The 1,101,624-nt window shown below is 45.4% G+C and overlaps 73 protein-coding genes and 4 long non-coding RNA genes across 160 annotated transcripts; 37 read left to right on the top strand and 40 right to left on the bottom strand.

The window, feature by feature from the left end:
* Nucleotides 1–3,986: 3,986 nt before the first annotated feature.
* Nucleotides 3,987–11,023, bottom strand: and1 (actinodin1). The gene is made up of 7 exons (XM_052054469.1): nt 10,816–11,023; nt 10,630–10,739; nt 7,015–7,059; nt 6,706–6,851; nt 5,645–6,046; nt 5,318–5,560; nt 3,987–5,223 (listed from the first exon to the last, which is right to left on the bottom strand). Exons 2-7 carry the CDS (start codon nt 10,712–10,714, stop codon nt 4,282–4,284), a joined length of 1,863 nt encoding a protein of 620 aa, XP_051910429.1. The 5' UTR covers nt 10,715–10,739; nt 10,816–11,023; the 3' UTR covers nt 3,987–4,281.
* A 2,173-nt stretch (nt 11,024–13,196) lies between these two features.
* cops9 (COP9 signalosome subunit 9) lies at nt 13,197–15,061 on the bottom strand. Its single transcript, XM_052054476.1, has 3 exons — nt 14,736–15,061; nt 14,405–14,477; nt 13,197–13,330 (listed from the first exon to the last, which is right to left on the bottom strand). The coding sequence occupies exons 1-3, from the start codon at nt 14,796–14,798 to the stop codon at nt 13,293–13,295; spliced, it is 174 nt and encodes a 57-aa protein (XP_051910436.1). The 5' UTR covers nt 14,799–15,061; the 3' UTR covers nt 13,197–13,292.
* Nucleotides 15,062–15,383: 322 nt separating this feature from the next.
* otos (otospiralin) lies at nt 15,384–16,584 on the bottom strand. The gene is made up of 4 exons (XM_052054475.1): nt 16,443–16,584; nt 16,235–16,300; nt 15,860–15,883; nt 15,384–15,749 (listed from the first exon to the last, which is right to left on the bottom strand). Exons 2-4 carry the CDS (start codon nt 16,290–16,292, stop codon nt 15,562–15,564), a joined length of 270 nt encoding a protein of 89 aa, XP_051910435.1. The 5' UTR covers nt 16,293–16,300; nt 16,443–16,584; the 3' UTR covers nt 15,384–15,561.
* Nucleotides 16,585–16,660: 76 nt separating this feature from the next.
* apodb (apolipoprotein Db) lies at nt 16,661–19,799 on the bottom strand. The gene is made up of 5 exons (XM_052054473.1): nt 19,493–19,799; nt 18,743–18,895; nt 18,550–18,671; nt 18,234–18,319; nt 16,661–17,231 (listed from the first exon to the last, which is right to left on the bottom strand). The coding sequence occupies exons 2-5, from the start codon at nt 18,854–18,856 to the stop codon at nt 16,978–16,980; spliced, it is 576 nt and encodes a 191-aa protein (XP_051910433.1). The 5' UTR covers nt 18,857–18,895; nt 19,493–19,799; the 3' UTR covers nt 16,661–16,977.
* Nucleotides 19,800–19,983: 184 nt separating this feature from the next.
* Nucleotides 19,984–68,651, bottom strand: LOC127593190 (rho GTPase-activating protein 21-like). 4 transcript variants are annotated; one of them, XM_052054460.1, is made up of 26 exons: nt 68,246–68,651; nt 67,332–67,505; nt 39,220–39,408; nt 37,184–37,205; nt 34,188–34,280; nt 33,984–34,062; nt 33,817–33,871; nt 32,936–32,959; nt 29,496–31,341; nt 29,248–29,394; nt 29,036–29,138; nt 28,906–28,942; nt 28,704–28,823; nt 27,969–28,268; nt 27,738–27,802; nt 27,482–27,630; nt 26,829–26,971; nt 26,559–26,717; nt 26,377–26,455; nt 26,206–26,279; nt 26,016–26,105; nt 25,819–25,944; nt 25,687–25,728; nt 25,350–25,455; nt 23,300–23,331; nt 19,984–22,834 (listed from the first exon to the last, which is right to left on the bottom strand). In XM_052054460.1, the coding sequence occupies exons 2-26, from the start codon at nt 67,362–67,364 to the stop codon at nt 21,398–21,400; spliced, it is 5,550 nt and encodes a 1,849-aa protein (XP_051910420.1). In that variant the 5' UTR covers nt 67,365–67,505; nt 68,246–68,651; the 3' UTR covers nt 19,984–21,397. The 4 variants fall into 4 exon arrangements, with proteins under 4 accessions (XP_051910420.1, XP_051910418.1, XP_051910419.1 ...); XM_052054458.1 differs by lacking the exons at nt 67,332–67,505; nt 68,246–68,651 and adding an exon at nt 41,947–42,399; XM_052054459.1 differs by lacking the exons at nt 32,936–32,959; nt 67,332–67,505; nt 68,246–68,651 and adding an exon at nt 41,947–42,399.
* On the top strand, nt 42,559–44,591 carry LOC127593205 (uncharacterized). Its single transcript, XR_007960344.1, has 2 exons — nt 42,559–44,159; nt 44,196–44,591. It is a non-coding gene; the product is annotated as an uncharacterized LOC127593205 (long non-coding RNA).
* A 4,262-nt stretch (nt 68,652–72,913) lies between the features above and the next one.
* Nucleotides 72,914–78,764, bottom strand: LOC127592817 (phosphoribosyltransferase domain-containing protein 1-like). 2 transcript variants are annotated; one of them, XM_052053765.1, is made up of 9 exons: nt 78,640–78,764; nt 77,181–77,287; nt 76,895–77,078; nt 75,860–75,925; nt 75,033–75,050; nt 74,233–74,315; nt 73,992–74,038; nt 73,817–73,893; nt 72,914–73,029 (listed from the first exon to the last, which is right to left on the bottom strand). In XM_052053765.1, exons 1-9 carry the CDS (start codon nt 78,670–78,672, stop codon nt 72,982–72,984), a joined length of 663 nt encoding a protein of 220 aa, XP_051909725.1. In that variant the 5' UTR covers nt 78,673–78,764; the 3' UTR covers nt 72,914–72,981. The 2 variants fall into 2 exon arrangements, with proteins under 2 accessions (XP_051909725.1, XP_051909724.1); XM_052053764.1 differs by lacking the exon at nt 78,640–78,764 and having other exon boundaries at nt 77,181–77,553.
* LOC127592818 (uncharacterized) lies at nt 77,033–84,621 on the top strand. 3 transcript variants are annotated; one of them, XR_007960230.1, is made up of 3 exons: nt 77,033–77,112; nt 81,969–82,138; nt 82,598–84,621. It is a non-coding gene; the product is annotated as an uncharacterized LOC127592818 (long non-coding RNA). The 3 variants fall into 3 exon arrangements; XR_007960231.1 differs by lacking the exon at nt 77,033–77,112 and adding an exon at nt 81,382–81,574 and having other exon boundaries at nt 81,987–82,138; XR_007960229.1 differs by lacking the exon at nt 77,033–77,112 and adding an exon at nt 81,387–81,555.
* On the bottom strand, nt 79,042–80,965 carry enkur (enkurin, TRPC channel interacting protein). Its single transcript, XM_052053763.1, has 5 exons — nt 80,768–80,965; nt 80,467–80,612; nt 80,182–80,396; nt 79,759–79,905; nt 79,042–79,683 (listed from the first exon to the last, which is right to left on the bottom strand). The coding sequence occupies exons 1-5, from the start codon at nt 80,839–80,841 to the stop codon at nt 79,513–79,515; spliced, it is 753 nt and encodes a 250-aa protein (XP_051909723.1). The 5' UTR covers nt 80,842–80,965; the 3' UTR covers nt 79,042–79,512.
* Nucleotides 84,622–84,965: 344 nt separating the features above from the next.
* Nucleotides 84,966–115,498, top strand: gpr158a (G protein-coupled receptor 158a). The gene is made up of 14 exons (XM_052053704.1): nt 84,966–85,027; nt 85,731–87,514; nt 94,276–94,381; nt 99,800–99,893; nt 100,191–100,405; nt 100,517–100,585; nt 106,007–106,116; nt 106,699–106,737; nt 106,808–107,046; nt 107,991–108,129; nt 109,509–109,614; nt 110,492–110,638; nt 110,762–110,845; nt 112,381–115,498. The coding sequence occupies exons 2-14, from the start codon at nt 86,751–86,753 to the stop codon at nt 114,046–114,048; spliced, it is 3,780 nt and encodes a 1,259-aa protein (XP_051909664.1). The 5' UTR covers nt 84,966–85,027; nt 85,731–86,750; the 3' UTR covers nt 114,049–115,498.
* A 3,836-nt stretch (nt 115,499–119,334) lies between these two features.
* On the top strand, nt 119,335–124,602 carry LOC127593380 (annexin A13-like). 2 transcript variants are annotated; one of them, XM_052054800.1, is made up of 11 exons: nt 119,335–119,474; nt 120,748–120,823; nt 120,879–120,973; nt 121,510–121,677; nt 121,772–121,805; nt 122,052–122,131; nt 122,280–122,348; nt 122,422–122,523; nt 123,060–123,135; nt 123,228–123,340; nt 123,527–124,602. In XM_052054800.1, the coding sequence occupies exons 1-11, from the start codon at nt 119,460–119,462 to the stop codon at nt 123,644–123,646; spliced, it is 948 nt and encodes a 315-aa protein (XP_051910760.1). In that variant the 5' UTR covers nt 119,335–119,459; the 3' UTR covers nt 123,647–124,602. The 2 variants fall into 2 exon arrangements, with proteins under 2 accessions (XP_051910760.1, XP_051910759.1); XM_052054799.1 differs by having other exon boundaries at nt 121,507–121,677.
* A 5,759-nt stretch (nt 124,603–130,361) lies between these two features.
* On the top strand, nt 130,362–160,845 carry myo3a (myosin IIIA). 6 transcript variants are annotated; one of them, XM_052054792.1, is made up of 38 exons: nt 130,362–131,034; nt 131,365–131,759; nt 133,966–134,149; nt 134,225–134,359; nt 137,608–137,712; nt 138,506–138,605; nt 140,507–140,583; nt 142,005–142,150; nt 144,733–144,798; nt 144,883–145,038; nt 145,753–145,794; nt 146,329–146,419; nt 147,394–147,510; nt 147,677–147,781; nt 147,873–147,956; nt 148,098–148,300; nt 148,403–148,501; nt 148,847–148,961; nt 149,510–149,636; nt 150,153–150,363; nt 150,433–150,580; nt 151,569–151,722; nt 151,798–151,886; nt 152,317–152,446; nt 152,993–153,075; nt 153,225–153,266; nt 153,747–153,824; nt 154,145–154,350; nt 154,428–154,539; nt 154,921–155,083; nt 155,159–155,239; nt 155,317–155,440; nt 155,501–156,500; nt 156,670–156,814; nt 158,872–158,963; nt 159,190–159,230; nt 159,851–160,069; nt 160,701–160,845. In XM_052054792.1, the coding sequence occupies exons 3-38, from the start codon at nt 133,982–133,984 to the stop codon at nt 160,825–160,827; spliced, it is 5,181 nt and encodes a 1,726-aa protein (XP_051910752.1). In that variant the 5' UTR covers nt 130,362–131,034; nt 131,365–131,759; nt 133,966–133,981; the 3' UTR covers nt 160,828–160,845. The 6 variants fall into 6 exon arrangements, with proteins under 6 accessions (XP_051910752.1, XP_051910755.1, XP_051910751.1 ...); XM_052054791.1 differs by lacking the exons at nt 130,362–131,034; nt 131,365–131,759 and adding an exon at nt 132,007–133,025; XM_052054793.1 differs by lacking the exons at nt 130,362–131,034; nt 131,365–131,759 and adding an exon at nt 133,039–133,681.
* Nucleotides 160,846–162,078: 1,233 nt separating this feature from the next.
* Nucleotides 162,079–173,220, top strand: gad2 (glutamate decarboxylase 2). Of its 2 annotated transcripts, XM_052054797.1 has the most exons (16): nt 162,079–162,675; nt 162,830–162,892; nt 162,984–163,136; nt 163,504–163,737; nt 164,631–164,721; nt 165,660–165,772; nt 165,912–166,027; nt 166,177–166,256; nt 166,379–166,433; nt 166,516–166,632; nt 167,054–167,118; nt 167,364–167,442; nt 167,639–167,788; nt 167,864–167,971; nt 168,844–168,933; nt 169,104–173,220. In XM_052054797.1, exons 1-16 carry the CDS (start codon nt 162,609–162,611, stop codon nt 169,275–169,277), a joined length of 1,755 nt encoding a protein of 584 aa, XP_051910757.1. In that variant the 5' UTR covers nt 162,079–162,608; the 3' UTR covers nt 169,278–173,220. The 2 variants fall into 2 exon arrangements, with proteins under 2 accessions (XP_051910757.1, XP_051910758.1); XM_052054798.1 differs by lacking the exons at nt 162,079–162,675; nt 162,830–162,892; nt 162,984–163,136; nt 163,504–163,737; nt 165,660–165,772.
* Nucleotides 173,221–174,862: 1,642 nt separating this feature from the next.
* Nucleotides 174,863–177,623, top strand: LOC127593374 (TNFAIP3-interacting protein 3-like). Its single transcript, XM_052054786.1, has 8 exons — nt 174,863–174,977; nt 175,717–175,767; nt 176,029–176,094; nt 176,323–176,394; nt 176,513–176,629; nt 176,726–176,803; nt 176,898–177,023; nt 177,194–177,623. The coding sequence occupies exons 1-8, from the start codon at nt 174,972–174,974 to the stop codon at nt 177,278–177,280; spliced, it is 603 nt and encodes a 200-aa protein (XP_051910746.1). The 5' UTR covers nt 174,863–174,971; the 3' UTR covers nt 177,281–177,623.
* A 349-nt stretch (nt 177,624–177,972) lies between these two features.
* On the bottom strand, nt 177,973–192,444 carry LOC127593372 (F-box/LRR-repeat protein 7-like). Its single transcript, XM_052054784.1, has 4 exons — nt 192,054–192,444; nt 187,599–187,688; nt 180,743–181,348; nt 177,973–179,823 (listed from the first exon to the last, which is right to left on the bottom strand). Exons 1-4 carry the CDS (start codon nt 192,088–192,090, stop codon nt 179,087–179,089), a joined length of 1,470 nt encoding a protein of 489 aa, XP_051910744.1. The 5' UTR covers nt 192,091–192,444; the 3' UTR covers nt 177,973–179,086.
* A 939-nt stretch (nt 192,445–193,383) lies between these two features.
* LOC127593376 (mediator of RNA polymerase II transcription subunit 1-like) lies at nt 193,384–194,416 on the bottom strand. The gene is made up of 4 exons (XM_052054790.1): nt 194,194–194,416; nt 194,039–194,134; nt 193,850–193,952; nt 193,384–193,653 (listed from the first exon to the last, which is right to left on the bottom strand). Exons 1-4 carry the CDS (start codon nt 194,402–194,404, stop codon nt 193,461–193,463), a joined length of 603 nt encoding a protein of 200 aa, XP_051910750.1. The 5' UTR covers nt 194,405–194,416; the 3' UTR covers nt 193,384–193,460.
* Nucleotides 194,417–194,475: 59 nt separating this feature from the next.
* On the bottom strand, nt 194,476–197,678 carry LOC127593373 (mediator of RNA polymerase II transcription subunit 1-like). The gene is made up of 11 exons (XM_052054785.1): nt 197,400–197,678; nt 197,013–197,088; nt 196,888–196,942; nt 196,501–196,627; nt 196,402–196,430; nt 196,237–196,308; nt 195,662–195,736; nt 195,488–195,570; nt 195,247–195,421; nt 194,920–195,044; nt 194,476–194,725 (listed from the first exon to the last, which is right to left on the bottom strand). The coding sequence occupies exons 1-11, from the start codon at nt 197,481–197,483 to the stop codon at nt 194,559–194,561; spliced, it is 1,068 nt and encodes a 355-aa protein (XP_051910745.1). The 5' UTR covers nt 197,484–197,678; the 3' UTR covers nt 194,476–194,558.
* A 202-nt stretch (nt 197,679–197,880) lies between these two features.
* On the top strand, nt 197,881–203,205 carry ralaa (v-ral simian leukemia viral oncogene homolog Aa (ras related)). 2 transcript variants are annotated; one of them, XM_052054788.1, is made up of 5 exons: nt 197,881–198,086; nt 199,385–199,596; nt 199,681–199,889; nt 199,973–200,147; nt 200,252–203,205. In XM_052054788.1, the coding sequence occupies exons 2-5, from the start codon at nt 199,483–199,485 to the stop codon at nt 200,372–200,374; spliced, it is 621 nt and encodes a 206-aa protein (XP_051910748.1). In that variant the 5' UTR covers nt 197,881–198,086; nt 199,385–199,482; the 3' UTR covers nt 200,375–203,205. The 2 variants fall into 2 exon arrangements, with proteins under 2 accessions (XP_051910748.1, XP_051910749.1); XM_052054789.1 differs by lacking the exon at nt 197,881–198,086 and adding an exon at nt 198,210–198,232.
* Nucleotides 203,206–203,508: 303 nt separating this feature from the next.
* Nucleotides 203,509–212,387, top strand: cdk13 (cyclin-dependent kinase 13). The gene is made up of 14 exons (XM_052053698.1): nt 203,509–205,515; nt 206,237–206,806; nt 207,618–207,764; nt 207,919–208,058; nt 208,149–208,319; nt 208,427–208,616; nt 208,718–208,774; nt 208,886–208,987; nt 209,078–209,155; nt 209,284–209,400; nt 209,695–209,826; nt 210,136–210,335; nt 210,462–210,938; nt 211,105–212,387. The coding sequence occupies exons 1-14, from the start codon at nt 204,404–204,406 to the stop codon at nt 211,761–211,763; spliced, it is 4,152 nt and encodes a 1,383-aa protein (XP_051909658.1). The 5' UTR covers nt 203,509–204,403; the 3' UTR covers nt 211,764–212,387.
* Nucleotides 212,388–215,184: 2,797 nt separating this feature from the next.
* LOC127592900 (RNA-binding Raly-like protein) lies at nt 215,185–314,596 on the top strand. Of its 4 annotated transcripts, XM_052053970.1 has the most exons (12): nt 215,185–215,268; nt 219,622–219,726; nt 223,040–223,149; nt 272,984–273,280; nt 294,079–294,352; nt 308,649–308,724; nt 309,058–309,105; nt 310,089–310,273; nt 312,871–312,987; nt 313,189–313,370; nt 313,991–314,024; nt 314,463–314,596. In XM_052053970.1, exons 5-11 carry the CDS (start codon nt 294,097–294,099, stop codon nt 314,021–314,023), a joined length of 897 nt encoding a protein of 298 aa, XP_051909930.1. In that variant the 5' UTR covers nt 215,185–215,268; nt 219,622–219,726; nt 223,040–223,149; nt 272,984–273,280; nt 294,079–294,096; the 3' UTR covers nt 314,024; nt 314,463–314,596. The 4 variants fall into 4 exon arrangements, with proteins under 4 accessions (XP_051909930.1, XP_051909931.1, XP_051909932.1 ...); XM_052053971.1 differs by lacking the exons at nt 215,185–215,268; nt 219,622–219,726; nt 223,040–223,149; nt 272,984–273,280 and adding an exon at nt 273,303–273,719; XM_052053972.1 differs by lacking the exons at nt 215,185–215,268; nt 219,622–219,726; nt 223,040–223,149; nt 272,984–273,280 and adding an exon at nt 273,735–274,097.
* A 440-nt stretch (nt 314,597–315,036) lies between these two features.
* On the top strand, nt 315,037–316,371 carry LOC127592907 (uncharacterized). The gene is made up of 2 exons (XR_007960238.1): nt 315,037–316,222; nt 316,263–316,371. It is a non-coding gene; the product is annotated as an uncharacterized LOC127592907 (long non-coding RNA).
* Nucleotides 316,372–317,617: 1,246 nt separating this feature from the next.
* Nucleotides 317,618–318,793, bottom strand: rbis (ribosomal biogenesis factor). The gene is made up of 4 exons (XM_052053978.1): nt 318,653–318,793; nt 318,204–318,322; nt 318,018–318,134; nt 317,618–317,949 (listed from the first exon to the last, which is right to left on the bottom strand). Exons 2-4 carry the CDS (start codon nt 318,315–318,317, stop codon nt 317,881–317,883), a joined length of 300 nt encoding a protein of 99 aa, XP_051909938.1. The 5' UTR covers nt 318,318–318,322; nt 318,653–318,793; the 3' UTR covers nt 317,618–317,880.
* Nucleotides 318,794–319,005: 212 nt separating this feature from the next.
* On the top strand, nt 319,006–324,936 carry LOC127592901 (carbonic anhydrase 1-like). Of its 2 annotated transcripts, none has more exons than XM_052053975.1 (7): nt 319,006–319,027; nt 320,078–320,275; nt 321,824–321,942; nt 322,290–322,382; nt 322,475–322,537; nt 322,618–322,773; nt 323,771–324,936. In XM_052053975.1, the coding sequence occupies exons 1-7, from the start codon at nt 319,021–319,023 to the stop codon at nt 323,888–323,890; spliced, it is 756 nt and encodes a 251-aa protein (XP_051909935.1). In that variant the 5' UTR covers nt 319,006–319,020; the 3' UTR covers nt 323,891–324,936. The 2 variants fall into 2 exon arrangements, with proteins under 2 accessions (XP_051909935.1, XP_051909934.1); XM_052053974.1 differs by lacking the exon at nt 319,006–319,027 and adding an exon at nt 319,730–319,899.
* Nucleotides 324,937–338,242: 13,306 nt separating this feature from the next.
* On the top strand, nt 338,243–341,589 carry rdh12l (retinol dehydrogenase 12, like). Its single transcript, XM_052053969.1, has 7 exons — nt 338,243–338,420; nt 338,658–338,773; nt 339,515–339,670; nt 339,753–339,857; nt 340,691–340,900; nt 341,062–341,254; nt 341,343–341,589. The coding sequence occupies exons 1-7, from the start codon at nt 338,407–338,409 to the stop codon at nt 341,443–341,445; spliced, it is 897 nt and encodes a 298-aa protein (XP_051909929.1). The 5' UTR covers nt 338,243–338,406; the 3' UTR covers nt 341,446–341,589.
* A 588-nt stretch (nt 341,590–342,177) lies between these two features.
* Nucleotides 342,178–357,987, top strand: LOC127592877 (uncharacterized). The gene is made up of 7 exons (XM_052053912.1): nt 342,178–342,218; nt 349,167–349,239; nt 350,298–350,451; nt 351,098–351,258; nt 351,332–351,538; nt 351,620–351,801; nt 351,917–357,987. The coding sequence occupies exons 2-7, from the start codon at nt 349,182–349,184 to the stop codon at nt 357,449–357,451; spliced, it is 6,297 nt and encodes a 2,098-aa protein (XP_051909872.1). The 5' UTR covers nt 342,178–342,218; nt 349,167–349,181; the 3' UTR covers nt 357,452–357,987.
* On the bottom strand, nt 357,976–366,863 carry pks1 (polyketide synthase 1). The gene is made up of 6 exons (XM_052053979.1): nt 366,710–366,863; nt 365,730–365,883; nt 365,441–365,601; nt 364,677–364,880; nt 364,269–364,450; nt 357,976–363,954 (listed from the first exon to the last, which is right to left on the bottom strand). The coding sequence occupies exons 1-6, from the start codon at nt 366,762–366,764 to the stop codon at nt 358,540–358,542; spliced, it is 6,171 nt and encodes a 2,056-aa protein (XP_051909939.1). The 5' UTR covers nt 366,765–366,863; the 3' UTR covers nt 357,976–358,539.
* Nucleotides 366,864–366,978: 115 nt separating this feature from the next.
* On the bottom strand, nt 366,979–373,256 carry LOC127592888 (ATP-dependent zinc metalloprotease YME1L1-like). Of its 2 annotated transcripts, none has more exons than XM_052053936.1 (18): nt 373,034–373,256; nt 372,216–372,335; nt 371,956–372,124; nt 371,759–371,854; nt 371,557–371,666; nt 371,242–371,392; nt 371,065–371,172; nt 370,529–370,702; nt 370,296–370,448; nt 369,798–369,930; nt 369,576–369,638; nt 369,386–369,498; nt 369,130–369,285; nt 368,898–369,049; nt 368,262–368,388; nt 368,090–368,163; nt 367,910–367,996; nt 366,979–367,537 (listed from the first exon to the last, which is right to left on the bottom strand). In XM_052053936.1, exons 1-18 carry the CDS (start codon nt 373,064–373,066, stop codon nt 367,397–367,399), a joined length of 2,160 nt encoding a protein of 719 aa, XP_051909896.1. In that variant the 5' UTR covers nt 373,067–373,256; the 3' UTR covers nt 366,979–367,396. The 2 variants fall into 2 exon arrangements, with proteins under 2 accessions (XP_051909896.1, XP_051909897.1); XM_052053937.1 differs by having other exon boundaries at nt 371,089–371,172.
* Nucleotides 373,257–374,060: 804 nt separating this feature from the next.
* Nucleotides 374,061–380,290, top strand: mastl (microtubule associated serine/threonine kinase-like). Of its 4 annotated transcripts, none has more exons than XM_052053931.1 (14): nt 374,061–374,381; nt 374,451–374,588; nt 374,652–374,791; nt 374,894–374,982; nt 375,612–375,715; nt 375,797–375,944; nt 376,050–376,198; nt 376,641–377,047; nt 377,255–377,645; nt 377,735–377,876; nt 378,074–378,088; nt 378,976–379,089; nt 379,192–379,293; nt 379,709–380,290. In XM_052053931.1, exons 1-14 carry the CDS (start codon nt 374,214–374,216, stop codon nt 379,864–379,866), a joined length of 2,265 nt encoding a protein of 754 aa, XP_051909891.1. In that variant the 5' UTR covers nt 374,061–374,213; the 3' UTR covers nt 379,867–380,290. The 4 variants fall into 4 exon arrangements, with proteins under 4 accessions (XP_051909891.1, XP_051909890.1, XP_051909893.1 ...); XM_052053930.1 differs by having other exon boundaries at nt 377,252–377,645; XM_052053933.1 differs by having other exon boundaries at nt 377,252–377,645; nt 378,054–378,088; nt 379,709–379,922.
* A 948-nt stretch (nt 380,291–381,238) lies between these two features.
* Nucleotides 381,239–387,500, bottom strand: acbd5a (acyl-CoA binding domain containing 5a). 2 transcript variants are annotated; one of them, XM_052053958.1, is made up of 14 exons: nt 387,359–387,500; nt 387,024–387,135; nt 386,260–386,380; nt 385,668–385,740; nt 385,477–385,594; nt 385,146–385,178; nt 384,364–384,528; nt 384,146–384,298; nt 383,666–383,775; nt 383,351–383,552; nt 382,690–382,916; nt 382,099–382,158; nt 381,806–381,915; nt 381,239–381,579 (listed from the first exon to the last, which is right to left on the bottom strand). In XM_052053958.1, exons 2-14 carry the CDS (start codon nt 387,121–387,123, stop codon nt 381,567–381,569), a joined length of 1,485 nt encoding a protein of 494 aa, XP_051909918.1. In that variant the 5' UTR covers nt 387,124–387,135; nt 387,359–387,500; the 3' UTR covers nt 381,239–381,566. The 2 variants fall into 2 exon arrangements, with proteins under 2 accessions (XP_051909918.1, XP_051909919.1); XM_052053959.1 differs by lacking the exon at nt 385,146–385,178.
* A 203-nt stretch (nt 387,501–387,703) lies between these two features.
* abi1a (abl-interactor 1a) lies at nt 387,704–405,464 on the top strand. 13 transcript variants are annotated; one of them, XM_052053950.1, is made up of 13 exons: nt 387,766–387,934; nt 392,187–392,368; nt 393,707–393,874; nt 397,482–397,658; nt 397,928–397,942; nt 398,719–398,822; nt 399,257–399,409; nt 400,569–400,669; nt 401,659–401,760; nt 402,230–402,466; nt 402,957–403,046; nt 404,202–404,387; nt 404,662–405,464. In XM_052053950.1, the coding sequence occupies exons 3-13, from the start codon at nt 393,845–393,847 to the stop codon at nt 404,835–404,837; spliced, it is 1,371 nt and encodes a 456-aa protein (XP_051909910.1). In that variant the 5' UTR covers nt 387,766–387,934; nt 392,187–392,368; nt 393,707–393,844; the 3' UTR covers nt 404,838–405,464. The 13 variants fall into 13 exon arrangements, with proteins under 13 accessions (XP_051909902.1, XP_051909901.1, XP_051909904.1 ...); XM_052053942.1 differs by lacking the exon at nt 392,187–392,368 and having other exon boundaries at nt 387,704–387,934; nt 398,722–398,822; XM_052053941.1 differs by lacking the exon at nt 392,187–392,368 and having other exon boundaries at nt 387,705–387,934.
* A 1,124-nt stretch (nt 405,465–406,588) lies between these two features.
* pdss1 (prenyl (decaprenyl) diphosphate synthase, subunit 1) lies at nt 406,589–410,071 on the bottom strand. The gene is given in 11 exon segments (XM_052053960.1): nt 406,589–407,244; nt 407,496–407,576; nt 407,658–407,771; nt 407,964–408,082; nt 408,085–408,234; nt 408,361–408,472; nt 408,548–408,689; nt 408,780–408,910; nt 408,990–409,101; nt 409,171–409,235; nt 409,921–410,071. Coding segments are annotated over 11 exon segments (1,311 nt in total). The 5' UTR covers nt 410,065–410,071; the 3' UTR covers nt 406,589–407,103.
* Nucleotides 410,072–410,101: 30 nt separating this feature from the next.
* LOC127592889 (protein adenylyltransferase SelO-like) lies at nt 410,102–415,674 on the top strand. Its single transcript, XM_052053939.1, has 19 exons — nt 410,102–411,010; nt 411,080–411,198; nt 411,320–411,448; nt 411,547–411,611; nt 411,705–411,761; nt 411,842–411,940; nt 412,388–412,455; nt 412,550–412,637; nt 412,728–412,797; nt 412,993–413,065; nt 413,137–413,220; nt 413,295–413,424; nt 413,530–413,574; nt 413,657–413,738; nt 414,363–414,455; nt 414,539–414,615; nt 414,844–414,887; nt 415,224–415,303; nt 415,547–415,674. The coding sequence occupies exons 1-19, from the start codon at nt 410,791–410,793 to the stop codon at nt 415,667–415,669; spliced, it is 1,746 nt and encodes a 581-aa protein (XP_051909899.1). The 5' UTR covers nt 410,102–410,790; the 3' UTR covers nt 415,670–415,674.
* Nucleotides 415,554–428,691, bottom strand: apbb1ip (amyloid beta (A4) precursor protein-binding, family B, member 1 interacting protein). 2 transcript variants are annotated; one of them, XM_052053934.1, is made up of 13 exons: nt 428,505–428,691; nt 423,303–423,362; nt 422,506–422,596; nt 420,592–420,848; nt 420,187–420,264; nt 419,945–420,104; nt 418,993–419,114; nt 418,826–418,900; nt 417,963–418,106; nt 417,633–417,743; nt 417,406–417,504; nt 417,245–417,338; nt 415,554–417,171 (listed from the first exon to the last, which is right to left on the bottom strand). In XM_052053934.1, the coding sequence occupies exons 2-13, from the start codon at nt 423,360–423,362 to the stop codon at nt 416,204–416,206; spliced, it is 2,259 nt and encodes a 752-aa protein (XP_051909894.1). In that variant the 5' UTR covers nt 428,505–428,691; the 3' UTR covers nt 415,554–416,203. The 2 variants fall into 2 exon arrangements, with proteins under 2 accessions (XP_051909894.1, XP_051909895.1); XM_052053935.1 differs by lacking the exon at nt 428,505–428,691 and adding an exon at nt 426,215–426,439.
* On the top strand, nt 416,977–423,309 carry LOC127592906 (uncharacterized). The gene is made up of 3 exons (XR_007960237.1): nt 416,977–417,030; nt 417,064–420,875; nt 422,469–423,309. It is a non-coding gene; the product is annotated as an uncharacterized LOC127592906 (long non-coding RNA).
* nell3 (NELL (neural EGFL like) family member 3) lies at nt 426,617–434,433 on the top strand. 3 transcript variants are annotated; one of them, XM_052053923.1, is made up of 6 exons: nt 426,617–426,751; nt 429,612–429,735; nt 430,444–430,976; nt 431,040–431,593; nt 431,932–431,998; nt 432,071–434,433. In XM_052053923.1, exons 3-6 carry the CDS (start codon nt 430,457–430,459, stop codon nt 433,603–433,605), a joined length of 2,676 nt encoding a protein of 891 aa, XP_051909883.1. In that variant the 5' UTR covers nt 426,617–426,751; nt 429,612–429,735; nt 430,444–430,456; the 3' UTR covers nt 433,606–434,433. The 3 variants fall into 3 exon arrangements, with proteins under 3 accessions (XP_051909883.1, XP_051909882.1, XP_051909884.1); XM_052053922.1 differs by lacking the exon at nt 426,617–426,751 and having other exon boundaries at nt 429,187–429,735; XM_052053924.1 differs by lacking the exons at nt 426,617–426,751; nt 429,612–429,735 and adding an exon at nt 429,756–429,925.
* Nucleotides 434,434–434,581: 148 nt separating this feature from the next.
* Nucleotides 434,582–443,472, top strand: cip2a (cellular inhibitor of PP2A). The gene is made up of 21 exons (XM_052053921.1): nt 434,582–437,052; nt 437,864–438,011; nt 438,161–438,273; nt 438,620–438,714; nt 439,006–439,102; nt 439,213–439,335; nt 439,553–439,698; nt 439,768–439,843; nt 439,917–440,129; nt 440,234–440,399; nt 440,548–440,695; nt 440,777–440,876; nt 440,979–441,097; nt 441,323–441,500; nt 441,579–441,653; nt 441,899–442,009; nt 442,088–442,284; nt 442,503–442,616; nt 442,809–442,891; nt 442,976–443,115; nt 443,181–443,472. Exons 1-21 carry the CDS (start codon nt 436,951–436,953, stop codon nt 443,322–443,324), a joined length of 2,688 nt encoding a protein of 895 aa, XP_051909881.1. The 5' UTR covers nt 434,582–436,950; the 3' UTR covers nt 443,325–443,472.
* A 189-nt stretch (nt 443,473–443,661) lies between these two features.
* On the top strand, nt 443,662–449,088 carry chrnd (cholinergic receptor, nicotinic, delta (muscle)). The gene is made up of 12 exons (XM_052053956.1): nt 443,662–443,704; nt 444,795–444,940; nt 445,081–445,125; nt 445,216–445,325; nt 445,586–445,741; nt 446,125–446,234; nt 446,328–446,528; nt 446,650–446,761; nt 446,838–446,952; nt 447,454–447,664; nt 447,742–447,860; nt 448,130–449,088. Exons 1-12 carry the CDS (start codon nt 443,662–443,664, stop codon nt 448,310–448,312), a joined length of 1,551 nt encoding a protein of 516 aa, XP_051909916.1. The 3' UTR covers nt 448,313–449,088.
* Nucleotides 449,089–452,204: 3,116 nt separating this feature from the next.
* Nucleotides 452,205–455,495, top strand: LOC127593452 (LIM zinc-binding domain-containing Nebulette-like). The gene is made up of 3 exons (XM_052054910.1): nt 452,205–452,467; nt 454,127–454,221; nt 455,339–455,495. The coding sequence occupies exons 1-3, from the start codon at nt 452,222–452,224 to the stop codon at nt 455,493–455,495; spliced, it is 498 nt and encodes a 165-aa protein (XP_051910870.1). The 5' UTR covers nt 452,205–452,221.
* On the top strand, nt 455,375–477,417 carry LOC127592875 (nebulin-like). 16 transcript variants are annotated; one of them, XM_052053897.1, is made up of 64 exons: nt 455,375–455,423; nt 455,506–456,362; nt 456,689–456,788; nt 457,583–457,678; nt 457,969–458,252; nt 458,452–458,523; nt 459,824–459,925; nt 460,017–460,127; nt 460,197–460,301; nt 460,377–460,487; nt 460,571–460,681; nt 460,759–460,872; nt 461,098–461,208; nt 461,752–461,862; nt 461,979–462,089; nt 462,168–462,278; nt 462,550–462,660; nt 462,734–462,844; nt 463,016–463,126; nt 463,272–463,379; nt 463,457–463,567; nt 463,720–463,830; nt 464,099–464,209; nt 464,811–464,921; nt 464,998–465,108; nt 465,509–465,619; nt 465,935–466,045; nt 466,160–466,267; nt 466,343–466,450; nt 466,749–466,859; nt 466,956–467,066; nt 467,145–467,255; nt 467,357–467,467; nt 467,535–467,645; nt 467,720–467,830; nt 467,944–468,051; nt 468,812–468,922; nt 469,277–469,387; nt 469,461–469,571; nt 470,121–470,231; nt 470,349–470,459; nt 470,564–470,677; nt 470,840–470,947; nt 471,016–471,126; nt 471,193–471,303; nt 471,389–471,499; nt 471,581–471,682; nt 471,906–472,010; nt 472,098–472,193; nt 472,587–472,691; nt 472,790–472,894; nt 472,974–473,081; nt 473,211–473,321; nt 473,404–473,631; nt 473,728–473,832; nt 473,917–474,021; nt 474,223–474,327; nt 474,406–474,498; nt 474,579–474,683; nt 475,249–475,411; nt 475,596–475,688; nt 476,098–476,193; nt 476,563–476,693; nt 476,862–477,417. In XM_052053897.1, the coding sequence occupies exons 5-64, from the start codon at nt 457,980–457,982 to the stop codon at nt 477,036–477,038; spliced, it is 6,894 nt and encodes a 2,297-aa protein (XP_051909857.1). In that variant the 5' UTR covers nt 455,375–455,423; nt 455,506–456,362; nt 456,689–456,788; nt 457,583–457,678; nt 457,969–457,979; the 3' UTR covers nt 477,039–477,417. The 16 variants fall into 16 exon arrangements, with proteins under 16 accessions (XP_051909857.1, XP_051909856.1, XP_051909854.1 ...); XM_052053896.1 differs by having other exon boundaries at nt 457,583–457,692; XM_052053894.1 differs by having other exon boundaries at nt 457,334–457,692.
* A 402-nt stretch (nt 477,418–477,819) lies between these two features.
* Nucleotides 477,820–482,387, top strand: ssr1 (signal sequence receptor, alpha). 2 transcript variants are annotated; one of them, XM_052053964.1, is made up of 10 exons: nt 477,820–477,988; nt 478,967–479,148; nt 479,226–479,331; nt 479,938–480,041; nt 480,117–480,275; nt 480,358–480,434; nt 480,530–480,608; nt 480,697–480,790; nt 481,171–481,185; nt 481,409–482,387. In XM_052053964.1, the coding sequence occupies exons 1-10, from the start codon at nt 477,898–477,900 to the stop codon at nt 481,474–481,476; spliced, it is 975 nt and encodes a 324-aa protein (XP_051909924.1). In that variant the 5' UTR covers nt 477,820–477,897; the 3' UTR covers nt 481,477–482,387. The 2 variants fall into 2 exon arrangements, with proteins under 2 accessions (XP_051909924.1, XP_051909926.1); XM_052053966.1 differs by lacking the exon at nt 481,171–481,185.
* Nucleotides 482,388–484,532: 2,145 nt separating this feature from the next.
* LOC127592878 (sodium channel protein type 4 subunit alpha B-like) lies at nt 484,533–537,811 on the top strand. 4 transcript variants are annotated; one of them, XM_052053916.1, is made up of 32 exons: nt 484,533–484,977; nt 496,907–497,071; nt 497,574–497,717; nt 499,224–499,334; nt 501,187–501,284; nt 501,641–501,769; nt 505,109–505,200; nt 506,033–506,275; nt 507,974–508,037; nt 514,301–514,442; nt 514,502–514,699; nt 514,867–515,049; nt 515,166–515,423; nt 516,194–516,322; nt 517,522–517,642; nt 517,779–518,017; nt 519,080–519,253; nt 519,379–519,540; nt 520,526–520,720; nt 523,865–524,005; nt 524,110–524,230; nt 524,306–524,502; nt 525,454–525,574; nt 529,477–529,631; nt 529,709–529,882; nt 530,055–530,177; nt 531,393–531,668; nt 533,178–533,231; nt 533,319–533,456; nt 533,691–533,795; nt 534,295–534,565; nt 535,520–537,811. In XM_052053916.1, the coding sequence occupies exons 2-32, from the start codon at nt 496,949–496,951 to the stop codon at nt 536,737–536,739; spliced, it is 5,901 nt and encodes a 1,966-aa protein (XP_051909876.1). In that variant the 5' UTR covers nt 484,533–484,977; nt 496,907–496,948; the 3' UTR covers nt 536,740–537,811. The 4 variants fall into 4 exon arrangements, with proteins under 4 accessions (XP_051909876.1, XP_051909873.1, XP_051909874.1 ...); XM_052053913.1 differs by having other exon boundaries at nt 524,110–524,502; XM_052053914.1 differs by having other exon boundaries at nt 524,110–524,502; nt 533,319–533,460; nt 533,695–533,795.
* A 3,623-nt stretch (nt 537,812–541,434) lies between these two features.
* On the top strand, nt 541,435–556,806 carry unm_hu7910 (un-named hu7910). Of its 3 annotated transcripts, XM_052053925.1 has the most exons (29): nt 541,435–541,643; nt 542,687–543,136; nt 543,214–543,267; nt 544,448–544,615; nt 544,760–544,804; nt 545,118–545,186; nt 549,612–549,656; nt 551,271–551,567; nt 551,654–551,689; nt 551,818–551,862; nt 552,267–552,299; nt 552,373–552,405; nt 552,484–552,519; nt 552,597–552,641; nt 552,727–552,810; nt 552,996–553,043; nt 553,463–553,543; nt 554,063–554,104; nt 554,173–554,258; nt 554,349–554,435; nt 554,604–554,754; nt 554,964–555,100; nt 555,166–555,264; nt 555,335–555,424; nt 555,529–555,666; nt 555,737–555,872; nt 555,948–556,039; nt 556,111–556,244; nt 556,391–556,806. In XM_052053925.1, the coding sequence occupies exons 2-29, from the start codon at nt 542,965–542,967 to the stop codon at nt 556,539–556,541; spliced, it is 2,634 nt and encodes an 877-aa protein (XP_051909885.1). In that variant the 5' UTR covers nt 541,435–541,643; nt 542,687–542,964; the 3' UTR covers nt 556,542–556,806. The 3 variants fall into 3 exon arrangements, with proteins under 3 accessions (XP_051909885.1, XP_051909886.1, XP_051909887.1); XM_052053926.1 differs by lacking the exon at nt 544,760–544,804; XM_052053927.1 differs by lacking the exons at nt 542,687–543,136; nt 543,214–543,267.
* A 474-nt stretch (nt 556,807–557,280) lies between these two features.
* LOC127592896 (clavesin-1-like) lies at nt 557,281–561,962 on the bottom strand. 3 transcript variants are annotated; one of them, XM_052053963.1, is made up of 8 exons: nt 561,554–561,962; nt 560,968–561,218; nt 560,722–560,892; nt 560,501–560,619; nt 560,099–560,273; nt 559,257–559,367; nt 558,828–559,051; nt 557,281–558,530 (listed from the first exon to the last, which is right to left on the bottom strand). In XM_052053963.1, exons 2-8 carry the CDS (start codon nt 561,088–561,090, stop codon nt 558,452–558,454), a joined length of 1,002 nt encoding a protein of 333 aa, XP_051909923.1. In that variant the 5' UTR covers nt 561,091–561,218; nt 561,554–561,962; the 3' UTR covers nt 557,281–558,451. The 3 variants fall into 3 exon arrangements, with proteins under 3 accessions (XP_051909923.1, XP_051909922.1, XP_051909921.1); XM_052053962.1 differs by having other exon boundaries at nt 560,968–561,221; nt 561,664–561,962; XM_052053961.1 differs by having other exon boundaries at nt 561,664–561,962.
* Nucleotides 561,963–562,295: 333 nt separating this feature from the next.
* riok3 (RIO kinase 3 (yeast)) lies at nt 562,296–567,267 on the top strand. Its single transcript, XM_052053955.1, has 13 exons — nt 562,296–562,572; nt 563,200–563,324; nt 563,758–563,900; nt 564,094–564,201; nt 564,291–564,400; nt 564,530–564,673; nt 564,761–564,888; nt 564,970–565,152; nt 565,717–565,876; nt 565,976–566,056; nt 566,155–566,244; nt 566,339–566,452; nt 566,755–567,267. The coding sequence occupies exons 1-13, from the start codon at nt 562,537–562,539 to the stop codon at nt 566,884–566,886; spliced, it is 1,554 nt and encodes a 517-aa protein (XP_051909915.1). The 5' UTR covers nt 562,296–562,536; the 3' UTR covers nt 566,887–567,267.
* An 8,371-nt stretch (nt 567,268–575,638) lies between these two features.
* Nucleotides 575,639–583,485, bottom strand: dap (death-associated protein). Its single transcript, XM_052053976.1, has 4 exons — nt 583,272–583,485; nt 581,694–581,793; nt 577,562–577,604; nt 575,639–576,927 (listed from the first exon to the last, which is right to left on the bottom strand). Exons 1-4 carry the CDS (start codon nt 583,324–583,326, stop codon nt 576,808–576,810), a joined length of 318 nt encoding a protein of 105 aa, XP_051909936.1. The 5' UTR covers nt 583,327–583,485; the 3' UTR covers nt 575,639–576,807.
* Nucleotides 583,486–584,388: 903 nt separating this feature from the next.
* LOC127592879 (catenin delta-2-like) lies at nt 584,389–694,812 on the bottom strand. 3 transcript variants are annotated; one of them, XM_052053918.1, is made up of 26 exons: nt 694,391–694,812; nt 691,202–691,365; nt 679,737–679,867; nt 661,605–661,717; nt 651,455–651,489; nt 651,231–651,335; nt 649,181–649,353; nt 645,963–646,017; nt 645,365–645,581; nt 644,872–644,986; nt 644,271–644,403; nt 641,647–641,820; nt 632,510–632,876; nt 622,294–622,426; nt 618,522–618,735; nt 614,275–614,461; nt 610,582–610,699; nt 608,807–608,989; nt 605,702–605,875; nt 604,646–604,796; nt 599,483–599,726; nt 597,720–597,804; nt 593,441–593,567; nt 590,186–590,317; nt 589,814–589,884; nt 584,389–589,190 (listed from the first exon to the last, which is right to left on the bottom strand). In XM_052053918.1, the coding sequence occupies exons 3-26, from the start codon at nt 679,863–679,865 to the stop codon at nt 588,777–588,779; spliced, it is 3,849 nt and encodes a 1,282-aa protein (XP_051909878.1). In that variant the 5' UTR covers nt 679,866–679,867; nt 691,202–691,365; nt 694,391–694,812; the 3' UTR covers nt 584,389–588,776. The 3 variants fall into 3 exon arrangements, with proteins under 3 accessions (XP_051909878.1, XP_051909877.1, XP_051909879.1); XM_052053917.1 differs by lacking the exon at nt 691,202–691,365; XM_052053919.1 differs by lacking the exon at nt 691,202–691,365 and having other exon boundaries at nt 632,510–632,810; nt 694,391–694,809.
* Nucleotides 694,813–700,222: 5,410 nt separating this feature from the next.
* On the bottom strand, nt 700,223–706,448 carry zc2hc1a (zinc finger, C2HC-type containing 1A). 2 transcript variants are annotated; one of them, XM_052053967.1, is made up of 10 exons: nt 706,158–706,448; nt 705,103–705,176; nt 704,859–704,975; nt 704,433–704,459; nt 703,857–703,998; nt 702,922–703,064; nt 702,554–702,656; nt 702,349–702,424; nt 702,153–702,263; nt 700,223–701,789 (listed from the first exon to the last, which is right to left on the bottom strand). In XM_052053967.1, exons 1-10 carry the CDS (start codon nt 706,174–706,176, stop codon nt 701,654–701,656), a joined length of 948 nt encoding a protein of 315 aa, XP_051909927.1. In that variant the 5' UTR covers nt 706,177–706,448; the 3' UTR covers nt 700,223–701,653. The 2 variants fall into 2 exon arrangements, with proteins under 2 accessions (XP_051909927.1, XP_051909928.1); XM_052053968.1 differs by lacking the exon at nt 704,433–704,459 and having other exon boundaries at nt 706,158–706,443.
* A 4,995-nt stretch (nt 706,449–711,443) lies between these two features.
* ercc3 (excision repair cross-complementation group 3) lies at nt 711,444–716,566 on the bottom strand. Its single transcript, XM_052053928.1, has 15 exons — nt 716,397–716,566; nt 715,878–716,077; nt 715,565–715,801; nt 715,437–715,486; nt 715,213–715,348; nt 714,855–715,025; nt 714,451–714,655; nt 714,005–714,319; nt 713,732–713,916; nt 713,452–713,654; nt 713,275–713,371; nt 712,679–712,796; nt 712,479–712,597; nt 712,144–712,293; nt 711,444–712,044 (listed from the first exon to the last, which is right to left on the bottom strand). The coding sequence occupies exons 1-15, from the start codon at nt 716,422–716,424 to the stop codon at nt 711,910–711,912; spliced, it is 2,349 nt and encodes a 782-aa protein (XP_051909888.1). The 5' UTR covers nt 716,425–716,566; the 3' UTR covers nt 711,444–711,909.
* Nucleotides 716,567–716,870: 304 nt separating this feature from the next.
* On the bottom strand, nt 716,871–720,938 carry bco1 (beta-carotene oxygenase 1). The gene is given in 11 exon segments (XM_052053940.1): nt 716,871–717,321; nt 717,593–717,704; nt 718,264–718,358; nt 718,439–718,544; nt 718,613–718,875; nt 718,878–719,171; nt 719,415–719,565; nt 719,645–719,792; nt 720,314–720,443; nt 720,535–720,663; nt 720,748–720,938. Coding segments are annotated over 11 exon segments (1,641 nt in total). The 5' UTR covers nt 720,806–720,938; the 3' UTR covers nt 716,871–717,166.
* A 1,903-nt stretch (nt 720,939–722,841) lies between these two features.
* ppp1r16a (protein phosphatase 1, regulatory subunit 16A) lies at nt 722,842–731,628 on the bottom strand. The gene is made up of 11 exons (XM_052053777.1): nt 731,477–731,628; nt 726,674–727,623; nt 726,384–726,454; nt 725,805–725,950; nt 725,529–725,632; nt 725,290–725,414; nt 725,045–725,170; nt 724,873–724,948; nt 724,667–724,796; nt 724,424–724,577; nt 722,842–723,946 (listed from the first exon to the last, which is right to left on the bottom strand). Exons 2-11 carry the CDS (start codon nt 726,915–726,917, stop codon nt 723,443–723,445), a joined length of 1,680 nt encoding a protein of 559 aa, XP_051909737.1. The 5' UTR covers nt 726,918–727,623; nt 731,477–731,628; the 3' UTR covers nt 722,842–723,442.
* Nucleotides 731,629–733,281: 1,653 nt separating this feature from the next.
* Nucleotides 733,282–735,680, top strand: foxh1 (forkhead box H1). Its single transcript, XM_052053741.1, has 3 exons — nt 733,282–733,777; nt 734,251–734,355; nt 734,595–735,680. Exons 1-3 carry the CDS (start codon nt 733,331–733,333, stop codon nt 735,579–735,581), a joined length of 1,539 nt encoding a protein of 512 aa, XP_051909701.1. The 5' UTR covers nt 733,282–733,330; the 3' UTR covers nt 735,582–735,680.
* Nucleotides 735,681–737,506: 1,826 nt separating this feature from the next.
* Nucleotides 737,507–748,828, bottom strand: oplah (5-oxoprolinase, ATP-hydrolysing). Its single transcript, XM_052053740.1, has 28 exons — nt 748,678–748,828; nt 747,954–748,141; nt 747,538–747,729; nt 747,068–747,182; nt 746,669–746,792; nt 746,100–746,295; nt 745,280–745,445; nt 745,030–745,168; nt 744,021–744,088; nt 743,750–743,925; nt 743,474–743,614; nt 743,279–743,391; nt 743,004–743,174; nt 742,783–742,920; nt 742,575–742,713; nt 742,320–742,432; nt 741,863–742,014; nt 741,598–741,758; nt 741,423–741,524; nt 741,165–741,339; nt 740,787–740,971; nt 740,567–740,713; nt 739,827–739,961; nt 739,557–739,706; nt 739,310–739,467; nt 738,361–738,521; nt 738,178–738,275; nt 737,507–737,813 (listed from the first exon to the last, which is right to left on the bottom strand). Exons 2-28 carry the CDS (start codon nt 748,122–748,124, stop codon nt 737,661–737,663), a joined length of 3,939 nt encoding a protein of 1,312 aa, XP_051909700.1. The 5' UTR covers nt 748,125–748,141; nt 748,678–748,828; the 3' UTR covers nt 737,507–737,660.
* A 1,080-nt stretch (nt 748,829–749,908) lies between these two features.
* On the bottom strand, nt 749,909–756,644 carry shrprbck1r (sharpin and rbck1 related). Of its 6 annotated transcripts, none has more exons than XM_052053730.1 (15): nt 756,021–756,644; nt 755,185–755,359; nt 754,715–754,783; nt 754,332–754,473; nt 753,782–753,872; nt 753,371–753,680; nt 753,190–753,290; nt 752,882–753,052; nt 752,566–752,664; nt 752,040–752,200; nt 751,644–751,755; nt 751,386–751,565; nt 751,170–751,268; nt 750,955–751,098; nt 749,909–750,824 (listed from the first exon to the last, which is right to left on the bottom strand). In XM_052053730.1, exons 1-15 carry the CDS (start codon nt 756,291–756,293, stop codon nt 750,744–750,746), a joined length of 2,208 nt encoding a protein of 735 aa, XP_051909690.1. In that variant the 5' UTR covers nt 756,294–756,644; the 3' UTR covers nt 749,909–750,743. The 6 variants fall into 6 exon arrangements, with proteins under 6 accessions (XP_051909690.1, XP_051909691.1, XP_051909695.1 ...); XM_052053731.1 differs by having other exon boundaries at nt 754,715–754,780; XM_052053735.1 differs by having other exon boundaries at nt 756,389–756,644.
* Nucleotides 756,645–758,198: 1,554 nt separating this feature from the next.
* prlh2 (prolactin releasing hormone 2) lies at nt 758,199–760,059 on the top strand. The gene is made up of 2 exons (XM_052054457.1): nt 758,199–759,370; nt 759,681–760,059. The coding sequence occupies exons 1-2, from the start codon at nt 759,202–759,204 to the stop codon at nt 759,884–759,886; spliced, it is 375 nt and encodes a 124-aa protein (XP_051910417.1). The 5' UTR covers nt 758,199–759,201; the 3' UTR covers nt 759,887–760,059.
* A 728-nt stretch (nt 760,060–760,787) lies between these two features.
* On the bottom strand, nt 760,788–811,252 carry myripb (myosin VIIA and Rab interacting protein b). 3 transcript variants are annotated; one of them, XM_052054433.1, is made up of 18 exons: nt 811,104–811,252; nt 805,241–805,387; nt 798,145–798,371; nt 784,051–784,272; nt 774,587–774,723; nt 770,038–770,124; nt 769,737–769,834; nt 769,353–769,433; nt 768,859–769,020; nt 767,331–767,499; nt 766,551–767,080; nt 766,194–766,313; nt 765,196–765,900; nt 764,343–764,534; nt 764,086–764,247; nt 763,396–763,491; nt 763,235–763,308; nt 760,788–762,357 (listed from the first exon to the last, which is right to left on the bottom strand). In XM_052054433.1, the coding sequence occupies exons 3-17, from the start codon at nt 798,252–798,254 to the stop codon at nt 763,237–763,239; spliced, it is 2,943 nt and encodes a 980-aa protein (XP_051910393.1). In that variant the 5' UTR covers nt 798,255–798,371; nt 805,241–805,387; nt 811,104–811,252; the 3' UTR covers nt 760,788–762,357; nt 763,235–763,236. The 3 variants fall into 3 exon arrangements, with proteins under 3 accessions (XP_051910393.1, XP_051910394.1, XP_051910395.1); XM_052054434.1 differs by lacking the exons at nt 805,241–805,387; nt 811,104–811,252 and adding an exon at nt 802,502–802,680; XM_052054435.1 differs by lacking the exons at nt 784,051–784,272; nt 798,145–798,371; nt 805,241–805,387; nt 811,104–811,252 and having other exon boundaries at nt 770,038–770,120; nt 774,587–774,605.
* Nucleotides 808,177–812,226, top strand: si:dkey-12l12.1 (uncharacterized). Its single transcript, XM_052054454.1, has 6 exons — nt 808,177–808,400; nt 810,209–810,256; nt 811,141–811,251; nt 811,373–811,489; nt 811,667–811,747; nt 811,832–812,226. Exons 1-6 carry the CDS (start codon nt 808,278–808,280, stop codon nt 811,883–811,885), a joined length of 534 nt encoding a protein of 177 aa, XP_051910414.1. The 5' UTR covers nt 808,177–808,277; the 3' UTR covers nt 811,886–812,226.
* A 3,686-nt stretch (nt 812,227–815,912) lies between these two features.
* On the bottom strand, nt 815,913–817,231 carry LOC127593183 (sperm-associated antigen 16 protein-like). The gene has a single exon (XM_052054451.1). The coding sequence runs from the start codon at nt 816,967–816,969 to the stop codon at nt 816,013–816,015; it is 957 nt and encodes a 318-aa protein (XP_051910411.1). The 5' UTR covers nt 816,970–817,231; the 3' UTR covers nt 815,913–816,012.
* Nucleotides 817,232–817,284: 53 nt separating this feature from the next.
* Nucleotides 817,285–818,723, top strand: ndufb4 (NADH:ubiquinone oxidoreductase subunit B4). Its single transcript, XM_052054456.1, has 3 exons — nt 817,285–817,499; nt 818,339–818,482; nt 818,588–818,723. Exons 1-3 carry the CDS (start codon nt 817,323–817,325, stop codon nt 818,648–818,650), a joined length of 384 nt encoding a protein of 127 aa, XP_051910416.1. The 5' UTR covers nt 817,285–817,322; the 3' UTR covers nt 818,651–818,723.
* Nucleotides 818,724–818,842: 119 nt separating this feature from the next.
* On the bottom strand, nt 818,843–823,995 carry hgd (homogentisate 1,2-dioxygenase). The gene is made up of 14 exons (XM_052054441.1): nt 823,844–823,995; nt 823,240–823,311; nt 823,076–823,164; nt 822,888–822,993; nt 822,737–822,796; nt 822,570–822,661; nt 822,393–822,427; nt 822,216–822,295; nt 821,910–822,009; nt 821,425–821,549; nt 819,958–820,062; nt 819,735–819,861; nt 819,275–819,456; nt 818,843–819,199 (listed from the first exon to the last, which is right to left on the bottom strand). The coding sequence occupies exons 1-14, from the start codon at nt 823,856–823,858 to the stop codon at nt 819,056–819,058; spliced, it is 1,332 nt and encodes a 443-aa protein (XP_051910401.1). The 5' UTR covers nt 823,859–823,995; the 3' UTR covers nt 818,843–819,055.
* Nucleotides 823,996–832,586: 8,591 nt separating this feature from the next.
* Nucleotides 832,587–839,032, top strand: arxa (aristaless related homeobox a). The gene is made up of 5 exons (XM_052054440.1): nt 832,587–832,951; nt 833,975–834,530; nt 835,458–835,503; nt 837,918–838,246; nt 838,667–839,032. The coding sequence occupies exons 1-5, from the start codon at nt 832,777–832,779 to the stop codon at nt 838,926–838,928; spliced, it is 1,368 nt and encodes a 455-aa protein (XP_051910400.1). The 5' UTR covers nt 832,587–832,776; the 3' UTR covers nt 838,929–839,032.
* Nucleotides 839,033–842,992: 3,960 nt separating this feature from the next.
* Nucleotides 842,993–875,832, bottom strand: pola1 (polymerase (DNA directed), alpha 1). Its single transcript, XM_052054430.1, has 37 exons — nt 875,487–875,832; nt 875,033–875,160; nt 874,792–874,888; nt 874,646–874,723; nt 874,445–874,560; nt 874,153–874,215; nt 873,951–874,046; nt 873,717–873,855; nt 873,495–873,636; nt 873,060–873,229; nt 872,870–872,982; nt 872,639–872,752; nt 872,479–872,553; nt 872,263–872,401; nt 871,995–872,149; nt 871,831–871,915; nt 871,684–871,745; nt 871,200–871,289; nt 870,994–871,110; nt 870,737–870,912; nt 870,358–870,487; nt 870,166–870,285; nt 869,975–870,065; nt 869,751–869,875; nt 869,456–869,605; nt 869,246–869,368; nt 862,352–862,384; nt 862,098–862,190; nt 861,776–861,981; nt 861,568–861,700; nt 861,359–861,490; nt 860,996–861,170; nt 860,741–860,922; nt 857,696–857,827; nt 853,875–853,991; nt 849,569–849,665; nt 842,993–843,620 (listed from the first exon to the last, which is right to left on the bottom strand). Exons 1-37 carry the CDS (start codon nt 875,533–875,535, stop codon nt 843,484–843,486), a joined length of 4,380 nt encoding a protein of 1,459 aa, XP_051910390.1. The 5' UTR covers nt 875,536–875,832; the 3' UTR covers nt 842,993–843,483.
* A 1,187-nt stretch (nt 875,833–877,019) lies between these two features.
* Nucleotides 877,020–880,503, top strand: pcyt1ba (phosphate cytidylyltransferase 1B, choline a). Of its 2 annotated transcripts, none has more exons than XM_052054448.1 (8): nt 877,020–877,219; nt 878,115–878,214; nt 878,660–878,776; nt 878,860–879,011; nt 879,103–879,181; nt 879,255–879,397; nt 879,639–879,827; nt 880,047–880,503. In XM_052054448.1, the coding sequence occupies exons 1-8, from the start codon at nt 877,181–877,183 to the stop codon at nt 880,272–880,274; spliced, it is 1,047 nt and encodes a 348-aa protein (XP_051910408.1). In that variant the 5' UTR covers nt 877,020–877,180; the 3' UTR covers nt 880,275–880,503. The 2 variants fall into 2 exon arrangements, with proteins under 2 accessions (XP_051910408.1, XP_051910409.1); XM_052054449.1 differs by having other exon boundaries at nt 877,022–877,219; nt 880,050–880,503.
* A 1,063-nt stretch (nt 880,504–881,566) lies between these two features.
* On the bottom strand, nt 881,567–887,760 carry pdk3a (pyruvate dehydrogenase kinase, isozyme 3a). Of its 2 annotated transcripts, none has more exons than XM_052054442.1 (11): nt 887,413–887,760; nt 885,613–885,754; nt 885,354–885,425; nt 884,918–885,102; nt 884,757–884,846; nt 884,508–884,600; nt 884,311–884,387; nt 884,121–884,222; nt 883,943–884,050; nt 883,730–883,843; nt 881,567–882,761 (listed from the first exon to the last, which is right to left on the bottom strand). In XM_052054442.1, exons 1-11 carry the CDS (start codon nt 887,513–887,515, stop codon nt 882,612–882,614), a joined length of 1,236 nt encoding a protein of 411 aa, XP_051910402.1. In that variant the 5' UTR covers nt 887,516–887,760; the 3' UTR covers nt 881,567–882,611. The 2 variants fall into 2 exon arrangements, with proteins under 2 accessions (XP_051910402.1, XP_051910404.1); XM_052054444.1 differs by having other exon boundaries at nt 884,523–884,600; nt 887,413–887,758.
* Nucleotides 887,761–887,908: 148 nt separating this feature from the next.
* Nucleotides 887,909–893,756, bottom strand: slc51a (solute carrier family 51 subunit alpha). Its single transcript, XM_052054450.1, has 8 exons — nt 893,468–893,756; nt 891,817–891,968; nt 891,549–891,622; nt 891,311–891,469; nt 890,677–890,788; nt 889,994–890,140; nt 889,808–889,913; nt 887,909–889,329 (listed from the first exon to the last, which is right to left on the bottom strand). The coding sequence occupies exons 1-8, from the start codon at nt 893,538–893,540 to the stop codon at nt 889,181–889,183; spliced, it is 972 nt and encodes a 323-aa protein (XP_051910410.1). The 5' UTR covers nt 893,541–893,756; the 3' UTR covers nt 887,909–889,180.
* A 2,843-nt stretch (nt 893,757–896,599) lies between these two features.
* LOC127593180 (palmitoyltransferase ZDHHC20-B-like) lies at nt 896,600–901,863 on the bottom strand. 3 transcript variants are annotated; one of them, XM_052054446.1, is made up of 14 exons: nt 901,698–901,863; nt 900,320–900,346; nt 900,091–900,185; nt 899,885–900,005; nt 899,686–899,755; nt 899,537–899,569; nt 899,170–899,290; nt 898,868–898,903; nt 898,523–898,661; nt 898,219–898,345; nt 898,052–898,141; nt 897,871–897,977; nt 897,717–897,764; nt 896,600–897,196 (listed from the first exon to the last, which is right to left on the bottom strand). In XM_052054446.1, the coding sequence occupies exons 1-13, from the start codon at nt 901,813–901,815 to the stop codon at nt 897,721–897,723; spliced, it is 1,128 nt and encodes a 375-aa protein (XP_051910406.1). In that variant the 5' UTR covers nt 901,816–901,863; the 3' UTR covers nt 896,600–897,196; nt 897,717–897,720. The 3 variants fall into 3 exon arrangements, with proteins under 3 accessions (XP_051910406.1, XP_051910405.1, XP_051910407.1); XM_052054445.1 differs by having other exon boundaries at nt 896,600–897,764; XM_052054447.1 differs by lacking the exon at nt 898,868–898,903 and having other exon boundaries at nt 896,600–897,764.
* A 747-nt stretch (nt 901,864–902,610) lies between these two features.
* On the bottom strand, nt 902,611–911,816 carry marchf6 (membrane-associated ring finger (C3HC4) 6). Its single transcript, XM_052054436.1, has 25 exons — nt 911,403–911,816; nt 910,523–910,622; nt 909,649–909,722; nt 909,395–909,538; nt 909,085–909,157; nt 908,769–908,937; nt 908,450–908,636; nt 908,248–908,309; nt 908,151–908,183; nt 907,760–907,811; nt 907,437–907,495; nt 907,258–907,338; nt 907,105–907,173; nt 906,838–906,912; nt 906,029–906,163; nt 905,717–905,937; nt 905,365–905,502; nt 905,067–905,280; nt 904,711–904,780; nt 904,326–904,507; nt 903,936–904,070; nt 903,724–903,813; nt 903,483–903,615; nt 903,202–903,337; nt 902,611–903,095 (listed from the first exon to the last, which is right to left on the bottom strand). Exons 1-25 carry the CDS (start codon nt 911,419–911,421, stop codon nt 903,008–903,010), a joined length of 2,739 nt encoding a protein of 912 aa, XP_051910396.1. The 5' UTR covers nt 911,422–911,816; the 3' UTR covers nt 902,611–903,007.
* A 492-nt stretch (nt 911,817–912,308) lies between these two features.
* On the top strand, nt 912,309–914,086 carry cmbl (carboxymethylenebutenolidase homolog (Pseudomonas)). The gene is made up of 6 exons (XM_052054453.1): nt 912,309–912,419; nt 912,596–912,810; nt 912,984–913,091; nt 913,170–913,312; nt 913,423–913,514; nt 913,605–914,086. The coding sequence occupies exons 2-6, from the start codon at nt 912,596–912,598 to the stop codon at nt 913,782–913,784; spliced, it is 738 nt and encodes a 245-aa protein (XP_051910413.1). The 5' UTR covers nt 912,309–912,419; the 3' UTR covers nt 913,785–914,086.
* Nucleotides 914,087–914,258: 172 nt separating this feature from the next.
* Nucleotides 914,259–917,803, bottom strand: cct5 (chaperonin containing TCP1, subunit 5 (epsilon)). The gene is made up of 11 exons (XM_052054439.1): nt 917,556–917,803; nt 917,095–917,155; nt 916,817–916,981; nt 916,166–916,364; nt 915,868–916,060; nt 915,634–915,783; nt 915,440–915,559; nt 915,158–915,343; nt 914,941–915,078; nt 914,662–914,842; nt 914,259–914,570 (listed from the first exon to the last, which is right to left on the bottom strand). The coding sequence occupies exons 1-11, from the start codon at nt 917,658–917,660 to the stop codon at nt 914,443–914,445; spliced, it is 1,626 nt and encodes a 541-aa protein (XP_051910399.1). The 5' UTR covers nt 917,661–917,803; the 3' UTR covers nt 914,259–914,442.
* Nucleotides 917,804–917,862: 59 nt separating this feature from the next.
* On the top strand, nt 917,863–937,408 carry mtrr (5-methyltetrahydrofolate-homocysteine methyltransferase reductase). 2 transcript variants are annotated; one of them, XM_052054437.1, is made up of 15 exons: nt 917,866–918,111; nt 918,225–918,587; nt 918,704–918,857; nt 918,950–919,067; nt 919,484–919,901; nt 920,017–920,130; nt 920,228–920,384; nt 920,575–920,663; nt 921,308–921,488; nt 924,032–924,074; nt 925,282–925,462; nt 926,171–926,289; nt 931,445–931,537; nt 934,333–934,527; nt 935,236–937,408. In XM_052054437.1, exons 2-15 carry the CDS (start codon nt 918,444–918,446, stop codon nt 935,378–935,380), a joined length of 2,151 nt encoding a protein of 716 aa, XP_051910397.1. In that variant the 5' UTR covers nt 917,866–918,111; nt 918,225–918,443; the 3' UTR covers nt 935,381–937,408. The 2 variants fall into 2 exon arrangements, with proteins under 2 accessions (XP_051910398.1, XP_051910397.1); XM_052054438.1 differs by lacking the exons at nt 934,333–934,527; nt 935,236–937,408 and adding an exon at nt 932,247–932,734 and having other exon boundaries at nt 917,863–918,111.
* Nucleotides 937,409–950,844: 13,436 nt separating this feature from the next.
* On the bottom strand, nt 950,845–1,018,389 carry sema5a (sema domain, seven thrombospondin repeats (type 1 and type 1-like), transmembrane domain (TM) and short cytoplasmic domain, (semaphorin) 5A). 2 transcript variants are annotated; one of them, XR_007960343.1, is made up of 23 exons: nt 1,017,893–1,018,389; nt 999,266–999,469; nt 992,042–992,141; nt 991,102–991,147; nt 986,706–986,768; nt 980,638–980,736; nt 978,944–979,157; nt 977,242–977,527; nt 975,852–975,987; nt 973,786–973,990; nt 972,854–973,061; nt 972,455–972,572; nt 970,742–970,923; nt 970,201–970,344; nt 968,212–968,359; nt 962,937–963,162; nt 958,122–958,331; nt 957,265–957,435; nt 956,949–957,104; nt 956,094–956,138; nt 954,772–954,983; nt 953,552–953,887; nt 950,845–951,910 (listed from the first exon to the last, which is right to left on the bottom strand). XR_007960343.1 is itself a non-coding variant. In XM_052054432.1 (22 exons), exons 2-22 carry the CDS (start codon nt 999,405–999,407, stop codon nt 951,791–951,793), a joined length of 3,231 nt encoding a protein of 1,076 aa, XP_051910392.1. In that variant the 5' UTR covers nt 999,408–999,469; nt 1,017,893–1,018,385; the 3' UTR covers nt 950,845–951,790. The 2 variants fall into 2 exon arrangements, 1 of the variants encoding a protein (XP_051910392.1); XM_052054432.1 differs by lacking the exon at nt 953,552–953,887 and having other exon boundaries at nt 1,017,893–1,018,385.
* Nucleotides 982,004–984,352, top strand: LOC127593185 (nuclear mitotic apparatus protein 1-like). The gene is made up of 3 exons (XM_052054452.1): nt 982,004–982,337; nt 982,495–982,577; nt 982,709–984,352. Exon 3 carries the CDS (start codon nt 982,781–982,783, stop codon nt 983,645–983,647), a length of 867 nt encoding a protein of 288 aa, XP_051910412.1. The 5' UTR covers nt 982,004–982,337; nt 982,495–982,577; nt 982,709–982,780; the 3' UTR covers nt 983,648–984,352.
* Nucleotides 1,018,390–1,026,003: 7,614 nt separating the features above from the next.
* Nucleotides 1,026,004–1,030,450, bottom strand: si:dkey-118j18.2 (uncharacterized). The gene is made up of 5 exons (XM_052053738.1): nt 1,030,089–1,030,450; nt 1,028,865–1,028,948; nt 1,028,598–1,028,757; nt 1,028,002–1,028,134; nt 1,026,004–1,027,503 (listed from the first exon to the last, which is right to left on the bottom strand). Exons 2-5 carry the CDS (start codon nt 1,028,882–1,028,884, stop codon nt 1,027,322–1,027,324), a joined length of 495 nt encoding a protein of 164 aa, XP_051909698.1. The 5' UTR covers nt 1,028,885–1,028,948; nt 1,030,089–1,030,450; the 3' UTR covers nt 1,026,004–1,027,321.
* Nucleotides 1,030,451–1,031,021: 571 nt separating this feature from the next.
* Nucleotides 1,031,022–1,032,917, bottom strand: timm21 (translocase of inner mitochondrial membrane 21). The gene is made up of 6 exons (XM_052053737.1): nt 1,032,462–1,032,917; nt 1,032,321–1,032,383; nt 1,032,099–1,032,196; nt 1,031,872–1,031,945; nt 1,031,699–1,031,804; nt 1,031,022–1,031,272 (listed from the first exon to the last, which is right to left on the bottom strand). The coding sequence occupies exons 1-6, from the start codon at nt 1,032,772–1,032,774 to the stop codon at nt 1,031,180–1,031,182; spliced, it is 747 nt and encodes a 248-aa protein (XP_051909697.1). The 5' UTR covers nt 1,032,775–1,032,917; the 3' UTR covers nt 1,031,022–1,031,179.
* A 229-nt stretch (nt 1,032,918–1,033,146) lies between these two features.
* neto1l (neuropilin (NRP) and tolloid (TLL)-like 1, like) lies at nt 1,033,147–1,061,282 on the bottom strand. Of its 6 annotated transcripts, none has more exons than XR_007960225.1 (13): nt 1,060,660–1,061,282; nt 1,060,247–1,060,303; nt 1,059,794–1,059,928; nt 1,059,425–1,059,673; nt 1,044,350–1,044,391; nt 1,044,034–1,044,161; nt 1,040,357–1,040,439; nt 1,039,295–1,039,440; nt 1,037,099–1,037,212; nt 1,036,032–1,036,656; nt 1,035,739–1,035,813; nt 1,033,669–1,033,726; nt 1,033,147–1,033,565 (listed from the first exon to the last, which is right to left on the bottom strand). XR_007960225.1 is itself a non-coding variant. In XM_052053752.1 (13 exons), the coding sequence occupies exons 2-12, from the start codon at nt 1,060,685–1,060,687 to the stop codon at nt 1,035,753–1,035,755; spliced, it is 1,668 nt and encodes a 555-aa protein (XP_051909712.1). In that variant the 5' UTR covers nt 1,060,688–1,060,744; nt 1,060,913–1,061,282; the 3' UTR covers nt 1,033,147–1,033,726; nt 1,035,739–1,035,752. The 6 variants fall into 6 exon arrangements, 3 of the variants coding, with proteins under 3 accessions (XP_051909712.1, XP_051909715.1, XP_051909714.1); XM_052053752.1 differs by having other exon boundaries at nt 1,033,147–1,033,726; nt 1,060,660–1,060,744; nt 1,060,913–1,061,282; XR_007960224.1 differs by having other exon boundaries at nt 1,033,147–1,033,881; nt 1,033,944–1,035,813.
* Nucleotides 1,061,283–1,070,755: 9,473 nt separating this feature from the next.
* LOC127592874 (uncharacterized) lies at nt 1,070,756–1,075,519 on the bottom strand. The gene is made up of 3 exons (XM_052053893.1): nt 1,075,405–1,075,519; nt 1,073,000–1,074,910; nt 1,070,756–1,071,979 (listed from the first exon to the last, which is right to left on the bottom strand). Exons 1-2 carry the CDS (start codon nt 1,075,444–1,075,446, stop codon nt 1,074,149–1,074,151), a joined length of 804 nt encoding a protein of 267 aa, XP_051909853.1. The 5' UTR covers nt 1,075,447–1,075,519; the 3' UTR covers nt 1,070,756–1,071,979; nt 1,073,000–1,074,148.
* A 5,048-nt stretch (nt 1,075,520–1,080,567) lies between these two features.
* Nucleotides 1,080,568–1,087,001, bottom strand: fbxo15 (F-box protein 15). 2 transcript variants are annotated; one of them, XM_052053892.1, is made up of 10 exons: nt 1,086,777–1,087,001; nt 1,086,556–1,086,680; nt 1,086,081–1,086,185; nt 1,085,439–1,085,666; nt 1,083,811–1,084,005; nt 1,083,589–1,083,718; nt 1,082,874–1,082,956; nt 1,082,394–1,082,539; nt 1,082,123–1,082,247; nt 1,080,568–1,081,728 (listed from the first exon to the last, which is right to left on the bottom strand). In XM_052053892.1, exons 2-10 carry the CDS (start codon nt 1,086,630–1,086,632, stop codon nt 1,081,462–1,081,464), a joined length of 1,356 nt encoding a protein of 451 aa, XP_051909852.1. In that variant the 5' UTR covers nt 1,086,633–1,086,680; nt 1,086,777–1,087,001; the 3' UTR covers nt 1,080,568–1,081,461. The 2 variants fall into 2 exon arrangements, with proteins under 2 accessions (XP_051909852.1, XP_051909851.1); XM_052053891.1 differs by having other exon boundaries at nt 1,086,556–1,087,001.
* Nucleotides 1,087,002–1,089,941: 2,940 nt separating this feature from the next.
* On the top strand, nt 1,089,942–1,093,175 carry cbln2b (cerebellin 2b precursor). The gene is made up of 4 exons (XM_052053779.1): nt 1,089,942–1,090,314; nt 1,090,555–1,091,056; nt 1,091,858–1,091,977; nt 1,092,093–1,093,175. The coding sequence occupies exons 2-4, from the start codon at nt 1,090,775–1,090,777 to the stop codon at nt 1,092,288–1,092,290; spliced, it is 600 nt and encodes a 199-aa protein (XP_051909739.1). The 5' UTR covers nt 1,089,942–1,090,314; nt 1,090,555–1,090,774; the 3' UTR covers nt 1,092,291–1,093,175.
* Nucleotides 1,093,176–1,101,624: the final 8,449 nt, after the last annotated feature.

The raw sequence follows: 1,101,624 nt of genomic DNA, 5'->3' as shown, positions 1-1,101,624 counted from the left end.
AAACACAAGAACTTAATTGGCTTACATCACAAAATAGCGCCATTGAATTGGTTTGGGTCATTAACAGTGTGAAAAGGATTTCTCTCGTCCCCGAGCACACTGAAAAATGAGGAAAGATTAATAATGAGGCTGAAAGTGTCCCATATCTAAACCATTATGTGTTATTTGTAGCAGGTTATGAAAACCTCCAAATCCCGAGAGAGGATCTGGGTGCGAGTGCGGCTTCTGAAATAAAAAAAAAAATTATAATAATTCCAAAGTGTTTTTATTATTTTGTTTTTAATTCAATTGTAGGGCATAAATAGAGGGCCGTGGGGGGCCCCGATGTGCTGCCCTAAATTTGGCTAAGAGACACGACACAAATTAAGAGAGAGCGAGATGGCTGGCAGAGATTTCAAAGAAGATTAATATTTAATCAGATGCACAGTAAATGAGGGACGTGGCCCCTCAGAGCGGCGGCTTGACGGATGAGGGTGGATGGCAAGATAAACACAGTTTACCGCCAAGACAGCACAAGGGTGCGGGGGTTGAGGGTATCTTATCACTGCGAGGTTTCCACGACAACCCAGGGCAGCTGTTTCCACATCGCCTGGCTGAGTTTCGTTCCCGGGGTTGTCACAAGTGACTGAATGTGGACACAAAGAGACGCCCCGCAGCCGCCACCTCCAAGTCGACACATTGGACGACATGCCAAATAGCTTCCGATGCTAATTAAATAGCAGCCATTTCCACCTCAATTTCGAGTTTTATTTCATTTCGAACGGCAAAACAGAGTGCATTTACATGTCGCGTATATTTCATTTGCGCCATTCCGTCAGGAGGAAGTCATGTCAGATGTTTTCAAAATGAGCAGGACAATATCAAATTTGCACTCATATCCCCCCCCCCCCCCCCCCCCTCCCGGGGGAGAAACATCCAAGAGAAAGTGACATTGCAGAGTTGTGTTTGTCCTACATGAGTTCGGAAGACTTTAATGCGAGTCCAAAAATTCACTTGAAGAGTGAAGGTGTGAAGAGCACCTGAAAGTCACGCCGTGAATAAGCCACGACAAGGGGATGCAAAGAGCGGCTCGCCGGCTAGTTTCCTTGACATTATGGAGTACCACCCGTCCTTCTAATCCAGCCAAGTTGCTCTCCCGGAAGGAAAACTGCTGACTCCGGTCCTACTGACCTCCCCCTCGAGTTGAAGAACAACATGTGACGCTCAGAATGGAATTATAGTGCAGCTCTGCATGCTCCGTTCCCAAATGAGTGTTCCAGTTTTATCTATTGCCAAGGATGTGATTAAGCTTTAGAGGTTTGGCAGTACCCCCAAAAAATTTACGATATTTTCCACACTAGTAAGCACTTCAGGGTGTAATGCGCACTTTTAATGAACAATCTATTTTAAAACTTTTCTTTTTTTTTGGACGTACCGCATGATAAGGTGCATAGTAGAGAAGCTACAAAAGTCATCAGGAGTTGGCAATTATTTTTTCCCCGGGGAGCCAAATGCAAAGCAGAAAATGTTGTGGGGGGCCGGGACAAAAGTTTGAAATCTACTCTGGTTATCGTTTTTATTTCTGCATTGAAATAAGTCAGTGACATTGTTTACAGAAGCTGATGAGTATGATTGTTAGATCATGAGAAAGCGATTGTTTTTCCAAAAACTTATTCAGTGAAATTATGCAAGTCAATTGAAATTGTGCAATATTTGTAACTCTTTTTCAGGAACATGAACACGACAACGCTTTCTGATTTATTCTTTTCTATGAAGATACCATAATGTTTTTGTATGTCAATAATAACGTAACATTTTTTTATCCCAACTGCCAAAAATGCAGTTTAAAAAAAAATCTCAGTTTTCAGTGAGCTAAATCTCGCCTCTGTTGAGCTTCGAAAGTGCATCCAAGCAGGTTGAATATTTGAGGTGGAGATGTGAAGCACACATGACAGATGAACATCAGTAAGAGAGGGTCTGTACCTGGATTTGGTCAACTTCTTTTTTTCTGCAGAGTCTTACAAGCAATCTTGAACGAATTCCCCCTCCGGAAAATGGCTTCGTGTTCTTCGCGATGTTGTTGGCTGTCACAAAGCTGGTCTTGGTTGCTGCTTCCCGGGCTCGGTGTAGCTTGTTATTGATTATCGAGTTTCGCGAGCAAATCTTCGATTATCTGCGCTCACTCAGCCTCAGCCAAATGTCGAAAAAAAAATTCGAATGATTTGTCTCGTCACGCCGACTCACGTTATACTCTTTCAAGATGGCGCCCGGCTCACCACAACCTTAACACACGGGTTTACGCCTGACTTCGGTCAATAAATATTAACAGTCGGTATTTTCTTGAAACCACGGCATTCAGCGTCCACTTACAGGTTTTATGGGGGTGGGGGAGGGGGCGTGGGCGAACATTTTGAAGGGTTACCATTACCGTGACTTGTTGCTAATCACGCGGATTAATCCAGAGTACCTGTACGTAAACGACGCCCGCACCCGCACGTTTCAAAGTAAAAGTTCTACTGTTTTAGTCCACGCACGATGCAAAATGTTGAAAATAGTTATTATTATTTTAATTCCAACCAGCTTTTCACAGGCCAGTAAGAGCCGGGCCACGGCCCAACACGCATCATCAAATATTTTGAATGTACTTTAGCTTTTATTTTATTAAAACCAAGCAACCCTCTACGGCCCAATAAGAGCCGGGCCGCGGGCCGTAAAAAATGCCCGGGTCTGCACTTGATAGATCCACGCAAAGGGGACTACAATACAACACAATACAATACAGCTTCATTTATATACTCTTTGTAAGCGCTGCAGCTGTAACAAAGTGCTTTACAGAACATTTCAAATACTACGTCCAAGAAATGAGAATATTGAAATGAGTAGTATATGGTACTACAATTTATGAGATACCATTCTTGGAAGTTATGGTAGGGTGAGGGTTGAATTAGCGTAAACTCAAATATCAGTTTTGTATGTGACTTCAACTTCCAATTCCAATGACTGGGATTGTGTTGATAGCAGTGTGGTGCTCCACAGTGAATCACGCAATGTCGTACGGATGTCAACGACAGCTCTGATGAGCCCAATTGTGTATTTTGGGATACAAACTCACTTCCTCTTACTCACTTCCTCCTGGGAGATGAAGTCACACGTACGCACGGCACCGCGTCTCATCAACGCCGCAGGAAGTCGTTTTTCCGCCTCCAGCTCCTTGCGCTGCATGAGCCCACCAATTAGATGTTGGCAGGGAGTCAGAAGCTTTGTGACTCACTTGTTCAACCCTGGGAATCAATAAATATTACAGGAAGACAATCGCTACTGGCATCATCACCCCACGCGGTGATGTTATGCCCTCTACCATCATACACTTCTGCTTTGAAGCTAAATTTTGTGGGTCGCAGGTTATGCATCTTTTAAAATTTGATTCCCTATAAATTAGGAAATTAATTGTATTTTAAATGTAATTTTAAATTAATAATCACTAATGTAACACAAAAGTGAGTGTGTGGGGGTAGGGGGGGGGGTGAAGTGACTCTTAAAGTTACTATATTTGGAAGGCACTGTGTAAAAATACATCCCGAATTAACAAGGAAACCGATTTCATAACGTTGGAGAGCGCCTGCGAAGTGTTTAATGTCGTCATGTTTTCATGCTGTTGTGTTGCTATGGCAACGTCATTCCGTTACCTAACTTGACTCAAATTAGACTGGAAGTTTATCCTTCCAGGCTGAAGATAAAGTGCAGGCATTTTGCAACCATTTTGGAGACGCCATAATTAACTCAATGCGATGCAATGACGATAGTCAGGACACAAGTTGCTTGAGCGCACACAGACACACACACACACACACACACACGAGGAAGCACAACCTATTTGGAAAAATCCAGTTCTCAAAAATTGACTAAAATTATTTTGAAATGTCCAACATCACCATTATGGCTTTGCAAAGTGCGCAAAATATGTGTATGACAAAATGTTACTGAGGAATGAAAAATGGCTAAAAAAAGACAGCTTTCAAGAGCTTTTTATTCGAACATTCCAAAGCAGGGAGAAAAAAAACTTTACAGAAGTTGTCAGTGGCGAGATGGCGAAGCCAAGCAGAGCATTGGCAAGTCACAATGTATTGATTGGAGGAGGACTGAGGTCTTGCGAGTGATACCCGAGCGCCCCAAATCAAAAGCGAATGACCTTAGGATGCTTTCGTGTTCATTGTGTCCATGGACTGGCATCGCGTGGGGGTCTGGTGAGATGGAAAGCTTTGAGGGCATTTGTGCACCAACAAGCTGGCATGTGTCTGGACTTTACTTCTTGCGGTAGTCTTCCTGCTCGGAGAAGTGGTCGCCGTAGCTCCTCAGTATGTCCTGTAGGCTGGGCATTCCCTGAGGGGGCGTCGGCACGTTGGACACGTGAGGCTCCTCCTGGCCGCTTTGGTAGGGCTCGGCCTCGTAAGGGTCCTGTTCCGGCACCTCCGGTTGGGCCTTGGGGTCCTCGTGGCGGGGCTGCTCGGGTTCGCGGCGGCGCAGGCGGCAGTCGCGGTCAAACTCTGGATCGCAGTGCGGGTTCGGCGGCTCCAGGACGCCGTCGCGGGTGCCGTCGGCTTTCAGGTGGGGCTCATAGGCCTCGGCGGGATGAGGGATGCGGCGGTGGGCGCTGGATCGGGGCTCGGCCGGCTGCAGCGGGAAGCAATCGCGGTCATACCCGATGAAGCAGTCGTAGCCCTCTTTGGTTTTTCCTGGCGGGCCCAGAGGATGGCGCTCCTCCCTGGTAGGCTCCTCGTAAGTTGGGGGTGAGAACAGGTAGTGTTGACGGGCACTGTGGCGGTGCATGGTAGCGGAGGCGGTGTCTCTCATGGCAGAGAAGGGATCATTGGGGTTGGACTCGGGCATCGACTCCATGCGGGGCGCATATGGGTCGCTGCCCTGCGCCTGTGCCATGAAGCGCCGCAGCACTGCGTACTGATCATCGGCGGGCGGCGCGGCCGGGGCGCTAGCCTGGCGGTACGTGGCGTAAGGGTCAGTCACCCTGTTAGCATTAGCGTTAGCATCTCTATACATGCCATAGGGGTCGCTGTAGTGGTCGGCGGCGGGAGGGGGAACCCGGATGGCGGCCGCTTCCTCGCTCGGCTCCGTTTTGTATGCCTCTTGAGGTGTGACGAATTTGGTGGCGGTGAGGGGGTTGCAACCGTCCTCAAAGATGGGGTTGCAGGATCCCGAGCCAGAAGGGGGGTTGGTCACTCGGGGAGCCTGGAAGGAAAAATGCTGATTACATGGGAATTTTGCCAACCAAGTACAAATACTTGGTTACTTGACAGGACATTTCAAGTACATTAAAACTCACCATCGGGGAGGCAAGGTAGGCGCAGTATGGGTCCCTGAGCGGGTCACAGTTGGGGTACTGGTAGAGCCCAGACGAGGCCTTCTGAGGCTTGCAGGTGGGGTCCACTGTCGGGTCACAGCCCAGGTGGGCGTAAGCCGGTGAGCTCCCGCCGGTGGGCGGGTAGCCGTAGGCGGCCCTCAGGTGGTACTGCAAACACTCAACGTCCTCTGCCCCGCAGACGCGCAGCAGCTCCGCCTTCTGCTCCTGAAAACGAGAAACACTTGGACTCCACTGGGCCTTCGCTCCATGACGGTTGGAAAACACTGTAAAGGCGGTGAGATGTCATACCTTGGAGAGGAAAGAAACTGACGACGGTGCATAGTAGTAGTAACCCGACTGAGGTTCTTTGGCTGCGGCGGCAGGTCGTACAAAAAGAGGGGCGGGGGACTTCACCGGAGCCGGGGCCTGGGCAGGCAGCACCAGTGGCATGTAGGGACTCTTCCGAGCCACCAAGGCGGCGTACAGGCAGTAGGCGTCCTTGGTGGGGTCACAGGTTTTGACCGGCGCCGGCTTGGGGGGCTCAGGCTTGGCCCTACTGGTGTAGGATGCCACGCAGTTGGGGTCATCCGAGTCGGCGCAGGACTTGTAGATCTCACCCAGGTGGCGCAGGTAGGCTTTGTAAGAGCGACGGCCTTCGGCGCGGTTCTTGTTCTGGAGGTAGGTTAGGTAGATGCGGTCCAGCTCCTGAACCTGAAGGGGGCCGAGTTTCCATTTACCGTCTTGGGCTGAATATAAGACGGCCCTGATTATAAGAAGACCCCCTCTTTTTCAACACTCAAGTTTGAAAAAAGACTTTTTGAACACCAAATTAATTTTTTATACAGAAAATAATTACAGTACATCTGAAACTAATGATTCTAACAATATATTTGGGAGAAAAAGCATCTTATTTAGCCTCATTCAAATCTTAATATCTGAACATTTAAATATGTAAACTCCAATGCAATCACATTCGTAAATGAATGGCTTCTGGTTTTTGAAACGTAAATTTTCTCCAGATTGTCGCTATGCGTCTCCATTTTCTGTTAGCTCTTCTATTATTTTCTTCTCGTTTCTTTCTTACTGGTATTTTTTATTTTTCTTCTTCGTGCTACCACTATTTTTATTTGTCTTCTTCGTGACATGGGTTCACTTTGGCGTGGGGAGTCAAGTTCAGCATTCGCGTCAATGATGTCTGGCGCCACCTAGCGTCGCGAATGGGTATAACGTCTGGATCCCGAATATAAGACGCCACATTTCAATGCAAAAAAAAACACCTTCTTACATTCGGGCCAATACAGTAGTTGCAATGTCACCTTACTTTGGATCATTTCAGGGGGTGGGTGGGTGGGGGGGGTTCATCGACTCACCGCCTCCTGGTTGCCGTTGTCGGTGAAGTACTTGTACCAGCTCCAGAAATCCGAGTGCTGCTTGTACCAGCTGATGTTCCTGCGGTTCCGGCTCAGCCTTCTGTGGGCCGCCGCCGCCTCCGCCCTCGCCCGGATGCTCTCCCCGGCTGAAGGGAAGGCAAAAGACGCCGTTAATTCCGCCGGCTTTAACTAAATCGCTTGCACGGCTCACGTCAAAAGACTTGAAAGTCAAACTCTTTGATGTCAATCAGTAAGGGAAATGCAGGACACTCAAACTACTTCTACTACTAGTAAGAGTCCAACTTTTACCGTCTGGTGTGGCCTTGCCGGCGACTGGTCCTGCTGAGACGTCGGCTGCAACACACAAAAGAGAGGAAAGATGAGATCCGTCAGGAAAAAATTAAAAAATCACGAGCCCTTTGCAACCTGGATGGTGCTTCTGCGCCACGCTTCCCCACGATGCCGCTCGAACGCTTACGGCCGCACATTCTTGTCAACGGTTGCTCGCATCGGCCCCTGCGGGGCTTTTTCTGACTGCGGCTCTTTGTACATTTTTATAGGCGGGCCCGGGATACTGGACCGCACGCTGTGCCTCAAAATCTGCGTGTGCGTGCATGAAGGAACAGTGAATTCAGCTTTTCTTTCATCTCCATGGGGAAAAGGTGTTAATGCCTTCCAGAAGGAGAGGAGGAGGAGGAGGACGACGAAGACGACCAGGAGGGGCGATGGGAGGCTGAGGCAAAACATCACTCGGGTGAATTCAAAGGAAGCGTGAATGGGTTTTACGGCGGGAAGTTGTTAAGTGAAAAATATACTACTTGGGGGGGTGGGGGGGTGAACAGACAACTGTAGAATTGTCAGCCCTCCGATTTTGCTGATACCAGGGAGAATTTGGAGTAAAATGTTTGATTCTTCTTGAGCAGAGACTCGTAAAAGTGTGGCAGGAATCAATTTCGCGCACACAATTCGGGGGCGGCTTTTCACTTCAAGTTTCTGTTTTGAAACTTTGATTGCAGTTCTGTACATTTCCATTTTGAATTGAATCATTGTTTAATTTTTTTAACCCTTTCATGCACCCTGTAACCTGATAACATGACAAACTGTCCACTGTCGTAACCGCTGCCCTTGATGAATGACACTGGGAGAGCTCAGCATTTTTTTTATGCAACTAAATTATTTATCATTTATAATTATTTTTTAGCCGATGTGCTAACCACTGGACTACCGGGCCGCCCGGTAGTCCAGTGGTTAGCACGTCGGCTTCACAGTGCAGAGTTACCGGGTTCGATTCCAGCTCCGGCCTCCCTGTGTGGAGTTTGCATGTTCTCCCCGGGCCTGCGTGGGTTTTCTCCGGGTGCTCCGGTTTCCTCCCACATTCCAAAAATATGCATGGCAGGCTGATTGAACACTCTAAATCAGGCGTGTCCAAAGTCCGGCCCGCGGGCCGGATTTGGCCCGCGGTCGAATTTCATCCGGCCCTCGGCCCCTGTCATAAAATCAGTGCCGTCTGGCCCGCAGGTTGGGTGCAATGGAACACGTGTTGCATTGACTGAGGTCTCATAGACTGGTGAGTGATGTTTCATAGAGTACTGCTTCCCTCTAGTGGCTAAATGAGTAATAGCATTCACTAAATGAGTAATAGCATTTAGACACTAGAGGGCATCACTCACGAGTTAACAAGACATCACTCCGTGTTTATATTGACTGATATGTCATATTTCAAATGATCCTTGCAGTTGTGGATATGTGTATTGCTTGTTCATTTCCCTGTTGTTCGAGTCAAAGGTTTTGTGACTATTGAAAAGTCATGGTGATACATTTTATGTTTCAAATCAATCAATTTGCACTCAGGAGACTTCTGTTTAAGAAAAAGTCAAGTGAATAAGCAGTTGTATGTGATATACCTGTTTCAAATGAACCAAAAGAAATTCTTATTCATTCATTCATTCATCTTCCGAGCCGCTTGATCCTCACTAAGGTCGCGGGCGGTGCTGGAGGCTATCCCAGCTGTCTTCGGGCAGTAGGCGGGGGACACCCTGAATCGGTTGCCAGCCAATCGCAAAGAAATTCTTAAGATTGTTGAAATTAAAATAAAAATGGAAATGTGAAACAGACTGGCTTACTAAAATTTGTTGAACAATATTGTTGTTCAATGTAAAGAATGTCAGCCAAGGTCGGCCCCCCGACATTTTACCACATATAATCTGGCCCCCTTGGCAAAAAGTTTGGACACCCCTGCTCTAAATTGTCCCTAGGTGTGAGTGTGAGTGCGAATGGTTGTTCGTTTCTGTGTGCCCTGCGATTGGCTGGCAACCGATTCAGGGTGTCCCCCGCCTAGTGCCCGAAGACAGGCTCCAGCACCCCCCGCGACCCTAGTGAGGATCAAGTGGTTAGGAAGATGAATGAATGAATGAATTATTTTTTAGCAACTAAAATGCTTCAGAACAAGTGATTACAGTAAATGCAAAAAAGGATTTTTAAGACACATTTTTTCCAAGCCTCTATACATTATATTTAATGAGAATAAATGATTCCTTCGTGTAATTTATTATTATTTTTTTTTTTTTACAAGCCAATTTAAAAAAAGTGTCCATCACATTTGATAGCGGAGCGTCACTTTGAAGACGTGATGCTGACAGGTAGTTATTTTTACACAGGAGCTAAACAGCACCGAGCGAGAAAATGGATAGGGGGGGGGTGCTGGGGGTCGGGGGCACGGCTTGTAAAGCTGCCAATCACCTCCTACCTTTGCGGGATGAGAAGCAGGTGTGCGGAGGCACAGGGAACTCGAGCACATTTTATGGACGGGAGGATGATTATTATGATTAAGACGCAACTTGAGAGCCACTTGCCATCACGGCGTGAGCAGAATAAACGTCCTTTTCATCACCTCGGGCGATTCATGGCTGTGTTGCGTAATCATTTTTTGACAATGAGGCACCTCAGAAGAAATGTTAATGCATATCCATTCCAACTCGAAATGTCCTCGATCGATAGACTAGATAGATAGATCGAGCGATCCATCGATAGATAATTCATCCAGTGAGGGAAGCTGAATTATGTTGCTATACATTTCTGATTGACTCTATTAAATATGTTTGTACAGATATTTTTATGACATTAATGTAAAAGAGTGGCGGCCCGGTAGTCCAGTGGTTAGCACGTCGACTTCACAGTGCAGAGGTTACCGGGTTCGAGTCCAGCTCAGGCCTCCCTGTGTGGAGTTTGCATGTTCTCCCCGGGCCTGCGTGGGTTTTCTCCGGGTGCTCCGGTTTCCTCCCACATTCCAAAAATATGCATGGCAGGCTGACTGAACACTCTAAATTGTCCCTAGGTGTGAGTGTGAGCGTGGATGGTTGTTTGTCTATGTGTGCCCTGCGATTGGCTGGCAACCGATTCAGGGTGTCCCCCGCCTACTGCCCGAAGACAGCTGGGATAGGCTCCAGCACCCCCGCGACCCTAGTGAGGATCAAGCGGCTTGGAAGATGAATGAAATGAATGAATGAATAATGTAAAAGAAATACAGCATGTGAATGTATATATTTTGGTTATAAACATTTGTATCCCTTTTAGCGTATTGCCGTCCACTGCCACTATTGTTTTTTTTTTTCACGCCTAAAGACAATCACACTTGAGGAAAAAAAAAATCCGGATTTAAGTTATTATTATTTGTGCATGAAAGTAAAAAAGGATATTTTTTTACTTTGGTTGAATGAGTTTAATCAGTACCTCTACTTTTACTTCAAGATTTGTTTTTTCCACACAAGTATCTGTTCTCCTACCGAAGCACGGAGCGCGAGTACCTTTGCCGCCTCCTGTGAAGGATGTTTACAGTTTGACTTTTCAAAAGCTTCTCGGCGAGTCTCGTCAGCACTTTTGCCAGCAAGGACTTGGATGATCCTCGCTGCGTTGTTGACAACTCACCGGGAAGCAGCAGCAGCACGATGACCACGGCCAGCGTGGCGGCGACAAGCACGCCGGAGAGGCCGGTCCTCCTATGGGCAGCCATTACTTAGCTCGTCTTGTCTGGTCTCCTACCAGGTTGGAAAAAAAAGAGTCACAAAAAGTTGTTTTTGAACCACTCCACAGGGCAAAACATTTTCTTCTTACCTGAGGTTCCCCTTGGCGACAACACTGACTGGGGGTCCGAGATAGACTCTTGCGGAACACCGAGTGTGTGAATACGACTGTGAAGCAGACTTCCCTGAGACAGACTGCCTCGCACAAAAACTTGGGGCAGATTTTAAACCAGGCCCGTCATCACAAATGCACAACAGGTATTCATTGACACACACACACACACACAGAGTGGAGGGCCACCTCAACAGAGGCTCCGATTGGCCAAGGGCTTCCAAAAGTCGAACCAATGAGAGGAAGTGTAATTAAAAGCAGGATGCAAAAAGGTGGGAGGGCTTTTTTTTCTCTTTTTCAGGGGAATGCTGAAAGATGAGCGCTCACTCTAATAATGTGCGTGGACATTTTTATTTCAAGCATGTAGTACAAAAAAAGCTGGTCAAAAATGAATGGGGACAGAAGTCCTTGGAAATGCAGCGAGCCAAACAAGTCACACAGTTGTTTGATGATGGGAGATCACGCGGATGCTGAGAGACACGCATTCTCACTCATGCGCTCGCTTGTGCCAGTGAACAGATTTATCTTCTCGACACGTGAATGACGAGCATTCGCATCCGAGTCATTAGGCATGGTCATGCAAACAGGTCGGTTACTGATTAACTGTTACTTCTTGTGCCAATACCTCTCCCTGTGCATTCGCGAAAATTCGTTGTCATCTTAAAATCTCTATTTTGGTGATTATTATATGAATGCAGAGGCATGCATTAAAATGAATGCAGTTTCGCAACAAAAAAACACGTACCTATAAAATTAGGACAGAGTCATCTGAAGGGGGCGGGGATGCGTATATTTTGCTTCTGATGGTATGAATGCTGAAAGATGAGCATTCACACAAATTGTTTTGTTTTCAATGCTGAAAGATCGACTTTCACACTCAGGCTGTATGACACAAGAAAATATATCAAATTGCATGGCTGCTGAGAGACGAGTATTCGCACAAGTCATGCCTTCATCGTGCCAGTATTTGAAAATCCATTTCGCTTCTTTTTGTGGCAATGCTGAGAAATGAGCATTCACACTTTTGCCAATATTTTTTTCTGAATATAGTTAAAAGCTTTCAAGAAAGTATTCAATCAAGAGTTGTTGCGATTACAGCCACGCCGGGCCACCTGGGGATTGCCGCTAACCTCGAACGAAGAGTCCTTGCTTTACTTCTTGTTAATGTCATCTCTAAGCATTCGCACAACCTATTTCAGCCTTCCGTGATACTCGGGATGCATTCGGGTGCCGCAACGTCGACGAGGTGCCCGAAGACACGAGACACTAATGAGGTGCCACATAAGCACTTCTCGGAGGCTGCTGCCTAAAGCCCGCAAACAGCACTCGGAAGCTCAACGTGAACGAAAATGCGCACTCGCGATTGCGCAGAGTGACAGCTGTTCGGCACATGAGGAATCTGCTAATCTTCGGTTTCCTGCACACAGGCGCCGTGTTGAGGCACGTTGGCCTTTTTAGAGACAAACTCTGACTTTTTTGGGACCGAATGCGAAAAACTGCGATGGTAACGTCTCATGCACCCTGTAACCTGATTAGCTGTCCACTGTAGTAACCGCTGTCCCTGAAGGGGTTAAAGACTACTACAAATTGTTTTTTAGGCTACTTAGTGTTATGTTTGCCAAAAAAAAAATCTAAATGTTCAAAAAGCTATCTATGCTTTTTCCGTTTGGTCCCATCAGCGCATGGTAGCCTCATCCCTCCCCTCCCTTGGAGAGCACCGGCCGCCCGAGGATTGCCGCCGCTCAAGCGCAAATCCGCAACTGCCAACCTTTCTTGCCGGAGAAACAATTGTTTGTTCGAGCGTCTTTCATAGGAGACATGATCAATGGCTGACTGTCTATCTCTCAGCATTGAGGCGGACGGTGCTCCTCAGGGAGTGGAAACCGGCATCCGGTGAATCCCAGTTATGGTGCGGCGGAAATTGTGTGGGAATGCGGGAGAGGCTGAAATTCTAATTGGACTTGAAGGGAAGGTTGAATGTTTTGTTTCCAAAGACGCAGGGACGCTCAAGGTTTCAATCTTGTTTTGTTTGGACTGACTTTTGTTCCCATGGTAACAATGTGACCTTCACAGCCACTGTGACGCTAATTTGTGCTAATGTGTCGCGTGGGCATTCCACCCCCCTTACGTGCCAACCAGCAGCCGCATCTGACCCGCCGGCGTTTCTCGACGTCTCCCGTCCTGCCGGCTGTTTTGATGCTCGGCTCGCATCTCGTGTGTAATTACGTTTGGCTAACAGGTGTTCGTGGCTGCCCGCAAATCTCCAGAAAAACACATACGCATAATTTTCTCCACGCTGGAATGTCAGTCATTCTCAGGATTGAGGATGGGGGCGTTGGGGTGGGGGCTGGTTCTTTGGCTGCTTTTGAAACCGAGTTTTATTTGAGAGGGACACGTTTCATTCATATGGACATGTTCATGAAGGTGAGTGCGTGTGGGGGTGCGGGGTTGTGGAGTCACTGCAGGTCATCGTCATCAAAAAGGTCCTCAAAGTCTATAGGCGGAAACAAGAAAGACAAAGTGGGAAGACAATGAGTTGAATGAATTTGGTGTTATAATATGCCAGTCAACCTTTGCGCACCCCCCCCCATCAAAAAAAAATCTTTCCTCGTCCTCAAAGTTTTATTTTAGGTGCTCTCTTCACAAAAACAAGCTGCAAATTAGATTGAGTAAATGCTGTTATTGCAAGGAGGAGACGAGGGTGAGGACGAGGTCAGATGAGGCCTTCATAGGTTTAAAAAACAAAACAAAAACACATTAGACAGCAAGAAAGACAAGTTGAAGCGCCAAGGGGGCCAGCGTGATTTGCAGGGTAAATCTTACATGCGTACATTTTCACAATTTATTGTCAAATGTATTTGTTTGTATTTATTCTCCCTTTTTGTACAATTGTATTCATTTCTGCTAAAATCTAGTCAAGTAGAGGCTGCAAATCCACGCCATTTCCTATGAGCCACGATGCCAGTTCTCATCTCCCGAGCTAGTCGCGACTTAGCGTGTACAAGCGCCGTTTAACAAGCGCCATATGCGCTCGCTGGCGTGCACGCTAAATGCAGCTGAGTGGGAAGGCGCCGTGCTGCGTTTCCGCCATAAAGCATCGCTTTGTTTTAACAATCAGCGCTTTTCGCCCTGCTCCTGTGCTGCGCAGCCTTGTTTTGAGCCGGTGGCCAAGCACCGCGGGAAACAAAACACATTAACTGAGTTTGTTACTTTTGGGGTTTTTGAAATGTCTTGTATGAGTGTGCCAAAGGTACGGAAATGTAACTTTTCAATCAACAGGAATACATTAAGTTGAACAGCTGGATGTATTTAGCATTTTTTAAAATTTAGTTCTAATTTTACTACTCTGAACATAAAAAAGCTAGAGGAAAAAAAAATCGTATATTCCACTAAGGTTTTATTGAGGGAAATGCTAAATGGAGGCAACAAACATTCTTGATATACAAAACAGTGACAAATTGTTTCTTAAAGAACAGATGGAGCCAGACTTTGCCGAATCCTGCCATATATTATATATCTTACACAAAATTGACTTTTTAAAATGCATGCCACGTGTTGGAACGTTTACCATTGAAGAAGTCCAAGTGAACTGCCTTCTCATTAGCAGCCAGGTCCATCAGAAGGCCGCTGCTGCCTCCTGCCTGCAGGCATACGACAGTGCAGCGCATTAAAATCTTTTCAACAGTTTCACTATTCAAACACTTAAATCGAGCAATTTGTGATTTTAAAAAGGACTATATTGATGTTAGTGTCACAAAGATATGTAGCGAATTCATTCGTAGTAAGTACTAGATAACCGAGTGAAACGATTACAACGCAGGCAGCGGCAGGTATCCTTTGGCTAGCAAGCTAACCAGCTTTAGCCGTGTTTATTTCAAAACAAAAACAGGCGAACAAACCTCATCCAGATCCACATACGGTCCTGCTCCTTCCGGAAACATCTCGTCCACGGCAGGCTTCATTTTTTTCAATAGCAGTCTTTTTGACTAACTTGAGTTGACTGACTCTATCAGGTTGTGCTGGGTGCTAGGAGCAAAACAAAGCACGTCCGACGCTGAAATGTCCTCGGCTTCAAACTCGATCCTCTGTCGACGACCTTTTCGAAATGGACTTTCGCCATTTTGTATTTTAATGCTACTGTTACTATGTACTGTATTTTTTTACATACTGTACCAAAAATATATGCCTGGTTCTTTTAACTTGAATAACAGTGTTCAACAAATGTTGCTGGAACAAAAAAAGCGCGTGTGACGTGAAAATGTGCTCGGCTTCAAACCAGTTTCTGTCCAAAAAAAAATCCGAAGCGAACCGTTGCCATCATTAATAAATATTTTAAAAAATAAAACATGGAATTTTGTTATTATTGAAGGTATTTCTACTCACAAATAACATGTTTTTAAAATATATTCATTGAAATTGTCCAAAATACATGTTTCTGGTTACCCCCCCCCCCCTTTCATAACTTCCCAAATAATTGTTTCATTTCAATCATGAATAACTCACATTAAATTTAATGCGGAACAGAATAATCAAAAAAGTCAACAGAATTGAAACACCGTGGATTTATTTTAAATTAATTACATGAAAGCGTCATGCAAAAAAATGCTACTATAACTACAGTAAAACCTACATCTCTCTATACAAGTATGGCTGTGCTACAATTACTTTAGTAATTTCTTTGCCTTTTTCTAAAACTTCTCGGGTCTCCCAGTCCATCTTGGCCCCTCAGTGCTCATGTCCGGCGATGCTGTCGTAGCCCAGGGTGTCCCCCAGTTGCTGGTGGGCAAAGAACGCCCGCGCCATCTCGTTGATGTGGTTGTAGGCCCCAATGGACCTGAAGTACTCCACATAGTTCCAGAAGTCCGAGGTGGAGTATGGCCAGTACGGGACAGCTGGGGGTTCATCGTACGGCACTGAAGACGAAGAAGGCCACATGTTCAATGTTTATTTTTTGTCTTCATTTTTATCAAGCTGCAAATAATATTAAGACCTATATCATAGAATAGTTATATTTGTGCTTTACCCCCCTCTGGAATGACTCTGGCCTCTGTGGAGCAGGAGAGAGAGAGAGTGGAGAAAGATAAACATTTAGCAAGCATTCCAAGTATTGCCACACACAAAGACAGTATTCAGCCCGGACAGACTTTTAGGGGACCTGCGAGCTTCTCCAAATAATGTTGCTGACCACTGACAAGACACACACACACACACACACTCAAAGTGAAGGAATTCAACACACTGCAGACAGAAGTGTCTTTGTGCCCCCCCACCCAAAAAAAAACATCATTATTGATGCATTGATTGGTGCATATCAAACTTACTGTATCATTGCACTTTTGTACAAACTCCACATCCATTTTGACAATAATAAAAAGCCAAGTGAGTCTCACATACTTACCGCTGACGTGGAAGACAAAGACACAAAGTATAACAGTGACGCAAAGCAAACTCTTCATCTCGCTGCCTTGAAATAAACACAAACACAATTAAAGTCAGACTGGAATGTTTGTTCGAGATCAGAACGCATTTTAGCACCCAACGCACATTACGAGTTTTCAAATGTCCTTTCAGTAAAAGTATGAATGTTTTTTTTTTTTGTAATGTACCTGTTAAGGAGTGTTGCTGTTGATCTGCTGTTTGGCGTTGGTCTTCTGCTGCACGGCTAGTGACTGAGGGGAGTAAGAAGAACACCACCTCCCATGCAAACACGCACACACACGCCTCCAAATGCCCACTTGTGGAATTGGATGTACTGCATGCACATTAAACTGTTTGTGCACATACATACATACATATACTCATACAGTGAGGACAACATATAACATTTTTCAAACTCACATAGTATTTATTTTAATCATAGGTAGGCTACTCTCTAGTACAAAATGTAGCATAAATACTATTATACACCATATTATTATTCAATTATTGGTTGATTTTCCCCTTTTAATAAGAAGCAGCTCAATGAATTTGAAATCAATCACAAAAGAGGGGTGATGTATAAAAGCTAGCTTAGCGTTAGCATGTCACATGTACAACATGCCTGTATTGTCGTATGCTGCTCTGTGTGCGTTAATTGTTGGAAGGACATGTGACGGCATGCTAAAAAGGCCTATTAAGCCAAATGATTAAGATATTCTGTCGTTAGCATGTAGCGGTGACGTGCTCGTCGTCCTTGCAACCCGTCTGGTCAGTGGCGGTCATCCGAAAGAGGTCCACGCCCTCAGTCAATAACAGGTCCTGAGCATAGCGCACAGTCTCGGGCGGCAGGAAGCGCGAGCGGCCCAGGATCCAAGCGTACTCGACGTGGAATATGCGCAGGATGTCGGTGCACGAGTAGACCACGGCTACACTGGTGTAGTCCGTGCTCAGGATCCAATAGGGACTGTAGGGTGTGACTGCGGACAGAGGCAGACACAAATTATTATTATGACTCAGTAACCTTTCGCAAGGCAGTGAATCGCAACTGGGCTGCGAAAGGTTGACTTAGAAGATGTTTAATCTAAGAAGACTTCATCAGGTCATGCAACGAGGCTTTGTTAGGACCGACCAGAAACCAGACCATTCCAGTTCCAGGTGATTCAATGCCCTGAGAAAGAAATGATCTGGACGACTGAGAATATCCCCAAGCAAAATCCGTTCTCCTTCATGCTTCACATTAGCCGGTAGCTAGCTTAGCCGCTTAGTTGGAAAAGCTCTAATTTGGAGCCACCAAACAAGGAACCAATGGTAACCTGATGAGTTGGAAAGACAGGGCAAGCATGCTAATTTTGGTGAAATGCACATATTTGTCTTTCTATTTTATTAACTAGGTGGCCTGGTAGCGTTAGGTATGATAGCCAGCTAGCTAGCTAGCTAGATAGAAAAGCTACTATGATTCAACTCAGAACTTAGGCAGCAAATGACGACATAAACAAAAAGTAGCATTTTATATTTTGGCAGGTTTTCTTCAACTGCTATGATGCTAGCATGTGAGCTAAGCCGGTGACTAGCTAGGGACAAGCTAACTCATACGGAAATGAAATGAAGCACAGTAAGTGGTTCCAGTGGCCATATAAGTCAACCACAAACCACTGAAATTCCAAGGTATAGTTTAAAAAAAAAAAAGAAAACAAAAATAAAGTGTCTCTATCACAGGGCCATTCTCCGTGAAAATCAGAAGCATGTGATGATGTCCTCACAGGATCTATTTAAGCAGGACAGTGATGACCACTGAGAGACTACGAGACCAGACTGCACATGACCAAACAGGCCTCCATTGTCAACACTAACAAGAAAACCCCAAAAAAGCGGATTGTGCGTTTTTGTTATTGCGTGTCTTTTGTCATCACACACGAGGTCCACCACGATTGAATTTAGACAGCAACAATGCTCTTCTGTATTATTTAGAAATGACTTACAGTAGGAGAAGCTGACTCCAATTCGGGCCGGGTTTCTCAGGTCCGGGACCACTGCTGTGCCCTCTGCTGTCCGTACTTTTTCTTTACTACAAACACACACGAAAGCAAAATTGCTCAATGGACGATCACAAAATAATTGTCTGAATGAATTTTGTTACGAAGAACGGTGGATAACCAAAGAAGTTAAGGAAATTTCGGAACAAATTTAGTTCTGAGGTATTTTATCTTTGCCACTAGAAGACTTTGCTTTGTGGGATAGTACTTTTAATATGGTTCCTTGGATCTACGGATGAAAGAAAGACAATTCTGTACTCACTAGAACTGAGAGTTTAACACTCGGATGGTTCCATCCGGTCGTATGGCGTAGTTGGCCTCGATGCACTTCCCCCTCGCGAAGCTGGCGGGCAGTTTGGCGATCTCGTACCACCTCCCCAAATACTGACATCCGCAATGACAGGAGAAGGCGGTGTTAGTGACGGCCAGGTGAGCGGTGACGCCATCCTCGTTACCTTTTGGAGCTGGAAGTTAGGCTGCACCTTGGGGATGGGACAGGCCCCCCAGCGGTACGTCTGTGCCGAGGTCAGAGGAGACAATAACGCCAGGAGGACGCACAACACCAACATGCTTCTTTCCCAAGGATAGAAACCGAGATGGATAAGAAGCTGTGTAAAAAAAAAAAAATGGACACCTGCAATTGTTTTCCTGAACATGTGCAGTGCCATCTCTGATGCTACCTTCTAAAGATGGAGAAGTGATGGTAACGTGCACATAAAACCTACTTGGGAAAATTCTCCTGTGTGGTCTCTTGAACTCGGACTAAACTTGCACAATATCGGCATTCCGCAATTCTCTTCCACACAAACACATCGATGTATCTGCGATGCCACATTGTTCTTCACGTGTACATTGTTTGCTTGTCAACAACCAACTGGTTAAGCAGGTTGAACAAGTTGTGTAACGTGAGCGGGAGCTGCCTTACATGATAATGACAATTGTTCTCTACAAATCTGCACATTTATCATTCATACATCATATTTACAATCTCTTTTTAAGATACAATACTTCGACTTAACTTTACTGCTTATTGTCTTCAATATTACTGTTTATACACGCGCATACAGGCGCGTAGTTTAAATACAATGATTTTCAAAGAAGGTAAGCATAATTTTGAAAATATTTAATTCATTCATTCATTCATTCAAGGAAAATATTTAAAATAGCATATAATTCTTATCATAGGCGGGGTGCGAGCCGCTTACCTTGATGACATCAAATCCTGACCCTCCGGGCTGACTTCTCCTCGGCGTCTGAATGGTAACTTGGCTGTGCGGTCGCGTTGATTACGTCACTAGTAGACGTTAATAGGACATTCCGGGATCGTCTTCATTGCTTTCCCGGCGCACACTTTGTTTCTATCAAATTCAAGTTACTCAAGGATAACGTCGTAAATAACGACATGTCCAGCTTCTGCCCTGGATGTCACAAACATTCACATATCGATTACAACATCGTTTGAACCTACTTAAAAAATATTTTCGCGTCACCAATGGCAACTGCAACGCTACCGTGAAATGTATTTGCGTCGTAAAAAATTGTGCTTCGAAACGAAATCGACGAGGACTTACGCACGTTGATGACGTCAGAATAATTTTTTTTTCGATTTTAATCGAGGAAATGTATTTAATGGTCAATGTAGTTTTTTTAAGTAGTGCACTCGCCAGCCGTGTACTAAAGAGAGACACACGACTCATAGTATTTAAGATGATTTATTTCCAGTGTTCTTCGAGGGGGGGTGGGGGGGGGGGAAACATTGCACTGACGTCAGTGCCAACACATGCAACCGCTTCACGTCTCCGGAGAAACTTGACGGGTGAAGAAATAAACTGGAGTTTAACCTGTTGGAATGCTCACCTTCAAAATTCTTCTTAAACACAACTGCTCGTAGAAAGAGTCACAAAATGGGGGAAAAAAGAGGCACTATTTTCCATTTTGGGGTGAAAAACAGATATAAAATGTCCATTTGGGACAATAACTAGACAGAGATTGTAAATAGAAAAAAAATGACCATACACAAAAGTATTACATACTCGTACGTCATCATCATTACTTTTCATTTTATTTGATAAAATTACAATATATTTGTCAAGCTAATCTCTGGCTGTTGCGTCTGTGCGGCAAAAACAAACCCAACAAATGAGGCATTCCCACAGCACGCTCCCTGCGTGTACCATGTGAACAAGGTACATTTTTTTTTCTGATGTGGGATTAAGGCTCCAGTTTTAGCCACTGATGGACCAACAAGTGCATCCCAATAGTTATGCCTACACATTATGTCTTCAAGTACATTGAATCCCCGATTATTCGCGGTTTAAAAATTGCAAATATGATTTTTCCCGAGCAACAAAAAATACTTAAGCGCCATCTAGTGGCATAGACGTATATTGCGTTCGTAGAAACAAATATTCATTTAGATAATAGTGCTTTGTCGACATCTTGTGGGAACTATAGGTAATTGCAATTATTTATTTATTTATTCTTTTTTTTACAAATTACCTGCAGATTTCGTGCCATTTGTGGTACTGTTTGGTCTCCCCGCCCCCAAAGGTTTAGCAATCACAAATTCCCCCGTTTGGAGATTTTTGGGTGAGGACCTGTCCATCTGCCATGCTTACCATGACAATTTTGATGTGGCATCTCAGTCCCAGAGAACTTTGTAGAAGTGAAGAAGGGGGGCGATGTATTCAGACAGACAATTGCTCCGCCCCAGGAGAAAAGTAGTGCTTTTCTGCCATCTTGTGGCATCTATAGGCAATTACAAATCTTTTTGGGTAGTACCCATCCCCCTGCAAATATTGGGAGGAACACCGTTCACTGCGACTTGCGTTACTCCAAGTATGAAAGTTGTACATTCTTCTAAAGATAAAAATAATAATGGAAGGGAGAGTGCAGGGGAGGTTGAGTTCCAGTCTGGCCAGCGATGCGCATTATCCATTGTGCCAGTCACAAAGATGGCAACTATACATGTTATTTACACATAAACTTTGTAAAAAAAATAACTAAACAAAAAAATTACTGTGCAGCTCAGAGTGCACGTTCGTACGATAACACATTCATCCTGGCCTTGGGTTGGAGGCGGGGACGGGGGAGTGGGGGGGGGCGAGGGGTCAGAGGTACTGGTAGAAGCGTGAGCGCACCACATGCGCCCCCGACAGTTTGTGAGGGTGCGCGTCGTCTCCGAGCGGCGACTTGCTTTTGCCGTTCGGGGCTACGGCATCCTGGGGGTCGACGTTCTCTGGGACGGCCATGGGCGCCGCCTCGATGTTCGGCGGCGACGGCGGCATAGCTTGGCCGCCTCCTACTGGGCCGGATTCTCCCGGGGTGCCGTCGCCACCGCCCCGTCGGCTGCGCTCTCCGCCGAGCCAGTCACGGATGCTAAAGTCCTGTGAGGCCCGTCGAGGTTTCAACCGGTCCAGCAGCGATGGCTCAGCTGTGCGGTCGGCGCCGCCTTGCTCCCGCCAGTCGTGCATGGCTGCCAGCTCGGGAAAATCCCTCTGGCCTCCCATGGTGTGGCGCCGCCGAATGTTATTCTTGCGTCGGCCGTCGGAGGCGCGGCTCTTTGGAAGGATCATGTCGTCGGAGGAGGCGCGCAGCCTGACCATGAGGCGCTCGGTGATCTTGAGGTGCCAGGCTGGCGGTTCCGGGCGCTCCGACTCGCTGCGAGACGACGAGCTGAGGCTGCCGGTGGACCGGCCCTTCTTCATCACCTCCAGGACCCGCGCCAGCCGCGTGCTGGCTTCCGCGCGGCCCTCGCCACCCGCCGCCTCTGCCGACGACTCGCTGTCCGTCTTGTTCCGCAGCGAACGGCGGCGAGAAAGCGTGTCGCATTCCATCATCTTCTGTGTGGGGAAGAGACGCCGCCCCTCCATCTTGTTTCTGCCGCCCTCGCCGTCCTTCTCGAGGCAAGGTGTCGACTGGCTACCGGCGCCCGGCACAAAGACCGGGAAGTCGCTCTCGCTGTCCGTTTCCATGGGCCGGCCCTCACTGACCAGCTCGCTGCGCTCGTCGTCCGCCTCCTCGCCGCCCTGCAGCTCGGGGCTCAGCACCAGGGACTCGGCGCCGGTCAGGAAGGTGATGGACGATGTGGTGGAGTAGTCCGAGGTGATGGAGCTCACGTCCACCTCGGCGGAGGCTCCCGCTTTCGACGCTTTCGGCTTCACCGACGCTCCGGAGTCAAGGGTACCGAGGTCCGATGACGGCGGGTCGGAGGAGGAGGCCTTTCCTCGAGGGACGCTTCGGCAGCCGGTGTCCGGGGAGGGGTGCCTCAAATCCCTCTTGGCTTTGGGTGTCGACTCAACACTTCTGCCGTTCTCCTGGTCTTTCTTGGTGCCCGCTTTGGCCTTGACGCCGCTTCGGACGTCCCCTTCGAGGTCCCCCTTCTGCCCGGGAAGTTCCTTCTTGGGGAAAACCGCATCCAGGTCGTCATCTGAGCTGCTGGGTTGCATTTTCTCCTTGGATTTCTTTCTTTTGCGACTGGCTACAGCAAAGATGGAGGAGACCAGGAGCTCTCGGCTGGATTGGTCCTTCCCTGAGCCCCAGGAACCCTGCGCACACGACATATCTGATCAACACGCATGCAATCGGCGCGCTTTTCAGGCCTGTAAACAGCCATCTGTACTGCAACCTACCTTTTACGCTCACTTCACAGCACTAAGCCTACTTGTCACTCTCCTGGCTTTGCACTCCCTTGCCTACCTTGTGCGGCTCTGAATTTGCACCTCCTCTTACTTCTCATTCTCCGTACCGTCTCACTTACATTTAAAAAAAAAAAACGACAACAAAAACGCTTGAGTGACACAAAATTAGCGATGAGTCATTTGTGTAATGTTTTGACACGCTTGAAAAAGAAAAATAGTACAAACAGCTTGTGCTGATGCACGATGCAGTATGCCATAAACTGTCTTTTTAGATGACGTTGGCTGTTCCTAATGAAGTGTCCCGTGGTGCCAATGTCCTCATCTTCACTACCCTCCTGTCATCATATACTTGCGCAGGAAGTCACCACTCACCTTTGACTTGGCCGAGTCACTGGTGGGAGAATCTGCGGGAGAAAACAGGACAAAACAAAAAAACATTAGGAGGGCATACTGGAATATAATTGTGGTAGTGTAAGAGAAGAAGCAAGTTGATGGGAGTGATGGGAGCGCGCACGATGGCGTGAGACACAAGCGTGAGCACGCACACGCACACACACACACACACACACACACACACACACACGCAGCTCATGCCGGAGACTCCAAAAAAGTGTGACAGGGAGAGAGAGCGCCCCCTGGTGTGAGACAAGTCGAAGCACGTGAAGGCAAAATCAAGCGCAGAGCGTGAAAAGTGTACGAGGTGCGGAATGGACAAAAAGTACGAAAACATGTTGCGCTAATTTTTATCACCCACGTATTTGCCTTTGCGCAGACTTTCTCGGGTGTTTGGACAGCAACAATAACCCCTCCCCAAAAATAAAAACACATAAAACTATATCTAGCTCTCTATCTAGCTAGCTAGGTCGTTAGTTAGCTCTATAAACTACTGACATTACCCTCAAATTACCGTTGTCATTTAGGGCAGGAAGGGTAAAATTGTCAAAATTCTATCTATCTATCTATCTATCTATCTATCTATCTATCTATCTATCTATCTATCTATCTATCTATCTATCTATCTATCTATCTATCTATCTATCTATCTATCTATCTATCTATCTATCTATCTATCTATCTATCTATCTATCTATCTATCTATCTATCTATCTATCTATCTATCTATCTATCTATCTACCCACACATCCATCCATCCATCCATCCGGCTAGCTAGCTAGCTAGCTAGCTAGCTATAAAACGACTGACATTACCCTCAAATATAAATATTGTCATTTCGGGCAGGAACTGAAAAATGGTCAAAATACAGTCCGGTGTTTATTGTTGTGGTCTCGTCGTTTTTTTTCCCTCCAGAGCTACATACATCTACCTCTACAGATGATGCGGCCAATACACAAATCCCTCCCTGGAAAGCTCACACACAACAATGTAAACAAGTTGCCATGATAACAGTGATGTGATGTGGTGGGGGTCACAGAGGGGCCCATCCCTATGAGAAGAGAGGACACCACACGGGACAGGAAGTGTCGGAGGGTGTAGGGTATGGGGGTATCCGGGGAGGGGGGCGGGGGGAGCCTCGAATGGGTCCTGGTGTCCACCTCACGTGCTCGTGGGTTTATGTATTGAAACGTGCGCATAATGTGCCCCTCTGCACCCCCTGCAGTATAAGATGACGGTAAGACGGTCGGGTGCACACGGAGACCATACCGTGCCATCTCCCCTGCGGGCCAGCTATGAAACAGTGAGGAGAGACAGCGGAGAGCCGTTTTCAGACAGTCGCAGCGGGTAAATGCTGACAGAATACCCACCACAGGGGATGCTGTACTGTACCGTGTAGCTGCTTTCTTTTTGGGGGGGGTTTTCGCCCCTCGCGCTTTTTTTTTCTGTTACCCCTTTTTTTTTCGTGCCGTCTTAAAAGAACTGCGGGTTCCGGCAGACTAGGCAGCTACACCGCGGGCAACAATCCTCCTTCTTCCTACAGTTCCAGCTGTCCATCACGGACATTATAGAGTCCATCAGTGACATCACGGCGTGATAGACTCCGCCCACTTGGCCTGTGTCAAGATCAGTATGTGTGAATGGTGGGAAAGCCTTTAGGACACCCGACAGAGCTTCACTAGTAGAGACAGAGGGATCGAGAAGTGGCCTTTTGACTGGGAACACTGCAAACAACATTAGTCACAACAGCAGCAGCAGCAGCAGCTCAACAGAAGCAAACCTCCCAAAACAAATCAAGAAGCCGCAATTTATCACATCTCGCCACTGTCAGATGCTAATAAATTGAACGCCACACAGGCCCGCCCACGCTGCAAACGCAGAGGGTTCCCAACTTTCGGTGAACCAAGGCACAGTTTGCACATGCTATCAAACAAAAATGTCTTCAAAAGTATATATTGCGGTGCCAGCGGACCCATCAGAGGGAAAAGGTTCATTAGTTGGCGCCATTGCGACGGGGCGGCGCCCTTACCCGATACTTCGCCCTGCGACGTGCCCGTGCGACCGATGTTGGTGAGCAGGTGGTCGATGTTGGGGACCGGCTGCGACTCCACGGCGCTCTCCTCGTGCGAAACCGTCTGCGGCGAGAAGAAGAGTCAACTAAAACCGACACGTGATTTCACCAGGTTTGTACACGAAAGGCGCCCGGGTGACTTTGGGCAGCAGGAAAATAATCGACTATTGCAAAACTGAAACGATATGGTGGGTTTCGAATACAGAATCTCTTGGCTATGAGGCAGACAATGCAACCACTGCAGCACTGCGCTGCCCAGATTTTCATGATCTAGATAAGAATGAATAATGCTCACCACGGGATCTCCATTGCCTTCTTCAGTGAAGAACCAATGGTACTGCACAGTAACGAAAGCAGAATTTTTGAATAAACAAAATATAATAATTAAAAAAAAAATTTTTTTGAGGTTGGGAGGCAGTTTACTCACATTCTGAATGAGGGTCTCAACGATTTTATACTGGTCAGGCATGTGCGTAACCATGTGGGTCATGTTGTCCTCTGTGGTACGCACCAGGGTGGGACCAAACACGATGGCCAGGTTCCTCGGTTCCATCTAGAAAAACGAGCGTCTTATTATTTATTTATCTGGTAGAAGAAACGGAAGAAGAAGAAAAAAAAACATGCTTTGTTCTTCTCCGAGTTCTCCGCGACGGTTTTCAGATGAGCTGAGAGAAACTTGAGGGTTTCGTAGTGATGATCGGGCAGCTCGTGAAGCTGAAATAAGACAGAAGAAGACAGACAATCGATCGCTTCAGAATCCGGTGAAGCGAGATCTCGCCGGGGCGTTCGTTAGAAGTGAGCAAAAAGAACCCACCAGCCTCTTGAGAACTTTGAGCCTCTCCACGGGGTCTTCTATTCTATTGGCCTCGATAAAGTCCGCGTACCGATCTGCAGGTCCACATTAAAAAAAAAAAGAAAATAATAATAAAGTTACTTCCAAATGTGTCCACTAGAGGCCAGTAAAAGCATTCGAAAAGCGTCACACCGTTGGTGAAGAGCGGCTCAGGCAGCTTTCGAAAGAACGATTTGAGCAAACTGCTGATCACATTGAGATCCCGCCATTTCTGGAAAAAAAAAACCCACCACAGGGACAAATGAGCGATGGGAAAATAGAGCTAAAAATTGGTCAGCTCGCTAAGTAAGAAGTAAACATTCAAGGTGACGTACATCATCCTGGATATCGATGTCGTTCATGCCCTTGTTGTTGAGCTCCTCCTGCATGTTGGAGATGGCGGCGTTATTCCCCGGCACCCTGTAGATGCCCGTGTACTCCAGGCCTCGCTCCTCCACCAACTTGCAGCACACCTCCACGATCAGCGGCACAAACTACAAGCGGGCCAAATGAAACAAACCGTCTTTAAAACAATTAACTTTTTCAGGGAATACCAGGAAGGAAAATCAATGATGTGTGGAATGACGGAGGGATGATTCTGAGACCTTATTGTTCTGCGCTGGAGGACAGTCGTCCAGTCTCACTCCGAAGGTGACTCCAGGCGACGGTTTCCTCTCGAAAGGTTTCCTCATCAGGTTCGGGATGCCCTTCCTCCACGTGCCTTTGTCTTTGGGGGGGCTCGTGTCATCTGTCAGATTTTTGAATATTCAAAAGGTTTTATGAAACGGTATTAGGGAGTGTGTTGAAAGTTTCCTTCAAGAGGATTTGCGCTTTTATTTTGTCGTTAACGCTTATGAAAATTCTATTCTTGAAATGGAAGAATAGTCAATCAGGAGGGGGAAAAAAAATCAAACTTCATTTGAATATTGGCATTATCCTTGTCTATCGAAGGGGAAAAAGAATTGACCAAAATCAGATCTTGGATTATCGTTGAGGGGACATTTTATTTTAAACCCTTGTCGCGCAGCCCTAACATAATAACATCAAATGCCATTTTTTAACATAATCATCAAATGCCATTTTTTCACCCCAATTGTTCTCTGTTCCCTTCATTCAGCATGACTACGTTCACCAAAAATATCCAGCACAGTACAAATAACCACAGAGGGGGTATATCAATATCCCCTGATGCAACAAAAAAAACTGTTCGTTAAAAAGGACAGGTCAAAAAAATACTCCCATCTCCCACACTGCTGACCTTTGTGCGCATTCTTCTTCTCCTGCTCCGGCTTAGGCGAGTGCGGACTGGGAGTTTTGGCGTCTCCTTTGCCCCCCAGCAGGGTCTGGCGGATGCTCAGCGACTGCCGAGACGACCGGGGCGACGGCTCCGTCTTGCCGCCCGTCGGACTGTGGAAGAAACCAAACGTCCTCAGTCGGACCCATCTGGAGAACATCTGAGGAGAGCTCGTTCCTCTCCGATTGCTCAAATCCCCCCGACCCCCACCGTCTCTTACCTCATCAAGGTGTTGTATTCCCGGATCTTCCGGCTGATGAGGTCATGGCTGGTAAAGGCCGCGTTCTAAAAGAAGATAAGAACCAAGGATGAAGGTGCAAGCAGACGGAAACCGCCATTCCCCGCTGTCCGCTAATATATCGCTATGCTAACGTCCGTATTTTGGGAGGGCGTTAGATGTCAATCTTTGTTGCAATTTCAACAGCAGACCGCGCGGAGTTCTCATTCTCACCTCCTCGTCCAGGTCGCTGCTCTCCTGGATGACTCGGATCCAGGCCAGCATGTCCTCGCGGTCTTCGGCCTGAAACAGGTACTCGCAGTCGGACGTGGTGAGGCGCAGCACGTTCTTGCGCTTCGTGTCGCTGTAAGAGATGTCGATGAGGCAGGCCCGCACGCTGATGGGCAGCGGCTCGTCCGACGTCTGGCAGGTGGCGTGCGCCTGCCCCTCCTTCTTGTCCTTGTACAGGCACAGGTAGTGACCTCTCAGCACGGCGTACATCTGCTTCCAGGTGCGCATGCCGCCGCCCACGCGCTGCCAAAAGAGTTGGACACAATGATGTGAGAGGCTAAACTGTCGCTAGAGATGGTTCATCATGTGTTTGCTGCTCCACGTGCGGCAAAGTAGCACATCCATGCTAATTTCTGTTAGCCCATCAATGGTGTTACACATTATATGTTAGCATTAAGCTAGGGGACTTTGGGGGGGTGAAATGCTGTAGTTTTGTTGAACATTTTGGCTTATTCGGCTTAGGTTTTATGTGTCAGTGTTAGAGTCAACTTTAACTGGGAGTGACAAAAAGAGCTTCAACACACACACTGGGTCTCTTCAGAGAACAATGTGAGCGAGTTTTATTTTCGTATGATAGCGTACAGGTACCATTTGTTAAGGAATACTTGAAACAGAGTTTGTCTCAATACATTTTTTTAAACTTATTGACACCGAGTGAGACCATTTTTCATGACGTACCTTTCCCTTGTCAGTATTCAGCTGCTTGAAATGCAGCAGACCCTCCCGGGTGGCGTCGCAAAAAATGTCCGAAGAGGAATCCCTCCTGGATCCGGAATCCTCAGATGACCTGTCCATCGCCTGCAAGGAACAGAATTTCTCTTTTAGAGTCTGCAGGTATTGATTCCATCTTTGCTTGTGCTGATGGACAAGCTGGCCTCACCTTCCTGAGACCTTTAAGCCCGGCTATCAAGGATCTCCTACATGACGACAAAATGTCCAACCGTGAGCCTGAAATGTGTATTTTTTTTTTCTTTTTTTAATTCAGAATTTTCATCAGCGCTCACACTCACCCTCCGCCATCTTCCCGGTAGTTATCCAAGCCTTCGTCGTATGACAACGAACGCTCCGTTTTGCCCCCGGAGTCCGACTCGATGATGGTGAGCCTCAGGGAATCTGTTCGGAGCGTGACATCATTAACATTCAGTCAGTCAATCAGATTTGCCTCGTGAAAAAAAAAAACCCCAAAACTTTTGTGAGTAAACTCAATTGTCTGAATCAATACCGTGGTCGTGCGACATGTGGCGGCGCATAAGGGGTGACGTAGCGGTTGGGCTGGGTGGTATGGTGGTGATGACGGGCGTTGCGGAGATGACAGCCGAGGCCGGAATGTTGACCGTGTCCAGATCCATGCTCGGACTGGAGGGTTCATCTGAGGGCACACGCGTAACAGTACAGCCCTTCAAATATGGAGTCGGAGTCATCAAACACAACTAGCGTTAGCGTGCTCAGACACGGAATGAATGTGATCACCTATAAAGGGGATAGAGTCCAAGGAGTCATCCAGGTTTTTGGATGCACTCTTTTGCCGAGTGCCTCCCAGCCTCCTGAGATGCATCTCCCTGCAGCTATTAGTCCAACACGCCACGGCGTCCGCGGAACCAGCCTTGATCAAGGACGGCGACTTATAGCCCACGCCGCCTTGCTCGTCACAAACGGCAAAGACGTAAGACGGTGGACGCGCACGAGCAGCTGATGAGTTTTTGTCCTTTCTCAGGACGACGACCGTCGCGTCCAGTCCCTCGACACCTTCCGTCAGACCGCCGTTGGTCCGTACGGAGGGCTCGGCCTTGAGGTTCGCAGCTCCATTCGGGTTGGAAGACGAGACGGTGCCACTTTGTATCGGTCTCTGCGTGGGTGTTTTACACGAGGGACCCGAGCAAGACGAAGACCTGGCCACCAAACTGGCTTCGGACCTGCTCTCCGTCTTTAGACTGTCAGCCCGAGTCCTGAGCTGCAAGTGAGGAGGTGACGGGTAGCCTACGTGGTTTCCAGTGATGTGAGTTCTTTGGTCTTTCAGCGAGTCTGTGGTTTTAGTGGCAGATGATGCATCTGGGATGGAATTTTTAACAGGTAGCCGAGAGGGCCTCATCATGTTGCCGTCTGCCCTTAATGGGGGTTTGCTACACATTCGATCCGCCAAAGAGGAGTTTGATAATCCACTTCCTGTTCCGTCGGCGTCCTGTCCGGCGACACCGCGATTGAGATGAGGTAAAGCTCTTGAGGCTGCCCCCTGCCTGCTGGCTCGGGCTTCCTCCCCTTGGCAAAGCAGAAGACGGTCCTCCAAACCTGTCCGGTCTGCCGCGCCAAGACCTCGAGGCTCTCCGGGCTTCTGGCCCAGGAAGTCAAAAGAACACGCTCGAGATTTGGCCACGCCCACAGGGCTGGAGAACGGCAGAGCGTCTTGGGAAGCGCTCCGCGGCCAATTCCTGCTCCGCTCCGACCCTCCGAGCCTCTCCTGGGAGGCGCTTCGTAAAGGAGTGCCGTGGTTCCCGCCGTTCACCCCCCGGTCCGTCGACGTGCTCCTCCATCTGACCTGAGAGGCACTCAGTCCTCTCTGAACACTACACGGAGAGTACGAGCGCTGCTGACCGTAGGCGGAGCTGCAGTTGGCGGCTGCCCGCAAACTATCCAAGCGCTCTTGGATTGTGCGGCAGCCGTACGTGTGGAGCCTCTTGGCGTCGATGTAGTCCTTGTAGGTGGTGTAGTTCCTCCAGTCGATGTTCTGGTGTGGGGACGGCGAGGCTGTCGGCGAGGGCGAGTGGTGGCTGGCTTTGGGCGACAACGTGTCCGGTAAAGCGGTAGTGAGGGACGCTCGTACCGCGGATTTGTCGAGACGGCTCGGGCGAGGTTGTGTGCTCGGGGGCGGGGAGTGCACGGGGGTCGCTGCGGCACGAGAAGAAGGATGCTGCGACGGCGCACCTCCTAGAGGTGAAGAAACCAGAGGTATGGCTATAGGAGAACCTGAAGGACAGCATCGGTTTTCCTCAGTCCTCTGACCCGCCCGGGTCAACCGCGCAGGGGTTTCGGCCGCTGTCCTCGAGTTGTCCTTACAGGCGCAGACCGCCGTCTGAGGCGGTTGGGGTGAAGGGGGGACGGGAATTTCCACTCGGTAGCTCTTCTCTGTTGGCCCTCCTTGTCTTACTGCACCCTGAGCTGCCTCTCGGGGGGCGTTGGTACCTTCGTCGCTTGCCTCCGTCACCTTGCTAGCAGCTTTAATCTCTATCCGAGGGTAGCATATGGGAGGCGGCTCGGGGATGTTTTGGGCATTTCCGCTGTATGCCGCGTTTCCTTTAAGGTACGCGTCCTGAGAATACGCCTGCAAGAGAATATACGGGGCAGGATGTCACCGAACACCAGAGACAAGACGCTGTTGATGCCTTTCAAACGGTCTGGAGGTGAGTGACCTTTCCAGACGGACGGTCGTTATAGCGGCTTTATGCATTTCAATAATTCGTAGGCAGTGAGTTTCAGACGTGCGCCCTTACACCTGACTTAAACGCATCTCCTTTAAGGCTCTGATAGGTGGCGCTTTGCCAGTTGATTTACAACGCCGCAATCCCACAAAACTCACGATGTGCCTCACGGTTGCAAACATTTTGCGGTCAACCGGTGAAAGAGTTACAAGATGGACGTTTTGCGCTGAGCATAAACAGCAGGCTAGCTGCTAGTTTTAAAACGACCAAAAATCAGACGAAGCAACTCTTACATTTGTCAATTTTTCGGCGCGGAAATGCACTAAAAGGAATCAAATCATCTAGCAAGGAGTGAAAGGATTGAGGATGAGGAAGGTAAGGCGTTACCCACCTTTTTGGATGCAAAATATGCCCCGAGGCGTGAGAATTCAAAAAGAGGACGCCTGTTTTTGCCGCTGGCTACTAACGCCGCGTCTGCCAACATGACTGTCCATGCAACTAAAGATTCTATCCAAAACACTTGAAATCACCACTTCCTCTTGTGCTATTCGATTCAAGCGAACGGCTTCAGCTAACACTCAATATTGGACTCTACCTCGGGTTGCTCTTGAGAAAATGAAAGGGAAAGACTTGCGGGGTTGGATTCTCATTGATGGCATTCTTCCCAAGTGCTCTCGGGTTACTGTTGTGTGAGGCAGACGGCAGCGTGAGGTCTGATGCTTGCTGCTTTCCCTTTTCATTTCAATGTCATTAGAGGGCCACGCAATTTGCGAGCAGTGTTCAAACTGGGACAAGAAAGAATTGTGAAGAGTTTTTGCATTTTACGGCAAATCAAATTTGGTAGCCAATGGATTAAAAAAATAAAATAGTTGAGTTCCTCCTTTAAGGATACCTTGGCACTGCTACTTCAAAGTAAAATGGCATTTTGTCTTTGCAGACACGCTTTCTGGAGACTTTTTTGTGGGTCTGCTCATGATAGACAAATTTATCAAATTTCATGGTCCTAAATTAGACAAGCTTTTAGAGCAGATTTTAAAAAAAAAGTTTCTGAACAACTCCTGGGAATTGTTAAAATGACCCTGAAATGGCAAATTCACACCAAAACGGCAGACTTCCTTTCTTTCAGATTCGCAGTTGCGATCATCATCGACACACCTACCAAGTTGCTTCAGGGGCTGAATTTTCATAAAGCTTTTAAAAGACACCTGAAAATTAGCCAAAATTAGCCTAAAAAGGCAACTTGAACCAGAATGTCCAAACTTACTTCATCATTTTGGGGATGGGTTTTTGAGAAGATTTTGTGGGTCTACCCGTGATTAGATCTGCTCACAAAATTTCACGTGGCTTAGTGTAGCTGGCAAAGCTACATTATTATTATTTTTTTAATTGCAAGATGAACAACCACAGCTCCTGACTGAAGTCCCGATAACCCAAACGAGGAAGGAGGAAAAATAAGCAAAGAGGTTAGTTAGTTAGTTAGCATAGTTCCCGTCTTACCAGAGCGGTGATGTCCCTGGAAAACTGCAGTCGGCAGGCAAAAGAAGGGCAAGGAAGTAAAAGGAGTTAAAACAAGTTGACAGGTAAGAACAAAGACATGGGAAAAAAAACGCCACCCAATTTGTGAGGCAGGATAAAAATAAACCGCAGTGTGGTGAGACGAAAGAAGAGGCTTTCAAATCAAGGAACACAATTTCCGTCGATTGGGAGGATGGCTGATCACTGCTGTGAATAGCATAAAAGTCACTGCCACCCAATTTTTGGGTGAATTAACGAGTAGCGACTACGCTTTACTGGATGATCACATTTGAAGTGAGACGGATGTACATGACGTGAGCCAAGCATACAGCAGACGTAGCACATCCGAACCGCATCTCACAACTATCGACAACTGACAATTTTGAAGAAGGGCCACAGGCGACTTTGTGTGGTCTTGTGCAGCAACGCGACGAGGCACATAGTGCAGACGGAGGAGCTTCACATCCAAGCTCTGATAACGGCGCCTTTTTGACAGACAGCTCAAGAGTTGACTTATTTGGCATCGCTGAGGAAGATCTGACTCGATTGTCAGAAGAACGCCAACGGCATCGTCGAGGATCGCGGATTCGACGGAAATAACCTGACACCCGCCTTTTAGCTGAATGTCACTCGTGACTCAGATCGCTTTTTCTTTGAGTGGCGCTGAAACAGAAAGCAGCAAGCCACAAGAAAAAATTAGACCTATTCCGTAATAGGTGCTGACATTCTAACTTTGTCATTCATGGTTTATTTTACCCGAATAATACCCCGAACAATTCATCAAACCAGTCAAATTAATTAATCAAGCCGAGTACTATAAAATCAAAGCCAAACAGAATTAGGATGGAAAAAACGATTGTTACCAGCTGCAGAATGTCCTCATCTTTTGGCATCACGCAGAGTTCCAGCGAGGCATCGCTGCATCGCCATGACGATGGCGGGAGGCGACGTGGAAGCAAACGGGAGGAAAACGTGAGGAGAGAAACGGGGCGCGGCAACGTCGACGGCGCCGCCGGGGCGAGCGGCTCACCTGTTCTGGATCAAGGCGATGACCTGCGAGTACGTCTTCCCGATGATGCTCTCGCCGTTCACCTTCACGATACGATCGCCTGCGCACACAAATGGAATAAAAGCGCCATTAATAAATAAATGGAGTAAAAGTGCTTGAATGGCACAAACGTTAAGAAACAGACTAATGTAATCTGTGTGTGTGTGTGTGTGAGTGTGTGTGTACCTGTACAGAGTCCAGCTCCGTGCGCGGGGCCGCCGTCCTTCACTTGTTTGACAAAAATGGTGTCCATGGGCTCAAGGCGGCCTCGCTGTCTCCCTGCCGACCACACAGCACACCGACGACGATGAACACGTTTGAACTCAACGACAAGCCATTTTATTTACAGTGTTTGCAAATATTTGACTTCTACATTCAAGCCCACCCCCGCGCGCAGCTTTTGCAAATCCCTGCGTGTCCTATTGTCCACTCAAAACTGGAAGAGACGAACGAACGAAATGAAAATAAAAAGCGCAATCATGCGTTTAAGTTCCCATGAAGACAGAGCGGGAGGTTCACACGCGCAGCGGTCCAAGCACAACTTTACTTTGGGAAGCGGGACGCGATAGAAACACCTGCATGAGTCGGACCTCCTGAAGAGACCGCGCCATGTCCTTTTTTTGCACTAGCCCATGAAAAAAAATCACCAACATGCTTGATTTTCACCACATAAATGACAAGTGGCAGAATATGTGAGGGGAGGGAGGGGCGGGTACATGACATGTATTCTTTAGTAATTCGCATCTATGTCGCAAAGCTTTATTTGCAAACCTCTTTGAAGGTGATGCCACATAATGCTTGACCTCAGCGGCCCTTTGAAACTTTGGAAAGATGATCTTGAGGTTGCCAGCCGATATGTAAGCTTTAAGCTAGCATACTTGAACGAGACAAAACGCCATGGTTTGGTTGACCATTTTAAATACATTATTTTGTTGCACGCGCCGTACGTCGTACGCGTTAAAGTAGCAGCAGTGGAATTAAGCTAACATTTATGCTAACGTTCACGCTGACATATATACAAATTTGTGCTCACCCGTTGTGATAGCCTGTAATGTTAGCATTAAGCATTAAGCTAGCTGAGTGTCGTTAGATGAAATGATATGGATTAGTGTTCAAATACAATGTCGAAATCTCTTTCATGTGTCTGTTTTACAGTAAACTTGAACTGAGAGTGACAAATGTGTGTGTGTGTGTGTGTGTGTGTGTGTGTGTGTGTGTGTGTGTGTATGTTTTAAAAAAGGTTTCTATATATTGCAGGTTCAGAGTGCTCACTGTAGCACTAAAAAGGATTCATACATCCAGGTCAGTTTAGCAGAACAACAAAATGGAAAAAGACACACACACACACCCACACACACCCCCACACACACACAAACACACACGCATACACACACTAACTCTTGTAATATATGTATTTTTCATAATATTTGTGTAATTCTTTTAGATGTGTTTAATAAAAACAGATAATCCTCATGATTGGAGAAAATCATGTTTGTGTATTATTTTTCAAAATTAATGTGCATTTTTTCAAATAAGAATATTTTGGTCTCATTCTCTTTTTTTTTTTGAGTACTTCTTGAGGTATTCCGAGCCTTATTGCTTTGTGGTTGCCTTTTATTTCCTGTCATCAGCTGTCAAGGCTTGGCCCGAGGTTCCGTGAAGAATGAGGGCTTCAATGAAAAACACATTCCTTCCTCCCGATTCAAGAAAATGTGTCCAGATGTACGTCTCCATTTTATGATGACACGAGCAGATTCCCTGTCACAATAGCACGTCGTAAGCAGTGAGCGACATATCGTGCGCTCTCTTCCCATTTTCCAAGACGACATTAAAATATGGCTCTTGACGTGTCGGACGGTCAAATGTTTTTCCTTCATTTAGTTTCGGGGGCTGGCTGGGCAGTCGAGATGTATTCAAGTGTGGCATTCTATCCGCATATTTGCAACAGTTATTTGACCGTAGATCTTGACACACTCCCAACTTTGAACAAGAATGCTGTCACCAAGATCTGAACAGAGCAGTGGGAACAACTGATGGTGATGTCATACTTTTAAAAGCTTTTCATTGCCTTCAGTCCCAACATGTCACCCTCCCACGAGAAGGATTTACGACCTGCCTGGAAGCACGCCAAGCGCACCGATCGTTCTCGCGACGTCATGACATCAGCGTGCGTTGCGGCTGCCAATTAATGCTACCTTAATTTCCTGCGAGGAGGCGGTTCAAAAAGAAACTTGCGCTGTCCAAGTGAGGCGCATTAGCGCACATGCTAGTTCCTGCAAACCGCTATGTAATGTAAGGAACAAAATGGCGCAATTAAGGGACTGTAATTCCCTTGCATGTGGGCAAGGAGATGTGCCTATTTTTCATAAAAGTCTGCCTATGACAAAACGAAATCTTCATTTTTATGCTTGCATATATTCCCAGTCAGTTCCCACGAAATCAGAAATGGCGACGTTGAGGATGTGACAGGTCCGTGACGCGCTTTGAATGATGGACGCGTCTGTTGACAGTCTGCAAAGCGGCGCGTCCCGAGGGAAATCAGCCAACGTATGAGACAGGGCGCGAATGGGAATATATTGGACGGCGGGCCTGGCAGAAGCGACAAGCAACTAAGAGATTTAATTGGATGCATCTTGCGGCCGTAACGAAGAAGGCGTGTGAGAATGTCGTACAGCTAATCGACTGTCACTCTTCATTTAATACTGCTCACATTAAAAAAAATTATACACACACACACACACACACAGGAGGAATATCTATCTATTTAGCTAGTTAGGGCTAGCTAGCTAGCTGGCTAGCTATTTATCAATCAATTTTTTTCGATATTTGCGTATTTTTGACATATAGCTTTTTTTCTTTTTAACTTGTTTGCTTATTTATGGATTGCAATATATTATTTATTGTTTGTCTGTTTTCAGGTAATATTTTTGTCGTTCCAATTTCTCTCTTTTTTTGGTTGTAAAATCTAACATTTGTCTTTTGCCCTAATTTCCGTTTTCGTGTAATCCCTGCACCCCCACAATATTTTCTTTTTTTTATGTGCCACATTTGTACATTTTTCATGTGGAACTCATGTGGGAAAAATTCTAAATTTTGCTTTATATATTTTATTATTGCTTGTGTTTGTCCCCCCCGGAATATTTCGTATTTCTTTTCCTTAATAACAGTTTTTTCACACTCACCTCGGCTACCATTCTCTTCATCCTAGAGAAGAAAACAGAGAGAGGGGAAAAAAATGAGTGTTTTATTTTTTCATCTCCATTTTGTGTTATTACCTCTCAAAAAAACACGGTAAAGTTCAACAACATCGTAAAACTCGAGCCAAAGCAACACAGCCATTCCTTTCATTGGGCGAATGCGACCATTTCCCCTCACTCAGCAGAACGGCCACGCCACTAAACTCCCGAAACAGGCCTGCGCTCCACACAAACACAAAGCGCTACCTGCATCCCTTGAGGAAAACACCCCATTTCTCAAAGTGTGTGGCGACACAAGTGCTGCCAATGCAACAATAAAAACATCACCACCCTAAGCCAATGTTGAGAAAAAGCCCGCAGTCACTTGCACATCCCGGATTTTCTTTTTGATTGCCTTTGAGATGAGCCCCAAATCCACGGCTCCCATCTTAAAAAAGTCGCTCGTAGTGGACGAATTTTAACTCGCCCTTGCCTGCTGTAGGTAATAAAGTTCATTTCATTTCATCAAGCTCGGACTTGGCGTGAGTTTGGACTTGGCATGTGGCCACTAAAAGACCCCTCTGAGGCCAGTGATGTGTTCCCATTGAAGCGTTGGCCTATTTATGAACTTAAAGCCTTTGCGCATCAGTGGAGCCGAACGCTGCCTGGCACATCAGGATAAGTACCTCAACAAAAAAAAGGAAAAGAAAAGCAGATTGGCAACGGGCGATCAAGAGGACGACTGGCAGTTGTCCCGGGTGGGATCAAGCGGAGACCTCTGCATGCCCTCCTTAGTACTCGATGAAGTCACTGCTTAAATTAATTTTGGGTTTTTTTGCTAACATTTCTGTATCTTTCAAAGCAAGGGTAAATATTGCAAGTATATATCTATACTTGTATTATTTTCTAATATTTCAGTTATATTTGTGCATCTTTCTTTGTTTATTTTTCACCCACTATTTTTATATTTAATTTTGGATATTTCTGTATTTTTCTTCTAGGACTGCAGGTATGATGTGTCAGATTTTAAATCATCTTATTTGTGTATTTCTGTAGATTCTGCGTGGAGTTTCATGAACGGCACTGAATTGCCCACAATGGTTTTAGAACCAAATACGGAATACAACATTCGATTTGAATAATTTAATTTCTGTGGTGAAATGGAGTCATCTGAAAACTTTGCTCAAAACATGACGGAGGCAATTATTTTCGGAGGGTGTCGGAAAGCCTGCGAGTGTTGTCGTTTTGATCTGTTTGTAAGTCTTATGGGAAGATTTCGTAATAGTCACACCATATATCCCCCGAGCCGCTCTGGAGAACTGTTTTAAATTGTGAAAAAAAAACAAAAAAAACCCAAAGAGCACAATATGCCTGATTTCAATTGGACACATGACTGACAGCCACAAGACTGGCAGCCGTTGAAAAGATCAAGTGATGCGTGTTTTGTTCTGGGAGCATTCCATCCTTGTTTGTCAGCGGGACTTCCTGTCTGTCCGTGTCATTAGTTCCACCTGCTCCCGTCAGCCAATCGGCTCTCCGCCCCGTCTGCTGTTCCGCCCATCTGCATGCCATTACTTAAGTCTAGCGATTTCCGTCACATAGCCTTGTTGTTGTTCCCGTTCCGCGTCCCGTCAATGGGAATTGCTTTTTAACTCCCATTCAGGGAAAATGAAATAAGATGGCCACCTTAACTTGCGAGTGACCCATGTGAGTTCTCGCCAACCCATTTTGAAAGTAGATATTTCAAATCGTCATGACAAAAAAAATTGGGATATTGGGCTTTGGGCTCACATTTTAGAATAAATCTAAAGTTGCGGTATAACTTGGACAGGGGAACTTAATTCAACTTTTGAATTGTTGAACGTTTCACGACTTTTGGGACAAGGTGATGAATGGTAAAAAAAATCATGGGCGGATTAAATGGTGTTTGATCCGCCCACTTCTATGCCTTTCTGTAACTCTTCCAGTCTATGCGCTGCAACTTGCTGATGACACAGCGACACACTAAAAGCTCAGCGGTCACAGCGAAAGCTCCCCGTTACCTTGAGAGAGTTGTGCACGGCAGACTCGGGCGGGTAGACGATGAAGTGGCGCAGAGTGAAGCCGAAGCCTTGAGAGGTCCGGCGTAGGCAAAGCGTCTTGGGACCGGGCCAGGAGAACGGCTCCTCCTCCGGCCCGGGGGAGGCCACTGCCGACTTATCGCTGTGGTCGGGCCCATCCTTCTGCTTGGCCTGGATAAAATACAAAAGTCAGGGGTCAATTCTCAAAAAAATAAAAAATTAAATAAAATTAAATTAAATAAAAAAAGAGAGAGAAAAAAAAATAAATGAATAAATTTTTGGAGCAAAGAATATTCATCCCAACCTGCAATGTACGTTACCAAACCCTGCCCAAGTTGCCGATTTGTTTCCGAAAACAAATACCTGCAATATAATTGTGAGCTCGATAATAGCAAACTTCAAAAGGCGGAGAGCTTCATCTTGACGTCAAGTAGACTATTAGGCATCCCGAAAAAAAAAAAATGAAGACGTTATTGCGCTGCTACGCTAGCAACTGTCATTCAGAGACAGTGCTCGATTCTCCTAGTGGACTTAAACGACTCTTGAGATTGACATGGAGACAAGAGGCGCTCAACATCCGTCATTGCGCTTAGTGAGGAATGTCTGGCATTCCGGGGATGAGGCCAAACACACACACGCACACACACTTGTATTTCTTAACTGTGATTGGACTTGGAGAAAACAGTATCTGTCAAAATAATAAGCCTCGCCATTAAGACCGTGTTTGTTTGTTTTTTGTTCCTTTTTTTTGCCTTGGGCTTCACACATGCACACATGTGGCTCTCGTTATTGCACATTCAGGGGCTTTGCGGGGCTCTCCGGCGCATTTGGCTGATGAGAGACTTATCTCACGCATTCCTACAGCGACTCGGGCGGGGCGACAACAACGCTTGAACGTGAATGCGTGAGCGATGCACGTGTGCGTGCCCGACGTCAGACTGAATTGCAACTATATGATGAAATATGGACTTTTTAATGGCTTGTATACAAACAGTGGCGCGTCTGCACCGCCTGCCCGCCCCAAGAGAGAAATGACATGACTAAGTCAATCTTTTTGGGAGTCTGCTTACTTCTGGGAACGTGGCCAGGAGCCCGAATGATGACGTCGGGAGTTGTCTCATTTACATAATGCTTAAATACCAATCCCGAGAGTGACATTAAATAACGTTGGAGGAGGACATCTCTTGCGGCTAAAGCTAACATCATGACGATTAGCCGAGAGTCTCGCATCTACAAAAATACAAGCCCTCAGTCTGACTCCAAAACAATGACATCCTCTCCACCGCCCGGCTTTTCGATCCACAGTTCCCGCTCGGGCTATCTGGGAGGAGCAGATGTCGGAGGTCCTCTGGGAGACGGATGGGTGTGGGCTTCACGCTCTGACGGCTGAAATCGTCAGCAATACTCAGCTGACGTCATCTTGCTCTGCTGTTTGTTTGGTTTCAGGCTTTAAAAAAAATGAACGCCGTATTATGTAAGAGATGAGCTATTTGGCCCGGTGAGGCTTAGGGGGTCTCTCCATATAGCAAATGTGATGAATTATGAAAGAAGAGCCACTGAGCGCCACTCTGAAAGAGAGGCAGCGTCATGAAGAGCAAGAAGGGGCAGCAAAAAAGCATTCTCGCAGAACGGAGAATAAATGCCTGTGAGTGTTGGTGCGTGTTCGCTTCTGTCGCTAGTAAAGAGGCAGTCGTTTGAAACTTTTCTTTAGCCCGTCTATGACAATTCAAATGACATGTTAGCATTAAGCTAGGTGACTTTGCTTTGGGGTTGAACATTTCGCTGTTTGAAGATACGGATTATCTTTTGTCTCTTGAAATCTCCAAAACACTTCAACTGTGAGTGACCAATCGACATCTTGAAGAAAGCACGCTGGGCTTCTCATTTGGAGAACTGCGCAAGCCAGAGAATCGTCTTTGTTTTCCGCTAAAATGATGTGAATTATAGATACTGAGAGAGATTTGGAAGTGTGTAGGTAGGGTAAAATCATTTTTTTTAAATATATAGATGGCGCCTACATCACAGGTGAGTTCAGGAAACTGACCCCAATAAGGTTCAAGATGGACGCTTTGCGTTGGCTCTGGGATGTTAGCATGGACCCGACAGATTTGCACACCTTATCTATATGAGGGCAGCATCGTGACTTGAGTGTGAATGTCAACGCTGGTCCACTTTGACCACAAAAGTATGTTTTTCTTAGCCTGAGTCAGCCGCGAAGCGGCTGACGTCATCCATCTACCTCTCGCGACTCCCTCGCACTTTTCCTTTCCAAAGCTCTCCGACCGCAGACATTTTAACATTAGTCACCGGCATTCACTTTATCGCAGGAAAATATGCACTTGAAATACAGCTTGAACAATGACTGACTCGCTTCCAGCCCCAGCGGAATATAAAGCACGGTCATTTTAGATCGAAGAAGATGCATTTTGAGATTTTCCGGTGTCATTTAGTGCAACCGAATGAATCCACAATTAAAGATATCGGTCAATAAAGCGGGACCGCACTGCCACAAGAGACCGGAATGACGCACAGAAAATTCCTCAGACAGCACAACAAAGTCTCCTCCCCTCTGAATGCCTCCTATGTAAACCTATACGCCGGAGTGTTCCTCAAAGCCTCAAGTAAGCACACATCCAGGAATTTCTACCTCGCGCCTCCTTCGCAATGTCAAATCGCAGAGGGATGCTTTCAGATTCCCGCGCGGCTTACCCGCGATCGCACGCAGTTCTTCCTCGAGGCTTCCCGCAGCCGAGCCCAGGAGATGCCACGGGTGGAACTCTTGAGACCCAATTCTAATTCGCCCCAGTAGGCTCTGGCCAAAAGCTGGAACCAGAGGCAGTACGGCTCCGACAAGCAGCAATCCACGCCGGCTAGCCGAGCCCAGGGACACCTTCCGGAGGAGGGCGACGCCGAGAGGGAGCAGCAGCCCTCGGAGTCCACCTCCCTCAAGTCGGCGAGATCCCGGGGAGGAACCGGCTTGCAGCCCGCGGGAAGCCCGTTCCTCTGGGCCAGCATGGCATAGCCAAGTCGGCGTGGTAGGATTAAATGTATCCAAAAATACGATCCCGGTCGTCCTTAGCTAGTCCATCCTTCCTCAAGCTCCTTCTTCTGGACATCCCGCAGACACATGCTGATGCTTCCACTCAGCAGCCGAGTGTGCTGCGCAGAGCCGGGACGGACCGACTGAACGGCTGACTGACGCACCCACCCACTGGCCACACACAACTCTTGAGGTATGCACACACAAACATACACTCGCATACACCCAGGCTGCCTCTTTCCTTTTCCTGTCTCCTCCATCTCCACATTGCTCACTCCCGGTCCTGACGCTACAGGCAGACCGACACAGGTGGAATTAGTAACGGCACAATACAATAAAAAGATTCGACCCGATCAAGATTATTTCATACATTTTTTTTTTTTGTGCAGACACAACTAAACACATCTGTAATTGGTAGAAGATTTTTGCAAACTCGGAAATGCTTCTTTAGCTTTGCCAAATAGATGCTTTTATCACTCTTCAGTGGGAATCAATTAATACCATAAAGTTGAAATTTGTATTCAAGGATGACGTTGCAATAAAATTGTGAAACAGCAAAATGGCAACAACTCAACTCATAGGTAAGAGACAGCTATGACATCGAGCTAACGCAGACAGGTAAGAGGTCGTTTAGCTAGGCTAACGTGAGCTAAGTTTCACGTCGGTTCTGCGTTTGATTGAGAAATTCAGTCATGAACAACAGACCAAAAAAAATGCTGTGGTTGAGAACGTGTTCGTAGGGATGTAATAATCCACAAATGTTACGATGCTTTTCAACGAAGCCGTGACAAACGAGTTTTGTTGATCAACAGTACGATGGGTTAGCTTTGAAGTTGAAGCTTGCTACTGGACCGATAGTACTGGAGCAGATGGGTCTCCCCTCTCCGGTGGCCCAAAGGATCCGACGTGACGCTTCATCACACTTTCCCCCGTGGCCCCGCTGTAATTAACAGCCGCGGTGGGGACAGGCTCGTGATTCAACTGCGGCCAACGCGCGTCCATCAACAAGCCCTGCGGTTTGGCGGCCTGCTTAGCCTAGCGCTAGCATACGCGGTGCGAATGTAAAAAGCGTTTGTGTTTCGATTGGAGGGGAATATTTGAGACGGCGGCGCGACCGTGAACAACAACAACAGGAACCCCAGTGGTGGAATGTTCCCCTCGCAGAGCTTGGTTTAGCGGAATCTGGTTCCCGCTTTGGGCCCGAAATAGCACGTGATATTCTTTATGGAAAAGACGGTCGAAATAGAAAAAGGCCCATCTGTCATCTTAGCGTGATTTAGATCCAAAAGAATGTTGTTGTTTTTTTTCTTTTGGAACTGCTGCATTCAAAAAGGAATTTGGAAAAACACCACAGGCTGTTTCCATATTTTTAATGCAAATTTCACAATGACCACTTCCAATCAGAACCCACCGTGCTACCTTGTCAGTTCATTGAGATTCCGTCAAATCCGAAACACATGATCAGCAGGAGTCTTGTGGCAAAAAACTCCCCTAATGTCGCTTTTAGCTATGCCGACGCTAAGAAATATGACACCCAGCGTTGTCACAGCAACAAACTCGATCACAACAATTATCAACCACTGGACCGCTGACTTCCATGTGATTCCATAGCGGTTAGTGGACATGGTTGCATTTCAGCTTCCACTGAATGGGCACCACACACTTGGGAGGTGAGGATGGACTGCAATTGGTTCCAAGTTCAAATGCACAGCAGAAAGTGAAGTGTGTGTGTGTGTGTGTGTGTATTGGATGTGGCCACTGTCTGTTTACGCTACAAGTGGGAAAAGTAGGTCATGTTTTAATGCCCTCGCAAAAGGGTTGCTAAAGCTTTGCGGATCATTGGGGTCATCTTAGCTATTCCAGTTAACACTGTCGACTAAGTGTTAGCAAAAAAGTACTTCAAACACTGTCGACTAAGTGTTAGCAAATAAGTACTTCACGAGTACAGATACTTGTGTAAAAATACCACACGAGACAAGTGTAAAAGTTAGCATGTACAGAATCTGAAATGTACGTAAAGGTACAAAAGCAAAACTTTATTTGTACTGTCCGCAATGTACAAATACAACATACGTTCTCTTCTACTAGCTAGCGTTGACTCAATTTTTATGTTATAAACATGTTCCCGTAGCTTGGTGAACACTGAACTAGCTAAGACGAAATGCTAAATTAGCTTTTTTGGTGCTCTTTTCTTTCCAGATAGCAGTGTAAGAAATTAGCTGTTTATTTTTGTTTTTGTTTTAGTCTAAGACCCAAAGACCATAATCACCCTCTCTATGCACGCCTTTTTGATGTTGCTCTCAGTCAAGGATAATTTTTTTTTTTAAAAACACTCCTGTTTTGACAAATAGTTAAAAGGACAGACATCTGTTTTCAAACGCAAGGTCTTGAAGTAGGAAGAAAATAAATACTCAAGTAATGTACAGGAAACCTGCTCATGTACAATATTTGTTACTTCTCATCACTGTCCAAGCGCAAGATTTGAGTTGGACTATTTTACTTGAATCGCTCTTCTGACTCAGCCTGTTTGGCGACCTGTGATGCCAACGAGCGCTCAAAGATAATGCAGCCGGAAAGAGTCTGGAATATGCTGAAAGACAATTAAAACCCACCGGTGTGTACTTTAATTTATCACAAGCACGGCGACGGGTTAAAAAGGATGACGGAAGGACGCGTTTCAATGCACAGTAAAAATGTCTGCGGCTCTTTAACACCAGCTGTTTAAATTCTTCTAAAAAAACTTTATGGGATGCCGTTGAGGTGTAAAAGCGCGGGCCAAGAAAAGCTCGATCATGCAGAATAAATAACGCGAGAGCGCAGCGCTGCAATTTGCGACCTACCCCCAGGTGAGCGGGGCTGTTGCCTCTGAATTACAGAAACAACACATTCAAGTTGGTGTCGCAACTTTTTGGGAGGTCTCGTCAAACTCCCTCGTTGTTATCTCGCGCCGCACGGGGTCCGGCTTGTGGTCAGACCCAAAACAGTGCAGTTTGGATCCTGGAATCCCTGCCTGATCTTTCTGTAAATGACCGCAACACGAGCGGCAGGGCCAAAGACAACATGCAGACTGCAGCTGTGTCAAAATTAAGATAACACAGGGGAAATCCACAAACTTTTTTTTTTTGTTAGGTTGTTTTTTGTTTGTTTGTTTGTTTGTTTTTTGTTGAAGAAGCCTATTAAACACCACGGGGATGAACTACAAAAAAATAAAAAAAGAAATTGAGCCATATTTTGCCCTAAACAAAAACACTCTTCTGGTTGAATGGAGAAAAAAATTCCCCGCAGACACACTCATAAATTTTAGAGCAAGTCTTCCCATGGACAAGTCGGAATACTTTTTCCCAGTTTAACAAGCTTGGAACATTCTTTCAAACTAACACGAAATGGCGTTATCAGAGTAACGGAACTCATCTCGAAGAGGAAAACCAGATTGAACATTATTAAATGATTATCTGCGACTCTGCTTTGTGTAATAATACAAACCACCCGCCACACAAGTTCAGACTGTTGTGAGTCTTCTCTGCCGGCCAGAAGAAGCACAACCTCAAACCTAATATGTGTTTCTTACAATTGTAAATTGTTAAAGTAATTCCCAATTGTCTATTCTTTTTAGTTCCGAGACTTTCTCTTGGCTGGAAAGCTTCAAGGACATGTTACGTTTTTTTGTCCAATCAGATTTCAGCATCTATGTGTCGCCATGTCATTGTAATCTGCCCAGGGCTTTCAGAACCAGTCATGCTGGCCTGTGGGACTTCGACTTTATCATAACTTGGGACTGTTTATTTAACCTAATAAATTTCAAATTGGTTCTCCCTTTTTCACTTTTCCGTCTTCTGATTGGCTGACCTGAACAAAACTTGCTACGGCCAAATTCGAGGAGCAAAACCAATCTCTCGCTATCTGCCCACATTATATTTCCTAATCAGCTTCTCAGGTGAGTCGGGATCTTTGTTTTCCAAAATAAAAGTCTCAATTAATGGCCCTGCTACCGATGCATGACCCGCCTCTGGGGTTCCGAGCCCTCAAAGCTAAAATGACCAATTCCTCGGCTTGTCTGTGACTAACATATGCATCTGCAGCTGTGCGCCGCAGAGAGAAAAAACAGATGAAGACAAGAGAAAGTCTTGCTGCGCGGATTAGGCTTGATTCAGGGGTGGCTTTTCAAGACTCCTAGCGGGTGTGGGATCTAATCTGGACACGCTGCATCTGGCCTCCGCGAGGTGAGGCTTACTGTAACAAAAGGGACGGCTAATGAGGGCCGGCCAACAGACTGTTCCCGCTATGTGGGTACGATCAATGGACACAAATCCCACGGTCGACGGGAGAGGTGCGGCGAGCTTATTATGGAGTACAGCGGCGCCTTGGTTTACGAATTTCATTCAGTCTGTGACTCAACTGGAGTTGAGATGACTCAAAACGGTATCTCAAATCAACTTTCTGCATTGAAATGAATGAATAAAATCCACTGAGTTCAGGTTGACCTTCCAACCTTCTCTTTGGATTTTTTAATTAGCAGTATATCATCATACGTACGTTCTTATGTCTGTTAGTGGCCGAGGCACACGGGAAGGACCAACACAATGTCTAGTGAGTTGCCGTAAATACGCCTGCAGTGGGTACTTCTTGACTCCCCCCCCCCCCCCCCTCTACGACTGAATCCTTTGCAGAAACACAATGGGACCGCCTCGTCCTGGCGTCGGGAGGAGGAACATGTCACCAGCTGTGTTTTCATTCTGACAAGCGTCCTACTCAAACATGAGTCACCATCCAACAACTCGAAATGTTATCGCTGTAACACCCCGTGCCTCCTGTCCACGGCGCTTTAACGAGCCAGTGCGTCACATCGATTCCATTGGCAAAAACAAGACTGGACGGATCACAGTTTGCTGTGGAGACCAGATGAGCTGCACGCAGAAAGAAACATACCATCCAATATCGTGGTGGGGGTGTGAGGGTGGGGGGCGGGGGGAGAAAGGGGATTTCCTTCACCGCGGTTGCAGAGAATTTGGGTTGGACGCTCACCCAAAAACAGAGCGGAGGAAAATGGTACGTGTTTCTGTGTGTGTGTGGGTGTCTGCATGAACCTTGCACACATGAGCGAGATCCACAGTTACGGATCTCTGCCCGGTATGGACAATTGTACGCGAATGACCTCTGACTCCAGCCACACAAATGCTTCTGCCAATCAAGCATTCAGTCGCCGGCTCATTCACTCGTGAGCAGCTGCTCTCAAACAAACGACAAAAGAAACACGTCTTTGTGGTGTTGTGAAGTTCCCAACTCAAGACACCTCAAATCGGTGCAGTGGTACCTCAACTTCATGCGTGCCCCACGTAGCTCGGTTGAATTTTAACTCATTCAGTACTAGCCAATTTTAGATCAAGTCTGAAAAGACGTTTAAAAACGTCTTTGGGAGTGAGAGGTCATAATTTCAGCGTTGATTACTTTCAGACATTTTATTGAGCGGGACGAGCGGCCAAAAACACACAACTGAAAAATGAAAACACTTGCAAGGAACGTGGTGCAGATTTTACCAGGCGGAAAATTGCCAATCGGTGCTGGAATCAATACTCCCGATGTCACTCGCTAAGGCCACCCCTCATGAAAAGAAAAACATCAACACACAAATACACGACTACGCTACAGCGCGTGTTCTCACAGCAGTCCAAAACGATTGAGAGGTCCAGACCAACACCGAATCACTGAAATAAATCGATAAGTGAGGTTTTCTCACACAACTTGTCCAGATGGTGGTTGTCGGTATGATACACACACATTGAAACTCCGACGCAACAAAAGCCAAAAATAACATTTTTGGGGGAAAGCAAACCAGTTGGGATTTGATGGGTCTGCGGTGCCACCTCCCCCAAAAAAAACAAAACAAACAAAGGTAGGATTCAAGCTCCGTTAGACGCCGCCCACGTCTGGAGACTTCGGCAATTCGAAGTATGCACACAAACACCTGATTCAAGACGCAAAGCCGTTACAGACTGTCATGCAGTCTGTCTTGAATGTAAACGTTGAAATTCTGAAAGACTCCTTTTGGGCCAAACACGGGTTTCACAAAAGAGCCTATATAGAGCGAGTGTAAGACGATCTCGGAAATCAACGGCTGAGGTTTGAGGTGGGACCACCGTACGCTCAAGAGGATGAGGGGAACACGCATTCTTACTGCATACCTGCCGGATGTAAGTGAGGAAACGGCGCCTAGCCGGAGATGCGAACTCGACAAAGCCGTCACGATGCCTGACAAAATGAGCCTTTTATTTAATTTTATTTGAATTTTTATTTTGATTCAACCTGTCGGGCGGGCTTACGGTAAGAAGTCAACTCGGTTGAACAGGTGAAATGCGTTACGAACAATATGAGAATGGTGGCATCTGTTTTCCATAAAAAAATAATACCGCAAAACGACAGCTTCCTAGCGCAATCAAAGAACCAAAACAGCAATCTCATTTCGCAGCTTGCAGCTCCGCTCTGTGAAATATTCACAGTAGCCATTTGAAAAATTCAGACAGGACAGGAGAGATGAACACCCCCCCACCCCCCACCCCAAAATACACTTTCGCAACGTGACGGAACTTGAAACATTCATCCGAGAGCGAGCGGGCTTTGGCCACGTCTGGCATTCCCCATAGTTCGCATCCCTCAAGTGTGCCGGCTGACAAGAACGCGTGCAAGCCCAACAAGGCGAGCAAGCAGCTGCCATTCTCATGACAGCTTTTTACGAAAGAGTCACACCGTCCGCACCCTGAGGATAGGATTTGCATCTCGGTTTCAGTGGTGCGAACTGGTCTGGAGTTGGTTAGGAGAAATTCTCTGCTGTGGGACACACCCTTCGTCCAACACAAACATTATTTCCACGAAGCACGACAATCCAGCAGAGATTTATTTTTGAACATTTTTTTTTTTGCACTCCTACTGTTACCGTTGTCCTGCGATTGGCCGGTGACCAGTCCAGGGTGTACTCCGCCTTTCATCTATGATCAGCTAGGATAGGCTCCGCCTCATTTGTTTATACCGTTATTGTGATGGAATTGGACTGCTTGATGGAACGTAAGCGATGGGCGCGCTTGGAAATGATGCCGCTTTTACAAAGCAGCGTGTTGAGTGGCAGGAATGGGAGACCGGAAAACACTAGAAGCGCCATATCCAATCAATCCAAGGGTGAGCCTTGACTCCCCTCTCTTTTTCCAGGGTACCCTCGTGACTCAGTGGCAAAATCTTACAAATCATTTCAACGTTCGATCCCTGTAAACCTGACATTGGTGACTGTAGGACGGCGAGGATGAGCCATGGTATCAATTTTGATGGAGCCAGTCATAAATTAAAAGTCATGGCCTCTGTAAATAAAATGTAAAAAAAATCCAAAAGCTTTTGGAGAATATTCCTGACACGCTCAAGCGAACGACAGTCCATATTTTCCCTTCAATTGGCGTCGCAGCGGTAGGCAAGACAGAATTTTGGGGGCCAGCGTGCTTTTGTTGGTGAGCAAAGACTTAAATTGCCGCATTCCACAACAAAGCTGACGGAAACGTGGCCCCGCCCCCACACAGCTGGATGCCGTTGTATCAAATCACCGTCCGTCGAGTCGACGCTCCGGAAAGCGCGGACAGCTGCGACGACGAGGGCCATTGATTGTCGGATCCCCACGCCGATGATGTCACGGTTCTGTTATGGAACGTCGGGATTCAATGTAAACATCGAAGCGCTACGGCAGGGTCGGGCTTTGGTGGAAATGGGAAGATAATGATGGTGTTTAAGAAGCGGTTGTTGAACGTTGGAGAAGATGACTTCAGATTCTTGGAAAAAGAAAGTGGAGAACCAATAGTCACTGTCCTCTGGGGGATTCGGCGATGTCCTGAAGTGGATGAGGAGAAAAGAATGTCGCCTTTGAGCTGGGCGGTTACGTTCAGCGAGCAGGCCAGGCTCAACGCTTTCAAAAAGTGGGACGTGAGACATCTTCCGTTACATTCTGAGAGCGCGTTTCGAGGAGGAATCTGCCTGGATCAAAGCATTCATTGAGTCGCCCGTCTTAACGGCTGACTTGAGGCGCTCGTTACAAGAACAACAATCGTTGCTTTTTTTTTTTTTCTTCCCCTTTTCGGCCCTGTGCTTGCCATATGTCTCCCAGCAGAACACGGTTATGCAACCGAGGACCTGCGGCAGACGAGCTGAAGACAAGACATCTTTGCGATGAGCACGCAACAGCTCGGTGGTTCTCTGGAATGTTTTTTCTCCCGGATTTAGTCCGGGAGACCGCCAAGACCCAGCAGGGTTTAAGTTTACGGTAGACGGGTTGGGAAACTCTTCGGTCGAAAATGTCCTGCTGCAAAACATGTCCAAATATTGACAATTTCAATGACCGCCTTTTGTGACACACATGACAAGAGATGATTATGTAACTATAGCTTTCCAAATAACTCGACAGGGGGTCTTGGTTTATTGCAAGCCCGACATACGACATTTAAAACCCGTGTCATGTTTCCCTTGTTTTTTATTGGTATAGTTACAAATCAACCCTCTGTCGCCTCTTTGTTCTGAAGACTGCTACAGATAATGGATTAAACAGACAACAAGAGGAGCCGCTGCGGGTGCCCGCGCCGCCATCTTGTCTGACGTTGTCATACTCTGATTGAATCAAACAGAAACTAGGACTGCTTTGACTGCTGTGGTGGGTCCCGTCTCAGTGACAGACTGTGAGACTGCTGTTGTCTTCTTCTCTGATCAAAACAATTTTGTCTTCTACTCTGATCAACACAGTGTTCCCCCTAGCGGATGATCCATGAATTGCAGCTTATTAAAATATTCATTCCGTGTCTTTGATGTATTTTTTTCACTTTTAAAATATCCCGTGGGCCTAATTGAATCTCCTCGGGAGCTGGTTCCGGCCCGCGGGCCGTATGTTTGACACCTCTGGGTTAAACAATTCGAAAAAGGTCAAATGACACACTGACAAATCGGGATAAATATACACCTCATTAGTTCAGCAAACAGACGAGGTTAAATCGGTAAGAGGACAAAGTGAGAGTGGACAAGGGCGGGCGAGCCCGGTCGGTCCACAGCAATCACCGCAGCCATTCTAATCCTGTTAGCGGAGCAGAGATCAGTGACTAAACTAAGCAAACCACACTCAGTCAATCCCTTTGACTGGATTGTTTCACCACGGCGTCAGGGGGGGAGGCTCAAAAGACACTCTTTGCTGCGCTTAAAGCGGGGTACAGTAAAAACATTGTGACAAATCTAGGATCCCCCTCGGATTAAAGTCAATCAGATTGTGGGGGGGGGGGGGGGGGCTCTACCAGATTAGCCTGATTGATTAACCTCTGATGTGAGGTTCCATCTTTCAAAAATGAATGAAACGAGCCCAAATCGTTGAATCGTTCGGCCAACCTGACTCGACCATCCTGGCCAACGTTTCAGGTGCCAAGATGAGCTTCGAGGAATGACTCGCGCTTTGCGCTCAAATCCACGCAATTTTTCAACCGAGGTCTAGCGGCCAACACTCCAGGACTAAGCGAGCGGGTCTCCGCTCCGAGAATGAGACCAAGTAATGCGAGACCGCCGTGACAGAGAGTAGGGGGACGATGACGACAGGGAGGAAAGAGGAGATGCTTTTTTTTTTAACCGTCACCAGGTAACGCTCGCAAACAAAGTCAAAGCAAAAGGGAACGTGGAGCAAATTAAGAATCGAAGGCTATGTCCTAACCAGCTGACACAAGAGTGGATTTCCGGCTATGAAAAGAACCAGAGTAACAAAATTACTCCAGAAATGCTCATTCTGCTGTGTGGAATTTTGGCCTCGATGAGAGGTGATGAGCAGGGCCAACTGATTCCTCTCGCTAACAGTCTCGTGGACTGATTGCGTTAGCACATTAGGAGTCAATATCTCCTTGTTCTCCCTCCTCTTTTCGCAGCCATGACCGGATAGGATGTCGACTGCCGAGCACGACGACGATGAAATACTCCACTTCACGACTCCAAAAAGATGCATATTTTTATTTACGCTCCGCGTGTCAAGTACTCAGCGGCACAAGTGAAAACAGATGACCCTCGGCTTTCGCTAAATTATAAACGCTGGCCTAATTTATTTATTTTTCTTCTTCGTCAGCCTTTAAAAAAAAAAAAAACACACATCCTGTTATGCGGATGTCCAAAAAGCACACAGTGGTCTTTTCAAAACACAAGCACCGGTGGAAAATGTCAGCTAGTAAAAAAAAAAAATAAAAATAATAATTGGACCAGTGTGAGGCTCAGAAATAAATTTGTGCGCGGTGGCCAGACGTCCAGCACCGGTCTCCGAGGAAGAAGGTGACGCAATTCAAGCTGAATGGGCTGGGCTGAGAATGGAGAAGAGGGGCACAAGTATGTTGACTAGTGGAGCCCCCCATCAACCCCCCCCCCCTCAAACCCCCTTCCAACTCGACTCCTTCTACCACGTTCCGTGGTAGTCCCGCCCAAAGCTGAGGCCCATCTGGAGAGCCTCGTGACCCGACTGATTGAAAGCAGTTGGGGCTCACGGTGAGATACGGACGCTGGAATGTTGGGAGTGTGGAAAGGCCCGGAATAAAATGCGTCGAGGAGGTATGCGGCGTTGCACGTTGCCTCCGAATCTGTGCATGTGTGCGGCCGCATGGCTCGTTTAGCTCCACCCCCGGTCATCAATCACCTAAGAATAAAATTCTTGATACCGGTTGATGAATAGGGACTCCTAATCTGGTTTGACTCCATTACGTACACGGGTTGGGTGTATTTTTACACCGGAATTCTCCATCTCCGTCCATGTGGAGACATTTTACAAGCTGTCGTGTGCATGCCAGAGCAACAGATGGCGCTGTAACCTCAGACTGGTAGGCCATTTCATTTCGTTGGAGAATAACGATATTAGACGGCAACATTAAACAAGTCAAGCATTTACGTTGGTGAAATGTTTTCCGTACGGCACCATCCTGTGTGTTCCACACGTGGGAATCCCAAGATTTCTTACATTCCACCAAATCCCGTCGAGTGGCATCATCATCATCTAAATGGAAACCAGGCCGGGGATCCTAATGGCTGCTGACGGACCATCCCACAGATGATCTTCACTGCTGTCCAGCCCAACTGGGGATGATGCACCATGCGGTTCATGTCAAGCTTGTGTTTTACTGCCTAATTCAATGATGAGCTGAGTGGGAGAAAGTTGCCCCCCCCCTGCAAAATAAATAAATAATAAAGGACAGCGCGGTTAAGAGTTAAGTGGTTTGTTTTTTATTCTAGGCCGTGTGGCCTCGGGTCTGTCAGTGACACTTTTATTATCTTTTTTAGAAGTGCCAAATTGGGAGTACCTCAAGGCACTGTCATCTGAATAACTGCATTTGAGTGTGCACACAACATACTTTGTACTGTTTTTTTCTCTTAAATGATAAAGTATTTATTTTCTAAATGCTTCGTTAAAAAAGGATGGTTTTGCAACTTGGACTCAATTGGGGTCCAAGTTGGGGGTCCAAATCCAGGAAGGCCTGAGTCGAGATTTCAACGCCAAACCTCAGAACTCAAGTGCGAGGCAGACGTGCCAACCGCGAGTCCACTGTGCTACAGCAGCCAAATCCCAGTAATTTGAGCGAATATGAGTTTGGCTGGCCTGTTTCCTTCCTTTAGCTGTTTGTGAAGTTGGACAAGGCTTTGACAAAAATGCTCGTCCGGTGCGACCATAAAGTCATCGCGACACTTTAAGCACCAACGTTAGCGAAAGCTGCCAACCATTTCGGAAAATATATTAGATCACCATTATTTGGGACATTTTCATGACCCGATGAAAAAAAAAAAAACTACATTTGGCTGACAGGTCAGAGACTAGAAGATTCTACAGCAGCCACACCCGGAACCAGCTGGAAACAATAAGAACTCCTCATCTTTTCCTTCTCTGCTGCATCTCTTCTCCCCTTCTGTTTGCACCTCCTCAACATATGGACCTCCTTCTGGGCCACACCCTCCTCCTTTTGTTTTCGAGGGGGGCCCCCCCCTCCACGTAACATGGCGAAGGGAGTGACCGGTGCATTCTCACTCACCGCAATCAACACTCAACCACTGGTGAGGCATTCGGTGACACAATAACGCGGGGGCTTTTCTTTTTTGGGAAAACACAACTGGGAAGCCGGGAAGAAACAGATGGATGTGATTCTCAATTACTCACCCGAAAACATTTGGCAGCATTTTGTCCCGGCAACCTCCACTTCTGAGGCTGCCAGATTGCTTTTGGGCTCAATTCATCACCCTTGGCGAGGTGTGGAGACACCGTGGTGACAAAAGCGAGTGGAGGGATGCAATTTAGCAGCGTCCATTCACGTGCTCTGGCGTTCAGGCGTCCAATCACCACCCCTCATACCGGAATGGAGGAGGGGGGTGGGCGGCGTGTAGGAGGAAGGACAGCAGAAGGGCACCAAACAACGGTGACGTCAGCCCCAGGCCTCATCAAATGATGGAAGATTATGAACGCGGAAGGTGAATGATGCGCCACCAAGGGAGGAGATTCAAAAAATGAAGAATAAAAGTCATAATTCCACTGTTGCCTGCAAATGCATGATTGATATATTTAATATATTCTAAACAGCAGAAATCAGTGGCACCTTTAGATGATTGAAAATTATTTTAAGGTGGTACACGACTGCAGCTCAACCCTTGAGCTGCGGCATATGTGAGGTTAGCCAAATTTTTGCGAGGGGAAAAAAAATGTATGTCAGGGTATTCAAAAATCAAGGCGCCATCTGATAATTGCAATACGAACAAGTGTGCACGAGAGGGGGCGTGGGGGGGCGCTTTCAGACAACGTAACACGTCGAGCCAGTCGAAGCTCCTCCCCGACACGTCTGCATTGCACCAAAGGGGATGCACGGTGCTGCGTTTTCTCCCAAGATTCTTTCCCGCCGCTAAATGACGGAAGAAGCGCCGGTCTGTGTCATTCCCAAGGCGACGCGCTTCGAGGACACAAGGCGGTGGCGTGGCGGTGCACATTTGTTTTTTTTTTTTTTTACAAATAAGCAAGCGCCTTCTGTTTGCTGCAACCCCCCACTCATGCACATATGTCAGAGGGATTTACATGCGGGGAAAAACGAGGGGGGAAGGGGGTTACGGTGACAGTACGAGGTGAATCAGCATTCTGCTCACGAGCCGAACTGCTGAGCTCAAATTCATGCAGAGCCCCCCCCCCCCCCCCCCCACAACTCCCAAAAAGGAGGATTTCTTTCAGTTCCTCCGGCGGGGGTATCACGTGTGACCTGCTTGTGTCTAATCCACAGCCAGGTTAAACGCGCTTGGTGGCTGTGTGTCAACATTATCGCAGGAGGGAGTGCTGAGCTACACTTGGGAGGCTAATGCTAATGCTACATGGTACAGTCACGGCATATGATTCACACTGTACCCGAGATTATTATGATTTTATTTTTTTTACAGAATATACGCAAAGTATAAAATAGCGTGAAGCAAGTATTCTTCGGAGAGGTTCCTTTTTCCTCAAGGCGATGTTATCTGACATTTCAAAGAGGCGAAAAGGTGCAAAGAAAGACTTTGGGGAAAGTGTGTTTCAGCAAGTGATGGTGGCTTGGACTTGAAAAACTCAAGTGGGAACACCGCTCCACGATCCGGTTAACAAATTTAGCGACGCGATTCAACATTGAGCAATTTCAGAAAAGAAGACAAGGCGCCAAGAACTTTTTGGATCACGGTGAAAAGGGAAATATCCGCCACATGTGCTACGATGAGGCTCGCGAACATTCTTCCTGTGAGTGCGTTGGAAGCTTTATGACACTTCTTCCCTCCCTTTCTTTCTTCCTTTTTTTCCCTCTACTGCGGTATTCACCGCCATTGGGCCGCTTTCATATGCAAATGGTCGGCGCGATTGTGCGGGCCAACAGACTGGAATGCTTCTCCAACAAAGGAGAAATGAAATGGAAGGAGGCACGAAATCCACAACGCTGGGCTGACGCGCACCTGAAGCCGAGTCCCTGAAGGACAAAATCCTTCACATTTTCATTCCTAACTTGCCCCCAAAGATGACCACAAGAACACAGGACAGTAATGGACATTAAAATCACTTTCACTCATTTGAATCTGGCATTCACAGAGCATTGAGGGGCCCACAGAGGAGGCGGTGGGGGCTGGGGTGCTTGGAGTGGTTTCCCACCGAGATGGGCGGGGTCCTCGTCAGGATGATGAGGTGACGTGCAAAGCACTAGCGAGTCGTCCCGCTGGCATTCTGAGTTTAGAGGTCGGCAGACAAAGAGGACTCACTTACACCCGTACGACCATCCCGCCCCTTTGGGGACCTGGAGCAGGTGCGCCAATTAGGGTCCCCCGGGGTTCGCCCACACCCCCCCCCCCCCCCCCCGCCTGGATGCTTCACATAATTGGTCTCTTCATCTATGAATTATTAATCCTTGTCACTCTTTGGAGTTTTTTTGACAGAAGTGAATTGATGTCAGCACCCATGTGGCATGGCAGCCCCCTCCGGTGTCATGTTTCAACTCATCCTCATGGGGGGGGGGGGGGGGGCCTCTCTCTAGCTCTGTGTAACTCCACTTTAGGTGTGAACGGGCAATTCTTTCAGACTGATCATGAGAAAACTTTTTTCACTGATCATGAGAAAACGTTTTTTTCAGTCTTTCAGTACAACTGCAAAAGAATCAGGCCTGAACGCTCACCTGATAACACGATAAGCTGTCCACTGCAGTAACCGCTGTCCCCGAAACGGTTCAATGAGTGCTATTCTCGCAGATGAGAATGCGAGCACCGGCACCTTTGAGCCAACGTGAGCCCGTCTGTATACATGCGACAGGTGCCACCGTCGTTAGCCTGCCTCGCCCTCTCCCGCCGGGTGTTTCCTCATAAGTATTTCACAAGACCTCCTCCACACAAAAGGGCCGTCTTCAGCACCTCAGACAGCAGTTGGCCGGCCACAACACAAGAAGCCTATCAGTTCCACGCAAACATCCATCCATCCATCCATTTTCTGAACCGCTTAATCCTCACTAGGGTCGCGGGTGGTGCTGGAGCCTATCCCAGCCGTCTTCGGGCAGTAGGCGGGGGACACCCTGGATCAGTTGCCAGCCAATCGCAGGGCACACAGAGACAAACAACCATCCACGCTCACATTCACACCTAGGGAAAATTTAGAGCGTCCAATCAGCCTACCATGCATGTTTTTTGGGATGTGGGAGGAAACCGGAGCACCCGGAGAAAACCCACGCAGGCCCGGGGAGAACATGCAAACTCCACACAGGGAGGTCGGAGCTGGAATCGAACCCGGTACCTCTGCACTGACGTGCTAACCACTGGACTACCAGGCCACCCTCCACGCAAACAATTTTGCCGAAATTGAATCGGGGCCGGCCGGAGAGCGGCGCGGCCGACGGAGCCTTTCTTTGCGGCTCACATCAAGCATTCGTGGTCTGGGAAAAAAAGAAAGGAAGGCTACAATGAGCTGCCTTGTATGAATGTCGAGTCAAAGGACCAAAAGAGCACAGAGGAAAGGACTTCGGAGCATGTACACACAGATGAGGCATACACTAGAGCACAAAGAGCACTGTATGAGACATCCTCATTCATGGCTTACAGTATCCATCCAATGTGGAAACTGGACAGATTTCAACCTTTTCACCCTTGGACAGTAAACCCCCCCCATATACAATATTCCTTTTTTTTCCAACACCGAGATGAAACTCAGGGACACTCTTCGGCATTCCGAATGGAGTCAAGCCAAAGATATTTCAGGAAATAACTTAACAAGGCACATTTTGTCAAATCCAATTGTGTCCAAAGCCTCCCCTTCAACCCCGTGCCCCGGAGACAGCGGCAGGCACGCAAGGGGGCTGCGAGCTAAGGGACACTCGGAGGTCAGCATGCCAGGCGCGCCGCAGTTTCCACTTCCACGCCGTGCGGCTCAATGAATGCCGTCTATTAATACCGCAGATATCAGAGGATGGCATTCCTGGAAACCCCCCGGGGACAGTGAGGCGAGCAAAAGCTACACATGGCTTGTTATACACGGATGCTACAGACCTGACTGTTCCAGGCACAGTAGAGATCACAGACCAGGCTCCAGTTGTTGTTAAGCATACAGTCCAGAATTTTCATACGAGACATCTTGCGTTCCTCTGAAGGAGCGGTACCCCCCACCCCACAACACCGGTCTTCAGCTTTGACTCACAAACAATGCCGTGACGGCGCCACTCCAGGCCACGCCGACAGACGGGAGGGTGCCAGGAGGCACGGGCAACGTTGGGGGGCATCTCCAGACCCATCTGTGAGCCCGGCGGGCACCCTGCCAGCTTCGGCTGTTTCACCGAGATGCACGTCAATTAATGTATGTTAATGATTTGATCACATATTCCAAAGCAACTTTTGTGGAAGAAAAAGGATTGTCCATTTGAAATGCGGGAGAGGCATCGCCATGGTTACAGAGAGCCCTGCACCGCCAGTCTGCATCTGCGGTGCGAGGGATGTACCTCCCAGGGGCTCGTCTCTGCAGTTGTGTCGCAGCGGTTCGCTCTGAAATGAGCGCGGCCGCAATGCAGGACTTCATCTCGGGTGGACTTTTAACCTCCTCTCTCCCGGAATCTCACACGTTTAGCTTGTCCTCATCCGCGCCACGTGCAGTAAAGCCGTGACGCAGTATTTTGATATACTGTAGCGGCAACTTACTATCCTTTTGTCGCTACGTCAGCAGGGCATGTAGGTTTTTGACTCGTGCTTTTCTTCGACACGCTTTTCCTTCCCACGGCGACGACAAGGAATACACTAGGCCGCCATCGTTGATCCAAAAAAAAGAATCACTTCATTTTCTTGAACACAATTTAAGGCTTTATCAAATGGATTGATAAAACTTCTACAATACACTTAAACGAAATACGAAATCAGTTCCCATAAAGTACGAAATAAGCAAAACACGAAGTACGAAATAACCAAACACGAAGTACGGTCAAAAAAAAGGTGTTGCCCCATGCCCTACTGTCTTCCTAATGATGTTTACATAAATCTAGCCTCTTAACAGACTAAAAACAGGACAACAAAACAAAGCCCAGATACTTCGATGTTCTTAATAAATTTGTTCTAATAAAATATCAAATACAAACCAAACGCCTTGCATCTATTACATTCTAATTATTCAAAAGGCTGCATTTATAATTTAACCAAATTTTCCTTATGGCTCTAACATATACTATACATACTATATACTACGTTGAAGCAGAAAGACTCGATAACACGCACTCAGACGCTTACTCGCAGGCCAGCCAAATCACCCACTTGGCCACGCCCCTTAAAGGGTACACATACAATGCAGGTGTCGTGATTTTTAGCTTGTTCAAACGTTCGCTCCTATCCGCCCCCCCCCCCCCTGCGAGACTCTTCTAAGAATGAAACAAGAATCTTTGACTGCCTAGAAGAGGCATGCCACAGCCCCCACTACTGGGAAAGTCACCTCCAGAACGTAAACCAAACATCAAGTGGCTTCCTCACTGCGGGATGTCGGAAGAAGATCCCGGAAACTCATTTCAGAACTACCGGGGGCCAGTAAACAGTTGTCCGGGATTGTTTACGTTCCTGTTGCCTCCCTTTGAGGCACTACAACACCCAGATGGTTGCGATTGAGGCATCGTCAGAAACGCTGATGCGAAGTGCTGCCACCAATTAGCAGCGCGGAGCTAGCCCGGGGGGCAGAGTTTAAGACGTTCATTCAATTGAATAGACATTCAGGGTTTTTTTTTTTTTTCTTAATCGCTGACATCAAAGGATTCCCTTACGAGTGGTGCCATCGGATCTTTTGCAACGCGTACATGTGATGTCATGGAGAAAAGATCGAGAACCTGAGACTTAGGTCTTTCTTCCGATTCCCAAGATAGCACCGTAGGGATAGCGAGAGTAGCACTGGTGGTCTTTTGTGAGCGCTATATCTCGCAGCGGTGAAAATGGAATGAGTGATCACACGGAATCTTGTTTGAGGTTTAAGAGGCTACACAGTTGAAAGACCAGACACGGGCAGCCTCAGGCTCCTCAACCCTTTAAACCAGGGGTGCCCATTAGGTAGATCCTGATCTACCAGTAGATCTAAGACAGGTCCCAAGTAGATCCGAGGAGTGTCAAGAAGAAAACAAACAAACAACCATTTGTGTGTCTTTGTACATGTTAGTAATATATTTTTTGTGTTAATATACACTGCACCCTGATCATCTTATCAGTCTCATTTTCACTATTTTTAAAAAATAAAATAAAGCAGGTAAAACGTAAATTTACGGTGGCGCGTGATTACCTCACCGGAAGTTGTTAGCTCTCAGCAGTTTGCAATTGCAGCTTGTGATCAGAGCTGTTGCGCTCTATCTTTTATTGTCATGATTCTCATTCAGAGTTTGCGTCTTGTAGAATTCACCGAGGGCACGAGCAAAGAATAGGAATCTAGGGAAGCACTTTAAAACGGTACGTGTGAGCTACGATAGTTAACAGGCTGAAAAAGTGCGTGGCATGCCTCTGTTTCAGGCTGTTTCTCATCATGGCGTGTGTGTGTCTGTGTGTGTGTGTTTGTGTTTGTGCGCATGTGCGCCGGTAAGGTAGATCCTGGGAGGTTAGTTGATCGAAAAGTAGATCTTCGATCCAAAAAGTTTGGGCACCCCTGCTAAACTAACCCTCTTCGGGTCGGCCAACAAGCGGCTCAACGTAACTCTTATTTGAGGACTTTCAGTTAGTAACGTCGGTCAGATCCAGCCGGCTGTTTTGAGATTGCCCGCGTTGGCTAAACAGTTTCAGGGGCAATCGGAAGAGCTTATCTGGGAATGACAGTCAAAACCACAGTTTCCGTTCGCTAGCGCAGGCTCGGCAATCTCCAAATGGAAAATGACAAAAAGGACCGCAATGTCGATGGAGCGCATTTATGAGTGTTGCACACAGCATGATTTGTAAAATGTACTTTACGGTACATTCTGAAGAATTTTAAGAATTTTGATCAACTTAACAATTATATTCAAGGAATGCTAATTATAATGAAAATCAGAAAATTGAAATACAAAAGAAGAAAGAATAACTCTATATATATACAAACCAAAAGGTGTAGAAATAGAATAGTATAGTATACACAAGGGTAAAAATATTTAATGATATGTAGTTTTTCATTTCTTCATTGTTTTGAAAAACGAACAATTCAGTTACATAATAAGGGGTAGGACTAGATAAGTTATTTATTTCTTCCTACTCCTTTGAGCATACAACTGTGATGATGTGTGTTTTTTTCTCTTTTAACTATTTCTAATTTTCCTTTTATAATTTTTGTTTGACCTTTGTCAACCTGTTATTGTGTGTACTATATACGCTCAATAAAACAAACAAACAAATGTGACCAACACAAAATTTGCCTGACCCTAAACTCAAACTAAATCCAACCCTTAGGACCAACTAACAATAACCCAAAACCCAAATTAAGTCTTACCCCTTTATTTCTCACTGCTTTACATAAATGATGTGCCCTCGGGGCCCAGCTCAACTGACTCAGCTCAACTCCCATGTCTGCACCAATCAGCATTAAGCCCTACAGAGATCCATGAAAACGCACAATGCCCAACACAACCCCCCCTACCCCCCGAGCACACACTCAATATAATCCAATCAAACGTGAATCATGGATCTCGTGTCTTTCTGTGCACAGGCACGGCACTCCGTCCCAAAACAACACGTGCACTCTGGCTTCAAATGGCCGAGGTGGTGGTTGCTGGAAAGCTGCAACAAGAGTTGAGTTTATTGTATCATGTTTTATTTTTATTTATTTATTTGTGCAGATAAGCACATAATGCCACAACTTCGCAAATCATCAATAAAATCATCCCTTCATCATCACGGTGCCCCCACTGCTAACTTAAGAGCGGTGACAGATTCCGGAAATTATGTGGTTTCCTGCCAGGACCTCCAAAGCTCACACGGTGTTAGCAGTTTAGGCTCGGTGCCGATAGCGGCTGGTGGCATAAAGCTGCACCTAAACGACAAACTCACACACGTGGTTAAATGTCACACTCGCATCAATAAGGTCATGCCGCCTGCCGGGTGGGGATGGGGGGGGGGGGGGGAGCTAAAGGGTGAAATATATGAATGGATTGGAGGCAGGATGAGCATAACTCGCTGCATGCTGCCAAAGATTGGAGGCAGCCCGTGTTGCCAAAGATGCCTTGGGCGTGTGGAAGAGATAGTCCCTCAGCCTCACTGAACATTAGACTGCATCTCTTCTGCCTGTCTGCCCAACATCTTGCAACACCGCACAACTTCGTGAAGGACCCCTGGAAATGTCCAAAAGGAGCCTAAAATGGCCCCCTGTGTCTTTTCTGGCATGGCATCTTGAGATTGTATTTATTTATGTATTTTGGGTCAACTTATGATAGACATGTCCAGCAAATTTCAAGTTGTTAAATAAAAGAGGCTTCTGGGTCTGGGACGGGTTTGTCATTTGAGGACACCTGGAAATGGCCAAAATGAGCTCAAAGTGTCTTTTCGGTGCATGTTTTTTTATGGGTCTCCTCATGATAGATATGGTTACCATATTTTACATTCGTAGGTAAAACTGGCTGCTCGAGGTGGAACAAGTCAGGCTTTCACCCCCAGTGGAAATGCCAAAAGATTACAATGAAGTGACTACAAAATGGTAGATTTCTTTTTTGTGGGTCTCCTCATGATCGACACATCAACCAAATCCTACCAGTGAAAGCCCTTCGAATGGCTCTTTATTTGGGCTCTTTTGGGCTACTAGCGTCGCTCCTCCACACGAGCACCAGATTTACAGTTGTCACAAATTGGATGACCCTGGGGGGGTCTTTTCGGTGCATGTTTTTTTTGTGGGTCTCCTCGTGAAATATATGGTTACCATATTTTACATTCGTGGGTAAAACTGGCTGCTCGAGGTGGGACAAGACAGGCTTTCTCCCCCAGTGGAAATGCCAAAAGATTGAAATGAAGTGACTACAAAATGGTAGATTTATTTTTTGTGGGTCTCCTCATGATCGGCACATCAACCAAATTTTTTATACTAAAAAATCCTACCAGTGAAAGCCCTCCAAATGGCTCTTTATTTGGGCTCATTTGGGCTACCAGCGTCGCTCCTCCACACGAGCACCAGATTTACAGTTGTCACAAATTGGATGACCCTGGGGGGGTCTTTTCGGTGCATGTTTTTTTTGTGGGTCTCCTCATGAAATATATGGTTACCATATTTTACATTCGTGGGTAAAACTGGCTGCTCGAGGTGGGACAAGACAGGCTTTCACCCCCAGTGGAAATGCCAAAAGATTGAAATGAAGTGACTACAAAATGGTAGATTTATTTTTTGTGGGTCTCCTCATGATCGGCACATCAACCAAATTTTTTATACTACCAAATCCTACCAGTGAAAGCCCTCCAAATGGCTCTTTATTTGGGCTCATTTGGGCTACCAGCGTCGCTCCTCCACACGAGCACCAGATTTACAGTTGTCACAAATTGGATGACCCTGGGGGGGTCTTTTCGGTGCATGTTTTTTTTTGTGGGTCTCCTCATGAAATATATGGTTACTATATTTTACATTCGTGGGTAAAACTGGCTGCTCGAGGTGGGACAAGACAGGCTTTCACCCCCAGTGGAAATGCCAAAAGATTGAAATGAAGTGACTACAAAATGGTAGATTTATTTTTTGTGGGTCTCCTCATGATCGGCACATCAACCAAATTTTTTATACTACCAAATCCTACCAGTGAAAGCCCTCCTAATGGCTCTTTATTTGGGCTCATTTGGGCTACCAGCGTCGCTCCTCCACACGAGCACCAGATTTACAGTTGTCACAAATTGGATGACCCTGGGGGGGTCTTTTCGGTGCATGTTTTTTTTGTGGGTCTCCTCGTGAAATATATGGTTACCATATTTTACATTCGTGGGTAAAACTGGCTGCTCGAGGTGGGACAAGACAGGCTTTCACCCCCAGTGGAAATGCCAAAAGATTGAAATGAAGTGACTACAAAATGGTAGATTTATTTTTTGTGGGTCTCCTCATGATCGGCACATCAACCAAATTTTTTATACTACCAAATCCTACCAGTGAAAGCCCTCCAAATGGCTCTTTATTTGGGCTCATTTGGGCTACCAGCGTCGCTCCTCCACACGAGCACCAGATTTACAGTTGTCACAAATTGGATGACCCTGGGGGGGTCTTTTCGGTTCATGTTTTTTTTGTGGGTCTCCTCATGAAATATATGGTTACCATATTTCACATTCGTGGGTAAAACTGGCTGCTCGAGGTGGGACAAGACAGGCTTTCACCCCCAGTGGAAATGCCAAAAGATTGAAATGAAGTGACTACAAAATGGTAGATTTATTTTTTGTGGGTCTCCTCATGATCGGCACATCAACCAAATTTTTTATACTACCAAATCCTACCAGTGAAAGCCCTCCTAATGGCTCTTTATTTGGGCTCATTTGGGCTACCAGCGTCGCTCCTCCACACGAGCACCAGATTTACCGTTGTCACAAATTGGATGACCTTTCGTGCGGACAGGCGGATTTCCCCTTTTCTCCTTTTCGGAGAAAAAGGCAACAATAGCTTGAAGATGCCAGATTCTGACCGTGCACGCCTTCTGCCAAGCTTCCATCTTTATCCAGGCTAAATATAGCACCATCAAAAGACGAGGCAGGAATAAAAGGAACAGAGAATGAGGTTATCAGGCTAGCTGAGCTAAAGTTAGACCAAAACACCAGAGCATAAATGCGATACATGATGGGAGTCAAGGCGAATCTCAATGTGACGCCCTTTGGTTGCCCGGCAACCATTTTGTGTGCACTACACTGGAGTTTGAGGGCAAAGTGTTACACTGGAGGAGGTCTCGTCATGGGTGATATCGTTGATGTGAATATTCAAATGTGTTGGACCACGTATAGAAACCTGCCGGAAAAGTGGTAAGGTAGGTGGAAGGGGTCAAACTATTTTAAAATGTTTTTTGACATGCTCTACCACATTTTTATTTTCACCTATTGCGAGTGGCTCTGGAACCTGCCCCCCAGCGACCAACGGGGGTTGACTGTATCCATGTAGGTGACCTTCATTAAAACAACAACCCTTGCTTTCTTCCAACCGCCACGAAATGTAAATAATAATCCGCTGACGAGGGTCAAGCGAGCGCCGGGTGAGAGAGTCCAAAACAGACGTGGCACACGCGGGGTGTTTTTCTCAGCATGACGGGGGGCAGCTGTGTTTTCACGGCTTGGGCGGCGGTCTGTGTGTGTATAAATGCAAAAGTAGGGAGGCTGGGTGTGGGTGTGCGCGGGGGGGCTTAGAGATGACGCCCTTTCCTCATTAATGAGGCGAGATGGGAAGCAGAGGGAGGGGCGCTTTATCCCGCTTGGGATGTGTTATTAAGGAAGGGGTGGGGGTCACTCAGTGAACCTTGAAAGTTTGAGCGTGACGGCGTAAACAACCAGATGATGTCACGCCATTGCCGGTAGATCGCCGCACTTGGCTGGTGACATCCCCAGTAAAAAAAATACCACATTATATTTTGCAGCGTTATAGAGGAAGAGGCAGAGAATGTTCCCAATAAAAATTGTGTAACCGCGGTAGTTGATTTCACTCACATTTAAGCAACGCAAACTCCTGCCCTGGCATGAATACCGAGAGCGCTGTCAGTATTTTAACAAAGCTGAATGATGATCCTTAATGAAGGTTCCAGCTTGTCGCCAGGCAGAAGTGCCGCCAAAGGAAATATTAGATTTGTGTCTGTGGTGCACTTAAGAGAGAGAAAGCTCATATTCTGACTCTCGTTTGCTGTCCACGCTGAACGTTATTGATGTAAAACGGCTCCCTCGCTACTTATTAAGCTCCATTTTATTGACAATCATCAACCAAACCCATGTGAGGCACCAAATGCATACATGAGTTTCTCCGGCTAAAAATGACACCCAGTCACTCACCATTCATTATTGACATCATCGCGGTTATCCGGTTAACAGCCGGCTAACTCCACTGTGACTTGCCGACTCCCATGTCACTCACCAGACCAGGCTTTTGAACCCACATCCACACACTCAGACACACAGATACCACAGTGTAGAAAATGAAATATGTATGGCGACCTCAAGTGAACAAAAAACAACAACTGCACAGCACATGAATATTAGTTATTGTTTTATGTCGTCGCTGTCCTGTGAAAAACACAAATGTCCATTTGTGTCCGAAATGGGGACACCACATTCATGTAAAAATGTTAAAAATGACCAAAAATTTGACATGCGTGTTTTTCACTGGAGAGCTGGTATTGTTGCTTCATAATTTAAACTCAATTTGCCGGCAAATACTTAGCAATTATAAAAATATTTGATAAATTCAACCGGGCTGAAAACTACCCACAGGAAGGCCGGGGTCTGGATTCAAACCCCCCCCCCCCCCAACACAAAACTGCGAGGCAGATACGCGTTCGATTCGATCAAAAACTTGATTGAAACAATGTCACTTGCTTCTTTTTTATTGACGTGGACTGAGATTTTGTTCTAAAGCCATATCGCCCAGTCCTACTAAGAGGATTACGGCGCACACAAACACACAAACACACACACACACTTGATTCCATTTTCTGATGATAATCCAAAACATGGCAGCACCACTGGTCTGTCATGACATGCACTTGGTCCAAGCGGCAGCGTGATGATGATTGCAGTGATGTAAGCGCAGAAACTTTTCCCAAAAAAGAAAGATTAGGGGCGGGAACATAAATGTCTCTTTGTGCGGCTCTTTTTTTGCTCTTAAACAGTTGTCATGGAGGGGAAGGTCTGAACCCGGTCAACCCGGACACACAGGCCGCATCACACGCTGGTGAGCTATGCGCGTGGACATTTCCCCTGGAATGAGAATGCTGGGATTGTGTGTGTGTTTGTGTGTGCACCCGCGCGCATGTTTGGAGGGGCAGGAGGGAAAAATGTGAGCGCAGTGTGATTAGGCCCACATGGATGACACTTAAGCAACGAGAAATCAACAACTTGCGCCACATTGCAAAAAAATAACTCAGTCTCTCTCACTACTTGAGTGACCTACCTCACGCGGTGCATCTCGGAGTCGATGCATCATGATCACGTCAAAACACTCAAGTCCATGGGGGGCTGCATGGAGCTCAGGTGGGTGATGGCAGGGGGGAAAAAAACAGAAAAAGAAAAAAAAAAGTTCTAATCCACACCCGCCTCCTTCCTCATGTCCAGTCGAGGTGGGAATCTGAACGGGAATAATGCACATTTGATTTTAATGGAATTCCATACAAAAATATGAAGGTATTGCACCACTGATTAACCCTGTCATAAATATATCAGTTTAGCATTACGTCCATTATGGTTGTCAGTGTAAAAGCGCAATGCCATCCTACTGAGAGACGTTTTGCTCAGGTGATGGTGACCTCACTTTAACGTTTAAAAGGAGAAAAATATTCGGAACAGCTGGCGGTGGGATCCGGGGCAACGTGAAACCACAAATTCTGTGATGCACTCGTGTATAGGTCGCAGGTGTACCGAGTGTTATAAACAATGTGAATCATTGAGTGATGAGATAGTTTTCATGTACAAATATTTGCAGACCGCATTAGCATGAAAGTCATCTGTTTTGATGTCACCTGTCATTGAGTTTGAAATGCGTGACTGAGTATATAAACACAGCAGACACACACACACACACACACACACATACACCGAGGAGTGACATTTACGTCACAGTTAACCTTGCACAGTGTTGCTTTGTAGTGATGCTGATATGTTTGACATTTTTTTCAAAGGGTAAAAACGGATGACGTTTCTCCTCGATATTAGGTGCACGTGAAGTCGACGACTCGTCGTGTTGATGTGCTCCTGCCACAAGCCGAATAAAAACATTGTCTTGACATTTTCAAATATTCAAAGAGTAGTGTTTTAAGAATTAAAATACACACACATGACGACAAGTTGTGCGGGTGTTCGCGAGCCTACCTGTTATTAATCCAGAGAACAACGGCCAGGCGACGGGCAGAGCCTTTGATCCATGTTAGGTCGATGGGGGCTCCGGAGAGGAGAGCGGGAGGCTGCGAGGCGCTCAGCCCGCCAGTGGAGCTCCTCCGGCGACCGCGGCCCGCTGGAGCCGCTCGGTACCTGCTCGGCTGGAGAAAAAGCGGCGGGAAGAGCAGCGAGAGACGCCCCTCGGCGGGCACTCATTCCTCACGGCGACGGGGCGACAATGTAACCTCCAGTGTTCATTCATCTCCACCGCGACCGAACATTAAAAACAGAAAAAGACAAAAAAATATGGAGAGAAGTGCGTACTCCTGCGAGTTTCCAGTTGGCGGCGCGACCATCTGTGCGGAGACGGACAACTGGCTTGATGAAGCCCCGCCTTTTCGCCCGCCCCTCACTTGATGGCGGCCAATCGGATGGCCATTTTAATTTTGGAATTTTTTTTCCGACAAACCAATCGGACGCAGTGTTACATAACAGTTGCTATAAAGCGCAGAAGACAGCACATTAACCCATGGCAACATGGGCATCTACGGACTTTGATGCGGACTAACTTTGATACCATTTTGTGGAATCTGTCGTCAAGTTTAATTTATATACAGTATTCCTTCATCACAAAAAGTCTCAAAGGGCTTTGCATGTCTACAGTTGACAAATATTAACAACGTCCCCTGATCTGACCAAGGAGAGGGGGAAACAAGATGAGGTATGCATGAGGGGAATTAAAGCTTTAAAAAAATCTTCCATTTACAAAACTGCCCGCTATCTACAAGCTGCAAATTCAGGGGACCAAAAAAATAGCCGTTGGCATAAGTGAGCATCACATCTTACTCTGAAAACAAAATTAATTTTAATCATACTTATACCTGTCAAAAGAATAATCAGAGAAAGTAATAATTTTGCAGAGGTCCCTTCATCCCCCCCCCAAAAAAGATGTAAATGCTTTTGACTTTCCCCCAATAAAGTAACAAACACAGCATTTGAGTGCTCTTCACTGCATTCAAAGGAGAGCAAATCGAATCAGGCCCCCCCTTGCCCGCCTCCATGTTGTCCATCAAACAATGGGACATGTTTGCCCAGCCATTAGCAAGTGCAATAGCAGAGTTTTTAACTTTATTATGATGACATGTAGGGCACAGCGGCCGCATGGGAATCCGGGGAGCCTAAAAGAAAAAAGGGTAGTGGTGGAGGTGGAGGTGGGTGTGGTGATGGTGATCGAAGTGGTGCTGCACACAGCTGATGCAGACAAAAACAAAGGCTGACAGTGTTCTGTTTGCAGGCTCCTCAGCTAGCACAATAGACGGCGGGACAATAGGACCTCCTTTGACCCACACTACTCCAGGATAACACCTCCCCTCCACCCAGTTTCAGGGGGGCTAGATCGCTATTGTCTAAAAAAAAAAAGACCCAATTTTTCTACAATGGACAACTTAAAGCCATGTGAGCAACAAGTGATGCTAAACACAGCAAAAGTGCCCAAAATAGGTTGGCCGGCATGCCAATCATTAGCCCATGCTATGAAAGATCATTATGTATGTTGTGGAAAAATATCCACTTTCATTTAATTGGGGGGTAAATGATTATTATTGATTTTTAAGGCGGATAGATGGGCCAGGTTATTCATAGCATTGTGTTACTAGATTTCATCCTTTGTAAATATATTCCTACTTAAGTACTACTTTCCTTTTTAGAGGAGACTTACAATGAATTTTGGCTTGACTTGACATTGCACGAGACAAATGAAAGATGGCGTAAGAAGACGAGGGTCACAGCCCACTTCAAGTTGCTGTGTTGCCCGAGTGCATCTGCAGTCCAGTTTGCCGACTGGAACCGACCCAACAGCACCAGCGGTAGCAGCGCTGGCTGTCGGATCCATCGAGTCCATCGCTGGAACGCAGTCAATGCTGGAGGGGATGTACTTTCTATTTGTGTCACAACACACTCGAGCCAAACTGTATTTAGAGCGAAGAGGAGCGCATGTGGCTCTGGGGCGCTCTGGGGCGTAGTACACTTGAAAATGACAGATGTGATCAGAGTACTGAGGGATAAAAGTTTGCATATGTTTCACTGGTCGCCAACTGAAAGAAACTTTGTTTATTTGAAGAAGTGCATTTTTTAACGTATTAAAACACACTTTTTAATGTATTCTCAGCATCTGGTCTATTTTATCTCCAAGACTTTTGTTTGCACTATTGTCCAAATAACAGACAATATTTTCTTATTAGTGTCCTGGAATTCATCCTAAAATGGCTGCTTCAAAGCAAAATGGCTGACTTACTGTTCAAATTCAGGGAGTGGTCCTCAAGACTTTTTGGTGCACTTCATGAGCGACATGTCCACCAAAATTGGTATTTAGGTAAAACTTTCATGAGGGGCAGAATTTTTTTTAAATAGTTTGAGTCTTTGAATTTTTTCAAAATGGCTGTTTCAAACTAAAATGGCTGACTGCCTGTTGAATTTAATGATTGGGTCTTTGAGAGTTTTTTTGTGCTTTCTGTTATGATAGGCTATCCCCACAATTTTGTTTTGATCGATGTTCTGAACCCCCCCAAAACCATCCAAATACACAAAGTTAGTGAATTTTATATATTACATAGAACGATGAAGGCAACTCCAAGAAGGACTTTGAACTGCCTCCAAATGAAAAATTTGCCTGCCTTTGGCAGAGGGTAACAGTGCAGTGAATAGCAGCTAAAACGAGCGTCAGGAAATTAAATCCTCCGGCAAACGGTCGGCTTCGGATGACAAACTCTTCATTCAAATGTACAATTGCTGTTTTGTTCCCTTTGTGCGATGGGGGCAGGAGTTTACCTGCGGCCTTCTTCCTATTCTCTCGCCGACAAAGCCTCCGCGGCTGATTGTGAATGCCGCGTCGGCTCTCTTTCACCTCACTCGGCCGACACAATGGTGCCTGCATGTTCCCATGGCTGTGCGGCGAGCATTAGCGCTGCGCTAGGCTAAAGGAGGCACACTGGGGCGATAGTTGTTTCACAATATGAAGACAAATTCAAGTCAAAAGATGCGCCTCTATAGTTTCAACACGCTATTTTGATAGTTTGGGGAAGTCAAGTCCTAATTTTTCTTGACAATAATATGACCAAACAACCCCAAAACACGTGAGCTGTGACAGTGCGAGCCCGAAGGAACTTTTTAAATGTCAATTTTAGCATATCTGCAGCTCTTTGTATATCAAATTTAACAGCACTTGGAAAATCCATATACAATCTGTTAAAAGTTCATCGTTTCAAGTCTGGTAAATGCCCCCCCTTTTAACCGCCACGGCCGCCGTTGCAGTCTGATGTTTTATGATAAGGACACAGGAGTTTTTGCCTCTTTTTCTTATCGCTCACACTCCCAAGTTTGGAGCCAAAGAAGGAATGTAAAGATTTCCACGAATCGCCTCCCCGCATCTCTTTTGTACGTGCTCGCTGGTGTCAGCCAAGCAACAAGTCATCTGGCAGCCTGATTAATGCGCTTTGCAGTGTTTTGTTTTTTTTGGTTGCAATTGTTATTGACCCATAAGCCACAAAATAACAACAAATGAGCGAGCGCAATCGCGGCGATCCGAAGGGCAGGCTGGCCTCATTGCACACTTTTTAGGTGATTAAGAATCACAAAGTGTACGGATGCCGCGCGCCAGTGCCTCTCAGTCGCCGCGGAGACTGAAACAAAACATTCTTCAGACATTTGAAGCGTGTTTGCATTCTTTTCATGTCCACTTAGGGTCCTCTTCTGAGGGGTTACGCACCCCCGCAAGAGGCGAAGCGACAACAAAAGACTCCACAACGCCACACTTTGTTTGCTTAGAGAGGTCATTCCCCAACCATGTGCCACTGCTGTGGAAATTCTTTTTTCCCCCATTTCATTCTGTTCTGGATTCAATTTTTTAATTTAGACCCCTTTTTGAGAGGGGGTGTAAAAAGAATCAGCTGAAATAAAGTGGTTGCATAAGTGTGCACACCCTCTTACAAGTGAGGATGTAGCTGTGTTCAGAAAGACCCAGTCGCATTCAAATGAAGTCAGCACAAGCTCCAATATTTAAAGTGCTTTTGATTTAACTCGGAATAAAGTTCAGATTTGGACTCTTGTTGGCTTTTCCTGACTTTTTTTATTTTCATTTTAGCAGAATAGCGACTGCTATTTTGAACTGTTCATAATTCGAACACTAGCAAAGCATGATGTGGCCACAATCTTCGCTCTACTCTTAGGTATGCTGTTTTTTGTTTGTTTGTTTTTTTTCTCAATAAAGAATGTTTTTGCCCACTGAATGCGTGTCCAAATTCAAAAACATGGGACATGGAATTCTTTTGAAGCACAATATAACACTGTTGTCCAATGTGATCAGATTGGCAGGCGCCTGCTCATAACTGAACAAGCATATCATGTTTGTGTGAGTGTGTATAACCGACACACACTGCGCCCACACTGTGTGTGCGTGTGTGTGTGTGTGTGTGTCTGTGTTTTCCATGAGTCAGAGCGGACTCTGGATGATGCCAACTTTAATAAACTCTCGCCATCTGCCACCAACGTCCTCGCCTGCTCCACTTTTCCTTGCGCGTGTTAATGTCTTTTGTGTCGGTCTCACACACACGCTCACACACACACGCACACACACACACACAGATAAAGTTAAGGCTGACAAGAACATTCAAAGATGGACAAATGTATATATTTTGTGGTTTGGACACAGAATTTATTTCCATTGGGATGTTGAATCAAACCTTGTACTTCTGCTTGCCGCTCTTGCTGATGACACAGATATGCTGAAAGGAGAAAAAAAACAGATTAAAAAAAGCCACTTGAAAGAAATCCCGCTTGGGAGGGGCGGGGTCACCTTTGACTGACAGTGACTCAAAAAAGCCGCAAACTTCGTAACGTGTCATTTACAGGAAAATGACATAATTTACTAGAGGAGGCAACTCAACATGTCTGCTTGTCAGTGTGAGTTATAATCACGCTGGAGTTTTAAAACCATTACACGCACGGATATGAATTTCCCTGGGTCTGCCCGAGTCATATTTCTTGGTTTTTAGAAGAAGAGCAGATAAGAGAGGATGCTTCAGCTGGACTGATAATGAAACCTGACATTCCACTGGTTAACCCTCCCTCGCGTGTGATAAATGCACCCTCCCGTTCCAAATAATGTGGAAGAGTCACTCACACAAAGCAAACGCACACCGTCAGGCTTATTTGGAAAATATCAGTTTCACGTTACTCGTCTTTATGAATTAGTTTTCTGATTTGAATTTACAATGATGTCAAAACATCTTTTCCATGCGCAGTCGTTGCTGCTCCGTAGCCGCTTATGAATGAGGCTGAAGGGAAAATGACAGCATTACATAACAGATGCAGCTGTACCATGTTGTGTGGAAGATAAAGGGAGGGAGAAAGGGGAAGAAACCTGCTAGGTGAGTTTAGGTTTCAGGGGAAGGCGAGTGGGTGGAGGAGGGGGAGTGGGTCATCTCTCTTTGATTTACTCTCTTCCCTCCCTCCACGTCTTTCATCCCTCATTTCCTCTCAGACCTTCAAAAGGACGGCGCGCGCCCTTACGTTCAGGTCGCGGAAGTACTCGTTGTAATCCAAAGCGTAGCCCACCACGAAGCGGTTGGGGATTTCGAATCCCACATCTGCAGGGGGCGGGGTGGGGACACAAGAGGTGGAGGGTTTAAAAAAAAAAAAAAAAACGGGCAAGGCTGGAGCGGGTGTGTCGCTTTGTACTACTCACAATCCGTCAGGTTCTCGTCCATGTTGGGAGCCCTCTTCACCAGCAGACTGCGATGTTACAAGTTAGCTTTTTAAAACCAATCACAGTGTCCCAATACTTTTGTCTACATATCGTAAATGACAAGCAGACGACACGGGAGACGTCGACAGCGTCTTCCATCACACCGTTGGCATTTCCTGCCGCGAGGGAGGAGGAGTGGGTGGACAAATACACGAAAACGCCCGAGAGAGGCCCCACTCACCCCGCGACCTTGACCATCTTGGGTTGGAAAGTCTCCACATGCTTCCGAAGGGTCTTCATTGTCTTGCCGGTATCAACAATGGCCTTGGGGAGGGGGGGGGGGGGGGCAGGATTCAATTTAAGGACATTTTAAAAAAATGTACAAAATAATCAGCACTTTTCAGAAGCTAACAAGAATCGGACTCTTTAACCCACAGGTGTCAAACTCAAGGCCCAGGGGCCAGAGCTAGCCCGCCACATCATTTTATGTGGCCCGTGAAAGTAAATCAAATGTTAACTTCAACGATGATTGCTAAAATCTGCGCCAAAATTTCACCTTCTCATATTGTAAGAAATAAGTGAGATATTATCAACATTTTCTTGTTACTAAACTGCATATCAAAATGCAAATTTCCCCAGTGTGGGACAAATACATATTTTCTTACCTTATCTTAAACCCCACCCAAGGGTGTTACAAGTGAAATTAAGGTAAGATAAGAAAACCTCTATTCGTCTCACGATGGAGAAATTCCAAAAAAATTAGGAATATTCAAAGAGAGGAGTGCACAAATAACATGGACCAGCAGGGCAAACAATGGCTGATGAATAAAAAATAACAATCATAATAATAATAATAATTTTTATCCATTTGTGTTCATATTGTATTTAATTGAAAGATGTTTGTTGTTTTTTTTTTCTCTTTCTCCTTTCTTCTTTCCACATACATTCTTGCTGCTGGAGGCTGTAAATTTCCCCATTGTGGGACGAATAAAGGTCTTATTATTATCTTATCTTATCTTATCTTATCTTATCTTAACTCACCTCAACGATGAGCACGCTCTTGGCAACATGCAAAAAGAGGAAACAGGCTCACATTAGGCACATTTGCATTGTTTTTGCATACATGTGGAATGTTTGGGGAAAAAAAGGGTATCCATGGCAACGATGTGGAGAATCGTTTCTATTCTGACCGGTGGTGAACATCTGTGTGGACAATTTTTTTTCCCCCTAAGGCAGGGCTTCAAACGCGCCCTTGTTCCCCCAACGGGTTCTTTGTGAGTCCCGTCGTCGAGAACGGAGGGAATTCGGGGCGAGGTTGCCAAACGGTCTCGCATTTGACCACCGCTACAAAAAAGGGCGGGAAGAACAAGACGGGCATTTGTATGAAAAACCTTTTCGCTATGATGTCACACGTACTGTACGTCCAGGTGACAGAATATGGAATTTTCCACTTGAAAGACAATTTTAGCCTTGGTAGGTGAAATAAATGAAGTGTCTGTCGAAAAAGATGATGTTACATGAGGTAAACTACTTGGAAAGGAAATGGAACGCTGGCAGTAATTCAGACAGATTTAATTTTGTCCTTGAGAGTCTGGCTAATTCGTTGACTTTTCTGTTGCTCAAATGAATGGCACAGACATTCTCACTGAAATGGAGCTATATTTTTTTCCAGGTTTCCAAAAGGTTTCCAAAACTAAATGAGGTAGTTATACAGAAAATAAATGAGACCAAAAAAAAAAGTTATGCAACATAAGCGTCCTCCATTTGTACGAATTGGAATGCATCCCCAATAGTTGATTCAAACCAAAATGGCCCCCTTGCTGTTTAATTTTGAGTATGTATCAAGTGTGTCCCCCCCAAAAAAACACCTTTCCACGTAAGAAGGACAGGTCTCGGCTGCCGATGATGTGCAGATCCTCTGTCGATTGGTCATTCTGGACAAGAGAGGATAAGTCAATTTTTCATCAGGAAATGGAACTCGATTTGCGGCAACCTGTAAGCAGAAAGCAGAGAATCCACTGGGAAAGCATCACATGGCTTGTAATGTGGATGTCATCACTGCCTCGGGTGGGGTGGGTTGGGGGTAGTCATATGAGTCCGTGATGACCCACAAGCTTGTAAAGTTACAACGGCAATCCGTCATTTTAAGATTACATCTGAAAGATCTCCGTTTGGAACGATAACAACATATTTCCGGCGCATTATCGCCTTTTAAAAACCTCACCGCTGTAATTCATTACCATCTCACGAGGTCCGTGGCTGTGCCAGCCAATTACAGGACACACACACTACACAGACTGTCATATTTACGGCGGCATCTTTTTCCGGACACGTGACGTCACTTCCGGCGTCAACACACGTCGTTTCCAAATTCGAGAAAGACAATTCGCAGGTCTTCAGTGGCTCATGTTCGGGGGGAGGGGGGGGGGGTGAATTAAAACAGGCTTAATGTGAATTCTGAAACCACGTGCGGTCGAGTGACGTCAGGTGGCTGAAAAATGCGTCCTTCGGAGGAGATGTCATAATCACACCTCAGGACAATTTAGAGTGCTCAGTTAGCTTACCACTGCTGTAATACTCCTGACGGTTGAATACTATCTGCTCACACCAAGTACAGAGTGAGTTACTCCGCATGTAAACATTCAAGGTGTATTGTGTTATTATCCTCCACACAAGGCTGGGCTCTCATGTTGTCATATGATGATGATGATGTGAGGCCTCGAGTATTTCCTGTGTCCTTGGAGTGTACTGCCTAAACGTTGCGTCGGCCTCGTGAAAACACGAGAAACGCTGACATCGAGTGGCAGAGACACGACATGGCAATTGTCTTTTTTTTTATTTGCGGGTTTGGACACCCCATTGGCTAGGGCGTGAGTGAATTGTTCTTGTGACGTTTCACGCACCAGGTAGCTCTTGAGTCGGATGAACTCCACGCGGGTCTCCAGGTATTTGTTGGAGTTGCATCCCAACACCTTGATGCACTCCACCAGGTCGGCGCAGAACTTGTAGCCACCCTTCAACACGCATAGCACCATAATGTTGTCATCCACAAAATCATCCACGATGTAGCGGGCCAGCCGTTCGATTCTACGTGGGGGGTAAAACGGATGACGTCAACCAGGTGATGGAGACTTTTGAGGGGGGGGGTGTGAATGAATGAATGCGTGTTGCTTGTGTTGCGCATCACACCTGTTCATGACCACGCCGTGTGGAATGTAAACGTTGTCGATGTCGTCATGGTAGTGCTCCGGGTAGGTGAACAAATCCAGACTGTATCCCGGCCAGTCGTCTTTAATCTGCGACGACAGGACGATCGTCTCTACGTCAAGAAGCATTGACTTCCTTCTCCAAAATCAAACTGTCATATTTGGTCCATGAAATTGTAATCATTAATGCCCAACGAGTTTTTTTCGCGACATTTCATCGCGTTTGTTTTGGCTGCAAGGTTACGGCAACTGCATGTAAATGCACGATTTTTTTCTGGGGTGGGGTGTGGGGCAATTAGATTTAAAATTCTGTGTTGCCATGCCAGCTAAACTACCAAAGTCCATCACAATCTGTAGCGCTTGCCAATGCTACGTCACTTATTAGCAATTGTACTGTTTTTAATGCAAATTCGCCAACGAGCCGGCCTACGATGACGTCACAATGTTTCTGTATTTTTATTGGTTAGTTAGAGGAAGTGACATTTGACAAGCAAACTGTCTTTGTGGCTTTATAACATTCATTCATTCATTCATCTTCCGTACCGCTTGATCCTCACTAGGGTCGCGGGGGGTGCTGGAGCCTATCCCAGCTGTCTCCGGGCAGTAGGCGGGGGACACCCTGAATCGGTTGCCAGCCAATCGCAGGGCACACAGAGACGAACAACCATCCACGCTCACACTCACAATTTACTAGGGACAATTTAGAGTGTTCAATCAGCCTGTCATGCATGTTTTTGGAATGTGGGAGGAAACCGGAGCACCCGGAGAAAACCCACGCAGCCCCGGGGAGAACATGCAAACTCCACACAGCGAGGCCGGAGCTGGAATCGAACCCGGTACCTCTGCACTGTGAAGCCGACGTGCTAACCACTGGGCTACCGGGCCGCCGCCGTCGGGGGCAACACGAAGCGAACTTTTTTTTTCCATAGTTCGCCCAATAAATACACTATGTATGAAAAACAAATGAAATCAATACTAAAACTAAGCATTTTCATTAAAAACAAAACTGGTTTTAATGTCGTGTAGGAAATTCACTATTTTTACTGCACGAGACTACTTTTGACTAAATGAAGCTCCTCCTCTCGCTTCAACATATTTCACTGGCCCCAAGATGGCGGTAATATTTTCAAGTGAGAAATGACTTTCACCCGAGTACAAAAACTGCTTACATATGATGTTTCTTTTTAATATCAGCAAAAAAATAAATAAAAATCAAATTTGCAAATGCTGAACGATGAATATGTGAGCTTTCCCTCTGGTGAGTATAATGCAAATATATGTAAATGTAGGAGGACATTGCAACTATTTTACTTCACCAATCAGGTAAAAATAATGTAACCAAAACATTTTAAACAGGTCTTTCTCTTACAGTGTCATTAAAAGGAATTTGCAATACTTTTGTAGCCGCATCTGATCGCGTGACCGTTTGTATTAGACGTTACCACAATTCCTCTTTTCTTCCCGGCGAGCTCCATATCAGAGGGCAAAATAGTCCTGCTGGCGGTCAGAGTTCACAGAAATATCTCAGCAGCAGTTGTGGTCTCTGGGTGAAAACATTCAGATAAAAAGACAAGATGAAATGTGCACAAACGTTATCGTGAATGTGCCGTTTGCTTTAAGCGACAGAGATATGGCTACTCACCGCGTTTCCTGATTTCTTGTCAAGAAGAGTAAAAACAGTGCAGTCTTTCTGGGGCCACATGCGCTGCGCGATCACGCTTCAGTCATTTGTCTTTTTTTTTTTTTCTCCATTCCACTCGTGGAGAATGTGAGAGGATAATGGACTTCATGTGACACCATTCAGGCCCGCTGCTGCTGACCAATCAATACATTAAGACAGCAACTTTTGACAAATATTTTGTGCTTTATTGTCTCATAACAAAAGGAATGAATGAAATACATACACTTGGATGATTTGCATTCATCTTGGGAGGAATTTAGTTTTTGAAGAAGTTTTGTAATATTATTTTTGCAGTACTATACTGAGGAAGTATGAAACATTTTAGAGTAATTGTACTTTGCTGGTTGAAGCATTTTTTTCGTGCAATGGTGTGACTGAAGTTCTACTTTCCAGCAGGACGGACAACATTGAATAACACTGATATATTTTAGACCTTCATGTCTTAAATGTAATTTTTGCTTTTCACAAACGTTAGCAAAGTGGTTGTTACTTAGCAGAATGAACATAAAAACTACCAAAAGTTTTTAATCAAGGAGGTCTCAGGGAAATTTTGCTTTTCCTTGAAGTCCTCAATGACATGAAGCATTTCTGAAAGTGTAAAAGGTGGGTGGTAAAGACAACTTAAGATGGAGGTCTATTTAGCAATGTAGATGGTCTTGAATCTCTCAAAAAGGCCGATGTCGCTCTCCAGCTGCTTGATCTCGTCCTCAAGTTGGTCCTTGCGATTCTTGCGCGTCGGAGTGTCCATGACCACTGGCAGACGGTTGTACTTGTTGTGCAGCTCGGCCAAGGTGGTCCTCAGACGCTTCCCGGGAAAGAATACAACTTCAGAGATTTTTGTTGTTGTTGCTTTTTCAGCACAGAGTTACTCTGGACGTACCTCCAGATTGGCTTGTCGCTCCTCTTCTGACAGCTGCCTCATGGCACCTTGTTCCATCTGCTCCTTCAGATACTTGTTGTACTCGTCCACAGATCTGTGCACTTCCTCGTTGCGATGCTGCAGGTACTCGGGCACTTTGCCGTAACTCTGAAAGCGGCCGAGACACAGATTATGGATCCCCATACTTCCAATTAACTTTATTTCTCCTACATCTTCATGGGCAGAGAGGGGAGGGGTGAGAAGTTACTCACAAAAGGAGGGGGAGGGAGGGATCAAGACAAATGAAACACTGTGCAAACACGGATGCCTTTTTACTCTGTTGATGCCATTTTCATTGTCCTAAAAACAAAATGGTGCCGGCGAAACAGATGAAGAGGTATGAAGGTCTCAGATGTTTGTCACATGGCTGTTTATAAGCTTTACCTTTTTGTTGACGTACTTGGGGACCAGTCCGGAATGTTCCAGGAGCTCCTTGTGGCCTCGACTGCTGTCAACAGACGCTACCAGCTGTTTCGTCGGGACGGGTGTGGTCGGCTTGATGAGGCTTCTCTTGCTGTGGAGGTCCATAGGTGGGTGTTCTGACCTCAAGGGGACAGCTGGTTTCTTTGTAGTGCACATGCGATGACAACGCTCTTTGACTGCGAGACAAAAAGGAGAGACAATCTGACCAAAAGTAATCAGACATTTATTCCTAGTTAGGCAACTCACTTTGGGGCAGTTTGGGCTCTTTGGAATGTTTCTTGAGGTATTTATCTGGAGATGGAGTGGCTACTTTTGCAGGTCCCATAGTTTTCATTGCATCCTTGAGCGTCTTGTCCTTCAGAATAAGCACTGGTCTAAACTTGGACTTGGACCTGAAGAAACAGCACAGCAATAATACAAATTTCTTATTAAATCATCAGTGAAATCTTACCGAATATAGTCAAATATGGAACGAGAGAGAGCGCAATGTCTAAAAATGCACAGCTGACATACTAATTAGCTTAGCTTGTGTTTTTCTCAAACTTACTTTGGCTTTTCAGTGTGAACCTGATCAGGTAAATAATTGTAGATGCTCTCCTGGGGGGAAATCGTCTTAGCCATATTGAAAAGTAGAATGGTCGAGATGAAGCCGTTGAATGTCGTAAGTAATCCGTTAAATGTCGTAAATTAGCCGCGCTAACTAACGTTTGCTGGAAAGTTCTCGGAGGATTCTGCGTTGGCTTGTTGCTAAGCAACCTGCCTGGACCGTGAGTTGCCTTCAGGTGCAGGCGTTAATTACTAAATCATTAATATGATTATATCGGATCGAGTTTTTTTCAGTCTGTTGGTATTTATAAGAGCATTCTAAAGGGAACATGCTGTATGAAACTTGTTATAAATAGAAGTTTAACCTACGAATGACTTGCGTACAGTCAAATTATTATTTGTCTCAATAAGGATTTGTAACCATCCGATTACATCGTGACATCCTCCTGAAAATAAGTCGTAAATGGAACTAAGTTTTAAATTTAGTCATGACAATATTCGAATATAACATAACTTGGCATGAAAGGGAAAATTGAGAGACAAAGTAAGACATCAGCGTGCATTATATGTCGGTTTTTAATTTGTTGTCGGTGTTCAAACCATTAACAAATTATACTTCAGGTCGATTGATCCTGTTTCCACCCAGGAGTGCGTGTCGTTAATTTTGTTCCTCCCAAGGTACCGTAGTTGTTTTGAAATGGCAATATGGCGCCAAACTGAACAAAAATGTGTTTCTACTACGGAGTGTTCTAAAGTATAAATTGAGTCCCTACAAATGCTACATTTGACGTGAGTATACATTTGAGAAGTTTATATTTTGATGCCACTTGGTGAAAGTGGTAGAACATTTACGGACAGCGTCGCTAGCTAGACCTCAAAGACAATCTAAAAGTACGTACTGGCAAATCCATCCATCCATTTTCAACACCGCTTATTATGAATAGAGTAGCGGTGGGGTTGCTGGACTGCTGACTTCGGGCGGAAGGTGGACAACACCCTGAATTGGTCGCCAGTATGTAGCAAGGCATGTATAGAGACGAACAACTCTGTGACATCTTATTTCTTTGTTGTGAAATCAGGACAGCCGATTTTCACAACAGCGAAACTTCAAATATTTGGATGAATTGCCCAATTTAAAATATAATCAGATTGTTTCCTTGAAACTTTGAGCTCACGCATTTTATTTTTTATTTTTTTTGCAGTGTGTATGTATAAAAAAGTCATCTACGCGTCCAACCGCAGCCGGGTCGTGTCGGACGTCATCAACACCATCTCAGAGCCCCAGCTGCTCCCCGGCCATCGACATCCTGAAATCGTCCAACCTGGAAAGATTCATCTATCACGTCCCGGGTGGTGACGGCCTGCCCGTCAGGTACTTGTTTGCGTGTTTTGACAAGGAGTGACAATTTAACCTTCCAAGAACATTCCGAGGATACTATGGAACAGCTGAGGATGCTGCAGTGTGCTACCCCCAAAACCGGAAAAGCGCAGGGATGTGATGGAATGCCTCAAAGACAGAAACAGACGGGAACACGCAGATTATGGTGTGTTAAAAGAACAAGTGGAGAGCGTGATCCAGGACTCCTTTCTGAAAGTCATGTAAACCTTTACCACTACCAATACAGGTTGGTTGTTGGCTTTCGGTAGGCTGTGTACCTATTGTAGTGTCCAGTGTGCAGATAAAGTGCTCCTCATCCCAGTGGCACTTTGCTGTTTTTGGCAAATGTGAAACCAAGCGTTACATAATGGAACGCAGGCAGGGAGTGTACACGGTGTTTGGGGGGGTACATTTTTGCCCCCCTCAGCAAGAATCCTATCTATTTGCCTGTAGGGGGCTGCGGGGTGAGTCATTTAAAACCAGGTGCTGCCTCAGCAGCTGCGACCGGAGGACGCGGGAGGATGAAGTTTCACCCAAGGCAGGACTACTCATCACTGCACTTGTTCAACTCGAAAAGCTCATGCTGACTGATCTATTAGCTTTTTTTTTTTTAGGTCCATGTATTATGTTGACCAAGATGTAACTCAACATCCACGAATGGCTACGTCGTCATGCTGCTCATCAGGAGAAGAGGAAAGAAGAGTCTGCGCGCGAGTGACTGAAAGTGAGGCGTGATGATGCAACCCCCCCCCCCCCCCCCCGCTGTGTTATGATTGGCTGATGCATCCAGGCAGGAAGTGCAGGTGAAACGAGATGGTGTGACTGACTAGCTGTGCGTAAAGTCAGGTTGAATGTGTGCACTCAAGAAAAGTCCTTTGAGGTTTATTTCCTTGAAAAATAATGAGTGAAAATGTTCCAAACTGACTGAAATCTATCTTGGTTATATTTGAAGGGAAACAGCTGAGGGTTTGAGACTGTGTACGAATGTGAGTGTATTTGAGTGAGGAAATGAATGTGCATGCGGTGAGGAGAGAAGCAGCCAGCTGTTGCTGAGCATCATGGCGGCGCACGGCCGGCTGAGCAGGGAAAATTGCAGGTAGCAGCCTGTTCCTCCTCCTCTTCCTCCAACACAACAACGAAGGCTCGTCTCAAGCACGAGGGCAACGGATATTGAAGGGGACAAATCATGAATTTGTGACATCGCAATCGGCAAATATTTGAGAGGGCCTCACTCACGTTTTCAACAAAAAAAAAACTGCAAGATTTGGAGCAAATCTGCCATTCACGCCTTCATTTTTGTCCATTTCAGGGTGCGGCCGTTTTGCCCTTTGATTGAAAACGACATCACGAATGCGGAGGGGTTCACCTTTGCGTACGTCACATTCCAAAACCCCGAAAACAGGTGAGCCGTGTTGGTTGTTATGCACTGTGATGTCGTTTTCGGTCGACAATTTGTTGGAGCCAAAGGCAAAATGGCCGCCCCGCGAGACGACTAATGCTTTAATTAATATTGCACAAATGCGAAATTAATCACAGTCCTGTTTTTAGACGAACGGGGGCACGTCTTGTCAAGAAATCTCACACCGCGGATGCGGTGAAGACCAAAACTTTTCTGTTTCCAACTGCGTCGCGTCATTTGTGTAAAGTCATGCTTGGATGACATTGGTACGATCGAAGGCTCTCTCTGACAGGCACAGCTTGTCAAGTCTTCCCAGAAGAGTGAAAACTATCCAACTCACTGCATTTTCTAAACTGTCCGCTCCTTGTAGGACGCTGGTGTCAAACCCAAAGTCTCATTGGCCCGATTTCACCCGCCAGCATCTTTTGTCTCCTTTTTTTTTTTTTTTGTTCTTTTCATTCTGGCTCCAAATCTGCTCTGAAATGAATTTATCTTCACTTTAGACAAACATTACAAGCATCCCCCCCCCCCCACACCAAATTTCCCCAAGACATTGTTTCTTCTCTCCAACTCGCAACTGTCCCCCATCTCCAGATCGTCCGAGGATAATTTATTTGTGACGCTCTCAGCGCGTGAGCGTTTGACAAGCCAGATGGCTCACACTGGCAGAGAAGGTGCGAAGTCCATCATCAATCAGCCTGATGTTTTCGCCCAATGCGCTGTATTTGCATCCTATTACACGCCGTGCGTCGATGCGGACACGCCGTATAACTTGTTGGCTTTTATACATGCTCGTGTCATCAGAAGCCGATGACTATTAATGAATTGCACAAGGCCAATCATGAGGGGACACATTTCAGATCCGACGCTTTCGAAAACTCGCCGCTTCCTCCGCAGCCGGTTGAATCTGAACGCCGTGAGACACGATTGCGGTTTTAAGAGATCAGTATTTCTTAATGAATTGCCCCACATACTACCCCCCCACCCCCCTTTCCGCATGGCCTCCTGTCTACTCCCCCTCCCTTGGATGTCACGGGCTGTTCCCGAGGACGCGTGCGCCAGGCACCCCCCCCCCCCCCCCCCCGCCACCCCTTTTCCCCTCCCGCCCCCGTAGACTTGGCCATGCCTGACGCCAACCTTCGGTCACGCCTGTCGGCCCACTGGCCACCCTTGCCTGCAGATCTGGATGCCCATGCGCCGTCCTCAACCACCTTCCGGGGGAATGAAATCCAGAAGGAGATGTGCAAGTTCCATCAAGTGTCAAGAAGAAGGGAGACTGAAGGTTCATTTCATTGCGATATTAAAAGCAACATAACAAGTAATGTGTGTTGTGGCACAAGGTGGAACTACACAATGCCCCTGGTGAGTTTATCGTTCGTTTTAAACATTCATGTCTGTAGTTGAAAGCATTGAGAAACTAATAAAAAGCAGCTATTTTGTTCTCAATATATTGTTTGACTCAATTGGGCCTTTTGATTGGTTAGGTCAGGGGTGGGCAATTGTTTTCCCGGGAGGCGGGGGCCAAATGAGAAGCAGAAAATAATGTGGAGGGCCGGGCCAAAAGTTAGAAATAGAAAATAAAGTAGATAGCACAATGTCTTTGTATGCCAGTAATAATGTAACATTCTCCTCCACCATCACACTCAGCACCCGTTCTCCTCAAGGATGTGTACTGAGCCCCCTGTTGTTCACGCTCTACACATTTGAGTGCTCCCCGACTCTTATTAGCGGTCCAGTTTGCGGAAAGTTTTTAACATGATAACAAACCATTCTAGGAAATGTTCATTTACTCGAGCTGCAAGCAATTCACTCTGAGTGTGGAAATTGCCAGAAGCGGACCGAGTAAGAATAGCTTCCTTGTTTTTTAAAGACTCGTAGATTTGAGTCTTTCCGACTCCAGGCGTCTCCTGAATGTTTCGTACTTTGTTACCCGCTTTGTTTAATCAGATACATTTCACTTTCCACTCCGTGGTCATTACTTTCTCCCTCTTTCTTCGTCTTCCCCTCCCTCCCTGTGCTCTGCAACTTTAACTGCGCCACCTGGTGTTGAAATAACTGACATTACAAGTTCAAACAAAATGAATGCAATCAAACCTTAATTGTGCACCAATCTTCGGTGGGCCGGATTAAAAAGACCAATGGGCCGGATTCGGCCCGTGGGCCGTAGTTTGCCCACCCCTGGGTTAGGTATTGCTTTGTTCAGAATATTGTTTTTAGTTTTATGTATTGAAATATTATTGTCATTCATTTGGTCATCTAATTAGGAATTATTATTCCCCTTATGTAAATTGCGTTTTTAATAAATGCCTTTGTGTTTGGTAGTGCCATTTATTTATTTGATTTGTCGTATTAATATTTTGTAATTCTGATACTGAGTGTGGATAGTGTGATAAACGATGACTTCTCTCTCTCATGTTGTTTGCTTGCCCTGAGTTAATGATTTTGACTACTGGTTGACTTAAAGAATTGAAATGTTCTTCAAAGTACAGATTTTAACGAGGTTGCATTCAAATCATTAGCATATTTATCTTTTCAATATGCCGTTAATACAAATAACTCATGGGAGAGTATCAAAGGTCTGTAAGAATTCTGCAACCATGTAAAAATGGCAGACAAATCACACATATAAAAATGTTCTCCTAGGTGTCGGGGGTGGCAATGGCCACCCCCGACCACCACCTAGCACCGCCCCTAGAGAGGAACAAGGACGACGGGCTTTCGGAGCGCCCGGTTCCCCGGCGGTGAGTCTTTCTCTCCGTCTTCTCAGGGTCAGTTTTTAATGCGTGTTGTGGTCGGAAGAGGGCGAAGTGCGTTTGAGGCTCCCAACTGGATCATCGCCTGCAGAAAATATATAAATATAACAATAACCTCCTCCCTCCCTCCTCCTGGTTTGGATTCAGTCTGCAAGCAGGAGAGGACGCCGCCGCAGACAGACATCCTTCCTCCATCCTCCGCGGAGACTCCAAGAAACGTCGGGAAGGGGTTTGCGAGGAGACGACCGAGGAAGGGGGAGGAGGGGGCTTCCTTCTTTGGATTTTACCCGGGGGTGAAGGAGGAAAAAAAATAAAACAAGGGAGTATTAGAAGATCCCACAAGTGGCCGAGCGATGGTTTAGCGTTGCCACCGGTTCGAATCTTTGCCGCCCGCACGACCTGCCAGCAAAAATCCATCATCCCATCCACATCGGGGGACGCGACCTGGAGGGAGATGGAGGCTATCTTCCGGATGGCGTTGCTGCTGCACGTCGGCCTCGCCATCGCGGCGGCGGTGCACGGAGGCGGCGCGGCGCAACTCGGCGGCCACCGGCTGGCGCACCTCCGCGGCGACAACGAGGAGCGCCAGCGCCTCCCCGCCGCGGTCGCCGACTTCCTGCATACGGGCGACTCGAGCGCCCTGGAGCAGGCCAATTGCTCGCGCAGGTTCGAGCTGCTGCGCGGGGGGAGGTCACCTGAGAACCCGCATCGCTCCGCGCTGGATGCGGTGCTGCACGCCGCCAACTTCCTCAGCTTGGTGCTGCAAGCCAACAGGTCCAGGGAGCAGAGCGTGCGGCGAGACGTGGAGTGGTACCATGCCCTGGTGCGGAGCCTCCTCCTCGGGGAGCAGAAGATCCACCGGGCTGTGGTCGCCTTCTCATCGGACGGGCCCGGGGTGCACCTCCAGGCCACCAGGGCCGGAGGTGAGATCGTACTCCGGGACCTCTCCGGCCTGCACAACCGCTCGAGGGACGGCGAGTGGTACCACGGCGTCAAGCACAGGAGGAAGACCACCTTCCAGAAGAAGATGCTGAGCCAGGATTTCGCAGCCGTGCACAACTCCCTGAGGAGAGGTGAAAGTTTGATCCCGGACAAGACTCACGTCAAGTGGTCGGCGCCATACCTGGAGTGCGACAATGGGAACTTTGTCCCTCGCTGGTTGTTGACATTGTCGGCTGCGTTCTATGGTCTCAGGCCTAACATGGCTCCGGAGTTCAGGTAAGAAGAACTCACCCGTCTGTCAGATATTTAGGTTCATGATGTAATACTTTCAAGGGCTCCCTGGGAGCCAAGTTGACGCAGTCTTACAGCAGAGATTTAATTTAGTTGGACAAAAACCAATCCGAAAGTCAACCACTTGTCACTGATGCTCCAAATTTGCCATGGGAACCATTTTGGGTTCTGGCACTAACTTTTGGTAAGCCTGCTGTGGGACTAAAATGTCTTCTCTCAGGTTTATAACTTTTGCATCCAGTGTTTGTGTCTGTCTCGTCATCCTGCAAGCCATTCTCAGCAGAGATATAATAATTTAGGATTTTTTATTATCGTTAGTTTTTATTTAATCTAGATTATTTTTTTCAATAATTCAATTCATTTTAAGTGGATGTTTGTTAATTTTATTAGCTTTTTATTTATTTATTTTTTAGAAAATGTTTTGTTTTAGGTTAATAATAATAATAATAATAATACATTTTATTGTAAGCGCCTTTCACAACACTCAAGGACGCTTTACAACCAAGAGCAAATAATAAAACAAAGAGCAAAAATCTTTAGTCTTTTTAGTCTTAGTTTTAGTTTTTTTAACACGAGCTGAGTGTAAGATTAAAAAAAAAGGCCATTAATTCTGTGTAAACCAAGATGAAGTACAATTCTCAAACGACTGACCTTTTTATAAACTAGTGTCAATTTGTTTTCATTTTTTAAAAGTCTTTTCGTTGTTATTTGATCCCATTAACATAAGATTTTTTTTTTTAGCCTTCATTCACTATAATCTTGACTCTCAGGCAACTTCTCCACCTAAAATGACCCCTGTGCTTTATCAATCCAGCAATCCAAAACTCACACGGGAATACGTCTCCTAAAACATAGCACCACTTACCATTACCCCCACCTCCTCCCCTCCCGCAACCCCCCCCCCCCCCCACACACACACACACCAACCTACCCCAAACGGAAGGGGTTGGAACTGAAGTCTATAAATAGCCCAAGCCACTGTGGAAACCTCTGGCTGCAGGCGTGATTAAATGAAAAAAAAAACCTTGCTTCTCACATAAAAGCCTTTTTGCAATAAAGGGATGAGTCACACATTTGCAAATGTAAAAAAAAAAAATCGCTTCATGTATTTTCCCCTTTGGCTCTGGTGTAACGTGTGATGTTTACGCCAGTGCTGCTGCTGCGTGCCGCAAGAGTCAAGTGTGAGAGCTCCACAGAACCCTGACCAACATCATCTTCTCAATGAATAATTAATCCACATCACTAGTTGTGTGTGTGTGTGGGGGGGGGGTCTTCAATGAATGTTTAATTGATACACCTCTGGCTGGCTTGCAGGCAGGCAGGCACAGATTGCAAATGAGTCCCAACCTGCCGTGATTGTACCGTAATAGGTACACACCATTATAGTTCCAATCGCAGCAGCTTCACTTTGCTCGCCGACTAATCGGATGCTTAATTAGCCCCGCGCGCCATTGCCTAAAAGTGCGACCGTTTTCACGCCGGCTCATTTATGAAAGCGCCGTTTGAATTACATCGGCGCCTTCAACATCCCTCCATTGTGTCTTTTCGCACTTTTACCAAAGGAGAGTTGGATTGTTGTTGTTGTTGATGACTCCGCCAACTACTGTAGATCGATGGTGAGAGACACGAAGATGGCGTTTTGTATTGTTTTATACCCCCCCACCCCCCCTTCGCCCTCCTCCTGCACCATTGCGCATCCAGAGTAGCAGAAGCATCAAGACTGTTTTTTTTTTTTTTTTCTCAAGACACTGAAATCATCACGTTGTCCTTAACGACGTAATGCGGACACAAACGAGATATTTGGTTGGGTGAAAAAGTCATTTGGACTTTGTGAAATACTCGGTAAGTTACATTATGGTGAGGATCGAGATAAAAGTGTCTTTGAGTCTGTATGTCATCAATTACAGACGATTCGAATTTTTATTTTTATTTTATTTTTTGCATGAGAGTAAGAGTCACTGCATCTCATGTAAGTTGTGGCGCAGTCATACCTGATGCGTTTCAAACAATCACAGAGCTCAGCATGTTCGCCTGCTATCTTAATGCTAACACTAAATAGCTAACTAAATCGCATCTATGTTGCACCCTGATAACCCTCGGAGCAACGGAGTGAACCCAAACCGTGAAGACGCGCATGCGCAAAGACATTCCAACGGTACTCGATGTCATATGTTCTTTATCCTCCGCGACGAACGACTCATATTAGTGCCATTCACTCGATACAGTGTGACAAACCCTCTCGATTTTTTTTTTAATTTCATTTTGTGATGCCTGTATTGTATGTTCTGATAACGTACAATGTCACAACGTGTTATTTAATTAAAATCACGAGACCAAAACTGTGTCTACAAATGGCATGCTCCCGCCACGTTTTAGTGGAGTCATGTGAACAATTCTTGGATGTCCGGCGTGTTTGTATGAGTGCTGCAAGATGGTCCCCCGTTCAGACAGCAGCTCGCTCGCTCGCTCCCCTGCGGCTGAATGCGCAATCAATGCGACAATGAATTAATAATGAAAGATGTACAACAACAACCTCGCACGAGCCATCTTGATTTCGGCTATTTAATGCCTTCCTGTTGTTTGTGATGATGCTGCAGTGTGCAAGGTGACTTTTTTTTTTTTTTTAAACCTCACGTCTCCAGACGCTCTTGCAAATTGAGGGTTCAATATATCATATTGCTCAATGAATCCTGTCTACAAACATGAAATATTGACGCACCCGTGCAGACTCCGGGTGTCGATGTTCAGACAAATCCATGCGGCCACGCGGGCACACCTACAACCCAAAATCATTTAAAATCCGCTTAAAACATCCGGTGAGACCGGCGCCGAGTCAAACTTTTGTTTAATTAGTTGGCGGAATCGTCTTCCCTCACGCTTGACTTTGCCGCGAAGTTGTCTGCGAAGCCTTTGCGGTGCGGGGAGCGCCAGAGCGGGGAGGCCCCGACTGCGGGAGGGGCCGTCAGCAGCATCTGTTCTGGTGGTGGATGCCATCCAGAAGCAAATCAGATGGAAACCCCACAAGCCCCCCAGGCTTGAGCATTAGCATATTTCAGAAACCATTGCCGATTTGGATCGTATACAGCCAAATCTGAAGTATTGCTGTTATTATGATCGTTATTTGCGATCGTGATACATTTCCGGTCAATCGGTAACCAGCTGTGAGCATAATTCCACAGTATAGTTTTCGTTTGTAATATCAGTTTACCACAAGATGGCTTAAATGTGCTTCCACCGGGGGTTTTACGACCCCATACTACAACATGAATACCCCCAATATACATATATAGATTTTTTGCAGATTTGTAGTGAGATGCAGGACCAATAATCATGTAAAAAATTTGAGTGAGTTTTTGTGGGGGGCGGAAAAAAAATACGCAAAATGAGTTGTTGCACTTAAAGTCATACAGTACCAGCCAATTCTGGACCAAGTCTGAAAAGACGTTTAATGACGTCTTTGGGAGTGAATGAGTTAATATTGGTTTTCTGTTTAGCGATTTTGTTCCGTCCTTGAATGGTCGTTTTTAAGGCGCGACAGCTCTTTGCAGTTGAAACTTGTTGTTGGACGGTTGGACCTTTTGTACAAGCATTTGAGAAATGGATCATAGAAAAAAAGAAAATAGGTGAGATATTTATGATGTGTATTAGTTTGTGAAGAAAAAAATAACAGCACCTATTTTGTCCATATTTCAAATGGGATTTTTGTAATTTGTTTGGGGTCTGACGGTAAAACCGGATGCTGATGTCATTTGCTTTGCCCGTTAACGGATTAGCAACCTGTAATATTATTATGGAGGCTTTATCCCGTTGTAGGGATTAACACAACTCTCTGGGAGGGATTCAAAAAGCATTTGATGCGCTACCTCAAGTTGTGGGTCAAATTGACCCATTTTAAGGTTAAGAAAAATTCAAAGTTTATAATGCACTCTAAAATACATCCCAAACTGACTTTGAGATGAATCCCATACCCGTAGTTGGGTTGCTGATTGATAAATGGATTTTTTTTAACCGTTGCGGAGAATATTGTTTTTTTCTTTATTTTTTTCTATTTTTTCTTCCTTGTCAACGCTCGCTGTCAAGCTATCCATCAGCCGAGCGATTTCTCCTAAGTGTCGCGCCGCGTTTGTCAGTACGTCACGTGGCTCCCGACCCGATTTCCCGTCATGACGCTTGGGGCTCCTGGCGGTAGGAATTTGTAATGAGCGTCAAGGAATATGACATCATGTGGCAGCTGAAAGAATCAAAAGGAGAAGGCCGTCTTTATTTTCTTTGCTTTGACGGCGTCATAGCCACGGGCACGCATGTCCTCTTTGATTAGCGGCGACAGGACTCAATAAAAGGACCCGGGTCACTGTTGTAATGGCGGCGACTTGCCCGGCAGCCAGACTGCGCATTAGTTTCTCTTCCTCTTGTCGGTGTAATGCATTTCTGTCACTTAAGAGACATTTTCCTCAGGGAAGACACACACACACAAATATAGTTTTACGTATTTATTTTTGGGCGTGGAAATTGCTTTGTGGCGTAATGCACCACATTCACATTCTTGTCTTGTCAATGTTCACCGGGTGATGAGGCTTTTATGGTTCTGCCGGTCATTCACTTGCCATGGACATGCAAAAGGGGGGGCCAAGCCCGGACGGGAATAGCAAACCTCTTCATGGTCATGGAATTAACTTTATTTTTATTGCACATTTCATATGCAAGGCAACTCAATGTGCTTCACACAAGCAAAAGCCCAACACCGAAAAGCATTTGACAAACAGAACAGCTCGAGACAGTCAAAGGCAAAGCAGAGAGAACAAAAAAAAGCTTTTTGAAATTACTCGAAAGACCAAATTGTTAACTTTATTATCACCCTTTCAGGGATAGCGGTTACTACAGTGGACAGCTTATCAAGTTATCAGGCCACTTGTTATTATTTGTGCATGAAAGGGTTAAAAAAGCTTAATCCGTTTGTGTGCAACATAAAAGCCAAATGCCGCTTCACCGTGTTTGCTTTGAAACTTGGGCTCCACTACTCGACCCGATTCTGCAGATCTCAAAGCCCTCCCTGGTTTCTGGTCAATTAGCATTTCCTTCATCATGCTGCCTGGTTCATTATTGATAAGGTCGGACATTACGGTTCTCCCACTAGTGACTCAAAGGGCAGTAAATGGCTTCTTTCTTGGCCCATGTGTCAACCTTTAACAGCCAACAAGCTAAGAAACGAACTGCAGCTCAATTGAACCCTAATCTCACACTATTCACCCATGACTTTGCCAATCAGAAGATTCACTCAAAGGTTTGCTGGTCAGAAGATTTACACCAAAGTCCGACGTTGTACAAAGACCTGCGGACTGGGCATGTTTTGATTAAGATCCCTTTGGAGGCTAAAAGCAATTACTGTACCCAGATAGGAGTATGCCGGCCTCCCGAATGGTAGGGAAAACATTAGCCAAGGCTGACTGGGCCATCCGAAAAGGCTTGATTTTCTCACACCTCTCCTCAACTCGGCCTTGACATTTTACAGCCTCAAAGAATGCTGGATGAGAGGAATGAATGTTCTTTTTTTTCCCCTGTGGGGGCACCTCCAGCTTATCGAATGTTCCTACAGTAATTGCTATAGTTTGGGAATTTTCATTTTATTTCGTTTTGACTTTTTTTAGTTACTTTTGTTTAGTTTTCAGAGCATGTTTTTTATTTATTTATGACCCCCCCCCCAATATGCTTTCTTTTAGTTTTTCTTCATTTTACTTAGATTTATTTTTTCTAGATATATACCCTCTATATATATATATATATATATACACATTTTTTTGAAGAGTTGCAAAAGAAAACATCACGGTCAATATTGTGTGGTAACGAAAAAAGACTTGGAAGTACTACACTGTACTTATTCAGTGACTGATCCTGTGATGTGTCTTAAAATCAAGTGAGGATGGTTCTCGCTTCCCATCCCTTGTTTGCCAAGTTGCCAACTTCTAAAGTGGATTTATGGCTTGCATTCCTGTCGGGAAGTGTTCCACACCTATCACTACAAGACATTTACCCCCCTGCCTTTGTCAGAGTCAAATTGGAGACCAGATGGATGGATGCACTTAAAGAAAGTAAAACGCCACTGCTCTGTATTAAATACACGAACATATGGAAACGGCGGCCACGGTGCACAACACATTGGCGTGCATCCTCGGTGTTGCTTAAAGGTGTTGTTGTCTTTGGCAGCACAGACAGTTTTCGGCGTCTACTCCTGTTATTGCAAAATGGCGAAAAGAAAGAGGTGTAATTTCTCTGGGAATGTAGGAAAAAAAAACAAGCAAGCAAGAAGGCAGGCAAGCAGTGGTGTGTTGGAATAGAGCGAGGTCATAGTGGCCCCTGGCAGCTGCAGTTATTAATAACACTCACAAGCTGACCTCCGAGTCGCCTGGTGTCCGCCGGGAACCGGCCGCAGTTAACTGGCTGCCGTACACCTGCAGTAACATAACATGGCAATGAGGGCTAGCATTATTACATTGTTATTACACTGCCATGGCTTAAAAGAGGTTTGAGTGGAGCTGAGAGGCACTTACCTGGCTCCGCTCGACCGCTAGGAACACAACATGGTGCTGATATCTTTGTGTGGTGTAGCGTGAGGGTCACACAACTGTTATTACACAATGGCATTTTGGGGGGTCTTGCATTTTGATAGGTTTGCTGCTTTTTTTTTTTGTTTCATAGCATTTCATCTCAAGTGGACGCAGTCAGGTTGACGCTGGCCTCCTGTGTTGCAGGGGCGTGGTGCGAGTGGACATTAATCTCCAGGATGTTGATATCGACCAGTGCGCCACTGATGGCTGGTTTGCTGGAACCCACGGCTGCAACCTGACCACTATGGAGGTAAGCGTGCCCGTGCGCGTGTGCATGCGCGTAACAGACGGAACATTGATCCTCGCTCTCTCTCTGAAAGCGGAACCTTGGCAAACACACACACACTCAGTCCCCGCTCCACTAAATGACACCGAGGCGGTAAAACCCGAGAAGTGTCCGGATCGTTCTTCCTGCGCGATCCCATTACACGCCAAATGCCACTTAAACAAACGCTATCAGCTGTCTCATACATGCGTGTGAATGCCTCATTCGAATCCAAGTAGGTCTTCTGGTTCAAGACATTTTCATGATGATATGGGTGGTTAAATCTCAGGTGGCACTCTTAAACAAACCCTTTCTTGACACAGTCAGAGATATTAACGATTGCGATAAAAGTAAAGGTAAAAATAGCAAACTTATGATCTTGCAATAGACATCAATAGTCATGCTCAAAAATGTCAGTTACAAAATTAACCAAGAGCCTTTGCTTGCTTTCGGCGTAAAAAGCAGGATTAAAAGGGATTTGACATTCGGAGTTTGATCTACTTTGACACTGCAAATTTGCACTGTCAAACACAATACTGTGTCGCCTTCTAGTGGCCGACAGTGCAATTACACCCAAATTAAATGGGAGGGAAAGCAAAAAAAGTAAAGCTCTGTCCAACCATTTACAGATTCTTTTGACATTTGTTTTCATTATATATGCACATCCTCGCGATCGCTCCTCTTTTCCGTCCAATCTGCCGCGCCGTGATTCGAGGCTGGAAATTTTCGGCCTCGCTGTAGATCAGATGCTTCATAATGCATGTGATGTGATGGATTTCAGCGAGCCCCCTTTCAATAATTCATCGCCCACCCCTTTGTCTGAGTACTTCCACCTCTCTGTGGACAGTCAATGACAGTGCTGTGCGCGTGTGTACAGTCCAAAAAAAGAGAAGAAGAGGAAGTAGATTGTGCGCCAGAGTGTCAGGAGTGCGCTTTGCTTACAGCCGGCGTGGTGAAAGGCGTCGCTCTTGCGAGACGAGACGCGTCGTGCGGCGCCTGACAGCTTCAAAATGCTGAACGCGCTCGTTAACGTTGGATCTGCTCCCACAACATGCTCAATATGACACTCAACTAGAAGTGGGAGTATTTAGTCATATTTACGGCCATGATAACAATATTATCCAAGTTCATTTTATTTTTTTTTTTCGTTGTGTTATGAGGTGAATGCTAGCTTAGTTTTTCATGGCTAATGTCGTTTGTAGCTAGGTAGCTGCTCGGTGGTAGCGAACTCAATTAGTGTCATAATTAGCGGCACTTTGGAAAATTATTTCAAAATAAAAGGAGTTAAGCTGTTTAACATCACTTCCCATTTAAGTTTACTCTCAAACAAAACGTAAAACTCAAGCAATGACACCTTTTGTATTTACATATAGGTTAGCCTTTCGTCCACTGGCTTAATGCTAATGCTAACACATAACGGAACGCGCATCTATGACCTTTTAAGCATATGATATTTGAATCTTAGCGGTTCAGCTCTGTAACAGTACTCACACTCATTATCATGCAATGTTTTCATAAAGGATAATATTATATTGGGAGGGGTTGGGGTCTGTAAAAGATGAACGGTATTTCTTTTCATTTCAATGGGAATTGTCGATTTATTTTTATTGCTACAAAACATAAGTCGATTGGGTATCAAGTAGCACAATCAATAAAGCACAAACGCTGTACTGTAAACACATAGAAGACTAAAACTGCAGATTTTGCGGCCATCCCACCCTGTAACACGGAAAACAAATCGACACAAGGCGACCCAGGGCACCTTGTCTCTCGCTTTCTATTGCGGGATTTACATCTTATTGTCTTCTCGTCTTTGTAACCTCTGCCGGCTGCTTCCTTTAACTCGATAAGAACACAAATGACGCCTGCTCATTTTTTTGTTAGTTTTTTTTCTTTTTGCCTTTATCCGCAGAGCAAACAGAACACAGGCAGTCACACATGCATTGACTTTAGCGTATTGAGAATGCAGAGATTTTGATCCCAATTGTGCCCCGTCATTACCCATTTTTAGCACTCGGCCTGGAACACAAGGTCTTTGTTACCTAACGTGCTAAATTTACATTTAGCCAGTAATTTATTCCAGAAGACGGAAATAAATTCTATTTATAGGATGCTTTTTTTGTGTTGTTGTTGTTTTTTTACACACCAGTCGACAACCCGAGGAACTGTCTGCATCTTGGCTGCTTCAGTCCAGCAAATATGATCGCTTTCCTTCACATTTGACTCAATGCCTGTGACAAGTTTACATGTTTTCTCAATTGAAATGGAGGGAAATGCCATTAATCTGTTACAATCAATCAAATATGCTGGTGTCTGTGTCTTTTACGAAGACATCTCCGACCTTTTGCCTTGTTAGCATCAAGCTAACATGAAAGGGTTAAGCTACGTGTTGTTTTTTTTTTAACATCATAATGTGCTGGACAAGTCTTCATTTTTGCTCTGTTAGCTTAGCAACATTAGCCATGCCATAGTCTGTGTGTGTGTTTTGTAACTCTCCAACAGTGGCGTATTCCCTCGTCACTTATTCGGCAAAAATCTGCTCAGCCCGCCAGTGCCTTTGCGAGATACAGTAAATATGTTCTTTTTGCCGTCTGGGGAATTTCCCACTGCACAAACAGGATGGCAGCGGCCGCCATTCCCGAAAGGGAGTCAATAGCGCTTTAACGCTAGGCCGCAGCCTTGTGCACATGTGGCAAAAATACTTCCACAAAAATACTTCCACTCTCTCCACGGTGTCAACATCATCCATGCCTGAAAAAAATCCTCACATTGGCTGATGTTCAAATCAAGCGCGGTATCAGCGGGAATTATTATTTCACAACCACCCCTCATATAACCAAAGTACGGTATTAGTACGATGTGCGTGCGTGTGCGCATCTAATGAGGTGTCATGAGAAGAGCGCCTGTATGCTGCGACTGCACACTTTACCAGAACATGTACACCCCCTTTAAAATAAACACCAGTTAATTTCCCTAGTGCCTATATGCACATCCTGAGCTGGCACTTCACAGGTTGTGTACACGCACAAAACACACACACGTTCTCCTTTTCACCTCTTTTTGTGTGTGCTGTCATGCCTGCTGTAATTAACGCAAGATCCTCAGGGTTTGTGTGGAAGATTACAAATATCTACAGAGGCCTATTAGAGCTTGATTAGCTGCTGTGCTAGACCGAAAAAAAAAAATCATATATATATATGTTTAGGCTAAGGGTCCTAGGGTGAAGAAACTCGACATGCATTTTTAGACTTCAAAAAAGTCGTGATGTTTTTTAAAAAAAATATTTAAAAAAAAAAAAACATCACTTTACGTCATGTGGACACTAAAAAACACAAAGACTTGACTTAAGTCTTTGTGCGCGTGGAATTGATGGACAACAAAGCAAGGCATTGTCTGACTGGTGCATTCTGGGAAATGTGTTCATATTTCTTTCGGTGAACAATTTCTGCTGAAATAGAGCTTGTGCGACAGCGTGAAGCACTCTGATAAAAACACTCTCACTCACGGTCTCACACACAAACAGAAATGCACATACACGTCGCTATGGCAACCCGCGAATCCGTGGCCGTTTTGATTGACAGCCGCCACAGCTGGGATGCAGACGAGGACGCCGCGAGTGCGACTGAGCTGCCATTTTGAATATTTCGACACCCCCGTAGCTTCAAACAAGGGTGGCAAATTGTTAGCAACCGCTCCTGCAAACATGTTAATTGAATGCAAACGCAGTCCGTGTCCTAACTCTTTATTCTTCATCATATATGGACTTAACAATATGTTAATGCATGGCTCTCCGAATAATATCACTTGCTTGCTGTCAACGGAAACCCATCGAATCTAATTAACAGTGCTGTATGCCGCCCACTAAAAAGTAGGTCACTGCCTGCGTCGCACGTGTCCTACCGGTAGCGCCTTACTATTAGGATGACCGCTATTATTATTGCTATTGTTCTATTTATGTTTTTTTGGGGGGCCCATAATTAAAACATGGCCCACATTAGAAGATTAAGAGAAGTATTTTTTTGTTATTTTTAATTGTGATGCAATTTTTTTCTTATAGAAAAATTTTATGATCTATGACACAATTGTTTCGAACTGAAATTGCTTACAATGCATTATCACTTTTAATTTTTTTTTAACATAATATACTATGACAAGGTTCAGGAATGAAGCAGATGGGGTGCGGATCCCACAAATGCAGACTCAGACAAACTATGAACCAAAAATATTGATAGAAAGACGAACGACTGACCAAGTATAAACAGAAATCGTAAAGTTAACCAACACGTAATGTGGATTGGCGCCACCTGTGGAACTGGAGTAGTACATTATTGTGAGAATTTCTGTTTCTCAAACGCACTTTTTGAAATTATGATTTGGGCTTGGTGATTGCCTGCATGCAGATAGAGGTCAGAAGTTCCTCTTAAGGTGTCCGGTTTGCTGCGAAGCGACGGCCGAAGATGACCGCGGTGTCTCATGAGAAATAAGACCAATGGCTCTCATGCAAATGAGCCGTTTCTTAAATTAGATATGAGTTATGGCTTGTAATTTGGCGGCTGATGCAGCGGAGTCAGGCGAGGACAAACCCAGAGTGCATCTCAGCGGTGCTGAAATCACACGGAAGAGGCTGTTGCTCATTTATTAGGGCCGGATAGAAAGTTAAATTACTTAACCTTTTTGTCCATCACATGCGACATTTAATTCCTTCTTCCGGTCTCTCATTGACCTAAATAGTGACCTAAATTACCTTTATTGTGGGATTTCCGCAATGGAGTAATAATTTCTTGAGAAAAGACTTTTGCCTTTCATAAATAAAGCTCCGCGTGGCCTAACAATTAGATACTTCTGTCGTTAAATCAGTTTCACTCAAAGCAGTTTGTGGCATAACAATCGTAAGTTTGTGTCATCAAGACAATTACTCTCGCATTGTCCGGCTTGAAAATCTCACATTTGTTTTATCAGGACGATGGTTCTCGAAGTAATTTGTGACTTAACAATCACACGCTCGTGTAGTCAAAACAATCACTCTCAAATCTTATGAGTCATAACAAACTCAATAGTGAAGAATATTGCTCTCATAAAAATTTGTGGCATGACAATCACGCACCCTTGTGTTGTCAAGGTGACTGCTCTCAAAATGGTGGCATAACAACCACCCTTGCAGCTACTTCATGTGCGGCTAGTGGGTCTCACGCGTTGCCAAGACAATCGCTGTCAAAGCTGTGTGGCATAACAATCACATGATCATGTATGTAGCCTTGTGAGGAACACGGGGAAAAATATTCATGGTAGCAAGTCATAAATGGAGCTGACGGAAGAAGAAAAACGATTACAACCTCCATAATTATTTTACAGAATGATGATTGTTAGTATTATTTTTTAAAATATTTAATTTTTACTTTGCAGTGCTTGCCGACGCGTGGCCACGGCTTCGTCCTGGACAAGTACAAGTGTCACTGCAAAAAAGGCTTCTACCACCCCAACCGATTGGCCGTCACTGGTAAATAAGTCCGCCGGCGTACTCCAAATGTACTCACCAGCGCCCCCTGTAAGACAAAAAAAAATAGCTGGCATGTAAACGTAGACTCTTTGAAGGGGCTCGGTGAATTAATCTTTTATCATTTGTATATTCAGCATATCATCATCATCTTTCCTGAGCTAACATTTGTGATCCTCGTTCGGTGTGCGTCCTCACGGTCGTGGCCTAAGAGAGCCCCGTTGTCTCTCCGTGTTCACACAAGCCCTTCCATTCGTTCTTAACCCCATCTGACCGGCGAGTGTCCCCCCCCCCCCCCAGGGGCTGGCGGGAGGGACAGTGGGCCAAACATGGACGAGTCACCCTCCAGCGACTGCCTGCCATGCCGGCCGGGCTGCGCCTACTGCAAGGACGACACGCCGTGCGCGGCCGGCAAGGACGAAACGCTGCGCACCGCCGTCATCTCCTTCCAAAGCCTCTGCGTCCTGGTGGTCTTCGTCAGCATGATGCTGGTGTACCACTTCCGAAGGAACAAGGTAATGCGGTTCACGTGTTAAGAGTCGACACATCTCCTGTGTCGCAAAAACGTGAATTTGTGCATGTTTGCGACTCATAAATGAGACGGCGCACGCTTCGTTTGTACGCAGAGTATCCGAGCGTCGGGGCTCGTCCTGCTGGAGGCCATCTTGTGCGGAACGCTGCTTCTCTATTTCCCGGTAAAGCCTCTCTTCACACACGTTCTTGCTAATCTTTTTCTATGTGTGCACACGTGTGTGTAATTACGAGAAATCTTTCAAGTTTCTCTCGGGTTCACTCAAGGTCAGAATTTGTGAATCCTTGTTGCCGAGCAGATTTAATAGCAAGTTGATTTCAGGTAGATTTGCTCGGGGGGCTGTTGGCCATTACTTTACACGCCAATATAACCAACGGGCTTTTATTTTGCGGGACAGGCATCCAAACAGATCGATACAAAATGAAAACACTGGCAAGGAGCATGGAGTAGACATTAGAATTCCGAGCTGATGTCGCCGCATTTAACGTTGTGTGACGTTGACCCAGGCAACTTACTGAGATGCAACTCAAAGTTCCGCATGTGAACGTGCCGGGTTACAAAACAGTCTCTGTAAATTAGCTTTTGGGCAGCTGCATGGAGCTGACATACGCATGCCTTTCGCAGCCAAGGTGTGTGCGTGTTCGTGTGTGTGACGAAGTGTCTGTTGGCCGCCTGCTAAGTGCACACATAGTTGGCCCGTAAAGGCGGCAGCCTGTCGGGACGACCATCTGTTGAGAAGGTGGTCATGCTGCTTCAGATGCTCACTTTTTTTGTTGTTGTTATTTAAAAAAAAAAATTTCCCCCACTTCGAGACATTTCGGAAGATGCATTCAACTTAATAATTAAACTAATTCGAACCGGCGACAGTTCGTTTGCAATCGTAAATAGGGGTGATTTTGATCTTCCGCAATATCTATCTATCTATCTATCTATCTATCTATCTATCTATCTATCTATCTATCTATCTATCTATCTATCTATCTATCTATCTATCTATCTATCTATCTATCTATCTATCTATCTATCTATCTATCTATCTATCTATCTATCTATCTATCTATCTATCTATCTATCTATCTATCTATCTATCTATCTATCTAGTCATGCCCTTTCTAATATTTTGACACTATTGTGCAGCTCAGAAACCAAAATATGACTATTACTGGGACTTATGTCATAGGGGTCCTTCTCTGCCTCTTCTTTTGTCTTTAATCATGCTGCAGGTCTTTCGGTGTAGCTCAGTGCTGCCGGGCATGTTATGGTGCAATATGGTACTACACTGATAGCACGTAACTTGAGATTTTGACTTGCCTGTATACTGTAAAACCCCATGACAAAGAAAATCAGTCTGCAATATAGCCTGGGAACACCGTGTAGGCGATATAAATGAGAACAAGGCATTTGGACCGGCGGTGTATTATTGGCTGAGGAAGAGGGGAATGGAGGGGTAGGGATGGTTGGGGGGGGGGGGGGGCGGGGGTCCTGTGTGTAAAGCCGCTGCAGTGATGATGGCGCCCACTGCTAAAAATAGACGCTTACAAATGATGGAACAAAAGGCCAAATCGTCAAATTCTGCAGTAATTTAGTCAGGTAATGCAACCTCGGCGCAGGTAACCGGCTGTGATCTGGAGAACAAGGTAAAGAAAAGGGGTTTGGGGGGTGAGAAAAAAAAACGCATCTCCTCATATGCAGCAATGATGCAGAGATTGATCTCTCCGCCCCGCCCGTAGCGTTTCCACGTCGCGAATCCCACAAGAGACTCAGTCGGCTGCCATGTTGAGATGCATCGCTGCCGGTCTAAAAATAGACGCCCACCGACGCTTCTATTTGCAATAATTCCGCTCTTATTTAACAGCTGGAGACACATTACATCCTGTTCCCGTGGCTTTATGAAGCACACAGATTTTTTTTTTTCTTCCCCCAGGATTGTGTCTCATCCATCCAATAACTTGCCGCCCCCGCCCCCCAAGATGGTGTAGGATACACAAGGAGCTATTTGTGTCTGACTTGATAATGAGATCCTCTTCTTGTGTTGCATTTCGTATCAGCATTTCTTTTTTGTTGTTGTTTCTGTTTTTTGGGAATCCACAAGGTGGCTAAAAAACAGTTCCAGTGAACGCTTGCTATATTGTAGTTCTTATGTCCATATATGTGCAATGTCCTATTTCTTCACAAACAAGTACTATTGGTTTAAAGCACAGGTGTCAAAGTCGAGGCTTGGGGGCCAGATCTGGTCTGCCACATCATTTTCTGTGGCCCGTGAAAATCTCTCCCAAAAATTCTTTGATGTACTAAATAATAATATTTATAATAATATTTCTTGTTACGAAACCCCTTATGACAGTAACTTAAACAACAGTGGAGTAAACTGTATGCTTCTTGTCATAAGGTGACAAAAATGAGTTTGACACCCCTGGTTTAAAGTGTTGAGAATAGTGTGAAGACAAGAATGGTCCAAAATCCAAAAGGGTTCAATGTGAGCAGGTGTGAGATGATCCTTTTCCCAAGGGTCTTTTGTGAATTGTCTTTTGGTCGATTAACAACAAGTCTTCATGACCAGACCAAAACCATGGTCCACTTCCGGTCTAATGCGAAAAATGTGTCGTCGTCTGAGACCACGATGTCACCTGAGCTGACAGATCATGAAACCCGCTGGGTCGTAGCTCGGCTCTTCTAAGCGCTACTGGCACCCGCCCCCCCATCCCACTACCAGATTGAGGTGAACTCGCCACCTGGCTTCCCAAGCCCTTGCCTCCGCTTGGTGTTGAGACCGACATTTTCTTTCATCAACCCACGAGGAGTGTCTCGCAGGCGATGGGGAGTGAAGTGAACAGTGGAAGGCGGGCGTCGGGACCGAGCCGGGTGTAATTTACACTCGGCCCACCTCGGTAGGGGGTGGCGGGGGGTGCAGAAACCATTACCTCCTCTCCGAAATGACTCCCCAAGACACCCCGCCCCTCCCGCGTGGCAGCCAGTGTCGGCTTTCATATAAAAATGGATCAATCGCAATTACTCTCCTCCTCTTTTGCCCCCCCCCCCAACCCCCCATCCTCCGCCACCTCTCTTCTTCCTGCTCCTGCCTCCTGCTCGCTCAAACAGGAAGTGCAGGTTAAAGAAGCAAGCCCGGAATGAACAGGCGATGATGAACAGAGGAGGCGGACAACGTCACCTTGTATATCGAGACGCCTGTGACTCACAGTCGGTTTTGTCACACGTTGGGTTCCGAAGAAAAACTGATGACAAATATGCTGCGAAACAGACATTCATCGTCAAAATAGACAAGAAGTGCAGGTTGGAAGCAAGCCAGGGATGAGCAGAAGATGATGGATTACTTGGTAGATTTTCGCCCATCTTGGCCATGGCAATCCACAATTTTTTAAAAGTTCTCTATTGGGTTTAGGTCCCTTGTGCTCATCTCATGTCCTGAAAGTAGCTCTCAGACAATCGTGAAGAAATGACCATGGTGTCACTCAGCTCAACACAATCGATTTAATCGTTGATTTCAACCCAATCTTCTATCCGGCACGAGTATCTAACGCGCTCGCGAGCTTCGATGGCCGATCCGGAAGACGTAACGTGCATTTCAATTCGATTTGTTGTGTTTCTTCGAATAAGCCGATTGACTTTGTGCTCGTCTAAATTGATGGCAAACCTCGAGCATGCTTCTTTTAAAAAAATAAAAATAAAATAAATGTTCCGGTATAATCAAAGAGCTCGCCAGCTGCCGTCGACGCAGCCGGTCGGCGTGCGTCACGGCAACGTCCCCGGTGGCCGTATCTCAGCATGCAGCCAGCTGAGAGCTGATGCAAAACGTGGTGAGCGGTAAACGGCAGCTGCAAATGACAGATGCCTGTTTGGATGTTTGTGTCACCCTCGCTTGGTCACTAGCGTTGATGCTACTGTGCCAATGTTGAGATTGTGACAGATTTGAATTGGTTGAATCCTGAATGGGAAATATTCACACTAAAGCTATTTAGCATGCTGCTAAATAGCTTTAAGCTATCGTTAAAAGAATGTACAATACTCCATACGCATTCCGCAACGGCGCTCCATCCCCAACACTCAACAGCACTTAGCATGGATTATTGATGAAAACCTTGAAAGGACAACGTCATCTTGGTCCTCTTCTGGGAAATGCACTGTCTGTCCCGGAAGATGACCTCTGACCTCCCCCGAGTTGTCATGTCTGTCTTTGTTTTTGTTCCAGCTCCAGCTCCAGCTGGAGTGGAGGGCGTTTCCCTCCAGCAGGCTCACCTGTTTCTTGTTCCCACTGAAAGCCTGGCCCACTATTTCAGGACTGCCAAGATGCCTCTTCTCTGTCAGATTATTGACCTCGCTTTCTGTTTCGTACCTAACACCGAGGACACTTAGCTGGTGCTTGAGCGGTTATGTCATGCTATGTGATCTGTGCTCCAATAGTAGTGTTTAGCCTTTTGACTACCTTTCCTTAGCTGAACTGAACAACTGAAGATGAAAAAAATAACTGCATGAGAAACTACTCTGATAATTGTACCCAAAACGTTACTCAAGTACCACGTTACTAGCCACATGTTTTTTTTCCTCTTAATAAGGGGAGTGACGAGTTTTTCTCCCCAGCTGCCTTTTCCCTCGTCTCATTCTCGCACTCCCCGCAAAGATGAAAATGCGTCAGCAAGCTGCCTAGCGCCAAACGGGCCCCCGCCAACCTCTCCTGTGCCGTGAGGAAAGCCCAGCATGTTGCCGTATATTCAGGAGCATCCCTAAAACGTCTGAAACGGAGTCGAAGTACCATTCGCAAAGTCACACTCGAGCACTGCGTGTGAAGTCCACATGCGCATTGTTTAGACTTGTGCTTGTCCCTTAAATGACTCCGACCGACTTCAAAATCCACATTTCGCGTCCCGCCTGCGGGAATCTATTAGTGCCTCAGCTAATCCGATTAACAATCCCACGAGGGGAAATCTCAGCACATCTGCAGCGCAATGATAATCATTGCCATTTAAAAAACAAATCTATTTTGATGCCTTTGTAATGCCCCGGGTGTGTTATTTGGTATCAGGACCCCTTGGAAGTGCATGTGAGGGGCGACGTTATAAACCCTCGCTTCTGTTACCAAATATGTTTCCCAAGCTACTTAAACACTGAATCGTGAACTTTTTAATTTGTATTGCACCACTGATCACGTTATCTCTGCCCGATGACTCTGCACATTGTCGTCGCATGGCCCTCATTGGGTGGTACTCCTGCACAATGGCACGCTTACATTACGGAAAGTCGAACCGTAATGAAATAACGATTCAATTCCCAAATCTAATACGTTGTATTTTACAAGCGTGACCTTAAAAGGCATAGTGTAAAGAGCATCACCGCAACATGAGGAGGACTTTTTGTGCCAGCCTTAGTTGCCTTACTCTCTCTTAGTTGCCTGCCTCTGCCTCACTGTTGTATGGTGTTCCACTGGGTTCAATCTTGGGGCCCTTGCTGTTTTCTTTGTATTTTGGGGTCCACCTTAAGAAAGCATGGTAGTTCCTTTCACGACTATACGGATGACAGCCAACTTGCAGATTACGAATAATCACTTATCTCTTCTGGCTTGTGCGTCCAGGTGGGCATCCTCTACTTCCAGCCCAGTGTGTTCCGCTGCATCCTGCTGCGCTGGGTTCGACTGCTGGGCTACGCCACCGTCTACGGAACACTCACCCTCAAGTTGTACAGGTTAACACACACGACACAGCAAGTGACCTCACTGAGGTTTTTCTTCATCTGTATGACTTTTTGGGTGATGAAGAGAAAGAGTCACGGGCGCGCTGGAACCTATCACAGCTGTCTTGAGGAAGGCCAGATTCGAACACATGACCTCTGCACTGTGAGCCGGACATAGCTAACCAGTCGTCCACCGTGCTGCGCTGTACAAAAAACCTTTGGTTGACAATATATTACATGAATCCATTTTTCATGGGGGAGGGAGGACACGGTGAGTGAGGAGGGGGCTCATTAGCGCCGTCCGATGCTGCTTTAGCAATGCGCATGAAGGGCACAGACTAATAATAGCAGCGTGTGTTTGTGCGTGTGTTTGTGTTTGAATGATGATGCCTTTGGAAATCACCATGTCTCTTATTTTATTGACACTCATCCTTAAAAGCCGCCGTCGTCTGGAGCAGCTCGTTGTTGTAAAATGACAAATAAAATTACAAATGATTTCAAACTCAAAAGTGACACAGTCGCAAAGCCCTTTTCTAACAGATGCGGAAGAAGGTCTGCCCTCTCCAAAATTATTCCAACTCTTTCCTGCCTTAGCCTCACCCACATTGGAGCGCACCGTAAACCAAACAATATGTTGGTATCTTTTAATTTTGGGCTACTGAGGTTAACGAGACCTAACGAAACCAAACCGCTCTGTGTGCAGGGTCCTGAAGGTTTTCCTGTCGCGCACGGCTCAGAGGATTCCCTACCTGACCAGCTGGCGGGTTCTGCGTCTGCTGGCCATCATCCTCCTGATAGTCTGCTGGTTCCTGGTAGCCTGGACGTCGGCCGTGTGCCAAGTCGCCGACAGAAAGTTGGCGCTGATCGACGTTGGCTACACGCCCAACGGACTGCAGTTCAGCATGTGCCTGCTGGATCGATGGGACTACATGATGGCCGTCGGTACGACAAATACTTTGATTTCTTGTCTGTTTATCAAATATATTTTGATAAAAGGGAATTATCTATATCAGAGACGGGAAGTTTGAACAAAAATACTGGGACACGCGCAAGAAGTTCCAACAAAAGTATTGGGACACCCACCGTCATCCCCGACAAATGCATTGGGACATTGACAGGAAGCTGGGACAAAATTTACTGGGATGCCTAAAGGAAATGACGTCAATGTGGCATCCGTGCAAAAGTATTGAGACACCTACAGGGAGTAGTACAGGAAAATCTAAAACAGAGTTGAGAAGTAAGGATGGTGCTGATCCAGTGGATGATTTGCATATGGTTTTTACATTTGCTGACTCAAGCAACATGAATAAAAGGCTTTTGTCTCACTTGAAAAACAGATAGAACCCCGCAGCCTCCCTACCAGTATGTGTGTGTGTGTTTGTGCATGCATGTAGAGTTTAATAAGGACGCATGGGGGTTACATCTGACGCTCATAAATTACACACTCGCCATAAATCTCTCCCATTTCGTAAACAGCGCACCTGCATCGGTTTGTTCATTTTATTCCCACCCGAAAAGATTGACGACGACACAGCTAAAGTGCAACGTCAGCGACACTGTGTCCATTTCGTCTGAATTCGTTTCACTCTGCATAATCTCCATCTGCCTTGCACACACTCATACGTCTCTGACACTCACAGACCAGGACATTTATTGCGACTATTTGTTATGCAAGTCGGATGTTCTTTCATGGCAACAGGCATTGCAAAATTATCGGAATTTTCAAAGTTTGGAAACTTTCCATAGGATTTGACCAGAAATGTTTTCCAAGCGTATCGAGACATTTTAGACATTTTCTTTGCTGGTGTGTGTATACATATTGTTGTCCGCAATGCGTGGGAAGGAGTTAATTTGCATAAGTGATGCGATCCTTTTCTGGCATTCAGCCGAGTTCCTGTTCCTGCTGTGGGCGGTGTACCTGTGCTACGCTGTGAGGACGGTGCCGTCCGCCTTCCACGAGCCTCGCTACATGGCCATCGCCGTCCACAACGAGCTCATCCTGTCGGCCATCTTCTACGTCATCAGGTAAATCGGATTAATGGTTAGGACCAGGAATGAACATCGCTTTAAATGTCTTTTGTCTTTTAGGACTATTTGCCTTTATTTTAGCATAAGCTAAAATAAAAGCTAAATACCAAATAAATGTACTGTATTTTCTGCACGATAAGGCACACCTAAAAGTATTCCATTTTCTCACAAGCCCACAGTGCGGCTAATAATCCGATGCGCCTTATATAAGGATCTATATTATGAGTTTTTTAGACATAGTATTTTAAATGTTCCGTGCACTTTGTTACAGCTCCAGCGATTGTGAAGGCTCGACATAAATAAAGCTGTATTGTATTGTATTCCCTTTAGTGTAGCTCCATCCAGTGGATACATAACGCAAGCGCACCCACTACTGTAGCGCCTACTCTATGCGCCCAATATATGAAAACAGATTTAGAATATGCCATTATTCACGGTGCGCCTTATACTGCGAAGCGCCTTATGGTGCGGAAAATACGGTAAATGTAATTAATCAGACATTATTTATTGTAAAACAGATACATTAATTGCTTTTGTTTATGAAATAAAAATAATGGGAAGAGAACTTAGAAAAAAATGATATTAAATCACAATCGCAAGGGTCCATTGCTGTCTGAATTAGGAATCCGATCAGACTGACATGGCAACACAGTAAAGCTGAAATCTGATTGGACAAAAAAAATCTACCATCCACATACATTTAAAGGAAAAAGTGCAGCCAAGAGAAACATTATCATATGAAGACATTAGACTGTTGGGAATAAATGAATACAATTTTATGGACCAAATACTGCGGTGCGCCTTGAGGTGATTGATGGAAAAAAAATGCATGCATGGCATCTTGTGAGGCTTCAAGCCCGCCACACTGCAAGAGAATAGCTTCCATAGGAGACTCGGGCCTAATTGGAACGGTGTGTTGACTCTGACTCGTTGCCACAAGGGAGCAGGGCCCTATGCAGTATACGTCGGGGCTTGTTAGAAGGCATCCGGCCTCCATTTGCACCTCCTGTGGGAGCCTGGGGGTGGCCCGCTAAATCTGGTCACCTCTTGTTAGCCCGCCATCATGTCCAGGTGGGAGGGCTGTAAAAAAAAAAAAAAAGAAAAAAAAAAACAGGCAGAGAGGAGACGACAGTGCTGGCAACTTGAAATGAAAAAGAAAACACGCTTGGGCATTCATTTGTCGCAAAAGCTGCTCATGAGCCTCCCGCTTGAGTGAATTAGGAACAAAAATTGAGAAATTAAGGTACTCGAAAGCCCACTAACATTCATAGTGTCGACAAAAGAGACCGTTATAGGCCACGCACCTTAATGAATTTTGGAAGACGGCTGTAATTTAGTCTCTTCTGCTTCCTGTTTCCTACTTCCTGCCCCGACAGGTTCACGCTGGCTCCGGAGCTCCATCCCGACTGGATGCTTCTGCTCTTCTTCACGCACACGCACCTGACCGTTACGGTCACGCTGGGCCTGCTGCTCATTCCTAAGGTTGGTTTACGTCAGGTTACATCGGTGTACACTTTGGCGCTTCATTATTGATTCCTTACGGGACAGGTGTCAAAGTCGAGGCCCGTGGGCCAGATCTGGCCCGCCACATAATTTTATGTGGCCCGCAAAAGGAATCCAAGCATGTCAAGTTCCATGCTGCTTACTAAAGTCTGAATCAAAATTTCTAATTGTCACATGTAATCCAGAATTAACAGTCATTATTCTTGATTTCTGATTTGAAAACTAGTTGTTCATAAATTTGTTATGCGCGTGTATGTAATATGTGGAGGTGATTAAGCAATTATATGGTTTCCCAAAATTCATAACGGCCTTCCAAGGCAAACCGGTTTGTAACTACAATGTGGGCTGCGACAAAAATGAGTTTGACACACTTGCCTTACGGGATAGCTTGTTGTTACTACTATGTGATGCTATGCTATGATATGCTAAGCTCTTAAAACTGTCAGATCAAAAATAATCCAGTTTGGATCAAAAAAGGGCCTATCCATTATTTGGCACAATTTGACCCAACGTTTTAGGTTGTTTTACAAAACAACACAGATAATTAGGGTCATTTTGTCGTAAACAAAAAAATTTGGGTGAAAAATGGACCAATCCACTACTTGACCCAATTTCTTGAGTCAAATTATCTGAAGAAATGGATCGGTCTGTTTTTTACCCAAATACACTGACATGATTTTTTTTTACATCTATAGAATATCATTTTGTTTTTATTTTATTTTATTTTTTTTGTTTTCTTGTGGTAGACTGCAAAAATGAACCGGCAATCCACAAGAATAATAATATGTATTTTTTTTTCCCCACTCCATGTGAGATGCTCATCCACACTGTTATCTTTTCGACCATGTGCGCACAGTTCCTGTTCGCGGGCACGCAAATGCGAGACGACATTGCCTCGGAGGCGTACGAGGACGAGCTGGACATGGGTCGCTCGGGCTCCTACCTGAACAGCAGCATCACGTCGGCGTGGAGCGAACACAGCCTGGACCCTGAAGACATTCGGGTGAGCTTTGGGGGCGTGTCACCTGGACCTTTTTGCCCTTCCGCTGCTGCTCTTGACTGTTTCTAACCTTGCCTGTGCGCTCCCGCAGCAGTACTGAGCCATGGCAGTTTTTTATTATTGCAGACGCCAGAGGAAACGGGCCCTCTCAGTTCTATTAATGGCTGTGGCGTAAGATCATGCGACAGTCTTTGGGAAAAACGTACCAACGTGAGCAGAGGTTTCTGTTTGTCTGTTAGAGCTGAAGAAGTCTCTCTTGCTAACCTTGTTTAGGATGCACTGAGGTGGGGCGGCTGCAGTCACATGACTCGACTCTTACGTCTGCAATTTTGGGCACCTGGCTAAAAGTTAGGATCGACTTGGTTTGACTTTGACTTGGCCTTCATGAAACATCGCTTGACCAAACACGACTGAACTGAACAACCGAAAAACAAATTCCAATTGGTGACCCCCCCCCCCTGCTGCACACAGAAAAACTGCAACCCCTTGTTGTTCTGTGAATTGCCTTGGCACTGTAACTGCAGTCATCCCTCACCATCTCATTTCACTTTTAAGAACTTCAAATCTTTGATATCATATGTCCAAATTGTATTTATTTATTTATTCTATCGCAAATGGATATTTGTAGACAACATAGCCCATCTTCGCAGTCACATATTCTTTATCATCTGCAATGCACAAATATGATCACCCCGCCTTAACTGAGGAGTTTTGACCGGCTTCACGTACATCCGTCCGTATATCCACAAAGTCCGTTGAATTTTTTTTGTATTCCACTTCATCATGTCGTCATTATATTTAATAGTCGATTGTATTGCCTCATTTTTTTTTTGGCCATGAAAGATCATGTGATACAACACGGAATCTTAGACTGGCTACGTGCGACGCACCTACTGTATGACTTGCACACATGTGACTTGACTCCCACCTCTGTTTCGCGAGCGACGTACAAACATAAATGCATATTGACGCCACTGTCTGTTGACGCTCGCTCGATGCCGTTCGCTCCATCACAGACTTGATCATTCGGGAAGAGAGCTCAGAGGCTGTTTCAGAGCTAACGCTGACTCCATTCGTACGTTTCCTCAGTTGTCCTCAACTGTTGTGTCTTTTTTTTGTCTTTTAAGCACGCATGCCAAATTCTGTAGTGCATCAATGGAGGACTGTTTGTAGTCACGTGTCATGAACTTGTATCGCATGTGCAGTAGAACGTCTGCTCGCACCTCCCGCCCCTCAGTAGATAATACAATGGCACCTTGACTTATGAGTGCCCCAACTTAACTCATTCAGAAACCAGCCAATTCTGGACCAAATCTGAAAAGTCGTTTAAAAACGTCTTTGGGAGTGAATGAGTTAAGAGTAGTTGTGACAGGTTTGATTATAATTTGCGTCGACTAAAATGGATGCCTTCGGGCTCGCATTGGGATTGTCGACGGCTGTCACCTTGTTTTCGGAGTTCGGGTCACGTGACATTGTCAATGCGAGCCCGAGGACACTTTGATTCTTCTTCCACAACCGCTTCAGTCGTGAGGGCACAGAACATGAAAATGTATTAAAAACCATGACGGGGTGGGGGGGGGGGGGGGGGGGGTTTCGGCAGTTGGAACGGATTCATTCGTTAGCAGCTCGGCCACAGAACAAATTCAACCCGTCAAGTCAAGGTACCACTGTATCTGTTGTTGTGTCGGATTTTCGGAAACGGCGCCTGACCGCTTTGCTCTCCTGTTTTCCCCTCCGACACGCAGGAGGAGCTGAAGAAACTCTACTCCCAGCTGGAGATTTACAAGAGGAAGAAGATGCTGGCCAACAACCCCCACCTGCAGAAGAAGCGAAGCTCCAAAAAGGGCCTGGGACGCTCCCTGATGAGACGCATCACCGAGATCCCCGAGTCGGTGCACCGCCAGTGCAGCCGTGAGGAAAAGGACGGCGGGGAGCACGGCAGCAATCGGAACAGCATCTGCGTTCTGAAGAAAAACCCCTTCGATCAAACGCACCCCGCCAAACAGGCCAAGGAAGAGACCCCGAAAAACAAGGTGTTCTCCTTGAAGAAGTCACACAGTAGCTACGATCACGTCCGAGACCCGAGCGAAGACTCGAGCAGCTCGGCGACGGACAAGACGGAGGTGAGTGCCATGGAAGGCTCCCTGCTGGATGCCCTGATGGGCAAAAAACTGGTCAAGAAAAAGTCCCGGGAGAACCTCAACGCCCCCAGCGAGTCCACGGAGTCAGTGCCTCTGGTCTGTAAATCGGCCAGCGCCCACAACCTGACCGCCGACAAGAAACCCCTCCACCCTCGAGCCTCAATGCTGCAGAAATCCCTCAGCGTCATCGCCACCGCCAAGGAGAAGACGCTGGGCTTGGCCGGAAAAACCCAAAGTGCCGAGGACGGTCCCAAGAAGGCTCAGCCGAGAAGCAAAGATGAGAGCGAATCCAAGAACCTCAGTGCCAAAAGCAGAAACGTCAAACAACCCGCCGTCTCCTCCGATCCGGTCAAGGGGAAAGACCTTTACAATGTCTCCGAGGTGTGTCCCTGGGAGGTGGAAGACCTCCCGACACCTTCGGAGAACAAGGTCCAAAAACATGTGTCGATAGCGCCGGAAGAAACCACCACGGTACACGGGGGCAACATCAAGGGAGGCAAAGCCCAAAAGCAGACGCTCTCGGATCCCAATTCCTCCGGCATCAAACATTCCAAGGAAGCTCAGTGGACCAACACCGCAAGAGCGGACGTCTGTCCTTGGGAGGCGGGAGGAACCGAGAGCCAAAGCGGTCCGGCTTTCAGTCCAAATAAGACAGACGGGGAACCTCCGTCCAAAGCGGAAAACGCCAAAAGCAACCGGGCCGAGGTTTGTCCTTGGGACTTTGGAGAGCCAACGGTAGGGATTTTTCCCGCAATGACTGTGTACACTCCAGGAAGGAACACAATCCCAGATGTCTCCAAGACGGCTAGCTCGCTTAAAGTCGAAGTTTGCCCGTGGGACAATCCTGCGTCCCCTAGTTCTGAGGGCATGCCCAGCCCATCTCGGAGTTCCAAACCCAAGGAATCCCCTTCCAAAAAGAAGGGAAGCCGATCCACGCGGACGCTTGAGAAGGACAAATCAAAAGATGGCCAAGGCGAGAAGAGTCGAACGACAGCCAAGGACAAGAGTAAATCTCCCGAGAAACGACAGAAATTAGCCGAGGTTTGTCCCTGGGACGCCGACGGTCATCAGGAGGCGGCCGTCGTCGAGAAACGCAAAAGCGCAAACGTCGGGGCGGCCAAAGTCAAGAAGGCTGAGGTTTGTCCGTGGGACTTTGAAGACGTGTCGGAGAAAAGCGGCTCGGACAAATCCGCCGCAGCCAGGAGGAGCAATCCCGATCCGGCGAAGAAGGCCGACGTTTGTCCCTGGGACTTTGACGATAAGACGGCGTGACACTCAGCCTGAACGGACCAGTGATGCCCTCCGAGGGTGGCACGGGTGGTCATCTGACCTTTGACTCTTCGTAGGTGACTTACAAAAAAAAAAAAGTCAATTCTGTTCCACGAGTTGCCTTCCTTAACGACGTTCGGTTCCTGTTTTGCGTACTTTTGACGACCACACCTTTTACAAACGACACCGATGAGCATTCCAGACGATCGCAGGGAAATCCTGAATCCTACTCGTAGACCAATTATGCAAGTTTCCATTCTTCACCGAAGCAGTTTTGTGTGTCTGTACCCGAATCAGAGGAGTTGTTTTATGAAGTCACAGAGGAATTACGAAAGCTCAAGAAGATTCAAGGCCGCACAGAGGCACGTCGGTGTTCAGCGTTTCGGAATCCAGTCACGTCTAAAGCACTTTAGCCAACTCCATTCACCGACTCTTCATCTTCTCACATCCTTTCTTCTCTTCTAGTTTGCTATCGATTCGATTGACGTTCTGATGTACTGTATGTGCCTAAAGTGAGGAACTAGCCTCCTCGCCTCATCCTTCGTCCCGACGCCATCGCGAGCCAGCGGCGTCCTGCTCGGCAACAAACATCAATAATCGTGTCCTGCTATGCCAACCTAAAACACTAAACATCCACGGGATCGTGTTCAACGCAAACATACCTTTATTTATTGTATTTATTTATTTTTTTGACGTCTTGCGAAGAAGAAGCAGCACTGCCATGTTGACTTGTACTGCCCCGGCGATCACCGGCCAGCCGTACGTTTTTAAAAAGAAGTTGCCCTATTTTGGAAATGCGTCGTCATTGGTTTGATTTCGACGCTTGAGATTTGCTGTCTGACGTTGAACTTCGATGGACCGCCATCGACGTTTGAAAATAAATAACTAAATGCATGGTCAACAGTTAGAAATTATTTCAAATATATAACGCCGTGTTTCCAGATGAGAGCGACAACACGTAATAACGCCGCGGTATTTCGTCTTTCACATCCTGGGAGGGTAGACGTAGACGTCGACTTCCCTTGTAGCGCGTCATCCACCAATCAGACCGAAGAACCCCGTTGTCAATCAAAATCTGACCACGCCTCCTCTTGCTACCACTACTACTCCTACTATTACGAGTACTACTACTACTACTACTACTCTTACTATACAATGCTGTAACGTCGTAAATCTTGTGGCTTCTGCATGAATTCGAGAAATTAGTCGGACCAATGTTTCACTGCCCTGGATAGAAAAAAAAGATGTTTATGGACTGTTACGAGTTGTATAGTGAGTGACTGTGTCTCTGACCCACTGTATTATGTGCTTGTTGTGACGACGACAAGCTTATAGCATCCATATATGGCAAAACTTTGGTAGATTTCTATTGTGTTCTTATTGTGATAGCATGTACAGGAAAGAAAAAAAAGATTACCTCCTCTGCAATAAATATTTATATGAAAAAAAACAATTGGATGCCGTTCCTCATATCCAGATCCGAAAGTCGAGACAAAAGGAACGTCACGGACGAGTTTTTAATGTGACGTGTGCTCTCGTCGCAACATAAGGAAAAAAGAACAAGGACACGGGACGAATGTGAAACTTCGTCTGAAAATAGTCGTTCAAGAATAAAGTAATATTATGGGGGGGGGGGGGCATACTGTGACAAGAAAAAAAGTCAGCCCAAATAAAGTCCATAATGTGGCAAAAAAGTGGAAATGTAACAAGAAAAAAGTCGTAATGATAAAAGGGGTAGATTTTTTCTGAGAAAAATATGTGATGAGTACATTACGCAAAAAAATCCAATTCATTTTGTGTGCTAGTGCTCGAGTTTAATCTCCAGTGTCAATGATGATGACGATTAGGACGAGCAGGCCCTTTTTAAAGTGTCCTGCATCCAACAGCCATCGGCGTCTTGGCCAACTTCCCGAAATGCTTTTACGTCGGCTCTTTTGGGAGCGACGCCAAGAAAGGGCAAATATAAATTTAAAAATAGATGTCAGCCACTTTCAAAATTACAAATTATTTTTATTGAATACCTTCACCTAAAACAAACTTACAAACCTCTCCAACAATGGATGAATACGAAATGATGCCAAAATTCCCACACGGACTTTTTGAAAACTATTCTTCTCGCTACATTGACTGCTAAACTTTTGTCATCACTTTTCAATCGGGTTATGGTCATTACAAGCAAAAGACGCCACCGTAGCAGCTCTTTTACATTGTTGCACGGTCGGCGCTTTGGCATCGAGAAAAAAGCAAGGTAAGCGGCGGCACAGCATCGCAAACATATTGTTAGCATTGATTTGGGAGGGGGAAAAAATCAATAAGGTGACTGCCAAGCCAAAGACAAGAGATATGACAACATCTATTCAGTTTGGAAGGAAGATACAGTATGTATGGCAGAGAACTATATTCTGTATATATATAAAATGTGTGTGTCGGGGGGGGGGGGGGGGGTGGACGGATGACAAAAATGCACGTTACCGATTTCTTGGTTGTTTTTGCTGCAGTGAATGAGGGGGCGTCACTGGCGGCCATCTTTGTAGTCTTTCTTACCAGGCCTTGCTCCTCATATTTCCTGCATGACTTTGAAGCTAGCACACGTCCGTGCAGTGAGTCATAACTCTCCTTTTGGTGAGAGTGGGGGTCGGGTATGTGTGAGGCTGTGAGCTCAGCTCTTTTATAAGCACTTAAGTGTGTCAGATAACACTTGAGATTGTGCTTGTTGCTGCTTCCCGCGAATAAAATGTTCCGATCAGATCGTCTTATTTGCATTTTTTTGGGAGGGGAACCTGTCCGCCAATATTTGATTTAAAAAACAACTCCTATTCAGTTTTGTATTTTCAGGCCAAATTAGTGAGTCGTATTTCTTTGGCGCCACCTGGTGGCGTCTTGACGCCCAAGTGAGTTGAGGAGATTCACTGAGACAAAGCAGTCCATCATCATGTCGCAATTTGTCCGAATTTTACAAGAACAGAGTCAGAACGTTACATTAACATTTGTAATTTACCCAAAGAAATTGTTATTTCAACCAAGAGCGAGCTAGCCAACTTCAACCATAGTTGACTTTCTCTCATTACTTTTTTACGTTACGTCGACACCTGCCGAGGTTGCAAAACAACAACTCTTATTTTGAAAGAACTGACATCTGTTTTTCAAATGCTGGGGCTAGAAGTAAAAAGTAATTGGAAAAATGAATACACAAGTACAGCATACAATTACTTGTACTTTGTTTTTTACCTCCCAACAAGTGCACACGCACACCAGAGTCACAAAGCCCTAAGCTACGATGCCAGTGAGTCACACCACTCAAGCGTTCATTCAGAAAGATGAAAAAAAAGAGAAGCATTTTGCTTTGACGTCAGCGGCTAATTATAGCATCTCTTTGTCTTCTCCTCTGGCTGTACAACGTCTGCCTGAAGAATGAAAAAAATTAAAGAAATTGCAGGTTGATGGACACACCATGATTCACTTGAGTGTGTAATTCGTACTGGAATGTGAAGTAAAGACATCAAGAGTTATTAAACCACCTGATACATGTACACAACTTGATCTCTTGACAAAAGAGAACATAATTTTTTAAAAATTATTCATCTAAAAAAATCAACCCGTTTAATTCCATTCCTAGTTGAAGTTGATTGTCTCACCCAACAAGAATTCACCTTGTGTCCCGCAAGCTTAATGCGAGTGAAGAAATGTCAATCAGAATCAGAATCAGAATCAGAATCATCTTTATTGGCCAAGTATGTAGAACACACAAGGAATTTGTCTCCGGTATAACACGCTGCACTAGTATCATCGTAAACAACAAAATCATTGAACCATTTTAGAGTAACCAGTAGTTTTGTAGTACCATTTTGTGGTGCAAGAAGATTGACTATGTCAGTGACTGTTTAAGGAGTTAATGGCTAGAGGGAAGAAGCTGTTTAAGTGTCTACTGGATTTGGTGCGCATGGTTCTGTAGCGTCTGCCTGAGGGGAGTGGCTGAAAAAGGTGGTGGGCAGGGTGCGGGGGGATCCAGGAGGATTTTCCGTGCCCTTGTCTTGATTCTTGCAGTGTGCAAGTCCTCAAGAGTGGGTAGGGCGGTGCCAACGATTTTTTCTGCCGTCCTAACTGTCCGTTGAAGTCGGATTTTGTCCTTTTTTGTGGCGGCCCCAAACCAAACCGTGATGGAAGAACACAGGATTGATTCGATGACTGCCGTGTAGAACTGTCGTAGCACCTCCTGTGGCAGGCCATGCTTCCTCAGCAGCCTCAGGAAGTACATCTGCTGCCGGGCCCTTTTCAGGATGGAGATGCTGTTGACTTCCAACTTCATATCCTGGGAGACTGTGATTCCCAGGAACTTGAAGGTCTCGACGGTTGACACATGGCAGTTGGATAGTGTGAGGGGCAACTGAGGAGAAGAATGACATGTTAATAGTTTGCATCGATATTTGCGGTTTTCAAAGCAATAAATATTTACTCATAGGCAAATATTCTTAATTTTATATGAAAAAAATACTACTACTAGAATACTACAGACTACGAATAGAATAGCAGAAATTCAATTCGTTTGTGTATACATGACTGCATAATATTCCCCTCTAGTGGCTAAAATGGGAACACCAGAAGGTGCAGCACTGAAATGAGTGTTTAATTTTTTTCCCGTTCAATTTAATTTTGCATTTTTTTCCTTAATCAGCATTTATAATTTACAAATTAACAGTCAATATAAAAACTAAATATAGTACTGTACTTATGCTTCAAGACCAGATTACCACATTTATCTATTGAAAACAGAGGCATTGGTGATGGAAAGAGGAGGTGCACGGCGAAAATTGATTTTTTCATTACATATGATTAAAACACCAATTGCGCTTGCACTATACACAGTGTAGTAACTGTTTGATGACGACTGTTGACAAAGTCTTTTTTCATGAGTTTATCTATAAACAAATCACATTCAGAAAATCACCAACACAATGCCAGTAATGTTACGTCGTAATCGTGTACATTTGCATTTGTCTTCTCAACTTCACTCACTCACTATGACATACTCACTTCCTTTTAAAAATTGTGTTTATAAAAACAAAAAAATACATTTTGTGGCCTTTTAATTCAAAAAAGGAAAAACAGATCTTCAAATTTAAATTTATGTTTATAATTTTGTGGATTTCAATCCAATGTATTTATATTATTCTTATTTATTAGAATAAATCAAGCATGATAATAATAACAAAAACATAGCTGTATTTCTAATTTATTTAAAATTAAATACGTTAAATGGTGGGAGCGCAAACAGTTAAATCACGGCGGTGCGTAATTACGTCACACGCCGCAGCCACCTACTCCTCCTTCTCATCTTGGACCTGACCGGACAGATTGTTCAGATTCAGACGAACTTCGACCTCAAATCATCACCAGCCGAATTTTCAGCTCCAGTCATGGGGAACTGCCAGGTTGGTGTTGTTTGCCTTCAAATCCTGCCAAATGCCTGTTTTTTTTAACCTAAATTTCTTAACGTTCTCATTCCTGCTTTCGCCAACAAAAAAAAGCCCTCAAACAAACTACTTTTCGCTATATTTTGCCGCTGGATTGTCGGGATTTGTCTTGTTTCTGGCTCATTTTAGTGGAATTATGACGACGTTTAGTGGAGCAGCAGGCCACGCCCATGCGCAATTCATGGCAGCCCCCGTTACTTGCTCAGTGGTGGGGGGGTCGTGATGCCTTCACGGTCACTCCACTTACCCGCACTAAAAACCTCCATTCATCGTGCACAAAATCGTTGCGGCAAAAACCAGCACATTATTTGGGCAAAATACTTCCAGAGCACTTGGAAGGTGGACGAAGAAATTAGATTAGTCAATGATACTCGATACTGCAAGACTTGATACTGGTGCGATAGCAAGTAAATGCATGTGCACGTTTGAGAAGATCCCATCTGTCTGTCCATCCGTCCGTCATCGTCTTACGAACCATAATATTGTACATACAGTATACTGGGTGCAGTCTAAGATGGATACAGACGGATGGACAGTTCATTGAGACATCACAACTCTACTCTCACCTCATCAGTACAGAGCTAATATTGGTTGGTCTACGCAGAGGATAAAGAAAATGTGACTTAGTACTGTTGTATCATGTTTGCACGAATTGTGGTACTGTTTGTGTTCAGTTATCCGCTGCATAACAGCACGTCACCCTAAATACTGTTAGCATTAGCATTAAGATAGCATACTGGGTGGTTAAGCTGCATGGTTGTTTAAAATCCAGCCAGTACTTTTCAAGGGAAGTCAATGACAGTGGATCTTTCAGAGGCGGTGGGAAAGTGAATGGAAGAGTGGGGGAGGGCGTCACTGACCCTCTACCAGCATAACTCATTCATGTTTGTTTAGAATTTAGGGCCTGGAATTTTTCCAGTGGAGCTTTGTGCTCTCGCCTCCCCCCCCTCGGCCACCTGACGCTCTACCCTACTCACCACACATATTAACCCCCCACCCCCTCCGCATGCCTGTCATACACTTCCTCTGTGATTGTTTTAATTGGATTAATTTGACTGAACTTACTGCAAAACAACACACACGACACACACAACTTGACATGGAACACCATGCTCTTGTTATTTTCAACAAAGAGTAAAGAATATTTATAAATGTGTGGCCATAATGCAATTTTTATTGAATTAAAAAAAGTTCCTTAAGGGGTGTGTGTGTCTCTCTCTCTTACTTGCAGCCCACCATTGTGCCCTATGAGGACTTTGACGTTCTCGCTGACATCAAGGCCATCCGAAAAGCCTGCAAGGGACTTGGTAAGCATCAAGTCTGCTTTGGAACACCCTGATTGATGACGATATACATTTGCAGGCACCGACGAGCAGGCCATCATCGACATCCTGGCCAACCGCAGCTCAGATCAGCGGCAAGAAATCAAACAGGCGTACTGTGACAAGTACGATGACGTGAGTAGCACTTTCTGGATTTTTCGATGCGTAAAAATAATCATAATACATTTCATTTTGTTTGTATGTGTTGCTGCTCTGCATGTATGAAGTCGCAGTAGTTTGAAGCTTGGGAATGATTGTGACTTCCATGCGCTTTGTATTATAGTAGTCGTTTTGTATTCGCCGCTAGCATTGAATTAGCAGACTTTCTTTGGTTGGGTTGAACATTTTAGCGGTAAAATATACAAGGCTGAATTCTGTTTTGTCTGCTCTGTTTGGATGTGTTGCTGCGCCGTGCGTGTAAAGTAGCAGACGTTTGGAATTTGCGTAACATCTATGCTAATTGCCGCGCACCTGTCTTTTGTTTTGTTTCACGTAAAATGTTAGCATTATGTTAGTAATGCTAACATTTAACTCATAACTCAACTAATAACTAAACATGTAATTTTATGAATTGGGTAAATAGTTTAGCATTTAAATGTATGACGTAATTTAGCGTAACGAGGGTTCGCTGTAAAATGAGATGTTTATGATGTCTTTTTTTGGCATAGGAGTTGGTGGATGTGCTAAAGAGAGAGCTATCGGGAAACTTTGAGAAGGCCATCCTGGCTATGCTAGACCCGCCCGTTATCTACGCCGTCAAGGAGTTAAGAAGGGCAATGAAGGGGGCGGGCACCGACGAGGACGTGCTGGTGGAGCTCCTGTGCACCGCCACAAATTCTGTCAGTTGCTTTGCTACGTACACCCGCCTCAAAAAAGAACAGACTTCATTGATTAAATTGCGCTCATTGGGTTTTTTTGCTTTTTTTTTCTCAGGATATTGCCTTGTTCAGGGAATGCTACTTTCAAGGTGAGGACACATTGTCATTTTGGTTGTTGTTTTTTTTTTTCACGGAGCAGTTCATTGATATTTTCCTTCCTTGTGTTTACTTTTAATGGTTGACTCATTTGCTGAATAAAAGCACATTCGGTCACAGGCTGTTAAATCCGGAACAATATGTCTGAAATGGCAAAAAAAAAACAACACACCATAAAATGGCCGCATATATATTTGTGGGCGGTATAAATCTTAATGCATCGTCCCCTCCGTTGTCAGTACACGAACGCGATCTGGACGCCGACATCGAGGGAGACACGAGCGGTGACGTGAGGAACTTGCTCATGGCTCTCATGCAGGTAACCATGCCACTCCACAGTCATAAATTAGACGTTCAGAATCATTTGTGAAATTGCAGCTCCGTTGTTGCCATAGCGATCTCACATCACTTACTTTAAGAATATTCATGGTCCGGTCAGGGCATCTGAATCACATTTTGTGTCGCAGGGTAACCGAGACGAGAGCTACGAGGTGGACGAAGAGCTGGCAGAGCAGGACGCCACTTCTCTCTTTGAGGTGACTTCCAATTGTGTGTAGTTGCGTTTTTGGCGTGGTTGTCGATTCCAATGCAGTTATCGTTTTGACGCAGGCGGGCGAGGGTCGCTTCGGGACGGACGAGTCTGCCTTTAGTTTCATTCTGGCCTCGAGGAACTATCTCCAACTCCAGGCCACATTCAAGATGTATGAGCAGGTGAGTTATTTTCAAGGATGACCCATCAAACTAAAATGGCAGACTTGCTGTGTCTTTTTTTTGGGGGGGGTGGGTCAACTCATGATATTAATTTGATGTTGCTAAGTGAAATTGGCTCAATGGGCTGAATTTTCAAAAGGTTTTTGAAGGCCTCGTGGCAAGGAGCGAAGTGACCTTAAAATGGCTGACCCTTCAAACCAAAGTGGTAGACTTTACGTGTGTTTTCAGGCATGGCTTCTTGAGACTTTTTTGTGGGTCAGCTCATGATAAACATGTTCACCAAATTTCATGTGACTAAGGGAAACTGGCGTTGGGGGCTAAATTTTCAAATTATCTTTCAAGGGCGAGCGGCAATGACCAAAATGAGCCTAAAATGGCTGCCCCTTGAAAACAAAATGGCAGATTTCCTGTTTTTGTTTTGTAGGTCCGCTCAGACGCGCCGACCAATTATATTGTTAGGTGGAACTGTGCTTATTTTTTTAAACGTTAATGTTAACTTGATTGATGACTTGAATGTTGATTTGTTTTTCCTGCAGCTGTCCGGCACCGAAATCCTAGACGCCATCGAGAACGAAACTTCAGGCACGCTGAAGAGATGCTACGTGGCTCTTGGTGGGTGTACATCAAAACGCCAGACGGACTGAGGTTATGTGTGTTCCAAAAAAAAAATAATAATAAATGTGTCCTTCTATGTAAACGTCCAGTGAGAGTCGCCAAGAACCCACAGCTCTACTTTGCCAGACGTCTAAATGACGCCATGAAGGGGGCGGGGACTGACGAGGACACACTCATACGCATCATCGTATGCCGCTCTGAGGTAAGATTTTTATTTTTTACCTCTATCAAGGTTGTGTTGACGTCACGATTCAATTTCTTGTGTCTTTTTTTTCTTTTGCATTAACCCGGATTTAAAATTATTATTATTATTTTTTTTTATCCAGAGCCTGCTGATTAATCACCCGTAAATTCTCATAATCATTTTTTTTTTGGTTGTGTCACCCAGTTTGACCTGGAGACCATCAAGGACCTGTACCTGGAGAAGTACGATGTGTCCCTGAAGGACGCACTGAGGGACGAGTGCAGCGGTGACTTTAAGCGCCTCCTGCTTGCCATCTGCCACTGAGGACCCCCCCCCCACCCCCCCCCACCCCCCTCCCTCCCTGCTCAAATATTTACCCTCAAACTTACTGTGACTTTAGGTTGCTTCTTGTCTTTTTTTTTTTTGTTTGTTTGTTTTTTAACCTGACCTTAATCTTTGAGCACGTAGTTACTAACCAACTGATCCCCCGGTTCATTTTTAAACCATTTTACGGCATTTATGTCGAAAGTGAAAAGGCCTGGACGTGTTCGAGAGTTGGATAGGATACAGCACAAGGAAAACACACAAATCTCTTATTCTCCAACTACTGATAACAAGTCAGTTCTTTTTTGCTGCTGACTTTTCTGGTTAACAATTTTGTGCACAAGATGAAAGCCAGTATCCCTAGACTGAGGTACATCCGTGCTAAAATAACGACCTCACTTTTGTGTACTACTGCGACATGCACTGAACAAGCGACACATTGCTGTTTGTACATTTCTCACTGTTGTTTCTTCCCTCCACACGCAACGCGCCGCTGATTGTAAACTACGCTCGCTACTCGTGACTTGAAATCAAACCGCGGTGCAGATGTGATGGAATTCACACTTTTTCCCCATTTTTATGCACTTTCAAGCAGCGCAGTTAAAAGGGGATGACAAACTGCCAGTAAAGCTGTTTTGTGGACAAGACTAACTAACAAACTGCTGAATCTTTCAGTAGAAAGTTAAATGTGAAGTGAAGAAGTGGAGAAATATGGAGTGGAGATTTCTTGAACATTTTACCAGTCCTGGAAGTGCATTTGATGAAAGACCGCTTTATGACGAGTTAAATGAAGAGAATTGAAGAGCGACCCTCGTGAGGATAAGCGGCGCAGACAACGGGAGGATAGATGGATTTAGTTTGTTTATTTTTGTCGTAAGAAACTATGTATTGATTTACAGAAATTTGTACATTTGTCCAATAATAACACACCAAGACTTGACAGACACCTCATCTTATATTCTATTTTTTTAAGATTCATTACACGACTAACAGCTTACTGTTGTATGACACATTTGGAGTACCACGCTGTAGATCAGGGGTGTCCAAACTTTTTGCCAAGGGGGCCAGATTTTATGTGGTAAAATGTCGGGGGGCCGACCTTGGCTGACATTCTTTACATTGAACAACAATATTGTTCAACAAATTTTAGTAAGCCAGTCTGTTTCACATTTCCATTTTTATTTTAATTTCAACAATCTTAAGAATTTCTTTTGGTTCATTTGAAACATGTATAGCACATGCAACTGCTTATTCACTTGACTTTTTCTTAAACAGAAGTCTCCTGAGTGCAAATTGATTGATTTGAAACATAAAATGTATCACCATGACTTTTCAATAGTCACAAAACCTTTGACTCGAACAACAGGGAAATGAACAAGCAATACACATAACCACAACTGCAAGGATCATTTGAAATATGACATATCAGTCAATATAAACACGGAGTGATGTCTTGTTAACTCGTGAGTGATGCCCTCTAGTGTCTAAATGCTATTACTCATTTATTAGTGAATGCTATTACTCATTTAGCCACTAGAGGGAAGCAGTACTATATGAAGCATCACTCACCAGTCTACGAGACCTCAGTCAATGCAACACGTGTTCCATTGCGCCCAACCTGCGGGCCAGACGGCGCTGATTTTATGACAGGGGCCGAGGGCCGGATGAAATTCGACCGCGGGCCGTATTTGGCCCGCGGGCCGGACTTTGGACATGCCTGCTGTAGATGAATGATAAAGGCCATTTCGATTAATGTGCCCGTGTGGCAGCTGACATGCGTTCAAGTACTGCTCGTGTAAAACGTTCGATGTTCGATGATAATATCGGTGGGTGATGTCATCTTAAAGTCCAAATATTTCACTGTATTTGCCTTGATATTGCCACGGAAATGTAGCAGAAAATAAAAATTCCCTATTAATTGCACTCGTTTCTCAGGCATACATGTCTGTAAAGGCAGCGTCAGCATATGCTTTGTTTGAATGTTGTTTTTATGCTTTTTCGCCATTTTTAGAATTATGTAAAATGGGACGCGTTTTGTCATTCTCAACCCCAACCACAAGGGGGAGGCACAGACTACATTATAGTAGGTTTTAAAATTGGACACGCGATTTGGCATTCTCACTCCTAACCACAAGGGGGTGCCACAGACTTCATTATAACAGGTTGCTCTGCGTTCATATTCACACGAGCCACTAGGAAAGCGGAAAATCATCACATTCAGCCCGATTGTAAGTGCCCTTTTGCTTCAAATTCATGTTTTTATTGTAATCATTGAAGCCAAGGAGTGCGATCTTAGACACAGGCAGCATGTGGCAGCACATTAGCATGATGCTTGCCTGTCCTTCCGTACAATATTTTTCGACAACGTTTTATTCCAAATTACTTTGATCTATTGGAGGAAGTGATTTGTGATTCAGAAGCTCCGCGTGGGTTCAGTCGTTAAGTAAGCATTTCTACCGAATGTTTTCCTCCATTGAATCTCCCACTAGCTGAAAAACGTTACCTATTTTGTAACGGTGTTTGAACATCGTTTGGACATAAAAGTGTCATTCAGTGTCGATTAAGTGCAAATTTCTTGAACTCCAAAGTTAAATACAACTGAATTATACTTGGGCATTCGTTCTTCTGTATTCCACTAGTGGGAGTCCGGGTACCAGCAGAAATTGTCGCATTTCCTTCCTGCCCCTCCCACCCCAAACCAGCTATTTGCACATTGTCCATCAACCAAGCCCACCCACCCAAATAAGCATCACCACCCGTGTATGTGATGTGAACCCATTCCGTCACGTCTCATCACCTCGCCATCATCAGCGATGATGGCGCTCATGAGGGGGGGGGGATTTTTTTTTCGTGTGGCTTGATGGCCAGGGGGGACAGGTGCATGCAGGTCCTCCCAGTGAGAGGGGAGGAGGGGGCTTGGATGTAAAGAGGCAGTGTATTTTTCCGGTGATACAGAGGAGGACAACGAGTGCACTTGATGGTGAAAAGGTTCCAGTATGGACTCCCAATGACCCAAATGAGGTGAAAGGATGTGAGCCTCAATTGGCTCAAACTGATCTCGGTGCAGCTGGGACTCCATTTTGCGATTGCAGGTGCTCAGCCACACAAATCCAAACTCCTCCTCCTCGATGAGACCCTCGTCCTGACCTTGAAAAAAAGAGCATCTGCATAGCCGTCGCGTGCGCGCATACACACACATACAATGTAGGACGGTGTTATGTGTTAGACTGTAGTTGTTATCTTGGCTATGTGCAACATAAAAGATGACAAGGCTTGGAAGGAGGAACAATTGATTTTACACAAAGAAATGGGAAAAATATTTTTTTGTGGGTCTCAAAAATATTGTTTCAAAACACAACAAAATCTGAAAATATGTAATTTTAAATATTTTTTCCTGCATGTTTATTTATCAGCAATTCAGCAGAATCTCATTTCCGATATTGGCATGTCGACAAAGAAGTACAAATAAAAACTGGAAAAAAAGGTTAAAAACAGATGCAAGTATTTTTTTTCAAAATGGTGTTCATGAAAGATAGTATACTTTTGGGATGTTTGATACCACTTTTGTTCGGGTCGAGACTAGTAAGTACTCACCGATACTCAGTACCAACACCTCAATTAATAGAATGACAAAAGAAATTCGCTAAATATCAAAAAATTGCTTCACACATCTTTCCATTCACTGCTGAATTGGTTTTAGCATGATCAACATATCAAAGGTGAAGAAATGGCAGTCGCCCTCGGCCGAAAAAGTTTGGATGGCCCTGTCGCGGAGGCATTGAAATAAATCACGGCGCCAAAATAATCCTCATTAAACAGATTTATCTGGGTAATTATAACACAGGAGAGGAGTGGCGGCGATCCTAATCTCGCTTGCCGCCATCAAGCCGTCCACGGGAAGCGCTTTCTGCTCTCCATCTGCCTGGCACTGATAACAACTTATCATGGGAGGGCAGGAGAGGGGGTTGCTGGGTAATCGCTACACGCACGCACAGGCGGTCTTAAAATCAAAAAAAGGGGGTGAGTGGGGGACTGTAATGTATTTTTTTCAGGGGAGGGGTGTGCTAACTAAACCAGACAACTGTGGGCTTGTGTTGACCCCCAAGTGATGTCAGTCCGATTGTGTGTGTGTGTGTGTGTGGAGGGTGGCGTCACATTGCAGAGACAGTCGGGTATCGTCGTGACACAAGCTTCCCCAAATAAGCCCAACCCATTCGGCGCCCGCCTCAGAGACGTGCCGGAAGGCGGCTGACGTATGACGCGACAAAGACGACGACGATGCCCTCGGATGCTGTTGGTTCTTCATGTTCGTGACGTGAGCATGTGTCACAATGCAGACTGTGCAGGAGAAATGTGAAAAAAAATATACAGTGTGTGTGTATATATATATATATATATATGCTAAAAATAAACTGTGGAGGCAAACAAAAGCACATGGTCCCCAATAGTTGCTTCACCTGCGTGATTTCATCCAAGTGCTGTTTTCCAACCGTGTAGCTTAGCCTTCCAGTCCACTAGCTTGATGCTAAAGCTAAATAGCATCTATGTTACAGTGCTGTAACCCTTGAAGCAATTGATTGACCTGGCCCGTAGACAGGCAATGTAACGTTACAGATCATTGGATAGAATATCCGTCTGTCTTATACTGTTTGGAGTTGTGGATTTTCAATCAAAGTGCAAGGTGAACAATGTGAAGTCCGATTTTTTAAATGTATTTATTTTTTGGGCGGGGAGGCGGAGGAATTGACAAAGGATATTAGGAATGCTCTATTTCCTCCTCTGCCACAGGCGTCTTGACTTTCCCTGGCAAGCAAAGCAGTAGGGGGAAAGTCCAGCTTTTGAAGGATTGTCTGTCCAGAAGCATCTGAAAGGCCTTCTCGTCAAGTTAAAAGCACCTCATGTGATCAGGCACAAACCTAATACAATATTGAGTTCAGGCTTTCAGTGAAAGATTAGCATTTGATGCTCTTGTAATGCTATTTAATTCAGCACCAGCCATTTTCAAACCCTACTTATTACCCTGAGTCTTGAAATAAATTTTTACTAAACATAAAAAAGTGCATGAGATTGAATGTGTGGAGTCTGAACAGACATATAAATCTGCCTTTGGAAGTGAATGCGAAACAATGATAGGATATTTTGTGATTCATAATAGTTCTATTATGATACTTTATTGTCCAATATCCCAAAATGTTTAAATGGTTTAGTTATACTTTATTCTAGTTTAATGATAAGGTGTTTTGAGAGTGCGATATGAATCAGGATGTATCATCAAGCTAACTGCCTTTTTGTCACTATATCGATAAACACTGCTGTTCTAATGATACTGTGCAGTAAATGGCAACAATAGGATTCATTTTGATAATGATTTGTTGCTGGTGAAATGATAAAATACGCTATGTTAATAAAGCTGCCTTGCCCTAATGTGTACATTTCACGTGACTTTTAAGCTAATGTATTAGCAGCATGCTAGCACCGCCTCACAATTAGTTCTACTAAATGCTAAGCTAGCACACCTGACCAATGCCAGCTCGGCCGCAGCTTGTGTCGCGGCGATATTAGCCTAATGATCTTTTTATCCTTCGTTTTATCATTTAAGAGGCTCATGATGGGGTCTGTCCCACAGCTCTGGGGGGCGGTGGGGTTGGTCATGGCCCGCTGCCCGCACACAATAGCAAGCCAGACGCGGGACTCCATTCATGCACGGCGTGTAATAACCTCTCTCCCTCATCATCGCTCGCCTTGCAGCTACATCGTAAAAATCAGCAACCCCCTTTGTCCGTGTCGTATTTGTCGAGCGTGAAGACGTGAGTTTTTTTTTAATCCATTTTTTTGCTGGCTGTTGTTTCTTGTAAACGTGGTGGCCTGTATTGATTGGAGCATTCGCACAAAGAGCAAGAGGCGATCCATACTTTGGTCAATCAGTCACTCTAGCCTCACCGTGAATGCTTGCACATTGTCTTTTTTTTTTTTTAATAGCAGCCTTTCCTGCTCAAGGACACTATTTTTTAACATGACATTTAACACAACATTCTATGATGATGTTAATGAACTATTACTGAATCACATTTTTTTTAATGAATCTCAATATATTTGTAGTGGTTCACAGTGTCCCTGTGAGGTCAGTCACAACATACAAGGCCCGAAATAGAAAATTAGTTCAACTTCACAGCTCTATAACATACTAGTAATAATAATTCCCAAAATATGTCGTGTCAATCAAAGAGGATGATCTGTGTGCGAGGCGCAGAGCCGTATGTAGGTTACCTGTCGGGGAAATTAAGCCTATTAGCGGCTTATGTGAGGCGTCACACTTTTTTAGTTGAGACACATCTCATCCAATTTTTCATACCTGCCATGATGAGATTTTCATTGGGAGCTGGATGTTCCTCACACATTTTTACAAATGCTTGGAATATACTGTTGGACAGTAAATAGCACAGCAAGGTTACTATAGTTCATGAAAAGTAACAAATTAATGAAAAATGACCCAAAAAATAAAACAAAACCCTATTTCTTTTGTTAACGTTACAAAATAAAATGAAAATGAACCTGCATCTTAGGTTGATAAAATTAACGACAATCATACCAAAAATATCCTTTGTTTTCCTCTTTGTCAATTAATTTCATACATGAGCTTTCAAAAAAGCTAAAACTAATACTAAAGCAAATCAAAACTCACTAAAAACAGCTTTTTAAAAAATAATAAAAACGAATAAACTTGTTCTGAAAACGAATCTAAACTAAGTGAATTGAATAAAGAAAAGCCAAACAAAAATAAAAAATAAATTCACTGATAAAAAAAAAAAAACTGAATTATAACCCTGTAGCATCGCCAATCTTGTACAAATAAGCACACATTAAATAGCTCCGAATGGCTTGCAAGAAAATTGGTATCGGCCTGAAGGTGGTGATCCACTCACCAAAAAATGTCCTCATCCTGCGAGTAGTTGTCGGAGCAGATGTTGAGATATTTCAGGCAGGGCCAAATTGACTCGCTGAATGATGGACACTCAAATTAGCGTGATGTGGCGCCTTTCCAGCAGGGGGGCGCAATTATCATAATGAGGCAGCAAAGTGTCAGCTTTCACAAAACGGGATATGGAAATAAATGTTTTTACGATTGGATTGTGTAAGTGCACCAGAAATACTTTTTGCCAAACTCATGCTGACATTTACTATTGTTGTTGTGTACGGGGACAGACTGCGACCTGGGTCCGGCGTGGGCTTGGACCCCATCCGCGCCAATCCCACGGCTCTTTAGGACCATCCTGGGAATCATCTGTGAGGCGATGGAGCAAGAAATGAGTTTGCTGCCCGGAGGATGTGACTGACCAGGCTCCCCCGCCCCCGTTTGTTGTGTGGAGGCGCCTCGATGAGCACGTAAGGTGAGATGTTTTCAAAGTAAGACTAATAGATGTTCATAATTGAGAATATATATTTAAATATTACTGAGCACTTTCTCACGCAAGAAATGGGGACCATCGTATAACAACACAAAGAAGACCGTTCAGGTCTCACACAGTTTTCCCAAATAAGTTTGCTTACTTCAAGTGTTTGTATGTCACTCCTAGCTGTTTACTATCTAACTCACGCATAAAACCAAAGTGAATTAACTTTTTTTATATTTCAACAACAACATATTCAACCAACGCGTATCACTTTGTCTAATAAAAGTCAGCTAGCTTAATGCTAACTTAAAATGCGACACTCCATAGGTGGGCTAATGGAATTCAGCATCAAAGTTACGGTAATTGTAAGCTTTCCATCGGCGGCAACGATACCTGGGACCTTCTCTGCCTCTTCTTCAGAATTCTTCAAATTTCCCCTAGACCTCAGTGCTGCCAAGGCACGTTGTGGCACAATCAGGTACTACACAACTCTAAATTGGGCCAACCCTGTGTACTGTAAAAGCCCATAAAAGAAAAACAAATTGCTTGAAAACCTACAGGGTGTGCGTGTGTGTGTGTCCGTGTGTGTCTGTCCGTGTGTGTGTGTGTGTGTGTGTGTTGATTTAAGTGCATTGTGTTTCAGTGCACATATGTGCAAATCACTGCTCGTGTGTTTCATGTGTTTCTTGTCTCTCCACTGCTCCCGCCGCCAGTCCTCAAAGGTCAGAATATACATTTTTATTACTATTAATTAATATACAGTATATATATATATATATATATATATATATATATATATATATATATATATATTATACATATAAAATATTCTATATATAATATATATTAAATGTATTTGGCGAGTTGCTGGTGATTTATACACTTATAATTGTGAAAACTGCGGGCAAACCTTATTCCCACGGCCATATGGAAATATGGAAAGCAGTTTCTTTCAGTAATGAAAAATGTCAAAATAATCATTCATGTTTATTTTTTTTAAAAAATGTATTTTTAATCATTGTCGTTATAAGTTTAAAGCATTTAATGGCTTTTGACTTTGCAGTGGATCTTAAACAAAATACAACAAAAAAATCAAAAGGAGTACATCGGTGTAATTTAGTAAGAAAAATGCAAAGCTTCGATCACAGAAGGACGGTGCGAGTCCTTGGATTTCGCTCTCGTGCGTCACCGCAGCTGTCACTTGCACGGCCGACGACGATGCATAATTGACGACGTCTGCAGATCGCTCTCTCCTGATAGTTGTCTGAGCATGCATGCCAAAAAACAAAAAAAAAGTGATTCTCGTACTGACGTCAGTGTCTGTAGTAATGTGTGATGTAAAGTAAGTAAATTTTCGTTATACTTCTGAGGATGGAGACAAAATGGTTTGCGAGGTGTTCATTATAGAGTAAAGTGTTTCCGGTCACCCGTGGCCATCACCTAGCCCCGCCCCCTTGCAAGCAGGTTTGTATTCTCGCTGCTCTGTTTAAACGACGACTCTCACTGCAGTTTGAGGTAAATAGGAAAAGCCAATATAGTTTTTGTTTTGTTTGTTTGATTGATTTTTTTGGGGTGGGAGACTGATCTTGGTCCCGGAATTAATTCAACTCGTGCAAAAAAATCAAGGTACCACTCAATGCGTTTTGGCTCAGATGCTTAAAACATTGGCGTAAAAACTACAAAAGTGCTCCAGGACAGAAACGCCGTAAAAATGTTCCTTTTGCTGTGTGACAAGGCCTAAATAACCGCTGCTGTGAGCCAGCCTAACCAGCTTTCCTTCGGGAATGAATGGGTGTCTATATGGGGAAAGGCTCATGCCGCAACTGCGGCTAATTCCCGCTAATCCCAGTGGGGGCTCCGACTAACGAAGAGAGCAGTTTTCCAATGGTGGCCTCGCCGTCAGATTAGCTCGTTTACTCGCTCCCGGACCGGGCCGCCGCCAGGAATGGGCTCGCTCTCTGTCCCAATGGTGCTGTTCAGACAACCATGTAAGTGACTTTTTCCACTTTGTGCTACTTTTACACTTAGTATTTTTTTGTCATTGAGTTGCCTTTCAGCTGCCAAAATGAAAGGCGGCCTTGTCTTTACTTGGATTTAATTCGCACATTTGCGATAAAGTCACAAGGTTGGGCCACCCGAGGAACCTGTTCGGCTGTTTTTTTTCCCTTTTTAAAAAAAATTGTCAACATAGTTGACATCACACATCCTTCTTAAACCACAAACGAGCGTTGCTCTATTTTATATAGGTCATATACTTTTTTAATCACACTTTCGTCGGTGTAAATTTGGAAAGGGACTGCATTGTAAACCGAATACCAGGCATTTTGAATTTAGCATTAGCACGAGCAATTTGCTAGCTTCAAAGGTATTTTAGAACGTGTTTTAATAATCATATTATTTAATGTGATCAGATTTGTTTTTTCATAAGTGTGTTTCAGACTGGCAGCCCTTCGCCCTCAGCGCTACCTAAGAAGTAGCTCTCGGCTTCCAAAAGCTTGGTGACCTGACCATGTTCTCGTGTTAGTCGTCTGCACCTTTTGTCATTGTCGTGCTCACCTACGGAATAAAAGGGTTGGAAGCGTGTCACCCCCAACTGTGCCACTGCCTTGGGATTATCCTCTATTTTCAGATGATGTGCTTCCAGGTTAATTACCCAAACACAACTGCATGACAACATGCGTTTCCCCAATGACAACATTCCGGCATTTTCCAAAGACAACTTTTGGCCAGTCCCTGACACACTTGCATTCATTCAAACCCACAAATACAAAATGAAAACTCTTACGGAGCATGGCGCAGATGCTGAACTAACCGTGTGCTAAACAGCCAACCTGACCTGGCTCCTGATGTCATTCACTTGGCAACATACAAATACAAGATTTGTATTTGATGATTTTTTTTTTCCCTCCACTTGGTGTCCTTCCGCAGGAGATCCCTCCTCAAAATGTTTCCACAATCTGGGAAATCGATTGTCTTTGACAACTTTCCGGACCCCACTGACACTTGGGAAATTATCGAGACCATCGGGAAAGGGACTTACGGCAAAGTGTACAAGGTGCTCAACAAGGTGGACGGAAGCAAAGCGGCGGTGAAGATACTGGATCCCATTCATGTGAGTGTTACCACCTGTGCCCGGTTACCGTCTTTGTCATGTTTTAAAGTTTTGACTGCTCGCGCTTTTTTGCAGGACATCGACGAGGAAATCGAGGCCGAGTACAACATCCTCAAGGCTCTTTCCGACCACTGCAATGTTGTCAAATTCTATGGGATGTTTTACAAGAAGGACGTCAAATGTGGGGATCAGCTGTGGCTCGTATTGGAGGTGAAAAGTATTTTTTGGTTGGCTAGTTTGTCAAAAAAATCTAAGAAAGCTCAGAAATCTATTTTCACGGGCGGTGCTTTTGTGGTATGGCTCAAATGCCGGCGGATACTGAGTTTGGCAAAGTGGTCTCCGCTGAAAGTCTGTCTAAACTTGCCAGAACATAGATACAATGCAGCTGGTTTAACGCAATATGCTAGTGCTTGACTAGCACGTTGCATTTAAGGGGAACGAAAGAATCCGCTTCAAATGACTATGATTGAAGCCATCTGTGATCACTCCCACAGCAGCGCAGCCTTCCCATTTTCAAATATGCCGATTTGCGCTCATCGGCGAAAATACGAACATAAGATCTAACCCGCCTCTTGGCAGAGATTCGGCACACGACCGTGGCCTCGATCAGTTTGCATCCCGCCATGTCGTTTTACCGGGCGCCGCGCAGATGAAAGCGTGCGAGCGTGCCGATTTAAAGGTCCGATTGTTCCTCGTGCTGCGTCTGGCCAACTTTGCACTGCGGTGCTTAAATCTGGCTGCGGATTACGTAACGCTAAACCCGGCGGGAGGTGGAAGTGGAGAATGGCGCGGTGAGGATGACAGTGGCAGAGTTGACCCGTAGGCCACCTGGGGGATTTGTTTGCAAGCCAGTTGGCATGGTGGCAGTGTTTCCAAAGAAGATGGTCCTCTCGCGTGTCACAGGCTGCCTGCTTTTGTGTACAAAGTCGCCTCCCGGACAATTAAATTAAATGATACAGCTGCTTGGCTCTATTCCTGCTGCCTCGGGTCAAATGTTGAACACCAGGCAAGTGATGTGGAAGTTGGAGTTTAGACAGTTTGGACGTACCATAGAACTACTTCGGTTAAATGGTAAGAAAATACTTCATTTTGGGTAATGTAATCAGATCCAAGAGAACAATACTTGTGACGTTTGTGCCGTGCTGTGCACATCTAAAAGAGAAGTAGCTCCCGCCCTGCACGTCTTCATCTCTCATATTTCATCCCCCTGCCGTGTCGCCGCCGGCGAAATGTCAGACCTGTAATGGAGGTCAAGCTCGCAGCGTAAACACACACACACACACACACAGCGAGGGAGATATTGGTTTTATTTGTCTTTTTCTTTTCTTCTTGTAAGCGCTTGTGTTTGTGCTGGGATAAATCAACCTCCAGGCGTCCGCTCGACTTGATTGATGAAGCCCGTAAATATGACGCCACGTAAACATGATTCACACGGCGTGAATTTTGAATGATAAATGTCTCGATCACTGTTTTGGTTGCGCTTTCATCGAGGATCTGATCTTTTTTTGGAGGGGGGGGGGGGGAGTGGGGTGGAAATGTTTGCGAATTTTCACCGTAAACACATTGAATGAATTAGTGATGATTCATTTTAAAAAAGTGCATTTCATTGTAAATTTTTTCTTGTTTTTTTTTTTTTTGAACAGTAGGTTGAATTATTTTAATCAGATATTCAAGCACAGAAAAGCCATTGAAAAAAAGTCCGATTCCCTGTACCAATGTGGCTGGTGGAGAGATCGAGTTGTTAAGAGTACATGCACGTGACGTTTACCGATGATGAGGATCTGTTCCCTCTCCACGGATTCTGTCCCCTTCCTCTTTTTTTTTTCCTCTCAACAGTAATTCCTCCCCCCTCCTACTCCCCTGAGCGCAGCCCAAAGAAGCCTGCTCATTAACAACAAGCTGCATCCTCCTCTTTTCTTTTCCCCATTCATGAAGCGTGATGAGAGGACACTTTCATGTGGCCCCGCGCGCACCAATTTAAGCAGGCGGGCAGCTGCAAAGTGCTTCAAAGAAAGCGGGCCACCGCTGGGCCCCCCTTCTTTTATTTTGTAATCAGAAAAAAAAGATTGATTTGCATGCGCACATCACAAAGGAGGCAAACGTTTTGAGAGACGAGTTTTGAAAAGGCGCGTGGCAAAAAAAAAAAAAAGTAACGCAATGAAATTGAACTATGGGCCTTTTCCTGTTGCGCCCCTCACGTCATGGTTGGGACTGACGGTTTAAAAAAAAAATAGTGTTTGTCTGCAGTCATCAAAAGTTGGATGAGTCAGCGCCGCGTTTCATCCGCTTGGGGCTTCTTTGATCGATCTGTCGTTTATTTGCGTGACTAAACGAACCCCCGACACATTTTAACGCAGGATGAGAACGGCGGGAAAGATCACGTTTAAGATGTGCCAAATATTGGGCCACTGGAGTTTGGGTTTCAAGATACTGTTGTGGTTTTTATATTGAGGTTTCAAACAAGGGCTAGGTTTTCAAATTTGGGTTTTAAGCCATGGTTAGGGTTTCAAAACTGGGTTATGGTTTCTACATATTGTTACACTTTCACGTTAAGGTTCCAAAAGCCAAGATTTGGATTTTCAAACTATTTTATGAAGACATGGATTTGTTGGAAATCAGGTTTTCCAAATGGGTGGTTATGGTTTAAAATTGATGCACTGATCTGAATGCATTTGTGGTTTTCTGCCTTGGAGGAGGTCTGCGCTCTTCTGTCTTGGTTTTGCTCGATCTGCTTTGTACAAGCGCTCCGGGGGAGCAGATTTTCCCCCTAGAAGAACCTCAGCGAGCACATGTATGGCCCAATTAGGCTTTTGTTTTTCAAGAGCTGGGAAATGGGTGTAATTATAAAAGAAGACACGGCGCGCTTGGAATATATTTTGCCGTTTGCCACCCGACCGCAGTGATGGATGCGCATTGAAAGGCGAAGCGCACACGTCGCCATGTTGACAAACAAATGTCAAATTCTTCTTTTTTTTTCCTGCCGTTTCTGTTCCGCCTACGAGCGACGCGACTGAAGCGTCTAATTTAACCCCCCCTTGTACCCCCCACCCCTTCGGAATGTTTCAAGAAAAAGCATTAAATGGAGGGGTATTATCGTTTCCATGGCAACCGAGTGGGTCATTTTTTTTGTCGTTTTTGTGAACGGGTGCCTGGCTCCCCTTCTGACAGTTGCAGTTGCACAGCTGGCACAAACGGCGGGGAGGAACTCTTGGCGTCTTGCGCGTGCCGAATATTGAGCCCGTCATCAGAATTAGAAATGAGCGTCCGCCGCGTTCCCTTTCTTATCCTCCCACGAAGCCGCCTGTAAAAAAGATAAGCATGCGCATGAACGACTCTTATCCAATCTTGCCATCAAAACCGCCCGCTCAGGTCCCACCCGAATGACGGCCCAGATTTCCCCAGAAGTCCCCAATTGCACGTTTTATTTATTTATTTCAATTCTTGTCTGTCTTTTCTAGCTCTGCAACGGCGGCTCGGTGACAGATTTGGCCAAAGGCATGTTGAAGAGGGGGGAGCGCATGGACGAAGGCATTATTGCCTTCATCCTGCATCAGGCCCTCATGGTGAGCTTGGAAAGACTTTGAACGTCCGTCTTCATTAGTAGGACAATCCAACGCACTAGTAGAATGACTCACGTGCACTTTTAGTCACCCCCCACACACACACACTTCTGCCTTCCGCTGCTCTGTGACATTTCTGCACACTAGTAGATGTTCTCTCGTCTCAGAATGCCAGTTTTGGTCCACTTGTATGGACAGGTAAACTACTGTGCCACACTAATAACAGTATGAGGTATACGTATCGGGACTTATTTTAAGTCCTTATTTTAAGGTTATCGGGTACTTCTAGAGGGGGGCCAATACTCCAATACGAGCCACCGATACCTAAGCTAGAATAGTAGGTGCTGTCATAGTAAATAGTCGGCTTATACTAGCGCACGCTTTGTCCTCACTTGTCAAATAACTTGAACAGTATGACGTACGTATACAATACAATACATGCTGATTTATATAGCGCTTTCACAACAGCGGCAGCTGTAACAAAGCGCTTAACAAAACCGTTAACATAAAGTAAAATAATAACCACAACACATAACATAAAACACGGACAGTCGTGCAGTCCTAACCACTTTTCCGTCACACGCGTTGTTGTTTGAAGCAGTTTGAGATGAAAGAGGAGACAATCGTATGTTACTGGCGAGGCACACCTGCGCACTAGTTGCCAATTTCTTGCTAGCGGTTTTGTTATGTCAATGTGAATACGAGCAATCTGGAATTAATGCCCAACTGGCTTTTGTTTCCATCATCAGATGCTTCAAAAAGTTGTGCCTCCAATTTATTTTTTGTTTTGTTTTAGGGACTCCAGCACCTGCATGTCAACCACACCATCCACAGGGACGTGAAAGGCAACAACATCCTGCTGACCACGCATGGAGGCATCAAACTGGTCGACTTTGGTACGTGACGCACCTCAAAGGCAAATTCATCACATGGGGGCGGGGTCAAGCGCTCCCATTAAATATGACGACTTTCATCCAAATTTTTCTAATCATTTTGTTCGGATGCGCTTCTTACGCAAGTCTGTCAAAAATGTTCCACCTTCCGGAAGCTGCGTGCTAAGATTTGACCGTTTTCAATCAAAACACACACCGACTGCCAAGAAATAACAACAAGCTGCCCGTTTTCATTATAAGTAAAAGCTCTCCATTTGGAAACATGTGTAGGTTTGCATTTAGCCTGCGCTTCTCTTAAAAGCTTCCCCCCCACCCCCACCACAACAGTGAAGTGCATGTCTCTCTTATGAAGATGAGGACAAGGGTGCCGTGGGTGCGTGCGCGCGCGTGTAAGCGGGGCTTAATGGAATCTGTAAATACGTGAAGTTGCTGCAAAAGAGCCTTTTCCGAGAGTCACTCGTCCTCCTCTCAAAAGCTCGCGGGGGGAAAAAAATGTTTCTCACCAGTTTTGCATTCACTCATCTTGAAGTGCAGTGAAGCTCTGCAATGTCGCAGTTTTTTTTGCGCGCAAACTGTGTAGCAGAATTGTTGAGCAATGTTTTTATTTTTTTTAAAGAAATAAAAAATAAAATTGAGTTCATGGATTTTTTTTTTTGCGTCTTCAGTATAGTGATACAAAATACCAGGTTAGAGTTTTGTTGTATACTTTGTGTAGTAGTTGTTTGAAGCGTTATAATTACTGATAACTGTATGCACATTCCGTGCGCTCGTCTATGCTGTTTTGCATTATATGTTAGCGATAAGCTAGCGGAGTTCCGTTCAACACAATTAGAGCAAGAGTACTGCTTGTAGGTGTTCAAGTATCAACCGTTTAAAGGTTTATCATTGCCGTAGCAACGATACTAGTTTCCATCAGGCTGTCCGCGGTGTTAGCATTTCATGCTACCATTAAGCTAGCTGACGTTATTTTAGGCTTTGGTGGTAAAAGTAAAACTACGGCGAGTTAATGGTGTGAGAGTATGGGAATTGTTTGTGAAATATTTCAGCATTTGTTTTGATGTGTAAAAGTACATTTTGTGCTAGCATTTCAGCACTTTATCTGGCATTAGTATTCAGGTCAAAGCGCAGGAATAAAATGGATTTTATGGGAGACAGGAAAAACCTCCACTACAGTTGTGCGTCGCAATTCCGACCCCTTCAATGCGTCGTCCTTCGGCAAGGTCGCCGTCAGGCAGTCAAGTGGGCCGATAAGGCGGCGCATCCCCGGGATTTTTCTCGTACCTGCGAGGCCGTAGGAAACTGAGCGGCGTCGGTCGTGCGGCCAGAGAAGCTGACAGCGCTGACGCTTATCAGCTCTCAGTCGCGGCCAATCACAGCCAGGCAGGACATTCGGAGTCAGCAAGGAGAAGGCAAACGCGCGGCCTGAGCAAAGCGTTGAAGGAAAACGTGTTCGGTCGGGCGGGTGCCGAACTGCGTCACGAATGGATTAATCCTCCCACCCCCGCCCGACATCGGCGGAGGGGCTTCTGCTACGCTGAGCGGATAAAGCCCCCGTTGTGACTCATCACCAGCAAACGCACAAAATAGAAATGCGGTAAATATTTTCACATGCAGTTCGTACCAAACGAAACAGAACATATTCATTTCACGATTATTCTTATGACGCATTTATGTCATGCCAATCAAGGTAGACTCTGACCTTATGAAAGAACTACACCACATTTGGTTTTTCTGTGTACCCGAAAATATCGTCACCTTTTGCAATTTAAAGCAAGATCACATTTGCATGTCAAATATTCCTTCGCAATGCTTTCATTCGCTTTTTTAGTCTCTGTTGCCATCGTGACTGATTTCCCTTTTCTGTGTAAACCATTTTTGTGTGTGTGTGTGTGTGTTTGCTGCAGGTGTTTCTGCCCAGCTGACCAACACTCGCCTGAGGAGGAATACCTCCGTGGGAACGCCCTTCTGGATGGCGCCGGAGGTGCGTTGCCCCCCGCTGCCCCAGCTTTCTGTCACATTAGCTTGCGGAGCGTGTCGCAGGTGGGCCGCAGTGAATCGTCGACATCTCGCCATAGCGCGCTCTCGTCATCGCTCTTCACTCGTCTAATCAAGCCTAGCAGGCCTCCGGTGGCTTTACGACGCAGAAGCAGTCACACTTTGTGTGTGACGGCTTAAACGGTTGAAGCTAAATTGCCTTTTTAGCCACTCGTTCGATTGGACAGTGGAACATTGTTTATCATGGGGGTTTTGTTCCGCACCCACCCGCGTGTAGTGGAAATCCACATTATAAAATCTTAATACTATTTTTATACTATTGAATAACTAGAATGTATTGCCACTCATTCGCTAGCTAGAACAGCTGTTAGCATTCACTACTCGTTGAAGTTCTCTGTTAAACTGACACACAAAGATAATTCAACGTTGTATGTTTACAACATGAATATGCTCAACCACACCTTGTCATTTTGCCTACAACCTGCTCTCATTGTGCTAACACTGTTCGCATTTCAGGAATGCTAACATTGCTAGCATTGCAGACACGCTAACAGCGTTAGCATCGTTTACAGTAATGGTAGACTTTCCATCTGTTGCTACTTGAACATGCCGCAACAACACACCAAATGAACTTAAAAATAGTTCAACAATGTATATTTAAAGACAAATGTTCAACCAAACCATTTCATTTGGTCGGATGAAAGTCTGCTAGCTTAATGGTAACCTGTAATGTGGAAACACCATTAACAGGCTAATGCGAAACTAATTAGCTCAATCAACCCACATGGAGCATCAACGCACTGGCACAAAGTGCAACAAAAAAGTACTTCTAGCGTCCGCATATTTCCCATCAAATCTTACCATTAAACAAATAGGCTTTTTTTTGTGTACGTTGTAAGGCGATTTTGCATGCTGTGCAAATGTTGCGTCACAACACAAGCCCTGCGTGACGCCGCCTTTGCCAGATTTTAGTCTGATTTGAATCGGACGCTCGTCCACCACAAAGCCTCGAAGAAAGTGCGGGATGAAGTCCGGCTGCAGACGCAGGATTAATTCCACCGTCTTGTGGAGTACGGCAGCATTGATTTGCTTTGCTTAACTTTTAATCTTCTGAGGTAAGTCTTCTACAATACAAGAGGCTTAAATTTGCAACACAAATAATTACACAATGCCCATTTGTAAAAGCACGAATTATAGTGTAAATATGTTTTTTGTAACAATCACCATTGTGAGGCTGCTAAAGAATTAGTTTTCACAAATTTGCCAAATCGGTTTTCTTTCTTCCCCCCCATTTTGGAAACCAGCTATTAAAAACTCACTTATTCACACACACACACACACAGACACACAAAATCACAAATGAGTAATGTGCGGAAGTCATTAATGTATTTATTTTATTTTTTTTAGGTGATAGCGTGCGAGCAGCAGCTGGACTCCACCTACGACGCCCGCTGCGACGTTTGGTCCCTGGGCATCACCGCCATCGAGCTGGGCGATGGAGATCCGCCCCTCTCGGAGCTCCATCCAATGAGAGCGCTCTTTAAAATACCCCGGTGAGACCCCCACACCTCCTGTTGACGTCATAATTCGAATAGCTTCAACCCTTTAGCTGCGTCCCTTGGGATTATCTTTGACGCGGTCACGTTCATGGGGAGAAATTGACTGGTGGTCACAAAATCAAATACTCAGTCACTGATACCTCAGACATCAACTTAAGTACAGTGTAATTGGTTAGTTTTCACCACTGGTGATTTGACGGTGTCTGTGTGAAAAGCCGCCACAAGCACTTTCCCATCACTGTCTGTTTAACGGTGCAGCACGATGTCACATAGCTCACACACACACACACACACACACACAAAGGTGCTTGCTGCGGGGCTCCCGCTTGTCACGCAGCTTTTCGCCGAGTCTCTGTGACGGCTGCATTGGACCCTCAAGCTCCAGCTCGTCACCTCTCTGGTTTTATTTGATCAAGCGTTAATGTGGACACACTTGAGGCATTCACGTCTGCACCAACGCTCGTCCTGCTTAATTGACGCACTTTTTTCCCCCCCTCTCTGTTTGTGTGATTCACTTTCTATTCGATTTTCTTTGAAAGAAGCAAAAAAAATGTTCTTATCAGGCAATGGAAATTTACAAGAAAATAATTTGTAATGCTAATCCCTGCGCATGGCTTTTAGCTTTTAGCAACATTAGCGTGTGTGCTTCTGCCCGGCATGCTGCGCAAAGTAAATTATTGGAGTATTGTGATTGGCGGCTGTGAAGACAAGAAGGCTGCCAAATATCTTCCACTGGCGCACATTTGTCCTGCAGATAAAAGGGGAACTCTTAAGAGCTGTGACGTCTTTGTTGGGCATGTTGTGCGATTCAATAGAAGCAGTGCGTCCGCTCATTAGGCCAATTTATCCCCATCGCGGGCGAGGTGAAAAAGGCTCCCCACCTGCACTATGGCGGCACCTGCACTCCTTGTTGCTATGTAGAAATTACTGCAAAGTAGCTTCCCTTTCTCCACACAATTTTTTTTGTCACTCTTAATGTTACTCTTCGGACACTTTTTAATTCAACATATTGAAATGTATGAAAAAAAACACTTGTTTAAAAAAGTATCACATAATTTTCAACATGTCAGTTCAAGTTTACTGTAAAAGTCACGCATAAAACTAAAGACAAATAATGATTGTCATCATTCCGTCGAATGAAAGTCCGCTAGCTAAATGCTAACATGTAATGTGGAATGCCTTTGATGAGCTAAAAGAATTAGCATAGATAAGATAAGATAAGATATCCTTTATTCGTCCCACACTGGGGAAATTTACAGCCTCCAGCAGCAAGAATGTATGTAGAAAGAAGAAAGAGAAAAAAAACAACAAACATCTTTCAATTAAATGCAATATGAACACAAAATGGATAAATCGCAGTACTATTTACAATTTTCCTTCACCTCATTTAATTATTTTTATTATTATGATTGTTATTTTTTATTCATCAGCCTGACAGCAGTCGGTAGGAACGAGCGTCGGTATATCTCCTTCTTGCAGCGCGGGTGTAACAGTCTCTGGCTGAAGGAGGTACCAAGTGCTGTCAGGGCGGGCTGGAGGGTGTGGGAGGGACTGGCCATCATAGCTTTTAGCTTAGTTAGCATCCTTCTGTTGCCCACCTCTTCCAGAGTGTCAAGGGAGCAACCCAGGACAGAACTGGCCTTCCTGACCAGTCGCTCCAGTCTCTTTCTGTCCCGGGCTGAGATGCTGCCTGACCAGCAGACAATGCCATAATGGATGGCCGAGGCCACCACCGAGTTATAGAACGTCTTAAGGAGTGACCCCTGGACCCCAAAAGACCTCAGTTTCCTGAGTAGGAAGAGTCGGTCTGTCCTTTCCTAATTAGGGTGTCCGTGTTTGTAGACCAGTCCAGTTTGTTGTTCAGAAGAACACCAAGGTACTTGTAGGAGGTCACCCTCTCTATGTCCATACCCTGGATGTTCATCGTTGCTGGTGAGGACTTTTTCCTGCAGAAATCCACAACCAACTCCTTAGTTTTCCTAGGGTTGATCTGGAGGAGATTCTGCTGGCACCAGTCCACAAAGTCCTTTGTCAGTCCCCTGTACTCCCGATCGTCCCCTTCTGTAATGAGGCCAACAATCGCAGAGTTATCGGAGAACTTCTGAAGGTGGCAGTTTGGAGTGACGTGTCTGAAGTCCGAGGTGTAGAGGATGAACAGGAATGGAGCCAGAACAGTCCCCTGCGGCGCTCCAGTGCTGCAGAGAAGCCGGTCCGACTCACAGCTCTGCAATCTCACGTACTGCGGCCGATTTTTGAGGTAGTCTATGATCCATGCTGTGAGATGGTGGTCCACTCCGGCGTTCTGCAGTTTGCCTCCCAGCAAATTGGGCTGGATGGTGTTGAAGGCACTGGAGAAATCAAAGAACATGATTCTCACAGTGCTCCCAGCCTTCTCCAAGTGTGACAGCACTGAGTGGAGGAGGTAGATAATGTCGTCTTCCACGCCGATGCTATGCCATGCGATGTTATGCGAATAAAAAAAAAAAATCACAAATGTTATGCTCAGGATTTACTGCACTATACGTGGTGGTACAGTTTCACCGTTTAACATGATGACTTATCATTTCTTTTGACAGAAACCCTCCACCCACCCTTCAGCAGCCAGAGTTGTGGTCATGCGACTTTAACGACTTCATCTGCAAGTGAGTGAGCGCGCTACGTCCTCCCGACGGTCACCCGAAGCGTCATCTCAGGCACTAGTTTTCCACATGCCGTTCATCGCTTAGGTGTCTCATCAAGGACTTCGAGCTGCGCCCGAACGTGGCGGACCTCCTCCAGCATGTCTTCATTAGACAGACTGTTGGCAAGGAGAAAATGCTTCAGAAACAACTCATTGAACTTATCGATCTCAACCAGCAAATAGGGGTCATTGAGAAGACCAGGTAATGTCCACGATTCACGATGTACACACACACACACACACAGCCCATACAGTGCTCCTGTTGCTACCGCTGAAGTCTGCGAATAATTAGAATTGCCTGTAGACAACACAAGAGGGCGTCAGAAACTCCACTTTCAACTGTTAGACAGGGCTATGGCCTAAAGAAATGAAGCGCTATTACTCTTTTCAACAGAGATAAATATGGCGTCAAAGCAATACTTTTATATTAAACAGGGCTTTGACCTGAGCGCGATCAAACAAAGCAGAGATTTTCGACGCAAAAAAACAAATGTGTACATCGGTGAAAAACACTGGAACTCACTGGCCAGAATATTAGGTACACCAACACAATCCAAACATTGCACAATGTGAAGGTACTGTCCATCGAAATAAATTATATGGGAAAGAAAAAAAACAACACTTTGATATACATCATGGATTTATAATTTATGATTGGCCTCAAGAAATTAGAATATTGCAAGACAGAATAAAGGATTTTTTTTTTATTGTTACCGTTGAACGTACCTATATACATATTTCATTCATCTATATACTGTAATTTATGAGTTTCAGGAACTGAATTACTGGGGAGAAAAATTTCTGTGATATTCTAATTGATGTACCTGTCCGTGAAATGTAATTAGTTTTATTCGACTTAGTATTCAAATGCTGACGTTTTTGCCCCAATTGTTGATCCCATTGCTGTCATTTTAAGCCATCACGGAAAAACCGACAGAAGCAGAGACAGTAATGACAGGTAAACAAAACTCCTACTGTTGATGTGGCCCTCATAATGCGTCGCACGCACTCCCCGATAGAAACCTTGATGTCCCACGGACGTAGAAACCGCAGATGCTGCACTAGTGAGACGAGAAGCTTGACCTCGTTTTAGCTAGTTTATTTTTGTGCCGTCGCGTCATTATTGGTGGTCTGACTCATACAGACGTCTGCTTTTCTACGTCCCTCAGCTTTTTGTATCGTCTCTATAACCTGGAGTGGCTTTTCGATCTTTGCTGGCAACAAGTTCCCAGCAATGCTTTACTTTTAGGGGACAATAAATGAACACTGTAGAATCTGTACATTGCGGCATGTGTCATTTCTTCAGTCTTGTCCAACGAAAAGAAAAATGAAAAATGTGGAACTGTATTCGGAGCCCATTCCAAAAATATTATTTAACGTAGCGAATGCAAAATGTAAGCTGCTTTTGCGTGTACATTTCTTTGTATATTTCTCAGAGTAATTTTATTATTCATTTGAATTTATTTTATTGCAATTTTGGCTCCTATTGCAGGCGTGAACGCATCCACACCAAAAAAGGAAGCAACATGAAGACGGACCGAGATGAGGGCGACGATCTCGCCGCTTTGGAAGTTCTGGACGAGGTAGTGACAAAAAAGAATCTTGAGCAGAGCAAGCCTCAAGTCGTTTTACAACGAGCGCGATTGCGATCGTTTCCCTGTCACCGTGACGCATGAGATCTCGTTTGCATCTGTAAAGATTGTCGGTGCCGAGTGTAACTTTCGGCGTAAACAATGTCAATATTCCAAGCGTCGTCCTTGAAACTCGGGCCATTCATCATGACGGCGAATGCTGCTGCCCCTGGTTCTATGGGCCGGCGGATATTGCCGCCATCCTTCACTGCGAGAGGCTGCGCTGCGGGACGCCATGGCGTTGTCATCGTCGTTAGTGTTATTGTTGTGGAATGGAGGACAATGTATTGCAGAGAGCCCACACTTGGTGAAGACCCTTGAGTAACATCATGCAGGATTAATAGTAGTCTTGTTTGAGAATTTATTTTTATTTTTTTTTAAATGAAAGCGTCTGAATATTTTTACATAGTTTTAAGGCCTAATTATCTTGATTTTTATTTATTTTTTGTCACCTTGTGTCGGTTTATTTGCGAGATCTTTTCTTGTTTAATCAATTCACTCATCCATGTGGACATTTCAAGTTATTTTTTCTATCTTTAAGTGGCTCTATTTGTTGATGCACATTATTGTGGTTCTTCACTACGCATTTTTTATTTTTTAAAAAATTGTCAAACATTAGAAACACTTTCACAGTAAAATGCACAGAATAATGATTTATTTTTGCTACTTTTTGTATGGACAGTATATAAAAATATCAATAGTTAGAATTTGAAATCAGAAATTAATATTTGTGGCAAGCAAATCTTTCAACGTGCCTTCCTAAATGATTATATACTGTTGCTCAATTGCTCAATGAATGTTAAGAAAGCTCCAAAGTTAAATTGAAGAAGGCGTGGGCAGATACTGACGTTTTGACTCTAGCCTTGACTTGAAGCAGGATGTGATCAAAAGTTAAGTATTTCCCTTTTTTTTTTTTTTTTTGGCAGGATTCTGTGAGCGAGCAGCTGCAGGAGCGCTACGGCAGGGATCAGATCTACACCTACGTGGGCGACATCCTCATCGCCGTCAACCCTTTCCACAAGATGCACATTTACGCTCCTCAGGTTCGTTCCGGGCCAAGTGGCTTTTCATGCGCCCATATTCTCGATGAAAATATCCTCAATCACATTTGTCTCTTTCAAATTATCAACTGCAGATGTTTTTGAAATATAGTAGTGGCCCTTGTTTTTCATCACTTGATCAAAGTTTCCCCATTTGTGTCCGGGATAGTACAGTAAAATATACGTGGGTGCAAAGCGGACGGCCAACCCGCCGCACATCTTTGCCGTGGCCGACATCGCCTACCAATCCATGGTGTCATACAATTCCGATCAGGTGACGCTTCATTTATTCTGCCTTCTTTTTGAACGTTTGTCGTTTGAACTGAGGGGACCGTTACTAACCCGCCCCATCCACCCGCATGCAGTGCATCGTGATCAGCGGCGAGAGCGGAGCGGGGAAAACGGAAAGCGCTCACCTGCTCGTGCAGCAGCTCACCGTCTTGGGCAAGGTCAGAAATGGAGCTAGCAAAAGTACTCGACATTCAGTACTCTTGTACTTCATACCGCCATGCCCCCCCTCAACCCCCCGCTCCCTCTGTGGTGAAATTAATTGAGTAAGAAGTTTGCCATCACCGTGTTGTATCTCGCAGGCCAACAACCAGTCCCTCCAGGAGAAGATCCTGCTGGTTAACAGCCTGGTGGAAGCTTTTGGAAACGCCTGCACGGCCATCAACGACAACTCCAGTCGCTTCGGCAAGTACCTGGAAATGAAGTTCACCGCTGGAGGCACGGTGGTGGGCGCCAAGATATCCGAGTATCTCCTGGAGAAGTCCAGGGTGATCCATCAGGCTGTGTAAATATCACCTGTTCATACATTATTGTTATTCGTATTATTATATGAAGAATAATTGGATGGATGTCTGTCGAAATTTATGGCGCTTGTATGTTTCCACAGGGGGGAGAAGAACTTCCACATCTTCTACTACATCTACGCTGGCCTGGCCGACAGGAAGAAGCTGGCCCACTACAAGCTGTCTGAAAGCAAAACGCCAAAGTAGCTCGAATGCACACGAGCAAACACTCTTGCTTCCTCTAACAGCACAAAAAATTATGAGGGGAAAAAAAACAAGTGTTGAGTTTCGATTCAAACCATTTTTTCCCCAAAATTGTATTATTCAATCCAGTAACCAAGAAAGTAAAATATTATGCTGGCTTTGGTAGAGCCTGTACATGTAAAGAGCCGCGGAATCAAAACCTCCCGCCTTGGGATGCTTCATGACATTTGCAGTAAGCATGCAAAAAAAAAAAAAAAAAAAATGGAGGCGGACGCAAATTGATAGCACGCAGCTCATTGTGATTTCCCAATCCAACCCTCTCGTGCTTCCCGTGTGACGCGCAGGTATCTGTGTAACGAGCATGTTAAACTGGGGCCCGACATTGTGAGCAATGCCCGCCTCAAGGAGCAGTTTGACGCCGTGGAGCAGTGTTTCAAAGTCATCGGATTTTCCCTGGAGGTAAAGCACTGCTCGCCCACATCACCTTGATGCCAATCGTCGGCCGAGTCCCTACCCCCACTCCGTGCGACGAGGCACCTCAAAAAGGACAAACCGCAGAGTCTCTTCATCATCGCTGTGCTGGCTAATGAAGCGATGATGCCCTGTGGGATCTGGCCGTCAATAGCACTTATTCTTGTCAATGCAAGCTGCACTCGAGGAGAAGCCTTTCTGGTGACAGGAGAGAAATTCAATGCGATAGGAGTCAAAAAGTTGGCCATTTTCAAGCAAAACCTTTGTCATATTTTTTTAAATAAAGCATTTCTTACCCCCCAGTTACAGTGAATGGGAAATGGGGACCAACACTTGCCTGTAATCGACACCCCCTCCAAATTTTTAGAGACGCCAGTTGATGTTACAGGATAGCACTGAAGCCCTACTTTTGTCCAAATGAAGCTCCTCAGATCCCCTGGAGTTCAGGGGGACCTAAGTTTGAGAACCACTGTTCGAGTTTACAAGTCGTCTATTCTTTTCCCAGTGCTCGTTTCAAATGAAATTTGCATTTGCAGGAGCTGGGCAGCGTGTACAGCACCCTGACGGCCATCCTCAACGCGGGCGACATCGAGTTCTCTGCAGTGTTTTCGGAGCACCAGACCGACAAGAGCAACATCGCCAACATGTCCATCCTGGAAAACGGTGAGAGAAGTACTCTACTGTTCGTTTCCCATGCACGCCTAAGTTGTGGGCCAAGAAGAACCTCGTGTGAACATAATTTCATAATACTCCATTGCGTACATTCTTTATCCTCTGCGAGAAGAAAAACCCTCCATGAATGCTCATTACTGAGTCGATGTGACTGCCTTCTTGGTCTTGGTCTTTGATGTATGCATTATACGGCCCCCTGAGTGGCCGGCACATGTACACCAGAAGGAACACCACAACGCCCATTGATGAATAATAATGCACAAAGTGTTGAACTCTTAACTTCTTTGTATATACAGTATGTTATGACTGTATGTTTTTGTAAAGTACAATGCTGCAGAGTGCTATTTCTCTCATTAATTTTTTTTTCTCGTCTGGAGTAGAGGCACTACTTATACATACATACATATTTTGTCATCTTCACAATTTGATATTTTTGCTCTTTGTGGGTGGATGCATGGGTGCAGTTATTGACTGTTTTTTTCCCCCACTCCCCTCCTCTCACCTCAGTGGCATCCTTGCTGTGCATCCGCTCCGATGAGCTCCAAGAAGCCTTGACCTCCCACTGCGTGGTGGCCCGGGGCGAGACCATCGTGCGGCCCAACACGGTGGAGAAGGCGACAGAGGTGAGGGACGCCATGAGCAAAGCTCTGTACGGCCGCCTCTTCAACTGGATCGTCAATCGCATCAACTCGCTGCTCCGGCCCGACGGCCAACTCGGGTGAGGGCGCTACGCACCCGCGGTGCGGTTTGACCTGACATCATCCACTGACTGGGCTTCATCCTCCAGAGAGGACGACAAGGGCTTGAACATCGGCATCCTGGACATTTTCGGCTTCGAGAACTTCAAGAGGAACTCCTTCGAGCAGCTCTGCATCAACATTGCTAATGAGCAGATTCAGTTTTATTTCAACCAGCACATCTTCGCCTGGGAGCAGGTAACTTCCATCCATAACGAGGTGCATACTGTCTTTCTTCTAAATGCGAACAAGCAATTCCAAATCGTCTCAGCCCATTGAAAGGAATGGAAATGTCATTAATGCGTTTCAGCGACATAGAAAACACCAACAAAAAAAATGTACCGTCTTTTTTAATAAGGATAAATAGCACTCCACATTGTTGTACTTGATAAAAAGTTATAGTTCTAAAATAAATATACAGAAAGTAAAAAAAAAAGCTCTGAATTATGATTTCACTCTTCAATGCCAAAGAGACAGTGTAATCCAGACATATATAATACACCAAATGTTTCATGACTCAATAAGCTGCAGTAATAATTTTTAAAATTTTCACCTAAAGAAAATATGCATGTACTGTAAATTCAGTTGAGAGGTCATGAGGTTCAAATCTGGTCGTACTGCTGTGTTAGAGTTGCATCGTCCATCCAAAGCCGTCACCTTCATTCACAGCAGAGTGGGATTCACTTTTCTTCCTTTAAGCGATCCTCTTGGAGGGGTGAGGGCGGGTGGGGGGTTGCGTCCCCAGGGGGGTGCAGAGAATGGTTTGTTAATGTTAAATTATTTGCTCTCACCCATGGAGAGCAGTCATAAATCAGCCTAAACGAGGCTCAATTAGGAAGGGGGTGGGGGGGGGGGTGGACACTTCTCAGCATTAGATTTAAAATCGACTCTTGGGAGTTCTTGTTGGCACCAGGCCCAGACATACATTTGTCCTATACTGCCACCATATACACTTGAGCAGACGGGAGTTGTTCCCAGGTTCATTTTAAATGCATTGCTCATGTGTACAAGCTGTGCTGCGTCAAACATTTTGACCTTTATCGTGATTGAAGCAGATTTGATGTGCATTTTGTGGTTCTACGGTAAATCCATTCCCATTTTGGGTAACAAGTCCTGCCGCAAATAGGGAGAAGACTTGAATTTGGACCACTAAATTCCCCACTTCCTAACTGTAGCTTGTGTGCAGGATGAGTACCTGAATGAGGACGTGGACGCTCGCATGATTGAGTACGAGGACAACCGGCCACTGCTGGACCTGTTCCTGCAGAAGCCAATGGGCATGCTGTCCCTCTTGGACGAGGAGAGTCGCTTCCCACAGGCCACCGATCAGACGCTCGTCGGTGGGTTTCTTCTCACATCTTTGGAAACTTCTCAGTTTCTCGTCATGTTGTAACCATGACTGTGTGATATTTTAGAGAAATTTCAAGATAACCTGAAGACCAAAAGCTTTTGGAGGCCAAAGAGGATCGACCTGGGATTTGGTATTAATCACTACGCTGGAAAGGTATCTTCTCTCCTTAACTCATTCAGTACCAGCCAATTCTGGACCAAGTCTGAAAAGACGTATAAAAACGTCTTTGGGAGTGAATGGGTTAAGAGGATTTGAGTTAGTGAAATACTTTTTTCATCCAGTGATTCGAAAAGAAAACATTAGCCAATAAAATATAGCAGCAGTGTCTTTTTCGTGTTAGTTTTAGGGAAATGTCTGTAAATATTGAAACGAACAAATGGGGACCTAGCCTGGTGCCGTGTGGTGCTCCACATGATTAAATGATTATTCATCCCCAATCATCAGGAGTGAAGACTATTTTACGATCCAGATTTTAGCAAGAAAAAAAGTAGATGCACATAATTTGCTTTAACGGGTCATAGCAACGCTGTGGCGGGCCTCACCTGGCTCCCCGGACTTTGACAACTATGATTGAAACTCTCAGGTGATCTACAACGCCGCGGGATTCCTGTCCAAAAATCGAGACATGTTGTCGGCGGACATCGTCCTTCTGCTGAGGTCCTCGGAGAATGAGCTTGTTCGTAAACTTGTCACCCATCCCCTCACCAAAACAGGTGAGTACCGTCAACCCTGGTTGCTATTCCTCACCAACAAATTTGTTTAGAATTTTGTTTTAATCCTAAATATACCCCCAAAATGGACGCTGACATGTATGACCAGTTACTACTTTCCTATCAGCCATTATGTTTATCGCCATTAAAGTCTTCAATATAGGAAAACCTAATTTAAAAAAATAAATAAATCAGCCGGGCTAATATAAATGAGCATAGATGTTAGTAGAGTGATTATAAACTTTCAAGCAGCTGCTACTTTCATACACATAGAACATCAACACATACAAATGCCGTGTGTAAGAAGAGCAAAATTCAACCAAAACGTCCGCTAGCCTAATGCTAGCATGTGATGCGATAATTCTGCTGCATCTCTTCCTGTGGAGCTCAGTGCTGCCCGGCATGTTGTGGCACAACATGGTACTGCACTCAAAGGCCAAAAAACCCAATAAAGATAATCGCTTAAAAAATTGTATGACGAACCATATCGTGATCATAAAAAATGGTTTGAGACATGTGTCCAAAATCACCCTTTTTTTCCCCCCTCAGGCAACCTTGCCCACACGAAAGGCAAAGCCATCAACACGCTCCTCACCCCCCGCACCCCCACTCGCACCCTCACCTTCGCCAAGGTACTCTGCACACTCACCTCTGCACGTTTCTTTCCACAAAGGCTATTTTTGTTTTTTACTTCTCAGCCATTAGCTTTTATTTTCCAAACTAAAGGTGAAACCCTCTCATTTGTTTCTTCCCCTTCTTTTGCTGCGTGTCTGTGGTAAAGATGGGAGTGCTTACCTTGTACAGTTCCTTTGCTTTCATCGAGGTAACCATTATATTTCACTTGTTTTTCCTTTCTATTTATAACCCTTGCCTCTGCTCCAGTCGAGTCTCTTTCTTGCTACATGCTTCCAAATTGCGCCCAGGACTTAACATTCTTTGTCATTAAAGAGCAATCAATGTACACTCATCGAGCTCAATGTCATGTTTAGCTTGCATGTTAGTTCACTTTCGATTTCCGAAAAGCAAATCGGCTCCTTTGTTGTTTGGTTTCTGCATTTTGGGCATCTGTTTTGCAGCTGAGATTTAGAGCTGACGGCTGACCAAAAAAAATAATAAATTTTAAAAAAGTTTTTTCGATGCGCCTCTTGCTGACACAGTCCAATGATGCATTCCTATTATCATTATAAAATGCCGATTTATTATTATTTTTTTTTACACATTCACCTGGAAGGTATAAAAATGCATAAGGGACAACTGTACATGTGGTCGTTTTTGACCTTTTTTTTTTTTTTTTTTTGTCTAGCCGTTTGACACAGACACACCCTACCATCCTCGAGAAACCACCAACATGAGAACCCAGACGGTGGCGTCCTACTTCCGAGTAAGAGATATTGTTGACATCAAATGGTAACCTTTTGCCATTATTTGGCCACTTTGAGCAATTCAAACCCATGAAAACTATGTTCATGTTGAATAACGTCTTTTTCAAAATGTTTGTTCATTCTCGACACGAGACATTTTTAGACAAAGGGTGCAGTCGTTCCTGAAAGTGAAATGGAGCCAATGAGTGGCCCAATTTTGATTTGATGAAGTGAAGAAAACCCTTCACTGACTGTAAAAAGATTTTTTAAGTGGTACTGTACTAAGAATATTATACAAAAACGAACCGCGTCAAATATTAAGCCCTTGTGCTCCTACTAGTACTCCCTAATGGATCTGCTGTCCAAAATGGTGGCGGGGCAGCCCCACTTTGTGCGCTGCATCAAACCCAACAATGACAGGCAACCCAACAAGTTTGACCGGGAGAAGGTTCTGGTCCAGCTGCGCTACACGGGAATCCTGGAGACGGCCAAGATCCGGCGGCAGGGCTATTCTCATCGCGTCCCCTTTGCTAATTTCCTCAAGAGGTTTTCATTGACGTCGATTTTTCAGACAGGTTTTTGTGCTCGTTTTCGTTCAAACCGCTGACGATTGGTTGTTCCAGGTATCACATTGTGGCGTTCCATGCTGACGAGGAGCCCGCGGTGACTCCGGAGACATGCGCGACCATTCTGGAAAAAGCCGAGCTGGAGAACTGGGCCATGGGCAAGACAAAGGTGGGAAGAAATCACCCTTGCGTTATTTGATTTATGTGGATAAGATGATGTGCATTCAAATCAGATCGTGACTTTAAATTTCTTCTATTCTGTTTTTATTGTTGTTTCGTCTCATGTTATTTTTCATCTATTCAAGAAATGCCGTTCCCACCTATGACCAATACAATTATTGTGACATCTATGCTAATTTGTGTTAGGCAGTCTATGGGATTCCACATTATATGTTAGCATAAAGCTATATATATATATTTCTTTTTTGAAGAAGAAATTATATGGTTTGATTGAAAATGTTGGTCATGTAAATCACACATTTCCACCTGTCGCGGCTTCGACTGGAAGGACTGAACACAGGTTTACTTTCAGCGAATTTGGTTCGTCCAGGTTTTCCTCAAGTACTACCACGTGGAGCATCTGAATCTGATGGTGCAGCAGGCCACGCAGCGCATCGTGCTGCTCCAAGCCTCCGTGCGAGGCTGGCTAGGCTCCAGACGCTACCGCAGGCTGCTGAAGGAGCGACAGCGCGGCGCTCTGGTGCTGCAGGCCGGTGAGTCAGCCATGCCACGTTGAGCGCAACCCCGCTAGCACCGAACTGCGACATTTTTTTTGCTTCCATGCCCAGCTTACAGAGGCTATCAAGTGCGGAAGAGGATCTCCGACGACAAGAAGAAGCTGGAAGCCTTTGTCGTCCGGTTTCAAACTGGTGAGAGCCGCTCGGACTGGGATGGAAGAAAGTGCGGTTTGTTTTCGAATGACACCTGTTGGCGTCGCTGTTGTCAGTCTGCAGGGGGTATCTTGCCAAGAAGAAGTTCAAGGAATTGGTGGAGGAGAAGCATAGAGCGGCAAGCAAGATTCAGGCGCACTACAGAGGCCACAGGGAGAGGAAGAATTTCAAAAGGAAACGGTAGGAGAGGCAAACTATGCTCCTTAATCCACAATATTAAGTTGGCCCTCTCGTTTTCAGAGAAGCCTTGGAGAAGGTGAAAGGAGAGAACGCTCCGAACGCCGATCAGGAGAAGCCGACTGAACCGGACCAGAGCATCGCCGAGGACATTTGTCCACCTTCAAGTGCCGAAACCCGAACTGAAGACGAGGAAGCCAAGGCTGCCGTGGTCCTGCAGACCAACTTCCGAGGCTACAAGGAGAGGAAGAAGTTTAAGGAGAGAAAGAAGACCATGGCCGGATCCGAGCTGCAGCTGCCACCCGTGTCACTGCCGGAAGCTGAATGTGGCCAAGAAGAAGCGCGAGGTGCCAAGAGCCCCGAGGAGGAGGACGAAGATACATATGAAGCGGAGGAGAACGGAGACAGCGATCACACGCAGGTGCCGGACGATGAAGACAACATCGAAGTGGCGGATGAGCTGGTGGTTGGATCCGGGGAAGAAGCCCCGCCCGAAGAGAACAGAGACTCCTCGATCCCGCAGGAGGAGTCCGAAGCTGCCACGGTTCTCCAGAGTAATTTCAGCAGCCACGAGGAGAGGAAGGGGCTTCAGGAGGAAGCCAAGAGCAACCTAAAGAACCGCTATGAGCAGGAAACTTCCGACGAACATGCCGTGGAGCAGGACAGCGCAGACCCGGAAGAGACCAAGGCTGCCACGGTCCTTCAGAGTAACTTCAGGGTCCACCAAGAACGCAAACGACTTGAAAAGGAAGGGAAGACCACCGAGAGTAGGACAGAAGAGCTCATAGTGGTGCCAGAATCCTTTGAGAACCTTGTGGTCCTGGATGGAGAAGAGGCGACCGAGAAACCTTTATCCCCCGACGATGTGGAGCTCGAATTAACCCTGGATGCTCTGGATGCCTCTGATGTTCTGTTGGAATGTGACGCTGAGAAATGGCGGGAGGAAGAGGCCGCGTTAAGGATCCAAAGTCACTTCCGAGGCCATAAGCAGCGCAAGAAGACGAAGGCCAGCAAGCAGGTGGCACAGGAGGAAGCCCAGCAGCTGGAGACCTTCTCCAAACAGGTCACTTACAAACACACATTTGATGCTTGTTTTCCCAAGGTATCAAATAGCGAACTATGTTGATGTGAGTACGATTATTCTTGATTATTTAACCTGATACGGTGCATGTGAGTTGTCCCCACCGTTCATTCCCCAGCTCACTCACACAACTGCTCTACATCCTCCGCAGATCGCAAAGACTTCTCACAAATTTGTGGCCCTGCAGCAGAAATTGACGGACATTATCCAGGCCCATCAATCAAACCCGGAGAGGAACGGCATGTTTGTCAAGGAGAAACCAATCAATGGCTTTGCTTCCCCGATGCACAAATCACGTAAGAGATTGACACATTTGTATTGTGTTTAATCTTCAAGAATGATGTCACAGGTATCTTGTGTAAAATAGAATAAGATGTTATTCCGATGTTCTGGTCATTCTTTTATTGTAAAGTCTTACATATGATCAAAGCGGCCTTCGAAAGGGCCTAAAAAGTCATAAATTGAACTGATTTTTTAAATATTGGACAACTCTTATTTTCAGCCTTTCATTTGTCCAAACAGCACATATACCCCCCCCCCCCCTTTCAAGCTCATCCATCATTCAGTGAGATGCGTCCGAGTTGTTTCCTGCGGAGATGTCGGGATTTGATTTGCAAATATTTCGGTTGCGCCCACAATCCAGGAACAGTCGAGGATATTTTGACTCCGCGAGCGTGAGCTTTTATTTCCGCCTTTTGCGGCAAGGAACACGATGCTATCTGCGCGGCCGTTCCCACGAGGCTTGATTAGATCGGGTAGCCGTTGAAAGTCAAGTGGCCAGGCAGGAAGCACTTCTCTATCCGACGTGTCATCAAAAATAAGTAATTACTTTTTGGGAAGGTGAGCGGCGACAGGCGGCAAACGCAAAGTTCACCGTGGATGCTCACGGGACGCTAATGATGCCGTTGGCTCATCTGTCACTCTCTTTTCAAATTATAATGGGAAATAATCATGGAGGGCTGACGTGTTTGGGAATGTTTTTCACATTTCAATTAGATTTGTTCATGCCGCGATATTTCAGGATAAGTTTTTTTTTTTTTTTTGGATGAATCATCAGCTGGCAATCACACGGACATTAATATTCACTTTCTCAAGCTGTGCTATTCAAACACAACTTGTACAACAAAAGACAATTTAACATTGTATATTTAAATACCAACAAATACAACCAAACCATATAATTTCATCAAATGAAAGTTAGCTAGTTTAATGCTAACATATACTGCGGAAAAGCATTGACAAGCTCATGGAGATTAGCATATGGACTCAAAGTGCTACCGTAAAACACATAAAGCAAAAACACAACAGAGCATACAACAAAAAATAATTTAACACCATGTAATTATAATTAAACACCGACAAACGCCATATTTTCTCTGACCAAAGTATGCTAGCTTAATGCTAACAGCACATTATGCAAAACATAGATGGGCTTCAGTTTACAGCAATAATACAAATGCTATTTTAATACACACGGACCAGCAACGCATACAAACAAAGCATCCAGCAACACGCGAAAAATTCGACTGCTTTTTAACGTATTACGTCATCACATCTAGTTGCCCTTTACTGACTTTTCCTGCGCGGAACACATGGCCCCAGGTCTCCTGTAAACGCGCTTTATTTCCCCAAGTTCATATTCATGCCCGTAATCATCAACTCCATCATCATCATTGCGCAATAAACACGTCGGTTGCAATGCTCCTCACGGGAAAGGTCGTCAAAGCTTAATCGCGTTGTGTGACAATTGCAACGGGGAATTAATTGGCGGAAGTGTAGAATTGTTTGCGCCAATACCAAATGACCTTTTCAATGATATTGTAAACTTTACGCTTGCTCTTCTTGCTCTGGCTAGTTTTTTATTCACCTGTTCGGTCTCGTGCGAACGTGATTAATAAGAAGTAGCGTGGGAAGGTCAACGTGTGATGTATTTGCAAGAGTGTTAACGGCCGACAAAAATGATCAATCATCGTGAAATGGTTCTCCAGATGCTCCAAAACCTTGCCGGTGGCTAAAGTTCTGAAATGTCTGAAAGTAACAGTATGGTATAGAGGGCTACTATTGGAAAATTCAAAGCGTTGGCAAGGCCTGAGGTTAAACTGCCCGTGCGGATGGAGGTCAGCTCAATGGGACAACGGTCGCTGCCGGGTCAACTGTGCGGTGAGCCGCTCGGCCGGAATTAATCAACTTTGCCTCAAAGTGCGGCGCGGTGGGACGACTGGTTAGCACGCTAGCCTCGCAGCTTTCCACACGAGAACGTTACACAAAGTTGTGTATATTCATGGATGAGCGTTTTCTCCCTGTAACTGTATGATGGCTTCTCGTCAAACGTCGTCGTTTCCCACTCTTTCAGCCGACAAGAGACTGTCGCGGCCCCCCCGCCGGACCCTGCAGCCAAAAACCCTCAACACTCCCGAGGACTCCACCTACTACACGTTGATCCACGTGAGTGGCCTGAAAGATATTCTCATATTAAAAAATGTTGGGGCTAAAAACAGAGGCTCATTCCTTTCATCCTTTTCGCGGTGTGGCTGAGCACCGTGGCATTTCCTCAACTTCGGGTAGCTTTATGGTGCGAACTGAAAAAAGGTTTACATTGAACTAACTGTGCCGAGAGAGCATGTTTACACTGAAGAATGATGATGGCCGACGTGTTCGCTCTTCCCCGCAGCGCTCCGTCCAGGATGACAAACGCAAGCCGAGGAAAGAGGAGTAAGTGCATTTAACATCCTCTTAACCGCCGACGCGCAGTGACGCCTCATGGCGGACTTAACGACACGCCGTGTCCAGTTTTTACGAGCGTCATCTTGTGTGGCGTCCACACGCCGGACATGTTCAGTGACGTTTTATGATACGAAATATAAAATGTGGCTGGCCGCCTTTGCAGGACATGGAAGGTGCTGAGAGAAGGGACATTGTGAGCACAGGTTCACATTATACAACCGAGTGAACACGAAAAGGGCTCAAGGTTCGTAATCATGCGATGGATGGGAACATTTTACACGCGCCATTAGGAAGGAAGAGAGGCCATCAAGAGACTTTGACTGAAGGGGGAGGAGTCAATAGATGGTCATGTCGTGTGTGCGTGCCCAAAATAAATCAAACCGATGAATCTCATCGCCTCTGAAACCTCGGTGTATGTTTTATAAAAAGGAATGTGGGCGAATAGTGGGTATGAGGGGACTTAAAACACAGCCCTGTGGGACTCCAGAAAGATATTTGGGAATCTTTCTCTACAGCCAGCACAATTATTATCGTGCAGATCACTTACGTACGAACTGAACATCAACACAAACTTTTTGGCATTGACTCTTGCTCGTCCGTCCTCGTAGTCCGGGTAAGCTTGTGGATGTGGACCAGCACTACTACCAGGCTTTGCCCACCAGCAAGTCTATGCCGGCCATTGCTTCCGAAGAAATGTCGTCCGAAAGCAGTCTCCAGCGCATGGTTTCCGAGGACCAGAGACACCCCGTGGAGACCAAGCCAGAACCTGCCGAGACCAGACAGCCAGAAGAATCCAAGCCAGAGGCCAAACCTGCCAAAAACAAAAGGTGTCTTTGTTCATCTATCTATGCCAGTAGCGTTTAGTGATGGACAAAACAATTCAATGCTTTTCCATGAAAGCTGTGTGCTGCCTGACATATTGTGGCACTCCGTGGTACTACATCAAAGGGGTGCTACTCTAAAGTGGTATGAGCGCATTTTTAAAAAATGATTGCTTCAAAATCAGCAATACTGCAAAGAGGGTTGGTGGGTCACTATTATACTGAGCCCTGTAAAGTTTGGTAATCACCGTAACAAAGCGTTTGGAGAAAAAAAAACATTTCATCACTCGTAGCTTCTGCCCATACACATTTTCTCTCATTAAAAAAAAAAAAACACTTGAAACAAATTAACTTGTTTATCCAGGGAATCGACTTAAAAAGAAACAACAACCCCGAGGCCGCGCTCTCAAATGAGAGCGCAGATGCCGCACCGCGTTCCGTGCCGTCGTTTGGCTGCGAGCGTTTAGGTGGAGATTTAAAGCCAAGCTAATTACGGGAGATTCGTCGTAGCGAGGACGCCCGCAGCTTTCCTCACGTCTGTGAAGGGTTTGCTTCTTTTTTTTAAAACCGTTTCTCCTCCATGCTGCAAGTGTGCAATGTGTATACAGTATATATATATTTTTTGCGTCGTCCACAGTCGCTCCGTGGCCAGAATGCTGTCTGCCAGCAGTCGCACCGACGACAACCCCTATGACTTCAGGCACCTGCTGAGGAAGACCTCGCAGAGACGAAGACTCATCAGACAGTACCGAGCAAAGGACTGAACTTTTTTTTTTTTTTTTTTTTAAATCAAAACAATGGTGACAATGACAAGAAATTGTTTCTTATCATAAATTTGCACTAAAACAAAACTGACCTATGAGAGCTTTTTAGACAAGATGACCACATCTGTGAATAACAAATAAGCTTTACTTTAAAAAGAGCCTGTAAATAAAAGCCTTGCAATTTAGTCTCTTTATTTTCATTTTGTATTTTTCTTCTTTTTTCAGTTGGTTTATATGAATAAAAAAAAACGTAAGTCTGTACACAACCGAAAATATCTACTTGATCAAAAAGAGACGTATGGCACATCAACCTTTGAATATATTCCAGCAGATGCACCCTTTAAATTTTCAGTTTTGGGCAAGATGTAAATCTAACATCAAGACAAACTACTAGGGACCAAGTTGTGTGCTTTGGGGTGCTCCAGATGACAAACATTCACACCACAGTGAAAAGTTAACGTCGTCAAAAAAGCTAACATGCATGTTTCTGAAACGTGAGAGGACATAAAAGTACCCAAAGAAAAGCTGTACCTGCATGAATTTTCTGAACCGTCAGGCACACAAGTTCACCAATTCTACACTATGATTTTAGTTTTTATTCACCAGTTTATTCATACATAATCAGTACTCACATTTCTCCATTTTGCAGTTGTTACCATCCCCACACCAAACTCTGAGCTATTGTTTATTGGAAATATTTTTAATGACTAAAATCTGACATATTTTTAACTGGTACAAAAAATACTACAATTAAAGTAAGATGAAGCATAAAACTTATGTTTTAAAGTCTATTTTGGATATAAATATTAGAATAAAACAAATGGGGATCAAGTTGTGAGCCTTGGGTTTCTCCACCTGCTTGAATTACTTTGATTTTAAAGGGAAAATAAGTATATATATGATGTATATTTTATTTGGGGGAGGCTCGTTTGTATTATATTTTTAAAACCAGATTGTGCAACCGATGGGCCCGCCATGTATTCTGAAAAGAAACCATCAAAGGAAATATTAAAACATTTGTCTCCCAATTTTCATAAATTTTGTCTTGCCTTTAACAGGACAACGGTTTCCCAATGCTTTGCTTTCAGCATTTCATTTTGTGCTTCCTCCGCAGTCAAGAGTATGAAAAAGTTACCATAAGTACAAGCATTCAAGTAACGAGTATGAAATACTGTTTGAGTAACGAGCTGTGACGCTGCAGAGAGAGAGAGAGAGAGAGAGGAAAGAGAGCGAGAGATCCTCCTTCTGTCCTCTCTCTTGTCCCCCAGCTCCGGAAGGGGTGGGCGGGGGCAGGCTCAGCTCGCAGCCGCCCTATGAGACGCCCTCCCGGGCAGACGTCTCGGTTGGCATTCGGTGCTCATTTGGAGGCTGAAGTGGAACAACCGCGTTGGTGTTTGCGTGCGAGTCACGACGCCACGCAGCTCGGCATGACTCGCAAGTGAATGCACCACGATTTAGTTTTTTTTTTCCTTTTTTGTTTTTTTTTTCGGGTGACGTGAGATTGGATGTCATCCCTGCACCCCCCACACCCACACGCTGCTTTATAATCCACTTGGGGTTTTTTTCTAAGGGATGTAAAGGACACTTTTTTCCCCCTGGACAACAGAATTTCCAGAGAATGCATGTGAGAGAATTTACATTCTGTAACCGCGCATCGTCGTAATTGCCCCCCCCCCCGCCGCCCTTCTTTTTTTTGTTTCCTCCCCGCGTGTGCTTGGATGTGCGCGCGTCCGACGACGTCGAGTACAACCAGGACGCCACACTCGCCGTGCTCCTGAGCCATGGCGTCCCCGGGTTTCTGGTCCCTCGGTGCCGGGGACAATTCGGGCAGCCGGAGCCCCAACACGCGTGAGTACATCTTGCATTCTATCACGCAAGGCCTTGCATCACATTTTTTTTAATTATTCCTAACCAAATTTCGATCATCATCTTGCTTCACGTGAAGTCGCGTGACGTTTTGGGTGCATTTGTTAAAAGTTGCATGCAATGAATTGTCTCGCAGCCCGGGCTTGGTGCCAGGCAGCGGCCCAGAAACTCTCCGGAGGGCTGGGATCCAAATTATGTGGTAATTTTACGCTGATTATTTTTTAGGGGTGGAAAACTTTTTTTTTTTAATTTCCTTTCTTGAATTGAATTGTGCCGTTTGTTTTATGGAGCGCTCCTGAACGTGAACGAAGGGGACAAAGGTGCAGCCGATCCCCCAGCCGCCAAGCAGCAACCTCACGCGGCGGAGGGCAGCTGCGGATGCACCAAAGACTGCAACTGCACTAAAGCCGCCGTGCATGGCTTCTCCGACCTTTACTCAACAGGTGCACCACACATACACACGCTGCAAAAAAAAAAAAAAATCAACGACGACTGTGTGGCTACTATTTTTTTCTCAAATAAGCACGATTGCCAAGCCTCTTTTTTTCTGCATTTCTTTATTGTAAAATAATCACAGAACGGTTATGTAATCGACCATGCACTGAAATGCATGGAATTCATGATTTAAATTGTTTATTTTACCGTGTGAAAAATGAAACACACCCTGAAAGCGATTGTTGATGCTGCAGAGGTCACCTTGATTTTTTTGGGGGGGGGGGATTTGCTGCAAAAAAAAAATATACCGATCGGCTCACCTCCGAAAAATGATAGAGACGTTAAAAAAAAGCCCTCGCGTTTTTTGTTCCCCAGACCTCCTCCCGGCCATGGACGGCGACGCCAAGACTCTGAGCTTCCTGCAGGAGGTGGTGGACATCTTGCTGGCCTACATCGTGGAGTCGTTCGATCGCGACACCAAGGTGATCGACTTCCACTACCCCAGCGAGCTGCTGCAGATGAACAACTGGGAGTTGCAGCACGAGCCCAGCACCCTGGACGACATCTTGATCAGCTGCCGCGCCACCCTCAAGTACGCCATCAAGACAGGTGAGCGAAAAGCGGGGCGGGGGGGCGGGGGGGTGGCGTCTGCCTTGCATGGTTGCTTCATATGTGCGAGTTGATGGTAAAAAAAATAGCAGCAAACGCTCAAAACAAATTATTTGATGTGAGGAAAAAAAACGATACGTGTTTCTTTTCTATCCCCCCGCCCCCAATGAAATATAAAATGGGGCCTCCGCCTCCTTCCTCTGCTGCAAAGATAATGATCGGCAGATTACACCGTCGCAGGTCGATTTTGTAAAATAAAACACACAATAGATTTTTGCGTGCTTTATCTCTTCATGCCGCCCCCACAAAAAAAAAGAAAAAAGAAAAAATCCATTTTTTAGCATTTGATAAAGATAAAAATACAATACATGCCTTAATTTACTGTTGTAATTATATCTGAATTAAGGAGACTGAACATAAAGGCCATTAATTTCCACGCAAATCCGCAATAAAAGATTCGTACACAGTGAATAAATAGATGGGTGTGTCTATTCATTTATTCTATTGTTCTGTCCATTTTGAGAGAAACTGTGCCTATACAAACAAATAGGGAACAAGCTTTGTGCCTTGTTGCGCTCCACGTCAAATTATCTTCTTTTGTTCCTACTCATCATTTCCTATGGTTTTTTTTCTTGTTTATCTTTGCACTTTTTGTTGTATAATGTGATTATTTGCAGAATCAACCTTTTTTTTAATATAATCTTGGAGAAAATTTTAGTTTTGATGCTGCTACTGCAAAAACCACAATGAAGAATTTGATTTGAATGAAGAATCTTTTTTGTTTTAACCATTATGAATTGACATTGTCTTTCGTTTAATTTCACAGCTTCGTTAAGATGTGACCATTCGTGTGAAAAAAAGGTCATTATTTCACACCCCCCCCCCCCCTTCAGCCCACCCCAGGTACTTCAACCAGCTGTCTACTGGCTTGGACATGGTGGGCCTGGCTGCTGATTGGCTGACGTCCACCGCCAACACCAACATGTAAGTTCTTGCCTCCGATCATCATCATCATCATCATCCATTGCATTTCCGGTTCGACATGCGCACGTGCGAATGCTTCTCTTGCCCCTTTTCCTGCCAAATGAACAATAAGAAGGGAATTAGCCACCCCCCTTCAACTCCCCCCCCCCCAACCCCTCACTCACTCACTCACGCTCTCTTTTTCTATTTTGTGCCCCCTTCCTCCCTCCTTGCATCCCCATGGGAACAAGGGAGGGAGAAAATTGGCTGTGAAATTAAATCCAGCGGCTCCATTTAGTGTGCGTCTGCTTTGGGGCTGATAAAGCTTCGTGCCGCTTGTCCAACAGTGACCTAAAAAAAGGCTGTGGGCAATTAATTAGAGCCTCTAGTTTAGACATGTGGACATGAGTGAAAATGTACTTTTTATGGCCTCTTTGCGCATAGAAATATCAACTGTCACTCACTGAAATACGTTCAAATTCATTTTTATTACTGTGGCGACATTTTACGGTTGCTGCTTTTTTTTGGTACGGTTTTTAAAATCAAATCATTGTTCTTCTTTCTGGTGTAATCAATTTTTCGTTCTGGTTAAATTATTCCTAGCTGTCTAGAGGGCTACAATATTTTTACATTCATAAAAAGAAGTGGTTGTCAATTCATTAGACACTTTATTAGGGACACTTGCGATTAAAACATTGTATTAAGTCTCACACACCAAAACTGAACTGAGAATTGTGTTTAATATTTGGACTCAATAATAATAATAATAATAATAATAATAATAACAATAATAATAATAATAATAACAATAATAATAACGATAAAGTGAGCCTTTGTCGATGTTTAGTGCCGCTCTCGTGGTGTTGGGTGCATTGGGTTGTGTGCTTAATGCAGTGTCCGCCAGATTCGGGGGGGATGGATTGTGACGTGTGTGCGTTGCGTGTGATGTCACCACGCAGGTTCACGTACGAGGTGGCTCCGGTCTTCGTCCTGTTGGAGTACGTGACGCTCAAGAAAATGCGCGAGATCATCGGCTGGCACGAGGGCCGCGGCGACGGCATCTTCTCCCCCGGTGCGCACGCACGAGCACCCGACTTTTCGTCATTTTCGTATAGACGAGGGGGGAAAAAACTTGTCGTGGTGTGCGTAACATTTTCGTTTATTTTAAATGCTGACAAGTCATCATTTGCAGTTCTTGATATGTCCTCCAGGTGGAGCCATTTCCAACATGTACGCCATGCTTCTGGCCCGTTTCAAGATGTTCCCTGAAGTCAAGGAGAAAGGAATGTCATCCGTTCCCCGGCTGGTGGCCTTTACCTCCGAACATGTAACAGCTCTGATCATACTCAATGATTAAAAAAAAATATTATTATGACTAGAAATCGCTCATGTTTTCAAACCATGCCTATTCGGATGTTCATACTGTGACATGGTATACATCGCTGATGTCACCTTCCTTCTTTTCATATTCCACAGAGTCATTTCTCCATCAAGAAGGGAGCAGCAGCTCTTGGGATCGGCACCGAGAGCGTCATCTGCATCAAGGCTGACCAAAGGTAACGCAATCATTTTATTCGGCATCATGCATACTTTTACGCTGAAAAAAAATGCTTCAAGCTGTTTCATACCACTCTCAATTTATGTTGTGTATTTAAAACAACCGCATTTTTTTCCCCAGTGGTAAGTTGATTCCCGCAGACCTCGAGCGGCGAATCCTGGAGGCCAAACAGAAGGTGACGCGCCCCTTCCAATGCCCGTCGATGACGCTGTAAAACCAAACCTTATCTGATCGCCCGATGTCTGAATTCCACGCAGGGTTTCGTGCCATTTTTCGTGAGCGCCACGGCGGGCACGACGGTGTACGGCGCCTTCGACCCGCTCATCGCCATTTCTGACATTTGTAGGAAGTACAACATCTGGATGCATGTGGACGTGAGTCGCCCGCTCGTTCGTCATCGGGAATAAAGTGCTCAATGTTGAGTGTGACAAATGCGTGCGACGGCTTTGCTGTGACCTACTTCACAGCTACGCATACACACACACACACACAAATGTGAACACAGGTTATAAATCATCTCCTCCCCTCTCTCAATGGCCATTAGTGACCTCCTCCTCCTTCTCATCTTCTTCTTTCACCCCCCCGATAGATGATTTAGCATGGACAGCAACGTCTCAATCAGGCGTTGCAAAGAATATTTTCGATAAATTTACAGTCCCAAAGACATTTCCCATACGGATTGAGCAAAACTTTACACACAAAAATGACCAACAAAATTGAATTGTAACTGGAACACCAAAATAAATAAATAAATAAACATGCTTCAGTTTTAATTGTGCATTTTTGTCACATCAGGGTGCGTGGGGAGGAAGTCTGCTCATGTCCCGGAGACACCGATGGAAGCTGGATGGTGTCGAAAGGCAAGTTTGTTACACGCCCAAAGAAGGGTACCAAAATGATCACTTAATTCAGTCCCTTTCATGATACTAATCAACAAAAATCTGCATATAACCTGACATGGTTGGTGTAAACGGCAGAATTGGGAGTAAGTCACATTTGTTATCAGCAAGTCCTGAAATGGGAGACTTGAGTCAAGTCATGTGACTCAAGTCCAGGCAACCATGACACATTTTCAATGCTAACATAATATCGGTTGTTACCACAGAGCCAATTCGGTGACTTGGAACCCACACAAGATGATGTCGGTGCCGCTACAGTGTTCTGCCCTACTGGTGCGCGAGGAGGTAAGTTTAGTAAATTTTGTGCAATCTTTTCAGACTCTGAACTAAACACAGAGGTGGCAAAAGTATTCACGTACCTTATTTTTAAATATTTGCTTTCAAATTTTACGGTGAAACTTAAGTCCCAAAACCAAATATTTGGACTTCATGGCATTGGGCAACTGACGAAGCCCCTCCCCTCTTGCGGCCCCGCCCATAGGGCCTGATGCAGAACTGCAACCAGATGCACGCCTGCTACCTGTTCCAGCAAGACAAGCAATACGACCTGTCCTACGACACCGGAGACAAGGCGCTGCAGTGCGGACGCCACGTGGACATCTTCAAACTGTGGCTCATGTGGAGAGCAAAGGTGAGGACCGACCAACCGCACAGGGACCTTTGATGAGCAATGCATCGTGGGAATCTACATAACCACGTTTCACAGGGCACCATCGGGTTTGAGGCGCAGATCGACAAATGTCTGGAGCTATCCGAGTATCTGTACAACAAAATCAAGGACAGGGAAGGCTACCAGATGGTCTTCGACGGGAAAGTATGTCCAAGTTTTTTTGATCGTTTGATTAGCATGTTGGAATTGAAAAGTTCCTGTCGTGTTCTGAAAATGTTCACTTTTCATCATGTTTGCCCCTTGTTGCGAGGCAGAATTCATCCTCGGGCCAACAACAACAACAAAATGGAATTGACCAGCCACAACACCTTAAATGACAAAAGTATTATATTTTATATTACTATGGTTATACTCGCTTGTATCGACCAGCCACAACACCTTAAATGACAAAAGTATTATATTTTATATTACTCTGGTTATACTCGCTTGTATCTTACATGTGCGCTGTATTCAATCTTAAAAACATAGAGGGAAGAAAAGGACAGTCGCACTTTGTAAAATCGGAAAGAGACAAAATAGCACCCTCTGCTGGTTATGATGGATTATTGTCTGGCTGTGCTTAAATATTATTTTTACATTGGAAAGTAATGGGTGAAAGAGCGCCGTCTGGGGTTCTGATGGCGCACTGAAAGAAAATTGTGGGCGCTTTTCGAGAAGTGTGTCATGTGTGTTGTGTATGAGATGTAAAACGGACAAAATGCTGGTCGTTTCTCATGCGTGTACTCTGGCTTTAGCTGAAAAGGCAATTTGGACCTCCCGCCGCTATTATGTGTAACAAAAGCACAATTAATTGCTCATCTGCATATGAATGCCGCAGTGTCACAAATATGCTCCATTGAACACGAGGAGAACAAAAGAGTGCCAAAATATGACGAGAGGGCCATCTCATAAGATGCCTCCGGGCACTCATTTGCATTTCATTCAATAATAATTAGGTTTTATTTCTTTCATGGTCCCGTCGTGTTGGATTGGAGTCATTTGATTTTGAGACATGTACTTGTTTGATTTGCGTGCAGCCTCAACACACCAACGTATGCTTCTGGTATTTGCCGCCCGGCATGCGCTACATGGACGACATAGAGGAGAAGAAGAAACGCTTGCACAAGGTGACTGAAGTGGAGAACACAAGTCGCGTAGCGAGTCAGAAATAATAATCTAAATAATGTAAAATGGAATACATATCAAGGTCAGAGTGGGAGGGAGTTGGCATTTGGAACCTAATCATTGGCAATTCAGACATCAGAAAGATGCTACGTTGTTTTGATTTTGATTCCAGGTGGCGCCTGTGATTAAGGCGCGTATGATGGAGTACGGGACCACCATGGTGAGCTACCAGCCGCAGGGCGACAAGGTCAACTTCTTCCGCATGGTCATCTCCAATCCAGCCGCCACCTTCGAGGACATCGACTTCCTCATCGAAGAAATCGAGCGTCTGGGTCAGGATCTATAAAAGAACTGGCTGCAATTCACCATCCTCAATGTAACTTGCTCCATTTTATTTCCTCTCAAACAAAAATTATATTTGCCATTTTCACATTACCGGTATATACAGTGAACCCCCCTCCCCACCTGTTTACTGCGGCCATGTTCCAGACCCAATTGCGATCGGTCGACATTTGCAATATGGAGATGTGTACGTCCTATTGTTCACCACTCCCGCACTTTATAAAATGTAGACATAACCCCCCCCCCCCCCAAAAAAAACGTTTCAAGCTTAAAAAAACATTAAAAGTCCACTGGTTTAATGCTAACATATAAGAAACACAATCGACGGCCTAATCACGCTTCACACTGTGTCACTGGACGAGTGTTGCACCACTTGTGGCACAAAGTGGTACTACACTGAAGTACCAAAAATTTGGACTTGCCTGCATACTGCAAAAGCGATTGCTTCACAATCTGGGATACAACTGGGGGCGCAAACCAACTGCGGTTTACTGGGGGTACACTGTATAGATATATAAATATGTGTACATATACTGTACATATATCTCTATATTACGTATGCTAGCTTTGTTGTGGACTTATGCGGTCCAAAGCTTTGTACAAGTGCTTGTCCGCCTTTTTCCGCTAGTGTTGTCCCGACCAAAAACGTGCCAATCGGTGTAACTTAAACTGTGCTAATATGTGATAACGTGCAATAAGTCCACAATTATTAATACTCTGATTGTTTTATAATCATTTATGACGACGATGTGATGACGTGCCAAAGTGTCCGTGTTCTTTAGCGTAAATGCCATTTGTAAGTCATTTTTAAACAAAGCACCTAGCCTTCCTTGCCTCGGCATAATCTACTTCCATCGGATCCTGCCCTTGTTCTAGCCCCCATGGCTAATTTGCTAATGCTAATGAAGCCCCCATGACATCAACTGCCAAAAAGTGATCATGTAAAATGCGACCCGAGTGACTCACTGTTGTGAAACAAGTATACAGAGTTTGCTTCCTGGCTAATGTGAGAGCTAAACATGTTGGCTAACACTAAAGAATTAGCAGGCACTGGTTCCAGAACTAGCTACAAAAACCATTTCAACGTCTTTACCTCAGCGAAAAGAACTGATTGATAACCATGACCTGATTAGCGTCCCAGCACAGGTTATGACTTATGAAATTCAGCTACTTTCGCTTCTAAAACTCTTTTTGGGCAAATTTGAGGCTACTTCTAAGACTGAGTAGGTCGCTCAAAAAAATGCGGGATAAACTACTTTCATATTTCACATTTGTGCTATCTCTATGATTAATTTGCTAATGCTAATTTAACAATCGTGACTTGGCTGCTTTACGTAATGACCAATTACATCGAGGTTTTTAAACGAATGTCAGAATTTTAGTTTGCGATATACCTTCCCTGCTAATGTAAATATCTAATCCCGGTGGCGAACGTTAAGCTATTTTTTTTAATACTATTTCTCTGAGTTGATAAAATTGGTTTGAGAATTACCCAGCTCAGAAATGCTAAATGTTTTCACATCTCATGCGACCAATTCGGCAATACTGTACTAATTTACCGCTTGCAACTTTGCTGCTTTAAGTGACGACATCCAATTAGGAACCGAGGGAATCCAGAATCTTTCAAGTGGCCGTAGGCAAGAATTTTAGCTCGCAATTAGCTTCACCACCGATGTATGAATTCAAATATTGCAAATATTGCAGCTAACGTTCAGCTAATATTAACACATTGTGTAAAAGGTCAAAATTAAGAAATGTAGAAATGGTATTCTAATTTAGAAGAAAGGACTCAAAATCAAAACAGGTGGCTGTGATCTTAAAGCAACCCCGCAGGGGGTGCTGTTGTACAAAGAATGGCCATGTTTGCCCTTAATACTTTGTTCCAAATTACAGAATTTATTTCGGACACAAGTTGGCAAAAGTATAATATCATGGATTTATGCAATGAAATTCATGATCAAAACAAAATAAGAGTTCCAGTTCATATTGTAGCCACTGAATGCTTTGATATGAACGCTTGCGGCACAGACTACTTCCTGGCACCACAACCTTATACGGTTCTTCTCAGCTCAAGATATTAAGAGAATTATATATCGAATATGTTTGCGAAAAAAAGCACCAGTATACTAGTTCCTCCTTGATTCATTCGACAGCAATACTGATGATGTGAATGGTCGCAAGAAAAGCACAATTAGCTCCACAATCACTTTTTGACGGTATCGTGTAAATAGCGCTGGGGTCGTATACATACATGTACATAAGACGTATAACCAGAGATTATTTGTGATGGTAACTCATATTTTTCCTCAGTGTAGAGCAGGGGTGGGCAAAGTCTGGTCCTTGGGACACCTATGACCCATTAAGCAATCCTGTAATATTGATTTTTTTTTAAATTCTATTTTATCACAGATTGATGTATTGTTAGCGTTTTCTTTGATTAACAATTTGAGATATAGTTCCTGTTATTAAACCTGGTCAATAATCGGCTAAATAATTACAATTGGGTTAATTATAAATGATAGCATTAAAATTGAGAATCAATCCCAGTTTTATCTTTTACATCGGGAATATGAATTGCAGTACATTATTATGATTATTTTTTAAATAAGCTGTCCTAACTATCCCTCGCGCTCCAAACTTTGCCGCTCCCCTCCCCAAGGTATCGTGTGTCAACTTGAATGTATTTTTCAACACGTGCGCGTAACTCATAAAGGGGTGCACGCGTGCGCGTTATTCCTCGTGGTGACCTTTTGTGAGCCGGAAGCACTTTTCTGTTGCGATACGTGACTGGCGTGTGACGTTTGTGTGTCTGTTGTGGTGTATTTTGGCTGCCTTATACTGTAGTCCAATGTTGCTGGTATCGTCTGTACATTCTACCACCTGACACCCTCATGCTCTCTTGTGGGGTGGGTGTGCACTTTAGCCTACACACAAACACAATCGCACACACGCACACACACACAGACACACACACACAGACACACACACACACACACACACACACACACAAGCCAATGATGTGCAATGTCCTTGTTCCTGAATGAGGGTGACAAAAGTGTTCAAAAGTAACCTTGAATGTTTAATCGACAGCAATGTGTTTATTGATCATCTATTTATTTATTTAAAGACTCCGGAATCGCCAAAGTGAAACATTCACAATGCTTGGCCCCAGAGCGGCTAAACGACGGCGTTGGTTCGCTGCATCCATCCCGGCCCCCTTTGCACGTGCATGCATGCGCTTTGTTAGCCTTGCCTCTGCTTTTATTGTATGTGATGTAGCGCCTCCTATATATGCACACACGTATAGCTATATATTTATACCTCTACATGTATATCCACGTCTATACAGTATCTATCCGTATATTATCGCTATTAAAGTCAGTGTTGGGCTTTGTAATTAGCTTCGGTGTTAACGTCCAGCATATGATTGTTGTCTTTGGGCTTTGGAGTTTCAAAAAAAAAAACATACAAAAAAAATGTCTCTGTAGCGCCAGCATGCTGACCTCGCCTCTCTGCTCTGTCTTCTCCTTCTTCTCCTCCTCTGTGTTGTTCTTCTGCTTTTTTCCGCTGCTTCTGCCTGAGTGTCATATATTCTCGCCGCATGTTCCCCTGCCCGCGCTCCGCCTCCGTATTTAACCTCTCTCTATTTGCCCGAAGGGGGTGGGGGGGCCCTCTGGCTGCAGTTGACCCGCCGTTCGAGTCTTGTTTGGCCGTATTGGATGTTTGTTTTTTTCCCTACTTTTGGTCTGCCCTCCAACCAATAAGTCTTGATCAAATGCTCATTCTTTGCAAACGTAAGCAATCAATAAGCCTTCATTGATGCTAGATGGTGCAAATGTATCTTCTGTAAAGTGCTGTGCCGGAGTTAACGTTCATTTTTGTCCTGAACTATGTGTTACTCTTTGGGGAAGAAATATATAAATAAATATTGTAAGTAACGAAAGAAATATTGATCTACCTGTCTTTCTGTAAACATTTTTCAGAAAAAAAGGGTTCTAGCTGTTTATTGCCGCTCGGTTGAAACAAAGACGATTACGCTTTGCGTATTAAAAACAACAACAGAACGCAGTCTTTTGTCTGCTAGCTTAAGGTTAACGCTAACACGGGCAATGACTAGCTTCTACGTGGCTCTTTTGTAGGCCTTTAAGTATTTGAACACAACACATGTAGACAAGGTAACGGTATTCATAGTAATATATGGTATTCTTTATCATCTGCAAAGAACAGCCGAATGAATCCCACTTAAGTTGTAGATGGGAGCTGCCGTGCAGCACTGTGATTGGATGCTATGTCGAGTCAGGAAAGTGCAACGTAAGTATGAACCGTCAATATACGTTGGAAGACAAGAAGCTAAAATTTACCTGACATTACAACATCAGTTCAGCTTAAAGAATCTTTGATGGTCCTCATGATTTTGGGATGTCATGAGAAATTTTGAATTTGTGTTCTCGACAAATGTACGTTTAATATGTGTATTTTTTTTCTTTTTTACGTTAAGGATTGCCAATCTTGAAATTTTCTTTCCACCTTCATTCATCACCCCCCCCCCCCGACCCAAGCTAGAGTCTAAAGACGCATGAAAAGTTTCTATTTTGCTTCTATCATTCTGCAGATTGGAAACTAAAACCAAAAGTCGTTCTTATGTCCCGTAAGCGGGGGGTTGTGGTGTGTCAACTCTTTGGCGGTGTGCGGTATTCGTCACTCTTCAAACATATTATAATTTATAGAAAGACATTTTTAAACGTATTGTTTAACCCTTTCATGCACCCTGTAACCTAATAACACGAGAAGCTGTCCACTGTAATAACCACTGTCACTTAAATAACTTTTATTTTTTATTTTTTCGCCATCAATAATTGTGTGGCTATCATATAACTTCCAATTTTCTTCTTGCTGTCGAATATGCTGCCTCGCTTCCTCAGCGCTGCCCGGCATGTTGTGATGCAACATTGTACGACACCGAAGGTACGTGACTCAAAATTGGAACTTGTGCGCGTACCGTAAAACCCGTCAAATAACACTTGCTTAAATAAGCGCCACCATATAGCAAGCTCTTCTTTTTTTTCTTGGCCGCTGTGTGTTTCCCCCCTTCGTGCTGCCTCCACGGCTAGCTTCCTGTAACTAACGAGGCTCGCTGACTCACACGGCGTCTCAGAACAAAAGATTGTGAAAGATGGTGTGATTTTCCCAAGGTTAAAAAGCACAAGGTGTTCTCACTGGGGGTGTGTGTGGGGGGGGGGGGGGGCTGACACTCGGCTCATTCATGAGAATGAAGCCAACACCCTGGCAACACACTTGTTGAAGGAACACACTCGCTTATTGACGACCGTTACTTCGTGTGACGTCACGTTTGCAATGCAGCCTTTGAAAAATCGATCATATTTTATTGTTATATAGTGTGTGTGTGTGTGTTCAGGTTTCCTTGTGGATTTGTAGGTGAAACGTGATTCTTATTAAACTATAGTACCGCTTGGAGTTTTTTTTAATCTTCCTGTCGCGTATCGTTTCTGTCTTAGTCACGATTGGTCCCGTAAAAGTGATGTTTATTGCCCCACTGTACGTTCTTTCCACAAAGTGGGTCAACAGGGGGTTGGCGGAGGCGGAGGCGGAGGCGGAGGCGGAGGCGGAGGGAATCCTTAGTATAAAAAGTCAAAAGGCGTCTTTGCACTCCGCACGTGAGCAACTACACTCCCTACACATGATGGTGAGCGTTTTGATTGATCTTTTTCAACGAAGGTACGCATTGAAATTAACGTATCGTCGAACCTTTTCAACAATCAGTCCTCGTCTTGTGATAATAATATCTATATTTTAAGGATTTAATTTTTTTAATCAATTTTGAGTATTGCCGAAAAAAAGTCTTTTTTTTTCTTTCCAGAAAATAGTCAGGCAGAATCCTCGCATCTCCAAAAGCAACGGCCAACTCCCGTTGCAGCCATTTTCAACACGTTTTCGAAAACATGGAATTTGTCCCCCCAAAAAAATGTAGACTCACGTGGGCACTGTGGACAAATACGGGAAAAAAAGTTTTAAAAACCATTCAAAGTCAAAATTTCCCTCAAAATACAGAAAATGACCATTAAAAAATTCTAAGATTAGCCAGTTGTCAGAAAATACTTGAATGTTGTCATTGCTAAAATAAAATCGTATTTTATATTTCTTTTATAAATATTCTTAAAAACAAATGTTGCATATACAATATTTAGTTCGTTTCCAAACATCAAAATGTGTGTGATGTCATAAAACAGCCGGGCTGATAATGTAAGATGCGTTTTTTTCCTGTTTTTACCGGAACGCATCTCAAAAAGAACTTCCAAGAGTGTGAAAAAAAAAGGAAGTCCAAAACGCGGACGTGACTTCATCACGTCCCGTAAAGCTTCGCGTTTTCAACGCTTAGGTCTATAGATTTTCTTTATGAATCGTTTTTTCTTCTTTCGAGCCAGGACGCCAGCATGCGAGAGCAGATTTTCATTCTGGAGAGGCAACGGCGAGAGGTGAGCAAAAAAAAACAAACAATGTGTAGCTTGTGAAGCAGAATGTGACTCAGTCATAACACAAGCCTATTCTCTGGGTTCCTAGGAAGAAAAATAGTTTGTGAGGGAAACGTATTTTTTACAGATGAATTGTAATTGTAATGTGTACATTAACCCTTTGAGCCACAGTTTTAATTACAGTGGACAGCTTATCATGTTATCAGGTTTACAGGGTGCATGAAAGGGGTCAATGAATTATTTTCTTTTTTTTTTTTGCCTCAGCTGCTGACCATCAATGAGAAATGGGCCAGAGAGTACAACACCATGGTGGCATTCTACCAAAACAAGGTTAATAGAAGTGACTGTACTGTACTATGATAGCAATATGAAGTCTTTCAATTGAATTTCTACATTGAATTGTCCCCCAAATTTTATTTCCTTTTTTTTTTAAATAAAAGCTGTTAGAATGTGTTAAATCTATTTGTTATTTTATTTTATTTTTTACTATTTAAAGAATGGTTAAATAATCTTTGGACATTGAAGGAAAGCAAACATTTTCATGGTGATTTTTGACAGCTTCTGAGTCTCCAGGCTTCACAACGAAACCACAGCGATGTTCAACAAGAGAAACGCCAACCAAAAACTCAGGTAAGTGCAGTCAGAAACTCCAAATATTTCACCAAATATATGTTTGTAGTGATTTATTATTTATTAGCGTTACGGTCGACCCTCGCTATATTTTTATTGTATTTATATCACATTTTAGACTGTAAATTCAGAACTCCACACAGCAGTGACGGAAGCCAAAGACCTGCGGGCGCAGAACAGCGTTCTTACCAGAAGGGGGCAGCATCAACAAGAGGAGATCAACCGGCTCAATAAAGTCAGTCCAAAATTGAGTCTCCCAAAACATTTTTTTCCTTTAATTTATTTGTATAAGTGGCGATTTGAATCATGGGTGCTTTGTTTACGTCCAAAGGCTCTAGAGGAGCGACTCCATCCTGTTCAGACCCTCGAGGAAAGCAGCGGACCTCCAGACGACCTCTGGAAACATCAGGTTAGCTATCGTCGACGGAATACTGCGTATACTGCATATATACTGTATGTATGTGTGTGTGTATGTATCTTCACGTGTACGTGTCCTTGTCCAGGCGGAAGTCTTCAAGGAGGACTTCCTGAAGGAGCGAGGGGACAGAGAGATGCTCCATCACAAATACGGCGAGCTGCAGAAAAAACTGAGCAAAGTCCAAGATGAGCTGCACTTTATTAAATCACAGGTATACATATTTTACGGCAACATTTCCACCATTTATTCAGCCATTTTACGTAAAAGCAGTCATTTCAGGAAAATTCAAGGACTGTTTTTGAGGCATTTAAACGCCTCAAAAACAATTATTTTGTCTTAATTATAACATGTTTCCTGACAATGAATGACTATTTTGTTTAGGCCAGTTGGACCCGCATCTTGCAGCCCGTGGTGGACTGCAATTGCAAGTGGGCCGAGCAGCGCAACGCCCGCGTCCATAAGAAATAGACCCATGTGTGAAGACAGGACGCCTCGCTGCAAATCATTGGCCTCAGAGTCCCGAGTCACGTCTTCGGAATCGGATTTGGCCTAAATGAATTTCTGTGCCCAACTGTCTGAAGGACATGCAATGACGACAGCAAGGCAGGAAGCAGAGCAATTTGGGGAAAATCTCTGGCGTCCTCTAGAGGCGTTTAATGTGAATTGCATTTTTTTAAACCTTCAAATGTAGCACTGACCGAACATGCACGTGTTAGCAGTTTATTTGTACAATGTGTCAATAACACAATTTATAACCTTTTCACTGCCCTCAAACAGAAATAAAGATATTTTCTTTCTACCTCACAACAAATCTTGTGCATTAGCGTCATTCTTTCTCTGCGGACAATATTTATTTGTATGTTTGTTGTATGGAAGGCAATTTCCGCCATAAAAACCAATTAAATCGGTCCATTTCCTTTATTGTTTTGTTATTATTGTTGTGGGTGCGACAAGCGACAATAAGTGGTAACTTTCCAGCCAATCAGATAAAGCGCTTTACAGGTGTTTACTTACGCAGCCAATCAAATTTAACGTTACAGTACTTTGCGGAGTACGTATGCGTCGGTTAGCTAGCAGGTCAATTGTGCTAACTTAACACATTACGTTGGCCAAACGAACACATCCCAACACCAAGGCATAGTTAAAAAAAAACATGGTTCTTTAATGGAATGGTTGTAGGAGTACGTATGTGCGAATCGACGAAAGTGACGTCAAACTGAGAGAATCTTTTTTTCTGTCAAATGACAACACGTGTTTCTGAGGAACTAAAGGGACGTCTAACATCTTGTGGATATTTGTGCTATCCATTTAAAGCAGCCAGAGCGAATTGTGAAAACGCTTTCAGTGTTAAAGAAATGACTCAAAGCGGCACCCGGACATCATTTTGAAGTGGTACATTTGGAGCGTCCGATGTGGATTAAAGTCCAAGAAAGAAGCAGACGGAACCACCAATCCGGATGGACAAAGTGTCTAACCACTTGGAGAAGTGAGGACGGCCAGGAAAAATAAGGTAAAATGGGCATTCGTCATTACATGCTTAGATTCTGAATAGTAGGAAATTTCCACTATTTTCTGTTGGCACTCTGACTATAAAAGCGGTGCAATTATATTTTTCGAGACAAAGCATACAAGTGTGATACTGGTGCTACTCACAGTGGTCCACAGAATTCTCAAGGGTTTGTGTGTATGCTCAGACGCTTGTAAAATTAAGGGGAATGTTACTAGATGGACTGCTATGAAACAAACTGCTTACCAAAGCATTCATGGACTTTATTGGCACAATTTGAGCAGCAAAGTGTTTGTGTACTTCAATGTGATAGTCCTTTAATTGCGTGATGATTGTCACAAGCACGGTGATTGTATTAAGTGTACTGTACAGGAGCGCTTTTTTTTTTTGCACCATAAATAGTCCCGTTGGATTTCGAAGGATGCTCATTCCAAAACAGAATAATTTACAAAAGTGTCCTATAGTAAGCTGTTGCACAAATGTGATGTTTATGAACAAGGTGGCCCCTGAAGTGTAGACACAAGGGACACCCTTACTGGACACGAGTGGGAAAAAATGAAATTGCAGTGACCACACAATAGGTATAACGTGCACACAAAATGTTGGGTTTAACAAGTCTGTCAAGTTTACGCCTGAAGTCCAAGCACAAAAAAAAAAAATGACAATAGGTCACTCATATCTCAAGGCACCACTTGCTTCTCTTTTGTACAGATAAATATGTTAAATACATTCTGCGAGGCTGCGTTCAGTCACGTAGCAGGAGTTTGTCAATAGAAGGCGGGATTGGTGTGCTCAATGACGCATTTACGGCAGTGGCGTCGCACGAAGCGCAGCGCCTCCGGCGACACCTCGCACTCCTGCACGTTGAGCAGCTGCAGCTGGCAGCAGTTGGCGGCCAGTGCCTGCAGGCCGCGCCCCGTCACGCTCTCGCACGCCCGCAGGCTGACGCGGCGCAGACCGCCACAGTACAGGGCGAGTTGCTCCAACCCGGCGTCCGACACCAGCGGGCACTTGCCGACGTCCAGGGATTTGAGTTTGGGGCAGCTGCGCGCCAAATGCCCCAGCCCGTGGTCCGTTAGCCCCTCGCAACCGCGGGCGTTCAGGTAACGCAGCTTGGGGCAGTAGCGCGCCACGTAGCGCACCCCCACGTCAGTGATGCGCGCGCAGTGGGCCACGCTCAGGTAGCGCAGGCAGCCCTCCAAGCGGGCCACCTCGCGCAGTCCGAAGTCGCCCACCAGGCGGCAGTCGCTCAGGCTGAGCTCTCGGATGGACGGGCAGTGCAGGGCCAGGTGGCGGAGCGCCTCGTCGCTCAGCCGCGTGCAGCGCCGCAGGTAGAGGTGCGTCAGGCGGGGGCAGTGTGTGGCGATGATGCGCAGGCCTTCGTCCTCCAGGCAGAAGCAGTCGGTCATGTCCAGGTAGTGGATGGAAATCTGCTGGCCGTGCAGTGGGGACAGCTGCAGCGACGCCTCCTCTGTGAGGCTGATGCATGTCACCTTGGAGCAGCCTGTAGGGGGTGCAAATGAGACAATGCTCAATTGTGTTGTTTTTTTTTACACGGGTGCATTGGTGGGACCTGACTAAGCAAAGTGCCAACAGCTATTGCTGCCTGGCAAGGTTCGATGTGTGCGAACATAGTGTGGCTTTCGACACAGAGTGCCAAGACCAACACACTTGTAAAAACACACTTTGGAACGCGAAACTAGTATTTAAAACTAAGTGTTTTAAAACGCAACTTTTGACGCCCATTTTAAATGTGTTGGAATAAAAATGTAAAAAATTAACGGAAAAGTGCGGAATACAATAGGAAAGGGGTGTCAAACTCATTTTAGTAATGGGCCAATTTGTCATGTCAACAGTATTTATAGAGCACTTTCAAACAGCCATCGCTGCATACAAAGTGCTGTACATGGAGCGATTTAACATACACACTAAACAGTAAGACGAATCGGTAATAATAATTTGTAAAAATGTAATTTTTAAAGTTGTAAAAATAATTTGGAGTTACATCTTCCCTCGGAGGGCCGGTATGACAGTGAAAGCGCAAAATGATTACTTGTACGCAACAAATTCATAGATTACAAATTATGAAAACAGTCAAGTCAATTCTAATAGCTTGTTCAATTATTGTTCAAGGATAACAAAATTATTGCAACAATCTCAACGTGATTTATTACACATGGCAATTTGACATTTCGGTACAGATTTTAGCAAGTCGACGCACATGATTTGCTTTCGCGGGCCACATAAAATGACCTGGCGGGCCAGATTTGGCCCTGGGGCCTTGAGTTTGACACCGGTGCAATAGCACCACAGAAGGTGAAAATAATGTGGAATTACGATCAAGGCGGACATTTTCGGATAGCTCGCAATAAGACGCTTGCGCGGGTGTACCTAACGAATCGTCCGATGAGCGTCGGGACTACCTGAGAGGTCGAGGTGCTCCAAGTTGGGGCACTGCGACACCACTTCGAACACGGCCTCGTTGGAGACGTTGTAGCAGCCGGCCACTTCCAGGCGGCGCAGTTCGGGGCAGCACTGGGCCAGCACGTGCAGCCCGCGGTCGGTGAGCCGCTTGCAGCCGCTCACCACCACCGTCTCCAGGGTGAGGCACACGTTGGGCGTGTCCTGGCACAGCCGGTGGGTCAGCACCCGCACGGCGCGGTCGGCGTGCAGCAGCTCGCCGGCGAGCCGCACGCTGCGCCACAGCCGCGGGTCCCACGCCAGGTTGTACCAGCGGCGGCACACGCGGGCGCAGCGGCACAGCTGGTTGGTGGGAAGGTGCGAAAAGATCTGCAGCAGGACGCCGTCGGGGAGGAGCTCGGCGGGGGAGTGGCCCCTGGAGACGCGGGCGTGGGTGCGGGCGCCCGGCTGAGGGTGGACCACGGCCACCGTCTCTGAAGCGGCGGCCGACGAGGACGACGAGGTGGAGTTGGTGTCATGGCCGTTGCTGGACAGCGCCGGGGAGGACAGAGACGACGACTTGAGGCCCGGACTGGGTGTGCTCAGAGTCCTCGTGCTGGAGTCCAAACCTGAACCGCAGAGACCACGTGGAGACGACGAAACCGATCATCAACATTGTTTGGATATTCAACACAAGAGTAGACAAAGCCTTCCGCGGGTGGGAAATTTCCTTGTGTGTTTTCAAACACTCGACCACCAAAAGCTGATTGGGATTTGAGCGATTAAGTCATCAGAGACCCGACGGCGTTGCGGGCCTCCGGGTTGTACGCCGCGTGTCAGCGTCCGCCTGACGGATGGACGCCACGCTGGCCCTAATGTGGATTTGTGTGTCGGTACTGTCAGCGGGACAGCGACATACTTCTTGCCAGATCGCTATTCCAGACCCGGACTCCATCTCGGCGTCTGATGACATCCGCAGACTCTTCTGGAACAAGTTACCTGATTCGAGGCTACCTTTGAAAACACATTTTAAAAAAAAGATCTCCGCTGAGCTTTAAATCTCATGTCCAAGTGTTGGCAAAGTGTGCTCTGATCACTTTTATACGGATTCTTAGAAAATGGGCAAAGTCGACCAAGAAGGTGTAACATTTGCTCAGGCAAGTCCAAGTCCTAGTCCTTGAGAGTCTCCCTCCAGCCTGTTTTACATGTCTACCATGATCAGCTCATTAGGGAGCTCTGATAAACCTGACGATGAATCGGGTGAGGGTGGGGGGGGGGGGGGGTGTTCAATCAGCCTGCCATGCATGCTTTGGGAATTTGGGAGTAAACCGGGAGTACCCGAAGAAAACCCACGCAAGCCCGGGGAGAACATGTAAACTCCACATAGGGAGGCCGGAGCTGGAATTGAACCCGCGCACTGCGAGGTCAACGCGCTAACCACTGGCCCACCGGGCCGCCCAAGTCATCCCAATGTCCTTTTAATAAGATCCGTCGCTACTTATCCGCATGTCAATGAAAGCCGACGGCAAGACGAAAAGCCCCAAATGGGATGAACAGACGAGCAAAGTTTTCACAAGACGGTTTTCGTTTTTTTTGGTCTCCATAACGACGACTGATGAGGAACATGTGATGCGGCCGAGAGGACGTTGACTTCATTCAGGAATAAACTCGCTGGAATCCGCGCGCGGGGCTGTCGTAGCGTTGCAAAAAAAAAAAAGTGTGTTGACGCACATGCTGGACCGCTCAACGTGCAGCAGGAAATCGGAGGAGAACGAGTCAAACATCTGGTCTTTACCTTGGACGCGGAAGCGGGCGGGCGGGCGGCGGCGGTGGAATGAAAAGGGCCGCTTGGCGTGCTTTCTCAATGTGCGTGAAGCCACACGAAGGCATGCTCGGGTTGGGGAGGAGGGGACGTGGGGGTGGGGGGGAGAGAAGCTGGAACCATTTGCCCACTCAAATCGGATCTGCGGCGTCGCGCGAGGCAGCAGGAGTCGATTAGCGTCAAGTTTGCCGCCGCTTGGCAGCGCCATCTGGATGGCTCTTTGATACACTCGGGGGTCTTGTGTAAATCAATCCGGGGGGGGGGGGGGTGATCGCTGAAGAAGTGCAGCAGGAAATTTGGATTTTTAACCCCTTCGGAACTGTTCATTTTCTGGCTACGCAAAGTCCCAGATCAATTTGGAGTTGTCGATGCTAATTGCTAATTGTAAGCGACAGATCTTTTTTCAAATTCCTAAAAATACTTTGCGGCACCTCTCGATAAGATACACATTTAAAAACCTTCTTTTGAGTGAATTTTGGGATCACAACCGAATCAAATTTCAAGGTGGGGGGGGATTGCATTGACGTAATTTTATTTCGGTGAAATGTCTAAAAAAAATGGCGACGAATGAAGAAGATGGTCGGGATTGTTTGCGGTTGTCATAAAAGACGTGAGAGGAAAAGGAAGGAAGCTAAGTTGGCAGGCTCGCTTGCAGATTTTAGCAGAGACGGAGACAAGTGCACAGGCAGTGGGACTGCAAAGCCAAACTACAGGGATTCTTTTCAGGCCCGGCCAGCGGAGTCAAGTAGACGGAGCTGCCAGGTGGGAAGTTTTCGGCTCTCTTGTTTAAAAAAAAAAAAAAAAAAAAGGACTTGGAGCAACTCGCGGAGGGGGGTCAAGCTTCGATCAAGGAAGAAATCGTTTCACTTTGCCGGAGATCCACCCGGGATTTGACTGACAATTGCGAACATCTTGGACCATAAGAGCGAGAAAATAAAACAAGCTAAACTCCCGTTAGTCCGTACAACTCGACTCCAAAAAAGAAAAAAAAAATTATCTAATAAAATCTCATCACAAACAAATCGCTACTCAATTCTTAAACTTCAACCGGGTTATCTGTGATCTTTTTCCCAAAACTGTATCGCCGTGTGTTGTCAAGTCAGCCAGTTTTCCTTTTCAGCCTGCCCTTCAAAATAAAACTTCCATTCCGACAGGAAGGTTGGAGAAAAATAAAAATGTCCAAGAGGATAGCAAAGCGAGCAGGGAAAAACCGCTGTACCATGTACAAGGCGGTTCGCGCGATAACCGGCGTGACTCATTTTCAACCCATGTGTGAAAATGAGGCGCCGATTTCTGTCAAAACAAACATTCGGCGAAGGTTGGGAAAGAAAACATGCAGCGGGGACCCCTGGCATGCAAAACAAACCCCTACGGCCTGCCTTGGATTTTAATTGAATACGTGGAAGTCCATGTTAGCATGCAGTGCGTGCGGCCGCGCTATCAGCAAAGCCTTCACGACAGGAAGCGCTTAGGTCACCGCACAAGTCGGAGGACAATAGGCGCCGCTGAATGCCGGCGCTCGGACAGGAAGCGGACCTGGTTCTTGCTTCGCGCAACCCCCACATCCCCTGACCTTCACCCGGGCCACAATTCTCACACTCGTTCAACCCCCAACCAAAAGAAGAAGTCAAAAAAGAGCTTTGTAACGTTTGCGACGTCACCAACCGTGTCCTCGCTCGAAAAAAATAATGTCAAGAGCTCTACGGCATCAAAAAAATATAACCTCCTCCGTCGGAGGTAATGACACGCTAGCACTTTGCTCCTCGGCACCGCCGCGCCTAATTACAAACCCCACGGCGGTTCTGGTGGGGCTGTAAAAAGATTTAATATGCATTCAACTCGTAAACATTTGGGAGCCCTGTTTGGGGAAATGCGTGTTAAGCTAATTACAAGATGTAGCTTCTGTCACGTCATCAAGCCCGGGAGGTGTCAATCAATCGCGACAAGGGCTGAAACTGCCCTGACGACGAGAACAAATGTCTCCCAGTTGGTCCTTAACACAGGTTGCGTGCCGAGTGTTAAATAGTACATTAGCCTATTTTCACGACTATAGGGCGCACGGAAAAATGTGAAATTTCCTCCAAAATGGACGCCTCATCTCGTTATAAAACCTGTGAATGTTGCTAGGTGACTTCCACGAGCGCTTGACTATCTGTTCTTACGCAGACATGTTCATTTCAGATACAGAAGATGAGGACCTGGATGGATTTGTGGAGGAGGATTGAGCCCAAAAAGTCATGTGAGTACAATGTTAAGTCCTCCCAAGTACCCCCGAACTCAGTTTTGCTTTCGTTGCCTTTTTAAAAACATGGGCAAGCCTCCCTGCGTGCTAATGTCATTTTTATAGCCTCCCTGCATGCTAATGTCATTTTTAAGCTAGCATACATTTTAAAACATGGGTTAGAATCCCTGCATGCTAGCTTATTTTTTTTAAGCTAGCCTACATTTTACCATGCCTTTGTCCAATGATACAGTGTATGTACTAAATACAGAAATAGCACCCGCAACCGACACTGCGCCTTTTAATATGGTGCGCCGTATGGTCGTGTAAATACGGAATTTAAGATGGGGGGTGGGGGGGGGGGGTCTTAACAGTCCGTTTAGCTTGTGCGTAGCAGCCAAAACAACGCAGGTGCTCCACAGACCAAATCTGAAAAGAGACCGGCGAGAATTACAGTCAGAGGTGCCTTTCCCAGCTCCCCTCTTGTCACTGACGTGAAAAATGGGACTACAAAACACCAAGGCCGCCTCTTCTTCAACAAGACTTAGTGCTACTCCTCCTCTTTCACAAAAACAACTTCTCTCCTCTTCTGTTTTTCCTTGCTTCTTCCTTCTTTGCTCTGACTTCTCCAGTGGAAGCGAGCAAAGCTGATGGGAGAAAATCTTGAGAGGCCCGGGGGGGTTGGGGAGCGGGGGGTGGGGGGGGGGGGTGTAACGTTGGGTTTCATTTCTTTCTGCGTTCTCTGGACACCAACTTTCCAAAAACGTTTTCGAAGCAAATTCTCGGAATGATGGGCATAATAATTTTGTGGCTTCAAATCAAGAGAATGGAGTCGACATCACGATTCCTTCTTAAGCATTTGGTAACTCAAATTCAAATTGACAGTACAGTCAATCCCCGTTTATTGCAAGCGGGACAGGTTCCAGAACCATTCAAAATAAATGAATAGAAAGACCAAATAAAATCCTTTTGAAATGGTTTTATCCCGGTCCTTCAACCACATTAAAAAAATCGTAAATCTTTTTTTTTTTTAGTACTCATTGTGCCTGTTCTCACTCCTTCCCTGGCAAGTGATTTCAAATGAACCATGGGCACGACAGTTCTTACCAAATTACAAGAAAAAGGAGGAAGCGGATGATGCGGAAGTCGCACCAAAATGAACGTTCTAACCAAACACCTGGCGACAGCCGTCCTTCGGTAACAGCCACTTCATCGACGCTGACGCCTCTGTGACAATTTGGCCGCACAGCTGCGAGCCCAGCGGAACACATGCGAACGCGCATTAAGTTCCACTCCACAAAGACGCATTTGTCACGCTCGGAGGCTCAACATGGAGGCAGATGCGGACCTCCTGGTGAAACCGCGAAAAGTCGCATTTCCATAGTCTTTGGTCCCAAACGCCTTCCCATCCAGGGATTTTTTTTCGATCGTATATCGCTCAATCAAAGGGTGATCATAGAGACCTTTCAATGGTGGAAACATAAATGACCAAATAGTACTCCTAGGGGAACACCATCTTACCATTTATCGTACCCTCAAAGGTAAGAACACAACTGAATTTTTGAGACCAAGTAAAGGTACAAACCATTACCTCGAATCCCGATGAGAAGCTTTTTCGGGTCCATTAGCAACCCAATGTGAACTCCAACTCGCTCAAAAATTTAGGGGACCACAGTACTGTGTGGGCGACATACTGTGCGATCCGCACGCATGTGCGTCTACTCTCGGAACACTGTGTGTATGTTCTTAACAAGGGGGGGAGTGAGGAGGGTGGGAGGGGGCGACTGCGGCAGCGGTGGTTGCAGACCATGTAATTACTGCCACTTAGCGTGGAGAACAAAATAACACTTTCAGTCATAACTCAAGAGGGGAACGGTGCTCCTGAATCTTTCGCTAAATGGTTGATGGACTGGAATCTCCCCGTGGACACATCCACAAGTACGGCGAAACCCCCGTTTCTCGTGGGCTATACGTACCCGACCATCCCTTGATAGGTGACCATCAGCAAAATGCTATCGCTCGGTAAGTGGGAACCATCTGGTCCTGCGGGGTACCGATGGGGTCCTTGTAGGGGGGCTGTTGAGTGCCCGCGAGTGGCCCCTGATTTAACGACTTATTAACACACAAACTGTATTGAGCAGTGTGGGGGTGGGCAGTTTATTTTGCAGTCTCATACTGCTGCCGCCTATATCAACGTGACATCGTTCTGAATTAAGGACGCTAAGTTAAAAAAAACGAACTAATTAATCCCGTCGACTTAGACGGTGCCAGTGTTAGCATCTAGCTAGCCGCTAAGGGCGCATCCCAAACGCCGGCAAGAGCTGACGGACTACTTAATGACTTAATAGGCAAAAGTGATTCCGCGTGTGTTTGCTGAGAGGCCGACGCAGTTGCAGTTAATTCCAAAATATTTCATAGCTGCAGCCCTATTTCATATTGATACTGACCCGTGGAGGACGGGCCGCAAATGGCCCCCGGACCATAGGTTGGGTTGCACTCTCTTCACTGAAGCTATCGTGCATGTTTTTGGCAATGTGGGAGGAAGCCGGAGTACCCTGAGAAAGCAGTGACCGTTCCGTGTTTGTGATATTTTCCTTGAGTTACCATTCCCGTGTCCGTTTACAAAGTCAGTATTGCGATTGAAGTCCTCGGACTAACAAATTCCTGCGAGTGTGTGTTTGAATGAGGGTCATCCCAGGAACACCTGGGTTCCTCTTCCCAAAATAGGCAGCGCCAAACGTGGATGAGGAGGAAAGAGAGGGCCGGTGGGAGGAGGTATAGAAGAAGAAGCAGAAGAAGGAGGGGAGCGGGGTTTAATGAGCACCAGATGCTTTACCTTCGCTGGGAGTCGCATTCTTGGGAGCTTTGGTGGGCGTGTGATCGGTGCTGGAACTTATGTCAGACGAGATGCTGGAGCTCCCTTTGCCTGTCGGAGGAAACAGAGCAGAGTGACAGCTTGAGGATGACAAACCACTTTCTGGTCTTGTCATGTCCGCCTGCTTGTTTTATCGCTTTTGTGACACCTATGTCACGTCGGCTTGGCTTTCTACTCGCGGCCAAATTTGATACTTGGAAGCAGAAAACAAACCGGTTGAATGCCTTTCAGCCATCCTCAAGATCAATCAATGTGTTCAAAAAAAAAAAAAGATGATTGTGGTACTTTTTAGCTCACGCAGTCCTTCTACCAGATGGAAGTGCTTCACATCACGTCCTTTGGAATTTACAGCTCGGAGCCGCAACCAAGTTGAATGACTTTGTCATTGTACTTTGTCATTGTGAAGTCAAAAAAATCATGTCAAAATTTACACTACACTCATAGCGGGCACACCCCCTTGAATACTATGGCGGAATATTCACCCCCCCCCCAGTAAAAAAAAAAAGGTCATGTCATGTTTGCCAACAGCTTAGCATAAGGCTAGAAAACGGAAGCACAGCGAAGAAGTGGCGTGGAATTAGAAATTTGTACTCGGCATGTACGTTTACCAAAAAAAAAAATCTAATCCATAACACTTAAATGTTATATTACCATTCCATGACAAATTCGTCACTCACGCTATGAACGTGGCTGCCGTGGCTAACGTCGGCTTGTTTACTCTGCTAATGCTAGTACAGTCTTGCTAGTTATTTTGGCTAATTTTGTGAAAGCTGGATATTCATTCTCCGTGACAATTTATCACGACTGTGCACTTTCTGTCCGTACATTATGACTTCTTAAATGGGGAATGTCTTTTTTTTTTAGTTTGTTTGTTTTTTCTAACAGGAGTAGTTGTACTTCTTTTGCCACCTCTTTTGAGCTTAGCTTGTATTGTGCTGCTTTAGCCCAAGCTCTTCAAACGCGTGGACGAGGAGACTTTGTCCACCGCGCAGACTGCAGACTCCCTGTCTGTCTGTCAGCTTGTTGTTTATGGGATTTCATTCCTCTGGCGGGATCATAAATGCAGCCCTGTGGCTTTCCCGACACGGAGTACGTGCCTCTCTGCCGGCACGACAGGCTGGTGACGTTCGGCCCCAGGACCGGGCCCTGAAAGCAAAGCGATGCTCCCAAGGGGCGCGCCGGTTGGACTGCAAATTTGGGCTTTCTGTTGGTGGTACCAAGTCAGCTGAGGCCTGTTGATTGTTGCCCGTAAACTAAACCCGAGGAAAGAAAATGTGCCTCCCAACGCTCGATGATGAAAGCAAGAAGACAAAAAAAGGTGTTGAGATGAACTGCCTCTCGCAGTGACATCACAGGACAAGGAACATGTTGCCTGCCGCACTTGAGTCCAGCTGCGACTCAAATAGGCACGGCCACCCCCCCCCCCCTTTTTTTTTTTGTGGTCACATCCAGGCAGAAATGATGCAACCAGAGAAAACTTTTTCTAATATTTTCGCCCAGTATGACTTTTCTCCGCCCTGCAGCGAGGAGCTCTGCTCGGAGCTTGTGGCTTTGCGGATTCGTGACAAAACCGATTGTTGAGCGTGTGTCGTTTCGTTGTCGAAGGAGGGAGGGGGCCGGGAGAAAAGTTGCTTTTAGCTCACAAAAGACGGTACACCACTCAGACTTTGGTGCTCTCATTAAAAAAAAATTAAAAAATAAATGTGAGAGGGGTGTGTACTCACTTTCACGAGATATTGTATGTGTAGCGCGTTCCGGTGTAGCAGAGCCGTTGACAAGGATGATTAATTGCCGAGTCGCACTTGAGAACAGATGTGGACAGTCAGCTTCGGAGCCCTTAAAGTGTTATGATGATAACGAGAACTCATTCCTTCCTTCGCCCGTCACTCATGACATTAGTCATTTTGATGTCGGACAACGGTAAATGTCACACACATTTAATAACAGGATTACACTAAAACACAAAAAGTACCGGTTGCTAATTTCCTTTAGCCTTTCTATGGTGTTTCACATTATAGGTTAGCATTAAGCTAGCAGACTTTTTTTTTTTTGGTGTGTGTGTGTGTCAGTTGCACAGTAAACTTCAACAAGCGACATTCAGCTTTCTATGACATGGTGACGTCATCTCTCCGAAAGTTATCTTGAAGGAGTCGCAGTTTTTAAGTGGAAATATCCCAAATGGGGACACCAGGTCTGACATCATCATGGCTGGCGTCCATCCCCTGTACTCCTTTTGCCGCCGCTTTGGTAAGGCGGCCCATTTTTAGACTGCAGGCGAGGCTGCCAAACTGAGAGCTGCGCACGGGTTTACACTTGTTGACACGTGCTTTGATGGATTGCTCTCTGTGGCTTTTCGGATTTTTAAACTCACGAAGCGAGCATCGGCTCATAAACGGGTCATGTCGTAACTGGACTTGGCGGGGATCGAGTCCAGTTTTGGGCGACTCTCCGGGCCGGGCCAGTTCCTTGGGAACACTGTGTGGCCGCGCTGTTATTTTAAACATCACAACTTCCAATCTTTTTCTCCGCCGATATTGACTTAGGACGGGATCACGCTGGAATGTTATTTATCCAAATATTTTGGCTGGGCGGACAGAAATAACGCGGCTCGACATTTTGGGGGAAGTGAGTCTACGTTTGGAAGATTAGGCCTTTGAGATAATAACGTGGAGGTGAGGCTGACATTTCAGGTTGGGAGATTGTATCGCTGTTGTGGAATGGGAGTCTGGTATTGGAGTTATCACAAAATCCACGCTTACAAAAAAAAAAAAACAGTTTCGAGTCGCTCCCTAGATTTGGGCTGCATTCCATTTAGGTGAAGCACTTTCCCTCTGTTTATCTGCACGTTGGAGAAAATTCTCTCGGGTCATCTTAAGTCGCACGAAACGGCATCATTCCCCGACCACAAGAACTGATTTGTGGAAAAGTTGATAAGATCAGCACAGCTTTTGAGTTGAGGATAAAGATTAGGGGGGTGAATCGACACATTATACAGGAGAGAAATGCCAACCCGTTGGAAGTTGGACAAGTTTAGTAAGCTGATGCTCGAATGAAAAAAAAAATGATTGATGATGTTCGAATTATGGTAGAAACAGAGAAGGTGTCATTGAATAGCGAACAGCATGTAAAAAAAAAAAAAAGCCACCAACGTTCAGTTTGAGCCTTGCAATGAGTCAGCGTCGCTCATGGTGTGTTTCTAAGTCGTGTGGCTGGAAATAATTACTTTGACTTCAAAAACCCTTCCTCAGTCTTGTTTTTGTCGTTTTATAGTTTCAGGTGAAATGAAAGCAAAAAAATATATATTGGCGCCAAAGTGACTGGGATTGACAAACGGATTGAAGCAAGCATGCAACCCGAGAGTCTTCATTTCCTGAAAGTGATGTTATACAATTGTCGTTCATTTCCTTCCAGCAAAAGAGCATGAACGGGCAACTAAGAATTTTTTTTTTAAGTGTGTTTTAGTCAAATTTGAACCAACCTCTGCTAACTCTGCACATTTAGAGACCCGACCACTGCCTGCGTAGGGATGAAAGTCTCACTTTGCCAGACTGAATTCCTCTGGTGTTTTGTTGTTTTGCATGTGGCATTCAAACGATAGCGGCGAGTAAAGAAATGTCAGGAATTGTTTTCTCATGAGTCACTCGTGCCCTTTGAACCCGCCCTCTGCCATGTTCAGGTTGGTTCAAGAAGCAGTTGTTTGAATTGTTGGGATGACTGAAGGATGCTAATTGCTGTTAGCCCATCTAAGGCATTTTGCACGGCATGTTAGCATAAAGCTAACAGAGTAACTTTTGCAACCTTGACACTTGACTTTTAATGCTTGAAAAGCCTTTCTTGAAACTGAAATGGGACGTCCGCCCAATTAATTGGTGTCGATTGTACTTTGAGTTCCTTACATTTATTTTTATGCTAGATTTTTTTTAATTTTAATTTTTATCCATAGATGCTTAAGTGCCAAAAACGTCTTTTTTTTTTTTTTTTGCTTTAAAACGGACTCGGCCACTTTACGATGAGAGACATTGAAATGTGTATTCAGGACACGGCAAAAGGCACATAAAATCAATTTTGCCGTGGTGTTGTATTAAATGGCTAAAGCGTGTTCGCCTTTTTCCCTTGAGGGTGACATTGAAATGTGTCTGTCAGTGTACCGTTGACTTGGTTTTAATAGGGCAATTTGCATTGCAGTCGAGTTGTATTCTCTTTTACGAGAATGAAAGGTGTTTTTATGTGGCTGTCAGAGGGAAAAATATGCCCAGAAGAATATTCCTTTGCAGTAAGGTACTATGCCTGCTTCGTTGGTGTAACTACACATTAAGTTTCATTTTAGTCATTTCGGGCGTACGCACACACACACACACACGCACACACACAGGAAAGTATTCTTCAAGTTGTTGGCGCAACTTGGGAGCAACTCACCCTCGCTTCCATACAGTTTTCCGTTGTTGGAACCCATTTGAGAGGACACATAGTCGAGCACCCAAAACTCGAGCGTTGATTTTTAAAAAATCCAAATAGTTAATCCAGATGTGGACGCGAGAAGGACGCCTCACGGCCCGGCCTTCAGCCTCTTCTTCTTCCTCCTCTTCTTCTTCTTCTCCTTCTCCTCCTCCTTCTTCCAGCGGTGCACGGCGCGTCTACATCCTCCCTCCTCCTTTTCGCTCCTCGCGTTCCCCGTTTCTGCGCATGCGCACTAGCCTCGACGACAGAACACTGGGCAGGAACAAAAAAAAAGTTCTGTAGGTGTCCTAAATGGTAAGCAGCTGTTGTCGTCCGCCTTACCCGATAATAACGTCCAGGACGTCGTGCACGCGCATGAGGTCCGACTCCGCGGCGTGTACGAGCCTCGCGTCGTCTGGATTTAAAGGGACCGCAGCGCGCAAAAACCGCCCGAGTGCGAGTCTGCAAACAATGAGGCGAACATCATAATTTGAAGGACTGCGGCAAGAGAGTGGTCATTTGAATATAAAAAATGCGGTTATAAATAGATGTTTGTTGCGAGTCACAAAGTGAAATGTGATTTGAGGGGTAAATCCTGCAGATGGCGCTGTGGGGCGGAGCCAACCTTTTCTTAAAAGTTGCTTATTCTAAACAGTAATTGGATAAAATGTTTCACCATGACGTCATGTTTCATTAAATGGCCCAATCTAGACAAACAAAATGTTTTATGTTCTATAGTGTTGACTTCCTCACTTATTGACTTCATTTATTGCAGGTGGTTCTGAAACAAAAGCATCCCCTCGAGGTAAATCGGGTTCACTGCCTTGTCTTCCTTAGTGGTGCCCCCACCGATTATCCTTCACATAAGAATGCCACTGTCATTTGTTGGATTCCCACACCAACACTGGGGAGGTGGGTGGTGTTCGACTATAAGTGGAGAATGGTTTTACCGCACGTTTTGGAATGTTTCTATTAATAGGTGCCGCACAGGTCATTGGATACCTCTGCAGAGGTCTGGTGGTGGGTGACGTAATGAATCCATGCAGACAGCACTATAGACTCATTTTTATCCAGAAACCTTGTGTTTGCATTGGTAGATGAGTAGCAAGGGTGGAATGCTGAGATTATCTTTATAAAGGCTTATTTTTTTTTTTGTGCCAAATGCTCTTACCGTTCCAGTGCTAAGACTGACTCTTAAACGTCACAACAAATAATTAAGAGACATCTGATAATCAAGCCTGGCTCAAAATCAGCCCAATTATCGGTACTGGATGTGCGCACGCTTAACTGTAACCAGCGACCATAGATGTCAATGCAGTCTAATTCTTTATTGAAAATGGAAAATATATGGACTCGAGATGGAGTAAAAGTAGTGTAAGTAGTCAGTCAATGTGGCGAGGTGCCTGCGGGGGCGTTGCGAGTCATGTTGGCAAGCAACTGGGTCGATGACAATGAGCAGCAGTCTTTCATAGGTACGCACGGGGAAGTCGTGGAGTCCTTTTCGGAGTCAGGAGGGGCGGCGGCAGTGAGTTTCATCTTTTCGTACAACGCGTGGAGGCTCAGAGGGATGGACATGCACCTAGAAAAAAAAAAAGTCAAATAGTTTTAGTGCTCAGGTCATAGTCACAAATATATATATTTGCTTCTCTATGTTGAAGTAAAAGGAGGAGCTTCATGTAGTCAACCTCTGTGCTGGAGTTACAAAAAATAAATAAAAATAAAATAATAATAAAGTGGATTCTGAAATTCTGCATTTTTGTCCTCCAAGCAGATACCTCTTCAAGATCCCGGCGACGTACTCATCCAGGGAGGAATCGCCAATCCCAGCTCCGTATAATCTGCATGTAATATTCTGAGAATCTGGAATGCCCACCAGCACTGTCAAGCAGAATATTGTTAGATTAAAGTTCACCTTGTATGCAAAATGATGACTTTAAGATGTGCCTTGATAAAAACCCGCTTACAAATGGCAAGTGAGTCTTTGTCTGGCTGCTGGAATGTCACAGAGAAGTCGGTGTCAGCCGCCGGCCGTACCTCAAAATGGTGATCGCAATCTGAAACTTAACCATAATATGCTTTATAAACCTCTGCCAAGGAGATTTTGCGCCATCCTGCCTACCTGGACCTTGGGACATGCAGCTCTTCAGCAATGTGTTGATGGCGCACTGATGTCGCAGCAACTCCACCAGGCGCGGAACGTGGGCGGCGTGGGTGAAGGGAACGGCGTCCATCGCGATGCCCGCGTGAGAGGCCGCTTCCCACGCCTCTGCTGGGAAGACGTAGGTGTGCGTGACATCGCCAGGAAGAAGCTGTACATACAGACGCATCATACACGGCGACTGAAACCAAGTCGGAGAGATGGAGAGACCATATCACTGGCACGGGCCAAAATTTGGTAAATATCTTCTTTTTTTTTCAACAAAATTACATTATTGGTCAGTTCATGCGTGTTCGTGTTGAGCAATGGAAAGTGGCTTGCTCTCTTTAACAATGCAATGTTAACATGGGGAGGAAAAATCTTTTTTCGACTGTACTTGCCGCAGCGCTAAAACGATCCAATTCATCATCCGGACTGCAGTGATTTATCGAGTCTCGAGCCAGAAGATTGTGAAATTGCGCCCACTGCACGTCGTGGTCTGGTACTGCAACTCCTGGCAAAGAACGGACACAACTTGAGGTACCCAAATGGAAAGCAGTTTCAGCAAACTTTCATTATTATCTTTTGTAAAAAAAAATCATTTGACATTTTTAAGACTGTCGGAGTACCTAATGAAGTGGTCAGTAAATACGGACCAACTATCGGGTATAAGATCGCCTGGTATGAGACCATTAAAAGTGTACAAACCGGTAACCTGGTTGATCTTGTCTACAAAAGACCTCAGCGTGGGTATGGTTGGCTTTAGGCGGAGCACAAAGCAGGCAGGAAACATCTCGTGCGCTACTTCGCTCGTTGGGGATAAGATGGGAAAACTGACAGGAAAGCAGTAAATTACTCCTGCGATATCCACAAAGTTCTTCAAAAACATGCATTTTAGTAAATTTAAAGCCTGTGGACGAGGGTAAGACGATGAAAACGATATAGTTTCATGGTCTCCGTACATCCTGAGTTTTCACAGATTCCAGATACATTTGGAAGAGCGATAATGGCACACGGAACTAAATCCGACTTTACCCCTCGGGGTGAAGTTGTAAAGGCAGCGGGACGACTGACGCCATCTGAAGTTTGTGTGAGACGCGACTGGAGCGCACAGCCACCCGGGCCGCCTGCTTGTCCGCTAAATTCACTCTGTCGCTTCTGTTCGCTTCGCCGGTTGGTGGCGAGTAGAAATGGATGGTCAAAGGGCCATCTGGAAGAAGAGAAATCTTTGCGTCAAATGGGAGAATTTTTATTCCCGTCATTTGTCATCGTTCACCTGCTTGTTCAGCGAGGAGAAAGCCAAACAAGCTGTCATTAATAATATCGTCCATCTGCCGGCTGCCGTTGCCGCTGGCCACTCTGGAAGCAAATTCAAAAGCATGTCCCCACGTGAAATGTGCAATTCATTCGCATGCCAACGGGCCCCCTTCAAACAACTTGAATCACTCACCTGGGCAAATGCGAAATGGCTTGCATGTCTTTCCCGAGGTGTTGGAAAGCCGTGAATAGTTTGAATTTTACATCGCTGAAGGGGAAATTCACAAGGCGGTTATAAGACGCATTCAAGTATTTCATGAAAAAAACTAGTGCTGTCAAACGATTAAAATATTTAATTGCGATCAATTGTATAATTTCATAGTTAACTCAGAATTAGCCGTAATTAATCACAGATTTTTATCTATTCTCAATTTTATTTGATTTCTTTTTCACCCGTTTTCCCCATTTTAATGCTCTCGTCAACATGGAATCGCACATCAGTTTTCTTTGTGCAAAATGGTAATACTGACTGAAACAACAATTTTGATTTTCAATTTTACATTAACATTTTTCAGTTGGGGCAGCCATTCAAACCTGTAGCACATTTCATTATTTTAGAGCAACGTAACATCCGCTGTGACGTGGTGCTGCATTAATCTCGCAATAAAAAAAATTAACCGAGTTAAAATCGTTTTAAATTAATGCCGATAATAACGAGTTAAACTGACAGCACTAGAAAAAAGGAAAAAAAACTATTGCTAGTAGTACTTGTCTCCAGGGATGTCATACTGGCTCGCAAGGTCTTTTAGCCTGGCGGAGAACTCTGAAAAGTCTTTTGACCTGTTGTGGGCAAACAAAGCATATTAAGAGCTTTTTAAGCCAGTTTACGAGCTACACCTATTTAAGAGATCCAACAAAGTGGTCCCGGCTCACCTGAGAGGCTGCAGGAGGACCACGCTCTTCTGCAAGACATTTTTTTTAGTGTTTTAGTAGAAATAGTGATGCATAAAGAATCGATTTGGCGACACGTACCGAAGGGTCTCCCCCGTGCGGCGCCACCTTGACCTCGTCCACGCCGCCGCACGGCAGCAGCGCCGCCTCCACGTAGAACAAGTCAGCCGTCAGGTAGCATGTGGCCTCTGTGAAGTGGAAGCCCATCCTGCGAGTCGTATTTGAAGCTCAAGAAAAATATCCACGGGGCATGTGACATTCTTATCAAGCCGTCTTTTGTGTTCTGTACTCAGCAATGCTAATGTGTTAGCATCACAGCTGTTAGCGTGACAGCATTTCAGCAACAGTCATTCCAAAGGTTGCGGGGGTTTAGTTTTGTGAACCTATAAATCTGTTCACAAACTCAGATTGAAAGTGATAACGTGCACATTCAGAAAAAAATTAATGGCCAGGAATTTTCCTTATTACCCTTGTCGTTGAGCCGCCAGCTCCAAACGAGATCTCATGGCGTTGATGGAGGACACTAAAGCGCATACACGTGCAACATCAGCTGCATTTAGCCAACACAGTTTATTACTCTTTTTTTTTCTTACCCTTAAACTCCTCCTGGAGCCTTTCCAGAGCCGCAACGAACGGTTGGCAGGGTGCGGAGTCATCTCTGGATTTGTCCTACGGCAAAATAAAGGGGAAGTCTGTATGTGGAGAGTGAGTATACAAACAAGCGCCACAATGGAGTACTGTAGTTGTGTGACAAAGGCATCTTTGTGTAAACACATTTGGCTTCCCCGCCCGCTACACAAAGCATATACAAGAATATTGACAGTGGGATGGGCTTTCCATGCACCTGTTTATTCATTGTAATGTGCAGGATAATCCTAAATGGCCTTCCCTAAACTGTAAACATTTTACAGTTGTCCGAATCTGTCTCACAAGTTGAGCACCGTCAGGGAAGTGAATAGCCAACTTTCAAAATGACTTACCATGCATTTTCTAACCAGCTGGAAAGTCTCATTCCAAATCTTGGATGCATACTTGGTGTGCAGCTGTGATAAGATGGAGCTCATCGCTCTGAACAGGGTTAATTCTTATTTTCCGGCACTCTGTAAATAGCACAATTTGATGCACATTTTCTCATAATTACCTGCACTGTTAAGATTTTTTTTTTCTGTTCAGGCGTGCGAGCCTTTTGTAGCGGTGGGCCAATTAAAACGGGTCGGTAAGTTTAGAAGTCTTTTATTAATTTGATAGATATTAACGCGTTTTGAAACTAATAATAATAGCGACAGGCGAAAAAGCAGGCGAATATATGCTTTTTTTTTAAATTACAAATGAGCTCATTGGTATTCGGGGAGAGGGCGGAAGTTCACGAAGCCGAGCGGAGCCGAATGTGGGACGAACCGTCGGGGCTCTATGGACGCAGGGAGGGGGCTACAAAGCCGAGTGTAGCCGAGTGTAGCCGAGTAAACCCGAGTCGAGTCGAGTCGTGCCCAGCCCGCTGCCTGCCGATCACATCCCTACTTGCTAACAGCTCGAGCTAGGTTGGGGAACTAGCCATGAGCTAACGACGAGCTCGCCAAGAAGTCTTTTTTCCCCCTTTTTTTATCAACAGCAACTCAAAACCTCGCCCGAGGCGGTACCCGCGTGAAAGCTTTCAACAACTCTGGAAGGTGATGTTTCTTTCACGATGTGCTTCGTCGCTTAGCATCGTTCACTTGGTATTAGCTGCTGGTTAGCCTGCTGTTGAATTGCCCGAGTGGCCGCCGCCGTCCTGACCGGGCGGCCAGGGAGGATCCGAGCGAACATCTGTTGCTGTGTATGGTATTTTCTCCTCGGTTTTGTCAGTCATAACTACCAGTGTCGCTCTCTCGCTCTGTCTTTTTTTTTGGTGTGTGAATGTTAAAATGTATGAACACTCATCTCACTGGTAAGGCTGAGGGTCATTTTAGTCGCAACACCGCCCACTGTGCATCAAACAGCGAGCTAGTTTATTTTCTTAGACTTGTATTCTATTGATCTGCAGCTGTGGATTGTTAAGTTGCCAATAGAACTACTAATACTTAACGTTCCAATTCTTTGGCGTTTTAACGCTGTTACTCCCCGTATCGAACAAATTTGAAGGTTGGAGCGATGTTCTAATAACCCAGTTGTCACTATAATCGTTAAAGATAATAATAATGGATTGCATTACGTCACGTTTTGTGGTTCTTGATAGTGTCCAACACAGCCGTTCGATTTGTTCTTCCAAAACTTGGTAGTCATTCAAGTTTCAGCAGGATCTTGCGACTTGGGGGGCTTTTCCTGCTTTCGTGTGGCTTACCGGGGTCTTGTTTTTTTCAGATTTCGCGTTTTATAGCTCTCTGGAAAGAACATATTAATTTGTGTAAAACATTGCAGTTACTTATTTGATTCTGCAGCGCAATGGCGCAGTGGTTTGCTCATCTGCCTCGTAGCTCTGACATTCAGAGCGTCAATCCCAGCTCCGACCTTTGTGTGTGTGTGTGTGTTTTTCCCAGGTACTCCAACTTCCCCCCCAACATTCCAAAAACAAACGTTAGCCTCACTGGGGACTCTGAATTGTCCACAGGTGTGAATGCGAGTGGAAAGGGTTGTTTATGTGCTCCGCAAGTGCTCTGGAGCTCCCATGACCCCGAACAGGATGTGTGCAATAGAAAATGGACGAATAGTACAATAAAATGACTGCCTTGTAAAGTATGTACAGGACTGATTCCATGAACTAGTGGCTTTTTATTGGTTTATCCTGGCTTGTGGGTGCACACAAACGCATCAAACATTTATGTTGACTGTCAAGGGGCGTGGTTAAATAATAACTGTTAAAAGGTCTTGATATTTTGCCAGTTTTTTTGCTACCTGGAAGTATCGTCACACCTTTTGTGATGAAATGTCGGAAAACAAAAGAAGGCCCCAAATCCACCGATTTTTCTTTTTTTTGTTTTGTTTGTTTCAGGGATTTAAAGCCCCCGCTGCTGCATCTGGTGTTGATCTAAGTCGTCCGGCCTTCATTTCACAATCCCTCCCCGATCGGATCCCTCGCTACCCAGTGCCATGGCAGCTGCTAAACCCAAAGGGCAGAATTCTTTAGCCCTCCACAAAGTGATTATGGTGGGCAGCGGCGGAGTGGGGAAGTCGGCGCTCACGCTTCAGTTCATGTATGACGAGGTAAGCGCGCCTGTAGGATTTAGGTGTGGGCGTCGTTCAAATTCCCAGCCCCCACCGCTGTTCCCGTCTGCTTTTGTGTCTTAGTTTGTGGAAGACTACGAGCCCACCAAAGCGGACAGCTACAGGAAGAAGGTGGTGCTGGACGGCGAAGAGGTGCAGATCGACATCCTGGACACGGCCGGGCAGGAGGACTACGCGGCCATCCGTGACAACTACTTCCGCAGCGGCGAGGGCTTTCTTTGCGTTTTCTCCATCACGGAGTTGGAGTCTTTTGCGGCGACGGTCGACTTCAGGTATGGCTGAAGACGAGAAAATCGCGTGGGAATTGGGTGACAGTCGGCTTTGAGTCCCCCGTCCAACACCTCGTCCTCGGCAGAGAGCAAATCCTACGAGTGAAGGAGGACGAGAACGTTCCCTTCCTGCTGGTGGGCAACAAGTCGGACCTGGATGACAGGCGGCAGGTGAATGCGGATGAGGCCAAGGCCCGCGCCGAGCAGTGGGGGGTGTGCTACGTGGAGACCTCAGCCAAGACCCGAGCCAACGTAGACAAGGTCTGTCTGATCTGCGTCCCCCCCGCCCCTTAACCTTTGATGAATGGGGAAAAAAGTAACCTTCATTTATTGAATTTTGCCCCCCCCCACCCCATCCCCCGCAGGTGTTCTTTGATTTAATGAGGGAGATCCGGGCGAGGAAGATGGAAGACAGCAAAGAGAAGAACGGCAAGAAGAAAAGTAAAAGTTTGGCCAAGAGAATCCGGGAGAGGTGTTGTATTTTATAGTGGCCAAACAGCTACCCTAAAAAAAAAAAAAAATTACGCCAGAGAGCTGTTTGTGTACATATACATTTCCTCAGACTTTTAATTTCAAGCGCCCCCCGCAACTCGCTGCTCCTTATCCATGCGTCTGGGGGAGTCGCCAGGCAGCGCTTCATCCACTCGGTAACTTCCTAACGCGCTCACACTCCAAATTGTTCACGTCGACCGTCTCCTCCTTCGCTTGTTTAAATCAAGCCAAAAGAAGCTTTGGTGGGGTACACACATTTATGCAGATTGAGAACCGATGCGTCAAATGTGAGAGCGTGCGCGTGATGAGTGAAAGAAAATAGGCAGGCGTGAGGCTGATGGGTGTGGTAAAATATCGGGGGGGGGGGGATGAAAATCCCCGATTTAGAGAGATCACACTCCCAAAACAAAAAAGGATCACATTGAAACTTAAAACCCACGTTTGCAAAAGTACGCCTTAGTGCCTGGACTCACTCCGTTGCCGTCAAGAAATGGGAGCTGATCGTATAACATCACTTTGGGAAAAAAGACGGGCGCAGTTTTTTCGAATGAGAGGCAAAGTGCGCCTGCCAGCCGTTTCTTGTAAAAAACAATGACGCACCAAGCAAATGAAAAGCTGCTACCGTGATGCTAACGCAGAATGCAAAACGCCATCGAGGGGCCAAGGGAAATTAGCAGAACTGCTCAGACTAAACTTTGACACAAGTGCTACTAAAGATCCGCAACACGTGCAACTCTTCAAACGAGATTCGGAGGCGGGAGATTCTCTGTTCTGTGGGAGCAGATTAGTCGGTGCTCAAAGTTGGGCCGGTCGTTGTGTGTACTCCGCTTTAGCCGAAAACACACCTCAAAGTCACTACAGCAACTTGGAAATGATCCCCCAAAAAGTTATTTGGCAGTTTCAATTCAGTCCTGCCAGGCAAATGAGAATCATTTTAATGATTTTTTTGGTCTTTTTTTTTCTTCACCACCACTAATTTTGTCGCCCATATTTACCTGGACTATTTTTTTTTCCGTACTCATGTTCTTCTATTTTCCCTTCATGAAAAAAAGCGCACTAACTTTCCTGTTTTTCTTTGCCGGAATCCTCTCAAAGACAAATAATTCTCAGTCCTGGCACATTTCAACCATTTTTTCCCCCTCTAACCTCACGCGTTATGATTGTCATTAACTTTATTATTTAAGTTATTATTACTGCGACTGATGACTTTGTTTCTGTGATCTAGTAATTTTTGGTGCTTCAACAGGCCAGTCGAATCGCACTAAGCTGGCATCATCAAGGTCCACAAAGGATTGCGTTCATGCCTGTTTGACCAAACTGACTGTTTTTTTTTTTTTTGGAACAAAATAATCTTGCTTAACCTTCTCTTTGCTTTATTTGTTTCCTAATTGGGCTGACCTCTAATCAACAGATATGTCCCCGAGAGCATTTACACCTTGAGAACTGAAAAGCTGAAACCGGAAATGCACGTAAGACATTAATAAAATTTAAAAAAAAAACGCCTCCAATTTTCAGTCCCCCATTCAATCAAAATATTGTGGGACACGTACAAACGAGAGTTTCTCTCTGTCACCAAAGAAAAAAAATCCTCGCTAGTATTTGCAAAAGTGCCGTTGTTTTCAATTGAAGTCAATCTGGACCAAAAAAAAAAAAGCAGACGGAGACGAGCTTTTGCGCACGCAGCTGCCTAAATGCCTGCCCATTTCTTGGCCGATATTTCAGGATGAATCCCAAATGATGACTTGTTCAATGGAACTACTTTGCGCATGACTTGCTGGTGTTTAACAAAGTGCTCAATCAACATAATTCACATTCATTACAATTTCGGGTGTGCATTTCTGCCTTTAAAGCCCGATATCCATCGCTTTTTGAAAGTTGTGTACTTAAAAAAAAAGCATCAAATTGCCGCTTCGTTCCCTTCTTTTGCGAAGAACTGAGCCACAGCTATGACTACGTTCCACCATTTTCGACAATAAACAAAATGGATGGCCACTACTGGAGACTATGCAACAACAATAGCAACAAAAACTGGTCTAAGGACAAAGCACGGAACAATGTTTCCCATTTCCGGTTCACGTTAAAAAATATCTTTTTATTGCGCTCATGTCACCCAAAATGCTAAAGAATGCCTCCGGTATATATTGATTGAAAAGCACACACGGTGGTGGGAGTGTTTTGAAGCTTTTATGTGTTGAGGTGAAGCCAATCATTTAGTTAAATGTATGAGAAGGAAAGTAAGAGAAAGATAGGATTTTTTTTTTTAAGGGCTAACCTCCAGCATATGACGCCACCCCCACCCCTAAGAGTCAAATGTCACATTTTTAACAGTAAGGACTGAATAGTGTACCTCCTCCATGGTCGCAGTGTGCTCTTGTTGCTAAAATAATAATCACAAAAAAAATTACCACCGTTGTGCTTGCTGTTATTGGCTTCAGAGTTGAATCATTGTTAGGGTATTTAAAAAAAAGAAAACAAAAAAAGCAAATGTCCGCCATGAGCCTCTGAAATGATTTCTATTTCCTCCTAAGACTGTGGCGAGACAGCCAATTCAAAGAAAATGTATTGCCTTTTTATATTCATGCTCTAAAAAAAAGTACTAAAATAATGTATCTAGTATACGTCTGTTTTTGGTGGGTGGTGGGGATGTTTGCCACGATTGAAATGCTCACTTCATGTTTACTTTTTCTTTTTGAAACATAGCCACTAATGTAGCCTCTACCTGTCTGTTCGTGTGCAAGAGATGATGCTTACATTTCAATTTTTGTGAGCGTGCGTGCGTGTGTCTGTGATTTGGAAATGGCAAATAAAGGTGATATGACTAATGCAAGTGAGTTGCTGTTGTGTCCAGTATGTGGAAGGGTACATTCAAATCATTATCAGCGGTGGGACGCAACCTATACAGTTCAAATACGTCCTTGCAAGTACTTAGAAGGATTTTTTTAACTGTAGAATTTTTTATTAACATTAGCTAAAATAATGTGCGAATAAATTACCTGAACGCAGCACTTGCATGTTTAACATTAAAGCACCGTTTGTATTAGTTGTCCATTCCGGTGGTGCGACTCAGGGGTTCCCTCAGCGCTGACGTCACAGGGCACGTCGTTACGCACTTTCCTGTGATTGGCTGACGCCGGCGCACGAGGCCTGTAGTTTGAAAGCTCGTCTGGGGCCCAAAAGTGTAAAGTAGCACTATAGCCTGCCTCACACCACCAACTAAGTTAACGCCGTTTGGCAACTTGATTCCAACCAAACGTTCCGCTCGCTTTGGTCCCCGAAAGTAAGCGGGGTGCCTTCAGGGACGATGACGCCACCTGCGGGAGCAAGCCTCTTGGCGGATTATACGATGGAGGAAGCGGCTTTTTGACGCCTTTTCTGGGGGGCTGGAAGTCAACACCGAGAGCGGAGAGAGAGACAAGAAAGCTTCCCAGCTGGCTAGCGGCTAGGCGGCTAACTGGGCAAGCTCGCGTGCCGCTCCACTTCCCTATTGCGCTACGGCAGTGTCAAATGGGAGGCTGACAACTTTGCTTTTGACTTCGAACACCAACCCGTGGATGGAAATACTCGCACCGGCCGCGCTGCCTCCACGGAACCGGGGCTTTAAATCCGGACGGGCCTCGGGCTTGCACGTTTGTCCACGAATGCGATGTGTCGTCTGGTAGCTTTAGCCGCCCGAGGCTAACCTAGCTTTCATTGACTTAGCATTTGCTAGCGAATCCGTAATTATGCACACTATAGAGTCCGGGTCGTTAATCGTCTCTTGGTAGCTGAATGTCATTTTGTGTGTGAGTGTGTAAGAATTGATTAGTAACAAAATTGAAGTGGAAAAAACCCCGATCCAGTTAGCTCTGTGATGCTAACGTTAAGCTCGTGATCTCGCCAGTCAGGGCATTCCAAACGTGAGTTATGATGCTAACTAGCCCAATGTTATTATGTTCCACCCGCAAAGCAAGGAGCATAGCATAGCATAATAGTATTTAAAGGTTATTTCTTAGTGAAGGTGGCAGTAGGTGTAACCGTGTGGATAAATGCCGAATTCAGATTTACTTAGGGATGGCCGCGGCCGGAGTCCCCCCGCACAGAGAAATGCTAACAGGCAGGACCGACGAAACGCGAGTAAGCCGGGAAGTAGTGCGGCTCAGCGGGACAGACATCGAGACAAGAGACGATCGTCGGCTTCTCGCCGGAAGAAACGCAGACAGGCCAAGGACAGGGACTTGTGGCACATCGGTGCAACGGAAGGTACGGTCAGTGACCGACATGGCACTTTTGGCAAGGAGGCTGAACTTCGGACACTGGTGGAGTATGATGACGTGAGCTCCCAGTCTGAGCGCTTTTCCGGGAGCCCATCGCCCAAGCTGGACCACCAGGTAGATCGGTTCCCCATGGACCGATTGGGCGACTTTGAGGAGTATAACGCTCCGACGAGGGACCGCCAGGCCGTCTTCCTTAACAAGGACGTGCATGCCAAAGGACCAGCAGAAAGGAGCAAGGACCCTGGCCGGAAGAAGGAACGTCCTAATCGTGAGAGAAATGCCAAAGTTCGTGGCGGACTCAGCCCGAGCAGCTCTAAAAACCAGCGAGACGTAGTGAAGACTAACGACAAAAACGGCAAAAGAGCGTCCTCCAGTCAGTCGTCACAGTCTGCAGACAAACGGGACTCCGCAAGGCAACGGAATAAAACGAGAGCAGATAAAGAACCGCCGTCTGCGTACAGAGACGTTCCTCCGCAGTCCTATCGAGATGAAGAGCTGAGGGCCTACAGGAGAAGCCCGGGATTCAAAGCTGAAAGTCCCTATGGGACGTCCTACCCTTACAGTTACCAGTCTCCGTCCGGTTACAACCAGATGACATCAAGACGAAGCCCCCCTTACCCAAGCAAAAGAACATCTCCCGCGCCCAACTATTACGGTCGAGATGCTGACGTGTACGGTGCTTACGGCGTGGCCAAGTCACCCAGCTCGTATTCGGGCAGCAAGAGGAAGCGATCACCGACCAGTCCAGCCAACTGGCGCCGATCTCCCAGTTACAGCAGACACAGCCCGTACGAGCAGGGGGAGTTTGTCACCAGTCCCTACGCAGGACGGAGGAGATCTCGCAGTCCCTACAGGAAATCTCTCAGCCCGAGTCCAGATGTCAGGTGAGGTGCGAGGATGAGCTCCAGGGATTGATTTGCAGGTTTGCAATTGGCTATAGATGCAAGCGCATGGCACAAAAGTATCATGATGTTAGAATTAAGATTTTATGATGCAACCATCATTGCAGTCATAGATCATTTTGACCTTTAACCACTAAAGATGATTCAGAAAGTTCAGATCCTTGTCAAAAGGCACATGGAGGTGAATGTTCCATTGCGATATTATTTATAACCGTCATTATGCGTCTGAATTAACTCTGCTGCATTGACAACATATTTGGCTTTTTTTGTTATTGTTTACGCTGTCACAAGTGGCAACAAATCTAGGACATGCATCTTAATGTGGCTTTGCAGAACTGTTATTCTTTACTTCTATTTACTTTGAAATGGAAACCCGTTTTTTTTTTTTTTGGCAAAGACTACGGTTTTGTTTCAAACGTTTACTGCTCAGATTGTAATCTTTGAAGTGGGACTGCCGAGTTAACCACCAAGTTTCTGTTCCTCCCTTTTTGAGGTTAGATATTATTTTTATATTATTCCTGCTAGCTTTAGTTTCAGGGGAGCTGCAATATGTATTTCTTTTCACAATTTATAATTGTTCCCAGGTGCTGCAAAGTCTCTGAGATATCTTTTTGTCAAACGTCAAGAAACGTCAGCCCTAAAACTCCGCTCTTCTCCCGCAATGTCTGAAGTGATCCTAAACATGCTCAATATTTCTTCCCAGGCGATCGGTCAGGTCTCGGAGTCGCAGCCCGTATTCTTCCTCCAGACATTCTCGCTCCCGCAGCCGCCACCGCCACTCTCGCTCCCGCAGCCGACCCTCCAGCCTCTCGCCGAGCACGCTCACCTTCAAGAGCAGCCTGGCGGCCGAGCTCAGCAAGCAGAAGAAAGCCAAAGCCGCCGAGGCGGCCAAAGCCAAAGGTGCCGGCAAAGTTTCCACGCCGACTAAGAATGCCGCCGCCCACCAGCCCAGTCCCAAGACCAACCACGCGCCCAGGAAGGGACGCCTGCCTTCACCGCCTGCCCCTCCAGCAACGGCAGCAGCGGAGAAAGGGCCGCGCACACCCACGTCCAGCCAGCCCCAGTCGCCCTCGGACTGCTCCTCGAAGAAGAGTTCAGAGCAGCCCGTCAGTCGGGAAAAAGACGGCAAGGCGAAGGATGACTCCAAGAGGAAAGCGGCGGCGGCAAGCGGGCCGAGTAAAGATAAGGAACGAGCCAGCGGGACCTTCATCTCTGGTGTCCCGTCCCTGCCCCTTCCCCTGAGTTTTCTTGAGCAAATTGATAAAGGAGAGAGGTAGGTCCCTGGCAAATTCCACAGGAATTGAAGAAAAAAAATAATTTTCTTTTATGTAGTTCGCTGAGTGGCGACTCAACTCAACTTTATTTATTGAGCACCTTAAAGTCAATAAATTAATAACATAAAAAATAGTCAACACCCTAAAACACGAAACTAAGTCTCACGTTGAGTCAAGAGCCAAAGAATAAAAATCAGATATGAGAAAAGTTTTAAAAATGGACACGGATCTGCCGGCTTATTTGAAAATCACTGTCCAATTTAAAACGCAAATTTGAGATGGTTGGATTTTATAAGGCGCCAGAGAGCCCAAATCAGCAGGGTGGGATGTAAAAGGGCGACTTGGACCAAACACCATCACTTCTGTTTTAATTTAATTGAAATTTAAGAATTGGAGTCCCATCCAGGCCGTGATTTCCTCCAGTCAAGACAAAACTAGCCTGGAGGAGAAAACGTCCTTTTTGCTTGCCGGCACATCGATTTCACTTTCATCCGCATGGCTGTCGAAGGAAATACCACGCTTTCTTAAGACGAAACCTACGGGCAGCAAATGCAATGAAAATAGCAGGAGGCCCAAAGTTGAACCCAGTGGAACACCATGTGACGGTGCCTAAAATAACCTCAAAGCCATTTATAAGTATGGGTAATATAACAAGAGGACTTTGAAATGATATCAACGCAATCCTAAATGTTTTTCCGAGAGGGTGTAAATGACTCACTGGATGGCTTGCCCTTTATTTCCCGTGAGTAGTGTCGTTCAACTTAATTACGCAAATAGCCATCTAATAAATTGTTGTTTTTCATTCATCAGCGCAAAGGACACGTCGGCGAAGAAGAAGAAATCCGATCGAAAGCTGCTCACCGACCTGCCCCTCCCGCCGCTCCTTTCCAGCCGCACATCTTCCCCGCACAGCCCGGCCGACGAGAAAAAGGGCCAAACGCCGCGTAAAAGGCCCAAGTTAGTACAGCTTCATTTTTCATGGTTGTCAAGCTTTGCCGTGCTGTGAGATTGTTCCCATCTAAAATATATGCGGTTGCAAATACTGCTTTGGAGACCCAACTATTTGTATAAAAAGCACACAAAAAAAAACACGTTTCCTTCCCGTTTCCAGAATGTGCGGTCCGAGATACGGCGAAATAAAAGAGACAGAGATCGACTGGGGGAAGCGTTGCGTGGATAAGTTTGAGATCATCGGCATTACGGGTGAAGGCACGTATGGCCAGGTCTACAAGGCCAAAGATAAAGACACAGGTGGGAAACACTCATTTCAGAAAAGAAAAAAAAGCTCCCTTTTGTGAAGCTGCTGTTCAGAGCCACGTCGTCGTCATTTTATCTAAACAGCGGAGATGGTGGCTCTGAAGAAGGTTCGCCTGGACAACGAAAAGGAGGGCTTCCCAATCACGGCCATCCGAGAGATCAAAATTTTGCGGCAGCTCAACCACAAGAGCATCATCAACATGAAGGAGATCGTCACCGATAAGGAGGACGCGCTGGACTTCAAAAACGATAAAGGTGCTTTTTCGTGCCATCTCCCCAGATTTACAATGACAGCGATTTTTTTTTTTCATTTTTATTTTTTGCCATACAAATGTGTCGCTTCGTCCTCTTTTTACCGGCAGGTGCTTTCTATTTGGTGTTTGAATACATGGACCACGACCTGATGGGCCTGCTGGAGTCGGGCCTGGTGCACTTCAACGAGAGCCACATCAAGTCGTTCATGAGGCAGCTGCTGGAGGGGCTGGATTACTGCCACAAGAAGAACTTCCTGCACCGTGACATCAAGTGCTCCAACATCCTGCTCAACAACAAGTACGGAAGTCTGAGCTCTTCGTAAAGCCCCTCGCCGCTTCGCGTTTTGACGGTTTTTGTTTTTCCCTCTCTCCCCCGTCCGTCTTCGCTCATCCCATCAGAGGCAAAATCAAACTGGCGGACTTTGGCCTCGCTCGCTTGTACAACTCTGAAGAGAGGTGAGCCGACGTTTCTTGATTGATTCAAGCGGTCACGTATTCGTCCGCATCCAAATTCTTTTCCATATTTTTCTTTTTTTGTTCCCTTCAATGTCTGCATCTCATTCGCAGTCGACCATACACCAACAAAGTCATCACGCTGTGGTACCGCCCCCCGGAGCTCCTGCTGGGCGAAGAGAGGTACACGCCTGCCATCGACGTGTGGAGCTGCGGGTAAGAAGTCGGAAAGAAAATTTTATTTTGGCGGGGTGGGGGGGAAAAAAAGTTTAAAAAAAAACAAAATCTCTCTGACACCGTTCACAGATGCATCCTGGGCGAATTGTTCACAAAGAAGCCAATCTTTCAAGCTAACCAGGAGCTGGCCCAGTTGGAGCTAATCAGGTACAAGAAATTTGGCATTTTGCTAACAAAAATTAGCATCAGTTACGCGATGAATTCAGAGCGTTAAACAATTGCTCCTTTCTTGCTTATTAATACTTGGCTTATTTGAGTGTTTCGGTGTCTTCCAGTCGGATATGCGGTAGTCCGTGTCCCGCGGTGTGGCCGGACGTCATCAAGCTTCCCTTCTTCAACACCATGAAACCAAAGAAGCAGTACAGGCGACGACTGCGGGAGGAATTTGCCTTGTGAGTTCTCGTCGGCGTCACGTCGGATGCATTTGTAACTCTCCTGTTAGGTTTGTGTCCTTGGTATGAAACAAAAACGAAAAAAATAACATGAAAGTTAATACTGAATAATTTCCAAAATATAAATAAATAAAATTAAATACCCAAGGAGGCTTTTATCCAGAATTTTATTTTCAAAATATTTCTCTTGAAATTTGGAAACATGAAACGTGTTCATTTTTGACTTGTACGTGCGCTGTAATTTAAAAAAAAAATTTTTTTTCTTGTGAATAATTTTGTGGGCTTGTTGTTCAGCATTCCTTCGACTGCCCTGGACTTGTTTGACCACATGCTGAACCTTGACCCCAGCAAGCGCTGCACGGCCGAGCAGGCGCTGGGCTGCGAGTTCCTCAAGGATGTGGACCCGGACAAAATGCCCCCGCCAGAGTATGTTAGCTTTATCGATTTCGACATGTTGAAAGGATGTGTGTTAATGTGTGTAACACGCTCGCACATATTTATATAGGAATTCTAAACTAACTATCGTGAACATTCCCAAACTATCGTAAAAACGCACATTTTCAAAAAGAGGCCGCTCACTTTGTTGTTGCATTTCACACATGATGGCCGTGCTGGCACTCCAGAGATGACAACTATTTGCCCACAAGGCATTTAAAAAAAGTCAATTTTCCTTTTTATGTCTCCTTCTTTTTGCCTTGACCCCCCCCCCCCCCCCCCCCGCTTGAATATCCACAGTCTTCCATTATGGCAAGACTGTCACGAGCTGTGGAGCAAGAAGCGTCGGCGTCAGAAGCAGATGCCCGAGGAGCTGGCCGGCCCCCCGAAGGCGCCGCGCAAGGAGCTGGGCTTGGACGACAGTCGCAGTAACACTCCTCAGGGCTTCCCGGCTTCTGCCGGCATCAAAGCCCCGAGTGCGGCGGCTTCATCACTGCTGGGTGAGAACAGGAATCTACTCTACAATCGACATTCTGATATTTTGAGTAACTCTCACTGTTAATATTAGACTCACATTGCAGAGGTGTCAAACCTCCTCATCCACTCTGATACTGTTCCAGCCGCAGACCCCAAAGGTGCGAACGCTCAGTTGACCCAGGAGCAGCTCGCCGTCCTCCTGAACCTCCTCGGCCCGCCCAACAGCACCGCCGCCAACACGGCCCAGTTCTTCCAAGCGGTGAACTCCAAAGTCAACCAGGAGACACTCCAGCAGCTCTCCAAAGCGTTGCCGCCCCCCGATGCGGTCGAGCCCCCTGCTCAGCCCCCGCCGCCCGCCAAACCCCCGCAGCCCGCCGTCCCGGCCGGCGTGCCGCGCACCCCGCCCATGCCCAAGCCGCCTTCTCCTCCTCCGCCCGAGGGGGACGCGGCGGCCGCCACCCAGACGGCCGTCACCATGCTGCTGGCTCAGCTGCTGCAGGCTCAGAGGCAGGAGGTTGGGGACGGGGGTGACGCGGCGGAGGCTCCCGCCAACAACCTGGGGGTGGGTGCACCCGTGCCCCCTCTCGAGAACAAACAAGCTCCAGAATCCAGTCCGGTCTCACCTGGTAATCCTTTTTAAATTTTGTCATTAACTCATTCAGTACCAGTCAATTCTAGACCAAGTCTGAAAAGACGTTTAAAAACGTCTTTGGGAGTGAATGAGTTCAGTAAGAATCACATGTTGCTATGGACCTTGTTTTAGCGCATTGTTTGTTTTTATTCGACCGACAGCGCTGGACATGACAGGCGTCCCCATCCTGCCCCCAGACCAGAGACCGCCCGAGCCTCCAGAACCGCCTCCGCACGCCGATCTGGACTACAGGCGGCCGCCACCTGAACCTAAGCCCGGCCACGCCCCGCCCATAGCGTCGGCCGGCGGAGGCGACGGTGGCGCCCGCCCCCCCGAGCCCGACTACCCGCCCCTCCCTACCGCGGAAGGCCCGGGCTACGGGGGCGACTTCAGCCACCCGCTGCCGCCGCCTCACTTCACGCCGACGGGCTTCGGGGACAGCTTCATGGGTCACATGTTGGGCGCGGGGTTACCGCCTCACTCTCTGAGAGAAGTGTTTAGTGGGCCGGGCCAGGCTCCGCCCTTGGAGCCCTTTCCCCCGCCGCCGGCCCCCCCCTCCACTGGCCCCCCGGGGATGATGTTCGCTGGGGACAAGGACCACCGCTTTGAATACAGCCCCCTATCAGTGGAGGGCCAGCCCAACCCAGGCGCCCTCCACCTGTACAACCACGCTCTGGTCCGGAAGGACGGCATACACCCTCTCCCGCCACCACCCATCCCAGCACCGGGCCACGCTTGGGCCTCGCCCTCTTCGCAGGTGCCCCTCGCCTTCGCCCCTCACATCAACTCCACCATTCGAGGACGAGGGCTGCCCTTCTAAACCACCTGGAAGCGACATGTTGTGACTTGCAGACCTCCGCCTGCCCCCACCACCTCCTTTACAAGACGGCAGACCTAGTCAGAGGAGCTTTTCTCAGACCATTTTTCATATTTTTTTTTGTAATTTGTTCTACAAATCTTTTAAATTAAACTTTTTTTTGGGGGGTGGACTCTGAATTAACCTTCTGGTACATTCTTATGCTTCCCGTGACTTCTTATACTGAACTTCAGTGTCGTAGTCATGTTTTGCACTACTGACTGAAGTAGGTTCAAAAACACTTTTAGCAGCACAAGAACAACACATCATGTTACCCCCATCTCTTGTGCTCTCTCTTTGTGTGTATTTTTTTTTCTTTTATAAAATGCTCCTTGACTTCTGGCATTTGGTTGAGCAAATTTGACAGTGAGACTCTGGAGCAAACATCAAAGTTGTATAGTGATCCAACACAAAAAAATGACACCAAGTGTTTTTTTTCTTTCTCTTTCTCTTGCCCTTTCTCTTTTTTTTTGTATTAGTAAAAATCTTGACCACATATTTTTTTCCTTTTGGCAATTGTTTATTATTAAAGAAATGCCACTGTGTATAATGTGTCTTCAGTTACTATAAAGATTATTTTTCAATGTCTTTTCTTGCTGCGTTTGGCTGTATGTGTCCTATGCAACCACTGGGTGGCACCATTTTGTAAAAATGAGTTTCCACTATTATGTCTTTAAATGAAGACAAAAGTGCCATTCAGTACATTTACCACTGCCACGTGGTTACTACAACAGTAGTTTACCTTGAACACTGGTTGACAATCGTGAAGTACAAATACTTATTTCTGTATGTGGTCTTCATTGGAATATTTAGCGATTTCTTTTCAGTTAGCACTTAAAATTATACTTGTTACTTTGTGTTCACCTTCGTGGCTGATGAGATTATGGAAGTATTTGGATTCCAGAGAGAGTTAATGACTATGACACAAATGATTTGGAAAAGTAAAATATGCAAACCATCCATGGAATTATTCTTGCTTTTTGTTTTATTTAGTCAGCTCCATGAATGGTTTGCTGTAAGCAGCAACTTTAAAGTGCTTCTGTGGTTTGTTAAAAGATCTTAAGAAGCCTTTTTTGATGGTAATTATAATATGATTCAGTAACGCAATGCCAAATTTTTGTCTTTGGCAGTCATCAAGTATAACATCCAGTGTGTTGTCAGAATGACACGCAAGAAGGAATAAAGACACCATCACCTTAGTTGTGTGATTTAAAAATTGTGCAGCCATAGAGATCTGTGGAAAGAAATTACAAGGTGTGGAAATGCAACAAACTATTTCAACAAAAACATACCAAGCAGAGACCAAGACATTTAATAGCTGTATCACACATTGAAGAATATAAGATGAAACATTTATGCAAATCAGAACAAACTGGCATCTTAAAATGTATTCCTGTCAGTTCCAAATATAATACTTAGCTAATTAGTATTTGTGTTAGGTTTTTTTTGGTCCTTTCTTTTTATATTTTGTTGGACTTTTGAGGCATACCGCATAATGCATTTTAGGCTCTGTATTGTGTCTTCACATATTACTTTTAGGATTCACAACAGGCTAGCATCTATGATTCGTATTTTTAATAACAATGTCCAATAATACACGTTCAACCATACGATTAAAATAAATACAGTAGTTATTTTCTAGCATTTCGACAAACCACAACAAAGTTAGCACCTTGTAATTCAGCCATAGCGTCGTTAGAGGGCAGCATGTCGTCTCTTAAACGGAGCACACACACATTTGTTTGGTGACAGACGCTGACAGACGCTGATTGTTCGAGGCTAGTTTGGAAAGTTTTATTTGGTCTTTTTGGCCATTTAGGACTTTCTCGTTGAGTGTGTATCGTTTGGATTCGCCCCAAATACAGAGAGCAAGTTGGAAATGTTTACCTGGAGGAGTGACAATAAGGTAAACATTCCATACTATGCTGTATGTCACATTGAAACGAACGACGCTATGTTGACGCAATGCGCTTTTAATTGATTTGTTTCGTTCAAATCAATTCTGGTAAACTAATTCAGGAACCAATTTCACAGAAAATCTTGCTTAGGTAAACTATTGTGTTGAGACAGTCACACTACCAGGCCCAAGTTGGAGGCATGTTTGAACATTTTACCTTTTATATTCATCTTAATATGCGTGTACTCGTAAACTCGTTCCGCACAAGGAGCCATAGATTTTTTTTTAACCTATCCCCTGTTATATTAATTAACAAACCAAATTTAGCTATTTTGGTGCTGTAATTGGTTCCAAGGAGTTGAGAGGCTCAATTTTGGACAAAAGCAATGCTTTGCAGCCATTTTGTGACATCTATGGGCAGTTATAAAACTGTTGGTAGATTCTCAATATTTGCAGGGCTTAGTCCCTTCATATGTTTTTTAAAATTGTTTCTAATGTAGTCTTTGAGATTTCCAGTGTTTAAAATGGACCGGAGTCAATTTTGAACATCTCTGCTCATAAGCTAGTTACTGCGCCATCTTGTCTCTGCTGTCGAACGGGTCAAATCCGGAGCATTAATTAGGAGTTAAGGGTGATTTATTGGAGGATTTAAAGTGGTGCATATGAATTAACCTTTTCGCCGGCGTAACAGTTGGCGACCCACAATGCATCAGTCACCACGCCTCGGGCCTCACAAGTGGTGAGTCAGGCAAAGCAGCTAATGGATCCCAATGGTCGCCCCCTCATTGGACTTTGTTTTCATTTGTTGACGTTTTTGTTTTGTTTTGTTTTCACAAGTTCCTATGAGGACTCATTTGCGTTAATTAACATCTAAAAATTACAATCTAACAGTCAGTGACGCATTGTGTGCAATGTGCTCCTTAGCCGTCAGGTCTTGTTCCATTTTAATTCCCTTTAAAGCTTGTGTGTGGATGTACAATGGATTCACCGTATGTTTTGTTTCCCGCCTTTGCTGAGCTACTTCTGATTCCTGCCGTATTCCCTGTGAGCGATCGCGGCAAGACGCTTGAAATGTCACGCTCCACTTCTCAACGGGTTAACGTTTGATGAAAGGATGTTTGTTGGGTCAGTCGTCAAAGCGGCAGACGTTCATCATTGCTCCGCTTCCATATGTGCTTTCATAAAATCGGGGTTGGGGAGGCGGGTGGGTGGTTGTCGTCATGGGCCCTATACGTCCTTCGGTGCCTCTCCGTCTGGCTCTGGCTGTCTGGTAAAATCACGTTTACAACCCCAACCTCCGCCCTCTGGTCACAAACATGTCGGCTTTCATCTACCCACAGTTCAGTGTTCCTTGTGTAAAATAACACACACACACACACACACATACTTATGCACACGCTCACAATCATTGACAAAACTTTGAAACGGAATCCAATTTGTTGAAGGTCGGACCCCGAGGGGAGGATTTGTGACATCACCAATTAGCTTAATTAAATCTGTCTCGCGTTCGTGGACTGGGATCAATAACAAGAACGCACAGAGAGAACCGCGCTGTCGTCTCGTAACGATTCGGTACGTTTGAGACATTGTGAATGTGGAAACAGAATTTTTATTTGGTCACGTTGATGCGACTGTTGAACCACAGTACAGGTATCTATCGATTGTGTGCGGGTGTGGGTGTGTGGGTGTTTTGTTATTGTCTCCAGGTGGATGGAAATGGCCCGAGGTTGCATTGATGTGCTAATCGTGACTACACGGGTGAATGGTTTTGATTTTGAGATGGTCGTTTGGTTGGGATGGAAAAGTCTGGTGTGTTTTGAACCTAGCTTGAATTTTGGGGACTTTGTGTTTGAGGTTCTGAGAAAATGGGTGGGACATTCAGGAAATGTGTTTTAGGCAATTGTGACAAACTATGTCACGACCAACCCTCCGTTTGGTGCTTATTCATGCAGCGCCTACTCTTGGCTCCTCGTGCGAGCACAAGGAATGCATAATTTAGCATGAGGGCAGGTTTACCAAAAGAATCAAAGAAAACGAAACGTAGGAAAAAGAGCACAAGTGGGGCCAGCAAAAGAAATTCCATCTCGATTTTTCTTACATTTTTCATGGGATGGACACCACCTTTATTGGTCATTGACTGCCTTTTTGCTGACATAGCGTGTGTGTGTTCTGACGCCTTGTTGTGTGATTAACGAGCGCACAGACGGACAAGCGGGCTGTATTCCAATCAACCACAAGGACGCCAAGTGATGGAAACCACGAAGAAGATGAGCTTCGGACCACACGCAAACCATCCGGAGGAAATTTAATTGACTACTTATAGGAAATCCATGCGCAGGAGCGTGAAATTTAACTCTGCTCCATACGTTAAGTCTCTAGTGGGAACGTTAACCGAGACAAGAGGTGCTTCATTTTTATGCCCCGAGCGAAACCTCATTATGTCCTGGACCATAAACACTGTAAATAGTCTGAAACGGATGCAAAAAAAAAATATTCTTGGGGGTTAACATATTGTATAATTGAATTTAAAATTCAGCCCGGTGCGCCAGTGGTTAGCTTGTGGACCTCACATTGCGGAGGTACCGGGTTCAATTCCATCTCCGTCCTCCCTGTGTAGAGTTTGCATGTTCTCCCTGTCCCTGTGTGGGTTTTCTCCGGGTACTCCAGTTTCCTCCCACATTCCAAAAACATGAATGGCAGGCTGATTGAACACTCCAAATTGTCCCGGGGTGTGAGTGTGAGCGCAGATGGTTGTTCGTCTCTGTGTGCCCTGTGATTGGCTGGCAACCAGTCCAGGGTGTCCCCCGCCGACTGCCCGAAGACGGCTGGGATAGGCTCCAGCACCCACCGCGTCCCCTGTGAGGATAAGTGCATCAAAAAACGGATGGATGGATAAATTGTATCCTGGAAAACGTTATAAGAATATCATACCAAGGGATGAATAACCCTGATTTGTGCTCTATAATTAACATTTATTTAATTTTCTGCTTTATCATTTCCAAAATATTTATAATCAACTAATTAGCTTGCTAACCTACCAACAAACCAGCTAACAGATCAAGTTGCTAGCCAGCTAAATACATAACTAAACAAAGATGATAAGCCATCCAGCTAACTCACCAAATAAACTAAAGTTCAAACTAGCTTAACTCACTCACTCACAAACGCATAGCTTTCTGACTGAACGAACAAACAAAATAACAATTTAGCTTCTTTACACACTTGCACACACCACTGAATTAGTACGTACTAACTGTGCTAACGTAAGATCAAACTCACCCACCAATGAATGAATTAACGACTTTACTGTCTGACTAACGAGATGACAAACATGCTTAGAGATTTATTGGCGCTCTTACTACGTGACAAACTCTCACTAACAAACCAATTCATTACCCTGCAAACTAAACTAAGAAATAAATGTTATTAGTCATGTTCCATTCGTTAGCAAACTCGTTCACCAAATTAAAAATTAGCTAACTGTTAACGAAACGATAAACTCGCTAACCAAGAAATTAGCTCATTAACGAAATACGGGTAAATTGTTCTTTCCTCAGCTAAATATCATATTATAGTTACATTTAATAGTTATATTTGAGACTTTATAGTCTATATATAGTTAAAATATATATTATAAAATATAGTTACACGCAACCATTCAAAGAGACAATTAATTTTTCCTGCCTCATAAACGAACAAAGAAGTTTTAGCCAGCAACTTCTCACGTTTCCGTTCAGCCGCCGTGCTGGCATATCCACTTTGCCATGGCCACCGTTATCTTGGCCTTGGAAACAGAAATGTCGGCTTGAGGGATGCGTTGCCAAAAGTCAACGCGGGTTGAGGTGATGTATCTGCTGTCGCTTTGCGCATTAGCGCACTGACCTTTTCGCTATTGCTTCCTATTTTGCCAGCAATGTGGAAGAAAGATGGATAAGTCGACTCCCAAACATGTCAGCGCCGCTAATCCATAAACGCCAGGCTCACGTGTGAAATAATAACGAGCATAAGAAAAAGACTTAGTCACTCCCTCACAAAATGAAGAATTAGCTAGCTACCAATGACAAACTAGCCAACTTGCAACATGACGTCTTTGCTCACTTACTCAACAAAACATTCACTCAGTAAATGACAAATATAACGAAGTCAACGACAAGCTGGCCAACTCGCGTCACTCCAAAAACGGCACAAATTAGTTTCCTGATTGGCAGAAAAACTGAAACAAAGTCTTCGGTCATTTGCTAACTGACCAATGAGCTAGCGCAAATTCGATTACGAACTAAACAAACAAAAAAACTCACTCAAAAAAAAAAGACAAACTGACTAACTAACCAAATGACCAATGGAAACATTTTTGTTCCATAGTGCTAACTTATCAAAATTATGAAAAAAAAAAGACAGCATAGTCAATCAACTCATCGATAAAAGCTGAAGCACCAGGGCTAACACCTGCAATATTGTTGTGGAAAGACACTAGCAAGTAAGCTAGAGTGTGAGCACGCCAGGAAATGAGTGATAAAGTGCAGAAAAAAATAGTCTCCCCCCCCCCCTTTTTTTTTGTGTGTGTGAATTTTTTTTTCTCTTCCTGCGCCTGTGTCTGTAGCTGCAGGCAATAGATCAGACCCAAATGCGGATTGATTATGCTGTCAGCTGCAACGTTATCCCGCCTTTTGAATGCATTTCATATTTGATTCAGTTTGTTATTCACGCCCCCGATGCTTTGTGGTGCCATTTGTCTCCGACGTCGTCGTCAATTCATCACACGCGTGTCCTCGTCGCATCCAGCCAATTTACACAATAAGCAAATACTGCGCTCGCCCTTGAGTCAAACACAAGCTCGTCAACCAAGTGAAATACAGACAGAATCGCAATTACATGCGGGTGTGTTTAAACCCTGAGTGGATTAGCCACATTTCGTTTGGGAATTTTAAAAAAAAAAGCCTCTTTGGAACTTCCTGAACAGTGAGTCACTCACCTAGCACACCAATTGGCTAACTAAACGGCACCCCAATTCATTCACTCAACTGAATCGGATACCAGTTGACAAGTAATTTAAAAAAATCATTAGCCAAGGATTTGGCTACATTTTTATGCTAGCAGCTTAACAGGATCTTCAGCATTGTCTGTTGCTGTTACTAAATTAGATCCTTGTTCCCCCCCAGACTGCAAATTGGCTGTTTAAAAACAACTTTTAACGGGAGCGTTGCTAAGGGTGTTAGCGCTAATCCAGTCAAATGGAAACAAAGTGAAGTTGCAAGCAGAGCCAAAAGTTTTGTCAAATAAGCAAAAGAGACACCGGGCGGACTTTGAATGTAACTTTTTTGTGGCTTTATGTAATAGTTTGTGATACCTGCATGCGCTTCACCTGAAAACAGATAACCGCGAGGGGATGGAAAGTGAACTCGCCAGCTTCCATCCAGTTTTTTTATTTTATGTATTTTTATTTATTTTCTTTTTTTTTTTTTACGATGCGTGTTTGGGCATGTGCACCGCAGGCACGGGGAATGTACAAGTGAATTCGGATAGGGGCCGAGTTTGCACCGCGAGGCCTTTCGAGGGCTTCCTCGCAAACTTTGACGCTGATGCTTTCAGAGCTCAGATGCCGCACGGTGTAAAATAACACCGGGGATTAAAGACGCGGCGCTCCGCATCCGCCATGCTGGCAGAAGTCTGTGATCGCACGATGATGTTTTGGGGGTGGTGATTGTGGGGGTTGGAGGGGGGGGGGGATGAAAAAGAGCATTCCTGAAAGGCTACCAGCCTGCCACTAACTCTGTGGATTTGGACAAGAACGCCCCCCGGATGCACGTACTCAAATCTTTCTGATGAATAATTGATGCCTTTCGCTCCTTTCATGCTCGGCATAAGTCATTTACTCTTATTTTTCCCCTCATAATCTTTTTTTTCTTTTTTCTTTTTCTTCCCCAGCTAAAGGCAAGCTCGAAACGTGAATCTCCAAGGACGAAGACGGCCAAGCGTGATCGTCCTTGGGCCCTTCAGATCATCTGCATGAGAATCGACCTGCAGCGAGAGGTGAAGTGAGCGTTGGGGGAGAAGAATATGCGAGCGATCGTCGAGATTGCATCGATCCAAAATATCACGACTGAGAAACGGCAGTTGATTCTCAGAACACGAAAAGAATTTTGAGACTAATTCCTCTCGGGTCATGTTTATTTGATATTTGGAATTTGGACACAACACTATAAATCTAATTTTGATTGATGCAGCGTATTAGTTTGTATTCGTCGCGAGAAATCGCCGAGGTGATAATTTGAGCTCAAATAGATGACGGATGAACAAGTGCGATCATGAATCGCGTTTTCCACAACCGGCGTGACTCAAACACGGCTTGGAACATCCATGGGAGCAACGCAGAGATTCCTCAAAGGAAGCGCTTTCGGAAAACATCCCGAGAAACGCTTTGTGGAAATCCACCGACGCACGCAGTTGAACGTGCAGCGGCGTGAGTCAAATTTGGGGAATTTTTTTGTTGTTGTCGTTAATTCCGGCTTCTGTGTGGGTGTGAAGCAAGGCTGAAATAAATGCATTTGAAAATGAACCCACCAATGTTGGATACGAAGCGACAGAGACGACTACGAAGGACAAGCGTAGTTAGTTTTTCCAAACATAAGACATGTTTTTTTTTTTTGGTATTTATAAAAGCATTTTTGTTTTGTTTTTTACGTTGTCCCCCCCCCCCCCAGTCATAGTTTTTTTTCTTTCGTTAACTATAATGTGCCGGAACACCCACGAAACCACACAGCGAATGAAAATGTGTGTTGGAACATGCATTTTTTAAAAATGTACGAACCTCGCACATCTCCACAACAAAGTGGAGTTTCGTTTCAAAAATGCAATCTTCTAGAGCAGGCATGTCCAAAGTCCGGCCCGGGGGCCAAATCCGGCCCGCGGTCGAATTTCATCCGGCCCTCGGCCCCTGTCATAAAATCAGTGCCGTCTGGCCCGCAGGTTGGGCGCAATGGAACACGTGTTGCATTGACTGAGGTCTCGTAGACTGGTGAGTGATGTTTCATAGAGTACTGCTTCCCTCTAGTGGCTAAATGAGTAATAGCATTCACTAAATGAGTAATAGCATTTAGACACTAGAGGGCATCACTCACGAGTTAACAAGACATCACTCCGTGTTTATATTGACTGATATGTCATATTTCAAATGATCCTTGCAGTTGTGGATATGTGTATTGCTTGTTCATTTCCCTGTTGTTCGAGTCAAAGGTTTTGTGACTATTGAAAAGTCATGGTGATACATTTTATGTTTCAAATCAATCAATTTGCACTCAGGAGACTTCTGTTTAAGAAAAAGTCAAGTGAATAAGCAGTTGCATGTGATATATCTGTTTCAAATGAACCAAAAGAAATTCTTAAGATTGTTGAAATTAAAATAAAAATGGAAATATGAAACAGACTGGCTTACTAAAATTTGTTGAACAATATTGTTGTTCAATGTAAAGAATGTCAGCCAAGGTCGGTCCCCCGACATTTTACCACATAAAATCTGGCCCCCTTGGCAAAAAGTTTGGACACCCCTGTTCTAGAGGGCCATCCATATTTGATGGCCTAGTAATAGAACTTTTTTTTTTTTTTTTTTTGCCTTTTGGTTGTTTGATTAATTTATTTTACCCCAAAACGCCCCTGTGGCTTTTGTGCCAATTTGCATTTCAGATTGCAAGGTTGCGTCGCACCGACTGACAGATGAACCGACCTTGTCGCGCACACCCGCACGCCTACCTGGAGACACGCGCGCACTCGCACATGCCTCTGTGTCAATGCCCCTTTCATAGCGTTGATCCTTTGTTTGGGCAAGCTTTATAAAAACCGAATTTTTTTTTTAAATCGGCCAGCTCTCACTCAAGCGTTAAAAAGCAAGTAGAGTTCCTCCGGCGGAAAACGGTATCAAACACGGCGCAACTTTGGATGTTTTCCTACAAGCCGGCCCGGGAACTGGCACATACGCCGACTCGGCGGCGGTGCTGCTGTTGGTAACCGTGGTAACCAGGCCACGGGTGACTTTGCTCCGACTTGGCGTCACGGCTCATTAGCGTCAAGTTGCTCTCTTATTCCATCCAGAGAGCGTGACTCACGCCGCGAATGAGCACTTCCTGTACACTTGGACGTGTGTGAGTAGGACACGTCAACATTCGGTGATATGACAACTTTCCCTCCGCGAGTGGCACTTTTTAACGAGTCCCCCCGCCCCGGAGCGTTCGATTGAAAGAAAACATCCAGTGAAAAACCCGCTGCCTTGTCCATGGCGAGTCGGCCGACTCCACCGATGCGGTCTTCATTCAAATGGATTTTCCAGGCCTTTACCGCAGCCTCGTTCAGTTCTTGTTAGCCGCTGGGGGTTTCTCCTTTCACTCCCCTCTTCAAGAGATCAAATGCCTACTCGATTAGGTTAAGGTCTGGTTTTGTAGACTTCAGAATTCATTCCATTTTCCAGCTCATGTCAATGGCTGTCAATCACGTGGATTTTTGCTCTTTCTTGGACAGCACATATTTGATCCATATTTCTGGTTCAGAAGTGCGTGAGCACCCCAGTAGCACTGCCGAAAAATTGTGCCCACCCATGATCTAGTGCAGGGGTGTCAAATTCATTGAAGTGACCGTTTTCCTTGGAGGGCCGTTTTGACTGCGAAAGCATTTAAAGAAGTCAAGAATAATGCTTGATTCAACAATTGTTTAAGTTACTGTAATGAGGGAATTGGTGGCAAGAAAATGCTTACAATGGCTCTCTTATTTATTACATATGAGAAGTTGACATGTTTGATTTGCGATCGCGGGCCACATAAAATGATGTGGTGGGCCAGATCTGGCCCCCGGGCCTTGAGTTTGACACCAGTGATCTCGTGTGACATTTACTCAACCATCAGCTGAATACTGAAAACATTCAGTGGAATGTGCAGTGACGTATTTGATGAAATAAAGTCAACTATCCAGCGAGACTTCCAAGTGAAAGTGAGCAAATCTCAATAAAAACGTCAACTTAAACGTTTGGAAGTTGCTGAGACGTCTTTTGAAACCGATTGGTCCTGTGAAGCGTTCCTTTTTTATTTGTCATTAAAGCGGTTGCCCCCGCGGCTCGTATTTGTCCTGCGGCTCATCTATGGAGAGCGGGGCCCTAGATTTGGCCCAAAGCGATGAATAAAAAGAAATATTTATCCGCCGGCCCCTTGCGGCTCCAAAGCGCTTCTTATCACCGATGCCGTCCCGCTCGACCGCCACATTCCACGAGGCCTCGGCCACGTTTCTGTCCGGCCGACCTACGGCGGGAGAAGAAGGCTCGTCGACGGCTAAATGTGACACTTGCCTCTGTTTCTGCGCACAGATTGGAAGATCAAAAGAAAAGCACGCCGAGGGACCTCAGCCAAGACCCAAACTGTTGAAGAGGAGGAAACTGGAATGTTTGCTTTCCATGGTCCCTTCCAAGACGTGTTGGTGAGTCCTAAAATCCTAATCTGGTACCCGAACCTCGTCATGAAACCGTAATTGTCAACCTCCCTCTTCAAACATCTCGTGGAAAGCCAAACATTTGCTCGAAACTCTGACCTGACCTCCAAAACACAATTTGAAACCCTAACAAATCAAAACCCCTCACCCGAGTCAAACCTTACACTCCAAAGGGTGATTTTGAACCGGAACCTTTTGTTAGAAACCCTGAGCCAGGCTTAAACCTTTCGACGTGAGCCGCTTGAACCCGTTTGGGGGGCGGGGGGAGGGGGGGAGTGCTTGCGATCTGTTGTGGGCGTTTGTTCCTTTTCTTGTTGTTGTTGTCACCTCAAACAAATACTTGTGTGCGTGTGTGCGCGTGCGCACGTCTCTATACATTCTCCACAGAGGCTGCGAAGCTTTGGAGACGCTGCCAAACAAAATTCTAATTAAGTTGCACGCACTGCGTCTGTGTGTGTGTGTCTACAAAATGTTACGACATGAAGCGCTCTGATCTGTTTTTGACGATGCACCAGCGACGACGACAAGACAAAGAAAAAGCAAAGAGAAAAAAAAAAACCCAAAACAACAGATGACAGCCAGGTTGTTGTTTGTTTGGGGCCGTTCGATTAGGCACACCAGCAGTGCCGTCCAACGTCGTCAATGCTAATAAAGCCGGACGCGCTCCGCTTTCACACCCTAACCCCGGTTTCAAAACCCTAATTTAAAACCTTAACCCAGGCTCAAAACCCCAATTTGAACCTCGACTCTTGCGTAAAGTCCCACTTTAAAGATGATGGCTTTGAAATTGAAATCCTACCGCCGCCTTGAAACTCCAATTCAAAACCCGGAATCCAGACTTGACACCCTCATTTGAGATGTCATCTTGTCTCCAGACCTCAACCCTTGTTTAAAACGCAAACTTTGCTTTGCAAACTCACTTTGAAACCCGAATCTTCGTTTTATAGAACCCTCACTCTTGTTTCAAACGCTCACTTAACTCGTTCAGTACCAGCCAATTCTGGACCAAGTCTGAAAAAACGTTTAAAAACGTCTTTGGGAGTGACTGAGTTGATACCCTTACCCTGGTTTTAAGCCCAACCCTTTCTCTTAAGTGTGTCCTAAAACTGTAATAGTCTCAAACCGAACCTCTTCCCGGCACTGATGGAGAGACGTTTGTTTTACGGTTTTATGGTCTCGCACTGGACAGGCGGGGGGGGGGGGGGGGGGGGGGGGTCACGTTTTCCTTCTCTGTCCGACACTGTTTGCCCAGGACGACATCAGGGAGATTTATGTCCCCCCTTGCCTCAGCGCAGCGGCGTGCCCTCGGCCGTTTATCGGCAGGTGCTCCACAATGACGCGCCAACCACACTCCCATCGATCTTGAGCTGGTAATGAGCAAGCGGACAGTAATTTAAGGCCATAACTCTGACGGGCGTATTGATCGCGGTGGACCCGGAAGCGGGAGGGGGTTCCGCCGGCCCCCGGGGGGAGGGGGGGCACAAATCACGGTGCATGTGTTAAAGCAAACGCCCTCCACTGGGATAAATCAGAGTGACGCTCATTTGTCTCTGTCCTGCGTGGTGCCGCTCAGCACTTTTGACGGCATGCGTCAAAGCCAGTATTTTTGCGTCCTTTTTTTTTTTTTGCAACTGTTGACTGCCACTGCTCACCAAAAATGTCAAAAATTTGGTTTGGAGTGAAAATTTTAAATGAAGCTAAAATTCACTCTTACGGGTGAACTTCATTTGATCTTCTGTAAAGTTTTGAATGTATGCGCTTGCACAACTCAAAGCAGCTGAACAGCAAAAATTACATCGGACGTTTGATCCATGAGAATTTCCCAAGACATTCACTTCGATACCTTTCTGTGACTCTTCCAGTCTCTCTGTTACAACCTGATGCCACTGTATGACTCGAAATGTAATTATGGACTTCAGTCATTTTCAATAGTTTATTTACAGATAAACAGCAAATGAAACACGGTTTGAGCGAATGGGATTCACCACACGGCTCAAGTGTGCCTTTTTTTTTTTACATGCCGTTTGCTATTCACTCCATCACTCCGTCAACTGCGTCATCGAGTCTCACGCTTGCCGCACGCATGTACATAATCCCTACTCTGAATTCACAACGTAGCGAGAGGCTAAGGCTGACGCCTGAGTGTAAATGTGAAACCATTCCTGCTCTCGAACTCATCGGATCGCCGGCTCAAGGCCGCAATCGACTCCCGCTCCGACGTGTAATTAATGCATTGTTTGCCGTGGCGTAAATTTAGCGCACCGCTCAGCTTTTACGCCACATTACCATCGGCTAGCATAAAAATGGCCTCTTTCTTTTATTCCTTCCTGCAGGAATTTTGCCTCTTTACCTGTAGCAAAACTCATTTTGCTGGAAAATTGGCTTTAGCGTTCGCCACCTTCCTCATCCCGCCTCCTTACCACCCAACTCCCCAATCCCCTCTGTTCCCCCCTCAGTTCCTCCATTCTTTCCACTTGCCACCGTAATTCAGATGCTATTGTTGCGCCTTGAGCGCTAATCCAATTAGCTATAGGAAGCTAATGGAGTTATCTCTCACGTTGGCACATCACCCGCGCAGGGGGGGGGGGGCAATCAGTCGAGAGGCTGGCCGCCACTTAATTGTGGCTTGGAGGGATTTACGGTGGACAGCATGCAAATTGTTCACAGCGGAAAATAAACACCGAGGATGTAGAAGAAGTTGAGTGCGTCTTTGTGCCACGACGTGCCGGGCAGCACTGAAAGCTAATGGAAGAGATGTGCCCTAATTCAGAGCAAGAAGAAGAGGCAGAGATCGTCTCCAATTTCTTGACCTGGAAAGACGGAGAACAGGCATCAAGGAACACTTTACAAATGTTGCCAATGTGTGGGAGCGGTAAAACGAGCGGTCTTTTCGAGCTATGTGGAGGATTTTCTGAAACGTATACCCCTGAAAGCTTTATGCTAGCAATGTAAAGTGACATCGGCAGGCTAACAGACATTAGCATTGATGTTACAGTAACTTGAAACATTTAAACATCAGCTAATTCAAGACACGCAGAGCAGCAACAAAAATACATTCTCTCTTATTCTTGCTCTCGATTACGCTGGGTCTCTTCCTGTCGAGCTCAGTGGTGCCCAGCATGTTGTGGCAGAACTTGGTACTGCACGCAACTCTAAATTTGGACTTGCCTGTCTATTGTGAAAAGCTTGGCAAACTATCACTTGAAAATCCATCAGTCCTCAACTCTTTGTATTCACAGACGCACCCTGTGACTAAATATCAATGTTAAGTGACCCTCACCGCATATCCAGGGGCAGACCACCACCGCCTTCTTGGCCCGTTTCCCCGTCTATTAGCCACTGTAAACACCCCCCCCCCCACACCTTTACAAAAGCCTCCATGCCGCGGCCGTATTTCTTGAAGCGTTGGCAGATGGTGGGCAGCGGGATGGAAAACGAGGGTCAGCGCTCTAATATGAGCTCGCCATTACACTGAAAATGTTTTTCCATTGAGACTTGGCCACGTTCATTGAAAAATGAGTTAATAAATCGGGGCTACATTCCAGCCCCACCTGCAATAGTTTTAGTGATATGACAAGAATTATTTTATTTATTAATTTATTTTAACGCACGCACGCTCAATTGAAACGTCAGTATCGTACTTGCGTGTTTAAGCACTAGAACCGTTTCATCCCCACTCGCGGGCGTTTCAGACTACCAACGACGATGCCCAACAGGGCGAACATCAGCCATTTGTCGAGCCAGCCCTGCAAAAGTACAAAACGAGTTGTACTCTTTGTTTAATTGGCGCCCACGGCTGCACCCAGAGCTCGTCTAAATCCTGCCGGGGGCTCAGCCGCTGCCTGTGTGCCCACACGCTCTGAGCGAAAGACGCTCGTGGATAAATGCGGGCTTGGAGAGCGGTTGCCAGATTCTGGCTTGCGTTGAACTTTAGTGGGATTTTGCCAGGTCAGTGTTGAAAGACAGGCACTCATTTTACAAGAAATAAGAAAAGTCTGGAGGCCCTACGCAAGATAAATTGAACAAGAAGTCAGCCATTTTTAATTTTTTTAGGAAGCAGCCATTGCAGGTGAATTCCATCGCTTTGACCAGGAGAAAATAAGAGTCAGCCCGTGACATGTCCAGCTTAATGAGATGTATGAAAGAGTCTCAAGAACTGTTTTAGTTGGAAGCAACCATCCTGCACTCACACAGAAAGTTTCTCGCCGTTTTTCCAATGGACACGAAATTAGGTGGACATGTCTGTCGTAACACGACGAACAAAAAGTCTCAATCACCCATCGCTGAAATTGAGCGGGAAGACAGCTGTAGCAAAAGAAACATAACAGGAGGGTTAACAGATGGTTGAATCCCGCTCCCGCGTTAAGTGCTTGTCACGTATACTCGCGGCGCGCGCTAATTATTTTGTCTTACTTGCGCCCTAAACCAATTCCATTATTCCGCCCTCCCCATCCCACCTTGCTTTTGATGCAAAGCACTCGACGGGCTGTTTACTCGGTCCCGCCGCCATACCCGAGAGTGCTGATCAATGCCTCGCAGGCGGAACAGTGGAAAATGTTTATGAGGTTTTGTATGCAGCTGAGCGAGGTTATGGATCCCTGGAGCTCCGTTAACCGTCACTGGAGTATATTGTTCTCAGATTTTCATTAACACGTGCCCTTTGTGAGCTGGAGGCAGTCTATTTCCCCCAAATCACACAACTAGTTTGCTTGCAAGCTACAATATGAAAACTTTTTTTTTTTAACCATTTCACCTGCGATTCCCACTTTCAATATACCTGCGCGCGAATTGGCTGTCATTTTCTTTGGCAAATGAAAGTTAAATGATGGCTTTTTAACGCGCGGCGGTGCAATGATAGCAATATAAATGGAAATGGGGCGCAAATGGAGCCCTGAGGTACGCCCACATTCACGCTCAAATGAAACATGTCTATCATTTTCTTTCGGTGGATGAAATTCAGATGTGAAGTTATATTTATGATATATTGTATTCATAAGGCGGACGTCTTTTAGTGTCCAACTATGGTTAATTTGATATTGTTATACAAATCAGTACTGTTGGTCAGGGCCCAAGTGGGTCAGTTCCTTTTACAAATTATTGAACAAAGTGATTGGTTTGATACGGAGAGTCTTATCTGTCGGTCGGTGGTCATGGTGTTTGATGCCTGGCAAGACGAATTAATATTTCACCATCTTGACAACTCTTAATGTTGTTAATTTCCCAATAGTAACCCTAATAAAGGATTATCTTATCTCGCCAGCTCGCAAAGCATAACAACGCCATAATTGATATACGACGTTTTACGCCGTTACATTACCCACAGTGATTATTTTGGAGCGGTAGAAAAAGATAATTAATGACTGCTGAAGCCGAGCACGATGGCTGAGCGTAAACAGAAGACGGAGAATAAGAAGAAAGCCGTTCAGGGGGGATGCGGGGAGGGGGCGGTGGTTGAAAGCAAAAGTAACATTTCACAGCCATCATAAACTATGACGACTTAACACTCGGGGTGAACTCGCCGCCTCCGCTGCGGGATGGTGAATGTCGATGAGAATGTCCACAGTCGTTTCCTGCCGGTTCCCTACGCGCTGCTCGGGAGGCGGAGTGGCAACTACAAAGTGATGTGGGAATTTGACAAAGAAAAGTTTATCCTTTCCATCAATCTTCAAAAAAATCAAGCTAAAATTGAAACCTTGTGCAATCATTTCTCAACGATGTTGCATCATCGTAACTTTACTCTCATTTGTTACTTATTTTATACCTGCGTTATGTTTTTTTTAAATTATTTACTTGGGCAAATCTTTGCTCGAAGACAAAATATTAATCCCGGCCCAGAGAAGCATCCCAAAACGTGACTTCCAATTAATTCTCAACCGTTTATAGCATTTCCACTGTTCCGAATAAAAGTCCCCCCAGGCCACGGCGTATATTAGCGCGCGGTGGCGTACACCAATAATTATCTTGTTGGAACGTGACTTAATTTGGCCCAACACAAATGAGCGTGTTCTTCCTTAGGCGTCGCCAGTTAGGGAGGCAAAAAAGAATCACATTTTGTCAAATGCCATTTGAGTTAATGAAAGTGAAGGAAAACAAACTGTAAACAACCGTCTTTCAAGCTGCAAGGACGCGGGCACGCTAGATTGTGAAGTGAATAGCGTGCGGTGAAGTCAACCGTGGTTGTGATATTGGTTAACTGAGATCTTGAGGACTTCAAAATGAAGGGGACAGATTCGGAGAAGCAAAATATAGACTCTCCATGGCCTTATTTCATGAAGAGAATTGTTTAATGTGATCCAGTCCTAAAAATCACAAGCTCCTGCCACTCACAAAAATTCTTCATCCAATCTGAAAGACCAAAATAAAACGCATACAAGTAAACGGTTTGTTTTGGATTTGTTTGTTTTTTTCATTTATCCGTGAGCATTTTTTTTTATTTGTAGTGCTTCCGTAATGCCAGCAAAGCCGGGTTTGCCTATGTGTGATGTCACATCAGTTTGTGCTAGCTCGCTGTACGATTGTATGATTTAATTCCGTCATTTATGTAACATGGCTTCATGATGGCGTACATGCTAGATGCATGGTGTTGATGCTTTGCCGATTCGTCGTTTTGCGCTGTCGCAGACCACAGTGGGAAAAACATTGCACGACGAACCCCCTTTTTGGGGCGCTGGGTTCTGGTCTTTCAGGCAATTTGATAATTGTTGACTTTATTCTCTTTACGTTCTGCCTTTATTCTGTGAGTTCACTGCGTCGAATAAAAAAAAAAAGAAATGGGCCAAACAAACTGTAAACAAAGGAAAACGAGCACAAATGTCGTTTAACGGGCAGTTGCTTTCAACATTGCTGCAAGTTACGGGAGTGACTTGCTGTCTCGTTGATAAAAAATAAAGTACGTTATGTTTCCGCAATGCCGCGCTGCTAAGGGGCCATTTATTATTTTTCTCCCTGTGACATCACCCTTAAGACGCTGGAAAAGGCACAAATGGAAACGCGGCTGCACAGCTTTATCGGCCATCTGGGTCCAAATGTCAGCCGTGTTTTTTTTCTTCTTTCCCCCCCAGCCCCCTTTCTTTTAAAAAGTGTTATCAGATGGCTTCCTATCGCGGTGACAGCAAAGTATGGAACAAGCGACTCAGAGGTAATTGCCAGTGCTGGGGGAGGATAAAAAAAAATGCCAGGACTGCAATGTGTTGTGAAATCACCTGCAAAATCTCGGTGTTTATTAGAGAAACGGTTCGCCGGAAAGGACCGGCGCGTCCCTTTACAAGGTGTGTCTATTATTTTATGGAGAGAGCATTCAGATGCGCCGTAATGCGGGCAGATGGGATGAAAGGTATCAGCTATGAATCATGTGAAAATGCAGTATGGCAAAAAGGCAAAACTGTCGAAAGGCCACAGAGTTGGAGATGATTATTTGAGGCATGCGTTTCCCCCGTCTGGCCACTTGAGGCGCTGATTCCAAAACTCTTTTGGTAGATGATTACAAAAGACATTTACACAGTTACGAAGGTTGTACTTCATTTAATATGACAAATCAGCTCTTTATAATTGCAATGGTCTGACTTTGAGTTTTTAATTCCAAATTCATTTTTTCAACTATTCCAATTTTGTTTTTGCATTTATTCTCTGTTGCTTCTCATAATTTGGAAGACTTTTTCTCAAATTATTTGAATACTGCCCTAACCTTTTTTTAATTTAATTTTTTTGATATATTTTCACGGCCCGGTGGTTCAGTGGTTAGTGCGTGGGTTTTCTCCAGTCTCCCCCCACATTCCCCAAAAAAACATGCATGGCAAGCTGATGATTTCATTTTAAACAGTCCTGTCACTCGCTACAAGGCCCTGTAGGATCTCGCCGTCTTCCTCCTCTCCTCTTTTTTTCTTCTTTTGGTATATATTAGTGTTTAAAAAAAAAAGCATCTGTAATCAAGTCTGTCATGAGTGCAGCGGCGCACGTTGCTCGACATTTCCGACATGCCCCCATTCTTTCATCTGCACTGCGAGTTCTCTTTTAAAACAATCTTATTTGCTTGAACCAACGGCACTCGGGCACAAATACTATTGCCAAAATAGCAACGGACTGGTATGTTGATGTTAGCTGCAGTGCCGCAGACACTTCGGTGCAAATATTCGTCTTTTGGCGAACTCCAAACCCCATTGACGCTCTCTTTGAAAAGTTGTCATTAAAAATCCTTGCATGTGCCTCATTGGATTTCTCAATGGGGGGCTCAGCGGGGAGTTCAAATTGCTTGAAAGCCAAGCACGTACGCGTACCAAAAAAAGATGAAAGACAAAAACGTCATGGCGTCGTCACGTCACGGTTCGAAGCAGGTGAGGCGGTTGCTTTGACGGCTAGAGTCATCTCAGACCTCAAACGGTGCTGAACATTTTATTCTGATTTTTATTTTATTTTTTCAGTTCAGCGTCTTGGTTTTTTTTTTGTGCTGTGATGTTTTCATGTTCTATTTTTTTTGTGAGGCTGCTGAGTCGGGTTATTGACCTTGCTTGCTGTTTGCTTGAGAGAAATTTTCTCGACGCCTCATTCGTGGTTATTGTCGCTCTTGTTTCGATTTGTTTTCTTGTTTAGTATTTTGGGATTTCTTGTTCTTGGATTATTTCAAGTTTGGAGTAATTGAACTTTTTGCCATTGCGTGTTTTGCTTTTTCGGGTATCAAAATTACCTTTTTTTTTGTTCTTAGTGGCTTTTTCCGGATTTTTTTTTTTGATACTTTGTCTGTCCTTCGTCTTTCTGTAAAGAATTTTTTTTTTGGCCCGTCTTCTGTCCAAGTTTGTGGGGTGCGCTCAACGTCTGGTCCATTTTCCTATCATGTCAAAGTCATTGATATATTTGTCTCGGTTCGATTTTAACATACTCATTTTGAGGATCAGTTATCTTTTTCATTGTGGATTTTATGATTCCAGTCCATTGCAATTTCAGTTTAAAAAAAAAACTTTAATTTTTAACTCATTCACTCCCAAAGACGTTTTTAAACGTCTTTTCAGACTTGGTCCAGAATTGGCTGGTTTCTGAATGAGTTCATTGCGACGGCAACCTGTTTTCGTCACTGTTCTCACGGTCTAGTTTTTCTTTTCACATTTTTGTGTTGATTGCCCCCCCACCACCAACACTCCAAATCAACAATAACATTTCTTTCAGATAAATAAACAAAAATATGGAGCTATTGTACAGGCTTGTGACATGGAAAGCACAATCAATCCGTCCACTCGTAATATTTCTTAATGACAGATGCTGACCTTCGTCGCTCTCGTGCATCTTTTCCATTTGACAGTCTGTAAACATTCCCCCAAAAGCAGCAGCACTGAACCATTCTCTCCTTTTGTTGTCCCAACGAACGCCTCGTACGGCATTCGTTTAACCGAATAGCCGAGGTTGCGCACATTTTTCACTGGTGTCGCGTACCCGCCTGCATGAAACATGACTGTTTACGTTAACCGCTAGGTCGTCTACATTCAGCACATACACGCAGATAGCCTTTTGCTCCAAGGCTGCGTCGCCAGTGAAAAATAGCTTTTGTTCGGTAGCTCATTTTAAAAAAAATAAAATAAAAAATTGCCCTTGTGAATAACAGCAGCACGTCAAAAGCCCCTGCCTTTTATTCTCATCATCGATAACGTGACCCCTAACGAACCGAATGAGTGTAAAAGTCCGCCTGCGTGCCGTGCCGCCTGATTCATGAAGTCGAGCAACGGGGTGCAAAAGGTGACCGCTGAACAATGTCACATTGAGTCCACTTGTCCGAATAATAGAAGGAGCAAAAGCAGCGTTTTCAGCGTTAAAACCGCTGGTAAGATTAGACAATATTAGCGCTAGCAATGCTAAGGTAGCATTTGCACTGTAAACAATCAATCGCTTAAAACTTTAACCGCTGCTGACATTAGCTATCTCTCTTTGACTTTTTTTTATGTTGCATCACCATCAACGGAGGTAAAAAAAATAAAAGAGGAGAAAATTAAAGTAAAAAAAAATTAAAGTAGAATTAGACATGGCAACTTTATACACAAGGTAACTCAATGTGCTTCATATCATCAAGACCGCAGCATTTAGAATTCATCTAAAAGCGAAAAACGCATCCGGACGAACGGAAGACATTTAAAGCGGAATAAAGAAGTAAAATAAAGAGTTGAGAAGTCGATTTCAAATTTAAGATGCAGACTGTGCTGAACTATCACATTTCTTGACCTTTTTTCTTTCAATTCTTGTCATGTCTTAATACGATGAATAAAACCAATCAAAACACAAACAGTAGTAACCTACAGACATCTTAAAAGAAATCCACTCAAGTATTTGTCCACCATTTTCAAATGAAAATGCGTTTGCAGGAACGCCGAGTGTGGAATGCTCGCCATTGTTCTCATGTCCTGATTAATGCGACTGCTGATTTCATATTTTGTTTGTATTCTCTTCAATTATTCAGCGCGACGCGGAGACGTAATGAGTTCTCCCGTCCGTTATTAATGTGCCACGCCACCGCTTGTTTATCCCCACGCCTGTGAAGATGAAGTTATTCATTCACCTTTTCACTCGTGCAGACTTCTTGGGGAAAAAAACAAAAACAAAAGTTCCGTTGCCTCTTCCTTGTGCTAAAAAACTGTTTACGTTCAAACTTTTAACGCCTCGCTGCCTAATTTCAGTCCTTCGTGAAACTTTTCTTTGAGTCAGGCTTTTTTTCCGCCCCCTCCCTTTATCAGCAACTTCCTTTGAGGTGACTGAATGGTGGAGCAAGGGCTCAATAGATGGCTTTCAATTAAAAATAGGGATGCTCTTTAGTTACACCCACAGCACAACATTTACTTGTTATTTTTATGTTCATTTGACTTCCGCTACACTTCTAAGCTCCACCCACTATCGTTGGACTCAAAGTAACCCTTACATATGATGGTGCCTTGAGTTACAAGTGGCCTTGAGTTCAAGCGATGAGTCGTCAATCAGCTGTCGCCGGAGTAACACCCGGCCACTAGATGGCAGCAGTGAACCCGACAACCCAACACCCGGCCTCCGTCAGTTCACGTTGATTACTTCTCAGTGGAAAAAAGTACGGGTCGACTGGTTTTGTGCCGACTCGCTGTTCCAAACAATGCAAGTGTGATTGCTGAGAAGAAGTCACACCCTTTGAATTAAAGCTTGAAGAGCAAACTTGGACTTGGCAACTGCTGAAAATGAGAACATGTCCATGAGAAGGATGGAACATATTCATGGCATTTCATTCCTTCATTTTTCCACACTATTGAGAAGCATCCTGAATAGTTCGAGCACATTGCGTCGTCTGATTGTGGGTGGAACTCGAGGGTAAAGCCATCCGGCGATATGAGGTGATAAGAGAAACGTTGCCTTGGTGACGTTGGACCCCAACATACAATAGAATAAATTGCAGCAATCAGTCAGCAGACAACAGACAGCAGGCAACAACCATCACTGTTCCTATTATTACTTGCAGTCATGTTGGGCTTGTGCGAGCAAAGGCCCATGTGTCAAATTTGGCACAATCAGCCCCCAGGTGTCTGGAAATGAGCATCCTGCTGTTGGAAGGCGTCAGGACACTTCTGGGAGGCGCTGATGAAACGCACAGTGACCAGCACGAGATCTCATGTCCGCAATTTACTGCTGGGGATCAGAGGCCTCTTGGGACCAAATAAATTGGCACCTTTAGGGGTTTGCCAAACACCCCCACCCCCCCAAAATATATATTTTTGGTGTGTTCATAAGATAAGATATCCTTTATTTGTCCCGCAATGGGAAAATGCTTGTTGGGCGTAACCCCTGAATATTGGCTTGGTACATCACGAGTACACCCACAAAAAAAGCTCCAAAAGACACTGAAAGATGCTATATTGGTTCGAAGTAGCCACTTGAGCTTATTTTTGCAATTTCTACATGGCGTGAAATGACAAACTTGTCAAACGGCAGATGTTTTATTTACCAGCGTGAAATTTGTTAAATGTGTCCTTCATAAGTTGAACCGCAAAAAGAGTCTCAAGAATTCATACTCCAAAATGCATTGCAAATCTGCCAATTTTTTTTGTTGAAAACTGACGTTTTTGGGGTCATTTTTTGCCAATTTCCAGGGCTGTGTCATAGATTAATTACACAGTTTTTTACCAAATTTGAGTCACAAATAATAAATAGAAGAATAGATGATAGTTGATTGATGTTAAACTGAAGTGTTTGCATTTTTATCATTCCATGTAGGCAGTCTGCGTGGGGCCAATTTTGAGGAATTGGCATAGAACAGCAAAATGTTTAGGAAAAAAAATCAGCCCTTGAAGCCAGTTTGTACATAACTACTTTGAGTTTTGGTAGGTGTGTATATAATGTGTAGGCCCATCAAAAAAGCGTTAAAAACATATTGTGTAAAATGAAAAGAAAGTCGACCAATTTGTTTCAAGCAACCAGTTTTTGGCTCCGCGAATCAATGACACATTTCCAAAATATTTTGCAACCAAATTTTCACTGTGTAGGTTACGCTAGACAGACGGATGGAGCAAAACATTTGACTTTTTGTCCTTGCATGATGGCCAATATTTGAATGAAACAAACTCCAGGTCAGGTCGTGACAAAAAAGGCTTGCGGCTTTAATTTGTTTTGCTGTTGTTCACCAGCCAGAGCTCCCCCCGCACAAAAAAAAAAGTCTTTACGACATCATCAATGTTTCATTGAAACGATTTCTCAATCCACAACGTATACATGGACAAGGTTTTGATTGAGCAGCGTTATTCTTTTTGAAAATTCGCCCGTGGCCGTGCGATTTCCTTGTAAATATTTCAAGCATAAAACAACAAACATTGCGCCGCAGCCGCTTCCATTATAGAAGCTTCCCTGGGCAAGAAACCCAATTAAGACTCAAGCTTCAAATCAGTTTTCTCTCCGAGTGCTTCCTCCAGACGCCGCCGCGGGGCAACTCATCTGGGCGTCACATCAATATATGTGTTTTTGCCCATTGAATATGCATGGGAGGAAAAAGCACTGATTTTCATTCACGTTTAACGCAAGTTACGTTTTTTTTTTTGGATGGATGGATCAGATATTGCTGCGCTGCTATGGCTAGGCGGCTCAGCGTCGTCACTTTGTGGATTTGTTGCCGGAAAAGACATCATCGCTTATGCGTGCCTGTCGGAATTTGGCTTTTGGAAAAATGGCTTTATCCTAACTTGTTCTGCAATGTTAGGAGCGTGCAAATGTCCAAATGTCTTATTCAAGCAAAGATTTAAGATTCAGATGGAGTCCAACATCTGCTTGATCAATTAATTGATTAAGGGCTCTGTTCAAATACTCTGGTCTGTTTGCCAAGTGTCACCATGGTGCATTTCCAAGGCTTGGTTTCTTGGATTTCCAGCGATTAGCCTAATCCGCAGCGGGACTGCCAATCAAGCAGTGGCATATGTGTTTATGTAACTCCTTGTGATCTGAGAAATTGATTTTTAAAATAAAAGCGTGTGTCTGCCATTTATGTACACAGCTCTGTTTAAAAAAAATCATTTTGTAGTAAATTATAATTTATTTTTTTAAAGTGTTAACAGCATTGCTGCTGTTCTTTTCTCTGTGTGTTATGCATGTTAATATCAAGGCTCTCCTTAAAGACTGATTTAAAGTTTTCCGGGCGTTTCACCCACCCAGTAACACCAACACCAGCCCCCCCCCTCCACCTCCCCCAAGCTTGTTAGCGTTCAAGCCTTAATTAGCGCGGGTGAAGGTTTAGCTGAGCACACGAGCTGCGCTTTCCTCAGCAAAGGTTATCCTCACTCTGAAGGCGACCGCCATCGGACGTCTGGCTCAAGGGCACTGGCGCCGCCACACGGCTGAGCCCCGCCGATCGCATTGCTCTGCGAGCTGGTCGGCTTTGAACTCTCGACCTCGACGGGCAAAAGCGGACCCACGGGCTCCGACTGTCCCCAATGTGGAACTCTGTTTTTTTTTGTTTTTTTTTTTTTGTGGCAGGCCCGCAGAAGTGATTATTCCTCCAAAAAAGACGTTGCGTGTGATCAAGTGGCTATTAAGCGAGTACCGCCACAGGGCAGAGAGCACTCTCACGTGTCTTTTCCTTCTACTTAGAAGCAATGAATGCGAGACGCTGCGCCAGTGCGTCCTCAATGTCCCTAGCGTCTTTTCCTGCGGGACAATGGAATGGAATGGAGTTCAAATGGCAGAATCAGACGATTCGTTAGTTGAAGTGTGAGACTCTCCGAGGCGTGGACGTGACTTTTTAGGGTTAAAGGATGCAATGTTTCTCCGTGGGAATCAGACGGTGACTCTGTGACCAAAGTTCAAAGTGAGCCACATTTATTAGATAGGAAAAGAAGCCTTGTCAAACCTGTTTCTTGTGTCCACCAATCGGCTCCCTCCAGCCAGTTGTGTCTTGGCTAGGTGTGCCTCGTTGTCCGTCCGCCTGTGTCGGATTGTTCTCGTTGCTGTTATCTGTCACGTAGCGTTGGTCACATTATCTTTAGTTGCGTTTTTTTTTTTTTTTTCATCACGCTATAAGCAATCAAGAGTCTGTGCTTTGTTCCTGCCTGTGACCGATGCTGGCGTAAAAACATCCTGTGAACGATTATGGCCAAAAGGATCCGTCCCGTTTGCATACTTAGTGATTTGTCAGTGTGTTACTTGGTAGGCTAGTCGTCGACGGTCATCTCGGCGGGCTTTTCTCACAATCGCTGTGATTGTCCGTGATCTTAAACGCGTGCCGTTGAATGACAATCGCAAGAATGATTTCCTCTTCATTGACATTGACCGGCTTCGTAGTAAATTCACGCCGATGTGTTGCACTACTGGCGCATCGATCTGTTGCATCACAGCCATTAAAGTGCGAGTACACGGCCGCTAAAAAGCGCCGCCCCAGCTCACGCTGACTGATTAAAAAGCCGCGGAGGCTAAACTTCCACTCGGAATTCGTTCTTTAAGGAAGTACTGTCGCTTCGCTGGAAGAAAATAACGATTTACAACTCCTTTCAATTAGCTCCGAGCTTCCAATATCGCAGCCGGGGAGCATGGCATCGGCCGAGCCATAAATCAAACGGAATTACAAAGCAGACGGCGTGCCGAGACGCGATGCGGGAAATGTTTCCCGCGCAGATCCCATCCATTCCTCTGTGCTCTTCAATTCCCGCATCCATCAGCGCGGCGCTTGATTGGTCACAATGAAAGCCTTTTTTGTCGCGGAACGCCGGGCTAAATCATTAATTTGCTCCAATTAAAGCGGCGGAAAGACGATTTGAGGCTGCCGCGCTTGCTCTTTGAAACAGCTGCGTTATTAGTTGTTGATTACGTTTATTTGCGAGCCTCTCTTCATTTGCATTTGTGAAGCTCGCCGCCATTGTAGGCGTGCAGGATGCACATCCCGAGTCGGCAGATGGTTCGCTATTCAAGTGTTTATCCAAAGATGGCAACTGCGAGGTCTTTGCCGCCACTCATTAGCAACTCGACGCGGCAACTATGGCAACACCTGGCAGGAAACGCGAAGGAACTATCAGGAAGGCCGCACGACAAATAAAAGGCCAAGAGGAGCAACGCTGCAGGCTTTAATCCCGCCAAGCCTCTCACACGGTCTTGTGTAAATAGCCCTTGTTCAAATTCGATTTTAGATCGTATCGCTCGCCAAGCTTGTTGCCGCCGATGACATCATCAGAATCCTTCAAGATGATGTCCCAGGCATTGACAGACTTAAGGTTCTCTTGTGGTGAATCGGTCGTTAAATTGCTTCATCACCCCCCACGCCCCCCCCACCAACCCCTCTCTCGAGTCCTCTCATATCCCTTTTTTTTTCTGCAACGCCACAGCAGAAGCCTCGGTGCGGATCATTTCGTTTGGTATTTTCCTGGTGAAGTGAGCAATGAGTCAAATGAGTTCTTCTTGACACCAACTGTGTTTACTCACTGAAGGAGTTTCCGTTGATCTCTTGTCTCCCGAGGCGAACGAAGCAAGCCGAATGTTCTTGAAGATGGTTTGAAAAGACTAAAAAGCCACGTTTTCACGGAAGGGAAAACTCACCCGAGCAACCTTTTCCGAGTCTGAAAGTCCATCCGTTCGTCCTTAGAAGTTGAGGAATCAATGAACCCCTTTGAGCGACAGCGGTTGCTACCGTGGACATCTTGTCGTGTTAGCAGGTTACAGGGTCTAGAACTGCTTCAGACAACAAAGTGTAAGCAGGAAAGTGGTTACGATTGCACGGTTGTCTCTGTCTGATGTGTTGTCTTGGATGATTTTGTCATTTTACGTGAATTTTTCTTTTGATGGCGGCGCGGGCACCCGCAGCGGCTCCTCTTGTTGTGAGAGGAAAGAAATGTCATCTGTGCCGTATGGTGCACATTCAGCACATTCATTCATCTTCCGTACCGCTTGATCCTCACTAGGGTCGCGGGGGGTGCTGGAGCCCATCCCAGCCGTCTCCGGGCAGTAGGCGGGGGACACCCTGAATCTGTTGCCAGCCAATCGCAGGGCACACATAGACGAACAACCATCCACGCTCACACTCACACCTAGGGACAATTTAGAGTGTTCAATCAGCCTGCCATGCATATTTTTGGAATGTGGGAGGAAACCGGAGCACCCGGAGAAAACCCACGCAGGCCCGGGGAGAACATGCAAACTCCACACAGGGAGGCCGCAGCTGGAATCGAACCCGGTACCTCTGCACTGTGAAGCCGACGTGCTACCCACTGGACTACCGGGCCGCCACATTCAGCACATTTGACCAAAAAAAGTTGTACTTGATACTTGATGAGAGGGTTAAAGAAAAGCATCTTTGGCACATCTCCACTCACCTGTTCATGATTTTCCCCCCACCTCTAACCTCAGCTAATTGCACCTCTGTGCCTATTTTTGCTCATTTACCACAACCATGGTCTTGTAACTTTCTCAATTACAGTTGCCCCAACATTGGCTCTTTTTGGGCGATGTTGAGGAATCCCCCCCCCCCCCCCCAAAAAAAAACATCCCTATGCGTCGACATCTACATATTTGAATGCAATGTGTCATCGGGCTTGGAATGTCTTTGTTTGGTAAGCACAAGCCAGAAAAAGAGTGCAGTCAATGCACTTGTCATCATCACAGCGCAGGTGACAGGCGCGACGGCATAATAACTGTCAAAAACCCCCCGAATGTGTCAAAACAACCAGTCAGTCAGTGTTACGGATCAGTCCGGAAAGAATAAACAGCCGCCCTTGTTTTTTGCCCCCCCCCCATTCCCCCATCCCTTATTTATACTCTACTCTCTGCCGATGGATCATCGTCTGTCAATGCCAGCGAATGCGAACAAGCTCGCCGTTGTTGCAGCTGTTGCTCCCTCGAGATCCCCGCTGCGTAAGCCTTAAACACGACCGCTTAGCCGGCCGGTTAAAGACGTTCCTCTGGCAAACAGGATAAGCCGAGCCGCGCAGGTGAGCGACACAGGAAATGCTCGAGTGAGACAAATCATCGCCACCCCGTCACTCCCCCCCAAAAAAACCCTTCCACTTCCAAGGGGAAGCCGCCACCATACAGTGTGAAATTGATTTCCACCGAGTGAATCAGGAGCTCATCTCACCTCGCAAAAACAAGGTGGCTCGTCGCGAGGATAAATCACTCCGGCGGGGAGAAAAAAAACAAAACAAAACACCGGAAATTTCTGATCTGGGTCCAAAAAGCTCTTTAATGACATTCGAGAGGCACGCAGGCTTGGTTGGATGCCTGCTCGCGTGCAAAATTTCTGTCTTTCAAGTCTATTCAAATTCATGTTTGTGTCATGCTTTCATTCCGTTTTGTGAAAAGCTGCGGCGCGCAAAACCTCGTGTTAATCAGCGTGTCGGTGCATGGAGTCAAAGGCTTGTGGCCATTTGGCATTTGGAGCCCTACGGGAGTCGTCTTTCTTTTTCTGTGTTTAATTGTGTGTGTGATGTCATCACGAGGTGAGTTGGCAAGGATTATCAGGAAGGCCGTCAACAAAAATGCGCGCGACAAAAAGGCCAGGAAGAGCAGCTTTGTCAACAATTGGACAATTGAGCATGTCGGAATTTAGTTGTGTCATTTATTTATTTTTGCTCGAAATGGAACCATCGAGAGAGGTTTTTTTCTCGAGTGTTCGGTGCGATCTAGCGCCAGGGTAACTCCCAGGTGGCAGAACGCAAGTTACGACCACTACCGTATTTTCCGCACTAAAAGGCGCACCGAAAAGCCTTCCATTTTCTTAAAAGCTCACAAGCGCGCCTTAAAATCTGATGCGCCTTGTGTATCATCATTACGGTAATATTTCGACCCCAAAATGGCTTCTTGCTCGAGACATGCAGACAACGCAGAGTTCAAACTTAGATAGAAACAGAAATAGAGCAGCGGCAAAAGAGTTTGACATTAACGAGTCAATGTTATAACTTACTGTCGGTTAAGTGAACTTTATCGCTGCTTTATTAAAAAAAAAAATACTGACATTCGATCGTTCTGTTGGTGTTTTTTTGTGCGCAGCTCCCTCTAGTGGATGCATTGTAGATTGCGTCTTATAACGCGATGCGCCCAATGTATGAAAAAATAAATTACAAAGTAGGCCATTCATTGAACGTGCGCCTGATAATCCAGTGCACCTTTTAGTGCGGAAAATACGGTACGCTGATCAGAGGAAGCAATCCGAAAATCATCAGTCAAACAGCCACTGACTGATTAATTTGAACGGCTTGACTATTTCCACAGACATGATATCCCGCCGGAGGACTTTTATAAGCGACATGTACACTCTGGTTTTCGGATGTTTGCGTCTTGTTACAAAATGACAGTCTGATATTGAAGAAATGCGGACAAAGTGCAACACGGATGCAAGTCAGTGTTGTAACACCGAGACGTTTTTCGCAGCCCCAGCGGCTGATACTTGCTCATGTTTTATTCAGGAGAGTAAAGGTAGTGTATGGCCGCACACAAGTCAGCTATCGAGTTTCTCAGCGCCAGTTTTATAACGCTCCTCCTCAACCGAAGCCTGGCCGAGTCCTGATAACGGAGAAGCCACCTGGGGTGGGGTGGAGTGAGGGTGGGGGGGAGGGGTCGGTCGTCGCGCGACACCACCGGAGGCCGTCATAACACCCGACAAGGAGAGGTGGGGGGCTGGCGGGGGATTCGACGCTCCATATCGAGACGCCGCACACCTGAGCGAAGCTTCCAGCGGGTCTGATAAGAGCGAGGGTGAACATGAGAGATTGAGATGCTTCTCCATAAATTTGGCATTTCCACATATTTCCGTATCGCCTTTTGGTTTTGTGCCGCGCGTGTTTATTAGTTTGCTCGCGAGGGTTTTTTTCTTTGGCTCGAATTGACCATTTTGTTTTATTTGCCTGCACCACCACCTGGGCTCAAACAAACTGTGAGGTATTTGGATGCATTTTAATTACCGTTAAAAATGACCCCCCCTCCCCCCCCCCCCGAACCCCCCAACGTTGCGCTCAAATAATACATTTTCATTGTGTGACGGGTTTCAGAGCCAAGGATAGATGGAAAATAGGCATAAGCGCCATCAGGACTAGCCCCGCACCCTTTTTGAGGATCATCTGGAGTTATATTTTCCTCGCGTCCTTCCGCCAGATTCCCTTTTCGCTCCGTATCGTTGAACGTTGTCGCGAGGCATCCGAGCGCATCGATGTGCACACCAACGCGGTGTCTTGGCTTCGAAATAATAATAGTGCGCACATGACTGAATCTCATTGTTCATTTGGTGTTGCAGTCACGCCACCAGAGAGGCACTGGAGGCTCTCGCTGACCGGCGATGACTCGAGGGGTCTGATGCCGCTCGCACGCTTCAGTTATGCGACACAGAGTGAGAAACTCCCCAAAAATGGAACACTTGGCCCCTGCGGCCATAAGTGCACCAGTTGGGTTATTTCGCAGCTCAATTTCTACATTTTCTACACCGCCAGTGATTTTTATTTGATTTTTTTTTTGTTGTCCTCCCAGGGCGCGCACCGGTCAAACGAGGGGTGGGCCGCTCCAGATGATATACGTGGCACCGTTTTTAGCGTTTTGCTTAGTATTGAAAGTTTCTACAACAGCGATGTGATCATGGTGCTGTTAAAACTCATTCTGTACCGGTTCAATTCTCAACCAATTCTGAAATTACGTTTATAAACGTATTTGGGAGTGAATGAGTTAAAAGGTACTTTAATTCAGGAAAAAGTCATCACTGAAGGTCACTGGGTTAAACTAAAGCCATCTGAGCCCAGATGTTTGAGCCTGTCCTGTTTGAGCAGCGTGCTGCCCACAACTCTTACTTGACCTTGACGGGCAAATATTGTCAAACTCAATACCGAATAATATGTTTGATTGGTCCCGAAAGCAGCGGCTAATCAGTTTTTTTCCTAATATGAGGGAGCATATGCTAAGAGACATAACTCCGTTTGGCAGGGTGGTCATTTGCAGTCTCTGGTGCTGAGGGCAGAATCAGCCCACTGGGTCGTCCCACAACCATCTGTCTTTGGTGTATGCACGTGCACGCACAAGGTTGGGCTACCTTATTAGGCCACAAAGAGGCCGAGGAAGAACAAGATTCCGTGATGCACCTAGAGATGACGTGTCGGTTATTTCCATGTTTTGAATCGCATCGCCGTAGCTAGGAGCTCATGAAAAGTGAGCATCACTTGCTAATTCAGCTAATTAGCTAATTCATTTTGTTAGGTTTTTTTTTGCCTTCAAACAGAAAATATCAAATGAACAACAATCCAATTTGTAGTCATCGCTCAAGTCCAGTCTTGAGTCTCCAACCCACCCAAATCAAATATTTTATATTTCATCTCTAGCTAGAAAGAGTACAAAAGGTGCAATGCATGGAGATGAATTACAGAGGACAGATATTAGCCTAGCAGCTGCCGCCGGGTTCCAAAATCATCATATTATCTGAGCCAATAGAGAAAAGCCAACCAGGCGCTATCTCCGCCGCTTTTTCTTCGGGCGTGCGAAAGGGCATCTGCTTAGTTAATCGCTGCCAACGACGTGACCGGCGATCCAGTCAAACGTGTATTGAAAAGACATCGTTAATCTACCCTGAACCAGCCTTCCAGAGTTCCGACGAGAACCGCAAGAAGGTGTATGGCACGTCGAGCCTTATCAGCGGTGGGCCGTGCGTTTGGAACCTGGGCCTCGCAGTGAGGACTTACCTGAATCACCCTGACTCTTCATGCCACCGCTATCACGTTGTCATTATAGAAAACATCAACGTTACACAAAAAGCCAATGTTACATTAGGCACCTGTGTAGAAGTTCACAATCGATATATATCTCATAGCGTGATCGAAACAAAACATTCCAATAAAACATGTCATTCTCACGAGACATCCGGGTTAATCAACGTAGGAATATGTGCAGATTGCCAAGCAAGTGTTTTGCTAGTCTAATTTGCTAGCCAGCCAGAGGATGGAAAATTGTTGACATCGTTGAGGGCCAACGCACTGGTCCTGTGAGGACAAATTTCAATTGATTGGATGGAGATGGGAAAAAGTGCTTTTAGACGTTTAGGCAAGCAGAGAAGGCTTTGCTGGCCGTGACCACCGGCCGCTGAGATTTATCTAATCCAAACCACAAAGTTATGTTTCTAAAGCGCCATCAAACGCAGAACATAGTCGGCTCTTGCCGTGACAGATCGCCCGCGTAACATCATTCGAAGCTAATAATTGTTTTCCGTGGCGGCCCGCGGAGAGTACGGCTTCATTTGCCGAGGGAGGCATGAAAGTGGGATTAGTCGCTCGCCGTCTACTCGACGACGACAAAACAAATGTGACACGCGGCCCGGCTTTGGGGATTCTTAAGACGTCCCTCATGCCGCCTCGATTGTCCACCCACTAAAAGTAATTTGGAAGCCTTATTAGTTCATTTTTGTAGCAATTTGGCCATGTGCGACTTATCAACACAAAGACGCTTGCATTTGAATTGTGAAGCAAAGAGTGCTTCACAAAACAAGGAAGAAGCCATTATATTTTCTTCTTCGGCTATATGCTTTTAATTGATAGTTATTTGAGACGACAGATGACTTAGGAAAGAAACAAGGAACCTGAAAGTAGAACTACGATAACTACAGCTTGATAGGTAGTTAGAAGGGCTAACTAGTTTAAGAAGCTAACCTGACTAGAAAATCTACGACTACTAACAATTTTGCTACATTCGAGTTGATATACTAGCCAGCATTATCACATAACTACTGTGCTAGATAATCAAGCTAGTTTTGAGAGCTCCTACGTTTGCGAACCCTACAAGCACAAGGTACTACTTTGTTTGATAGATGAATACATTCATCGGTAAAATGCATTAGTAAGCCTGTTCATTGAGATAGAGAATGTACAACTAAATGGACTAGCATGACAAGCTAACGTTGCTGCGACTTTGTCCTAATAGATGTCATACAGTAACTTGTGTTGTAAGCTAACTAGAATTATGGATAATATGACTCGTACAGAGAGAGTTTTTGAGAACGCCTCTACTTTTGTTCTATGGATCGAGAGAATTTTAAATTCTTGAATACATGACATAGTCTGATAAGTTAGCTGGCACATTGTAATGTATGACTAAACGGAAAGGTAAATGATAGCGCTTCCAAGCTAACTCGTGAGACAACTAATTCTCTGATCCACATTAAAAAATATCACATGTAAGGCTAACTTGCTGATTTCTGTGACAATTTGGCGACCACTAGCATGCTAAATCTAGTAAGTGTTACCCATACAAAGGAGTTTTGTGCGTGATTTTTAGTGAGCAAAAAAACTGCTTCACCAGATTTTGTAGTGTTGACCATGGGTCAGGGTAGAAGCCATCAGATTTTTTCTTTTCTTTTTTAGTGGTTTGTTGTAATTAGATGATTAGGATTGACCGTTGAAAGAAATAATTATTACATTGCCACGGTTGAAAAAGATGCTTATGTAACAAAGTTTCCAAGGATTTCACTCACCCGTAAGCCTAAATGTCAACTGCTATTCAGCCACACTGTCATAACGCTATTGTCACTTGTCTTAAATACCCGCGGCCTTCAGGGAAAACATGTAAGAGAAGAACATCTATTCATCCGTTGCTGCCTAGAACACATTGCAAAAAAAGAAAAAAAAAGAGAAAAAAAATACCTTTTGTGTACCGTTTGTTCAATAGGACTCGAAGAAGCACATTGGAGCTTGGGTCACTGGTTTTGTCATTGCAGCACTTGGGCTTCTTCTGGGTTAAGTTGAGGAGGAATTTGTGTCCTTTTCAACGAGGCATCGACTGAGTTCTGAAAGTGATTTGTCCTCATTTTTGACGCTTATTGATCTGACACGATAAAACCCACCAATTGGAATGCTCCCGGCCAGAACAGAATGTTCTTGGCTTAAAAAAAAACTCTTGAATTGCGGGGTGAAAAAAAATAAATATATATGTGTATATATATATATATATCTATATATATATATATATATATACACCGTATTTTCACGACTATAATGCACCATTAAAAGTCTTATATATATATATATATATATATATATATATTCTGACAGCATAGACAATGTTGTTTTGTCCTTGAAAGCCAGGTGAACACCGTGTTTTTAACTGTGAATTTATTATTTATCAGCGTGTTGATTAGCCTTCAAACCCGACTAGTTGGCGTCTCCTGGCATTTCAAAGCCGCAAGAATGTGTTTGAGGACAAAGGATGTGTCCTCTTTTGTCTGGAGCAGACTCGCCTTTCGGGCTCAGCCAGGTAAAAATATAAAACATGACAGGCTGTCACATGACAACGGGCCCAAATTTTACTTTCTCCCCTGTCTTTGCAGCACATTCAAAGACACTTTGTCCTTTCATTCAGTGCATTCAAATCAGAAATTTGCTCCAGGCCTTTTGACACCATAATTCTCTTTTATTTCACATCGTCTGTTTTTTTTTTCTTCTTTTGAAATCCCAAAGTCAAAGGTATTTAAAGAACTTGTCTTATGTGATAAGGTAAAAAAACAAGTGATGCTTTTAGCTCACAATGTCGAGGATTCAAGAGGTTTTGAGTGGCAAAAGTTTTCAAATGAGGCTCACCTGTGACGGTCACATCTTAATTTTGAAAATTCTACCCAAAGGCAAATATAACATTAGAATAGTAGTATTTCCAAACCGCCATACCTCCTGACCTGCTCGGATACGGTAAATATACAGTATATTGTGAATAAATGATGAAGGGCCTGCGCCATCACTTAGCTTCTTCACAAGCCACAAATATGCGTCAATTTTTCGTTCACAGCAGCAGGCGGTTAAAAATAAATAAATAGATAAAGTATGTGTCATTTTATTGAGGCGTACTCACTTATGCCCGCTCCGAGTTGGCGAAGCAGTCGGCAGGAGGCAAATAAGAGCGAAGTACCTTGAATATAATCAAACGTTAACACAGGAGTGAGGTAACTAGTGCCACTTGGCTTGTATTTTTAGCTTCTTTGTGGGGACGCCGCACACTGATTTCTCTCCCCACAAAAAAAAACAAAAAAAAAACTGAAGTTAAAATAATGCATTCACTGCTTTTGTTATTCCTTTGAGTACAGCATCTCATCAACACAAGGATTCATGTGCCACTTGATGTCTGATTACAAAGTCTCACTGTACACATTGAGAGAAAAAAAACCCATCAAATGCGTTAACATAATTTCATTTATGGCTGCAGCGTTTACATCATCGTAGTGGAAACTTTTTCGCGAGCCACTTCATCATTCCAATTCATCTACAGTTGCTTGCAAAGAAGAGTTGAAAAGAAATATTACCAAAGCCACATGCTGCTTCACTGTGCCTTTTTTTTTCCATCTGCGCACATACCGCAGCCTGTTGTGGAAAATTTCCGTAATTCTCATGTCCGTCCGACTTGCTTTAGAATTTGTGTGTGTGTGTGTGTGTGTGTGTGTGGGGGGGTAATTAATAAATGTAAAGAAATTCGGAAAATATCAATTAAAAATACCCCAAAGATAGCAAATAGCGCAATCAATTCCAAATTTTAAATGTCAACTCATTCAACTAAAGCAACTGACAATTTCAAATATTTATTTACATCAAGGTGAATGAATTAATAATTGATAATTAATTTTAATTTAAAAAAATACTTCATATATGATTTGAGAAAAGACAATTGCAAAAAACAAAAACTTGGATCTCAACGAAAAATGCTTTTGAAAAGAAAAAAAATACACGCCTGCCATTCCAATTTTACACAGAAATGAAACAATCAGAATTAAAAAATGGGAAAATACATTTCAAAATGAAAACGGATATTCCCTTCAAGTGACGCCTTTAAAATGAGTGTGATGGAGACTTTTTAAACATTTTTTCCTTTTTCATCAGACCTTTCCTCAATGTTGAATCACCACTTTGGCCTGTTTTAAAAGCGAAAAGTCAAGTCAGTTTGTCAATGTGTGATTACAGCTTTTAGCACTTGCCCCTAATTTGCTGAAAAAAAGAAAACTCATTTCAAGCCTCCTAACTCTCGACGGGTAATTAGCGCTGTGCTCATGCACTCACTTATCTTCTCGAGTGCTCCTCAGAGACGGACGTCCAGGTCCAGGATTCCCATTCAGCGGCTGACGACTCGACCAATTAGCCGCGGCTCCCGCTCGCGGCTATCGACCGCCCTCGTCCTCGCGCAGCCCGACATGCGCGAGAAGATTGCGCCGGTGACATTTGACTTACTTACCGGCCGTCGCAGCCGCGCTTGTCCTTTTACTTCAGACTGCTCGCCGTCGTCGCCATCGCAGCCCTTTTGGTTTCCGTGGCAACAGACGGAAAGGAGCTATTCTCGTGGTCATTCATTTGATTTGGCGGGGCTTAATAAAGTATAAAGTCCACAGGGGTGGAAAAGGAGGAGGAGGGCGACCTGCTAGGTGATTTGACGTCCTTAGAAAGCAAGATGTTTGCAAACTTTTGTTTGCCGCCGCGCTTCTTGCTTGACCTCTCGTCATGAATCAAATGTTCGGAGCAACTCTTGCTAGGATGTCGGACTCAAACCGAACTAATCCTGTAAACGTGAGCCTCTTTCACAGGGAGATGTGTCAAATTGTTTCAATGGGGAGAAATCCGCGTCGGCTGTTTGACGTCACGCTTCCATCTTTGCCACCCTTGACTGATACTCCTGGGATAGTACATCCCAAAGCAGGAAATTGACGCATAACCTAATGTACCCAAACCTAGCGCAGTGCAGATACCAAAACCCAAATGCACCGTATTGTAAATAAACTCAAGGCCACTCCAGGTCCCAAATCTCAACACAATTTAGCAACCCAACGTATCCAAACCTAATACAGTGCAACCCAACATACCCCCCCCCCCAAAAAAAAAAGGTGGTACATCATGCCCAAGTACGGGATAGTATGGAAATCAAATGAGAACCATTTGTTTTCTTTTTGCAAACGGCGGTTCTGCTGCAGCCGGGAGAAAATTGCCAGTCCATCTATTTGGTCAGACTTCACATCAATCTCCATTCAATTCCATCTCCTGCCTTGAGCTTGTCCGGGCACATTCTGCTCACGTCTTGTCGCGGGGCAAAGAAATCGGGCGCTCCAACCTGCTTCCCAATGGGTGCTTTTCTAGGGATTGGGGTATATTGTCTACGCCAGTGTATCCACATTTGACTATTTTTGTGTAGATCCAGCCAATTTCTCTGCATAGTGTTTTGTTTTTGGGGGTTTTATTTTTGGCAATTTTATGAATGATACATGAAGCCTGAAGTCTGAATTTCACCATCCGGGCCGAGAATGGTCATCTCACTGAAGGTGCTGACGGAATTGGGATTGTTTGTGTTGTGAGGATTGTTGATAGGTCAATTTTGTCATTTTGGAGTGTGTGTGTGTGTGTGTGTGTGCGTGTGCGTGCGTGTGTGTGTGTGTGCGTGTGTGTGTGTGCCATTGAAACCACACGCTCTTCAGTTCCACTCCAGTGACGTTTTTCCGTTAGTAAAGTGCCCTCAAATAGCACATTTTGAAGGTAATTTCCCTCATGGATAAGACTCACCTCTGCACACACACACACACACACACACACACACACACACACACACACACCCTCGAGACATGCGTGCTTACATGCTTTTGCGCTTTATTTGTCTTTGTGCTGAACAAACGCCGCCCGTCCTCCATCGGCATCACCCACCTGCTGTGTCTGGCAACTTTCTTGTGTCACGATGATGAAGGGCACCTGCTGTTCGCGGCCCGATACCGCCGTCATCTGCTCCCGCCCCCCCCTTCCCTCCACATTACTGGCATCGTGCCTGCATTATTCACAAAAGCGCGCCGCTAAACTCAAGTCACTTCACAGTCGAGTTTGGGTGATGCCGAGGCGAGTCACCGCGTGTCACCTTTTAGGGCTTTTGCGGCAAAATAACGAGCCATTTCTGCATCCTGCTGCGGTTTCACACCAGGTCGACGTGTAACCGCGGCTAATGTGTTTTTTGCTCCTACTTGATGAGATTCTCAGCGGGCGACGCTCTCGAGATAGACACACGCGACTCTCCTTCCTTTGACAGATTGGCACCGGCACTCGGGCAGAATCGAGCATGTAAAATGTCGTATTAAAACATAATGCGATATTGCAACGCAAGACTGTTGTGTATCATAACATAACCCAGCACTATGCACCTAAAAATACCTTGGTGCAAATAAAGTAAATTATCAGAGCACAATATGACACGCGGGCAGCCCGGTAGTCCAGTGGTTAGCATGTCGGCTTCACAGTGCAGAGGTACCGGGTTCGATTCCAGCTCAGGCCTCCCTGTGTGGAGTTTGCATGTTCTCCCCGGGCCTGCGTGGGTTTTCTCCGGGTGCTCCAGTTTCCTCCCACATTCCAAAAATATGCATGGCAGGCTGATTGAACACTCTAAATTGTCCCTAGGTGTGAGTGTGAGCGTGGATGGTTGTTCGTCTATGTGTGCCCTGCGATTGGCTGGCAACCGATTCAGGGTGTCCCCCGCCTACTGCCCGGAGACAGCTGGGATAGGCTCCAGCACCCCCCGCGACCCTAGTGAGGATCAAGCGGTACGGAAGATGAATGAATGAATGAATATGACACGCCTCAACATAATGCACCCCAGTGGCCCAATGCTGGGCCAGGGTACCCCAATGCGATGTAACCTAACCTTATCACTCAGTTCAATGTAACTCACCACCCTATAGCCCGGTACGTCATAACCCAGCACCCTACGTAAGGTAACCCAGCATACCGCAACAGAACTCGACGTAATGGAACCCAGCACAGTATTAGTCAATGCAGTGCGACCCAACAAAGTGCAATTCAAGGCAGCATAACCCAACATTACCAACACAGCATAAATTTCCCCAGTGTGGGACAAATAAAGGATATCTTATATTATCTTATCTTATCTTAATCTGCAAAACAAAAGGCAACCCAACTCAGTTCAGTGTAACCCAATCCGACGTAACCCAACCGAGCACAACGCAACATAACCTCAACACAAAGTAAGACGATGCCAACGTACCCCAATATAGCTTAACCAGATATAACATCATGCCGCGTAGCCCAACGTAGCACGACGCGGCTAAATTCAGAATAACCCAACATACCTCACCACCTCTCAACCAGCCGTGATACAACCCAACATTGCCTCGTGCAACATAAACCGACATACTCCCACTCAAGATACCGCAACCCAACACCGTGTTATTACAATATGCAATACTGCAACACCACATACTGCGGACTTCAAAACAACAGACAACAATGTACCAGATCAAAATGTAACAGTTGAGCAATTATAAATTATCGTATTTATCATTCACTCCCAAAGACGTTTTTAAACGTCTTTTCAGACTTGGTCCAGAATTGGTTGGTACTGAATGAGTTTTAAAACACTCACCGAGGGACTGGCTAATTCATCCGGGAGATTGCAGTAAAAAACATACCAGAATTTTGGTGATGGTAGATTTAGCATGGAGGCTAGCATGCTATCGACATTTGTGAATTATCGCCGTCTAACTTTGAGCGGTTGTTTGTTGACTGATACCGTTTGACTTCCCATCTCTTCCTGTATGCCAGATGCTCTGTTTTCCGTTATCTGACTTTTCTCTTTTTCGTATTCGTGGCACAGCCGTATTGACGCTGAAAAGGATAACCCGCCCGTAGTCTCCTCCCGAATCTCATCGGATTGTGTGCCTTAACGAAACGTCCCCTGAATATTGAACAACGTGTGAATGAACGGCCGTCCGTGTGCGCTGCATCATTTCGTCTTTCGTTCCCCGGTTGCGTCCGAACCGCTCCAGAGGTTTGCCGTAAGCTTTTCTGACTCTCCTCAGTCAGCAAGGAGCTGTGTGACATGAAATGAAAGAATCAATCTGCTGCATGCCGAGTCAGGAGGCAAAAAATGCGTTGATCAGATTCACGGGCTTGTCATTTGACTTAATCGCGGCTGACAGAGGCGGCAGCGTCATGACTTATTCAGGGATGAACGACTTACTCTAGCACGTTCCATCCAGTGGAATTACCTCTGCCAAGTCTGGATAAATATATTATATTATATTCCCCCGATCCCACTGCCCATTCTTGAATTCAAACGGTAGAATCCTGACTGTGTTGCTAATGCCAGGGTTCGCAAAAACAAAAAAGCTAAATCGTAAAAGATTCTTTTAGCCTCATTCATTCATTCATTCATTCATCTTCCTAACCGCTTGATCCTCACTAGGGTCATGGGGGGTGCTGGAGCCTATCCCAGCTGTCTTTGGGCAGTAGGCAGGGGACACCCTGAATCGGATGCCAGCCAATCGCAGGGCACACAGAAACGAACAACCATTCGCACTCACACTCACACCTAGGGACAATTTAGAGCGTTCAATCAGCCTGCCACGCATGTTTTTTGGAATGTGGGAGGAAACCGGAGCACCCGGAGAAAACCCACGCAGGCCCGGGAAGAACATGCAAACTCCACACAGGGAGGCCGGAGCTGGAATCGAACCCGGTACCTCTTCACTGTGAAGCCCACGTGCTAACCACTGGGCTACCGGGCCGCCTCTTTTAGCCTCAAATATATATATTTTTTCCTCCTAGCAAAGTGGAAGCTTTTCACCCGGGAGTGACCGTGCGACTGAGAGACATATTTTCATTTCCTCAAAGTGATGTTAAACAATCGTCTCCAACAGCGACAGTGCGAGACCAGATGTGAAGGAAGATTTCCCGTCAGTGTGTTGTCAAAAGTTTAAAGAACGCAGGAGGTGTGAAACAGTTTGTTCATGTGCTCTCTCTGTATCGCAAATTTTCCCAAGCATGCCGGTGGGCCCAACACCCCCCACCCCCAACTCGCGCGATAAACGGTCAGTTGAATGTCGTGCCGAACGTTATGTAACTCTGAGAACACAACTGCGCACGCCTCAAACCAAGGAGACGCTTCGTTTCCTTGAAGAATGCCTCATTTCTACTCCAAAAAGTTCAGCGTTCGCCAAGTGCTCTCGGGGGGAAACTTGAGGATGTAGCTAGGCGGAGGAGGAGGTGAGCGCACACGTCATGTGACTTGAGCGAAACGAGACTAAGTGTATTGCACTTTTAAACACCCTTACGTGCGTGTGTGTTTGTGTGTGTTTTATTACCCTGCCATTTCCCCCCTGAACACATTTATCCTGCCTCACCATGCTTTACAGCTGCTGTCACTTCCTACCGGGACCAAATCGGAACATTACAACCCAAAAGTCCTCCATCTCTCAATAACACACACACACAAACACACACTAGTGATAAGGCCAGATGTGGTACAGTGAGATTGCGTCAAAAGCAATGCCGAGTCATGCATCATCGTCGCTCAATCGATTGAAAACGTCTATCTGGTTTCTTCCCGGAAGCGGTTTGCACACAGCAGATACACAGAATGCAGGACTCAAGGTGGCCGTGATGAGAAACCAAAGACAATTCCCCCCGATGTATATTAAGGCGAAAATCTGATCGTTTGAATGCTAAAGCTAACGTCCGGAACGGATTAACGGCATTTCCATTCATTTCAATGGGGAAAAGTGTTTTGAGGTACAACAAGTGCGAGTTACGAGCGTGGTCTCAGAACAAATTCAACTCACAAGTCAAGGTAGCGTTGTATTTCAATCAACGATGTCGTTGTTTAGATTAGGCCTAGCCGTTTATGAGGTCAGGGTATATTGTCACATTTCCCCAGCCGTTCCAGACACACGGATGATTTGTAAACTCATTAAATGACTAATGAGCGTAGCATATGGCACGGGCATGCTGTTGGCACCTCGCGCTGTCGTCTGCGAAACGAGCAGCCTCCCCAGCTGGGACCTTTGACACTTTACTGCCCTCTACAGCATTGGTTTGTCTTTCATTGGCTGTATTGCGGTTCTCCTTTCACGAATTTGCTCGATACCAGATTACACAAGACAATCCGAAACGAACAATAGGGAGCTCAGAACCTGCTTCGAATCTCTTAAAGCGTCGTACGGTAAATGACGTCTTCAAGGCAGTCCTCTCAAAAAAGGATTACCAACAAGAGGCACGTATAATAATAAGATCCTTTTCAACCATTTCCGCTATTAAATGTTCACTGTCGCTGTATGAATAAGAACTTCCCGATCCTGAAGGAGACTTAAGTCGACATCAGAGCGAGCGCAGATAAGAGGCGAAGGATGAGGGCGCTGACGGCCCGGAGAAGCTGTCGGCGCCATCAAAGGTCATCTTTTGGTGGCAGATTAGCGCGAGCGGCCCGGCAGATACGGCTCGGGAGATCATTTTTATTACTACGCAAATGCCGTTGACATCCTTTTGGCTTTGACACCTGCAGATTGCCGACTCGTACCTGACATCAAATGTGGGCTTTCCAATCCGTGAGTGGGTGGAAATTGCAAGAATTACGTGTCCTGTGACAACATCATGAGCACCGAATATACTTAAAAAAAAAAAGCACAGACTCGTTTCTGTGACCAGAATGTTTCGAGCTTTTACCCCATTGGCTGGTAAGATATGAGCACCATTGACCTCATTTGCATAAAACTGTAGCATCAAAGCAGCATTGGGAGGAGCACTGAGAAGATACTCCGATGTTAGTCACCGGGACACGTAGTTTGACGCCCGGCCTCCATAATGCAATAATGCATCGCAGTGACAAACGGCCTCTTGCACTTTTTATATTAGCGCACGTATGCGACTTTGCCCGCGACCTTGATATTTACGGCAGAAGACTGATGCTCACTCAGGAGCGTTCGGACCTCTCCAAATGGAAGCCGTTAACGCGCCCGGGCTTTATTTTTTAACCGATAATGCCCCTCGGCCAGGACTTCTAACGTGAGCGCTCATTAACTTAGTAGCAGCAAGTAGCGGTCACACCAATCGGCTCGCGACGCCACAGCCAAACGACATCCGGAAAGGAAGTGCGAAGCGTCGGGATATAAATCAAGACCAATGCTGCTGGATCGATTGTTTTTTGTTTTTCTTCATTTGAGCTCAACAACATTTTGCAGCAAATTGAAAGAGCAACCTTATCTCCTCTTCCTTGTAATAGGCCTCATTCACCAACCGTGACGTGATTTTTTTTTTTTTACCCTTTTTTTCCCATTGTCGCGTCACTCGGTTCACGAGCAAAGAACTGACAAGCATATTCCGAATATAATATGGCATTTTTGTGTTTCTGAAAAATATGCATCAGTCACCCACCCGGAAAGTTAAAGGAGCTAATCAATTAACACGAAATTGGGTAGACACGCGCATCATCACAGAATGCATGCAAGTCTCGACAAAGCTCCGCCCATTTAATTATTATTATTTTTTTTCAAATAAATAACTTCATTTGAGAAGCAACTTTATAATTTTGTGGAGCATTATTATTATTATTTTTAACGATACGATAAAAATAAGACCAATTGGTTTTCATTTCGAAAAATCCCATTGATTTTCCCCAGGCGTCCTCAGAGCTTTGCGCTTGCTCCAAACTGGCTCACACGTGTGAGTGAGCAGCATCGTATTCTCCCTCGGTAATCCCTGGAGTTGAGTTGGCAGACTGGATCCAAGGACCGGCGTTCTCAATTCTCCCGCGCTTGATCCCACCTCTCCCTTGCCTTGTATTCCCACGGCGGCTTCAAATGCGCTGACTTCAGCATAGCATCCGCTGGCATTCTCGCTTGTTGGGGTCGCTGTTCCCTTTTCGGCGGCCTTGTATTTATTTATTTATCTATCTTATAAAATCCTTTCATTTTTTTTCTTTCTTTCATTCTGCAGCAGCCATGCCATCGTCGTCTTCTGCTTGGTGAAACATTATCCCGCTGAGACAATTCCTGTACAAGTCGAGTCGGCCGCATGAATAAATAACCGTGCAGCTACGGCTAATAGTTTCGCTCCGATGATATTCCGGCCGTGAGATTTTCAGGATAATAGGTGCCTTCCATTTCCGCAGCCTCGCGTGTCACTCCCGGACGAAAGAAAAGTTGGACTAGCTAGGCTTAAACTCAAAGAGAAAACTGAAAAAAAGATCTACTCAGGCATCTCGGCGCCTAAGTGGGCACCCTGTCGGTTCGCATCATCATTTTTTTTCCCCTCTCTCTATTCAGCGTTTTTCCTTTCTGAATTCTGATTGTAATTTCCCCATTGCGGGACAAATAAAGGATATCTTAATCTTAACGGACGAGCGTTTGTCGCCCGTGCATGGATCGCATGTGCTTTGCTTTGTCCCGGGGCCTCTGCTTTCCATGCTGAATACCAAATTGAGGTCAAACGGTAATCCTACAACATCAGTCGTTGAGCATGTTGCGTCAAATTCATCCAGAAAAGACTCGTTGAATGACAAACGCCATCCTGTTATTGCAAATTGACATGGTTCGAGCCTTGCCGTCGCATATATTGTTGCATCGTTGAAGGGAAGACGTGAATCCTAGTTTGGGATGCTCCCGGGGAGTATTTTCAAGGTTCATTCAACTCTGTTAACCTCGCAGGGAACGCCAACCACACAGCAGAAACAGTTTTTTCTGAAGTCAGGCTTCCTAAAAATCAAATTTTTTTTCCAATCCTGCTGACGTTCATTAAATAGCTCCAAAATGATGGCTTCAATATTATTGGCGCACTGACATTTGGCTGTTCCAGGACCAAAAAAATAATCATTAAAAAAAAAAACGATGCAACGTGACTTCCATTTATCACTTCCTTGTCATCAGTTTGTTGTCTCAAGGAGACTTTGCATATTCAAATATGCTAATGAGGCAAAAAGAGGAAGCGACGCAGCGAACGTCAGATTAGCGTGGCGGCAACAAAGGCGATGTTAGATGGCGCTTATTGTGGCAACTCCCCAACAAATATTTGCATTTGAATGCCATTTTTTTTCTCCCCGCCGTGCGTCGAGAAAAATACGTCCGACAGTGACATACTTTTAGCCCTAATTTTCTCGACTTCCTGTCATTTGGAGACTCACTAAAGAGCTTTATTTCTTTTGTTGCTGTCGGAATTCAGAATTATCCACTCTGATGCCAATGAAAGCTTGTATTCTCGGTTTAAAATAGTCCCAAAAAAAAAATCAAGCTGAAGCACAATATTTACATAACAACGCCACGCCGTGGGTGAGATAATGATTTCCTGGACAGGTAATGCGTTACATTGACTGATTTATTATTTACAATATAAAGTGATGCTGCTTAAAGCATGACTAAATGACTCCAAAGACTTCATGCCTTATTCTGTAAACACAAGGGGTGCCGCTTCTAGTACCTGAGGTTCGCACGGAAAGCCCATTGGAACCGATCCCACGCTGCCCGCTCACAAGTCCTGGCGAGTGTACCACTACACCATCAGCGACTATTTACAAACATCACGATGCAAAAGCGCGCAGAAGAATAACTTTGGGAAGGGAACCGCAGGCTGCGGATCTGATCTCATGTTGCAGCCACGTCAAATTACATTCCGTGGTCTCATTTAGGAAATATGAGGTGTTAAATTCTATCAGAGTGGTTAATAGATAGTTTGGGCGTCCCTAATGAAGTGCCCCTTGTACATCAAGGTGACTTCAAAGGCGCAACGGGCGCACAAAAGTGGCGTGGAGGCGTCATTTGGCAGAGATCAATTGGATTTCTCCCGCCTCTCCGGGAATAAGCGACAGAGGCGGCGAGCGGCATGGCAATGACTTGTCAGACTTACCTTTGCATTTTTTTAAAGCATTTATTTATTCACCATGTTTACCTTTTCTCGCCAGGCGCGGGTGAGGAGGCCAAGAGCCATCAATGCCGCAGCGTTCGTTACCTCCCTCAAGGACGGGCAGCGAGAAAAAAAAGGCGGGGGATGGATCTTTAATTTCGATTCAATAGGAGAATGGCGGAAAAGAACACATCATCGACTCGAACGCCCGTCAGTCCAACCGCGAACTCCGCCAAGGCCACGGGGTCTCTTATGCTCAACGCTAGCAGGCAAAACCCTATAGTTTCCGTCTAATGGAACCTAGCATAGACGTGATAACAAACATAAAAACAGAGCACATAATATTATTCTCATTTCTCCGTGGACTAAGACTATTTTTAAATTCACTATTAATTAAAACGTAGTCACGTTAAAGACAAGACAATAACCTATCGGCCTTGGAACTCAAAAGATTGCACCCCGTCGCAATGTAGATGTTAGCGTGTTATTGTTTTGTTCTGGAAGTTAATGGCGTGGCTAGCAAAGAACGGCAACCCGTTTTCCTGCTCGCGTCCTGATTGCGTCTTGATGTGTGCCTCCCCCCGACCTCCCCAATCAGCTTTCCTGCCCGAGAGCCGTTGTCGCTTCTCGGCAGTTTGTCATTGCGCTTTTGTTTCCGATGAAATGAAAAATCAACGCGGCACCAATCATGGCATCTGTGAATCTGCTAGCTTATCGTTCACAGATAATGCAATATGTCATGGCGGGGCAAACAGAAATGAGCGTAGATGTTACGATATTTGAACCTTTTCAAAAATTTTGACATACAAGGCACAGCAACACATGCTAACAGCACGCGTAATACTCCCTCGAGCCCAGTTGGGGACCTTCTCTGCCTCTTCTTCTTGCTATACATCATGCGTCATCGCTTCTCGTCGCTCTCGGTGCTGCCCCACCAAAATCTCGTCTTGACACGTGCCTGTTTTAAAGATCTGCCTGCGCGGTCTTCAGAGGCTCCGTTTGCCGCGTCGAGAACCTGCCACGCGTTGTGTGGAGAGCGTTTAAGTTGTGTTTATATATAGTCGTGTCAAGGCGACGCAAACTACAAGGCGGGAAACCACAAACAGGAAGTTGGCTGTCAGGCTCCAAGGCAAAGAAGCACTCATGCGTGCGTGTTTGCACGTGTAACATAACAATTAGGATGTGTGTTTGCTTGTATTTGAGTTCACTCTGTGCACACTGGATGTGCTCAAGTACCTCATACCGTTTTGATTATTTTTGGCGGCATTGTGTCGATGCTAGCGAGGGCCAAAGTATGACAAGTATTTCGTTCAAACTTACCGATTATATCCCCCTGAATTGTTATTGTCACTCAGGACAGTCTTTTTTTCCCCATTTCCTTTAAAGGAATGTTATCAAATAGTCTCCCGAGGTGCTCAAAACAAAACGCCACATGCTGCTTCACCACATCTTTCCCCGCGATACTTTGCCATCACATCAGTATTCCGAACCAAGTCCTGTTAAGTCCTCTCCTCAGCAACCGCCCACTTTCTAATTGTCACGTATCCCGCGGGGGCGAGCCATCAGAGTTAGCGTGTCGATCGCAATTCCTCGCCTGGCCGTCGTTCCCCCAATTTGAGCAAACAGACGCACAACAAGTTGGGATTAATAGAGGTGATGGGAGAGGCAGAAATCCAGCCCTTTAGTCCAATTAAAGTGATGGCCGGTGTCAGAGCGCTTACAAATCAGACGGCCGACTTGGTCGAGTCACCGTGGAATCTAAAGAGCTTTTAAAAAAAATTTTTAAAAAAATGAAGAAAATAGAAAAAAAAGGCAAATATGTGAATGATTCTGGTCGCCGGGTAGCGTTTGTAAAAAAAATATTATATTCAGGAATATTTTAAAAAATTAGAAGAATAAATAAAATGATTACATATTTGAACAAAATATTCTTTGATGTATTGATACAATACAATACAATACAATACATTCTGATTTATATAGCGCTTTCACAACAGCGGCAGCTGTAACAAAGCGCTTTACAAAACAGTTAACATAAAGTAAAATAATAAACACAACACATAACATAAAACACAAACAGTCGTGCAGTCCTAACCACTTTTCCGTCACACGCTTTGTTGTTTGAAGCGGTTTGAGATGAAAGAGGAGAGAATCAAAGTGTCCTTTAACCAGTGGATCAGAGACGTCATGCTCAAAATGTGCACACGTCGGCTACAAGCTAAGTTTCAAAGTCAACAAGAAGCTGTAGCATCCATTGACGAAAAAAGAGATTGGTTCACTTCTCCTGTCCCATGGAAATCCATTTCAATTCCAAGCGGCGACTCACGGTTCCAAATACGCATCGGCGCTCTTCGCCAACGCTCCTCTCTCCTCATCCTCAACTTCAGCGGCCATCCATCCAGCCGCACCGACGCCAACTGTCCAACAGCGCTGACATAGCCACTGAACAAATCGGGGTTGTGAAAAATGCTGCCCATTACTGGCGCAAAAAACACAAGCGCCCCAGGTCTGTCCAGCACCGACAGTCAATGGCGCCGACATTCGTCCCAATCAAAATCTGTGCTGGTACAGGCGTGCTGCCGAGAAGGCGCAACCACCAAGCACAGATACTGCTCCTTTGACGAATGTCGTGGCCAAAAAGCGCTGAAAACAGTCCATATCAGGTCCACACGATCAAACAACAAACAACATGTGACAAAACAAAAGACAAAAACAGCAAAAAAGAACAAAAAAGCAAGGCTCTTGAAAAGCACTTGCCGAAGGCTGCCTACTCGGGCGCCATCTTGGGGAAAAAATTTTGATTATTTTATTTTATATTATTTTATTAAATTATATTATTTTATTTATTATTTATATTATTATATAAATTATATTATTTTATTAAATGATTATTCATTATTTAGCATGGGAGAGAAAAATGGGTAGCATAGATGAGTTGTTAATCGTAAACCTGATTCATTCATTGGAAGCAATATGAAAATTATTTAATATACAGTAGATGATGAGTGTGGGAACTTTGATTCATCTCTGCGCCAAAATCATCAGTTTGCAAGGATTTGCTACAAAAATCCACTAGCTTAATGCTTACATGTAATGTGAAACACCTTTACCTTGACCTCATCGGCCTAATTTGCAAGCCAAACTCTTATTTGAAACCATAGACATAAATGTAGCATCAATCTAAATCCCTAACCTTGCTTGAAAACCTAATTTGACACCTTAACCCCTATTCGAAATCCTGGCCTTGTTTGAAATGTCTAATTTGAGTTGTTTGCTTGAAGCCCTACCTACAGTGCCAGAAATAATCATTCCAGGCTTCAAAGGACGATTCGGACACGGTGTGTAACTTGTGTAACGATTGCTAGAATGAAGTGGACGTGGCTAGCAATTTGCGCGGATGCGCACAAATCGTCACTGTAAGGAAGTGGCGTCTGTGCACTCCGTTTTGAACGCCTTTCAGCAGCAGAGACGTATTCTAATAACGCTGCCGCTGCACTTTTTGCATCTGAATGAGAGTGGGGGGGGGGGAACCAGACACGTTGCCATTTGTGGGTTATTGGCAGCACTTTGCACCACTCGCCGCTCGGCGCTTGACGGACAGCTCGGCGCTCTTAATTGCTTTCAGCTCCGCGTTAACACCAAGAACACTTTGATGGCAACCTGGAAATTATTTGATGGCCTTCTCCTCCATCCTCCGGCCGCCCACCTCGCCGAGGATTCTTTATTTTTTTTTTCTCTACCTTTGATGTGTCGCCTGTGGCACTCTGGCCTTTTTAATGGAGGAGCCGCAGCTTTTTCTGCCTTGAGGTCCTGATGAAGAGGTCAAAGTGGCCCTGTTGCTAGTGATGACAAATAGTTGATGCCAAGAGAAGATCTTTTTCTTCTTCAAAAAAAAAAAAATGGGTGGAGTTTTCTTTTAGCATTTTTGGTGAGGGGCACAGTTAGGATGGGCCATTCTGATACGTAGCCACACACACACACACACACACCAGTATGCTCCAATATGGGGATGCTTTTAAAAACATATTACAATACAATACAATACATGCTGATTTATATATTCAGGATGATAATAATAATACTGAATTCATGAACGAAATACGGTGACATGGTCTCGATATATCAGCGGAGCCGCCAAGATTGCGTCGCAACGCGTGCGCCACAACTTTGACCCGTTTTCACCTAATCTAAAGTGCAATCGACTTTGTGTCACCAAATCGTCAGGTGCGCCCAGGTGGCACTTACAGCATGAAAAATGGGTTATAAAATAATATTGGTTTGTTGACTGGGCGGATGCAAACAAATAAACAAAATAAACCCTGACATTTCCAATGGTTGAGCCCAGTTCATATCAGGAATGAACACCAGCCACAATAGGATTAAAGTGTGTGTTCGCGTGCCTGTGTGAGCGTGCGCGAGGATCAAAACCATCATGTTCACCGAGACGTGCCGCCTCTCGCCATCCGGTAGTGTCATTCGAGACGTGCGAGCAGGAAAGGCAACGCAGGCCCAAATTGCCACTCGGGGTGCCGCGCAGAACAAACACAAGCTGATGGCGGGTTGTGAGTTTTCCTTCCCACAACGCCGACTTGACTTCCCGCGGCCCGCAACACGTTTTGGGGTTTTTGAAGTGAAAATATTCACCTGCTAGTTGTGAGTGGGAAGAGTCCAAATTAACCTTCGTACCGGGATTTGAAGATGTGATCTACCAACAGTCCAAAATTGCCAACCAGTACGGCACAAATACTAGCCGTTCTTTGCAGTGGATAAAGAATATATATTTTTAAAAAGTCTCCTAAAATGAATTGATACGTTATGGAAAACATCTCGGCAAGAAAGGGGTTGATTGCTGCTGGGTGTTTGGGAATTGTGTCTTTGTTGCGCCACATCAGTGAACACCAAGCGCAGTAAATCTTGATTTAGTGGCAATCCCGCAAAAGCAGCTTCCGTTCAAGCCTTTGTCCTTTCGTGAGTGCTTATTACTGGAAGCACGACGGCGACAATTACCTTCGGCGTGACTTAAATGAAAGCCGCAATATTCTCCTAAGCAAGTGTCGATGACACATTAGTTGTCATAACGACGCCTACACCGAGACATTCCAAATATGCACACGAGGAGAACAAACAACTCGCATCTGGATGGCCTCGGTTTATGCATCGGCACAACAATCGAGATAGGGAGCCGCGCACCTGTTCGCCGCTCAATGCCAGCCAGCCTGTCGGCCAATCGGAGCTCGGCACAGATATCAGGCGCTACCGTTCTCCTCTTCCAAAAATCCCCGTTACCCTCTTTTTTTTTTTTAGATGGCTTTGACTCACTTCAATCCTTCCAGCTGGATGGGGAACATCAGCGCCTGTTGCCTCCCACCAATTGTGCAGATGTGCCGCCGCAACCTTGGCCAAATGGAAGCCCTAGTGGACAAACGCGTGTACTGCATCCAAATGCCGCATCACCTTCAAAATCACCTTGACCTGTGCGACGCTTTTATTTGGACTGCCAAATAGGCAGGGAAAAGATAAGACATAGCACCCCCCATCCCACACTAAGCTTATTATAGTTAATGAAAAAAAATCTGAAAATTAAAATCGAAAAAAAACCCATTTCCTTACTGAAACAAATTAAAAGCAAAAAAAGCTTTTAAAACTATCTTACATTCAGAAAACTCGCTGAAAGTAACTCAAATTATGGCAAAATTGCCTTGGTCAATTCATATCATGAGCCTCTGGGGTTGATTTTTGTATTTATTTTGGTATTACTGTACAACAACAGCAACAGAAGAATGTTTTTTGTCTTGCATTAGTAAAAAAAAATAATAATAATAATCTTCGTCCCCCCCAAAAAAGTAAATAATACTGAAGCTAATAAAATCTGAAAGCGTTCTCCAAAATATAAAAACAAACTAAATTTTAAAAAAGCAAGTCAAGACAAATTGATATCATGAAAATTCCCCAATTTGTATAACCAATGACACGCACGCACAGACACAAACACACACTTATCTTACATGGTAAACATATACGCGGTGTGTAATGAGCAGAGGTTATGTAGCAGCGCTTGTGAAGATGAAGCAATCACATGTGACTTATCAGAGTCGTAAAAAGTCTTTGCTCAGCATCTCTCTCTCGGCCCGTTTTCTCTTTCCATTAGCAATGTGCAAAAACATCAGGCGTGACAAACGCGTCCGGCGGCACTCATGCTAAAGGTTAATCAAGCCTGATTGGCTCGTTTACGGGGAGCAAAGGCCGAGCTGAAGGGCGCAACCGCTGACTTGTTGCTTCACACAAGCAGAGGACGACCGTCGCCGACGATAAGATCACAAATTTGCACATCAGGAAATCTTAGCGCAGTACACTCAACCTTCATCCCACACCCACTCGTCCGCTAGCTTAACGCTAACATGCGAAAAACCATAGATCGGCGAATGAAAACTAGCATCATTGTTACGTTTAATACAAAATCTTTTAATACCTTACGGAGCAACGGCGCAGACAAATATCGGCGCCCAGAGGCCCCGTGAGCTGGTCATCCAATCAATCTAATTGCGCTTGATTGTTTCACGCCGCCATCAGCACCATTTTGGTGCCGATCGATCGTCCCGGCACTCAAGAAGATTAAATATTGCGCGATGAGATGGAGCCGATTAGTTTTTAGAAGGTTAAGCATTTTTATGACTCTGTTTAATTCTCCTTTTGTAAGTCTGCTTTAATGGTCCAAGAGTGACACGGTGAAATGTTTTAATGGCGCTTTAATTGGCTGTTTCGTGAGTGGCATGCTGTACAAATGCAGGATTTGAGTTTGAATACACTGTATACAATTATTATTCGGTTGAATTTGACAGGGTGAGAATTTGCAGAGTTTATAAATCGTTCCATGTCTTGTGTGCCCGGCGTTGTTAGAATCGTCGGAGAAATGTGAGAGGAGGAAGTGTATCTGTTAAATAGAAGAGTTTGGGGAATAGAATTTTTGGAACTTGAAAAATACAAGCCTGAGTTAAAAAATCTGAATGGTTAAGATCACTTGTGGAATGTGGAAGAATTTTCAGGGTGGCGTAATATTTTTTGATAAACATGCTAAAGCACATTCACAGCTAGCCAGCCAATTTTGTCATTTGATAGAAGAGGGAAAACGATGCATTCCGTCGGTGCTGTGCTATTTAGTCAACCTCTTGCTTTGCAAATCCGCTTTTAATAAAGCCCGCAAGTGACTCGTCCAACAGGCCACTAATCCAACAACACCCACCCAAGCGTATACATCAGCCTGAATCACAGCTTATGTTTTGCATCCGGCCGGACGCTTGGTACTAATGAGCTGCGACATTTTCAGAGGTGGTAACACAAACAAACGTCCATATACACGGTTTATACTAGCTCCATTGATTCAGAAGACGGCAGGCAGAAATTTCTATCAGGTAGCGATTTCTTTGTGTTGTGTTGTTATTTTTTTGGAGGGGCGGGGGTAATTTAGGACGAATATCAGCAGACGATATAACATTACTCGCGGGCATGTATTCTTTACGTTGCATATCTGACAAGTGAGGAGCTGAGCTTCCAGTACAGTTTATTCGTATACGTCTGTCTTATGTTTCTATACAGTATTTTATCATTATCAAGTGCTGTTTTTCTCTAAAAAAAAAAAAAAACATTTGAATTTTTTGTCATTTTTGCGTGCAGGCTGGAACCGATTAATAGCATTTCCATTCATTTCAATGGGGAAAGATAACTTGAGTTCGGAATGTTTTGAGTTACACACCGGATCATGGAACAAATTCAACTCCTATCTCAAGGTGCCACTGTAATTAAAGGGGATTTGAGCCCATTTGTTATTTCAGAAATTTGGATCAAACGGTTAGCGTTAAAAAGAAGTAACGAGACGTTACCCGTGAAAATTTATGCTCATTTCCTTTAGCTGTCTATGCGTTATTTTTTTTTTTTTAATATTGTGTTTGATACAAGCCAAATTTACAATGTCCATCTGCCGAATGTTTTAGTCTGATTTTGTACAACTTCCTCTTCTCTAACAAGCAGCTGTGCTGGAAAATTCACAACAGGTGTCTTCTCCTCAGAGGCCATCTTCTGTTCCTTCACAGGAAGTCACTCATAATTGCCGTCAAATGAGACGCAAACTCTCTCCCCGGGGGTGATCCATTCAGGTTCAACCCCACTTTCGTCCCCATTCTCACGTCGTCGGGTAATGGCCGAGCCGAGATGAGGCACGTTGACCCGTGTGGCATCTCGCTTGTCCGCCATCTAGCCGATAAGTTGGCTTTGGGCCTTGAGCCCGGGGATACGGCTTAGAGAATGAGTCCATTGGAGCCGGCCGCACGATTCCACCAGCTTGTTATAGTGGAGTTGAGCACACGTTAAGATGCAGGTCATGCGTCACAGGCGCAGCAACAACATAAGTGTGCGAGGACCATTAAAAATGGTTGCATAGTGTTGTCGAATATCGCAGGGAATGGCACATAGTCGTGAGTGGCGCGCTAGGAGCAGATTTTCTTCCCCGGGCCAGGGGGATCTTTTGAGGAAGCGAACAGGTGTGCTGTCAGATTCTGGATGTTAATTAGGTTTGTCGGCGTAAAGAGCTGCTAATTTTGTTTGCCGGCACCAGTGGCGTTCCCAGCATGCTTTGCTCACGCATTCCGCCACGGCTGTGTGCAAAGAAAGCGGGCGCCGGGGCTCCAGAGTTTTGAGCGTCAATGGAGCGTGAATGAGCGCCAACTGAAGACGCTTGCCACACAATAACTCTGATTGCTGCTCGTGCAAAATAATCCTTTGAGATCAAGTCTGTCTATAACAGGGATGGGCACATAACTTCCTGAATGAGATGAGTGTCAAAAATGCTCCTTTCAATATGGATAAAATATGTGCTATTAACTCATTCACTCCCAAAGACGTTTTTAAACGTCTTTTCAGACTTGGTCCAGAATTGGCTGGTACTGAATGAATTAATATCTTTTTAAAAAATTTTTTAAAGTTTTTTTTATTGTGACCCAAAAGCAAAGGGTTTGAAGCAAACAATACCAAATATATATTTATTTTTCCTTTGCAACGGGCTTTCTTGCATAAAAAAATATTCCATTCAAGGACAGCACGAAACTAGTAAACAAGAAGCCAACATAAAGTGCAAGAACTCATATTGAACAATTTTTGGGGGGCAAAAAAAAAACCAACGTACACAAAATTTAAAAGTATTGCAGTACTGTGCATCATTCCATATCTGCACTGTTTACCTTCTCGTGGTGATTGATGATATTTCAAGTTCAAACTACACTTGATGCCTGCATATTCGCGGTTAGGCACCCATGGATTCACTTTGTTACTGATTTTTCTCCCCCAAAATATTTACCCCCATTTTTTTGGCGGAAAACATATAGTGAATGTTTGTGTTTTTTGGAAAAATTGTTTGGGTTTCAAAAAAAAAGAAAATCATAATAATACTTTCAAAATGGAACATTCCCCTCCGCCCCAGAATCCAAAATGGCACAATCCAAATGTTATATCATCATACTTATAATCTAGGAAGTGGATTACAACCATCCGAACCAGTGTTGGCATACATGTCAAAATATTTTTCCGTTGGCCTCACCATTTTGACATTTCACACTGAGTGTCATTTCCTCAGTGTTGTCCCGTGAAAAAAATGTATATCAAAAATATTTGATGGAAATATACCCACTTTTGTGAAAAGCATTATATAATTTACTTCTTCCAGCTTCCACCACCATACTGATGTTTTTACTCCATCGAGTTGTTCAATTTACCACTACTTTATTACCACTCTACTACTTAAAAAATGTTTTAGTTTTTTTTCTATCGTCGACTGTCAAGAAATTGGTGGCGTGCCGTTCTTCTCTTGTACCCCGGGCGACCTTCATTTATCCCAAACAATGAGTCACGGCAGAGGGCGGTGAGATAATGAAGCAGCGTCGTGATTGATAGCGAGATGTCCTTAATGGCAAACTAATAAAGGGACAACGTGTCACTAGGCGGCAAAAGATGAATTCATTGTGCATCTCCACGTTGGCTTGACTCGCCCATGCTAATTGTTTCATCTTTGTCCTTGAGAAAAGTTTTTTTTTTTCTCTGAAAAGAAATTTTTTTTGAAAAAGATCCATTTCCATATGATGTTTCAATTCAACATGACGCCTTCATGTGACGCATTCGAGCAGCCGGTTGCAATGCGCGCTGGCAGCCGCAGCCAACAAATGTCCAAATTTAACAGAAAATCTTTTAACACATTTTTTTTAATTCAGGAGATTAACATTAAATGAGCGTCCTCTTTTGGTAATCTTAATGTATATAGAAAGTATGGAAATGTGCTTACGCCTACACGTCTTTCAGGCGGGCTAAATATGGGCGCGTGTCGCAAATGAAGGCAGCCAAAGTAATTGGAACAGCATCCAGTGTGATGTCGTGAAGTTCTGCAGGAGTCATGGTCATAAGAAACTTAAAATAAAAGAACAAAAATGTGACCTTACACTCAGGCAAAAAAAAAATAACTGAAATGATGGGATTGGGCAAACATCATTTATAGATTTGAAATGGGAAATTAAAGTTCAAATGGTCAGCTGAAAGAATAATTGGAAAATATGTATGCCTAGTTTTCATTGTCGAGTGCACCTTGACTAATGAAGCGCACAGCGAGAGTCTCTCTCTCTCTCTCTAACGATGCGCATATTTGAGTCTCACTTGTTCTGTCAAGGTCAGATGATGTTCACGTCTTCACCGCCGTCCGTCCATTGCCAACGGGACTAATTAGGATTTCATAAACGAGGGGGAAAAAAAAAAAACACATCATCATAACATTGTTGGAGGCGCAGGCACGTCGCAACGGCACTTGATGGGCTGACCGAAGCTCGACGCATGCGAGTCACCCTGCCTCACCCCAAAATATAAGATATGGAAATTGAAAAAACATGCTCAAATTCCGTGATTAATATGCAGTTAAAAAAAAGACCTCAGTATTGAACAAGGCTCTATAAAAATTCCACTCTGAATGGTTGCGTCATTTAGCCCACTTGCCGTTCGTGGCGCTTACTGCGTGCACAATAATGACACGTTGTTGGCTATTTGCATATTATAGAGTCGCCTACCATGCGAATGATTTTTGCTCCCTGCAAAGCTACTATGGGAGGGTTGGAATTTATCACCAAAAAATATCCGTGGGCTTTGAAAACGTCTGTCATTTTTTATTTATTTTTTTATACCTACTAGATCAAAGGTGTCAAACTCAAGGCCTGGGGGGCCAGATCTGGCCCGCCACATCATTTTATGTGACCCGCGAAAGCAAATCAAACATGTCAACTTCCACGATGCTTGCAAAAATCTCGGCCAAAATTTGAAAGTCTCATATGGAATGTAATAAATAAGAGACATATAGTAAGCATGTTTCTTGTTTCCCAAAAAACTCCTTACAGTAACTGAAAGAATAGTTGAAGAAACCGTTATTATTGACATACGGTTTCAGTGATAACGGCCCTCCAAGGGGAACGGTAACTAAAATCTGGCCCACAAAATGTTTTTTTGACAACCCTACCCTGTACTAGATGGTCTCGTGACACTGTCTTCGTCGTATTTTCATGCATCATATCTTTAGGCAAGGCAGCGCAGGGCTCCAGACTACCGTATTTTCCGCGCTATAAGGCGCTTCGGAGTAAAACGCGTACGTTTAACGAACGGCCTATTTTAAAACTGTTTTCATAGATCAGGCGCACCGCATTATAAGGCGCACAGAATAGAAGCTACAAGGTGGCTGCAGTTGCGTTATGCCTCCACTAGATGGAGCTATGCTATAGGGAATACAATACAATACAGATTTATTTATAGCAAGCCTTCAAAACCGCTGCAGCCGCAACAACGCACTTTACAGAACATTTAAAATACTACGGCCAAGAAATCAAAATATTTATCCGTATATAAGGTGCATTGGATTATAAGGCTCACTGTCGGCTTTTGAGAAAATTGAATGCATTTAGTGCCCTAGAGTGCGGAAAATACGGTAATTTTGTTTTGGTCTTTTACTGGCGTTACGAAAACCTTTGGAAATTCCTGATAAACAAAATAGTCACACACAAGCATATGTTTTGACTGTACATGACATGTAACAAACATTTTGACTTGCCGCCAATTTGTACAGCCAACCAGCTAACAAATGCAGACAAATCCAAACGCTCGACTCTGCGCAAACTAATCGCTGAGACGAGCTCTACAGGATCAAAAGGAGGGAGATTCATTTGATCATTTCTACTGATAGCTACATAATTTCCTTGGGTGCAGGAATCCCGGCCAAGTAATCAGCTGATTTGATATTGGCATCATAAAGCATATAAGCTTGCAAATCCCCCCCCGGTGAGCTAACGTCTTGTCTATTTTATGCCTTAGCTCGGCTCATTAGTGCCGTCTCGTCATCGGCAAACAATTTTGCAATTAAACCAATCACTGATTAATCGGGAAAAAAAATGTTAAACTTTTTTTTTTTCGTTGTTCTATATTTGTCGTTTTGATTTTTGTCGTTTGGCTGGCTGATGTTGATTAAGTGCGCGTTTGTGTGCGTGCCCGTACGTGTGTGTCGCTGCTCACTCATTAAGCCCGCCTGTGCGTAGTAATTAATAATAAATGAGGCTGATCTTAATTAGATGCTACACGTGTGAAGTGGAGTTTACTTCAAGAATCACTTTGCCTTCATTCTGACTTTTTTTGTTGTTTGGCCGCCGCCCGGGACGACGTTAGCGCTCGATAATTATATTTCAGAAATAAAGTGGCGGGAATAAATCATTGTTGACTGTTTCATTCTGGCTGGAAAACAGCTAAATAAAGAGATGGCTGACAAATAGCTTAAAGTTTAGACTTTTTTCGGGGGGGGGGGGTCCTTTGGATTCTAGCATTCTTTCCTTTTTCTTTACTAAATAAGAACATGAGCAGTTGCAATGTTCAGTTAAACACAGAGCTATCCCTGCACTCTCAAAAAATGTTTTTCTTTTTCGTATTCTGCTGGCATGGCCACTTTAGAGTGCCTCATTGTTGGCAGTGAGTGACTGCACAAAACACAAGAGAATGGCTGGATATTATTCTTTTTGTTTTAAGTCTTGCTTGACAGCCAGCGTGAGGACCGTAAGTTTCTGGTTAGCGTGGTCGGTTTAGAGTGCCTCGTTGTCACGATGTGGAAAAACCCTGTCATTACCCGCTGGGATATATCTTCGTCGTCATTAAATTATTATTATTATTATTATTTTTTAACGATGTTTGGACCTTTACTTCAATAGTTTTGCTTTTGCTGTAGCACCTTTGTATTTTAAATTTTTGGGGGGGTAACAAATTCCATGCCTTGCTCTCTACTTCCCGACACTCGGGTACTCCACTTTTAGTCACCAATCCGCTACAACAGTAGTTCAACTCTACATGCATTCATCCATCGTGTTTTTACTCTTGTGAAGAATTGTCCTCGTGTCACGGCTTTTTAACGGCATTTTGAATTTGTGACGGCTCAGCGGTTCCATGCAATCGTCTGACTCATTTATGAAACAAACTCACCCGGGATGCACATGGTGTCGCATTTGTGAGATAGCATGCGGGGAGCGCTAAAGGAGGTAATCATGTGTTATTGATGCCCCCCCGGCCTCTGACTGCACTTGTCGCACACGGGAGCCCCCTGACGTGTCGGGGTCACCCTTCAACCGTCATCACAACTCCATCTCGGATTGTAATGCCGCCTCTCCATTGGCCGGCGCCCTCGGAGCGAGATAATGGCGATGCAGCATGTCATTAAACAAAATGCAATCATAATTAAAATGATGAGGAGAGAGGAGACTTGAATGGATAGATGACAATTTATTCATCCCTCGAAGGAAATGAAATTAAACTGTTTCATACTCATAAAAAGAGTGATCACTTTTCACTTCACGTAAATTGATTTTTATATATATATTTTAAAGAATGTACGTCATGTGTGCGAAGAAGTTTTCATTACATTTTCCAAGTTTGCGTGCTTTACTCTTCACTTTTTGAGTGCAATACGCAACTTTCGAGGTCACAACTTGTGCACAAATGAGTTCATCGCAAATTTTCATTTCCAGATGTTCCATTGTAAAATTGACCCCGATTGGTGTATTTTTACTTCTGCCTGAATCGGCACATTTAAATCAAATTCAATCGCACCCTAGAGAATCGAAACTCATTTGAATTGTTCGTTTTTTTTTAACAGCGTCGAGCCCGAATGGAGAATGAGCCAAACAAATGAGGTCTGAGCAACGCGCCCTGTGGTGCTCCCCGCGTGATTAATGATCATTTACTCAAGCGACTTTCACTGCTCTGGGACTCTCCACAATGATTTTTTTTTCAATAACCAGTTGAAAACGGAAATAATAAACGCGCCGCAGACACGGCACTCAATTTACTTCACCAAAGCAACTTAATTTTCCATAACGCAGTGCTCTTAATCCGTCCGTGCCCCCGTTTAATTTATTCCTTTTTCTTTGTTTTTGTTGCGTTAAGACTTGCAACCGCTCACCCAAAGAACAAGTCCCGTTTTTCCTTTTCCGATTCCCGCATAACAACCACTTGACGTATTTCTTCCGCTGCACATTGAGTCCTATCAGCATCAGGACCAGGGATAGCTCCCCCCCCCCCCTGCCAACCCCTTCGGTAGTGTGCAAACGTCTGCACGTTGGTACCTCATCTTTCCACAACCCCCCCCCACCGCTCCCTCAAATGTAACACCCTCTTCTCCTTCTCACCCCCCCCCCCCCCAAACCCCCTTTCCTCGCCTCCTGTCCAATCAGGTCCCCCGAGAACGCACGGGAGAAAAGCGCATCCGGCGGATGGAGCGATGCCTGGCGCGGATGAAAGCGAGAGAGGGCGAGGACGTCGGCGTCATCCGTAGCGCGCAGTAACACGCATCCAGGCGGGCGGGCGGAGCGGTGCTGAGATATGGCGCGATAAGGACTAGCTGCTTCAGCTCCCCGACGCAAGCCAAGCGGGGGTCACATGACAGCAGAGCACACGCACACGCCATCGCGGAGCCAGCCACTCGCTTTTCAGCTGCTTTTTCAACAGCCAGCTTTTACTCCCGACGCTCGGTGAGTACATTTTTTTTTTTTTGCCTTGTCTTTTTTTTTTTTTTTCATTCTTCCTTCTGCCGCTGGTGTTGTGTGAATGAAGCGCTGGCTGGCATACTAGTGGCGGTGGTGTTTTTTTTTTTTTTTTTCCTTTTTCCCCCCTCTCCAAGTTTCCAGCATGCACTTGTTCTGCTGCCTCGCCACACTTTGCTTTCCAGGCTCGACAGCCTGCAGACGTTTTTAGTGTCTTGTGGTCTTTTTTTTTAGGGGGGGGGAAGGGTGGGGGTGTTTTACTTTCCTGTTTTCTTGTATTTTTCTGTCTTTATTTTGATTTCTTTGTGGCTCTTTTGCTTTAGGTGTGCAGTGGATTTCTTAGCAGTCCTTTTTGTTCCCTTTTTTTTTTTTTTTTTTTTGCTTTTTAGGGGACGTTCAGGGACTTTTCTTGCAGCCGAGCTCGCAGGTTTGTGCTTTCTCTTTCTTGTCTTGTTTTGTAGTGTTTTTTTTTTCTTCTCTTTTTGGAATATTTGCTGCTGAGCGGGCTGTTTTTCTTTTGCGTGGCCACACGGATGAAAAGACCCCCCCATCCCCCCCCCCCCCCCACACACACACACACACTCCTCCCGCCGCCCCATGCAGGTTACCACTGTTAATATTTGAACAATTAAAAGGAGGTGGCGCAAACACAACCAAACCGCACCTGTGGCTTTTATTTTGTAAGGCGAGCTGCAGAGGCTTTTATTTTGTCTGGAAGATTGCCTTGACAGGGATGATTGACGTCTGCAACTGCGTGAACGTCGGGATCAGCACACGCGGGCAGAGCTCGTGGACATGTCATTAGGTACACCGCATTATACCCGATACAAACGTTGTAAAAGATAATCATGCTCACTTCATAGGGTTAATTTGTAATATTTTCATAAGGTGGCCATCATTTTTGGGACGAAATTTGGCTACGCGTCTCAGTGGACCGGCACTCCGAAATACTTTTGTCTCGTCTTGGGATATGAACTTGGACAGTGCGAACGTGATGAGCAAATCTCGGCTCGACAGGAGTTTGCATGTTCACCCCGGAGTCAGGTGTTCCAAATTCCAAATGTTTGTTGTTATTACATTGAGATTGTCTGGCTACCAGTCCAGGGTGTACCCATTGATTCTCCAAAGGGTTCCAGGGGGCGTAGCCCAGCATTTTTTTCAATGGGGTGGCCAAACTGACACAGCATTTATCATGGTGAGAAAGTTTATAATTTGGATTGACATTGACCGTAAGAATCCAAGGCGGATTCTTTTCAAAATGGCTGGAGAGTTTCCCGGAATTTTTTTGCCCCCAAACGTGTCCTCGACAGAGAGTAGCTACGGCCCTGGAGGGCTCACTGGCCAAAAATCACTGCCCAAATAGTCGTCTTGAACATTTTAGTCCAATTCTTCGCTATGTGTATTTGAATGCGGGTCTTCACGGTGCTTACTTGGACCCTTCTGGAATTTTTTATTTTTTTAGGTGGTACTTTGTGGTTTGAGAATCACTTTTGTAGAACAGAGGCGAGATGTCCTGCAATTGTTGACTGTGGCAACCAAGTCTGGGGTGCGCCAAAAACCTTCCTCGATAGGCTCCGGCTCCTGCGCGACCTAAATATCAAGTCAATATGAAAACACGAGTAGCTACACAATGTAAATAAATCTCGTGATGGCTGCTATAAGCCTTGATGGAAATCTTTCTTCGTTTGAGTGTGCGTGTGTGTGTGTGTGTGTTAGCAGTGTTTAATCAGCTTGAACGACAACCTGTTGCTGAAATCTGATTATTTTTCAACAAACAGATGTTCCAAATCGTATGTTTTCTTTTTTGGTTTTTTTTTTTTGTTGAGTCAAATCACCTTCTCCTTTGTGATTTTGTTTTTTTTACCAGGTGTCACGATGAGGTTTTTGCGCGAATGCGTGAAGAGATCATGACACTCTCCCGCTATATTGACTGGCTTCGTGCTATGTTTTTTTTTTTGTTTCCCCCCCACTTGGTGATTCCTGCTCTCACTCTCGCGACAGTGACACACACACACACACCCAAAAGAACCCAAGCGTGCTTGCTTCAAACACCGGACTCGTCACGTTTATTGTACGACTGACACACAAAAGAGAGCTCAACGTGTTCATTTCATCTAACGAAAGCTTAAGGTTAACATATCATGCAAAACACCATATAAGACAAAATGTGTGTGTGTGTGTTGCAGTTCCAAGCCTTACAACAACTTTAACACACGGCGCAGCAATGTAGACCCTCACACACTCGCCGCCTCTTCTTGCTTGTAATTTAAGAGCAAAAGAGATTTTGTTTTGTCTTTTGGGAGCCACTAGCTGGACTCAAAGGGGCGCCACCCCCCCCCCCCCCCCCCCTCTCCCGGCCGCCCGTGGCCTCCCTTGGCCTGGTCCACACGGGCCAATTAGTCACATTTGGCAGGCCGAAATGTCATCATTTCTGGTCAGCGAAACATTGTCATAGCTTTTATTACAAGCTCCCCCACCACTTCTCCTCTCTCCGGACCGCTTCCTTGTTATCCGGGCCGAGCCCGGCGCCCGTCGGGAGAAATAAGATATAGCCTATATGTGCCCCCGCCAGCTCCACCCCTCCACTTGTATGAATAAAACATCTAGAGAACCCCAGCTTGTTGCGCGAGATGTGTTTTAGCCTGTGTGTGTGTGTGTGTGCGTGTGTGTGTGTGTGTGTTCCTGTGTGTAGTAACGCAAGGACAATATGTATGCTTCGCATCACACCTTCATTGTGAGTCGGAATTATTTCTTTCACTGCCGTGGACGGTTTGAATTCATCAACCGTTTCGCAACCCAAATGGCTGCCAGTGTTGTGGAACTCTGCTTTGAAAAAAGGCTGCGGGTGTATTTGGTGGCCAGCGGTGAGGTCGTTTTGACTCGATTATACCTCGAGGCTCCCCGCGTGATATATTTTTTTCAGAACCATTTTAGCTGCTTTAATGTCAATGTAATGAAGGTTTCCATCTGTGTTTTTTAATTTATTTTATTTGATTTTTTTTAAAGAATAACTTCAGTTCTTTAGTTGTGTCACTCTATACCACGGGTGTCAAACTCAAGGCCCGGGGGCCAGATCTGGCCCGCCATATCATTCTATGTGGCCCGCGAAAGCAAATCAAAGATGGCAACTTTCTTGATGCTTGCTAAAATCGCTACCAAAATTTGAAATCCTCATTTGTAATACCATCAGCATTTTCTTGCTACCAAACCCTTTTATTTCAGTCACTTAAACAATGGATGAATAAACATTTTTTCCGCACTTCTTTATATGGTTTCAGTAACAACGGCCCTGCAAGAAAAACGATAACTAAAATGTGGCCTGCGACAAAAATGATTTTGACACACCTGCTCTATGCTATTTACGTCAAATGTTACCTTTTGGCTCTATTGTTGCCATTGTTAGGCCATGACTCATCCACTTTTGGGGGAAATGGTTTTCATTCTAGATGCAGATGCTGTGTCAAATTTTGCACAATATCATATTCATTGTTTCCAAAAGAGGGCTGCAATGCTCACTGCGCTTGAATGGAGGACATTTTTGAGTTGAATAAGTGGAGATGCGGGCGGCACGGTGGGTGACTGGTTTGCACGTCGGGCTCACAGTGCAGGGATGCAGGGTTCGATTCCGGCTCAGGTGCTTCCTGTGTGGACTTTGCATGTTCCGTTTTCCTCCCACTTTCCAAAAACATGCACGGCAAGTTAATGGAACACTCTAAATTGTCTTTAGGTGTGAAGGTGAGCGCGAAACATTGTTCGTCGTTGTGTGCCCTGCGATGAGGTACTTCCTGTTGCTGTCCCAATACTTTTGTGATGCAGTCCCATGCACCGCTTGCAACGGGTTCAGCGAGTCCACGCGCATAATCGAACCGGTCGAGCTGACGGCTTCCTGCAACGGGGCCACTTCGGCCCGCTTATGAAGCACCGTGCATTTATTCAGTGCGCTCCTCTAATCGCGCCGTTCATCACATTATGTTGAGTAGCGGCGTTAAAAAAAAAAGAAAATTAGTTTCCCCGGCGTCACCTATTGATCCGACCCTCTCTGCTTCCATTGTGGCTGTGTTGTTGACTTAAACTGGAATCATTCACATTTGTGGCTTCTCCCTCCATCCCCCCGCCTGTGTTTCTGTATGCATGAGCTGAGTGGCGTCATAAAAGTTTAACTGCGATATGCAGATTAGCAGCGAACCACAGTTTACTGTTTGTTACCCATAAACATCTATTATCTTACACATATTTAACCCAAAGAAGCTCATTTGTGGTCACTATTTAATAAGATGCTCAATAGGAGGCACTATTAAACCAAACGCAGTGAACTCCCATTCATCGCAGGGGAAGGGGGGGGGGGTATGTTCCAGTTACTGTCAAGTAATACAAGCCTGTCACATAACATCACTTGAAGGAAGTGAAAAGACTCGCGCTCAGGCTTCTCCAATTAAGCTGCAAAACGTGCTTGCTTCAAGTGGTTGATTCGTGAACAAAAACAGTTCAACATTGTCGATTTAAATATCAAACCGTTCAACCAAACCCTGTAATATCACTAGCTTAACGCTAACGTAATGAGAAATACTATAGAGGGGCTAACAGAAATGAGCGCAGTTGGTACGATAACTCCAAAACCGTCACACAAATGGCAACTTCACACATTCAGAGCCGACAACAAAAACTAAGAAACGGCCACTAGCTTAACGCTAACATATATTGTGAAACGCCATTGAATGGCTCAATTAGCGTAGCTGTGACTGTAATTCTCAATCTTCAAACGATCGCTTCTTTACACACACGGTGCAGCAAAACATATAAACAGCATATGACCAAAAATAAAAATAAAAATAAGGTGAGCATTGTATAAAGTTTTAATGACGTTATATCTCACGCTCAGTGCTACTGGCCATGTTGTGGCACATCGTGGTACTACAGTGGAGGCGAACGGCTCAAAATTGGGATTTTTTTTTCTTCTGTGATGATAACTCCTAAAAACGATCACAAAAAAAATGTAGCAGGGTTCATTTTCAACTGTTGATTGTAGTGTGATGCATTCACACCCACCTATAAACTGTGTGTTTGTGTGGGTACGTGCGTGTGTGTGTGTGTGTTGTGTGAACATATAAAAGGCTGTGCTATAATTAATATTGATTGTTGCTATGGAGCGATGGCGTTACCGGAGATGACGCACGCAGGGTTGCCGAGGTAACAGCGTCATCCTCGACGTCGTCCAGCATGACAAGCTTTAAGTGTTTTCGCAGGCAGGTGTCGGCATAGCTTTGGAATGGGGGGGAGAAGAAAAAAATAACGCGCCTGACGTGAACTTCCTCGAGGGGGAACTCCGCAAAGCTCTCGGGGGCGCCTGCCAAAACGCTCCCACGGGGATCCGCTGTTTGCAACCAGCTGCAAGCGCCACCTTCCCAGAAAGCTCCCTGTGAAGTGTTGTGCCAACTCTTGTCCAGATCGAGGGCGCGCCGCTTCAAAAGTTTGTGGAAGGTTGGCAGGTTTGTTTTGACAATAGTTTTTGGGAAGGGGGTGTTTTCGGGATAGCGGTAGCGCACCAAATGTCCAGATGTTGAAGGGGATGCATGGCTTAATAAGATTGAGAAAGGCTATGATCGCCGTTTTTTGCGTGAGAAGGGGTGTGTCAACTCTTGACCGGGGGTGCACCGACTGATTTAAAGTTGTTGAAGGGGGGTGTAGGGCCCAAAAAGTGTCAGCTGTTGTCCAAATGTTGAAAGGGGGCGTATTACTTGGTGAAAGGCTAGTCGTTTTTCCTTTGTGAGAAGCTTCAAGAGATTGTGAAAGGCCGATTCAACATTTTTTTTTAGCAGGGTAAGATTCTGGGATCCTAAAACATTGTTGACTTCAGTTTCCAACCCAACACATGGGAAGGTCCCTACTTCAATTTGTGCCAGTGCGACGCTAGCTAGCTGGCTAGCACTGTGGCTGTGCGCACCCCTCCGGGGGCAAAAACATGTTTTCCCCTCAAAAAGATTTGGCAAGGATGGTGACGTCTAGAAGTTTGTTTCGAGTGCCACAGTGGGGAAGCGGAACACACTTGTGCATCCCGTGATGCCTTGTGTGTCCGTGTGTCCGTGTGTGTGTGTTTGTATGACTATTCTTGTGAGGACCACTGTGATTTTAAGACCTACGTAGTGAGGACATTTTTGACAAGTGTGTGTCTGTGTGTATGTGTGTGTGTGCGTGTGTGTGTTTATGTCCGCTGGCCCTCTGAACTTAATCTGCATTAAAGGACAAAAACATCTGCCTCACTAAAGTTGAACCCCGCTAATGTTTTCGGGCAACAATTAGACGCAGTTTTCAGCCGCCATGTCCAATGAGCTTGTTGACGTCTCGCGGCCACACGAAATGATTCAGTCATTGCTTCATCCTCCCTATTGATTTTTTTTCTCCTCTTGGTTTTCCCATCCAGTTTTGACATCTGAGAGGAAGAATCTTTTTTTCTCATTCAATTTTAAATTGGTTGTTTATTTTCATACTGATGTTCTGGTTTTTCAGTTCATAGTAGCTTATGAAATGTCCTTCCATACTTAACTTTTCCATACTTATCTGTCATGTGCTTGTTTATGATGATACTAATGCTGCGTGTTATACCGGAGACAAATTCCTTGTGTGTTCAACATACTTGGCCAATAAACATGATTCTGATTCTGGAAGAGCCTCTGAACACAGTAAGGGAGCATATTATTTACTTTCAACATAAACGCAGCAGTTTTAAAAGACACCAGAGTGGAGAATTTAAGAATATGTGAATTTATGAATTATGATGTGATGATATGTTTCTTGAGGTCAAAACCATCATTTCATAGTGTTTACTTTTACTTGTTACTATTTTCAGAAGCTCGGTTAAATCAGACGCAGAATAAAGCAGTCATATTATCAGCATAAAGAACACATTTGGTTTACTTTGAAACCTTCCGGATATCATTTATATACAAGATAAATCATACTGGTCTGAGAATTGATCCCTGCGGATCCCCACATCTTACTTTCATCACTTCTGATTTAACCACGGTAGACTTTAGTTAGTTTATGATGTTTGTCATCCACACAATTAAATGAATGGAAAACTTGACTTGAACATCTTTGACATGATTAAAATGACCCTGCGTGATAATACAGTTCAACGGGGCAATAATCACAAATGGAAAAAAAAGTGCCGTCGTGATTGTTTTCAGCATCATGTTGGGGAATTCAAACGTAATCATGCCCATTACGGCGCTCATATTACACATGCAAATGGGTGGTAATTGCGGACACGGGTTCTGGAATATTTTGCCAAATTAGCGCTTCCATTTGGCCGGGTGGCTCCCGTCCCAGCGAGCGTAATCACGCCGCTAATTAGCTCCACCGCCGCCGCCGTGCCTTCAAACAATTTCAAAAGCAATTTCGGCTCGGTTTTCTTTCTCCGCAGAGGACAGGCAGGAAAGGAATTTGGGGAGCAAAACACATGACAAGGACACGTCCTAAAACAGCAAATCCTCTGTGAAACCCGAAGCATGATTCATGTGGAATATTTTTACAGAGTGCGTGTGTTTGTGAGTGGGTTTTGCTATAGGGAGTATTACAAGAGACACTTGTACACAACCTTGCTGAGACAAAACAAAACACTTAAGCCAAGCCGGAAACCAAATACAGATGATATGTACTCAATTTAACTTTGTTTTGAGAACCGCTTGCATTATTTTGGAGTTGATTTGGATGTTTTCGATTCGGTTGCGCAATAAGGTCACAGAAGGCTCAATTCTACGCTGCTGTCATCATGCAGAAAACATAATTCTCATTTCGCTCTCATCTCAAATGAAATGTCCCACATAAATTCCATTTTGTTAATTTGAAATCTTTGAGTTGAATCTTTATCTGAAATTTCATTGTGTCCAAAAAACAAAAAACAACTCTAAAAATCATTACATCCAGAAGGGAAAAATAATCCTGAGGTAAAAAAAAAAAAGTTTTATGTGAATTACTTTTTTTGCAGCCTCACTTCAACACTCCCAAAATGTCATGTGTTGTTTGGAGCAAAATTTTATAATGTCAAAAAAAGGCGAAATTATTCCTGCAAGACGTCATTGTGCCCGACTCATCTTCAACCCCCCTCCCGGCCCCCTCCCCCCTCTTATTGCCTTTCTTTTCCCATCTCATCTCAAATCCAATCATGGCAAAACGTGTATAAGGTGATTGTTCCATCAGCATTAATTTTATCGTAAAGATGTCCCATGACCAGAAGATTAATTCCATATTTCCTTTTTTATTACTCGCCCAGATCATTATTTCCTGCCGGCCGCTCAAAAATCAAAATGGAAAAAAAAAAAGAAGTAAAATAGGACGCCACCATAGTAACTGAGCAGGATGTAAGCGTTAAGTACAGTAATTTGATTACTTCACACCATTGCCCTTTGGGAGTAATTAGGAATGTGACAGGTGTGTAAATTAGCATTGAAGGCATTTTTTGGGGGGGGGGGGCAGTGCTCCACATAAAAAAGTGCCTTTGTTGTCTTATATAAGTCACGCAAATGGAGCGAGTGCTGCTCGTCTGCGTGCTGAAGCGTGTTCATTGCAGCCGGGCCCCCCTTGTGATTAGAGATGGCAATTGTGCGCCGTCCTCATTTTTTTCGCCGCCGATAGCTCATTTCCCCGACAAAGCGCCTCTTAAAGGCCCCCCCCCCCACCCCCCGAATGCAAAAAAAAAAAAGTGCCGCTGAGTCACGTCAGCCACGTCATCGGGGGAAATCAAAACGCTATCAACACTCCACGTCGCTTTTCCTCGCTTCTTTTCGTTGCCGAGCCTTCCACGAGCTTTTTTATTTTTAGACGGGCCGCACGCTGATTTTTATCGTCGAGAGGCTGGCACTCACTGACCTTCTTTTATTTTGTTTGCACTACGGACTCCGTACACGTAAAAAATGTATACTTTTAAAAGTAAAAGCTTAGAAAAAACATTTATCGAGAGTCAAAATTAAGGTCACCTGTAAATGTTATATGGTAGCAAATGGGTAGAGGACTTCTAATCTTGGCCCAAAAAAAATGAGGCTGAGCTTCAAATACCGCAAAACCGGAACCCGCAATGGAGGCGAGGGGGCCGGGGGGGTACTGTACTACTTTCCAGATTCATCACATTCCGACACCGATATTTGCTAACCACTCATCAACTGCGCTGCCCCGTTTCGGGATCTCCCTTTTAGTTTTGTTTGTTTTAGTTTTTGGTGCGGCTTTCAATCCGTGCAAAAGAGTCAGTTGAAATTAGCGGCGCACGCGGGGGTGGTTTGGGGGCGTCTGCGCAACCTTTTGGGCGACGGAGGCGGCAGCCAGCTTACAAGATGGACAGACGGGGTGGACGCCGTCACCGGGAGCTTGATTGCAGTCCTTGTGTACGCTGGCGTTTGATGATAATTACACGTCCTGTTGTTTGCGCGCCGACGTCAATATTTCATGAGCGCCCGGAGGAGTTTTTTTCCCTGCACCCCCCCCCCCCCCCCCCCCGCCCCCCAAAAGAAATATACAAACTTACCCTGCGGCACTACTGTAATGACTTGCGCACTCACTGGACACTTTATTGGCTATTCCTGAGCGCTTTTTTTTCTGTTTTTTTTTTGTTATGGCGACTTCTCGAAACGGTCACCAAACTTTGACGCGAGGTTCAAAATATTGCACAAAAGGCAAATCTGTTGAGTGGCCAAGAGGCAATTCTCGGCCGTCATCGAGATTTCCATAAAATGCAAAAACACAAAGTTAAAATATTCGGAGCAGCTCCCGGTGTGATATTATACCAAGCGTAGCAATCAAAATAGAACTTTATCCTGAGGGAGACGGGCTTTGTTTTTGTATTAGAAATATCGCAAATCAAAAAAGGGATTACAACCTTGACAATTTTTGCCATCTTTCCATTACAAAATTTGAAAACCTTGCTACAATGTCAAGTATTCCGTGTCCATCGTAAGTGTCCTCTCAGAACGACTCATTGTCAAAACCGCCGGCAACAAAAGCGAGTACACCCCAAAGTGAAAACGTCCTGAATGTGTTCATTGTTGTCCTCATGAAAATATCTTGTGAAATCTTCCCCCGCCCCCAAAACGTGCACGGCATATTCACTTTGTGGGCCATTTTAGCGACATCTGCTCCTCATGAAGTTTCTGGCGAAGACGCGATACGCATGGCTCATTCCGTCTCAATCGAAAGCGTTCATTTCTCTCCTTGTCCTTGGCCGCCTTTTTTAAAGACTACAGCGAGTTAGCGTTGCGAGACAACAGACCACTTTTAAAATCCATAACGCAGATGTTGCAGGCATTTTTTAATACCACCCCTAGTTAAAATAATCCTGTCACTTAAAACAAGAAGAATTACACATTGTGTATTTAAAACAATCATAGCTCCGCCTTTCAGTCCGCTAGCTTAATGCTAATGCTAATTCACATCTATTCCGCACTGCTCTAATTAACCTCAATCAACGGAATGAAAACAAATTGTTAGTTATCGTAAGACAGGGCGGCCATTCCCAGACATTTAAAGCTACACACCCCTTTCTGCATCGTCAGAGTTGGTGCACCGCACCTTTTTTGGACACACTCTTGCAAAAAAATTAATGAAGCGATAAATAAATAAATACATCTAAACAAAGACAAAAGCAAAGGGTAAATTATTACGCTATACCAAACCATCATTATATACAGTATTTTGTCGAGCGCACCCAACGGAAGGCACTGGCGCACCCCCAACCCCCCACTGATTGAAAATCTTTGGATGCAATGCCACAACGTCTTTGTTCCCGTGTGCTGCACAAGCGTGGAAAGCGTGCGTGGCCATGGGCCACGTGACATGTTCACTCTCATCACGCAGACGAGAGATCTTTGTCACACTGGAAGTTTTCCCAGGTGATGCCTCATCATGTTAGGCCAATCATGCGCAAATACACAAGAAAAAAAATTAGATGAATGAATTACTTCTTATACTGGTTCTGGCATCCAAATGGATGTTTATTGTAGACACGGTGGCTAAAGATTCTGTTCCATTTCTTGAATTCTTAATTCCACAATGAGCAGGACAGAAGGGAGGAAGGGATAGAAAGTCGGAAGGAAACTAGGTGGGCTAACTACTTTAGCATGGACTGGAAGTTAACTTTTATATTTATTTATGTGCTTTAAAAAATGTTTTTCAAGATTTTAATTCAGCAATGTTGTCATGTCAAAGTGTCAAGTGTCGGTGTCTTTCATGCTAGCCTAATGTTCACTTCCTTAACATTTTTTGACAATTGATTTACGCTTCATCTGTTGAGCTTTAATATTTATTTGCGCTTGTTTTTGTCACATATTCCAACTCCCATGACAATGTAAAATAATTTTCATGGTAATTAACCAGTGTTGAGTTATGACAGCACGTCAATTCATGCTAGCTGAAGCCTAAATGCTAAAAATTATAATATAACATGGAGTGGTAAAAAGACCACTGGTACAAAATAAAACTAATAAAAAGCGCTAAAAATGTTTTGGATGACTTGTTAACATAATAAATAGTGCAAAAGATCGTCTTGTCCTCTTTTCTGAGTCGCCCGCTAACTGCTTTAGCATGTGCGTCAAGTGAAACAGCAAGAGGATTTACGCTTCCACCATTGACCTTATAATTATTTCTGCTTTTTTTTAATCACATACTTAAACTCCTATGACAATGTTAATGTCAGAGCTGTGCAGAGTCTCGATAATAGGTCAGTGACCGACCTTTCATGCCAGCTAAATGCTAAAATGCTAAATAAAATTAGCATACCGACACACAGGAGCGGAAAAAAAGATAACTACTTGTACAAACAAATTAAATCAAAAGCTTTAGCTAAGAGTATGACAATTGATATATTTGCATACTTTGACCATGCAGTGTTGAATCTCAAGGAAAGGCCTTTGATGCTAAAAAATGCTAAAATGCTAAATGAACCAGTTCAGTGTGTTGCCCGAAGACAGCAGGGATCGGCTCCAGCACGCCCGCAATCCTTGTGAGGATTAGAAAATGGATGGAGTTCTAGTTGGATGGATGGAATTTAACATCCAGCCACACTGGAGTTGTAAACAAAACTTGAAAAGACTTCCAAGCATGCTGACATGACATATTTCCAGAATAACATTGGCTTCACGTTGAAAATTGGTTTACGATTTATTTCCTGGCTTTTTTTTTTTAAATCCCATATTCTGACTCCTAAGACAATGCTAATGTAATGGCTGTGTCATAAGTCAAGGAAAGGCCTTTCATATGCTAGCACAGCTGTCACATCCGCGCAGGGCTGAAGGTAAATAATGTGGACGCCAGGTTGATGGATGCGCCGATGGTAAACAGGGTGGATGTTGGATGACGGATGTCACGATGGCAAATAGCGTCGATGATAGATGGAGTGCAAAGGTGAGGGGGAGGGAACATGGGCGGGCAAAGAGCCAGTGAGCCTCAAGCGCCGTTCTACCATGACGAGGTTATCCCGTGAAGGGAGCCCGGCCTCAATCCGATCCAGCTCCGCCGGGCAAAAGCAAAAAGTCGGCTTTGATTATGGCGCGGCTGCGCTTATAATTGTATTAAAGTAAAGCCCTAACTTTAAAATAAGCAGGGTTTTAGTTTCAGGTGATTCCACTTCAAGGCCGACGAGAGGGGAAGCTTACGAGTAATACTTGGCAAATGAGCAGGAAAAAGCTGTTTACGTGACTATTTGGAAGGCCTGACGTCGCCTCGTCTGTCAGCGCTTTGACGCCGACGCTTTGATCTGCCGGCGACCCCTTTGCCTTTCCTGCGTCGCGTGTCGTGCAGACGCGCCGTCAAAAGATGGAAAAAGACTTCACCTCGCGCCCCGTTTAGCGTTTGACGGATCTTTTTCAAAACACTGATAGCGCTCTATTTTTAACGTTGGTTACCTCTGCCAAGGAGGTCACGTTGTCAACAGCCTGCATCAATTTTGATTATTTATTGTGACTAACTTCCTTTCTGCGTTTTTTTTGGGATAAGTGTTTTTTTTTATGATATCCATTTTCAGTGTTTCCATTGTGTTTAACCAAGACTGTAAAATTTAACAAGGTAGTACCTGTCATTTTCGCTTTCTTCCCCGTGTCATGTGCACACTCAGGGCGAACAACGAGGCCTTCTAAAGTGGCCACCCCATAGGGCTATCCAAAGTAAAGTACTGTAGTAGCATCAGAGTGTAGGCTTAGCTAGCTAGCTAGCTGATACAAGTACTACTACTGCTAGCTAGCTAGCTAGCTAAGCCTAATACTCTGATACAGGTACTGCTACTGCTAGCTAGCTAGCTAGCTGCATGTCGCAAAAAAAAAAAAAGAAAGAAAAATGAAGGCGTCGCAGGATTTCCGAGTGCGACATGGGGTACCGTTTTTTTAGCCACCGCCTCCCAAAAAATCTGGGGAACCGAAACAGATTCACGCTGTATCTCCACATTGGAGTACGACGTAGTTCTCAGGATTTGAACCCTTTTCAGCACCTTTACAGCCGCAGCTGTTGTGAACGCGCTAAATAAATACAGCTGTATTATATTGTATAATTATATTCAAACGTGTACGACATATTTAGTGGAAATTCTCTGAATTCACTTTACAGGTTCTTTACAGGTTCAATTGCAACTTGATTACCACTCTTTGTATAGTTAGGTACAATTACAGTAATAACCTGCTGATTTTTTTCCCCTCATTTGAAACCTTTGTATCATCAGCCCTTCTAAATGATTTAGATTGCAAGCAAATATCGTGACTCTCTAAATTCTGCTTGAATAACGCAGCGCCACTGCAATTAAAGTCAAATTAAACGTGACATAGCGCCACGGGAGGAAAGCCTCCTGCCATTTAAATACCAAATAAGAGTTATTAATGGGATTAATAGTCCCCACGTTTACCTTGCTGTTAACATCAACTATATTTCTCTTCTTTTCAAAGTATTCAGTAGGCGGAAGATCAAAAAGACCCGAGAGCAAAGAACGGAGTGTAAGGCAGCGTCCACTTTAATGCACAGCCAGCAAATGAAACGGATGCCTCATTAAAAAACACAAAAGGAGCTCTGTTGCTTTCCAAAAGTGCAATAAAAATGTGATGAAAATAGCTCATTCTCTCTGTATGTGTGCACCAAAAGGAAATATCGCCTACTTGTGGAAAAAAAAACCCTCACCCCCACTGAACCCTTTCATGCACCCTGTAACACGATAACATGGTAAGCTGTCCACTGTCCCTGAAAGGGTTAAACACCTCCGTTGTATATGATGTCAAATTGTTTTATTAAGGGGGAAATACGTTTTTTTAAATAAATGCAATCTTTTAATTACATTAAGCTTTGCCACTATTACGGACATAAATAGATGTAATACATTTTACAGTTAGTCTGTTTGAGAGTGAATGTTTCTGTTCCGCCTGGACTGAAAAAATATTCCCGTGCGGCTATTATCCGCCGATGCCCACGTGCGTGGTCAGGCGGTCAACATTTCCCGCCGCAGAGCGTGGCGACGCCGTTGCCGCAGTTACTATAATAACAGGAGCTTTCGAAGGGCAGCGCCAAGCCCCTCTCAAGAAAAGAGAAGCCAGTGATTTCTGCCAATGACTGCGGCAAAATGGGGAGGTGGGTGGTGGTGTAACAACCGCCCCCCACCACCCCCCCACCCCCCTCCCCGCCCCCATCCCCGTGTGGATGAAAGGGGAATCTCATGGAAGGCTGATGGCCTTATAGAGGAATCTCTGCCAACATTTTCTTGGCTCCAGGAATGACTGGCTGCTGTGTCTCAAATGAAGGCTTTCACTGATTTTCACTTTCCAGCAGCATACTGTACGTTCCACTCACTTATTAGCTTGTGAGTGACATCTACCGCACCTACCATCCTGCCAACCGACCAACTTGCCGATCAACCCTCTGACCTATCTACCAACTGACCAACCAACCTATGGACTCTAAGACCAACCTGCCAGCCGAATTAACCCCTTTCAGGGGCAGCGGTTACTTCAGTGGGCAGCTTATCGTGTTATCAGGTTACACGGTGTATGAAAGGGGTAACCTATCCAACGACCTACTGACTAATCAAGATAGCTACAACTTGTCTTCCAATCAACTGACCTAACTACATACCTATCTACCTCCCAACCGAGCAACTTCCCACCTTGCTACTGACCAAGCAACCAACCATACCGAGCTGCCGATCACGTTCCCAAACAACAAAGCTACCTACTGACCTACCTACCCAGTCACCAACCAACCGACATACTTTCCTAACTAGCAACCATTCCTACCTGCTGACCTGCTTGCCCTGACCGATCAACATATCGTACTTACATACCTACCAACCGACCAAATGACCTATCTCTATATTGACCGACCGACTGACCAACCTACTAACAAACTTACATAGTTACCCACCAAATCTTTCTACCTGCTGGCCTACTAACCTTACTGTACAGACCAATCTACTTCTTTACCACAATCATAAACCTAACCCCTTACCTTCCTAGTGACATACCAAGTAACCTACATCCCTACCGACTGACCAAGCCATCTGCAACCCTACCAAAATACTTGCTGACCGTCCAACCAACGATTTATCTAACCACCGATGTACTGACCTGCCGCTAACTCAGCATCGTAATTACCAACCTCCAGACCGAGCCATCTAAACATCTCTCCTACCCGACATCTATTTGTCAACCACACTAAAAAGTCAGCCGTTCCCAAGTTTGTATGCGGAAGCTTGTATTTCTCCAGGCCCCACGAAGCCCTCCCGCAGGCGACCGGGGTTTGAAGAAGCGTCCTGTTTTGGCAGCATGACATACATTATATCCTTGCTGCCTCGGCATTATGACGCCGTGAAATAAAGTGGCGAGTTGCGCACTTAAATTCCCCGCAGAGCCGCTTTCCAGACTTTTGAAGCCACAAAAATTGCCTGTCATTGCCCGACAATGGAACGCGGCGCACGCATAAATAAAATAGGGGAGACGCTGCTGCGGCCTGTAAAACTGCTAATTGCGGCCGACTCGGAACGAGATGAATCGAAATGTCTCCTGACAAAACATTCTGGCGCTGCTGCGGAGCTTTGAGCGAATGCTAACTAGTGCTAATGTAGCCAAGCGTGGGCAAAAGAAAAACACTTGAGTATTCCCTATTGTCACAGCATGTTTGGAAAATGGTTTCTTTTGATGTGGCATTTTTTAAAATAGCATAACGCCTCCATTTGGATGCCAGTGTTGTAAATGGCCAGCACATGATGGCTAGCATCCAAATACAAACAAACCAAAAAACTGCATTCTACTCTCTCTCTCTCTTCTCTGCAGTTCAGTTCCATACATGAGCTTGATTTGGCAAAGCTGAAGTCCAACTGCCTTTCAATTCAACGAAACATTGTGTAATTGTTAAAACTGTTAGCATACATTTCAGTAGATTTCACGTGGGGGACAAACATGATTCGCTAGCATTGCTGGTCAAAGGAAATGCTAACTTAGCACACGCTTGTCAAGTTGGATTTTTTTTAAACCATCCTCATGCTTACATCTTGTGTTGATGAAATAGAATTTTGTAGATTTGACAATGGAGCCGACATGCTCGATTTTGCCGCGTTAGCCTTAGCAAACGTTAGCTTCCTTCTGCTGAGTATTGACTTTGGGTCTCTATTGACGCCCGTGTTCCTTTTCCCGATGATCTAATTTCTTCTTACCACCTGCCGTTTGCGTTTCGATGCCAGGTTGACACTGTCAAGCGAAACAGATCCAGAAGAATTGTAAGTCGTCGCAATAGTAACCGGTGGGTTCAGTATTCCCCACGAACCTCGAGTGTTTTCAATTTGGTGTTGCTTTAGGACGCAGGTGAAGCATGAGGCTCCGTGTTGATGTTATCCCCCAAAGATGATTGTTTTTTTCACTCCCAGATGAGTCACAAGTCCTCATTTGTCTGCGGACGACGGAATAAAAGCCTCAGTGTGTGCAGAAAGAGCTTTTTAAAGAGACCCGGTTCCACGGAGAGGATGCTTTCACAACAATCACGCAGAGTGGGTTGATGCCATAAAACACCTGGTGCTATCCTCGCCAATCAAATTGGATTAGGAGCCCAGAGGGATTGATCTATTTGGCGCTCATGCGGGCTCCACTCTTTGACCAGATTAGTTTGGTCTTCTCCGTGCAGCTGCATGCGAGCGGCAGAGACATGATGAAATTCTGTCGACGCAGTTGAAGCGCGCCCGTCCATGGCAAAAAAAAAAAATGTGGCGCCATTCCTGGCGTAAAACTGCTCACCTAACCACCAGGTTTGACTTCTTGACAATGGCTTACCTCATATTTTAGTTGATGGCACCTTTTCGATAGCATATTGTGTTATTAGATCAAATCACATCCAAGAGTTTAGCCTTCAGCCCGCTTGCATTTGCTAATGCTAACACATGCCGTAATCGGAAACTCAACTCTAACCCTCTAACAGCACTCACTCATATATTCTTCTGCAATAAAGTCAACAAATGATACACTTTTCAAGATGAATGATCATACATGGTGAGGGCGCAAAATTGCACGACACATTCCAACAGCGCTACAAATCTAACCGTCGGGCGCACGGCAGTGGCCAGGTAGTGATTTCAAACACGGAACCGTCGGGAGAGGAGAAAAGCATCTCTGCCATCGCCATGGCAACCCCAGCGTGGCCTCCTTTGAGTGGTTAGGCGAGAATGATGGAGTGCTCATGCTACTTTGTACTTCACTTAAGCAAAGGTGTGCTCTGTTTGTGCTAACCCACTCAGGTGGATGCCTGTGGGCTTTATTCGACCGTGCAGTGGAGTAAGACCGAGGAGGCCGGTGGGCGGAATGTTTGGCACGTTCACTTTGCTTTCTATACCTCTGTCCTTTTTGTAGTGTGAAAGTATGTCTAGTGTGGTTGCGGCATCTATAGCACAGAGTTTAGTGTTGCATTATGTTCCCATCCCTGCTTCTTGCTCACTTTGACTTTTTTCTTTTTTGAAACAAGCTACACATGGAAGGAATGCGGCCTTCAATTTTTTTCCTCCAAGGCAAACAACAACGAAGTCGCACGGGGCTCGTTTGTCTCAGCTAGCAGACCCCCATCCATGTAGAAACGAGTCTAAGAGTGGTCGCAAATGACCCCCCCAAAAAAATCATCCATAAAAAAAAAAAATCAATACAAGGCCCTTCCTGTGCAGTTGCAGAATGTCTTAAGAATCAGGCAGGTGGCTGCATGTGAGCAATGACCTCTTAAGGAGGCATTGCGAGAAAAAGTGCAGTTCACTAATGCGCCTCGTTTCTTTTTTGTCTCCTTGACATCGTCTCCTCCCTTTGTCCGCCGTTTTGTCCCTTCCCTCGCATGACCTCGACCGCGTCTCTGTATTGATTATAGAGGACCCTGATCTTTTATTTTTTTTTGGTAACTTGAAAACCCCATAAGTTGGGGCACTTGTAAGTTAAGGTACACAGCCAGATATCAGTGAAAATGAGGCCTTATCTAAAATAATAATAATAAATCTGTGTGAAAACATACATTCATAAAAATAGCAGCCTCTTAGCATCAGATTGCCATTCCACCCCCCCCCCCCCCCATCCCCCCCAAAGCGGTTGGCATTCTGAAAAGTAAGGCGATTTATTTATTTATTTGGGCCTCTAACAATGTGATATTTTTTCGCAAATGAGACACTCGGGTGCTTGTCATTTTCCGGCGTTTTCCCAGCTCACTGGAGGCTGTAAATAAACGTCCAGACCAGGACGGAATAAATTACACCAAAAGAAAGAAAACAACACAACTGTGGGGACGGTGTGACGACACGCACGCGCGCACAATTTAATCCTTCACCTCTCATTCGTCACGTTGACGCTGTGAACATCAATGCCGAGTGCGGCTTTGCAATTAGCTTGAGTGTGTGTGTGTGTAATTGTCAGCGCTGCTGATAAATGTCACGGCTGCAGACACACACGCGCACTCAGGGTGGATCTCACGGCTCTTAATTGCAACAACACTCTCAGCTCCTCAATGCTTTGACGGTGACCCGGGAGGGTTGTAACTCAAATCATCTTACCCCATTGGAATGAATGGAAATTTCGTTAATCCGTTCTGGCCTCCATAAAACCCACTGCAAATGTTTGTTTAATCGGAATCACAATGTAGGAGAATGCCGTTTTCAAATCACAAATGCTGCAATTTTGGGGGGGAAAGCTTCATTTTATTCGGTAAATTAGCTTTATTTTTTTATTCATGTATATTTTGTTGACTTATAATTTAGAATTAAATATAGTGCATGAAAAATGATAATGTTGATTTGTTTGCGTTTTTGTAATTTCATTTATGACTTATCGACTTAGATTTACCCCACGCTTGGTAGGTTTTCCCGAAGTTCTTGTTTGTGTAACAATGAATGCGAAGAGGACCTTGAAAACAATCAGCACACATTAAGTTTATTATTTTTCAAAAGCAGCCCGAGTAATTGATTTACACATGGCGAGTTGTGACACAGGTCACCTTTTGTTGACATCGCCACGAAACGACGACATGGAGGAGCGAAGGTCTTATCCGTCCAAACATTTACCGAGGAGTGCTGCACGTCAACATACGAGAATGATCCCCAGTCAACAGCACTTGTTGTTTTTAAATGTGGCAAAAATACATTTGGTTTGGATTTAAGGTCTACAGGTAGCTTGCTTCCACTGTGCTTTTCATGGTCCACCCCCACCCCCACTCCACAACAAGTAGTTTTTGTGTGTGGTTCATGCAAATGTTCGTCGTACATGGGAGGGCGCTTGTGTGGCGTGCGAGGACTTAGTAGCAGGGAAAAAATCTGAATAAAAAGCGGCAAGCAAATGAGACGGGCCGGCGAGCCCGCGGGAGCCATTAGGCACGCGACAACGCGGCTAAGCGGGACGACAAAGTGCTCCCGCTCACAGTTAGCGTGGTCGCGAAGCGCGGGTAAAACTGTTGTGACACGTGCACCCCCCAAAAAAAAAATTCTCCCACTCGCCCGTCTGCTATTAGCATTTTAGCAGCCGTGTTGGAATGCGCCCAAGGTGAAGCCGGTAGCTGGAGCGCAAGCTTTTAAAAACATAGTCTGCCGTGCTAAATTTAGTAAGCCCCCCCCCCCCAAAAAATGGTTTCATTGCAAACTGTGCTGTAAAAACACACCACAAATGGACACTTCAGAGAGTCTGGATGGGACTAAATTCTATATGAAGTCTACATGGTGTGGTCGGTATAAAATTAAATTATAAAAAATTATAAAAAATATAAAACGCGAAAATAATTTTACAAAAAGTGAAAACTGACTCATGTGTTTTGTTTCTAAAACTAACTAAAATGAACTTTAATTATAGCGAAAATATCATTTGTTTTCGTCATTGTCCATTAATATCCTAAATAAGCTTTCATTCATTTTCAAGTTCATTTTTTCAGTATTGCTGACTGTACCAGGCCAGAAAAGGATGCTCTTTGTGAACTGAAGTTTACTTTACTTCCTTTCCAAGTCAAAACTAACTATTATAATGAGAGAAGAGGAAAATGAAGCTTCATTAGCCAGGTGTTGTATTTTTCTGTGACTCCTGTAGATGGCACTGTTGATTTGAAAAAAGGGGTTTCAAAAAAAATGACAAGTCGGTGTGCTTCAGCCCTATGTTGAACAGAGAGCACCATCGACAGGGCTTAATAAAAACAACATGAAGCATTTTGAAGCTTCATTATCACATCACTTGTCATAACCCACTTGTGGACAGTATCGAATGATACCTACAGTACGTGGTTTACCAAATGATCGCCGAAGTATCGATGCGTGTTTTTCACGTGACTTTGTTGGTGTTTGCCAGGAGTGCGCCTGGTGGAGGATGACTGGCAAAACCCAGACCAGCAACGTGACCAACAAGAATGACCCTCGCTCGCTCAACTCCCGCGTCTTCATCGGCAACCTCAACACGGCGATCGTCAAGAAGACCGACATCGAGGTGATCTTCGCCAAGTACGGCAAGATCGTGGGCTGCTCCGTGCACAAGGGCTACGCCTTCGTGCAGTACATCAACGAGCGCAACGCCCGGGCAGCCGTGGCGGGCGAGAACACCCGGGTCATCGCCGGACAGCCTCTCGGTGAGTTTGCTGGGGGGGTGGGGGGTTGGGGGGTTCTGCGGTGGTGACTGGTGGAGTGTCACATTGAGTCTACTTTCGGGTGAAGGTGTCGGGACCCGTGGCTAATGTGCTAATCGGGAAAGTGTCAGCTTGAGATCGCCCGGGGCCAGAGTCGGATTAATCGTCGATTAACTCATTTAATACCAGCCAATTCTGGTCCAAGTCTGAAAAGACGTTTAAAAACGTCTTCGGGACTGAATAAATTAAGGATGCAAGCGTGAATACTTCATAATCGTATCAACTATGTCGACCCGAGTAAAATTTCACATTTTGGACAAAATAACGAGACACATCTTAGTTTCTGTTGTCTGAGCATTTCTTCCATCTTTTTGTCAGACGTTCCGCAGGATGTCGGCGCGTGCCTGTGGGAATGTTTGTCCCGCTGTGAGGTCGTAACCGACAAAAATGTCGGACATGTTTGACAACTCTGTGAGGTCGGAGTGTCGTTGGAAGTACACAAACTAAGTCGAAAATCTAGAAAGTTGCATGCTCGGCCTTTGCCCACGGTGCGAGTGGATCAATTATTGCAACTGAGTTCTGCGGAGATGTTGTGGTTCGGCGCCAGTGGTTTCGTGACCCCCACCCACAAAAATGTCAGTGTGTATATTCCAAACAACGTACGGAAATAACGATGTCTCACTTTAGTCAAAAACTCATCGACTCAGTCCTTTTTAATCTATTACAACTTGTTGCATTTTTGGAGCTGTCCGTGGTCCTGAAATCAGCACCAATTTCACTTCTTGTGTCCCGGGAATCCGTGTGCATGGGGAGCAGCTGTCTCAGTCTCTGCCCCCATGACGTGTGCCCTTTGACCCCTTAGCCGGCCGCACGCCGGGCCCGAGATGTTGGCGGCGACGCGGCATGATGAACGGTGGCGTCCGCGGAAGCTCCGACCAGTGTCTTGATCCAGTGGTTCCTTCAGATAAATAAACCAAACGGAAAATGGCATGCTAACAGTTAGCAACGATCATTGCAGTTCGACAATCTTTCAAGCGGCGGATATATATGAAACATAAATGAAGCCAGAAAAAAAAAATACTCACAGGCATTTATATTTGTTTAACCCTTTGAGAAAAATGGCCGCTATTACCTGACTAAGTCGTGGTAGCAGAAGTCTTTTCTTCTTTATTTATGTCTCTTCGACTCTATTACACAACGCTGCCCCCGGTGGCTAAGGCGAGCACATCAGAAGGAGCAGCACAAAGAATTGTACTGTGGCATTGAATCGCGATGCACACATTTTCATTCTATTAAGTTATATTGTTATTAGTTTTTAGAAAGTCGTATTACTGCATCAAGTGCTGTTTTCCTTTAAAATAAGGGAAGCTCAGTGCTACTAATAGCATTTTTCATGGTTGATATTTGTTGCTACATGCCACCTGCTTCATGCTGAGTGCTTTTTGGTTCAAGCTTCATACGTTGTACTTTGTCCTACTTGCTAAATGTTTCATAATCAGGCTACAGGCTGCATTTTTTATGCTTGTCGTGGCATTGTATGATCTTTTTTTTTTTTGTGCTCCACGCTTTCATTTTGCATAGCGTACGCTCGGTACGGCAGCTTTGGCAGTCGTGATTGACATTCTTGACTTCACATTTGCTGCGTACAAATTGCAGCCGTTTAAAATCCCAACCGCTGCTTTTAGGGGCTTTTCTGTAGGGGGGGTTTTACATAAGATGATTTGATGTAGTAGCCCTGACAGCTTCGGAGCGTGTCATTCCTTCCGACCCCCCCCCCAACCTTCCCTCTTTTATTTTCTTGTCTTTTTTTTTTTTTTTTGCCTCTCATCTCCAGTGAGAGAAAGCGATTTGAGCGGCGTCCTGACGTGACACGGCGGCGCGAGCATGTTTTTGCCTCTGGAGGCAGCAGATGTGCGCCATTGGCAGCCGCTGTCGGGGAAGGGCAGTCAAAGTTGGGGTTTTTGGGGGGGAGGAGAAGGTGGAGGGTGAACACGCATCATGGCCATCCTATATGTGTTGACACTCCCCCCTCACCCTCCCTCCCCGCTTTGCATTGCTAGGACACCCCCCCCCCCCCCCCCTTGGGGCCTTGAGCTTTGGACTTTGAGCTAATTTGGTTACTTTTAACCAAGTTTGGGTTAATTATTTTAGATTGATTGGAATCGGGCAGGCTGAAACCGGTCACCATTTTGGTGAATTTGGTTGTATTTGGAAGTTGAAGTCAACTCGCTCACTTTAGCTAACAGATATTCTACTTGGAACAGTGTGCGCTTATTTTGATGTTTGCCTCAAACCCTTTCTTGTTGGGTTAGAATCTTTTTTTCGCTTGCGTTGAGAAATACATGATGAAAAAATGAAATATGTTAAGAGCATGTCTTTTGTCATTTTTGGCACTCATCTAGTTTGGAAGTCCCTGGTCTTATGTGCCTCCCCCACCAGTTTCACAGATGAAAAATTGTGCCCCCACCCCCTCCAGCAATTAAGTTGCCCATTTCCTAACTCAATATTACTCTGTTAATTATTCTCATGGGCCCCCGAGTGGGCGGAGACGCTAAGCAGGTGCTTATTTGGCTTTTGCCTTGCGGCAGCCTCTGCCAGGAGCTGAAGGTCCATCCCATTACAACATTAATGGGCCACACTGAAGGATAACGCGTGATGGATCACCAATCATCGCGCCTCCAAATGGCACCGGGCGAAAGCCGGGCCACATAAATAATAACCTGATTTAGATGCAAAATCCATCGTAAGCGGATTACAGACAGTGTCGCAATCAATCGTCATTGCGGGCCAATGCGATGCATAGCAAGCAGCTCGCATGCAGGACCGCTGCGCCCGAGCGCGAGCGGGGTATGAGGGAGGAGACGAAATGGTGCCCGGCTGTGATGACGAGGCACGGTGGCGTTGATGTGATGTCATTCGTCAGTTCTTTTCAGCGGAGTGGATGCTGAATATCTTTTTTTGGGTGTGTCTAGATCAGTGTTTCTTCAAATTTGATGCAATAGAGGTACACTAGTTCCCTCTAGTGGTACGCAAGAGAATCACTGCCTGAGTGCAGTTCTGTTGTATTTAACTTTTAAGTTGAAGTGGCTTACAAAAGCGACTGCACCCGTCAATTTTTTTTCTTCTATCTCCCCATTGAACAACTTTTAAGCCACTTTGCTACAATGTCAAAAAGTCAGTTTTAGATGTACTCTGCTCGAAATAATTTGACACTCAGCCCGTTAATGCTCAAACCGCTGACAACAAAAGTGAGTACACCCCCCTAAGAGAAACATTTCCGAACTGCGGCCCACCAGGTTTAAGGTGTCGTACTCTGCTGAAACCTTGAAACACTTTTGAGTCACGTTACACCAGGAAGAGAAAATGCCTCATTTGGCCCAATGTCGGCCAAATGAGTTGGCCCATTTGGCCAAATGAATTTTCTCTTCGGGGTGTGCTCACTTTTGTTACCAGTCGTTTTGACAATGAACACCTTTGTGTTGTTATTTTGAGGAGGCAGTAAATGTTCATTGTGATACTGACATTGTAGCCAAGGGTCCATTAATTTTTTTTTCACCGCTGTCACATGAACGATCCAAGAAAATATTGACAACAACGTGAAATTTTTGGAGTTGGGCAAGAATGGTGAGAGTCTTCAAGAGGCGGCTTGAAACGGCCCCGATACCGAGCGCTCTCTCGGTCTTTGAAGGGTCATGGGGGAATTTTCAAACGGCGGAGGAATAAAACGGCATAAGAATGATCATACATACTAAGCACAAGGAATGGAAGGCACGCAGAGGTCAGATGGTGCCATCGCATTACTTGATCGTGGATGTTCTCTTAAAAAAACGTGTGGTGTAAAACATGAGCTCATTCCCCTTTCTTTGAATTATTGATCAAGTATTTGTCTATTCATTTATGTCAGATGAGCTTTGAATACATTTGGAAAATATCTGGAGTCCCAAATTTGATACAAACAACAATGAGGAGGATGTTCTTGGCCCACGCGCGCATGGAAAATGAATTTGATGCAAGATACCCAGAACCCCCCCCCCACACACACACACACACACACACACTCCCCCCCCCCCCCCCCCCCACCCCCAGAGTGCCTTGATTGTGCCGCCGGTATCTCTTTCCATCCCCTCGGCTTGGCTCTGCCCCACCCCGCCCCTGCGAGTGCATTAGTGGGCCACGAGGCGCAATGTGGACAAAGTGAGATGGATGACAGTGTGCATGTTGGCAGCGTATAAGCGCAGCTAATTCTCTGATTAGAAAGCCGCACTTCCCGACGCCAGAGAAACGCTGAGCCGTGAATCAAGCCCGAGCGCCGAGCTCGCTGTGTCTATGTGAGGATGCGTCAGCGCGTGTGCCGGCGTTTTTGTGTGTGTGTGTGCGTGGGCGTGTGCATATGCTCACGTCTGTCAGTGTGAGAAACAATTGCTTCAGTGTGTGGATTTCTTTCCACGCTTGTATGACACACTTGCTCCAGCCAGCAATTTGTGCCACAGTCGAACCAGTATGTTTCCACCTCATGCGGGGGGGGGGGGGGTTGCAATAGACTACGGCGAGCGTGATTTTCACATACGACGCCTCGGTCTAACATCCTCATTATTCTACATGACTACCTGATATTCCACTTCTTGCATTTAACAGCCAGTCATTCTTTAAAAGCCTGCAAAGTCGGGCCCCCGACGATGATTTCGAGATTTGCTGGAATCAGATTCCGATAACCGGTTGAAGCAGTTGATGAGTTAAAGAAAATATATCACAAATGAATAAAATTTAAATAAAACTTTTTGCCCGCCTGCTCATGTGAGTGTTTTGCAAAACGTTATATTTTGGTAGCCCGGTAGTCCAGTGGTTAGCACGTCGGCTTCACAGTGCAGAGGTACTGGGTTCGATTCCAGCTCCGGCCTCCTTGTGTGGAGTTTGCATGTTCTCCCCGGGCCTGTGTGGGTTTTCTCCGGGTGCTCCGGTTTCCTCCCACATTCCAAAAACACGTGTGGCAGGCTGATTGGACGCTCTAAATTGTCCCTAGATGTGAGTGTGAGTGCGAATGGTTGTTCGTCTCTGTGTGCCCTGCGATTGGCTGGCCACCGATTCAGGGTGTCCCCCGCCTACTGCCCGGAGACAGCTGGGACAGCACCCCCCGCGACCCTAGTGAGGATCAAGCGGTTAGGAAGATGAATGAATGAATAAATGAATTATATTTTGGTATTTACATTATGTCACTTAACGATGGTGAGAAGGATCGGCAAAAAATCGGACGATTTGGGGCGAATCTTAAAATGGCATTGTTTGTCTTATGTTAACGTCATTTAAAAAAAACATCATCCACAAAATTGTTTTTAGCAGAGCCAATAGCATCCAATTAAAACCGCTGGCCGGGCCTCGTAATAGAACAATCTGATATTCCGAGCAGCGCTTTAACCCCCCCCCCCCCCCCCCAAAAAAAAGACCTAATATTCCATGTAACACACCGGGCCATAATATAATCACAATTAACGATTGTGATACATTTCAGGTCGATCGCAGTGATCAGCTAGGCATTTTTACTCGATCGTCGACATGACGCAGAAACGCAGGCAAATCCGAGTTTTCCGTTTGGTGCAGAAGGGATTTGTCTCAAACGCACAATCTCTCGTTCCATATCATATTCATCACTGACAGCTAATCAAAAGCATGTTCCTCTCATACTATCGACAGGCCATCCGGTGCCGACTCAGCACACGGTCGATGGCAAAAACAACAGTACGAACGGCAGGTGTTCCGCCTGGCTGTGATGCGGGCAACATGACCTTTTTTCCATCACGGAGCGTCACAACGAGGCCAACCCGGGGGTGGGGGTGGGAGGAAGGAGGAAGGTGCCCTTTCACACTTGATCATAATTGATCCAGTCACGGCGTGAATGAAGACAGGAGACACGGCTGCTCCTCTTTCACCCTCCCTCCCCCCGAAGGCGCCATGATGGCAGGATAAATGCCGGCGTGACGGAATGCTTTCTGGCTGCTCTGACCAGAGGCGGTGAAAGCACTCACGCTTGGTAGTACAAATGCAGATACTTATGTGTATCGTATTTGTAATTGGTTAGTGCACTTAAGTAGAAGTATTTGTACTCCCCATAGAGCTGAACATTGTCGTTAATTGCTGTTAAAAAATAAATGGGGGGTGTGGGGCCTTGAAAAAAAAAATGTGTTCATTAAATCGCAATTGTGATGCTGACGGGCCAGAGGAGGGGAATCGCAATTTATTTTTCAAAATCATTCACCCCGCCTTCCCACCGAGGCTGATTCCGCATGAGATGCTAAATACCCCCCCCCCCCCCCCTCCTCACCCCACCCTCTCACCAAGTCTTTTCAGCAACCTCGCTGCCTCTCCTGCTTAGTGTGCAAATTCGGAATCAGTGTGACGCACCACTTGAGTGAAGATGAAAAAAATAAATCGAAGAATGTTCCAAAGAGCCCCGCAAGCTTGCCCCGGGCCGCGCTCCGCCCGCCGCCACTTCTTCGCTCGCCTCTCACGCTCGTAGTGATCCTGCATGGCCAATTACGCCGCCTCGCTTCAGGCGGCTGAATCACCGCCTGTGCCAGGCGGGGGGAACTCGGCCCCCAGGACCTGGCTGTCCAGTAAAGGTCGGCGTCATGACACGTCGCGTCGCCTCAGGTGGCCTTTTTCCTGACGCCCGCTGGACGCAGCGGCCGGATACATCCCGCCCGTGCGTGCGGTCGCTCTAAATGTGACCGCCTTGGCCTCTGGGTAGGCGGGAGACCTTGCACTTGACCTAGTTTGTGGAGTGTTTTTCGCCATCGCATTGATTTGATTAGAACACCACATTGGCTGCTCGCTGAACCCTAGCAACCGGGAAATTAGTCATTTCAGGCTTCCAACGAGGAAAACAAAAGGAAGAACCTGCTCTTCTTTGAGCGCGTTTGGTATAAAGCGCTTGTGTCCGTCCAGTCGTCATTCGGACTGAAATGACGTCACAAGACGAGCTCACTCTCAGTTCTGTCTTGGCATCACATCATCCAGCACATCATCGCGCAGACGTATTTGGGTGGGTGGGAACGTGACGCGCCAGTTTCCCCCCTTTGTGATCACGGGGTGTCACCTAGTGGACGCCGGCTGGTATTACAAGGCTGTGGACACTTCATTAGGTACACATCGAATGACAGTTCACGTGCGTGTCGAGTATAAAAATCAACGATTGGACGTTAGTATTCGGGCATTTTAATGCCCAAAATAAAAGCGAGTCGACAGTTGGGCCAAATTTGAGTGTATATTTTTTTTTCATACAAGCGCCAGTTTCCCCACTCTGTGATCACCACGTGCCACCTAGTGGACGCCGGCTGTTATCACAAGGCCGTGGACACTTCATCGAATGACAGTTCACGTGCGTCAAGTACAGTATAACAATCAACGATTGGACGTCAATATTCGGGCATTTTAACGCCCCAAAAAAGCGAGTAGACCGTTGGGTCTGTTTTTTTTCATACAAGTCAACAAAAGCTTATTTTTTTTCAGGATGGAAAACTGTGAACTTTGATTGCGGGCCAGCAAGCAGCCATGCAAAGAAATGGCGGCGTTACATATAACATAGCGGGGTGCCTGTGACAGTGACAAGGCGACCAGCAATTAAGGGAGCTGTACGGGTGGCTGATGTTGGCTTGAGGGGGTTGTGTGCTTCCTTTTTCAGTCCTCTGACAGCAGTTAATTTGCGGACCTGTCACTCGCTTGCGGCTGCCATGCTCGTAATAATACAGTCAACAGAGTACTTTGCAGTTCTGCCTTTGCATCCCCCTGCTAGATTAGATTCCCAAGTGACCGCGGCGAGGCTCACGTGCCAAAACGTCCCGAGATAGCGCTGAGCCCTACTGGAAAATATGCAAATGAATTACCAGCAAGGAAAAGTGACAACATAATATGTAGAATTTAGCCTGCAGAATTGTGCTCATTTCCATTAGGCGTTGTACTGCATGTTAGCATTATGCAAGTTAAGGTTCTTTAGAAAGTGGAATTCATTGGTTGAATAATAGTGTTTTGAAATGCACCAATTTCAATTCAATTTTATTTTGTGTGTCAGTTTTACAGTCTACTTCACCTGTGAGTGAAAAGTCAATAGCTTGAAGCAAGCCCAATGGGCCTCTTATTTTGGAGAACAAACTGAGCAAGAGTTAGAACAGGCACGAAGGAACACTTTTTGAAAAGTTATTTTTTTAAAGTAGATATGTTTTAATACATTTAAATGTGTTTATTAGAGCAGATTTTCTTCGCCTTTAGTGTGTTTTGGGGGTGTGAAGCATACCACCTCTTTGCACTGCCTTAATTCTCCATTTATGCAACCAGTAGCAGCAAGCTCCTATATAACCATTTCTATTTTTCCTTTCGGATTACTATGATATCAAAATACTGATATTAGGCCTTTTTATGTCACACAAAATCCCCCCCCACACCTTTTTTTTTTTTTTTTACAATCCATCCTGGCTGCCTCTGCTTTAATTCCACTTCTTTGGGTCTGTGCCTTCATCATTTGTGGCTCCATTACGTTCCACAGACATGATCATCGCTTTATTGGAATTTCTCTAGCCGCATGCGCACTTCTTTTTATTATGTCGAGAATAGGAATTCCTACATGCTGCTCCTCAAATATGTCCTGATGCGATGCCATGCACAGGGAAGGAGCCTTTGGAGGGTACATTCAAGGCTAAACGAAGCTAACTAGGTATGTATTGATTTACAGCGATTTACCTATGCAAGCATTATATCAGCGTTCATTGTTAATTTCATGCATCTGTTCTGTGCTGCCTTACTTGGTGCACTAGAGGTCACAGTTTTTCAAATTTCCCCTGGTTTTTTTCTCATTTAAATTGCCTTTTTTTATGATGCTCTTGCCCCCACTTTTGCGGTTTGTTACTGTACCATGGACGGCAGGTGGCGCTGTTACACTTTCGAAAAAAACGAAATTATTGGAATGCAACAAGGTGAATGTGTGTTTTTCAAATGCCATGCTAGCGTGTACATTGCTCGCATGTTAGCATAATGCTCTCAGATTGCATCATGTTCACCGAACATGAAATCAAATATGTTGTGAGTTCATCTATTTTGTATATATTTATAGTTTACCTAATAAAACAGTGAAGCCCAAAAATATCCGATTTGATGTAATTACTAACGCCAAGTGTATTTTATTTATTTATTTATTTATTTCGAAGCGACCTGGACGCTACCATTTGCCTTGCTGGTGGAACATTCCACTGTGCTTGAAATACGTCACATGACTTGCTTTAACTTCTTTTTGGTCATCAAACCAATTTAATGTTGATTGAAGAACCATTCGGTTTCGCTGCAAAGCCGCTGTTTGCCCTCTAACTTGCACGCATCGAGATAAGGGCATCCCCCGCCCCTACCTTTCCCTCTCCCCGCTTGGTATGCTCCAAAAAGAAGCGGCTCCAGTTCTCAGTGTGCGAGCAGCCAAACAATTCGGTTCAATTTCTCTCCAGTCAGGAAATCGTTCTCTCATTTTTCACTCCGTCTGTCGAGACCAGCCGTCATTTTTGCTTTCCAATCGGAGCCGAGGAAAGCTGGAGTGGTTCAAAATGACCATGTACAAGAGCAAGCGTCGCAACCATCGCTGTGAGTTAAAAAAAAAAAATCAATGGCATTTTTGTGAGATAATGAGTGCGCGCCCGTGTTGAGATGTCAATCACATTAGATGTGTGGTGACATACATTTCTCAAGATCATTTTATATTGTGAAATAAATATTATACACATCAACGTAAGAATAAGTGAACCATTGTTCATATAAAAATGTCAAATACATTTCACTTTTTAGTATTTAAACGTAAACATTTGTCAACTACTCTACTGTTCAATATTAAGAGTAAACGCGTTCAATGGATCTCATTTTTTAATATCATCCAAATATCAAATACAAAATAAACACAAATTTCATCTTAAATAACTTGCATAAAAGCACATTTAAGTGAACAGTTTTTAATACTTTCATACAAGAGTAAGTTAACCCCTGTCAATAAAATGTAAGGTGTAATTTTTTAACAGTTGCTGTCATACAAATGTAAAAATAAGCAAACCGTTGTTAATATAAAAATGATAGTTTTGTCTTTGGTTTGTTTTTTTATTGGGGAAAATGAAATGACCCAAATTGGAATTCTCACTGTGTTGTGTATGTGCTTCCTCTAGTGCTACATACAATAATTCCTGCCAAAGTACTGTTCATTTTTGTTCAATTTTTAAGTAATTGCTGCATTTAATCTTCCAGAAGTTTTTGTTTTTCAACCCGAAGACAGCTGGGATAGGCTCCCGAATCCCCGCGACCCACGCGTAGATAAGCGACTCAGATAATGGATGAATGTTGTAATGAAATCATTTCGTTCTGTTTTTTTTTTAAATTATTATTATTTTTCTATTGTTTAAGGTCTACTTGGTGTAAAAGGTTTGCGCACCACTGCTGTGAATACAAACAAAATATAGACAAAGTGAAGCACTATGAGTACTTTCCAGATGCCCCGCAGTCGTTGCTAGATCTGATTATTATTAGCATAAGCAGACAAATATTTGTATCTCCGACTACTTGTTTTTCCTACCCGCTCTGTCGATGTTTATCCCAACAGTGGGAAAATTGTTCTGCTTTTCACAGTTGATCCTAGCTGGGTTTTTGCGGCTCACACAAAAGCGTCCGCCGCGTCTTATCTGCGCTGAAGGGGCCGCGGATTATGAGCTGATCCCTCTGAGGATGCACGCGGCGACAGAGGCATGGGGGGGCGGGGGGGGGGGGGCGTTGTCCGACGTGCCGTTTGAGCTTGATAGGACTTTATGGCTGCTTCATTTTCCTATCAGCTCAGTTCTAAATTTCCTCACAAATGCCACCAAGTCGAAGTTGACTCTGAAATCGACACGTAACCAACCCTAAAAAATAATCGCTGTGCCGTCGAACCGTGCTTCTAATGAATAATCCATTCCAAACTACAACTAAACAAAGCAAATGTCACTCTTGTTTTTGTTCAAACGTCAGCTTTCATGTCAGTTTGTTGCCCGCAGCGAACAAATCATTTGCCCTGCGCCTAATTGCGACATCTTCAAACTCTCTATTGTAAGCTCTTTGAGTTATGGAACATTGTGAAAATGTTTCACGGCGGTGATGACTTCTTTGTTGGTGAAGAGGCTGGTGCCAACCCCGACTGTGTATCCAAACAAAATGTTGACAGCGGTAGCGTTTGATGTTTTTGCGCCTCGAACCGCTCCTTTGAAATGCAGATGCGGCCCCCCTACTTGACCCCCCGCAACGGGAAGGTTGCCTCCTGTCGCCTCGATATGCTCTCCCCAGCAGGGAGGGCGGGGCCTTTTGCCTGCCAAAACTATCCTGTTGCTAGTGCCAGGTAAACAAAGCGATCTCGTTTTCTCGTTCTCCCAATCTTGGCACTTTGTTGTTGCGGGTATCACAATCGTGAGGACAGATGTATTTTTTTTGGGGGGGGGCGGAGGGGTTGATTGATTTTTCATTAACCATTTCAGGTACGGCGGTCACTACAGTGGACATCTTATCATGTTTTCAGGTTACAGGATGCATGAAAATGAAAATTCTGTTTTGCATCAGAGTTCACTCTACAGCGGGTTACAGTCTTGCCATGGAAACGTCTCAACCCACCCCCCCCCCAATTTTTTTTAAGGCCATCGTCGCCATTCCTCCTCAACACGAGTGCCCGCAACAGAAGGTGGAGACGACATTCTCCCAATCCGACACGCAGCGAGCGGAATCGTCGCTGCGGAAACGAGCTGTCGGCGACCTCTCCCAGCGGCGTCTTTCCAGAGAGAGACGGGATTAAAACTCGAGCTGCGTGTCCTCTCCCTGCGCTAGTTTCATGCACGACCAAAATTGACAGTATTCGTCACCGTTTAAGTCCAGGGAAAAGCCAAAAAAAAAAATTTTAAATTTCTATGTGAAGTAAATAAAATGCTTAATTTTGGGAATAAGCCTTATTGCAATTTATCCTGCTCTTTTGAATGCTGCCGATACCAACAACCGATACCGATAAGGCAAAAAAAAAATATGAATAAATCCACTACTCCTTGCAGGTATTTGGCAATAAACTGCAGTGCGGACGCAAATTGTCATGTCAGTCAGAAAGAAAGGAAAGTATTTGTTCACAATTTGTCATTGTGTTAACTGAAATGTTATCAAAAGGTATCAGAAGTATTGATACTCTGTAAGTGAATAACGGTGATCTTGTGGAAAAGGTGATATCCAATCGCCGCATTTTGATATACGGTACATCAAGCATTACAGGTTTCTTGATGTCGGTAATGTCAATGGGCCGTATGTGACGTACACACCCATGCTTTTCCCACCCCTTCTTTAATGTCTGTCATAGACGTTAGCATGACAAATAAATTTCAGCTACCATGTAACTCGCATCTCACGCCAGCATAACTCGACGTGCGAGGCGGGTTTTAAACGAATCCAGTTTGGAAGCTGTGACATATCGCGACATATTGCGAAATAACGCACGGGGAATCTGGCGGGGTGGTAGAACACTCAAGTTAAAGCGCAAAGGGGACTGGTGGCGGGGGTGGGGGGGTGTAATCTTTCTGAAATGGATTCCAAACACTCCGCATTGTGCACCGCAATCTCGTTGACTGTCTTCCCACGGGAAGGCGGGTCGACCGCGGGGTGGCGGCGATGGATGGTCTAACAGCCTGCGGCGTAACAGCAGAGCGCTCTCGGGTCAGTCCAAGGTCGGAGAGGGAGAGACGGGACCACTCCGCCTGGCGCGGCAAAATAACTCGTTTGTATTCGCCCAACGTTGCAAGGCGATCGATGGCGCGCCCCTTTGCGAGATGACTCGTTCATCAGCAGCCCAAAATCGTTATGACTTATTCATGTGGAGTTTTCGCCGTGACAATTGGCGTCCCTGAAAGTTTCTCCTCACCGTTGTGAGTCGACGTCGGGTAGAAACGCTGAACCCCACGATATTGCGCTTTTTCCACGCTGTTCACGCATGTCAGTCGGTAGCATTTCACATGACAATTCAGCATTCACCCTTTCATGCGCCCCGTAACCTGATAGCATGAAAGGGTTAAGCTAAGCTAATGGTTTGGTTCGCGTTTACCCGTCAATTGCATTCTTTCAATCGGGATAGGTGTGTGGAGAGTCTGGTACTGCCCGTTCTGTGAATTTCCAGCTTGGACCCAATCTAAATGATGCACACCCACCAGTAGATGGCAGCGATTGCACGTTTTCTTTTTGAAAGGACAGCGGTTAGCCACCTCGGCGCAGTGTGGCAAAGGATAGGTTAGCATTTAGCTTCTCCCAGTAGTTCCCAAGAGGATGGCCGACTGTTTCGCCGTAAATGGCAGGCAGCTTTTGCAGCTCTTTGGTCTGACGAGTGCCGATGATGCCATCAAGGTCAAGGTCGTCTTTATTGTCGAACATCATCAGCAAGTATTATCGCAATTTGACGTGAAAATCCACGTGATGATTTTTGATGTTTTGATAGTGATCTCATTTTAAGATTAAAGCCTCCCTCTCATTTTTGCTGACCACTTGCGACATGATATTATTTTGAGTGTCACACCCCTATTCCAAGCATTTTATTCTTTTTATTTTTTATTTTTTTGCCTTCGCTGTATAATGCAGGCATCCAAGTTTGATCGTCGGCTCGGAGTTTGAGTTGGTTTTCCTTCCAAGTTCCGGCGCTTTGACTCGGCATCCGCCGCTTTCATTTCCGGTTGATTTGGCCTGCCTCCCAGGAACTGCAAAAGTTTAAAGGACCTATTGACGACCTTTGCCCGACCCGTCGAGAAACAATTCCGCATCAGTCAAGCCGTGTGGTCGCGCAACTTTTCCACAAGTAGTCCCCCCCAACCCACCAACGCATGCGAGGGCGTCAGATGTTTTCTCTTTTAACGCCGACTGCTTTGAGCCCCGACAGCGTCCCATCGCCGTATCATGAAGTGGCACTCCGTCGGAGCGTCATTAGCATTGTTTTTATGTTACAAAGTCACTTTCTTGTTGCACTTCAGTGTCAGGAATATTTGTGTTTTTTTTTCCACCGTTGAATTATTTATTCGCCTTATTCCATCGGAAGACTTTTTGGAGTGTGCCGTCATCATGAATCCAATCTGCTCAAATGGATTACGAAGTAGTCGAAAAGTCAGTTTGGTACACGATTGCTGTTTGGTTCACCGCACTGGCTACGTGAAGAGAACAAAAAACGCAACGTTGACAAGACGCTGATGCCTCACTGAAGTCAAGACGTTAACGGACATGAGTGTGTGTCTGTGTGTGTGTGTGTCTTCAGACATCAACATGGCCGGCGAGCCGAAGCCTTACCGACCCAAAGGCGTCTCCAAGAGGCCCCTCTCGGCGGTCTACAGGTATGATCGCCGTCAATGCACACAATTTCCTTCTCGTCCTCTGATTACGTCGCAATGAGCCGCCCGTTGCGGATTTATCATGACATTCGTTACGAATTGTGAAATGAGTCATTCAAATGAATTTTTTTCGCATTCAAATTTGTATTTGTTTATTTTTTTTATTCGTTTTATCTTTATATTTGGTTGTCTTATTTCAATAAATAATTTTTTTAGGTCCTCTCTAAAATGATGTGTGAAGACTCACTTTGTGCATGAAAGGAAAGCGCTAATGCATGGCAAAAATCTGTTATTGGACCTTGGGAAAAGTAGCCATCTTTTTTCTCTCTTTCGCAGTGGTTACGAGTTTGACTATGAGTACTACAGAGATGACTTCTACGCCAGGTACGTTTCACCACGTCGCTAACTTTGCTGCTAACCCAGTTCAATATCGCTGATATTCAGTGACCGACCTGCCGTCGGTGTAAAATCCATCGAAACAACTATTTTAGAGCCCCCATCGCTGCAACAATTTATAAAGTGCAGTATCATAGATCGACATTTTCATTGAGAAAAAAAAAACACTCCAGAAAGTGTGTGTTGTTTTTTGGAATGGTTTGGAACGGCTTAACCGCATTCCCATCCAGTTCACTGGTAAACGATGATTTGCGATTCAAATACAATGAAATTTGGACTTGCCTGTACACTGTAAAAGCCCATGAAAAAAAAAGTTTCAAAATGGACCGCGGTGTAACAGCGACACTTTATTTGAAAATAAACGGGTCTGATTGGGAAAACATTGGCTTGAATGCAAATCTGCACTGTTGCTAGGCGACTGTTGGAAAGCTGCCCCTAAGGCGGCTGAAAGGAGAAATAATACACCCGCACACACACACTCACACAATTTAAAACAGATACCATGTGTCTTAATGCCTTATCAATTTCTGCGGTGAAAATACACAAAAGGAGAACAAATTATTTTATGGCACAACCAGCAGCCAGTTAAACTCATTGCTCAGCTCGCCACCTTCTCCCGCTCGGTCATTTCATTTGAGGCACTCCGGAGACAATACGATGTCATTTTCCATAAGGTTTTCAGATTTGCAACGAACGCAATGATCTTTTTCTTTACGTCTTGCTGAAGCGAGACAGAGAGAGGGAGCACTCGGCCCCTCTCTTGTTGCCGCGGTTGTTTTCCCCCTCGGAAATGTCAAACTTGTCGTGAGCGTCATCCCAAGCGGAAGACGACACCTCCGTTTGACATTGACTTTCCTCTTGTCGGCCTCCTCGCTGTTAACCCGAGCGTTAACAGTGTTGTGTAACAAAAAAAAAAAAACTCTGCATCTGTCGCTTTGCACGACTAAAATGTAATATTCTTTTCTTTTTAGGCTTTTCGACTACCACGGCCGAGTGGCGCCACCCCCGCGATCCGTGATCCCCCTGAAACGCTCCCGGGTGCTGGCGGCCTCCTCCCGCCGCATCAAGACCTCCTTCCCCGCCAAGACGTCATCGTCCTCCTCGTCCTCGTCCTCCAGACCGCCCACCTCCTCCTCCTGCTCTGCCGGCGTCAAACGTACGTACGATGCGACGCTTTCTTTTTTTCTTTCTTTGTGCAGCCGCGCCAAGGCTTTAATCGCACTAATGCAATTTTGTTCCTTCTGAAAAGCTGAAGGCTGAATGCAAATCTACAAAAGCGTATTTTGTCAGAGAGAAAGAGTAGGGAGGGGCATTTTTGAGCCTTACATATTGCTTCACCAATGATTCAGAAAGAAGGAAAAGTGTATTCTTTTTGTTTGACATGACTGTAATCGTGTGCCGCCTCCGGATGCTTTTGATGAATTACTTTGACCGCCAAATGGAAAAGCTAATCCAGTGAGCGGGAAGCTAGTCAGCTAAAAGAGCAATAAATCATATTGCCCGACATCAATCTTTGTGACAGCAGTCTCCTGTATCTGATCTGAATCCAACTATACTCTCAGTCTAGAAAGTGGACTTATGTAAAACCGAGTCCTAACACGTCATAGTCTGCGCGCACGAGTGATGTCATAATTACTGAAGAATCGACAGCACACTTTCTCTCTCTTACTCGCACATGGTGGTTGCTTGAAGGGGAAGTCAAGTGAAAAATGATCCATGTTTTTTGCGGTCCTGCTAATCTAATTAATTTTCTGACTTGACCTTCCCTTTATAAATGAAATCCAACTGTACTGTACTTAGCAAGTGATTGTTTTATGTACAGTAGTACACCTCTACTTCCGAAATGAATTGGTTCTGGAAGAAATATCTTAACCAAAAAACTAATGTAAGTAGCAGTTTTAAGACGCGTTTTCCATGTAAATACCCAAATCCTTTCCAAGACCCCCCCCCGCCCCTCCAATTCAGACATAAATGTAAATGCATCAAAATATGTTACAAATGCATGTGCAATTAAATTATTGCACAATAAACGACAGGATAAAATAAAAATGATGGTCATTTAACTTTTAACTGCATGCTCATTGTTTTTTTTTTGCCCTCTTCGGTCCATGTTCACGCTCACAAGTGGTTTTCCCCTGGCGTTTTATAAAGAACTGATCCAAGGACCCATCGCCCGACTGGTGAACACTTTTTCTGGGTGATTCACATTTACGTAAAACTATCGGGCCATACTGTATTTTTACCTTTTCGTATCTTGAATTTTTTTTTCGTAACGAGGCAATATTTTCCTGTTGAGACGTTTTCTACTTATCACCACTGGTCAAGTCGAAAGAGGCCCTCGGACAACGTAATAACGAGGAAACAACAAAGTGTAAATTGGTCATTTTCCGTACCGAGCATCACATAAATCATCCCGCTGCATTTTAACAAGTTGCTATCCCATTATTCACCGTTTGCTACTTGTGTGGCCAAGGTTGTTCTTTTTCCGCAATAAGCCCTAGTGAGGGATTAAAAAGTCCTCGCTGGAGAGCGTGTGGTTTATTTTTTATTCATGGCGCACGCGTTGGCGATGCGTGAATAATGGCGTGAAAAGGAAGTTTGGATTCCGAGCGCATCGCTCCGCCCAGGAAAACTCTCTTAGGTTTGTTTTCCGAAAGCTCTGGGCATCTTCTCCGCAGCGCTGACACAATCTGATGGATGTCAAAGACCATTACCGCTCATCTGCGAGAGGCCGCCATGTCGGCGGCTCTCGCAGTGCGGCAGAAGCAAAAAGCTGGGGGGGGGTAACACACCGCTCATTAATTTATAGTCCTTAAGCGTGCGATCTGCTGATGGGCTCCGCAATTAAAACGTCTCTCTTCTCCTCGCCTGAAGAAAAAAAAATTACTTGTGTTAGGTGTCATGAAAAAGAAGAGCAGGATTCAGTAAACAGACGCAAATCTCTCCTTGTTTGTCACGCAGGAAGTGAACAGGAGAAAACGTGGCATCAAAATCTGCATTCTAAAGAGACTGTACAGAGAAAAAGAAAACATTTTCATAGTTTTAATCATTCTACATAGTTCATCTTATTGACATGCTTAAATTTATTAAAACACTCTTTTTAAAGTGTCCCTCGAGACATCCATTTGAAATATTAAACCACACTTGACAAATGAACAAACAATATAGATGAATAAAGTGTATCAATGAAGTATTTGCGAGGGGGGAATATTTGGATTTTATTTTTTGTTTTTTGTTTTTCAAGAATCATCAGGTAAAACTGTTTCCTAAGTGTCCAATCCCAATTTCGTGCCACTTTGTCACTCATTTTGTCATTTGTTGTTTGCTTATCCACCACGGCACGTGTTAGCATTAGCTATAGCCTGCTAGCCGCCATTTGAAAACGGAGCGGCCTAGCTTGTACTGCTCCAAGTATAGTTTTTTTTATGGCTTATTCATAACGTAGTCAATTTTAACTATAAAAAAAAAATTATTGAAGAAATTAAGTCAAATGCACACCCGTCGCACAAACATTAGCCAACCTAGCGTAAACACAAGCTACATGATTGGCAAGTTGTGAATATTTTACTCCCGAGCAAGCGCAACCAAGAATGAACACTTTGTTCTAATTAATCTATTCCTAGCGGGGGAGGGGGGCCAGCAAGATATTTAGGCTTTAGTGATCTTAGCATCTAAGCTAGCTATGGTAGCATTTTGTTTGTGCCACTACATGTACGTTGTGCGTGAGGCCTTGTCCCTCGTTGCGGTGCTCAGCAGTGAAGACGGAGCAGCTGCAGACCATCAAGAGGGAGCTGACGCAGATCAAGACCAAAATTGACTCCTTGCTCGTACGCCTGGACAAGATCGAGATGCAGCAGCGAGGCGAGACCGGTGAGAGAACGCCGTCCGCACGGGGACACGCCCACACACTCCTGCGGGGGGATGAAAATCTGCACTATAGGAAAAACCAAACCAATACATTAAAACATTCTATTGTTTTCTATTTTTCTTTGCAATGTCTCAGCATTAGCAACTAGAATTGTTTATTTATTAGAAAGAAAATTGGGGCGGGTGGGTGATTTCTACTCCCAGAGTCTCAGAGGAAGTACGAGGACAACTGCGACTCGCTGCACGACGAGTCGGCATCAGAGGCGGCGGATAACTCCGGCGAGGAGGGCGGCGAAGACGCACTGATGGACGCCGAAGCCGGAGAGATGAGCGATGGCGTCGAGGGCGACTACGACGAGGAGGAGCAGGAGGGTGCCCATCATCTGGTATTTTCCCCCCAAAAAAAGAGGAAGTCTTTGTCTCCTCCTCAAGTAAAAAGGCAACGAAATTATTCATGGCCCGACATCCGAGAGCTAGGGCGCCCGGACTGACACATCCTCCCTGACGACCTCGTATCAAACGCACCCACGCAGTTGGCGGCGCGCGCACACGCACACACATGCACTCACTCACAATTGGGGGCAGTGATTGAAGCGCAGGGTCAGAGAACCCAGCGGAGGGTTGGGGGTGCATAAGAGGTTGATTGCAATAGAAGTCAAAGGATCCACAAGGGGCTCAAGTTTCGGTTTCTGACAAACTTCAGTCAACCCTGCCAACTTTGAATGATTAAAAAGAACAAAAATCGGCAAGTGTCTACGTACTGGCTTTCAAGTCAGCAATGATATAAATCGGTTTTGGGTCGTTATCCCAAAGCAGAAATCACAGGTTGAGCCGTGCCAGCCTGCCGTCATGCAACATTTATTAGCCATTAAGCGCACGGCAACGCTAATGAGGGACATTCTTTACGCACGCTTACTCATTTATTTTTCGGTACGCTCATATGAATGGATTGTTTCCGTGTGAAACGGCGGGCTACTTTTAAACTGGTCTGCTTCTCTTTTTGCAGATGGAGAACCACGTATCCGACATCGACAACTGAGGTAAGCGCATTTCTTTGCACTTTCTCAGTTGTGGCGGCTTTTCCAGCTCAGTCCTGCCTTGCATGTTGTGGGGCAATGTGGTACTGCCAAAAATAAAAATTAAAAAAAGTAGAACTCTTCTAATGACGTGCTTGAACAGAATATAAAGAATTCAACAGTTGTGTATGACATGGCCACTGGGGGCAGTACAACACATTCACAAAGCTACAAACGAAGAAGACTTTCACAATAAAGTGACTCGGGGAAACGACATTTGTCACTTTTGACAGGATAAAGAATATTTTTTATATTTTCTGTCTACATGTGTTGCTGAACTGTTTGTGTTCAAGTATATATATATTTTTTGTTTTCGATGGCCCTATAGATGCTCACCGTTTCCGAAGTTTTTCTGCCATTTTCTGAGAGCTAGGAAAATGAGTTTGCTCTTTGTCACTGCAGGATGCCAAGGAATTCTCAATTCCCTTCAACCGGACGGGGAAAGGATAACGAGTCGCGACTGGAAGCGACGCTGGATCAAAATGTGATGTATAGTATGTATTTAAAAAGAAAAAAAGAATCATCATTTTGAAAAAGCAAGCAAGAGTCGGACACTACTTTGCACTCTACGTTTTTGTCCTCCATTTTGCGCTGCAAAATGGAATGTCCGACAGAACGTTTGGACCATTTTTATGCTCTGCCGGGATACATGTTGGTCGTCTACAGCTGTAGGATTGTTTGTTTTTTTCCACCCCTCTGCTGTTTTTTGCTCAACTAGCCAAATGTCGCTATTTGATGATGAATTCATGTGTTTTTGTGTGCGTATGAGCTTTGTTTACATTTTCTGTGGCTATGATAATACATGCGTGCCAAAAAAACCCCACCAAATTCACTACTTGATGGGATTCATTGTCGTTGCAGATGGAGATTTTTTTTCCCCTTCACGTGTTTTTGGGGGGGGATAGCCAACATTGCTAATCTAACAGCTCATATTTTTTGTTTTCTTAAATTTTTGGACGGGTTTCTTTTCAATTTGTGCGTTCATTTTGTTTTTTTTATCTAAATGAAAGTGTCTGTCGGCGACCACTGTGAAACCTGACTGACGTCTTCTGGATCTGTAAGCCTTACGGGTCCACATTTTTGTCTTCATTTACTTTGTACAAAAATACATACCGTATTTTTTCAGACTCTCTGAACACACGCACAGTTGATGTCACGGCGTCAAGAGTGAATTTTGTCACGCCGTCAAGAGAGCACCTCGTGTTGATGTCGGCAAACAAGTTCCGGTAGGATGTAATTTCCACTTCATGTTATGGAAAAGTTTTTCTTTGAGTTGAACCCGTTTGGGGGACCAGCGGTCACTACAGTGGACAGCTCATTATGTTATTAGGTGACAGGGTGCATGAAAGGGTTAAAATGGCTTTCCCATGTCGCACCTGCATATCAGTCGCCGGGTCAACCAAACGATGAAAAGTCCCCCAAAAAAATGCGGTAACCATGCAGGGTCCTTTTATTTCTTTACATTTTGTGCATTTGTTTAAAAAAATACATATACTTTAGCTCTCGACATGAAACTGTGAATCACCAAGCTCATGACTCTTAATGCTTCTTATTTTTGCGAAAAGAAAAAAATGGCAGTATGTCATTACTATACAGGACAGTATACGACACTTGTGATTTGAACGCCACAGATTGAAAATGGCTGCGCAAATTGAATCCCACTTTTTAAATGCCAAGATGGGGGAGAAAAAAAAGAATGAAAAAAAAAAGATATGTGGTACATTTGTTTTCAACTGTGAACTGAGTACGGTATGTCCTCAGAAGAAATTGTTCTTCTTGGAGATGAAAAATGACAAATCCAGACAGACAAAAAAAAAAAAGGCTGTGTTGGGTGATTTGTGTGCTTTAAATCACACAGGCACCATCACAAACTCAAAAATCAAGAATAAAAAAAAAAGGCTTTTAGCAATCATTTCTTACTTTCGTTCAATTTTTCATACGCTGGATGTGGCGGTGGTTACCATGGCAACAGCAGCGCGATGACGAGCTCTTCAATGACCAGTTTGTTGTGAGCAGACAACCGTTTTTTAAAAAAATTACATTTTTTTTGTACAAATATTTTTATCAAAGGCATGTTTCAGTTTACCTACAAAAAAGGAGAGGAAAGAAATATTGTGCACTATATATATATATATATTTATATATATACTGTATATATACAGGTATATGTGTATATATATATATAAATATATATATACACAGTATATGAAAGGTGTTCCAAGGGGAAAGGAAAGTTCATTGCTATTTATTGTATATATAAAGATTTGTGTTCCTATGAAGTCAATAAAGTTTGTGTCACATTTATTTTCAATATGCCTTTCTTATTTACACAGTCCAACCATCTTCAAATGCTATTTTTCACTTTTGTCTTTTGAATTGCAAAATGCTGTCAAATTGTCGCGTTGGTTTTGGCAAGGTTGCCCTCAACATGTGTGGAACTCACCAGTTTTCACAAACGTGTTACTACTTTATTGGTCCTCAACAGGAGCCCCTAGACCTCAATAGTGCCCCCTATAAGGGTTAAAAAAAAAGGTCTCAGGGACACATGCCTGAAATTGAACAGGAAGTCAGCCGTTTTGCTTTGTTTTCCTCCCAAATCTCACCCGACTCTTGCAGAAGAGAGAAATGTAATCAACGGGCAGGGCAGTCCCAAGGTCCGCCAGGCTATCGATCTTTGTCATTTTAAGCGGAGGCACCCTTGTATGAACAAAATGGCTGACCGGGCTAATACCACCACATATCTCAGCAGCGTGGCCGGGCAGCAGGGCTGAACCAATCTGCTGGATGGGGGGGCGATGGGATCAATACTTTTGAAAATACTCAACAGAGTTGAAGGCGATTGCTCCTTTCCTGTAAGACTTTCCATGAAAAAAAAAAACATCACTCTGAACTCAAATCAATTTGTGCTCAGCTAAAGATGTAATTTGTGGATTTTTGAAAGCAGCCGAGTTGCAAAACTTGTGCTGAATCCAAATAAGAATCTCATCATTGTGCATTTACATGATGGCAGTAACAAAGCATCTCCCGACAGCAAATAGACTGCTATTCAATTTGAAAGCATTCCCACACTTTTGTTTTAAAATAGCATTGATATGAATAGTTATCACTTACAACAGAGAGACAAACAAATATATAAAACAGAATGTCCAGTTTGGTGTGATTTCACACAGCAAGAGACTAACCGGTACTCTCTCACAACGAATGAATGGCGCGCACTTCTCACTTCTGTATGTTAACCGCGCCCGCAGCACCACCTGGTGGCCAGTGATGAATAATGCACAAGTAAAACATTCGAAATGTTGAATTACACCAGTTCAAATACTGTATTGTTGTAGCCGTTTTACCTTTTAATTTCAACTGTTCCCGAAAGCTTTTTTCTTTATTTTTTTTATAAACGCGCCGCAGTATTGCTTCATGTTCAAGCTTTTGCAGCACCTACAGTGTAAACTGTCCAGCCTCAAAATATTGACTTAATTGCAAAAAATGTGTTTTTAAATTTCCCAAACAACCAAAACAATCTTAAAAGCAGAAGGAAATGAAATAGTTGGACATACAAGTTTTGCAGACCAGGATTGAGTCTTTATTGTGTTATGTAAAACCCAAAACGACTGAGCAATTTCAAAATATTTTCAAACCACATGAGACAAAAAAACAACCTTTACCAGAATTTAAGCGTCAATTAAACTGTATATTATACCCCCCCCCCCCCCCCCCCCATGTATATACGTTCACGATTACATGATTAAAGGCAGTTCGGGCTACTGTACAGACTAACGACAGGTGAAAATAATTAATCACATGCATACGAAAACTGAAACCATCAAAGCTGAGAGAAGAGCTGGGTAGCGTTGTCGACATTCACCGGCTCCTTTGGCGGCTCTTTGACGATCTAACGAGACAAAAAAATAATTCTGAATGTGAGGTTGGATGATTCGTGGAACGTGTGTTCGACTTCACCTGCTGTGCTGGTTTCTCTGCTTCTGCAGCGACCGGTTTGGAAACGCTGACGTCCCGATGAACTTCCGAGAACATCTGGTTGAGGTTCTCCACTTTCTCATTCTTCACAGCGTTGATCTGAGATGATGAGAATACATTTAATATCCTGATTTTAAAAACGGGGTTGCGACGAAGGCGGGATCTTACATGTTTGAGTGTCGTCCGGATAGGTTTGGCTTTGTTTTTCGCCTTCAAGTGCTTGTTCGCTGCCACTTGGAAGACATTTGTCTGTTTTTTGCCTTTCTGTTTGTTTTTACCCATTTTACCTGCGATCACAAAATCATTGTCATTGTCACAACAGGAATTCCAAACAAAATGACAGCTGATTGTGTGATGCATTGGCTTAGACAGAATATTTTGCCTTGTGATTCATATAATAGCTATTATACGATAACTGCCAATTGGTTTTCTTATGCTGTTACCAAGAATATAACTGATGCTATTCCAGGAACACACACAACTAGACAAATGATATGGCTACACACAAAAAGTACACGTAAGTGCATTTTAATACATGTTTTATCGAGCAAGTTTGGTGTGTCGTTAAACGGAAATAGTGCAATAATCCATTTAAATGCCCCAAAACTCTTGCGTACCGTGCGTTTGTCGACACGTTGTTCTGTTTATATTCCCCAGCGAGCAGCGTCCGTTCTTGATGACATCATCAATATGAGACGCGTCGACGGCGAGGTAAAGTACTCCAATTCGTTTTTAGTGGATACAAAAATAAACTTATCTGGCTTTCCGTTCCACTAGCTATCACACACAATGAGTTAGATATTACGTTCCTGTGTTATTGCTTTTAAATACACAGGTTACACGGACATTTGTGTGTTCTTACGCTTTAATGCCTAGAAAACGTTTTTTTTTTAATGTCGGCGGCTTTAATTTGTGTAAAGTTGCAAGAGTATCGTGTGCAGGAAGTTAAAATTACGGTTTTCGTTTTGGGTGCGTGGCCTTCACAATGAAAGGTAAGGTTTGTCGTAAACGTTTGGGCTGCGCGGCTTTAAATTATTTATTTAATATCTTAAACCTTTTGTTTTGTTTTGTTTTTTGTGATACTTGGCGAGTCATTTCGAACTTTTCAGCTCACGTTCATAGTACGGTACTTCCGAAACGGGCATCGACGTTCCTCCAAGCCTGTATTTTCACGAGATGCCTACAGGTGGCGCCCCTGGACAGCAGAAACGCTTGCCGAACGGTTGCTTGGGCTGTATATTGCTTTGCGAACCTATACAATCTATCCGCCATGCTTCAGTCTGAATTGAAGGTCATGATTTCGGGGCGTTTGAGTACTCCGGGTTTGGATTTGACTTGACCTCCTCCCGGTTCTGTTCCGAATTGACATCTTGACTGCTTCAATTCTTTTCATTTTCATTGTTTATTTTATGATCGCTGCGGCTCTTTTAACGTATACGTTGGTTGCAGACGAGACGTTATAAAGAGGACGATGAGATAAAAGACACTTAAAAATGTCTTTCTGAATGGAGCGGACGAGGACATGGGGGTACCGCCTGCGTTCGTGGCCACGGAACGAGCCGAGCGTCGGGTTCGGCTCGGGTAGCACCGTTGGATTGGATTAGGTGCACGAGAGGGGGTGTGGGCGGGTGGGGGCGAGAAAGAGAGAGAAGATTGCTGCAGCACACTTGGAAGCCCGTGCATGAGGAGGAGGAGGAAGAGTAAGGGGGCGTGGGGGGGATCCGCGTGTATTTATATATAAGGCGACGCGCAGCTGTCAGGTGTCGGGGGGGCACCAGCGCTCTGTTTTCAGGATTATTAAGAGAAACTACGCATCCACTCAATAGTGACATGGCTCACGCTTGGGGTTACGCCGCCAATAACGGTGAGCTCCGACTTTCATCCTGATGCGCCGCAATTCGCCCTTCCGCCGGCCTCATTTGCGCGCACAGCTCCTCATCTGTGTGTGGAGAACGCGCAAAATTGCACGCATTTGCTTTCAACGCCTGTGTGCGGATTCATGTTTTTGCGTGTATGTGTGTGTGTGTCCCACTCCCTCCCAGGTCCGGACAAGTGGGCCGCCAGTTTCCCCATCGCCGACGGTCCGCGCCAGTCGCCCATCGACATCAATCCCGGCCTGGCGTCGTACGACGGCGCGCTCAAGCCGCTCAACCTCAAGTACGACCCGGCCACCTGCCTGGACATCCTCAACAACGGACACTCCTTCCAGGTGACCTTCCTCGATGACACGGACAGCTCTGGTGAGTACAACACACTATTTTTTAATTGTCACGTTTTATTTATGACATCGCCGAGCTGTGATTTATTTTTAAATCACTGAGATCCTGTATTGATCGCTGCAGACAGGATATTTCACTTAAGATTCATTTTGTCTTTTTTTTTTTTTAACATTCAGATAAAATGTACTCTATGGCTTCATTGTATTTTGTCACCCTATATGAGTACAATAAGAGCTCATTCTTCCTGCTGGAGGGTTGAATAGACTGCAGGGGAGGGGGCTTCATTTTAGCCCCTCACCACCCCCCCTTAGCTTGCATGTGGACAGTGCATGTGTGCATGTGTAACTGAATTGTTAATGTCACCTCAAGTAAACCTTACCCAACACGAACGCTGCTAACAAGGTGAAAACGCACCCCCCCCCCCAAAAAAAGGATTTTCATAGGAACGTTGTCGATGAATTTACCGCGATGATTATCTAACATTTGTCCTTACCTTTTTTGTAAAAGAAAAAAACAATAAATTCTGGTGATAAACTAATAAACATTTCAATTGTAATTGAACCTGCATGCAAGAATAAGGCTGTCACGTCACGAGAATCAAGTCATAAAATTGTGAAAAATGTGGTCTAATGTTGGAAAAAATTTGTTATTTTTAATGAGAGCGCAAAGTAATACACGGACAATAAATCAACATCATTTTGGTAAAATGACTATTTTTAATCTCTTTAAAATAGATGTTATACATAAAAAATACAATATTATTTTCCGCCTGGCTCGAGTATCGCTTTTGTAGAGATGCAAATAGATCATTTGTGCGTATTTTAAAACCACTTCTTATCCAGATTACATGTGTGCTTGCCAATTGAGATTAGGGTTACGTAATCTATTCCGGCCAGCCGCTCTGGTGCAAATACGTGAGAGAATACAAACTGAAAAGTGCGTCCCGTCTGTCGCTGTGACTGTTTCCACCTGCGTGTTGGTTTTGTGACATTTAGTCATGCATCCTGTGTTCTAAGAAGAAGATGACGCATCCCGACAGAAGCGCTGCCATGATTACGCACATTACCGTGCTCCCAAAATAACATTTTTTTAAAAATCAATGCCTCCCTACATTTTTTAATGGTACCCCTTTCCAAAGTTCTCAGTCATTTCCCATTTTTCTAACTTTAAAATAATCACAAAATTCAGCACATGCAAGGGAGATTTGGGGAATGCTAGCCCATAAGCTAACCGCTGCTCCGGCTACGAGCCGCTACGGGGCTAGCTAAACACACGCGTAGATGCTCCTCCAAGTCTTGTTGAACCCTCACCTCAGTCTCAGCTAATCGGAGAAACTTTTGACAGGTTTTGCTGTCACTCAAGGAGAACAAGTAGAGCTTGATAAAACAAGCAAAGCAGAAGACAATGAAGCAGTTAAGATAGGCGCTAATTCGTTGCGAAATGTAGAGCCCCAAAACAGCGGACAATGTTTTGGTGGTGCACTTTTATTAGAAGGAGAAGCAGGGAGAGCAAAAAAAAAAAAAAATACGTCAACAACACTCCATCCGTCTCTTGTCTCCCCACGAGCAGTTCTGACCGGCGGTCCCATCTCGGGGACGTATCGGCTCAAGCAGTTCCACTTCCACTGGGGGGCTTCCGACGACAGGGGCTCGGAGCACACGGTGGCCGGGAACAAGTATCCCGCAGAGGTAAGGCTGACTTTGTTTTCTGGATACGAAAGAGAAACGCCCCCCTCCCTCTATTATGGCGCACCTGTAGAATTGGATGTGGTGGCGCCCGGAATGGCTCCGAAGCCTCCCCTCTCCAGGTGGACTGGAACATTCTTTCTCGATACTCCACATGTGCTAGTCTGGCTGTCTTGTATTCATTTATGCCAGTTAACTGAGTTGCGCCCCCCCCTTCACCCCCGAAAGCCATACTGTGCTCCCCCTGCGCTCAGTCTGGGGTTGGTGGGGGGGTTTTTTTCCCCTCCCCTTTCCACTGTTTTAAAATACTTTTGGTGTGACCTGTTAAATCCTTGGACTTGTTTTCTCAGCTCCATCTGGTGCACTGGAACACCAAATACGCCAACTTCGGCGAGGCGGCGGGCAAACCTGACGGACTTGCCGTGGTGGGAGTTTTCTTGCAGGTTCGTATGAGAAGCAGGGGGGCGGAAACCCCCCCACAATTCACCTTCTGAAATGGGGTCGTTAACAATGACTCATCATTTTTCCCTTTTAGATTGGTAATGAAAATGCCAGTCTCCAGAAGGTTCTGGATGCCTTTGGTGCTATCAAGAACAAAGTACGTTTCCATGGCAACTTGATTTTCGAAACTTGAGTTTGCATCAAGTGACGCTAATAGCTTTTTTTTTTCCTGCTCAGGGTAAGCAGACGACGTTCAAGGGCTTCGACCCGAGCAGCTTGCTACCCGCCTGCCTGGACTACTGGACGTACGACGGCTCCTTGACCACGCCCCCTCTGCTGGAGAGCGTCACCTGGATCGTGTGCAAGGATCCCATCAGCGTCAGCTCGACTCAGGTAGCGTCAGCCGTACAAACGCCTCGTTGTTAGGTTAGCGTTGCGAAGAAGCATTGTTCATCCAAGCCATATTATTTTGTCTAGAAGTCTGCTAGCTGAATGCTAACATACAACGTGAAACCCCATAGACGGGCTAATGGAAATTAGCATAGATGTTAAGGTACCTTCAAACCAATGCAACAATACAGATTTATGTTCTCTGTGCTCTCTGGGAACAATGACTATTACCTGGTAGGGGGCCTTCCCTGCCTCCTATTCTCGCCCTCTATGATGGTGCACGCCGACATGGCACAAAGTGGTACTACACCAGGCATGTCCAAAGTCCGGCCCGCGGGCCAAATCCGGCCCGCGGTCGAATTTCATCCGGCCCTCGGCCCCTGTCATAAAATCAGTGCCGTCTGCCCCGCAGGTTGGGCGCAATGGAACACGTGTTGCATTGACTGAGGTCTCGTAGACTGGTGAGTGATGTTTCATAGAGTACTGCTTCCCTCTAGTGGCTAAATGAGTAATAGCATTCACTAAATGAGTAATAGCATTTAGACACTAGAGGGCATCACTCACGAGTTAACAAGACATCACTCCGTGTTTATATTGACTGATATGTCATATTTCAAATTCCTGTTTCAAATGAACCAAAAGAAATTCTTAAGATTGTTGAAATTCAAATAAAAATGGAAACGTGAAACAGACTGGCTTACTAAAATTTCTTGAACAATATTGTTGTTCAATGTAAAGAATGTCAGCCAAGGTCGGCCCCCCGACATTTTACCACATAAAATCTGGCCCCCTTGGCAAAAAGTTTGGACACCCCTGTACTACACTAAAAACAAAACAATAAATTCCACAATGCCTCCCACCACTTATGCGCAACAAAAAGTCTAATAGTACCAGGCATATTCTCCGCACCGGGAAAGTGATGATCATCGTCGACATGGCAGTGGCGTCGCTTGACAGCAGTACGAGGCAGACACCAACGCGGCGTCTCTTCTCTCCGCAGATGGGCAAATTCCGCAGTCTGCTGTTCTCAGCCGAGGGTGAGCCCGAGTGCTGCATGGTGGACAACTACCGCCCCCCGCAGCCACTCAAAGGCCGCCAAGTGCGCGCGTGCTTCAAGTGAACGCCGGCCGCTAGCTTCCCGTCAGCTGTCAAGTATAACTGCGCCATCGGAATTGGAAGTCGGAAACGGGGCTAGCTCAGCCTTCCGTTCTTTACGTCATGTCAATTGATTTTTTTTGACGCGAAAAAAAAATCTGTTGGAGATTCAAACTCCATTTTGAAAAGAGAGATTGAATTTTTGACAGATTTTTTTTGTCCCGTCCATGTTGAAGTGTTTGACACTGAATGAACGAGAGAAAAAAAACATCACTGTTCCACATTCAAATCCAAGCTCTGATGGCACAGATATACTTCCAACCCCGATTCCCTTCCCCCGATCCCGCCACGGTTGCCCTTTCTCATACCTCCTTTTAGCCGCGGAATGGCAGTGCGCTCCAAAGCTCGTCACGTGTCTCCCGTCCTTCCAATATTCCTTCATGGAATTATTCCTGCCCCGTGGAGCAGTTGGCAGGCGTCACTTTTGTCAACGTGCACCGAACCGGCCAGCGAAAGAAGCCATCTGCCATCATTTGTGCCATTTAACGCTGCAAATCCACCCCTATCTGGCTTCTGGATGAACCGCCGTGACGACTGCGCCAGAACACCAGGCCGGCTAAACACGAGCCACGAACCCTTTTGATGTGCCGTCCTCCTCGTGTGTGTTTTTAAAATGTATGCAAACCAAGTACTACTCTGTGTATCCTCCTCTGGAAAAAAATGGAATGAAATGTTCTGTGTCAAAAGAGAATGTGCAATTGAGATGATTTTAAAAAAATGCCAAGACGACGACAAGAAGCTGCCATGAGATGAGACGTTCACGCCGACACAGTTGCACTGAAATCATTCAAATGAACTATTTTCGAAGCTCATCTTTGTCTCTGTATTTCTGCACCAATGTACTCAAGACAGATTGTAATTCATTTTTTAAAAAGGACAAATTAGATGCCTTATTGTTATTTTAAAATCATGCCAGTGGTTGTCGATCCCCGTCCAGAAGTTGGATGTCTTCTTGTTATTCCAAATATAGAAAGTGGACCTCTGACCAGTTGAATAAATCTATTCGAAAAATGTGATCTCTGCTGAGTGGTTTGTTACATTAAATCGAAGATAACTTGTCAGGATCGATCACAAATTTATTTGATTACAGAAGCCAATGAGGTCGTTGGGACTTTGTATAAAGGCTAATGCTAGCCTATTTACAAGCTAGCAGGTGCAACTCGCCACTTTGTGTAATTTGTGAAAAAGCTCCAAACAGAGGTCGAACATCGGATAAAAAAGAGCTAATGAATAATTTCTGTATTAATGCCAAATAACGTTTTTTTTTAAATAAGATGCTAAAAGGTTTTTTAAAAAAAGTATTAAACGCTATTCTAACCTCGCTACAAGAGCAACAAGAGAGCTCGTTTTTCTTTTCATATTCTTGAAAGCATTTGACAGCTCACCATTCAAGCTAAACCTGCCAATGAACACGTTTTGTCATGCGTATTAAGGCTACATTATCCTCTCTGCGCTTCCGAGTTTTGAGGTAGTTACCGGAGATGTAGTTACCGGTAAAATTTTATCTTTGTGTAATCTTTAAAAAACTTGGCCCTTTAACATTAGAGCTAAGCTAACATCTCTCCAAGTGCAAGAACAGTCTAAGAACTCTAATTCATGTATTTTACTTGTAAGCAGTTATTTAAAAACCATAGTAACCTAGCGTAAAAGCTAAGCTAGCCTATACAAGCACGATGTTTACACTTTCTCTTCATATAATTGTTTAAAAAGTTTGAAATTTTAGCACTAATGCTTGGATAACCTCTCTCTAAGCGCGTTTTCCTTTTTGTTAACCATTGAATAGCTTAAGAATGTAGCGTAAAAGCTAACATTGCTGAAGCTAATAATGCTAATCCTTTGTTGAGTGTAGTTGAAAATGTGACCGTTTGGGTACCCCGGGGACCCCAAAAGCTTGTATTATTGGTAGTGGGGGTGGGGGGGGGGGGTATTGTTTATTGAACATATAAACATTTACAGTAAGAAAATTGACAGGAAGTAACATTGTAAAAAAGGAAGATGCTTCCATTCGGAGCTGGAACAAGCTATGACCTTGTTGATCAACTCCTGTAAGGAGACTCATGAGACATAACATTTCTAGCCTGGCTGGCATTTTCTCAGTCTGCTGTGACTATTTGGGTGTGAGATGTCCACCTAAGTCGCTGATTAATAGAATTTTTGTGAATGCAGCTTAAAAATTGCTAGCAGACGCTTAGCTAAGCGCTAGGCTGGTGAAAATATTTGATCAGGAAGCAATTGTTCTTTGCAAAAATAAATATTACCGTTTCAATTGAAATTAAATTTTTATTATTTTTCTAATCAATTTAATTTGGAGGGGCTGAATTAATTCAGGAGCTCGTTTCGTCGACAGACTAGCTGTCACCATGACACTGCGTTTCATGAATGTGCGCGTGTTTTTGTTTTTAATCTGTTGTGACAGCTGGATGACCTTGCTGGGGCCCGTCATGTGACACATGCACACACACGCACACACGTGTCCTCTTTATTTTTGTAATGCCTTTTTTCATTTCATTCTTTTTCATTTCAAGATGAAATCAATGGCAACAGTGGCGATGGCCTGACGCGCCGAACTAGAACTGTTGGCATAGATTTTATTCATTATTCTGTCACACACGGACCCTGTGGGCTTTCCCCCCCATCCTGTTGCATAATCTGGTGGACAGTAGCCTCGCTTGCCCACATGGAGCATTTGTGTGTGTGTGTGTGTGTGTGTATGATTGTCAAATGAGATGTTGCACTTGTGTGTGATTATCAGTAGAAAAATCCCACGAGAGGGAGAGCATAAATAATATTTCCTTTTGTGTTTTACTCACATACACTCTAAGTATATACAATATGCATTCTCCTGTTGCTTTTTTGTTTGGGGTTTTTTTTGTATTTGAGTTTTGTACGGTCGTGAAAAGACAATTGTCATCGCGGCACAAAGCGTATTCTCACACGCGGATGCTATCTCGGCATGTTTTCAGTCGCAGCATTGAGATAACGTAAAGGGGTACATGTTTGATTCCGTATCTCCTCGTTGTCGAAGCGCGTGTGTGTGTCCAATCTCCGCGGTGTCATCGGGCGAAAGGGCACAACGTCGCCGCGCAGAAAGGTCTCAAGACTGCAAACGAGCAGTATGTTCATTTCTTAACATTATCCGCTGTCTGACTATTTTGTATCGCAGACCACCGCGCATGTCATATTGACTCCTGTTGACGTGATCAGAGCAGGCGCACAAGTGGGTTTGTTTTTCATCTGGAGGAGAATATGAGCAGAATTTCATTGCACTCATTTTGTCCTCCAATGTGTATGGCAGGGGTGCCCATTAGGTAGATCCTGATCTACCGGTAGATCTAAGACAGGTCCCAAGTAGATCCGAGGAGTGTCGAGAAGAAAGCAAACAAACAACCATTTGTGTGTCTTTGTACATGTTAGTAATATATTTTTTGTGTTAATATACACTGCACACTAATCAGTCTCATTTTCAAAAAAAATAAATAAATAAAATAAAGCAGGTAAATCTTAAATTTGTGTGTGTGTGTGCGTGCGCGCGCCGGTAAGGGTAGATCCCGTGAGGTTAGTTGATCAAAAAGTAGATCTTCGATCCAAAAAGTTTGGGCACCCCTGGACTGTATGCTAATATGTTAGCATGTTAGCCCGATAATCAAGGCAGGGAAGCGTTTTGAACATGAAAGCTTCCTTTCAGCAGCTCTACCCATTGTTAGCATCCCTTTCTTTTCTTTTTTTTGTGCAACCATTAAAAGAGGACGAACAATCCCACTCATTGACCGACACTTGATTAGCCGCGAGTCAGTGCGTCCGAGAGTGGGTCAGATTTGTGTCCTGGGCTCCATCGGTTGCTAAGCAGGACAGATCGCATTACTCACGGGAGTAGAGTTTCCTGTTCACACACACACACACACACGTGCGCGCACACACAAGGTCACTACTCTGACATTACCACGTGGAAACGGTGCGGTGGCATTGGCCACACGTTTTTCAAAAATATTGAGATGCCTGCAGGGTGGCAAAACCGTATTCTGTCAATTAGCAGGTGAAAATAACGCGGACTAAAGTAGAAGGACGTTGAATAAAGCTTTTACCCAATGTGCTCTGTTCACAAAAGGATGAAGACACTCACAGAAAGTGGGGGGGGGGTGTGAAAAAAATGCATATCATGTTCACGATTATGCTTTTATATTGTAATGCGACCATTTGGCCCACCTGTGGCATATGTCTTAAAAGTATTGGGACATCTACGCTAAGTGAAATAAATACAGCGGCTTTAGTGATACTTTTATTTTGGAAAGCTATCGGCTACCCACCTGTGTGAGATGAATGCGCGTGTAAGCACACCTACAGGAAGCTAAAAAAAATCAAATCTGAAAAATCTGCAGTCATACTTTTATTTTGAAGTAACTATTCATAGCCCACTTGACCTCCCATCAAAACTATTCAGAAACCTACTTAAACTAAAATGAAATTATTTAGTGTCAACGGTAATGCTTTTATTTTTGCGGGAGGTGAGCAAAGGTATCGGGTCACCCAGGGGACGTTAAAATACACATGACAGACTCATTCTTCTATCTGCCATCTCTGTTGTCAGCGTTCAGCATCTTGTGCCCGTGGAGGGGGTGGAGGGGTGAGGAGGGCGAAGGCGGGGATGGGGGTGACAGATTTTATCCCGTCATCAAGCACATCCTATTATGGCTTCTTTTGCCAATCGCGGCCGCCATCTTGTCTTGAGAGTGACGTGTGTGCAAACGAGGAATTTCCTGCGCACTGCATCAGGGCGCCGTCCCAAGCGCTCGTCCGTAGGGGGAATTTGCGCCACTCGGTTCTTCCCGTGGTCTCTCGTTACATAAGCGGCCTGCGTGGCAATTTGGGAAATGCTCTGAATAATCTGAACAGTTTGAAATTGGAAGAGTTGGGGGCGGGGGAGTATGAGGGATTTTTTAATGTGATAGTCCCAAATTTATTCATGTTCAATTATTTTATTTTTTAAATGAAAAGAGTTATTCTGTTTTGCCTGTATTATTTTTGCATGCATTTTTATTCCTATTGACAAAAAAAAAAAAATCATCTCAACATCCACATTGCCTCGTCTTTTGGGAGCATCAGCTCAGCCTCAACTCTGATGATTTTTTTTTGGGGGGGTGAGGGCGAGGGGGCATCTTACATAAGGCGTTACATCACCAGCATCGGCACCAACATCTTGTCGCAGCATCGTGTGCCGCCATCTTGCAGCCTCCTCGCTCCCCTCGTGTGATTATTTATTTATTTGTTTTGCAATGATAACACACGACTGTTCTAAAACATTTTCACCACCGCGTCGCACGTCGGGCTACCGAAAGCCCTGGCGCGCTCCCCCGATGCCGCATCTCGTAACCAAATCTTTCATTTGGGAAATATCAGTTGAATCTGAGGTTGAGGGTCAAAGTAAACATCAAACTAAAAGAATGGCGCATGATCGGTTTGAAACAATCGAGCTTTGTTTGAGGCTTTTTTTTTTTTTTTGCTAATGGCGCCATAAGCAATAAAAGCGAGCAGGAAGTGTCAATCAGGCCATTGATCAGTGATTTGCAAGCCAGAGCATATGCTCTTATTTATCATTAAGCGATCATTCGCGGACGGTATCAGGCGCGCTGACGTTTAACACCTCATCAGGAGGAAGTCAAGTCAACTGCAGCGACCTTCTCGCTTAGTAAATCATCTTTCTGATAAACGCCCGTCCTGATTTCCTCATCGGCCTCACCCAATTGTTTCAAAATTTATGTTTCCACATCAATCGTGTTGACTCTGTGGCTCGGGAGTGGGGGGGGAGGGTCATAGTTTTGCATCGTCGTCCATTTTTTTAGGTCATATTTGACTTTGGTTGTTCAAATATAGTTTTTATGAATCAGTTTTTAAAGTGGGTTAGCATTGACTATCCAAAACAAGAGGAAACATTTTTTTTCCACCTTCCGCGGATGACCCAAAAATTTTGCATACATTTCAGGCGGTGGTTAATCGTTGACCGGTTAGCATCTCGGGCAAAGGGTTAATTTTTAAACGTGGCGATAACAGGGGTGGGAAATTTTTTTCTCGCAGAACATTTTGTGGGACAGGAGCGTGTGGCCGCGGTGTTTTCCGTTGGGTCCGGTCGACATTGGCGCCGTACACCGCATGGTGATCAGGCCTCGGGATCGGGTATTTTCTCGTTAAACAGTCGGTACTTTCGTTTACTTCTTTCACCTTGAAATTTTGTGGCTTCATGTAAAATGATTCAAAATATTCCACAGATTATTACCATTGTTTTGTATAGTTGTTTTTTTTAAACAGCAATTATAAGTGAAGTGTAATGGGGGTATCTTAAAAACAGTGAAATACCAAATATAATTTTTTAAAATACAAAAACAAGCAGTGAAAAGCATTAAAAAACAAAAAAACGTTTTTTCAAAATGACCCATTATGGAAGCGTTCAAAGAAATTAGCATTATCGGTGAAGGTTGGGCAATGCTGCGCGGTGTGTCATTTCGGATGGCGACAAGCTTATCGGATACGGGTGTGGGCAGTTAAATTGTCATAGTGATGGCGATAATAAAGAAATAAAAAAATAAAAAGTGGAAGCAATGAGAAAAAGATGCATGAGAAAAGCAAACGTGACATTCATGATCAATTACTTCACTCTTTGCATTTTGGACAAGCATTTCAAATTTGGGGCATTGAAATGACGTAACAATATGTGGGTGTGGGTGTGTGTGTACGTGTGTGTGTGTGTGTGTGTGTGTGTGTGTGTGAGTGTGTGTGTGCTGCTTTCACGAGCTGCTGTTTGTAGATAAGAATGATTGTGGCTCATCAAGTGCCTTGCAAAGCAAAGTTGTGCTGCTCCTTGTCCCTCGACTGTGTGTGTGTGTGTGTGTGTGTGCAGCAGCTGCATGCAAGACACACACACATGCACACACATTCTGTCCTCGTCCTGCTTGCATAAGTCCGGTTCAGTCCCTTTTTGCATGAGTGCAATTCCACCTCAATCAACAGCTTAATTAGTGTGTGTGCGCGGTGTGTTTAGACTAGAAGATGATGGAGGCTTGTGTGTTTGCTTTGCCAACATTGAGACACACACACATACAAACACACACCAGAGCAGCTTTGGCCACAAAATTGGTGATCGCGTAAATAACCGTGCGTGTGTGTGTGTGTGTGTGTGTGGGTATGTATGTGCGTGTGTGCTGTAGTGGCCCCCCGAGAGTCCACAGGTTCAAAAGTACAACAGCCTGACTTCCTGCTAATTCACGTTTTCCTTTTCTCGTGCGTTCGGCAGAGCAGCCACAAATTGTCTTGTAACTGAGCGTTAGCGCTCCACCAAAACGGAGGCCAATAAAATGCCTTGTTCTTGTTCTGATCTGGCAAAGATCAGCACGGTGACGTCAAGTCGCCCAGAGAAGTGCCTTCCTAAATCATGATCATTGATGGAATGCAGTTCCTTTTGAAAATCATTTCACACACAAACAGGATCTGGTCCTCTTTGGGGACCTCAATTGATCTCTGAGAAGTTCAGTGTGAGGTTCGACTGGGGACCAAAATAAAAAGTAAAAAGTATGTTGCATTAAAACTACTGTGTAGTGGAGTAAATGTAGCACATAACCTCCTGTTCAGCAGTGTTACGGGCACTGTTATGAAATAAGGGTGTGTAAACAAGTCTTCTGAACCCTTTTCAGGGACAGCGGTCACTACAGTGGACAGCGCGTCATGTGATCAGGTTACAGGTTCTCCTTATTGGTACAAGAAAGAATTCATTTTGAATTTGGTGTCACTTCCTGAATGCTCTCGGTGCGCCCAAATAATGCCCTGCTGTCGAAACAGACGAGCGGCTGATAAATAAGGGTCAAGCGGTCCTGTTTGGAGTCATAACAAGACGCCTTGGCGGCTCCGTGAGGATTACAGGCACCCGATTCCTACTAACACCTTCCAGTAAACAAAGGCCAGAGTGTGTGCGGACCGCGGATCAATAAGCGCTTGTATCGTTTTTTTTTTGTTTTTTTTTGCGTGCGCTCAGCTCGAGCGGCTTTGCACCTGAGTCTTACGGGCAATGTGGCGTGTGGTCGCGGCTTAATCGGGAGGGTGTCTCGCACTCATTGGCGTGTAAAGGTCGCCGGTCGAGGGAAGGAGATCTCATTAGCGCCGGAAGGCGTTTGTAATCCTCTTCCAGATGCCTTTGTGGAAAAAAATAATAATTAAACATTGGATATTTAAATACCAAAAGTGTCAACCAAATGTTGTGCTAACCGTCGAGTGCTAGCTAGTGCTAAAATACAACAAAAGAAATGCCATTGTCGGGCTTACAGTTATTAGCGTGGATGTTACATCGAGCCTCGACATTGTCAGAACTCTTTCAAAAAAGTATTGCCTAAAAATTGCTCACATGCGGCTACTGTCAGACTCGTTAGTTTTTCGTTGGCTAAGAACTTTAGCGTTCAGTCAGTTGGGCAGATGGCCAGTGGGCTCTTTCTTTATCTTATATTAACTTTTGGTGGGTCGGTCGGTTTAAATCCCTCCTCAAAACTCACTTGTATTCTTTGGCGTTTGACTCAGCATGACTTAGATTTGCTATTGTTTTTACTGCTTGGTGCTTTCTACCGCCTTATTACTTATTACTGATTCGTCTTACTGTTTATTGTATATGTTAAATCGCTCCATGTACAGCACTTTGTATGCAGCGATGGCTGTTTGAAAGTGCTCTATAAATACTGTTGACTTGACTTGACTTGACTTTGTTAGCTAGTCAGTTGGTTAGTTAGGTAGTTAGCAAAGTACACACACCCAGCTTGTTATTTACAAGTAACTTGTTAGCTAGCTAGCGCGCCAGCTCGTAGCCTACTCTTTTGGCTCAGACAATCGGGTAGCTTGTCAAGTTATTCAGTTTATTAGCTAGTCAGTCAGTCAGCCTTGAAGGAGGTCAGCGCCGGCATTCTCCCGGAAGAATAGTAGAAGGGGGCCAAATTGTTGCGCTGCTTCCTTGGTGATGTGAAGCATCTGGGACACCACGGGAATATTAACGGCTCTCATCAGAGTTTTCATTCACATGCATATGCCCCCCCCCCCCCCCACGACACCCCCACCACCACCTGGCAGTCGCTTCCATTGGAAACTTTTCTTTCATTTGACATGCTCACACACTGCAGGTTCTTTCCACCATAGAGCCCCCCACCCCACGACACCCTCCAAAGGCCAGTTTGTGTGAAGTCTCCCATTTTTGGAGACTGTGTTGCCAGGCAACATTGAGCACGACGATGAGTCTATTCTTGTTTATCGTTGCACTCTTGCGTTGCAAGTATCTCTGGGAATAATACATTGCCCCCCCCCCTCGCCAGGCACCCCCCCAAAACACCCAAAAAACACCCTTACATTCACTGCTGGACGCAGCATTAGATACACCTGCAATTTTTCGGTTATTTACAGTTGTGTTGTGTATGACTTTTTATGCTAATAGCCTGTCAATGGTGATTGGCTGATATTTTAGCATTAAGCTAGCTGACTTTCATCAAATGAAATGACATGGTTTGTACAACTCTGTTGTTGTTTGTTTGAAATATCCGTTATAAAGTTATAAGACGAATGCGGAATTGATCAGTTTCAAGAGCTTCGCCGTTAGCATTGTGCTAGCGCACTTTTTTGAGTTTTTTTTGTTCGGTTAAATACACTTGGTGTAATTCTTGTCATTGTATGCTTCAACGGCGCTCAGTATGATCCATTGCAAATTACGCCCCACTCCCCAAGACTATTCCGACCAAATGTCGCATCTTCTCACAAGTTCATTCATGAGCGTTTTAGCAGCACCGAATAGAAATGGGGGCCGTTTCAAGTCTTACATAACTAAATAACAAAATGAATTCAGGAATTTTGGGGAGTGTTAGTTTTGTGAAACAATTACTCCCGCAAACACACTATGTGCAGAAAGTTGACACTCAAGGTTGCCCCTTCATCCATAAAATAAAACCTCCGAAGGGAGCTACGACTCACGACAACTCCCTTGAATGCTTTCACGGTGATTACACGTGAATTAAAGTTCTTTCAAATTTGTGACGCGAGACATCCAGAATTGGACCGCTGGTTGTTTTTGCTAGCCAAGTGTCCATTTCTCAACGTCAGGCTCGTCTTCACCTCTGATTCCCTCTTTGGAACTGCACACAAAGACACGGAAACACACGGAGTGTACAGTAAGTACATGAACAAATAAACTTAAAGGGTGTGTTGGACATGATGCGGTTACACACCCTAATTGTGTTCCAGGCAATTGAATTTCAATCGGGACTGTTATTTACACACCGTTCCAAAAGAACAGCAAATGCTTCACTTTGAGCTTGAAAAGTATTGTGAGTTAGTCTGGGAAAAGTTTTGCACCGTTGACAATCTCGATAGGGTATTGGAAAGGCTGTCGTAAAAATAGAATCATAGAATCAAAAAAATATATATTTAAAATATTGTGAAACATTTTAAAGCCTATTTTTTATATTTTAAATATTTTTCACATTATTGTTGGTATATTAAAAAATTATTTGTGCAAAGTGCATTGCATGGGTATATGATTAAGGAGCTTCCTGATAATAAATGATGCTAAAATAATTTAAATGTAATCTTGGAATTTTGTCATAGTTAAATATAAATAAAACCCCCAAACAAAATAATTTAGAAATAAGTATTGAATACATTCTAAAATAAATATATAATAAAAATGACAATCATATAGAGGACACAATGATGACATTTTTGAATATTTTAAAAATATCCACTGAAAGACGGAAGCACATTTTGTACACGAGACAATTCTGGAGTTTGCTCAGCCAGCCATCCAAATTGACTGAATGCAGACCCCTGCGCTGCTCTACCAAGAGCAGCGAGGGGCCTGTTTTTACTCTCCAGATGGAAATAAAACAGAATCAAATGGATCATTTCGTTCACCTAATTACAGCGTTGCCTCTGTCTTATTTGTAACATTTTTAGGGAAACACGAAAAACACGACGCGTAAGAAACATACACTTGTCTCGGTTTTGTGCCGTTAGCTTAATGACATCAAGAAAAAAAAATGCTAACACACTCATACTTTTTATGCATATTGCGATTTTTTTTCCCATCAATTTTAAAATCATTCTGATTTTTCTGTCACTGCACGCCAGATGCAACCGCTAGGTGACGCCACGAAATTCGCAACATCTGGCCGCCGTCAACCAACATTGTATTCTTGCGTGGGGGGGTACTACCAGTTGGGGGCGCTATTGTACCAATGAACTGCTTTGCGAACCGCCAATTGACACCACAGAAGAAGATAAAGGACGAACAAGATGCTCGTCGAACGCGTTTTGTGCTCACTTGTTTGAAAATAATATGATTGTGTTTCACAATGCATTAAAAGAACTTTTGTTGTTCTTTTTCTTTCGCGAATGTGTAACCTAATATTTAGAAAATTGTATTTAAGTGAACCTTGGATCAAAGCATTTTAGCAGATGCTCTGATAATATAACAAGCCCACATAAATAACCTTTATGAGCATCCAGGGAAGAAACATTCCACATTGAACATTCGTCTTGCCTGGGAAAATGTGCGCGGCTTCGACACACGTCCAGCTTGGGAGGACTTCACCGCTAAAATGTGAGTTTGCTTGCAGACGTAAGGTAATGTGTGTGTGCGTGCGCGCGTACGCTGGAATGATTGTGATCTCAAGGACATTGGTTTGTGCGTGCGCGCACGCGTGTTGTTTCACACACGCGCGCACACAAGCTGGGCGCCAACCGCCCGATTGACGTTAAGTGTAGCATGAAAGGTGGCAACGGATGATGATAATGACGATGTTTATCATTTGGCCCAAGAGAGACGCGACCTTGAAAGGACTTTGGTTGTAATGTAAACATGTCTCGTACTTTCCTGTTCTTCTACAAGATTGACTCGTGCGTGACCTCTGTGGCAAGATACTCTCAGTAGTTTTTTTTTCTCTCGGCATATTGTTAGGCCTTCTTTAATTTGCTTTTTACTGACCTGACTTGTTGATATTAGTCGTAGCAGCAGCAGTAGTAGTTGTTTTGTAATCGTAGTATGGATTTCATTTAAATGTAATTGTGATTTTTAAAAAAATTAAATGTACATTTGTTATGGATTGGTTGTTGTTGTTATTATTACTAGGAGTAGTAGTAATCGTAATATTTGATGTAACAGTATCCATCCATCTATTTTCTAACCCACTTTTTCCTTACAAGACTCGCGGGCGTGCTGGAGCCTATCCCGGCTGTCCTCGGGCCGTAGGCGGAGTACACCCTGAACTGGTTGCTAGCCAATCGCAGGGCACACAGAGACAAACAACCATTCGCGCTCACAATTTTTTCTTTGCACAGTATTCATATGAGCAATTCCAGTCTTGGGCTCACAATGACGATAGCGTTTGGGCTTAGAGCACCACCTAGTGTTGTGGCATACACTTAACAACTTTCAACAGGTATCTGATCTGATTTTGTCGGTTTTTGTATGTGGAAACTTTCGACTTGCACTTCTCCGTTTGTACACTTGCAGGTCATATGGAACGTGTTTGTTCCAGTTCCACCCACGCAGGATGCCGTTTGTTTGTTTGTGTTGACTTCCCGTCTGTGCCAAAATAAGAGAATGTGCGTCCCATCGAGCAACGGCGGCGCTCTAAGTTGTAAGTAATGGATTGTTCTCATGGTTTATTCAGCGCATCCTCCCTCTGCCCCATTGTTTTGGGGCCTCTGGGAATTTGCAAATGTGGCGCCACTGCTCGGGGTCAAATAAAGTCTGATTATTTTTACAGGTGACCCAAACATCCTTCCTAAAGAATCAAGTCATCATCATCATCATCATCATCATGCATGCATGGATGAACACAAACAATATGATCTCCTGTTCAAGTTGAATCTTTACTCATTTTTTAATGCAACTTAAATTCAAGTCTACGTTCCATGATATTGATCTAATTCTCTCCTGATAGACTATTTCGGTCATTCTTTGTGTTTCATTTCACATTCATGTTTTCCTCATTTGTTCAACAGTTCACACACGTTGACAGAATCGTTCCAAGTGTATTTCACAATGCCAGACTTTACTCTTCCACGCACACACACGCGCCTACTCCCACACATACACAAACACTCCTTTTCTGACTGATTAAGCGAAAAAATGGGAAGTCTGTGTTTGCTGACGCGCAATCAGATGCTGAGTTTCCTCTTCTTGTGACCTTGTGTGCAAAATCCTCCAGTAGGTCATTGAAAAAATGCACAAGCACAACAAATCAAGGAAAAAATAAATACGCAGGCATAATTCAAAGTGTAAATAAAGCAACAAGCTAAATTTAGCTTCCATTGTACGGCTGATTAGCCAGAGAGAAACGGAGGCCTCAACGGCCAGTCTCTCTTTTGGTTTTGAAACAGATGTTAAAAATAAAGAATAATCCTTATTAAAGAAGCAGCAAAACTGAAGTAGAGCTTGGTTTTCTTGTTTGTTGTTTGACACGAGTATGAAAAATAATAACAGTTTAATTTGGGGATTTCCGTCAGCATTTCTAGTATTGACCATGAGATGGAAACAGCGTGGCTTAAATTCCATCAACGCTCACTATACACACGTGGAGAAAATTCTTGGTACCCCTTTGTTAATGAATGAGAGAGTATATAATATCCAGTTGCCAAAAAACACACGGACCCAGTTAATCTTTAAATGGGCACAACCTCCAGAGAGTTTAAAAAAAATAAAAAATAACGGTTGGTCTGTCAGCATTTGCTGCCCTCTGTTGGACAGCTCTATGCGCGCATTGTTAGGTGCTTGGATGTTGATGGTTACTTCACAAATAATAAAAACATCACTAATCGCCCTTATATTTTGTTAAATATTTTAATCGCACCTCACATGCTGAACAACTCCAACCGGTAAGCATTTTAAACATTTCCAAAGAAAAATGCTCTCGGCCTAAATAATTTCCGAAATTGAACGCACGCTAGCGAGGAGGCGGAGGACCCATGTGATTCATTTTAACCAATCGACATTCATGTAGGGGTGTTATACCCACCGCCGATTGGCTTATGTGACAGTCAGTCAATTTAGCCTACACCTCGTAATTTTGCTCAGCTTAATAACAAGCCCTAAGTAAAACGTAACTATGAACATTAATAAAATGTACATTATAAACTTGATAATGATTTCTGCTCACTAAAATACCCATGACGTCTCAGCGTTTTTCGAACATTTTCAAGAAATGCAAAACATGTCGGCACGGCGTGAGTCTTAAATGGAACGCACTCTAGTAAGTGGGCGGACTCTCGTGATCTTAACCAATTGCCCGTGAGCAAGCGTGTTAAATCCCTCGCTAATTGGCTCAATTGTGAGTCGGTCAAGTTTAAGGACGCCACTTCTCCGTCGCGGGTTTTGGCGTTTAAAGTTGATGACGGCGTTTTTATAACTTTCTGCGTGAGTTTTTGCGAATTAGTTGTTGTTTCTTTTCCTGCCGGCTTCAAGAAAGGACCATGCAGTCTATAAGGTGAGGACATTAGCAAGTGAACGACGACTCGAGCTAAACCTCTGCATAATTTCTTGTTGTGTCTAATTGACAAGCGACAAAGTAATCGATTAAACGATTTCTCGTAAAGTTGGTACTTGGGAGTTTTCTGTGGCCTTTTGCACACGTTTTATCACGATAGTTAGTTTGCTTGTCCGCGACGGCACAGCCACTTTACCGGTTGAGTCACTCTGACGTGATTGCTCAATTATGTGGCAGGAACCTCTTCCGCGCTCCTTGGGCCAGCGACGTCAGGCTCGAGGGCAAAACTGTGCTCATTACAGGGGCCAACACTGGCATCGGCAAGGAGGCGGCGGCCGACCTGGCCACCAGAGGTCAGTGTGAGCAAATCAAACACACCTGGGATGCTTCCGGATTATTATTATTATTATTATTATTTCTTTTGGGTGGAGAGGTTGGGTGGGATCCCGAGTCACTCTTGTTATGCATTTACTGGTTGTATTAGGTACCCATTCATCAAATATTGACCCGTTGCAGCTACATCACGTGAGTGCACCATGACGTAGGGGAAAACGTTGACGGACTGCCTCAGTGATTTAGCGACTGTAACTCATTTTTGCCCATCCACCACTTCCAACTGTTGTCTGCCGTGTTCACGGTTTTAATCAAATCGTCGACTTTCTCTGAATTCGTAAACACGACATTTACCATTGTTTTCAATGCGTTTGGTTTATTTCGTGCTTTCTAATATTTTGCTGACAACATTGTTTTATTCGCCGTCAGCATTGTTTTGTAATTTTGTTTTGGGTGTTGTAGTTTAGTGGTTTCTTCTGCCAGAATATTAGGAACATCTCTCACGGTGACGTAACTCAACCACAATATTATTCAACGTGTTAATTTCTTAATTTTGTCACTAGGGGGCCCGCTTGTGTAGTACTGTAGTTCCACTTGATTTCGATTCCCTCATCAAAGTTTATAATCACAAACCACTAACGGGTGCAAAGTTTTTGAAAGTTTCCATTAAATAATAATAATAATAATAATAATAATAATAATGGCACTTGACTACAATTTAGTTATTTGTGAGATTTCAATAATGCTGTGATGTTTTGAAGGGGCCAGGGTGATCATGGCATGCAGGGACATGGAGAAAGCTCAGGTGGCCATCCAAGAGGTTAAGGACCGGTCCCTTAATGAAAACGTGGTGTGCATGAAACTTGACCTAGCTGACACCAAATCTATCCGAGAGTTTGCGCAGGCCATCAATGAAGGTGAGTTGTCCCGAGATGCGCCCAGAATCCTCTTTAATTATCACTGCCAAATGTTCCTATGATCTTTTTTTTTTCCTTCTAGGGGAGTCCAAACTGAACATCCTAATCAACAATGCTGGTGTGATGGTGTGTCCATACAGCAAAACTGTCGATGGCTTTGAGATGCAGATTGGAGTCAATCACATGGGTGAACTAGTATTTATTTTATTTTATCCGTGCAATTTACTGAATTGTGCTATGTGAGACTTCAGTTTCAATCATGCAATTTGGAAAGAGGAAGTCAATATGTAAAATATCTTAAATTTGGGATTTTTTAAAAAATATGAAATTGGCAACATCCTGAAGTTTGTGTGAGTTCTTTGAATGTTTAAAAACAAACACTTCACAACAAGTGAATGCTTTTAGCATTGGTTAGCATCCTGCTAGCAAGTGGTCAGGTTGTTCAACAGCGTGAGGAGATTACGGCCAAGGTAAATGCGGCTTTTATGACTCTGTTCTTACGGCCACTTTTATGATGATAACTTTTAATGTTGCATCATGCTTGATTATTTGTTATATCACATTTGATTGCATTTGTTTATTATTAGTGTGATAAGATGCCTGGGTCACTCCAGTTTATAAAAGTGGCCACAAACACTGATTTAGCTTTTGCTAACCAAGGTGTTGTTACTTGTTAGCTTTTATTAACCCAAGAAAACGTATCCCATCTAGAAACCTGAACACTGTCTTGAAAACCTTTTAATCTGGCTGTAAACACTACACCAGGCTTCAAGGCCGAATTTAAAACCTTACCCTGCCTTGAAACCATAATCCAGCCTTTGAACCTGGAATTGAAACCCTATTTAAAAACCCAAAACCGTTCTTGAATTGTTAATTTTTAAATTGTAGCACGTTTTAAACCTGGTCTTGAAAACCTTTATCCTATCTTAAAACCCTACCCCTTGTTTGAAAGAGTAATTCGAAACTTGCCCTTTTTGAGTGTCCTTATTGATTTTGTCCCAATTCGCTCACCCCCCCCAGGTCACTTCCTGCTGACGTACCTCCTGCTGGATCTCCTGAAGCGTTCATCTCCCGCCCGCATTGTGACGGTGTCCTCCATGGCTCACTCTTGGGGCTCCATAAACTTGGACGACATCAACAGCGAGCACGCCTACGACAAGAACAAAGCATACGCGCAGAGCAAGCTGGCCAACGTCCTCTTCACGCGCTCCCTCGCCAAACGCTTGCAAGGTCGGCGCACATTTTTGGCTTAACCCAAACATAAAACCTAATTTGAAACTTTAAACACTGTTAAAGCTGAACCTTGAAAACCGAACCCAGACTTGAATCCCTGATTTGCAACGATGAAGTTTTGTTTTAACCACCGGACCGTGTCTCGATGTGCTGGCCAGGCACAGGCGTGACGGCATACTCTCTTCACCCGGGCGTGGTCCAGACGGACCTGTGGCGCCACCTGAACGGGCCTCAGCGCTTCGTGATGAAGATGGTCAGCCCCTTCACCAAGACGTCGGCGCAGGGCGCACGCACCACTATCTACTGCGCCGTGGAACCCGCGCTGGACCAGGAGAGCGGCGGATATTACAGGTAAGCAAGCGCCCAAATCGCCAGCTCGGGGGGGGGGGGGTTTGCTAGGGCGCCTGCTCAATCACGCTTGTTTGCTCCTTCGCCGCAGTGACTGCGCCGCCGCCAACTGCTCGGCGGCAGGCAAGGATGACGAGCTGGCGCAGAAGTTGTGGGAGCTCAGCTGTCGGATGCTCAACATCACGTGGGAATGACTTCCGCGCGCACTTCCTGTTTTGCCGGCTTCCGATTTTTTTTATATTCGTAACTCGGCTTTTCTTGTTTGGAGTTGTCATGTTATCGACTTTGTACTGAATATTTTTCTTCTAATAAATATGGCGCATAGGTTTAACCTTCAATCCTTGTTGGAATTTACTACAATTTTAGCTGCATGCTTGCAGATGTTTTTGCATGATTATTTTTTTTTAATTGTTGATGTTCCATTTGTGCTGTCTCGGCGTCCTCGTCTAATCTGGTGTCATCCTCCCCACCTGAGCATCAAAGTTCATAACGTGACGGGTGCGCGGTGCATCCACAAAGGTCATATAAAAGATTGAAGATTAATAAGTGTAAACCTGCCTGCTTGTTTACGGCCTTTCCGCACACCTGATAAAACAATCGCTGATGAACGATCAAACGTCAGTGTTAAGACTCAAACACATCGGATCAAAATGAACGCAGTCTTGCATAATGGCGGACAAAAAAAATTATGTTGATTTTCTTGCATTGTGTGTGGGAGTAATGAACAGGCTCAATATAATTTTAAGGATGAGATCATACTGACAGAAGAGGAAGTAAATAAATACTTGCTGTATGACCGATAAGATGCATCAAATTGTTCTGCCATGAGCTAATTTCATTCCATCTTCCAGTCCGGTTTGGGCACATGGAACCTAAGTTAAATCCAAAACAAAAAAATAGCTGGTCTTGATACACTGATCTCATTTGTCTCGCGGCGGGAACACACGGGACAGGACGCCGAACTGAGGTAAGCTCCACTCACGCTTGCTCGAAAGAGCCATTTACAGGAACGTTAAGATAGACGGCATTAAAAAAAAAACATGCTAGAAATAAAATCTGAATTGTCATAGATCTCTTGATTATCTGTTCCTCTTTTGAGGATGACATTTAAAAACTCTGCAAGAAGATGACAGAAGGAGACTGGAATACAAAAGTGCCAGACTGCAGAAGCAATCCGTGGGAAGGCAACAGAGGAAGAAAAGAAAAAAAAAAGTCTTCATTCTTGCAGAGAAAAAAAATGAGGATAGGGAAAGAAATTTTTTTTAAAAAAATCACTACTTATCCTGAAGAATCCCGAAAAAAACCGCCTTACTATAGTAAGACGTTTTTTGCCGAAAAAAACGACCATGTATAGTAAGGCTTTTTTTGGCCGAACAAAAACGACCATGTATAGAAAGGTGTTTTTAGCCCCCCACAAAACAACCATGTATAGTAAGGCGTTTTTAGCCGAAAAAAAGACCATGTATAGGAAGGCGTTTTTAGCCGAAAAAAACGACCGTGTATAGTAAGGCGTTTTTAGCCCCCCACGAAACGACCATGCTAAGGTGTTTTTAGCCGAAAAAAACGACCATGTGTAGCAAGGCGTTTTTTTGCCGAAAAAAACGACTATGTATAGTAAGGCTTTTTTAGCCTGTTTTTTGCCCGAAAAAAAAGACCATATAGTAAGGCTTTTTTTGGCCGAAAAAAACCTACCATGTATAATAAGGCTTTTTCTACCGAAAAAAACAACCATGTATAGAATGCCGTTTTTTGCTGAAAAAAACGACCATGTATAGTAAGGCTTTTTTTGGCCGAAAAAAAGGACCATGTATAGTAAGGCTTTTTTTGGCCGAAAAAAAAAACGGCCATGTAAAATAAGGCTTTTTCTACTGAAAAAAACAACGATGTATAGTAAGGCGTTTTTTTGGCCGAAAAAAACGACCATGTATAGTAAGGCGTTTTTTGCCGAAAAAAATCGATCATGTATAGTAAGGCATTTTTTGCTGAAAAAAACGACTATATGTAGTAAGGCGTTTTTTGCCGAAAAAAATCGACCATGTATAGTAAGGTGTTTTTGGGCCGAAAAAAACGACCATGTATAGTAAGGTGTTTTTTACCGGAAAAAAACGACCATGTATAGTAAGGCGTTTTTTGCCGAAAAAAATCGACCATGTATAGTAAGGAGTTTTTTGCCGAAAAAATCGACCATGTATGTAGTAAGGCGTTTTTTGCCAAAAAAAAATCGACCATGTATAGTAAGGCGTATTTTGCCAAAAAACCCCACTATGTGTAGTAAGGGTTTTTTAGCCTGTTTTTTGCCCGAAAAAAACGACCATGTATAGTAAGGAGTTTTTTGCCGAAAAAAAGACCATGTATAGTAAGGCGTTTTGGGGCCGAAAAAAACGACCATGTATAGTAAGGTGTTTTTTACCGGAAAAAAACGACCATGTATAGTAAGGCGTTTTTTGCCGAAAAAAATCGACCATGTATAGTAAGGCGTTTTTTGCCAAAAAAAATCGACCATGTATAGTAAGGAGTTTTTTGCCGAAAAAATCGACCATGTATGTAGTAAGCCGTTTTTTGCTGAAAAAATCGACCATGTATAGTAAGGCATTTTTTGCTGAAAAAAAACGACTATATATAGTAAGGTGTTTTTTGCCGAAAAAAATCGACCATGTATAGTAAGGTGTTTTTGGGCCGAAAAAAACGACCATGTACTGTATAGTAAGGTGTTTTTTACCGGAAAAAAACGACCATGTATAGTAAGGCGTTTTTTGCCGAAAAAAATCGACCATGTATAGTAAGGCGTTTTTTGCCAAAAAAAATCGACCATGTATAGTAAGGATTTTTTTGCCGAAAAAATCGACCATGTATGTAGTAAGGCGTTTTTTGCCAAAAAAAAATCGACCATGTATAGTAAGGCGTATTTTGCCGAAAAAACCCACTATGTATAGTAAGGCTTTTTTAACCTGTTTTTTGCCCGAAAAAAAGACCATTTATAGTAAGGCTTTTTTTGGCCAAAAAAAAAACGGCCATGTAAAATAAGGCTTTTTCTACGGAAAAAAACAACGATGTATATTAAGGCGTTTTTTGGCCGAAAAAAACGACCATGTATAGTAAGGCGTTTTTTGCCGAAAAAAATCGATCATGTATAGTAAGGCGTTTTGTGCCGGAAAAAAAAGGACCATGTATAGTAAGGTGTTTTTGGGCCGAAAAAAACGACCATGTATAGTAAGGTGTTTTTTACCGAAAAAAAAACGACCATGTATAGTAAGGCGTTTTTTGGCCGAAAAAAAACGACCATGTAAATATAGTATGGCGTTTTTTGCTGAACAAAACGACCATGTATAATAAGGCGTTTTGGCCGAAAAAATCAACTATGTATAGTAAGGCGTTTTTTGCCAAAAAAAAGACTATGTATAGTAAGGCTTTTTTTGGCCGAAAAAAAACGACCATGTATAGTAAGGCGTTTTTTGCCGAAAAAAATCGACCATGGCATAAGTAAGGCACAGTAGTAAGGTGTTTTTGGGCCGAAAAAAACGACCATATATAGTAAGGCGTTTTGGGGCCAAAAAAACCGACCATGTATAGAATCCGTTTTTTGCTGAAAAAAACGACCATGTATAGTAAGGCCTTTTTTGCAAAAAAAAACCCGACCATGTATAGTAAGGCATTTTTTGGCCGAAAAAAATGACCAGGTATAGTATGGCGTTTTTTGCTGAAAAAAAAACGACCATGTGTAGTAAGGCGTTTTTTGCCGAAAAAAATCGACCATGTATAGTAAGGCGTTTTTTGCGAAAAAAATCGACCATGGCATAAGTAAGGCACAGTAGTAAGGTGTTTTTGGGCCGAAAAAAACAACCATATATAGTAAGGCGTTTTGGGGCCAAAAAAACCGACCATGTATAGAATCCGTTTTTTGCTGAAAAAAACAACCATGTATAGTAAGGCTTTTTTTGGCCGAAAAAAACGGCCATGTAAAATAAGGCTTTTTCTACTGAAAAAAACGACCATGTATAGTAAGGCGTTTTTTGCCGAAAAAAATCGACCATGGCATAAGTAAGGCACAGTAGTAAGGTGTTTTTGGGCCGAAAAAACGACCATATATAGTAAGGCGTTTTGGGGCCAAAAAAACCGACCATGTATAGAATCCGTTTTTTGCTGAAAAAAACGACCATGTATAGTAAGGCCTTTTTTGCAAAAAAAACCCCGACCATGTATAGTAAGGCATTTTTTGGCCGAAAAAAACGACCAGGTATAGTATGGCGTTTTTTGCTGAAAAAAAAACGACCATGTGTAGTAAGGCGTTTTTTGCCGAAAAAAATCGACCATGTATAGTAAGGCGTTTTTTGCGAAAAAAATCGACCATGGCATAAGTAAGGCACAGTAGTAAGGTGTTTTTGGGCCGAAAAAAACAACCATATATAGTAAGGCGTTTTGGGGCCAAAAAAACCGACCATGTATAGAATCCGTTTTTTGCTGAAAAAAACAACCATGTATAGTAAGGCTTTTTTTGGCCGAAAAAAACGGCCATGTAAAATAAGGCTTTTTCTACTGAAAAAAACAACTATGTATAGTAAAGCGTTTTTTGGCCAAAAAAACGACCATGTATAGTAAGGCGTTTTTTGCCGAAAAAAATCGACCATGTATAGTAAGGCGTTTTTTGCCGAAAAAAATACCATATATTAAGGTGTTTTGGGGCCGAAAAAACAACCATGTATAGAATGCCATTTTTTGCTGAAAAAAAACGACCATGTATAGTAAGGCCTTTTTTGCCGAAAAAACCGACTATGTATAGTAAGGCTTTTTTAGCGTGTTTTTGGGCCGAAAAAAACAACCATGTATAGTAAGGTGTTTTTTACCGAAAAAAACGACCATGTATAGAATGCCTTTTTTTGCTGAAAAAAACGACCATGTATAGTAAGGCGTTTTTTGGGCCAATAAAATGGCCATGTATAGTAGGGCGTTTTTTGCCGAAAAAACAACTATGTATAGTAAGGCTTTTTTAGCGTGTTTTTGCCCGAAAAAAACGACCATGTATTGTAAGGTGTTTTATGCCGGAAAAAACGCCTTTCTATACATGGTAGGTTTTTTTCAACTAAAAACGCCTTACTATACATGGTAGTTTTTTTTCAACTAAAAACTCCACACAGGGAGGCCGGAGCTGGAATCGAACCCGGTGCAGTACCTCTGCACTGTGAAGCCAACGTGCTAACCACTTTGGACTAACGGGCAGCCTTACATGGACGTTTCTTTCGGCTAAAAACGCCTTACGAGACATCGTCGTTTTTTCGGGTCAAAAACGTCTTACTATATATACATGGTCGTTTTTTTTTCGGCAAAAACGCCTTACTATACATGGTTGGTTTTTTTCGCCTAAAAACGCCTTAATATACATGGTAGTTTTTTTTCAACTAAAAGCTCCACACAGGGAGGCCGGAGCTGGAATCGAACCCGGTACCTCTGCACTGTGAAGCCAACGTGCTAACCATTGGACTACCGGGCCACCTTACATGGTTGTTTCTTTCGGCTGAAACGCCTTACGAGACCTCGTCGTTTTTTCGGGTCAAAAAAGCCTTACTATACATGGTCGTTTTTTGCGGGGGCTAAAAACATCTTACTATATATGGTCGGTTTTTTTCGGCAAAAGCGCCTTACTATACATGGTCGTTTTTTTTCGGCTAAAAACGCCTTAATATACATGGTAGTTTTTTTTCAACTAAAAGCTCCACATAGGGAGGCCGGAGCTGGAATCGAACCCGGTACCTCTGCACTGTGAAGCCAACGTGCTAACCATTGGACTACCGGGCCGCCTTACATGGTCGTTTCTTTTGGCTGAAACGTCTTACGAGACATCATCGTTTTTTCGGGTCAAAAAAGCCTTATTATACATGGTCGTTTTTTGGGGGGGCTAAAAACGTCTTACTATACATGGTTGTTTTTTTTGGCAAAAAAGCCTTAATATACATGGTAGTTTTTTTTTCAACTCAAAACTCCACACAGGGAGGCCGGAGGTGGAATCCAACCCGGTACCTCTGCACTGTGAAGCCAACGTGCTAACCATTGGACTACCGGGCCGCCTCACATGGTTGTTTCTTTCGGCTGAAACGCCTTACGAGACCTCGTCGTTTTTTCGGGTCAAAAAAGCCTTACTATACATGGTCGTTTTTTGCGGGGGCTAAAAACATCTTACTATATATGGTCGTTTTTTTCGGCAAAAGCGCCTTACTATACATGGTCGTTTTTTTTCGGCTAAAAACGCCTTAATATACATGGTAGTTTTTTTTCAACTAAAAGCTCCACACAGGGAGGCCGGAGCTGGAATCGAACCCGATACCTCTGCACTGTGAAGCCAACGTGCTAACCACTGGACTACCGGGCCACCTTACATGGTCATTTCTTTCGGCTAAAACGCCTTACGAGACAGTCGTTTATTCGAGTCAAAAAAGCCTTACTATACATGGTCGTTCATTGGGGGGGGGGGGGGGGGGCTAAAAACGCCTCACTATACATGGTTGTTTTTTTTCGGCTAAAAACGCCTTACTATACAAGGTCATTTTTTTCGGCTAAAAACGCCTTAATATTACATGGTCGTTTTTTTCGGGTCAAAAACGTCTTACTATATATGGTCGTTTTTTTTTCGGCAAAAACACCTTACTATACATGGTTGGTTTTTTTCGGCTAAAAACGCCTTAATATACATGGTAGTTTGTTGGGGGTTAAAAACGCCTCACTATACATGGTCATTTTTTTCGGCTAAAAACGCCTTACGAGACATCGTCGTTTTTTCGGGTCAAAAACGTCTTACTATACATGGTCGTTTTTTTTTCGGCAAAAATGCCTTAGTATACATGGTCGTTTTTTTCGGCTAAAAACGCCTTACGAGACATCGGCGTTTTTTTCATAATTAAAACGCTTAAAATACAGTATCATAATCATCATATTGATGAGGAGTCAGAGTCTATAGGTCGGGAAGATCATTGGTCACTTCCACAAGGGTCGTTTCAGTCGAACAGAGGGCCTTTAACCCTCTGAAACTGTTCAAATCGGTTGTTCGAGACCATGTCCTCATTGAGTTCTTGCGTTTCAAATTTTTCAAGACTTTTCGCAATAAACGCGAGAATTGAAACAGGCCTATAGTTACAGAAACTCTCTGGGTCGACATCTGGTTGCTTCAGAAGAACAGCAGTCTTCAAGAGCTACTATTGCGGCTGCTCTCGCTTTGATTGTGGTCACGATGATGGCCCTGAACTAAGACCTCAAATTTGATTTTGTAATGAAACCCTACCACCATAGATTAAACCCCTACTTTGAAACCATAACGAATTTTCAACCCCTACTTTATACCCTTCTGTACCTTCACCCTCCCTCTGCTTGACATAATGGCACGATCTTATTTGTCGTACATGCTGGCCAACCATACAAATCGTCTTCGCGTAGGTAGTATAGATAGACAGACAAATAAATAGATAAGGCGCAATTCAGAGATCGATTAAGTTGGCGAAATCCACCACATCATAACAAAATAAACAGCGGAATGGGTAAAATGTCCCTCTAAGATCACAAAAAAGTTGGTGAGGCCCCATCTCCATTGAGTCTTTGAATTGGGGATATTCATCGAGGTGACGGCATTGATCTTGGATAAGATTCAATGACAGCAGCTCATTGTTGGATAACATATTGATTTACTTATTAAACTGCCTCTAATCAGTTGGGAGGCTTCATAAAGGGCGTGCTCCTTGGTCGCCATGGCCACGTCTATACAATTCATTGTTAATGTTTGATGAAGGGCGGCCTATAAAGAGGCCGGAGCACATCTGCCGAGGTTTAGTTTGGATGAGCGACGATGGGCCAAGGGGACTAGTTACGCGTGCGCGTTGAGGACGCAAAAGGGGAGGAAGGACTTGATTTTGGTTTGGTTTTTGTGCTCGTCAAGGTGTGCTCCGCGAGGATGGAGCGGGCTGAAGACGACATCGCCGTGGTGGGCATCGGCTGCAACTTTCCAGGCGGTAATGCATTTTACAACCTGCTTTTACAACCCCCACCACAAAATTTAAAAATCCTATTGATATTCATATACCAATAAAACATAAAATACAGATCAAGTGGGAAAAATGAAAATACTGGGCTGTTTTTTTTTCTTTTATAAATATTGACCATTTTTATAAACAAATTATCTGAATGAAAATATTAGTTTGAGCGTTATGCTGCAGTTTTTGAAATTTTACGACAGAATCTATAAACAGTGCAATCAGAGAAACTTCTGCAACTACATGAACACAAAAGTATTCAAAATGAATTAAATTAAAAATAAAACTAAATATCCTAACACGACTTGATATTTTAATTGAAATTAAATATGGATGCAATTTCGATAGTCTTACAAAAAAAAAGATTAATCAGGTATACATTGTATATAAATAAATGTTAATATGTTATGTTTAAAATAAAATCTATTACACTTATGTACATTACATTTTTATCGAAAGTGAATATGAATGTATCAGTAATTATAATAAATTCATGCTATAAAGAAATAGTTCTGATAAATGTTTGTCTTAACATTAAAATTCATCAATTCAATTAAATGAAGATACTCTTTTAAATATTATACAATAATAAAAATGACTTTATTAACTAATTCACTCCCAAAGACGTATTTAAACGTCTTTTCAGAATTGGTCTAGAATTGGCTGGTACTGAATGAGTACGGAAAGAAAATCCAAATTAAATCGTTTTATTACATTTATACATTTTAATGTTAAGATTGCATTACATTTGTTACAACATTATGACTTTAAGAAATGAAATTCCATGCATTTGTCTTTACCGTCAGAAACGTCTTTAAAAAGTATTTTCTTTTATTCTAATTATTTTGAAATTCCTGACATTTTGATTCATATTCAAATCAATTAAAACCAACTTTCATGTCTTATAATTGAATACAATAAATTGTAAATACTTAAAAATATATATATTTTCAAAGACATGCAAATGAATGATTGACATTGAGTACTTACAAGACTAGAAAAAAAAATTGTAACATTGGAAGGGGTTTTTCATGCAGGAGAGGGTCTGGAAAACTTCTGGAAGGTTCTGGTGAGTGGCCAGAATTGTTCTATGCCGATTCCCAAGGAGCGGTTCGACTTATCCGCTTGGTATGACCCCGACGACAACAAGGCGGGCAAATCCCGCACAGCCACCGCCGCCCTCATTGACGGGTAGAACATCTCACTCTACATCTACACTACGGCAGTGTTTACCAATCTTTATTGCACCAGAGCACCCAGACTCATATTTCACCTCAGGAAAACGTGCTAAAAAGTGGATGTAGAGTGCGCTTCAGTGTGCCAGAGATTTGTTTCAAAATGGGTTCATACGTTTGCTGAAAATATGTGCAAAGACCGCGAAATATAGAGTCGTTGATTTGGAATATACTATTTTTCACCTGAGCGGCAAGCCTCACAGCGCAGAGGTGCAGCGCTCGATTCCAGCTCCGGCCTTCCTGTGTGGAGTTTGCATGTTCGCCCCGTGCCTGCCTGGGTTTTCTTCGGGTACTCCGGATTGCTGCCACATTCCAAAAACAGGCATGGCAGGTTAATGGAACACTCCAAATTGTCACGAGGTGTAATTCTGAGCGCAAATGGTTGTTTGTCGATGTGTGCTCTGCGATTGGCTCACAAACAGTTCAGGGTGTACCCCGTCTACTGCCCAATGAAAGCTAGGAGAGGCTTCCAGTGAGGATCGGCGGTTCGAAGATTTTCAGGGGATACTTGGTGTACAAAGTTTGAGAACCACTGCTCTATAGTAATGACTTGGTGGCTCATGCAACTACTAACTGGAGTTGGACTTTTATCACGCCCCCAGTTTCAACCAGTTTGATCACAAATTCTTTGGCATCAGCGACAGTGAGGTCGAACAAATGGACCCTCAGCAGAAGCAGCTGCTTCAATGCGTCTACAGAGCTCTGGAAAATGCTGGCATACCTATGGAAAAGGCTAGCGGGACCAGAACTGGAGTGTATTTTGGTAAAATAATGAAATAAATAAATAAATAAATACATCACAATGACGGGAGATTAAAGCTTTTCTTTCCTGGCAGGACTCATGAACCGAGACTATGAAACCAACGCGGCACACGTTCATCCCAGCATCATCAATCACTGGACCGGGGCAGGGTTGGCCATGAGTATCGCCGCTAACAGAGTGTCATATATCTTCAACTTCACCGGGCCGTCGTTAGCCATCGACTGCGCATGTTCGTCATCCCTGGTCGCGCTCCATCTCGCGTGCCAGGCCATCAAACAAGGTGCTCCGATGTGGCGTCCATTCTGTCGGAGGTGATCTTGAGAGAAAAAAGAGAACATAGTTTGTGTGTCACCTTTTTCAGGGGACTGTGGCATGGCGGTGTGTGGCGGCGTCAACTGCATCACCGAGCCCAGAGTCTTTGTGGCCCTCAGCAAGGCCAAGATGATTTCCCCGGACGGGACCTGCAAGCCTTTCTCTAACAAGGCCAACGGTTACGGCCGAGGCGAAGGATGTGGTGTGGTTCTCCTTAAACCACTGACAAAGGTGACGCTGAACAGATACAGAATGCAAAGTGGCTAATATCAAATATATACTCAGACCAGTGTTTTCCTGGCACTGGCACCTTCACTTTCATGGTATCCTGGCTGTACCTTGACAGGCCTTACAAGACCAGGATCACATCTGGGGGATCATCAGCAAGACCGTCGTCAACCAAGACGGACGCTCCGTGTCACCCATCACCAAGCCCTCCATGACTCAGCAGGAGGAGCTTCTGCGGATGATCTACACTGAGTGTGACCTTGCTAATGTCCAGTACATCGAGGCTCACGGCACCGGAACACCAATCGGTGACGCAACGGAGACGATGAGCCTCTCGAACGTCATTGCTAAAATCAGGGCTTTGGATGGACAGACTCTGCGGATCGGCTCGGTCAAGAGCAATATCGGACACACGGAATCTGCCGCTGGAGTGGCCGGACTTATCAAGGTGCTTCTTATGATGAAGCATGGGACCATTGTTCCTTCGGTTTTCTTCTCGGAGAAGACGGCCAGCGTAGACTTCAAGGCTCTGAACATGCAAGTTCCTACAGAAGTGGAAAAATGGGAAGCAAGTGGTGAGCGGGTTGCAGGTATCAACAATTTTGGCTTTGGGGGTACAAACGCCCATGCTATTGTCACCCAGCACACGCAGTCGCATAGAATGAACAAGAAGGAGAACAGGAGGATCAAATATTTTGTCATGTCAGCAAATTCCCCAAAATCTCTCACGCTCACGCTAGAAGACACCATTAAACGTCTGGACACCGACATTGATCTTGATCACCTTTTGTACACAGCGGCATGCAGGAGGAGCCACCTCAAACACAAATACAGACGGGCCTGCGTGGTTTCATCCATAACTGACCTCAAAGAGAAACTCCAGGCTGCTGTGAACAAAAACACAACAAGCCCATCACTCCAAGATCCAAAGTTAGTGTTTGTCTTCTGCGGTAATGGTCTCACTTACCACGGCATGGGCAAGCAGTTGCTCCGATACGAGACAGTCTTCAGAGACAAAATTGAGCAGATTTCCCGAGCCTACCAGCAGCTGAGCAGCCTCAACATCCTGGACACGCTTGAGAGCGAGAGCGAGCCGAGTGATTACAATGCTGTGGACGTGGTCCAGCCTCTCCTCTTTGCCCTGCAAGTGGGCATCGCCACCTTGCTTGAGCACTGGGGTGTCAAAGCCGACGCCATGCTGGGACACTCTGTTGGCGAGGTGGCAGCGGCTCACTGCTCGGGCCTCCTGGCCCTAGAGGATGCCCTCAAAGTCATCTACTTCCGCAGCGTTCTCCAGGGTGAAGTGACAGGGGGGAAGATGCTGGTAATCAGCAACATGGCCGTATCAGAGGTCACTGCTCTTCTCCCTCAATACTCCGGAAGAGTTTGCCTTGCTGCTTTTAATAGCCCACAGTCATGCACTCTCTCAGGGGATGCCGACGCAATCCAGAGGCTTCAGGCTAAGCTGAGCAGCACAGCTAACAGCGAGAACCTCTTCATCCGTGTTCTCGAGGTCCCCGCTGCTTACCACAGCCATATGATGGATCCGATTCTGCCAAAAATCAGAAAGGCGATTGGCTGCTTGGTGGGGAACGAACTCAGTGCCCAGTTATTCTCAACCGTGACTGGTGAGGAGGCACAGATGGGAGATTTTTGCTCAGGTGATTACTGGGCCAGAAATGTGCGTGAGCCCGTCGCTTTCGATCCGGCAGTCAGATCAGCCAGTCAGGGGAAAAAAAGCGCAGTCTTTGTGGAAATAGGTCCAAGACGAGCCCTCCAGAGGAACATCATGGAAACTCTAGGAAATGACACAGCTGTCATAGCCTCGCTGCAGCCAGATAAAGAGCACGAGACACTCGCGTCTGTCGTTTCAAAGCTCTTTGAGCTTGGTGTACACATAGACTGGAACAGCTTTTACGCAGGCTATGAGGCGCCACCGCTGCCTTTCCCGAGATACCAGTTTGATTCCTCAGACAGGGATGTCATCATCAAAGGGGCTCAAAAAAGCACAGGAAGTAATCACCCTGTTCTCTGTGTCAGAGGCAATGAGAGCAACACTTTCAGCTGCGACTTGATGTCTGACTCCACCTTCTACCTGAAAGAGCACAAACACAACAAAGTACCCATCATCCCCGGGGCCTTCTATGCCGAGTTGGGTTTGGCCGCATTCATGGCCTGCGCCAAACCAAAAGTCCCTCTCAACTCACTGCAGCTGAATGTCAATTTTCACAGCCCATTTGTCATAACCCCAAACCCCCTAGAGATGAAGGTGCAGCTGGATCAAAAGGAGAATGAAGCTATTTTCACTGTGTTTTCCTCATCAGCCACATACGCATCAGGCGCGGTTGTCTTAAAGAAAGATCGACCAGTCGAAGAGCAGCGCATTGACCTGAAAAGCATCTATAAAAGATGCACATCTGTCGTGACCTATCAGGAATTTTACGGTTACCTTGCCCAAGGAGGCTTTCAATATGGAGAGGTTTTCACAAATAAGGCGAATGTACACTACGGGGAAGATCTGAAAGAGGCTTTTGCCTTGGTCACAGTTCCTGAGGCACTACGGTCTCAGCTGCACGACTACTATGTTCATCCGGTATTGCTGGACTTCCTTATGCAGCTCCTCCCAGTCACAGTAGAGCATATTTTTGCTGGTAGGCCAGGATTCCCTGCCAAGATTGGAAGTTTGACCGTGTTAGAACCCTTACAAGAGGAGATGACAGTCTACCTGAGGGCAACCGATGTCGGGGAAGACCATTTTGAGGTCTGCGGATGCTATGCTGATCGGCATGGTCGGACCTTGGTTGAGGTTAAGCATGTGTTGATCAAATACCTTGGCAGTCGCTCTCATGTTGTTGACGAATACTTCTACCACAATGAATTCAGTGTGATGTCCGAGGGGATTACTAATGAGCCACCTCCAATGGCCTTGGTCTTCTCTGACAACATAGGAATCGCAAAAGCCCTACAGCCCTACTTGGACTCGCGCTCTTGCTACATTTCGATCACACATGCAAAAGATATCTTGAGCCATGGATTTCCATATCTCTTGGCAAAACTCAATGTAACAGACATTAAAGAGACATTTGCTGAGGTCTTGTTCATTTGGGGCAAAGAAAACCTAAACTCGTTCACACCTGATGATATCCTGCAGAATCTATCAAGTTGCTGTGAAAGTTTCCGCCAGGTGGTCCTCGAGCTCAAGCAAATCCACTTCCCCAACTCCATCCGAGCAGTAACTTACTGTTCATCCGAGCTCACAGTTGATCATATCAATCCAGGCTTTGCCATTGTAGGCATGACAAGGTCCCTTGCCGCAGAAATAGCAGAGCTCTCATTCCAATTGGTTGACATAAGCTCCAGCTGTGCAAAGGACATTGCGGCTCTGTCCGAGGTCCTCAGAGCTTATCCTTGCAGCAAATACCCAGAACTGGTGGTCAGAGACGGGGTGATTTTAAAACCCTCCATTGCACGTACCCCACTTGAACTGACTGACAAATCTGAAGAAACTTTTGAGTCCAACACTTCTGAACCTTGCATCTTTCAGACTGCGGACGCTTTTAAAATGAGTCGCTTGAGTGCCGTTCCTGTCCATGCTGACGCGGGACCAATGAGTGATACGTCAGTTGAAATTTCCCCCACGAAATTGTGTGTCCATTCATCAGAGTATTTCCCTGTCAGTGCCTCACATCTGAACTTTGGCCAGACTCTGTACTGGAACAAACACTCTTCACAGAACCACAAGCTCCTCATGCTTGACTTCAGTGGAATCGTTACCAAGGTTGGAAAGGATGTCAGGAAATTAAAAGTGGGAGATTCTGTGGCTTCCTGTTACCCTGTGGGAGCAGCCAGTCGGGTCAGAGTTCCACAGGATGTGTGTTACACAACCAAACAACTTCCCTTCCTTCAAACAACGCCTTGTGTATCCTTCTTTGTACTGGCGAGGGAAATCCTTTGTCGGGTCTTGCCAAAAGCCAAGCATCTTCTCGGCATCATATCTCCTATTCTTGATTCCGTTCTGGTCAAGGTTTTGACAATTGCCTCTCAAAAGGCTGGTTGGAACGTGATTGTTGGAACCCACGGCTCATTTAAAGATGCCATTCTAATTGATGCATTGATCATCCTGCCTCCATACAACAAAAGTTTGATTGCAGAAGTCTACAACTTTCCTGGTGTCAAGAATGTTGTCCTTGTTCAAGGATCTCAGACACAGCACTTGCTTGTCCAGGATGACCTCCAGAATGTAAAAGAAAGTGTCCATGTGCAAAAAATCGATATTCCGGTTCTTTTGCAAAAAGGATCCCTGAGTGCTCGAAGGCTAGGTGTTTATCACTGGCTTAAGTCCTTCAATCTGAGCAAAAAGTTTTCCCTCGAAAGCTTCACCTTTCAGTCCAGCACAGGTGACAAAATCCAAAGCCTTTCCTCAGAGAAGCCAGAATCTTACTTCCATGCAAAAAAATTGGCTGTTGTGACCCTGGAAAAAGGTCAGACGACCGCGACATCAAACATTCCACTTCTGTGCTCAAAAAAGCAGCTTTTCCGAAAGAGATCAGTGTACATTATAGTAGGTGGTCTGACCGGACTGGGCTTCGAAACAGTGAAGTTCATCTCACAAAAGGGTGGCGAGGTTGTCATCACCCTCTCGAGGAGCAAGCCCTCGGCGGAAGTGCAGCAGGAGATCCAAAACATAATGAAGCAGTGTGGGAACAAAGTTGTCAGCATGCAATGTGACATTGCAGTGTATGAGCAAGTGCACAAGGTCATCCGCGACATTCAGCTTAAGTTCCAAGGTTATCCGATCAGAGGTGTGTTCCACAGTGCCGTTGTCCTGCATGACGCGCTGATCGAGTCCCTTGACAGATCCATCTATGAAGAAGTTCTAAAGCCAAAAGTCAACGGCGTGCTCAACTTGCACAAGGCGACACTGAGCTGCCAGTTAGATTATTTTGTTTGTTATTCCTCCATATCAGCCTTTCTGGGAAACGCGTCACAAACAAACTATGCAGCAGCAAACACGTTCCTGGACTTATTCTGTCAGTACAGGCGCAAGCTCGGCCTGCCAGCGCAGTCAATCAACTGGGGAGCTCTGAACTTGGGACTCCTCTTGAACAAAGAGTCGTTCCATCGCTTCCTGGAGGCCAAGGGCATAATGGTGCTGATGGTGGCTGAGATCCACAAAAGTCTGGAGCAATGCTTGCTGCTCAACCGACCGCAGCAAGCTATTTGCCGCTTTCACTTTCGGAACATCCGCTTTAACATCCTCTCACAAAACGTTGCTCTGACCATGCGGCTGTCAGCGCTGGTGGAGCAAGCCCTCCAAAAGTCCAGAGAGTTGAATTCTCAAAGCAATAACACTGAGGAAGTGCCGGCAAGAGATTACGTCATCTCGCTGTTCAGCAAAACCGTTGGCATGGACGTCAGCGAATTGAAAGATGACACGCCGCTTTTGTCTCTCGGCACGGACTCCATGCAGGCCATGACGCTGCAAAACCTCATCTACCAGGACCGAGGCGTCAATGTGCCACTGGTCAAACTATTGGATCCCAATGCCACACTAGCCACTGTGGTGGCCATCCTGAATGAGGGGCATGACTGTGGAACTCATGACCACAACACTTTTTCATCTGATAATACCAGCACTACAACAAGATTTTGAGCAAGATCAATGCAGATATTTTTTTATTCGATGTAGCAGTACCTTAACTGGATCCGTGGTCATACATTATTTATATCCCAAATTAACGTTCTCTATTGAGGTGAATGAAAATGCCATGAATACATTCCAGAGCAGGACTCACTTTCCTAGGACAGGTTCATTTGGCAAAAAATCTACACCCAAAATGACAATGCAAGTGCAAAACAGAACAGATACCTGCACTTTCACTGCGAGGTATTCACGAAGTCACTGATGAAGTATGCATCCGCCATATGGTGGAGTGTCTGAAGGTCACGCACGAGTCTACTTTTTTGCTTTCAAAATCAATGTGGTCTTTGATTCATGTGGTACCTGTTTATAAAAGTTGCTTACACTGTCGTAATATGCGATTTATTTTTTGGTAGAGTCAGTCAGCGCCGCGAGGAATGCAAAGTGACCAAATGTCCAAGTTGAGTATGAACTTTTACAATCATTCCTGTGTTGTGTGCGTTGCCAACTGCTCAGTGTCTCAATAAAAAGACCAGCGGTCAGTCAAACCGGAGTGTCTGTGGTGTATTGAAGCAACAGTCAGTGGATTGTCGCTGCATTTTGTCACATTCAGTAGTGACCAATCACGAGGCATGGCACAAGACATTAGAGTTAAATAGCAGGCAGAGAGAATAAAGTCATGAATAATACTTGAGTTCACATAGCTTTTTTTTCCCGCCATACCAAAAACAATAGATCAGCAAATGATTTACGTGCCAGTCAAGTTGATTGATTAAAAACATTCAAGCACTTGATTGCCATGAAAGAATAGGAGAGAAATAAACTTCTGATTGTCATGGATATGTTTTCGAGGTCACAGTATGATCAAATCTTTGCACTTATCGCTTTAATTACAATCAGATTAAAGAACTGTTCACTCAGTCATCATTGCTTTTTGCATTTATACATTCCAAACCAAAGTTTTTAACAAAAGTTAAACACGGGTCTCAAAAATGCTGGCCTGAATACAAAAACAGTGAACAATGTGAGTTTTGCAGCAAATATATTATGGTTACACCTTATTCTAATCTTGATGAGAAAAATACTTATTCCTCATGACATTATTTATTACTTATCACAAAACTTTCCACGGCTGCCACTGTCATGTTTGGGTCCAGTAGCCTAACCAATGGCATAGTTACACTCGTCTCTTGAAATATCTTATTCTGAAGTGTCATGGCCAACATCGAGTCAACGCCTAGCGCATCCAGAGTGGCATTGTCATCCAACTCGTCCTCAGCAAGGTTTCTAATGTCGCCGATGATCCTTCTCACGCTTGCATGTGGGGAAGACGATTGCCGAACTGGTGACTCAATGCTCCCAGTGTCCTTTAGCTCTACTTCCACCAAGGCTGAGAGTCGTTCCCTGAGGGAGGCGTTTTTAAAGTTAAACTTGCATACGAGTTGCTGAGGTCTGTTGGTGAGAAGGACCTTGGCGAGAGCTTCGTGAATCTCTCCCACATTCATGAGCATCAGCCCTTTGCTCTCCAGATGTTTTTGGACATGTTTTTTGTTGAACAGGAGGCCGAGGTTCAGAGGACCCCAGTTGATGGACTGTCCGGCCAGACCGAGATTCCTCCGGTAAAGACAAAAGGTGTCAAGGAACGAATTGGCTGCTGCATAGTTGGACTGCGACTCATTGCCAAGAAGTGATGAGATGGAGGAGTAACACACAAAGAAGTCAAGTTTTTTGTGGAGCGTGGCATTGTGAAGGTTCAGGGCGCCGCTCACTTTGGGCTGCAGTACTTTCTGCAGGAGGGACGCATTAAGAATTTCTATGGGCGCATCGTGGAGCACTGCAGCGCTGTGAAAAATTCCTTTGATGGGACAACAACTCATTTCAGTCTTTGAGATGGCTTCCACCAATTCCTGCAACACTGAAACATCACACTGAAGGTTCATGATGGTGATGTTGTACCTCTTCTGGATGAGATCCAGTTCAGAATGCGTTTCCCGTGTTGGCATGCGTCGGGACAGCGTCACAATATAACCGCCGCCGTTGCAGGCGATGAACTTAACGGTCTCGAGACCCAAACCGGTGAGGCCTCCGGTTACGATGTAAGTACAGTCTTTTTTAAAGAGCTGCCTCGGTTTGCTCAGCAGCACAATGTCAGACAACTTGCAGTGAGGCGTTGTCTGATCCAAAACCACTTGGCGCACCGTCTTGGAGGCAAAGTACGACTCGTCAGCTTGAGCTTTTGCTGTGCTTGAGATCTGAAAGGTATCCCTTTTAACAGGCAGAGACGCTCGATCAAAGCCGAGCGTTGTGAGCCACTTCAAGATGGACGCTCCTTGCGCTTTGAGGTAAACTCTTTGAAGAACATGAGTCACGTGGAGAACATGCACGTGGAGGAAGTCACTCTTGAACGCAAACCCGTTTGTCCAGCGTGGAGATGACTGGTACGTTCCGCACACAAACACAGCATGTCGCTCTTGGCCGTCATCTTCGTTTATGTCTTGCCAAGAGTAGTCATACGGAGGCAGGAAGACAAAGGCTCGGAATGGATCCGGACTCATCTTTTGCTTTGACAAATGGGGTAAACAGGACACATTCCAGCCCGACCTGTTTGCTGTCAATGCGAGAACTTTCATCAATACAGAAGCTAAGTGTGGAGTGATGACGGCCAATTTGTTCTGTTGTTGTGGTTTCACAGTGGGAAGAGTGCGCTGTAGAAGCTCCCATGCCAGGATGAAGAAGGACACGCTTGGACATTCTTCCAGGAACGGAAGTTTCTTGGTTTCATAACACACAGATTCTGGAATGACGACCCTCGTTGCTGATGCAGACGGGTAACTTGTCGTAATGCGGTCACCCACTTTCAGGCTGCACACATCTTTCCCGACAGCCGTCACAATGCCGCTATAGTCGAGAGCAAGCAGTGTGTGATGGTGCGCAGTGCAATTGTTCCAATACAACGTCTCTCCAAAATCCAGGTGTGAAAGTGTCACCGGGAAGTAATCTGATGAATGGACACATATATTTGTTAACTGTACCTCAACCGATTTATCCAGAACGATGCTGTCATTTGTGTCATTGGGGCAAGCTGTCAAGCCTTCCACTCTGTAAGGATGACTGGTCTGCAGGACAAAACCTCTCACTGATTGCATGTCTCCCGAAAATGATACTCTGTCGGCTATGTTCGTACGAGTCAGCCTTGCTATCGACACCTGCCCGTGACCAACAATGACTTCCGATTGTGCGCAAGAGTTGATGACGCCAACTAAAGATTCAATATCCGTTCTGGTTAGAGACATTAGGTCAATGAGCTGAAAAGAGATACCGGGCACTTCTGCTGCACAAGCTCTCATCATACCGGACAGCACAAAACCAGAACTCACATAGTCTACAATCATCTCCGTGGACCTGTAGGTGATAACACGTACGGTGCAAGAATGTTGGCTTTCCTTTAAAGTTAAAATAACCTGTCGGAATGAATCGCAGCAGTCCACCAAGCGGTCCAGCGTTCTATCAGCTGATAAGTGACTGAGATCTTCCGCGGCCCAGATGAAGACAACATCTCTCATGCTGTTGCCAAGAAGGTCTCGGAGTTGGCCTGGTGTCCAGTGATTTCTGTCCTTCACGAAGGACGACTCCGGGTCCAAGTATGGCTCAAGTGCTTCAGCAATGCCGAGCTTGTCTGAAAAAACCAATGCCCTTATCTTCCTGTCAACATTTATCTTACTTGTGATGGGGACGATTTCATTGTGGAAAAACACTGATTGCAGAGCAGGCAAATCACCACCCAAAAACGTGATCCGTACCTCCTGAAGTTCCACCAGGACTTTCCCATCTTTAGAAGCAAAGCAACCGCACAATTTCAGGAAGTCTGGCTTCTCTTCAGTTGCACGCATGTAAATTAACATCTCCTCTTGAGGTGGTCCTGAAATGACAATGCTGCCAATAGCCGATGGGAATCCCCGCTTGACTGAGAGACGCCTCATGGCTCCAACAGCAGTCATTTGCAAGAAGTAGTCCAACAATACGGGATGGATGAAGAAATCGTGGAGATGCTTCAAGAGTTCTTTTGGGACATGGATTGCTGTCACAGCTTCTTTAAATTCATCACCAAAATGCACATGATCCAGCTGTTTGAAAATAGGACCATAATCAAATCCCGCTTTAGAAAGAATGGAGTAAAATTCTGTGGTTGTTACAATCAAACTGCACCTTTTAAAGATTCCCTCCGGACAAATATTTGGTTCCTCAAATACAGCCGGTCCATCTGTGCACCTGAAGGTACCTGAGGCGTGAGTAGCAGCCGGGGAGTTTATCGTAAAGACACCGCTAGTTTCTTCGAGCCTCACTTTCAATTGGTGATTGTTAGTGATAAGCAGATTGTGGAATGCAACACTGAGCTGGATGAAGGAGATGGGCCTCTTGGGTTTCAAATGGGCCACCACAGAAGCGAAAGCCAGCTCCACGTAGAAAGCGCCGGGCACGATGGCAACGCCATTGTGTTTGTGTTCCAAGAGATATGGCGCGGTCTCCACCGTCAGATTGCATACGTACTCGTTGTTGTTCTCCCTTATCTGGGATATCAGCGGATGTGGTGAAGAGGACCAGTCATATCCTTGTCTGACATCCTCAAAGTTCATCTCTTTCTTTGTGTTGTCAAAATGATAGACTGGGAACACCGTGGGTGGCGTTTTATAGCCTTGGTAAAACTCCTGCCAGTGCATGTTGACACCCAGTTCGAATAGTTTCCCCACTGTAGACAAGATGGTTTGATGTTCTTTCTGCGGTTCAACAGAGGGGAGAACGATAATGTCCTTTCCTAAAGTTTCGTGGATGTGTCTTTGAAGAGCCCTGCGAGGTCCAATCTCCACAAAAACCATGCTTCTCCTTAACTGCTTATCCCTTGTGACAGCATGCAGCGTTCGCTCAAACAAAACTGGTTCCCTGATGTTCTTTGCCCAGTAGCTACCAGTTACAAAGTCACCACACACGTACTTTTCTCCTGTCACGGTGGAAAATAGCTTGCATTCCATGTTGTTGACAGCCAAACAATCTAAATTACTCCGAATGTCTTCAAGGATAGGATCCATTAGATGACTGTGATACGCCGCTGGAACATCTAAGATATGAAGAAAGATATTCTCATCGACGTACGTCCTAGTGAGTTTGTCATGGAGGACCTCGACAGTTTCCTCATCTCCAGACAAAGTGCAAAACTCCGGGCTGTTGAAGGCAGCCACGCAAACACTCTCTGAGAAATCCTGAAGGATTCTCAGCACCTTTTCCACAAGTATGTTCCCCACCACAAGCATCTTTCCAACGGCGGCCCTACTTTGAAGCACACTGCGGTGGTACACGACTTTGACAGCATCTTCAAGACACAAGAGACCAGAGCAGTGAGCAGCAGCGACCTCACCTAAGGAGTGCCCTAGAACCGTGTCGGGTTTGATGCCCCAGTGCTTCAAGAGAGCTGCTATGGCCACCTGGAGAGCAAAAAGTAGAGGCTGGACAACGTCCGGCTGACCCAGGGCATTCATGTCACACTCTCCAGAAAGCCACTGACTGATTCTGATATGTTGGTTCCTCTTCTGAAAGAGGACCTCCACCTCTTGCACCTTGTCTTTGAAAAGAGGAATGGTACTAAAGAGCTGTCCGCACATGCCTTTAAAGGCAACGCCGTTTCCACTGAACACAAACACCACCTCACTTGACTTTGTCGGCGCCACTTTTACTTTCAATGAAGACGCCAGCAGATGCTGTAAATCGTCGAGGGATGACATGACAATAGCCCTGCGGTATTTGTGCTTTGCGTGGCTCCGTCCGCAGGCTGAGGTGTAGCATAATGCCTGCGCGTCAGCCGTTTGGCCGTCGAGAAGCCTTTTGTGGATATCAGCGAGGCATCGGATCAAGGATTTCTCAGAGGCTGCTGATGTTACAAAAAGGCTGGGTCCATCTTTTGGGATCTGTGCGAGATGTGTTGTCTGCTTAAACTCTCGTACAATGACGTGAGCATTTGTGCCTCCAAACCCAAAGCTGTTGATCCCAGCTACTCTTTTCCACAAACCATTGCTCCACCACTTTTCAGCTTTTGTCGGAATACTAATTCTCATGACCTCAACATCTATGCCAGAACGGTCTTGGGAGTAGAAAACAGACGGAACGATGGTTTGGTACTTCATCATGAGGAGCACCTTGATGAGTCCAGCCACCCCGGCTGCAGATTCTGTGTGTCCGATATTTCCCTTCACAGAGCCGATCCGCAGAAAGTCGATACCGCCGTGTCTGGATTGGGAGACCGCGTTTGCGATGCTTGTTGCCTCTGTCAGATCTCCCACAGGGGTTCCAGTTCCATGAGCCTCGATATACTGGACATCGGCTAGGTCACACTCTGAGTATATTTGGTGCAGCAGCTCCTTTTGTTGATTCAAGGATGGCTTGGTGATGGGTGACACCGAATGTCCATCTTGGTTAACGGCCGTTTTGGCGATGATACCCCAGATTTTGTTGCAGTCCTGTAACGCCTGTAAATTACACAATGCTAAATATTCTAAGATAGACTTTCTGTCATGTAGGATATGATCATCGTAAGAGATGAGAGTGGAGACAAATGGAGCCTCCTGGGCTGTGGAACATGTTTTACCTCAACCACACAAGCCCCATGTGAACAATCTCAGTTGACACCCAGTACTTTTCGCATCAGTGTATTTTGCTCAGGTATATTCTCATCTATTTTTTTTTTTAAGGACGCCTAAAAGTGAAGCACAGACTGAGAACATCTACAAAAAGTCAGATCAGGTGTAATCTTGACTCGGTAAGGACGCTTTTTAAAACTCACATTTTTGAGCGGCTTAAGAAGAACGACGCCACAGCCCTCGCCTCTGCCGTAGCCATCTGCTCGGCTGGAGAAGGGCTTACTGGTGCCTTCGGGTGAAATCATCCTTGCCTTGCTGAGGGCCACAAACACTCGGGGCTCCAAAATGCAGTTGACCCCTCCGCACAGTGCCATCTCACAATCCCCTGCAACAAAACATATAAAGAAGTACTGATTCAACTATTTTAATATAATGAAAAAGTACATTAACTATCTCGTGTTTATCTCATTCACTCCCAAAGACGTTTTTTAACGTCTTTTCAGACTTAGTCTAGAATTGCCTGGTACTGAATGAGTTCATAATAAATAAGTCGAGAGGTCTGAAAAATCTACACGAGTATCGTAACAAGAGTATTAATACATACAGTATACCTTGTCTTATCGCCTGACAAGCTACATGCAGAGCCACCAGGGAAGAGGAACATGCACTGTCCAAGGCAAATGACGGCCCGGTGAGATTGAAGACAAAGGAGATCCTGTTGGCTGCCAGGCTCATGGCCGTTCCCGTGGCGTTGTAGTGATTTATGGAGGCGGGGCTGTTACTTAGCAGCATCTCGAAGTCTCGGTTCATTAGACCTGCAACGCAGTCGGATCCGTTGTTCAAATTGTGCGCTTGTATTTTTGTTGTACTTTGCGTGAAAATTGCTGCTGACAATTTACTGTTCCCTCGTGGGATTAATAAAGTATCTACTGTAGAGTATTTCACAAAAGTGGAGTTTTTACATCCAGTTCTTGGCCGATTAAATTGAAATTTTCAGTGGAATATATATGAGAATGTGGGAGGCATAGCAGCAAATTTAACAAATCATGCTGCACAATCACACTTCAGTCAGGGATTAAAATCGGGATTAAAAATGGTTCAATGGGCACAATCGGGATTTTTTTTTCACTTAGCGTTATACTTTTGTTGACAGAGGTTTTAATAAATATAGTTGTGTGTCGGGTTATTTGAATTGGAAAGTAAATGTGCATGACTATTATACAAGCAGTCCACTGTTTTAATTGCAGCAAAGTGTCATTTCTTTGATGTCACGCCGTGAATGGATCTTTTTTTTTTTAATGTGGAGTGCAAGTCACTTTTGTGAGATACTGTATTTGTCCATCTGAGTGTCTTATGAGCTCCTTGGCGTGGTCACCGATATAAACACCAGTTCTGCTTCCACTGATGCCTTCCATAGGGACGCCAGCATCCTCCAAGGCCCTGAAGGTGCACTGAAGGAGCAGTTTGTGCTGAGGGTCCATGACATCCGCCTCTGCCTCGGCAATACCAAAAAAATTGTGGTCGAACTCGTTCAACCTGAAATGGGACACCGGCAGTCATCATCTCCTGATCTCATCATGGGCAAACATTATTTGCACATTTGGTCAAAGTGGACAAAGTTGAGCCATGAATGTGATTATAATTACAAATATTCTTCTCCTCACCCGTCTATAAGAGCCGCTTTGGTGGTTTGTATCTTTCCGGGTTTGCTGTCATCAGGATCATACCAGTAATCCTTGTCAAACCTCTCGGGTGGAATATCAACAACACAGTTCTCTCCTTCTGACAGAACCCTCCAAAAATTATCCAAGCCTTCGCCTAAAAACCACGTCAACGACAAATAAAGCATGATCAAAAACGTCAACTTTCAGCATGGACTTAAAGGATTTTAATAGCCGTTCATCACCCCAATTTGAATATATTTCAAAGAAAACGTTTTTTTTTAAATCGCATCAATTCTTGCCATTAGCATGAATTGTCCAGTGTGTTGTTTTGGGTTTTTTTAACACTCCAATCCTTATACCAAAATGTATTTCTTCTCCATGGTCTGCAGAGGGTAGTATCTCCACTTATGAAATTCAAAATTCATTCATTGGCTGCATTGGATTCCAGTAATGCATCAAATGTCTATTTTAGAATATTACATGAAATTGCTCCCTAATTTAAAACCATTTATGAAAAGGAGCAATCAGGTGGAAAACATAAAATCAACCAATCACCAAATTTGTCTGAGCCTTGACTGAAACCCATTTCAACCAAATTGTATGATTCATGTTGGTGGAATTTAAAAAAAATCCCAAGTAACTTTTTTATTTACGTCAGTTAAAAAAAAAAATCAAAATTTTGCCAATTTTTTCTTTATCTCAGTGCATATCAGTCAATTCGATCCTGGTCAAAGTAATTTGAATTACGTAGTTTTTGTTCTTGCTGTGATGCCATACGGTTAACAAAAAGTAATATTCACGGGTCAAAAGTGGCCACTATTCAATCAAAAGGTACAATTTGATGTGAATGATTTTAAATTGATATACCGAAGGAGCAGAAGTTGTAAATTACACAACAATCAAACAAAAAATAAAAGGTGCAGTTTCATCACATTTGCATGAACACAGCTAAAAAAGAGACTATAAATCCATCAGAGTACCTCCAGGGAAATTGCATCCAATCCCGATGACGGCAACATCATCTTCGGCATCCATTATGTTCCTTTTTTTACATGTGAAGCTTCAATCTTCATGTCAGAAGAAGTGCTCATTTTTTCCCCCACTTATAAACTCTCAAGAGGCGGGGCAACTAAAGAGAACTCAACAATGTGCTTATGTGTGGCAGTGGAACTAATCGTGGGGTCACTAATGACAGTCAATTACGTGTCATGAATGATACCTTCAATTCAAGATGAACGACCATAGTCAGTTGGGAGTAACAGTGACCTTTATTTGAGCAACTCATATAATCACCAATCCAGGGGGAAATGGAGGGCACTTCAATAAATAAAAGTAGCTTTTCTAAAGTATGATGTTGCGAAAGCACCCCGGTCTATCCAAAATTGTGCCTTCTAGTCGAGGTACGCGAAGCTTGCGTGGCGAAGAAACAGAAGCACCGTTTATCAGAACGTGTGTGTTTTGTTGTTCATTGTCCTTGAAATGAGGTTACTTTGTCATTCAATCCAACCCCAACATTTCATGGAATTAAATCTAAAAAATAAGACTAGAAAAAGCAGCCGGGAGTTGTGAATGAAATCCAGCGTGCTGTTATATACAGTGCCACCTCGCTGTACTGCCCACAACATGATGACCGTACAGTTCAAGGAGGTGGGAGGTATGTTGGTATCTTACTGGTCCAGTGGTTTTCCCTCCAGAACCATTTGGATCTCTTTGGCGTCCAAAGTCTCATACCTGAGGAGGGCGTCGGCGAGCTTCTCGTGCTCCTTTTTATACATCTTCAGTAGGCTCTTGGCCCGCTCGTATGAGTCCTGTAATAACAGCCAGATTTTGATTTGTAAGGGGCTTTGGACAACAGGTTTGACAAAACAAATACAGGGCATTCCAAAAAAGGGAAAATCAATTGAAATATTAATATCTAGGTAAATACAAGGCAAATGAAATTATACAGGCTTAATGTTGTTAGCAATGCTAGTTAACCATGTTCAATCAATGTTTGTTTGTATGCAGCGATGGCTGTTTGAAAGTGCTCTATAAATACTGTTGACTTGATTTGACTTGAATGTATTGGGAATAGCCTGCAGCAATCATAGAGCTACTTATGTTAAACATTTCAAGCACTTTCATCCAAAAGTGGAGAACCAAAAAATATTTAAATTTTGACTTCTGTTAAAGCCACACACCTTCAACAGCATCCTAACTTCCTGTTCGATGGCGGCTTGCGTCTCGGGACTTTGTTTGGAAACATCACCATAAGTCATCACGCCGAGCTGTTAGGGAAAGAAAAAAAAAAACAGGCACACTTGTGACATTTATCATCCACTTAATAGGCTGCTTATGAAAATGCTGACTGATGAATTGACCTTGTCACTCATGCCAAACCTGGTCACCATCAGATTAGCAATTTTGGTCGCCCCATCAAAGTCGCTGGATGCACCTGAAATGGGAGGATTCAAATGAGATGTCATTGGAGGTGTCCTTTATGGAGCAGGTGGCCAGGAGGGCCTAACATGACAAGTGTCCGGGTCTGCCCGCCTGTGGTGATGTAGTCGTCTCCGAAGATGAGCTCCTCCGCCACTCGCCCGCCCATATTGACATCCATCTGGGCCAGCAACTGCGCCCTGGTCTCGCTCCAGCGGTCATTTTCTGGGAGCAGGGACACCTGGGGGACAGTGACAAGAAGAGATGCGAGGCGAAAACGAGAGGACATAAGGACAAGTGGAGGGGAGGAGAACATTTAAGGATAATGAGAAAACGAGGACAAAAAAAAAAAGAAGAGTACACTTCATACATTTAACACACTGCAAAAGTGCGTCTCATGCCTTCGTGTCCGGTTTCTACTAAAGTAGGCAGTGATTTCCTTTTCACAAACTATTCTACTCTAGTTTTCTGTTTTGCTTATGATAGGGGCCGTCATGGCTGTTGCTCATCATGGCACGCGTGTCCGTGTGCGTTGGAATGCGCGCTTGCTCGCTGATCCGTGCACATGCGGTATCGGGTCGATCGCGAGAGTTGGTTTCTTACAAAGTAGATTTTTGGTCAGAACAAGTTGGGCACCTTTGTTCTCGATTATCATAGACAACGCTTTTAAATATAAATGACTAATGACGTCACTCATCAAAAAGGCACAAAAGACATGCGGAAAGACAGTGTCATTTTTTTCTGACTGACATGTCCAAGTGTGGGTCCCCGTGGCATAATGGTAGCTTTGTTGATGGGCATGGCGTCCTTGGTGTAGTAAGCCACGATGGCGTGTCCTGACTCGTGATAGGCTGTGATGGTCTTGTTCTTCTTGTCGATCTCCACGCTCCTCCTCTCGGGGCCTACAATGAACAATGCACCATTAAGACCCCCGTTTCATACCCCCCTATAAACCACCCACGCCACTTCCTCGCTCACTCACCCATGAGGATCTTGTCCTTGGCGAATTCCAGGTCCTTCATGGTAACCATCTCTTTCCCGTCCACCGCCGCCTTCAAGGCGGCCTGGTTGACCAGGTTTTCCAGCTCGGCGCCCGAGAAACCCACGGTGCCTCGGGCAATAATTTCAGGCTTCACCGCTGCAACACAACAAAGAGCCTTGTTACTTAACGTTTGTTAGAATCTCAGATCACGGGTTCTCTCACTGCTCGATGCCCACCAAACGTGCAGTCCACTTACCAGAGTCCACTTTGATCTTGGTCAGGTACCAGTTGAGGATCTCTGTCCGTCCCTTCACGTCGGGCCGGGGGACTGTCACCTGCATGTCGAACCTGCCCGGGCGCACCAGAGCACTGAGGGCGAGCAAAAGAAGATTAATGATTGAAAAAAAAAATTATGGGAATGAACATTTTTAAAACTGCAACCGTACTTATCCAGAGCCTCCGCAAAGTTGGTAGCACCGATGACGATGACGCCCTCATTTGCCTTAAACCTATCAAACAAACATAAAACACAACCACATTGACACAATTTCATTGGAAATGAAAGTGGACGTGAATATTTTAACGAAAGCATGTGCTGAGTAGAATATAATTCCTCCGTTGGAAATAAAACATCCTTCAGGGGATGACCACTCGAGGCGTTAACTGACCCGTCCATTTCAGCCAGCAGCTGGTTGATAGTTTGCCTTGAGTACGGATGCATGGGAGACTCGATCCTCTTCCCACCGACGCTGTCCAGCTCATCGATGAAGATGACGCAAGGTGCGTTGGCTTTGGCCTCCTCTGGAAATAAAAACACAAGAGAGAATAGGCCATTCGATAATGTTTCGAAACCGTAGGCAGCAGGATTACGCCTGGATAGGCAGAAAAGTGAGAGGCTCTGTCTGACCTGAACTACATTTCATTACTTTGATACTTTGATCTTTAGGTTGTATCTGGCCCTTTGTGGGCAACTTTTAAAATCACCAGTGAAGTAATTTTCCATTCTTTTCCAATGGCTCTGCTTTGTGACATGACATTCAGAGGACTGTTTACTCGTACTACCATCAGAGATCGCTTGAGCTTTACCCCTCTGGAAGTATGTGTATGTTACATATGTGTGGTGTGGTGGGTTCGTATGGCGGTCAATAGCTTTCCCTGAAACTCACTGAACAGGTTCCTGATGCGGCTGGCGCCAACACCCACAAACATCTCGTCAAACTCTGACCCCGAGGCATAGTAGAACGGCACGTCCGCCTCACCGGCGACCGCCCGGGCTAGTAGCGTCTTCCCGGTGCCGGGCGGCCCGACCAGGAGGATCCCTGCAGGAAGATCGGATCTCTGAGAACAACAAATTAACGAGAAAAGGGAAGAACGTGATGGAAAATGTAACCAGAAATACCTTTGGGCAGCTTTCCACCCAGAACAGTGAACTTGCTGGGGTTCCTGAGGAATTCCACGACATCCTGCAGCTCATTCTTCGCCTCCTCCACTCCCTTGACATGCTCAAACGTCACATTCTTCATCTGGATGGGGTCGATCGCAGAGTCCAGGCCGGAAGTGGTGCGGAATCTCACTACGACAACACAAACCTGCTCAGTGTTTTGTAATATTTACATAGAATGTAACTACTAGGATGGGACAGTGATGAAAAAAAAAATAATAATCATCAATTATTTTGATCGATGCGATGTTGAAACCACAATTAACAGACACAATTATTAATTGATTTCAAAACTTAGTAGTCATTCAACTACCAAAATTCACCCAGAAAATTAATTACAACCAAATAAAAATAATGTTATATAAAATACCAATTTAAAAAAAATCAATTAACATTAAAACCGTCTGTTGCTGCTTATACATCGTAATTGCTCAGCCCTACTCATTGTTTGTGTGTGACTGTCAGATAATTTGAGAGGAGTAAAAGGGACAAACCAGCATCAGAAAAGGAGCCTTTACCCGAGAGAAAGGGGGCTCTGGACAGACCATAGATGCCCACCAGGAGAAGCACTAACAGGACCAGCCTGGTTCTCCTCAAGGAATCTGCAAACAGAGCACAAACAAACATGTAAGAAATGGGCATACGCTGAGCAAAAGGAGTCAGCGGCCTGCCTTGCGTCCTCTGCGTGAAGGCCTGCGATCGCATGAAGCCCTCGGAGAAGCCCAACTTGAATGTCTCCTCCTGGTTCTGCGGAAGTTTCCTGCTTTTCGTCAGTTGGTCCAGTGACTGAGCCTCTGCTGTCTTTTCCCTCGTCAGAAAACCCTTCAAGGAAACACAAGGGATATGAATCATGCAAAAACGCCTCTTTTTAGACCCACCTAAATCAGTTGATGTCCTTCAAGGAGGCTAAATATAAATCAAGACTACAATCATGTAAGAAAATAAATCTACTAAAAAGGGATGAATAAAATGCGAGGGATCCTGACCTTCATGAAAGCCGGTGTATAGGGATCCGACTCAGTCAGAACATCATCCCCAGACGCCGTCCGTCTGCTCTTTGTTCTAAGAGTCTTGAAACCTCGACTCTGGAGCCACACTGAACGAAGCCACAAGCACAACACAACAAATGACAAAAGTATAAATAAAATCCTTGCCTCCGTATTGCACCGATGGCGACGTGTTACCTACAGGGTAAAAACGGAAGCTTGGCGCAAACGTCTTGTAGAGGTCTGTGGTTTTGCCCGTGGAATATTGGCGAACCAAAAAGTTTTCTCTGTGCAAACCCTGTGATAGACCAAAATAATTGGATCATATCATATATATTGTTTTAATGTGGACAAAAGGGGAGCCAGAGAGGGTCACTCCATCAGCACTAAGAAACTAACCGTGCTTGTTGTGAAAGAAGCTGTGTGCGGAAACGTAACTCGTGCTCCAAGTCGAAGGGATGTTAGGTGCGCCCTCCATGCCCAGTGTGGGCAGCAACCTGTCCAGCAGCTCGTCTAGGTGGTGGCCTCGAATGTCTGACACACCCAGATCACGAAGACTCGCGTTGGGCTACAAGAGGGGGAAGAAAATGTTCTCCTTATGAAGCAAATATTGTGATCTCATTACTGTGATCAAGGTGCACCCACAATTCCAAACTAACCTCTTTTCCATGTGCAGTGTGCTCTGGGCTGAAGTCTTTGTGCAAGGTCGGCACTGATGCCATGGCTGTGTTCTTCAGTGAGTGGAGGGCACTAATGAGCTGGTTGAGGGGCACAATCATCTGGTGGGGGGGTTGGAAAGAAATGAAATACTCAAAACAGTGTAAACACACATGGAACTACATTACATGTCACGTTAAGAACTTTAATTAGTGACTTCACAGCAATTGCTGGTGGTTGGGTAACCTTTAAGTGGGCACCTGTCATCTTATTTAACACTCTTTAATACAGAGTACAAATACTTATTGTACGAGAATATGTACTCAAAAAAAACTCAAGTAAAGAAGTTCAATCAATACTTCCTTAACGACTTTTTTTGTGCACCATTTATACTTTTAAGTAAATAGGGCGTGTGAGTACTTCCTGCATGAAATTACATCATACAGTTTTCTACGTCACTCTTCGTCCACTAATGACAGTTGTGTAACCTTAAGTTGGCGACCATCATTTTACTTAAAGTTATTATTGCCCTGTTTGGGTAAACTTGACAGGTGTAAAAATCAAGCCCGAGACCCCGATTTTGTCAAAACCGACAGCGCGGTGACGTATGCATGGTCTGACCCTGACAAGAGCCCACGCGCTAATGCTAACATTAGCCAAACAGCAACAATAGCCCTGACAATTTAACAAGTATACACAGCGGTACAGATATTATAGCAGCAAATAATTCGTCTCCGGGCGACCACAAAGATATTCACACGATATTATAGGTATGAGATATGAGCTAACTCGTGAAGGCAAAAGGCAGCATTTCACGTACCTGCTGTGGCTGAAACGACGACAGGGAAAACATTTTGGCTGAATTAAAACACAAATGTAGAACGAAAATGAAAAATCCACGTGCTTTTAAGGAAATGCGTAATCCCGAGTCGGTGTCCTGTTGTTTTTGTTGCTCCAAAACTTTCGGCTGCCTTTAGCTAAAACACCGAACGACCACCCCCTTCGGCATTCACTGTTGATGAAAAGAATTTAGAAAATGACGTCACTCAAACTACATTGTACAGTAAAGTGAAATTAATCAAAAGGAAAAAATGAGAATTTTCATTCACGTTCTATGTTCTTCGAAGAGTTGATAGTTTAAAATTAAACTGTTGAATTAGTATAAAAAATATAATTAATTTAAAAGACGTTTTAAAATTTCACTGTGACAGATGTAAAAGCAACAAAGCAAAGATGGCATCCTTCTTTGATCTATGATTTTCACGGTCATACATTTAAGATGATTTTGATAAAGATTTTTAATAACGGCATTTACCGTTATATAACGGTGGAATGTTCTCCCCTGGCCTGCGTGGGTTTTCTCCGGGTACTCCGGTTTCCTCCCACATTCCCAAAACATGCATGGCAGGCTGATTCAACATTCTAAATTGTCTCTAGGTGTGAGTGCGATCGTGGATGGTTGTTCGTCTCTGTGTGCCCTGTGATTGGCTGGCAACCGGTTCAGGTTGTCCCCCGCCTACTGCCCGCAGACAGCTGGAATAGGCTCCAGCACGCTCGCGACCCTTGTGAGGATGAAGTTGATCGGAAAATGGATGGATGGATGGATTTTAACAGTCCAAAATAGCGTGTTTTTGTATTTGTTTAAGATAAACTTTAATTTCACAAGGGAAACTCTTGTCTTGCCAATTTGCCTGCGTAAAAAGGTTTTCAACGTTCTTTTTAAATGAAACAAATAGTACTGTAAGGATACACGCGTCAAACTAAAATGTAACTTTAATTGGGAACATTTCCGATAACATTCGAAGGCACAAAAATTCCAGTAACTTTATGAACAGGCACTGCTATGTCTACCTCAATAGAGGTGAGAGGACCCTAAGAGAACGCTGCTGAATTCAAATTTCAAAACAAACTTCAACTGTTGATTCAACATGCAAGTGTTTATTTTACGCTAGTTGGTAGCATTTAAAGGCACGATCGCACGTAGGTAAGAACCTAAAAAGATGGATCCAGAGGAAAAGCACAAATCTGTTCCCAATTCTAGAGTTACGGGGTCTGTTCAGCTGCCGAAGATTGAAGATTTCCTTAGTTTGAAACCTATCAGCCGCGGTGCTTTTGGCAAAGTTTACCTTGCACGGAAGAAATGCAACTCCCGATTATATGCCATTAAGGTTCGTGTATATTGACTTCATCGAACCTATTTACAGCTGACTTATTAAGTTGCAATTGACTGCTTCTAGGTCATGAATAAAGCGGACATGGTCGATAAAAACATGACGGGCCAAATGAAAGCAGAGAGAGATGCACTGGCTTTGAGCAAAAGTCCCTTCGTGGTTCACCTGTTTTATTCTCTCCAGACAGCCACCAAAATCTACCTGGTAAGGCACCAAATTCGCAAATCACTCCGCGGTTTCTCTGACCACAGACTTTTTCCATTGAAGGTGATGGAGTACCTCATTGGAGGAGATGTGAAGTCTCTCCTTCACATTTGTGGATATTTTGACCAGGACATGGCAGTCAAATACGTCTCAGAGGTTGCACTTGCTTTGGACTATCTCCACCACCATGGCATCATCCACAGGTACAAACCGGTTGAACCGCTGGGGTGATGTATGTACAAGTGTGAGGCGGTTTATCCTCTGGAGACTCCCTTCACTGCATAGTGTCACTTTTGCCTCTTTAGGGATCTAAAGCCAGACAACATGCTCATTTCCAATGAGGGCCACATTAAATTAACCGACTTTGGGCTGTCCAAGGTGAAATTTGACAGAGGTAAGTCCCAGCAGATTTACAGAAAACCTATTTAAAGGGTACATATGGAAAGTTGACTATTGCTTGTGCAGTGAACCGCTGTTTATCATGGGGCATACATTCCTGACCTCACCTCCTACGATTGATGAAAATATGTAACTATAGAGAGACCAGATTTTAAAAAAAAACACACAATTTAAAAAAAAAAGTATTTGTTAATGCCTGTTCTCGCTCGATGTCAAGACATGGGACACAATGAGGGGGCATGACATTTAGGAGAAGATGCTTGCTCAAGCAACTAAAAGGTCAAATTTCCACTATGTCATCTGTAAATTATGAGAAAATGTGCATATATTGTTGTAGCACCTTGTAGCCGACATTTTGAGCATGACGTCTCCGCTCCACTGGTGAAAGGACACTTTGATTCTCTCCTCTTTCATCTCAAACTGCTTCAAACAACATAGCGTGTGAGAGAAAAGTGGTTAAGACTGTCTGTGTTTTATGTAATGTGTTGTATTTATTATTTTACTTTATGTTAACTATTTTGTTAAGCGCTTTGTTACAGCTGCCGCTGTTGTGAAAGCGCTATATAGATCAGCATGTATTGTATTGTATACACTGTATCTCCTCTTCCCATTCCTTTTTTTCAGAACTGAAACTGACTGATATCCTAAACACCCCCTCCGTGCACAAGCCCACAAATTACTCCCGCACGCCAGGTCAAGTCATGTCCTTGATCAGCTCATTTGGTTTTGTGAGTCAATTCCTTCCTTTTTGTTTGTCACTCGATAGTCCCGTTTGTCTGTTTATTGATTTATCATTCCTTGAAACGCAGAACACCCCGGCGGCAGAAACTAAACGCCACTGCAGCACTTCGGCCGTCTCCTGTGGCAAAATGACGCGGACGAATAACTCTCTGGGCTCCCCGTCTCTGATGACAAAGGAGACCATGAGCTCCCCAGCGCACCCCCCCTGGAAAAAAGGTGGTGCTCCCAACGTATTGATTATCCTCAGTCTCGGTTCTCACTCTCTCGCCGTCAAGAGATCTCCATTGTCTGTTCAACGTATCCTTCACTGTGGCTTCACAGGGCTGTGCAGCTTCATGTTCAGCCCGCATAACCTGGGAGTCAATCTGACGCCCTCGCTGTTGAAAACCAGGAAGCGCTTCGAGACCATGAGTGCGGACAGCACCACCGACACGGAGGGAGGCATCAGCCCCCTGTGGGAGTTTGAGGAGGTCAGATAATGCAAATAATCGCTTGAATGATATGATATCACTGAACGGCTTAGCTTCTGGTTATATTTTTGAAATGCTCATGAAAAATAAACCCAGGAGCTCAGCAGACTCGGGATGCACCGTGCAAATGGGAGAAGTTGCCAACAGAATTGAAGTTAGCCCCATGAGTGAATGCTTTTCAATTCAGTCATCCCCACGATTCAGGTCATTTCTACCAAAAAAAATGTCAAAAGTCATCTTCTCGCGCTGTATGTGTTGTTAGTAAACTGCTTTTTATTTCTCCATTTTGCTTTTAATTAAATGTCTTAAAGTTTTCCATTTTTTTTAATCTCTTAAATTCTTTTGATTCTAAATATTTTGTAACTATGAAGCACGTTGAGTTACATTAGTGTGTGAAATGCATAATATAAATACATTGATTTCTCTTTCCTGTGCTACTTAGAAGGAAAATGAGCCAAACAAAGAGAAGACAAGAGGACATTTGGAGTCCCCTGTGAAGCTCCACGCGTGCGGCCAACCAAAAACTGGTCCTCGGACCACCCCGGTGCCACCAGACCTTCCGCCGTCGTCCAAACGGCCATTTTCCGACGTGCAGGTTAGCCCCGAGGCAGTGGAGAGCCTCGCTAAGAAGAGCAACGAGCACTACAAACGATGCTACCACGTTCCCGACGAGACCTTCGCCGTTCACACCGGCCTCACCGGAGCCTTCTCCGGTGTGGGGATCACCATCGCCAGCGACAACGGCGCCCTCTCCCTCACGCGCTCCAGTCCGGTCACGGTGGCCAAGAGCCTCTTTTCCGAAATGGGAGAATCGGCGCTAAAGTGCAGCTTCACGTCGCCGCTGGGCAGGTAATTATGCTCATAACCAACATCCCAGACACTCTTATATTATTAGCCATCGTTAGAAAGCTCACAAGAAATTGACGACACCACAAGAAGCGTCACAAGATGGCGGGGAAGCACCATATGAAGCTCCTCAAAGTCACTTCAACATAGTTCGCCTGCACCAAGGTGCCGCACGATCGATATTAATGGACGCATCTCTCTCTCTAGCAGCGGGGTTTGCCGCAGTTTGAGTCTGGACTCTGACGTCTCCAGCGGTGAAACCTCGCCCACAACCGACAGCCATAATCCAGCAGACCACATCAGAGCTGCCGAAAATAGCGCCTCACCTTCCCCCGAGAAAGGCGCCGCGTCGTCCCGTCGCCAGACCCGCTGCTCTTCCTCATCGCCCCGCGCCACGACAACACCGGTGTCCCTCGGCCGACCCGAGTGCTCCTTCCTGCGGCCCAAGAACGTGGTGGCGTTCCGGAGCTACTGCAGCTCCATCAATCGCTCCAATGTGTCGAGGCTCAGCGTAGGTTCCGCCTTGGACGCGTCTTCGCCCGCCGTCTGCCTCGCCACACCGGTTCAGAGGAGGATCAGCTCTGGAAGCTCGCTCTACCAGGTGGGACATGCTCATTGCGGTGTTTACGCCGCTATAACTCGACTTTCTCCCTTCAATTTGTATTTTACTTGATGTCTTTTCCCTTGTAGACTCCTCAGACCATGTCCACCTCGCACACCCCTTACCGTACTCCCAAAAGTGTGCGACGGGGGCCGCCGCCCGCAGAGGGGGCGCCCATTTTAGGGACTCCGGACTATTTGGCCCCGGAGCTGCTTTTGCGGGCCTCTCACGGTAAGAGTGAATGCAGCTTTCTTTGAAATGGCGGCATATATTCTTTGTCCTCTGCAAAGAATGACTTAATGGTGGGGATTCCTGAGTGGGCGGTATATGTATGGATTATAGCCGGTGGGTTTGGGGGATTCACTGTACTTGTACCGTTGTGTCCTGCTGCTTTTACTGATCTCACAGGACTTCTTTGTGAGTTTCAGGGAGGTGTCGATGCGGTAAGTGTGCAAGCAAAATCATGTTTGTGCCCGCATGCGCCCTCATCATCATCCGTCGGCCTGCTAACACACATTGTTTAATTCTGCCCTGTGATTTTTGCCTCGGCTTGAGCAGGTTGCAAACGTCTGGGCCGTTTAGATCTTCTAACATGGAGCTCACACAAATACAGTGGCAAAGTTGCAAGTTTCTATCGTTTCTGCTCGTCTACATAGTTCAAAGTGGGGGGGGGGACATTTAGCCACTGATAGAAAACACCTTTTTATCTTGTAAAATCTATTTCATTTGACTGTGGTGTGACTATCAGCTGTTAAATGGCTTTTCGTCGTTGCTATTTTGATTCACAAAGAGTCAAGCGATGGCATGAATGGCTTTGGGTGGCAGTTCTCTCCCTAAGCACAACAAAGCTGGGCTTTTTGATTTTATTGTTGATTCCACAAGAAATTCAACGTAGCATCTCCCTACAATAACAATCATGATACTCCCCCCCCTTATTGTTATTGTTGAGTGTCATTGCTGTTTGTCAGCTCCCGGTGAAATTTCAGGATGAGCCTATAACGCTCCAGAATTTGTACAGGTGAACTTGTAGCCTCACTTGTTAAACTATTTGATGTTTCAGTACTTTTCACAGAATTCGCTACAAAATTCACCATAGGTGTTTGAGGCGACATGAACATTTCTACAGATGCCTTTCTGTGACTCTTCCATTCTCTCTGTTGGAACCTGCTGAGGACGTTCTGTGACACTCGTAGCTCAGTGGCCACGCCCCTTTGATAACATCCTATTTGAAGCCTCACCATTTGGCACTGGGCTTGTAGTGTCATCAGCAGGTTGCATCAGAGTGACTGGAAGAGTCACAGAAAGACTTTTTGGATTGATTTTTTTTCAGACTGCATGGTGGACTGGTGGGCGCTGGGCGTGTGCCTGTTCGAGTTCCTCACCGGCGTGCCGCCCTTCAACGATGAGACGCCGCAACTGGTCTTTGAGAATATTCTCAACAGAGGTGGCTGCAATGTTTTCTTTTTTTTTTTTTTGAGCCACCTGTTCATATCAAGTTCCGGAAGAATCACTGTAAATTGTCACTTTTTGAAAAAACTCTTTTAAGACATCCCCTGGCCCAGAGGAGATGAGGAGCTGTCAGACAATGCCAGGAACGCCATTGAAATCCTCCTGACCATGGATAAGACCAAGCGGGCGGGATTTAAAGGTGCAAACTACCTTCAGTTGCTTGTCATATTCATAGCTGTCTGACTCTGAAATGAATTGAGGAGCTTTGTTTAGACAAAAGTGGTGCTTTGCCACCATCTGATTGCATCTTCGCATAAAGGAACTATGTTGGGGGAAAAGAGTTGAGGATTTTCATATAGGCATAAGTAGTGCTTTAGTGCCCTCTAGTGGCAAACAAAATACTGCAGCAATGCACTAATGTTCGACAAAAACGGTGCATGGCCCAAATCTCGGAGCCAATACTGTTGAATTGAGTTGAGGTAACTTCACTGAAGACAAAAGTTGCGCACGACAGCCATACTCTGGCTTCTACGGGCTATATGTCACACTTCATCCAGACTTCTCCATGGCTTGCCTTTGTAATTTAATAATCACATCTTCCCCCATTCAAACAGAGCTGAAACGCCACCAGTTGTTCGAGGGCTACGACTGGGAGAACCTTCACACGCAGCCCATGCCTTTCATCCCGCAGCCGGAGGATGAGACGGACACATCCTACTTCGAGGCCAGGAACAACGCGCAGGACATCGTCGTGTCAGCCTTCAGTTTCTAGTCAAGTCAAAACTCATTATCGTTAACTACAGTAAAGTGTCCTCCCAAAAAAAAAAAGTTTTATGTGCAATAACTACTTATTTGATGGAGGTATTGTCTTTTTATGTCATGGAACCTGATGTTTTTCAGCTTTCCATTCAAGTATTGTTTTGGTTTTTTTTTCTTTAGTGGCATTTGTTTTAAGTTAGTAAAGGCGGCGCTTCCCAAGAACGCTAATAATATATTCAACAATTCTGTATTTTATGTGTCAAGTGTTCTTGTTAAGATGGTCAATGCTGCTTCCAAATACAAACCTGCTGCTTTTATTGTAAGTATCCATTGAAAGAGAAAAGCAAATAAAATATAAAAACAGAAAGGCTGCCCTTCTGCATCATTAAAACAACAACAAAAAGAAAGCCATTAAGTTGTGCCTTATGAAACTTTTATTTGAGGCTTGGATTATGACATACAAACACTCGGCCATATAATTCAGTAGAAACTATCACGTAATACTTTTTTCTTACTGAAACATAAATGTCTCTTCTAAAGATGAGCGCTTTTGCCCACGCCAATCTCGGTAAATATACTTTTCGATAATGCAATTAAAAAATATTACATTTGAACCTGCAAACTGAAGAGTTGTCACTATATTAGAACACACGAGACATAAAAACAGTTTCTAGTAGCAGTGCAAGCAAATGAGATTTTGCTGGGGTTGACTGGATGTACTGTATTCGTATATATGATTTGGTCCATTTGCTACATGTGCACCTAATGATGTGTCGAGGCACTTGTATGTGGAGACCAGCAGGATGAACTTAAATGCTGCACGATTGTTTAGCTGCTAAAAGCAATAAATATTAAATTACTAACATTTAGGGCTGACAACAATTTCAAAGGCAGAAACATCCCATGGGAATAAAGATTTATTTATTATGTGATTTATCCATTTGTGTTCATATTGTATTTAATTGAAAGATGTTTGTTGTTGTTTTTTTTTTCTCTTCTTTCTACATACATTCTTGCTGCTGGAGGCTGTAAATTTCCCCATTGTGGGACAAATAAAGGATATCTTATCTTATCTTAAGACATTTTTGAATGGGACTTTGTTGGTATTTTTTTGGATGGGGGGTGGGGGGGTGTAATTTCTGATTTTCTTAACTCAACATGATGGGAATTGGTTGGTGAGTATTTGATACAATTTCACTCCAAAACTACATGCATTGTAATGTTCACGCTTGAATATGATACTGTCTAAATTAACTGCCGTCAGTTCCCATGAAATGTCTCCCACTTCGGACTATTTCCAAAACTCCTCCATTTGACTTCTCATGGAAATCGAATGGAAATGTTTTTTGCAACTCTACCAACGCCATAATTACAAAGAATGTCACACGGTACAGTATTTATGCATCTTCCTTTTACGCTACTAAATTCTTAACATTTTTTTCTCTGTCTGTGTTTTAGCAGCATGGCTCCGGGCGACTAAAGTCAAAGATTGAAATCACATCAAGCTCAAGACAGTATCAGGCCCGCTTTGTACAGGTTAAGCCCGAGTTGCTATAGAAACCGCCTTAACAACATACAATGTATTGCATGATCACATTCTTCAGTATGCATGTTTCCTCACAGGATTTCTTTCTCGTTCCTTAGTGCAAAAGCAAGCGGTTTAGGCAAAACCACATGAAAGTCAACTATTCTTCACGGTCGTCCTCATTTGTTTCAGTTCAGTCGTCTTCAGGGGGAGAAAGACAAGAGAGAAAAAATGTGCTTGTGAGTATTGGGTTGCTCCATGTGTGGCATGCTAATGTCTGTTAGCCAGTCTAGGGTGTTTCTCATTGTATGTTAGCATTAAGCTAGCTGGTGTTGAAATAAGTCATCATCTTCATCTGAGGCTAAATTAAACGGAAAAAAAAAGCAAATAAGACTATTGTGGTGATGATGAAGAAGGAGCAGAGTACCTTCTCCTCCTCTGCACGTAGAGGCCGATGAGCCAGTGCACCACAAAGGGCCACATGACGCCAAAGGCCAGACTGCTGGGAGAAATGTCAAAAGGCCACCACGATGGTCTCTACAACATCACACAAAAGAGGAAAAGTATTTTATTTCGGAAATGTAGTGGATTAAAAGTTGCCAGGACTATAAATGCTGAAGTGCACAGATACCACAGACAGAAAACAGAAGTGCGGTAATGAAGGATTTGAATTCTGTTACATTACAAGACGCGTGCGTGTCGATGCATGCGTGTTTTTACCAGACTGTTCTTATTCGGTGGCGTAGAGGGATGAACAGGAGACATGACTGTTGACCTGGCCTGGAAAGAAAAAGGACAACTGTTTAATCATTTTCAAAGCAGAGTTTCCCGATATTACCGGTTGTTTTAGCGCAGGGGTGCTCATTAGGTAGATCCTGATCTACCGGTAGATCTAAGACAGGTCCCAATAGATCCGAGGAGTGTCGAGGAGAAAAAAAAAACCAACCATTTGTGTGTCTTTGTACATGTTAATAATATATATTTGTGTGTTAATGTACACTGCACCCTAATCATCTCATCAGTCTGCAATTGCAGCTTGTGATCAGAACTGTTGCGCTCTATCTTTTAGCGTCATTATTCTCATTCAGAGTTTGCTTCGTGTACAATTCACAATAATTCAATTCATAATATTTTATATGGATGCGGGGGGCGGGGGGTATTTTGCTTTCAACCAAATCCTTTTCATTCAGTTACCATAATTACAAAAGGTGGAGTCTTTTTAAAATTCCCCATTGAAATTTACAGGAAATGTCGCAACCCTTTGCAACTGTAGTCGAGTTGCAAGACGGTGGCAGGTCCCCATTGGCTGACCTGCGTGGCGGCGAGAGCCTCGAGCGTGTGGAGCCTCTCCAGGACACTTTGCATGTCCTCCTGCAGTTGGGCCAGCGCCGCCACGATCTGCTCGTTCAGGTTGCCCACCGGCGTGCCCGCTCCAGCCCGCCGCTCACCGCCACCGCCACCGCCGCCGGCGTTGTCGTCTCCGCCGCTGCCGTGGGTGGGCTTCAGCGCACCGAGGCCACGGCCGTGGGACCTGGAGCCTGGCGAAAAACAAAACATCATCATCAACCCAATTGCAACAAGAAACAAGAAGTAGTCATTAAGCCACGGTGGAAACTAATCAGCACGAATATTTAGTTTACATGCACATTGTGTTTTATAAAACATGGATCTGTGACTAGAAAACAAATCGTGGAGAGTCTCTGTCATGCAAACAGCCTCTGAAAATTTCCACTCGCTCGTTTTCCCCCCGCTTTTTTTGACAATCATGCCATGATTTTGTGGTTTGATAACATTTTTAAAATAAAATACAGTACAGTATATTGTGAATGGAGCCAAAAAAAACACACTCAGGCGTTACAGTATATGTGCTGCGCTCAATTCGACAGATCGCTTTTGGCTTTCGCCACGTGGAAATAGGCGTGTCATCACGGTGAGCTGCCCGATCCGAAAATGGGGAGTGCAGTGCATTTACCTCTGCCGCCTCCAACGGCGGAGTTTGGCATTTCCACGTTGAGCCTGGACCTCTGCGTCACGCTCCCGCCGGCGTCACTGTCCTCTCCGCCACACCTGATGCCCTGCGGCACTCCCTGCAGATCCTCACGGTCCACAGGTTCCTCTTTATCCTCCTCCACCTCCTCATCCAGGTCTTCCAGAGACCGAGTCTGCTCGGTGCTCTTTTATTCATAAACAAGAATAATAAAATACGTGTTCGGAATGTCACGGTTGTACATGTGCAGTATTTCCTCAAGCAATTAAAGCCTGATGCACAGTAGTTGTTCTTTCTTGCCTCGTCCTGCCCTAACTGGTCCACTGAGTCACAATAGACTTCGCTGTCCGAGTCGCTGGCAAGCTGGGCGGGGCCGGTCACATCCTCGCTGGCCTCTGAAGTGGGGGGAGCTAAAGGTCAACGCAAAAAGGTCAGTCTGCCACGTGTCATTAAAAGCCTGATCATTTGCAGGGGAAGGGAATCAGCTGGTGTGAAATGCTACCATTCTGCTTCTAAAAACGGAAGCATCAGCGCCCGATTCGCTAATTCTTTGGGTAAAATTTTAAAAAAAACAACAACAACAAAATGCATTTTATGTGCGCTTATCAGCGTATTTTTTTTGCGCTGTGATTGACTTTTTGAAATCATTCAATAAATGGGTGAAAGTTTTTTTCAAACAAAACAAAAATATAAAAAACTCGGCGAAAGGCTAACAAGACACAAAATATGAGGCAGTCAAAGTACCACTGTTTTCAAAATACACCATAAAAGCTTCCTTACGGGCGGGGTGGCCGTTGAGCAGCGGTTGAGCATCCAGTACGTCCTGAGGTGTAAGCGAGTGGTCGCCGTTTGTCAAATGTGACACGCCGTTGGCCATTTTGCCATTCTGAGCTTTGTGCGCTCTCGGCGACGCTTTCTTCTTCGGTTGAGAGGCTGCCAATAAAGCTGATCAGCTCCAAGCGAAACAAACATTTCTCAGGTAGCTTCAGTTGAATTACCTTTGCTGACCTCATCGTCTTCGTCTTCTTCCTCGGATGTTTCTTTGTTGTCCTTAGGGGCGGGCTTGGCGGGCCCGGCGTCCAGCGTGCCATTCATTTCCATGGTCCTCACGATGCTCTTGGCCATGTTCTTTGACGACACGCTGCTCAGAGTTGTGCTGAAGCCTGCCGCCGCACAACAAACCGTCGGTCGAACACTTTCCGACAAATCATAACGACAAAACACTTTTTGAGTCGGCCATTGCTTTGCAAGGTTGCAGGCTAGATCAGAATTCTACAGTGGAACCTCTAAACACCAAAACGCCTCATGATTATTTTTGGAAAAATATGCCTGGAACGTCGCAGGAAAAATCGGCTTTTTCTTGCTTTCATCAAGCCCAACAAGCATTGACATGATCAAGAATCACAATTTATCACATTCATTTGGATGTTTTTTATCCCTAAAATTGAAATCACATTTGCACTTTTTTGAACAATAAACAGTCAAGTTAAGAAAAAAAATTGTTACATCATTATAGTGAACTAAAAAGCTGCATTTTGCCAAGTGAGAAAATATGCTTGTTAAGTCACAAGACATTGCTGTCACTTTTTTTCTTTTGTTTTCTTTGCATCTGATCTCAGAGGTTCGACTGTGCATCCGTGAAGCGACAACAGCACAAAAACACTCCAAGCTATAAGGTCTGCGACGCTACCTAGTACTTGTGGCGAACTTGCACTGAAAGCTATTCGGTTAAAAAAATAAAAATAAAAAAATAAACAGTTTACAGTTTGCGTGTACTTGCCTTCCAGCTGCCTAGCAAACTGTGTCAAACGGGCTGAGCGTGCACGTGAGGAGACGAATTGCATTAAAAGGGAAATAAACAAAAAAAACAAGACAAACACAATGACTAAAGATTGCAAATCAGTGAAACTCCGTAATATCCTTCGCACCCCATCTTTATCACAGCAACGCTGGGATTCAGTTGGCAGACTTATGTTGTGTTTAAACATATTATCTGAAATTGTCTTTTGTTTGATTTCAACTTGGAGTGACCAAATAAACTGCTTCAAGGAAGCTTTGCTACGGCCTCTGGGTCTGGAACGTAGTCCCTGTAATAAATAGAGAAGGCCAACCTGTGCCGAGGTCGGATATCTGCGTGATTTTTTTCCTCTCGTCCACCAGTTCATAAAAGGGTCCAAGGATCCGCAGGAGTTCCTCCACCTCGCCTGTCATTGGCATACCCTCCAGAATCTGCATGCAGAAATGAATAATTAACTTCAACTTGTCGAAGAAAAAAAAGGACACTTTGAGGAAGTAAACACACCAGCTTCATTTCATCAACGTAGGCTGTCATTGCTTCCTCTTTAGTCATTTCACCCAGGGAGTTCCATGCGTCCCTTGATTAGTGAAGGTACACAAAATCAGTGTTAATTGCATCATTCTTGCATAAGCTCTGACAATGTGAGTGCTCACATGGATTGGCTCTGTTTATTTTCATTATAGGTCAGCCTGCTCCCAATGGCGGCGAGCACTCCCAAAATAATTGTTACAATTTCCTGATAGCCTTGCAGGACTTCCTCCAAAATGTCACGAGAAAATGTGGCTAAGAGTAGCTTTTTCAACTCGTTTTGCAACTGGCTAGGTGGATGTGTGGTGTAGAATTGGCCAACAGGGCCTCGAGTCCACAGGTCAGCAAGCTCGGTGAATGAACAACGCGTGTCATCTCAGGGACAGGGCGACGTGTTGTGCAATGCACACAAACCAAAGCCTGGTGCAGTCACTGAGACCGACACCAGCACAAAACAGTATAATGACAATAAGATCTTAGCAAGGTCTGTTATTTTTGTACTTATGTCATATGCTACCGTTGCCTTACATATATAAAATAGTGTGATGACTGATTATGGCTGTCCTACCATTTGGCTTTGCCGACAGCGTCCCAGAATCCGGGCCGCGCTATGTTGCACTTGCCCACGGTGGCTTGCTTGTAGTAACTGTAGAATTTGAGCATCATGTCGTTGGATGGCTGAAAAGAACCTAGGAGAAAAAAAGACATATTAAGACGTTATTCAATTGTGAATACACTTTTCTTTAGAAACGATACTTTCTGCATGTACTGCATGTAGGTTACTCGCCAACAGACACTACATTTACTTGTTTACTTTTAAACTTAGTTTGGAGCAAACTTGAGTGATGCCATTCCATGCTGTGATTTTGACTTCTCTCCTGCACAGGTGAAACAAGACTTCATTGTCCTACTCTCTGAACTAGAACTATTTCAAACATGTTTTTGGTTTATGTCACTTTTTTCAGACCGCGGACCCTTGAGAATGAAATTTCCATTGCACGTTTCACACACACACTGCAGATTGACAGTAAAACAATGCAACGAGGGTGGACGTGGAACATGGGCACGTGATAAACGGGTTTTTATACTGTATTTATATCAACTGTGTTGCAGACTGTATTTATATCAACTGTGTTGCAGACTATCAGTGTGGTTTCTACAGCGAGGTGTTGCCAAAGTCTGCTATGCAAAGTGGATTAGGCCCTTTTAAATCCAGTGCAATGCAAAGCCGTGGCTTCGACGGCGTCGTCTCGTACTTTGTTTTTACAGTCGTGTTGAAACACAGGTCAACTGGTTAGACTGGACCAAACCGCTCCCTCCAGTTCGACTCACCATCCGGAGGCAAACTCTTGATGACTTTGACGGCGGCGTCGAACCTCAACTGGGTCAAACGCGTCTGCTCGTCCGCACCGAGTGACTGGGCCACTTCCATCGCGACAAGTTGCTGCACCCAAAGACAAACAATGTTGGATTATGTCGTCATGTTGTCCTCTGAACAATCGAAGCCACACTCAACACCGAGGCAAGATCGCGTTGTTATTAAGCAGTGGAGTGTCAACACACGACGAATTTACTTGGACAAATCGTTAGTAACACCGTTCCCGCCGAATATAACGCAGATATTCCAGAACATTCAGGAAAAGGTTCGACGAACTAATGTCGCTCACCGTTAAAACTGTGACAGTTTATCTGTGTATCAAAATAGGAGCAGACCCAAGACCTCGATTCGACGCCATGAACGCTACAGTGTCAAACAAGTAGAGGTGCACCCTGGGAAATGTCGTTTCTCCTTGGTTACTTCCGAAAGGTCCCGTCATCCGCTATAAAACGTCGTCGTGGACACTCGTGTTCAATACAACGAAAATGAGAATGAGACTGAACTATTATATAAATAGATGTTCGTAAAGGCAAACGTGCTGAAAATGGTAGATCGGTGCAGGTTTGGCGACCAGACAATGAGAAGGACCACAATTCCCAGCATGCTCCTTCAGGAGTCAATGGGCTAGTCGACCGCAAATATCAGGAGAGGGAGGGGCCGCTCCCTGGGCTGAGGCAGAGCTGGTGGCGGCTTCACTCGTAAGGGAAGTCGGCAAAGGGATAACGTCGCTCGGTGGAGACATGTAAAGATGGCAGAGCTACAAATGTTGCTCGATGAGGAGATCCCGGCCGGCAAGAAAGCGCTCGTCGAGAGTTACCAGAACCTGACCCGAGTCGCGGACTACTGTGAAAACAATTATGTACAGGTAAGCTAAAGCGCAGCTAACTCCTGCCGCCTTTTGTGGCGAAAAAGGCTGAGGATTCGAATGCTGGTTGGCACCGGAAATGTCGATAAAGAAAGTGGCTCGCGGGGCCGTGTTAACCTACTGCTCACTTGGCGCCTCGTAACGAGCCGCGGTGGGGATATTTGACGTGTTTACACGAAGGGTGTGTCTACTTTCCCCCTTCTTCGAATAATAACACGCCGTGTCGGTTAAAAACTGCCGACGCTTTGGAGGCCTGTTTTACAGCCGGTCAGTGAACGCGTCTCAGCTGTTAAACTTGTTTTTATTTCACATGGAGCCCCTTCAAAGAAATCGTTTAATCTCACATTTATGCGACGCAGTGCCAGCAGAACCCTTTCTAAACACTCTGCTAACCAACGGACCGCTTTAAAATCACCTCATCGTCCCACAAAAACGATGCGTGTTGTAGTGGAGCGTTCAGTGGCAACAAGTGAACTCCAGCGTCCCACTTGGGTTGTTGTTGCTGTTGTTATCTTCAATCCATTAGCTCGTTTATGATGAGACACATGCGTGGTAATCTGCGGAATGCACTGTAATTTATCTGCAAGCTTGAGGAATGTGTAGCCTGGTCAATAAAGCTTGGTGCTATTGATTTTCTCTCTCCCCCTTCTCTCCCCTCTTCTCCCCCAACAAACTTCTTGGTAGCTTTCATCCCTTCATGGCTGCACAGCTGCCCATTTAGTTTGACTTCATTTAGCTTCCACTGTATAGCTTTTAGGGCCATTTGGCGCATGAGTGACACTGGGGGTTTGTTTTTAAAAATGTGACAGTTTTGTTCAGTGAGCAAGTAACAGCAGGAAGAAGAGGCACCATTATCAACCAAGGGAGGGTGTGTCTATTCCAGCTGCACTCCCCCTCAGGATTCCCTGTAATTTCGTTTTCTTCCTAGGCCTGCTTGCTATAAGATTTGGCAGCGTGGAGGCACCGCTGCGAGGAACATTTGTGCCAATTATAGCCCTTGACGACCAGCTAAAGTGTTCTCTGGTCCACTTTGACGTCTTTGCGGATAATGTGTCCTTTCTAGAAACTTTTTTTTTGTTTGTTTTAGAAGACGTTTTGCTTTTCATTCAAGCAGGCTTCGTTTCATGCGACAAGGCTTAGTTAGGCTAGCACTAGGCGTCTTGGTCATCTCATCGCCACTGTCTTCTTCTTTCTCCCTATATTTGCTGTTGCAGACCTGTCACGCTACATACAGTACTAATGGTTAAAAAAATGTAAACAGCACAGAGACATGGTCCTTTTTTTATCTCTTGAATGTGAACAAACAGGAAAGCCGTCAAGGACAAAAGCAGGCGATTAATACGGGGCCACGCTGGCTCGATTATTGGGACACTTCCTGAGGAAACGCGAGTCAAGACGGCAAAGACAAAGAGTGCGGCACAGTCATCGCCGCATCCTTCTAAATGCTCGCTCTTCATCGTCTTATTTGAGCGCTGCTGGTGACACGCCGGGAGTATAGAAGAAGAAGAGGAGTGGGAGGAAGTTACGCCGTTGTAAAGGTTTGCAGTGACAAGTCGCTTCAAGCTGAGGCGTGTCGATGTGTCAGCACGCGTGTGCCCGTCATTGTGGATTTGGAACAGACCGACAGAGGGATCTTATGGAAAGTGCATTTTTAGTCCCGGCACATCACATCGCAAGCCGAGGAGCTTAACATTTTTATATATTTATTTTTCGATTTGAGTCTTAGTTTGAATGTGTCACGCCGATCACAAAATGGGGGTCAACTGTGGTTCCAAAATGTCAGGAATCTTCAAAGTTGGAAATGATCCCCGGGAATGATTTACGCTACTCCCAAAAAGCAAGCAGGACTGGGGTGAAATGGTTGTAGTATTTAAACCGTCCTCCTCGTCACGCTGTTGAACTTTTGACATCACGAGACCCAAGACGACGCCTGACAGTTGGCTGCGCTTCAAACAGGAAGCCGAGCTCGAGAGCCCCAAAGTCATCAGCAGGTTGCATCAGAGACTGGAAGAGTCATTGAAAGACAAAAAGCCAGGCTCCCCTGGAAATGTTTACGCATCAAACACCTGTTGTGAATTTTGCCATTCACTTCCTTGTTGTCGAACATCAAACTGTGCCAACGATACTGAAACAATAAGCCATTTCATGTGCCTTCAAAAGGTTACGTGAGGTCAAACGAAGATTACTTTTCATCTTACACGAATAAAATCGTGACTGTTCGAAATTTTCCACGAACATGAGAAAATTTTGAATATTCTTATAATATTCCTGACAGACTTAAAAAAAATTCCCGCTCCGTTATCCGTGTCTAATTTTCCCTGACTGCGTGGCCTTTACACTCCTTGGCCCACATCTACTGTGTTCCGACAAAGTGTGTGGCTTCCTTCCTGCTGGGAGCGGGACCGTCCAATTCCAAAGTCACTCGGCAAAGGTTAATAAGTTTGAGGCAAGGCCAAGTTCTCCTTTTGTGACACACCTAAGGAGTTTTTAATTGCGCTCCGGCAATCCTTTAAGGTCGCGGAGGCCTTCTGGCCTTGCAGTTGTCCGCCATCTGCCTTCATGTTGTTTGTTCTTCCAGCTGTCCTTGTCCTCTGTTTCCCTGTTTAGTATTTTTCTGCAGATTTCTCCCAAAGTCCTTTTGTTAGGAGAAAAGTATTGCTGTCACATTTTCGTCGTCCCATAAGATATGTTTTGGTCTTCTTGGTCTCCATCTTAGTTGTTACCTTTTGACGTTTGTTTTCCGTCTTATGTGTCCTTTATCTACAGTTTGCTTACGGTATTTTTCATTCCGTATTTGTTGTTGCGGAAGAACTACTATCCAAACTCTAAATTGGTCGCATCATAACATGCGTTTCTTGTCTTTGGCGTCATTTTCTTTGCCGTTTTCTTCATCGTTTTGCCACTGTCGTCATCTTTGTTGCTGCCTTTGTCATTGTTTTCTTTTGTCTGACTTCTTCATTCTTCTGCATTTGTACTCTTGGTTGTTAGCGACTTTGTCTTCAAATTCGTAGTGCTGTAACTTCCGCATTGTCTTGTTAGTTTGTCGTCTTTTTCAACAGTTTGCGTGTTCTTCTTTATTAATTTGTTTGGTCTGACGAAAAAAACGCTAAATACGGTCCTGACACAAATAGTGATGGGCAAATACCGATACCGGGGATCGTATCGAGTCGATACCTGCCTCATTTTAAAGTATCAGGTACTCTTTGATGCTCCCGATGCCAGCCACTGATACTTAAGCTATGAAAATGTGCAATCACTTTGAGGGGTGGCCATTTTAAAAAGTTGGGGCAATCAATTACATACCTTTTATTTCTACACTGAGTCCCGGCCCTTTAATTACATTACAATTTACAACTACAAAAAAATATGAGAGAGTAACTCTACATGGCAACAGGTGTCTGTCCTTTGACGTCATTAAAAAAAAAAAACAGCATGTCGTCATTTCCAACCCGAGCTGCTTCTTATCAAAGTCAAGGAAGAATTTAGTTTCGAATGCTAAGCATAAATGCAAAAAATAATCACACTTTTGTTTGGATTTCCTTGCTAGGAGCCTCCTTCCATGCGATACGGCGAAGCACAAGGCCTCGAATGCGAGTCGGTGTGAAGCCGCGCTGTAATCTCATGTGATTGGTCGTCCTAATGAGCTTCCGGATTTCAGACGGTTACATCAATCCGAGTTCAACAGCTGTCCGGCCGAGATTATAGTTGGCAGCAATCAGCCGTGCGTGCGTTTTCGTGTGGCCAAGAGCTTCGTGAGATCGCCAAGCGCTCCTTCCCCCGCTTTCGATGTATGTTTGACCTCTGAGCCGTTTCCTGAAGATATTTTGTGTCGAGATTTGGCATTTGTTAGGAGCTGCCGAGTTAAAACAGACAAAACACAACACGGTCTCCTCTTCCTCATCCTGAGTGTTTATTTTCTTGTCGCGGTCGTCCATGACAACCCGACCATCCGCACTTCAACAACTTGAGATGGATTCCAGACATTCCTGAGATTTCCTCGTCGTCGGTCGGGCCCTCTCTCTATATGTGTGGGAAGACGTTGCTGCGGTGTCAAGACCTTTCAACATGCCCGCACGCTGTACGGAGTGTCAAAATTGAATCTTGTGTGATTTGAGGCCAGTGTATTGAAAAAAAAACGCACACAATAAGGATGAGGAAGGGGGGGAGGTGATATGCACCCTCGAGTTTCTTTCTATGTGGTGTCTTGAGTGATGTCATTATGTCAGGAGGTCCGTTTCCTCTTTCTGCTCAGGCATCTGGGTGGAGACTCTTGGACAGTTTTGGGTCCCATGAGAGGAAGTCTCAACTTTTCCTCCTCTCCCGCCCCCGTCCGGAGATGATGGTTTCTCTGCCTGGCATGTTGTGGGGTGAAACATTGTACGACACTGACAGCAGGCAGCTCTAAATTTGGAGCAGGGCAGCGAAATATGAAGTGTGAGCGTATCTTCTTGTGATATAAATGTGCTGTACCTGCGAGATTGTGCACACGCTCCAAAATTTCACTTCATTCTTCTTGCCATATAATTAGATTCTTATCCTGCCTACCTCAGCTCCCAGTGGCAGGTTTATTGGGAGCGTACACACACACGCACGTCTCGCATTCCTCTCTTCTTTTTGCTTTTCAAACCAGATGAGGCGTCGACAGCCGCGGCGCTCTGCCGCGTCTTTTGTCTACTCCAAAACGAAAGACAAAAGTACGCCGGGAGCTCTGCGAAAAAGTCCACAAGAGTCACTCTACTTTGCGAGCCGGTGGATACAGCAACCGTGATGCCTCCAGATGTTTGAGTTAACCGAGCGTGTCCGTTGAGCGTGAGTGACGGAGTGGGTGGTCGCCCTTTTGACGCCAGAACGAGACGCTTGTTCCTCATTGAGCGTTGCAAAAGGGTGGAAAACTTGTGTTAAGTTTTCATGGGAAATTTAGCGGCAGAAAAGCAGAAACAAAAAGCTTCCTCAAGATAGAAAGCGGAGCGACGCTTCCAGGTTGAATGGGATTGGATGGTTGATGTCGGCCGCACGATTAACACGAGGCCCATGCGTTAACCTCAGCGTAACCCGGCAAATGAAAATTATGGAATCATCCTGCGTTCTATTCCATTCCCACTTTTCCTCCACTTTTTGCAGTCTCCTTAAGATGGAGAATAGACAGCTGACGATTGGGGAAAATAGTTATTGATCATCTTTTGTGTCAAATGTAATTTTGGGGCGGGCCAGTTTTGAATCAGTTCAGCAAAGAAATTCTGGAAGATTCGGTGGTGTTTCCTTTTAAATCCCAATTATTGTTCTACAAGGAGGAATTATGTTGACCCGATATTTTTGAGGCCAGCCAATGACGCGTCGCTATCTACTGTACCGACCGGGGAGGCGTTGACCCATTTTGTGAAGTGTAGCTGGAAGAGAATAAACATTGTCTGAGCGGGAAAATGTAGGCCAGCACTTGTGCACTGACAAGCGGGATTTAAGAGTCATGTGCTTGCGCAGGCTGAATCTGCTTCTTTCTCTTTTTATTTTATTTCTTTTTTTGTCACTGAGGTACAGTGACACCCACAGTTACCCACAGTCGCTTCTTTCAATGTCGCACTAATTATACATCCTAACACACATTCAGAAGCAGCACATCAACAGGTGTGAACACTTAACCCCGCCGCCCCCAGGGAGTTGCCGTCTTTGGATCAGGAGGTGTCGGGGGCGGTATGGGATATCCTGGCAATGCCGACCAGAAGCTCGTTTGGATTCACGTTTTTCTTCTCCTCCTGTCTTTTGTGTGCCCTGTAGGCCCAGGACAAGAGGAAAGCTCTGGAGGAGACCAAAGCCTACACCACGCAGTCCCTGGCCAGCGTGGCTTACCAGATCAACGCCTTAGCCAACAATGTGCTGCAGCTGCTGGACATCCAGGCCTCGCAGCTGCGGCGCATGGAATCCTCCATCAACCACATCTCTCAGGTCATACGAGCCCACACATTGACCACCGTTGTGCAACCAGAGTACCCACTTCTGCTTTTCGCTTCTCAAATTGTTATTTTGAACCACAGCGTCGCACCGTCGCGGTTTCCTTTACCGTCTTGTTTGAATGACTGCGCTTCTTTTGTTTTGCGAGTACAAACACACCACCCGGTGTTTGCAAACACGCCACGACACATCGGTGCAGCTTTTGGCACAAGCCTAGAAAGAAACCTGTTCGACCATCAGCGTCGAGCTGCGCTGTCAGTTCGTTGCTATTCGGAAGAACCATCTCTGTACTTGAGGATCGTTCCTTTAAAAAGTCTCCTGACGGCACAGCGCCATGAGAGGGTCAAGCAAATTAATCCCGGTGGAGAAGAAGGTGGCCGCACGCTCTCTCCACAGGGTAATCCATCGGCGTTTGAGCATTTAATCCTCCTCTGAAGGTGTGCGGGACCTTAGTTAAGGATTCAGGGGGCAAACTGCAGCTCACTATTGATGTGGCAGACACGGGCGGGGCAAAGCCATTTTTTGGGGTCAATGAGACTGACCAAATTCAGGAACATGCACATGGGTGACTGCGTACAATTTGTGCAGTTCCAAATTGCAATTTATCAGCCTTGGCGGAGGTCTGCGCTCCCCCCACCATCATTGGAGTCCTACTTGGAGCTGTAATAAGGCCCCACGAGTTTGAAGGTATATCGCAGATCTCTCTGAACCTTTCCCTTTTCTGCAGAAGCAGCACTCGTGCACGTGCAGGTAGTACCAATGAAGGTATTGAGAGCTCAGACAAGTTTAAAAAAAAAAAAAAGTGAGCTGCGGTCAATAGAAGTTTCACCATGACATCACACGCGTACTTTTCCGGGTGGGAGGAACTCCGATGGCATTGAGAAAACTGCACAAATGGCTTGAATAAGGATTCAAAACCTAATTTCAACGTATGACGTGTCGCCTGAATCGATATTGAGGGAAGTAACTTATTTTGAAGGGAGACCAAATTACGGTATATTTGAACAAGGTGACCGAGAAAGAGATCTGTCGGAAATTTTGACAGTTATCGTGATTATTTGGGGATTAGCTCATTAGTTATTTGTTTTTTTCAATGGCTAGGCGTGGAAGAAAGACTTGCCCCACAAGTACCTTTGTGCCTGTTGATTTAAAAACATGATGTAAACGTCTTTTACATGTGTTGTTGTCCCGTTGGGTCCAAACACAAGTTTCTTGTCCCGCCTCATTGCAGTATGGGTTGTGCTTTTCCCACGTTAGCTATCTTATGTTTTTTTTTCCTTCATCATTGTGTATCGCGTCAGGATTTTTTATTTTCCCCGCGATACACCGAAGGTCAGTTTTTCATCCTAATGGAGGCAAAAATGCACTTGGTGGGACTCGAGGGCAGAAGTGCAGTGGAATGAGGAAGTTGGCAAGCGAATAAACCAAAGACCTTGAAAGAAAGAAAAAAATCTCAATTGTTCACTTTCATTTCAGTGAATAGTTTCGAAGCCAACACCAAGGTCCTCCGACTTGTTGTGTTACCATGGCAACAACCCGGGTCAGCCTAGGGCAAGAATATAAAACGCAGCTCAAGATTGGTTCAATCGTTATCCGTGTTTTTTTAAGCAAGAGAAACGAAAAGACTTTTTTGGACTGTAGGGAAATGTTTTCGTCCACTCTTGTGTTCCACGAGCTGCAGCGGTGATGGAAGAGGAAGAGGTGGGGAGCGGGGGGTTTAAAAAAAAAAAAAAAAGCTAATCTTCCACTTTGACTTGCGTGTGAAGTGGCTGCTAAGAGGCCGCCAACAGGGAGAGCTTTGTGTGCGCAGCGGAGGCCGACTCCTCACACCAAAAACCTCGCTTGTGACACCGCCATCGACCACACGTGTGCGTGCATGTGTCCATCATGCGGCTCCTGTGCCAATTATTTCCCCCCCGCCCCCCCAAAAGTGAAGAAGTGGAGAAGTATTGTGACACTTAAATAGTTGAAGTGTCCAAAATTAATCGATTTGATGTCATGTCAAATATAATTGGACTTAAAACATGCCTTCGCTGAAAAATGGACGTCTGTGACTGTGGCGCTCTCGATTTAAATCGTAACCGGCAGCTTTACAGAGGCCACACATGCCGGGACTCCTCCGTCTGAGTCACTGTGAACAACACCAGGAATGGTCAAGAAATTGAAGGCGAATGTCTTTTGTCTGCGAGGTACTCGCAGGCCAAAAAAAAAAACCCTCAGGGCTTTTGATGGCAAGAATAAACATGAGACGTGAGCCATTTGTCCGGGTATGCGTCTTGTGACACGATGTGAAACCGGGGCAGGAAGAAGTGAGTCAGTCTCCGGATGTTGAGGAGGGAGGGGGGGAGAAAGAAAAAAAAAAGCACAACATGAATGAGCTTCCTTTTGAATGATGCCCCTCAAAGTAATTGTTGAAAGCCCAAAATAGGATTGGAACTGTCGTTCGTTGGAACACCTTCACCGGCATTCTAAACAAACCGAGAGGATTTGCTCAATTCTGTCCTTATAATCCCGCCGAGCGTGCCTGAATCATTTCCTGTTTGTGGTTTTTATTAGCTAAAAATGATTTTGATCCTGTGGCTACATTTTGCTACAGAAGAATGTGTAGAATCCGTCGCCCAGACACAATTTTTTTTCTTGAGCGAGTATCAAGACTTAAGCTTTGAAAATGGAAGTCGATGCTTCTGATGGCGTGGAGGCGACCGCCGCTGAGTGAAACCCATCTCAGAGTCTCGCGGCATTTTACTCCTGTCCTTACTGACCTCAATTTCCAAAGCACTGCGGGTGCGCGTATTTCGTCTGGTCGTACGCTGTCAAGTTAGGTTTGCTCAAGGTTTCGACATTCCGCTCCCGGCCTTTTGATTGGTCTAAGATTTATGGCCTCTAGCTGCTACTGGTGTGTGCGCATCCATCCATCAGCAGCCTGACCCGTTTTCCCAACGAGCCCCCTCGCTCCCCTCCGCCATTAATCTTGGGGGGCACCTATTTCGACTAGGGATGGACGTCTTTTGGAGCTCATGTGGGCTTTGAGTTATTCATTAATTCATTCACTCATCTTCCGAACCGCTTGATCCTCACTAGGGTCGCGGGGGGTGCTGGAGCCTATCCCAGCCGTCTCCGGGCAGTAGGCGGGGGACACCCTGAATCGGTTGCCAGCCAATCGCAGGGCACACATAGACGAACAACCATCCACGCTCTCACTCACACCTTGGGACAATTTAGAGTGTTCAATCAGCCTGCCACGCATATTTTTGGAATGTGGGAGGAAACCGGAGCACCCGGAGAAAACCCACGCAGGCCCGGGGAGAACAGGCAAACTCCACACAGGGAGGCCGGAGCTGGAATCGAACCCGGTACCTCTGCACTGTGAAGCCGACGCGCTAACCACTGGACTACCGGGCCGCCCGGCTTTGAGTTATTCTGCACCAAATTTCTGTACTGTTAGTGAAGCAATCCAAACACGAGAGGGATTTAATACGGGACCGTTTGAAACAAATAAAACATTGGATCGATTGCCCAGAGAAAGCCGGCGTTGCGAACTGAATGACGGCTTCCCCTCTGATCACCACCCTCACCAAGTACCCACCGATGTCATCCGCAGACGGTGGACATCCACAAAGAGAAGGTGGCGCGGCGGGAGATCGGCATCCTGACGACGAACAAGAACACGGCGAGGACCCACAAGATTATTGCGCCGGCCAACGTGGAGCGGCCTGTGCGCTACATCAGGAAGCCGATCGACTACGCGCTGCTGGATGACGTCGGACACGGAGTCAAGGTGAGAGCTCGTCACGTCACAGCAGTGGTCCCTAACCTTTTTTCTGTCGCACCCGCCGCTCCGTGGCCTCTCTTTGCTGTCTCTCGGTGATATTTACCGACGCCTTGCCGGCATTTGAAGGTGAACCCTTCTTGATGCATGCGGATGCGGCGGCGAAGTTCGCTCTGAGCTCTGTATATCCTTGTTCCTTTCTGGCCGTTTTGACATGCCTTCTTTCTGTCTCTCTCCTGTTTTTCCACCACTCCACCTCACCATTTGCCCACACTAAGTGGATGAAAGCCAAGGTAAGTCGTCTGTCACGTGACCCATTTTTCCATCCTGCATTTTAAAAAAAAATAGATTCTCCTTTTCACGTGGACTATAGAACACCATATCACAATTCTTGTCATGTAGTCCTTGTGTTTCCCCATTAATCAACCTCTTGATAATGACAAACAACCCCCCTTTCCCACCCCCTGAACGCCACAACCCTCAACCCTTGTCATTCACAATGTGTTGTTGTCGTCCTTAGATGCCACGTAGTTTAGTAATTTAAAAAAAAAAAAATATATATATTTTTTAAACTCAGCTCGCACACCCACGATGAGCATAGACGACCCAGACAAGGCCAAACAAACACGTTTTATTCCACCAGCATGCCAGACTTCCTCAAATATCGGCAAAGGGTGGTTGATTATTCAGCCGCCCAGGCGAGTGCTAATGTAATTTCAGATGAATTAAAATGCATTTATTACAGCGGTGGCCACTATTTCAGGAAATGTCTTATGTCTAATTAATTTGGATTCACAGACCTTGTAAATTAAGTTGTACTTTGATTGCTTTATCCTGACAACGAACGCTAGCACAGTGCAAAACTTCCTTGTTGGTGGTAATAATGATCTGCTTGTTTGGATGCACTTGTTTCATCAGAAGCTTTGGAAGGCTGAAACAAGTGCAGCTGTCAAACTGTGCTTGCTGCTGAAGAGTTGGCCTAAAATGAACCAGTAGTCTGCTCGAAAGGTGTGTTACTCTTTCTTTATTTTTATTTTTACTTGTATTTTTTTTCCCCCGTCAACCACAGCAGCACGGAAACAATCAGTCAATCCGAGTCGGAACGCTATCGCGGACCAACCCGCCAACGCAGAAACCACCGAGCCCGCCCATGTCAGGGCGCGGCACGCTCGGGTAAGACACTGTTAGTCACTGTGGAACACAACATAATCCCATCGTCTTTTAAGTAGCTCATGTGAAGTTTATATTGGTGGCATATTGGTTCCAGACCTACCCAGCATCAGTGAAATTCTTTCCACACACTTGAAACATTTAAAGTTATGAAAAGATACTTTAGAAAGTATTCCTCAGCACCACCTCTCACCCTCTTGCTCCTTCCTATGACATCTGTCCGAGCAAACAAAAACGCCCACTCACGCGTTTTTCCCAAATACGAGGCGGTGCGAAGCGTGCTTGCTTCAAGCTTTTTATTTGTCCTTCTCGGTAGTCACAAATGCAGTAATTGTATGAAATGCTAAGATTAAAGACACCCTCCCTGAACACACCACTTGCTGCTTGATTATTATTATTTTTTTAAAGCATTTATTTTTTGGTGGGGGCTTTTTCAGTCGCAACGCATCCTACAAAACTTTGGAGCCTGTGAAGCCCCCAACGGTGCCCAACGACTACATGACCAGCCCGGCCCGCCTGGGCAACCAGCATGGCGCGCAGCACAGTCCCGGACGCACGGCCTCACTCAACCAGAGGCAGCGCACACACAGGTAGGGGTCTAACATTGTTGGTTTTGGCTTTCTCTTTCTGCAACATAATAAAACAAGCGGGCACCAAAACGCAGCCTAATAGCCAATTAGCACATTGGTGCCGTGAAGTGAAACCTCTCAACTGAGGGGGAAAAAAAGCTTTGTATCAGTTGCAATGCTAACACAAGGATGAATTGCGAACGTTGCAGAGGAAGTTCTGGAAGCCAGATTCAAACCCTGAACCTCCGAACTGCGGGGCAGACATGCCAGCAACCACTAGGACACAGTGATGCATGCATGTTTTGCTGCCACACCTCCGTCGAGAGCGAAACACTCGTCTCGTTTGAAGTATGGGCTCGTTAGCGAAGGAAGGCGGCAGGCATGGATGCTCGTTTAAAATATTAACGAGCATCCAAGCCTGCCGTTTTTATGGGTTTTTTTGTTGTTGTTGTTTTTTGCAACAAATAAGGAGGCTAGGGGGAAGCGCTTAAACACAATGAGCGAAGGAGTGAGATGAAAATTGGACTGAACAAAAAAAAAAGTGTTGGCGTTTTTATTGTGCAGCCTGCGGAGGGTAAAACCCTGCTTTTTGTGTCATGAGTGCCCCGGGGCTCCACTGACATGGATCAGGGGGGGTGGTTACATAGATGGAAGAGTTTGGGGCGAGGGGGCCTGGTTTACTGCGATGGAAGGTGCTTGAGGGGTTTCAGGGGCATGTTAGTTGACAGTGAGGCAGAGAGATGGGGGAGGTAGGGGGCGGGGTCATCAGTTCAAAGCGCGACGAAAGTAGAAGAGGAGGTAGAGGAGGATCAAGGGTGACCCAACCCAGGGTCATACTCATTTGTGCTGACGCAAATGTGACACTTTGATGTCCTCTGCTTCCATTGATCGAATTCATGTGCTTGACCACAATGTTCATGTCATCCCCACATTTTGGACGGAATTTTCGGTGTTCAAATTGGGACAGCAGGCGGGAGTAACCACCACAACCCCCCCCCATAAACTGAGAGAAAATCCACCTGGCTCGGATATATTTAGTGCTTTTCATTGTGGCCCCATGTGGAAGTTTCTCGTCACCAGTGGTTGAAGTCCAAACGCAGTGAGAGGAAAAAGTTTGTGAACCCTTTGTGGGGGGGAAAAAGTGAACCCTTCTAATGCGAGTGTGTGTGGTGTGTCTCAGTGGCAGCAGCGGAGGGAGCAGCAGCCGGGAGAACAGCGGCAGCAGCGGCATCGGCATTCCCATCGCCGTGCCGACGCCGTCCATTCCCAACTCAGGATCAGGTGAGCTTGTTTGTGATTTCGACAAGGCAAAATGCTTTAATATGTCATTGGACTGTTTGAGATTTCAACTTCAGTATGGTGCCATGATAGGCGCCCCCCCCCCCCCCCCTGCCCACAAACACACACACACGCCAATATGATGTACGATCATAATGTGTTGCGTAAAGCCTGTTTACCCGACAGGGATTATGCGGAGTCCCATTGTGTTCGGAGAGCCGCGCGTCGTGGATGTGTGACAGTCAGTGTAAATAGGCCAAAGCTGCATTAAAGCAGCGGCGCCGCACATCGAATCGCACCCGGGGGTCGTTTCATCACATTCCCGCGCTCCGTGTCTGTCGCTCAGAGACCCTTTGAGAGTTTGCGCGGCAGCTTTTCGACCTCGCCAGCGCAGGAAGGAAGTGTCACCATGGAAACAGTGGCCCCAAGAAGGAACATGGGGCTGAGTGACGACTATCCCAAATAAGCGGCTTGTGTCAAATAAAAATGCAGGAAATTTGAGCGCATCGCAAATGAAAAATGCACTTTGACTTGACTGAAGTGGACTATCGTCACATATTATAAGAAACTGGGAAGTGTCATTAACTCATTCAGTACCAGACAATTCTGGACCAAGTCTGAAAAGACGTTTAAAAACGTCTTTGGGAGTGAATGAGTTTAGTCTAAACTTAAAGTCATTAGTCGCTTCCTACAGTGGACAGCTTATCAAGTTATCAGGTTACAGGGTGCATGAAAGGGTTAAATGGGCACTGCCTATTGAGTGACATCAGTAGCTGCAGTCACATGGTACAGCATCGTAGAAGAACAGTGGACGCAGGCTACGAAAGTGCGCTCCGCAGCAGCTTTTGTGCGACTGCTAATCTCATTCCTTTTCACTCATGCAGCAGCCTATCTGACGTTCGCTCGCAACACAAGTTAACTTTAGTAAATCGGGGCCCCAAGTCTCCTGCTGCTTCAAAAAAAAAGTAAAAAAAACAAAAACCTTTCCACAGTACCGTTCATGACCTCCCCCCCGGGTGCGCCTCCTCCGCCACCTCCTCTTCCTCCAGCTGGGCTCGGTCCACCGCCACCACCACCTCCACCTCCTCCCATAGGTGAGACCCTCAAGTGTGCCAGTCGTCATACCTGGCTCACGGTATTCGTCGGTCAGTCGGATGGAGCCAGGCCCTCAAACCAGTTCTCTCAATCTTGGTGGTGGTGGTGCTGGTGCTGGTGCTGCTGGTTGACTCTACTTTCTGTCTGTTGGCACACGAATGTATAACCGATTAGTTATCTTTTTCTGATGAAGCAATGCTGGTTGAGAAGGTTGAGAAGCATCATTTTCTTTGAGAATACTTGAAATGACATAAACATGACAAGGAAGAGATTTTTTTTCCTTTTACAATTTTTATTTCTCTCCTGAAATGTCATCTAAGCACCCGCGCTGCTTCCTTTTGATTGTCCGCATCTGATTCTAATCAGCTTGTTCACTGTTTTGGGGTCTCTTTGTCTCTGTCCTTCCTTCTTTCATCTTCCCGCTTGCTTTCCGGGCATTCCCCACCCGACCGATCCTTCCCTCGCCAGCGGTGGCTCCAGGGCCCGGCTTAGGCCCCGCCCCAATGTCGCAGTTCGGCACCATCTCGCGGCAGATTTCGCGGCACAACCCCGCCAACTCGTCCGTCTCCATGGTGTCGGCCACCGGCACCTACCGCCGGGCTCCGTCCGTCACCTCGCAGTTCTCTTTGCAGCAGCAGCAGCAGCAGCTTCAACAACAACAGCCTCATGTTAACGGGGGCACGCCCACTTACAGCCACAACTCAAGTAAGGCCCCCGCCAGAGTAAGGCCAGTGTAGTTTAGTGAGTGTAAATAATACTCCACTCGAGGTTCAGGACTTCTTATCCAAAGATTTACTTAACCACTCTGTTAGCGTAGTGTCGTGATAGTCTACGTACGGCTTCGTACGAATTAGTCATGTGAACTATTTTTACCGTGTCGGGCAAGTACTTGGGGATGCCTCTGTGCCATATTGCGTTCCCACGCAGAACATAGGAAGTCGGGTGCTTTCTGAAAAAGAAGAGGTGAGTTCCAAGATGGCGGCAAAATGTCATTGGGCATATTCAGTCGTTTGAAGCGAGCGCCAGAAAAGTACAAACTTTGATTGGAGACGCACCTCTTCAATGGATTGGACGCCTGTCGTCTTGAGTCAGGGTGGGGCAGCCTTTTCTTTTCCACTTTGGGTGACTGATGCTCTTTCTTTTCCATTTCGTTTTCTTTCTCTTTGTTTCTTTCCGCGTGCGTGCCCTTCTTCAGTGTGCGTGGCCCCCGCTCCTCCTCCCCCCATGCCCCAGCTGACGCCACAGATCCCCCTGACTGGCTTTGTGGCCAGGATGCAGGAGAGCAGTAAGTGTGAAGCCCATCATTGATTCACCCCCCCCCCCCCCCTACCACCACCACCACCACCCCTCTCCATCATCATCGTAGTCTGTGTTCCCAACTCCCAGCATGCATTGCTCTCCCTCCCTCGCTCTCTCTTTCTCGTCACTCACAAGTGTCACGTAGCTCCTCTCCAGCACTCTGCAACTATGTGACTAACTTAAACCAATGGTTTTCCCAGGCTCACACTTGTAATCTATTTGCCGCAGCAATGTTGTGGACGTCAAGTGTATTATGCTAGACCGGGCTGAGAAAGAAGTAAAATGTGTCACCACCTGGTGGTGTAAGCAAAAGTACATCTCGTGCACAGTCCAAAACACTGGGTACACTCGTACAGTACACTGAGATCCAAATTAGAGATAATCATCCCATCAATAAAAAGAATTGTTATATTTGATAGCATCAAATTCTCAGTGTAAGTGTGCCGAACGATCTGGGCATGTGTTGCTTACCAGGGACCTGTGAATAAATACATGTCAAAAGATTGATACAAATCTTGTTAATTGATGTATTTTTAAAAATAATTTAAATTGCTTCTGATTCTGATCCACTGCGAGTGCCTCCACTCCCCCCAAAAATAAGTTTATAATTTGAAAGATTCTGGAATCACTTGAAGAGTGATTCCAGATTTTTGGAATTTCCAAGATTTTTTCCCCTTTGGCCTGAGCACCAATGAGCATAAAGGTAAGTGATAGTTTCTAAAAATCTGCAAATGTCAATTCGCAAATACATACCTGTAAGACTGAATAGGTGTGTGTTGAAATAAAGTAGTTATTCTGGCTTCATTTAAAACATTTAGAGTACATTGTAAAATCCTGGGAAGGCTTTGCCCATTTAGTGCAATGGTGCAAAAAAAATTATTTAACCAACTACTGTATTGTCCTTGCATGGTAGCTGCATGATTAGTTGTCATGGTTTCAGTAGTGTTTTGTTCCCGTCCAATGAAAAACATGCATGTTCAGCTTGTGTATGGGTTTTTTTTCTTTGTCAAAAGGAAAAAAATAATAATACAAACTGTGGCTGTTATCCCTCAAATTTGCATGTGTCAATTGTGCATGCACATCGTCGTGCCGCTAACCTCAAAGTCCACAAGACATTGACGGCGTGTCGTTCTCCCTCCAGTCTCCGACACTCCGACTCCGCCCCCGCCTCCGCCTCCGGATGACATGGCCATGTTCGACGAGTCCCCGCCACCTCCGCCCCCTCCCCCGGTGGACTATGAGGAGGAGGACGCCTCGGTGGTGCACTACAATGACCCCTATGCTGACGGAGACCCCCATTGGGCACCCAAGAACTACATTGAGAAAGGTTGGTGTTGCAAATTTTCAACACCAAAATGCTCAATCAAACCACTTGATTTTTGCTTCATGAAAGTCTACTAGCTTAATGCTAGCATGTGATAGGAAATGACAACGTTTATGAAAACTAGCATAGGTGTTGCAGTGATTTGAACCCTTTCAACAACTGCAACTTGAACCATGTCGAGGTTTATTTTGTATGAAATGAAAAACATCACCTCGCACACTTATACGTAAACCGAAGAAGCTGAAATGTCATGTGTGTCTCCACCTCTTCCCGCCAGTGGTGGCTATCTATGACTACAGCAAAGATAAGGACGACGAGCTGTCCTTCATGGAAGGCGCCATCATCTATGTGGTGAAGAAGAATGACGACGGCTGGTACGAAGGTGTCAGCAGCGGCGTCACCGGCCTCTTCCCCGGAAACTACGTAGAGAGCATCATACATTACGCCGACTAAACCAGAACAATTTATAAGTAAGATGACAAACAATTTGGTCTATATTGGAACCCCTGTTGATTGTGGAGATACGTTGTAGTCCCACCCGCGCTATGGGGAGGACAATGCGCATTATTTTTTTCTCTCTCTCTCTCTCTTCCCAATCAACTGCTACTTTGCACACGTGGTGCAGCAACGCATACAAACAACACACACCCATTAAAAAACAGTTGCTTAACAGCCCGCAAATATACGGTTTGCATGAACGGTAAACTGAAATGTATAGCGGGGTCCACTGTATTTTTTTTTCCTGGGTGGGCGCACGGGCGACATCAACAGTTGAAGGATGTGGGGAATATGGCCGACTGCTTTAAAGGGGTTCGATGGGAATGATTTCTTTTAAAAATTTTGTGGATTTTTTTTTTCTTCCAGTCGGCGGTATTCTCTCTCTGTGCTGTAATTTGTCCAACTCAAAACTTCTTCCCTGAGAAAAGAGCAATTTAGAAGACAAAAAATATTACCTTCAGTTTATTGACCTTACGTTTGTAAATGTATTCACCTTTTTTTTTTGTATTACTGTTGAATCACTGAACTTGCAGAAAATGCAGATTTCGGGACCTCAGAAATTAAACACATTTGGCACATTCATGCATTTACATCCTTTAATGCAAAAACGAAAAAAACAAAATCCTGCCATGCAACGTTTACCTTCAGGTTCCCGATGGATTTGGTGGTGCCATGCTGCATGTATGACTAAATGACCAATGACATTGTCAAATTGAAGTGCTCCACAAACGAGGATTAGATGAGTTGCTAAGCATATGTACCGTACATTAAATTGTAAAAGAAATGAGGATGCCAACAACATTGTTTTGATGGCATCCCTGTTTCTTTTGCTTTTTTGGGGGGGTGTGGGAGGTATTTTACAAAATACACGGATGTTGCTTCGGAATGCAGCTGCGTGGAACTAGGGCATCGGGCATAACCAGATCAATAGCTAAAATGATAGTTTCGATTTTTCAATCGAGGCGTTAACGTTCACAAAGGGTGCAGCCGGCGCATGTTTCCGATCTCCCAGTTGCCTTGAACGCACCATCACTGAACTCGTCTTCGGATTTAGCACGTATGCCGTTAGCGCATCAGCATGTCGTCTTTTCACCCTGTTCAGGGGAATAATTGGCCCAACAAGTGCATTCTCGGTTGTTTTCTGGTGTACTGTGGTTTGCACGATGCTCGATATCGTCAAAAGCCGTCTAAAAAAAATAAAAATCGGGGCGAGGCGTTGCATATCGCTTTTGCCTTAACTCAGCCGTACACTTTGTTTGCATTGACCAGAGACGAGAGAAGACTCCTGTGTTTAGTCGTAACGCATTCAAGTATTGTACAGTACACGCTGATTTGCAACAAGAAGCCGAGCAGGGTGGACTGGCAGTTTGAAAACCAAACATTCCACATTCAACTTAACGCTTATGAACTGAAAGTTTAAAAAATATATATATGTATATATGACCAACTTTTTCTTATCCATTGATGAGCACCCACGTCCTAATTATCATTCAGATGTAAACTCAATGAGTTCTCTGATTAGGTATTTTCTTTTGTTCCTTCAAATTTGCTTGTGCATCAACAAGAAAATGTGGCTCCTCTAGTCAACTCTGCCCTTCATTGTATGTAAATTATGTTGATTTTAAAAAAACAACTAATGTACAGTCTTTTATAATAAACAATTCTGTGTACGACAAGCACGTGATGATTCAAGAACACACGGTATGTTTTGCAATAAAATAAAAAAAACTAAATGTTTTTATTGAGCAGTGGTTGCAGATGTTAAGGCCATGATTTGTTACACTTGGGACACTTGTCACCCTTCAGTAAGATTTCAAGTACGGACGGATCCGGAGAAGGAATGACTACATAGTACAGTACGTAGTGACATACTTTGCTCAGTGCTTCACTTCCATGCAGAGCATTAAAAAAAAAAAACCTCCACAACACACTCATACAGAGCCCCAAACATGATTTTTTTAAAATTATGAACACAGAAAATAGCTATAATATGCACACCAAACATACTGTGGCCACATTTACATGTGTGGGGCTTTGTACAGTTGCGAGTTTGTTAGGTATCTCAGCAATAATTATGCAAGTTATATACAACACTGTACATAAAGGTACCTAATAAACTGCCTAAATAGTGTGTAGCTGTCAAACATGATGCGACTCGCTCTTTGTGTCGAGGTAGAAACAGACGTCATTGATGGGGTTTCTCATGTCTGGGGGGTGTCCGTTACTTGTCCCTAGCAAGCACCATGTGAGTGAGCGCGATGAGGGCGTCCCTCTCAGCCGACGGCCGCAACCTGCTGATGTGCCTGATGGCTTCTTGGCAGTAACGCCGGGCGAGGAAGTTGGTCTGCTGCACGCCATCACTCTGCTCGCACAAAAAAAAAAATAATAATAATAATAATGCAGATGTAACAGTTTCTTCTATGTAGTCAAATAATTCATTTTGCTTGAAATTGTATTTCAAATTAACCAATTTACTCAGTTCAGTGCATATCTAAATGGTTTATTTGACTAAGATTTGATTTCTAATAAATAAAACAATTATTTAATCAGATGAATAGACTTGAAAAAATTAATTTAAAATTAATTTTAAAAAGTGTAGCCGATTTGTGGTACCTGCACGACGTACTGCCAGGCTCGGTCGACGTCCCCTTTGGAGCTGAAGCGTCTCATGATCATGGCGTGCAACTCCGGAAACTGACAAATTGAATGATAATTTTTTTATTAGGAAGAAAAAAAACTATTTGCTTATGGGTCGTGTAGTTTATAGAAACTAACCTGCTGACAAGCGAATAAAACGGGTCCCGTGGCCAAGCCCAACTTGAGATCGGCGGCCGACGGTTTGCCCAACTGACTGGCTCCCGCCGTGAAGTCCAGCACGTCATCCACCAGCTATGCACACATTAATTACTTCATTTTGACTACTTTTCTATTTCCAGGGGAAATGGGACAACTCGATTAATTTTATCTGCTTTTTTTAAACGCACACACACTTTTAGGTGCTCGCGATAATGTTGAAATCCTATAGATATGAATGTTATTTAACTTGTAATTGTGTGCGACTTTTGCATTGATTTTCAACACCTGAAAGGCGATGCCAACATTCCTTCCGTACTGGTAAGCGATCTCGTGAACGTCAGGGTCCGCATTGACCAGAATGGACACCTGTGACAAAAAGAAGAGAATGAAAAGGAGGGGTCTGTCTGCGTGCGCTCACGGGTGTGGTGCAGACAGAACGTACATACTGCTTTGCAACTGTTGGCGATGAGGCTGGCCGTCTTCTTGAAGGTTTTCTCCAGGTAGTGCTTGAAGCGCTCGCTTTCGTTCTCTTTTGAGCCCAGCTGCATGAATTCGCCTGCGTCGCAATAATTGCAATTTAATGTGATAATTTTTTTTCAAGGTCCGCTTCCTATGTATGTTTTTTTTCGAAACAAACAAAAGTGAATACAGTATACGCACACTTTTGTTAAGGACTTATTACCTCTGACTAGGTCCTCAATGACCTGCGCCAACACTTTAACCACGGTGATGTTGCCGATGCGAGCCAGGGCCATTGAGGCAGTTGACAGAATGAAGTCTCCTGCTAAGATGGCCTACAAGGACACGACACAGTCAAAATAACACGACGTGATAGACTGTGACCAGAGCGAGCGCTATTTCCTGCATACCTTCCTTTCGCCCCACAGGTCGTTGATGGTCCTCTTCCCTCGCCGCTTGTCCGAGCCGTCGATCACATCATCGTGCACCAGGCTGGCCGTGTGGATCATTTCTGAGATCATGGCCACGGCACGCTGGCCGGGAAGTAAGTCTCTGGATGACGGAATGGAGGACATGTCATACGCTACTCACGCCTAATGAACAGCCAAATGTGCGGGGGGGGGGGGGGGGGGCGTTAAATACCCTGCCCCGTTGCTGTGGATGTTGAGGGCGCGGGCCATCAGGATGACGATCATTGGCCGAATGGCTTTGCCCTTCCCGTCAAAGTAATAATCACATAAAGACTTGAGCTCTTCTTTAGACACAAACAGCTCCTGCGACAATATAGAAAACATGCGTGAGAGTGAGCAGGATTTCCGAATCAAGTGGCTCAAATCCATTTACGTTATTTACCTTTTTGATGTCATCGTATAGGCTCATCAAGTCTTTCTGAGCAAGGGTGAAGGGGTCTTTGGGTTTGGCATCGCTGTGAATCTTCCTACAGGAACACGCTGGATACTTGTGTCTGCATTGGGAACACAGACAATATTACAAATACAATAAAATAAAATCACAATAGAATCACGAGTGTCACCTGGCAAGAGATAACGTTGTGGACCTCTGATGGAAATTCTGGTTTAATTGAAACGATGGTGGTGCCTAAAAAAATAAAATAAATAAAAGTCATCAGGCACTTGTCTCAATGAAAAACGTGTGATAAACCCCCCGCCCCACACACACACACATATACTGTACATATTATATATAGCTATAGATATCATGTGAAATGTAAGGTAAAATCTAACAAAATAAATATGTGGGGGGAAAAGGACATTTGAGTATTAAGATATCCTTTATTTCCCCCGCACTGGGGAAATTTACAGTCTACAGCAGCAAGATTGTGGGTAGAAAGAAGAAGAAAAAAAACACTGTTCAATTAAGTGCAATATAAATACAAATATGGATAAGGTCGCAGTGCTATTACATATATATATATATATATATATATATATATATACATATATACACACACACACATATATATATATATATATATAGTATAGGACTTTGCATTCATTGGCAACAATTTCGCAAGTGACAAGGTGATTATTATTATTATTTTTTGTAAATGTCAATTAATGAATGACGTGTATCAAGTCAAGTTTATGACCACTAATCTAAATTATAGTGAGAAATGTTGAACATTATATCTGAACAGGAAATTATTTCTACCTAGATGACTGACAGCCGCATTTCACACTATGTAACCAGATGACCTTCCTTCCTTCCCTGTTTCCCCTTACCGGTGTGACAGCGACTCCCACCGCCACCGCCGCACACTCACCTCGTCACCCCGCCACGAGTTCGAGGGCGTCCGCCCGGCGGACGCGGGCTCGAAACTGAAGAAGTGCCACTGAGCTTCTCGGACAGTCGCAGCGGCGCGACCGACGGTCCACCTCTGGCATTGCCGCCACAGTGGGCCCGCCATGTTTGCCGTGGCGAGAACGGCGGCAGGAAGAGGAGGGGAGCCAGCGACCGCGTGCGACTCGGAAGCGGAAGTTGGCATGTCATTTTGTTTACGGGACTGCTTTAAAATGAAAAAAAAAAGATTGAATGGTTGTTGTTTATTGCTAGCAATGCGTGTTAAGTTGTTACTGTGATGATTACATAAATATATTGCTCATTTTGCCTCATCTAATATGGCAGCGGAGTGACGTCAAATACAACGCCCAACGCCAAGTCTCCTGCAGTGCTAACATCGTACCAGAGTTAGCTCTACTAAAAACTACAAGCCTGCTAACTGTCTAATTCTATAAGCTCGCTCATTGTAAGCCAATTCTGACCGGACTCCCTTAGGCGGCAGAATTTATATAGGCTTCGAAACGTAATTAAGCTTCCAATAAGCTCTTTAGTTTACTTTTTATTGTGGCGAGGTCTGTCACGCTAGCTTTGTTGCTGACAGCAGCCTAGCACCACTGTAGTTGTCAACTATAATGGTCCACCTAATTTTATTTCACTGGTGAAACTTCTAGTTATACGTTTTAATTTGGTTAAAATGGTAACTATACATAGCTGTTTGTGGTATAAAGTACATAACAGTGAGTTAGCTGTTTTTACACCATATATGTATGCACAAACTCCAGTCGATGCGTTTTTCCTCCATGCTCAAAATTTCATTTAATTATAGATAGAGACGTACAGTGCGGATCTCAAAATGTGGAGCCTTCAAAAAGTGTTACTCTTTACTGGAGTAACTTCAAATATGATCATCATAAGTGTACACATGCTTGAGTTCTGCCAAAAGGATGAGCCCGACTGTCAAGGTCAAGACACATCTCCGTCATCCCACATGATCAATTCCAGGTGGAACACGAGTATTTTGAACCTCAAACGCAACTTGGACCATTTCAGAGTTTCCTGTGAAAAGCTCAAGGGTAAAAATAACACAGACTCAAGCTGCTCGTCATCAACATGACCCTTATGTCCTGACGTCCTTCTTGTAGGAGCTTTTCCAATTGACCAAGCTCGAGGGAATTTCATTCGTTCTGTGACGAACTGCATTTTCTCTGAAGCCTTTCCGACTCCGCTGAAAGGTCCAATAAGACTGGCTGCAGTTTCGAAGGTTACTACTACAGTGCCTCCTTTTTAAAACCACTAACGTATATTATAATTTTATTCCATGAGTATGTATGTCTATACCTGTATGTTGTACATTAAACTTGTTTACCGCCCTCGATTTATAGGATGCCTTGGAAGGGCTCTTGGATTTGGATGTGGCTGTGATCGTATCTGACAAATTCAGACAGTACGTCAGCGGAGGAAAACTTTTTCCTGGCTCTGAGCCTCTGGCACACAGATATGGAGGCCATCAGGTACACTTTTCACACATTTCTCAACCATTTTTGAGAAGCAAAATAAACCTGTTGTAATTCTAAAGAAATTGTGGGTCCCTATGTTCATCTGTCATTAGTTTGGCTACTGGGCAGGTCAGCTGGGTGATGGTCGCGCACATCTTCTTGGTCATTACACAAACAGGTAAGAGAATATTAGAATAGAAATACTGTATAATTGAATTGTATGTCTGTTTTGTCAAAGAGTCGAGATGAATGTATGACAACATATTTCCAGAAAAGGAGAAACGTGGGAACTGCAGCTCAAAGGTTCTGGAAAAACCCCGTATTCAAGGTACTTGGTTGCTGTTTTGGGTTCATCATGGGAAATCTGCCAGGATGAGACAAATGATTGACATCAGCATTCCTCGTAAGGTCCGGTGACGGCCGAGCAGTTGTTCGCTCTTCGGTCAGGGAGTTCCTGTGTAGCGAGGCAATGTATTTCCTTGGTATCCCTACCAGCAGAGCCGCCAGGTGAGAAAAGCTGCAAAAAAGGAAGGAATTGTAAACTGTAAAGTTGCAGTTTCAATTTGAAAATCAATTTTAAATTTTAAAAAAAAGCTGTTAATGTGTGACTAAAAATAGCTTGTTGTCAAAAAACATTTTGAATTCAAGAACAAATTCTACATTTTTGAATAAGTGAAAGAAAAAAAAGTTTTCAAATGTAATATAAGATGGTTGAATATTTTCAAATAAAGAAAATCGTAAATGTTGGAGGAGATAAGTAAATAAAATAAGATAAAAATATTTTGTACAGTATATTTGAGAATTTAGTCGATAAAAGTAGTCGATTCTGATGAAAAATATTCAATAAAAGTTATAGATTTTAATTTTAGAAAATGTCATGCATTGCAGAAAAAACAGAGAATCAAAATATATAATCCTTGTCTCACCCCATAACGCTTTTTTTGTTGTTCTCAGCTTAGTTGTGAGTGACGAGCCCGTTTGGAGGGATCAGTTCTACAATGGCAATGTGAAGACAGAGAGAGGTGACTTGGATTTGGATTTTTTTGTGGGAATTGTGATTAGCACATCTCCTGGACAACAGACCGTATGTCGTGTAATGTCGTGTTGCGTCATCAGGGGCCGTGGTGCTGCGCTTAGCCAAATCTTGGTTCCGAATCGGCTCCTTAGAGATTTTGTCTCAAAGTGGGGAGTTGGATCTTCTCAGGTGAGCAAAACCAAAAAAAATGACACTTTTTAAGAAAAAAAAAATTCCATCAATAGTTTTTTAAATTATTATTATTTTTTTGTATTTCAGAAAGCTGCTAAACTTTGTCATTGCCAAATATTTTCCTTCCATCCATACCAACAAGTCTGATAAGTATTTGGTGAGCGATTGTATAAAATGTTGCGTTGAACCGTCCATCCACAAAAGTATATGAAAGTTTTATATTTTTGTCTCACATTTTGGTATTTTTTCCAAAATCTTTTACTTTTTGGGTGTATTGTTTTTTGCATTTTTTTTTTCGCTCATCATATAATATCCCTTTTTTTCCCCTTAATATTTTTGCTTTTTTCCCCAGGCGTTTTATACATCGTTGGTGAATGACACAGCCCGTCTAATGGCTGAATGGATGTCAGTGGGGTTTGCGCACGGTAAGAAGCTCAAGCGCCTCCCTCGGACGTTTGTCCGCGGACGACTTGAAATTTGCCATCCGTCCCCGAAGGCGTCTGCAACACCGACAACTTCAGCCTGCTGTCCGTCACCATCGATTACGGCCCGTTCGGCTTCATGGAAGCGTATGACCCAGGTGCGTTTGCGGACCTTTGTCAATTACGCGTTCGTCCGCCGATGAAAGCTGTTTGATTTTCGAAATGGTTGCAGATTTTGTGCCGAACACGTCAGACGACGAGGGAAGGTACAGTTACGGAGCTCAGGTCCACGCTGGACTCTTCAACATGGAGAAACTATTAGATGCTCTCAGGCCGCTGCTTTCTGCAGCTCAGCAAGAAGTGTAAGTAAGCTTGTTATTTTATAATTATTCCTCAACTTCCACTTGCAGGGGCTGCAACATAAAATCAATGCTGGCCTTCAAAAGGAGTTTGTTCTTTATTTACAGGGCTGAGATGGTTTTAAAGACATTTCTTGACATTTACCAAACGAGGTAAAGTGAACTCTCCATGTCAACTACTGGAATACTTTCATACGGTAATACATATTTATTTCTGAAATGTATCTGCTTCTAGGATGCAGCAGCTCTTCAAAGCCAAGTTGGGCCTTCTTGGGGAGAACACGGAAGATCAACATCTGGTGGAGCACCTGCTTCAGGCCAGTTTTTACTCGCACGCGCCACACAACACATGCAATGACACAAAATATGATACCAAAAAAAAAAAGTTTTTCGCTGAAAAATAAATAAAACAAAACAAAAGTATTAAAGAAGTACATCGATACATGAAAAGAAATAGAAAATCTAACAAATACAAAAATTGAAAAAATCACCCCTCCCTCCAAAAAAATCAAACATTTTATGAAAACAGAAAAGTAGGATAATTGACCCGAAAACTATTTTATGAAAAATACAAAGAAATCGGATGATAATAAAAATTTGTCGAAGCAATGCAAAAATATTCTTCAACTCTAAATACACATGGATTATATACGTAAATCCAATAGAAGGGGGGACTTTTAAGTAATTCTTAAAAAATAGCTAAAACATAAAATACAGAAATACTGTATTAATATGAATTTAAGATCGTAAACAAGAGCTACATAAAAAAAAGACGTCTTCACTAACAAACAAGTCTCACATTTGAATGATCCGGTCAAATAGTTAATTTAATTAACAATGTCTGTTTTCATGTGCTTACTTATCTCATTCACGAGGGTCAAAATATTACAAACAGCAGGAGAATGTTGCTAAAAGACGGAATATGTTTGCGGTTCATCCAGTTGATGGAGGACACCCGAGCAGACTTCACGATGACCTTCAGGCAGCTGAGCGAGGCTTCAGCTCATCAACTGCGCCGCAGGAACTTCACACAAGTGCGACGCCCGCTGCTCTCTCAGCATCTAACTCCGTGCTGGAATAATGTCTCCTTTTATTTTATTTTTTTCTTCTTTTTTAGGCCTGGGCTCTCCAGGATTTGGCCTCGCACGGGCGCTTCTCAGATTGGCTGAACGCGTACCTGCTGCGCCTCGGCAGGCAAGCCACAAACACAGTAGAAAAGATCCACACAGTTCTTTTAAATATAAATCCATCACAACAACTTGACATGTCCATAACAGTATATAAACAGCGTAGAATCACAGTAGAAAAGATCCACACAGTTCTTTTAAATATAAATCCATCACAACAACTTGACATGTCCATAACAGTATATAAACAGCGTAGAATGATTGTGGTGTCACGCGTCAATTTATTGTTGCGCAGGGAGACGCATGATGAAGATGAGGATCGTCAAGCTAGGATGAAAAGTAAGCACACAACTGCAATACAATACGCATGCAACACTACACCACATGAATGCAGATCAGCTGTGATTGGCCTCTGGTAACATACTCGAATGGGACACTTTTAGATAAAACTCTTCAGAAAAAAATGTCTTGGTATGATAGTGATAGCCAAATAGCATCATTGTGGAAGTCGTTTTCAACAACAATGACAAAAATCCATGTTTTCCTAAAACATTCAAATATGACTTAGGCACATATGCTGTTATGCTAAGAATGGTGTCTCTTAATTGCCGGTGGGTGCGCAGGTATCCTTGTGAGTTTGTGTCGTGACAAAGTGGTGTAACAACTCTGTCGCAGGTGTGAACCCGAGATACGTGCTGAGGAACTGGATGGCAGAGTCGGCCATTCGCAAAGCAGAGAAGGATGATTTTTCAGAGGTAATTTTTTACATTTGGTGCTACTAAGAGGTAAGAGTGGGCATTTAAATGAAATGTTAAAAAAAAAATACAATTATTTTAGAAACCGTACAAAAATATATTTTATATTTTTTAAAATGTGTTTTCAAATTAATTGAAAAACCAATGGCTTAAACAAAAAACGGACTATAAATATTGTCTCCTTTATCTTCAGCTTTGTTGTTTTGTGTGCGTGGGTTGGTTGTTGTTGCTTGTGCCCACTAGGTGGCGGTGCTTTATGACATTCTGAGGCAGCCTTTCCTGACACAAGAGGCAGCAGAGCAGGCGGGCTATGCAGACAAACCTCCCTGGTGGGCCCACCAATTGAAAGTCAGCTGCTCCTCATGAGTCGCAGTATGCAGTATGCAGGTGAAAAAAAAAATACAATTTAACGTCATCGCTGTGTCTATTTATTTTTTTGTCCATTTTTTCCCTAAATACATATGAGTACAGTACTGTATTACACTTTTTTTTCCGGCTGAATTCCCAATTAAAAAAAAACTTGGTGTCAAAGGTTCAGTGGCTGAAAAGAAATTTGGGGTGTCTAGTATTTTGTTATCTTTGCTTTATGTGTCATTTTTCTAATTTACATTCCGGTCTAATATCTATTTTTTGCTTATGTACAGTATTTAGTAAAAAAATTTACGTAAACACCTAATATTTTTTAGATACGTAGCTGCTACCAAATGCTTTGACTGGTGCCATTTTCATTAGCTATTCACATTTTTTCAGGATTTTAGTCATCACCAAATATAACTTTATTTACAGTTTTTTAGATTCAGCATTTTATTTTTAAGACTACTTACATGCATGTAAACCTGATGCCAGAATATATATACACCTCTTGCACACAATGTTGGCTTCAAATTTCAAACTGTAAACTTAATGGGGGTCACGCTTCTTTTGCATGGCGCGCATCAGTTCTGACATAAAGTCACCGCCACCTCCTCCATCGCCATCTCCTCTATCGCCATCTCTTCTATCGCCATCTCTTCTTCCATGAAGAGAAGGCGTAGACCTCTTAGGCGGAGGTGGCGGCATCTTTTTCAACGACCCAGAAGGCCTCACCGGAGCCCTTTGTGGGGCAGCGGCAGCCATTGTGGGAGGGGGCGGAGGAGGTGGTGGTGGAGGCGGCACCCCCGTGAGCGGAGGCGGTAAAAATCCCGGATCGGGAGGTGGCGGCGGCAGGTTCGTGCTCTTGAAACTTGGACGAGCAGGCGGTAGGGTTTTCATGTGAGGCGGGGGAGGCGGTAGGGTCTTCACAGGTGGCGGAGGAGGTGGATGCGAGCCAAAGTTGGCCGCCGGAGGAGGTGGAGGGAGGAAGTCCGGCGGGGAGTCGTCGACGGGTGGCGGAGGGGGAGGCGGAGGGGGAAGGTTATCTGCGGCCCGGGGAGGCAGCGGGAGTTTAGTCGTTGGACGTCGTGTTTGGGGGGCAGGTTTGGGGGAAGATTTGTTTGGAAGAGGAGGACAAGCGAATGCACAGTTGGGAGCTGGTAGAGGAGGAGGAGGAGGCGGCGGAGGGGGTTGAGTTCCGATAAGTGGGGGAGGTGGTGGGGGTAGGCTTCCGCCAAGTGGGGGAGGGGGTGGCGGTAGGGTTGCGCCAAGTGGGGGAGGGGGTGGCGGTAGGGTTGCGCCAAGAGGAGGAGGAGGGGGGAAGGTTCCACCAAGTGGGTGAGGGGGTGGCGGGAGTGTTGCGGCAAGAGGGGGAGGTGCTGGGGGGAGGGTATGGCCAAGTTGAGGAGGAGGAGGCGGTGGTGGGGGGAAGTCTTCGCCTTGTGGGGGTGGAGGAGGAGGAGGAGAAGGTGACATGTTGTTTGCGTGGCCGTTGGCGACCTGGCTTTGCGATTGTTCTGTGAAACCAGAATTTAAAAAAATGTTAAAAGGTGACCCGTGCACATGTTGCGGGTGTGCGCGTGCGTTTACTTTGGCCTGACGTAACGCTGCAGCTTGCCCACGCGGAACCGACGGCCGCCTTCTTCTCGGCTGTTTTGAAGTTTTCAAACAAGTTGGAGCCGTACTGCGAGACACGCGTTTCATATAATGAACAATGTTGATGACATCATCGTCGTCATAAGAAGAAATACCTTTGCAATGCGTATTCCAGTGACCCACAGGTTCATGGTCCAGGCGTCGTCGCAGCACAAATACTTAATGTACTCAGAGTCCTTCTGGATCTGCGGATGCTACACACAAACAAACATTCCTGAATACAAAGTACCAGAAATAAATAGCTCACTATTTTCCATTCGTAAACCTGACATTCACGTGATACACTTTTTGTACATCGGTCGTTTGGGGTCGTTTGCCTTACTTTGAGCACAAAGCAAAAGTCACTGGGCGCTTTATGCTTTGCTCGGAAGTCTTTTCCGTAGTAAACGTTGACGTTGTCGAACTGCACGAAGCACACCAGGTCACGAGACGACTGAGGAGGAGGAAAAAAAAAGACAACAGATCTATGTCATATAATCCTTGTGATAATAATCCCTCGCTCGGGATTAAACATTTCTTACAAATGATTTATGACTCGATAGTGATTAGTGGACATTTTAGTGAGCTGTCTCGGTCCAGTATATAAAAATCAATATGTAGTGGTAGGCGAGTAGAAAATGGGTGACTGATTCCCAGGCCTTTGAACCCTGACCTTGGTCTTGCCTTTGGGCACGTAATAAATTCCGGAGGCTCTGAGCTGGAAGAGGCGGGGCTTCCACGACTTCTTGCCATCCTCTTTGAGGTGCAGGACCCCTTCTAAGTCGGGCACCATAATGGACGTCCCACAGAAGTTCTCCTGTTTACAGAGAGGGGTTGGGGGGTGGGGGGGGGGGGTGAGAGAGACAACTTTACATACTGTTCGTGTACATAGTATGCTTCAGTTCAAGAATATCCTTATCATAATTGACTATATCAAATTAGCGATAGATTTTTTCAAAATTCTTATTTGGCTGTCTGATTTTAAATGGACGATTAATCCTTCATGTTGAAGATAAAAGGGAACGTGTATTTTCTGTTGGTGGGCGTCACGGCGGTGAAATTGGTTTGCACGTCAGGCTCACAGTACAGGGATGCAGGGTTCGATTCCGCGTCCGCCCTTCCTGTGTGGAGTTTGCATGTTCTCCCTGTGCTTGCGTGGGTTTTCTGCGGGTATTTCAGTTTCCTCCCACATTCCAAATACATGCATGGCAGGTTTAGGAACACTAAATTGTCGCTAGGTGTGATTGTGAGCGCGAATGGTTGTTCGTCTACGTGTGCCCTGCAATTGGCTGGCAACCAGTTTAGGGTTTCCCCTGCCTACTGCCCCAAAGACAGCTGGGATAGGCTCCAGCGTGCCCGCCTCCCCTTATGAGGATAAGCGGAATAGAAAACAGATGGATGGATGTATTTTGGATCACTTTAAGTCATCAAATTTCAGGTTTAAAAATATATTTTTTTAATTGTTGTCAAAATGGGTCAAATGTGACACCAACAGTACGTCCAAATTCAAAAATAATGACCGAGAGAACAACGTACCTTGATCAAAATCTCCTTGTCTTTGTCCTTCATGTCTTTCAGCACCTTCTTGTCCTTCTTCCACAAGTAGAATTTCTGCACACAGAAGACACTCAGTGGAAATACGATCTGGCCTATCAATCAGTCTACTGTATCCATGGATTGAGCTCTACATTGACGGTACTGACCTGCGGGTTTTTGAAGACTTCATACTTGTCTGAACTCTCCTGAAAGAGGATTTGGTTCTCGCTGTCCCTGGTCCAAGCCAGGAGGGGCTCTACAAGGTGTTCGTGATCCTCAAAGGTCCTCTCTAGCACCACAACAATAAATAAATAAATAGAAGCAATGAACTATAATTTGGTCTTGAAACCTTAACCCAGGTTGTAAACCATCATTTGAAAGGTTGACTCAAAAGTCTCATTTAAAGTATTTACCTTTTTGTGAAACCCTGGCATCTGTTTCATTTAAAGTGTTCTAGTTTCAATACAATTGCACCATTGTCTGTTCCGAATGGGCTTGAAGGAATATGGGAAGATGTCCAAAAAGTACAAAGTCTTCCAATAGGACTAATTCGACCATCAAAAGCCGCTTTAGACGCCCTCACACAGACACACCATGTGCTTATGTGCACTTGAGCAATCACAGCTGAGCACCAGAGAAATGGCCGGCACGGTTGTGGTATATAGCCACCTTCCTGAGGCATTTAGTCGGACGCGAAGCAGGAAGCAGCACGCAACTGTACTTTGAACCGCGGCGGGTGCAGAGCCGACACATGGCGGGCTTTAAAGGTTAAGCTAGTCGGGTGTTAGGGTCGTGTTGGTGGAGATTATTTAATGTCATCTGTCTTGAACAAAAGTTGGAGGAAGCCTCCCTCCGTCTTTGTCTTCACTCTAGACAAACATTCATGTTGTTTTCCGACCATGCCAGGCTAACTCACACAAAACGTTGACATGTAGCAATGCTACAATTAGCATCGCGCGCGTCAGATCGGCTAAATTTAACAATCATGCGGGCAAGACGGAAATTCTCGTTTCCTCATTTTCTTTTGAATGAGGACAGGACATCAGCTAATGTTAAAAATAAGCGGGAATGAATGATAGCTGGCGCTAGTGCTATTAAAGGAAATGTGCATCTGCTGACCAAGCTGCAGTTCTGGGTTGGTCTCGTATAGGCTCCAGTCTACGTTGTAGTCGCAGTGCGTCTTCTCGCAGAGGTTGTCCAGCACCTCTCTGACGTTCTGCCTCTCATCCACCATCAACGTTTTGGAGCTGCCGTCGTTCATGCACACCTTCACCACGAGCTAAAGCACACAACAAAGTGTTACTTAGAAAACCAGTCCATTTTTTTTTCTGATGACCATTGATAATCAGTGCCTGCTTTACCTTTTTCACTTTTGCTTCTTTGAGCTTCTCCAGAGCCAGCTTGATTTTGTCTGCCTTAATCTGAGCTTCAATCTCCTCCTATGAAGCCACCAAAGAAGCAATCACCAAAATATGAGACCATAATTTGTAACCCAGAGTAGTTTTTTTTTCCCCTAGTCAGAGCTCAGAATTCCCCTTTTTTATGAAGAATGCATGAGTGGAACAGTTCTTCTACTGGATCTCATTAAGTACAATGTAAACAAGCTACCTTAGAGGTGTGCAGAACATCAAATTTGATGTAAATATGGAACATTGCAGATCATAAACTATGTTCCACTCTGCATGAGTATGATGTGTTCCAGCTGTTTGGCTTTTTTTGTGTGTGTGTGTGGAGAAAAAAAGAATCAGAAGCTGTTGTGGACTCACCATCGTAGGTTTGCTAGATTGCGGGGGTGGAGGCGGTAAAGTGGACGCGGTGGACGAGGGGAAGGCGGTGGACGAGTCGCTGGAGAGCGGAGGGTTTGAGGAGGCGGGGCCGACGCTCGGAGGCGGAAAAGGCTCGGGCTGAGGCTCCTTCAGACCCCCAATCTCGGCCGCCAGCTTCTCCTCTGTGGCGTTGAGGTCGGCCACCAAGTCGGCCATCAGAGCATCCAAGTCGTTGTCCTCCAGCTCATTCAGAGACGCTGTCATCAAATCAAGGCAAATATCAGGTCAGTAGCGGACATGACCGCTCTCGTTTACCTGTACACCAAACATATACATTTTTACATTTCGTATGTCAATATGGTACAATAAATATGATATAAAGAAGAAATATTACAGAACAATAAATATGATGCTCACGTTTGACAGAGGTTTCCACATGAACCCTTTCATGCACCAATAATGCTAACCTGTAACCTGATGGTAGTAACCGCTGTCCTTGATAAGGTGTAAATATGAAACAAAGGTAAATAAATAAATCGATAAATAATTCTGTACAGTTGCAACATTAGAAGTTAGGTAGACCATTAAATCCATACATGACATATGAAGGAACAAAAATAGGGCACAATGAGGCCCAGCAGCTATTAAATATGGTGTATTTATGAGCATGCTCACTTCCTGAAAGTAAATCAAAAGCCTCTTTGTCTGCTTGGAGTCAATAGATGTCCTGTATTGTTGCTTAATTTGTTTTATGAACCCTTCCCAACTGTAGCAGAAGTGGACTCGTGTCCTTTCGTAACCTTCCACTCACCCCGATGAACACAGAGTCAACACTTTTGCGCTTCCCGTGACCCAAAAAGTGGCTTGATCTCATTTTAATACTTATTCTTATCATTGTTTTATTGTTATAGCTGAGGCCTTGTTTTACAGCTTCAGAGGCGGACGTCAAGTTATTCGGGCCCCGACGCACAATTTAATCTTTGTCCCGCTTTTAACAGCTACCACATGTGCTGCCAAGCAACTTGAAATACTTCTCCACATGCGGGCCACAACGAGACAAACAGGACAGTCGGTCCCTCCACTCAAAAAATATACCCATGTACCCCATTAGGATGATAACCGAAATCTAATAGTTGTACTCGCTTAGTACCGTGAATGCTTCTTGCAAAGGAAGAATCAGCCCCTGATACCAATTTCACTAATTGACACAAAATTGGTTGGACACAAAAAAGTCTGAAGGCCCCATGTAAGAAAGTGAACAGGGAGTCGGCCATTTTGGTTAGAAGCAGCCATTTCAGGTAAATTTCACAGCAGAGAGCTGAGACGCCAATTTTACCGATAAAAATGAAATTTGGTGGACATGTCTATCGTGACAGGAAGCAGGATTTATTTCTTTATTTTGTTTCATTGGGACAGTGCACATTAATCAACACAAGACTAAACAGTGTAATTGCGCTGGATTTAGCATGAATGCTCGTTTTCAGCCGTAGTGCCAAGGCAGGAAGATCTTTGCTGGAAATTGAGCAGGAAGTCAATCATTTTAGTTCAAAATATAATTCCAGGGCTGTCACGGGCCAAGTTTTGCCAAACAACACCAAATTTGGTGAACACTTGAACAAGCCTCAAGGACCGATGACAAAAGTCAAAGGGGTAGTCGGTTGGCCATTTTGGTTTGAAACTGCCATTTCAGGTGAATTCCAAGGCTCTAACTATAAAAGCCAGTCGGTCCCCGATACTAGTTGACTAACCCAATTTGAAATTGGGTGGACATTGAATGATTTAAGGAACACAAACAACAATTTTTATTATGGATTGTGGACTAACACATAGCAAAGGTTTGACCTTTAGCTATTTTGCGTCATGCCAATGCTGTGCAGGTGAACTAATAAAGAACAACAGTGAACACAACATCACCATTGAGGTCCGTGAAGCCGATGGAGAGGTTGACTTCTTGCTCGGCTTCGGGTGGAGATGAGGGGGGCGGCGCTGATTCTTGTCCCAAACTCTGCCAGGGAGAGAAAAACAGTCAGTGTGTGTTGTTACATATATGCGCACAGTGCACTGTCAGCTAATCAGCAACACATTGGCGAGTGCTCTGAAGCGCGCTATAAAAATTGAAGCCAGGCCAATTTGCTTGTCGAACGATTAGGTTATGATTCTGTTTTTTGTTTTTAGATCAGATTTGGTTTTGTTTCACAGTTGACTGTCATGGTTTTGTTCTGTTTGTGAACTATAGGTGGCACTAGAGGGATTCTCCTCCAGCATCGCACCTGTTGGTCATCATGGTGATAGTTACTGGAAGTGTTTCTGTTCATAGATTTTGATCAGTACTCCCTGGTTCTCCTGCCTCCCTGTTTTTTTGGGGTCCACTACCATCGCGCATTACACGACTGACTAAAAGCCTAACTGACATGCCAACGTTCTCACCAACGACTCAACTCTTATCTGGAGCTTACATTTCACCAAACGCCCCCCCGCCCTCTCTGAGCCCCCCTCATGTACTTCTTGTATTTATCACCCCTTCCCATTTTTGATGGCGTTCAGTTAGCTAACGGCAGCCTGGAGAAAACACTTGGGGCCTATAACGCATTATTTTTTCAGTTAATTCACTTAAAAACAAACACATGCAACTTGTCGATTCCAATCTGATTTGAAAACATAGAGAAGGGAAATTCCTATATCAGTTGTCATGGTGAGGGGGCGGGGCTGACCTGCGTCAGGAGGTCCATCTCGCCCAGCAGGTCGCTGAACATGGCGTCGATGTCGTCCATCTGTCACAGAAAAGGGGACAAATCACGGAAAAGTGACTTTTTAATGACACGTTACAAATAGTTGCAGTGCAGTTGCATCAACTAAGTCTGAGATTGAACAACCAAGTCAAAGGGTAAGCAGAGCTGCGTTGAGTTTCAGTTAATGCTCAGATTGGTGTTAGCTAATGACATTAGCTTCGTGATAAGCAGCACAGACTTGATTGCTGCGTGAAGTTGTCAAAGTGGTGACGGTGAGAGGGAAAGCTACATGCGCCACATTTACAATCGCCATAGTAATTGACATGTGTGAAGTGCTGCCGGCTCAAGTGAAAATGCTTTTATTGTCAATTGTAGCTTTGAAAATGTAAGTTTGTGTCATGGTAATATAATGCAATTTTGAAATGTTGTGAATATTGTATACTTAAAAATAAAATCGTGGAGGGTTAGCATGTTAGCATGTATGTTAATATCTGCCGAGTGTAAGCTGGATGGAGCTGTTATACAATACAATACAATACAATACATGCTGATTTATATAGCGCTTTCACAACAGCGGCAGCTGTAACAAAGCGCTTTACAAAACAGTTAACATAAAGTAAAATAATAAACATAACACATAACATAAAACACGGACAGTCGTGCAGTCCTAACCACTTTTCCGTCACACGCTTTGTTGTTTGAAGCAGTTTGAGATGAAAGAGGAGAGAATCAAAGTGTCTTTTAACCAGTGGATCAGAGACGTCATGCTCAAAATGTGCACACGTCGGCTACAAGCTAAGTTTCAAAGTCAACAAGAAGCTGTAGCATCCATTGACGAAAAAAGAGATTGGTTCACTTCTCCTGTCCCATGGAAATCCATTTCAATTCCAAGCGGCGACTCACGGTTCCAAATACGCATCGGCGCTCTTCGCCAACGCTCCTCTCTCCTCATCCTCAACTTCAGCGGCCATCCATCCAGCCGCACCAACGCCAACTGTCCAACAGCGCTGACATAGCCACTGAACAAATCGGGGTTGTGAAAAATGCTGCCCATTACTGGCGCAAAAAACACAAGCGCCCCAGGTCTGTCCAGCACCAACAGTCAATGGCGCCGACATTCCTCCCAATCAAAATCTGTGCTGGTACAGGCGTGCTGCCGAGAAGGCGCAACCACCAAGCACAGATACTGCTCCTTTGACGAATGTCGTGGCCAAAAAGCGCTGAAAACAGTCCATATCAGGTCCACACGATGAAACAACACACATGTGACAAACGGCAGGCGAGGAATGTGCGGAAGGAGCCGAGCAAATCCATTTGAAAGGATCGTACGATGCGTGAAACACACGTGACATTTTCTGTGGCTTTTGAACGCCTTCGCTGACATTACATTTGCATGCGGGGTCCAGAGACCGCGTTAAACAGACACGCAACACAATCACCCAGGCTCCACGCAAAACAGGACGGGATCAAAAGTTAGCTTTTGTTTTCAATAACCCGCGGCCATGTTTTTCTTTTCATGGTGTCTCTCTCTTCACAGGCTTGTTTGGGCTCGCGGAGGTCATGGTTACTTTTTGATCTGGAGCAGAATTCAAGCCAATGTAATCATTTCCAAAGCAAAGGTATGCTACATTTTAAAGGCCTCACTTTTTTTTTTAACAAAATCCTCTTCAATTCTCATCGGAACGTGCTTGTGTCACTGCTTTTAGGTTCGTATCACTTCCACACCAAAACAACTTCACCTCTGAGGAAGAGGAAGTGGTTGCTATTTAGCACTCGCTATGTTGTAATGCTTAAGCAAATGACGACAAAGTCACAACCATACAAGTACCGGTAATGTGTATTTGTTTTGTTTTTGATTACCACAAAATTTTGGCAAAGCTTTGGGAACACACTTTGAAAGTAAGTCCAGTGTTTGTCTTCTTCCCCAGAACACATTTTGCAAATTCATAAAAGACAGAAAAAAATTTGTGTGCACAGAAATGTCATTGTTGTTATAAACTAAACCTAATCGCCCCGCCCCCTTTCGCGACTTCACTTTGCCAGTCATCAAGTGGCGTACAGAAACGTGATGTCATCATGTCAAAGTCACACTCGGTAGAAATGTGTGAAAGCCGACACCCAGTTTTAGTGCGCATTTTATACGCTTCAAAGCACAAAAGTACTTGTCCCGATATTTTTTGTCCTTCAATTGCAGCCAGTGAACCAAATGACTTTTCAGTCCGACAGGTATTATTTTTGCATGATTATGATTATGTCTGCGTTCTGCCCATGTGTCTCTTTGCACCATTGGGCCCCTTTTCCGCTCAGCAATACGCTATGGGTCAGTTTAAAAATAAATTAAAAAAAGATACAACACGAAAGAAAAAACTAACCACTTCTGGCATTCACCCATTTAATCAAAAAAATTTCCCAGACATTTAAAAATCAAAATCAGGTGTCATTGGGAGCCCTTTTAAGTTACCAGTAATGAAAAAATTTTAGAGCCCTGTAAATTAAATCATTATTGTCCTTCACAAATGTGACCGGTGGGATTAAATGGGTTAAGAGAAATGTAAAATAAACCACAGGCGGGCGTGTGACTTCTGCATTTACGTTATCCCTGCTCGCTTCGACTTTATCTTTTTATATAACGTAGGACTCACATGTGCAAGAAGGGTCCACACACACACACACACACACACACACACACACACACACACACAAAATGTCTGTCCTTTGTCTATGCAATGCTTTTGATCTTTTTAAACCTTTCGATAAAAATTTCCAACATGTTTTGAATAAAAGCGCATCTTCTTGCCACCAAATGTTCCAATGTCAATAATTTCAAAATTGTCGCAATGAATAACAAAAGGACAGAAAAGCAGAAGCGCTACTAACAAATCACTTGAACTCACCTTTTCCAATCTGCGTGTGTGTGTAAATATACTGTATATAAATAAGGGTGGATGTATATATCCGTCACGAAAAAGCCGTCATGGACATCAGTTTAAAAAAAAAAAAAAGAAAAGTTGTCCAGCAAAACAAGGCCTCTCAATAGCGGCGAGCGTTATTTTTCGGGTGTGTTGCCGAGCGTTAGCTCATCCGCTGCTTCTTTTTTTCTTTTTCTTTTTTGACAGCCTCCTTCCTGCCCAATGCGGAAGTTCACGTCCAGACCTGCCGCTACATTCCTGCACAACACTTTCACAACACTCGTGTCTGGGCCCGCGACCAACCGACAGCCTGTTCCCGAGAGTTTGCTCAACAATACCGAGTGTTGCTGTTAATAATTGACCCTCAGTCAAAAAAAAATGGATTGCACACAATCTGTCATCCCCCTTGCAGATTTGCCAGTACGCGGGGCGTGGCAAGCGCCGCAGGAGGAAGCTCGCTGGCATCGTAGTGTAACTGTTCACACGGCTGACCTCCATTCCTGCGAAGTAACCAACAGTGAGGTTGGACTTTAACGCTTGCCTTTCTTTACGTGCCTTTTGGATTGACTGGTACGGCGTTGGTCCTCCAAGTTTGTGCTGCTAACACAAACCGCTTTCTTTGATTGACAAGACATTTTTCTTCCTGCGGTGCTTCCAATCAGCAGAGAATATCTTGCGGTGGGGCCAGGTCAAAAGTATGGCGGGGGGTACAGCGAGCAGAGGCGGGCTATAGAGTTCTGAGTTGCAGAGGAAACTCTTATCTGAGTGGCGGGTGGGGGTGGGGGGTTCGGATGACTGCTTTATTTGCATCTCTTCTTGAGTCAACTTGGGAGGCCCATCAGCAGCCGTGATATGACTTTCATGTTACTACACTTGGATCTCAGCAGGACACTTCACCCCACTATGTTTTTTTTCCTTTGGTGGGGGCGGGAGCTACCTCTGCTCTGTTTTCATCTGTGCTTCAGGAATCCGGCCACCACATTCCTGAATATCATCCATGCATATGGTCCAAGGCAGTGGTTGTCAATCTTTTTTGCACCAAGTACCGCCCCCCCCCCCCCCCCCCAAAATAGCCCTCCAAATACAAAGTCGATGACGCAACACAAAGTGCGATTGGAATAGACCATTGTGGAAAAATAGGTGACTCCAACTACCGTCACATCAACACAAAAATTGCTCCTCTTTCAGTGTAGTGTCCTATATTCGTTTTATTGAACCACAAAAACATCGAGCGGTTGTCAAGGAAGAAGCAGGTTGCCATGAAAAGAAAAAAAATAAGGCGAGACAGGATTTTTGAGAGGCTGGTTCACCTCATTTAGTCCGTCTTGGAGGGACTAAATTTGAGACCGTGCATTTTACATTTTCTGGATTGCGAATTGAAGATGTCCAAAGCCCTCTCGGATCACCTTTTGAATGATGCAAATTCAGCTGCCAACATGTCCTCCATTAGCAGCCATTTAACACCCTGATAAATGCTCAGAGACAGACAGCAAAACGGAAGTCGCAATTATTCATCTGTCACAGTCAGGGTGGCCCAAACAATAAAAGCTCTGTATAGCTCAGCAGCTTTATTAACTCATTCACTCCCAAAGACGTTTTTAAACGTCTTTTCAGACTTGGTCTAGAATTGGCTGGTACTGAATGAGTTAATTATGAACGTTTGATGCCGAGCAGGAGTTACTTGGCAATAAAGAAACCAAACAAAGGAGCCCATTGGCCTTTTATTTAAGCTCAGATGGCAAGCTGTGAGGCTACATACTTCCAGAACCATTGGTCACGTTCAATCCCGGCGTGCCTTTTTAGTTTGCTCTTTTACGGTGCTTTCAAAGAAATAAAACGGGGCCGATAATGGCAAAAGCAGCGGGGAGCGTTGAATACAATATCCCATTTGTCAAAGTGTGATGTGAAACGTGGGGTGTTTTTCTTTGTACTAGGCCTTGACACGCAAGCCGTTTGGCATTGAACTCACTGGGCGGCTACCAAGCGCAAGGGAAAGATAGCATGGAGAAAACCACTACCTGAGTTTGGGTCCACTCATTCCTCCTGTGGGCGTAAATAAGGAAATAGCCCTGGAGGGGAAGTATACCTGACTTCACCCCTAACATAGCTGAGATTTATTGGATGATATAGGATGGTTGAAGATTTTCTATTTTAATGTCTTTAGGAACAGTGGACATGCGCTAGGATGGTCTCCCATTTCTTGACAGCGAATCTAGTTGAGGGAAGCTGCGCCGAGTGCACGCTTTTGAAAAATGTCTTTAGCGGTATTTCTTACCGTCGCGATAGCCCCACTAGTCCTTTTGTATTCCTGCTTTGTGCCGTAGTTAGATGTGTATCCGTGTACAAGGGGGGCTAGGTGTTGACAACACGACAGTAACCGCGTTTAAGGACTAGCAGCTGTCTCAACATTCAGGCGTTGCTGAAAAACACAAGAAGAATAAGGGGGGAAAAAAACAACTAAAGGGAGCGCGAGGTTCACAGGAAAGTCAACAGTGAATCAAATGAAAAGTGACAGTCTAGGGGGGAAAAAACCTAAACAACAAGATTCTGCCCTCTACTGATCTATTTATCTAGTTAGCATACAATAAATACAGTATGCATTTTTACTTACCGGTAACTTAATTTGGCCAGGCCATTCAACTAACTTTGTCAACTTGGTCAAGCTAGCGTCGGCTTTCCGGAAAAGTTCCGGACAGAATTGGGATTCCACAATCGCAGACACAGATAAGAAAAAATATATATTTATTTACAAATAAATGCAAAAGCGACAAAAGTACAACAGAGGAAACAAAGAGCCAGCAAAAAGTGAGAACAAACAAAAAAATTGTTGCTCACTTGGTCGTTGCTCGTTAGCTCAGACAATTAAATTGGGCCAGTTAGCTTGTAAATTGTCTCTTTCCGAGGATCTATTTATTATATATTATATTTATATATTATTGTTTTGTGAACAATATTTACTTGTTTTTGATGTGTAACTGTTACTAACTTTTTTTTTTGTAGCAACGTGAGTGGCCACGGTCTTTGTGGAATTTTCTCAAAACCGTGAATTGAGCATTTCAAACACCCCTGCTGGCTAGTTAGCAATGTAATGAACCCATTTTTCTAATAACTCGACAAGATACTTTCCCTCCAGATACTAATTTTAACCTGCAGCTAATTTAAGTCAAGTTTGCTTTTGCAGGGAAGTCTAGCGCTCGACAAGTATTTTGGCAGATTGTGTCTGTCATGGACAAACTCTGACATCATTTATGAGGCTCGATTTCTTTGTGGAGGGGATTCGGTTTAGATTCTGGTCGCTGGTAGCTATTGGCAGGCGAGGGGTTAACAGACGCCGTGAAACCTGATGCTAATTAAGCTGCAGGAATGCCATCATCACACGCAGACGTTGCAGAGTTTGGGAGTCCGCTGCTCAGAGGAGCTCGAGAGGGGCTCTGGCTGGAAGGCGCGTTGTGCAGGATGCTCCATTTCATGTGGAAGAGTCTGAACAAAGAGCCGAGACAAGAAAGGTAAATAGCAACTCTGAGGTCAAAGTCAACGTTGAGCTACTTTTGGCTGCCATTGTTGTTGTTGTTGTTGCAGGGATACAAAGGTTCCAGAGTTTCTCTCTTTATTTGTCTTGCTGAGAAGAAATTTGTCTCGGGAGTAAAAAAAGGGACAGCTGCCGACATAAATCCAGCTAATCAAACATCACAATCGGTATATAAATACTAGATGCACATTATTGATTGTATATGTTGATTAGTTTCATTGAATAGGTTTTGCTGTACTTGCGTTGTAGTACCATATAGCTTTGGCCGGGGTCTAATAGTTCAGACTTTTTTTTTTTTTCACTTTTACAGACTTGTTAAAATATGACCTGAGCGGTGACCTTTCGCTGTATTTTTGTTTTTAAATTCAAGTAAAGATCAGATTTTTAAAATTGAACGGTTAAGTTGCCGGACCAGCAGGTGCTCCCATATCGTTGCTCTGTCACCCAAAAAAAAAATATCATGATTGTCAAACTTAGCCTCTTCATCTTACAGTGCACCTTTTTCCGGTTCTTTTTTTTGTGAAGCTATGCTCCATTATTCACTGAAAAAAATGCTCTGGTGGGATCCTAATGCTGAAGTGAATTGAGGGGCTTCATTTAGATAAAAGTAGTTATTTGCCACCATCATATGGCATCTTTAAGCAATTATAGTTCAGTGTAAATTGTTGGATTTTTGCTTTTACAGTATATGACGCAAGATGTTGAAGTCATCGCTGCTGTTGCTCCTGGTCCTTTCGTCTGTGCACTCTGACTGGTGCAAGGGGGGCCATTGCTCCGGTTCTAGCACCGGAGACCCACGACCGTGCACCGGCGACCACTGTCCCTCAGGCAGGTCGAACAGACCGCCGCGTCACGCTCAGCCCGGCAACCGACATTCCGCGTCATCCTCGGGAAGCCCTCGTCTGAGGAGCTTCGGCGCGGCCGTCGCACCGGCGTGCACCGATGCGGACTGCGCAAGGGCGCCCAAGACAAGCAACCAAACGCGGGACTGTAAAGGCTTTGAGTGCCGACTCCCGCTGAGGATCATCAGACCCAAAGAGCGCACCAGGGATGGGGCGCGGAGCTCGCCGCCCTCTCCTGCGGCCGTGCAGCCTCCTCCAGTTCATCTGGCTGACAGAGCTGCGCAGTTCCTAGGAGATATCCCCGAGTTCGGGCCCCCGTCTTCGGAACTCGGTGGTGCCCCTCTGGGGGTCCAGCTCACCTGTGACGTCAAACCAGGTCAGCGTTAACTTCTTCAATTATGCATCCTGTAAAGCAATTTCAACAACGTTCCTGTTCCAGGAGAAAATGAAGTCCCCTCAGAGGACGCCCTCATCCTCCATCTCCAGCTGGCCAAGGGTCAGGAGAAACTTGTTGAGGCCCTGCGGGCGCAGCAGCTTCTCATCAGCGAGCTGCAGCAGAAGCTGGCTGACCAGCAGGAGGCGCTGCTGTCGCAGCAGCGCGACGTCTTGACGCAGCAACATCGTATGTACGAGCAGATGGACACGGTCAAGGCCCAGTACGGCCTCCTGACGGACGTGCTCAAGCAGGCGTCCTTCCAGGGCCTCCACGGGGAGCTGCAGAACTACTTCCAGAGTCACCTGGTTGGTCTCCAAAGTCAGGCCCGCGGCCATATGCACAACGCCGTCCATAAGGTGGACACGGACGCTAAGGTGATGGATGTAGTGGGCGAAGCTCATTTCCCCCAACTGCTGATGGGATGCGCCGCTGCTTGCCAGCCAGACCACTATTGTGACTTCCAGAGCGATCCACCGCAGTGCCACAAGTGCACCGTGTGTCCGCCAGGGTTTTTCCTTATCTCACAGTGCTCGCCGACCATGGACACCATGTGCCAGGTAGTCACTGAGCTGACAAACCTCCTGCAAGTTTTCAAAACATGTACAGCATTTATTTTTTTCCATTTGCAGTTCGGCAGCATTGGTAACAAGTATAGTCATACCTCGGGTTTCGACCAGAATCCGTTCCAGAAGGCTGTTCGAAAACCACGCTCTTTTAACTCATTCATTCCCAAAGACGTTTTTAAACGTCTTTTCAGACTTGGTTCAGAATTGGCTGGTACTGAATGAGTTACAAAAAAATCTTTATTGAACACGTCTGCTCACAATGGAACGCTACACGAGGAATTGTAGAAGTGTGTCTTCCTAATGTCTCCTCTTGACTTTTTGTTTCACAGGACAGAGATGAATGTCTCGAACTAGCAAACATCTGCGGCGAGCGAGTCAAGTGTCTGAACACTCCAGGTTTGTGAACCGCCGACAATCACCAGCAACTGTTTTCTGATGTCTTGATACTATTTTATCCTGCGGCCTCAGGAGGCTTCCGGTGTCTGGGAGTGTCCCAGAAAGAAGCGGAAACGGGCTTGTGCGGCCACGCCTACTTCTACAATCAGGAGCTGCAGGAATGTCAGGCCTGCTCCGACTGCGAAGGCCATCCCGTCGCCTTCCCCTGCACGGCCGTCACCGACACTGTCTGCGGCTCTCCCCCGGGGGCTCATCTCTCCGAGTCCTGGAGTGCTAGCATCACTGTCCCCTTAGCCCAGAAGTCCGGAGGCCACATCTTCGCCGGGCTTCAGCTCAGCGTGCGAGGCAAGGAACATAGTGATATTCTGTCCAGCGAGGGTGGCCAGGTGACCTTCCGGCAGCACGGACTCCTGTGGCTGGACTACAACTTTGCCATCAAGCACAGCTGCAGGAATTTCCTCCAGGTGGGCTTGAGGTTCAACAGTAGCCAGGAGGAGGAGGATCGGGAGCTGAGCGGGGTACGCGTGGAGCAGCCTGAGGGCAAGTACTTCCAGGGCGTAAGCGTCAGCGGCGGGGTGGAGGTGGAGCCCAATGACACCGTGAGTCTTCTCCTGAGGAGCCCCAACCAGTACTGCAACCAGAGCACAGACGTTCACGTCTACGACACGGCCGCGCCGAACTTCAGCTTGCTCTGGTTGTCGCACGACACGGGTGCCGTGGCAATGACCGCCGAGATGTCCCTGTTAGCGCAATATCAGTCCAGCTACTCCCCGACGTTTCGTGCAAGTTCATTATCCGACCCTTACATAATAGGCTTGACGCACGACAACCGCGGCGTGCGCTTCACGGAGAGCGGCGTGGTCAAGTTCGTCCTCCAGCAGGCGCTCTACGCCATGGGGCACACTTGCGTCCGCGAGGGTTTCTTCCTGATCGCCTACACCAGCCGCAACGGCACAGGCCAGGAGGTCATGCGCGCCTTTAAGACAGGCGTGAACTACAGAGACACCTCCATCACCTTGGCGGGAGCTGTGGCCGTAGGCGCTGGCGACACGCTCAGCTTTGAGATCACGACACCGCCGCAGTGCATCGTCCGCTACTTTGGTGACGGCACCGGGATCAGCACGCTCAGCCTGGTCTGGCTTCCCTCAGCCGTTGCTTCCACGTTGACCGCCACGGTGGCCAAGCTTGGCCTCCCCTTCGGAGCGGTCCGCAATAAGCCGCTCTCCTTCCAGCAGATTTCTCCAAACTCACAGCAGATCCGCCTGGCCGGTTCCGGCGAACCAAATGGCCGCAAGAACTTTGTGTTCCTGGAAGAAGGCACCGCTAACGTCGCCCTGAACTTGAGGCTCATTCACTCATGTAACGTCGTTAAGGTGACTCTCCACCAAGCCGGCAATCCAGGTCCTGGGGGGACCGATCCCGTGGCTCAGCAAGTTTCGGGACACATGCCGGAAGGCAGTGAGTGGGCCAGCGTGGGCCTGAGGGCCTCCTTCCATGTCCGCAATGGCACCGCCGTCTACATCACTCTGGACTGCATCCGCGGACGCATCAACCAGATCTCGTACGAGGGCGGCACCAGCATCTCCATCCTTTGGGTTGCTGTGTGAGCCGGAGCAGACTTTTTTTTTTCCTTTTTGCACATGGTTGCCTTGGTATGATAAGAATGATGTTCTATGACTGTGTAGAATCTCTGTTATCCAGGTCCTAGTAATCCAGAAAACTTAAATGGGGATGCGGGGAGGACTGGACTCCTCTTGGTTGTTGGAGATGTTTCATCTAAAAATGCTTCTTCAGTTCTCTGTTGACCAATTCATGTTTCCAAGAGAATTCGCCACCTAAGTTTTGTACACTCAGTTCACTCATCTAAAATCATTGACCTCCCAGCTATGCCCGGTTGCCACAGGTAAGCCCCAGGGCTCTGTTCTCCGCCCACTCTTAATTTAAATCAGTAAAATCCTTCACAAATACAACATCCGCTTTCGCAGCTACGCAGATGACACATAACTGGAAATAAAGAAGACTTTCGGATTACGGGGGGGTGAAACATCTTTATCACCCAACGAGATTCCTGTTGCCTCCATTCAACTTGTCCAAATAATGTCATGTTTTTAAAATGTCGCCTTTGTATAATTTACTGTGAAAGTACTGGTTTTGTTTGAGGTACTTCGGCTACTTGAGCGGTGACCAAATTTTCTTGTGTGTGTGCGCGTGTGTGCGCGTGTGTGTGCGTGTGCGTGTATTATTTCCTATGTGCATATGATTATCCTTCCATTCCAGCACATTTTTCAAAAATATTGTTATTGGTTTTATGCTGGATATAAAACATTGATTTACAATACGACAGTTGAACAAAACAAAAGACGTTATTGGACGTGTGGTCATATTTATTTTTTATATCCGTTGCCGAACAAAGCATTAAAAGAATATGCAAATGAGCTCAATTTTTCTAGAGGTTGCATGAAAGAATGAAAGAAGCAGTATATTTTTTACACGTCGAGATGGTGACGCGATAGTTCCTCCGAGTCCTAATCACAACTCCTATTTTCCAAATTATAATCGCAGACGTGACTCATCCCGACATGTGGACGCAATTAGAAGGCAAGCAGTCAAAAGCAGTGCAGAGGGGTTGTGGTGGAGGACTCCATTTACATGACTTGATTCCACTTTGACTTAAGTTACTAGTGGCCCAGTTGTTGGCAGATGAAGGATCCCCCCCCTCCCCGCCTCTGGAAGTGTATATTCCCCCATAGTTTCAGCAAAGCTCCTGAACCCCAAGGTAACAGGTCAAAGGCTATGGGGGCGGTCTAACTTACTCCCACCTCTAAGGATTGGTTACCTGGACACTAACATGGCACACATATTTAACTGGTCACATGGTTGTTCCGTCCAGCAAAATCGAAATCCCGAAATGCTTGAGAGTTAAAAAGAAGGTAAAAGAGCACATTTTGAATACTGCGGCCTGTCCAAATTGCAAGCAGCTGTGCCAGATGTAAAGTGTCAGACAAGGAAGTGATGGTGGGGGGAAAAAAGATTAGAAAGCTCATGTGTCCAATTGGAAAGTCTCTTGAGTGTGCAGATGTTTGAGATCTGACTACAACGTGCTAGCCAATGCAAGCCAGAGACGTCCACCACTTCCTGACTTAATTCCCCCCATAAAGAATATTGTCTTCCTCCAAAACATATCAAGTCAAGTATGGAGTGCGCTCAGTGGCCCTCGCGGGACATCATAAAAACTGAAATGAACTTCCCCGGCGCTCTTCTAATGAGTCCAACAGTCCAATCCCCCATGACCTTACACGTTCTTCCTCACAAAGTCTGACTAGGAATTGTATGAAAACCAAGCTTGCTTTGAACCCTTCACCTCTGTACTGTGAGGCGGACGTGCTAACCAGTTGACCCCCGTGGCACTGATTGCCAACATCACATGACCAAAACCAAAAAAACAGTTGAGCCGTGACTGTAGTCACTTGACCCCTTTGGCACTATGATATCATTTTCAAGTGATAGTACAAGACCAAAATGGCAGCCTCTGGAAATTAATATTTTTATAATTAATATTTCAAAAATGCAATATTAATCAGAATACCATGTTTACACTAGTGGGGATGCAGATAACATTGTGAAAAACAAACATTGTTTTGGCTTGACTTCCCCTTTGAGAGCATGAATGACAAATATTGAATCCAAATGATATCATAAGACAGTAATTTATGTAGTTTGAATTCATGCACAAGAATCTAATGTATTAATTCTAATCTAATTGTTAGATTTAAATGATTGGTATATGTTTATGAAACATAGAGACGCCACTCAAATCTCCTGGTATGTCTCTTGCAAATTATGAGTTTGCAGTGTCCCCTGGAGAAAGAAACCGAAACAGCAAGCGGATTTGCTTAGTACAATGTTGAATCTGACAATTCGTTGGATTGTAATTAATTATCATAATCACTGCCCACTTAATTGCTTTATCTTAAATACCCATTATTTTTTAAGTCGTTGTACCTTTGCTTGATATTTGTAGAACACTACACACAAACTAATTATATTAGGCTTTTTTGGTGAAATTGCAGGATGAAATTAAAATGCACCTTTTCGGTGTAAAATAATTTGGCAGAATGAAATTATCTTAGAGAGAGTATAAATTCTGTCAATATCAGCCTTATAGTGAAAAACTGTACTTTGGATGCCACCCGAAATGTTTCAGCTTTTGCGACCCGGAAATTGTGTGACGTCATGGTGAATGTGAATGCTGAATCTATTTGACAAATATTAAAACAAGTGTCGGTGGACGGATGTTGACTAAATTACAAAATAAAACAAGCAAATAATTAATAATAAAACATTTTTTCTGTAATATTCTCTTGTTAGTTGAGTTTCGCTATTCCCTTCCATTTTTTAAGGCGGGGCTTCTAATTTTAATGTTCAACAATATTTGAAATAAAACGTCTGAGGTTAAATCTTTAAAAATAATAAAAAGTAAATTATACTGAGAAAGACATGTTTGTGCTTATTTTTCACCATAACCTATGTGAAGAGTGTAATTATTTTATTGTATTATTTCACTTCGGCACCCCTCCCTCCCTTGGACTTGGTTTGTTCCACTCCAGTTTGAAGCTCCGAGCGGGAGGAGTTTTCCCCTGTGTTGCTGTTGTGTTGTCGGAAGTTGACGTTTTGGGACTGAAAATAAGCATAAATGACCCACAATAAGTCTTTCGTTTTTTCATTTCATAACGGCGACGAAAACTATTAAATATGGAGATACGTTGGTTTTAAATCTTGCTAGCTTAGCTTTGGCTGCGACTTTCCAACATTGTCGGACTTGAAAATCGTCGAGCTTCGTGTTTGAATCTCTCACTCTCGTCCTGTCTCACTCTTTCACACACACAGCGTTACAGTAAATAATCGCTTAAGTTATTATTTTACATTGATAAGTCTTTTTTTCCCTTCACGGAATGGACGCGTCGACTTGTTTGAAGTCTCTGCTGCTCGCCACGCAGCAGTATGAAGGCGGCAGGAGCGCTCAAAATGCGGCGCAGCTTCTTAAACAAGTGGAGGTGACTCACTTTTAAACCTCTTATGTAATTTTTTGGAAATATATAATTGTTCTATTTCTTGCTGTAAATTGATTTTAAGGTGGATTCAGTATTACACTGACTCGAGAATCACGTGACTGTACAGTATTCAATGTGCTACCTGCAAGGTCAGAACGATTTTGAAAAATCATCAAATTGCGATTTTCTTCTAGATTGTCCCCCCCCCCCCCAGTTCAAATAAACCAAGATTTATGCGAAAGATTGTTTATCTGCTTCGATTTGCGTTAACTTGGACTTCTACGTGTTCACTACGACTACTTCACAAAATTTTACCCCCAAAGTGTGTTGTGAGCATAAATCAGGAAGTCATAAATCACAATGCGCACATCTGGGACTTTGACCCTACAAATTTTCGTGTAACAGTGATGCAAGCACTTTGGGTCACTGGTTCGCGCGTCTGCCTCATAGTGCAACGGTCTCGGGTTTGATACCGTGCTCCAGCCTTCCTGTGTGGTGTTTGCATGTTCTCCCCTTGACTACCTGGGTTGGGGTGGACCCCGCCTGTTGCCCGAAATCGGCTGAGATTGTCTCCAGCATGCCCGTGACCCTCATGAGGATAAGCGGCTCAGATTGCGGATGGATGAAAAAGTGATATGTTAACATGTGGACTGCAAGTCCTAAGCACTGAATTTAGACATTAATCGAGACATTAATACATATCAAATATAGTTTTCACTGCATATCTGACATTCAACTAGAAAGACTTTTTCAAATGAACTTTGACTAAAAGAAATCAAAGCCACTTTTATTAAACAGTTTTTAATGTTTGCAGGAGGTTTCCTCCCTCAAATGTGACCAGCTGCTTTCTTCGGGTCAGCTGCTGCCCATAGAGTGTGTCCGTGGGCTTGTGGAGCTCACCGGCAATGCAAACACCTGTCCCGCCGTGGCCGGTGCCATCTTATCCCTACTGGCGCAGCTTGGTACTATACACTTCTTCATTTACAGCCTTCTTGTTGCTGGAGGCTATAAATTTCCCCAGTGTGGGACAAATAAAGGATATATTATCTTTATTTGTTTGAAATAAACTTCTCACGGAGTTGATCATATTCACCATGTCATCTCCTTGCAGCTTGTGATGATGACAGCAGGAAGATCCTACACTCTCACTTCAACCTCACCAGCATTCTGGCCCTGCTTGTGCATCGCCACAGTGCCACCCCCGGAGACCCTTTGATACTGCAGGTTAGTTTTTTTTCAATCCACGGTACGTATTACAGTTTTATCTGCTCCGGCAATAAGTGAAGATCTCCAGTGTAGTCGTCCTTGCCCTATTGTGGTTGATGTTGTGTGGATTCACTATATGGGCAGATTTTTAAAACACATTTTAAAGCCACACACGAGTCACAGATAATACAGTGCAGAACGTGAGGATGGCGACCCCAAGTGGACAGAAATAATACCCACACCTCACTGGTATATTTTGTATTCTTGGGACTGTGTGTTTTACACACACACATACAGTATATATATTGCTCACTGTGTCACAGGTTCTGTGGGGGTACCTTAATGCATTTATGTGTGTGCGAAGAGTTTACAGTTGCTGCAGAAGCTAACCTACAGCACTCGCATCTTCCCATCCTCGAGCCACGTCCACGAGCTCATCGGCTTCCTCATGTCCAACATGTAAGACGGACTTCCACAGGCGCATCTCAACGGTTTCAACAAAAGCTAATCCTGACCTAATTTCTGTTATAAAATTCAGTAGTAATGTTCTACAAGGTTTTCGTCCACGATTAGATACAGCCAGCAAAATTATAAAAACAAAATGTTTCACTTTGTCTGTCTGTGTGTAAATCTAATATAGTGTATATACTAAGTTTCACTTTTTGGCATTTTAATGCACCTTACATGCACATACACACACATGTAGTTCAAGTTTCGGCCAGTCACACCGAGCTGCATCTTTCCTGGCAGCCAGTCGGATAGCGATGACATCATCATGCCGTGCTTGGGCCTGCTGGCCAACCTTTGTCGAGATAACCCTGCCGTGCAGAGTCACATCAAGTCTCTGGTGAGTGGCCCATTGTGTCGTGTGTTTCCTTGGTAGAGTTCGACATGGATTGAGGAGGGAGGAGTAAAATACAACTGTTGTTTGTTTTTTTTCAAAATGCACAAAAACAGGACACCGTGAAGCCGTTTTATCGGACGCTGATCCGCTTCCTGGCCCACAACAGTCTGACCGTGGTGGTCTTCACGTTGTCCATCCTGGCCAGCCTGACCCTCAACGAGAAGGTCGGAGAGAAGGTGGGTGTGGCAACAGTTGCCGTGGTGATTTGTTGATTGTGTGCTTTGCGCGTTCATTTGTGTTTTTGTTTCAAACTTTTTCATGTGTGTATTAGTCTGTTTTTGTGAGCGTGTTTATGTGTCTCTGGTTTTGTTTTCGTGGGAATTTGTGTTTTCCTGTGCGCTTCCTTGTGTTTGTGTAAGATTCATGATATGTCTGTGTGTGCTCCTGCCACAGCTCTTCGATGCCAAAAACATCCACCAGACCTTCCAGCTGGTCTTTAACATCATCGTCAACGGCGACGGCACGCTGACCCGAAAGTACTCTGTTGATCTTCTGGTTGATTTGTTGCAGAACCCGAAAATTGCGGATTATCTCACTCGGTAATTACACACGCGCATTCGCCTATGCGTGTATGCCGTGTCTTAAGTTTGCTTTGTCGCGGTCCGCAGGTACCGGCACTTGTCGGCGTGCGTGGATCAGATTTTAGGACTGTTGCAGTCAAAAGATGCCGACTCAGCAGCCAAGGTGAGTTGTGTATCTGTACCTACGTGCGTTACAGAAGCGCATCATCTGGAGTTTGGATTTTATGGGTCTCCAGGTCCTGGAGCTACTCCTCGCCATGTGCGGCGTGTCGGGTCTGCGGCCGCTGCTTTGCCGTGTACTCTTCAAACCGGCGACACCCAAACTCAAGGCGGCGTCGGAGCACAAGGCCAATCCTGGGCTGGCGCTGGTGCGGTGGATCAGCTCGCCCGTGGCGGGCGCTGAGGCCTGCTCGCTCAAGGCGCTGCAGCTGCTCAAGGAGCTGCTGGAGGTTTGAATCGTGCCATTCATTGACATCTTATGTTCGTGGACGAATGTGAGATTTCATTCGGGAAGCGTACCAGAGTGACGATGAATTGAATTGTCTTTCCCCAGGAGGCATTGGGCGCCGCCATCATGCCAGACTCAACAGAGAGTTTTGTGGAGATGCTACTTCCTGTCCTGCTGGACTTTGTCAAGGGCCTGGACCCGCCCCCCCAAGGAGAAGCCCAACTGAGACAACACTGCGAGTGCGTCACTCACGTCAACAGTGTGCTGCTCGATATCCTCGCCATGCCTTGACGTTGTTAATTTCGAGGCGGCGGAAGACTTTCCTGGCCGTGATCTTCCACCACTTGTCGCCGTTATGCCGTCTTTGTGTCACCTTACGCGCGTTGTTTGGTTGCTCCAAAAACACTTAACCAGTCCACTCATGTGCAGCAAAGACGTCACACAGGCACTGGTATCAAACCAGGTGAGCGCCCGGCAGTGCCTTTTGCAGGTGGAAACGCTTCTTGCTTGTTGTCATGGCAACAACGCCACGGCCTGTCTGCCCCCGGGCGCAGACAACAGCCTCAGGTCAGCCAATCAGCCGCCACCGTCGTTTTCCATGACACCGTATGATAAATAACGACAACGTGTGCGCACGTGCGATTGTAGTCAGGTGTGCGCGGAGGCTCTGCTCAGCACTTTGGTACTGATGAGCAAACTGCGGCAGCTGGTCAAGGACATGGAGACGGGCTTCTACCGTACGCTGCAGGTGACCGCTGTCTTACTGCTCGTCGCCTCTGTGACGTTTTTCCTCCTCATCCTCACTTTTTACTCACCCCCCGGACCACCCGCCCCCATCCCATATGTATAGGACCAGAGGATAGCCACACCCCTCGCTCTGGCCCTGACCTCGCATCACAGAGCGCACGTGCAGACTGGCCTCGCTCTGCTCTTAGAGGCCACGCCACTCCCGGACTTCCCGTCGCTGACGTGAGTCTCAGCCGGGTTCAAAGGGGACATATTTTGGAAGAGGGACTTTTTAAGATAAGATGACATTTATTAGGCCCGCAACGGGAGCATTTGTCATAGGTTGATGTTCATAGTTTGTAGACAAAGGCAGGAACAGGTAGAATATAAAAACTCCACATCGGTTATTTTCCAATAAATACGCCATAAATGATGTCTCCTCTGAAGTGTGCTGCGGTCTTCCTCCAGGCTCGGGGACAGCATGGCCGCCAACAACGCTTACCGGCAGAGGGAAACCGAGGTGCCCGTCAAGCGTATTCCCGTGCAGGAATTGCCGCCTCCTCGGACAAACGTCAACGGACTGGATATGTCCGGCGCTTCCAGCGGCATCCACAGCCTGGTGGAGAAGCTCCACGGCGGCTTGGAGGTCTTTAACGCCATGTCCTGTCCACTTTCTGACTGTTCTTGAGAGCATGACTGCGAGCTGAGTGCATATGGTTTGTAGCTGCAGGAGCCAGCCAAGGACATGCACTTGTCTGACATCATCGACGTCTACGAGCAGAAGCTCAGCGCCCTCGCCGTAAGTCAAAAGAATCCTGTTGCTGGTGTGGATTTTGTTCCCATGACAACTTGGGCTTGTAGGGCTGTATCTTGAGCGCCGGGTCCATGCATCGTTCTTATTATTTTCACAAAAAAAATGTCAAATGTCTCATTCACCAAGATGCCGAATCACACTGCGCAGGTAGCAATCATGCATCCGACAAAACATGACGCAGCTCTGCTTACCCTCTGGTTTTAACATCATCGTCCTGATCTAACCCTCAGTCTGAGGAGAGTCGCCTTCAGGACCTGCTGGAAGCAAAAGCCGTGGCCCTGTCTCAGGCCGACCGCCTCATCTCACAGTATCACTTTCAACGAGCGCAGGCCGAGGCCGAGGTGAGCGCTTTCGTCCGTCGGGAGAAAGAAGCCGCCGTTGATGGCGATGAAGTTTAATTCGGCGTCCGCGACGTGAAGGCTCGCAAGCTGGCCAGCCTGCTCAAGGAGGCGGAGCGGCGGCGCGAAGTCCTTCAGGGCGAGCTTGGCGTGCAGCTGGAGGAGGCGCGACGCTCCAAGGCCGACGCGGAGGAGCTGCTGCATCACAACGCCAGGCTTCAACTGGACTCGGAGGAGCACCAGACCCTCAAAGGCGCCTACAACTCCCTGCTCCACCGGTCATTTTCTAAATAGCTCACTATATATAAAAGTGTTTAGTGATTCCGGAGTGAGGGAATGATTCCAAACGAAGTTGCAGGAATCATTCATTCATTCCCGATTAATAACACGGCCTGATTATTCATCAGCGATCTGATCTAATCGGCCCTTCATGAGCTCTCTTTTCTCTCTGTTGTAAAGCTAAACGCATTGATGTACAAAATGATGTGCTTGTCAGGTTCGACGAGAGCGAGTCTCTTCTGAAGGAGCTTCAATCGGCCCACGCCAACCTCAGCAAACACAACGACGCGCTGAAGAAGAACCACCAAACTCTGCAGCTGCAGCACGACAAGTCGGCAATATGGCCAAATATTCACATGGCAATATGACAGTATTCGGTATCACGTGTTAGCTTTTGGCGTTTTGCTTCTCATGCTACCATTTGACTTGATGCGTTAGAATGTAGCATGTTGGTTCTTATGTTAGCATTGTAGCGTTTTGGTTTCCCTTGTTAGCATTTGTGTTTGCGGCTTGTTCTTGTCAGGAGCGTCTCGCTGTTGAAGGAGAAGGAGGATGAGATCAAGTCGCTGCATTCAGACATGCGGTCAAAGGACGAGGACATAGCAGGTCAGATCTGCCTTTACGCTAACATGTAGCATATTAGCGGTAGCATTACGATTTCCCTTCATGCAAGTTGTGCTTGGGCGCCAGCTCTGCGAGGTGACCTCCGGGTGGCAGCGGACAAAGGGAGGGAGAGTGAGCAGCAGAGGCGGGAGCTGGAGGACATGCTGGATGCTTTGAGGAAGGAGCTGAGCAAGACGGAGCAGGCCAGGAAGGACGCCAGCATCAAGGTAAACCGCGACACACCCGGCCTTCCCGCCGAGCTTCTCCGTCCAACAATCGTGCCCGTGCGCAGGCTTCTTCTCTGGAGCTGCAGAAGAGTCAGGTGGAGACCAAGCTCAAGCAGTGCGAGGACGAGCTCAACAAGCACTCGGCCATGATCGCCATGATCCACAGCCTGAGCAGCGGCAAGAAGAACGACGTCAACCTCTCGTTGTGATGGCCACCAACACCAAATGCAGCAGACACAGCTACAACAATGGCAACTCAGCCCTGGCCCAAAATGATTTTTAATGAAAACGACTCTTTATTGTATTTAAATAATAATAATATTTGGCAAATAAATGTGTACTTGTGCAAAACAAAAATGGGTGTGACATTCAATGAGTTTTGATGCAACTGTTGTGTTTTGCAGTACAGGGCGACCAAGTGGTGCTGCTTTCTATTTTTTGCCATCCGTGTTTCTGCAGCTGCCGACTGTCAATCTAAGGGACTTTGGCATAAGGTCAGAAAGAAGACGGACGAACACGTTCTTCCTCACAAAACACCAGCGCAACATGAAGCCCGTCGGTGTGCTCCTGCTTGCGCTGCTCTTGCCTGGTCAGTTTACATTTTTGAAATTGTTCTCTCATCATGACGTCATTTGTTGTTACATTGGAACCGTTTTGCGTGTTTAATCTGCTTTTTTTTTTGGGTCCACTTTTAGAATTATTAACCTACGTTGATGCTAATAATTGTCAAATTGTGTCTGGTCGAGCGAAGAATGTAATGTGGATCCTGGGCTGTCAAACTGAGATGAATCCAGATTGGATTCAAATTAGGTGGCAGTGTAAACATTAGTGACTGTTGAAATGTAACATGTTCAGCACATTTATGTCGCGACTTTCGTTTGTTTCTCTTGGTGCCAAATGTCTGCCTTGGCGGCGGTTTAGAGTCTGGCTTTAGAAGTCAGGGAGGAGGAAGCAGCTGTTGTGTGAAATTGGAGAGCTAGAACGTGCCCGAGGCTCTTTGGGAACATCATTTTCTCAAACTGGGGGCCCACACAAAAAAATCGTCACAATAAATGAAGTGGAATCGTTTTAAAAAAGTGCATCGCTGCAAGTGGGGGCTGGTGCCTCATTGAAAATAACATCTGTGTCTTTTCCACTTTGAGGGGGATAAAAATAGTTTTACGGCTGTGTCAGAAAGTCAACCACAAAATATAGGTTGATGCTTTATTTATATGATTTTGTTTAGAGATGGCCGAGTACAGGGGTATAACGGCCTCAATTTACGGTATTGAGTACTCTGGGAAAAAAAAACTGGAGGCTGCCGATATGAGCCACCGATACTTCAACCCCCCCAAAAAATGTGTCCACTGAGTAAGTCCTCCTTGGCAGTAGTTGGCGCTATAACTCAGCAAATCATTAGCTGCTTCAGAAAGAAAAGCCTTCCCAACTTTTTATCCTTGTGTTAAATTAAAATTTAAAAGTACTTGAGGTATTAGTATTCGCTATCATTGAGTACTCAAAGTGTGGTACAAGTGATTGTGATTTATTATTTTTCCTGATAATAGGCAGCGTTTTAACCCCCCCGAGTACACGATTTGTGAAAGGCCGCATCAAACATACCATGTTGTTCATTAGTCACATTCAGATTGTGTTCTTGTGTGTGTTACTTTCTATTAACCTTTAAGCGTGTATGAATGTAGTGTGCTGGTGCCGGAACGAGGAAGAGCGCCTGATCAACTACCTGTTGAAGGAGCGCGGCTACAACAAGGAATTGCGCCCCGTGGAGAGACAACAGGACGCCGTCGATGTCTACCTCGCGCTCACGCTCTCAAACCTCATCTCCTTGGTACAACCACACACACACACACACACACACACACGTGTTGGATGGATTGCTAGGGTAAATAATTGGATGGAAGTTTGGAAGTTTGACGTCAACCATAAGAAATAGATGGCGTTTTCCTCTCATGCCGCTGGTTTATCTAGAAAGAAGTGGACGAGACCCTCCTCACCAACGTCTGGATCGAGCACGTAAGTTCTCCTCGTCGAAGACGCTCAGTCGCACCGTCTGCCCAATGCACCTGTACAATTCCTGTGTTTTTGTGCGTGCGCGCGCGTCAGACGTGGATAGACTACCGGCTGACGTGGAACACGAGCGAGTTCGACGGCATCAAGATGCTGCGCCTGCCGTCGAAGATGGTGTGGCTGCCCGAGATCGTGCTGGAAAACAAGTGAGAGCGGGAGCTGGGTTGGGAATCACTCGTTAGCCACTCATCAGGGAGTGTTGGAATCATCATTTCAGTTCGAGAGTCAACTACAGTACATAGTCCACGATACAAAAATTCCTACTATCGAATCACGATTGAGAGATTTTTTAGTGTACGTTTTAAGGAACTGTCTAGCTCCCTCGTGTATATATAAAAAGAAACACTTTAGAGCAATTTTTAAGGAGTTCTGAATGAGCGTGTTCTCCCTTTTCCCCCTCACCCAGTAACGACGCCCAATTCCAGGTGGCCTACTACTGCAATGTGCTAGTTGATTACACTGGGCTGTGCTACTGGTTGCCCCCCGCCATCTTCCGTTCGTCCTGCTCCATCAACGTCAACTATTTCCCGTTCGACTGGCAGAACTGCACCCTCAAGTTTACGTGAGATTGCTAACAGCGTTTTTTTAATGTATACAGCAGACCCATTTCCGTCGCGGGTGTGAAATGTTTTTTTTTCTTTCTCAAATTTATTTATTCAGACATATTTTCACAGTGAGCCGTTGATTGCAAATCATAGGACACGTCTAAAAGGGAACATAGGCGGAAGCATGCGAGTATTTTCAACAAGACATTTCTAGTCATAATACTGGTGCAAAACAATCGTGTGCCACCATCTAGCGGCCGACATTGGATTTACAGCTAAAATACTGTAAAGTGCAGGATGAACAAAAGTGATGGACGGTGGTTTACTTTATGCGCATACCGTGTTGGGCCGTCCTTGTGTCTCTGTTGAGCTGATGTTGTGCGTCTCTGTGTCTTTGTAGCTCCCTGACGTATAACGCCAAAGAGATCCAAATGCTCCTGAAGACGGAGACGGACGACAACATCACGTGGACGGTAGAGTGGATCGTCATCGACCCGGCCAGCTGGACAGGTGAGCGCCTCGTACTCGACGCCTCGGGATTCGATTTACTGTAGACATGACACGCACTACACCCCCAAACCCCGCACTATGATCGACCGTCAGAGAACGGCGAATGGGAGGTGATCCACCGTCCGGCTAAGAGGAACACCTACAAACACATTCCCATGGAGAGCAACAAGCACCAGGACATCACTTTCTACCTCGTCATCAAACGCAAGCCGCTTTTCTACATCGTCAACATCATCATACCCTGCGTGCTCATCTCCTTCCTGGCCTCGCTCGTCTACTACCTGCCCGCCGACAGTCAGTTAGCATTTATACACCTACGCTTCTCTAACAGAAGGAGCCTAATGAAAAGTTCCTTTTACTGTCTTGCCCTGGGCTCTTTTAAATCATGTCATTGCTTTGAATGTGTGTGTGTGAGGTGGTGAGAAGATGACGTTGTCCATCTCTGTGCTGCTGGCGCAGTCGGTCTTCCTGTTGCTGATATCTCAAAGGCTTCCGGAGACTTCCCTCTCTGTCCCGCTCATTGTGAAGTAAGACACACACACACACACATTGTGTACCTGATTTCTTTGTTGTTGTTGTTTTAAAGCTGACATTGTTCCTCAGGTACTTGATGTTCATCATGGTGCTGGTGACAGTGGTGGTCTTAAACTGCGTGGTGGTCCTCAACCTGCACTTTAGGAGCCCCAGCACACACGTCATGTCCGGGTGGACCAAGAGGGTAGAACACACACACACACACACACACACACACACACACACACTCACACACACAGTTTTGCATTTCCCATGTTTTGTGTTGCTTGAGGCACGACACATATTGTGTTTTAAATTTTAAAAAAGAATCGCACACCGTTACCAAATAATAATGTCACAATAAGTATATACGCGTAATGCTAACGTATGATAGAAAATCCCATTGACATGCTAATGTTAGCATCGATAGTGTGGTTTTACGACCCTTTAAGTAACGGTTAAAGTCATGTTTAATGACAAATTGCTGAACAACTCATTAAGAGAGATAAATATAACAATACTCACAGGCGTATATTCTTTATCCTCTATGATAAAATAACATAATCGTGCAGCTCGTTGAGTAGTAGCAGTCAAAGGCCTCGATTGTTCTTCATTACTGTGTGCACTCTTATCATTCTGTTTTTATAAACAGCACCACGAGTGCTTGAATTTCGGTTGTAGTCGAACCAACACGTTTTTGTCACAGTTGTTCCTAGAGCGACTTCCTCGCCTCCTGCTCATGTCCCGGCCGGTGGAGACCGAGCCGTACTGGGACGGCGCTTTGCAGCGGCGCTCCAGCTCGGCGGGCTACATTGCGTCGGCCGAGGAGTACTACAGCGTCAAGTCCCGCAGCGACTTGATGTTCGAGAAGCAGTCGGTGAGACACGGGCTCGTGACGCGACCCACCCACGCAACAGGTATGCAAACGTTTGTTCAGCAACATTAGGCGGCAAACTACTTTTTTTTTTCTTTTTTTTTTTTTTTAATCCTTCAGTGAAAAAGCTGCAGGATGACGGCGGCGTGACCGAGCAGCTGTACGCGGAAATCAAGCCGGCAGTGGACGGAGCTAACTACATCATCAAACACATGCGAAACAAAAACGACTACAATGAGGTGAGTGGGTCATGTGATGATGTCATACACTCTTAACTCGGTGGTTGCTTGTTATTTTCTGTTCCGCTCATTTGGAACCCTACTCATGTCGTCGTCAACACCAACTACAACAAAGTACTGCGCAACCCGGTTTCACTAACTGAAATTCTGAAATTGCATTGGCCAACCGACACAAAGTTTCTGCTCTACGCCCACAATGATACAAGTACCTGATTGGAAAGTATCAAACACGCGTTTTTTTTTTTTGGTTTTTTTTTTTGTCATCGCAGGAGAAGGACAACTGGAGCGGCATCGCCCGCACCGTGGACCGTCTCTGCCTCTTCCTCATTACCCCTGTGATGACCTTCGGCACCATAATCATCTTCCTGATGGGTCTCTACAACCACCCGCCGCCGCTGCCCTTTGCTGGAGACACTCACGACTACAGGGAGGAAAATCCGCGGTTGCTGTGATGTGAACGCGCACGCGCATACACACAGACACAAACAGACACACACACACACACCTCATTCTGCTTTCTTTGACCTTGTGTGGCTTGTTTCCTTTCGTTAGATGTGAAAAAAAAATCCTCAGTAATCACAAATGTTAAATTGGATCAATATTAGCGAAGGTGTAAGGTGCCTCTTTAAAGTTCAACTCTCCTAGTCCCTCATTAAAAGCTTCTCAACTCTGCCTTAAAGGTTTGGTTTTGTTTTTCCCCGAATGCTGCGACTCGAGTGTTTGCAGGACAACTTCTACAATCTCATCATTGGGCCGATGATGAGCTGATCCTTCCTCTGTTGCGTAAGTTGGTGAAGGCCCAATTTTCTTATCACGTGTTATGGATGAGTTTTCGTCCCCAATTTGCTGGGAAAATGTTAGGATTCAATGAGATCGAAACATCCCAGAAGTGCCTTTTTATTTGATTGTTTTATTGTCTAGCTTCAACAAGCGGTGCCATATTAGTTATAATAATAATACATTTTATTTATGAACTCTTTTCAAGATACCCAAGGATATTTTACAAAATGTATGGATGAAGTTGAAAAACAAAGTAATGTTCCTTTTTTTTCCAGAAAATCAACAGGGTTGAATCTCATTTTTGTCCCTCATGATTGTCAAATGTAATTAAAAAAATAATTTGTAGAAAAATATCACATTTTAAAAAGTGCATACAATTACCTCCTACTATGAATGTGACATACCATAGCATCCCATTTACATCCTCAAATGAATTAAGTTGATTTTTTTTTTAAGTACACATTACAAAATATGTATTGCAGGATTATTTCTATATTATGACTTTATCTTGAATTAGCTAAATCAGCAACATTTTGCTTCATACTGCATAGCGTTCCCGTTGGTCTCGTGAAATAGTCCCTGTAAAATGGTGGCTCTTGTAATGAGAAACTTACTATATCTCTGCCTTATAACACTAAAAGACAGGAAGTCATGGTTGCGCCTCTTGTGTCAGCATCTTTCTCACTAACTTGTTTTCTTCTGGTGTCTTCTGGAATTTGTGCAACGTCCTCACTGGACAAAGGGTGAGGTTGTGCTTTACTGCAGCTTTGATTTTGTCTTAGCCCGACTCACTCACCTTTATAGATCAAGAATCCCACGATGCCGACAGATATGACCAGCAAGCATCCGAACACAGCGATTGTGCCGACCAGCGATCGTAGCTTTGAATCTGATGGAGGAAAAAAAAAATGTCGGTACTCTTATTTGAACTCTCACTGATGTTCCGTTTGACGGATGACTTGGACCGACTATGACTTGTGTTTGGGCTCGCACATTCAAAAGTTTAGTTTGGTTACCTGATGTGACGATGACGTCCGTTTGCGTGACATAGGTGACCTGATGTGTTCGGACTTCGCAGGTATATACGCCCTGGTGGTCGGGCACCACGTTGGGCAACTTGAGGTGTCGCCATGCCGAGCGTCCGTCTATCACGTGGATCTTCCACTTATCCGAAAGCGTAACTTGGTGCTGCAAGCCACTCGCTTTCATAAACAGGATGTCCTCCAAATGACGGAACCTCCATATCAGCTCAAAGTGGCTTAGATCTTGTGGAAAACTGCATGGAACCTTCACCTCACTGCCAGACACTGCATGGATGGCATCTGCACAGGAGGTTTGTATGAGATTATCAACATATTTAAATGATGAGGGTCTGGATGAAGTCGTCTGTACCTTCTATCCTGAGCCGAGCTCTATTTTTGTTCCTCTTACTGCTGAGCTCACATGTGAAGTCCACGTGGATGTTTCCGTCAGCCTTCAGGTGCATGCAGCTCTCCACGTTATAGAAGCCCGACTGCGTCTGCTCCACCTTCGTCTTGTTGTCGAAGAGCCCGCCGTCCATGGCGGGGTCAGTGGACCAGTCCAGCGTGGGCGCCGGGTAGATGCCATCAGCCCGACAGAACACGGCCTTGTCACTCAGCTCCATGTGGACCTCCTGGATCGGAGCTGATACCCGGACAACAACACCTCAGCACATTTCAAAGTATTGTTATGTGTGAAAAGTCTTCACCACTGCCAGCTGCCAAAGGTGAGAAAAAGCAGCGACCCTAAAATTCAACCCTGTGGAACGCCATAAAACACCAGAGCCAAGCAGGACTCCGAATTACGAAGGCTTACACCCATAGTTTTTGTTTGCTGACATCTGTGATGTACACAAGACTGTTTGTGGGCTCACCTTCCACATGGAGGTTGATGAAGGCCTCCCGAGTGTCTTGGAGGGTTCCGACGTAGCACCTGTACCTCCCTTCATCTTCAACCACGACGTCCTTAAGCAGCAAAGATGCGTTCCCCGCTGTGATGTTTTCCTTAAACAAGGATGTTCTTTCCCTGAAGCGCTTGCCCTGATTGACCAGCTGATCTGCGTTATAATAGAAGGAGTGAACCTGGACCTGAACACCCCCAGGTGCGTGGTGAATCCAGTGAATAACCACGTCCTCTCCAACGGGGAAGCTCACCGCTAAAACACAACTCGTATTCCAACGGCACCAAACATCACTGACATCTGCAAAACATCACCACGTAAAGCTGATTGGACCCAAAATTGAAATTTCACATCGATTGCAGCCAGAGTAAAACCACGTTCGCATGATCTCAAATCATTTTGAAGTCACTAGATCAATCTTACGCATTGTGGCACTGATTAAGAAAACAGACCATAGCATAGTAGTGGTTGAGAATATATTTTTTTCTTTTTGTAGTTACTTGTTAACTTTGTTTACCCAGTCGGTAACAGCTTCTAACAAGGTAACCATCTACAAGCGAAAGCAAAAGTGTCAACGAAACAACACCCGGCACACCTGAACAGTAAGTGAGCAAGGACATTCGATACAGAACACAAAAACCTTAAAGACGGCACACAGTTGTGAAGGTTCTGCCTACCGCCGCAGACCAGACGGCACAGGATGGAGTGGAGAGCTAAAAACAAGGCAAATGTCTTCATCTTCATTGAGATTGTGACTTGCTCAGTGGAAAGAAACCCGCAGCATTCCATTCCATTCCATTCATGTGATGTTCCAGGCAGGTGTTTGTTATTTTTATAAAGGCGCGCAACCAGTTATTGTTTTCTTTTAGTCATGTGACATGAGAATGTAAACCCAAAAATAGGCGGTAGCAAATGCCAATCATCCAGTGTCTGCCAAGTTGATCCTGCGTGATTATCCTGTGCCAAGTTCGAATTTACTTTATTAGATTTATTATTTTGATTTTGGATTTAGTTGGAAGATGTACCTTTAAAATTAGGCCCACACTTAGAGGGTGACCCAAAAAGATGCGTACCCATATTTTATTCGATAAAAAATCCATTTTTTAACGAATGTCTTTTCTGTTGCAGGACGTGAAAGGTGAACCTATGGATGATCGTTTTTAGCTATAGTTACCCAAAAAATGTCTTGGACAAATCAGCACAAGATATTCTCCCTGGAGATCTATTTACTTTCGTTTCTGAGTGGACAAACCGGATTGACTGCTCCATACGCAGAACTTTAATTATTTAATTCGAATTCTAGTGGTCACATTCTAAGGTCTGACCTTTTTCTTTAGGATGATGAACAGTGAAAGTCTTAGACTTAGGCCCTTGCTCCTACGAGCTTAGTGTAGCCGTAGGCACGCAGCTCAAAGGGGGCATGTTGGATCCTTCCCCTGTTCATTTCGATGAGTTGAGCTTAATATGCACATCAAAGGCAGATTTACACATACGTATTTATTTTGAACTGCTGTTATTCACAAAAATATCTCTCTTTAAGTTATACAGTACTCTGTACCCTCTTAATAAATTATTTTACTTTGAAAGAAACGGGTCCGGAAAAAGCCGTTGTTCGTTTTTCCGGTCCCTTTGCTAAGTGCTGTGAGCTTGCCGCTCTTGGATGCTCTGTTTGTCGGACTGTACTCGAGCTGCACTCGTTATTCACTCGGTCCCGGATCATAAAGCGGGCAAGCAGCTTCCACTCGGAGCCGCCCACCCCTGCTCCAGCATCCTCTTCCCTGGTGACATAATAACAAGCCTCAGGACCCCAACATTGGACCCCCTCCCGGTCGCCAGGATGAACCCCCAGTGTGCCCGCTGCGGGAAGGTTGTTTATCCGACAGAGAAAGTCAGCTGCCTGGACAAGGTGAGCACTTTTTTTTTCGGACACTCTGCTTATCATCCAAATAGATTTACGTCCACTTATTGAATTCAACATACAAGCTTTTATTTGCAAATGTTTGAAATGTCGAAGACGTTCCCGGTCCAGTAATTGAGACGTTAAAATGAAAAAGAAGCAAAGTGCATTCATCATAATTAACGTGCATCATCATTTCGTCATCTCCCCTCCAAAGTCTTCTTTTGTCAAACATTTCCCTACACTTTTGAGACAGTTTGTGTTCTTTATCCCCAAATATGTTATACAAGCTATAGGTAGCCATAAACATGTTGAAATAGATCATTTAGCCTTTTTTTCAGCCCAAATGTGTTTATCAAAATATACATTTTAATTTTTAATCTAATTTATTGTGTCATTGCACAGAAACCCAAATAAAACCAAACAAGGAATATCACATATTCGGTATAGTGAACTGAGCAAATTGATGATGATTGAAAGATGGAAGAAGCCTGGATGTTCATCAACAAGACTTTTTCTACTTTTAAGAGAAACACTTGATTTCATCAGCTGCTAATTCTTTCTCCCAAACCATTAAAAAACAACCACATTGTTTTCAAACTTTAAACATCTTGGTTACGTTCTAACTGCTAATGTACTTACAGTGTATCAGCTGATTAAGATTATTGGACAATCCTTTCCAACATGCTGCTGCAACGCGCTCGCGCACACACACACACACACACACACACACACACACACACACACACACACACACACACACACGCCCTATTTCACTGAGTCGGTGGCAGTTGCTTGATAACTGAACATAAAAAAAAGAGCTAATTATATATTGTGTATTTAAAAGAAACAAATAGCCTAATGCTAAAACATAATCCGAAACACCATAGACGGGCTAACTAAGAGCATCAACATGGTGGAGGTATAAAGTGCGACGAAAATAATTCAGTTCTTCAGATTGTATATGTATTTTATATCGTTACTTTATCGAGTGCTATTTCTCTCATTGAGAAGCATGTTTTTTGTGGTGTTAACACTGGTTTGAGGGTGTTTTTAATTGATTTTAAAGGCCTTTTGGAAGTGGATGAATATTTTTTTTTAAAAAGTCCTTACATATTGAGTGTCACATACATAAATGATGGCGTGCGGCGTCATGTTGATGAATTATTAAGCCTCGTCAAGTGTCTGCTGCGCACGGCGTCGGATGACACAACAATAGCACCGAGTCGGCGACCAAACATTAAGCACGTTCATGTAGAAATTCTGAAATTGTTCTCACACAGGCAGGTGTATCTTGCAATACGCCCTTACACCACTGGGGTTGAGAGTGAGTCCAACAAATAAACAAGCTGTTGCTTTGACTGCTGCTCAGCATGTTGTCATGACAACATGCCAGGAAGTTTTTAGAACAATGATGTCCAAAGTTTTTCTCCTGAGTTGAATTTTAAATAAATAAATAGGCAAGATTTTCAAAATTTGCTCCTAACTTTCTAATGTTAATTTTTCATTAGTATATGCGGCGGGTGGCAAATGGCCTCTGAATTAGACTTGGTACAGCCTTGCTCTAGAATGGTCCTTGTATGAAGAATTGCACACACATGGGAATGGAAAATTGGAGAACGTGTGTTTCTAAACGATGGCTGTGTGTGTGTGTGCATGTGCATGTAGAACTGGCACAAAGGCTGCTTCCACTGCGAGGTTTGCAAGATGACCCTCAACATGAAGAACTACAAAGGTTACGACAAGAAGCCCTACTGCAACGCGTGAGTCGGCCCTCTCGTCCATTGTGTGTGTGTGTGTGTGTGTGTGTGTGTGTGTGCGTGTGTGTGTGTGTGTGTGTGTGTGTGTGTGTGTGTGTGTGTGTGTGTGTATGTGGGTGTGCTCGTGCATTCTCTTACAAATGACAAAAACACTCCCTCAGTCCAAGCTTTTTTTGCATGTACACGCCGCATTCGAAAAATGAAATCGATGATGAAAGTGAGAACGGCAGGACAATGGAGAGTGGTTAGCAAGTTCTCCTCACAGTTCTCAGGTTCACGGTTCAGATTTCCTGTCTGTGTGACCTTCCCGCGTGTCATTTGCATGATGCCCCCATGCTCAAATGGCTTTCTTTCCTCCCACGATCCAAAACCGCGTTAGCATGTTAGCTTCATTGTACACCAAGGAATGGCCCGTCGGGTTTCGATGCGAGTGGAATGACCCCTATGCTAACACGCACACTCTTTTGTTTCTCGGCCTTTTCCGAACAATTGTCGGCGCGCACACCCGCTGTTTCCTTAAGTCCTGCCGCTCGTCATTTTGATGCTGTAACTTTATTTAGAGCAGCATACAAAGCAGCATCCTGTCACATTGTGTGCGCAGGTTGGAGATATCATCAAAGCGGACTTGAAATTAGACTTGGGGCGGGGAAAAAAACGACCTCGGACATTACACATGACATCATACGTGACTTTTCATGCATCCGTGCATTCATTTTTTGAAACTGCCGATACTCACATATGGTACATAATATTTTTACATGTTTTTTAATAAATAAAGAAATACAGCCCTGTATTGCGCTTTATGTCCACATCATCAAGCACAATCGTGTAAATAAACTTTATTAAGTATAATTCTTGCACGTACGGTGGCGTGGGCGAGTGACTGATGTCCGGAACTTGGCCAGATAGCGAGCGCGTGACCATTTAGGTTGAGACGTGGCCTACAGCAGCTCCTCGCGAGTGTTGTCATTTGGTATTAGGCTGCTTGTACCGTTCAATAAATGTTTTTTTAATCTTTATATTTGGCCCCTTTAAGAAAAGTTACTTCTGTATTTGTCATTCAAGAATTGGTTCATGCCATATAAATAAATGCATTTCTAATCATGCTTATGACATGCAGACATTATCCCAAGACATCCTTCACCACTGTGGCTGATACGCCGGAGAACCTGCGACTGAGGCAGCAAAGTCAGCTGCAGAGTCAGGTCCGTAAAATATCCTACAGAAATATTAAGATGAATGATGAACACAATCTTGAGTGCCGCAACATTTCCTGACCCGCCGCAGGTGAATTACAAGAAAGATTTTGAGGAGAGCAAAGGTCGAGGCTTCAGCATCGTGTCCGACACGCCTGAGATGCAACGACTGAGACGCACGCAGGAACACATCAGTAACGTATGTGCCGGCGGTGGAAACACAAAGCGCACGCGCGTACACGGGACGGTGATGATAAAAAGTCTACACCCCCTTGTTCAAAATGTTGTGGTTTTAGCAAGATAAAGCATTTGAAAACCTTTCCTACTGCAAATATGACCGATGTTACGTCACCGGAATAATCCGATAGGATCCCACAAAATGAAGCAGATTAACGACAGGTGCAGCTCTAGAGGGGAACGCCCTCCACTCTTTCCAGACACTGAATTAACAAACAGGACATGAACACGACAGCCTATAAACTGTATGCCTCAAATTAAAGTTCAGCTGTTCTTGTCGGCTTTTCCTGACATCTATTGACTTAATTTAAGTTCGTTCCTTGGTTAGAGCTCCAATAATTTACATTGTTTACTTTTACATAGTTATGGTTACCTAGATACAAATACTTCTCCTACTACTGCGATTAACCTCAAATAAAGTTCAGCTGTTCTAGCCGTCTTTTATCATCACATTAATGAGTGAAACAAAAGCTTTGAAATTCTTTGTGGTCTCATTTTAAATGTAGCAATCATATGAGGTGAACAGGGGTGTGTAGACATTTTCAACCCACAGTATTTATGTGCATACGATAAGTGGGGTGCAAAGGAGATGAATGGATGTGGTGCAGTTTTGTCAGTGAGCACACACACACACACACACACACACATTCAGTCTGCGCTAATTGCGAGATGGCGGCAACAAAAGCACCGAAGCGGAGCATCTGGTAAATTGTAAGTAACTCTTATTTATTTATTTATTAATCTTCTGGTTTTGAACTTTGACCACCCAGCGAGTTAGCATTGAGGCATGCTAATATGCTAAGCCCGTGAGATGTGATTGATTACTAGAATAAATGAAAACGAGTTGATTATTTGCTAATCAATTGTGAATTCATAATGGCCAATCTGTATGTTTTTAAAATGAAGTGTTGCCTTATGAGTGTGAAAAAAAAAATTGTAGCCACCATCTGGAGACGATGTAAGCAAATGCCTCCTGTCTTCTTCTTCTCATTTGGACTGACACACTCTGCTGCGAACTCCGAACTCGCTGCGCGCAGATCGCCATGAAGAGGCGGAAAGGGAGGAAAAGGAGGAGGAGGAGGAAGCGGCGTGGGAGGAGGAGGATGAGGGCAGAGAATGGTGTCGGTTGGATGTTACGTAAGCGCTGTTTTTACGCTTATGCAGATGAAAAGCGCCCCCCTCGCTCTTGAAGTTTTGCTATTACGTAACATCCACAAGAATAATTCATTCATTCCTGAATGTCACAAGCCTGAGAAAAAGCATCAAGGCCGGATGCTTCACGATCTGAGCTTTGACAAGTTGGTGGAGCCACTTAAAAACTCCACTGGGGCTAACCCCATTTTAGTCATTGGGGAGGTTGCAGTCACTATTCAATTAATTGTATGAGGCCCAGAGAGTCAACTATCGAGTCCACTGTCGAAAAATTCTAAAATAGCAATTCGGGAATAGACAATCGGACTCGGTAGTCGGTCACGGTCTGCCGCGTGGTGACCAGATGGCCAACGAGTTCAACGTGGTGTTTACCTCAACTGCCATCTGACACTCGCCGTCGGCGCCGGCATACCTGCAGCCGCTTCCCGCGGTTCTGGCAGCCGTCGGCGGCGGCGCACTTGCGGAGCTTCCTTTTGTTTACACGCGCTCTCATCGGAAACCTTTTTTGGGTTTGGCTTCCATGGCGTCAGCCTCAAGGTCAACTGAAGCACCAACATTTGGCCCCAGCCCGCGATGTGGAACAAATATCCATTCTTTCCAGCATACGCAACGGCGATCGCCTTGAAATTTAAAAAAAGCGGTTGAAGGTGTCGCCCCTGATAAGTTCCAAGTGGAGCGCTAAATGTGGCCTTCGTACGCGATAAGACGTACTCGATGACCGACGCCCTGTCATGAGTCTGGACTGTCGTTGGTCTGGACCCGACTGCCCGTGCCTTCAGAGACCTGACGGGAGCTCAAGCTGGATGCTGCGGGAGAACTCTTCGCCAATCGCCCGAGGATTGAAGCTCCGAGAGCACCGTTGAAAGGACACGCTGGTAAATAAGCACAAGTGGGGCAACTTGGGACTTAGGAAAGACTCCACTTGACTTTGATTTGAACTTGACCCAGAAAGACGGCTAAACTACGCTAACTTCACGGTTTAGCTCACCATCGTCAAACATGAACGTTGAATTGAGAATTGAGAATACAAAATGATGACAAAAGATTGTGAGTGCCTTAAGTGCAGCTAGCTAACTTGACCCACAAAGCTACATTAGCGTCACACTTATTGAATTTGTCTGTCTCATGTGAGTGTCTTAACCGAAATGTTTTTTTTTTTCTCTAGAGGTGCCCACCATGGAGGAAGAAAATGCCTCGTCTACTCCCGAGTTGGTTTTCAAGACACAACAAGTCGGGAAGGTGGAGACTAAAGAAGAAGAAACTGTCCAAGAGACAGTGACTGCCTTCACGTCTCACCGGGACACGAACGGAGGGTCGGGTTCTCCGCACCCTGATGAGAACGTGCCAACTGAAGACGAAAAGGAAGAAGAAGAAGAAGAGGCTGGAGAAGAAGGGGTTCGAGTGCAAGAAATGGGAGATGACGAGCAAGGAGGAGCCAAGGAGCCACAGGTGAGAAGACACTTGGAAGGCGACTGAGTTGGATGGATGCTTGCCGACGATGTTGATGATGATCCTTCTATGATTGATGATAATGGATGAGCAGATGATCTACGAAGGATGAGGATCACCCAAAAATGTAGGATCACCCATTGAATGCATGAGAAACCATACTATTATTCATAATATTTGGGTGTGTGCATGTTTCCAGGCCTCAAGTGGTGCCCGCCCAGTTCTTCCTGACCCAGCGTTCAACAGGAGATGCAGCCTGCTGGCTAGTGAGGTAATTATTTTTTTTTGTAATCAAATGTATAATTAAGTTAATTATGCATACAAGACAAATGGGCATGAATTATTTTCTTTTTATTATCTCTTGTACAAATAATATTTTAAATATATATAATTTTTTTTTTTAGGAAAAATAGAATTGCTGAATTTGTTTTCCTCATCTGCAGGAAACAAAAATTCTGAGGAAAACAAATTCAGCAATTCTATTTTTCCTAAAAAAAAAATATATATATATATATATATATATATAATATTTATTTATATATCCAACATTTATTTAAAACATTTTTTTCATTCATAAGAACTATTCATTCATTCATTCATTCTTCTTCCGAACCGCTTCATCCTCACTAGGGTCGCGGGGGGTGCTGGAGCCTATTCATAAGAATTATAATATTGTAAAATGAATGCCACGCATTTAGAAAAAGAATAATTAGACAATTGATTTATTATTCATGAAATGAACTGTAAATGAGCTGGGAAAAAAATCATTCTATTCCACATACCGCTATTTTATATCTGCATTTTAAGCGTCAAGAAATGGGCCATCCATCCCTTTTTAAAAAACCAAATGTGTCAAAAGAAACATTTGTTCTGCCATGAACGTAACAATCACGAATATTCAAACGCGGCATGTTGGCGTCATCGCTGGTGACAGACGTGGCAAGATACGCTTGATGCAGGTGGAATTCCGTGAGCTGAAGCCAGCGTTGCCGTTGGCAACCGTCTCTCAAAATGTCCCGCGTGAGTCCACTAAAAGCATCCAAGAGAAGGATTGGCACTGCGCCGTGCAACGCTGAATCTTTCACTGATATGTGGGAGGGCGACACATCCTCGGTGACTCATCAGCCGCTTTCTGAAATCCTCTCGGCTCTCTCGAACCTGCCGAGCGCCGCTCAGACTCGGGCGTGAGCCATCACGCCGCCAGCAGGCAAGCGCTTTCTAAATTTAATGCCGCTCGGTGCCAGCCGGGTCGCTTTCAAAAGCTTTCACATTCAACCCAAAGTTCTCAACTTCCAAGCTAACGCCGGCTCTGCCGATCGGAGCTTTGCTGTTGCCACGGCGACGCTCCGCTTCGCAAAGCCGAGCTGCTGAAAGAAGGAAACAACGCATGCGAGGCTTGAGGAGGAGGATGATGGTGATGATGATGATGATGATATGATGGCAGCAGTTAGCACGTTAGCGGTTAGCTTCCTACCAGTATGACTGGCGAGTCTGTTCTTCGTTTACATGTGCGCCGATTGCGCAATAGAAAATGGACGGACAATGTTCCGGGCCTTCTCATGTCTTCCTAGGTGAAGTACAAAGAGGATTTTGAGAAGATGAAAGGTCAGAGTCTCTACCTCCCTGCAGCGGAACTCATTCACGCCAAGAACATCAGTGCAATTGTTTCCGAGGTGTGGGCACGTTTTCACTTCAAAATTTCGAACCGCGACCGCCGGCGAACTTAGTCCTCATGCCCCGCTCATGTCGCCGTCTCCCGTTTAGTCCAAATACAAGCAGGAAGGCCGTAAGGAGGCGTCGTTGTCCCTTTACTCGCTGCTTCCGGACACGCCGCAGATACAACGAGCCAGGGAAGTGAGCCAGCTGCAGAGCGAGGTGCTTACACCAGAACGGAAAACCGAACCGACACCTTGTTGACACATGACTATTTTTTTTTCCTCCCAGGTTAAATACAAAGAAAACATGAAGACGTCCTCCTCACTGTACTCGCTCATGCCGGAGACCAACGACACTCACTTTGTCAAAGAACTCAGCAACATACTCAGCCAGGTAACACCCACAAATGGACGTATGAAAAGATAACACGGTGATAAGCGTCCCCTTTCCTCTCTGCGCTCCCGTCAGAACAAGTACAAGGAGGAGGTGAAGAAGGAACTGAGCAGCACTTTGTACTCGCAGCTTCCCGAGACCAGCGAGATGCATCTGGCCAAGAGCGTCCACGAGTTTCAGAGTGAGGTGCGGGCGTTTTTCTCTTCCATCGGGACAACCTTCATCCTCGTCAAATCTTGACACGCTCTCTCTCTCTCTGTGCCTGGTAGAAAAACTACACGCAAGACGGCAAGAGGAAAGCCTCCATCTCTCTCTACTCCCAACTGGCCGACACTCCCGAGATCCAACATGCGCTGGAGATGTCCCACCTGCAAAGCGACGTACTTCACCTCCGCAGGCTCTCATGTCACAAGCTGCGAGCCGGTGTGTGATCCTGTCACCTTCTCGTCTCTTTCAGGTGAATTATCGACCAAAGGTGCTGGTGAAAGGAGCTCCGTCTTCTCTCTACTCTCAGCTCACCGACACCAAGGAGATCCAGTTTGCCAAGGAAATGACCGAGCTGCACAGCCAGGTACCACCAACCGCTACCACGTGTTGAATTGAAACTTCTAGTTACGGTTCCAGATTCAGAAACTGTCTTGCTGCAGTCGCAGCTTCATGTTCGGTTCCTGTTCCAGTACAGCTCAGTTGACTTTCATACCGAACCAAACCAACATGCAACTTTTGGCATTTATCTGCTACAACTGTTCACCTGTTCGGACAACAAACCATTTCTGCGTATTTGTCCTCCCATCAGCTCAAGTACCAGGAGGACAGCAGGAAGAACCTGAGTCGGACGGCGTACTCTCAGCTGCCGCGCACCATGCAGACGGAGTTTGCAAAGAATGTCGCCGAGTTGCAGAGTGAGGTGAGACCGCGACTGCTCTTCACACCTCACGCCCAAACGTTCGTCTTGTCGCCCATTTTCCAGACGTCAATGGGAATGAATGCATGCATGAACGAATCCTTGTCGTCAGCATCTTCCGCTCTCACCGAAAAGTCTTTTTTTCACCACATGCATAAATCCCCTCTTTTGGCCCCATTTCATCAACAGCGTCAGGTTCCGTAAGAAAAAATATTTATTTCCAAAAACAAAAGCGTGTCAGCCCTCAGATACGTGGCTAATGCTATTCGGCAGCAGGTGTGCACACTGAAGGGAAAGCCCTCGTCTGCCACCTGCTGGAGACACGCAGGAACAGGATCATGACGCTTCACGTCCGAATTTTCCCTCTCTCGCGTTCTCGCCACGATTGTTCTATCTTTACACTACAATATGTCTGGTCACACTGTCAGCTTTTCTTTTTACTTTGCTGATTACTCTTCCGTCACATCTAACATCCGCTCACTCTATTCTGAACTGTACTCAGATCCAAAAAGTCCGTCCGCACTTTAAACGTCTTCTCTCCACCAGCGCCACTATAAAGAAGTGGGCCAGAAGGGCGGAGACTCGTCCTTGTACTCGCTGCTCCCGGAGACTCTCGAGACGCTCCACGCCAAGGATGCCTCCGAGCTCGCCAGCGAGGTAAAAAAAAAAGAGGAGAGAGAGCGAGAGATATTGAAAGTGCCGTCATGAAATTATGAGTCAGTTGTTTTTCAGAATTTGATAAATGCTCACGTTGTCTTGTGCGCATTGCGCAGGTAAAGTACAAAGAGGATGGCAGGAAGGAAATGAGCGTCAACTTGTACTCACTGATGCCTGAAACCATCCACACGCAACACGCCAAAGAACTCTCAGACCTTCAGAGTCAGGTAGTCACACGTCACGGTTGACTCGTCAGCTGAGCGTGACGTGCGCGCGTACGACAACATGCCGCTGTCGCTTCACAGGTCAAGTACAAAGAAGGCGTTCAGCGAAACAACCAGAACACTTTGTACCATCACATGGCTGAAACCACCGAAACCGCACTGGCCAAGGAAGTCTCGCAGCTGCAGAGCCAGGTCATGTCCTACAATACTTTTTTGGTTGACTTTCGTTTTTCGGTGAGTTTTTATTTTTCCCAAAAAAAATAATTTTTTTTTAGAATTAGTTTTATTTTTTTGTTTTTTTGTTTTTTGTTTTTTTAAATTTATTTTAAATTCTAATTCTCAAACATGGCTCAGGGGAAAAAAAACGCGGTTTCATGTTCAGCTGGATGCAAATGAAATCAAACTGGAAGAAACAAAAAAAAAAGAAGGAAATCAGAGTGTGGCGACGTTGTTTTGCCTGCAGGTGAAGTACAAGGAAGACGGCAGGAAGGAGGTGAACCAATGCCTCTACTCGACTCTGCCCGACACTTTGGACACACAACACGCTCGAGACGCCACGCAGCTGCTCAGCGAGGTACGCGGACGGACGTCGGCCGCTCGTGGTGCACGTCGCGTGTCTGACACGTGTGTCTGCTGTGTGTGATCAGAAAAAGTACAAAGAGGACGGGAAGAAGGCGACGTCCCGCAGCCTTTTCTCCACCCTGAGCGACACGTCAGAAATGAAGCTGGCTAAAGAGACGACGGACATCCTGAGCGAGGTGATGCTTCCGAATAACAATCCCATTTTGAGGAAGGCTCTCTTTAAAACTCATCACACTTAAGCGCTCGATGCGGGATGAGATTCCATGAGATGACATTGCCTCGAGATCCATTAGAGCAAAGTGTTTTCGATCAAACGACGTGACATTTTCTCTTCCTCTTTGTCACAGAGGAAGTACAAGGAGAGCGGCAGGAAGCAGCTCTCTCAGAGTCTCTACTCCCGACTGGCCGACACAGCGGAGACGCAATTTGCTAAAAGCCTTTGCCACCTGCAGAGTGAGGTGCGAGCGCTCCAAAAGGCTCTTCGAGACGCTTGTGGAAGATTTCATATAGATTACAGATGGATGACATCGCAGAACACGTTTCGACTTGATGGACACCCCGTGTGTGGTGACGTTGTATCAAATAAAGAATTTCTCTTTGCAGCTGAAATACAAGCAGGGACAGAAGGACGCGTCCAAGTCGCTTTACTCCACCCTGCCCGCCACACTGGAGACGCTGCACGCCAAAGAGGCCTCTGCCCTACAGAGTCACGTAAAGTCGAGCAGACACTCCGCCATCCACACTCAGTCTTGTTTCACGTTCTCTCTCCTGTACCCCCCCCCCCTCAGCGCAAATACGCGGAGGCTCAGAAGAAAGATCTTAAATCCACTTTGTTCCACTTGCTGCCCGAAACGCTTCACACGGCGCACGCCAAAGACGTCTCGGAGCTTCTGAGTCAGGTGGGTTTCTCTCACGGGGTGATGGTGGTTGGGGGCGGGGGGCATCTCCTGAACTCCTAACTCCTTCACTCCCAAAGACAGACTTGGTCCAGAATTGGTACTGAATGAGTTAACTAAGTAAAATGCATGTAAAAATATTTCGGCTTGGGCAGGTGAAGTACAAAGAGGACGGCAGGAAGGAGATGAGCGTCAACTTGTACTCGCTGATGCCTGAAACCATCCACACGCAACACGCCAAAGAGATCTCGGACCTGCAGAGTCAGGTACACGCCCCGCAGCCGTTCAGAAATACTTCTCTACAGGGTGTGAAAACACATGAGCACTTTTTTAATTAAATTATAACAAGGGAGGAGGGAAATTAGAAACGAAACGAAGATGCTATCAGAGTGTGGGAGGAAGTTTCTTTTCCTGTCAGAACCTTGACTTGGGAATTTCCTCAATTGGGTCATAACTGCGGTTGCTGCGGCAACCAAACTTAGAAGCTGCCCGCGTGGGCGATTCAGTATTTGCGTGCGTGTTGGTGTATCGCAGGTCAAGTACAAAGCGGGCGTGCGGCAGCAGATGCAGAGCAGTTTGTATCATCAGCTCCCGGAAACTCCGGAGACTCAGCTGGCCAAGCACATGTCCCAGCTGCAGAGTGAGGTGCCACCAGCGGAATCAACACTCCACACCACATTTGATATTTCGGAAGATCGCACAGTGAAACCAGTTTTGAAGTCTTTAGACTTGACAAAAAACCCCGTAAAGACCAGTGAAGACGACACAGTGTAGATTTGCTTTGAGATGATGACTTCTGACTGCAAATATACTGAAAAGCTCCAGACTGCCCCTAAAAAAGGTTATTATTTGCCTACACTTACCCCAAAAATGGCGCTAAAACTATATTTTTCAATCCACTCCATTGCAGTTCCTTGACACCAAGGTTTAACTGGCTTGCTGCCCACGCTCAATTTCTGTTTTAACGAAACTCCTCAATTCACTGCAGCACCACCTAGATGCCACAAGATGGCACTACTTTTGTCCAAATGAAGCTCCTTAACTGACTTCCACATAGTTCCTTGTGACCAAGATGGTGGCAAAGCACTAGTTTTGTTCAAATAAAGCTCCTCAATTCATTTCGACATAATTATGGGGTCCAAGATGGCTGGACGGTCAAGACACACATAACTCGGGACTTCCTTGCGACTTGAAGGTTAAGAATTGAGACTTGCTCCCGTACTGTGACGTCTCCTCAACGTTACAGAGCAAGTACAAGTCGGCAGGTGAGCAGGAGCTTCACAGCTCGCTGTACGCCGCCCTGCCCGTCACCATGGAGACACAGCATGCTCGAGACGCTGCGGAGCTGCTCAGTGAGGTAACTTCCTGTTTGCCGCCCCACGTCGGCAACGAGCGTGAGCACGCCGCGGCAAAGGTGCGTTGTCCCTTGCCAGGTCAAGTACAAGGAGAGCGGCAAGAAGGAGATGGCCACCTGCCTCTACGCCACCTTACCCGACACCTCTCAAACCATCTTCAGCAGAGACATGACGGACATGCAGAGCGAGGTGCCTTGAAAACACGCCGCTCAGTCTTTCCCTCGTGTTCAGTAACCATGAAGTGCAGAAAAATTCCACGCGGGGACACGGCGTCGATGTTTTGATCATCGTGCATATTCACACGCTGTATAATGAAACACTAAAATGTTCAACCTAACATTTCATCTCACGACTACATCATCTTAATGTAAATCTGGTAGGTAAATAAAAGCTCCTTAATGAAATTAGCATATGGATGCTGTGCTAATTAACACCCTTCAAACAATTGCTCCTTCAACACAAATGGAGGAGCAACACATACAGAGTGTACGCTAATAGCCGCCGACATCCATCGCGTGACACAAATTGGATTTGTATGGATGGTCCTAATGCTAAAAGCCCTGAAAGAGCTTCCTGTTGTGTCCTTCAGGTCAAGTACAAGGAGGACGGGAAGAGAAGCCTATCGCAGAGTTTCTACTCTCAGTTGGCACAAACGGCCGAGACTCAGTTTGCTAAAAATGTTACAGAGCTGCAGAGTGAGGTCAGATCTCATACACGGCTTGCAACACTCGTTACTCCATTTGTTTCATGTGTTAGCCGTTAGCTTTTACGATAATATGTACAACTCTAATCAAATCGTGTGTAGCCCCTGCCAATACCACATTGCTGTGTGTAATATTTCCTGTCTCTTAATTATTATTCAGTGTTAAGGTTTGTGTGGGACAGTTAGGAAAATACAGGACGAACCGAGTCCCACATTTATTTCCCAATTAAAGGATGATAGCGTATTTTGTGGGACAGGTGGCAACCTTTTTGTGCCATACGTTTCTTCGTACGATCGTCGCCCCCCCTACAGGTGAAGTACAAGGAGGACGCCCAGAAGGAGATGTCGTCCTCGCTGTTCTCCACCCTGCCGCAGACGCTCCACACTCAACGGGCCAAGGAGCTCACCGAGCTCCAGAGTCAGGTAACCTCCTGCCGCGATGAAAAGCTGACTTTAGACACCAAAGACAAATGGGTACTTCAAGCGCGTTGATGTCTCAACGCCGATTTTCTCCTCCTTTGTATTCGATCTATGCAGGTAAAATATAAGGAGTGCAACAAGGATCTGTCCTCAGCCCTGTATCACCTACTTCCGGAGACGCCGGTGACGCAGTTTGCCAAACACGTGTCAGAGATCCAGAGCGAGGTCAGGTCCCGTCCAGTTTCTCTTCCATCTTCTCACAGATGTTCTTCCACTTTGTGACGGTTTTTGGCATTGCAGACCAAGTACAAGCGAGACAAAGAGGATATGTCCACCTCCTTGTACTCGTTGATGCCCCAAACGCCGGACATTCAGTTTGCTAAAGACATGGCCGATACGCACAGCCAGGTGAGTTTCATGTGAGACCAAAGCAGATGTGGCTGACGGTCGCCATGTACAAGTCACTTGTTAAGTTTCAAGCCTTACCTTTTCGTGAAAGTTAAAATTGAACAGAAAACCGGTCAAGAAAAAAAAAATATCGAATCCTCCACTGCTGCACTGCAGAACCCGCGAGATGGGTTGCGTTGAACCATCATGTTCGCACCAGAAGGTCAAATCCTTCCGTAGATGTCACACAGGGTTAAAATATCAGCCAATAGGAAGCCAGTTTGATAAGATGCCTCTTCTCTGTGTGTGTTTGTTTTAGGCCAAGTACAAGCAAGAGGCCAAGCAGCAGTCGGCAGCGTCGTTGTACGCCAAACTGCCCGAAACCCTGGAGACTAAACACGCCAAAGAAGCCAGCGCGCTGCAAAGTCAAGTCAGTCCCACGTGTTTTTTTTTTTGGTCTCTTTCTGGGGAGTCCGTCACCTTTCTCTCCCTTTAAACGAGGGCTCCCGTTCTCGTCCTGCTCCAGAAAGAGTACAAAGCCGAGGGCAAGAAGCAGATGACGTCGTCGCTCTACTCGCAGCTCCCTGACACCCCAGAGACGCAGTTGGCCCGAGAGCTGGCGATGATCCAGAGCGAGGTAGCGACTCGTTCCGGGAATAATATCGATTTTGAAGGATCCTCATTGTGACCGGAGCGAGCTTCTCGTTGTCTTCAGAACAAATACAAAGAGAGCGGCAAACGGGCGCAGAGCGTCAGCTTCTACTCGCAGCTCCCGGAGACCAACGACATCCTTTTTGCCAAAAGCGTATCAGAGATCCAAAGCGAGGTATTCTACGTTCTCATTCAACTCATCTCATCTTCATCTTTGTAGACCTTGTTGACCATTCAATCAAATACGTTTGGCAATATTGCGTCGCGTCGTTTCAGAACAAGTACAAGGAAGCGGGCCGAAGACAAGCATCCGACTGCCTTTACTCCAAGCTCCCCGACACTCTGGAGACTCGGCACGCTCTGGACGCGTCACTGCTGCAGAGTCAGGTCAGCGCCCGGTAAGCCGCGGCCATCAAACGCACAAAACCCTTCTTCAAGTTCTTCTTTTGTTTAGGTGGCCTACAAGCAGGAGCACAAGCAGGACGCCAGCAAGACTTTCTATCACCAAATGCCTCAAACCACCCACATAGCGTCGGCGAAACAGCTCATGGAATTATACAGTCAGGTGATCCAACACTCACTCACACAGTCACACGCTAAAAAGTGCTGGGAAATTTGAACTCTGCGCGCGCGCTGCAGGTGAAGTACAAAGAAGATGGCAAGAAAGAAATGAGTAAAAACTTGTACTCGCTCCTTCCCGAGACCTCCGAGACGTACTTTGCCAAACAGATGTCGGAGTTACAGAGCCAGGTGACGAGCCTGAATGCACCACCAAATCCACAATTGCGATAAAATATTTTTACGCCACACGTTCTGCTTAATGTTCTCTCGGTGAGCTTGTTGACGTTGCCGTGTGTCTGCAGAACAAGTACCAGAAGGACAAAGAAGAACTGGCCAACTCGTTGTTCTCTGTCCTGCCCGAAACTCTGGACACTCGCTTTGTGAAGGACATGGCGGAAACTCACAGTCAGGTCAGAAACGTGTCACCTTCACTTGACCTTCAACTATCTGTGGGTGGAATCATAAAATGTAAAATTGCAGAAGCTGCTTTTCAGGCTGAACGTAGGGAGAAGAATGACAAATAAATATTCGATACCAGGGACTACTTATTAGTCACTTGAATCATCTCCTGACATCTGCATTTTGGCCTGCTTTACTGCCAATTCTCCAACCCCACCCTGCGCACGGTGTTAATCTCAATCAAGCTCAAGGTTGAAAAAAAAAGTCCTTAACTCATTCAGTCCCAAAGACGTTTTTAAACGTCTTTTCAGACTTGGTCCAGAATTGGCTGGTACTGAATGAGTTTTAATTGCGGATATATTTATACTTGGTAACTTCCCCACCACTCGTCTATAGTCATTGTGACACGATGTCGGACAAAAGTGCCCCTCTATTCTGGTCGCTTTATCAGTGCAGTCGGATGCTTCGTCTTACTTGTGTGGCGCTATACGACGTCATGGTGTCATGTGACTCTCGGGTCTTCTTCAGTACGGTGGAAGTTGATGGAAGTTGATGGAGGAAAACAAGGTGTCAGGAGAAATAATGCAAATACCGGAAAGGGAAAAAAAACAGCGAAGCAAAACTTTAAAAAAAAAAAAGTAATTTGCTAAAAATGTATTACCCTGTGATTTTGGTGCAAAATTGGCAAGATTTTTCATTTAAGGCCATATTACCCATCCTCAATGTCTACAGTCTTTTGGTGATCGCCCATGCGTGTGCGTGTGCGCGCAGGTGAAGTACAAGGAGGCAGGAAAGAAGGAAGCCAGCAGCGCTCTATACCATCAGCTGCCCGAGACGCCCGAGACGCTTCATGTCAAACAACTTTCCGAGCTGCAGAGTCAAGTAATCACTCACCGTGATGGACGCAGGATGAACACCTGTCTGTCTATGCAACCATTGTGAATGAATGACAGCATTTATGACAATAATGTGCCAGACAACCCCACTACAAAAAATAAATTAATTAGTCAGTAAAATTCCCACTTTTTGGAACACTTCACGCTATTAATTTGTCACTCCAATTTGACGATTACCGTCAAACTGATCCATGAAAAAAAATCAAATTAAGGTCTACTAGCTTAATGCTAACAACGAATGTCAAATGCCGTCGACTGTCTCACGGAAATCAGCATTCTACTCTTCAGTCGTGCCTTTTAGCAGTCATGAAACAAACTGACTTTGAGCTCCCTCTGGCAGGACAAGTACAAGCACGGTAGCAAGGAAGTGATGGCGTCCAGCCTGTACGCTCAGCTGCCGCAGACGGCCGAGACGCAGCTCGCCGCCAGGATGTCGCAGCTCCTGAGCAAAGTAAGTGCGCGCGCGGCCAGAGCATCGCTTCTCGCTTCAGAGCCTCATTCCCGACTTCGCCTTGTCTTTGCAGTTTAAGTACAAGCAGGAGAGCGTCAAGAGCCTCGTTCGCAGCTCCTACAGTCAGCTGGCAGAAACCGCCGAGACGCGGCTGGCCAAGGCGCTCTCCCAGCTGCATAGCGAGGTGAGGGGGGCGACACTCAACCAACCACACTGCATACTCCGGATTTGCAAATTCACTTTTTTTGCATATTGGGGTTCAAACCCAACACTGAAATGCTTGCACCAAAAAATTGGAACCATTTTGTGGCATTTTTTGGGGGTGTCCAAAAAAAACCTACAGGTATATTGAGGTGATGTGAGGAGTTTCATTTCGACAAAATATAGTGCTTTGCCGCTTGCTTGTGGCATCTTGGTGTCAAGGAACTACTGTATGTTGAAGTGAGTTGAGGAGTTTTTCATTGTGAGAATCGTAGTTAACCGCCCCCCCCCCATCTTGTGGAATCTTGGCGTACAAGGAACAATGTTGAAGTGAGTTGAGAAGTTTCAAGATAAGAATAGTGCTTTGCCACGATCTTGTGGCATATAGAAGCAATTATAAACCATTTGCAATTTTCATCAATTACCGTAACTACCAAATGACTCTGTCCCTGTCCCCCCGTGACGACCTTTCCTGTACAATTACAAGCGAGGCGTCGGCTAGCAACATGATAACGGCTAATCCTCTCCACAGTTCAAATACAAAGAGGCCGGCAGGAAGGAGACGGCCAGCAGCCTCTACCACCGCCTGCCAGAGACCATGCAAACGATACACGCCAAAGAGGCCACGCGGCTGCAAAGTCAGGTGGCTCACATCGCGCCGCGCAATTGCCGCCGCGTTCGCGCATGGCCGTTTTTTCCATGGGCCGCAGCACAGCAACAACCTGACGTTGCCCAACGGACCCATCTGTGACGTCTCCAGGTCCAGTACAAGGTGGACGCTTTGAGGACGCAAGGCGCCAGTCTGTACTCTCAGCTGTCCCGCACGAAGGAGATCACTTTTGCAAAAGCAGTCACGGAGCTACAGAGTCAGGTGCTCACACACGCGCGCACGCAAGAACAAACGCAAAGCGCATGCTGTGCAAACGCACAATTTGACATCCAATCATTATGAAGAAGTGCATATGTGTGTGTTAGAATAAATACAAGGCGAAAGGTCGAGAGGAGAGCAGCAGCATCAGCGCCTTTCACAAGATGGCCGACACCAATCAGACAGAATTCGTCAAGCACTTGACAAGCATTCAAAGTCAGGTGAGTCGTGACATCATCAACATCCAGTCAGATGGCAACGTAAGCATACGTTTGTTGCTCCTTGAATATTTACCCCGTGTGTGTTTATTTTTCATATGCATGTTTTTTTTTTTTTTTTTTTGCTGGTTTTGTTTGCGCATGTGTGTGGTTGTGTGTTTTCAGAGCAAGTACCAGAAGGACAAAGCTGAACTGGCCATGTCGTTGTTCTCCTCGCTGCCCGAGACTCTGGATACTCGCTTTGTGAAGGACATGACGGACATGTTCAGCCAGGTGACGCGCCGATCCGTTTCAGCGTGCCGACGAGCTTTTGTGTTGATGTTGTGTCGTTGCGGCATCAGACTAAGTACAAGGACGCCAGTAAGAAGGAGATGGTCAAAAGTTTGTACTCGCTGCTGCCTCACACCAAAGACACTCAGCACGCCAAACAGCAGAGTCAGCTACGCAGCCAGGTACGTGCTAAGCCATCGTCTTCGCCTTTGAGTCTGTGAGTGCGATTTTGTGTGTGTGTGTTGCAGAAGTTGTACAAAGAGGACGGCAAGAAGGAAGCCGCCTGCAGTTTGTACGCACAAATGCCTCAAACCATCGAGACCGTCTTTGCCAAAGAGCTCAGCAAGACGCAAAGCGGCGTGAGTGCTAACGTGCTAACATGCTAACGCTAACAGTGCTTTGAACACTCATCTCAACACGCTGCTTAATTTTGTCCCCGTGTAGAAGTTCTACAAGGAGAAGTACAATCACGAGAAAGGGAAGTCGGACTACGCCAACATGAAGACGCTGCCGGAGGTGGAGCGCGCCATGGAGGTCAATAAGAAGCAAAGCGACGTAAGCCAGAAGCGCGCACACGTCACATAAGCAGTCGAGGACTCACGCCCACGCTAATGGCGTCTTCTGTGACGGTCTCAGGTCAGCTACAGGAAAGGGAAAGAGGCGCTTCATCTCTACAACACAGCGCCTGACAGAGCCGATATCGTCAGCGCCACCAACGCAGCCAAACTGGCCAGCCAGGTCAGTCTGTGCGTGAGCGAGATTCTGCGTAACCACGACGGCCATTTTTGTTCTCAATTTTCATCGCCGTGGCAACAGTTTAATGAATTTGTCAGATTTTGGCTCGTAACACCAGAACCCCAAAGACAATCTTTCAGCGATTATTTCGATGATGTCTCGCATTTCATTCGTTCACATTTGAGTGTTGACATTCACGTGCACATTATTTGTGTGGCGCCCCCAGGTGGCTTATAAGAGTAAGGCCAAGCAGCTGGTTGTGAGTGACGGTTCTCTCCTCGCACGCACGGACATCCATCATGCGAAGGAAGTGTCCAAACTGGCTAGCCAGGTTACACGCGCGCACCCACACACACACGCACACACACACACACACATGCATTACGCTTTCTGTAGTTGACCGCCTTTCCTCCCACAGGCGAACTACAAGCAGGTGCACGGGCGACCTTGCTACAACCCGCTGGATTGTGTGTCTTTCAAGCACACACAAGCCGCCGCCGCGCTCGCCAGCCAGGTGAGATGACACACACACACACACACACACACACACACTCTGTCAACAGGCGGGTTGTAACCATGGCAACATTTGTCAAGCAAATGGAGGTGAGGGAGGAGGAGGCATGTTGGATGAAAAGCTGGCGAAGTTGAAGAGGGCGCCACACACACACACAGACACACACACACACACACACACGCTCACGCACACATTTGGTCCATCCTCCGCCCACGCGCACACAGCAGGGAAGCGCTCCAGTTCCAAAACCTTACATAACAGCTTTTTTTGTGTCGCGCCGAGCTGCTCGCATCTACTTTTATCATCCCATCAGAACGAAACGCGATGAAATAAGCGTCTTTCAAATCCTTCAGAATGTCACAGAAGTTTTTTGTTGTTGTTGTTGTTGAGCAGGTCAAGTATAAAAGCAACCGGAACCAGAAACTGGAAGCTTCTTCAGACCTGCCCAACCTCTTGCAGCTGGAGCACGTGCTGCACGCCAGCAAACTGCAGAGTAACGTATGTACACATGGACGAGCAAAACACTTCGTGGCGACCAAACTCCCAACCTGTGTGTGTGTGTGCGTGTGTGTGTGCGTGTGTGTGTGTGGCACCAGGTTGAGTATAAGAAGAAGCACGAGCAGAACAAGGCTCAGTACCACCTCGCTCTGGACACGGCTGAACAGCGCCACCACAAAGAGAACGCCGTGCTGCACAGTCAGGTCTCACATATGGCACACACACACACACACACGCACACACGCACACACACAAAGCCTTGATGTGCATCTGCGCTCGCAGGTGAAGTACCGCGAGGAATACGAAAAGAACAAAGGTCGCACAAGTGTGGAATTTGCAGACACGCAAACGTACAAAGTGCAGAAGGAGGCGCAAAAGATGCAAAGCCAGGTAACGCAACCCCCCCCCCCCCCCCCCCCCAGGTAACACAATCGAGGAGCCACAGGAAGTGATGTCCTTAAATGGGAGCACAGGAAGTGCAGAGAGGAAGTTTCAGGAAGTGAAGTGTGTGTTTTTCAGAGGGAGTACAAGCGGGACTACGAGGAGCATGTGAAAGGGAAAGCCTTGGCGGAGGTAGAGCAGACGCCAGAGTATCTGACGGCTCGCCAGGCCACCAACTTGCTCAATGAGGTAGTGTGCACCCCCCCATGCCTCCCCACACACACCTTTTATTTAATAATTAGTAGTCACGTTTATCATACGCCCCCCGTAGAAAGAGTACAGGAAGGACCTGGAACAGGAAGTGAAGGGGCGGGGCTTATCAGGGCTTGGCCTGGAGGACACACCCGAGCTCCTGCGGGTCAAACAGGCCAATCAGATCCTGAACCAGAAGGAGTACCGCAGGGACCTGCACACGGAGGTGCTGGGCAAAGGGATGCGGCTCAGCGCCGATGTCCTGGAGGTCCGACGGGCCCAGAGGGCATCCGAGATCCAGAGTCAGGTAACCGGATCTCGCCGCCTGTCCTCACTGGACCCACATCACGCCGTGTGTGTGTTCAATTACATGCATGTGTGTGTGTTTTTGTGTGTGTCACAGACATCCTACAAACAGACAGACCATCTTCGGGAGAACTCGTACGGGACCATCACAGACACCCCAGAACTTGTGCACGCCTCTTACCTCAAAGATATCTACAGTCAGGTGGCTTCCTGTTTGCTTTTTTTTCTTCTATTCATCTGTCCTTCTCTCCATCCACCCATTCATTCAGCCAATCTGTCATTCCAGAGGAAATACAAAGATGACGCCGAACGTCTGCGAGGTCGCTACAGTGCGCCGTCGCGTACTCCCGAGATGGAGCGAGTGAAAGCCAACCAAAGGCACATCAGCTCGGTGAGATCGCACTCACGTCTCGCTCGCCCTCGTCCTCCGTTCAGCGCTTTTTACTCTTGTGTTTTTTTTTTTAATTTCTCTGGCCCACCGGTGCCTTTAAAAATGTTAAAAGGCCCCAGAGTGGATCAAGGATATTGGGAAGCGGTCACATGACTTTTTCGAACTTGGGACGTGCGCTCATGACTCTCTGTCGCCCCCTAGATGCACTACTGCTGGGACTCCAAGCTGATGAGAGGTCTCATGTCGTCCGTCACCGAGACGCCAGAGATCGTGCTCGCTAGAGAGAACACCAAGAAGATCAGTGATGTACACACACACACACACACAAATAGATTATACCTTTGAGGTGAAACTTGGTTTCAAAAGTTTGAGTCGTGCATTCAGGTGCAGTACAGAGAACAGGTGGGCTGCGGGACCGCCGTCATGGAGACGCCTGAGATGAAAAGAGTTCGGCGGAACCAGGAGAACATCAGCTCAGTGAGCATGCCCTCATACACAACGCGCGCACGTTCATGAGATGTTGGAGACACGGTGTGTTCGCGCACGCGTGTGTACAGGTGAAGTATCAGCGCGGGCTGCAGGAGGTGCGGGGCCGCAGCTGCACGGAGCTGGACACCCCCGAGTACAGGCGGGTCAGGCGGTCTCAGGATTCGGTTTCCATGGTAGCGGCCTGCCCGCCTCGCCTGTTGTGCCGGCTAATGGGACACTGCGTGTGTGAGCGTGGCACTCGTACTAACTGATGCCCACGGACCACATCGGGACGTGTGTGTGTGTGATTAATAAAGATTTTAAAACAAACATGCTTCTTTTATTTGCTCACTGACAAAATGCACCGTTTGTGTGTGCGTGTGTGTGTGTGTGTATTTTTTGGGGGGTGACTCACTTGTCTTGATTTGAACATAATTGAAGTATTTGTTATGGTATTATTTTGTTTGATTCTATTTTATTTTTATGCCTTTGGCAATAATCTTGAAAGTAGCATTTTTTTATATTTTCTAAATTTTGTTCCATTTTTTAAAAATTCTGTTTTGTGAAACTAACAACGATTTTTGTTTTTTCTAATATGGTTAATATTAACATTTAAAATAATTTCTAATTTCTACTTTACTTTGATTTATTGATTTTTATTTTATTTTTTGCGTGGTCCAGCACTACTCTCGACGTTAACGTTTCATTTCATTTATTGATGCATTTATGTGATCCATTTCTTTGTGTTCCGCCATGCAGGCCAAGTACCACGAGGACTTTGAGCGCGCCCGCGGTCGAGGTTGCACGCCGGGCCTGGATGAACCCGGCATGGAGCGCTACCAGCGAGCCAATCACATGATGACAGACCCGGGTCCCAACCAGGTGATGGACACGGACAGACGACCCGGCGGCATCATCGTAGGTCAGCAAGCTCAAATTATTCACAACCACCAATCATATTTTTAAAGGGGAAACATCCTGCCTTCAAATCACTATTGATTTTTTACAAATATATATCAATTGGTTTATTTTGGCATCACTCCCGGTGTAGACCAATCGGTGGTTCTTGTGACGTGGACTCAATGTTGTTCCCGTCGTCTTTTAAGACCTGAAGGTATGGAGAACAGATCCAGGCTCCATTTTTGACTTTGACCCCCTGGAGGATGACGTCCAGTCCAAGAGCCTCCGCAGGATGTCTGGTAGAGCCTAGCCCTAACCCCCCCCCCAAACTAAAAGAAAACCTCACACTTTTGGTCATCTTCTCCCTGATCATTGAAGCCATCCGCCATTTTCTCCGCGGTTACACGTGGATGAGTTGGGGCCTAAAAACAACAGACTAATTTTCACGCCACCAGTCCCATTTATTGGCATTCAGTGAAACCCACATGAGCATGTTAGCAATGTGCTAACCAGGCTGCAATTCAAACCTGGAACCCTCGGAACTGTTAGGCGATCATGCTAACCACCCGTCCACTGTATTACCCCTAACAACTGACCTCAAATGAGTATGTTTGTAACGTAAGCAGACGGCATCCATCTTGTGTCCATTCTGGTTGACTTTTGCCTACTTCCTGTGTTTACGCGCCGGGTGGCGCCCCCTGTTGTCAGAGCGGGCTGAGCGAAGGCTGAGCAGGCCTCAGTCACGGCAGTCTCACAGCTCGTTGACCTCTGACCTCTGGGAACGCAGCAGCTGCGACACACAGGGTACATGTCAAGTGTGTGTGTGTGGGGGGGTATGCACGCTCTAATCACACGGTCACGTGATTGGTTGAAAAGGACACACTTTGAAATCACGCGCAATATGACAACATAAACATAATATCAAAACAGGCGAGTTGTCATTGCATTTGACTAAGAAGTGTTTAAATAAAATAAATGAATGAATAACTGATTTAAAAAATGAATACATGCATTTTAATTACTCAATGAGCTCAGTGTGAAAGGATTGTTTGGGACTTTAACGGTTACGAGTCGCAACTGATACGTCTTGAATTCCACAACATGGCCTCATCACTCCTATCGTGTGGGTGTGTGTGCGTGTGGGTGTGTGTCCGTGTTGTGTGTATCACACAGCCCCGGTTCTTCCCGGAGCGTACCACCAGGGCGTGCACATGCAGCCGCAACCTCAGTATCACGGCTACATGCATCAAACCAGCATGTCGTCGGTCCGTTCCGTCACCTCGCCACCACACTCATCCACCATGGTGAGTGCGCCCTCTGCAGGCTATGGCAAATCACTGCACACACCACTCAATACACCTGAATGTGAAATTACACAAAGCAACAAACATTAGCATTTACAAACACTGTGTTTAATGTTGGCATACATATGAGGATTGGGCGATTCCCCCCCCCCCTGTGTGTGTGTGTAGCGGGTTTACCGGGCGCTGTACGACTACGCGGCGCAGGACCACGACGAGGTCTCCTTCAGGGACGGTGACGTCATCGTCAACGCTCAGCCCATCGACGAGGGTTGGATGTACGGAACCGTGCAGCGCACCGGAAAGTCCGGAATGTTGCCTGCCAACTACGTGGAATGTTGCAACTAGACTCTTATCTATCAGAGGGATACGTGTGTGTTTGGATGCGTGTATATGTATGTGAGCGTATGTTTGTTTCCCCACTCTTCATTAACATCACTTGATCACACAACATATTTTGGAAAGACTGACTTTGTATTTTCTATGATAGATTTCACAAATGCAATGAAATTGTGAGTTTTGTGAATTGTTTCATAGCAGTCGACTGTTTTCTTTGGTTTTGGATCATTTGAATTTATTACCACGTACTCTTTGAGCTTCGATTCAACTGTAATCGCATGTTATTTCACTTTATAACTTACCACCTACTGTATATTTTGCTGTGCCTCATATCACACGCATACACATGGTATTACGTGAGAGAAATAAAACCATTTGTCAGCACAAATATCTTCAGTCAATCGTCTTCATGCTCTAAATAGCAATTCAAATTGTTTGGTTAAGGAGACATCGAGTTATCCATCTTCCAAACATGTAACTCACCCGCCCCCCCAAATAATCTTTTTTAAAAACCTGATCAACGTGTCGAAAATGTTTTTAATGAAAAATGCTGTAAGGGGGTCTCTAAGGAAACCTCCTATATATATGTATATATATATAATGAATATTAAATAGCAAAAAGACAGCGTCATAATATTACATTTGTCTCTGATGCTAATTGTTTTAATAATAATGGCTTCGTGTCAAATTCGGCGTACGACGCTATTAAACTACCAGTCAGTCGAACTTGCGGTGTAGCGCCACTAAGTAGCGGTAGTGCGCTGCTTGCGACGTTGCTTGTCTCGTACGAATGAAGAAGCAGTGGAGTAGCGTAGAAGAAGAAAAGCTGGCGTGACGGCTGTCCCCGTGTGTGACTGTGTTGTGCTGTATGAATGATTTGATGTTAGAAATGATGTCATTTCTTCCCAAACTCCTTCTGCTGGCGTTGTTGGCTTTCCCGGCGCACGTCGTTTTTAGGGGTTTGTATGTTTTTCACCTTTTTACACCGCGAGTAGGAAAAACGAGCGGCGTTGAACTCGGCGTTAGCTTAGCTTAGTTTATTTTAGCTTCGTCGCTTCCACTCAAACGAAGGCCATTCAGTCTCCGTTTGACATGTGCCGCACGAATGAAACAATTCTTACATTGAAATATCGACTTTGCGACAGATTGGCTGAGATTTTTTTGCTTCAAAATCCCCTGAAAAATCGGAGAAATGTGCATTTGAAGTCAGTCCGCCTCCTTAGACTGACGTGTCCTTACTGCTAGCTGCAAGCAGAGTGGCTTGATTAGCTTGCCATTACAGTACATTTTCTTTAGTTAACTTGGCGTCACTCGAAAGAGAATGTATCAAAAGAATGTAATATAACGCCACTATCCTTACATGTGCTGTGTCTTTCAGAGCACTAAATCAAGAAATCAAAATGGAACACGCTTAATTAAATACACTCATAAAAATGCTATCACAACTGCACAAAATTTCACTTGGCATTGATCGCTTATATTACAGAAATCCTTTAGACAATATGTTCCATGTACCCTAATGTATAATTTCTTACCTTTCTGACACAACTTGTAAACTTATAATATAAAATGATCAAATTGATAATAGTAATTCATCGGCTTATAAATTACCCCCTTGTTATCTTTTTTTTTTTGTCACTATCCTACCCCACCAGTTGCACACAATCAGCAGAAAAGTGCAAAGTTTGCCACTGGAGTTGTTTCAGCATTGCGTCACTCTGCACAACCGATAAATGCTGAGAGGAAGTGAGTCAATTTGGATTTCATACCGGTAACCACAGAGAGGCCTTATCATAAGTAAAAGTAAAATAAAACATAAGTAAAACATTTCTATGATCTCTGTCCTGTGAAAAACATGTGTCAATGTTTTGGTCATTTAAAAAAAAAAAAAGTTAATGGGGTGCCCGAAATTCAAACTGCTCAATTTGTGCATGCAGGGCCGCTGGTGGGAGCCGAGATTCGGCGAGATGACGATGACATGGACGTGATGGAGATGGAGGAAGACATCGTGGACGACGTCATAGACGACGGGATGGCCGAAGACGGGATGGCCGACGACGGCGCGGTTGACGACGAGGACGATGAAGCGGAAGTAGAAGATGACGAGAATACGGAACTAGTGAGATGATCAAAGGCAAACAAAATGGCATGAAAAGGAATGCAAGTTCACACCGTCGATCCAATTTGTGCTTGTAGATGGAAGAAAAGGAGGATGATGAAGACGAGGAGGAGGAGGCGTTGGTCGGGGAGATGAAGGCGTCGCCTTTTGCCGACACCACCATCCTTTTTGTCAAAGGAGAAGGTTGGGGATCCTTCTTTCTCGTCTGTTCTCGCTTGTTCTCAAGAAATGATCGACTGATCGTATAGCATCACACTGGACTACTAGCTTAATGCTAACATATCATGGGAAACTCCATTGACAGGCTTATGTAAATTAGCATGGACGTCACGGTCATTGGAAACCTTCAAAAGTGCTTCTTTAATATGCTCCTTGCCCGGAGCAGCAACACATACAAACAGAGCAGACAACAACAAAAAGGCTAAAATAAAAACGTCAAAATGTTAAACCAATCCAGATGACACAACTAGCTTAATGCTAACAAGTAATAAGAGACACCACGGACGAGCTAATGTATATTAGCATGGATACAACAGAAATTTGACTGTTTTACAATGCTTCGATGGATGTTCCACTGTCATTTTTTTCCACTTATGTTGTAATGTACTAAAAAAAAACCAACCAAACACAGATCTGACTTTTGCTGTGTTTGAAAAGAGCTCATGTTCATCCAAACCGTATCATAATGAAAGGCCGCTCGCTTTATGCTAACGTTTAATGTGAGCCGTCACAGGCACGCCACTGTCAATTAGCGTAGTACCAGTGGCGCAATCCAATGGTGTGTTTCAGACTTCCCGGCCAACGACATCGTCAAGTTCCTGCTGGGCTTCACCAACAAAGGTTCCGAGAACTTCGTGGTGGACTCCCTAGACGCTTCGTTCCGATACCCGCAGGTAAGAACCGGATCGGATGAAAGTATCCATCATAGGGCGGCCATGATGTGCTGTTGTTCTTGCGGTTGGCGTCAGGACTACCAGTTCCATATCCAGAACTTTACAGCCCTGCAGCTGGGGACGGCGGTGCCGCCCGGGCGCCAAGCCACCTTCGAGTATTCCTTCATCCCGGCGGAGCCCATGGGGGGGCGCCCCTTCGGCCTCGTCATCAACCTCAACTACAAGGACGGCAACGTGAGCGCTTGTCGTCGGTGCCGCCGTAGCGACGCGCGCCGCAGCGACGCGCGCCGTCTAATGACGCGACTTTCTCCCGCAGGGGAACGTCTTTCAGGACGCCGTCTTTAACCAGACGGTCACCATCACTGAGAAGGAGGACGGACTCGACGGAGAGACGTGAGCATCTTCCTATTTTGGGGGTTCTTTTACTTTGAAACCTTTCAAAAAATTGGCCACCCAACCCCCGTCACGCTTCTTTCCGTACTCGCCAGCGTCTTCATGTACATCTTCCTGTCCGGCCTCGGCCTGCTCGTCATCGTCGGCCTTCACCAGCTGCTCGAGTCCCGAAAGGTAGCCTCCCTGCCGCTGCGGAGCGCGACGCGCGTGTTTATGCACCCCGCACATACGTTGAAACACGTAACTTTGCGCCTCCGAGCAGAGGAGGCGCCCGGCTCCGAAAGTGGAAATGGGAACCTCGAGTCACAACAACGTCGACCTCAGCTGGATCCCGCAAGAAACCCTCAACCAGATCAGTAAGCGCAACCCTACAAACGTTTTTTCCGGTCTCTTCTACTTTCTACTTTCCACTTTGCTCTTGACTTGAGTGTAATTTTTCCACCTTGCTCTCGTCTGTCTATTCTTCCCTATTATTCAACATTTCTTTCCACTCTTCTCCTCTTTGGCCCTGAGCAATAAAAGTTTCCCCCGGTCCCGCCGTCGTCTCTCTAAAAATCCATCTGTCTTTAATTATCTTTCCAAGTCACTTTTTGGCGATGTACAGTGTATGTTTTTTTCTGTCGGGAGTTGTCACCCCCCCCCCCCCCCCTTCTGATTGAGCTTTTCTGTGCATGGGGATCACTCACTTTCTTGTCTGGTTTCTCCCGCCGCTTCCCGTTTCCGGTCACGCCTTCAGTGCAAAGTCGCAGAGGTGAGGCCTCGTTGCATCCACAATACTCCCACTGATATTTCACAAATGTTTGCCGTCATGCCCGCACACAAATCACGGGTATGCGCCGTCAAGTTTTGAAGGAAATTATGAACGTCGAACAGGCACCGGATGAGACCGATAGCATCTCGACATAATCTCAAGTTGTATCGTCAGTCCGTCACTTGCGTCAATTTCTTTGTGTCTGCCCCCCCTCTCCCCCCAGACAAAGCGTCGCCCCGACGGTCTCCCCGCAAACGTAACCACAAACGCTCAGGGGGGTCTGACGAGTGAATGGGTCGCAAGCGACCCGGCGTGCCGCCACCAACGCGACGAGAAGGGCGAGGACGGCAACGCCTCACGTGGTCGCCGACCGAGGACAGTAACTGCGAGTGTCATCATGCCGGGCTCCCCCCACCCCCCCAAAAAAAAAACTTTTTAACATGCTGAACGCTCTTCCACACGACACAGATTCAACCGAATGGTTGTGTTGATCCTGATGATAATCAAGATGAATTTTGGAAGACGCTTAACTGCTGACGTCGCTGTAGTGAAGAGCTGAGACGAGGATTGTCCAATTGGAAATGTTTCCATGCGAATTGATTGGAATAAGAATGTGCATAATTCAGTTTGTGTAATTCCCTCAAATGTATGCGATGAGCGTGACCTTCATCGCAATGTTTACTTACCTTATGACGAGCAAAACGGTTCATGTTTGAATATCAGATCTTTCCTCGGAAATCCACATAGGTCTCATGATTAATGTACAATTTGGCACTTTTTCTAAATTGCCCCGGTTTCAATTCGTCGTGGAAATTTCAATGTTTGCAGCTCTCCACTAGAGTGTCATGAAAAAAAATTTCAAAAACACTCTTTTGTTTTCTTTAGTGTTTATGTGATGCACTGATGACTCAAGACAAGTTGAATAGGATGATGGTGGTGATGATGATGATGATGATGATATTTGTTGACTGGCATGCACAGGAGCAAAAATGTCAGCTAATTTATTGGAAAGACATTTCTGGTGTGGGTGGGGTGTATTGTTTGTTTTACCACTAGAGGCGACACTGCTGACTTGCCTTTTTTTTATGTGGGTGTCAGAAGACAAGTACCGAATTGAACTTTGTCCTTTATGTCAAGGGCTATGTTCATTATTTCTTTTCTAATTTGCTTTTTAATGTCCAGCAAATAAAGGTTTATTTGCATCTTGTGTTCTTTATTCGTAATTTTTAAAGAAAAAAAATGATCACAATGGATAGTTGAGTTTCCCAACAAAGTCTGAGTTAACAACTACTTGGTCTTTTATTTATTTTTTGGGCAGTGAACTACAATCATTTTTGTCGTTTTTTCCCCAAAACCAAACACTTACAATAATACATGTTTTCACAAATTAAAAGCATTTTATACATGGATTTTTTTTGAAGCGACCATTTATAGTTAAGGCAAAACAACCAAAAAAAAAACAGTGTACCTTCAGTCTTTAGGGCACACATTGATATTCTACGAAATTAAAAAAAAAATCAACTTTAGAGTGTCAATGGGGGCCAAAATCAGAGTTTAATTCTGTTTTTAACATTTTCAAACATTTCCAATGTCTTGCAGAAAAGCTTGTTCAATGGTAAGGAAAACCAGGTTGCCATTGATACATACTGTATGTCGGCAGAATGTGGCACATCTGCCACGAAAACCAGCCAATTATACCATAGTAAGAATTAGCTGGTAAAAATATTTGTTTCTTTCTTGATCCTGACAAAAAAAATCAGTAACAGACTTGGAAACACGGATTTAAAAAAATATGTTGTCTTCACATTACTGCCCCCTGGTGGTGATTTTCGTGCCTCGTAATAACCAAAGAGTGACGTCTTGAAATCTAGTCACACCTTTCAAACTTTTACCACGTTTAGTCAACATGCTGCCATGGAGAAAAAAGTTGTCGATTATTTTTTTTATTATTTTGCGCTTCCAAGGGTTTCACGTCTTTCCGCAGCAATCATTTGGATTTGATTTAGCTCCCCCTGGAGGCGGCGAGGGTGCTGAGCAGCCTTCGCGGGATATCGTTGACGCCTCGCTGCCATGACAACGGGACAACAAACACACCTGGGAGAGTCAATCAGCACACGCTCGCGCACAAACACGAACCGCTTTAAAAGCCCCCGAATGTGTGAATAGTTTGTTAAATGGAATAAAAACAGTCTGAGGCTTACTATGTTAATCGTTTTCACTGCGTGTCAAATCAATTAATGTGGAGGAGAAAAAAACAGGTACTGTATTACATAAGAATGAGAGGCAGCGATTGTGCTAGAAATAATAGGCAGTCAACACGAGGGGGAGATCGTCGTACACTTGACACAGTTGCATGCTGGGAAGTAAATCCATCCATCCATTATCTAATTTATTTATCCCAGGTGTCTTCGGGTCGTAGGTCATTCCCCCTCGAACTGCTTCCCAGCTAATCGCATGGCAGCATAGACGAACAACCACCCGTGCTCTCACTCACACCTCTTGACAATTTAGAGTAAACAATTAACCTGCGTGCATGTTTTTTTTGGGGGGGGGGCGTTGTGAGAGGAAACTGGAGAACGCGCAGAAACCTCACGCAGGCATGGGGAGAACATGCAAACTCCACACAGGAAGGCACTGTGAGACGGACGTTCTAACCAGTTGACCACCGTGCCGCCAGGAAGTGAATCATGGTGCTGAAAAACGACCAAACAAAAAGACTATCTGGACCAGAAAGGTGAGCTGAATTTAAACTCTTTGCTTTAACATTTTCCCTCTCCCAAATCATCTCTTGAAAGTCTTCGTGAATTAGCTCGCTTGTGTTAATTCCTACACAGTTGGCAAGTTCATGCTACTTTATATAGTAAGATAATTTGTAGTATTTATGGGGTTTATGTTACTTAGACCATTAATTAGTTTTTACTTGATACACCTTTGGTTAGTTTATATTCCTTTCGACACGTTTATATCTCATTCAGAATTCATGCTAATTTATACAGGTAACTCGTGCTACTTTGTACCTGTACAATTAGCTCGTTTACGCGTGTTGATGACGTCACATGCACTTGTTTATCGTCCAATAGAGTTGCCGGAACTAGTTTAACTGACGGTTGTCTAGTTTCTAGGCGTTTGGCGAGAGTTTACTACTTAATACGCCGCTATCTTGCACTTCTTTAATTATAGATTCGAACCGTTTTGGCAGTTGGTGCGAAATAGGTTTTTTATGCTCTGACGTCATATTGTGGAAGCGGGACTTTGCGCGTGTACGAGTGCAAGGCGTAACCTCGCGATACTTATCCCCTTTCTCTCTCTCTCTCTCTCTCGCTCTCTCTCGCTCGCTCCCCGGCGTCCAGGGGCAATCAAGCGTCCTGGGTGGATGTTGGTGCTCGTGTTGAGTCGGGCTGGCGGCCCATTGAGAGCAGAGCAGACTCGCGGACCTCCAAACAACTTACTGTCCACTCCTCTTTTCTTTCTTTCGGTCTTTCTGTCGTTTTTTCCTCTCTTTTCTTCATCTTTGCCTGAGGCGCTCGTGCACGCGAGCAACAGCTGGCGCGCGCTCGCTTGGAGGACTTCTTTTTCTTTTGATTGATTGATTGATTGATTGATTTTGTAGACGCTCGTCGTCCGGGGACACTTGTCCACCTCCTCATCCTCCTTTTCATGATTCACATCGTCCTCTTCTCCATGGCTGGATGTAAAGACTGAAAAGCGCTCGGGCAGGCGCGCGCACGTGCACGCGCGACGCGATGTGAAGGCGACGACGTGCACACTTTTTGCTTTAGAAACACTTGACACGTGAGTAGCACTTTTTTTTATGTGAAAGGTGAACTTATGCTGAGTTTGTGCTTTTCAACCTTTTAAAAAAAATATTTTCACACGTTTGATTGAAAGTCAGATTTTTATTTTTTTCTTTGCTTGTTGGGACACTTTGGCTCCTGGGGGACATGCAAGCATTTCCTGTGTTCCTATGCAACCTGCCTGTACTCTTTCCATTCATTAACATCCTTGCCATGCGGCGTAATTATTCCCATAATAATCATTGACATAGTTGTTTTTTTTAACATTACTTTTTCCATTCTTTTGGAATGTCTTAGTGCAGCCGGATTCTTATGACAGTTAATATTATTCTTTACATAACATTCTTCTTTCCGTTTTGTAACATCCATGCTCCTGCAGTTTGATTTTTAATAATAATACATAACAATAATAATTATTATAATTAAAAAAATAATAATAATTCTGTCCAGTCGGTAGGATCCTCTCCGTTGCAACCTGAATATTTCAATGTAAATTATGATCATTATTATTTCCATTGATCAAAATCTCTCATCATGCAAGCAAAACTAATTGCAAAAATAATTATGGTTATTCATAATTATATTAATGATGCATTTCTCTACTGAAACAATTTGGTGGAGCCCTTTGTGTGTGTGTGTATGTGTGCGTGTGTGTGTGTGTGTGTGTGAGAGAGAGAGAGAGAGAAACAAACAATATTTGCCCGCTGAACTTTGACCTTTCATCTTTCGCCTTGCCAATAAGCAAAAGTGTTACGGTCACAACCTTAACATAAATGCAAGGACCTTTGACCTCAGAGTGTCATCTGATCCTTGGTCTGCACAGAAAGCGCCTTGGTGGAGGTCACGTAACCTCGCGAAGCGTCGTCGTTTTGGTGGCTGCGTGCGTGGCGTATGGCGGCGCCGGGCGCAGTGAGGAAAATGAGGAAACCCATGGAGGAGGTTCACTGTGGGAAGGAAAGATGAGGAATATTTGTCACATGTGTGATGATGATTAATGAAATATGACATCAACCCGATCATGCGTAGCAGGACGGTGAATTTCTGTTGATCCCATATGATAATGTTCGGAAGAAAACTTCAAGCTGAAACCCATTTTTAAAATAGTTTAAACACCTTATTAAACACACACTTTCAAAGACAAAAGAGAATCAAAAATGGCGTCTTTAAATACCATCATGTTGACACCAAGCAATAGGGCCCGCTAGCTTAATGCTAACGTATCTCGTGAAATGCCATAGATGGGCCAATACAAATTAGCATCGATGGATGTCGCGGTGACTCAAAGGCTTCAACTAACAGCTCGTGTTCAGTCGTGTATATGCAACCTGGGAAAATGGCTGCTCGGAAAAGTCGTCAAGTTGGCAACACTGACTGTGCTTCTGTAAACTAGCTCAGCCAGCTTGAAATTACACAAAACGATAACAAAAGATGGGGGGGGGGGGGATCATCCTGACAGAAAAACGATAAAATGGATCAATCGCCGAGCCCTTTGTCTTCGTCATCATCATCTTCTTTTTCTTTGACGGTTCATTCTTCTTGGTTCTCCATTATATCACTCTGACCTTTTTTTAGGGGGGGGGGTGTGAGAATGAAAAACAACAGCAAAAAAAAAAAAAACTAACTTAGAGACGCTAATAAACATCCTTTCAATTTCTTGAGCACTTCTCCTCTTCCGTACGCTCACAAATTATTTGTACTTGATTTTGGCAATGATGATGATGATAGAGATCAAGGGAGGCGAGGGTGGTCTGTGGGGGGTCACGCTGCGACCTTGAAGTGCAAAAGGTCTTTTTCCCCTTCCCCGGCGAAGACGGCGTGATCATTGTGCCGCTTGTCAACACACCACGACCACAACAGGTGGCCGCCGCATGCATCGCATTGGTGCGTGCGTGCGTGCGTGCGCCGAGGCTGCTGTTTGCTCAGAGCGGCGGTGGCGGCGGGCATGACCTTTTCTCCAACATGAGTCGTTGTTTGACGGACGAGGAACCCCCCCGCCCCCACCTCGCCCTCCCCTCCGCGTATTCTGTGCCCGCGTGTGCGTGTCGAAGGTATGAAAAACTCGAGAGCAGCTGTCAGCGTTGCCTTTACATCCGTCCTCTTTTCGAGCGTCCATCAAATCAAAGTTGAGTCGGTGTGTGTGTGTGCGCGTAGATGTGTGTGTTGGTTAGTGTGTTTATTTTGTGTGTGTGTCTGTTAGTATGTGTTTGTGTGTGGTGTGTTTATGCATGTTTTTGTGTGTGTGTGCGCGGGTGTGTGTATTTGTGAGGTCGTCTGTGGTGTAGGTTTTGCTTTTCTGTGATGGTGTCAGCATAAATTTGTGCGAGTGTTTCTATATGGAGTTGTGTGTGTGTGTTTTTATGTGCATAGTGAGTGTGTTTTTGTGTTTATCGGTTGTGTGTGTGTGCGTGTTTGTGTGTGTGTGTGTGTGTGTGTGTGAGAGAGAGAGAGAGAGAGAGAGTGGCAGATGACAACAAACAGCTAAAAGGCTACAGGCAGCTCCTGAAGTTTTCATCCTGATGTGTGTGTGTGTGTGTATAAACACTTATTGGGGGGTAAACAATACACACACACACACACACACACACACGCACACGCACACACACACCCTAGTCTAGCCGCTCCACGAGTGCGCTGAATTGTCTTACTCTTGAGGATGGAGTGTACTAGTACATGGACAGGAAATCGAATAAACGCTCAAATGACTTGCCACACACACACCCACAACGCACGCACGCGCGCACACACACACACACACACACTCGCAAGCACACACATGCCCTCGCGCAAAGTTGCATTGCGCGTGACGCCGCGTCAGTTCTTGCCGAATTCTTCTCCTAATCCGACACTTTAATGATGCTGTCGCTCTTCAAAAGACTCTTAAAAGCCAACTCGTCAACTCTGCGCGCAGACGTCGGAGTCAGCAAAGCCGCCCGGCGTGCTCGGCGCCCGCGCGCGCGTCCGGCAAGCGAAAGCAAAAGCCCGCTTTGCAAAGTGTCACCTCCGCGTCCCGCTTAACCGCCTCGCCGTGCTGCGGCTTTTCCTGGCTTCACCCCCCCCCCCCCCCCCCCCAACATTTCAAATGTTTCGTAACGACATCAACACAACCAAACGAACGAGCACCGCGTCGTCATACGTTTAGCTAGCTACAGCTTGGCTAACCCGAACCTCAAAAACTTCCACGAGGCGTTTGCCGTCATTTTCTTTTTTTTTTTTTTTTGCAACGCAGTCACTTCATGCGACACCTCCACTTTTGGGACGTGCCCCTCACCTTCACGTGACGGCCCTCGTTTTGCGTAACGCCCTCACTTCATATCATTGCCCCGCACTTCATGTGACACTTCACTTGAGTGACGCACTTCCTTCATGTCACATCGTCACTTCATCTCACGCCCTCACAAATATTCGAATATCTTTTTGTGTGTGTGTGTGTGTGTAATGGTCGGGGGCAAGGAGGAGGGTTGTTATAAATCACACCTTGTGGAGTCAGTCGCCTGCCTCTCAATCATCACACAGTCATTGAAATATGATACACGCACACACACACACACACACACACTGACACGCGGCTTCTACCTGTTCATCAGCACGCTATACTTTGGTCTCCTGGGTGGCATCTGTTACTATGGCAACAGTTGAAGCCAAGGAAGCGGATATGCGCACACACACACACACACACACACACAGTTGGACCCATACTGGACCTTTAAATGGTTTGGGGTCAGCAAAAGTGAGGGGTGCTTGATTTGATTTACTTTTTAAAAGTTTTATTCCCCCCCCCGATTGGATCTGATTTGATTGGTTCTGTCTCCCGTCATCATTTGTTGACCCAGTCGTGCTAATATTAGCGACACGCGGAAAGTACACAGCGAAACCTTCCACGTGATGCTAGCAGCTAAATGCTAGCGACGTTGAGAGTCTTGACCGAGGTTGAGCTTGATGCCCCCCCCCCCCCCCCTCCTCCCCACCTCAATCCTCTCTCCCTCCTCTACCCGTTTGTCACTTACACTGCTGACAATGTGAATCTCATCCAGATCAAGTTTTTGGGCTTATTTTGTGGCTTCTCATTTTTGCACAATAGGGTAAATAAAGCTTAAAGTCATCATTAAAAAAAACAAAACGCATTGACTGGCAGTGAGATTTAGTTTTCGATGACATTGCAACGGTAAATGTGACTCCAGTGTCCCGCGGGCCGCACTAAATCAGCAGCGGCGTCCATCCGACATGTTAAAACACTTTAGTGCCTGATGATTTATTTTGATGAGGGGCGGCCATGTCACCCTGGCCACTTCCTGTCAGCGCTCGTCGCCTTCGCCGTCCTTCATCCTCCATCTCGGTGCCCGTCGGATGACGCTCCCGTCACAGAGGCTTTTCCACTTCTTTTCAAAAGCCGCCATGATGTTTGTTTTCAGGGTTTGTGTTTCGCATGCTCGCCTCATGATCCCGGTTTGTAATAGCACAAGTTTCTGGAAGCTTCTCATGTTGTTTGTTGTCAAGAAATGATGAAGAGGAACCATCCTCATCATCACAATTTTGCAACACTCAAACTACAGTGACAGTGGAAGCAATCCAGACATGTCTGTGTGGTTGGGGTGTGTGTGTGTGTGTGTGGCAGAGGGGGGGGGGGGTGTCAGTGCTGGCTCCGAGCGCTGGCCCACTTTACTTTTCTTCTTCTCTGGCGAGCCGTTTGGCGTCACCCCCAGTCGTCGTTTAGAGCGCTAACGAGGACTCTCAGGTGATACCGATCAGCTGAGTGCTTCACCCGTGTGGCAAATTTGTCTTTCCCAACATACAAGCACGGCATTAAGCAGCCCCAGATATGACATTTGGGTGGGGGGTGCGGGGGGGTTGGTGATGCAGACACACGCGCACTAAAAATGTTGTTGTGCTTGTTTGCCGATAATGGTCGAGGAGCGAAGAAAGCGATCGCGTGAGCCCAACAGGAAGTTGGCGTTGTTCCTGCAGGAAATGATGGAATAGTCAGTGCAGTGAGAGACACAGATCGATGACAGACAAGCGCGCACGGGATGGACAAGGCCGCCGCGTGTGTGTGCACGTGTGTGCGTGCGTGTGTGTGTGTGTGTGTGTGTGTGTGTGTGTGCGTGCGTTGTCCTTGTGCCGCGGCTTCATCAGTTTAGTGGTTCAAGAGCAGCGCAACAGACAGGAAACACTCCGTCACTCTTGACTCCTGCTCGTCATCCATCAGATGGATCACTGTGCATGTGTGTGTGTGTGTGTGTGTGTGGATTCGGGGTGTGGCCTTGGCCCAAAGCACACAAAGGAATGGTTAGCTTGTAGCTGCGGCTTGCGGTACACCCCCCTTTTTCTCTCTCTCTCACTTAATGGAACTTCACCGTGAGACTCATACATTATATAAAGCACAATTTAAACAATCGCGTGCTACCAAACCAACCATCTCCTTCGATTTCGCAAAAGTCGGCCAGCGCAGTGCAAAATGCCATAGACGGGCTAACGGACGTTAGCATTCAATGTCATATTTTAGCACGCGCAGTAGCGGCGACGTTTCCATAAACAAAAATTCTCCTCTGTATTCTCTCTTTTTCATCTACTTGCAATTATGGTAGCACACACACACACACACACACACACACACACACACACATCTGAAATATAGCAGGCGAACAAGGTACACGGTCTATAAAAGATGCCATGTTAGAGAGCCTTTACAGTACCGACAGTGTCAGCTGTGTCACAAACGAGTTAATGGAAAATTATTTAATCAACCACCGGGGAGCGAGAGAACAGCATCACACACACACACACACACACATGCACACACAGGAAAAATAACAGAATGGAAGAGATGGGAGGCAGAGAGAAGGAAGTAAGATAAATGTAAGTGGGTCGCTGTGGACACACACACACGCACACACACGTTAGCGTCTTTTCATTTGAGTGGAAGGTAATGTCGTAAATTTTCTCTCTTAAGAATACACTTTATGTAATCAGAAACAAATAATAATAACGTGGTGTGCCGCAACGTATCGCAGCGGGCCGAATTGAAAGCAGGTGAGTCCGTATCGTAAGACTGTCACGAGGTGACAATTTGCAATCGTAAGGGTGCGAAGAGGTGAGGACGCGTCATAATAAGAGTAAGAAGAACGCAGTGTAGGTGAAGATGAAAGTTGCCAAGGGCGGGATGTGGCGTCAGCTTCAGGGTCGCAACCCTTCACATTCAACAAAATAAAAGTCTTTATGTTTAAAAAAAAAAAATTATCAAGGGACGCACTCGAGCATAACTGACACCTTTCAACCACAGCGAGGGGACGCACACACACACACACACACACAGAGTTAGATGGCCCGGCGAAGCTATAAGAGGCTGACGAGCGTCTCGTCTGACCTCCTTTGGTGCTAAATTAAAATGAACCTGAATATTGACGCCGAATAAAGGAGTTTGTGTGTGTGTGTGTGTGTGTGTGTGTGCAAGGGCGTCACTGTGCTTGCGTGTGCGAGACAGTGAGCGATGACGAGACAGAAAGAAGCCAGAATAAGAGTTACGCGCACGCACAACACAAAGGTTCTGTTGTTCACGCTCAACAATTTGTCCTTCTTTGTTAAGTGAGAGCGAAAAATTGTTCGAGAGAGTCAAAATTTGCAAACGTAAGGAAGGATGTTTAAAACTGTAAATGGGAGCCATCTCACATGTTGAATGCTGACATTTGGCATGTGTGTGTGTGTGTGGGTGTGTGAGCGTGTGAGTTGTTTTTGGTGTGTGTGTGTGAGAGAGGTCTATTTTGCGTGCGAGTTTTTTGTTGTGTGAGATTTCGGCGGTGTGTAAGATTATCATTACTTCTTTTAATTTTAACGTACTGTATATGTGAGCATTTTTTGGGTGTGTGAATTTTTTGGTTCAACGTGAGAGTTTTAACGTGAGAATCTTAGGGCGGATTTTCTATCCTGTGAGAGACTTTTGAATTTTTTTTTTGGTGGGGGTTCTTTTGACGTGTGACTTTTTGGGGGGTTTTGTGAGAGAGGTTCTTGGGGCGTGAGAGTTCTTTTTTTTTTTTTTTTGTCACTTAGGAGGTTTTCATGCTGTGTGTACATACACATATTTAAACAAATATGCATTCCACCTGCAGTTGTTTACACGAGTCATTGTAATGAACCAGCTGTCTTGTGTGTGTGTGAGTGTGTGTGTGCAAAAAAGCAGGGATATGCAGAGCAGACAGGAAGTGAGTGTCTTCTTTTTGACGAGATAAACTCAGTGTTTCCATGGCAATGACTGGCATGATGTAGGATCGTGTGTGCGTGCGTGCGTGTGCGCGCTAATGTTAGCGTGATAGCATCACAACGAACACACAGGAAGTAATTGTTTGAATGACGGACCGACAACCATTTTTCGGTGGGACAAACACACTGAAAACTCACTAAACACCTTGCTGCTACCTGAGTGTGTGTGAATAATAAATGCATGTGTTTGTGTGTGTGCGCGTGTGGGTCGATTTTTGTTTTTTTAAGAACACATTCTACCTATCTCTTACCGATTTTCAGGGTTCCTCTAAATTTTAACTTGCGTGATAATTTAGGCTTCACCGTATCATAAACATACGTGCTACATTCTACGAAATATATATCTACGTATATCCATTTGGAAGATTTGATGTCAACACGAAGACGCGATCCATACAGTCAGTGTAACATGTGTCCAGTTTTACCGGGAAAAATATTTTGCGCTTGCTAGCTGTAGAGTCTTGCTGACTCACCTTGCTTTGATTTATATGTTTTAAAACCAATTGATGATTCATCTTCGCACTCTTGATGCCAAAAGCGCTAAAAGATGCAGCGACAAAGTCAAGACGAATAAAATCGCCGTGACTCACGCGGGCGACTGCGCTCAACGCCAGCTAGCGTGCTAACAAAAGCGAGCTAGCGGGCTAACAAGCCGGGAGACATGCGGGCAAACTGGTTAAAAGTGTCTGGTGTTGAATTCATTTTTGTGGGCTAGTAAGTCTTTCAAAGTGTGGCCGTGACCCGCGTTTATTAGGAAGGATGCGAGAAATAATGAGCAAAATAACGAGATCATATAAAAAACATTTTTTTTAATTGTTAACCTTGCGACACTTTTTAAGCACAATTAAACTTATTTGACACTTATTAATGTATTCATTTGTGCACTCTCACTCTTTCATGTTACTGTTTACAAATGAAATCAAACTGTATCTTAAAACACCACAATTTTGAACCATATCATTTTATTAGACAAAAGTGTGCTAGCCTAATGCTAATTTATAATGTGGAAATTAGCGTCCATGTTGCAGTAGTGTAATTCTAAACTTTCAGACAAGTGCTACTTGAACACACGTTGAGCAGCAAACGCATACAGAGAGCGCACAGTAATAGCAGATAAATCGATGTAGTAGAGCTCAGTACTGCTCTGGCATGTTGTGGCGCAACATGGTATTACACCGACTTAACTTTCGCACTTAATTGGCATCTCTAAACATTTAACAGTAGGCGTGTATCAGAATGAGAATCAAGTATTAGTTTTGTGTCTGCATATGTTTTTTGACTTTGCGAGGACGCGTCGGTGTCGCGGCGGCACAGCGGCCGTGTCGCGGCGCGGCGTATTTCACTTTAATTTGCTGTTGAAATGTTGTTTCAAGCTTGATGGCTTGCCGTTGGAGGCTCGAGGCTTCCGTTACTGTCTGATGGCCGTTTGACGACGCCCATAAAACATTTTATCTCCGATGCGACCTTGACCACCATATGAACTCGGCGCGCTCCCGACGCCGTCGCCCAGCGTGCGCGCGCACGTCTTCGTGGCAAGTCTTGGCAATCGGACACTGAGTGAGACGCTTGATAGCTAATATGGAAATGATAAGAGTACATGATGTGCGTCTGCGTCTGTGTGTGTCTTGGGTGTCGTGAGTTTGAGTCTTCCTCATCACCTTCCTGTCAGCTTCCTCCTCATCACACATCATCATCGTCTCTGGGACTCTTACAGAGTCCGCTTGGTCATCATGAGGGCTCAAGCACACGAGTAATGAAATGTAATGTAATGAAATCCCTTTGTTTTTTTTAATTTATACATCACCTTCAATTATTATTATTATTATTGTTTTTGTCAAGGTTATAGAGTAATGAGAACAATGTACCCTGGATCTAATTGCGAATGACGTGCTTGTAGTTTTAAAAGCTGTACTCGAGCGTATCAGAAGTTGGTCGCAGATGTGCAAGTCTTAAGAAAGTTTAAATTTCAAAAAGTCCCCCAGTTAACCGTTTCAGGCGGTTAATGGCGGTTACTTTAGTGGACAGATTATCAAGCTATCAGGTTACAGGGGTGCATGTGAGGGTGAATGTGGTCAAAATAAAAATAAAAAAGTTAAGTTGCCGCTGAAGTCGTGTCAAGTCAAGACTTGGGTTAAGCCATTGTAGTGGTCTCAAAACGGTCTCTGTATTATTGATTACTTTCTTGTCTTCTCCATTAATATTAATAATACATTTATTTTGAAATCACTTTTCATCGTACTCAAAGACACTTTAAAACATGGTATAAAAATGTACACTTTCAAGCCAAGCATACATGACTTAAAACAAACAAGACAATTGAAGCTTAGATCATGTTTAACCAGCTAGTAGTATGCTACACTGTGACGCTAACATTGTTAGCTTGGCCGGTGTTCTTGTCGACGCTGTTGCTGTTGTGTCTCCTGATTTTTTTCCAAAAACGGCATCCTTGAATTCGGGGGCTCTCGCCTGCGACTAAAAACGGTCACACACACTGCATGTGCGACCAGGAAATTTAGTAGATATTTTGCTTCTGCTCCTCACTTCAGCACAGTTGCCTGCTGAATATTCAGCTAGGTGCCACTTTACTCCCAAGTTTAAAAATAAATAAATGTTGCTCTGGATCCTTGCCTTGAATCAAATGTAATAATCTTGGGAATTCCCCTCTTGGTACTTTGCTTTATGGCCTCTGCACTCAGCATCGTAGCATACGGGGTAGATTATTGATTTTCTTACTAAGAGACATCATTTGGAGCAGTTGACACTCCTGAGGAGCACGGGCCAGTAAGTGGACGTTTCTGGAGATGCTTCACATTTGATTTGCTATGTACGTAGTCCCGGTGAATAATTCTACGACCGGCGTCCGTCGGGGCTGGCCGGGTTTTGAATATTGTCATCATGTCATGTCATTCAGGGTTCCGTCCTAAGTCCCTTGCTGTCCCAGAGCCAAACTTTCCTGGTTGTTGCCTTGCAGCTGGCTTGGCTCGCTGCCCCGCCATCTTTGAATGGCAGCGACAATGCGTGTTTCCTCCTTTCAAGCTAATTGAACTGAGCTAGCGAGGGACGCCTTCATCCTCGTCGTCATCACGCTCGCTGACAGCCGCCCGCCGTTCGTATATCGACCGGTAGTCATCAGTGGTGCCCTGGCATGTTGTGGCACAACGTGGTGCTGCTCTAAAAAGTTCACAACTTCGAATTCAGGGTTGTTTGTATGCTGTAAAAAAAAAACGTTCAAAAGATATGCTCAAAAATGTACGTTTCCTAGCTAACATGCTAATTGCATCGCAGATTAGCTGCAAATGACGCCATGACAATGCCCTTTCCTGTCCCATGTTGATTACACACACTTGTCTCTCCACACCAACTTGATTTTTTTTTTTCGTGGAGCTAGCTCGCTAACTGTTAGCGTGTCATATTTCATGTCACATGATTGACACGCAAGCAACAGCAGCAAGCGCCTACGTGACCACATCAAAGGAAAATCTAGCTCTGTTTCCATACTTATCAAAAGCTGTCATCCACACGTCGGTCACACACGCGCACACACACACACAAAATCACGTACACGCTTTTCAGAAATCTGATTTGGGAGCTGTGAAGAATAAATGCATGAAGGCTTGAAAAATGACTCCTGTCTGATCATTCAATTAAGACGCCATGCAGATGGTCCACGTATACACAAACACACACAGAACACACACGCACAAACACATCGTTTCTGTAATTTTTTTGTTTGTTTGTTTTTTTTGCCATTGCATTCGCTGTTGTCCCATTGATTCAGTGTTTATATTATACATTTCGTAATCCGTGTTCTTTCCATGGTAGTCTGTCATCCTCGTTATACTTTCTCATAGTCGTCGAGAGTCCGATTAAGTGAGGCAGACAGGAAGTGAGACAGGAACTCCAAGGCTAAAGAAATCGTTTTCAGAAGTATTTACATTCGTCAAGACGGAAGGAAATGCCCCCCAAAAAAACCAACCCAACAACATTCAGGTGAACCGATTGCACTTGTCAGCATGTGTACATAGAAAGCTCCTCCCACCAAGGTAACTAAGGTTCAGTGCAAAAAAGCGGCAAAACCGCACCTGCGGTGAAAGAACTATGACAGTAAGCTTGTCGGTTGTGTGCCTTTGAGGGTTGGCCAGGCCCGAAGCGGGGGCTGATTGCGTCCAGTCCGCTTGATTGCGTGGAGAGTTCTAGGGCCGACCTGAGCCGCGTCTTCAGCGCCAGCCGCGTCTTCATCACGCTCAATCACGACGCTCAGAGATCCTCCAATCAAACGCTCCTCGTGTCACAAGCACGAGCGCTCTAATTGCTCTCAGACTTTCCCCAGGATCCCTCACAAGCACTTCACTTTCTTGCGTTTAGACTAATCCGGGTTTTTCCTGGCTCGGATTGAGCCAGAGGCCGTACGCCATTGTGATCGGTTGCTCAAACAAACATTTTTTTTTTCCCCAGTAAATTATTTCAATTATTGTATATTGTTTTTAAATTATTATTATATTGTTTCAATTATTGTGTATTGTGAAAACCCATTAAAAAATATCATATAAAAATCAGTAAATGCTGATATAGCATGGGTTTATTTTATTTTATTTCTTTTTTTAAATTTATTATTATAAATATAAAGTTTTTTTGTTTTTTTCCTCATGGGTACTCGATGTTGTGTTTCTGTCCAGCTGGTAGCTTGGGCCAGTCAGCAGCAGGATCAGGATGACAAGATGGCTGGCTGTGTGTTTCCAATGGGACCAGAGAGCTTTCAGCGCTTCACGCCGGACTCCCTGGCGGCCATCGAGCAGCGCATCGCCAAGGAGGAGGCCCGACGCAACAAACACTACCAGGAGGTAGCCGGCACTCTAAACTGGGGCGGGTCTCAAATCATCCGGTGCTCCTTTTGACAGTGCAGACATTTTTCCAATGATTCATTTTTCCTACCTAAATATTCATGACCGATATTTCTTGAATGAATTTACATTTACCGGTACCCATTATCGTTAGCTGATATGCACTGCTTCCATGAACAACATGGCCGCTGACATAGAGAGGGATGGCAATTTTCCGCGGATACGCGGAAATCCGCCATTTTATTTCTTAAATTGATCATTTTTGTGAATCATCTAAATCCGTTGAGAAAATTTTAGGGGGGTGAGGTACCTTATCGTCGAGTTTTCACGAGCTCTCCTGATCAGTTTCCGATTGTAAACAGCCCTGCGATTGGACGTGTATGATGTCTTACTTGTTGTGATTGGTCGCCCTGTCCAGGCCACGCCCCTTTCCACTTTTTTCATCACTAGCCATTGCCATCCCCGCATAGAGGAACTTTTTCTTCAAATTCGTGTGCGGCAGGACCTTGGCGACGTGGAGGTCCCTCGGCCTCGGGCCGACCTGGAGGCGGGAAAACAGCTGCCGCGCATCTACGCCGACATCCCCTCTCACCTGGTGGGAGTGCCCCTGGAGGATATCGACCCGTACTACTTCAGAGACCAGAGGGTATGCAAATCATGCTGCCTTGAGATACGAGTGACCCTGACTTCATAGTTAAAACGTTTCAGGCCCTTTCTAGAAAATAAAGAGATTTACATGTTGTGTTTTTCAAGCAACCAAATGCAGCTTCATGCTAGCATATACAGTGAAACTCCTCTTCAACAAAACCTGCAGGGGTGAAAATACCCCCTAATGTGAAAAAATGTTCATTCATGAAAGCCATTCCCACTATTCTTCTCCCACTGCGACGAAAAGTCCCCGTGTTCCGTTATACGAAATATTTTTCTCTGCTCTTGCCTCGCAACGAGATTCACTGCAGTGAAAAAAATGCCTTCCGCAAAAGTCTAATCCATCCTCAGCCTGCCACAGCCACCTCTACTGCTTAGCTCGGAAACAAAGACAGCAACCACCACACTGGTTTATACATGCGCAGTAGTACACGAAGTATTTGTTATTGTTGGTTTCAAACGCAGCACGAATGTAACATTGCTAAAAGGGCTACGAAACGGGCCTTTGCAGACCAAGGATTTAAGAAAAGAAAAAAAATAAAGAATACACACATACTGTACGTTTTGTGCGTGTGTGTGTGAGTGTTTACATCTGAGATAAAATTTGCTCCAATGAAAAGCCCCTTGTGAAAAATTTCTTGCTGCAAACAGGATTTTGTTGTAGAGGAGTTTCACTGTCGTGAGAAACGCTATTGATATGCTAATGGTCGATGAGTAAGTGTATTTTTTTTAAATGAACACAGACGCGTTTGTTGGAATATTGGTAAGCAGGGGAGCTGAATTTCCTCGTTGGTGTCGTCGTGCAAAAGTGACTCGACTTGCCCGAGCGCCGCCGCGGGAGGCAAAAAGTGGAAGAGCAGGAACGCGGCGCCGGCGCGATGTGAGGCTGGCGAGGGACGGGGAGGGTGACGGCGACACATCGCTTGCCAGCCTCACATCGCATCGCCTCCTCTTGAGGGACTTTCCTCGCCGGCCTCCCCCCCTCTCTCGGCTCTGCGCCGTTTGCAACATCACATGTTTGTGTTTGGCTTTGCGTTTGCTGTGCCAGTTTAGCAGAGTGAAGCCAAAAAGGGGGAAAAAATAAAAACAGGCGAGGCTGCGGGAAAAATGATCATTTATCTTCTACGCCGGGAGCGTATTAACTTTTTTTTTTCTCTGAGAGCCATGTATTGAAAAATGGAACGCTGCAATCTTTAATTGTATAGATATTGTGTTGAATTAATTCTAATAGTAAGAGCCCCTTTCTCTGGACCTCATTCCCTACAAAAATCTGCCACACTGCTCCCCTGGATGCTTAAAAAAAAAGGCCTCGATTTGTTCACCACAGCATGAAACATGAATAAACACACTCCTATATAGATTTTAATTAGCCCCATGAGTTACTGTTAAACCACCCTATAATCCCTTAAAAGCAGCTGCGGGAAGCGAACCTATTATCGTCGTGAACAAAATACTTCCGATGTATAAAAATGCCTTTAATTGTTGTCATCGTTTTTGTTGACAGACCTTCATAGTTCTGAACAAAGGCAAAGCCATCTTCCGCTTCAACGCCACATCCGCGCTCTACTTCTTCAGTCCCTTCCATCCCGTGCGGACTGTCGCCATCAGGATTTTGGTGCACTCATATCCTTGTCAACACCTTGCGATGTTTGGAGAGCAGCACTGGGAAAACCTTTCTTCTCCAGGGCAATTTTTGGTTTTGACACCCTCTTGTGCGATGATTCCGAGTGAAGCATGAAGCAAGTGTCACGGAGGGTCCGTCACTATAAAACCAACAGGGACAGCTATGTTAACTTCACAAGTGAGCAAACCAAAATTTTGTGGCAGCTCTCCTCAAATTTGGTGGCAACTTGACTCGATTTGCTTCAAACTGAGTGAGAATTCTATTCGAGTTTCTTGAAATTGAGTGCAACCTCGACTCGCTTCCAGTTGAATGGGGGACTCGGGTTGAGGCGCTACAAATTTAGTGGGTACTCCAACTTGATTTGTCTCCTCACCAAAATTCAAGAAAGTCAAGTGTAGTTCCCACAAAATGTTAAGCTAATAAAATTGGACTTTTTTGCAAGTTGCAAAACGTATTTGAAACTTTACAGTCAGCTGACAGCAAACATGACAGTCATGGCTTCACACCGAACACCCCTTCACCCCCATTCCCAAATGCACCACCCTCCAAATGCCCCCCGAGCGTGCCCCCCCCCCACCCACCCACCCAATGTCCTCACCTCACACTCTGATATTTTTAGCCAGCGCGGCGGCTGCTGCCGTTGAGAGATGGCGAGTCGGCAGACACGCTGCTGTTGTCGGGGATAATCGGGTGAAGAGGTCGTCGGACGAGGTGCGGCACTGCTGATTTTGTGTGGGTAGGGGAGTGGGGGGTGGCGGGGGATAGGGAGAAGGCAGAGCGAGGGATGGGGGGCCGGGGGGTGTCCTGATGAAGTGGATGCTCGGAGTTTTTTATGAGTGTCTGTGTGTGACCAAGAGCCTTTTGGATTTTGGCCCACCGGCGCGGCGCCACCATGACAAGCTGTTCTGTGACACACACACACGCACAGTTATTAGGCGATTGTGTGCTTCATGTCGCACTCAAGTGTCACCTTTGATCCTGGCGCCCCATGAGGCCTCGTAGGGCATCAGACGACGGGCCCTTAGGTCAGACGCCTGGCAGCATGTGGCACCACCCGACGCCACAGCGCACGGCACATATACCCAAAGAAAGGAATGGTCGCCAGTCAACATCAGCACGCATATACAGACAAATGCTGACTTCCAGACTGCTGGTTAGGAAGTCCTCCTTCAGAATAGGGCAGAGAAAGAAAGATTGCTCCTGTGGAGGGCCGTGGGCGGCGTAACGACATCACAGCTACGGTGGCCCGGGAAGTCCTTGACGGCGACCTGTCATTACCCTAATTAGCCACCCGCGTGGTTTATGTGACCGGCCGCCGCTCAAAGTCTCACGCGAGGAGTTTGTTCCTCGCGCTAAATGACCGTAATTAAGATTCATTTTTAGCCTGATTGACAGCTCGGCCCGCCCCCGCCCACTTCCTCCACAACAAGGCAGGTGGAGGTGGCATTTCGCTGCCGACGTGGAAAACACAAACGAACATTGAGTCGAAATCCTTCAGATCTGTGTACTAGTAAGTCATTTCGCATTTGTTTGTATCATTTGTTCTACTTTACTAGTATCCAATAAACCACCAGCGAGGTGCTAGCTAAATTTAGCTAAAGTTAACTTGCGCTTCACTTGTAGCACAAGTGGCACACAAATGTCAACTGGTACACAATTTTGCCTCACTAGTAACATTTAACTGCGCTGTTCATATGCCAAACTGTGTGAAATGTCGTTCAGTAGGGAAAAAGTCTGACTAGAAAGACAGTTATGTCGTAGTTCCCGGACTACAAGCTGGATATCGAGGATTGCGGATGACATACCCGAATGATAGGACGGCCATTTTGTTTTGTTCCTTAAGTGCGTCACGTTGTTCAGTTTGTTCATCATGTGCACCATCCTGACCAACTGCTGCTTCATGGCCATGTCCGAGCCCGCCACCTGGGCCAAATATGTCGAGTGAGTACATGTGACCCGAACATGATATTCCATAGACCAGAGGTTCTCAAACTCTTGCGATCAAGTTGATTTTAGGGAACTATGTCAGTCCATAATATAAAAATCCCAATATTGTATTCACGAACGGCCATTTTCAAAGCGGCGTTTCACAGATTGCCCGACATTTTGACTGACAATATAAGCACAGAAGCGACCCAAAAAAAAACCTAGCTAAGACTTTTTTCCCCACAAACAAAAACCTTAGCTGTCGGTTCTTTAGTAACTAGCAGCTGACCCCAGTTTGAGAACCACTGCTCTGGATGAGTCTTCTTTCAAGTGTCGTCTCAAATGGTTCCCCCCCCCCCCCCGACCTCCAGGTACACTTTCACGGGTATCTACACCTTTGAGTCTCTCATCAAGATCTTGGCGAGGGGTTTCTGCGTGGGACGCTTCACCTTCCTGCGGGACCCTTGGAACTGGCTGGACTTCAGCGTCATCGTTATGGCGTGAGTAACTTATGCAACGTCACCACACTCAACCCTTCTACGTGGCAGCACATCTGCAAAATGGAGGGCTGCGCAATTGTGGGGATGGTCACAACCGTGGCCAATGAAAGCCATGGCTTTATATATATATTTTTTAATCAGTTGGAGGCACGCACACCAAACCATTCTGCCCGGTGTTTGCGACACTCATTCAAAATTGAGCTCTAAATAGTTGAGTTGTGTCAAGCGGCTAGCTTTAAACCTCGTGAATCCCGGCGCGGGCATGTTTACAGCGTCGGGAAGAAGTCGGCTGTCAGCAGGGAAAACTTTTAATGAGGTTGAGTCAGCTGAGCACTGGCCATGGCCAGAGGGGACGAATGTACTCAAGTGGAATTACATACATACTGTCGTCATGGTAACACAATGGCCTCACATTGGTCGCACAATGACCTCATGCCAGGTGAAACATCTTTACCAAACAACATAAGTCCAGTTGTTGAATTATGGGATTGCCTGATAACTTCATTTACAATTTGAATTCAAAGTTTTATGTGACATTTTGAAATGTGTTTGAGTCTGCTACATTTTGATTTGGACTGTAAAAATTCACGCCAACGCCATTGTTTTCCCTATCACAATTCAACGTGGGGAATGACCTTTTTTTTTTTTTTTAAATCTAACCCGCTTTAAAAAACAAACTAACCCAAAGTCAAAGCAGGGAAAAAAAATTAATAACTGTAATAAAAAATCCAACACTCTTTTAACCTTGCTTTAGACCCCTTCGATCGACTCATACATAAATTGAAATATTTCCACTTGGATACGTTCCAGCGTAGGCCCGCAAAAGAAGAAGAGCACCACCCTTCCACTTCGCTAATTGAGTGACTGATGGATAATCCATCGGCTTGCTTCGGTGATCGGGTGGCAATCAGTCAAACGAGAGAGGCCAAGCAAGCGCGAGACCCACCGCGGCCACCACTGCCGCCACCTGGAAGATAAACGATCACAACCAGGTGATAGGATCAATAGTTGACCCCCACCGTACTAAGCCCAGGGTTTGCGCGTCAAAAGGATCACCACCGCCTCCGCTGGCTAAATCAAAGTGTCTTGATAAAGTTGCCCTCGTGACCCCGCGCTCCCGCATCAGGCTACCGCCCCCCCCCCTCCCCCGAGACCGCCCGCGCCGATCCCCCCTCCATCGAAAAACGGACGCTCCTAAAGGACAAACCCGCTATTAACATCACATCTGCCGCCTTCTTTATGACATGTAACCATTCATCCCGGATAAGAGACGGAAAAGACATCAATAAAATCACTTGGGGATGTAAATCAAGCAAAGTTTGAGTCGATATTACAAAATCACTTTGATTTGTCATCAAACCCGTGACAAAAGTTCACAAAACGTAGCGTAATGAACTAGAATTCTGGGTAATGTCCAACCTCACTTCGAGCTTAAATGACTCTCCATCGTCCGCTCTTATTTCATCAGGAACACACACACACACACATGCGCACACTGCGTACACACACACAAGCACACAATGTCAGCGGATGCACGTCCTTGACCCGTGGGCCATACTGCAGTCAGATGGATCTTTACTGGTACAGGGACACATAAGTCACATATTAGCACGCACGCACACACACACACATACACTCTGTGCCCCTGAAACGTCACCTCAAGCTTTATTAAAAGCAGAGTGATGGTCAGTAAATAGACACACCCCTCTGGACACGGACATGCACACACCAACGCGCGCTCATACAGACCGAACGATGCTTTCGTCCCTTCCCGATGAGTCACAATCGCTACCGCAACAGCGTTAATGAACACCCTTCTTCCCCCCCTTCAATCAACACACATTGCTCCGCCCCTTCGCCGCCGCCGTAACGGAGCCGTTACATGGCTGGCAGTAACAGCGCGGTGGTTTGCGTTAACACGGTGGGGTCACATGACCGTCTCGTGACACCAACACATAAGGCGGGGCATCACATGACCGTCGTCAATGTCACGACTGTGCCACGTGACGTCGGTCAGTGTCACGTGACATTTTGTGACCATGCCACATGAAACCTTGACATGACAGCAGTCACATGATCTTATCACGTAACGGTAGTGTCACATGACATGTCTTTTTTTTTTCATATATGGAGTTCTCGTGTATGTGCCGGTAAAGTTGAAAGAGAAAACTGAGTCGAAAGAAGACCTCAACAATGATGAGGTGACAAAAGTGCCCCGAAGTCAAAGTAAAAGTCACATATGACACGTTTGCGTAAGACTTACAAAAAATAAAATAAAAAATTCAAAGTGAAGCTTTTACTGCCACAGCACCGCTGGCATCAGCACGCCCAACCCCCCCACCGCACTAATTCAATCAATCTGCTGTCAAGAGGGAGAAATACTGGATGAGCTCTCTCCGGTGCCGTTTGCACTCGCCAGACCAGAAGGCCACGCAGCAATCGGTGTTCGGATTGCTTCAGAATACACTTCCGTCGCTATTCACCCGATCAATAATATCGTATTAATTCTAATTTGTTCATTTTAGGGCAACTCTTAAAAAACGGCGCTCGCTGTCCGTCATTTCTACAACTGATACAATTAACCGAGTGTGTCCAATAGAGACGTTCTGTTTTGTCTTCTTCTGTTGTCATCATTGTCGCTGCTGCACGCGCCACACTGCCCCCTGCAGGCTGTTAACAGAGTTTATCAGAGTAGGAAACCTGCAGGCGCTGAGAACCTTTCGAGTCCTGAGAGCCCTGAAAACCATCTCGGTCATCCCAGGTAAGATCACCACCGGAGCCCGACAGCCCACCCAACCGGACGGGCGGGTTGGGGGTCCACACCTACCAAGGAAACGCTCGCCATCGCAGTGTGGTCGTAAACGTCTTCCCATGTCCCAGCCCCCCCGTGTCTGTGTGTTCAGTCCCCGTACCCTCACCGTTTCCCCCACGGCCGCAGGACAACCGAAGAAGAATCACAGCAGGGAGCTGAAAACAGGAAGTCAGCCGGAGGATGTTTGTAGCCAAACATAGTCGCGCCATGCGCGTTTTACGAAGAGCCGAGATGAGCATTTATAACCACATCCTTGAAATCCAGGTCACGGTCCCTGTACTAGTCCGCTTTTAGTCAATAGTAGTGAGACTCAGCGCTAGCATAGTAGAATTTTTTTTTTCGACTACTACTGCCTCCTCGGGCTATTAGTCCTCAATTAAGCTGGGCTTTCCATGATGTCAGCCCTCCAAGCGGCGTCCCGCGCACACGTCCGTCTCGTCGGCGGATTGTCCACTGGTGTGTGCGTGTTTGTGTGTCCGTGCGTGACGCCTTCTTGTGTGTCTTTGTGTCGTCTGGCCTTGTTGCAGATATGTCACTGAGTTTGTCGACCTTGGTAATGTGTCGGCCTTGCGGACGTTCAGGGTGCTGCGAGCGCTCAAAACCATCTCAGTCATCCCAGGTGAGCGCGCCCCTCCCCTCACCTATGTAACGACGTACGTCAAAATGTACGTTTAAAAAAAACGTGCACACCAACGCTAGCTTACCTTCGTGTGCCTCTGCTTAATATGTTAGCACGTAGCGTTAGCACGTAGTGTTAGCACGTCGCATTAAGGGCATGAAGTCTACTATACCCCGTGCTAAATAACAAAAGTAGTAGCGACACATCATTGTGCGACCTCAAAAAAGTTACGAGCGCTACACTTTTGAGATTTGTTGGCATCTAAGCGCATCTTTTGATTCAAAATGCCCAGAATAAAAGTGCATGTGCTTGACTCTGATCAGGATTCTTCCTCCATGTTTTCTTCCTGCGTATTTCCTTTCCTTCTTCATGTTGCATCTGTCCAAAGCGCTTTTGCTAGCTTGTCTGTATTGATTTTTCAGTCATGGAAATCGACCCCAAAAATTAATGGAGGCAACGGCAGGGTTGTTTGTTGTAGAGGTTTCATTTTTAACTCCCCAAAAATTGTTCACATTGAAATTTTAAGCGCGTAGTCCCCCTATTAAAGGTAAAAAAAATCAACCAAAAACAGTCCAGTTGCCTCCATTCAACTTTTGGTTTTCTTAGCTTGCTAGTCTTTGGGCTATGTTGGAACCATTCACTCATTCCTACTCCCTAATCACCATATTGGGATATTTATTTTTTTTTTTTATGAGGACAGAGAGTGATTCCATCCACAGCCTTTTTCTTTGTTGCACGACTAGAATTGTACGTGAGCATTTGTTTTCAATTGTTCTGTTGCTCTTCGCCGTTAGCTATGGGCAGCATTCTAACCCCGCGTTCCCTCCATAAGGCCTGAAGACCATCGTGGGCGCCCTGATCCAGTCGGTGAAGAAACTGGCCGATGTCATGATCTTGACCGTCTTCTGCCTGAGCGTGTTCGCGCTAATCGGCCTGCAGCTCTTCATGGGAAACCTTCGTCAGAAGTGCGTCCGCAGCACGGCGCACTGCGTCAACGACAGCCTGCCCGCCAACGCGTCCTTCTTCTGCAACAACAAGACGTGGACATCCATTAGACACTTCACCAGCGACGAGGGTGAGTGCCCAGCTTTCCAAAGTAATAGCAAAATGCTATATATGCATGTGAGCGCAGGTGTTATTTTTTTGTTCATGTGCGGTCACCGTCCTCTTTTTCGCCACCGTAGTATCTGTGACATCGTTTGTGTGTCTTGAAAAGGTGGGCCTGCCCTGTTGAATAACATGAAAGTCAGCAAATGAGAATGTTAAAATTGGCTAGCTGTTAACTGGCTAAATGTTGATGCCGTCAGTTGAGGTGATTAGCAGGTCGTCAAAGAATGGGCTTGTTTTTTTGGTATTTTGTAACCCTTGTTCGAAGGGATTGAAAGTGGACCAGTGGCTGTGTCTATCTTGTGGAAGGATATAAATTCACTCTAATTAGCATTGGTATGCTATGTTAAATTAGCTAACAATGTTCATTTTACCGTCAATGTGCAGTTTTGTTACTTTGTACTTTGCAAAAGGCGCATTGTACTTCAGCTTCTTTTATTTTATTGTGAAATAACCACAACCCTAGTGTTCGATTTTCCTGGCCCTTGCGCTCGCCTTCCCGACTTCGTGTGCGCATGGCGCCAGATGCTAATGTAGCTGGATGCTAATGCTGCTGCTATTTGTGTCTCCACCCGTCACAAACCAACAAAGCAAGCAAACAAACCAACAAACAAAAGAGACGCCTGCGGGGATGCTTTCCTGCTCGATCGACCCTCTAAAAGCTGCCGTGAAACCCGAGAGCCCAGTCACTATGTTGATCAATAGCCCAGCATCATCTACCTTGCCTGTCCCGACAGAATAAAAGTTTTCCCGTAACAATAGATATACCTCTTTTCAGTGCCATAAAACTCATCTTTTAGGGTCACGTAGTTTGTTTTTGACGCGGCACCTGTCCTACAACAATTAAAGTAACCTAGTAGCTTTTATGTAAAGTTTGATTCTACATCACATCTGTCCTGCCACAATAAAACTAGTCCTTTTAAGCATTTTGCAGTTTTTGATATACCACATGCCCCACCACAATTAAACTCATTGTAAAGTAGTTAACATGTTGGTGTTGGGAAAAAATTATTTTGCAGAAAGTGTCTTTCGCCTTCCTGATTACTTATGTGTGGGATGAATGTTGTGTTGTTCATGTGTATGTGGTGAGTTCGTGTGCTGAATAAAAGATGAGCGTGCTGAAAGTTGTTCCCATGAGGCAAGTGGATGAAAATGTCAAGCTAGCTTTTAAGGTCAGAGTTTGGCGTCTTCTTATGCAACTCCGCCTCACACGGGAATTACTTTTCACAATAAAACACCGGCTTTCATCCCGCTATCGGCGGCATCCTCCGCGTCTGAGCCGCCCACTCACGCGAACCGGCTGCCACTCAAGGGGAAGTGACTGGAGACAATGTTAGGCACCATCTCCGTGCGTGGCTTTCACATTGCCGCTTGCTGGAAGAAAACTTTAACACTTCTACATTTTTGGAAGAGACCTTTTTAAATGCATTTCTTAGCACCTGTTCTCTTTTTGTCATCAAGAAATGGTAGTCTATTAAGATGACGAAAGCTAGCTGCTAGCTTAATGCTAACGTATAATGGAAAATGCAGTTGATGGGCCGTAAATGAGCATAAAAGTTACAGTCATACGATATTGCTATTTTTTAGTTATTTTTTTAACCATAATTATGTTATTATGTATTATAAAAGTGTATTTGATTAATTTTGTTGTTATTCTCTCTTGCAGAAAACTTTTACAAGGTGGAAGGTGCCAAGGATGCCTTAATCTGCGGCAACAGCAGCGACGCAGGGTGAGTCCACCTCGGCAGCGGCATCCCGTCAGTCAAAATAATCACGAAAATAAAGTAAGTCAATTTTGCGCCGACCAAGTGCGAGCGTGCCACGCCGCGGGTTCATGTGACATGCGGCTTTAGGACGGACGCAGAATCGACGCTCAGTGTTGACGCTGAGAGCGGGAAGCTGACACTCTGAATGACACCGCTATCAGAACAGCATCATGCACGTGTGCGTGTATGAAAATGTGTGCGCGTGCGTGTATTAGCCTCCAGCTAGCCGACCAACCGCGCCGCATGAAACCATTTCAGAATGCTAACACGTAGCTCGCAGGCTAACACGAGCTTGCCACGGGAGAGTTAGGAGAGGATGGAGGTTCAGGTGAGGTGAGGCGTAAAGGAGGATGGACGGAGAACATGATGAAGTAGAAGACGGCTATGGGGGGGGGCGGGCTTGAGTTGAGAAAAGACGAGAAGGAAGCAAAATAGCGAAGGAGATGAAGGAGCAACAACCAGCTAACGTGAAGGTGAAGAGGAAGAGGAGCAGATGGCAGGAAGCGGAGCAAACAGATGGAGTGAAAAAAAAGAACAAAAGGGGATTGAATGAATACAAGTGAATGAAAACGTGCAAACAAGCGAAAAGTGGCAGGGAAAACTTCACTTGCCTTCAAGGGAGAGATGCCCGAGCAGCACGCGAGCTTATCGGTCTCACAGTTCTAAAATCCCACTTTGAATTCGTGCTGATGTACGTTATGTTTTATAGACTTCTGGATTCATTCTGCTGCGACCATTATGAGATGCAAACCACTCATCAGCAAAAACAAGTGGAAGGCTTAAAAAAAAAAAGTACAGATATGGGAAGTTTTATGTACTAATGAGACCAAGATCGATCTCTCCAAAAATGGTGGAAAAGTCCAACGTATGGAGATACAAACAAAAACTGAGAAACGCTTTCCATCGGCCACATGATGAAAGCAGCAGCAGCCTCCTAACTGAGGGATGTGTTGGTTGCGGTCACCATGGCGATGCCAGTCATCAACCCGGTGGTGTAGTTGCAGGTGTTGCAAAAGCGTTCCCCTGCACTTGCTGTGTCGCGTGTCGTCGCACACGACCGGCGCTGACAGTGACGCTGATGCCGCCGCCGCTGCTGGCTCCCTGCGACCGGGCGCCGCACGCACCAGGTCGCTACGGCCGTCCCCGGGGGCAAAGGTCACTGAGCTAAGCCGCTGCGACATACTTGCTGCGATCGCTCGCTGAGCTCGGCACTAATTCATCATCATCATCGTTATTACGTAAATGAGCATCCGTCCATGCATTTTCTATAGCACTTGTCCTGCTTAGGGTCACTGGGTGAGCTCGAGTCCATCATGGCGGACTATGGGAGAGAGGTATGCACCACGGACTGGTCGCTTTCCAATCACAGAACACAAATGATGTGTAGCGACCGCTCTTTCTGGTTTTGTGCGGTGAGCTGCCATGCCAGCAGTTTGAAGAGAATTATGGCCGAAGGGGGGTTGACGTTCCTGGAATGAGCGTCGTATGGACCATGTTCGTTATTCCATTAGCCGCCTTCTCTGCTGGTGGTCGCCACTCCAGTTTGCGTGTGGGGGCTGGGGTGTGTGTGTGCGTTTGTTCCTAGTTTGCACTTGTACCATACAACATTATGTTAAAAGCTACACAGATCAATAGCTCAAATGCAACAACACCAAAACATTTTTCTAAATGGTTGTTTATTTTTAGTGTGCGCGTGTGTGTGTGTGTGTGTGTGTTTGTGTACTGGGTGCCCACTGCGAGCTTTGCGGGAGTCTAACCATGTGATGTCTCTTACATGTACAGCCAAACATGCCAAAGAGGCTTCCACCAAGCTGCATGGGGGTACTGTGGGCGCGCGCGCGTGCGTGTGTGTGTGCGTTTGTCTGCACGCGCACAAAAAAAACCAAACAAAACAATACCAAAAAAAATTGAACCATGGAAAAAAATAGAAATAAGATTATTATTATTATGTATTCATTTCACCTTTTTCGCTGGACATCCATTCAGCTAATATTAGAATCCTTCTCATTAGCATTTGTCACATTCTAGACCAGTACCCGTACAGTACTAGCACCAATATCGGTACCTCCACAAGCGACAATAGCAGTCCTGGGGATGAGTACCAATGCTAGTGAAAGCACTAGTGTCAATTTCAGTTACAAGTAGAAATACTCATACCAAAAAAGTACAAGTACTAGAACTGGCATCGTTGTCAGTACCAGTAGCTATAAAAGTATCCGTATTAGCAAGAGTCCCAGTATCATAATATTAGAAGTACCAGTATCAAACTTATTAAAAGTAGAAGCAGTCCCAGAATCAATATCAGTACCAATATAACAGCAATACCAGTAGGCATAGTGGTATCAGTAGGCGTACCAGTATCAATAAGAACACCAGTGTGAATACCCGTACCACTAGCAGTATCAATATCTGTACTTTTATCAGTATCAGTGTCAGTATCATTCTCAGTGTTGTAGCACCAGTACTGGAGTATATGTTGTAGTTGTTGGGTTGACGTTTTTTGCCGCCACGTTGTGAGAGCGTCCGAAGGTCTGTTGTGGTTTAGTCCCGCCCGCACAGTTTGATTGCAGCCAATCACCTTCATGCTGGCATAATGATTGACAGCCTGCCGCCCTTGTCCTTGGCACTGCCTTGGAGGCGGCCAGGCCGCTCGATCACACGACCGAGTCTGAATGGACGTTTGTGCGTTGATGCTAATTGCTAAAGCTAAAGGATCAACTTGACGAGCAAGATGTCTGACAGCAGAAACTGTTTCTGACCTTTTCTGCCCACTGACATTTGAGCCACTCAGACCCTCTGATTGTGTATGTCATTGCTTTTGATCAACTGAAACACACACACGCGCGCGCACACACACACACACACACACACACGCAGACAAACACAGCCTCCTGATGTTGCCGCCACTCCGCCAGCTAAGCGCTAATTGGTTAGCATGTTGTTTCAGTCCAGCTGTCGCATGCCGAACTTTAAATACCCCAAGTGGACAAAAGTATCGGGACAGCGGTGCCTCCTCTGGGAAAATCTTCTACAAGATTTGGGGAGTGTTTTCTCCACACCAAGCACATCCAACCAACATGTTCCAGACCACATCTGCACTTTGGCATCCAATCCAAGGACACGTGTGATTTGTTGGCCAAAGACGGGATGCCACTTAAAGTTTTAAGTTACATTTAAACGCTTTAAAGCTTCGCCATCCGACGGCAAATTTGATTTGATTTTTCTGAGCGAGACGAACTGAAACCTTATCTTATTTGTCCTTGACGTTCCCAGCATGCTTTGCCCTGTGTGTGTGTGTGTGTGTGTGTGTGTGTGTGTGTGCGTGCACGTACACACTCGTTTTGTGTCTTTGTGTGTGTGTTTGTTCTCAGTCGTCAGGCCGTTTGTTCCCAAGCTTGCAGACTCTAGCCGAGTGTGATTGTTCATGTGTGTCGCTCGCTCATTAGTGTTAGCGTTAGCCATCAAAGCGCTGCAGTCATCGCTAACAAGTGTCTGACTCCGCCCCCCCTGGCTCCAGAGGCTATTTCAGGAGCCCCCTGGTGATGTCACTTGTCAGACATTCAACACAAGTAGAAACCACTCTGACCTCCACCGAGGCCACTTTTAACCTCCACCCAGGTCGACCGTCGACCCCGCTGTACCCAGTTCACTAAGAGATTGATGACCTCTGACCCCTTGGAAACTGCTGAGCCGGGAGGTGAAAATCAAGAAAGTTTGAAGCTTCACCTGACACCAGGGTCACGACATGTCTTCTTTTTCAATGTCATCATGTGCCACACCTTGCGCACACGTATCATTTAAGTGCACGTGCAACACACTAATGTCCAAGGATACACACACACACACAAACGCGTGAATACATGCACGATTGCATGCATTCATGTACTCACAATTGCATACAAGCAGACAGCACACGCAAGCTAACACACATGCACGCGCACAAATAAACATTGAGATACACACACGTGCGCTTGCATACAGTGTACTCAGATACACACACACATGTCCACGCTTCTCCCAACAGAGGTGGCACAAAACAATCTCCCTCGGCAACCACCACAGGGATACGGTTGCCATAGTGATGCTAAGGATTGGCTTCCTTCCAGGCCTCAGTTTACCTGTTATAATTGAAGGTGTGTGTGTGTGTGTGTGTCTGTGTGTGTGAGAGAGAGAAAGAGAGACGGGAAACCAAATGGAATGGCAGGGGAACAGACGCATGCGCATGCGCGTGTGCGTGTGCGCGCTCCCCTATTTCCATGAAGTCCAAAACATTGTTTGATCCGAGACACTCCACCAGCACAAACAACTTTGTGTATGTGTGTGAGTGAGAGACAAAGTGAGGGCCCTTCTAGCGTGACCGGGCGGCTGAAGTGGCGTCCCTCCATTAATGCAGGCCGAGGTGTGTGTGAGAGATAACTGCGGGCTCTCGCGCTCTCACACCTCTCACGCTCGCACACGCACGCACGTGGACACGCCCTCCCGTCTGCATTTTCCAGATCTCTCACACACTCTGGGTGTCCTCGAGGTCCTTAAGCACACCAACACTCACACACACACACACACACTGGAGCCATCAGACACACTCACATGCCACCATGTTGACTCACTTGTATGAGATGGATACATGGAAGGGTGACGTATGTGTGTGTGTGTGTTCACGCGTACGGGTCTATGCGTGTGTGAGACGGCACGGCCTTGCTCAGGGTGGGTGTCAGTCGAGGCGCCGTCAAGATGACAGCTGACGACTGATTAATCACATTGCGTGTGTGTGTGTCTGTCTGTGCACGCGTCACTCCCCCCCGCCCCTCCCCCGCCCCCTTTGTGAGCGGACGCCACGTTTGTAAAAATCAGCACAATGTGCAAGTTAGCGTATTGTGTTAGCATCGACGTTGTGATGTTTGTGTTAGTAGCACTTTGAAAGTACATTTGCATTGATTGCTGCTCAGCTTTTTATTATCACATCAAGAAGGACTGCCTATTACTGGCAGGCCTCAGCAGTACTCCCGTCTCGCAAACAACAACGATCCACACACGTCTGTGAGCCGTTTGAGCATTTTTTTTTCATATCTCGTGAAAGGTGGAGAGGCGTGAAGCGAGGCTTTTGTTAACCGGATTTTAGTCCCAGTTGAACTTTGCCCTCAAACTTTGCTAACATTATGCTAATGCTAAATAGCATCGACTGTATGTTGCGGTGTAATAAGCCTCTCAGCAACAGACAGCGACAGACAATATAAAAGTACTTAGTCTGTTATATTATTTATACCGTGCATAGAATGACTAATATTTGTGCCGTACTGATAAGCTGATGAGCTGCCATTACGTAACCAAGGCGGGCACAACAGAAGGAGGAGCATTGATGCAGTGTGACAAAAACTGTTTAGTTGTGTCATTATTGTCGGTGTTTATAAAGTTTTTTTTTTCCTGAAAATACACATTGCAACAATTCGAAAGCAGTCTGTTTTGCAAAATGGTCCAACCGCTGTTTTAAAGCTTTCTGCATCTTGCTGATGTTGTTGGCCCATCTGTGTGGGCCGCGATGGATGCGATAGGATCCGAATGTGGAATATCAATTTTGGCCGTATGTTCCATCTCACGGTGACATGTGTGGGCGGGTCCCGGTCACACGGCACTTACGAGCCTAACGAGGATGCGTTGCTGTTGTTTGTGTCAGGAGAAGATGGAGGGCGGGGATGCTGTCCGCCCACTTCCTGCGTGTGCTCTGCTCTTCTTGGTTACATAACATCCTGCCGCCGTTGATCACCATCAGCTAATGACAGCTGATTAAATGCTAACGTGCTAGCAGTTGGCGCGCTAACATTTCACAAAAATAGTGACACCGTTATAGCACGTCCGCCTCAGAGTGCAGAGGTGCGGGGTTCGAGTCCGCTTCTGGCCTTCCCGTGTGGAGTTTGCATGTTCTTCCCGTGCCTGCGCGGCTTTTCTCCGGGTACTACGGTTTCCTCCCACATTCCAAAAACACGCATGGAAGGTTAATGGAACACTTTGTCACTAGCTGTGATTGTGAGCGTGAATGTTTATTCGTCCATGTACTGTATGCCCTGTGATTGGCTGTCAACCGGTTCAGGGTGTACCCCGCATACGACCCAAAAATAGCTGGGATAGGCTCCAGCACCCCCCGCGACCCTCGTGAGGGTAAAGCGGATTAGAAAATGGATGGATGAATATCACAAATCATCATCAGCCAATTCAATCTTGTCGTACCGCAGAAAGTGCCCAGATGGTTTTGAGTGCCTGAAGGCAGGACGCAACCCCAACTATGGCTACACCAGTTTCGACTCCTTCGGCTGGGCCTTCCTGTCGCTCTTCCGACTCATGACTCAGGACTATTGGGAGAACCTCTACCATCAGGTAACGTTCGCATCCGCAGTAGCTCCGCGCTCCTCGGCGCTAACCGTGGTCACGTGCAGACGCTGCGCTCGGCCGGCAAGACCTACATGGTGTTCTTTGTGGTGGTCATCTTCCTGGGCTCCTTCTACCTGGTCAACCTCATTCTGGCCGTGGTGGCCATGGCGTACGAGGAGCAGAACCAGGCCACCATTGCCGAGGCCTGCCAGAAGGAGCGCGAGTTCCAGCTGGCCGTGGAGCGTCTGAAGAAGGAGCAGCAGGTAGCTTCGCTAATTTAGCGGGGAAGGAGTGACTCCTGCTCCCCGCCCGCCAACCCCCCAAAAAGCAACTATCTGCACAAACATGTATTTAGAAACAAATCTCTGAACTCACCGAACACGGTCTTCAAGACCTGCGTGACTTACCTCCGTTTAACTCCTCCCACCAGGCAGCCGCACAGAAAGCCCCGGACTCCGACTCGCTGATGTCACCAGAAGTGTCTCCCTTTGGACCTCACCTGGACCTGATGGAGGAGCGGCGGCGCAGTCAAGCACTGGTGGGGGTCCCTGACGTGGAGGCCAACCTATCAGAGGAGAAGCTGCTACAGGCGGATGGGACGGAAAGCTCCAAGGTGAGGGCACCGAGAATAGTTTTTTTACCGCCTCCGTCTGTCTTAACACAGATGGAGGCGATAGTCACTTTAAGACATAAGGAGGTAACATCTGTCCCACCCACTTCCTTTCCCAGCCCCTCCATCCCCTGCTGGCTCGGTCTTTCTCCAACAGAACTCGGCGGAGCAGCCAGGTGTCGTCCATCTTTAATTTCCGGCTGAGGAGCCGCGGCTCAGAGGCCGAGATGGCCGACGACGAGTACAGCGTGCCAGGCGACGTGGGGGAGGGCGCCGGGGGACGGACGTATAGCGGCGGCACCTTCAGTGGGATCCTGACGCAACCGTGGCCCAAACGCCGACCCAGCACCTACAGCACCGCCAGCAGAAACTCGCAGGTAACATCAAACAGTAACATCTCATATGGGACATAACACTAGGACATCACATGTACTCATTTATTTCATTCACATTTATCAGAGTGTAGCATATGGAAAAGGTTCACCTTTTTAGATCATAATAACTTCACTGCAACCTCCAGGCCGTACCCTGGCCAGCGGGAGAACACAGGATGTTTGTTTTCTTCTCTTCGGTTTCATTTTAAAGCCATCTTCATCGCTGCTAGCCTCATTCTAGCTAGCGCTAAGCTAATTCATCTCTCAGGTCTGGTGTCCAAATTTTAAAACTCCCTGGCATTGCTAAAATGGCATTAGGTGGCCAAACAAAGTAGCTGGCCTCCTGAAATGGACAGCATGCTATTGAACTGATGCTAGCGAGCAGGCCTGCCATTATGTTTTGCTAAATGACCACAAAACAACCCCAGCAAAGATTTTTATATGTATACCTGTATTCTTTACTCATGGTTCATGCTTAGCGAAAAGAGAAAAAAAAACTCATTGCTTAAGACCCCAGCCTATCTTCGCTCTCTGCACACCACGCATATTCTGTTCTCAATTTCATTACCCGGTTAAATACACTCAAATTAACAAACTAACCTATGGAAAAAAATGTCCTCCATATTCCGTACTCGATAATGGCTTGGTTCCAATTTTGTGTCCTTTTAGAACTGAATCAAGAACCTCATGGTGAAATGTCGAATGCTGCACTAGTCTATTAACCAGTGTGTGTGTGTGTGTGTGTATTTGCATTTGCGGGCATGCACTTTCAGGTATTTTATCCCACTCTGAACATCAACGGGAAGCTTTTTGTTGCCATGGACCAAAACGGGGTGGTCTCGCCGCCGACCCTGCAGGGGCAGCTGCCTGCCTGCACCATGGAGAAGGTCAAGGAGGAGAGTGTGAGTGTGAGTGTTGTGTTGTGCGTGCATGCGTGTGTGTGTGTGTGTTGTCACAGTGGAAACAATGGTGGAGACTGCATCCATCCAACACTCAGACATGTGAATTATGAATCAGCACTTTGCATAGCTGCACTCTGATATCATGAGCTAAACACACGCGCGCGCACACAGGGCACACGCGGGGCAACTCCGATAACAGCAAACACACGAGTTTAGTTCTTTGTGGGGTTAAAGGTGAAAGGAGCTGCTTGAAACCGATGGTTTCTTATTGTTCTTGACGTCAGTCAAAACTGTGTCATGACAAATCACTGCGGTAGACCGCGTCAATGCTTTTCCCACTTTGACCCCTCCTCTGTGTCTTGAAAATTGTGCAAAGTTGTGTGTGGGTGCCGAGTTTCCACACCCGCGGCTCGCAGTTGAGCCGGATGAGGACGGATGGAGCTTGGTTACCACGGAATTGTTACCATGGCGACCCTTAGCCGCTAACCAGAGGCAAACAACTGGCGGCCGGCGGCTTTTTTTTTTTTTTCTCTCTCCATCTTCCGCCAGCATCCCCTGGCAGGCAGGACGGAGGAGGAGGCGGCGGCATCGTGGGAAGTGACCTTTGGTCACCTTTCGTTACCTTAACAATGCTGCGTCATGTCGCGTCGGAGGGCGGGAAGTGTTACGCAAGCACACCTGAGAACGCTATAGGCTACAAACTTTATCGGAATCGATCGATACAACAGCTGGGACATCAAAAGGCAACATAAAGTGCATCCTTAAATCCCATTAGATTGTGTACCTAATGAAGTGGCCACTTAGAAATGGGCGCACACACACACACGCACGCTCTGATAGCTTCAATCAAAAGCCAGCGTTAAGCACCCCTCACATTAAAGCTTATTAGATTGGGTACTTAATGAAGCTGCCACACAAGTGCAAAAAAATCACGTAGACAAATACTGACGCGCACACACGGACCGACTTCTCTGAATCCTTGAACTGCAGTCATTATCTGCTTATCTTACCCACACCCCCTACAAATACACAAACACACACACACTCACGTAAAAGAGGATTCATGTCAGGTCAAATGGTCACTCTGTGTTTGTGTTCAGTGGCGTCACCATAGCAACAGAGGATGCGGACGCTGATTCAACGCCCTGATGTACATGTTGTGTGACATTGGCATGATCGCTCGACTGTGGTTCTGGCAGGTCCCGACGTCAAGCACGGAGCTCAGCACGGTCCTGCTCCCTCGGCCATCGTCCACGCTGGGCTCGGAGCGTCGGGGCCGAGCGCCCAGCGCCGCCAGCCACCTGACGGACGCCATGGAGGGTGAGCCTAGCTAAGCATTAGCTTGTTTGGAATTCGATTTAAGGGATGCTTCAATTCACCCAACAGTCTCTCCTTGGATGTGATTGGGATGACGCGTGCTTAGAATATATATATATATTTTTTTGTAACCAATCAGAACTGGAGGAGGCCCACAAGAAATGCCACCCGTGCTGGTACGCCTTCGCCCATCGCCACCTGGTGTGGGAGTGCTCCCCCTGGTGGCTGAAGGTCAAGCGTCTGGTGAAGATCATGGTGATGGACCCCTTCCTGGACTTGGCTATTACCGTCTGCATCGTCCTCAACACGCTCTTCATGGCCATGGAGCACTACCCCATGACCGACGACTTCAACGGCATGCTCAGTATTGGAAATCTGGTAACGCACTCCGGCAACAATGCATGCATGTCAGGGCCGCACCCTCCTCTTAAACCTCAAGGGCAGGGGTGCCCAACCTTTTTAGACCAAAGTTCTACTTTTCAAGCAACTTAACCTCCTGCGATCGACTTATTACGCTTACTCGCACGCAACACACACATGTCATGCTGAGCAACAGCCACAACGGTCCCTTACATGAACGAAGCAGAAAAATGAAGTAGATAGAGTAGTTTGTGAGGTTGTTTTTTTTTCAATATTTTTTAAATTATTTTTTAAAAAGTAGTTAGTTTTTTTTCAATATTCAATTATTTTGAAAAGTGGTTTGTGAGTGTTTTTTTCAATATTTGTTTAATTATTAAAAAAGTAGTTTGTGAGTTTTTTCAATATTTTGTTATTTTAAAAAGTAGTTTGTGAGGTTGTTTTGTTAAAAAAAAATAATTATAAAAAAGTAGTTTGAGGGGTTTTTTTCAATATTTTTTTAATTATTAAAAAAAGATTTTTGGGAGGGAGAACTTTTTTGTGTTTAAAAAAAATGCGTTTAAAATGTGAATTAGTTATGCGTGGATTTTTGCTTTCCCCAAGAATGACTTATTTGACATGTCCTAAGATGATCATTCTCTCTCTCTCACACACACCCACCCACACACACACACGCACAGATGCCGAAAGGCTAAAAAGCAACGGAAACATCTGTGAGGATTACAAGATTTATCCCGTGCACAATTGAGCTGCGCAGCGCTCTCTCACCCCGACGCCATGACTCGGCGTTTTCTCATACCTCAATAGCTTGAAAGTTTGCAGCGTTTCACATAAGAAGTGTGTTGACGCTGCACTGTGCGCACCATGTCATGTGACTGCAGCTGACAGCAGTGCCTTTTCGGACTCCAGAGGGTGGCAAAAGTACGCACACTCAGTACTTCAGTACAAGTACAGATATTGGCAAATATAACAGTGAACAAAAAACAAAAAAACAAAAACGCAGGGTACAAAGCGAAGAGTGTGAAGAGTTCTGAGGCTCTTCCTGGCGGAGGTAACACCGCTGTGGTTCTCGCTGCGTTTCAGGTGTTCTCCGGCATCTTCACAGCAGAGATGATTTTGAAGATCATCGCTCTGGACCCGTACTACTACTTCCAAACGGGCTGGAACATCTTCGACAGCATCATCGTGTGCCTTAGCCTGATGGAGCTCGGGCTGTCCGACGTGGAAGGACTTAGCGTGCTCCGATCTTTTAGACTGGTGACCGACGCCTACACGGCACACACGCACGCAACCGTGGCGATATCGCCATCAACACCCGCCGCGCAAGGCGGAAGACAAAAATCTCATCGGTGTTTTTCTGTCCCTCCCCCATCCGTTGTCAGCTGCGCGTGTTCAAGCTGGCTCGCTCGTGGCCGACCCTGAACACGCTCATCAAGATCATCGGCAACTCGATGGGCGCCCTGGGCAACCTGACCCTGGTGCTCGCCATCATCGTCTTCATCTTTGCCGTGGTGGGCATGCAGCTCTTTGGCAAGAACTACCAGGTGACCCCTCACGTGTCCCGCGCACCGATTCGTAATCGCTGGCTCGGAATCCAAAATTATACAGTCACGCTCCATTTTTTCCTTCCTTCCTTTTTTTACCCTGGAATGTTTTATATTGAGTGTTTCTCCTCACATTTCTTATTTTTGTGACTTTACAATCGGGTTAGCAACTTATGATCGATGACTTTGGCCTGTTTTGACAGAAGAACGATGTAATCCTGTCATGGGACTAGAAGGTCAATCCCCAGGCATAAACCCTTTAGAGCAGAGGTGTCCAACTCATTTTTGTCCTGGGCCACTTTGGAGTTACATCTTCCCTCGCAGGGCCATTAATTACGACAGTGAAACCGATAAAAATGTTCAATCGTCACATCGTATTATGACTTGTACACAACAAATCAAATACATGGATTGGTAGTTTTGTAATCAGTCAACTGTCGTTTGTTCAATTATTATCTAAGTGAGTGTAAACTTGCAAAATCAACAACATTATTTATGACACGTGACAATTTGACAATTTCGGTCCAAATTTGAGCAAGGATCATGGAAGTTGGCACACGTGATTTGCTTTCGCGGGCCACATAAAAGGATGTGGCGGGGCCGGATCTGGCCCCCGGGCCTTGAGTTTGATCACTGTGCTATGCAGTATGCATCTTAACCTACTCAAATGGAACTAAACAGTCCAGTTCCAATACAGGGCATACATAAGACTTTTTGACTCAGTAGGCCACGCCTCTTAAAGGCACATATACCTCATACGCAACGGTTTGCAAACAAAATTTCACAGATTGAGACCCACTGAAAAAAGTGCTTCAGCGGCATCGATTGATTGCTTTAATGAACCAACACAATTTTTGTTGTTCGAACATTTTGTAAAGTGGCAAATGCGGGTCCCCGGGGAGACAACCGTTCCCAAGCCCCCCCCCCCCCACCCTCATTCCCTTCTCACCCGACTGAGTTCCCTTCGGGGTGGCTTTCCCCTCAGGACTGCGTGTGCAAGATCTCCAAAGACTGCTCGCTCCCTCGCTGGCACATGAAGGACTTCTTCCACTCCTTTCTCATCGTGTTCCGCGTGCTGTGCGGCGAGTGGATCGAGACCATGTGGGACTGCATGGAAGTCGCCGGACAGCCGCTCTGCCTCCTCGTCTTCATGCTCGTCATGGTCATCGGAAATCTGGTGGTGAGTTCACTCCAGCAACCCCCCGCAGCGCCCTACCACAACCCCACCCTCCCTCCCCCGAGCGCTCCCTCAGGCACCGCATCCCCCACCACCACCACCACCCAGCCCATAAGACCTTTTCAACTGCTTCATCATCACGTTTGGAGACAAGCTTGAATGCCCGCAACCAAGATTTGTTGTGGAAGAAGCCAAGTAGGGATTAATTTCTTTTTTTTTTTTTTTTTTGAGTATCCATTCCAATTCTAAAAGGCAGTTTTCCTTCTTCCGTATAAAATCGAAGTTGCCTCTCTCTTATTTTAATTCACAACGCATACATCTTTTGCTTGTATATCAGAGGTGGGAAGAGGAGAGTGAAGCACCGAATACCAGTACGAGAAAAGTAATCGGATACCTTGCCGCCAAAAATGAAACGGTACCTCATATTTTTCGTAAGTTCAGCAACAATATATGTGAAGTTTATTATTCACGTCTGTAAAAACGAGCAGTACGTTTTTGCATGTGGAAGTGCACTGTGGTGACATGAGGCATCGACTTAAAACAGAAGTCCTTTTTTTTTTTTTTTTCTGTGACAGTGTCTCATTCTCGACATCGTAGTACAGGTTGAGTCTCGAAATCAGACTTTCGGTATTGTGAAGACACCGGTCGAGTTCTCGCAAATTATATCTAGAGTAAAAGTACCGTTACTTCCGAGTAGTATGACTCAAGTACAAGTCAAAAGTAAAAATACTCTAAGTTGCGACTGACCAGTGAGTAGCTTCGGATTTATTTTTTAATCAACGCATGAACATCTACTCACAAAAATAACATACTAAACATTTTCTGACAGTAAAAAAAAAATGTTGCAATAAAACTACTCTGACAAATGCAACGTTTCCCAAAATTACTAATGTAGTCTAAACGTAGTGTCTCTATCTACCTCTGCTTGTCCATCTGCACATTTATCTCCAGTTTTTTTTTTCTATGTGCGTGTGTTTACAAAGCTCCTTTCAAGTTTTTTCCATTGCCTGTGCCATTAGAGGTATTCCTGTTTGCCATCATTTAAATGTCTTTTTAGACGTGCGTGCGGGTGTGGGTGTGTACGTGCGGGTGTGTGTTTGGGTGCGCGCGCATGCACACTCAGCAGCTCATCTTGCTCGACATGAAAAGCAGAGGAGAGATTTCTTTTCTGTGGATAACGAGCTCGCCTATCATCTTCCGCGCACGCGCACACACACACACACACACACACACACACACACACAATGATGGAAGTGCAGACATGAGACGGCTTCATGGGGTAAATTTCATAGAAAGCCGAGCTTGTGTGTGTGTGTGTGTGTGTGTGTGTGTGTGTGTGTCCATTGTGGTAGCTGAAAGTGAAAGGGAGGGAGGGGGGTCATACAAGGTGTGCTAATCAAACACACACAAACACACACTTATTCTTCTCCTGTCAGCAGCAGCAACTCTATCTCCTCCTGCAGGGGACGGGTTGACCCAAGCCGATGAATGAATACGCCCGACCAAATGTGTGTGTGTGTGTGTGTGCGCACGCGCGCGGGCGGGCGCTCGTGCATTGTTGCGCGCGCGTGTTCAGCCACGGCAGGTGGGCAGATGTTTCGTTTGCTCTTTTCTGCTTTTGACAAACGAGCAGGTGAGCACATTTCCCTGAGCAAGCGATTCACCTGCTGAGCGCTCGTCTCCGGACGCCGGGCGACGGCGCCCTGCTCTTCCTCGTCCTCCTTCCTCTTCCTCACCTCCCCCCTCACCACACCCACTCATTTTTACGTTGCGTTGACGAGAAAGGAGCCCGCTGCGGGCTTGTTGTTCACGTAACCTGCAAAGAAGGAAGTTTTTATTTGTATTATTTCTGCTAAGTTGATGAAGTTCATGCTCGGGGGGGGGGGGGGGGGGGGATGTGAAGTTAGTCCTCTTCCTGGTGCTCGCCTTCCTCCTGTTCCTCCTCCTGCCGCCACTTCTTACCTCTTCATTCTTCATCCTTGCGCTTGCTCTTCATCCAGGCTGCTCATGCCCGTCCGTCTTCCGCATAAGGAAGACGGACGTCCTCCTTCAGGTTCTTCCTCGTCCTCTCTCCTCATTCTGCTCTTCCTTCCCTTTGTTTCCTAACTTAACCTCCTCTTCCTTGTCCTCCCTCTACTCTCCCCTTCTTCTTCATCCTTCTCTTCATTCTTAGCCTGCAGTCCGTTTTCCCATGGGGGGTCGGGGGGCTTTGCTCACAGCACTTTGTTGTGATGAGCACGAAGAACAACAAAAAAACAGATCACCTCATTGCTCGTTCATCACCCACGTGTGTGTGTGTGTGTGTGTGTGTGTAAGAAAGAAACTACCTGAGGTGAAATTGACTCACTTCACACAGTTTGTTTAAATCTCACTGACGTACAAAGAAAATGCACATTTTCTACACCTAAGTCACAGCAAGATCAGTCGGCGTTTTATATACATACACACACACACACACACACACGTTCTGGATCTTGTCTTTCATGTTTACTCATTACCGGCTGAAAAATGTTATCTCAACAACTTCGAAACGAGTATGAAAATGTCCTTTAGTTCCATCCTGCAGACATTTTCCTTCCACGCTCACTCGCTTGCCGACGTCCAGGTTTGTTTGTTGGCACGCGTTCGCATGCGTCAGGTCATAGGTCGCGGGGTCTGGCCAGGTCGCCGGAGGGGGGTCGTCCGCTGGTTATGTTGCTCTGTGGGACAGGCGACGGTATCGATCTATCGCTGCCCGTCGTCCAATCACACGCCGGCATTTTGGGTCAGTGAAATCTGACGTGTGATTAGGATATCGCACTGTTCTCACTGGTGGTGTCGATACACAAAAAAAACACACACGGTCAGGTCGCAGATATTGACCCACTGGCTCGGTTTCTTCTTACACCAACACAACTGGAAGCTTCTGGATCCAATACGTAATGTAACAATTCTGTATTGTGTTGCTCTGTTGTGTTGTTATTGTGACCTCCCCCTACACACACACACGCTTGCGCTCATATTCAGCTAGCAGGTGTCTCCAAATCTTTCTCGCTGGCCATTGCACGTGTCAGTTGGGACAAATGCTAAGGTGCTAAACCGCACGCCGGATGCACCGTGGCCCAGCAGTTGTGTTCAGGGTGTGTGCACGTGTGTGTGCGTCCGCAGTTGCTGAACCTGTTCCTGGCGCTGCTCCTCAGCAGCTTCAGCTCGGACAATCTGTCGGCGCCCGACGACGACGGCGAGATGAACAACCTGCACATCGCCATCCACAGGATTGGCCGAGGCCTGGCCTGGTGCCGCCGTCAGGTGGGCGAGACATCGAGCCGCATTTAAAAAAACAAAACAAAAAAAAACGACAACGAAACTAAGCGAGAGACAACAACCCTGTGCCCGCGCCTTCTTTTTTGCAGGTGGTGGATTTCTTCAACGGGAATTTGAAGCGTCGACGGCAGAAGCGCAAAGAGGCCAAAACCATGATGAAGCTGAAGCGTCTGAGCAGCGTTCACGTCGAGGCCAACGGCGCCGTCATAGGTACGGCGCCTGCCTCTGATGTCGGCTCGCGCGGCCACGCCCACGCCGTGCACCTGAACCAGGTCCACCTTCCAGGACGCCACGTGGAGAAGTACGTGGCGCCGGAGGATGACAGCTACATGACCAACCCCAACCTCACCATAAGCGTGCCCATCGCCCCCGGGGAGTCCGACGTGGAGTTCCCGGAGGAGGATGACGAAGACGAGGACGAAGAGGTGGACCAGGAGGACCAAAGCGACGACTCGCAAGGAGACGACGCGGAGCGGGACGAGGTAACGCGCGCGTTCGCACATCCAGAGGCACGCGCTGCGCACATTCCCGACGAGTGTCCGCGTGTATGTGCACTGTCGGCAGCAGGAGATCCTTCTTTGCGTGTAACATGGAATGACAGATTGGTGTCATGCTCTATGTGCGTTTCTGCGGGTGTGCGTGAATGCGCACACACGCTGACTCAGTTGACGATGATTTTGTCGTCTTTAATCATCTGGCGCACCTGGTTTGTGGTCTCACTCGGGTTCCGACTTCCCGGATGGAAGTTTGGCGGCCGTCATAAAAGCCAGCGGGCCGTTAGACAATCGGCTGTCAGGTTAAAGGTCAGGCCCCTTCTAGCTAACTTTATTCTTAGAGTAGAGATGAGCACTAGGTGGCGCCAGTCTTTGTCTAAGCCCATCGTTTTGTTTTGTTTTGTTTTTTACGCTCATGCTAAGCTAAAGCTAAATATCATGCTCAGCCAAACAGCAGGTGCGTTCGTTCTGTTGCCCCCGGCGGCAGAGGGTTACCTTTGACCCCCGTGCAAGTGTCGTCTGCAGGAACAAAGCTTTGATTTGCTCATCAAAAATGTTCTCCCACCTTCAAACGACCTTCACGCAGCACCGGCACTCTTGTTGTTCTGTTGCGTTTGCTGTATTTATTTGGCTTAAAATGCATTCATGTCATTGAATAATTAGTTAAAATGATTCATTGTAAAGAACGGAACTCCAATATTTCCAGAATATGACATTTGACATCCGTATTTTTTGGTTTTATTGTTTTTGTTAAATGTGTTGATCTAAATATATAATTGGTTAATTAATCAAAGTCAATTATTGTAATATCAAATTATTATGAGTTATGTTAAATTATCTTTTTTCCATGTATTGTGTCATTGTCACGTCTTGGCATCCACAATACTTGATGATGATGATGACGATGTTGTCACGGTGACGTTCCGATGCGCTCTGCAGAAAGACGACATCAGCCTATCGGAGGGCAGTACGGTGGACCTCAGGAAACCCGGAGAGGAGGAAGATGAGTACTCGGAGATGGCTGAAGAGGCCATGGACCCCGAAAACTGTTTCCCTGACAGTAAGTGCAAAAATACTCGGACGCGTACGCACACACGCATGTCACAACCGATATGCTTATTGGAAGTTGCGAAAAGTCTGGTAAAAGTAGGAGTACTCATTTACAAAAGTACGCACGCAGACCCTAAAAGGGGCCTGAGAACAAAAATTACAACGGAAACGGAACTTTTCACTGTCCGTTATTTTAACGATTAGCTAGCACCGGTTTGGGACTCAAAGCTATTCAAGAAAGTGCTGTCGGAAATAAATACTCAGGTAAAGGCCAGGTGCCTGAGAAATATACTTCAGTGCAGGGTAACAAAGTATTTGTACTCACTATCCCCCCCCCCCCCCCCCCCCCGTTTCTCCTGATGACATCATCGCCAGGGTTGACAAAGTGCTTTAGGCGCTTAGTTGCGCAGTCAGCGAGTTGAGGAACGCGCTACGCGACGCAAACCGCCGACGAGTGCGACGTCGTCGGCGGCAGCCCCGCCCCCTCGACCTCATCCCTTCACGGGGAGATTTATGGAGGCGGATAGTCCAGGTGAGAGCGGGCACCTGCGCTCCCTCCTGACTCAGCAGCTTCCCGCCTTTTATTTACGTCCACAACTCCCGCTCTTTTCTTTGCTCGTCGCAAAGAACACACTTTGTTGAACACACTTATACGCACTTCTCAATGTGCGTATAAGTAATAATAACGATGTGACCGGCAGTGTTCATTTTATCGGTTGGGCGAAGTGAATTGCAACAGAAGCGCAAGCGTTTCCAGCGGCTTGACAAAATGGCTGCGACACAATTGGGCCACCCAGCTGGGAACGTGGCATGCCTGTGATGAATCCACTTTTTTTTTTGGGGGGGGGGGGGGGGGGCTCCCACGCGGAAGCTGCACACCTTCGCTGTGACGGAGCATCAAGATGAAAATTTTGGTTCGACTGAAACAAAAGCATGAAGAAAAAGAGAAAAGTAGTGTAAAAATAGCTTTCAAATTCGTTGTATTTTTATTACTTCAATATAATATGAAGAGACACAATAGTGTACTCTTGATTAAATAAGCGTTCAAACAAAGCGCCACCTTCTGGCGGTCTTGACTCCGCCTCCTGGCATTGTTGGTTCTTGGCTCGTCACGGCATGATCGGTACCGGCAGCTGCTGACTCAGCACCGGTACCGCTGCTGAGGGAACCTCAGAGACTGGAGCAGCTGTTCATGTGGCACGGCCAGGCCGGCGCCCCTGGCGAGACGAATCGGGCAGCCTCCCAAAAATAAGAAATTTTCATGACATAATTAACATATAACTACCAAACGTAAGCTTTTTTTTTTTTTCCCCCCATCCATGCGTTTGTGTGTTTTCATGCGCGTCGCGTGCGCATATGTGTGTTTTTGTGTTACGTACATGCGGCCATCTGGAGCCCACCGAGGCCTTCATATTTGGCAGGACATCCAGTTGGTCCGGCGGCCGCCGCTGGCGACCCATCTTGCTTGCTGTGCGCTGGGGAGAGGATGCTCCATGGTTGCTTAGCGTAGCGTCCGCAGAAAGCTTGTCTTGATGGAGAGAGTACCACTGCGGTTGTCAACAATCAACAAAAGTTGAGCTTGTGATGCAGCTGCATTTGTGTGTATGTGTGTGTGTGTGTGTGTGTGTGTCAGGTGCGCCACCGCCACTAATTATTCACGTCGCAGACAGAAAAGGTCAGCTGAGCGGGAAAATCCCAGCAAGTGTTGAGCAAGCTTGGAGATAAGTGAAGGTCACCATCTTGTTTTTCTACTTGTGATGAAGAGTGTCTCACTTGCGCGTTCGCCACCAGCGCCGCCGCGCACGCACACTCACACACTCCTGCTGAGCTCGGCTCCTTTGATGCAACTTTGCGCCTTCGCTGGTTACTCGTACTCAGTAGATGTGCGAATATTGGTTATTGTGCTCAAATTGAATTTTTTTTGTCCACCCCCCATTTTCTGAATCAATTTTCTTTTTCTTTTTATTTTATTTTTACCCCCTAAGCTTGAAGGAAATACAGTTGTTATTGTGTTAACTTTTAACTTAAAGCTTGTCCCATCAGGGGTCACCATAGTGAGTATTATGTGTGACTTTAAATGTGTGTGGCTTTAAAAGGCGGGGCCTGGCTTGGTGAGTAACATGTCTGTCAGCGAATGAGTGGATAGTAGATCAAATGAGAAATACAATTTAGAAATCTGCAATCTGGTGGCACTCTGGTGTCAAGGAACTGTGTTAGTTATGTTTTGCCATTACTGGTGCTTTGTCGCCATCTTGTGGCCCCTTTAGGCAATTAAAAACCTTTTCACTTGCTAATTTTCGATATTAGTGGCAAGAATCTATCTTGAAAAATATGCTTGTACCATTTTCAGTCTTTGCTGATGATGACACAACAACAAAAAAAACGCCCACCCTATTATTAAGTTGAGAGCATTAGCTAATTTTGAATTTTTTTTGACGTTATTAAGTTTTGTGAGAATGGGGCACACCCAGTAGCCAATGCGCTAGAAGGCAAGGCAGTGCTACTGGTGACTTAGCTGCGTTCACGCCACCTTACGCGTTGATGACCTGGAAAAAGGATGCTGCTGCTCATGTTAGCAGTAGCCGCTAGTGTTAGCGTGACAGAATGATGGACTGACATGTGCTTGTTATCATTGAACATACATATGCTGAAAGATCACATGGAATTGCTCGCATGCAAAGAGAAGGGACCCAATGAACCTCGGTGACACACTCACAGACACGCACGCGAGCGCACACACACGCACGCAGCGTCGTAAGATTAGCTGCCTCATTAGGCTGCTAAATGCCAGCTCTTTCGCTGATGCGACACCACACATGCCATCAACAGTGTGTGTGTGGGTGTTTGGGTGTGTGGGTGTGGTGTCAGGCGGAAGCATGCCGCAGTGTCCGCGAGCAAGACATGTTCACTGACACATGTTCTCCTTCATGTGCACAGAATCGGAGTTGACCTGAGAACTGGGCTGTGGTTTTCAATAAAACATGAACTTTGTTTCTTGTCGTATTACTTAATGTAAAAAGATCGGAATTTAGTAATTAGCTGCAAAAGGCACGTTAACACAAATAGCTATGTTACCAGACGAAACTTAAAGGTTAGACCCAGTAACACAATGTAAATCGTAGCACTCGCCAAACTAACATGGGATGGAATTTAGCATAGCACGCTAGCTGAAAAAAAAAGTGACTATGCACGAGTAGCGCATAATGTGTTGTTGGCATCACCATTATTGACGGTGTAAAATTCTACTAGTTAACATATATAAGTTCACTAGTTAACGCTAGTAGCGTGCAGACTCACACAGTTTAGCCTCTCGGGGAAAGATTTAGTTGTTCTAGTAGCGCACGGTCATCATTCAACCACTGCAGCCTCATCGTTTCAATGTCACACCGCAGTACACGGAATTGTCCTACGGATGAGGACAAACTGCACCGCAACGCGGATCCTTCAATACACTGGGAGGAAATCGAAGAAATACTCAACGGCTTGGCACGGGCGTTTTATCGTCCTCTTGTCACACGGCACAAGTGCTCCATCTGATTGAGTAGCGCGGCTTTAAATCACCATTCGACCAATTAGTAACCACGGCAACGCAGCTTTAATTGCCCAAGCAATCATCGGGGAGGGCCCGCGAGAGTCGGTGATGTCATCAGTCATGAAGGACCCAAATGGCTTCTCATCCCGTCAGCTCGATGGCCGTCCTTTGCGGTAACCGTGGCAACTCGGCAACCATCTTGGACACTTCCACTTTCTGTACCGTGACCTATATAGCGACATCGATATTTTGTGTCGTGACTATAGATATGTAACTAAGAAATGCGCGGACTCACGCACGGTTGGAATTGAACATCGTAGCCTTTTTTTTTTCTTCCAAACATTCACTTGGTGTTTCACCATACGTGTGTGCATATGCAGTGTGCGTGTCCAGGTTCAAGTGCTGCGACGTGGACACGACGTCAGGCTTGGGCCAGGTGTGGTGGCGCATGAGGAAGACTTGCTTTCACATCGTGGAGCACAGCTGGTTCGAGTCCTTCATCATCTTCATGATCCTGCTCAGCTCGGGCGCGCTGGTAAAGAACTCTGGAGACGCGCTCATATCTTCGTCATGTGTGTGTGTGACGTTTTCCGTTGTCCTGCGCATCATCAGGCCTTCGAGGACATCTACATCGAGCAGAGGAAGGTGGTGAAGGTGGTACTGGAGTACGCGGATAAGATCTTCACGTACATCTTCATCTTGGAAATGATGCTCAAGTGGCTGGCATACGGCTTCAAGAAGTACTTCACCAACTACTGGTGCTGGCTGGACTTCCTCATCGTGGACGTAAGCTTGAAAAATGTTTGAAATGCAGTTGAGGTGTACTTTCAAACTCAAGTAATGTTCGCAAGTTGAGCTGTGATTGCTCATCACCGGAACCCTGAGCAACTGTCATGTCGATGATTGAATCGACAATGTGTGTTGAAACCTAAAGCGTCTTGCCCTTGCTCTCCCGCAGGTGTCGCTGGTGAGTCTGGTGGCCAACACGTTGGGTTATTCTGACTTTGCCGCCATCAAATCCCTGCGGACGCTGCGGGCCCTTCGCCCCCTGCGAGCGCTCTCCCGGTTCGAAGGCATGCGGGTAAGACTTTGGTCGTATATGCTGAAATTTACAAGTGGTTCTTTTGCCTACAAGGAGGTCAAAAGTGGCGGACAGCTTGATCAAATTACTGAGAGAAATAAAATAATCAAAGATAGGTCGACTACACTTCTGTTGGCAGCTTATTCCACTTGTGTGCAGCATAACAGCTAAATGCCGCTTCACCATATTTACTTTCAAACCCGGGCACCACTACTTGACCCGAGTCCGTAGACCACAGAGCCCTACTGGCTTTATATTTAACCAATCAAACCATTCAGTGATTTCTAGACCAGTAGCAGAATTTTACAATCTATTCACCAACTGACCTGGAGTCAGAGCAAAGCCTTTAGGACTTGAGTAATATCCTTGTTCAGGTCAGAGTCAGACCCTGATCTGTAGTGTTCTGAATGAACTTTCTTTTGAGGGAGTCCAGTCGGACCAAGACCATTACACAATTCCAGTCTCCTGGAGGTAAAAGCATGGATAAGCTTCTCCTGATCTGCTTGGAGCAAGCCTTCACTGTGGAGAGGTTTTATAGCTTGTAAAAGGTTGTTTGAGTGATTTGATATCTTGTAACTGCTGAAAGTGTATCGGCACCCCATGATTTCGGACTTGGTCTTTGGTTTTTAGAGACAGTGACCCCACATGTTTACGACCAGCAACCCTCTTTTCTTTCCAGCCAAAAAAAATCCCCTTGTTTTGTTTTATTTTGGTTGAGCTGAAGGAAATCGGGCACATTGCTAAAGATAGCTGCGTGTCAGCTGCATAGCCATGATAGCCAACAATGGCGTTGGGACGCATTTAACCCAAAAATAACGTATGAAGACTGAAGAAAAAAGCGGTCCAAAGACTGACCCTTGAGGGACTCCCTATGTCATGGCCATAGCCAACAATGGCGTTGTGACGCATTTGACCCAAAAGGTAACATATGAAGACTGAACAAAAGGGGTCCAAGAAATGACCCATGAGCTACTCCCTATGTCATGACCATTCAATCAGACTCGAAACTTCCAATGGTGACAAAATAATTTCCGTCTCCAAGGAGGACCTGAACCATTTTAAGACCATTGCACTTAGTCCTGGCCAAGTTTGCAAACAGTCCAACGTGTCATGATCATCTGTATCTGATACCAGTGCGGTGAAATGTTGTACTCGTGAGAAAATGGAGTGTCCAGATGAAAGATTTGCCGGTGGCACGGCTTTTGCGTTTGGCAGGTGGTGGTGAACGCGCTGATCGGCGCCATCCCGTCCATCATGAACGTGCTGCTGGTGTGCCTGATCTTCTGGCTCATCTTCAGCATCATGGGCGTCAACCTGTTCGCCGGCAAATTCGGCCGCTGCGTGAACCGGACGGGCCACATCTACGACGCCGCCTTCATCAACAACAAGTCGGCATGCGAGGCCCTCAACGACACTTCGCTCTATTACTGGACCAAGGTCAAGGTCAACTTTGACAACGTGGGGGCCGGATACCTGGCGCTGCTGCAGGTGGTGAGGACACTCGGCGCCACGCGTCACTCGGATTGGTTGCTCCTGCAGGCCTACTTCTGTTTTTTTCTTCTTCTTTTCGTCTGTTCTTATGTGCTGTCCTCATTCTTCTGTCCATCTTTCTCTTTTTGCATTTTTTGTCTTCTTTTGTCCCTTGATTCTGTTCTTCTTCTTTATATATATATTTTTGTCTTCTCACCCCCTCCCCCGCCGTTTTCTCTCCTCATGCTTCACTAAATGAACTCCGAAGACATTTTCCCACATGGTCTCTCGGTCTTCGGCGCCACGGGCGTCCTGCACGCCGCCAGTCAATCAGCCCTGAGAGGTTTTTATTTTTGGAGGCTCTTAAGTAGGCAGACATGAGAGCGGAAAACGAAGAGGAAGGGTGGGAGGATGAAGAAGACAAACAGGAGGAGTTAAAAAGAAAAAAAGTGGAAAGACAGCGGGGAAAAGATGGAGAACGCCTTGATTCACAAGCGCGTGGAAGTTGAATGAGTGCCGTCGCCTTGACGACTGAGGGCTCAGCATCCCTCCGTGTTTGCCCGGTCTCCGTGGCAACCGTCTGCCCTTCTATTAGCCGCTCTGCTGTTGAAAGTTTGTCACGGGGAAGGAAGTCCATAAAAGGAAGTGTTGACGGCAGTTGCCATAGCGATCAGACAGACGACGGGCTTGGACGTCAAAGCGCAAATTTCATTCAACAAAACCTTTTATTTCAAGCCTTACCCTTGTTTGGAACTCAGATTCTGGCTTGAAACCCTCATTTGAATCTCTAAGCGACGGTTACAACCTTGACACTGGCCTGAAAACCTTAATCCTGTCTTGAAACCTGACTTTGCAACCTGAGATCAGGTTTGAAATGTCAATCTAATTGGGTAATTTCAAAGTCTAATGCTTGGTTGAAACCCAAATCCAGGCTTGATAACCTAGTTTGAAACCCTAATCCATGGTGTAAAAACCTGAACATTGATTCAAAAAACCTAACCCTTGTTTTTAAACCTAACTTGAAAACTTAATTTGAATCAGTAACTCTTGTTTGAAACCTTAACCCTTTTTTACAACCCTAACTTAGGCTTGATACCATAATTGCAAACCCTAACACCGACTGAAAAGCCTCGTCTGAAACCCTAACTCTGGCTTGAAGGACTATATTAAATCCCTAACGCTTGTTTAAAACCCCAACCCTACTTTGAAACCCTAACTCAACTTTAAAACCTAGCCATTGCTGGAAACCCTAACCCATACTTTATACCCAATCTTGAAACCCTAACTCGGCTTGAAACCCTAACTAGATTAAATCCTAACGCTAACTTGAAACCCTTATCCTGGCTTGATACTTTTACCATTTTTACCTTTTACCACACTAACCCATTCCTTTGTTAACCCCGTCTTGAGACCTTAACGCTGACTCGGAACCCCAATTTGATACCCTCAAGTCAGCCTCCAAACCCAACCTTTGTTTTCGCGCTTCCTCTGCCTCATACAACCCTATCGTCGTGTCGTTTTGTGTCAAAGGCGACCTTCAAAGGCTGGATGGAGATCATGTACGCCGCCGTGGACTCGCGAGCCGTAAGTCACGGGCACCAAACGGTCGCGCGGCTCACGTCATCGGCGCGGCATCGAGCGTAAATGTGGAGGGGGGGGTGTGTTGCGCAGGTGGAGGAGCAGCCCATCAAGGAGATCAACCTGTACATGTACCTCTACTTCGTCATCTTCATCATCTTCGGCTCCTTCTTCACCCTGAACCTCTTCATCGGCGTCATCATTGACAACTTCAACCAGCAGAAAAGGAAGATAAGTGAACCATAAACAGGCTAACTTACAGTATACATATAATACCGTTGCAAAAGCTGCGATTGATTGACAAGGTGGAAACCTTTGACCCGAGGTATGTACTCCTGAGCTATTTTTTTGTTGTCTTTTTCCATAAAAAAGAAAAAAATAAATAATAATCTGATTCTATTGAATGTTGTGTCCTTGTGACGTCAGCAGGATGAAAATAACGGTGCGGTGTCATGTTGCTTGCACTTAGGAGGCCAAGACATCTTTATGACAGAGGAGCAAAAGAAATACTACAATGCCATGAAGAAGTTGGGTTCCAAGAAACCCCAGAAGCCCATCCCCAGACCTCTGGTACTTCGATCACACATGACACTTTGGGAAGAAAAAAAAAACTGTGACATTTTATAAACCCGTTTCCTTCCCACATTCCAAAAACGTGCACGGCAGGTTAATGGAACACTCTAAATTGTCCCTAGGTGTGATTGCGAGCATGGCTGGTTGTTGGTCTATGTGTGCCCTGCGATTGGCTGGCAACCAGTTTCATGTGTCCCCCGCCTACTGCTCAAAGTCTGGGATAGGCTCCAGCACGCCTGCGACCCTCGTGAGAATAAGCGGATTAGAAAATGGATGGATGGATAGAAATAATTAAACAGTGCCCACCTTGGCTACCCGCGTTCGATATAATACTGCTACGCTATTCATCGAGTCATCTGCTCTCAGCTCATCAGTGCGGCACTAATATTAGTCATGCTTCGAGTACGGTTAATTTTGCTTGCATTTCTAAGCAAAAAATATATATATAAGACGGCGTAAAGATGACACGTCGGTCCTCTTGTGTCCCCCCCCTCAGAACGATGTGCAGGGCTTCTTTTTCGACCTGGTGGCCAAACAAGCGTTCGACATCATCATCATGGTGCTGATCTTGCTCAACATGATCACCATGATGGTGGAGACGGACGAGCAGTCGCCCCAGATGGAGCGCGTCCTCAACAACATCAACGTGGCCTTCATCGTGGTGTTCACCACCGAGTGCATGGTGAAGATCGTGGCGCTGCGCTGCTACTTTTTCACCGTCGGCTGGAACATCTTCGACTTTGTGGTCGTCATCCTCTCCATCGTCGGTGCGTATTTTCTATCGGTTGTTCTTTTCCGTTGAGCCACCGGGGGGGGGGGGGGGCATTTACGTGAGGACGTTAGGCGACTATTCCGTTGAAAGCAAATCTGTTCCACTGGGACCTTGATTTCCAAATTTGAGGTCCGTTCTGTTATTTATTTTTATAGCAAATCAAAGTGGGGTTTAAATTCGGGATAGGGTTTTAAAGTCGAGTTTCAAAGCAGGATTAGGGTTTCAAATTAGCCTTTAAATTAGTTAGATTAGACCCCTCGGGTGTCAAACTCGAGGCCCGGGGGCCAGATCTAGCCCGCCACAGCATTTTACATGGGCCCGCAAAAGCAAATCATGTGTGTCAATTTCCATGATCCTTGTTCAAATCCGGATGTGTAATAAATAAAAACATTTTTCAGTCTTTTTTTTTAACTCTGTTTACACTCATTTGAACCATAATTGAACAAACAAACAATTGACCAAAGTGGCCCATGACAAATGACAACCAAGGGTTAGACAGTTATTTGTCAACAAAGTAACTTTCTGAGTGGGCTTGATGCCCCCCCCCCCTACATGCACACAACTAAGGTCTTGCTTGTTCATATCAACCCCACAAAAAGCACACGCACGCTCATGACACACCAGACACGTCCACAACCCAAGCAGTTAATTTAGCCGTCGCCGTTCATGTTTCATCTCCTCCATTTAGCTCGCGACAAGTTTTATGATTGAGTGCGTGCGCGCACGAGCGTGGGCTTGCATGCGCGCGTATGCACTCGGGACGAGGCCGCCCGGGGGAGGTGAAGGTAACGGCAGCAATCAGCGCTGGCAGGGGGGCGGGTCCCCGCAGACAAATCCAACATGATTGACCTGTTACATCAGCTCTGTGTGTGTGTGTGTGTGTGCGATGTCATCCCATGTTGTGAAATGAAGTCGTTTTTTTGACAGCTTCCGCGCGCGTGCTTTGCAGGCATCGTGCTGGCCGACATCATCGAGAAGTACTTTGTGTCGCCGACGCTGTTCCGCGTGATCCGTCTGGCGCGCATCGGCCGCATCTTGCGTCTGATCCGCGGCGCCAAGGGCATCCGCACGCTGCTGTTCGCGCTGATGATGTCGCTGCCGGCCCTCTTCAACATCGGCCTGCTGCTCTTCCTGGTCATGTTCATCTACGCCATCTTCGGCATGGCCAACTTCGCCTACGTCAAGCGGCAGGCGGGCATCGACGACATGTTCAACTTCGAGACCTTCGGCAACAGCATGATCTGCCTTTTCCAGATCACCACCTCGGCCGGCTGGGACGGCCTGCTGAGCCCCATCCTCAACAACTCGCCCGAGGAGTGCAACCCGCACGTGCCGCACACGGGCACCAGCCAGCGCGGCAACTGCGGCAACCCCTCGGTGGGCATCACCTTCTTCGTCACCTACATCATCATCTCCTTCCTCATCGTGGTCAACATGTACATCGCCATCATCCTGGAGAACTTCAGCGTGGCCACCGAGGAGAGCACGGAGCCTCTGAGCGAGGACGACTTTGAGATGTTCTACGAGGTCTGGGAGAAATTCGACCCGGAGGCCACGCAGTTCATCGAGTACGCCAAGCTGTCCGACTTCGCCGACTCCTTGTCGGAGCCCCTGCGCATCGGGAAGCCCAACAAGATCAAGCTGATCTCCATGGACCTGCCCATGGTCAGCGGCGACAAGATCCACTGCCTGGACATCCTCTTCGCCTTCACCAAGCGCGTTCTGGGCGAGTCGGGCGAGATGGACGCCCTCAAGCAGCAGATGGAGGAGAAGTTCATGATGGCCAACCCGTCCAAGATCTCCTACGAGCCCATCACCACCACGCTGCGGCGGAAGCAGGAGGACGTGTCGGCCGCCGTCATCCAGCGTTGCTACCGGAGGCATCTGGTATGCCGCCAGGTGAAGGCCGCCTCCTACCTCTACCGCCGGATCACCACGCCGCGACACGCGCCGGCCCGGGGCGACGACGAGGCAACCGACGGCGAGGAGGAAGAGGAAGAGGCGCCCGAGAAGGAAGGCCTGATCGCCGCGATGATACGTGAGAACTACGGCTCCGGGTTGGTCGGATTGGAGCGGTCCGAGGCCTCCTCCGCCTCGTCGCCGCCGTCCTACGGCAGCGTAACGCGAGCCACCGCCGCGCCGTTTACCCCCCAAGGCGGAGACGAGTGACGCGGGTACAGTCCCGTAGGAGCAAAAAAAACAAATGGAGGACTTTGTGGAAAAGTGAATGATGCGGCTACTAGCGGGGCACCCAAAAAGCGTGAAGATATCAACGTGGCGGGGCTTGGAACAACTTTACTCGCTTTTCATGTTACTTCCTGCCCCCTGCTGATCGCCCGGAGAACTGCAGTAACTTCTTCTCGGGGCCCCCCAAACACTATATCACTCATGTATTTTATCGGCCGGGAGCTGCGTTCACGACGTTAGCGACCTAAGCTGCGCAAGTGTTAGCTTGCGAGTAAAGCGACGCGAGCTCAGCTTAGCAAAGGTTTTGTTAGGAAAAAGTAGAACTTTGTTGACAGTCTTTTCATAGCAGTACGATTATTACAACTATTTTTTATATTTTTTAGCGTAACTTGACAAGGGAGAAAAAAAAAGGCTTTGCAGCTTTTCCTCAGTGGAACTGTGACACTTTCACAGAAGACGACAACAATAATCTTTTTTTTTTTTTAAATGTTTTTCTTCACGGTCATGACACATTGACAAAAACTACCCTCAAACCTACAGCGTTTTTGCGATCTGCGGACGGCCGGATGCTAAGATATCACTCGCTCAGAAGGAAAAAGACGACGGTTGTCAAATGTCGACACGCTGACGTTACGTTTTGTGCTCGTCGCACGCCGTCATTGACAAAAGTACGTCCGACCGCCAACCAAAGTAGACGACAATCAGCAAAAACTTTCCACCAACACAATTATTCTTAAAATGAGAGCTATAGCGCGACTCATTTTTAGCCGCACATCCACTGAAAAAGGGAATTATTGTCTTTTGGTCTGTTTGGTGACTACACAAAGTGAAAAATTCCCTGACTGAAGTCTCCAAACAACCCACATGAGTACATTTGCGCGCACACACACACACACAAATTATGGAGTTTCTCCCAAAGAATGGTTCACATCAATGTCATGTTTGTCTACTTCATAATTTATTTATCAATGACTTTGTTCCCCGCTTTATTGTTTAGTTTTCTACGAACACTCAGACACTTTTTTTTTTTTGCACAGAGAAACATGAAGGGAAACCCCCCCCCCCCCAACAACCAAGCGTGAGGAGCAATAAAAGCTCGGCCGGAGACCTGGAAGCTTCGATAGTGACACTTTCAGGACCATCCGGGAACAGAAAATGCACAAATGCACTGCTTGGGTGGGCGCAGAACGCTCAGTTCTTCTTTGTGTCAAAGTGGTGGTTTTGTCCTGACCCCGCCCCTCAACACCCCCCCCCCCCACCCCCCGCACCACCACCAAAACGGAACCTGACGCCACCTGGATTTTTATTCTGCTGTTGAAAGCAGAAGTTAGCTTACGAAGTGTCGCCGTGGTGTTCGGCTGCGCTGCGCTGAAGGGCTCTTTTCGGTAGCAATAGACCGCGAGTGTGCCTGCCTGCCGCCACCGCACTCAATGACACTCCACGCCGTCATTAGCGCCCCTTTTGTTGTCCCCGGGACCCCGTGCCTCTAAGGTGGCTCCCGATTGGCTGATGAGCATCCGGACAAAAAAAAAAAAAACACCTTTTGAAAATAATTCTGTTCATAGATGGTCAAATAAGCACTTGTCGCTGTGCTGTGGTTCCCCCAGTGGCAGAGAGGCAGACATGTTTACGTTGTGATAGTAATTCAAATTTATAATTATTATGCAGTGGTGACTTGAGATATAAGCAATCAAAAGTCTGTTAAGCTTAATGCTCACAATTGACATGCGAACAGTTAGCGTTGATAGCCAAGCTTCAAGAAGCTATTTAAACACACGAGGTGGAGCAACACGTAAGACAGACAATATCATCATACTCACAGGTTTAATGCTTCGCATTCTGTTCAACGGTATTACTCTAAGTTTTTAATAGAGTACAATATTCGAGAGTGCTATTTATTCCTTGTTAAAAGCACAAACGCGTTTTCTTTTTTAGGGGGCGTTTGTAACAGATTAACGGCGTCTCCATTCCTTTCAATGGGGAAAGCATGCTCACAGAACAAATTCAACTCGTATCTGAAGGCACCACTGTAATAAAAAGAATAAATAATAAATAACACTTTTGTGCTCAAGAGTGACGTTTTGTTATTAGGAAGTAGGTATTTTTTAATTCAAATATGTATTCGTTTATTTTTGCAATTAAAAAATGCTCATTTTTAGTTGTAATATTTATGATTAAGTGTTTTATTTATATTTGCAAGGAATTAATTAACCCATAATTTAATTAGAAAAAGGAATAATGAAAAAAAAGTGAACAAATGCATTTACTTCCAGGAAGACTAAAGGAGGCAGCCCAAAAGAAAAGACATAAAGCACTCAAATCTAATCATATAAAAGCACCTTATTTATTTTTATTTATTTTTTTATGCGTTTGTTGGGCCGTTTGTTCTTCTCTTTAAGGGCAAAAGTTCTGGTGATTGACAGGTCTGTGTTTCAGGAAGATTCCGTCACATGCATACCGACTCGGTCCATTTGGTGCTACCGAAGGGGTGCGGAAAGTTCCGGACCAGAGGGGGCTAATATGCCTTGCAGCCTTCCTTTTCCTTTTCAAAATAAAGGCTGCTTGGTCATCTTGTAACCCCAACAGAGTGCACTGGAACCTTCCAACAACAAACATCTGAACCTTGTTCTCATTTTATGGACAAAAAATCAACTCTGTCAACGTTTGTACCCACTCCCCTTCAAACCGGATTCATACTGGTTTGACACAGGTGTCAAACTTGGTCAATGCAAGTGTCACACTGGTGACAGCACTGAATTTAGTGTTGTTCAAGACCAGTGTCATACTGGTTCAGAACTGATGTTGCATTGGCTGAAAACTGATTCAAAACCTGTGCCATCCTTATACGATACTTGACTTGATACTGGTTTAAAACTGATGTCAAACTGGTTAAACATCGGGGTCACATTGGTTCAACACTGGGTTCGCACTGGTACCCTGCAGGTGTCGTACAACACTGGTATTATGCTGGTTCAACACTGGTTCACACAAGTGTTGTACAACACTGGTGGCAAATTGGTTCAATGTGGGGTCAAAACCAGTGTCATATCAGTTCAACACTGCTGTCACACAGGTGTCATACGTGTTTGATACTGGTGAATTAATGGTGTCATATTGGTGTCAGAGTGGGTCCACACTGGTTTGCCACAAGGTGGTCAAATACCGACAGGAAGTGACTTGTTGGTGACAGAGACGGAGGAGTCTTCTGTCCTAAGGCCATTTTGTGCTTGGAGTGTCTCTCCAAAGAAGTTTCTGGAACGCAAAACACCAACGGAACACAACAAAAAAAATGATTTAAGTCATCAAAAAATCTTGGAGTTTTTCAGACTTTTTTTGCCAGTAAAACAAAAACTTGGAGTGAAGAAGGAGAAAGTTGTGCCTCAGTAACCCCTCCACTTATCTCCACCCCGGTGTTTTACAAACATGATGATGATGACAATAAATAGATCCACTTTTTAGTACTTTGAGTTGTAATACTCTTTAGTATTTTGCAAATAAATGTCTGTATTTAAAACATCCTGCGGTAAATAAACCAGACACAAATCCAGTAAAACGGTCTCATCGCTTTTTGTGTGTGATTGTGTGCGTGCCTGTGCTTGGTGCGTGTTGATGTTACGTGTGTTTGTAGGAGTTCATCTGTTTGTTGTCTGCTGTGTATGAATTTGTGTTTGAATGCGCGTGTCAACGTATTCGTCGAGGATTTTATAACACATTAAACGCATTAATATTTCAACGTTTATGATTTAGGTGAACATACCTGTCAACTTTTCGGAGTGCCAACCTGTACAAACTACCAAAAAAAAAACTTATAAAGAGCAAAAAAATCCTTATAACATACCAAAGCATTTTATATGTCAAAATAACGGCAGAAAAAACCACGACATTTTAACGATATTTATTGTAGATCTCCATAATACAATGTCTGGTTAATGTCTAATCATCATTCTACTTCGTAGCATTACTGTGTTCAGAGTTGTAATTCCTGCGTTACTTTTTTGGAAAGTTACCAGAAATGAAAGCATTCGAGTAGACTAGCACCATTCTGGGTAAAAGCAAACGGAACTACCTGTTAGGGGAAGAAAAAAACCCCGGAAATTTTCAGAATGCGTATGAATTGTGCGATACGTCCATATACGTAAGATTCACCACAAAATCCGTATGAACTATGGCTAAACCGTATGAGTTGACAGGTATGGTTGAATATCTTTTTACAGCGCTGTTACTCTCGCCTTTACCGATACGACTACAGCGCCATCTTGTGGTCCACTGATGTAGTTGCGAGTCTGCAAAAGTACAAAATACGACATGAATTTTTGTAATGTGGCTTATTGATAACACCTTTCAATGATGTTCTTCATGAAAACATGTATATTGTGTGTGTGTTTCTCTCTCTCTCTCTTCTCTCGCTCTCTCTCTCTCTCTCTCTCTAGATAGCGAGAGAGAAATCTGATTTAAAACAAATAGTTTTAGATCAGAACTACTGCAGTGTGCAAGAGTGGGTTTTGGCTTAAATCCAGATTATGTTCCACCCCGGATCGCGTCAACTCTTCTCCTGCCACGTTTTTTTTAAATCACTCCAAACAGTGGAAGCTTTCTACGAACATGATTGGCTGAAATCTTTTCAACCTTGCCCATTTGGCTATTTAGCAACACCGATTGGTTGAGTGCTTGGCCAATCATAATCACGGTCGGTATTCAGAGCGTCGTTGGTCTCCAAGCTAGCTGCGGCTCCATCCATTCACTTCTTTCCGAACAAAATCCCCCCGGTGTCAATCAAAGTTGCCGTTAGCTTAGCCTGTTAGCTGCTTGTCACTCGATATAATCCTATCAGTGAATTTACGACACAATGGCTCCGAAGAAAAGTCCCAAAACGCATTCCAAAAAAGGTTTGTGTTCTGTCTTACTAGCGAACGAGTCTGAGTCCGCGAACGTCAGGCACGTCTATTCTATCCCGGATTCTCTTAAACATTTTGCCGATTGTCGACGTTGTCTCTTTTCGGGCCCAAAACACGTTCGTAGTTTTAAACTTGAAGAATCAATCATTTATTCGGCAAACATTTTCACTTGTACTAAGGTCGCGCGTTTCCACCTCCAGCCTGTGAAAGGTGCAACAAGCTTAACCCGGCAACGTTCGTCTTTAAACTGTTTCGAACCAACACTACAGTGTGTGTTTAATATAAATATGTATTTGTGTACTTTGTGCTCGCCGTATGCAGCATTAATTCGGACACATTGATGGAATTTTTTTTTTGGTGGCGCCTAATTTGCCTCGCAGCAAGAGACGGATAAACGTGAAGATTTTCTGTTTGGATTTGGTCTCGCTATCTCGCGCTTCCAGTGGCCAGGGACATTTTGCGAGGTGCTAACAGATCCACCACACGGATTAGTTGTGAGGCATTTGCTGATTTGCGTTACCGCAACATTCCTGGAAGTCGCCCCGTCAATGACGTCAGGATTCTGTGCTTGGCTAGCTAAAGACGACACCGATTTCCTTTTTAACAATTCACTTTCGTCATATTTACATATATGAACGTGACGTCAAGCCTTTATATTCACTAAAAATATCTTTTACTTCATATTCTGTTGTTTTACTGATGTACACTTCAACACCTCACTTCCCTCTGGTGCACTTCCCCAAATCTAGTATTAAACAGTTCATTAAAACAATTCAGTTAACACCAAGTATATACGCCATGATTTAAGTGCGAGTCCAAGCAAAACTAAGTCAAATTGGACATCTTTTGACCAAACTCTCGTGTAGACGTTAACCTGAGGTCCACTGTATCCTGCTCCTTGAAGGAGGTCCGTGGACAACCTATTTGTAGTTTTATATATGCCCATGACAGCATTGCTAAAACAACAAATCTAATAGTGGCCCGAGGCTCTTGCACAGTGCCTTACTTTGTCCTCTGTGGCATCTCACACACAGAGAAACACGGAACGCTGCGAGGTTTGTCGGCTCTAAGAATAGTGGGGGGGTTCAGGTTCTGGACCAATTGGTCGGTGCGAGGACGGCGAGGAGGAGGTGCTTGTGTCTTCCCTGATGATTGATTCGCCACCATCCTGCCCGTTGGTCACTCGTCGTCTTGTTGTCACCTCTTTGGAAGTTTCCTTCCCATAGTTCGCATCATCCGCCGGGCTCTTTTGTGAACGTGCTGTTGAGAATTCAATGCGTTAGTTTGACGGGCTTCTCGGAAGGTTTGCTCCATGCAGCGCTACCGCCACTATGGCGCCTCCACTCCCTCCGCAACCTCCTTGGCCGCGCCGGCGGAGGAGCCCCACAGCACCCAGGAGGCGCTGAACGCTCATGAGCAAGTGTGTGAGGAGCAGGTGGAGCCGATTGTAAGTGAGGAGGCTCAGGATGGCCTCGAGAAGACAGGTAGGACCAGTGTGATCGTCAAACTGGACTTTGGTTCTGCTGCTTCTTCTCCGGGTCACTTAATTTGCTTCTGCTAGGAGGAGACATTTTGGAGGAGGCTGCAGCCACGCAGCAGGCTCCTCTGTTCTCTGGTGGGTGAAACCCTTCGGGGATGGACTCGGTTTGGTTTGGCATGAATCGGTTTGCTTTGGTTTGACCAGGTTGAGTTCCAATGCGTTCCGACTTTCACCTTTAACATTTGAGCTAGATGCATTTGTGATTGGGAGATGAAGCCGACGGGATTGTCGTGTTTGAAGCTCTCAGCTGCTTCCCGAGGAGCAGCTGTTGTTGGACCCCGCCCCCCGTCGGGCTGGAGTTAAATATGTTCCCGGGTCACTTTGACCTCTGCTTTTTTTGTGACGCTTGGAAAAAAGGTGTTGGTAACTTGAAACTGTAAAGTGCCAACCGTGATTACTAATAACTGCCGTGTGTGTTAAATGAATGTGTGTTTGATGTGTTATGTAATTAACGAGGGCCAGCACATAACATGAGCAGCACGTCTGCTTGACAGGTGGCCATGTTGGAATCGAGGCTCCAGTCTTCCCGCGCTTCCATTTTGTATGCTTGCATGTGTTTTTCCCTCCACACATTCCAAAAATATGAACGTCCTGTTCTTTGACGACCCCAAAAGTGTCCGCGGGACATGCTAACGTTAGCGTCGATTGTTGCAGTTTTACAACCAAACGGGTCTTTGAAGATAAACAGTGAGGCAACACGTGCAGATGGAGAATACAACAGCGCTCACGGGAATATATTCTTTATCCTCTGCAAACGTGGACAGGATCGGTTATGTGATTTTTTTTTCAGCTGATATCGGCTTTTCAAACTTCTTAAGTCAAAAAATACCAAAGAAAATGTAAGACAATTGAGAACATTTGGATATGGTCGTCTTTTTTTTTTTCTTCGCTGCGTTGCATCTCAGAGGTTTTGGATCAGGTCTCGGGAATCTGCATTTATTCAAAATCAAGTGACGAGACTTGGACTCGGGTGCAAAAAAATATAAAATCGGGACATCCCAAAATATTACTGAATATTACAGCATTTTGCAGAGTCAGTTACTCGATTAGTAGTAGTCTCTGTAACTATACTGCCTCCTGGTGGGCAAGGAGGGTCCACCAGAAGGAGCAGCACAATGAATTGAAATGCAACACTATGGAAGCAGCAAAAATAATAATAATAATAATAATAATAATCATCCTGAGCACTCAAACAAACGGATGAAATGTATTCACGGCCGAATGATGCGTTTGACGTGTTGTGTGTCGTCCTCAGAGGCAAAGCCGCCGGAAAGCAAGAGCAGCAAGAAGGCGGCAGGAGGAGACGTGGGGGCAGGAGCCAAGTATTCCGTCTTCACCTGGTTTGCGGTGCTGGCGCTGTTGGGGGTTTGGAGCTCTGTGGCCGTCGTCTACTTTGACATCGTCGACTACGACAGTGTCGTCGGTAAGTGTTTGCAAGGCGATAACGGCGGCGCCGAACGTGTTCGTTATTCGGATGATTTTCGGGCCTGCGAAGAAGCGAGAAGATGACGCTCAGATTTTGTTTCCTGTCATCTATATCTATTTTGTGTGTGTCGTCTACACGCAGCCCGCGCTCAGGAATTTCGTATGAACTTTACACAAGTTTTACAAGGTACGCTGTTTTTTTCGATGTAAAGACAAGTGTCTTTTTTCCACTTCCTGTTTCCTTCGTATACATCCCACCTTCAAGGTTCTCCTGAAGTACCACAACTCCACCCTTTTTTTTCCCCTTCACTTCATCCAACTTTGCCGCCAAAAAGGCCTGAACAAAAGTACTCTAGAACACATAAATAAGAACCCAAACGCTTCTCATTGTGTGTCGTCTACTCCCATGTGAATCCGCCGTCATTCTTGTCGTCATTCCAGACCCACAAAAAAAAAACGGTCACGTTCATCATAATTTTTTTTTCTACTTTCCGCTGCAGGGAAGCTGACAGCCTACGACACAGACGGAGACGGCGACTTCGATGTGGAGGATGCCAAAGTCCTGCTCGGCAAGTCCCCGCTTATGTTTTTTCCTATTGAGGTGGTTCACGGTAACGTGCCCCCACGCGTCTTAGCGCGGCGCTTCGACTCGTGAAAAAAAAAAAGCTTGCGGAGGCCTTCGAGTAAAAAAAAAAAAATGACAACAGGTAACAACTATGGCGTTCCACCATCATCCTCGATTCTCATTTCTGATAGCTCGTGAAATAATCTGGCTCACGTGAACATTTTTCAGAGTTTCAATGTACAACCTTTCATCGTCTTTTTGTTTTGCGGGTCACTTGTCAACCAAATTTGGGGAGTGACGGCGTGATGCCAGCTCGCCAAACAGGAGAACAAGGCTGATTCTTTTAATCTCATCAAAGTAGGGCTGCAACTAAGAATTATTTTGTTGCTTCATCGATGAATTGGTTTAAAAAAAAAAATACTAATCAGGTTTTCCAGCCCGATATTCAAAATCAGGAGTCGCGGGTGAGCTGTAGCCTCTCCCGCAAGACATTGGATGAGCGGTGGTGGACTGATCAGGTTACATGGTGCGTGAAAGGGTTCAAAACGAAAGTCCACGCTGAGTTTGAGGACGCGGCGAAACAGAAACAGGAAGTCGAGGTTGTCGGCTGCCGGCCGTGTGAACGACGACTTTAACTCCCTTTCCTTTCTTTTCCCTCCATCATCGCCATCCTTTGTTTGATGACATGCTTCATCCCTCACTTCTTGTTTCATCCTTTCATTTTTTTTTTCAAGTTACCTTCCATCCCTTCCTCTCCATCGCCCCCTATCTTCTCTTCTATTGTCTCTCTCTCTCTTGTCAGGTCTGACCAAAAATGGCGATGCTAGCTCGCAAGGCGAGTCTCTTGAGGAGGTTGTAAATATTTTGGCAGAGGAAGGTTCTGATTGGATGTATGGCTTCTTCACCTTCCTCTATGACGTAGTCAGCTCGCCTATAGAGCAGGGCGGGGAGGAGGAGGAAGAGGAGGAGGAGGAGGAAGATGGCGAGGAAGAGGCAGCGGCGGCCAGGAGGCGCCAACAGGGCAGTGCTTCTTACCTTGATGACGTGGAAGTCAAAGGGGTCATACTGGACCTTCAGAACCAATAGGAGGACAGGAAGCAGGACCGAGGACCTAATGGAGGACACACTTGGCAAATTGGGTGGACTTGGGGGGTGGAGGGGGGTATTTTTGGGGCGGTACTCCTAATGAATCGTTGAATTTGACGTTGGACCCAAGCTAGCAAAACATGTCAACATTTTTACGGGATGGAGTGAAACCTTGTATTTGTATGTTTTCCAGAAGGTCAAATGAAGTTCGCCTTGAAAGTTTTGACGTTCTGATACAAAGTGAAATATTATCCCAAGCGCCCAAAACGGTTTTTTGTAACAGTCAAACGATGTAAACTTGCAACCTGCACACCCCCAACACGGACGCTAACGTGATCAAAGATCCATTTGCATCCTCACCCCCCACCCCCATTTTTATTTATTATATTTTCAGTTTTTGGGAGTGGACATGTTTTCACATTTGACAAGGGAAACCTCAAGTTCATTTTTTTCCCCCAACACAGAGAAAAGTGTGTCGGCGCCGTCGCCGAATGATCCTACGAGCTTCGCACATTTAAGGCGTCACTGACAAACGCCCTGTGCTGTTTTGTCGCTTCAGATGGCAGGCGGTTAAAAGCTTCCCGCAGGAGGCAGGCGTACAGGAAAGGTACACGTCGAGAGCATCGGGTGACGTCGTGCATGTCTCTGAGGTGCTGTGAGGCGTGCCGGACGCTCAACGTTGCGAGTGTCGAAAGTGGAAACGAGCCAACGTTGCTTTTTTTGTTGTTGTTTGATGAAGACGAAGAAGGTCTCATGCACACATAGCGACACTTTAGCTTTGCTTTTTGATCCGGAAGTAGAATGACACTCAAATGTTTGTTGCCATGGTAACCTAACCACCTGCAACGGGCCACTCGACTCAAGTCGGACTTAAGGCGCCAATTTTGGGACCCGACTCGGCCTTGACGAGTGTTGCATGTTTGCCTTTTGGAAAAAAAAAATCTGCATTTCCAAGATTTTTTTTTTTTTGATCCAATGGAGAAAAAATTGCTGACGTCGCCATTATCGAAAACTGGCATCCGTTTCTGAAAACTGTCTGTCTGTGTGTGAAGTGCTTCGAGAAATGGACGAGGAGCCTGATGAGATGAACGAAGGTAGCGTGGGAGACGGCGGTCACATGACTTTGTGGAAGTGTCGGTGCGATGCTGGCATCTTAGCAGCAGCTCTGTCTATTTTTTTCGTTTGTTTCGTTTGTTTTGTCTTTTTGTTTCCCGTGTGGCGTCCCAGACGAGATTGCAGCAGAAACAACTTTGCGGAAGAACGCAACCCGAGGTAGAAAATCTCCCACCTGCATGTGTGTGAACCTCGCTTTCACCGCAAACGCATTTCGCCTCGGTTTGCACCTCCAAATTGGCTTGGCTGCTCTGCTAACTCATCCCCCCCGGTTACCACTCGCGCTCCATTCCCTTTGACGCCGACTATATTCCCGACTACAGAACTTCCTATCCGAGACGACACGTTGCGCTCTGCCCTACAAGAAGAACTGAGCGCCGTCCACGAGAAGACCGAAGCCAAGAGGATCGCCCGCATCGCGCTCGCCGAAATCAAAGCCTTTCTCGTCGACGAGGACCGAGGCAGGGAGACGGCCTGGCAACTCAAGATGAAGACGCTGGAGGTTGCCCAGGAGCAGCTTAAGCTTCAAAAGGAGAGGATAGCGGTGGAGACGGAGAGGATGGAGGTAGAGAAAATTAGGATGGCGGTGGAGAGAAAAAAAATGGAGTGGGAGAGGGCCGAGAAGGAAAGGATGGAACGGGAGGAGGCTGAGAGCGAGAGAAGGGAGTGGGAAAAGACGGAGCGGGAGAAGGCCGAGAGAGAGAAAAAGGAGTGGGAAAAGGCGGAGCAAGCGAAACTTGCTTTACAGAAAGCCAAGCAGGAACAGGAACAGCTTGAAAAAGAGAGGGAGCACTTGGTTCGGGAACAAGAGGCCACCAAGGAAAGGGAAGAGAGGGAGCGCTTGGCCGCAGAGAAGAGCGAGCGGGAAAGAAAAGAAAGGGAGCGACTACAAAAAGAACAGATGGCCAAAGAGCGGGAAAGGATGGAGAAAGAAAAGCTGGAACAGGAACGGGAGAAGGCGGAGAGGGAAAGGCAAGAAAAAGAAAGAGCGGAGAAAGAAATCCTCGCGAAAGAGAGAGCCCGGCTGGCTCAGGAGAAGGAGAAGGCGGCCAGAGAGAAGGAACTTCTGCGTCTTTCTCGGGAGAAGGCCGCCCGGGAGAAGATGGAGCCGGAGCGGCCCGACGCGAGGAAAGCAAATAGCACTCAGACCCCGGAGGAGAAAATTCAGCGAGCCGGCGTGACTGCGGTCAGGAAAGAAAAGGCCGTGGTTGCTGACAAAATGGCCACCAGTGGGAGGAAGAAGTAAACCCTTCTTTTGCACATGTTTGGACTCTTCTTATTTTTGTCTCTGGCGAGGCTCTGTTTAGAATCAGTGGACTCGATAGTTGGTTTAGGCGAGAGAAAAAAAAGTTTTGAAACACGACTCAGTGTTGTCTTGAAATTGCGTGGACCTTCAATAATACCGCTCAATTTTGAACAAAAATGACGGGGGGAAAACGAACTACTGCTTTGGCACCATTTTCATGTTGAAGTGAGGTGAGGAGCTTCATTTAGTCCAGGAACCTTTATCGAACTGAAAAGTAGTGCTTTGCCGCCCTCCTGTGATATCGACAAGCCATTCAACCTTTCTGGGTGGGGATCAGTTACTCTCAGATTGTCTCGATTTTAATTCTTGATTCCCCCCCCACCCCCCCCCCCCCCAAAAAAAAAAAAGCTTTTCGAGTTAGCATCATTGTTTCCTCATTTTCAAGATGCGTTGTGGGAAGCGTGATGAAATTGTCCACTCATTGGAAACCGATGGGGTAGATCACGAGTGATTCCCAATACAGCCAATCGGTTGCTTTTGCTGCGAAATCGTTGATTCATTTGTGTTGTTGTTGTTTTAATCTCTCATGTGTGCATGTGCACTGGAAACTCCGCCACTCCTTTTCTGGAACATAATTTCCCTCCAAAGTGTAAAATAAAACTTCAAATGGTGCTGTTCTCCGGCTTCTTCACATATTTAAAAACATACATTCGGTTATTTAAGACTTCATTGGTGTGTGTTAATATCACCACGTCATACTTTTCGGAAATGAATTCCACGTTTACTGTGAACCACCTCATTTATGCTTCTGACGTCACGTGACATCACACGTCCGTTCATATTCCAAGTTTGACCACATGACACGACAAAGGGCGCGCTTGTGAGCTGCTCCTGCCTGTGTTAGTGTGTGTTCACATTTATGAGGGAGTGAACAATATGTGAGCAGTTTCTGTGTCTTTGTCATATTATCACATCTACAAACAGGCCTGAAAGCGCCACGCCAGGGGCAGCCAACTGAAGAGGGATCAGGTGAACACACACACACACACACACACACGCGCACACAAGTGGTGGGATGTAACGCAGGTACACTAGTGCCCTGACTCAGTTTTTCAATGTTATAGGGGAAGCTGGAACAGATTAACAGCACTTCCATTCATTTCAATGAGGAAAGATGATTTGAGATGCAAGGGTTTTATAAACATGGTCACAAAATGAATTTATCGCCCAAAGCACCGCTGTACTTTTTTCCACCTCTGACACACACAAACAAACGGATGACCAACATTGGAAAAGATTTTAGGACCAATTAAAAGAACTTCACTTTTGTTGGGGTTTATTCATTCATTCATTCATTCATTCATTCATCTTCCGAGCCGCATGATCCTCACTAGGGTCGCGGGGGGTGCTGGAGCCTATCCCAGCTGTCTTCGGGCAGTAGGCAGGGGACACCCTGAATCGGATGCCAGCCAATCGCAGGGCACACAGAAACGAACAACCATTCGCACTCACACTCACACCTAAGGACAATTTAGAGTGTTCAATCAACCTGCCACGCATGTTTTTGGAATGTGGGATGAAACCGGAGCACCCGGAGAAAACCCACGCAGGCCCGGGGAGAACATGCAAACTCCACACAGGGAGGCCGGAGCTGGAATCGAACCCGGCACCTCTGCACTGTGAAGCCGAAGTGCTAACCACTAGACTACCGGGCCGCCCTGTTGGGGTTTAAATGAAGCAGAAAAAAATTGGAGCATCCATCTTTTGGTAGCATCTACACGATCATGGAGGGAGGTCAGTTGGTTCAAGTTTTTGGCTCTGGCAGGGAAATACATCCGGGTGTAATCATCATCAGAGCAACCGCAGGACATTCAATGGAAGCGGCTGAACGACGCACTGAGAGGGAGCATGATCAATGAAAAATCAAGGACCAAAGATGGAGCCCTGAGGGACTCGGCACTGAATGGGAGCAAAGGGAGAAAAATCATTACACTGGACAACAGCATATTTTAATCAGACTTTATGTATCCATAAAGATACCGTTTCCGCTGATTTTAAAAATGCCTTGACTGTTTTTAGAGCACATCAGGCTTTTGAGGTAATTTTTTGTTTTTTTTGTTTCTACCACAATCCACATCATGAGACTTAGACGACACCTAACAATGGCTCAACAGTACCTTCCCATTGCGATGCTTCAAACAGGACATTCTCAGATGGGAACTGGCCACTGGCTTTAGAGTGTCACAGGGTGTCAACAGCAGGTTGCAACAGAGCTACAGAGAGACTGGAAGAGTCACAGAAAGACATAGATCGATGCTCAAGGTTACATGATGACAGAAGTGTGCATCCTTCCACTTTCATGATGCATCGCTGTTGCGTGAACTTTTTACATTTTCCATAAATTTCACCTGAAAGCCAAATATTTTTATGACGAAATAGAGAAAAAATGAGAGCAGTTGATTCAGTGCAAAAAAAATCTATAATTTTTTTTCTTGCATCTTTGAAAAAATTATAATGTACGGTAGTAAACACAAATGCAAAGAAAATCAAAAAGGCTAAAAAAATCATCACATTTGTGTCCATTAAAAAAAAGATCAGACATACTCTTTTACAGATGAATTCTCTCCATTATTTGTGTGCTAGAAACTGCTGGAGAGCAGTTGAGCAATCGACAAGCCACAGAGGCACCTGAAGAGCCGTCAGTGGAGGTGCCTACAGAGGAGACCGCAACAGAGGACTCGACTGCTGAAGACCAGTCCACCGACCAACAAGCTGCCGAGCCGCATGGGGAGGAGTCAGTCGAGGTGCCTATGGAGGAGACCACAACAGAGGACTTCACTGCTGAAGACCAGTCCACCGACCGACAAGCTGCCGAGTCGCACGGGGAGGAGTCAGTCGAGGTGCCTATGGAGGAGACCGCAACAGACGACTCACCCACAAGTGTGTGATTGCAACAATTTGCTTGTCACCTTGTCTAAATGCGTGTCATGACACACTTCCTGTGCATTTGCGCATGTGCATGCCAGTCTCTGAAGCTGAAGATGTGGACTCTGAAATCCAAGGTTTGTCCGGCACCCTTCGACAATCTGCTTCATCACCTCTTCAAACGCAAAACTTCTTAATCACTATATCTTCTTTCCCCTCATCTTTGTACATGCTTACATATACATAACGTGTGTGTGTCCTGCAGCTCCTGTTCCCCTGCCTGCGTTTGTAGAAGAAGACTTTGTAGCAGGTGAGTCCAACACAGATGCTGAGGAAAATTTTCCAAAACATTATTGTCGTAGGGGGGGAAAATGAAATAAACGTTTCATAACAAAAGCGTTTCCACATTATTTTTTGGTTTGGAATGGATTAATGGCGTTTACATTCATTTCAATGGGGAGAGATGACTTGATATTTCTGTAATTCTTTGAAATTAAAAAATAGAGTTGCTCTGTTGGTTAGCTATGCTCTCATCTACAACCTGGATTACATCATCCCTCCATCCATTATCCAACCTCACAAGGGTCGCGGGTGTGCTGGAGCCTATTCCAGCTGTCTTCGAGACCAAAACTGCTCAAAACCACATTTTTATATTTAGATTCCAAATTGTTTTTGTTGAGAATGCTACATCTCTTGCGATATTTTATGTTGCAGATGATCCTCGAGAAGACCTGGAGCATCCTTATGGTGTGTCAAATATATCCAAGTTTGGTGTCTTTTGTCCTTCTCAATCGTGACGTCTCCCCTTGATGTCTTTCAGAGGAGGACTTGGACGCCATCGACACGAGCGGGGGTGAGCATATCAGCAGGCAGCTGACAGCCCGACGTGGTTTTGTGTGTTGGTTCAAGTGTTGATGTTTTATGCCCGTAGTCCTGGTGGAGGAGCCGTCGTCTCAGGAGACTGTCGGTAAGCCAGGAAATAACCTGAAGGTTCGGTAAACAAACATGAACTGCTTTTTTTAACATTTTGATTTTGCTGCCAAGTGGAATCTGCAAACGATTTGACGAGCTCCAAGTTGACACAAGAAGGTGTGTTCCCTTTTTTTTTTTTTTTTTTTTAAATTAAAGACGATCCAGATTCAATATGTTTGCTTGAATTTGTTTTGTGCCTCAGAGCCACCGGTGGAAGTGGAGCAGTGGTCCGAGCCTGTTGTAGCACAAGATGAGAATGTTGAAGAGAGCAGCAGCGACCCCGAGGGTGAGCACTTGTACCACAACCACCACAAACGGATTTCACCCTCCAGCCTCACGCTATATTAATAGTCACGATTATTAAATGAGGCTTTCATGGATGCTGCACTGTGGATCTTTGATAACTTAAAGGCTTGTTTTTAAGCTAAAATTAATATTTCGTTTTGTTTTTTTATTTTTTTTGAGGTTTAGCGGAACCTGTAGAAGATCTGCCAAACTCTAAGTCAACACATGAAGAAGGTATGTTCCTTTGGTAAAGTAACCCAAATTCAATGTGTTTGAGTTTGAAATATAGCAAACCCCCATTTATCGCAGGCGCCCTGCAACAGAGCTGCGATATGTAAAGATGGCATAAAAAAATATATCCATCCATCCATTTTCCGAACCGCTTGATCCTCACTAGGGTCCATCATGTTTTATTTCTCCCTCATGTTTTTAAATGCATTTAAAGCGACTGAAACACAGCAAGATAATGAAATACTGTATTTTGCAAAATGCCACAGACAGGCTAACGGAAATTAGCATCAATATTTCAGTAATTTACACACTAAACGCACGAACATATGCAAAAAGACTTATTTTCCTCCGCTCTTGTCACTTTATGCTCTCTGTCTTCCAACAACGAATCAGTTCCACTCTACTTTTGTTGTGCGCCTCAGAGCCGCCGTTTGAGGCGGAGAAGCAGTCTGATCCAGATGAAGCGCGCGGTGAAACTACCAGAGAGAGCGACACCCCCGAGGGTCAGCACGCCGACACACCAACACAAATCGCCGCGCTTTCTGTTCATACCAAAATGAAGGAAGTTTGATTCGACGTGGGCGTTTTATAATTCAAGATGTGGATAGAAAGCAAAGTGTGGAGAGTCTCTGCCACCGAAATTCCCAGGTGCTGTCAGTAAACGGGGCTATCTACGGTGGCCAACAGCCTTAATATTTACACCCAATTCCTCTTCGTTGTGGCCAACTGTGTCTTCTTTGACAATCTCGCCATGTTTTTGTGGTTGAATAAAAAATGGAAAAAAAAAAACCATATACTTTACAGTATATATTGTATGTGGAGCTTCAAAAGCCCATCTAGGGTTGCAGGTTTTCTGTTGCGGCTCATCGAACAATGTACTGTGTATGCCATCCAGCTGGCCCAGAACCTCAGCTCTGATTGGTCGGTTAGCGCAAGTCAAATTAGCAAAGCCGTTGAGCCTACGTTTCAAATGTATAACTTGCCACCGCCTGATGCTGACGGTGTGATCCTTTTTGCCATAGAAACAGCAGACCACACAGCGGCGGAGAAGCCCAAAGAAAAAGGTAAAAGAAGAGACGTCGATTTGTCAAAGAGGTCCAAATCGTTCTTAAGTTCACATTTTGTCCTCCAGCCAAGAAGAAAAAACCCAAACTGCTCAACAAGTTGGACAAGACCATCAAAGCAGAACTGGACGCCGCCGAGAAGCTTCGCAAGAAAGTACATGACAGGAAGGAAGTGACTTGGCTGCGGCCTTCGAATGTACTTCTGTTGACTCCCACGGTCCTTTCGTGTGTGTGTGTGCCTCAGGGAAAAGCGGAGGCGGCGCTGCAAGCCTTTGAGACTTTGATCCAACAGCACCCACAGAGCCCCCGCGCTCACTACGGGAAAGCACAGGTGCTCATTTTCAGGACCACCGCACTGTTGTACCGTCACTCCATATACACTCTTCGTTACACGCATCTAAGAAAAAATGGTTCTCACGCCAAATACACATTCGCATAGTTCATTTGTTAAATAATGTAAACGCAAACGTTGCTGCAAAACGTGTGCTAAAACACGCAGGCGGAGGACGACCTGGCCGAGAAGCAACGCAGCAACGACATGTTGCAGAAGGCCATCGGCAGCTACAGAGACGCCGCAGAGCTTCCGGACGCCACCCCCGACTTGGTCAGAGCGGCCCTCAAGCGACGAGCAGAGCGCCAACAGTTCCTGGGTAACCACATAAGTGTCCGTGTTTCCATGGCAACAAAGCCACACATGCAAAGGGTGACTCTCACCTCATCGGTGCGTCACTAATAGTAATTATTCTATGCCGAGGATAAAGAATATATGACGGGAGTCCTGCATGTGCAGAATCCTGTGGTGGAACCAGCCCCCAAATAACGACAGACTTTTCTATTTGACTAAATTTCCACATATCAGGGCGCATGCGGGGTGCGGTGGCCACGCTGGAGAGGTTGGGGCAGATCTTTCCAGAAGACATAAGTCTGAAGAACGACTTGGGTGTGGCCTACCTGTTGCTCGGCGACAACCAAAGCGCCAAGACTGTCTATGAGGAGGTGAGTAATGTCGCCTGATTCTTCTTCCGCTCTTTTTCCTTAAGTCTCACTGGCGCCATCCGCAGGTTCTGGCGCTTGCGCCAAGCGACGGCTTTGCCAAGGTTCACTACGGCTTCATCCTGAAGTCGGAGAATAAGATCGCGGAGAGCATTCCGTACTTGAAGGTATGTCGATGTGTCGATCGTGTTTGGTTTCCGAGGCAACCGCCACACTTTGAACACATTTGGCCACCAGGAGGGGCTGGAATCCGAGGAGCCTGGCACAGATGACGGACGTTTTTACTTCCACTTGGGAGACGCCCTGCAGAGAGTTGGAGACAAGAGCGTGAGTGTTTGTGAATCACTTTAAAGGGCCAACATTCATTTCATTTTATTATTCTTGGCTTACAAGTATGGTGTGTGTGTGTGTGTGTGTGTGTGTCCGGGCAGGCATACCACTGGTACCAGCTTGGCCACGAGCGAGGGCACTTTGCGTCCGTGTGGCAGAGGTCACTCTACAACGTCAACGGACTCAAGGCGCAGCCCTGGTGGACCCCAAATGAGACTGGATACACCGAACTGATTAAGGTTGGACAGCTTGCAGGATTCACAAGCATGTTCTTCCAGTTCAGGACTCAATGACTGCGTTTGTGTTCAGGCACTGGAGAAGAACTGGAAAATGATCCGGGACGAGGCTATGGTCATGATGGACCAAAAGACGGGCCAGTTTGTACCCGAGGAGGAGAACCTGAGGGAGAAAGGAGAGTGGGGCCAGTACACACTCTGGCAGCAAGGTCCGTTTTTTTTTTTTAACTTCTTCCTCTCGCCTGATCCACATCCACACAGCTAACAATCTTGTTTACCTTCAGGGAAGAGGTCCGGGACTTCCTGTCAGGCTGTACCGAAGACCTGCTCACTACTGGAGAGATTTCCTGAAGCCACCGGCTGCAAGAGAGGACAGGTAGACTCACGAAAGATTTAAATGTAGCCTCAATTCCATTCACTCACTCGTGCATGCTTGTGCGCGTGTAGATTAAGTTCTCAGTGATGCAACCGGGCACGCACGTGTGGCCACACACGGGTCCCACCAACTGTCGACTGAGGATGCACCTTGGCCTCGTCATTCCCAAACAGGGATGCAGGATCCGATGCACAGACCAGACCAGGTAATTTTTTTTTGAAAAAGAACCTTACTGCAGTTTTTTGCCTCGCTATTGCATTCCATTTTTTTAGGTCCACCATCTTTTTTTTTTTTTAATCAAACGCATGCAATAGATGAAACTGTATTCCAATACACACTATTTCGATTCAGAGAGTGGGAGGAGGGTAAAGTCTTGATCTTCGACGACTCGTTCGAGCACGAGGTCTGGCAGGACGCGGACACCTTCCGCCTCATCTTCATCGTGGACGTGTGGCACCCGCAGCTGACGGCGTACCAGAGACAGACGCTAAGCGCCATCTAGACCAGCGAGCTCAGGAAGGACTGCGCACCACTCATGGTTCTTCTGGGTGGTACACACACACACACACAGGCACACAACACACACACTATGACTGACTGTTCATGTTCAATGTTTGTAGAGTTTTATTTGTGGGAAACCACGACTTGGCTGTGACTTGTTCATCCTGTGTTTTCCGACTAGCTCGCTTTTTCCCTTCACTTTTGTACAATCACTACAACCAGCAGATGTTCTAAGAGAGTCTATTTTTATTAAAAATGACACAAGAGAATCACAGTGTTTTTTTTTTTGTTTGTTTGGGGGGGTTGTTTTTGTTCAGGGTTTTTTGTTGTTGTTTTTCCAGTTTGTCCAGGAGTGGGCAGCACCATTTTTCAGAAATCGGCAAATTAAAATATTGAAAATTATTTTCCCCTATAAATAATTACTTCATTTAAATATTAAACCCCAAAAATGCTGCAAGTAATTAAAATAAATAATTTTTGCAAATACATAGTTAACATGTATTTATTCAATTACTGTTATTTATTGTAAATAGCATTTTTTAAATTCACATTTTTAAATTCCCGTTTTACAATATGAAAATAATTGGTTTATTGAATTTATTGTTAATAATAGAGGAAAAAAAATACAGTTTCACCTCAAGGTAGATAAAATCCCCCATCTGTCTACTTTCTAGGTTCTCTTGTTGTCAATTTAACCCCACCCCACCTCATCCCTCATCCCCAAATGAAAACGCCACACGTGGAGGTGTAAATGTTTACTAGTTTACATTCTGCAGTAAATACATGAAAAGAGACGAGTGTAGCCCTGATGTCGAGTGGCGCCGCAACAAACAAAGGACCAACTTTTTTCCATCCGAACACCTGCAACGATTTCAATGTCGGACGCAAACTGTTCCACCATTTTTTGCAGCGCACCAGTACATGAACTATACAATCGTTGAAACGAGTTCAATTGAATAAAAACAATCTTTCAGTGACGTTTTGGCATTCGGTGTGTGTTGACGGCGTTAATACTTAAAAAGCATGAAAACGTGGTACTCGGGGGTTGGAGAAGAACTTTTTCTTACCTAATTGACATGCACGGACCGCTTGTTTTTTTTCTACCCGAGTGACATTTTCCTTGATTGGAAAGCTGACGATAAATGACAAAAAGTGTCTTCATTTATATGTGGCGGGTAAACCGAGCAACGATTGTGATAGCGAGATGCATCGACGACGACGACAATCAGGTGTGACCACGTGACACGCGAACCTGGCTAATAGGTTAGCATCCCGTTGGGCCAGTGACGCTAGCAAGAGTGCTAATGGTTTGTCACGTGCGTGATAAGCAACTGGAAATTAGCCAGTTTCACTTAAAATAAGTCTTTTTTTTCCTTTTTTTCAAGATTGTTTCTTTTTTAAAATCTTGGACCTCGATTTTTACATAGTGGACTTGAGAGTTGACCAGAGGGCTGAAACGATCAACCGAATATTCCCTGATAACCGGTACACATTCTGCTTTTAAATTTGGTGGCGAGCATTGGCTCAGTAAAAAAAATGAGAAACTGTCATCTACAATCACAACGATTGACTGAATGAATGTCAGGGCGTCATTGTCACAGATGATGAGGATGATGATGATGATGATGATGGTGAGCAAACATTCACTGTCACCATTAAAAGTCATGACCACCTTTTCTACATTCCTCCTCAAAGCTAACACGCTTAACCAGCGTGGGGACGCACAATCACAGGTAAGAGCGTGTGTGTGTGTGTGTGTGTGTATGCAGCATACACACACATTACATTTGGGCTCAGAAACAGGAAATACGAGTCAAAGTTCAGCTGGACGGGACGAAACAACACAAGTCGAAATCCAGCACTGTGTGTGTGCCAGTGCGTGTGTGTGTGTGTGTGTGTGTGTGTGTGTATTCAGTCCAGGGCCAGGAGCGGCGTGCTGGTCTCTCTGTCAGTCTGTCGCAGCATGGCAGGATTGACCACAGACTGAGACCTGAAGCACAAAAAAACGTCACATTGGAGTCATCACTATAGATGCCACAAGGTGGCAGCAAAGCACCACTTTTGTCTCTAGCAAGCTTTTCAATTCACACCAACTGAGTTCCTTGACCCCAGGATGCCACAAGATGGCGGCGAAACGCTACTTCCGATTCTCAAGGGCTGCCGTTCTGCCTGTTTTCAGTGGCCCTTGAGGATCGAGTTTGAACACCCCTGATCTCAATGAAACTCATCAACCCCACGTCAACATAGTTCAATGGTGTTTTTTTTTTACTGCTGCAAGAGTCCTTACCTCTTCATGAGCTCCTTGTCCACGCCTCCCCCGCAGTTCTCTCGGACGTGCAGGGCGTCGTAGGTGAGCGTGTACTCGGTCTCGTCCATGTAATCAGGACCCAGCAGGGTGCGAGCCCACATGCCCATGTCATACGGGGGAAGCGTACCCCCGAATTCGGACGGCAGACACTCGGGTTGGATGAGCTGATGGAGCGAGTTCAAGTTGTTGCCGTGGAGAAAAATCTGCTCCGTGGAATAGACAGACAACTATTTTCTTAGCTGACTACTGTAGCTACATAGCTAGCAGGCTGGCTGGATAGACAGGTTGCAGCCAATGTGTTGTTTTTTTTCTTTTATAATATTTATAATGGGTCTACTGTAAATCATATTCTATCAGGACAAGACAAAGTGAATGACAAAAAGGGAGAAAAGTAGCTTTTGCATTCACCCGTTTCCTGGTCTTTTCTTTGAGGAAAGGCTTGATGATGGTGAACATGGCGTGAATGTACCACGGCTGGTTGACAAAATGGATGCCTCCGAAGCGGGCCGGGAAACTGTCCTGAGGAGAAAAAAAATTGAAGCAACAATGTTAGCTACTCTTAAAGTGTGTGCCGTAACTTGAAGCAATTTCAAGTGACTCAAACGGTGAAAGTTGCATGGATAAGATGAGATATCCTTTATTCGTCCCACACTGGGGAAATTTACAGCCTCCAGCAGCAAGAATGTATGTAGAAAGAAGAAATTCAATTAAATACAATATGAACACAAATGGATAAATCGCAGTACTATTTACAATTTTCCTTCACATCATTTAATTATTATTATTATTATGATTGTTATTTTTTATTCATCAGCCTGACAGCAGTCGGTAGGAACGAGCGTCGGTATCTCTCCTTCTTGCAGCGCGGGTGTAACAGTCTCTGGCTGAAGGAGCTACCAAGTGCTGTCAGGGCGGACTGGAGGGGGTGGGAGGGACTGGATTGCTAATAAAGCACTCCCGTTGTCAAAATGAAACTCCCTAACTTACTTCGACAGAGTTCCTTAGCGACAAGGTTCCACCGGTTGGCGGATAAACGCTACTTTTGTCAAATCGAAGCTCCTCAATTCACTTCAACATAGTTCCCTGACACCAAGGCAGTGCAAGCTGGTGGCTAAAGATTGTTTTAAACTCGTTAAAATTCTTTGTAATTACATGATATTTTTATAAACAAACTACCTCAACTAAACACCTGACCATGGTGGTCGAGTCGAGCGGCTGTTTGGGTCATAGAGGCGGTTCGGGCATCTCACCTGTAGGCCTTCGATGGCTAGCTTGAGGATGTTGGGCGTTAGCTTCGAGGCCTGCTTGAAGGAGAAGTTGCTCCAGTCGATGATGAGGACGAAGCCGTTGATCTGCAGCTCGGGCTTCTCGATCAGAACCTCCAGCGATAGCAGAATGGCCCGCAAGATGTCTGTGAACGAGTTCCTGGACAAATGGAAAGCCCGGACCGGCATTTAGTCCACGTCCTTAAAATCCAGCTCAAGGTCGGTATAAAATGTCACTTTGTGTCCTCAAGACACTTAAGCAGAACAGCTGTGTCTCATTTTTAATGTTCCAATGTGTCTGTCAATCATCCAAGTGAATTCAGAATCCAATCATACATTCTTCATTTTATGTTTCATAAAACGTGTCAACCATGACGACGCATTGACCTGCTCTGGTCCCAGTTGGAGGCAAAAAGGATGAGGATCTTCCGGCCATGTTGGTCCGGACTCTCCAGAACGCCTGGGAAGCCGTCCATCAATGCCCGCTTAATGCCGGGGTCATCCACCTAACACACACACACACACGCACATCACTTCCTGTTAATGACTTTCTTGCTATTTGGAAACAAAATGGCATCCCGGTTTGATAAGAGTGTATGCATGCCGACCTTGAAGCTCTGGAACATGTCGAGGTTCTGCTGTCGGAACTGGAAGTACTGCGCCAGCAGGCGGAACGTTTCCACCGGATCAAACTTGCGCGCTCGGAGGAAGCGAAGGATGAAGTCGTCGTCTGTACGCAGGAAGCCAATGTCTGGACGAGTCACGATCATGTCACGCACCTTGCAGCAGCGAAAAGACGTAAATGTCAAATGTCTGAGCACAATAGAACCCAAAAAATGACGGGTTCCCAGAACCTGTTGTATGTCCTGGTGTAGCGTGTTTGGGTTTTCGTTGAGCTCGAGCCGAGCCTTCTCGGTGGCGTCGGCGCCGAGGCCCGCCAGGAGTTCGGACATCCTGCTTGCGTCTGAAGATGTCATCTACACTGGCACTGATGCTGCTCACGGCGCACCACTCCTGTGGCGCGCTGTCATGGCGGCGACCATTTTAACATCATGGGCTGGCGGGTTGTTGCAGGAAGTTCAAAGGTCAGTCAAGGCAACGTGGTCTGCTGGTACAGACAAGCATATCTATAGTCATTCAAAAAAATACATATTATTGTCGATTTGTACATTTTATATAAATTACAATATTCTATATGTTGATCATAAGGTACAGCTGAGGTCCAACACATGATGCAAGAAACTGCTAGCATGTAAATGGTGTTTTGAAGCGTTTGTTAGCATTAAGCCTGCTAAGTGGACAATGATGCTTTTGGAAAATTGATGAATCATTAAGACACCTATTTTTATTTCAAACTTTCCAAGTACTTGAATTTCAGATTATCAACAGGAATTGTCAACCAATTTGCGTAGAAAATTGATGGATGAAATATTTACATACACATATGTAATCAAACCAGTGTCCGTATTTGTTCTGGAGATGTGAAGTAAGTATAAACAATGTCTTGTAAATATGCTAAAATGAAAATATTTTAATATGCTAAATATTACTGATGGAGTTAGGTGTGTTGTTCGATTGTCGTAGGTCCGAGCGGCTCCGGCCCTCCTGAACTGGTCCTGATGCTGAGGACGCTCTCGGCCATTACAGACGACGACGAGAAGGAATGTGGTATAAAATCCAAGGGGACAAAAATTTTAAAAGCACCGATTAAACGTCGTATTTTGTCGTCTCCCCGATGACATTCAAACGCTCGATGAGGGGAAAAAATATGCGTAGAAGACGTCAGGATCAGGATGCTCTAGTTTGGCGTCCTATTCTTTCACTACCTAATACTTCCGGCAAACACTTTCACAATAAGATTAGTCGTCGGAGTAGAATATAAGATAGTATTACAGTATTGTTAATTTATCTATCTATATGAATCTATCCATCTATTTTTTCGCCTTTTTTTGGCCTTACAAATGCATTCATTCTTTTGAAAGTATCCTGTCAACCGGGCGCTCATTCACAGCTGCACAGGTATGTATCATATGTAACATTTACAATACTCACACGGTGGTGCACTGTCTTGATGATGATGATGATGATGATTATTATTATTATTTTGTGAATAGTGATTGAGCTTGGGTTTGTAGACGTCATCCGTATTCATTTTAATGTGGAAGTTTTCAAATGGTCGGTGACTCACTTCCGGTTTGTCCAAAGTCCTTTTCCTGCGAGCAAATACGTTCAACTCAACGTGAGCAGTTACGACCCATTCAGTCACCACAGACTCGTTCAAAACGTCTTTTAAGCGTCCCCGAGTCTGTTACAAGACTTAAGTTGTCTTTTCTTATCCTGCTCAGTTCGTTTGTCGTCTCGTTAGTTTCACTTTTCCTCGGCCTACTTTGCTTCGCAGTTAGCCACCATTCAGTCATTAAATCATGGATCAAAGTGGAGTCACCGCTCACAAGCCAAAGGTAAGCCTGTGTTACTCTTGAATTTATAGTTTTATTCTTACATTTGTGTTTTGTTGGGTGTCTTATCGCTTAAACTGTCATTTCTTAAAAGAAAACTTTGTGAACAAACAACTGTCAAACTAGCCAATATGGCTTACGTCCATGACGTCAGCTGCGTTTGTTTTCACGCTTGTTACGACATCGACGAACAATGTTCTAATAACAATTATATTTAGGTAGACGAGAACAGTTAGTCTAAAGCGGAAAATCTTTTAGTCGACCTTTGACATTTTGTTGGTGAATCTGGGTTACGGTAGCCTACGTAACACAATTGCGTAACTCAGCCTCGACATGTCCCAATTTATTCCTTGACAGCTCAGCAAGATGATGATGATGAGTCACCTTAGCCGAGTTAGTGTGTCCAATAAATCAAATCGACAAGCCGAAAAACGTGTGTGCTGCGGCCTTCCTGTGCCATTTTCCTCATTCCAAAAACATCCACAATAGCTTCGTGTCTATATGTCTCCATGTACTGTGACATACACTAAAGGTGCTTCATAAAATGGATGGATGAACCTGAAAATCTGCATGTGTCCTTGCAACTATCATTTTTTTTTCCAAATTAATATGATTCTGTATTTCCTCCAGAGCCCGTGGGGCATGACGGCAACAGTGCCGCCGGCCATGTCGACGTGCTCGCTGGCGGATGTGATGAGCGAGCAGCTGGCCCGACAGCTGGAAGAAGAAAATCACAACTTTAGCAGCCTCGCTGAGTGAGTTGACATCCGCGTCGTGTTGAAGAAGTCCTACACACAATACACCTAACACTTCGACAGACATGCTACGTTAATTCACAATTTTAACGCAAAATAGCATGCATTTTTCAGTGCTATATTTTGCGATCAATTCAATGTAAAACTTTGTAGCAATGCAAGTAGACAGACAATACAACAGTACCCGGTATATTCTTTATCCTCTGTGTAGAATGCCGAATAGTGCTGCACTGATGAGCTTGGAGAAAAGTTGAGATGTCTCACTGAACATTATATAAGTCACTCTGGCTTATACTCCGCCCAGGTGGCCAATGCGGACGCGGCGGAAGAAGCGGAACATTAGCAATGACTTGTTTTCGCACTTTGCCGATGATTTTTGAAGTTCCGATTGCCCCATTCCTGTCAAGATAACATCAACGTTGTGTTTGCTCAGCCCGTCGGTTTTGTTGCTGGGCGACGACGCCGCGGACACGACCAGCGACTTGATGCTGGCTCAGATGCTTCAGATGCAGTACGATCGAGAGTTTGATGATCAGCTGCGTCGCGAGGAGAAGAAGTTCAACGGTGACAGCAAAGGTAGCAAACTTCACAAATGTATTGCAAATTCAAAATTTGGATTCAGACAACTTTATTCGTTGCAGTGTATGTAATTCATATTGCGGCTTACAGGTCTGAATGCACATTTAGCCTCAACAACACTAAATGGAAAAGTGGTCCAAAAAAAAATTGAAACAGTACCACATTGAGTTTGTATTTTTTTTTTGTGTAGTGTCCATCTCCTTTGAGAACTACCGCAAGGTTCATCCTTACGATGACAGCGACAGCTCCGAGGACGAGGTGGACTGGCAGGACACCAGGCACGACCCCTACAGGGCAGGTAATGCTACTGCAGTACTATAAAAACCTCAGGCGTGTCCAGTACAATCACGTTGCGTGTTTGTGGGTTTTTTTTTTTTTTTTCGCCAGCCAAGCCTCAGACCACACCCAGAAGAGGTTTCGTTGGCAAAGGCAAAAACATCACAACCAAACATGACGCGGTGACATGTGGCAGGAAGAACACGGCACGCATGGACAACGTATGACTGATGTGTTTCCTCTGCTTCGCTCGCTGTTGACATTCAACCCACTAATCAAACAAAATGGAGTCGCCGTGCCAAAAGTCAACACGCATGCAATGTTTTGTGTGTGTGTGTGTGTGTGTCTAGTTTGCTCCCGAGGTGCAAGTGGGCGACGGTCTGGGCATGGACCTGAAATTGTCCAATCAGGTGTTCAACTCTCTGAAGCAGCACTGCGCCAGCGAGCAGCGCCGCAGCGCCAAACTCCACGAGAAGAAAGAGCACTCCACGGCCGTGAGTCCCCCCCCCCCCCCGGGAAGCTGGAGAATGCGCTTTGACCGAATGGCGGCCGTCTGAATGAATCCTCGTTTTCCCCCGCAGGAGCAAGCGGTGGACCCCCGCACTCGTCTGCTCATGTACAAGATGGTCAACGCCGGCGTGCTGGAGAGCATCAACGGCTGCATCAGCACCGGGAAAGAGTCTGTCGTCTTCCACGCCAACGGGGGAAGGTTCGACACCTTCACACACACACACACACACACACACACACACACACACACTGTATCTCTTCAACATTTGTGTGCGTGTAGTTTGGACGAGCAGCCAGTTCCAGACGAGGTGGTCCTCAAGGTGTTCAAGACCACCCTGAATGAGTTCAAGAACAGGGACCGCTACATCAAAGACGACTATCGCTTCATCGACCGCTTCACCAAGCTCAACCCTCGCAAGATCATTCGCCTGTGGGCCGAGAAGGAGATGCACAACCTCAGCAGGTCCCTTGCGATTTCCGACCGAGCGCGTCAGATCACCTCCGGCCATCTTTTCGATCTCGCGCATGCGCTCGGATGTGGGATTCTCCATTTTTAGAAGTTTAGATTAGCATTTTTTTTGGAATCAAATCATTCCAAAGCAAAAGTCGGTCATGCGGCGCCATCTACCGCTAAAAAAATAGGTTGCCTTAAAAATAAGAGAAATGAAACTTAGATGGCACGTTTCACAATTTTTCATTAAGAAATGTCTGACGCATTGTTCGCTTATTTCCAGAAAAAAAGTGAATGTGTTTTCGCACGTTCATGCCCTTTTTTTTAATTTATTTTTTTGAAAAGTCACTGGGCCGGTTGGAAAAAAAAATCTAGTGTAGCAACGTCCTAGCAATGATGTCAACAATGACTGCGCTTCTTTGAACGTAGCTCCTCCCCCCTTTGACAGCCATGTTGTTAGTTAAGCAGCGTGCATCGCTGGGCACATCCACTAAACCACAGGAAGCTACTTTACATTAAAATGTGACAAATAATTTGTAAAATGGCTCTCATATCGACGCGTGCCGGTCGCAACAGGATGAAGAAGGCGTCCATTCCGTGTCCAGACGTGGTGTTGTTGAGGAAACACATCTTGGTGATGTCGTTCATTGGACAAGATCACGTCCCCGCGCCCAAACTCAAGGACGTCGTGTTGAGCTCCGACGACATGAAGAACGCCTTCTGCCAAGTCTTAAACGTATGTACGCACACGTGTAAGCATACACAAACACGTTTTGAGAGAGAGAGAGAGAGAAAAAAATTACATACACATTGTTTCATGTTGACGTGTGTGCAGTTGATGCAGACGCTATATCAAGAGTGTCATCTGGTCCATGCTGACCTCAGCGAATACAACATGCTGTGGCATCAAGGAAAGGTAACTTTTTCTGCCCCTTTGCCCTTAAAAAAAACCAAAAAAACATTTATTCTGTCTTTTCTAAATCATCCCAATTGCTTCTGGTTTCCGTGTCGCAGGTATGGTTGATCGACGTCAGTCAGTCGGTCGAGCCGACACATCCTCACGGCCTGGAGTTCCTCTTCCGAGACTGCAGGAACGTTTCCACGGTAACATAAATGGCCACCACGGACGACGCACGTTGCACACGTAATTGTCTGTGTAGGCCACACCCGAATGACGACTTTGTGTGTGTTTGCGCAGTTCTTCCAGAAACGAGGAGTGAGCGAGGCGCTGAGCATCTTTGAGCTCTTCAACGCCGTGTCGGGACTCGACATTCCCATTGGGGCGGAAAATGAGGCGGAGTTTGTTGCCGAGGTAACGCACACACTCGAGCTGGCCAATATGGCCCAAAAAAAAATGTTTTGACCAAATTTTATTTATTTTTGTGAGTCAATTCATGTAGTTAACTAAGCCGTGGTAAAGCGCAGCATGAAGCTCCTCAATCCACGTTAGCGTAGTTCTTCACCGTCAGCATGCCACGAGACGTCACCAAAGAAAGTCCCTCTGACGCAAACACACATTTATTCATTCGTTTAGACAAAAGGAGTGCTTTGACGGAATTATATGGGGGTAGACTGTACTTAACTATTGAGTGATCCTACTTTGCTGCGTTTCAGATTGTGGCTCTGGAGAAGAGGAACGAGGACCACGTGCAGCGGCGAGGAAAGAAAACGTTTGCCGTGGCGTCTGAAGACGACAGCGGCGAGGAGCAGGCCGACCCCCCTTTCAAGGCGGACGCTGATGACTAGCTCAGCGTCCGCTCACACTCACCTTCTCTCTCCGGCATGATGATGACGCCGGCGTGACGGGCCACTGACCGCACCCACAGCACCTCCCGCCTGATGCTGCGTGCTTTGAAGACCCCCACACCCCAGTTGTGAGGAAGCTCGTCTCAAGTTGTGGTGTGCATTTGGGCGGATGCTGTGTGCGTTTTGTGTGTTTGTGATGCTGATGATGGAAAAAGTGTGTATGGAAAGAAGTACACGCACTCACACATAGAGTGAGTGCTCTTCTTTCGCATCGGTCCCATCTTTGGTCATTGCTTTGACTGACAGACGCAACTTGCTGCCTTGTTCTTCAAATTGAAAATTTAAAGAGGAACACAGAAATAAATGCAGAGAGAATCCAGAGTATGTGTGGTTTATTCTCACCAACAAAAAATTGAAGTTGAATAGAAAGACAGTTCAATTTTAAATATAAAAAATGAAAATGTAAACACCTTACTATACATGATCATTTTTGGGGTCTAAAAACACCTTTTATAGTCTGGTGTTTTTTCAGGCTAAAAACGCCTTACTATACATAGTTGTTTTTTTCAGCCAAAAACGGCCTACTATGCATGGTGTTTTTTTTTCAACCAAAAACGCCTTACTATAGTATGTCGTTTTTTTTTTCGGTCAAAAACGCCTCACTATACATGGTCGTTTTTTTTTCAACCAAAAACGCCTGACTATAGTATGTCATTTGTTCAGCCAAAAACGGCCTGCTATACATGGTGTTTTTTTCAGCCAAAAACGCCTTACTATACATGGTCGTTTTGTGGGGGGCTAAAAAGGCCTTACTATACATGGTCGTTTTTTTCAGCCAAAAACGCCTTACTATACATGGTGTTTTTTGGGGGGCTAAAAACGCCTTACTATACATGGTCGTTTTGTGGGGGGCTAAAAACGCCTTACTATACATGGTCGTTTTTTTTCGGTCAAAAACGGCTTGCTATACATGGTCGTTTTTTTCGGCTAAAAACGCCTTACTATACATGGTCGTTTTTTTCGGTCAAAAACGCCTTACTATACATGGTCGTTTTTTTCGGTCAAAAACGCCTTACTATACATGGTCGTTTTTTTCGGCTAAAAACGCCTTACTATACATGGTCGTTTTGTGGGGGGCTATAAACGCCTTGCTATACATGGTCGTTTTTTTCGGTCAAAAACGCCTTACTATACATGGTCGTTTGTTTCGGCTAAAAACGCCTTACTATACATGGTCGTTTTTTTCGGTCAAAAACGCCTTACTATACATGGTCGTTTTTTTCGGCTAAAAACGCCTTACTATACATGGTCGTTTTTTTCGGCTAAAGACGCCTTACTATACATGGTCGTTTTTTTCGGCTAAAAACGCCTTACTATACATGGTCGTTTTTTTCGGCTAAAGACGCCTTACTATACATGGTCGTTTTTTTCGGTCAAAAACGCCTTACTATACATGGTCGTTTTTTTCGGCTAAAAACGCCTTACTATACATGGTCGTTTTTTTCGGCTAAAGACGCCTTACTATACATGGTCGTTTTTTTCGGCTAAAAACGCCTTACTATACATGGTCGTTTTTTTCGGTTAAGACGCCTTACTATACATGGTCGTTTTTTTCGGTCAAAAACACCTTGCTATACATGGTCGTTTTTTTCGGTCAAAAACGCCTTACTATACATGGTCGTTTGTTTCGGCTAAAAACGGCTTACTATACATGGTCGTTTTTTTCGGCTAAAAACGCCTTACTATACATGGTCGTTTTTTTCGGCTAAAGACGCCTTACTATACATGGTCGTTTTTTTCGGCTAAAAACGCCTTACTATACATGGTCGTTTTTTTCGGCTAAAGACGCCTTACTATACATGGTCGTTTTTTTCGGCTAAAAACGCCTTACTATACATGGTCGTTTTTTTCGGCTAAAGACGCCTTACTATACATGGTCGTTTTTTTCGGCTAAAAACGCCTTACTATACATGGTCGTTTTTTTCGGTTAAGACGCCTTACTATACATGGTCGTTTTTTTCGGTCAAAAACACCTTGCTATACATGGTCGTTTTTTTCGGTCAAAAACACCTTACTATACATGGTCGTTTTGTGGGGGGCTAAAAATGCCTTACTAATACATGGTCGTTTTTTTCAGCCAAAAACGCCTTACTATACATGGTGTTTTTTGGGGGGCTAAAAACGCCTTACTATACATGGTGTTTTTTGGGGGGCTAAAAACGCCTTACTATACATGGTCGTTTTGTGGGGGGCTAAAAACGCCTTACTATACATGGTCGTTTTTTTTCGGTCAAAAACGGCTTGCTATACATGGTCGTTTTTTTCGGCTAAAAACGCCTTACTATACATGGTCGTTTTTTTCGGTCAAAAACGCCTTACTATACATGGTCGTTTTTTTCGGTCAAAAACGCCTTACTATACATGGTCGTTTTTTTCGGCTAAAAACGCCTTACTATACATGGTCGTTTTGTGGGGGGCTATAAACGCCTTGCTATACATGGTCGTTTTTTTCGGTCAAAAACGCCTTACTATACATGGTCGTTTGTTTCGGCTAAAAACGCCTTACTATACATGGTCGTTTTTTTCGGTCAAAAACGCCTTACTATACATGGTCGTTTTTTTCGGCTAAAAACGCCTTACTATACATGGTCGTTTTTTTCGGCTAAAGACGCCTTACTATACATGGTCGTTTTTTTCGGCTAAAAACGCCTTACTATACATGGTCGTTTTTTTCGGCTAAAAACGCCTTACTATACATGGTCGTTTTTTTCGGCTAAAGACGCCTTACTATACATGGTCGTTTTTTTCGGCTAAAAACGCCTTACTATACATGGTCGTTTTTTTCGGCTAAAGACGCCTTACTATACATGGTCGTTTTTTTCGGCTAAAAACGCCTTACTATACATGGTCGTTTTTTTCGGCTAAAGACGCCTTACTATACATGGTCGTTTTTTTCGGCTAAAAACGCCTTACTATACATGGTCGTTTTTTTCGGTTAAGACGCCTTACTGTACATGGTCGTTTTTTTCGGTCAAAAACACCTTGCTATACATGGTCGTTTTTTTCGGTCAAAAACACCTTACTATACATGGTCGTTTTTTTCGGCTAAAAACGCCTTACTATACATGGTCGTTTTTTTCGGTTAAGACGCCTTACTATACATGGTCGTTTTTTTCGGTCAAAAACGCCTTACTATACATGGTCGTTTTGTGGGGGGCTAAAAACGCCTTACTAATACATGGTCGTTTTTTTCAGCCAAAAACGCCTTACTATACATGGTGTTTTTTGGGGGGCTAAAAACGCCTTACTATACATGGTCGTTTTGTGGGGGGCTAAAAACGCCTTACTATACATGGTCGGTTTTTTTCGGTCAAAAACGGCTTGCTATACATGGTCGTTTTTTTCGGCTAAAAACGCCTTACTATACATGGTCGTTTTTTTCGGTCAAAAACGCCTTACTATACATGGTCGTTTTTTTCGGTCAAAAACGCCTTACTATACATGGTCGTTTTTTTCGGCTAAAAACGCCTTACTATACATGGTCGTTTTGTGGGGGGCTATAAACGCCTTGCTATACATGGTCGTTTTTTTCGGTCAAAAACGCCTTACTATACATGGTCGTTTGTTTCGGCTAAAAACGCCTTACTATACATGGTCGTTTTTTTCGGTCAAAAACGCCTTACTATACATGGTCGTTTTTTTCGGCTAAAAACGCCTTACTATACATGGTCGTTTTTTTCGGCTAAAGACGCCTTACTATACATGGTCGTTTTTTTCGGCTAAAAACGCCTTACTATACATGGTCGTTTTTTTCGGTTAAGACGCCTTACTATACATGGTCGTTTTTTTCGGTCAAAAACACCTTGCTATACATGGTCGTTTTTTTCGGTCAAAAACGCCTTACTATACATGGTCGTTTGTTTCGGCTAAAAACGCCTTACTATACATGGTCGTTTTTTTCGGCTAAAAACGCCTTACTATACATGGTCGTTTTTTTCGGCTAAAGACGCCTTACTATACATGGTCGTTTTTTTCGGCTAAAAACGCCTTACTATACATGGTTGTTTTTTTCGGCTAAAGACGCCTTACTATACATGGTCGTTTTTTTCGGCTAAAAACGCCTTACTATACATGGTCGTTTTTTTCGGCTAAAGACGCCTTACTATACATGGTCGTTTTTTTCGGCTAAAAACGCCTTACTATACATGGTCGTTTTTTTCGGTTAAGACGCCTTACTATACATGGTCGTTTTTTTCGGTCAAAAACACCTTGCTATACATGGTCGTTTTTTTCGGTCAAAAACACCTTACTATACATGGTCGTTTTGTGGGGGGCTAAAAACGCCTTACTAATACATGGTCGTTTTTTTCAGCCAAAAACGCCTTACTATACATGGTGTTTTTTGGGGGGCTAAAAACGCCTTACTATACATGGTCGTTTTGTGGGGGGTTAAAAACGCCTTACTATACATGGTCGTTTTGTGGGGGGCTAAAAACGCCTTACTATACATGGTCGTTTTGTGGGGGGGGGGTTAAAAACGCCTTACTATACATGGTCGTTTTTTTCGGTCAAAAACGCCTTGCTATACATGGTCGTTTTATTCGGCTAAAAACGCCTTACTATACATGGTCGTTTTTTTCGGCTAAAAACGCCTTACTATACATGGTCGTTTTTTTCGGTCAAAAACACCTTACTATACATGGTCGTTTTTTGGCTAAAAACGCCTTACTATACATGGTCGTTTTTTTCGGCTAAAAACGCCTTACTATACATGGTCGTTTTTTTCGGTCAAAAACGCCTTACTATACATGGTCGGTTTTTTTCGGCTAAAAACGCCTTACTATACATGGTCGTTTTGTGGGGGGCTAAAAACGCCTTGCTATACATGGTCGTTTTTTTCGGTCAAAAACGCCTTACTATACATGGTCGTTTTTTTCGGCTAAAAACGCCTTACTATACATGGTCGTTTTTTTCGGTCAAAAACACCTTGCTATACATGGTCGTTTTTTTCGGTCAAAAACGCCTTACTATACATGGTCGTTTTTTTTCGGCTAAAAACGCCTTACTATACATGGTCGTTTTGTGGGGGGCTAAAAATGCCTTGCTATACATGGTCGTTTTTTTCGGTCAAAAACGCCTTACTATACATGGTCGTTTTTTTCGGCTAAAAACGCCTTACTATACATGGTCGTTTTTTTCGGTCAAAAACACCTTACTATACATGGTCGTTTTTTGGCTAAAAACGCCTTACTATACATGGTCGTTTTTTTCGGCTAAAAACGCCTTACTATATATACATGGTTGTTTTTTCGGCTAAAACCGCCTTACTATACATGGTCGTTTCGTGGGGGGCTAAAAACGCCTTACTATACATGGTCGTTTTTTTCGGCTAAAAACGCCTTACTATACATAGTCGTTTTTTTGGCTAAAAACGCCTTACTATACATGGTCGTTTCGTGGGGGGCTAAAAACGCCTTACTATACATGGTCGTTTTTTTCAGCCAAAAACGCCTTACTATACATGGTGTTTTTTGGGGGGCTAAAAACGCCTTACTATACATGGTCGTTTTGTGGGGGGCTAAAAACGCCTTACTATACATGGTCGTTTTTTTCGGTCAAAAACGCCTTGCTATACATGGTCGTTTTTTTCGGCTAAAAACGCCTTACTATACATGGTCGTTTTTTTCGGCTAAAAACGCCTTACTATATATACATGGTTGTTTTTTCGGCTAAAAACGCCTTACTATACATGGTCGTTTCGTGGGGGGCTAAAAACGCCTTACTATACATGGTCGTTTTTTTCGGCTAAAAACGCCTTACTATACATGGTCGGTTTTTTTCGGCTAAAAACGCCTTACTATACATGGTCGTTTTGTGGGGGGCTAAAAACGCCTTGCTATACATGGTCGTTTTTTTCGGTCAAAAACGCCTTACTATACATGGTCGTTTGTTTCGGCTAAAAACGCCTTACTATACATGGTCGTTTTTTTCGGTCAAAAACGCCTTACTATACATGGTCGTTTTTTTCGGCTAAAAACGCCTTACTATACATGGTCGTTTTTTTCGGCTAAAGACGCCTTACTATACATGGTCGTTTTTTTCGGCTAAAAACGCCTTACTATACATGGTCGTTTTTTTCGGTTAAGACGCCTTACTATACATGGTCGTTTTTTTCGGTCAAAAACACCTTGCTATACATGGTCGTTTTTTTCGGTCAAAAACGCCTTACTATACATGGTCGTTTGTTTCGGCTAAAAACGCCTTACTATACATGGTCGTTTTTTTCGGCTAAAAACGCCTTACTATACATGGTCGTTTTTTTCGGCTAAAGACGCCTTACTATACATGGTCGTTTTTTTCGGCTAAAAACGCCTTACTATACATGGTCGTTTTTTTCGGCTAAAGACGCCTTACTATACATGGTCGTTTTTTTCGGCTAAAAACGCCTTACTATACATGGTCGTTTTTTTCGGTGAAAAACACCTTGCTATACATGGTCGTTTTTTTCAGTCAAAAACGCCTTACTATACATGGTCGTTTTTTCGGCTAAAAACGCCTTACTATACATGGTCGTTTTTTTCGGTCAAAAACACCTTACTATACATGGTCTTTTTTTTTGCCTAAAAACGCCTTACTATACATGGTCGTTTTTTTTGGCTAAAAACGCCTTACTATATATACATGGTTGTTTTTTCGGCTAAAAACGCCTTACTATTCATGGTCGTTTCGTGGGGGGCTAAAAACGCCTTGCTATACATGGTCGTTTTTTTCGGTCAAAAACGCCTTACTATACATGGTCGTTTTTTTCGGCTAAAAACGCCTTACTATACATGGTCGTTTTTTTCGGTCAAAAACACCTTACTATACATGGTCGTTTTTTGGCTAAAAACGCCTTACTATACATGGTCGTTTTTTTCGGCTAAAAACGCCTTACTATATATACATGGTTGTTTTTTCGGCTAAAAACGCCTTACTATACATGGTCGTTTCGTGGGGGGCTAAAAACGCCTTACTATACATGGTCGTTTTTTTCGGCTAAAAACGCCTTACTATACATAGTCGTTTTTTTGGCTAAAAACGCCTTACTATACATGGTCGTTTCGTGGGGGGCTAAAAACGCCTTACGATACATGGTCGTTTTGTGGGGGGTTAAAAACGCCTTACTATACATGGTCGTTTTGTGGGGGGCTAAAAACGCCTTACTATACATGGTCGTTTTGTGGGGGGGGTTAAAAACGCCTTACTATACATGGTCGTTTTTTTCGGTCAAAAACGCCTTGCTATACATGGTCGTTTTTTTCGGCTAAAAACGCCTTACTATACATGGTCGTTTTTTTCGGCTAAAAACGCCTTACTATATATACATGGTTGTTTTTTCGGCTAAAAACGCCTTACTATACATGGTCGTTTCGTGGGGGGCTAAAAACGCCTTACTATACATGGTCGTTTTTTTCGGCTAAAAACGCCTTACTATACATGGTCGTTTTTTTCGGCTAAAAACGCCTTACTATACATGGTCGTTTCGTGGGGGGCTAAAAACGCCTTACTATACATGGTCGTTTCGTGGGGGGCTAAAAACGCCTTACTATACATGGTCGTTTTTTTTCGGCTAAAAACGCCTTACTATACAGTCATTTTTTTGGCTAAAAACGCCTTACTATACATGGTCGTTTTTTTCGGCTAAAAACGCCTTACTATACATGGTCGTTTTGTGGGGGGCCAAAAACGCCTTACTATACTATTTCGTTTTTTTCGGGCCAAAAACGCCTTACTATACTATGTCGTTTTTTTTGGGCCAAAAACGCCTTACTACACTATGTCGTTTTTTTCACACAAAAAACACCTTACTATACTATGTCGTTTTTTTCGGGCCAAAAACGCCTCACTATACTATGTCGTTTTTTTCACACAAAAAACACCTTACTATACTGTTTTTTTTTTTCGGCTCAAAAAACGCCTTACTATATATACCATGTCGTTTTTTTCGGCTCAAAAACGCCCTACTATACTATGTCGTTTTTTTCGGCTCAAAAACTCCTTACTATACTATGTGGTTTTTTTCGGCTCAAAAACGCCTTACTATACCATGTCGTTTTTTTCGGCTCAAAAACTCCTTACTATACTATGTGGTTTTTTTCGGCTCAAAAACGCCTTACTATACTATGTGGGTTTTTTTCGGCTCAAAAACGCCTTACTATACTATGTGGGTTTTTTTCGGCTCAAAAACGCCTTACTATATACTATGTCATTTTTTTTGCCATTTATACATGGCTGTATTTTCCAGCTAAAAACGCCTTACTATAATATGGTCATTTTTGGGCTAAAAACGCCTTGCTATATACATGGTTGTTTTTTTCTGTCTTTTTTTTTTCGCTGGTTGAGTCAGGTGTAATTTTACGTTTCGCCTCAATGAATCTGGCTGGTCCCACGTTATACTGTGCGAGCTGCTTTACTGGGTTAATGCGAGCGGACATGACACCTGCTTGCAAAAATGGATTACATGAAATAACACCTGGTGTATGCGCTTCTTTGCGTGTGTGTGAGTGTGGCTTGGGATCAGACGAACATCTCAGAGACACGGTTGTTTCTTTTCCAAAACGCCAGCTGAGCCCTCATCAGAGCGTGTGCATTTCTTTGTACGTGTGTGTGTCTGTGAATTCATTAAGGAATGCAGCTAAGGAGTATTCCGATAAACAAGCCTCCAGACATTGTTTTTTTTTGTAATTGTCATTTAATTTAAATAAAGAGACAATTTATGATCATTTCTGTCTTTATTTACGACGACAACCACAACCAATACCAAACTCCAGTTGAAACAGTGGAAGATTTAATGCAAGAGAAATGTGAAAGACGGCAACAATAAAATTCTTCATCTTAAATTAAAAGCAAATGATTTGTACTTCTTACTGCTGCAACTTAGCAGTGATGGTGGTTTATGTGTCTTGATATGTTAGAAATACAGAAGGCTTGTGTGGAACAGAACTCAGTTCATCACAACCAAAAAGATGGAATGGTTAAGGTTTTTTTTTTACACCTTGCTCCTTCCGATTTACATATTTGATGTTTTTTGGCGATGGGGCTTTTGTTTGGCTTGTTGTATCTTCAGACTCTTGGTATGTTAACGTTTGAATGAAAGCCCCCTCCCAAAAAACAAACAAACAAAAAAACAGCATACATCTCTGTTGCTTCCGATATAAGGTACACAACTTGCAAAGGATTTGGCTTGATTAGCTGCTGAAATAGATGAAACATAAAATAGCACGGTGCAGGATGTCAACAGGCACTCTGGGATTATCTTTGTTTAAAGCAGGTTGCACGTGCAGACCACATTAACAGTGCAGCGATGAAGAGGATGAAAAAGCTAAATGGTCAACTGCATTAAGATTTGCTATGTTACACTTTATAATACACCTTGGTGGCTCACATCAAAGCAGCTAACTAAGCCGTTGACGCAATATTTGAGGGCACCAAAGAATGAGCCATTCAGTTCAAAGGATTCTTCCCTTCATTAAGACTGACCAATTAGTGGTTGCACTGCTGGAATGTTTATTGGTTAGAATACAGTTTCTCCTTTTTGTGGCCCACGTGCAATGCGGCAACGGCCTGACTATGAAAACATGTTTTCAATCAGATTGTTTTTATTGTTGTTGTTGTTTTTTTGGGGGGAGGGCGGGGAAAGAAGGAAACTGGAGACAAAAGTGCACCACTATCAGTGCAGCACCAATGCAGGGCAAGTTTCAGGACTTGGGTTGAAATAATAGCCAGAATAGTATTAGGCCTCTATTGCAGACAATTTCACAACAGACAAAAAAAAAAAAAGACCTATCAATCAGAGGACATCCATACCTTGCGGTAAATTGTGTTCAGTTGGGAAGGCCGACCGGTGGAGTTAGCATGGCCACAGTGTAGCGAGCTTCCAGCTCACTTACGGGGCTGATGGATGTGCTGGTTGATGTGCTGAGAGGGGGGCAGCTTGGGGATGCCAGGCTGGGGCTTCTGGTGCGCCACCTGGGCAGCAGCCGGGGTGAAGTCCTTATCGCCCTGAGTCGAGTCAGCCAAAAAAGTAAAAATAAAAAGTCAGAAGCAATTCAAGTGTTGTGCGTTGATGACTTCCTGCTTATACCCGATGCTGTCAATATCAGAATCGCCTCTATTGTCATTGTATAGCATACAACGAAATTTGGGTGCCACTCCTGAGTGCATTTCGTAAAAAAATGAATCCTCAAAAATGACTTAGACAAATTAAGAGAATGCCCCACAATGGGGAAATTTGCAATATATATGTGCCCCTGTCTCAATTTTTTGGGGGAGGGGGTATTTTCTCCCCTTTCATGTTTAAGATTCAACAAATGAGACAGCCAAGCAGAGCCCAAGTAATCCCAAATGATGTTGAAAGTTACATTGCCCATTATGAAAAGAAGGCTTCGAAATCCTCCGAACGGGTTGGGCCAAAATCAGCAACAATAACTAAAATCAAGCATTTCCAAAGACTAGCAACGAGTGGTTCTCATCTCTGCGGAGGTATTTGGGCTCACTCGGGATGGAACAGCCTTTGCCATGGTAGAATTTCATTTTGTTAGACTCCAGACAAACTCACTGTATGATTAAGAAAAGGATTATATTTCCACGAGTCTAACGTTAAATGTTTGAATACATGTGTCTGTGGGTGCGTTACCTTGGTAACCACTCCGGACACAATCAACGGGGCCTTCGGTGGACTGAAAAGAAAGAAGAGAAAAGACGAGTTATTAAGCAATGAGCATGATACAATGTGCATAATTTATTCCAATGTCTTTTTTAGCGTGTGCGTGTGTATTAACTAATCTGAAAGAAGGGCCTGAGAGGGTTGCACTTGATACAAAGTGGAGCTCCATTTACAGATGCATCTCAAAACCGCAACCTAAATTCAAAGACGCCACGTTATCTGAACAGCGCACCCCTTACATTACATGGTACACAGAGGCGCGCACAAACACACACCAGATGGAGCTCCCATAAGCTTAAGTACCCCCACCACCCCATTCATCCGAGCCAAAAGCTGGAGCTCACAGCTACTGGATGTCAAAAGGAGGTAGAGGCGCGGGGAGAAAATGCCGTGCGACGTGCCCACTAGTTGTTTTCCTTCATTTCAAGACATACAATAAATAGCACACATTGTCTTTGTGGGCGGCCCGGTAGTCCAGTGGTTAGCACGTCGGCTTCACAGTGCAGAGGTACCGGGTTCGATTCCAGCTCCGGCCTCCCTGTGTGGAGTTTGCATGTTCTCCCCGGGCCTGCGTGGGTTTTCTCCGGGTGCTCCGGTTTCCTCCCACATTCCAAAAAAAACATGCATGGCAGGCTGATTGAACACTCTAAATTGTCCCTAGGTGTGAGTGTGAGCGTGGATGGTTGTTCGTCTTTGTGTGCCCTGTGATTGGCTGGCAACCAATTCAGGGTGTCCCCCGCCTACTGCCCGAAGACAGCTGGGATAGGCTCCAGCACCCCCCGCGACCCTAGTGAGGATCAAGCGGCTCGGAAGATGAATGAATGAATGAACATTCTCTTTGTGACTATCTGCTCCCTTCTTGACAATTACGACCGTTTTTATTTCTGGTTCAATTCAAACTAACGCTAAACAGTATGTAAAATGGGGAGCCTCCGAACACGAGAGAGGATGGCAGTTTTTCCATTGAAGTGCGTCGGTAAATGTGCTGTGCTCAATCACGTGCTGTGCGGACACGAGTCTGCTACTTTTTCCCCCGCAATGGTCTACGTCCGTTGCGGTCGGCTGCCTGGCAGGCCTAAGGGAGGCCAAAGCGCAGAGAAGGACATACGGAGGCAAACACCTTTATAGCAACAACAATAATAATAATAATGGATCGTTCAAGGAGAGATGGGGGGGGGGGGGCTGAGGAAAAGACGAGCGGCACAAGCGCATGGCTCGACCTTGACGTGACAAACAAGCGCCGGCGTCTAATTTTACAGCGTGGTCACCCCACCGTCGTGCTGCCCACCTTGAAAAATCCCTCCAACGACGGGCACAGGGGACTCGACGACAACGCTCAAAACAATATGCAGCAATGGAGAACTCGATAGAAGTATAAAAGAGGAGCAACTTTTTACCGACGGTGACACTGACTCACGGTGTCTGCAGATTAAAGGAAGCCACCCCGACCTCACGTTCACTTCACGGGACCAACAAGCGGGAGATCGGCTTCAATTTTGTCACATTAAGTCACTTGTCACATCACTTTTTTATTATTATTATTTTTTTGCTATACCAGCATAAATAAGCCAGCATTCTAAGATAAGTGATGTGCCTTTATTTGTCTCACACTGGGGAAATTTGCAGTCTACAGCAGCAAAATGGGGGAAGGATAAAGTGTTTCATTGCACAAAATAAATGTTTCAGAAAAAAAATTTGGCATTTGAAAGTGGAATGAAGGATAAATTGTTATTTTTAAGGATGACTACATTCTTGGTTTTGGAAAATGAATTTTAACGGGTTTAAAAGAAAAGAGGGGGGGGGCAGTAATTAACACCTATGATGAGGCTACAATTAACCTAGGCAATGACTAGTAAATGACATTCAAGTGCATTCCACTCCACTGCAGGGTTCCTGAGTTGACATTTTGGACAGAAAGAGTTGGCTTGGGACATTTTTCTTGACCAGCGTGCAGAGCCTGCAGGGGGAAGCAGAGAGCCGTCACAAAGACTGCCGACGTTTGCCTCATGAGGGAAAAACTGAGGAAGCCTGGCGTTTCAGGGGGAGCCAAGAAGTCGGGATGCTAATTCACCGACGAGTTCAAAGAGTGAAATTCTCTCTCTTTTTTTTTTTTAATGTCGAGCATTCTTTGGAAACGGCCACTCGGCGTCCCGCAGCGCAGAAACTTTGTTGCCGTGGGCAGGGAGGTGGTTGCCACAGAAACTGAAGCACGCTGCATTTTCTTCACTTGCCCGCATTCCCCTCGCTTCACTTTTGCATCCGGGAACTCAATTTGCCGCACAACAGCCTCAAACGAGTTGCCAAACAACCATCGCTGAGTTTTAACGCGCGCGAGCTCCTGCGTTCGTATCGAAGCACTCATTTTGCCAGCCCGGGGTTATTTCACCCCCTTAAATTTTGAAGACTCAACACGTACTCGCTGTTGGCCATCATTCCAAAGTGGCCCTGCGCCTAACTTTGCTTTGCACTCTCTTCTTTTGGCATGAGCGCTTCGAGTTTTGATTTCTGCCGCGACCAAATTAAGCAGCAAACACGCGGGGGGGGCCGCATTATTGATGCCCTTTGTCGGTTGCTTGCAAATGATGCTTTCGGCGCAGTGACAATACAACACATTGCCACGGATATTGTTCGATGCATCAAAAAGGAAAACATCCACGGCAAACTCTTGCGTTTCTCTCATGCGGTTGCTTACACGGGGCCCTGACCTTTGCGTTGCCGACCCCATCCTCGACTGTCCGCCTCATCTCCAGCGTAAACAGGGGCCGCTGTCTCTCCACCTCCCTTTGCCCCATCTGTCCATCTGGGCTAGATTGCTTTCGGCAGGTGCTCCCCTGACTACAACGCTTCACTAGTTGCACCTGATGTGAAATTTATCCACTAGCCACCTGCTGGACATCCATCAGTCTGACTCATGGAGGGTGCGACGAGTAGTTTTTACTGATGGAGTGTAACTACGGCACTTTACACAAACTTTGTGTGGACAAAGACCGGTATTTCACAGAATAAAATTGTGGAGATCAGAGATTGTTCAAGCAAACAAATTGTATTTCAGTTTGATTCAAGACAACGTTGGCTGTTCGGCGGTGGCAGCACAAAACAAGAAGACTTTTTTGGGATTGTCTCAATCAAAGTTGGCGCCGTTATCTTTGCGGAGGCAGAATTTTTGTCTGTTGTATTTATTTATTTTGACATTGCGCAGGTGTACCTAACGCTGTGGGTAGGCGGTGCATATAATCGGGCGTGACTGCAAAAATGTGCATACAATTACTGCACTGATGGAAGGGCCCTGCCGTGCACGGCTTGTCAGCTCTGATCAGCACGCAACATGTGAATATACCGTCTGCACGCGCTTTATTTATGCTATCTGCAAATGGGAATGGAAATTCACAGTCATACCCCACATTTGCAGCTGGGAAATTCTAATGCCGGTCAATCAATCTCTGAATGGTTGGAGGTCCTGAATACATCAAAGAAATGCACATTAAATATAAACTCAGTAGGGCTCCGAGATCTGCAGACTTGGGTCGTTTAGTGGATTCAGACTTGAAGGTAAACATGGTGAAGCTACATTTCATGCTTATGCTGCATGCAAAAGGAGTGAAGTCAGCCCCGAGTGTCCAGATTAAAAACTTTACTTACATTTTTGATTGAGGTCCTCTAATCATTTATTTATTCTTTAATCATTTCTTCTAGGCTTTTTTAAACTACTTTATTCTTAAAATGGTTTAAATCTCAACATTTTCTCTTCTTCTCGTAATTCTGGGAAGCTAGTTTTATTTTCGCCGCTTTGCTTCTGAATGTCGCTGTTCTCTTTTGAAATGCTTCTGAGTCTTGTCTTTGATTGTGTGAAGCGCACCGAGTCACCTCATGTCTGAAACGTGCTATTGAAATCAAGCTGCCACGGTCTTGAAGAGAAAATACGAATGTTAGTTTGTTCTACACTAGAAGATTCTCATTATACTGTTCACACTGCATGGAAAAAAAACCCCATCAGAATTGAGTTGCCGCTTGAATTGAGCCACACGTGTCATTTTCAGATTTTGCCTGCGGCGCAAATTCAGCTGTGACCCCGTATACTTATACGAGCACGCGTGAAGCTCACCTACTGCTCACATACTCCTCTTCATCGTCATCTTTTGGCGGAGGTTCCGGAACAGCAGTCGGCTGGTGCTTCTGCACGATCCTCATCCCCCCGGCCTTCACTGCAACGCAAACAGGTTTGAGAAAGACAATTTGAGTCACGACCACATATGAGGAGAGGAGGTCTCATTCCTCATGTGAGCGGCAACAAATATCACGATACATGAATAATCCATGACATGGATTATGGGCAACAGCTCAGCGGAACATTGCTAGACCACACGCTCAGGTCGTCACTGCCTTGATCCGGCAGTTTCAGCAAAGTACAAGGCCACACAAGACTGTAAAACACTATTTCACGGTATTCTATGGTTTTCTACATTTGCTGTACTGTTGAGTAAAAAAAATAACCTCCCTTGGGAATTTCTTCATTGTGAGACAAATGTTTTCTTATCTTTTTCATTTTGTTTTAAAAAGTACTTTACATGTTGACAAAATGATGTATTCTAGGTTCAAGCATGGCTGCTTTAAAACTGGAAATTAAAAAGAAAAAAACAACAACAAAAACGCACTACACCCCACTTCATTTTCCTCACAAACATTTTCAAGAGACTTCCTGTATCAAGTTTGCAAAGGCCAGGGAAAAGATGGAATAGTCCATTGCAGGGGGGGGGGGGAATCAAAGCTATGTAGACAGATGAAGCAATTTGATGTGGGGGGTGGGAGGGGTTGCAAGTAAATGAAGAGCAGAGACTCTTTTTCATCAAAGGAAACTTTATCTAGGGGTCCAGACAACTGGCTGGCTGTGTCTGCCTCATGGTTAATCGACCCCAAAAATAAACAGCATTACTGTATATTACTGCATTATATCTGAATGCACGCTTCCTACAAGAATTGGGGCAAGGTCAGTCTCAGCAGTCGCTTTCTGAGTGGAATATAAGTGACTGGTTTGCACTGCTCAGGGTATTAAAATCTGAAATTATCAACATGATGCAAGGCGTCGTGTGAGCGCCGCACTTATGTAGATTGACGGATTTATCGTTTACCAAAATGGGAGATGTTATTTTCTGCAAATGTCCACAGAGCGTGTGCACTGGGGCAATTCCTACTGGATAGCCACCTTTGAACTCAAAAGGTCTGACACTGAAATGTCACCTTATCTGAGTGCGTTATCAGTGCAGCTGCTGAGGCCGCCGTGGCCTGACCACGTACACATTATACGTCCATGAGCCTCCTCGCTCACGAAAACCTCCACGTCACCACGGGGCTGCAGCTGCACTCTTGTAAGACGCCTCAAAATAATCATGCCATTATTAAAAAATGACCGTTCTGTGACTTGAGGTGCGAATTGGGGATCACTCGTCAAGCAGGAAGTAAAAAAAATGCCCTAACATTAGGGACGCAAACGTAGCACAAATGCTCACTGCCGACCACAAACACAAAAATAAGATTGTTAGCCGTATACATGTAATCCTGAAAGGGGCATATTGCTTTTTCGGTGCACTGCGACACATTTGGCTTTCACAACGATCCTTTACAACATGATTAGGCCGTGAGACGCGCAAGAAGGCTGTAAATAAAAACAATGGAGTAGCTTTACCCGCAGGAGGATGTCCACCCCTGGTTTCGATCTTCTCTTTCGGTGGAGACGACATACTTCAGGCTGCAAAGTGTGTCGCCGTCAAGGGTGTGCGCTGGCTACTTCTCGCTTTATTCTGGCTCAAATTCAGCACGGAACTCCAGTCTAGAGTCGTCAACGTGGCTTTTCCTCAGAAATGTTTGGGAACGATGCGTCATGGCGTCACGGGTGCAGCGTGCGACGTGACGTTACGTAACGTAACAAAAACTTTATTGGTCATAAAATGTTAACAGATATTAGAAATAAGAATAAGAAAACCATCATTCGTCTCACAATGGAGAAATTCGCAATCAACAGCAGCAAAATTGGGGGGGGGGGGGAGAAAGTAGAAAGTATTTGCGTGCACAAAATACGTGAAATTAACTGCACACCGTACAGAATGCAATGTAAAATATAGAATATACGATATAATGCAGCATATAAGTGTAAGTTGAGGGGTTCGTTGTTTTTAGTGGATAGCTCTTCTTTACGAATGACAAAAGGAGAGATGGAATCCTTTAATGCAGTTTGTTAAAAAAAAAAGAAAAAGGGAGGGGGAGAAGCGTCTACACTGCAGAACGTTCGAGAACACAACTGCCGAAACTAAAATCACTTCCTGCTTCTCTTACTTTAACAGCCAATCATAACCTAGCAACATAAAAACATGTCTAAGCAATTATTAAACAACAGAATATAATTTAGGTATGCTTAACATGAAATATGATGCCCAAACATAAAATGATGATTAATAATATAACATAAGCTTACATATGCAAATGCATATGTGCTGCATCAGGTGGCGGTGCTATTTACAATGGGTGAATAGGGGGTGGGTCCAGGTTTTCACGCGTGTCTATTCGGCAGCCTGACAGCAGTTGGCAGGAATGAGCGGCGGTACCTCTCCCTCTTGCATCTCCCCATAGCATCCTCCTGTTGCAATGAGTTGAATATGATGTGATTTTGACTAACAACATAACAGCAGGGAGTACTTCAAGCAGAGAGACTTTTACCGGTACAATCAATCAGTGGGAGTTGTGGCAGTTTGCAGTTATCAGGTGAACCCAACTGCAGGGGAGCAGGCATGTCAGATGTTTGGGGGAAGTGTCAAAAAGTATTTATTCCCTCCCAAAATGGCAAACAAAAGCACATGGTAGCAAGAGCAAAAAATATACTAAAATACCAAAGGTCCAAAGGCCAGGTTACAAAGTCAACAAATCAATGTCAATCAACTCAAATAAGGGGTCCTTGCCACTCACGATGACAGGCAGCGGGGAACCGAACAAACTGTCGAGACAATGAGGCATTCCTGTGAAAGACATGAGCGGAATGAGAGACCAGATTGGTTGACAAAAGGGGTGCAGGGCAGACGAGGGCAGGTGGAGACAAACGCATCATGAGCAGACGAGGAAGACGGAGAAAAGTAAGAACAACATGGCAAAGCAATATCAAGCCACCAATCGTCGTAGCATTGACAAGAAATCTAATGGTGGCCTACCGCTAAGCATTCCGTCATCATCACCCTTTGTGTTAATTAGTAAAGCAACACGTGTTAATGTGGTTCTGCTTTTAGTCTAAAAAGGAAATGCCACCGATAAGAGAAAGATTACCCACCCATTCGACTGTAATGTTGTGCCCATTGACAATTGTATACGTGTCCGTGGCCACTAAGAAGCAAAGTACCGCTTCACTTCATTTCAATCTCCAGCTGTGAGCACTTTGTGCCTGCTCTTCTGTTGTTCCCAAAGCAGAAAAGTAACACCGAGCTCATGAAAAGCGCTACCATTACCTCTGCCGTCCTTTATGGGTCATTTTAGGTGTGCCCTCCATTTTCCTTTTTGATGTATATGGAGAGAGTTATGAGTTAGCGCAGAGAACATTCATTTACTCAGAGTGTAAATCCAAGGCACACATTAAAACTGCTTTACTACCTTGGGGGGAATACTTTCCTCAAGTCAGTGATCTCCACAACTGCCCATGGCTGATATCTCAGCGTGTGTGTGTGTGTGTGTGCGCGAGGAGAAGCACCTAGTCGATATCTTGGAAAGAGACAGAATGAGGACGTCACAGGTGAATGCTTTTGCTCAAAATGACAGACAGGTTCATGCACCCACATGCATGCACTCCCTCAAACGCATGAAATCATGCCTTGGTTCCCTTCGATCACTGGCTGCTTGAAGTACGGATGTAGAACGTCCTCAATGCAGCTACTGGCCAGCAATTCAGTATGAGGTGCCAGCATAGAAGTGAACATCTCATCACGCCGCTACAGAGAGATGCCTTCTCTCCTTTGCCTTTTATGTTTCATTCTTGCGTGCCCCATATGCAGCTTCCTGCGACTCCATACCAGTTTCTTCTGTCGCAGCAGAAGTAGTTAACAGCCATGATTGCCTTCAAATATTCTCTGTAGACAGTGCTGTCTGCAGACACACTTTGCTGTCACCTTCAGAAAATGACACTTTGTTGTCATTTTCGGAAATTCCTCACGTGGCCGTCACACGCACATCCACATGCACACTTACGCATATGCAGCACTGTCTGCAGGAGACAGCCGGCTCTCCTGCAGCGGCACCAACATGCATGAATAGTCAAGACCCATCTCCATAGACCGCTCAATATCTAACGGAACACCATGATGTGCGCATGTGCCAGACGACGAGCAGTAAAGAGAGCGAAAAAGTGCAATGGTGTGCATAAGAAAATGTTCAGTGATTCCCTGACAAAACTACCAACCACTCATTTGACTTCTTTTGGCGTGTTTTAGTTTCTATTCGGCAGCATGGAGAGATAGCTCATCAAAACCAATTACCTTGTGTGAATACAGTAGCGCCAAATGGCAATCTTAACTTCATCAAAACAATACAGGGAAATTGCACTCAGTAGCACCCCCCCAAACACACATTCAACTCCCTGTTGACCGTGATGTGACAATAAGAGCCTCATTTTTAAGGCTAGCTCTTGTTTTGTTTTGAATGTTCATTTTTTTCTGGCTTTTTTTTTTTTAATCAATCAAACCATGAGTTCAGTTCGAATGGTAACATCCCAAAATGTAACACCGAGGCCCAATATAAGTGAGTATCTAACTCTTGGCAGCTTAAAGTTTATAGTTATAAGCTTATAGTTTACTCAGTTGATAAAAGTCCAAAATGGATTGTAAATGTTTCTCTTTGGTCATCCCCGGTACAAACAGCAGAGCCAAGATAATAGTCGATTTAACACGTGAAGTATGGAAGCGGCCCCTTATGAATGCAAACCAAATACTCTTTCAGGTCTGCTGAATGTATAAATAAGCGTCTGTTTACTAAAGTGCTCTTCATTCTACCTTAAAGGTGCTGGTGATCAAAGGCTGTCTGCATCGCTTCCAAGTGTCAGGAAAAAAAAAAAGAAGCCGCGGATGTACATCTAAGGGGGTCGAGCGGGTAAGAACCTGAGAGCAAAAAATGTTTTTTTTAGCAAAAACCTTTTCAAAAGGCTTCAAAAAAAAGGGGGAAAAAGTTATGCATGACTGAAGCGTGCCCTGATTTCTGCTAGCAGCTGGTACGGGGGGTCATGTAGCATCTTGTGTTACTCAAATATTAAATGAACTGGTTTATGTTTGCTCCAAGAATTTTTTAATTTCTGCATGTGTTCAAATACGGTCCTTTCTCAGCAGGGTCATTTAAGAAGCATCAATACACAGGAACACACAACTGGCACCAGAGCCTGAGCATCTTCAGGTGGGATTTCTCTGTTGTCTCATCAGGGGAAGGACGGTCGGGCGGGGCGCCAGGGAGCCGGCTGTTTCACGATTAGAGCAAGTGAATTCAAGTTCTGTTTGTACACCAGGTCTCTTTTTTTTTTTCTCTGCAAACACTGCGCTTTAGTGACACTGATATCTGCACATAAAAATTATATATTTATATTCATATATTTATAGATTCTATTTCAACAATTCATTCTAGTGATTGGACCGTGATTAGCAGAACCAGACTGACCGTCGGTAAGAATGCCTTGCATGACACTGATTTGCACAGACACACAACGGAGGCATACGCGCACGACTTCACACATGCATGCATAAATACGTTCACCCGAATGAATGTGTCTGCACGCAGGCCACACATTCTGTCACCGACATGCACACCAACACACACGCATCCGTACATGCGCCCGCAATTGCTCAGAGCTGACACCGAGGACAGCTCTACACAGTACACCAAAGGGAAGCTACCCACATTTCCCAGTAATATCTGGATTGGGGGGTGGGGGCGGGGAGCACAGCGACATAAAAGTTACAAACAGCAGAGCGAGACATCCAGTCAGTGTCTGAAAACTGAGACGGAATGTCCTGTTAAAGTCATCCAGGATTGACCCGAGAGAGCTTGGAGTTTGGCAAGGTCTTTCTTGTCCTTCGTCACTTTAGTTTACATTGGATTGTACAATATTTACTCTTGACGAAGTGTTGATGCTGTCCCCCTCCTTTGCTAAAGACAAGATGAGCTTTCTCAAACACAAACTGTGCTTGGAAATATATTCTCTTTGAGGCAGTGAAAAAGCACTCTCCGTGTGTGTGCATTTCCATTTTCCACCAAAATATTCAATTGGATGAAGTTCGACTAACACAAATACTGCAAAATTGGGATGGTGCTGACTTCCATTGTGTTCTTCAAGTCCGCTTCTTATGTTCTTATTCATGTTGTTTTTTTTTTTTTGCTTTCCTCTTAAAACCAAATCACAAACAATCATCAAATGAAAGAACATTTGTGAGCACCGTTACGTTTGTAATACATAAAATAACTTCTTGAAAAATCGAAAAAATGTAGAAAAAAAATGACATTGCGTAGAAATAAAAACAGAGGCTTCCATGGGCAAAAAGGCAATAACAAGAACAACAACAAAAACAAAAAACGGCAGGGGACTGAAGCAGTGCTACGTTTAGGCAAAGTAGGAGGTACCCACTTTGCTCCTCATATCTGATATGCTTAGATTCTTCCTGACCTCCTCATGCGAGTCATCTTCTCTTTGCTCTCGCCGCCTTCAACAAAACGGTCAGGACTCCTCCGACCAATAAAAGCTCTTTGATCCCATTCACACGGTCATCCTTCGCTCGCCTCCTCCTCTTGAGTCATCTCCCTGTGCCTTTCGTGTTTGCTTTCTTTGATGACTTATTTATTCTGCCTAGAGCGTTTTTGGCCCCTCATACACCTTCCACTCACTCAGGTGAGCAGAGATGAGGTTGAAAACGTAAAGTGAGCAGCGGTTAAAATAAAAGTAAAAAACGAAAAAAAATAATGCATGCACATGCATTGTTTGTCACTTGTCCTGACTTCATTACACGTTCTTGCTCTTGTTTTGAGAGAGCATCAAAAGTCCTTGTCAGGGGGTTCAAGATTACTCAGCAAACTTGATGTGCTTGGAAATAAAGCAACAACAACAAAAAAATCCCCTCCACACACAGAGACACATGTGAACCCCTCTTCATCATCGACAACATCGTCTTCATCAGCCTAATTAGACCCATGAGTCAGGCGAGGCTGGGTAGTGGCTGGTCTCGTAGTTCAATTCGCTGTACGGCCGCGATGCCGAATAGAAGTCTACATAGTTGCCAGTGGACTTGAGGCCCAGATGCATGCGCAGGTCCTCCCGTGGGTCCCGAGGAGGCCCGGCGGCACTGGGAGCCTGCTGGGGTTGGGCCTGAGGTTGAGCCTGTGCTTGGACCTGGGGCTGGGGCTGGGGCTGGGTCGGCGGAGGCGGTCCCTGGTCCTCGTAGTAGGCCTCGTCGAAGCTCCTGCTCTGGCTGTGAGGCGGAGGCAGAGGCTGGGGGAAGGAGGGAGGGGGTGGGTAATGGTCGTAGTCTTTTAGCACGGCTGTTGACGGACTGTCCTGTTGAGGCTGCGGGGGCATGGTGCAGGGCTGAACTGGGGCCTGTGAAGGATGCGGTGTCCGGCAAACGGATGGTAGTGGAAGTGCAGTGAAGAGAGGCATGGAGGGTGGGGGGGGGGGGGGGGGTGATGGGAGAGAAGGCTTTCAGGCAGTGTCGGTAAACATCAAAAGAAAAGAGTGGCGGGCACATGCTGCATAGGATTGATTGGGGCCGCCTTGTCACATCAACACAAAAATCTGCGCTCGCCTTTAACAATATACGAAATGACATTAGAACTGCACGGATATTTCTATTTTCTTTTTCAACAGCCAAAAATTCATGAACAAGTAGGGCTATACCGCCAAATATGCTTTTTCCATGAAAAATGGAGGTTGGAGGTCCAAAAAAAAAGTCTGAATAGGTGAATCGGTAGGTGGTGAGTGTGTCGGGGACCACAGTACAGGTGGGGGCAAGTTCAGGAGAGGGATTTTGCACAACTAATCAATAGTACATGCTTTTACAGCAGGAGACACTATTTGAGGAATTTCATAAGAGTGGCAACTTTTCAAATTCCTTCTCGCTATTATCTCCTGACAGCCTATGCCAAAGGAAGGACATGCTGGATAAACTATTTGACAGGGTGTACAAATGCATTCAAATATTTTTTTTTTTTTTTTAGGCTCACCTGGTTTGGCTTGATATCATCGCTGGCTGTCAGGTATGAATTTCGGAACAATGTAGACGTTCCACAGGACACTTGAATGGGGAAAACCAAGTGATTAATAACGACATTTACATGTGGAGTGCCACTTCATTCTTTCATAAAAATGCTGCCAAGTACATTATTCCAATACGATTCAAGTAGCCAGGACTAACACAACCAAAAAAAAAAAAGATGTAAAAATAGAGACAATTGATTACATACTAACCAAACAAAAAGAACAAAGAAGAGCACTCTGCATGGAGACGACAATGCGATTGGTGGAAAAGAAAAACTACACGCACAAGCACGGGCACACACACACACACACACACACACGCGCATACTCATACGCACCTGCCATGCCATCTTTCCGGGATGTGTGCTCGCCTTTGTTGCTATGGAAACCAGCATTGGTTGCTGTGGAATCGTAGTCCATCTTGCGTTCCTTCAGACTCATCATCTCTCTTGGAGAGGCTGGAGCGCTTGCTACACACACACACACACACACACACACAAAATAATGAGAAGAGCATGAGAATTCACAATTCTCTACATAGCCATATTAGCGCATGCATGAGCATTCTGGCCTTCCAAGGTGCATCATCATTCATCAATATATACAGTAGGATGACCTGTGAAACATTGACACGCTCTACAAACTGCTTATTTGACACAAATCAAGATACATGATGTATAAAACAGAGATGCTTTTTATAACAGATTCAATGGGATTGTTTTACTTGTGGTGCAAGTGTGGAGGTTACACTGACAGATTTATGACACTGTATTGGGATTATATTTGACCAGTTAAACCTTTTCAAAACCACTTTTTCACACACATCACTTCACACTTGCACGCTACAATAGTTGAAACCGTTGTTTTACCCCAATTCTCTCTCTCTCTCTCTCTCTCTCTCTCCGTCACTCGCCCACTCACTCGTTTACAGCGCACACAGCAATGTTATGCCCCTTATAGCATATTCAAAATGCTTACTCACTCCCTCTTATCTTGACATACGGGATTGCCACAATGCTGCCTACCTACCTGCTTGCCTGCCTGAGAATCTGCCCCCTCAGTTTGCTTAGCTAAACATTCCTGTAACTACTCCATATATGTGGAGTGCATTAATGCACTGCAAGATTAGCCAGGGGCTTCAAAGTGAAGGACACTCTAAAAATAACCAGTCTGGAACAGTTCAGTCTGACTTTGCAGGTAACGGTGCAGCTGCAGTGGTGAACAATTTCACTGTATCATATTCAGAGATTTGTTTGAGAGCCCTTTGTACAAGAGAAATAATTTTCCCCGTTTCAACGCAAGATTCTAAAAATAGGACCGACAGCAGCAAGGCACAACCAACCAAACAGAATAAAGGTTTTGAAACACGTTTTCTGAAGTGCCTTTAGAAATTATCTTTCTCTATTTGAACACAAAAGAGCTACCTATTATGGTCCAAGTCCTCTGTACTTGACATTTCAAAGCAAAAGAAAAATTCTGTGCCTCTTATCTGTCTCCCAGATATTAACAAGAGACACTATTGGATGCAAACAACAGCTCAGCCACATAAATTAAGCTAGCTCAGCAACAACAGAATGACAAACTACTAAACTGTTACTAAAGAAAGGTAAACCTGCTGTCGGTGGGTCGAGCCTTTAAAAGGTAATGGACATACGAGTACAATTATAATTACTGATGTGGTCATCATTCCATTACCTTCATTAGATCCGTTGTTTGTTTGTTTTTTTTTAACCTAATGTCAAATTATCACAACAATTTGGTCATAGTAAATAATCTGCACAAAGATAGTGATATTTTTGAGGAACAGAACCTAAAGATATAGGCCTACAATTCACCTTTATTCTCGTCTTCTCGTTTTGCACGCTAAACACCAGAAGTGCTCAGTGAGGACTCGATATTTCATCAAAGTATCGTTCCCGCTGAATAGCTATACGAAGCTGCTCAAGTTGAAAACAGCGACTGTGTACCACCACACCGCTGAGAATTGTAGCCAATTAGCGATGTGGCCACAACATCCGATTCCCCCGAAAGCTTTTAATCATTCTTCAAGCAAATATTGATTTACTTGAGGATCTGTGAACAGCGGTCGCCAAAGACCAACCTTTGGCCACCTCAAAACATGCGAAGAGAGGACTTTTCAGACATGAAACCTTTTTCTTAACACGGAAAATATCTTATGACACCCCTGGGGTAGCTTCCTCTAAGCTGAGCGCTGTGACCTGACACCCGCAGAGATGCTGCCATCACCTCTGGTTACAGTGGCAGTCTAGCTGGGAGACTTGTTCAATCAGTTCTAAACACAGCAGGGTCCCCATGGCGACAATGCTGGATGCAAAGGTCTCCTTTAGCCTCTGCCTCCTTGCAAACTCGTTATGTCTTTTCTCCCCAATTCCTTAACACGCACACACACACACACACACACACACACACACACACATTTTCACTCCACCATCATTACCCTCTCTCCTTTGATCCGTCTCTAGGGGACGAAATCATGGAGCACATGCAGGCCGAAGATACAGATGCGCATTCATGTATGTGTGCGACCATACGGAGAAGCGGCAAGAGAGAAGGATTACCGGAAGAGTAGAAGGTGGAGGACAGGTGAATAGATGGGATGCATTACAATCTTACAAACACATGCACACAAATATGCTGAACATTTCAATGTCACTGTCCAAGGTCAAATCCTCATCCCTGCATTAAGCGTCCTTTAATACCTAATTCCTCTCTCACACTCAGTTTATCATCTCTCTATGTGCTGTCTCCACACCCACACACAGACCCACACACGCATGACTTCACGCATGGCTCCGTCGCTGGGTCCTTGAAGGCCCCTCTAAGCTAGGAGGAAGGAAAAGTACTTTTCTGCCTCATCAGCCTGCTAAGCCTGATGCGGAGAAAGCACAGCTAGAGGCTCCTTGACGACCGATGATAACAGCAAATACACACTTTGCAAAGCATGAAGGCCACTGGGCTCCACCTAAAGGCTAACGGTAATCATGCTTCAAGTCTGTGGTCGGGGAGCACAACTCCTAATAGCTCCTCAGCACAGATGTCGCCAAACGGACTGGTCAACGCTTCATCGTTTACATGTCTAAAGTCCAATTTCTTCGGTAAACATGCAAGTAAAACGTTATCACAAACGACTTCTACTTTTTTCTCTGCTAAATTCAGCCCAGAGACATATTTTCACAATTTGCATGTTTTGTGTATCGGATGTCAGCTCTTGCTGTGTGATTGCATGTTACAGATATTGCTTTTTTAGAGATTATAGATTAGATTAGAGATTATTTATAGATTTTTTACCTTGTATTCATAAGTCAAAGAAGACTTTTGTAAGTGGATGTGAACTCTGCACGCCCCCAGTGATCTTTGCAAGCCATGTAAGATTGTACAAGGTTAAATTTAGTTCAAATTAAATATTAAACCTAAACTTGAATAACTTCATGGGAAGACGAATTTCACAGGATATAAATACCCTTAGTGCAATTATGGAATGATGGTGACATCACAGTTTACACACACACACGCACACACACACACACACACGCATTATATGATATTATAATAGCTACTTGTCATATACTTACCGGAGCGGTTATTTGGAGATGTCCTGATAGGCGACACGGAGGGAGTTCGAGAAGATGAGTATGGTCTCTGTCGGTCTCGCTCTATTGTAGAGGCGGAGCCCACAAAGTGATATGGAGAGTAGCCATCCTGAAGTAAAAACACACCAGGGGAGACACTCATAATTGATGAGAAGAAAAGGCAGTGTACCGTGTTTGTGTGTGTTTAAATATCTATTCACACAGTATATGTAGGCGTTCAGTGAAACGGGCAGGGTAGAGTCCCTCAAGGAGCAAATTTGGAAAGCCATAGAGAGAGAAAGTAAGATAGAGAGATGTTATTATTCATTCATCCCATAATGCAAATAAGTCTTGACTATTGTTGACAAAGTTTGAGGTTCAACCCAAATCAGCGTAAATCTGTGAGGAACAGCGAGCTCCACAACAGCTTGATTCAAACAATTAATTGTCTTTTCTATTCATCGCCAGGCTATCTGTTCTAAAATGTCCTTTTTTTCCTGCCAAAACGGACATCATTACATCAATCACCTCTTTCATGATCAGAAATTGTTCTGAACACTGAGAGCGGGGGCGGGGGGGCACCCACCCCCACAACACAACTGGCCAGCACAATTGAAGACATTTTCATCAAGCCAGAGCAACGTCTTATTACTTTACTGGCAGGGACATTTGAACACAACAAGTTGGCATGAATAATTACTGCGCTGCCAATGGCTTTTCTGTACGCATGTGTATTGCTTGAGCAGTGATTGGAGCAAAGCACTTTTCAAAAATGGATTATGATAGTCCGCAACAATCACAGAGCTGGAACCCAATTCAATTTAGCACGAGGATAATTGGCTACCTCTGAATACAAACCGCAAGTAGATGATAAAAATATAAATGGAGATGTGCTCCATCATTGCTCGGCTGTCTGGGGGGCGCGGGCTTGCCAATCGGTTCTGGCGTGCATACATTTGGGTTGGAGGTGGGCTGAATCATTTAAGTGGAGTTGCTGGCGAGGAGGAGGAGGAGGAATTAGATGAGGCAGCGGGAGAAAGGAGGAGGACAAGTGAGACAAAAGATGACAGCACGCAATGAGAGCGGGGGGAGGAGAGCGGAAAGTAATGGTGGGGCGGTAATGGGCCAGGCAAGCAGAAAGAGATACAGAGCAAAGGATCAAGAAGTAGGCTGTGTCCTCCTTTGACTTTCTCGCCAAAGCAATGAAGACAAATAGAAGGCGGCTCCTCTGACACCCGGTGCTTCAAAAGGTCGATCCGTTCCAGCCGCGCTCACTCGAAGCACGTATCCATCAGTTCACTCGTCCTCCCACCCAACACACATCTCATCGTAAGTCGTGTAACCTCCTGATGGGCCCACGCCGCCACCCCGCAATTGGACACGTGTTGCTCAAATGAGCGCAGTGGCCGAGTTTTGAATAATGAATGCAAATTCCGCGGTGAGCGATGGGAGCGGTCTGCCGTCCGCGGATGCCCATCTTTCATCGGGTCCTCGAAACGAGCCGCAGGGGGGATTTGAGAGCGCGCACGAGATACCCAAGGAATTGTTCAACATTCCATTGATTGAATACGTATGGGTTTGCTTTTACCGAGGCTGAACGGGTGGCATTTTTTTGCCTATCAGACAATAGTGGACAGTTGTTGATGGAGGCGGCCAACCGGTGGCATCCCTCCAAGGAAGTGAAGCAGGATTGCAAACACAGAATGAGGACATTGAACTCAAAGAAACCGAATACATTTGGGTACGAGCGGCGTTTGAAAGCACGCTGGAGACTTTTACACATGATTTATCTTTAAGGCAGGCGCCACTGTTGCTTGAAAACAGATTTGGGCTTTGGTTTATTAATGACTGCTGCACCACTGATCTTTCAAGTCATCTCAGATGCTCTCCTTCGTGCAGTTGCTGTTTGTTTATGGGCCCTCGCCCAACTAACATCCACTGCCTCCGCCGCAATTCCCTTTTCTGCTCCTGTGGAATTGCTACAGGAAGCGATAAACTCTACTTTGTGCTGTGACTGTCGCTTGACAAAAAACAAACAGGAAAACAAACCATACACTGATGTACTCGGAGAAAATGGAAAAACAAGTCTCAAAACACTCATTACGAGAACCAAACAAGTAGACTTATTAATGACCCTGTACTTTTTTGATCATCCACAACACTCACCCAAACTCTCTGTTTTTGCATTTGATCAGAAATATTTGGTAGAGACGCTTCCTGTCTAAATTGTATGCTAATCCATGTCAGGATTGGAGGCTAACAGGATTTTTGGCTGCTTCAAACATCCATGACCTAATATGTGCAAGGGAATCAGGCAGGGTTCTGGGCTCAGATGATAAAGCCCAAGAGTGGATTTTGGAATGTAACAGTTGCCGGAGCAAAAAAAGTCAAACTTTTTTTTTTTTTTGCTTGTTTTTTGTTTACCAGGCACAGTTTCGTGACTGACTGCAGAAGGAGTCCAACAAAATGAACAGTAGTTAGAAAATCCAAACAGTGAGCTGAATTTAATTAAAGTTGCTGCCAATAGAAACCTCAATTGACCTTTATTACTTGAAAACACTAACCATCAAGAAAATACCTTCGAGGAAAATAAACCTGTCAGTGATGACTTGCAGTTCACACTAATCCCCACCGCCCACTGCCATCACTGAACTATTAAAAGGCCGCAGACTACAAGACAAGGCCGACTTCACTCCAGAACGGAGTGACCAGTCTCATTTGTTGACAGTTTGATCGCAATTTCAACATGCAAGCTCCACACAGGATTCCAACCCACGACGTCGTCTGCACTGTGAGGCGGACGCGCTAACAAGACGACCACCAAAGCGCACGGGTGTGAGATTCATGCACCTATTACCTGGCTCGCCGAATCTAATCCGATCCATCACCGCGTTCGAACGAGCCCTACACCGCACTCGCTGAGTGAAAAATCCGCACGTCCATCTTTGGAAGTGCTGACGTAGCAGCCTACCAGAAAGTCAAAAGTGAGGCTGTGCCCACTTATTTAGATGAGAGGTAGCCCCCCCCCCCCCTCAACAAAACGTATCTTTCGTTGTTGCAAAAGAAAGCCCAGTCTTTGCTTATATAAGAAGGATGAAGAGGAGAAGACAAGATCCGTCTTCCATTGTTGATAAAGGCTTTCTCCATTATCGTCATACCTGATCTCGACTCAATGGATTTCATATTAAACCCGAGGTATGATCAAATGTTTTGTAAAATGCTAACAACAGGCGAAAGAACAACAGACACACCCTCCGAAGAGATAAAAAGGGGACTTCTCTGGCTGGAATTGAGAAATGAAAACGTCTGTCCACTTCTAGTTGACAAATATTCAACCCCTAAGCAGTCCACTTGGCCCGATACAACATTTGCCAATTATCACCTGGCCGGTTCATCGTGGGCAGCAGCTAGTTGTGTGTATTTCTGCTTTTCCTCCACACTAAATGGAGCAGAACACCAAGCCAAGGACACCATCTTTAATACCATCCAATAACTCGACAACACGCTCGTTAAGTACACTGGATTGCAGGCAACCTTGGTGGCAGATATTCACTTAACAGTCATTAGAAACAAATGAAGGAAACAGAACGCTCATTACCTTTAATCAAGATGCCAGCCTGTGTGCATTCATCATTGAAAAAAAAAAACAGTAACTAGGAACAAAAATCTTTTTTTAGTGTGTGTTAATGGTGCATGTGTGAGCAATGGGGAGGGAAGGGGGGAGCACTGACAAACTGACAAGCATGCGCACACAAACACCCCTCCACTGAAATCTTCCTCTTTGTATTTGCTTGTGTAGATGCGTGATGTCAAACTAAGATTCTTTATTGGTAGCCAGCAGTGTTCAACTAGTTTTGTTTTGTTTGTTTTTTTTCCCCTGGAGCGTATAATGGTTCCAAGTAGAGAAACCCTTGATCTTTGGTTTGGGTTCGGTTTTGACTGACCTCAAAGATAGCAAACAAACAAGTGACACGTGTGCACACACACTCACGCTCGACTACACTGTGGTGATTTTTGCTCGCACATACATGAAGGATGTCATCATTATACTTGGATCATTAAACTGCACTGTCGTCATTAACAAGACATTTTTCCTATCCAATACTTGTTCCGTCTATTCTTTGGAGGTACCGGTAGTTCATACTCAGCCCTCAATCCTGCTGATGAATATCTTGCATGTCACACCCCGAAACATAACCATGGAGGCACTGTGGAGCAAGCTCATGACAACGAATGGAGCATTTAAAATGCACAGCGTGTGTTCGTGATCGCAACGTGTTACCTTTTTGTAGAGGGAACGCAAGTCTCTGTACTGCCACATGCTGCTGAGCACCTGAGAGGCCGCCTTAACCACCTTGGCCGAGTGTCTGAGGGGAGATAGGACACGGTTACATCTCCGCCGCACCATTACTTCTCATCACATTCCAAAGTGTTATTCCGTTTCCTGTCAATATCACCTTGGAAAGAAATGTGGAGGTTGTCGGCTCTTTAAGAGCAAGAAGGCCATTGCTATTTACAACAGCCAGGTAAAAGGACAGCGCCTTATCCCTGCCATTCATGCGTCCTTTGCCTGGCCACTTTGCGTGGAAAATGACTCCGGAAGCTCATAAGCAGTGGCTCCTTAGAGAGGAAAGTAGAGCAGATGCTTGCAAAATGAAAAGTGCTCTTCTGGTAGTACACATCAGCCTTTTGCTCAGTTTCCCTCTGTTAAAAGCAGCAACTAAAGTGCTTTAACGCCTACTGTATAGCGCAATTTTCTGCTTGGACTCAGTCGATGTTTGTGTTTCCAGCGTCCAAAAAAACATGTGACATCACCCTCTTGTTTCGAGAACATGAATAAGACCGTTTCCGCAAAACTCACTTGTATTCTTTGGCATTCGACTCAGCATGACTTAGATTTGTTCTTGGTTTTACTGTTTGGTGCTTTCTACCATCCTTATTACCGATTTGTTTTACTGTTTATTGTATATGTTAAATTGCTCCATGTATGCAGCAACGGCTGTTTGAAAGTGCTCTATAAATAGTTGCGTTGAGTTTGTTGGATGGATGAGACATTGGACCTTGCTGCTGTTCCTACCATAGAATTAAAAAAAAAAGTTTTTGTACAATAAAAGTACTTTTTTCTTCTTTTTTTTACACTAACAAATGCAGCGTAAAAGCATTAAACTAAGCTGGTAAACTATTGGATTTCTTGGTGAGGCAAGAGCTACATTTTGTGATCGAGGCAAGGCTGTTCATTAGGAGCGTTTCTTCTCAGTGAACCAACCTTGAAAAAAAAAAAACCCCCAAAGATGTGTCAGCCATTAGAAGCTGACTAAAGTCACTGAGAAATTTGCACTCTCTTCCCGCCACGGGCTCATCACTCTCTGTAATGATGCCCTTGAGCAAAGTTCGGTGAAGTCTCTTTCTCTACCCCCTCTTAACAATAACTCATTGTTTGACGTGCGGTTGATGTCTTTTCTAGCAACGCCTGACTTGCTGGTTGCCATAGCAGCAAGCAAGAAGACCCTGCTTCGTCTTCTGACCTATATCATTCCTCGTTGTCGTTTCGGGATACAACAGTGAACCCGGATAGCCGGCTTCACGGAACAGATTGCTTTGGACTTTGGAGGTTCCACGAGTATTTTTTTTTTTGATAAAAGCTGCACATTCACGATAAGAAGACACTTTATGTTGTTGAAAAAGAAATCGCCCATGATAACGCCCAAATTTGTAAACGTTGGTAAAGAAAAAAAAAATCCATTCATCAAGTAGCATCAAAGCAACAGAATTAGGTGGCGAGGTAGATGGCTGACTCAAGATATTCTTTTTCGGTTTCCGGGAGTCAAAATGAAGGGGTCACAGCAGTAAGCAAATGAACGAACGAACAGACGGACAAATATCTAAAATGTGTCTTTAGTGTAAGAGGTGCCAGCTCAATTATGTGTGACACCGTACATATATTTGAGCAGACTCAAATGTTTTGAAGATAAATGTGAATCCAAAAGAACCCCCACCCAAAAACAAACCAAAGTGACCTTCATATGACAAGTTAGCGACGCTCACTTTTCTCCTTTACTGCGGGCGATGCCAATCAGTTTTTCAATTCCACCGGCGTCCCGCAGGGCTTTGGCGTTCTCCATATTCTTGGTGATGACTTCGTGTAGTGCGCAGCAGATGGCGGTGACGGTGTCATCAGACATGGCCTTGCTGGCTGGACCTGGAGTACTCAAGGTCCCGCTGCTGGGGGCGTTGTTGTTACTGCTGCTGCCTGGTAGTCGATGGATCAAGTCTCGCATGGCGTATTTACCTGAAACGGGAAGAGGGAAGGAGATGTTTTTTCCCCCCCATTAAAAAAAAAAAATCTTTGGTTTCATCGGTGAACAAAGGAAGGAACTACTGCTCAAAAACACTCAATGGCCGCCACCACCCGCGGACTTTTTAGATCCATGCTATACTTCTCTCTCTTGTCCTTTTAGTTGCTACCAAATGTTCTTTCTGCCGAGCAACCGATATCCACTCTGGTATTTTCTGTTTGATCAAGTATCAAGTACAACTTTCTAGAACAAAGTAACAGTCCGTACGCGGCGGATCAGAGGGGCCGTGTGAGCATTTAACCTCGTTTCAGAAAAGTTTTGAAGAAATCAGAAAGTACAGCAAACACTGATGACTTAACGACGCCGCACGCTCGCGCACTTTGACTCCCCCATAATTCAGCGGACTTAAATCACAAAGTGCTGCGAAGGAAATTTAACAAGTTAACAGATCCTTTGAGTGTCTAAGTAATAAAGCAAACGTCTTGCACAGCGAGTGAGTGCTTGGATAACTCCATAAAGCTTTTGGCCTGAGAGGGCTCACTGTAAATCCTCTCACGCGGCCGCATTAATGCTCACGCTTAGAATGCAATAAAAGGGGCCGCCTTGCGATATTTCAGTGAATAGGCTGGCATATGAGGAGACGGAGAAAGAAATGACATTCAAAGGATGAGCTGTTGGGCTCATTAAGGAGTTGCGGGAGATTCGGTCGGATAGCAAAAGCCATAACAGCAGCGTGGAAGAACTCGGGAAGACGAGCAAAACACGCCACAAGCAAAACGGACACCGTATGACGTGAGGCCGAGCGTTCGAGTAAGCCACACCGACGCCAACGATGAGGAAACACGAATATTGTGAGCTTGTGTATGTGTGCAAAAAGATGACACACAACCGCACGCTCAGACTATCTGTGAGGATGAGTTGTGGGTTAATTGGCTCGGCGTTATCACTGTCAGACAAAAAGAAGCAGAAGTTAAGCAGCTGTTTTTTTTTTTGGGGGGGGGGGGAGTTTTAGCCTAAAAAGTTGGGCGAAATATATAACTTGAATCACACCGACACATTGAATGACTGATGGACATACTCACGATGGCTTTTGTTTGAAAAATTTGGGAGTGACTGGCTGAACCAATTCAGCCACGACATGACTAACTTACTGACCGGCTAATTTCGCGTGCGTCTTGCCAGAAAATTGACCATGCCAGTGACTGATCGTTTATTGAGTGAAGTACTGATTGCATGAACAACTCATTAATCAGGCCAATTAATTGAAGACAGATTGTAATATTCAAAGTAGGGAATGGCTGTGCTGAAGGAGGGCGTGACAACTAGTCGACATTTACAGGTGCGTTTTAAAACATTTTGTCCGCATGCGTGCGCGATTCCATCCATCCTGTGCAGGTCAAATAATGATGGTGGTGTTGGGCGAGCTGCAGCCCCCCCACCTGACTTTGGAGCCTGTATTGTGTTCTGAGGCTCGCTCTAAAATATGTTGTAAAGTATCACTCCCCCCCCCCCCCCCCCACCCCCCTCCATTATAATCGACCACAATTTGTAAGCGTGACTAATGCAATGTCCATTGTGTGCGGATTCTGCTCTTCATCTAGTGATAAATCATCAAGTTGTGTGTGAGTCGCCGGAGGCCCACACATCATCATTTTGGCTAGTGTTTTGCTCACCAACACAAGTACGGAGAGATGTCAGGAAACCCCGTGATGGATCGTTTATGATGTGGGAGGCGTCATGCGAGAACCGCCCTTCCTGCGCCTGAATGTTGCAGCTGTGCCTTTTTTTTTTTTATTTCATTAGCAGCCACTTATCACACTTCCCAGCCTCAAACACTCACACTTGCAATCAAGCACTTAGTGAAATCCCCCTGTGGTACACCGCCGACGTTGCTACGGTAACGTCTCGGGCGCCGGCGTCATCAGGGCGAGACACATTGGCCGCGCGAGAAAAGGGGAGAGGTGTAATGAGCTCATGTCTGAGATGGCATTAGAGTGGGCGTTGAATTAAGAAGGTACGGTTGGAGGAAGAATCTGACTCATGCTGAAGACAGGAAGGTGGGCAATGGAGGGAAGAGAGCGGTTGTGTGACAAGGAAAGAAAAGAAAGATCGCGAGAGCCCGCAAATTTGCCAATAGACTTGTCATTTCGATGACAGTTACGTTGCATTTGACGTCCGTCGCATATTTCCCATAATCCCCAGTGTTGCGCTCCCTTATTTGAATTACGTACTCGCTGCAAAAAAAAAAAGTGAAAAAAAAAATCTCATTAAATCGAGCCGTGAATTAATTAAGTGTCTTGAATTAATACCGATTTTGAATTAATCGCTTTTCATCCGGCATTAACTTTGTTTTGTTGGCAAGCGCAGCGCGTTTATAAAGAGCGTCACAAAATAGCTGCTCCATTTGGAACGGCGCGACGACTGCTTGGCATTCCAGCGTCGGTCTCAATTCACGTGTGTCAAATTGCCATCTCCGAGTCGGCGGTGCGGAAATGCAAAGACGAACCGCGCGGCGCTAAATGTCACTTCTTTCTCATGACGTGGCTTTGTAGAATATGAAACAAAAGAGGAGCAATCGGGTGGGTGTGAAAGCAAAAGGTTGAGAGGTGAGATGAATGACATCAACGTGCCATTCAAGTCAACTGAAACGCACGCAAACACGTGAACGTGTCGGCGTCAGCCGTCAGCGCTCGCTCTTTTTCCACTGATCTTCATCTGTAACCATTTCTTGGACCACACTTTAACCCTATCCCGCAACCCCGCCCGCCCCCCAAAAAAACCCATCTGTAGTTATTCAGCCTCAATCCTCCATACAAGCCCATCGGTGACAACGTCAAACTTTGCAGCAGTCCCATGACAGTAATTTGAGGGCATTTAGCGAAAGCCCTCTGCCACCCGAGGATGGTTTTGGCCGAGTTGGACGGAAACAAGAATTGACTGTGAGATTTGAGTCAGTGGGTGTTAATAAAGCTTCCGCACAAGGACCAAGCAGGATGGGGCTCGGGGTGTCTGGCCTCTACCTCTTTGCTGCCAACACCAATCATGTCACACCTTGCCGAGAGCAAACGCTCGTCTCCGAAGCGGCTCTTACGCTTCTCCGTTTGCATCACTCCGAGTTTGTTGTCATCTCAGTTCACCATGGATGACAGGGCCGTCAAAGCCGAGTAGAAAATAGACCGTTGTGGAAATGACGACTTGGAACCCAACAAACGACGACGTTATACGCGAGTCTTCCTCTAAAGCTGCTAATTATTCGGAGATTCTCGCCAGAATTCTTTGCTGTCTCATTCTCTTCTGAAGAGGCTAATTAAGCAGCGCCATAGAAGTTGATCAATTGCCTTCACCTATTCTCAATTAGCTAACTTTTTAATGATTCCCAGAGTAGATCATATGTACATTGTTCGCATTGCATAACCCCCCCCCCCCCCAAAAAAAAACATAAGAATAGGTCATATCCAATTTTGCGATGTGCCCCATCCATTAATTTAAACGGAGCCTTTAGGTCAGGGGTGTCCAAACTTTTTGCCAAGGGGGCCAGATTTTATGTGATAAAATGTCGGGGGCCGACCTTGGCTGACATTCTTTACATTGAACAACAATATTGTTCAACAAATTTTAGTAAGCCAGTCTGTTTCATATTTCCATTTTTATTTTAATTTCAACAATCTTAAGAATTTCTTTTGGTTCATTTGAAACAGGTATATCACATGCAACTGCTTATTCACTTGACTTTTTCTTAAACAGAAGTCTCCTGAGTGCAAATTGATCGATTTGAAACAAAATGTATCACCATGACTTTTCAATAGTCACAAAACCTTTGACTCGAACAACAGGGAAATGAACAAGCAATACACATATCCACAACTGCAAGGATCATTTGAAATATGACATATCAGTCAATATAAACACGGAGTGATGTCTTGTTAACTCGTGAGTGATGCCCTCTAGTGTCTAAATGCTATTACTCATTTAGTGAATGCTATTACTCATTTAGCCACTAGAGGGAAGCAGTACTCTATGAAACATCACTCACCAGTCTATGAGACCTCAGTCAATGCAACACGTGTTCCATTGCGCCCAACCTGCGGGCCAGACGGCACTGATTTTATGACAGGGGCCGAGGGCCGGATGAAATTCGACCGCGGGCCGGATTTGGCCCGCGGGCCGGACTTTGGACATGCCTGCTTTAGGTCAATAATGTAACAGAACAGCTCACTTGCTTTTGGTGCAAACGCCTTTGTTTTTGTTTTTTTAATGGCTATTATAACTTCTTTTTAAAAAGGAAAAAAAAGAAAGAAAAAAAAAGAGTTACTATATTTGATATGACATTGAATAAACACATTGAGAGGTTTCAACACCCAAATAATTTGCAAAGTTACAAAAACTATCGTGTGGAAAGCCCAAACTAACGAGCAGAGAAATGAAAGAAAAACGGCCAAGTGCAAGGCATCTGCTCCGATGCGCTAGCTCAATAAATGTTGCATGGGAATGTGGCGCTTTGACAGTGGCATTACTCTGTGTTCTTCCACCACATCGAGAGCGCCCGCAGAGACTCCCGAAATGCTTCCCTGCAAGTGAGGGAAGCACGGTTGCTATAGAAACCACTGAGCCTACCCAAAAGCTGCAATAATTAGACATAACGGAGGCAGAGGCACACATGGACACTCCCCTGCAAAAAAGTCTTGGAACTCACAGGCCAATTTATTTTTGCTGTCATTCTCCAAATCACTTTGGTTTCAGTTTTCTTTAAAGCGGCAGACAAACTTTTATTTTTTTAATTGTGAGGTGACGATTTTCATCCCTCTGCAGCACAGAATCTCCCAAGCCAAAGCCGCAAAGCAATTTTTGTTCCACGATTCACCAGATTCTCTTTTGACCGCACATGGAAGAAAGTTCACTGATCCAGACTCACCGATTAACTCCTTGTTCCGGATGTCCAGCGCCATGTTCCTCAGAGCGGTGGCCACGGCGCACACAACTTTGTCGTTATCGATCCGCAGTAACTCCACCAGGATGGGGAGTCCTTTCTCCTTACGGACAGCGGCCCGGATGTACACAGACCACTGCGAAGCAAGAGGAAGAAAGGTCAAAGGGCGATCATCTTTTTCACCTTTAACTCTTTAATGGATCATGAGAATGTTCATCGGGGAATCGCAAACGGAGGTTTTCCAGAATTTTTTACCCTTTTTTCATCCTCAGCGTGAGCACAAATGATTTCTGAATAAAAAGCGGGTCGGTGTCGCAAAACAGCCGTGAGAGTCAGACGGAGTCCCACGCTCGAGAGGGAAATGGCAGATTGAGGGTCCGAATGAAAGGCTGAAGTCATACAACCGCCTCACAGCTGATCTTTTTTAAGAGGGAGAATTATTTGAACTGGAGAAAACAAAATCTTCAGGGCTCGGAGACCACTCTAAGCTCCCTCAGCAACTATCAGATGTGTTTCTCCGCCCAAGACCACTCAAGGACTGCGAGCTTGGGTGTCATCCGCAGATAAATAGGTAAAAGATGATCCGCTTTTTCAAATCACTCGAACTTCAAGCCCTTATTGTGGATTGCAGGAAAAGAAGCCATCCTTGTTGCCTTATCTGGGAAACGGGATACGTTTTCCCGACAGCGCGCCTTCTACTTTCCCACTCTTCTCGATCGAGAAACTCACCAGACCAAACATATTGCTTGTCTGTCTCCTTGCAAAAAACAAACAAACAGACAAGCAACCCCCCGCCCCCCCCCCCCCCCCCCCCAAAAAAAAGTGTTTTCAACATCTCCAGTTGCAAATCATTCCATTCCTGCTGTGCAAATCACGGGCTTCATTTCAAATTTCATTTCGTCTGCTCTTAATTATGTGGAGTCTGGGAATTCATGAAAGAAGAACGCCAAGATATGAGCCAATCGGATTATTCAACCGAGCATCTGCTCTCTTGTCAAAGAGTGCACGGAAAATGAAGAGTTTGGACGTATCCGTGTTTACCTTCCAGCTGCCAGCAGCCAGGTTCTGCAGGGCTCCGGCCGCTCCCTCCAGGGTGTCGGGATTGGAGCATTCGGACAGCAGGGTGAGGTAGGGCTTGACAATGGTGGGGTGCCAGAGCATTTGAACTCCTTTAGGGGGATCCACCGTGTCTGGAAAGGGGCCAACACCGTCCCACTGGAAAAGAGGAGGACAAGAAAAAAAAAAAAGGAAACACAACATGAACACCACACAGATCATCTTTGAACTATTTCCATTTATGAAGTATTAAATAAGATGCGGCCTGACACTTTGATTTCTTTTCTTTTTTTAATTTATTGAAACTTATGAAATGCAAAGCGTGAGCAAATAGCTGCTTTCACAGAGTAACTGCATTTTTATTTGGGAGAAATAAAACCAAAGCATTTTAACTGCCACCCCTTCTCCACATCTCGATCATTTTTGTTCACTCACTTGGCCTGTCACTTTTTCTTCTTCCACCCCCCCCCCCTCTTACCATTCACTGAGAGTGTGCCCCTCTCCTTTTCTCCCAGGATGATTCTTTCTTCCTTTCTTTCTCGATGTGTCGCTGTTTTTCTGTCCCGCATGCCGCGCATTATCCCGATAAACTCTTCTTTCCCCGTATCCTTTTTCTATTTCCAGAGTTCTCCCTCTTCTTTGAGTCCCCCCCCATCGCCCCCTGCTCGTTCCTCTCAACTGCTCCCGCTTACCCACTTCACGGTAAACTAGGCAAGTGTGTGCTTTGCACTACGTATCTGTGAGAGGGTCTGTGCATATTGATGCATATTAGAGACTGAACACAACAACCTATTACCGACGTTTGTTGGCGGAAGTGAACGTGAACAGACGCTTATGTCGAATGCTCAAAAGGTACATTATATCGACGTTCCAGGAGGGGAAAGCAAAGCCCTCACACCTATTGTGGTTGATTCAATAGATGACAGCAAGCCATAAAAAAAAAAAAAAAAAAACATCTATTGAATTTGCATGACTGCTACCCAAACAGGACAGAGCAAAATGTTTTATTTTGAACCGAGGAGAACACTTATAAAGTTCCTAATTTTGGAGAAGCACCTCAACAATTTATGGTGCCTCATTGGGTTGAGGTCAGGTTCTCTCTAGAGACTCTCGAGTTCTTCCAAACCGAGAGTGAAAGGATTTGTCCAGAGCGGGAAAGAAAATGTTGTTTGGCTATTTGTAACCTTACAACGGCCACTGCAAAATATCTTTGCAAGAACAACAAGTAAGACCTCAGCGGCAACTAAGGTCTCGTCCATCTGCTTAATCCAATCAATGAATGATGACGTTTGTCTTTCTTGCGTGTATTTGATTAAAATGAACCACTTCTTCCTGCAACTGGTGGCAAGAAATTGTGTGGTTGCGTGCGTGCGCGTTTACTCGTATGCAGCAGTCAATTAGGAGTCTTTAGCTTTAGTTCAGACTCCCACGCTGCTCTTTGGCCTTGCTGTCAGAGCCTCTAATAAATGATTAAGTGGACTTCATTACCACCTAAGTGACACCGCCTACCCTTATTTCTTGCTGGCGATCTGTTGCCCATTATTATTCCATTTTCTCCGCTTCCTATCTGTGAGATATCGCATGCCGAGTCGGACTACTTTTGGGATACGGCTCGTATTGGGTGTCCGACTGTGTAGCAAAAGTGATGGGACAGTAAGCGAAAGAAAAGCGGCTGCTTTGGGCGTCAAGAATACGGAGGTCACAGACGACATAACCGGCTCGTTTGAAAGCGAAACGGGCGTGAGCTCGTCCACTTTGCATTGCAAACGTCGATGCAGCAGGCATGCACGACATCAAGTGGCAGATCAAGAGGGAATGGCTCGAATACTTTTTCAGGTCACCTATTTCCCACTTCAGAACAGGTACATGTGCTTCTGACTTTTTAACCCACCAGCTTAAGCAAATCTCACTTTATTAACTTGAAAGGGAAGGAACAGAAGAGAGAGATGGCAGGAAGTGCATACAATTAAGCTTTGGACAAGATCTGGCTTGAAAAAAGAAAAAAAAAACTCGCTCATAATATAAAGTGTCATAAATGAATGAAAAGTCGCCTGTGATGCAACTCCTTCGAAAGGAGCCAACTGCATTGAAACGAGAGTTTGCGGCACACTTGGCGATCGGAGATTTCCACCCCTCCTCTGCATTATTCAGCGCACGCATTCGCAGTCTGGATGATTGACATCGTGTTCCTGCTACAACATGAAGGCCGGCTTCTACTTTTTGGACCATCGTGTGTCGGAACACAGCGTTTGGCCACAAATGAATATAAATAAATGAAAGGAGAGCTCGCGGCGCTGGGCTGCACCGTCATCACATCTGAACCCGAATGAGATCCGAGGCGGGTTTCCTGCAAATGAGGACCGGTGTTACTGCTTTATTGCATCAAATCTGCACACTCAAATAAGCTTTCTTTCAATATACGCCCAAGGGCGAGCTACTGTACAGGGGCGTAGTTGCTGAGGGGGACCCAGGGGGACCACCCCACCCACTTACAAACAGCTCTGTGTGAGATTACCGTTTTCCTATTCATTCAAAATCTAATTCATATCCACGAATGTGAATGTTAATTTGAAGATGTGAGACGATAGCAGCATACATCTTCAAAATTCTCTGGAACGCGATTCATGTTCCGCAAAAAAATTAACATGACCACATTTTTGTCATGAATAATTGTGTGTGTGTGTGTGTCATTCATTCATTCATTCATTCATCTTCCTAACCGCTTGATCCTCACTAGGGTCGCGGGGGGTGCTGGAGCCTATCCCAGCTGTCTTCGGGCAGTAGGCGGGGGACACCCTGAATCGGTTGCCAGCCAATCGCAGGGCACACAGAAACGAACAACCATCCGCGCTCACACTCACACCTAGGGACAATTTAGAGTGCTCAATCAGGCTGCCATGCATGTTTTTGGATTGTGGGAGGAAACCGGAGCACCCGGAGAAAACCCACGCAGGCCCGGGGAGAACATGCAAACTCCACACAGGGAGGCCGGAGCTGGAATCGAACCCGGTACCTCTGCACTGTGAAGCCGACGTGCTAACCACTGGACTACCGGGCCGCCGTGTGTGTGTGTGTGTGTTTTTTTTTTACCTGGTCAGCACCCTTCTTTTTCTTCTTCTTCTTGCCCCAACAGCCGGAGCTCTCTCCGTCGCGACCGCCGGAGTCACAGAGGAGGCCATCGAGCTCCTCCAAGCCTCCCTGCTGGCCGTGGGACGTCTCGGCTGCCAAGCGGTAGGACAGGTTCCTCAGGATGCAAACGCAGTTCTCCACAGTCTGAGTTGGGGAATGAGAAAGATGAGAGAGCAGATTTAAGCAATGTGCACTCGATGCACTTGAGTGAAACGTCACGCTTGAGAACACGGCTCCAAGTGGAAGTGGAGGCCTGCTAATAAAACTGATTTTTTTCCCCCCCCCCGACGACAAACGGTACTTTTATCCGCCTTCCACCCTGAGCCAGACTTGATGCAGGGAATGAGAGGACTGAAGCAATCCATGGGGGATGCGAATGTGCGTTTTATTAGTTGTGACTCTTAAACAGAATTAGACAAACCTCAGGTAAACGAGACCAATAGAATTTCAAACATGCCTGTTAAACAGGTGAATGCAAACTCACGCCGATGCGTAAATGTGAGCTTTCGCGCGTGCGGCCATGTTTAGTACGGCTCTGAAAGCGGGGTGTCATCAAGTCGACGGAGCAGAAATTAACAAAGACAAATCCTCCATCTTTTCGCCGAGAGAGCGCCACTTTACAGAAGAACAGCCAGGGAGCGTAATTGAACACCCTCGGGAGACGCGACAAACAAAACAACGTCGCACTCCGGCGAGCCGCAGTCACTTGAAATCCATTCCCTGCATCCAAACATCAACAGGTTACGTATTATTTCCAATTCACACTGACATTTCTATCTTCCGTTCCATGTTTCTTCATTCAGCCGCACAGCCGAGTGAATAAACACGTTTGATCTTGCCGATGATATGTGTTTAGTTTTTTTTTTTTTTTTTTTTTTTAGAAAGGGAGTCAAGTTCAAGCATAAATAAACAGAATGACAAATGCTTTTATCTTAACGTCAAATGCGGCATTCTCCAGTCAGCCTCGGTATGAGGTTCCTTTTGAGTTTGTAGAAATGTTTTCATCACCTTAAAGGCACTATGCCATCATTTCAAATCTGTGCACATGACATGATTTCTTTTAAAAAAAAAAAAAAAAATCAAAGTCATGGGTTTGTGGGTTTGCGCACGGAGAAATTCCCATTTTATGAAACCAATTAGACAATGAGAGCATATTAGACCTCAATGCAAGATTTGGCCTAAAAAAAAAGAAAAGAAAAAAAAAAGATGGCCGGTCAAACCGCTAAAGCAAAAGAGCCGGCATTTATTTTGCTCAGAATCGCCTGCGAGTTCACCTGCCAATCAGTCTTTGTTAGCGAGGCAACGGCTTCTCTCCTCCGGTGGCTGCAGTCAGATGGCGGAGAGGAGCGGGCGGATAAACAGTGATTAAGGGAGGCCATTTAGAGAGCCTGGCAGACAGGGAGACCTTGAGAAGCCAGCCAGCCGGACCAGCCACAATATTGTTAATGCGATATCGACTGGCCAACACATACTTTGACGCGAGCGCACGTACGTCGCGGGACCGCAACGTCACATGAAGGGGGAAATGTTCACTGGATGAACTCTCTATGGCTACTAAGAATAAAATATGACCCCTTCAGCCCCACCCCCATCCCCCAATTTTGGGAATGATTTGGTCGCAGAGTAACTAAACGGTGACTACAACAGCATAGCATAGCAATCGATACACGCACGAGTGCCCCGTCGTAACAGCAAAGGGTGATATCATAGCAAGGTGATTGGATGCAAGCACACACCTTGCTGTCGATCTCGCTGCTTCCCAGAGAAGTCTGGATGACGTAGAGCAGAGCGTCCGTCAGACCGTCACACTCCCGCATCCTCCGTCTCGCCTCCTCGCCCGCCGAACTGACGTTCCTGGAAGAATCACAAGTGGTCCGAGTGTCTTTTGCCAAACGCAAGGCCAAAATGCTGCGAAACAGGGAGCTTCAAACGAGGGACGGTGAGGTCGAGAGCTTGGGACTTTCACCCCCAACCTCTAGAATTAGAAAACCCGCAAAATAATAAACAAATACATATGTACTGTATATATCTTTTTTTGAAAATAAATCACGGGTCCATTTGGAATGCGGGCGGCCATTTATTGCATAGCGATTGCTCTTTCCCTCTTTTCTCTCCGTCTTCATTACATCACCGCTTAATTACCACGATAATGAAATTCCACCATGATGAGTTTGCGGAGAGCGGAAACCCAATAAGGGAAACATCAAAAGAACTACGAAACTAATTAGTCAGTCGCTCCAAGAGTTTGGCGTATAGGTGAACAGATATGACAGGCACCAGAAATGTATCGGTGGCATGCAGCGGAGTCCATTCATCATGCTGGCATTCGAGAGAGATCACAGCTCTTTGACTAGTCGATGAAACGAGGGCAATCCTTTATTGTTGCGACGAGAATGAGGTGAGAGAAAGACACAAGAACTCAATTAAAACTCCACGTCTAATGCTTGTGGCTTTCCAAGGGAAGGTCAAGCCGTTTTCGCCGGCTCTGAATGCTAATGGCAAAACAAGCATAACTGGCTTTAATGTGACAATTCTCTGCAGCGAAGACTGACAACCACTCATTCGGAGGAATAAAGACGCTCGCTTGACTTTTGAAATGTTGAAAGGCCCCATTGGAACGTTTGCTGAGCTAGCTTGTCCGCGAGCCATTTCAGCAGAGTCTGAAAGAGGGTTTTTTTTGGGGGGGGGGGGGGGGCGTGAACCAGGTTGGGTCTGCCGTCATGTCTTATTTCGCGGTTTGATGCGCTCTTCACCTTTTCGGGAACACCTTTGAGTGTTCATAAAATGAATGATGTTTTCATGCTTTAATGATTAAGATCACAAAATAACTATCTGATGTCACTCCTCATTAATTCCGTCAAACTGGTTAGCTTGCATCATGAAATAATTGCCCAGTGAGAAGAACGACATGAACATGATGAAGCATTCATTCATTCATTCATTCATCTTCCGTACCGCTTGATCCTCACTAGGGTTGCGGGGGGTGCTGGAGCCCATCCCAGCCGTCTCCGGGCAGTAGGCGGGGGACACCCTGAATCGGTTGCCAGCCAATCGCAGGGCACACATAGACGAACAACCATCCACGCTCACACTCACACCTAGGGACAATTTGGAGTGTTCAATCAGCCTGCCATGCATGTTTTTGGAATGTGGGAGGAAACCGGAGCACCCGGAGAAAACCCACGCAGGCCCGGGGAGAACATGCAAACTCCACACAGGGAGGCCGGAGCTGGAATCGAACCCGGTACCTCTGCACTGTGAAGCCGACGTGCTAACCACTGGACTACCGGGCCGCCCATGATGAAGCATCCCATTCACAATTCAAACAGCCGTTACTTTGGCTCTGTGACGCTGATGAATCGCACACGGCTTGTTGAACGATGCATCATGTCGTTTTTCCGTCAGTCTGAGCGCACCTGCCATGCCATAGACACTCTTTGATCAATGCATTGGGGGGAAAGTAGGGCATCGCCTCGTCAACTGCCGCAAAAGGTGGGACGTTATGTGGGGAAGAATAAATAATGAAATCGGAGCATTTGGGATCGCCTTGACGAACATGCAGAATCCTCAACTCAACATTTGGACATATGGGTGACTTTGTTTCAAACAGGGAGGGCTTTTCACCAACCACTGCAAACGCGGGATTCCATTCGACGGCGGTTCTTGGTTTGAATTCAAGGACCACTTAAGAACCATCCCATCGTTGAAGTGCTTTTAAAGGTGGATTTGAGAGTTACTTCACTTACCACCGTGGAAACGAAAAAGAATCAAACATTCCAATTGTGTGTCTCGAGAGGCGCGAGCCACTAAATTCCGCTTTGAGGACAACCCAAAGAGGCTCGGAATTCACTTTCCTCCAGTCGGCTGGAAGCGAAAAAAGCTCCCGACCTCTCGGAGGGCAAATCGAGTACCTATTTGCTCTGGAAATGATCGTTTTGTTTCGATGACCTTTTCCAGCATGATTCCTCATGCGGGCATCCGACGTGTACAGGAAACACGTGGACACAAGTGAAGGGTTGGCAGATGGCTTTCTAATGTCGCTCAAAGAACAAATGACCACCGCGTCACATGAGAGCAGCTGGCGTGAGGTGGCGCGACGCACTCGTCCAACGGGGGTGTGTGTGTGTGTGTACAGTAGAGGATGATCAGCAGTTGTCTCACACACACACACACACACAATCCAAATCCCTCAAAAATCCTACCAATAAAATGACAAGTTTGCTGCAATGACGCCCAGTCTCGATTCATCCGAGCACGAATTCTACGCTTGCGTGCGAGTGGGTGTTGTCGTGGGAGCAAACAGGAGACGGAGAAGAGTGTGCGTCTGTGTTGGTGTGTCCCGATTACCTCGGGAACAGACCCGCAGACAGAATAAATGTATCCAGTTGAGAAAGCCAAGATTTTTTTTTTTTCTCCGTCTCTGCGCCTTGGCTGTGAACCAGCACCCTACGGGAAGCTAAACACAATTCAATTGAGGCTATTGAAATGGATTCGCAGGTAAGCCTTTGTCCAAGCGTAGGGAAGCGTGCACGTGTGCGTGCATATTTGAATTTGGGTGCTGATTGATGACATTGATTACCTCTGGGCTGATTAGGTGCTGCACACACGTAAACCAAATTCAAATGTTTGGGGTTTTGTTGCTTTTTTTTCAAGCAAATATTACGTTTTGCATTTTTATAGATCCCAAATCAAATTGTTCCACATTGTGAAATGTGACCTGAAAAGCTAGATTCAGCAGCTTCCTCGATGCTGTCACTTCTCGATGTCAAGCTTCAACAAGCGGGAAGCATTTTTTTGTTGTTGTTGTTGTTTTGATCAGCCTCACGCACCAAAAAGAAAGTCCTCAAGTGACAACAACTTGAGTAAGTATGAAAGTTGTTGCTATGGTTACCATCTGGAGCCAAGAATCAAAGGCGTATGAGTTTAAACCGTGCATAAGAAAATAGTTAGCATTCATGAATATATGCATGGTGCACAGTAAATGCCTGCAACAATGAAATGAATATACACATTGTGCAATGCACGTGATGTGAATTTGAATGTCACAAATTCATAAAATCCCCTCAATTTTTCCAACATTAAAAAAAAAAAACATAGGCAGAATGGCAGTAAAAAAAGAATAAAGTGACTGTAGAATCTCCGCTTGGTTAGCCAGCAAACGCGGAGAAACACACATCGCCCCGGGCTGGTCGGCAGCCTTCTAAATTTTGCCGCAAATGCTTCGAGAGGAGCCGAGTACACAGGGCAGCCTTGCTTCAACCAACAGATTAAAAACAAAACAACACAATCCACACGTACAATTAATCAACTCATTGATTTTTTTTGGTCTTTTTATCTTCCCTAATAGAAAGACTCTGCGCATCTCGATCCACTTGTAACAATTAGCATGTCGACATGAGAGTTTCCCGCAGTGTCCACGGTGCTTTTACCTGAGGCAACCGGTGGCATTTCGCAGCACCTGGGAAGTATGAAGCTGGAGCTTGCGGTCATCATGGTGATTGGGGGAGGAGTCCCAGTTGGAGTGGGGGATGATGACGCTGTTGGTCAGCACAGCCAGCGCATCTTGGATGATTGGCATCTTGAGAGCGTCACATGACGACAGGTTCCACAGGACGCCTGGGCATGAAATGAATGAATTTGTTAGCATGATTCCGTTCCGTCGGATTGGTTGATTTTTTTTATCAGAAAAGATTTGCTTTAGAAAAATTCCTCGTGGTTCCCAAGGAAACGCAGTGTCTCCGGCTGACTTCCTCAGCTCTCTGTCTGCTAGCATGACATTTAGAGGCGCGTATTTGATGGAATTTTAAGCAGACGGTGATGTGAACTTCTTCGAGGAGTCCAGGGCAAAGCATTTGGTTGTATTTTGTAAGGTTAAAAGTTGGATCTTCTTCTCACACTGATGTGACAAACAAAGAGAGCCTGAAATTTTGAACACGGCGACGGAGGAGAGGCCACAAGGCCCAAAAAAAGAGACCGGAGAAGGATTTTACCGCTGGCATTTTGGGGAAAAACGTTTTTCGCTTTCTCGTCTTCATACCCAAAGAGCAGTCCTTAAAACCGACTCCATGTTTGTGATGAAGTGACAAGTAATTTTGTGCCTTGGCTACATTGCACACAAGCTGCTATCAACAGTCCGTGCATGCTCACACGCTGTCTACCTGCTGAGACGACAACAAGCAATGAACACGAGACATTTCTCTTTCCGGAACGGCATACGAATGAGTCCCATCAGCATTTGCAGAGTGGAAAATATTAACAAGTGCATGTACTGCTGACAAAGTTGGTGACAAGAAACTAATATGGGGGAGGACAGTCAGACAAGCTGAGTAATAATTTAGTCAGGCGGGAACAGACTGAGACAAAAGATGACACATGCTTTGTCGTATTGCCATTGTGAGCTTTGTCCTCCCCCCCCCCCCCCAAAAAAAGGAAAAGAAGCTAGAAATTAAAGTCACCATGTCTCATGCTTCTGGAGTCATAGAATTCACACATACACAAACTATTTATCAGCGTGTGTGAATCAAGAAAAAAAATAAATTTTAAAAAGGGTAAGGCCTGGATTCTTGTCAGTATGATAGTACAGTAAACATGCTTTATGAAATTAAACAACATTCCTGGCAAAAAAAGTTCTTTTGACTGCTCCCTACATTGGAAGAAATTGAATTGGAAGAATAATTAAATGATGTGAAGGAAAATTGTAAATAGTACTGCGATTTATCCATTTTATGTTCATATTGCATTCAATTGAAAGATGTTTGTTGTTTTTTTTCTCTTTCTTCTTTCTACATACATTCTTGCTGCTGGAGGCTGTAAATTTCCCCAGTGTGGGACGAATAAAGGATATCTTATCTTATCTTAAATTATGTGTCGAATTTACTCCGTTTTAATTCGTCAAGTTGTTGCACGAACTAAAATCATCTGGATCCAAATACCATTTTTGAACACGTTTACTTTAAAAATGCATCCAAACCCAGATGATTGCTTTGTTCTTGTGTTTTATATTGATAAAAGAGATAAAAAGTCAAAGCACACATTCGTCTGTGGCAATTTGTGTGAAAGTAGGCCAGAGAGAATCAAAGAGGATAATTGCTTGTGTGCGCCTTTTTGACGTTCTGGGAAACAAGGACAAAGAGGGTGATAAGGTGATGACCAGTGCTGCTACTTGGCACCAATCAGGGCCTTGGACCTTTCTGTGCATGCGTTTCCATGGCAACATTTGCCATCACTGAGCGCTCACCAACCTTTTTTTTTTTTTTGCACTCCTCAAGCCTCTCTCTCTTTCGTCACGAATGCTCTCGTATCACAAAGACTTGCACAAGAAATTCAACCACCAACACCCCCCCCACACACACACACAAAAAATAACAAAATTTAACATTATAAATGTGTTGATGTTTTCCGAGGCCTTAAAGGTGCGTCAACCATCTGTAGGAACTCAAGCCTGTGTTTCTTAAGAGGCTACAAATGTTGGCTCGTGATTGCAATCAGCTTGCAGCCATAGATTGTTTTCTTCGTCAAGTGCCCGCAGACAGAAACTAGAGTAAAGGCTGCAGAGTTTTCTGGGACAAGGACATTGTGTCTGCCACTGTGTCATGTTGGCCAAATTCAGGTCTGACACACACTATCGCACACACATCTGCCTGCTCAAGAAACATGGATCTGTCACGCTTCACTAAACCTACAGGGCCCTTTGGAGTATTGCAGTCAGGTGACCAACAGACAATGACATCATTTGAGAGCTTTTTCTGTGTGCCAGACAGAAAGTGTGCGTGTACGCTTGTGCGTGTGTATGAGTGTGTGTGTGTGTGTGTGTGTGTCTGTGTGTGTGTGTGTTCTCCTTTATCTCATCCACTCTAATCCGTCTCTCTCTCTCTCTGGGCTCCAACTGTGTCCCTCCAGACACATAACAGACAGTTTCCAAGGAGCCTGGTGGTTTGGGGGGAAATATGGGGATGATTGCATGAATTCATGAATAAATGACAGTATGACTTGTCAGGGGGGGAGCCAAACCTGTTAGGAGTCAAGTGGAAATGTTTTATGAAACAGCCCTCAACTACACAGCTTGGTGCGAATGAGTTAACAGCAGAGTCAAAGACGAGAAATTATCCAAAACGAGAAATCAAAAGTAGACGCCTTGACTTACTGATTTTATATTGGCAGGTTTCTACATGCCGGTACTTCCCTCACCCCACAATCCTATTTAAAAAAAAATAATCTAAAGTTCATTGCCTGTACTTTTGAAATGGTTTAATGATTGCGAAACGTCCGACACTGCAAAATATCATTCCAAATCATTCGTTATGAAATTGGTCGGCCAGCATCACAGAGCAAATTGGGTCCAGCATTGGATGTTTAGTCGCGAAAGACAACGGAAGTCGATCCGTCTTCACGACTAACACGTTCACAAAGAAAAGATGGAGAAAAACTGCAGCCCAGCCTGATGTCACAGTCCGGCACCTCAAGGTGAGCCCGCAAGCACGGATAGCATCTCCTCTCCTATTGACACCCGGAAGCCTCGGCATCGACTGGACTTTGATTGACAGGCCCGGAAGCCTCAACTTCCTCCTATCTCACTCGCACGGAGGGGCCAGGAAGCCAATAAATCTCGTCTAAATGTAAACTTCAGAAAGGACAACGCAATACAGTAAAAGGTTTCCTGTCTCATTTCCCAGACTACAAAGCACTTTTCATCAAGGAGGACAAAATTCGATAAGACTGTCAAGACGTGGATGGTAAGGAGGAATCTCGAGCACAACTACGTCCGGCTACGGAAAAATAAGGAGTCGCGCGTGCGCATGCCGTTTGAGTGGCCGCCGTTGGCCCTGATGCATTCGCGATGGACTGATTCTTTGTTTCCGATTTGTTGCTTTACTGTTTTTTTTTACTGTTTGCTTTGTATGCAGCGATGGCTGTCTGAAAGTGCTCTATAAATACAGTTGAGTTGATTAACTTTGAATAACCGATTAGTAATGAAGGTCAACATTTGTACGGGGAAATCAGTTGTAAAACTGAATTTTATTCATTTATTTATTTTTTGCTTTGATTTCAGTGTTGACTTTGTTTTTCTCTTCTAGTTAACACACCGTTGCGATGTAAAATATAGGATAACAAATAAAGGTGCATTTATAGATCGCAAAAAACATTCCAGCAATCCATCCTCCGACTCTCACAAAAAAAAGTTGTGAGAGTCAGGATGTTTCGAGACAATATCGGCCCGCCTTTCATGAAACGTCCTTATTCGAGTTTAGCCGCAGCGCTCTTTCACATTTGAAAAGAAATTCTTTCAAATCAATCAAGTGGAATGTCGAACAGCCTTGAGTTGAATGAATAGTTGCAGTTGATTAAAGAGTGAGTGAAAAAGTTATGAATGACGTCAATGGCGCCGATAAAATACTGCCAGTGTTGATGTCAAGGACACAAAACACGCCGCAACTGTTTGAGAGAGCCTCGAGCGGTTGTCTTCGACATCGCCAGTCAAATCCAAAGGAGGCAACATTTTGTGTCCCAGATTTCTGTGCGTGCGTGCGTCTATTCAGAGCTTACAGATGTGGTTCACTTTTTCCAAACCGTTTCCCGTCATGCAAACACTTTTTTTTTTTTAACCACGATAGCAGCTCTTCTGTGGCTACCGAGTAACGGCGGCGGCAAGATAAGTGCGTTGCAAAAGACATCGTACCTGTGACCAACTCTCTGATTTCAACGTCTCCCGTTTTCCTCAAAAGGCGGACCAGCGCTGGGATCCCTCCGCAGTTCTTCAGGGCCACTTTATTCTCGTCATTGGCCTTGCCATAAACCAGGTTCCTCAGAGCTCCGCAGGCACTGCGGTGAACCTCGCTCATCCTGTGGTCCAGCAGGTCGACCAGCAGCTGGATGCCGCCTTGTCTGCGGATCTACGACACACGGACAGAAAAGTGATCACTGCGTCGGTTTCTGGTCACCATTAAATTTTGAGCATGCTGAAAAGTTCTTTGCGACATTAAAAAAAAAAAAGTTTGAGATCATTGAAATTGTCGGCGAACGGCTTTGCCACCGTTTGCGATCGGCGCGCACACACTTGCAAATCACTAAGATACGGCCTGAAGGAATTTCTCCAAGTTCAGAGGTCTCACCACCTGGTTACTTTTTTTTTCACTTGCGACCCCAAAATGAGGATGAGCAGTATAGAAAAGGGGCCGAATGGCCAAAGGCGTCATACCTTCAAGCGATTCAACAGACCACCAAAGATATGCAAAACCTGATGGAAAACCTTCCCTCTCCACCCGGGACAATAACTATCGGCCTGAAGTGCTTTGGTTTATACAATGACAGAGACGGAGAAGTGACGTTGGCCAGGGCTTTCGGGAGAATAAAAAACAAAACAACTTCTAACATTGCATTGATCACATTGAAGTGAAAGATATTCAAAAGGGGACGGAGGTAAAGAAGAAAGAGGAATGCGCAAGCGTGCGTTGAAGGGCAAGGAGAGGACGGGGGGGGGAGTGTTTGATGACACAGCAGGAGTCTATTGAGTAAAATGACTTTGCTTATCTTATTCAATTAAAAGGGATTAAGGGTTGCCGTGAATGGCAAACCAACCTTGCTCTATTGACTACATTGTTTCCTCGCCGTCCCCGCTCACGCCCGACAATCTTTAGCTGCGTTTCCCTCGTATGGTTTGTTTCATCTCATATTCTATGAAAACGGCATCATGCCATTGCTTTGCATTGTCTTTGCGTTACCCACGCGACCGTCCGTTACTCCCCCCACCCCTCCCTTATGCCATGCAAAGAAGATGAGAAGTGGGGATTGATTGGTCTTTGTTCGGCAGCAGCCACAACTATCGGTAACCCATAGCGACAGCATTACTGTGGTAACAGTTAGCGGCGGCGACAGGAGAGATCGCGGGACTCGGAGGCGCTGCGGGCGTTCAAAGGAAAAGAAATAAATGGGGAAAAAAAAATCCCAGCGAGATACGCAGGTGACACTTCTTTGCCGTGATGGTTAACAAGAGTGTTAGTGGGCATGAGTCACCACATATGGAATGTCAGGACACATCAGCGGCACACTTACTCTTCAGTGACTTGATTGCGAGTGAAGACATGTCACACACCTTCAAAGTCATCACACTTGCATGCAAGCAGACCCTCATGCAGGTTTACTTTGGAGGGGGGGGGGGGTGTCTCATAGTTTGCCTCGATTTTAGAACCTTTCAACCTTTGCCTAATTGAGTTTGTGGCCTGAAGCAGTGATTTCCCTATGGGGACCTTCCAAAGTAGGCCACCATTTACCATCTAATATTTGCACGGAGGCAGAGAGCACAATGAAGGCTTCACAGCAAGTGAAAATCGACGGTGACAAATTGCTCATTTTGTCAAATACCAAAACAGCAGCACAGATCAACACAAATCTGACCACCAATCCACCCCCTCCCCCCCTGCCCTCCATCCAGTACAACTGCTGGTTAGTAGCGTCATTCTGTTTTCCCCATCACAAAGAGCAGGTTTGACGCTCGGTTTTAATAGACGCTGTTATCGATAAATTCAACGTGTCTGTTGTTGCGGTTGAAGTTGGCAGCTGTGAAAGGATTAGCGTGCCTGACCGACATAACCTTAATTATGAGTAGGTATTTTTGAGGTGATAAATCCGACAACGTTTGGATTGTGCTGATCCACCAGCCTTCATCTCGTCATCATCAATTGAATCTCTGTAAAGCTGAACTTCCCTTTCGCGAACAAGAGCCACCAAGTGAAACGTTTCATGTGTGACGATGCAAGTGTTCCTAATGTTTTGGCCGGTGGCTGTTTTATTGGTCAATTTGTCAGCTTGGTCGTAAAGATAGGGGGGCCACATAAAGCATAGCAGCTTAAGGACCAGATAAGGAAAAAATAAAGGTATGTCATGAAAATTCCCACTTCTCTCTACCTGAAGAGGTCCAGTACCAAAAAAAAAAAAAAGGCCACCCAGTGAGGTTAATAATAATCCAGTTGGTCTGTAATTTTGAATTCATGAAACACAAGGAGCTGGCCGCGGGAGGAATTAAAATCTCATTTTCTTTTTAAGTACCTAATAGAAGTGCTTTTCTTAACTACTTCTTTCCTGCGTGTGATTTTTTTTCCCCTGCCTCTGGAACAAAAGAAAGGCAGCTACTATTCTTCAAGAGAGCCTTGAAGAGCTTACTAAACACACAAACAAGTGCACTCAAAACAAAACGTGAAATTTTAATCAGCAAGGTATTAATGACACAAGCCCCATTGTAACATAATTCAACAGAGTAATGTTCAGTTGGCTGACAATGGAGACGTATCGTAAATAACAGCGGGGAGACTGTTGCTACAGTCGCATGTTAATTGTGTTGACAAGCTTTCAAGAATTCCCCAATGTAATCAAATGAGCGGAATCCACAGAAGCTCCGAACTTCGTGATGCTTATAAGAACACAATCTAATAAATAAACATGTGAAGATTTCATTCTGGGGGATTCGTGTAGCTAGTGGCATGCTCCACAATGTGCACGTAAAAAAAAAATAATAATAATAAACCCTCGTGTGTAAGTGCTTTCATTTGCCAATTATGCGATAGGCAGGGCAGGCTGGTTCTTGTCTGATGAATGATGAAGTGCTCTTGCCGCACTTTGGACCTTGAATGTAACACTCAAAGTGGTGAAAGAAACTCCCTGCACTTGAATGGGGAGCTTTTTTTTTTAATGCCTCCGCCGAGAAACGTTAATTGCCTCCATGATAAAAGACATTCAGGTGAAAGTTTTTTGTTTTGCCGAGTGGCGATGCGTTTATGTGCAACTCTGACTGCATTTTCCGATTTTACCGGCGCGAGCGGGTGGATAAGTCGCTTTGTGAGAATTGCAGGTATCGTCTTGAAGCTTAACTGTCTACGTTAGCTGCAAGTTAGCGGTTTCATCATGCACGCGTGCGTGACCATGCACCTGTGTGGGAATGGCTACTGTCACAAGGCGTACTTTTTTCAGAAACACATTTTCACCTAGATCAACTGCAAGCGGAATGTGTGGATTTATTCTCTATATTGCAATAAGGTAGATGTCTAGTACATTCAAAAATGAATCGGCATCATCATCGTCATCATCATGGCTTAGCGGTAGAATTTTGACACAGTTCTCCTAATGAGTCTCAACAGATTGTGCACTTCATCCAGTCACGTGTGATTGTGTACGCCGACCGCTTTGTTTTTAGAGAGCCGCTCAAGTATCCCATTGAAGGCTTCCATACGGAATTGGGTTTGCGAAAGGAGTGAGGACTGAGTAAATTCCATAGCAACGGTAAAATGAAACAAATCGATAGAAAGGAGAACTCGAAGAAAGGTTACGGGGGTAAGCTTTACAATTCCAAACAGGTTCATTTATGTGCCCATTACTTGAAATGGGACACGGGGAATGCAAAACTACGCAGAGGAACTTAATTTGCGAGGAAGCGCTTTATCGGCTATGCCGACACTAACCTCAGCTTTGATCTTGTTGTCTCCAAAGCAGAGGTGTTGAAGGTATGCGGCAGCATTGGACTGCACAGATGGGAACTGATGTTGCAGCATCTGGATCACCTCTGGCAGCTCGGGATCCCTCCAGCCAAACTCCCTGCGCGCACAGGACAGATGGAGACATTTTGACTCCTTGGGAGACCAAACAAACGTCTTACCGCTATTACCTTGGGGAAGACAAATAAAATCCCACACTCTCTAGCCATCACACCAAACGCAACCGTGACCTCTTTGTTATAATGTGGAGACGTGCGCCTTTCATCCATTTCCACCCCTGTGAGCAAGAGTAAATCAGGTAAAACAACACCCAAGAAAGGGGCTCCCTCATGGTAGCGCCCCCTGCTGACAATTCTTCTGAAATGATCCCCGAATGGGAAAATGAGGAGTGTTTGAGAAAGTGCGGGTGGGTGTATCTCCACAACCCCCCCCCCCCCCCATGTTATTTTCTTTAATAACCACCCTTTAAGTAACTGGCTTTCAGGAAACTCCCGACTCCCGCCGCGATCCCACAAAAAGCCTTTGTTGAAATTTTGCAACCTGCATCGATTTTGCTCAATGGGGATTGATTTTGCCATTACCGCCTTCACGCTGGCCCTCTTGTGCCAAAATAGCATCTGCTATAATCCCCACCTGGTTTATTTTCCTCCGTTGCCCGTACATGAAAATAGGGTAAATACAAAGAAATTGAGCAGCCCGAGGAGCCGGAAATGGCCCCAGCCACCATGCTGCGGTCACTGCTGGATCAAGAGCATGCGGCTTGAGAAGCATCGTTGCAAAGCACGGCGCTCACGAGGAGTAAACATGGCTCTCCAAGATAAAGTGAGCTCTTGCCCGGACGGGTCTTTATCTGCCAAATGATAAGTGTTCATTCAGCTGGAAAGCATGGCTGATGGAGGGAGGTGGAGGAGCGATAGGAAGACCGCGCTTGAGGAGGCGGCAAAGGAGGAATGGGGGGGGCATTTAGGAGAAGGTACCCTCAAACAACACTAAATCACATGGGCAGATAACATCAGGGGACTTTGTTTATGTGTCTGTACAAGTGGCAAGATTTGATTAAGGCTGGAGATGTGGACGCACGTGGCCTGACTTGTTTCTTTCCAAAATGTGTGTGAGTGTCCCCCCCGTATAAGTGTATATTTATTTCTCTCTTTAGCTTTGTTCAAACCTTTGAACCTGTAAACCTGTGTGTGTGTGTGTGTGTGTGCGTGCACGCATGTGTGTGTGTGAGATCCATCGCTTCCAACCTCACAGCTCTGTCAGTGTACGTAATAGAAAGCAGTGAGATCTGCTAAGATAAGATAAGCATCGTGGCTCCCCATTAATTAAAAAGCCCCGGTAGGGAGAGCAAGACACACACAAAGAGGAAAGCAGAGCAAAGAGCTGAGGGAGGATGGGGGAAAACCCAACAGAGGAGTACTGGAGAGGGGAGGATAAAAATACATTTCTTTTCAAAAGAAGGAAAGGATAAAGAAGTAAACAGCCCCTCAGACGGGCCACCGGTCAACACTGGCGCTAATGAGCGGGACGAACCTGTTAAACACACCGCTGGGCGACGAGCCAGTGACATGAAACAGCGGGATGCAAACACAGAAACGCAAAAGTGTTGTGCCAGGCACAAGTTCACACAAAATATGTATCATTAAGCTTGCTCTTGCCAGAATTCTACGAGCTTCGGTGCCGCTAAATATGGTGGATATATTTTTAAATGGCCTGTAAAGCTTTATTATTTGACAAGTGCTTTTTTTTTTTGTCAGTGTGGTTAGCATGTCTGCCCCCAAGTCATCGTGCGCCGATCGAAACTCGGCTTGGGTTTTTCATGTCAAAATTGCATGTCCCTCAGTGTTTTTGTGGGTGTTCATATTCCATTGCCAGTAAATATGCATCCCTCTAATTTATGACGTCCTTCTTGCCCTCGCGGTTACATTCGCATCCATTTTCCGAGCCCACAACACATTTGAAAAGACAGCGCACAGGAAGTGTGTCTCGCTGGCCTTAATCTGATTGGACAAGGCCTGTCATTTATGTTAACTGATTGGCAAACAGGGCAGCACCGTGCATACCAATGCAGATGCTAATTAGGACCTGAACATCCATTTTGAGGGTACTGAAATGGACGGAGGAATAAAGATAGCCAGATTTAGGGGGGGGGGGGGGGGGTTAAGGGATTAAAAAATATTGGAAGGTGCCGGACACAGTTTAGGTCAGTGGTCCTCAACTAGAAATGCTGTAGGTCCACTTTTCTTGTTGTTGTTTTTTTTTAATAAGATCAAGGTCCGATCCCATGCACGGCAATCATGGGGAGCATTGCTACATGCCCATTTAGTATGGTAAAGCCAAGGTTCTACAAATCAACACTCCTCACAACCAACCAATAAAGGGGTGCGTGAAAATAACAATTATTCACTTTGCCAGTACACAGCAAATAATGAGAGGTATTGTGTTGAGGCACAGGAACTCTTTTATTTTGTTAAGTTGTTATCTGTTAGTTATCTGTTAGTGCACGCAAAGAATACAACGGATAACTTTTAACACCGGCAACGCGCAGATCATAGTCCAAAAATATAAAATGTATAACGTAAAAATCACTTTATAATTTTTTATTTGATACAATTTGTCGAGGGTCCGGACAGAAGAGGTCGGCGGTCCAGTCGTGGATCGCGGTCCGCCAGTTGAGGAAGACTGGTTTAGGTCATTTATAGCCTTAGGTGATGAAGTGTCTGTATGTTACTCCGGAGAAGCTAAATAGTGTGTGTGTGCGTGCGTGTATCTTGACTTGGCATGAGCTGATCTAATGCAATGCTTAAGCGAGTGTCAAGAGAGAGAAAATTGACTCCTGCAATTCCCATCGGCAGACAGAACCACAACTTGTTTTCTAGTGTCAGCATCGTGTTTGGATGAGGCTATATCGACAAGCCTTCAGCGGGGGGAAAAAAAAATTGTGATATAAAATATTGATTCTTTGGGCTTTTATCTCATGTATTATCGTTTGACTTAAGGGCTATCAAATAGAGCCAATCTCCGAAAGGGTTGACAAAATATCATCATATTTTCTAAGGATACAGTTTCAGGTCCATTTTCAAACACTACGAATAATTGCATAGATATAAACACCTTGAACATCTTGAGGCAGCATAAAATGAATAGTGCACGATTGACACCCTAACAACCGATCCTGGGAAAAGCATCCGTTGTTCTATGCTGGCCCAAATGTCCCTGCCACTTCCAACTTCTATCTTTGTTTTTCTGTGACTTGGATGGCTGACATGCTGCGCACCAATCCCATGTGATACAGAATTGGAAACCCTTTAGATACTGCTCTTCCTATCTCCAAAACCTCAAGTGCCCTCCCTTCATCCCTTCACATTTGAATGCATAGCCAGTATAAGAAAACCACTCTTGGGGTAGAAAGAGAAGGAAAATGGTGAGAAAGAGAGAAGAAAAGAGAAGGCCAAGAATGAGATCAAGGAATGTGATGAAGAGAGGAGAAGTACATATTACTTCTTTTATCATCCTCATCACATCAGGACTAGTACGCCAGATGCGACTTGCGCTTTCATTCTAGCCATACAATTGTCTGCACACAGCAGCACCCCCCAACCCCCGCCCCCACATAAAACCCCACAGTGCCCATCTTAGTCTGCTCCTTGTTCTATATTAGATAGGTTGGGAAAAAAGACCAAGACAAGGAAGAAAAAAAAATTAATAGACTTTCTCCAGGCTCTTCCAGTCTGGGAGGGATGGCTAGGGAGTGTGAATGAAAGTTAATCAAAGAGTCTGAGTGACAAGAATTTGAGGTGTGCGGAATGAAACTGGCTTACACATCATGATGCTATGGATGCTGTGGGGAAAAATAAAAGTGAAACATGAAATATATGACAGCAAACATACCCGTGAAAGAAAACGCACATGTCAATTCATGTATAAATGATGAATAGTTCCAAATACCAACCAGTGCTAGAATAAAACATTCAGGCTTGAAGATGATCACACAAAATTTGAGTCCTAATCGACCTTTTGTTTTTTTGGTCATGAACTCACATGTACATACATTACACAAACTCATTCATACAAAAAAAAGGAAAAAGTCCACACATATTTACAAAGCGATTATCCCATACACAATTTGCTGAGCACAAATTTTCTGCTCAGAGTCACAATTCCCCTTTGATGCAGTGCAATTACTGAATGTTTACGCAGCAAAGCAGTGAAACACACATTAGACCGTGAGGTGACCTCGAGAATTATGCACCGCCCAGAGAACAATGTGATGATGATCATTAAAAGCGGCAATCTCTGGCATTTGAAACGCTACACTAGTCGATTAGAAGGTGACCCAAGGTTTGTGCGGATGCAGGTAGACAGGAATGCGTCTCACAAGTCATTCAACACAATAAAAATGGAGCCAATTGTGAGGTTGATTGTTTTGACTTATCATACATTGCAAGCAGAATCAATTCATCATTAATAATGTGCAAATGTATGACAACTATAAACAATCAACCTAACACGAACAGTCCGCCGACGTTCTTGTACTTCGTTGAGTGCTACTCTTTCTTCTTCCTTGCACATTCCAGCATGCTTCACTGACTGCCACTTGGCATCATGCTGCCCCACAAAGGTCAGTCAAAGTACTACAACAGAGATTTTCGGTTCAGGGGAGGAGACTCGCAATATTGTTGGTGGACATATCTTTATGTGTGCGATGTGATCACGTCACTATAAGAACTGATCATGCATGTTGATTCCCCCCCCCCATGCTTTAAAAATACTCGATGTAGTGATTCAAGCATACGAGATGTTCTGAGACTGAGGGAAGACACAATGAGCAAAATAGCCGATCAAAATCCTCATCTCGTGCACTTAACCAATCAAAGTGAGAGAGGAAGATTAAGCTGATGGAGGAATAAGAGCTGGCTGAGAAATTAGCAGTGCATTGTCTTTTGATTTGAAGGCCCAGATGCAATCACCTCAACAAGTAGCGCGATGCAGCCTCTGAATGAAAAGCAGGAGAAACGAGCTGGTTCCGTGCTGATAATGCTAATGAGGAGGTTAACGCGCGCGTGTGCATGCGAGTAATTGACAAATTGCAGCTTTATGTCACGGGTGTCTTGAAGGTTGAGCTCACTGCGACCCTCCTAATCCACATGCTGCGTGCAACAACAAATGAGCCGTAGATATGCTGACATGCTAAGGTCAAAACTGGATTCCATCTCTCTGAATTTGTATGCACGTGTTCGTGTGCGTCTCATCTGCAGGGATGTGTTATAAAATACAGCAAAAGTTTTTAAGATGCAATATTGTATGTAGAAATATTTTTTTTAAAGATTGGATTATTCTATTTAACATAATATCTTCACGTGCATAATATCGAGCAGAGCGTCCAAGCGAGATGCAGTCCGGACGTCACAAAATCGATCAATAAAAAAATGTGTTCAACTTAAATTCGCTTCACAAATAGTTCATGAAGATTTTCTATTTGATCTCTTATTTCGATCATGCTGTGCGTGAGGTTACGTGCACAAGCCATGGCAAGGGTGTGAAGTTTAACGCAAGCCTATCACTGTCATGGTCCTGGATGCTGTCACTGGCATCGACGGGCATCTAATGATGCGTTTACGGTGAGCCTGCGCTGTCGTGCGCCGGAGCGACAGATGCAGCAATCGAGCGCGCAGGCTCTGTAAAAGGGGCTATACTTTACAATGTTTGACAGAGGGAGGGCTTAATGTATTTTAGTGCTCATTGTAAAGGCTGTGATTTGTGGCGGCGCTGGAGAATTGCACTGGTTTACGCAGTCATTATGGTCACCTGGCCTGGACCGAATGTGTGTGCGCGCGCGAGGGAGTAATGCAATAATCGTCTGGCAGAGTCTCATCACAGTAACATATATTTATTGCACAGTTAAACACTTTGCCAGTGGTGTTGATTTACTGCTCTTTTTCAAGCTTATTACCTCTCCTATTCATGCACGTGCAAGGTGACAAGCCTGCTGCCAATAGAGAGAGACGGTAAATCCAAATGTTTTGACTTGATGAAATTAAAAAAAAAATCTCTCTCTCTCTCTCACTCTCTTATTTGCTGTTGTAATAGAACAATGGGTGCCGTGTGAGTGTTAATATTTTGGCATGACCCACAGGCACTTATGTGAGCTGAAGATAAAAACAGTGAAATGACGCAAAAGGGAGAGAAAACTAATCGACGGGTGCGTGGCTCGTGCACCTGCTGCACTGGTTAGCACACACTCGAGCAATAAAACGGCAAGGCGAACCGCAGAGGCCACCACGACTCACCAAAAGCTTCAGATGGCGACGCCATGTCGCAAATGATGGCGGTGATGATGACGTATAGCGTGAGCGCATGGCTATGATGGATTCGGAAGACAGAAATGAATAAGTGAGATTGCGTCATGCGCCGAAAATTACGATTACTAGTTCATCCGAATAGCCAGTCGCCAGATCCAGAGGGAAGACCAGAGGAAAAAAAGATGGAGGCGCAGACACAACCATTTGTTTTCATTCCAAGGTCAACCAAACACATCCCCCAAACACACACAAATAGATCGGCCACTACCAAAAAGGAAAATGACGACAATGGGCAATTTACTCGCAAGAGGCAGGGGCGACGACCAAGCCACAGCTGCACATGCACTCGCACCCCCCGGCGCACCATCACACGCACGTACAGCTCTGCCTCGGGGCCGAGGTTCTGGCAAGGCATCATTACCCTCCCCTGGAGGTGATACCATATCCCAGCATGCATTTCTCGTGTGGAGTGGAAATGACCCAGGGGCCATGTTGAGAGGCAAAAGTGTGCGTCCTCTCCTCGATATTCTCTGCCTGTTTTCATTTCTCTGTCAATCCCTCCCTCACTTTGGGACTGTGACAAAGTATGCATTTACCGACCCATCACACCACACACTCGCTCTCTCTGTCTCTCCTAAGCAACGATGACAAATTGTGATCCCTCGATCATTTTAATTGCCCAACCTGATAGTATTTCCTTTCCTTTCAGCCTGCAGCCCCCTTTCGTCATTTACTCATGCCAAGGTTTGAATTTTGAGTTCTTACCCTTTTGACCAAGAATGCATCATGAAACGCCTTTTTATTTTTGTATGTATCTCATAATTTTCCGATTTATTTATTCAATTGGGACAGTGCACATTAACCAACACAAGAAGAAACAGTGTAAATGTGCCAGACTTAGCATAAATGCTAGTTTTCAGACCACAAACACCAAATAGGTCATGAAAGAAACAACAGAAGCAGTTGCAGTACTCAATTACAAGACAAAAGACCAGGACAGACAAATCACTTAGAACTACGAATTGGTTGGCCAGAAGCCCACTGGAATAGGCCGGGGTCTGGAAACGCCGTTTAAATGATCGCAGTCTCTCATGTTAATTTCACCAAACCTTGTTCTACATCTGGTTATATCGCAGTCACCTCTCACCAAGGCCCTAGTTCTCATTCCTTCACTGTTTCTCCTTTGAATGAATGTATCCAAGGGTGGGGGTGCAAGCGCATTTAAAACATTTTGATGACATAGCCATCCACAGACCGAACACCATTCAGCACAGAAAAAACAATTTCGTCAGACGAAAAAAAAAAATCACAAAGCAAAATGAAACTTTGGGAGTAAAACAACATTTTTGTGTTTAACGTAAAATACTTTCATATTATACCATAACTGACACTATTGGCCTGTGATTGGCTGGCAACCGATTCAGGGTGTCCCCCGCCTACTGCCCGGAGACAGCTGGGATAGGCTCCAGCACCCCCCCGCGACCCTAGTGAGGATCAAGCGGTTCGGAAGATGAATGAATGAATGAAAGGAAGACACTATTGGCTGCAATTCTATACTCCCTCGTTAGTTCTTAGACGCTGTCCTTGGTTCTAATGAAACAGTCACCGCGTGGTGCTCTCCATGGTGCTGAAACTACCTCTAGCTTGAGCTTGCAAAGCGCACTGCAACAGAAGCTCTTTTCAAATAAAAACGTCCCCTTCACAATTTCCTAATAGAGCCGCAAACTTTAAAATAGCAAACCACACAGTTGACAAATTTTCAAATGAAAATGGCAATGAATCATTTTCATGTGTTATTAGATCCCTATCCTTTCCACTACGTTCCAAAAATTGCACTTGCACCAAAGTGCTCATCAAACGTTACTCCTGCATATTCGCCGAATAATTCCGTACCGCAGTCTTACTGCACAAACTCTGAAAAACCTTCAACTAGAGAACAGAAAGTGTGGCAAGTAACCACAGTTTATGAGGTGAAAAGAAATCTCTGTGCACTTGAGACAATAGTAATCCCCCAGCTACGGTGTCGTAAACAGTGCGGTGACTGGTTCTTTCACTTATGCGGCTGCGGAATCCCCAGTTTGCAGATAATCCTGTGGTCAAGAATCTGTCACACATACAAACGCAGCTTGCTGCCACCTTCATTTCCATCGAAAGCAGCTATCCCATCTGTAAACTCATACATAACAAAATATATCCAATTCACCAATGTGTGTGTGTGTGTGTATATACACACACACAGGTGCATCTGTGCATGCGTGTGTTGTATGTTGACACAGTATGTTATTTTGTTGTACCCTTAAAAATCGTTAGCTAATCTAAAAAACATCAATGGAAAGGCATGTATGTGTTCTCCCCGGTAGCATGCTGCGGGCTGGATCTTGTATAAGAGGGGAGTAAAGCAAACACATGGGAGGAACAATAGATGGCGGTCTTGTTTTTTAGCACTGTGTTGCAACAGCTTCCATTTGCTTTCCCATCAATCCGCATCTCACTTGGCCAAAGTCCCCCGCCGACACACACACACACACTCACACACACACACACACACACACACATACAACCTCGTTCAAGATGTTTGCAAGACACCTGTGCTTCTCTTGAGCTCTTAAGCTTTGCAACAATAACCATCCACACCCACCTCTTCCACCTTAGTGGTCCCTAATTCCCACTCTCCCTGAGCTAATGTTCCCCCCCCCCCCCCCCTTGTTCTTCCTCACACACCCCACCCACGGTGCCTCACTCCTTGTTTCTTCTTCCTTCCCTCTTCTTAATCAAAGCCTTTTGTGTATTTTCCGTCCTTAGTGGCCAGCCCTTATTTGTTTTCCTTTATTGACTGCCTTTACTTCTTCCGGGGCTTTAAGGGAACCACGAGGAAAAGAAGACATTTGGGCACCCACTTATCTAACTTATAAAACCGCTACTCGAAATGATTGTATGCACTTTGAGCCACTTTCCTCTTCACCAAATCCCTTCCCGTCTTACTCTATTTGCCACCCCATCCTTTTCAGGGTGCTTCTTGATCCCTTCCTCTCACCCTTTGCTTACCTAACGCCTCTGCTTCCGGCTTCATCTTCACCCGTTTCTCACTTGCATTCTCCTTTCCACCCCTTATCCACTTAATCTACCACCTTCCTTTCCTCCCCTCACCCATTAGGACTTGGCGAGTACTCTGTGTCCTCACTTGTACTTCCATCCCGCTCACTCTTCTGCAGCCGGTAATGGCGCCCTAACAACGTCACCAGCAGCCGCACAGAACGCACACTCACATTAGAATTCAAAATACATACCGGGAAATATAGAACCCCAAACACATGATTGATTGGTTCCTTGTACGCGCATTAGCACACTCTTTAAAAAAAAAAAAACGCCGCCTTCAGTCAAGTCATTCCTTGTCTCTAAATAGCCAATAACCCATTTAACACTTCATGCAAGCTCAGCTTGATCCAATTATCGAAAAAGAAAGACTGCAGTTGGACGAGGCAGCCAGTTAACCTCGTTGGCAAAGAGAAATGTAACACACAGCGCCGTCACAATACAATCAGATGAGGCAGAATGAGGGATTATCATGCGCTGACGAAAAGAACAAGTGAGCAATTTGAGCTGTCACCGTTTTCCCCCATACATTTGATGTTTTGAGAAAACCAGTCAAATGCGGAGGTATTCCTCACATTCTGCACCGTACACGAAAATAGCGTCTACGTCTACCTTGTTGTCACTCATCAGCTCAGCACAAAAACACATTCAAGGTTCTTGACACTCGATGTATCGAAGCTTTGCTCTGTCATCGTCATTCATCGATTGCAGGATATTTTTCCGATGCGTATTGAGAGAAATATAAATCTGTTTTATGTTTTTCTGAGATTTATATGGAGGGATCTTACCTGGGGTCCTTTTGAATGGAGTCAACGGAAGGCGAACGTTGCAGGGTGCCTTCTGGCGGTAAGGCGGGCCCAGACTTGCTATACGGTGATTCGACCACCGAGGGGCAGTACTGCAGGGTGCGGTAAGGGTCGGCCACGTAGGGGTCCGAGCCGTACATGTCGCCTCCTCCCACGCTGGTGGTGTAGCCCGGTCCCACCGTGGCATAGTTGCTGCTCCCGCCGCGGCCGTAGGTTGCCGTTCCCGTGCCGTGACTTCCTGTTCGCTGCAAAGGGGTGGAGTCGACACCAGGGGAGGAGGGAGCTATGGCAGGAAAGTAGGGACAAAGGACATAACTTAGGACATGCTCATGGAGACAGTGGGAGAAGTCTACAAGGACAGTTGATGAGATGGAAGGAGGAGAGCCAACGGGCATGTCTCCGTATGGATTGATAAATATTGGCCACATGCCCAGGATTAACAACAAGGCCAATGTTTACCGCCGGGATTGGAGAGCGGGAGAGAGACAAGGGAATGACAAATATGGTGCGGGAATCATTTAGACAAGTGCGAGGAATTGCGCTTGCGTTTCAAGACATGGCTCCTTCAGGAACATTCTTAAGGAGCTACAAAACGCTACGCCCCACACACTGCACACTTTTCCTTCTTGTCCTGTAGAGCCGGAGAACAACGGGATGCGCTTTTGTTTTTGGCCCGGATAATGAGACACCTGCTCGGGAGCGGCAACGACTGGAAAAACATAAAACAAAATGTGTTTTTACGTGCTAAGCGAGACATGGGAATTGCTTGGTGACGTAAGAATTCTGCAAGGCCACCGGAGCTGTCACCTTCCTTCGCTCCTGTGTGGGAGCAAAGGAGCGGCGATATATCAAGCTGTTAATGTGAGTCTGGGGTGCTTGTTTCTCTGGCTGTATTCATACACACACACACACACACACACACACACACACACGTGGGGAGGCCGATCCATCTCGTGCGTCATTCAATTCAAGGTAAAAACACAAAATGTGCACCCGTGCAAACGTACCCGCTCAACACGCTCTTCAAAGACAATGTGATAAATCACAAAGGTGCGGGATCAATGAGGGGGTCGTGATTGACTGGGGCTTTAACGCAATCCAGTGAGGCTCCTCCTAAAGGTGTATTAGTCCTGAAAATCGCAATTGAATCGAAAACCACACAGTCAACATGAGACGTAAATGTTTCTAATCTTCTGTTTCTAATCAAGTGACCAGTGAGTGTACATGCGCGGGGGCTCTTTTAAGTGTGGCCCGAGAGTACTTGGCTTGTTAGTGCTCTCTTGAGAAGTGGCACACACTTGTTCCCTGTCATCGCTCCCCTTAACTCACAAACACCCCCGGCTTAACACATCACATCACTTAATTACCTTTTCTTTTCTTTTTTTTTTGATTACTTGTATCAGACAAGAAGGAAAAAGACTATCCTGTAAAATATGGAAATGAAGCGCAATATAATTAGAGTCCCTCGAGTGGTGATCCACATCTTATTCAAGTTCACATGTGAGGGGGGGAGGTGGGGGAGTACAATCGAGGGGTATCTGCAGTGGGCATATGGCCAGTAAGAGCATTTCACCAGGCAGTCTGCCTTGCAACCTCACTGGGACAGATGCAACCCCCAAATGCTCATATTGCAAAATAAAGGCGTAGTAAATGAATCAGAGGCGGCCCGGTAGTCCAGTGGTTCGCACGTCGGCTTCACAGTGCAGAGGTACCGGGTTCGATTCCAGCTCCGGCCTCCCTGTGTGGAGTTTGCATGTTCTCCCCGGGCCTGCGTGGGTTTTCCCCGGGTGCTCCGGTTTCCTCCCACATTCCAAAAACATGCGTGGCAGGCTGATTGAACACTCTAAATTGTCCCTAGGTGTGAGTGTGAGTGCGAATGGTTGTTCGTTTCTGTGTGCCCTGTGATTGGCTGGCAACCGATTCAGGGTGTCCCCCCGCCTACTTTTCATCGATTTAGTATGGCCCACTGAGGACTTGATCAACTGAAATGGCAACTGACAGGAAAAAAAGCTTCCCCGTTTTCTTGATATTCCAGTGAAAAGTAGTTTAAGAAAAGAAGGGGAAAAAAAAGGTGTGGAGATGAAAGGATGGCAGAGCAGTGGCCGACACGGAGCGAGAGAGGCTAATGAAGCAGAGTCACTCCCATCAGAAACAAATCCTCATCTTTTCTCCCCTCTTTAAATCGTCCCGGTGTGGCGTCCTTCTTCCTGAACGTCTCATTAGTCGCCGGGGCTTTAGGCTAACACCACTAGCGTGCAAGTGAGACTGCACCCTCCCAGGGACTTGACAATGAAATAGGATAAATCTCCAAGCGGGAAAGAAATGGGTGGGAGGGCAAACGAGATGAAAGGAAAAGCGTCAAAATGACCAGCAAACTCATTTTCGGGCAATAGCGTGCTGTAGTTTCACTTTGATTTGGTTTCAAAAGTAGGATGAAATGATTGAAAAGCCCATGGGCTCCTTCACGTTACATTTTCTCATACACTCAATCTTCTCCATCACCCCCCCCACCCACTTTTTTTTTTTCCTTAATGAAACAGAGTTGCGAATGTGTCATTTGTCCTGGTAGCGGTACTTTCCGGCTGATGACTTGACCTTTGCAGGCCGTGCAGCCTGAAGGAAACCAGCAAGGGGGGGCACGTTTAAAGATGCATACTTGTCATTGCATCTATTAGAATGACGCATCTTGACCTTTGCAAAGAACATACATCTATTGAAAGTCGGTTTACTGTAGCAGAAGAAACGAGTAAATACAATAGCTTCACTCTCACTTTAAAATGCGGCTCTTCAATTTCTTCCAGGCTGACCAGCTGTTTAGCAAAACGAGAACTATTTATCTTTCATTCTCTTAGTTTTAAATCTATTTTATTTCATTTTCAAAACATAAAAAAGGAGCCGTTGTTCACTTTATTGAAAAAAAAAAATACAATGACACGAAGTTAACGGTGATTTCTCACACTGTCCTTACCAGCAAACGAAAGGGACACATTATCTTGATGCTAGCCAGGCGGACGAGGCGAGTGCAACAGATTTCAGTGGGACCAAAGCGACTTGGGCAGCCTGAGAGGCAATAAGATGTCAGAAATACGATTTTCTTTGCTTTTGCTGTCAACATTTGCTTGCAGTCACATCCTTATGTATTCCAATCGAATTACTGTGACGCTTCTAAAAAAAAAAAAAAAAAAGCACACCTGACTTACTTCTGAACCAGCGAAATGCAAAAGGCTACACCTCCGTGTCACGTACGCAGCCAATTACAAAAAGACAATATGTCAACCCTTCTCATTCATCACACCGGCGTGTTTGTTTCCCCTCCGTTTGGTGTTACGTAAAGAAATACAGTAGCTCGTAGATCAGCGCCAAATGTATTTGAAAGCAAAATGTCTGGAGTTATACCAACACGATTACATAGTTAGCGTAGGCGCCAGTGAGCTTCAAGCGAGAAAGAGTTGCGTGAAGAAGGAGGAGAATACAGTAGAGAAGTAGAAGGGAATCAATCCACTCCTCTTTGGGCATCCATCCTCCTCCTCACTTTCATCTCTGCCTCCGTTGCTTTTTCTCCTCCTCTGTCTCTGTCACTGTATTTTCCTTCATGGCTTTATCGCCCTTTTCTCTTCTTTATTTATTTCTGCCCTCCCTCCAGATCCATCCCTCTCTATCCTCAACCCATCCATCTTTCTCTCTTCCCCGCCTCATGCCTTTCAATCCCCAGCCTTTCTAAACTCCCTCTACGCTTCCGTTTTTTTTTTTTTTTTTGCAAGTCATTCTCTCTTCATCATCCATTCATCCCGTGTTTTTCTCCGGCTTTCTACCCAATCACCCTCCGTCTCTCCATCGTGCCGCTCCTATTGTAGCTGTAGAAGACTATGCGATCAGAGCCGAGGACATGTCCTTTCTCTCGACACGCTTCAACGCTCGGCACGATTACACAACCCCCCCCCCCCACCCCCCGTCCCTACTCTCTCTCTCTGCCTCACTTTCTCTCCCTCTCTCTCTTGCACACACACACACACACACCGGAGCCAGCCAACTTCTAAATATCAAGGTGATTGACATGGTCGAAAAATGTACGCCCAGGGGGCATTTTTGCGAGCAGTGCATTGAGGTCATGCAGATCTAACCTTGGCCACATCAGCTATAGGTGAACACACACATGGAGCCGTACACACCGATACATGTGCTCGGATATGGAGGAGAGGGAGGATTACTTTCTCCCTAGTTTAATCCCTAGGAGCAGCTCCAGGCCAACACATAGCTTTTGATGTTCCGGAGCTAGCAGCAACGGCTGACACACACACACACACACACACACACACGCATACAGTATCGAGTGTTTTGCAGTGTTGTAGCCGTGGGACACTTGTCTGGATGAGGCAAGTTTAATTGGAGAGGAAGGACAAAGGTGTACGTCGTAATGTTATGGTTTGTCCGCGTGTGTGTATTCAACATGCTGTCAATGGCGTGGAATAGGAGGAGCGGTTCATTTGATGTAATACACTTTTTGAAAGGTGATGACGCATGTTTAGGTTCGCAAGGGGTTGTGCAAAGTACAGTCAACCTATCGGAAATAAAAGCGATCGCTGAATATCGGTCAACGTATTTGATTAAAAAGGGTTTCTTTTTCGGAATGTCCACCTTTGGTAAGTGAAGGAAAAACAGTAAAGGTGGGGCAAAAAAAAAAAATCAGGATTTGTAGTATATATTTTTTTGAGCCCATACAAATAAAACTGTCTTTTCCAAACTCTCACTCATGACAACAACATATCACGGTTATTGGAATTGCTAAAAAAAAGTCGCTTAGCTTCCAAGCTCTTATCACCAATCACCCAGCGAGCACATCAAAGTTGCACAAACACTGATACCGAGCCAGACCTTTTACGGAAGGGAGGAAATCTATGAGTGCTTTTCCAGACTGACTTTTTTACTGTTATTTAAACGACAGAGGGTCCATCAATAAACCAACAGGATCAACGGCCAAGCAGAAATTGATCTAGGCCAAGCACATCTAATCACAGCTGGCCGGGAGACTGACACAAAAGTGCCTGGGGAGCTGCTTTGGCTAAAGGCTGTAAAGCTCTTGCACTTTAGCCCATTCTCAAATTAAAATGCATTTTCCAGGATGGGGAAACAATACACAACGCTCACAAGATATAAACGATACCGTAAAACCTTCAACACAAATGATCTGTGACTATTCATGCAAGTATCCCAGAATTATGGAATTTTAAAACACAAACTTTCAACTGAATTGTGTCAAATGCATGGCTTACATATCGGGACATGTCAGCTGTCAGTGAGCTGTTGTTTTTTACAATTATAATTTATTGATGTGACCGTATGTTTATGATTTCAGTTTTGGAACGAAATATTGTTACATAAGCTGATATTATAATGGCGTCGAAACAGACCCAAACAATACAGAGGTTAAAGTTTTCACCAGAGTATATCATAATTGACAGAAATTGCTTTCGTTTTTTAATGTGGTTTCAATAGACAAAGTCAAAAAGCCTCGAAGCAGTAAACACATTTATGTGATACTTTCATGCATTTGAAGGCAATAAAAGAGTCCTGGTGACGATTTCAATTGCATTCTTTTTGAACACCTTTTTCGGGATGAAAATGAATGGACAAATGACTGACTTTCACGCGGAGCAGCTAATGAGGTCTGCGAGACAACAAAAAGGAACGTAAACAGCGGGAGCATCAAGACGGCACTGCTTGAAATCAAGGGAAAGCCGCCTTGCCCGGAACCGCGAGCAACAAAGACAACCCGCTTTCGAGAACAATTTGCATCACGTTAACGTGACCCTGCAACAGTAGCAAGCTGAGCAGTGGGGCTCACTTGACTCTTTCTGAGACAGAGAAAAGAAGAAAAGAAAGCAGAAGCCATACTGATATTGCGACAAAGGAAACCATATGTGAAAGAAAGAAACGTTTTGCCCATGCAGGAATAATCTCTTGAAATAGGCCATGTGAACCTGAGCTCCTCTGGGGCCTTGGCCTGCTTTAATCCGCCCCCCCAACACACACACACACATAATAATAGATTGGCGGGAGTGGACCGCTCAACTTGGAACCATGTTCAGTCAACGCCTCTGCCGCTTCAATACAGAACCCAACATGACTCTGGAACTGTCTTGGAACGATATTGGTTATAGATCATTAATTAGGCTCAGCGGTTAAAGACGCCTTAACGGCACGGTGAGGTTGAGGCTCTAGTTGAACCCAAGGGAGCGTCCGTAACGTGTTGCACTGCAGTTGCCCCGCTACAATCAACAACGTCGTCGTATTCAGTTGCAACCTTGATTTATCATCACATTTGAAAAACCTCTCTTACTGCTTGGCGCAGGCATACTCCCCGATGCATCTTGCCGCTTAAAATCGAGGAGCACATCATAAACGGGAGCCCGCATTGAGGCCATTCAGCACGCGGTGCCCCCCAAGGATGCAACTTTGACAATTGTTGAAGGACTAGCAGAAAATTAGCCCCGCTTTCTTTCCGCGACGAGTGATCATTCGTAAAATGTGTCCCACTGAACCATCGCAGCTTAATAACGTGAGTCTGTCTTTGCCAAGAAACGCCAACGTGGCATAATTAATGACTTAGTCGTCGCCATATCAGCAGGGCTCTTTTATCAGTTCATTATGTGCAATCGCTTATGTGATATGAATGCCATTTGGAAGTTATTGTAGTCGCTGCGAATTCAACGCATATGACTTCCTTATTCGCTAATGTTGAGGCTTTGTTGTTGATCCAGCAGCCTGTTGGCCCCGGAGCGTATTTTGACTTTAAAGTGTGTCTGGAAAACAATTGTCATGCTGGGGCTTTCGGAGCGGCGACTCGTGAAGCTCAAGGGTTGTCATTAAAAGCTTTACTTTGCATCCTATTGATTTTGGGAACTTTTGTGCAAATTTCCTTTGGTGTGTTTTCTTAGACTCATCGTCTGAGCTAACAAATACAAGGGACGGTAAATTAGAGATCACGGCGAAATGGCTCAAACCTCTTCTTAATTGCATTCATTTCATGAAAACGCTACTCGGGAAGAAAATCCTATGGCGGCGCATGAGAAGAAGAGCACAGCCAATAATCCCATATTGCAAAAGTGTACCCAGAAAGCCGACGACCGCGTGCTCAAAGGCAATTCTCATACCCCCTTCGAGCAAGTGAAACTGATCAAGTTCAAACGCGGGTCTGGAGTGCCAGAATTTATTGCCACGGTTCTGACCCAAAGGCTCATGATAGCGATTCCGGCTCGGCTGCCTGATGACATTGGGGGAACAGCGAACATGGCGAAACCACTTGGGTGTTTTCATGTGGGGCTGACAATGTTAATGGGATTAACACGGCGTACCGAAACCCGCACTGAGATAAGCGCAGTGAGGCCTTATTAAAAATACATTGGCAACAATGGAGTGACACAGCACAGCTGAGGAAATGATGACGTGAGCTTGACGGCACTCTCGCCATGCACTGTCGGTCCGTACCACTAAAAAAACGACCACTACAATTTAACAACAGGTATATAAATTGCCCTCGGACACTGTCAATAATGTGCCTTATTCTTTTCGTCAAGTCAAGTCAAGTCAAGTCAACAGTATTTATAGAGCACTTTCAAACAACCATCGCTGCATACAAAGTGCTGTACATGGAGCGATTTAACATATACAATAAACAGTAAGACGAATCAGTAATAAGTAATAAGTAATAAGGCGGTAGAAAGCACCAAGCAGTAAAACCAATAGCAAATCTAAGTCATGCTGAGTCAAACGCCAAAGAATACAAGTGAGTTTTGAGGAGGGATTTAAAGATGGGCAGCGAGGAGGCTTGCCGAATGTTCAGTGGGAGGTCATTCCAGAGAGATGGACCAGCAACAGAAAAGGCTCGATCCCCTCTGAGCCTCAGTTTAGTTCTTGGTACGTCTAGCAAAGACTGGTCCACAGACCTGAGGCGCCGGGCAGGGGTGTAGGGGCGTATGAGCTCAGAGAGGTAAGGTGGCGCGAGATTATTCAGAGATTTGAAAACAAAGAGGAGGATCTTAAAAATAATTCTAAAATGAATGGGGAGCCAGTGAAGGGATGCCAAAGTAGGAGTTATATGCTCCCTCTTACGAGTACCAGTCAAGAGGCGAGCAGCGGCATTCTGTACCAGCTGAAGGCGCTTGATGGAGGACTGGCTGACTCCAAAGTACAGGGCGTTGCAGTAATCGAGCCGGGATGTGACAAAGGCATGAATTACTGTCTCAAAGTGTTCATGTGAGAGGAAAGGTTTTATTTTGGCCAGCTGTCTAAGGTGAAAGAAGCTGGATTTAACAACGGCACCAATTTGCCGATCGAGTTTGAAATCACTGTCCAGTTTAAGTCCCAAGTTTGAGACCGTTGATTTCAGATAAGGAGATAGGGGGCCCAAGTCTACAGGATGGAATGTACAAGGTCCACTGGGGCCAAACAATATCACCTCTGTCTTCTTTTCGTTGAACTTCAAGAAATTTTGTGCCATCCAGGTTTTGATTTCTTCCAGACAGGATAGGAGTGGCCTTAATGAGAAGGTGTCTTTCTTGCTCAGTGGGACATAGATCTGGCAGTCATCTGCATAGCAGTGGAAAGGAATACCATGTTTCCTTAAGATGGAACCCAATGGGAGCAGATACAGCGAGAACAGCAGAGGCCCCAGAATTGAGCCCTGTGGAACACCACATGACAGGTTTTTTGGACATTGCTGTTTCGTTCACGGTGATGAGTTCTGTTGAATTGTTAAATCACGTATATCATTCGTGAAAAGAATCAATTGGGAGAGTAAGGTCAGCCAATAAAATAATGCGAAATGATAAATGTGGGATAACGTCTACATTTGAAAGCCCCTGACAGTGCACACTTTTGAATTTGAACATGACTCTGTCAAGGTTCAGGTTGAATGTTTTGACGGAACGTGTTGTTTTCTAATTTGTATGATAAAAACGGACTCGCCTGTACACAGAACGCATGTTTAATACGGGCGCACTGGCTACATCCATTATCATCACTTCAAATCGGGCGAATCGCTTCACAACCTGAACAAACTCGATCTAAACACGAAAGGTGGGGAGCGAAGAGTTTAGGAGGACAATGTAAAAATGGCCTACCGGTGTTGTTGCGATAGGGGCCGGTGTCGGGCCCCTGGCTCTGGCTGAGGCTCCTCATGGGACCCTTGTTGTGGTAGATACGTTCTTCATATATGGGCTCGATATGGCGCTCTGGGGACCCCAGGGGTCGCAGGGGCTCCTGGCTGTGCTGACTACTGTAGGAGCCGCGGGAGCCTGGAGGGCACAGAGAGGAAAGAAAAGGTGGCAAAGCTGAAAAATGCCCGTCAATATGTGGGGTTGATTTTGAGGCAGAGGAGGAAGACGGATTTGAGAAGGTCCACGACAGCGGGTCGTCTTGACCTTGAGGGCTGAGGAGTGTGGAGTCCAACATATTGTGACGAAGAGGATGAATGAGGTAGGGGAGTAAAGAAAAGAGGTGACAACGCTCACATTGGAACGGGCACTCAACGTGACGAGCGCGCCAAGCTGGGTGATGTAATGAGGTGTATACAAAGCCTTTTGCTCCAAGACCTGCCCAATTTTCCCCATTTGGGTGCAAGACCTGACAAAGGTCCGCCATTTACATATTGAGAAGGGTGTAATCAACGGCAGGCATTCAAAAGGAGGCCCTCGAAGTACACCGTCGTGACATGAGCACTGGTGGAAATGATGGATAATGAGCAGAAGGCAACAAAAAAGACAAGGCGAGGAAGATGTCACTGCATTTTTTTTTTTAATCTCCACTGAACACATTGCTGTTTGTCAGCAATAAAATAATGAGATGCCGAGCGCTTGGCAGGCGCTCCAAATTCACAGGGCGATGGAGACATTGACAGCGGGCAATTGTTCATTACAGTGGCCGACAACTGCACGGGCCGGGGCTTCCCTTCCACAACGAGAGCACATTAAATTAAGGAAGCAGAAACACACGCGCACGCACACATTCATTTCATATCGACACACACACACACACACACACAGTGGAAAGCCATGGGTGAGAGTGAATGAGAGAAAGCGGGAGGGAATGATGGTCCAATGGAGCTATCGTGTCACGTTAGCTCTCAGTCGAAGGCGAGTCGCGTGCTGAGGAGATTCTTGCCTCCGAGTGGGAGGAAGGAGCCCGACTCCATGATTTACACCTCTTCGTCTTAGCCAAACATTTTGGACGATTTGATGCTTTGAACTTAGTGGGAACGCTCCTTTTCTCGCTGGGGTAAAACAACGTGCAACAAAGGCAGTCTCGGGTGAGTTTTGCGTGACAGTCACTGATCGCGATGGCGCCGAAGTTGTGTGAAAAGGATTCAAAGCAAATATTACAATAATGATATTTGCCAAACAAATACTTGTAATTCCTTGGGTGAGTAACTCAACGCACAATCTTGAAAGCTGTGACATAGTCCTGGAGAACCCCCTCCCCTAAGATTAGATCACCTTGTTCTTTTGATTGATGCCTTGCACCACTCGGCAAGGGCGTACCACATAATTAACAGACACAAAAGAAAACACGGAATACTGAAAAAGCACTTTTTTATTTTTTCAGTAGCATGCCATAGCGAGTGATTTTGGTTATTAAGGTATCGGCTCTTAAATTGATGAGCTTTTTGTGTTATCATCATCAGATTTGTCCTGTCGCGGGTATTTAAAATGAACAAGAAAGTGAAGAAACTAGGATGCGACAACAACTTCTTCCCCACGCCCATGACTGCCCTGTGCGACAAATTTCATGGGCAGTTAATTCTGACCGAGAGCGAGGCTTTTTATACTTGACCATGCAAAGGGATCACAAGTGTGCGCCACGGGCAACATCAATCAACGTCAAACCATTCAAGTGTCAATTACTTCTGTCATTGCTGGCTCTCAGCGTTAGCGCCACACAGGAAGGAGTTTTATTCCTCAACCTCCTCTGCGTTCTTTTACCGGTTACCACAACGATGCATCGGTGGGTTACTGTCAGTTTTTGTCTGCTTTTCGATGTGTTTTGCTCTCTTAAAAAAAAAATGGGCTGGTCATTAAAATAGATAATTGAGAAACCTATCCCATCACCTAAATCACTCAACTGTACATTTATGTTGTACTTTTATAGAGGGAAGCCACAAGTACACCCCGACACTTTTTGCACGTTAGAAGTAAATCTCAAGATACTAACCACAACACGCCGGCGGTGTCGTTCACAGATCATTTCATTCAATCGACTTAAACGCAGCACTTGACCTTTCTAAGAATGGCTGAGTGGACCACTGATATGCAACAAAGAGGCTCCATCACAACCCGGGTGCTTAAATACCACTACCTCCACACACGCACAAACAAAGCAATATTGACACGCTTATAGATTTGACCACAGGTTGTTTTTCCTATTCGGCAAAACAAAAAAACACGTGGAATGAAAGTTTCCATCGATAGCTCTTCCACGTGGACTCCAAATGTGAGCAAATCAATGGCGCTTGCTTGCAACCAACGCGTTGACAACGTAGCGTCATCGGAGCGACCAGATTTCCTCCGCAAAATTGTGAAAAGGCCAAAATTAGTGACTGCAAATGGAGTTTGCCATCCAGATCCATTGTTTTTGAATGCGGACCAAACTGAAGTTCAAACATGGTCATCGTACCGCCGGCCGATGCGCAGAAGCAATGACGACCACAACCATATATGTGGCGAGACGACGCCGGCGCGTATTGACTCACCTGCTAGACTGCCGGGTCTCTGGAGTGTAGCGGTTGCGTAGAGCTCATGGGAAATCTTGTACTGGTCGGAGGCGTGGTGAGCCGCGAGCCGTTTGGGAGACAAAGTGGCATAACTGCCAATGCCCGAGCTCATCTGCGAAGCCGAGGAGCGGTTCTCGGTCAAATAGCGGGAAATAAGCTCAGTGAGCGAGAAAGATGAAGTGTAGCAAGCGCTGCAATGACTTTATTCACTCTTGGGTGGCAGCAAGATGTAGATGTGTTTGGGTTCAGTTGGTTGCTGCACTTTTCAATTTGCTAAACCAGCTCACCTATATTTCAATTTACACAAGTTAAGTTGCCCAAAGTGGCTTCATGGATGGAAAGTGTCACTTTGTGCAAATCACTTGAAAGCACTTAGTGTGACAGAACTAGGTCGGTGCCACACCAACGTTTCCTATGTGCACATGTGCAAACAGACTTTTCCAAATTCAGAATTCAGACAAAGGCAAACTTGGACGAGTATAACAACAGTACTTAAAAAATAATAATGCTCAATTTGTAGCTGAGCCATATTTGTCAATCTTTGACATGATATGAGAGTGACAGCCACGGTGTGTCTTACCTGATGAAGGGGAGAAGATGAGCCTGCCCCTCCCCCGGTGCCACTGGATGTGGGTGGAGAGGCCAACCTCAAGGGAGAACCTCCGCCACCCCCTGTCGTCACGGCAACGTTGGTGCTAGAGGACAAACAAACATCATTCACCTGCAAAATCGATCGCAACGTGGTGGATGAAATTTTAAAGGAAGGGTGGGGGTGGGGTGTGGGGGGAACCTAATAAATAAGAAGGATATTTGTGTGCCGACCTTTTTAGTTATTGTCCCAAAGTTTGGGAAACTCGATTTCGAATTAAAGCACACTAAAGGGACACGTTGTATTTTGTACTGCAACCTATACGACTTTCACATTGAATGATTTCTTATGGTCCCTTCCTCTCGTCATCTGGAAGAATGATGTTTTGCAATGCCGAATTCTGTCCGCCCGCCTTCCTTCTCATCCTCAGTATCAAAAGCAATTCGTCAACATCGGGATGAGCATCACAGCCACCCCCGCGTACCTGAATGACTTAGCCAGGCGATTAGCAGGACACTGTTTGCTGGGAGAAGACGAGGAGGAGGAAGGCAGCCGTTGAGCGGTGGAGTACCCCAGAGAATCAGACGCCGATCCCAGGCGTTGGAGTTTATTGGGGGACCCTGGGCCCGAACCCCCTCCCCCACCACACAGAGGGGAATTGACTCGCTGGGCGGGTAAAGTGGAGCTGGAGTAGTAGATGCCTACGGGACAAAAGGAACAAATAACAGAGATTCCAAGTTGAGCGCATCTAGTTTGCATGGTCAAAATAAATGAGCCACGTGCTGCTTCACCAATTCTAAAGACAAAGAAAGCTTTGGACACCTGCGGTGTATCGTGTCAACCTCTTCTGACGAGTATCGAAAAATCAATCCCACAATCTTACAGGTTGTAGAAATTTTAACCTGTTTTTTTTAATTTTTTTTTTTTTAAATCAAAGGTGGCGTGCATAACTGTCAGGGACATCAAATCGCAGCCGCTCAGCAAACTGTCGTGCAATGTCAACTTGATTTATTAATATGATAAAAAGCGATGTTTAACTAAACCTTGCCAGAAAAACAGGATGGGGAGAGCTGAACACTTACCCGACCCTGCCCCACTTTGCGATTGTTGCTGCTGGGCTGCACGGCTCGAAGTCACCTGGGGGAGGGGGGTAAGAAACACAGAGGAAGAAGCATGAATCATTACAGAGTGAGGGTTGGGGAGGCAACGGAGCGGTATGGGGGAAATGCAGAGTGAATGAAAGGGGAATAAGAGGGATAAAGAGTAGGACGCGTTAAAAAAAAAAACTTATGCACAATAACTTCAGTCACATCTTTGAGCAAGCAGGCCTGCATGAAGCTCGAAAAGAACGTAATGAAATCCCTGCAGAACACGGAGGGGGGGGGGGGGGGGCTAGGGGGGCATTCAAACAGACTCTCGGAATCAGACGCCGAACGCAGAGAAACTGCGCTGACCGAAATAATCTCTCATTAAGCCTTGCCACCTACTCAAAGTAGAGGAGACGACTACAAAGGCTTTGTGAATTCACATCTTAAATATCATGTCTCGACACATGAACCCTGTCGCTCGCGATTTCAGCCAATGTCAATAAAGATGTGAGTCAACTCCCCTGATGTTAAATAATACACAATCCTGTTTGTTTGTGTTTTTTTTAATTGGAATCAAACACTTGAATCTAACCAACATCCACTCATGTGAAAGCAAATGGATAAAAGATGAGCTGCAGCTTGCCTCAGCGACTGTGAAGCTCACGAAAGCCAAGATAAAATGCTAACCGTGAGGTCTATCGTCAGCCGTTTCCCCACAAAAACGTAGTCGGGTTTCGTAGTACACAGTAACGCTTTACAATGAGAGAACAAATGTTTTCCTTCGGGCCCATCTCATTTAAAAACTACAAATGCATGTTTGGAATGTATCCCGGGGGCATGTCGCCATTCTTTATGGTCAGATATGGATCATAAGAGTCTGAAAATAAAACGACCAGGTCCCGATAGTAATGACCCATTCAAGTTAAACTGTTTATTGTCTTTGGAATGACAAAACTTGCTGCTTTAGACTTGACGCGAGGCGGTGGGAGGGAGAGGACATATGCCAGTGCTCCTCAGTTGAGCCCCATCGCCTTATGTTGATACTTAGTGCCGTAAAGGTGATCCAGAGACATTATTACCCACCCGAGCGGCTATAATAGACCATGTTGCAAGCGCGCGGTTCCCAAGTCACTTTGGGGCACTGGCATTATTTCCCTTTGGCTTGCAAAACTCAAATAAATAAATAAATAAATAAAAAGAAATTAATAAAAGATCAGTCCAGAACTTCATACATGTTGAATTCGAGGGGAACTGACTCGCTGGGCAGGTTTCTAATGCAGTTTTTTTTCTTTCTTATAGTTCAGAATTGTTGGAATTATGTTCAAACCATTTTTTGGTTTGAGAGTATTGATCTTTTATAATAATACACCAGCAAAAAAAAAAAGCAACACAAATCCAACCAGACATACAGTGGCTCACGTTGCTGATAGAGGACTTCAAAATTGTGAGAGTTTCAATTCCAGCCTGTGACTTCAATGACGGCAACTCAAAAAAGTTCAATCGACAAATGAACGCCTCTCGGTGTCTCAGCTTCAGTGAGTTGGACTCCAGCTAATTATCATTTCCTTTTAACAGCTTCCTCAGCCGCTCATTATAATTTGCTGAAATCACCTCATTTTCCATGTAACCTTCATGAATAAATTAGAAACACTCATCAAAACAGCCTCATGATTTTTTTTTTTTTTTGCCTATTCCAAATTGTATTATCAATATTGTTTATTCGAGCAGAATCGGAATATAAGTCCACATTATGTGAAGCATTCACAGCATTTCACTTTTCTTTTAATATTGTTTTATCCCCCGAATACACCCCTGAACATAAACCTCTAATTAAAAATGTATGGAGAGGTAACTCGTTAAAAGGGGGCCTCTTTCAAGTCAGAAACGTCTTCATCAGCATGCACCCGAGGAATAAGCATCTTGGGTCCATGTGTTAGTTGAGCATCTTACAAAGGCCAAAAATGAGATGCTGCACCCAAGATGCCTGATCGTGATTTAGGGAAGTTGCCCAAGTTAACGGCAGCATTAGGACAGATTGACGAGTCACGAAGAAGGCAAATAAACGATGAGCGAAGCACAGCGTCGGTCGTCACCTTTGCGGCGCTACTTCTGCCACTAAAACACCGGAATAGTCGAGGTGCCACATCGCCATGTATTATTAAAGCAAAGCCTCTCACAGGGTTATAAATACCCTGCAGAAGAGTACCGACATGCCGCTCCTTTCGATTTCCCTCCAAATCGTCCTTAAACGGCACCTTCTTCAAACTTGAAATGTGCTTGTGTACACACATTTATAAAAAAAAAATTAAAAAACACCATAGCTAGGTTCGGGCCGCACCTGCGCGTCGAGCTGCAGCAGTAGCTTGTGAAAAAGTCAATTCATGACCCTCCCTGACATCTCTGGCCCAATTACACTGACAAGGCTAAAACATGAGAGGCGATGACATTGAAAGCCAGACACACACACACACACACACACACACACACACAGCAATGGTGAGCCAAGAGGATGAGGGGGAGGAGGTGACGAAAGAAAGGCGGAGGACTGCCTTGGCACAAATATGACAATTAAATAATGGGAAATCGTCTTCAGACAGTAAAACCCCCGAAACTTAATGATCACGGAGATAGCGTCGTGAAAAACAAAGGTCCCGATATCTTCAAAAACACTGCGCCGATTAATGAGGGCAGGCTTGCGAGCGTCTGTTTGTGAGGCCCCTGGTGGGCAAATGAGCACGTTTATGGCAATAATGCATCACCTCGGAAATCCTGACGTACCGCATTACTCTTCATTAACGCGCCGCTGTGATTATGAGGTGGATTCTACCGCGGCTTTATTTCTCAGGTCCTCATAAAACTCGAGGCTCGCTGGAGTGCTTTTGATTGCTCTTAATTGTGTGTGGGTGAGCATCTTATTACCTGTCTCCTTAATAACAGCTTTAACCATGTTTGAAAACTTTGCAAGGCGCGGGCTGAACCCCTCCGTCACCGCATTTATAAGGGGATAAGCGCGTTTGATATGGAAATAAAAGCCCGGCGACTTTGCTATGTGCACAACCGGAGCCACGAGACAAACTTGCCGTGAAAAGTACCGGCGGGGCCTTCAAACAAATCCATCAAGCGTTGTAACGACTGAAACAAAGTGACCCATCTGTTAAAAGCAAAGCAAGTGGTGTTGTTTTCGCCGTCAGCGTCTTCAAGCGCGTCCTTACCTGGTTATAGCTGTGCACGGCTCCCCCAACCTGCCCGCTGCGCTGAGGAGATGCTGCGGAGATGCTGTCGCTAAGGGCGAGGGTCTGGTTGCTATGGTAGCTGGCAGAGTACTGGAGCGAAGCCTCCGGGGTGGAGTTGAGCTGCAAGGAACTCTGGGAGAGGAGCGCCGGTCCTACGGACAGAGACGGTGAGTCGGTTGGATGAGGGGTTGAGACTCTGTCATGCCGGCGTGCATGTATACGTGTGCATGTGAGGAGAGAAAAGGGGTGAGGAAAACCAGGGAGGGATTCAAACAGCTAGCGGGGGATGAAGGGAGGTGATTGAGAGGCAAAGAGTGAACCGGGGAAGCGAGAAAGAGAGCGAGAGAGAGAGAGAAAGCACAATTTAGAGCAGATAGTGCAGCAGTGCAGCACTCTGTGAGTTGGAGATGGCATACATCATTTATTAGCAGAGGGAAAGAGAAACAGAGGAACAGAGAACATGGGAGGAGGAGGAGGAGGAGGAGGAGGAGGAGGAAGGCTGCAAAGAAGAAGTTATAACAGACGGAACAACTTGCTATGTTTCCTCCCCGAACCGTGTCGAAAGTTACCTTGTATCATCGACGTGAACAAAACCTCCAATTGAACCCTTTTTCACAAAGCGCGGATGTTCATACGCTGGCGAGGAATCAGCAACTTTTGGAAGCCACTTTGACTGCCTTCCTGCCTCGGGCTCAATTATGAGATCGCGTTCTTCAGACCACCGACTCTCAACCGTGAATCAATCCACGACATATTGCGCTTTATATTTTTGAGGCTGACACCACCAGAACATGAACGTTGGCGACAGCACACCTGTGTGACCTACTTAGCTAGACGAAACACATCGAATGAAATGCTTTCGGAAAGAAAGCCACGCTTAAGTTTGGATCGACGGCGATCGATGCGGCACTAAGGCGGCGCCTGATTAGTATGTGGTGTGCTGTATCACGCGGGCCTTTTCCAAGATTTCATAAGCCTTATTATCTTCGTCAAGAATGTTCACCATAGCGAGGAGATTGGACGGGTGCCTGATATTGAGAACGGGGAGCGCATTTTCAAACCTGAGTGAAATTAAGTCGGCCGCTGCGATCAAACCTCTCAATGGCCAGCAGTGTGGATGGGCGCGTTTGTGTTTAGATCACTTTGGGTTTTTATTCAAGGGCGGTTAGGACTGGTGCTCCCATCGCTCGTATATATTTCATTAGGCCACTATTTTTACTCCTTGGCTGTCTCTTTTCATTTCTGACAAAAGACTGATATGTCTGTGATGTGTTTAATTACAGCTCGTGGCAGATGCGCCACATGAACAAAAGCTTTAAAAAAATTTAAAAAAGGCGACCCGGTGGCAGGGCGCTTAGCTCGGAACGCGCAGCAAGAAAGTTGCGGTGGAATATCTCCTTATAGATATTTTGAAGAAAATCAGAAATGAAATGTCAACAACACATTCTAACGGCTGGGGGGGGGGGGGGGAAGCCGCAGCGAGCTGGCCCTGAGACTCTGACTAAACCGCGACCCTAATTCGGACAAGTACAGAAAAAATGAATGGATATGATTAGGGTACAGGACGTCACTTGCAGGATAAGGACATTTTATATCTTATATGAGTTTATATATAGGACAAAAGATTGTCATTTTGCTTCTGATAAAATGAAACATTTGAGTGTTCAAGTGTTGTTGTTTTTTTTAATCATGGTCGAACTGCGAAGACCAGTTGCAGATAAGAAGACCTTAATTTTCAAATTTGAAATCTTTAAGTGGGCAGGAAAAAAAAGGGCTCTTTTGGACAAATTAAGTCCCTTGAGAACAAATAGAAAAAAGTTTTTTTAATGTTTGAATGCATTTTGGCTGAAGCTGTGCTTTGTTTTGGTTTGCAGGTTTGCTTTGAGGAATATCAAGTGTGGGAAATAATTTGAATTTAATCAGGCCTCATTTAAATTCACTTTTAATCTGTGTTAGAAAACACAAAACAAACAGACGCATGCACACACACACACAACACATATAAAATGTTGCCGATAAATAAACTCACTTTCCACACCGTCAAGGATTCCCGACTCCTGGAGGGAACGGATGCAGGAGTCCACCAACTCCAAACCGGTGGTCAACTCATCCTCAATATCCTTTTGTCCATCGGCTGAGAAAGCAGAACACAATGATTCCGGGATTGAGCCGCATACATGAAGAATGCACTGCATCCGTAAAATGGTGACCTGGAATGAAGCTAGGAGTGGCGAAATGGCAAGGGTTAATTACCTTGAGCATTCCACCGAAACTGTTCATCTGCCGAACTGAAAGTAAAGCAGAAACACAAGCGCACATCACTATGTTGCAAAGACGAGCAAAGGTTCATGTCCAATGCGCATCTTTGGAGAGTACCGGGAAATCAAAGTTTATTCATCATAAAGATGATTTTGAATAATGCCGCTTGATTAGGAGCTGAAGCATTTGATGAAAAGAAAAAAAAAATGACCGCGCTCTTGCTCCACTTCAAAAATTCAGCGCAGATGCATACATGTGTGTTAGCGTCGCTGCATTTTTTTTTGTTGAATATTTCAAACATTGTGTTTTGTCCCCCCGAGCTTTAACGCAAAACCGACACATACATGCTACAGCTTCGGTGATGGTTCATGACAAATCTATGTTGTATGTCATCTTGGGGCCACAACAAAACTACAAAAAATCGTCACAGGCAGCACGATAAAGTCAGTCATTGGTTGTATACAGATAGAGTAAGAAGCAAAAAAAAAAAAAAAAAAAAACCAAAAATGTTGAGACAAAAGCTGACAGATATGTTGTGGTCCGTTGTGGTAAGCGTCAGTCTACTTTGTTATGCAAGCCCGCTCGGAATACCGCAACACTTCAACCCCAACTGGCTGCCACTTTCTTAAAATAGGAACCCTGTGGTGTAGAGATGCTTTACATCACGCCACTTTCAACAGCGAAATCGCATAGCACCCTCTGCTAGTCGCATTGCTGCGCACAAACTACACACGAGTTCACTTTTGAGGTCTGTTGTAATGTACACAAGCAAAGCTGCCTGCTTTGAATCCTACAACGAACATTTTAGGAATGAGGCACATGTTACGAATCGGTTTATTGATGATACTGTAATTTTTGGACTACAAATGGCACGTGATTAAAAGGCGCAAAAGCTCATTTTAGCCAAAACAACTCATTTGTACATACAATCGACAATTGTGACAAATAGTCATAGGTCTCCATTTTATTAAACGGCGGATGATTTATAAACGCCGGTAGATGCCTTTATTTCCCCACAGCGTACCGGAACCTTTCAGATTTGTTGACACACGAGGCAAATTCACAGATGAGCATAGACCAGGATCATATGGCGAAATTGGCTGTAGTTTTTGCACTTGCTTAAAGTGCACAGCCATGTGCACCGCTATAACGCATTTTTGTTCCCCTTGAGTCTCCCACCCCCCACCCCCAACCAACCAACCCCCCCCCCCCCCCCCCCCCCTCCTCGCCTCCCCGGAGCTAAGAAGCACTCACTTATTTGTAGATCTGTTCGTTGATGGTGATATGCATCCACCCACTGATGGTTGCCATAACAACAATCATCAATGCTTCATCAGTCAACATGACAGGGTGACATGATAACTACAATCTGTCACTCAAAGCGTCTGGCATGTCTTTTATTTAGTGTGTGTGTGTGTGTGTTTGTGTGTGTGTGTGTGTGTGTGTGTGTTCCCTCATATCAAACTTGTGTGGAGACTTTGCACAAGATAAAGGCATGCTCTGGGTTGGTAAGTACAAAGGCAATGTAGAGTGACAGCGACATGTTTGTGTCCTTGGGGATGCGCAAACTATTGTGCCTGATGTCGCTGATTTCCACCTGCCTACATAGTGTATTCTATTAATGGAGGCCGCAACTTTTTTTTTTTTTTTTTGCAATGTGGGAGGAAACCGGACTACTGGGAGAAACCCCACAAAAGTCTTGGTATGTATCTTGGCTTTTCACTGTAGGAAAACTAGATAACAGTTTGGCCTGTTAAGCAAAACAAGGGCTGTGTTTTCCTACTGGCACTGACCCATCATGAGAGAAAAGCAATTTTCTGTCCCCCCCACCCCACAATTTCTATCCTCGAGATGTGCCTTTTTAGTCATTTGCAGTTGTGTTTGGGATGAGGTGGCAGAGTTCTGCTCAATCACAAGGTTCACTTGCAATGCCCGGGCCACGCTATTCAAAATGGATTCAAGTATTTTGCCACCTCATTTGAACGTTACCATACGCACTGTTCAAATAATGTCAGCGGGGTGGCAAAAGCAAGCTGAAGCTCCTTTTCTTGGAAATGTTTTATTCCAAGGTGATGCAAAGGCAAAGTATTAATTTGGGATGCATGCACTTGTGGATCCATTAAGCCCCACGAACCGCAATCACTAAATAGTTTTCGTATGAGCAGAGCAGTACGCATTTGCATATGAATTGGAGGAGTACAGCGTTGCTGAGCACACAAGGAAATTAAAGTCCAAATCATATAACACGGAATCATTGTTTGCCAACTGTACTCTGACTGGATCCATAAAACCGTGGAAAAGCCAACAAATTCAGAGCGGCGCTGATTTTTTTCTTCCATATTTCATTTGCGTTTTCAAAGAATTGCAGGAAAAACATTGTCTTGGCCATCAAGAATCAAGAGTACCAAAAAAAAGGGCAAAATTAAAATGGCATATGAGTTAGACAACCGAGTCATGCAGAAAACAGAATTCCAGAAGATGACGACAACCTTGTCATCGGTGTTCGTCGCACACGCTAGCCGTGCTGGTCACCGATGACTGACTGATTATCAATCGCCGTCTTTTTTTAGAGCAGTCCTTCACCAGATTGGAGCATGTGTCTCATATGTTGGAATGTGACAGTGATGTTGTGAAAAGGGAAAGCCATCGTTTCAATTTGAATTGAACACTTAAATGAGGAAATTTCTGCTGGATGAACGTGACCAATATAAACCCTTTGTTGTTCAATTCGGGAAGCCCTGTTCCCAGAAGACATTCACTCATGCACACAATCGCTTTGATGCGACACACACATACAGTACACACACATGCAGCAGCCACCGGCAGGGTGCAGCAAACTTGTGACCGATATCGCTGGTCTGTGACAGCAGCTGAACTCACCCCCAGAATGATCTTATCACAATATGTCGCATTCGGATATTTCAAAAAAATAAAAATAAAAAAATACCAAGCATACATCTTGACATAGGGCAGCCCGGTAGTCCAGTGGTTAGCACGTTGGCTTCACAGTGCAGAGGAATCGGGTTCGATTCCAGCTCCGGCCTCCCTGTGTGGAGTTTGCATGTTCTCCCCGGGTCTGCGTGGGTTTTCTCCGGGTGCTCCGGTTTCCTCCCACATTCCAAAAACGTGCGTGGCAGGCTGATTGAACACTCTAAATTGTCCCTAGGTGTGAGTGTGAGCGTGAATGGTTGTTCGTCTCTGTGTGCCCTGCGATTGGCTGGCAACCGATTCAGGGTGTCCCCCGCCTACTGCCCGGAGACGGCTGGGATCGGCTCCAGCACCCCCCCGCGACCCTAGTGAGGATCAAGCGGTTCGGAAGATGAATGAATGAATGAACATCTTGACATTTGGGTTGAACTTCTCTGTTCTGTTGAGGAATATTTTTCCACCACATCTTTGTAACGCTACAAACCACTTAGAAGACAACACCACAAACGTTTTTTTTTTGTTGTTGTTTTTCTTAAGTGTGACGCAAGAAACACAAAGAGATTTTGTCATAATGCCGATCCCCTTGATGGCATTATGACCAAAGAGATACGGTTCTGCATAACATCTCAGTTCTCCTTTCTCATGAAACGTGACATTTTTTTTCCTAATCCGCTTTCAATTAATCCAGTTGTAAACTTTTCTCCCAGACGCAGATGAAAATGTCACCCTACACATCCCAGACACATAAATACAAGCGAGGCAAGCTCCAAACACCCATTTAAAAACCTTTCGGTGCTTGTGTGAGCACCAAAACAATTCCTGGGATATTTCCACATCAATGGATAATAACAGACTTCTCCAAACAATACATAAGCAGCAATATCCCGAAGAGTTAAGTAGTTGTTGCCCATACATCGGCGGGTGATATGTCGTGAGGTCGCCGGGGAACGTGAGCGCAGCGGAGCCCGCTCAGCACAGATCAGCATTTTGGACGTGGGGTGGAAAAAAAAAAAAGTCATGGACATTGTTATTCTTCTACTCTGGCACATTTATCACCTGCCTTGGACCTACACGGTGCTCTGCAGGGCAAACCAACATAATTTATGAGGCGGCGATGCAAAAACAGCAATCCATTCATTACGTAGCTGCTTTGTACCACAGAGTGAGAAAAGTTGGTGAATGGGCATCGGGTGGCGGCTGATATAATTTACGGGTTAAAAGGATCCCTTATTGCATTTTGCTCCCGGCCTTTTTTTCCCAGCAAGTGCGTACTTTTTTGGGCTCTTGCTCTTTTCGCCATTCACTGTCAATGTTTTGGTTGCAGTTTGCTCTCAGTTTTCTGCTTCTGCCTCTCTGGCATTGAACCGTGGTTGCTTCTTATCTATTCGCACCAATATCTGGTGTTGGGGCAAGATAAGCATTCATTTGCATGTTTAATGAACCAACCAACCCCCCACCCACCCTCCTCCTCCATTAGCCTCAGAGTGGGGACACACTAGTGCAAAGCAGAAACACACACCCGCATGCACAGGCACATGCACACACACGGGCACGCACTCACAATGCTACTGTTGCCCTAAAGGCCTCCATCTCCTTGCCGCTGACATGGAGTCACCAGCTGCTGACTCCTACAGAAATAAACATGGCCCATTTATCCAGCCTCACATTCACAACTTGTACGACAGACACACTGGGCAAAGCATGTCATTTCAAAACCACCCTGACATCATTTGACATCTTGGAAAGAAACCAATGCATCCCCCCCAAACAAAGAACAGGCAAAAACGCTATCATTAGAAAGTGACCCGTTCTTTGTTCTGTGCTTTTAGTAAAGAAATATCAAATGTTCTTATATGGTCATATAATATAGAACTGTGTATCGGCCCGCGGTCCTGCAGGATTGAGGATACAGGTAATTGTGCTACAAATGTAAACAATCAGGATCTATATCCACACACCCAAAATATACACATATAATATTTCCTAAAGCACAAAGATGTAATTACATGGACGCATACATCCAAGTGTGTGAAGAAACAACAGAGAGAGAAGCAGAAAGAGAGATAGACAGCCGGCTGAGAGATGGGCCCACCTGCCACCATTTTTCTCTCCTCTCCTCCTGGGAAATGTATCATCAGTCATTAGGAGGGACTGTGACTTCTGCTCTCATCATTCACATGTGCGCATTCACTCACATACGCGTGCATATAAACTCCAACGTGGAGCATATTTTAAGGTGGGCGTCCGCTGCCGATAATTTGAGTTCTCTCGATGCAGCATTTTGCTGAGCGTATAAAAGCGCCCGCAGCTAATGGTGTGATGGATCCCTCTATTATCACCCAACTTGAGAGAAGAGAGTGAGCTATAGTGAGATAAAGGAATCTAATTGGATAATATTTTAGTCCTGGCAAAAACAAGGAAGTGACCAGGGACGAAATATAGATATATATAAGCGCGTAAAAAAGATAACTGCAAGTTAAAATCGAAATCTTGTCGGTAGGTGTTGGTGCCTTCCACTACCTTAAATCATACGAGTTCATTTCGCCCTTGTCATATTTAAGACATGTGCAAAGGGCAGTTTGAAGGCAGGAGTTTCAATTTTCAGGAAATGAAAACCAAAACAAAGGCTTGATTGTTTTTTTGTTTTGTTCTTTTTGATTGCCCAAATTGCGGCGAGATAAACTGAACTCTACTTGCCGCTTTGGAAAACATGAAACGTACGGCAGAATTGATGCATAATTTGATGGCACTTATTAGAATAATGAATCCCCCAGCACACAATCGGCGAAACGTGCGCACGCAGGCTAACTAATTTGCTTTTCTCTTGATTTCTTTTTCGCACAACAACACAAACGCAATCTATCACTTTTTACCTCCCACTGACCTTCCCGTAGGGGACTTTGGCAGATGTGTAAACTAAAAGCCGCTATAACCTGAGGACATGAACTTTACACCTTGCACTTCTCAGTTTGCACATCTCCTTGTGACTTTAAGCTATATATTTGAGCTTGATGCTTTCAAAAAGAAATTTTCCGTGACTGGTTACACAGCTATCTCATATTTCCTTTCTCTTACGCCTTACACTTCATTGATTGATAATAGGCTGATTTATTAGGCTGACAGAAATTCAAACGGTCAGCAGCCAGGTTCCACTCAAAGAACGACCGGCATGGGTGGAGTTTTCTTTCTCTAGCTATTTTGCCGATGTACCAAAATAAGGCCCTCCATGTCCCTATTTTGCCTGGTACTCATAAAAAATGTCACAATAAGATGTCAGCCATAATGAAATACGGTTTTGGTGTTTGTGTGTTTGGTTATGTTTTATGGATTTCTCTCTGCAGCTAAAACCTAAGGGGGGGACTTAGACTTTGACTGTCTGTTTACAGTATTGGCATAATCCACATGCTATGACTCTCATGCTAAATAAATGACAGGACTATGCCCATGCACTGAAATATTTAGCAAGAACAGATCATTAAAAACTGGCAAAATTTACATTACAAATGTGCTTCAAAAAAGACGTTATATCCAGTTCAAGATGTACCTGACGTTATCATCATCATCATCATCATTCCCTATTTCTGCACTAATCTGTGAATGAAATCCATAGTAGAATGTCGGTGGTTGTGAAGGCAATGGGACCCAACCAAGGCAGAGGAGACATCATGCAGATTCTGAATAATGCATAGGAAAGCAATATTGTCAGAGACACTTGCGGTCGGGTCTTTGAGAATGAGACAGACATACTGAGAGTGTATATATACTGTAAGCATAACAGTCGAGTAAAATAACATTTGAAAAATAAAAGCCGAGGAATGACAGAGGCTAGAGAGCAATCGGGCAGAGGACAAATGAAAGAGAAAATGAGACAAGGAGAAGAGGCGAGAAATACAGACGCAGATAGCGGGGAAAAAAATACTAATAATAAATCAATGAAGCCATTTTGTGGCGCTGCCATGGGGTAATGAAAGCTATCTATTAGCTTTTCTCATTCCTCCGCCCCCCCCCCCCCCCCATTTCCACCCCTGGCATGGCTACTGCTTGCTGGCTCTCTTTCTCTCTCTCTGCCTTCTTAAAACAATTCCATAGGAAAGCGCAGATGTAAAAATCACATTTGTTTCGCTCAAGTTGACGCGTCATCTGTAAACTACCTGCGGGGGCCAAGTCAAGTTCACAAAAGCAGAACTCATTTTATAGCTACAATTGACCCCTGATGCTTAAATATTGGTTCGTACTGTCGGTGTCATAAACAGTATCGCCTCACTTGTCAAGAAGACTTACGATGCCGCTTAGCTAGAATTCCATTTGCAGTGCAGGCATGCGCAATGCGAGGTTGAATCCAATGAAACCCATTTACAGATGTCTACCCTTTGCAAATGGCCAAATCTTATTAATCACCATGTAATATTGAAAGAGAAATTAAAGAACGGGCGGCCCAGTAGCCCAGTGGTTAGCACGTCGGCTTCACAGTGCAGAGGTATTGGGTTCGATTCCAGCTCCGGCCTCCCTGTGTGGAGTTTGCATGTTCTCCCCGGGCCTGCGTGGGTTTTCTCCGGGTGCTCCGGTTTCCTCCCACATTCCAAAAAACATGCGTGGCAGGCTGATTGAACACTCTAAATTGTCCCTAGGTGTGAGTGTGAGTGCGAATGGTTGTTCGTTTCTGTGTGCCCTGCGATTGGCTGGCAACCGATTCAGGGTGTCCTCCGCCTACTGCCTGAAGACAGCTGGAATAGGCTCCAGCACCCCCCGCGACCCTAGTAAGGATCAAGCGGCTCGGAAGATGAATGAATGAATGAATGAATGAATGAAAAAAATTAAAGAACACGGTTCGACTATGCTTTCCCCCGCCCCCCAAACGGTTCTCAGGTGTCTAAATGGGGGGGAGGGGGGGTTGTTTTTTCTTTCTTTCTTTTAACATGGCATTTCCAACTGAGCTAAATCAAATGAAAGTGATGTGACTGAGTTAAAGAAAAGAAAAAAAGAGGCCCAGAGCTACACGGCCAGTAAAGCACACACGAGACAGCAGGAGAAAAGAGTTTCCCCACGGGCCGCCGCTTTTGACTAATGTTAAAAAAAAAAAGATAAATTAGCCCCCCGTGTGGCATTTGGCGTCACACACTTGCACGAATCGGTGTCATTGCTACACACAGACGTGCGTTTCCTTGCTGTCAAGTGCCGCGGCGTTGCAAGCCAGCAGATCAGAGTTGAACAGATGTTCGCCGGGATGGGCCCGCAACAGCGCTGTGAACAACATACTGCTGAGCTGAACAATTTTGGTCCAAGGAGATGCCTGAAATTCTTGATTCAAGAGAACATGGACAGAAAGGCACACGGCACACTGGCAAGAACATCAACCATTTATCGCTACATATAAACGGGGGGGTACAAACTCCATATGAAAGTAACTTGCACTGTCTCACTCAGACCAGTGTCCGGGCCCGTGCTGAACTATTAAAACTTTAAGACCCTGTAAAGCCAAATGGAATGTCTTGTAAATTTGACACACAGCTGATAAAAGTGTTAACATTCCTGCCAAATTTGAATGATTTTTTTAAAAAAAAGAAAAAAAGGTTACCAAGTGCGGCCACTTATATGTCGAGAATTACATAATATGACTGAACTATACTATACTATACTATACTATAATATGATTGGAAGTTTACATTCTGACTCGGTTGTAGGTGCGATGGAGCCGATACCAGCCGACTTTAGGCACAAACAGGACAACCTTGCTAACCTTGAAAACTCAACTGACCTTAAAAAATGATAAATCTATGTTTGTTGTTCTGTTTGTTTCTCTGCTCGTCAGTGAAGAGAATTTGTGGGGAATAAATTAGACCTAATGGATCCTGTAAGTCACGCAAATCAGTTTGTCCTTTTCTGATTCCTGAAAATAATTCTATTGAATGTCATGCACTACTGTAAAACATCTCTCCAAATGTAAATGGAGTCCGTCTGTCATAATGGAAGCCCGGGGAAATGAGCGGCGATGTTACACAAAGGTTAGCGACATCTCATTGAATGCTATCAGATCACCTCCGATCATTCGCGGTCATATCACAGAGATGCCCTTATCTATACTTGGGCTGGGAACAATCGGAACAAAAGGATCACGTCAATCAAGACGGCGAGACGAAAATCAAGCTGGACAAATTGACACATGAGCTCCGGTGTGATGCACAGACAGGGACGTCAAACGCACATCACACGTCGGCGTTACCGCGCATTGACAAGTTCAAGTGGGCGCGGGGATCAACGTTGACTCAGCGGCATAATGAGCTCCCCCCGCCGGCATACGCGCGACTAATCCTCTAGATCTGCTGTGATTACCAAAGGATGACGCAACCATGAGACAGCAGACAGGCGTGTAGTGCTGCTCGGATCCCCCTCGCCCTCCCCAAACACACGCACTCACATGCATGGGGGGGGGGGGGCGGCTCCAATTCAAAACTCCAATTTCAGAAGTTCTGAAGCAGCTTTGTTGACCAGCATTCAACCTATGCTGCCTGGAAAATATTGGAAATTGAATTAATCTGACCTAGGATCAAAGTATCACATTCATAACGCTTTGCAGAACGTTAAAGTTATAAAATTGCCTCGCCATTCTCAACAAGTGCCGATGTGAATCACGGTGAAGTGGTCAAGCATTTAAAGCTCGAGTGTTTATCAGCACAGGAATTTCGATACACTCAAATAGATTTAAAAAAAAAAAAGTTTTCCTTTGGGAGTCAGAGAAATGTTGCATTCTGACAAAAGTTTTCCCTTTGACATTGCAGAAGCGCTCCAAACAAAAACACACACCCAAAGAACACTCTGAGAAGTGAAGAAGTGAAAACCCAACTTTCTGACTCACAATGTGGATTTTTTTTTTTTCTGTTTCGGAGGAAGGTGATTTAATGTGAGCAGATGGCAAGCGCGATATTCGGGCTGTTAGCATTAAAATGCCTCATTAGCATGTAGGGCACACTTATCTGCTCATCCATTTCTAACTTGCTCAACTGCATCATCAGAAAATAAGTTCAACGGCAGAAAGTTTAACTGAGTCTCTATAAAAAGTACACTTCCGCTATGGCAAACCTTTTTTTTTGGGGGGTGGACTGGAAATGTTCAAAGCCAAAACGCACAAACATGCTCACACACACACACAGCTGAATACGGCACCCGATCTTCACTCGCCATCACCTCCGCATGCAAAGGAAAAATCTTTGGTCGTCACCTGATGCTGCTCATGCTGCCGGCCTCCGATCCCAGCTTGCATCTCTCGAGTTGGGTGGCAACGATCTGACGCTCGGCTTCAAGCTCCCGGGTCAGGCGCTCAAACTGCAGCTCCTGTAGATGCGCAGGGCAGACGGGCGTACGTTAAACGGAGCGAAAGAAGGAAGGACGAGGACGTGGAAATGTACATGAATGGCGGCGGGCCGCAATATGAACGTCCACTTGCATTACAGGTCAACAGCCAATTATGCTTGAAGGAACGACTACGGTTATTGCGAGATTCATCGGCGTTATTTGGTGACACCTGACCGATGAATTGGAAAGAATAATGACACAAAAACTGGTCTCATTGTACATATTGCAATGTTTCCATTTTACTGAAAGGTCTCAACATATGCAAAATACTTTGTTTAGACAACGCGTGACCTGATGCAACGTTTCCCTTGAAGCACGTAGACAGCACTCAGCAATGCAACGTCTCAAAATAGGTGTCATCATTCTTTTTCGCTCAGACTTTTCAGCTCGGATGGGATTGGCGTGCGAGAGTAGGTGGGAGGAGGAGTGACTGGTTGAAAATAGGCCCAGATGCAAAAATAGCTTGTTCATCCCTTTGTTGACACTGTCGCTTGAATAGAAGCGCTCCTTTTGAAAGTGTATAAATTAAGCTAATGAGCATATTTGTGGAATTCCTCCTTGGATGGCGCTATCCCCACGTGGATGTATCATTTGAGCACGGGGTTTATTTATTTTCTGCATACCCGATAGTTCGAGCGGAGTGACAAATAACACAGAAGTGCTTCAGCCATGTGAAGCGACTTCTTGAGAACCTGTCAGGCTCACCTATTTGGTATGCTCGCTATACCACGCACACTACTGGCTATTGAAGCACCTCACTGACTAGTTAATATATCAGCACTTTAGCTTCGAAGTAAATCTGCCTTGAACCATAATAATGACTGCGCGCAAAAATGCATTCACATACAAGTGAATCACGTGCGCACGGATCAATAAGCGGAACTGTTGGAGTCCCGCCACCCTTTCACCAGGAATGTGCAAGTACAATCAATGTGTGTGCACGTGTGTGTGTGTGCGTGTGTGTAACTTTCACCAGGAATGTGCAAGTACAATCAGTGTGTGTGCGTGTGTGTAAGAGAGACAGTGTGAGAGAGCAAGAGAGAGTTGCAAAGAGCACGTGTGCTGGTCTGATTGGTTTTCAAAGCCATTTGAAGCGCTGAATGACTTGATCCCCCCCCCCCCAGACGCTATCTCAAGTCTCCAAGCTCAATCCCCTCAACTCCTCAACATTACAACACGGTGCAATGCAATTCGTCTCCCCCAACATTCTCAGGAAGCACTTACTCATCAATATGCAGACTTTCTTCCCCCTTTTCTCATGCCTCTCACTTGCACGCACGCACAAACGCACGCAACAAGGCCCCACTGTAAAGATATTACAGCATATATAGATAGATAGATAGAGAGAGAGAGAGAGAGAGAGAGAGAGAGAGAGAGAGAAAATTGTCATTTGAAAGCACAGTGGCTAAAGAGCCAAACGCGAGCAAACTCTGTACGACTGTGCTCGATGCCTCAAATTGATTTGTGAGCAGCCAGCTTTCTTAAAATGAAAACAATCAATCAAAGAATCAGTTGTGTCATTGTATGAAAGGTTAGCTGAAGGAAGCAGTTGCAGCCCCACCCCAGTTTTCCCAAAACACAGTACTTACTCTGTTTGGCAGGCTCTACTTGCTATACACACACACATACAGTATGTGTGTGTGTATATATATATATTATATATATATACTGGTGATAAAAGGCCTTGATACTTGTCGTGTTCTGCTTTCTGCTAAAAACGAATTCCAATGCCGCGCTATACTTTGGTTATATTTTAATGTACGCTACGCGATAACAACCTCCATGTGCGGTATTTGGTATCGCCTCGGAAAGTATTGTATTCGGGCTCTGCATGATTGGACGAAATGCAAGATAACAGCAGCGGCCCCGATATCAGAGCTGTGAATGGAACAAATTGCAGCCTTGCCCTCTCACTTTGTTAGGATAAAACCAACCCCCCCCCCCACCCCAAAAAAACAATGTGGCTCTTTCGACACGATAGACAAATGATCCTGCTCGCCAGCATAAAGACGCCGGGTGGCGTCTGCGCTTGATGGTCTCTGTGTGTGTCTGAAGATAAGGCCCAATCATTATAAAGTGGCCTATGGGTAGCTATTAGCGGCGCTGTTTTTGGATGGGAGACAAAAGGCTATCAAACAGAGCTCTGACCTTCTCTTTGAGACGTGACGCTCCCCCCCTCTCAACCCTCCCCTCTCCATCCTCAATCGGCAGAGGGAAAAATGAGTGGAAGGAAAGAGTGGGGAAAAGGACGCATGAGTGCGAGCCGGTGAAAAGGTCGCACGGCTCTCGTCCGTCACGCCCGTGCATACTGAAGACCACCCCACCCCGCGGGTGTCACGTGCTACTTTTTTTTTTCCAAGGGATCACCTTTCAGAGACTTATCCGTCCGTGGCCTTCCTTCCGCACCTGCCGCCGTTTTAATGAGTGCAAAGTCGAGCAGGGTGGGTGGGCCGATACCTGCAGGTGAGGACGGTGAGGTGACTGTGGTGATGAAAGTCACATGAGATGATGGCCACAGGGAGGACACTTGATGCTCCCTCTTTAGATATTCAAGAAAGAGAAGGGAGGGGGGAAAAGAAAGAAGCACGGATATGACGTCTCTCTCTCTCAAGTCAGCTATGTTTTTTTTTCTTTCTATTTTTCAACTGCAAAACAATTGCAATTTAAATTCGGCGTCACCAAAGTGGTTTTCTTGCCTGGTTAGGGAGAATTAGATAATTGGATGGCATCATAAGAATTGATTAAGGGATTGATGTCCCTCTCTCTGCTGCAGCTTTTTATTTTATCTGCAGTTGCAGTGTTGCGCCACCGTGGAGGCGCTATAGCAAGAGCAGTGCGCAGTAAAGACCTATGGACAGGGAAAATCAGACCCTTTTCCTGTACCCGGCCTCGGGATGCTTCGATAAACCCATGATAGGCATGGGCTTCTTCCCAGATGCAAGAATCGAGCAGGTCTACCTGATGTTACGGCGTCTCAATCTTTCAACGGCGTAAAATTGTCTGAAGCGCAAGGAAAGAAAATCCGTCTTGACAAGAGAGCTAAAACAGCTCCTTTAAAAGGGGAAGCGGCTTGAGGCTGCGGACGGACACGCTGACGTCTACAAATAGCGACTTTGCAAAAAAACCCTCCTCGAGAACCCTGTCGGTTCTGTTTTGGGGATGGCTGTCGGTTATTTCACTCAGAGGCTTCTGTTCCAGAAAACAGCCTTAGAGAACGTGTTGGAAATAGATGGAGCTTCGTCACATTTTGGGAGGATGATGCGCTGCGACGCCTTCACGCAGCTACGCCGAAACTCCTTTTCCAATCTCGTCTCGTACAGAGGACAGCTTTGTAGCCAATTATAGCACCCGAAACATATGATTTCATATCTCCACTTCCTTCCTGTCAATTTTACAGAAGTGGGAGACAATAGCGGCGTTTGCACTTCAGGCACTTGGTTTTGTTTGACACCACTTTCAGACGCATCAACTTGGAGCACACCTTTAAAAAGGCAAGAGATCTGAGATGCAAGACTGCCAGCAGATGGCCCATAACAGTTTTATACGCATGATAAATATTCAACACGCAAACACACCAATACTCTGACGGAGCTCCCCCCTCGTTAAATTATTTAGGAGCTCAGTGGGAAAAAAAGAAAACATCTTTGTCTCTGATTTCACTCTGACTTCGCGTATCCACGTGTGGGTGTGTGTTGGAGAGGGAGGGTGTGGGGGGGGGGGGGCTGCACGTGTGCACAGCATGCATTTGAGAGCTGTAAACAGGAAACTATGAGTCTGGCCGAAGAAGATATGCACGCAGACTCAGCTTGGTCCGTCTTTATTATGGCTTTAGTGTTGCTTGTTACATGCACTCGCCTGTAAAAATGTAAATGCCCTGATTTTAAAATATGCCTTTAGCATTAAAAAAAGTGCCCTTTTTTTATTATTTTATTTTATAATGTCAATAAAGGCTCAGGGAAAAGGGATTAGGAGGTAATTTGCGCAATGTAGAATACAACATTGGCTGCAAAACAATCAAGCCATTCAAGGTGTCTGCTTCGTTTCATCTCATGTCCGATGAATGCCTGACAAGTATATGCATAAAATGTGATCTGAATATTATTATTATTGATTTTCGGGAAAGTAGCAAGATGACAATCAATTTAATTTTGCCTACTAACCATGAAATGATGACCATCCATCCATCATCTACCGCTCATCCGGGGCCGGGTCGCGGGGGCAACAGCTTTAGCAGGGAAGCCCAGACTTCCCTCTCCCTAGCTACTTCTTCCAGCTCTCCCCGGGGGATCCCGAGTCGTTCCCAGGCAAGCTGGGTGACATAGTCTCTCCAGCGTGTCCTGGGTCTTCCTCGGGGTCTCCTCCCGGTGGGACATGACCGGAACACCTCACCGGGGAGGCGCTCAGGAGGCATCCGTATCAGATGCCCAAGCCACCTCATCTGGCTCCTCTCGATGTGGAGGAGAAGCGGCTCGACTCTGAGCCCCTCCCGGATGACTGAGCTTCTCACCTTATCTCTAAGGGAGAGCCCGGACACCCTGCGGAGAAAACTCATTTCAGCCGCTTGTATCCGGGATCTCGTTCTTTCGGTCACGACCCATAGCTCGTGACCATAGGTGAGGGTTGGGACGTAGATCGACCGGTAAATTGAGAGCTTCGCCCTTTGGCTCAGCTCCTTCTTCACCACGACAGACCGATACAACGTCCGCTATGATGACATTTTTTTTTTTTAGAATGCTTCAAAAATATTTACCGGTACCTGTTTGGATGCACATGGGCGATATTCAAAGCAAGTCGCAACTCAGCAAAAGGAAGAATGTCAAACCGTCAATGTTCATGATCATAACATCATACCCGTATGTGATCCTGTTAATAAATACTTTTAAGTAAACAAAAGAGACGCCTAAATGGCAGCACTTTAAGCGAGCGGCGGCACTTCTTCACCTCGTTTATCTCCATCGTCCGTCTCCAAAATGGCTTTTGCATGCGTGATGAAATGAGAGTGCCGGTGAGGAGCTTTTGTGATTCACTCATCTGTGATTATCTCTCCCCTGAAACAGATTGTCTGGATCGCGCGTAAAGATCTCCACATCCATTCCCTACGGATGCAATCGGAAAGTTCCAAAGCATTTCACTTGTGATAGATTCCGCGACCGACTGGCCATTGTTGAAGGCTGACCATTAACGGAGCTCGTTCGATATTAGAAACGGGTGAACAAAATCACGGGCCGCGACATTTGATTGACTGTTGCGAACGGCAGTGGAGAATTACAAAGACATGATCGAGAGAAGTGTTTATACTGTCATACCGCCCATCGTTTAGGTCAGACCCTCAGCACAATCAAGAGCGGGCGGTTAAGCGGAGCTACGTTGCAAGCAGCGGAATTATAGTGTTTAACTTCCGGGTTTTATGCGACAATTGCGGCTAATAATATGGCATGATTTGTTTCTTGTTAAAACCCTCGAGGAGCCTCGAATGTTTGTACTTGAAGTGTCATAACTCGGTGGCGCTTAGTCTTTAACTAATAGACGGACTCATCACGATACATCGTTTGTCTTGAGCAACCGTGATAAATTAGCAAGGCATATTGATCAAATGAAACGGGTGTTAAAGAATCCCGCAGAAGGAGCAGCACTGATAAGAAGAGCGCTACCGTCCATCGATAAAAAAACTGTGGGAAGGTCTTTCCAAGGTCAAAACTATTCAGATGCTTTAGCGATGGATTCGTGTCTTGAAAGGATTTTGAAATCCCGACACTGGATTAAGGGGAAAATCGATCAGGGTCGACTGCCCCCGGTCTATGACAGCCATCATTCACGTGCGGACGTACAGCGGTGTTCCGCGTAACGGTTCGTGCTCCCCGAGTATGGATTTGGCCGCGGACAAAATGTCATTTTGAAAATGTCATCGCCTAAATGCCATGGCGGCTTCATATGTGTCCAAATTGTGTCTGTGTGTGTACTCAGACATGCTATCATCGCTGCACCCAGTAATGCATCCAATAAGTGTGTGTAATTTCTGGTAAAAAAAAAAGGGGTTGTGGGTGCAGGGGGGGTTGGTAACATCTTGCTTTTTGTTTTCTTTAGAAACGTACATGATTTATTTCAACAAGTACGGGAAATCTGTCGGTGATTTGTTGAAGTACAGTATCTCAGTATGGCGGGCAGATGCGCAGGCTTGTAAATTGCTAGCTGCGTAAGTAGATGTTTGGGTGGGTAAGAAATGGAAAGAAGTCAAGCAGGGAATATCTTACCCATCATAGATACTGCCAAACCAAAATAAAAAATATTTAAAATCGCGTAAAAGCAAATATGTCAACATGTCAACGTTTACTGGCAGCGCACCATTGAGGCTTGTGGACTTGGATTTATTTGAACAGCTCTGGTTGTATATATGAAAGTGCGTGGTTCAATGCGGCTGCTGTATGAAAGCATAGAGTTGCCCAGGATGAAAAAAAAAAAAGCACGCTGAACATAGCAGGGTTCAAATAAATAGTCCAGCTCTCCTCCACATGATGCGTCAGGACCCGAGGGAGGCCCCAAAGGTCATCTATCCACTTGCCATAACAAGCATTCATTTTGATAGGTTAGCCAGGTCGGGAACATGCAAACCATTGCATAAACACACACACCTGCCACCAAGTGAACTCAAGCAGACATCGCAGTATACAAATCGGAAGAGGCTTTCTAGGAAAACAAGTAGGAGGGCATTGCCAATTGAGAGAGGCATCCAGGCAACAAATGTGCAGTTTGACGTTGCGTGGAGGCTGTCGTTAGCATGCCTCCGGTATAAAAGCGAGACCGGTGAGAAGACTCAAAGAGAGAAGACGGTGGCAAATATTTTTTACAAATGTGTTCTTAAGGCAGAGGAGATGAGAACACAAATAAGGCACACATAAGGAGCAAAGGCACAAATAAAAACAAACATGGCTCTATTGGCTTTGAAAAGACGAGGTCGGCCGTCAGTGTGTGTGTGTGTGTCTATATATATATAGACACACACACACACAACTTCTGCGTGTTTGCTGTGTCAGACGTGACTATTCGGGCATCTGTTTCCGTGTCTGTGTGCGCATGCGCGTGCGTGTTGGACACATTATGTCGGTCCCCAAGCCTAAACAGAAGCGACAGGCATGACGGTGATAAAAATCGCAGACAGGCCCTTCGGCGCAGCTTTCTATGATCGGTAAAGGGCTTAACAAGCATCTCTGCCAGCTTCTTTCTTTACAGTTCATTCACACTATTTAAATAAACCATTCACAATTCAGAACAGGGCCTTGTGTGTGTGTGTGTGTGTGTGTGTGTGTGTGTGTGTGCTCGAATGCGTTCGTATGTGTGTGTGGCCCATTCACCATCAAATGAACACAATACGCAAACAGATACGCCTGCATCTGCACTACACGGAAAACGACGATTAGACAATTATCCAGATGTCGCATGCAAAAAAAAATAAAAGTCTCGCTACGTACTACCCCGGTTGCAAAAATAAACGTACGCGGAGAAGAAGAAGATATACGAAGAAGGCATTTCTTCCTCTGTCACTTTGCTCCTCTTTGTCACAAAGAATACGACACATGCTCAACAGAAAATATTCTCCGATTTCCGGAGTCCTCTATGAAAGTATTCTGATCATCTCTGCGCTTAATCCAAGTAAGACATTTGAAAAGGTCCAGTAACGGAATCATAATTTCTAACGTGCATATTCAGCGTTGTCCATTTCAAACAAAATGTGCTCTGACCGCTGTCCTTGGTACTGAATCATGGAGCAACAGGCTCAACTTCTCTCCCCTGGTGCCGAGTTTTCTCCCTGCTTGTGTATAGGACAATCACATTTTTTTTTATACGGCCGTCCATCCATCTATTCACTCACGAATCGAACCACGCGGCTCTGCGCTGAGAGGCCGGCGTGCTAACCAGTCCGGCACACCAATGTCCAGACTCTATTTTCTGACACGGCTCTGATATTAGAGCTGACTCAATTGTGGAGGTTGACTGAAACATTTTCCCCATGATAGATCAAAAGAAAAACTGATGAGTAAAATCGCCATTCGAACACCAAAACGCATGGTTGATATTGAAATGCTGCAAAGTCTTTGAAATGCCACTGCGTAAACAGATTTTGTGTTCTACGTGTCAATAATTGCGACTATTTACGAGGCAGTCACTTCTATAGTCCGCGGCGGCCGCCATATACCGAACTGTTGATGATCTCGCCGGCCTTTGAACGGCGCATCTCATTTGCAGATTGTATACGCAAACACAGATATAATCGCGAAAGGCAAACAGAAAGCTGGCGACTGCGCAATAATTGGCAACGGAGAGGCTGTCGCCAAGTGGAAGACGAACACTGTGGCCATGTCATCTCATTAGAGAGAGAAAATGAGGAGACATTGGGAAGAGAGTGGCAGATTTCTAAACCGGAGGAGGGTTGGAGAGATAAACTAATGCCGAGAAAATCTGCATGCAAATGAACGGCAAACAAACAATCCAACACAATCACACGACGCATACGCATGATGGAAGGGCTGCATGACATTGTTGATCAAGCAGTGCGCCCGCAGGTTGGAGACAATCAAAGTATGAAATTGACTTCATGGTGCGCGTTCATCTCTTTCTGAAAAAATACATCAATACAAATCACCACCCCCCCAAAAAAAGCCATTAAGTGCTAGCCAGTCGACCACTGTGCCGCCCAACATTCATATCTTTGTAGAATTTTTCCATCTTGAATTGCATGACAGTATGCATTGTTGTTCATGGAAGCATCATGATAAAAAAAGCCAAGTCCAACAGTTTCAGAAGTCCAGTTTTCAGTGCAGACATAGAGCGACGCACTGAGAGTTGTTTATGCGCCGAATGCTTGCTGGGCAAGCGGGTGCCTTCAAGACACTTTCAAAATGAGTCAGCAAGCCTTTAAAAGTGTTTCGCTGGCTCATTTTAACCTGCAGGAGTATCCTACAGTCGGTCTGAGGTGCACTGATGCCAAGGAGGACAAAAAAAATCCCCCCCCCCTCAACACGTTTTTGGAAAGGCACCATTTACTGACTCATCCGCCGCTCTGCCAATGATGACTGCTGTCACCCACAACGAGGACCACAACTAACTCAAATCGCGCTTCTAAATGTCACCGAAAAATAAAATAAAATAAATAAACATGGAAGGAGATTGACTGATTTAAAGACACACTAATGGTTGACTTGTCGACTTCACGAGTCCACGATGACTTTTAAAGCATGAAGTTGACTGGCTTCTCATCAAACGCTTTTAGCCTGCTTGAAGGGGGGGGGGGGGGGGGCGGCAGAGCCACTTGTAGCAACAGATGTGAAGGGTGAGTGACCTTAATGCATTGAAATCGTCTTCTATTTTTAAATGCGCAGTGTTGGAAAGTGAAAGAGAAGCAGGGAAGAGGGAAGGGGGGAAAAAAGCCAGGCTTCAACACGATTGTCACTAATTTCCCCGTGTGAGCAAAGTGGAAGGAGAGCAGGAAATTGTTCCTCCGCACGCAAAGACGCAGGTTATTATTTGCAAACACCACAAATTCCCCCCACGCAGAACCATTTGCTGGGGTGGGCCAAGAACGAGAATCTGTTTCCCCCGCTATGGCCGAATTGTGCTGTCCCAATGGCACACCGAACAAGATTTGTTTTTCTTTTCCCCCCCCCTGGCTGCAACTTCCATCAGTGATGCTCTTTTGTTCGACCTGGGCTCATTGGGGATCGCTCCGTTAAAGCAGACAAATTATGAAGATGAACTTTTGTATCGCTTCTACGCAGGGCTCTGGAGTGCCTGCCCACACATCAAGTGTGAAATTAAAGCAGCAAGTAAATCTTTTATTATGTATCTATTTTGGAAAAATGTGTCTGCGAGAGAGCCGGTATGCACATTCGTCTCACGATTTCATCATTTACATCATAATTTCCTCCCACGATGAGTTTGTCGGGAGTGAGTGAAGTGAGGGACGAGCGCAGGGTGGAAGTGAGGGACAGCATCCAAGAGAGCGTCGACTCCCGGATGCAGCGGGTCTCCTAGATTTGTCACGTGACACCAGCCCTCACTCGGCAGTTTGAAATGCTGAGCTCGCCATCCTCTTCTCCACAAGCACAAACACACTCCCAGCAAAAACAACGGTCCCATTGCAAAATAGGACCTTCGTCCCTCACTTTCAAAGAAGATCCAGGGAGAGGTGAGAGAGCAAATCGGCGCACAAAAAATGGTCAAGCCAAGCCTAACTTGTTTTACGGCTTCTCATATGTCGAGGGACCGCCTCTTACTTATGGTATTATCGATCGGCGCTGTCAAAAGATTACAGGAAAATTACGGCTGGAAAATGCGCTGCCCAGCCGAAGAAAGGTCGGTCTCCGCCTCGGGGGTAAATCCCCCTTAACAAAATACTCGATGACAAAACCTCGTAGCATTTCGACGAGCCCTGATTTAAACCCCTCTGGACATCTGCATGAGATGCTGAAAACGCCACTGCAACTTTCTGCGCAACTTCAAGCGATTAGCTCAGGAGGAGTGGCTAAAAAGCTGACATTTCCAACGGGAACGATAAAATATCGATCTCGCGATACTTGCCCTTCTTCAACACAGACGCACTCATCTCAACCGAGATGGTTGTGCAACAAAATATTCATCCATCCAAAAAATAGTGCATTGCTACCCCAACTAAAGTATTTTTCCTGACATTTACGCAAAACGGGGGACAATTTTATACTTGTCTCACGCAGATCTCTTGGCGTGATTTCTGCATGCTTTGTCATTTTGTATCCAAAGATTCTGTTTGCAATGTGCTTGTGCTCGTAAAAGGTTAGAGACAAACTGTCAAAGCTTCTCGTCATTAAAGATGACCGTGACAGAACTCCAATTGTTTGCACATGCTCGCGCAGTCTCCTTTTGCAATTCATACAATAGATAGAAATGACGAAGGAACGGATTATCAGAAACTTGGCTCCGGTTAGGCACACTTTGGCTTTTTACACTTATCTTGTCGAATCTACGTTAGGTGGTGCAAAGAGCATCCATTTCGTGCGCCGTTATCAAATTGAGGGCTCCGGCAGAAAGCGCTCCGGCGTTTTGCCATTTGCTCCAAAGTCTGGAGCGGGCACGGGGGAGCGCCATGCAAGTGAGAGATAACGTGCGTATAAACAAAGAAAACGCACGCGGATCTCCCATTTGAGTGAATCGCGGCATGCTAAAACGAGCAAGTCAGAAGACTGAATTTCACACGCGGCGGCCTTCCGATCAAATTCTTTCCTCTGTCCACATGAGCCTTCCGTTTGTGTCACCTTTCCACACATCCTTTTAGAAATTCCCACGACCTCATAACCATACGCCCGCATTTCCTTGCATCCATCCACCTCATCTTGATTTTCTTCCTCGTCTTTCACACGTAGAGCAACCTTCCATCCGAGCTCTTTCCATATCTCCCCGAGGCCTTTGCATGCTTGTCTGAGTGTTTGTGAGTGTGCGCTCGTGCGTGTTTCCATGAGCGCACGTGCACGTGTTCAACAACACTTGGGGGGTGGGGGGGTCGTGAGCGATAAAAGTCAGGATTCATTAGGGTGTGACAAGGGAAGAGCGGGAGCAAAGGAAGATGACATGCAACAGATCCGCTTTCACACGCACACGGATGACAGTGTGAGCGCCGCCTCGGCTCGCCGCCTCAAACTCAAAGCGAAAGGGCAAAAAGACAGACGGAGAGAAATGTCAACAATGCTTTCTGGGCGGCAGATATACATTTGAGTCAAGTTGAATGGATAAAGCTCCTAGCCAGAGAGAGGGGGGGGGGGGGGGGGGGAACAAACAAACAAACATCATTGGGGTCGTGTAGCGGCCTTCCTCCACAAATAACTGAGTGAATGCGGAGTGACACATTGTGCCGTCTGCTGATTTACCTTTGGCCTTCTTGTAGCCAAAGGGTAAGCGCTCACTCCTGTGCAGTCACTCTGTCATCATCTCATCTTCCTCACTTGCAGAATGGCAGCCATTGAGTTTCAACTTGGAGACTGAACATGCTAACGTGAGTGCCGGTGATTGTTTATCCGCGCGCCTCTCCGCCATGAGCCGGCGACCGGTCCGGGGCGTCTGGCTCAAGTCGACCGGCACATGCCCCCAGCAGTTCACTAATGCCAGCGCCATCTTTGGTGTCGTTTTATTTTGCCGAGGGAAAATAATTTCTCATCTCGCAGGCGTGTTTGTGAGCACGCATGTGTGCAGGTGTGCGTGTTTACAAGCTCACGACCACGCGGTCAGAAAATGCACCGCTCGCGCTAATTGGCTTTATGGTCCAGTGTGCCGAGGGGAATGCCAAGTGGAATTCTTTCAGGGAGTTAATTAAGAGAAACGCATCAGCGACGGAGCCCTCGTCGCAGCTGGCGCATCAGCCGAGCATGCCCAGCGCGTACGCCGTGTGACTTAAGAGGCTCATTCGGCACGATTTGCAAACGCGACGACGACATGCGAGGGGATACATGAGATGCTAACTAGAAGGCACTACAGGACAAAAAAAAAACTGTTCTCAAATGCATCAATAATGCAGCTGTACGCAGAGCGACGCCCGTGGGAGGACACGAGTTGCCTCCGATCTCTTCCATGACGTTGTTGCTCGTTGTGAGCAAAACTCCACAAATGGATGACGTGAAATCGGTCATTTGAAAGGCGGGGTGGAAACGTTGTCAACGGGATATGTGGAAAAGAGGTCGGCCGATATGAGCGTTTGATTTTTACTGATCCTGTCAGCGTGTCAGGAGATTTAAGGTCGAACAAAAGGAAGAAATCAATGCGGTTACGCTGCTTGTTAATGCATCCAGACGCGCGCGTTTTTGTTTTTTTTTATTGCCCATATTATTTGCATGAGCGAAAGGAATCCACCAATGCCTGATAAAAGCGAATAAAGCATCTTGCGCACAATCATAAGCTTCATTATTTTATCAATAGCCTGGAATTCTTCATGTAATTAGTTTAGGATTCGCTCAAACGGTATTAGGTTTGATCCGCTTTCATTATAATGGATAGAAAAACCATCCTCAGGCAAAAGGATCGCGTTTATATTTAAAAAAGGGTTTTCTCTGGGATTCGTTCATGACAAACAGAGCGAAGGGATGGAAAGTAAGTAAGAAGGAAGAACATCAGTTCAAGGGTGGGAAGCGACCAAAGAGGGTGAAACGAAAAGTGAGAATGAGAACGAAGAAGCACTGTCAACACGGCAGATATTCACAGTGACGAAGGAGGGAAAATTGTGGGAATGACAGCTATTGTCCTCACGATTAACTCATTATATATAAAAATAATATTTCAATTTGAGTCGATCAATCCAATCCAGACTCAAAACTTAAGCATCATAAAACGAAAGTAAAATATTAGCCTGGATAATTTTCTTTCTCCACTTTTTGGCATACTAATTCATATGCATGTGACGTGTGTTATCTTGTTCATCAGCAGAGAAAACAAAAAAAAAATCTTCATATGAGACAATATTCCACATCCAAGAAGTTCATGACAAAACGATATGAAATGACATTAATCAACGTTGCCCCCAAGCTACTGGTGGTGACGGATTCCCACCTCGCGTAAAGTCGGGGAGACAATCGCCGTGGCGACCGCAACCAAGCTCATTAGCCGCCATCGAGGCAGAATGCAGTTTGAGAATGAAGGACGAGCGGAGCAGCTGCGACATGGGAACTAAGCAAGAAACGAGTGTGAAGAAAAATACAAGCAAAACCAAAAAGGAAAAGACGTAGGAAAGGCAAAGATGGAGCAATCTCTGGTTCATTTCCCAGAGAAGTCCAATGACGGAGCCATTCTTCATCAGCCGGTGTCTTTGCCGTGAATATGTCAACAGCGGCGGCCAGGCGAGTGCACGGGAGTTATTCATCTATTTAGAATGCCAAAGGGAGGGAAAGCTAAGGGCACTAAATAACAGAGACACAAAAGGCCCCGGTGATTGAAGAGCTAAATTCGCTTTCAAACGGCCAAGCGCGGTTCAATTACCGCTCGCTCTGGCAAATAATTTCAAGAAAACTTTCAATCGTGGGCGTGCAATGGAGGAAGTGGGTTGTTTGCCAAGAGTTTTCCCTGTTGACATTGAAATCCCAATGTTTGGATAGGAGTGCAAATGAGTCATGCAGAAGCGCACAAAAACAACACGGCAGCATCCCAAAATAGAGGGCTCTTTGCATACGCGGGAGTTCGTCAAGGTGTAATCTCTGGCTGCGTATTATTCTAGGAAATGAAGCCTTCCCCCCCCCGAAATTCACTCACTTAATGCCCTTCGGCTGGCAAAGAGCGGACAGCATTTAGCGTATCCGCCGTCAGCTAATAAAGGCACGTTGCAATGATTAGCATTTCACCCGTCTGAGTCTTCAGACTTACGGTGGGAATTTGGCTTCCCCCCCCTCCCCCAATTGTTGTTCCAAAATTGATCAGCATGCAGATGATGTGAGCCGACGTCGCTTTAGCATGCAGAGAGTAGAGGTAGGTGGAGGCTAACACTCACTTCGCAGGAGTCACACGCAGCCTTACAGGCTAATGAAACAAAACCCTGTGGGGGAGCCATGCTAGCCCCCTGACAACACGGAACACACGGTTGGACTTGCACTAAACTCACGCGGAGCCGCACATTGACACGGCTCCGTTTCGGCCCCGTGCTGGCTCGACGGACACACGGTTAGCTTCAATTATGCTGAAAGTAATCGCAGGTGCGCAGACACGAGTCCACGCGCACACTGTATCTCAGAGAGTTGTTTACAAGGAGTTCTTCCAAGGTCTTTGTGATTAAAACCGCCGCAAAGCACTCCTGACACTCCATTACCCAGCATGCCCCGGGTGAAGCAAGAGCGTACATATTGATTTCACGCCTCATTAGATTTGGCGTCCGACAATGTCATAGTTCACGCGAGTTCGACGGGATCTTGCATCATTCCGCAACGACCGGGCACCGATGGGGGAGGAGACGGCCGACACATAACGAATGGGCACAGTGAGTTTGGGCCTATTGCGGCAACATACTTGGCAACTGTGGACTGGATGGCGTCCGCCAGCTTTCTTTCTTGTTCGCTCTTTCGGCTCTCTCTAATTTATCTCCCAAATCTCTTCCCAAATTCTTTATCATTCTCATTTTCATTGCTCCGTACATTATAATTGGACTTTTCTCACCTATAAGCTATTCAAGGCAGACAGTTTGGGGAGGGTGCACGGGGGGCATGAAAAGTGCTTTTATGAATCAATTTAACCGACGTGCTTATTTTCATTCACAGTTTGAAGATGACATTTTTAGTAACTGAGGGTCATTTCGCCGTGAAGCAAATAAAGCATATTCCACCTCATGGACGGTGAGGATTGGCTCATCACCGAGAGTTGAAATTATGGAGCTAACACGGAACAGCGGTGCTAGCGGGACAATCCAAACATTGTATTCTGATGATGCAAGGCAAGGACTACGCCCGCATCATTCAAAGTGATTAGGACGTAAAATTTTTTGGGTGACAGATACAATCCAATGGGCGCGCTTAAAATTGAACATTGTACAAAATGTACCAGACCATCAATTATTTGTGCGAGGGGGTAGGGTCGGGGGGGTCATTTAAAGTTTTATTTCCATCTCGTTTAGAAAGGAACACATTGCTCTTTCGCCGAGAAGGACAACGGCAAAAGATATTGCGGCGACGCACCTTGCGCAAAAAAAATGATTACAAGTCCCCTTGGCAGCTTTTTGTGTTGTTTAAAAGCCCCTCGGTCGACACACCTGGGCTCCTTCCCCAGGGGTAGAATCGCGGCTGCCATTTATCAGCGTGTCCTGAAGGCTAAGGGAACAAACTGGAAGAAATAAAAGCTGCTTTATTGCAAGCAGGACAGATTTGACTACACGGTGCAAGTGAGAGATTGATACCGTAAGTGCAAACTGTGCCTCGCCTGGCATGGGAACGCATCTTCAACGTCACACTCCTTTTTTTTTTTTTTTTTCTTCCAGGCCACTGTTGTCATGAGCAGAATAATACCATTTCTCAGAGCGGATGTCACGCTGGTCTTTAGACCGCAAAGTGGCTTAGACCAAAGCGACCGTGGGTTTTGCTGCACGCAATCTCGCCACGAGTACGCCAAGACACAATTTTCTCGACAAATTACAAGTAGCACCCTAACACCGAGAGTTAACGGAGTAACACTAACTCTTTTCGGTGCGGCGTACGTTCAACAGAAGGAGCTTGTCAGAAAGAAATTCAAAGCTTTTCCTTTAAAAGTCCAAAACGGCAACAACGAAAGCAAGTCTGGAGACCGAGCTGCGGTCTGGAGCATCGAATGTATTCCCTCGTCTGCGCCGAGCAAGACCTTGCTTCTGTCGCTTACACTAACTCCGTCAGTGAAGACCCTTTGATGGTGGATTTGTAGATTAACGCTGACTTTCAGCTCACATGCAACAAGCTTAGCCAGGAAAACCGAGCCATGTGTAGTTTTAATCACGCTCGTACCGAAGACAAACACATTTGCATGAAATAGGCCGCAAGGAATCCGCCGAGTCAAAGTTCACACGGGAACTGGAAACAAAGCATCGCGGGGTCAGATGGTGGCCGTCAGAAGCCATCGTGTCACGACTGCAACCCGCAAATCTGCCCTTTCGAGATCATTGAGCATATTTATGCTACGTTCGTGCCAACCTCCAGAACGTTTACGAACATTCATTCATTCATCTTCCGAGCCGCTTGATCCTCACTAGAGTCGCGGGGGGTGCCGGAGCCTATCCCAGCTGTCTCCGGGCAGTAGGCGGGGGACACCCTGAATCGGTTGCCAGCCAATCGCAGGGCACACAGAGACGAACAACCATTCGCACTCACACTCACACCTAGGGACAATTTAGAGTGTTCAATCAGCCTGCCACGCATGTTTTTTGGAATGTGGGAGGAAACCGGAGCACCCGGAGAAAACCCACGCAGGCCCGGGGAGAACATGCAAACTCCACACAGGGAGGCCGGAGCTGGAATCGAACCCGGTACCCTCTGCACTGTGACGCCGACGTGCTAACCACTGGACTACCGGGCCACTCACGTTTACGATCAGCGTTGCCTTTAACAACGTCGCTCGGTAGCGCATTACTCATTCGTTCTTGCCATTGTGAGTCGAAAATCGAACGTGCCGCGATACGTAATGCGGTCATCTGATTCAAGTTACGAAATATAGAAAGTCTCTCTTCGGGTAGGACAAGAGCAGACCGTTGCCGGACTGATCAAGTCGTCATCAATAGAGTGAGCAAGTTCCTTTTTCAAGGTAACTGTGGCAACCTTGTTCAAAATACAGCATCCGATAGCAAAGTACTTCCTACCCCATTACAAGCGTTCTTGATTCAAGCCACACAAAAACTGATTTCTTTCCATTCAGACCTTTGACTAAAAATCTCGGCGGCAATACTGTAAAAAGCATGTCGGCAGCCGTGGGCCTCTTGAAGCTTTACCCGAGGCAACCTGAGAGATGATGCAAGGCCCTGCAAAGCATCTCAAGAAACTCCGGCAGTTCCGCACCGAGCGGTCCGGGAAAATGTTAATGGTGGGCGTTTTTAACTGAACATTTACACATCAGAGAACGTGCCGATTAAAAGTCGGACTCGTTTCCCGTTGGCGTGGCCGACTCATAGTTGACCGCTTGTAAATGACAGCGCCCCGACCAGCGAAATCTTCCAGTGAGTTATTGAAAGTTAGTGAAACGGTCATCCCTAATATGGACGTCAAGCGCCCTTCCGCCAGAGTAAATTGGCTATTCCATCATGGTTTCATTCAAGTAAAAAAACGTATTTATTGCCTCTGAAGTTTGTTGTCGTGCGTATGCCAATTACCGAAGTGGCGCTCGTGTGAGTGAAATACAACCACTTTTATCGTTATTAACGGAATATTCACATCGAGAACTGCTTCTAGGACCCAGAACGTTCCATCATTGAGACCAAGATTCAGTCTGTCCAGTTTTCAGTGTCAAAGCGCCGCAGAGGCCCACTGTCACATGTAACAGGAAACGTTGGTACCTGCTCTTTGACCGAGGCCAGGATCGAGGAGGTCGTCTCCGTCTCGGACCGGTCTCCGTTGGAGGCCGACATCACCGGGGGAACCGCGGCTCCTTTCTCCTGCTCGGTGGGCTGCTCTGGCACAGGCATGGCTGAAATATCAAAAATACGCACGGGCTGAACGAACAAAAACAACCGCAGCTTTCCTTCTCTTTATTTACTCTGCATAATGTACATGTTTAACCCATTGTGTTTAGCGTGAAAGACAAAGTCCAATGTTTCATTTGGAGCAAAAAATATAAAACCGGTATATATATAACACTGATCAATACAACGATGTCAGTATTTCAATAACCTTGATTCATAATCCATACAGCAAAAGGTATGTTGGAAGCAGTCGAAGGGGGGGCTTTTCAAATCATTCGGCGGCAGCAAATCTCACTTCGGGCAACAACGTCACCTCGGCTTGTTAAAAGGAGATGCGGAAATGAGCGTCGTTTCAATTACTTTGACCGTGAAAAAGCGGAAAAGTGAAGTGCAAAGAAAAATCAAGAATTGTTTGAAATCTTGAACATGAGGCACCTTTTTGGAGGTAAGAGCTGAGAAGGCCTGCATACACGCGTGATTTAAGATGCATTGTTTGCCCGCTCCGAATGGAGTCGGCGGCCGCGTAAGGCCTGCGCGGGCAGAAATAGTTGACGGGCCAGAGACGCGGACATCTCACAAGTGGGAAATTAAATGTTACCAGTCTCATATTTTCTGCACCGGAAAGAACTGACGTTTATACTTCATCTTCTTTAAAAAAAATAATAATAACAATAATTAATAATGAGATATCGCAAAGAGACCACAGGGAGTGGACGTTGTCAATAGAGGAGAGTAAATAATGAGCCGAGCCAAGTAAGTGGAGACTCTTTCCTGGGAGACTCATCAGTCCAATTATAAAGTCTAATGTTGACATCCGAGTCGGTGCCAACTTTTGTTAGGTCAACGCCGTGGCCCGTGCGCAGCAACGCCAAGTCGAAGCGCTGCAGAAATGATCGCTGTCCCACAGTTGCAAGTGTAGTTGCTGAAGGCAGAGGCTGAGCAAACAATAGAACAACTTCTCTAAGATGCCATTTCCACATCGTCTGAGAGTTAAGTTCTTTGATTGGCTGGCAAAAATGAACAACCACTTCCTATTTTTTTCCTCGGCTTATTTCTGAAATGAACTCTTGTCTCTACGCCAGGGATGGGAAGAGCAGCGTACTGCCGGTCATAGCAGAAATCCCCGGACGTACCTCACCTCCCCATAGCTGACATGTCGTTCTTCCGTAAACCAAGCTGCAGCTAAGACACGATTCATCAACCAAGCATTCTACGCAATCTCCGTAACTCCGATTGAGCAATTAGTTAAACGGGAGAAGAAAAGAAGGCTTTTGTAGCCGGCCTGACGACAGTGGCCCCGTGACGATACCATCTCTATCGAGGGCAAGTCATCCATTCGCACGAGGAAAGACCGTAAACAAGTCAGAGGGTTCGTAAATCAAACCCGGAGTCCATCTTTCAGTTAGTTCGCTAGCCAGCGGACAGAGACAGCAGGCGAGGCAGGGTGGCGTCTGTAAATAAAAGATGCTTCCGAGGCAGCCTGCAGATGGATATTTTCACTCTGGCTGACAAACGGCACTTCTGAGCTTGGCGTCTTCACTCTACAAGAGGAAATGAGTCACCGCACTTTGGATCCCGAGCGAGCGAGACCCCAGCAAAGACAACATTGGAGCAGAGGAGCGTCCCGGAGCCTCAACTGTTTATTCGACACCTTCGCAAAGGAGTGGGAGTTTTACTGACATTGAGTAACGGCGTTTTTGAGGCGTGCGGCTCATCAGATATCCTCCATTATTGCTGGCCTTTATCAGCGGGACAGCCCGACAACAGATGCAATTACATCCCGCGCAAACGGAGCAAATTCCAACGCCCAGCAAAACTGTTTAGCCATCTAACAATACACATCGGGATGAAAGGTGATCATCTACGGAAAAATCATTGGGCTCCGTGCATTGGTCACGACCGCGTTGAGGAAATTGCTAAGCCGGCGATAATGCCGCGAACGCGTTTCCCCATCAAGTGTCACAATGGTGCGCGCTCTTCTCCCAGAATGCTTTGCACGGCGGCTATTGTCGGCACCTTTTACCGAATACACGAAGCGCTTTCTGTGGAATACAATGCGACAGGGACCCGAGTCCCGACAGAGACCGATGCACATTTAATTGCACTCTTCGGGATGCTTGCTGCTTCCCGGCAATCTGAACAAGGAACGGCTTTGGTGACAGGCGACAGGAATGCCGTGGCATTTGAGGGCTCGGGCAAAGTGTCTTTGCCGATTGGAATTTGTTAGCCTGATCATGCAAAAACATAAGAAGAATAAAATACTTTCTTGAAAGCTCGATGGTTGACTGGTTGTCAATTGGCTCCACACTAGTCATCCATATTAACTCAGACAAGCCTCCAGTCTGATCCTGTCTTGTGATGTAAAGATTTATGCCCGCGCTTAAGTCATTTAGTACCAGCCAATTCTGGACCAAGTCTGAAAAGATGTTTAAAAACGTCTTTGGGAGTGAATGGGTTAATGAAACATTGCGTCGTACATTGATAAAAGTCAATCTCCTTATTTCAGAGACGCGGAATGGTTCAGATTCATTTGTAACTGCAATGCTTCTTAAAGAGGAATGCTTTCACGTCTGCTCTTGATGTTTGGAACGCACCAAATCAAATTGGGACTCGATCTGTGAATGACTGCTCAGGTTTTTTCGCACATTACTCGTGTTGAGTGCAGACTTCGACATCGTCAGAAGCTTAACGCAATAATCACGGCTAACATATGGCTAATAGCACTCGAGTCAGCAGAGCGAGGCCGGGATCAAAATGAACCAACCATCGTTTTCATTTTCACGCCCAATCTTGCCAGCCGATCGCTCCTGGTGCCAAACGCTCTTTTGCTTTTCTAAAATGCTCCCCCGACGAACGGCGCATACGAGCGTCTCCCGTGATTGATGGCTCTAATTTACCTGCACGTAATGTCTCATATTAAACTCTGAATAATGCATCATTTGCTCAGATGAAGTGTGTGCACAGCTGTACGCAAACTCTTCCAAAGGCTACAGATTTTTTTTTTTTTTTTAAAGACAAACTTCCAAAAACAACTGAAGCAACGACAATGTGTCTGTGGAATCAAATATAACAAAACAGCCGCTCCTTCGAGGCATGACAACAACCAGCTCTGCTACATTCGAGGCACAATCATTCAGTCGGTGTACACAGAGGATTAAATATACCCTGAAGTCAATCCAGTGCAAAAATAAAGAGCACTTTTTTTTTTTACTGTAGCCACATTTTTAAAACGGGCCTTTTCATTCTTGTCACTCTTTAGCAATACGAATGTAACCGTAATGCTAACCGTCAAATCTGTCGTACATTTAGTTATGTTCATGTTTAGTTGTGGCACTAGCAAAACTTTGATCGAAAAAAAAAATGTAGTTAAACAGTCTACACCTTTTGGTTGTAAATAAAATGGGACGAGTCATGTGGGGATTTAAAAAAAAAGGGGGGGTGTACAATAATTCTTGCGGCATTGACAAAGCATCAATTTGGGGAGCCCGTGCTAGCAGGACATCACGGACTTAAAACGTAACGGGACAACCCACACAAGAGATCTCCCTGCGCAGATCTTAAAAATGCACACCGAGTCTTACGTTCCCACCGGAGTAGCGATAAGCTCGAGTAAAGCCCAAAAGAAACCCGAGGATGAGACTGCAGGTGGACGTGGCTCACGTCTCCGGCGGCCTCGTTCTCTCATTGCGGAGGCGGCTCACACACGGCTGCGATCTCACGCCCGAGGCCTGCCGCTCTACCGCGGCCAACTTTCACTCGCCCGATCAATAGCTGCGGCTACCGCGGTCCTCCGTTTCGCTCAGCTTTATTACTCCGAAGCCCAGCGTTTATCAGAAGTCACCCGCTGCAAAAGAGTCATATCTAAAACACGCTGCCAAAACGCCTCTATGGTCTGTCATAGCCCGGAGTGTCGACTGGAAGCGCAACACGACGCATTGGCGCGCACGCGGCGCTGCGGTCTGTGAAGCAGGTTGACCTAGTTTGGGGTGCGTATTCGCAGACATGTTGGAGAAAGTATCAGCATAAAAAGTCTGAAGTCTATTCCCCCCGCCCCCAGAATGACAAAGACGTGAAAATCATTGCAAAGTTTCTCATCCCTGTCACGCAAAGCAGGCCGCTTGTCAACGTATCTCCGGGCAGAATTTCCCTCATAATGTCACTTACTTTGGAACTGCAGTGAAAGGAAGAGTGGAGTACACACGGGGCGACGGATCGAAAGTAAAGAAACGTCCAGACACACCGCGGATGGCCGTGTCACCCGAGGCCGAAGCTACATCTTTATCCGGTTGACATACGTTGACTTTTTGGGTGGGACAATCTGTTATGTTCATCAGATTAGCACAACATAACATGATTTAGAGTCACTTTCCAACAATTTCAAGAATCGGCGCTTGAACGGCTGCGAATGAAGCAGGAGCGGAGAGAAAAGGCACTGCTGATTTACTCCATCTCAGCCCGATGGGGGCACTTAGGCCAACTGGGCTTCCATCGGAGATGTCGGCATCGCTCTCTCGATCATGTAAACAGCAAAAGCGGCCCGTTTTCCATGAGCAACACCGAGCGAGGCAAAAACCTGCCTTACAGAAAACCCAATCGACTCCTTTCTGCCAGGGCCCCGGTGGTCCCTTGCAGCACTTCTTGTTCCTGTTCAAATTTCACCCCGCAATCTCCAACGGGATGTCACTCGCCGCCTCTTCTAAATAAGTAGGGCAGTTACTTGGAGAGGGGGAGATCAGAACTGACAGGTCAGCCTCCTAAACAAGCCGCATTAAAGGGGAAACCGGATTGAACAAGCTGGAAAGAAAAAGGAGGAACGAGGAAAGGAAAAGGATGAAGAAGAGAGGGGGCATTCCGGAAGGCGCTGCTGCAGATGGCCGTTTTCAACATTCGATTGTCGAAATACTTGAAACGATGGTTGTTGTAAAAAAGCCAGAAAGGGTGCAAAACAACATCGATGAAATGCCCGATGAGTTTTAATTGCAGGGAAGTCACACTATTTACATGATGGTACAGCACACGTCTCCATTTCTTGTGCGGTTGATTCAAGTGGGGCGGGGGACACAACACTTTGGGCATATTTTTTTAATATATACCTGTTAAAGTGGTGCGTTAAGTCTTTCACATTGAGGTTGTAGTTGAGATGATTTCTAATATTAGGCACTGCTGGCTAAATGTAGCTAAATATAGGAACTCCGACGTTTGATATCTAACAAAGCGGCAAAAGTCATTGATGTAACTTGCGACGCATGCGGAAGGTTTGACGAGACGTGTGTCGCACAGTGTATCATGTAAGTGTTGTTTCCACGCTCCTCCAGCTGCTCGCAGCACCAATTCTTCCTGCTGGGTGTGTTTGATCGCACCGAGGTGCCACACAGCTGTCAGAGATGGGGGGTTGGGGGAGGGGGCAGTCCCGCTGGGACCCCGCCTCATCCTTCCCGCCATGACGTCACCATCTCGCTCACCGGCTTCTTCACGCGCTCCTCTTTTTGTCTTCCTTTCAAGCTCAAACGTCCTTTTCTCTTTCTTATGCAAAGTGTTCTTTAATAGGGTGCGCGTACATCAAGCGGCAAGTCTGCCAATGCCACCGGGTTTGCCGTTCCTCTTATCAGCCCCTGAACACATCCCTCCACAGGAGGCGGCGGCGGCGGCGGACTGTGCGCGCGCGCCCGTCTGGTTCTGGTTGAATCGTAATTGCAACCGTTTGTTTGGCAATGCCCGGAGAAGCGTGTAACATCATGCGCAAGTATGTATGTGTCTGTCAGAGGCACAGCGAAACAGACGGCGAGAGGGAGAAAGACGCGCTAAAAGTCTCTCGCTCTCCTGCCTGCGTAAGCCTCCGTGGCTGTCGGTGGCATCTTCCACTCTTGGTGTAAAAACTGAATAACAGGCAAAGCAAGAGAACGCCGCCGCGCCCATTGTCACAAGCCAAAAGGCCCTGAGGAGGTGGGGGGGGGGGGGGGGGCAGATGGCGTGACGGGCTAACTGTTAGCCAAAGAGAGACGCCGCAAACGTGACAGTCAGAAGCGCAGTGCGAGGTCTGATGGGAATAATGGGAGGAGGCTTGTCACATGCTGCTCAATCGGGCAGATTCAACAAGTTCCCTTCAAGTACAGAAACGCAAAAGAAGCGGACGCTACGGATGCTTTTGAGGTCCAAGCACGCAAAACGAAAATTCAAGAAATCAAGGCGTGGTGGAAACTAGTCGGACTGTTGTTAGCATTTTGAGCGGGATACCAATTCCGTCCCTGCTATTCCCTCCTCCGGCACTCATTTTCCCTCCGTCTATCCCAGTTCCTCGGGGGGGCAATGATGTTCTTAGTCTAGGCTATTACCACAAGAGGCATATGGGACCTTGGTGAGTTGTAAAGCTTCCTGGATTGACGTTGACCCCCCCGCCCCAGTGACATTGAAGAAGAAAAAAACCCTCCAAACAACAACCATTGAGATCACCCAACCCAGGTATCCATGGCGATAACATCAGTTCCACTTGTTTAGAGCCGTGAACACTCGCAAGTGTTTCCGCCCAAACTCCCCAAAGGAGATTCCTCCAACTCACAGCGTTGATCTCTCGCACCGTCGGATGGCAGAGCCGCGGGAGCCGGCTTCAAGCCGATTTTCCCCGGCTAATTCCACAGCCGCTACCCACTGCCGTGCTTCGGGAAGCGCAAAGCGGCCTCCCAGGGAATTCCAAAGCACTTTCTCTTTCCCGTTCCGCTCGTTTTGTTGACATACGGTCGCTTTTACGTTTGCGAGCGGACACGTTTCCAAGTCAATCTTTTCTCACCCCACCGACATTTTCAACAGAGGTCGAAGAATGCTAATTCGGCGTGGCAACACGCGGAGCCAAAGCGAAGCCAAGCAAAGGTCTGCCGAGCAAAAGGTCAATGGCGTTGCGGCCCTCACGACTCACTCGTATTTAGTCAGGCGGCACACGTTGGAACAGAACGAATATCAATTTTGCCAAATGTGGCTTAAGAGAAGCAACACCTGTTCGGTCGACCGCTCGGTGACTGGCCTCTTCTCCAACTGCCGCGACACCCAAACACTAGAGTTGGACAAAAGGTCTTTTCTGCATTATCAGTCCGCTCCTTTGAGAATAAGTGTCACAAAACACAAAGTGCATCCTTTGAAATCAGCTCGACCGATGTTTTTTTAGCTTAGATGGCGTGTTTGACGAGTCCATTTCGTACGGGCTGCCACTGAACGACGGCCCTTCTACAGTATATTGAAACTCGCATTGTCATTAACTCGATATATAAAACACATCTGCGGTCTATTCTCATTTGTGCGTGACAAACACCCTTACTTTTGTGTTCTCAGACCGACTCGGACTATGATCGCCTGGACTGACACGAGACCGATTATTAGTAGCTCGTCTTCTTGTCCAATTTGCGCACAAGCCCCGGCAATCAAATCCAAACAGTAGCACGTTTCAAACTACGGCAGCACAGTGGACGAACGGCGCCTTATTAACCTGGTGTTTGCAGGCTAACAACGGCATCCCCCCCCCCCCCAGGCTTTTCGTAACGACGCTATTGATTGGCCGTAGACCAAGAGAAGCGCCTCAGAGATCCAAGCATGACGAGGATCATGGGTCAACGCTATGTGCGCGTGCTTCTGTCAGCCCCCTCAGCGCTCGGGCGTGGCGGCTTGCCGCGATTAAATTAGCATTTCAAGCGTCCCCTTGGAGAGGTCACCGTGCCGCAAAGATAGATCAGCTACTTCCCCCGGAGGTCAAAATTAATTAGATCTCGCAACACCTTTGTCCCACCAAATTTATGGAATTGTTTGGAAAGTGGGCGAGGTGGAAGCTCGGGATTCTTGCGTTGTCAAGGCAACTCGAGTGATCTCAAACTTAGTTACCATGGACTCCAAACTACTACTACTACTGCTACCACTATTGGGCCTTGGTGGAACAATGAGCTCCAAAGACCTTCTGACCCTCAGGTTATGCAACTAATCACAGCTTCCGGGGGGGTGCGGGGATGGGGGGATTTGCATTGGGAATGCTATGGTGTACTTGAGATACAGTCTACTTATTGAAATGGCAAAGCCCTAACATGAGTCATGTTCTAAACGCAAAGTAGCCATCAAGCAATAAAAACCTCGGTGTACTTGGTGATCACCCACGGTACAACAAAGTGAAGACATCACAAACGTCAGCAGAAAAATAACCCCCAGTGATGCACATTTGCGTTAGAGGAAACCATTAAAGTCCAATCGTCTCAAATAATCACATCAGCCAATACGCGCGCATCGCAACACGGACACGTGTGTAACTGGAAAGTAAATAAGCTCAACGGTTTGCGTCGTCTTGTCTCAGCACGGTCCGGTGAGACAGAGGAAATCCGAGCAAGACAGATATTGTGCATGTCTCTTCAAAGGATTTGTTTCATTTCTTTTTCCCTTTTGAGAATGCCCGTCTGCCATTCGAAAGCCGGCGCATTGCGAGCCTAATTGGCCTGAACAACAGCGTGGGGGTATCGGTTTGCCTTGCGCCGAGGACTGTGGTGTTTTGTCGAGACATTTTTTTGGGGGTGGGGGGGGGGGGGGTTCCCCATACAACTTAATGTCTTGCGACGATAGCAGAATAGAGTGAATTAAGCAACGCCAAATCATGCGCATTCAGTCGCAGCCAAAACCAAAATAAATGACGGCGCAATTGAAATACCAGATGGCATTTGAAAAGTCACCATCACTTTTCCAAATTTTACTTTTTAAGCATGAACTCGTTTTAAACAACAATTCCCGATTTTATGGCTTCAAGAAAGAAAAAGAATACTTGTGTGGTCTAATTTGCTCACTCGGCACCAGATTTTCTGTGATAAACACGACATTGGGATGAATTCAATCTTGTGGAAACCGTCTGAAAAATGAAGCGACTTCAAGTGCACAATTTATAAATAATGCATGGGAGAAAAAAAAAAAGAACAAATATACCCTCTGGAAAATTGGTCACTGAAACGCTGACATTCTCCAGCACCCACTGCATCCTTACTTAAAAGAGGCCCCTAAGCTTTGCTCCGAGCACGTTTGCAAGATATAATTCAGACAACCGCCAACATCACAGCAGCAAAACATGTTCACTGCTTGCATCAATGCCCTGGTCAATGTCTTCATAAGTCATTGCAGCACAAAGGCCCGGACCTCAGAAGAACTGCTTGTATTGAAAAATCAATCCAAGTGTACGATTCGCAAATTCTCATCATTTTTCTGTGACGTGTACTAAATTGTCAACCATCAGCGGCGAGCAACGGCAGCTCACAGTGACAGCGGCTCGAAGCAGCCGTCGTTAGCTCAGGCAAAATGAAATCAACCGCCGCAGACAGCAGAGGCCGAGACTGGCTGGAGCGGTGGACCGGCGTCGACACGCATCAATAAATAAGTAACCGACTAAAACACGCTGGCGCTGAAACCTTCTTTTCCCTCTCTTCACTCAGACATGCGGACAACACCCTGGCTAAAATCGCTCGGTCCACAGGTGGTCGTCGTCATGTGCATTTTTTTTTTTTGGTTGCTATTTTCTTCTAACATGGTGAAAATGTTGCAGGAACTCATCCAAACAAGTTACAAATGATTCCAGGTGGCTAAATGATCAACGACTATGAAATCAACTACTTTTGCGTCTAAAGGAGAACAGAACGCCATGACGTCAGCAACCATTTCCCAAAAAAAAATCGATACATAATCGTTTTTATTCATCATGATATCTATATCAATTACAATAATCATCTTTTTTTCCCCCCCATAGTCCTCCAGCCCTGACGACCAATCCTACCACTCGGAGAATGCGCGCTATGTTCTGAGCTTGGAAAGGCCCGCCTCCCGAGTAGCCCTGATTTCGAGTCTCCGCCGGTTTAACATATAACGTGCAAGTTTTTGGAACGCGGTTTCGCTATGCCGGAGTCAATTGGAAAACCGGTACGCCGGCAGAAGCCTTGTGTTTCTAAGGCTCCTCTCGGATGCTAAATGAACTCGGGCAACACCTGCTATAGCTGAGCCAATTATGAAAGCAGCTCAGCGAGCGTCATCGACTGAGGCCCAGATGCCATGCCGTGGCTGGGAAACAAACGCATACTGCTCGCAATGCCCTTTTTCAATCGTCCACCATATGCTGGATTTTACGTTTCGTCGCCTCTGGTTTGGAATGGGAAGCTTCTTGCTCTTTTTCTCCCTCCACGGCTGCATCACAAGCTCTCCATTTTCCACCTAGCTCCCCGTCTTTCACTTTCCACTCCACCTCCCCATCATTTTCGCCACTTACCCCCTTCCTGCCAATTCCCTCTTCTGTCACCTGCATCCTTAACCCAGCGTACCTTTGCGCCGTTTTGTCACTCGGCATATTCCCCCACCTCGCTCCTCCTTTTATCACTTTCATTTCTTGACTCCCTTCTTTGTCCCTCCGGCCGATGCGGAGGACAATAGAGCGGAGGAGGAGGGATGATGGAGGGAGCCCCATCTGCGGCTCGCTCATTAGGAGGAGGAGGAGGGAGAGAATCAGGGCTAGAAAACACACCAAGGCATCCACACACGCTTTGCTGGAAGCATTCCAACGCTGACACATCACTATCTCCAAAGCTCACCGTCATCAATCACGCCGTATTGCGAATGGTGCGATGCTTTCGTAACCTCCTGCACTGTCAAACATCTACGGCAGATTCAATGGAAACTTCAACCGTGGCCCCCAAAGGAAGAGGTCGCTAACCGTTCCTTTCCTTTACAAATGACAAGAGAGCGCATTGCATTTGGAATCGGGAGATTAAAAGCACAAGGGCACTCCAGAGGTGCAAATAAAAAAAATGAAAAATCCTGCTTAAGCTTACTTCAGACCGGGACGTGAAATATGTGACACATGATTGAAGGGATTTCAAACCGCGTCTTCAGTCTTATCCATCTTGAACAGTCCTCCCTTTTTACCAGAGACTTGATTCATAAATCCTTTTTAGCACATTATCTGCAGCCTCTGCAATGTCATGGCAAAATCTTTCATTCATTTTGTTTTAAACACCTATTTCTTAGGATAGGGATGACACACGTCTTTAAATAAGTAATAATAAAAAAAATTATCACAACCCCTTTTGGGTGTTCACCGGAAGGTCAGCAGATGGTGAAGTGACACTTGAGTTGCAAGGGAAGGCCAACTGCAGTCAGCCAATAGGTGAGCTCAATAAAAACAATTACAGGAGGCGGGCCACCTGTTCATCTGTACAAAATGAGGTCGCCATGTTTTGACATTGGTCGAACGAAATAGTTGAAAGAGCTTCTCATTGGCCTGACGTGTTATCGTCAATAAGAACGGGGCTGTCTTCAGACCTCCCCACCCTGGCTTCATTTGCCACCTTGTTTACCCGACGGCTTTCATCATGTCCGCCCATGCACTCGAAAAGTCGACGTTCACATGTGCCATCGTTCCACGAGACCACCAGCCTCAACTTGCATCATTTCTGCAGACGGTGTCTCCACAAGGGGGCGCATATTCCTCATTTCTATGCCAATGCTTGACCTGTGTTGCAAGGTGACACAACAGAAATCCATTTCAGTGGCACTTTTTCTTTTTCTCTCCTTCACGGCACGTTGCCTCGCCCCTTGCAACGCCTCCACATAATGCACATGCCCGAAACGGCCACCGTATATCAGGTGTAGCTTAACCTGTGGCCGATGAGCATGTACGCACGATGCGGTCCAAGCCCTTGGATAAGTAGCTTCGTAATAGGTCACGGTTGATCGAAAATGAGAAACGTATTTCTCTCAGTTGCTCCTCTGTATGAACGTGATCCTCTTGCCTCTTACAGAGGTCAAAAGCTCACTGACAAGCCCACCGTCCTCCATCGAGGACTCCCCCTGGCCCTTTAAATGTAAAACCTTGAAGCGAAATCTCACAGCACACAACTAATCACACCATCATGCTCGGAGACAATATTTCACTTGTCAAAGTGGGTGTTGAAAGTGCGAAATTCACTCGCTCGTCTTTTGAGCGAGACCAACATTTAATGTGGGCAAATGTCCAACGACAAGGAGCAATAACACTAAAGTACATATGAATACTAAACTACAATATTTACACACGTGAACTGAAAAGGGGCCGTATTTTGCTTGTAATGCTGCCAGACGCCGTCATCAGCAGTTCCGCGGAAAACGGTAATGATTACACATTCGTCATTCAAATGGTTACAATTAAGAGCAAGAGAGATTATTGCTCAAATGCGGCCCCATGGGAAAGCCAGGCTGGATTCCGTTATGTACTGTTAGAGAAAAGAAGAGTGATGCTACAGGTTTAATGGCGCATAACGTCTATTTAATCTTATAACACTTCGAGCCTTATGGGGAAACATTGTAAAAGTGTCTATTAGCGACTGTGCGTTGTGCTTGTTTTTTTTTTTTCTTTTAATGTCATTAAGCGAGCTCATCGATGTCGACTCGTGACAAAAAGCATGAATGATGGATGAGCATATGGAGGCTGTCAACACCTCCCACGAGTCCATCAAAATCCAATCAAAGCACCGGGCAAGTTCACAGCTCGTGTCACTCAAGCCGTGGTCCTCCCCATGACACGTGCTCGGATGAAGGCGAAAGCATCAAATCTTAATTGTGTTTGGTGTCAAGAGGAAGTCAGATAGATGGTATGTCTGTGTATACAACATACAAAGCGGAAGGGCGGGTAGGGGGGGGGGGGCTTTTTGGTTCCGCACACTTTAAAAGGGAGGTCTTACTTTTTCCGAGAGCTCCCAGGAAAAAGGAAATCAAAGCAGAAAGGAGGGAAAGGTCATATTGACGCCCGCCGGGTTCACGACAGAGCGGCTGTGCATCAAACAATCCCCACCCGGACTACAACATATGCCTTCAGGCGGAATAACTATCGATACAAACTCCTCCCTGGCCATCAGCATCCCTCTTCCATGGCCAGCTCATCATGGCCGCTCTTTGGACTTTCGTCAGCACTCCATCCTTGCGGACGGCAGCTGGCAGCCTCGCCGACCGATCGATACGCACCGGCGGCTCAATTTGCCCCCCCCCCCCCAGTCTCAACTACGCCACGATAAAAACTGCCGGGTTGTGCCGCCGCCGCCGCCGCGTAGCGATTAAGCATCCCATGCCGCTGTGCGAATTAGCCTAATCTGTGTCCGCAACGAAAGGACGAGGCTTCACAGGCCCGCGAGGGACAGTCGCCGGACCGAAAAGAAGCTCAATGTACAAAAGGGAGATGCACGCGAGGGTGTTGCCTATATGTGACAAAGAGAAAATATGGCACCAGAATACACTGATGATGGCAATAAGTTGTGAAATGGTTTCTCACTTAATTAAAGCGGAACCTCTGAAGTCAAATGTCACCATTTGTAAATCCGTCCATCCATTTTTTTTTTTAATCCAACTCATTCGAGACGCGGCTGAGTTGGAGCCTCCAGCAGCTTTGTAACATGGGGGGGGGGGGGGGGGGGGGCAGCTTCAAAGTTTGAGTACTGTGGTGAATACCCTCAGCAAATCTCATTGGAGCTCAGCTCAGCGAGCATCAATTCTTGGCCTGCGTTGTGCTTTTTTTTGAAAACAACAACTAATACTCAAACTAATAAACCGACACTTTGAGAAAATATAAATGTATAAAAACTACAAGAAATGTAACAAATAAGCTGCTTTAAAAACTAAAAAACGAACGTCAACACGAAATAAAAACGACAATGAAACAAATCTAAAACTATGACAACCTGTTGTTCAACTTTTGTACCCTCAATTATTAACTTCTACAGTCTGGGAAGGTCGATGTATTTTCGGAGCAGCTCGCTCCCACGCAAAGCTTTTTTTTTTTTTCAGCGGCTGGTAAAACAAGAGTTCAATGCCATACAGCGAGACCTTGCCGTATACTGTATAATCAAATCTGCTGGCTTCCCCCGCTCGCCGCATGACGACGCTGTCCATCACGCACCTGTCAGAGAGCTGACATGCAGTCGGCTGTGCATGCACCCACATCATGTCTAATAACGCCACACACCCCCTTACCCCCCCCTCTGCACATCCTCCTCTACACCTCCAGCTCATCAGCAGGATCTATTGCACGCCCTTGACAAAACTGCCAGCACAATGCCTCTCCTGCAAAATGTCGATTTGTCATCACAAGAAAGCCAAAAGGGGTGATGGGGGGGGGGGGGAGACCTGCACGTATCCCCGCCTCACCTCTGTAACTCGTGCTCTTTCGAGAGGAAGCAGTATGTTCAAGGCATAACTTCATCTCGTTTCAACAAGCCTTCCTTAGGCGATGCTCTCTCACACACGAGCACCTTTTCATACAAGAAGTAATTGCACATTGAACACATTGAAGCCGTGGGGGGGGGGGGTTCTGCCGGACGTCTGAGGCCAACACAACAATCACGTTTTTGATACCGGCACAATGCCCCCCCCCCCCCCCCATGCATGTCCAAGTGTGTCTGACGAATACTTTGCACGTCCAAATTGTGGAGGGTGACAGCCTCTTGTTTAGATTGTCAATATTCGCTCATTTAAAGAATGACAATAGAAAAAAAAACACCAAGACTTACCGAAAAGAGCTCCTGGCCACCGTCCCAGCCACCGGCGTCTCTCCTCGATTCTCCTTGCGCCCCTGGTGCGCCTTTCCTCGGGGTCCAATCCGCAGCGCGCTCGCCTCAGTCGAGGGTGGAAGAACGCGTGCGGTCGCCTCGTCCTGCTTCCAGGGAGGCGGCGGGGGCAGCGTGCATTTGCAGCTCGCGGAAGGACCGAGGCATCCGCCGGGGGGAGGTGGAGGAGGGACGGGCGACGTGACAGCAGGTAGCTCGAGGGGTTCGGCGCGGGGGTGTGCAGGCGGGGGAGAGCGGCGAAGCACTGCGGCGTCAGGAAGCACCAGAAAGGAGGCAGACAGCCGCTCTCTGTCTCGCTCGGGCACTCACTCACTCGGTGGCGCGCGCACGCGTTCCGTCAAAGCCTCCAATCACGTGGTGTGGCGCGCCACCTCCAGGGGCTACGACGATATGACGCGGGGGGGGGGGGGGGGATGCTCCCCTCTGAGCCGCCGCCCTCGGTTGGGACGGAGGGGTCATTGAGGTGCAGCGACCTGGCTGGAGCCTGATAACGATTAAAATTAGGCGTGTTGCAGCGAGAAGAGATGGAAAGCATGCAGGAAAGAGTTGGACGTCCCTGGAAAGCATCACGTGTCAGCAAGCATGACATCATTTGGGGGATCGCCTTCAGGGGGCGTGCAAAGAGAAGGACAGCTGTTTCTACATGATGAAATGACAACAATGAAGGGTCAGATTTTGGGGGGAATGGATACAAGTGCATCGCAAATGCAATTTATTGGGATCTGATTAGATTTTAAAAGAAAGTGCAGTGCTCAATCATTTGTACGCGCGTGCATTTAATAGGCATACTATAGTATTTCTCATTAAACTGCGTAGACAATAGCAAATTAGCTCGTTTCACCTCGCCTCGGCAGTTTTCAAATCATAAACTGCTGATGATCAATGGTCAATGTTTCTGTCTGCAAATACAGTACTTGCGCGTTTGGAGAACAGCCGCTAGAGGGCGCACTTTGTCTGAATCTGCGTTCAAACCCGATACTGTAGTGTAGCAATCCCAAAACCCCGCTAAATAACGTTAAAGGGAACGTATTCCATCATTATTCAAACAGCTTTATGCTCAGGATGGTCACATGCGTGCCGGCGCCTCTCCGAGCTGACTTCAGGCAGTAGGTGGGGTATAGGGCATACAAACAACCATTCACACTCACAATCACACCTAAGGGACAATTTTGCGTGTTTCATTAAACCTGCCATACAAGTTTTGGGGAATGTGGGAGAAAAACGGAGTACTCGGATGAAAACCCAGGCAGGCACGGGGGTGGACGTGCAAAACCCACACAGAAAAGCCGGAGCCAGAATCGAACCTTGCACTTCTTCACTGTGAGGCCGACGCGCTCACCGGTCGACCATAATGCAAATTGAAAAATGCAGATAAAATCATTTCCGATTGAATAAACTGTGAAATCCTGTCGGGACACATCTGCGCATACTTTAAAAGTGAATCATCTACCGTAATCTCCCAAAAGAATCTGTCTGTGTGTGGAGCATCAGGAGTGTTTTGTCGGCTGCCACCATGGCAACCATCATATTTGGACCCGTGTCTTCATTCATTGCGGACCTGAGAGCCATGGCAAAAACACGCGCATATTTGTATCATTTTCATGATAGTAATCATATCAGAAATACAACAATATGTGGGTCGGAGCTTTTCATGTTTGTGTATTGGAAAAAGTTAACTCAAAATTATCTCTATTTTGCTAGTCTGTAAAAATTGCAATTTGCACAGCATGGAAGAAATATAACTTTTTCATGCTAAGCGGAATTTAAACGCAACTCTTCAAATGAAGTCTGCCACCGCTTACAGTTCAAGGCTGTTTAAAAAAAACACTAAGAACATAAAATAAAGGGTCTCAACGACATTTTTTTTAAACTCACAATTACTGTCGTGCTGGAGTCATTTCCTGTAGTCTGTCTGACTTCCTCTTCCTGTCTGCTCTTTCGGTCTTGAGCCTGGTCAGCATACAGGATAGCAATTTCATTGGACTGTCATCAGGCAGGGATGTAGTTGCATGGATGTGCAAGGGGGCTTGGTTCCTCCACTTTCTAAATCACACACACACTTTGCAGGCATGAAAACAATTACGATTCAACATGTCAGAACATTTTAAAGCGCAGAATCAGGCGTGTTTCAGCAGGGATGGATGGAAAATCGGCCATTGAGGACCGAGTTTGGACACCCCTGGTTTCCTGAGTGTTGGTCCATGTCATAGTGCGTCGGCACACAAACGATGGGAATTTACATGATGTAAAATCATCTTAAGAGGCTCACTTTCAAAAGGAAATATTTAATATGGATTATAATATTTTTTTAAATGTACACAGATGGACTAAGACTCATTGGTGGAGATGAGACAGTGAAAGTGTGGCCAAAATGTCATTGTGCAGTTTTCGAGCCAGTCTTGCTCTCCGACAAACTTTTGATGAGGGGAAGACGACTCGCAATTTAAGGGAGTGATATAAGCGTACGTGTGCGGTGTGCTGTGTTGGTCAACTCCAGCACAACACACACACTTTAGTGCATTCACAACATAAATGGCGATTGTTTTCCTTGTCGTAAGAATCGACTCATTAAAAAAAAAAAAACAATAATAATAATGTCAATGAGCAAATTTGAAGTAACGAGGCCAGAGGCAACGTCCCAAACTCGTGGGATGGTCTCGGGAAATTGCACAGAGTGAGAAATGAGATCCAAGTGGCAGCTGCAGGAAGTAAATATCACGATACTAGTGTGTGGCGCAGATAGGGCGTGAGAATTAAAAACACACGAACTGTCCGTGCGCGGTGCAGCCACGGGAACCCACTTCTGGAGACTGCGAGGTACACACTGACATGTGCGGACCGCATCTCCGACGGAGCAGACAGACGGCCGTGCGGGTAGCATCGCTAATTCCCAAATAAACCGCTGCGAATATGAATGAAGAATGACCAATGGTAAGTCGTGAGGACGAGTGCAACTCACCGACACTCGGGAATCGAAGGCGAAGTGTCAGAGCCGCTTCCGTCCCTCCGGTGCGGCCGCCTGACCCTCTCGAGTCGTTCTCGACAACTGGAATTCCTCGTTGATCACTTCCCATTTGATACTCAGAAGGAAAGTGAAATTTAAAAAGATCATTTTTTTAGGTGGCGCATTTACAGGAGCGGCGCCGTTTGAATCAGATCGTAACAATCGTATCAGCATGCTAGCCTGCTTTCGTACATTATAAGACTCGTGTCAAAAAATGCTGGAGTGGAATATTTTGAAGTGTCTATATTTATTACATGCGTTAAATGTGCAAAAACGTCTTTCTTAGCATCCTTGTATGCCTGTCAAGACATCCCGCTACACTTTGCATTACTTGCGCGTCACTCTACTGTGCCTGTGAAAATCGTTTAAAAAAAGTGTTTTAGTCAACCTCTCAAATGCATGGCAAGAAACGCAAAACCAAATTCAGGGATTTCCCAAAATGTTGCATCAAATAGAGAAGACATTTGACTGACTTGCTAAAAGGAACATCTTCCATCTCCCACAAGCATCTTCTGCGCAATAGTCTCCTGCTTCTTCTGCTTCTACCTGTGGCCTCGAGCTGCAGCAGCCAAAGGCCTCTCGCAGAACTTGGAGAGGATTACGTGGGAATCGTGCAAACTGACCTCGACAACGCAGTGAGTAAGAACACACGCGCAATTTACATTTCAGTACCATCAAAAAGAGTAAAAGTGCAGCGCATCAATCGTGCAGACTAAGAAAGCTTTCTTTCAAAAAAAATGCTCTTTGCGAGTGCTTTCATTTTGAATTTATGAAAGGCATTCTTGTTTTTGTTAAACATCAAAAATACCTCATGTTGCCTTTTGTTAAACCAAAATATAATCAAGTTCCACTCCATGTTCTGTATCAGCATGCATGAACCATTGGTGCCAATCGCGCATGCGGTTTTTACATCCAGCGTGAAATGGAAACATTATCATATCGATGCAATTCATGAGTCAATTAACATCACTGCATTTTCTTTTTTCATAAGAAAGAAAAAATCGTTACCCTGCAGGGAAATGCATCGTGCACCGAGGACATAAGTGGAGTGCAAAACTGTTTGCCAAGAAACAACACGGTGAGTCAGTTGTTGAGTCTTCAGTCCCGTTCAAATTCACGTTTACTCATTGTGGTTTCATCAAAGCATTGTCATGAACCAAAAACATGACGTACCTTGGGGGGAGTCATTTCGGGTGCACGGCACTGCACTGTCGCGCCCATCCTAAATTTAGATCATCCGGACGTGGTTTTATATTCGTGTTTCAAAGTGCTTTTGTACACGCGTGTTCTGCAGGATTTTGTCGGCATCTTACACAATTTAACCTGCCAGATGGGGAATATAAAAGTGAACCACACACAGCAACTGGCCGCATCCGTGCTCAACTCAATAGAGTGCACGTGCTCTTTGAAACTGGTAAGTCCAGACGGATTTCAATTTCAAACGTAAATATGGATGCATGCGTGGCTAATATATGTGGAATTAAAAAAAAAAAGTCACCCCGTTAGAATTTCAGACAACTAGTAGTGCAGTCTAAGCAGGAGGTTGGTTTTCGTTGGCGCTTGCTTGTTTCGTAAGACGCACAATAAGGAGTCACGCTGAACCGCAAGCGAAAGTTCAAGTTTGAAGAGAAAAAAATGATAACAGTCCGGCGTAAACATAAAGGAGCATCTTGTGTTTTTCTGTTTGTTTTTTTTAGAGTGAAGAACCCAAAGTGCGGCCAAAGAGGAGGAGGACTGCAATGATAAAAAATCACAAGCAGCAGCGAAAACTCAACAGGGGAACCAAAAGACTTTGCAGAGTGAAGGCAATCTTATCTAGCATGAGCGAGTGCTACGAGATGCTGAATTCGCTGTTAGGGAACACTTGATCGCGGCGCCCCGCGTGGTTTTCTTTGACACTCGCCAATTCTTACGTACGCCTCGATTGGGTTACAACAGAGGACGCTTCCGCTTCATTGAAGCTCCCCTGCCAAGTGCCATTTTCTCTTCCGTGTGGTTCTTTTCGGTTCGTGTCGAGTGACTGACTCTTTCGATATGCTAGCAAGCTACACAGCTGACTCAGTGAGACGTCCAAAGGTCAAACAATTGTTTTATGATTCAATATAGCTCCATTTTGAACGCAAGCTAACTTGCTGAGTCAAGTGTGAAACGGCATTGCAATATGCTGAGCTGTATGGGGGGGGGAGGGGGGGTTGAAGCGGAAGGTGCTTTCACCATTTGAGCGTTTCCGCGTATCTAATTAAGGCAGTTGTCACTACGTATTCAAACGACCAGATCCCAATCTTCAATGAGCCAAGGCAATCATTTTAGATTTATAAAAATCTCATGGCACATATAAACAACGATACCTTTGTACAAACTAATGAATACATCGTTTTCTGATTCCGAACGCCACCATTTAGGGGAAATCGCCGGATGAGATGACACGGCAGATCACTCTCCGCGTATGACTGATGCTTTAAAAGCTCATTTTGCCACACATGGCTGAGCGCAAACGCAGACCCGACTCCGTTCAGGGTCAGCACCAACAAGTTCTCGCGTTGGATGTCTTCATCGCGACGGTAATGCAACTCGGGCGGTTCAACCGTTCAATTGCCACATGTGTTGGAAGTGCTAAACTTGCCCCTTTGTGCACAAGAAGCCCGCATACACTTTTGATGTAACCATTGATACTGAAAATATATTTATAACCAAAACTGTAAAGGTTGTTGTTATCTTCAATGGACACAAACACAGTTGTCTGCTCAATGTTTTTTTTTTATTTATTCATGGGGGGCCAAATATTGCATATGAAGCGCAGACACTTTTTTTTGCACATGGATGTCCTTAATCATTTTCGCTTCCATAAAAATTGACCGTCACATCACTTGAGTCAATGTCGTACTAACCATCCTGTGGTCCGACAGCCTAAAAGTAATGTGAGCTGCATATTCTCCAAGTATGCATGTTACATTTGACCTTATATACCAGAATTTGGGTTTACGAAGCAGCCAAAATGTGTGAAATATAACATTCACCTACGCTTGAAGGTGCCAAGGTTATCACAACTCGGAAAGAGACCAATACTCGTTTCACTGTTGATTTAGCCACATTAATTAATAGCAGTTTAAACAGTCGCGTTTTGAAATAGTTATGACAAATTAGTATGTCCATCATTTCCGGGGTGTGCTCCACAAACAGTAGATGCAGCAAAAGATATTTACTGGTCAAAACTACATTTGAAACACAGTATAATCATGAACATGTAACAATAAAGGGAAAACAAACAAATCCAATGCGACTCGGTACAGATGCAACAAAGTCATGGAGTAAAATTGGGCTGGAATAAGAATGGAATAAATAGCTAGTCCAAAAAGGAAAAGGAATGCGTGGGCTTCCATAGAAAGCTACAGTTTGTGTGAAATCTCAGCATTAAAAGTCCAAAAGGTGCTTGGATCCCAGTCTATTAAAAAAAATAAATTTAAAAAAAATCTTTCCTCAGTGGTTCATCATCTTGCACTTACGGGCAGGAACAAATTCTCATCTGATGAAATTGAGAAGTAGCAGTCGTGACCGCCATGCTTGACTGAGGACTGAGCGACAGGGGGGGAAATGATGCGCATCTCACAAGTGTTTCACCCCACACTTCATATTTTTCCCCTTTTCCCAAACAGCGCTGAGCCCATTCCTTCACACCGTCACGTTCCAGGAAGTCCTGTCAAACTAATCTTTTAAATGATAACCGAATTTTATTGTCCCTGATTGATGACAGTACTGTAATAATATTGCCAGAGAGTTTCTTCATCCGAGACTTGGCAGCGAGGCTGGCCGAAGAACCGCCACTATCAAGTGATGGGCGGCGTCTGGCGCTTGCATACAATCACCACAAGTCTCCGGTGATAAGGCGGCTAAATTGGTTGTTTGTCGTCTTTTATTTTAATGGCGTTCTGAAAGGTCCGCAAAGTTGCTGTAAATAGCAACAGTCACGAAGGTAAGAACACAAGTTAAAGTGATTCTAATCTAACAGTGACAAGGAGATAGATATTAAGCAGGCTGCAATTTTTTGCCATGCGTATTTTGACTGAAGAATGCTGGCGACATTGTGCGGAGGAATCAAGCAGTATGACGCATGTTTGGGAAGTAAATGACGTGACGACATAAATTCGAAGCCCACGCGAGGAGAAAAAAAAAGTGTAGTATTCTATGAAGAGGAAATGGATGTCTCAGATACACATCCGTCTGATGCCACACTCGCAGCAGAATTTTGCAGATTCTATGGGGTACCTGGTCCCACATGAGTGACAAAACTTGCTCTTGGTTTCACCATTGCCCACGGTGTGACAACCGTCCACGTCATCCCTGCGAAATTGAACACAATCCACGTTGGAAAAAAACTTCCAATTGCTTGTATTATTGAACATCTAATGTCTTCCACTGACGTCACCTATGCTGAGATTCTTGCCAAGTGTATTTCAAGTTTTTTTTTTCAGTCAATAAAAGTGCTACTGTGTTAAGACTTTGGACACGACTAGTTTTCAAAACGCATTTTCCCATCTGAAATAATGGCAAGCCTAATCCTCAACGATACCGCTGTGAAGCGGTACATGCTTCTGATTGACACATGGACTATGCAATACATCTTCCAACCACAAGAGGTCAGGAAAGCGAAGCATGAGCTTCCTCCCGAGGAGCTTTTGCCGAGTTGCCGGGGAGTTTGCTCACCTCGTTATGCAACCGTCTTCTTGTTTCTTCTTGTGGAGCGGTCCTCTTCCGGCCGGAGTGTTTCTCACGGGACCGTAGCCAGAGCCCACCACTCGGCTCTTCATTGCCATGCTGAAATACACGTCGAAGGAAAATAAATGCAAGAGGGAAAAACGGATGATTCCGTATTCTAGCGAGCAAGTCTGTGCGCACTCACCCAGAGGTGGGGCTCGTCACCCCAGATGTGTTTGTCCTCAGTGAAGCTGCAGAGGGGGCCTTACCGGAAGGGGCTCCTAGAATAGGAAGACCGTGTGACTCAATGTGACGTCTTGTTCCTTTCGAGCTCGTGACCTCGCGTAGCCATCTAACCGGAGGTGCTGAATGTGAAAGTGCTTTCAAACAAATCTTGCTGCGCATGTTACCGGTAGTCTGGGCAGGGCCCACTTTCGCGGGCAGACGAGAGGGGACCGAAGGGATGGTTGACGCCGCAGAGTTGACCTTCTTGACAAGTGCGGGCGGCTTGTACTGAGCACAGAGCAGAGTGCACTCAAAAGTTGGATCGCAGAACCAAAGTGAACTTCACTTAGCACCAAAAGTATCATCATTTTCTATTGTTGATAAAAGTTCTCTAATCGCTAACAAAAGATACACATTTTAGACAGAAAGCTTTGAATTAAATACGTCTTAATGCATTTTTAGGTCATATTATTTCCAAGATTTCCAGTGACATTTTTCAAAGCTAGGGGACACCCCCCGACACATACAGTGGTGCAAAAGTGTTGAAAAATACCTGCGTGCGAGCAGGCATTTTCTTGACATCGCCCAACTTGTTCTTGTTTCCCATTCTGGAAGCCTGATCCCGACAGAACTTGATGTGTCCTTGAGCGGCGGATTCATTGAACCTCCGCTGACAATAAGGACACTGGACTAGGTCTGAAGAAGAAATTGAGAGAAAATGTGCATGTCAGTGTCAATATGAGATTTACAAAGTGTTGTGGCCATGATTTCACTATTACTTTCAAGGTCCCATGCCAAATCCTTTTTTTTTTCTTTTAACAAAATCTTGGATGCCTTTTAAGCCGGTTCACCATTTGATGTGGGTTAGAAATACCCAAGATGGCCTTTTCAAGCTATTCTAGGTCCGAAACACTTGGAAGATGACACGGTTGGATTTCACCGGATTATTTGTATGTAAATAAGCTTTGCACCGATTGGTAGAAGACCTAAATCTGCATTTGGGAAAGGTGCTGTATTTAGAGAGCGGCAGCTACTTCTGTTTTTGAGAAGGAAGTTAAGACACAGACATCATGAGCGGATTTTTAGTCCCACTGTTGCCCGAATGCCAAGAAAGGAGCCCGGCCGAAGGCCATCATGGAGTGAATTGATCTGAACATTGCCAAAGACATGGCTCACACTTATCGCGATGCAAAAACTGAGATTTATGGAAACTTTTAAACCAAGGTATGTGCTTTCAAGCCACAAATATTTTGCCTGGATACACGTGAGAACAGCCCGAGGGAAAGCGAGAGGGGGGTGCACTGTTACGCTTACGATTACATAAAGGCCAACCAAGCCAAGCACATTTATGATTCTTTTGATGATTTGTAAACATTGAATAGGATTAAATTGATCTAAATCGGACATCCGATTTGGGTGAGAGAAAAAAAAAGCCAACTTTTTAAGTCGCAGCCCAAGTTAGTTTCAAATGTGCCGAATCTGACTTACCTGGGTCATATGAAGGAGGAGGAGGCGGGGGCAAAGGTGCGCCTTCTTTCATGGCCCTCATGCTGGCCTTGGATGCCTGGATGGCCGCGATGAAGTCTTCATGTTTCTTGCGCCAGTTGGATGGCTTCTTTGGGGGTTCCGCCTGGCAGGAGGCAACATTCGGAACATCATTCTGTCATTTCAACGGGTACATACCGGATATGTGTGCGAGTTGAACAGCAACACACAGAGCCTCCGAGAACACTGAAGCGGACTCTCGTGGCTTTTAGGCTCAGACACAGTTCTGATTTGATGGCCGCAAATGCCGATTTTCTCCATGTGTACCCTCAAAGTGATCACCCAAGCCTTCAAAATCATTCGTGTTTGCATGGGGGCTAATCATACCATTCAAGAAAAGATCTGTTGTTTGTAGCATAGGAATTTTTAATTCATGCAAATAGAGGCTGGAACGAGTGTAAAGCTGGTAGAGATGGAGGAAGTGGGTCTTAAACACTATTAGGAAGTAAGTAGGCTACAGCGCAGAGTTGGATTGTTATCTAAAACAAAAATAAACCAAAAAATACATAAATCACTTACTTTGTGAGAAGATGATGAACTTTGGGACTGAAATATAAAGTAGTTGTATTTTTCGTTTTGCAAATGTGGACACCGAGCAAAGGAATGACTTCAATGTTCAAGGGACATTTTACATTAACTTGCATACATTGATGTGGTCACGTCAACATATTAAAGAGCAAGATGGCACTGCTGGGACCAAAAACGAGCAGCTTAAAAGATGGAGGCGGCCACAATTTTTCATCAGCACAACCAGGGGTGAACAGTGTTATCACAATTCAGAGCTCAAGTGGCTGAGAAAGCCAAAAAAAACAAAAGCTGCCAACCATTGGCATTGGGTCATAATCACAAGTGGAAATATGGCATGTTCGGGGATGCTTTGAAAGGCCAGTGGGACTCAAATCTGAAACTTTGGAGTCCAGCCCCCACATCATTGTGTGACCTTACCTTTGGTTTTAAGGGTTTGAGGGTTGGGATGTCTGTGCCGGCAGCTCTTTGCCTGCTGGAGTCAAAAACCTTCCTCCGTTTGGACGCAGACTTTTGACAGATTTTGGAATGCTTCTCCTGGAGAAAAAGAGAAACCCTTTCCCAGGAACCACACCAAATACCACCTAACTGCAGCTCCCATAATAAGTTTTCCATTATTATAACGGCCAGTGTTTCAGAATGTTAGCAGTGATGTTAACTTTACCAGAACTTTAGGGAAGAACATTCTTTTACAGGTGTTACACTGAGATAGATCGCCAACAGGAAGGGCCTCCCCATCTGAAAGTGACATATGGAGTCCAAGTTCAAATATAATATCAATATTTGGGTTTTTTGAGGCATTGTACTACACATTTTGAAAAAAAAAAACAAAGTTGGCAAGCACAGTCATTGGCATGCGTCAATGATGACCAACTTTTGTTGCTGCCTAGCGGTAACAGAATACTCATTTATTCAAGAGCCGCTATCGACAGCAACTCCCACCCAGTCATCAAATCTACTCCTATATGTGACAGCGCTCAATCTCAAAATGACCCTAGTCTTTCATCTTTGAGGACATCACAACCAACATTCACCCGGCCCACACCCTGTGCCGGAGGCATCAAAACAGCCTTTGAAAGGGCGCACAGACCTACTGACAGTGCCTGCTATTACCCACCAGTATGACCTCCTTAGAGTGCATGTTAACATGACTCTGGAGCAGAGAGTTGGATGCAAGCCTTCCAGCCTCATGTGATCAGAGTGCATAAGCAGTTCCTGGATGACAAATGGGTATTGACTGATGAGACGCTCTTCCATTTTGAGATACAATGAGCGTCAGATCTAAGTAAGAATCACAGGGGTCCTGTCTGATCCCTGCGGGGCATCACGCTAATCTCCAAAATAACATTTTTTTTACATCGTAATCATTGATTGTGCAATACATGTAGATCTATCTCAACAACGATGTTGACGTTTGAGATCAACTGTATCCATTTAGAAACAGCGTGGCTGTAAAGAAGCTTGTTTAAATGCGCGTGTCATATGTACAATTAATCGTGAGCACTGATACTAATGACGACCAGCTCCCAAATACAAACACGTCCGTTGCAGTCTTTACCCAACAGCTAGCGTGTACACGCCAAACGTTTCATTGCCTGGCAGAGGCGAGAACCCAAACAATAGGAAGTCGCTGACAAAATTCACAATGACTGACCGCCCCAAAATCGAAAAGTGGAATTTAACAAGCAAAGATAGATTAAGCGCCACAATTCAACTTACCATCGAATTCGTCCATCATTACCGTTTCTTTACTTGTAGATGATGCACTTCAGCTGTCCTTACAAACAAGATACTCGTCTTCGCCGATGATGTAAAACAGTTCGCCGCTAAACATTTCCTGTTTTGTTAACAGACGGGGGGAGATTATCGCATTTATTTATTTGAACCCCCACGGTCCTCGGTTTTTGCTTCTCTTTTCACGTCAACTCCTCCCCACCAGACATCCCACCGATAACCCGAGATCAAACGAAGCCCAAGTAGGGACAAACGTTCGAACAAGTCGCGACGCAAGCGTCTCTGCGGCTGATTTTTCACAACAACATCAGCTCTATTTTAGGATTTATGTTTTAAATTAAATCAAATAAACATAAATATCACCAACACTGTAACCCTGAACAAATTAATAGTCCAACAAATGTAAATCAAATAGTGAGTGTGATTTATTATTTAGTCGGAGTTTCTTTGCGTCTCGATAGAATCGGCCAGTGGGGAAGTCTCTTGACTCTAATGTTCTTTGGGCTACCAATGGCAACTTGTATGATGCTAGCAATATATCAACATCTCAGGATTCCATTGGTTGTTACTGCGTGGTCCGCGCTCATGTAACATGCTCAAGATGAACCAGCAGATGGAGCATGGGAGGTAACCTCTGCCCCTAAACTGGAATGCGCAGTCTAAATCGACTTTTTTTTTTGTCCAGGTACACATATGCAGGATGCTATTATCATTTTGTGTTAGCGTCTCCTGCGCAAACGCTTTTTCTCCGACCTGAACGTATACACAAAGCAAACAATGTGGCAGCTGTTTTGCACCTTGAGCACATATGTGTCTTATGAATGGAGTTACTGACAAGCAGCTGCTTTGAGGAAAGGCTGTGTGGCCCTAACAAGAAAATCACTGTTCTCCACTTGACGCACACGTCACATAAACCGACACACGCTGTTCGCCATTTGTTTGACAAACGCAACGAGCGTGGTCTTTATTTTGAAACGGCAACCGGAAACACACACATCATCCCATCACCACCTTGACGTTGACGCTGCTAAACCTATTTGAGAGTATGACGAGATTTGCCGAGGTACCGCTCCTCCACCTGATGTACTTGACCCCACATGCAAATATTCGGACGCCTTTTTAAAGCTTTACAGGTACCGCTTAACAATTCAAATTGCTCATGTGATGCAAAATGACGATGTAAACAACGCAAGCCGTGTTTGCAGGTTCAGCGAGGGGCCTTCCACCGCAGACACGCATGTCGGTTTATTATTGCGATCAATGTGCGTGTGGCTTTGTTCACATGTTAATCGTTTTGTACTATGCGTATTATTAATTTTCGCCGCACGGCGTGCCAAACAACAGTGTGCATTTCAACGCCTTCTTTCTGTATTATCTGATTGATTTCTAAACGATAATACCAGTTCACTGACTGCATTTGAGCACTCACTCGGAAAGTAAATGTGGTTCATTGCCCTGGGAAAGGTTACATATTATCCATTTTGTCCAGTTGTATCATAAAAAAATAATACATTTAAAACCACCGTTTCCATATTTATATATATTTAAAGGTGACCACAAATTAATGAGCATTTCTATGTATTTACATTTAAATTACAGCACATAATTTAAAGGAAAATCTGGGGTAAAAGAAGCAAGATCCTTGCTGATAAAAAAAATTGATATACATTTGGGTTTGTTAAATGCAAGACCACAATCTATGATTAAAATGTTATCTTAATAAGCATTGTGTTAAGTAAAATGTATTATTTGAATGTGTACTGTAAAAGCACCACTAACCAGAAATTACCCATTTTTTCCCATTTGTATTTTTCCCGTTTGATTTATTTATGACAATTTTTTTTTTCTGATTGCATCAGTTGTTTGGCATCTTCAAGTTATGTCCAGCTGAGCGCTGCTCCCACATGGGACACACTCACATACTTGGCTAGCAGGCTGTGTCAGGAGTCCAAACAGGTCTAAATTATGAAAACTTCCAAATGAATATTGCATCGGACTTGAGCGTACCAAACAAGCGCCAAGGATATGTCGTTTTCTAAGAGGCCCTGCCCCTCCGTCATTGAGGAACCTTTCAGAAGCAATACCACATAAAGTAAAATAATCCTCTTACTATTCCTCGGTGAACATCTGTGTGGTCTCACCCATGCTGACACCACTGGGAACGTGGCAGCTGCGTGGGTTACGTTGCTCACTCACATGGTGAAAGATGTATCTGAGAATAGACGAGAATGCTCGCACAGTCATTTGAGGCTGCTGTCAGTGGGCCACCAACCTTCAGGGCACAATGCAATTCAATAAGTCCAATGGAGCAGCGTTGTTTTGCATGGGTTAGGTCTCAGTTTCCTGCCTTTTGGCTCCCTTGTGGACTGATCTCCAGAGATTGACGGATTAACTCCAAAAAAAGAGACGGCAGGCCTTTGTTAAAGGGATTTTCTAGATACAGAAACCCCACGTCGATATAACATACCTTGTTTTCCCAATTTTTTTTCGACAAGCGTGTGCAGGCCCTGCGATGGTGAGGCGTGGCAGAGATGACGGATGTGGAGGCGACCTATGAGGACTTCATCGCCTCTCGACGGTCCGGCCGCCGGAACGCCATCCACGATATCCCAGCAGCCTCCGGGGGGCCGGGACCTGCGGATCTTTCGGCGAGCCTGGCGCAGCTCAACATCAACAAACCTGGTAAGAGTGAGTGAACACAACGGCTGCCCGGCCACAACATTGTAAACATAATGCACAGTTTTAATTGGCACTTCAAGAGACATGAGCTGAATGATGCAGCATCACCACTGTCGGGTGGAAACCTTCCAGATCCAAATTTCATATTTTTTCACAAATGTATACTATGAGCCAGTCCCCACATGCGTCTGCTATTTTTTTTACTAATAATCAACCAAACTAAAATGTCTGAAATGGCTTAAGGGCAAATCTCTGAACATTATTGGACACTATAAAGTCACATAACTCCACCTTCTCATCACATCGCGGCATTCATATCTCGTTCTGATCAAAGGACAGAGATGCGTGTACCTGTTCAGTGTTCTTACATCACAGTAATTTCCATTTCCTGTTTGATTATTTTCATCACAAAGAGCAGAAAAAAACACACAAAAGTGGAATTAGGCTAATGTTGCTCAGGCTACTATTAAAACACAAACGTGTACACCCGTGAATGCCGAGAAAATCAATCCAAGTAAGAGTCTTTAATGGAAAGTCGAAGTCTTCTATGGAACGGGCCAAAGTCCACACAAGGATTTGCGCGCATGGGTAAAAATGCAATAAAGTAGCTGTGTCATAAATCAAAGTCCTTCAACTCTCGAGTCCAGAAGCGAACACAACACAACCATTCACATCGCCACCTACGGCCAATGAACTTAACATGCACGTTTTTGTCATGTGGAAGGAAGCTGGAGTACTCGGCGAATACCCACGCACGCAACGGGAGAACATGCAAACATCACACAGGAGGCCATAGAGGAACATCAATTAAACCGATTTCCTATTCATAGTCAAAACCACAACACAAGCAATCACAGGAAATAAGACCTTCAAAATAAAATGGCACACTGCAGATTCTGCAGGTCTTTGCAAGAGACTGATTTGTCAATTTGCTTCCCTGTCCTCCAGCCGATGAAGGTGAAGAAGACTCTGACAAGGCGAAGTCTTCGCCAACAAAAGATGATAGCCAATGAGGAGGCAGCTCGTCAAGTTTCTCAACTCAAATGGTGCCCGTGAATGCGTCCAAGTTGTGCTTTCTGGTGATAGACATAAAACCTTTTCCCACTCACTCGCCGCCATAAAGCGTGTTATCGTTTTGCATTCAGGCGTGTTTCCAATTTCCTTAAAAGGCCCCATTCCCAAGCTCAACTTTCCTTGAGAGGCCAAAGTGAAGAAACATGGTCAGTGTTCCTGAAAGGATAGGCGAGCAGGGTCTGGGGCCATTAAAGGTTACCGGGGAAGGCCTCAATGTCCATTCAGGACTCAAACATCCTGCCCTTGTGGAAGCACGACACCACTGCACCTTTGAGGATTCCGAGGTTGTGTTTGGACATCACCATGCTGTCCCTCTGGTGTTCTTTTGGAGAAACCCCACACCTGATATTAAGGTGTGTCAAATAGCCGGAAGATGGTACTGTTGTTGTGTTTAGCCTGATTCCAACGGAAGGAAATAACGCACAGGAAACTGGATCCTTCTTCAATCATTACTCTTCTGTTCTGGAATGCACTTTGCACTCTTGTCAATCTCATTTCCTCCCTTCCTTGAGTGCACCTCTTCAGATCCTTTTTTTTTTTTGCCAAAGTGCTCGATCGATTCCAGCTCCCAATTTCTAATTCAATTCCTAGTCTTCGATAGAACCTAATGGTTCCACTGTCCCAAAAGTGTGCCAATAGTTCTGCTAAATTTGGATAAATCCAAAGTGATGTCGATTGACATTTACTGATCTGTGTGTGTGTGCGCGTGCGTGTCTTTAAATATGATACGATGGTTAAAATGATGTGAAATACGGACTGCGCTCACGTTTAGTAGTGTGCTATTGTGTATCATCGGCACATGTTCTATCCAGTGTTTGTTTTTGAGATTTTTCAGTTTGTCAGCCCAAGTAACTGCCCAGGGATGTGCTGTTCGATACAGTCTCCATACAATGTTTACCAAAACACAGTGCACACACTTTTTTGTGTCAAATTAAAGATACTGGCATTGTTGCTAATATTCTAAGGAAATCTATAGTTGTTTTTTTTATATTCAATCTCAATTCAAGAGCATGAAGATGTGAACACTAGTTGACATGCGGGTTCCACTTAACATGTTGTCATTGTCGTACGGTTTAACTAAAATTGTGGGATGATTTTGTATAGTTTGGATGAGCAAATAAAACTGTCTGATTGAAATAATAAAGTTGACTCTTTTTAAAAATATTGACATACACAAGTGAGCGGATAAATTCACTTAAATCAACAGTTTTTTCCCCCCATTTTATTCCACATTTTAGTTTTTTGAGCCTCAAGGACCCCAGAAATTATGCAAGGACTGACACGTGCTGTGTTAGTTTGGATATAAAATAGATTTGTGACCGCTCCCCCTTCTCTCCATCGTATTGTTTATTCACTGTCGACTTGACTAACCGGGGATGACGCAATAAATTGGAACCCTGCCGAACCTCTTCAGCCTATGATACATTTGAAATGCTGGAAGAAAGGAAAAAAACAGCGCATTTTTAATTGTTGAAGTTTATTTTGATAACTGGGGGGGAAAAAATTGACCATTTCCCAGTTGACTCTTGTTCCAACCTGAGGATTCTCTTACCATGTCAACATGATATAAAACATGTTGCATCAGTTATTTTGAACTCGAATCTCTTCGCTTCAAGTCTACAAAGGATCAAACGATTGTTAAAAAAAAAAACTAACCGGTGAATGAAATCATCCATTCATCTTGCATACTCCCTACCTCCCTACCCTCACGAGGGTCACAAGTGTGCTGGAGCCTCTCCCAGCTGACCTCGGGTGGGAGGCACACACAACTATTTGGTTAGAGTCAAATGTGAGAGGAAGCTGGAGGAAATGAAGAGAACCCACACGGGCATGGCGTCGACATGTAAACTCCACACAAGAGAGCCAAAGCCCAGAATGGGACCACCAACCTCAGAACTGAGAGGCAGATGCGCTAACCGCTGTGGCCTCTTTACGCCACCGTCTTGTGGCTAATGTCCAAGTGTCAGAACTTTAACCAGCCCATCTACTTCCTAAAGCGCTTGAAGAGCGGATGGATGCCCTTTCCGAGAGAAGACGATTTGCCTTTACTCTGGTATTCCATATAGACGGTGTCATCGGCACCAGACATGGAGCTCATGGTTCCCGTTCGCCTTGAAAACTGTTGGGGTAGAAGAAAGGAAAAAGAAATGCCAAGGTGGCAGAATGATGCGGCGATGCGGAAGCGTGACCATATATGTGAGGCTTTCGCGGCACCCACCTGTGGTTTTGCGCCCACCTCGCCTGCCACCGTTTCCTCCTCGGCATCCATATCGGAGGCAGCCAGGACCTTTTGGAGGAGCTGCTGTTGCTCTTCTCTGGTGGAGAACATCAAGTCTTCTTCCTCCATTCCTGCCAACTGCGTGATCACCTAGGAACCGTACATGGCTTTGAGATGTTAAATGGCCATTTGACATGACATTTGGCCATGGGCTGGGGCTTATCCCACCCCGCAACCTTTCGTTACCAAGCTGTCGCTCGGTAATGAGATCCAAAGTCAAAGTAGAACTGTGTACAAGAAAAGCATCGTCCATGTGTGGAACAGTTCAAATCTACCTTAAAGCTGTAGCCCTGGTCCACTAGAAACCTCTGCCTCTTGGTGGAGTACGCCATCTCCTGGGTGTCTTGAGACACCAGCGAATAAAAGAATGCATTGTATTCCTCGGCAACCATTCCTAAGAAGGAACACAGGCGATGTGAGAGCGGACATGTGTGCATAGAAGACCATAGACCGTGACAACACGAAAGAAACAAACCTTTCTTGGCTCTAAGGACACGACCGAGTCTCTGAGCCTCCTGCCTGCGTGACCCACCGTGAGAGGAGATTTGGATCAGAACATTGGCCTCTGGCAAGTCAAATGAGGTGTCTCCAACCTGTTGGATGGTCAAGATATACGGTAGTAAAAGTAACCAGTGCAAGATCATTTCTTTTTGGGAATAAAAAGAGAAAATGTTTAAGCGTAAAAAAATATGAAGACAAATCAAATCCTATGAAACACTGAAATTGTCCGAGTTCCTTTTGGGCCAAACTAAATTGTTGTTTTTTTTTATTGCAAATCTGTCCATTCAAGTATGGTTTCCTTGCATAAACAAACTCCTTGCATTGGACTTTGCTCGATACCTTCTACTAAATTACATTTCTACTGTGGTAACATTTAAATAGATCTCTTTAGTGCAAATTTTGAACGCAAATATGCTCACTATAATATTAGGCATAAAATTTCCCACACAGACGCGTGCGCACACCAGCACAATAATGGTGTTTTTAACCAATAATCCCAATTAGGTAATCGTTGCGTGTAATAGTCGTAATCGGAATTGAATGTCAATGACTTGCACAGTCACCAGTTACCTTGGAGATAAAAATGGTGTTGATCTTGGGATTGTGTTTGAAGTTCTGCAAGATCTGCATACGTTCCCCTTGGGAGGTGGGGCCGTAAATGTAGGGCCTTGAGCAGACAAAGAGAAATGTACTTGTGAAATACTGTATTTTTTTAAAAATATATATATTTAGGGTGAAAATACATACTTGTTCAGGCGGATTGCGTATTCTTTCAAGGCAAAGACATTATCGGCAAAGACAATAATCTTGTCATTGCGCCGCTCATGGAATCGAATGAGGAACTGGCACGCCCGGAACTTATTGGGATTCATGGTATAAAGCAAGATGCGCTTCTTAGTTTTGATGGCCACGTACTCTCTGTAAAACTCTGGAGACATCGGGCACCACACCTGCAACATAGACATTCACGTTTAGAGCAAAGTGCCGGCAATCGAGAAGCCCCTCGGATGCGCTTTAGCTCGTTCACCTCGGCGCACTGGACTTTGGCGATGTAGCCGTTGCTCTGCAACTCCATCCAGTTGGCTTCATAAAGCTTTGGCCCAATGAGGAAGTTGAGGTCCACGATCTTGTCATCTTCCCGAACTAAAGTCGCAGTGAGACCCAATTTGCAATGCGCCTGGACGATGGTCAGCACACTCCGAAACATTTTGGCTACAAAGAGCAACAATGGTATCAGCAGAGGATCTCCCAACATTTCTTTGGCAAAGGCAACAGGATGCGTGATCGGGATAAACCTTACCGGGAATGGTGTGTACCTCATCGAGAATAATGAGACCCCATTCTTGGCTTCTCATCCACTCCATGACCCTCTCGGCTTCCCAGGAGCGCTTGGTGCTGTGGCCCAGCATGGAGTAGGTGCTGATGGCCACTGAGCAACCGATGGGCTTGTCCTTGGCATCGGAGGTGAAGCGGCAGATCTGGGAGTCATCGATAGTGGACCACATCTTGAACTGGGCCTTCCATTGCTCCACGGACACCGAGGAGTTACCCAACACCAGGCAGCGTTTGCGTACCGTGCACGCTGCTGTTACACCAACTAGAGATTTGCCCGCGCCTGGAAAGCGGGACACGGACAGAACTTTGTGACCAGTTAGTCGATGCAAGTCAGCTTGCATTGAGAAACATTTTAAATGTCTCTTTTTAACAGTTAAAAAATACTGGCCAACAATAAATCGGCATTCTCACCGCAGGGCAACACAATGACTCCGGAACGAGCGCGTCCATTGCCAAACATCTTGCGCAGACTTTTTTCCTGGTACGGTCGTAGCACGGCCGTCGGCTTCAGGTCTATGTTGATATCCGGGTTGACGGTATCGTTCCGAAAGTCATACTCGGCGAGGAGCGGGTATTCCAGCTCAATGCAGCGCTTTTGGAGCGCCTCAATCATCTCCTACACAAAACCACGACTTTCAAGTCAAGTTGAAAACTCACAAAACAGGTTGCACGCCGAGCGTACATCACCAATGGATTTCAAAGTTTCCATCGGACAGCTATCCTTACGAAAGTGTTACATCCCTTTGCGCGCCACGCGACTGCATTTGGCTCGGAACCGCCGAGCTTGCACACAAAATATGTACGTTACCCCGCACCTGTTGAATCTCAAAAGACACGGTCTGAGTCTCTTCCTCCTCCTCTTCTTCCTTGTCCATCTGCTCATAGTAGCTGAAGATGTCTTCGGGGACCTGCTGCTCTGACGTTTGACCATCAGTGGGCTGCTGTGAGGTGGAAGCACCCCCTTTGTCCTCAACCGTCTTGGAGATCTGTTGAAAAAAAATACATTATCGATTTGTTTTCTTTGTGAGTGCAGTTGGACATTTAGATACAGCAGTTGAAAAAAAATATCGGATGTGAAAATAGATCAATCTTGGTTCCCGCCATCAGTTTTTATTTACACTGATCGAGTTAAATTAAAGAGTTTTGGACAGAAGGTCGTAATAGCGGGCATACCGCTGACTTGCTGCGGATGACCTCTGTAATGAGCTCGCCGTCCGTCCCATCGGGAGCACAGAGACGACATTTCCGGATCTTGTCGTCCTGCAGGAGACGCTGGATCACATCAGGGAATGTGCTCTCAACAAAATACCTGAACAGACGTGCAGGTAAAAAGTGAAATAAAGAGCAACCAAAACAATAAAATGGAATCGTTGGAATCCTTTGGAAGTGGCTCGAACCTATTATGCTTGAGCACCAGCTTGACTTTGCCATAGCTCACAGTGCAGAGCTGCGGAAAAAGAAATGTCAAATTATACCATACAAAAAAAAGGCACACTGAAGACATCATCATTTCGGTAATTCATACCTTAATAAATTGCACAATTCCATCAGGCACGGAGGTCTTGCTGAGTTTCTGCAAATACTCCACTATGTCAGAGGTCTGCAGCCCCACACTGACAGCAGCATACAGTGAATATGCTGTTAGCTTGTACTCGTGGATGTGGTTGGGCCTGCACACTGGCTCCGCAATGGCCACCAAAAAATCCTGTGCATACTTATAAACTGGTGAAAACGCTTCGAGAAAGATGTGTCCATCTGGAGCCTGCAGGGAGCAAAATAAAGTACAAATGAATGAGAGCAATGAAGAACCTTGACTTAATTCTGAAAGGCGATCTTACCACCCAGAGGGGTCGTGAGGAGTGGTCATTCTTCAGAAGCATCTGAACACGATAGTCTTTGGCTCCGTATTCGTCCAGTTTGGTGCTGGATTCATCCACTTGCTTCCCCGCAGCAGCAGGTATGGCATCCTGCGACTTGCCACTCACCACGTCTTCATCATCTTCCTCCTCCTCATATAAACGCTTTTTGGATTTCTTCTCTGTAGACCGTAACATGTTTGTTGACAGATGACAACACACAATAGTCCCAAGGCTCGAAGTATACACTGTGTCAATTCAGACATTCACAAACCAAATGCATTGTAGTGGGAACGCGTGATCAATAGTGTCAGCATACGAGACAAAATAAACTAGAGGTGCTAAACTGCAGTAACAGTGTTGACAATATCCACGTCGATGGCAGCATTTCATAAAACGGTACACAAAAGACGTCCAAAACGCATTTTAAAGGTCGCATCCTTTCTCTAGCTTGAAATATCGTGTCTAATTAGCAGGCTGAAACATAATTCATGAACTCACCACGATCCCCTTTATCCTTTTTCCCCATTATAGCCGTCGATCCAAGTCACAATGAATCGTTGTCGGCAGAACAGCGAAGTCGATAACGTCCAGTTACAGTCGTAGCTTTCGAGCCACCATGGCCAAGGGTGGAAAACACTTTTTTATTTGATGTCAATAGCGGTTGGCAATCCCGGTAAGGTACACTACCGCCACCTACCGGAGTGGAGTGTGCGTATGATTTATTTTTTAATGTTTGTTCACTACGCCTCACATGGCTACTCCATATTAGCTCAAGAGCAGTAAATTGATACAAAGATTCCATTCCAAATACTGTCCAGCACAGGCATTTATAGATAACAGTATCACATACGGCTCTTGATGTTGTGCTTTTGAGATCACTTCTAGAAAAACAGACAAAAGGCAAAGAATTTGAGACTGAGAACCCAGCACGGCACGTGTCACGTCTCAATTCTCAAACATGCTGAGATGTGCTTGGATTTATTCTAGTACAAGTTTAATGTGTTTTTTTTTCAATGAAAACAGGAGGCACAAAAATCAAAGAGATACACAAGAATAAAGTGGATAGCACAGAATACATTTTCACCAGGACAAAATTGCTCTCTGTAAATACTGTAAGAAATGAAATAATATGTTGATACAATCGATAATATCGTCATCACTTTGTCTGGTAGTCTATACTGGAATGTAATTTACATGCTTTACATGTTGACAAAGTGAAGATTTTTCTTTACTAAAATGTATACTGATGCTTACTCAATTATAAGTGACTAATTTCCCTGAGGGATAAAAAATCCATGCATGTCCTTATGGAGTTCAGTGTTCACATAACCCCGAGCTACTTCCTTGAGTGTTTTGCCATCAAGAACCAAGATGAAGTTCAACTGGCCCGGATTGGTGTTGATTACAGATGATAAAACCACACCTAGAAAAAGATTAAGACCAAGATATCAGTCATACCCACTCGTAGTAAAAAAGTAATTCCCCGGGCTCTGACTGATTCTGCAAGACTTTGTGGAAATTGGTCAGGTCATGTTTATCAATGTCGACAGTATATTCTGCGTGTAACCTCCTGCTCGTTGTCTTTTGCAGCGCTACAAAACAAAGCATTCAATACAACTGGTGCATTTGTACCTAATGTAGTGACGGATCTAGTTTCCACATAACGTGCCCGTTCACCGCGCAGTAACGCTTACCATCATCCTCTGACTCGCCATTGGGCCTGGGCACAAACACTGCCTCGGATGGCCAGCAGTTGTCTTCACTCCAGGTCAACATTTGCTTGCTTTCGGTGTCAAATTTCATAATCTACAGCAAAAGATCAGATGCCAATTTTAGAGGAAAGACATAACTGTAGAACTCGGATGAAAAGGATGTTGTGGTTTTTCAGTCGGAAGAATTAAACATTATCCTGTTGATCCAAAAGAGGCGAGTGCGAGCGTACGTTTCCTCTCTCAGACGTCAGCGCGGTGATTCGGGCATCCGGTCAGAATGATGGGAAGTTCTTTCAAGTATATTTTCTGTACCACTTAAGCCTGATGGACTTCCTTTCTTCCCATTGTTTGTGTTAGCTCTGCGCGTAGCTTTGCCAAATAAAGACAACCCATGGGGACGGCAACCAAGGCCAAGTGGGGGTTGGCTTTTTGTTTGAAAAACTTCGAAGTCGACAATTAACAGGTTCCCACCTTGTGGTTTTATCATTGATGCCACTTGGGGGGGGGGGGGGGGGGGGGGGAACAATGTTACTGTGAACAATGCACTTCCTGACTTTGGAATCTCCTCTGATTCAAAATGGCTGGCAAGTCAACGGAATTCCAATCCTTGTTGCATTTTGTCATTGCAAAAGAAAAGAAAGCCCAAATGTTACCTCTTTCGAGAGCGCCGATTCCTCGACGCAATTGCCATACACGAAGCGGTGTCTCTTGGTGTTAAAATCGTAATTAATTCGTGGCAAGTCAATCCCTGACGAAGAGAAAAACGGGAGTGTTAAAGAGCCAAACACAACTCACGGAAGTTGACCGACACACCAGCATGACGTTCACCTCCACAGAGCACCTCCGCTCGGCACATGAGTTTGCCTTCTTTCTCTTTCACCGCCGTGGCAGTGGTGCATGTGACTTTCACCAGGTTTTCTCCGATGGCCGCGCCCTGCACACCGAATACAGCTCAGCGTCCCCTTCGGGGTCCAAGTCAAAAACGGCATGCGGTCCCCTTACCTTGTTTGCTTGAACGGGAAGCGCAAATCTCTTATAAGTTGGTTTGGAGTAGCTTTCGTTGCGATACCCCGGCGTTTCCTTCAGATTCCTCACATAAAACATCTCATACAGGCCGTTGTCCTTGTAGGCGATGACGTCAAATACGACGCAGCCGTCGACCTCGAAAGCATTCACGTGATGGTAGACGACCATAGCTTCAGTGTAGTACTTGGTCTCCACCACTTTGCCTGTCTTTCGGTCTATCAGGTGAATCAGAGTCTGAAAGAGAATAAAAATGGGATTTTTAGGATCATTAACTTCCAAGTGTTCGGTGGTGCTCGATGAAAGGTGGTGCTTGCATTTTCTTCTGGGCAAAACTTGAGGCAGCTGGCCCAGTTGACTCCCCTCATGTAGGCGGTGGCCATCTTGAGGATGTCCAATTTGAAGGGCTGCTCGATGAAGACAAAGTAGTTCTCCGTCATGCCGAAGCTGTGGTAGTAACTCGGCGTCAGGAGGGAGCGGCAGGGTACTGAGCAGATCACCTCTGCGTTCTTCAGAGCGGGGACTTTTTTGGCTTTGTCTGTGTGGGAGGGGGTGGGAAGGATCTGTGTATAAAGCGGACCCTCAAAAACCTCTCTGGAGGTGTCGTCCAAGCACTAGAATGCTTGAAAAAGACATATCGATTTTTTTTTCTCTGCACATCTGGCCTTACATACAAAAGTGATGTACAGTCTCTTGTCGGAGGTTGTATTGCGTTTTGACCTCAGATAAGGATCTGGGCCAGTTGAATTGTGGAGACAAAGTAGAGCGGGTCATTATTTACCTTTCTGCGAAACAGCGGGGACTTTGAACAGCAGGTATTTCGTCTTGCCCTTTTCCGCGATACAAGTACCCATGTTGTAGGCGTTACCCTCCTTGTCATAATGCGGATGGGACGTCGCCAAGTTCACAGGTACAAACTTCATATAGTCCACCTGAGAGGAAAAACAATGTGTGCGCTTAATGCACTATATGAAAGCCATCCCTTTTTTTTTTGGGACCGATGAAGCTGACCTTATCCTGAGTTTCCAGAGTGACTGGGTCAATTTTGCGAATGTAGTTGGTTTCTGAGGTGGCGAAATAATCCTGACCGTATTGGATAAAATTGCTGGCACCATTGTCAGTGAAGTCAGGCACTGTGTGGTTGAGAAAGGTGATTGCCCTTGAAAGAAAGACACCAATATGACGACGTAGAATGGCAACAATTCGAATGACGTCCGAGACAAAACCCACCCAGGGGCAAAGTGGGATGAAGACGTGTGGAAGGAAAGTTCAAATCAAATCTGGGACCGATTGTAAAGAGGATCAAGGGAGGAAGCAGAAACAGGAAAAGGAAACACCAGCCACAACAATATGACTGCTTGAGCACTATATCCAGTGGAAGAATTGTCACCGATATTATTGATCGAGATAAGGTTTTGGTTCCCTCAATCAATTGCACAGGAAGTCAAAATATCAGGACTGACTCACAGCGTGATGTGCTGCAGTTCTACACACGCAGTAGGCAATCAACAGGAACGCATTATTACACGACTGTGCATCCTTACATTCCAACATAAGTTGGGAATCATCAATCACACTTGAAAGTGTCTTGACTACAAGTGCGGAAAGTGCAATCTGCAACATAAATACTCTTCAAACTCAAGCCACTTAGTCAAGATTAGGATCGCGAGTGACGCTTACTTGACAATGAAGTTTTTGCTCGGGTCAGGGTAAGCCATTGTTCCCATTTCAGACACAACAATTCGGTTGGACTCCATGTTGGCTTTATAGGTGTCACTTTTCAGGAACCGACTTCGGTGGGTCACTTCACCTGTGACGGTGCAACGACAACAGCAAAAAAAAAAAAAAACAGTCGGTCAATGAATTATTCATTAAAAAGAAAACTCATGCGAGGCACCAACCATCCTTGAAGGAGAAGCTGTGCATGATGGACATGCCATCAAACCAGTGGTCGTAGCTGGTATCGCCCACCGAGAAGATCCCGGGGCCATTGCGCAGTAATGTGCCTTGCAACCAAGAGGGGATGCTCCCTAAAACAATAAAAGAATAACTCATGCAAAACGTTTTCGGATGCCAAGCGCACAGACTAAAAAAAAATCAAAAAGAGAAACTACCTTTCACTTCTGCCTTCAGAGGCTCCGGCCGCTCTGTTGCATTTTTGCAAAGGTCCATGTTGACAGAGAGTGCAAGTGAAGGTGTCGGAATGAACACACCAACATGCAAAACGGTCCTTTTAAAGCCCTTTGCGAGGGGAGGGACAAGAGGAAAAGAGTTATCTCATTGGCAAGCGGGACCATAAACACGAGCAACATACACACTACCTGTGTGTGTGTGTGTGTGTGTATATATATACTGTTCTCACACACACACACACACACACAGTGATAATTTTACAGCTTGAGCCCTGCGAGTCCCAGGGACTCGCTGATCAGAAAAGTATGAGTCCCATCATGCATTTAGAGTCCCAAATTTCGAATTCTGAAATGCTCTACTTATTCAATTGCATATGGTAATAAAACAAACAACAACAAATGGTCTAACTGGCATGATTATGATGAAGCTGCGTATCTCATCTTGAATGCACTTTTGTCTATTTCAGGGGGCCACCACCATTAATTAACTCTGGATCACTTTTACTATGATTGCTTAACATTTAGATTCCTGAATAACTTTCTGAAGAGAGGACATGAAGCCTGTCTTGATTTCGCAGTTCCTGCGCCTTATCATAGTTAAATGAGGCCTCTTTGGAACATAGCAGGAGTAGTCGTCGATAAGCTGAGCTTGAGCTAGGCCGTTGTGTCACTGTGCCCTTCTGTCCAGGCTCCGCATCTTCCTATCGATCTGCACCCATGCGCATTTAACATTTGAAAGCAGTTGAGACCATGAAGTCACACATCGTCACATGGGCTCGGCCAGGCCGCCCCATCCCCACCTGTGTGCGAGTTTTCGAGGGAGTAGAAGAGTAGGAACCATTTTGGACAGAATAAGTCTCCATGGCTGGATCTCAATTTTCTGGCATCCATGAAATAGTTCAAGTGGGAATAGGCAATCTTGTGGCCACCGCGATTAATGTAGCGAGCGGTCCAAGGTTCCCACGGAACAACGACATACGTGTGGAATTCCTGGAAACTCACTCGGTAACAATTACATAAGTGGTACCTGTGTACAAGGCACGCTACAAGTCTCAACCCAGCTTGCTATCCACATTGCAAGACTGCTAATCAATCAATCGATCCCTATTCAAGCAAAATCACGGTCAACCTTTCGCAACTATCGACACCATTTCTTACTGGATTCAGACGTAAAAGGTCACTTGAGTTCGTTTCGCTGCTCTCCATTTGAAGGCAGTTTGACCCACTTCCCCGGGCTTAAGTAATGAACTTCGTAGAAATTTGATTTCGAGAAACAGCCGTCGGGCCAGATTACTTTTTTCATTGCTGTATCGCAATCCATTATAAGATAAGATAAGAAAACCTTTGTCTCACAATGGAGAAATTCCAAATTTACAGCAGCAAAATGATGAAAGGGAGACAATCCAATCACAACGAGCCTACTTTTGACATGAAGCAGAAAGAGGAGGCAACGTTACGATCTTAACAACCAAGTTCATCACCAGCTATTTACCTTTCTAATCAATCGAGTTTACCGTGTCCACAACCTATATCGCCGCACAAGACTATAATTTGAGTTGTTGAACTTTTACACGCGCCACAATTAACCTTTGCACAAACCTGTGAGTCGTGTCCAATGTATTAGGTTGTGTTGTGCAAACAAATTCTGGATAGAGGGAAAACAACGTGGAAGATAAAAATCTTCAATAGGGTGTAAAGTCTCAGTTTTCATGTTTTATAATCTTAGGCTGAAATATCGGCTTTAAGATTATGCTTGGCTCCATGTTTCAAGGCAGAAATGTTTGTGCCAAATCATTTTTGTGGTCCATTTATCCGATCCCGCCCGTCTCCTCGGTCCTCACGATAGCACATAAGCTATGAATTGCTCGTTTGACAACTGTGGCGTTGATAGTTTTCGGCAGTGTTTGCTGCACCCAATTTAGAATGATCTTTGCAAAGCCTGAATTTGTGATGTCATGCCCCTTGGATAACTTCAGATTGTGCACGTGAACTTGGGTGACGATGGCACAGACTGTAGATAAGTCAGGCAACCTTTGGGACGTCATCATCGTTGTTATGAAACCTCTCCTACAGTGCTCAGAAAAATAAGCGTTTTATTCATTTCTCGGCTGAAAGCATTTTCTGAATTTGACAATGATTAGACTCGTTCGTGGTGATGACAGGATAGACGAACTCATATAGTTGAGGAAAAAAAGACCATTTACAAACGCCACCCTTAAAAATATGAACGCAGAGACTCGAGTATGATTCAAAAACCGAAAGGAAACGTGCAAGGTAACGGTCCTTGTAAACCTCTTTGTGTGAATGGCGACACTGTACCGTATCACAAAACTATCATGAAGTCAGCCCCCCAACCATAAAAAGTTGCGAATGTGAGTGGAACTTAGCACACGTGCCGCCATACTAATGGGCAGTTTCTGCAAGTGCAACTCAAAGCTCATGATGATTTCAACAGTGATCAATCGCAAATGATTTCATCATCCCGTTTCAGTTGACATCATTCTATGGCTTTTGCGAACGACAAGATGAGCGCAGAAGTGATTGACAATGCGGTCAAATCATTAGGGGGGGGAGGAAAGCGTGAGGATAACACTGAGCGCTACGTCATGTGGCCGAAGTGACAAACGCGCATGAAGAGTGTATCTGCGTCACTTTGGAGGGTCCGGCTTGGACGTCCCTACATGAGTCGACAGCAAGGATGCTTATTGGTCGACTGGTCCTCCTCCGGGGCTCGCAGTTTCAGGAGCGGAGGATCTCCGCTGGCTGGTGTGAAGAACACCTGGCTGGGGGACGCTGCCGTCTCTGCGTTGCGTGTCCTCGGAGGACTTGCCACCTCGGACGCAGCGGCAGAGAGGGGCTCCTCTTCTAGGGGTGGCGTCAGAGGTGGCGGAGGCGCCGGGCATTTATTGAGCTTGGCGGCCGCCCGTTGCCGTTTTAGCTCGGCCAAGGTTTGGCGAGATTTTTCTCGAGTCATAGAGTCCGAGCCTTCTTCGTCCGGTTGCCCCGACGCTGCGTTGAGATGGTAAGAGGCGCTGCGATCCATGCGACCTCCCCCGCTCCGTTGCTCTCCGGGCACGGAGGAAGCCAGAGAAACGGATGCGCCTCCGTTGCCGAAGCTGGAAACACTATTGCCGAGAGTAGCTTCTGGCTCATCTGCACGTGACGAGGCGTCACCTCCAGTCTAAATGTAAGGAAGGATCAATCAATTTATTGACGTTTGCGTGTGCTGTTCTTAAATATACAATTTTTATTCATACATTCAAAATAATTTAGAATCATAATCACAAATGTGACTGTTAACAATAATAGAGGCAGAATGGGGTGGCAGGAAGGGGCGGACTCTGTTTATGTTGCGCGGGTGGGAGTAGCCTGACCGGGTGAAATTATTCGATAGGCAAACCATTTTTTCCCCCCTAAATAGGTGGAAAAATTGGATCATCCCGGTGATTTAGAAAAGTGAATAATGGCAGAGCTCAAAGGCGACAGTGAGAAAAGGCCCCAGACTTAACCACGGCTATGGCGACGTGACTGAGCAGGTGATCATTATTTTCCTGGAACACCATCCGAGTGAACCCACAAATTCCATTTTTGAAACGGCTTCTTCAATTGCTTTTCAATTTCAGCGACAAGACAGTTTTTTTTTTCTGGAGTTGCTCACATGCTGATGAAGTTCATTGTCAGTCAGACGGTCCTCATCCTCATCTTGTGGTTCGGGCTGGCGGCCCCTCTCCTGCCACACCATGGCCTCTTTGTGATGCTCCCGCCTGTACAGGTTGGAGCGCTCGTTCACACTGACACGACGCACCACTTTCCTGTACGGACAAACGAGACAGAAGCATATCGAATGTAATCCCCACGTCTTTCCTTCGTCACGATCGGGGAGGCTGACATCCGATTTTACCCTCTGCTGCCAGTACTGGAAGCTCGCTTTTGCAAGGCGCCTTTGTGACGGTCCTGGCTCTTCATGATGGCGTCATGTTTGTGCTTGAGGTCCATTAGTTTCGCTCTGACCTCCTCATCGATGCACACATCTTTGAAAACATTCAGGTATTATTAGTCGTAGAAGTATGAAAATAATGTTTTACATTTAACAACAACAAAACATGCCCAGGGGAGTCTCTTCCAGGATGGACTTTGTGTCTAAACTGGCTTCATGACCCACCAGCAGCTCCACCATTTGGATCTATGATGCAGACAGACAGACAGACAGACAGCATTATTTCCTCCTGCGCATTGTTTTGAGCTCCAATAGAAAGGCTGGGGAGACTGCAGTACTGACTTGTCCCCAGCAGGAGGCAGCATGCAAAGGCGTCCACCCATCACAGTCCTGGACCTCCACCTGAGCCTTGTGCTCCAGCAGTAGGTTAGCCACAGACAGGTATCCATTGGCGGACGCTATATGCAGCTAGCGGCACAACAGAATCCACAAACGTATAGCAAACGCAAGTAACAAATTTCATCATAACATTGCGCTTTGGAGAGAAAATAGGACAATATTTGCAGTTTAGGAAGAAAAATTCTCACCAGTGTTATCCCGCGATCATCCTGACTGTTCAAGTCGGCTCCGTGGAAAATGAGAGCTCGGATGTCAGCAAGCATCGCCGCCTCTCTCGCGCCTCTGCACTCGTCTATGCGGGCCTGTGTTATTCCTGCACAAACAGACCCGATTTGGGCTTTTGCTGCTCAATGATGCTTTTAGCCATCAGTCAAATGTCCAAATATTGTAAATGGAGGTGGCATATTATTTGAGCCATCTCTCTGACCCTGTTCAGCCATGACCATCTCCAGGAGTTCAAGAGTGGCCTCATCCTCACAGAGGTCATAGGGCATGTTTCCATCCGTATTGACGGCCATCAGGTCGGCCCCACTGCAAGTACCGTACACACAAAAACGGAAGAAGAAATGGCAATGACTCCTAAGTCAACATATTTGAAAAGCCTCCGGATGTAAACCTGAATTAAGCCTTACTGGGATTTGTGTTAGGGCAAACCAGGAAGAGTAACTTAGAGCAGGAGAAAATGTTCTTCGGGTCAACTCACGCCTGAATAAGGAGCTGCACCAAGCCGGTGTGCCCACAGGTGGCAGCAGCGTGCAACGGTGTCCACAGCTCACTGTCGCAGGCATTGACGCTGGCGCCGGCGTCCAACAGGCACTGCACCACGCCCACAAAGTCATCAATGCAGCACTGGCAGGACAGGACAGGTGGACATTTGCATGAAGCAAATTCTCAGGAGGGAAAACAACAATGACGGCAATGTGCTTTTCGCAGAGGCGCCCGCCGGCAAAAACAGGACTTTTACGGCCTTGCGCGAGTAATCCGACTGCAATTGTTCAGGAAATGAATGCTCCCCTTAAAGTTAAAACCCTGGGGAAAAGTCATTGCGTCTGCATCATGACGATAAGTGAAGGCTCAGACCAAATAAAGACGAGCAGTGCCAGACAGAAACCGAAGAGCGGGTGAATAACAACCTTCAGATTTTGTTTAGAAAACACGCGTGGGCGGCAGTCGTCGTGATGGTCCAAATGAACCCGAATCCCACTTAAAGTTTCCATCGGGCAATTTTAAATAGCTCGCGCATACCCAAAGTGACCCAAGTGATCGTACGTCCCGCGTTTACCTGATGAAGGGCAGTCAGTCCGTCTTCGTTGACCAGATCGGGGCTCACGCCGCTGTTGAGCAGCTCCCTCACTAGGTGGCATCCACAAGTAGAGCCATAAACCTTCCATGAAATGCATTGCAGAAGTCTTGCTTCCATATATAGACATGCGTGTCAGTGGGCAAGCTAACAATGCACTTAAAGGATTTGCCACTATTCTTAGCCTTGATCCCGCACCGGGACAAAGGACATTGAAAGATGGTGAGCGTCAACTCTACGTGAATATCTTCCGATCCAAGCAAGGCACCTACCCTCATCCAGGTCATTGCGTGCAGCTGCATCAAGAAGGGTGATGGCGTTGGGGAAGGTCACTTTTCTTGAACGCTGCTTCTTATCCGCTTTGCCTTTAGCGCCTCGTGCCGAATCCTTCTCCACCTGGGCCCACGCCTTCAGTTGTTGAGCACGCCGCCTCTGGGCGTGTTTGAGACGTTCGGTGGCGCTCAGACGGCCGATGGTGGACATCTCGGCCAGTAACTCGCCGTGATCCGCAGCCATGATGCCACAACGCAGTCACTCGATGAGTCTGCCTTCCTTTAGTTCAAGTGTTGTGAAGGCTGTATGCTTCCAAATAAGTCTGTTATGACATTGCGAGGGTGCGGGAATGCATCTACAAAAATAAAGCCCCCTCCTACCCCAAAAAAAAGGACGTACATCCACTGATTCAAACTTAAGTAGGGGGATCAGATGACAGATATCGCCGTGGTTGCAGTAAGGAGCAACACGTTGAATGACCGCAATGTCTCTTTGCCATCTTTCACACCCGAAGTTCTATCATGACAGAAAACATGAAAAACGGGTCAAAACCCAAAAGCAGTCAAGCTGAGGATTGCAGCCAATCGTCATTCCGGCTCCCCATGCCATCGGTGTGATGCTTGGTCAATGATCCGCCGTTGAAAGTTCAATTTCCTTTGCGGTTAGATGTTTTCGTTCATATTGGTGTTGATTGATTTCCAGACGCGGGTCCAAACTAAGGGATGGTCTCGAAGGGATCGTCTCTAAAAACCTCTTGTAGATCCAAGTAGCTGCTATGCAAACACTCGCACTGCGTCAGCAGCAATTGATGCTTGCGGTGCTCTCTAAAAATGTTGGGGCGGTGACTGGCAATGATTCAAAAAGTCACCGTAGATTGCGTTCCTGCCGGTAACTTTCTGGCCGGGCCTTCAAGGAACCGGGTTGGGCCACGCAAGTCTTCTGGCGGCAACTGTGGGAAGGGACACTTGATTTACTGAACGTGTTTCAGTACAATGTACAAGCAGCTCTGTCCTACACTTGTAACCGTTAACTCTTGAGCTCCTGCGAGTAACTCCCTCCCCCCTCTGCCACTCATCTCCTGAAAGAAACCCGAGACGGCGGGACACTCGTCATTAATGATTGACGCACCTCGCGGCCCAACTTTTCAGGCGTTGGGCATAAACGCGAGGTGAGATTATAGGTGAGGTGGACGGAACGCGGTCGAGGGCATGAGACAGGGCAACATCGTAGCCTGGCATGCTTCAAGCAAGATCTCATTAGCGGAACACACTGGGCAACGTCTACACACACACACACTTGGCGCTTTCTCAGTGACGCATAAATGATTTAGACGCAGGTCAGAACCAGGCACACGAAATAGAGAGTGACGGCCAGGGCCTCCTCCACAGGATGGGGATTAAAGGGCCAACTTGGCGTGACACCAACCAATGTTTGTTATTTTCTCCTTTACAACTCGGTCAGACTATTTTGGGGGTGGCAACTTTGTTTCTACGCGTCAGGGGTTTCTTAGATTGAGGCAACAGCTTAACACGCCGCTCTGGGCCGGCAGGCCTCCAGCAAAAAAAAACACACAATCCCCCTCAGACCAATGTTTTTTTTTCCATTTGTAATATAAAAAAACATGCTCTTCGTACAGGTGCGGTAAGTGGCGCAATTTCCACGTCGACGGTGAATCGGAGGTCCGTCGTCAGACTGAGAGGGAAACTCGGATGCGGTTTAGCCAATGAAAAACAACATCATATGCGTCATTTGAAAAGGGTTTGAAAGGATGAAGGGATTGCAGAAAGGAGGCAAATCCCCACAGGAACGTTAACCGCCGTGTTAAGAGGTGTAATTCCACACACAATTGAAGTTAAAACTGAAGTGCACTCAACAAAACCACCGAGTGGCCTGAGAAATCATTGATTTGGCAATGGAAAATGTCTTACAGGCGGGTATTCATGATGATTACAAAAAATAAAAATAAAAACACTTTGACAGCATTGCATTTTCTGTCTGCTTCAGGTCCAAATGGGATCTGGCAAACAAGTCGAACAACATGAAGTCAGCCAAGGAACTCAAGAATCTCCCTGATAAGAAACTAATTACGCTTCCAAAAGCAGCCAGAGGCAGAAGTCTTCTATTTGATACCGTTCGAAGCCCGCTGCGGCTGATCATACGCGTCGATATGCGGGTATATTAGACGACTTATCAGTGTTGGTGTTTGATGGGCCACTGCCTGCCTTCAATAGTTGTCCATCGTAATTAGGCCTATTCAAAGGGTGTTGAATTGTACACATTTTGCATCCTGGACGAAGATGGCGCTAAAATAAATAAATAAATAATCAATCGGCGGATCCCAAGTGAGTGCGATAACTTTCAGATAAGATATTTATAGTTAACCGGTACAATCAAACAAATTAGAGTTTAATATTTGCTTTTATGAGCAGAAAATAACAGACAAACCCTCCAATGTAAGCACCCAACCCAGGATTTGTGTTCCTGTTTCTTGAAAAATCCGTAAAAGGGTCTTTTAACTTTGTAGACAGGTTTTGCTTGGACTAATTCCTATCTCATACGCTTAAGTAAAAAAGGTTTTGACTGATGGGCAACACTGACTTCTGGCCGTTTGACTTTGTGCACTGATATGATAAAAGGGAACGTGCTAAATCACTGATATTGTACAAACCGCGAGTGTCGAATGGAACACAAACACACACCCACGGAGAAATATGAAGAAATATCCAGCGCCTGCCGAAATATTCCTGGGTCAATCTGACATTTGTGGACTTGTTCCACCTCATGACTTAACAGGAAGGGCAGTCCAGAGCTGCTCTGACACATACACTTTCATTCAACCAGGGCGATGAATAGAGCCCTATGAAACACACAAACACGCCGCTGAAGCATTCATCAAGCGGGCGGGAGCAACACTCACGGGAACAAAGCAGCGCTTAAATCCCAGGTTGGCTCGGGCCTAAAATGTGGCAACATTCGGGAGTATGCGGGTGGTCGTTTTCATGATGAAATGGCGCGGCACACACATTGTGCGGCCCGCCGCAGCTGAGCTGTTCGATGAAACAAAGCTGAGTTCAGTGCCGATGATTCTTGAATGACCCTCCGGCGGATGCCGAGTGAGCTAATCTGCTTGTCAAATCATCACGCACCATGTTTGTGGGAGTCAGCAGCGTGGGCTAAAGGTTTGGTGAATGTCATCGGAACCTCCCCCCCCCCCCATTTTCATTTTTGGTTATTAAATTTGACCTATAAAAGCCTGCGCAATATAGACTTTACCATGCACTGCAATTAATAGCTGTGATGTTTCAGAAAAAAAATGTCCACGCGTTGATGATAATCCCATATTTGTTATTTTATTCTGTTTATTATTGTTATGAAACTTGATTTACTCTAGAAATAAAAAAATATTTCAAAATATTTTAGAAAGGTTTACTTGCATCTCTGATTTACAAATTTATTAAAACATTGCATATTTGTATTTCGTATAATGTGAATATGTGGATAGTGTGATTTAATATTGTAGATAAATTGCACACATAAAATCCTCCTCCATCACTCCACCCGGTACTCTGTTCAGTTAAAAAAAACTAACAAAAAAACCCGACCAATATATAATGCCTTGTTGCAACACTGCTTTCTTAAACCTTCAATAAAAAGTCGTCACAAAAAGATAAAATATAGTTCATGTGAAATGACAATGCACCAGGTACACTTAAGTCACACGATCGAAGCGGACCAAGGTCCACTCACTTCAATACGTTGTTGAAATGTCACCTGACCTTTACTCGATTTCCTCCAAGTTGTGACACCATAAACGATGCCGCTGGGTGTGCACGTGTCAGCTAAAGTCTGCCTGTTAATCTTCATTTCATTTGTATACTGGTGAAATAGGCAAATGGTGGACTGTATGTAGTGTACTGTACATACCTGAACAAGAATGGGTAGTTTACACATGATTCCGAGCTTGCAAAACTGGATGGACAAGAATGCAAACATTGATTATATTTAACCGAACTAAAATGTGTGTGAGGTCGGGCCTCTGTCGAGCCCTTTTCAGAGTGACACGCCCAATTCCAACAGAACTACATGAAGTTTATTTGAACCCCGAGGCAAAATATTCACGGCTGTGAACCAGCCCAATTCCGGCTTCCTGAAAGTGACTTTTCCTCGAAAATGAAATTAAATAAGATGAATGCACATTTAGTGTCTTGTTCATTTCTTAAAAACGCATCAATATCAATTTGATGTTTTTAATTATAGGCTACTCTATTTATAGTACAATTCATTACTTTTACTTTTCATGGTGATGTTCAATATCAAGGCAGAAGTAAAATGAGTTGACATGGGAACATGAAACAATTGCCATGATGATCGCTGACCATTCGTAACATCAGTGCATGAAGAAATAAATGGATACAAGAATTGAAAGTAGCGACACATGACGGATGGAAGGAGCTGAATAGCTCAGCTCGCTTCAACAGGTGCTCATCAGGCAGGTAAAGTTGGCGCTTCGTTCAACTTGCTCGACTTCGATCATCCAACGAAACCACCGGCGCGTAAAACCAGCGAGTGCTCTGTGGTTTCCCTGGGGCCGATTTTCGAACGCCCGCCGAGTTTCGCTCGAGTCTACTTTGCCTTATTCTTCTTCCGTGTTAGCATCCGCGAGCGGCAGCTTCGCTTTGCTTTTCAGCAGCGATGGCGGGCGCGACTAACGGGGACGTCATTCCATGAACGGTCTAACCACTGCGTGCAGTATATTATTTTTAAAGGTAAAATGCAGAGTTGAAAACAACAAGGTTTCTTACCTGCGCCGTTGGCCGTGTGCGTGGAGGAGGGCCCCGGTGTAATTGAGTCAGTCAGCTGTTGCCTGCAGCTCCTACCACGGCCGGCCCCTCCAGGGAAATGCTTCACCATAACAACCCACTCTGGCAAGCTCTCCTCCTGCTCTTCGTCTCCGCTAGAGGGCGACAAAGCCACACATACAGCATCATCATCAAGAATAAAAACAACAACAATAATAAGAAGAAGAATACGATGATTATAACAGGTAATTGAGAGTAAGAAACGTTTTACATGAAAAAAAAATCTTTCAAAGTCAAAATGGGATTGACCAATACAATGTTCCCACACCTCAAGTAATGAGAAATGTCCCTGCCACCGACGGCCTTCACTTCATTTCTCATCTTGAGATGGGCAGGGTGCATCCCTGGGCAGCTTTAAGGGGATTTGTCCAGACACAATCAGTGAACAGTGTTGCTCTAGAATAGCCGCTTTCCCATTCATATGGTTTGCCATTCTTCTCCACCATAGCTCACTAATCCAGGCCAAACCTATTAGACGACACTCCAGCACACAGGAAGAGGTCGATCGACAGTTTGTATTTAAATCACTGAGCACTTTATGCATGCAAATTGCGCCGAGTGAACGGTTGTGCGTGTCGCCTGCACATGTTTGATTTCAATCTGACACAAAATGCTGTGCATCAAATCCATTAGACGAGTATCAAAATGCATTTCGGGCAAATTCGAAAGGAAGGCGTTAGAATTATAACAACTACAACTACAAGTTTGCGAAAAAACGAGGTGTGAATGTCCTGCCTATCGAAGACACTTCGCAGCTTGTCAGCCCCACAGAACCCACAAATGGTGTTGAATGGCCCCCGAATCTACTCACATGCTAAGTAAGCGGCTTTTTTTTGGGGGGGGGGGGGGCGTCAGTGACCAACGGGGTTTCTCCTAATCCAACTTGTTTTCACTGTCTTGCTGCGAAGCAAGAGTTGGCACATTAGCACGCCGTTAATTGGAAGAAAAGACGCGCATTCCCGAAACTCGCAAAGTCCACCCCCACCCCCCCGAGAAGTCCGATGCATGGCGAGCACCATCGCTGGAAACCGGAGCCTTGCAGTGAGGCGCGCAAGTTTTCCTGCTTCAATGTCATTGCATTTCACGATCCAATTCCGAACATGCAATGTATTGAATGGGTGCGCCGGGATGAATTTAACTGACAATAGACTGCAACAATCTCCGAAGGCAACTGCTTGCAAAAATAGGACGAACGGTGTCAGAGTTAGCTATGCAATAATTATAAATGAGAGATTCCTTTTGTATATTGCCTGCAAGAAGTTGTTGATTGCGCGTAAGGCTCAATCGAAATTACCACCTGTAACTGGTAACCCAGCCCCCCCCCCCACACCCCTCGCTCCTCCTTTACAGAGGCCGCAGTATCACTTCATACTGATCGATGATTGTAGTTTACTACTGATGAAGGTCACTTTTCAATATTTGATCTTCACGTGCGTAAATCGCTCAGATCCGCAGCGTCTCCAGAACAAACTCCGCATCAGCGCGTTAAACCGATAGTATCATGAAGGTAATTCGCAGGTTTACAGTCGCAACACACACAAGTCCCTGCCCGGCCCCCCCGCGGCGATCAGTCATCCTGCTCCCAGATAACGCGTCATTCTCTTCTCGATTACGCAGCGGGATTTACATGAAACTGTTAATTGTTTGCTCTTCAAATAGTCGGCCTGGAGCCAGCAGTCTGCCACAAGTTAAGGACCGACTCTTTGGCCCGCCCTCCCCCAACCCCCCACTCTTTCTCCCCCCTCTCTCTCTCTCGACCTCTCCGTCCTCCCGTCCGAACGCGCCGGAACCATCAGCATGACAAAGCGCTGGCCGGGCCACGACCTGATGGCACCGCCCGCTCTCTCCCAACTCGGAGACCACCAGCTCGACTTGAGCTGGGACCCGCGGCAAAGTTGTCCGCCCGGCCACGTAGCGCGGAGCTCAGCGGTCCGGCACCGGAGCAACCAGCACCCGCCGCCGAGCTCGGAGGAGCCCGCAGTCGCGCACCCGCGGGGTCGCGTCGGCGGCGCATTGATGGAGAAACTCTCGGCACCGCAGCCGTCGTGCGTGAACGCTCGCGATGCCGAGCCCGAACTCGAAACTGTTCCCCGGCACGCGTGGAGCGCCGAGCGGGAGACGACCGGCGCAAGAGGTGGCAAGAAGAAGAATTATCAGCGCTACCCCAAACCACCGTATTCGTACCTGGCGATGATTGCCATGGTGATTCAACGCTCTCCGGAGAAGAAGTTAACTTTAGCGGAGGTAGAGTGGAATACCAAACTGCTAATGCACGCAATGTCGCTTTGGGTGTTAGTTTTACGCGCGGACCTGTTTGACTTTGGAAGTCATGAACTCGGACAACACATTCAAAGAGCACGTTTCTTCAAGTCAACAAGATATCGTCGTTGTTGCCTATACGATAGGTTTCGTGTGAATGTTAAAAATAAAAAAAAGCGCACACACACAGCAAAGCTTATTGACAGCTGAGTGACTGGCAGCCGTGCCATCACAGTATTGGGCTTGCTGTGATAAGCTTGTGATACAGAGAAAGCGCACATAAATCATCTGTATCACGAACATGATTCGATACAGTGCGCTACATGTGCCTCGACATGCATCTCAAATACAGGACATTTCTTTTCAGCTTTTTTTGTGAATCCACGCCAAGAGAAATTCACCCCTTGTCGTCCTATTAGCAACTTGTACAGTGATTTGTTTTGTTGTTCTGGTTCCAGATCCTGAAGGAGATCAGCACCCTCTTCCCGTTCTTTAAGGGCAATTACAAAGGCTGGAGGGATTCTGTGCGACATAACCTTTCCTCATATGACTGTTTTGTTAAGGTTTGTATGGTGACGTGGAAGTTCAACCAATGAATGATATTTTGACATTCATAACTTGAACACGACCGATGGACAATGCGAATTAACTCGGATCGTTGACAACATACTGTAGGTTAGCTCGGCTCTGGATAGTTTTGGGCCAAACTGCATATACGGCGCTTCTATTTGCACATTTCTACTTCTTCCGGCAGGACTACGGCTCTGAATAATCATATTCTACGCGTGCTTCCCACCCGCAGGTGCTAAAAGATCCCAACAAGCCGCAGGGCAAAGGGAACTTCTGGGCCGTGGAGCTGAGCTGCGTTCCTTTGGAGCTCCTAAAGAGGCAGAACACAGCCGTGTCCCGCCAGGATGAGACCATCTTTGCGCAAGATCTGGCCCCTTACATCCTGCAGGGACACAAGCCAGAATTCGAGCCGCTGCCGCCGCCGCCTCCTCCCGGTGACCCCGTGACCAGCCTCCCTCCCATGCGATCCGGGAACCTCTCCCCAGCGCAAGAGGACTTGTTCCGACCCAAGCTGGACTCATCCTTCGCTATCGACTCTTTGCTCCACAGCCTCCGTCCCACTAGTGGCTCGGGGGTCGTGGATGTGGGCATGAGAGACTGTTGGGGTGAGATGGAGCGCCCCCAGTTGTCGCCCCCCGCGCGACCCCGTTACGCCTCCTCTGCCCGCAGTGTTTCCGCTAGCTCGGCTAGCCCGGCTTCCACTACCTCCTCTTCCTCTGAAGAAGACTGGAAGGGGGCGTCCCTTCATGGGAAGCGTCTCCCCACTGATGGTCAAGCGGGATCGGGCGGCTATGAGGAATATAAAGCTCCGATCCATAAGTCGGCGCGGCGGGATGCTATCGCAGCCCCTTGGGAGCTGCCCACCTCCTATGCCAAATACGCCCCACCCAATGCGGTGGCCCCGCCAAGCATGAGGTTCAACGGTGGGTCTCTCATGCCCCTGCACGGTGGACTTCCCCTTTACGGCTACGGGAGCTCTCCTGTGGCGCCGGGTCACTTTCTAAGCCACACGTACTGGCCCATCCTCCCCAACGGACGGGTTTCCGTCCAACCCCCTCCTCCGCTCATCATGGACTTGGACAACATGCTGCAGTCCGTGCCACCGAACAAGAGTGTGTTTGACGCACTCCTGCCACCCAGTCAAAACACGCACCACCAACCAGCCAGTCATTACGCACTGCAGAATGGGTCGGCCCTAAACCGATACGCTCCGTATTAACTCCTTTGAGCTATTGACTCTTTTAAACTGTCACTTTAGTGCATGCGAACAACAATTGACATTTCTGTTTGAGTAACGGGTGCAAACAAAAACAAACAACACCCCCCCCCCTTTTAACTCACCATTGAAAAAAAAAACTACCTCATATTGTACAACCAAATGTATCTACCTCAATCCTACAAGAACAATTTGCATACGCCCACATAAAGCTTATTTATCACCGCAGTGCCGGCCTTACTCGCTCAGTTTTTTGTTTTTTTTAAGATTGTCTTTCCTGGAGAGCAGAATGTGTTTTGTACTGAATTTTACAATTGTTTGAGGGCAGGGCAGTAAATGGGGCATCTACTAAAACCTTCTGGCGTTCCAAACTCATTTTCGACATTCAATTTAAACTGCTTTTGATAGCGCATTGAAGGGCGCGGAAGGGCCTGATTATCGACATTCACGCTGCAGTACTTCAGGTGCAGAGCAATCAAGCTTGTAGCAGTTGTAAAGTAAATATTGCTCAGGTTGGACTTTAAAAAGATATATATATATATATATATATATATATATATATATATATATATATATATAATGTATTTTTTCCACCATTGGACCTCTACCTCGTGTTTTTTATACTGTCGGCAATGTGGACACCCTGCACTGTGGGTGAATTTGCACTCTTTTGAAGTCATGTGATTGTCTAACAAAACTATAAATGTCAAACTGTGATGACGGGGGAATATTTTTGTCCTTAAAAAAAAAGGCATCCTTTAGCCTCAAGGTTGTCTCCGAGGTTGAACTGTTTAAGGAATGTTACAGTGTTGAACAGGGTATCTAATAAATGCTGTTTTAGTCCAAATGTTATGTTCAGTGTTGTTGGAAAATACACGGTTCCCTCGTCTATATTAAATGTCCTCTGAATTGGAATTTCAATGTAATTTGTGTAAAATACACTGAGGTGGTACTTCATCCTTTAAAGCTTTTAAGTATGTCAAAGTCAAACTGATTTGACTTTTCTTGCAAGATTCTTTCTTTCTTCCATTCACAGTTTAATTATAAAAAAAACATAACATCTCGGCATCTGCGTTTTACAGAACCTTCTTTTGATAGTTGCTCAGGCTTGAATTAGTCATGTCTGGTGTCAATGAGACTGCAGCTCTTGCAAACTTTGAGCTGATAAACTAAAGGAGATAATTCTGGGAAGGCTCAAAGGGGGTGGGGTTGGGGGGGGGTGTCATGTCTCCAATCTTCATCGCCCCACAGATGGTGTTTGAGCACAGGAATTGAGATCCCTAAACAAGGAAGTTATCTTTGATCAACCATGCACGGGCTCCGAATTGGAATTTGCAGTGAGCGCGAAGAAGCCATCTGATTTACATCCAAAATCCAGCAGCCGTCAACCTCCTGCTGCTTCCTCCGCAGTGGTCGCTATCTCTTTATCAGCAGCCTACGCATGCCAGCACTCCCTTCACCATGCTCTCGCCCCCCCCCACCCCCTTGCATCATTCCTCACCCAAAAAAGGGAGGAGGGAAACAACACCCCATGCGCCCCACCCAAATACAAGACAATGCGGAGCTATACCTCGGCAATCACTCACGCCAATTGAAATGTACGACTTGTGTGACGAGACCCTTTTGTGCTTGGTTCAGCCAAAACATTCCGGTATTCAAACTACAGTTTAGGGGGGAGGGGTGTATTGAAGAATTTGACCGATTTCTTCATTTAAAAAAAAAAAAATTGCCAAAAAACCATCAAACCAAAAATGAAGTGTCGGGTAGATAAAGGTGGAAGTTTTGCTGCTGATTTGTAAACCCTTGCAAATGTTGATTTATGGTTAGAAATGTATTTTAGCAAGGTGTGCCTGTCATTGCCGTCGTCATCCGAAATTCTCATGGAGACGTCGGCCTTTAAATTATTTGTTGAAAAAAATGACGAATGCTTTTCTGAGAAACGCGTGCCTTTAATACGCCTCTTTTTGTCAATGTGGCAATTGCGCGCCTCCTTTGAAAAGACGTCTCGCTGCGAACTCTTAATCTTGTCATTCCTTCAAAGCGCCGCACCTTTCCACTTATATTTGCTTTGTTTCCGCTCTGTCACACTCCCTCTTGTGCCATGCGGTATTCAAAGACGCTGCCTCGCTCGGGGAAAGTCTCGTTCAAGCGCCTGCGCTTTGTCTGTAGTTTTCTATTTGCTTCCTCCACTTTCCCATAGCCCCCTCCCCCAGGGGTGTAGAGGCAGAACATGTCCTGTAGATGGAAACAAACACACGCGCAGTGGAATTAGCACATGGATTCCCAACCGCCGGGCTGAGCCAGCCTCTCTACGTAGTGTACCAAATTGTTCTGGATCAGCTACGGTAAAAATGAGTCCGATCTTTTTGAATATTATTTGGAATTGGATTGGATAAACGTTATTGTCAAATGTACTGTATGTGTAACATACAGCACAGATGAAATTTCTTCCCTCTCAACATAAAACAAGAGGAGCCGCTGCGGGTGTCATTATTCGACTGGCTTGAAGAACCCCTTTTTAAAATGGTCCGAACGCCTGTTTTGAACTCATATCCATTGGAATCCAACTCATCGAAAAGAGGTCATTTTGATATCCTACCCCGGGTTGAAGGCCGACGCTAGTCTTGGCACCCAAGTTGAGCACTCTGCCATCAGCTCTGTGAAGCAGGTTCAGACCCGCCGCACCGGCTTCACCCCCTGACCAGCAGAGAAAGAGAACATTGTTGAAAAGGGTTACGCAATTCAAACCTGACATTTTGAAAGTCAGTTTCAATGGGGTTACCCTCAAGGCCATAGGGGCGCGTGGCTCGCCTCTCGCTCAGTACAGAAAGGACGACTTTGTCCCGGAATAAGAGCTTCCGAATCACACCGTCTCCTCCACGGTACTTCCCCGCACCTCCTGAAGCAGGTCGCAAAGAGAACTGCTCCAAAATCACAGGGTACCTAACAAAGATAGTCGGCGCACAACTTAGCTGTGATACTAGATTGCGCAATGCTTTGCTACTTGTTGCATGGAAACCCTGACATAAAATTGACCTACACCGATGAGTCTAAACTGGTAGGTCCGGACCCAAGAGTGGGTCGCGCACCCATTTTGGGTTGAATCGCGGACAGCGCTTCAAACATTACATGTACTTGTATTCTGTTTTACTACGTACAATACAGAGCCGCGCCAAGTAACCAACGTGGAAGATATTCATTAAGCGACAGGAAATGTTACTCATTTGTGCTCTAGTCACTAGTTTACAGGATTATGTAGACATAGTCAGCGCAGCTCGGCCTTTGGTTAGCGAGCAAGCAAAATGCTTTAGGTGGAACCGTCAAATTTATTTGAAAGAGAGTTAAAGAAATATAACGTGTTGTACATCTATTTTCAGAGGCAGCAAACAAACAAAAAATACTTTTTGGGGGTTTTTAGCTTCCTTAAAACTCAAAGATGCTGGTCCCAGGATAATAAGAGTTGAGACCCAATGGTCTATCCAGAATTTCTACGCTCGAGGCGCGCCACGAGTAAATGACAACGGCCCTAAAAGGTTTATAGAGGTAGCAATGTTGTGGACAAACACCGCTTTCCTATTAGACGGGGCTATGGGCTGACGAAATGAAGCGTTCGGCCCTCAGTCCAACATAGTTCCTTGGCATCAAACTACTCCAAGATGGCATCAAAGCAATCGTTTTATATCAGAGAGGGCTTTAATGAATCTTTTGTTCAACCAAATCTCATGTCTTGCCTCTTTTCCAGAATCTCTGGGTCAGTGATGCGGGTGTTGGTCATGTGACTGTGAACGCCACTCCTCCCATTCCAGCTTGGCCCCGCCCCGGCGCCACCAGCGACGGTCTCATAATAGCCAACTTTGTCGCTGCCAAATGAAACGTTGTTCATGCAACCCTGAGAACAAAGGATGTGGGTTGTCAGACGAGGGCCACTTCTCAAACGCAATGACGATCTTAACGTCATCGAATCCCAGCCATTCTTACCTGGGAGGCGGCGCAGACCTCAAATGCCTTGAAAATGACGTCCACAACTCTCTGCGACGTGAGCACATTCCCACCAACCACAGCGGCATTCTCTGAAGGCTGCAGGATGGAACCCGGGGGGATGACGACTGTGATCGGGGCAAGACAGCCCTGAGTGCGTGTGGGGGAGAAAAGCATTCAAACAGCTCATTTCATGGCTTTGTGGCTCAACTCGTGCGATGGATGTCCCAGACATTTGAGATGAAAACCAAAGAGAAAGAAGCATCAGACCTGATTGAGGGGGATGTCCTGTCCCACCATGCAGCGCAGGCAGTAGATGAGTGCCGAGAGGGTAATTGCACGTGGAGCATTGCAGTTGCCCCAAACCTCCGTGCCCGTCCCAGTGAAGTCAAACACGGCAGTGCCCTGTCGAGGTCAAAGGCTATCAATGCTCACGTATTCACTCTGAAAACTTGTTTGGTTGCATGGCAACAAATTTTGGGGAGTGTGTTTCACGATGGAGGGTTTTTGACCAAAACACCATTCCGTCTTCTCTACAAAGAGTGAAGCGGGGTACGTCCTTGTTCATGGAGGATGGAGAATAGGCACGAGCATGCCTGTGAATATTCTCGTTCATTGAGGCCATTGAATCGATTGCAACCGGACTGTTCTGGTTCCCTCCGAAGAGGTTTTGCCTCTCATTCGAGCGGACGTCATAAATTTATGCACACATTATAGACTGGATAAGACAGCTCGATCCTGAAAGTCCTAAAAGTCAAAGTGACTGCCATGATAGGAACACAGTCAATAGTGTCCATCGACATTTGTACAGTAATATGTAAGATAACAGAAGGCAGGCGGTACGAAATGAAATGCAGTGGCGGTGTAGTAAACGCACACTGAAACTTTCTGCCGTTGAGCTGCTTGTGCTACATTAAAATTTGCATATGCCCAGACAAAACCTCGATGGTCAGTGGGAATCACGATGTCAGGTCACTGGCAAGATGGCGTCGACTCCGTTAGGTCATCACCTCATCTTCGTTAATCTGGACCCGCAGGCGGATCGGGGTGCCGTCATCCATGAAATCCTCGGACTCCACCTCGAGGGAGCCGGTCTGTTGTCGCCGACGACGCGCAAAATCTCTCAGCATGTCCTTCACCGCCAGCTCCGCATTGCTCTGCGACGGGCAGTGGCCACGCCATTACCACAGGTCTCCACTCTGCCGTTTTGTTCTCGGGAGTCGTCGTTACCTGGATGTAGGCCATGTAGGCTTGAACTACTGCCAGACCGTAGCAGTCAATCAACTCCCCCACCAGCTGACTGCCTCTCCGGTTGGCTGCTACCTGAGCGCGCAGATCCGACAGGTTGTCGTGGAGGTTCCGAGTTCCCGACGACTCCGGGTATCGGGCCGGAGCCATCAGGGCCTCCGTCACCGCTGGTGAGCGGACAGCCAGAGCCCCGGCAAGTAGCAAGACACAAAAGCGTTGTGGGAAGAAATGAATGTAAAATGTCAAGCTGCATGCACTGCGCGTTATTGGGAGCCTGTGGTTCTTTTATCGTGACCAATGTATTAATGTCTTTATTGAAAAAGAAATACAAACACGACGAATCGTTTGTTCTTGGCCTACCTTCTTCCTGGAAGACTCCGCCTGTTACCAGTTTGAAGGAAATGAAGACGGCTCCCTCCTGCTGCAGGGAGGTGGAGTGTGGGGGCATGGAGCCAGGAGTGATGCCTCCTATGTCGGCATGGTGCCCCCTGCTGGCTACAAAGAACACCGGCCCACTTACACCTTTCTGAAAGACCTGGAATTCAAGGAGGGAGTGTTGGTTGTCGGAAAGCAGGGCGAGGTGAGAAACAAGACAAACTCTGCGGGGCAGTGACTGACTGGGGTGATGACTGTGAGATCAGGAAGGTGACTGCCGCCGGCACACGGGTGGTTACTCAGAATCACATCTCCTTCTTTTAGTTTATCCCCCAGAGATAAGATCTAATCAGAAAAGCAGAATTGAATATTTTGGGGTCAAACAAGCTCAAGTGCACAGCGCGAAAAGCTTCCATGCCTGGTACTGGACGGTCTCCTGCATGGCGCCAAGATGGACAGGAATGTGGGGCGCGTTTGAGACCAGACCGCCGTCTGGTCCAAATACGGCACAGGAGAAGTCGAGACGCTCCTTGATGTTGGTCGAGATGGAAGTCCTTTGCAGAACTCTGCCCATTTGTTCTGCAGGCCCGCAAAAGGTCGGTATTTTCACGGATGACTTCTTTTGAGTATATGTATTAATAGGAGGGGCTTTTGTTTTGTTGCCGATCCTGTTGCCAGCCAACCTGCTATGCTCATGAAGCGATGGGAGAAGATGGAAAGCTGCACCGTGTTGAGTTCCGTGCCCACCGCGCAGTGGGGGTCGGAGCCAACTGTCACGCACACGTCCCCACTTTCTGTCAAACAGGCCTCACAGCGAGGCTCCACCAAGATGGTGCTGAGGAGGAAATGCAAAACTATTCATCAGCCAAACAGACAAAATGGAATAAAACCCAATACGAGGGGTCTGCCTTTCAATAAATCTCACGCCTACATTTGATTGACATTTTTCACGATGACGTCTTTTGTGGAAGGGCAACGAAATCACACTTCTTTTTTTGCGGTCACCTCGTTAAGGACACAAACGGGGCAAATACCGGCAAGCAATACGACGGACAGCAAAACACGCATACCTGTGCGGGGGTGTAGCAACAACAATGACAAAGCCACGGCTAATTGAAAGCGTAACTCAAGTGCCCGTGCCTGTTCTTGTCAATGATAATGGCCGGTCCCAGGATGGCTTGACCACAAAAAAGTTCCTCCCACAGATACACCGCAGTGTCATGGTAACCGTTCTCGAAGTAGCATTTGGTCATCTAGGAGTAAGAGCAATGGTGATACATTGTCATTGAGCACATGTCGACACCACAAGAGAGTATGATTTGAGGTAAGCAGTCGGGATGTCCTTTTTTCCCCCCCATTTCATTTAGCAAAAAAAAAAAAAAAAAGTCCAAATACCGTGACAGGTTTGGCCTGACCACGCCCCTTCTTTGGCTTGTACGTCAATTTGATGCCCGACTTGCCGCAGCCCCTCACTCTGATGTCATCTACCATGATGGGTCTCTCTGGGATGGTGAAACCAAACTCCTTTAGGTACCTAGACAAGAACAAAGCCTCCGCTGAGTGTCATACTGGGCAGACGCGTTCGAAATCTTAGCACGCAAACCTTTGTGTAAAGGCACCGCGGAAGTCGCCAGCTTGACAAGTCTGTTCGCTGCGGGGGTAGCCGGTTGCGGTCACCATGAGAGCGCAGTCTGTGCCCTCGTAGCGCAGGTGGAGAAAAACCTCAGTGGTTATCTGGCCACTGACAGGACACAAAAGATTTTGAATGCCAAGTGACAAAACGGCAACATTCGTCTCGCAAGAAGCAAACGGGGCGAGACGGACCCGTTGAAGCCACGTGCGCACAGTGCGTCGTGGCAGCGCTTGGAGAGCAGATCAACTCGACGGTCAAGCTCGCCGAAAGAGCTGCCTTCATACCGCAGCGAGCACGGCTCCTGGACCTCCTCCACAACGTCCGCTAGAGCCAGACCGTAGGCTGACAGCACGCCACTGTACCTAAAGGCACGAGCAAAAAATAACATAACAAAAAATAAAAAAAGACGCCGTACAGCAAGCAAGTGACAAATATCACAAACTAAAAATGATGGTGTCATGATTACTTATGTATGAAGACGGTCTTCATCCCAAGGGCTCGGGCGATCGCGCAGGCATGCTGGCCACCGGCGCCCCCGAAACACGCCAACACGTGCTGTGATGTGTCATGGCCCTTTGCCTTGAGTGCATAGACGCTAGTTAACGTTCAACCCGTTTCGCCGACCCAAATGCAAAAAAGTCGACCCCCGTTACTCGGATACCTGCGTCAGGGCTCTTATTGGCCGACACATGGCCTCATTTGCCACGCGGACGAATCCCATGGCCACGTCTTCCAAAGTCATTTCAGACTGGCTTTTGGGTAAAGTACCATTGTTTGAGGGGTTTGTGCCATTTGCGCTAGCCTGTAAATAAATACGTCAATAAAATTATATATATATATATATATATATATATATATACACACACACACACACACACACACGTTTAAAACAACTTTGTATGTTGCTCAAATTGGCCTAAACATGAGCACAATATACTTGTGATTGGTTAGAGGACAAGAAGTGGTTGATTTCTTCGGTCAGACGACGGAAATGCGTCATTGTCTCTTCCAGGGATAGAGGTTCGTTCTCGCCGGGCCCAAAGATTTTGGGAAAGAAGGAAGGGAGGAGGCGGCCGAGAGCTAAGTTAGCATCCGTCACAGTCAGAGGACCACCTAGGAAAATCCAAAAGGGATGTCAGGTTACGTTTCACCAGCGCAATGCACACATGTCAAAACACCGTGAAATCATTGACGGTTTCGTCCATTACCTTTCCGATAGCAGGCCGGTCCCGGATGCGCACCGGCAGACTCCGGTCCAACAACAAACATCCCTGACCTGACAAGGAAAGCGAAATGAGAAGACAAACACCCGTTAGCAAAGACATACGACGTCATGCCAATATTTACTGCACATAGCCGCAACGCAATCGTGTGAAATGTGCTCACGCTCTGTCACTTGAGTTGAAGTACACTTACTTGAAGTACCCGATACTTGTGTTTAAAATGCTGTTAATAGTCTAAAGTTCTGATTCAAAGACTCAAGTCAAAGGAAAAAAGTACAGACTTTAAAGAAAAAAACACATTATTACGGTCAATCCCATAAAATACCCATTTTGCTAATTTGGCATAACGAACCCACCCCCCCCCACCCTCACATATAGGTAATCATAGTTTCCCGCTTTCAATGACTTTCATAGTGCACTGTTCTCTCTCTCTCTCCATTTCTCAGAATATTGCCAGAAGCTTGAAGTGGACGGCATAAAATAAGATATGCCTGAAAAAGAGTTCTTGACTTCGAGCAATTCTCTTAAATCAGGCTTCTCTGAATCTGTTGCAGCTTTGCGTGTAAATGCTGCCTGCTTTGTGTTTCTCAATGTCCCTGCTGTCTCAATGTTTTTCCCCCCCCCATGTTCCTAAGATCTAAATCAATGAGCCAATCGATTAATGTCTTCTTTTTTTTTTTTAAATCTCATATAGCGCCGTCACTCTGCATGATTTTTGTTGCATTACGGGACACTCTACCTTGCTTCTTGACTCTCTGCACACTGTACGTTTGTGTTCATGAGTGACTAAAACCCCCTGTGCGTTTTGATACAATTGGGCAACAAAGCAAAAACACACACAAAAAAAACATAAGACTATCTAATGCCCCCATATATTTTCAAACGTATCGCGTAACAGTACAGAGTGGGAAAAATAAACACAACTGTAGCAGATACCTGGAAAAACAAATCTCCGTAAGCACAGTAACCAAGTGCAAACATGTCGACGACAGACCTGAAGAAGAGTCGCGAGCCTCCGCCCGCCGCAACGGTGTTGATGTCGAGCTGAGGCGCTTGAAGGGTGACTCCGGCTGTCGTCGCCTCAAAGACGTGCTCAAATTGGCCCGCGTAACGACTCACGTCGGTAGATGTGCCTGCGGAGGTCGAGAAAGCAGCATTTTTTTTTGTGGCCACAGAATGGCTGTTTTTTTTTGTCATGAGACAAATGTTCATACTGCACATAGCAAAGCGTAGGCGGGACTTACCACCCATATCAAAGCCAATCACAGGTCTCTTCTCCATCTGGCTGCAAGAAGTGACAGCGTAACCGACGACTCCGCCGGCTGGGCCGGACAGGACGGCGCGCGAACCGCAGAACTGCTGCATGGGAGTCAGACCGCCATCCGACTGCATGAACAGGACGTCCACATCCTGGTGACAACGGGTAAGGTGAGATTAAACGGTTGTGGGAAGACACCGGGCACATTTTGGTGTCGTATTAAAAACGATCAGTTCACCCATCTTCTGCACCGATTCATTTGACGTTGACATGACATGTAGTCAATCTACTATATATGGACGGATAATAACTTTAGCCCCTGCCCAACTACTTTTGGGGATAATGTCCGGAAAAAAGGGGAAAAGTTTGCTTTTCCATCGGTAAAGGAAGTAGGACAGAACACTATTTCAAGCTAGTCGGAGTCAGTCTAAAGTTTGTCTCTGGAGCGTGCCAACAGCCGCGTTCCCAGAGTTAATGCTTGAACTTCCTTCTCCGTCATTGTTGCTGTTACTTAGCACGTCTCATTTCAAAGAAGGCATTCAGTGCAAAATGGTTTTGCCAATTTCCCCAGCCACTAGAGCTCTGCTGTAATCACACGTTTTGTGTCCTTTCAACCCGGCTACCAATTGCATAAATGGTATTAATCAAGCGGGCTCTGCTTTAACAGACAAGAATAACGAGATGGATTGATAGTTCCGTTCCCGATTCTGTTGCAATTCTGAAATGACCATGTCGTTTTAAGAATCAACACGTCACACTTTCTACGTTCATGACTGACGACATAACGCTGAAGTAAAAGAGCTTACCTTCAGAGCCCCCTTAAACCCAGAGGTGAAGCCTTTAAGATACTCCCGGATTTTGGGGGTGAGATAGGCATCGGCGCAGACGGTGTAACCTCGGGGGACCGCCCTGACCATGGGCATGACCTCGGAGGACAGAGAGACCTGCGTGAAACCCAGCCGACGGGCCAGGGCGCCCACGGCTTTCTCGTGGTCGGACCACCTGAGGTGGAAAGAGATTTGACGGGGAAAAGGACATTTGCAGTCACAGCTCACTGGTTCTATAACCTAAGAGCGTCCAAAAACCAGTTGATGCCGTTTGGAGGGAGAAGTCTGTATCTCTCCTCAAGGTCTCATGATCCAAAACGCATTGTTCTCTGCAAACGCTGGCTTTGGATTGGCTTAAAACGCACTTTCGATCCAACAAATACGGTTTCACGTGTACAGGGATTTTCTTCAAACGTCATTGTTTGTGGACGTAGATCTTTAGGCCGCAGAGGTAGGGAGCTTTTTTTGTTGTTGTTTTTTTTTTCTTTTCATGTTTGACCACGTAGACTTCGCTTAAGAGTAAAACGCATGCAGCTGCACTGACTGACGTGTAGGAATGAAGCAGAAGCACAGCCACGCTGGTGATTCTACGGGACAGAACTCCTTTCAGGTCCTTCTCCACACGTTCCAGATCAACCTCCTGCCATACTTCCAGACTATCGCCGGTGCTTCCTGGAGATACACACCCCCCCCCAAAAAAGCAAATCAAGCACATCCATGCGTCACACAAGCATCCGTATAATAATGCCAATAAAAACGAGAGAATGCTTGATGCCAATGCAAGCATTGTCAGTATGGCACAATTCTGAGGAACAACATGCAAACAAGAAAAACGATGGCACTCTTAATGCAAACAAAGTGATGCCCCATTGATTATATTTTGATTAGGCTCCAAAAAAAAAAAAAACATTCCAAAAGTGTATGTGGTGGGGAGATCATTTGTACACCTGTCACGACACGCTTGCGATCCATCCTGGGTAGCAGGCAGCCATCTTGCTTGAGGACCACGCGCTCATCCACCTCGATAACCTCCTCATACAAAACTTCAGGCACTGACACCTCCTGTGTATGCACATATTATGCGAGACGTTCCGTCAAACTGGACAATGTGCAAAAAAAAACCCAATGAAGGACATATACAGAGCGGCGAAGATAAATCGATAGGAAGGTACATGTAGAGACATACGGACGTACATGCGTCCTTTGTAGAGCAAGGTGGGATCAGAGTATCATTTAAACAACTGTAAATGACACCTTACGCAAGCACAAATGACTTCTGTTCATCCTCCAACACTGACCCTCAAGGAAAAACAACTATTTCACCATTAATGGTTCACTGGTCAAGGGGCAAACTCCAAGACGCTTCTTGGAAAGATGACCAAACAACCCGGGTTATCTCCAATCTTTATCTACCAACCAAGTCGAACAGCTTCGGCCTGGCCTGCGTTCCAATGTGCAGCAAGTCTTTGAAGCCTTTAGTGACCAGGAGAGCCGTCCTCTCCCCCTGCCTCTCCAGTAGGGCGTTGGTGGCCACCGTTGTGCCCATTCGGATCCAGCCGATACGAGACGTGTCGACGGGCTGGTCGCGAGGAAAGGCGCGTCCCGTTTCCTGTCGACCGAGACACAGCAAATTCGGTTCAAACGTATCACATAGGAATCAAACAAGGGCATGTGTGATATTGTTGTTTGACAGCGCTTTCGTGATCCGCAATAATCTCTCACCAAAGGTCAGCTGGGAAACCAAAACTTGTAGAGTGGGAAAAATAACCATGCTCTGTTTTGATCAACACTGCCGGAGATTACTGTTGTTGAAGCTCAGACATCAAGGTTTACCTCCTCCAAGACTCTGCGGATGCCCTCTGTGGGGGCGTCGTTGTAGTTCTGAGGGTCACGGGAGAGCAGTTTGAGGACCCTCTCACGGCCATCTGGTAGGCGAGCGAACACGTCTGTGAAGGTTCCTCCTCGGTCGATGGCAAAGTCAAACTTCCCTTCAGTGTGGGCCATGGTGAGCAGTGTGGACAACCTGGGGAACGCATCTGGGTGAGGGAGTGTGTGCTCTGCTCATTTTGTACCGACGACACGTAGTTTATGGATTTATTTTATTATTTGCCGTTTCCATGCAACTTGAGAAGCTAAGAGTAGTGGGAGGTACAAATGTCAACATTTGATAATTCCAACCAGTGACTGTTTTTGGTCTTGTGCTAACTACAAGAGATGCCTGACATTTAAGCACTACAGTATGTACTTGCAACTTGGTCGACAACTGCAAAATGAGTTACGATTTGAGACGCGCGTTGCATCATATTAATACAGTACGCATAACAAGTATGCAGAACGGAAATATGACACGTGTAAAAATGAGAGTGGGGCAGGGGGGAAAATACTATTGTACATCCATGTGGTCAGGAATAGAACGCAAGTTTGCCCTCATGCAACGTCACAACTGTATTCACAAAAGGTTTGCAGCTCGAGTGAGGTGCAAGTGGTCGACTTTGTTCGTGTTTGCGAGTGCGGTGCGTTACCGTGCAGTCGATAAAATGCTAACTGATTCAACTCACCCGTCAGCCGCAAAATGATCGACAATAAGGTCGTTCTGCGTGAAGCCTTTCGCGTGCTGAAATCAAGTCGCCTCCTCTCTCTCGCTTGCTCTTGAAACTGCACGCACGCACGCACACGCTCACACACACACAGACGCACGCGGATCTGGAGCTCCGCCCACTTGGAATCCTCCCTAACAGCAAAAAAGATGGTTTCTTCTTAAAAATCATAAGTCAGACAAGATAAAAAGTAAAGGGCATTCGCCAAACACGTGGTACAATTATGCAATTTACGGATGTAATGTGCACACACAATGAGAAACCGAAATAATATTTAAATACCCGCTGAATTAAATATCATTTGTCAAACTTTTTTTCCCGAGCAAATGGTGATACGTTCAAGCCAGCAGGGCTTTTGCAAGTAGCTTAACACTAGCAGAAGAACTGACCTAAATTTACAACCTAAATTCTATTATTTAATTCTATAAATGCGACCGTAAATTATTCGTTGTACTTCCTGTAATGAATTTGGGTGTTGATGTTGGATGTTTTAACCAATCAGATGTCATCTTCCATGCGCTGACTTGTCAATTCAGACAGGCTGCGGCCAGGCACCGTCATCAAACCGGAATAGGCAGGATGGATTTCAAAATAAAACTATGCGCTGTCAAGGCAGCAAGTACAGCGTATATTTGAAATGAAAAGCGAAAGCCCTCTCATAGTCTGGAGTCTGGCCTTGGTTTTTAATTGGACTCGACAGTGCCGTCCCACTTAGGAACGGGAGTGTTTCCTCAACCACTCGAATTTAGAGTTTGCCTCACGGGGCATAAATCATCAGCATTTTCCCTCTTTGTGGAGATCAGACCAAAGTTCGTGCAGGATTCTGAAATATGCAGCAACCTGCTTTACATTCGAGTAGATTAAATTTTGAAAAACACATGCATGATGTATTTTGATGATTTTAATTTCTGGTCATACGTTTACATAAATATGTAATAAATGATAAATTACATAATAAATTTCTTGATGGCAGCGCATTCAAGACACCCCGTTCATTAGTGTGACTACAGCATCAGCCTTCTCAGTTCTTGTGTACGGTGTACTACACAATTTGCAGATTACTCCATTGCGAGACAAATAAAGGTTTTTCTTCTTCCACAATTTAATACAGCACTTATCAGTTGCGGTTTAACATCGTTTGCAGCAGGCATAGATGAATAGTGCATTTTAAAAGGAGCACCCACAAAATCATCATCGTGTAAAGGGTATTTAATGAGCATTAAGGCACACCAGACACCACACATTGATGAAATTTGATCACAAGTTAAGACAGTGCAGTATTTTGCATGGCTGGTCAGTGCAGGGTGGTGGTGCTTTGAAGGAGGTACTCTATTTAGGGTGGATTTTTTTTTTTTCTGAAGGGGACACGGCTTGAAATTTTACATCATGACATTCAAACCATGCATTTGAAGCCAACAGTGGATCACGAATCCTCACGGCTACATTTTACGGATCTATCGAATATATAAGTCAGATTTGGAAGGGGCCACCGGCTTATACATGTGTTGACAAATGACAAGTTTCAGTTTTACTGTTAGACCACTAATCAATACGCTACTCATCCAGGTCATGATAATGAGTTTAGCATTAACGGTACCCGTTTTCCCATCAGCTGCTACATGATATCAAACATGGACGACATGCAGTTTCCATTCAGCGGGCCGAAAATGAGATTAAGGAACAAAGCACACATGCTTATAACAACTATAGAAGTCAATATAAAGTTCTAAGAAATAATCGACATTGCACAGGCACAGGGACGAACACCCTGATTGAGGAAAAGTCCACTTTGGTGTCATGTATTGCATCTCACGCACATCTGGTAGGCTAGATTTGCAGAGGAAATTATTTTCAAAAGGCACCGCATACAAGAGTCATTATTATGTTATTATCAGAAAGCTTGTGCATTTTATGGTAGAACCTTTCAAAGTCTGCTTTTGGCTCTCAACTTGTTCAGCGAACACTTGGGTGTGATAATATTTGGTTTCTAGGTCAATCATTTCCATACAAACCACACTTGAATGACTCAGTGACAGTTTTGACAATCTGGGTGGCACTTTTGACGGTTGACATTGCAGCGACATCCTCCAGTGGTGTCGCCAGGACCCTTGAAAACAAACGGTGACATACAATTGTTTCAAACATGTTGGTGTTTTATTAGTGCCACAATCGTATGGCTGAAAATAAATACGTGAACATGGCTCTTGCACGCCATCGATCTGGTGGAACAAACCCACCTTTGGCCCCCAGCGTCGCCCTCTGGTGACCCAGCAGATTTCAGTGTGACAAACAGTGCAGCGCAGCCAATCACAGCCGTCCCTCTTTTGCACAATGATGCCGCACTGGGGACAGTGCATTGCCTCCCCGGATTGCACCAAGGTCTGTTATAGTGAAAAGCAAGATATGCGTTGGACGACGGATACATGCTTGCAATGCTGTGCATTATGCTCACTTGAAGTAGATCTGTTGTCCTCCGTGCGGCAGAGTCGTTAATCGCGCGGGCCGCGAGATCATCTTGGTATTGCTTACAGTTCTTTCCCTCATGAATAGCCTGAAGGAAGCCAGTGATTTGTTTTTTTTTGCATCGTTACATTTAATATGTTGGCCAGTGGCTGTCACTTTGCCAAAGTATTTTTTGATGTTGTGCAACACGTGTGCTAATTATTACCTTGCAAATGAGGCAGTTCTCCCTCGCGCATACGGGGCAGTGATACACATTGACCGTGTCCTCGTACACGCACCAGCCCGGGCAGTCTGCGGTGGCACAGTGGTAGCTTCCTTCGCATCGGGACTCCGCCACGGACAGACTTCTCTGCAGCCAACGTTGGTACTGCTCTGGTGTAACCAACTTCCGAGCGGGTTGAAGACAAACGTTAAAGAGAAGAGCAGCGGAGCACAGCTTCCAAAGTGTCCCGGGCTTACTCACGGCTCTGATCTCCCTCTCCTGCAAGGAGCACGTGCAGGCATACGTGTCATCTCTGTAGGGGCAGGACACTTCCGGCTCCTCGCTCAGCATAATGACGGAACGCAAGCAGTCTCTAGGCAAACATGCATAAAAATATCATGGTAGGTAATTTGGCCGAGCCTTGTGTTTTTTTAATGGGCTTGTTTTCAATTTGTTCAGCCTATTGATGGCTTGTTTCACCGATAAGTGACGACTCTTATTGCTGTAGGGGCAGAATTGTTGATACATGTCGTTGTAGTTGGTCTCGAAGATTGTGAAACTCTACCCAATAAGGCCAGTGAGTGTCTATGGAGTGCCTCCCCTGCTTAATATGCCATATTTCATAACACGTAAGACTTCCCTCGTCACTCTTCTTACTTGCAGAAGCAGTGGAGACATTCCCTGAGCATTGCGCCCTCTCCTGGCTTAAGTTCTACATAGCAGATTCTGCAGTCCAAAGGCTCCGGATTTGGTACCAAGTCCTGGCCGTCCATCCTCACCAGTTGGGCAAAATTCTGCTGCCGTTCCTCTTCTCTTGCCTGAGACAAGAAGGATTGCCATGAGCAGAGACCTTATTGCGCATTATTGGCATACATTTCACGTAGCAAGCTTGCGTATCTGCCTCCTGCCCGAAGACAGCCGGGATAGGCTGCGGCACGCCCGCGACCATTGTGAGGAGAAGCGAATCAGATAATGGATGAATAATGTAGCAATTGGAAGACAATTATTGCATTTAGGTCAACAATGAATCATTCAGACCTAATCAGGGAACTTTGAGAATCGGTAGTAGACTGCAGTAAGAGAAAAGGGGTGAATAATTTTGCACGCGCCCCAAAGCTCAAAAAGTTGAGGGTGGGGCTAATATTTTCACAAGGCACTGCTTCTAAATAATACATGTGTTTGCCTGGGAGTGCGTTCGTGTTTGGTAGTCCTGGGCCAGGTTATAGAGCAGAGAGTTGTTTTGAGTGCCCGCACCCCTCAGCTTCCCTCTTTTCTCCTTCTCCTTCAAGAAAAAAAAAGAGACAGAAGAGAAGAGAGTCAGCTTGAAGTATGTCGCCTTCCTGCCGATGCTCGTGTGTTCAACCCCAAATATACGAGAGGATCACTTGCATTCAAATGATATTTCTATGACATTCGCCAAATAGTCCAGATGTCTGGTCATTGTCAGGACAGCTCCTACATGTGGGTGTCTATTCCCATATAAAGAACGGTCTTCCTACCAGCTGGTACTGTCTGAGTGCAATCTTCTCCTCCTGGAGCCATCGGAGTTCCAGCGAGTCCGGTTGGTACTCGCCCGGGACGGCGTAGCTCTCAGGGCGGTTCGTGCTGCAAATCTCGCAGCCTGGCCGAGTCGGTTTGTTGATGTACGTGCAAGAAGGGCACGGCCAACCCTAAAGAAATACATCATCGCAACTTTTACTCTTTGTTTTGAGCTGTCAATTCACAGTATCTCCTCAAATCGAGGCCACCTCCGTTGCGTCTTTGAATTTTGAATTTGAATTCATTGAATGAATTTTTCCAGTGTTACCTGAGGGAAAGGCGTGTCTCGGATTAATTCTTTGTTTACTTGAGGCAACGTCGCATTGAAGGCCTTGACTTCTTGCTCACTGGCATTTCTTTTCTGGGACTCTTTTGCAGACAAACATGTAAAACGTCAGTACACGTGATTGGCGTGGTATGAGGGCCACAAAATCAGGAGTGTCACTCACCAGCGTTGCCGCTATTTAATCTAGCCGGCAATGTGTGACGCAATCTCTGTTCTTGAGATGCGATACTGTCATGAGAAGAGTGAGGGAGCAAAGCAGCAGATGGAAGAGAACTGTGAAGAAGTATGCTCTCCTGGTCCTGCTGGAGGTGTTGGCGGGTCAAGTGAGCGTGGGACGCTGACAACAAGTATAAAAAAGCCGTGTCACCATCTTGCCGAATGCCGTATGAGGCCAGGGAGCGCTGGTTAGTGCATAGGCACTGGCCAATCACCCACCGCTGCAGCAACGGGTGAAAGCCGTACTCCAGGAACATCTAAAAGGTGTCGGAAGGAAAACAATCACAACGGGGGCGGGTGAAAATAAGCTTGAAATCACAACGAGGGGGGAAAAAAAATGACAAGACGGCACACAAACCTGCTGTTTCAAAGCTGCGGTCGTGATCACAGGAGAAACTTTCATCGTGACGCAACATGATGAAGAAGAATCCTCGACGACAACAGTCAATCTGTTTGGAGAACAGGCAACATTTGAGAAACTCTGCCACTGTGGTAAATCGTGGCCACATAATCAGGTAGGCCAGCAAAACTGAGATGGGATGCAACGCAAGAGCTCCAAGTTGTATCTTCACAAAATGCCCTTTCGCACTGTCTGAGACTGGGGTTTGTGCAAGTTGTGCAAGTGCAGACAGAGAGGTAAAGATGGAACTGTCTGAAAGTTGTCAATGTAGTATGACGGTATGGCCGCCAGGTGGCAGCTATTTGTGATGAAACGTCATGAAGGTCCAGTTACTTTATGACAGCGTCTTATCCATGTTTTACATAAAGGCATTTTTAAATAAAGGGCTTTGCTGGGTGCGCCGTTTGTGGCACGCAACAATACATCACGCCTGCAACTTGAAAGGTCTGCTCTTCAGGCGTCTGGTGCGGTGGCAAGTACCAACCACTTCCGGGAACAAACAACCTACTTGATTTCGGTGTCTTCACATTGTCGTAGGGAGGGTTGGATCTTCAGCACGGCCTTTTGGCAGGAAAGCTTGGCAGCAAAGATGGACGCCGCATTCATGTCGCCGGCCTCGATGGCTCTGGTCAGCTCGATGCATGCGTCTTCTACAGATGTTTACACATACACGTGCACACGGACACACGCGCGGCCCACTTAAGGTGAAATAATGAATAAATAAATAAATAAAAACTCAACAAATGCATGATGAGGCTGTAGCCGGAGCTCCAATGGGGCAATGCATTCATGATTGAATGAGCACATCCATAATAAAGAGGTGATCAGTTACTTTCTAGATCTACAAGGTGAACCAATTGTGAAATAAGAGTGATGATATTTTATACTCACCTAACTGCTGCAAAGATGAGGTGTCCTGGAGTTGGACAAACTCTGCGTTATCATCTTTAGTGGCTGCTGCTGAATAAAAGAATTGTAAAAGTATAGAACAGTGGTCACCAACATGGTGCCCGCGGGCACCAGGTAGCCCGTGAAGACCACTTGAGTAGCCCGCCAGTGCCTGGACATTGTGATTTGCTAGTAGAAATTATGATTTAAAAATGCAAACATTGGCAGTACTGTGAGACATTTCGAAACACGATCAAAGTCTGACAATTTAAATCATCAAGTATTAAAAATAACCCATCCTCATATTATTGAAGGTATTTTGGACAAATATGTTATTTCAGACGTGTATCAATTTGGTAGCCCTTCACACAATCGGTACACATGAAGTTGCTCTCACCCTCAAAAATGTTGGTGACACCTGGTATAGAACAAACAAAATGAGAGTACCGGTAAGAATAATAATAGTCGCTGACCTCTGTGCGCTTCCCTCAGTGATGTCGTCATGACAGTGGCCCACTGCTGAGCCTCCTGCTCACAACGGAAGTTGAAGCTGATACGATCGTGCGGAGGCGCCGACAGACTCAGCTCGTGACATTTTGGCGTTTTCACCTCATAGTTCACAGATCTCAAATCATACTTGGAAATCGTCTGGAGGAGGAGAGAATAACGAACAGTAAGACGATGATGATGTTTGATCCAAGACGGTACCATGTTGCTCTCCCATAGCACAACAGTCTTATCTGAAAAATAAATATTGGAATGTGTCAGGAAGTTTCGGTTTCTGTTCAAGGAGCGCCGCCACACCCAAACATGCCTTGATTTGTACTCTTTTGGGGAATTGTGGTTTCATATGCCTCTTACAATCAGAGATCAAGAATTTAGCTCACGAATCAATTTCAACTTAATATTGCGTGGCACTACATTTCCATACTTATAGTACAGCTAGCCGTTTAGTCTGCCCCTTTCTCGGAATCAGGAGTTAACTGGCAATATATAAGAGGGAATTATGAAAAGATAAGCTTTTACGCACCAGGGCTTCAGACACTTACGAGGCTCTAATAGAACCAAAGACGGAAAACTGTTTTGGTGACGTAATTAAACGGCCCTCAAGTGTATCCCGAGCAAACATGCAATACAATCAATGGGTATGAAGCACGAGCATTTAAAGACGCTTTGGAGTCCAAAAGAAACGTGTTCTTGCTGACCATAATGAATAAAGTGGGGCGGGAGGGGAAGGGGGTTTCCAAGCCAAACCAAACGCCACGGCTTAAACGTGCAGCCCCACCGTGATGCCTGGTAGCGAACTCACCGCGCAACGGCCATCGCCGCTGCACTCTTGCAGTGACAGATGGAATTCCCCGGACTTATTCAAGTCCATACTGAGCTGCAGAAGAAGAGACTCCTCGCCTGATCTCGGAAGACGCAGCGGTCGAATAGCAGAATGGCACAACGACACCCGAACAGACATAAGGACAATTTGACAGTTGGGTTCTGCTTGCGACGCTCCATGCTCGACGGGCGAAGGAAACGCGCGCCGTTCCGTCGCGACACTGGCGCTCCAAACGCCCGAACTCAGTGACATGGTGTCCGGCGACGCATTGAGAAAACGGACACGGTTTTGCTCTGCTTCGAACGCTGTTGCTCGGAGTAGCAACCTCTTGATCGCTCCTGACGTACTGTATCTGACTCCTCACCGACAACACAGGAAGTAACTGCGTGGGCTGTCAAATGTCAGGTCCGGGACCTCGAAACGGTCTCCTCGTTTGCTATATGCCGTAGCTCCTATTGCAACACAAAGACGGTTGGATCCCATGCAGAGGAGATCACAAAATATAAAATCATTTCTTCAGAAGCGACTTTTATTCCGACTGAACCCGTCAGCCACTTCTGCTTCGTCTTCTTCGGCTTGTTTACAGGCGAGACATAGCAAAGAGTGTACACCGCCGCTTATTGGAGTGGTGTGAAACTACACTTTAACCCTCCTGTTGTGTTGCGTGTCGTTGCGAAAATCTCGAATAAATGAATGAAGAATAATTGAATGTTGGTGCAAATTTGCTACCTGATATTGGGGTGGCATGGACAAGGAGAAAATGAAATTAAATGCACTAACATGGATGAAAGTAAAGAACATTTAACTGCGGTCTGTCATGTGTTGGACATCACTTTGGAGTTAATGTTTGAGGTTTGTGGGCTCTACGTGCATCGAGAGAAATAATGTGGCCCTCTCTCCTTGAGAGCTCTCACCCCAATTTTTTTCTCACATCACCTTGAAAGATGTTCGCTCATAAACCTTTGTGATATGGAGATGATTACCTCAAAAGACATGTCATTTACTGTCCTTGTCTTATTTCAAATACAATGGAGGCTGACGAGGCTCAACGGTGAAACGAAGAATGATTTTAAGTGTGTACATCAAACTCACCACAGGAGGGCAGCAAAGTTTACATAAAAGTTAGGGCATGTTACGTTTCTCATCGAAGATTTTGAATTAATGATTGGCCACTGCAGAAATTATTTCCTTGATTTCAATATTTATACAGAAACGTTTCTGAAATTATTTCTAAATTGGTGTTCTTCAGACTCCATGATTCGTGTCGCATTTGAACCCACAATTTTTTGGCTCTAGTCGGGGATGCCATAGGCAGCTGGATCACTCTTGATGGCTTTTTGACACCTCCAAAGAAGAACAATGAGTGGATATAATACTTTCATTTTTCTTAAAAATCTGAGCGAATGCTCTGATAAAGTCAAGATAAAGTCCCCATTGATGACTTACTTGAAGCATTTTTTTCCTAGGTAAGAGGATGATCCAAACAGAGTAAACCAAGCCCACGCCATGTTTCGGCTCCAATTTACGAGGCAATTAACAAAATATACCGTAGCAGGTACAGGGAATGAGCTAGAGAACGCAGGTTTGGCCGGCCAAGTTGTGAATTACTCACCGAGGCTGGTCCTTCTCAATCAATAGCACATTTCTCAATGGCTTGAAGCAGCACAGTGGGAGGATGCTCGGGTACCAAGCAAGTTGTGACATTCTAATTCGGAACTTCCGAAAGAATCAATTTTTAGAGTTGATATCCCCCCTACCCCCCACCCCCAAAGTGGGGCCGGGGGAGACCTGCGATGTAAAGATCTCACATGGAAGCAGTCATCCATTATGTGGTCTCATGCTGTGACTTGCCCAGGTCTCATCTGTGGTGCCATTCACTGAGGTGATTGCAAAGTCATTCAGTCAAGAGCTGATGACACAATCTTGTTTTTGAAGAGGCAAACCAGACACGGAGCTGGCACAAGGACAACGATTCTTTATCATGAACCAGTGTCGTTTTTGGTCTCCTTATGTTAAAAAAATCTTTCCTGCTTTTAAAGTTAAGTGAGGAAATGTTAAAGATTGATGTCATAGCAGTATTGTCATATTTTTTGGCAACATGCATGGTGAAGGATGAAATATTTTAGCCCTTCACTTGACACAAAAGGTGTTGCTCAAATCAGAAGCCACTAATTGTGTACTGCCTTGCCCCTGGGAATCAAAAACATTGATGGAAGGTCCATGAAAAAGCCACCCACCACAGTTATGGATCACAGTCTGACTGATGCACTTGAGGTGCTGGGTTTCCCCCACGTTGATCAATTTAACGTTGTCTTCATGTCATCGACTTGCTGATGGACACCTCTGCTGCGTGACAGACGGCAGGACGACTCAAAACGAGCACGTCTATTTGCAAAGGGCTTCCGGGAGTGGGAAGGTAAGGGCGCGGGGTGGGGGGGGGATGCGTCCTCTGCGCGCGTGTGTGTGTTTATTCATCATCCAAAGGGCACATGAGAAGCACAGATATATAAGATGCAGCACACCTGCTTGGCTCGAACAACTACAGACCTCGCCAGCTGACCTTAGCCTCTTACCAAAGTTCAGGGTAAGCTTATTATTGCATTTTTAATGTACACGGCATTTCAAAACATTTAACCCAAAAAATATATATACGTGTTTTTTTTTAATCATTATGATGTTATATACTTGGCATTGTAGAGAATTTCACCTCATTCCTCTTCATTTCTATCATATTTTATAATTCATGTACTGTTTTAGTCAATGTTGTAGATAATATCCACACCTTTGGTTTAAAAAGTACTTCTTGAATTTTTGTCATTTTCGCAATTATTTTTAACGCTATCACAAAATCAATTTGATAACCAATTTTAGTCTGGATCTGCGTAAGATTTGCCACGATGGCAAATGTGTATGAATTCAGGTTTAGCGGTGAAAATCTCAGCTCACATCTTCAAACTGTCTCATGTCTGTCATTTTTTTTCAACAGGTAAGCGGATGTATCAAGTTTGACTCACTATTTGTGAGCCACTCAGTCTCTATTTGAAACTGTGTGTTTACAAGTGGAGAGAAGTGCATGATTTAGTCAGTGGACCTTCCCACCTGAGCATGTGAGGTGTGTGTAAGGTTACTAACCAGCACTTTCTTATGCCGACTCCTCAGCATGTTGCCCGGGAGAGTGACCGATGTCCAGGCGAGGAGTGGGCTGTCTGCACCCCTGGCTCTTTTCCTCGTCGTCCTGCTCATCCTGTTCTCCTCCTGCAGCCTCAGCAGCGCACACAGCACCACGGTGGAGCACGACTTCCACATTGTGCACAACGTTGACAACAGAAGTAAGTCAGAGTTGAATCTCATGGGCTTATATAAAATGTAGTTGTTAAATAGAAAATTGAGTTTATTTATGTATTTCTACATATTCTAGTGACATACTAAAAGCAGTTTGTAATCAAACAAAAAAAATCATATTTGAGTACGGTGATCAGTGAGCGTCTATTATTATGGCTGTTCAAAGAAGATGTTAATGGATTTTCAGACTTTTTTTTTTTATTTCACACTGCTGTATGTGTGACGTCTCACCTGTAAATTCTGATCTCCAATGTATCATCTAAAAAGACAGAAGCGATGCACCTGTTTGTCATCCAGGTCCAGAGATCGACCCCTTCTGGTACGTGGGCCGCGGCGTGAGACCCATCGGGCGCTTCGGGAAGCGACACAGCAGCGTTGCGGCAGCGGGCGATGTGGGGATGCAGCCTGTTGTCAGGATGTTGGAGCTCCTCATGAACAGTCTCCGGAACAAGGAGAACCTGGACAAGGTGCTGCATGGAGAGGATGGGGACTGGTTACCATGACAACATGCATCTCTCCCCTCACATCGACCAACAAACTGAGGTTGTGCTTGATACAACACTCTTGTTTCGTGTTCCTCCCCGGTGATTGTTAATAAAAATCAACCTGCAAATATGTGTTGTGTACATATGGAAATGCAGTTTATATTGAATTAATAAATGTGAACTTCACAGCGTTCAGGCTCGACTTGTGGATGCAACACACCACACATCCAGAGAGTGCTTCAGCTTGCAAATTTAATTTCATTCCCAATACATCTTTCTCCAGGTGTATTATTTATCGAGACTTTTTTTTTTTTGGCATGATCGTATTTTCCCCCAAATGTCAAATGGACTGCTACAAACGACAGCACATAAAGTGAATGTGGCACTGCGCACAGTAAACGTCAAACTCGTTGGTCACACCGGCTTTAAACAGGAACCCAATTCCATTATTATCGCAGGACACAGTTCCATTAATTCCCGTGTGAATTCACGAGCGCCATACGACAATGAATGTTGATTGGGCCATGTACACATAGTCTTGATCATATCCATTTTTTTCCCATATACATACTGTATATATTAAATTCTGAGATGACATTTTTACAAAAATACAGGACACCAAAGATTGGACCGTTTTAGCTGTGCTTCTCATGACATTTGTACATCACGAACATGCTTTTATATACTGTATCAACACTCCAAGAGAGACAAACAATTACAGGACCAATGTGCTCCCCCCATGGAAAAAAAAACATGTGAAGGTTGTAAGAAAGTATCTCTCACAGAAGGAGGTGGAGCAAGTGCACATGGGATTGCTCATTTAGTTTTTTTCATTTGCACCATGCAAGTCAGGAAATCAACCCTGCACTCCTGCGGATTGCCTATGGATATTCTGCGGGGACAAAATCAAAACATGACAGCAGTATTCTCACATTTAATAAGAATCATGTTAGCCTCATCTCCTCGTCATCAGAATTTTCAAAGCAGACGGACGGACACAGAAAGCAACCCGAGTCGTGTCTCACAGGAACCACTCGGGATAAAATAAAGCTTTGTCATTTGTGATCATTCGCATAAAAATGTTCTAAGTACAAAAATAAATTGCTTGTCACAAAAAAAACTGTGGTTTCCTGACGCTGACAAAACCAGCCCGTTAAAATCTTGTATGTGGCACCGAGGTCTGGACAGGAAGAGCTCTGTTGCTCAAACAATAGGTTGTTCATTTGGAGAGTAAGAGAGAAAAAGGAGAAGAGAAGAAGAGAATACTGCACCCAAGGGGGCGGCTCGTGCTTCGCTTTCACTTTAAAGCTGAAACGTTGATGTTGGATTCATTCACATGATCGTGTTGATGTGTGCCTTCAAAAATCAATTCTCATTTGAATCTTGTGTGTTGCGGCGGCCGCTTGAGTGTTGTTGAATAAGACTTTCATTTGCATTCTCGTCCAAAGTTAGATGAGGAAATGTAGCCGTCACATGAATAGACACTCGGCAACAAGAAGAAAGAATGGATGGTTTTAAAAACATATCGAAAACCAGAATGATGGCTCAATAATGCGCTAATTGTCAGAGGCGGCATCGATGCTAAGCTTGTCAGTTGCTGGCTCGAGCTCTTGTCCAAAGTTCAAAAAGAGAGCAGAAAAGTATCAAAACAACAAAAACTCAGCCACCGGTCAATTTTTGCGGAATGGCAATCTTGTGCCAGACGGCTGTTAACTCAGAAAAGTTCAACCTCCAACTTGGAAAAGTGTATTCGAAAGACAATCAACTATATGTTGGTCTCGGTGCCGCCGAACAGTGTTGAAGTGAATGGAGGAGCACCATTCAGATGGGGGAATGGGGGGGGGGGTCAATCAACCGCAAATTTTCACTACTTGTGGCAGGACACAGTTCTATATCTTTTCCTAATAGTGAGGAACCACAAAAAATAAGATGTCAAATATATTTATCGACATTTATTGTTGATACTTGGGAGTGTTGGGGTCATTCGTCTGACAAAATTGCTTCGACGTCCAACTTGGTCAACTCCAAATGAGACATGTCTTAAATCCCAGCAGTCCCAAATGAGCGTCAAACGACAACCGTCCTCCTGAATGGGAATTAACATCTGGTATGGATAAGCGTCTCATAATCAATAGCCTATGACTTCATTGGACATCCTAATCATGGTCGATATTCAAGTCTTACAATTTGTACACAGATTGGTTTTGGAGGGGTTTTAAGGCAGAGACTGTCCACTCATCTTTGCTCTACGTATCCCGTCAATGGCGTGAAAGGGCTGAGGGCTTTATGGGCCGCAACGGGGCAGGTGGAGGCGGACGCTGGGTCAAGGCACTGCATGAGTGGAGGGAGGTGGGGGTGGGGGGCGAGGGGACAAGGAGGGGCCCTTGTCCACAGGGCTCTGGTGTGTGGCCCTGAGGGACTTGTGCTGCTGCTCCTCATCCACATTGTGGCCGAAAGACTTCCATCGATTGGCTCGGCCTCCATCTTATCTGAATTTTAGAAGGCAATAACAGAACAAAAAGGGAAAACATTCAAACGGTAATTCAAAACAAGACATCGTTCCCTCCTGCCAAACAGAGGTGATCAATCTAAAATCAGTGATGCGAATAAGATGTCTTGGTGGTCTGTGCTTGTTTCGTGCAACCCCCCCCCAAAAAGAAGAAAAAAAAATCTGAATCAGAGCTGAAAATGAGTTGATGCTGGTTATTCAAAAAAACAAAATGGGGGAAGAAAACCCATTCAATGTTATTAAAAGGAAACGGCGACTTGTTGGGTGATAGAACAGCTTTGGCCTCTTGTTGTGCAAGTTTCCATTTGGATGCTTTGAATCTAATGGAGCTTTTCAGCTAATTAGTCCACTGGCCAGCAGATGTATTCATTTTTACTTTCATTCAGCAAGCAAGCTTTTGTCTTTGCACAATGTGGGAAATGTATGAGTTGAAGCAAAAGTGAATAAAATGCCTCTCGCTCCCTGTCACACACTGACCGAAGATACACCCATGAACGAACACGCACACACCAGCAAGCACTTTAAGGAAGATTTCTCTCCCTCTTCCTCAAAAAAATTGAGGGAAGAAATTTCCATTTCTTTTTTTACATACTTTCAAAGGTTATGATTGACTGTACCAAAAATCTTGCGAGTTATTGATTCCTCATTTGAAAGACAGACAGAAAGAAAATAAGTGTAGGTTACCCTAAAACCTTTTATTTTAATCAATGAAATACTCCAACTGTAATGTAAAATCTAAAAAAAAAATGTTTGTGGAGTGTGTTAGGGCAGTGTTACCCCCCCCCCCCCCCAAAGTAATGCGCGTGTCAAGTAAAACCTGCTGGAACATGTTCAATGCTTTCTATTAGAATGCAAACCTTTATTTGGTATCTTTTAGCGGAGGGGCTGGCAGCTTCCTCCTCTGATGGCGCGACGCGTCCAGGGTTTGCGGCTGCATAGTCAGTAAAACAACAGACATGATCGACATGACTCTCCTGGACGTAGATAGCCATTTAACGGCGGCTATGCGGTTGGATACCTTTGCCGTTGGCTTGAACTTGGAGAAATGATTGCAAACGGTCACTTTCAACCCTGCGGTTTTAAGAGCCGATATCCTGGCCTCAATGTTGGATATCTACAAGTGGGAAGACAATGCGAGATAGTCGATGAACTTGTAAGCAAATGACTTTAGGCATCGGATGATGCAATTTAGGCAAATAAGGACTACTTATGACTCTCTGAAAGAAAAGTCAAGGTTGGAATGAGTTGTTTTCCATGGTTTCACCGAATTAATAGACAAACATCGCAATCACAGAATCGATCGTTGAAGTGTGGCCAAGGGTGTCCTGGTGCCAAGTGAACATGTTATTTGTTATGGACAATCTGGAATGAACCCTGATGAACACTTAGCAAGGTAGCAATTAGGATGCCCAAACTTGCTGGACGTCTTTCACCATGGACAAGAGGTCCGGTACCAGAGCCCAAGCTGTGTCGAGACAAGGCCGAGTTTATCTCGTCCCAGCACCTCAACCTCGCACGGCCCCTTCCCTACCAGAGTGGCGACATTCCATATCCCAAGAGCCAGCTTTTGTTGCTGGGATTCGGATTACCAAGGTCCTGGCCTTTGCTAGCCCCCCAGCTCTGTTTCTATTTGGTGTTGCTCCACCCGGTAAATGTGGTGAACAAGAAAAAACGCTGATAAGCAAACACGCTCAAGCTCCTCCAGTACCTGCATTTCAGATTGCTGGACCTGAGCAGCAGCAGTCGCCACTTGGTCTTCCAGGAATGCCAGTTCAGTGTCCGTGGTCTCACTACTGATATTGCGGGCACACTGCTCCAAGTCCCCCAGAGCCCCCTCCAGGCCATACACAGCACCAGCAGCCAGGTAAACCTTCAAGGTAAAAAAAAAAAACCAATTGAGGTCCTGTTAGGACTGGAAAAAATTGACCTTTAGCCATCGAGGGGAGACCAAGCGTTTAAAGTTACATTCTCCTCCATCTTGGTGAGCCTCTGGTCCAGTTTGTGAGTCTCAGAGCTGCTGGAGAAGGCGGTCGTGCTTTGAGGCTCCGAAGGCGTGGAGCCGTCCCCTCCTGCCTCGCTGATCAGCTCCTCGGTGGCGTTCAAAACCTTCAACACCTCTGTGGTGATGCTGCAGAGCGAGGCCGCAGAATACTTCTGCTTCACACACGCACGCACACAAAAAGGTTTTAGGATCAGCTCTACCAAGGAACGGCGGTCCATAAAAGCACTCCCTGATTCCATGACATCACAACCATTTTAAATGTATTGATAAAGTGCATCAATTCCCTATCAGTGTCATACTTGACAATGACGTCTATTTAAAAAAAAAAAAAAAAAAAGAACTGTGACTAATCAAAGTGACCCGACGATGCGGAAGGTGCTCTTGGGTAAACATCAACGTTTAGACGCTTTACAATGATGTCATGACTACGTTCTATGCAAGAACTTGTTTTTTGGGGGTGGAAATGGCTATCTGAGGCCAAACTCCACAAATGGAGTCAAAAATCAATCAACAAACTCTCAAATAGCTGCAAGACAATAAAAGGTACCATAGTCTGGGGGGTTCACATTTTCAAGATGCACAGTATTTCAATAAGTACACGATGCCCTGCTTGATGATGTTTCGATTGTGTCTGAGTGTTAAATATGCTCAGACATAGACAAACGCTGGCCATGAAAGGGAAGAGAGACGGATCTTTTCTCAATATGAAATGAATCCCTGGCTGAAGCTTTAATCAGTAGACGTATTGATCCCTCTCAGCACAGCAGCGATAACGTGACAAAAAAGGGCAGCGCTTGAGTTGCTATCCCACCTTACCTGGTTGTCAGACAGCACCGCCTGCTGGGCAGATGGCGTAACAGCAGACGCACTGGAGGCGCTCTTCCATTCGGACATCTCCTTGTCCAAATCTCGCCGATGCTGTCTCTTGTTTTTTCTTCGCTCTCCTCTCTTCTGCTCCTTCTCACATTGCGTCTCCTCCAAACTCCCCGCTCGCTTCTCGAGCCTCCTCTCCTTCACTCGGCATTCCCCACTCAACGGTGGACTTTCGATCGACCTCTCACCTCTCGTCATCTCTTGACCATTCAATCGAGGGGCCGGTTCGCCCGCTTTTGCTTTTAATTTGACGCTTGACCTCGTCTTTTCTCTTTCCGTGTCTTTCGGCTTTGCTCTGGCGCTTTCTTCCTCCATCTGTTTGTGCGGGGGCCACTCCTCATCCGACGAGCTGCGATCTCTGCTGTTGGTGCGGCTCCTGACCAGCTGACTGACCCTGGTCAGCAGTTCTTCCTCCAGAGGGCGGGCTGTGCCGGACACGGGTCCCGAGCACCCTCGGCGGGGCCCCGAAGGGCTGCTCGGGTCCACTGAATTCGGGGTGGCTTGGTCCAAGTCGTGGGATTCGGGTGTGATGGCATCTAATGGGAAGGCATCTGGTGCTGCTGTGCTCATGGGCACGGTGTCGGCGACGGGCTTGTCCTCGCTTAAGCCCCTTTTCAGGAGGTCATCCAGAAGAAAACCGCGACTGTCCTTCACACCCAAAACAGAACAGATTCATTCACAATCGAGGCCAACAAAGGAATTCAGTTGCCGGAACAGTTGACGCCGGACGTGATAGCGATGAAGAACATGGCAGAGGTACTCTGTTTGAATCGCAGCGCCGACCTTCCCGTGTGGCTTCTTCCCACATGCCCAAAACATGCACGTTAGGATAGTGCGATTTTAAAATGTAGTCCTCCGACGGTTCCCTTCGCCTTCTGACTGGACAACAGCATTTCTCAACATTGGTGCGCAATCTCCATTTGAATTTGGTACAATGTTACCTGAATCTGGCTCCCGGAGCGGTTGTCGTTGGATGAATCTCTCTTGCTTTTGCGTCGTCGCCGTGACCTTCTCACCTGCTCGTGCGGCCTTTCTTCGGCCTCGCTGCTGTCCGCCGTCACCTGCAAACGGAGATCGGGTGGGGTGTGTAACGTGTGTTTTCCAGACAGGATTTGGTAGGCGGACAGTTGCTGAAGAAGTGCAGCGCGCCATACAGAAATGCGCTTCTCGTATTCCGTTGATCTTTCTACGACTTAAATCATCATCCGAGTAGAATGCAATCAATCATCCTGTATAGGTATCCCTCATATCACATTCGGCAGCTTTCGCCAAAACACAATCTTTGCATTTCTACGCACCTTGGGGTTATAGTTCACATCGAGAGACCCTGAGAGAAGCGGATACGGGGAGAGGTTTTGGTGAAGGTGCTGCTGGTACAGCGGTACGTGGTAAGGGTGAAGGTGCGTGTCTGACGGTCCTTTCCTCCAAAGCAAGTTTTGAGGTGGTCGCCGAGGACACGAGGACCGCGCCGAGGATGCTTCCGAATCAGAATTGAGAGTCTCCGTGTTGGTGTACTGGCCAGAAGAAGGCGAGGTCACGGGCAGGTGCTGCGTATACGTCCACTCGGGGTCATGCTGCGAGTCGGTGTAGTAGGTCTCATCGGACAGCTTGCGGCGGAACTGCTGCAAGGCCGCGCCCCAGCTGCCTCCGTCGTCGTCCTCCTCGGAGTCAGAACCCATCTCGTCGTAGGCCGAGACAACGCCGGACTCCTTTTCCAAGACGCTGAACACCAGACTTTTCCTCTTGGTGAGCAGGCTGGGACGAGACATCTGAGAGCTGTGGAGAGCAATCCAGTTGCCGTCTGGACTTTGGAGGACCGATGATGCGCCTGGATCAATAGGGCAAAAGATGAAAATGTCGTTTCATCCACAACAAGCGCTTTGGGGAACCAACATCGGCAACCCAATGATTCAAATGGTCTTTTGAAAAAACCACCCCCTCTCTGGCCCCATTTCGTGACTTTACTGTCATTCGGCTTTTATTAATCATGACTTCTTCATTGTCACGGTGAGACAAAATTAGCCAGTCAGAGAGTGTCAAGACCAAAGGCTTGGTGGGATGCAAAACATCAACTTTACTGGAATTGTCCAGCCGGTCGACACTCTTCCAGGTAGGCAGGGATGCGGCCTTGGGCTCCCTCTTCAAAGAAGAGTATTCCTGTAGGCTGCCGCCCGTGCCAACGACCTCGTTCTGAGGAACTTTTTCAGGAGAGTCGTCACTGGTGAGGGAGAAGGCTGAGCGTGAGCGCTGAAAACACACACACACACACACAGGTAGAAATGCACATGAAGCTGGACTAGAATGGGACAGTATGGACGGCTGAACGTTACTGATTTCAGTCAGCACCAAATTATAAACCTTCTGCATCGCGTGCACCTGAATTGAGTTGATGCAATGAAATAGCAGTCAGAACATTATCACCTTAGCTGAGGTAACTAATCCACGAAAAAGTTCCATTTGAAACCAGTCGAGAAAAACTCAGTGAGGATAAAAATTCTCATCAGTAGGTGGAGCTAAAAGCAAGCCTATAATCCTGAGCAGAGAGATCACGGTGATCTCTGCAATGCTGAGATCACCATGATCTCAGCATTGCAGCAACCCTAACCCTAAACCCTAACCCTAACCCCTAAACCCTAACCCTAACCCTAACCCTAAACCCTAACCCTAACCCTTATTATTTGGGAGGCATCTGTTTCATCCCTGCAATGCTGAGATCACCATGATCTCAGCATTGCAGCAACCCTAACCCTAACCCTAACCCCTAAACCCTAACCCCTAAACCCTAACCCCTAACCCCTAAACCCTAACCCTAACCCTAACCCTAACCCCTAACCCTTATTATTTGGGAGGCATCTGTTTCATCTCTGCAATGCTGAGATCACCATGATCTCAGCATTGCAGCAACCCTAACCCTAACCCTAACCCCTAAACCCTAACCCCTAAACCCTAACCCCTAAACCCTAACCCTAACCCTAACCCTAACCCTAACCCCTAACCCTTATTATTTGGGAGGCATCTGTTTCATCTCTGCAATGCTGAGATTACCGTGAGCCGAGACCACAACACAAGGATCCATATTGCATATTTTTTCCCCGCAAGGGTGTCTAATTGAGCGTGTTTGAACTGACGCTGATAAAGCGCGGCTGTCCCGTGGCGGGCTGAGCTGCTGAGGAAGGATCCAAGCGCATTCCACGGGACTTTGATCACGGCACAGTAAAAACCGCGTGAAACGGAGCAGGGAGGCCCCCCCGGAGCGCAGCTTTGATGCTTTGCTCGAGCATGGGATAATGACAAATGTCACTGATGACAAAAAGTCCCCGCTGGCAAATTTGTGTGAATCCAAGTGTGATGAAGCCTGGGCCTGCTTATTTGGGAGGCATCTGTTTCATTGTTGCACCCACTCCTCAGTTTCCTGTTTTATTCTCAGGTGTAATGGGATTTTAAACATAATGCGTCATCGTCACCCGCAGCCCCGAACAGTCTCTCACAAGACCCTCCTCATTATTCATGATCCAGAAAGTAATACAAAAAGTCCTTTCTACTTTTTTTTTTTTTTGGCTTGGGCTGTTGGCTGTATGGCGTGTTTGTGTGCAGGTGTTGACTAACCGAGAGTGTGGAGGATGCTTTGAGGGGGTCCGAAGATCCTCGTGAAGACGGTTGAGCTTGCGAGGATGACACTTGATCACTGGTCTGAATCAAAGACTGAGGCTGAGGCCAGACAAAGTCATACTCTGTCTGCATCTCGGAGCGCTTTCTCCTCTGGATGATCTAGTGAACATCAGGCGGTAACAAAAACACGCCTTTCAAGTTTACGCCACAAGACTTGAAGGACATCAACTTTATTTAGAAGTGAGAAGCAGTGAAACACAATGTACCATGATAACTACAGCGAGACACCCAAAGGACCGACCGCCCATCACACAAACAAAAACTGAAAGAACCTGTGGTCTTTCTCTGTCAAACTGAATTTTAGGTATTAAATTTACATTCTACCGCGTGAACTTACACGTCAATGGAGATTGACAAACATTTGCCTCTACCTACTGGAGAGTGCCGAATTAATTAGCGGGAAAAAAAAAAAATCAAGCTATTCAAAATACCTTTTGGACAATGGTTGTAGCGAGTTCCTCTATGAGCTCTTCTTTGTGGTCCCGTAGATATCGAGCCTCATTCTGCTTCTCCTGCAATCGACATACGACTCATTAAGAACGCAAGCACAATTGAATGATCACAACATGCTGTGAAAAAATATATATAAAATAAAAATGATAAGACAATCATGTTCAGTTAGGTTTAATATGGTGAGAAACGCATTACCTGGCTAATACCTTGATTATTGTGGTGTTGAAATGCATTGTAGAATTATTCATACTGCTCTTAGATTGAATGTTATTTTATCGTAAAGCTATGCCTAATTTTATGTGTTTTTATACGAGAGAGAGAGACAGAGGGGAGGAAGCGGAGCGGCTGCCAAAAGATCTCACCAAACTGTCACTGAACTCTTCTGCCTTGGCAATGGCTTCCTCTATGGCTTCCTCAGCAACGCGCAAGGCGACCGTGAGCGTCTCAGCCATACTGTGTCCTGATGCCACACATATGAAGAACACTTACAGTCATCATCAGGGATGATCCATTTTCACTTCATTTGACCCAAAATCGGGATTTATTAAGTACAAATAAATGTTTGTTCATCCATCCATGCTGGCAACATAGTGACCAAAAAAAAAAGGAAGGGGGGGGGGGTGGATACAAGAGGCAGAAATCTCAATACAGCAGTGTCCTCACCTTCACTCTGTTTGTAGAAGACAGAGTCACTGCCACATATGCTGCCATCATTGTCATTGCCCAAACTTCCCTCGTGGACGCTGCTTTCTGAGTGAAAGAGACGAAGAGGCTGCGAGTCAAACCGAAAATCTGACACCCCGTCACAGCCATGCGTTCATATTGGAATCTGCAAATAACATATCCCGCCGCGCACCGCGCCACTAATCCCCGCGGCCCCTTGTGCTCTTGTCATGCGTACTCCTCATTTCATTGTTCTTATTTTGACAAAATCCCGAAGGCAACTCATCTGATAATACGATCTGCTTTCAAAAGAAATACTCCAACAGTCACTTGTACAATTCAGGACAGCTCTCTGAAGGAACACAGCTGACATACAGTATTTATATATATAAAGCTCGGAAATCTCAGATATTCGCGTGACCTAAATATGAATGTCGTGATTACAATTGATTGGAAAAATGGTTTGAATACTGTCAAGGACGTGACACTGCCTCTGACTTCATTCTCCAGGATAAACGGGCACGCAGATTCCGAAGCAAACAAACTAAATACTCCACGGTGAATGATGTGTTTACGATTGCACCTCACACTTTAAACCCGAATAAAAATTCCAGAGAAAACACAGCAGCCATAATTCCGAGTCATTCTTCCAAACCGAAAGCCACGCAAGAGTCCTCACTCGCGACTCGTCTTCCAGCTGGACCGTCTGCCGTTTCTCTTTGAGAGTCCAAATTCACTCGTGCGGTTTTGGTGTGATTGTGCCAGACCCGCTAAATGGCTTCTGCCATAGCAAACTGTCACCCGGCTTCGACGATGAGCCGAGCTTCGGCAACCCGCCGCTTTTCCTACAAGGCCGTGTTAACGTTGGATGAGAGCTCCGTTTTCCTATAAGTGTTCCTCTTCGGAAACTAAGCAGTCAGTGACATCGACTGCAATATGAATCTTCTGTTGATGTGACCAGCTGTCGCCAAGCCTTTTAAGGCTGACCAGCCGGTGGACGCATTCAAAGATTCTTAAGACAGACCCTCCTCAATCGTCTTTGCGGGGACGTGCGAGTGTGCTGACATTAGCATTCAGCTGTTCACTCTTTGCACCTTGATCTCTTCCGTAATGTATGCCGCGGCATCCCAATGGAGCGTGGCGCTTTCCGGAGAGAAGCCTTTAAACGACTGCAAAAGTTGTAATTTGCCTTTGAGGAACACTAAAGCAAATGATTACTGATGTTCAACCTCCACGCAGTGCGGCCACGTTACAACTTTACAAGGCTGCAAGTACGAACCGCTGCTTTAAATCAGTAGACGCATTGGATTACAATGACACAAATTAAATGGATTTATCGTTCAATCCAACAGAGAACATTTACAGTAAACAGTTGTGCAATATTAAGTACACACGATTTGGTGTACTGAGTCACTCATATTTGAACCGTCCTGCTATGTTCGTTTCTCGGGTAGAGCAAGAATGAACTTGGCTCAAATTGGACTCGGGGCATGTTATTTGTGCCTTGGTGATGAATACAATGATTGAATTGAAAAGAGAATAAAAAAAATAAATTGTAATCATTCTCTTTTTATTGACATTCCACCCAAAGTTGCCACTTTATTGGGTTGTGTTGTCAATGTGCCACTCCTGTGCCTTTAGGCAGCAATGGTGTTTCCAAAACACTTTGGCCATTGAGCATTACATAGAGATAGAGAAAACAAAAAGAAAATAAGACGGCACAGAAGTTCCGTCAGCGTTGAGATCAGCCAGAAGACGGGGGGATGGGGTGGGGCCGGGGAGGGGGTCCTTTCAATGACAATGGAGCATCTGGCAGCAAATGTCTTATTAACAACGCTGTCACAACAAGGGGCTGAACTGACAGGCTATCTTCTAACATCACAAGAGAGGAGCAAAGTAAGCAAGCTGGTCTCCTGTATCCCCCCCCACCCCACCCCACCCCACCCCCTGAGAGTTTGTCTCTTGTTCTGGTGATGTGATGCCCGTTTAATTGCGATCCATCACAACATCCAACGCCATGCAGTCAACCCCAATGGAAGATTTCCCATTCGTTTGGGACATCCATCCATCCATCCAGCAAATCACACTTGAAACCTACGAAAACAACCCAACACATTCAACATCTGGTACATTTGTTCATTAAGAAGATCCAATTGATGCCCGGGACCGGCCGTTTGGGAAAATAAACAACATTTCCCAGAATTTCCCAATGGCCACCCCGCCCCCGATGACATGAAACGCGTAATACATCTTCCATGTTCTCAGATAGACTTGATGATGTTTATTACTCCGACTGCAACATTTCCAGAGGCGCTCCAACGACTTTGCCTCTTTCATGTCATGAAATAATGTAAGCAGAAAAAACAGAAATCATTCAGCCTATCTCGACATTTCCGCGAGCATAAACACGCCGTCGTTTAATTTGAAATAAACGTGTGTGTGACATTTGAGTACGCGGGGGAAAAATACGCTGAATTATAAGCAGGCTGGGCTAAATGCGTTAAACAGCCTGTCATTTGGGTGAAAAGGACTGCGGGAGCGAGGCAGATCTACCCGTCGCATGACAATAAAAACTGCTTCCTGAAAAGTCGCGTCTCCGCCGGCTGCGGATCGGTCGAGGAACTCGCAGCATGGGCATAATTCAATCCGACAGTGAATGTTAAGTGAGCAAGATGTGCTTCAGCTGACAAAAGGTCAGAGTTTCACTTCGCCTTCCTCTCATGTCGAGATGACCCCCCCGATGCGGGCGAGCAGACCTTTTCTCCAATCATTTCACCAAATGTCACTTACATTGCAGACATCCAAGTGACTCTATGCTCCCATGAAACATTCGGCCCATCACGCCCAATAGCTTTGAGATGAAAGAACATAGACAAATAGAAGTGATGATTTCCATGTTTGCCATGTTTTATCCATCACATACTTCTCCAAGAGACTCAGAGCCATGGAGGATGAAAGAAAAGTTGCACAAAATGCACTTTTCTGGCTTACTCCCACGAGTTCCTCATATAAACTTGTTTTGAACTCTTTCAAGGGCCTGTTTCGCATTCTGTGAGACGCTACGTTGTGCGAGATGAGAAGGTCAACTCAATGTTGGCACTTTCATTTGGAACAAGTTCCAGGGACTTGTTTTGCTAGCTTGGCATCAAATCGACCGACGACCTTGAATCCTCGACTTTGGCCTGTTTTTCACTTCAAGTGCGCCTCGAAAATGGAATCCTTTTATCGGCAAAAGACATTTCTCCCAGCCAGTCAACAAAGAAAAATATGGCTGGATGGATGGATACAACTTTATTGTCAAACGTACTGTATGTGTAACATACCGCACAGATGAAATTTCTTCCCTCTCAATATGCTTCTTAATATGATATTATGAAGTCATTTTCCTATCGAACATTCCCTGATTCCACACGTGCTTCATTGCATTTTGTGCTACACTGAGATGAAAAATTGATTTAATAAACATTTTTACACCCCCTCTGTTGGTCTACTTCAAGAATGGCATTTTATGATGTGGCCCTGAAACTCAAAATAATGGACTCTCATGCAAATAGGGGCAACGCCTCAGGAATGTAAAACATTCTCATAAATTCTTTCCCGTCCACTGGGCGGACATCATATGCCTTGCGACAACGCTGGCTTTTATTTCTTTCTTCATCGCTATCAAGTGACTGACCTCCATGGCATCAATTGTCGGGAGGCGTGAGACGGCGGCCGACGCGACGGTCGTCGAGAGAGCGGCGGATGTTTTACAACAGTCACGTGTCCACGATGAATGAGTGACCTTCAAACAGACGGCGAGGGAGAAAAGGGAGCCGGCCATCCGGGCCTTTCATGCTCATCTTCTTCAGTGGAAGGCGATAAAGCGCATGTGTGACTTGAAAACAAATGTCTGCGGCCGCCTGCGACTGTGTGTTTGTGTTAATTGCCTCAAGCATATCAAATACTTTATCATAATAAGTGTGTTGCATGCATGCATTTTGACATTTGGAAATGTGATTAATTAATTCATGTGTGTTGAATGCGATTAATTTAAGATCAAATGCGCAACTGTATATTCATAGATACATAATTACTCTGGCAACTATTATGATTATTCTTACTACCACTGTCATTATTATGAAGAAAAAAATAACTTGTAAATGTCTCGCAGTCCCTCACTTATCCCGAACCTTCCCCTCATCCAGTTTAGCCCAAAGGCTGACCTGATTTATCCCCTCAGTGCTCCCTTCATCCATTTAATCCAGCCTACTGGGGTTGGAAATAATGCCCTGTGGAGACACACTGATCATGCTGCAGCCTGGTCAAAACAATGCTATGGGGGCAGGGGGGCGGGGGCAGAATGGATAAAAGCTGCCCACGACAGAAACACCCAACGAGGGCATAACAAAAACGGATGCAGCCGACCGCACGCATTAGCCGGCAAGGTACGGCTGCAGGGAAACCATCAGCACACATACAGACGTTGTCTCTCTCGACACACACACACACACACACACACACACACACACACACACACACACACACACAGAGGTAAGGCTGAGTTTACCTGGGAGATCAGATAGCGCTCCTCTCTCTATAATGTGCTTCCGATATAACGTCTTCAAAACCTTGGCGCTGCCGAATCTCTTGAAGCGTCTTTTCACATTGTTGTAATACCATTCCAGGGACTGCGTCCTCAAAATCCTGCAGATCACAAATGAAAGAGAAGCTTTTTAGCTCAGGATGCATCATCCTTCAAATTGCACAAATAAGGTGATTTGGTTCTGATTCAGCTTTGTTATAGGCTGGCTTTTTGCGATGCCCGTGGGTTTGTCGTACGCATTAACAGGGGGGGGAAGTAGTGGATGGTCAGCAAAAAGTACTTTTATAGACAGTAAATTTGTCACCATTAGCACTGCAGCAGGATGGAATGAGAGCAGAATGCTGCACGCGCGCACTCTGCTGCGTGATCGGGACGGCTTGAATGAAGACCGTCGTTATTGATATGTAAATCATATCATATATCACTGTAAATTTTCCCGGTGTGGGACAAATAAAGGACATCTTATCTTAAATACTTCCATGCAGTCCCTTGCATTTTAAACCTGAAATTAGAAGTGTGACATTTCCACTTATGAATGACAAAATGCTCGCACCGACAGTCGCTCAGCTTGGACTTTTAAGCGTGTTCGGCTATTTCGAGTGAACACAACTAACAATGCGGACTTTATGAATCATCATTGAAAACCAGTACCAGAACAGGCTCATGCGCACGGGCGGCGCCGCACTGCACCATCATAAGCCGAAACCTCCGATGGCAGTCACTCTCATTGGAAAGGACGACACAAAAGGAAGCGAATGAAGGAGCTACCAGGTGGCGCCACGCACAGCACAAACAATCTGCACCGGGTCAGGCTCCACGTTTACCGACCTTTGAAGTGAGCAGCAAACAAAAGTGCGGAATCTTAATCACCGTGTAAATCAAGCAACATGCCCATGCGGCGGCATGCATTCACGAGCACTGAATAAGTGCAGAATGAGTTTGTTTCGGGTCAAATTGTTTGCATATTCTAATATTGCTCAAATCTGAAATAGTCTTTGAACAAAAAAAACTAATTAAGCACAATTAAAATGAGCAAGGTGAGAGCTGGAGATTAAGGATGAAGGGGAAGAGTCTTCTCAATGAATGAAGCACGGCATGGCTTCCCTGGAGTGACGTGGTTTAAAAAAATGTGCACGGAGAGGAGAGAGTAGAAGCTTTCAAGTGTTGGATGAGCCGCACGAGCTTATGGGGAAAAACATGCATAATGAGGTTGGGGACAGTCCCATATTGTGAGCTGCTGCATGAATAAATAAAAGGGATTCCTATGGAAACTCTCCTGACTTAGGCTTCTCTTTTTTTCTTCCATCATCTTAGTAGACCGCTTGCCATGCTGCCAAACCGACTGCCGCTACTCAGTCTCCTGCCAGCTCTTTCGCCTTCTAAATGGGCTCTATCGAGCGATGCCTGCGGAAAATGCAATTGGAAAAAAAAAAAAAAGACGAAGAGCAAGACAATTAATAATACAGCAGCCACAACGCTCAACTATGAATATGATACTCAACGGTGCAGCGTTTGAATCTCTGTTGGAACATCAACATGTTTGTATTCTGCCCACCGCACTAAACAGGCGGGGGTTATTTATTCCGAGGCTGCCACAACTGGCGGCCGCAAAGAGGACAAGGCGGCGGGGCGGTGGGTCAAATGCTAAAATGCAGATGAGATTTTCTCCTCCTGCGCAAGGATCATTTTAAATCATTTGGCAGCGAGCGGATGCAAACGCGTCGCTCATAGCGACGAGCCCCGGCTTGTGACCTTTCTGGGAAGCCGCCGGAATATTGATCACCTCCCCCGTGGCTCTCTGATTGCCATTCGCATCGGCAGGGAAGACGAATGAAGAGAGAGGCCTTCTGCATTATGAACGGATGTGAGCAACTGTTGCGATTGTTACATGTGCGCTATGTGAAAACTACAAAGCCTCCTTATTTTTATTGTCGCTTGACGATGGACTCCACCGTTAGCTCAATTGATGGCAACGGTCAAACGGCAGATCGTCAACGCGATCGAGCTCCGACACTAAGGGCAGAGTGCGGCGGTCAGAGTGTTACCCTGGTTGAGGCAGTCCGACAAATCATCGGCGTGATTTATTCCTAAATGTTCACTTTTCTAAGACGACAATGCTGAGTTTGCATGGACACGATCAGAGAGTTCTGTCCTGCATTGACCTTTGAAAAGCATGTGCGGTTGGAGTTCGCGGTGGCCGGTGAGTGAAAAATGAATACAAAGCAGACGGAGGCAAGAGCGGGACAAAAGGCAGCCGCCGAGTTCCAAATTAAAGGTCATTGCGGTGATTGGCACCATGAAAGAAAGGCTAAAAGTGTTTCAATTTCTTTGATTTTTTTTTTCAAAAGCACATACCCGGTCGATATATCGCCCTCCCGAAAGAAATATTCAGCTGACAAGTAGGGGAGGCAGCAATCTGGTTTTGCCTGATAAGACGAGGAAGCCCCGAGAAAGAGATGATCTCGCAGAATAGCTGCAGACATCCAGTCTTGGAACATGCAGCCAGTAAAACTCCAACTCAATGACCAGAGAGGCCGGCAACCATGCAACCTGGAGACTTATCGCAAAACCTTTCCTGGAAGAACGGCAGATACGCCACAGATGATAATAATTGCATAAGTGACCGTTAGGACGAGGTGCCGTCTTGGAAAAATGATTCACAATGCGGTGACGGTTACATGTAAATATATCATTTCACATCGTTTCTCATCTTCTCCCACTGTGTCGTGCTCAAAAGCGATGACACAAGTATTGTACAGCTCGTGCCAGGAGCTGCCACTTGAAATGCATCTCCGTGTCCGAGTCCGGGACGCACAGCTCACATCACCGGGTTGGTGTCTGATGGAGCCATTTTGTGACATCTCTCTGTAAAAAAGGTTTCGACTTGACACTTTTTATTAGATCTCAAGCTCATAATTGTGCGGCTGTTTTCAAAACAAGAGAAAATGAAAGCTCACGCACAATTTATCGAGACTGCAGCAAATTCGCTACTGTATGCTGGCCAACAATTTCTTTTTCAATTTTTTTTTTAAACAGTTCCAGCAGCCTTGCCATCAAAGTCACTTAACATATAATTTGCCTGGACGGCCGCTAGAGCTCTTCGATGTTCTGATGCATGCCGGCTTTACGCATAATGACACCCTTGTTTTGCATGTTACATGACCAGAACACGTATTTGGCGCATCGCTCTGACAGCCGCTTTAGAAACCGCTCTGTTTGCTGCGCAATGCGACGGCAGAGTTCAGGGCATTCTCATCGGAGTGAAGGCACGTAAACTGTGAGCGTTCCATCATCCCGAGAAACATCTTCTGCTCCGTCTGGCCGATGGGGCGTGGGAGAGCGACGGGCGAGGATGAATCACACACACGCACGTACACAATAATCCCCTCTCTCTTACTCAACTATCCTTTCCCATTCATTTCACGTGTTCCCACGGGATTTTGATGACAGCTGGTGGGAATGAGAAGGGGAATCGCTCGGAAAACAAAGTAGGAAATGTCCTTGCTCTGATAAGCAGTCCTCTCAGGTCAAACGTGCCCAAAATGGCATCATGAAGAGCGTTTCATTTCAGGGGAAGGGGATCGCGTTGCGCTTTGGAGGTTGCCATTGCCCTCTCCGTTGTGACTTTGGCTTCGGCCGCCGACTATTGAATTTGTCTCCCCATCACACATTTGGCGTCCTTGTTTCCCCAGAGCATCCGTGTTGAGATGGCGTCAAAGTCATTTCGTGTACCGTTACTGATAAATATTGAAAAACAACATTGATTTTTTTCGGGATACTGCCCGTGTCTCACAGTGAGCAGAACAGATTGCCCGTGGAGAAAAATCCTGCAGCAGCCATCAACCGTGAGCGCCTAAGACACTCTCAAACGCATCCCAAAAAGAACACCCCTGTAATTTTCCCTACGAAATGCCATTGAAAGATTCCATTTTCTCAGCTTGCATATGCGGTTGACTTGATTTTATCTTTTAATTACCGGTACACTCGTCCGACAGTGCGTCCAACAAGTTAATCACACCTGCACGGTAATGGCGGTCAAGATCACAGGAAATTGCACGGTGAGCTCATCGCAGCAGTTTATTGCTGCAGCTCGTTTCAAACACTTCCAGTCTCAATTCTTTTGCCCACTGGGCTGCATGTCAAGCAGCATGTGTGCAAACATTCCGCGGTTGGCCGATGCGGGGATGGCTGCTGCCCATTCAAACAAGATGCAATTTAACAGCCGCTTGAGTTGTTGACCGACACTGTCATCATTGGAGCAGACTTTTCGCCGAGAATGGATTTTGCTGCTCGATAAGGGGGTTGGGGTGTGGTGGGGAATTCCCTGCGATTTGAGAGCTATCCTGGCAACAGCAATGTTGCCGTGTAAGCAAGAAAACACTGGCAGCGTTCCACAGATGTCTGTTTCGCCCCACTGGCTTCCGCTGATAAGATGTCAGAATGGCTGATTTGATTTCAGGCAGGAGGGGAGACCAAGTCGACTCCGCCGTGGCAAGCTCGGTGACAAGCCGGGCTGATAAATGAGTCGTGACTAGCTTGATTTGCACATACTCTAATGTGCTATGGTAATGAACCAAAACGAGTTTGAACAGAAGAACGCATATGACGAACGGCATTATTTATCCATGCATCCATTTACTAATGGGCTTCTACTCACGAGGCTCGCGGGCATGCTGGAGCCCATCCCAGCTGTCTTCGGGTATTAGACGGGGTACACCCTGAACAGATTGTCAGCCAATCACACTCACGTGGGATTGTGGGAACGCATGAAATGAATGGGACTCAACGCAGACGTAACAACGTCACTTTCTTTTCAACTTAATGAGTTCAAAGAGGTCTCCTCGCTCAAGCGGAAAATGACGAGCAAACACAGCCTGGCCTCTCTGCGGCAAAGCCTCATTTTCAATGCTGCGAAAATTGGAGAGGAGGTGCAATGAGACAAAGGCCCAGAGCGATGCACAAGCGTGCATGTTGGCGAGAGAACGCATGCAAATTAGTGTGTGAAAAGCATCTGCAGAAAAGAGGGGGAAGTGGGGGGCATTTAAAATAGTTGAAGAGTGAGTGAAGTCGAACACATACGGTCGAAGTACTGGGACATGTCTTAAAATGCCAAGTCAGCGGTTGTGCAAAATCATTTTGTTCCCCGTCCATCTATACATTCGCTACACCGCTGAACCTACCTCCCTCCCCCTCCCTCCCTCCCTCGGCACATGGCTTGAAATCTGTCCTTGCAGTTTTGAGGTCAGTGGCCAAACGCCAATATGCCATATTGTGAGAGCCGGTCACACCGGTGACAGTTTTGCAGCGTTAACCGTTTTTGACTGAGCACTCACCGCCAGCCACTGAAGTAGCACAAGGAGCATGCCGCTCAGTTTCCAAGAATCATCAAGTGATGACAAGAAAGGCTGCGGTGAGCGGGCTCACCGGTCAACCCAACAACTTTACGTCGAAAATCGACCGGAGAGCCGAAAGCCGACATTCTGCGAAATGGCACGCGCCATTTTGTCGAAAATAGCCCCATCGGGCTGCATTGTTTGCTTGTTTTCCCTCCATCGACGCAAGCGTAAATAGCCTGAAAGTAAAAACACGAGGCAAGCAAACGGTGAGACACCAGACATGTAAATTATTAAAGTTGAGACGTGGGCGGTGCCTGCGTTGGCTTGCCGTAGGGCACACAGACTCCCTTTGAGAGCGCAGTCGTGCTTGCTGGCTCCGATAAAAATACTCCCTGAAGGATGACCAAAAAATAAAAAATAAAAAAAATAGCCCATCCCACCCCTCATAGCTGCAGGTGCTCGTCTGCGGGCAGGCAGGCAGAGAGTTCATGGAGGCCCTTACCGGGAGTGTCGAAAGAAACGACGACACAGGCAGAGGGAGTAGAATCCTTCTGGGATGTTTAAATAGACAACGCAATATGCAGGCGGATGAAGAGAACGGATGGGGAATACCTTGAAAAGAACTAAAGCCATGATGTTTTATCTTATTCATTCATTCAAAACAAAACTCATCAAACTTTTATACGTGCTTGTTTTGGGGCAGGAGAATTGTGCCGCACTATTTGGTCAAAGAAGCAAACAAAGTAGCGGAAGAGAAAATGAGCTGCGTTGCTTTTAAGAGCAGCCCAAAGAGCTGCGAGTCTGCGTTTATCCCTGCTCGCGCCGGTGACTCCTCAAAGTTTGGCTGCACATATGAGCAAAGGTGATTGGCTGCCACAGGAAGAAAATACGGCCTCATTCATTCATCTTCCTAACCGCTTGATCCTCACTAGGGTCGCGGGGGGTGCTGGAGCCTATCCCAGCTGTCTCCGGGCAGTAGGCGGGGGACACCCTGAATCGGTTGCCAGCCAATCGCAGGGCACACAGAGACGAACAACCAACCACGCTCACACTCACACCTAGGGACAATTTAGAGTGTTCAATCAGCCTGCCATGCATGTTTTTGGAATGTGGGAGGAAACCGGAGCACCCGGAGAAAACCCACGCAGGCCCGGGGAGAACATGCAAACTCCAAACAGGGAGGCCGGAGCTGGAATCGAACCCGGTACCTCTGCACTGTGAAGCCAACGTGCTAACCACTGGACTACCTGGCCGCCCAAAAATGCGGCCTGTTGGTTCGAAAACGAATACAGGCGGTAAGCTGTTGATGGGGCCTCATGGACAAGTCAACCGACTGGCACAACAAAATGTGCCCTTTGGGTGTTGATTGACTTGAGTACAAAGAACTCGCACCCGCAGTACTCGGCCATGAAAATAAAGCATCTCGAAGCAGAGAACTTTGATTTCATTCGCCTGCCGTCTTGTGTGCGACAGTTATTGTGTTACTACCATCATGGCAGGGTCACACTGGCTCTGTCGGTTCATTCATGTCACACTGATGTTGGACATGTGAGTCTGTCACACGCACGCGCACACACACAAACAAACACATAAATGTGATTATTTCATGGCCCATATGCAGGCGCAAAGTCATCCTTTTCTGCAGATTAAGCACATGTGCAGGCACTGTCAATGTAAATATGTCAAATTTGGGACATTGCTAAGTGGGTAAAGACAGGAAAGCAATTGAAAATAGAAACTGTAAGTAGATGAAATAACCATAAATGTCAGCAGAGGAAAAAGAAACGGCTATTTTTCATAAATTTGTTCTTAATTAGGACACACGTCCTTCCCCATCCTGCTGCCCTTTCTTCCTCCTGCCCTCTCCCCCCTCTCGAACTCCGGCACTCATCTCTCTTAATCATCTGCTCTTTCCCTTTAACGGTTCCCCGCCTGCTTGTAGCTCGGGGCCTAAACGGAAGGTGGGGGTTGGATATTGGAGTCCCCATATTCGCCCCTACACCCCCCACCCCAAAAATGAAAAAATACATCCCGGCTTGTATGTGCCGCTAGTGGTCGATATGACATTGTGGGGGTCTTAATTGCTCCAGTCTGCAAACAGCCATGCTGGCTCACGCCTAAATCTCTCCATGTTCTATTGTTGCCCTCTTCAACACACCAGCCTCGATCAGTGGTCCAAACAACTCCCAACCCAATCAATCTGCTTAAGCTTCTCATTAAAAGAATTCAATTCAATCAAATATGTGTGTATGTGCGTCTTAGGATGCATCTGTCTGTGTGTGTGTGTGTTTGAGTTCATAACATCTTTTGTGACACCAGTCCCGGACCTTTTCTGACAGAAGTCCTGCATATGAGTGTGAGGAGATGAGTTCGGCGTGGATGTGAGCTCTGATTACAAGTCCACTGTTCTAGAGGGATGACACTTGCGCCACTGAGAATAATATTGGACAGCCGGAGAGAGCGAGCGAGAAAGAGAAAGAGAAAGAGAAAGAGAAAGAGAAAGAGAAAGAGAAAGAGAAAGAGAGTGAGCGATAGCCAGACAGACAGAGAGAGAGCCCCAGCCCCATTGGAAATTGGATTTACATTTTGATTCTGCAGAATGCTGTTTAAAAGATGCAGAGCGCTAGTTGGGAATTTGGTATGGAGGGCATGATTTTTAAAGATACAGATCATGTTTTTTTTTTTCTAATAGCAATGAATGTACATAAATGACTGAAATGTAACAATTTTACAGCAACGTGAGGTGTGCACATGTGCAATTCACTGTTTGAGAAAAGCAAATCCTGGTGCTACATAGCTGAAATGGGCAGAAAAAGCACAATTGATTGGAATATTGTGAAAGTTCTGCATATTCATTCATAAAAAATGTGGACATTCTCTATGATGATCGCATTCTTGTGTATGAAATGACGAAATCCTCCGTTTTAAGGAGGTGACACACACTCAGTCCCCTGTTGTTATTTAAAAAGACCGAAACATAATTCCAGTCAGTGTGCTAATTTGCCCAGAGAAATATTTTCAAGCACATAACTCTCGCAGCTGTAAATTGTCGTTTCCAATGACACAACGCCACTCGGAGAGAGTAATTCATGCTAAGAGCGGATTTAAGGCCGCTTAGTGCGCTAATCATAAGTGCTCCGTTTCCATGATGCTGGTCGATGGCACTGTTGTGACATCAGGCCCATCTGCGACCAGTCTAAACCACTCATGAGAACATTCCCGAGCCCCTGGGAAGCGGCCGCTCTCGCGGACGCCGATATCCAACGGCGGCGTGCGTGAGGGGCGGGGCTCAACTTTAGCCACCTCATTCAAAGGACATCTGACTCCATCCAATCTCTTCTTATCCCTCCTACGCCGTCATCGACCTCGCGTCTTATATAGCAATACAAGCATTTATCGGAGCTACCTCAGGACACTGCAAAAATTAATGAAAGTCAAAAAGCGAGACGGGGGTGGGGCGGTGCTGGGGGCGACACATCTTTGGACAGCAAACCTACGCGCACACACCCGCGTCTAGACTTCTCCAATTTGACATCTGCTTTGAAATCAACACCCCACCCATTAACAGAAGAATTCCTCCACTCTGATGCAACAGTGTTCCCAACACCCCTCCCTGCTCATGGAAAAAAAAGAATGTTCATGCAGTGACAAGTGGGGGCACTAACACCCAAAGGCATCGGGGCACAGAACAGACGCTCACACACGCCCCCTTGCAAATATTAGCCATCTTTCAAGGCTTGACTGCATTCACAGAGATGCGATTGGAAAACAAAGATGCATGAATCACGACCAGGAAAAAAAAAATTGTCCTTGATGTGATGCTTTTTTTGGTTGTTTTTTATTTAACCAACCACAATCTCAACATCTCATCTCCCATAATACACCTACTCCGAAGCACGTAAAAAGAGAGGAACTCTTTCAATTAAATAACATAGTTGGATGTCAATCAAAGCAAATGATAATAATAAAAAAAAGGCTCACATTTAATCATCATCCTTCCGTTTCATAATTGCCTCCAGTGCATTTTCAGTCCCATTCTTTCCCCATTCCAAAGCACCTCCCGCCTGTTTGCGTGTGTGCATGAGTACGAACCTGCCCTTCTGGCACGCGGCGCACAGCCAGGCTTTGTCCTTCTTGTTGTACGTGCAGCAGGTCTTGCACACGTTGTACTGGCAGTCCAGGCACTCGCGTTTGGGGTTGAGCAGGAAGGTGAAGGGCGCGCAGCAGCGGATGCAGCAGTGCTCGTTGAAACGGTGCTGCTTGGAGAGGATGGAGCATCTGCTGCCTTCCTCCGCCAGCTCCTGCTTCATCTCACTGGAGCCGGGCGAGCAAGAGAGAGAGAGAGCGAGAGAGAGAGGGTGGGGGTGGGGGTGGGGGTGGGGGGAGGGGGTGAAGAGATGGAGGAGGAGAGAAGAGCATTTGGTCAAGTGATCGAATATAACTGCGATGTGGAATAATCGGTGGCGCTATAGCAAATTAAAAATGCATGAACAAGGGGAAGGGGCGCAACGGCAGTGCACAGGAGTTAACCAGCTGCCCTTTTTTGTCTCCGTCTGGCACACTGCGCACTCAGATTCTGTGTTACGATGACTGACATTTCCAATTGGAAGACCCCCGTCAGGCTGTGTCTGCCCATCGCATCAGCTGACAGTTGAGGAGAGCAGTGTGTTCACACACCCCCTGCCCCCCAGGCCCCACTGCATCCGCAAACTATAGGATGAGCCACCTCAATTAAGGCATAGCCAGCATGAGGGTCATGATTTCGAAAAGGCAGAAATCCCGCTAACCTTGAAGGTCACCTGCACAAAGCGGCAGGCAATGAAAAGCTTCATTTCAGAATCTTCAGTAGCTTTAAGGAAGCAAAAAAAAGAGCTAAGAGGGAGCGCACTAGACTCTCGACACTAATCAACTGCACCTGACATCAACACTGACAAATTAAATTCCGCATTCGCTGTCTGTGCGCATATAATCAGCAATGCACCAAAGTTGACATGGATTTCCCAAAACATTCGCTAATCACCAGCCTTGTGCCAATGAATGTCGTCAACAAGATGCATTGATATTGGATGTAACAGTGAACGCGAGTTAAGCAAACGGCGTTTATCAAACATGCAAAAACATTACGCGGCCATGCTGAGGAGAGGGAATGTTAAGTGTGTGTTGTGGGGTGCTGCTGCGGTACTATCAATAAATTGTAAAGGTTGCGCCTCAGCAACATCCTCCCGCGGCACACTGATTGCCTTTCTTACGCATCATTAAATGCGGAATACTAACAAGATGAGCAAACCGTTTCACGCACTGTGACGGCAGGTGTGGGGCTGAAAACGGGCGTCCTCTTGCAACAGTCTAGAATTGGTACCATGCATCGAGTGTGATCATGATCGGCTTGAATCAAATACATGAGCGCGTATCCTTATTTATTCAAGGACAAGGAAGGGCTCGTCTATCGGAGCTTCTCTCCGCGTCAAATTTCATCTTTGTCACAAAAGCGCTTTTCATAAAATAGGCATTCACGGTCGCTCGACGAGTACTCGCCTATTAACATGCAGCCAGGCAGCCAGCGCTAACATCCGCGCAGTTTGAAATGTTCACAGTGGGTCATTAAAGCGGTGACGGAGCTATAAAATGGACAAAGTGGAGTCACGGCAGAGATTGTGATTGCCGCGCGTGAACTTTGCACTTTGGCTTTAAAAAAAAAAAAAAAAAAAAACATGCGAGAGCCCTTGAAAGCCCCCAGCAGCTTGCAAGTTTAAAGGGCTTGTGTGGTGAGCCTGGTTTGACCTTTTTGTGGTCTCGCGTCCTTTCACTCTGCTTTATATGATTTAATTTGTTATGGGACCCAAGTTAACGCGCTGTTCTCTAGTGTATGCTGTCCATGGTGCTGAAATCCTCAAAGTGTACATTACTCTCAAATGAGGATGATGACTGTTATGATTATTATTAGACATGAACCAATGCGAGTACAGTTAGGACGTACAGCATCAATGCATAACATGGACAAGCTAGTGTGCCTGAGACATAAAGAATACAGACTTAACACCCTATGACTGTGTGCGTGTTAGAAATTGATCTTGGATAGGCTCTGCTTTGAGGAGTATAATTGGAAGAAAAAATTTAAAGCACTTGGCAATTGTGAATTGATCGCGGGCTCTCCGACAGCCTTAACAGCGCAATTTCAAAATGTTACTTTGATTTCCGGCGCGCGCCCGCTCCAAAAAGCTTTTTCTTGTTGTTCCTGCCCAAAGAGGCTCCAAATAAGAAGCTTCGCAAGTGAACCAATCCATTTCAAAAGACCATGCTTGTGTTGCCCCTCTAAGTTCTTGTTATTAATGCAGGAAAGAATCGAAAATGAAATAGAATGATCCATTTTTGTGAGACTAGATGATATGCTCTTAAATTGCGTAAGCAGTTGAAGGAATACGACACATTGTATGCGCAGTAGCTCATCTGAATTCCCCTACTTACCTACAAGGGTTACGAGCATGCACACAAAAAAAAGAATTTGATCTTGTGGCGCACATATTACAACATCATGATGAATGAGGCAGTGACACCCTGCACTAAAAACCGCACTACAGAAATTCAGTGTTGTCACAGTTGGGAGAGAGAAGGAGTACGTGCACCGGGGATAAAATGAGGACGGGAACTCATGTGACAAGCTCAGGATGTGTGTCAAATGTTTTTAATACAAAGGACCACTAAGCTGGAGGCTACCGGGGTTTTTTTTCTCTTTTTTTTTTATTAGAACACTTAGATCAACACGCCAGCCAAGAACCCCGGGGTAACTATTGGGCCTGGGCTCATTAAGACATATAAAGTCATAAAAGTTTCAAGTCCAACTTTAGCACAAATGAGGCAATGCTTTAATTGGCTTCTGTACTTGCTGGTTCCTCTGAAGTGGGGGTGGATGATGTGGAGCGCATTAGATACAAAGCATTTCTCAAAAGACAACAAGCAGGAACGCTATCGAGTATATCCAGCAGCTCCCCATGCAAATAACAAATCTGGCTTAAGATCATGTATCAGGCTTTTTTTTTTTTTTGCTCCATTTCTCTGGAAGCAAGCAATATTTTACTTTTTATTGTTGTTGTTGTCCTTGTTTTTTTCAATTACAAACTGATGACATCTACATTACTATCTTTCCAAAAGTAAATGTATTCTCGAAATCCAGAATTTGTCAGACGAACATCAGCCAACGAGTATAAAATGAGTCCTCATTTTAGGCAAACAATTGGAATCAAATGTGTGTTTTGCTGATAAGCTTTTCCAATCAGAGTGGCCCGCCTGGCACAGGAGTTCTGCCAGGGAAAAATGGGCGATAAGGAGCGCAAAGAAAATGGGCAATCTCAGCAAGGTGAGATCATTGAGAGAGGAAGGGATTATACTTTGCATTCCGATAAGAATGTTTTGACCCTCAAATGACTTGAGAGAGAGAGAACGGGCTCCCAATTTAATTTGTGCATCTCGTCTGTGTGACGGGCACATTCATTTCACAGAAAGTAAGCGGCAGCAATCTGCGCCATTTGCTCCGTCTCAAGACACAGGATGGGTGGAATATTTGGGGATTGTTTTCCAGTGAAAAGAGGTGCTTGGATCCGTTTGTAACAACATCAGCTGCAAAACGCGATGTTCAAGGTGCACGGTGAGCTGCAGGCTACAAGGACGTGCTGCCGTGTATTAAAAGGAGGAGGCCCGTGATCGCCGCCAGGGAACAAGAGGCTATTTCTGTGGCGGCCGAGAAGAAGAAGAGATCACAAATGTGCAACGCCGACTGAATTCCTGAGTGAGAAAGATTCACTGCAATGCAAGAAGGCTGCTCCAAAACATACAAAGAGTGAAACCGCCAATGCGTTCTGCCCCAGGGCATTCCAATGTTAAACATATATAAGTCAAAGAGAAGAGACGAAACTCAAGAGACGCACATCTGCTCACCATTCAGAGGTGTCGCTTTTAGTCAGTGGCTAAAAATGGCAAAAATCAACAAGTGACTTTAATACAAACTATAATTTTGATTCCATCAAATACTTGTGGCCGAGCATGACGTCTGACTCGCTGATCACGAAGAGCTTGGCCCGTCCTCCGAATGGAGGACACGCTGCGAGTAACGGGGTCAGTCATATGCAAACTTCACGCAAGGAAGGCTGGAGCCAGGATTAAAAACACAAACATAACAACTGTGAGGTAAACGTGCGAACCGCGCAAGCGTCATGCTGTCCCCATTGCGGATTGTGTGGACAAGAGTCATGAGGTAAGTGGAGCGCGCTACTTGGCTATAATCTGCGGCGCCCTTGTTGATTCACTCGAGTTTCTAAAGAACAACCGCATGACGTGACGGCTTTAAAAAAGTTTGCTGAAGAGAAGCCTTTGACAACTCCTCAACGCGGCTCAATACAAGACCGACCTTCAAAATTAGGAATTCACACCATTCAAAGAGAGATTCTCCGGTCCCTTTGAAAGTAGCGTTCGGCAACCAACTTGAATTTTCCCGACCCGATGGTCCGAGAAAATGTTGACCACAACTTAAATTTGAAGTGAGCTGAGGCAACCATTACAAAAGTCCATCATGACTCTGCAGCTACGAGCCACGCGCTGCGGATTAACAATCAAACGGCACATTCAAGCGGGCTTAGCAGAGCCTCAGAGCCATTTTTCAGGGAGTCAAACTGCCTCGATATATAAACGTCACCGCCACTATTTTCTCCAGCGGTTTGTTGGATCCGTTTCGCTCGACTCGAAGCGGACTTCACGACAGCTGGGGAAGGAAGACGTCGCTGGCCCCCCGTCATCTCGTCACTAACTCATTTTCATGACAGCGAGCGACGCGATCACTCATCCGGCCGCCTTCGTTGCCAACCTGACATTGACTCATAGGCTATATTGTGGGACGTTGCCAAAATGGGACGAAATCCATCAAGTCCAAAGCTGGCATGGGCATTCAAGGCTGCAAATGTAATGAACTGCGGGCTGTGTTTATTTGTGCAGTTAATTCTACATCGTTGGGGCAAAATGACGTTTTTTATGGAATTGTTGAGCCACACAATCTTTATGCGGCGATAACTCCTCGTTACGGCGGAAATGGGATGCCTTTCCCTTCCACGACAATTCGTCTCGATTAAGAAGGAGCCCGATTCGGCGGAACAGCACGGCCTCCTTTTTTTTTCCCAGCGCAAGAACGGTGTCATCTTGCTCCTCGCGCAGACTTTCACACATGCGCGCGTCTTATGAATGGGCCCAGATTCTGGCATGCAAAGAGACTTGGCAGCTCTGAAGCCACCATTCACGCTGGGGAGGCTGCGTGTTTATTTCACCAACAGAAAGAGCGTCAACCTTCACAACCTCCACTCATAACCCTACCGACAGCTTCCATGGCAGCCATTTATCTCATCATCGCAAGGCCCAACGCCCCCATGCCCCCACGCTGTCTTCCAGTAATACAGACATTGAGCAACTCAAGATGATTCAGGAAATAAATGACATATTCCAGCCACAAGACGTGCTGGGAGCGTCTAAAAACTTGAATTAACTCTCAGTTGACTCACTTGTGAGGACCTCCTTGACAGTGTCAATCACAGTGGATGTTCCTCTTTGTCCCGTCATTGCACCGGAATATATTTTTGCTTTCGATGTGACCTCTTTGTGCCCAGACCTCTCATTTGACGCGGCGTGATGAAATACAAATAAATAAATACGTCTTCCTCAAGAGCTGCGAGGCACAACATTAAGTGATGAGGTGTGTCAATGTGTTGCTCACACTATACAGTCAATGACAAATTGATCCCAGAGGTGGCTCGCAGACGTTAATGACGATTAAAGTGGGGGTGACAAGGCTCAAACAGACTTGGCCAAGGGGAAATACACAACAGCTCAAATATGAGGCCGGACACCCCCCCCCACCCCCACCCTCCAACTTTCCGCACTTAGAAAAGTATTCTCATTTGGTATTTTGGTGAGACTACCAACCTCTGCCTTGAGGTAGAATTGGATGCTTTGTATTTGGTGTCATGAGATTGGGCAGCTGTACCTAATGTTGCGGCCAGTGAGTCCTCTCGACAATTAAGCTAAAAGGAGCTGGCTCAACATTTTACACGGGGGCCACAGCGGAAACAACTCCAACTTATTGATGCCATTGGCCCTAACTGACCGTGTGATAATACAATACCTTATTTCGCCAAGCGATAAACACTCCAATATTGTTGCGCACGCCGCTGGATTTCAATTGTCCATTCGAGGGGAATTAACAGCACATCGCTATTGCGTGAGATGCTTTCTATTATTGCCTCATGTACCTTAAGCGTCAATGTGGTGTCTCCGTGGTCACATTTGAAATAGTATCACGTGACCTCACAAGATTTACAGATGTTATTTTGCAACTACCGGAGCATGGTGAATCATGTAAAAAAAAAAAAAGACTAATGGTTATTCCTGGACTTCAATAAAACTAAGTTCACGATTCGTGACTCGGCCTTGTGTGCAAGCCTCAAGGCATTGCCAGAAGTGCGCCTCAGATGTTGCGCAAGGTCTGCTTTGCATATATTCAAATCTGAATCATCTTTATTGGCCAAGTATGTTGAACACACAAGGCATTTGTCTGCGCTCGTACAGGCTCCACGTAAACAACACATTCATATATGGCGGTTGGTGCTGACGGCACTAGACCGCATCACACGTTTTTGGCTAGTTAAATCAAGAACTCGCATCCTCATCCATCAAAACTGACAACTAACGCCCACCTGGGATCTCATTCGATGGTGTATATGTGGACCTAATGAAGTGCCCAGTTCATGTTTATAGGAGAGTAGGACTGCAGAGTTTGTGGATTCTGTGCAATGTCCCATTAGGGTGCACTGCCCCGGCCTTACAAGTCACATATCCACAAGCATACTGTATGTACGGCCGGCCAATTTAAATCCGCACACCCCATTGAGTACCTCACTGAATCATTGTTTCATCAGTAGAGATATTAGCCGAGCGAACTGCCGCGCTCCTGTTCCCTGACCACTCCTCAGCCACAAGCCCCTGCAAGTTGCTTTCAAGATCAACTCTCACACACACACACACACACACACACAGATAAAAAGGCACTGTCAATTCTCACAATCAAGTTTTCTCACGCGATAAAAGCAAAGTAGAGGATGGTACTGCTGAACTCAGCCGACTTCAATAAACTGAGGCCTATTGACAACCGGGTGCAATTACGTCGAGGTCCAGAGGAGGGCATTAAAATCAATAAATAGCAGTTTGGAGGAGTACAAAGCTGTACCACACATTTAATTTGCCGTTAAATTATTATTGTTGCGAGCGACAAAGGAGAAGTAAACGCCTTCAGCTGTATAAAGAGGACTGCGTCCACAATTGTTTAAAAAGATTGAACGACAACGTTGACAAAAGTCTTTGACTTCAAATGAATACATCTGAGCGATTCTTGACTTCCTTTGCCATTTGTTAAATATGTGACAGGTCAGAATAAAAAAAACAGCACAAAGGGATTCAAGGAATGTTGTTCAGTCCAGTCACATGCCAGGCACAACGTGGACAACAGTGCTCCCTACGGGTACTTGCACAGAAATTCCTAAATAGTCCCCGGCTGGGGGAAAGAAAAGGCATTCAGAGGTTCATGTGAGGACTGAACGGCATTCTCTCAGTCAAAGAGAACTCACATTCTCACTTGACTACAAGCACCAACACGACTCGCTTCCGATAAATTTGAGTACCCTCACACATTCATGATGGCTCCAAAATGAAGGGGGAAAAAATTGCTGCTGATTGAATTTGTCGGCCAACCAAACCAAACAAAAAAATGAACAGTTTGACACTCTTTATCAACCGAGGAGAAAAGCAGCAGGAGCTGCTGGCTCACCGTTAAAATATCACATCTGGATTCATTCTCAGTCCCTGGCTGCGACTGCTTCGGGTGTCCTTTCTGCAGGCTAAACGTAAATGGCAGGACGGAAGCCCGGCTACCGTATATTTAATTGCAACCAAAGATGAATGACGGTTTCCCTTGAACAAGTCCAAAGTTGTCTCCCGGCCCTCTCGAGGTTTCACCACCGCTGTCCTTCACCTGACCACAACTACAGATGGAAAGCTTGGCGGGCGTTCAATGCTGAGCTGAACGGCACACGGGACGTGTGAGAAGGGCTTGACATTGAAGATGTATTTAAACATTGATGTAAAAATAGGAGGGGATTACACGTAAATCATTTGACTGACAATAGAGAGGAAACTTTTATTTTTTATCTGCCTTGATGAATGAACTACGACTGTTTTTATTGATATCCCGGTAATCAATATTGAAAGAAGAAAACACATTTTAGTTGTCTTATCCATCCAAACTGCAGTTTTCACCAAAAAAAAGTAGTGTAGTGACATGAGCATAGCAAAATATTCATTTCGACAAACGACAATAATAAAATCTGTCGTAAATTAATACCTCTGCCATGGTGACTCAAAACTGAGCCTTACGAAAAAGGCAGACTCTTGGATTGGATCATAGTGATCAGCAAATGTATGACAACAGACAGCACTAACGTTCATTAAAAAATATATATACATATATATATATATATTTATTTTTTTTGTGTGTGTGTATAATATACTGTGTGTGTGTGTGTATATATTACAGTATATTATACACAAAACTATATATATATATATACAGTATATATATATATATATATACACACAGTATATTATACACACACACACACAAGTTCAAAAACAAATCACAGGAATGGAAACTCGGAGGGAATGTTTCTACAAAATGTTGGAGGAAGAGAAAGGATCAGGTGGTGCGAATGAATGAATCCAAAAAAGCAAGCACAAGCAAAGCCACAAGTGTCTGTTTTGTGCACCGTCATCACCACAGTTTCAAATACTCCGGTCGTCTGACTCAGCGAATAAGTGGAGGATCACCGCTGCAGCGTGCAGCGCCTCCATCCTGGCACCGTTCCTGACACAAGAGTGGATTGAAAAGAAGACGGAAAGCAAAGAGGGGAGCCGCTGCTCTGGAGGTTGCTGGATTTTGACAGCGCGCACTTTGTCTTTCGGCCCCAAAACACACGCGTGATCAATCATAGTGAAGGAGGAGTGATTTCCCCTACAATGTTGTGACTCATCAGCCACATTTTATGTAATATTGCATTCTTTATGTAATATTTCATACGCTGACGCAAAGCCAGTCAGCGTGTGGCCGACATCACACCGAGAGGCTTGAAGGGTGCACTAAAACCTCGCACGGCTCCTTCAAGAAGCTCGATATAAAATACTGCAAGGTGATTTTCATGCAAACACTTTTATAAAGCAGGAATCCCATCGGGGAGTCGTTTTCTCTCAGAGCATGTCCCTCTCGGTGTGTCAACACCGCCAAAAGCCCAGAAGTGGGATCCTCTGAGACTTTGTCATTCTCGCACAACATGACGTACACCCGCACAATCCAAACTGGTTAGATTCAACCAAAGTGGAGTCGTACGTGGCCTGGGCCAAAACCGGATCTTTTCAATAGCAACAACTCACGTCGCTCTCCATTTTGAACAAATTGAAAGTCGTCTTTCCCACAATATCGATCAAAACAGTGTCCTCATCCTGGACGGAGCTGCAAGCTTTCCCAATTAGCACGGGATGCTAATGAGACAACGAAAGAGGGCAATAAAAAAAAGGAGACCTGGTAGCAGAGGTGCAAAGGGAGAAATGACACGTTCAACAGGTAGGAAAAGAGATGAATGGGGCGCCATCTCTCCACTGCAACTGGCCATTTCCCTCTGACTAAAAACAGCACTTGACATTTGGCCAGCAGCGAAAGTAATCACCGTAGACCCGAACAAATAGAAAGGTAACAGCACGGACGATCGCTCGAGGAGATAACACCGGGGCCTGTTATTCTGGAGAAGCAGCGGCGCTACTTGGATTGGAGACAAAGTAACAGGAGAGACATCTATTGGCTCGATATATCCAGTGGGGAACAGCTGAAGAGGAGTGTGTGAGCCGTCCGGGGGCGGAGGGGGGGGATTAGTTTTCGCCATCTTGCCAGCCAATCCGAGTGGTGCGGCCACACTGACGATTTGTCGCAATCAAACATTCGGAATGGTCCTCATGTGTCATAAGGCGCCGTGTGGCTCACAAGGAGGGGGGGGGGGGGGGGGAGCCTTGTGAATAAATCATAAAGTATGATCGAATAGGAATAAGTTCACTTTGCCCATCTATGTCAGTGGCATAGAGTGAACGATTCAACCTGAAGTAAGCAATGTCTGCAGCCATCGTCGAGACTTGAGTAAAGGACACTTTGGGTGAGCCCGATTTTTGGAAACACCTTCAGAGTGATGTTTGATGAAAAATAGATGTCCATTGAAATTTTTAGGTGGGATACGGTTAGCGATACGGAATACGTAGGGCCAAATTCAAGAGTATGCGTTAGTGTGTGTGTGTCTGAACACAATATGCACGGGCATGCCCACTTATCACTGCTGTGGTCTTGGCAGCTTTATTCCCATTAGCTAATTAAGTTTCATTATATTATACATCATCAAGTAGGAGCCGTTTCCAACGCTAATTAGAAATCTCACAGTCCGAGGCAACTGTAGCGTTGATCTCAGACATCCCTGTGAAATTCAAGCTCATTGTCCCATGTGGTGGCTTGGTTTTTTTTTTTTTTTCGACTTTTATGTTGTGCAGGGCGTTGCATCATCATATCGCCGCCCCCAAACGCTTCTCTTTGCAATTCATTTACATCCGTCACACTTTTGAAGCGCTAACCTTTCCGTTCACCAATATGCTACATCCCGTATCAAAACGAGAGGGCGACTTTAACATTCGGTGGCAAAACGTCACACCGCTACACAAGCACAAGGGCGTCTTTGATTTCATCGAGCGATAAATGGATCAACACCCGGCGGACGGAGCAGGGACGTCATTTCACACACGCACAGGATGACATCATACACACGCACTTCCACTTCAAAAACAAACCCACATCAACATGACTCAGACAAATAACTCGGACCAGAACAGCAGCTAATCCCCACTAATGGTATACCGAAAGCGGTGGCTCACAACTGAAACCAGGAAGAAAAAAAAGAAAAAGAACCCGGCTTGGATTGCAGGCAAGTACATCGAAAGAACATTGAGTCTACTGTTCATAGTTGGTAGATGAGGGAGTTGTTTTTTTCCTCCCCCCCCTGACGCCGTGACATTGAACCCTTAAATCTTCACTGGCCCGAGTCTTCCTTCGCCTCATACATGACTTCCACTGCTCTGCTTATGCATTCGAGGGAGCTAAAATGCAAGAAAGAAGAGCGTCAGACGCAAATGCCCTTGAATGCATGAGTCATATTTGTCCCAAATGGACGAATCTGACTCTGAGTAGGCCCATAAGTGCTTTCAACGTACAGTTTGCCAATTCAAACACAATGTGTCATGGATTAGTCTGCCAATAAACCGAGCGACAGATGGTTTGATAATGGCGGCTACAGCGTCATACATCAACAAAATTATTTTATTGTCCGACTGGAAACAAATAACAACCTTGGCATTTGGGTATCACATCGACTTGATATGTAAACTGGAGGGAGAGGGGTGTGGTTGTGGGGGGGGGGGGGGGGGGGGCTCTAATGTATTATTCCAAATAGGGATCACCCTTTACATTCTGATCAGAATATTTTTGCGCATGCATTCCATCGCACAAAAAGTGAAATGCACGTAACGGGGCCTTTTAAAGCTACCGTAGTTGTTGCATAGGAATTCAAATCATGGCTCAAAGATCACGCAAAGGACACTTCTTCATTTAGAAAGATAATGTTTACTGGGCAGCGCGCTGGGTGAGCTAGTGGTTAGCACGTATGCCTCACAGTGATGAGATTGTCAACCCCAGGCTTCCTGTGGGGAGTTTGCATTCGGTCCCCATGATTATAGGCGTTTTTCTCCGGGGAGGCCGGTCTGGCGACACAAAAGGCTGCAAGAAAGCCTCAAACAAAACTACCGCTATTTTCAATGACTCAAGGACGCTGACATAGAAATTCTTCTTTGGGTCGAAAAATGATTTGCGGGGCAGGTTTTAGGATGACAAATCGGTTCTTTGGAGTGGAAAAGTGAAACGGCACCTTCTAGACTATCGCTATCGATATTGATTTCCCCGTCAGTGTCTCCGGAACCTTTGGGGAGAGCCGTTTGCTAACCAGTCCCGCGTCTCACCCCCGTGAGCGTCCTGCTGTTCCATAATGAGGCTCTCCGAGAGGATGCCCGAGACGGACGCGAGGCCGCTCTAATTGGTGGTATGACACATGGACACTTTGGCAGCCTCGCCACCGAGGTGATTAGAATTAGTAACCGAAAATCACCAAATTAAAATAAATCAGCATTGCTCTAAAGTTACAATTAATCATTGAATGTTTAAGGGACAGACAACCAGACAGTCAGACACAAAAAAACATTTGCTTATCATAACGGCTAAATCTTTTTTTTTTTTTTAAACATCAGACCTTATAGCGTGGTCAAACAACACTGAAACCTATCACTTAGGACGACCAACATGCATGTGATCTGCACTCTAGCGGTCATCGTAATCATAAAGTAGCGTAATGGAGGAAATTTACAGCCTGGATAGCAAGAGAGTAAGTATAGGGAGGAAGTCTGGGTGGGAAGTGGGTTGGCTAAACACCGATCATTATAACCATGGCAACACACGTCAACAAAACCTAAAGGATGCTGCAACTCGTGACATATTTGTGGAGCTTTTTCCTGTTGCTAATTGTCCGATTTGGATGAAAATTGTTTTGGCGTAAATAAATTAGAACATGCCTAGAAAGCCTTCCAAAGTTAATATCAAGCTGTAAATCACCCAGCCGTCACGGTCAGTTGTCGCCTTGGCATCGTATGATATAGCCGCGCGCATCATGTTATTTACAATACGCATTCATTACGACTCAGTGTTTGCGGAACAGGGGGGGGTCGTGCAAGCCAAAACTTTCATTTCTTAGAAGGCCTCACGGGGGAAATAAAATGGAGCATTAGAGCCCTGGCTGAGGCTTATTTACTTTTCCATGAATCCTGCGACTGGGTAATTGACAACTCTGCAGGGCTGACTTTACCCGGGAAAGGAAAGCAAATATCAATCATGCGTGGCGAAGAGAAGCCCAGAGGGAGCTAAATACCCGCCGAAACACTCGAGCGTGTACGGCGGCAGTCAGCCGGCTTTTATACAATCTGTCTGATCATGTAGCGTGGCGATGGCGCTTCCTTTTTGGTTTGCTTTGAAGAAGTCGCATCTGCAAAATGAGCGGGTCAAGCCATTTTGCTTTGGGGAAACTGTCTGGATCCATCGAACAAGCGAAGGAGCCGGATTTTGGGGGATCTGTCACCAAAAGTGTGGGATGGGAGCATTTACACGCCAGTAATTTCACAAAACATCATCCTTACTTTGAAACTGGTTCTGGGAAAACGGTCTAAGGTTTAAGATGCAGTGGCTTCTCTGTGGTTTCCTCTGTTGTGTGTTTTTCACTTCAAACCAAATGGCGAAGGGCCTCATCTCAAAATAAAAGCAAGAAAGTGAACTGAAGAACAGCATCCAAATTTCCAAAATGGATTCGCCTAGGCTGGCGTCTGGTTTGTCGTCAAGGGAACATATTTGAGTTTCGCAAAATTGTCTGGGCTAACCAAACATGAGAACTGCAAATGACACTTTGGATCTGGTTGTGACGACGTCGCCATTTTAATGCAAAGCCACCCCCGCAGAGCTGCTGAGACATTACACGCCGACACCCTCAAATGACCACATATTTGGCAGACGCGCTACGGGGGCGAAGTCTGTCAAAAGTGAAGCCCCCCCCCCCCCCGTCGGAATTCAGGCTGACATGAGGAAAGAAGAAAGGGACTAACTCCTCCTCATATGTCCACAAAGAAGCTGTGACAACAAGAGACGAAGGTGCCAACCCATGTGACAGCCAGCAAGCCAAAAAAAAGCCCACACCAACAGTAGGTGCCGCAATGACAAATAACACGCTTCTTTTTGCTCAGCAAACACGGCTCAATCTCGGAACCAAAGGGCAAACCCAAAAGTACAAGAGAACAAGACCACTTATGCAACGTTTCCAATGTGTCATCCGCACGGCGATGGCTTGAACTACCTCAGAAAACATTGTGAGCGCATTTGAGTTTTGGCGTTTCCACTGAATTTGAAGATGAATTGAAACACCTCACCTGAGCCGATCTTCTTCCTTCTTCCTCAGCTTCATGTCCCGTTGGACAACTTTCAGGACATGTTCGGCCTCGTCGTCCGTCAGGCCGGACAAGTCTAGCCTGCGGCCCATCTTCACCGGGCTTGCCACGCTGGGCCGCTTGTGGTCCAACACGGGAGGATGACGAGAACGAAGATGATGATGAGGCGGAGGAGGAGAGGCACTCGTATCCTATTGGCTGGTACAATCCTGGAGAAAGACAAAGGGGGAGCAGACTCTTAAAAAAACACTCTTTTTTTTTTTTTGTTTAATTAATCGTGTGACCTTGTGGCTTCTATGATAGAGAAGAAGTTGGATACTTGTCATCTTTGGAAAGGCAGAATTTTTGAAGGAGCTCTTGTATTGGGTCTCATTAAAACGTTCTGGCCGGTGAGTTCTTCCTCAGGATGGGGCGGGAAGGGGGGAGGTGGGGGGCGGGGGGGGGGGGGGGTGAATAGCTCAAAAGGGAGAAAGTGAAGAAAGGAAGACAACAAGAACACAGAAAAAAAAGACAAGAGGAAGGGCGCTGCAGAGACTGATGAGACCATGGCTAGAAGTAGAAGGTCCATTAAGCACAGTGTCCAAACAAGATGGGAGTGCACTTGCGGAGTGACGATGACTCACAAGGCCAGACAATTATGCCTGATCTATTATTGGCTTGATGGCTTCATCGGCTAAGTGCCTCCTCCAAAACGTACAGTATATCACTCATTCCTTGAGTTGTCCCATCTTAGAGGAAATGATATGCCCACTTTGCCTACCCCCCCCCCCAAAAATGAATAAAAGCAATACTTGGCACAGGTATGTTTTGCCTTTTTTTTTTAGCTTCCCAGCGCTCTTCATTTTGCATGAAGTCATTCACAACCAGTGTGCCATGGCACAAAAGTTTTCCGTGAGGGACCATCAGGTGCGCCACCTTATCCGGCGTCACTTGGCTGGACGAAAACTATTCATGTTTTGTGGGGAAAAAAAATGTTGGTGTCGATTTATCTTGGCAAGCACTGATAGTAACTGGCAGAACAGAATGTCCAGAAGGTACACAATTAACCCGTGTATTCACTTTTTGGGAATCGTTTGGCTAAGTGGTGCGCCGTGACATATTTTCCGATGGGAAATACGTGCCTCGGCTCGAGCGCTGAAGTCAAATTGCTTTCAATTGACGCCGTGGCGTCATTTTGCAGAGAAAGCATCTCTCGATATTATCTCCCTCAAACCATCATCCTATTTCAGCCAAACAGATTTCTCATTTCGGGGGGGCTTGCGTGAGTCATTTGTTTCGGTTGGGAGTATTAGCGTCATGGCAAACCGACAAGGACGCGCACGTAAAGAGCGCGGCAGCCTGTGACACATTGTCAGCTCCGGAGAAGACAAAAGCGGCAACATCTCAGACATATCGGGTGTCAGGCGGCGTGCGGCGTAAATAACGACGGTCGCCGTGGCATTCGCTCCTCGCTGGGCTGCTGTGATGAGAGACTTTGGCCTTTGCCTCGGGAAAAGGCCAACTCTGACACAGTCATATTTCACAACCGGCGACATGTGCTTGTACACAGCAAGCGAGCGAGCGCAGCCAAGGACTTGCGACGCTGGAGCTGCGCCCCGCGACGTCATCAACAAAGTAATGGGGCGGACTTGTGTATTATTCCTGCGGCAGGGGAGGGTAGGGGGGATGATTGGTTTGAACCCGGGAATCTCTGTCAGAATGTCTTGAACTTTTATTTTGACACCAGCGGTCTCAGAGTGAGAAGAATATGTCCGCCCGAAGGAATTTCTGCAGTGGAGGTCTGTCCTGATGTAGTGGGCGTGACATAATCTGAAGACGACAACTCTGGCCGAGAGTGTGTCATAGCAATGGCCCGCATGCAGGCGTACCCCCGAGATGCGGGGGTCACCAAATTTGGTCCTCCGGGCCCCTATCCCTGCGTGTTTCCCCTTAAGCTGCTCATTTGACACAGGTGTGCTGGAGGAGGGACATATCTAAAAACATGCAGGACACGGGGCCCTCAAGGACCAGAGTTGGTGACCCCTGCCCTATAAAGGCCTGACGCCAGAGCAGTCTGAAAGACACTTGGTCAAAATGTTATGAGCCTCAAACCATACCATCGCGCCCTTGTCGTCGTGCTTCGGCTCTTTGCAATTTTCATTGAGGATTAGCATGAGTGTCTCCTAGCATGGCTACCATAATAGCCCGAGTAAATCAGTGACGGATCCCGTTATCAGTGAAGTATGCACCGATACACAGCAGCTGCATAGAGTAATGAGAGGACCAGCAGTCCAGCAGGGTACGGTCTCCATGACAACATGAAAGGAACATGCTGGAAGAAGTGAGAGCAAGTCTGACGACTTATTCAAATGAGTGCGAGGCTTCGATAGCGGCTTTAAGGAAGATCGGAGACGCTCGTTCATATATGTTTTAAGTCCTTCCTGCGCAGGGAACAATGGCTGCCGTTGTTGTTTTGTTTCACGACTTCATTTGGAGGCAATATTGAACTCTAAAATTGAATCACATATGCAATAGATTCACGACGCTTTGACGAGACGAAGAACAAATGCCAAAACGCTCCGATGGGACGCTTGTTTTGGAAAGGAAAGGAAAAATGTGCCGTCACTTTTATTGTATCGAATTCACAACATTTCACCACATAAGTGAGAAAGAATGCCAACCACACACCAGCTTGAGCTAAAGCGCACTCGTGACAGAACGGCAGGTGCAGCCATGCACAAAATGAACCAACTCTGTTGGGTCAGCTGCTAAAAGTCACAGAGTCAAACGTACACCAAGCGCAACATTCTCAGCGCTCCTCCAGCAAAATGACACGAGGATGCTAACAGTTCACGTAGCAAAAGAAAAAGGTTTTGCGGCCGCAGGAAATGACTCGATTATCCAAGAGATGCTGAGCAAGCGTCCAACCACGGTGATTCAGGAATGAGTCATCCAATTGATTTTGAACCGTATCCTACACTAGGATGGCTGAGGTTCAAAGTCGATGACTCCAAGTCAAGACCGGTCAAAACGTTAGAGAATAGCGTCCTGCATCCAATGATTTCATGCAATGTAAAGGCGATGAATAGGTCCAACTCTGGAGTGTTAGGCCCAAGATTAAAGTCAAGCCTTCTTGCCCCGCGTCAGCCCCCAGCTCATTTTTCCTTTACACAAAACATGAACAGTTTACAACTCAAGTCGCCACCAGCAACTCTCACGAGCACAAACGCTCTAGAAAACGGGTCCATTTTCTTTTCTTTAAAATTCTGATTCACTCTCAAAGTCATTTTTACTTTGTTCAAATCGACAAGTCAAAGGGTTTGCTGTGGAAACCGACCACTCTTATTCATTATTCATTCCGGCAAGGAGATTAAGTCCCACGCGTCTGTTGCTTGCCGTCGGTCTGTGGGGATTACACCAAAACTGGGTGAAGGGTGCCATTGGGGCAGGCGAGCAACACCGCCAAAACAGACCGAAGCGAACTTGGACTCACAACATCAGATCAACTTAACCAATATCATGCAGCAGAACACCGACCAGGCTTGATTTATGTTACAATCGCACAATCTGATGAGATTCAGTGCACATTGTTTGTTTCGCAAATTTGACACTGGGTCCATCAATGTTATCATCACATTTAAAAAAACAAAACATGATCGTTGTGGTGATGTCATAATGTTGACAACCACCGCAAAACAAAAGCTTGGCACTCTGCAGTGACGGCAGAGTGTTGTCAACAGGTAAGCGGCGACCACAAACAAATCAACTGTGCGCCTTGTTCACCCAAATCTCCACAAACACTCAGCGCCGGATTTTCAGCTTGCATTCCTGAGGGGGTTTATTCTTCTGAAACAAAACATGACTTTGTTTTTTTTTTTTTTCTTCAAAGCCGCAGGTCATTTCACCAATTCCAGAAGCAATTCACAAACACATGCGCTGGATCATTTTAAAGCCCCCCCCCCCCCCCCCCCCCCCCTCCGTGTCCTCACTCCTCCTCATCTCGGCTGCCTCCAGCTCCACGCCATGCACATTTTCACACGCCCCCTTGCTAAATGACGCATTTTTATCTTACTTTTCTTTTTTTTTAAAGGAGCAGCCGCGCACTGCCACATTAGTGCTGAGCGCGTGTGACATCGGCGTGATTTTAGCACCATGAAAAAAAAAAAAAAAGCAAACGCAAGGTTGCTCGATCGCACTTCGGAAGACAAAAAAAAAAAAGTAAAATCATCACTGACGTTAAACATACCCGCATGCAAAGCTGCAATGATAAGCTTGCGTTCCACCCATGCCGAGAGGCAATCACACCCACACATGCACGCAACAAAATCATCGACGTGTCCATCGCGCAGCGGCGACTTACTCGGGATCAAGCCGGTACCGGTGGACGGCCGGCCACGCTCTCGCCGTTGCTCTTCCGGGCCAGCGTTAACTTCCACAACACCTGCCTGCACCCCTCCTAATTTCCCCAGCCTCCCCCCTCTCGCCTGTGCGCCTTCTCATTTGAGAGGCAGACGTTTGCAGAAGTGAATGGGTGATCACGAGGTTTGTATTACGCAGAGAAGGAGGGGGGAGGGTGGGGAGGCGAGGCGAGGTGAGGTGAGCGCCGGGGTTGGCACACAACCTGTTTACCGGCTCGTTGAGTGGCTGCGTGTCATGAAAGTGCTGGAAAGCGCATGCAATTGGTCAGAAAGAGGGGTGGGGGGGGGGGGGGTGATGTGATGGATGTTGGCACCCGTGATCAAGATTGTTGGCACCGCAAGGAAGCGCGGGAGCAAGGAGGGAGGGGGGGGGGCTGCCTTGGCTGCCTGCTTCATTCACAAAGACGCTCGCCGGTGCAATTAGCCGGCAGGCAGAGATGAAGACATCCCAATTCATCCTGCACCAATGAGTCACTTTTAAATCATGTTCGAGAGGAATCCGCCAAAACAGCCTCTCTCTCGCCATCGACATTTAAGCCCACAATAAAGGCTAACCAGACGGCACGGTGGTCTACCGGTTAAGCGCGTCGGCCTCACGCTGCAGAGGTGCGAGGTTCGATTCCGGCTCCGACCTTCCTGCGTGGCGTTTGCATGTTCCCCCTGTCCCCGCGTGGGTTTTCTCCGGGTACTCCGGTTTCCTCCCACATTTCCGAAAGACACGCCCGTGAAGAAAAGCGGATTCAAGAACGGATAGATAGATATAGCCCTTCATTATGTATATCTCACCATCTTAGCGGATGCTTCAGACAGAAACCCAGCAAGGAGAAGGAGCCAGATGGAGAAGCATTGCATGCGCCACTGACAAATTGAAGAAGTGTCCGACATGGAGAAAACATAGCAGTGTCTGGAAAAGGCAGAACTGGAGGACAGCACGGAGGCACTAATCACGGCAACACAGGAACCGGCCCTAAACTACAAGATCAATAGCGGCTGGAGTCGACCACATCAGACATATGCGGGCACACTCGTCTAAGTGGATGGCTCTTATGGCCTCGCCCTGCCCTGTTGCAGCGCTCCTGCGAAATAGCAACCGATTTGGAAAATGAGGGCTACAAGAACACTAATCGTTTGTCATTTTCAAGGTTGTGTTGGATGTTGTTCCTTAGACGTGTATATCAAAGTCGAGGCAGAAGAAGGGGCCAGAGATGGCTGGAGTGTTTTTCCCATGTAGGCTTCTATTGTCAATTCATAATGACGGTTATAACAAATATGACATACATTTGATTTGGGGAGAACAAAGGCATGCTCTTTTCTCGATATTTCAATCACTCACTCACTCACTCACTCACTCACTCACTCACTCACTCACTCACTCACTCACTCACTCACTCACTCACTCACTCACATTTGTAGCCAGTATCAGCTTATTAAAGGTATTAGATAAGATGCACAGGGGTTGGATTTTTTTTTTTTTTAGATTATGTGATTTTAAATTTAATATGTTAAATCATCTGTTCCCTATCGACTGTATTTGTAATGTACCGGTACGTCAATTTGACCGAAAAGTTGCCATGGCAGTGCGGGAACCAGAGCAGCAAATAATTTGTCATGAGTCATTGCTGCTGCATTGCTTTTCAGAGTGAGTAAAGAATATATGGGCGGTTATTTGTTTACGGTCAAGCCTCACCATCCAAAGGTTTGTACAATAAAGAGGAAAATATTTTGTGCGCCCAAATTTTAGAACCGGCCCACGGCGACGCCTATTGTTTTGCTTTTTGTTGTTGGGTTATATCTTGGTTTGCCGTAAGTCGCCGATGACCGTTAGCCGCGCGCCAACACGATTATAGGAAACACGATGACAGGGTTGAGGAAACGTTAAGCGTTGCGCAAATATGAAGAGTAGCAGAAGACTTATTTTTGGACCTGGAATTGTATTTATGTCCAGAAAATTGTGGGTTTGCAACGCGAGACCTCCCAACCGCGTGGTGCAAACTACCCCCCCTGTGAATGTGACCGTTTGACTGCTGGAACACAATGATTCAATTTCACATACTGGATTTTGATTTCTAAACATATGCGAGGTTTACCAGCTTTCAGCAACAGATTACGTTCTGGAGATATGACACGTGTGTACAGCTTGTGCGGAATGAGATATTTACTCGAGATAATTCCATGAGAGGCTTGTGTTAGTATAAAGCTCCCACACAGCCAGAATCCCTTGCCTTTACTCACCTCCATCCTACTAATGATTATTTTTTCCAGTGAGGAAAGCCCACAACATATTGTGCGGTTGCTCTCTCCATCCGGACTACATTAGTCACACCGACTCCTCGGGCATTGTGTGTTTTATGAGTACGAGTACAATTGCCAGCGTCTCTTCTGCAACAGTTTTAAAGCGCGGCGCGTGGAAGTGTTGTTGAAGGTTGAGCAACACTCACACATATGGGCCAGTCATTTCATCCTCAGCCTGCCAGACAGATGATCACGCGACAAAGATAATGTCAATCTGACACTAAGAATTCAAACCGCTCCGATCAATAAAGACACACAAACCGAGAGAATACGTTTGCCCCCGACGCAGTCAAGGCAAAACATGCAAACAACACTATACAATCGGGAAACAAAACACGCACGTGGGGCAGTTCATTTTTGATGGATGTAAAGCGATTCATTCGGCGCACCTGAGTGTGGAGTAATCCTCATCTTCCCCCGCCGCTGCCGGAAACACGTCCACGCCCGCTCTCATCCGCGCACATCTTGCCGTTCCCCCAGTCCACAGCGGCATTGTTTGAATACAGTACAACCACTTGCTGCCATGGTAACCAGAGCTGAGAGACGATGGGGAGATAAAATGAGAGATAGGGAGAGGCCATGACCTGTGCTCGATCGTGACGTCACTGTCAGAAAGACAAAATGGCCCTCGTTCGAAATCGCTTTGATCACCACCATATATGTGGAGCGGAGTTTTACGCCAGCTCCACATATGTGTCAGGGTCCAGACCCCGTCATTCCAGCGGTGTTTCGCTTTTTCTATTTCAGGCCATCGTCGCACTCCTCATGACCCACTTCCTAGCTTTCGCAGCATACGGTTGGTTCACCGATACTATTTTAAACCACACTGAGGCATTTATCCCCGACCCCCGAGTCACTGTCACTCCGAATCTGCGTAACCGATTATCCATCAAATGAACATGCTTTCCTGCAGGAGCATAGTTGTCCAGGACACATGTGCATGCTAAGGTATGAAATGTAACAAGAACTAGCCAGACAACATTTACGTAGATAAAAAAAACAATCAAACTTCGGTGCTCCTTCCGCATGAGACCCCCCGTCCCCCCTCCCGCTCCGTCATTTCACGCCAACCACAGAGGTGTAAGATCATAGATACAAACAAAGATGTTGTGAACCATATCGTCATTTGCGTCACCTGAGAACTCCAAATATTTGTCCTATGTACTGTATATTACCTCATATTATTTTTAATTCTCTGAAAGAAGGCTCACAAGCTACAAGGTTAGCTTAGTGCATGCCGTATAAACGTGTATATATATATATATATATATGTGTGTATATATATATAAAGATGCAAATTTGTTGAAAAAAGGGGACTCGAATAATAAAAAACAAAAACAAAATCTCAACTAATCTGCAATGACAAATCCTTGACCAGATAACGGGGTCAGAACCCCCATTGAATGAAAAAAAAAAAAAAGTGCTACACTTCCATTCACCAGAGTGTCATCGTCTCTATCGGACAAATGTCCCTTAAGTGAGAACAGGTCTGTCTGTAATAAGTCACAATGAAGAGCACGTTTCAACTCATTCAAAACATCCATTATTGTGTGAGTCATGTCTCCTATGACCCAAATATCGTTTCCTAAACCGCTGCCAAACAGCTGTGTGGCGTCTACCCAACCCACCCAACATACGCACCCTATGTGTTACACACGGCCCGCCGCGTCACCTTTAGTCAGAGCGGACACGTTTTTACGTCAGCCGACGCTCACCGCAAAGCATCGTCCTCATACAACGGCAGTTAGTGCACTGATGAGCAACAGCGGAAGAGTGAGACACAGAATAGCATCCCATCGGGATTTTTCGACGGCTTTTAGATGCTTGACGGGATGCTTCTGATGAGACATTTCGCTGGCATGTCTTCTGATGGGCTCACTGTGGCGTTCATGTGACTAATGTAAGCAAAGCGTGTCATTTTTTTTGTTTGCAAGGTCATTTTCCCTTCTTTCTCTCCTTGCCTCCAGGCTCAAACATCCCTCCCATCCATCCCCTCATCAGCCTTGCAGTTGTGGTCTCGCTTGAGAGACATTTTGCAATAAGAGGCCCCACATAACTTTTGGGCTCCATTGGGAAATTGTGCTAGTTTGGTGACCAGCACATCTTTTACTCATATATCAGGAAACTGTCGAGTTTACAACGATCTTAACCTGGGGAGGAAATTAAGCATATTTAGTCTCGACAATTTTTTTTTTGCCTTTTCTCAGCCGCACGTTTCAAATAGCAGCAGCGTGAAACAATTCCGCTGTGATGAAACGCTCAAAGCTTGAAGACATTAGCCTCCGCTCGCGCTCTCGCTCCCTCCGGGTCACTCCTTCCATCGTCTAACACACCTTGAGACAAGCTGCCTATTCATGCGCAACTTGCTCCCGGCCAGGAGATACATTCTTTCTGGCAGGCAACTTTATAAAGGATGTTGGGGGGGGGCAAATAAATAAATAAAACTCCCACATAAGGTGTGCTAAGTGCTTCCACAATGTGTAAGTCTGGTAATGTCAGTCACGCGGTAACCATTTTCACAGTTTATGTAAGTTTCCAAATGGTTATTGGGCTTCCTGAAGTGAAGCGAAGCTACAAACTTGTCTGCATAAGCTGTGGGAACAAAAGAAGGAATTTTCAATTGCTTCAGCAGAGGCGTTATAAAGTCCAGCCCTCGGGCTGTGATCCGATTTTTTAGCAGTCTGCGGCATATCGTGAAAATGAGATTTGAGCCGGCCCACCACTCTATAACGGGGGAGGGGGGGGGGGACACCCAGGAGAACAACAAAGCCTACTAATTGGTTTTACACTGAGCTTTTCTAGATCGGCAAACATTGGACGCAAAGACACTCTTAACAACTAAAATGGAAACAAAATTGCTCTTCATAAAGCCCCGGTGAAGGAAGATCATTCAAAAGCAAAAAAAAGGGCTTGGGTCCAATTTTATCCCATTCCTGTTGTCACTTGTTTTTCTCTGTTCTAAATGTCGAGACATGCTTCCTACCGCCTAGTGTCGGGGCAACTCGTGCAGGACACAAGGCTGTGACTCCAAAAAAAATCAAGACAAATCTGCATGCAATATTGGGGGGGTGTGGGGGGACATTTTCCTTTCCTTGTACACAAATGATCAGCATCAGCATGGACGTGGATGGGCTAAGTTGAAAAAGAGATTTCAACGCATCTTTTGTCCAACCGGGTTGAACGAGCTCTTCAGGGTGAATGAAGGTGGTTGGCGGTGGGGCAGCTGCAGAAGATGTCTTACATGTTTTTGCAGGACCGCAGGCCATTGGCTGCAGGCGTGGAGAGCCTGGCTTGCGGTGGGCTGCGTGTCTGTGCGAAGCTGGCATGGACGCGCGTTTCCCAGCATCTGGTCCTCATTAGAGGAGCCGAGTGTATAAAGCGAGGAGCTGACAGGGGGCTGGGAACACTCGACTTGCAGACTGGATCATGGGCTTTACTGCGTGGCTGTGTTTGCTCTGCCTGCAGGCGAGCGTCTTGTCTCACGCGCTTGACTGCTCCGGAGGAAGCCTGGCCGACTTGTGCGTCAACACGCAGACGGCGGACGAGCAGGTAGGACTCTTCTTCTCACCCATGTCGACTAAGGAGGACTGCCGCCATCTCTCATCGTCACAGTGCATTTGAAACTGCGGAACGAAAGGAAATGATTGGCGACAAAAGATCTTATTCTGATGTTAAAATCAACTTGACCTTCTTAAATCAAGCCAGTCACTTCTGTACAGTACATGAAAATGAATTCTAAAATCACTTCAATGCCTAAAAAAAAAAAAAAAAAAGTAAAAATCAATTTCAACAAAACACAAAATGTATCCCATTATTATGTAAGCAAATCTAAAATAAGTATTTTGAAATCATCTAAGAGATTATTTGACTTGAATTGTATCCAGGCTAGAGTTTCGTCAGCGTCGCGTCATGTACTCTACACGATATGAACAAAAATATTGAGCATCTTCCAGAAAACACAGGAAGTAATCATGTCTCACGCCAATATTCTACCACTCGATTTTCGTACCGATGGTTGATTACTCTCTAATGTCATCTAACAAATACGATTTTAACCGTCACGCAACTGTAATCAAAGGTATTCAGACACACCCCTTGAAACGGAAACTCTATTCTGAACTTTCATTTATTTTTTTGGTAGTGCACGATTAAAAGATCCATCCAAAAACTGATCACAGATCACTTTGGAGATGCTCTTCATGCCTCCCGCCACACACACCCTCCAAAATCTTGCGGAAAGTCTTCCGAGAAGACGCGCGACTTCAAACATCGACATTGTCTTTCATGTTTAATCTTGCAGATGGAAGCTCCTATGGTTCACGTGTCCATCTGCGGTATTGTTCTTTCCCTGTGACTCGCTGGAAAGAGGCGGCTGTGTGTGTGTGTGTGTGTGTGTGTCTATGTGTGACAACAGTTGCGGTCAAGTGTGCTTCCAGATTGCAGCAGACAAAATAACCTTGAACAGCAATAACATATAATTAGATTGCCTAACTGGCACAGCATCTCATTGTAATGGTTTTTGCATCCATCAGGCCCAAAACACCCAAACCCACTGTGGAACCAAAAAAAAAAATTTTTTTAATCCCTCTGAGCCCTTTTTTGTTTTTGTTTCATGTGGCCGCAGGCTGTTTGACTTCAAACGTGCGGTTCCGCGTTTTTTTTTTCTGTGGAAAGTCGTCGCGTTTTGTCCATAATAGTCCTGCTCATCTGGACTATGGATTGTACAGCTGCCCGAGTTGAAAAGAATCGCCTGTCCCACACGGAAAAATGTTCATATGGGAAGGAACTTTCTTCTCTATCTTAGGAAGTCGGTGCCACCTACAAGGTTTTCTTTTCGTTTTTGCAAAGGTGATTGCACGCACGCGCGCACAATTGTGAGCTTCATATGGAGAGGCAGAATCACAATTAACTTGACTTTTAACGTTTAATTTGGTGTCCCCAGTGGTCATTAGCACCTTCGACGCAGTGTAATATCTGATAAGGGAGTTGATGGCACCCTGTTTCATGATCTGTGCCGCAGAATGGGACACCATTGGGGCTCAGTTAAATGAAGGCTGAACAACTCATGGGAAAAAAAAAAAAACAATCCATTGCTCGAAAAAATCTCATTTTATAAAGGCGCTCGCTTTCATTGCCATTGTCGTAGAGGTAAGTCATAGAACATGTTATTGATCGGGGAATGACCCTTGAGCTTCTTTGGCCGCGTGAAAGTGGCCAAATGTTTCAAAGCGCTTTGCATTCAAGGTGATTCTGTGAAACTGCAAGGCAAATCCAAATAGACTTTTTTTTTTCCGGAAACTTTACTTTTGTGTTTTAATATTATATTTATCGTGTGCGCTTTCTCTTTCCATTTTCAGACGGGTGATCGGGGCCTGCAGCAACCAATACTCGCAAGTGTAGAGCAGGTAGGCGCCACCTTTTCGAATCATCCGCACACAAGCGCAAGAGAGTCCACGCGCGGCTCGGATGCTCAGCACGCTTGTTTGAGGAAGACGGCAGATAGAACCCAGTGAGGAAAATGAAATTGAGCATTGCTCGGTTGTACACCGTGAAATGCAAAACAGCTTCCTGGCTTCATTCAAAGCTGTTAAGATTGTATCAGCGATACATCTCGTAGTTGTAATAAAGCTATCGCGGTGTGACCATGGAAACATGGTGGGGCCCAGATGAACAATCTGGCTTCTTGGCAGCTTGGAAACACGGAATGAAATGATACATGTTCCAATGATATGTCGGCGCCAAATAGCCACATGCAGCAACGCGATGAAAAATGGACGCGGCCATTACGATGTAGGTCAAGGGCAATCACGGCGAGCCCTGTAAACAGTATCATTAATTGGGAAGGCCGGTGGGGTTTTTTGCTTTGTCTTTTATCTCAGGTCAGAAAGGTACTTGCGAGGGATGGAAAAAGAAGGAACAGATCCTCTTTTGTGTGATTACTTAGCTCAGAAGATGAATTATTGATATTAGTCGACAACCGACAGCAGTGTCATAAATTGACCACAAAGTCCAAATTGGAAACCTGTTAGCCTCTCGCGCCGACAGTCAATTTGTTAGGGCACACCGGCAAGATCAATAACATTTCCTCGTTTATGCGCCGAGAAGTGAGAAACGCGGGAGTGGATTTTTATGGCCATGAACGAACGGAGTTGGGCTGCTCTTAAAACCGAAGGAACGGGTATTTAGATTTCAATGGAGGTGTCGTTCCGGCTCATGTGAAAATTCTCTTCGTACAGTCAAAGAGATGCCCACCTGTATCGTTGTGCATGATGACAGTGTTGTGATGTAGGTTCCGCTCAGGCCGAAGAGACGGGTGGAGAGGAGGAGCCACGCCCGCCCGGGTCACTCCAGCCTCCCCGGAGCTTTCTCTGTAAAAGGCTTTCCAAAAAGTCTCATCCAGGTAAATACACACACACACACATTACAGGCATGTTTTGGGAAGTGTATGTGCGTGTGTGTGAGTGTGTGTGCATACGTGTGTGGTCGCGGGTGTCTAAATTGGCAAATCAACCCTCCTCCAGGCGGACAGGTCCAGGCGACACTTGGCTCAAGCTGCGAATAAGAAGAAGAACAAGCGTAAATCCCGCGTCGGCTCCTTTTCACTCCTTAGCAACGATAAGAAGTCCAACCCCCTACAGGTGAGTCTCCATGACAACCCTCGAGCAGAAAACGCAGCTGGGGTAAAGAGCCTTTGTTGTGCAGGCTGGATCAATGTGCAGCAGGGGCACCCATCGTACACGGAGCTCTCGAAATGCATTGAACTAGCCGGACCTATCATAGTGACTGAATGCTGGGAATTGGTTTTCTCCGCCCAGGTGATCAGAGCCAGAAGGCAGGTGAAGAACCAGCAGCCCAAATATGCCAAATCCGGTCACACTGGGACTTTCTCTGTCCTGGTGAGTCATCTTTCAATGTCATTTTTTCCCCCTCCATCAAAAGCAGCCTTTCACATAGGATCTGTGTGTGTGTTTTCTGTCCAGGGAAATCCGCAGAACGGAAGACCCAAGAGAAGCTTGAGGCCAATAACAGCATAGTGCGACGCCGTTATTCGGGCAAAGTCGACCTACACGGGAAAGCCATGTGTCCAGATCTTAGAAGGAAAACAAAAATACAATCTCACAAGCAGCTCATTGGTTTGTGTGTGTCCATTGAGACCGTTTCAGCTCTAAGAGAGTCGATTGATCAGTTTGCAATTATATGCTAAGGTTCGAATATGTTACATGCTTGCATATTATGAAAACACTCAGCAAAAGACTCATGAGGCTTTGTTGTTTTTTTTAATTATTATATTTTATTAGATATTGACGGGTATATTTTTGCATACGTGTTTTGTTGTTTTTCACGGATATTTCAATAAAGGTTTAGTGAAGAAAGACTGTGTATAGATCCTCAAGCTTCTCATTACACATTTCCTTCTCAATCAGGAGAGTACGCCCATACTAAGGCCCTTTATAGCAGTCCTTAATGCAGTGGAGTCTTTCTCTCTCTCTCCCTTTCCTGGAATAATACCTTTCATTTCCCACTCTGGCATCTGCCAAATTGCCCAGTATGACTGACTCACAAAAGCAAATATCAGAGGCAATGGCAATGTTGTGGGTACACTTGAAAGTTTGAAAAGAGGGTAAAAAAGGCCACTAAGTGCAAATCAAGTGCGTGAGTGAAAGATGTAGCAAAAAAAATAAATATCGTTGAGCCCATCTGGTTCATGCATCATAATACATCTATTCCAGTATCTCGTGTCACTTTTAATTCATTTGCCCGCAAAATGGAAAAAGTGTGGTCCGGACCAGCAGATTAGACTGGAGTGCTTCTGCAGAACACTGACGTCAATGCGCGCACATTAACCGGAGCTTGAACAACAACTCTGCCTATTTACAGCGTCGGGGTGAGCTGAGATTCAATAAATCACCAAATGAGCGATGAGTTGGAAATCAAAGCTGCAGGACTGATATCCAACGCTTGTTTTATCAGGACTCTCTTCCCGTCATGTGAAGGACAATCAGAACGAGTACATTCCAAGACAATCCAAATGAACGTGATCGTTTGCCAAACCATTCGGTATGTGGTATAGTGAAAAGCGGCGAGTTAACATCTCCTCGCTTCCACCCGTGTCAGCTCTAATTGAACGATGACAGCAAGGAAAAGACACCGGGTGAGCTCCATATAAATGGAAGCCGAAAGCCACCCGACTCGCACTATACAATCAAAAGCTTAGTTTCCTTTCATCTTTCCATCAAAGCTGGGAATATTTTTAGCTTTTTTTTTCTTGTGAGATTTTGTGACGATTGACAGTGAAGACGAGGTATTCCCTTCACGGCGTCCCTGCCGTGCATCCCTCTCATCTATTTTCAAGTTGACCGCATACTGTGACCTCGCCTTGTTCATCTCCGATTGTATCAGACGCACACGAGCGGCTGTCGTCTTGCCTCACACCCGATGCCCCCTTCGCCCCCTTTCTTCTCGCCGGGCCCCGCCCAGCGCCATCCTTGCAAGTGCCGTCACAGCAGCATCACTCATGCTCTCGGGATGAAGGCAGGATACGGGTGTTTTGTTACTTGATCTGTGCAACTCCTCCGCATGCTGACCTGACTTACAGCAAGGATGAGTGTGGGAGTCTTTTTAACGACACGTTATGCGTAGAATGATACATAAATCATTTGGTTGCTAGCCCGCATATAGATTTTGTGTGAACTCGATCACATTTGCATCCATTTGATGTCATGCAACACATTACGGTGCATCCACTCACCGACGCAATAAAAAAAAAATGTTGCCTTTACAATATCCTTACCGCCCCAAAAAGCATGGTCGTCACTGTCTGATATATTTGTGGGGGTGTTGTCACCATTTTAGTGCAGTCACTTTTTGTGGTGCATTTCCTTAAATTCTTGCTGCACAGAAATCATTCCAGTGGGTCAAGCGGAAGTAAAATATGGTGATACTAGCTGTGGAATGCTGTGCAGTTCTACACCAACACAATCTGACGACTATTTTTCATTTCACATGCGACCGCGTACGACAATTTAGCATAGATTTTTGTGCGGCAGGATATTGCGTTAAATCCATTGCTGCCTGGTCATCCTGGAAGAGGGGAATTCCCCCATCTGCGGCCCCTTCTCAAGGTTTTTTTTTTTTCCTTCTTCCGACTCTCCTGTGGGTCAAAATCAGGAAGATGTTGCTAATATTTGACAGCCAATGATTGCTGAAAGAACGGACAGAGGATCATGTTGAAAAACAGAATTTTGTAAGAAATGTCAAATCACTATATTTCACATATACCATTCAGTGACTGCACTAAATTGACTGCAAAAATGTCTGAGAAAATCTCAGACAGAGATGACCGTGTTTGGTGCTACGACAGCGAGTCTGCTGCACCGGATTTTTCTTTTAAATGCGTTTTATAATGAATACGGTGCAAGAGCAGTAGGAATGGTTTCAGCAATTCTGCTGCGTTTAGATTTTTTTTTTCCTCAGACGGCAAGGCGACAGACACCGAAGCGGCCGCAGGATGCGAGGCGCGCGGGTGGGTCAGACAAGAGACAAGCAGGAGGGGCAGAATTTGGAGCACAGCAAGCGAGGGTGAAACTCCAGTGACCGTAAGATATTTTTTATGTAGCCGCAAGTTGAACACTTCATAGATACAGGATAGAAAGGAAGCACTGAGGCAGGATGAGACCAAACAGGGAGGGCAACTTGGGTGGTACAAAATGGACCTATTGTCCCCTTTAACCACCACCTCACTGACTTGTTTCATACCATCTGTGAAAATTACAAAGTCTCGATGTGCCGTTCCTGAAAACAAGGGTGGACCGTTACATTCCTGTAACATTCCTCAAAGGCAAGAGACTCATGGAATCTTTGAGGCGAGAAATATTATGAATAAGAAGCAGCATGATGTCACCGTCTGTAAGTTTACAAGCCACTTCAAGGAAGTCTGGTAAAGAGCAAAACTATATTGGGGATGTGGCTGCAGACGTTTTGACTTCATTTTAGGGGCCATTCTAAAGTAACAACAACATTGGTTAGCACGGCTATGAAAAATGTTTTCATTTCACATTTTTGTCACATTCGGCGGCCTCTTTGCATCGACCGCTGTTGGAAAACGTGCTTTCTGTGCACAGAAATGACTCAAGAGCTAAAACATGAATAATTCACGAGGTTAAATACTACGTCTCCCTGGCCACTGTGTTGACAGGCTTGCTTGATTGCTTGTTGGGCAAGGGAAGTCGAACTCCCTGTGGCACTTCAGATGTCCTGGAGGGGAATCAATCATTTTGTTTGCCTTTCCAACGCTGCAGCTTTAAAAGGGATTTATTATCAGCATCGCTGTAACCAAGGCAGCACAACGGACAATTTATATACAGTCCAATTCACATGCAAAGAGTGACGAATTCATATATATTGCAAAGGCCACTTCATCAGGATATGATAAATTGTTACCTTATATACTACCCAGGGCGGCCCGGAAGTCCAGTGGTTAGCACGTTGGCTTCACAGTGCAGAGGTACCGGGTTCGATTCCAGCTCCGGCATCCCTGTGTGGAGTTCGCATGTTCTCCCCGGGCCTGCGTGGGTTTTCTCCGGGTGCTCCGGTTTCCTCCCACATTCCAAAAAACATGCATGGTAGGCTGATTGGACGCTCTAAATTGTCCCTAGGTGTGAATGTGAGCGTGGATAGTTGTTCGTCTATGTGTGCCCTGTGATTGGCTGGCAACTGATCCAGGGTGTCCCCGGCCTACTGCCCGAAGACGGCTGGGATAGGCTCCAGCACCCTCCGCGACCCTAGTGAGAATTAAGCGATTCGGAAAATGGATGGATGGATGGATATACTAACCACATTTAGTCCAAAGCAATACCTTAATTGTCACCTTATATACGATCATGTACACATTACACATGTAATGTCTTTCTAAGTGCTATCATTCTTGTGTCTGCCGTCATTGAACTCGCGATAATAAATTGTACATGTTGGGCCTTTAAACGTGACATTAATTTTATGGTGTTGACGAGTAGAGATTGCCCTCTAGTGGTTTTCCAGAAGAAAATACAACATGAACCATGGATGTTTCTACGTACAGTATTTTTATTTCATCCCTGTGATTTTTAATAATAATAACGACAACAATAATGATAATTGTATTTGTGACTTGTCTTCCAACCTTCTATTGAATTTTATTAAAACTTAACCGATTTGAGCTTTTCACACAGCTGTTGGTTTTCTGCTGCTTATCTCTTTGGACAGTGGGGGGACATGGTTGAGATGGAGCGAAGTTCACCACTTTGTCTCTCTCCAGAGCCGCCCGCATGGTCTGCTCTACAAGGACCTGAAACTTGTCGTCCATCCTCCTGAGTGCGGGTTCGTACGCGTGACACTGAGCCTTCAGCCTCCTCGTCTCCTCCACCAGTCGGTTCTTCTCCTGGCCAGCACGTTTGCGGTTCATCCATTGCGTGTCTCGGCTCTTCTGCACCATCGCCAGCGTCTCGGCTGAGTTTGAGGCCGCCAGTCGGTATTCCTCCCTCTCCCGTAGCGCATTCTTTAGTTCGTTGTGCAAACGCTGGTTTTGGACATACACGTCCGGGACCTCGCCGACCCGCTTGGTATTCAGCAAGCCCTTTTGCGCCATCTCCGTCCACTCCGTTTGGAAAGTGTCAAGAGTTGCAGTCATCTTCAGTTGACCGAGAAAATTGCGGATAAAATCATCCGCGTTGACGTGCAGCTCGGAGGCGGTGGCAGACGTATCGAACCCGGAAGAAACTGCATGAGCTCTTCTCGCGCGCTCATTTATGGTTTTGACTGTCGCTTCCAACTCCTCTTCTCCTTCTGTCAAGCTAACGTCGTCGTCCTCACCGGCATCATCATTATCATTATCACCATCATCAACTTGTTCTTCATCATCTTTTTCTTCTTCTTCTTTATTTTCATTAGGCCTAACATCAGCATTCTCATTACCACCATCGTGGTCATCATCAACATCAGCGCCATCGTCATCATCACCACCATTCCCGTCATCACCATCATTCGCATCAACTTCATCATCAACACCGTTATTCTCTTCACGATCATCCCCGTCGGGATCAAAGGAATCGTCTTGCTCCATTGCGTTGTCGTCTGTGTTCATTGTTGGATAGAAAACCTGACACTAAACCTCCTCAGAGCGTCATCCTGAATTGACCCCACCCCCGACCCCCAGTACATCCACCAGCAAAATGTGGCAAGGTCCAGAAAAAAACGTCATTAGCGCTCGTTGATTACATTGGAATGATCAAACGTGGTGACGTTCGTATATCAACGCGTCACCACAGGTTGATCTCCTTTCCGTGAGACTTCGAGACCGCTTGTGTTGTTTTTAATTGCATCACGTAGGTTTCCTTGGAGATGGCATGTTCACGCGAGAAATCGCAAACTAAATCACTGGCAAGTCAAACCACGCGATAGTTCGTTATTCTCGCTACCCGACGTCAGCAAACTGTCATGGCCGACTACCAAGAGGCGCCCTTGGCAACACGGCCAAAAACATTGGACCCAAATGAATATTTTAATCTTTCGCCGGAGTATCGACGAGCTGAGGAGGCGAGGGCGGCACTGCGGGCGAACCTGAAGAGGCAGTACCAGATGCAACTTAACAATCCGCACAGAAAAGAGCTTATTGTAAGTGGCTACCGACGAGCTAACAATGTCACCCTTGGCGAACCAGTCGAGTTAGCATGCTAACCGATACACTTGGAAACGTTATTCACAACAGTCCACTTGACGTAACATTCATCTCCGTGTTTAAGATTTTAACGATACCTTAAGGGCACACTGTTTGACTCCTGCTGGACATGCATGCTGCTGTGTTAGCATCCGAACCGGCAATCTAATAAGGCAAACTTCCGTATCGCATTTGTACTCAATGAAAATACTGATTATTCACAGCTGACAATTACAAATCGCGCACCTAATTGGATGCACCTATCAAACAGCGAAAATGGCAAGCTTTTAAGCCCCTTTAACGTATTAAAAATCACGTAACCTTATTAAAAATCACTTGTCTTAACCCCTTAAGCGTACTTGTGAAAAATAAATCGGCATACAAAGTGTATGTGATGTCAGGTTGGGTTGTCAGTCTGGGGGTGCGATGTGGCCAACAGCACGTCCGGTGTAGGATTGCAAGTGCACAAATTGCATTTGTCTTACCGTTGTCCCCGGTAAAAAGTGCATTCCAGACTTTTGCGCTCCTTTCCCACATGTGAGAGAATTGCAGTAAGTAATCCCAGTCTGGAGATACTGCTGCTATGGCGAGGGGTAATTCTGATAATTGAAGCAGGTGAGGCTCACCGCCATCTTGATTTCGTACTCTCGGACCTGCATGGATTTACGAAGACCATAGGTTTGTGAACAGACAACTTTTTGCTGCTCCACAGAGTGTCACATTATTGGCCATCCTTACTCTTCAAATAAACTATGTTAAGGCCTGTGTTCTTAAAGTATTTTTTATTGTGTGACAGGAAGATCCCGCCCTGACGCGCTGGGTGTACGCCCGTGCCAACCCCTACCCACACTTCAGGGCCACAAACAAGACATCTCTGCTGGGTGCCATGTTTGGGGTGTTTCCACTCTTCTTCTTCTACTACGTCTTCAAAACAGACAGGGTTTGTGCACTAGTAATTTTATTTGTGTGTGTGTGTGTGTGTAGCGGACGACATCTAAATCATTAACTGCTCTCCTCATCATATGTTGGTTCTGATTATTTACAGGACAGGCGAGAGCAGAGCATTAAAGACGGAACCCTGGAACGCAAGTTCAGTTTGTCATCATGAGCGCCACTGTACAAAGACCACGCTTGTTTTGGTGTGTGTAATTATTAACAAAATAAAACTAGACTGTCATTGACATTGTGGCTTTCTATGTTTTTCGAAAAAGGTGAAGGCTGGGAGAGAATCAACTGATTTCTAATTCCATACACATCATGGTGCAATTAGTCATGGCTCAAAAATCAAATGACAACTATAGGATAATAAAACACTTTATATTTTTTTGCCTGTCCAATAAATGTTCAGTTACTCCAATTTTTTAAAAAAACATGGAACCACTTCAAACTACCTCCAACTAGATTAGTGAATCCAACAATATTGAGTGGAAATGTTTAAATCTGTTTTGAAATGACAATAGTTTAATCTTTGCATAGCTCTGACCATTGGCCCCGTTTTGCCAGAAACCGTCGTCTAGTGTTTTCGGGGCTTCCAGTTGGGATTAAAGTGGCTGCGTAGGTGCTCCCAGCATTGGTAGTAACTCTTGTCTAGTTTCTGGCAAGTCTCCAGGCCCCATTTGGTCACAGCCATACTGAAGGACGACTCGAACATGAACGCCTGAGGGACGCGGCATACAACAAACGTCAATCCCTTCCTGACAATTTGAAAGCTTCTCCCGGTCCGCGTATTTACCATGGTTCCTTCGGCCACCCTCTCTGGTTTGAGATCAGCCACGCTGTTCTTCTCAAAACATTCGGTGTCAGGGCCGTGCGGGGTCATGATGCTGTGGAGGCTGGCCCCGCCTGGCTGGAAGCCCTCCTCTTTGGCTTCATAGTGGCCCTTGATCAACCCCATGAACTCACTCATGCAGTTACCTTGAAACAGAGACAGGGGGAGCTAATCCACAACACTAGAACAGACGGTGGACGTGATCATGTCAAATGACATTAAAATCTAGAACAGTCTCTATTCATATACCTTTTTGATTTTCCTACACTTTCAAAAAAATGCAATTGAATGTAAACTATATTGATGTACTGTTTGTAGGCAGTTCTAGTTGGCCCATTCTTTGGAAGTTTCGCAAAAGGAAGTGAGGTGGACACAAATAGATCAAGCAAGTCATTCCTACTTCCTCGCAAATATGACGCCTTACGGTGATAATATGGTGGACGGAAGGTGTGGTCAGCCACACCCCAGCGCGGAGGGAAGATGACAAAGTCGGCAATGGCCACGCCCGGTCTGGTCGATTTGGCCGTCAACACGGTAAAGACGGATGGATCCTGTAAAAAAAAAAAAAAATGGCAGCAAAAAGAAACTCACAAGGAAGTACCGGTCATGATTTTGCCGAGGAAAACAGCAACACAAATGAGACTCACTGCATGGTCGAAGGCCACACAGTTGATGACCATGAAGTTGTTGAGGTTGTACTTGTATGGTGTGTAGTTGCCGTGCCAGGCCACCACGTTGAAGGGGGAGAAATCCTGACAGAACACAACAAAACATGATAATTCCACCAGCGGCAAGTAGACAACCAACTGCGGATGAAGCTTTTCACGTAGGGGGACAAAGAATGATTGATGTCATTGTACTCCGGGCTAGTGCTTATTGATGGAAAGGAGAGGAAGAGGGAAATGGTCATCGTGACATATTTTTTTCATTGAAATAAAGTGTTTTTCTGCTTCTCTTCCACTCCGTTTGTTCTTTGTGAGGCGAGTCTCGGGGTTTTATTCCGTAATTGGCAACAAAATCAAACCTTTGCAAACTTTCATCATTTCAACGCTCACTGGGATTGATGGAAGAATGTGCGAGATGTACAACAGTAACTGGGCGCACAGCCATTTCTTTATCTTGATTGTTAGGAACAAAAAAAAAAAAAAAAGAATTTTGTAGCATTTATCTTTTGAGAAAGAAATACAGCAACAGCTCCAAAAATCGATATAGTTCATTACAACTCAAGCTGTCTTCTTGACCGTGACTGTCTTTACACACAAATTACCGCACACGCTTCCACACACTGAAAATAATCCTACTTCATTACATAACCGTAATCAACTATACACACATATAGAGTTGCTGCTGCACTCAAAAGTTCTTTGGGCAACACTGTGCAGGAATATTCCTGAATGTTCACTTGTGGTGGCTCGGCTAGATTCGATTAAAATGAAAAATGGAAGAGAGTTACGCGCGCGCACAATCACGCACGCACACGCTCAAACATATTGGCCCAGTCAAGCAAATAATAAGTTAATTTGAGCAATTTTTCTTCACGGCGGGGGGACAAAACAGCAGGAAAAGATGGCAGCATCTTCCCTCAGATGAGGCCTCGCTTCCCCACCTCCCGTCTTATTTTCCAGCCCCCCATTCCGCCCCACGCTCCAGGCATCAGGATAAAGAAGCTGCCACTTTTAAACCTCTCCAAAGGGGAAAAAAAAAACATGGGGCGAATTCTTTCAATGTATGGCCCGTCTGTGGGGACTTTTGCAGCAGGAGGTGGGGGTGGAATTCGTTCTCGGAATGAAATATGTTGCAATTAATGCCCAAGTTGTTTTTCGCTGTCTGCAACTCATGAATGCCTTAACTAATTGTGAGTGATTAAGACGCGTAAGTGAGGTGGAAATATTTGGATATTAAATCACCGGGGATGATAAATCAATCAGCGGCGACGGCTAATGGATCACATTGGTGCCTCGGACAGTTTCCTGGCTGTTAGTCACTGTCACGCTTCGCCGGGATGTTTACTGAAGCACACGCAGACTTCAAATGGGGGGTAATAGGGCAGAGAGGCCTGACGTGGCAATGAGGACACTTTTCAAGTACAAGGACGGAAAAAGTACACAAAACACCTGTTGGCAGGCAAAGAGCTTCCCTTGGTACTTATTGATGACGGTGTAACCCGCGGACACTTCCCGATCCTCGTACCATGCCACCGGACACAGGAAGTCTCTCGGGTTGGCCAGACCGTTGGCTCCTGCAAAGAGTCACACGCATACGCTGACTTACTTTATTTATTTCTTGATTGGCTTTACAGGATTAGGGAGCAACTAGAAAATCCAGTCATTGTTTTCACAATTTCATAATAAAATGTCCCCAAAAGGCTGTTTTTTTTGTTTTTTGTGTGTGATGCCACTGGAGAATGGTACCAGTGACGGCAAAGAAGATATTTTTACTACATTTACGTTGCGCGATACATAAGACAATCTCAATTTCAAAATGTGCTGTTCACCACTGCAATGGAATGCAGGGAGCCTGAAGACTATGAAGCAATTCAGAAAATATTCTCATGTCATCTGAATGAAACATATGGGTCGGTGTCCAAAGTGATACCCACCGATAGGGCCGAGGTCAGGGAGTTCAAAATGTGCTCCATACACCTCCAGAACGTAACCTCTCGTTTCTCCAAACACGTCCACGCTGAAGCGCATCCCTTGCTGGAGCAACATCAAGACAAAACGCGAGAGCTTAGTCTCTTTTGGGAAGGCTATCAACACCAACGCGTTCACGTTTCCTTCTGGCAAAGACGAAATTGCGACGTGTATGTCGCAATGTGAATCCCGTAGCGTGCAGACAATTCAACCTTCTCCAAATTTGGCCCAATGCGTGTCCACGCAACGCAGACACGAGCAAGGACACGTACCTGAATGACACATATCTCGTTGGGCTCGACCATCAACTTGCCAAACTCGGTGGTGATCAAGAGCTCACCCTGCTGCGGCACTACAAGAGGCAAACGGCAGACGGAGCAGCAAGAAGAACATCAAGAAGAACACAACAACACCATCTGTGCTCCTGTGTTCCTTTTTATTTTGCTCACCGATCAGAAAGTCTCCATCGGAGTTGTTGAAGCATCTGGAACACAGGAAACACGAAACAACATTGGGTCCAACACGAGAATCTTTGGCCACAAACACGCATTCTGCCCTTTGGCAGAGGAGTATTCACTTCACGACCTCGATAAAAAAACATCACGGGTCCCGACGCCCGTTCTCACTTGTTCATCATGGAGGTGTTGCAGGTGTACACGTGGATGGCGATTCCGCTGCGAGATTTGGCGTCCCCGGCGCCGCAGATGGTGTGCAGACCCTGCCGAATTCACAGGCTACTGAAAAGCTTTGCTTTCGAGTCGGAACATTGCCAAAGAGCAAGAGAGAAACCCACGGCCACAAAATCCACCATTTTCTCCGTCGACTGAGGAATGGCGAATGGTCGCCATCGCATCTGGAAGAGCAAACACAAAGAGAAACTCGGCATTCGGCAGAAATATCGAGACCAGACAACGGATGAGCAAAACAAACGACTTCAACGTTACCTGGTTGGGATCGGGCTCCACCTGGTCCCACTTCTCGGTCAGATCCCCGCAGGCCGCGGGGATGAAAGGCCGATGCTTGACGGAGGGCAGAATGCGATAAAGCCAGCTGTCAACAAGCATATCCGGTTAACCCGACGTGCCGACGTGGACGGACACGGATAAAGTGTACAAGAGTACGAGATGGACACCTCCTCTTATTGGCCGGCCGCGGGCAGGTGAAGGCCGAGCCGGAGAGCTGCTCGGCGTACAGCCCATAGGGGCACGCCTGAGGATTGTTCTGGAGGGACACAGGGCGGTGCGTTCAGGGGCCCATAATTGAAAACGGCCACGTTCGACTTCTGCCATCTCCTACCTGTCCTTCGGGTAAAGAACCAGGGCAGCGAGGGTCTTCCGAGGAGAATTCGTTCCCAAAGCCACACAAGTACTGCAAAAGAGAAATTCAACTCAACGTGCGGCTTCATCGGCATGCGGGACGAATTAAAAACAAAGCAAATTCATTTCAATCGCCGCCCTGCACTGTACGCTCGGAGTGAGATTTCAACCCAGATTTCTGCGTGACGCACGACCGCTGCTCAGCTTGCACTGACTCGGCACTACTGGGCGACCGACGGCCTGTCTGCAAATGTTGCTGAGTCATCGTTAGTGTGCACACTCGGGCGCAAATGTGGTACGTTTGCCGTGTTTGGCGTGCCTCCGCGTTAAAGCAAAACAACTTTTTGCTTCTGTATAATGATGGACTTGAAATGCCTTTGTTGGGGGACTTTTTGAGTTGAAAAGTCTCCGTGGCCACATCTGGGCAGCTGTTGAATGCCGCATCCTGATTGGTCAGGAGCCACACCGCCCGCTTCTCAGTCCGTCTGCTTCACGCGAAAGTATTCTAGCTTGTTTATTTTTACGTTTTTTTTGGCATTGCTGAAAAGGGAATCGATGCGATGAAAGAAATGTCCTTGCCTTACCTTCAGTTCAGCCATTGTGCAGTCTGTCCGGGAGGCAGCTGAAAGTGTCTCACGAGGTATCAATGAATGACTCCCACAACGTTCTCCCGGAGCAAACTCCGCTGCACGTCAGGCAGTGCCTGGACGAGGGGGCTGGATTTGTTCCCTCTTGGTCAATATGGCTTCAATTAGGCCTGCGCGGCGCGCGTGACGCAATGAGAGAGGGCCTATGGCAAAAGCGGAGAGAGGACAGGTCAGAGGTGGGACGTTGCACAAATAACGATGAGTGTCCCATGCTGCCGGGACAAAAAAGGATGAGGAGCGTTCCAAGCTTGCGTAAGGTAACAAATAGATCGATAGATGAGGTCGAGTTGCAACATTGTGATTGCTGTCAAACTAAAAATAAAAAATGAAAAAATAAATAAAAAAGGTCAAGACAGTCTGTATCTTAATGTTCGCCATTGGGGAGCAAAGTGCATGAGGAAGCTCTTACTTTGAAGGAACGCCATCCGAATAAAGGCGATGTTAGTTCATGTTAAATGAACGAGTGTCAAAGCGCGAATCAAAACAAAAGCTGATTACTTCGTACGTCGCATCCGCGGGGAGCGCGCCGAACGTTGCGGCCGCAGCGGAGAGGGCGCCAAGGACAACCGATTCCCGCTAAACGACAACATGCGGGGCTGAAAAAGGTTATGCATGAGGCAATTTTTCTCCATTTATCTTTAAAATGGGTGTTCAAACGAGGGTCTACCCCAGGCGCACGTGTCAAACCGAATCAATTTCCTCTTTCCCATTCATGCCTCGCTTGTCTATTTCGTTTCTTCGCCGAGTGTTGTTGGGGAAGGGTAAATGAAGGCAATTCTCCTAGCGAGGCGCAAATAAACTCGCCGCGGCAGAAGTAACGCTTCCTCCGGCGAGGCGTGCAGTCAAGCCCGGGCCTCCCCGCTGGCAGGCAGTTTGGGTGCTGTGCGAGACGAGAAAGTCCCGAATATCACGTCCCCATTCCCGGAAATTGATCTGCGGCGTGCACGGGAAAAAAAAGGAAAGTAAAAAGGCGATTTTAATTCAAGCCCGAGTCTCATGATAGAATTGGAGAGTATTTGGTTGCAATGGGGATGGTGCCCGTGCGCTTAAAGAGAGGCGACCAAAACAAATAGCACCCGTGTCTATGCAAGCGTAAGTGGCCCAGAAATGCGTTGTTATTAGATGCCCGCTGAACCCAACGTCTCGACGGTAAACGCTACGCTTGCTTGCCGCAGTCTGCCAAAATGTTTTTTTTTTTTAAAAAGCCATCACATGCGCACGCAACAACATTTTCACGCCGACTCCTCCATACGAGACAAACGTCTTGGTCCGCTACGAACTAGGTTGGGTTCATTTGCTTTTTCACAGCGTTGGTTGCAACAAGAAAATTGTAAAGCGGACACTTTTGGCAGTGACAATTTGGCCTCGATTTCATTCATTCATTCATTCATCTTGCGAGCCGCTTGATCCTCACTAGGGTTGCGGGGGGTGCTGGAGCCTATCCCAACCGTCTTCGGGCAGTAGGCGGGGGACACTCTGAATCGGTTGCCAGCCAATCGCAGGGCACACAGAAACAAACAACCATTCGCACTCACACCTAGGGACAATTTAGAGTGTTCAATCAGCCTGCCACGCATGTTTTAGGAATGTGGGAGGAAACCGGAGCACCCGGAGAAAACCCACGCAGGCCCGGGGAGAACATGCAAACTCCACACAGGGAGGCCGGAGCTGGAATCGAACCCGGTACCTCTGCACTGTGAAGCCGACGTGCTAACCACTGGACTACCGGGCCGCTGCCTCGATTTCAATTTAGCTGAAGAGAGGCAGTGACTGCACAAATGCGAGTGTCACCCCCCCCCCTCCCCCCCTTTCCCCCCACACACACACACACAACTCTAATGGGGACCATCCGTCAAGAAATTGGATTGGTGGACGTCACATATTTTGCCAAATAGTTTGTCCACCGATAATTCCAATCCGGCAGCAAGAGCCTCATGACAATTGTGAGGTCAGTGTAGATTAGTGACAAAAGGGTGCGACGAGGCAAAATAGTTGTTGGCTACCCCACTCGCAACCCCCCCCCCCCCCCCCCCCCACGCACATTCCACCTACCTCGCACACCACTGGTGCGCTTCAGTGGTTACTGAATTGCCAGCAAACTAATACTATCAATGACCGTTGCGTGAAGTTGTGATGGTACCAACTGGCGTGCGTGGACTTTCTATCCACTCTCCGAGGTATCCTACTCTTGCGTTATTAAGCGTGAATTCTGGCTCGGACAAGAAATAGCTTGGATATTGTCATCGCAGCCGAGTTCGACGCCACTGCGGTTGAATTGTTAAATTAGACCTGACACGAGACTTATCCGCCGCCCCGCTTCGCACACCGAAATTTGACAGCCCCATTTAACACTGATTAGATTTGCAAGGACGCGGAAGCGCACCCTCTCTCCGTGTCTCATGCGCCCACACTCCGCGCGCGTCTTCTGAGTCCGATCTCTCTGCTAATGTTATGCAAATGGTTTAATACGAAGATAAAAGACGACGGCGGCGGCAGCGTGCGGCGCTCTCCCGGTTCAAAAGCCTTTGTTTCCAAGACGATAGCTCTAACAAGGAGTGCGGCTCTTTAGGGGTCATTAAACGATGGCCTCCCCTGACCCGGCTCCCGCGCCGGCCATTAAAACGACTCACACCCACACCACGGCGCGCAGCGCAAATGCCTTTTGGCGCCGGCTCCTAGTTTCTTACACATCACAGTGTCACAGAATAGAAAATTACACTCTCCTCCCACGGAGAAAATTGCTTTGGAATTGCTTGGTTATAAAGATATGCCTTAAAGAGAGAAGGGGTGCTTACAGCAAGAAAAGAAAAAATAAATAAAATAAAATCAACCACACACACACACACACACGGAGAAAAAGAATTACTGAAGCACTTGAAGCACAATCCCTTCAAGTTAAAATCAAAGGATTTGGGAAGTACTGACGTCACTAATGTTGCGCATTTGTAGTTTCTGATTAGAAAACGCTCGGCTTGCGTGTCTGGTGTTTTCTTTCGATTGTTTTGTATCGACATTGATGAATGGGTTACCCTAGTTTTAACAATCCTCATTTGCCCCGACAACACTTGCATCCACTAATACTGAGTGAGAGGTTTGCTTTTGTTCCTCTCTCAGCTGAAGAAGGGAAACAAATGCAAACAGCGCTCCGTGTGGCCAAGTGCAGCACCCACCGTAGCCTCACCAAATAAACCCACAATCATCGACGTTGCCTTAAATGAACAACTCTCTGTGAGTGCCATTTGAAAGTGAGCATTGTCGTCTTTGTCAGAGCACGATTTCAGATAGAAAAAGAGAAATGAATTCGTACAGACGGCCACTGCAACAGAGGCAGAATCGGAGGGACAAACGACGAGTCGAGAGCACGATGAAAGGGAGAAAATACAAAAAAATTGAGGTTTTTCCATCTTCACACACTTGGACAAAAACGGGCCTCGAAGCCACAAAGGATATCGGGATCTACTGCGTTGGTATTGCTGACAGCACACCGACTATTTTCTTGGTCTCGGTCGAAATTTTTCGACTTGAAGTGAACGATCTTGGCCGAAGAAATGAGTGTTGAAGAGCAAACAATAAGGTGCACATACAATCCCGTGGAGTATTGCGACTGTTCGGGTGCACGTACCGCTCCACACGTCCATCCTCAGTCCTGTCATTAGATCATAGGCGGCTTCAGCTGCTGGGTTGGAGCTCAACAGCCTCTCAGACCAATTTGGAGTGGCGGGGGCGGGGGCGGCTCCTCCATCCTGGCCTGCAAGTCTGAGGCTCCCCAGCGGGAGGCGACGTGGCTCCGCCATCTATATTGGATTTAGGCCTTTCCCATCCACAGGCCGCACACCCCGCCGAGAGGAAGTCTCAGCCGCACTGCTGTAAAACAATGTGCGGGAGCAACGACGCGCAGTCAATCTCGATGGCGCACTCCCTCTCAGCGAGGGAGTTCTAACGACGCACTTTGCGTCCCGGCGGGGTTGCACCGAGGTCAAGGTACATCTACGCTCGTGGAGAGGATCGTTCAAAGGGAATTCACACTCAACTTTGTTTTTCTTATCCATATGAAAAAAAAAATGTGCAGTTTTGGACCCAATGTGTAAAATACATTTTCCATCACATTAAAGCTCGAAGGAAAAAAAAAAAAAGAGCATTTACATAAAACTCAGACACGGTCAGGCTCTTAATTTAGTCTAATCAACTGTCATTTGCATGGTGCCATCCGCTCAAGGTATTGCTGCTAAGTGAATAAAAGGACTTCTTCACACTCAAGGGGGTTCAGGGGGTGGGGTCGGGGGCACTCTGGTTTTGATAAGATGGCATCACAACTGATTTGCATGTATTACTTTGATTATCTCATTACACGGATGATTCTCGCCACGTTTTTTTTTTCTTTTTTTGACACCGGCGCAATTGAATTAAAATGGAGCTACGCAATCAATAAAAGGGCAACGCGACTGTGAAAACACACAGCGTCTCAATGTTTTGGACGGTCAATCGGTGACGATGATGATGATGACAAGGATGAGGGTGAAAATGACCTCTTGAGCTCACAATCTTCGGGAGGTAGCGAGAGTCTGGATTCATGTGATCATGGCGGTAATCAGAGGAGACAAAAGCAGTCGTGAAATAGCCTCTCTCTTTTGAATCACCTTTTAACCCGTCATGAATCCAAACAGACGACTTGGAGTCAACCCCCCCACACCCGCCACCAACCCACCCCACCCCCCCTTCTGGCCGATAATGGCGCTCACATCTTTCCTATAATTCAAGCCATCTGTGGAATGATGAGGTCATGCGTGAAGACGGCATCATTTTGCAGTCGTGGGCCACAATAAGCTTGACTGCCCTGCTTGTCATTGATGCCTGCTCTGCTTTGATTTGTCTTTGCTGTTGTAAATGCAGTTTTTTTCCCCCACTGCAGGAACGAAGAAGCTTTCTTCTATTTTATTGTTATATTTCCGCGACGCAAAAGGGAACAGAACGGAAGTCAGATGGCGTAATCACATTTTCAAATAGAATAGGAAGAATTAGCCGCTTCACGCATCCTGATTTAACGCTGCAATCCGAGTCATTGTGCCGCTCCTTCTGGTTTGACCCCCAGGAGGTCGTACGGTATAATGCGCCCATGCGGTCAGAGAAGTACAGACTTCTTCTACCGCTGTGACTCGGTAATAGTTGACATTTTTCAAAGATGATAAAGAATATCTACACCTAAGAGTAATGTTAAATAATCTGTTGCTGATGCGGCTGTAAAACGCAAGTGTTGATATGTCCATCGGGAGGCAATTCTAAGGAGTGACATTTTTTTTAAATTGAAATGTGATGATGCATATAATGACAGGCCCGCAGTCCCATGTGACCTTGCCTCATTAATATCCGCTTCCGCGTCCTTTCAAATAGAAAGCTATACTCCTGTTACGTCATTTATTATTTTCCTTGCATAAGGGACAAATTATCGAGTCAGTTGAACGAAATTAGAGCTCTTTGTTTCCGATCAGAGCGCATTAGGACTGGAAATTACACATGATGGCTGCGTGCCTTTGTTGTCTCGCTCCGCGCCTGCCTGTCGATCTCGACTCAGCACTAACAAAGTCATTAAATTGACTCCCTCTCGCACTCATTATGCGGCCTGTTAATAACCGCTAATTAACTTTGCAAACGTGCGCCTCCAAAGGCTTCCCTCCCTCCTCCCCTCACCTCCTCAACACACTCACACCAGGCTCCCCCCTCCTCCCCTCCGCTTCCTGCTTTGGCACCCCGGAGTGGGGCACTGTCCAATTATGTCATACACAGAGGACCAGATCCAGAGGAGGCTGGACGGGTGATATGACGTCATCGTGCCTGATCCAACTCGACCACTTGATATGCTCCGACATTTGTTGCGATCACCTTGCAACGTGCAGGTGCACTTTTTTTGCCTTCTAAAACATAGCCCTCCAAAGATAATATGTATCTTGATATATTTCAAAGTGGAACGATTCGATTGGGTTCAATGTACCGTATACATACAAAGCCTACATACATATATACGTACATGCATACTCTGCATAAATGCATACGATACATACTGTACACACACAAACTATCCATACATATGTGCATGCATGCATAGACGACATGCATGCATTCATTTGGAGGCGGGGGGGGGGGGCTGTTTTGCGAAAACCTGGACTCCAGCTTGTTGCCTTTTTATTTTCCACCCAGAAGATGGCGCCAGTTGAATGACAAGCAGCGCAAACCCCTTTTCGTAGATTGCCTGCTGTCACGCCAATGATCTTTTTCATTTATTAGGTATACCCCATATTGGTCGAGAAATGTTTAACATTATCTCCCCAGAAATAAAGAATACATCATACGAGTCAGACATTTAGCTGTATACGATATAGGTTCATTTCCATCAATAAAAATGGAAGCTAATTAAAACAATCATTGTAAATACAACATTCCATTCCGTGAAGCGAAACAACGTCAGAGCAATATTAGAAACAGCCCCTCTGTGCGATGCAGAGCAGTAGCCTGTAGACTACATCACTGCAAGTTACAACCACAAAAAAAAAACAGAGTGCGCATCACTGCCTCTCATACATCACATCATCTTTGCAAATTAAGTGTATTGCTATAGTGCGTGGTTTCTGCGTTTGCCGTATGTGCTAAAGTGAGCGGGCTCTCCACCTGCAAGCAGCTAAACGGAAAATTGGAAATGTGAAAATTGCACGCGTGCAGGCTATTCCTTTTCTCCTCTAATGTATGCGCGTAATTAGTGCATTTAAACAAAGCGCGGATGTCCTGCTGCTCGAAATGGCGGCTGACATCTCTTTTTCCACAGGGTTAATAACAGTGCGCGGATAAATGAATCAAATTGTGGGCCGCAAATTACAGAGCGACTCTAACTACCCGTCAGCATCAGGCACGGTCGCTTGTGACCGCAAGAACATTTTATAGGCCTATTGTTATTACGCTCATTACATTGATTTGCCTGCAAATAAACAAGCTCGGAAGTTTAGAAGTTGCGGATGATTAGAATGTGACACCAGCACTGGTATGAGGACGCGCAGTCGAGAAAAGATGACATATACTCTCATTTCAATGTTGTCTCATCAGAAATTGGAAGGGGCAGCACGCCGCAGGGTTGTGTTTGTTTAAATGCAGCCCGATCAAAATCAAAAAGTGAGGCCTTCACTAATCTGAGCAGTCATACACAGACACACACACACACACACACACACACACGCAAAAGATTTTTTAAAAAATGTGACCCGACTGAAATAAAGACAAAATTGGGAATTATGAGCAATTTTCTGGACATTGTGCCGTCTTTCTTCTATACGGAGACAGATCGGAGGGGAAGGCGACAAGCAAAGAAAGAAAGGGGGCAGAGTAAATTGCAGCTTGCTCAAGTTTTTGGATTGAATTCTGAAAATGATCCTTTTAACAGTGATGGGCTCTGAGGCGAGGATGGAGGTCACGTCGCCATTCACAGCGGGTTAAATAGACTTTCATTTAAAATTACATTCTCTATCTAAAGCCCCCACCCCACCGCCCACCACCATGCACGGTGAAGTCCCCGTGTGCAATCCCGTCTTGCCTTGCGGCACCTCATAACCCTCACTTTATAAGTCTCCGGCAGAGAGCATGCAGAGTGACATGCACATGCGTCACATTCTCTACATATACATCTTAATGGCTATCATCCATCCATCCATCCATTTTCAACAGCGCTTATCCTGAGCAGGGCCGCGGGGAGTTGCTGGAGCCCATCCCTGGTGACTCCGGGCGGAAGGCAGACTACACCCTGAACTGGTCGTCAGCCACTAACAGGCTACGTACAAAGCACGCACACGACACATCAGGGAAATCATATCATTCTTTTAAAAAAAAGTCAAGCAATTACTTACAATCACATGGTGGACAGTATTTCATCCGGGACACCGTCTGGAAAAAAATGTATTAGGAATCAAAATTTAACACAAAATGACGTACAATGGCGATGAATATTAAGTTATGTTTATTGAATGAATATCCACGTTCTTGCTGCAACACTTTTAAATTCAAGTCGTACTGCGAGGCATGGCCATATGCAAGATATTTTTTCGATTCGTGTTTTGCATTCCGAAATGGTGTGAAAGGACCTATTTAGATTATTAAGAAGCCTGGGGCGGGGGGGGGGGGGGGTACAGTGAAAAAAAGCTCATGAACTGAAATGAATGAAAAAAAACAACCGTTACTATTTTATATTTATTATTATTATTATTCCCCAATACACGGGCACTTTCAAACACCTATTTATTATTTTTTTGTAAACGAGTTTTAGTATATATATATATATATAGTATATATTAACATTCTTCATTCTTTTGAATAAAAGGGGTCATTTTTGTTGTCATTACTTGGCCAAAATATTTGTGAAAATATCACAAAAAGCACCCCAAAGTAACTTTTGAATGAGGATCTCTGCACAAGAGGGGTTTGATCCTTAAAATTTGATTTTTAAAAAAAAATTGGTCTCAGTTCACCGAAGGGGCGAAAAAAAATCCAACCTAGAAAGATAGACGATAACGTTTGAATCGGAATCAAAGTAGAAATGAGATAAAGGTTCATTCCGTGTGCTGTAAAGGAGTCCATGTCAGCGTTTGTCGCCTTCCCCTCAAATTAACCTTAATGTAAAATATATAAAGCGGCTCTTGCGAGTCTCCCTCGACACACACGCGCTAAGCCTGTCGACCAATCAGGAGGCGCCCGATCCGAGCCAGCACGTGCGTGTTCGCGAGCGTGTGCGCGTGTGACAGAGCTGTGGAGGAGCAGCCGCGAGGTGCGAGGCAGGCGAGCCCCGTCTTGTGCGCCCCCGCCAGACGACAGACTCAAGTGGCCGGAGAAGAGTCGACATGAGCGGCCACTTTGACGAGGACGTCCGCGAAAGGGCCGAGAGAAAGGGCAGCAAGTCCCCCACGCTGCTCTCCTCCTACTGCATTGACAGCATTCTGGGCCGCCGCAGCCCGTGCAGGGTCCGTCTCATTAGCACACTGCCAGCCAGGGGGGAGCTGGACAAGGCGTCGGAGGGTACGTTAATTTGCTAAAACTATAATGCAACGGTAAATTTGTTAACATAAAGGGGACAAGACCGGTTTGAAGAGATTTTTTTTTTTGGTTAAAACAAGACACCTAAATATGTCTTTTTACACGACAGTATTGCCCTGCTGTTAAGTGCCCTTGTAGGAAGTGGAGCTATAGTATATTTATTTGATCGGATATATTTTTTAATGAAGTTAATAATTGCTCACAATTGCATTGTTATCAGCGCAAAAAAACAGCAAATGACTTCACATGAATTTGATAGTTTTAGACAAATAAGATTTCTTATTGTGTCTTGGCTATGCTGCGGCGATGTTGGCGTTGGATTTAAAATGGGAGCATATTGACTAACTGGTCCCTAGAATATTCTTGGTGTTACGTTTAGTCCTTGAGAATGGCCACATAAACTCATCTGACAACTACCGATTAGGTTTTTCAATCCACTGGTGAAAAGTTGGCAAGTAAAAGCTAGATTTTTAAATTGAGAATTGAGAACTTGACTATAACAGTAAACAAAAAATAGATAGCTCCAGTGAGTGTGTTGTTTTGCTTTAGACCGAAGAAAAATACCCAATAAATTAGTTTTGAGATCTTTGGTGGAGGGTGGGCTGAGAGATGAATCCAGTAGTACAAGTTAAATATTTTATTTTAATTTATCCCGCTATATTCCCTCAATGGAAAATCCGTTTTATACGATTTTATGCGCACACTACACGTAGAAGCAAATCACGCAACACGCAGCCATACAACGAGAGATGCCGGAGTGAAAGGGTGCCGATGCCTTGCTCAAGGGAACCTCGACAGGAGCTAAGTAGCACATTAGGATCTTTGGACAATTTTTTAAAGCGGAATTTGAACTGTGATTCTCTAGTTCCAAAGGCCAAGACCAAAGCGATGAGGGGCAAAAATGTATAATTTTCATCCACAATTTTATTGCAATCCGCCGTCAGATGATTTTTTTTTACGTCGCTCGGGATCGCGTTCTGTGAATTAACGCGCTTGTCCGATCAGGGCCGACCAAAGAGCTTTCCCTGAGCGCCGATATGCATCTGCCCCCGAAGCTGCGCCGCCTGTACGGCCCCGGAGGCAAGTACCTCCAGGAGCAGGCGGACAAGCTGGAGCGCGAGCGGCTCCTCCTGGAAGGCGCCGCCGAGAGCCTCAAGATCATACAGGCGCCGCAGGTGAGCATCAGCCGCAGCAAGTCGTACAGGGAGAACGCGACCCTAAGCCGGCCAGAAGGCGAGCGGAGCCCCGGCGAGGGCTCGGAGGACGGCGGCGCGACGGGCCTGGTGGAGCTCGGCACCTTAAAGTTCGACGAGGACGCGGTGAAGACGGAGGAGGAGAGCTGCGGGGACGCGGCCGCGAGCCCGTCGCCCAAAGACGACGAGAGGGAGGGCTTGAACGCCGGCGACGGGGAGGACAGCGTGTGTCTGTCGGCGGGCAGCGACTCCGAGGAGGGCATGATGAAGCGCAAGCAGAGACGATACAGGACTACCTTCACCAGTTACCAACTGGAGGAGCTGGAGAGGGCTTTCCAAAAGACGCACTACCCCGACGTCTTCACCAGGTAACGCCATGATTTCATTCGCCGAGCCTTTTTTGCGAGTGACTGCGAACCAACTCAATTTGCCGCATGCCAATTGGCCTTGATTGGCTAGTCTTTATATTTATTGTAAAAGTGTCATTATTTGCGGCAAAAAGAAGTGTGTGCGTTTCTCACGTTGTTCTCATTATGGGCATGATCACAAATATGACTCTCTTAATACTCGAACGACTTAATTAGAATATGTTCTCGTAATTTCAAAACAATAACAATAATAATATAAAAATACTTCCCAAACGTAAAAAAAATACACTTCAAAAACGGACACATTAAAAACCCTTTAGAGTAAATTAATAAATACAAGTGCTGAGAGCAATAGCCGATGGTGCAAGCGCAATTTTAAGAATTATTTGGCATGCGTGTTGTAAATTTATCGTATTATGGAATGTGAATTACACGCGAATATAAATGTGTTTATAGGATTTTGATGTGACTTCGAGAATTGATCCAGCCTCTTTTATGGCTTGAAAAAAATCAATCTTTTTTTTTTGCAGCGTTTCTACTGGGATTACAGTATTCATATTTTCACCGTGTACTTTGTGGATTTAATTTGAGGTGCAGCTGAAGGGGAGCTTCAATTGCTTTTGTGCGTGGCAGACTCGTTTGGATGTCATTATTCCAGCCATTATGTTGTTACTGTGACAGGGCCAGGATGGAGAGGGGGGGGGGGGCGATCTAACAATCACGAGGCCTATTTCCACCTATTTCAGACAGGGAAAATAGAACATGTGCAATGATGTATTTTATTTCTAGCAAGTAGGATAAGAAAAAGAAAAATGAAAAGAATCAAGGCTATTTTGCCGCCTGTGTTGTTGACGGGGGTACAACAGGTCGGGACAAAACAATCCAAAACGTTGATTTTTTTTTTCTGCTTTGCTCTTTTATTTGCAGGGAAGAGCTCGCCATGCGTTTGGATCTGACCGAAGCCCGAGTCCAAGTAGGTGTCTTTATCTCTAATGCTTAATATCCAACAACAACTGGCCTCCCACGTTTAGTCAAGACGTCGCAACCCACTTGAATTGGAAAAAAAATCCCAAATCTCTCCATGTGGAAAACATGGATGCATTCAAATTGTCAGACGTCACACGCGTTCCAGATGGAATTAACGAACATAATTAAGCATCTGTTTTCAAGTCAGACACTGACAGATGATATAAAAAACATCTCTCAGTGTGATGCGCTTGGACAATTTACAATGAAATAAATACTGCTGCATGACGTGTCAAGCAAAAGTGAGAATGAGCACCTGTTTTCACACAGTGCTCGGGTCATTATGATCTGTCCAGGTGGCGAGAATGGCAACGGCCTTCTTTTCAGTAAAATAAACAAAACATCCAAAGCTGTATGCCTGATACGATTTCCAGTTCTGATTAACTGAAGCTTCCGGATATATGTGCGTCGGTGATGAAAGGAGCAATTAGAGGCGGTCATTTATGACTGTAAAACGTGTTTAACCGTGGGGGGGGGGGGGGGGTTGACAGCAATGCGCGCGCTCGACATGGGCCACTTCCGGTTATTGGTGCTTTATCTCGCGCGTGATCGCTCTTTAGCGGCAATTAAGCGATTCAGAAAGCGCTCACTTAGTGTGCGAGTAAACATATTGTCGGGACGAGGCGGTGTTTGGATTCCCATCAGAAGGAAGGAGGGGGGGGGGGCGTTAGTGCTATTTGATTTCCTATTCTGTGATTGCGATACGACCTGCATTGATCCCATGCGTGGCACTTGGGAGCGAATGAGAAGCCATTAAAGGTGTTTGTTCCTACCTCCCGCCACCCCCCCCCCCCCCCCTTCTCCTTCTCTCCCTTGCGCCGGTGCACTGAAAGCGTGCGCATGCATGCCCAAAGCGGGGGCTCATAACCACAGAGACAGTTCAAACAGGGCTGGAGGGTCAATGGCCGACGGTGATACAACAGATGTCTCTTTAGGGGGCTGTAGGTGAACAAATCACTTAGCGGGCGCCATCAGGAGGTGATAAAAACTCATAAATTCCCCAGGGGCTGTGTAATGCTAAACAGCCCTCTGGGAATCGTGCGCGAGAGTGTGTGCGCGCACTGTCGCTGTCGCTCAATCACTTTGCTCCTGTTGACGTTTTGCTCTTTGTGCGCCTGCAGTGCAAACTGGCCAGCAGCGAGAGTGGGTGCGTGGGAAAGTTAAATACTCCCACTTGCTCGACATGGCTTTCAAGAATTTCATTTAAAGCGCATTAATTGTCATTGGAGCCAGTTCAGCGGCAATTTTGTGGGTCTACGGTCAACAGAGCTTTTAATTACCTCAACCGCCCCCTCCATCCCGAGGCAGGCAACAAAAAACGGATTTTAATTGGACAGAAAGTAGATTTAAGGGGGCTGTTCGTTGGCACGGTTTACCTTGCGCCTAATTACCGTCATTCTAGTCCTTCACCTGAAAATGGCGACTGCGTTCAATATTCTTCGAGGCAATAAATCAAAGTTGTTGTCGTAAATGAACAAACATTGAAAAAAAGCATTTTTTTGGTGAGCAAAATATAAAGTCACAAAAAGGCTTGTAAAAATGAAAACGGACTGAAACGACATCTTACCTTTATAAAAATTAACTCTAACAAATATGTCCGGGTTTTTTTTTTCAAATAATATCATCAATGAGATTTCGGAGTTCATTTTAGATAAGTTATAGATCGGTATTGTTGTATGTGCGTATAAAAGAAGGCTGGTCAAACAGTCGTTTGAAAATTGAATATATATATATATATATATATTCAATTGAAATTCAATATATATTCACTATAATATATATATATATAGTCATTTGATGTGATTCAATGCAAAAAACGTTTTGAAAAATAGCACATTGGCCAAGATCCTCTGTTTTGATTGGCGCTGTCAGAGAAGTGTTCATTTAACAATTACCGGTATTTGTTTGTGTGTGGATGTGAATGTGGATGACATCATAGTGAGAGGCGTTTATTATATTTTGGTTACACTCTTATTAGAGACAACAGATGATAAAAGCCATGTTACCGGGATATTTATACCAGCAATTTAAAGTATAGCATTTTTATCGGCAGATTTTTACCTTTTCCCAAACAGCTGACTTGTGTTGTTTCCCCATTTGCTGGGCATGTGCACAGCACACATGGGACCTCAGTGGTGCTTAACCTTGTGACCTGGACGAAAACAAAAAAATTCTATTTGCTGCAGCGCATTTTTAACATCTCGACTCATCAGTACATCCTGTTTTTTCTTTCTTTCAAATATTATGAATAATTTGGTGGACGCTTACCCTTTTTTGGGCCTGGAACACCTGTTGCCAAAAACGTGTCTGAATATATCCAAAAATAATGGGGCTTGAATTACCTTGCTTGTGTTCCTCCAGGTGTGGTTTCAGAACCGTAGGGCCAAGTGGAGGAAACGCGAAAAGGCAGGGGTGCAAGGCCACCCAGCAGGCCTTCCCTTCCCGGGCCCTCTGGCTGCAGGTCACCCTCTCAGCCACTACCTGGAGGGAGGCCCCTTCCCGCCTCACCCGCACCCCGCCCTCGAGTCGGCATGGACAGCGGCCGCGGCGGCCGCCGCCTTCCCCGGCCTCGTCCCGCCACACCACAACGGTTCCGCGCCTCCTCTGGCCACCCCGCTCGGCCTGGGCACTTTCCTGGGCACGGCCGCCATGTTTCGCCACCCGGCTTTCATGGGGCCGACTTTTGGGAGGTGAGCTTCATCTGTTCCATTTCTATTCACTCGTGCACAGAGCACTTTGCGCGGAGGTCGCCCTAGAAACGACAACAAGCGCCCCGACTGATGACAGATGCTTCCGCACTTTGCTATTTATCTCGGGGGCCCCTGATTAGAAATGAGTTTCGCTGGTAACCATTCGCAGTGTGGTGTGTAATCACTGCCAAATGTCTTAATAAATTAACCAAATGTGCGATCTCGCAAAACAAGCTGTGAAGGGGGCTGACACCGCAAACACCACATGTCACAATTAGCTCCTCATTTGCCGCGAGGGACACTGAAAGCCTTAATTAAGGGGAAAGGCGTCTTCTGCCACCGCACTTTTCTGTTATTACGCCAAAGGAGGTTCGGGCCGGGGATGAATTGAAAGCACATCTTTCCCTGCGTCGCACGCAGGCTCTTCTCCACTATGGGTCCTCTGACCAGCGCTTCCACCGCCGCGGCGCTCCTGCGGCAGCCCGCCCCCGCCGTCGACGGCGCCCATCCGACCACCCTCCTCCCGGACCCGACCCCTGCTTCCGCCCCCTCGTCCTCAGCTGTGGCGGACCGTCGAGCCTCCAGCATCGCCGCCCTGCGCCTCAAGGCCAAGGAACACTCGGCTCAGCTCACCCAGATCAACATCCTGCCCCCCGGCGCAGCGGGGAAGGAGGTGTGCTGAACCTATCGAGGCCTCCCCCTCTCCCATTCGATGATATCCCTGCCACTCCGAACGTTGGAGCTCTCTCACCCCCCAACATAGTAGCACGACCAAAGTCGCACAAACACTGATGAAAAACACAAGACGCACTGAGCGAGAGTTATACCTTTTCAGACTCTCTGGTCACCGGAATGTGTCATGTCCCCCCCCCCCCCCCCTCCAAAAAAAACCCCTGTCCTTACAAGGACAAACACTGTCACAGATGTGATCATTAAAAATACTAAATAAATACACAGTATATGACATTTCTACAAATTTGGGTACATTAGGAGTCAAATTCTGAATTAAAACAGCTCTACACTACAGCCACTGCATTAATAATAAAAAAAAAACATTGTGACATGACAGACTCTCATTCAAAATGAACACTATCCTTATGAAGACTGATTTAGTTTGATAGTTTTTTGTTCCGGATTGCAGACGACCAATGGCTCCCCACGCTTGACTTAAAGAATGTCACGAAAAAGCACCGCAACAACTGACGTGAAGCTGAAGGAGATCAAATGTCACTCAATTGTGAAGCGTGTGTTCAAAAAAAGCGATCCAAAAAGAATCACCCGTACAAACGGCATCGCTGTGCTACTTGAGTTCCTGTGAAGGTTGAGCCAGTGCCACAAACACCACCGCGCCGACAGCCGATCCAGCCACCCACCCCAGAACCAAAGGAAAGCGGTCCACAGACCTGACTTAAGTCTTCTCTGCAAGCACGACTCCTCTCCCGCTGCTCAGCAGTCCTCAGGCCACACACACGGTGTCCGGTCCGGCCTCAGGAGACACCGGCCGAGCCGGCACCTCTCGAAAGACTGCGTCAAAGAAAAGCTGTACATATTGTGTCAAGAAGGAGGACAGAAAAAAAACAACAACAAAAAAGTGATCCATTTTCAAAACAGAAGTGTGTGTATATTTCAGGAGGCCGTGTTTTGATAATTTGCACTCGGTGTAGTGTGTGATGAATGTCGCCCTGTGTAGAACTCCATCCGTGTTTGATCAATTATTCGATTTTTACATCATTGTTTATGTCCAGTCGCCCCCCCCCCCCCCTCCCCATATGAACTGAAAAGTCTAATCCGCGGTAATTGACCTTCTTCTTTTGGCATTCGGGGCTGAAATGACGTGAAATATTATAGAACTATTAATAAAAAGTGTTATGAGGAGATTTTGTTGGGGAGCAGAAATGTGTTGGCTGCGACGCGCCGCGGCAAACAAAGTGGGCGACATATTTCAGTTGTGTCTCTCCTCTTGAGGCGAGTTGACAAAATAGAGAGCATATATTCATGAGCCTAATCCCCGACGTGTGAAAGGAGGCACAAAGGCGAGGGGTTTTCAATTAGATCCAGCACTTTAGCTGGGCGGGTGGCGACAAAACTTCCTTGAAAAAAGCCTTAGAGCCGCTAAATTGGTCTTAACATCTGTAATGCCCCGTCGCTGGAAGTGAGTCCTCTTTGTCATTAATGAAGTAACAAACCACTTCATCAGTCGCCTTTCACGCACATACACCTCTCGCATGGTTAATTCCCCACCCAAATCCGCCCAATTCTCCCTGCTCGACCCCCCCTCCCACCCTCCCAAGAGGATCTTACTCGACGCGGTGACTATTACAGCAATCAATGCGCATTCTCCTCCGTTTGACCCATCTTTGGTGCCCGTGTAAATCGCGTGAAATTACCCCGAGGATTAATTTCGTCCCTCTTTTGATTGAATGCCGTCGTGAAAAAGCCTCTTCGTCTTCCTCCGGTGGACTTGTTTTGCAGGTCCGGCACCTGTTAATCACTCAATTTACTCCAAACAAGAGGGTTTCAGAAACACAGCTGACAAGTAGGGGAAGAGTTAGATTTGCCAAATTACTTGCCATGTCTTCACAGATTCACACAGGCTTCATGCAGGGGACACAGCTGCTGCTGCAAAAAAAATCGTCCATATACCCACAAACACATTACATATACGCACGCGCACAGATACACAACAGTGATCGTGAAGTTGCAATACACAATAAATCACTAAAAGCAATTCAAATAGTAAAGCGCAGCAAATCACAATAAATAACGAAATATCCAAAAACCCAAGAAATAACAAAAAACAGCATAATCAAACAACACACATGAGCAATACGTCACAGATCATTTGACAATACGTCACAGGCAAATATTCATGATCCAAAACCCAAATTTTACATTAATAAGCAATTGCGACCGTCAAAATGGTGCCACGTTGATATTATTCCCTCCATACACCAAATCATTGTACATTGATACCGAAATGTTTGTCGTTTACGCATTGGAAAGTGACACCCCGCGTCTTTTTAACTCCATTAACTTCAGCTTTGCAGAAACAACTTACGAAATGCCCACAATCGCATGCAACACAGGTTTTGTCCAGGTGTCCCTCCCACGCCGACCCCTCCCCTCACACCTATTTGTGGACTTGATTTGACCCCTGATTTTGGATTCTCGGGCCCACATCTTTCACACCGCGTCCCTAGCAGAGAGGAGAATAGGCCCAATCACTCCACGGCCTCAGCTGGATCAGTCGCCACTCACTCAGTCGCTGGGAGAGGAGCTTCCAATGCGCTTTGATGAACAGCCCCCCCCCCCTCCCGCTCCCCGACGTCGCCTCCCCTCCCCGGGCCCCGTGAAAGAGCTGAATAGCGGGGCCGCGGCACTCCGCTCCCCTCTCGGGTTGCCCCTTAATTCCTCGTCTCCCTTGCTCTCATCCAATTAGCTCCGTGTATTAAGCGGTTTATCGTCTCATAACCGCCCTTTCAGCTCCAACAAGGGAGACACTTTGCAATAGGACCGGCTCTCCTTTTGACACCCTCTCGGCCGCTTGTCGTTCCAGCGCGCTATGAATAACAGCCACAGAATGGAGGACTAATTCCCTCATCAAAGCCTACCTTGTCCATCGCTGGTCAAAACGACAAGCAATAAAGCTTAACACCACAATACAAAGAGACTTGTTCGACCTTATTAGCTTTAGTGGGGTCGAATTAATGCGAGGGACTCCATTTGGCTGGTTTACAGCAGACCGGGGACAAAACAAGAACCTCGCCGCTCGGTGAGAATGGCAGGCCTCTGTTATTTATCTTCAAAGAGCAAAAACACACCAAAAAAAGAAAAAAAAGAAAAGAATCAAATCAAACAGGCTGAGCAGCTGGAGGAGACGATAGAATCAAATAAAGATGTAAAGTTCCTGCAACTTAAATACACTTGCGCTGGGTGGCGCGCAGCATGTTCGATTCCTTGTGAATCGTGATTTAAGTGCTCGGTCCACTTCAGGCTGCCTTTGTGGCTCACAATGGTTTCGAGTGATTTGTGAGGCGGGTAGAGTTTATGCAAATGTCAACAGCAGGACAGCGTTTGAACAGGGAATCGATTGAATGTATTAACAGCCAATTGTTGATGGGGAAACGCGAGAACACTTTCACCACAACACGGGAAATCCAAGCTGATTGCGGCAAATAACCAGATGTACCATTACGGACGGCCGAATAGCCCAACGACATCCAACACGGGAGCTGTATCGATAAGAATACGGCTCTGTTTTGATCGGCACCCTCTGAGGTGGTGGTGGTGGTGGTGGTGGTGGTGGTGGTGGTGCAACACTGTGCGGTGTTGTACAAGGAATCAGAAAATGCCCCTTCCCAACGGTGCAATGGGGACATGCAGTTAGGAAGCTGGCATTTTCCCTTCGGATAATCCACTTCAAAGAAAAGCCCCATGATTTCTATTATTTTTGGGATAAATGAGGCTTTGCAAGGGAGGAAGGAAGTACTTCTGCTTAGTGGACACTTCATGAGGTACACCTGATGTCATGATTAAAATAATCAGATTTTATTGATACTACTGGAGAAGGATCGGTTTTACGTTATGTATTGTTATTATTGCGATCATAATGTCTCATGACAAGACGTTACAACCGCAACAAAGAACTCCGCTTTCACGGCGTCCCATCAAAAGGAAATTGAGGCGTCACCAAACGCGATCGCTGGGATCATGTCGAAAAAGAGGCCGCGGGGAGCAACACAAATGACGAGATCAAGACCGCATTTGTTTCCCTTTTTTTAATGTTTCAGTATCAAGGACACGCTCAACAATATCAAAACAACAACACAAATGACTTGCGTAATGACAACGCTTGACAGAAAACGACAAGCATAAAAAAAAACAAAAAAACAACAACACATCGTGAAGCAATAATCGGATAAGCTGGGAGCAAGGGGGAGTGAGGAGTGGAGTGAAAAGGGACCAAAACGTTCAAATGGAGGCGGTGCGGGAGAAAATTTGCTGCTCCATGCCGGGATGGCAACACGTGTGCCCCCCCCCCCCCCCACCACCCTCTCTTACACCAAAGTCAACTCTTGCATCCTTCATCATGCTGCCTTGTGACAAACGCACGCAGATGCAGAGATGCGGTCTGGAGCCTTTCCTCGATACCAAAGAGCGATGTCATTGATGGGGGGGTTGAAAATATTCCCCAGAACCACGAGATGAACAAAGAAATCTCATCCCGCATCCCATTTTTACTTGAGGGAGGTGAAGGCTTGGAAGAGTTTGGCCAGGTTAATTTCTGAGTAGCTACTGCTGGCGAGCGCTTTCTCCGGCACTTCTTTCAGCTTCCGGTATGCCTCCTTTTCTTTGGTCCACAAGCCAGCGCGAGCTGAAGGGGAGGGGGGGCGGGGTGGAAATGATTTTGTTAGTCTCAATTATCATGAATTGGATCTAAAACATAACTGGGGGACATGTGGCGAATAACACTAATTTTTGTTGAGGTTTGAAAAAAATTTTTGGGGGTGCGTAATGCAAAAAAGATCTGTTTTCCTCTGTCAAGTTTCGGGGGTGTCGGATCCCCGTTTTTGTTAAAAAAAAAAAAAAGTGATGTGAACAAAACACTACGATGGGATTGTCACAAGCTTTGAGAACAAACACACAAAATAAAAAACGAGACCGCAATTTTGGAATCGGAACACCAGTTTATAAAAAAAGCCTAAAAAAAAAATCGGACAACAGACCCCCCCTCCCTCAAATATTCCCCAGTATATTAAATCTCCCGTACAGGTATTTACCTGGAGATGCTTTGCTATCTCCCTGCAATGCTACCACTTTGCGGGTCGGGATGGAGATCACACAATTGGACCGGCGCAAGCACAGAGAAACCAGAGATCAATACGGGAGTCCAACGAGAGCATGAGGTCGATACCTCGCGTGTTATCCCCTCGGGTGGGCCGCTGTGAGACGAGCGATAGCATCTCACGCAGGATGGCAGCGAAATCTTCCCATCGGTACAGTTAAGCGAGGAGTGCACATCAAGTGGCATAAAACAATCCTAGCGCACTGTCCGCCCCCCCCCCCCCCCCCCAAGACGTACGACGCTGCGGCCGAAGGGACCGCCATTAACAACATGTTGGGTGTGATGACGCCACTCGTGCGGATGTCAAAATTCACATATGGCTCCATTCTCTTCTAATTTAAAGTAGGACGCCACATCTTCCCTTCCTGGATCTTTAAGAATAACTTGGCTGCCGCCACCACACGGAAGTGAAGGGGATATTTGTTGCTCCGGAAGAAAGAATAATTCAGCGATTGTTTTTTTTTTTTTTTTTGAGGCAGTGGTAACCAAGAGTGTTCATTCAATACATCAAGATGGAAAGGTACCGTAAATATTGGACCCAAAAGGACTTCATGCAAACACCGACATCCAAAATGTCCATATGGTCACATTTCCCGTCTTGCCCTTCCTTCTTCCCGCTACATTAGTGGACGCTGTATAAATAGAAACCTAACCGGTGGCCACGAGAACAAAGGTTAGATACACAGAAACGCCCCCCCCCCCCCCCCCACGCACACACACATGATGCGGTCGAAGTCAACGGCATCATGAGAACATACTCGTGCTAACACGGACACGGATGCTGGGAGAAGGGAGACACAAATGAGTCTATTTATCTGGGTAATAGAAGTGGGGGGGGGGGGGGGGGGCAGGCGAGGGGGGTGGGGGTGATGGTGCATGATCAAGCGAAAGCAATCATGTCATCATTTCTAAAAAGGTAGAAAATCCCCCCCCCCCCGCCCCCCCTAGCATTGTCCTCCCCTCGCTGCCGCCTCAATCACAAACGTTGACTAGATAAAGGATTTAAAAGAGGAACAAAAATAGAAGAGAGAACAAGTTGGACAAGTATGCACAGAGGAGCTCATACAAATCACCTCCACTGACGGAGAAGTCTGGAAAGTCGAGACGAAATTGCCATGACACGATCTACTAAACTGCAGCGAGTGGAAGAATTTAATTGCTGGTGTGCTTTTGCGGCAAACCGTCGAATGGTTTGAGGGAGAAATTTACATCTGCGTCGTTATGAGTACGGATTGTGTGAGCGGCCCTCTTAGGACGCTCATACTGTACTCGGGCGCTCGCCGCACACCCAACGACGCGGGCAAACGGCACCCAATAGTGCGCCGCTGATGACCATCTTTGCTGCCATTCCAAATTTGGATTGTAGCCCAATGGCGTCACAGGCCAAGGTGGGCATTTTACAAAGTTTTGCTGCAACGTCATTGGCCAGCCGTCAGCCGCCAATGACGTACGATTCCGTCGCTAAATTTCAGCGGTGAGCCAGTTCGACCGTCAGTCCCGACTCGAGTCATTTGCTGAAATTGCGGCCTCAGCATTTCATATTGAGTGAAAACAAAAGCTATTTCAACCAAACACATCTTAAAATGTCACGTTCAATTTCAACATCGGTCCCCTAAATTGCTTGCAGCTTCACAATTCTTCAATCCATTGCGAGTTTTCGTACAGTTTCCGCATGAATACCTCGACACGATATCAAAATAGCCTCCCGGAGCTTCCGGTTGGAACAAGCGAAGTGGCAAATGTGCCCGAGTGACCTGCCGCTCGCCAAATTCACCCGCATTTTGTGGGTTGGCCGGCGGGAATGTCGAGCACGGGCTTTGAGATACGATTAATCTACAATCAAGTTGACCAAATTCTTGAGGTTCAACAAACCCAGATGTTATGCCCGACATCCGCAGGAGAAGATTGACTGTTCGCGCCACCTACAACAACACACACACACGCACGGATACATGCGAGCACCTCAGGGGTTCCCTTCGCTTTCGGCAAAGGTGCCGAAATTCCGGCGGCGCTGGGCACGAGCATGTCAGGGCTCCGCACGCTCTAACTAGGTGTAAATACAATAACAAGCCTGTAATTAAGTGAGCATGATGAAGTTAATGGAGATCGGCCATCGTGTCGGCCGCCCCCATGAATATTCGATTAGGCCGGTGGCGGCGGGCAGCTGGAATAGCAGTTAATTTAATCACCACTCGGAGCACGGGGGAAACTTCTTTGTGCGAGTGTAATTGCGCAGAATGAATAATTGAGTCGACAATCGCACCCACGGACTTGGCCGTGCCCCAGAAAGGAAAAGGGAGGATGAGGAGAGCGATGGAGGGAGAGAGAATGGAGAGTGGAGGGAGGAGAAAGGAAAGAGAGAGGAGAGGGAGGTGGGGCTGAGGGGACCAAATGTAGAAGCCAATAAAAGGGAACATTAGAATAGTGCAGCTTAAGGACAATTTCGTTTTATCAATGCGGCCAAATGACATTACGGCTCACGAGCAATCACGCTGCCCGCAGTCCGAGACGCGTAGAGGGGGAGGACAAAAAAGCAACAGACGCAAAGATGAAAAGTGACAAGTAATGATTGGAACTCGTCGATATGAGATGCCAACCGACGAGGGGGCGGCGGCGGCGGCGTGTGCATTATCTATTAGGAGCTCTCCTGCCGCGGATGAAATTACCTCCCCCGTTTTTATCCAGCCGCAGCAATCAGGCACCAAAACGCCACGCATATGTAGATAAGACGCGCTCGTTCCAACGTCGCGTTCCATCCGCAGCCGTTCGACTACAACGTGGCTTATTGCGAGCACGTATACAAACAAATTCACAGACGGGCACATGTGAACGCGGCTCGAAACTGAAAATACAAAAGGACGGAAATGGCCGCCGGGTTGAAACCGGACTAACCGAGCTACGGTTTTCTACGGTCCGACGGATTAATCGGGCGGACGAATAGGATGCATCCTTAAATATATTCGACTGACCGGTCATTCAAAATAAATAAATAACACACATTCATGGACTGGTAACACAAAAATACACAATGCTAAATGCACACGTTGCAGTCAAGGCAGCAAACGTTTTTTTTTTCTTTTTAAACAATAAATTTACGCGGCAAATAGGGACCAAAATCTGCAAAACAATTGGAGCCCACTGAAATGGAAATTGGGGAGGGAAATATTTTCTACAAAGATAAGATATCCTTTATTCGTCCCACAATGGGGAAATTTACAGCCTCCAGCAGCAAGAATGTATGTCGTTTTTAAATGAATCGCATGCACACGTTCTTACAGCAAAAGCACAGAGAATAGAATTGTCCGTCTCATCCCCGTAATCTCAGCAATGTGGCCCCTGGGTGTGTAATGCAGTAATATGTGGAATTACGGCCACAGGACAGAGGAGAACACCGTAGACCTATACTTTCTATCAGCATGAAGTTGTGTGTGTGTTCAGGAGCAATGAAAATCTTTTTATGGACCCATTTCTAAAAAAAACAAAAAACAAAAAAAAACAAAACAAAAAAAACCCCGCACCTAAAATGACTGTCAGTTCTATCTGCCAATAACGTAGTGCTAGACCGTCACTCCTTCAACACAAAGCGAATGAAGAAGGATGCGGCGTAAAGCCGAAGGTGTTCCAAAGGACCGTTCTGGCAGCAATTGAGAAATACATGCTCGAAACATACTCTAATAGTCTTAAAAAAAAAAAAAAAAAAAGAATTTTGCGCGAACTGTTTTGAAACTTCACCAAAGTGCAAGTAGATTGGCGATAAAGCTCCCATGTGCAGCTAAGAAGGGCGAAAGCTTGGAGCAGGGCGAAGCAACCGTTCCTTGCTGCTTACCGTTTCCTGCGAAAGGGCTACCAGTGTGATACACACTACCGGAAGGAAAAAAAAAATCTTGAATGACCTTTTACTACTTACATTATGACTACACATTCGTGATATTCTTCGGATACATGCATCGCAATATTCCACACTTTTGCTCGATGAATCTAAGCCAATCTGCATTTTCAAAAACAGGGCCGTGGTCTATTCGGCTCGTCGGTGCCCGTGGGCACCGCGTTGGTGACACCCCCGCCGCCCCGGCTTGGAGGATCTGAAATGTTATTTGACATCCGGTTGGATTTGCAATTGTAAAAGGGCCCCGACCGCTTACAAAACGCGTTCCATTTGGTGGCGTGGGGCGGTACAATACAAGAGTAAGTGGCCGCGCAAAGCTCGGCGAAATGAAGGGAGGCGAGTCAAGAAGTGATTGGCAATGATTGCCTGCATCCAGTCTAAGACAAAAATATAATAAGAAAGCAGAAGTGGGGAGCTATAATCATGTTAGCCGCCCTGCGCCGGTGCAATCCTTTTATTTTAGCGCCTTCCATCATCTGAGTGGTCATCTGCTGATTACAAGTTATATTTACCTCCGTTGTCTCGCTGCCGCACAAGCGCGACCGTTCGAGCATACATACATAAATATTTAATCAAATAAATCAATCACTTGGTCGAGGCGTCCTTTCTAATCAAGTGACATCAATCAGGGAGAACTATGCGTAGAGAGGCCATGCGGCTTCCGCCTCCCCAGCATCACCCACTGACTGGAGTAGGGTCTCTTTGAGTCCAAAGTGTGTGTGTGGGGGGGGGGGGGGGGGGGTGAGGAATATACGCTCCATGTCCCATTACAGGAGAAGGGCTATCCTTTCTTCAGCGTGCCCATTACTTCCCCTATCATTTCTTCAAATCTAAAACCTGTTTTCAATCAACACAGCCAAACGAGTGCCTGTCTAAGAGAGCGAGTGAACGGGGAGAGGGAGCGGTAAAGGTTTACATTGAGGGGATGGCTGGGGGAGCGAGAGGGAGGGCTCTTTCCGCCGTTCTCCCGGTGATTGGAGCATTTTGCATTCTGTACGTGTGCGTGATTGAATCCGTCTCCCAAATTAGGGCTGTTGACTCGAGGAGATGAATGTCCTTAACCCCCCCCCTTCCCATGTACAATGCCAATACTTTGGTGTGTGCGTGTGTGAATGGGCCAGCAATGATGACTATTTTAAGTGCAGCCTGGGTAACAGGCTTACTCGGGAGCCATTGATTGTTAATGCTACGTTACATTTACAGTATTTGTGAGCAAAAATTGATGGGGGGGGACATTAAAATTCACACGGCACACTCACCGCTGTGATTTCGATTTTTCAAAACACGACTGCGGCGTTCCAACACAAACAGCAAAAATGAATAAAATATCACAGCATTTAAAAAAGCAACGTCCACCCTCCCCCCACTAACTGCAAATGCACAAAACTTTAGAAACTATATTAAAAAACAACAACTTCATAACACTGGAATGCACAAATAGCCATACCCACATTTTTTTTAAGAACATTTTACGGATGCAAGGGCGACTGACTTGAGTTAGTTAGCATACCGAAAACAATCCATCGGTGTAGGTCAAGCTTAGCAATTATAACTCATACTAACCTGACCTTGTGTGTGTGTGTTTGCTTACTTTTCTCTTCTCCCTGTAGTAATTTGTTCATCGCATAGTCCCAGTCGAAGATGAACCTGTAGAAGCAGATCTGGTCGTAGAGGGCCTTCTCCGAGTACTGCAAACGGATGCAAAGAAAAAAAAAAAACATCAAGTTTGGCGGATTAATGAGAAGATGCTGACCAAGAGGAAATGTGCGGAACGTCACCGTTCCTCTGCAGGGCGAGAAAACAAATTGCGCTTGTTGTTCTTTTAACCTTTACTGCAATTAGCCGCAGGTGGATGACGACGAGTGACACCGGGTCGTCGAAGCGGAAGAGGAAAGAAAGATAAAAGGGGGAAAAAAGGACGGAAGGAGACGCAGATGGAAAGAGAGAGTGAAAAGAAGGGCTCGGGCCTGAAATTCCCCCTCCTCCCTCGTAATAGTTTGTTGTGATACGCCATTGTGAGCAAAGAACGCCAACAGCCGAGGCTGTCAATTTGATTAGCCATTATACTGCATGTTTAATTGCAGTTATCGGATTGTCATTTCCCCGCGACGCTGGAGAGGGCCACGCTCAGCCCCCGACCCCACACCCACGTCAGGTGTGTGCAGAGTGCTTTATTATTACCGCCGGGAAGAAGAATCCCCCGACAATTCCTGCGTGTCACCGTTGGAGCGAGCGCGCGCCCATTATACCTGCCAATCGACCGCCGGCGTAATTGTAATTTCAGTTTTTACTACAGCGGCATAATCAAGTGGCAAGAGTGTCTAATGTAGCTGCGCGTCAAATATGATGAGTGAGCGTGTGTGTGTGCATGCGAGAGGTTGGAGGTGTTTAATGGTCGTCAACGGCTGCATGCGTGGCACGCACAGCTGTTGACCGCCGATGTGCCGCCTCGCCAACAACCGAACCATGTCGGGCCGATAATGGAACCTCGCTATTGGTTGCCAAGGTGGCGCAAGCGCAGTCGCGCGCCATCTTGGAAAGAAGCACGTCGCGCCACATGCAGGAAACGCAAGAACGTACACGCACTCGCGTTCACACAATGCAATGCTGATTACAGGCCGGCCAATTCACAAGTTTCTGATTGATCGACAGGTGTCAGAAAGGCGTGGCTAAAACATTACAGGGTGGTTATTGAATTTGTGGCACCTCAACCCCACCTTTCTTTGGCATGCGCGGACGTACGGCCGCCTTGTCATTCGGCTAAGCGCTTTGTTCCCGCGCTGACACCATTTCAATTTGCGCCACAAATCTGCAGCGTTTTCAGCCTGACTGCCTAAGGAGCAAACCAGCTGTGAAATTGCCTCTCTCCCGGGGGCGCAGGACGCCCCCCCCCCCTTCAACACGTCGTACCCCCTTTGCTTGTCCCCTAATGACCCCCCCCCACCCGCCCCTGCCCATCCTCCAAAACCACTACCCAAAAATGTGTGCACAAGCAACAGGAATGTCAGAAGGAAACATGAATCATTAAAAAATGTACAAATGGATTTCCGAATCATTCTGTACCCGTTGTGAGTTGCTCTCAGATGAAGAAAAAAAAAAGCACTCAAGACCTCGCGGTACACAAACAACGTCCCAAGAAGTTGCGCGTCAGACTTTGCTTCAATCAGATGCAATTAAACAAAAAGGCAGCCGGTGCGACAACCTGGCCGTGTGGACAAAAAACGCAATGGGCCGCGACGTGATTACAAGGAAGGTACGGCACCTGTGAACAACAAGGCCGAGCCGGTACGCCATCCGGCCATTTTACGAGTGCAGCTGCGAGAAACAAGCTGCGGTGCCGGGATGGCGGTGAGAGGCTAACGTACATTTTCTGTCAGCTGTGACTCCAGCGTGCTTTAAAACTTTTTTTTTTTCCCACATTTTTTATCTTTATTTTTAAAAGATGCAATGAGCATTTATTACCGCTGGAGCTAGTCGCGCTGATCAGCTTGACAAGACACCATAATGAGTCAATATATGTAAATCTTTACTTGGCAAACACGACGGGAAACAAAGGCATTTAACTGGTGCTCTCGCCCCGCAAGCCACCAACCATTCAGTGCCGGTAATTTCTCTATATTGAAAGGCATAATTGCCTGCTATTTGAAGATATTCATGCCCAATTTTTGAAATTAATTTCAATTGGGGAGAAATGTAGAAATGTCATCTCCAGTGAAAGGGATTTGATTTCAATTATCCTCGCTCAAAGGACTGTGATTTCCAAATACACTTAAGCAAAATTATGACAAGAATTTTTGTTCGGCAAAATTCAGTGTTTAAAGAGCGATTAGGCGATAATGGGGCGGCTTTGAGGCGCCGGTGAATGCAGCCGTCTCCCTCTGAAAGGCACTCAATTATCTCTGATTGCTCCCGCTATAATGTATCAAATAGAGATACCTGCTATTGCCGTAATTTGTGTGAAAATTAACACGGTGCAATTTCCACTAGAGGGAAAAAGGGAGCTCTAATGGGCGCCTGAGCGTACATCAATAAAGCAAAAAAAAGGGGGGTGGGGGGGAATAAGTGGGAGAGCTAACGAGGGAGTGGGGGGGGCAGAGGGGAAGAAAGTGAAAAGAAAAGAGCAGGGGCAAGAAAGCGGTGAATAAAAAGGGAAAAGAAAGGCAAAGTCAGGAGGGATTTGAAACAGGGCGTGGAAAGAGGGGCTACTTGAGTTAAGCGCCGCGTATGTGCGTGGGTGGCGGCGAGGACGGTGACGAAAGGAACAGGGGAAGAGAAAGACATTTAATTTCCTGAAAATATTACAAATTGCACCTGTGCATAACTCCCCCAAATTACCAACCAATCAAGGCAGAGTGCCTATTACTCCGCCATTACATGGAGATCGGATCGCACTCTGATGCTGCGTCCAGCCGGAGAGGGCGGCGGAGGCAGAGTGAGATGGACGGAGAGACAGACGGGGTGGAGAGCGCGATACGGCGGAGGGAAGAGAAGCGAGCGGAGGCAGCGCCCATCGTGATGGGAAATGGACCATGACGCTAAACAGAAAAAAAAAAAGGAACAAACAAGTCGATTTACATTCCAGTGGCGGATGCGGCAACACGAAAATCTGATTGCCTTTCTGGCTCATCAATCATGATTATATTAATAACGCTATTATTTCCAAGTACATCAGGATTGATCATCTAACTTGCGTCAAAGAGAAATTGCAGCTCCAAAGTATTCAACATTCTTAGCAGCTCACTCCTCTTTAAATAATAAGCTTACTGTCAACGGTGGTTATACAGTCTTGTCAACAGTACTGCAGCTGGCTGTCTTCATTATCTTTGGCCTTCTGCGTAATAAGTAATGACAAAGTGCGTCGCTAAACATGATGTTCCGGAGATGGTAAGGCGTAGAGAGGCTGCAAGGCTTAGCGAGAAACGGTGGTCGAGTGAGCGGGGGAGTTTTTATCCAGCCTGTGGTTTCAAGTGCCACAGGTACACACACCAACAGCCTTCTAAGTGGCCAAAAGTGACAGCCTAAATTGGGCTTCTGAGTTACTATCTGTCGCCACAAAGTCAGAGACAGCAAAGTATTGAGCGCAGTGGATTAAGACCCACCCTCCCCTCAAATAAAAAACTAAAAAAAAAAACTGACAGTAGAGTTAGGGCAAGAGTTAAAACGGAATGGGACTGAGGACAGGCAGACTGGACAGTCGCGCTCAAGAGGGAGAGTGTTGCTAAATCCAGTGGTCAAGCTAACAAAGTGCTCACAAGGTACTGAAAGTTCCCAAAACAGCAGGTAACATGAAATACAGTTGACTTGACTTGACTTAAAGATGACCTTGAGGCGTCCTTGACGCATACACGTCACCGACACTTGACAAGTCGAAGGTCGAGGCAAGTTTGTGTGGTTTTTAGGTCGAACTATCTAGCTAGAAACGAGCTTTGGCCGGCTAGCTCAGAGACATATTTTGTAACACTAGGGGCTTGGACTTTGAGAATTTCAGCAACCTCCGGAGTGACTGTCCTCTTGAACCTGGAGTGCCACAAGGGTCCCGCCACTTCAACTGTTATTATACAAAAATATCTGGAAAACCAACATACGCCGGATAATTTGGTACACAGTGGACAACCACAGTAAAAAACTTAATCTGTGAAAAAAAAAACCCTCTGTCAAGGCACAATTTTGATTTAGCTTTTGTATTACATCTTCGTCCGCGGTGCTGATGTACTTCATGAGGTGTGTAGAAGTGAAATAAAACAGTGATGCATAGATGCTCCATACAGCATGTGGAGAGTTTTCAGCTCCACAGCACCATCACCTGGACAAATCCGCCAGTAACTAACCATCGGTGTGCTTGTGTGTGGATTTATGTCAGATTCCACTCAAACAGTGATGAGGTGCTCGTGCGTTACCTCAGGGCGGAGTGTCGCTTTGCTGCAACTTGGGCAAATGGGTCCATGGCGGGAGAAGGCAATGGGCAAGCGCCTGGTCCTGTTCTGGCAAGCCTGGTCCTCACAAACCAACCAGCCCTTCAAGAGACAGACACACACACAGGTTTTTGTTTTGTGCACGTGTTTTGTGTGTAGTTTTGTACTCGTTTGTTCATGCATTGGTGAGTTCATGCATTACGCAGTTTTAGCGCTAAGGTCCGCATAATGATGCTTACGAACCCGACTTGGACCGGACCTAATGGTATCATCATGTTCAGCCAAGTTGTGGCTGCGGGAGTGGGAGTTATTTGCATTTGCCAATATTAGGCGCCGCACCGCTCCAATTGTATTTCAGCAGCTGGGTGATGAAATGGTGAACTTAAGAGGGATGATGCTGTGCACTTGTCAGACAGGCAGCACAGTGGGCAGCCACAGTTAGCCCCCCACCCCCACCCCCGGGTTGAGTTAGTGACCCTGGACAGGTGCTGAGGCCCGACTATCGCAATAGGCCTGGACTCTTACAAGCAGCCCACCCACTCCTCATACCCTGTTATTAGTAAATGGAGGGGCGGGGGGTGGGGGGGGTTAATGCCCAACTAATGACAGAGCATAAGAAGCACAGTCATCAATGCCCAGGCTTCCTTCCTTCCATTCACCAACTCCAAATAAATCCCAACAGCATCTGCAACCTCAACACTCCTCCCCAAACTGTGAGTCCAAAAGACTGAAAAAGTATCAATTGATGATGCAATCACGTAAGTTTGCTGAAGGTGCTGAAATAAATTCTCAAGTCAATTTAGATTCAAGCCATAGATTAGTGATAGCCAAAGAGAGAGAGGGAGAAATCTGAAACAAGGAAATCATGAGAAGCAAAGAGGTGCGCGGGGTGCCATCTAATCAAGGCATTTTGCCAGACTTGGGAGTGGAGGTGTATAGCCGGTCGTGGGCGGTATAAAGGCCCATAATTGCGTAATTACACGAGCGAATGCACGACATACTGTATGCAGACGTCAAAATGACTTCTATGTCATTTAACTCAACAAGGCAAGAGCAGGACACGGCAGGGTACTCGGAAATAGATGTAGGCAGACATCAAAAACCTTCGTGTCCGCTGAAACTCTTTCGTCATTTCCGTCTTAAGTAATTATTTGGTCTGCTATCATAATACCCTTAAATTATGCAAAATATCGGAAGTGTCAACACACACCTAACTAGCCAACCCATGGGACACAGAGTCCTTCGGTTCTTTGGCATGACGACCCCCCCCCCCCCCCCACCGCTTCAGTCAGTGCCGTTTATAAATTAGATGATAGCATATAGGCTCTCATGATATGCTTCCATTTTCTAATCTGTTTATCTTCTCACGAGGGTCGCGGGCGTGCTGGAACCGATCGCAGCCATCTTGGGGCGGTCGGCGAGGGTTGCCAGCCAATCGCAGGGCACACATAGACAAAGAACCCATCATGATATCAATGAGCAAATATCGAGGTATGTTATGACGAGTTACTCTGTGATTCCTAGGCCTGGTTTGCAGGCGTTCAAAAGTGTATTTTGCCCCTCATGGGTGGATGAAGGAAAAAAACAAAACGAAATTCAGAAAATCAGTCAAAATGACAATGGATGCCATTTGATGTTCCACGGATGGTATAATTGTCTGAGATCCATTGTCAATATTAACATGGAGCCAGCATGATTCCCTGTGCCAGTGGATTCCACTTGCACACGCACACAAAACCACCAACACTTGGCTGCCAAAATTGCCAGCTCTAGTCACAAAGACCCAAAATCGATCTACTTTACAAACACATTCAACTCTGCTCACACGCACGCAGACACACACACGCACACACACACACAATAGAGCTCAAACGGTTCCACTTTGTACACTCCCCCGCTTAATCAAAGCTTCTCAATTCAACACTTTGACCTTTTGTTCGGAACAGGATTATCACTTTCTCCTGTCTTCATTCACCCTTTCCCACTTCGTCTTGCCCCTCAGCCGGTTTCCAGGGGCGACCCGCACATTGAGGGTAATTGCAATAATTTGTTAAATGCCATGGCAACGGCGCTTTGATGGGAGGGGTTAAAAAAGAAGAAGAAATGGTTGGTCCAATGAATCTCTCATTTTGCAAAGACAGCAGGACCAGAAAAAGAAAACAGAGTGTTTGCCTATTCTCAGAGTACAGGTTTATTCATAATGACAGGGAGGGGTTGGCAGGGGTATGGGGGGTGGGATTCACAAATGATTAATGTCCCCGTGGTTGAGGATGCCAACACAATTGTAGGCGAGTTACTAGTGACCACACACACACACACACACACAAAATAAATGCAAAGCTTTGCCTCTCTGGCCAGACAAACGGCTCTATTTGAACTCTCCCTCGGGCTGAAAGGAATCCTTAATTACACAATATTTCCCCTCTTCATTGCCCCGCTGTGTCCACTGCAGTTCAGTCACTTGTGTGAGAGAGTGTGTGTGAGGTGTAAGTATTCAGTGGCAGCAGCTGTTTCACACATTGTGACAAAAGAGTTGAGAGGGGCTCATTCGCCACACATTCCCAATAATTGATTTCTGTTCAGCACTGTGGGAGAGTAGCACACACACACTTTTACAGACAGTGCATTCCACTCCCTCAGGTCCAACATCTAAGTTGCCAGAAATTCCTAAGTGAAAGAGAAAGGGGAATGTGTGTGTGTGTGTGTGTGTGTTAGGCAGCACGACCAGCAACACTTGAAACATAATTGGCCAGCATTAAAAGTAAGGAAAATGTGATTGATTTGATTTTTAGCAACTTGGCCTCCCCTATAAAATTGTGACATTGAACACTTGTAAAGCAGCATGGTTAATGAATATCAACATAAGACTAAGTCATGGTCACAACACACAACATCACCTCTTTACTCTTCTTATGCAATGTCTTGTGTGTGCCAAGTGCACTTTGCTCGGTTCATGATCCAAGTAATAGTAAGAATATCAGATTCAGATGTTGACAAAAAAGTCGGTTGAAAATCTGGATTACATTTGGGACTCACTGTTGCCTCTGCAGGAAAAAAATTGGAATGACGCTTAGCGTGAATTGGTGAATGCTAAGTGCTCAGGGAGGTTCAAGGTCACAAAGATATAGACATGATCAGTAACAATTGTCACCGTAATTTTGTAGCTGTCAGCAACGGTGTGGTGAGTGCCCGCGTGACGGAAGTCACGTAACCAAAGCAGATTTCTCATTGCCACATCGTGGCAAAATTGCATTCTTTGTGTCACTTTATAGGAACCAACACGACCGCATGTTGAATTTACAAAAGGCTAAGGAAAGGGACAAATTTGCTCTTCATTTGACATTTGAGTATTTTCATGGATCATGATCCAAACAAATATAACTGGTGCTCTCTTACTTTTGCAAGCATAATGTGCTCTTTGCTAGAAAATGTCAGCGCTGTGCCCCCGCTGGGGTTTGCTTCATCTTCTGTCCACGATTTTTTTTTTTGATTGCTTCCCTTGCCATTACCGCACGGGCTGCCTCCATTTTCACACACACGAGGAAAACTTGACTGCATCTTTGCTCGAAGAAACGCAGACGCATGTATTTAACCAAATGAAGCCCATTGGTAGGCAAAAGGCATTGCAGATTCAAATAAGCATCAACTCGGAAGATAAAAGTGGCTTGCAGCGATGTGCAAGTCAAGCAAGTTGAAACCGAAATGGCTTGGAGGCCCTGCAAACAGTCGGTGTGTGTGAAGCACTGCAGTGATTTATCATAGGAGAGGCCACACGAGTGTACCGGACCGCAAACAGAAATACTCACAGAGTAGTATTTCTTGACGTGGCGTCGGATGTCGAGAAGCAGTTTGTTGCTGATGTTAAAAGCGTAATCGATGGGGCGGCCGCCACAAGGCACGTGGCAGCATCGCAAAAAGCTGGGTTCCAACGTTGGTCCCTGAAAGACAACATGCATCCCTCCATAATTAAAAATAATAATAAAATAATCGACAACCACACGAGTTCATAATGGTTCATGAATCATCTAGCACGTCACCTCAACTACATTCAGCGAGACAATTTGTTGTCAACAGCAATGACCTGAGCAGCTGAACCAACGTCACACAGAACGTGAGTGACGTTGGCTCGAATGGCGTCATTTAGTGCCGTGTTGAGCAGCGCTCGGTTGTCATCACCGAATCACGGGCACCGCTGAAATTAATCGCCGCTCTCACCGTGACAAGAAAAACATATAGTATCTGTTTCGTGTCCATCAGTTAAAGAATAGCACATCTGGCTGATTCATTTCCATTTTAAGGAGTTGGTGGACTCCCGATGCACGCGCTGGTGTACTTTCAGCGAGGCAGCGATGTGACCGTTTTGCACTTTGGGTAAGGGACAAAGCGAGAATTGTTAACCCAGCCGACTGCACACAACCAACGTATATCGTGGTCAGTCACAACATTAGACAAGGAAAAGAAACAATCGGGCTTGCAGAAGTCAATTCCTGGTCAAATCAGACATCCATAAAAGAAAAAAAAAAAACACAGTCCATAGCAATTAGACACAGTCTAACTGATTTAAACAACCATTTCAATTCTGAACTCCATTTAACGAGTGCACTGACAGCAGTTAAGAAAAGCTTTCAAAGACAGGCGCATGCAGGGTGACCCCCCCCCCCCGCACCCCCACCCACACCACCTCACCACTCGGCCTACATCGGCACTTTTAGTAAAAACAAAGACTTTTGATGCCTCGGGTGTCAGCTGCCCGCCTCGCCTAAAGGCAGTTCAATGAATGAAGTCTCTCCAATTTTGTGTTTCATTCCTTCTCTGCTCGACATGACCTCCTCCCCTGCTACTTTTTTAACTCGCTCGCTTCATTCCGATAACAGACATCCACCCCCAAACAAAATTATGCACCTCCTTTACTTTACTTGCCAGCTCTTTAATGACCGAGCAATCCAATAAAACGATGAAACACTCGTCTTGATGTCAGCCTCGCAAAAGGAGTTGCAATCAATCTCGTGTGCGGGGCTTACAACGTGACCCAAAGAACATATCTTTGACATCCAAACCTCCCGCTTGCCTTGAAAAGCGCACGTTAGCGCTCTTCAACATTTTTAAACAATTTACTGTGTCAGCTGAGTGTTACTCATCTGCGGCATGATAATGTGCATGTTGATTTAACTGGCCGCACCTCTAAAAAAGTGAACTGGTGGGGGTGGGGGGAGGATCCCTGCGGCACCTTCAAACAACTCTCCTCCCCTGTCTGTCCTCCATCATCTGTCACCGCCTCCACCGAGCCCGCCTGGCTATGCGTCAAGGCCCGTCTGTCTTCCCCTCTCAATGAGCCGTTTGACCATGTTGGCCACGCTAATTAACTTAGCATCTTATCAGTGACTCATCGTGGGGAAAACACAAGCAATGACGGACAATCAAGTCTGATGCTGGTAACCAATTAACTTCCACGTTAGATTTAGAAGAGGCAAGAAGACTTTAGCGTTTATGCCTGAGAGTTGATGGCAGATTCTTTCGATTCCAAGTATGGCCAAAAAGCATTTCATCATTTCATGGAAGCTGCGGAGGATAAGCGGGATGTCAGGTTCATTAGAGGCTTCAAGACGAGAAAAGGCTGCGTGCCCTACTCCTCATTACAAGCTGATAGCGCACACATAACCTTGGCCTGACAAGCGATCTGCGCAAATGCGTATGTGTGCGTGTCTACGGAACGGCCCGGGTTCAGGAGAGGCTTTTCAAGTGCTGGTGTCCAAACTATGCCAGTGCAAACAAGAGTCCGTATCGGAGCCAGGCGGCTGTCTAAAAATACGAGCGGAGACACAATATAGAGGAGGACTGCACCATGAATCACCATTCTTACACCGATCTGCCTAAGAGACCATTTCACCGGTCCAAATGCTCAGTAACGATTAAAAAAAAAAAAAGAGCCAACAATCATGTCGTTAGCATTTCAATTCATTGTATACTCAAGCTGTACACACACGGTACGAAGTTGTGTTTGCGCAGCAGGCTCGACGGCAGCTACGTTGGTTCAACGGGGCAGGATGCAAGCGACCCGTTAGCCGGGACCGCATTGAGTCATGAACTGGGCAGACACTGTGCAATGGATACCGGCTATTTTAAGAAAACATTTCAAGAGTTTGTTTTTATTAGGCACAAATCTCTGCAGGGTCTTGACCATCTGCTTGACATTTATTGATGGAACGCATCCTCCGCATCCTTTCGGTGTTGCTCAATCAAAGTTGTTTGCTCCAAGTATTACGACGACGCTGCTTTTAGCCACTTTGAACTCTCATCGGAGGACAAGAGAGCGACGCCACTCTTGAAAAGAACACGTCACTCATCTCTCTCTGCCTTGGCGGATATCCCGATTGTGGTTGTCATTGGCTTGACTGGAGTATGACCGTGACATATATGGCTTCCCAATTCACCAATTGGAACTTTTTGAAGGGATCCTCACAGTTGGGCGTCGTTTCAATATCCCACTCATGTCGATTAATTAGGTTACCAAAAATACAAGACGGCTCAAGAGGGCGCCGAGTCACTCTACGCCGCACGCGAATAAACCATGTCAAACGAAGGCGCCGCTGCAAACGTACTTGGAAACTAAGCGGCATCCGTTTGACTTTTTGAAACGCTTGTATCCCGTCCAATCAGATGAAGGTGGATAGCGAGCAGCCGACAGCATAATCGCAGGCATTTTGCGATTTAACCAAAACAAACACTCGCATGACAACTCATCAAAACACGTTAAAGCCTCATAATGTGGATAAGGTGCTTGTGAGTCAAAGAAAGTATTCTTTTGGATGACGAGGGCAAACGCTGCAAAAGAGTGAAGGAAAACAACTCACGGCTCCTTCAAACGCGCTTTCATAAATGTTCTCCTTCCCACACTGAGGGCAGGTGAAAGTGAACCTCTCGCAGTCTTTGTAGTGCTCCTCGTCCGTCAGCTGGATTGGTCCTCCGAGAGCGCCGCCCACCTCCTCCTCTCTTTGGTGCAGCTGATGAGACCGGAACTGACCAGGGTCAAGACCTGAAGCGGGAAACCAATGCTTGAAATTGCGCCTCGCACGAATGGTCTCGACATCATCAACGTGTGTTTCTACCCAGCCACGTGGCTATGAGCACGCCGTCGATGCCCTCAATAGGTTCGCAGATGCGGGACACCACCGGGTGGATCTGCTGGGCCAGATAGTACTGCGTGTCCAGACTGAGACCGTCTTGCTTCTGGAGTTGCTCTAAAGCGTACGCTCTTTGACTGGCTGCCAACGTGGAGCCATCCTGCAGGTAAAAAGTGTCGGGTGGGGTGAGCAGAAAAGACTGCACTTCAAATTAGCTCCCGACGCTCATCCGGGGATCGTTTACATTCAAGCTTGAAAGTCCCAACTGATCGGTGCATTGATGGCAAACTCCACAATTGATTTAGTCTATCGAAGAGTCGGATCAACTAACGAGATGAGCAAACACACCTTGCAGATGATATAAGAGACCGTGTCACCAGCTTTGACCCTGCGTCCACCCTGGGAGTTGATCCACAGAGCCACGTGGACGTGGGGCAGACTCTTCTTATCTGGGTAGTCCTGGGGATCTTTGGTCAGTGCCTGGAGGGATGCAGCGAGGCGGAAGTGGAAGGCCACGACAAACGCAACTTGGCTCGGTCTACAAAAGTGTCGGCTACCTTGTTGATTTCATATTGTTGGAAAGGTATCGCCCCGCCGGCGACTTTCTCTCCTACTTCCGCCAGGTGTTTCTGTATGTTCTCCACAATGATGTCGCGACTCTGGTCCGACAGGATCTGACCAATCACATAGCTGCAACCGGAGAGGAAAGCCCCTCTGTTACGAGCGTCCCCGATCCCGCTCTCGTTTTATTTGACGGCAACGTACTTGCCACATTCCTTTGCCAGGTCACACCAATCTCGCCGAACTATGTCCAGGCCTTTGAGCTCCTGCTTGACGCCGTAGCGCCCATCGCCGTGCTGCTCCACCACCAGGGCTGCGTATTTCTTCTTCTTCAGCAGCAGAAGTGATTTGAATATGCCATCAATGTCGATCTCCAGCAGTTTGTACAGCTTGTTGACTTCTGCTTTCACCTGAAAAGCGAACAAAAGGCAACGATGCAATTCGAGTATTAGTAAAGGAACCGACCGACCGTGTTGACCAAGTGTGGTTTTTTTGGGGGGCGGGGGGGGGGGGGGTCTACAGCCACCTTGTTGCCCAGCTTGAAGACTTCCTCCATAGACCGGCTGTTGGTGTTTATCATAATGGAGTCGGTATCTCCATAGATGACCTCCAGGTTCATCTAAGCAAAAGATTAAGTCAAGAAAAAAAAATACACACTAGGCTAGGACTGAAATTTTTGTCTTTGACTTTATTATGAGGTGAGTTACAGTAAAAATCCCATTTTTGTTCAATTGTTCAAATGCTTAAGTGCCAAGAAATGAATGGATGGGGTACACTTACCTTTTGGACCAGGTCTTTGGTGTGCATCAGAATCTGAAGGACGGCAAATGCGGACAAAAACAAGGATTAGAACAAAATTGCTGATGGCGCACATTTAAAACAACGCGCAATATGATGAATCAATATAATTTCCTATCTGTGTGTGTGAGCGAGCGTGCGTGTGTGAGCGTGCATGTGTGTGTGTGTGTGTGTGTGTGTGTGTCTGGACACAAAACCAGGGCAGGTGATTTCCTTTTAAACGGGTGATAATTGGCTAAGAGGGCAATTATGAGCTCGTACTGTGACAGCCATCTTTTCAACCCTCACACACACACACACACACACCTTCTTAATGACTCATAATGGCCTTAATCACCCGAGGAGTGACTGAAGGACAAAGACTGCAAGCAATGGCTGTCCATGGTGCGAGCGCACATGGATTGGTGCACACGTGTGTGTGTGCGAGACATCCAAAGGAGCAAAGTGATCCTAACAGGTGTGGGCTCCGGGTCTTGAACCTGAGAGGAGGAGGGGTGGGGGGTCAGAAGGCCGGACCGAACTCAGGGTGATCCGTCACTGGCAATCTGCACCTCAATCAACCGTGGCGGCAGACGCGTGCGAACCGCCGACAGTGAGCCGTGTACGGGGACAAGGACGCGGGCTATTTCGGAGTAAGAAAAGGGGCTGGGTGGGGTACATCCACTCCCTGAAACCAGAGTGGGACTTAAGCATGTTTTATGGAGTATCACATGCCACTGTACAGAGGCGAGCGTTTGAGTCATTCACCGAACAGCCTCCTCCATTAGGGGCTGCGCAACAAGGTCAAGGTCTCGACACACATCTGCGGTGGAGGCTTTTTCGCCAACTCAACAATGCAATGACATGCTGAAAATGGGGGGGAAAGGGGCGAGAACCATTCCGAGGCCGTGACTGAAAGCGAAAGGCTCAAACCGTCTCATGCTAGTCTACCATTCATTTCAAACTCGGAAACATGTAAGACTCACGCCAATAACTTGAGCTCGGAGGAAACTCCATTGAAGAATGTTGGAATTCGAGTTTCCGAACACTCACACCGACATCATGTCGACTCTTAACGCAAGTGGCGAGTCCTGACACGACTCACGGAGAAAGCCTATTTCTATGTCCACATTTCATCTGTGACCAGAGGGAAAAACGTTGTCATGTTCCAAGTCTAACAAGCAACGGGCAGACAGAAGAAAAGGCTACACACAAGCGCTAAGTGGACAGATGCCGCCAAGTCGGGGTGACAACAACGCGAGGCAAAGCAAAGTGAGAATGTGTTGATGTAAATAATGTGCGGACTCATTTAGACACATTTTCCATATGCTGTCACTTCCAACGGGGCGGGCCGCTCAAAGGAATGGGCCAAGTGTAAGACAAGTCGTTTGACCATGGCACTGGAATTTGTGCAACTGGTGGTGTGAGCACTTATCTTCACACACACGCACACATTATGAATCATGAATCCAAATAAGCTAATGAAACCCCTTACCGGAGCTGTATGAACCTTTACGTCTTTTTAAATGTTATTATGCTCAATTTCACTGAGGTTTGAAATACACATGAAATGGGAGCGTTGTGACATTGTGCTACAAAGCCAATTAACTCATTCACTCCCAAATATGTTTTTAAACGTCTTTTCAGACTTGGTCCAGAATTGGCCGATACTGAATGAGTTAAAAGCATGCTAATATGTGCTATTATCACTGACAATGGTTTCAATTTTGTTAAATTTACTCCACAATCACAAAGAATATCGGTTGGTGTTAACAGAGAAAGTTAGCCAATAGATGCCATTGTTCGGTTATTGGATAGCCCTCATTATTGGAGGTCATCAAATGTCACGCGCTTCAAATGGCTCTTGCTAACCTTTTGCCACACAGTTACTTATTTCAAGTGTCGACCTTGTTGAGTTGGGAATGGACCCACAAAAAAAGACGGAGCGGGTTCATGCCAATTTCCTGTTACGTGACCATTTGCATACCACGCAGGATCTGCCCATGAGAAGCTAGCATGTTAAGCTGCATTTGGACTGACATGAACAGCGGCGCCAATTGTTTTGAAAAGCACCCCAACGAAAAGCATTTTGGGAAAATAGCACCTGTGGATGAACACGGTGCCGTCAGTGCCGCTCGAGGGTGGAGGGTATAAGTGCACGCGCAACATGCATGTGCACTTATGTGCTTTAACACACTCCAAGAAAAAGACTCGGGATAGAGAGTGGAGGGGGGGAGATGAGATCGATTACAAAGTTTTATTATTTTCCCGCTAACATGAGCATTTACGCGCACAAAAGCACCAGAGGCTTTGCTCCCAAAACACACACCTGTCTGAAAAGATGCCGCAGCTGCGTTGTCACGTCTGCCGCCGGGCGGGTCAATCTGTCACAAGGCCGTGTCTGATTTAATACCGCTGGCAGAGATCACAAATGCAGGCATTCATTGTAAATAACTCTCCAATGACAACAATGCGCCCGCAGCCCACTCAATTAGAAAATACGGCGCGCTAACAGACGGAAAGGACACATTCCAGCGTTGCCGCGCAGCCGCTGACACGGGCCAAGTCAATTGTGTGACGTCAAGCAAATAAGCAATGTTTCACGTCCTAACGGCTAATTTACTTGTGGCAGTTAAGTGTCCTCCGATGAAAACGAATCAACGGGTTTTGTCATCAAAGAGTAGCTCGAGAGCTGGAGGTTATGAACGTCATGATTTCCTTGACTTTTGTGTGGTTGGAAAGAAAAAACACACACACACACACACACACTCAACATTCTATGCGAGGAGATAAAGTTGCTCAAACAAACAAATATCTCATGAACTGTAATATTCAAAGACATGTCATTCACATTGTTATGAATCCATCGCGGACAGCTAGCGTCAATAATAATAATACATTTTATTTATAAGCGCCTTTCAAGACACCCAAGGACACTTTACAATAACAAAAAACACAAAACAATATCAGTTTTCTACACAATAAAAGTGTCACTGAACGTGAAAGGACGAGAAGGTGCTGCTTCCAAACAAAACGACACCCTTTTTGCTGAAAATCAAGCAAAATCCTGCAGAAACTTGATAGTTTAGTATGTTTCGGTCACTATTTACAATACCAGTATACATTTTAAAAAATTGACAACCGACTATTAATTTGGCTAATATCTGACCAAGGAAATGGTTTGCTGAGCCAATTAAAACAACTTCCGTATTATTCTCTCATTAATAGCACCTTCAGAGACACCAGACATGAGATGAATACACGGTGAGCCACCATCCCAGCCATTAGTCTCGTCTCACATGGCCTCATTAGCAAACGCTACTGAAGTGACAGTTCGGATGTGAAAATCTCGTCTCGGTCGACCGTCTGCCACCACCGCGAGCTAATGGAGCCAAAATAGCCGCACTGCTCCCATGTGACTATTTGTTAAGTCCGCAGTAAAGCCACCTCTTTAGGAGGTGCGGGTGGAGGGGTGGGGGCGGGGGAGCACAAGACGACCATGGAAACATGTAGCCCTCGTTTCCACACCAAACAAACAAACATTCACAGACACACGACTGTAACGGCCATCTCTAATACGATGAAATGTCAAAATGACCCCTTTGATTCCGAGACAGTAGCAGCTATAGGCACAAGGCCAACACTGTTTAGTCACACACACACGATCGGATGGTTGTGGGATTCCTGTATCTAATTCGGGGAAATGATTTGTGAATCGCAAGACAGGAGGAATGATCCCAAAACTGAAAGGACGGTGGGGGCAGTAATATTTACCTTGACTTGATTACAAGCACACACATTCACACAGGGTTGGGTTTAACCTTGGCGACACTCTAACCTCTCGGCACCCTGGCCCCTGTTACCCAAGCTCGCATCTATCTCTCACCGTGCATGCCATCCAATAATGTCAACTACGAGCTCCTGTCAGTCTGTTTTTAAACACAAGGACAGAGACTCAATTACATGGCTTTTAGGGAGTCATCCTGCACCGAACAAAAACACACACGCACGCACGCACCTGCTAACGGTTGTCAGATTTGCTGGCAAAATGTCAAAGGTCAAACCAATATGCATTCCAAAACAATCAGCGGGCTTCCAGCTCACTGCGTTGTTTACATCACTTGATTAGGATGACATACTGTTACTTTTTATAATCTGTAGCCCGAAAGCTACCAAAAAAAAAAAAAAAGAAGATGAACAGCATAAAAAAAGACAGTCAAGTGCTCAGTTTTTTTGTGCCCCTAACTGCTTACAGACACTCAATTTGCAGCAAGTAACAACATGACCATCACGACAGAAAATGAACACCAGCAAGCTGATAGATCCTGGAATCTTCCATACCGCTGATATCTGGATCTTATCTTTATTTATTTTTTCCAATTTGACACCCCCACACACGGAGTATATATATATATATACATATATCGACTTCTACGTCATTTCAAGCATGAGATCATGGATCAGCCGGACAGTACTCATTGGACAATAAATGCCTTTCGAGTGTGACAAATGCATTTAGCAGACAATTATAACTGCTTGTTGTGCATGTTTCATGTCACTCTTCCTTTGGGACCGACACTTCTCTGGCAAACATACAAAAGGACCCAAAATAACGGCGAGGGGTTGAGCGGGACATCAATCTGTGGCAGATCGACGGCCGTGTAATCCTAAACCTTCACCTTCCTCTTAATACCACTGCCCCCCAACCTCCGCTCACTCCTTAATACCCACACATACCAGGACAGAGTTGGCCCACAACAAATGGTCCACCGACAAAGGGCAGAGTTCGGGCAGTAGCACACAAACCCGCAAAATATACCACACACACACAGACAGAGACGTGAACATACCAAAACATTTAGACATATGTACGACAAATAGATGTAACCAAAAATTTGCCTTGGCACAATTGATAGGGGCAGCCATAAAGCAGTCATCTCTTTTTTGACCCGCTCCCTCCTTGTCTTTGAAACCTGCAACCTTTGACCTGACTCGACCTGCCACATCAGGGCTCATATTAAAACGAGTGAGAAAGACAAGAGCCAATCAATGAATACACGGAGCATGCTCCCCGCCAAAAAGTACGACGGGGGAAGAGGAGGGCGGGTTGGATTTGCGCACAGGAGGCGCATCTGTGTTACAAATACAAAAATAAAAACGGCTCCTAAATCACAATACCAAAGGAGAGTGCAAATGCGATGATTAAAACGGGGGCGGGGGTGCAAACGGCATTAGCCACAAATACATCGGGATGCCGCTTATAAATGCCAGCTGGCCTTTCTGTCTGGCTGCAGTCGGAAACTGAGAAGTGCTTGGCTGACAGCTATGTGATTTCAGGGCCCCGAGAAAACGCAATGAAAATGACTTTCATTTGGTCAAACAGACGTCCAGCCTGAGTTCTAGTCACTTAAGCTTCATCTAGCTGTATAACTTGAACGCGGGTTAAAAAGTTGTTTATTTGGATCAGTTTCAACGTCAGACTTGGGGATGAGCAGTGTTAAAATGTTCATGACTCTAAACCAGGGGTGTCAAACTCATTTCACATTGTGGGCCACATATGGCCTCGCTAAAGTGGGCCGGACCATTAAAATTATACCATACTCTGCTATAAATAAACAAAATAACGTCTTTCCTTTGTTTTGGTCTAAAGAAGCATGAGAACATTAGGAACATGTTTAAATTTAATAAACAGATCTAGCGGATACTCCATGAATGGCACCTTATTAAAAATATTCATTCCGTGTCTTTTATGCATTTTTTTCACTTTTAAATTATCCTGTGGGCCTGATTGAACCTCCTTGCGGGCCAGTTCCGCCCCGCGGGCCGTATGTTTGACACCCCGGTTGATTTTTTTTTTTTAATATCATTTATTTGGCCTTGCCACTGCAATAACATTCATGTAAAATAAATAGATAGATAAAAATGATGTACAGAAGTCATCACAGATAGCAGACAATCTTAATTTAAAAAGGAGACCACGGCAACGCTTTGTGGTTCATGTGACAGCAAAAGACGAAAAAGTTATCAAAGTTGTTGTGCGCAGCCCATGAACTCGCAACCAAGAAGAATCCCACCTGCATTAAGGCAATCACACACAAACGTTACTGTGTGACTGCAGGAACAATTGGGCTGACAAAGCAACAAGAACACACGGATTTATGGCCCCGCCCTCCATTAGGAACACAATGTGTGCATAACGAGAATTTAATGAATGACTCACTCAAGGCAGCGCCTGACGCCTCCATGAGGATGTTCTCTATTGGATGTGGCGTGTGTGTGTGTGTGTGTGTGTGCAGAGTTCAATTATGATATCGCGTTTAGCTGTTTATGTCATCCTAGGCAGATCTCTTCGCACCTCTTTACTGGGCGTGTGCACGTCCATGTTTCTCCATTACTAAGTGTCGAAGGAAGTCATTACATCAGATTTAACCGAGATATTTTTCTGTGCAGTTCCATGGTTGAAATACAATACCTTACATTACATGAGGGAAGACAAATATTTCTTTGGGGAATTAGTGGGAAGGCAGGCAGGGGTGGTAGACAAACACATATGATGCAGAAACGCCACCTTGTGGATGATATTATTTGTAACGCAGACGGATTACTGTATTGGGTACACCTGCAAATCTCATGGAATGCAGGATCTGTATCAAATATCTTACTTTTATCAAGACAATGTTCAGTTACGATTGAAATCTATTTTTTAATATAGCTCATGTACGCATTCCGTGAGGTACCAAGTGCCAGCCAGTGAATGGTAGCACATTTCAGCTGGCAGTGTCAACCCGTGATTAAGTTTATACAGGACAAAATGGCAGCGTTATGCGTCCAGTAAAATAGTGTTAACTGCCATCAAATTGATTCGAATGTGTTCCTGTGTGTGTGCGCTGCACTCACCTCCCTGCCCTTGTGGGTGACCAGGGCAGCCAGCGGTTTGGCATAAAAGCGACTGTAGCTAAATCCCAAGCAGCCGTACATGCTGTTAGCCGTTAGCTTCAACGCCTTCTGACGGATGTCATACTGAGAAAACGCAAATTGACGGGATTTAACTTTGACAAGCATTTGGTCCGCTGTGAGGATTGTGGTCAAGTTTGCGTCCGTGTGTACCTGCAGGTAAAGGTCCGAGTTGACGTCCTGTTGTTTCATCAGCTGTTTAACATTCTTGCGCCGTTCCACCAGCTTCCTGATCTCCTTGGGCAAGATTCCCATTTCCAGGTCACTATCTGGAATCTCTGGGATCTCTTCGGGCTCATCCTCCTGTTGCCAGAGAAACAACGCGACGTTTTAACACCAAAGCGCCTCAACAACGGAAGAGCGAATGTAAAGATAAAACCCCACAGTGACACATGAGCACCCGTGGGTGTCCCACACCGCGCACACACATAGAGACACCCGCCCGCACCCGATTCCTCTTTTGCTTGCTGGAGGCCTCCCGTTGCACGGTGGTGAAGCAGATGTTAAACTCTTGTATGATGGAAGGATACAGGCTGTTGAAGTCGAGCAGCAGCACAAACTTGTCATAGAAACCTGCACACCAAAGCAGGGATTTTTTTTTAATTAACTCAATAAATGGATAAATATTAAGGATAAGATAAAGGAGGATCGAATGATGCAAACCAAACCCACCAACTTTAGGATCCAACACCAGCCCTCCTGCATAGGCAGCCTTCTTCTTACGCTTCCCTTTGCCAGTATCGACATCATCATCTCCTTCATGCTGGAACATGTGGAGAAAAAAAAGCGGCCATATTTTCCAGAGTCATGCAAACAAATTGACAGCAAGAAAGCGACAGCTGCTGGCGTGTTGGAGGTCTTACCGTGTCCATCTGAATTTTCTTAAAGGACGGTTTGTCCGGCACGATGTAGTTCTTGTCGTGGAAGGCGTGAAGCAACAGGTACTCGTTTCTTTCGGCCCGACCGCCCATCAGAGTACGAGACTGCGGGAGGGAAGATGACCATTGAAAGACAACTTTGCGGTGTGAGCGCGCAGGCGGCGAATCTCGCGTTACCATGATGTTGCCGGCAATGTTGGTGATCTGCAGGGCGAGCGGCAGCACGTTGAGCTCGCACATCATTTGGAGGATCAGCTTGGCGTCGGTCCACGTCAGCTCCAGCAGGTAGAGCAGACGAGGAGAATCACTGGCGTTCAGACAGACGCATAAATAAATAAGGATGTGTCACGCGAGCTATCAAGAAGTTGACGTCCACAGCGTGGTTATCTATCGACAGAAATAATTTCCCGTTGTTTGATCTGCACCGGGATTCGTTTCTGTGTATTCACACTTGGATAAAAGGTCCTGACCAATCAATGTGGGGGAAACAGAGCCTGGTCTGTTCAAAGTGGACCAATCGGTGCTGGACAGGGTCTTAATGAGAGGAGAGAGACACCTGTAAAGATTCCGGATGCTCTCCTCTGGGACGGTGACTCGCTCCGTCTTCAGCACCTGCGCGGCCAACTCGGTCAGATGGTAACTCTTGCAGCGAATCAACTCCTTTGCAGAGATCTCCGTGTCGCACACGAGGCGGCCGCAGGTGGCGCTCTTCTCCGCAAAGGCGCCTCGGCCCTGCAAGCAAACGGCCGCTAGTCATAACACGAGCAGGCACGGCGCGGCGCGGCGCTCGTCCGACGGCTTTCTCAATCTCACCCCTAGTTTAGGCATGTTAGCCCTCCTGAGTCGTCCTATCTTGGACCAGTGCGGAACTTTGCAGTAGTTGATTCTCTGCAGAAGCACTTCAAGGTCAAAGCCAAAAATGTCATGACCCTTAAAGGAAGAAGCAGAAAAGTCTTTAACCGAGCAAGTAAACATACCGTGGATGGTGGGGAGGGGGCGGGGGAGGGGGGGAGACTCACCACAAGTACATCAGGATCAATTTTCTGTATCTTGGCCAGGAAGTAGCCAAGTAGAGTTCTTTCCGCCGTGGCTATCTCCACTTTAGCATTCTACAAGAGCAAGGCATCTTCAGTATGTCGGTCCAGAACATCAAGGGAGGGCATCATACAACAATTCATAGCCATTCATCAAAACGGAACATTATTATCCTTCTGAAGTTTGATTTAATTCCCACCGTTCTTGTACAAAATCTCATTGTGGTGCACGGCTGTAGGAATGGAGACATGCTCGTTTTTCTATGCGTCCGCTTTTTGACTGGCGACCAGTCCGGAGTCCACCTCCTCCTCTATTCCAAAGTCATCAGCAGTACGTTATGACATGACGCCATCATTTTCTATTAAAACTGCATCTTCATGCTCTCGACGCAATAAAAACCCAATTTTTGTCGAATATAAAACTACACATGATTTTCTCAAGGAGGTAAAAAAAAAAGGGCCAGCTCACCTTCTTTCTCAGTGCATCCATGAAATCGTAAGGGAAGATGCAGTCAGAGGGTTTAGTCACCACTGAAAGACCAAATTGGGGATTTTATGAGCTCCGGTTGGTTCACATCTTAGTGTGTGATGAACAAAAGAAGGCTCAGGAGCTCACCACAAAAATGAGTTTGATAAGGCGGCTGAGGAGGAGGTTTGTCCATGTGGAAGCGATGGTGGACAAGTGCTGCCAGGGACACGATCTGCACAATGACAGAAAAGACAGTCAGAAGTATAATAGCCAAAAGTCCTCCAAAAGAAATCAACCGAGTCAGCTCTGACCTCATTGTGATGAGTCTTGGGGTTCTGGACTGTCTTGAGGCTGATAGACATCACCGTGATGGGGGGCGGTGCCAAGTCTTTCACCACCGTGACCAGATCGCTCTTCGGGACAAGAGCCTCGACTTTGCACCAGCTGACAGCCTGATTGAGCAGCTCTATCGCGCGAAAAACAAAAATATTTGTCTGTCGATCTATTTTATTGAGAATTATTTGAAATAGACAGTGCTGCAACCACTTTATTTTAGTTTTTTAAAAAATGGCCTCTCACGTGGTGTCTTCACGTCCAGCCAGCACGGCCCTTTTATCTTCCTACTGAGGAGGAACTGTTCCAAGCTGGAGGTGTTGGTTCCAAAAATGTGCGAAAATGTTGCCCCCTTAAGGTCAGGCGGCAGAGCAGGGAACTCGGCCTTCAAAAAAACAAGTACGATTCATGTTTTCATCTGAAGAAAAAGGGCGGGGGGCTGCCACATGAGCATTTACTCACTGAATAGCGGACTTCCAGGTACTCGCTTTGCGTGGGCACGTCAGGAATTTCAAAGGCATAATTTTTCTCTACTTTCTGAAGCCAAAACCAGGGTGAGATTAGACACCAAAAAAAATATATATATACGGTCTGTGCTGTAAGGTGATCGAGGGAGGCGTACCTTGGACTTGAACTTCATGATCTTGAACTTGTCAGAAAGTTCACTGAACTCCTGGTAGACGTCCATCATTTCAACGGGCGTATTAGACACCTCCCCCGTCTTGGGGTTCACTTTCTGTGGAGAGAAAACATTCGGGCTTAAGAATTAAACGTTTGAATTTGTTTTCATGAGCATCCTACAAATATCAACATCACGATGTTCGCATTCTTGCGGCTGCAGTTTGCAACGTACATATTCACGTGGCAGGATATACATGGTGCGTTCTAGGTTCCTGATCGAGACGCAGCAGCTTGTATGAGTCTGGGCCGACTCTATCCACACCTTCCCAAACAGGTACACCACGCCTGCGTGACAAAAACAGGGGGGAGGTTGCGCTTGAAGAAGATACAAACGATTTGTCAGAGGGTGTATGTTGCCATACCAGGTTGAATGTAAGGGTCTTCGAAAGCGTCCAGCCAATAGAATCGGAAAACCCGCTCGCCATCTGGACCTTCCACCAATGGCAGCTTGCGTGAGTCCAACTGCACCTCTGCAGGAGCCTCGCTGACTGCACTCTCTCCATCATCGAGCCCCCAGAAACCTCCTGACTTGCTGCATCCAGAACCACACACATCACAACGTATCATAGCAATCCGATGCAAAATGCAGTGAGATCACTAGAGGAAACAAGATCTGACTTGGTTGCGTCCCCCCCACCCCCATTGCATGATCGATCTATTTAATTTCTATACCACAGTAATATGTTGGTTTGCCTCTAAAGCAAACAAAAAAAAGTGCAATAACGGGATACGAGTTGTCAGGATGATTCATGTGCAAAAAAAAAAAGGAGAAAGGAGAAGAGGATGTAAAGACTCACATGAGGGTGGCATCCTGAGGCTCCTTTTTGGCAGGAGCCGCAAAGGCTGTTTTAGATTCAGACGTAGGCTCTGGAGGCTCCTCAGGTCCGACTTCCATCGGCTCATCAAAGTCCATAGTGTCGAACGCCAGATCTCGAGCCACTGGGGCCAAAACAAAAAACAAAAGTTAGTCCAAGAGTCAGAACAAGAGCAAATCAGTCAACGCGGCCAACTTGCATCACCTTGCTCTTCCTTCTCAACTGTTTCTGTCTCTTTCTCCACTGCTGCTGGGGCCCTTTTGGAGGGAGGAGACAAAGTGGCTGGTGGCTTCTGGGTGTCAGGTGGTGGTGGTGGATGGATGACTTTGGCCTTAGCTGGCTCCTGATGTCACAGATATAACATTTTTATTTATTTATTTCCAGCCGAGCTGCCTCTCCCCCACCCCGCCTGAAAAAAAAAAAGTTGAAAAAGTTTACCCTGGACATCTGTGGTTTGACAGAGAATGGATTCAGGGGGGATCCAAGGTTTTTCTTTTTCTTCAATGTTACCACAGGGGCCAAGATGGTGCTTTTCTGGGTGGGCAAGAGCAAGCCATATTTGCAGAGGCAACCAGCGACTTAAAAGGAAGCAAGTCAGGAGCATTTGCAGACATCAACGCAAGTTGACGTCTCTGCCAACCTCTGAGCGCAGGTCTTGTAAAATGTCTCCCAACAGATCATCCTTGGACAAGTCCACATCTTTCTGCAAAAGGTCACAATTTGGATTAGTGGACAGGCAAGATGCGTGAAAGAAAAACATTACTGGTACAATAAAACGGTCTTAGGTTTTACTGATTTGGCTTCACCGGAAGATAATTCAAGATTTGGAATTGCCTCGCCAGATCGAAGTGTGTGTGTGTGTGTGTGTGTGCGCGCGCGCGTGCCGTTTGGTGTTTTTAGAGCAGTTTTATTCACAGGAAACTAATATGCACCTCTGCTGGCTTCTTGACATTACTGTTCATGAAGAGACTCTTAATGCTGTTGGGCTTTGCCACTGTTGCTTTATTTATTTGTTTCTTTGCGGTGGCTCCTTTGGTGCCAGAATTTCCTGCCAAAGCAAATAATACCAAGAAATCGATAAATTGCAGAAAAAAAAAGATTGAATGTGGTATTTAGGATGCAACTGCTTATACCTTGTTTGTGTTCCACCACATCATCATCCAAATCATCATCAAAAATCTCTCTGCCATCCTCCACGTAGCCTACTCCATCTGAAGGAGGGAGGAGGAGAAATGAAAACAACCAACACAGAGCAATTATGACAATGTTTACAACTCACCATCATCAACGATCCAGTCATCCTCTTGTCTGTCCCGGACGATCTTAGAGTACTGTGCCTCATCCACTTCCTCATACACACTGCTAAACTCCTCCACCTGCAAAATAGATCCATTAATACCCAAACTATGAGTTGAATACAAGCTTACATCCAATGCGTCGACAGTCGTGCTAGCGTTTAAGGCTTTACGAGCCAGATCACTTTGAAATCGTACAGCACTTGCACATCATGGAGGACTGACCTCATATTTGATCTTCTCCCCTCGCTTGGCCTTTTTTAGTTGCTCCAGAGCGGATTTCCTCCCAAGCTTCTCACTTTTCTCCCGTCTGGAGCGAGACTTGGCAAGACCACACGAGTCACCCACATCGTCTGGCAAGGAGATACACAGTACAAAATGGAGTTTAACGTTTCCATATTGATCGTGTCACAATTGAAAACAGGCGAAATGTCATTCTTTTACCCCACAAAATAATGACTGTTCCTCCAGTGACATATGTAAATGACCATCATGTAAAATGCCATTCTTCTGGTGTGACAGTGTTTTGTGGATTTATATAATTATAATTTGAACTCTTGATGCCGAAGCGTTGAGTTCGCATCCGCAGAGGCAATAGCATTTACGTTAGCTACTTAGTTAGCTCATTTCAGACGGGCAAACGCGAGTTCAAAAACAACATGGACTCAAATAAGCCCACCTCCATCCGGTGCGTCTATGTCTTTGTCCTTGGTAGAGACGGGAGCCATGACTTTCGTCCGGTTTTGTGCGCTCGCTGACAGCTTCTACGCGAGGAATAAGAGGAAGCTGCACACAAAAACACAAAAGTCCGCGCCAATTATTTTTCCCGGGAAAAGTCACGTGGCGGAAGTTACGTCACGTGGCGGAAGTTACGTCAGGCCAACGAGGACGACACGCCGTCGTATCAACTGTCCACATGGTGGGAGTGTTGTACAAAAGTGACAAGGATACGTCTCCGCCAGAACAATGAGCCTTTTCCGGTGACGCGACACGTCTTTCCGGATGGGAGACGCTTCAACGTTGACCCAAGGCACCACGAATAAAAACAATATAAAACAAAAACTTATGTCATTTGACCAGGGATCGATTGAAAAAAAACTGCGTAAATGACCTGAATGATAGAGTAATTTTATGATGAATAAATGTTTAATCATACGATTTGAGTCATTGACCTGCATACGTTTAGTGTGTGTGTATCCCAACTAAACGCGTTCCCATGGTAACGAGGCGGAATTAGGAGGGTACAAAAGATTCGTGTCCCAGATTGGGGCCACGGATCAATTACAGTAGACAATAATGGGAGACCGGCGCACCCGAGTACGTCCATTTTCCTCGCATGCAACACGTCCTCGTTGCAGAGGAAGGTCAAGTGGTCCATCGGGAAACAAGACAATAATAAAAACGGTTGTCACTGTTTTGCAAACGCAAAGGTTACTTTCTAAGGCCGATTTATTTGCGCCCACTTAGCTTAAAATATTTACTCATACAATACTATTTTAAGCAGATAATAATTTCAAAAATGTAGAAATGTATAAAACAAATACAGTATAGGTAACGGTACTTTGAGCTTGTCACAAAAGTGATTCTAAATGTTCATCCTCGTGACTGGGGACAGGGTGAGAGTTATAAAAAAAATCCATAGCCAATTCATATTTACATGGTGACAGTTTGTTCTTATTTATCTCCCAGTTTGACGCCAAGAGTCTTGTCAATGAGTTGCGTGTGCCTGTCAACTGGTACCGGTCTGTAATTCTAAAGGTCGACTTTTTATAAGGTCAATCAGCTTGATACTCAGAAAGAGTACGACAACATAAATACGCTGATGTCTGAGAATGTTTCCAAAGAGTACGGCGTCCTCCTTTTCTGTTTTCGCCGCCCTGATTGGGCGAGCGCTCTCTGCCGATGATCAGCGAAACATCCAAGATCCTCTCTTTTGTTTACAACAAGCAACTCACATGTCTCAAAAAGAAACATAGTCTTAAGAGGCAGATTTTTTTTAAATTTAAGATTTTCGCCCACAGAGAGTTGGCCCTCGCCACAAAGATTAAAGCTAACTAATGGCCATCTTTGTGACTTGTTGGGTGTAAGGTGTGTGGTACATGTGCAGATTTGCAAAGTGGGAGCTCTTCGTACAGAGCTCCTCTGTGCAGCCTAAGATGAGAGTGGATGAGATGCGGTGATGGCGTGGAGTGGGGTGAGGTGGGGTGGGGGTGGGGGGTCAACAGCGAGACTGGGTGATGGGAGGAGGGATGTGAGAGTGGAAGCAGGCGAAGAAGAAAGAAACACACAGTGGTGAGGAGAGAGGCATCACCTCACTGATGCTGAGTCACTTAACGGAGAGACCAGAGCCACATTCATGACTTTCAGGGAATAATGGAGGAGCTTGAACACACTTGCCCCCATCCTCGGACGGTAGGCCTTCTTTGTTTCCGTCTGCGTTTGCATATGATGTACAGTTGGGGGTGGGGGGGGCAGACAAAAGGGTGCTGGACTGGTTATGAAACAGATGCCCGTATCACATGTGCCCGTGGGAGATGTTGAACAGTGGGTGGGGCGGATGATGAGCCAAAGACGGTAAAGTGCCCCGAGATCCTTCACCAACCTCCTCGTCGCCTGTTTTCATCTTGCAGACCTCCTTTTTGTGTCATCCCCCGTCCCCCACCCCCACCCGCAGGATGTCTCCCCTTGGCTTTAATCCTTCTGATGGCAGATATTGTTGACTTGTGCCAGGGCATTCAGTTGCTCATCCTGATAGGCCCCAGTGCTCATGGCCCGTCAAGTCTTAAGCTTGACCATCTGTCCTGTGCCCAATGTTTGTTAGCGCCCTCCCTCTGCCCCCCGCTCACCCTTGGCTCGAGGAATTATGGGTTTTGTGGGCGTTCCCGCGGTGTAAACACATACCCTGCGAGTCCTGTTGAACAAACAAAAGGCATTGAAATTGTTGTGATCGTGGCTGAACGCCTTTGAAAACGACTGGGATCTAATTGCAATGTTTTCCTCAGTCTTGCGACGGCGATCGACAATTTTTTTCAACAAATATAAGGACTACATTAACGAGTATTACAATTAAGTATGTCAGAATGTCATTGTACGTCGATGTTTTTGTCTTATAGCTCAGACTTATGCTAAACTTATTGCTCGGATTCGTCACCCGAGATGTGCAACAGATTCCTTCAGTTTTTCATTGATAAGGTCTCTACAGCTAGGACTCCGGTCTCAAATACCGCATCTGACCCCTCTGTCGTAGGGAGCAGCCGTTCGAGGCATGACTGTCATGAGCCAGCTCTCATTGGTTTCTTCTTCTCAGATGCTGACTGAGCCTGCCATCTTTGCGAGAGAGACCAGCTGCGATTGCCGCGCACCTCATGAAAAGCTCACCATCGCTCAGGCCCGCAGAGGCACCCCGGGTAAGGAGCCCCACTGCTTGACAAAAAGCCGAGGGGGTGACCTTGGCGCTGGGATGCGATGTCATCCTCGGCAGAAACGAGACTCGGCTCTCGGCTGCACTGCACCCAAAATATCCAGAAGCGGCAGGGTTGATGTGAAATTGATTTTAAGGATATTTTTTTCGTCCATTTTATTCGTAAGAAATCATGTCACGATCTAAAATAGCGAATGAATACATCTTGGCGCAACCTACGTTTCTTGTCGAGTTCCTGCAACTTGTGAGCACATTTTGGGCGACCTCCTGCCATCACACGTCTCCTCAGACTTCAGATCTGTAAGCATTTCAATCGACCAAATGTAAAAAGTATGAGAACAGGAAATTGAACGGTATACAGTCAAGTGACGCACTTTACTCGGCTATTTTCCTTTGAATGAAAGATACTTTCAATGTGTACTTTCTTTCAGCGGATCGTCCGGTGAGAGTCTACGCCGACGGCATCTTTGACCTGTTCCACTCGGGGCACGCTCGGGCTCTGATGCAGGCCAAGAACCTTTTCCCCAACACCTACCTCATCGTGGGAGGTGGGAGAGGACCCGAGAGGCCACCTGTAGCGTCGCTAAGCGTCCGCTTCAACCGCGCCGTGCGTGTTCTTTGTGCGACACAGTGTGCAGCGACGAGCTGACCCACAAGTACAAGGGCTTCACCGTCATGACGGAGACGGAACGCTACGAGGCGCTCAGGCATTGCCGCTACGTCGACGAGGTGCTCAGGGACGCTCCCTGGACGCTCACGCCCGAGTTTTTGGAGCAACACAAGGTGCGAGCCAGAGGTGGGGGGTTGGGGGGGGGGGCGACCGAGCCGGGGCTGGTCCTTCCATGCGATACAATGTCATCTGATTGCTTCTTAGATCGATTTTGTGGCTCACGATGATATTCCATACTCCTCGGCAGGGAGCGAGGATGTCTACAAACACATCAAGGAGGCAGGTTGGTGTGTTTGAATGACGCGAAAAGCAAACAAACCGAGACTTGGAAAGTATTTGTCGCGTGCGCACTCCAGGAATGTTTGTGCCCACTCAACGCACCGAAGGGATCTCCACGTCGGACATCATCACCAGGATCGTCCGGGACTACGACGTCTACGCCCGTCGCAACCTTCAACGTGGCTACACGGCCAAGGAGCTCAACGTCAGCTACATCAATGTAAGCATCGTATCTTCTCTTTTCCGTGCCCTCGGCCAAATGGGTGCCTCGGCGGAATCCTGTCTCGCAGGTCTGCAAAAAAATTCTTTGACTTGCATTGTCAGCTGTGGGACCTCCTATCGACAAATATGCGCCGTTCCAAATCATGTCCAATCGACGCCAACCGGGAGCCATCGTCTCTCCGGCGCGCCCTGCCGGATCTCATCCACCGATTTATTCATCCGGGCTGTGATTTCAACAGGAAAAGAAGTACCGGCTGCAGAACCAAGTGGACCGGATGAAAGAGAAGGTTCGCAACGTTGAGGAGAAGAGTAAACATTTTGTCTACCGGGTGGAGGAGAAGAGTCACGACCTCATTCAAAAGTGGGAAGAAAAATCCAGGGAGTTTATCGGCAACTTCCTGGAACTATTCGGGCCTGATGGGACTTGGGTAAGCGTCTCAAATGGACATTTGGGGGGTGGGAGGGGGGGATTTCTATGACAGTGATTCTCAAAATGTAGCACGCGTACGAGTAGGATGCAAAGGAATATCTACGTCCTGTACCCGCTTTTTTTTTTTTCTCAGTGAGGTTGAAATTTTCCGTACAGTGTAAGAAGCACCGTTGTATGGCGTGACCTTTGACTCCTCCTCTCCCTCTCTGCACTTGAGCAGAAGCAGGTGTTTCAGGAGCGCAGCGGACGAATGCTTTCCTACGCTCTGTCCCCGAGAGAGTCGCCGTGCAACAGCCCTCCGCGTGAACTGTCTCCCCTGCGCTCGCCGTCGCCGCCGTCTCCGCCCGCCCGCTGGCACAACGCGCGGCCTTCGCCGCCAACCTCCCCCAAAGGAGCTTCGGCGTCTATGGGCAGCATGAGCGAAGGCGACGAGGACGAGAAGTAGACGGCTCCCACGTGCGCGTTTACGGAACGCCGCCTGAGAATTTGTCACTCGTGTCCCACACAAACACTGGACGGCCACCAAAAAAAACACTTGACCTCAAGGAAAATAGCAAAAGCGTACCCAAGATGTGGGATTTCGGTGCACGAGAGGTCTGTTCAGCTGGCTTTTGAAGAAGCCGTCACAAACTGGATGACAACGGCTAGTGATCCGGGTCTCTCGTAGTTTTGGGGGGTGGGGGGGGGGGAATCCAGGGTGTACCAAAAACAAAGAACAAAAAAAGTTCAAAGAACAAAAAAAGTTCAAAGAACAAAAACATTCTTTGAATTGGGTAACTAGAAACAAAATGAATTTGGCTTCATGTAAAAAACAACAACAAAAAAAATGAATAATTTCATTTAAAAAAAAAGGGTAGACACGCAAAATGCGTTTTTAGTCGATGAAAACCACTCCAATGTTAACGGTGCGGCACATGTTGACATGTCACTGAAATGTATCCAAGTGCAAAATTATTAATAGCCCAAGGGGATGAAAAATTGTGGGCTCGGATGAATGTCATCTATTTGATTTGCAAGAGTGACGGGCCCGTCAGGTCTTCGCTTTACGACAGCAAAAAAAAAAAAACAGGCAGGCCGAGACTGTTCAAGTGTTTGAAAAGTCCATTCGAAATTGCAATCCAACATAAACAAAGAAAGAAAAGGGGGGAAAATGACGTCAAATCGGTCAGTGTACATTGTTTTCTCGTGAAGCCTTGTTCTTCATCAATCCTGCCTTTCCCTTCTTCTAAGATTGAAAGCAATACGGCGTTGGTGCAACCGATATGAGGGGTGCAAAAAAAACAAAAAAAAAACACAAAAGACACTGGAAGTTTGTAACCGTCCGATGCAAACGTGATCCTGCGGTCACAATCTCATCATCCATCTTGGCTTGATTGCATTCACGCATCACACAATAGAAAAGCCATAAAGCGCGACAAGCCTGGAAATGTTGTTGATGTTGAACTGGTTTGGACTGATGGCAATATATGGAATTGCACCTTAACACAAAAATGATGCTGACTTTACATTTCGCCTCGCCTGCCACAACTTGACACGTATACAAAAAGGTGCGCCATTGATATGGATCAATATCAATTGCCTGCGTGACCTAACCCTGCTGCAACGTCTCTGTGTATATATGTGCACCCTCTGCGATCCAATACGCGCTTTTGGGAATGTAGTTTTTCCGTTTTTAAATATTTGGTATGTAAATAAAAAAAAGCAATGTGTTTTTTTTGTCCATAAAAAAAACACAAATCACATACACAACATCCATATTTTTATTCTCATGTTTGACAAAAGGTGATTTATTCTTATGCCGAATCCGATTTTTGCTCTCTCGCTGGCTTTTGGGTTCGTGATTGCATGTCGGCATGGGGCCACCATCACAGTTCAGGCATATCGAGACACGGTTTGAAGCCGGGAGAGGCAAAATGAGAGATACATAATCAACAAATTATATCTATATTATATATTATATATTATATATTATATATTATTCGCGGTTGTCTACATGCCGGGTTTGTTCTTCAACACTCAAAGAACGGATTCAAAAAGCAACAATAGGATATCGGGCTTCAACGGGCCTTCGGATCGCAAACTCTGCATTTGTTCTTTTCAGTCCTTCATGCACCCTCCAACCTGATAACGTGGTAAGCGCTGTCCCTCAAAGGCTTAACCAATTTCAATCGTCCTCGAGGACGGAATCCTCTAAAACGTTGCATTAGAAATTCTTAACAATCGATTAAACTTGAGTCAAATGAAATCATACATCAATCAGCGTAATATTCATAAAGTGCACACTTTTGGATTGTGTTTGATTCAGATTTTCTTTTGCAGGCCACAAAGCCTTCAGCCTTTGTGTCCTGCCTGATTAAAAGAAATGACCCCCCGCCCCGTCCCTACACACACACACACACTCCAAGTAAAAATAATGATGGTAAAAGAAACCAAGCGGAAAACTAATATTTACAGACTGCGTGTTTGCTCTTGGTTAATAAGAGCCAATTAGCTGGCACTTGGTCTCATTTTCAAACTTGTCCAAAGTGATCTCTCAAAGAAAGAACGACACCACTGAAACTCTGAAAAACTCTGAGAGTGTGAGGGGAGAAGCGAAAACGCCCTTTGGACGCAAATGACTCATCGAAGTGCAGGAAGCCGTGTGCCAAGCTGAGGTTGGGACATGAGGCGAAAAACCAAAAGCACATTTGAACAAGCGTCACCTTGCCCGGAAGAAAATGGAGTTGCACAAGTGAGACTTTTTGGAATGCTTATCTGGTCATTTGTAAAGGAGCGCGCCGAGTTATCTGTTGGTCTTGTACTTGGACTTGCTGGCATCGCGCGGTTCCTTGCTGGGGTTGCTCCAGTCGTCCGCTTCGGGGCTGGTGGTGTAGTGTCGCCACGCCGACTTGTTGAAGACGGGCAGCCGCTCAAAGGACTCGCTCGACAGGGCCTTGGCGCAGATGGGGAAAGTACGTTAGCTTCCTCTTTTTGTAGAATGGATTACAGACGAGTATCGAAGAAAACTCGGCCATTTTTTGCAGAACGAGCTTTCAAAAGCGTTTCCTGTTGACGTCAATGTTGAACTGGCAGCGGCAGCATCATTTCAGGAGGATTTGGCCTGCCGGATTGTCGTGTTTGTAGTTTCTCTTTGACTTTGCTGACTGATTGCCCTTGGGAGTGACCGAGGAACACCCCAGGAAGTCTGTTGTAGTGCACAGAGCAACATGTGACACCCCCCCACCTCACCCGCCCCTTACAACCAGTCATTCATTTTGATTATCTGTTGGACATCGTTTTGTGTTACTTTGGGCGGGGCCAGATAGCCGTTTTCCTTTTGCTTCCTCCTGTCTTTGTGCTGGCTCTTAACTCAAAGATAAGAGTCACGTCTGTGGCTGGATTTGAAATTTGAAAACAAGGGTTCAAGTAACACAATTCAGTTGTTTGTTTGTTTGTTTTAATTGCTCCCCCTTTGCTACTTCCAAATATGAACAAAAAATCCGGTAAGTATAAGATTGGTGAAAATCAGCAACAAACTGACACCCAACCTCAAATGATTTATGGCAGATGCCGACCAATCGGGGCCGAGCGCCACTTTGCGATGAGACGAGGGCCAGTGCCCGTTCAAACGAAGCGCCTAGCCTCACTTCAACATAGCTTCCTGGCAGTAGGGCGGGGCTCCAATCTCATATTTCCAACGTCGGTGTGTCATGATCCACGTTTGTATGAGTTCATCGTATTGACTTTTGTGTTGTCACTGGCTGACATTGACAGAGTTGATGTGCCTTTGGCGCTTATACGCAAGTGGCTTGTTCGGGGTGTTTAGTCAGCGTCAACACACTCGTCGCGCAGGCGTGTGACTTGCGAGCGCAGAACGCAAAGACGGACCACTTTGACCTTTGCCGTAAATCTCTCGTTTACCTTCAAATAGATGACGGCATCGGTGCCCACACCCTCCATGGAGTACAGCTTCAGATCCCCTTGGAAGTATCGAGCGTAGAGCCGAGAAATGGGTAAACCGTAGCCAAAGCCGGCCTGAAAGCGGGGAGGAGAGCGGGTGCTTTCGTTAGCCCACGCGGCGCGCGACTTCACGGAACAAAAACGTCAATGCCGGGACGATTTTGTAAAGCGTACAAGGGGGACGGCGCCCGGCTCCAGGCTGGGCGTCGGGGCTGTGGAGTACATGTAGTTGAAAAGGCGGTCGATCTTCCTCAGAGGGACTCCTCCTCCCCTGTCGCTGATCTGGGAGGTGCGCAAAAGGTATTTTACCGCAGAGATAAGAACAATATGGGGGGGGGGGGGGGCGATTCACCTTGATGGAGAGATCCTCTTGACCAAGAGTGACTTTTGCTTTCACGGCTGGCAATCCTTCTGTGCTGTTCTCATAAAGCTCCACCGTGGCTCTCATGGAGTTCTGGAGAGGAAAGCGCCACTCAATCAAATACGGGACGTCCCTTCCGCAATGAGCGTCGCATTACAGCGGCCATTGTGAGGTCACTCACCTTGAAGAGCTCAAACAGCATGTGGAAAAGATGAGAGGGCACGTACACGACCTGGATCGACTTTCTGGGGCTCTTCACTGGAAAGGAACGACGGGTGATCACACACAAAGACAAAAAAAAACAAAAAAAACGAACCACTCCATTTGCTATCATGTTTCGAGTTCTTTTGGGAAGTAGGATGGGGCTCCGAAAACAACCTTGAAATCTCTTACTGTTGAACTCTTCAACGTGGAGCTCAGGAGCAGCCAAGTAGTACTTCTCACACAGCATTTTGGCCGTGTCATACGCATCTGGTGGAACCAAGCAAAGACGACACGACTCAGTGAAGTCGTCTCACGGCAGGAAGTCCGCCAGTGCCGAATCATGTCAACAAAGCGTCGAGCGGGGTCGGGTGGGAACAAATCTTTCCACAATACGACGCGCGTCCCCGCGTGAGTCAAACTCACCGCTGACAACTTCGGCCACGCAGCAGGTGGGATCGATGCTGCCGATGTGTTTGGGATGAGCCGGGTTGGTGTCGTTTCCGAACAGGAGCGCTGGACGGGTACACAAGTGAAGCCACGCGCAAAGCGGATGACGTCACGCGGACTCATCCGTCGAGACTCACTGTGCTGATTGATGAGCATGCGGAAGGAGATGCGGTTGGTGTAGAAGCGGTCCAGGAAATATTGGATGTTGCTGCTGACGAAGGGGTCGAAGCCAAACTTCTCCTTGTACTCGATGACGCCCTGCGCCACGGTTGGAACCACGTCGTTGTGGCGGTTGCGGATCTCGATCAGCAACTCCAGGAAGCTGAGGGAGGGGCGGGGGGTGTCAACACGGAGAGGATATGGAAGGGGCCTTCAAAGAGGTCTCCAAAATGAAAACAAGTGGCAGGATTCTCAGAAAGCGCCTTTCTCCAAATTCCTTGGCAAAAGGTGAGATCAACTCTTGTCCACATTTTTCCACGAATCAATGACAGCGGAACTATGGCGTGCCAGAGAGCGCTAAAGCCGCGGGAAAAACACGGCATTCATTTCGCAACGGGTGGATGTATCGCTCACTCATTCAATGCGTGAGGATCTTCAGGCTTTCGGTTCTCATAGTCCAGCAGCTCCACAAAGCTTTGCATGTACCTAATAAAAAAAAAAAAAAAAAAGACAAAAAGCAAAGGGCAACTGTTATCAGACACCTTATCGAGTGAGTGCCATATAGACGGTTTTGATTCAAATAAAATTCCACCTCCATCGCAAATGCCATTTATTTTAAACGATGACAAACTCATGGTGACACCCCCCCCCCCCTAAAAAAATGTCATTTCACCATTTTTGGACCAGGCGGATGGACGGCTGGCTGAGCAGCTTATCGGGCAGCAGGTTGACCTCTCGCATGGTGTTGGCCAGACGCACGGGCAGCTCCTTGCGCAGGAACATGTACGATGTTTTCTCACATGCGTTCTCCCTCCCTGGAACACAATGAGGGCAACATCTTGGCAATGTTCAAGAGTCAGTCAGCCTTGATACTGAAATCCTGCTGCCCGAATTCGATACCCGTGATGGCAAAAAAGGATGTGAAATGATGATAATCGGAGAACCAGAAATGTACTGTAGATGTGTTGTAAGGGTCATGTGGTCAGAGGTTTGACCCTTTTTAAGAGGTGCTCAAATACTAGCCGCGCTCGAGCACCCCTGAACATTCCTTCGGTTATTTTTACTCATTCCACTGCTCAACAAGGACTTTCTTAAACAGAGATGGCAACACTTTTTCCGAGCACATCACATTTTGGAGATATTTTTTAAGGTTGACTCAAAGTCAAACTCAGATTCTAGATTAGCATATCAGGAAGGTGCAGATAAAAAAAAACAAAACAATGTTCTTTTCAACTCTTGTCATGACGGCCGATTTGTGATTGAGTGTGTTTATCTTGAACCCACGATCAATTATTTACTAAATCAAAAGCAAGACAATAAGTCCCACCGGCAGCTTTTTTAGATCTGAAGCCAAGATCCATTAGACTTGGATTCACTGTTTGGAGTGTTTAAGGAAACAACAAATCGTGTCGGGGGAGTCATGGGAAGGTTATGTTTTCGGAAAACCGAAGTGTCTCGCTCTAAACAGAATGTCAGTGCGGAATATGTGCAACTCCGAAACAACAAATATGTGATTTGCCTGGAGAAACCAGATGATGTCGCAGAACAAAACTCTCTCCCGCTCTGCTTCCTCTGATTCAGCAGCATGACGGAGAGGATGTGGCTTGTTGATCATAAGAACAAGGCTTGTAGCTTGTGTATCGTTGCCCTTACTCTGCCCGCTGAGAAGATTGCTGCAAAAATGCTGCATGGCTTCCCTCCCATACAGTCGTGAGAAGAACTGACATAATGTAAACCAAGGCTTTTAATCACATGTGGATTAAGGGAAAGCTTAGCGAACTGCTTGCATGTTGAGGGAAATAACTGTTTGTTTGACTTTCAAGCATAACTCATTTTAATAACTCATTTTTAATAATATTGTGGCTGAACCAGCCACAAATCATTAAAACTTAAATATTTGCAGAGCTGTGATGAATATGACCAGAACTGCTTAAAATAGACATTTTTTTACGTTCAATACGACAATAAAAATCCCACTTAAAAATATAATACGTACTTACCGAATACAGTAATAGGTACACCCGCACCGCTAATAAAATCCGCAAGGGTTGTCATAACAATAACTTAATAATATACTTTATAATAACTTTGGTGCATAGCGCCAGTATGCCATTGAAAGAAAGAATAATTAAAACAACATTCAAAAGAACTATGTAATATAGATCGTGTAATGGTCCCCACGAGTGCGGTTTCTGAATGTATTACATGAACGACAAAGTGAGTGAGTAGAGTTTCAAGACTTCAAGTCTCCTTGTATTTCTGTATGTTTACAGAAGAAACATGAACATGCATTGACGACATGCAGTCTCCTTCACTACGGTCAACACTTTGACAACAACATTTAGTGCAGCTTCTCAAAAAGGGAAAGACGATGAGTAGTTTGACAACGCAAACACACCAGCATCGGGTCAAAAACAACACAGGAAATGAGCACTGCCAAAACAGCCACCTGACGGCTGATGCCTGCACTTACCGAAATCCAAAAACTGCTTGATGGAAAGCGGTGACGGTGAGAACCTGGAGTAATACTCCACTTTGGGATTGTTGTTCTTCAGCAGAGAAAATAGCAGTCTCATTTTGACGCTTTAGTATTGACGTTCAGCAGACGCGCCACCATTCATCCCCGGTAATGTTGACAATCTGACGCTCGGGTTTGAGGGATCCGTCTCGACGGCGATGACATCGGTCTCGGCCCGCAGGACACGGAGCGAGGCGAACGCTTCTTGTCCATGCGGGTTTATGGCTGATATGGGAGCAATAATCTTGCAATTAGTTTTCCTGTGTCTACAGCGTTCATCAATTCAGACCTGTCAAGGAAGTGTCAAGTTTTAGTGCCCTATTGCGACTTCTGATGGGGGTTTCAAAATAAACGTGAAGTGCGGAAACGCTCGTCTGATTAAAAACAACAACATTGTATTATTTAAGACACAAATGCTCTTTTGCAACTCCAAATAATTATTTACAGCGACTGTATGTCAACTATGCCATTTAAATTACATTATACATGAATATTTTTTTCAAACGTCAAACAAAGACAAATTTCAAATACATGTATGGGGTTAGTTTATATAAGCAACAGGGTGTTTTAAAAAATACAATTCAAAATAAACGATCAAAAGCGTGGATACTTTGTTTTTAATACCGCATGACCAATAGTCCAGTTGAATTTTGGAAGACGCTTCCTTTGTTTCCGTTACAGTCAGGCGCTCGTGCAGCAAGCTTTGCACATACGAGTCACGAGTCTACCCCCTTCGACAAAGCCAGCCGGTAGGCTAAATGAATTGGTGAAAGGAAATGACGTAGACAACTATTATGAATTCTATTGGACAACTGTAGCATCAATCAAAATTTACTGCGCGTAAAACAGTTAACGTGACTACATCGAGTAGAATATTTGAAAATATTTTCAGACCCGATACTTTCTTTTATTTATCATGAATGATTCATATTATTGATTAACATGTTTGCATTTGTTCTTCACTTATTATTCATATACTGTATTCTAATTTTATGAAATCCACTCATCATCAACGTCAAAATGAGCTTTTTACTGCCACCTAAAGGAAATATATATTAATAGCAGGTCAACAGGCAGGTACTCGAAAAAAAGCACCACAAAGAAGCAGTGTTTTTGGAATGTCAACTGTACTAGTCTTGTGCATGACAAGTGTGACAGTAAAGGTCTAGCAAAAAATAAAAAATTATCACCATTGATGCAATAGCGTCTCCAAAAAGAGATCACATTAACTTTAAATTTTATTATTATTTTATTTACATTACTGTAAATAAAGTCTGTTTCCTGCACATTTCTATTAAGAAACTGGCATGAAACTGAAATGCTATGAAAGGTTAGTCACTTAAAGTGATGTTACTGTCGGAAAAATGCGATAAAACTAAACAGATCGTTTTGAAATATAAAGTTCTTTTCCAACGCATGTCAAGTCCAACATTGTTTTGCAGATTCTAATAAAAAAATATTTAAATATTCATTCCCTCTTCAAAATTGCAAATACAAGCAAGAACTGTCTTTTACATTCCGAAGACATTGTTGCTGTGCCAACAGTCTCTTGCATAACTTCTCAGGGTTTTACGACAGAAAGAACCAGAGGAGAATTGGCAACAAATGTTACACTTCAGAATGTTTGTGCAACCAAAGAGCCTGCTCAGTTAATTAAACATATCAAAATCTCCTGATAAAATGCACAACATACAAGGATAAAACACGCATACGTAAGACCGACTCATACGGCGTTCGGCAAAGTAACCATTTTGGTGTTCTCGTTGTCGTCACACTCCTCCTCGGGCAGCGGATCATAGAGGCGGCGATACAGCAGACGTGTTACCAGCGTGATGATGAACATCTCCAGGATCAGCAGTTGCTGACTCATCACTGCGGAGACGCACATGAAGGTCACAGGGAGAAACATGGTTTGATGAGCAAACGATTAGGGCAGTGGTCACCAACATGGTGCCCGCGGGCACCAGGTAGCCCGTGAAGACCACTTGAGTAGCCCGCCAGTGCCTGGACATTGTGATTTGCTAGTAGAAATTATGATTTAAAAATGCAAACATTGGCAGTACTGTGAGACATTTTGAAACACGATCAAAGTCTGACAATTTAAATCATCAAGTATTAAAAATAACACATCCTCATATTATTGAAGGTATTTTGGACAAATATGTTATTTCAGACGTGTATCAATTTGGTAGCCCTTCACACAATCGGTACACATGAAGTTGCTCTCACCCTCAAAAATGTTGGTGACACCTGGATTAGGGTGAAGGTGGGGTTGGGAGGACCAAAAACACAGTCGCCGCCGATGGAGCAAGTCAATGTAAGAATGAAGCGAGGATGGATGGTGACTCACTGTATCCTCTGGCGGCGGAAGAGAACGGCGGCGCGCAGGCGATGGTTCCGTTCAAAGCCAAGATGTTGATGATAGCCGACTGAAGCTGGCTAAGTATCAGCACGAGCTGCCGACATGCAAACACTTGTTGGGGCCGACAATCCCATTGTGATGTCACGCGGTGTGGATCCTCTCCCAGAGCCCTACCTGGTACATGGCGTACTTGGGGATGATCTTGATGGTGCGTAAGGTGGTCCGGAGGTGCATGAATGTGATGGCCACAGGCCACAGGGCGATGATAGTCAAGATGCCCACAAAGGGGTTGATCCATATTGCGGAACCGGTGATGCTCAGCTGAATCAGTCACACGTTGGGAGTGTCACCAAGGACAAGACAGGACGGAACACATGAGCAACAACCAAAATTCCATCGAAAAGTTTCCAAACAAAAGCTCAAAGTGCAAAGCTTTTTGCATAGTGTCCACATTTGTATTTATACTAATATGTATACAGTCTGTGTGTGTGTTTTACAACAATAGTTAACTATATTTAGAATTAAAAATGTACCTCAGGACGAAATAGCAAAGCTTGCAGTCATTGTCGGCAAAAAGTATGTGAGTGATTTTCACGCAGTGTATGTGCAGCCTTACAGGCTCTCAATGTGTGTGTGTGAGTCACCGACAATTTTGATTTTGGCTTCGCAATAATCGTAAAACCAGACACATCATGCCGAGACATCTCCGACACCCAAAAAAAAAAAAAAAATCAAGTGTTGGATGGGACCTTTAAATTCTTATTAATTGTTGTGTGTCATGGAAAACGAAAGATATGTCCAAGCAATGATCCTGCTGTTCATCGTTTGCAACGTCTGTTTCCCGTCAGTAAACTCACATCCGCTAAATCAAAAGTTCCGTTGGTCCACAGGACGATGGAGAGGACGGTGAAGACGACCTTGAGCAGAGCAAATTGAAAGGAGCCAAGTTTGAGCAGGAAAAGAGAACGCCTGCAAACAGAGGAAACTCCTGTAAATCTTTTCCCCCGGTTGTGAGCATGAACGAAAGATACTAAAAGCGTGTGTATTATCGCCCCATTTCCATCGCTTTGGGTGTATCTTGACAAGTTGCATCAGGAGCCATTTCTCCTTTGCCTCCACGTGAGCATGTGAGGGAAAAAAAAAAGGATGTGAACTTTTAACCGTGTGGCTCGGCCAGTAAAAAGTTGAATGGCCAGGAGTGTTTAACCTGCCTTCCAAGTACAGTACGTGCAGAGGATCTCCCCATCTTCCCATCTTATGTAACCTTCAAAAAGCACCGCCCCCCCCCCCCCCCCCACACACAAAAAAAATTCCATATCGTCTCACGTGGAGGTTGTACAGGCCTGCGCTTCATTATGGCCACATGAGGTTTCAGTTCGTAGGGTTTGTGATAAAGGGATCGTACCGCAGGGTTGAGCAGAAAAGTTTTCCTATGGACTTGGCCTTAAATCCAAAAAGCAGACCAATTTCACCCACGGCTGGAGTGTTTACCTTGAGATGGCCGCATATGGCAGGCAGAGGCAACAGCAGCAACACGGCCCCGTGCTGATCTTCAATTTGTGTTTGGTCGCCCGCCGCAGGAAGGCCTCGTCGCCGCCCACCTCCTCTATCATCATGACGAGGAACTTGAACACCACGATGGCAAAGTAGCTGCGATGGAAGGATGATGCAGGGGAGTTGATGGGGAAGATGAGGAAAGGGATTCGAAAGCAGAGGAAGAAACACTCACCAGGCCGAGGTCATATCGGTAAACATGGTGGCTCGGGGGACCCACATTCCCAGACAGGACATGGTGCCGATCACCTAAAAAAAAAAAAAAACACACACACACACAAAAGAGTGAACGTGCCACTTTTGCTCTGACGGGACCAGGAGCTCCCCCCAGCCAGCAACTCACGTAACACTAAATAATAATGAAATACACCACTCTTAAATCGTTTGAGGCACAGCATCACAAAAGATGAAACAATTAATTTTGCCAAATGCATCATTCTTACCGGCGCTGCTCCATTCACCCATATGATGGTGCTCTTCTTATTGGCTGGCACTTTCTTGTAAATATAAACGCACTCCTCGATGAAGATCAGCATGGACGTGGCCGCCATGAAGGTGAGGACAGAGTACAAGATGATGCCAAAGAGGTCCAACTCTGTGGAGAAAAGCGTTCAAACATCTTCGCAATCCATCACATTCAAAATGGTGCTAAATGGCACACTTGCCGCCATGCATTTAAAGTGGCTCCGTTTACAATTCATCCGAATGATTATTTATTTACTTTTAAAGCATGTTAACAAAACGAGGCACCATCACAGTACAGTACTACCAAAAAACAAAAAATAAATAAAATAGTTCAGGTCAGAGTGCAGTCGAGATGCATTTGTGTGATCTCATGTGTGACGGTACACAAATAAATGGCCCCAACGGCACATTTGTTTTGACCTCTTCTAAAGCAGGCACAGGTAACATCTGGACTGTTGTTCGGTATTGCAACATCAACGTATTGGAATTCATCAACATATATATAAATGAGACGTGGGAAAATAAATCGCGATAATAGGCAACCGTGCTCACTGTGTGGCGTATACGACGTCCATGTAAAAGAACACACATCTGCTATTGATTTAAAAGACGGTACGCACGTGTTACTTATGCTCGAGAAGAAGAAAAAAAAAAGTTTGCGTCACTACTTTTATTTGGTTGTCCGTAACTGAGCGTCATTTCTTGGGAAAGCGGGTCGTTGGGTTTCTGGTAACCAATGCCATTTAGTGCACAATAACATCTGGAGCATTACGTGTAGGCCTGATTGTGTATAGCGGGCAAAAAAGTAAATCATGCATGGGAGAGGAACAGATGTTGACCGCAAAGGACATTATTTAGGAACGGTTAGCATAGGCGATCATTGTGTGGAACTGATCGATCGCCTTCCGAGGTCAATGAGGCAAAACGGAATAGACATTGAGTCTTGATGTCTGGAAACCTCTGCAATGGCGAAGATTGGAGATGTGGAAGCAGAAGTTCAGAACATTCAGGAACATTTTTGAACAAGAGGTACAGTCGACCCTTGGACCGATCGCCATGCTGCCCGAATTCCCCATTCGATGAAATATAATACAGCGTGTCCGAAAAACCCAGAAACAAAAAAGAACATCACTTCAAGAGAATTTATTTTAAACATCCACAATTTTGGGACACCTTGTATATCTTACAATATTTTTAAATCACAGCACGTTGGACATGTAAATCCTCATCCTTTCGATGCTGTTTGTAAAGGTCAGCAAAATAACGAGTTTAATATGCAGTTAGGGGAAAAGAATGCTTTGGAATGAGGCCTAAGTGGCTTTTTGATGAAATTGTCGGAAAACGTGATTTCAAGGTTTTAACCCGAGCACAACGCCTAACTAAGTGCTCCCTCTTCCAATGTCACACGTGCTTCGGATGAGTGATTTTTTCCCAATAAATTCACGGAGTGAAATCAATGCCGCTCTTGCCCATAAAGGAGCACGCGAAGACAAATAAAACAAAGGGTAATACATGAACGGATATGATGTCTAAATGAAATCAGGAGACAAGATGTTTTTAAGGGGGACTTGATCCCCGAACCCCACACCGCGTCCCCGCCTCAGTGGGTGCGAGAAACGGCCTACTCACGGAGGATGATGTCCATGGCCAGGGGGGGTTTCCCCTTGCACCGAGGGTCCATAGTCGGGATGGATTCGTTCATTTCGGAGGTTCCCGAAAACTTTCAGCGATGGAACTTCGGCGGCGTCGCGTGCTGAACCCAAGTTCGCGTCCACGGACTGGCGCGGGACTCCGAAGTGGCAGCGTTGGGTCTCCCAAGTAAAAAGACCTCGCTGCTACTTGGCGCTGCTGTCATACGTGCACCGGGGCCACTGGGGCACCCCGCCCTTGATGCTTGCAGCCCCGTCGGGCCCGCCTCCTCCTGCACGATCCAAACAAACAAACAAACAAACAAACAAACAAACAAACAAACACACGCACCCACGCACGCACGCGCAATAGAGAGTTGCCGAATAGAAATGTTAGCTATCATAAATGTCTCCATTCCGTGGAACTCATCCACAAGTTGGCGTTCGAATGAAAACGCCCCCCCCCTTCTCTCTCTCTCTTTCTGTGAAGTAGAGGTTGACTTAAAAAAATAACAATACATGTCACTTTTCAAACGGAAAAATGATTCAGAAAGCCACCGCTGCATGAATACATGAATGTGAGTTGTGCATGCTCTGCACCAAATTTGCCCCAAAACATTTCCCGACTGGTCCGACTGAAAATAAGAAAAAGAATCCATCATGTGTAAAATCACAGTATCTAATTCGGGGGTGTCATGCTCATTTCATCAGTTTGTTGGCAGGAGTCTTTGGCAATTGACATGAGTGGTCAACAGCCTTGATATCAGCAGCCACATGCTTCATGACAGGATGATTCTGTGCATTTAAGTCATCTGACTTGTCCTACTGTACGTCGCAGTATATGCACCATTTGTTGTGTGCTTAGCATACTTTTCCTCTCACCATTACCTTTCTGTTGTATAATCACAAATCACAGCAAATTGTACAATATTTGACTTTGTGCTCTTGAACAAAGAGTCCCACAGTATCACTTCAATGATGAGGTTGCCAGCTACAGTATGACGGTCCCTTGAATGTTTGAACCGCTTCACTTTGATGATTTAGTGCCAAATAGCACTCGACACTGGAAATGTGAAAATCATTCTTTAATGGTGGATTTTTGTGTTATCAGTAATGGATAAGCCATCCAAAGTTGTTCAGTGAAAGCGGAGCCGCTTTGACCTTGCGACGTGTTTGCTTTTCAACTAGTTGGGACCCCCCCCCACCCCCCAACAACAACTGACATTGAGGCCATTGCCTTGGGAGTAAATGAGCACATGCTAAACAAACAAAAAGTACTTCGGAATCACGGATTCCATTTCTGCTGGACAACTTTCCAAGAAGAATCGAGGCCCCGGGTGTTTGACAGACAGCTCAAGGTTCAACTCTAAAGTTGGATTACTTCAAACGCTGTTGTCACACACACTAACACAGCACAAAAATTAGGTATGCCTATTGACATTCAAATCCTGCCATGATAAAGTTAGCACATTTTAGCCAGAGACTGTTACACCCGCGCTGCAAGAAGGAGAGATACCGACGCTCGTTCCTACCGACTGCTGTCAGGCTGATGAATAAAAAATAATCATAATAATAATAATAATTAAATGATGTGAAGGTAAATTGTAAATAGTACTGCGATTTATCCATTTGTGTTCATATTGTATTTAATTGAAAGATGTTTGTTGTTTTTTTTCTCTTCTTCTTTCTACATACATTCTTGCTGCTGGAGGCTGTAAATTTCCCCATTGTGGGACAAATAAAGGATATCTTATCTTATCTTATCTTAATGTTTATTTAAGGGTGTTTTTTTAATTTTTTACTGAGTGCTATCACAAACATTTGTTATTTTCCAACGTGGGAAATAAAGACAAATAAATAAATATAAAACAATTTCCTTGCATTTTTAATGAATTGAGATGAAAGTTGATATTTTTTTTCCTAACCGCCCAAAAACCCATCAATCAGGCAGCTCGTGTCATATCTTTCTGAGAAATTGCAGGATAGAAGCAGACTGTGACTGGGTCACTTGGTATTTCTGGCCCATTTGCCTAATACGGGACAAATTCCTCAAAGAACGTCTCACAGAACTGACATTATGGAACACGCTCAAATGCCAAATGCACGTGGCTATTTGTGGTTTTATGGCTTCATTTATTCGGGCACACCAGAGTAAAGCTGCTTTCAAACATGATGCCCCTTCAATTTCAACCGCACTGACACACGGCTACAAACACGTTTTCTCACAGTGAGGTACCATGCTTACGGGCTTTATTCTGGCGTTGTGCACATCGTACAACGTATGCTGCACAGAAGCATTTCTCTCAAGACGATAGTATTACAAAACAACACGGTGCAAAAATACACACGCACGTGTCAATCTCAAGGCTTAAGAGCCCTAAAAAAATTAGAGGCCATTCATAGAAAAGAAGAAGATGAAGTCCAAATATTGGGAATAAATGGTAATTAGCAGAAGGCTTCTCGTGCATTATGCTTGTTTTGAGTTGACTGTAAAGGAATTTGTTCCCTCAATTTTGATTTGTTCCATTTCGATGGGGCTTCAATGTTGGGAAGCCCGTATCTTCCAATGGGTGTCATTTGCTTGAACACTAACACGTAAACAAAATGCAGAGAGCAGGCATTGTCAACTCTCTGTCAGCGCAGACTGTCCGTTTTGCTTATATGTAGCACAGCTATGATAGAAAACAATGTACAACACCACGAGTCACTTTATACAATACATAACCGGCTGTAAACTTGTACAGCCTGGGATGCAATTAGCAGGAGGCTCATCCGGCAACTGTTATGAGAATGCCATCGGACAGACATGAATATGAGGTGTGTGTGAGGAATGAGAAAGTTGCATATGTGGAACAGACATTGTTGGTTATATTAAAGAAAAAAATGTACAAAAAAAACATGACAGAGATACTGTGAGATAGATGATTTCCCTGCGCTGCCACGACACGAGACAATTCACCCTAAAACACAAGGCTCGGACAAGCACACAAGGCCAAATTTGACTTGACAAAATTAGACGCCCAGCCCCCCCAAAAAAACATTATTGGTCATAAGATGTACTGTAGGCAAAAGTAAAGACCTATCGCCATCTGCTGGTCAGAGTGAGACAACACGACAGGTTGAGAGGTCCAGCTTGAAAAAAAAAAGCGCCATGATTCTGAATGCGGTTTGACCCACAGAGGTAAAGGTAACGCTAAGGGTGCTGTAAACACTTTAGGTTCAGAAGTCTGAGCTCCTGCTGGTGCAGCCCTTATTTTGGCAATTAATGTTGAATTTGTCGAGCACTGCAGTGATAACAGAGCACAAAGGACGAATTCTGGATGAGCAAATGCATAAAAACACCAAGTAAAGGCTGCACATCGTCAAAACACAGACACACACACACACATGCACACCCTTGAGAATTCACTCAACTCGTGTTGCTTTGCCAATCGGCGAACAAGCAGCACTGGTTAATGTACATCAATGTCGCACCAGTGCAAATGCACCATGTTGTGCTCATACAAAAACAGTCCACTGACTCCGGGCTTCTGGGACATCTGTGCTGGGAAATCTTTCATGTTTCCAAAAAATAACAATAATTTTCCAAGAATGCAGTCTAAGGAAGAAAAACAATAGTCCGGTCATTGGATTCTTCATTGAAAAAAAATAATAAGGTAATGTCCAGTTTTGCTTCCACTTTTGACTGTAACTTTGTGTCGATGAGACCATCTAATGTGGATCCAGGTAGCTTTTGGCACCCAAAAAAATAAAATTAAAAAAACAGCTCAAAACTCCTGTGCAGAATTTCCTCAATCGGAATAAATATTCCAGAAAAAGACACCGAAATAGTCCAACGAGACAGACAAGTGTAGCAATTAAATAAATGAGTGTGTATCGTGTGTGCGCATGTACGTGCGTGTCTGTGTGCGCGCACGCACGTACGCACGCACACAGACACACACACAGCTGGTGTTGCTGCATGCGGAAAAACGCCACTGCCATGAACGCAACACTGTGCTGTGACAGGCAAAAGGAAAGCATTTCCATAGTTACTCTGAGATAACACCGAGAGGCCGTTACCATGGTGATGAGCGAAAGTGTCGCACGGTTTAAGGCATCAGACTGGATGATTGAGGAGTCACTCCTATGGCGGGGGAGGACGCAATAGCCAATCAGGTGGAGTTCAATTGGAAGATTGATTGTTACGCTTGCTCTGGCTTTAAAGCCCGCAACGTAACTGGCCGCTACACGTGAGCACAACAAATCACCTGGTTAGGATTCACTTTCCATGGAGACGGTGGTGCTCTCACTTGGGGCTGTGAAACCAAACAGGAAGACACATCGGTTTGTGATGAATGCAACAAAGACTTTGAGTTGTCTGCTGTCCCACTTCAATTTATTCGGTATTCCAGGGGAACTCACCTGACTTGATGGGATTATTTGCCACATGGTGTACCACACTGTTGGTGTTCTGCTCGTTGCTCAGGAGGCGGTTCTGTGACTCGCTGAGTGGGCTCACCGTCACTTCACTGCAAATAGAATAACTGCGTGAACCCCGACACCTCAACGAAAATCCCTTTCTCCCCCATCTCTGATTGATCACCTTTTATTCGGCTCTGGGTGCAAGGCGGCTGTCGGCTGCTCAACGTCAGCGTTGACGAGCCGTGTGGGGAATGTCAGACCGTCTCCTTGGCTGCGGCAAACGACGCTAAAGTTAGCCCAAGCGATACCCCAGATGCAAAAGACAACTTTTCGTGCACAATTTCCGACCTGGTGAAGACTGGCAGTAGCCAGTACTTCTTCTGGTCTCCAAACACCTGAGAGATATTTTTCCGGAACCCCAATGAAAAGCCATTCTTGTCGGAACCGGTCCTGAAGACGGGCGCTCGGAACGCCTCTGAGACATAATCAAAATAATCACGTCACAAGTGAAATCATTTTAACAGTCTATTCAATATGGATGATCGTAGGCTCATTGAAGACGCTAAATTGTCCATAGGTGTGAGCGAGAATAGTCATTTTATGAGCTGAGTACGGGTAAGTGGTACTGAAAACGAATGGAAAAAGGCGCTACCTATGGTGGACCGGTTCTTTCCGACGAGCCACAGGTGGTAACTGAAGAGGGAGAGAATACTGATGCAGAACATGGCCGCCACAAAAAAGAGAAACAAGACATGGAATTTGGCGTGTGAGTGGGTCTCTTGCAGGTCATTCTGGGAGAGAGACGGGAGAAGAGGAGGAAAGCCACAGAAGCATTAATAATACGTCTACAGGTGGGGCAATTGTTGTGGGAGGATCGCGGGCGGGTGGCGGGGGCGGTTACAGACAGAGAGAGACAGACACAGCATGCGCGCATCACAACAAGGATGACCCGGGAGGTGGTGCGAAAGCCAAAGGCTTGGACGTATGGCCATGTTACCTTTGGGCAGTTCTCAGCCGATTTTCTCCGGCAAAGCTTTCATTCACACAGAAATGAGACTCGTTAGCACCGCCGGGAGAGAAGAACAGGTAGGAAAAGATGGTGAGCAGGAAAATACACAGTACAGTTGGTCAAGTCAAAGAAACTATGAGAGAGGATGAGGGGGGTCGGGGCGGGGGGGGGGGGGGGTAGCGGATTGGATGAAACAGCTCGGTATGGTGGATGTGACACACACGGCCGACTTGTCAGGGAATACGTGGACATTGAAGTGTCCAACTGTGCCCAAGTGTGTCATTACTCACGGTCCAGAACTTGATGAAATACTGCAGCACGGTGGCTGCGATGAACAAGCAGTAAAGCAGCGAGTAGGCCAAGAAGAGGATGAAGAACTTGTAATTGGAGAACCCCACGCAGTTGTTCACCCTGGAGAAAGACAGAAAGGCCAACGTCAGACTGGGTTCACTTGGAAGCACCAACACAGTAAAAATATGCTGCACAGCAAAGAAGTTTTCAGTAACCCAATAGCCACACCAACTCTCGAGATTACAACACACTCATCGATCATTCTGATTTCAATGATCTGTTCATCTTGGATCTTGTGCGAGTGCAACTAATATTGTGCCTGCTGAGTGTGTAACGCGTCTGGCACAAACACCGCCGGCAGCGTACCAGGGACAATGGTGGTCCATCTTCAGCACACACCTATGAATCAAAGAAAATAAGATGGAGCAATGAGACGAAACAAGACTACCCAGGTAGACGGAGAAGAAGGGACAACGCATCTCGTCTCATGCAAGCTCATGACAAAAAAAACGTACATGTCGCACGCGGAGCAGTGATGACAACGGTCAGGCTTGATAACTTGACAGCGGTCACAGTAACGAATTGCTGGGAAAAAAAAATCATCAGAATTTGGTCAGAACTGATGTCAGTATTGATGTGGGACAGAATGGGAAGCTCAAGTATATGCCAGCTATGGACTGGGATGGAAAAGGTAAGTGCACAGTGTGCACGTACCTCCGGATCCAGTGCGGGTGTAAAGTGGCAAGCTGGCGGCAGCTCGCCACAGAATCTCTTGCTGGGATTCTGGCCGCTCTTCCTTCTCATAGCGCTCCTTCTCAGCCTTAGCCAAGCAGAACTGGAGGGAGCGCAAAACCAAAAACAGGACATTTTAGACTACAGACCTGAACAGCACCATCGGGTCACTCGGGATCACACGCTACCTCTTTGGAAGGGTTGGCAGGCGTTGTGAAGATGGTCTTCCAATAAGACCACACAAACATGATGAAGGAGAGATGGAAGAAGATGAGGTATACAACTAGAGTAAAAATATGAAAAATCATCATATTAGCCGAGGGGGAAAGGTATACAGGTACCGCTAAACATATCAAAAAGGCTAATGAGAGAGACTCCGCATAAAAAAAAGATGAAGCCAATATACAGGAAGCTTACCCTGTTTTCCTATACTAGTGATGGTGACTGTAAGAGACAAAAATATGTGAGTGACACAAAAAAGTGGTGATTGTACATCTGACAAGGGAGCCTCGGGGCAACAATCCATCGTGCATATTTTTAGAGCACCATTGACAGGGTGTATCAAAACCAACGGCTTCGACGTGCTTACTCGGGAAAATGAGTGTACCCTGTCAAATGATTTCCCACCCCATAAGAAACTTCAAAGCTTGAGTCAAACAAATTCAATTTTCACGTGTTTAGGCATTTAAAAGTCAATGGGATATTCGGATGCAGGAGTCACCAACACCAGGGTCAAGGAGCACATTGAGGACGATGGAAGTTATGTCATTTTATTGAAATTTGAAAGTGAAGTGGACTAGTTTTTCGACAAGCAATATCATCCAAAAACATTCTCCAAAAAGGCCTTTTTTTCACAACACAAACTAACTCAAGTTCTCCAAAATCCATCGTCTGATTTTCAAACTTCGTGGTGCGTTGCACTCGAGTTGAAGTGACACGGCACTTTGACAGAGTGTCATGCTGTCACATTGCTATTTATAGAAGTGTTGCAAAGTGACATTTACAGGTATGTGTTTGCTAATTATTGTGAGAAAGCATTAATATGATTATCGTATTCATTACTGTATGACATATTCTTCTTCTTATTAAAGGTATTTTCAGAAAATGTGAGATTTCAGAATTTCAGGGGCTTACTGGGTGCCCCTGACACAATTGTCATTTGTTGTACAGCTCAAAATGGTCAAATCGACATTAAGTTACACTTCACAAAACCGTTACACAGTAAATTTAAATAGATTCACATATCACAGTTTATGGAATATGACAACTCACTATGACTTGAATTCCATATTTACTGTGGTTGTTTTTCCATATTTAAACAAAAACAGACGTCCAAGTTTGAGAACTTGGGGGTCAAAGAAAATCGTTTCCTTCGGTCACAAAATGTTTTTTTGGGCGAGGGTCATAATGTCACGAATGTTGAACAAGCAAGTTCTTGCGATGACAGGACAACCAAATGAAGCAGTAAAAAAAGATGTTCGCCTCCTGACAGAGCTCGAACCTAAAACTGTTAGCAAGGCATTAACACCCCCGGGGAAAGTTTTGTCTCTGGTCCAAAGCTTGTTCATCATTTAGATTGTACTTGAACTCAAAACAATACCAGCTGTCTGTCTGCTTGTTCGGTATATCAAGAGAATTAAAAGGAGCTTGCCAGTTTTATGATTGGGCTACAGTCCTTCCATTTACTTCCTCCTGCCCAAAAAGGAGGCTACCTTCTTGTGTATCGAGTACAATGGAAACGGCGGCAATAGAGGTCTAAGAAGCCACACAACGGGGCATCAGAGCGTCTACTCACATATACAAAGCTCCACCACGTAGGCATAATAGGACCAGCAGACGACCAACGCGATGAAAATCACAGGTATCCATGCTAAGCCCCGTTGACAGCATCTCAATACGTGAGTGGGCGCCATCTTTCTCCCTCCACTGGGGAAAGGGAGTGCCTGCGTGTGACGTCACCTGAGAGAATCCACCGAACCCGGAAATCCAAGACGTAAACAGAATCCGAAATAAAATATGTCCGTATGCTTGTTTTTTAAATTATCTTTAGTTTTACTAACCAAATATATGACAAAATAAAACGTTATATGTTGTTTACTTGTTGTAAAAAATTACATACAACTATTAACCAATTATTTTATGCTCTAAATATTTAACACTAATTGATTAATACCTTTAAAAAAACATTGATGCAACAAATATTGGTGGACTCAGTGATGTAAATGCTTTGTGGATGATGCCTTGTGTGGGGGGGGGGGGTCATAACTTTGTCAATTTCTGCTCTACTTGTAAGACCGTTTATAATGGTACAACTTAAGATTTCTTATGATGGATTCAGTTGAAATGCACGATTAGCAAAGTTTCCCCTTTTCCCCTTCTGCAGGGGCACAATCTGATCATACTAAAACTGGCTAAGGCTTCTCTTTGTGTTTTCCTTTTGCCTGCGGGCCCTTGAATATGTATTTTGGCTAAAATGACCTCAGGGAGAAGGGTCTATAAGGAATAAATCACTCTTCGTACAGAGAAATCTAGTTTTTTCATGACTCTCTACACACAAGGTCGCACCCTCACCACCACCATCTGCTATTGATAATCTTTGTAACAGAAAAAAACGTTCGAGTTTTGGTCGTTACAAATGAGAATTGTCAGCACATCCTGATGCCAAACCCTTATTAAACTCACACGATCTCTGTCATATGACAACAAGAAATTGCTGGTTTGATTTAATAAATTATACATACACTTTTAAGATGTACAATGGTCATTGCATTTTTCCATGTCTTTTTTTTAAGACAAAATCTGCATTCAAAGTATTTACACATGTACAATTATCAGGCAGCACTTTACAAAGCAAGGCGAGAATGACAGACAAAAGGTCAAATCAAAACCCTCCTTCTCAGACTTGTGGAGATTACATTGCTGTCCCATGATTAAAATACATGTTTCCCTTCCAAACCGTGATGGGGATGAAAGGGAAATGAGGGGACTGAAGAACATCCATGAAATTCACCAAGAACCAATGGATATTTTAAAAGGATTACAGTCTATTGACTGATCAAATGAAAAGGTGGGAGAGAGGTGTGTCATGTATGGGTGAAAATCCATTTATTCTATGATAGGGTTGGAGGGGGGGACTGAGCTTGCTCTTCCTGCTTTCCTTTCATAGTTGACAAGCCTTTGGCCAACCAGGTACCTGCACACAAAAACGATTTTATTATATTTAGCATTCAAATGTCAACACTGAAAACAGAGATCACATGTAAAAAGCCCGTCACTTGCTACGCTAAAAACATCCTTACTTGTCATTCTTGATGTGCTCATAAAGGCGTTTGAACTGTCGAATTTGGAAGGACAGGATGCCGATAAGTGAGACCACCATCAAGAGGAAGGGGTAGATTCTCCTCTGCATGAGAATCTCCATCTCTGGGGTCACCCCTATGAGAGCAACATATTTGTTGAGCATATGTAGAGCACCACCATATGGGTAACAACAAAAGTGGCCTCGAAAAGGAAGTATATGTGCTAAATAAACTCATTCAACTTAAGCGTGCCAAGGATTTTACAGTGTTCAGACACTCACCAACAGCAGGCACCACCCCGGCCGCAATCACATAGGGCACACACAGGGACAGCAGCAGGACAGAGATGACCGGTGCTGCCAGTTTTCGGATAATGAAATGAAGATCAATGTTGCGAATTCCATTGGCGTAGACCTGGGGGGGGAGCAAAATGTACTCAAAATGCAACGTAATTGCCACGGTGACACAAAAAACCCCCCGAATCATTAAAAACAGATTCCCCAACTGTAAACACCCTTTTACCTGTTCAATAACAGTCTTCAGCCACCACTGAGGACCCATCAAGGTAATTGCTGCGATGATTTTGGCATGAAGCACTCCAAGAGCCCAATCCTGCAGAAAAACAGGGGGATCAAATTGGCATGATTCACAGGGTACGTGTGATGCCCTGCTGCAAAAGAACAACAAAGTAAAAATGATATACGGTACATGTTTAATCCTGCAAGGGAGATTACCTGCCAGGGATAGAAGAGGGGTGTTTGATCCAGGGGTACCCTGAGGGGAGCTACAATGACCAGCTCAAACAGCAGACCCAACAACAGCGGGATGACTCCAGCGACCAGCAGAGCAACAACCAGAGTTTTCAGAATCTACACAAGTTTTAAGTCGGATGAGCAAACAAAGGAGTAACAATTATGGTTTTATTAAAATGACGAGCTTGCTTATTATAAGCACAATAGGTAAAGTATTCCTAAATGCAGGGCTGAGGTTGACTAATACAGTACACCCATATTTTGAGTGTCTGCTGCTGTAGGACCCACATTTTGAGTGCCCGCTAACCAGGGAAAAAATTATCACAACACTCAGGTTGGTGCAAATACAAGATGCGCCTTCCTGACACTCACCATGAACGTCCATTCCTGAACTTTGTGCACAATGACGGTGCGTCCTTGGGGCATCCAAGCCAGCAGCACTGTGACTCCGCGGATGGACAACCAGCATACATACAGGCCGCAAGCTGCTGTGTACAGCTCATGAATTTTGGAGCTTCCGGTCCAGAAGGACATCAGCCATCGACCGGTGAACACTGGGGACAAAAATGAATTAAATAGATGGATGTGTACATCTCCTCTTTATTGCAACTTCAAGGTGGTCATGTGGCCTGGCTGAGGAAGACTGAAAGATAGAGTTGTTTAAACATCACACAAGTCTATAAATAGAAGATTCAATTCTGGTCAGGAAGCGGATGAGTGGATGAGAGAGAAAAAATATGCTATCTGTGTCTCTCACCTGGTAGTGTCAGACACACAAGACTAGCCACCAGCAGGGTGATGCACATAAATCCTATCAGGAGCATAATCTAGAGGAAGGAGTAACAATGTTTATGTCAGTGTTCAGGACACACGGACAGATCAACTACACCCACTGCAATCAAATAAAAATTCTTTGCAAGCTTCTCCACTGGGAACCACACCCTTGTGAATTTGAAGGAAAATTATGAGAGAGTTTTCTTCCTCCCGAGCAAAACTTGAGTTGAGCTTCAATTTGACACATGTTCCTTGTTGTCTTAATTATAGGGGAACTGCTATGGAGCAGCACACACACTCACACAAAAAAAAAACCCTGCAGAAATGGGATCAACTCACTCTGAATGGAAAGCGAAGAGGTCTGTGGTATGGCTGGAAGCCCACTGGCCCGCCCTGCTGCAAGATGGCCTGGTGGGCCGCATGCAAGCCCTCGCCAACCGCCGGTGGGGGATTGTTATTATTAAGGTGTCCCGGGGCAGGGTTGTTATTGTTGTTCACCGGTTGGTTAACATCAATGTCCTCCTGCTCTCCAAGGAGGTACGAGTGGAGATCTCTGTGAAGGCACAGATAAACAAATCAAAGTTGAAATGAAAAGGTGCTGAAAGCACCGGAGCGTGACATTGGCTTTGGGACTTACAATAAATATCCGGCACTGACTGTCCAGGCCCGAACTAAGCCTTTGAGCCACTGGCGAGTATGCCCTTGCTCCAATAAAGCTGGCAGCACAACCTGAAGTAATAATAGCTCCAAAGACAGCTCGCTGACTGGGGCATCGCTGAGGGAAAAAGGTTCAGAAAAAGCCATTTCAACAACGTATGGAGGGGTATGTTAAAAAATAAAACAACATCGACAAACAATGGTTGCAATTCAACTTCTTAATTTTGTTTCAAATTAAAAGAGAAGAACAATTTCTCCCCTCTGGCATAAGTAAAAAGATCCATTTTGTCCAAACGAAAAACACTGCAACAATGTTGTAGTCTGCTGGTTACCTGTAGAGCATGACGTTGTATGGCAGGAAAGTGGGCATCAGTAGTTTAATCAACCTAATTGGCAGCCACAGCATTAACAACACAATGGAACCAAACACCACCACCGACAAAATGAAGCGCCGCAGGTGTCGGTAGATGGGAAGATGAATCATCTCCTGCACTGGGTTAAAATCGGGGTCGTTGAGGTTTCTCAGAAACCACAGCACTCCAGGCCTCAGCACCTGACACATGAATCAATAGGTGGGGAGGAAGAAAAGTTAACAAATGCTATTTTTCCCCCGGACAAGAATAACCTGCTGCAAACGGGCTTACTTCTCTTAAAAGCAGAATAAAAGAAGCAAAGTAAAAGACGTAGACCATCCCAACGAGCCAGTGCAGGAACATGGTGGTGCCGGGCGCGGATTTGAAACTCATCTCTCGATCTTTCAAAGAGGCATCAAACATTTCCTGCACATTCAAGGTTGATAGAAGGCGAACAATGATTCAAAGTTTGTGTTTCGACAATTCCCATGCCGTGACAGCTCATTAAGTGCGCAGTGGCAAATCATCCAGTTTCTCTTAGTTGCCAATGTAGTGTTTGCTCATCTCTGGGAAGAATGTTTATTTTGGATCTTGTACATTTAATCCAACTGTACGGAGCGGTTTTGAATTGCAAGGGCGAGAAGCCGTGTTCTATTTCTGACAAATTGATGAAGACAAAGGCATCTTCTTCCGCATGTGCACCCACACGAGGGATCAGACATTTTTTTATCCCGTGTTTACTCCAGGACAGCTTTTAAAAGCGGGACACGTCTGGGGTTTGAGTTTTTGATGGACCATTTTTATGGCGAGCTTGCAGAAATATAAGGCAAATGACAAAGCTAGCTTTGTAATGAATTAAACAATGCCAATATTTATAATTGTGTTGGCCATTAAATTATCCAATCAGCAATCCCAAGAATAACAAGCGGTGGCTGTGCCTCTATTCAACAGTTCCTTTCAGGCTACAGACAACCAAAAAACTACGCAAAAAAAAGAAACCAGACCTGGGCCTTCATTCAACCCACTTCAAATTGTCGTCGTAGGATGGCACGGTGCGGTTAAACAAAATGACAAATGAGCCGTACAAGAGAGATTCTTACCAGAGAGCAGATGTCAAGCCACCATCCACAGATCAGTGGGAAAACACCGATCTCCACAACAACCAGCAGGGAGACCTACAACCAAGGAATAATGTTGATTGGAACAAGAATAAATCTCATCATGGTGCAAAAGAGAGAGAAAAAATACTACTTTAATGTGCTCATTTGTACTTTCTGTGTCACATCAAGAGGTATACAGAGTATTCAGACCGGGTATGTCTCCACATGTGAAATAAAGCAAATGCATGCGGTATACTGTCAGGTTACCTTGACAACAATGTAACAGACTCCGAGGAGACGTCGGGAGCGCTGAAACCGGACCAGAGCGGCCAATCCCTACGACATCGTTGTTAAGGTTCAACACCAGAAACTCATGAAGGCATCTTGAACAGGCATGGATCAAGTGTCATGTAAGGATACGTGACACAGTATAAGTGTCATGGCCAGCAGGATGTAGCCAACGATGGTTGTAATTAAACCTTCGAAATGGGAAGCTTGAACCTAAAACAGAATACCAAAGAGGAGTCCAAATCTTAAGCGCACCATTCATAATGCAAGGTGAAATTTTTCCAAGTTAGGTTGTGAAAACAATGTCTTACATATTCCTCAAAGCCAAGCCCCACAACAGAGAAATGTCCAATGTGGTAGGGACAAAATGCTGTCGGGGGAGAGAAATGCTGATATTAAAGATAACATCGACATCCCCATTACACTTGACAAAAGTTGAATTTCAAATTCATTGTCTTGGTGTGCAAAAAATAAAACGTGAGCTTGTTGACATGGCACGGTGGACATTTTGACTTATGTTCACATTTAATTAGCAACATGATTACGTGATCTAGTTTAATGATGACGGAGTGATTCAGATGAGAGGACTTGGAAGGCTCGTTCTAATACCGGCAATATTGACTCGTGTACTTACCAAAGACCAAAATGAAGAGTGTGTTGAGAGACACCACCCAAAATACATGCTCCTGCAAGACAAACAGCAGCCATGAAGTAGGAGGATTCAGTATGCAAAACTAATTCTCATTCGGACATGAATTCACAACCTTTATTGGGTCAACGTACATATTTTACATGAGGGGAAAACATGGCAGCACGCCAACACACCAAAATGCCACATATACCGAAATAGTGATGTTTGGTGGGAGGGGGAGTGCATTTCATTTTTCTGCTAGTCACTATTATGTCCAATACTTGCAGTCCCATAAATCTTTTTCAAACTAAAAAGGTGCAACTACATCATTTGTCACAGCGCATCTGATGATCTCTCACACAGCACAGTAGTTGGGAATATGGACAAAACTTACCAGAAAAACCAGTGATCCATCCAAGCCAAGCATCTGAAAAACGAACCAAATTTGAGTGCTTCATGTACTTTGGTGTAAAGTAATTTAACGCACTTACTCTTTCCCAGGTGAGTTCCTCGGCTGCGCGGTCCCACTCCAAAGCATTCCAGTTCATGTCATCTGCAGGATATATTTCCATATTGAATCTAATAAGAGTGGCTAGGCAGCAATCTGTTCCACTTTTTCTTTAGATCGCTCCCACATCGGTCAGGGAACATGCATTGATATCAACGGTTCAGGAAATAAACATGCTCTCTGACCTTGCGCTCCGTTGTTCGGGTCGGCATCTTCAGCGGCCACTCCCTCCTCTTCCTCCAGCTCGGGGTCATCGCCCTGCTCTGGTGGATCGGGGGGCTCTGGCTCTGCATCATTCTGGGCTGCTGGCTCTGCAGGTGCCGGTTGGTCAGCAGGGGCTTCGTCTGCTGCTCCCGGGCCCGCCGCTTGTGCCTGAAGGAACATCGCGGCAGCTTTTACAAGTATACTATAGTGTGTCGCCAAGGGTACGTGGGCCAGTTATTCCAACCATAACTACATGAAGCACTACAAGAACTGGCTCAAATCAAGAGTGGAGAACGGCACCTCATTGGCCTGTCCAGCTGCATTGGCTGGCGGAGGCTGCTGCTGCTCCAACCACTGCGGAGCGCCCCCGTGGACTATCTGCTCTCTGAGCCACACCAGGCTAATAAATGCGCACAGGGTGCAGGTAACCACAAAGCACCCCTGCAGACAGTCAGCCAGCAGGTTCTCGCTGCAGGAACGAAAAAACAAAAAGAGAAACAATGACACAATTGCAAGTTAATTTTTTTCATTGAAAAATTAGGTGCCATATTTGTATTTGCTGTGAGTGCAAGTGTGTATGCCGTTTCGTAATGCCGTTCTCATGAGCATCACTCACGTGGAGAGCATGTCCAATGGCAGTGTCAGAAGGGAGCTCACAGAGCCAGTAAAAAGACACTTGTAGATGCGACCTGAAACAAGTGGGAAAAGATAATTACCTGTCACTTTGCAGAAACAACAGAGGAAGAAAGCTCACTACATGACAAATGAAAAGATCTTCCCATCTTGGTTTATCGAGGGGGACTTCAAATTTCTTGCGCACAGTGTCTTCGTTTTTATGATAAATGGGAAAATCTTTGACTCTAGTTGAACCCTGAACACTAGGTAAGTACGAGATGGAATATGGACGTTCTACATTGAATACTCACAAGCGGTGAGAGGAACCACGCCAAGCCAAGCAAAAGCCACCAGTGTGTAATGGAACCAGTAGCGGATGGCCGTGCCCACGCTTGTCAGCAGGCCGGCACAAATGTCCTGAATGGGCAGACGTGACGGCATGTCGGGGGAGTAGACTGCAAAAGGTACACATTTGCAAATATAAACGTTAGGAAATCTATTCATGGTTCATACACATCGGTGAATGAAATTCAAACACCTGCCAAAGTCTACTGCATCCACTTACTTGGTGTGAATGCAAATCTGTGCTTGCACAATTCGCAATATTCCTTCCTGCTGTGTTTCAGCCACTGGACCAAACTGTACAGTAAAAAAATTGGGAGGTGAAATTCAAAATTCAGGCATGGAATATTTGCTCAGTCACAATGTATAGAAATAAAAGGGTTCACGACCAGTATCCAAACATAGATCTCATGTTACGTTAATTTCCGGTAAATGAGTGCCTTTTGAGAACGAGGATTGAACATACATAAACAAGAATGAAATATGACTTGGAGGGATGGTTTTATTTGCATTTTTTTTTAATTAGCAAAACTTTGAAAATATATTGTTCTGCTTTTACCGGTAGTTGATCAACAACTGCCTAGAAATATCCATGCTCTTTTCCTCTACACAGAGGATAACCGCATGACCCACCACCCTCCCCAGCCCCTTTTACCGGCAATGAACAATGCAAATGCAACACATCATGTAAAAATCGTGTTCAGCCCTTTTCCTCTTAGGGATCCCGTAGATTGGTCTGCCATAACAACATTCAAAGTCTCTTACAAAAACGGAAAATCCTGCTGGAGTTTACCCTCTACAGTTATGTAGTAATTTAACCATAAACCCGATCTGATCATTACCTAATGGCTTAAACACCAAGGGGAAACACAAATCCTACACTAAAAATAGCTCACATGTGATATTATCTACATCAGTTACTCTCAGTCCCCCCCCCCCCCAACGTCACTCAAGTGGCGGTGTAATAATTATGGCATTTTGATGATGAACTTCAAAATTGTTGTTTTTGTTTTTCAATGTATGTATGTCTGTTTTTCATCAGATCTATTTTTCATTGGTTTGGCACATTCTTATTTAGTATTGATATTTTTACTTACCATTCTTGGTGAATGAACTTAATGCTGCCGGTGCAAACACAAGGGTGATACAGGGGTTTGTCCGGGGTCCCCTCTGAGCGGCAGACACGACAAATATCCGCTGATGGTGTACACACAATCAAAACAGATTTGTTACTTTGAAACACAATCCTACACTTTTAATCAATATCCAAGAAGTAGCTCTATGTGTGTTTCAAAATGCGATCCTTGCACTACGCTCCACGGACTAGGTTATTTATTAATACAGACCACAGTATACGGTATTATGGAGTTAGAAATATACGCATCATTCATTAAGTAAAAATACACAATATACTCTGAAGGGAAATCCAGTGTATCGCAATTTCTGTCGTAAGAATTAAGATTAAGAAAACCTTTATTAGTCTCACAATGGAGAAATTCCAGATTCACATGGCTGAATGATCACCCTAATTTGATTGATCGTAACATTAATTCACTATGTCTCAGTGTGATGCACTAACAACTGCAAAATATATTGTTGAAATAATGCCTGGCCATCAGTGCGTCAATGGGTGTGTCTTTTTATATTGTAATTGCATAATTTCGACGGTGGACAGAATGAGGTGACCACTGACTGTGCTTATGCATGGCTGATGACATCACTAAGTTATGCTCGGCGCTGGTTTTTCGTAGTATGTTCTTCTTGATTAAAGTCCATCTGATACATGCTATCGTTTAGTAGCATTTAGTCTACATCCTCAGTTGGCTCTACATTACAATATTATGTGGTTAAGATCGAAGGTTAGCCAGTTAAGCACTAGCAGGCCAGCTCGGCTTGATGTGGTTCTCGATTATGCGCTTACGATCAGTCTGACCTAATGCTGAGTAACGCAAACAAAGACTAAACACCACAGTTTACCTTCTTCGGTCGTGTCCATGTTGTTCACAAATCAACGGTGGCTGTTTCTTCCAGGTGTTGCTCGTTCAGCGAACCCATCAACGACTAGCGAAATAGCTTAGCTGGCCAAGTTCCGCTAGCGAGACGAGTACAACGTTAACCTTATGGGTCAGAATGCATTGGCAATCAGAAAATGGTTTCCCAACGCAAACTCCCGCTGCTTGCTTCTTTGTCGTGTCCAATTTTAACATCCAAAATACGTTCGACGTTGCTAATTTCACGTAGTTTTTTTTCAGTCAACACAAGAAATACCGCATTCCCTTAAGGTTGCACTGACAGTTGTTAAAAGGCAAAAGACTTGACAAATGGCTAGCTGAAGCCTAACGCATGCGCCATGGGCTAGAGACACCGTCACAACAGTTTTTCGCCCAACGTCTTCTTCTTTAAAACATAGTCACTTGAAAGCGAACTCTACGCCTTTATACTGCCATCTAGTGTGTCGGGGAGTAACTATAACGTATACCCCGTTACCTATTTATTTTTTAGCCTGTAGTGAGAATGCCTGTACAATTCCGACTTCATACATCAGCAGTGCTCTAATTTAAAAATCTAAAATGTGCCAAAAATATTTGGTGGTAATGAAATACGGCACCTTGAAAATGCATGGTATATTTCGAATGAAACAGAGCATTTTAGTTTCGAATCTCAGTTATCCTTTTCAGGAGTGAAGAAACAGTAGTCACAGATCAATGCCATACGTTTGTATAGGAACGATTTTTAGTGTAACTTTCATGCGGTAATGACGTCACCATATGACTTCATCGTATATTTGACATTTGTAAACTTCGGCCAGACTTGAATTACATGACTGTACCTGTACTACATACTATTTTATCGGAGTGTTCATCGTCTTGGCTTGAGACAAGTAAGCTTTTATTTTGAAAGTTTTGACAATAACTGTCAAATCCGGATCAAAAACTCTTCCTACCTAGCTGCTAGACTCTCATTTTCTTCACTTTCAAGTTGGACAACTTCACCGTACGTTTGAAACACGTGTTTGCTGTTGTACTCGTGATATTTGCACTGACGTTTAATGTACATGCAGCGTGTTTCGTTCTGCTGTTTTTGAAACACAGTGGCGATTGCACCGTTCGACTGCTCCTTGGCCACTGTCCGTCTGACCTGCGCGCTCGCGCGTGTGTGTGTGCACACAGATGGCGAACGAAGCGAAGCCGTGTCCCTGCGATATTGGGGATCGAATGGAGTATGGAGGTCTTGGCCAGGAGGTCCAGATCGAGCACTTTAAAGCATATGTCGTGAAGCCACCGGCAACATCAGACAAGGCCATCGTTGTCATCCAAGACATATTTGGATGGCAGCTTCCAAACACCAGATACATGGCTGATATGCTTGCTGCCAATGGATACGTGTGTGTTCGATGCATGTTTATTAACTAACTGAATATATAATAATACGAAGACTTATTTAACTGGGAGGAGGTTATGGTCACATGTTCGAACATTTTGAAATGAAAGTCGAATGTTGGATAACAATGTTCTCCACCCGTAGTGTGAAAGTTTGGTCATATCTTTTGCTCTGCAGGGCTGTTTGTCCTGACTTCTTCCTCGGAAAGGAGCCATGGAGCCCATCACATGACTGGTCCACATTTACGGAATGGCGCAAAGATAAAAAGCCGACCGACATCAACAAGTAACAACTACACTCTGCAGAAGATCTGAGTTGCATATCTGGCTGGAGAGCTTAACCCACTTTCCATTTGCCTTCCAGAGAGGTGGACCTTGTGCTGCGTTTCTTGAAGGAACAATGTGGCGCCAAACACATTGGAGTAGTTGGCTTCTGTTGGGGAGGAATTGCCACACATTATTTGGTCCTGCACAACCTGGAGGTGAAAGCTGGAGTGTCATTTTACGGTATGTCCCATGCGCAACAATAACTTTGATACTAATACTTGAGTACAAACATGCTGTCAAACTCAAGCACCAAGGGTTACAATGTAAGCAATGTAGCTAATATCACATAGGCATCATAGCAGAAGGAGAGGACAGGTATGATCTGAAGAGCCCGACCCTTTTTATCTTTGGGGAGAAAGACCATTTAATACCCCCGGATCAAGTAAGAATTGATTTTCATGAGGATAACAATTATCCTCCTAGCATCATTTTACACATTGCGGCACAACTACTGGCAACTTGTGCTCTTTAGGTGAGCGGTCTTGAAGCAAAGCTGAAGGAGAAATGCACCGTGGATTACCGGGTCAAGATCTTTCCAGGGCAGAATCACGGGTTTGCCCATCGAAAGAGAGAGGACATTAGCCCAGCAGATAAGCCGAGAATTGAGGAGGCCAGAACTGATATGATTAACTGGCTGAACAAGTACATTTAAATCACTGCAAAGTGGAAAGTCAAAGTATGTGCCTTTGAGGTGAAACCTTGATGAGACGTGTATGCCAGCATATCCACAAATATGCAAAATGTTTTTTTGAGAAACATTTCTCCCCAGTGGGGTTAAAAAAAAATTGATGAAAATGGTGAATGGAACCAACCACACACCTTTTTTAATCCAATCAAAAGTCTTAAAAATGTACTGTATACCATCTCAATTTTATACAGAGTGAATGAACAGTCCGAATTGAGTTAAGATGTCGGCGAAGACTAAAAGTCAATTAAAAAAAGTGCCAACATTGACGGGGTTTCTTCATTCTGGTCAGTTGTCCAAAAGTGTTGCGGTTTGAATGTGGACAACAGGGAAAAAAATTCTCATGTTCATGGGAATTAATTTTGAGAGAGCATGAGTGTGGGTGAGAGACTGCATATGCAACATATTGCATACAAAATGCTGTCACGGAAAAAAAAAATATTCTCCAGACCAACATTTTAATGGCAACTTTGATACGAGAACAGGAAATTGTATCAAATGATAAATAGCAGTCGGCAGTGTGGTTGGGATGCAGTGCTGGGGAAGTGCCACCAATCTCGAGAACCGGCAGGTTGCAACATTCTAGAGCACAGTTGAGCCGTCAGATGTTATGGGGGCGGGGGCTTCAGTCTTCGCACTCTCCGGGGCTTCGGATGTCATCGATCTTGAGGATCATCTTGACGACTTGAGTGGCCAGCAAGATCTGCTGCTTTTTGCCAATGAGGGTCTCAATCACATGCTGCTGCTTCATGTCTGCATTGAAAAAAAAACAAAGACCTTCAGCAACAACTGTATGAAGAGGAGATGTTTTGGAATGAAGGCAAAAGTCCATTTGGTTACTCACCGTTGGTGTTGTTATGCAGACAGTCAATGCCCAGGTACGGGTTGTTGTCTCTGACCTGTCTGGCTCTGACCGCCGTCATGGTCTGAATGGGGTTAAACCCACTGTTCTCAGCCAGTGCCATTGGGATTACCTCCAAAGCATCTGCAAATGACCTCATGGCGTACTGCTCCAATGATGGGCACTTGGGGGGCGGAGGGGAAAATAAAATGAGGAATGAGCAACGTAAAGATTAAAAGTTACTGCCACAGGGGGCCTTTAGGAAATGTGACGGTCAGTTACCTTGTCAGCAGCCTGGTTGACGGCCAGAGCACAAGCAATCTCTGAAGCTCCTCCTCCATAGACAACACGGTTGTCTTTGACCAGGTTACGAATTACACAAAGAGCATCATGGAGCGCACGCTTGGCCTCTTCAATAATCTAATCAGTAGGAGGAGACGATTAACCTAAATGTCACATTTAACTTGCAAGTCATCACTCTGAATTTTCAGCGATTTACCATTTTGTTGCCCCCACGGATGAAAATGGTCACAGCCCTTGTGTTCTTGCAATCCTGGATCACAAGCATGTGATCCTTTGTGGTGCCAAAGGAAATCTCCTTCACCAGGCCAGCAGTGCCAAGCTTCTCTGGAGTCAGCTCACAAAACCTCGGCACGATGCGGCCCCCGGTCGCGATGGCAATCAACTACGCCAGGAAAATTAACAAACGGCGAACAAGACCACCCACAATATTCAGAACAACGTCCAGTTTTCTTGATTGCCTTTACAGGGCGTCTCTAACCTCAATCTCTGGCCCTCCGACCCAGCGGACAGCAGGTAACTTGCTCTGTAGCAGAAGATGGTTGGCTTCATCGTCAAAGCCCCACTGGCAGATGGCCAAGTTAGCACCGTTGCTTTTGACCTACAACAAATGAGGTTTTTCCATTTCTGCTTCAACTTTATCAATACCAACAGCTGTCCTGTCGGGCGACAAACCTGCTCGATCATCTCTTCAAACTTTTCCTTTTCATACTTCTGGAGAGCTTTGTAGTCCTCAACAGAGGAAACATCCAACTTATGCTTGGTCTTGGGCTTAGGGGGCTCAAACGGGCAGGTAAGGATTGCAATTTTAACATCTTTCAGGACCTGAATGGAGACAAAGTGAAGTCGGAATTAGCTACATGGCTGTGCAACCGTTAGACTGCAAATTACACACTGCGACATTTGTACCTTTGGCATTTGAGGGTGACTGAACTCTTTGTCGACAACGACACCCTTGATGAGCTGTGTGTCCTCCAACTTGCCTCCTACCTTACCCTCCATCTTGATGAGCTCAAAGTCAACATCTTTTCTCTCCATGTCAGCCACGGTGAGAATAGCATTGACTGCGATCTCTGCCATCTGCCTGTGGCACCGGTTGATGCTGAATTATGGGGTGAGGGGAATAAAAAAAAGTTTAGCAGACCAGCACCCCGGAAAGCATCAATTCATAAAGCATAAACATAACCGAGTTGCGTAGGAGACTCACACTTTAGATCCCAGTGTTGTCATGGCGGTCTGAATGAGAGGTTCGGTGTTATTGGGATCACACGGAAAGGTTTCTGCGATTTTGTCAAGCTCCTCAATCGCAACACGTGCGGCCTGATCGTAACCGTCAGAGACCCTGATGGGGTGGATTCCACGGTCCAGGAGCTGCTCAGCTTGTTCAAGAAGAGCCCCAGCCAGTACTGGTAAGACAAGAAATTAATGAGTGGGACAGACTACAAAATCATGATGATGTCATTACTATATTTACTTTGTAAATTTCTTCCATGAATCTTTTAAAAATGGAACAAGACGATTGACAATACAATGCTACATTCATGACTATGCCTCAGTGTTTGATGTCATGAAGAGACTGGAGCGACTGGTCAGGAATTGAATTGTTTGTTTTTTCTTCTTTCCCCAGTGTGGGACAAATAAAGGATATCTTATCTTATGACGGCCACAATAATTTTTTTGTGTTTTAAAAAGACAAACTGTACCTTTAAATACATTGCAAAGTGAACAATGGTCAATATAGAGTGCCCAATAATCCTACCATGCATTTTTTTTTACATGTGGTAACTAGTCACCCACCATGCAACCCTTTAAGGTTTCATCTACAGCAAAAGGAGGATCTAATTTTGCTTTCACATACCAACAACTCCAGTGGTTCCATCACCAATTTCATCATCTTGGGACTTGGACAACTCCACCATAAGTTTTGCAATCTGATGGTCAACATCCATCATGCTGAGAATAGTGGCTCCATCATTGGTGACAGTCACTTCTCCATCTTGGTCAACCATCATCTTGTCCAATCCTGGTCACGAAAATCAATAATTATATTTGATAGGGGGATTCTAATAAGCTGTGTCCCCCCAAATCAGTCGATACTATTACATTTTCTTTGTGACCTGAAACAATAATACACACCATTCGGTCCCAATGATGTCCTCAGCGTTGACGCAACTGCCTTGGCTGCCATAATATGAGACTGCAAACACAACAACGAGCAGGTTAACGGTTTATTTAAATTCGGTATACTTGGCAAAGTCTATAAGCCAATTTAAATGCAATTCGGAAATCATTGGCATCAATGTAGACAGAGGCCACAACCCTATCCAGCAACACCCACCAACCGACCGCCCCGAGTAAGCACATGGGCCTTATGTTAGCATGGTGGCCAGAAAGCAGACATGTTAGCCTTTTACAAATGTGATCACGTTGCCGCTATCGCATTAATCTTACATAGGCTGTTTAAAATCTTTACATTAGTGCATTTCAACGATGGCCGCAGAATGTCAGGTCGATCTGTTGATCATAAAACTGCTGGCAAATCGGTAATATGCGAGTCAACGTGCCAGACCAAGCCCCGCTAGCTAGCCCCATTGTACCTTCAGTGCGTCAATTCCCGTTAGCCTTGTCTTCTTATCCTGGTCTTTAATGATGATGAATGGCCTCCCATATTCATCGAAGGCAAGCGTGCCCAACGTTGACATGTTGACGGAGAAATTGGGGTACCAATTTGACTCTTCCCGGATAAAATGATGAGTTTGAGAGAAGAAAATCTGGAGTGTTGGGGAGGTCCAAGCCGCACGGATCTGCCGGCGACTTCTGGAAGACTCCACCAGCGTTGAGGGCGGGACCAAGTGGAAATGTTTAACTTTTACAGATGCACGTCATCTCACACTGGTAGACGGTGAGCATTACGTATATGATTAAATGCGATACTCAGAAGGGTTAAGTATTCAAAATTGTATTTCAAATAGTAGTAATAAAAACAAGCGTGCGTTTTTTTGGTGGGCTCTTCCGATCACGCTAGATCTCGCCGTGTACCATCATGTCGCGTGAATTGCACCACGAAGATTCTCGCGTGAATTAAACCATTGGGTAAAGAGAAAGGGTTGCGAGACGGCCGGGTTGGATGGCTCTCCTTGCCTATTTGGAAAGGTATTTTTTCCAACATTAGCTTTATGTGATTCTGTTAGCATGCAATGTGGTCAATTCTATCTTTGCGATCGCCACTTAATGCATTTGTTTTCCATTTTGGAACCTACTTCTAGATTCCATGTGTACAGCTGTCAAATATGACCTAACATCCGGAAACTGTCAGGCAAGTGTTTTTCTGAGCTTTTGCTGAGGAGGAGATTGCTGACTTGACTTCATCTCATGTGTTGAAGTTAGACTGAGAGAAAAGTACTGAGATATTTTTTCCCCTCAAGCTACATTGCCCCGCTACACAATTTCATTAGGATGCCTTGCTCAATGTGTTTTCCTCCAGAATGCCCATTGAAATCAAGCCTCGGGTTGTGGTTCTTTATGGGTCTCAAAAGGGTCAAGCCCAGTCAATTGCAGAGGGGATAGCTGAACAGGCAGAGGAGCACGGTTTCCTTGCTGAGCTTGGCTGCTTGAACCAGAAAGATAAGGTAGCAATTTCATGCTGCTAAAATGCCATCATGCATCAAATGCAGTGATCTCCAACATGCTTGTTTCTGCTTGACGGAGGCACTAATTTCCGGTACATTAAAATGACATGTTATAGTACAATCTGGAGAAGGAGAAGTCCCCGGTGGTCTTTATTGTGTCTACGACTGGAGATGGGGAGCCACCAGATAACGCCCTGCAATTTGTGAAGCACATCAAGAAGAAGACATTCTCCTCTGACCACTACAAACACCTTTCCTATGCACTTTTAGGTAAATGAACCTTGATCTGCAGTGTCTTTTGTGTATATCATGAATTTGTTGAGTCCACTGTATTCATTTATTAGCTCCGTCTGTGCCTCCAGCTTTAGGAGACACCAATTATGAAAACTTTTGCAACTGTGGCAAGACAATTGAGCGGCGTCTACAGGAACTTGGAGCCCAAAAATTCTATGCAACAGGATATGCAGATGACGGTACAGGGTAAGTTATCCAAAGCAATGCGAAAAACATCCAAGACTGCCGTTTTTCACGTGTCGGGCAGTGAGGCCATCCAACCTGTTTAAATTTTAACTCTAAAGTAGTCCTACTAAATGCATTACAGTAATATAAATATATCTCAAATGGCCTTTGTGAAATGTATATCAACTTTTTTTTTATGGTTTCCAACAGAAAAATAATTCATTACTACCAATCAGACCTTGTCATCATAGCCTTACTATGGATGTGCTTTATTTGCCCTTGTAAACAAACATTTTTTTTCATTTTATGCAGTGTTCTCACTCCCTACAGGAACTAAAAATGCAAGATGCATCTGAAGTGAAGTTAGATGTTCAGTCGTTTGGTACGTCCTCTAATGCATCACTTATACAGGTGTAATGTACTTCTGTGTTCCCAAGGTTGGAGGTAGTTGTGGACCCTTGGCTTGAAGGACTTTGGAAAGCTATCAAAGCAGCGTCATCAAATATGGCTTCTGATTGGAGAGTTCAAGAGGATTCAGAGAAGAATATTCCAGATTCGTCAATACCACATGTCCAACTCAACCTGCTAAGCCTCACTGACCTTCAGTTTCCTCATTTGGACCCCAAATGTGCATCTCCGGGTTCATCTACTGCCACGCAGCCTATGCCCACGTCTGGAGAAGGTGTCAGTTTAACAACGCCACCAGCAGAGACACACAACACAGATCCTGGAACGTCCAATGCACCTTCACTATCGCACTCAGTGCCTCCGCTGTCCGACTTGTCTCTAAACGTTCCGAGTCTACCTCTACCTTTTCTAGACGTACGTCTTCAGGAAGTAGACACTGTGGACAAGGTAAGGATTCTTTTTCTCTCTCCTTCCTGTTATCATAAGACTGAAAGTTTTGAAATGATACCTGTCTATTTGTGCTTTTTTTCCCCTCTTTTAAATGACCACCTATTTCTTTCAGAATTTTGGGCCCTTGAACGTTGAAACTCTCAATGAGGTTCCTATATCCCGTGCGGTTTGTTTAACAACAGGGGAGTCAGTCAAGACTGCCATCCTTCTTGAACTTGACATCACTGTAAGATTTATAAAATGTTCTTTTGTTGCGTTCCTCAATGAATTCGCTTGAAGAAAAAAAAAACACCTTGCTTTGCAAATGTTTTCTTCCTCTGAAGACGTACCCCATGTTGACCTATCAACCTGGGGATTCGTTTGATGTTTTCTGCCCAAATCGAGCCTCCGAGGTCAAGCAACTGCTTCAAAGATTGGGTCTTGAGGATCAGAAGAATCATCATGTCCACGTTTCTTTACTCAAAAACACAAAGAAAAAAGGTCAGCATACACCTCACAATTCTTTTCGGCATATATTGAGCAGCACTGTGTTGAAATGGCCAAGCAAGAACATGTGACAGGAGCAGAATATCTTTTATGTTACCGGTAAATAATCATGCAGCAAAAAATATGGGGTTACATTTCCTGACAGCTGTGATGTAATTTTTTTTTTCCTCATGCTGGGTCACAGGTGCTCAGGTACCCTCCTACATCCCTCAGAACATTTCTTTACTGTACCTGCTCACATGGTGTCTGGAAATTAGAAGTGTTCCAAAGAAGGTATGTACAAATATTACAAATTCTGTTCACTTTCAAAAGTTCTCAAGCTCGGGTAGATCAATACTTAATAGTAAGTGCAGACAAACATTCTTAAACCTTGTGAAAATTACTTTTTCACCGAGGGATGCTCCATTTTCTTCAACGAGTAGGATTACATTTGGAAGTAGATACAGCAGAGTACACAATTTTCAATTCTGTAGAGAGCGACATGATTAAAAAGTAAAAATAAGGAATCTTTTTACCAGATGAAAAATAAATTTGATTAACATTTACGATAAATCTCATTAATGCAGAGTTTCTGTGTGCGCAGACAATTTTGCTTTCATTTTAATCGAATTCACACACCCCAAGTGCACCATAAATCTAAAGGCAAACGTTTTATTTTACACCACCGTCTGTGTAAAGCCGGGTCTCATCTTTTTAATAAAGCCTCTTCATGCTTTTAATTTAATCTGCATGGTAAAAAAAAGACAGCAGAACCTTTTAATGATGTTCAACCTTGCTCTCATATCAGACAAATGCCAAAATGTTCGTATTAAGCAACTCCAAGATGTTTAACATTTATTACAACGCTATTAAAAAAAAACTAAACACTTTTCTGGCAAGTTTCTCGGTGTGACTTTCAGCCACGTTTCCTTTGTCAGGCCTTGCTGCGAGCACTGGCTGAGCATACAGCAGACAGTGTGCAGAAGAGGAGGTTGCAGGAGCTTTGTAGCAAACAAGGCACTGCAGACTACAACCAGTTTGTGAGAGAGTCCAGCCTCAGTGTTTTGGAGCTTCTCGCTGCCTTCCCTTCCTGCCTACCTCCCCTCAGCCTCTTTCTAGGTCAGATCGCTTTCTTTTCTCTTAGTTATTTAGCAAAGAGGAGTTCTTGGTGTTGACAAGGCACCATCATGTCAAGGCTTCAGTGGTTGAATATATATATATATTTTTGCTAGAGCCATATTAATTATGAAGGCTAAAAATAACCCGGTAATTACTCCAGATACAAAAATCATATTCGGTTCTCATTGGTCCGTGCGCCATCCCTCCACAAAGTTTTGTTCAACAATGGAAATCTACCATCTAGGGAGAAAGAAAATAAAACCCAAACAAAGCAATGATGTAGCTGGGATTAAGTTCCACTTTTCCTCGAGTCAAGAGCATTGCAACTTTCATCCAGAAAGCGGCACTGTTGCTCCAGTAAAGCAAGCTACAGTTTATTTTTTAATTTTTTTGGACGAACTACACACAACTGAGGTTTTCTCAGTGGGGCAACGTTCCTGTCCTTGTGCTCCCATTTTTCCTCAGCAAAGCAAGTTAGCCATTTTTGTCATTTTCCTCTGTTAATGCATTTAATAAATGTCACTTTCAATCATGCCGTCTTACGCGTGTCCCCGTTTAGAAATTAATTCTCCTTATTCATTAGCCACGCGGTATAGTTCGGTACACCAAATTTCGATCCGACAGTGACATGTGTTCGTGACGCCTTAACATAAAAGTTGTCAGCTACTTTTGGCATCCGTGCGCGTCTTCCTGCCACACCGCCCCCCTCTGTAGCAGTGATCAGATGCAGAAATCATGCATCATGATGTGAGAAAGTGGGAAGCTGGAGGCTGAGCAACAGATGTTGCTTGATTGGATTGAGCAGAGGGTCCGAGGTTTGGACAAGTGCAGAGGTGCTCTTGGAGCAGAGGTTAATGGTGAAGCCTGACTCAGCGCGCCAAGGACGCCTCCTCCGTGTTCATTAGACTGCAAGATCAGGGTTTGTACTTATGCTTTGACAGTAACTATAAATAATGAGGTGAGCATCCAAGAGCACATACGACTACAGATACACTTTCTCTTATTATATTATCCTATTTTTTTACTCTCCCATACGTGAAAAGGTCGTAGCTGACTGCTGTCTGGAAGCATCTTTTTCAGTCTAATTTATCGCAGGGCACAAAGGGAGTAGTCGTACCAGGTTGAACACAAATTATTTCTTGACCCCGTGTGACCCACACAGCCTTGTTCCTCAGTCCACAAAAACATGAACATTGAGAATGAAGTTCCTTCGCTGCCACTCACCGCTTGCTTAATATTCATCATCAGTCTGACGAAAAGCATTTGAAAGGCTGCTTAGTGAATACCGGTGAACTTGCAAGGCCGCTCTACCAAAATGAACTAAAAGTGTGTTGTATTAAAAAGTAAGGGTGATTCTTTGAAATGTGCAACAACCTTTCCCATTCATCTGCTGGCGAGGAAACTATTCATGCATAAATATTTGGCCTCATTTCTTTACCTTGTTTTTTCCATCTTAAAGTTGAATGGAAAGATGGTAAAGATACTGGGATGAAAATGAGGACTTTTGGGAGACTTTTGCACTCTCGTTTCTTTTTTGAGATAAATTAAAAATGAGGTGTGAGACGATCAGTTCCAAAAGGAGTCATCACTTACCAAATTTACGGTCATGACTGCGCTCATCTTGAGTTCTGATCCCAAATCAAAATAAGCATTGCTAGGCCTCGGTGGAGTCTGGAAAAACAACACAAGTTATTTGACATGGCTACATTTTTTTTCTGACACTGCTATCAATAATACATGACTCTTTTAGACAAAATTTAGATAGAAGCAGCATGGAGTTACCCACAATTTGATGGAGGACTAATCCAAATCAGGTGTAATGAGCATAGAGATGTTTTAATAAAGCACAGCAATGTTTTTGCGGACTACATCTAATAGATTGTGTTCCATATTTAGTTTTGTGCATGCCATTCAATTGATATGACTCTAAAGTCAACCCGCTAAGCTTCCTCCCAAAACGCCGTGATTTATTAGCGGGCGTTAGGCTAAGAGTGCGAGCAGATTTTGTCCAGCTGTTGGTCTTTCCGAACGATTTAGCTGAATCAAGTATTTTTGCTAGGCCTCAGCTGCTTAGGCGTTGCTCTTCAGGGTTCATCAATTATATACTTCCAAATTTCAAGTGATCCAATTCACTTTTTTGCCCCATCGAAGCCCGTGGCCGTGCGGCAGTGGCATATCCTCTTGCTCCAGGCGGAAGCGCTGCTCCTACGTTTTCTCGATTCCAGCCACCCACCATTTGCTAATGCAAGTACTGCTGATGACCAAAAAAAAGGGCACCTTCATGGTTGACTTTGCAATAAGGTTTGCATAAGCAATCTGCTTCCCACTGGCTTCACATCTGGCCGCTTGGGATTCAAACTGCCCGACTTTGTCAATTTAACAAACGGAGCAGCAGCTTGTCCGCAAAGCAGAGTGGAATTTGGGTGAGGGTAACAAAAAATAGACGAGGGTTTGGATCACAATGACTTTCCATCCATGTTTTATCACAAGACAACAGGATGATTGACAGCTTTGCGTTTTTCTTTTCTTTTTTTTTTTTTTAGAGCATCTGCCCAAGCTGCAGCCAAGGCCTTATTCAGCTGCCAGGTAAGGAGAGCAAAAAGAGTGCACCTTTCACAGCGATGACATCATTTGGTCACATTACCATGGCCTCACGATGATAAATGTCATATTCTGATTTCAACCTTAATATACGTACTCTCATTTCCTCTCTGCACAATGACGAGTAAAAATAGTTCCAGAACAGCAATAGGCAATTGAAAGGAAGAAAATCCCGAATTGGCTTTGACAGTAATGATTAGTCTTGCTTGAATACATAATTTGCAGTGAAACTGACAAATAAAAAATGTCTTGATTAAGAAACACCATTTTGTTCTAGGAATGCTTGAATGAAGGAGGGCCATCATGACTGTGAATTTTGTGAAGCCATATAAATGTTTAACCACCTCTGCATACTACATACACAGTGAACAACAAATAGACGGATAACTAGTTTTGACATCAGAAGTCAAGAATGATGGAAAGACTTGAACCTTCCGCTCAAGAAGAGAAATATTTTGGGTCTGCTCTGCTCTGTAGTCCATGTTAAGTGCGCTGATGTGATTCCCTAAAGAACTTTGTGATGGGAGAATTTCGAGCAAAACAAATGGACTATTGCAAGTCTTTTATTTAAGTCGGTGTTCCATCTTTTTGCCTCACTTAGCCGGTCATCGATTTGCTTTTGCTGTTTAGCTCGTACCCATTAAGGGTTTGCTTTAAAGCTCACAAGGAACATGAGCGTCAAAGACAAGGTCAGAACTTCTCAGCTGCTCTCCTACTCGCTTTGCTGCTTCCTCTATTGTGAAAAGAGCATGCTCAGTAGTTAATCAGATAGTGCAGACTCGAGACATTAGAGGCTTGCATTATTGATGCCAGAGTCAAAAGAGGTCTCCGCTGGCAAACAGGAAGGAAGGAAGGAGAAGAAATGGACAGGTGCAAGGGCCTTCAGGGAAGATGGACATTTTTGTTGAATCGAGAAGCAGTGTCGATCACTGTTTACCTAAATGTGCCCCCGGATTGGCTGTGACCGGTCCAGGGTGTACCCTGCCTCTTGCCCAAGCCCGCTGCGATAGACTCCCGCTCACCTATGACCCTCACGAGGACAAGCGGAATAGAAAAATCGATGGATAGAACAAGGGTGCAATTTCTCGCCCTGCTTGTTTTAATAAACAACTATTGATACCCTTTTCATGCAATTTTCAATAAAAAAACACTTGCTTCTCACATTTTTGTCCATCATCTCTCGAATTCGCAGCTCCTGCCTTCGGCATCCAGGCAAGCTGAATTTTGTCCTCAGCATCGTTGAGTTTCCAGCATGCTCAGGTCGTCCTGTCGGGAGGCGGGGCTTGTGTACTGGTTGGCTCTTTGACCTCGTCACCCCTCTCCTGGTTCTCCCGGGGAAGGCTGAATCGCAGCGTTGCCTTGCCTTGCCGCAGGTGAGTGGAAAGCTGAAAGGATAGAAGAAAAATTGAAATAAAGCAACCCTTGTTTCAAGACTTGAAAAGTTGCAAAGTGACCATCTGTTGTCTCGACATGCATTTAAATATTTTTTTTCAGATTCATTCATTCATTCCCAGAATGTCTTGATGCGTTATTCTCTCTGAAGTTTAATTTAAATCCAGAATGTCGTCTGCAAGGAGCAAAGGGCCAAATTCTCCCATTAGTACCCCCCGAGTCTTTTTTTAGATGTGCTTGGACTTTTACTCTTTTCATCTGAGAATCAGGTCCCACCAGAAAAGTGCACAGGTGCACGCCTGTTCCCCGCTTATACAGATGGTATGATTTGTCCCAAAGAGAATAAAAATAAACAAAACAAGTGATAATAGTCGGAATTTTGCCTTGGTATAGGTGCGCGCTCTGTCAATGTAATTAACACCCCCATTTGACTTCTTTTGAGACTCCACCGATTGCCTGGGTTTGGGTGGATGAAAATCAAACAGAATTTGAATTAAAGCAACTCAATCCTCTCTATCACACCCTGTGGATTTTAGTTGCAGCTCATACGTTTTCTCATTAGCCCCGTCTTCCAATGTTAATTAGATCAATTAATAGATTGGGAGGCCCAGAGTGGCTCCTCAGCAGCGTTCTTATTACTTGCATTATTTAGAATGCCGCACTAATGTTCTGTGACCCTCACACCTCAGATCCATGTGAGTTTGAGACCCAACCGCTCCTTTCGACAGCCATCCGACACATCGGTGCCTCTCATAATGGTCGGACCTGGTACGGGTGTCGCGCCCTTCATTGGCTTCCTCCAGCAAAGGTGAACAAATGTATTTGCATGCATCCTCGTCTACTTTATGCTGGCGTTGTGAAGCGATTGTTGCTCTGACCTTTCCAGACCTGTTCTAGATATTCATAAATGTACATGGCGTGCAGTGTTTAGGGTCATTTCATCACTGCACATTTCCAGCTAATTTGCCCGGACGGTTGAATGAGGGGCCCCCCACCCCCAAGCTTCATGAAGGTTGACCGTCATTCTTTCACATGAGGTATAATAAATCTAAACGCCGAGGGCTGCGGTCCTCCCAGCGCTCGTTTTAGCCATTGCATCGGGAATAAATGAGGTCCCTTAGAATGGACACATTCACACACGCTGTGCATAATTTGGTGAATGATTAGCAGCCAGGAGTCAGCAGCTCATGGATGCCTATCGATTTAAACATAAAAAAAAAATAGTGAAAGCCGTGGAGTAAATGCTGATGTGAAGGTTTTTTTATATACATTTTTTTTAACATGCAGCTTGTCTAATTTAAACTTTAATTACAGGAATATTCGGATGTGACACTTTGTGAAAATTTGCAGAGCTCTTGAAATGATGGTTAGGCCCAGATTGCAAGATGACCTGTCATGAAGAGTTAATGAGACTGTCTGAAGCTTCTCTTAGCCGGGCTGATAGATGTGCGTTGAAACGAGCCCGTGTCTCCCTGGACTTGTCAGGAAGCAGCGCAAACCTTTTTAGTGTGACTGACACGTTGAAGTCACGGGTGACTTTGCGCCGATGAGGTGGTGCCCCAGTCAGCTCCAATTGTCTCTAATCCACCTGGACAGCCGACCCGCGTTGAAGGGTGGGGTGCGTTGGCAGTCACTGTGGTGAAATCCATGCAGCAGATCAATGGCAGAAATCTGACATGTGACATGAGCGAGGGACATTGATAGAATGTCCTTGATCAGAGATTGTGAAATAGCGATAAACAGTTCTACGGTGGCCAATACTTGAGCAAGCGCATGAGCTCCGATTCTTATTTTTGTTCTAAAAATAAATATTGGCAAAAAAGAATTCAGTGCCTGTGTAATGGGAGAAAAAAGCAGGGCGACAATGCACACAGGCTGTAGAGCCGACAACTCCGAGCTAAATATTTTGAAATTCAAATGTGCAAGCCAGCTTTTTGAGTACCATCTTGCTCATTGTTGTTGAGAAATACGATTACTTCAATATGACTTCACGGTTTTCAACAATCATTTGTAACGGCAACAAAATCATGCCGGAGTTCGAGGCCAACCGATTGAAAGATGATCGTAAATGGCTTTAGGGTGCGGCACATTCTGAACTGAAGAAGAGGCACTTTTCATTTGCTTACTGTTACGTGGCTAAAAAAAGCAGGCCCTGTGGAAAAAAGAATAAAAATCAGTTCAGCCAGGAAGGGAGATTTTCCCATTTTAGTTCAGTAGAACACAACTCACATGCATGAATGCTGTCCGGTTCAGTGACTTCCACAATCCCTTTTTCAAAGCTGAGCTGCAAGCCAATCAGGTCAGAGCTGCAATTGGCCATTGCCAGGTGGTTGCAATTACCTTCCCTGAAACAAGGCGTGTTCGACAAAACACATTAAGCATCACACAATGACCACGGCAACAGTTTTGGATGGATGTGGACCTTTCCCCCCCATCCGAAATCCACAAAATAATAATTGTTAATATACTGTGTCATGGGCGGCCCGGTAGTCCAGTGGTTAGCGCGTCGGCTTCACAGTGCAGAGGTACCGGGTTCGATTCCAGCTCCGGCCTCCCTGTGTGGAGTTTGCATGTTCTCCCCGGGCCTGCGTGGGTTTTCTCCGGGTGCTCCGGTTTCCTCCCACATTCCAAAAAAAACATGCATGGCAGGCTGATTGGACGCTCTAAATTGTCCCCAGGTGTGAATGTGAGTGCGAATGGTTGTTCGTCTCTGTGTGCCCTGCGATTGGCTGGCAACTGATTCAGGGTGTCCCCTGCCTACTGCCTGAAGACGGCTGGGATAGGCTCCAGCACCCCCCGCGACCCTAGTGAGGATTAAGCGGTTTGGAAAACGGATGGATGGAATGGATACTGTGTCATTTGGCATGATGACACGAGGTTCGACTGTATTTGCCGGGCAGTGCTTAGTCATGAGCCACATGGAGCAAAGGAACAAAACAGGATCTGTCAACATTGGCAAACTATTTGAAATGGCCATTTCCACGTTACTGATGCACATCTGTTTATTTGACCAAAAGCAATATTCAAATCATGACTCATTAGGTTTTGTGTTTTAAATACAGACACCATAACCCAGAGGCAAGGTGCCTCCTCACAAGGCTTTTGTTCCGTTTCACATTTTTTATTTATTTTACTTCGCCATTGGGGCTTAAACTTTCCATCTACAGAATTCAGCATGCCTCCCATCTGATCACACCTTCCCGTCTCCTCCTCTGCGTCACGTCCCGCTGTCTGCATGGAGCGCAGGTGGCTTGCGTCAACCTGTCCTGGTGTGAAGCAGAGTTGTTCCAAACACGATCTCGCCCATTGACGTCTACTCTGAGATAACAATCACCAGGAGGGCCGCATTATCTGCCTCTGGGCCTGAAAAGCATCCCACAATCATGCCGAGATCCTTCCATCGCTACTCTTAATGCTAATCGATGCTTGTTTTTAAAAAGAAATCTTTGAATTCAAATTGGGACTAGAAGAAGCCTTTCCAAAAGGTCACAGACACACTCGGTGATGCCATTATTTTTTTCCAAACAAGCTCCCCAGCTTATTTGTCTGGCATTGATCTTTGCACAAGATTCTGTGTCGAACCATGTGATGTCTGTTTGGGTTTTTTACTGCTCACAGCAGTGAGGGAAGTGAAATAAATATAACCCGGAGCTGTCACCCGTCATATCTTTGACGGTGTCAAAGAGAAACTGATGCCAAAGGCTAAACTTGACAAGGATGACAACGAGCTAATGCTTTAGGATGCAGGACCCAATGCACTGAACAAAACAAAACAAACGTAGCGAAGCCGTGAAAGATGTGATTATCGCGATTACCGTGTTTTCGCGAGGGATGACTGTCATCAGTTAATTTGATGACCTGTGAAGAAATGTGCCAATTTTGGAATTGATTGTGAATTAATCACAGTCCGAAGGGATCGAGAAAAGTGAAGCGCCGCTACTTGCAACGAGTACAGGTTCTGTTGATTCAGTGTCAGGTGGCGCTTCATGCACAACTCCTCCATGTTTACGCTCAATACGCCGTATTACGCCGTGGCCTCCCATCCCACGAGAGAATAATTATTTTACCCGTACGACGGCTGTACATCGGCAGTCATTTCCAGGACATATGTAGAGACACAGACATTGACAGCGTCACCGAATCCACATGGAGCCCACGGCGCCTGCTCGGAAGCCAGGCGAGTCAACCGCGACCCCATCAGTCACCTAGCGAAATGCACCGTACAAGATAATTGGGATGTTTACAGAGTTCTAACCCTCGGCCCTCACCTCACTAAATGGCGCACTTCTAGCACTGACCAAATGGAGGGCTCCTCTCGTTGCTCTCCTGATAGGATCGTGTTGCACGCTGTCCAGAGTCTGCCGATGCAATGATATCATTTGTATTCAGGCAAAGGCGCCGACGTGGCCTGTCCAGAATGGAACCCAGGTTTTTTTTTCATATCGGTATTGATCCCTTCAGGGCAGGCGGCGAGCAAAGACGAGTGCACTAAAATGAGTTTACTTGAGGCTCTTGGCGGGACACAACGATCATGCCTGGGATGCAAAATGGATGGAATTAGAGGCCAGGCGCCTCCGTTCCCAGATCCAACATGATGAATACAAAAAAGAAAGACTCGTCTCTTTGGCCGAGGCCTACCATGCTCTTGTATATTCATCTTGGTCATGATTACACGACTTGAAAAGCAAAGATTTTTTTTTCGGTGGGTTTCTAAAGGGGGTTGTTGTACTTTGTTTAAAACGTTTAGTCCCATTGCATCAGAGTCTTCAGCAACCATGACGTTTATTTCAATCAACATTGGGGTGGAAGTTATACAGTACTTTCAGCTTTCTCACTACGTGACAGTGAACCTGAGAGAGAAGGAGAGACTCTGCTTGCAAATTTTTGTTTCCGACCCTGGCATACTTGATAGACAGCTCCTTCGCTTTTCTTGCCTGTCTCCTCTTTGTGCATTTCATCATGCTGTCAGGGGAGTAACACACTCACCTGAATCCTTCGCTAAATGTAAAAGCAATCTTGTTTGTTCACTCTTCCTAAATGTGTGGAGATTTTATATATATATATGGTCCTTGTGAGCGGTCCAGTGAAAGTGGACTCAAAGATGAAAGATTACTGGTATTTGAACGTTGTGGACAATGTCTATTTTTGCTTGAAGTGGAAATACGTTTGACGTCTGCACCCAAAAACATGACGTCATAATGTGATCATGATCCTGCATTTGCTTGTTCAAATGTCGTTGTTGCCGCTCCCCCCACCCCTCATCTAATGTTTATAATTACTAGACACCCCACTCTACGATGAACGCATTCAAATTTCCAAACACCCTAACTGGTTCATCAGCGACTAAATTATCCCATTCATTTATATGCATTGTGCGGCAGACCATCAAGGAGTCAGCTGCTTCATGCTGTGTAGAGCAATTTCTTGGGAAATTGTAAAAGGGTGCCTACGGATGCCCGGCATTTACCAAAAGAGATTAGAGAAAGAGCTCAATATAATCGTTTGCCTGTTGATATCTTATTTGATCATTGAAAGAGATAGCGAGGAGATCCAAGTCAAACACACTTGTCTGGTTTTGTCATGCCTCTGCAGTTTTTTTTTTTGTGAATGAAAGAGGAGTCAAACGATTCAGTGATTGAAGATGGGCTCAGTTAAAAGAAAATAAATGAGTGGATTAGCAACACACACACACACACACACACGCACACACACCGTATGACATTTATTGTTTTCTCCCCGTTTATAGTGATGGAATGAATGCCCCTTGTGTCAAACGCATAACGTCCTTGCAACGGTCGTTTCCATGCATAAAGTAATTGCCGTCCATGCAGTTGTCGCTTAAAGTGTGTCACCGCTCTTCTTTTAACCTCTGCTTTCGGAATGGATTTTCTCTCGCCCGTCTGCCGTCTCTCTCTTTTTGTGAATGAAGATTGACCGATAGCGGTCTCTGTTTGAAATTTCAGAGAAAAGGAGAGGCAGCAGAATCCTGATGCGCCGTTCGGTGAGACCTGGTTGTTTTTTGGTTGCCGCTACAGAGACCGAGACTACCTGTTCAGGTAAGCTTGGTGCGAGTCTCTGTTAACCGCTTGTTTCCATCCTCTGAGTGCATGGAAATTGCATTTTCACATACTTTGCCTAACCGTTTGTTAGTCCCCTATTTTGCGACAGTATGCTACTCTTCACCTTGTCAGAAGGATACTCGTGGGCACTCAAGCTCGCAATGATTTCCTTGTATAATCATCTATTCGGTGAAAATTGTTGATTGCGGGTCGTCTGTGTGTCTAACTGTCTTAATCTGAGTTTCCACAATTCATCTTCCCTAAAGCAAATGAGTTTTGACGGTTTTTGGGTGCCATGTATCCAAATTTGGACATGGGGAAACATAGCGCTACTTCCCTTAAATATGTTGTGCTATCATACTAAGCCCACGTCACCTGTTGCTCATGCTCACCTATTTGTGAATAAGAGTTCTCAAAATTATGCAAAAATGGAAATATGATTTGTGTTGTTTTTTTCTATGACCTTTTGCACAAAAAAATTCAACAAGCCTTACATTTTTCCTCACTACTCTGGCTTTTTTGCGAGTTTTTATTTTTCATTTCCGCGCATTGATTGTCATTGTCCAAGCATCAACGTTTGCTCAGCTCCGGTGCACTGATCAAGCTGTTCTGCAGGATTAATCGTGTGAACGGATTAGCCGCCTTAATCACAAGAATAGATCACAGGCACGGCGATTTGATCCCCTTTTGTTTTCCCGTCTATTAGGTCGGTATCGCCAAACACCGAGGTAGTGTTTGCCCACTGTTTGGACCTCTCTGGAGAGAACCGGCATTGTTGACCAAAGCCATCAGTCTGTGCTGGGTGTTCTGCTTCATTTAAAAAGGCTTACTAGAATCACAACAGCCCGTTTAGCAAAAGATAACGAGCTCCTGCATGGGAGACGATATCCCTTTTGCATTGAATTCCAAAGTCAGGTCCTCAAATCTTGGCACATTGAAAACAATTCTCATCTTTTTCGCTCACATCCACCGCCACAATGCATTTGAAATTAAATGAGATTTCACTGCACACTTTCAGCTTTAATTTGTTGATACGGTATGCCTCCCACGTTTTTAGGGACCGTTCACCTGATTTAAAGGAAAACGCACTCAAATTAAAGCTCATTGCGGTGGTTTTTAGAGCCAAAAAGATGTGACTTATCTCACTGTCCCAATATTTATGAAGCTGACCGTGTGTTTTATCTTCATACATTCAGGGTTTGCATGCATATTATTTCAAAATCTTCCTCACTGTGGGAGTGAAATGAATCTTGGGTGACCAACAATGTCGTTTAAAAATGGATTTGCCGGTTGTCAGGTCCTATTAAACCAATCACAAGCCTGAAAAAGAATCACATTTGGATGCAAAATAGTCCAAAGTACGATTTTCATTGAAATGTTCTTCAATACGCTGCCTCGCGATAGAAACACATGCAGCGCTAGCTGACAGCACCTTCTTGCTCACTCTCCTAAGTAGTTCAACTATATTTTCGTTTCACTGGATATGTCTTCACGCACTTTTTGCTTTTGTGATGCCGAACGTTTGGAACAAAGAAAATGAGCCCACCCAAATAGGTTGTCCTCATTGATCGGCAATTTTTAGATTTAACGAGCAGCTTGTATGTGAACATAAGGCCCACGCGCGTCGAAAGATGTCGTTCGCCCTGCTGAGCTCACCTCTGTCGCGATACATAAATGTGAGGCGGTTTGTCGGCATTGAGCACGGTAACGCCATGGCATCGCCGTGGCAACCACAAGGCCCCTCCCCCCCAACTTGAGTCACACACCTGCTTGACATTTGTAAGCTATCACAGCCACAGCTGTGCACTCACATTTGAGCTGGATTTTGACATGCGCGAGTGGTAAACGCCGTCCAACACAAAAGAGGAATAATTTCCTTCCCGTATTGTGCGCTTTAAAAAAGTCACCGGTTTACCTGAGGCGCACACCTCGGCTTACAATCTCCGTTTCCCCTGAGAGCGTTTTTGCTCACTGACCATCTTTTCCTCCTCAGGCCCCGTAGATAGCGAGGCAGAGGCGAGAACTTGGCAAGCTCACCTCAGCCGACAGGGAGCGAGGGAAAGAGACACCCAACAGCAGGATTGATTAGAGAAACCCGTTTTTGAACAGTGCCTTGACCTTTCTCGTTTTCTCGTTAAGCAAAATAAATTAGCTGTCTGGCACAGCTTTCTTTAGACCTTTTGCTCATCCGTGTTGTTTTTCCATGAAGCCCGACAGTTGTTTTTGTTCTTCGCAAATGTTTGGTGAGGATATCTGCGCGCTGACTATCTTGAGGGGATTTTGGATGTGTTGGTGTGCGGTGTTATAAGGTCGTTGCTGTGCATGTCCACATTTAGTTTCTCCTCATGAGGATGAAAACGCTCCAGATTTTGCTCTACAAGTGCTGAAATTATAGGCACATTCTCCATGCTTACCGATAACGGTATTTGCAGACAAATGCCTTGTAATTGCGAATGAGCGTGCCCACTTGATACCTTCTAACAGGCACAGTTACAAGTCGTCAGTACACGCGCTACGTACGATGCAGCGTGAAGAGGCGTCTGTTGAGGGCCTCTAGAAAAAGTCCTTAATGACGTCAGTCTTTTATTTACGTCTTTATTTATTGCCTCACCCAAATGATGTCAACTACAGTGAACGTAACAGAAGCCACAGATACATGCTCCAAAATTCCAAACTCGAGTTTCGTTGACCGGTTGTCCATGACAAAGCTGAAGTTGGCATGTTGGCATAAATCTTCATCTTAGCCAAGCAAGCATGACTTTATTTTTTTTCCCCTTATTTTTTGTTGCCAGAGAGGAGCTGGAGGGCTTTGTGTGCAGTGGTACTTTGGACCACCTACAAGTATGTTTCTCCAGAAATGACCAGAAGGACGAGGAGGCCGTCGTCTCAGGAGGCTCTCCCAGATACGTCCAACACAACCTGCTGCTCCACAGCCACGAAATCATCAACATCTTGCTCAAAAACAATGGTTGCCTCTATGTTTGTGGGTAAGAGCGTAAGCCGGTCTTGATTGGAGTGGAAATATTGTTTTTCTCCATTGCACACCGATTAAGATTATTAAAGGGGGGCCGCGCACTTGCATGATAAAATAAATAAACCGCTTGATAAATCTGCTGCGAAAAAATGCAAACGCACGCTTGTCTTGTTGCTGTAAACCAATGAAAAGGTTGTGCGCACTTTTTCCTTGCCCACAATAACAACGCGGCTTAAATATTATTTTATGCATACCCGCACACTTCCCATATATTTGTGTGTGTGTCAGTGCAGTCTCAGTAAGACGATGAATGATGCATAACAATGAGTCACGCCAACAGTTTTATAGCTCGCAGTCCCATGATTTATCGCGAGGGTCTCCCTTTTTATCACTGCGGGTCTACCTGCTTCCCTTAAATGATCTTTGAAACATCCAGACTAAATTAAATGAAATAAATCCCACCTCTATGTCAACAGAATGATGAATCGCTCCCAAAATGCTGCCATCGCAAGATCTAGGCCGCATCTCAATTCGAGATTTATGGAGATTGTCATTCAGTGCGTCCACCACATACGAGCCTTTTTCTGGTTGGGGTTAAGAGCGGGGGATTGTACAGTCTTACCAAACCACACAAAATGCAAAAAAAAAAAATTGGATTGCTGTATTGCTCTGACACCTGCGTGATTTCCTTTCTCTTCCCATCTTTTTCCACCCTCACCAGAGATGCAAAGAACATGGCGAAAGACGTAAACGACACCCTGATGGAGATGATCAAGCGTGAGCTCCAGGTGGACCAACTGGAGGCCATGAAGCAATTGGCTCGCCTCAGGGAGGAGAAACGCTACTTGCAGGACATCTGGGGATAACAGAGGACTTTTTGATTTTTGATTATTATTCGTATTACATTAAATTCAACATACGTTCTCAGCCGTGACCTTACGCGCTCAAAAACGGGGGAGCCGCTGATAATCGCGATGGAACATCCATCCGTTGCATTGCTTTGGAGAAGGTGTCCAATGTGCTGACCTGAGAACACGGCGTGCTGACATCATCTCATGCTTGGCTTGTTGAGCAAAAGTGACCTTGGCCAGGCCAATAATGCTGCTTATTGGTTCTGGCGGTGTGAAAATACTTTGAGGGTTGACAAGCACTCAGTGTTTGTCCTGCCAGGGAAAGCATTTAAGTCGACTTTGATGGAGGGATTTCAATGAGACTGAAACCGCTCTGCGGTTCCTCCCTAGATAAACAACAAAGTCGTTGACGCACACGCACGCATTCGGATATGAAAGGATTGCGCAGGGTTTAGAAATGGAATTTTTTTTAGTATTGTGGTATTTTCTTTGAATATGCAAAATCCTACTGCCAACTAAATACCCGACGTTCGCAAAGAAGCGTCGAAGGCCACACGCCAATCACTCCACACTAAACACTTGAGTTTTTGCTTTTATGCCGTTTGATATTATTATGGAGTCACCTTTCTTTGTTCTTCTTTCAAGAATTGGATCTGAGGAAAACAAAGAGCTTCCACGATTACAGGCACAATACGCGGATTGTTTCTTTGTGTGAAGTTTCAGCGTGTGCATATCGGGCATAAATATCCAACCTAAAGCTCAGCCCTGAGCTCCGAGAGGAATCCATCAGACTTGACTTTGCTTCGTTTTAGTACTGCCCGCGTGCACAGTGTTATTTTGGACTCCTCCGAATGTTGCCCATGCAGCCGCGCTTGGATCTCAAACAGCCTCTCGTATTTTGCGGCCTGGCAATAAAAATAATTTCGAATTGGCTTCCGGCATCTCCTCTTTTCCCCCTTTATTGCTCAAAATGACATTTGTGGGTTTTCGGGTGCAAATGACCCGACTCTATGAACTTGCGTTGGAGGCGCAATGGTGGAAAGATGTGAAATTTGTCCTGACTGAATTTAAAAATTGAAATCTTGCTGACTTGAAAGTTGAAGGTGCCTTTGGTGAAGAGAACGAAAGCGTCTGCTAATTGAAGTCTTTTTGTGGTGTGCCGCAGAGCCCCAGAGTGAGGCTTCCTCAGAATTAAATCTTCTAACAGCGGTCGTTTTGGTTCTCGTTTTGAAGGGAGGGTAGACCGGGGGGGGGGGGGCATGTTTACAATCTTCCACTGCCTCCACTGTTAATGACACACCATTTAATTTGTCCTCAAGCCGGGCAAACAAAACCGTTCTAGAAAACCACCCCGCGACTGTGACTAATTGCTTTCTTCGTATCTTGTCAAAAAGAGCAAAACGGCTCTCTGACTTCATTATCTTAAGAATGTGACGACACAACAAACGTTCTCTCAAAACTCTGAGCCTCGCACGCTGATTGCGGTCCGCGTCACCCGATCCCGTGACCGCAAAGGACCGAGGCAAGTTCAAAGTTATGAGTGGCTAATTCAAAAGGTCCACGGTGTCAAAAAGTACGGCGACGGTTTGGAATAAATCAGAGCTCGTTGGAGGTCAGAGCGAACGGAGAGCAGTAACACCCCAGTGACGGACGCCCCTTGTTAAAAACGGCTAAATGAAGCAGAAAGACGTGCGCTATCGTTCATGACTCTTATTATGAAGAGCGTCGAGTGGAGAGGTTGCACTTCATGTCAATGAACAGCACAAGACACGCTTGACACACAAAGTAATCCACGGAGTGAGGAGGTTAGAGGAGTCCAATCAGGCCGCTCGGCACAATGCCCACTTCATTTGTCTTGTGAATGGAGTATCGCTTTAGCGGTAAGAGTGCTTAACACGAAGGCATTATTAAATGGGACTACGGGTCCGCTCAGGCAATATGGGGGCTGAGCATGGAATAAATGTCTTCACTTTCCGCATTTGTTTTCTGGGAATTGTTTCAAGGATGAAAATGACAAGCCGGAATTAAAGGTGTTTGACTTTGGACGCTCCGCTGGCCTGTATTCTGTTATGTGTCAGAGAGCCGGTTCAGAGGCACTCATGTGCCAGGCAGCACATGCTTGATTAGAGCTCTACGTAACCTAGAGTTCAAATGGGAAAATTGCCTGAATAACCGAGCGCAAGACAGAACACCCGACGCCAGGAGGGTCAGGTCCATATTGAACTGCTTTGTCAATGGATTCAAATCATAAACCTCGGTCATTGAAGATCGAGAAGTAGGATCTTCGGACTCCCAAGTTCAATTTTTCATAGAATCAAAATCTCATGGCATTTTGTTCCAGAATGAATGGTGCCATGGCCGTCAGTTCAAGGCGGTTAAGCCGAACGTTCACCCTCAGGAGGATCCCCATTGCCCTCAAAAGTGAGAAAATAGAAAATACTTTTTAGATTAGGACGGTCATAACAGATGAGGAACCTAAATCCCCTCATTCCCAAACGGGTAAATAAGATGACATCCGTATATCCATCGGGCGGCGGCCCGTTGTATTATCCTTCACAATCTAAATGGATCCATTTCAAGAGCTGTATAGTGAGTCTGCCTTGACAGATGTGATGGCCGGTGTGTACGTGAAGCTATGAAGTTTGTCTGCCCTACTTGTGCTGTTCTGTTTAGCCTAAAACTGAATTTCTAAGGTCAAACACAATGTGCAGTGCGGCACATTCCCCATTGGAAATCATGTAAAATAAATAAATGAACTCCAGGGTCAAAGGTCACCATTACGAAACTTAACAATTACAGTCGTCGGTTGCAACATTTTAGAAGTGTAAAGATAAATTGAGCAATGTATGGGGAACGGGCTCCAGCTCACCCGCGACCATATCCCCCCCCCCCTCTCCCGCAGGATAAGTGCTTCAGACAATGAATGGATGGATAATAACACTCAAGTAAAACTACTTAACCTTGCAAAACGCCTGATGCAACCATAATATTGTCACCTGGATATGTTTTATTGGTGGAGTATCTGTTTGCAGGCCCCATTAGAGCACATGCTTTATGGATGTTTTGCAGGTATATGCTGGATAAGAAATGGTGCGCAGAGATTCCCAGAAAGATGATAATATTATTTATACTATCTATAAATAAAGCCTTTTTTTTCTAAAGTAGACAGTAGCCATGGAAACTAACTTTTGCACAATAACAAGACTTATGAAGGTGCATTAATCCACCGGGATTTTTCCATTTGGCTGCAATGCGGTGCGGAATTCTCGTTCAGGTAAGCCATTTTCAGATCAAAAGAAAAACTAGGCACGAGCTGACGATTCGTCGTCCTTGTCCGCTGCCGGGGGTGCAGCGTGTGCTTCACTCACAATTTCTGAACACGACTGTTTCATTTTCCTTATTTGTTGGGACACAAAGAATAACCAAACGGCACATTGAAACAATGTTCTGAGTTTCCAGTTGGTCAATGTGAAGCTTTGTGCTTGGAACGTATTTCCAAACGCACCCGAGATGAGGCAGGCAATGGCGACAAGCTCTCGGACACGTTTGCAAATGCGCTCAGAGCGTGCACTGCTTTACTCCAACATTTCAGAGCATTCTTCAAATGTGCCATTGGGTTTTTTCGGAGTGCACCAAAAACAGAATGCTGTGAAGCTGCAATAACCGAATGACAAAGTTGCGAATGGAACACTGTACTCCAAATTTGACCACTTTTGGGCCATTTGATTTTGGACTACCACTATTTATCATTTGAGTATATATATATATATATATATATATATATATATATATATATATATATATATAGTATGGGTTTTCCCCGTCCACATTATCTTTGTTCCACAGAGGGGAAAAAACAGGTTTTGTTGAATTTGCTGAATTTGATTTTGTCAAGTTGTTGCACAAAAGAAAATCATCTGCATCCAGGTGATTTTTTTGAGGGCACAAGACAACTACTTTAAAAAAAAGTATTTTGTGCAGCCACTTGATGAAATAAAACGGAGTGAATTCAAAAGATCATTTTTCATATTTCCAGTGGAGTGTGCTGATGTCGGCGTGGTGAAGCTTTTATTCCTAAAGATGAAAAATCTGCTTTGTTTCTGGGGATGGTTCTCATCCCTTTTCCAGCTGTCAAGCAGATGCAGCACCCCACTTCCCACAGCAGTTGGACCCATAAACCAAAGTGCCAAAGATCAAACTTTGGCTGGCAGTTCTAATGCTCAATTCATGGACCAGGACTTTGGTTCATTTGGTTACGCAATCCCTCCTTTGATGCATTTCATAAAACAATAAATATTGTAAGAGCCTTTTACTACATTTAGTCAGATCTTATGTCAGATGTTGCTGACTCTTACGTTCCAAGATCACGCCGGCCCGCACACTTCGCCAAAACGCACGCTGCACAAGGTGTGCAGCACACATTTGTGCTTTTACAGGATCGTGGGGTCCGACCACTTCACATTAGGTGCTCGGGGGGTGAGAAAGGGCCCTCTCGCTCTTTCCTAAAAATATACGGGTATGTTGTAATGTTAGCAAAAAGAACGAGAAGCCTAATTATATTGGTGTCAAGCTGCAGGATGTTCCGTGCAAACAAGGCAAGGTGGCATAAGACGACGTGTTCTTAACAGCAAGATGGCAGGATCACTGTGTAAAACGACCACTAAGCTCGACAAAGTCCCTTAATCACTCGTTTCCTCTGGGGGGTGGGGGGGGGGGCAAAAACATGCAAGCTCGACATGAAGTGCCGTCTAAGCCTTGTTCTCGCAACATGCACAAATGCTGTACACGCATGCATTCAAACGCTACGTCCCAAACAAAAGCAATAATATTATTATTATTGTTATTATTATTATTATTCCATTTGAATGGCGACGCTAGACAATTGCGCAAAAGCCATCAAACCAACCACGTTCATCTCTGTGCTCTATCAGTCACGACAGGGCATCTCAACATTGATCCTCTCCAGATACATTTGTGGGCTTGGAGATTCTTGCTTTGCTGCACAAATGTTCAACATGCCCTCGCTGCATGTAGTATTTTTTTTAAGGGGGGGAGTGGGGGGGGCAGATTTAAAGCGTGTAGGACACAGCGGCATCAAAACAGGACTGGAATTTTGATGCCGCTGTGTCCTACACACAATTTGTAGTCAGCCTCTTCAACGCGCTCACAATGGACTTCTTGTTAATTGGCCGTTCTGACGGTGGTGCCCACCCACCGTTGGCCCACCGGGGTTTGATAAATGAGGCGCTCACTTTCCTCGCGTGGACTGAAGTGAGCGTTTGTTTTCCAGAGCACACTTTGATGCCCATGACTACTTGAAAGAAACGGGGCGTCTTTGATTGCTGCACTTGAAGTGAAACCCGACATGAAAAAGTAAACTTTAAGGGTGCCATTTGTTAGTGTCTTTACTGTAAGCGCTTCCAAGCCCCCCTTACTGAGAAGATGAAAGAAAGCTACAAAGCTGTCGATGTCAGAATGCAGCGGTACGAGCAATAAATAGGACATGATTGTTCAATTAGTCTGAATGTAAATTGCGTATCCAAGTTATCATTGGTGAGTTTGTGCCTCTTTGTTTGTGGGGGGGGGGGGGGGGGGGTTGGGGTTTGGGGGGAGGGTGACAAGTTTATTTACTTGTATTTTCTGACTAGACTATAGTCCACTTATCGAGTTTTATAGTATATTTACCGATCATCTGAAACTACTCAAATGTCAAATGGCCAAAACACATGCCAAAAAAATCTCCAGGCACTAAGGCAAAAAACTTACACGGTCACCAAATAAGTTACTAACACGTGAAGTCTTAAATACTACGTATTAAATTCATCGATCTTTTGGGAAAAAAGTTGATCAACACAAGTAGGTCTGCAGTTCGGTGACAATCGAATCGTCTGATATCGTCCCATGACCTTCATATCTTTCATATGTGAAGGTCATGGGACGTGATGTGATTTTTTTTGTTTGTTTGTTTTTTCGAACTGACCTCATCAGGCCCAACATTTCCATCCCTTCTTTTCCGAATTAAGTCCCGCTGGCTTCACTTGTGTTCTTCATTGCTTCAGCCCTCCTGTGTGACTCTTGTGTTTTGCCTGAATTCGCTTCTTGTGCTCCACCTTTCTGTGCTGCGTCTCAGCCTCTTAATGGATTGATGTAAAGTGCTCTCCTGGCGCTTTGCAGCTGCTTGTTGTCCTTTATTGCTGCAGAAGTTGTGGCCTTGGGATGTTTTTTTTCCCTTCACTTGTCCCACTGCGACGAAAATGACTTATGTCCCTGTCCCTGACAATCGCCGCAGCAATAGAAAATGTCACTATATCGATTAATATTATTGATCATTGATCATTTCATAAATAGGCTTCTCAACAACCGTATGGATATTCCCACCATCCATTTTCTATGCATATTTATACGAGCAACCATTCACACCTTTGGAGAATTGTGATTCTTCAATTAACGGGGAAAATGTAGCATATTAAGAATCAGAGAGGAGCCCGGATGACCTTGGCAAATGCAAGAATGTGCTAACCACTAACGACAATCACTGTACTGCTTCTCGATGGATATTTTTCCACAAAAATTATTCCTACCAAGCTTGATATTAAGTATCTGCCTGGCTATAAAGGACACAAAAAAAGAGGACGAAAGAAGACAAATATTTGCAATTTTCATTCCCCCCTTCATTTTGAAAATGATTCATGCCCCAGACATGTTTGTAGAAACACAATATTAAACACGTTCATCTAGCAACATTGTAGCATGAGCATTAGGTATGTTTGTATTCAGAAAGAGTGAATAATTTGGGTAAAAAAACCCCAAAACCAAACTCACCCTGTTTGCAGAAGTGACTCAAGTATCATTTCCAGTCTTCCGTATGACCTTAACATGACAGTTAAGTGTCACTTTACTTTGTGAGGTGACAGTAGGTAGGGTGCGACGCGGAGGGCGTCAACACCTCAAAAGGCTGACCTCCAAAACAAAGGTGGGTGGTGTCCTCACGCCTCCCTCCAAAAGCTTTTTGCATCTGAAAGTGAGAAGAGCGTCACAGTGTTACATCCTGTTTGCTGTTCCCAGATTGATGAGAAATACATTCAACTGAACTCGACCGTATTTCTAGAGCACTTGATAACAACCACCGCTGTATCCAAAGTGCTATACACGGAGCAAAAATCATTCATGCAAGAGCAAAATAAATGAATAACAAAGGCAGTAGAAACTCACCTGATCCATGTGCACGTTGAAGGAGCAAGTTCAAGCAACAATAAGCAAACTGCACACGGGACGGCCTGAGCAAAGATTCACAAGTCTCGATGAAGGGGCAAATGCTGCTCAGATGATTTTTTTTTTTCCTGTCTGTGAACAGATAAAAAAAAAAAAAGAACAAAACAACCCCAAATGTTTTATGACTCACACAACAAATATACGGCGAATATACTGTAGCTGTTGGAGTTACGTTTAAAGAGTGAGCCTCTCTACTCCATACAATGTGCCTATTTCTCAAAAAGCCAGCGTCTTACTCATGCTTATTTTGTATGTGACCGTGTCCTTCAGCGTGTATTCATGAACCCGTTCTCGGAACGAGCGGTCCGATCCGTCTTTGTAATGGCGGCTCGGGATGGCTAACTCTCAGGCCCCAGATCCGTCCTCATTTGGTTGGCATTTCGTTTTGCAGGCCGCAATCTTTCCTTCCTGCGACACGGGCAGAAACCTTTCACCCTCTCCTTTCCCTCCCGCACACCGACACGCGCTCTTTCCCCCTGCGTCCGCATCTCTGCTTTCACGCCACCGAAACAGGATGAGTGAAAATGAGGACAAATTGATACAAATCCCATGGAAAGCAGCCAAGGGTGCGAGGAATAAATGGTCAAAGTGCGTGCGTGCAAGTAAGCATAAATCTGCTGATGCAGTGCTTGCGTTCGTTTCGTAAGTGTGTCCATTGCTCATTACGATAGCCGTTACTCTGAGACCGAGAGGATTTAGAGGACGCCGCAATGTCACAGCTGTCTGAAAAGCAAATCAGCGAAGCGACTCGAAGAAACAAAAAGGGGGTGCACGAATCAATAAAACAGACTGGAATCAACTTGTGTGGCTAAGAGGAAGTGCAATACACAGAGAATTCCCCACCGTTTACCCCTAAACCGAAATGACCGTCATCACTGGTTAAAGGCAATTCCACTTCATCGGGTTCTGTCGCCTTGAGCAACACAAAGCCGAGTCAATCTAATCATGAGGCAAGGTGAGAAGCGAGGGCAGCAGAAGAAAGAAAGCAATGGAGGCCGAAAAATAGCTTTTCATGTGTGTGTGTGTGTGTGTGTGTGTGTGTGTGTGTGTGTGTGAAGGGGATTTGCAACATCAATCCGATGAACTTAAAGCCCCCTGGCAAGATCCCAGAGGTGTTTATGTGTCCAAAAGCCATACGGCATCATCCTGTGCGCCGAGCTCACACTCCAGGACCTGGACACTCTTTGCCAACACAAAAGCAATGTTAGAAAGTGCAAAAATAAACACGCTTGCACAAACCTTCACTTTTTACTTTTGATGTACATCTGCATGTGGGAAACACATTATGACTCCATTTCTCCCTGCAGCTCCAGGGGAATAAAGGTCCATGGTGTAGGTGTGCGCCAGCACTTTGGTCAGCACAATGCGGCCTCGCCGAGCCGCTGGACTGCTGAGCGCTGCAGGTGCGCTGCATCTCAATTTGTTCCGGGTGGGATCAAATTCCAAAGCCTTCCGGGTCTGTCGTACGGCGTAGGACGGGCCCGGAACACGGCACAGAATTTTAGACTGAAGCATCCCAGTGGTTGCAGTTTGAGCGGATTGTCCTTGCTCAAGTCAAATGTCCTCATTTTGTTTTCATTTTGCTTTCTTGACACCTTGCGACATGTGAATAAATGACACCGCTGTCGTCTCCTTTCGGATAACGGTTAGGCCGAGTGGCAAGCTCTTTGCTAATGATCGTAGCTTCATCACAAATTATGGACAGACGTTATTAATCTTTCATTCGTTGCCGTCAATTCGCCAAAGTCAAAGTCCAAAGTCCTTAAAGGGCTGGAGAAAGTGGAAGTGCAGAGGTTACGATAGGACAACCCCCCACTCTAATTACCCCCATTACTCACCCGTGCTCATAATTCATCTCATCCTCGTTTGGAAATGAAGAACGTCATCATGAATGACAAATCAAATTGCCGAGGAGGAGTTTTGCTCATCAAGACTGATCCTTGGTGATTTGGAATTTTGGTTTGATTAATACCGGATTGAAAACGTCATGTCCACGTTGTGACTTCTGAGTACAATCAACCAGCACTGGTGAGCACACGGGCTGATGAATTTGGAAACCGGTTGGTCATTTGTTGAACGACTGGAGGTTGATTAAAAATATTGACGAAAAGAGGAGTAGAACGTTTTCAAATGAAGAGACTGCAAATAAAAAGTCATCAGAAATGTAAAAAAATATATATACATGTACTCAAAGGTAATGAAGCATTTGTACTTGACTTCCCACTACTGCGTTTAGCAAGATTCTCTTTTTACGACTTGTGTCTTCTCAGCGTAGATCAATAGCTCATCACGGGGCTCATTAGTATACGAAATGGATTTAATGATGCGAGGAAATGAGGAGTTGGCTAAATAGGGGCAGCAAAAGCATGCGGCCCGATTGTTAACTGTAAAACAGTGGATGGATCATCTGTTATTTTTGGACCAAATCATCACAGATAACAGGATGCGCGAGTTGGCTTTTCGTTCACCTTCATGCCCACGTCAAAAGAAAGAAGAGAGAGCGGATGGAAAATAGCCAGCTGCTTTCATTTGGTGGATGATTTCCCCGAGCACAAAGAAACACGCAACACAACGGTGCTCGTGTGTGCTCACGTGTGATACACTCTTGAGTGTAAATAAAACCGTTCTGTCTGAAATTCTGTCGGAATTGGTCGTTATCGAATCTCTCTGCGTAGTGCTTGCCTTCCCGTCAAGTGTGAAATTAAAACAACCCAGGAAATATTGCCCTGGTCTTCTCGTGACTTGGTAGCTAGGCTGGGGAAAATCTAACCGTTTTCCTCCTTCCTGCTTTTCTGTCGTCCGACGACAAGGAAGCACTATCACATCAATAGGTAAGCAGAGCTGCACATATTAGCATGAGCTAAAAGTGTGTTTTTCTCACTTTCACAGCGGCAGCATTCGAGCTCGGACAAATCGATCGCATTCTTGGAATCTGTAATGAGTGTGGACTTCAACATGTATCCAGTCATTACACTTTCTCATTTTGCATTGTTTTCTAGTTAAAGATAATCAATTTTCTTACAAGCTCAAGTCCTGTACGCGTTCACCGCCTGAAGTATGCTAAAGTACTTCCATTAATCACAAACTACACCCTGGAGGGATCTTCAATCGTTCATCCCAGAATGCCAGTGAGACAAAAAAAAAAGGTTTGGATAAGAGTTCGTCTTTGTCTTTTGTTTTCCAGCATCTCCCCACTTCTACTTTACTCATGCGGTGACTGATGAAAAGCTCATTTGTCATCCAGCGGGTAAGGAGAAATATTCACACTGACCTCCGCTCTCCCGCAAATGAGACAGAACCAATGCGGATTTACAAAGTCAGGAAATATTTGTCAAAATCCTCCTTTTTTTTCTCCTTTTCATTGTCACGTGACAGCCCCAAGGTGCCATATTAGTCGTATTTTGCACCCAATAAAAATGTCTTGTCATTATTATCCAAGACGCCGATTAATACAGGATACACTCAGTTTAACTTCTAAATTGAAAGACAACTTGCGGAGTGAGAACAATACGCATCAAACGGGGATTCGGATGCACGTGGCCGTTAAGTATCGTGGGGATTTGTTAAGAAAACAATACATCAAAGCCATTTTGGTTTCACTCAATGATCTAAATGTTATTTTAATTTTGCATATCAGTGACTCACTGGTTATTCGGCATCATCTGGGGACAAAAATGTAATCGTGAGGCAATCAGTCTTGTAGATGTTGATATTTCACAGGTGAAATTGAATATGTGACCTGCTGCCGCTGCTACGGAGGGGGTGGTGGGTGGGGCTTATGGGATCATTGGAGCAATTACAATCAATCCAGGGGAGGGGGGGGGGGGACCATGAACCCCTCGATGAAGTGACGTGATATTCAATCAAATAGGTTTTGCTAAAACTCATAAAAGACAGTCGCTTAATGACAAAGCCAAGTGCGAAACAAACTAAATAGGATCTTTTATTTCGCTGGCTAATTGATCCAAGCGGTCATACATGGAGGCAGATTAAACGGAAGCCATCACATTTGCACGCTCCTATAAACATCAATCCAGTGGCTTGGGGTCACGGGCGAGTTGGAGCGTGGAGCCTCTCCCGTGCATTTGACTTTTGGGCGAGAGCCTCGGCACATACCTGGACTGGTCACCAGTCAATCACGTAGCACAGACTACTGGAGATAAACGAGCAACCGCTCACTGTCGTTACAAGCCTGTCCAATTGTTTTTACTACAACAAAACAATTTCACCACAACAGCTACGAGTCGACGATCATAACACACTAGCTCACAAACTCCGTCCAGGCCACGTGTTCATGAATACGTTGTTCTAATCCAATTCCAGCTCTGTTGGTTGAACATAGCGGCACTTTGAAAGAGGCCGCCGCACCTGATAGGGCATTGATGAGTCTCCACTGCTCTTTGTGGGCCCGATCTTTGGGTTGACAGAGCGTTTCTGTTCTCCTCGTGCACCGAGAGCGATGCGGGATGGCCGAGCCAGAGCAGCTGGGTCCGATGAGATGAATCAAAGCTTGTGAGGAACCTGGCGGAGACACGGAGGCTAATCGGAGCGTGCCGATATCCTCCATCTTGGCTCGACACCTAAATAGCTGCTTTGAGTGGGTTGAATAGGCTTTGCAAAAGCATTATCGAGGTGCTGACAAGCGTCAGTGGGGTTTTGGCTGGTGTTTCTTTCGGCTTCCGGCAGCTGAGACCTGGAACGCATGACCGGCACCTGGGATTCCAGATGTCCCGGGGTAGAATCTGCAGTGGGATCTCTCAAGCGACGTTAGGGCACACAGACATTTGTCATTCTCTAGCCAGGCAGGGCTGAGCCGGGGGTGCCGTGCCAGCTTCCCGCATGTATCAGTGGCTCTGTGAGCCCTCCTGGATGGCGGGACGAAGCAAGGGCAGATGGGAGATTTTGGGCAGGACAACCAAGAAGCACGCACAAACCTCCAAACTGTGAGGCAGACATGCAAAGCCCGATGTGCTTCCCACCAGTAGCGAGTGTTTTTGCTCGTGCCGACGCCATTTTCTCTTTTCACACTTCATGAAATACCGTCAATGACGTAAGCAATTTGTTTGGGATGAAAGTCAAAGGCTTTGGTCCGGTGCCAAACGTGTCAAATCAAGAACCCTCTTGATTTTAAGAGGCATTTGACATAATTATGGAGCATACTTAACACACGATAAGTACATGACTTTGCCTCATTTCATCAGCAGCCGCATCCATCACTTGTCCCATCTCATTCACGCCGAGACAATTTGACCAGACAACGTCTGACAGTTAAATCGTCTCCTCAAAGTCTTAACTTCAGCTTTCTCCAAAGCAACAAATCACATTTGTCCGGACAATCAGACGACTCGGAATAACCACAAAGACTAGATGGTGTACACTTGGTTTCTATTTGACTCATCGTTTGCCTGCCCGAGCTCCTCCGCGTGCACGCTGTCAATTAACTTACCTCCTGAACAAAATTGTTTTGCACCAAGTCATTTCTGTTGTTTGGAGAGGCCTTGTTAATGAATCTATTTCACATTCAAATCACACGACGTGGCTGCCAGTCAAGAGACGACTCTGCAATAGAGCAGAAGCTCTCAGACATCATACTGATGGTTTGTGGGTCAATATTGGCATTGCTGCAGTGAATACAGATTTTGTATACTGTGGTTTTCAATCACTACAAAGGGAGGATGTTTTGAAATGGGAGGGCACGCCGCCATCGCTTTGAACACGGCATCTCCAAGTGTGATATGCAAGGCTGCCTGTGGCTTCAAGTGGGTTAAAAGAAAAACAGTCGTGTGAATCTATAATTCTCCTTCTTAAACCTTCACGGACTTGGAAATTTCTCGTATGCATATATTACACGCGTAAATTGCACTTGCAGAGAAGAGAAACCACTATCAGCTGGCAATCATGGTTCTAAAGAGCACCTAATATAAGGCTGGGCCTTGTCAAGTTAAATGACAATCTCGATTTATACAGAGGCGCCAAACTCATTATAGTTCGGGGGCCTCCTACGGCTTAATTTGATGTCAAGTGGGGTCGAAAAATAAAATCACAGCATGTTGAATACATTCCGATAAGTTAGTAAAGAGTAGAAAAAAACTTTCCAATTTGCTTCAGTTTATCGTCTGCACGTATTCATGATGACTGATCGCGGTGATTGCACGTGGGACAGGACAAAGTCATAAAACGTTAAGTCGCAGGTACTTAGAACTAGAGTAAACACAAGACATTAAGTGCAGGGTCAGTACAGTATTTTAGCATGTCAGATTGAATTCCTGAGCACGCTTGTTTTGGCTGCACTGGCCATATGTTAGGCTTCGAATAAATTACATTTCCCCCCCCTACAATATGTAGAGGATTACTCGTTTCACTGCTGGAAGCACAAACACCCCGCCGACGCAAGCAGGCAATCTTTGGATCCGCGCCAGGTAAACGATACTCGATGTCAAGGCACTGGCGAGCTACACCGCATGTGACAGGAATAATAAAGCCTGTTTGGAAATGGTTGATTCTCTTGAATATTCAAACAGTGGGGAAATAAAAGTGGTAAGGCAAGAATAAATGTGTGTGTGTGTCTGCATGTACATGTGAAAGCCGTGAGGTACGATCATGTAAGGGCAGTCGACATTGTTGTTCGACCAATAAGCGTGGGAGAAGCTCCAAATTCACTTTTCATCCATAAGAACGACTTTCTAAACGTTCTTCTATAATGCAATTCCCATTACTCCATTCAGAGGCTTTAAATCACGCACTGGTAGAAAGTGTTTTCACTGAAAACCGAAGTTGTCAGTAATACTGGCAACGTAAGATGGCTGCCGCCTGGCTTGTGCCTCAAGGGGACGATTATTAGTCATGTCAGTGATAAAAGCGGGTGGATTTTGCTGCTTAATTTGTATGCCACACACACACCATGAAGCAGAATATCGTGTTTAGTCGAGCGGTGCGGCACAGAACGTGTGAAAGAACATTTTTCACTTGACTTCCCCTTTGAAGATACATGCGGATAACTAGACAAGCGCTATGACATCTTCTCGAGTGACCTTCAGCGGTGTTCGTTAGCCATGTGCCCACTGTTTGCGAAAATGTCAAGATGCCAGAAAGACGGTCTTTCCTGGTCAGATCGCGAATGAATGTTGTGAAAATACAATTCATAAAGCGTCAAAGTATCAGAGCGCAGGGAACAGTGGAAAATGTCATTGAATCAAGTAACACTAATAGAAAGGCTCCAGCACACACACACGCACACACACACACAGACTGGCGCCCCTATTGCTTTCTCAGGGGACCACAATGAAGTCAAGGTAAAAAAAAGAGATTGATTCTGAGGAGCCAGATGGAGACGGCTTGTACATCGGGCTGGATCAGCAGCACCCCCCCCCCCCCCACCTAACCCTATCAACCCCCCCATCCCCAAGCCAACAAAACAACATGATTAATGACACCCCGTCCATTACCCTCTGCGCATAGACGGGACGTCAGGTTGAAGGTTGATGGAAAACATCACAGTGTGTGGTATTACGCACCATCATACGCATTAGGTTTCCAACCTCACAAAGCACCCCCACCTTCCCGTTTTCCCCCGGTCTCTTTTTTTTCCTGCTGCCTCACGGCATTTTTATCCTTCAGGTATCCTTCCACTACTAAATAATTTGTCGCTGCACTGCCTGCACAGGACTTGCTGGGAAAGCTGTTATTGCTCAAGTTATAGGTGAATTACTAATGTTATCACGGACTGGATTTTGTACAGGATCATTTGCATAAAAGATGACATATACCTGCAACCCCCCCCCCCCCAACAAAAACAGTAATAGAGGTACCACTCTATCAGTTAAATAGTACATTCAGTTGAGATGTTCAATTCAAAAAGGGATACTTACAGATTCATGAAGACGCACCTACCTTTCAGAAGGTCACTTCTTGCCATCAAAAATCAAACTTCACACAGGGTGCAGCCTGGATTCAAAGCCTCCAAACTCCTACTGTGACACAACCCGGATTTCTACATTGAAACGTGCCACAGTCTATCACTAACTTAAAGTAAGTCCGAATTAGAAATCTCAAGTCAGTATTCAGTATATCATTAGCTCAATGTTTAACCAAAACATTGAGCTAATGACTTCTAACCACGGCATTCGACTTGGCATGCATGTACCAAATGAAACAAGTGTATCAAGTTTTTGATCTCTAGGTGTAAACAATCAACACAAACAAGTATATAGTGTCTGAAGCAGCTTTTAATTTAAGCACAGCAACACAAGCAGACATGTAAAAAAAAAAAAAAAAAAAGTTAGTCGCAACCAAACCACTGAATAACCTAATATTTGGTTCTGAACAAAAAGGTCTTTTTTCTTGATGATAACCTTTGCTTGCAGTATACACGGGTAGAAGCTGTCAAGGATAGTGTTTACTACACTGCGTCTGTACAGTAAATGCCGTTAACATCCTGGTCCCACAAATACAAAGACAAAAAAAGAGAAGCAAACACTGTGTTATCCTGAACATTTTTTTTTTTTACAAAAAATACAAAAAGTACTGTGACTGAATCGGTAGCAGGCTTTGACTACTGCCTAGTTACTTTTTCAGAATACACCAAGAAATTACTTTTAACACTTGAGACAAATAAAAAAAAAAAAAGAAAAATTACAAAGTTGTACGATTCTGATTCAATCACTTGTTGCACAACTCTTTAAGAGGAAAAAAACCAAAGTGACTTCAAATATCTACATTCTGATTCTTGCTATTCATCTTAAAAAAGAAACGTGAACAAAAAAATAAAATGGAATGCTACCATGCAAACTGAGACGTCAGATGTGTCATGCAAAGCAGATGTTTTTGTGCCTCATTATAAATGCGGCACTTTTCACCAAGGTTCACAGAAAAAGTTCATGTGGATTCTTTCCCTTTTGTCTTTGTCGAGTTGTTGGGTCAGTGGGAGAGCCAGTCGTCCTTTTCCCAGAAAGTGAACTGAGCTTTCCGAGCGTACCGCAAGGCACCTGAGAGTGGGCCGCTCCCTCTGTTGGCATGGCGACGTGTTCATGTTTTTGCCTCCAGAAGTCTCAGAGCCAACGGAGCTGCCCGACGCGTGGCTTCACGAATCTCAAGATATACCAAACGCAAAATAATTCCGTCGTCACGGCAGGACGGAGTTTGGCGTCTTCGTAATTAATAGTCATCGTAGGTGTTGAGGTCGGTGAAGTATTGGTTGGTGTAGGTCTTCCCAGTGAGCTGTGGGTTGAAGTACTTTTGCCGTTCCTCCAGAATCAAATTGTTTTTGTTGAATGCCTGCGCAAAGGAAACAAGAACGGGACCAGTCAGTCTGCTCTCGTTTTCCTTACACCGATTAAATTATTATTCAGCTCAGAAATGGGAAGGTGTATCAGGGGCTGCACTGAAAAGACAAAAATAGGAAATAAAACAAAAACACCTTTAGCCTCAGATAAATAAAATGATTTTCTTGAATTATGAGGATTTTATGATTGGAATATTAACAGCTAGTTAAAAAAATATTGATTCCTGTCAAATGACAACTTTTCTTGTACACTGAAAAACCGGTGGTTGCACAAAATAAAAATCATCTGAATCCAGATGCATTTTTAAAGTAGATTTATAGTCTGCTTAAAAAAAAGTGTCCTTATTGTGCTTATTCTTTTCAGTGTGGCCCTAAATAAAAAGTCAAACAACTGAAAGGCATGAAATGAAACATCCATTAAAAAAAAAGGCAATGTCAGGGAGGGGTTGAAAAGAACGCAAGGCCACCACGTGATTGGACCGTTTACTGTGCATTCGCCTCTGTCATCTCTGACAACCAGCACGAGCCATTTCTCGAGCCTTCCGGTACGTTCAAAGTTAGCAATATGGACGGCCGCGGGGTTGCCCGTCCTCTCTCGTGACCTTTGTGAACATGAATCGGCTTTGAAGCAATTACAACATCAGCACTTTTGACGAGTTGGATGCGTTCATATTGTTACGTGCTGAGGGGCTGCGTAATTAAACACTTGATGATGCTGCATAGATACACCGATACACCGTGCGGTGTCGGCGCGGGGGGAATGCATTTATTTGGCTACTTCGCAATTTGTCCACAAAGGAATGCAATCAACACGTTGTTGGCCCCCGGGGACGCTTCCACAGCATCGCTGCAAAAGTGGCTCCTTGGCGGCTCCTTCACAGCTGTGCCCGAGCGCTAATGAGCATTTTCTCACCAAGAAAAGCGCTGACTGAATGATTGTCTCATTCCTAAGAATCAAGCATTCTCAGTAATGTGTTGGAAAATGTACCGAGAGTCAAGGATACGATTGCCATGCTAAATGTGCAGCACAAATGCAGACGGAACAATATCGCACCGTCTTGCTGCAGAAAAGTAAGAATAAATATGCATTCGTTGAGGAAACAGATGTCCAATTTGGATGGATTAACGTAAGACAAGAGTAGTTTGCAACAAAGTAACACAACAAGGACAATTTAAACCTGCAGTAAAAAGACTTCCTCCTTTTAACATGGGTTTGAATGTAATTTGTTCCCTTTGAAGGGTGTGCACACTTGTCGAACTATATTACCTCAGAAGGTATTTTTACATCCCCTCTTTGTAAGTTGTTGTTGTTGAAAACTTCAATTATGCCGCACAGGTTGGATGTCTTATTCATGATGAAAATCCTTTCTTTCGCTCTCCTTTTCATATATCCACTCTATGAATTTAAATGGTTGGCCTAGTCTACGATTATAGCCCGCATTCGCAGACTTACTTCATTTCTTCAAATGAGTTCCGCTTAAAATATTTTGCTTCAAGCTGTACTGGCATTTGTGATGAACAGAGGAGAGTTGAAATTAAACACACAAAACATGACCAAACAAACAAGAGAGACAAACGTGAAAGAACGAAAAACATGCAAATAGAGGCAATCCCAAAGAGAAATATCATCTCACGAGTTGTGCAGGGGAGAGGAAGGGAGTGCGAGTCCTTCATGATGGGGAGGGGTCTGAGCATGGGGAAGATGAACTACAGGCTGTAGTCCAACCTGTCACGCACAGGAAGTGCCGCAGCAAGTGGAAGGAGCACAGCGGGTCAGAGAGAGTTTCGGTTTTGGTTGGGAAAGGGCGGCGGGTGGGGAAGGGGGGGGGGGGTCGAGAGGTGGGATGTTGTAGTGAGGTCAGCGGTTAGTAGAATATCTCCAGGCCCCGCATAGACACCCCCATGTTAGCAGAGACAGGCTGGTGGTGCATGGCGGGCTCGTCCAAGGGCAAGAGAACCGAAACGTCTGGCTGCAAGGAGAGGGAGGAAACAACACCAAAGCTTTTGCTTCGTTATTATTGACTGGACACCAAGTAAGCAATATGCGGCGGCTCCTTTTAGTCAGGATAAAGCTGCTGCTTTGACAATTAGCATCCGTCATTGGAAATACAGCACTAGGGACTTATTGGGAGGAGGACGAGGCTTAGTTTGTCTTTGTATGTTTGATCATCGAGCCCATTTAGAAAGACAGGCACAGGGGAAAAAAATGATAGGCTTTTATTTTTTTGGTTCTTTATTTTTGTAAGGTGACGTGGACTGTCTGTATTAATATTCGCCTCCGTCTGCAAATGAACAGAGTGAATTATGCCCCAGACTCTAATTGCATGACAGATAAATGCTCCCGACACCTTCATGCCTTGATGAAATTACACTCGGAGAGGTTTGCGCTGAGCCAAAGGATCTGTACTGCCTAACAGAGGCCCCCGGGGCGTTTGCTTTTTTTTTGTTCATAAAGTGCCGCTTATGTAATCATCTTCAATTTTTCCAGGTCATCACTGCAGATCTAAAATGCAGCAAGGTAACACATTGTAGAGGTTGATAAAAGCAGTCCCCGGTGCGACGCTCCTCGGAAAGTGTCGTAAGGAGAGATCTCCGAGACACGGTGAGTGTTCCCTGACGGCCCCCCGGGCGCATGAATATATTATGAGAAAGCAGAGGTTTGACGTCGACATAGAACAACGTGACACAGTGAGACGCCAGTGGAGTACATGAAAAAAAAGAGAAAGCCACGCAACACTTGTCAATCTGTTACAAGGCTAGACGGTGTCAGCGCTCGCGTGACAACAGTCCGAGTCATGCGGCGGGGAAGTGTACCTCGTCGCAGTAACCGTTTTGGAAAATATCGAGTACAGACCTTAATGGCCTCCACCGTGTCGTATTTGTCCAGTTTGTTGATGTGGTTGGTGATGCTGGTGTTGAGCGGCGCGGCGGAGATGGGGTGGATGACGGTGGCGTCGTGCGACTGCTGCTGGTAGTGCTGGCAGTACGAATACACCAGCAGGGTGACCAGACATCCCAGAATGGAGCTGCTGAGCCCCACGGCGATCATGTGGAAGAGGTTGAAATCTGAATGGAGGTCAAGCAGAGGGAAGGAGGGAGATTGGAAGCTCAAGCTGAAAAATCACGCTCTGATGATGGCCTCGTTAAGGCCCGAGAAATTGGTGATGGCGAAGCCTTCTTGGAATCCTTCCATCCTTCTTCTAGAGGGCATATCCTCATTAGGGTAGCCCATGTGCTGGAGCCGATCGTGGTCGGTGGTGGTCGAGAGGCAAGGGCGCAACCTCAACCGGGTGACAACCAATTACGGGGCACATGTAGACAAAACAACCATTCATGCAGAATAACAAACGGGAACGTTAGCTTCGTTGGGAGATTAACCAGACATTCATGTTTTGGGAATGTGGGAGGAATCCCAAAGTACCTGGGGAAGGCAGATAAAACGTTGTCCGCTGTATTGGAATTTAGCTAGAATGCCAACGGGCGGCTCGAGAAATACTTTCCTCATTTCGTGAGTGATTGAATGCGACTTAGCTTTAGATTTAGATTTATCACTTAATCGTTTAGGTCCGTCACATCTCCTTTTTGGAGACCATTACTATCGTTTTTTTAGAGACATATACAATATTGCATGCAATTCTATAAATATCTGCTAACATTGAGAACAAACGAGCAAATCTTGTCAGTAACTGTCAAAAGTTGTCATAGGTGACAAGTCCCAATTTGGGTATTGGGCTGTGAACTTCCATGACTTGACTCCCAGCTGCCAGTTGTGTGCCAAACACACGCAAGCGTATTGGTGCGCTTCTTATGAATCCCGAGCACTTTCATCAGCATTCCTGCAGCTGTGGCGGAAGTAAACATGGTTAAAAGAGATTTGATTGATCCCCTCAAACTGTAACCGTGTAGCTACGGTACATTTTACTCGGGTTTTTCGGCACCTGAATTTTAAGTGCGACTGCAGTATGTTAGTGGAGGACATGCGTGTGCGTGCATGTGTGGCCTAGCATGTCGTTTAGACTACTGCAGTGAGATTATTATCAGATCAGCATTTCCCTTCAATTCATCGTTTTCGGGGGGCGGGATTTATATTCATTTAAGCAGAATTGCAAATTAGTACGCCACATGTAGGTTTTTCTCTCTCTCACGCACGTTCAACGAGACTCACACATTTATTACCTCCACAGCGTCTCTCCTCCTGACTGGAGCGTGCAATGGAGATTTCTGATAAAATAAGAGAAAAAAAAATAGCAAAAGGTATCAGAATTAGGCCTGGAACCGGCACAAACACACTCCTGCCCGCGTGACAAATTACACCTCCGTTGGCGAATGGCGAGATGAAAGCTGCTTTCAATATGAGAAAGATTACCGGAGAAACTCCGCAAGCTATAATCATGGCCGTGGCGGCACCTGGAGTGTTTGATGAAAAATAGATGTCCTCATTAGAGAAAATTAAGTACAAAACATTTCTAATATAGCCCCATTGACAAGCCTTCTTATTAAAGGCGATTGATGAGGAACGAAAATGGGTAATTCCGTAAGACTTTTGCAAAAGTATTATATTCTTGCTAATTAACGCAGAATGCTTAACGACCTTTGATTCAGTTAATTGTTTACCCTCGTGATTAATGGAAGTGCTGGTTAGCTTGGGGCTTGTGAATAGTGTCAGGTAGTCATTTCTTTTTAGGACTTTGCATTAAAATTGTTGACATAGTTGTTTATGACTAATGTGTTCTATTTTGCTTTAAGGATCGGCTGTGGAAGAAATCGATGCACAGACGCGTTTCTTGCTACTTTCTACCAATAGCAATATGGGTGTCGATGAAGGACAAACTTCCAAAGGTGCCATTTCCTCACTTTTTGCGGGTGTCATGCCTCGACTGATCTCAGTGCGAAATCATTTACATCATCCGAATGCCCAGAGTGAGATGAAAAAATATCGTGACATTATTGAGATGACTGCAGTGGGCCTTCGTCCTCGAGCTGTATCCTCACTGCCTTCGTCTGTGAATGCGCGTCTTGTCTCAATGGTACCTGGTATAAAGTTGGACTCGGGAGAGCACGGCCTGCTCTCGCTGCTGTTTCCTGAGCACTGATTTCCAGTAGGAAACAGGACATCACAATGACGGACACGTAACTGGGCCCCTCTGGAGTCGCACTGGGACCACTGTGACCAGGTGGACCAGCTCTCTGCGAACGAAAAAAAAAAGACAGTAAATCTCCCAGCTGCGTTGTGTCGTTGGTGTGGGTCCTTGGTTATGTATTAGTCATGCATGACTGACTTCCACGTGGCCTAGGGTGACTGAAAAGTATAAGCAATGTATGTGTGTGTGTGTGTATGTGTTTATACCTGGACAGGTTTGAGTGTTGCACAGCGCCTCCTCAGTGTGCAGGCCAAGGCAGATGTCCCCTCCGTAAGCAGGCGGGGGGTTACTGCAAGTCCGAGTCCTCATGTAATGTCCGCCTCCGCACGTCACGGAGCACTTGGACCACGGAGACCAGCAGGACCAGCTCCCATCCACTAAAGGTAGCAAGAGGAAGGACAAAAGAAAATCATTAGAATGTTTTGGTGTAATTTTTGCGGGCAATAAGAGATACAGAAATTCATACCAAAGGTGAAGCACTATTATGAGGGCAGACCGGGGAATGACAAGTCAATATCGTTAATATCCAATCATATGGATAAATGACAAGTGCATTTTGCCCTTTTTTCAAGAGCATCCGAGAATTGCTTTTAAAGACCCTCTGGCGCTTGGCAGCTCTTGCGCAGGTAATTGAAGATGCCGCGGCTTTTTGTCATCTTGGCGTAATTTCTCTATCTCAAAGTGACGCGCAAGTCGATTCCTGGCGCTACCGTGACGGATCGTCTCATCTTGGGCAAAGTTGTGAGAAAAACACAAAGATTCATTTGTTCCCTAAACCAGACGGATGGTTGGCCCGACACCTGTTTTCCTCCTTCAAAGCTTTGGATTAAAGACGATAGGATAAGACGGCGGAAGATCCCAGCTGGTCTCACGCCGCATCTGCCGGGTCCGCCAAAAATGGCGTCAGACTTTCATAGGAGAGGCATTTGTATTCATTGCTGCTCAAACCTCAGGGCCCCAACTATCGCTTAGGTGTGATTAGTCTCCATCTTCACACAATGTGAATATTCTTTAAGACCCGTCTGTGCGTTTGATGATGAGAATCTGTGTGGGCATGCCTTACCGGGACAAGGAGTGGTGTTGCACTCCTGGTACTCCTGGGCAGCCCCCAGGCAGGTCTGACCCCCGTACTTTGGCTCCGGGTTGCTGCAAGCCCGTTTCCTGCTGCGGATGCCACGACTGCAGTCTCTGCTGCACTGGGTCCAAGAAGACCACGAAGACCAGCCACCGTTGACGGTGCGTGCGGAGGTCTTGCCCAGGTGAAGAACCTCACCTGGAGCACGGACAATTAAGATGACTTCAGCTAAATCAAGAGCTGCACATTTAAAACTTTCTCGTGCGACGACGTCGACAGAACTGGCGAAGCGGGAATGATGGATTAGAAACAGCCGTGGGGCTGTTGTGTATCGCGGCGTTCTCCGCAGACCTCATTTCTATTTTCTGAAGATGGATTCAGGAAGTTAAGTGCGGCGTCTTGTGTTCATCAAACAACATCAGTTTCCATCATTGGTGCTCTCATGCGGAGTGAATCACGGAATCAGAAAGTGATTTCTTTTTTTTATTCAACTCTAATTACCACATGCATTAATCAGCGTTGTGAAAGTGCTGCGGCCTGTGAGCACTACGGGGAGGAATCATCTGGTCCCTCTGAATGAGAAGCCATCTGTCCGAGTCAATGATAATCACCTGCAATGAAATTACAGTGACTGTCCAGGCCACTGTCGGATGAGTCATTCATTCCTTCAACACTTTTCTACTTTTACAGACGATAATGCAGCTCCGGCTCTCAAAAGCCAGGCTTAATTTTGGTCAATCTTCTTCTTCATCACTCATCTTCTTCAAGGTCTTTTATTTTTGTACCTTTCTTCCTCTTCTTGTCTATTTTTGCCATTGAAGTTTGTCCCCGCCCCACACTCATGACCAAAACCGGAACCCGTTTTTTTCCAGCCCTCGGGCTGCCCTGTAATCTCGGGGAGACGGAGTGTTCACCTTGCGCTAGTCCTCAACCCCTTCATAAATATGGCCGACCGACCTTGGCAGCTTAGAGCCTCATCACCTCACAAGCTGGCGTGTGCACCGATCGGGCCCGTCGCTCTTGATCGAGTCTAAGCGTGCAGTGGCACGGACTGACCCGCCTGCAGCTGTGACCTGATACTCTTCATCCAGACTTCTTTCAGGGCCACTTAAGGAACGGCTGCTCGTGACTGTTATGTTGGCGAGCTCCGTCATGTTTCAGCTCATCAATGCAGGCCTTCAACATAACCGGGAACGTCTCCTCTCGTTGTGGCAGAAAAGGTTTGCTAGAAGTCAAGCCACCATTTTTATCCATCTACGAGGGTTGTGCCAGAACCTATCCCAGCCCTGTGATTGGCTGCTTATCAGCCATGCTTTCATTGTGATTGGCTGCTTATCAGCAAGGCACATGTAGACGAACAACCATTCACACTCACAATCTCACCTGCGATCAGTCAACCTGACATGTATGTTTTGGGAACGTGGGAAGACACCTGCACCCGGAGAAAACCCACACAGGCATGGGGAGAACATGCATATTCCATACAGGAGTCAAACTAGTGACATGTGTGCGCAGCTTCCAATGTAAGTTTTTTGATATCACATACTGTACGCCCCTACTAGTGAGAAAGAAGTGTCCTAGATTCAGGGAAGCCCAGCCATTTTCTGTGTGTGTGTGTGTGTGTGTCATGCTATTAAATGTTGTGTTGTGGTTGGCCAGAGTGGAACCATGCAACAGAATTTTTTTTGGCTGCCCTGAGATGTGTCAGGCGGCAGCCTCCTCAAGGGAAGCTTTTCATGGAGGAGCCAACTAAAGAGAAAGCAATTAAACCTCTTCAAAGGGCACAGGGGTGTAATAAACAGAACAGACTCACAAATAGCCATGAAATACACAATGATGTTCACAAAAGTAACGTGACACCTGGTCGTTAAAGGAAGTGGAAGAAAACATTGAATTTGTTTTGCTACAAAGGGGATATGGCCCGTCAAACACAAAAAAGGCTGATGGAAGAATGTTGCAAGCTACAGAAAAAGTCCAACTACTGTACGTCACGGGTGATGCTGAACCCCACCAAGGCTCTGGCTCACAACTGCATTCCCCTGATCGAACTGAAGTTCCCTGTCTCGGCTTCCCTACTTGGATTGCCGCCACCCACGCAAGCAGAATAAAACGGCCGGATGAAGAGACTAAAGCGTGTCGTAGGATCATCCGCGTGGTGTTATGTGGGATAGGAATGCCGCAACATTTCATCCCAATTATTATTAGTTGCTGCTTCAATTTCTCGAAGCCGTGAATGTGACATGCATTCAAAGATATCAAAGTTGCCTCATTCCAAACACGTCTGTGGAGTTTGGTCTTCAAAGGAAGAAACGACAACACCACCAACGTGAAAGCTGCTGGGGGGGTCACATAAAATTGCTTTGGAGGGTACAGTAACAAACGCGATATCCCGCTGGTCCGGTTCCACTGTACGCTTGTGTTTTGTCGAACCATCAGATTCGTCATCCATATGGGTTCCATCAAAGCCTGACTTCAAGGATGTTAAATGGCAATGCCGACCCAGCAATTCTTTTCATATGTTGGCTTATCGTTTAGGTGGCCGGCTCGTTTGTCCGGTGAGAATCGCTTGATCTCAGCTTCTGACAGACGCTTGGCCCTCACCGATTGTTTTTGCCGCATGTAACTCCATGCTGACAATGTTGCGGTGTTTAAAGATGAGTGGAAATCATTTGAAAACAGATGCTCGCGGGAATAAATTACAGCTATAATGCAAAGGTATGCTTTTGAAAAGTCCAGGTTGAAAGGTTTTGGTTGAGTCGGGCCGGCGCACGGTGCAGATGTGGGCCTCAATTTGATGCTTTTCAATGTATCAAATATACAGCAAGAAAAAAAGAACAAAAGCTATTGAGAAGCAAGACCACAAGGTCAGCTTGTTTTTTGGATACTATTGTCAAAAATAAGCCTTTCTTCTCCCCAGGAACTTGAGGCACCAGCATGACGTCATGGAAGCAAAACCCCCCCATAGTATTAATACAAAAAAATAAGTCCGTTTATCATAAACATATGAATCATTCTGGTGAGTGGAATGGACATTTACACTATTCATCTTAGATTTGCATTCATTAAAAAAAAAAAATCCTGGAGAAGACCCGTGATAGAAAACTTCAAATAAACTGCGCGCACTTGTAAGCTAAACCCGTTCTGTTTTCTGTCTTGATAAAAGCGAGTCAGCCGTATAAAGCGAAGCGTGCTGGCTGAGCAGAGAGAGAAAACAAAGCAGAGACAATAAGGAGAGCGCAGCGGTTATCATCCGTCAGCACTGGCGTGTGTCGACCAAGTCTGTGCTGTGTGGAAAAGTAATCTGTTGCCCACAAGAGGGTCCTGGCCCTGATAGCACATCAGCTCAAGTGAAACGCGTCGAGCTTGCTGACATCCCCACACTTTCTCCAGGGGAAACAATGAAGCCATCGCTCACCAAAGCGAGCTGACCACGGAATAAACTCACAAGCTTCCAAAGCGATGGCTGTGGGTTGCTTCTCACACTCTGAGAAGTCATGGGGAATAGTGGCCATGAAATATAATAATCTTCCAAAAATACTTGCAAAACAAAAACAAACAAAAAAATGTCGCTCACACAAATGGAACCACATGAAAAGAATACAGAAATGGACAAAGCGTGAAGCAGGACACCCTGGCTTTGATTCCGACATCTGGGATTTTAGCCATTGCGGCTTCGGACAAACTCATTCATTGCTATCATTAAGCTATGAGCAATCACGTGAGTCAGCACAGTATGCGCTGTAGTATCCAGTAAAAGCTTCAAAGAAATAATCATAGTCACCATTTATCTGCTGTCATGAAAATGGATCCACATCTTAATACGAGTCAAGAGCAATAAAGGCTCTTCGTGCACCATCATCACATGATGACTGACTGTGTGAGATGAAAGCGTCTGAGCAATTTGTAGAAGCCCACACAATGCGGCGGCGAGGCAAAAGACGAACAAAATGATGTGATTGGGGGATAAGCGGAGCAGCCAGACGGCGTGTTCAGGGGAAAAACTTGTAATGAATCGGCTTCGAATGAGAAACCCAAAATGAAGGCCGTAAACTTGAAACAACGACTGACCGTGAATGGAATCGGCTCTTAAACATTTATTTTCATTCTGCATACGAGCACATCGATTTTGTTTTCCCTTGCCTGATTTGCGAGGTGCTAGGAAACGACCTGATTTCTCTTGAGTGCTGCATCACCAGACGTGAAGAGGAACATTTTGGAAAAGATTCACACCCTGTTTTCCATATTGGGTCAAGGCCAATAAAACGCCACCGGGGCGACGGTCATTTAGCTGCTCTCTCTGTCCCGGAAGCACGGTTTCGATGAGCACATATTATAGACATGGCCCAGTCTTTCTGTGGCTTTTTGTCTGAAAAGAAACGGGATAAGATGCCAGCTGCAGGTCCTTCGACGGAATGATTGCGTGGCAGCGGATAGCTTGGATGCCTCCTCTTTGCGAGGTTCCGGGTTTGAGTCTGGCCCCACCGCTTCACCAAATGTCAAGTCGCCCGCTACCCGAGTGAGGACGTTCTAGCCTCACCTTGGATTAATGAAAGAGTTGCTCCAAAATACCTTTGCCCAAATTGTTCATCATATCAGAGATTGATGTAGCTTTAATGTAAAGATTGGCTTTTGGCTTGAAGTTAATTAACATGTCTGACGCATCGGCCCGTTGATAAATGACTGAAGCTGAAAAATGGGGTTGTTTTTTTTTTTTTTTGGAGTGAAAAACATGCAGAAAGAAAGACGGCGGGGCTGCACCAAGGCAGAAAAATCCAGCGGACGAGGCAGCAAATAGCTTCTCACCATCAGTGGAGCAGCCCGTCGAGCCGTCGCTGGAACAGTAGCGCATTTCGATCCTCTGCCTGCCCACCTCCAGCAGGCTGGCATCCGGTATACGAGCTTTGCACGTGTAACGGAAACGCTGCTCATAGTGCCCGCCATTGTCGGAAATGTTCACCGGTGTCCACGGGGTCCACGGAGTGGTTTTCTTCAGGTCAGGACAAGGCTGGGAGTTGCACGACTGGTACTCCTGCGGATGAGGGGGAGGGGAAAATGTTTCTATGCGGCAGGTAGGAGAAGATAATCACGTGTCGTTAAAAGTGACAATTACGCATGAACATTTCAGACAGAAACGATTGCAGAATCTTCCAAGCCGAGTGAAAACACCAGGCAATTGCTGCGAAAAATTCTCAAATGCGATATTTGATGTAGAAACAAAGCCCTTTCAAATATTTAATTGCTGCTCATCCTTGGAAGGCAGCTGATTCTGGTTCTGGGTGGCTGATGCCACTGTTGGGTTAGTCTGCCCCGCCAAAATATCCGCTCGGCTGGCTGGGGGCCCGATGAGGATACCTTCCCTTGTGACACCTTCACTGAACATGGCGAGACGCAAACAAAGCAGGCAGGAAAGGTCATTGATGGAGTTCAGAGGCAAGTAAAAAAAAAAAAGGGGGGGGTGAAGGGAGGTAGAAATAAGCCGCTTTCCTCCTGTCTGCATCTGGCTATAAATATGAAAAACACATCACCGAAGCTCACGATGCGAGTCACATTCAGGAACGTCGTGAGAATGTATGGCCTTAAATTGCCTCCACCGGCTTCCATTAGGACGAGTGGTCAGAAAATAACAGTTGTGGCGCCGTACGGGATGATAACTCGAGTCAGGAGATAATCGCGGACGGCGGTTCCATGGCGGAAGAAGCGAAAGACCGGCTGCTATTTTCCCCTCGCAGGCTTGTTTATTTATGCTGAATACGCCTTGAGTGACTGCTAGACCTTGAAAAAGAAGATAAGAGCCCGGCGGATAGTCGTGTGACAGGTCACAAAATTAGGTACACCTACACATTCAAATCTGATTCGATAACTTCAGGTGTTTAATGTCACTGCTGCACACCGTACCCGTTTCTTATCGGGGGGAAAAAAAAATATTAAGCGACCTAAAAATTTGTACGATTCATTGGATGCAATTCGATTGGAAACCATAAATGTTTCTTCCCCCCACCCCCTAATACTAACATGGCAAATACGTCTGCTCTAAAATGAGCATTATTTTGCCTTGGTGGAGGTCGACTCTCACCTTTTACTTTTGGTTCAGTGTCTTGGGCCCTGTTGTGGGAAAATATTTTGGATATTACTGTAATAAATGACACCCAGAGTGGTGGTCGTCATTCTTGCAGCGAGGGGCAGGCCGCATGCAGTAAACAGCGCACGCTCCTCTGATGAACTGAGAAGTTTCTGTGAGCCTTCTACTGAGAAGGAGCTGCCTTGTGCTCACAAACATCCACGGTTTAGTTATCTGGAACAAGTCGTGCAGAATAGCCTCGGGCTGCAAACTGCGGCACCGAGTCTGAAGGCAACAAATTATCTGCTCACGTGTAGCAGCCTATTCTGCACAAAGTGGCCCGTGAGTGGACAGCACTCATCATCGTCAGTTTTACTTCTCGTCTCATTCCACCCATCTCTGTCCGCTCTCTTTTACAGTTCATAACCCCCCGTTCTCGGTCCTCCTTCCACCACTTGCATCGGCCTCATCTTTCTTTGCCCCTTCCGATCGTCACGCTTTCCTCCTCTTTGAGAGCCAAGGTTATAAACACACTTGGCGAGATTGAGATTCCGTTAGCATCCAGGCTGATCGAGTGCGTCCCGTCCACTGCACTTCCTGCCTCTTTCCATCTCGTGCCGTAATCGCCGCCACACATTAATATTTAACATGATTCCACACGAGCCGCCACCTGTCTGCGGTCTTCAGACACAACAAATGCGCAGCGACGCGAAGGCGTCCTTCCTGCCTTTCTGGCGCCCGCAGCAACTCACGTGTGGACCAAAGCCAGATAAAGGGAAGTGGTCTGTGGGTGTTACGAGTTGTTCATGGTTGCCAAACACAGTAAATATTTCATGAAACTTTGCCGGTATGCCCCCTCGCAAAGGAATCATGTCAATGCAGAGACCTAAGGAGATCATTACTGGGCTGAGAGCTAAACCGCATTCAGTGACTCAAGAGAGCGACTTAAATACCGCTCGTAAATAGTTGATAGCAAGATGCTCAATGTATAGCTCATAAATACATCGCACTGACTGAACCCTCATAAAGAGCGACGTGGTTTAGCAAGAGGTGAAATACTTTGATGCCAGAGGTTTCCCTACAGTACAAGTACGCAAATATAAATCGTAAAGGACTGACAAGTGATTTTTCAACAAGTCCATGACCCCCCCAAAAATATATATATAAGTAGCACGCTCACGTCGTCTAGGTCTTTTTTTTTTTTTTGGTGTGTGGATACAGTGCTGTTGTGCTCGGCCAGTTGGAGGTGAATAATAACAAGTCTTGCCCGTCTAACCTCCCGCCATGATTACACTAATTACGCTGCTTATTGGTGTTTCTATGTTGGTGCATGTCGCCTATTTACGTACACAGCGGCTCCCTGACATTTAAGACAAACTTCCAGACGTGACATTTTTGTGCGGCTGGTCCTCTTCGGAGGCTTGATCAAACGCCATCGTGTCCATGGCGACAGAGCCTTCTTTACATCTCCATGGCACATCAGTTTAATTAGCACCGTCTCATCTCCGCAGCGCAATTTGTCAAACACAGGCCTCGCCCTGTGTGACTTCGTCATGGACGATGCAGTTGCCGAGGAGATGAACTTTTGAGAAATTTCCATGACACGGTGCAAAGTTGCAATCATGTAACAAACACATATCCGAAAAATATTCATTTCAACCGTTTAGATTTTGCGCGATAATTATTCATCAAATGCAACCAACTATATAAGGCCTTCAGAATTGCAGATTTTCAAAAGCTTGACGCCAAATTGGTTGAAGATGAGTTGCATCTCCAGCGTCTCTATGCGGCACGCCTTTGCTGTTAAGATGTCAGTTTCAGCTCTCTTGACAGCATGTCGGGCAGGCTGTGCGATTTCAGTCGTAAGTGAGAAAGCAATCCTGATTGCCAGTGGATGTCGCCGCGGCATGAATAATTAAAATGCGAATGGACATCCCTCCCGGCTTGTTTGGGTGACCTTCATTTGCGGAACCGTTTCACAATCAGCCGTGCGTGATTTGCAACGCGGGGTAACTGTAATTACCGGGGCTGAACTCCACAAAGATCTGACTGACATTCACATTCGATGATGGATCAATTGTCCATAATTACAAAGGTTCACGATGTCCGCAATTGATTACAACCCCCCCCACCCCCCACTGTGACTGTTTAAGAATTCAACTTCTGTAACACGTCGATGAAAAGTTGATGTCCGTTTTCCAACACACTCTGAACCCTGATATTCGTACATATCCATTTATCACTCCGAAAGGAAAAAAAAACCCCAAATCTGAATCTGGATGGAAATTTGAACTTGATTACAATGTGATTTGAGTGCTGGATCCCTTCGTTCTCCCTGAATTTGAATTCTTCACATTCATTGAAGACATTTCCGGATTTGTGGCCAGCTTTGCCAAGTCCGTCTTAATACGCTCCATGAACAGATAAGACGCCTCACTCGGCTGTAGAAAAGGCATCGCTTCAAAATCAGCCCAGACTTTCCGCTTTGGGAAACACGAGTGTTGAATGCTGAGCTGCTCTCCAAAATCCATTTGCATAGTCTACCATTAACATTGCGACGTTCCTTGAATAGAGGCGAGCATGATGGCTGATGCGTGGAAGTGGCTATTTTGACATCTTGAGCGCTAAAGAGAAAGCGCGTTAGGGGCAATAGCGTGTGACCGCTCAATGGAAGTGGGGGGAGGCGCCGTTTCCATTTGTGTGATGTTGTGTAGCGACTAACATGTCATGGTCAATTATCAGTGTGCGGGGCTACCAGGCTGTGAGGGAGGCTTCAGAATGCAGTGGGAACTTTTGTTTCCATCTTATCAGACGGTCCATTAGATACCGCTTAGGGCAGCCTTTTTCCACAAATTTAGTCGAGTCGTGGTTAGGGGGGGCATCGTCGTAGGTTTTAAGTAACAGCCGCTAAAGGGTTACTTTGACGGGACATTCCTTCTTTTTTCCCTCCCAATTTGAACTCTGTCCGTGTCTCAACTGTTGCTAACCAAAAGGACTCAAATTAATTTGTGCCCAGTCTTCAGACATTGCGGCAGACTATGATGTGATCACCCTGCAGTGATTTGCATCCATATTGGAGCAACTTGGCATGTTTGTTCATCTCGCCTCGGTCGGTTCTTGCCTTTTGTCATCGTCCCTTTTTTTTTTCTTTCTTTGATATTTAAAAACACTTGCTGTTCTTCAATATTCAGAAAACATACATGTACAAACAAAAGCCCGCTCTCGAGTCGACACCTCCACCCGTATTTCCCTCCCCTGACCCCCCGGCTATTGTTCACAGAAGTAGGTAAAAAAAAAAATCGAGACAGCAATGCCATTGCTGCAAGGTTAACTTCTGAATGAGCTAGTTAGGAGAGCTGCACGTAATAAAGAAATCAAAACATAGATTTCTTTTTTGTCCAAAAGTCCAGTCGACGTCGGTCAAGCGCGCCTCACTATTGACGGCTCTTCCCGATGTGCTCGTAAAGTTCCTCCAGACCAAACTCATCCAAGCATACCTCGATGGCAGTGGAAGCCAGAGAAGAGTCAAGTTGACTTTTGTCCATATGGTCAGCACACAGCAGGTTTGAATGGCTTGCTGACGGCGGCGCAGTCACCAAACAATTTGCATCCGTCAGAGCTTTTTTTTTTTTTTTTTCTCTCGAAGCATAACACTCAAATAAACACCAAAGGGGCAAGGAGGAAAGGACACCCACAAATCTCGATTTCATTTCGGAGATAAAAGCAGCAGAGGTGATGTGATCATCACGTCGCGCAGGCAACAAGAGAAAACGATTCATCGGTCAGCCTGACCTTTGTTTGGGAACACGCAAAAGCTATTCATATGCGGTTTATGGTATTTGTGGTACATTTGTGGCCCCGGCAATATATCGGACAGATGCTTCCTTCCGCACTATAAATGTGACCAGGATGGGGCTCCGTTCCTTTTCCGTAGCCGGTGAGACCGCTAACCGCACCACATAGCGCAAACTGAGAGAGCCGTGAGCGGATGGGCAGTGCATCAGATGAACGGTGACGTACCTGGCCACAGCCGGGACAGTCGTTGCCATTCTCGCAGGTTCGCCGGCGCGACTGGATGCCGCCGCCGCAAGGCACATTGCAGCGTTCCCATGCCGACCAGGCCGACCAGTAGACGTGCGGCGGGCAGGGCAGGTGTTCGTTACAGTACCTGACCAAGAAAAAGGGAGCTGTAACATGAGCCGCGGTCAATCTATCCATCCATCCATCCGTGCGTGCATTTTCTCGATGGCCTCCCATGGGAAGCCGAGGCCTAACCCAGCTGACTTCAGGCAAAAGGTTGCTCGTCAACGACAGGGCACCTATCGACAGAGCCTAAAATCCATAGACATGACACGCGTGTGCAGCCAGATGCGTTGCTAGGCGACGCTGAAACAATGGCCGGCTCACTATCCGAGATGGGAGGATTGCCGCAGCTTCGGAGTGCGCAAGCAAGCACGCCAGAAACTATCCCCCCTCCCTTGATTGAAGAGCAAATAAAGAATTCAAAATAACAAAGCGACTGTTCCTTATTTATTTATTTTACGACAGAGCGATTCGCGCCAAAACAAAACCAAGCATGACGAGTGTCCTTTGAGTGACAAGATAATTAAACGTGAAGGCGCACGACGCCTCCTCCGCAGTGCGTCTGGCCACCAAACGGAAACGGCGACAAAGTCTTGATTCCGCGAGGCAGGCGTGTCATGTTGACAAATTGGACAAGAGCGGCGCATTGTTCTTCACGTGGCTTTGAACGTGGCGTCACCGTTACCATCGAAATGCCCGCATGGCAACAGACAAAGGAACAACTGACGGACGACGACGCTTCGGGAACGCATTCGTTGCAAAATTGTTACGAGACGGGGTAAAAGCGGTTATTTTACAATAACGCCGTCAGGCCGTCATGTAGTTTACAACTTTCCTAGACGCTATAAAACGGCTTTAATTCCTGTTTTGTTGTGTTTTGGCTTGCGTGCCTTTTGGGATAGCTTTAAGTGCTGAAATAGCTTTCCAGGCTGAAATGGAATCCTTTCCATTGTGCTATTCCCAAATACTTGGCTCTTCAAGGAAAACCAAAAGCGATATTCTTGAATATTGTGATTGGAGAAAATAATCCTTGGAGGGGTCTTCTTTTTCATGTTGACTAATCTGCGTGCTTGAAGTGGAACGGAATAGGAGGGGGGGGGGGGGGGGGAAGAGAAAAAGTGTCAAGAAGAGACCGGATCACAAATGTGTGTGCGCTACGTAGATGAGCCGGTTTACAGAAAGTCACACAAACGCGCGCAAAACGAGTCATGCCTAAGAACTTCAAACTGCGCTTTTAGCATTAAAAAAACAAACAGGAATATATCAAATACATTTTTTCCTTGATTTCTATAACGCAAATTATTGTCCAAAGGCAGATTTGGCTCGTAATCAAAATATGTTTCGAGGAACAAAACAAAGCACGATCAGCCATCTTTGTCGTTTATGATTTCACCAGTTGGCCGGTTTTTGTCACGGTGTTTTGCTCGAGGCAACTGGTGGAGCAGGAGAGCACATCTCAAGGACTGTTGCAGCAGGAGGTGCAAGACAAAGATGGATTGAGAGGCGACAGGAGAGAGATCCGATAATCGTTATCCGTTTTAGTTGTAATAATAATGTGGGGTGCTCCATTTCCCCAAAGGAAAGGATGACGAGAGATGGATCAGTCGTGTGCGCCGCGTAGTTAATCCAGCTACTTTTCTCCATATTATTCGAGTATTAACTTGACGGCATGTCTATTTGTCGTCCGTGAATCTTCTCTTCACTTTGTACCTAATTTATTTTTCCATTTTGAGTCTCAAACGGTCCCTCGCTTGATAACGCCGCAAAATTCATCTATTATCGCCGTCATTATGACTTCACTTTAATATGTCTGACAGGATCTTGCGCCATTGAACTTGACATTTCACATGAAGGTCATTTTGCCTTTTTTTTCCCCCAAGCTTTTGAAATGAATTCTCAACGAAGACAAGGGGACGTTTGTGGTACCTCTCCTCGCGATTCTGCCCCACGCACACTCGGCCGCCGTGACGAGGGGTCGGGTTGCTGCAGGAGCGCTGACGAACTTGAAAGCCAATACCGCAGCTGGTGCTGCAGGGAGCCCAAGATGTCCACGGAGTCCAGGCTCCGTTTCTATGGAGACACAAAAGGAATTTAGAACAAATCATACTTTGTCATTCATTAAAAGACAGTGGAGAGTATGTCATTGGCAGGTTTTACATTCGGAATTCACTTGAAGGACATTGTAGAATAAACAGAGGGCGTGCTCATTTTGTGCCGAAAACTCCATATGGAAACCAAAAAAGCGTTTCATTACAATTGCCACGTTCTCAAAAAGTTGGGAAAGGTGCAAAAAGGGCACAAAATCATTGGCTTACTAAGAAAGATTGAATTTGTGATCCTCATTAACACATCATCGCAACCCCACGTTATGTGGAAAAGCATTTGGAACGATCGTTTCCATCTCAGCGCACACAAGCACACTCCGGACAGTTTTTTTTTTGCAGTCAACGCATCGGGCGAAACTTGCCTGGAGCAGTTGGCGACCTCGACGCTGATGCCGTGACACCTCTGACCGCCACACTGAGGAATGGGGCTATCGCATGCGCGCGTCCGACATAGGCAGGACCCCGCGCCGCCGCCGTCATTGTGGCTACAAGCCGACCATCCCGACCAGGCGCCAAAGCCGCCATCGACCGTCACATTACGGACCTGTTGGCGATGAAAGCGGATGACGTCAAAAGCTTGAAAGAGAAACGGCTCGTCCTCGAAACCGGCCTTGGGAGCGCGTTGCTTGGCAGGAAAACACAGGCGGAGGACGGTGAGCGCGACACTCGAATTCAGGCGTTGGCAGGCAAATATGCAGTAACCGAGGTGTGCAGAATGATGAAAATGCGTCTCGGAAGATGATGTTCTAAACGATGGACACACGTGGAAGCGCAACGATATGAGAAAATACGCGTTGCCAGCGTAATAGAAAGGAGAAACCAAATGGAATGAAACTAAGATTGTTTTCTCAGTGGAACTCGCAATGACTTTGACCTCAATGACCTTTGCAGGAAAGCTATAATGAGCCAATAGTGAAATAAGTGGTCATTATTAGGATTTATTTTTGGAGCGTATTGCAACGTCTTGAAAAACTGCGATCTGTCAAACAAACATTTGTTGCTTTGCCATTTTCCATATCAAGATTCTACGTGGCTCTACAATTTTGCCGCTTTTCACTTAATTGACCCTATTTCTGCGCAATGTATGCATCCAAAGTCAAGGCACCCACTTGTGAATTTCTTCCTTTATTTAAATGATGGAAAAAAAAGGTTTTTGTGTGATGAGATGACTGCTGAACTGCTCCAGATGATGGAGACGAAAAAGTGGACAAAGTTGCAGGTAGCAACCTGCCTGCAGATGTAAGCGCTGCATTTTCTGCTCATGTGACAAATTTCCCCGCAGTATTTCCAAAGCAAATTTGTGTCGCCATAATGGTAACGTATTAATCCTACTTGCAGATGCTTCTTATGCAGATGCGTCTATTTATGCATGCACAAACCTGCGCGTACGCATATGAAGTCATCTTTATCATGAGCAGCATCTCGACACGAACGGCCATGGTTTAAACGCCGCGCACAAAATACTGACACTCATTCGTTGGAATGATTTGGATGCTGAGGGATAAAAAAAAGTGCCACAGTTTTTATGCAAAACACCCTCATTTTCCATGCGAGGGACGCCGTGAGGAAGTGTATCGAGGGGCCAACCGGCTGTTGTACAACTGCTCGAGTCGCTGCCGCAGCTTCTGTCGATTACGCCGCAGACTGCCTGCCATGACAATTGTTGTCAGAATGTGCGCATGCCGTTATGCGCGCTTTCCCGAAGACATGTTTGAGAGACTGACAATCTGCCTGGCAACATGCGACACAGCACCGAGCAGCCTCCTCCGGTCGTGAAAAATCACACGAGGGATATTTCTCAAAAAGCGGCGCGGCAATGAAAATATTGAGCGGTTGTCGCTCCCCAAATGGTGACGAGTTTGAAGAAATGGAGAAGCAGCCAGAGGTGAATGCTTTGAGGAAGCGCGCCTCCGAGACATGCCGCTCCCCGTAAACTTTGCTTGCTGGATGGGATGAATTGAGTGAATGCAGAGCAACTGGGGGGGGGGGGGGGGGGTGTAAATATAAGCTTCATGTGGATTCAGCGACTTTTTAAAAGAAGAAAGCGGCAACCCCGCAATGTGACCGATACTCACCGGGCACTTTGTAATGCTCTGCTCCCATTGGCTCATTCTGGCGCTTTCTTCGAGCGTGGTGCATTTCTTCAGCAGGAGATCCCAACCACAGTAAGGGTCTCTGGCCCCCACGCACGCACTGGCAAGAGAAAAGTAGGCTTTTCAAAACAAAACAAAAAAATGTATATGAAATTTATATGACGATCACCAATTTAGGGGGAAGATAATAAGACAGAAGCGCAGTCGTGGGCGTCTCTGGTTTCTGGCATGAATGCTGATTTTTATTATTTTTATGGTCTTAGCTAAAGCCCCCGGCCTACACTCAGATGAAGGCACCCACCCGACACAAGACGAGGTGTGCTGGCTCGCTTTGGATGCTTTCCATTGAGACAAAGTGTGTTTGTTTGCGCATGTACTCACTCTCTGCCCTTGTGGTAGCTGCAGCGCTTCAGGGGGATCTTGACGACCTGGTCTCGTACGCCCACGTACAGCTCGCTTCGGCTGTGCAGGATCAGCAGGCTCCGAATGGGCTGCCTCTTCCTGGCGGGGAACAGCTCGATCTCCTCCAAGAGGCAGCTTCCCGTGGACTGATTCAGAGGCGAGAGCACTTTTCTGATGGTGCCGTAATCTACCAGAGGGAAGGAGTGGGGTTTTGCTCGCACCAAAAAAGGGAAAGCGTTTTTGTTCTTGGTATTGTGTGTACATCTAAACGTAAAGCGCAGGGCAAATTTACGAGAGCACTTCTGAGACCGTGCGGCATCAAGAAGATGCGGACGCTTTCGCTTTCAGTGAGCCCGGACATTTTGCCATTTTGAACGGGAATGAGCAATTTCAAGACGAGTCCGTCCGTGTGTCATTAAAACAAACACCCCCGCCAACTACATCACTAATGTTGAGCTTGCTACAATTTCTCCCCTCCCATGCTCCCGGTATGTGTAACAAATGATTCCAGAAGAGCAATCGGATGCCTGGCGAGCGTCTGGTGTCCCACCGATAACGTTTTCCACGCTTCACTCGGGCTTTCGTAGCCTATTGTGACACGAGTGAGATCAAACGGGATGCTGATTGCCGGTGACGCACAATAAGGCCGTGAGAATACATGCGAGATGTCATTATAATCGCTTCTGACTTGATTATTATTTTTTTTCCCCCCTCAACACAATGCTTTCAGGGTCGTAACAATACCACGTGTGGGATTGCATGATGCGGAACGAGCATTACGTCTGCAGGATGTCAAATATGTCGAGAACACTCGCATAGTTCATACTTTCTAGTTTTATGTATTGCTTAAAGAGGCTGCGTTTTGGTTGACTCCCCAAAATTTGTCCAGCCCCTTCATTTGGTGAGGTTACCTGTGGCTAAATAGATGATGTGAAAGAGCGTGTCTTTGCCCTGCACCACATCCACGGCCACGTGGCTGAAGCGGACGTTATCCTCCATGAAGTAGGGCACGGCGACCACGGGTTGGACCACCTCGTGCATCAACAAGAACTTCTGGGCGTCCTGCAGGTTCCTCTCCGTCAGGTTCACGTACGAACCCGAGTGGATGGTGCCGCACTGTGGAGGCGGACATGTTGGAAATTGTCATTTAGACGACGTGCGGCAAACTGCGGGTACATGTCGGTAATACTTCGAGAGAGCCGCGGCAATTGAAATCTGTTGTTTTGGCACTAAAGAATGAACCGGCCGCAATATTTGACGGCAAACAATCTTTTCATTCTTGTTACCTGCAAGGGGTCTTGCCGTGCACGTCATCACACTGAGAGCTGTCGGTACATTTTTTTTCACCCCGTGTGTCGAATTTTAACGATGAGGACTATCCATCATCTTTGTCGGCTTTTGTCATGCAGCTCGTGAACATGTCGTGTATGTGCAGAGTGTACCGAATGTGGTTCTAATCTTGTAACTCAGGTTAACCGTACTTTAGGTTCCAGTTAGCTGGGGCCGGGCCATCGTGTGAGCATTATTTCGAAGCGACTGGCTACAGTCGCAGCACGGCCACTTTATACGGATCCATTCCCTCCATTCCACCGAGTGACAGATGAGCATCATGGAGGCTTTTTCCAGGATGGGCAACGGATCACCGCCCTCACGGACGGGGAGCGCGCGTGCTGAGGGACAGCGTAAAGCCTTTAGGGTTGCCTGCTCTTAAGATTGTTTTCCTCTCGGCAAAGAGAGACGCCGTATGAGCATCTATCATGTGAGAGCATCTCCCCATCGTGCTCGTGGCCCAGTGAGATTGGCCTTGTGCGCAGGGGGGGGGGGGGTCGCTATGATTGCATATCCGCCATCGTGACAAGACACACGCACGCGGGGCACCTTTAAGATGGATGCGTGCGTTTGCCCGCTCGGTCCAGTTGAGGTGAGGGACAGAAGCGTCATTTGGCGGAGTGTGCGACTGTCCTCGGCAAAGATTGCAAGAGCCACTGAGCAAAGGCACCAGAATTGCACGTTTGGGGGGGGGGAAAGTGATCACGACACAAAGGCTCGCCGTTTTGATCGAACCCATGCTGCCATTTTGAAAAAATATTCATCACAAATACTTGGTTCAAACATTCATGATTAGCCGGAGTACCTTGGCGTTATCAATAAACGTGCCAGAAAGCCTCCCCCAGCACAGACGCTAACACAATAACCCACAGCCGCAATATATCTAAAAATCAATGTGCGTGATTGAAACAAACAGCGGGATTTTCTGTGAAGACCGATCGCTTGCAAGGTTTTCATTGACTGATCAGGATGCGTGCGCTGAATGATGGCTTCACAGACTTCATTATTTGCCCGAAGTCTAAACTCTCCATTTTCTAGTAAACTAGCTGCGTTTTTTAAACGACGTCTACGTCCGCTCGGGGCTTACAAAGGGATGAAGCAATAAAACGGTGTCACCTTAAATTCCGTGCTCATAAATCTAATTCGGCAGCATTGACAAATTGATGAGGATGTCACTGAAACCGAGAGAAAGTGGGCGTCGGCCCAGTGGCGAGCATCGGCTATTGTGGGCAATTTTAAAGGGGGGGTGACGTCGAGTGCTTCCGCTTGCAGGAAATATGCACAGGGCGCGCGTGTTCATGTGTGGCAGCGATCGGCGGCTCGGCCTCCCTGACGGCGAGCGCTGAGGATTATCTGTAAAACTCTCAGCGTGAGAGCCACTTGTGCTCACAAAACATCCCCCCCCTTTTCCCCTCTGTGTAATCAGCGGTGAGGATAAAGCGCTTCGGTCCCGCATATGTAAAACAAGGATGGTGAGCAGAAGGTCTGGGAGACATGAAGTTGTAAAATGTAGAGAGCATCATTGAATTGATTTGAAAAACGCGAGCGCACGGTGGATGAAATGAATTGGACCGAAATGATCGCAGCTTGTTTGAGGAGGCTGTGTGAGACTGTTCAAGGTTTCATGTTTTTGTTTTTTTTTCTCTACCTGGAAGTCGGGGTTGGGGTTGGGGTAGGGCAACCAGGCCGAGCGGGAGTTTTCCTGGTACTTGAAGGGTCCGTTGAAGACCTGCGATATGGCACTCAGATTAAAGGCACACACGGCGGATGCGGCGATGCTGTTTCTGAAAGTCAGGAAGCGGCAAGACGGGAAGAAAGGGGGGGGATGGCGGGAGACAGATGACGGACGAGAGATACAAAGAAGTGTTAGAGCGCACGAGACGGCCAAAGCTATAAAGTGTATTTGTCATTGCCGTGAGCCAGTAATACGCATCAAACACACCCGGAAGGTCCACCCTGCGCTAAATGATGGCCCGCATTGGTTCGTAAATTCAAAAACGGGACACAATTAAACACTTTGGCTTGTCTGATTAACGGCACACGTCTCCGCGGTGAACTACAGCTTCGTCTTTTCCAGCCGTCACTTCCAGCATGTCCAAATGTCGTGCCGCAACAGTGGAAGACAAGATTGAGAGGACGCTTTTCATTCTCCACACAGACTTGGCCCGTGCGATTTAGAATCCGACGCGGCTGTTTATTAAAGTTAGTACGTGCAGGCGGAATTTTTCAGATACCTTGCAAACGACTTTGTTTGCAGCAATTGGGAGCCACTGAATCGAGATTAGTCAGCTTTTAGGAAGTGTCTGTGTCTGTGCGCGTGTTGCAAAACTGACCAAAGGATTGCATGCTAAAATAAATGAATCCCTTGATTTTTTGGCATCTCTAGTTTGTTTTGATGTGTGTTTAGTTCGGATGACATCTGCTTGCGTAAAATGCGTCAGCACACTCCAACATCATCTGATTTCATTTCACGCAGCCAATTGACTCCATAAAAAAAAACCGGAGCAAACACGACACGCCATCATGTGGAGGCGGTGGCGGGAGCCTTGAATCTCAATGGCTTGACGGGTCATCGGTCAAGCGGAGGAATTGTGAATGAGTGCAGTCGCATAAAAGTCTGCAGCGCGTATGCCCCCTGCAGTGCCAACTATTTACGATCACTGGGAACTGAGCTATTTTTTTTTCCTTGACGTTTGCAAAATATGACTTTTTTTTTTGTACGTGCAAAAGTCCTGCTAAATATTCCGCTGTTTTTGTGCGAGTTAGTTTTGTTCTCGTTGCTTTGCAAATGTCTTCAGCTGTTCCAATTGCAAGTGCTTGTGTATAAAAAAATGTGGATTTGCGATGACTTGATATGCGCCAATTTTGACGGTGGCGCGGACACCCGCAGCGGCTCCCTGTTGTCTCGAGAGGGAAGAAATTTCATCTGCACATTTGACAATAAAGTCGATCCAATTTCTCAGTGGGTAAGACACAAATTTTTGCCAAAATCAGTCAGGCAAAACGTGGTGCCGATCCTAAGACATGCCAAAACTCACACGTTGGTCGTAAAGATGCCGTAGAGCAGCTCCAGCTCCGGCAGGTAGAAGGTGCCCTGCAGCTCGTTGTAGTTGAAGGGGATTTCTCCCGGCCGGGAACAGTTGAGTCGAGCCTTCATGAAGGTCGTCCACGTGTCCTCCAGGAGGAAGCGCCCGCCGATGTCGTTCTTACAGACGCGGCCGGCGCGGGAGAAGACGGTGCGACCACAGTCGTGCTCCACCGCGTACTCCCGAAAGAAGAAGTAGGTGAAGTTGCCGATATCGTAGGATGACACAAAGTTTGGCTCTGTTGATGGAGAAAAGAGAAATTGCTGCGCAAACTGCGTCAAACAGATCCAGTCGCCGTGTCTGGGCGTGCGACGCACCCAAACAGCGGGTGACCGGGATTAATAACTACAGGCGCTGTTATTAATGTCTTTGCATTCCAGTAGGAAAACTCATTTTTCATCCTTAAAGGTTGAGAAGAAAAATAGCCACAAGAGGTGAAACGTAACAGTTCTCACCCTGTCAGAAACGCGTAACCCCAGCGACACCGCCTTAGTTCATCTTTTATGTATGACGTGATTGGATCCGAACCGCACGCTTTATTCTCCTTGGCGGTGATTGAATTCATCCTTAAATGGAAGTGTAGCAGCCCCGCCTTTCTCATTTCAACCTTCTTATCCTCTGCACCTTTAAAGGGCGCAGCAAGAGAGAATAACAAATCTACCCGCCAGAAAATTCGTAATGAAGCCCCCGTTTTCCCAGGAGTTGTCATCTCGAAGCATATGGTGACTTCTAATTTATTTTTTCAATTTGGCTCTTAGTGTACCAGCGGGACTGCCTGACCAAATAAACTTCTCTTCCTCTTTTGCCAAACACTCTAAGCCGTCTTAAACTCTCGACGATGCGCCCAGGTGCCATTTTCCAAAAGTGCTTTTTCCATCTTTGTGGAAAAACGGAAGAATTACAAGCTTGGCGCTTCGGGATGTGATGCATATGAAAGCATGCCATAACTAACAAATGTGGCTGAAATGAAAAGAAAACCAAAGAAAACAAAATTAGGCTCTTTTCCAAACTCATTAATGAATTAGGGGACGAAAGTAATTCTTCAACCCAGAGGCATGCATTACACCTGCCAACCTGAGGATATAAATCACTTCCCACATTATTCGGGTTGTTTGAAAGTGCGTCTGACGCTGTGCTCGACGCAATTCTAAACATTCCGTTAAATTGTTGTCGTTTATCTCTTACTTTGGGTAGATAAGGTGTATTGAAAAGTGCCAAAGAGCCATTTGAATGCCGCAGGAACTGCTCACGTCTTCAAAACCTCCATTATTATTCATGACGGCCTACCTTGACATTGCACACTTCTTTTCAAACTGTGCCATTATTTTCAGTCGAAAAACACAAAATGCGGTGCAAGTGCATGCATTGCGGGGACGTTATGGTGAGGCAATAAATAAAGAAACAAACTGTCGTGAATATCTCAATAAACTCCTGTAAACAAACGCAAGCACATGGGCAGCCCTCAGTGAAGCGGTCAAAACGGTGACAATTGTGGTCACTGACCACAATTGTTATTGTTGATCATTTTCCGCTTTACGTGTTCGTAGTGTCATTTCCTTGGTGACAACACATAAATAAAATGTGCGAAAACATAGGTGGTTTAATCGGATATCATTTCTCAAATGTTTGCATTCCATTAGCTGCACCCGCCTACCGTTAAGCCACTTGGAGTTGTACTGGGCAGTCCGTAGTGGTGGCAGGCCGCCCAGGCTTCGGTAGATGGCGGGGTCTCGCCCGGAAAAGTCCATCGCCGTGGCCGCGTAAAGCTCGCCGCTGGATGTGATGAGTGCGGTGGAGTTGTGGAGGGGATTGTAGGGACATCGGGCCATTCCGCTTATTTGGTCATGGATCTCGGTCAGATTGGTGAGCTGGGGAAAAAAAATAAATACAATCATCAGGCGGGTGATATACAGCAGTAAAGAAATTGTTGTCACTGACAGGCCAGATAGTCCTAAAACACAATTTGTAACACAAGCAAGCGTACAAAATAAAAAGGAATGTACTTGTAAATGGGATGCATTTCTTATTTCTCAATCATGGATCATTGCAGAAAGCGGGAAGGAAAATTGAGGACGGCATATCAAAGGGCGACATTAAAATACAAACCACTGAGCTCTGGTAATGTTTTCTTTTCTGCTGCCAGGATGCAAATGAAGCAGACAAAAAAAATGGAAAAAATCATGACGTTATGTTTGGTTCATATAGCACACACAAAAGATACGAGTACAAAGCTTGAAATGGACGAAAGCTAATCACAGGGCAGCTTTGGACTAATTAGCTGCATAAATCCAGCAGCTGCCAAGTTCAAAGAGACGAGAAAATACGATGCAATACGACGCCAGCCATTTTCAAGGATGCTTAAAAGGTTCAGCGTTCCCTGTTTGTTTTGCGACGCAGTGCAGCTGCTTGTCTGCGAAAAACATCACTCAGCAACATCTTTGAGAGGCTTTTTTTTTTCTTTTGCTCATCCCAATATATAAAAACAATTTCCAGCTCGACCCTGACATTACTTTGACAACCTACACTTTCCTCCAAGATGTATTACATCTTGCTCCAAGATGCATTATTTCATAGTCAACACAATACACAAGGATTAGCTCGGGGGAAGTTCATTTAAGTTTGTCTCCAAGCGGAGGAGTGATTCTGGATGCAATTACTTTCCTGTCACTCAAAAGTTCCGCACATACGACTCGGTACCGGTGACACAAGTCCTCCAATGTTGGCTCAACTCTTAAGCCTTGACCCATAAAGCAGCTCAACAACCTCTCTGGCCTCACACACTTTTACTAAAGATGTAATGAGTTGGCCAGAATGGCAGGCAAGCGGTACTCCACCCAACAAGAAAAGGCGAATTCTGGAGCCAATTTGCGATTTGGATCAGAGGGGGTTTACGTTTGCTCTGTCCACGTCTGCTCCACCCAAAACCACAACAAAACAGAGCGCTTCTGCGTGCCCGGCCGGGCTGCCTTGAAATGAAAGCCTACAATTGACTGGACTCCTCCTGCGGGGCAGGCCCGGATGGGTCAGTTTTGGGCCATTCCAAGGAAGAGCAATGATGGATCAGGTGTACATGCAAGAGGAAGTGAATCTAAAGCGGGTCTTTTGTGCAGTCAGCAGATTTTTTTAAACACAGAGGGAATGGGCTTGATGTTTGGTGCAACTGAGAATTTAAAATGATAAAACGGTCTTTGGGAGTGAATGAGTTAATCGAGATCGGTAGGTTTTCTTTTGGTCACATTTTTTTCCCCCCCGACAGTGGGAAAACACATTCTGAAAATATGTCCATGCCGTTCGTGCCCGTTATACGATGAAGGTCAAAGCGTCGAGAGCTTAGGGTGTAGCTTATACCGTTCGGTTGGTACAGATGGGAGTGAAGGCGTTGGTCCCGCAGGTAAAAAGCCGGTTTCCATTGACCAGCAGCACTCTGATGTAGTTCTGGCACTCCTCCTGCAAAAACACACACCAGAGAACGATTAGCGGCTGGAAGCCGAGCCGCATTGATGAGCGGCCGCATTCGGCACGGCTGGCTGAATTCCACTTTGTGCTGGCAAAAGAGAGCAAAACACCCGCTCTTAAACGTGGTCGAGCTCGAAGCCAACAGGAAGCGCATCTGTATGTCAGGTCGCTCGCTGACAAAACACAGTCAAGGCAGGAGAGGACCGCTCCACATTAGTTGTGAAAATTGTCTCGACTGGTCAGAAAGTGAAATCAGAATGTCGCTTGACACACTTCACTCAGCCGTGTCTCTTCACAGCTTTCGGCCGTCCGACAGAATCAATTCACTTTGCTCTCGCCGACAGTTAGGTACACACTCGCGCTCCCTTTCTCTTTCGTTCAGGCTTCGGCGTGGGCCCGCAGCAAACCACTTAGCGAGAGCCTCAACAGAAATAAAGTAGGGTGCTGGCGTGATTGATTTATCGAATGATTGATTGCTGAGGTGAACTTTGCCGTCGGGCTATCAGCTAAGTTTGGCTTGAGATCTTCATCTACAAGCTGACAAATGTGGTCGCCGATTGATTATTATTATTTTTTTCTAGATTGACAAATTTTCACAGCGTTTGGTTTTTTCAACAGGGCTGTCGAGGTGGCCCAAGTCCAAATCCAACACCTTTTACAAGCTGCTCATGTCTGAGACAATTGAGATGCCCTTGGTAAAAACCCACACTAGTCTCATCTTTCACCGTCCCACAACGGTCCGATAGAATGAGGGACTTCATTCCATTCCTTCGGGTCAAGATGGAAGTTGACTCACAAAACCGAGAACCGTTTTATTTGTTTAATGCATGCTCACGTCAGTAGTTACTACTTCCATTGCTGCAGTACTGCAGTTTTTAATGGCTGCAGCCAGCCTCCGTGAAAGCATTCAGCTATGGACGTTATGTTTGTGTAATTCTTTCGAAAGGAACTGGTCCTGTAATAAATAATAACACGGTTAATATTTTCCCCGACTTACAGTTCTGTCTAGGAAAACGTGTCAACTAATGTTCCGTGACTGTATTGTAACGCAGACTGCTGTCGTTTTGCTCGAGAAGGAAAAAAAAAAGCAATCATTCAGGTCCCATTAACTAAATTCGAGTCTTTCTTTCAGTTGAAATACATCAAATGTATAATAGCACATAGATGTAGTCAAAGGACAGGCGCTCTGTCTCTGCATAAGTTTATCAGTAGAGACAACCCCAAAAAGGCTCGTCGGCAGCAGCAGAAGAAGCCAGCCCTTTATTGCTATTCTTAGCCTGAACCACACAAGTCTTTTCTCTCACTGGAAGTGAGGAAAACAATTTTACTCTCAAGGACCGAGGTAGGGCTGGACTGTAATTCACGAAAACGACCCCTTCCGGATAGCCTCTGCCTGCCTGCTTGTCAAAGATCCAGACGGTACTCCGCGTCAAGTTAACTACGGGTTGACACACACGAGCGTGGATCAAAGCGAGGTTGAATTTGGTTATAAAGCCAAAGAGCTGGCTTGGCACATGAGCACGCAAGCGAAAGGTTCACTCGTAGTTGACAAAAGATGGAGCAGAAAGGTCTCGTGGCGACAATTTGATAAGGTAAGATACCCCGAAATTGAGATTGTTGCGCTTACGTGCCAAATAAGACTTTTCTAACTCGGCTGCCTCTCTACAAAGTTGTGACTTACTGAAAGCGCAACGCCTCATTGAACGTTTATTGCACCATTTATGACGATCCCTTATTTTCTTTATGCAGTTGTGGATCAGAGCCCCGGCGTGATGTCAGAATGTCAACTCTATGATGTCACTTAGTCAGGCCATGACTTTCATGCTACCCATGTGAGTTTTCAACTTGTGTTCTCATCGCATTCTGAGAGTATCAAAGGCAAACGGTTGGATTCATCTTCCAAAATGGTAGACTGTATTCATTCTTTTTTGGACTGACCCTCTGCGACCCATGTCACTATCAGGTGTGCGCGTGTGGGGCCCAGCTCCTCAATGTCAAGGAGAAAAAGCTGGTACTGGATGGAGGTCTATTTGGGATGAGCGACAAAAAGAACCCTTCCAAATCAGAGAAGAAACCGACCGTTCCTTCCCGTGAAAACGAGCCCGAAAAAAAAATTGTGATCTGTAACCGAGGACTCCTTTACAATGTTCGAGTTCCACGCGAGGAAGCGCACGACGATCCACTAAGTCTTTCGGCGTCCGAGTACGATAGAATCCTCGCGAGAGCCAGGGACCCGAGTTTCCTGGCCAAGGAGAAAGAGAGCGGGGCAAAGGCTTCTCAAATCAAAAACGACGACACTCGGGCCGCAGAAGAAAGGAAACGGCAGATGATCGAGAAGGACGCTCGCCTCGTGAAGAAAGAGGTACGAACGGACGAGGAGTGCAAGAAGCAGAACTTTGAACGTTACCGGCGCATGCGGTGCAAAGCTCAAATGGAGAACGACAATCAGATTCACAAGCTGGACACCTGCATTCAGCGTTGTAAGATCCAGGCTGAGCTGGACACCCAACTCGAGTGGAAAAAGCACTGCGAGGCCGTCGAGATTTCCAAAGAGAAGGCCGAGTTCGAGCTGGTGCGCAGGTGTCATCGGGACGCGCACTTCAAACACGAGGAGAAGGAGAGGAGGCGTAAGGAGGAGGGACGCCGCTACCTCGACGCACTCAAAGGGCAAATAAAGGAAAAGGAGCACGCTGCGGCCGCCAGGCGTCGGGAGTGGCTCGACATGGCCCAAGAGGTGTCCGACGAGGTTTGCCTGGAAAATACGTGCATCGATGAGCTCAAGGAGGAGAGACTGAGCGAGCTCAGAGCTTCTGGGATTGGGGACAAATACTGCAATTATGCCAAAAGGAAAACCAAACAAGTCGAAGCTAAATCCAAACATTTCCAGTACCATGCGCAGTGACCAACGTGGAGTAAAATGGATACAACTACCACGAGGACGACGACGGCGAGGTGCCCGGCCAGCTGCGTGCAGCACCAAGCGAGTTTGTGGACAAGGCAGCCGCAAACGTTGACGGACGACTGCAAGTTCGCCAACGCCGGCTGTCGCAATGGCTGTCTTATCACACCTGGACGCCGATCCTTTGTGACAAAAACCAAAGAATCTCGGGAAAGTCGAGTCTTGTCTTTATTAACTTGAGGTTTGTCTTTTCATCTGACTAGTTTTGGCTTGGGCGGTTTTATGGATGGGCAAATAACCTCTTCACTTGTTTATTTAAAACAAAACCAAAAAAAATGAGTGTAGAGTTGAGCCACAGCTGAAAACGGGCAACCAACCATGAGCAAGCCTTTCACAGACACCATTATTGTGCTTCATACAACAGTCACGTGATAAAACATCAATAAAAACAAACCAATCATTGACTGTAAATGATCACCACAATCGGTCGGGTAGGTCAACGAAATTTAGTAAGATGCCCGCCCTTGCTTGTTTTTCATGCCGGTTGCTAGCAAAGCGCACTGATCGTGATACGAGATGTTGACATGTGCATCCGATGGATGTCGTAAAGAGGGCATTTTGCACAATCACATGACATCGCTTGACTTTTTTTGTTCAGTTTTGTAGTCCCAAGTGCCAAACCGTATGCAAATTAAAACTGACCAAAACCAGTCTTTCGCTGGCTCTTGTCTGTCTCCTCTGCACTTCCTTCTCCCAAACACCCGATCACAATTACAACAACACGATTGTATGAATGACTCAAGGAAATATTTTGTGGGTCAAAGGAAAATGTGAATAGAGTGTCACATTTAGAATATTTACGATTAGTGAGTGCTTTTTCTGAGATATTTGGTTACGTTCGGTTGTCATTCGGTAGTTTGATTCACCAAACCCACAGAAAGCCGTTTTCCGGTGATGTTGATTCCGATTTTTTTTTTTGCTGGCACAAAACTGAAGGAAAAGTGCTCCCATCTGACCACGTGTTGCTCTCGATGCATCTTTGTTTTGCTGAACTCTGCGGCGTTAAGTCACACTCGTTTGCACATGCAGCGTGTATATGTGGAAATGATGTCATTTTACGGCGTCTCAGTATACAAAGCCAGCTGTGACTTCATCGTGATGTTGAACTGTGTCCTCAAAATGTGATGTCATCAGTCCCCTCTATTTTAAGGTTGCGGACTTGGTGTTGACATCATTTGTAAGAAGAGATGGGACAAGAATCCATTTGTCGTTTGGAAATAAACTCTGAAAAGGATTTCTGGTTGCCTCGGGCGGAAAGAACAGAATCATGAGTGTCGCGTGGTCAACTTTAGGGAGGCAGAGTCGGTACTGCACGAAGGACCCGACCTCCCAGGTGACTGGAAATCTCTTTGGGATGGAGTCCAACCGCAGGGCTCCTTTGATACGAATGCATCCAAAAAAGACAATTGTCATCTGCAACCAAGGCTTCATATATAATGTCCGAGTGCCACGTGATGAGCTCCAAGAACAGACAATCTGTCTTTCACACGCCGAGCACGAGCGGATCCTCGCCAAAGCCAAAGGCCCGACCATCATCGACAGGGAGCTGGCCGTCTTGAGAAAGGCGGCGATCAAAAAGAAAGAGGACCTCAAGGCTGCCGAGGAAAGAAAGCGTCAGATCATTGAGAAGGACCTTTTTGCTGTCAAGCATGAGGCGGAGAACGAGCTGCAGTCCAGAAGGCTGGCCCACGACCGCTACCAGCAGATGAGGGAAAAAGCGGCCATAGAAAGGGACACTCAAATCAAGAAGCTCGACAGGTGGATTTTGAACAGCAAAATCCAGGCCGAGCGTGACAAGCAACTTGTGTGGAAAAAGCACTGCGAGGCCGACGAGATTTCACGAGAGAAGCTCGAGTTCGACCGGGTGCTCAAGTGCACGCAGGAGGCCATTCGCAGAGACGAGGAGAAGGAGAAGAAGCGGATGAGGGAAGCCTACGCCCACCTCGAGAGCATCAAGGAGCAGGTGAGGGAGCGCGAGCATGCGACCCTCGGCAAGCGCAGGGAGAGGCTCTATGAGGTCAGCAACGCCGGGGAGAAGTTTGAGGAGAAGACTCGCTGGCTGGATGAATTTAAGGAGGAGAGACTAAAAGAACTCAAGGCTTGCGGGATCCCGGAAAAGTACTGCAGGTACGTCAGGAGAAAGACCAAAGAAGACGAAGCGAACCCCAATCAACACCAATACCGCACATACGATACTTATGATCAATTACCACGATGGACAAACCACATGAATAAAAAGCATACGGAGCTGGAAGAGCCACTCCATCCTTTCCCCCCCTTACCACCGATCGCCATCAAGAATGCGCCTGAAGGAGGAGACGCATAATGAAAAAAGCCCCTGCCCCGATATTTTCCACAGACTCATCACTCCGCCATCCCCTTTTGCCCGGCAATTTTCTTCGTAACCAAATAGAAGTGACACATCGGCGAAGGAAGTAACGAGAGGCGATTTGTGGATTCACGTTACGCATGTGATTTGCCGTGAAGTGTGCAGTGTGTGTCACTTGCATCGGTGCAACGTATATGATGGGATGAGGTATGTTCTGAGGCAATCGTTGGGATGGTTTGCAAAGTGGGGAACGCTATTTGTACCGTCGCCAATGATGTCCAACAATTCTTTCTTTACAAAGATCACATTGTCGGACACGGTCAGTGGGATCGGTCCAACAATGTGTTTGTTTTTGCGGTTGATGGTGTGAAAGTGCACTGCGCCATCCACAGAGGTGACCTGACCCGATATATCGGGTGACCTTATAAAACTACCTCTACAAGCGGATGAGGTTTGCCTGTGTTAGCACATATCGATGTTTCATACCAGCATCATTAATAAAAAAAAATATATATATGTATATATATAAAATCTGTCTTGAACTAGTACAAATGCAACAAAGCTTGCTTACAACCAGGACAATTTTTCTAACCATAAAGCAGAAGCGCTCGAATTCACATTTCCCAAACCGATGCGTTCTTTGTGACACTTGGCCATCCATTCACAACATACCTCAGATTTTCCTCGACTGAAGCAGGCTCCCTTGGTAAACTCGTCACAGTGCCACTCAGCCTCCTGCAGAGAGAAAACCATCGTCAGACTCCTGAAAAACACGTTCAGTTAGCAAACATCAAGGGGAAAAATCATGTCAGTGCGAGGAAAAAGCACTTTGAGAGCCCCAACAAAACAATGGCTGACCCATATAACCGATACCAGCTACGTTTGTCCAAAGTCTGGCCAGAAAAACAAGACAACCCCCCCCAAATCGCTGTTGGTGGGGGGGGGGGGGGGAAGAAAACAACAAACTACACAGATATGTTTGAATCACACATCTCCACATGAGGATTGGTAGGTCAGTAGTGAACGAATTTGTCATGATGCTCTCACATCCTAAGCATACCGAGGCAGTTCACGTTTTGAAATCCAATTCATGTGCGTGCCCAGCACAGTCCTCAAGAAGCAAGAGCGCACTGAGCCAATTTGATTGATGCGAGTTAAATCAAAACATTTCAGCGCAAGACCCACAAGGAGTCGGATGTCAACTTATGTGACGGAGAATGGCAGAAAGGGCGGGGTGGAAATGAGATCAAAACTTAAAGGTGAAAACGCCAACCTGTTCCAATCTCTCCAATCAATTCATTTCCAAGTGACCTCTTGGGGTGCCGCCGTTGATTAAAGTTCTTTATTCACGAAATAAGCATTAGCCTCAGGATGACATCGCCATTACCATCGCCTGCCAGTGATAGATGGAACTAATCAGTGGAAAACTTTGAAAGTACTACAGGAGTTTTTTTATTTTTATTTTTTCAGGCTTTTGCTTGTAAACAATTTATTTGTACCTTCGCTTATGATGTTCTGCTTTGGCTGTGTTTGTTTTTTTTCACCCCGGGTACCCTTTCTGAAATATCCCATTTTATCTCACGGTTATCATCATTGAACGATCTCCCTCAAACTTTTATGAAATGGATATATGGAGATAATTTTTGGGGCAATATTTATCAGGATATTAAGGGTCAGAATACTCAATCGTGTGTCACGGCAGAGATGAACACCTTACTCAGAAAGAAAAAAGTATGGGATTGTTTCATCTTCAAATTCCGTTCTTGCTGTCTTTGTAAGGGCATCACTTTTCAAGCCAGCACTTTTTCATTAGCTTGGGCCGGCATACCGAGTAACGTTCTCGCCGGCGAGCGCACGTATGCAAATTTGAATAACTGCCCATACGCAGCATGAGGAAGGATCTTGAATGGAGTCGGAAAGCGAGAGAATCCAGTCCCATTTAAAGACGCTACTGCATATTAAGGCGTGCTTTTCTCTTCTCACTGTGACCGAGTCGATTCAAATTCCAGTCGCGAACTGGACATTCTGCCTGTGGCCAGGCAGTGCCCACGCAGGTGAAGCGAACGGCAGCGCTGCCTATGCCCAGCCGAATTGGATTTGGGGGGGCTTTGAAAGCACTTTTATAATTATGCAGCGATTTACCATCAAAAAGTCAATTTTCTAAACACTTCTTGTTGTCCGTATTTAAGATGGGAACCCGTTCAAGTGTATCTGCAGGTCAGCGTCCCCTTCGTCATGGCCTTCCATCCCATCTCGATGCCATGAGGACACATTCAAGCCTGCTATTCAGTTTCCTGTTCTATAAGGTGTCCGTCTCGATGAATACTTGGAAATACTGGCAAGTCCCTGCAACTTCCAAAGGAAAAGACCAAAAGAGATGACGGTGTACGGTTGCGATGAAATGGAACGGATTCCAAAAAATTCAATTCAATTCGGCTCTTCAATCAGATCGAAAATGGCATCGCATTGAAGTACTTTTAGAGAATGACAGCATTTTGAGATTATTTTAGTGCTGCCAAATATATTCATAGTTATTGTTGTAATCATTACATGCGCTGTTATAGCTGCTGAGAATCATTTCTTTTGTTACATCACTCTGAATTACGTGACGACAGTTTCACTTTTGCTCCTCTTCCAAAATACAGCGGCGGTCATACAGTAAACTCACTAGCATTCTCTCCATCCTCAAAATGACAATAGACAATAGAACGTCATATTTACAGGGTTGTTTGATGGTGCAGTCAGGCTGCTAAAGTGATTGACAGGCCAGCACATCCAAGGATCGCATGAGCAGTCGCTGCAAAGCAGACCAATCAATGAGAGTCTTGCAGGAAGGTGATTTTCTTCTGAGCTCAGAATGTGACTCATTAATTGATTTTTTTCACTTGCCCGTGACATTCTTTCAGTCCCTCCCAGTAACGGCTTGCAGGGCCATTATTAAAGAAGGTGTGAAAGCGAGTTATTAGCCCAAGGGTGCAATGTGACTCAAGTGGGCCGCCTTCATTCTCAACATGGAGCATTTTCTCTGAAATTGTCATGGGGGAGGAGTGGGTACCATTGTAATTGGAAGATCGCAGGCCTGCTGGAAAGCTTAAAATGTGCACTCTTGAACACCGAGTTGCTCCCGCTTCAAAAACCTTGTTTGCCTCAACGACAGCATTGTATTGATGTGATGGAGGGACACCTCTGAACATACCGCAGCTAACGACAACCACCTGTGACCGCAGTGGCAAGTATAACACCCGAGACCACCGCTTACCCCCCTTTGTGTTGAAAGGCATTATCACTTTCCCAGATGTTGGCGCAGATGTCACCAAACATTATCTGACGACGTGAGGCTGCAACAGATGCCCGAAGGCTCACTTCGCATCTATGTCTCGCTTTGGCAATTTCCGTTTGACGGAAGAAAAGCTCTCTACCGGTACAAAGATTTGCCAAACCATTCACTATGGCGGTCGTCGAACGTTGAATGTTGTGCTCTACACGCATGCTCTTTCACATGATCAAATTGCCAGTTGAATATCTGCTGCTTCCGTTGCGCCCTGAACATTTTTAAAGTAGGGCAAGGATAAAAGGACATGTTGTTTGCTCTTGACAGTGTTTTGCTGATAAGCAAGGATGAGGGCGGTTGACAGAGGGACAAGAGCCGCCACGACAGGCTGTGGCAATGAAAACATCAAGTAGCAGATGTCAACGCCAACCATCGAGGAAAAGTGGAGGAAAAACTCGCGGACCAAGGTCTAATTTTTACAGAGAGCTACACATGACATGTGTGGTGTCCTTGTCCTGCTTAGAACTCTGCAGGTGTCCCTATCCTGCCTTTTTTCCTCTCTAATTTCTGAGCGCCAAGTGTAGCTGGCACTTATTGGCAAGCTTATGGTTGCTGCGTTCAGTCGATATCTCAGTCTGACTTTGACATGTGTAACAGGGCATACTTCATACGTTTACTTTTCATGATCATGCTCACCACACACACACAAAGGAGATTATTGACGTTAAAATATCAGAATTTATGAATCAACTTTTGAAAGTGTACCTAATGTTGTGGCCACCAAGAGCATTTGTGCACAACTGTGCGCGTGCATACGATCAATCGGCCTCACTTGAAATGGAAGAGAAAACCGCGTGGCAGAAATAATCAAAATAAATAAAATATTTAGCCTCTCACACGAATACAAATTTCTATTTCATGTGAATCTATAGCCAGTCAGGCAATTACATTCCAATGTATGTATTGCCGTCAAGAAGACAAAATAGACACCACAAAAGGAAACAAAATACTTGTGAAGATGCAAATGGTAGAAGAGCATCTGCGCTCTTTAAAATTCTGCACTTGCACTCAGCCTTCTGCCTGACACGGAAAAATCGGCTCCAGTCAAATGCAAAGCAGGGACGAGCACCTGGGTCATTTCGAAGTTTCCGGCGTCTTTTTTTTTCTTCACTTGGCAAAGCCCGTCACCGCCTGGGTGTGAGCGGCAGAGACAAAAGTTTGATGAGGTCGGAGCTTCAACTTTTGTTCGACCAGGTGAACGTCTTGGGGTTCCAACGTCAGGGATTGATTGGTAGGATCGGTGCAAATCTCTCCGTTGAATCCCGGATTAGAGAAGGATTGATGATTATAGAGCGTGGATCTTCACAAAAGCATGTCTGAGCATCCAAAAGCGACTGCACGGGCTTTTCTTCGCTCTCGCGCCGCCCTCGGCTCGCCGCTTTCCATCAGACTTGGCCTTGCCTCCTGTGTCATTTCATCATTTTTCTCATTTTGCTTTCCAGGCAGCTTTGTGTTTACATGGCTGCCACTCTTCTCTCTTTGTTCTATTCACCCATTCTCAATCCCCCTGTAGCCTTTTCTTTTTTTGCCTCTTCCTCAATCTCTCGACTGGTTCTCCCGGGGTTTTAAATAGCAAACATCGGCGGCTGTCTACCCATCAAAGAAATCTTACTGCCACCACCAACAATCAAACAAACAAACCTTGGATGTAACAATATGTGAACAGCGCAGGCCTCCGAAGCTTTTGCTCTGAGAACAATGACGAAAATAAGACGGCAGAGGAGTGCTTGCACTCACCTGGATCAGTGTTAGGTCCTCAAGATTGAGCCTGAAGAGGTGATTTCTGGGAGGAAAAGAGGATAACGTCAAGTATGGGATACCAGACAAACACACAAATGGGGGAATATTCCAAGGGGATTTCTCGTCCTATAGGGAAACAGGAAGTTAGGAAGTAAACTATTTTGAAGGTGCCATTTAAGGTGCGTGTGGTGTGCCGTGTTGGTCAACAGGATACTGTACACGTGCAGACTTCAATATTGGTTGAAATATTACAATTCAGAAGAAATACATGACAAATGAAAACTAATATTTGGCTGGAGTGAATCTCTCATCCGACCTCGCCTAAAGCCTTTTGCTTTCGCAAGCCACAGAATGATTTTGTTGACGCTTGGCCCCATTTGGAGAGCTATTGAATTCCTATAAAAGCTCTGGCAAGAGATAATTTTCTATTGACCAACAACGTATCAGGTTGGCTGCATTACCAGAAGGACACCCTTGAGAACCATTCGCTTTCATTTTCGCTCCGCAGCCGTTTATATGATCTGTAAAACCTGGACTCACCCCCGACTCACCCATTTTTAATATGCTTCTATTTATAGTTTATATTTATTGATGTAATTTTAGTCTTCGACTTTCTCCCTTGCATCATTTTACTGCTGTGAATTGGGAATTTCTCCATTGTGAGACAAATAAAGGGTTTCTAATCTTATTTTATTTGACGACATCTTTCCTTAAAAGACCGAGCATCATCCCGGTGGCTTCAACTCCATTTTCTCCCATTAATCAATGAATTCCGTGAAAACATTCAATGCCATTCCACGGAGTATGGCCCGAACTTGGTGGAATATACTTGGAAAAAAAAAAGCTGGTGCCACGTCAAACGCAATAAAATACGACACGGGAAAACGAAACACAGCAGAGAAAAAACAAAACAAAACACACAAAAACGGGGACTTACCTAGCACCCACAATCAGTTCATTCTGGCTGGGATCAAAGGTCAACTGGGAATAATCCACTGTGCCCTCTGCTTTGAACCGGAAAATCCACGGCTCCATCCCTGCCAAGTGCAACAAAGGACGCAGCGAGAGTTAGCCGGGAAGAGTCAAGATGGCGCGACACAGCTGGACAGACGGATTTGTGGTGGTGTTGTAACTTTACTCAAAACACACACAAAGGGACAATTCTAAGGGTCCTGAGACACATTTGAGTGTTCCTTTATGTCCACAGATGTTGCTTTGCCAGTCTAATCGTTTACAACAGCAGTGACGCATTTATTTTGCGTTACGATGGACAAGAAGGCTTCTAGGATGCCAGATGGACACAGTTTGTTCAATCGCAAAGCATGAGAATAAATGATTCTATGTCAAAAACGGGACAAAACGGTTTTATTTCAGCAGAAGAAAAAGAGAGCATAAAATAATGATTGCTGTAGTTACCAAGTGTAAACCAGCTGCACATTTGAAATGATGCTGAAACAAACGTACGAGTGTCAAAAAAAAAAAAACATCAGGTAATGACAAAAGAAAAAAAAATCCAATGCAGTTAACAGGACCCAGTTTTGATTGACAAGAGAGGAGAGAAGGTCATCGTGTCTTTTGCACATGTACACCAATGGTGAGCTGCGTTTAGAAACCCAGGCGCAGACAGACAACCCTCGACAAATCCAATCGCAGGTCCGGGGAGGTCGCTCGCCACGAGGACAGTCTGTCTGCTGTCTGCTATTTGATAGGATTACCTCGGAGCACTCGGTCGCTCATTCATCTCACGTTCGATCAATATGCATCAGAACTCATCACGCCGTAACGGTATTGAGGGCTGTAAAGCAAATGTTTATTTGCCTTTCAGCGTTCCAGTCGAACAATGCGCCGTCTCTCAAGGAAACATGTTTTTCTTTCTTACCGATAAAGCAAAATTCGGAACCGAAGGCAAGCTTCATTACGGCGCTGCGTTTCGAAAGTGCGGCCACGCTTGTGGTTTAATGACCCACACAAACGCCTGCAAACTGCATAATTTGTAGCGCAGCTCAGCAAGTTATTGCATTATCATCTTCACCGTCTCTCAAGTCATTTGCATTTCATTTAGCTCTTTTGGAATAGGGAGAAAATCGTCTGGTGGCACATTTTTTAGGTTACGAGCCAACAAGTCAATCGAGATTCATTAAAAAAAAAAAAGGGGCGGAAACTTTCATGCTAGCTACAACCTTCTCGAATAGGGTTTAAAAAGTAGACTCTCAACTGCATGCTAAAAGAAATAATTGTCCCCCTGAAATGGGATTTCTGTTTACATTTGCTCAAAAGGGAATGTACAGAAATCTTCTTGCGCAATGAGCCACAGGATGCTTTCCAAACGGAGATTTTTTAATTTTATTTTAAATTTGCAGTGGAACTGAAAAATGTGTTGTCCCGCTTCTTCATTTCGACCGAAAGCACCATAAGCAAACATAAGTGTGACAAATGTGCCAGTTCTGAGCCGCTCCAAACAAAGACAAGGAGAGCGAAGGGACGGCGGCTTCCAAACAACACCTGTGCGTCACGGCTAATGTACTGAGACCAAAGTCCAGCTCGGCGAAACCAAATAAGTCCATCATTTCCTCTCTGTGTTTTCTTTCAACGAAACGCACTCCTGATGTTGGCTTCGGTTGTCACAATGAGCATCACGAAAATCAAGAGCACAGTCAATTTCACCTGAAACATTTCATTTGTCTGAGCGTCTGCCATGTGTTCTTTTTTATTTTTATTTTTTTTTCTGGAGGGAGAGTGCCAATCTGTGAACCTATGATTCATTCGCTATGATCCCCCCCCCCCCCCCCCGACTATCAAGAAAATCCATGGCATACAAATGTTTCTGTGACACCACCTGAGGGACGACAGACTTGGCGAAGCGAGCCTCATAAATCTCCTCCACTTTCCCGCGGGAGAGCGCCTGCGTGTTTATGCGTGACGTTTGTCCATGCGTGTGAAAGACGTGGTAAATGCAACGGTATGCAACGAGGGCAAAAGGTCCTGTTTGAACGGCACTCGGGCTTTACAGCCTTTTGTGATGAGGCCAATAAACGGCGTCGATGGGCTCTTCCAGTCACCGGAGTTCAACCCGTCCGTTCCAGTTTGGTTTTGTAACAGGCATGAGCATTTGTGGGATCTTGATGTGCCTCGTGCAGGGTTGAAATAGCTCTTCAGAAGGCCACCCCGGGGAGGTTTTTTACGAGCCCGTTCAGAGCCAAACAAATCAACCTAATCGTTAACTCAGTAGCAAAGGAAGGAAGGAAGACAAGCCAGTAAATATCATGAAAAGCACCGCCGTTCCGTTTTCTTAGCCTGTCACATGGGTTCACCGTGCCAGACGTACACTTAATGCCTGGGATTTCATCACGTCACAGACATGGAAGCAAGACGCGTGCCCGAGTCCTGGTTGCAGACGAGATGAAGGCACAATGACTCACACGCAGGCAGGATCAGACACCCCATCGCTGCGGTGAGAGTTCCCAAAAAGGAGGCCGGGCTCAGTGCCAACATGAAAGCAAAGTATACGCACATACACGCCAATCCCCCCCCCCCCCCCCTCCCTTGCATCGGTTTCCGTCTTATCCCCTTAACCTCCGTCCCCCTCCTCCTCCAAATAGAACACGCCATCGCTCACATCGCATTTGTTATTCCCAGGCTTTGACACGGAGCGGCTGACAAAAAGGCAGGAAGGATAAATATTTGCGCTCGGCATCAGAGGCCGCGCCGATCTGGCACAGCTCTGACATTGCAGCTCTGGTGCAGCCAGGATGACAACAATGGCAACATGTGGAACCGATTTTGAAGCGGGGATGTTTTTTTTTTCTGGGAGCGGTTCAAAAAGAGCGTGGCAGCGGGCTCTCATAGAAACGAAGAGTCAATTCACTCTAAATACAGCTCTGTGGTCATGGGGCGGGAGAAGAATTGCAACTATTCGGTGAAGTCCACGGGAGGAAACGGTTCAGACGAGAAGTTGAAAAAATAAACACCTGCTGGGGCCGACACAAATCACAAAACGGAGGACATTTAAGACCTTGAGCCAACCGAGCTTTCTTTGTCTTATTCCGAACAAGAAACAAGAAAAACAAGCCGATTTTACAACTAAAGGTCCTGCCACTCAAATTTCTGTGGCGGCGCTTTGCCCCCGGGGCCACTGCTAAGGCGTGCAAAATAAACCGGCGCGAAGCTGCAGGGAAGATGGATGATGAAAAGTAAAAATTGTGTGAAAAAAGTGCGTTAAGGTTAAATGGGGAGGGACGAGAGGACTGGACGTGTCTCTGTGGTCGATGGCAGAATAAAGAAAGTGAAAAGACAACTTGGGCTCATACTGTTTCTGAAAAAGAAAAAAAAAATTTGCAGTCATGTAACCAAAGCAAGGTGCAAGCAAACCATGAAGATGTTTACATTTGGCAGTAGTGCGCTCAAGCCAAATCAGCAAGTAGGACACGTGAGACATCAGCCAGGTCTTCCTGTTTTTGCTAAGATGAAATCTGAACTTCAGTCCGTGGCTATAAAACAATAAAGTCTCCTCCTCGGGGACGGCACGGCCTTGTTGACAACACGCTTTACAACAATGCTTTAAAAAAGCCTCCAAACCCTCACTGAAGACCCCTTGTTAAATAAAACACTATTAATATAGTGCAGTGGGTCTTCAGGGCATTGAGCGGCAATAAGACACGTTATTTTCCGAAAAATAAAAAGAACGGAGTACATTTAAGCCTAAACTCAGCTGAGGCTATATTGAGACTGAGCGCACCTATTGTAGAAACACGCTCAATGTTATGCATGGAGCCGTCTTTTCCGAAGCCCGCATTTGAAAAACCACCATAAAAAAAAAAAAAAAGGTTGAAGGGTGACTGAGAGCACTCTTGTGCCCACAGCAACCTTACACCGCAGTAGCAGTTCTGTCAGCCAAGTGTTGTGCCAAGTTTACAAAACCACGGTCATCAGCGGGCTACGACCTATGTGGGCCACGCCCTTCCACAAGCAGCCCGCAATCTCACAAAGAGGGAGAGAGAGAGACAAAGTCTCCCTTGAAGACATTCAGGCAAACGTGACCCGTCGCCATGATGATTTTTGTCCACTTCTTTCAGGGTTTGGTTGCTTCTGTTACACCTTCAACCTTGGAGTGTTATCAGATTTTTTTTTCACTAACACAGTAAAAAGAATGTCGCAGAATACAGCAAACTCTCTAAGGTCAAATGCAACCTAATCTGGTTTATCGCCCTGCTTTGCGTTTCTCACGAGATTATTTTATCTTTGTATCCTAGGAGTGTTTTTTTATTGACCGTAATTATCACATTTTACAATTTGTGCACAACAAAATACTTTGCACCAAGGCACGGGAATAAGATGTCCCGTCACATAATAAGCCACATTGACTTTTCTTTTTTTCCATCCATTTGTTTTAAACTAGTGGCCAACAAGTGTTTTTTTTTTATTTTTTTTAATACAGCTATTGACTGTTATTATGATTTTGTTGTACAGCGGTGCCTCCTGCTTGCTGCCGCGTGAACAGGACTTCATCAACTGTGGACCTTTTTTGTAAAGGAGAAAAATCTATCTCGACTCAAATCGAACAAGCCTTGCTATGAATAGGAATTCATTGCCATCATGTAACCCCTCGTGTCGGTTCTTCTCTTGCCATTTTTTTTTCTTATCACCTCTTCTTCTTGCCCAAAAGAAAACAACCAAAAACAAAAAGAAAAATGCACGCAAAGCGATGAGAACGAAATGCGCATTCAGGTGGCAGAAGATGAACAGATCGGTGCCAGCTCCTTTCCAAATACTGCCCCAGCGCAAAGAGCTTAAAGACGGAATTAATCGTCTTATCTGGAGTCACAAAACCGACTGAACCCAAACTATCAGTTCGATCCCTATAATCAATATGCGCTGGCACTATCCACTATCACAACCCCATCCAGAGGGATCAGCCTTGTTGTGCTTTAGCGCTCGGCGTCGGAATATTTAATAGCGTCTACGCGGGCAGCCTACGGGGAGCCTTGGCACCCCGGCAATCTTTAAAAAAAACAAACAAGGATTACATTTCAGTGTACAACGCCTAGCAAGTCACTTCAAGAGATACATAATAGGTTTAACGAGAGGTTTCTCGTCACCCGTCTGCATATTTTGCTCTGACTCGGGGCCTTCATTTTCAAAGGCTATAATTTGGTCGGCAAAAGCTTTGTATGCTTGACAACTTGGAAGCGCGAGATGCCTTTGAACTGCGCCAACGCTACCGTCAGGCCAGAGCACGAGTGCTACTCGGTGAAGGCAAAGATGAGTTGGCATCTACGTGGGGCACAAAGGACTGTACGATGGCACATACTCTTGTAAGTACTTGAATTATATTCTACAGGCTTAGTTCTCTTCTTATGGTTTTACATTTCTGGGAGGGAAGCACGTGCCATATGATTCAACGTCTTACACATGAGCTGGTTAGACCTCAAATAAAAGCTATAAGAAGCCCGTTGGAGACGCATGCACCATCTTAATCTGGAGTACTTTTTTTAAAAAAAGCTGCCCCTTTTGCGATTTCCGTCTCTAACCTAGCCCAGCGGGACCGAATGGAGAGTTGCGGCACATCGGCGTTAGTTGGAGGAGAAAGCTGAGGAAACGGCGGTTATCTCATTGATTGACTTGACAGTGGGCCCACTTGTAGATGCTTCTGTCAGTCTGATGGAAAACAGTGCCGGTCAAAACCTTTCACGGCTTGTTTTACAAGACGGAATACCCAGCGAATAGCGCTTCTCGGAAGCGAAGCTCCGTTGGAAAGTGAAAGGATTTAGAGAATATGCAATGCAGGGGGGGAAAAAAAAAAGTTGAAATGGCAGCTGGTGGAGCGCTGATTTATTGTTCCCCTTGAGAAACCAGTATTTGTGCGTGTTTGAAGAAGATGGATTTAAATTTGTACTCTGCAAGCCAACGTTATGGATCTTGCTCAATTGTGAGCCCATAAATCAAGACCTGTACGTCATATTCGGCCCGCACGTTGAGTTTCTCGACCCGGCAAGGATGGGAGAAGAGCCGAAGCCATTTCCCGAGTGACTTCACTTTTTGAAACACTAACATGCACCACACACGGGGGGGTTTCTCACTGAAACCTTCGAATACTCAAGAACAAAAAAAAAAAAAAGACACAATATGTCATATTAAAAATAAATATAGATACAGAGACGAGATCCGATGTCGTCATTTTGTAAGTGACTCGGGAAACAGCTCAACTTTTGTACAAAAAAAGAAAAAAAAAAGAAATAAATGTCACAAAAAACATTAGCCGATGCCTAATATGATGTCTGCAATGTCAATCAAATCATCAAATATTTCATCCAGAGTGATGCAAATATTCCCGACACTGTAATTGAGCGGAGCTGATGAACTGCTCTTGACGCGTCCTCATCAAGGGAGCGTCCTAGCTTGAAGGCAGATGTCTGCACACGTTACCTCTCCTCCGAGTCAATTTCTCCCCGGATGAAATGCAATGCGATGATCTGACTCGGAAGCTTACGGGAGCGAAAACAGCTCAATGCTACCCCGGTGCTGCGCAGACGGAGCCGCATTGATCGTAACGGATATGCTCCAGTTTAGTTGTTCGTCGTAATGAAAGATGAAGGGTGAAAGAACAGTGAAATTGGACGCGTCATGTACGCATTATAAAAGTTGCAGAGCCAAGTAATAAACAGAGACGCCTCAACGCCTCTCGTGTGTCAGAGGAGACACTGGAGTGGCATTCAAAAGGGACTACATGAACCAAACGAGTCAGACGTTTGCACTTTGCTGCTGGGAGACAAGTGTGGGGAATAAAAAGTTGGTATCTATGCGGCGTGACGGATATTCACACAAAACACAGTCATCGAAAAGAGATAGGTTAAAAAAAAAAGTAATCCGAAGAAAACTGTATACTAAAGTTTCAATGGTAGATTAAGATTTGGACGTTTTTGTATTTTTTCAGGATGACCAACGACATTCACGAACAAAGAAAATGTTTTTTTTTTTTTTTGTCAGACTATGCAAGCGTGCATTGTTGAGTCATTATTTATCATATCCGCTAGCTGATTCCACAACTTATCATGGGCGGGGACCTTGACGTCACTCTCAATCCGGCCCCAGATGGCAAACGGTGAACGATTCCACAACCGTATCTGCATCCCGACTTTGGGAAGCTTTCAATGCGTTTTCTTACCCGAGTGGGGGATGATCGGATGCTCCGTTTTGTGACACGGCGACTCGGGCAGCAGCACGGGGCCTCTCCTTCCCACCACGCCACCGAACCGCAGCAGCAGCAGCATGCACAACAGTGCATGCTGGCTAACAGGGCGTCCCATGGGGGCCTGGGCTCGGCTCACTTCTCAGGCCTCGGGGGGCCGAGAGCATCGGCGAGACACACCTGGAGACCAAAAAGAAGAAGACGTATTTGGGTTAGAAAGAGGCTTCCTCTCACATTTAATCAGATCAGACTGCCGGAAAGCGTCCTGCGCGCTCGCAACGTATTATCACCTCGGATTCCGTTTGGGAGATAAAAAGCAGCACAGATATATCCTTGGACCAAAAAATAAATAAAATAAAGAAAGGAGAGCAAAAGTAGTGACAAAGAGTGGTGGAGATTCTGCCGCCAAACAGTCTGGAGTGAGCCGCGACGCTTATAAATCACCCGCCGTTTGCATCACGTCAAGCAGCACGCGTGCGAGCGTCTTCCAAGAAGTTCAAGTGCATGTGGCGCTCTTATCTCCGACACACATAGCTGAAAATGTGTGCATGCATGTTTGTTTCTTTCATTTCGTTTCTTTCCTTATAAGCAGGCGGTGAGAGGCATTCATTGAATCCTTCGTCATTGAGGTTGGACTTTGCACTGGGGGCAGAACGACGGGGATTTATTGCGCGTATGAAATACGGCAGGAAGAATCAAAATGGCTGCGACCACACTTGACCTGCTAACTTTCAGCGACGATGAAGGCTAATATAAAGCCGGAGAGTCCGACCAGGTTTTCGCTTGCAACTCGCCCCTCGATTGCCGCACGTCAGGATGACATTCGAGCCATTCTTGCATCATTAAGAACAACAAAGCGCTCGGCACGATTGCCGCTCAATTGCCAACGATCTCTTTCTTTGCAGCAGCAAAGCGATGAGCAGTCTAGACCGTCCACATCATTGCACTTTAATCATTTATGTGATGCCATTACTAAGATTGATTCAAGAAGTGCGGAATATAAGAATGAGCCTCCCGGAGAGGAGTCTTTATTTCACGTGGCCGTATGGCAGGGGAAGAAACGGAACAGAAATGCGTTGGTGATATGCGCGGCAGACGATATTGACGTGATCGGACGTGTCCTCCGTCAAGTTTTTCCAGACTGAACTGCGGCTTTCATCGTACATCCTCCGAAAGTAATCGCCGGCGGAGCCCGTTTTGTTGTGAGCCACGACTGGCCCTGGAGGAGAAAACTTTTAGGCCGTCTAAAGTCTCAAATCATCTACAGGGCATATTAGTAGACGCCTCCAAGCTCTCCGTGCTCAAACTCCCATCACAGCTCCGCTCGGACTTTGGTTCACAACCTGACAAATACAGCTGCGATCGATCGACCCGACAGCAACAAAGGGCACGCGACTGTGGAGGCCGCGATGTTCTCTTTTTAAAAAATGCTTCAGGATCAGCGTAGGTCGCGATACGTAATCCTGCAAGCGCAAAAGTCATTTCGGCTGCGCTCGCAAACGCGCGTGGTGAAAGCAAACAAAGCAACCGGCGCAACACAGCGGCTCCATGCAAACATTAGCAGTTAATGCACCCCCGGACTAATATCGCGGCGAGCTCTCCTCTTGACTTAAATGTTTAGCTCGCTCAAATTTAATTGCGCCGGGTTGTTCATCTCCCTTTAGTGCAGTTCCTTTTCGGAGGAAGGCGCAGCGGTTACACAATCGAGGATGTTTTCCTCCGAGCAAGCCGAGGAGCAAAAAAAGGCAAAACCCCGATTGGTAACTTTATTCCACTCTGCGCAAGAGGCGCAACAAAATCACGCAATGTGAAACCCGCATGTTGCTTCGGGGCACCCCCAACTGCTCAAAGCAACAAAAAAAACAAAACCGAGGCGTCGGCGAACCAATCAATTGAATTCTTCCCGCAGTCATGAGGATCATTTTCACACCGCTATTGACTTGGTGGATATGGATGACACGATATATCGCGAAGAGCCTCCTGCATAAATGTCGGCTTTGTATTCATGACCTCCGGCGCGCAAACAAACATCTCAAATGTCCAAACACACACGGGGAGTGCGAGGCCGAGGTCACACCTCAATGGCCATTGATGCCCTGCACCCAGACACGACACACACTAGTGAAAATCCACCCAGACTTTGTTTAAACGCCGCAAAGCACAAAGAGGCCAGTGTGGAGTTTGAGTTTGCATGCGCTTCTTCTCTCAGAGGGATTTTGCCGCTCGTGGTTTGCCGTTATCTGGCGTCTGCTTATGACCGTTTCAAAAGTGTCTCTTGGTGGAGTCAGAACTTTTCCAATAAATGCAGCAAACAAGCCGCGACTTTGGACACGACATTTCCTGCATTCGCACGCAATTTCCGAAAGGGAATTCCAACTTCTTGTCAGGAGTGCCACTGCAATTAAACACCGCAGATGTCAGGAGGCCTTTCATTTCCAGCGTTAAGAATACAGGTCCGGTAGTCCGCCATTGTTTTTGCTGCCATCTGATTCATTGCTTGGCCCGGGCACACAAAAGGGGCCCGTGACACCGCCATCTATAAAGCAACCGCATCTTGCGACTTCACACACGTTGCAATTGCATGTGCGTCATCGACAGGAAAATCCAAAGCAGGAAAAACTCTAAGGCACTTTGAATTCCAAATACCGGTTGTCACGACAACGCGTGTCAACGTGCTCGCGTCGGTCCTCAAATAGTGTCGCAATCTATATCTCTTCGTATGTCCAGCTGGGTAAATAAACATCGCATCCCCTCTTTGGGTGCTCATGTCCTGCTTGTGCTTGTACTTGATGACACCTCATTCAAGCAGGCTCATCAAAACATGGCAGCGAAGAGGACCCCAGTGATGATGATTATCTTCATGTGTCGCTAGCCAGCAAACGACGTTTGTGCGACCCCTCCTCCCAACATCAGAGGGAAAATTAATTCCGGGAAAAAATGTCTGTCCAAGAGTGGGATTGAAGAGCTCTCTTGGATCGGATGGCCTTGTTTGTTTCACAACCTTATCTGTTGTGTCCAGTGTGGCGTTGGAATCACTCATCAAAAGACAAGCACTTGGTCTATTTTTTGGATGTACTTTTTCCATCCCCCAAACACAATTTCACTCTCCAGCATCGGTGACGATGCGCATTCGAGCTTATGTGAGCACGTTTGAATCAACGCAAATGTCGGCCGCTTCAGTCGGATGCACACATTGCTTCCAATCTGTTTGCAAATGTGAGGTTCAAGTCAATGAACACACACACACACACACACACTTGCACGCGTGCGCACGCAAACTAACCACTCGCTCGTTTAGTTGTCGCCCGCATTTCCCCACCCTGAGGCACATCCAAACCCTCAAGTGGCTCACAAATCGCTCTTATATTTACTGAGCTCGCTTTCTCTCGCTGGGGTAGTGGTGGTTAGCGTACCTGTGTGTAAGCAATTCCAGATAAGGCAAAGAATTTAACAATAAGCAGTGTGTGTGTGTTGGTGTGGGGGGGGGGGGGGGGGCGGACATGACAAACATGACCGTGAAAGGCTCTCACGCATCACTAGACAGCAATTACAAGCATGGCGTGGCCCCGCCTCGGTGACTGCTTGAGGAACTTCAATATGACCTCAGACTAAAACCCATTACAGCAAGTGTGACAGGGGCTCTCTCGACAAACTTTTTAAAATTTCTTCTCCACTTCTTGTTCATTTAGAGGTTAGAGGTGTGCTCTCAGAGCGCCTAAACCCAACATCAAACTTTTTTTCAAAAATATTTTGACACATTGATCGAAAACCTTGTAAAACGTGTGAATCGACCTCCTCTACCCAAGACGCCGCCGCCGCTGCATCGGCTATCCGAGACGTGCCTGACAACGCCGCGTCAACCTGTGAAAAATCCAGCCGCTGACGGAATGCTGAGACGGCAGCTCCCGACCCCAAACCTTCAGGCTGATGTCAGCGCGCTGCTTCTCAATGCCAAGGGAGGGGCGTTCCCGGTTGTCACAACAAGACAATCCCCTCGGCCAACATCGCGCCTCTGCTACGGCCACAGGGTAACCTCTATCCAAGCAAAACAGGTGTCAACCTGTAGGGTGTCCTGAAATATTCCAATTACATTTCAGCATGTGGCAACACAATACCGAGACAACGCTGCAGCCTCCCCCCCGCCCCATAGAATTAGACCAAAATCGGCCTGGTCTTGATGACACTTCAGTATTAAGTGGCGAAGATAAAGGTGATTGATAGTTTGGATATTACCACTGTAAATGAAAATAAAAAAGCGCTCGACTCTGACCAAAATGACCCGGAGCACGCCTTGCCTACTTTCACCGCTTGCATGATGAAACGAATTACTGAGCAGAACTGCAGTGGGAACTTTTCTAACTAGAAAAGTCAACAGCAAACAAACATTAAATCAAGCCCCACACGGGGCTGCAGCGATAAGGGAACATAAAGCCCACCTCTGCGCATGGTGACATTTTTAAAGCTTAATTACATGCTTGGCTAACGGGTAAGTGAACGTCTCACCGGCTGCAGAATTACACTATCACCGTCTACAGCTGGGAGCAGGCGCACATCTCGGACGGATTTGCCAGTCACACGTGCGCACCTGCTTTCTCCCCAGGCGTGCAGAAAACGCAAAGCAAATGTTGCAGGCAAGAAAAAGGACATGGCCACAGACCAAAAACGCAAGCAGGACTGAATTCCTACCTCGATGCCAAGTAGACTTGCATCCAATAAAACGAGAGTCTTTCAAGGCTGAGAACTCTCTTATTATTATTATTATTTTTTGTTTGCAAGGAATGCTCTAAATGACCAAAATCATCAATTATCAATCACACGAGCTTCTGAGGGTGTGGAATATATGAGAGCGAATAATGGATGGCATTTCTTGTGGATAAATGGTCGGGTGTCTTTCATGACACTTCCTTGATGGTATAACATGGGGACGGGTAGTGATGACGAGGGCCCCCCGGCGGGCATTTTAGAACCTGATATAAGAGTCTGTCACATCTTTTCGCAGGGCTCAAATTTTCTGGCTGCTCACTTGGGTGTCGCTGTAAATGTAAAATTTTCCCCGCTTAGCAGCGGACAGACATTACAATTGACACGGGTGCAATTTTATGCCCGTGCCACGCTTCGAAGAAATATAACAAGAACCGGCTAACTATATGCGGGACTTTATTAAAACAATTAAAGTAAATGGTGGGATGTAAAAACGGTCGGGTCCTGAGAACCCCCTACCAACATTGACGACACTCTTCTGATTGATTCTTCTTCATTTCGCTGCATCTATCTACCCAGAATCACTTAATTGGCCCCCTTTATAGACTGAAGAGGTTGCCACCTGCACAGATCCAGAGAGCCATGACAATCTAACGTCGCTTTATATTGTGGGAGCGCATATTTCCTTTTTATCGGCCACTTCATTGGTCAAACCTCAAGGGAGACTCCAAGCAAGCGCAAGTGCTCCGTCATTCATCTTCCCGTACGCTGCCTGCAATCAACAAGCTCATCCGATGGTCAACATCTACAGCTCAGCAATTAAATGCCTCGAAAACCACCACCACCTTCTCAGCAGTTAAAAAAATAAAAACAAAAAACAAACACCACGTATTCTTCAGCGCACATCAAGGAACCTTGGATAGGAAGTGAGCCATAAGGAAGCTGCCTTGAGGAGTGCGCTATCGGAGGAAATGTGTCGGAGGGGAGAGTAAATTAGGCCTCAGCTCCAGTGGAACCGATTAATTAGCTGACCACGTTCACGTGGACTCTGTTCCTGTGTCTGTTGAGTCGTAAATTGTCCCATTAACAACAGAGACTGGCGCAATCTCCCAAAGTTGGAGTGCTAATGAGCGAGATTGCTTGCGTGCGGCTCTGCTCGAGTCGCCGCCGCCGGAGAGCCTGTCTCCCAAGGGTAACGTGGGGCGAGAGGGGTGCGGAGTCGGAGACGGAGCCTGCGGACGCCCGCCGTGGTCTCATCTCTGCCAGACCACGTCAACAGATGTCAGAGCATCGAGTCTCGCCCCTTCCTCCTGCTTGCGGAGACCATTCGACACAAAAGCCACATTCTTTATTGCCATTTTGTCTCCTTCCTTATACGAGGGCAATAACATCGTCCAAACTATGGATGAACTCTTTTTATGTGTCTGGCTTCACTCGTGCAGAGAGAAAGAGGAGCATAAACGCTTTCATGGCACTGTACTTGGTTTCAGTCGTGTGATACAAAATTGGAAGCACAGCAGCACAGCAACTGATTTTACGTTATGAAGCTACATAATGGGCCAGAACTCTCTGCGCTGGATTTACAATGCGAGGACGCCCAATTCTTAGACGCGTTCACAGGATGTCTATTTATTCAAATACGTTTAACCGAACAACTCGTGCGGCGCACTTGCAAACCACTTTGTGCTACGACACCTCCATGCCGCTGAACAGATTAGCTTTGAAGAGTGACTAAATCCCGTTTCTCCATCTGGTAGGCTAATGACTGATTGCATTGTGCCAGTTGAAATCTTTGATGGATGACGGATAATGCTCCAGGCTTGTTTTCCTGAAGAAGGCCTCGAGCACTTAACTCTAATTGATGCTTCATCTTACCAAGACATTCAGGACAATTCTGCTTCCAACTTTGTGGGAACACTTTTGGGAACTTTGCCCCGGTGCGCAAAGTACAGAGTGAAGCCATGAGAAAAAAAAAAGTCTGAGCCTTGACCTAAACTCCTTCGAAATCCCCTTTGTGTTGAACCAGAAGTGAACTTGTGAAGCTGCCTCACATCCACACGCATATCTGTTCAGAGTTGGACTCTGCAAGCCTGTGCAAGTTAGTAATTTACAGTATGTTGCCGCCTTATTATACCGTTGCTGATTACAGAGTGCAAGAGTCCGAAAATATCCCTCTGTCAGGTGTGCTATAGTGACAAACACCCGACTGAGAACAAACAGCTTTAAAAAAACAAAACAAAAAAGTGTCATAAATAAACATGTTTTTCACAACTTGATACTGTACATTGCGAAACGGCGTCTTTGGGGGCCCTTCCGGAATAAAGTCGGCAGCATATCTTGAGGTCCGCATTCAAGAACGGCCAGATAATAAGCTTATTTGCATGCGGCGAAAACGCAAGCCAGTGAATTACTGCTGTGTCTTTGAAATTCAAAACCCATTAAAAAGAACTTTTAACATCAGGGCAGAGTGATTAGGAATCTGCCGGGAGGCCATAATTGCATTTGCTTCCGTGCGCTGCCCAGCATAGGCTGCTTCAAACAACGCTCTCGGAGGGAAGAGGGCAGCAATGGTGAAATATTGACATTAAACTGCATCAAGGTGTCTGTAAAAGTTTTCTCACAAGGATTGATCGAATTACATTTCACTTTATGTGTACAGTTGTACACTAATGCAAACTACAAGCAAGAAATAAACACATTATTGAATTGATACATTGCATTTAAAGTGCACTACAACCCACTTTTCAGAATCAGAATCATCTTTATTGGCCAAGTATGTAGAACACACAAGGAATTTGTCTCTGGTATAATACGCTGCACTAGTATCATCGTATACAACAAAATCATTGAACCATTTTAGAGTAACCAGTAGTTTTGTAGTACCATTTTGTAGTACAAGAAGAGTGACTACGTCAGTGACTGTTTAAGGAGTTAATGGCTAGAGGGAAGAAGCTGTTTAAGTGTCTACTGGATTTGGTGCGCATGGATCTGTAGAGTCTGCCTGAGGGGAGTGGCTGGAAAAGGTGGTGGGCAGGGTGCGGGGGATCCAGGAGGATTTTCCCTGCCCTTGTCTTGATTCTTGCAGTGTGCAAGTCCTCAAGAATGGGTAGGGCGGTTTTGATGACACAAATGCTTTGGCTAGAAGGTAAAAAATCCGAAAACAACACGACATCATCAGAGTAAACGGGCGTCGAGTCATTTCACACTCGTCTCCCCTTCAGGTCCTCTGACAGCGCCCCGTCATGCATTTACTGATGACGCAGCATCAGCGGCGGCACTTGGGCATTCGGTAGATTGCCGGAAGACACGTCGACGCGGTCGCAAGGGTTCACGATGGAACCCGCAATCTTGAGGTCGGGAGATGACCGCGACGAACGAAGCCACGCCGCCCTCTCATCATCAGGCCCGTAAGGCGCAAGCGTGCTGGAATAGGGAGTGGCGGCAAACTCGGGCATGAGTGACATCTGGGCGATGGGAAAACTCTGAGGCTGAAGGTGTCATTGTTGCACGCGTCACGCTGCACGCCGACTAATCACGTTTCACTTCAACGTTTCCACGGTGTCTCGCGGTGATCGATGACACCGTGCCCTCCTTCGGAGGCATGAAGCAGAGAGCGTGAAGCGCACACTTAATCCACTCCGCTGCCTCGCGCTAAATCATCACACCGGGTGAAGCGCTAGCACGCGGAATGTAAAGTAGCTTTGATTGAAAAGGGCCACACGGGTCCGATAAACGCGTATAGGAGTCGGTTTGATTATTTGTCAATAGAAAATGAACCCGGATTGTCGCGTGACCTTACGGGGACTGAGTGCTTTGTTTGTTACCTGGCAAAAATGATGAATTCATTAACGTGTGGCTACGTACGTACTCTAGGTACCACACTTGAAACCTGAAGTTTACATACAGTGTACAAAGTCAGATGAGCTTTCTTTTCCTCGCTGTGCGGCATGAAATCAGTCAACGGCTTTTCCTCTTTTGGGTCAATTGGGATTTGGGAAATTGTATTTGTTAAATGCGAGGAAAGTGAGAGATGGATTTGAAAAATAATTGTCACTACTTTCATGAGGACTTCAAGTGGAAAGTAGAAAATTGACTCTAGGATTCCCCCCCATGTGTGTGGATGTCTGGTGTTATTCACCGTGGATCCAAGGAAGGGAACATTTTCATCAGCTATGCGCATAATTTGGGGTTTTGCGGGCCGGCTCGGTCCCTATCCCTCGCGAATAGTCCATGCGTAGTCCGCTGCGTCCCGTATATTCATCATTCCGAGTTGGAGTGGGTTGTTTATGATGATGACTTATTATTTCATACACAATGTCACCTTTTCAAGCACCCTTGTGGCAGAATTGAAATTAACTATCAAATAATTTATACGGAAATCGTGTTCAGCATACGGACATGCACACATATGCCCATACACAAACGCACACACACACACACACACACTCGCCGGCAAATTCTCATGTGCCTTTCAGCTCTAATTTCAAATTACTGTGAGACCCCTCACAGTTTCAAACAAATGAGACTCAAATAATTCATTTGTATATTTTTTTCCCCTTGGTGTGCTGTCAGATAACCAATAAGTCAATCCATAATCAATCATTGTTGTTCCACCTCACGTTCATCCATCCGTTCATGATCTGAACCACAGTTTCAAACAAACGAGCATGCGGCGTTCACGTGGAGCCCTTGAAAGAGCAGGTGGCTGCGTTTGGGAAGAGGACTTCAGACTTCGGGTTCAAGAAAGTCGGAAAAACACAAATGAGCAGTTTGCTATTTTTTGTTTGTTTGCTTTCGGTGACTTGCATCCTGTCATCCGAGGACATCAAATTGCGCACCAAAGCATATGCATTGGTGCGCAGATGCAACAATATCGAACCAACAGTTTTGCAGCTCCTCCGACTTCCCCGGAGTCGGTTCAGGAAGTGTTGCAGAAGGCGGCGTAGATCGCCGGGACGGGTTTAATTTAAGATTGGCACCTAAATCTGTTGCGAAGCACCGAGCTGTTTCGCGACGCCTCTGCTGGCTCCACATCAAAGCCGGAGAGCACCACTTTTAGCTGCGATGCGTTCACTCGCATTCTATGTTTAGCTTTTACCTCCTCTAGCTGCTCCAATTAAAAATAAAGACGACCAAAGTTAAGCCCTCCCCCACCACGATACATATTCATACGGCGCGCACTACACAATACAAACAAAACATGGCTAATTAGATTTTGGCCAACTTTATTAAATATTCTCAGAAATGAGGCAGGTATTGATTTTGTTGACATGCTTCGTGCGTCATTCGATTGCCGGAACGCTGGACTGGCCCCAAAGCACGATGGGGCATATTTACTGAGACGTCTCACCTCTAGTTGTTACTTAATGCCCTGGGGTCCATGTGGGCTCGACTGGTGGCCCAAAACAGATGTTTCTTAAGGCGTGTGTGTGGTTTTGTCTGTGCAGGGTGCCCATGTGTGTGCACAGCTGTGGGCCTGACCCAAATACATCCCTTGGAGATGAACAGTCTCTTTGTGTAAGGCCCCCCACCTCCACCCTAGTCACTTGTATTACAATTTGTATTGGCACTACTTAGTGCATATTTAAATGTCTCTTCCGATGTGCCTGAGGTTTCAGTGTTTGTTTTAACTTTGAGACTTATCAGTGCCCCCGACCCGCCTGAGCACCATGGGAGCCAGAGCCTTCAGTCACGCTGCTCCTAAGCTTTGGACCTCCAAAACTGCACACCTCTTTCCACTTTCAAGTCCCGTCTAAAACACACACCTGTTCAGGATTGCCTACAACACATAGCTCTTCCATTTCCGAAGTTTTTATGATTTTATGTCCTGTTTTTATATCTCGCTTACTAATTTTTACATTGTATTTTCTATTGTCTGTACAGTGTCCTTGGGTGGCATGAAAGGCACTTTAAATAAAATGCATTATTATTATTATTATTATTATTATTGTCTATTAGAGGAACCCTTTATTTGTACTGCGGAGTTTGCTGGTGAGTTTTTTTTTTTTGCAGGTATTCCGGCCTCCTCATGGCTGTCATGCATGGTGGGTCAATTGAAGACGACCCAAATCAGGACAAAAGATGGATTCATAATGGTTGAATACTTTGCAGAAAAAGAAAAAAAACATCTTTTTAAATTATCCGACCATCCGTTTTCTCTTCCGTTTGTCCTTGTTAGGATTGCGGGTGAGCTGCAAACTATCCCAGTCAAGAGGGGGGGAAAAAAAAAAATCGGCTGCCAGCCAATCATGGGGATCCAATTTTTTTTGTGTTATTTGCCTTACTGTGTTTAAACATTTATAGGTTGAAGTAATTTGTAAGTTGTTGTTTTCTGTATAATTTTCTTCAAATTGTAGGGCCTGGAAAACAAGCATTTGCATCGTAAGGAAATATACTGTGGGCCTATACAGGATTATTATTATTATTATTATTTTTTGTAGATTCTTCTTTTCCCCTTATCTAAGTGAAGTAGCTGAATAAATGGCCTGCAGACTCGCTCTGATCTGCTGGAAAAAGAAAGAAGCAGAGGCCACTGGGTCGTCTGGGGTCACTTAAGATCGATCACTGGTGCGCAGCCGCTTAGAATGAGAAAGAGAGAAGAGTCAAACGGATGACGGAGACTTAGGTGGCCAAAAGGATGAGAAGAGATGAAGCAAGCGTCAGGAGAAGCGGCGCTTAAAAGACGTTGGGCAGGCACAAAATGAGTCGTCAGAGAGCAAGACAATGGAGGCGATTAAAAAGAAGATGGGTACAGGTGGAAAGAATGAGATGCCCCCCACCCCCCACTCCTTCATATTCCACACTCCTGTCAATGCATACGGGCTTATTGAGGAACCCGAGCGGGAGACGAAAACGCAGGAAAGCACATAAGAGGTGGTCAGCCACAGCTGGAAAAGCAACAATTGCCTTCTTTAAAAAATGGAGAGGAAATACCACGCTGAGGAGAGGGCGGCTGCATGGGGCGAACGCAGCCCCGGTCGGCCTCTAGAATATCCTCCCTCGTTAACCGCCTTCGTTCCTGCACGGTTAGTAATAGCCTCGTTCAGAGACAAGAAAAAGGATGAAGAGAAGATGCAAAGTGGCAGCGATGCTGTTCAAGTGCACGGCGTTACAAAAGAAAAAGATTCCATAGTGAGGTTGGCGGTGCGCGATGCGGGATGCGGGATGCTTGCGCGTCGTCTCGGATCATGTTGCGTGTCCTCGGCTGTCGCATTGGCGGGCTCGTGAAATGAAGGCTCCTCCGCAGATGTTGCGCTGTTTGAATTCAACATGTCGGGGAGCCTTCCTGTTCTGTACCGCACGGCACAGTGCACGTAGCGACCGCGATGGAGTTGATCATCCGCGTTCAAAGCAGTGAATCATTTTGGATGGCGCCCGTGAGTGGGTGCTTAGAATCTGTTGGACACAAATTCGAGGCTTTTTTTTTTAATCAATTCAATAACTAATTAAGGTGATAAATGCTTGACTGGACCATAAATCTCAGTTCCTCGGTACGTGTGAGCAGAGTATTTGGCCGTCTCGGGTCCAACATCGGAAGGACGTCATGAAGGCTTTCGTCGATGAAGGAGGGAAATTGCAAAGTCTCGCCTGTTTTCTTTCCTTTTCAGTTCCTCGTAAAGTGGAGGCGTCTCATTACCGCGGATTTAAAAGACTGCGGGTCCCTTGTGAAACAAGCACGTGGCCGCCACTGTTTTTACAGCGCGCTTTCCAGACAATTTAAAGGTGGCCGAGCCTCGTCAACGTCTGCACTTTTTCTATTAGCCCAAAGGCTCTCCGGATGCCTCATACAATGGTGTTATTCTTCGGAGGCCGTCCAAGTGTGCGTCTGCGTGTTGCGACTACGTCTGGTGGCGATAAAAACGGCAGAAAGCACATCAATAATGACTTAACGATCCCCCCCTTCCACCCTCGCTTTTCGTGATGACGATGGAGTTTCCCATCCACATGTGGCTGGCAGGTGTACTCCGCACCATCTAAGTTAGTCCGAGCAAAAAGTCCACTTGAACCGCGGTGCCCTGATGGTAACCCCCCCGCCCTCCCAAGCCCCATTTACTGCAAATACAGATGTCAGCCCTGTGCCTGAATTTATCTTGGTGGCACATGTGCTTTCTGGGCTTGAAGCGTCGGCGGATTCGTCATCCCGTCAAGTTTCTTTTTCGATAAAAGGTGCGCACGTGAATGTCTGACAGCTGCAACGTGTCCTTTTCGGCGTCACATAAGCATCAAAATACATTAATATGTTTGTCCTTTAGGTGGAGTCTGCACCAACATTGGCAGCAATTCTTCTCTGCTGGTTTCACATGTTAAGTAGCAGCCAACACGTCAAGTGCAAGTTCGCCCCCCCCCCCCCCATGAATGAATACAATGGCAATTGTATTTCATTCTCTGATGTAAAACCTGTATGAGCTGCAATTTCGAGAAGCAAACGCCTGCAAAAAATAACCGAATGCCATCGCCCTAAGACGAGCGTCGCTCCTTATTTTTATGCTTTGAGTGGCCTGAAGGTAGTTCTGAGAATGAGGATGAGTGGTAGGTTTTTTTTTTTTTTTTAAATGTGGTGGTGATGGGAGTGTTGGGATGGAAATGGTTCATTAGGAAGCAGGAAAATATTTTTTGATGCGAGATCATAAAATGGTATACTTGACCCTTGCACCCTGACCCATCTCCCATCAAACGAAGGGTAAGAAAAAGCATTTACAGCCCTCTTGGGATGTTTGGAGTGCCGCTGTATCGACTTTTCAGTCTTGAGTGACGCGGCGTGTGGGAGACAAATCATCGCCCTCTTTAGAATTTGGAGACCGCTTTGATTCTTTGATGCATTTAGTGCAAGGTGGGTGACAAAATAGATCCTCGGCGCCGGACCTCGCTCCGCATCTCAGCTCGAGTCAGAAACGAGTACGAGAGACTGCTGCAACTCAATGCATTTAGTCGTCCCGATATATTGACTTTTTCTCAGCTTTGCTTATTGAGGTTAGCGAGGCTGGTCTGCTCAAAGAACGCCGCTAATGATGAGGAGCAAAGGAGTACCGCGACCATTTGGTCTGTGCATTAACACTGAAGGGCAGCAGAAGAGTCAAGGGACGGTTCACATGTGGTCAAGCTCAAGTCCAAATAGCCTGAGAAAGTGAAACTTGAGGCTTCAATGCTCCATTCTTGTTTCGGGGCGTGACAAAACCACATCAAAAATCAACGACGCTCACTATTTTTCTCCATGTAACGGCAACTCATGCGGGAGCCGTCTGGCTCCGGAGAGAAGTCTTAAACACTCCCCGTCCGTCCGAGCCGGGCCGCGGAGGCAGCACAATTCGGCGATAGTCGAGCATCAGTATGGATGGGGAAAAAAAATCATCGGTCTCGAGGGGCTCTTCTTCGCATCGTTGACTTAATAAAAATATCACAAACAAAACAGGCAAGAAGTCAAGGAAACACCTCCGAAAGGGAAATCAGACCAAGACAAAGATGAAATCGGTCACTTGCAATCATGACTTATTGAAGGCCACAAAGGAAAAGTTCTTTTGCACTGCGGCAACGGCGTTGCGTAATCCGAGATGGACTTTTTGGGCATTCCGTTTCCCTTTTGCCTTTCTCCTCCTTCATTTATCGCGGAGCGCCGTGTGCCGTCCTGCTTATTTCTTTGTCCCTGCACGACATGAGAAATTGGCGAGCCCGCTGCCCCTTGAGAGAAACCCCCCTGCTCACACGCTGAACAATTTGCCGCCGGCTTGATCGGGACAACCTGTCAAGCTGACAATGGCACATATGATCTCGTCTATCGGGATGATCCCTCCTCCCCTTTTCCGCATCTTTTGCATTCAAGGAGCGGGAGGCTCGAGCCTTTTGTCTGCTTATCTGCTCAGTCGCTTCAATCACCGCTGTGCAATCTCCCTTTTCTCGAACTCTACTTTAATCTCCTTCTGTATCTGCCTTCCATTTTTCCTGCGTCGCAAGCAGCGAGGGACTTTATCTTTCCGATTTTATCGCAAACTTGGGTAGAGGGGTGGGAGAAAACGAATGTAGCGTGCTCCGCAATTTCCTTTCCCCATTCATCTGCTGAGCGACGCTTCCCTCGCACATCATTGATTTCGTATTGCTCCGATTAGCCTTTTCCCAATGATTTCAAAGTGAAGTCATATGTTTTGATTTGCCACCTATTGCGGGATTTGGATCAAAAGTGGAGCGGCTTCCCGCATTTTGGTGGTGCGACAAAGTTTGACGCATCACATCATGATAAGGCACAAGCCCCCCATTGTGTCAATGTGTCAGGAGAGACAGAAAATCTCAATCCCACGAAATGTGAAGGCAAAAAAAAATAAGCTAAGAAACAACAAGAGAAATCATTTGCTGCTAAAGCGACTATACATAGCACAAAATCTCTCAGGAGGAGGCAGTCGCGCTTTACCTCAGTTGAATCATGGAGCAGAGTAAAATCTGTTGCGTGTTGAGGGAAAACGAGTGGAGCGCCGCTCTCAAACGATTGCTTTTCCTTTCGACGCTAAATAGGGCGACGAGAACGCAGGAGTATTTGACCTTGGATTTCAAACTGGTACATCGTACACGTTTTGTCAACAAACACAAGCGCGTTCGTGTAGACTCAGAAAAAAAAAAATCATGACACAGAATTAATGAATGTTGTCAATCAGAGCTGTACATAATTATCTTGATAGGGGCCGACTATTTCCCATTTCCCATTTCCTAACTTTTAAGTCGTTTCTCTGGAGTGTCCCCTTTCACACGTTATTGTGCAGTAAACTTTGCTTACCTCGGTAACTGAAACTGAAAAAAAAAAAAATTAGCCTCTGCTCTATGAGACCAGGGGTCACCCACATGGGATGCCCGAAGGCCTGTTCTAAAAATAGCTTCCCATTGTGATACGCTTCAAAAGGGCGACTACTTGACCCCGTGCCTCCATTTATTTGTTCTTGCAACATCTAACTGAACAAACAACAATATTTCACGGCAAACAACTGGCGAGCCTCTCCACTAAGGACAAAGCAAAATCAAGCTCTGGCCATGTTACAGGTAAAATGGAAAAACAACACCGCAATACTATATAGACAAAGACAACTATTCCGTGTAATCCTCCAACATTATTATAAACGCGTGTCTACATATCAATCAATCAAGATGACCTATATCATCATCTTGGGGGGGACGTACAGTGCCGCTCCAAATTTTGATCAGTTTCTCTCGAACCTTTCTAACCGCCTCTTGGCTTGATCCTCCCTTGAAAAAGAGGCTTTGGGGATTATTTAATGATGACCCAAATAGAGCCAAGCGCCTCTTTACAGGCATCTTGGTTAAGAGACAGATTGCGCTGCTATTGGAGGGGAGTCTGAGGTTGAGCTGTGAGGGGCGAGCGGGGACGGCGCCTCGGCGCCGTAACAGCTCTGGCAGGTCGACGCTGCTTAAGTGGCGCTAATTCCCCCTGACGTGCGGACGTGTTTGCTACAAACCGCAGACATTTATTCTTGGATCGACGCGGCGGTGACAGCCGAGTTAAGAGCGCAACCGGCGTCGCGTTGGATAAATTGCACTTTGCTCGCTGGGACTGTCAACTCCGATGACGCGACAACACGTTGTAGCCCGGGAGGTGTCGTGAATACTTTGGAGTAGAAATGGTGACGAGTTACTTCACAGCTTCCAAATAATCTAAATGGCGACTGTTTTGGCCTGGCCAGTGGACTTTCCAGAACGCCGCCGCTGAACTGGTCACCGTGGCAACAGTGTACCATCCCACACTCAGCAACAGCACCGAGGAGAGAGAGAGAGAGAGAGAGAGAGAGAGAGAGAGACCCGTTTGCTCGTACGCTGACAACCCCCCCCCCCCCAGGATATAGTCGGGCTGTTCTCCAAGTGGACTAAACTCATCAGTGGCAGCAGGAAAACGGGAGGGATGAGATAACGAGGTGAAGGCGAGTATGGTGTATCAACTTTTGTGCATCTTTACTTGCAAGGAGACTTGGCGTCGAGAGATTCCACGTCTTTCATTCAAAAGTGGTGGAAAGTTGGTCAAAAATTCCAGAAAAAAATGCGTTTAGAGGTCAGCAATCGCATAACAACAACGTTTGGTGCCTCTCAAGTCAAAACAAGATGCTGACGACAACAGATTGTTGCTTGGCAATAATGACATTACAGCAGATGATATGAAAATATTGCGATCGTACAACGCGATTTCTGAAAGAAATGGCTAGCAGTGTACCTCGCGCAAACACGTTCATGTCCCTTCAACAAGAGCGGTTTTTATTCCATTGAATGTGACATCGCCTGCGGAGTCGAAACGTGGTTTTCCGCTGGCGACGGATTGAGCATGGAACTCATGATTCAACTGGACATTATTTTTTCCGAAAAGAAAAACTGAGGTTCCACTGTAAAATGCCCGCAGTGTCACTTTGGAACGCGACACGCATGAAAGCAGCTGCCGTACGTCTTTGGAATTTCATACTTGAGAAAAGTCAGCTTTGAGTTGAAACGCGCCTCGTGTTCATGGAGCATCGCAAACAAAAGATAAAAAGAAAGAAGGTTCCGGGCGCAGCGCTTGAAGCGAGCGCTGCGTTCGTAGGTTCAAACCAAGTAGCCCAAAGCCCCATGGTGCAGATGTCAGATAAATAAGCCACCAAAAGGCTTCCAAAGAGCACCAATGGGGGCCGCGCAGGGTCAGGACTGTTGAGTTGACATGCGCACGATAATGCCGCTCCACTTTCCCTCCCGGTGGGACTGGACAAGGGGAAGCCATATCACAAAGGTCAGCCACAATAGGCTCCTCATTCATGCGGTTGTCGTAGCAACCGCCCCCCGCTCGGGCCACAAGGGTCATTGTCATCAAGGAATTCTGTCGGCGAAACTAATTGGTGCGCTTGTGTGCCGGGACTCCAATATCTGCCCTGCTGTTGAGGGATGATGCAAAGGAATGCCAAGCTGCAACGAGCATCGCAATCAACAAGAGGGGGCGGAGGGGGGGGGGGGTCGTTTTCTCATATTTGGACATTTTTCACTGTGCTTTTCAGACTGTCACTTTGCATTTTTCGGATCCATCCCTAAATAACTTTGACGTTTAATAAAGACCAGGATACCGGGAGTCTAAAGCGAATGCCCCCATCTGGATGTTGCTCTTTTGTGCATCCTCATGAGTCGGAGTTTGGAATATTAAGCGCAGGCTGACTGTTGCTAGCGCGGCAACGACAATGGAAAGGAGTACGTGTCATGTGACAAAAATAGACGTGCAAAAGTTTCTTTTCATAGATGGGTCGCACCGAAACGGTGGTCCGGCGTGGGGTCCACGCTGGGACTTACTCAAGCCTCGTGTGGGGCGCCATTCGGATCGGTGAGGTGAAATTTCTAAATCAAGCGGTGAAGGCATAGCGTGCAATATGAATTATGGTTGATTTTTTTTAAAAAAGATGACTGCTTCATAAGATAGATGGATCTAATTTTACGCAAAAATGACTTTGTAATGAAATCCTTGCAATACCATCCAATCCGCGTGCTGCTTCAAAGATTTCATACTCTGCATTGTTTTTGCACGCGGAGCAGAGGACCGCAAACGGAAGACCGTGTACATTTCCCGAGGAAACTATCAGCAGATATGGAAAAGAGGAGCGGAAAAGCAAACGCTATTTGTTGAATGTTGAAAAGCTGCCAGCGCCACCACGTGGCCCCGGGTGGCGTAACATCATTTAAAAAACTTTGAAACACTGATTTGAGGCAACGTGTGGCTGTTTCATCATCAGCATGTCAAATGAATGCATTTCATTTGGGGGGGGGGGGGACTTGAGTGCACGATTTTTGAAAAAAGGACCACAAATAATAATAATAATAATAAGTAAATGGATAAGGGGATAATTGCAGCTGCAACAGCTCTCGCGGTAAGAAAAAGGAAAGGACAATTAAATATGATTTTCTTACCTGGTGGGGTGGTCAACTCGCAGTCATTGAGTTGAGGTCCACGCTGCGTATCTTGTCCGCGCAGAAGAGCAAAGACGAATATTATATCCTCGGGTTCCGCCGCGTCTGCGCTCGGGACGGGAGCTCAGCCTCAGCCAAAGTGGCTCGCAGCAGAACCTCCTCCCGGAACTCTTGCTTCTATTTCTGACCCACGCAGGAGAGCGCGCCGCGCGGCGTGGCTTGAAACCGGACACTGCGCCGCAATGTGCCTCTCCCCCTTGGGGGGGAGGAAAGGAAGGAGTGTGTATTGTAGGACCCAAAACGGGAGGGGAGAGGGTGGGGGCAACTTTAGTCCAGATGCAGCCCGCGTGAGGAGGGAAGCGATGCAGCCTGCGCGCTTGGATGTGCGACGCTTGTTCTCTGTTCGACGCGTCCTCGGCGGCGGCAGGAGAGAAAGACGTGGCAGGCAGAGCGGCACACGGCTGTCCTGCAGGTGGACAAGGAGGGAAGGGAGCTCAGTCAACTCGAACCACTGGAGCAACTGGTGGTTAGATGGGCGGGATTCGCAAAGAGGAGTCGGGAGATGATGGGGTGCCGTTTGTCGTGCAAACACTTTCGCACATTTTGCTTCAAAATGTTTTTTAAAAAAATCCCAAAAACAATCGAATTTTCCTGCACAGTCCAAAAATATTTGTCAACTTATGAATTTGTTAGCTGGTTAAATATTCAACGTAACACTTAAATGCCAATGTTAATCTACCGTACTTATTAACTCATTGACTCCCAAAGACGTTTTTAAACGTCTTTTCAGACTGGATCCAGAATTGGCTGCTACTGAATGAGTTAAACATAGAAGTGATACATTCCAAAGAAATTCAACAAATGCCAAAAAGGAACAGAGCGAGGGTCCACTCACCCGATGAAATGAGGATGAGGGACCAGGAATCAAAAGTGAGCATGACCACCATTCCAAAAGGCGGGGGGCCATTTTAGACCATCTTACTATGCGTTGTGCAACCGGTGCTGTTAACGCATTTTTGTCTTTAAGATGCACTTCGATTCCAGTTTCAAAGGTTCACAACAAAAATCTTTTGGCAACTGTACGCACTCACCGCAGCTGTGACCTTCACAACTTTTCCTTTTCACTTGAGGAATTTCAGCTTTTCTTTCTCTCGGCATGCTTGGCTCGCGTGCACAATAGACGTGTTACTTGCTCAGGGCCAAAATCGTAGCCCGCAGAGATACGCTTCAGAGCCAATCTTCGGCTGTGAGATGTGCAGCGAGCGAGTGAGTTTCATCTTTAAAACAACCCCCCTCACCAAAAAAAAAATGCAGTGTGTCTCAAGGTGTCGTAAGGCACGATGATGGATGATTGTTTCTCTCGGAAGGAGCCTCATACAAATGGAATCAAATCTTTACTTTGTGTGTGTGTGTGTACTGTATACTGTAAGGCGTTTGTGTGTGTGTGTGTGGGGGGGGGGGGGGGGTCCATCATAGAAGACTATAGATGACATGTTTTTGCTGGCCCATGTGGCGCAGTGACCAAATATTTTCAAAATAGTGCCATGATGAAAGGCCACTTTTGTCTTCAGAAGGCACCATGTTAATGGGAATGGCAAATCCCTGTGATGTCAGCTTCTCGTGTGACTTTGTTCTCGCCGGGCCTTTTTTTCCCCCCCAAAATAAATCAACAATTGAACAAAAATGTGCGATTCATTGACAAAAATCCAACTTGAATCTCCTTGCAACTTTTACTTGACAAAACAAAGCCTGTTCTTCCACCACAACATTTTCCTGAAGTCTTTTTTAATTGTTTTTTTTTTTAGTTGAGAAAATATGATTATTTTGTGAAGCGGTAACTTTTCTTGACACACAACGTTTTCATTCCGGTCACGTGAGCATCTTATCTGAACAAAACCTTGGATGACTTCTCCACACCAAGTGAAATGATTTCTTGTAAACGTTCGCCAAACAAAGCATTGACCTTCATTCCTTTGCTATTTTAATTCTCTCGTTATTCTGGCAGCATAATGGCTTTTCTCAACAACATAAAAAGACTTGATTTTTTTCATCAAAATCAAATTTGTCAATTTCTTAAAAGATGAATCCATCCACATAAAACAGTGACAAAAAAAAAAAAACAACCTCAACGGTAGATTGAGCTTTGTGGGCTGGAACCTGAACTTTTCCAACAAGCGATTCATCATGCAGCCTCGGGTCATCCCACAACTTGGAAACAACCACCGGAGACCCAACACGCTCATCTTTGCCGACACGGAGCAGCGAGTAAAATACCCCGCCTCTCCCACGTACTGCACGTTGACCTGCGTGGAGCGCTGACGGTGATAAATGGGAGAAGAAAAGCAGTAGGAGTGCTGAGAATGGGGATGAATGAAGCGAGCCATAACAAGGCAAAGGCCATTCCGGCCATCTCTTCTCATCCTCGGCTAAGGCGCTCAATGAGCCGTCGGAGCCGCGGCGCCGAGTCATCCCTCAGCCGCTTCCGTGGCCCTTCCGGCGGCACCGGCCGCGGCCTTGCGGGCTTCCACGCTCTACTTGCGCCGTCACGCTGCGCGCAAGAAGGATTGGACCGGCAGGCCGGAACCGTCACCGGCGAGGAGGAAGAATGCGGACCACCGGGGAAATGTGAAACTCGCCATCAAATTGTGAAGGGCTTCATGTGAAAAGTCGACTTTGGGGAACGTAACAAAGGATTTGCACCGTCACATGACTCAAGTGAATATTTGGGGTCATCCTTCTCATTTTTTTTTCTTTTCTAAGCTGCCAGTATTACTCCATGTCACGTCAAGTGAAGATAGCGAGGCAAAAAAAAAAACCTCACCACGGTTGTATTAAGAGAAAAATAAAGCCTCTTATGCAAGGTCCCAAGAAGGGTGTAATCCACAGTGGGGGACAACTGGCGCCCCCCTGAGCATCGGAATCTTCTTCACATAATCGTCCACATACTGTTGAAAGGCCAGCGGCACCCGATCAAGGAATGGATACTTCATTCCGAGGCCCGATCTTGACAACTACTCTATGGTACGGCAGCAGACTGCTGAGAACACACGGTTGCACAATTTCGTCACTGTGCAGCCCTAACACTCTTTTTTTCCGGTTGGGCGACGCGGGGAACAAAACGCAAGAAAATCTGCAAACCGCGGTTCAATGTGTCCCATTCCATATCGCCGAAGTGATTCTTGTATACGTCAGGCGTTTACTGCCCCCATAAAGGAAAGCATAAAAGAATCAGCAGGATAGAAATAGCACGCGGAATGTGCAGTAAAGGACAATTATCACAGTCATTACCGGGTTATTATCATTTGTTATTCTTCTCAGTCAAGCTGAGATCCCCTTTGTCCTAATGAGCTTGCGATGTGGCAGAGGAACTCATTAGAACGAATTGGAAAGACGGAAATCTCTCATCTGCACACTTCTTCCATAGGGGCCGGCTGCAAAAGCTGCCGTTAGCCGGACGGTATTTGCCATTTCTCTGTCTTTCGAGAAACGAGCCACGTCGACGAGAGAAGGGGACACCTGGACGATTGTTGATTCATTCAACATTTGAACACGACGTCTGTGCGTCGCATTCCACTTCTTCCAGGCTGTGCTGGACTGGATGAAAGCAAATGGCCCAACGCTCCCATTAGGGAGTGCTATATGGATAGATGAAAAGAGATCGTGCAGATATTACTGTGTGTTCCAATTTCGCCATTAGAGCTACGAGGTGCGTGGAAAAAAAAATGTTTTTCAAGGTAACTGAACAAAAATTGCCACCTAAGCATACAAAAATCTTCTGGGAAGTGTTCCCCTATAGAGCGGAAGGACGGCTGCTTTCCTGACTATCTCTACGGGCGAACGAACTTTTCTTTGCAGATAGAGTATTGCACTTACGGATGCCTACCTGGGCCTTTTTAGACAACAGTACAAGGTTACTTATACACACACACAAAAAAAGAACTTTTTATTATCTCCGTGTTGTTATCCACCTCCATGCCTGTTATGTGATGTCCCAGCATTCTTGTCAAGACAGGGGCTGAACAGTCTAATGTGTCCTTCACCTGAGCAAACGGAAAGACCCGTGTGTGTGTGTGTGTGTGTGTGTGTGTGCATTTGCTCATGCTCAAGGAATGATGGCATTTGGTGAACTGTGCAAAGACAAGAAAGGAGCCTGCAATCCAATCAGGCCCGAGTCGGTCCATTTCAGAGCCAGCGCACGCACAACACATCTCGTATCATCATAACAGAAAGAGCAGTTGTTGAATATTGTAAACAGATGTGCAAGGTCGAGTCAACAAAGACGGGAGTTATTCCATCTCATCTATTATTAGACGCAATTCCTCGCATCTGCAGAATGATGAACGGAAATTGAGACGACGGAGGAGTTGACTCGTCCATTCCAATTACGGTGATGGAGAGCTGATGTGAAACACACACACACACACACACACACACACACACACACACACAGACACACAGATTGATCCCTCATCTAATTCCTGGCGGTCTGTTCGCAAACGTTTCAAAAGTGAACCCTGGCAGTGGAAGCGAAAATCACGGCAGCGTGAAGCTGATTAAGAGCCATCGATGCCGACGTGGAGAGTTGCGGCCATGCACAACAGCTGTAGATCTGTCAAGTGGCCATTCATTCCTACTCGCGCGATCCACATGTTGTCCGGGTGAGACCCGCGGGGGGGGGGGGGGGGGGGGGGGGGGGGGGGGAGTTTTGGCACACCGAGTGGAATTCCACTTGGTGTGCGGAATGGTCGACCTGGCTGTCATGGCGCCGGTCAAGGCTATAAAAAGTCTGTCTGAATTAGCTCCAGAAGCTCCCTGGCAACTTGCCGCAAACATCAGGACACAATACGGCGAACATCGACCAAAGCTGAGCGATGGGAATCGCTCGGAGTTCCTTTTCAGCAACACGCTTCTTCGATTGCTCTTCCATTTTCATTTGCTCCTACACGAGATCATTTCTCATTTTCACCTTTCATCTTTAAGATGAAGCCACCAGAGGATAAAAGACACAAACTCACAACTTTCAATTTGGAGCAAAATCAAACCAACTGCGGAGACTGAGATCGTGCACTTTTCGTACAAAAGTGTTTCATGATTTGGCGAGGGATTCACAGAACACAGTAAGCGCCGATAACACAAGGTCAATCAGAACACTCCAATAGGAGCCCATGTGCCCCCCCCCCCCCCCCACACTTTACTTAAGCCATCACCACAAAAACACACTGCTGCACCCAAACCTCTGCATCTTTGGATCGTAGTTTATGGACAAACAGATGAAAAGAAGTTCTCTCTGAAAACCAAGTCACAGAAAACGAAACCAATCAAAACAGAACACCAACAAGCTGCAGATAGCAGCCGCCAGCCGCTATATAGAATTGCCAACTAATCAGGCGGTTTGCAGTGGAATTACTGCACCTTGCTGTTCGTCATGCAAGCCCGGAGCCCATTTTGATTTGTCTCAATCAGAAATGAATTTCGGGAGAACAGGAAAAGCATCCAAATGTAAATGAAAAAGGCCATTTTAAATAGGAATATGCACATGCGTCCGTTTTATTTGGTGAAGCCAATGTATGTGTTTGTGTGTGACACACCAAATAATCTTTTTCTTGAATGTACAGTAGCCCTTGACTTTGATAACGCATACCACTTTTGTTAAGCCAGGCCAATTCCACATTTCCAATCTTAAACAACACGTCTTGTCATTCATTCATTCATTCATTCATCTTCCGAGCCGCTTGATCCTCACTAGGGTCGCGGGGGCGTGCTGGAGCCTATCCTAGCTGTCTCCGGGCAGTAGGCGGGGGGCACCCTGAATCAGTTGCCAGCCAATCGCAGGGCACACAGAAACAAACAACCATTCGCACTCACACTCACACCTAGGGACAATTTAGAGTGTTCAATCAGCCTGCCACGCATGTTTTTGGAATGTGGGAAGAAACCGGAGCGCCACGCCAGCCCGGGGAGAACATGCAAACTCCGCACAGGGAGGCCGGAGCTGGAACCGAACCCGGTACCTCTGCACTGTGAAGCCGACGTGCTAACCACTGGACTACCGGGACGCCCTGTACGTCTTGTCAAGTTTGTGTTTTTTTTCCATTCCGTCAATTAATCAAAAGTGAGCAAAGTGTACAAATAAGGCCTCATGAGAGCCAAGCGACAGGTTCAAGGCAGAAATGGAATACAGTAACAGCCAGCGGAACAACACTGCCCTCTAGTGGAGCGTCTGCCGAGGTGCAATGGTAACCGAGGTACCTTCAGTCAAATGCCGTAAAAAATTAAGGGCGCAAACCTTGATCACAACTTGAGATTGGACGCTCTGCAGCGTTGACCATCGACCCACCGGTCACAACATAATTTCTTTTAAGTTAGAATAAAAGAGTTAGCCTCTACCAGGGGATATATGCAACATCTTTCTCCCCCCAAAACAAATTAGTACCAGCTTGGACAGACCGACCTGACAGAGGTTGAAACTGACCAGTATTGATTTTAGCGTTTGACATTATTCAAATTGGAGAAACTGTCATTGTGACAACAGGACCAACCAGCGTGGCTAAAATTGGCACAACACTGTTCCGTGCAAACAAAATCAAACAGCAATTACAGGAGGCATTCTTTTGGCACATCCGCGAGTCCAATAATGGAAGATATTAACGTGCAGTCAAAATGTTTGTGAAGGCTGGCTCAAATGGGCCGCACAGACCAGTTTGACACAAATGCATGACTTACCTCGACTTGTTTGTTCCTCTCGTCATCCTCTTGTTTAATTCTTTGTCTTCCTTTGCGTTCCCTGATTGATGAGTTCATTTTGATGTGCAATATCCGTTTTGTTTTCTTTTCAGCAAGCCTGCTCTTCCAACGTGTCATTGCAATGACTTTTGTGAATTACGTGGTTGATTTATCAGCCGTGTGTTGGAGGCGCAAGCAGGTCCACAAATCAATAAACGTCGGGAAACATCGCCGGTTTTCTCCCACTCCCTCGGACCGTTCGCACCTGATACAAGGACGCGGTTCATTACCGGATCACCTGCGAACTAGAAAAAACACCTTCAAAACAAAAACTCCAGTTGCATTCATACGAGCCCCAAAAGGTACCGAAAATGATGCGGAGGTCCGTTTGCACAGAAAAGGAAAAAAAAAAATCATCTGCAAAATAACTGTGTGGATTCAACCTTTTCAGATGACTATAACCTGCATGAGTGAGCAAAAAGAAAGAAAGGCTTGGACTTAATGTGCTACTGTACTTCTAAAATGGTCAACCAAAAGAAACAACACATTTACAGTATTTTCAACAAGTTTAATGCAGTAAAAAAAAAAGTGACCCCATCAAAATGTCACACCTTGATGAGATTCAATTCAAATAAACTGTGCTGGGAATGAGCAGGACGTTAAAGTGGAGACCGAGACGTGAGAAGACACTAACACATGATGCTTGGATATTATAAATCACTTGTCAGGTGGCTGCAGTCGGTGCTACATTTTGCACATTGCCTCCCCCACATTTTCAAAGATACACAAGGGAAAAAAAAGTCAATCACAATTCCAACCCCTCAATTACAATCAAACAGTGAATTTGTCGACAAGGCTGACGGAAGAGCAAACAGAGGCAGACTTTGAAATGCAGTGAAATCAAATTGGCGAAATCGCATGGCAAGGACAACCTAACAACAGACATTGAGCTGACCAACCTGTGGTAGACTCAGGTAGATTATAAGAAGCTGCAAAAATAGTTTGGGGTTTGTTTTCGTTTTGCAATATTTCAGAAAACAACAACAACAAAAGTAGGAGTAGCCCTTGAACACTCAAACTGAAAGCACGCTCAAAGTCACAATATCAATACAATATGTGGTGGAGCCATTTCCGTCATTCATCATTGGATTATACGTTGCCCACTTCAGTGAGGGCGTGACTGAATAAAATATTGGAAACGCCCTTTTGCGCAACTCCAGACAGCACCACAAAGCACAGCCAGTTAATAACACTCACCAAGCGGATTAATTGTGGCGGCACCCATGTTGGTTCAAGCCAGATGAACATTATAAAGTGACAAAATGCTCCCCGGTAATCTCTGCGGGGAGCCCCTTGGCACATGAAACAAAAGAATCCACATTTAAAAAAATAATATTGCGAAAACCAGCACTTTGAAAATATACATACATACAAGCGGGTATAGTAAAGCCCAGAACACGTATTTGTAAAACAAAAAAAAATTATATGTACCCGGTATATATTTTTTATGGAGCGAAAACTAATGTGACAAAGTGACATTCCTGTGAATCGAATCCTTTTGTGAAACCTCGTGAACTGTGGGGGATTTACAGTATTACGGAAGAGTAATTTATCGTTTACAAATATTGACGCTAAGCGGGTCTCTGGAGTGTCTGCTTCCCCACTGCTGAAGGTGTGAAATTACACAACCAAGAGAACTTTCTGTCCATTTTTTGAAAACGTGTCTACGAGTGAGCCGTTTTGCACTTCTGCCCAGCTGTTATAAAAACAACGCTTTGTAAATAGCTCGCCACTCTCCATAACCACCCCGGCCGGCCGTGGAAGAGGAGATGACCAAACTCGGTTGACCTATCGAAATCCGGATTTGCCATGACCATGTGGGGTGGGGGATGAGGGCTGGCTCCTTGACAAAAGCCAGCTGGGCACCCAAATGCCAATTTTTGCAAGAAAAGAAATAGTGTGCATAAAATGTAATGTATCTATATCTCCTTGGGATACTTTTGCTTAAAGCATGCCACGTACACGTGACTAAGACACTTGGGCGCGGTTTTAAATTGTGAAATAAAATGCAGAACGTCTGCTGGCTACTGTGATAGTGCATAAAGGCAAAAATCATGACCGTAACAATCGTTCTGGGCACATATTTAGATGCTCTTTGACACAGTCATTTGCCCCCAAAATGTAGTTCTGTCTTCTTCAGAGTGCGCATGCTTTGAATGAAAACCACCGTGACAAAAAAGAATTCTCTGTCAAAAGTGCAACTGAAGAACGGGCTTGTGTTTGCCAACTTCCCCAATCGAGGTTGAAAGCGGCGTTGAAATGCGTTACACTGTGAGGTTGAAAATGCGAACAGTATTTCTCTTCACGTGTCGTGACTCTGCTGGAGTTTTGACATCGGAACCGTCACGCTCATGGTTGCAACAGGTCAAGGTTTTGAGGCACACGCGGGCTTGCTGATGTCACATCTGTTATGACCAAAAAGATCACATGCCTACAAAGTAGAAAAAAAAAAAAAAACTAAGCGAACCAAACTGGGCTCCAAAGACCACTGAGCACACATTTATAAGCGTGTGTCCGCTGTGGCGCAGCCAGAGCAAGCCTGAGGTTTGTCCATAGGAAGGTATTTGGGGGGGGGGGGGGGGGGGGCAAATTGGTTTTGGTAATCAACCAGCCGGGCGTGATCCCAAGAGTCGAACTCCGTGCGTGTCACTCGCCTTCTTGTTGGCGGGCCTGGGGCGAGGGAGACCGCGTATAAGGGGGCGGAGCTTCGTTGGAGCTCCCGCAGTGCCCTCCCTCAGAGATGAGAGGTGTGCGATTGGAGGGCTGAGGGGCGTCGGCCTCATCGGCGTGGGCGCACTCGCTGTAGGGAGGTGGTTTCAGATCATCTTCTGGAAAGGAACGCGGAAGAGGGGGGGGGGCGGGGGGGAGGAATTGCGTTGAAACAAAGAGCTCAAAAGCTTTCAAAATTAACCAACGCTCCGAGGGCTGCGGCGACATTCGCACATGGCACGATTGTGGCAAGGACAGATGAATATTTGTCTGGCGCGCAGAGAATAGATTCATTTTCCTTCTCATCTACAGCTAAAGCATGAAACTGACTTTGGAGACGAATCTCGCCTCGCGGCTATCGCCATAAGCGAACAGTTAAAGAGATCAGAGGAAGCTTCAAACACGGCTTGACGGCTCGTGCGTGACAGAACTGGGAAAGGCGGAGTCATGCGCGACCATCATGCATCCCACTGGAGACCATTTCAATACTCGATGGTATATGGACATGTACCATAGCATCATGCGGGTTTGATCAACGGCGCACTATTAGTTGATTTGAAAGCTGCAAAGAGCCAGATTACTGTCTTCCTGTTTCAAAGCGACAACGGGTGCGCTACCTCCGGACACTGCATCATACGGCGGCGGCATGTCCAGGTGGGACAAGGATACAGCGGGTGGCAGCGCCGTGGAGGGCTCTTCCTGTGACAGGTCATCAGGGACGCCATACCAGCTTGGCCACAGTGAAGTTTGCTGCAGGGGGGGGGGGGGGGGGGAACGAAAATACAATTACTTATATGAGCGGGTGTTTCTAAACACGAGTTAAACGACGCCAAGCTTTGCTTCAGGCCACACATTTGCAAACTTGACAAGCCAGCAAATATTATATATATATATATATATATATATATATATATATATATATAAATAATAAAAACTTGACCGATGCCAGCATTTAGTTGAGAATCTATTTGATCGACAACATTTATATTTCCGAAATAATGCTGAAAACATCACAAACTCGGACCGATAGCCATTACTAATGCAATGAGGGAGAACGTTAAGACAAACAGGAAATGCCTGAAATGAGTCACACACATCATGGCGTCCATGTTGCTGCTTGACGCTGTTCCCCAGACACCTCAAGCGCATTTACATGAAGATCAAGTCCGATCTGCGTCATGGCGATCAGCCGTGTGACATGTGGACAACTTACACTCTGTCTCTCGCACATTTGATGGAGGTAGGCCCTCCCTCCGACAATGACTATCTGGGCATTGCGGGGGTTGCTCAAGTACGCGGCGAGCTGCCTTTGTCTCGAGCGGTACCAGCACACGTAGAAGAAGATCTTGATGATGATGAACACTATGACCACTCTGTAATGATGGGGAGGGGGAGGAGGAAGAGGACAAATAGGGTCACCCATTGGTCATTCACGCTCAATAATCAGCATTGTTGCTATTCATTAATACAGGACACGCACATATACCAGTACAGCTCCATTTTGGTGGGACTTCAAGTCACTGGGCAGCGGTTTGCATAGCTGACTAACGATGGGAGTCAATTTCTAAACGGAAAATAAAAGCAGTTAGGGCAAATAAACAACATGAATATCTATCCAGGTTGTGAGTTTTACAATAAAAACTAACATCAAATACTGATAAAAATGCTTAATTGTATGTAAAAGATGAGCAGTGATTAAAGTGACACTCAGCCAAAAGTGTTAATTGATTTTTTCTTTGGCTTTTACACAATTCTCCTAAAAAACATATTGGGTGAGCACTGACGAATTGTTCTTTAAATTTAGTTGGATCCCCCAACCATCCCAATGGGGTAACAATGAAAATAAATAAAAGACTAGAAGAGAACAGTCGAGTGATTACACATTAGCATGAGGTGCGCGGTTCGATTCCGGCTCTTGACTCCCTGTGTGGAGTTTGCATGTTCTCCCCGCTGCGGCGTGGGTTTTCTCTGGGTACTTCGGTTTCCTCCCACATTCCAAAAACATGCATGGCGGGTTAATGGAAGAGTCTAAATTGTTCCTGGGTGAGAGTATGAGTGCGAATGGTTGTTTGTCTATGTGCGCTCTGCGAATGGCTGGCAACCAATACCCTGCCAACTGCCCGAAAACAGCTAGGATAGACCCTAGTACACCCACGACCCTTGTGGGAATTCGTGGATAAAAAAATGGACGGATGCATGGGGTGAAGAGAATAGAATTTCCAATAGGCGTGGAGTCATATTCAAAAGAACCACTATGATGGTCTGACCATTTAAATACACGTTATTGGTCAAAAACGAAGACGTGAGACAGGAGAAGGGATTTCTTCTCTTCTTCAGGTTACCATCCCATGTAGAAACATGCAATACAATGGAGGAGATCAATTGGAAATGTATGCCAAGGGCCGCAGTTTGGACATCAGTGTCTGATTCAACAACACACAAAAAAACTGCATCATTGCCAATTCTTCTCGAACACCGCTCATTTTGTAGATCGGCTGAAAAAAAGAACCACGCCACTGTGCATCCTAAAATCGAAATTCTACTCAACATATATATTACTCTTAAATAAAAGAGAGGAAAGAATGCAGTAATAAGGTTTGACTCTAAGCAGTAACAATCAAAAACAGCTGTTTGGGAACAACAAGCGAGCAGCCAAAGGTCGCTGATCACCAAACTTTGCCCAGAACAAATCGGATGGACTTACTTTAATGCGGCGCCTTGGAAGCAAAGTCCACCATACGGTTGGTTAGCCACCGAGGTGGCCCATTGCCTTCGCCTCGTGCGGGGAGGTGATGCCAAGGAAGCTCGGGAGCAGCAGAAGCTATGGAAGCAGGCCACAAACACTTACAGTGGCCCCCGTTTACACGACCATTCCGCCGAAAAGCACCTGGAAATGATCTAATGTGCAAGCATTTTCAACGCAGAGTACCTCCAGCTTCCTGGTCAAAATATAAATAGTTTAGATTGACAGGAAAACAAAAACTAAATCACCTTGTAGTTTTGCTTAGCATTGTCCTAGTGGCCACTTACAACAACGCCCACTCGAGTGGGCGGAGTTTCAGCTGTTGCCTTCGGGGAAATTCGGGAAATGCTCGATTTAGCCACAGAGACGCGCGTGACTCAATAACAACTTTTAAGATGAAAATAATTCCGTGACTTAAAAAAAAACAAATTATTCCTTCTCTTATGTTCGTATTAGCTGCACAAACTAAAGCCATGGAGACAGAATCATGTCGGACATTAAAGGAGCCATGACCTTCTTGTGAATGAGATAAGGAGGACCTTTAACATTCACGAGGGGCCCAGAATGCTACATAAGGTCGCTGCATAAAACATGTAAAGGATGTAATACATTTGTTCAAGACGTTTTTGATTAATTTATGACTAGAATCTTGACGCTTTTGCACAACACTAACCGACTGCAAACACCGATGTAAGCCCTGACAATTACACGAGGTGATCAGGTTTGAACATCAGTTGACGCTTTGTCACCATCAAGTGGTCATTATTGGAAAACAACAACCCCACGCTTGTGTGATATTGAAATCGTGTACAAACCCCTCCAACTAAAATATTAAAATACAAATTAACAACAAAGAAAGACATTACTTGAATTTAAATCATGTAATGGTTGATGTTCAATGCAAACACTTTTAATCAGAAAATAATGCTCGATTTGTATCCTCAGCTGTTTCCACATTCACAACATACAGAATACACACAGCGAGAATCAATGATTAGCCAGTGAAATATCTTGACTAATTAAACCTCTCATTTTGTTGTTTGATGCTGTTTTCATCGGTTATCTTCAACAATAATGGTACGCCTTGGGTAGGTGTCTATGTCCACAAATATGTAGCGGAATTCATATTTTCCAGATTCGGGATTCTGTAAAAGAAGACATTTTTTTCTGAATGACAAATTTGATTACAAAACTCGACTACATCCTGTGCTACAATGAATATAACATTACACATTTTAGGGTGTATTTAGATAATGTTTTAGATACAGGATGGTGCATAGAGTTTTATGGACAGGACAGGTGCATCTAAATAAAACAAAAAATAAAACAAACAACTTGAATATCACAGAAAACTTCCATTTTAGCATTTCATGTTGTTAATATTATTTTGATGATTAAAGTTAATAGAAATAATGTAGAAATGAAGTAATATTTGGTCTCCTGAAAAGTATTTTCCAAATGTGTTTAATAAAAAGTGTCACTTTTGAGCTAAATGTTTGAAATCAATGAATTTTTGTTTGATATTCAAATGGATTGGTTATACTCTTAAAGAAGAGATGAGTTATACAAACCTCCATTGACTCAGAGTGCACAGTGCCTTTTAGCCCCGGTTCAGATCCCTCAATGTAAAACTTGAGTCTCATGTGTTTCAGTCCGTCCTTTAGATACTCCCTATGACTACAGTGGAAACACATAAGCTGGCATTTATTGAACATTAAAATGTAATTGTTATCATATTCCCAACCTGATTTGCTGTCTTCTTCCCCGACGAGTTGTCTCACCATAACACTTGATTGGTTCTCCGAATGCGCCAATTACCTGTATGTGAAAACAGCAACAATATCAGGGTTTTGTATCCAACCTCTCAGCAGGCAATGAAGCAAACCTTCACATGTACTGTAAACAACCGTACATGGCAAGATATGCATGTACCACCTTCTAAGATAAGTCAAGTCAAGTCAAGTTTAGTACCTCTGGGTCTAATCTGACTTTGTTGAAAGCTTTCCCGTAGACTTTATTTGGACTAGAGGAAGAAAACAATTCCTGGAAGACCACATACAGAAGACCACCTGAAACACGTGCAAACATGTGTTCAGAAAATAGGACGAAACAACTGAACAACAAAATGATCTGCTCAGCATCTGTTCGCGACATAATCTCTTGTCTAATAGTTGTATTGTTTGTTCTATTTACCTGTCACTCCAAGTCCGATGAGTACGACAATCAAGTAGGTGAAATCCCGGCCAGCTTCTTTTACTGGCCGTAAAGAAGTTGCAACAACACATTTACTTCACTTCTCAGTTGCTAAAGAGCGTGTCAAAATGTATTGTTTACCTTTGTGTGTCGTTGACAGCTTTGGACTCCCACTCTGGTATTTGTACACTGATTTCTGTCCACCGTCTCCCTCCTCGCTTTTATTTCTTAGTCCGAAGTCAACAGTAATACCTCTGCGTGACTGCAGTAAACAGCACAGAGCGTGACTATTACACGAAGGGGGTTCGAGCTGCCAGTGGAAGGTCGATCTCGAAAGGACTGACTCCGTTCTGTGTGTGTGGATGGACAAATTGCCTGCTGTCATTCTGCACGTCTGCATCGCTGTTGGCTTTAAATTCCGATACAGGATTTTTAATATCTGCATGTACGCCATTCTTATACGTGTGTATCTGGATAGAAACGATATCCATAAAAGTTATTATAAACGGAACGTATTCAGACTATACCCGACTAGAAGTGTGCGACGGCGAGTGTGTCAAACCACTCTCGACTCATGCATTATACGTCACATGCTAAGACTCATGGGAAGTTGAGTCCTAATAATGGAAGGGTGAGCTTTCGACATCCCCAGGCTGCAAAATTACTGCTGACATTAATTATTTTGTCGCCGTTAAAAAAATGTAGCTAAAAGAATGAAACCCCAGAATAAAAAAAAACTAGACGTGACGCCTCATTTATACGTACTTTAATGTACCATAAGCTATCTACAATGCACGTTGACTGAATTGATGACACGACACAATAAATCAGTAAAGGTTTGTTTATTTAAATAGTCTGTCCAGCATTATCTTTATAATATCAAATCAATATGTAGATGACTCTATTAAATGAAAATGTAATGATCAAGAGTGACAAACTAAGAAATTATAATGCCCAGACATATGCTACCTATGAGAAGCGTTTATTAATGAAATTCATCACTTCATTTCCACACATCAACTTTTAGACATGTAAGCACCTCACGCAGCACCCAGTCTATAAATAAACATGGAACGTTTAACTGAAGCATGAAAATAATTTGTAAAAACCTGATTTATGTGTTTTTTTTTTCTTCTTCATGAACTGCTTTACATTAAAGGTATTCTCTGGTTTCAGTCATTTATCAATACTCCATGGCTAGTTCATCCTTGCCAGATGTGGTCCACAGGTACAGGAACAAAACACCTGTGTGGTGTGAAGCAAAGAAACAACTTGATGCGTTCGCCTCCTTCATCACTCTAATTACTCAGCCATATTAGTTCACAGAAGATTCACAAGGGAGAGAGACCTCCAAATGCTGTCAAACTTGGCAAGATGCAGAGGAATGATGCACCTGTCTGATGTATCTGTTGAGAAATAAAAACACCATTACTTCTACTCCCTTCTTTTCTGGGCCTTGCATGCTTTTTGTTCCCTTTCCTTCTTTTTATTTTTAATCTGCTTGTGATAAAATGGTCCAGACGTACTTATTTTAAGCGAGATGTCTGCTTCCATCTATTTACTGGCAAACGAACCGGTGTGTGACCTTGTTTGTGTGTGTGAGTGACCAAGAGAGAATGTGACAAAGAGATTAGGTGTGTGATTTCAAAAAGAGTCAAAAGACACTAAAACGTAGCGTGCACAGAGCACAAGCAAAGTTTTAAAGATGCCCTGAAATAATGCATGGCACGCGGTGGTTTCAGTCAGTCGGTAATGACAGCCAATTCATGGGAGAAAAAAAGAGAGGTCGACTGAAATGGAAGACCCATCTCGCAAATAACTGGGACACAGTTTTTATTTTCGCTGAGGTCATCATCCATCCATTTGATCTCCCATTGGTCCTCATTTGGGTCATGGGTGATCTGAGGGTGACTTAGGGCAGGAGGTGGAGTACAACCTGGACCAGTTTCCAGCCAGTCACAAGAGGAAAGGCTACTTTTCAAGAACTGCAGCGAGAATGTGATTGTGGACTTTAATTCTTAGAGTAAAAATGCATATGCATAGCAAAAATGTATGTGTATACATAGCAGAAAAAAAACTCTGCAAGTATTTTGTGTAGAGTTTACGTACATGCAAATTTGCTTTGCATGAGTGTATGTATGTTTGGTGCAGGTTTTAACTCCAAAACCAATTTTACAATAGATGATCCCTCCCCAAGGCGGTTGTCTTAACCTCATAATCCTAACAACACCACGGTTAAATTTTTGATTAAAGTCAATGTGAATTTCCGGAGGATAAATAAATAAAGAAACATCACGTTTCAGTTTGGTGGGCTACTCCACAAAGCAAACAAGAAACACACATTTCAAAGCGCTAATTATATCTGTGAGCGACGACGGCATGCGTGCATGGCAGATTTACATAATGAGACAAGTTGAACAAAGCAACAAAAAAAAACAGTGCTTTATTGTTATTTAAGATTAATACTGTTACAAAGCATCAATAAGAGCAGCCCTGAAGGATCGTTAGAATAACATTAAAAAAAAAAATCTTATTTTGCCTGAGTAGAAAAGTTGGGTTTTATACATAGACATTAAGCTTCCTACGGCGATTGTTAGGAGACAAACCAACTTGTAAGTATAGAAGAAAATGTGACACGATGTAGAATGTAAGTGCGAGCACGCGCACACACACGCACACATACTAAGGTTGAGATTTTTTTTAACATAATAATGTTTTCATACTAAAAGACAAAGAAGGCTGTCATGACAGACTGCTGCTTATAAACCATCATTAATGATGGATTAAATAAGTTGATAGGCTCCTCCAGGATATGTGGTACAGAATTTACAGAAATTGATGAACGGGATGCCTTAAAAGTCTTTTTCCATTTTCTTGTGTCATTTCAAGCGTTCATCTATAAAATATATTTTGAAATATGAAAGTTGGGCTTCACTAAAATGCAGCCATTGACAAGGCTTCAGATTATGTGCTGATGTCACCGAAACACAGTTTGCTATAAAACCTCACATCTTGTAGACTTTTTACAATATGTTGCTCATTTTTGCTGTAGGGGGAAAACAAAAAGGTTAACCCATCATGACTGGTAGCAAATGAAAATCAAGCTTGAAAATGAAAGAAAAAAGTCCATGCAGATCAAGCATCCACTTAGTCTCCAGTTTTGTCCACCAGAAAAAAAAAACAAAGAAACAAACAAAGAAAACGCATGCAGTAAAATTGAGCATTCCATGTTCAAACAAACACACTGAAACGGCCAGATGGTTGCAGGCAAGAAAACCATCTTAGTAAAGATAAAAATGAATTGTAAAAATCACAAACAGCGGGGGTGGGGGGGGCATCCATTCTTGAAAGCAAACTGTGCCAATGAGAACTACACAACAATCGACATCATCAAAATAGTTGGACGAGGAGGGCTTACCTTGAGATTGTCTCTCAGACCCTAGTTGTGTTGTACTCTGATTCATGTTTGCTCAAAGAGCCAATGAGGCAGAACCTGAAATGTCACGCCTCTGTATTTTAATACCAGTTTGCAGACAGTAGACACGTCACAATGCAACCTGTGCCGCTGCGTTCATGCAGAGTTGTCTCGTAACGATATGGAAGTGTCGGGAGCGGCGAGGAAAAGTGCATGCAGGCAGAAATTGTACAACCGTAACATCATTAAATTTGGGCCCGGCGCTCTTCCCTCATCAAAAATCTAAAGATACTGACCGCTGTACTGCCTTTTCGTGGCGTGAAAGCCGGTGGCTGGTGGTGGGAACTTCATCCAGGTCGTCGTCCAGGTCGCATCCATTGTCCGCTCCCTCTTGCGAGTAGCTGTGCTTCATGACCAAGATGCTCCTACGGTTCGCCGCGCTCGGCAAGAGGGGCCGCACGGACATGGGCGGCTGCGGCAGGTCCGCCAGGAGGCCGCCCGCCGTCGGGTCCCGCGCGCTCAGATTCCCGCGGCTCCCTCGCCCGCTGAGGGACAGCTGGGATATGTGGGCCGAGCACGGGTTGGTGGAGGAGCCACAGTGGTGGTCGTGGATGCAGCGTGAGGAGGCACGGCGGAGGGCGTGGTAGCTCTCAAAGTCTTCCGCAAGGTCCACGAGGTCTGCTGAGGCGGCGGCAGCGGTGGCGCTGCGCAAAGTGCACAGCTCGTAGTGAGGCGGCTCAAAGACCTCTTGGAACATGGTGGGGTCAAAGTCCTCACGCCGCAGGATGTACTTTTTGCGAGGCTGCTTGATTTGGACGATAACCGAGATGATGAGGAGGAGAAGGACAATGCAGCAGGTGACGCCGATGATGGTCCCGTTGGTGTTGTTCAGGTTGTCCAGGATGTTGGCTTTCGTGTTCTCTGTGCACGAGCAGAGGCATTGTTTATGAGAGTGAGTCGCGCCATTACGGATGAGCTCATTAGGTATGCCGGGAGGCCGTCATCAGATAACTATTATCTCGTTGAATTTATTCAATTTTATTTCATCTTGTGGTTGTATGAAATAAAATCCTACTCCAAAAAAAACAACAAAAAAAACTTTTTTTTCCTGTCTACTCTCACAGCGGCACAGCCTTCCCTCTCTCAGAGCTGCCAGCTGGCGCTTGTCTGTGAAATTGCAAACATCGGATTTAACCCGCCTCCGATTCGATTTACGCCACACGTCAGGCTTGATTTATGCCGATGCGACGTTCAGCATGGTGCAGAACAGTCAGAAAATTCCCAGGCAGGGTCGAAAAGGCTTTTAGGCCCACATCTAAAACATTTGGTACCTGGACAAAGATGTTGGATGACCACATCTCACCTTTACACTGATTCTCATCCCAGGGGTACACGCAGTTCTGCTGGCCGTTGCACACCAGTGTGTTGTTTATGCACATGTTACTGTGACAGAAGAAGGCATCTGGATCACACGGAGCTGTAAATACACAAAAGAGGAACACTCAGAAACACTTTTATTCCCGAAACTGAAGAGATTAAAATGAAAACAATGTCCTTCACTTGCTCACTCTATCCAAAAATATAGATTTTTTTTGTCTCCTACTTCTGTCAGATCATTATTAACGGCACCAAATCTGTAAGCTGCTTAAAAAATGTGCAAATGAGTTTAGGGGTAAGTCATTTCAAATATGTCTGCTCCCTCAAAAGTCATCCGTTGTTTGTTCTAATCTTCAAAATCATTTTTACTTGATGTGTGCGGATTGTGTCCATGACATCGGCGTGTCCTACAACTTGAATCACTCGTAAATCTTTTGTCCAAATTTGAGTTTGGTGCTCCTTTCTCATCAGCGGCCGTTAAATTCTCAGCAAATCTCTCCCCCTTGCCTCCCCCCTTAGCGTGGCCTTGCCGCAATCATCTGCCCGTCATCCCACGACTCTGCCCGTCGATGACGTCGGCGCAAGGGCGGACCGAGCCATCAAGTCGACGCGGTCATAAAATCAGTGCACTAATGTTACAGGCGACATCATCGTGGAGTCATACAAAGCCAAGGTGACTGTGTTCTCATTTGATCCGTCCATGTCTTCAACGGCAAAAAGATGAAATAAATTCCCCCTGTGTGGATTCTGATCTGGATTTGAACCAACACTTAATGGGCTATCCATTGGAAGACGCGCCCCTCCTCTATGGAGTCTAATTGAAAATTGACTGGCTGCCTTTTGAACTAACTCATCAATCAAACAACAAATACATATTTATATTTCAATCATGGAAATACTGTTGAATGTCCATATTGGCAATTTTTGCCTCTGACCTATGAATATCTGTGACTCCACAAATAGTATTAGATGTCATGGATATTCAAAATATCCACAGCGTCAAACACAATGCTTTAGCTCACTACTGATAACCAGCAGAGGGGGCCCAGTCTCTGCTTCTCACCTCTGAAGGCTCCTCTCGTCAAAGCCCAATCAGGGCGAGGCCGCTGAGTGATGCTCATAGTTCTAGGACAAAATTGTGACCACTGCGTTCGGTGATAAAAGTGCCCTTTTGCCCACACGCAAATGTGTTCCACAACGATACCGGAGGCACAAATTAATGAGCTAATTAGTAGAATAATTTGAGAGTGTCTGCACAAACAAGGTTGATGCAGCATAGCCCATTGATGTTGCTTTGTGGTTTACGTTTCCGACTACGACTATTGTCAGTTTGAATTTTGCTGTGAGAGCTCAAATGAACATATAATGTACATGTAGAATGTGTGTGTGTGTGTGTGTGTGTGTGTGTCAACCTGAAGGACACCACCATAATTGCACGTACAAGCAGTTGGGGGCATGCACAGATGATAATGATTGAATGTTTGCATGTGGGAATAGTGCACATCCCGCTGAGGCATCTCAGGGAGTCAGCAGCTTTCTAAAAGCTGACATTCCCTTCGGGAAAGCGCAATACTCGTAAAAACCTAACAGAACTTAAAAAAAAAACTACGAGGAGAATGTCTCAGCTTCACTTTTAGTTTTACTGTGTAAGCAAATTGGAGGAACATAACGTCGCCCGACGGGCTCATCGTCGGCCTGACGTTCTCAATAAATGACAACATTCAGTTGTTGGGTTTTTTTTTCGTCATTGAAAATAAACTAGATGTCGATGCAAAGTATTCTATCAACTGGTCTAAATATGTCCACTTCTTATTCATGAATGCTGGTCCGAAATGTATGAACACAGTCACGCCTACATCATGTCACTGAATAAATGGAAGAACTGTTCCCACGTGTAAATTTGACAGCGCTTCATGCATTTTGCAGTGAGCACTCTTTTCTTGGTTTAAAACGTGCGACACAAGCAGACGACTAAATTGAGTCACTCTCGGGGTGCAGCTGTCCATCCGCCGTTCAGCCGCCGGTGATGCTGCTCTCACGACCGAGGCCTTTCGGCAGAGGTGTTGCCGTGACAACAGTGCACCCTGCCTCTACTTGGTGAAAAGGTCACTAAAAAATGGTTGACTTTTCAGCGCATTCGCATAAACAGTGGGTGAATCACGTCACGTGAGATACGTCTTACGTTCTTGGTAGGTCGTGAAAAGGATGCGGAAGCGACTTTTGCGGCTGGCCTCATCCGCCCACATTCGAATGACACCCAAGGTCGACACCAACATGAGGTCATTGGCCACCGTAGAACAGAACTTGCTCTTCAGGTCCTCCACCGAGCTTGGGTGAGATAAGAAGTTCAGGAGTTGGTAAAAAAAAAACAAAAAACAACAACACAAACATTTCCCACACTTTTTTTCAGTGAATATTGTGTAAATGTCAATGACCACATTCAGTCTTGGTGGAGGCCATTTTAATTTAACTGGTGACCACAGCCGAATATTGCCTCTCCCGAGATAACACGCAACTCAATTACAGTTTCCAAGCCCGCACTTAAATCTTGCGTTATCTGATTTTAACACATATTATCTTGAGAAGAGGCTATTGATTTGCAAATAAAGCTGATTGAAGATGGAAGAAAACGCTTAGCTTTGTGTGTTGGCCAAAGTTATTTCTGAAAAGGACGACCTTGCATATTCATTGTTTCTGAAATAATTCATGGTTTTGCACAACTGTCGACAACACACAAACAAATTATAATTACATTACCTGCCCCTTTTTTCCTGTTGACATTTGTATTATTTTTTTCTTTTTTTTTTTTTTTACAGAATCAATCATTCACTGGATGTTTAGGATAACTTTACATCTTTAAAAAAAAATCATAGCTTGCAGTCCTGTAGCTACGTTTTATCATGATCATTATTATTATTATCATAAATGTTATTATCACCATTGTTATTATTAGTCATAATAGTAGACGAGAAACCAAAAGTGCGGTACATAATAAAATGACCGTCCCTATGGCAATTAAAGGTGGGTGGCACAATGTTTTGAAGGGCTTTGAGCAATAAAAGTTTTATCAGTGGGTGCGGGAAAAAGATAAGAGCAACTAATCTTATCATCACATCAGATATTACATTCTTCATCTCAATGTGGAGCGCTAAGACTGAGATTGTTTTTTTTTTTTTTTGTTCCCCCGAAGATAACAACGTGATTAGGCACCAATTAAGAAAAGCCTACCAAAAACTAGTCCTACCTGCCGCCGTCATACACTGCCACAAAGTTGCGCTTGCACTCATTGGAATTGGCCATCTCATAGTCGAGGAAACGTAGGTAGATCTACATTCAGAAAGGGAGACCAAGGCAGGAAACACACACACAGACACACAGGATTGGAAATCAAACTCTTAACTCAAAGCAGTCAACCCAAAATCAACATTGAACAAGAAATGGCAATTTTCACTGCACAAAAATACGCCAGAGTGGAAAAATGTCAAACAAACGCTCGAAATACACTCACTAACTCCCCCAAAATCGAACCAACTAACCAATCTAGGTAAAAAAACAACGTCTCTCACCATCTCCCTTGTGAATACTTGAAAAATAAGGTCTGATTCCGAAAGTGAAGGCCCTGACCCCACCTTCATACATACATCAGCCTCCGTGACTCGTTCATCAAGAGAAGATCGGCCCATCACATCCACGGTTCCACTTGGCGAGGCGCCGAGCCCGCCATCATTACGGTTAATGAGTCGGGCCGCTCATAAAGCGTGACAGGAGAACGTGACACTTTGAAACGTGCAAAGACCAAAGCTTGCTGATAGGGGATAGCTAATAGAGACTGCGATTTCAGCACGGCTTCAGTTAACGTGACGAGGGAGGCGGATGTCAAAAAGAAAAAAAAAAATAAACAATTGGAAAGCATAAAACCACATTGCGGATAAGTTGCACATAGGTCCATGTCGATAAGATCCATACACAGTCCAGGAAGACTCAATACAAGAGTTGCGATCATTCCAAATTCCACCCCCATGTTGTTTTAAAGTGCACCTCTCTGATGGTTTCAATCAAAACAAAACATTATTCTTTTGGATAACTCGTTCTGGATACCCAAAGTTTCGACAGGCTGACGAAATACGAGCTGGTTTGCAATGCAAAGTTGCAACCATCCATGCACTACATGTCTTGCCTACGGCGTGGACATTTCTAAAACAACGGCAATGGGTAGGGTGGGGGATTAAATCCCTATTAGTCCTTGAAGGCAGGAGCGGATGATGGAAGTGCTTCAAAAGACATTTCCTCTCCCCTTCGGGAAGGATGCCACATGGATTTTTAAGGATAACGCATTTTAACGTTGTTGAATTTTCTGAGCACGTCGGTTTGACAGCGGGTTGGTCGAGCCCCGCAGTAAAATGACAGGAATGGGTAAAAAAAAAGAAGAAAAAATAACGATGAAAAAGAATGCGATGCCAGTAATTGTTTAAGGAGTTCGAGCATCACTCCAAATAAACTTTTTGAGATTGACAGATTGACAGTTTTGTGCAGAAAAAAATGGGTTGTTATTTTTTAGGATGGCAAAAAATTAGGTGCTGATTTCATCACAAACCCAAATGACGGCAATGGATCAAATAGATACCGTCGGCAATTTGTAAGGCGAGAAGATGGCTTCCAGCAGGAAAATAGGCTGCCCGCTTATTGATTCCGGCAATGAAGCAGAATCCATCAGTGACTTGCGGAGGAATACGTTCACACTGTGGCTAAAAGGCCCTCGTAATGGTGAGTTCCCGCTGTTCTCCGCAGCCGCTGGCAACATCCATATTTCTGATCAATGCATGTAAAGATGCGCAAAGTGCAAGGCGGCGGAAAGCGGAATGAGGCGACATTGACAGCGAAGACGAGTTGGAGGAAGAAAGCAGATGTCTACCTAGCGAATCAGCCGACATTGTTGCTTGTCCACATTAGCGTCGCGGGTGAGCCGGAGCCCGTTACAACTGCTGAAGACTCTTCAGTTAAAATTCGCAAAAAGGTGATCGACTAAAGCAGGGTCACGTTCTTAAAGTCTACGACTGTGCCTATGACAGGCGTGCGAGACCACCTTGACCTTCTAGGCCCTGGGAAATGGCACAGACATTCATTCATTCATTCATTCATTCATCTTCCGAACCGCTTGATCCTCACAAGGGTCGCGGGGGGTGCTGGAGCCTATCCCAGCTGTCTCCGGGCAGTAGGCGGGGGACACCCTGAATCGGTTGCCAGCCAATCGCAGGGCACACAGAAACGAACAACCATTTGCACTCACACTCACACCTAGGGACAATTTAGAGAGTTCAATCAGCCTGCCACGCATGTTTTTGGAATGTGGGAGGAAACCGGAGCACCCGGAGAAAACCCACGCAGGCCCGGGGAGAACATGCAAACTCCACACAGGGAGGCCGGAGCTGGAATCGAACCCGTTACCTCTGCACTGTGAAGCCGACGTGCTAACCACTGGACTACCGGGCCGCCCATGGCACAGACACTTAACATTTAATTGGTTCTAAACGATGTACTTTATGATTTTAACCAATGTGCGAGACGAATGGAAGCTGAGTTTATTCGACAATACCAATTGCATGTTTTTAGATGAACCCCACTATTTCTTTGCCTCGCTCTTTGTGTTTCTTTGAAAAAAAAATGCTTAATTAAATCAGATATTTTATTAATCCCTTCTTTTCCCACATTGACTCTGGGGGTCCCCTTGCACTCTCTGGAGCGCTCCGATGCAGTTAATGAGAGCCTCTGGTATAGGATGTCGTTATCTACCGTCGCTGTTCTGTCTGGCACACCGAGGTAGTAGATCAGACTAGAATTGCAGTTTCGCTCCCGTTTTCTTCTCGTGTTTGTTTTATTTAAGACCGCTAAGCTCTCCCCTTGAGATGCCGTGACATTAGTCAAAAGGTATTTTGAAAACCTTCACCGTGTTTGGCAAAGGCATCGATTGTGTCATGCACTTTTCTTAAGTGCGCGACTCGATTGCAAAGTTCTGCAGGCTGTGTGGAATTGTATCGTGTAGAGCAGTGGTCACCAACATGGTGCCCGCGGGCACCAGGTAGCCCGTGAAGACCACTTGAGTAGCCCACCAGTGCCTGGACATTGTGATTTGCTAGTAGAAATTATGATTTAAAAATGCAAACATTGGCAGTACTGTGAGACATTTCGAAACACGATCAAAGTCTGACAATTTAAATCATCAAGTATTAAAAATAACCCATCCTCATATTATTGAAGGTATTTTGGACAAATATGTTATTTCAGACGTGTATCAATTTGGTAGCCCTTCACACAATCGGTACACATGAAGTTGCTCTCACCCTCAAAAATGTTGGTGACACCTGGTGTAGAGTATTCAAGGATATTTGTGCGAGGAAACAGGGTGTTGGGGAGATATAAGACTTGGGGAATAAGTCATATAGGAGCTAAGCAGCAAATGGAGCCATACATCACAGCGGCGCCGACGCTATCGTGCAATACGTACGTGCACGTGAGGCTGCGCCATTGTAACGTTTTGGTTTCCTTTTTTCAATTTGTATTTTAAGCCATCCTGTTCGGCGACTCGCAAATAGTACAGCACAGGAGAGTGAGCCAAGCAGTGCTGCAGTGTCAAAACCAAAAACATGAGTTTCCATCAAATTCTGGTCAGAATTCAGGATTTCTTTCCACTTTGATTGACTTACAGTATACTTCACGAATTGTTATTTCACTTCAAGACTTTCAGCTAATAGATGGAGGGACCAATAGTTCAACCTTGGAGGAAGACTGTGCATTTTTTTACTTATCTTTGTAGAAGACAGGAACTGTCGATATGTCTCATGGCTACAACTGTGCAGGAATAACTCACGAGGTGGGTGGCGAGTGTCTGTAAAGTTAAGTTAGTGAGGAGGGCAGCCGACTCACCTTGGAGCGTGGTGGCGCCCGGATGTACCATTTGCAGTCGACGGCCTCGTTGGCGCCAGCCTTCCCGTCTCTGGTGATCTGATGAGACTCCACAATACCTTCTGGGCCGACCATGTCGTACTGACATGCTGAAATGAAAACACACACACATACATCAGCAACAAAGAGCAAAGACAGCTTTGTCAGGTCAACTAAACAGAAAAACTCTATTGACATGAAAGTATCAGTGTTGTCATAGTTCATGCAAAAAAGTTACTTTACTGATTTTTTTTGCATGTGAAATGTTAAGAAAGAGGCAGAGAGAGAGACTACCTACCGGGTAGAGGTGGTGGTACTCCCAAGTCTGCAAAGTCAGGATCTGAGGAGAGAGCAGAGGAGGGATTCACCTGGGATGTAATATCACCAAATACCCCAAAATGTTTGAATATAAAATACACACACTATTATTTTGTTTTCAACAGACAAACCCTTTCGCTTCCCAAGTAACAGATTTGTCCTCATCTTTCTCAATGAAAGTACATGTGCATGAAAATAACTATAAATGTTTTTTTTTTAAACACTGCTACTATCCTGAACATACTCGTTCATACAAATTTGGAGTCGGATCTCATTTGCGGCCATGAAAGCTTCCACTCTTGAGGCAAGACCTCCAACAAGATGCCTGGGAATTTTTTTTTTCCATTAATCCCGACCACATGCGAGGTCACCGATTTGGGATTTAAGAGAGGGCCACGCTCACAATCCCTCCTCTACTGCAGAATGGCAAACTGCTCCTCATTGCTAATTCATACCTCTCTCTGCTACGTTCTAGGTTAATAAAAGAGAAAATAAAATGGGTAAAGTGTTAGAAGTATTTTAGAAAAAAATATAGAGGTCATTTAAAAGGGATACATTTAATCCATGATGAAGTTTCTCACATTGGGAGTGTGCCAAAGCCGTACCTTTTATCAGCCTTGTGAGAAAAGAAAAGTGTCCAGTAAAGTTTTGAAAGTCACCTTGAAGTAGAAGTTTTAAAGCAACTTTTCCGATAGAATGTGTCACGTTGTAAGAAATTAAATCAAGAACCTTGGCCGCCCTTGACCATTTGCAACTGATTTTCTTCACAGACTGCCAACAAGTCTTCACCCGTCACAAACTTGACCTCTGAGCCAACCCCATTGTGCTTCCTTTTTATGTTTACGGTATCCGTCAATCCATCTATTTTTCTTTAGCTTTTTATCCTCATCAGGCTTCCGGATGACTTGGAGCCAATCCCAGAATCCTCTGATGTCATCCCTAGGGTGCTGACATCCACTATTGCGCCACACTTGTCTGGTGTGCGGGAAGGACATATTAAGCAAATGATCCTTGTTATGAATACCAAGCTTTACAAACCGTGCTATTTTATCACACTGTAAGCTTCTATTAGGAGAAATAAGAACAAATCCACAGTATCTCAGTCCATTAATCAATGAGCAGATATTCTCGGCCTGACTTCAGCTCCTTTCTATTCGATTTTTACAATATTTGCTGAGAATTAAGCCCATACGATAATTTACTAATAGCTGTTTGCTCGTCCGAAATGACGTGCGTCACGGTGGGGCTAGCGTTTAGCATGTCTGCCTCCGAGTTGTGATGTTCGGGGGTCAGCAACCCGGAATGAGGACATGCGCTGGATGGAAGTTTGATGCCTCTGAAAGTGGCTCACTCGCCCGACTTCTGTGCCGGCAGTGCGACTTTGGTTCCCCCTCAGCGGCATTATGATCCGTCTCGATATAACCGGTTATTGACTGTCCGGCCCACGTCATATCATCGGAGTATGCTTAATGAAACGACCTGCAGAGTCATCTGCGAGATGATGAGTTTGATGCCCTTCTTGTGTTTGTATTTGCTCGGATGCTCGTCCCCCAAGTCTATTAGCCTCCTCTAAGATACGTGGGTGCCCGCAGCGAAGAGGAAGACGCGCTTGAAGGATGAGAAAATCAAAGAGTTAATGAAACGGCGACCTTCAGGTCATGTGCGCTGCTTGCGCCAGAGATTTATGATTGGTTGCTGGCATCACTTAACCCTTCCGCCGTCACAAGGCCGAGCCACCTCAGTGGAATACACGCATGTGAACCAGCGCACCTCTATTCCTGACATGGCAACAGAGAGCCCACCCAAAAGAGGCTGCTGTGCTTACAAATCTCTCTCGTGCGACCCATGACCTTTTAAAACCAGGGCTGCTGAATATCAAGCAGGTGGCCTGCGTTTCAACCTCAATCACTTCCTTTGCCTCCCTTCCCGCTTTGATTAATCGATTGATGCAAGACGCGCGCGGCGGCCGTATTTTGACATGTGCGTGACGTGCGGCCGAACGGAGCCGGGAGGGGTGTCGACGCGTGGGTGACAACATTCCGACAGGAAATGGTTTTATCTTGCGAAATAATGTGTACTCCTGTGTTCTTTTCATGTCTGTGTGTGCATGTGTGTACCATGCCATTCTATTCGAGAGTGGCTGCCTTTCCAGCAGCTCCTATATTTTGTTGTTCTACTTCATCCTTTCATCACTTTGCTGCTGTGAATTGGGAATTTCTCCATTGCGAGACTAATAAAGGTTTATCTTATCTTATCTTATCTTATTCAAGCTTCCCTGCATGCAACTCCCACCCTCCGCACGTGTGGAATTCTGAGCACATCCACGCGTTGCCACACCCACTGCTCTCTTCAGAAAGCTCAGCTAAGGGTGTAATCTTCTGGATCTTCTTGCATGCGCCCTATGCAACAGTACAAGCACTGTTCGGACACGCACACATCAGCAGAGGCTAACGTGCGGTTGCAGGAAAATACAGGCGAGTACAGAACTATTCAAAGGCATCGTGCAAAGCCTCCAGATGAAAACAAATTGCTTGCAGCTCAACATCATGTTTACATCGCTCACAGCACTGCGGAGTTTATTCACGTTAGCAGCCAAGACATTCAAATGACTACTTGTCACTGATTAACCAGCTTTGCGACGTGTTCATATTTTTAACTAAGCAGGCAGGCAGCAAAGTAAATTCCTAATAAGCACGGCTTCCCAGCGGTGTTGTGGTAACGCAGGCAAAACACCGTCTTTTATTAATGAGGCACTCGAATTGGGAATTGAAAAGTAAGCTCCGATGCTCCACATCCGAATGAATGAAAGTCCAAAATGTGAATGAGTCTCACGGTTGGCGCCGTGTTGTAATATCCCAGCAATCTCTCTTCTCTCTCTCACACATGCACACACGCGCACACGCACGCACACCCACACAAAACTCAATTTCCCAGTGGCCCCATTTCCTTTGAGCAGCTCCGCTGTGACATTTAAATAAGCATCTGATTAATAATGTCTGCTTAAGTGGTTGATCAAGCTAATAAAGTGATGTCATTAATCACGGCAGGTAGACCTGCAAGTAACGTTCAACAGACATCAAGGAAACATGAGACAGTGAGGAGGAAAAGGCAGAGCTCAGAAGGACTGCATACAGAACACTCTTGAACACACACACACACACACACACACACACACACACACCATTCCTGCACAATGTCATGACATTCAATAATGCGCGTTTTCACGAAAGGAGCATTTCTAGACTCAGCAGTTGTAGTTTACAGTAGTGTAGCGCCGCACTTCACCATACTTTTAAAAAGTACATCTACAGTAGTCAGAATACTTTTGTTACCATAAAACCGCCGCCTGGTGCAAAAGGCTACTGAAGAATCAACACAACCGCAACAATAAAATATTCAGGAACATTTCCTCAGACTGCTGATAAAGTACGCGATTGCCCCTTTGACGCTGTAGAACTGAGAATTACATTTTATTGAGCAAAGTTCGATAGAAATAGCGAGACATACAGCAACAGAAACATGTTCAGTAATACCTTTTATGTCGTATGCTGTAATGAAAAAAAAAATCAAAATAAACCAGGAAATAAGAAGTGGCAGGTGAGTATGTATCAGGCTTTCCAATTCGATGCTCATCCGTAACAGGATAATTTGGTCTTGTCAAGATTTTCCTCGAGAGTGGCGGCGTTGCCTGATATACGTCTAAAAACAGTTTTCACTAAAAGTGGCAGTGACTACCAATTATCCATCGAAAGACGTGACTAAGGTAGATAAAACAGAGCTGGGGACATTTGCTGCATTGATTTTGGTATTCACCAAAGGGGGGGGGGCTCAAGCCATTGTTCTTCACACTTGCGTGGGCACAAAGCTTGACATTGACTTCTACAGGAAGGATCGTAATTTCAGCACGCCCTTGAGCCTCAGATGCACCCGTGGGGGTTCTGCGTCGTCAGAAATGTCAGCATGGACAGGAGGGACGGGGGGTGGGGAGGGGAGTCATAGAATTTGATCGCTGCCCTTGTGTGTGAAGTCATGCCTTAGGTGAGCCATCATTGATTCCTCGATGAGAAGCTGCTATGATAGCGCTCGGCGTTTGGTGAGGTGAACAATTGTCATCGAAGACATCATATTCTGCTTTTCTTCCAGTCCATTTTCTTGAGTTAACACTGGGAAACATCTCGAGACCTCTCTTTCTCGGGGACCCACGTCCTCGAGCAGCACTTAGTGGCTCCCGAGCGTCGCAGGTGCTTCTGTCGAAGTGACAGACACATTCCATCCAACTTCCATTTGGGCAACCGTGCAGCAAATCAACAAATCACCGCTGAGCCACTTATTACAGCGCACACAAGCGCATGGCGGTGTAACCGAGGGAGACAAAGCGACATAAAAGGCCATTTCCGCAAAACAAAGTCTGAGACTCTTGATTGCTTCCTCAAGATTGTGTTTCGTCTCACTGTCACCAAGAGAAGGAGGGGCAAGAGACTCCGCTTTTCAATTTTCAAGGACCGGAGGGCTCAAACCTGTCAATGTCAAGTTGTCAACAATCTGCTTCAATTTTGCCAGCTGGAGTGATAAACAGCCAAATCCAGACGATCGTGAGCAGCCAATACAATCATGCTTGGATTCCAGGAAAGCCAAATGTGTTGATTGCTACTTTGACGAATGATACTTACGGCAGAATTGATTTCAACATGAATTTAAGTTAATTAATAGTTTGTGAGGGAGATAGGAGGGAAAAAAAATGTAAGGGATTTAGGCCAACTGGATTGCACTGCTGATGGCCACTTCCTAAGGTACAGCTGCGCGTGTATAATTACAGGGGCCTTTAGAACCCCCCCACCCCAGAATTCGTTTTCAGGTTTTGTGTGTGTGAAATTGTCGACATGCACTTCAAAGTCATCTGACCCTAACAGGGATAAGGGATATTGAAAATGGATGGATATTGTATACTCGTCTTTCTCTTGTTGAACAGATGATCAATTCTCTCAGGGGTTCAACATTCCACAACTACTGTATGTCGTTCTTCCGATTTCCAAATTCTTGGGACTAAATCTGAGCGGCTCTGAAGGTAGCAGCATCGGCTTTGCCTCAACTGCTTCAAGACACAATTAATCAGCAATCAATTAGCAGTCAGTGAATCTATGTCAAAGCAAAATGATTCTTTTCAATCGTGTCAAACTACCGCGAAAAGACAGTTTCGGTTGAGCGACCACCATGCAACGCGACGTTAAATCTGGAGGCGGGTGCTTCTCCAACAGACCTAATTGGCGGAGACGCATTCAGTACACCTCATTTATCTTACTGAAGTCCTCACCGGGCATTAACATGTCCTTCTTTCCTTCTCTCTCCCCACTCGCCCACACCGTCTTGCTGAAGTAGCCCTCAGTGCAATCATAGAAATTGTGGACAGTGCGGAGTTGAAGGAATATGATATTAACGTGTCTCCTCCTGGCATGCCTGGCATGGAGTAGAAAATGGGAAATGCGACCGTGTGTGTGCATTTTGCACGGACCAGATTTTGCATGCGTGCGAGGCCACTTCCAGATGTTCCATTCTGGCACGCCTTCCTGGTGACAGCGGCCATAAAAGCTCAAATAAAGCATCTTTGTCCCCCTTCTGTTGGTCTCCGGACTTTGAGTAGAAGCAGCCACTCAACTGAATCCCACAATCAATCTCAAGCAATGGGCTCACTGTGAGAGTGCCCTTGAGGGCTAATCTAAATGTGTACCTCGCATTTAGAATGTGCATGAATGATACCGGTAGCAAAGCCAGGCCTGGATTCCCTGAGGCATTGTGGAACGCTCGGATTGGAACTCATTCATATCCTGTTTTTTACCAGCTAACAAACGATGTCACACTTGTATGGCACTTCTTTTTTTCTTTTTTTCTAATAAAACAGAGATTATAATCTCAGTGTGGAGAAAGGCAATTTGTTCCAACATAAGCAATGACAGCACGCCCCCCCCCCCCCCCCCCTCAAATAAGGAAAATCAGCATCCCATCCATCCATTTTCAACAGTGTCGGTACTCAACGGTGACCAGGAGCCTGCCCCATCTGACACGGGCGAGATTGCAGGGGACACTCTCCACTTAAATGTTTTTGATTTTCCACAAAGCAATTCATCCATCCATCCACAATCCCAGCTCTCTTCGGGCAGTAGGCAGGGGACACCCTGAACCGGTTGCCAGCCAAAGTGTGCAAGTGTGTATGTGTGTGTGTATATATAAATACAGTATATATATACACACACATACACAAATCTCCAATGTTGAACATAGCTTTATCCTCCGAGTGCGCAAACATGATGTGACAGTACTGGTATTACAAAAATGTATAATGTAAATGCTCGTGTTTTTAAATACAACACAACACAAAATTGATTCGTCTTTATAATCCAGATGATTACAGCAAAAGATTTGGTTGCTTAAATCCCCTCAAAACAATACAAACCCAGTCTTATCTGCCAAATCCCCTGTGTGAGCTCACATGACTTTAGATTTTTTTTTTTTTCTTTTGTATGACAGGGACATGGAACCAACCTTCGCATCCAGAAACAGGACTTCATTTATCAAGTGTTGATACGGTGACCATTTTTTTGGGTCAAATAAGATAAGATAAGATAAGATATCCTTTAAAAGGTGGGCCACTTGTTTGTATTCAACTTTAGGACAGATATGTTTTGATCATGCGTGTGAGAGCGCAAGAGAATGAGAGAGAGAGAGAGAAAGTCCAAGAGAGACTCTGTCAAAGTGCCAGCCCACCTCACGGTCTTTCATCCTTTCAAAGTTTCATGCCGATGCAAGACAGCTTCTATCTGGCTCTTCTCCTTCATCCCACTGCCTGTAGCCATCACTTGAAAACGTCAAATATACTTATTGTCAGCTTACTTATTGTCATCCCATCTATCAAGCGTGAACGTTTCACGTCTTTGTAGCTTTAAATTCGGTGACAATTGATCACTCCGATTGGCTGTGAGCTCGCGAACCCGTGCATGAGATAGAAGTAGACCATATGAAGACACAAAAACAAATGCCATCATCTTTCCTCCTTGAAATGAGCCGCGACTTCTTCACATTGACTTGAAGGTTGAAGAGAACACGTGAAAGCAGACGTGTTAAAGTGTCCTCATTTATCCAACATCAATTGGGGGGGGCTTTTTCCTTTGCAGCTTTAAGCATGGATCAGACCTACTTGGCAGGAGGACGTTCGGCTGCCACGAACATTAAAACGGATGCTCACCAAATACTAGCCCTTGGCATTTCTCCCTAAGGGTGCTGCAACATACTTTATTTGACACAACAAGTGACCTTATACTCCCCCTGATGGACATGAACACGTCTTACACTGGCTACGGTCATTCCTTGTCCTTTATACGGCAGGCAGCCTTGGACAGGTTAACTGCGGAACTTGTGTGGAAATTGAGTGAAATAAATATCACCGATGCTTGACAGGGCACAAGGAGCCAAACGACGAGATTAATGCCGTTTAAGCCCTCAACTAACACGTTACGCAACAGGTCGCACCACTTGCTGGAAAACAAGAACTTCTAGGGGCAAAAAAATAAAATAAAATCATACACGACTTCATCTGAGAACATTGTCTTGTTTAATGAGATTGTGTTGCAACCTTCTTATATTCGTTGTTTCTTCTCATATTTTTACTCTATAAGCACCCTCTTCCTTTCAAACAAGTATTTTAATATCCAATAATTGCCACCACTGTGCCTCCTCTGAGATATTCCAACTTCAGCGGCATAGTAACAGATTTCACAAGGCTTTCGGGGCCCTTGAATTTAGAGGTTCTTTTACATTTTGTTTATGACTATTTTACCCATGAACTACCCCCCCCCCATAAAAAAAGAAAAAAAAAACGCTGCGAAATAAATCGAGCGACTGACACGTTGCATTATGTCGGTTAAGAACTATAAAATCACTCCGATGTAATTGTGTGTAGGTTGTCTGTGGACATTTACTCGATTAGCTGTCCTTCCCAATTTTACAACCTTGTAAACCGTGCACATTAAACTGTCAGCTGCAAAAAGAGTCTTTATTCGGCCCAAGGTGTGGACCAGCAAGTAGATCATAATATAAGGAGTTTTGTTTTTCGCATTTGCTAGTGTGACAAAGCAGAACGAGGGAACGCTGCAGCCTGCACGGTCAGCCATGTACCATGACACCAACAACTTCGCAAGTGAAAAAATGGAGAGACTTGATTTTTACAATTCAAAAAAAGTCTTGCATGTGGATGAGGTGAGAAGCAAACTTTGAACAACTTTCAAATGTTATGTGATGCTACACGATTAAAAAAAAGGGAACTCTTTCTCTCAAGCACTTCATACATGAGATGGAGCGTGACAGCCTAATTACAAGGTTGCTGAACACCGCCTTGGGTAAACAAGCGAAGAAGTGGATGGAGAAGATAACACAATGAAACATCCAGGATGATGAGTATTTATTTTGGCTAAAAGATTTACACCCATTCCAATTCTAGACAGCGTTAAAATGGAGTGATTTGTATCTTGGCACACATGTGAGCAGGTGACTCTTAGAAACGCGCAGTCAGAGCTGCAGCAAGTGAGCGTCCTGCTCATCAAAGGAGGAATGAATGATGCCCCGAGATGTCGCTACTCCAACATTAAGGGCCCATTCAACAATCGCGATGATCTAAATTGAAAAGAATATTGATAACAACTTAGGGATCGGCCCTTAATTGCAGCAGTCATGCATCAGTTGGGTTGCATAAAGATGTCGGCTGGAAAAGGGGGGGGGGGGGGGGAGATAAGCACATCCTTTCGAGAACATTTTAATTTTCTCAAATTGGCTTTTCGGATCCGGTCGGCGATCTGGATGTGCCTCGACTACATTGCTGTGAGAGGTTTAATCAGATATCAGAAGGGGTATTAGTGGAAAAAGAGGTTGATTCAGTTTGAGGTAATGAAAGCCTGCACTTTGGTTCATGCTGGATAATGGAAAAAATAAATAAAAAAGCACAAACAACCAGAAATGAAGATATCATGAACTCTGCTTTAATGAATATCATATAAGGACTTCCACCCGCTTCAAATTCAGTCTTTAGCCACTCGAGTCCTCTCTTGAAGGGTCGTTCCAAGACCAAGGAGCAAAGTAATCGTCCAAACTCTATTTCAAACTATTAACTATATTATGAAAGGTCATTAATTCATTTTCTATATTGCAGTCATCGGTGGCGGTTATTGACAATGGAGGAAAACGAAGGAAAACTCCAAAAAGCAGCAGGGTGGGTTGAACAAGATGTATTGAACAAAAATACCAACAGGAATAAACTGGGAAAAAAAACTAACTGAAGTAGTCAAAGTCCTGTATACCAAATACTGTATCACCTAAACAAAAACATAACGCACACCTTCTAAAACCTTCAGCTGGTCATACCCCAGAATATTCTCTCAAAAATCGTGGGAATCATTTTGATGCATTAGGCAAAAGTAAGACAAGCCTCGAAGTTCTTTTTTAGGCCAGCAGTGGTTTGCGCCTTGTCACAAAGCCACGGGTGTCATTTTTGACACGGTCCCTTTGTCTTGTCATGAACACACCGACCTTAACCGGCCAACAGTTCCTTGGGTTCCTTTGTGACCTGGTGGATGAGTCATCGCTGGGCTCTTGGGGTAATTTTTGTAAGCTGGCCACTCCTGGAAGGTTCGCCACTGTTCAATGCCTTTTCAATTTGTGGATAATGGCTCCCTCCCTCATTCTCAGGAGTCCTAAAGCTTTCGGAACAACTCTGTAACCCTTTCCTATAACTTTAGTTCTCCTCTACCTTGGAACTTCTTCGGCTCATGCTGTTTTGCTGTCGCTCAATGAGAGCTTTTGGGCAACTTCATTTTGTCAGACGATCGCTTGATTGAGCGGCTCTGTGGGTCATCGGGCTTAGGTGCGGTCAGTGAAAATGAAATGAAAACAAGATCAATTCATAGGAGTCAAGTGTACTTTTTCACACGGAGGCAGGTAGCTTGGAATATTTTTTTGCCTTTTGCCTATGGACTCTGTGCGACGCGATGAATGGTCCAGTAATCCACTTTCTCAAACATGATTCCCTCCTCACTTCCGTGGAACAGGCATTTCATTCTATATTTTGAATGCGTAAAAGAAAATAACGTCAGCAAGACCCCCTTCGGAAAGCTAGCACTAAGCGCTTTCCAGGAATGTGCCTTTCAGGCAAGGTTGTTTTGAACACACCATACACCGTTTGAGGCGGTTACTACGGCTGCCCTGTGTTGCCCGTTACGGTCAGAGAAGCCAATTTGGAAACAGAAGCTAATCAGCCAATTGGTCTTTTCTTTTTATAGATGGTGGCGAGAAAAGCCCACGTCAGCCCGATGAACGTTCAAATAAAAGCCTTGTGGGGGCAGCCGCATCCTTTTATCAGCTATCAACGATGCCACTAGTCATTTCTGTCTTTCATTTGGAGACGATAATTCCCTGCGGCGTGTACACTGCGCCTGGTTTTTGTTAGTTTCCTTCAGCTGTTCTCCGAGATGTACATTTTCCAGCGTGGGGGCATAATAAGAGGTAGCAGCAGTGGCTGTGTGGCCACATGTATTGTATTGGGCTGCTGTGATTAATCGTGCTTGCCAAATGGAAAATGAAAAGCCAGCTAGGCTGTACTGCTCGGCCTGGTTGTTGGCGAGGAGAAAAAAAAAACAGCTCGTGTGATTGACTTTGCTGCCTTTTTAAACACATGCATGCACTCGGCAATCTGTCAAAAAGACTTCAGTCATCCGACAGAGGGAGACATTCTTAATTGACTGTGTACGCTCATTGGGGCCATGGTTGAATCATAAATGTGCTTCTGTGCCTCAATAATCACGGATAGCTGAGGAAGATGACCAAATGTGCGCCAGGGGTCAAGGTCTCACCACAGGACTTAATGATGTGGCCCTTCCTGTTGGGACTGATACGTCATGATGGTTGACAACAAACAAGCAGGTTTTCTCTGAGTGTAAAAAGTACAAAGTAGCGATCAGCTCAAATAGTGCGTTGGGGACTTCTACTTGTTTTCTATGTTGCGAGGGTCAGGGGTCAGCTCGAAACTATCTCAGCTAAGCTTAATTGAGAATCAGAGTGCGGCCTGGAAATTCCATCCAAGACAGATCCTTAGTTCTTAATGAGGTGGCCTGTGAAGTTTGTTTCTGCGTTTTGGCTTCCCCTAACTGATTTATGTATCGGAAATATGGAAAATGACTCACATTTAATAATAATCGCTTCATGGTGTGGCCACAAACACTGGCATCATCCCCCCTGCTGCACAACCCCCCCACCCCCAAACCCATTACCTATTGAATTAGCCGGATGCCAAATGTGATTAAGGTCTCTAAGGAATCAGACATTTGCTCTTAGTCGATAAGCTGGCTATGCAGAGTTCATGTCGCTGCCAAAACTGGAATGGAAGAAAATGGGTGAGCAAAGTGCGGATAATGAAAACAAAACATTCATAGCTCTGCAGCTTGTCCTGGAAGTTAGCTCTCTTGAAACAGAATCATGCCACAGAGGGGAAAAAAAAGGAACGTCCATCCACTTGAGTCAGATGTTTGAGAAGTAATGCTCGCACGCATACAGTATGCAAACACAAACACACATCTCAGCCAAAGATACAAATAAACAAGAGCACGAATAAAACCCAGAAGCCACGTTGGGTTACATTACCTGAAGCTACAGAAGCACCCGTCCACCACTGGAAAAAAAACCCCAACAACAACAACACCATCTGTGGCTGAGCAGCAGGCCTGGCTAACAAACCGTCATAGAGGAAGGTGGAAGGCTAAGCCTCTGATTGATCAGCAGTGTCATTGGTGGCAAGCAACCCAAAGAGTTCAAGGAAATAAAAATGCTAACGCCGAACGGTGAGTTAAGCTCCACGAGGTTGATAAACTCTGACTGGTTGTCCACGGAGTGAAGGCTCGTCATCTGATAAGCTGGTGAACGATCGAGGCTGCGTTTTTTTAACAGTCGGGAGCGAAGAAGTGAGCTGTGATATGGGAGCGTGATGGCAAAGGAGTCCGATGAAGTAAAAGTGGGGCTGAGGGTGACTCACAGTTGTGAATTTGCTGTCTCATAACTGTCGAAACGCCATGCATCATCCGTGCGGGCCAGACTACAACTGAAACGTGCATCACAGATGAGACCGAACCCCCCCCCCCCCACCCCCCCAACAAAACAACACATCAAACAACAACTTTCATTGATCACCGACTATCACAATCGTTCCGCTGTTGATTAAGTCCCTGAGTATTTTGTGCTCATGTGTCGTCAGAAAAAAACAGCAATATATTGGGAAGCCAATCTTCTCGTGGATGCGGCGTGCGGTCCACGACACGGAAACCAGCGGAGAAGAAAAGAGGCAGTGTTCCGGGCAGAGTATTTTTGTCGGGGTGACGGCGGGCCCTTTTTCCACAGCTGCAGGTGGTGTGCCTGCAATGTTAACTCACCCCATCAGTTCCCATTTACTCCAAAACAGCAGCAGTGCTGAGCGAATAGTGTCATCAGCTGAGCTGCTTCACAATTCGTCAGCAACTATTCATCTTTTTTTGTGTAATGTCAGGTTGATGAAGCGAGCCGGCGACGCTCTCCCAGTCGGCTATTATTTCCAAAAGTCGAATGAAAAATGAAACGGGGTCGTTTTCTCGGTGAAAAGACGTTCAAGCTGGGAGCGTTACTTCGGGGGAATCGTATTACACACGAGGAGCATGCATAAACTGCTAGTAATGAAGTACCAGACATTTCCCCCCCGTAGAGGAGAGACAAAGAAACAAATGGTGGGCAGCTCACAAGGACAAGGAAACAACTTGTGGAGGAATGTGACTGCAATTGTCACGAGGAGAAAAAAAAGCGACACGATGGTGTTGTTTGGCTCTCCAGTGTGTCCAGTATTGTCGATGTGATGCAGAGTTGTGACTCCCTTTTAGAAATGAACATCTGCATTCTTTTCCTGTTTCTGTTCACTCTCCGACAAGAGAAACAGTGTCACGGGTTTGGTATTGAAAGAGCTTGTTGAAAGTAAATGCAAATATGCAAATGTTATTTTTTTTTCATTCGATGGCAGGGGTTGTCAATTCTGCCTTGCAACAGGTGGAATGACTCAAAGTATTAACATGAATGAATTGGGACTATTATTTTGACGATCATCATTCCCTGAGTTCCTTAGAACATCGCCATTAGATGCAGGAAAAGTGCGATAGTATTCCTTGTATGTGGCCCACCTAATTGCTTTGTTGCCAACCATTTCTCCCCGCATAGAAACACCGAGTGAAACTTGAGTGAGATCTCGGCACAACCGCCCCCTCCTCACAAAACATGGGGTGGGTGGGCTGCCTCCATTCTAACTCGTGTATTCAATCTTAAGTTTTTTTCTCTGAAGCTGTTCTCCAACCAGCCTCGGGGCGGGTCAAATGGAATTGTGAGCCTTTCACCAGTTCGGCACATGCGGCATCAATGTAGGACAATGTTAAGTGGACCAGTAAAAAATCCGGTTTGCCCAGAAAGATGGCTTTGCATTTGTAGAATGAGCAAATTTTATGATGTCATTTCTACTGTAGCTTGAATGACACCAACGCACTTTGTTGTCAAGGTAGCGTTTTACGCAGTTGTTTGACAAAGCTCCGTCCGAGAGGGTCAAAGCGAAAGAAACATATGGACTCGTTTTCGATCCACACATTTATATGCCAGGTATACGATGGGAACGAAAAGCAAAAGTGAGCGGCGAATTTACTTTCTTTGCACTGGAGCCGCTTTGGTCAGCACCTGCAGCGAGGAGTCAATTTCTTCGATTAAATTTTCAATTGTCCAGCTTGAGCCTATCAAGGTCCAATCTTAAAGTCCCAGCGTCTTTATGATAGTCTCCTCCATCTGTAATCCTCACTGTAATTCCATTCCTTTTATGCTCTCATGATTCCCAGTCCAGGCGGAGCTTCGGAGTTTCACATGACCCATCCACGCCTCCATCTCCGGTATCTCATATATGCTATTGGGGGTCACGGTTGAGCTGGAGCCGATCCCAGCTAACTTCAGGCGAGAGGTGGGTCGCAGTCAATCACGAGGCACATGTACGGACGTCGGTTATCAAACAGAAAGCGGTGTCGTCGTGACAACGGCACGCAAAGTCCACACAGGAAGGCCAGAGCCCGAATCAAACCCTGCACCTCTGCACCGTGAGGCTGACGCACTCACCAGTCGAACACGGTGCTACCTTGATTGGTATTCCATGAAGTAAATTAGAAACAACCCGGTGTTACTTGAAATCAGTATAAACAACGGACATTTTGATGAACTCTCTGTAGCCGGTGTAAAGAAGCAGTTAAGAGCGAGAGGGCAATGCAGTGTAAGTATCGAAGCATTCTGCGGAGCTGTGAAAAACAAGCCAAGGAGCGTCAAGGCAGCTGATGCATGACAACGTTCCTGCCTTTTTCTCCCCATTGATTCAACAGAGGCAAGCTGTGTGAATTAGAACGGTGAATAAAGCAGCTGGAGACGCCAGACACGAACATAAGCAGGGGAGACTCTTCAATTACTTCAAGGACACGGTTAAGATGTTTTTATAGCATCTAGATGCAATGACTCTCTTGTTTTTCCCCCTTTTTTTTCTTGTTGGAAAAAGATTTATTGAAATGAATCCATTTCTAATATGACTTCTGGTGGCCTGTCTACCAATCCTCACTGGTACCTTCAAAATAAATCTCTCTTCTCCTTCCATCTGGGTAGCTTTGCTCCCGCAAGCCTTCTTGTAGGTTGTTCTGGAATGTAAGGTTACTGCCTACTGATTGATAGTGAATATAATGTCCCACTTCATTCCCCCCCCCCCCCCCCCCCACATTAAAAATGAACTGACACTTCTCCACATGACTCCAGATGCAGGAAGATGGAAGGAGAACAAAGAGCCCGACCAGTCGTGGAAGCACTCAGCCAATAATACTACATAGCCAATGGAAAGAGACAGGCGATCGATAATTCTACACCAGGCAGTCCCTGGATGATAGTTGTTATTCAGCTTTGAGGCGTGCAGTAACAGGAACAAGTGGACTTACGGTACCTGCAGTGAAGTTGTAACTGGCTGAAAATCCCACCGCCTCCAATTCGCCATCCGTAACAAATTTTATCCACAGGTAGCGGCCGCCACTCCTGATATCCGGCGGGCTGTGCTGACCGCAATAGCGTCCGAGTATGGGAGAGAAGCCGAAAGGTCCATCGCGAACTTCGATGTTGTCAAATTTACATTCCCAAGAGGACTCGATGGAATAGTGCTCCTCAAAGTGGAGCTCGATGCACTGCCTTGGCGGGGCTGAAAGACAAGGTTGGAGAGGATGACCGCAAGAAAGGGGCAGAATCAAGCTCAACTTGCTTCGGATCCTTTGCGCCTTGGCGCTTAGCCGTTTGTACAACAGTAGAGAGGAGCGTTTACCTTCAAGTATGTACACGCACTCTGTATCCGGTGGGTATTTGCTTGGGTAGTTGGGAGAAGTGAAGAGACCTCCTTCTGGTTCTTTCACCCACGTTCCACACTGATCAGCTGGCTTCACCCCGGAATTGTTTTTCACTGCAAAACAAATCGCAAGGGCCGCTCGCTAATTATTTTGGACCACACGTAATTCAATAAAATGACTTCAGATAGTTGGTTGAGCACAGCACAAAGCTTTGAACAGCAGCACCCACGCGAAAACTAGTAACACAAGGTGACAGGTGTTCTGCTGGTCCAACCCCAATGTTACAGACCACTTATTAGGTGCACGGGAGGGGGCGTGGGAACGCTAGACACACAGTTTTCCTCATTACAGCGACCAAACCACAAAATAATATTTGGTCGTAATTCCATATTGTTGCTGTCGTACGCAAATGAAACCTCTGCGGTGGTTACCTGATGTGCCTCTCTTTGTTGCGCCGGACAAGCCGAGGAGGATAAGACTTGCGACAACTGCAATGAGAAATACAGCTTGGATGGATCAACCTCCATCGTTATGGTTCGTGGCAATTTCCCGTTCCACAAAGTGTCGATTCATCACAGGAAACATGCCAGCAGTAGGGTTAAATTTTCATCAGTAAAATGCCAGACGGTTAAAGTTAAAACCACACACACACACACACACACACATACATTGTATTTTTAACAGAGATGTTCCAAAAATGTATTATATTCCAGATAAATACATTTTTGGGGGTCCACAATTCTCTTGAACGGAAGTGTATGTAAAAATAAAAACAAGGTCGTCATTCTTCATTCACAGTTCACATTTGGTCAATTTCAAAACAATTAAAACCGACTTTGCTTACCGTGATGGAAGCTGTGTCCATGTACCATGTCTGTTCCTTTCACAAACGGCCGCAGACTCAACTAATTCCATTTAGATGTGGAGTACTTGAGGAGAGAAAACAAGAGGTGAGTTTTAGGGGAAATTCGCGCAGAGAAACCACTCGCCCCTTTCAAATCAATCTCCTCGATGCAGTCATTAGGGAAGAATGTGTGGCAGCAACTAATCGCCGGTTTCATACAAGACCAAAAACTGTTCTCGTAGCAGACACTCGCCCAAATTCCATCCAAACGTTTCCAAATCTCTTTGGTGCACTGAAAGGATTACTCGTTCCGTCATGAGCCCAGCTCTAATCGCTCCACCTTTGCCATCTCCTTTTCGGAAAAGAACACATGAGGCAGCCTTGTTTTCGTCCTCTTTGCTCCCCTCATCAGGAGGAAGAGAGGAGGAGGAAGATGAGGAGGAGGAGGAGGAGGAGAGGTTTCGGCAGCATGGAGAGCCGCGCAAGGCTCATCTCAGCATCCTCAACATGTCGGCACCGCTGCGCGTAAAGATCCTGCGGCGAGGTGAAACAAGTTGGGATTTTTTTTTCTTGGTGGATGTTGGTGCTGCTGCAGAAAATCCGACGATGTCGAGTGTGCGCATCGGTCTGCTGCTGTGCACCGTCAAGTAAGAGTCTCCGCAGCCAAGCCGAGTTCTCGTATAGCCCCCCCCCCATCACCCCTCCCGCCCCCTTCTAATTCCTCCTCCTCTAGCGCGCACGTTCATTCACAGGCAATGCGCCACAATCCTCACGCGCGCACAGCGAAAACTTGAAAGTGGCAAATCAAATCGTACGCGCGCAACGCGATTGTCTCAGTCAAGAGCCGAGGCAGGTGCATCCTTGTGAATCGCAGAAGTCATTTCAAGCTGGCGCAGAATGAGGAGATAGGCAGAAAAACGTAAAAGAAAAAGTGGCAAAAATACTGAAGCAAGCTGGGATTCTGTATTCGTTGATTTTCGGACGCATCCCTGACCGTTCAGTGAGTGCCCTGGCTCTCCCGCCAGATGAAAAAGCATGATCAGAGGGAGTCCGGGGCTCCAAAAATAGTCTTGGCACCCAGCAGACAATATCCATCTTCAGATATATTAACAGGGACTGCAGAGACTGGCTTTCTATCGCAATCTTAGCAACCATTCACAGAAAACTTTATCCGCTTAAAATAACACAGTTAAATGAACTAGCCTCGAGCTATGACCACGTGTACCCATTTTTTAAACACGTTTCCCCTTTGGGGGATGAAAAAAAAGAAGAAGAAGAAGAAACCACTAAAAACCAATCTGTCCACACGAATAACACCAGCTCCATGAAAACACATTTCTGGGCCCTGGAGTGCATTCCAAGGCAACAGGTGCCACTCTAACCTTTTAACCAATCAGCTAAAGTCACTTCAAGGAAAGGCACGAAAACATCAATTGCAGAGAGAGGAAAAGCGGAATCACGCTCTAAGTGTGTCAAACTCAAATACACAGTGGGTCAAAATTAAAAACCTGCACAAACTAGCGGGCCAACTTTGATATTTATTTACATTTTTCCTTCAGATATAACAATGAACATCTGCATATGGACACAAACAAGTTTTGCTTAAACACTGAATATGGAATAAGCAAAGCTTAATACAATACAGTAAATAGCTTAATATTGCACATGTGCAACACACACACACACACACACACACAAGCCATACACAGGGGCTGAAAATGGAGTTAAGATGTGTGACGCATGCTTAATGTCGAGCTAAGTGGCCGCTTCAGCCCATCAAATGCAAGAAAAAAAGTAACGTTCAGGAAAGGCATAACAATAGCAATACTGCCAATTAGCAGCCCTTATTATTTTCTAAAACCATTATCTTAATTACATGCCATCCCCGAGGATGACCTGTTAGCTCTCACACAATCGTCTGGCTTGAGGGAGACTGCACAGGTGTCGTGGTCACTTTGTGAAGACATGGGGGAGTGGCAATGGCTAATCTGTTGCAAAGACTGATTTAATGGATGTGGGATTTAGTCCACCTTTACCCTTCTCCTCTCGGCTCTGCAATTAACTACAATCATGCCTTTTCACTTTCCTTTCTCCATCGTGCCACAAAGGCACAGCGGTTTTGAGGTTTGAGCAGAGCTTCTGACATTTTAAAGGACAGGCAGCGGTACATGGGCCCAAATTTTGTGGTATGTTGCAGAATCTGTTGCCTCAAATACAAAACGTTTTAGGATGATTGGCCAACACAGCAAAGATAATCAAGTATCGGCATGTTGTATCATTGAGTACTTAGAGTACCCCAACTTGTACAGTGTGGAGGGAACAAAATGGTTTCGGTGTTACTCTCATTTAACGTGACAAAATGTTGATTTTTGCTCCATATTCATCAGAGTGCCGCATCTTGTCTGTCAGTCATGTTTTGATCCACCCAGCAATTAATCTGAGCCCAGGAGGGGCAACTGCCCTATCTGTGAACTAACGTGTCTGCTGGGCCGCGCTCTGTTAATCCATATTTTTCACATTTCCAAGCTTGTCTAAATGGACAGAAGATGTGAAATGCCACTTTATGGGTGTCTGGGATTTGGGATGGTGTGACCTCCGCGATCTGATCCATGTCCGACACTCTTGGGTTAAACTGACTGTGTAATTGGTGATTTGACCTCATTAGCGAGTTGGCAGCGGGTCGAGCAGCCACTGTGGGATGACACAAGGCCGCTGATGGGGGGTTTGGGGGAGCCACTGAGACCCATTTTTGTTTGGATAAGAGCTGAGAAAGTGGAGCCAGAATATTAAGTTTGTCCAGGTCCAGGATCATGCATGAAAATTTAGAAACAAACATTTTGAAACAGCGCAAATGGAATTTGCTTTCCTCTGACATGCATTTGAGTAAACCCGGCAAAAGTCATGTCAGTAAAATGCACCGCAGAAAAAGAACAAAGCGCCATGTGGATTCAGAGCAGAAATGTGGGCCTGACCGAGTGTTGCAATATGGCACTTAATTCAATAATTCATCTCACAGATGGCCCCTGACATATTGCCTTCCTCTTATACCATAAACAGCGCTATACCGTGTGCAGTATTATATATATATATTTTTTTCCCCCATTATCCAAAAGCATCGATTTCCTTATCCACCGCTGTACCACATATTCATTCCGAGCAAATGATAGCCCAGATTAGAGCAAATTGAGGACGGCACTGTGGACCCACTCTTCGGAGGTTACGTGTTCATATCTGGGCTGCGGCTTTCCCGTGTGGAGTTTGCATGATATCCCTTCCACATTCCCCAAAACGTGCATATGTCAATTGAAGGCCTTATATTCTCCAGACCGTGTTTGTCTCGATACGACTGGCTGGCGCCTCTCGCCCGACGTCGGACCGGGATGGGCTTCAGCACATCCTAATTAGAAGAAGCAAAGACGACCTTAAGAGGGACACCGCGGCAATGAAGAGTTTATATTATAATAGACAAAGAAGCTTAAATTGACCGTAACAAAGTCTGTCGTACTCTTTTAAGGTGAGGCCATAACTTTAACGTGATGTACCGTAAAAAATGGCTGGGAATGCTTCGTAGCGTACAGTGTGAATATAGCTGCTGACGCTTCTGTATATTTCTTCTGTGGTGGCTTCTTTGTCAACTTTATGGCCATCAGGCATGCTGGTGTTATCTCCTCTTTGCAGGATCTGCCCGGAATGCTGAAAGAGTGTGTCTACAGAGGACGGCAAACGTACTGACGAGGAAGAAAATGAAGGAGAGGATAGAAGGGGGGTGGGTATGGGGGTTGGGGGGGGAGCAGAGAGATGATTAATGATGACTGGAGAAAACATGGCCAAGGTGGTTAGTGGAATTAACGGAGGCTTAGCCAGCAGTGGGCCGCAGGGAGTCGAAGGCTTTTCACCGCCCTGTACTAACTCAAATTTAACTCGGGCGTGCTGGTGTTCATAGGCCTACTCATACAAACGTTGGGACTTTGTAAAAAAAAACATTTACTCGATGTTTTTCTTCACGAAAAACACACAAAAACAAAAAATGTCAACACCGCTGGCGTTTTTTTCTACAAAGGGGTAATACGACCACAAGTGCAGTGCAGTGCAGTGCAATGCAGTGCAGTCCAGTGCGAGCTGTATGATTAAAAAAAGAGAACATCATTTTGATTGTTTTATGTGCATCCCCCCCACACCCCCCCTTCATAGTGATGGAAGTCCACCTCGCTCTGCTCACCACTTCTTCAATTGGAATCATCAACAAACTGGGAGAGACATAAATCAATGAGGACAGAAATCCCCCCCCCGCGCATTAGGAAATCAATGATCTTAATTTTGTTACAAGACAAAATTCTGGTCATCAAATCAGTCTCCTCAGCACTGTAGCAGAACTGATCTTAATAAAGGGTGGCGCTTGACGTGGCCAAAGGTCGTTGCGTGTCATGAATATTTCCTTGACGACAAAACAATTCAGCACAATCCCGTTTTCTTGCCTTCTCTTAATTCCAGATGGCTGTGACTTTTTTACAGTTCATCCATTTTTCTTTGAAAACCCAAACGTTGAGGCGCCTTCTTCCGCACTGAACCAATTACCGGTACACAGATATGTTTGTTAGCCGGAAATAGAAAACAGTCTGTGGCGTTACTTTCCCAGCACTCATTATCTGCGATAAGACGCGTTGCACTGTGAGGCCCTGACAGGATTTACCTCGAAATTGTCACACATGCAGTCTGTGAACAATAGAAATTATCTGCTGGTAACGCTCGGATGTCCATTACAATTTACACCATCTTGAAAAGGGCTCAAAGGAAGTTGTGCCTTCAACGGCTCATCTAAGTGACCTGATTAGACTCTTGAGGGAGAATCATCGCACATTCGAGGGAGCAACAACACAACCGGCATGGCTCCGTCGGATACAATCCTCCCAATCCATAAATGCCATCGTCACACCGCAGCAATTATTTTGCGGGAAAACTTTTTTGAGCAACTTGCAAGGTCATTAGCATACGCCGGCCCAGACATCTTATTGCCTTGCCGAATGAGTTGCATTGAGCCAGCAGATGTTTCAACGGCGATCATCAAAGAGATTTATGCAGGCTGATTCCAACCCAAGAGTTGGCAGAATGTTTTATACATATTCACGCCCAAAATGCACCGAGGATCCTTCTGACATTTCGGCAGCCTTTTGGCCAAAAGTTGAAACACAAGGCAATTAGAACTTGATAACCGGCAGGATTATCGAATCCAATCAAATGTTCTTATGTCATCACAGGGAAGGGAATGACATTGCATGTTGACATTGTTCCAAGAATGGTTGTAGAAATGGAATTAAAAAAAAAACTGAACCAGTCTACAGCCACACCATTAAAAAAAAGTTTTTCATTTGTATGGAAATGTGTGTCATGGGCAGCATGTGAATGGGCGCTATTATGTTCGTACATTTTGAAGAAATGATCCATTTTCGTTTTTGCGTGTCACCGATGTTGGCGAGTCACAATTCTCCCTCCAACGCAAGTTCCTACCTTCGCTGATATTTTCCACCAGTGCCCACAAATGGCTTGATGGATTTCATGCGGGGTGACACATGTGCACCGGCAGCCCACGCGCCTCCATCTCCAATTTCCGCTAACACGCTGGTTTGCTCACGGCTCCGAAGATTCATTCACACTGGGCCAGTCCGGGTTGTGTGTGTGCTTCGGAATGTGGAGTCAAAGTGTAGGCGCATTTGTGGCTCTTCCTCGGCAGATAGCGGTCTGAAAGCCACATCATTAGAGTAATAAGGCTGTAATTATTAGGGAGTCTGTGCATAGGAAACATCAACCTAAAGGCATCTTTGAAAACCGGGCCAGCTGCCGCAGCCAATAAATTGCAACTTATGTCCAGAAGGTTGCACAAGAGTGATTAGCTACCCAAAGCAGAAGTCAGGAAATCCTTCTGCCCTCTCTTTTGATTAGGCCATGTAAAATTTCTATCTGTGTCATGATCCAGGTCCCTTGTGTGGGCCAATCAGTCTTGCCCAGGTGCTCCTTGTTGTCTCGTCAGTTTTCTCGAGACCTGAGTAGATAGTGTGCATATGAAAATGATGTGCCATACATTGAAGTCGTCTCTTGGGAGGAATGATTTACAAAATATCTTTCCAAGATATTCACTTTTTGAGAATTCAAATTCATCTCAGAGTGATGGTCAAGCCTAGAAGTGAACCCGGAATCTGCGGTGGAGAGGAATTTACTGTCCTACAAATATTTCTAAACCCGTACCTCACTTTGACAGCTTGGATTGAAATAAAAAAACGACCCTATTGCCCCGCCCCCACCTAAAACAAAAACATTATGCCATTCGTAAGCCATAATAAAGCAAAAAGTAAGGCGAGCCGCCCTCTCTCTTTCAGACATTCATGGCATAGCGTGCATCTAGACAAGCCTTTCCCGCAGTTATTGCTTCTGCAAGCTGGTATCATGCGGAAACGTCACATTATCAAAGCGCAAATATTGAGGCCACAGGATCAAGACGGGTGGGGCGCACCCGGAATCTATCAATTCCTGTGCACATAACACAAGCCCTCAGCTGCTGTTAACACATTCAAAAAGGCACACACACACACCATTTCGTCCTGCTACCGGATAACATGTATCCAACCCATTGTTACATCAAAATACTGAGATTTACAACCCATCGCAAGAAAGTTTTCTTCTTTACCATTCACAGCAAATTGTAATCATATACATTCTGATGTAAGCTTAGAAGACAAGACCTGTACACAAAATCAAGTGGCTCGGTTGAAAGAAGGACTGTTTGCTTTTTGAATGCAACAAAAAAAAAATGTGTTGAAATGAAAATATTTAAAAATGTTTGCATACTGAGGCTGTTTCTAGTTAAATATTCTGTGTCTATTAAAATGGACTTTAGATTTACCGGTGAATGGGTGAGCCAAGCACCTAGACTTTTTTTTGAATGCCCAAATTTCAATGGCAGCCCTCTGGCTCCATACCGACCTAGCGTCAACATATTCGAAGCACCTCAAGAATTACGAAACCAAAAGCAGTTGTTTGACCCCCCCCCCCCCCCCCCCCCTGCACTTCTGTGTGTCCTCCTACATCTCCAGCGGTCCTCGTTATGTCGAATCAGCGACCATGAGGCTGTTGTCATTGAAGTGCATGCACGCACCTGACACACACACCCAAACGCTGACGCTCTGAAAGCAAATACAGAGTAGCCGCAAAGGCCAAAGAGTAGCTCGTGCACTGACCTTGACTTGAGTTTTGAGTTGCGCTTCGGTCCTAAATCTTTCCGGATGAAAATGACTCGCCGACACGGAGGCAGCTGCGTATTCTTTCTCGATGCCGCATAAAAGAAGCCATCAAATCGCCGATGCATGATGTAACACCATTGGTGACAATTGTCCGCAGTATGGGGACATTTCGTCTGGTGTTGCGACAACATCTTTGAACGTGATGAGTAAAATGCTAAGTATTGCCCAAGTTGGACAGGGAAGCCACCGAAAAACAAAAAACAAAACAAAGATTCTCTTCTTCCTAGGCTGAGTAAGCCGATTTGCAGATGTGACGGTTTTGCGTTTCGACGCCGCTGTGGTGTATTAATTAGTGGGATAGTCCCCAGTGATTTCCTTTCCTTGGCTTTTTGAAAGAAGTGCAATGGCCAGTTAAATGCCCCCTTTGAAATTGTTTTGTTTACCTTCAACTTCAGTTCTGGGTAAGGGGCCATATTTAACACATGACCTGATTGTGAACCCAGGCTGCTATTTTAGGTTTGGGCATCTTTCTTAGGTCCAATTTCTTTCTCATCTTGTTCACTATTTGGAGATGAAAAATGTTTGTGGACTTCCCGGCCAAAAGTATTGATGTTGCTGTGGCAAGCTCATTTTATCTAGCAAATGGGAGAAGATGGGAGTGTGCGATGGAAAGAGAAGTTACTTTTGTGAATCGGGGGAGGCATATAGCTCATCGATGGGGGGGGGGGGGGGGGGGGGAGAAGCAATCTTTGCAACCAGAGGGTCAAACAATGGCAATGACTGTTGGAGAGATGCTAGGCCTGTTTACTGCTGAGGTGTCATTGTGGCATCAATCCCACCGTCTCTTGAGCTTGGTGACAATCCTCCCTATTTGGCGATAAACTTTTTTTTTTTAAGAACCTGTTTTTACTTTTCAGAACAGCATGTTTGAAATGTGATAAGAGACAATGTTAAGTCATCCATATTGTTGTTGAGAGGATGCTTATGCGTTCCTTTTGTAAATGGCTTCGTCGGGGACCACCTAAGGCGGAGCTTACGCGCTGTAGGTTGATAAACTCAAATCCGAGTGCTGCATTAGCCGAGAGCGGCCACTATAATCTCTGCGCTGAAACATCAGCCTCTGATTTGCTACGTGCTTCCATCCTCGCGCTGGATCTCAACAGTTCAGAAATTCGAGGTTGAAATCTGTCCTTCCTGGATAATGCTAGCTACGGATTGTTCCCAGATTCTAAAATAATGCATGTAAGGTTCATTTAAGTCCCTAAATTGTTCGTACATTCAGAACTAATATGAATTTGAACGGCCGTTTTATCTCTTTTTGCTCTGCTCTCCTCCAGAGTCAAACCCTGAACTACAACACTCAGTATAGACAATTGGTGCATGGAGTTGAGTCAAGGTCATAAATTCTATCAGAATATTCATCAATAAACACGTGTATATTTGAAGATATCGTGATGACCAAACAGGATCATCTTTGCGCTCATGTGAGAGTTAACTGTAGCTTTTGACAAAAAAAAAACAAAAAAACACACATTTCATATTCAATGAATGATTTTTCTGGTGTGAGAAGAACAACTGAATGCTCCCCCTCGACCTCCCGTGGAGCGGCTAAAGCTGCTCCAAATGAAAGCATCTTCTCATGGTACCGGGCAGCAAGCCAAGCACAATGTCTGTTGGCAGTGCCTTGCCTTAAGGATTTCGCCATTTTTTTTATTTTTTCCTTCATCCTTGTCACGTTTGACACACTGAAGACAAAGAGCAGCTTCCATCAAGCCTGGCTAAGGAGCTCTTCAAATGCACCGGTTAACCTTCGACAAACAAGATAGATATACGTATCATTTGTCCCGGTACTTTCTTTGCAAACACTAAGAGTCTATGAAAAGAATTGACTTTACCAGCACTAATGTTTCCCGCAAGCCACCAGAGATGTCTTGATTCTGATTAAAATGTTGAACACTTTTTACCCTTCACAGGGTCCTTCCTTTGACGTTAGTCATAAATATTATCAAGAAGACCAGGTCATGAGTGAGTTAAGCGGACAAAAAGACTTTGTGCGTGCATGATGTTTGACAAAAGCTACCTTTAACATTTTTGGAATGTCTTTCATTTCATATTGCGACAATTCTTTGGGAGTTTGCTTTTTCTGAAAGATTTCTTCAAAAACGGTACCTTGCAAAGAAAAGGGAAGTGCACAATTTTCCATGTCGATCTCTAGCTCAGAAACCTTTTGACTGTGTGGCAGACATGACAATCACTAATACACATACTCAGCTGCACACTTTTCTCACTTTTCTCATTTACTATTTTCGTGAATGAAACGGGTTTCACCGTGGAGCCTGGCGCTCGGAACAGAAAGCCAGCTCTCGTATTCCATCCTTTCATGCAGTTTCAAGTTGAATAGAGCGCGTGCGTTGATTCAATTTTTCAAAAGATTGACATGTTGAATGTGTCGCGAGTCTCAATGAGCGCAGGCTAAATATACGGTGAAATAATTTGGAGTGCATGAGACGGGAGATATCACTTTTGTAAAAAAAAAAAATAGTCCTGGTACACACATACGAGTCGATTGCGTAACCCTGAAACACGTGCTTTGCCAAGGTCTTATTTGCCATTGAGCATTAACCTTCAATCACAGCCATCCGATGGCCAAAGTTATGGACCAGCAACTCATTTGCTAAATAACAGACACTACCTGGGAATACAGGATGGAAGTAGACGGTCGGCGAGTAAAAACGAGCTTTGGGAGTGAGCGTATTCGTCCCTTATTAGGCCAAGCAATGAAGTGTTGCGAGAGAAGGTGGCTGGTTGCCGGCAAAAGTCGCACCTCATCGTAATACACTTTTAGTGTCAGATCCACCCGTGAATAAAAACGTCAAACTTTTTATTTCCCCTTTGCATCAAGATCCAATGCCAGATTGCAGCGTTGACGAGTGACAGTCAGCTGGCTTAATGAGTCGTATGCAGGCAGGCGCTGAAGGCAGCAGACTGCAAGAAAGGATTTTGGGGGGATATTTGTCAGCGGCGGGCTTAGACGGGAGCCATTGGTTCGATCCGCCTGTGATCTCTGATGAATTGGCGTGTCACGGTGGAGGTGGAAGAGAGGCGGCCCACAATGCAGCAATTAGCAATCACGCGCGCGCAGTTTTCATCTTTCGCGCCGGCATCGTGAAATGCGCCACTGCTGATTGCTGCATTCAAAAACCCTGCTTTTTACTTGTCCCATACCATTTTTTTTGGTTAGGTCAACACAAATACATCATTTTTTTTTACAGCTGGTGAGTCACGCACGACAACACGCATGATACATTCCGGCTTAAATTGCTCACCAGGCACATCATCTTTTGCTATTAACTCATAAGCAGACACAAACATTCAAGCCCATCGTCAGAAATCGGGTCATGTGAGCAACAGAGGGAACATGACCACCTTCACATAATGCTGACACCAAGGATATACAGCCGCCCTGCCTCGTGACATTGAACGAACTAAACATAGGCTGTGCGCTAGCAAGCTGATTTACTGCTGCACAGGTGCATTGGCGCTTGTGCATGATCGATGTGAGCGCTGTGGTGGCTGTCAAGAGATCCAAAAGTTATTGTGTGGCTGTGAAGTGGAAATGAGTGGCCAGTCGGCTTGTCTGCTCTGCACCGGCACATGTATAGCCCAATAGAATACATTCAGAATGTCTGTAGAGCAAGTTGCACCACAATATGTTGTAGCATAATTTTCTCTGCAACTGGTTCAGAAAAGCCTACAAGAACATCAGAACTTTATTTGCTGTTATTCGGAGGCACTTGGTAGCCGGTGTATGCCGACTCGGATTTCATGTCCGAATATTAATTGACCGCAGCCACATCCCCAGTTATGAGAAGGTGTAACCAAATTTGTTTTTGTACCATGTGATTTTTTTTCCCGGTTGAGTTGTAACACCTCTGGAGCAGGGTCACACGGCGGCCGCAGGATGTGCACTGCCGGAGAGGGGATGGAGAGCAGCTGCAGGACATTCTGCGCCGCTGCCAAGTGGGAAGGTACCGGGCACAGAACATGTCCAGGTGTGCAGTCAGGCTGTTCATGGCGGAAGCCAGGTCCTGAAACAACACACACAAAAAAAAGCACACTTTATCACCTCCACTTCTGCGCAGTCCATTTGTGGTCAGTTGATTCTGTCAAGGGGAGTGATGGATGAGGACTCAAATGCAGGGAAGCAGGGAGGCAAGGCAGCTGTGGTCTCGACTAAAACATTTAAATAGGGGGTAGGGAGAAGGCATTTGGACACTGTTCATTTATTTTGGTTTATTCCAAAGGAAAGCAGACATGACAGCAGCAACAGGGAAGAAGATATGACTTGGGCAGTGAACTGAAGAGGATTAACAGAATACAAACACAAAGTGACGAAACAATGAGGAACATCGGGGCAAGTCACGGGTAGCTCAGGGGAGCTGGCTTGGTTGACACGAGGGACCGGGTTGACATCCACGGGTGGACAAAATAACTCCTAGACAGACACGGACAAAAGGGAAATCAGAAAAACATGACAAAACAAAAACCCATCAAAACCACATCCGCAAAACTCGCAACATGACACTTGAAATGCATTTAATAAGCAGTCCTCCCAACAGGCAACTCCTGTAGTTTTGGTGCTTGACTTATTTTCTAACAAACACATCTTTCCCAGCTTCAGATATACTCAACTAGCTTTCACCAGGGGGAAATCATCCATTTAATTAACAATTGACATGATTGGAAATGATTCCAATCATGTCCTTCCGGGCAGGCAGAAAAGCAAAGCGGCGACAAAATGGGGAAGTGGGTGAGGCTGTGGAGGATGGGGAGGGGTTTTTCACTGGGGCTGGCCAAGCGGCAATTGCTCACCACAGTTGAGCAGTGGAGATAAGCCACAAAGCAGATGCCTGCATATCAAGTGCTTTGCCTTCATTGCCTTATTTCCAATAGCTGACTCGGGTCCTGATTCGCCCATAGGCAGCATGTGTTTGTCGGCGGACTTGCGTGTGGGCAGGCGGTGTCTGCATCAGGTGGTGTTTGAAAAACTGAAAAAAATGGGGGCCTGGGGGAGAAGTGTTTTTGAAAGAGGTCACCCTGGTTATTACCTCAGAGCAGCGGTTGTGACGGGATAAATGCAGGAAGCATCGATCGGGTCTGGCGTAGCAACCACAGCAGCCGCTGGGAGATGCTTTTAGAAGACGTGGCAGTGAATTGACTGATAACTGTGATCCAAGTGCCGACTGAAAACTAAAATACAGTCCAATCCCCATTCATAGCTTTTTATAGGATTTATATATATATATATATATATATATATATATATATATATATATATATATATATATATATATGTTTGTTCCCCATGAATTTCCCAAATTCACTGTATTCCCATAGACACATTTATTCCTGCAGCAAACATTGGGTTGAGGATCCCTGCCATCGGGATCAAGTGCTGTCATGTAAAACGTGTCCGAAAAGCTGAAGATTCATTGGAACACATCAGACGACATGAAATAAACTTGCTTGTGAATGATGTGGCCAGAATAGCGTCAAATAGGATCGACCACGTTCATAGCTTGAAGGTCGGCAACTCGCTTTTGCCGTAGGGGAATAATTCTCAGGCTTAATCGAGCATCCCTAAATGTATTCAAGACAATGGGGACGATTATTGAACTCCCAAGGCAACTCGGTGCCTTTTCTTGAAACACGGACGTTAAAAGTGCATTTCCGCTTGTGTTGAGGACAAATGTGAAGATGACTAAAACCACCGGTGACCGTCCTTCTAGTCGCATGAGGTTACACCCTCAAATGGACCAGATTAACTCATTCAGTACCAGCCAATTCTAGACCAAGTCCGAAAAGACGTTTGAAAACGTCTTTGGGAGTGAATGAGTTAATAGGCCAATTTCTTGGACTAATGCATGCCAATGTCTGTCTTGAATCGTTCCCCTTCAGGGAAGGCAACAAACTTTTGAGTGGAGACGGCAATGTACAGATTTGCCAACAAATCGAAAGTGTCGCTTCGGAGACTAACGGGGTTGGCCGTTGTCCCGTCGGCAGTTTTTGCTGTTGTGCAAAGCACTTTCAGTCCATTTGTTCCACCTTGGCTTTGCTGCCAACAGGTCCCAGTTCTTTCGTGTCGTCTCCTTTGGAAACGGCATCGCATTGTATGACTCATTAGCTTGCGCCCGTGTGAATGGATGAATAATTTTGTCCGTGCATTTCTAAGATCCAACGTGTCACTGGAAGCGACGTCATTGTGCATTCGGGTTTGGATCGCTACCCGTTACTTCGGCAGCATTAACAGAGGCTATCGTCGCCGCTTGCTCCGCCCTCAAGGGATCCTCTGAGGCTTGAAGACTTTGTTGCTCTTCCAAGGTCTCATTTGCAAAACGCGACACCGCTCCGTTCACGGCTACGAGAATGCCGTTTTCCCTTCTCAATTCTGCAATCAAGTCATCCTTTTCCCGGATGACCCGTCCCATGTGCTGTCGGAGCCTCTCCATTCCATTCCTGAAGTACGTAGACATTTCCAAATTGTGCCTCTGCATGACGTCGAGCGCGCTTTGGAAGTGGGCCGCCATATCGTCCATGTGCCACTGCATGTTCTCCCACTGAGTCTGAAACTGGTCGGCCGTCTCCTGCTCTCTGTAGGCCCACCACTTCTGCCACTCGGCATTTATGGCCGCCACCATGTTGTTGGAGTCATCCTCATAGGTCATTTTGAGCTGCTCGTAAGCCTCCATCCACGACTTGCTGACAAACGCGGTGACCGTCTCGGCGTCAGTCAGCGCGTGAAGAAGGCAGTTTATCGCGTCCTCTTTCTCCTTGAGCTTTTGTTCCATCTGCCGTGTGTTCTCGTCTTCCGTAACTTTATGGCGGCCATGTCCCTCCTGGCCCTCCCGCGGGGCAGCGACTACGTCCGCCTGAGCGGAGCTCTCACCAAAGATGTGACGGTTTTGTTTGCATGGGTGACAAACTTCCTCCGCGGTATCGCCGTGATTATGTCGCTGCGCCTGAAATGACACAATGGGACTTTACATTCACAAGTGAGTCCTACAGCGCACTGAACAAGATGAAAATGTCATCACTTGAGTCGCGATGGTGAGATGACAAAAATAAAGGTCTGATGTATTCACTTTGACATGATATGAATTAAGGGCTAGTTCTCTGCCCGTCACGCCCCTCAATCAATACCGGCTGTTCATTTTTCAACAACATATCTCCAGGAAGCAGAAGACAAGCTGGTGTGAAAAGCCTTCAACGTTGCAAGAGTAATAATGTCCAAGAAACAAAGCCATTTGCTATTCTGAGAAAACTACAAGTGCGTGTCTGCAGAATACCAAAATTGCATTTTGCTGAGCGTTGTTTATGATACTGAAGAATGTCACCTCAACGTACCCTAAAAGGCTGAAAGCTTTTAAAGGCACTTTTAGTTCAATAAATCCAGATGATGAATAAATCCAGAACATCCAGTAATGTTTGCACCATGTCAAAAGAATAAACTCACCTCTTCCCCATTCTCAAGGCTCATTTTCTCCACCTCATTCATTTTGCCGTTTGCGCATGAAGAACCTTCCGGTATTGCGGACGGTCTAGCCGCGGCAGAGTTCAGCAGATGGTTGAACTCGCCTCGCTCTGATGACTCATCATCTGGATCAAATAAATCAACCAACCTAGAATATCGACACAAGCGAAGTCATAAGGGCTTCAAAGCTGTGGTCACAAAGAAAGAAAGGCATCATAGAGAAAATGCTCACAGCTTATTCTACATCCAATAATATACATTATGTAATGGTCACGGGCTTTGCCCAAAGTCAAATTCTGCGAAGGCAAATCTGTTGTTGATACAATTTGTTGTATAGGACCACTACGGCTACACACCACATAACACTTAGCTGTGTGCGGGGGTCGTCCCCCCCCCTCCACTCACCTCCAAGAAAAAAAACGTCTTGTATGTTGCCGTGGCAACTGACTTGACATGCTCTTATGCAGAAGTGCTGGTTCCAAACCCCGTATTGGGTTTTCTATTGCCGTCAAACCACAAAACGGTTTTAAACGTGTACCTCAAGTGTATACGAACTGAGTACTCACACGGTGATTCATTTAATACCTTCATGACTGTCGTGTATTGTGGTTTAAAAAAAAAAAGGAAAAAACAATTGAGAGATGATCTTAACATTTGTGACATTCTAATTATGGGAACCAAAATACTCTGTGACAGTTTTAAAGTAAAAATTTCCATAAGCCCTGTCCAAGGATCACCTCAAGCGGAAATCAAATAAATACGGAATCAATCTTAGTACCTACTGCTCTGTTTCTTTTAGCGTTTGTAAACCGTGACTTTCTCTTGTCGGCCTGCTTTGCGCGACAGTGGAATCGGAGAGGAACCACTTTACCTCACCCTGCACGAGAAGGAGATGAGCATCTTGTCAGATAGTTTGCCTCCATTAAAACAAATCCAACGAGAGATTTACTTGGGATTCGCACAAAGCCACTCCGAGTGCACTCTGACCCGATAATCATCCGCTGTCGTTGCTCAGAAGCAGCCGTCCCTCTAATAACTGCCCTGCACCAAATAGTAGCGGGGTGTCTCATCCGCATGCGCAATCAACGCCTCCGTCTCGATGCCGCCCATTTCACATCAAGGAAAAATAAAAAACGTAGCAGGCATCAATTTCCCAAGCGCTGTTGCCCACGTTAAAAAGGTTGAACTGTTCAATCGGGCTCGTTGAAACTGAAACTGATCAGAACGGCTCGTAAAGGTGATCTTATGTTCTGCGGATGACATTTTTCATGACCGTTCGTATTCCAGTCGGCTGATGTGCCCTCGCCACAGTCTCTATTTGTGGCCCGGTGCGCTCTGCGCCCTATTCTTCCATTGAAGGTTCGTGACGTGAGCCGGATTTCTCGATAATAGTTTGTTTCATACTCCAGTTTCACTTGACATCAATTGCAAAGTACAAGTAGATTCATGCCCCTGCAGTGGGATAAAGAAAGCGGCCCAGCAGTTGATGGCTGAAAGACGCTAGGCCTAAAATGACTCGACAGGACAGTCGTTGTTGCAGCGGGGGATAAAAGTCTGGCCTCATGTTGCGTATATTGCGGTACCCTCATCTCCAGCCTTTGCCTCAAATTGCATTCCATGGAAACATCCGACTCTTCCTGTCAACGTATGACCCCCTTCAGAATTTAAAGCGGCGATAAGAATTCACTCGAAAGAATATCCAAGATGCATGCTGAGAAAAAGTTCACGATACATGCAAACAAGAGTATTCGCCGAGGTGGGGGCGGAAAAAAAAACAGAGAATCGTAATTGCTCATCAGTGTGGCGAGGCATGTCAACCGGCCGTCTTTATTCACCACGTCAAGGCAGCAAGGTAACGTGATTAAATAAAGAGCCGGCGATCGATAGCGTTCATTGCAACACCGGGGGAAGAGAATGGCTCCAAGAGAAATGCTGCTCATGTTTCAAAAAGACCATTTTGGCGGGGTGGCCGTGCAACCCCCCCTCGCTTGTCCAAGGTTATCGCTGAGCCCGTCAGGACAACATTTTCCGCCAATAAAACTGGCAGATTGGTCCGAATGTTTGCGTGTTTTGTTATCTGCGTCCTGACATTGGGACTTTGCTGCATTAAACATCTGTCAAATCTCCTCCTCCTGAGATAGCGCAACTCTTTTGCACATCTGCACATTGTAACGCCTCGGGGATTTACTGACAGTCATTTTTACGCCTTTTACCAGCCGCCGGCGAGCGGCAAAACTGTGAGATTTTATACACAAGCCACCCCGGTGTTCTACTCTCCGCGGATTTGATGAGCGAACAATGTAGGCCTCTCGTGTCCAGCATTAAAATACAGTCGCATGGCCCTCACATGCTCAATTTTGACATTTGGGAGGAAATACCCGCAGAAAAGCAACGCAAGAACCAGAACTGTGAGGCAGACGCAAAAACTGCATGCTTGGATGTGACAACCCGGTAAAACGCCTTTCGTAGGAAGATTACAATCCGGATGAATGGCCATAATGGCTTAGTTTTTAAAAACAAAAAAAAAAACCTCTTCTGGACATCTAACCTTTTGACTTCATTACCATAACAAAGTCGGTCTTTTAATCGATGCCAACCCGCTTGCGTGAAAGACAAGTCGCCTCTTTGTAAGAACCCGAAGGTTAAACTACAAAGCTTAAAACAAATAATTTTCCTGTAGGTCAACACTTGAAAAGACGTTTATTTATCCACGCGGGATTTTTTTTTTCTTTTCCACTTTACTTCCTTGGGGGAGATTAAAAGGTTCAACTGTAGGACGTTCGCTCAAGCTGGAGCGAACGCTTGAGCAGCTGCTTGACCTGCTGCCAGACACAAATTGGAGGCCGCGCTGCCTCTGCGTTCCTTCGCGTCACACGTACCTTTGCGCCTCAACTTTATTTCCGCAAGCGCACCTTATAACCGGAGCTTTTATACGCTCATGTTTTAGAGGCGCGTGCATTTTTGTGGCAACGCGGCGTAAATCTTTTGATGAGCTCCCGTGATCCGCGCTGGCTGCCTTCCCTTGTTAAGACTTATAAGATCAAACTTGGAAACAAATCCCAGCAGACATGTTCTGGCTGCGGTTAATCATTTCATGTCAAAACCTCCGCTGGCCGCGCCATTCCCTCGTATCTCTGTGTACCAAGAACCGATCGTCGATGAGCAACGAGACAAATGAAGTCAACTGGAGTTCCGCCATAGTATCTTTGGGTGCCCCCATCCCCGCGGTTCCTTGATGTGACATGGTCAGGTCATCCCAGCTGAAATTTGATACATCGACATACATCTTTGTGAGCCTCTTTGAACATCGCGTGCCCTTCCGCAAAAACAAAGACGGCTCTTGCTGCGACATTGAACACTCACCAAATCATCTCTCAAAGATAAGATATCCTTTATTCGTCCCACACTGGGGAAATTTACAAAAGGCGTGATGACATTCGGGTGACAAGTGACGTAACTCAATTAATCTGCGGGAGGTTTAAGATGATTGAATATGATGGCAGACAAGAGTGGACGTCAACGAGCATCCAACACGCATGGAGCCGCGCGTTCGTACGAAAATCGGGATACTAAGGCGTTTTTGCCTGCCGCCATAGATTTGATGAATTGTGAACTTTTTAGAATGTATGCAAATGTCGAGTTTTCATTCAAGAGAGCTGGACGGATCGGTGCATAGTGTGACAATGCAAGGCTGTGCTTGGAGCTATCGGGAGTGACTGCAATCCGTTGATTTCTTTGATCACTTTCAGGTAATTATTCAGGAATAAATTGAACGAGGGGGAAAGGGAGGGGGGGCGCTTTCTGTCACCAGAACACAGCTCCTCCGTGATATATGCTCTGCGGGGACACTCTGCGAGCGAACGCTTTATAAAGACACATGATAATGGGCACCCACCGAGGAATGGATTTTAATGCAACAGAGCAGAAGGCCTGCATATATTACCGCAACCTTTTTTTTTAGATTTTACACTTGCGCTCGTCTTCAGACCTTCTTCTTTTATGTGCGCCGAATAGTTTTTGTGCAGATAGTGTAGCCGCCACCTGGGATTTGCAGATGATGTCAGCCTCCAATTACATTTCCAAAATTGATCCGAATGATCTTGAAATCCACAGGTCCAATTTGAATGGAGGAGAGAACAATGTGAGGCAAAGAGGTATTTTGCAAATTAAAATTACACTTATTTGGGAAAGAGGTTTCTGGACCTCTGGCTGGAACACAGGCATGATCATTTTCATTCAAACCTATTTAAAACAACCCCCCCCCCAAAAAAAAAAATCTTTCATCATGCAGAGGAAAAACTAAAGTCATCGGGCTCACTGGTTACAATTATTGTGCTCTAACCTGCTACTTATGGCAATCACAAGAATAATAATGCACAACTGCTTTGACGGTTGCGAAAGAGCATTTCACAATGAAGCGATAGTCTCTCCTCAGTAACCAAAGGTGATTTTGAGGCTAGGCCGCTTGACGCAAACTGTCACAAAGAGGCGTGCGGCATCATTTCCTCTGACACATCTGAAATTGGTTTCAAACGACCCGTGTGTACACAGGCTGACGTCTTGTGTTGCCATACGGAAGGCTTACATCGTAAAGGACAGACACAGTTGATGCGTTGTCGTGGAAAGACAACCAACTTTGTCTTTCTGGTTTTATAGGGGCACAAGGAACATGGGATGTTGGCATATTTCGGTTAAAATGGGACTTTTAAGATGCAGATTCAGATAACTTTATTTATCCCGTGGGGCAATTTGAGTTGTGCGAGAGTGGCTTATTATAGAGCTTATTCTTTTTATTGGACTGACATTGTATGGTTCAAGTTCTGGAACACAATTCAGATTTCAGTTTTGCTCATTGGTGGCACAGTATCGGTTTGGATCATGGCGGTATAACAATATATATATATGGCGGTATAACGATATATATACGATTATATCGATATATAACGATATATATATATATATATATATATATATATATAGGAGAGCAAAGAGGAAATTGCACATCCCAGGTGCACAGTCCATTAAAAAGGAAAACCAAACAAACACCTGTATTGTACCATGATTTCAACTCATGGGGGGGGGGGGGACTTCGGTCTCGGCCAACAAAGCGTATGCATCATTTGTAAAATGTATTTTTACAATTTGCAATTGCTTTTTTTCTCAAACCAAAAGGTGACAGCCACAAAGTGCTTTACTGCCCTCGTGTGGTCATTTTCTTCCTCTTCCTCCAGGATCGCTCTCAGAAGTAAACCACTTTGCCAATGAGATTCCAATTAAAATGATTAGCTAGGGGGGGCATCCATTTTCTATTCTGCTTAAACCGTTACAACCAATTTGATATGCTATTGTCTTAGTTTATTTGTTTTTTCTTACTGTGATGGACAATCGTTTCATCGAGAAACAAAATCATGTGAGGCAGCAAACATTGCGACGGCACGCAAAAAACGGCTGTCGCATCTGAAAGCGACTACAAGCGACTACTTAAAATACGACGACACAGCCACTTTCAAGTCATTTGGCGGCTGTCCGAGGAAATGTCCTCATGTTAAAATGCAGGCATGCCAGAAATACAATAAATCATTTCATTTGCTTTGGACATTTATGGCTAGTTAGATATGAAAAAGCCCAGCCAAAGTGACAGGCGAACATCACTAATGGGTGTGGCATTGAAGGTGGCCTCATGATGGAGAGATAATGACACAATACAAGTGGGTCAAATCGAGGCGGTGTTCATAGAGGTCTCGCTTCCTGAATGATGAATGGTGGCTGTATGTGTGTGTGTATGTGCAATGCTTTTTTTGCATGGCTCTCAAACGTGCAGATCTCACCAAGCTTAGCCTCATACTAAGCACGGTTAGAAGAATCAGAACAGCTTTCTCTGCTTGCAGCAGTAGAACTAAGTGGGATGCTGCATGGATAAAATGTGTTTTCTAGGTAAATGGAGAAAAGATCGGAAAAGAAACAATGCAAGTGATTCAATGCAATTGCGAGAATCTGGATCGGATCAGAATCAGGAAACGTTTAGTATTCTTTCTACCCTTAGTATTCTTTTCTGAAGTACTTGTTGACTTTGCAGGTTGTCACGTAAACTACTAAGCCGACGAGGAAAATTTGCTTCTGTTCTTCCATCTGCACAAATTTCATCACGACTTGCCCTTCGGTGTCCTGATAGTGGACGAGGAAGTGTTCCGCGGCATGGAAAAGCGACAACGGCATCTCCGGGTGCTTCAGGGCAACTGGTGAGCTCACGCACCAAAAGGGTCTGTTGAACTCATCGAGAAGAGTGAGGCTCATGATACAGCGGTTCTGAGGAAGAGAAGACGTGTGTTAAAATGTGACTGTGGGCGAATTGTACAAATTCATTTTATTTATTCATTCATCATTGATATTACATATTAATGATATATGCATCCTTTATAGGACGCATATATCATTAATATGTTTTATTTGTCAACGACAGTTGTCTGCGCTTGTGAATAGCTTCTAAATACTGCTGAAATCGAATTGAATACACAGAAAAACTGGTTGGATGCCAATAAATGCTCAGTAAATTTGTTCAAAATCTTTTCGTTTATCTTTGGCACACAATTTTTTTTTTTCATCCGATTAAAATCTCCGTTTGGTAGTCCTCGGAACTTTCTACCAATTAGTGAGTGAGTGGCTCCAGAATAAGTCAGATAGCAAAGTGGCAAAGCGGCACCTTGACTTCGCCTCGCAGGGCCTCGCACCTCCAGGGCAGAGTGACATTTCCTGATAAAGGTGCGTGCTTTGAAAAACAGCTGTCGTTCATGGCAGAAAGTTGGATATGGCCATCGCAGATCTCATCTGAAAGACATCATGATACTGGATGTTCACAGCCAACACATGATCAATATTTATTTTTGTTGCAGAGTTTATTTGGTCATATGTTTGTTTGCAAATGTCACACCTCAAGTTGTATTATGTGTATCCGATGGAAAAAAATAAATCACCTCTTCGGCAGAATAACTGAGAGAAACTTGCAGACACGATCTCGCATTCAGTGCTGTGGAGAACTATGTGTAGCCGGTATCCATGGAGACCATAATCAGGATCGATGTCATCAAATGGGGCTTGGAGCACACGCTCGACGTAGGGACTACAGAAAAGAAAAGAATACATTTTAAACGTGTTCTCACGTAAAGCCAGTAGAGGGGGCTATGTGCACACGTATGAGCAGTCGTCAGAAATGCTGCTGGAAAGAATGACAAGACGACTGAACTATTTCATTTTATGATTGCAACGCTTGTGTTGAAATTAAAGGGCACTGTTTTTGTTTTTTGTTTTTATTTAACGATGGTGGCTTACACTTCATTGCAATACAGTATTGAATATTTTATCTTGACAGAAAGGGGAAAACGCCAGATTGACCACACTTGGGCCAAGCTGATGAGGACAAATGAAAGAGAAAAAGAAAAGAGGCGTTAGCCCACCTAAGAGAAGATCCCTGGGTACTTCTCTCCAGCAGCATGTACAAGTGGAGGGTGAACGTGACGAAGGCAACACTGCGCTGCTCCTGTGAACAGAAGACTTAAATTAGCAGTTTCGTTGACTTCTCTTACGATGGTTGAAGAATACCTCCAAAGTTTTACATGCATATTCCTTCCTCATTTAAAACGATCAAACCCACTTGGCTCAGTCAAATGCACGTGTTCGTTTTCGTCACGATCCAAGTTTGCACCTTTCAGAACTACAGAATTGCATTTTGGCTGCTAGCTAAACCGGATTTTGTAGAAACCTTGGTGAAAGGGGCCATATTTTCCAACCGAATCTTTCTCTGAAAACATGCGGGCATGATGTGATGTCAGAGCAAGAAGCTCGGAAGGAAGAAGGACAAATAGGCTGATGCTACTCTGTCTAAGCAGTCACAGTTGTCAATCAAACCGCTCAAATCCTTCAAAGCTTGTTGTTGCAATTATTTTGTATCCCCATTTTTTTTCTCCATGTTTATCTGAACTGTCTCAGATGCTTTCCCCCTCCCCCCCTTTGGCCTTTTTGTTCCATTTTCTTTGCCATCTTTCAAGAAACCGTGTCTACATAAAATACAATTCTCAATTAAATAGAAAAGACACATTTGAGTGGAGTGGTTTGTGAAGAACCGCATCCGTTTGAAAGAGATTAAAAAAAACAAGAACAAGAAACAAATACCCTCCAAAGCCCCATGACAACGTCGGGCTTTAATAGCTTCAATTCAACTAGTTGGTCCTGGCCATAGTCCTGCATGCTTTTGGTCACACTCTGCATGTCCACCACATCCATGAGGGACCTCCAGCCAGGTCTGTCAGAGCAAGAAGACCACAATCAATTTCACAGCGAAGAGCAGATGCGCCGGAGCGGCAGTTGGATTCGAATGGATGCAGACCGCCTTACGCCTTGAGTCCGGGGCAGCTGAGGGCTACTCTGCTGACGCCGTGGAGCTGAATGGTGGAAATCTTATGGAAGTCAGGCCAGAGGGTTCCATTCCAGCACAGCACCGCGGAGGTCTCAAAGAACCGGACCCAGCTAAGATCGTACGTGACTTCATTTTTTGATTTGTCCATGACGGTCAGCTCCCAGGTTACGTTTCTAGAATGCCAGAATTTCCATTTAGAGCATTAGGTTAAATCTGCAGTATCTGCAGTGTCCAGTTTTTTTTTTCCTCTTCTTTTTAGTCCGTCTCCCTTTGGACGGATTGACAGGACATACTGTACATGGCAGATGCAATTCTTGTTTCTTTTCCTTTTGTTCATTGCACACACATACGTGTGTTGACATGTACAGTATGCCGAGTTGGACCGTAAAGAAGGGGAGAAACATCTTCGCAGGTTGGCCAGACAAAGAGATGGAGATAGAAAGGATGTGTAGCAGGCTTGGGTGATGCCCGGACAGAGATGGAAATGTGTTAATGGCTATTCTGTTTGCTTCATCGGCCGTCAAGGAACTTTTGGTGAAATGACTAGTGGAATAAAATACAATAATGACATACAAAGAAAATCACCTGCTCTGATGAATTTCTTTGTCTGTTTCAGTTTAAACTGAGGCTCGGGGACTGTTCCTATTGTGCTTTAGCTTGTGCCTTGCTGAGGGAGAAACAAAGGCAAAAACTGGAGCACCCTGTGAGGACCGAGATGACGATGGGGAATTGGCCTGCCATTGTCTGTATGTGTGATGTCTTCTGAAATGCTTATTAGGAAGGTAAATCGCACGCTCCGGAGTGTCTCAAACAGATAAACCCCGAGGGGAAGTGTCTGACTTGGTGGGGAAGGAAGCGAGAGAAACTACTGTATGTGTTCCAGATGAGAGGTCGGCAAGGGGCGCGGGTAAGTCATTTATTTCAACAATTCAGACAGCCTTCACGAGGAAAACACTTATTTCCATTTCCCACCTTTGTACCACACAGCAACCGGCACGGAAGTCAAAATGGAGCACCTTACAGTCTTTAATCAAAGGTTGCACCAACCCAGCAGAGAGTTAGCGGGGAGGCGGTGAAGGAGCCCAAGCCCCGATCACGGATGCCGAAATACAGTTCCTCTGAGTATTCATACCAAGCAGCAACCCCCCCCCCCCCCCCCCCCCGCGCCGCGCTAATCTGGTCAAATGTTCTGCACCAAATCTGCCAATCATTCAACTTCAATGTAATTATGTTAAAACTCGGTATTACATTAAATGGAGGCTCTAAAATGGAATGTAAATCTAACACCTCAATAATAGTTCTACAAAGGATAATTCCAAACAGGTGACCCTCATCACAAAACAATGAAAATAAAGTTGTATCTGAGCAACAAAAAACAGTTTGGTTCAAAAATGTTTTGGGGTCTGACGATGAACTGGAGTCCTACCTATGTAGGCTCCCATTATAAGATGCAACGGGATGTAAAAAAGTAGTCTGATCACTTTGCAGCCATGAGAAGCAGTCATAAAAACTGGTCAGACCACAAAATGTGAACCGTGATATGGCGAGGGGATGAGAGTAGTTCATATGTTTAAACACGTATTGTCGTAGGTAGTCTTTGCCTTACCGGAGCATCTGAACTGCTTGACTGGGCAACCCTGTGTGACGGCTGATGACTGTGTTGTATTTTCTCCACTTCCTTCTGTTCCACGCATCAAGAGCTTTGAAGTAGCGTAGCTTCCAGTAGCCCCAAGGTTGATCTCCAGCCTCCAATGTGCTCTTCTCTAGCATCTCCCCAACCATGCTCATTGGCCTCTTGCTCAGCAGCCGCTTGCATATATTCCTCCATAAGACCCTGCATTGGTTGTGTTGGTAAGAAGGGAAAAGAATCAGTAAGGTGATGCCAAAAAGTGTCACATGCACTATGCATGCAAGACATTCTTTAGTAACACGTATTTGTTGTGGTTCTCCATCTTCATTTCCGAATGTTCCACTAACACCAACAACCTGCTCCATACCTGAAATTGGCACTAAACTAGCCGTGACACTGATGTCGTATTATTGAAATAGCCTACATCAAAATTATGATCTGAAGGCAGCTGCAGGGTTGAATTCTAATGATCTCCGCAAAGGTTCCCCAGACCCTGCTTTTTCCTCGCTCGTCTTTTACGATTGCATTGAATCCTGAAATCCTCTTCAGAGTGGATTTGTAACATGGTTGCCTTTTCATGCCCAGCGTGTGTGTGTGTGTGTGTGTGATACTACCTACTCATCATTGGCAAGTTGATAGAAGGTCTTACTGACGTGGCTGACGCAGAGGAGTGTGCCAGCATCCAGGTAGGAGAGAATCTTATTCTGGATGTCATATGGCAATCTACCAGAAAAAAAGTACCAGAACATCAAAACCCGGAAGAAAAAAATGGATGTTTTCATGCCACTTGCTGTTCTTCCTGCTGTTCTTTTGCGTGCCACTGGCAGGCTTATCATATCCCCTTGAATATGGGGATATGTAATGTTGAAAGTAATGTAATGATGAAGTGAACTGCACAAAGGTAATACAATTTCATGTGATCTGAATACAATCAGTAGGACATTTACTTTGACATGTTGACATAACTACTTACTCCCTGGTGGGGGTTCAATGAACACAGTAAATTAGCTCGGCATTTGTAGTAAACAGTGGTTAATAACTTAGAAGCCTCAAACAATTAGAGAAAATGATTTGAGAAATACGCGCGTGTTACCTTTCTATAACGCTTTCAAGGGATGCTCGGGGGACTTTATGAACTCGTTGTAACCTCGTTGATTTTAATGCTAACATGTTTGCACTTCTCTCGCTTCATTTATGACGGCAAGCAATGGTTTCACGCTGCAGAGATGATTTGTCGAACACCGCCTTTAAAACTTTGACCCGACGTCTTCATGAACTTAGAATTGTGAAGAAAACCCAGAAAACAACATTCACCCCATTGGCGTCCTGTCGCCGTAGCAACGTCGGTGTAATGTTGCATTCATGAAGGTGGAAAATTAGCCTTTTTCGATTTCCAACTGCGCACTTTTACAAACATTTCAACTGTGAGGCCCAAGATTTGTGAATATAGTTTGCTGGAGGTCTGTGTTGGAACTGGATAAAAATAAACAATCTACCGGAATAATCCATCTTTATTGTTCCCATTCGCCTCGATCGCTTTGAGGTCGGAACTGGAACAATACAGTACACTAATGCATCATACCTCCCATTTAATTAGCACTGCCTTAATGAAGTTTCCGGAAACTATATGGACTTGGAGCTTCAAAAAAGTAAAAATAAGTTTAAGAATTCCGTTCCGCGAATCACGGCAAATGTTTGCATGGAAAAAAAAGACTGCAGAACAGGTCGGTACGGAGATAACTGATGTGATCGAGTGGCTAAATCGTCTGTCGGACAGCTTTACATCTTGACAATTAAAGGCAACTTTTTTTTCACCTGCATAAAATAAAATATAATAAAATTAAATTAAAACTAATGTCTCCTTTAAGCTAAACTACAAATTGATGACAGAGAAATGCTGGCAAATGCAGTCAAGATCATGCAAAACTGATGATGATAAGTCCATCCATTCAGCCTCTAATCAGGAAATAGATTGTAGGCCAGCGTACTTGAGGGGGAAAGTGGACTCAAGTTGTGAATGGGTGAATTGAATACACACAAGCCAGCTCTGAGAGCCACCACAATATCAGTGGCCTTCAGCAGAATGCCTAATCGGCAGCGATAATCATCTTAAATGAGCCAGGCTTACGATGCCATTCATAAAGACGAGTTCAAAAACAAGTAGAAGACATATTTTGACACACAATCATATGAGTATGGAAGCTTGACTCAATTAGTTTGTCACCTCTACAGTGGCACAAATGAAATTTTGAAGCCCCTGGGAGGAAGCGGTCACGCTGATGTCATAAGGAGCTCACACCTAGTGATGTAAGAGACCCATGACACACTAACTCTTCATGCCACTTAAGGGTTTCTTTCAGGCCAAAATAACAAGTTAGGCTAATTCTACACGTGAATATAGGCCTACTATATGGAGATATTTATAGCTGACAGATGGACGGGAAGGCAGATGGATATGGAGGGTCGTGCCAACAGTGAATGCGCCGTTTAGTAGACATAATGTTTCTCAATGCGTGATGTTTTGATTGCATCCGATTGCATTTAACACACACTGCACAATATGTCCCCAACAACCACAGGGAATCATGCGTCATCAGCCCACATCTGACCTCTATGTGGACTCATTGCATGAAAGAAACGTGTGTAGATAGAAACACAAACCACCCATGGTAGGCTAAGTCATTTTCTCACACATACACACATACAAAAAAATAAAATAAAATAAAGGCAGATGGCTCGCTTTAAGAGCTGGCACATCATCGACCTCCCCGTTCCTGGAAGCCAGTAGGCACTGCTAGCTGTCAGGGGAAATAAGCGTAACGTGGTCGTCAGTCGGGCCAATCAGCTTTCCTGAAGGACGTGCGGCCCCTCTTTTAGGGCAACGTCTGCCCCTGGTATGTTAATGCCATATAGGCCACATCCCTTTTTGCTTGCATGTCCCCCCCTACGTGACATTTGATGTTTTTCCGTTGCTACGTGTCCTTTTTGAAGGCCTCGGGTCAGTTGTGGCTCGTGGATACCTGATGTCACTCTTCCGCATGGTTTGGCAGTCGACTCTTGACAGTGCAACGTTTGTCAAATCGGGTTGGGAAAGGGGGAAGGAGTACTGTGATTAAGCCGAAAATTCCTTTTTCTCTGCAGTGCAAGTCATGTGGAGCTTTGACGCCGTGCGACTGGTATATCAAGACCATCCATGCTCCTCCAAACCTTGATGAGAAAAGTGGAGTGTTCCCCCCCAGCCCCCTGGCTCTCAATCCGTAAACATGAACGAATCACCCGTGCTTTGTTTGAAACCATAAACCACACGTCGTCGTTGAAATGATACATTGGGATTTTTTTTTCTTCCTCACTTTGCTAAAATCCCATCCGTGCCAGAAAATGTCTACGTATCAGTCTTCATCTAATGTGCCAATCTATAAATATTCAAGCATCCTGGCCTTAAAAAAATATATACTCAGCTGCTATAATCGTGCTTGTGGGTTCCTGCATATCTGATCCCATTTGATTCCTCTTGTAGCATGCAAACATGCACAACAAAATCTGTACATGGCGCTAAACGGTCATGTGCGCACATTTCCAAGTTGCCGAATTGAAGGAGTGTCAAAGGCCTTGACCGCATCACTTGCATTGGGGTTCTACATCGGGTTTTACTCAGTAATCAGATCACACAAAGCAGGAAGGCAAGGGAAGAGCAGGGTAGACTGACCAAAACATATTGAACAAAAATACCAACAGGAGTTCACCGGGAAAATTCAAATACTCGAACAAAGTCTTGAAAATCACATTGAAGAAACCAAAGTAGCAAACACACGATGACAGGAATAACACATGGCGGACACTCACAATGATCCATCCAAGTCTGAGCGAATCCTGCGAACTAAAATACAAGCACAGTGATGTGACAACGAGAAACACCTGCACAAGACACAAAGGCTTGAGGGAGCTGATTGGTGAGCACGAGGGACCCGGATGACGAGAACAGGTGGCGCCACAAAGGGCCCATTAGGGAACAAAACCGAATGTAACCTAAAAAAAAAAACATACCGGAATCAGTGCAAACTATATCCACAATAATCAACCTGGTAACACGAATACGCATAAATCTTAAATTTATGACAGGGATAACGTGTCCGAAACCCCTTTCAATGCAGTGTACTTTGAACTCTAACGACTTCCATCAACATATTGTTAAAAAGCGAGCTATGTGTGAGGGAGAAAAGCAGCTCCTTGAAGCTCTTGGACAACATATTAGGAAGAATTCTGTGGGTGACGCAATTCATTTCTACACATGGTTGGAAAAAAAAATACATCTCTTCGAATGTCGCTCAAAATTCATCAGTGGGATTTTTTTTTTAAGGGAGGTTTGAGGACGTGACCAAGTGGTTCCCACTTGGGCGGAACTCAAATCAACCGCTGGGTGGCGCAAAAGCATCTCTATTCGGACTGCGAGCGAAGCGTCGACTTGCTCGCGGACACTGTACGCGGATGCTGGATGCGGTGCGCATCGGCAAGGTTATCCCGCGCACCCCACCCTTGATTTGGGATTAATCAGAGACAGACATGAGACCGCGGCAGTATATAAATGACACACACCGAGAGCCAAGTGGAAGCGCCCCCCCCCTAAACCTGTGAGAAAGCAAAACAAACACGCCCTGACTTTACGCGTGTTGTTATTCGTTCCGACACATTTGTAAGGAGTTGAAAGAAATAATGGGCGTGAGTTATCCATTGAAAGAGAGCCCGGAGACCTTGGCTGTTTTTTTCCCTCCCTCCCCCTTCTTTGGACCAACATCTGAGCGCTCATTTCAGTCGGTGAGAGGCAGAGGAGGAACCAGCAACATGGAGTGCGCAGGTGGGTCTTAAATTGCTCGTGAAACCTTTTCAAAAGTGCTACTTTAATCTTAGATTTCCCAAAATGAGCCGGGCACACGATAAAATGTGTTTCGCCGTTTACAAAGTATGCGCCGAAATCGATTGCAGCGACATTTTACGCACAGACCACGCGCTCAAATTGACCGGCGTCTCGATTGAAAACTATTCAACGATCGCCTGGGATTTTCTCTCACGTCAAACATTTGGTTTCATTTCTCAGGATGTGCGTCCAGCTTTGCGTGACCGTAAAAGGCCGCCTCCCGAAAACCAGCCAAGTCAAGGTGCGCAGGAAGGAGGGGAGACGCGGAGTCAGAGGGTGTTTTAAGAGCGAGCAAGAGGAAGAGAGGGAGGAGAGAAGGGGGAGGAAAGTGTGCACCAGGTGATCGAGTGCTAAGAAACCTCCACGGAGGCTGCCGGCTTGGAACACAGGATCAGCGACCATGGTGCGAGCGCGCTGCCCGGGACTGGCCCTCTTCCTCCTCCTCCTCCTGGGGTGCACGGTGGCTTTGTGCCTCGGCCAGAACGACACGGAACCCATCGTGCTGGAGGGGAAGTGTCTGGTCGTGTGCGACTCCAACCCTTCCTCGGACGGAGCGGTCACGTCCTCTCTCGGCATCTCGGTGCGCTCCGCCGGGGCCAAGGTGGCTTTTTCGGCCGTGCGTGGAACCAACCACGAGCCGTCAGAGATGAGCAACACCTCCATGACCATCTACTTTGACCAGGTGAAAACGGCATTGGAAAAAGAGGCAAATCTTTTTTATTTTCGCTTGGACGTGTCATTTAAACCATGAAAAAGCAGATAAAATAAAGCTGCGCGTCGAACGGGGTCGTTTTGATTTCATGAATGTCGTGCGTAAAACTCACCCTTTCGTTCATAGATGAGAGCGATTTTTTTACGTCGTATCTGACTTGTTGTATTTTACAATTGTTCTCAGTAATTCACTTTGTGTTTTGAACTTTAAAGTAGCGCTGTTGGCGCTGGTACCATTATGTTTTTTTTCTTTAGGATCCGCAACTGGAATCAAGCTTTTACGCTTGATTTTAAAAGTCGAATGCCATTTTTTACGCACGGCCTAAGAGTGTTTGATGAGAGATTTCATTCAAACCACATCCATTATCATGTCCTCTCATCCTTGAAAAAGAGACATTTGAATAAGGCGAAGCTATTTTTTTTAGATTTTGTTGAAAACTGCAAGCAGCCCCTTTACGTCTAAAGTTCTGCTTAGAGGCTGATTGTACACTTACTTCATGTATGCCTCTGTAACTAACGTGACAGCTCATTGATTAGCGATCAGTTTTCACTTTTATCTAAACCGAGACGGAAGAAGCAGCCGCCTTAACGCTGTTGGATGAACTCATTAGCAAGTGGCTTGAGGCGTCTTTACAAACGGCGCCCTGTTGAGTGGACGGTATTTCCACCGATGCCATTATCGATTTGGAATCACGACAAACTCCCGTCCGACGCGCAGAATGACACCCCGGAGCAGTTGGCGCAGGCAATAACCAAATATCTGTGCATCCAGGTTTTAGTGAACATCGGCAACCATTTTGACCTGAAGGCGAGTGTTTTCCAAGCTCCAAGGAGGGGCATTTACAGTTTCAGTTTCCATGTGGTCAAGGTCTACAACAGACAAACCATTCAGGTGAGCGTTTGTGATTTTTTTTTTTTTTTGCATGCAAGAACAAGTGTAAGGTCACACGAAAGGGGGGGAAAACCCCCAATCTCACTCCGCCCTCTATTGTTATCCTCCCCCACAGGTAAACCTGATGCAAAATGATTACCCAGTCATATCAGCCTTTGCCGGGGACCAGGACGTAACGAGGGAGGCGGCCAGTAATGGAGTACTGCTGATGGTGGAGCGAGAGGATCGCGTCTATCTGAAGCTGGAGCGAGGCACCCTCATGGGCGGATGGAAATACTCCACCTTCTCAGGCTTTCTGGTCTTTCCTCTATAATCTGACCTTGGATGTGACTCTGCTTGGGACGACAACAACAAGAAGAATAACAAAAAAAAAACAACAACCAACATGAAATTTATTTTAAACTCAAAGAACTTGTCAGCCAAGGAAGTCGATGAAACTCCTGAATGTCCTCAAACTCTTCCATCCTCCACCCACGACCCCTCCTCCTCCTCCTCCTCCTCCTCCTCCCCCTCCTGCTCCTCCTATGCCTCACATCCGTCTACTATCTTAGTCCAGTATGAACCGTGGAGTTTCAAATATTCACATCAATCAACTTGTATGCAGTCAGGACGTCGTCGTGGTGTTTGGAATTTTTGCTGGCTTGGGGAACTTTGCCAAAAAGGCCAACATTAAAGCAAGAGAGGACATGACATGGAAGAGGCGACGAGTGTGTTATGCTCCATTTTAAGTTTTGTATAGCCTTAAAGAATATATGCTTTCCGTCCAAGTGAAGTCTCTGGAATTATGGACATGCCGAGAGAGAAGCGCTTTCACGGCCAAAGCCGTCTTTTGCACGAATGGATTTTTTTGTTTGGTTTGTGCTGTCAATGGTGTTTCGTTTGGATGGTGAAAATAAGCCGAATTTGGCCACGAGAAGAAGAGCTATTTATGACAAGAAGAGGCCACTGGAAACGGCTTGACTTGAAGAGCCCTTTCATTGGAGGAAAAAAAAAAAATAATAATAATAAAAAAAGAACGAATCTATCATTTTTAAAGTACATTACTCACATTCGTGTGTTTTACATTGCGGAATTCGCATATAGCTCTTGACTGATTTAATGTTCAGTGACGTTGCTCACGAAATGTAACATGTGGAAACAATAGAAGAAGCCCTATATATGTCCCGCTTAATAAACAATATTGTATTGTAGAGACAAAGCGCAGATCTTTTATTCAAATGAGAGTTTAGTGGCAGCTTCAGATTGTCAAGCGGGCCCGTGGTCGCTGTCCGTGGTGCTGAAGTCTAGCTCAAGTTGGGAGTCTGAAATAAGACTCAAAGGAAAGAGTTGCGGTCTTTAGCGTTCGTATGATGTGGAACCGTTACGGCTCGATGTTCCACAACAGAAAAAAAATATTTCATATTCTGTTACAGTGGGAATTAAAATGCATTTTTTTCCCGTGCACTCTTGACTTAAAGTATCAAGGGCGAACCACCTCAGTGCTCCTTCACAAGACACACACACACACACACACACACACACACACACACACACACACACACACACACACACACACACACACACACACGAAACTGGTGTTAATAAAGCAAAAAAGTTTTAAAAAATGTTGTAAAATATGATCATGTAGTTTTGTGTTGATTGAAATAGTATCGCCATGCTGCACAGTAAACATTTCAGCCCACATACACCTTACTTGTTAGACACCCACACAAAAAGTGAAGCGTGTGAGAGCTCGCTCCAAACAAGTGAAACATATTCCAAATATTTATCTAGAAGTGAAGTGATGAGGCTAAATAAATGTAAAGGATCTGGTTGTTGTCCTGCTCAGATGTGCTGCTTGTCTCAGATGTGTTCCTGATGTCGAGGCAGCCAGTCGGGGATTCCGAACACAAGCCCAAAGTTACAATGGTGTCTGTTGGTGTTAGTCGATGATAACGAGCGAGCTTTTAATCTCTCCTTAATGCCCTTTGGGTCAAAAGGACAAGGTTATTAATGTTCGTTAGTTGCTGATCTTATTAGCGTGTGACCTTTTTAGAGACGTAATTACACTTCAAACCCATTTTATTCCTCGGATTTGGTCAGCGAATAAACATTGATATTCTGAGCCGTGAGGTGAAAATGTCATCGTCGTATCCCAAATGGATGCCCGATTGCGGATTAGAGCAACGGTATGAGACGTATACACTTTTAGTGACATATAATACTCTTTTGAGTAACACAGATCCAATGACACTGAATATAAAGAGTCGATACACCTTTCTTAAAATACCAATTTGATATGAGCAGAAAGAAGCACATTTGTGCTTTGAAAAAAAACTTTAAAAAATACTCACTAAATATATCCATCACCAAATAAAAATGTTCAGTTGCCCTAAATAATCATGTTATACTGTATGTGACGTCACTGACCTGTTGCAAACTTGTTCATACACAGGAAATGTCCTTCTATTTACACAAAGCGGGGATGTGTCTCATTAACAATCCATAGCATTGGTATTCACTTTTATGAAGATGCAAATGTTCTTCCACGAGTTCAAAAACAAAACGTCTCGTCCATTTGGGTGAAGAAAGTCATCTTACTGGGCCCACAAAAAAAAAAAAAAGAAGATATGTGAGCAACCGCTGCCATCTTTTGTCCTCAAGAGTCACACTGTTCCTTGTTACTGTCTGGGTGGAGGGACCGCAGAGCAATCATAAACAAAGATCGTGCAGACTGCACCAATGAGATGGCCAAAAGCAATCTGCCAAACAAGAGTTTATTAAAGTTTAAAATCCAATATTTTAGAAGAGCTGACTTCAATCGGGTTTGTGGAATCTTTTCCTTGCAGTCATCCAAGGGCCACACCAAAATCAATGAAAATTGGAATGCAACTCTGTCACAAATGTTGATGATACAGGATGTTCAAAGAGGTTGGGAGTTCATTGATTTGTGGCTTCTTATAACAATTCCTCCAAGGTTCTACTGTTGTTATATTTCTCAAATGTAAAACACCTTTTGAGGGCTTTTACTTGTTATATTTATTGATGTTTTTTACGTCAAAGTCGGCTCATCATGACAGGATCACAAAAATCAATGGAGAACCCAACAAGTGAAACATCCAGGCAGGATGACGTGCTAGTCTGAAGGTGCAATTTGGGGCTATTTCCGGTTGTAGTGCCTCAACCCTCCAAATTCGTTTGTACAATTGCACGGAAGGTCCAGGTTCAATGCCGCCGCGGGCTTTACGTGGCCCATTTGGGGCGTAGAGTACAAATGAGAGGAGATAGCGATTATTAAGATTTATGATATGCAGCCTGCATTGTATATTTTTTTTCTTCCATTTGCAGTAAATGCAGAGTCATCCAAATTATCGGCGAGTATAAAAGCTACATTCTTTGAGGATAGGGCTGCATGTTTTACTGACGCGCAGATGGGGGTTTATTCCGCTTTGTCGGCTGGGTAGAGATCATTACAACACTGTAGATATCATTAAAAGGCACTGAACTCCGACAGACTTTTGAGATATTTTTAAAGAGTATGACTTGTCTGTCGGAGGTCTGTTAAAAGACCTCTTTGCGGAGTGATGCATTCATGCGTGCGTGTCGTGTGGCCGCAGGACGCAATCCGCATTTAAATTTAAAAAAATACAATAAAAAGCAGCGCTTCTGCTTTGCAATGTATGCTATGTAATGGACTGATCTGACGAATGTCGTCTGTGGTTGCAGATTCCCATGCACAATGTCACTAACTCATTAGTGAGCTGGCTTGAGTGTATAAACACCCACGCTGGCTGCAAGTGTGAGCATTTCTATGGCATGCCTACGAGCGGGTGCATTCCTGCGTGCTCGTGGGGTCTTTTGTACGGCGTCGACGAACGCTTCTGAAGTGTTTGAGGAGCGCAATTTGCGTCCCCTGAGCATCAAGACGGCTTGAATTGACAGTCGCCGGCGCTCATCTCAGCCATCTTGAAACATGGCACCGTTTAATTACGCCGCCTCGCAAGAGGATGCTAGTTGGCAGGTAAAGTGTCATCTATTTGCAAAATGTTTCATGTTCACAGGATGCCTCAGATGAGTGACTTTCTCCTCATTACAAAACACTTTTCTTCTTCTTTGTCAAAAGCAATGGAAACATGGCGCACTGGATGAGGGAACCGACTTTGGAATGGGCTGATCAAGACTTTGCTTGAAGTCTGCTATCCGGGAATACCACGTGACCGTTTTTCCATGAAATTTGGTTTGGTGGTCGGGCCGCAATCAAAGCGGCAGCCAGCCTGCGAACTGAAAAAATGATTGATGAAAAGGATTGTTGCTTTGATAACAGTTGAAACACCAGATGCCAGATTATTATTACTTTTTTTTTAAACACAAGCAATAATCACAGTGATTTGGTTACTCTTATTTTTAGCTTCTTTTCGGGACCATTTTTTTGTATGACTTCTGCGATATTTGATGTTAAAAGCAACATGTAATTTGTGATCTTGTTTTGTGTTGATTGGCTCGGTGACCTTGACACGGCTATTCAAGTGGGTTTTATGAACGCACAGTGGGCATTTATTTACTTGGAAGCAGCCAGCATTCAAGGGGCAAAGGGCAAAGCCAATATTGTTTGGCTGTTGACACTTATTGAATCTCAACTCTTGGTCGAGGATCACCATGACAATTTTGTGCTTTGACAAAATTACATAATGCCTGTCTTTGCTTTAAAAAAAAGAATCCTGTAAACACATCCCACAGATTCAACCTTGCTCATCGAATTATTTCGAAATGTTACGCTCACTGGCTGGCCGCTCTTACGAATGTTGTAAAAACGATTCTTGAGATGGCCACATATTTTTCAGCGATTTTCAGCATTTCGACTGATTGCTGATGAGCCACCCAAGATATTGTTATGCATGAGGGAAAGCAAAAAAAAAAAAAAAGGACAATTTTCTCCCACTGCCGGTTCCCGCAATGGCTGAATTGCCTTAAGTGCAATTGTGAGTGTGAATAAGGCTTTCACAGCATTATTTTTATTCACGCTACTCCCCGGCAAAACTACAGGCACTTCCTTTTAGAGACGCAATGATACTCGGGGGACTACTCGGCCTAATATCTAATGTGGCAGCAAGTTAAAAGGAAAGGCATTGCCAATGTCAGGCTTTATCGCAAGTCGGAAGTGGCCCGGCCCACTTCTGTCGTGTTTGAAAGCCATTTTCTACAGCTTTCCTTCCAAATGAGCCCCGATTCATTTCATGGGCCGGTTAATGGAGGCATTTTGTCTTAAGACTAAGGAGGCATAACCTGTGCGACGCATCAAATCTGCAAAGTTCCTCCTTCACATTTGTCTTCTGTGCTTCTTCCGTGACGTTGTTATGGACAGCGAAACACCATTTTGAGCAACATATTGATCCAGCTGATGCTTTTTTCCTGACAGGCTAATTGTATCATATAGATCTCATAGATAAGACTTTGTGAGGGCCAACGGTTGTTCATCTGTGTGTGCCCTGCGATTGGCTGGCAACTAGTTGGGGGTGGAGCCCGCCGACCGCCCAAAGACGGCCGGGATCCGCTCCAGCACGCCCGCGAGCCACGTCAAGATAAAGCTGTTCAGATAATGGATGAAAACGGTGATTCACGGAGAGCAACGTCTTCAATATGTTTACATAAATGTTTCAGTCAGGAAAGAAAAATGCTGATAGTGATTTTTTATTTATTTATTTTTTTTAGCACACCGCGATTCATTTTTCTTCACTTTCAGTAAAGGAATAACGAATCTGAGGCATTTTTCTAAATTGATTCGAAACGGAACACACAGCGTGCTTCAGTATTTGCCAATGAATGGGTGAACACGATGACGATGATGAAGGAGTCACATTCTCCTTGAAATCTGTCGGAATCAAATTTTCTTCGACTTCGTTACCTTTGACATTGGGGAGCCGAGGCGGTCACCCGACTTGTTCGCGGCAGGATGGGAAAGGAAACCCAAAGAAATGGCGAGAACCCAGCAAGGATCACATGCGACGGCGCTTTGTTAATAATGCATTTGTTTGGCAAACAAATACATAGACGCCGACAAACATCAGTCACCGAACCGCTTCTGTGAACAGGCCCATCCCCCGTGTTAGCCTAAGTCTGTTTACTCTCTCCGCCACAGCTTGCAATATCCATACTGAAACACACAATTCCCTCAAGGTAACGCGACTCCTTCCAAGCTCCCCCACCACCGCCGAGACGATGCAAGACAACAGAAGCTCATCTGCACAAAGCATTGATGTGATGGTTGCAGAACGTCATCTGCCTGCTCGGCAGATTCAGCCACGGCAAGCCCGAGAGACATCATTCAGGACCAGACTAACTTTGCCAACATTCATTATGGTGGGGAGAGGGGAGACACAAATAGCTAGGCCGGGTCTTAAAACTCAAACTGGTAGACGATGATGCCACAGATACGCAAATCCACATGCACTATTCCAGCTCGGAATATGACGATTGAATGGAATAATTCAATCTATGGGGTTTAATAAGGTCCTTTCTCTGTGACTGGAACAACAACATTCGGGATGGTGACAGTACATGGCGGAATGTTTTTGGCCACCAAGACTCAACTTGCTTGTTTGTGTACATATTATTTCAGTCTGGGACATGACATGGGCATTTCCCATTAAAGTGACAGGAAATTATCCTCGCACCCCTAAATTAGTGCCTTATTATTGTTGCGGAAACTAAAGAATTGATATACCCGCATGAAATATCACCATCTCTATCTCACTTCCAATTGTGTTTAGTTACACTCTTTAAATTTAGACAGCCAGCACTACATAGGTAAAGGACCAGTAAGAATGGGATTTCTTGCATCGTATTTGCAATGACTGGCCACCACGCTCTTTACCACGCTCTTCGTAATATGAGCGGATGAGTGAAGTGGGTTTTCATCCGTCGCCGGAACCATCAGGAACAGGGTCTACTTAATTGCACGGAGTGAACATTGAGTGTGATAACACCTGAAACACATCTGCTTGGAAGAAATTGCATTTTTAAACATTGTCACCATCTTGTTCATATTCGGTTCAATCTTAACATCACCTGCCACACACGGTGTATATTTTAGACGTTAAGTTTTGGAACTCGTTAACACGTATAAATGGTGCCGTGCAACAATCCATTCATTTGCACGTTTCGCTGTCACATTGCGAGGTGGTGGCGGACCCCAAAAAGCAGGTAGGAGAAAGGAGCATTGATAAAACACAGAGAAAACTAAATCCAAAAACAATCATAGTCCAAGGTAGCAAACAAAAATAGCAACTGAAGCTAAAACAGAACCGTGACCAAAACATGACCGAAACTAACCTGACAGCAGCAAAGGAACAGCAAACCAACGAACATGACAGTAGCAAAGAGCAAACAATGACCCAACAATGAGTGGTTGGGCTGGGAGTCCTCTTAAAGCACAAATTACCGCATGACCAACAGATGGCAGCTGCAGGGGGAGCCCTACAGTGCCACCTGTTGGTCACAAACCGAATCATGACATTAGCGATCTCAAAGTTTTCATCTTCACATCAGAATTCAGTGCAACCAGCAGAGTTGGATGTCACCGAGTAGGATGAGTTCAATCACGAGATTTTATGGGGGAAAATGTATCTTTCAAGAGAATAGCTGCTATGATATTTTCATGGGGAATCATATTCCTCACCCTAAGCGATAACAAAAAAAAAAAAACAGGATTGATTCAATATGTGCTGCCACAGGTAAAATCGGTACATCAATGCAAAAGGTGACAAAAGGTCACAGCCTCTCCCTCTCTCTGTGTGTATGTACATGTATATGTGTGTGTGTGTGTGTGTGTGTGAAGCTCATCTCATCTCATCATAAATAGTGTAAGGAGGCTCAATGATAAGATGGCGTCTGAGTGCCTCAGGCAACACAAGAAACCTTGAAAAACGCCACAGGCATGTTTTTAGGGCGTTAAGGTGTAGCCTTTCAATAGGCGCGCACGAGCCAAGGCCACTCTGGCAATGGATCACCACGGCGAGCTGAGATATTTATTTCCCTGTCAATAATCATCTTCGTTGAAGAGTGTCAAGGAGTGAAGATGCAAGAAGGAAAGCCATTTTTTGCGTTTCACAAAAAACATCAGGAATTGAGAAAAAAAAAACCAAAAGACGAATCGAACGAAGACCTTGACCAAGGCTGGACAATTATTTATTCCCAAATAGATATAAAGGGTGTCTTAAGAGTAATGAGTCCAGAACCCAGGATAAATGACATGATGTGGAGATGACACAAAATTCAAACCACCTATTACATCAAAACAGAACAAATCCCGGCAGAAGTTTTGCTCATCTTACTGTGTTGAGTCTTGAATAAAAAGGAGCGGTCACGCTCAATGTTAAAAACGCGCCATAATAAATTGGTGGTTTTCTTGCAGTGTTGACAGAACAACAACAACAAAAAGATTTTCACACCGCAATAAAAAACGTGGTGGGTAGAGCTCCACTCGAGAGTCGAATCTTTGCACCCTTGTAGAGATTCACATATCAAGAACAAACTTCCTTCAGAATTATTCAACGCCGTTTAGACTGACATGGCGCATCGGCACCAAGATTCTCATAACAGCCATTTTGTTCTGACGCGAGTGTACCCGCGTGAGTTGAAATTTGCCCAATCACGATGAATCCATATCCACCCTGCTCCAGTTCTGGCATCGCCCCCATCTGGTTTGACAATCTGTTTTGATGGGAATCTGTTGCAACCCCCCCCCCCCCCACACTCTCTCATCCGCGGCTCTGTGCTCTTGCGGGTTTTCGCTTGAAGTCGTGTCTGCGATGGTGGCTCAGACACTTCACATGAAACTTGGCCATGATCACAGCCTCTCCAGCATTGCTACCGCAGCGCATCGCAGGGGAGTCGAGGCGATACCGTGCTTTGGATTTCATCTAAAATAGGGCTGGGATTATTAGAGGAGAAACATTAAAAACAAAATCCATGTGTCACTTTTGAATTTGGCCTTGAGGGGGGAGGGGGAATTTGTTGAACTGATGAGTCTTGATATTGACTCATTCATTCATTTGTTCAGCGGAGAGATCGGTGCTGTTGAACGGTCTGCGGCTGGATGGATGGAGGTCTTGAGGAGCCGACGATGAGAAGAAAGGAGCGTTGGCGCGGAGTGCCGATGCGGATTTGGAGCTGGGAGTCGCGGCTTGGAGTTTGAAGCGGATTATGTGGGACAGGAGAAGTGAACTAATCTCTTTTCGTCAATGGACGCTACAGCTTCGTGTTTGGTTTCAAAACTGCTTGTAGCAGACGTGTGCACATTTTTCAGCATGATGTCTCTGATCCACTGGTGAAAGGACACTTTGATCCTCTCCTCTTTCATCTATAACTGCTTCAGACAACAAAGTGTATGCAGAAAAGTGGTGAAGATTGCACGACTGTCTCTGTCCTATGTGTTGTCTTGTGTTATTTTTTGTTATTTTGACTTCAAAATGGCGCCGCGACAGTGGCTGCCTTTCCAGCAGCTCCTATTTTTTTGTTGTTCTACTTCTTCCTTTCATAACTTTGCTGCTGTGAATCTGGAATTTCTCCATTGCGAGACTAATAAAGGTATTCTTAATTCGGGCTGAGTTGTCTCCTTTATCTGGTGCGATTAATTGTCTTAAAGATGGACGATGTTTATATTCCTTTCA

Source organism: Hippocampus zosterae, chromosome 20 (genome assembly GCF_025434085.1).
Source record: "Hippocampus zosterae strain Florida chromosome 20, ASM2543408v3, whole genome shotgun sequence".
In the NCBI taxonomy this organism is placed as follows: Eukaryota; Metazoa; Chordata; class Actinopteri; order Syngnathiformes; family Syngnathidae; genus Hippocampus; species Hippocampus zosterae.
This window is presented reverse-complemented; position numbering and strand designations above follow the sequence as displayed.

Coding starts and splice junctions, on each gene's coding strand:
- and1 (XM_052054469.1), bottom strand. CDS start 10,714: ATGGCTGCCCATAGGAGGACCGGCCTCTCCGGCGTGCTTGTCGCCGCC. Junction 6,852..7,014: donor CGGCAAGGCCACACCAGACG/GTAAAAGTTGGA, acceptor CCTTCCCTTCAG/CCGGGGAGAGCATCCGGGCG. Junction 6,047..6,705: donor ACAACGGCAACCAGGAGGCG/GTGAGTCGATGA, acceptor GGCCCCCTTCAG/GTTCAGGAGCTGGACCGCAT.
- cops9 (XM_052054476.1), bottom strand. CDS start 14,798: ATGAAGCCTGCCGTGGACGAGATGTTTCCGGAAGGAGCAGGACCGTAT. Junction 14,478..14,735: donor CGTATGTGGATCTGGATGAG/GTTTGTTCGCCT, acceptor GTATGCCTGCAG/GCAGGAGGCAGCAGCGGCCT. Junction 13,331..14,404: donor TCACTTGGACTTCTTCAATG/GTAAACGTTCCA, acceptor TTCCGCCTATAG/ACTTTGAGGACCTTTTTGAT.
- otos (XM_052054475.1), bottom strand. CDS start 16,292: ATGAAGAGTTTGCTTTGCGTCACTGTTATACTTTGTGTCTTTGTCTTC. Junction 15,884..16,234: donor CTTTGTCTTCCACGTCAGCG/GTAAGTATGTGA, acceptor CCTGCTCCACAG/AGGCCAGAGTCATTCCAGAG. Junction 15,750..15,859: donor CAGAGTCATTCCAGAGGGGG/GTAAAGCACAAA, acceptor CTTCGTCTTCAG/TGCCGTACGATGAACCCCCA.
- apodb (XM_052054473.1), bottom strand. CDS start 18,856: ATGTTGGTGTTGTGCGTCCTCCTGGCGTTATTGTCTCCTCTGACCTCG. Junction 18,672..18,742: donor CTAACTTCCAGCTCCAAAAG/GTAACGAGGATG, acceptor TGCGGATGTCAG/TATTTGGGGAGGTGGTACGA. Junction 18,320..18,549: donor GTGTTAAACTCTCAGTTCTA/GTGAGTACAGAA, acceptor GTGTGTTTGTAG/TAAAGAAAAAGTACGGACAG.
- LOC127593190 (XM_052054458.1), bottom strand. CDS start 42,252: ATGCTGGCCCAGAGGAACGGGCTTCCCGCGGGCTGCAAGCCGGTTCCT. Junction 31,342..32,935: donor CCAGGGACATCACCGCTCTG/GTAAGACGGGAA, acceptor ATTCTCTTGCAG/GCGTATTCTCAGGACGCGTA. Junction 27,631..27,737: donor GAATACAACACCTTGATGAG/GTAAGAGACGGT, acceptor TTTCTTCCACAG/TCCGACGGGCGGCAAGACGG.
- LOC127592817 (XM_052053764.1), bottom strand. CDS start 77,326: ATGCTTCTTGACGTAGAGACGATCGTCCTGTCGTCGCAGATTAAAGAC. Junction 75,926..76,894: donor TCCGACTCAAGAGCTACCTG/GTGCGTGAAACG, acceptor TCTCTTGTCCAG/AATGACCAATCGACAGAGGA. Junction 73,894..73,991: donor GGACGAGAACCTGACGGATT/GTGAGTAGTACA, acceptor CGCCCCCTGCAG/ATGTGGGATTCGAAATCCCC.
- enkur (XM_052053763.1), bottom strand. CDS start 80,841: ATGGCTAAGACGATTTCCCCCCAGGAGAGCATCTACAATTATTTACCT. Junction 80,613..80,767: donor GTTCACACTGAAAAGCCAAA/GTAAGTTTGAGA, acceptor CTGTTTCTTCAG/GTCCAAGTCCAAGTTTAGAC. Junction 80,397..80,466: donor AGAGCCCAAACTGCCCCAAA/GTGAGTTGCCTA, acceptor TTTGTCTCGCAG/TCAAAGAGCGTTGTCATCGC.
- gpr158a (XM_052053704.1), top strand. CDS start 86,751: ATGGAGGCTATCTTCCGGATGGCGTTGCTGCTGCACGTCGGCCTCGCC. Junction 94,382..99,799: donor GCAACCTGACCACTATGGAG/GTAAGCGTGCCC, acceptor TTTACTTTGCAG/TGCTTGCCGACGCGTGGCCA. Junction 100,586..106,006: donor CGCTGCTTCTCTATTTCCCG/GTAAAGCCTCTC, acceptor TTGTGCGTCCAG/GTGGGCATCCTCTACTTCCA.
- LOC127593380 (XM_052054799.1), top strand. Junction 122,349..122,421: donor ACGCCACTTCTCTCTTTGAG/GTGACTTCCAAT, acceptor GTTTTGACGCAG/GCGGGCGAGGGTCGCTTCGG. Junction 122,524..123,059: donor CATTCAAGATGTATGAGCAG/GTGAGTTATTTT, acceptor TTTTTCCTGCAG/CTGTCCGGCACCGAAATCCT.
- myo3a (XM_052054791.1), top strand. Junction 134,360..137,607: donor AGCTGTGGCTCGTATTGGAG/GTGAAAAGTATT, acceptor TGTCTTTTCTAG/CTCTGCAACGGCGGCTCGGT. Junction 153,076..153,224: donor GCACCCTCACCTTCGCCAAG/GTACTCTGCACA, acceptor TCTGTGGTAAAG/ATGGGAGTGCTTACCTTGTA.
- gad2 (XM_052054797.1), top strand. CDS start 162,609: ATGGCGTCCCCGGGTTTCTGGTCCCTCGGTGCCGGGGACAATTCGGGC. Junction 165,773..165,911: donor CGACGGCATCTTCTCCCCCG/GTGCGCACGCAC, acceptor TATGTCCTCCAG/GTGGAGCCATTTCCAACATG. Junction 166,434..166,515: donor TCCTGGAGGCCAAACAGAAG/GTGACGCGCCCC, acceptor AATTCCACGCAG/GGTTTCGTGCCATTTTTCGT.
- LOC127593374 (XM_052054786.1), top strand. Junction 175,768..176,028: donor TGGAGAGGCAACGGCGAGAG/GTGAGCAAAAAA, acceptor TTTTTGCCTCAG/CTGCTGACCATCAATGAGAA. Junction 177,024..177,193: donor TGCACTTTATTAAATCACAG/GTATACATATTT, acceptor TATTTTGTTTAG/GCCAGTTGGACCCGCATCTT.
- LOC127593372 (XM_052054784.1), bottom strand. CDS start 192,090: ATGGGTTCCAACAACGGAAAACTGTATGGAAGCGAGG. Junction 187,689..192,053: donor AAAACTGTATGGAAGCGAGG/GTGAGTTGCTCC, acceptor TTCCTCCGACAG/GCAAAGGGAGCTCCAGCATC. Junction 179,824..180,742: donor GGAGCACCTCGACCTCTCAG/GTAGTCCCGACG, acceptor CACCCCCTACAG/GCTGCTCCAAGGTGACATGC.
- LOC127593376 (XM_052054790.1), bottom strand. CDS start 194,404: ATGATGCGTCTGTATGTACAGCTTCTTCCTGGCGATGTCACGCACACC. Junction 194,135..194,193: donor CTGCATGTCCCAAGGTCCAG/GTAGGCAGGATG, acceptor ATTATGGTTAAG/TTTCAGATTGCGATCACCAT. Junction 193,953..194,038: donor CAAAGACTCACTTGCCATTT/GTAAGCGGGTTT, acceptor TCTGCTTGACAG/TGCTGGTGGGCATTCCAGAT.
- LOC127593373 (XM_052054785.1), bottom strand. CDS start 197,483: ATGAGCTCCATCTTATCACAGCTGCACACCAAGTATGCATCCAAGATT. Junction 196,309..196,401: donor GTCCTCCTGCAGCCTCTCAG/GTGAGCCGGGAC, acceptor TGCCCACAACAG/GTCAAAAGACTTTTCAGAGT. Junction 195,422..195,487: donor TCTCCTCGCTGAACAAGCAG/GTGAACGATGAC, acceptor CTCTTCTTCCAG/ATGGCCCTTTGACCATCCAT.
- ralaa (XM_052054788.1), top strand. CDS start 199,483: ATGGCAGCTGCTAAACCCAAAGGGCAGAATTCTTTAGCCCTCCACAAA. Junction 199,597..199,680: donor TTCAGTTCATGTATGACGAG/GTAAGCGCGCCT, acceptor TTTGTGTCTTAG/TTTGTGGAAGACTACGAGCC. Junction 199,890..199,972: donor GCGGCGACGGTCGACTTCAG/GTATGGCTGAAG, acceptor CGTCCTCGGCAG/AGAGCAAATCCTACGAGTGA.
- cdk13 (XM_052053698.1), top strand. CDS start 204,404: ATGCCGAATTCAGATTTACTTAGGGATGGCCGCGGCCGGAGTCCCCCC. Junction 207,765..207,918: donor ACGCCGCGTAAAAGGCCCAA/GTTAGTACAGCT, acceptor TCCCGTTTCCAG/AATGTGCGGTCCGAGATACG. Junction 208,059..208,148: donor GGCCAAAGATAAAGACACAG/GTGGGAAACACT, acceptor TTATCTAAACAG/CGGAGATGGTGGCTCTGAAG.
- LOC127592900 (XM_052053970.1), top strand. CDS start 294,097: ATGACTGGCAAAACCCAGACCAGCAACGTGACCAACAAGAATGACCCT. Junction 309,106..310,088: donor AGAGATGACTTCTACGCCAG/GTACGTTTCACC, acceptor TTTTCTTTTTAG/GCTTTTCGACTACCACGGCC. Junction 313,371..313,990: donor AGGAGGGTGCCCATCATCTG/GTATTTTCCCCC, acceptor CTCTTTTTGCAG/ATGGAGAACCACGTATCCGA.
- rbis (XM_052053978.1), bottom strand. CDS start 318,317: ATGGGTAAAAACAAACAGAAAGGCAAAAAACAGACAAATGTCTTCCAA. Junction 318,135..318,203: donor TCCGGACGACACTCAAACAT/GTAAGATCCCGC, acceptor TCATCATCTCAG/ATCAACGCTGTGAAGAATGA. Junction 317,950..318,017: donor CAGAGAAACCAGCACAGCAG/GTGAAGTCGAAC, acceptor TTGTCTCGTTAG/ATCGTCAAAGAGCCGCCAAA.
- LOC127592901 (XM_052053974.1), top strand. CDS start 319,866: ATGGCTCACGCTTGGGGTTACGCCGCCAATAACG. Junction 319,900..320,077: donor GGGTTACGCCGCCAATAACG/GTGAGCTCCGAC, acceptor ACTCCCTCCCAG/GTCCGGACAAGTGGGCCGCC. Junction 322,774..323,770: donor TCAGCGTCAGCTCGACTCAG/GTAGCGTCAGCC, acceptor TTCTCTCCGCAG/ATGGGCAAATTCCGCAGTCT.
- rdh12l (XM_052053969.1), top strand. Junction 339,858..340,690: donor GATTGGAGTCAATCACATGG/GTGAACTAGTAT, acceptor CACCCCCCCCAG/GTCACTTCCTGCTGACGTAC. Junction 340,901..341,061: donor CCTCGCCAAACGCTTGCAAG/GTCGGCGCACAT, acceptor TGTGCTGGCCAG/GCACAGGCGTGACGGCATAC.
- LOC127592877 (XM_052053912.1), top strand. CDS start 349,182: ATGGAGCGGGCTGAAGACGACATCGCCGTGGTGGGCATCGGCTGCAAC. Junction 350,452..351,097: donor ACCGCCGCCCTCATTGACGG/GTAGAACATCTC, acceptor TCACGCCCCCAG/TTTCAACCAGTTTGATCACA. Junction 351,259..351,331: donor CAGAACTGGAGTGTATTTTG/GTAAAATAATGA, acceptor CTTTCCTGGCAG/GACTCATGAACCGAGACTAT.
- pks1 (XM_052053979.1), bottom strand. CDS start 366,764: ATGGATGCCGAAGATGATGTTGCCGTCATCGGGATTGGATGCAATTTC. Junction 364,881..365,440: donor CAGAACTGGTGTTTATATCG/GTGACCACGCCA, acceptor ACTGCGTTGCAG/GTCTAATGAACCGAGACTTC. Junction 364,451..364,676: donor TTGTCAGGCGATAAGACAAG/GTATACTGTATG, acceptor GTTTTGTTGCAG/GGGATTGTGAGATGGCACTG.
- LOC127592888 (XM_052053936.1), bottom strand. CDS start 373,066: ATGTTTTCCCTGTCGTCGTTTCAGCCACAGCAG. Junction 371,393..371,556: donor ATACACCGGCTTTCATGAAG/GTCAGGATCCCT, acceptor GTTTCCTTGAAG/GGTTTTCTGACGAGGGAAAA. Junction 368,164..368,261: donor AGACGACTACATCACCACAG/GCGGGCAGACCC, acceptor CTCCCATTTCAG/GTGCATCCAGCGACTTTGAT.
- mastl (XM_052053930.1), top strand. CDS start 374,214: ATGGATCCAGAGGAAAAGCACAAATCTGTTCCCAATTCTAGAGTTACG. Junction 374,792..374,893: donor CACCATGGCATCATCCACAG/GTACAAACCGGT, acceptor TTGCCTCTTTAG/GGATCTAAAGCCAGACAACA. Junction 375,945..376,049: donor GCACCCCCCCTGGAAAAAAG/GTGGTGCTCCCA, acceptor GTGGCTTCACAG/GGCTGTGCAGCTTCATGTTC.
- acbd5a (XM_052053958.1), bottom strand. CDS start 387,123: ATGGAAGTGGCCCAGTCACTCGGTGCGGACGAGCAGACGCGTTTGACC. Junction 384,299..384,363: donor AGACGATGAGGTCAGCAAAG/GTAATTCAACTG, acceptor CTTTATTGGCAG/CCTCTCAACCGAAGAAGAAA. Junction 383,776..384,145: donor GCTCAACGGCCACCCCGCCC/GTAAGGAAGCTT, acceptor GTTGACCTTTAG/CTCCCCCCACTTCAGAGGCC.
- abi1a (XM_052053941.1), top strand. CDS start 387,818: ATGGCAGAGCTACAAATGTTGCTCGATGAGGAGATCCCGGCCGGCAAG. Junction 398,823..399,256: donor TCAGGGCGCGGCACGCTCGG/GTAAGACACTGT, acceptor GGGCTTTTTCAG/TCGCAACGCATCCTACAAAA. Junction 400,670..401,658: donor CATTCCCAACTCAGGATCAG/GTGAGCTTGTTT, acceptor ACCTTTCCACAG/TACCGTTCATGACCTCCCCC.
- LOC127592889 (XM_052053939.1), top strand. CDS start 410,791: ATGTGGAGCCTTCAAAAAGTGTTACTCTTTACTGGAGTAACTTCAAAT. Junction 411,449..411,546: donor ACAGATATGGAGGCCATCAG/GTACACTTTTCA, acceptor ATCTGTCATTAG/TTTGGCTACTGGGCAGGTCA. Junction 414,616..414,843: donor TACCTGCTGCGCCTCGGCAG/GCAAGCCACAAA, acceptor ATTGTTGCGCAG/GGAGACGCATGATGAAGATG.
- apbb1ip (XM_052053934.1), bottom strand. CDS start 423,362: ATGGACGACATCGACGCCATGTTCAGCGACCTGCTGGGCGAGATGGAC. Junction 420,265..420,591: donor AATCTAGCAAACCTACGATG/GTGAGTCCACAA, acceptor GTGGCTTCATAG/GAGGAGATTGAAGCTCAGAT. Junction 417,172..417,244: donor CAGCGTTACGTCAGGCCAAA/GTAAACGCACGC, acceptor CTGGTTTCACAG/AACAATCGCAAAGCCAGGTC.
- nell3 (XM_052053923.1), top strand. CDS start 430,457: ATGTTGAAGTCATCGCTGCTGTTGCTCCTGGTCCTTTCGTCTGTGCAC. Junction 430,977..431,039: donor CACCTGTGACGTCAAACCAG/GTCAGCGTTAAC, acceptor TTCCTGTTCCAG/GAGAAAATGAAGTCCCCTCA. Junction 431,999..432,070: donor CAAGTGTCTGAACACTCCAG/GTTTGTGAACCG, acceptor CTGCGGCCTCAG/GAGGCTTCCGGTGTCTGGGA.
- cip2a (XM_052053921.1), top strand. CDS start 436,951: ATGGACGCGTCGACTTGTTTGAAGTCTCTGCTGCTCGCCACGCAGCAG. Junction 438,715..439,005: donor GGCTTCCTCATGTCCAACAT/GTAAGACGGACT, acceptor CTTTCCTGGCAG/CCAGTCGGATAGCGATGACA. Junction 440,400..440,547: donor CGTCAACAGTGTGCTGCTCG/ATATCCTCGCCA, acceptor TAACCAGTCCAC/TCATGTGCAGCAAAGACGTC.
- chrnd (XM_052053956.1), top strand. CDS start 443,662: ATGAAGCCCGTCGGTGTGCTCCTGCTTGCGCTGCTCTTGCCTG. Junction 443,705..444,794: donor GCTTGCGCTGCTCTTGCCTG/GTCAGTTTACAT, acceptor GTATGAATGTAG/TGTGCTGGTGCCGGAACGAG. Junction 444,941..445,080: donor TCTCAAACCTCATCTCCTTG/GTACAACCACAC, acceptor TGGTTTATCTAG/AAAGAAGTGGACGAGACCCT.
- LOC127593452 (XM_052054910.1), top strand. CDS start 452,222: ATGCTCTGTTTGTCGGACTGTACTCGAGCTGCACTCGTTATTCACTCG. Junction 452,468..454,126: donor AAGTCAGCTGCCTGGACAAG/GTGAGCACTTTT, acceptor ATGTGCATGTAG/AACTGGCACAAAGGCTGCTT. Junction 454,222..455,338: donor AAGAAGCCCTACTGCAACGC/GTGAGTCGGCCC, acceptor TATGACATGCAG/ACATTATCCCAAGACATCCT.
- LOC127592875 (XM_052053897.1), top strand. CDS start 457,980: ATGGAGGAAGAAAATGCCTCGTCTACTCCCGAGTTGGTTTTCAAGACA. Junction 463,831..464,098: donor TCTCGGACCTGCAGAGTCAG/GTACACGCCCCG, acceptor GGTGTATCGCAG/GTCAAGTACAAAGCGGGCGT. Junction 474,684..475,248: donor CTCAGGATTCGGTTTCCATG/GTAGCGGCCTGC, acceptor TCCGCCATGCAG/GCCAAGTACCACGAGGACTT.
- ssr1 (XM_052053964.1), top strand. CDS start 477,898: ATGAATGATTTGATGTTAGAAATGATGTCATTTCTTCCCAAACTCCTT. Junction 479,149..479,225: donor ATGACGAGAATACGGAACTA/GTGAGATGATCA, acceptor TTGTGCTTGTAG/ATGGAAGAAAAGGAGGATGA. Junction 480,276..480,357: donor TCAACTACAAGGACGGCAAC/GTGAGCGCTTGT, acceptor TTTCTCCCGCAG/GGGAACGTCTTTCAGGACGC.
- LOC127592878 (XM_052053913.1), top strand. CDS start 496,949: ATGGCTGGCTGTGTGTTTCCAATGGGACCAGAGAGCTTTCAGCGCTTC. Junction 501,285..501,640: donor ACCTGGGCCAAATATGTCGA/GTGAGTACATGT, acceptor CCCGACCTCCAG/GTACACTTTCACGGGTATCT. Junction 518,018..519,079: donor TGCTCAGTATTGGAAATCTG/GTAACGCACTCC, acceptor GCTGCGTTTCAG/GTGTTCTCCGGCATCTTCAC.
- unm_hu7910 (XM_052053925.1), top strand. CDS start 542,965: ATGCAGCGCTACCGCCACTATGGCGCCTCCACTCCCTCCGCAACCTCC. Junction 543,137..543,213: donor GGATGGCCTCGAGAAGACAG/GTAGGACCAGTG, acceptor TGCTTCTGCTAG/GAGGAGACATTTTGGAGGAG. Junction 554,259..554,348: donor CCGAGAAGCTTCGCAAGAAA/GTACATGACAGG, acceptor TGTGTGCCTCAG/GGAAAAGCGGAGGCGGCGCT.
- LOC127592896 (XM_052053963.1), bottom strand. CDS start 561,090: ATGACATCTTCAGACGCAAGCAGGATGTCCGAACTCCTGGCGGGCCTC. Junction 560,893..560,967: donor TACACCAGGACATACAACAG/GTTCTGGGAACC, acceptor CGCTGCTGCAAG/GTGCGTGACATGATCGTGAC. Junction 560,620..560,721: donor ACATGTTCCAGAGCTTCAAG/GTCGGCATGCAT, acceptor TGTGTGTGTTAG/GTGGATGACCCCGGCATTAA.
- riok3 (XM_052053955.1), top strand. CDS start 562,537: ATGGATCAAAGTGGAGTCACCGCTCACAAGCCAAAG. Junction 562,573..563,199: donor TCACCGCTCACAAGCCAAAG/GTAAGCCTGTGT, acceptor TATTTCCTCCAG/AGCCCGTGGGGCATGACGGC. Junction 566,245..566,338: donor ACTGCAGGAACGTTTCCACG/GTAACATAAATG, acceptor GTGTTTGCGCAG/TTCTTCCAGAAACGAGGAGT.
- dap (XM_052053976.1), bottom strand. CDS start 583,326: ATGTCGTCTCCACCGAAAGAGAAGATCGAAACCAGGGGTGGACATCCT. Junction 581,794..583,271: donor GGGTGGACATCCTCCTGCGG/GTAAAGCTACTC, acceptor TTTGCGTTGCAG/TGAAGGCCGGGGGGATGAGG. Junction 576,928..577,561: donor TGTCCGGAGTGGTTACCAAG/GTAACGCACCCA, acceptor GACTCGACTCAG/GGCGATAAGGACTTCACCCC.
- LOC127592879 (XM_052053918.1), bottom strand. CDS start 679,865: ATGCCTGTGCCAGAGCAGCCCACCGAGCAGGAGAAAGGAGCCGCGGTT. Junction 605,876..608,806: donor AAAAGAAGGGTGCTGACCAG/GTAAAAAAAAAA, acceptor CCTCTTTTCCAG/TGGGACGGTGTTGGCCCCTT. Junction 589,885..590,185: donor CCGGAAAGATGGCATGGCAG/GTGCGTATGAGT, acceptor TCCCCATTCAAG/TGTCCTGTGGAACGTCTACA.
- zc2hc1a (XM_052053967.1), bottom strand. Junction 703,065..703,856: donor TCCTCCTTCATATGACCCAG/GTAAGTCAGATT, acceptor TTTCTTCTTCAG/ACCTAGTCCAGTGTCCTTAT. Junction 702,657..702,921: donor AAATGCCTGCTCGCACGCAG/GTATTTTTCAAC, acceptor CTCTGTGCTCAG/TACAAGCCGCCCGCACTTGT.
- ercc3 (XM_052053928.1), bottom strand. CDS start 716,424: ATGGGGAAAAAGGATAAAGGGGATCGTG. Junction 714,656..714,854: donor TGTCTTTTGAGATTCAACAG/GTGCGGGGTAAC, acceptor GGTTTTGTGTAG/GAGATGATTGAGGCGCTCCA. Junction 712,045..712,143: donor AGGTGGGCGCAAAACCACAG/GTGGGTGCCGCG, acceptor CTACCCCAACAG/TTTTCAAGGCGAACGGGAAC.
- ppp1r16a (XM_052053777.1), bottom strand. CDS start 726,917: ATGGCTGCGGATCACGGCGAGTTACTGGCCGAGATGTCCACCATCGGC. Junction 726,455..726,673: donor ACGCAATGACCTGGATGAGG/GTAGGTGCCTTG, acceptor GATGCCACCTAG/TGAGGGAGCTGCTCAACAGC. Junction 725,415..725,528: donor GATGGTCATGGCTGAACAGG/GTCAGAGAGATG, acceptor CTGTTTGTGCAG/GAATAACACAGGCCCGCATA.
- foxh1 (XM_052053741.1), top strand. CDS start 733,331: ATGACAAAGCGCTGGCCGGGCCACGACCTGATGGCACCGCCCGCTCTC. Junction 733,778..734,250: donor AGAAGTTAACTTTAGCGGAG/GTAGAGTGGAAT, acceptor TTCTGGTTCCAG/ATCCTGAAGGAGATCAGCAC. Junction 734,356..734,594: donor CATATGACTGTTTTGTTAAG/GTTTGTATGGTG, acceptor TCCCACCCGCAG/GTGCTAAAAGATCCCAACAA.
- oplah (XM_052053740.1), bottom strand. CDS start 748,124: ATGGCCCACACTGAAGGGAAGTTTGACTTTGCCATCGACCGAGGAGGA. Junction 745,169..745,279: donor GATTGGCTTTGATATGGGTG/GTAAGTCCCGCC, acceptor CGACCTCCGCAG/GCACATCTACCGACGTGAGT. Junction 740,972..741,164: donor CGGAGTCTTCCAGGAAGAAG/GTAGGCCAAGAA, acceptor TCCGCTCACCAG/CGGTGACGGAGGCCCTGATG.
- shrprbck1r (XM_052053730.1), bottom strand. CDS start 756,293: ATGTCACTGAGTTCGGGCGTTTGGAGCGCCAGTGTCGCGACGGAACGG. Junction 754,784..755,184: donor ACTGAGGGAAGCGCACAGAG/GTCAGCGACTAT, acceptor TCTTTTATTCAG/CAGCAGCCACTAAAGATGAT. Junction 752,665..752,881: donor CACTCAGACAGTACCAGCTG/GTAGGAAGACCG, acceptor TTTTTCTTGAAG/GAGAAGGAGAAAAGAGGGAA.
- prlh2 (XM_052054457.1), top strand. CDS start 759,202: ATGTTGCCCGGGAGAGTGACCGATGTCCAGGCGAGGAGTGGGCTGTCT. Junction 759,371..759,680: donor GCACAACGTTGACAACAGAA/GTAAGTCAGAGT, acceptor TTTGTCATCCAG/GTCCAGAGATCGACCCCTTC.
- myripb (XM_052054433.1), bottom strand. CDS start 798,254: ATGGGCCGCAGGCTAGACTTGTCCGGCCTGACGGACGACGAGGCCGAA. Junction 784,273..798,144: donor AAGGAAGAAGATCGGCTCAG/GTGAGGTGTTTC, acceptor GCCCGGCTCCAG/TGAGATGAAGCAGGAGCTGG. Junction 764,535..765,195: donor CGGTGCTGTCTGACAACCAG/GTAAGGTGGGAT, acceptor GCGTGTGTGAAG/CAGAAGTATTCTGCGGCCTC.
- si:dkey-12l12.1 (XM_052054454.1), top strand. CDS start 808,278: ATGGGCTTTACTGCGTGGCTGTGTTTGCTCTGCCTGCAGGCGAGCGTC. Junction 810,257..811,140: donor TACTCGCAAGTGTAGAGCAG/GTAGGCGCCACC, acceptor GTTGTGATGTAG/GTTCCGCTCAGGCCGAAGAG. Junction 811,252..811,372: donor TTCCAAAAAGTCTCATCCAG/GTAAATACACAC, acceptor ACCCTCCTCCAG/GCGGACAGGTCCAGGCGACA.
- LOC127593183 (XM_052054451.1), bottom strand. CDS start 816,969: ATGAACACAGACGACAACGCAATGGAGCAAGACGATTCCTTTGATCCC.
- ndufb4 (XM_052054456.1), top strand. CDS start 817,323: ATGGCCGACTACCAAGAGGCGCCCTTGGCAACACGGCCAAAAACATTG. Junction 817,500..818,338: donor CGCACAGAAAAGAGCTTATT/GTAAGTGGCTAC, acceptor ATTGTGTGACAG/GAAGATCCCGCCCTGACGCG. Junction 818,483..818,587: donor ACGTCTTCAAAACAGACAGG/GTTTGTGCACTA, acceptor GATTATTTACAG/GACAGGCGAGAGCAGAGCAT.
- hgd (XM_052054441.1), bottom strand. Junction 822,797..822,887: donor TGGAGCCCGATCCCAACCAG/GTAACGTTGAAG, acceptor TTGCTCTTCCAG/ATGCGATGGCGACCATTCGC. Junction 820,063..821,424: donor AGCTCTTTGCCTGCCAACAG/GTGTTTTGTGTA, acceptor GTGTTCTGTCAG/GATTTCTCCCCCTTCAACGT.
- arxa (XM_052054440.1), top strand. CDS start 832,777: ATGAGCGGCCACTTTGACGAGGACGTCCGCGAAAGGGCCGAGAGAAAG. Junction 835,504..837,917: donor TGACCGAAGCCCGAGTCCAA/GTAGGTGTCTTT, acceptor GTGTTCCTCCAG/GTGTGGTTTCAGAACCGTAG. Junction 838,247..838,666: donor ATGGGGCCGACTTTTGGGAG/GTGAGCTTCATC, acceptor CGTCGCACGCAG/GCTCTTCTCCACTATGGGTC.
- pola1 (XM_052054430.1), bottom strand. CDS start 875,535: ATGGCTCCCGTCTCTACCAAGGACAAAGACATAGACGCACCGGATGGA. Junction 871,290..871,683: donor TGGATGCACTGAGAAAGAAG/GTGAGCTGGCCC, acceptor TTGCTCTTGTAG/AATGCTAAAGTGGAGATAGC. Junction 843,621..849,568: donor ACTACAGGGAGAAGAGAAAA/GTAAGCAAACAC, acceptor CCTCCCCTTCAG/CTCGCGCTGGCTTGTGGACC.
- pcyt1ba (XM_052054448.1), top strand. CDS start 877,181: ATGGAGGAGCTTGAACACACTTGCCCCCATCCTCGGACG. Junction 877,220..878,114: donor CTTGCCCCCATCCTCGGACG/GTAGGCCTTCTT, acceptor TCTTCTTCTCAG/ATGCTGACTGAGCCTGCCAT. Junction 878,777..878,859: donor CACCTACCTCATCGTGGGAG/GTGGGAGAGGAC, acceptor TGTGCGACACAG/TGTGCAGCGACGAGCTGACC.
- pdk3a (XM_052054442.1), bottom strand. CDS start 887,515: ATGAGACTGCTATTTTCTCTGCTGAAGAACAACAATCCCAAAGTGGAG. Junction 885,103..885,353: donor GATCCTCACGCATTGAATGA/GTGAGCGATACA, acceptor CCCCTCCCTCAG/CTTCCTGGAGTTGCTGATCG. Junction 884,388..884,507: donor CAACAGTAAGAGATTTCAAG/GTTGTTTTCGGA, acceptor GTTCCTTTCCAG/TGAAGAGCCCCAGAAAGTCG.
- slc51a (XM_052054450.1), bottom strand. CDS start 893,540: ATGAACGAATCCATCCCGACTATGGACCCTCGGTGCAAGGGGAAACCC. Junction 891,470..891,548: donor ACCGATATGACCTCGGCCTG/GTGAGTGTTTCT, acceptor CTTCCATCGCAG/CTACTTTGCCATCGTGGTGT. Junction 889,330..889,807: donor TTCCGCCGCCAGAGGATACA/GTGAGTCACCAT, acceptor GCGTCTCCGCAG/TGATGAGTCAGCAACTGCTG.
- LOC127593180 (XM_052054445.1), bottom strand. CDS start 901,815: ATGGCGCCCACTCACGTATTGAGATGCTGTCAACGGGGCTTAGCATGG. Junction 900,006..900,090: donor CTGCCAACCCTTCCAAAGAG/GTAGCGTGTGAT, acceptor CGCTCCCTCCAG/TTCTGCTTGGCTAAGGCTGA. Junction 898,904..899,169: donor ATTTCATCAAGTTCTGGACC/GTGAGTAATGAC, acceptor TGTGAATGAAAG/CTTTGCCGGAGAAAATCGGC.
- marchf6 (XM_052054436.1), bottom strand. Junction 908,938..909,084: donor CCATTGGACATGCTCTCCAC/GTGAGTGATGCT, acceptor TCGTTCCTGCAG/CGAGAACCTGCTGGCTGACT. Junction 905,281..905,364: donor GTCAGTGCCGGATATTTATT/GTAAGTCCCAAA, acceptor GTGCCTTCACAG/AGATCTCCACTCGTACCTCC.
- cmbl (XM_052054453.1), top strand. CDS start 912,596: ATGGCGAACGAAGCGAAGCCGTGTCCCTGCGATATTGGGGATCGAATG. Junction 913,313..913,422: donor AGCTGGAGTGTCATTTTACG/GTATGTCCCATG, acceptor AATATCACATAG/GCATCATAGCAGAAGGAGAG. Junction 913,515..913,604: donor ATTTAATACCCCCGGATCAA/GTAAGAATTGAT, acceptor TGTGCTCTTTAG/GTGAGCGGTCTTGAAGCAAA.
- cct5 (XM_052054439.1), bottom strand. CDS start 917,660: ATGTCAACGTTGGGCACGCTTGCCTTCGATGAATATGGGAGGCCATTC. Junction 917,156..917,555: donor CGGGAATTGACGCACTGAAG/GTACAATGGGGC, acceptor TTGTGTTTGCAG/TCTCATATTATGGCAGCCAA. Junction 916,061..916,165: donor ACAACACTGGGATCTAAAGT/GTGAGTCTCCTA, acceptor CCCATAATTCAG/CATCAACCGGTGCCACAGGC.
- mtrr (XM_052054437.1), top strand. CDS start 918,444: ATGCCCATTGAAATCAAGCCTCGGGTTGTGGTTCTTTATGGGTCTCAA. Junction 920,385..920,574: donor CAAAAACACAAAGAAAAAAG/GTCAGCATACAC, acceptor GCTGGGTCACAG/GTGCTCAGGTACCCTCCTAC. Junction 920,664..921,307: donor TTAGAAGTGTTCCAAAGAAG/GTATGTACAAAT, acceptor TTCCTTTGTCAG/GCCTTGCTGCGAGCACTGGC.
- LOC127593185 (XM_052054452.1), top strand. CDS start 982,781: ATGAGCGACAAAAAGAACCCTTCCAAATCAGAGAAGAAACCGACCGTT.
- sema5a (XM_052054432.1), bottom strand. CDS start 999,407: ATGGGACGCCCTGTTAGCCAGCATGCACTGTTGTGCATGCTGCTGCTG. Junction 958,332..962,936: donor GACGGGCTGCTCCACTGATG/GTGAGAAGCTAT, acceptor TCCGTGCTCCAG/GTGAGGTTCTTCACCTGGGC. Junction 957,105..957,264: donor CAACACTCAAACCTGTCCAG/GTATAAACACAT, acceptor TTTCGTTCGCAG/AGAGCTGGTCCACCTGGTCA.
- si:dkey-118j18.2 (XM_052053738.1), bottom strand. CDS start 1,028,884: ATGGAGCTGTACTGGTATAT. Junction 1,028,758..1,028,864: donor ATGGAGCTGTACTGGTATAT/GTGCGTGTCCTG, acceptor CCATCATTACAG/AGTGGTCATAGTGTTCATCA. Junction 1,028,135..1,028,597: donor AAATGTGCGAGAGACAGAGT/GTAAGTTGTCCA, acceptor CCCCCCCTGCAG/CAAACTTCACTGTGGCCAAG.
- timm21 (XM_052053737.1), bottom strand. CDS start 1,032,774: ATGGCGTACATGCAGATATTAAAAATCCTGTATCGGAATTTAAAGCCA. Junction 1,032,197..1,032,320: donor CATCGGACTTGGAGTGACAG/GTAAATAGAACA, acceptor CACGTGTTTCAG/GTGGTCTTCTGTATGTGGTC. Junction 1,031,805..1,031,871: donor GGAAGAAGACAGCAAATCAG/GTTGGGAATATG, acceptor TTTCCACTGTAG/TCATAGGGAGTATCTAAAGG.
- neto1l (XM_052053752.1), bottom strand. CDS start 1,060,687: ATGGTACATGGACACAGCTTCCATCACG. Junction 1,044,162..1,044,349: donor AGTACCACCACCTCTACCCG/GTAGGTAGTCTC, acceptor TTTTCATTTCAG/CATGTCAGTACGACATGGTC. Junction 1,036,657..1,037,098: donor GGATGAGAATCAGTGTAAAG/GTGAGATGTGGT, acceptor GCTCGTGCACAG/AGAACACGAAAGCCAACATC.
- LOC127592874 (XM_052053893.1), bottom strand. CDS start 1,075,446: ATGAATGAGGTGGAGAAAATGAGCCTTGAGAATGGGGAAGAG. Junction 1,074,911..1,075,404: donor GCCTTGAGAATGGGGAAGAG/GTGAGTTTATTC, acceptor GTGTCATTTCAG/GCGCAGCGACATAATCACGG.
- fbxo15 (XM_052053891.1), bottom strand. CDS start 1,086,632: ATGTTAGCATTAAAATCAACGAGGTTACAACGAGTTCATAAAGTCCCC. Junction 1,082,957..1,083,588: donor TTGTCATGGGGCTTTGGAGG/GTATTTGTTTCT, acceptor TTCTGTTCACAG/GAGCAGCGCAGTGTTGCCTT. Junction 1,082,540..1,082,873: donor ACCCAGGGATCTTCTCTTAG/GTGGGCTAACGC, acceptor TCTTTTCTGTAG/TCCCTACGTCGAGCGTGTGC.
- cbln2b (XM_052053779.1), top strand. CDS start 1,090,775: ATGGTGCGAGCGCGCTGCCCGGGACTGGCCCTCTTCCTCCTCCTCCTC. Junction 1,091,057..1,091,857: donor TGACCATCTACTTTGACCAG/GTGAAAACGGCA, acceptor CTGTGCATCCAG/GTTTTAGTGAACATCGGCAA. Junction 1,091,978..1,092,092: donor ACAACAGACAAACCATTCAG/GTGAGCGTTTGT, acceptor CCTCCCCCACAG/GTAAACCTGATGCAAAATGA.